At 43.1% G+C, this 1,096,285-nt stretch overlaps 2 protein-coding genes, 2 non-coding genes and 1 pseudogene across 6 annotated transcripts; 2 read left to right on the top strand and 3 right to left on the bottom strand.

The window, feature by feature from the left end:
• Positions 1 to 23,266: 23,266 nt before the first annotated feature.
• On the bottom strand, positions 23,267 to 23,338 carry TRNAC-GCA (transfer RNA cysteine (anticodon GCA)). The gene has a single exon. It is a non-coding gene; the product is annotated as a tRNA-Cys (tRNA).
• A 39,648-nt stretch (positions 23,339 to 62,986) lies between these two features.
• On the bottom strand, positions 62,987 to 63,058 carry TRNAC-ACA (transfer RNA cysteine (anticodon ACA)). Its single transcript has one exon. It is a non-coding gene; the product is annotated as a tRNA-Cys (tRNA).
• A 43,540-nt stretch (positions 63,059 to 106,598) lies between these two features.
• On the top strand, positions 106,599 to 128,366 carry EMP1 (epithelial membrane protein 1). Its single transcript, XM_061417795.1, has 5 exons — positions 106,599 to 106,816; positions 122,771 to 122,883; positions 124,893 to 124,986; positions 125,087 to 125,227; positions 126,141 to 128,366. The coding sequence occupies exons 2-5, from the start codon at positions 122,806 to 122,808 to the stop codon at positions 126,305 to 126,307; spliced, it is 480 nt and encodes a 159-aa protein (XP_061273779.1). The 5' UTR covers positions 106,599 to 106,816; positions 122,771 to 122,805; the 3' UTR covers positions 126,308 to 128,366.
• A 299,873-nt stretch (positions 128,367 to 428,239) lies between these two features.
• GRIN2B (glutamate ionotropic receptor NMDA type subunit 2B) lies at positions 428,240 to 939,799 on the bottom strand. 3 transcript variants are annotated; one of them, XM_061417791.1, is made up of 14 exons: positions 939,563 to 939,799; positions 938,141 to 938,583; positions 792,150 to 792,578; positions 669,798 to 670,396; positions 579,511 to 579,625; positions 511,747 to 511,949; positions 510,858 to 511,029; positions 509,666 to 509,819; positions 504,476 to 504,601; positions 501,626 to 501,855; positions 458,828 to 458,988; positions 456,847 to 457,034; positions 453,810 to 454,048; positions 428,240 to 450,330 (listed from the first exon to the last, which is right to left on the bottom strand). In XM_061417791.1, the coding sequence occupies exons 3-14, from the start codon at positions 792,558 to 792,560 to the stop codon at positions 448,435 to 448,437; spliced, it is 4,494 nt and encodes a 1,497-aa protein (XP_061273775.1). In that variant the 5' UTR covers positions 792,561 to 792,578; positions 938,141 to 938,583; positions 939,563 to 939,799; the 3' UTR covers positions 428,240 to 448,434. The 3 variants fall into 3 exon arrangements, with proteins under 3 accessions (XP_061273775.1, XP_061273778.1, XP_061273774.1); XM_061417794.1 differs by lacking the exon at positions 939,563 to 939,799 and adding an exon at positions 938,952 to 939,308 and having other exon boundaries at positions 938,141 to 938,579; XM_061417790.1 differs by lacking the exons at positions 938,141 to 938,583; positions 939,563 to 939,799 and adding an exon at positions 794,530 to 795,437.
• Positions 925,904 to 1,045,813, top strand: LOC133248761 (calcium load-activated calcium channel-like; annotated as a pseudogene).
• Positions 1,045,814 to 1,096,285: the final 50,472 nt, after the last annotated feature.

Here is a 1,096,285-nt window from a genome sequence, read left to right as displayed (position 1 = left end):
CCCACATTTTAGGCAAACACTTTACCATCTGAGCCACCAGGGATGCTGCTCAGTCAACAGACATCAAAATGTGAACTGGGAAAGGCAAGAAGCAACCCTATGGAGGTGGATTGAAATTAGAGACATCAGGTTAACTCATGACTTTATGCATACATACACACATGCACACATATGTATACATATACATGTATATACACATGTGCACATGAATATATACACATGTATATGTATTTGTGTACATGGATGTATAGGCTTGTCAGGTGGTGAATGGCACCCCACTCCAGTACTCTTGCCTGGAAAATCCCATGGACGGAGGAGCCTGGCAGTCTATGGGGTTGCGAAGAGTCGGACACTGAGCGATTTCACTTTCACTTTTCACTTTCATGCATTGGAGAAGGAAATGGCAACCCACTCCAGTGTTCTTGCCTGGAGAATCCCAAGGATGGGGGAGCCTGGTGGGCTGCCATCTATGGGGTCGCAGAATCGGACACGACTGAAGCGACTTAGCAGCAGCAGCAGTGGTAAAGCATCCACTGCTAATGCAGGGAATGCAGGTTCCAACTCTGGGTTGGGAAGATCTCCTGGAGGAGAAAATGGCAAGCACTACAGTATTCTTGCCTGAAAAATTCCATGGACAGAGGAGCCTGGAAGGCTTATAGTCCATGGGATTGCAAAGAGCTGGACACAACTAAGCGACTGAACATGCACACATATGTATGTATATATACTAGGTGTATGGGTATTGTGTTTGCATGTATGTATATTTGTTGTTGTTTAGTCGTCAAGTCTTGTCCAACTCTTTTGTGGCCCCATGGACTGTAGCCTATCCAGTGAGCCTTCTCGTGAGCGTTCTTCTCTGTCCATGGGATTTTCCAGGCAAGAATACTGGAATGGGTTGCCATTTCCTTCTCTAGGGGATCTTCCCGACCCAGGGATCCAACCCATGTCTCCTTCATTGGCAGGCAGATTCTTTACTTCTGAGCCACCAGGGAAGCCCATGTATGTATATAAATACATGTTTATTTTCTAGCTTTGTCTACTGAAAGGTCCTAGGAGCAAAGACTCCCCAGTAACGAGCACCTGACACTCAAACCTTGGTCTCTAATTCCAAGAGTTCTTCAAAGAAATGGCCAATTCCAGAGCTGGGACAAGGTAGGTACATGATGAACTTGGAGAATTTTTCCAGAAAGCAAAGAAATTCTTGAAAAACAAAAAATGATGAGGGGTATTCACAAGGATACAGGAAGCACCTTGAAGGGATTCTTACCAGTTAAATCTGGTACAATTTGAGGCCAAAATAATTTAAGCATAGCATTGCATGATAAACCATTGAAAAAACAGAAATTAATAAGTGCCCACTGATAAAAGCATAGGCAGATAGATAAATAAATGACATTCTATTTTTGAGCTTCCTTGGCAGTCCAGTGGTTAAGACTTTGCCTTCCAATGTAGGGGATAGGTTCAATTCCTGGTTGGGGAACTAACATCCCATGTGATGCAAGACATGGCCAAAAAAAAAGAACATTCTATTTTAAAAAGTTGGACTATGTTCCTTAAAAACTTCAGTCAACAAAAAAGAAAGAAAATCTAGGGAAATATTTCAGATTAGGGGACTTAAAGAGACATGACAATCAAATGCAATCTCTGATCCTAGGCTGGATTCTGTTCTGAAGGAGGAAAAAAAAAAAAAAACTAATGATAAACAACTTTATTGAGCCAATAGTTTAATTGAAAAATCTGATAAATGATTAAATACAAGTATTATATTAGTGCTCAATGTACTAAAGTTATTAATTGCATTACAGTGTGTGAAAAAATATTCCTATTCTTCCAAAGTAAACAATAAAGTATTCAGGAGGAACGGGTCCTGATGTAAGCAATTTATTACCAGAAGGTTTAGAAAAATTTATTTATCTATGAGAGAGAGAATTTATTTATCAATGAGAGAGAGGACACATGATAAATTATACCAATAGATAAATTTGGAGAAAGATGACTATTCTTTGTATTATTTATATTGCAATTTCCCCATGAATTTTAAATTATTTCTGTCCCCCTCTCACTCCTCCAAAAAACATTAAAAGTTCTAGAGACTCCTAAACAGTTCTTGGCTATGCTTCGGGAATTGGCATGAATACATCCAGAGTTGCCATTAGATCTCTTTGGAGCAAGGGCATCTGTCCCTCCGTGACTCCTGGTCTTCATCCTTATTGATCTCTCATTTGTCATGTTATTGTTCAAAGGAAAGTGGAACCATGGTTTCCTCTAGTTTACCTGGCTTACCTCCTAGTTTACCTTCTTGGGGGCAAAGAACAAAACCTTAGTTGTCTCTGAAATCCCCACAGTGTACTTACTCAATTATCATTTGCTGACTTGAAATTAATTGAATGAGCCCAGACTGGCCTATTGAGCTAGCCAAAAAGTTCGTTTGGGTGTTTCTATAACATCTGAAGGAAAGTCTGAACAGACTTGTTGGCCAACCCAGTAGTATTAGTATCTGACAATTTTGTGGGGTGGTCTGGAGAGAAACCTCCTGAAGGTCGAGCAGAGTTGTCTAGTCAGCAGCAGCTCCAAGATCTCCCCTTTGGATCTGGCGAAAATGGTGTAAATAGTGCTGGGTGCAGTGTTTAGCAGATAAAGTGGTTGTGGTAGCCTCAAAATGCACCCCTCCCCCCAAAAGAGGATAGTTACATGGTAATCTCTGGAACCTATAAATGTCACCTAATATCCTATAAAAAGATTTTGCAGATACGGTGAAGTTAAGAATCTTGAGATAGGGAGATGACCTTGGATCATCAGGTGAACCCCAAATGCAATCACACGACTCCTTATAAGAATATAAGAATATTGTATGATCTCACTTATATGTGGTATCTAAAACAAAACAAACCAAAGTATGAACAAACAAACTGAGTTCATGGATATAGAGAACAGATTGCTGGTTACCAGAGGTGGGGAGGAGAAGTGGGAGGTGGTGTGGGAAGTGGGTGAAATGGGTGAAGGGATTAAAGAGTGGAAACCCACAGTTACAAAATAAATAAGTTGTAGATATATAATGTACAACTTGGGGACTATAGTTAATAATACTGTATTGTATATTTGAAAGTTGCTATAGCTAATAATTCTATATTGTATATTTGAAAGTTGCTAAGAGAATAGAACTTGAAAGTTTTCTTCACAAGAAAAATTTGTAACTATGTATAGTGATGAATGTTAACTAGATTTACTATGGTGGTCATTTTGCAATATATACAAATATCAAATCATTATGTTATACACCTGAAATGAATATAATGCTACATGTCAGTTGTATCTAAATACAAATAAAAATAGATTAATAAAAGAGAGAGAGAAAAAAAAGGAGTAGAGGGTAATTAGACACACACAGAAAAGGGGATGACAAGACCATGGAGGCAGAGACTGGAGTGATGTTCCAAGGAATGCTGGCAGCCACACCCTTGGAGCTAGAAGAGGCAGGGAAGGATTCTCACAGCCCCCCTGACATCCTGATTTTGGTCTAGTGAAACAACTTTCAGACTCGTGGCCTCCAGAAATCTGAGAAAGTAAATTTCTGCTGTTTCAGGTTTTCAAGTTTTGTATTAATTTGTTAGAGGAGCCTTCAGAAACTAACACAGTGAAATGACTTCAACATCCATCCTTACCCTCCCATCTTATACACATTCTTTCAGGAAGGTGTGTCCTCTCTTATGCTTTATTTCTTATTTATTTATTCATTAGTTTGAGCAAATTCTGGGAGATAGTGAAGGACAGGGAAGTCTGGCACGTTGCAGTTCATGGGATCACAAAGAGTCAGACACAACTTAGCGACTGAACAGCACATTTATTCATTTGTTTATTTGACTGCACTAAGTCTTACTGGATCTTTTATGCAGGATCTTTTGTTATGGCATGTGAGCTCTTAGTTGCGACATGCGGGATCTAGTTCCCTGACGAGGGACTGAACCCAGCCCCCCCCTGCATTGGGAGCTCAGAGTCTTAGCCACTGGACCACCAGGGAAGGCCCTGTGCCTTACTGCTTATAATTTATAACATAGGAAAACAGAATATGTAGGGACATGCAAAGGTCTGCAAAATACAACCTCTTCATGCCAACCTTTCCTCCCTCTAATACAGAAGGTTAGGTAGTTCCCAACCTTGCCTTCTCTCTCTGATCCATCCAGACATCAGGGGCTCAAGGTGATCCAAATTGATTCTGTGAATAATTCTACATCCTGTCTTTTTCTTTCTTAAATCATTATTTGGCTGAGAAGGGCTCCAATTCAGAATTTAAAAGAAGAATCTGATTGCATGTACTTATTAGTCATACTCTCCTTAATAAAAGTTAATATACTTAAGCTCCTCATCATTAATTTGGCTCATTGTCTCATTTAATCCCCACGCAGCAGCCAGGTAGGCTTATTAATATTGTTTTACTGGTGTGGGTGACCTTGAGGATGTGGCCGTGAGGATGACTCACGCCTTTCTGATAAGTTACTGTAGGGTTGCAGATCTAGGTGGAGGGCTATGCAAGCATGACCTGGACACACATTTTGCCCGGCTTAGCTGGGTGATTAAAAGATTTGGCAGAAGTTCAGAGAAGGTGACTCTCCATGGAGGCAAACTGAGAGTGGACAGGGCTTGCGGAGAGGAATTCCAGTGGAATTTGGAGTCGGTTGAGTCATCAGTGATTTCAAAATAACCAGTTTTAAGTGGATAAGGGCTCAAGAAAGTCTGCTCAGGGTTCCAACCATCTCTGGCATCATGTGGCTTTGAGAGAGGCCAGGAGAGGAGTTTTCTCAAATGTAGGTCATTTCTAGTTTGGATTTGAAGATTCTAAACCATCTACATTCTCTGTTGAGTAAAGGGTAGAATTTAGACATTTAGAGGTGATATTAGCCATGTAGCAAAGAACAGTTTAAAAAAAAAAGGCATGGCTAAAAAATGCAGCTGAGGACATCCCTGGTCCAGTGGCTAAGACTTCGTGCTCCCAATGCAGGGGGCCGGGGTTCAATCCCTGTTAGGGAACCCGATCCTACAACTAAGTGTTCAAATGCTACAACTAAACATCCCACATGCTGCAGTGAAGGTCAAAGATTATGTGTACAGCAACTAAGACCCCTCACAGCCAAATAAATAAATCAGTGAAAAGACAATTTTTTAAAATGCAGCTGATACTTCAGTCTCCAAGTCAATTATAATAGCCTGTCCTTCCCTCTTGATATAAGTAGTTGCTGGCACTGTATAAAGATGATGGAATAGATTGTAGGTAGAATGGAATTATAGGGTTAGTGCCAAAACTCTTAGGTTAAGTCATTGAAACTTTGACTAAATCTGTTTCCTTGTCTTTAAAATGAGGTTACTAAAATCTTTCCTACTTATTTCATGAGTATGTTGTAAAGCTAAGATGAGGAAATGTGAACTTCTTAAGAGCTTTGGATTTAGACTGATCTAGGTTCTAATCTATTTGGTCCACTTACAGCACTTGGAGCTGGTTTATTCAAAATCTCTCTAGTCTAGTTTCTGTGTCTAAACAGTGGAGATCCTAGGATCTTAGAGGCAATGAAATGAGATAACTCATACAAAGCATTTAATAGTGTCAGGCATAAACATCTCATTCATGAAAGCTATTATTATTGAGTCATAATTGATATACAAGGAATTTAAATGCTTAAAAGGAATTGTGCAGCATCTTACTGATGATAGTAAAACCAAGCAGGACCCTATGATCCTTCCCCTCCATGCCCTATGCCTGCCTTTTGTCTGTGGAAAACATTAGTCAAAGAATAAGTTTAATCAAAGAAATAAGACATGCAGGAACAAAGGAAAACAGTCCAAGGAGACCAAGTAATAATAATGTAGTCATTAAGCATAGTCAAGGCCCTTTAGTTCCTTCTCAAGGGTCTGAGCTATATCTTGTTAGCTGTCTTATAGATACTGAAACTCCCACTAGTTGGAGGAGTTAACTGCACGGTGACCAGAATGTAGCTGTGACATAAGCTGCCACAATTCCAAGAATTGGCCTCAAAGAAATGAAAGCAAACCGACCCTGAAACTGAAGGCTAACTGTACCCCAAATAACGAAGATGACGCTGATCAGACCACCAATGACCAATCTGAAGATGACTGTCAGAGCTGACATGCTGTTTCTGCATGTAGCCCCTCCCTTAACCTGTAAAAGCTCTCACCCTCTGCTTAGCAGGGAAGGGGGAGTCAGCCTTTGGACAGATGACTGCCCTTTCCACTCTGGTTGCCAGTGTCTGAAATAAAACAAACTTTCCTTTCCACCAATCCAGCCCGTTTATTGGCTTTTGGAGGCGAGCAGCTGGATCCCACCTTTCTGTAACAGTCGCAGTAGTAGTAGGTACAAGGCCAGCAATATCTAAGCAAGCCTGTGAAACATGCTAACACATTTTTATCAATTATTGACAGTGAGCAAAGCAAAGGTGCTTGTTTGGTCAGTTAGCTTTAGACGTAGAAGTACCACCAAAACCCTAACTGAGACATTGTCCATCTGTATTTCGACTTCGCATATGCCTACTAATCCTGACACTTTGTGAAGCATTTTGCTCTGTGTGTAACTTGATATGCATCTTCTACTTGCTAAGACTGCAAATTCCTTGAGAATAAAGACAACATTTCCTTGGTGGCCACTGAGCCAGGTGGGGCTTGGTGAGAATGGCATGGGTGTTCAATCTATTAATTACTCACTGGTGCCAGAGCAGAGCAGAGAGCAGAGACTGTTCACTTTTCTACCAAGTGTGATTCTGGGGAGTTGTGTGTAGGGGAGTCAGCAAGGGAGATGCCAAAGACCTGCCAGGATTGTTGCCGTTCACTCGCTCAGTAGTGTCTGACTCTTTGGGACCCCATGCACTGTAGCAGACCAGGCTTCCCTGTTTGGGAGCCTCTTATTTGGGAAAGGATGCACTTCTCTCCCTAGGGTTGCATCCACAGCGGTGTGAAGGAAAGCAATTCTGAAGCGAAGTCCGAAGGACTAGGTATGCCTCCTTTCTTTCTCTTTTGAAGTAGTGCCTTTCATTAATTTAGAGACTGAAGTCGAGGCTCTGACACTCCCTAACTGTGGGAGCTGGAGTGTGTCATTAAGTCATTTTGAGCCTCCATCTTCTTATTTTTAAAACAGGGGTGATAATATCAGTTCTATTTGCTTCCCGGGGTTGTCCCAAGTACCATTGAGAAGGCATCCATAAAAGCTATGCACACTGATACACAGGATGGGGTCCACAAAGGTGTGTTATGATGTCATCCACCCCTATGGGCATGGCTCTTTTGGTGGCTTCTTGCCCAGAGATGATAATCAGCTACTTCTGAAGCATCGAGGACTCCACTGCTTCCCAGGAGGGGCTGCTATCCAGAGGGCTTCAGGGCTGTGCTCTCTCCAGCTCGCAGACTGTGCTATCAATTTTTCCAAAGCAGTGCAGACCCAAACCTTGTGTTTCGGCACTGATCGGTCACTGTTCTGCTTAGTGATGCCTGCAGCCAAGGGCAAGCATTTAGGCAGCACCTGGCTGTATTTGGGGGTGCAGTTGAGGAGTCCAGAGCAGAATTTCCTTGTGGGAGGGTAACCGTTCCCTCATTGTTCTGTCTTCCTGGTCTTCCACATGCTTCTATGAGTGTTTCTACCCTACCCACCCCCAGGCCATTCCACATTTCCTCAGACTTCTTCCAGATTCTTTGCTTTCACTCTTGGTTTGGGTGACCCACTTGCACACCTGGTGCTTGGAGTATGACCCCTGACCTGGCCAATGACAAAATTGGTGACTGATGTGTTGTGGGTCAATTATGTCTTCCCAGGTCCCTCAGAAGAAGGGACACTATTGGTTGCCACTATTATCACCCGTCACCTCATTTTTTAAGGACATTTCCAGAAGAGAAGGGGATATCTGAGGTTGTTTTGCCCCTCCCACTGGACATATAAGACAAAGATTGTTGTTGTTGTTTAGTCACTAAGTCGTGTCTGACTTTTTGTGACCCCATGGGCTGTAGCCTGCCAGGTTTCTCTGTCCATGGGATTTCCCAGGTGAGAATACTGGAGCGGGTTGCCATTTCTTACTCTAGGGGATCTTCCCAGCCCAGGGATTGAACCCGTGTCTCCTGCATTGGCAGGTGGATTCTTTGGCACTGAGGCATCTGGGAAGCCCAAGAAAAAGGTAGACAGAGGTAATTGATCCCCTGGAGAAGTCTAGAGACTTTTTTGCTTATATTTTTCATCGACTCTGTTCCTTTTCACAAATACACCAAGATGCTCATGAGACAAATTCCCTTCCTGCTACTCTCTCCATTTCCTCATTTTACCTGGAGAAAGATATTTCCAGGGCCATTATAACTTCCTCTAGGGACTTCCCTGGCTGTCCTGTGGTTGGGACTTCCTCTTTCAATGTAGGGGATGCTGATTCGATTTCTGGTCAGGAAGCTAAGATCTCACATGCCTCATGGCCAAAAAACCAAAACATAAGACAGAAGCAATATTGCAACAGATTCAACAAAGACTTTTCAAAAGAAAAAAAAATGGGGACATGATTTTGAAAAAATTATAATTTCCTTAAAGTTTGACTTGCTGAACTTCAGAATTAGAAAGGGCCTTGCAAACAGCTGTCCTAAAAGTTTTATGTGGACACATATGGATTCAAAGCCTCAAAGAGATGAGGGGATTCAGTTAAAGCCTCATAACAAAGCAGGGGATGAAGTGGCTTCCCGCCATACACTCCTTGCTCTCTCACATTGTGAGTGGCTGAAATTCCTCCTTGCAATAATCAAAGCATGTTACTTACACTAGAAGGGAACCTGAGAGAGCTTCGGCTATACCTCTGGATTGAGGCAGCATCGACCTGGTACCCAGACTGGGTGCAAATCTATTTACTTCATCTTCCTAAATGATGTTTTGTCAGTGAGGTCTCTTATAAGTCTATCTTTCACTGTTTCTCTTTTTTGCTTGCTTTTACTCTTAATTCCTCCCTCCCTATACACTGTAATTAAATATAACTATTCCAGTCCCTAGGTTTATGATGTATTTTCTTTTAAAAAAAAAAAAAAGCATGAAGCAAAACAAAGCTGTGCAGCCATGTGGCAAGGCAACTTCATCCCAAGTGCTGTTTTCCGACAGGCATGTCAGGACACCAGGCTGGTCCCTGCTCATCCCTTCTGCTCGTCCCTCCCATTTGTTTTGAACTTAGATTCTTTCACCAAGTTCCCCAGACCCCAAAGAACACCCTGTTCAGTGAGCCTGGTCTCTCCTCCACCCTGCCTGCCACATGGCGTGGAATTCCAAGTCAAACAGTGCTTTCCTGCCTTTTCCATCCAGCACAACATTCCAGGGCTGTTTCCTCTCTCTGCTGGCAGGGAGCTCACAAATAGAGGAAAACGGAGCAAGCCTGTGAAGGCTCAGCTACCGCAATGGAAACGATGGAAAAGTCGATATGGAGTATACTCCTTATAGTTACAAATCATTCATAGGATTATTATCTCAAAAAGTTTGGTACATCCAAATTAAAAAATTACATGCTTGGAAATGTTTTGCAACCTACCCAAGTTATCCGGGAGCCAAAGGGCTGTGTTCTCTCGCTCTGGTGACCAGTAATTTTGTTAGGGAACCATTGACCGAAACTGCCCGCCTTGGCCAGGCATGAAAATAACCACTTGCATGAGTTGTTCTGATAAGGGACATGAGGCTGCCACTGGAAAACTAACCAGGATAACTTGGGAGGGGCCAAAAGGAGGGAGGAGAGGCCAACCCATAAGATGTTCTGCCAACCTCCCTAAAACGCTCGTGCTGGGAAACATCTTGACTGAGAGATGTGTGTGCCAGCAGGAAGGGCCTTGAACTGGACCAAATGTGGGCACAGTCAAGATGAGTGGCCGGAGAAAACCCAGAAAGCTAACCTCATCATCATAAAATCTGTGACTGTGAGCCACATGGCAGAGCAGTTCTTCTGGGTTCTCTTGCCCTGCTGCCCTCTGCCTGGGTGCCCCTCCCCAGTAAAGCCTTTTGCTTTGTCAGTACATCTGCCTTCTTGGATAATTCATTTCTGAGTGTTAGACAAGACTCCACTCTCGGGCTCTGGAAGGGGTTTCCCTTTGGTAACAGTTTAGACCCAACCCAGCTGAAAGAATGCATTGCTATCGACGATGCCAGTGGTCTTCTAGTATGTACTTAAATACAAGACTAGGTGGTGGTGTTGAACTCAAGTTCGTGTGCCTGATGCACAGTGAGGCCCAACCAACAAACTGAAACATCAGAGTTTGGAGCGGAGATAGATTGATTGCAGGGCCAAACAAGAGAATAGGCAACTGATGCTTAAAAAACCCCCAAACTCTCTGATGGTTTTTGAAGTTTTTATAGGCAACATTTGGAGTGAGGGCTGCAGGCTATGTCATTTTCTTCTGATTAGTTGGTGGTGAGGTAACCAGGCAGTGCGCCAGGAATCATGTGCCCAGCCTGAAGTTACCATCCTCCACCTGAGTGGGGGCCTTAGGTCCTGCAGAAGAACTCATAGATACTGTTGTGCACATCCCTGGAGGAGGGCCAAGACTCTACTCCATCATTGCATTATTGTTTCTTGACTACTTCTCCTTTGTTTCTTCATTCTTTCCCTTCCCTAAATAGTAACTGTTTGAATCTGCCCTTCAGAACTCAGATAAGGTCTAGGAGACAGAAGCCTTTTCCCTACGGATAAGAAACTGAGACACGGAAAGTCTTTTGTACCTGGGAAGGCCCCATAGGGTCCTGCCCAGTTTTGGCAGTGCAATCATCTCTGGACAGCTCTGAGCATTAGCTGAAATCAGCTTCTTTGCCTCTGGGTGGGTTTTCTCCACTGAGCCATCAGGCAGGACCTCAACCTTCTTCCCACAGAAACAGCTCTGGTGTTAGAAGATAGTTCTCCCGTCCTGCTGAGTCTTTTCTTCATCAGGCTAGATCATTCTAGTTCCTTTGGCAATTTCTTATTTGGTGTAGTCTCCTGGTCTTTTGCCACCTGGGCTGCTCTTCTGAAAGAGCTTCACTTTGTCTGTATTTGAAAGTGCTTGCCTGGAAGTAAAAGCAGTCCTCCTTTAGCCTTCAGCTATTAGATCTCCCACCTTGACCTGACACAGCAGCTTCTTATACAGACCTGAGAACAGGCTCAGCAGATACCCTCTTATTTTCTTGAGCTTCCTTACCCTCTTATTTTCTTGAGCTTCCTTTTGTTGCAAGAGAGAGCCAAGCATGTGAAGCAGCACATTCACATGCTTTCTTGGACATGGTAGGCAGGATTGGTGTACATCAGTGATGAGAACAGAGGTGCAGAGAGAGGAACAAAGGCTTAAAGACCACCTGAGCTAGTCAAACATCACTGACTTGATGTACAGGAGTTTGAGCAAGCTCTGGAAGTTGTTGACGGACAGGGAAACCTGGTGTGCTCAGTCCATGGGGTTGCAAAGAGTTGGACACGACTGAGTGACTGAATTGAACTGAATTGAGCTGGTGAAGCCATTTATGAAATGGACAGAATTAAATAGCCTTGACTGATTTTTTTTGGTCAAGGGCTTAGCTTTCAGACTCAGCCAACTTAGATTCAAATCCTGTCTTGCACCATTTATAAGATGTTTAAACTCGAGCAAGTTACTTACTCTCTCTGTGCCTCAGTTTCTCCATCTGGAAAATGTAAAGTCTTACTGCTGTTGTCAGGATGAAATTGAAGATGCTGAAGACAGTACCTGGTGACACGGAAGTCTCTCTGGTGCTATTATTATTATAAGCGTTTTTACTCTCTCTGGTTGCTCAGATGGTAAAGAAACTGTCTGCAATGCGGGAGATACAGGTTCGATCCCTGGGTCAGGAAGATCCCCTGGGGGAGGGCATGGCAACCCACTCCAGTATTCTTTTTTTTTTTTTAATTTATTTATTTTAATTGGAGGCTAATTACTTTACGATATTGTCCACTCCAGTATTCTTGCCTGGAGAATCCCCGTGGATAGAGAAGCCTGGTGGGCTACAGTCCATGGCGTCATAAAGAGTCAGACACAACTGAGTAACTAACACTTCACTTCACCTTACTGTCTCTGCCCTTCTTTTTTCTTCATGCTGTTGGTAGAAGAGAGCTGGAGAGCTTTTCTGAAGAAGCAAAAAGCTCATCTGAGTGCTTCAGGCTGGAGACTCACCTTTGCCCCCCAGATTGCTGGTGTCTTAGTGGGAAGATAATAACACCGAAAGCCTGTCATTAATCCCTTTCAGACTCCTGGGGCCTTTCATGCTAAAGAATTATTCCAAGGCTCTTGAATAAATGAAGCCAAAACACTCATTAAAACATGGACATTTGCATGGCAGGTACAAGAAGTCTTTCTGATAGAGCTTATTATCTGTAGTAATTGCTTGTTATCTGAAGTTTTGGTTTTAAAAGCTTATTCTAAGTAATTTTTAAATTTTGAAGCTCAATCCAGAGTCTTTTTTTTTTTTCCCCCTTCCCTTCTGGAAAACCAGAGACAAAGCTTTTGAGCACTCCCTTCAGCTCCATCTCCTCAGATAGGAGAAAAGGAAGGTGCAGGACAAAAGAGGACAAAGGTAGTCACTTGGGATTCCTGCAAAATAACATCACAGACAGCAAAGAGAACTGTCCTTTCATCTTAAGATCTCACAGCTCTTTATTCTTGACATAGCTCTATCTGCTGTCAGACATAATTGCACATAATTTATAGAGAGAGTATTTTAACTTACCCAGGGTTAGAATTTCACCTCTTAGGCATAAACAACAACCAGCATGATATATTGGTTTGTGAGATCAGTCATTGTTTCTGATTTTTAATTAACTCTGCAAAGTTCCTCAATCAAGGAAATGCTGGAGGTTTGCTCTGGCCCCAGCTCTGGGAAGCATGGTTGGAAGGAAGTGACTGCACTGTTGAGAAGGTAGAAATTTTCCTCTACCCTTCTTAGGTAGTTCTGGTTGGTCTAAGAATGAAGTTGACAAGAATGAAATTGAAACAAAAGTTTAATAACAAGTATACATGGGAGAGACCCAGGAAAACAAGGTAACTTACCACAGTGTTGGCCAAGGTCCTTCCCTTGCGACACTGTGGACTGTAACCTACCAGGCTCCTCTGTCCATGGAATTCTCCAGGCAAGTATACTGGAGTGGTCTGCCATTCCCTTCTGCAGGGAATCTTCCTGACCCAGGGAGGGAACCCAGATCTCCTGCATTGAAGGCAGATTCTTTACCGTCTGAACCACCAGGGAAGCTGAAAGAGGGATTTCATCTTCAGCTAAAGATGAAAGAGAATGTTAGGGGTAGGGATTTGGGATTTTGAAGGGGAGGAAAGCAATTCACATGGAGTTAGAAAAGCAAATGCCTGGTAAACCATTGTTTGCTGGGCCATTCAGAAATGATGGGACCCAAAGTAGACTCTGTTCTCCAGGCTCTGCAGAATTTATCCCACTCAGCCCATACTCTTCATAGATCCCTCTGGTGACAGCTCTATTCCAGGAACAGTCCCTCTATCTAAATTCATCTTTTTTTTTTTTTTTTTTTGCTCCACACAGCATGTGGGATCTTAATTTCTCTGACCAGGGATGGAACCCATACCCCCATGCAGTGGAAGCCTGGAGTATTAACCACTAGGCCACCAGGAAATTCCCTCTGTCTAAATTCTTTTAGGCAGTTATGGGGAAGATCTTCTGAGTCTTCTGTTTCCTAAAAATAAGCAGCCTAAATTAATCCTCAGGCCAAAGAGGTACATTTTGGGGGAGGGAGCACATTTTGCTTCCCTACAGCTTAGTGGGATTTGGAGGTTGTCACATGCACAACTGTGATGGTCAGAGGCTGTATTCAATCACATTGCAAATCCTTCATGATCTGGTGAAAGAAAGAGATGCTAAAATTCCATTTCCTGATGGCTCACGTGAACACTCCCAGTGGGATGTGTCATCTGCTGTTTGCCTGGGGATAGATAACCTGACCCTCTAGGAAAGGTTCTATTAATCTGGGTGGATCTCTTCAGGCAGCAGACTTTCAAAGCCATGTGTTCCCATCTTCAATGGCAACAAATGCCTGTGTCTCCTCTTGCCCTCTGCCCTGCGTGTGGCTGGTGGGATGGAGCATTTGGTGAAGTGATCTGTAGTCTCTGTCACTGCTCTGTTGGGTTTGGTGGCACATTCTTTAGTTTTTTAATTAAATTTTTTTATTGTAATTTATTCTTATTTGGCTGTTCCATATGGCAAGTGGAATCTTAGTTCCCTGACCAGGAATCAAACCTGTGCCCCATGCAGTGAAAGAATAGAGTCCTCACAGCTAGACACCCAGGGAAGTCCCTTGGTGTGTGTGTGTGTGTGTGTGCTCAGTTGTGTCTGATTCTTTGTGACTTCACGGTCTGTAGCCTGCCAGGCTCCTCTGTCCATGAGATTTCCCAGATAAGAATACTGAAATGGGTTGCTATTTCCTTCTCTAGAGGATCTTCCTGACCCAGGGATTGAACCCGTATCTCTTGCATCTCCTGCATTGGCGTGAGGATTCTTTACCACTGTGTCACCTGGGAAGCCCAAGTACCTTGGTGGCACATTCTTATTCCTAGTTTCTGGTTTCTTCAGGGATAAGAACAGGGAGAAGTGAATTAACGTTTGGTGAGTGCTTATAATGAATCAGACATATTACATACATGATTTCACTTAATTTCACAGGTTGTGATGTTGCCTGAGAATCTTGGTATTTTTTGAAAATCCAAGTAAGGTACATAGGAGATGATATGCACTTTAGACCAGAACACAGGAGATAAAGGGACAGGAAGATTCTCTCTGTAGAACCGCCTCAGTTCTCTCTGCTCATAGGCGAGGGAGATGCTGCCATGTGGTCAGAGTCTAACACTGCTGCTGCTGCTACTGCTAAGTCGCTTCAGTCGTGTCCGACTCTGTGCGACCCCATAGACGGCAGCCCACCAGGCTCCCCCGTCCCTGGGATTCTCCAGGCAAGAACACTGGAGTGGGTTGCCATTTCCTTCTCCAATGCATGAAAGTGAAAGTGAAGTCGTTCAGTCATGTCCGACTCTTAGCAACCCCATGGACTGCAGCCTACCAGGCTCCTCCATCCACGGGATTTTCCAGGCAAGAGTACTGGAGTGGGGTGCCATTGCCTTCTCCGAGTCTAACACTGGGGGAGTGCAAATCCTCCTTTGCAGGTTTGTGAAATGATAGACTCATATTACTTTGTGGATTGTCACACCTGATGGTAGTAGCATTTTGCATTTGTCCTGGTGACTCTGTAGAAATAATTTAACATCTTTGCACAATTCATTGAGAGAACATTCTCAGTACTTCGTAAATCATGTGTCTGAGATGCATGACTGTTAGATGATGAGGCTATGACCAGGGTACCTCTACCCACTTTGCAGGACAAGTATCTCAGAGACAATAAACTGTCTGCGTATCCTGAACGTGCATAATGATGTCAATAGCATAATAAATATTTGTAGTATCAGCTTAATTTTGGTTCTTATCGCCTTAGTTTTGCTTTTTCTCAGAAGAGTAATTGCTTGCTGACCATAATAGCGAAGAACTTAATTCCATTAACATTGTTTTTGAATAGATGACACACTTTGTGGCTCAGAGGTCCCAGGAACAGGGTAAAGATGTGGCTTCTGAGGTTTGACCCTGACTGTTTCCTGTGGGTGGGCAGATGGTCTGTTCCACATGATGAGTTGCTGAAAGGAACTTATATGAATTATTGCATTCTGCTTTGCATATATAAATACTTAAGTCTGAGCCTAATAATACCCTTGATGTAAATATCCCATGAACACACGAGCTGCTAAATCAGCCTTTCAGATAAGTTCAATGGGCTTGTCATCCCACAAACAGTTTTTAACAGCCTGCCCTCTCTCCGGGCTATAAAACCTGTATCACAGAGACAGTAAAACTGATTAAAAACAATTAACATTCTTTCTTATTGACTTTTCTTAAGCTTCTCCTGGTAATAGGTATGTAGAATGGTGACATCAATTTACAAATGTTTGCTGGTCATCTTTACCATAAAGCTAAGTGCAAATGCTGAATTCAAAAGAGGTGGGAGATATTATCTCTGCCCTCAAACACTAATAAAGTCCAGGAGTTAAAAATAACACTCAAGAAATAAGCATAAAAATGTCTGATGATATGAATAAATTGTGTGACTAATCTCTGTCCTGGAGGGCTGGGGAAGGTCATCATGGAGATGAAGAAATGAGCTGGAACTTGGAAAAGTTGTAGAATTTGTGCTGTTAATAATAATAATGGAGCCCACTGGTATTTACAATAACTTCTTTTTAGGATCTCTGTATTGTCTCTCTGAGACAGATGGTGAAAGGAAGGCAAAGAATTTGTTGAGTAAATAGGCAAAGTGGACTGGATGGCACCTTCACACAAAGTGGGTTTCACTACAGAAGAGAAATCTTGAGCTTAGGGAACCCAAATCTTTTATGATGGGGATTAAGACTTGATTTTTGTTCCAGAGGGAGACTTATCTTCCAAGGCTGTATATTATACCAATGTCTTTGAAAAGATAAATCTGGAACAAAGAGTTGTCAGTGCCTCTCTCATATGATGTGCAAACTTACAAGAGACCCAAGAAGAACTGTCTTTCATGACTGTCTCAAGGTTACCCAGCTAGTTAGTATCAGGGCTAAGACTGGAACCAAAGCAGCCAAGATCACTGAAACGGTCTCCCTGGTTCCCTAAGATATCAGACTCAAATTTCTCCCAACAGATAGAACCAGCCCTCATCCTACTTGGGGAGTTATGCTGCTGGTCTGGCCCATATGAGGCATCCCTCGTCAAGGACTGGGTGCCTTCTTTGCTCCTTGGAGCCAGGTCCTAATCTTTAGCTCCATTCTTGTGATGTTTCTTGCTTTGTTCCTCATTGCAGACGCGCCTGCGTTGGTTCTCAACCCAGTTCCACAGCCTCAGGAATTCCATTTCCCATGCTTGGTCAGCATCATGCCTGACTCTGGGTGTCTCCTACCCCGCTGTATTTGGTCCAATGGTCACAGTTGCAGGAGCTCCTGATAGTGACCTGCCCACCAAGAGCACTGTCATCTCATTCCCTCTACTAAGGCCACTTAGACCAGTTGGCTTCAAATATCCTTTCCTGTAACATCTCCTTCCATGTGCTTATATGACTGTGTCAAATGTGTTTTGTTTCTGGGTCATCATTCAGTTGCTTACTTGATTTCATTCCAGTGGGAGAGGGAGGAGGTGATGGGGAGATGAAGGATGAACAGTATGAGCAGAGTGCTGCAGGGTCATGGCAATATTGGGCCAACTCAGAGGCCAGGGTGATTAGCGCCAGGGGAAGAGCGTCACAGAAGAGACTCTGAATGCCAGGTTGCAGAATACCCAGGGGACAACCACTAAATTATAGAGCATGGTAAGACTTGATGGTAGTGTGCTCAACAATTCGTGGCAAGAGCATGAATTTGGGAATCAAGCAGAACTGGGTTTGAATCCTGGATCTGCTAGGTACTAGAGGATGACATTGGAAATTTTGCTCTATGTCTCAGAGTTTCTCATCTGTAAAATGGTAGTAATAACACCTGTTTCCGGAGAAGGCAATGGCAACCCACTCCAGTGCTCTTGCCTGGAAAATCCCGTGGACAGAGGAGCCTGGTAGGCTGCAGTCCATGCGGTCGCTAAGAGTTGGACATGACTGAATGACTTCACTTTCACTTTTCACTTTCATGCATTGGAGAAGGAAATGGCAACTCACTCCAGTGTTCTGGCCTGGAGAATCCCAGGGACCAGGGAGCCTGGTGGGCTGCCGTCTATGGGGTCACACAGAGTCGGACATGACTGAAGCGACTTAGCAGCAGCAGCAGCAACACCTGTTTCATGGGGCTGTGATGTGGACAGTTGATAACATACATGAAACACCTACCACCATGACCTCAATTTTCAAATGTTTGATAAATGGCAGCTGTTATGTATTTATCATTATGGAACGTTTGCCCAGGGTAGACCTTAGAGCTTATTTAACCCGACCCTCTTATTTAAGTAAATGAATTAATTTATATGTTGAAGTACAGTTGATTTACAATGTAGTGTTAGTTTCAGGTGTGCAGCACAGCGATTCAGTATTTTTTGCAGTTTATACTTCATTACAGGTTATTACAGGGCTTCCCTCATAGCTCAATCGGTAAAGAATCTGTCTGCAATACAGGAGACCTGGGTTGGATTCCTGGGTCAGGAAGATCCCCTGAAGAAGGAAATGGCAACCCACTCCAGTATTCTTGTCTGGAGAACTCCATGGACAAAGAAGCCTGGCAGGCTACAGTCCATGAGGTTGCAAGAGTTGGACATGAATTAATGACTAAACCACCACCACAGGTTATTACAAGATAATTCCTGGGCTCTGCAGTGTGTCCTTGTTACTTATCTATTTTATATATAGTACTTCATATGGTCTAACCCTGATGAAACCAGTAGAGTGCCCCTGTGGCACAGCCAGCCTCCAGGTACTTGAGCCACACCCCATTTCCTCCATTCCTCAAAAAATGCCTCACTCTTTAAAAAGTTGTTATTTATTTATTATTGGAGTAAAACTGCTGCCCAATGTTGTGTTAGTTTCTTCTGTACAAATAGTGAATCAACTGTGTGCACACACATATCCCCTCCATCTTGAGCCTCCCTCCCCCACCCCCCTCCATCCCATCCCTCCAGGTCATCACGGAGCACTGAGCTGAGCTCCCTGTGTTGTTCAGCAGCTTCCCACTAGCTATCTATTTTACACCTGGTAGTGTATGTATGTCCATACCAATCTCCCAATTCATCTAACCCACCCCTTCCCTCAGCTGCCGCTGTACTCTATATCTGCGTCTTTATGCCTGCCCTGCACATAGGTTCATCTATACCATTTTTCCAGATTCCATATATATGCGTTGCTGCTGCTGCTGCTAAGCGGCTTCAGTCATATCCGACTCTGTGCGACCCCATAGATGGCAGCCCACCCGGCTCCCCCGTCCCTGGGATTCTCCAGACAAGAATACTGGAATGGGTTGCCATTTCCTTCTCTAATGCATGAAAGTGAAAAGTGAAAATGAAGTCACTCAGTCGTGTATATGCGTTAGTATACAATATCTGTTTTTCTCTTTCTGACTTATTTGGTATGACAGACTCAGATGTTCATCCACATCACTACAAATGACCCAGTTTTGTTCCTTTTTTATTACTGAGCAATATTCCAACATTGCTTCACTCTTTGCAGCCACTTAGGGTTAATACAACCAGCTAATTCCTCCCCACCCTGCAGGGCTCAGCCTAAGTGCCATTTTCTACATGAAGCCTCCCCAGAGCCCCGGAGAGGCATAGCTGCCTGTCACTGTTCCTGTCACGCCCCATGTTCTCCTTCACAATATTCCTTATGCTCCTGATGACATCACCAGCACTCAGCTTTTTCACTGGGTAACCTCTGTGAGTGCAGCAGTTGGTTGGTCTTGCCTTCTGGGATACCCCCAGAGCTCTGCAGATGGTAGATGTTTAACGAGAGTTGGCTAATTGATTAAATAAAATTTGCTAACTGTAATCGTTGTTCCAGAATCTTGGCCTTGTTGCTTAGAAGGTAAAAAAATCATCTAAAAATGGGAAGATAATAGTCTCAGAATAAAGGAGAGTTCTTTCCAAGAAAGGCAGTTGGAAAACTTATACCGACATGGATGCTGCCGCTGCTACTGCTGAGTCGCTTCAGTCGTGTCCGACTCTGTGCGACCCCAGAGACCGCAGCCCACCAGGCTCCCCTGTCCCTGGGATTCTCCAGGCAAGAACACTGGAGTGGGTTGCCATTTCCTTCTCCAATGCATGAAAGTGAAAAGAGAAAGTGAAGTCGCTCAGTCGTGTCCGACTCTAGCGACCCCATGGACTGCAGCCTACCAGGCTCCTCCGTCCATGGGATTTTCCAGGCAAGAGTACTGGAGTGGGGTGCCGTTGCCTTCTCCGACATGGATACATGTATGTAATCTGTATGTTATAGTCTACACATGCACGGGCACGTGCACGCATGCACACACATATGCATTTTGCTTTGCCCTTATTTTTCCCATTTCATCTTGCCATGACACTTCATCATGGACTTACTTGGCCTGAGGACTGGCATTTAGAAACTGCTATGCTAAAAGTCAGAACCATTAATTAACTGGAGCAATTTTTATTGCTCCACATTGCTGAGGAAAGCAAATTTCACAGTCCCAAAGGTTTTCCTGACCAAGGTATCAAATATACAGCTATCTTTTATTTCTTCTTGGTCCAATTTTTATCCCCTAGTTTTACTTCTCGCTTTTAAATTAAAACCCCACCCCATTGGCGGGGCTTATTTAGTTCCTGGGGCAGTGCACACCACCCAGGCAAGGGAAGTAGCAAGCAGCAAGTCCAGAAAAGGACCACTCTTCTGGGAAGTGTCCTTTAACCAGAGTGCAACTTGATGCCCTATAGCCACTGAAATCCCTTTATAGATTCCTGATGTCCTCACAGGGGCCTGATCCTGCTCCAGGTGTCAGCAAGGGAACCATGCTTAGGAAATGGGGCTGGGGGACCCCAAGTCCAGCTGTGCAGACTGCCCCCTGCCAGGGGTCCCCAGCTCAGGATGGGGGCTGCCTCACCAAGCTATGCATCCAGATGGGGCCTGGCTCTGCTAGGAAGACGAGGCCGCGTGTCTCTAGGTCACACAGAGGAGAAAGGGCTGGAGGTGATGATAATTCATGGAGTCCGTAGAGTGTCTTGGTTTAGGAGATGTAGGCTTTGCAGTCAGGAAGACAGGGGTGTAGATTTCTTCCCCACCACTTACTTTTTATGACTTTAGGCAACGGAAGCCTCAACATCCTTCTCTGTAAACAGGGATAAACACAGTGTCCCCTTTCATGAGGTTGATGGAAGGATTAAACGTGATAATGCATGCAGAAGCCTTGCAGGGTGATGGGATCATGTTCAGAGCTTCCTAAATGCTGCCTCTGCTCATCATTGATGAGGCCGTGATGCCCACGGCCATCCAGGAGGTGCTCAGGGACTGAGAACTCTTATGCCCTTTGCTCACTTCCCCTCACCTCACTGCCCTGTCCGGATCCATGCCTCCCCTAAGGTCCCCATCATTCTTGTTCACTAAAACCAGAAACCCCTAGCTGCCTCTCTTCTCCCTCACCTGTGACATCTGAGTGGTCTTGAAAGTCTATCAGCATCACCAGCTCAGCCTCCGTCCACTCTGCTCTCACCTCTGCTACTTGGCCCAGAAGAGCATAATTCCTCTCTTTGACTATGGCAGCACCCTCCGGGGCTGGCTCCCACCCCCAGTCTTTCAGAAACACAAATCTGATCTCTTGGACTCTCTTGCTTAAGACTGTCTCTGTTTAGGTGGAGGATAAAGCTCCAAGGTCTTTGGGAGTGATTCTAGCTCAGCAAGGCCTGGCCTGTCTCCTCCTGCTCCTACCTCCATTCCTGTGTTCCAGAGATACAACATGGCCTGGGAAGTCCCAAGAGATTTGTGGGGTGCTCTATTTCTGTGCCTTAAACATGTCCCCCCTCTCTGAATGGTGTTCATAATAAGGAGGAGGATGACAAAGCAGAGGAGGGTGATAATAAGCATACCAGCCGCCGTGTACTGTTCTCAACACTAAGTGTTTTACATTCATGATCTGCCTTTCCCCAACTCATCAAACATAACTGTCATATATTTTTTGTAATCTCAGGAAATTTATTTATCTATTTATTTCATTTTTCAACTTTTAATTTTATATTGGGGTACAGATGGTTTACAATGTCGTGTCAGTTTCAGGTGTACAGCATATGTTCAGTTATTCAAATTCTTTTCCTGTTTAGTTTGTTACAGAATACTGAGCAGAGTTCCCTATGCTATAGAGAGAACCAGGTCCTTGTTGTTTATCTGTTTTAAATATAGCAATGTGCACATGTCAATCCTAAACTCCCTAACTATCCCTCCCGGTCACCCTTTCCCCCCAGTAACCATAAATTTGTTCTGTATGTCTGTGAGTCGGTTTCTGTTTCATAAATAAGTCCATTTGTATATATTTTTTGAGATTCTGCATATAAGTGATATCATATGATATTTCTAATATAATTATCATCTTTTAAGGTCTATCTTCGGAGAAGGCAATGGCACCCCACTCCAGTACTCTTGCCTGGGAAATCCCATGGACCGAGGAGCCTGGTGGGCTGCAGTCCATTGGGTAGCTAAGAGTCGGACACGACTGAGCGACTTCCCTTTCACTTTTCACTTTCATGCATTGGAGAAGGAAATGGCAACCCACTCCAGTGTTCTTGCCTGGAGAATCCCAGGGACAGCGGAGCCTGGTGGGCTGCCGTCTATGGGATCACACAGAGTCGGACACGACTGAAGCAACTTAGCAGCAGCAAGGTCTATCTTCGTATTGGGAGTGCTTCATGTACAATCCAGGGGACTTGACTTTGCCTGGGTCTCTTACCTACAGGAAGAGCCCATGTTGGCATGTGTGGTAATAACTATGCTGTACCTGCTACTCATGTTTTTTTTTTTCCCAATAGACTTTATTGTTGAGAGCAGTTTTTGATTTATAGCAAAACTGAGTGGAACGTACAGAAGGTTCCTGTACCCTCCATGCTTCTCCCTTGCGGTTACTCCCACTATCAGTGCCCACACCAGAATGGTACATTTATTAAAACTGATGAACCAACTTTGATATACCATCATCATCCAAGGTCCATAGTCTAAATTAGGGTTCATTCTTGGTGTTGTACAGTCTATGAGTTTTGACAAATGTATAGTGACATGCATCCACCAATGGAGAATCACACAGTACAATTTCATTACCCTAAAAATTCCTTTTTGGAGTGCTTCCCTGATGGCTCAGATGGTAAAGAATCTGCCTGCAATACAGGAGACCTGGGTTCGATTCCTGGGTTGGGAAGTATTCTTGCCTGGAGAATGCCATGGACAGAGGAGCCTGATGGGCTACAGTCTATGGGTTTCCAAACAGTTGGATACAACTGAGTAACTAACACTTTGTCTCTTCATCCTTCCTTCCTACCAACCCCTGGCAACCATTGATCTTTTTACTGTCTCTATAGTTTTACCATTTCTGGTATATCATATGGTTGTAATCATACAATGTAGAATTTTCAGACTGGCTTTTATTTAGTAGTATGCATTTAAACTGTTAAGTAATACACTCAGTCGTGTCTGACTCTTTGTAACCCCATGGATGGTAACCTACCAGGCTCCGTGGTCCATGGGATTTTCCATGCAAGAATACTGGAGTGGGCTGCCATTTCCTTCTCCAGGGGATCTTCCCAACCCAGGGATCGAACCTGGGTCTCCTGCATTGCAGACAGATGCTTTACCATCTGAGCCACTAGGGAAGCCAGAAAACAAAGATCATGGCATCTGGTCCCATCACTTCATGGGAAATAGATGGGGAAACAGTGGAAACAGTGTCAGACTTTGTTTTTTTGGGCTCCAAAACCACTGCAGATGGTGACTGCAGCCATGAAATTAAAAGACGCTTACTCCTTGGAAGAAAAGTTATGACCAACCTAGGTAGCACATTCAAAAGCAGAGACATTACTTTGCCAACAAAAGTCCATCTAGTCAAGGCTATGGTTTTTCCAGTGGTCATGTATGGATGCGAGAGTTGGACTGTGAAGAAAGCTGAGCGCTGAAGAATTGATGCTTTTGAACTGTGGTGTTGGAGAAGACTCTTGAGAGTCCCTTGGACTGCAAGGAGATCCAACCAGTCCATTGTGAAGGAGATCAGCCCTGGGATTTCTTTGGAAGGAATGATGCTGAAGCTAAAACTCCAGTACTTTGGCCACCTCATGTGAAGAGTTGACTCATTGGAAAAGACTGATGCTGGGAGGGATTAGGGGCAGGAGGAGAAGGGGACGACAGAGGATGAGATGGCTGGATGGCATCACTGACTCAATGGACGTGAGTTTGAGTGAACTCTGGGAGATGGTGATGGACAGGGAGGCCTGGCATGCTGCGATTCATGGGGTGGCAAAGAGTCGGACACGACTGAGCGACTGAACTGAACTGATGGATTTAAAGTTCCTCAATGTCTTTTCATAGTTTGATGGCTCATTTCTTTTTAGTGCTGAATGCTATTCCATTTTCTGGATGTACCATGGTTTGTTTATCCATTCACCTACTGAAGGGCCTCTTGGTTGCTTCCTGTTTTTGACAATTATGAATAAAGCTGCTATAAACTTCCACATGCAGGCTTCTGGGTGCACATGTATTTTCAAGTCCTATGGGTGAATACCAAAGGTTGTGATTGCTGGATTACTTTGTAAAAAGTATATTTAGTTTTTAAGGAGCCACCAAACTGTCGTCGAAAGTAGCTGTACCTTTTTGCATTCCCACCAACAATGAATGAAGGTTCTTTCTGTCCACATCCTCACCAGCATTCGGTGTTTTTGATTTGTGCCATTCTAGTAGGTGCATAGTGGCATCATTGTTTTAACTTGCATTCCCCTGATGACATATGATGGGGGGGGGCGTCTTTTCATATGTTAATTCCCCATCAGTATATCTTCTTAGGGGAGGTGTCAGATTAGATTTTTTTGCCCATTTTTTAATCAGGTTGTTCTTTTCTTATTGTTGAGTTTTAAGAGTTCTTTGTATATTTTGGATAACGGTCTTTCATCAGACACATCCTTGGCAAATATGTTCTTGCAGTCTTTGGCTTATCTTTTCATTCTCTTGAGTTTCTACTCATTTTTAAAGAGTAGCTCAGTGCTTACCTTCTGTGACATTTGGCCTGTCTCTTCCCTTCCCCAGCAGTTGATCTCTGTTGACTTTGTACTGACACTGCACCTTTTGCAAACATCCATCATATTGCAAATATTTACCTGGCAGACTGTGAGATTCTTGAGGAGAGGGTCATGCCACTCATTTTTGCATTTCCAGAGCAAAGCGCAGTGTCTGGCATTAATTAGGTACTCAGTACATGTGTGTTGAACCGAAGTGTAACATGAGGACGTGCTGACCTGGGCAACCCCTGCCTCCCTCAAAAGCACAGGGGGAGTCTCTCCTTCAGCAGAGACATGTGCTCTGGGAATGACGGACATTCTGGTACTGGTTACATCACATCTTCACTTAGACAGAGGTATTTTTGGTAGGTTCTAGATGCAAGCCATCCGATCCACACCAGAGAAGCCACAGGGGGGCAAGAAACTAAATGCCCTCCCCACTCATGACAAAATATTTGTGAAACACTCAGGTTCTCCCTGGGCAGAGAGAGCCTGTTCATCACGGACACATAATCTTTCAGAGAGTGTATCCCTGCTCATCTTTCTACTCTTCTATCCATGTCTGCATATTTGCATGGACAGAAGCTTCACTTTGATTTACCATTCCACCTGCCTCCAGAAGGGGTCCCAGGTGGCGTTAGTGGTAAAGAACCCACCTGCAAGGCAGGAGACACATGAGATGTAAGTGCTGATCCCTGAGTTGGGAGAGCATGACAACCCATTCCAGTATTCTTGCTTGGAGAATCCGATGGACAGAGGAGCCTGGTGGACTACAGTTTGTGAGGTCCCAGAGAGTCAGACACGACTGAAACCTCCAGAAAGTCTCTTCTGGTTTCCTGAATGGAGCCAGTATGCACAAGCGCACATGGGAGCCAAGGTTGTGAAATTCCGCCTGAATTTCTTTCACAGATCAAAAAGTTTCACCCTTTAAAATCAAAACCCTGTCCTCCCTCTCTGCTGTCTCTACTTCCCTTTTCCTTCTGTTTCTTCTCACTTCTCATCTCTGCCTCTCTTTCCTTTGACGTGCAGTGTTTTTGTAAAACTGCCCCCTCCCTGACCCATCTACTCTTTGGCATTTAGCTCAGAATACAGAATCTTTTTCTCTCAGCGGAGTTTCTTCTGAGACCAGCCTCTGCATCCAGGGTTGGGTTCAGCCCTCGGGCAGAGTAATTGGGAAAAGAAAGAACTTTCACATGGTTTATAGGCTTGTGACCATTTTAACTTAATCGACATGAATGCAGAGACATTCAGAGGAAAAGTAAAGAAAAATCCCATGAAAGATCATCAGATGTTTTGTCTGTGAGACTTAAGGCTTTTGATGTTAGTCAGGGAAAACGTGTGGATTCTTGACAGAATTTTGCAACTTCACAGGGTGTTTTAGAGATATTTAGAGAATAGTCATTATTAGCATTTTGGATCAATTTAGGTAATTTAAAAAGTTACCAAAGTTTTCCAACTTGTAAAAAATTCAAATAAGATGAGAGTCTACAGGGTAGAAACTTTCATGTCCTTCTAGATTCTTCTCCCTTCCCTCCTGCTGCTGCTGCTAAGTCGCTTCAGTCGTGTCTGACTCTGGGCGACCCCATAGATGGAAGCCCACCAGGCTCCCCCGTCCCTGGGATTCTCCAGGCAAGAACACTGGAGTGGGTTGCCATTTCCTTCTCCAACGCATGAAAGTGAAAAGTGAAAGTGAAGTCGCTCAGTCGTGTCCGACTCTTAGCGACCTCATGGCCTGTAGCCCACCAGGCTCCTCCGTCCATGGGATTTTCCAGGCAAGAGTACTGCAGTGGGTGCCATTGCCTTCTCCGTCCCTTCCCTCCAATTTTACTCTTTCCTAAGATGAATCACAGATTGACTTTCCTTTTGGACATTTTTTTTCTGTGCATCTGCATATGTTCATAATTCTATTACTATTATTGTTTTATGTATATGATCATTTTATACAATTCACTCTGCGATGTTCATGTTTTCAATAGACCTTGGGAATCTCATGTCAGTGCACCCAGAACTACCTCACTCATCTCCAGTACAAGGTTTTTGTACCATGGAGTGCTAAGCCCCTTTAGTCGTTCTGTTCCATTTTGGTTTATCATAGTACGTATTTTGTTGTTCAGTCATGTCTGACTCTTTGTGACCCCACGAACTGTAGCCCACCAGGCTCCTCTGTCCATGGGTTTCTCCAGGCAGGAGTACTAGAGTGGATTGCTGTGCCCTCTTCCAGGGGTCTTCCTGACTCAGGGATGGAACCCGTGTCTCTTAAGTCTCCTCTGTACCATGGAGATGTCACTAATTAAACATTTCCCCAGGGAGGGGTGTTTGGCTTGTTTCTTTCCTTCCCTTCCACCTTTTTTTTTCTTTTTTTATTTTCTGTTTTAAACAAACAAAAAAAAACCGATAAATGTCCTTACACATATATTTTCCTATGTATGTGTATTTCTGTTGGATGTTATCAAGCCTTATAACTTGTTGCTGTTTTGAGTGAGATTAAACATCCACCCCCCCCTTTTTTTGGGTCCATTTGCTTTTCTTTATTTCAAATTGTTAATTTGCTTTGTTTACTGTTCTTTGGAGTTATATGCATATTCTTATTTTCAGGGGCTTTCTCCCAATATTTATTGTGAAAAATTTCAAGCATGCTGAAAAACAGAAAGAACTGTATAGCAGACATCCATGAACCCACCATTTAAAATTTATCAATTTAATCATCATTAACATTTTGCTATTTTTACTTTATCACTTATCTTTCCATCAATCCTTTTATTCATTTATCAAGCCACCTTATTTCTGTGTACTTCAAAATAAGTTGTCACTATCTGTACTCTAAATAATCTAGATGTTTATCAATAACAGACTTTAATATTTGTTTACAGGCCTTCTTACTTTTTGAAGTAAAATTTACGAACAGTAAAATGTACACATCTTTTTTTTTTTTTTAATGTACACATCTTAAGGGTACAGTTTAGTGCAGGGAGCTTTTCGTATATTAACAGTAGCAATCTTTCTAAATATATATACACACACACACACACACACACACATATATATACACACACAAGACCAGGAGCTGACTGTGGCTCAGACCATGAACTCCTTATTGCCAAATTCAGACTGAAATTGAAGAAAGTAGGGAAAACCACTAGACCATTCAGGTATGACCTAAATCAAATCCCTTATGATTATACAGTGGAAGTGAGAAATAGATTTAAGGGCCTAGATCTGATAGATAGAGTGCCTGATGAACTATGGAATGAGGTTCATGACATTGTACAGGAGACAGAGATCAAGACCATCCCCATGGAAAAGAAATGCAAAAAAGCAAAATGGCTGTCTGGGGAGGCCTTACAAATAGCTATGAAAAGAAGAGAAGCGAAAAGCAAAGGAGAAAAGGAAAGATATAAACATCTGAATGCAGAATTCCAAAGAATAGCAAGAAGAGATAAGAAAGCCTTCTTCAGCAATCAGTGCAAAGAAATAGAGGAAAACAACAGAATGAGAAAGACTAGGGATCTCTTCAAGAAAATCAGAGATACCAAAGGAATATTTCATGCAAAGATGAGCTCGATAAAGGACAGAAATGGTATGGACCTAACAGAAGCAGAAGATATTAAGAAGAGATGGCAAGAATACACAGAAGAACTGTACATAAAGATCTTCACGACCCAGATAATCACGATGGTGTGATCACTGACCTAGAGCCAGACATCCTGGAATGTGAAGTCTAGTGGGCCTTAGAAAGCATCACTACGAACAAAGCTAGTGGAAGTGATGGAATTTCAGTTGAGCTATTCCAAATCCTGAAAGATGATGCTGTGAAAGTGCTGCACTCAATATGCCAGCAAATTTGGAAAACTCAGCAGTGGCCACAGGACTGGAAAAGGTCAGTTTTCATTCCAATCCCAAAGAAAGGCAGTGCCAAAGAATACTCAAACTACCGTACAATTGCACTCATCTCACATGCTAGTAAAGTAATGCTCAAAATTCTCCAAGCCAGGCTTCAGCAATATGTGAACCGTGAACTTCCTGATGTTCAAGCTGGTTTTAGAAAAGGCAGAGGAACCAGAGATCAAATTGCCAACACCACTGGATCATAGAAAAAGCAAGAGAGTTTCAGAAAAGCATCTACTTCAGCTTTATTGACTATGCCAAAGCCTTTGACTGTGTGGATCACAATAAACTGTGGAAAATTCTTCAAGAGATGGGAATACCAGACCACCTGATCTGCCTCTTGAGAAATTTGTATGCAGGTCAGGAAGCAACAGTTAGAACTGGACATGGAACAACAGACTAGTTCCACATAGGAAAAGGAGTACATCAAGGCTGTATATTGTCATCCTGCTTATTTAACATATGCAGAGTACATCATGAGAAACGCTGGACTGGAAGAAACACAAGCTGGAATCAAGATTGCCGGGAGAAATATCAATAACCTCAGATATGCAGATGACACCACCCTTAGGGCAGAAAGTGAAGGGGAACTCAAAAGCCTCTTGATGAAAGTGAAAGAGGAGAGTGAAAAAGTTGGCTTAAAGCTCAACATTCAGAAAACGAAGATCATGGCATCCGGTCCCACCACTTCATGGGAAATAGATGGGGAAACAGTGGCAGACTTTATTTTTCTGGGCTCCAAAATCACTGCAGATGGTGACTGCAGCCATGAAATTAAAAGACTCTTACTCCTTGGAAGGAAAGTTATGACCAACCTAGATAGCATATTCAAAAGCAGAGACATTACTTTGCCAACAAAGGTCCATCTAGTCAAGGCTATGGTTTTTCCTGTGGTCATGTATGGATGTGAGAGTTGGACTGTGAAGAAGGCTGAGCACCGAAGAATTGATGCTTTTGAACTGTGGTGTTGGAGAAGACTCTTGAGAGTCCCTTGGACTTCAAGGAGATCCAACCAGTCCATTCTGAAAGAGATCAGCCCTGGGATTTCTTTGGAAGGAATGATGCTAAAGCTGAAACTCCAGTACTTTGGCCGCCTCATGTGAAGAGTTGACTCATTGGAAAAGACTCTGATGCTGGGAGGGATTGGGGGCAGGAGGAGAAGGGGGCGACAGAGGATGAGATGGCTGGATGGCATCACTGACTCGATGGACGTGAGTCTGAGTGAACTCCGGGAGTTGGTGATGGACAGGGGGGCCTGGCATGCTGCGATTCATGGGGTGGCAAAGAGTCAGACATGACTGAGCAACTGATCTGATCTGATATACACATACACACACACACACATATATATAAGGTATTTTTTCCCAATCTGCTTCTTACTTTTTAACTTTGTTATGATATCTTTCACACACAGAAATGGAAAATTTACATAGTCAATCTATCAAAAATTTTCTTTATTCATTCTCAGGGCTGTGTTTGCTTAGGAGGATGTCTCCCATTCTAGTACTACTTTTTACATTTCATATTTTCAGTGCTTTGGTAGTGTTAGGTAGAAAAATTTAAATCCACATTAAATTAAATTTTTGTATAGGGAGGGATACAATCTAGCTTTTGCCATGTGGAAACCAGTTTTCTCAAAGCCAAACATTCTTTTTAGAATTCTCTGCTGTAGTCTTTGACTGAGTTTGCTCCAAATCATAGAATAGTTGGAAGAATGAAGAGAGAAAAGGCAAAAGATTGTTGGAATGGAGATTCTAAAGGTCTCTCTAAAATTTTCTGCAACAACTGGATGGAATGATTCCTGGCATAGAACAGTGAACATGCAGGGTTAGTCGGGTTAGTTGCATCTCCTAAATAATACTGTTTTCTAACTTAAACAACATGGTAAGATGATTCAGAGTTTGGGAATTGCAGCATCTGTACTTTTTAGTGGTGATGTCTGTGAATGAGTTAGAACTCAAATATGAAGTTTGTAGGATAAAACCTGTATTGTTACTGATTAATGAGTCTGTAGCCATGGAAATGAGAGAGAGAGAGAGAGAATGAAGACAGCAGCTGAGAGCGGGCAAATGGGGGTCTGGTCTATGCCTTGTGGAGTCACTTTTGAGGTAGAGACACTGTACATTTTGGCAAGGGGGTATGACCCAGGGTTTGAGAAAAAAGGTAGCAAAAGCAATTTGAACATGTAGTTCTTCTGAGAAAACATCTGGAATATTTTATTCAATCTTGGAGATGTCATTGTTTTGCAGGGAGAGATAATCAATGGGAGTGAATCAGAGAAACAGAAGAAGAAATTATTTGTGAGGATATGTTAAGACAACATATGCAAAGGCGTTTTGTAAATTGCTTTGTGTAACATGAAAGCAACATCTATTATTATCATAAGGAAAGAAAAAGAAAGTGTACTTTTTAAAATTTCATGGTAAACACTGGCAGGAATCAAGAGAACTATATTCAGGAGCTCCTGATTTTCTCCAAACACAATCTCTATTTTCATGCATGCATGCTAAGTCATTTCAGTCTTGTCTGACTTTTTGTGACCATATGGACAGTATCCCACCAGGCTCCTCTGTTCATGGGATTCTCCAGGCAAGAACATTGGAATGTGTTGCCATGCCCTCCTCCAGGGGAACTTCCTGATCCAGGGATTGAACCATAGTCTCTTGTATCTCTTGCATTGCAGGCAGGTGGGTTCTTTACCACTAGCACCGCCTGGGAAGCCCACAGTCTCTATTTATTTAGGATCTATTCAGAACATAATATTATACCATATGACCTAGCCATTGTCCTCCTAAGTACTTACCCAAGAAAATGAAAGGATACATCCATGCAAAGACTTATACATGAGTGTCCATAACAGCTTTATTCATATCCCCAAACTGGAAACAATCCAGATGTTTATAATACTCCATGAGCAAGCCTGCTAAGTTGCTTCAGTTGTATCTGGCTCTGTTTGACCCAATGGACTGTAGCCTGCCAGGCTCCTCTGTCTGTGGGATTTTCCAGGCAAGAATACTAGAGTGGGTTGTCATTTCCTCTTCCAGGGGATCTTCCCCACTCAGGGATTGAAACCACATCTCTTCTGTCTCCTGAATTGGTAAGCGGGCTCTTTACTGCTAGCACCACCTGGGAAGCCCATAACACTCAAAGAGAGAAACAAAAGTGGTCTATCCACACAATGAAATATTATTTAGCAATAAAAAGGAGTGCACTGTAGTATACCAGACAACATGGAATAAATCTCAAAATAGTTATACTGAATGAAAATGTCTAGGCAAAAGAAAGCACATGTTTTTTGTTCCTATTAACATAAAATTCTAGAAAATGCAGACTATGGGGGACGGGAAGACAGTGAGGGCTTACAAAGGGCACAAGGAAAGTTTGGGGGGGTGATGGGTATGTTCATTATCTTGATTGGGGTGATGGCTCAGTGGATGTATATCTCTGTCTGTACTTTTCAAATTGTACAATTTAAACAGTGCATTTTATTACATGTCAACTATACCCCAATATGGTTGTTAAAAAAGATGATAGCAGAAGATAGCTATTCATTTAGAAAAACATAATCATTTCTAAAAGATTCAAAATTTAAAATTTTAAGCAAGCACAGTTACTTCTGTGTTCAATCCAGAAAAATCTAGTTTATACCACACATTTTTAGAAATAAAAAGTTTTCAAAGAATTTTTCTTAGAGTTGAAGGAGTGGTGTTGATCATCTATAGGATGAACAATGAATCTGAGGAAAACATAAGATGCTTACAAAGGCATCAGTTCACCATGACACTCTTAGGGTCATGGAATTAGTTCTCCAAAGGGAAATTATAGAAGCCCCATTACCACAGCCAAGAAAACCCAACTGTACAGAGACTGAGCTAAGAATAGCGCGCAAAACTTGTAAATGCCTTCATCCAATGATGTTAGCTTTTCCAAACACCAATGAACAAAGTCGCCACCATCCTAGGAGCTGATGGATACAGTCATCACTTCCTCTACAGACTGAGAATTGGACTCCAAAAGTGCTGGGACAGCCAGCCCGGGGTCAGCTGGTACGGCAGTCACTGACAAAGTGCTGAGGCCTGAGTTCTGTGTCCTCGCCCTTCTCTCACTTATTCTGATCAACAAGGAACTCTCTGGCCCTAAACCAGACCATTGAGGAGGCAGAAAACTCATGCCTTAGCTAGTCTGCTTTGGAACCAAGATGATATAAGATGCACACCAAGGGTAGCGTCCAACAAGGCTGATACTAAGCTCACCTCCTCACTTCCTCCCTCACTATTTTGGGCCAGCTCTCTTCTGTCTTCATTGAACTTATTGTGAGTGAAAGAATGTATGATTGAAGCCTAAATAATTTCTTGGTGAGCTCAAAATCAGGATTTCCACCCATGTGCTTTTCATCTGTTTTGTCTTTTTGCACAGAGATTCTCTCCATTCCATGGAAATTTGGGAAGTGCCCAGTACTGCTGGATTGATGGCACGATAAATGTGGAATCTTTGGGACGCAGGGAGGGAAAACCTAGTATACTCAAAGCACCAATAAATGGAAGATTGGGTTTACTTCTAAATTTTGAGGATTCATGTAGCCTATCAGGGCCCCCTCGTTGTCTGGGGTGTGACTTTTGTTGGCTTTGGTTCATAAAGCTGGAAGAACCAGTTAATTTAGATGTCAGATCCTATGATCAGAAGCATTCTTTTCCTGGATGGTTTGAGGTTCTAACCTATGAAAGATGCATTTACTTTGAGTTTCTATCATCGCTTTTCTGGTAATGCTTGACTTACCTGGGAGTTACTCATACAACAGACGCAATCATATGAAACACAGCTGAGAAACCGGAAGAAAGCAAAAAAAAAAAAAAAAGGCGGGGGAGGGGGCTTGGCTTGGGATGGCCAATAGGGGCATCAAAAATCCATAGAGTGATTCCTCCTCTTTCAGAGACTATTTTGTTTTATTTCAGGCATGACCTAATAAGCCTAATTCTGCTGTACAGCAGATTAGAATCAGTGCATTTATGGGGCAGGGAGAAATTTTTAGAAACAGAAGCAAGAAGCTGGCAACTTTATGGCAAGGGAGGAGACAGAAGAATGATAAAAGCACAAATAAAAATGCAAGAAACATAATTCAAGGTAAAAGCAAATAGCCCTCTATAATTTGCAGGCCCAACAGTTCATTATTTTTGAACATCAAAGTTCACTACTGGAGGTTATAATCATTTATTTGTTCTACCAACATATACTGGAAGACTGGGTATGCCACCAGGTATGAGATACATAATGACAGGAATGGTTCGTCCTTATCCCTGGTGGCTCAGCTGATAAAGAATCCACCAACAATGTGGGAGAACTGGGTTCGATCCCTTGGTTGGGAAGATCCCCTGAAGAAGGGAATGGCCACCCACTTCAGTATTCTGGCCTGGAGAATTCACAGTCCATGGGGTTGCAAAGAGTCGAACACGACTGAGCGGCTTTCATTTTCACTTATGGAGGGTAAATATATTATTATTTGTTGTTTAGTTGCTAAATCACATTCGACTCTTTGTGACCCCATGGACTGTAGCCCCCCAGGCTCCTCTGTCCATGGGATTTCCTGAGCAATAATACTGGAGTGAGTTGCCATTTCCTTCTCCAGGGAATCTTCCCAACCCAGAGATTGAACCCGAGTCTCCCCCATTGGCAGGTGCGTTCTTTACCACTGAGCAACCAGGGAAACCTATAAATAAATGATTGGGTGAGTTCTATTTAGAAAGATACAGAATGATACCGTATATTTAGAAAGAGTTCCATACTGATGAAAAATGTTGAAAGAATTTGAGTCCCCAAATGTTAGACTCTAGGAATCTGGGAGAATCAATTATGTAGAACAGTTCATTTCCCACTAGACCTAATAAATGAGACATTAATTATATTAACATGACATTGTTATTAGTTTGAAATTAAAAGCAGTATGCATATGTGTTAGTTTCTGAAGACACAGATGTCTTTTTTGTCCTTTAATTATTGCCAACTCTTTTGACATTATATATTTCAGCTCAGTTAAGGCAGCCCCTTCCTCCTCGGGGTGAGGAGACCAGATACAAGCTTGCCGTTTGATGAGACGTGGTGACACATTCAAGAGAGGAGAAAGAAAAGAGCATAGGAGCACAAGGGACCCTCAAGGCTCATCTGTTTATGGAGAATCTTCTTTTTTTAGCTTCTTTCCCTACCTCTCTCCCAAAGTGGTGTTACTCCGTCGTGTCTCTTTGGGACCCCATGGACTGTACCCTGCCAGGCTCCTCTGTCCATGGGATTCTCCAGGCAAGAATACTGGAGTGGGTAGCCTTTTCCTTCTCCAGGAGTTCTTCCTGACCCAGGAATTGAACCCAGGTCTCCTGCTTTGCAGGTGGACTCTTTATTGTTTGAGCATCAGGGAAGCCCCACCTCTCTCCCAGGCCCCTTTCTAATGCATAAAAATAAAGGGCCAAAGGAATCGATTTAATGGAATTAGAACAGAGGGCGGGGCTGCCTGGGGATGTACAGTGCATTTAAAATAAAACAACACATAATGCTTCTCAGTTGCCCAGGCAGGAAATTTCTGCTCAACTGGAAGGGCTGGTTGCTGGAATCCTTGAGGGGCCTTTTTGGAAGGACTGCAGGAGGTGTGGCTGTGAGAGAGCTCCTCCAGGCATTCATGCCCTGCTGCAGCCTGGCTGGGGGAGTGAGTCAAGTACACCATGGGTGTCAGGACAGGGAGGTGAATCTGACCAAGCAGAGAGGGACTGGTTCAGAACAGGACAGCATTCCGGCAAGGTCATCCTTGTGTCAGGGAAGCCTGTGGGCCCAGGAGGCCAGAGAGCATTGAACTGAACAGCTTGTGCAGAGCCAGGATTAGAACCAGAGCCAGAATCAATCTGGCGCTTCCCTGGTGGCTCAGAGGGTAAAGAATCCCCCTGCAATGCAGGATACCTGGGTTCAATCCCTGGATCCAGACAATCCCCTGGGGAAGGGAATGACAACCCACTCCAGTATTCTTGCCTGGAGAATACCATGAACAGAGGAGCCTGGTGGGCTACACACAGTCCATGGGGCTGCACAGTCAGACATGACTGAGCAGCTATCATTTTCACTTTCAGAATCAATCTACATTTCTGAAACTACTTGCCACTTCTGATTTAAAACACACACACACATCCACCAAGAAACAAAGCAAACAGTATTCCATATCTTCTAGAGCTTCTCACAAGAAATTAATTAGATACTAAAATTGGGAGACACTGGGCAAATTATACCCAGATTATTATTACTGGCCATTACTTCACAAAAGTTTGCATTGAATTAAAATAAAACTTTTTTCCTAGTAAAGAGTTTGGTGGTTTCCTGTTATTAACTTATTTACCCTTAGTAATGAAGTATACACTGAGAAGCTTATGGTTAGACAAGTTTTAGCCTGAGGAGTTAGCAGCCTAATTATAATGAAGATAAACAAGCATAAACACACGTAAGTGCTCCTCTCATCAAAATAACCTGCAGGCAGGGCCTCTGCTTTGCGGCTTCTCAACACCTTTATCTTTTAAATATGGCGCCTAAGATGGCGGAGTGTTCTAGGCGTCTGTAGTGCTGGGTGACTGCACTTATGAGGGTAAAGTGGTGGCTCTGCATTTTTGGAGCCTGAGCTTTGAACCCACAGATGGGTAGTAGCGACCCTTCCCCACTGCTCGGTTGACTGGAAGTGTCAACGGCAGCCAGTCCACAAGCCCCTAGTAGGCTAGGTCTGCCTACCCCAAGGAAGGAGCTTGCACCAAAAATGCCAACCACCCATGTCGCTAAGCACACTGCTAGGTTCTACTGACATTTTAGAATAAGACCTCTAGATCAAAGCTTGGCCAACTTTTTCTGTGAAGGGCCAGGTAGAAAAATATTCTAGGAAGACTTCCCTGGTGGTCCAGAGGTTAAGACTCCACAATTCCACTGCGGGGGTGGGAGGTAGGGGGATGGGGGGCACTGGTTGGATCCCTGGTAGTGGAACTGAGATCCCACATGTCCCGCAGTGGGGCCAAAAAAAAAAAAAAAAAAATCCAGGCTTTGCTGAACAGTCTCTATCACAACTAGTCAATGCTACTAAAATGGCCATAGATGACACACCTCATATGGGTATGATAGTGTTCCAATACAATAAAAAAAAAAACCACAAAAAACAGAAGTTGGTAAAGGCAGGAAATGGAAAGTGGGTTGAATGTGGCTTGGGATGGGGGAGACACAGTAGTTTGCCAATCTCTGCTTTATGTGAAAGAAGCTGTTTGTGATGACTTTTTGGTGTGAGTTCCTCATCTTGAGTATCGCTGGACTAGGCAATCTGTGGAGGCCAGCAGATGGGATCCCACGGCCCATCCGTTGCTGGGGAGATCACCGACACAAATGTTACAGGGGAGGGTGGCAGCTTCGGTACACAATAGTGTAGCCGATGGGAAATGCTGGAATCCTTCAATTTTTCTTCCAACAAACCTTTAGTGAGCATCAATTGTCTACCAGACACTGTTCTAAGCCCAGGAGACCCCAAAATGAAGAACACAAGTCTCTGCCCTTCAGAAGCTCACAGCCTGGAGCCCTCTGTCTGGGGACACTCAGAGAGAAGTCACCACAGGATGCTGTACAAAAGTGTCACATCTTATTCAAAGATTTAGTCCAAAGTCAGCACATAATGTGAAATGACCAGGGGAAGTCACCCCATAAAAATCCCTGAAACTGACTCTAAGAAACTTCCTGCATTTTTCTTTGCATTTCAGCTAGAACTTCCTTTTTTTAAATCCTATGAATCTAAGGTATATTTTGCAGGGGGTGGGGAATAAAAAAAAAAAAGATGTCTTTCTCTTTGTTTTCTTTTCTTTCTTCCTGTTTACTGAGCATGTGCAGTTAGATCCTCGCAAGTTATAGTGCATATGAGACAGCCCTTTGTTATCCCTAAGATGGAAATTTGTATGAACATACAAGGTGCTCTGAAAGCACAGAGGAAAAATGTTCTAACATTGCCATAGGAAGTCTAGGAAGGCTGCCCTGAGGAGGTGTCATTCGAACAGGTGGAGGGTTAAGAGCATTCTAAACACAGAGACTAGCATGCACAGACCTGTAGCTATGGGAGAACTGAGTTTCTTCAGGGAAAGATCTAGAGTTTATGTTTAGGACAGAGGGGATGTTAGTGGAGAAGATGGAGAGTTACTGGAGAAGAGAGGTTCATTAGGGCAAGACCATTAAGGACCAAAGCACACCACGTGGCTAACGTAGCTGGAGGGAAGAGAGATCAGGAACGCTGTGTTCGCTCCATCCCAGCCTGCCAACCTCCACCCTCCCTTCTCATCACTGACCATTTTCCTCCGGGGTTAACTACTTCCTGAAACGGCCAGAGAAACCATTCTTTGCCTCAGTCCTGCTGTACCAGTTCTGACTCACTGTGTGGTGTTCTCTAGCTGAAAAGGATGTGTTTCTATTTCCTAAGCCTCTTTTCATCTAAGGGTCACCAAGTCATCTGGGAACTTTGAATCACTATTAAGCTCACTCATGCTCTAAATGTCGGTGGGTTTCATGTGCTTATTTAGTAGTTAGACTGTAACACAGATGCTCTCTGGAAATCTGTGGACCAGAGTTTGGCCTGGATGGGAGCCTAGATGAAACACCATTTTCTGCTTTGTCTTTCAGACTGTGAGATGAGCATCTTCCGGAACCATGCAAATGTGGCCTTTTTCATATCCCTGGAAAGAAAGGGAAGTGGATTTTCCTATTTAGAACCCTTGGAGAAATTAAGGAAATGACAATGGAATTTTTGGACAAGAGTTTATAAAGATAACTTAGGTGTTCTCTGGAGCTTCCCAGGTGGTGCTAGTGGTAAAAAAAAATCTGCCTGCCAGTGCAGGAGATGCAAGAGGCATCAGTTCGATCCCTGGGTTGGGAAGATCCCCTGTGGGAGAGCATGGCAACCCACACCAGTATTCTTGCCTGGAAAATTCCATGCACAGAGGAGCTTGGTGGGTTACAGTCCATGCGGTTGCAAAGAGTCAGACATAACTGAGCACCTTATGTATTTTAGTTAAAGCCTGAAAGGAGGCTTTATCAATTAGAATCAGATCAGGTCACACGTATAACAAAGAAACCAAAATAACAGTGTTTTTAAAAAATAGAAATTTATTTTCCTTTTAAGTATGAGATGTCTAGGGGTAAGCTGTCTAAGGTTGGTACAATCATACACAGTCTCAGGAACTCAGACTTTGGTCTTAATACTCTGCTATCTTCAGCATGTGGTTTCCATCTCATGACCCTGGGTGGCTGCTCAAGCACCAGCTATCACATCCACACTCCCAACAGCAGAAAGAAGGAACAATTAGGAAAGGTGAGGGGAATGGCACCTGGCAACTGTCCTATAGAGATTTCCTGGAAGCTGCCACTCACCACTTCTGCTTATAATGCCTTGGTCAGGACTTAGTGGAGCCTGGGAAATGCTGTCATTTCTCTAGTTGACAAGGTGAAAATAGATGCTCCAGTAAGCAACTAGCAGCCTCTGGTGCAAATCCCACAAGCACTGTACATGTGATCAGAGTGAACACACCCTTACTTCTCTCCTCTGCTTCTTAACAAAGAGACTTGTGCCTCAGAGAATCATGTAGCAGCTGTAGGGGCCCTCCAGAGAGTCACCAACCCCCATATCAGTGTGGTAATTTTAGCACTGGGCTTATTTAAATGCCAGGGAAAGGCGGGGCCAACCCATTTGCTACCAGCCTAGCACTCCAGGTTTCTTGAGAACATCAGCGTGACTGTTCCCAATTTCCCCTCCCAGACCTTCAGCTGTTTGAATGCCACACAAGAGGTACTGGGCACCTTTCTGAGCAATTGTGAATGTGAATTTCCTCTGTCACCTAGACAATACGTTCTATGAGTGGCAACTGAGGACACAGGAGGGAAAGAGGAGGGGGAGGAAGCAACAGTTCAAGCAGAGAAGTGATGGTGGGTGGAGAGGAGGAAGGAAAGGGTGGGGCCAACCCAGCCCTGTACAAATATGTGAATGAATCCAGTTTCTTTCCAGGGTCCTTCCCTGTCCTTGGACATGATCCCCTTTCCTTGTTCCCCATGTCCTCGCCCTCCTCTAGTCACCCACCCTCGGGTCCTCCTTAGCTCTGCCTTCACCAGTCTCTCCCTGCCTTTGTCCCACTCCAAAGCATCATCTTCTGTACTGTATATTTAGGGACTCCCATAAGCAATAGCACTTAAGTCATGGCCAATAATCATGGGCTTTCAAAATATGTCATAGTTACTCACTCTCTCCTATGAGTCTGATAAGCTTGCTCACTTCCGGAATGATCAAGATAAGACTGTGCTCCTCCCAGAAGCCATGTGTACATTGTAAGAGAGATTTATAAGCTTGAACTCAAAGATACATTGTGAAGTCACTTAGTTGTGTCCGACTCTTTGCGACCCTATGGACTATAGTCCACCAGGCTCCTCCGTCCATGGGATTCTCCAGGCAAGGATACTGGAGTGGGTTGCCATTTCCTTCTCCAGGGAATCTTCCCGACGCAGGGATCGAACCCAGGTCTCCCACATTGCAGGCGGACACTTTAACCTCTGAGCCACCAGGGAAGCCCGAAAGATACATTAATCACCTTCAAAAGAATCCCAGTAAAGGGAAAGGAATTAGGTAGGAGGAGCCACTGTGGGACTAGGGTGGGGGCTCTGGAGCCCTAGTAGGTCAAAGGGAGCAGTAAAGTGGGCTTCATTTTTGGTGCCAGACTGGGGTGTGCCCAGCAGTTCCAGCTCCACATCATGACTGATCCGGGATGAATAAAATTGCGAATGGAGGTTTCATGAATAGACAGTTTGCAAAGCTGTGGGATGAGGCAGAGAACCAGGAAGGGAGGCTGCAATGTGCAGAATGAACATGGTCGGCAGGAGGGAGTGACTCCTCACCCTCCAATCTCTCATCTGTATCTCCCATTGGCCAAACCTGCTGGAAGCCAAAGGTGCAGGGAGTCTAGGTAATAGCCTGAAGAGTTCAGCCTCTCCAGGAGAGGGTGGAAAACGGTGAAAAGTGGACCTGGAGGGGTGAATAGAAAATGTTTTAGCACATTGGCCTCTAGAAGCTTATACTTTAGTGCAGGAGACTGGTATGTAAATAATTCTCAAAAGACAGATCCAATCCAGTGACTTGGCTGGAGAACAGGGTTTCCTATAGGAGCTGAGGAAGATAAAGTTAGATTGTTATTAGGAAGGTTGTTTTTAGGAGAATTTCTAGAGTTAGGGTTGAAGAAACAGAAAGCAGCCATCAAGGTCGTAAATAGAATGTATTATCTAACTCATTTTGGGGCTTCCCAGGTGGTTCTAGTGGTAAAGAAAGTGAAAAGTGAAGTGAAGTTGCTCAGTCGTGTCCGACCCTTTGCGACCCCATGGACTGTAGCCTATCACACTCCTCCGTCCATGGGATTTTCCAGGCAAGAATACTGAAGTGGGTTGCCATTTCCTTCTCCAGAGCATCTTCCTGACCCAGGGATGGAACCCGGGTCTCCCACATTGTAGGCAGACACTTTACCATCTGAGCCACCAGGGAAGTCCTAGTGGTAAAGAAACCACCTACAAATGCAGAAGGCATAAGAGACATGGGTTTGATCCCTGGGTTGGGAAGATCCCCTTGAGAGGGGCATGGTAACCCACTTCAGTATTCTTGCCTGGAAATCCCAACGACAGAGGAGCCTGGTGGGCTACAGTCCGTAGGGTTGCAAAGAGTCGGAAATGATTGAAGGGGCTTATCATGCATGCACATAATTCATTTTATAATTTTCAGTGGCTTCGGTCAGTCCCTTAGTATGGTCTGGAGATCATCAAATCCTTAAATCAGCTATAACTAGTAATCAAAATAACTCTTCTTTCCTTCCTCCCTTTTCCCCTTCCTCCCTCCTTTCCTCCTTTCCTTCCTTGTTTCCTTCCTTCCTACAAATATAACTTGAGTCATTTGCACCTGGGAGACACCAGGCCTGCCATCAGCTCCTGATTAGTTTCAGCCCTGGGGTGGATTCTTCTCTCTGTCCTGCAGACTAGCTTTTCCAGAAAGCTAGAAAGACAACGATGCTTCCTTGTTGCCAAGGTTGGAAAGAAGCAAGGGATGAAAGTTTTTCAAAAGAAATAAGCCATGTGGAATATGCATTTAACCTCAAGGAGAGTGAGGGAAAGATTAGGATGGTAGAAATTCTGGACTAGAAGGTGAAGGTTGTCCAGGGAAGGGAATGTCTTAGAAAATCAGTCCAGTGTCAGAGGGAATATCTTAAATGTTAACTCATGTTACATCCCTTTCTCCTCTTCCACCAAAATTCAGCACAAATATGGAAGACAAGCTGCCTCAGCAGGTGAAGAGAGAGCTCTCTGTCAGCTCACTTGATCCAGAACCAACCCTGGTTTTAGATCTAAACCAGGAATCCAGTAGTGTACAAGTCCCATTCAGATCATCCTAGATCTATTAAGCAATGCAGACAGACTCCTGGATACTTGGTGTGAATTTCTGGCAATTCCCCTTGCCAACATGCCTCCCTCATCCTGTCTGCTGGAGCCTGCCTATTTATCTTTCCCTTGTTCTGCCAATAGTCAGTAATCTGATTTCATCATTTCTCTGGAGAACTCCTTTTCACTCTGTCTTTCCTCTGTCCTTGGAGCCACCGATCTTTAATAGCTCAGTGTGTCCGGCCAGCCTATACTGAAGTATCTCTGAGGCATCCCCCTGGATTCCAACTTTTATTGAGTAGCTCCCTCTTTGCTAGACAATGTATTTTGTTGCTTTTACAATTTCTCCTCCCTTCTCTCATGAGTCTTCAGATGTCAACAGGGTCGCCATCTTGGTTTCCACTTTGAACAGGGCAGTCATCAAGATTACTGACATCAGCCTAGCTGGTGTTGAAGTCTGCTCCTGCTATTAGCAGCACTGCGATCATGGATAAGCCAGTTAACTACTTGGAGCCTTAGTTTCCTCATCTGTAAAATGGAAATGCTAATAGTTCTAGTTTTATAGGACTGTTGTGGGGATTAAAGGAGTCAATAAGTATAAGATGTTGGGACCTATGTTTGACCCATGATGAGTTCTCAATAACAGTATGCTTTTATTATTACCATTATTGAGGGTATTATTATGGCCTGGGGCACCATATAGTTCTCTTTAAAGTAAAGTGTGCTGATTCCATCTGTAAACTGAATTTTGTGCTCCATTACAGGGGTTTTCCAAGCCAAGAGATGACTTAACAGTTCTCAGGCTTATTTCCACGTAAAACTCCATCTTCTCAAGACGGGGTGACTAGGGTAGGATTTAAACTGTGGTCATTAAAGGCAGAGAGAGCTTTCTTGCAGTCAAGAAATCAACTCTGGAGTTGGACCTGAAGACTGTTAGAGAACTTTTAGCACACACTGGGCATTTATCAGCTAAAAGAAATGGTGCCTTAGACGTTACGATCAGTTGCTGAAGGTCAACTGGCACCTAGGGGCAGCCTGGACTAGAAGCCTGGTCTCTTAACTCTCACTGCAGTGTTCTTTCTACACCACAGGGATTTTTATGTTTTATGGATTTCATATCTGTCTACCATCTATCTATCTATCATCTATCCATTTCACTTATCTGAATCTTTTCCCCTCAAATTAAATCTTTTCCTGAGCCCAGGTTTATGAAGAGGGAAAGCTGTGTGTTCTGGCTGAAGGGAGATGAAGGGCCTGCACCTGGCCTTTTCTTTGCCTTCTGCAGTACCCCTTGCGTCTGCCCATATCCCTATCTTATCAGTACTTTTGCATCTGTTTCTTTGATATGGTGTCAAATTCAGTTTTTTGAACCATTTTTCCTGGTATATGGAGTTTCAGAACCTAGTCTGTCTTAAAGGGGGTTGTCAGTTAATATTCTGTGTTGTAAGTGGAGACGTTTGGGGACATATTACTTTGAACTTTGGTCATTGCAAGGAAGCCTGGAAGTCAGCCTGATTCCATGAACATTGGCCAGAGTGCTAGAGGATGGGAAGGACCCTAAAGCAAACAAGCCTACACCCCACTTTCATCAACCTGAATATTTCTGTCCTCAGCTTGCAGCACACCCAGTCTCAAGTTCCAAAAATTCCATTTAATTTTCTTGGCTCCTGTATTCACTCAGTTACAAGTGTACCAGAAGGAGTCTTGGCACTAACAGCCTGCAAGGAAAAGGCTGTTTCTTTCAACTTTGTTGCCCAATTCTGCAGAACATTGTAGGTTCAGATAAGGTTTTGGGTGGCCAGTCAGTTCTTTCTATGTGTTGCTCTGAAATGGACCCAAACTCTTCCACCTTCTGAAATTCCCTGGTTGAATCATAGCAATAAGAAGCTGACATTCCGGATTCAGAGGCCAAGTTGCCCTAAAGGTTGTTTATGGTCCATGGTCCTTCTCTCAGCCTTCTCTTCATCTTCAGGTCACGGGGGAGTATAGTCTGAGCCTCTCTTTCTGGCCCTGAGAATGGCTGTTTGGAGACATCTGGGCGTATGCTCTGGTTGTTTAATTGAGAAATAAGAGGAAGCTTTTTGGGAAGCATTATCTCAGCTTTCTGGGCTATTGCTTATTTTTAAACTACCCGTGTCTGCCCTAGTCAATTGAACCTTCCACTACAGGCATTATAAGGAGAGGTAAGTGTGTAGTTTCTCTTCTATTCAGATGGCTGTGTGTGTGTGTGAGACACCAACTACTGAGACAATTGAATATTCACAAAAGTTATGAAATCGGACTCATCTCACACCACATACAAAAATTAACTAAAAACAGATCAAAGACTTAACTGTAAGAGTTAAAACTATGAGCCTCTTAGAGGAAAACACAAGGGTAAATCTTCATGATCTTGAATTTGGCAATGGATTCCTAGATATGACATTGAAAGCACAACCCATAAAAGAAAAGAATGAATAAGTTGGATTTCATAAGAATTAAATTTTTTGTGCTTCAACAAACACTGTCAAGAAAGTAAAAGGACAAACCGCAGAATGGAGGAAAATATTTGCAAATTACATATTTGTTAAGAGACTTGTGTCTAAAATATGTAAAGACCTCTTACAGCTCACTATTAAAAGACAAATAACTCAGCTAATAAAAGGGCAAAGTAACTGAACAGATGGACATATCACTAAAAGAGATATATAAATGACCACTTAGCACATGGAAAGATGTTCAACATAATTAGTCATTGCTGCTGCTGCTGCTGCTGCTGCTGCTAAGTTGCTTCAGTCGAGTCCGACTCTGTTAGTCATTACGGAATTGCAGATCAAAACTACAGTGAAATGTCACTTCACACTCAGTAGGGTAACTAGAACCAAAAAGTGATGAGTGTGTAGAGAAATCAGAATATTCATATACTGCTATTGGGGACATAAAATAATTTGACTGCTTTGCAAAACAGTCTGCCAGTTTCCCAAATGGTTAAACACAAAGTTACCATATGACCCAAGAATTCCACTTCTATATATATGATGGATTTCTTCCAAAAAGAAATGAAAACATATGTCCACATGAAAAGTTATATATGAGTATTTATAGTAACATTATTCATAGTAGGCAAAATTTAAAAATAATCCAAATGTCCATGAACTGATGAATGGATAAACAAATGTGGTATATCCATATAATGGAATATTATTCATCCATAAAAATGATTGAGGTAATGATACATGCTACAACATGGATGAACCTTGAAAGCATTATGCTAAGTGAAGAAAACCAGTCACAAAAGACTACATTCTATATAATTACATTTAAATAAAATGTCCCCAAATAGAATATAGGTTACTTAGGGCTGGGGAGTATGGAGTCATAGGAGGTAACACCTAAAGTTTCTTTTGAGGTGATGATAACGTCCTAAAACTGGCAGTGGTGATGGTTACACATATATGTGAATATACTTAAGAGACACTGTACACTTTAAATGAATTTTACACTTTAAATGGGTGAGTTGTATGAAATGTAAATTATATTTAAGAAAAAATGTAGGGAGAGGCTGTAATTACCTGAATTCTTGATGGGGACTGGAAAATCCAGTTTCAAGTTGCTCCTGGCTGTTGTCAGAAGGCCCTTGTTCCTCGTTAAGTAGACGTCTTCATTGCTGCTGAATTACCAGCATTCTCCAGAGAACCAGAACCAATAGTTACACAGACATAGAAAGATATTTATTTTATTATAGGAATTGACTCATGCATTTATGAAGGCTGAGAAATCCCAATATCTGCTGTCTGTAAGCTGGAGAACCAGGAAAGCCTGTGATGTTATTCAGAGCCCAAAGGCTTGAAAATTCAGGAGGCCAATGGTATAAATCCCAGTTTAAGCCTAAGAGCCCCAAAATGGGGAGTGCCATTGTCCACAGGCAGGAGAAATGGATGTCTCAGCTCAAGCAGAAAGACCAAATTTGCCCTTCCTCTATCTTTTTGTTTTATTCGAGTCCTCAGTGGATTGGGTGATGCCCACCTGCATTGGTGAGGGCAATTTTCTTTCCTCGGTCTTTTAATTCAAATGCTAAGCTCCTCCAGAATCACTTTTACAGACATATCCCACAATCATGTTTTACCAGTTATCTGGGCATTCCTTTAGCCCCATCAAATTAACAACATAAAATTAGGCATCAGAGCTGTTGAATGTTCTCACAAGATGGCAGCTGGCTTCTCCCAGAGAGAGTGATCCAGGAGTAGGGTAAGGTGAAAGTTACAATGTCTTGATGAAGCGCGACACTCCATCATTTCTGCAACATTCTTATGGTGGCCAGCTCTATTCAATGTGGGAGTGGCTAAAGAAGTGCAAGAATGCCAGGAGTCTAGAATCCCTCTGAGCCATCAGGGGGTACCTACCATAAACACATGCCTAGCGAATTCCCTTTCACTTTTCACTTTCATGCATTGGAGAAGGAAATGGCAACCCACTCCAGTGTTCTTGCCTGGAGATTCCCAGGGACGGGGAGCCTGGTGGGCTGCCGTCTATGGGGTCGCACAGAGTCGGACACGACTGAAGCGACTTAGCATAGCATAGCATCACCTATATAGCTTTCATCAAATGAGGCAAGGGGTATAAAACATTTTATAAACTTCAACCTGCTATTTAAACACTAAATATTATCACCTTATTATAGACCCAGATTTTAAAAAATATTCATTTTTTTATTAGGTTGCACCAGGTCTTTGTGACATGTGAGATCTTTAGTTAAGGCATGTGGAATCTAGTTCTCTGACCAGGGATTGAACCTGTGCCCCCCTGCACTGGGGGCACGAGAGTCTTAGCCACCATATCACCAGTGAAGTCCCTGTTGACCTGGATTAATTGTCCAAAGCCAAATGCAGTTTGTTTTTTAATGATTCCTGCTTTATGTTGCTCAAAATTCTTAGTGTCTTGGAATTCTGCAACTGTCTGCCAAATAGAAGTAAGTTTTAGAGGCTATGTATCTTTGTTGGCATTTAGTTGACAGGAGGAAACAGATGTAAGGGAAAAGCTGGTCATTCTAGGATTTACCAGGAGTGGGATCCAAAGGACCATTTTAGCTCAATTCTGCAGCCCTGTTTGTCAGCTCAGGACTGGTTTCCTCACAGCTTTATTGTGTGGGCTGAAAATATGCAACAGAGTAAATGGCAAAATTAAACAACTGGACAAGGAGGAAAGAAACCCAGGACTGGGACCCAAGAAGAAATACAGAGTCTCCCTGGATTGTCCAGGGAAAGGTGCTTTGTATCCCAGCTTACGTGGAATCTGGTCCAGCTTCAGGCCAGCCCCAGGAGGGCAGTTTCAGACAGGATGGGGATGAGGGCGTGGTGGGACTGTAGCCAGGTGGCTGTCAGCAGGCAGCTCCCTCCCGCCCATGTTTACTACTTCTGGAATACAACACTCCCCAGACTGTAAAGCCGTTGACAAAGGTGGATTTTAGGCTCCCTTCTGATGTCCTTTGCTCATAATTCTATCACAGACAGCATGTAGAGTTTAGGCCTAATAGGATTATACAGATATAATCCCAGATTCCCAAATTAAAGAGCAGCATCTAATTATTTGGGCAGCTTCTATCTGGGATGCATTAAGCCAGGTGCTTGCTTCCAACTTTCTGAGTCTAGTACTTTTTTTTTTTTGTCTCCAGAGGCTCTCTTAGAACTCTGGTCTCTCCAGCTCACTCCCTTTGCTGTTAAGAAATCGATCCTTTCACCCACCCAGATATCTCTTTCATAATTTCACAAATATTAATTAACATCTATGTTAGACATTTCTGGAATATTCAGGTCTCTTCATGCATTTAATCATCAGTAATATAGGTAATATTATCATTTGGAGTTTGAGAAAACAGACATGAAAAGTTGAGTAGTTTATTTAAGGGTGCACAGCTGGTGACTGGCTCCCAAATCCAGGGTTCTTGGCTTTCCCCAGACCCTACCTCTCCTTTCTTTAAAAAAAAATTTTTTTTAATTAAAATTTTAAAAAATGTATTTTTTCACTGTCTCAGGTCTTGGTTGTGGCAGATGGGCTCTTTCGTTGTGGCACACAGGCTCTCTAGTTGTGCCTGTAGTTTAGTTGCCCCATGGCATGTGGGATGTTAGTTCCCTGCCCAGGGATAGAACCCACAATGCCAGCATTGGAAAGTGGATTCTTAATCACTGGACCACCAGGAAGTCCCTCTTCTTCCTTTTTTCAGCCCTGAAAAAGTTTCCCTTAGCTTATAGCAGCTTTGTTCTTTCTTGGGGAAGAGAGTAACCTGCCACAAGTAGGTGGCACCTACTAGTCATATATAATGCTTTATACATTTCCCTAAATATTCTGTTCTGGCCTGAGTCATTCCCCAGAGCTCCTCTCTAGCCAGCTTAGAGGTTAATGAGAAGACAGAGAGAATCCTGGGAATGGTCAGAGATGGCTGTTGGATGAGCTGACAATAATTCTGGATTAAAGTTGACTCTGCAAGACTCAGATGGATTCTGGAATCATGCCTTCCTTCTGAGACTCCCCCAGATGGGTCTTGCCCAGAAGGACCTGGCATTGGTTTGGGCTCCATCCTAATGTGGATTCCTGCCTTGTGGTGGGGTAAAAACTAAACCATCCTCTGTGAGCGTGTGATGGAGGGAAGGAAGACATGTTTATGCATTACACGGAGATCTTCTCATACCGGTTATCTCGTGACACTCCTCGGCACCCAGCGCGAGTTAGGACAGAGCAAAGTGAAAGTTGCTCAGTTGTGTCTGACTCTTTGTGACAATAGAGTCCATGGAATTCTCCAGGGCAGAATATTGGAGAGGGCAGCCATTCCCTTCTTCAGGGGATCTTCCCAATCCAGGGATAGAACCCAGGTCTCCCACATTGCAGGTGAATTCTTTACCATCTGAGCTATCAGGGAAGCCCTAGGACAGAGCAGGTACTCAATGAATGTTTTTTTTTTAACTTAATCAAATGGTAACCAATATTTTGTCTTGTTTTATCCCTCCCTTCAGGAAACCAATTCCACAAATGAAATACACTTAACTGAAATTTCTTCCTTTCTCTCTTCCTTCCCCTTCTTTCTTTCTTTTTTCTGACTTTCTTACCTCTTCCTAAGTATATTTTTTAAAGTTTGTACTTTACCCCCCTCTTTTTTTTTGAATGGGGGTCATTTTTAATATCTTTTATTGAATTTGTTACAATATTATTTCTGTTTTATATGTCTTGATTTTTTGACCGTGAGGCATGCAGGATCTTAGCTCCCCAACCTGGGATTGAACCCACACTCCCTGCGTTGGAAGGCGAAGGCTTAACCACTGAACCACCAGGGAAGTCCCACCTGCTCCTAACTAGTGATGTGTACAAAATGTTACCATCTTTAGCATGACTACCTGTCTCCTTTTAAGCCTTAAATAGAGAGGGGCAGAAAATAAACAGATAATGTGGTTCTCTCAAATGACCTCATTTGATCTGTTTCACCACTTTTACCCACAATGCATATCACATGGAGCTTCCCAGATGGTGCTAGTGGTAAAGAATCTGCCCGCCAATGCAGGAAATGCAGGAGACATGCATTCAATCCTTGGGTTGGGAAGATACCCTGGAGGAAAAAATGGCCACCCACTCCAGTGTCTTTGCCAGGAGAATCCCATGGACAGAGGAACCTGGCAGGCTACAGTCCATGGGGTCACAAAGAGTCAGACGATACTGAGCACCTGAGCACCATCACATATCAAATATAAATTATTATGAATTCATTCCACCCCAAATTCAAGTGTTTGTTCTATTTTATTTTTCCATTTCCTTCATTAAGAAGCTATTATTCACAGTCTTCCTCTCCCAGCCCCGAGGGGAGAAAAAAGATCTTGTTTTCTGTGGGTGGCCTCTGAGGGTTTCCAAGCAGATGTTTTGAGAATTAGATTTTGTCTCTAAAGTCGTGTCTGAATCACTTTGGTAAGTTGTTAGTATTCAGGAATATATTAGTATTCAGTAAGCTGCTACCTGAGTACCTCTCCCTGGCACCTCTGTTATTTTCCCCCTTTCTGTTCTTTTCTATTATTTAAACTGAGCACACACAAGTACCTTCTATATTCTGAGTGTGTAGTGTCTTGTAGTAATAGTATGTAAGGAACGTGCTCAGTCGTGTCTGACTTTTTGCATCCCCATCCATGGTCTGTAGCCTGCCAGATTCCTCCATCCATGGGATTTTTTAGGCAAGAATACTGGAGTTGTTTCCATTTCCTCCTCCAGGGGATCTTCTCCACCCAGGGATTGAACCTGGGCCTCCTGAATCTTTTGCATAGCAGGCGGATTCTTTACCTCTGAGCCACAGGGAAAGCTCTAATGATATGTAAGGAATATATCATTCATGATGTACAATCAATAATACATTACATAAAATATATGTGCTAATATATTAGGAAGATTTCAACATTATTTTGCTTATGTTGGGTTGATCAGAAAGTTTGTTTGGATTTTTCTATAAGGTGCTACAGAAAAGCCTGAAGAAACTTTCTGGCCAACCCAGTATGTATATTGACAGTGCTTTTCTCATCTAACTCAGAGATTTTAGGGACATCAGAAAAGTGAAATTTACCCTCAAGAAAATGATACACCATCTCTTGATCAAGCTCCATTTTTCTTTGAACGCCTTACCCCAAAATGTTCAATACAGAATGCAATAGTGTAGCCCGGCAGTTTCTGTGTCTCTCTCTGTGAAAGGGGATAGTGTGGAAGTGATACAAAATGAGTTCTCGGGCTCATTTAATGAAAAATAGCCCTTTATGGCAAGATGTGGAGAAGTTAAAGCACTGGATTGGAAACAGGACTTTTGATGTGATACTCGTGTTCAGGGATAAAGTATTTGAGATTTTAATTTAGCAACCTAGCTGATGCATTCTAAAATGTATGGTTCTGAAGGACAGGAAGAAACCTGAAGGAGAGAAAGAATGAAAATCAACAAAGTGAATTCCAGTAGCTTAAAGAGTCTCCTGGGAAGGGTTTTTTAAAAAGACATAGACATGTAAGAGAACTGCTTGCTTCATAAGAAAACAATATGGTTTCAATAACATATGAAAAAACGATCTCGACCCATGAGAAAGCAGGGAAGGGTAGAAGGAAATTAACTTGGTGTGGCCAAGGGTTGCTGTAAAATGATCTCAGAAGTGGAAGTTTGCCAGGCTACCAGAGAAAAGGATGGAAAAAAATGGAAATTATTTGCTGAGAAAACCAGAAAAGCCAAAGTAGGAAATGAAATGTAACTAGTGAAGAACGTTAGGAAAAAATAGCAGAAAAAAAAAAATGTATTGTTTAAATATCAAAGCCATAAATGAGAGGTGTAGAAAAAATACTACCTTTGTAAGAGAAAAAAGAAGGCTAAAAATCTGATATACTTGAAGCCAAAGTCTAAAAAATGTTAGTCATGAAAATATTTTCTCACATCTAATCCCTCAATTATACATAACCACTTTGTATGCATTTTCTTCTAGACCTGAGCTATATAATACTTGAAATAAGGTTAGTCCAAATTGAGGTGTGCTTTAAGTGTCAAATACATGCTGTATTTTGGAGAGTTAGTAAAATTTATTTATTATTAGATTTACTAATAATTTTATATTGATTATGTATTGATTATGTATACAAATGTATAGACAGCATATTAAAAAGCAGAGATATTACTTTGCCAACAAAGGTCTGTCTAATCAAAGCTATGGTTTTTCCAGTAGTCATGTATGGATGTGAGAGTTGGATTATAAAGAAAGCTGAGCACTGAAGAACTGATGCTTTTGAACTGTGGTGTTGGAGAAGACTCTTGAGAGTCCCTTGGACTGCAAGGAGATCCAACCAGTCCATCCTAAAGGAGATCAGCCCTGAATGTTCATTGGAAGGACTGATGCTGAAGCTGAAACTCCAATACTTTGGCCACCTCATGTGAAGAACTGACTCATTGGAAAAGACCCTGCTGCTGGCAAAGACTGAAGGCAGGAGGAGAAGGGGACGACAGAGGATGAGATGGTTGGATGGCATCACTGACTTGATGGACATGAATTTCAACAAGCTCTGGGAGTTGGTGATGGACAGGGAAATCTGGCAAGCTGCAGTCCATGGGGATGCAAAAAGTCGGACATGAACTGAACTGATGTATAGAAATTATAATATTTTAGAAAATTGTGTTAACCATAATATATTTAAAATTATTTTGTCTAAATGACATGAGTGGGTCACATTATATTTCTCTCTGATGGTGCTATCTACTTTTTATTTCCTATACATAACAACCAGGAAGACTTTGTTAAACCTAGAATCATCTGAAGTTACTCAATTAAAATGGGAATAGAAGTTTCATAAATACATTAAATTGGTTAAATAAAGAGGTTGTGAGACTGAGGTGGCTCTAATGTCGAGGTGGCTTATGTAAAGAGATCAGAATCTCAACCTGTAAATGCCCCAAGATTACCAAACTGAAACGTTCAGTTCAGTTCAGTTCAGTTCAGTTGCTCAGTTGTGTCCGACTCTTTGCGACCCCATGAACCACAGCACGCCAGGCCTCCCTGTCCATCACCAGCTCCTGGAGCCCACCCAAACCCATGTCCATCGAGTCAGTGATGCCATCCAACCATCTAATCCTCCGTTGTCCCCTTCTCCTCCTGCCCTCAATCTTTGCCAGCAGCAGGGTCTTTTCCAATGAGTAGCTCTTCACATGAGGTGGCCAAAGTACTGGAGTTTCAGCTTCAACATCAGTCCTTCCAATGAACACCCAGGACTGATCTCCTTTAGGATGGACTGGTTGGATCTCCTTGAAGCCCAAGGGACTCTCAAGAGTCTTCTCTAACACCACAGTTCAAAAGCATCAATTCTTCGGCACTCAGCCTTCTTCACAGTCCAACTCTCACATCCATACATGACCACAGGAAAAACCATAGCCTTGACTAGATGGACCTTTGTTGGCAAAGTAATGTCTCTGCTTTTCAATATGCTATCTAGGTTGGTCATAACTTTCCTTCCAAGGAGTAAGCATCTTTTAATTTTATGGCTGCAATCACCATCTGCAGTGATTTTGGAGCCCCAAAAAATAAAGTCTGACACTGTTTCCATTGTTTCCCCATCTATTCACCATGAAGTGATGGGACCGGATGCCATGATCTTAGTTTTCTGAATGTTGAGCTTTAAGCCAACTTTTTCACTCTCCTCTTTCACTTTCATCAAGAGGCTTTTGAGTTCCTCTTCACTTTCTGCCCTAAGGGTGGTGTCATCTGCATATCTGAGGTGATTGATATTTCTCCTGGCAATCTTGATTCCAGCTTGTGCTTCTTCCAGCCCAGCATTTCTCATGATGTACTCTGCATATAAGTTAAATAAGCAGGATGACAATATACAGCCTTGATGTACTCCTTTTCCTATTTGGAACCAGTCTGTTGTTCCATGTCCAGTTCTAACTGTTGCTTCCTGGCCTGCATACAGATTTCTCAGGAGGCAGGTCAGGTGGTCTGGTATTCCCATCTCTTTAAGAAAACCAATCAAGTCACCCAGGCTTCTGTTATAACCAGTTTCCTTTCTTTGCCTCCAGGCTCTCTATGTCACTCTTTCCCCTGGCTTTTGACTTTGGAATGCTCCTAATCATTTCCAGTTTGGTGCTGCCTGATCCCAACAAATATTTGCTCCAATAAACTCTTAAAATTTTTAATATGGCTCATTTGTCTTTTAATAGTTCCTTTTTGTTTTTTTATACTTTCAATTCTAAAATTTTATTTATTTATGTTGTGTTAGTTTCTGCTGTACGACATGAATCAGCTATATATATACATATGTTCCCTCACTCTTGAGTCTCCCTCCTACCCTCTATGTCAACACATGTATAGATAAGGAAGATGTGCTACATATATACAATGGAATATTACTCAGCCATTAAAAGGAATGAAATTGAGTCAGTTATACTGATGTGGATGAACCTACAGTCTGTCATAAGAGTGAAGTAGGTCAGGAAAAGAAAAACAAATATTGCATATTAACACACATATATGGAATCTTATAACAGTTCTTCAAAAGGATCCTTATGATTTTTCATCTTGAAAGTGTAATGAAAGATGTAAAAGTAATTTTATCATAAGCCTTCTTAAAATGAAATTAGGTTATACTTTCAACTATACACCAGTTCTTAGAAGAAAATATCAATAAATAAAGTGACAGGGGAGGAAATTGGGAGATAATTTTTACAAAGAAAATGAAAGATAGTTTAAGACTACACACTTCAATTCATATTGGATTATTTTGAAACATAGGCATAAAGAGGACCAATTTTGAAGAAATGTTTGAAGAGTTCATCAATTTCCTTAATGGCCTCTCAGAATATTTTACTAGTCAGATTATTCTCTTTTGTATGGCACATTTTATCATCACCCTTGTTAACTTTATCTTCAACTTTTTATTGATCTAACTCTCTGAATTCTTATCTTTTAGCAGCTTTGCAAGTGATTTTGTGCTTTCCAGACTCTCTCTTATTTCATTAAGTCTTGGAACTCTGATGACTTAGATTATGACTACGTAGATAATGAGGACCCTGGTATATGTTTATATAGTGGGGATAACACTTTAATACAGGTCTATACTCTATATTGCTACTTAATCCTGAGGACAGTTATTTCTCAATGTCTTCAAGAAATCTTTATAAACATCATTTAAGTAAATGACTACTAATAGTCTATCTTACAGATAAATTATAATCTATAATTTATTTAAACATTACCTTATTTTGGATATTTTCTGTTTGCTCCTTTTTGGCTCTTATAAATAACATCTCTGAGCACACATCTTGTTTTTTGCTCCTAATAAGTAACTAGGAGTATAATTACAAAGTAAAAAACTATGGACACTTTTATCCAAATTGCCAAATAGTTTTTCTGAATATTAGTTATAATTCATACCTTTATCAGAAGTATATCAGCATTCATGGAATAATACCTTTGTCAATATTATTACCAAGAAAAATATTTCTGATAATCTAATATGAGAAAATGATATCTACTTATTTTTATTTGAATTTCTTGGATAATGAGTTTTAAGATATTATGAGCAAGATGTTTTTAAAGATGTTTTCATGTTTTAAAAATGTATGTAAACGGTATCATACTGCATGTGTCATTCAGAAGGCAATTTCTCTTTAATTTTTTGTTACAAATTAATCTTTTTTTTAAGGATTTATCCATGTCAAAACACTTTAACTGCTAGAGATATTCAGGAGGCAATTTCTCTTTAATTTTTTGTTCCAAATTAATTTTTTTAAAGGATTTATCCATGTCAAAACACTTTAACTGCTAGAGATATTTAATCATAATTATTCATTCTTATATTTAGCATTTTTTCTTTTTTGCTATTGCCAGCAAATTTGGAAAATTCAGCAGTGGCCACAGGACTGGAAAAGGTCAGTTTTCATTCCAATCCCAAAGAAAGGCAATGCCAAAGAATGCTCAAACTACTGCAAAATTGCCCTCATCTCACACGCTAGTAAAGTAATGCTCAAAATTCTCCAAGCCAAGCTTCAGCAATACATGAAACGTGAACTTCCAGATGTTCAAGCTGGTTTTAGAAAAGGTAGAGGAACCAGAGATCAAATTGCCAACATCTGCTGGATCATGGAAAAAGCAAGAGAGTTCCAGAAAAACATCTATTTCTGCTTTATTGACTATGCCAAAGCCTTTGACTGTGTGGGTCACAAGAAACTGTGGAAAATTCTGAAAGAGATGGGAATACCAGACCACCTGACCTGCCTCTTGAGAAACCTGTATGCAGGCCAGGAAGCAACAGTTAGAACTGGACATGGAACAACAGACTAGTTCCAAATAGGAAAAGGAGTACATCAAGGCTGGATATTGTCACCCTGCTTATTTAACTTATATGCAGAGTACATCATGAGAAACGCTGGGCTGGAAGAAACACAAGCTGGAATCAAGATCACTGGGAGAAATATCAATAACCTCAGATATGCAGATGACACCACCCTTAGGGCAGAAAGTGAAGAGGAACTCAAAAGCCTCTTGATGAAAGTGAAAGAGGAGAGTGAAAAAGTTGGCTTAAAGCTCAACATTCAGAAAACGAAGATCATGGCATCTGCTCCCATCACTTCATGGGAAATTGATGGGGAAACAGTGGAAACAGTATCAGACTTTATTTTTGGGGGGCTCCAAAATCACTGCAGATGGTGACTGCAGCCATGAAATTAAAAGACGCTTACTGTTTGGAAGGAAAGTTATGACCAACCTAGATAGCATATTCAAAAGCAGAGACATTACTTTGCCAACAAAGGTCCATCTAGTCAAGGCTATGGTTTTTCCAGTGATCAGGTATGGCTGTGAGAGTTGGACTGTGAAGAAGGCTGAGCGCCAAAGAATTGATGCTTTTGAACTGTGGTGTTAGAGGAGACTCTTGAGAGTCCCTTGGACTGTAAGGAGATCCAACCAGTCCATTCTGAAGGAGATCAGCCCTGGGATTTCTTTGGAAGGAATGATGCCGAAGCTGAAACTCCAGTACTTTGGCCACCTCATGCGAAGAGTTGACTCATTGGAAAAGACTCTAATGCTGGGAGGGATTGGGGGCAGGAGGAGAAGGGGACGACAGAGGATGAGATGGCTGGATGGCATCACTGACTCAATGGATGTGAGTCTGGGTGAACTCCGGGAGTTTGTGATGGACAGGGAGGCCTGGCGTGCTGTGATTAACGGGGTCGCAAAGAGTCAGACACGACTGAGAGACTGAACTGAACTGATTGCAAATAATACAAAAAATTTAAAATAAGCCTCCTGGTGCACTAAGGCCCATATACCTGGAAGAAGAATTGTTAGGTCCTAGAGAATGGCACCCCACTCCAGCACTCTTGCCTGGAAAATCCAATGGACAGAGGAGCCTGGTGGGCCGCAGTCCTTGGGGTCGCAAAGAGTCAGACAAGACTCAGCGACTTCACTTTGACTTTTCACTTTCATGCATTGGAGAAGGAAATGGCAACCCACTCCAGTGTTCTTGCCTGGAGAATCCCAGGGACGGGGGAGCCTCGTGGGCTACCATCTATGGGGTCGCACAGAGTCGGACACGACTGAAGCGACTTAGCAGCAGCAGAGAATCTACGTCCTCAATTTTACTACTTACAGCCATATTTTAATCCATAGTGGACTGTCCCAATTTACATTCTCCCCAGCGATTAATGAGAACTCCCAATTCTCTGCATCTTTGAGAAGGTTTGGTCTTGAGAAGCTTTAATTATTATTTTTTTAGGTTTCCATTTTCCTGGTTCTAGTGAAATTGAACATCATTTCATAGATACATTGGCCACTTGGATTTTTCCTTCAGTATATATCCTATTTGTATATTTTAACCAGCTTTATGTTGGTTACTTCTTCTTTCATATTGGATTATATAAGCATTTAATATTTTCTAGACATTAATCCTTTGTTGATAACATGCATTGAAAAATATAGTCTTTCAGGCTGTGACTTGCCTTTTCACTTTGCTTTCATATTTATAACAGTGCAGACTTTTGGAGAAGGCAATGACACCCCACTCCAGTACTCTTGCCTGGAAAATCCCATGGATGGAGGAGCCAGCCTGGTAGGCTGCAGTCCATGGGGTCTCAAAGATTCGGACACGACTGAGCGACTTCCTTTTCACTTTTCACTTTCATGCATTGGAGAAGGAAATGGGAACCTACTCCAGTGTTCTTGCCTGGAGAATCCCAGGGACGGGGGAGCCTGATAGGCCTCCATCTATGGGGTCACACAGAGTTGGACATGACTGAAGCAACTTAGCAGCAGCAGCAACAGCAGCAGCAGACTTTTGGAACACCAGTTTAATCAAATTCCCTGATAGCTCAGTCTGTAGAGAATCTGCCTGCAATGCAGGGGACTCAGGTTCAATTCCTGGGCAGGAAAGATCCCCTGGAGAAGGAAATGGCAACCCACTCCAGTATTCTTGCCTGGAGAATCCCATGGACAGAGGAGCCTGGAGGGCTATAGTTCGTGGGGTCACAAGAGTTGGACATGACTTAGGGACTAAACCATCCCCACAATCCATTTTTTATAAAATAAAAATTCATGCTTTTTTTCTTGTTTAAGAAAATCTCTACTGAGATCAAGAAGACGTTCTCCCAATTTTCTCCTAAAACTTGTGAGTTTTTTTTTTTCAAGTTTATGCCTTAATTCACTTGGAATTTATTTCTGTCGTTGGTGGAAGAGAGAGAGATAATTTTGTGGGCAATTAATCATATCAGGATCACTGATTAAATATCCCATCTTTTCTTTAAATATCTCCATTGATTTCTTTTAAGGTCATTTATTTCATATATCAAATTTTAATTTACATGTGTGCTTACTTCTGAGTTCTCTACTCTCTTCTATTGGCTTATTTGTCCATTTCTTACTAATATACTCTCAATAATTTGACTTTATAGTTAAGTCTTGATCTCTAGTAAGGCAAACCTGTCTTTCACTTTATATCTAGTTTAGGAGTGTTTTAACCCCTTTCCCTTACATGTGAATTGTAGAATTGAATAAATACTTGAATAGAGTCTCATTTCTTTTATAGATTTATTCAGGGAGAATTAATCTCTTTTCAATATTGAATCTTCCATTCACAGACATATTTTATTTCTCCATTCATTCAGGTCTTTGCATATGAACTACACTATTGTAATTTTTAAAATAAAGATTTTACAAAATATTTATTCATTTCTAGATTTTGTTGACTTTATGGATGATATTTTTTCCATTAAGCTTTCTAATTGTCAATTACTTACAGACCTCTTTTGACTTTCTAGCAGCTTTTTTGAGATGTTATTTATGTATCATACAATTCATTCATTTAAAGTATTTATACACAATTTAATGTTTTAAACTATTCAAAGATATGTGATTTTTAGAAGTCAATTTTAGAAGGTTTTCATGACCTCAGGAGAAACCCAGCATCTTTTAGTTCGCCTCCTACGTTTCCATCTCGCCCCCACCCCCCACAAGGGTTTTGGACATGTCTTCAGAATGAAACAAACATCCATCCAAGAGAGCAAATGAAATTAATAAGGGAAAGAGAATAAACAGAGCAGCAGAGGCCCTGAGAACAAATGTCTATTTTCAGGAGGTAGTAAAAGGAAGAGGAATTATCCCAGGGGGACATGGGATCCACGAGAAATAGAGATGAGGGTCATCCATAGGAGCCACAGGGAGAGTGAATCCCATTGAATGAAACATCAGTATTGCAGAAGAAGAGTGAGGCCAGAAAATCAGCCACTGACCTTTAGACAGCTCCTTGGCGACCTTTGGGAGAAAAGATTTTATAGAGCATGAAGTGGGGTAAAATTTCAAGAAAAGAAAAGAGTGCTTATACAGCTCACTGATTTAAGAAGTGTAGCAATGGAAAGAAAATAAAAATAGGACTGTAAATCATGGAGAAAGCATAGAGGAACATTCCTCAAGTTATCAGAAGTCTAAACATGCTTATAAGCAAAAGAGAAAAAAATCTGTGGAGAGAAGAAATTGAAGGTGGAGTGTGCCATGCTTATTGAGGGAGGAGGATTCAGGAAGTGATGAAAAAGGTATGCGGCTGAGTTGAGTAAAAGAGGATGTGCTTTTAAATTTTTTTAGATTTAATTTTAATTTTTTATATTGGAGAATAGTTGATTTACAATGTTCTATTAGCTTCAGGAGTACAGCAAAGTGAATCAGTTATATATATATATCCGTTCATTTTCAGATTCTTTTCCCATATAGGTTATTACAGAATATTAAGTAGAGTTTCCTGTACTTTACAGTAGGTTCTTCAGTTCGGTTCAGTTCAGTTGCTCAGTTGTGTCTGACTTTTTGCAACCCCATGGACCGCAGCACACCAGGCCTCCCTGTCCATCACCAACTCCCGGAGTTTACTCAAACTCATGTCCATTGAGTCGGTGATGCCATCCAACCATCTCATCCTCTGTTGTCCCCTTCTCCTCCTGCCTTCAATCCAGCATCAGGGTCTTTTCCAATAAGTCATTTCTTCACATCAGGTGGCCAAAGTATTGGAGTTTCAGCTTCAGTATCATTCCTTCCAATGAACATTCAGCACTGATTTCCTTTAGGATGGACAGGTTGGATCTCCTTGCAGTCCAAGGGACACTCAAGAATCTTCTTCAACCCCACAGTTCAAAAGCATCAGTTCTTCAGTGCTTAGCTTTCATTATAGTCCAACTCTCACATCCATACATGACTACTGGAAAAACCATAGCCTTGATTAGACAGAGCTTTGTTGCCAAAGTAATGTCTCTGCTTTTTAATAGGCTGTCTAGGTTGGTCATAACTTTTCTTCCAAGGAGTAAGTGTCTTTTAATTTAATGACTGGAGTCACCATCTGCAGTGATTTTGGAGCCCAGAAAAATAGTCTGTCACTGTTTCCACTGTTTCGCCATGAAGTGACAGGACCAGATGCCATGATCTTAGTTGAGTTTTAAGCCAACTTTTTCACTCTCCTCTTTCACTTTCATCAAGAGGCTCTTTAGTTCTTCTTTGCTTTCTGCATTAAGGGTGGTGTCATCTGCATATCTGAAGTTATTGATATTTCTCCCAGCAATCTTGATTCCAGCTTGTGCTTCATCTAGTCCAGCGTTTCTCATGATGTACTCTGCATATAAGTTAAATAAGCAGGGTGACAATATACAGCCTTGACATAATCCTTTTCCTATTTGGAACCAGTCTGTTGTTCCAAGTACAGTTCTAACTGTTGCTTCCTGACTGGCATACAGATTTCTCAAGAGGCAGGTAGGTGGTCTGGTATTCCCATCTCTTTAAGAATTTTCCAGAGTTTGTAGGTTTCTGTTAGTTATCTATTTTATATATGTTAATCCAAAATTTCTAATTTACCCTTCCCCCCACTTTTCCTCAGTTCAGCTGGTAAAGCATCTGCCTGCAATGCAGGAGACCCCAGTTTGATTCCTGGATTGGACAGTTCCCCTGGAGAAGGGATAGGCTACCCACTCCAGTATTCTTGGGTTTCCCTGGTGGCTCAGACAGTAAACAATCTGCCTGCAGTTGTGGGAGATCTGGGTTCAATCCCTGGGTTTGGAAGATCCCCTGCAGGAGGGCATGGCAACCCACTCCAGTATTCTTGCCTGGAGAATCCCATGGACAGAGGAGCCTGGCAGGCTGTAGACCATAGGGTTGGAAAGAGTCAGACATGACTAAGCACAGCACAGCACCACTTTTCCTCTTTAGTAAAAAGAGACTGTTCTTAACCCCCATCATTGTCATGGCTAAATCTATATCATTGCTTCCAATTAAAAAACAAAAAAGGAGGCTGCTCTTTCTGGAAGGAACTAAGTCTTTGGAGCTGGAGAAGGAAGGTTAGACGTTCATCTTAGGAGATGTTCATTTCTCATCAAGACTGCTGAAGATAGCAGAGTGAGAGGAAGAAGTGAGCGCTTGGAGCACCTGGAGTAAGAAGGAAGAGGTGTCCACATGCCAGATACTCTCCACTTGCACAAGCCCAGGAGGGGAAAAAAATGAGTTGCTGCCCTGGAGCAAGCTCCCTGTTTGCCAGGCCAGCAGTGATGCAGCCTCTTTAAACTGCTCCAGAAGCCATGAGAACCAAGCATGCACACAGAAACTCACACACACACACACACACACACAGAGTAGCTTCAGGGGCTGACTGGAGCAGCCCTAGTGCATTCTGGGCTCCAGCCCCTTTGAGCCCTTGCCACGCCCCCGGCCACACTCCCTCTGAGAACTGTGGGACACATCTCTTTCTTGTGTACACAGGTGGAGTAAATCCTATTCCCATCTATAGTCCTGCCTCTGGCCCAGCCCATCTGCTGACACCCTTCCTTTGGGCTGTGAACTCTACTCCCATGATCAGGCCTGGGGCAGCTTGAAGGCAGTGAGGAAAATCCCTTACACTTCCTCTCATAACGATTTCAAACCGGCTTTCCCAAAATATGATGTCATTTCATTCTCATGGCACCATAACATTACTGTCCCCAATTTAAAGATGCAAATCACTAGGTATCTGGAGTGAGACCATGCAGCTGATATTACTATCAGGCTTTTTGATTTGAAAACCCAAGCTCTTTCAAGCACCCCCAAGATCTATACTTGACAGATCCACTTGAGTGTTAGGGAGGTGGGTTCTGGGAATTGAAAGGCAAGAATGAGGGCGAAAAGGTGAATGACAAAAGCAATGATACAAAACTGCCACCCAGTCTTAGCTTGCTGAGAATGGTTCCTTCCTCTGTGTTCAGGAAGCCATCTCCATATCTACTGAAGGGACACCATGGTACCTATATATTTAAAGTCTTCTGGAAATCAAAGGCTTAATGAGTTCTTAGAAGCAGTAAGGCAGGCAACATAGGTGGGCGTTTGGTGATGATGGTGGTAGTTGGGATATGGACAGGTGAAGGGCACTGTGTTACCTGAAACACAAGCAGGAAATGGGCTGTTTCCTCCTCCTTCACCTTGGGTGTGGGCTGGTCTGCTCCCCAGTGAAGGGCACTGGCCAGATACGTGACCTGGGTGAGTCCCTTCATCTTTCTAGGGTTGGGCTTCCTTTCCTGGATGATGAGATGGTACTAGATGATTCCTAAGGTCTGACTAAACCCAAATTGTCTCTGAGTCCTTCATTGGTAGGAAAACGGAAATCATAGAGCAGGAGAAAAATTTCTTCAGGCAGACTTCCTGTTCAAGGTCTCTTCTGATTTCCCATGGGGGCAGTGAAATCATGAATGAGTCTGTGAAACATGATTTTCTCAGAGGTGGTTTGTGCCCTGTGCTACTTACAAAATGAACAAACCTATCAACCAATGAACCAACTAAGTGAAGTGAAGTGAAGTGAAGTTGCTCAATCGTGTCCGACTCTTTTCGACCCTATGGACTGTAGCCTATAACGCTCCTCCGTCCGTGGGATTATCCAGGCAAGAGTACTGGAGTGGGTTGCCATTTCCTTCTCCAGAGGATCTTCCCAGCCCAGGGATCGAACCTGGGTCTCCCGCATTGTAGGCAGATGCTTTACCATCTGAGCCACCAGGGAAGTCCATGAACCAACTAATTACCCAACAAATCAACTGACTGGCCAACACATACCTGAATGGGTAGGAGTGGAGCCCTGGCAAACATCCTCTTCTGTGAAAAACATCGAATAATGCTGAAATAGAGAGCATACTGAGATACCCCCAGCAATCCCAGACCTGCAGCTGTTCAGTGGACCCCACATATAAGTGACAGTAATGTACGTGGCCAGCTAGACTGGTCTTGCAGCGAGGCCAGTGTGCCTTGGAATGAAGTATTTCCAGGCATGGATTTTCTCTAAAGCTCCAATGGCTGGACGGCTGCCTGGGGTGTTTCCGAACATGAACCTGTAAGTGTCTGGTGCTCCCAGGCTCGCAGAGCACAGGCGATTTTGGTTTCATGTGGCCCTGCCAACAGTGGAGAGGCCCCGAATGCACTTTCAGTCATGTGACCCGGTGACTCAGGCCCATTCTGGTTCATGCTTGTTGGAGTGTGAGAACCAGGGAGGAAAGGTGAAAAGCTATACACCAGCTCTCTGGGAGGGTCTGGGCTTGAGTAATAGTTTGTTGTTATATGGCTCACCCTGAAGCCTTTTTATGCGAGCGTAATTAAGTTATAGCTGTAGAATCGCGATCTCCAAGTGAGGTTTCTAGAGCTCATATATTTTAGCTCCAGTCTCCAACAGGAATAAGCCAAAATAATCCACGGGGGGAAAAAAAATCTGCATTTCACCACTTCCTTTAATGAAATGGTTTGGTATTTAACCACCTCATCACCAGAAATATTTCTGTAGTCTTAACCTGAATTCACCCTGCCACGTTTCAGCATGATTTTTCTTACTCTGGGAGACAGACTGGAAAATTCGTTTCATGGCAGCAGGAATGTCTAAGTAATCTTAAGGGAAGGTGCTTATTCCAACTTTCTTTTCTCTTCCTTGCCAATCTATAGCCCCCTTTCCAACTAGATTTCAAGCGTTGAACTGCCTTTCTGAATCTTTCACTGTTGAACCCCTCTTGTCCAGTGAGACCAGAGCACACAGGCTTGGAGCTGATTTTTTCATGCATTTGTTCTTGCTGATATGCTCTTCTGCACATATTCTATTTCAGGTCACAATGCTCTGTATTTGTAAGCAGGATGGATTCTCTTTAATGCAACTCTGGTGCTCTGGAAAATGTCTGGGCTTGGAATCAGAAGTATTGGATTTGTCACTCTCCAGCTGTTACTTGAGACACATTGTTCAGCCTTGAAGAGATTCAGTTTACTCATCTGGAAAACAGAGAAAATGGGACTTTAATTGCTGGGGTCATTGTGAAAAAACATCAAGGAAAATGTATGAAAGCGCTTAGGATAATGGCTAACACTTCACAGGTGACCCGCTCACGTTCTTTAAGGGCAGTGTCTTTAACTTCTGTTTCTATAGTAGTAGTAGCGCTCAGGCGCTCAGTTGTGTCTGACTCTTTGCAATGCCCTGGACTGTTGGCCCCCAGGATTCTCTGTCCATGAAATTTCGCAGGCAGGAATACTGGAGTGGGTTGCCATTTCCTTCTCCAGGGGATCTTCCCGACCCAGGAATTGAACCCATGTCTCCTGCATTGGCAGGCAGATTCTTTACCACTGAGGTACCTGGGAAGCTCCTTCTGTTTCTATGGTTTTCCTTGTTAAGGGCTCAGGGTGCTGTTTTGCTCATCAGAGAAGCTTCATCAGGACTGCTGACTGGCTATCTTATTTGGTTGCTGAGGACATGCAAGTGGGAAAGGATTTAGGACCATGGCTTAGATGATAAAGAATCTACCTGCAATGCAGGAGACTGGGGTTCAATCCCTGGGTCAGGAAGATGCCCTGCAGAAGGGAATGGCAACCCACTCCAGTATTCTTGCCTGGAGAATTTCATGGACAGAGGAACCTGGTGAGCTACTGTCCATGGGGTCACGAAGAGTCGGACACAACTGAGCGACTAACACTTTGTAAAATTTGTGATCTGAAGTCTGGCAAAGTCCCAGATTGAGGGTTCCCATGCCAGGTGGGCTGCAGGAAATGGAAAGATGGGACAGCACGTGTCTGCCAGGGAACCAGGTGAGGCCAGATCCATGAGCCAGACATCTAGGGAAAAAAGGACTGAGGATTTAGTGTGAAAGAGTAGTCTGCTGCAGGCATATAGACAAGAAATGTTACCATAAAACACTCTGTCTCTTGTAACTTCTCCAGCTCTTAGAGTTCACCTTTGTGCTGCCTTTTCTGTCTTACCGACTCACTTCAACAAGTCCATTCTGATCCTTATCTGTGTGGGGGCGGGGCTTCTCTATCTAGGTGCCTGGTTTGATTACCTAGGAAGGTACACAAGTAATTGCTGAGAAAGGAATTTATTTTTCCCCAGAAAACGTGGGATCTTCCCTCCATCTGGTTCCTTAGTGCTTCTTTTGCACGAGGGTTGGAGACCCCATGAGATGGCTGCAGTGATGCTCAGGCGAGTTTAGGGGACAGAGGTGGGCACTAGTCTGATGTGACTCCGGGTAAAGTGTGCAGGGTTTCAACCTGAGGAGGGGTTGAGCAACCTGCTCCACAAGTGTTCTGGGAGGAAATGAGATTTGGGTGGGAAACCCTAAGCCTGGAGATTACTGAGGACTAGGGCGGGGTTTGTTTGTAGAGGGTGAGACCAGCTGAATGTAGGGAGGGGGGAGGGGAGGGAGCCTGTCAGAAGGTCAAGGATAGTGTCACATCCGATGCACAGCTCACTTTTTTGGTCAAAGCAAATGGAGCAGTCAGGTGGCTGCTACTCATTTATTTTTCTACTACACATGCCTTGACCCATGATAGGATCCTCAGATACAGAGTTGAACACATTCCTCCGTTCATTCACAGGCTGTGCAAGATCAGAGTCTGGTTTTATCTTGGTTGTTTCCCCCTTTATCCCTGATGGTCACTCCCATTTCTCTTCCACTCCCTTTCTCATTTCCCACTTCCTCCAAATACCAATCACTGACTCATATCTGATAGTCTTCAATGATACAACCTTGAACCTGTGTTCCTAGAAGTTCGGCAAGAGCATCCCTGGGCACATGCCCAGCATGGAGCATTGCTTGGCATAAGGTATATGAGTACTTCATTTTCATTAAATACTCCTTGGTTGTTTTCTAGAATGTTTGTGCCACTTTGATGATGCTCCAGAAATGCATGGGCAAGTCTATTTCCCTGAATCTTCTCCATCACTTGGTATTACCCAGCCTTCTAATCTTTGTGCATTGTGTATGTGAATAAAGTAGTATGTCACTGTTTAAAAGTTTGTATTTCTCTGATTTCTATGCTCTCCTAGAAATACATATCTCATCCTTGTTATCCGTTCTCTAAATTGTGTATTACATGTTTTGTTCATTTTTCCCTTGAATTTCCAATCTTTTTCATGTTGATTTGCAAGAGTTTCTCCTATGAGTTAGATATATAATTATCTATAGTGTAGATAATATAATTTGTGCTGTTCTCATTCAGTTATGGAATCAAGAGTCTACTTATTAGCCTCATAAAGTGATTGACATTTTCACTTCTATAATGGTTATTTATCTATGCAAGTATTAAATTTATTCTTTGCTAATTTGACACTTTTATTTTTTAAGGACTTTATTTTAAAATTTTAATTATTTTTTAGTTAAGTCACATAAAATGTCATTTTATTAAATTGTATGTTTTCACATTCTTTAAAAAAAATTCTATTAAAGTATAGTTGATTTACAATGTATGTATCTATTCTTATTTAGATTATTTTACATTATAGGTTCTAGAGAAGGGAATGGCTACCCACTCCAGTATTCTTGCCTGGAAAATCCCATGGACAGAGGAATCTGGTGGGTTACAGTCCATAGGGTCACAAAGAGTCAGACACAACTGAGCGACTAAGCATGCGCTTTATAGATTATTCCAAGACATCAAGTATAGTTCCTTGTGCTATACAGTAGGTCCTTATTGTTTGTCAGTTTTATATATGGTAGAGTGTATATTTTAATCCCAGACTGAATTGATCCCACTTCCCTTCTTCCTTTGGTAACCATAAGTTTGTTTTCTGTCTGTGAGTCTATTTTTGTTTTGTAAATAGATTCATTTGTATCATTTTTTTAGATTCCACATATAATTTTGCACTTTTAAAATTCACGATAATGTCATTAGGTTATGGATTCCTCTGCTTATCTATGTTGTATAATAATAACACTCTGTAAGTCTTTTCAATTCTTCTCTAGTCTATACCTTAACTTTCACTTTCTTGTTTCTTTATAGAAAAAATAAAAATATATATGGTGTTTACTTATTTATTCTTCATTGACATAAGTCTCATAGTGAGTTCTTCTTAGTGGAGTACTTCTTCCAAGAGAATATTAAGAGAAGTCTTATGTATGCCTGCTATACCATTAATTCTGTCCCCAATTTTAAATAGTTTGATTGGTGTTAAAATTCTAGGTTGAAGGTTCTTGAATTTCAACACTGAAAAAGTTATTCTCTTGGCCGGCATTTATTGTAGATATTAAGAATTCCTGTTTCTTTTTAGGTGATCTATATTTTCTCCCTGGCAACTTTTAAAATGATCATTTTTGGTTTCCTAAAATACATTTACTTTCTTTACCTTCTGAGCCCCATGACATGACAGCAAAGGAATAAAAATGTAGTATAAACTTCCAATAGCATAGACAGCATAGAAAGAGTCTTCAGAAGACAGGCAATTATGTGACATGTGGTTTATAGGGAGTAGGACTGTTACCAAAAGGAATTTGAGTCTACTCATCTGATGTGCGGCAATGCCAATCTACTGACACAGCACCGTGGTGTCAGTGAAGTGTTTATCAAAGGGCATCAAGCAAGGGGAATAGGCAGCTTGTTCTCAAAAGGCCTGAACTTCCTGATGACTTTCAGGGAGGCACTTTTTAAGGCAACATTTGGGGGTGAGAGCTGTGGGGTGCATGACTCTCTTCTGATTGGTTGGTGGTGAGGGAACAGGGTGATGTTTGGGGAATCTTAATCATGAACCTTCTGGTTATCTGAGGTCTATGCACTTGTGATCAGCATGTGGTCTCCATCCTTCACCTGGCTGGGCTCTTACTTTCTGCAGAACAGCTCAAAGATAATGTGTCAGATTGGTATTTTATCCCTTGAGGAGGAACTATGATTCTTTGTTGCTGCACTATTGTTTAATCAATCATTACTTTTCTTGTTTGACTGCTCTTTGTTTCTGCATTCCCTCACTTCTCTGATAAGTAGAAACTCAGGGAGGGCCTAGGAGACTAAAGCATTTTTCTGCAAATAATAAACAAGGGACTCAGGGGGACTTATATACCCAGGAGGGTCCTGTGGGGTCCTGTTCAATTATCCTTCCTTTCTTTGATATCCCTCAATCCTGAGGGGAACAGGGGCAGGACAAGAAAGGGAATTAAATTTTGGATCGAGAAGTTATTGTAAACTCCACCGGGGAACTTGGTCTTAGGGGAGCTTGGTTTCGGGAGGAGGCTTGGGGGCTGATGAGCGGAGGTAGACAGAAGTAGGTGCTGTGAAGAACACAAGCAGCGTGGGTGACTGTTAGTGGAGGCTTTTCTTGAATAATCCTAAAAGGGTTCAGGACTCGAAAGCTCTAGATTTGATGGTGGGCAAAAGGGAGATATGGGCTCCCTGGTGGCTCATGGGTAAAGAATCCGCCTGTAATCCAGGAGCCACAGGTTCAATCCCTGTGTCTGGAAGATCCCCTGGAGGAGGGCATGGCAACCCACTCCGGTATTCTTGCCTGGAGAATCCCATGGACAGAGGAGCCTGGAGGGCTACAGTCCAAAGGTTTGCAAAGAGTCAGACACAACTGATGTGACTTAGCACAAAAGGGAGAGACAGGCTGAGAAACCCACAACTTCTCCACCCTGAGGTCGTGGGGAAGGATTGAAACTGAGTAGCATCCTGAAAAACCCTTCCAAGTACAACCCCCACCCCCGACCCCCCACCAGGTCCCCGGTTTCTTTTCTGTGTGTGTGTGTGTGTGTGTGTACTCTCATTTATTTTTTAACCAATTTAACTGTGGTATAATTTACATACAATAAAATGCACTCGTTTTAAGAATACAATTCATTGAAAATTTATACCTTTGTGTAACCACCGCTGTCATCAAGACGTAGAACAGTGCTGTCACCCCCAAAATTTCCTCATGCCCCTTAGTAACCAATCTCTTGTCCCTATATCCAGCCCCAGGCAACCACTCAACTATTTCCTGTCCCTATAGTTTAGATTTCCCTTTTTCAGATCTCATTTGTATGGGTTATATTCTTGTTTGTAGGAAAAAGATTCCTGTCTCCTAGACCTTCCCAGAGTTCCAAAGGGCAGATTCCAGCAGTTACTAATTAGAGAAGGGAGGGAGTGCAGAAACAAAGGAGAAGCAGCCACTTTATAGTGCAGCAATAAAGCAGAGTGCTAGCTCCTCCTCAAGGGATATATTGACACATAACAATCTGATACAAATCCTAGAGTTCTTTCATTGGAACTAAGGTTCTTACCCAGGTGGAGGATGGTAATTTCAGGCTGACCACAAGATTCCTGGGATTCCATCCAATTACTACACGCTCAGTCGTTCAGTCATTCAGTCTTTGCGACCCCCTGGTCTGTAGCCCACCAGGCTCCTCTTGCGATGGAATTTTCCAGGCAAGAATGCTGGAATGGGTTGCCATTTCTGACTCCAGGGGCTCTTCCTGACCCGGGGATTGAACCTATATCTCTTGTGTCTCCTGCAGTTGGCAGGAGGATTCTTTATCACTGAGCCACCTGGGAAGCACAAATCAGAAAAAAAACCCAAATTTTGCCTTTAAAAACTCTACCCTGAAAATCATGAGGTATTTGGGTCTTTTGAGCATGACCTGCCCATCCTCCCTGCTTGACTCTTTCTCTGCCTCAACTTTTAGTTCAGTTTAGTTCAGGCACTCAGTCCTGTCCAACTCTTTGCGAACCATGGACTGCAGCACCAAGTCCTGGAGTTTACTCAAACTCATTCCATTGAGTCGGTGATCTCATCCAACCATCTCATCTTCTGTCGTCCCCTTCTCCTGCCTTCAATTTTTCCCAGCATCAGGGTCTTTACAAATGAGTCAGTTCTTCGCATCAGGTGGCTAAAGTACTGTAGTTTCAGCTTCAACATCAGTCCTTCCGAAGAATATTCAGGACTGATTTCCCTTAGGATGGACTGGTTTGATCTCCTTGCAGTCCAAGGGACTCTCAAGAGTCTTCTCCAACAACACAGTTGAAAAGCATTAATTCTTCTGTGCTCAGCTTTCTTTATAGTCCAACTCTCACATCCATACATGACTATTGGAAAGACAATAGCTTTGCCTAGATTGACGTTTGTCAGCAAAATAATGTCTCTGCTTTTTAATATGCTGTCTAGGTTGGTCATAACTTTTCTTCCAAGGAGTAAGCGTCTTTTAATTTCATGGCTGCAATCACCATCTTCAGTGATTTTGGAGCCCCCCAAAATAAAGTCTGTCACTGTTTCCACTGTTTCCCCATCTATTTGCCATGAAGTGATGGGACCAGATGCCATGATCTTAGTTTTCTGAATGCTGAGTTTTAAGCCAACTTTTTCACTCTCCGCTTTCACTTTCTTCAAGAGGCTCTTTAGTTCTACTTCACTTTCTGCCATAAGGGTGGTGTCATTTGCATATCTGAGCTTATTGATATTTCTCCTGGCAATCTTGATTCCAGCTTGTGCTTCTTCCAGCCCAGTGCTTCTCATGATGTACTCTGCATATAAGTTAAATAAGCAGGGTGACAATATACAGCCTTGACGTTCTCCTTTCCCTATTTGGAACTAGTGTGTTGTTCCAAGTCCAGTTTTAACTGTTGCTAACAGTTCTAACTGTTGCTTCCTGACTGGCATACAGATTTCTCAAGAGGCAGGTCAGGTGGTCTGGTATTCCCATCTCTTTCAGAATTTTCCAGAGCTTGCTGTGATCTGCACAGTCAAAGGCTTTGAAATAGTCAATAAAGCAGAAATAGATGTTTTTCTGGAACTCTCTTGCTTTTTCCATGATCCAGCAGATGTTGGCAATTTGATTTCTGTTTCCTCTACCTTTTTTAAATCCAGCTTGAACCTCTGGAAGTTCATGGTTCATGTATTGCTAAAGCCTGGCTTGAAGAATTTTGAGTATTACTTTACTAGCGTGTGAGATGAGTGTAACTGTTCAATAGTTTGAGCATTCTTTAGCATTGCCTTTCTTTGGGATTGGAATGAAAACTGACCTTTTCCAGTCCTGTGGCCACTGCTGAGTTTTCCAAATTTGCTGACATATTGAGTGCAGCACTTTCAGAGCATCATCATTTAGGATTTGAAATAGCTCAACTGGAATTCCATCACCTCCACTAGCTTTGTTCATAGTGATGCTTCCTAAGGTCCACTTGACTTTGCATTTCAGGATGTCTGGCTCTAGGGGAGTGATCATACCATTGTGATTATTTGGGTCATGAAGATCTTTTTTGTACAGTTCTTCTGTGTATTCTTGCCACCTCTTCTTAATATCTTCTGCTTTTGTTAGGTCCATATCATTTCTTTCCTTTGTTGTGCCCATCTTTGGATGAAATGTTCCCTTGGTATCTCTAATTTTCTTGAAGAGATCTCTAGTCTTTCCCATTCTATTGTTTTCCTCTATTTCTTTGCACTGATCACTGAGGAAGGCTTTCTTATCTCTCCTTGCTATTCTTTGGAACTCTGCATTCAAATGGATATATCTTTCCTTTTTGCCTTTGCTTTTCACTTCCCTTCTTTTCACAGCTATTTGTAAGGCCTTCTCAGACAGCCATTTTGCTTTTTTGCATTTCTTTTTCTTGAGGGTGGTCTTAATCCCTGCCTCCTGTACAATGTCAGAACCTTGTCCATAGTTCTTCAGGCACTCTGTCTATCCCTTGAATCTATTTGTCACTTCCACTGTATAATCGTAAGGGATTTAATTTTGATCATACCTGAATGGTCTAGTGATTTTCCCCACTTTCTTCAATTTCAGTCTGAATTTGGCAATAAGGAGTTCATGATCTGAGCCACAGTCAACTCCTGGTCTTGTTTTTGCTGACTGTATAGAGCTTCTCCTTCTTTGGCTGCAAACAATATAATCAATCTAATTTTGGTATTGACCCTCTGGTGATGTCCATGTGTAGAGTCTTCTCTTGTGTTGTTAGAAGAGGGTGTTTGCTATGACCAGTGTGTTCTCTTGGCAAAACTCTATTAGTCTTTGCCCTGCTTCATTCTGTACTCCAAGGCCAAATTTGCTTGATACTCCAGGTGTTTCTTGACTTCCTACTTTTGCATTACAGTCTCCTATAATGAAAAGGACATCTTTTTTTGGGGTGTTAGTCTAGAAGGTCTTGTAGATCTTCATAGAACTATTCAACTTTAGCTTCTTCAGCATTACTGGTTGGGGCGTAGACTTGGATTACCATGATATTGAATGGTTTGCCTTGGAAATAAACAGATCATTCTGTCATTTTTGAGATTGCATCCAAATACTGCATTTTGGACTCTTTTGTTGACTATGATGGCTACTCCATTTCTTCTAAGGGATTCCTGCCCACAGTAGTAGATATAATGGTCATCTGAGTTAAATTCACGCATTCCAATCCATTTTAGTTTACTGATTCCTAAAATGTTGATGTTCACTCTTGCCATCTCCTGTTTGACCATTTCCAGTTTGCCTTGATTCATGGACCTAACATTCCAGGTTCCTGTGCAATTTTCCTTGTTACAGCATTGGACTTTGCTTTTATCATCAGTCACATCCACAACTGGGTGCTGTTTTTGCTTTGACTCTGTCTCTTCATTCTTTCTGGAGTTATTTCTCCACTGATCTCCAGTGGCATATTGGGCCCCAAACTTTGAGGTTCCCATTTGTTTGGCCTCACTGTGCATAAGGCACACGAACTTGGGTTTGAAACCACAGGTTCGTCCCTGTCTAAAGAAAATGAACAATCTGTTCTTCGTGTGGGAACTAATGCCACATCTGGGCTCCATTTCCATTCACCCTGACATGGAACCCAATAGCCAACAGTGTCACATCGAGTTCACAGTTAGCTTTAATAATCCCACCAGTGATTAGGTACTTGAGGGAACTGTGATACATGAAAAGAAAACATTGTGGAATAGAAAAATTATCTCATAGGAACACAAGAGATAGTTCAGCCTAAATAAGGAGCTTGAGAGAAATGAATTTGTATCTTCAGAGACATTTATGAACACACCACATCAATTAAACAAGAACATGCTATGAAAATGCTAATTAAAATGTTGGAAGATAAAATAGAGAAAACCAAAAGAAAAAGAGTATAAAATGATCATCAACAACAAAAACATTTAAAAATAACCCAGGGGCTCAATATCCAGCTGATGGACGATCCAAATGAAAAATATGTGGGAAGGAATTACAAAGAAATATTACAAAAGAATTTCATAGAGTGGAAGGATATAAAAGTTAAAACAGAAGGGTCTACCTACCCACCATAATGAATAAAAGATAGCACAAGCATCATTTAAAAATTCGGAATGTTGATATTAAAAGAGAGATCTTAAGTGCTTCCAGAGAGGGACAGAGACAGAGACAGGGAGAGAAATGAAGAAAAAATCAACAACCCACAAATAAATGGGCACTGAAGGCTTGAGAGCAACTCTAGATGATAGACTGTAATGAGATGCTTCATATTATGAAGGAAAGCTCCTGTTCACTAGAATTCTATTCAGGAAAAATAATTGTGAATTTTGAAGGCAGAAGAAAAGACATTTTCAGACAAATGCAGTGTTGAAAAGGCTTGATTCCACACATCTTTGAAGGAAGTCATTTGAGGACACAGCTCTGCAAAAGGAGAGAGTAAAGCAAGCCAGAAGGAGACGTAGGATTCTGGAAGCAGTACCTGCAACTTGGACAGGAGGGAAGAGAAATGAAGATGACATTTTTGCTGTAGGTCTAACGAGAGATCAGTACAGATTTTACAGCTGAAGGAAACTCGGATTTGTATTTTCCGCCGTTTATAAAGACATAAACACAGAATTGTTAAGTCAGTTGAAGCTGGCAATCTGGACCCAATTAGTCTAACTTCAGAGAGTGAATGCTTACTTTCTTTTAATCTTATGTTGCTTCTTCTTGTAACTTAAAGTGATTTATGGTTTCCACCAAGAAAATAAAAATTTTAGTATGCGTCGTGTATGCTAAGCACTCTTATTAGAGTCAGAATGCAAAAAAAAATAAAGTTATGCAAAATTGCTAAATTAAGAAATGACTTTCTAGAAATCCAGAAATAGTTCCTAGAGAAATGAATGTAACCACAAGGAGAGAAAATTTTAAAGAGTGAAAGGTGGTTTAGTTGAGGGATTTCAGGGGCAGAGGGAAGAGGAGGGCAAGAGATTAAATTAATCATGTGCACGTATTCCTTTGAAATTTTAATTGTTTTTTGCTGTGTATTTTAAAAAAATATTTAAGTAATTTATTTGGCTGCACCAGATCTTAGTTGCAGCAGGCAGGATTCTTAGTTGAGGCATGTGGGATCTCGTTCCCTGACCATGGATGAAACCTGGACCCTTTGCATTGGGAGCATGGAGTCTTCCCTATTAGACCACCAGGGAAGTCCCTGTTTTCTCTGTATTTTAAAAAGAATGAACAGGGCTTGTTTTGATGATAAACCAAATGAGGAATTACAGCAAGGCACAAAGGCCCGGAAGAGTAAAACGTTCTTGGCTTGGGGGAGGTCGGTGTGGCTTAAGGGACTGAACTGGAGGATGGCTGGGGGCAAGTAGGAGAAGTTGGAGATGACTCTGGAAAAGTAGACCAGGGCAGGGCTGTGAAAAGCATCGAATGCCACGCTAAATAGATTGGAATTTCCTTTGTTGGCAACAGAACGATGAAAAGTTTTTGAGCCGCGTGATTCCATCTGTGTTCTAGGAGGCGCATCCTTATTGCCGATGTGAAACGGGCGCTGAGTATGGGAAGGCAGGAAGCCGGAGGATGGAGGACGAGAGCAGCGCCGGGTGCAACCGTCTACGGGTCTGAAGGAAGGCTTTCATCCTGGGAGGAAACTGAAGTTGCATACCAGTGACTGGAATCAAAAGTCCCCCTGCCACGTTAGCTGCCGCCGGGGCCTGCTGCTGTCTGCGGTTCAGCGCCCTCTCTCTGGTTGGATGGTCCCCGCCCCGGGATGCTCTGATGGACCTCGCGTTGAGGGCAGCGGGGTGGCCTCGTGGAATTGCAGCCCCTCCTCCCCCGGGAACCGCTAGAAGCCCACGCCTGGGCGGCGTCTCAGTTCAGCTTTTTAGACCTTCCTATAAAGTATTTTTTGGCTACTATTAAAGCCATGTTTTAGTTTTTCATATGGGATTTTTACCAAACTTCTCTGCACCCCCTCCACACCCTTGAATGGTTCCCCTGGTTTTTATAAGCAGTTTTTCAGTTTTTTCCTCCTGTCTTGCCAACACATCTAAGAAGCAGGATTTTTTCTTCCTCCTTCTTTTATTATTAATAGCTTTAAAATAATTTAATGGAAAGAATGAATGTTTGTAAACTTCTGGCCTCCTGCTTTCTAGGTTCACACCCAGGGGTGCCCTCCCTCTGAGGCTAATTAACATTCCACGTGCTGGGTGTGGGTGTCTGTGTGGCTAGTAGCTCTCAGATGGTTTCAGCCCTGTCTCCCCAGTTACCACGATTTCCTCCCTGACTTCTTACCTACCTCCTTGTCTTTCTCCTGCCTCTGGTTGCTAGGCAACATAGCTCAGGGGCAAAAAAGTTTGGTTGGAAGTGCCCAGGTAAGGAACTCTGGGAGTTAGTTGAGCAACATGCTGAAGGTCAAAGGCAGCCATCCATGGCTGTGGCATTCTCTCCTCTAGGCATGAACCTGACTCAGGAGGGGAAATATTTGAAGGCAGGGAGTGGTGTGAAGTAGGTAGCTTTCCCTTCACACCCAAGAGGCCATATGGTTCCTAGCCTTCTGGCAGAGAGGATCAAAATTGAGCTGAACAGGTCTTTGTGCATTTCAGGAATGTGTTCATTTCCCTCCAGGCTTCTCCTGACCTTGACTCTGCAAAAATGAAAAACTCACTTGTTAGTAGAGGTGGCATTTGAGGGTTGGGGATCCACCTCCCTATTACCATGTCATTCAAAATTTGACCTGGGGACTCGCAGCAGAGGAATCACCTGAGAGCTTGTTAGAAATGCAAACCTCAGCCCCACCCCAGACCTGTGAGCCAGAATCTGCGTTTTGTCAGAATGGCTGGGTCATTTGTGTGCACATTAAGTTTGAGACTTGGATCAGATACTCCGCTGTCAGTTTGGTTAGAATGAAGGCACCTGGCTGACAATGGGACTGGTGTCCCACAGAATCCTGCCTTTCCCTGGTCAGTGGAGCATCACAGAGCCATAGAATTGGGCTCTTCTATGGATTTATGGAGAAGTCCGTGTGCAAAAGCACAGTCTCTCCCTTCTTCATCCGCAATGATCTTTCCCAGGTTCCCCCGACCATGCATGCTCAGATTCGTTCTCCCACCTCATCCTTGCAGAATCCTAGTGGGTAGCAAATTGGGGTTATTAATCTCATTTTAAATAGTAAGCCTCCGTTTTATGGATGAGGGAATGACTATCGCATTCAAGGTCACAGAGCTGCTAAACTCTACTTACCCTTCTAATCTCCCAGCATCTCACTCCCAGACTAGACTTTCAGCCCTTTTGAGCATGAAGCTAAGAAAAACTAATTACTATGGAGAAAAAAAGAAAAGCCATCAGAAGCATCATGTTGGATTTGGTTTGAATCACAAATTCCACCACGTAGAGCTGCATCTAAAGCCTTCTTCCCGAGCCTGTGCAAACGATTCCAGTGGTTCAAAGGCCCTTGGAGCAAGAGGTTACACGGATTGAGTTTCAAAAAGAATGTCAAAAAGAGATCTCCCAGATGAGGATGGAGTCCAGATGTGGACACAGCTCTTCCAGATGTGTGGGAGAGTCGGTTTGGGGAGCGAGTGGCCTCACATGTCTGCAGGATGAAATGGAAAAACCACTAGCAGCCACGAGAGAAAGTAGGACAGGGGGAAGAGGAAAGAGATGAGGGGGAACGGAATCCAAGCTCAACTCTGCAACGCAGGACCAGACGAATTTGAGGTGCCTGTTCCCACGTGAGCTGACATTTCCAATCTGCGGTTCGTGTGGAGGCCACACCTCATACTGTGCTGCTGGAGAGAAAACTGAGACGCTGTTGTGCCTTCAGATCGCTGAATGAATCTGATCTGCCCCACAGAGGAGTTTTCCACGTGAGGCTGCAGGGCAGGCCAGGCACCTAGAGTCTTGCACAGGGCAAAAGGGAACCCAAGGCTGGAATGCGGAAGAAGGAGCCAGAAACTGCCTGGTCCTTCCTTCCCCCACAGTCTGAATCAGCAGCTCATTTTCTCTGGCCTCACCTTGTTTTTTTCACCAGGGCTGGGACATCCCCTCTTTCTCAGATGAGTAAGTCTGCACAGAAAACAGAGACCTTGTGCACCGAGTCATCATGGTTTGTCATGTCTCTGAAAGCCAGTTGTTGTTGTTCTTCAGTTGCTAAGTCATGTCCAACTCTGTGACCCCATGGACTGCAGCATGCCGGGCTCCCCTGCCCTTCACCATCTCCTGGAGTTTGCTCAAATTCATGTCCATTGAATCGGTGAAAGCCAGAGTCATTGTCCAACTCCTGGCTGCAGGGAATAAACCCCCTTTATTTCCCTTGGTCAGCATCTTTCCCTTCTCCTGGAAGATGTGCCGGATCACTGCTCCTGGTGTGCTGTTGTTTCTCTGCACACCACTCCCGCACCCTGCCCTGCCACTCTCCCAAGCCTTCCTCTCCTTCCATGTAAGGACCATCCTCAAGTTCCTGAGGTCCTGTCACTCTTGGCCATGCATTCCCTCTTACCCTTCCCAATATGTTTCAGCAACACAAATAACTCACTCTGCGCTGGTCCCACTAGTGGGGTCCATGTTTCTATTTCCTTCTAAGGGGTCCCAGAATCCAAAGAATACATTCCAACAAAATGAGTACATTTAAGTTGTTAATTATGTATATTATTAAAACATGTGCACATGTAACAATGCCTACATACTGATTACACACACACATACACACACACACACACAGTCACAATCTCTGGCCAATATGCTAATAACATAATGAATGCTCAGTTGAAAAAGATAATTGCCATAAACACACTGGTGCTGCTGCTGCTAAGTCACTTCAGTCATGTCTGACTCTGTGCGACCCCAGAGATGGCAGCCCACCAGGCTCCCCCATCCCTAGGATTCTCTAGGCAAGAACACTGGATTGGGTTGCCATTTCCTTCTCCAATGCATGAAAGTGAAAGTGAAGTCACTCAGTTTTGTCCGACTCTTAGCAACCCCATGGACTGCAGCCCACCAGGCTCCTCTGCCCATGGGATTTTCCAGGCAAGAGTACTGGAGTGGGTTGCCATTGCCTTCTCCCATAAACACACTACTATATGTAAAATAGATAATCAATAAGGGCCTACTATATAGCACTGGAGAAGGCAATGGCAACCCACTCCAGTACTCTTGCCTGGAAAATCCCATGGACAGAGGAGCCTGGTGGGCTAAAGTCCATGGGGTCGAGAAGAGTCGGACACGACTGAGCTACTTCACTTTCACTTTTCACTTTCATGCATTGGAGAAGGAAATGGCAACCCACTCCAGTGTTCTTGCCTGGAGAATCCCAGGGACGGGGGAGCCTGGTGGGCTGCCGTCTCTGGGGTTGCACAGAGTCGGACACTACTGAAGTGACTTACCTTACCTTATATAGCACAGGGAACTCTACTTAATACTTTGCAATAACCTATATAGGAAAAGAATCTGAAAAAAGAATGGATATATGTATATGTATAGCTGATTCACTTTGCTTTATACCTGAAATTAGCACAATATTGTAAATCAACTATACTCCAATATAAGATAAAAATTAAATTAAAAAATAATAAAATATTCAAAGAAATTTTAAAAAGAGTTAATTAGTTTATTAGTTAATCTGTTTTCCTATGTGGTATCTAATCTTCCCTGGGTCTGCAGCCCAACACATTTTTCAAAGCCCACATCAGTCAGAGGTTAGATTATCCAGTTACAAGGTACTGAGGTCATTGCAGAGTAAAGTTAGGAGTGGTGCACCCTGGGTACAGAGATAAATGTCATTACTTTGGGAATCAAGTACCAGGAAGTATAGGACTGTAACCGATCAGGGCCCTATGAGGCCTTTCCAGAATAGACCCCTACCAATATCCTCTGTCTGCCTTTTGTCTTTAGAGAAACTTTACAAAAAAGAATAAATTTAGTCAGAGAACTGAGGAAACGCAGGAAGAAAGGAAAACAGTCGAGCAAGACAAGATAATAATAGTTAAGCCATTCAACAAAGTTAAGGACCATTAGTTCTCCTTCAAGGACTATAGGTGACATTCTGAGTCATGTTCTTTGAGCTGTTGCAGAAACTGAAACTCCCACCAGATGGAAGAAGTTAACTATATGCTGCCCACAAGCACATAAGTTGGAACCAGAAGGCTGAAGATGCGGACTCCCAATTACCTCACCACCAAACCAATCAGAAGAATGTCCATAAACTGATCACATACCTCACAACCCCCCTCCCTCATCCTGTCTTTATAAACCTTTCCCTGAAACCCTTTGGCAAGTCCGCATCTTTTAAGCCTGAAACCCTTTGGCAAGTCCTCATCTTTTAAGCACTAGGTGTCCTGGACTCCTTACTTGTACCTGTATTAACCACGCACTTTCCTTCACCGCAACCCATTGTTAGTAGGTTGACTTTACGGTGCACAGGAAGTGGACCCAAGTTTGGTTCTGTAACAGTATCATTATTATCATCATCATCATCATTGTTGGCTAGTGGCAAATGCTTTATTTCCTTCATTTTATTTATATATTTTTTGGCTGTGCTGGGCCTTCTTTGCTGCACTGGCTTTTCTCTAGTTGTGAAGAGCAGGGGCTACTCTCTAGTTATGGTACTCAGTTTTCCCATTGTGGTGGCTTCTCTTATTGCAGAGCATGGGCTCTGGGGCTCGTGGGCTTCAGTAGTTGCAGAGCATGGGCTCAATAGTTGTGGTTCCAGGGCTCTAGAGCGTAAGCTCAATCGTTGTGACATGTAGGCTTAGCTGCTCCGTGGCATGTGAGATCTTCCCAGACCAGGAATTGAACCTGCTGCTGCTGCTGCTGCTGCTGCTAAGTCGTTTCATTCGTGTCCAACTCTGTGCGATCCCATAGACGGCAGCCAATCAGGCTCCCTCATCCCTGGGATTCTCCAGGCAAGAACACTGGAGTGGGTTGCCATTTCCTTCTCCAGTGCATGAAAGTGAAAAGTGAAAGTGAAGTCACTCAGTCGTGTCTGACTCTTCACCACCCGATGGACTGCAGCCTACCAGGCTCCTCCGTCCATGGGATTTTGCAGGCAAGAGTACTGGAGTGGGTTGCCATTGCCTTCTCCGGAATTGAACCTGTGTCTCCTGCATTGGCAGGTGGAGTCTTTAACACTGAGTCACCAGGGAAGCCCTATTTTCTTTGTTTTAGTCTAAGTTGAGTTAAATTCTCAAGCTACTATTTGTTTTATATTTGATTCTAAGGGTAATGTGATATTCCAATTAGTACCTTGTCCAGTTTTATAAAATTGATTCTATCCTGGTTCACTAAAATGTACATCTTTAAGTTTTTATATGTAAATCCACTTAGAATTGGCTTCAGGCCTAGGCAAATAAAAAGCTAGGCTAAGTTCACTGTGTGGTTCAGAAAATGTTTACACTTCGTCCTGGCTTTTAATCACCAACTTATGTATTTCATGCTTCTGAATTGGATAGATTTCTGTTTGGCATTTTGGGTGGCCCTGTTGGTCAAAAGTTCTTGTAAGCTGGTTGTATTCATTGTTATTTTAGAAAGATTCTAGAAAGCCTGGTGTTACAAGTAGCCTACCTTGCCCCCGAATACTGCCCTGTGGGTCCTTAATCACTGCATTTTGCTCAAGCTTTGGATTATCAAGCTTTTCCACCTTCTATTTCTGGGCTTTGCACAGAGTCACACGTCTGCTCCAGGAGTGATGGCATTTGGGTTTGCTTACTACCCTGGTTCGAGCAGGCCTGTTCAGGGAGGTAGGATAAGGCTTTTCTCCTATCAGAACTTCCACCCCTGCTGGAGAGAGAATCCCAGCCCATCACTCCTCAGTGGTGACTCAGGCTCAAAAGCCTGCCCTTGTCCTTGACTTCCACCTGTGTGATTTCATTTGGAATGTACCTTTCTGTTTACTTGTTCTCCTCCTTTCTTTTCACCTATCTGTCATGCTTAACTCGAGCCCCGCATAGTGTCAATTCTAATCCTTTGGTGACCTAAGCTAGAGAAATGCCGCAGGAATAAACTGTTCGCCATCCACGAGTTTTCCCCCCTGCCTGCTATGGCGTCTATTCCTCTGACTTTAATGCACTGGTGTTACTGAACACACTCTCAGGTGCCTGATGCACAGTGAGGCCAAGCAAAGCAAAATACCGGAGTCTGGAGAAGAGAGGTGTTTGTTGCAGGACCATACAAGGAGAGTGGTGGCTCATGTTCTTAAACCCCGAAAACCCCCAAAGCGTTCCAGCAAAACATTCTTAAAGACCAGGTGAAGAAGGGGTGTGTTGTTGGTTTTTGCAAACTTCTTGGCGTCGGAATTCTTTGTTCTTACAGCTGTCTATGTGGGTCATGTCATAATGTTCCTATAAACCTCCAACTGGACAAATGTTATTCTCTGTTCTGCAACTTTTAATCTCTATGTGAATGAAAAACTGTTTTACCCTGAAAGGTGAAGGCCTTCAGAATGGGCTTTCCTGTACATTTCAGGCTAAGGCAACATTCTAAGTCATGGAACACAAAGAGTAAAGTAAAAGAAACAGAGCCAATCTGAAGTCAGATTTACTCTTCCCTATTACATTGAGTTAAATCTATCATTTACTATATAACTATGTGTCAAGAAATTGACTCATGTTTATCATATTTATTGCTACTAACAACCCAACCAGCTAGATGGTGTTCTCCCCATTTTACAGATCGAGGAAACTGAGGCTCAGAGTGGCTGAATGCCTTGCTCAAGTCCCTGCAGCTGGAAATCAGATGAAACCTGGTTCATGTGACTGCAGAGCCTCTTCTCCAAGGACTTTTAGTTCTAGTTCTGGGTACCCCAAGAGGTCTTCTGTTATTTCAAGAAATTCTTAAATGGCCAAACCCATCTGTTTCAATTCAGTGTATTAATAAAAACAATAATGTTTATAGGTCTCATAGTAATAAAGTGAAAGGAAGGAGAAGAGTGTTATAGCCTGAAAGGTTGGAAATCACCCTCTCTACACTGGAAGGAAGACTTCAGGTTACACATTAGATGTTTCCACTAGAATGACTTTGGCCATAGGTGTGTGAACCTGTCACCGCCCTTTAGTTTGGTGGATGGATTTAAGTCTGCAGCTGAACCTGATGGAGGAGATTCCTTCTAGGTTCATGACCCTGCTCTTGGGGATGCAGAGTCTTGAGCTGGCAGGTCCTGAACGACAGAACAAAGACTGAGTGAGATGCACAGGAACAAGGGCTGGAAGTTCATTTCATCAAACAATTGAAAATGCAGATATTCTTTCTAGAACTTGTACCAAAATGGTGCTTTCTAATGCAAGAAAATACAAACCGCTTCCCCATCCAGTTTATTTCCTTGTACATACCCTCTGACACCCTTGACACTGATCCCTCTCGGCCTCTGGAGAACAAGTCTGTGTAAGTCTAGAGAAGCATGGTCTAGTGTAGGTTTACAGCTTTATCCTGCCTCCTTCCACAGAGTACTCGAGGCTGCACAAATAATACTGTGAGGCTCTGGTGATGTCATTTTTCCCAGTGATAAGTTTGCAGGCTTTGCTGTGGATGACTCTGCTGACAGTCCTGAGAGGGTCACACAGTCCTCTGACAGAAGCCCCAAAGCTGAAAGTCACAGTCTAACTCTGAAGTCTTATTGTGAGAATTGGTATTTCTGGAGGATGCACAGGAAACCTTTCTCATGGCATCAAGGAGATCGAATCCAAAAAGACTTGAGGAAAGGGTTTGTTTTTTTTTCTTCAGCCTCCAAAACAAACTTTTAGGAAAGTGCCTTATCATCCTTTGTGTGTGCGTGCTAAGTCACTAGTAGTGTCTGACTCTTTGTAACCCTAAGGACTATTGTCCACCAGGCTCCTATGTCCATGGGATTCTCCAGGCAAGACTACTGGAATGGGTTGCCATGCCCTGCTCCAGGGGATCTTCCTGCCCCAGGGATCAAACCCACGACTCCTGTGATTTTTCATCATTTATTAACTGCAAACCAAGGAGAGAAGGCCATACCCTTCCAGGATCTTCCTTCTGGGCAATTTTTTTTTTTTTTTTTTTTGCCAATGATGGGAGTGATATAAGAGAGAGAGAGACTGAAGTCTCTTGTTCTTCAGGTTAAATGTGAAGTTTGCTCAGGAAACATGAGCAAACATCTTGGAATCCTTATCACTCCATATAAACTGCTTTACTGGTCGACTCTACAGAGAGTATCATATTTACAGAAATGAAATGATACCTTTGTGGAGAGTCTTTCATCATAGGATTTCTTGGCCTGGTCATCTGACCCCTAATTTGCAGAGATAAGAATAAAAACTGAGAGAGGTCACAGTTGAGGAATAAGTCATCAGCAGAACATGATGAGAGCTTAGCCTTCACTAACCTGGCATCCAGTTCCAAGCCCTGGGCTCAGGACACGAGACTTGTTTGCACTCCCAACCCTGGATAAGCAACTTCATTGCAATGGAGCATGTGTAGTTAGCAGAATGGAGTGAGTCTAATTGCTGTTGAATTAGTTGAGAGTTCAAGATCAGCTGGGTTCTTTCACCACTAACCATCATCCAACAATACTATCGAGCATCTATATGCCATGGATGGCACTGGATACCAAGCAGAGAAAGGAGAGGCTGTGACATTTCAACATTTAACTTGTACAGAAGAAATGGCAGGCAGGATCTTATACTTTTCTTTAGAGAGAAGGTCAGTAAATAAACATGAAGCCAGTAGAGAATGACATGAAGTATGCCATCAAAATGGCAAAGAAAAGAGTATGAAGAAACACTGAAGGGGATGAATGGGTGTTGGTCTCCAGGCCAAGGTTTGAAGGAAGCATGGACAAAGAATGGTTCAGAGAGAAGGGGAAGCTACATGGAAATGTTATTGTTCAGGCCAAGGGATGGGAATCTCCGAGGTGCATGAAGGGCTGGATAAGAAAATAGCAGACTAGACCTGTAGGGCTGTTTGTGCTGAAGCAGGTGATGATTGGGTTAAGGAGTTCGGTTCAGTTGCTCAGTTGTGTCTGACTGTGACCCCATGGACTGCAACACATCAGGCCTCCCTGTCCATCACCAACTCCCGGAGCTTGCTCAAACTCATGTCCATTGAGTCAGTGATGCCATCCCACCATTTCATCCTCTGTTGTCCCCTTATCCTCCTGCCTTCAATCTTTCCCAGCATCAGGGTCTTTTCGAATGAGTCAGTTCTTTGCATAAGGTGGCCAAAGTATTGGAATTTCAACTTCAGCATCAGTCCTTCCAGTGAATATTGAGGACTGATTTCCTTTACAATTGACTTGTTTCATCTCTTTGCAGTCCAAGGGATTCTCAAAAGTCTCCAGCACCACAGGGTTAAAGGAGGAAGAAGCCATACACAGTTCCCAAATCAGGTACAAAATGGTTTTTGAAGCTAGTTATTCTCACCAGCTACACGTGGTATCATTTAATTAAAAAAAAAAAAAACAAAATACTACACATGTTATCATGTCTAGCAATAGACATGAGTTTGAGCAAGCTCCGGGAGATGGTGATGGACAGGGAAGCCTGGCATGCTGCAGTCCATGCGGTCACAAAAGAGCGACTGAACTGAATTGAAGAAGTTTAAAGGATGAAGCAGCGATGATAACCTTGGAATGGAGGAAAAGACCTCAAAACAGGAAGTGAGAAAGAGAAAGAATTAGCAGGACTCAGCAAAAAGGGGGAAAAAAAAAGCTATGGCGGAGTGATATTGAGTGTATTTTGGCCGAATCTTTTCTGAATTTTTGAGTTGGAAAACACTTTAGTCCAGTATCCTTTTTTTATAAACGAAGAAACCCAGGCCAGGTTAGATCTGTAAAGAAGCTGTACATACAGAATTCAAGTGGGTTAGTGAAGTTCAGCCAGGCCCTTATCTTATTTCGAGAATAATGTAAGTTTTAAGGTTCAGTCACAGAAACTTCTGTAAAATTATGGGAAGATCAGAGGAAGCAGAATGTAAGGTTTGAACTCATGATTTCTGCATTCTGAGTCTAGAAAGATCTGACTCTTGGAGACTTTTGGTGGACAGAGAGTTATTTTGCAGTGAGGCTAATCTGGATGGAGGGATTCAGGTCGAGGATGGGGTAGGGGTAGGGGGGGTTCCTGGAGTCATACCCTGCTCCTGGGGGCTCCAAGATCCGGGGATGATCAGGCCTGTGTGAATGGTTGGATCTTTTCTGGGGAGCCCCACTCTGGCTGGGGACACCCAGCTTCCCATCCAGACTCGTGCCAGCTTCACACCATGTGATTCTCTGTGACTCTTCAGCCAGCATCGTTTCTCCACACCATATTATAACCAAAAAAAAAAAAAAAAAATTAAGAACTTTCCCATGGATTAGGAATGCATTTCATCTAGCTTCATTGAAAATACATTGTTGGACTTGTGTTCACAAATTTGCCCAATACTATAAATATGTATGAAATCGCAGAGGCTCCCACACCCATAGAAAGGCCAATTTTTGCACAGCTAACAGACAAGGAGAATTTTAAGTACATCCTGTTTCACTAAAGCTTAATATTTTCCCATTTTGTCTCTTCCTCCTTCTTCTTCTTACTCTGGCTCATCAACCTCCTCACCCTCGGCAATAGAAGTTTTGCTATGAGGGCTGAGCTTGGGCAGAGCTGAAGTTTTCCTCTTAAAGTGCTGCAAAAAATTTAAACTGTGATAGACTTAACAGCCCTCCCCACACACCCAACACAGCTCTCCTCTGTCAAACAGGAAACTAATACCTGGGCTTGGTGTTTGCAGCTCTGGTTACCTTCCCCCAGGGTCTTCCTGGCCATTCAACACGGTTAAAAATAGTAACCACCAGAGCCAGAGAAAAGATGATTTCATTGTCTGCCCACTGCCACTAGTGGCCTGATTTGGGTGGTGGCAGATGGAGCTAGTCCTCTGACTCGGCACCTTGTGAATTCTCGTATAAGGTCAAGACTGGTCCCTCCCATAGGATTGCAACACCGTGGTGCTCCCCCAGGGGCCAGCCTGTCTTGGTGGTTGGCGGGGAAGGCAGTGAATCAGGCAGAGCCAGCTTGCCCTGCACGTGCACACACAGACACACAGCAGGTGACATAGTCACAGAAAACTGCCATCCCCTGTGGCTCAGCCAGTCCACGTGCAGACCCCCTGGCTCCCCGGCTTGAGAAGGCGAGGCTGGGGCAAGACCTCTCTGCCCTCTGAGTTGGCCCCTCCTGCTATGGTTTGAGGAAAATGCATCCCCCCTGGACCAGCCAGGTACAAAAATTTGTACAGTTTACTGAAGCCTACTTGGCCTTAGGGAGCTGTCCGAGTGACAGGTGTCATGGGGACCCAGTGGTCTTCCAAGGCTGGGAGGAGAGCAAACTACTTTGAGAAGGAACAAAAGATTTGCTGGCGGTTAATCTTGGGGAATAAATGAGAAATCAGTTTTTATACCCCACCTCCAACTGGTATGTCGCTGGTATGTGAGTTAAACCCTCCGAGCGTGCTCAGTCGCTCAGTCTTGTCTGACTCTTTATGACCCCATGGACTGTACCCCACCAGGCTCCTCTGTTCATGGGATTCTCCAGGGAAGAATACTGGAGTGGATTGCTATTTCCTCTGCCAGGGGATCTTCCTGACCCAGGGATTGAACCTTCATCTCCTGTGTTAGTAGGTGGATTCTTTACCACTGAGCCACCTGAGACGCCCTTAAAATTCTCTTAACAGAGGTAAATTCACAATGCTGAAAAAAATCTATGTCCCTCCATAGAGGGCTTATGGTCCTTACTTGTGTTAATCTGTTACTCAGTCAATCAGGCAAGTGGGTTTTAAAATAACATCTATCTGCCTGGCACCTCCCAAAGAGTTGTGGGCATTCAGAAGATTTACAAAACCTGTTTTGCTATCTTTGGGGACTTTAATAGAGGAAGAACTAACTCAACTGCAGTCAGCTGGAAACAAAACATGCCAAGCACTCAAACTTGGCATTCCCTGGAGAATGTTGTGAAAAAAAAACCATAAACCCCTGCCCTCAGAGAGCTGATGGGCTAAAAAGGCAATAACGAGGAGAAATAAGTAAGGATATATAACATGCTGGAGAGGGTAATTGCTTAGGAGAAAAAGTAGCAAGGAAAAATATGACGTGTCGGAACCTCCCTGGTGGTTCCATTCCCAATGCAGGGGACCCAGGTTCGATCTCTGGTCAGGGAACTAGATGCCGCAACTAAGTTCACAAGCCACAACTAAAAGATCCTGAATGATGCGACTAAAAAATAAGTCAATAAAGAACCCACAGGCACAACAAACATCGAAGATACCGCATGCCACAGCTATCGGTAAGGCTGGTGCAGCAAAATAGGTAAGTTGAATAAATATTTTCGCAAAGAAAGATTGGAGGTGCTGAAGAGAACACATACGCTGATTCACACTGTTGTAATGCAGAACCCAACACGACAATATAAAGCAATACTTTAAAGAAAAATGATTATATTGCATAATTACACCCTTTGGATAGATACATCAGGATCTAGAAATTTACCAGGGATGTCCTGGAGTGCCCATCCTGACATCTGAGGCTGGAAGGCTGTACGGGTGTGGGAGCGTCCCCTGCTCTAGGGATGCTCACTGGGGTGGTGGTGTGGGCAGAAGAGCACAGGCTTTGTTCTCAGCCTTGGGGACATGGGTTCAAGTCTTGCTCAACCAGTTCCTAATCCAGACATGATACTTCCTTCTCTGAGTCTCAGTTTCCTCATCTTGAAATTGGGAATACCGGCTTTTTTTTTTTTTTTTAAACATAGCTGTTATAAGAGATATACATAAAGTTCCATTATTATTAGTGTCATGAAATCGCAGGACTATGTGAAATAAAGAGATGGGCTCTGTACGGTTGTTGTGGAATCTTGTCATAAGTCTGAAGGATGTTAACAGTAGTCAGTGGAGAGCACTCAGCCTGGCGTGAGTGACTAAGTGGGGACAATGAGAGGTTAAATGATGCACTGTTGACAGTAGACACTGGGGGTGAGGGTGGGGGAGTGTGTGGTTGGGTTGCACAGTCTGATCTGGGTCCTCAGGGAGGAAAGCATTTTGAGGGCCTTGACTCCACTGCTAATGAGAAAAGGCAGGGAGCAGGTAGACGGGACATCAGCCATGGGGTGGCGAGCTCCTGGAAGCCTTGACAGGTGCTGCTTCACCGGCATTGCAGACTCAGTGATCGCCTATCAGTCCTTCTCCGGGAGGGTCCCTCAGGATGAGGCCTGGGGGGTGCTGGCCTTGGCAGTTTGGTCTCGCCAAGCAGTGTCTCTTCCTCTTTCTTCCTGATCTTGACAGTTCACCCATGTGAATGTTCGAAAGCCACATGATAAAAACCTGATAAACCCAACTAGGACAGCCTGAGAAGTTTCAAGCACTTAAAACTGGCCTGGAGAAGGCCTGAAGGAAGCCCTAGTAAGGGAGTCAAGTAGGGCAGAGGGACTTCCCTGGTGCTGCAGTGATTAAGACTCCTCACTTCCACTGTAGGGGGTACGGGTTTGATCCCTGGGTGGGGGAACTAAGATCCCTCATGTCTCATGGTTTGGCCAATAAATAACTAAAGAAAGAAAAAAAAAGAAGGGCAGAGAGCACTGGGAGGGTTCATAAATAAAGCTCGGGGAGAAGAGAGTGTTTCAGAGCAAAGGAAAAGTCCGAGGGGTCTGGTGGAGACGGTGACTTTCTGGGTGGTAGGAAAACCTCCCAACTGGGGCTCCCTGAATGTTTAAGCCACTTTGCCAACATGCGTGCTCACCACTGAGGCCTGGTCTCCAGGGGACAGGCATGTCTGAGGCTTTGCACATGTCCCTCCCAAGCATCATCCAGACATCCTGTATCATCATGGCACCAGGGCCCCTCTTGGCTTCACACAGGTCTGTCTGACAGGCATTCAATTACTTGCTGATTCATTGATCGACAAGGCCGTTACTAGGACTGCTTAACCCATCATTTCTTTTTAACACTTATTGAGCACTTATTATGTGTTAGGCATCGTGCTTTGCTTGTACTATCTTGTTTTATTCTCATAAAAACTTTATGAAGCGTGTGCTCTTATTATATTTGTTTTGCAGAGAAGGAAACTGAGCTTTTAAGAGGTTACACAATATAGGCAGGCCTGAGGGTAAGTAGCCTCAGATGCCAACGTCTGCGTGCTCGAGCAGAATGCTATACAGCCTTACCATCTACCATTGCTTCAGTTTTGACTTCTTTATGTCTGTAAAAGTGAATTTTTAGACAGGAGATGAGTGATTTCTTTTTTTTTTTTTTTTAAGAGGGCAGGGAAATGAACATATTTGTAGTATATTTTCAATCTTCCATTCACTTATAAGCAAGTTTTGTTCTATAAAAATAATACAGCACTGGGTGAGAGGAGAGATAAATTAGGAGTTTGGGATTAGCATATACACACTACTGTGTATAAAGTAGGCGAACAACAAGGACCTACTGTATAGCACAAGGCACTAAACTTACTATTGTATAATAACCTATAGTGGAAAACTTATCTGAAAAAGAATAGATCCATATGTGTAAAACTGAATCACTTTGCTGTATACTTGAAGCTAACATGGAACTGTAAATTAACTGTGCTTCAATTAAAATGCAAAAATAATAATAATAGAACACCAGCTATGCTTAGGCATGGTTGATAATTAGTGAGGACTCATATTTTTTCTTCTGGCATGTGCAATCTCAGTTCCCCAACCAGGGATCAAACCCATGCCCCTTGTCATGAAAGTGCAGAGTCCAAGGCACTGGACTAGCAGGAAATTCCCAGGTAATGAGTGAAGATTCAAACACGAAAGACCATTCTTGTCATCCAGGATCTTGCAAAGGAGGAGACTGACCAGTAAATGGGTATTGTATCCCCTTGTGATGAGTGTTAAGACCGGTGTGCTTGGAAGCTTCGGGAGCTCTCAGGAGGGGTACCAAATCCTCACTGGGGCAGAGGGTATCTACCTGGGGAAGTTGATGACTGAGCTGAGTCTTGCAGAGCAGGTCTGAGGGAAGAAGCATTTCATCCAGATGGGACATCAAAGGGACCATGTGGCTGGGATGTGAGGCTTGAAGACCGAGATATGATCAGATACAAAAGGCCTTGTGTGCCGCCTGAGTAGTGGGTTTGTGTTGTACCTTAGCAACAACAGTGGGGTGCCATGAAATGCCTTTCCATAGAGGAGAGACGTGGTGGCCCTGGACAGTCACTCAGAAAAGCAGAGAAGAATCAGAGCAGTGCACCTTTAGTGGGGAGGGATGACAAGATGGGGAGAGGACACAAGATAGGGAGTGACTGCCGAGACCCGGGTGAGTGACCAGGACCAGGGCTGTGCTTTGGGCAGGTTTGATTTGGGTAGAGAGCCTTAAACACTCAAGTTCCCTCTGTCCCAAATCAGAAAACACATACTAAGCCTTCATGTTAGTGTTATTAGCATTATCCTTAAATTCAAATTGGTATTTCTAGTGTTCTTATACCAAATACCCTTTGATCATCACCAATAGAGTCTAAGTCTACAGACATGATTGAGACAGTGGCAGTTCTGTTCAAAGTTTCCACATAGGTCATGTCTTTCTCTTCCTCTCAACCTTCTGGGATGGCTTTGGTTCTCTTCACTTTAGAAGTGAAGAAGCTGAGGCTCAGAAAGATGAAGAACTGCTCAGAGGCCTTCAGAGTGACAAAGCTGGGCTTCAAACCAAGCCCAGTGCTCTCGGTGAAGTCCCATTGTAGATTTTTGGTATTTGTTGGAAGAGCTAATTCTTCCCTTTCCTACCCACACCCACACTTTATAACTAACTGTTGGTTAATAATCCAGGTTCTTTAAGAAGTTCATTCTTGTACCCTCCAGGTCTTGTCATTGAATAAGGGTTCAGATTGTGCTGGGCATTGGATGGAAGGATTTATACCCTGTAAAATGCTGTCACCTGTGTTACCATATTGTGTGTGTGCTAAGTCGTTTCAGTCATGTCCGACTCTTTGTGACTCGAGGGACTATAGCTCTCCAGGCTCCTCTGTCCATGGGGTTCTCCAGGTAAGAATACTGGAGTGGGTTGCCATGCCCTTCTGCAGGTGATCCTCCCAACCCAGGGATCGAACCCACATCTCTTATGTCTCCCGAATTGGCAGGGGGGTTCTTTATCACTAGTGCCACCTGGGAAGCCCATTACCCATATTAGACCCTCATCTGTTCCTCTGAGGTGGGAAGGGCATTATCTCCACCTCACAGATGAGAAAACCAAGGCTCAGGGAAGCGAAAGTCATACAACTAAGTGATGCAGCTTACTGTTAATACTCCGAATTTATCTTTTTCCTTTTTATTGTCTTTTATGGACTGAATTCAGGTACAGTGGCATCACCTGGTGATCTTCTGGAAAAAAAAAAAATGGCTTGGCTCTCTGGCTGCTTTTTGTTCATGTCCAACTCAACTCATTCAGGAAACAGGAACACCTACAGGGTCTAGGCACTGGGTGTTAGAGGATGCCCATCCTGGCCCTTAGGGAGTGAGTGGTACCCAGAGGGGGTGGGTACTGTGCAGTCAAAGGTGAGATGGCATGGCATATGCCATCCTAGAGGTACGCGTAGAGCCTCCTGGCTCATGGGCAGGGATTACTCACACTGCTAGGGTGGGATGGAGGGATGAGGAAGGCTTCACCGAGAAATTGACATTTGAACTGGCTACAGAGGTTAAACAGCATTTCTTCAGGGCAAGAAGGGCTGGACAGCAACAATAACACCATGGGTATCACTTGCTAAACCTTGGCTAGTCACCAGGCCCTGTGTGAAGAGATTTACAGATATTATTTCTTTGGTCCTCCCAATAAAACCACAAAGTATCAACTGGTATCATCCTCATTTGAGGAAGTGAAGGCTTAGGGAGGGTTTGCCCTTTAGCAGTTTGATTCCACCATGTTCTTTCGATCACTGCAGTACAGGGCCAGGTACTCAAACTAAAGAACAGAGCTTGAACACAGTCTCCGAAAACAGGACCAGCACCCTTGAAGAGGGGAGTGGGTTTGAGGAAGGCCCAAGCTTGAAAGGTGGGCTGGGCCAGTGTGTGATGGGTCTTGCATGCATGATTTTATCTTGCAGATAAAGTTAAATTGCAGCCATGTGATCTGATTTGTTTTCCACACCGATAACTGATGGCAGGACACAGCAGGGGCTGAAAATATCCATGCCTACAGGAGACCAGCCCCCTAAAACCAAAAGATCAGGCCTAAAGGGGGAAGGGATGTCCCCTCCCCACCGAGGGTGGCAGGCTTCACACCTCCAGCTCTTTCCAGCTCATCTAGGCCCTTTGCTGCCTTTCCCTGTGAATTTTAAAGAGACCTTGGAAAACCACCGTCTTATTAGACATTTTCTGATTTTAAAGGTGAGGATTGTTTTTAGAACAATTTCTGGGCCAAATAAACTGTGTACGTGTGCTGTTAGTTCGTGACCTCTGGTGTGGAGGCTGGCTTGTAACACAGATCTTGTAGAGACAAAGAAACCAGTATCGGGAGACCACTGTGCTAGTCGAGACAGAGTAAGAGGCCTGAGCAAAGACCACAGCGGGGGATGTAAAGAGGAGGCGGACCTGAAATATTTACTTTAAAATTCACTTAAATAGAACCTGGTGAGTTTGGGGACTTCCTTGGTGGTCCAGTGGCTAAGACTCTGGCTTCCCAATGCAGGGGGCCTGGATTTGGTCCCTGGCCAGTGAACTAGATCCTATATGCCTCCACTAAGAGTTCACACGCTGCAGCTGAAAAAAAAATAAGACCCTGCCTGCCTCAATGAAGGCCGAAGATCCTCAGTGCTGCAACTGAGACTTGGTGCAGCCAAATAAATACAGTACTTAAATATTTTTTTTAAATGAAGAACCTGCTGAGTTTGGATGTAGAGGCTGAAAGGAGGACTCCAGGTTGACTGGGCAAATGACGGACCCATTAATTCATTTAACTTGGGGACAATTAGATATTGATTGTCTACTAAACTGAAGGAAATGGCAACCCACTCCAGTACTCTTGCCTGGAAAATCCCATGGATGGAGGAGCCTGGTGGGCTACAGTTCATGGGGTCGCAAAGAGTTGGACACAACTGAGTGACTTCACTTCACTTCACTCGACTGAAGGTGAAGCTGAAGCTCTAATACTTTGACCACCTGATATGAAGAGCCAACTCATTGGAAAAGACCTTGATGCTGGGAAACATTGGGGGCAGGAGAAGAAGGGAGCAACAGAGGATGAGATGATCGGATGGCATCACTGACTGAATGGACATGAGTTTGAGCAATCCCTGGGAGATAGTGAAGGACAGGGAAGCCTGGTGTGCTACAGTCCTTGGGGTCACAAAGAGACAGACATGAATGACTGAACAACAACAACAAATCTAACAGATGCAAGATATTGTGTTGGGAGTTGAGATACAGCAAGGACTAAGACATTCAGGACCTTGCTGAGAGGAGCTGGAATTTAGAGAGGAGGCCTATTGGAGGGAAGGGTGCACAGGGACTTGTGGACTCGGAGGAGCACCTCTCCTGGTCTTAGAAAGCGAGATGTTGGGCTGGCTCTGCTGATAAAGGAAACCAGAGACATGCACGTACAAGAGAGATAGCGAGTCTGATTTGGAATGTGTCTGAACTGAAGCTTATCTACAGCCTGTCTCCTCTGTGATCTGATCCTCTCTCTGTTGTTTTTTGCTTAGTGACAGCGGAAAGTCCAGACATATGACACATACCTTTCTTGCATCATGTTTTCCCTTGCCCTTTGTTAAAATGGTCAGTACAAGTGGGTACATGGCCAAGAGTACCAAAGATGCTGACGTGACCGGTGTCATCCACGGGTTCCCCTCCTCCCTTCCCTCTAGCTATTCACCTTAGGTGTTGCAATATTTGTAAAAGGAACCTGGGCTTGTTTTTTTTTTTTTTTTCAGTTTGCTCATTGCTGTTGTGGTGAATGATCTGGTTTCTTTTAGATATTATTACTATTATTGTGCTTCCCTGGTGGCTCAGCAGTAAAGAATCAGCTTGCCAATGCAGGAGATTCGGGTTTGATCCTTGGGTTGAAAAGATGCCCTGGAGAAGGAAATAGCAACCCACTCCAGTATTCTTGACTGGACTGGGAAATCTCATGGACAGAGGAGCCTAGCAGGCTACTGTCCATGGGGTTGTAGAGTTGGACACAACTAAGCAACTAAACAAACAACAATTATTATTGTAGGGTTTTAAATTCAAATGTTTAAGGGGAAAATTCTCTGTGCTGTTATTCACTCTACATCCTTCCTCTGCTCACCCCACATTCTTTTTCAAAATGCAGGCAAGGTTTCGCTTCATTTATTCAGCAAATAATTATCAGGCACCTTCTGTGTTAATTCAGCAAATAATTATTGGGTGGCAGAGGATGAGATGGTTAGATAACATCACTGACTCCATGGACATCAGTTTGAGGAAACTCTGGGAGATCGTGAAGGGCAGGGAAGCCTGGCATGCTACAGTCCATGGTGTTGCAAAGAGTCACACGATTTATCAACTGAAAAAACAATAACTGTTCCAGGAACTGTCCTAGGTGCTTGGAATGCATCCATGAACAGAGAAGGACTTCTGTGCTCATGCAGCGTGACTCCCCTGAAGCCTAAATGGTTTCGCTCTCGCTGATTTCTCTGTTGCTCTCTGAGGGTGTGCATAGATGGATGGGCACCTCCTAGCCAGGAGAATGTTACCTCCAGCTCTTTCTCAAGAGGGAGGCTGTGTTCTCCCTCATCTGAGACTCTCCAATCCTTGACCATGGATTGTCAGCAGTGTGCCAGGCTTCTTACCCAAGCAGCTGGAGTGCCACAGTTCCCAAAAGAACCTTAAGTACTTTGCCCAAGCTCTAAATATCAAGGTTACAGCCTTTTCGTGGACCATAACTAGAAGGCCGCTCCTCAAAATACTCTGAAAATGATTATGCTCTTTTGAGAAGACAATTTAACGGTGTCTTTATTAAAAAAAAAAAACACACTGTATTTATTTATTTTTGGCGGTGCTAGGTCTTTGCTGCTGCACAGACTTTCTCTAGTTGTGGTGAGCCAGGACTACTCTCCAGTTGCAGTGCTTGGACTTCTCCTTGCAATGGCTTCTTCTGTTGTGGAGCACAGGCTCTAGGGCGTGTGGGCTTCAGTAGTTGTGGCTCTCAGTTTCTAGAGCACAGGCTCAGTAGCTGAGGTGTGAGGGCTTAGTTGCTCTGTGGCATGTGGGATCTTCCCAGATCAGGGATCGAACTCGCATCTCCTGAATTGGCAAGCAGATTCTTTACCACTGAGCCACCAGAGAAGTCCTTAACTGTGTCTTTAAACCCTCCCATGGACCAATCCATCAGATGTACCTTCTGTGATAAAGACCTTAGTCTTTCATTCTTTGCCCTCAACGAAGAGTCTTTTCTAGGGGGATGAAGGGTAGGTCTCCAGGTAGTCCAAAGCATGCCTGGAACCCAAGCTTGAGCTGGTTCATTGATGTGAATTTGGTAAAGCAGGATACTCAGGCAAAGGTCCCTGGGGAGGCTGACCCCCACCAGATCACAGGGCAGGCAACGTAGGCCCAGGATCGCCAAGATAAGCCTGCAAGAGTCATTTGTGCTGAGGGAGTTCCTCACCCAGAGAACTTGAATTTAGAGACCTCTTGGAGTCACAGCTGCTCTGTGAGTGTCTATAAAGCTCTAATTTGGACAGTGTCCAATTGAAGTAGCTCAAAACCATCTCACGTGTCTGGAAATTCTACAGCTTTTTGGACCATCCTAGATCTGTAGCAGACCCTTTATAGCTTCCAAGAGCCACAAAAAACTCAACAACATAGGGGAAAGAAAAACAGTAATAGTTAACAAACAGTTGAAAGAAAAAACAAAACAAAACAAAACAGACTTGGACTTCCTGGTGGTAGAGTGGATAAAAATCCACCTGCCAATGCAGGAGACATGGGTTCAATCCCTGGTCTAGGAAGATCTCACATGTTGCAGAACAACTAAGCTCCTGCTCCACAAGAGAGGCCACCTCAATGAGAAGCCCATGCACTGCGGCTGGAGAGTACCCCACCCTCCACAACTAGAGAAAGCTCGTGCAGCAACAAAGACCCAACACAGCCCAAAACAAATAAACACCTAAGAGACCCCAGTGCTATTCCTTAATGGTTCTGTGGTCTTCATCAAGCTATTAGGCCTCTGAGCCTCAATTTCACCCTTTAAATAACATGAGAAAAGGAAGATGTTAAATGCAAGGAAAGTATATTTAGAAGACGCTATGCAAATGTAAGTTTTTGACTGTTGTTATCTTCAGCAGGCCTCTTTTCTGGAGTCCACAACTGTCTTGGACCTGAATCCTCAAAGTTGCCCCAGGGCTCCCCCTCCACCGGCCGAGGACAGCCCAACAGCCAGTGTCCGGCGAACCACGCCCTGCCTTGCTCACCAGTCAGCCAGCCCTGGGCTGAGGAAGCCATGCAGCTGTCACCTTGCCACCAGATCAGGGATCTTGCATTTTATTACTTCTGGGCTAAGGCTGGAAATCCCTTGGCAAGGGCTCCCTCAGCACAGACTGGTCTGTCTCCCTGCTCCCAGTTTGCTGAGGGCACCCCATGGTACCCAGAGACAACGAGCTAGAAGTTGGTCGGAGACAGATCACTGGCTCACCTCCCGTGGCCCCTCTAGAACTGTGTGCGCTGTAGCCTGTGTGTCTAACAAGGGTCACACCCTGAAACCGGGGATGAAGGCATAAAATGGGTGAGGTGGTGCCATGAGCCTGGAATTTCGGGAAATGGGTGTCCTCCAGCTGAGAACACGAATGAGAGGTAGCCAGAGCCGCAGAATATTTTAAATCTCAAATTCCTGGCAGCCCCCCAGCTTTAGATCATTAGGGTTGGGCGGCCTGATTTGGCTCCATTTTCTTAGATGAAAGATCAGAAGAACAACAATATGAACGGTCCATCATTGTTTATGGGATAAAAAGAGAAGGCAGAGGCCAGAGAGAGCTGGTTGGCATCCATTCATACATGCCTTGCACGAGCTTTTAGAGTTGGGAAAGGGGCCATAAGATATTGAGCCTCACAGGTGCCCTCCGAATCATGAGGAACAGGATCCAGAGAGCTTTAAGACATTTTCTACATCTGCATGCACTGCTCTGAGGGATGAAATCAATCCTACATGCCTGTCCAGTGGATGAGGGACAGAATAGTTAATAAGATGGCAAATATGACATTCCATGTAGAGATGTGCTATGTTCAAAGAGTTTTATCACAGTACTGCTTTCTAGTTACAGAAAAATCAAAGCAACATAAATATCCACTTATCCATTAATAGGGAATTGTTTAAATACTTCATAATAGAAGGCACGTGATGGAATATTTTGTAGGCGTTACAAATAAGGTAAGTCCCCTACCTACAAACAAATTCCATTCTGAGAGAGTTCAATTTGTTCGTTAAGTCCAGCAAGGTTAGCTTAGGTACTCAATGAACACAATCGGCTACATAGTACTGTACAGTGATAGTTTTATACTACTTTTCACACAATACATACAGAACAAGCACAAAAAATAAAGAAAACACTTTTAAGCTTACAGTATAGTACCTTGAAAAGTACAGTAGTACCAGCTATATCAGCACTGCTTTTATGCTTGCTCCTGGACATCCTGGGCTTAAGATACTGTACTTCTGACTCTACACTGTGTGTGTGTGTGTGTGTGCACGTGCGCTCCCGTGCTCCATTGTTCAATCATGTCTGACTCTTCGTGACCTAATGGACTATTGCCCACAAGGCTCCTCTGTCCATGGGATTCTCCAGGCAAGAACACTGGAGTGGATTGCCATGCCCTCCTCCAAGAGATCTTCCCGACCCAGGGATCGAACCCTAGGTCTCCTGCACTGCAGCAGGACTTTTTACCATCTGAGGTGCTGGGGAAGCCCCACTCTATACTGTACTGTACAGCACACAAAAGCACCACCACTTGTGAGGATGCATGCATATGGCAACGTGCGCCAGACGCATGAACTAACTTACGGGACTGGACACGCGAACTCACACTTGCATCTTTGAAAGTTCACAACTTGAGGGCTTCTGTGTAGGGGACTTATTGTGATGACTATACCGCACTAAAACAATAAACAATTATGTGTATCTACATTTATTGACATGGGAAGCTGTGGGGCTTAGCTAGAAGGTCACCTCTGTTGACTTTCTATTGTGTGACAATAGCAGGCGTCAATGCAACATATACATCACCCTGGGTAAAATTTTATATACGTACGTGTATGTGTGTGTGTGCGTGTGCTCATTCGCTCAGTCATGTCTGACTCTTTGTGACCCTATGGGCTATAGCCCACCAGGCTCCTCTGTCCATGGGATTCTCCAGGCAAGAATACTGGAGTGGTTTGCCATGCCGTCTTCCAGAAAATGTCCCCAGTCCAGGGGTAGAACCTACGTCTCCTGCATTACAGGCAGATTCTGTACCGCTGAGCCACTGGGGAAGCCCACATATGTGTATGAATGGACAAAAAGGAGTCTTTGTAATAATTATCTCAGAGTGAGGTTTTGGATGACTTCTAACTTTCTTATTTACATTTTCATGCACTGTTGGAATTTTGTTCAGAAATCATGTTTTTTATAATCAGAGAAGCTGATTAAATCGGACATCCTCCTTGCTGTCATGGATCCTGTGAGGACTGCAGGAGGCAGACAGTGAATGTCCCCACATCTGGCTGGTTTGGAGTTGCTCTCCCCTCAAAACTCAGCGAGTGCTTCCCAGCACACCATCCAGAAAAAAAAAAAAAAACTTTCGGGAGGGCATGATGGATTTTCAAATGGAAATTGTTATGACCATGGGTAGATTAAGAGGTCCCCATAACATTGAGATAAACCTCCATTTGAGAGTGAAAAATTAGGAAGACTGAGGGTATTTTGTTTGAGTCTGTGGATGTGACCACTCTACAAAGAGTCACCAATGGGTGGCAGAAGAGATGTAGGTATCCCCCAACTGTAATTAAGATGCTGGGTCACAGACCAGAATGGTTAAAGTGAATTTATAGTAGAAAGATGGAATAAACTGCACGGGATAGCCCCGGAATTTGGATGAAGCATAGTTGAAACCAAGGTGGGGATGATCAGCAAAGGGTCTGGAAAAGGAACTCTGTGTGTTTGTCAGCATTTACCTAGCTCTGCTAAGGAAGAATGGCTGTGAATTCTGTGGCCACAAGCTCTGCCAGGCTCCAGATCCTTGAGACACTTCTTACATACCACCCACAAAGAGTCAGGTGGCCCTGGCATCCGTACGTTTGGAGGAGCAGATCACCTTGTGTATGTGTGTGTGTGCGTGTGTGCAAGTCATAAGGGTTTGAAAGAAATCTCTTTAGTTCTGCAAGACTTAACAGTTAAAACTATTATCCTAAGCAATTCTCCTGAAATTTAACCAGAAAGAATTTCCAGTGAGGCTGAATTATTGAGTCACTTTTGTTGTTGTTCAGTCGATCAGTTGTGTCCGATTGTTTGTGACCCCATGGACTGCACCATGCCAGGCTTCCCTGTCCATCTCCAACTTCTGGAGCTTGCTCAAACTCATGCCCACTGAGTCGGTGATGCCATTCAACCATCTCATCCTCTGTTGTCCCCTTCTCCTCCTGTCTTCAATCTTTCTCAGCATCAGGGTCTTTTTCAATGAGTTGCCTCTTGGCATCAGGTAAGTAAGTACTGGAGCTTCAGGTTCAGCATCAGTCCTTCCAATGAATATTCGGGGTTGATTTCCTTTAAGATTGACTGGTTTGATCTCCTTGCAGCCCAAGAGACTCTCAAGAATCTTCTCAAACACCATAGTTCAAAAGCATCAATTCTTCGGTGCTCAGCTTTCTTTATCATCCAACTCTCACATCCGTACATGACTACTGGAAAAGCCATAGTTTTGTCTAGATGGACCTTTGTTGGATTGAGTCTCTTCACTTAGTATTTTTTTTTTTTCCACCAAGAAGTGATCTGGGTCTCTGAAAGAGTTATAGCTTGGTCTCAAAGATCATTTCAATAAGGTCCTGAAGTCTTGTGTGCTCTGCTGACCACAGAATCCCAGGGGGAAATACATTCTAAGACTTTCAGGCTGGACTGTCCAGCTTTACACCCCCTCCTCTGACAGTTTTCTTCAGGAAAATTCAAAGATACATTCTAACTGCTTTTCTCACAGTGCTGGGGGTTTAGCAAGCAGGTTTGCTCTGACCAGTATTGGAGTTCAAGGGGTAAATCTTGAAGGAGGACGTGAGATTCCTTTACTTGGGGATTGGACACTTGGTTGACTTTAATGGAACACAGGCTATGTGGTCAGCCTTCACCCTCTGGGCTTGCTGCCTTCAAGGCAAAGGGAGAGATAGTCAAATCTCTAATTCCTTATAAATATTCAATCCTTTACCTGAAATGGTCCATTAAGCAGTAGGGATAATGTATTCATGAGAGGCCAAGTGGTGAAGGTGACATACGTTTACTATTTACCTCCCAGAATGGACTACCATTGGCCTTAGTTGGAAAAAGGCAGAATCTTTGCACTTTTTTATTTTGATCACAACTGCTTATTTGTATGCTTGTTATTCTCTGGTTATGAATCTGTAACCAAGCAGCCACAGATCAGGAGATCTGTTCTTTTAGCCATTCTGACCATCCGTGCACATCCTGAAGAATAGATCACAGTGATTTATAACAGTCTGGTAATTGTAATTATTCACTTTCCCAGGTGGCTCAGCGGTGAAGAATCTGCCTGCCATGCAGGGGATGTGACAGGAGCCAAGGGTTCAATCCTTGGGTCAGGAAGATCCCTTGGAGAAGGCAATGGTAATCCACTCCAGTATTCTTGCCTGGGAAATCCAATGGACAGAGGAGCCTGGAGGACTACAATCCATGGGGTTGCAAAGAGTCGGACATGATTTAACAACTCAGCAACAATAACAGCTGTCCAAGGTGGCAGGGTCGGCTCACTTCCCCGGTGAAGTTCAGATGTCATTGTCAACACAGCCCTCCCTATTCTATAACTATTAATACCTGCATCATACCACTTTGCTAGCAAGACTTTCCACGCAGCTGAGAAGTACTCAGCCAAGAGCCTGTACTCTTGGAAGTTCTTGGAGTTTCATCAGTTTAATCTTTCAAAAGTAGTTTCAGGATAAGCTTGCTCAGAGACAAAAAAGGGGAAGATGCAGGGGGTACCTAGAGACCTCTCATTTCATGAAATCATATTCAAATATTTCACTGAGAGGAATATAGGAAAGTAAACAATAAGAACAGGAAGGAAAGAGTGGGTGGAAGGAATGAAGGCAGAAGCATAGCAGAAAGAAAGGAAGAGGGAGGAATATGACATTTTTGGTAAATCCTAAAATTTTAAACCAGAGTGGCAAGGAGCAACGTTCATTTGACTTTGGAAGATACTATACAACTTTTTTGGGGGGAAGGATTGAAGGCAAAAGGAGAAGATAGCTTCACCAACTCAGTGGACATGAATCCAAGCAAACCCCAACAGATAGTGGAGGACAGGGGAGCTTGGCATGCTTCTGTCCATGGGATTGCAGAGCTGGACATGACTGAGCAACTGAACAACAGCAACAATATAACTTTCATTTACTTCTATTTACCTTTCAAACACTGTTTGCTAACATGAACATCAGACACTCCCCGCACATATAATAGCTTTGTTTGTGTTCAGTCGCTTCCGACTCTTTGTGGTCCCATGGACTGTAGCGTGCCAGGCTCCTCTGTCCACGGGATTTCCAGGCAAGAATACTGGAGTGGGTTGCCACTCCTTCTCCAGGGGATCTTCCCAACTTAGGGATTGAACCCTCGCCTCCTATGTCTCCTGCATTGGCAGGTAGATTCTTTACCACTATAATAGCTTTGGGGAACATGTCTGAGATTCTTTTTGGCTAACTGAGCAAGTTCAAGCTCTTATGAGTTTTCTTTTCTGAGAGCAACAAGGGGCCAGACCTAACTTAGACGATCTATCCTTGTATCTTGTCCTGAAAAGCCCTGAATTTACACATCCATTTAAAGTATTTATGCCAGTTCATACTTGAAAATCTGCCCCAGATGGCATCGAGCCAGAAGCGGATGCCTGTTGCTTCAGAGGAGGAGGGGATGTATTCCTGCGTGTGAGCACAATGGTGTGGCAAATGGGCAAGAGGGGACATTCCTTCCCAGGGCTTTACTGAGGTCAAACGAAACATTGCCCAGTTCTTTACCCATGTGGAAAACCAGTGTGTCTAAGCCAAGTGGGGGAAATGGGAACTGAGAGCAGACAGGCAGATCACCCTGAATGATTTGAAACTGTGTGGCAGACAGAGTGGCATCCTTCAGCCCCACATGGTTCTATACCCCTTTACCGTCTGCAGTCTCAAAGCTGTCCAGCTCATGGCCAGGAAGAGAATCAAGCTGACTATTTTCATCACATCCAGAGGCAGATTAAGCTGGAGCCTCCACTGGGACAGATCCAGTTTCCTGCCCGGACTTGATAAATTTATAAAGAGAGCTCACTGACACAGCAAGGGTTAATTCCAAGCCTTTAGAAATCGATAGACAGGGAAGCCCGTCATGCTGCAGTCCATGCGGTCTCGAAGACTGAGCAACTGAACAACAGAAATCTTCGATTGGCATTCGTCTTTTAGAAATACAGTAGGTCATCTGTATCTGAGGGTTCCACCTCCATGGATTCAACCAACCGCAGATCGAAAATACTCAGAAAAATGAAAAATTCCAGAAAGTTCCATAAAGGAAAACTTGAACTTGCTGTTTGCTGGCAACTGTTTAGGTAGCATTTACTTGTATTTACAATGACTGACTTAGCATTTACATTGCAGTAGGTATTGAACCTGCCTGCCAATGCAGGGGATGTAAGAGATGCAGGTTTGATCCCTGGCTCAGGAAGATTCCCTGGAGGAGGGCATGGAAACCCACTCCAGTGTTCTGGCCTGGAGAATCCCATGGACAGAGGAGCCTGGAATACTACAGTCTACAGGATTGCAAAGAGTTGGACACGACTGAAGCGACATAGCATAGCACACAACACAGGTATTATAAGCAAACTAAAGATGGTTTGAAGTATATGTGAAGATGTTCACAGAATATATGCAAAAACTCAACATTCAGGAAACAAAGATCATGGCCTCTGGTCCCATCATTTCATGGCAAGTCTATGGGGAAACAATGGAAACAGTGACAGACTTTTTTTCTGGTCTCCAAAACCACTGCAGATGGTGACTGCAGCCATGAAATTAAAAGATGCTTGTTCCTTGTAAGAAAAGCTGTGACAAACCTAGACAACATATTAAAAAGCAGAGACATTACTTAGTTGACAAAGATCCATCTAGTCAAAGCTATGGTTTTTCCAGGAGTCATGTATGGATATGAGAGTTGGACCATAAAGAAAGCTGGGTGCCAAAGAACTGATGCTTCTGAACTGTGGTGTTGGAGGACTCTTGAGAGTCCCTTGGACTGCAAGGAAATCAAGCCAGTCAATCTTAAAGGACATCAACCTTTCTTAAAGGAAGTACTGATACTGAAGCTGAAACTCCAATACTTTGGCCACCTGATGCGAAGAACTAACTCATTGGAAAAGACCCTGATGCTGGGAAAGATTGAAGGCAGGATGAGAAGGGGATGACAGAGGATGAGATGGTTGAATGGCATCAAAAGCTTGATGGACATGAGTTTGAACAAGCTCCAGGAGCTGGTGATGGACAGGGAAACCTGGCATGCTGCAGTCCATGGGTATGCAAAGAGTTGGACATGACTGAGCAACTGAACTGAACTGAATGCCATTTTCTATCATAGACTTGAGCATCACAGATTTTGGTATCTTTAGGATCCTGGAAGCACTCTTCTCACTGGATCCCAAAGACAATGGTATTTACACCACCACTGTGTGTGTGTATGTATTGAGATCAAAGCATTTAACATTTTCTCTCCAAGCTCTGAACGTCTCCCAAAGTACAAAGGAATGTGAGATTCACCAGGCCTACTTGGAAGCTATGACATGGGTTCATTTTAAGGTTGAATTGCAGGACAGCTGTCATTTCCTGATCCACCCCTCTGCCTCCCACCGCCAGGTGGTGGGAGAGGAAAACTAGAACTGTTTTCTGAGTTCTGTCCTCAGAAGTCCTTTCTTTTTCTTTCTGGCTGCACCCTGCGGTATGTGGGATCTGATCGAACCCATGCCTCCTGCAGTGAAAGGAGGAATCTTAACCACTGGACCACGGAGAAAGTCCCTAGAGCTGCTTTCTCAATCCACTGACTCTCCTTTGCAGAACAAGTATGGGAATCCAAGAGTCCAGAAGGACCAAATGACTCCTCTGCTCAAGCACCGTAAGACAAGTTTCTAATTTTTTTCCCCTTTGTTTATTGTTAGAGGGAGGCAGGAGGGAGATGGTTCCCTCCCCAACCCACTATTCCCCAGCCCCAGATTTCTTTCTAAAAAAATGCAAGCAGACCACATACCCCTTCCTCAGCATCCCTGGACTCTGCTCCTGGACCCAGCCCCCTTTCGCGTGCCGCTGGGGCATGGGAGATTTTGAAACTGGCAGAAAGCCTTGGAGCTGAAAGGCAAGCCCCAGAACTGTGGGGGGAAGGCCTGCAGGTGGGGCGGCCTGACAAACTGCAGCTCGGGGATGCTGTGCCTTCATTCTGCCCTTACAGCCCGTGAGAATCTCCAGATCTCTTCATCAGACACCCCTGCTCCCTAGAGTTAGGCTGCTCTTGAACCACTGAGTTTCTCACAGAGGCATTTTTATTATCAGATGAGTGGTGGAGTAAGTGTGTGTGCATTTGTGTTTTTTCTTCATCAGTCATGTCAGATAATATTCCGTTCTAAATATTAAAAAAATATATCTTTTCTTAAAAACCAAAGTAATGTGGGTTCATGGCAGAAGATTTGGAAAATACAGAAATGCATCCCAGAAGAAACCTAAAATCCACCTACGATTTTACCACCTCGTTTCATTGGCATTTAGTTGAACAACCATCAGTCCCTACTCTATTCTTTTATGGAATATAAATTCCAAGATGACAGAGATCTTGCTCGTATCTGCGACCCTGTGCTCTGAACAGTATGCTAGTGCATGGCTATGTTCAAATATATAGGCTGGATCAGTAAACTCTAGAAGGATAGTTTGAATTGAAATAAGTTGTCATGATACAGTAGAGAACAGCAGAACTGGAGTTGCTTGGGTGTGGCTGACCCGTGACTCAGCTGCTCCTGCTAATTTTCTGTTCTCCTTGGATCAGTTACTTCACCTCTCTGGGCCTGGGTTCCATCTTCAGTAAAATACTCATTCTAGTTAATATTTATCAAGGGCTTATTAGGTGCCTAGCATGTGATAAGCTCTCTACATGTATTTCTCACCATAACTCGAAGAGAGGTACTGTCTACCACACTTAACGCCCCAGGAAATTGAGGCATACAGTCACATAGCTAAGTGGACAGCAGCCAGACTCTGGGCTCCAGTGGATGCCTGGCTTTGGGGTGACATGACTTCTAAAGGCCCCTCCCGGCTCTGGTGCTGAGCGAGAGAGGAGTGGGACAGGGAGATGGCTGGGACAATTATGCCCGAGGCGCTCAATTGTGGAGCAAGGTCCAGGTGATTATTTCTTAGAGATCAGAGAGCAAAGTCCTGAACTAGACGACTTCCTCCAGACTACTGTGAACGTGAGAAGCCTGGCTGGGCATTCCTGGAGCCTAATTACAAGGCTGTTCAGCCAGCCCCCCTTCATTCAGAGGCAGGTTTCCGAGGCCTTCTGGTGTGTTCATTTTTTCACCCCTGCCCATCCCCAGGAGAGTGCCCAGGGTCAGGCAGGGAAGTAATCAGAAGTCAACCTGATCATTCCTGACCGTGAGCAGCTGTGGATGTGTTTGGTGGGAGAGGAATAATGGCACACTTGTGGGATGATTAGCTGGGATGTCAGTGGGCAGGGCACTACAGTCCCCCTGTTCCTGCCCCCACCAGATAAAAGTGTGGGCTGATCACCTGTGTTTTACTTGTATCCATGGCAACCCACTCTCCTTTATGGTGAGGAGGAATGGGCTTCAGTAAACAGATCTATTTGTGTGACTCCTGTTGCTTATTTGAAGCCATGTCACTCCTTTTTCCACTGTGGTCTGTGTGTCTGAGTCACAGGGAGCCTAAACTGGCTTCTCTGAATTGATGGCTCCCTCCCAGCCTGTCTTGACTGACTGCCAACTGAGCAGGGCGTAGCTTACTTACCAACACTTTTTTTTTTTTTTTAAGCAGGACTGATTCATAGAAACTCCTTTAAAACAGTAAAAAGAAACCGCCCATCACACACCCCAGCACACCAGCTCAGGAAACTTATAACCTCGGGAGGCCAGCCCTCTGCTCACTGTGTTCACAAACCTCCAGGAGAGCGGACGCCTGCCACCAGCTCCTGCCACTCAGGGCGCCTCGGCTGGTCACCGGCCCCTCAGGTAGGACAGTTCCCGACACTGCCGGGCAGACCAGAGAACTTTCCTTGCTTCCCACTGCTCTCCTCCTTCTGACCTCACTGAAGCTTTTTCTTATTTCCTGTGCTATTTTTCTAGGACTCCTTGAATTGAGTCCTTCAAGCTTTTTAGCTAAAAGTGGGCATTGATACAACTCTTTCCCTTAAGGTTCAGTAAAATCTAGTTTGACGGGGGCCCCGGGGTTGGGGCAATCAGTCCGTCTGGGTGGTGATTATGTCTTGCAGGAATGGGGTTCTTGTTCTGAAAGTGTGCTGGGAGCAGGGACTTTTGGAACACGAGAGGATAGCATTTTTTTTCTGGAGGAAACCCGACGTACCTTTGAAACCGGACAGCACTTGGGCTCCTTGCCAGACTTTGTCAATTGCTCTGTTGTGATTTAAATTGCTCAGGACTTGAATTGTTTCTCTGTTTGCCTGTCTTTTCGGGGTGAGGGTGGGTAGCTTCTGCTTTTCAGTTTATTTTCCTGGTGGCTTTTATGGGGCTGTCCTTTAGCTTGTTCATTCACTTTTGTATAAGTGTAAATGTTTTTTTTTTTTTTCTTTCCACGGGATAGGAGGAGAGCAGGGTGGGCTTGTTTAAAGAAAACCGTTAGAGGGAGAGAGGGAGGGAGAAAGAGGAAACTTTCTCTCTTTAAGTGGTGTTTGAAATGTAACGCAGGAGGGGCTTCTGGTGCCTGATGTGGATTTCAGAGCTCTCTCCCACGATCAGATGTGGAGGGTGGGGTCTCAGGGAAAAGTTGGGTTTGGAGGGCAGGGTGGGGCTGGGGGAACTTCATCTGTTCTTATTAAAAATAAAACAAAATACTGCATCGCTTTGTGCTTTTATCCCAGAAGCAGCCAAGTTCGGTGCAGAGCAAAAAGACAGCCTATCAGAAATGTTAAAATGATTTTTATTTCTTAGGTAGATGTGAGGTGTTTTTTTCCTCCTGCATTGTTTTGGAACATTCAACTTCTCACTCTTTCCAAAACATGCCGTACAAACGCAAACACTTGTGCTAATCATGAAAGGATCTGGAAAAGGAAGAAGGGTGATTTTTATTTGCTTTTTCTTTTCAAGGTTAGCATGTTGGTTGGTTGAGGTGTGGCCCATTTCAACATAGATACTGGGGTATCTCCCTGCCCCACCACCCTACTCTGCACCCAAGACGAGGAGAAGGACAGGATGCAGCTTGCCTGATGAAATTAAGTTTTTTCTTTATAAATGTGGTTCATTGGAAGAGAAGATTCAAACATAATCAGCCTGGATACAGGCAAGGTGCCTGCTAAAATTGCCCTCCAGGGGATGATTCAGTTAGTACAAGGGCAATTTTTTAAGGTGCAGGGGACTCCCACCTTCGCTTGAAATTTTGATTATTTCTAGATTACATCGACGTGGATTGGGGAGGCCATTGTCATTAATGGTATCCTGAGAAGCTAGAAACAAATCTTTGAGTCTGTGCAGGCTAAAGCTAGTAAGAAAGATTTAACCAGTCAGGAAACAGAAAACAGTGACATCTGTGGGCACGTAAACTGTCCTGAGTCTCACTATTTGTATGGTGTCACTTTACGCTGGAGTTTTATGCAGAGAAAAGCGTGCTGTGCGTTACTGCCTGGAGTTTGAGGGCAATTTTAAAAATGCTGTTCTTATTCCCGCTTTCCCATCTTCCTCCAACAAGTAGTGAAAGAGTTCCTTGGCTATGGGGGTTTTTCTGGATTTCAGCTATGTATGCTCAACAAGACTGGACTGGGAGTTTTTTCCTTTTTTTCCTGCTACTGTCTCCCACCCTCGGGGGGTGGATTGAATTCCACCCCAGACTCTGAGGACTGGGGCAGGGGTTTGGGGCAGACCGGCAGGATGTCTGGTATGGCGTCCTGGTCTGAAGACACCCTGGATTTTACATTGTTCGAGGGTACGAAACTGTCCTGGGAGTTGGCAGGAGGCCCTAGAGCACCAACCCAAGGCAGATCACATCCTAGGGCAGACAGTGGCTCCCTCCCAGGAGGGGAAGAGACGTCCCTTCTGCAGACCACAGAAAAGACTGGGGCTGTCTCCTCTCTTCCTGCTCCCCTCCTAGGCCAGACTTGGCCCGTCCAGTTCCCATAGACATCCAGACTCCGGGGGATCGAGGGAAGGAGCCCCATAGAGCCCACCCTGGGGATGCAGACCGTCTTTGCTTGGTCTGCGTGGCTCTGGGAGTTTCAGCTGGTACCCAGACCCACTGGGACCAGTGGAGAGAAAGAAGCCAGTGCCTCAGAAGACTGAGAGATGAACCAAAATGGCTTTTCTGTAGGCGCCTCAGCATCAGATAGGGAATATATCTGAAAAACGGCCTCAGAAAAAGGCACAGGGCAAATATAGTTACGTGTCATCCTTGATTTGTGCATTGAGTTTGGTACAGATCTTGGAGGTCAACCCATTCATTCTCCTGCCATATGCAGAAATCTTATTTTTCATACCACCTTGGATGGATGAGTGTTTTATGCTTCCCTAAAATTTCCAGAGAAGGGACTTGGCACCTTAGAGGGTACTTCCACACCCACCCCGCTTCACTGGACAACTCTCATCGCTAGAGTTTCTTACATCCGGCAAAATTGGCTTCTCTATAACGTCTATACTTTCTTCCAAGTTCTCTAGTCCTGAAAATATCTATTCCATTTTTGCTGTTGCTGTTGATCCATCCAATGTTCCTTATCTTCTAAACACTCGACTCTTATTTAGTATTTGATGGATAAAACTTGATAGATCTGTGCTGCTGTTATTATTATTATGACTACCTAAGATTTGGAAGGAGCAGGGAACCTTGTTGAAGTTTTGAGGCTGTGTACATACTCCTCCCTACCCAGGTGATCTGATTCTGAGGTCTCTTTTTCTAAACAAGGTGTGTGGTTTATTCTTGAACTGACTGCATACATAGCTGCCTAGCACAAAAGGTCAGAGCCACCTGGGACTCTCAGATATATGTACTCAGAGGGACACCCGGTGACAACCACGACGAGGTCATGGTTAAATCAATGCAATGCCAGAAACACAGGCTTCTAACTTGGCCTTGTGGGGCTGGTCCCTTAACTTAGTCCATAGTTCGTGGAGCCCACGCCTTGCCACTGTTACTTCCTGTAATGGTAAGTACAGCAACAGGCTGCCAGTCAACATAACCTCGGTCTAATTGCCGGCAGGCCATCTGGATGTCCAGCTCCTTGGAAAGGGCTCATAATCCTTAAGTAGTGTAGAACTGGAATTTTCTGACCATAAACTTCCCTTTTCCCATACTCCTTTCAGTTCTGCCCAGATGACCCTGGATTCCTATTTAGTAACCAAGGGAGCTGAAATACGCTTCTAATTAGGAGTTTGTTTGGATTCCCAATACCCTATACCCCATACACACATGTTGCAAAACCACGCTAAGTTACACTTCTGTTACAAGTCATTTCTCTCAGTTTAACTGGGAAATCCGCTGAAACTGAACCACAAAGATGAAAACAGAAGCCCATGTGGGCATTGCTGCTTCTCTCTCTTCATTTTAATCACAACATTTGGATCCACCTTTCCTTCTCTGTGGGCTTCCCTGGTGGCTCAGAGGTTAAAGCCTGCAATGCAGGAGACCCAGGTTTGATCCCTGGGTCAGGAAGATCCCCTGGAGAAGGAAATGGTAATCCACTCCACAATTCTTGCCTGGAGAATCCCATGGATGGAGGAGCCTGGTGGACTACAGTCCATGGGGTCGCAGAGAGTTGGACGTGACTGAACGACTTCACTTTCTTTCTTTCCTTCTCTGCTGTGGAAATGGCATTTCTCTGGAACTAAATTGGACCCCTCTACTGGTGCCCCTGGCCTTACTGAGGATGTGGCAGTTTTCATATTTCCCAGGCCTGTTTCATGAATTCTGTCTTCCAACAGGGTAATTAAAATTGAGAACCCACTAGGCTTGGGTTGAAATTGGTGGCTGGAACCCTCCGGTAGGTGCAAGATGGCTAAAATAGGAGGCTTGAGGCGCTTGATTTTGTCCTGAATCTGCCATGTGATGTGGGCAGAACATTTGCCTTCTCAACAGAGGGAACAGAGCTTGGTGGTTTCCATGGACCCTTGTGGCCCCGAGACCCTATCGTTCTAAGATCCGATAGTTCCTGTTTGGAGAAGTCCTGTGGGTTATGCCAACAGCAAGTTTAATCCATAAACACTGGTAGGAAAGTGAAATGATGTAACATGTCTGCATGGAAACAGGAGGATGGAGGACCCAGGTGGACTCCTCTGCTTCATCCGCTTAGAGATTCTCCAAGTATAGGCGTCTGCAGGCTTTACCGCTGGGTAGCAGTGAGCATTCACCCAGCTCTCGGAAGCAAAGAAAGAGGTTTGATTTATGAAACCCGAGCAGTGCCTGGTTAGCGAAGCTTTGTGGGGACATTGACAACATGAACCCAGACCAGACTCCAGAGACAGAGACACAAAGGTGGTTCTGGGAAAGGAGCCTCACCCTCTTTTCAAGGAGGGTGTGGCCAAATGGTGTGGATGGGAGTGGATGGGAAGCTGGGCTTTGGGGAGGAAAGGGGAGGTGCCAGGAGGAAAGGGGTGGGGAGCAAAGGGACTTCCCGAGGTTTCTTAGGCCTGTATGCTGGCTGAGAGAGGGGGGCAGATGGAAAGGCCTAGAAGAGGGAGAAGAATTGATGCTTTCAAACTGTGGTGCTGGAAGACTCGTGAGAGCCCCTTGGACTGCAAGGAGATCAAATCAGTCAATCTTAAAGGAAATCAGTCCTGAATATTCATTGGAAGGACTGATGCTGAAGCTGAAGCTCTCATACTTTGGTCACCTGATTCAAAGAACTGACTCATTTGAAAAGATTCTGATGCTGGGAAAGATTGAGGGCAGGAGGAAAAGGGGGCAACAGAGGATGAGATGGTTGAGCGGCATCACCGACACAATGGACTTGAATTTGAGCAAACTCTGGGAGATGGTGAAGGACAGGGAAGCCTGGTGTGCTGCTGTTCATGGAGTCTCAAAGAGTAGGACAGAACTTAGCAACTGAACAACAAGAAGAGAGAGAAACTGGAAAGAGGAAGCAGGGAGAGGGTGAAAGAAGAGGGCAGAAGTGTGAAGATGCTGTACCCCTGACTCCCTCCTCTGATTTGGGGACCACCCACTCTCAATGTCAGGATAGTCCTTGGGGCCAAGAATTTTGTTCTTTGTCTCACCTCTTCTTTCCCATCTGTGAAGAACCTTCTGTTGTTAAGGAGGCAATGTTAGAATTTCTGTGGATTACTTGTGCAGTGGTCATCTTTCCCTGGGGACACTTTTTTTTTTTTCCCTTTCCAGAAGGGTCAGGTCAGGACTGACAGCAGAATGAGGTCCCTGATACTTTGATGTCTTCTTTCAAATAATCAAAGAACCCTGCCTGGGAGGCTGGATACCGGGAGCTTGGGAGAGGTTGTAGAGGTCAGGCCAGCCAGGTGTGTCCACTCTAACGAAGCTGAGACCTCAAGCTTGCCTTGGCTAGCTGTGCTTCGCTGCTGGGGAGGGGGCCTTGTGCTGTGGGTGGGGGCCGGGGTGGAATGTTTGAAGCTCCTCTGGGGCCAGGAGTGCTAGCAGGGTGGGCTGTTTTGGCCTGGGCTGGTTCTGCTGGTGGACCTTCTCAGCAAGTCAGTAGGAAGAAGCAGTGACCCTCCAAAGGCCCTTTGTTTATTTCCAGTGGCATCACTTTGGAGAGTCTGTGCTGACCCTCTGATTAACTAGGAGGGGTTGGAGAGGCAGAATAAAGCAATAGATCTGATAGCAGTTCTAGAATTCTGCCGCAAGTAGGAAAGAGAAGCTGTGCTGCAGTGGGGAAAGCCTGGCCCGGAAGATGCGAGGGAGTGGGCTTCATCCCGATTCTGTTTTCACTCTGGGGACTCGCTTTCCCACTTTTGTCAAGGAACTGGACCGAGTAACTTCAACCCTGCTAAGCCTCTAAACAACCAACTGCCTGCAGAAAGAGCCACAAGCCCACAGCCCATGCCAGGCACCGGGGTGCCCCTGGCTACACCCGCGTCTGTCCCTGGGGGCCCCACTACCTCCCAGACTACAGCCTGCTGGTTGAAGCCTGTTGCTGGTTGAAGCCTGTTGCCGCCACCTACTGTCAGACCCGCCCAAGCACCCCCCCCCCCCCCACCCCCCAACCTCCACCCGGGCCGGGCCACACCTTGCGTTTCTTCCAGAACCCTAGTTATTATCTTGGCAGTCTCTCCCTTGGAGACGGTCTGGCCGCCAAAACACTCCTCTTTTGTCAGCAGCAGAAGACAGCAAAGGTTCCATCCTTGCCCTGGGGACATCGCCTGATGGCCTGACCAGCTGCGGTCTGGGGGCGGGGGCTGGCCTCGGTCACCCCACCCAGGTCTGGCCTGGGCCTTGGCAGATGTCACCCAGCCCCAGCCCCTCCCCGGACACAAAAGAGGACAAGGGGAAACCAGAGAGAGAGAGAGAGGTTATTCTCTGTGGGAACATTTGCCAAAACAAGATGCAAGCTGCTTGTTTGCTTTTAGCAGATTTGCTGGCCCTCGGACTCTGCCTGAGAAGTTTCAAGCACATTTCACTGGGCTGAGTTTCTCCTTATCCATAAACGAACAAAAAGAATAACCAGCAGCCGTGCAGCCTTTGCTGTGTATCAGGCAAGAGCCCTTTGATCCTCACGCTAAGGCTGTGAGGTGTGCAGATGATAGTTAAAAGGGGCTGGGGTCACCACGATGTATGCTTGAAACAGCTTACAATTTCATGTGCTAACTATACCCAATGAATCTGAACTTTTTTAAAAAAGGAGTGCAGTCAGGAGTCGCACCCAAAATTCATGATTTTTTTTTTTTTTTACTACTCAATACTCTGTCTCTCCAGGAGCTACTGTCCAGAGAGGATACGTCATTTTCCCAAAGTCAGCTGAGTCAGAATTTTTTATGAGAACCTGGTTTTCAAAGAGGTGCTCTTTTTCTTTCTTGCTTTTGGTTCCCCCTAAATAACATGCTTGTCCCACTACCCCCACCCCCAGTTCCTTATCTCTAACTGTGTGAGAATCATGCCAATCTATACTAGGGCCAGATAAGCACCACCCTTTCTATAATATACCCTGTTCACAGGTGGGAGGTGTAGTTCCCTCACCTCCTGGATGATGAAAAACAAAATAGTTGTTTTCTTTGGAGCATGTAAATTCCTGTTGCTTTTGCTGCTTGACTGCTGATGTTTCTTCTGGTCATAAAAAAAAAAAAAAAAAAAAAACTGCCCTGCATTTTAAAGAAAACAGACCCCAGTATGAGTGTACGCAGTGAATTACAGCCCAAAGTTCTTTCTTGCCATACCAAACATCCAGATGTCCAGAAGCAGGAGGAGATGGTGTTTTAGGATTCTTTCTCTCCACATATTTCCCATGGAGAAATTAACGGCCCCCCTTCCCCACCCTCACGTAAAAACAATATTTAGAATGGAAAAGTACACTTGATATAAAACAACAAGAACAATGGTCAGAAAACCTCATCCAAGGTCTCATTCACTGAGCCCGTCTTTAATCCCAGCCTTTTCCTCCTGCGGATACATCCTCTACGGCTGCTCCCCAAAGACAGTATTTCCTCTTCTGCTTTTGCGTTCAGTGGATATTCATTTTGCCAACCCACATGATCCTCAGTGGGAAATAAACACATCAAAACAAACCAACAAGAGCAAAATGGTCCCGACGCATAGAGGACAGAAAGACATCAGTGCCACCACCCTATGCCGTGTTCCTAGGAGAAGCACAGCTGCAGTTCTGGGTGTGACGCCAAGGAGGATGGTCAGATGTGGGCTGACTCATGGAGATCGTACGACTGGGAGTGTCTCTGCCTTTCATCTTGTGCCTCCGAGAAAGCCTTGTGTCTTGGTCTGAGAAAGCGTTCTTCAAAGTCTGCAGTTATCCAGAGGAGATGGGAATTTCACTGAAAGCACCAATGGACAAAAAGACAGAGTCTGTCTGGCACTCGGGTCATCTCAGGACTGTGTTATGATTTACTTGAGATCGGGGGATCTCTGGCTAATATTCTGATAACCTGGAAGTTCTGCTGGCAAAGTGACCACTTCAGAAAAATGCTGTTAAGGAAGCATTAGACAAAGGGCAGGAGTAAGATGGAGGTAGTCATTGCCAACAGCTACCTCTAATGCATTGTCAGGACTTTTCTGATGAAAGAGTGGGGAAGTTTTTGTAAGTAGTGAGTTACCCATGACTTACTCTTGCCTGGAGGGTCCCATAGATGGAGGAGCCTGGTAGCCTGCAGTCCATAGCGTCGTGGAGAGTCGGACACGACTGAGTGACTTCTTTCACTTTCCATTTTCATTCATTGGGGAAGGAAATGGCAACCCACTCCAGTGTTCTTGCCTGGAGAATCCCAGGGACAGGGGAGCCTGGTAGGCTACCGTCTATGGGGTCACACAGAGTCGGACACGACTGAAGTGACTTAGCAGCAGCAATAGCAGCAGCAGAGAAGTTTAAGCATGATTTAGGTAGTTCCTGGTTATAGATTTGTAGATGAGTTTCATGTTCTGGGGAGGGATTTTAAAGCCTCCTTTCAGTCCAGAGTTTCTGTAATTGAAAGAAGTAGATAGGAAAGTCAAATTTGTAGATAAAATAGTACTTAGAAATTTAAAATTTTTTATTTGCATTTACCTGTTTCTTCTTGAATAAGAGGAAACAAACACACATATAATCCTGCATATTCAAATGTCAAAGATACTCAGGAAATATTCTCAGAGTTTGCATATAGTAAGATGTTCAATACCTACTGTTGTTCAGTCTCTGAGTTGTGTCCGACCCTTTGCAACCCCATAGACTGCAGCTCACCAGGCTTCCCTGTCCTTCACTATCTCCTGGAGTTTGCTCATACTCATGTCCATTGAGTCAGTGATGCCATCCAACCATCTCATCCTCTGTCACTCGCTTCTCCTCCTGCCCTCAATATTTGCCAACATCAGGGTACAGAAATAATTTCTAAAAATAACACAGGACTAAATTTCACCTAGATAAAAAAAGTTTGGGGGGGATCATTTTCTCTCAAGAATTCTGTTGTTTATTATGAAGACTTCAGTTATCTTGACATTCATTGTTTTTTCTACAGGGAAGAAAATATTGCCTTTCTTGATTCTTTTATTTGGTGGCTGAACAGATACTTGGCACATGTCATAGACAAGATTTTCCTTTCAGAAACTTAGAATCTTGGGGGTTGGGGAGCCAAACATTTCCACAAATAATTCTGTTACCAGGTGGGCTACCACTAATGATTTTAATAACAGGAGAAAAATGACTACTTTTGACCTCTGTATCAGGGAAGGCTTCCTAGAGGAGGCAGAATTTAAACTTCCTTGAAAACAATGTTATAGTTAACTGGAGGAAGGCTATAAAAACAGACCTTTAAAAAAATTTTGTTTTTAATCCTAGGATTTAAAATTCCTAGGATTCCCAGGGCCAGTGTGGAGCCCCTTTCCTGATTGGTGGTGGGGTGGTGGTGTGTTTGGAGGATCTGAGGAGTGACTTGGTCAGATAACCCAGTGGTACTGAGGATATACTTAAGAGGGAGGATCAGAAAGAGGATCATGGAGAGGCGGGTGGTCCCGAGCTAGACAATGACAGTGGGAGTGGAAAGTAAAGATGCGTGGGAGGTAAGTACTGGAGGAAGCATGCATGACCTGACTGTTATTTTCAGCAGTAAAACTGGGATGAGAGGAAGGAGCAGTGTGGACTTTGGCAGCTGGTCACTATTGCTCCTGTCTCCCCAGAAGAGTCTGGGCTGCCAGGGAAATGACTAAACTGTCTTCTGGCTCTCGAGACAGATCCACGTGCTTCTCAGAAAGTTATCTTGTGCCATCTGGTCGAGGATGCTTCCACTTTGCCTTTGTCTGGGAGACTCTCACCCACTCCGAGTGAATCACAGACATTCAAGCTCTGTGGGACTCTCCCACTCCCATCACTCACACAAGCCCCCGACTCACTGTTTCTGATCATGTGACACCCCCAGTCTCTGGCTAGTTCTTCAGTGACTCAAGCCCATGATTTCCATCACTTCCTTTGCTGGAGAAGTAGGTCTTGGGGCTCTGTTCGGTTGTATTGCTCCCAATTACTGTTCCTCAGACTGCTCGAAGGCCCTGCTTCCCCCAGACTGTGGTGGCTGCTCAATAAACACACTCCAGGGTTTGGAAGAAGTTATCAGTCAGCAATCTGACCCCTGGCTTAGTGATCATGCAGCCAGATTACCAACATCTCAACTGTCCAGACGAGAAGTTGATGATTCTCAATGTCTCTGCTATGAGTTACCCATCAGAAAAGGAAAGGTGTCCACAGAGATCTGATTAATTTCTCATGGTTGTGCATGTGTGCTAAGTCGCTTCAGTCATGTCCAACTCTGTGCGACCCTATGGACTGTAGGGTCCTCTGTCCCTACACCAGGCTCCTCTGTCCATGGAGTTATCTAGACAAGAATACTGGAGTGGGTTGCCATGCTCTCCTCCAGGGGATCTTCCTGACCCAGGGATCAAACCTGCAATTCTTGTGTCTTCTGCACTGCAGGCGGATTCTGTGCCACTGTGTCACAAGGGAAGCCCTTCTCATGGTCAGACCACCCTAAAGGTGTTAGGTTGCCTGCAAAGGGTGAAGAAGCAATAGAAGGCAGCCTCAGGGCTTTGTTCTTTTGCTTCTTTCATTTTGTGGGAGGAGATAAGAAACCAATAAATATTGAAGTGGATGGAGCCAGCTAGAGAGGGCCGTCAGCCCTTCGCCCACATCAGTTGGGCATTTACAGCTCCAGTCACCAGCAAGCATAATTTTCAGGTTCAGTTTCACTAACTGCAATGAATGTCCTATTAGCAAAGATCTTCATCCAGATCTGGAATGGTCAGTGGCTGTGACGCTTGTATCAGGGACAGGAGTGTAAAGAGACCGCTGCCCTAGTGTGGTCTGAGCGATGTGGGAAGGAAAGGGGACGTGTGGTCAGAAACAAGGATGGCGGTGGAGGAAAGAGAACTGGCGGGCCTGTCAATTAGGGCAGAGAGAGGAACAGGAAAGGGATAACTAGAGCCTGTATGTAGCTCTAAGTGGCTAACCTCCATTTTTCTTGACAGTCACTTCTCTGCTAGAGTCAGCATTCATGCCTCCAATACTTTTCTCAGTTTCCCACCCAGCCCCATGGAGTCCTGACCAACCCTGTCCCATGTCTGTTGGGGGTGGTGAGGATAAAGGGGGGATCCTACCCTGCTTCCAGTGCCAGGTGGGGAGACCTGTTCCTGGCACCCTGCATAGAACAGTCAGTGGACATCCTATCCCTTGAGAATACTGTGGATTCAGTAGCTCTGGTGGCCTGGGTCCAACTCCAAGCACCACAAAAAATGTTGTTATGGAAGCCCCAACAGCAACATGACGAGCTTTGGGACTGCCCTGAGCTTCTATGCTCTATGAGGGGGTAGGTGCGTCTCTTAGATCTTCAGAAATGCCATGCTGTTTTCCATTGCAGTCTGGTTGGAGCTCCCCAGCTAGGACAAAGTATCTGCTTTCCACTGGAAAGGGCCGTAAATAGCATTCTTTTTCATTCTTAAAAAATTTATTTATTTTTAATGGAAGCATAATTGCTTTATAATATTGTGTTCGTTTCTGCCATTCATCAACATGAATCAGCCATAGGTGTACATATGTCCCTTCCCTCTTGAACTTCCCTAAAATGCTTCATTTCAAATGCTGTAAAATTATAATCCTTTAATTTCTAAATATACAATTGCAATCTTTGATAATTATTACAAGAACAGTTATGTTTTATGAGTATTGTTGTCAATTGTTGTCACCAATAGAGCAACACGCAGATGTGTCCATAGCATTTTGAAGAGCTCAGAGAGAGAAATCAAGGACAGCTTTAGTGAAACCTACTGCCAGGACAGAAAGTTGTAGCAGCCAATACTTCCAAAGATATACATGCTCGGAAGTGGTCTCTTTTCAGTACTTTCATATGAAGCAAGATTCACACGAGGGCAGGGAATGAGGCTCTCAGAAAGTGGCCCTGCATGTGATGGGTGGGTAGATGTCTCAAGAGCACTGGGTCCTCTATTATTTCTACCCAAACTGCTCTCCAATTTGATAGGTCTCCCCTCACCTGTTAAGTATGTGGACTTCCCAGGCAGCGCAATGGTAAAGAATCTACCTGCCAATGCAGGAGATGCAAGAGTTCCATTCCCCAGTTGGGAAGATCCCTTGGAGGAGGAAAGAGCAACCCATTTCAGTATGTTTGCCTGGAGAATTCCCATGGACAGAGGAGCCTGGCGGGCTACAGTCCATAGGATCACAAAGAGTCAGACACGACTGAGCACACACACATGCTGGTCCCTAAAGATCTTAAGAATTACCTCCCATCTTCCTATCTTGGAGTTTCTCTGCTGGGAGGGGGCAACCTATAGTATAGGGATAGACATTTAAGAAGGTAGTTCATTCTGCTTCCACATGTGTTGGGGAGGGCTACTGAAATTCAAGGAAGCCCTTCTAAGCTGGCAATGGATGATCCCAATAAAACCTGACAGATTTCAGGCAGTGAAAAGATGGAGAAGCTACTACCTGTGTTATGTGATAGCTCCAGTAAACAGCTTCTACTTCTGGCTGGATACAACAGCCAAAAGCAGATAAAATTGTGTGTTCTGTGCACTAAGAACACTTGCTAATTCAAGGTATTTTGCTCCTTTTTTTGGTGGAAACATATAGTGTGATTCAGTTCAGTTCAGTCTCTCAGTCATATCTGACTCTCTGCGACCCCATGGACTGCAGCTTGCCAGGCTTCCCTGTCTGTCACCAACTCTTGGAGCTTACTCAAACTCATGTCCATCAAGTGGGTGATAACATCTAACCATCTTGTCTTCTGTCATCCCCTTCTCCTCCTGCCTTCAATCTGTCCCAGCATCAGGGTCTTTTCCAATGAGTCAGTTCTTTGCATCAGGTGGCCAAAGTATTGGAACTTCAGCTTCAGCATCAGTCCTTCCAATGAATATTCAGGACTGATTTCCTTTAAGATTGACTGGTTTGATCTCCTTGCTGTCCAAGGGACTCTCAAGAGTCTTCTCCAACACCACAGTTCAAAAGCATCAGTTCTTCAGTGTTCAGCTTTCTTTATGTTCCAACTCTCACATCCATATGTGGCTATTGGAAAAACCATGGTGCGATTACAGAAATCTAAATACCCTGAAAGAAAATTGCTATCTTGCTTGATCTCCTCACCCAGTCCTGCCTGAACCTCACAGGGGAATAGTGATCAGGTGGGGCTGTGGTTTTAGATAAGAAGTGAGAACTGGTGGGCAGGAAAACTCGTGTATGTGGAGTGACGGAGGTGGTGGTGAGGCAGTAGACTAGCCAAGGGGGATGAGCAGGGTATTTGGAAAGCATGAATGTTCAAATGATCAAAATGGAGAGTGTGAGCAGGGGCAAAAAGAATCAGGCTCAACACTGGAGGGTTACAGAGCAGTCTAAGGAAACAGAGAATTCTGCTGGATCCCCAGCAGTGTGTCAGAGAGGAAACTCCTAACATTCTCCTTGACCTCATATAGGAGGCCTTGCTTGGTGTACTGTATTCCGTCTCTGGCCCCTCAACCCCTATTAGGAGCAGGATGTTTGTCAATTAAAAGCAAAGGAAAAAAAAAAAAAAAAAGTCATTTCTATAGCCCAAGGAGGATTAAGCACAATCTCGTTATATAATGTTTTAATTTCCTGCATTCAGAGAATTAATTCAGGCCTGTTCCCTTCCCTGTAAGGGTGAGATCAGGATCTAGTGATGGTGTGAGTCTGGGGGGAGTGGGGAGGGTGACCAATACAGGGATGGGAAGAGTCAGTTTCTCCTCTTCATCCCCAAGGGTGGTCCTTAGTGGTCCCTCCCTGCAAGGAGCAAGGGTTAGGTGTAGAGATAATTTCTAAGGGGAGCAAAATGATTTTATTCACACTGCCCTGTGACCCCAACAGCAGGTATCCTATTGCTTCACATGGGGCAGCCTGGTGAATGGATGACTCAGTTGCCGCTCAGTTTCATATAATAGCAATAACAATAACAGTAACAGTAACCCCATTAGTATCTGCCAAGCCCAAGCACTGTGTTGGGAATTCTCCGTCTAGGATTAAATGTAACACTGTACGATGAGCGTTGCAACCCCCACCTTCCATAGGAGGGAACTGACACCTGGAGGTCCAACAACTTTATGTGATTCTAGCTCGACCTGTGTCTAATTCAAAAATCTCCTTTCACTGTGCATTAAAGTCAAGCAGAAAATTGAGGAGGTGTGATTTAGGAGGTGTGCAAGGATCTGAGAAAAGCAAAAATGCACTGGAATGTATGGGGAGATTATGAATAACAGGCACGAAAGCTCTAAGCTCTGCCCTGAAGCCAAGCAGTAAACATCATCATTTTGATCATTCGCAATTGGAGAAATTTCTACAGAAAGAGTCTGGGTGGTAGGGAAGTGCTTAGATGGTGAAGGAGGGTGGGAGCGGTTGGAATGGGTCAGGGTGGGCAGTGGAGGCCAGTGTCTGCCTTTCATTCTTGGCTTGTCAACAGCAACCTCCTCCTTCCCCCCACCAGGGTACAGTAGATCATTCTGGATTTGGAGTGCCTGATGAGGAAAGGGACAGATCAAAAGCACTGGAAGTGTTACAATGGTCGTATCCACGCTCTCCAATAAGTACCCTGTCTGAAGTGGAAGGGAGTCAAGCTCAAAGCTTTAATTAAATGAGGTGGAGGGAGAGAGAGAGAAATGGGACACAGTTACTGGATGTGCACATCCATCTCCTCCCTGGGAGGGGACAGCCACACATCCACCCTCCCTAGGGTGTGAGTAACATGAGCCCTTTCCTTCCGAAGTTCCAGCAAGCCTGCACCGCCTCTTAACTGTCTTGGGTGTGACAAAGCATTCCTGCCACTGTCATCAATCAAAGTGGCCGCCCCCTCATGCATCCTTCACACTTCCTCTATTCTAGGCTTGATGATCCATGGGCTCCCCTCTTCACTTCTGCTGAGATGATGACTGAATGCTTCCATTTACCCATGCACATTCTTGATCTGTTAGTTCCCCATCCTCCCATCCACCGTGTGATGGATGCATCTGCTGATGGGCTGTACTGAGTCCAGAAGGATTGGCATTTGGGTAAATGTCACACACAAGCCAAAGGCACGTTTGATCCCTCCCGCTGCATCCAGCCCTCAGAACTGTCATACTGAGTCGTAGGAAATATAACCCTCTGCCCCCAGACCAAAAGCAGAGTCCCTGCCATGATGTAGCCCAAAGACTCAGGTGCAACACAAGTCTTAAATATTCCACTGGTAGATGATCAGACCATTAAACTGTAATTGGGTTGTTATAACTATTGAATATCCAACAGCATTATTATAGTGGAAGTTGTGGCTCTCACATTTTATATTTCATACGGGATCAAATTAGTAGCCCATTTGGTCTCTGGGCATTGAGTAATAGCTGCCAGTCTTAGGAAGGCATCCGCTTCAATTAAAATCGCTGGGTGAGCAGTTTGATAGAAGTGTGGACAACTTCCCTAATGGAAAATGCAAATTTATATGACATTGTTGCATAGAGACCTGAAATGACAGCTGTGAAAGGCCTTTAAAAAACCAAAATCCTACTTTTGACCTGTACAATGCAAACAAAATAATAACAGTTACCATAAAATTTTTCCTGTTTTGAAACAGGCTGTATTAGAGGGATGAATATATAAATATCTGAGGTAGAATTTTCTTTCTGTTTAGATCTATGTAAACAGATGAACAGGCACTTGGGGAACTGGGCTAACTAATTAGGTGTTGGCAGGAATTTATGGAATCATGATGATTTTTACTGTAACTCCTCTTGATTTCAGCAGAGAACCCACCCACCTGGGAAAGCTGAAATAACGCATTGAATGAGAGTAACCTCTCCTTGTCTTTCGTGTTCTCCTTTCTTTTCAGAGCTCTCTTCACCCTCAAGCCATAGAAAAGCCAAGATGCTGGTGTTACTGGCGAGTATCTTTGTGGTCCACATTGCCACCGTCATCATGTTATTCGTTTCTACCATTGCCAACGTGAGTCCTGTTCTTCTGTTCATTCATTCATTTGGAAGTTATTTGAATATTTACACAAAGTGCTACAAAAGATGTTTAAGCCATTGTGAATTTACAGCTTAGTTGTGGAAAAAATTAAACACATACTTGCACTTCAAACAACTAAATATTAATAACAAGTGTCTAAATGAATGATCTCGCCAGGTTGGAGAATACAGTGAGGCTTCTCAGGGGAGGTGGAGCTTGGAGGATGGGTAGATGGGTGGGGTTTCTCTCTGCTAGAGATGCAGAGTGAAAGGAACTTGGGAAACATTCCAGGAGGTGTGCCCAGCCAGGGAGTACAGGTGGGAGGGACAGGCTTTGTTCAGGACGTAATGAAGACACCATGCGGCAGGCCAAACTTCCTTCTGCGAACCTTGATTAGAAGGAGAAATGGGAGTGAGACGATGAGATGCTTTGGTGGTCCGACCAACAAATACAAGTTTTGAGCAGAGAGTAGCATGTGAGAGTGGAATTATGCAAGATTAACCACGTTTGCCTGAATTAACTAAAAAAAAAAAAAAAAAAAAAAAGGACTAAAAATACAGAGTAAGCCATAGGCTCTGCTCTCTGAATCTGGGGCTACTCTGACCTCTAGTGGTAGTTTGCAGAGTCCAGTTTGCTTTTCTCGGAAAAAACAAAAACAAGACAACTCCTTGGACCTAAAAACCAAGGCCATGCATCACTAGATAAACAGATATGATCCCGGAATCTCTGTGGGTCCTTGTTACAGTTGAAGGATAATGGGTTTTAAATTTCAGAGAGAAGAGTTTTACCAGCATCGGTGGGTACGATTATAAACAAGAATCAGTGAGACATCACTGTGATGACAGACCCCTCGCCGTGTGGACTCCTCCAAACTTGAATTTAGTGTTCTGTACACCCCCCTCCCCCACCACCGAGTCTCTCAGCTTACCAGGTCCAGTAAATGGCTTCAAACTGTTTTAATGGATGCCCAGTGCTGAAATCTGAATTATCAGCCTCTAACATGGGGCTGAACACACAGCTGCTTATTAAGTCAAGAACAGGCAGGCGATTGGACATCCTGGCCCTGCTTTTCCAGTAACCCACATGAACAGACACTCTGTGTGGACAGGGCTGGGCGTTTGCTTTTCATCCCAGAAGGATAACTGTTTCTCTTGGGCCTGGAAGGAGGGGGCGCTGGCACTGTGGTGAGCCTCGGTGAATACATATTGGGTCGTTTTTCTACTTTCAGCTACCCCCACAGGATAGCTCTGACTGGACTATGTTATTATGAAATTACTTTTCATGTTGTGGCAATCAAGGTTTATCCTTCTATTTAGATGAACGTGGCTTATTGATCTCCCAGTCTCAAGGCTGTTTTCTTTGCTGCCTTTATGTTTCTTCCTTTTTTTCCAGTTGATCATTTTTTCCTTAACTTTTTTCACCTTCTTTGCCAGGCCCTTTATTGGAAACAGTCTTGGTAGGGTGTATGAATTGTACATCTTTAAAATCAATTTCCTCACGCAGGGTTTCCGTTTCTTAGAGCCTTAGAATGATTTAAAAAAAAAACCCAAAAAACCCAATGGTTGAATTAAGTCTTTCTTTTTTAAGTAATGAGAGATGTGAAGTCCAGAGAGTGAGGTAACTTCTCCTCGGTCGTACATTCTTCTTTCTCTTTTTTTCTTGGGACCTCTGCGACTTCAGTTTTAGCAAGACATTATTTCCACCTAGAAATGAGCTTCTTAGCCGTGTTTATGGCTAAATATGGCATCTTCCATAAGATTTAGTCTAGACACAAGTCGATGATTGTTTCTTTTTCTTTCAAGCCAGGGAGTTAGTTTTTAAACAGTTTTTTAAATTTCTTTTTTTTTTTAAATTGGACTGTAGTTGATTTACCATGTTGTGTTAGCTTGAGGTGTACAGCAGAGCTAATCAGCTATACATATACATATATCCACTCCTTTTCAGATTCTTTTCCCACCTAACAGAGTACTGAGAAGAGTTCCTTTGTGTCTTTTTGATTTCAGGTCTGGGTGGTGTCAGATTTGGGAACAGGATCAGTAGGTCTTTGGAAAAACTGTACCACTGGTGGCTGTGGTGACCTTTCCTACGCTGGTGAAGGTACGTGCCAAGATATTGTACCCAGTGCCCTTGAGGAATGGCCAGCCCCTTGGGGACTGGGTAGCCTGACATCCTCACTCCCCCTGCCCTCTGTCCACAGATGCCCTCAAGGCTGTGCAGGCCTTCATGATCCTGTCTATCATCTTCTCCGTCATCTCCCTCGTGGTCTTCGTGTTCCAGCTCTTCACCATGGAGAAAGGCAACCGCTTCTTCCTCTCCGGGGCCACCATGCTGGTGTGCTGTGAGTATCAGCTTACTCAGAAAAAGCTTTCCTGAAGATCTTACCCTGGGGGCTCTCAGTGGCTTGAACAGCTGAGCACTAGGAGCAGTGAAACTGCCTTGTACAATTTACTGGCTTGGTTATTTGTGCTCCTGGGGAGAACCCCTGATAGCTACTTGAAATAAGAACCCTCATCAGCTTCACTGTTTAAACCTGGGGCTCCTGGGCAGACACCAAGGAGCCGGGGTCTGCCCAGATGTAGCGCTTGTATGGGTTCGTGCTCAGTCACTCAGTTGTGTCCGACTCTGTGACCCCATGGACTGTAGCCTGCCAGGCTCCTCTGCCCATGGGATTTTCCAGACAAGAATACTGGAGTGGGTTGCCATTTCCTCCTCCAGGGCATCTTCTTGACCCAAAGATTGAACCTGTGTCTCCTGCATTGGCAGGTGGATTCTTTACCACTGAGCTACCTGGGAAGCCAGAGCTTGTATACAAGACAGTTGAAGGGGCAGGAGATGTGGGAGTCCTTAGATAGATGAAATTGCTGATGGCCATTCCCTCTCTCCCAATACACCACACAGTTTGATGGAAGGTGTATTCTTTTGCATCCCCCAAGGGCAGCCTGTCCTTGTGTGCTGGGGTCTAGATGGGAAAGCCAGTGGAGAGGAGGTGGGGAAGACCAGAGAAGCTGTGTTTTACTTCACAGCCACACAAACCAGTGCAGGTGTGAGAACCCAAACACCAATGGTACAGCAACATAACCATCAAGCCTGGTTCGGGGCCAATCAACAGAACCACCGCTGGGGGCCAAATTTCAGATTTCATTTTCCCATCGCCCACGAGGAACATAGGATCTTTCTAAAGTTATAAATCTTTTTCTCGCTTTGAATGTTAAGAAACCAAACCAACAGTGAATCATTTCTCCCCACTGCAGGGCTGTGCGTCATGGTGGGGGCCTCCATCTACACTCATCACTATGCCAATGGCTCTATAAACAACTACGAGCCGAGTCACCACGGCTATTCCTTCATCCTGACCTGGATCTGCTTCTGCTTCAGCTTCATCATCGGCATCCTTTATCTGGTCCTGAGAAAGAAATAAGGCTGAACACATTTACTGGGGACCTGGGGGGTGGGGAGGAGGGAGCCCTTGAATTTGGGAGGGGAGTGGAAGTTGCTAAGCAGGAAAAACCAGGAGAGGGATGGGGGGGAGGGGATGGAAGGGGGGAGGGGCTGAAACCCAAACATGGTGGAGGGGGTCCTGTACTGTCCAGCCCCTGCCCTGGGAGAAAGCCGTTGGCTGGGACGGGTGCTCCCTGGATGTGGCTTGGCCTCCAGCTGTTCTCCGTTACACACACTGCCTGGGACCCCAGCAGCTGCCACATCACTGGCTCCACTTCCGAGGGTGAATTCAGTCTTCAGACTCACTGCACCCAGTTATCACAGCGGTACAAGTTCCGGCCAGGGCAGATATTGTTTTTGTGTGGAATAAGCCAAGCCTGGAAGCCATCCTGCCCTTCTGACCCAGAGCAAAACATCACCATGTGAAGGGCTCGAGGGAGGACTTTGGCCAGTGTGCCAGGATCCCTCTTTGTTAAGCAGAGATTTAACTCTGTGGTATTTGTGACAAAATGGGAAGAAGAGACATAGTGATTAAGGCCAAGTTGGTGGCTTAGCTAAACTGAGAAAGAAATTTTCACAGTGGAAGGCCTGGGGCGTGGTCATAACTCAGACCAGGCCTCACACAACTGTCCCTTGTGGAGACCTCTTGCCGTGGACTTTGCTTGGTCTCTCGCTTAAAGCCAAGGCAGCACTCTGGAATTTCTGTAAAGCCACAAACAAGCAATTCAGTGGTGGGAGCACCACACAAATTATGGGAAAAGGGGGCAGTCCTACAGCAGGATTATATCAGGGTTATGTTATTAGGAACCTCTCTCTGTGCAATCATGTTGTATAAGATGTGAGAGAGATGGACATAGATCCTTGCAACTCAATCTGTTACTCTTCCCCTAAATTATACCCTTTTGAGGAAGTTTTATCTAATTAGCCAAGGTGGGGATCAAAACTCCTAGGCTCAGAGATGGCTCTAGCTTTATGAGCTGAAGGGGTCGCCTATCAGAGGTCCTGCCTGTCCCACAATACGGATGAGGCAAGGCAATTTTGGAAGCTTCTTAAAACACATGCAAACCAACCACACCGCACGTCCTTGGATGAAAGGTGCTATACAATTGTCAAGTAGTAAGCATACTAGATTTCAGCCACGGTAAGAAGAGTGTCTGTACTTCCAGGAAAATAAGAAAATTTCTGTGAGAGAAATAAAAATGTAGGTGATGGGCAGATATTTTCTTTAAGGGAAAAGCAAAAACCCCTAAAAACTCTTGTGGTGCCCAGTCCGATGGTCACTGAGCTTCTCTGTTGCCGCAAGAGTGTTTCTTTGTAGGACTTAGAAGTATGGTATTAGTATGGTAATCCTGGTTAAGCAGTCATTGCTCTGGCCTGGCGCAGCTATGTTTAAGCCGTCTCAGATTCTGGCTAAAGGGATTGTTTGTTTGTGTTGGTGGAAGACACTTCCTTTATCAATTTGAGAAGATCTACCCGAGGGAGAATCTGAGACATCTTGCCTACTTTTCTTCTTCCAGCTCCCCCTTCATTCCATTTCTTATATAGTTTTCCTTTTGGGGAGCTGTTATGCCACAATTGCTGGTATTTATATAAAAGGATTATTACTAAGTTTATTTCTTTATGTTCATTCTGGTTAGGGGAATGTGGAGGGTGGGCCACCAAATTATCTGGACTAGGGGTAAATGGGTTGGGAAGCAAAAAAATGTGGGACGATGAACTTTTTAATTATGATTTAATGATCATGCGATTATAGAAGGCTGTCTTGAGTGCAGAGGCAGATTTGCATATCAGGTATATCCAAAAGAGATACTAGCGTTGTGTTAAAAAGTTAAACTATGACTGGAGTGAACCATGTATTCCCTGGTCTTTTGTTTCTGTGCCATTTATGTCTCATGTAATTTGCATTACATTGGTGGGTTGTTCTAGTACTGTATTTGGCTTCTTCTTTAATAGATTGATATTTCATATACTATAATTGTAAATATTTTGATACAAATGTTTATAGCTCTAGGCATATAAAAACAGATTCTGATTCCCTATACTGTGTGGGTGTTTTCTTTCTAAAAATGTATGACATTTTCCCCTAATTAAGTTGTCAATTAGTTTGATTTGGACAACTTGGCATTTATCCAATATAATAAGCTACTTCCTATGCATTAGGCATTTATACAATAACTTTCAGAAAACTGAATGTTACTATACTTTCATCTTGCTTTCATTAAGCCTTTTAAGCAAAAAAAAAAAAAAAAAGGAATTTCACAAACTATTAGAGGTTATTATCTTGAATTAGAATGGCTTATGATATTAAGAAATGAGACACTTGCTAATTTTCTTTGAAATAGCCAACTCCACTAATGTGTCTTTAACATATAAAGCAATTCGCAAAGGTGTGTATCACATACATTTGCACGAACCCATTCATTGCACAACCTAGGATGTATTTGTATGACAGAAGGAAAGCGTTGAGGCTTTCTGGGTGCAGTGAGGCCTGGAATCAAGAGTGGAAGGCAGAGTTGATGCTGCACACCCCAGTTTCATGGTGACACCAATATGATGAGTGCTTGCAATGTGGAGTAGGTCATCTTTTAGTCCCTGGTGGCCTTGGATGAAATCACTACACAGAGTAAAGCACACACAGAAAAAACCCACAATGAAAGCTGAAAATAAGACTTTGACATATTTTAAATTAAATTAATCAAATTGCATTGATTATTGATAGCCACTTAGAGACCTATGTGTGTTGGTTCCAAAAGTTATCTTCCTAAGCTGATTGTCTGGAACTCACAGCATATGGTCCATAGAGATAATTTAAAATGATCTTACTTATGATATGGGCTAAAATGACTTTTGTAAGTCTAGCCTGGAAAATAAGTCTAATAATGATTTAACTATTATTGTTATCTTCAATGGAAATGACTTAGTCAGATTTTGAAACCTGGACCCCTCTGTTGCCCCTCCAGACCCTTCATTGCAACAGGAGTGTATCTGATAGAGGCAGAGATGGGAAATGAATAGGAGTCAATCGCCAAGGGGGCATGGCTGCCTGGGAGTCACTCTTCCCTGGTCATGTCAGAATTTGCCACTGAATATAGGAGAAAGTGGTAGGTAGCATGACTCTGACTGGCTTCAAATATATAATTTTTTAAACTGGAGGTTCTTAAACTTGGGACTGCTTGTTCTATTCTGCAACTGCAAGATTTAGAATCAATCTTAATTTCCCCATGTATATTAGCATATCAATAGCTTAAATCCAGTTTACCTAGGAACATTAGAATGATTCCTATTCCTTGGTACAATAATTGACAGGCTTTTGGAAATGATGAAATCTTACTATTTTAGTTTGATTTCACAACTTTCCCTCGATCTCATAAAATAATTACAAAGGGCACACATATCTATAATTTTGAAGATGAATCAAAAGTAAACCTGTTTTGAGTATTTGAACACAATTTGCAAGAGCTCTTGAGGTAACTAGGCCTTGCAAAATCAGTTGGAGAATTATAGCACTGGGTTTATGAGTGTGATCGATTACACAAATGAAGCTGACATTTGGTCATCTTGTTTTTAAAAAGTTAAAATCATTCTGGCAGTAATATTTAAATATAGATTTGCTTCCATAAACCAAGTTGTCAAACTCACTTCAACATGGCATGCTTGAACTGACTTTACTAATTTCTTTCTCCATACTAATTAACATTCTTTACCTCTCATTATATTTAAAGTTTGTCAGAGCTCCTGGAAGGCCAGCTAAAAGATCAATGCAGACAACTGCACTGGGTTGACCCAGAAGGATGGGATGGGGAGGGAGGTGGGAGAGGGGTTCAGGATGGGGAACACATGTACATCCATGGTAGATCCATGTATGGCAAAACCACTACAGTATTGTAAAGTAATTAGCCTTCAATTAAAATACATAAATTTATATTTAAAAAAGTAATAAATCAATCACTATAAGATAAAAAAATAAAAAAATTAATTTTTAGTAGAGTATAGTTGCTTTACAGGGCTTCTCTGGTGGCTCAGATGGTAAAGAATCCAGCCATTAAAAAGAAAACATTTGCATCAGTTCTAATCAGGTGGATGAAACTGGAGCCTATTATACAGAGTGAAGTAAGCCAGGAGGAAAAACACCAATACAGTATAATAATGCATATATATGGAATTTAGAAAGATGGTAACAATAACGCTGTGTACGAGACAGCAAAAGAGACACTGATGTATAGAACAGTCTTATGGACTCTATGGGAGAGGGAGTGGGTGGGAAGATTTGGGAGAATGGCATTGAAACATGTAAAATATCATGTATGAAATGAGATGCCAGTCCAGGTTCAATGCACGATACTGGATGCTTTGGGCTGGTGCACTGGGACGACCCAGAGGGATGGTATGGGGAGGGAGGAGGGAGGAGGGTTCAGGATGGGGAACACATGTATACCTGTGGCGGATTCATTTTGATATTTGGCAAAACTAATACAATTATGTAAAGTTTAAAAAAAAAAAAAAGAAAAAAAAAGAATCCACCTACAATGCAGGAGACCCTGGTTTGATCCCTGGGTCAGGAAGATCCCCTGGAGAAGAGAATGGCTACCCGCTCCAGGAGAATCCCATGGACAGAGGTGGGCTATACTCCTTGGAGTCGCAGAGAGTTGGACACAACTGCACACACACAGTTGCTTTACAATGTTCTATTAGTTTCTACCGCACAGTGACGTGAATCAGCATTATGTATATGTGTATCCCCTCTTTGTTGGATTTCCTTCCCATTTAAGTCACCACAGAGCACCAAGTAGAGACCTCTGAGGTGTACAGTAGGTTCTCTTTAGTTATGTATTTTATATTTAGTATAAACAGTGTATATATGTCAATTCCAATCTCCTAACCCACTTGCCCCCTTGGTAGCCATACATTTGTTCTCAGTGTCTGTGTCTCTATTTGTTTTGCAAATAAGATCATATACACCATTTTTCTAGATTTCACAGTTCAGTTCAGTTCATTCACTCAGTCCTGTCCGACTCTTTGCGATCCCTTGAACCGCAGCATGCCAGGCCTCCCTGTCCATCACTAACTCCCGGAGTCCACCCAAACCCATGTCCATCGAGTCAGTGATGCCATCCAACCATCTCATTCTCTGTCATGCCCTTTTCCTTCTGCCCTCAATCTTTCCCAGCATTAGGGTCTTTTCAAATGAGTCAGCTCTTCGCATCACGTGGTCAAAGTATTGGAGTTTCAGCTTCAACATCAGTCCTTCCAATGAACACCCAGGACTGATCTCCTTTAGGATGGACTGGTTGCAGTCCAAGGGACTCTCAAGAGTCTTCTCCAACAACACAGTTCAAAAGCATCAATTCTTCGGTGCTCAGCTTTCTTTATAGTCCAACTCTCACATCCATACATGACCACCGGAAAAACCATAGCCTTGACTAGATGGACCTTTGTTGGCAAATTAATGTCTCTGCTTTTTAATATGCTGTCTAGGTTGGTCATAACTTTCCTTCCATGGAGTAAGCGTCTTTTAATTTCATGGCTGCACCATCTGCAGTGATTTTGGAGCCCCCCAAAATAAAGTCTGACACTGTTTCCACTGTTTCCCCATCTATTTGCCATGAAGTGATGGGATGTCATGATCTTCATTTTCTGAATGCTGAGCTTTAAGCCAACTTTTTCACTCTCCTCTTTCACTTTCGTCAAGAGGCTCTTTAGTTCTTCTTCACTTTCTGCCATAAGGGTGGTGTCATCTCTGTACCTGAGGTTATTGATATTTCTCCCGGCAATCTTGATTCCAGCTTGTGCTTCTTCCAGCCCAGAATTTCTCATGATGTACTCTGCATATAAGTTAAATAAGCAGGGTGACAATATACAGCCTTGATGTGCTCCTTTCCCAATTTGGAACCAATCTGTTGTTTCATGTCCAGTTCTAACTGTTGCTTCCTGACCTGTATACAGGTTTCTCAAGAGGCAGGTCAGGTGGTCTAGTATGCCCATCTGTTTCAGAATTTTCCACAGTTTATTGTGATCCACACAATCTAAAGGCTTTGGCATAGTCAATAAAGCAGAAATAGATGTTTTTTTTCGGAACTCTCTTGCTTTTTAGATGATCCAGCGAATGTTGGCAATTTGATCTCTGGTTCCTCTGCCTTTTCTAAAACCAGCTTGAACATCAGGAAGTTCATGGTTCACGTATTGCTGAAGCCTGGCTTGAAGAATTTTGAGCATTACTTTACTAGTGTGTGAGATGAGTGCAATTGTGCTGTAGTTTGAGCATTCTTTGGCATTGCCTTTCTTTGGGATTGGAATGAAAACTGACCTTTTCCAGTCCTGTGGCCACTGCTGAGTTTTCCAAATTTGCTGGCATATTGAGTGCAGCACTTTCACAGCGTCATCTTTCAAGATTTGAAATAGCTCAACTGGAATTCCATCACTTCCACTAGCTTTGTTCATACTGATGCTTCCTAAGGCCGATTTGACTTCACATTCCAGGATGTCTGGCTCTAGGTGAGTGATCACACCACTGTGATTGTCTGGGTCGTGAAGATTTTTTTTGTACAGTTCTTCTGTGTATTCTTGCCACCTCTTCTTAATATTTTCTGCTTCTATTATGTCCCTACCATTTCTGTCCTTTATTGAGCCCATCTTTGCATGAAATGTTCCCTTGGTATCTCTAATTTTCTTGAAGAGATCTCTAATCTTTCCCATTCTATTGTTTTCCTCTATTTCTTTGCATTGATCACTGAGGAAGGCTTTCTTATCTCTCCTTGCTCTTCTTTGGAACTCTGCATTCAAATGGGTATATCTTTCCTTTTCTCCTTTGCTTTTCACTTCCCTTCATTTCACAGCTGTTTGTAAGCCCTCCTCAGACAGCCATTTTGCTTTTTTGCATTTCTTTTTCTTGGGGATGGTCTTGATTCCTGTCTCCTGTACAATGTCATGAACCTCCATCCATAGTTCATCAGGCACTCTATCAGATCTAGTCCCTTAAATCTATTTCTCACTTCCACTGTATTGTCATAAGGGATTTGATTTAGGTCATACCTGATTGGTCTAGTGGTTTTTCTCCACTTTCTTCAATTTCAGTCTGAATTTGGCAATAAGGAGTTCATGATCTGAGCCACAGTCAGCTCCCGGTCTTGTTTTTGCTGACTGTATAGAGCTTCTCCATCTTTGGCTGCAAAGAATATAATCAATCTGATTTTGGTGTCGACCATCTGGTGATGTCCATGTGTAGAGTCTTCTTTTGTGTTGTTGGAAGAGGGTGTTTGCTATGACCAGTGCGTTCTCTTGGCAAAACTCTAATTAGCCTTTGCCCTGCTTCATTCTGTATTCCAAGGCCAAATTTGCCTGTTACTCCAGGTGTTTCTTGACTTCCTACTTTTGCATTCCAGTTCCCTATAATGAAAAGGACATCTTTTTTGGGTGTTAGTTCTAGAAGGTCTTGTAGGTCTTCAGAGAACTGTTCAACTTCAGCTTCTTCAGTGTTACTGGTTGGGGCATAGACTTGGATTACTGTGATATTGAATGTTTGCCTTGGAAACGAACAGAGATCATTCTGTCATTTTTGAGATTGCATCCAAGTACTGCATTTCAGACTCTTTTATTGACTATGATGGCTACTCCATTTCATCTAAGGGATTCCTGCCCACAGTAGTAGATATAACGGTCATCTGAGTTAAATTCACCCATTCCCGTCCATCTTAGTTCACTGATTCCTAGAATGTCAGTGTTCACTCTTGTCATCTCCTATTTGACCACTTCCAATTTGCCTTGATTCATGGACCTAACATTCCAGGTTCCTATGCAATATTGCTCTTTACAGCATTGAACCTTGCTTCTATCACCGGTCCCATTCACAACTGGGTGTTGTTTTTGCTTTGGCTCCATCCCTTCATTCTTTCTGGAGTTATTTCTCCACTGATCTCCAGTAGCATATTGGGCACCTACCAACCCGGGGAGTTCATCTTTCAGTGTCCTATCTCTTTGCCTTTTCATACTGCTCATGGGGTTCTCAAGGCAAGAATACTGAAGTGGTTTGCCATTCCCTTCTCCAGTGGACCACATTCTGTCAGACCTCTCCACCATGACCCATCTGTCTTGGGTGGCCCCACACGGCATGGCTTAGTTTCATTGAGTTAGACAAAGCTGTGGTCCATGTGATCAGATTGGCCTGTTGTCTGTGATTGTGGTTTCAGTCTGTCTGCCCTCTGATCCCCTCTCTCAGTGCCTACTGTCTTACTTGGGTTTCACTTACCTTGGATGTGGGGTCTCTCTTCACGGCTGCTCTAGCAAAGCGCAGCTGCTACCCCTGACCTCGGGCATGGGTTAGCTCCTCTCAGCCACACTTGTGCTCCGTCGCAGCCGCCTAGATTTCACATGTATACATTAATGTATGATATTCGTTTTTCTCTTTCTGACTTGCTTCACTCAGTATGACAGTTTCTAGGTCCATTCATGTCTATGCAAATAATGCAATTTCATTCCTTTTATGGCTGAATAATATTCCATTGTATATATGTACCACATCTTTTTATCCATTTGTCTATGTCCTGTCTTTTGTGAATAGTGCTAAATGCAGACAACCCTTAATGCAGACAACTCTTAACTTCATTTCAGCCACTCATTCCCATGACCTTTCCTTGAACCTTCCCATTCCTACCTCTAGTTTTTGAATTTCATGCTATCTTAATTCCTTAAGGATACTTTTTGGCACATCCCTTCTTCCCGTTTTTCCAACCTCTCTCCCTCTCTTTACTGGAAATGTTCTCTTGTGGATAAAATATGTTTAATTTTATCTTGTTGTAAGCAAAAGAAAACGAAACACTCTTTTCTACCCTAATACTTTACCTCTTGCTGTCTGTGGGGCCCAAGTGAGAGTACAAATGGAGGTCTGCACACCTTGCCTGAATATTTATTTAGCTGTGCTTTGTGGCTTGTGGGATCTTAGTTACCCAACTAGGGACTGAATTGCACTTGGCAGTGAGAATGTGGAGCCTTAACCACTGGACTGCCAGAGAATTCCCATGTCTAAATATTTAAACATTACATATCAAGTTAAAGTGAAGTCGCTCAGTCATGTCTGACTCTTTGCAACCCCATGGACTGTAGCCCACCAGGCTCCTCCATCCATGGGATTTTCCAGGCAAGAGTGCTGGAGTGGATTGCCATTTCCTTCTCCAGGGGATCTTCCCAACCCAGGAATCGAACCCAGGTCTCCCTCACTGCGGGCAGACGCTTTACCGTCTGAGCCACTAGGGAAGGTCCAAGTTAACGAGCTGCTAAATAAAGAGTGTATTCTATGGTTCTACCTTGGTAAATATATGTCTAGAAAGTCAGGATGAGGTTTAGAATTGTCAGAGTCCTTGAGGTTCTGGGGTAGAATATGGTTTTGCAGAGGAGGCTTGGTGTTTGGTCTTTGCTTCCCAGCCTGCCTTCCTTACCCCTGACTTATGGCTCCATCCATCATCCTGAGGGTCCTTGAATGCTTGACTGTGGAGACCCTGGCCCACACATCCAAGTCCAGCTTTCCTCTCTTCTCTATCGTGCAAATGGCCACCCCTCAGCCAGTTCTTGGGCCAAGAGCCTGCACACTCGTGACATGGTCTGGCCTCTGTATGGAGTGGACTTGAGATGAAGCACAGGGGAGGGAGGCTACAAGTGAGCTTGGACTTTTGGGTGGGAACTTGGGGTCCTGAATAATCAGATATAATCTGGAAGGAGAGTGTGGGCTCCACTGGGAGTGCTCCTTTAACTCCAAGTTCAAGGACTTTTTGTCGACATAGACATGTGGCTAGGGGAGGGGCAGGCAGAGCCATAATACACTGGCCTTGGAAAGGCCTTCTCACCTGGTCTAAGGCACTGGTTTTCCAGCCTGACTCCTCACTCACTTTTGACAGTCTCACTCAAGCCAATCTGCTTCTCCCCTCCTCATTCCGAAACAATTGGTCTCTTATGGGTCAATGGATCCTTTAGATGCTCTAGTCCAGTGAACAATCTTTTTTTGTTTGGTTAGTTGGTTTTCCTTGACCCCCTGTTCCTTTTATCTCTGTATTCTGCATGAGAGACTTAATTAAAATTCATACAATGAATCACCACTGATCTTGTAATGATTTCAAAATCTGCATCTTGACTCAGACCAGTTTTCTGGCTCCAGTCCCATAAGCACCAAGAATTCGACAGAACCCAGTATGTTCCTCCCCCTCGTGTGTCCCTAGTCTCAGGAAACAACCACCCATCGCTTAGATGCCCTTAGATGCTAGAAACCCGAGTACCATTCATGATGCCGCCTTCGCCCTCATTTTTTACATCCAATTAGTAACTGCATCTTGTTGATTTTAACTCCTAAATATTTCTAGACTCTTTCCCTTTATTGCTAACCATTTTGCTGTGATATTGGTTTAGACCTTTAATAGTACTTATTTAAAGTAGCTGAAAAGTCTCTTAAGAATTCACGGCTCTAACTCATTTTCCACTCTGTTGCAAAGATGATTGCTTATTCCCCTGCTTTTAATCCTTCCTTGGTGCCTTCACGTTGTTCATGATAAAATTCAGAACCCGTCCATCACCACCTTTCCTCCCCAACCTCATTCTATCCTGGAACTAAAACATACTACTTACTCCACACTGTGGGGAGTCTTTCCCCATGCTCCTCCCTTTTCCCTGCTTCCTTCGGATTCCTTAAGACTCAGCATATTCCTCATCTCTGGAAGAGTGGCCAGGCAAACACCAGGCCCTACTGGGATGCCCTTTGTCAATGTCTTCATAATACCCTGTGCATATTCCGTCAGAATGTTTTTCACGAACCATTTTAATTGTGGGTTTAACTGCACGGCTTCCTTTCGAGGGCAGGGAATCCATCTATCATTTATTACTGTCAGCATGTAGCACTCTGCCTGGCAATTAGCAGATGTTTAATATAATTGTGTGAGAGATGCCAGGAGAGGTGCTGGGGGGTAACGTGATGGGTTACAGACCCCATCTAAGGAGAACTGGACAAGTTGTTCCAATGCAGGCGTTGTGTGATTAATACTGAGAAGAAAGTGGGGATATAGGCTCTTGTGTGTTAGTTGCTCTGTCGTGTCCGACTCTGTGTGACTCCATGGACTCAAGCCTGTCGGGCTCTTCTGTCCATGGAATTCTCCAGGCAAGAATACTAGGGTGGGTAGCTATTCCCTTCTTCAGGGGCTCTTCCTGACCCAGGGATCAAACTCAGGTCTCCTGCACTGCAGGTGGGTTCTTTACCATCTGAGCCACCAGGGATGCCCAAAGATGCCCCTAGGTGGGTGTTTAAAAACCTTCTTGGGGTCATTAAATTTGATTTAAAAAACCCATCTCTACAAAATGTGCATACTTTTTTTTTTTTCCATGAAATTTAGGACACTGACAAATTCCCCTGGAGCCATCCATGGATTTCCTATATAACACATCCTTTTAGACTGTCTTAGAGAAATCTGCTCTGACCCTCACCCACCTGTGCTCTGTGGGCTCATGCCTCTGAGGAGCATCTGAGATGAATTTGAAGGGCAGGTAAAATTTTGGAAGTTGTACTTATGGGAGAAAGAGGGAAGCTAGTTCAGAAGGATGGGCTGAAAAAAGCATGGGGATGGGAAAGCTGGCTGGAACAAGTGACTTATTTGGAAAGGTAGATTGGGGTTTCTGCTACAAAAGGGGCCAACTCTGAGTTAGGAATTTGAAACTGATTGTGTGGGATCATGGGAAGTAATTAATTTTTTTTTTTTTGGTGGGGGGCATGACATAATTGGAGTGTGCTTTGAGAGGATGGCTTTGGCAGATGGTTGAGTGGGTTCCAAAGCAAAAGAAAGACGATGGGGAAAGATGGGTGCCGTGGTTGATGAAAGAGATACAACTGAAGAAACTGGACAGAGTGGATGGGTGGGGATGGAAGAGATTTAGGCAGAAGACATGACTTAGTCACCCAGTGACTTAGCAGGAATTCAAGGAGAAGCCAATAAAGATTATTCTGATGTCACAAGGCTGGACTTTGGGAAACTGGCCATGCTGTTAATGAAACAGAAAAGCTGGAAGAAGAATTAATTTGAGGGAGAAGATGATAAACTCAGATCTGGACTTAAAAAGTATAAGGAGCAAGCTGGCCATTTAGGAAGCTCTTGACTTCACTGGGTCACAAAGAGTCAGACACGACTGAGTGCGTGCGTGCACACACACACACACACCCTTTCAATGCTAAAGAGGTTCTAGAAAACTCTGGGGAGCATGCATATTTTTCTGGTCACGGTTGTCAATTCTGGATCAACTTGCTTGGGGCGGGGGACACTTCTTAATTCAGCTGTCCCTCCCTTAAAATTTTACTTTTAAGTGATTTTATGGCCACATTTAGCTTCCTCAAATTAGTGTCATTTTTTTGTTTGTGTTAGCTCCAATGTTACTCCGTGGGATAACAAGGCCACTGAGATGGGGTAACCATGGAAGGATGACAAGAGAACAGGGCATGGATCCAGGGCACGCTCGGAGTTTTAATTTGGCATCCTACAAAACTTCTTGTTAAAATATCCGATTTGCTTAAATTTGCTTATCAGAAATGTTACCTTTTACAAACTTTCCCTTTGGACATGTTTAACATCTGTTTTTGTTTTAGAAGTGCTGGTCGTTTTTCCTTTTTAAAGACATCTTTTACTTTTGTCCAAATACTGTTATCCTCAAAATGGAGACAAACTACTTGGGAAAAAGTACTTTGCTGTTAAGCCTCTGAACTTCCATCTCACCAATGGGGGATCCAGAATGATGCCTAGACACAGGCAACAGGAACCTGGCGTGAACAGGAATCTGGTGATATGATGAACAAGCCCACGAGATACTAGGATGTATGGAGAAATGTGCGAATGAGTGCAATAGTTTCCCTATATTCTGAATTAGTCAGATTATAGTCTGAATTAGAGGACTGTGTTCAGCATCGGTCACCACGGTTCAAAGGGATGTGAAGAGTTTGGTGTGACTGTAGGGACATGCAACAAAGATGATTAAAGGGTTGGAAAATAGGTACCAGGATGAAAGAGGAAAAGGTTTTTTGATGTCTCGGGACAAGAAGACTAAGGTGGGGCATGATTCTGAAAGGTCTTTACAAAGGATTTATAAGGGATAAGGGAAAGATAGAACTAGAATGCAAAAGGGAGGAAGATCGGGAGCAAACTTAAGGGATGAAAAAGTGCCCCATCTTGGGTAATTTAGACCAGAGTCAACATTTTGCCCTACTCTTGGCAGACACTACCAATTAATCACAACGCCCTTTTTCTTTTGGTGAGGGGGTGGTGGGGTGGAGTTCAGTATTTTTTATTTGGCGAGGAAACAATCAGTAAAACCATAAATGATACTATTCAACTCACACAGGGCTGGTAAAATGAAAAAAACAACGTTTTCAGATGCCGGTAAGGAAATGGAGTGGCCAGACTTCTTATACACTTCTGGGGGGAATGGTATAAATCTCTCTGGAAGAGAGAAAAGACTAGATATCTCTCTGTTTGACTATGTCTATTTTTAAATGTTTTTAAATTAATTTTTTTATTGGAGTATAGTTGATTTACAATGTCGTGTTAGTTTCTGCTGTACAGCAAAGTGAATCAGTTATACATACACCCATCTTTTAGGATTCTATTCCCATATGAGTCATTACAGAGTATTGAGTAGAATTTCTTCTGCTGTCTCTCAGTCATGTCTGATTCTTTGTGATCCCATGGACTGTAGCCCGCCAGGCTCCTCTGTCCATGGGATTCTCCAGGCAAGAATACTGGAGTGGATTGCAATTCCCTTCTCCAGGGGATCTGCCTGACCCAGGGATCAAACCCTTGTCTTCTGCACTGCAGGCAGATTCTTTACTGGCTGAGTCACCAGGGAAGCCCCGAGTGGGTCCTTGTTAGTTATTTATTTTATATATAGTAGTGAATTACATCACTCTTGTCTGTGGAGCTTGGGCCAGCCCTCAAACATCCTTCATTTGGAGTTCCAGGGAGCCTCTACCAGTCCTTTGAAATTTTTGCATAAGAAACTCCTTTCTGACTTTAGGTTTAGACATTTAACTTTCTGAGGCAAGTTTTATCTGATGCTTTTTCCACCCTCTTTCTATAACTTTGATTCTACTAAATCTTTGGTTAAATGAGTTTCGTGAGAACTGGACACAGTGTATAGATGATAATGGATCTTGGCCCTTTGAGCAAAGTGGGACATCTTTGAAACACTTTTAGTTAAGGAGTGGGGGGGGGGTTGCTACTATGTTTTCATATAAAGTTTAGTTATCCTCTCAAGAAAGCTCTTCAGAGTCGGCCTAGAAAGTCTCATAATACTGAGAAGCTTGAGCAAAAAGAAATATATGGATTAAAAAATAGAAATATACTGGAGCTAGTTACAAGAGCTTCTCCAAGAATCTTCTCTTTTAAAATGGTCTAGGAGGTGAGATTTCCCTGGTGGCCCAGTGGTTAAGACTCCGTGCTCCCAATGCAGGTGGCGTGGGTTCCATCCCCAGTGGGGGAACTAAGATCCCGCATGTCATGCAGTGCAACCAAAAATAAAGAAATAAATAAAAAAATTTTAAAAAAATAGAAAAAGTGGTTCAGGAGGAGAAAAACTGGCTTTAGGTTGACCCTGAATGCTTACTGGCTGGGGAAGGCATCGTGACATGAAGCTAATTGAACTCTGCTTTTTCTGTAGCTTTTAATATGCTGTTATGAAAAGACCCGATGAACAGTGCTTTTCTGGCATCGAGTCTCTGGGAGGTGAACAGTGATAAATGGCAGATCAGGAAGCTGAAGGGCAGAAATCGATACTTGCTGTTTACTCTGTAGTAAATTATGAGAAGCTCTGGACGAGAGGGACAGATGCTGGTTCTCAAATCACACTGCTTGAACTTTAGTTGTTTATACATTTCCTCTCTCCCCGAGGATCTGAGTTTCTATTTTTGCCATGTATGCCCTAAACATATGGGGCTATCCATCAGGACAATTAAAAAAGTGGCATGTACTTCAACTTAATATCTGTCTTTTCTTCTCTACTTTCTCTAGCTTTTCTAATGATGGCTAGCATCATTTGTTTTGTTGAAGGAAAGCCTTTGGATTGCAAAATGGATTAAACTAAAATAAAAAGAACTAATTGTGCTTAAAAAAAAAACCATAAGAATTTCCTATTCTGAGTTTCAAGGGCGTCTTTCTCTGTGCCATTTGGCTCACAAACATACATTCTGGAGCCACTAAATTTGAAATACAGAGGGATTTTAAAAAAGGTATTTCTTCCAATGAGGTCAGCACAATTTTCACCATATTTTAGACAAATTTACCATGTTCGTCCAAGTGAGAGACTTACATATACTCACTTGAAGTTTCATCTCTGAAAAATAATAAAGAAAAAAAAATCAGTCTTCAAAGATATTTTTGCTGTTTTCTGGGGACAGTTGTTGACCTTTAGTTTTTTTTGATTTTCCTATCTTTTCCTTATTTATATTCCTTGCATCCCCCTCCCATTTTTGGAATTAGCTTCTTGAAATTTGCGGCAACAAGGCTGCTGTTAGGAAATTTGCTGTTTTTTTTTTTTTTTTTGAAAGGCTAAAGAATTTATTATTTACATGCATGAAGGCAACACGCTGCGTCATAGATGCAGATCAGGCTGATCACCAGGAGAAGTGTACGAGATATCATTGGAGGAGGCTTCTTGCGGCCCATCACACAGGTGTGTAGGGATATTTACCTGAAGTAGCTATTGGGTAACTTCTAGAACAATCAGAGTCAAGACTGCAGAGAGAATAGACCCAACCCTATTCCCCATCAGGCAGGAACATTGTAACTCAGAGGGAGGGGGTTGGAGTTCTTGCCTAACCTGTCCCCCTACCCACGCTGCCTGCCTATGGACCGTGGGCTCACCTGTCCAACCTATAGACAGAGCCCAGAAGCTGGTGGAGCCTCCTACCAGATTTGATCATGATTATTTAGAGACAGAAAGTGAGCAAAATTTGTAAATAGCAACCAGGAGAGCCTTAGAGATCTCTGGGCTGTGAAACTGAGAAATAATAGTTTGAGGGGCTGAGTTGGGGCCAGATCATAAAAACTACTGACACATGATCTAATTAACCCAGGTATTTCTCCCCAACTTCCTCCCAACCCTCCCCACCCCCACCCCTCCATCGCCACCCTTGACTGTAAGTATCTGGAGTGCTTGTTCAATGACTTTTTGTTCCATTGTTTGCCTGAAGTCCACCACATTGCCTGGCTCATATAGAAGAAGACACTGAATAAATATTCATTGGACAGATTAAACAAGAGAAGGGATGAAAGAATTTTAACTTAAGATGAAGGAGAAATAGACTTCCATTGAAGCGTCAGGGATACAGGCTATATTTGCAGGGGGTTTCCTGGCAGGGAATATTGTTGAAGTCTGTTATGGGTTACTGAGTTTCATGTAATCTAAAGAGACCCGTGATCACATGTCAACTGTACTGAAGTGATTTCAGTAGGCTGCCTGGAGGAGGGCACGGACTAGTTACTCACAGCCTCTCATTCTTCTCTTGATGTTGGTTTTGATTCTCAGGAAGCTTCCCTTTTTCCCTGCTCCCCAAACTGGCTGTGTCTATTTCCCAGATGATTCTAATTTCCTTATGGTCACTGCAGTACAGGAGCCTTGGGTCCTGCAGCATTTTTGACAGAATGGTCCTGGCAGTCATTTTCAGAGCAGAGATGATACCTTCTCTATTACATCAATGATGTCATCAGCCAAGGAGGCTGAAGAACTAAAACATAAGGGGCCAATGATCCCTCTGCTAAAAAATACAGTACATCATTCCTGGTGCTAGATAGCAAGTGTCAAGAAACAGAAGTCAGAAACTACTCCCACCCATCTTTTTCTCCATTGACATCCGTTGACCTATATTGTACATTGTGTAAAAATTCCATATAGCAGAGAAATTAAGAGTAAAAAGGTCAGGTGAAGGTAGAGAATGAGTTGGAGAGGACTCAGAATAAAATGACCTGCAATAAGAAAAGTTTATGAAGACAGAAGCCATGATTTCTGATTTTTTTTTTTCCAGCCAGAAGATAAGTAAACCCAAAGGATGCTATGTCAGTCTTGGGTCAGTCAGGCATATTTTACAAGAAGGAAATTAATGCATTCCATGTTTCGGATCCCACCTCGATCCTTCTGTCTTAGGGCTACCTGTGAGGTGTGAAGCTGCCAGCTGCTTCTTGATGGATCCTTCAGGGCTGGGGCCAAGAGCCAACCCTTAAGGAGTGCTCCGTGATGAGTATCTTCATCCTCAAGAGTGGCTGGTTCCTGGTCTGTTATTTCACACATTGACACTAGATGTCAGGAAAAGACTTAGTGTTCTAATTTGCAGGTCTCACACCACTTCAGCAGAAAGGAAGGCTGCCTGCAGAGAGGAATCAGATGTTGAAGACTGGCAAATTTCCCACCGCGAGCCACTAGGGACACCAGGGTTCTTATGTCAAAACATCACCACCCTGCTCGCGCTCTATTAGACATACTCTAGCTGCAGCTGGATCTAGTTTATAGAAAGGGTTAGATCAAGGTCATTTCGGAGAAATATATATATTTTTGGGGGGAGTGGGAGAGGAGAACCATCAGTTCAACTTTATTACAAAAGATATTCAATTTTACTTAGGAAAAAAAGACGGTAGATATAGCATGGTCATGTTCCTATAATCCTTTTAATTAATGAATTAGGAAACAGCCAAACCAATTAAAAATTACATGAAAGTCTCACAAGATCATTCCAATACTCTGTGGTAGTTCCTTTCATTTTGCAAAACTGGTATTTTGTTTTAAATGATATTAAGTAAAAATGTGGTTTTACTGCAGAATAGCTAAATCTTAACCTGCTTTAGTTATATCGCCAGATTCCCAAAGCTCTCAGCCCCTTAGCAGGCTTTCTGATGTAATTAAAAAAATGTGCCTTTTCATTACTATGGATGCCCCATTCAAAAACATTTTTTTCTGTTTCTATTTTTCTTTTTTAAAATTTTTGACCTGAAAGAAGGCAATATGAGGGAACTGGAATCAGACAGGACAGTGGCAAAGAACAAAGCCAGAAAAAGGGACATAGTTTTCCTCATTATGTACATTCCCCCACCACCTCCAATTCTAAAGGGTCATGGCCACCGTGTTCTCAACCACCCTTTGGAAATAGCCAGTCATCTACCCTCCCAAGTTAAAAATAGCACTCCCGCAGCAGGAGAAGGGTCCACCCAGACGTGATGTTGCAGCCTCGCCTGTGGAAAGACGTTCCAGGAGGCCTCTTGGTGATTCTGGAAGCCTTTATATCATCATCATCAAAAATAGCATTATTAATGTCATATGGGTGTGTCCATTTATTTGTGAGCTGGATGTTGTACAAAGCACAGGGAGCATGGAAAAGAAAACAGAGCTTCTGTGAAAGCTCACAATGAAGACAGAATACAGACATGCCAACAAATCATTCCAAGTTCATGAGAGATATTTACAACGATTGCTAGTTGTCCTATATAGCAATCTTGACAACTCTATCCTCCTGGAACTTTCAGATAAAAAACTGATGGGGACAAAGAGCAGAGGCAATTTCCCAGTAGAACTCGGATTAGAGGATTACTCAGACAAGAATAAAAATACGAAGGGTTATCAGTATTATTGATTTATTGATGGATTTGCTGACTGATTTACTGATTTATTTGTAAGACACACGACATATAGTATATACTAAGCATCATTCTATGGATTTTTCGATGTCAATCCATTCCAACCTTAAAACAACCCTACTAAGTATATGGGGGCTTCCCAGGTGGCACAGTGGTAAAAAAAATCTGCCTGCCAATTTAGAAGGTAAAAGAAACTCGAGTTCAATCCCTGGATTGGGAAGATCCCCTGGAGGAGGAAGTGGCAACCCACTCCAGTATTGTTGCCTGGAAAATTCCATGGACAGAGGAGCCTGGTGGGCTATAGTCCATGGCGTCGCGGTCGGACACATACTGAGCACGCATGTGTTACTAAGCATATAGGGACGGGGGAGCCTGGTGGGCTGCCGTCTATGGGGTCGCACAGAGTCAGACACGACTGAAGTGACTTAGCAGCATGAGCTCGATGTGTCAGATAAGTAAACGGTGGCAGAGATGTTAAGTAACTTGCCCAAGTATTGACAGGTATCTGGTGGGTTCATTTCACTTACCTTTTCTTCTACCCAACCTGAACTCCCACAGGACCATCTGTGCTTTTTCTCTTCCACCCAGAGATGGAGCTTTATGTAGTTTAATAACAATCTTCCAGGTCGTAAGGGCCTTCCAACAGGCCAGTGAAGGCTCCGCATAGTGACGAATCCTCCCACCCACATTCAGCCTCACCTCACCAGTCAGGTGAGTGAGTGAGCCATTTTACAAGCAGCCCCAGTCTAACCTGATAGCAACTCTGGCTAAAATCTGGACCACAGCCTTATAAAAGACCTTGAGCCAGAACCACCCACCCTGGCTACTTCCAGATTCCTGACCCTCAGAAATTACGTGAAATTTTAAGTATCACTGTTTTGGGCCACTAGCTTGTTACACAGCAGTAGGCAACTAATATACTTTCCTCACCTATTGGTCAATCAAGACTCTGATCTCCACTTCTCACAGAATAGTCTGATGTAAGTCTTGCGGATGAAGTTTGCCCTGCAGACTGAACTCAGGGGTCACTGTGATGGAGGAACGCCCTCTGTTGCTGACAGCTGGAAGTGTCTTAGCTTCCTCACGTAGTCAACCAGTTTTCACTGGCATTCAGCTGCCCACTACGTGTTAGTAGAGATGTCTCTTTGCAGGTATTAGAACTCTAACAGTGGATATGGATGAAGAAAAGACTTTGTGGTGTGGTATCTGTGCCAGGGTGGAGGCAAGTGGTGGGGCTGATGGTTTGAAGGAGACCCCTACTAAGTCACTTTTAGGGAGAGGATTCCCGGGAGTGTTAATTAGCAAGGACGTCTATGAGTTCACAATGTAGGATATAAAAAAGAATTTTTGAGGGTTTGAAAATCCTGAAAAACTGAAAGCTGTCAACACTTTTGGGCTGAGTAACACCTATGTTCCTACATAGATTTTTTTTTTTTTGCCAGTTTGTAATTTGGGCCAGAAGCTTGTAAAGACCTAGGTGTTGGCCCAGAATGTCCAGCTCACCACCATTTAACTTCCTGTGCTTGTGGGATGTCTGGGCACGTTAGATTTAGTGAACCCAAGTATCAGAGGAGATCCCACTAACATGGTAAACATGCTTAGTGAAAAGCGGCTGGGAATTAAAGTCACACAGACCTGAGTAATCTCCCTTTAGACTTGGACAACCTGGGCCTGTGTCTTGGGTCCTGAAATTCTAGAGGGCTCTGTTCTGGGGAGTCCAAGGGGCCGAGAGGACATTCTTGCCTGCAGCCCGACTCCTCCTAGACCACGCTTTGGGTGTGAGGGGCTTTCTGCCCAAAGAGACCTAAGCGTCCTTCCTGGATGCATCCTCCCCATCCCCAGGTTTATCCTCCCGAGGATGGATCACCTGGACTCTTGGCTTGAGGGGTGAGCAAGGGATGTCTGTTTGAGGGGACAGATGACAGAGCTTACACGTGGGGTAAAGGGTGTCTACACACACATGTCTGTGAAACCACTTATGGCGCAGGATGGAGCAGAGTGGAAGAGAAATTTGGCAAGCTTGAGGCTTCCCCTTAATCCCTTGTCCAGGTCTTCTCTGGTCGTTCAGTGATGATGAATCTGCCTGTCAATACACGGGACATGGGTTCGATCCCTCCTCTGGGAAGATTCCACAGTGTCTCAGGGCAACTAAGCCTATGTGCCACAGCTACTGAGCCTGTGCTCTAGAGCCCGTGAACCACGGTGAGAAGCCCACCTACTGCCACTAAAGAGTAATCCCTGCTTGCTACAACTAGAGAAAGCCCACACACAGCAACAAAGACGCAGTGCAGACAAAAATAAAATAAATAAATAAAGTCTTGTCCTGAGCCCTGCAAATGTTCAGTATCGGCCCGGACACTTCTTATAAGTTTAAATAAAATTCAAATTCCTTATAATAGCCTATAGGACCTTTTGGGATTGGTCTACCACCTACATCTCCAGTTCAGCTACCAATCTACCCCTTCTCAACACACCCAGCGCGTATTCAGGCCTTTTCGTCCCAGGACAATGTTAAGTTTATTCCCTCCATGGGATCTTTGGCCCTTGCTGTTCTCCCTGCCTGGAATCCTCTTTTCCTGGAAGGTCTTCGCTTCTTGGTTCATTCTCACCATTCAGATTTCAGCTCAATGGCCTCTGCACAGAGAGGATTTCATTTATCAACCTGTTTATAGGAAGTGCTTCTCTGCTGGACTCGATCACACTACCAGGCTATTATCCGGATAGCAATTCTCACTCTCTGAATCACTTCGTTCATTTGTTCACTTGCTTTTTTGACACCCACTCCCGCCATGTCACATATGCCTCCTGAGAGACGGGGTTATCTCGTTCACTTAGTGAATCCCAAGGGCTTTGAAGAGTGCTTGACATAGTGTTGATGCTCAATAACTGTCTCAGTGAATGAAATTTTCAGATAGACTTACTGGCTATAAAATGAGACTATATGTAGTCATCATGTAGAAATATGCTGCTAAGTCACTTCAGTCGTGTCCGACTCTATGCGACCCTATGGACGGCAGCCCATCAGGCTCCCCTGTCCCTGGGATTCTCCAGGCAAGAACACTGGAGTGGATTGCCAATCCCTTCTCCAATGCATGAAAGTGAAAAGTGAAAGTGAAGTCGCTCAGTCGTGTCCGACTCTTTCGACCCCATGGACCGCAGCCCACCAGGCTCCTCCGTTCATGGGATTTTCCAGGCAAGAGTACTGGAGTGGGGTGCCATTGCCTTCTCCAAGAAATCACGTATAGATTAGAAATAGTAGAAAAGCACCAACCAGGACTTCCCTGGTGGTCCGGTGGCTGGGACTCCGTGCTTCCACAGAGGGTGCCTGGGTTTGATCCCTGGTTGGGGAACAAATATCCTGCATGTTGCTTGGTGCAGCCAAGAAATAATAAAAATTGTATATGTATATATATATATATAAAGTAAAGCACCTAGCAGCTGTCTCTGGTGTGTATCGAAGTGAAAGTGGCTCAGTCGTGTCCGACTCTGTGACCCCATGCACTGTAGCCCACCAGGCTCCTCTACCCATGGGATTTCCCAGGCAAGAATCTGGAGTGGGTTGCCGTTTCCTTCTTTAGGGGTGTGTTGTTGTTGAGTGTTAGTTGCTCAGTCGTGTCCGACTCTTTGTAACCCCATGGACTATAGACCTCCAGATTCCTCTGTCCATGGAGTTTTCCGGGCAAGAATACTGGAGTGGGTTGCCATTCCCTTCTCCAATAGTGATATGTATTAGGAATTCCATAAATGTGATTTTCCATTATCTCTTGCCCATATAACAAATCCATCTCAAGTTGCCTAAAATGATAAAATTCCATGCCTCTAGCTCCAAGTTCCCCCTAGATTACCCTACTCGCCTTCACCCCTTCCCATCTGTGTTCTGCTCCAGTTCTTGGCTCCTGTTCCCACCCTGGGCCTGCTGCTTTTCTGTCCCAAATTGTAAGTGTGAATGTGCCCCCTGGTGGCCATTGCAGAAATCACCCTTAAATTGATCTCCCTTTCGCATTCTCCTCCTATCTCTTTTCTAAAGTTCAGATTGTGTCACGCGTGTCACACCGTTAGTCTGCTTAGAAAACACTTAATGATTCTCTATTGTATGAAGAATGAAGTCTCATTACCTTAGCCTGGCGTCCCAGGTACTTCAAAGTCTGAGCACAATCTGCCTTTCCAGTTACAGTCTCTTCTACTCATTTGCTTCCTCTCATATACATTCTCATGTGTATGGTACCTTGACTTTTCTCCAAAAACACTCTTCTACTTCATCGACTTTCACGTTGTTCTCCCCATTGGAAATGCTCTCCCTTCATGTTCACCTGCCAGGTTAATCCCACACGCCTCAAAGCCAGTTCAAATGCTGGCTCCCATGAACTGATCACTCCTACCCTCGTGTTGAAATCCATGGTGCCCATACACCACTATTCATGTTTCCACCATCACAACTACATTATGCCTTATAATTGGTATGATTTTTTTTTACAGATTTGTCTTTGCCACTTTTCTAAGTTCCTTTAGTGCAGAGATGGTGTTTGCTTTGCCGATTACACCGATAGGCATAGTTGGTCAAAGACACTTGCTTAATGTGTAGATGAATATAAACGCTGAGACTGGGTTCCGTGTCTTCTGGAGCCTGGCCAGGCTGGTCTAAGAAGTAAGAGGGCACATATGCTGATATTGGAACAGGATATTTGAAGACAGAAGTGCCTTGGGCAGTCTGGTATACGCAGTCACCCTGCACCGTAAGTCGAGTCTCCTCTGGGGTCTTGTGAGCCCTGCCTCCTTAAGGGAGTGATGAACACAATCATTTCTGAATCCCCTTCTTTCTATTGAAAGGAGGGAGGTGAAGATCTGGGTATACTGTCTTCTATCCTCTGAGGAGCCAAAATAAAGGAGAAATGTAAAAGGTGATATTACTAGGGTATTGATCACATATGTATGGGAAACTGCATTCCTGCAACACTCTATCTTTCCCCAAATTTAACTGAGTTTCATATATCTTCACTTCGTATCCCAAGGTAGCTTTATATTACAAGTACTTGAGATGGACAAGACTTCATTATGGTATAATCTCTCAACTAATCTTTAGACAAAAGACTCAGGAATATCCAATGAACACAACACAGTCCTGGAGAGTCAGTAACCAGATACATAAGTTTATCTTTTCCCTGAGTCACTTTGTGGTGTCTCCTAATGACCTTTGTTTCAGTTTTCTCACTTGAAACTTGGAAATATCTGATTTCCAATATCACCAACAAATTAGGCTTCTAATGAAGTCATTGAAACACATCAACAAAACTGAACTTTTTGTTTTTCAGAAAAATGCCAATTATCTTAGAAAAAATCAAATGTGATGTTATATATTTGGGATCTGTACACTCCAAGACCAGCATCATATGGTGCATGGCCTTCTATCATTTTTCTTGGCTCTTAGGACATTTTTCTGGACTCAGACAACAGCCTTCCTACTGTTCTGATTGCTGATATACCTAATTTCTATGCACAAGATCCTCTTCTTGTTCATAAGGGAGCAGCAGGAGGCTAGTTGTGGAATACCCACTGTTAGGTTCCATACACAGGGTAATATCAGGCCAGGTCCCAACAACACAACCTCAATGGGAGACCCAGACCATCTGGAGAGACTGTTGGGAGCCACTGAGCCAGTATTTGGGCTCTGTCTCCATTTCTGGGTGGAGAAATACACTTTCTCATGGGCATGTCCTACTGAGGAGTAAAGGGGCCAACCACAGAGGCAACAGAGGATGAGATGGTCATATGGGATCATTGGCTCAATGGACATGAGTTTGAGCAAACTCTGGGAGATGGCGAAGGACAGGGAAGCCTGACATGCAACAGACTATGGGGTCTCACAGAGTCTGAGCGACTGAACAACAAATACTATATACAACCACTTGCCCCATGTGATGTAATACGTGAGACATAAATACTTAGCCCTATGACTTATAGCCATGTCAACTAAATGTGCGCGTGCCAAGTAGCTTAGTCATGTCCAACTCTTTGCAACCCTATGGACTGCAGCCTGCCAGGCTCCTATATCCGTAGGATTCTCCAGGCAAGAATACTGGAGTGGGTTGCCATTTCCTCCTCCAGGGGATCTTCCCCATCCAGGGATCAAACTTGTATCTCTTGTGTCTCCTGCATTGGCAAGCACTGGGTCCTTTACCACTAGCACCACCGGGGAAGCCCCATCAACTAAATACTTGAGTGTCGATTTTAGAGAAATTGGAGTCTGGTGGGTTTAAGGCAGGCTTCTACAGTCCCTTGTTTTTGCTTTTAAATAATCCTAAATCAATCTTGGATCTTAAGTACTTTAAAGGCCAGTTAAGCTTCTCTGTGTCTGTTCAGGAGAAATTTCACTTGGTAGTGATCTGTTGGAGACCCTGAAAATCATCTTTGGGCCAAGGTCCAGAGATCCTGGAGGGCACTAGCTGGAACTTGGCATCCTCAAGTTCACCACGATGTAAATGCTCCCAAAGACCCACCCTGGGTCAGATCTTTCATGCTTATGCAAACTTGTGGAAGTTATTCCAACAGCCCCACTCTCTACCCATAAGACAGTGTATAACTAATACCCTGTTCCCAGCAGACACAAGCTCCTGGGCATGGCTCTGGAGTTTAGACCACCACCCAGGAGGATCAAGCAGAAACCTCCATTTATAGCATTTCTGTATTCCCTGCCAAATGCTTCATGTCTCAGCACATTCTTCTTACAGCCAGATTGAGTCTATGAGAGAAACAGTTGTATGGTGTATGGTTATTCTGCTTTATTTGAAAGTCTCTTTCAAACACGCCACCCACCAGTACTGCTGTGGGTCCTGGAGTAACTGGGGCTGCTCGCTCCTAGGTTGTAGAGGAGCCAAGTTCAATAGCTTTCACGACTCTCCTCTGCGTTCAGGATCAAGGATACCCGCCAAGCACTTGCTGCAATGAGCTAGCCAACTGCAGAGCAATGCAAGCACAGTTAGATGAGGCTGTGATTCTAGAGCCAGTGTGCTGCATTTTGAAGGTAAAGAATGTCTTCCTTAAGACGCTGTCTTAGCCAAATGTGTATTCAGTGGTGTGATCCTCTCAGCCCTGTTCTAAAGATAATGCAGGGGACACAGGTTTGATCCCAGGAAGATCCCACATGTCGTGGAGCAACTAAACCTGTGCTTCACAACTACTGAGCCTGTCAGCCTAGAGCCTGTGCTCTGCAACAAGAGAAGCCACTGCGATAAGAAGCCTGGGCACCAAAATGAAGAGTAGCCCCAGAAAGTTCACAGTGCAGCAACAAAGTGCAACAACAGAGACCCAGTGTAGCCAAGAAAAGAAAAAGAAAGAAAACATTTGCATCTTAGAGCAATGGCTGTGGGATGTGTTCACTCTTACGCCACCCTCCATCCCATGTATAAGCTCCATGAATAGAACTTGTCACCAGCAGAGAATTTTTTTAAATTATAAATTAATTCCTATGTCAGCTTGAGCTTGAGTGAATGAGTGACAGATGGGTAGATAGGAAAAGAGGGAGAGAGAAGGGAGAAAGCAGGGAAGACAAACAGAAAGATGAATGAGGATGAATAATGGGAAGGAGAGATAAAAGAAAAGCAATAGAAAACGGAGAAGGGAGAGACATGAAGCAGTGGTTTCTGGTAATTGCAGAAATACATCACAGATATAATGGTAGAAAGGAAGGGATTAGAACAGTGAACAAAAACAGTGAGAGTGTGATTGTAGATGGAAGAAGGAAGATGAATAAAGTGGGGAAAAGGAAAAGCGAAAGGAAAACACTCAAGAAATAGGTAGGAAAGGAGATGTGCATTTGGAATTTAAATGAACTATGTTGTCTCCTAAGTTTCTAACGTACAATGTGTCCTGTGATGACAGTCTAATTCCAATTAAGATATGCTAATAAGGCTGACCATATACCATAGACTCACCCTGCCTGATAAGCAGTTTATTTTCCTTCTGGGTTGGGGGGGAAGGCAGTTATCTTCACTTTCCACACCGAAGTTTCTCATTGGCATTCCTCCTCCACAGACACACAGGCAGTGAACACATATTATTCTGTCCCATTTTGTTTAGGTCCACCACACTTCACCTCTGCTGAATTGACCATTCACTCCTCATACAAACTTCCTCTCCTTCCACCCGCTTTCAGTTCCCTTGATCAAAAGTCATATTTACATGAATCTTCTTTTTTAACGGGGCAAAACTGATTTTGTCCTGGTTGATTTATCTCTGTAGACATATAATTATTTTTGCAGAATGTAAAGCATCTTAGGAGGCTGCGAAGATGCCTGAGAAGTAATGCTGATAGAAAAGGAGTCATCACGTCTCAGAGCCATCTTGCTGACCTGCCAGTTATCGACAGTGAAGAGGAGCTGAATCGTAGTAATTGAGTGAAAATCTGGATTGTTCTTCAAGGGATCTTAGAAAGAGGCTCCAAGAATGGCAGGAAGACTTAACATACATAGCAACCCATTACTGAGCGTCTGAGCCCTGTGACAGACATGATGCCGGGGTCATCACAGTTCATGGGGCGGGACGGGGGGTACTCATCCGTTCCACCTGCAGATTCCTCCAGAGAAAGTCCTTGTTCACGTACTGCAGGAGCTCAGCATCCTTCCCGAGGGGTTCTGAGGTTCCCAGGAATTGCTTTTTTGTCTGTTTTTTTTTAATTAAATTAATTTTTGTTGGAGTATAGTTGCTTTCCAATGTTGCATTAGTTTCTACTGCACAGCAAAGTGAATCAGCTATATGTATACATATATACCCTCTTTTTTGGATTTCCTTCCCATTTAGGTCAGCACAGAGCTTTGAGCAGAGTTCCCTGAGCTATACAGTAGGTTCTCATGAGTTATCCACTTTATATATAGTATCAGTAGTGTATGTCAACCCCAATCTCCCAATTCACTGTACCCCCTTTCTCCAGGAATTGCTTATATTTTCCTAATGTCATTGCCAAGCTCTTGCATCCAAATCAGCCCGGATTTCTCTGCCAACTCATTTCTATGTCTCCATGGTGCACCAACATGTCTGGTACATTCCTTCCCAAAATGGCATCACAGACCCTCCCTTTATTTATTTCCCAGGCAAACATGACTCTAAACAAAGATCAGAAAGTAGCTCTCTAGTCAGACTTCAGGAGTTGAAATTCAGGCTCTGACTCTTGCTGGTTGATGGTCTTAAGCAAGTAATGTCACCTTTCTGTACCTGGATTTCTTTCTCAGTGAAATGAGGATGATAATAATAGTTCCTTCCAGAGTTGCCATGAGGATTAATGGCTTAATAATATGTGGAACCCTTAGAAGAGCAGCTGGCACAATGTAAGCCCTCAATAAATGTTAGTTATTACTAGTGATAGGTTGTAACTGTGAAGAAACTTTACTGAAGACTTTAGGTTATAGGAAAATTATAGCTTTGGGAAGAACAGTGTGAAACTGAGTAGGAGACACTGCTGCTGCTAGAATTCATCGGCCTCTCTCTAAAATTTGATTGAAGTGTGGTTGATTTACAATGCTGTGTTAATTTCTGCTGTACAGCAAAGTGATTCAGTCATACACATGTGTATTCTTTTCCATAATTTTTCCCTTACGGTTTACTATAGATTATTGAATATAGTCTCTAGTGCTATATAATAGGACCTTGTTGTTATCCCTCCTATATAAAGGAGTTTGTACCTGCCAGCCTGAAAGTCCCAGTCCATCCCTCTCCCACCTTGGCGACCACAAGTCTGGTCTCTGTGCTCTCTCAAGTCTGTTTCTGTGCTGTAGACAAGTGCATTTGTGTAATAGTCTAGCTTCCCTGGTGGCTCAGACAGTAAAGAATCTGCCTGCAATGCAGGAGAGCCAGTTTCAATCCCTGGGTAGGGGAGATCCGCTGGAGAAGGGAATGGCTGCCCACTCCAGTATTCTTGCCTGGAGAATCCCATGGCCAGAGGATCCTGGCGGGCCACAGTCCAGGGTGTTGCAAGGAGTCGGACACGACTGAACGGCTGACACTGTCACTTTCACTTAGATTCCACGTATAGGTGACATCACATGGTATTTGTCTTTCTCTTTCTGACTTAATTCACTTGGTATGCTCATCTCTAGCCCATCACTGGCCACTCTCTTGATCCACAGATTCCAACTGGCTGTTTTTCTCCTTAGTCCTCAGCCTCCACAGTCTTGCTGGAGCCCCACACTTCCCTCATTTATATACTCCTCTCTCTCATCTCCCATTCCCCCGCCTCCTCCACCATCCTGGACCACAGGGTCAATCTCTGAGTTCCGAGGAAGCCAAGAATAAGGAAACAGCAGGACGGTTTCTGCACTCAAGGTAGACAAACCTTCCACTCTTGCTATGTAGATGCCTTGGGTCTTCATGATCTTAATCCCTTCACCCAGTTTGGGGACTGAAGTACACTTTTGCATGACCACAAGTCCCACTTGAGAATTTCCCAAGCAAAACAGCAGTCTCTTGGCAAAGATGAATTCCCCTTGCATTCCCAGGATGGATCTAGGGCTGCAGGAAGTGGGAGACCCTCCGGAGGTTCAGGACTTCTCCACTAACATTAATCATATCAAAATCATATCCCTTGACTGAGACACACTTATTGTGAGCCCACGGAGCTTGTTTGATGTTGTTGATGATCATCACCTGGAGGAAAAATTTGAGGTTCTTCAAGAAACTCAAAATCGGAGAAGGGCTCAAAATCGGAGAAGGCAATGGCAACCCACTCCAGTACTCTTGCCTGGAGAATCCCAGGGGAGGTGGAGCCTGGTGGGCTGCTGTCTATGGGGTCGCACAGAGTCGGACACGACTGAAGTGACTTAGCAGCAGGGCTCAAAATAAGTGTGTGACCATGACTCTGAGATCTGTTCCTTGGAAACATCTGATGAAGCTGGAAATTGAAGCCATATGCTTCCCTTTGCTACAAAACATTCTGTCTTCTAATCACCCGGGCTTGTAGTTCCATCACTTGGCAGAAGAGTTCTCTTGAAAACCATCAATATTCTGCAAGTTGCTATGTGGTACATCCAGCAGCCTTTTCTTAATTCACGTCTTCCTCCTGGACCCTTCAGAACATTGGACATGATTAAGATTCTGTTCTCTCTTCGCTCTCCTGGTCTTTCATCTCTTGGTTTTCCTTGACCCTCTGGTTGTTCCTTCTCTAACATTTTTGTAGCTTTCTCTTCCCACCCTTTTCCTCCAAATGCTGTTATTGCCTAAGGCTTTATCCTTGACATTTCCCCTGTTTCCTATACTTTTCCCTCTAGTAACCTTATTTATTGTTACATTTTCAAATATAATTTCTCTGCAAGAAATCCCAAATTCCCGTCTCTAGCCTTGATATTTCCCCTGACTAGACTCACTTTTTCAACTGCCTTTGCACCTTTCTATTTAGATATTCAGCTGAAACCTTAAACTCAAAATTTTCATCTTCAAAGCCACTGGCATTTGTTAATGTCTATTTTTTTTTTTTTAAGATACCGGAATCTTACATTGATGCAGGTTAAAAACCTCTAACTCAATTGTTTTATTTTTTTTTATTACCGTATCCACTGTAAGAAATACATTTTACATCATGACTGTTATACATTCACATGTAACACACACATACACACACATACAACTGAAACAAAATTTCATAAAATAGTACTTACCCTTACTATGTGTGTTTCTTTCTAATCTATTTTATTCTAATCTACTCCATTAAAAAAATCTGGTTGTGACCCATTAAATTGATTTTATGATCTTTTGGGAGCCAGCGTGAGGAACTCTGCCCATGGCAAAGGTCATGAGGAAGGAGGCTCGGCATATGCAAAGGTGGGATCGAGCCTCAGGAGTCCCCCTGGAAATTCTTGAGCATCTACTTCCAAAACCAGAGTCTGCCTATGTTACTGCTTTGTGCTCTCACCTACACCTCTGACTTTATGGGGGGGCTGTCCCCCACCACCTCTCTCTGAAAAAGAGTTAACTCAGAGCTCCAGTTAATAATAATTCCTGGGCGTGACAGGAGTGTTTCAACCTACAAACTCCTCTGAAGGTTCTTTAGCCTGGCTGACATGTTTGTCCGGCCACATGTGATTGTTCACAGCCTCCCAACCGTGAGACGCACGAGGTGCTTTAAACCTTCTAAAAACAGATTCTTTTGAGAAGTTAGGATATTATTAGTGTAGTATAGTGGGCTGATTAGAAATTGTATTGGTGAAGGGTTTTTCATTTGTTGAGCCTATGTTTGCTGCTAAGTTTCCACATCCCCTGCCCTTATACACATTAATGAATATATAGAAGAAATAAGTATTAACCTTTGATATTAATCATGTTAGACTTTAGGCTAAGCAAATTCTTTCCTTAATTAAAACCCACTGCACCCTCACCCTATAGGAATGTAACTTTATCTGGTACCTTCAGAAGGTGGCATCTGTTTTAAGAATAATCACCCCTGGAGAAGTAAGTGTTCTGGTTGACTGACTGCTGTCACAAGGAGAGGATCATAAATTGTTAGCAGGCCCCCTGGCCAGAAGATGATGTAACACCCCTAAGACCCTTGTATACATTTGTATGAAGCACCTGATTTTGATAAAAGTCAGGACTGCTAACCCCGCGTGACTTTTGTATTACATCTCTGTGTATAAAAGCAGACCCTGGAAAATAAAGAATGGGATCAGTTCCTAAAAAGACTGGTCTCCCCATGTCGTTCTTTCTCTCACTTTCTGGCTGAATTCCCATCTGGAGCGTGGAGGCTCGTCAAGCCTACTAATTATGCCTGGGCTTCTAAGATCTGACCGGGGAGGCCTTAGTGTCTCCTCTCCTTCGGCAGAATGGAAGGACGCCTGTGGCCTATGTAAGTGACGCAAATTTCCTGTCTTGAAATTTTATTGGTTTTCCATGTAAACCAAGTTATTCAGCCTTTTTTCTCCACTGAATTTTCCTGCTGAGCTACCCCTATTTAACCACTCTTTATATCTTTAATTAACGCTTAATTGATCTATTGTTTTCTGGTCACCAACGCTGTCCTGATTTGGATTCCCTGGATCCACTGGGGCTGATTCCCTAAAGATATATGAATGGCAGCTTTAAAAATACTGCCTTTAAATAATTTTTGATTCATCTTTCTTTTTAAACTCCCACATCTAATCTGTCATGAAGTAATGGACTTATTTTCAAAATGTCTTGCACGTTCAATCTCTTTTTCCTATTTTCTCTCTGGCTTTTTCAAATGTTTCCTCCTGTATTACTCAGCTCAGGCTAATCCCCCATGCTCTCAGTTTCTTTGGTTGTATCTCTCTTAAATTACTTAAGTATCACACCCCATAACTTTCTGTTTTCTTACCTTGCTTTATTTCTTTCTTCCAAGACCTTCTCACTTGACAATATACAATGAATGTATATGTTTCTTTATTTTCTGCCTCTTTCATTGGATTGTGAGATTGAAGACACAATATCTCCAACACTTAGAACTGAACTGTGCTTGAGACACAGATCACTGATAAAACAAGGCTGGATATATTTAAAATGGATAACAAACAAGGACCTACCCTATAGAAAGGGAACTCTGGTCAGTGTTACATGGCAGCCTGGTTAGGAGGTGGTGTTTGGGGGAGAATGGATACCTCTGTTTGTATCACTGAGTCCCTTCACTACATACATACTCACCTGTATGTATCAGGTGAGTCCCTGTTCACCTGAAACTGTCACAACTTTACTAATTGGCTAAACCCCAATATAAAGTAAAAAGTCATTGAAAAAAATAAACAACAAGGCTGGAGGGAAGAATGAATGAAGGAATGACTCCCAGCAGCAAAGAGACCAAAGCTTCCTCCAGGGCTAGAGGGAAGGGGTGTCCTGTAGCTTCCTTTTGTTTATTCTATTATTATTATTTTTAAACTACCTCTAATCTTCTGCCCAAGGTGACATGTGCTAGAATTGATTGATCAGGGGATTGACATGTGCTAATTGACTTAATACCTCAACTCATTGCCCATTACTGAGTCAGGCACTGTGAATGGCTCCAATCAAGGCTAACCCTTATAGCCGAGAGTTGGGTGTATTCAACCAAAATCCCTGAGTGTTTCACAGTTGGAATAGGGAAGGGGTTGAAATATACATATGTGTGTGTATATGTGTGTGTGTGTATGTGTATGTATGTATAATGTTCTTTCAGATGGCCTCTTTGGCAATTTTTAAAAACTGGCACCTTAAACATTTTTTTATTTATTGACTGTGTTGGGTTTTTGTTGCTACTTGAGGGTTTTTTTTTTCCTAGCTGCAATGAGCAGGGGCTACATTCTAGTAGCAGTGCACAAGCCTCTCGCTGTGGTGGCTTCTCTTTTTGTGGCACATGGGCTTCGTTGCCCCACAGCATGTGGAATCTTCCCAGACCAGGGATTGAACCCGTGCCCCCTGGCAGGCTTAACCACTGGACCACCAGGGAAATCCCTGGAATAGATATTTTTGAGAGGATGTTGAGAGGCAACCAAAATGCCCACCACAAGAGTTCAGACAAGGCCTATCAGAAAGTTGCTTTTTTTCTTTTTTTTCCCAAAATTGACTTTGCACTGTCACCTGCTAAGCTGGCCTCTACAAAGTCAGTGAAATGACACATCCCTTCCTTCCACCCCCTTAGCCACTCCGCCCCTCCTTTAAGCTAAATTCTTTGGTCTAAAATATACTGCCTGTCATTCTCCAAAATACATTAAATGATGCACTGTCACAGAGTTGCTTTGAATGGAATGAAAACACTGAGAGAATGAATCTATAGTTAAAAATGTGTACAAACTATGCACCCAGAAAAATGGAAGTGATGCAGAACACTTTCATCTGTATTCAAAGATGCCCTTGGGGAGAGATGGGGAGGTGCATTCAGAGACATGCTAAGCATTACTGGCAATGGTTGAGGTGGCAGTTGCAGGGAATTCACCCCAGAGAGGTCATTTCTGCAACTTACATGTGTTCTCCAGCAGACGGGATCACTTTCTGTAAAAAGTTTTAGTTGCAACCCTATGGACTGTAGCCCTTCAAGCTCCTCTGTCCATGGGATTCTCCAGGTTAAAATACTGGAGTGGGTTGCCATGCCCTTCTCCAGGGTATCTTCCCCTCCTAGAGACTGAACTTGCAGCTCTTTTATCTTCTACATTGGCAGGCTGGTTCTTTACCATTAGAGCCACCTGAAAATTCAATAAAGATTTAAAAAATGGTCCACATGAGAAAAATCTTTTAAAAAAATAGTATGATGCAGGATCCGGAGATAAGATGGTAGAGGGTGGTGTCCACCATGGAGTAATTGGTGGGAATGGGAGACATTTGTCCTCAGATGTCTCCTTCAACCTGAGAATGTGAAAATACAAGCTTCACGACTCTTTTGGAACAAAGTTCAAAAATTCCGACATCCTCTGGGAGGGTTAACACCTCAACACCATGGTTTGTTATCAACCACGAGTCCATCAGCAGAGACTGGTTTTCTCGGATGATCTTGTCTCTTCTGATACCAGGGCAGGATGAGGCTTTACATAGAGTGTTTCCCTGGATTTTCCAGACACCCTTACGTGGCAGATATTATATAGATAAGAAAATTGAGCCCTAAAGAAAGTGCAACTTTATTCGCTCATCTGTTGTTCTCTCTATCACTCAGCCAGCAAGTTTACTAAATGCCTGCAAAGTAACAGATACTGTGCTAGAAGCCAGGGTACAGAGATGAGTTTAGATGAGATAAGGCCTCTGACCCCAAGGAACTGCCAGTTAAGTAGGAGAGAAAGATATCGGATTCATGCTGGTCATTGTACATGGAATTGTGTCCATAGCTATTTAATGGATGAACTGGGATCATGACTCAGGTCTCAGAACTCCTAATCTAACTTTTTTTTTTTTTTTCCATTGCCTCAAACCATAGCTTTCATTGTAGCAACTGATTTCTTGATTGTGAAATAAAGCTCATGTATGAGATGTGGAACAGCTAGTAAAAATCATTACGGTTCACCTCTTGTGGAGGACTCTTTTGAACAGACTTAATGGGCCATATGAAATAAAAATAATAATCAGAACACTTTTCAAAGTATCCTGCAAGATTGGCACTGGTCTTTCTCTACTCCTGATCATTCAGTTATGGCTCCTGTAATAGCAGTGAGTATTCACAGCCTCAAGAATCCTGGGCTACATTCTGTGGTTCATAATTTTGAGTTATATTAAAATTCTTCTTTTTGCAGAGTAGCATTTCTTTCCCAGTCAAAATAATTTGCATGGCTTTTGCTAATCGGCATGGCTGTCTAACTTTATTAGAGGGGCAGGTAGAAGGAAGACCTAAGATGTCACCTGTCCAGAGAATGGAAGAGCAGCCTGAAGCAATGCCAGCAACATGCAGATGACAGTAATTCAGAATCACTGCTGACAATACCTGAGAGTCAGGTAGGACCTTAGAGAGATTATCTAACCCAACACTTGCGATGTAGCAAGGCTCAGGGCAATGGAAAGAACTGTCAGAAACACAGCAGGTGAGTGTCAGAGCCAAGACCAGGTTGAATGCAAGTCTGCTAATGCTTGGTCCTTGATCCTGATGCTGCCATGGCAAGGAAAAGAAACGTGTTCATCTGGCCAAATGCTTCAAGAGGAGACAGACTCCAACAAAAAGAATGAAGCTGTAGCAATCTAGGAATCCATTTTCACAAGTTATTATTTCTGGAACGTCACTGAACATGTATGTCAAGTTACCTGGGTCACAGAGCTGTAGTTCTGGTCTGTCTTTTTATAATATAACTAAATGATCTTTTGCTGGTTAAAGTTTCTTAAAAAAAATTATTTGAAGTATATATGACAAATCCACAGCAATGGTGAAAAACTGAAAGCATTTCCTCTAAGATCGGGAATAAGACAAGGGTGCCCATTCTCACCATTACTATTCAACATAGCTTTGGAAGTCCTAGCTACTGCAATCAGAGAATGAAAAGAAATAAAAAGAATCCAAATCAGAGAAGAAGAATTAAAACTCTCACTGTTTGCAGATGACATGATTCTATACACGGTTAAAGCTTCTTAATCCTGTGTATCTATTTTCTTTGGATGGGGTTGAGTGTAGACTGAAGATATGATAAAAGCTGTAATCCTTTCTCTGGATATTTGTACACGCATTCACAATTTTACAAACATTTTCAAGGGTTTCATGAGCTTCTTCAATCTCACTCACAGTACAAGCACACATTCAGATACCTTTTTAAAGAATATTTATTTATATCATTCATTTGGCTGTGTTGGGTCTTAATTGCCGCTTCCGGGATGTTTTGCATAGACTCGCTAGTTGGCGCGTGTGGACTCAGCAGTTGTGACATGCAGGCTTAGTTTCTCTGTAGCATGTGGGATCTTAGTTCCCCAACCAGGGATCAGACGAGCGTCCCCTACAGGGCAAGGCAGATTCTTAGCAACTGGACCACCAGGGAAGTCCCTGGATACCTTTAAAGAGACTCTCTGACAAGAGATGATTGTGACTCATCTCACTGTCTCCATGGGTCTCTTAATGGTGGGCAAGAAGGAATTCTGCCAGAAGACTGCCTCAGGACTCAAACTGCATACATCCTGTTGGTTCTATTTTCTGGAGAATCTTGACTGATACAGATTTTCCTCAAGGGGCATTGATGCTAAAATTGTGGCAAAAAGACTACGATGTCCAGAGAACATCTTGTTCCTGGCAGTGGTAGTTGTATGTGCCTCTGCCAAGGTGACAGATAAAATTTGTGCTCATTCCAATTGATCAATCTTCCAACTGTTCCTTGAGAAGCATTATTTTAGGGAAATCTGAGCAATGTATTCAGTTTCAAAAGCACTAGGATGATCAGACTAAAAAGATCAGATTCCTAGAATCTAGTTTGAGGGAGCAAAGCATAGAGTGATCAGGTCAATCAGTAAGACTGTGCCTCAGAACAGGATTAAATACACTGACTGACAAGGAAGGAAGCTTAGAGGTTCTTCCCTAATGGGTTAGGGGAATGATGGCCCTAGAGGTCAACTAATCTCCTGGGTGGCTCAGTGGTAAAGAATCCCCCTGCCAGTGTAGGAAATGCAGCTTTGACCCCTGGGTCAGGAAGATCCCCTGGAGTAGGAAATGGCAACCCACTCCAGTATTCTTGCCTGGAAAATTCCATGGACAGAGGAGCCTGGTGGGCCATAGTCCATAGGGTCACAAAGAGTTGAACATAACTGAGAGACTGAGCATGCAGCACACACAGAGGTCGATAATTTCAAGAAAGTATAGTTTTTCTGATTGTTTTTTAATTTTAATAGAATATTTTAAAGCAGTTTTAGGTTTACAGAAAAGTCATGTCAAAAGTATAGAGATTCCAACAAATCCCTTCCTCACTTCACATACATCTTGCATTAATGTGGTACATTTGTTATAATTGATGAGCTGATACTGATACTTTATTATTAATTGAAGTTCATAGCTTACATTAGGGTTTTGATTTTACCTTTTCCAGACTGTCATGAAGTTGGAATCATACAGTATGTATCCCATCTAGACGGGCTTCACTCACTTAGCAATATGCATTAAAGATTCAACCATGTAAAAACCAAAAAACAAAAATGGATTGAACTACTGTGGGTGCCCAGGGCTGCCAAATGCAGCTTCCTGCCTTCGTGCCTTTGCACATGCTGTTCCTTCTGCCAGAATATCCCTACTCACACTGTGTACTAATCAGGGTTCTCCAGGGAAACGCAACCAATGGAAACAAAATATATGTATATACTGAAATATATACATATTTCTCCCTTCCTCTCTCATTTATTTATTTTTAAAATAGTGGTTGTTTTTAAAGTTTATTGAGGTATAGTTGATTTACAATGTTAATTTCAGCTGTATAGCAAAGTAATTCAGTTATATATATATATATATATACACACATATATATATATTCTTCTCCGCATTCTTTCCCATTATGGTTTGTCACAGGATACTGAATAGTTCTCTGCTATATAGAAGACCTTGTTGTCTGTCTTCTATATATAATAGTTTATTTATTTTAAAGAATTGGCGCCTATGTTTATGGAAGGAGGTGGGCATGCCCTAAATCTGCAAGGTGAAGAGCTGATGCTGCAGTTCAAGTCTGCAGGTTATCTGCAGGCAGGAATTCCCTTTTGTTCAGGAAAATCAATTTTTTATTCTATTCAAGTCTTCATTTTATTGGATGAGACCGACTGCATTTTGGAGGACAATCTGCTTTACTCAAGGTCCAGTGATTTAAAATGTTAATCTCATCTAAAACATCCTCTCAGAAACATCCAGAAAATGTCCGACCACACATCTGGGGACCAAGGCCCAGCCAAGTTGACACATCCACTGTTTGCCTGTGAACTCCTCCTAATTCTCTAAGGTCTAGCCTAAACAGCTTACTCCCTTTCTATTTTGCCACTGAACCCAGCACATTCTTATGTTCGAATTCAAATTCTGCAGTATTGTAATGATTTGGTCACATGGCTGTGGACTTGGCTAGACACTGAACCTTCTGAGGGCAGGGACTGTGGGGTCTATTGAAAGGGGTGTTACAAGATGACACGCTAGGCCTACCTAGGGCCTAGCATAGGGAGCTGCTTAGCATAGTTTATGGAATCAGGTGATACTTTAATGGAAGGATTCAGATGCTAGAACCAATAACAGCCTTAAGTTATTTAAGTTCTGAATATCTGTTGCATCAGAGATATTACGGCCACCTTGTCATAAGAACGCATGTACGCACATACCGATATTCATTTTGACAGATCCTTAAAAGATCTGCTGAGGTTCTTAGAGATGCATTCAGTGATTAACCCTTCCTGCGTTCCTGGGCATAAAGAACCAGGGGAAAGCATCCAGGGTTATAACTTCGGAAAGATTTGCCTTTGGTTCATGTGGCAGCCCCTTGCTGATTGCCTGGACTTGGATATGATTTGCATATTCTCAAAGCCTTTTAACACTAATCATGTGAGAACAATAATATTGACACCTACAACATAGTGTTGGTAGAAAAATCAAGTGCCTGGGCTTCCAGGACTCAGATGGTAAAGAATCTGCCTGCCAAGCAGGAGACATGGGTTCAATCCCTGGGTCAGGAAGGTCACCTGGAGAAGGAAATGGCAACCCACTCAAGCACTCTTACCTGGGAAGTCTCACGGATAGAGGAGCCTGGTGGGTTACAGTCCATGGGGTTGCAAAAGGGTTGGACATGATGGTGACTACACAACAAAAGCATAGAGTAGCTCCTTAGTAAACATTGATTCCTCTTTCTTTCTTATGTTTAAATTTATCTCTACTGGATTAACCATTGGAAGTAGCTAAGAACATTGTTGATTAGTTCTTAAGACCGTCTTCCCGTCTCTTGATAATATAAGCTTCTTTTTTGTCTTCCTTCACTTTTTGACCAAGAGGGAGAGTTTAGATTGTCTAGGGCAGTGATCCCCAACATTTTTGGCACCAGGAACCGGTTCTGTGAAAGACAATTTTCGCATGGACCTGGGTGGGGGGAAGGTTTCGGGATGATTCAAGCATATTACGTCTATCGTGCACTTTATTTCAATTATTACTACATCAGCTCCACCTCAGACCATCAGGCATTAGATCCTGAAGGTTGGGGACCCTTGGTTTAGGGGATGGTCCCACGTGAAAGAACAGGAAAGAGGCCTGGTGTGTGCACCATTTTGCTTTTTCTCCAACTAGTAGCTCCTAATCTTCTCTGGGACATGGTCACTTCTGAGGAGCTTCAGAAAGCGAAGGACTCTTTCTCCAGAAATATGCACATACATTGTGTATTTGCATACAATCTTAGAGATCCGTGAATCACATATGTTCCAGATTAAGGGCCCTGGGTCAGAATCTCATCTGTTGTCTGTCTGTCTTCTGTCCCTTGCTTCACATTCTCCTTCTGTCTTTCTTTCCCTTGCTGCCTATCAGTTCAGTTCAGTTCAGTCGCTCAGTCGTGTCCGACTCTTTGCGACCCGGTGAATTGCATCACGCCAGGCCTCCCTGTCCATCACCATCTCCTGGATATTTTCACGTATTTAACTAATGTATTTAGGATTAGGATAAGGATTATGGATGGATAGATGGGTGAATGGATTAGAAAAGTAGAGGGCAAGAAAGAGCTATGGAGTTAGAACGGCCCCTTCTTTTTTCCTGGAAAGTTCAGTAGTGTGTCACCTTGGACACACCTCGCTGATCTGGTATAAAGCAGAATGTGGTGATGGTTAAACTCTGGAGCTAGACGGCTGGGTTCAGATCCTGGCTGTGTGGGACTTAGGGCCATTAAGTCTTCCTCTCAGTTTTCCTGTTTTTAAGGTGATAGTACCACCGCAGTGAAGAGTTGCAAGATTTAAATAAGCCAAGACATACATGGGCTTCCCAGGTGGCGCTGGTGGTAAAGAACCCACCTGCCAATGCTAGAGAAGTAAGAGATGCGGGTTTGATCCCTGGGTCTGGAAGGTCCCCTGGAGAAGGAAATGGCAACCCACACCAGTATTCTTGCCTGGGAAATCCCGTGGACAGAGGCACCTGGCAGGCTACAGTCCGTAGGGTCGTACAGAATCAGATACAACTGAAGGGACTTAGTATCCACTCAAGACATATATGGATTTTAGAATAAAATACTTTAGCAAGTGCTCAGTAACAGCTACTACTGTCATCAATTCTGATAATTTAAAATTGCAAATAATATAATTACTTATTCACAAAGCATGATACATTACAAATAATAAATTCAACACCACTGAGAGGAAAACTGCAACTAGTAATCCTCTTTTCAGAAAAAAAGACCTTGCCTACCCCTAAGGTGACGGACTCTTAAATAGAAACTGTGGTTTAACAGGGTAGCTAGGAAACCATCCTGGATTTTTTCTTGAGACCTGGTGGAAAGAAGGAGACATTGTGTATAAGATTTTTTTTTTTTCCCCATACTAACAAGGCTTTACTGTTAAGGGAGGAACCCAAGCCCACTTCTAGACATCGCTAGAGGGGTTTATGTCCTTTTGTCTTTTTCTTAGGAAGCATCTCTAGACTAAATTATTTCTGTGTGCATGCAAAGAGGCTTTGGTCATCTCCGACTCTTTGTAACTCCATGGACTGTAGTCCCTCAGGCTCTTCTGTCCAAGGGATTCTCCAGGCAAGAATACTGGAGTGGGTTGCCATGTCCTTCCCCAATAATTATTCTTATCCTAAGGCAAATGGTGTATCATAACGTCAGATTATGAAGCTGATACTTTCCCACGGGAGGTTGCATAAAAGAAAAAGATAGAAAAGAGAAAGGTAAATGTGTAGTCATCACTAACACTTCACATTTTTAAGGTAAAAGACTGTCTAAAATGGAACCGCTTTTCCCTAATTTATAGGACTTGTTTACATGTGGCCTTTCATTCTTCTTTTGCAATATGTTTCTTGTTGCTTTTTAAATAGAAAATATGAATTCTTGCAAAACTGCAGCTGAACTGTCCACTTAATGGAGGGCTAGCAGGAGGGAGAAGACTCATTTATTACAGGCCAGATCTTTTTAAAATATTGTTTTATTCCATATTTTAAAATTTTTATTTTGTATTGGAGTATAACCAATTAACTATGTCATGATAGTTTCAAGTAAACAGCGAAGGGACTCAGCCATACATATACATGTATCCATTCTCTCCCAAACTCCCTTCCCGTCCAGGCTGCCACATAATATTGAGCAGACTTCCCTGCGCTGCCCAGTAAGTCCTTGTTGGCTATCCATCTTAAATACAGGAAGCCATAAGTTCATTATCCAAGTCTCTGAGTCTCTTTCCGTTTTACAAGTAAGCTTATTTGCATCATTTCTTTTTAGATTCCACATATGAGGGATGTCCAGACCAGCTCTTGACCTCTGACCTGTGCCATTGGAAGGAGAAGGTGCAGCTGAGCCTGAGTCCAGGAGGTGGCGCTGCCTGCACAACCCAGGAGGGAGGGTGGTCCCGTGCAGGAGAACGGGAAGGGTTCTTGGGAGAGAGCTGGGGGAAGAGGATGGGAATGTAGGGTGGAGGGGTGGGGGGAGGACTGAGCAGTGGCCATGGCTTTGTGCTAATAGTTCTAACAAACTGTCAGTTTCAAAGAGGGTGTAATTGAATTCGAATTGTTTTGAGGTGGGAACAAAATCTAAGAATGTTCAGATAGGGAACATCTGGAGATGCCAGAACTGAATGAGCTGGGTCTCCTAGTAGCCTATTTGCATGAGATTGAGGCAGCTTCTGGGATGAACTCCTCCCAAGGAAAGACAGAACTTTGAGGAGCAGGACCAGTTTGGTCCTGGATCACTTTGTACTCATTTGCATGCCCCAGACGCGTCCATACTCTTTGCCTAGCCCACCAGCCTCCTCTGCCTATGGAATTTTCCAGGCAAGAGTACTAGGCTGGGTTGCCATTTCTCCTCCAGGGGATCTTCGGGACCCAGGGATCGAACCACTATCCCTTGCATCTCCTGCACTGGCAGGCGGGTTCTTTACCACTGGTGCTGCAGCACCACCTGGGAATCCCTGCTCAGTGTTGGAATGACTTGAAAGTGGCTCCTGAATCATGACACATGCCTGTGTCTTGCAGGGGCGAAGAGAGAGGAATATGTTAATGTCCCCCCACCCCACTGGAAGAGACATTTACTAAAATCCCAGGAGGCAGGGAGGTACAAGCCTACAAGCCATACAACCTTGGGGCTCTCCTGGCAGAAGCTGACACTGGGGTGGTGGGAACATGGCCAACAGTGGCTGTAATCACCATGTATCCAGGACTTATTTTCTGGCTGACCCTTGCCAAGGGCTTTATAATCTTCTCTTATTTAGGTTTCAGAATAAATCTGGAAGGTAGATTTCTATCTCCAGTCTCATTTTACAGAAGAGGAAACTGAGGTGGACTTAACTTGTGGGCGGACTGAGGAAGTTGCAGGCTGGGTTTGCACCAGGTGGGCCTGGCCTCTGGGCACATGGCTGCTGCTGCCCTTGTCCTGGGTGCCTGTTTTTTCTTCTTCTTTTTTCTGGTGCCTGTTTGAATCTGTGACAACAATGGGACTTGCCCATGGTATGCATCTAAGGAGAAGATGGGGTTGTTGGGGAGAATTCAAAGCAGTGCTGACTGGCATGATCCTGAGGTTAACATGATGCTTTTGAGCTTGAACCAGGCCTTGATGGCTTGAGTTTGGGAAAGGAATTGAGCTTCCTTTCTTTTCTCTTCTTTTTTCTTTTCTTCACTTTTTGCCCATATTTAGCAGCAGCAGCAGCAGAGATGTGGGATCTTAATATCCTGACCAGGGATCAAGCCCATGTCCCCTGCATTGGAAGCATGGGGTCTTAACCACTAGGCCACCAGGGAAGTCCCAGGAATTGAGCTTTTCAGGCAGGGGCCTGGAAGGAAGAAAGGAGTGGAGGCTGGAGCAGGTAAGGTGTGATCAGGGGCAGTGAGAGGCCTGTCTGACTGTGTGAAGGGGTTGGGGGCCTCAAGGCCATGCAGGAGGGCTGGCCTGGAGCTGGCAGGCTGGAATGACATGGTGGCACACGTGGACACAAAGAACACAGTGAAGGGAGGGTGGGGTGGACTTCACTTCCCTGTGTGTGTTAAGTCGATACAGTTGTGTCCGACTCTCTGTGACCCTATGGACTGTAACCCACTAGGCTCCTCTGTCCATGGGATTCTCTAGGCAAGAATACTGGAATGGGTTGCCATGGCCTCCCCCAGGGGATCTTCTTGACCCAGGGATCAAACCCGGGTCTCCATGGGCTTCTGCATTGCAGGCGGATTCTTTACGCACTGAGCTACCAGGGAAGCCCTGGGATCCCAGAGACTGTAGGTTGTCTTCGACTGAGCTCCCAGCTCTGACCAGCAGGTGTGGATTGTTAATGGGTCTCCATCAACCCAGCAGGAAGTCGACATCTCAACCCAGCAGGAACTCCACATCAGAAATGAATTTTTTTTTCTTTCTGAAGAACTTTGCAAAAAAAAAAAATAACTTTATTGTCAATTCTCAATTATCTGTGAGGAAATAAGGTTAATTGAAATCTACAGATTTCAGTAGCTAATAGCTTTGCTTTCTTTTGCAACCCATCATTCACCTCAGCTTCTGGAAAATAGCACAATAGACTGATCAGATTTTTGCATCTAATTTTTCGTGTCCTCTACCAGAAGTGTTAACAAGCAGTGAAATCGCCCAAAAGTGGACAGCAAGAGGGAAAGAAAGGAAAAGCAGGGGTTTGGAGAACTATCCACATAGACGTTAAATTCCTAAGAAACCCAGAATGAGCTTTGCAATGTCTGTGTTCTTCCCATCTTGGCTGCCGTTTTGGTGGGGACTAGGAGAAAGGGTATGCTGTGTGTGTGTGTGTGTGTGTGTGTGTGTGTCTGTCCTTAGTTGCTCAGTCGTGTCTGACTTTTTGCGACCCCATGGACTGTAGCCCACCAGGCTCCTTTATCCATGGGGATTCTCCAGGCAAGAATACTGGAGTAGGTTGCCATGCCCCCCTCCAGGGATCTTCCCAATCCAGGAATCAAATCCAGGTCTCCTGCATTGCAGGCAGATTCTTTACCAGCTGAGCCACCAGGGAAGCCCATGGAGAAGGGATGGGAGGTAGAATTCTGGGGCATAATAGGTGCGGATGTCATTGAACTTCAGAGTTCAAGGGCACCCTCCAAAGTCTACAGGTCTTGAGAAGTTTGACAAAATACCCTGTTGGGGAAGCTTACATGGGGAAGGGGAACATGGGAACAAAATTGGGGTGAGCTAAACTGAGCTAGTGGGGTAAAGAAATTCAACAAACAACTTCATAACCATCATCCTTCCCTGCCGGGAGCCGGCATATTGCATATTGAGTGCATATTGCATATTGCATATTGAGTGCGGCACTTTCCACAGCATCATCTTTCAGGATCTGGAATAGCTCAAATGGAATTCTATCACTGCCAGGAGCCAGCGTGAGGAACCCCGCCCATGACAAAGGTCATGAGGAAGGAGGCTCGGCATACGCAAAGGCAGGATCGAGCCTCAGGGATCCCTCTGGAAATTCTCGAGCATCTAGCCCCAAAACCAGAGTCTGCCTACTTTCTGCTTTGTGCTTTCACCTACACCTCTGACTTTACGGGGGCTGTCCCCCACTACCTCTCTCTGAAAAAAGAGTTAGCTTACAGTTCCAGTTAATAATTCCTGGGCGTGACAGTGTTTCAACCTACAAACTCCTTTGGAAATCCTCTAGCCTGCCTGAATAGGTTTTTCTGGCCACATGTGATTGTTCAGAGCCTCCCAACTGTGAGAGGCAGGAGATGTTCTAAACTGTCTAAACACAGATTCTTTTGAGTAGTTAAAAGATTGATTAGAAATTGTATTGGTGAAGGGATTTTCACTTGTTGGGCCAATGTTTGCTGCTAAGTTTCCATATCCCTTACCTGCTGTGTCCCTGGCAGTGTATTGATTAATATAATTGGTGTAAGTAGTAGCTTTAATGTTTGTAACCTGGGACCCTTGAGTTAATTCTTTTTCTTGTTATAGCCCACCACACCTTTGCTCTGTAGGAATGCAACTTTATCTAATGCTTTTGGAGGGTGGCGCTTGACTTATCACCTTTAGAGAAAAATAAGTTTTCTGAAGAAAGGGTCTTAAAATGTTAACAGGCCTCCGGGCCAGAAGATGATGCAAATCACCTAAGCTTTTGCATATGATAAGTTTGCAGGAAGAAAGCTTGGCTTGTTGCATGACTCTACCCCTTCCTCCATTATCCTCTATGCATAACTTAAGGTATAAAAACTACTTTGAAAAATAAAGTGCGGGCCTTGTTCACCGAAACTTGGTCTCACCATGTCGTTCTTTCTCTTACCTTCTGGCTGAATTATTCAGCCTCTTTTCTCCACTGAATTTCCTCACTGAGCTATCCTTATTTCAGCCTCTTTTCTCCACTGAATTTTCTCACTGAGCTATCCTCATTCTATTACTCTTTATATTCTTAATTAACGTTTAATTAAGCAATTGTTCCCTGATCTTCGCCTACGCCGTCTCTCCTTCGAATACCCTGGATCAGCCGGGGCTGGACCCCGGCACTTCCCCTCCTCTTCTGTTCCCCTGGAGAGTGACTTCGGGTGGTAAATATTTATGTAATTATCTGAGTTAGTGATGATATCATCCACGCCTGTGTAACTTAGGACATATTGTGATTTAGCTGGAAGTCCTTTATCATCTCTGTTTCTGCTGTTGTTGTTTCTGTTTAGTCCCTAAGTCGTGCCTGACTCTTTTGCAACCCAATGAACTGCAGCCCACCAGGCTCCGCTGTCCATGGGATTTCCCAGGCAAGAATACTGGAGTGGGTTGCTCTTTCCTCCTCCAGGGGGTCTTCCTGACCCAGAGACTGAACTTGGGTCTACTGCATTGCAGTCGGATTCTTTACTGCTGAGCCACCAGGGAAGCCCCGTATCTGAATTAGTGGTGATGTCATGCATGCCTGTGTATCTTAGAACATACTGTGATTTAGTTGGAAATTCCTTATCATCTTCATTTCTGCTAAGTAGGATGTATTCTTGATGTGAGGATGCAGGACCCTGGGAAGAACATTTAGATTTGAGAGAAGCCCTGGTGTGCAGTCTCATGAGTACCCCTTCTTTCTTTTATCAGTAGAGGAAATGGGGTTTGACTAAGGAGGCTGTAAGTGAGGCTGGTATTCGTGCCTGGGAAATCCCATGGACAGAGGAGCCTGGTGGGCTACAGCACATGGGGTCACAAAGAGCTGCACACGACTGAGCGACTGAGCACACACACACATACACACACACAAGTGGGGGTGAGGGGGCTGCAGAGAGTAACTCGTGTTTTCTACCTTTTTTTTTACTTTTCTAGTATTCTTTTTAAATTGAATTAATTAATTTATTGGTAGCACTGTGTGGCAGTGTGTGAGAGCTTAGCTCCTGGACCAGGATGGGACCTGTGTCCCCGACGTCGGAAGCGTGGAGTCTTAACCACTGGACTGCCAGAGAAGTCCTCTACCTTCCTCGATGGTAGGGGCACACAGAGCTTACCCCAGATCCCAGGGAGATGCTCCGGGGCTGAAAGAACTGTCTGCAGCCAGGGCATGTGGAGAAAGAGGACCAGCCCCTGGCAAGAGGAGAGAGGCCAGGCTCTGTGTGGGTTCAGCCTCTGCTCAAACCCTTATCTGCTGTTGGAACAGCACCTCACAGAAGAAGATGGTGCCACAGCTCCTTTTCTTATCTCATCGTGCGGCCCGTTCCTCCGAACGGCTCACCCCCGACAGCTGCTCTTCAGGCCTCCTGCAGCCCAAGAGCCCATGAGCAATGCCCCAGCCATCGCAGTGCTCTGCCACACCCAGCGCAACCCTAGAGCACAGTCTTCGGGGATCTCCAGATCCTGGAGGGACTTTCCGTGGGCTGGGTGCCTGGGGCTCCATGTCACGTGAATCAGAGCCTCAGAGAAGAGAATCCCGGAGAACAAACACCCACCCAGGCTCATCCCACACTCTTAGTAACATCCCAGCATCTTCTTTTGGGATGTGCATGACTCTGAGGCTGGTGGAAAGATGGAGTTGGGTGGGAAGTTTGAATGCTGTGTTTTAACATGGAGTGGGTACTCAGCTTCTTAGTCCCGTCCGACCCTTTTCGACCCCATGAACTGTAGCCCACCAGGCTCCTCTGTCCATGGGATTCTTCATAGTGGAGTTGGTTGCCCTTTCCTTCTACAGGGGATCTTCCTGATCCAGGGATCAAACCAGAGTCGCTTGCGTCTCCTGCATTGGCAGGCAGATTCTTTACCACTGAGCCACCTGGGAAGCCGAGGTGACCTGGAGAGGAGATCCTTATATGAATTTTGGGCATGTTTGCTCCCTTGAGATCTCTTCAGTTATTCTGCTGCTTACTCTCGAGGTGAAGGAACTTCCCTGCCTGGTTGGTCCTTTCCGATTTTCTGGAGGTAGATGTCAACTCTGACCGAGACCCTGGTGACCCTGAGGAGACTCGGCTCTTGGGTTGCTGGTTGGGAAATCCCACTTTTGGTGCTGTGTTCCTGAAAAAGCCGGAACAGCTTGTTTACCAGGTTGTCAGGAGACTTAACTTTTGTTTCTGGCTCCATGGGTTAGGTGTGGCCACCAATGACGCAGGCTTGGCAAAGTCACGCCACCATCCTGACTTCAGTTTCCTTATCTGAGAAATGAGGGGGTTACGTGTAGATAAGGTCAAAAGGGATTGTTCACATCTAATAGGTTTTTATTCTAAATCTCTGGACAGACAGCTTACATCTCTGACTCTATTTCTTTCTCCACAAATGGAGGTCATAATACTCACCTCTACCTTCTAATCTATGTGAAAACACTTAGACCTCTGGGGAGGAAAAGCATTATTTAAATCCAGAGTAGAATTATGATTATGTTTTACTTGTTCCCTCCTAGTTATTTGTCATGGCTACGTGCTACAATTAGGCCCTGGGGTGAGTTATGTGAATAGTCATGCTGGTAAGTTTATCAAGTGATGGAGGGTTCTGATTGTGGATGTGGAAAAGACACCCAAAGTCTTTTATTTAGTTATTTTTGAGTGGAATCTGCTATCTTTTTTGTACCCTGATGGAATAGATCACTATCTCTAGAATATAAGTTTTGTGGTTAATTTGGACTTTGGTTTCTTGCCCTTGAAGGTCTGTGGGTGTTGTTTCTTCTAGTTCTGCCCTGAGGATGCATGGCATGGGTCCTCTTCAGCTCCCAGCAAGACCCTGCTAGTGCCCCAAACTCTGGTGGTGCCTCAAGCATAACCAGGGTTCCCATGCCTCGAAAATCTTTCTAACCCCCATGCATAAACAAGCACTCACCTCACCCAGCTAGCAAACACACACAGGTCTATAATTGGTTTTGTATTTTCCCATTGTAACCACCAGAGGCCTCCCAAATTGTGGTCGATTTTACTGTCAGTGGAAATCTACTGGGAGTTAACCAAAAAAAAAAAAAAAAATTTAATATTGAATAGAATGCCTATGAAAGTTCAAAGTCTGTTACCTTGTCCATTCAACATCGCTATTCATGCAAAATGTCATGCAAATCAGTCCTTATTTACTGAGCACTTTGCTTCAGTAACCAAAAAAAAAAAAAAAAAAAGCTAAGAAAAAAAGCTGCTTATGTTTAGCCATCTATTTTTCCAAAAATAGGACTGCAATTAAAGTAGTACCACATGATGAGACCGATGATATCAGTGCAGGAAAAGAACACCATCTCAGTGGCTGGTGCTCACTGCTGATCATCGTCAGAGGCTGGGCCGTGTGGCCTGAAGAGAAGTTCTGTAGCAGCAGAGCCATCAGCGATGTAGATGCTATGCAGGGCACGCAATGATGAATGCATCCTTCGTGTGATTAATCATGGCAGCTGTGCCTTTCAGCGGGGGACCTCAGGGACCCTTTGGGGACCAGATTTCATCCCTGTGGTGCTGTTTCTTTTTCTACAAACATGAGAGGATTGGGCTAGGTGACCTCCAAGTCTTTGAGAGGCTATTAGTGTTTCCTAAGACATTCAGGACCTCTTACTATGTGTCTGCCACATGCAATTACAAGCTGCTTTGCAAATGTTTTCTTACTGAACTTTCAAGTCCACCCTTGGAAGCAAGAATAGCCAGCTCCATTTTAGAGATGGTGAAACTAAGCTCAAAGAAGTGAAGTCACTTACCAGTGATCACACAGGTTGTAAGTGACAAAGCCAGGATTTGTACTCAGATTAGTTTGCGTCTGAGACTTCTCACTGCCTTATCCTATGTGGCATGCCTTCTCAAACTGAGAGAATAAACTCAGTTAATCTCTATGATTTACACGGGGTTAATATAAGTAGTTATGTAGATGGAGTATACTATTCCTTGCCAGTTACTGCGCCAGTTAAGAATCACACTAGTGCTAAGCAACAGGCCAGACACTAATGGCTTAAACATGCATGAATATATTCCCTCTCATAAGTGCGGATGGGTTGTCTAGGGCAGACATGGAGGCTGTTGAGTCATCAGAGACCTCAATGCCTTCTGTCTTTCTGCTTTACCATCTCCTAGGATGTTGTTTCCATCCTTAGGGATGACTCATGGTACAAAATGGCAAATGGAGATCCAGCCATCACATTTGGGTTATTGGCTGGAAGAAAGAGGAAAGCAAACACATACAGTTGGCAGGTCTCTTCAGCTGACTTAACTCCATTTCAACAACATTTCAAAATGTCAACACAGCCCCCTGCTAACATCTCATTGGCCACAATTTAATGACATGGCGGTCACACAGAGGGGTGAAAATGTAAAGCTGACCAACGTTATCTTTATTCTGGTTGACTAACTGCCCAGTTAAGCACTAGGGTTTAATATTGTTAAGGAAAAAAGGGAAAATGGGTATTGGGAAGCAAGTAGCTATCTTTGCCATAGGGATCAACTCCACAGAGACCCCCAGTTCTTTACTGCTATTGGAGCCCTGATTTCATTCAGGTTTCTGCCTTTCCCCACGTTCTACAGCTGCATAGGTGGAGTCAGTCATGCCAGTCATGGTGGTACACTCTCCTTCCCTGTGATTGCTTGGGATTAGGTATATCACAGGTCCCCAGCCTTTTTGGCCAGTTTCATGGAAGACAATTTTTCCATGGATGGAGGCTGGGGTGGGGATTGCTTGGGGATGATCCTCATAAGGATCACACAACCTAGCTCCCTTATGTGCACAGTTCACAGTAGGGTTCGAGCTCCTGTGAGAATTTAGTGCTGCTGCTGATCTGACAGGAGGAGGAGCTAGGTGGTAATGTGAGCCATGGGGAGTGGCCGTAAATACAGATAAAGCTTCGCGCAGTAACCTGCCACTCACCTCCTGCTGTGTGGTCCAGTTTCCGACAGGCCATGGACTGGTACTGGCCTGGGGGTTGGGGACCCCTGAGGTATATGACTAGTTTTGGAAAATGAAATATGAAAGAGCTTCTGGAAAAGGTCTCTTTGCTCTTAAAGTTTTGGTATTGGGGTAAGAGACTGTTTTAACTTTTCTACTAGACTTTGTAATGTCTGGCAATGACATCTGAAAATGTGGCAACCATCTTTGTCACCATCTGGGGAACCTACTTCTGAGGACAAAGTCACACCTGGAAGATGGCAGAGGGAAGAGATGGAAAGAATCTCGGTCTTTGAGGATGTGACCAACTTTGGAGCTGGCCTACTTCTGGACTTCTTATGAAATAGATTTCATATTTAAGCCAGTTGAATCAGGGCATTTTTTTACTTGCAACCAAAGGTAGCCTGTCTGATATGTGGGAGAAAAAAAGGAAGAGACCCATTCCTCTCTGCTCGCAGGCTGGCAAGCGAGACACCTGTCTATGCCCCTGTATTTCTCTATTTCTTATAAGAAGTACCTTTGTTTTGATTTCCACAGAAAGGATACCTTTCTACAGGTATTTAATAGGCTCAGGTTAGAATATTTTAGCATATACAGTAGATAACTAATGAGAACCTACTGTACAGCACAGGGAACTTTGTTCGATGCTCTGTGGTGACCTAAATGGGAAGAAAACCCAAAAAAGAGGGGGTGAATGTACATGTATATCTGATTAACTTTGCTGTACAGCAGAAAATAGCACAACATTGTAAAGCAACTATATTCCAATAAAGATTGATTTAAAAAATATTTTAGACTTATAAGGGACTTATCCCCCTTGCTTAAGGCTCAAAGGGAGTCAGTGATTTCTCAAGGGTCAACACCTTGTTAGGGCAGAAATGGAGCTGGGGACCAGGTCTTCAGAAGATCCCCCAATTCAATGCTCTTTTCAACACAGCTCTGCCCCTCTCCTCTGCTTTCAGTTCAACCCCTGCTGCAAGGTCTGAAATGCTGTGGGTTCGTTTTGATAATGGTTAGAACTTTCCCAAAGAGAGGCCCCTTCCCCCTAGCCTCATCTCTCAGCTTCTTCCACATGACCCCTCTTGGTTCCAGGCTCCCAGGCAAGTCACGCCTGGAAGGATGACTTACAAGGATAGGCAGAAGATGGTTTTCGGCACTGACTGTTGCAAACCACATCAGCCATGGCTGTCACCCCTCCTCTCTGACTTCTCTCGCCAGAGCGTGCTGGAAATCGTAAAGACGGCCACACTTCCTTCCCTTGAAATTGGACCCCACAGGTTTTGTGCACTCAAGTCCCATCTGCTATTCATTCCAGACCATGTCATGTCACAATTATTCCCAATCATGTCTCATTTGGCCAGCCAGGATGCACCTGACTGGGAAAAATTCCCTTAGTGAGAGTCAGAAGGGTGTGCAGCTGTCCAGGGCTGGGCTGGGGATGTTCTGGGACCCGAATGACAGGCTCAGTCATGGTCTGTGGATGTTCTCCAAGACAGGCAGTGCGGCAGTCCTGGGCTGTGAAGTCACACCAACCCCAGCTCAGCCACCTACTGATTTAAGACCTTGGACAAGATATTTAAATTCCTGGTGCCTCAGTTTCCTCACCTGTCGATTAAGTATAATAATAGCTTTCTTGTAGAGCTTGTGGCTCAGATGGCAACGAATCTGCCGGCAATGCAGGAGACCTGGCTTTGATCCCTGGGTCAGGAAGATCCCCTGGAGGAGGGCATGGCTATCTGCTCCAGTATTCTTGCCTGGAGAATCCCATGGACACAGGAGCCTGGCAGGCTACAGTCCAAGAGTCAGACATGACTGAGTGACTAATACTAAATGATATAGTGTATATAAAGTACTTAGCAGACACTCAATAAACAATTTTTAATTGAAATACGGGTAATTTACAATGTTGTATCAGTTTCTGCCATATAGAAAAGTGACTCAGTTATGCATTCTTTTGAAAATTCTTTTCCGTTATGATTTATCACAGGGTATGGATTACGGTTCCCTGTGCCACACAGTCAGACCTTGTTGTTTATCCCTTCTATGTATAGTGGTTTGCATATGCTAATTCCAGACTCCCAGTCCATCCCCCCACACCCCCAACCCTCTCCCATGGCAACCACAAGTCTGTTATCCGTGTCTGTGAGTTGTTTCACAGATAAGCTCATTTGTGTTATGTTTTAGATTCCACATCTAAATGATATCATATGGTTTTTGTCTTTCTCTTTCTGACTTACTTCACTTAGTATGATAATCTCTGTCTATCCATGTTGCTGGAAATGTCATTATTTCATTCTTTTTATGGTTGAGTAGTACTCCATTGTGTATGTAGACTACAGCTTCTTTATCCATTCATTTGTTATTGGTCATTTAGGTTGCTTCCATGTCTTGGCTATTGTGAATAGTGCTGTTGTGAGCAGAGGGGTGCATGTATCTTTCCAAATTATAGTCTTGTCTGGGTATATGCCCCGTGGTTGTATTGCTGGGTCATATGGCAACTCTATTTTTAGTAAAGTAAGCAATTTTTAAAAGTATATAGAAGACACTCAATAATTGATTAAAAAATAAACTTTCCTCATGGAGTCACAATAGTATGTAGGCTTCAACTTGTGTCTTTTTTGTTTCTGAGCTGATGCTCTTTGCTTCTCTGACTTGATACTTGCTGGTTCCCTGGGATCTAGGGAAGAGGTCAAGTGTCCCTCCTCTCCAGTCAGAGATTCTTAGAGTTGAAGGGACCTCTGTGTTCTGCATCCTGACATGCTTGGTCTTGGTTTCTTACATTCTCTTGCTGAGCAAACACGATCAATCCAACAGGTGGAACTTGAGTTACTCTTATCCCAGGAGTTATCATCATCCTACCAGAAAATACCTCCCAAGGGACTATTGAAGCACGGAAAAAACCGTGTCCTCTTCTGGTGGAGGTCAGTCTGGTTCTATCCTGTCCTGTCTCTGGCTGTCTAGGCCTCTCTGAGCCTTCTTCTAGTGGGGTTGTCCCCTTTCCTCTGAGGTCCCCTGGGTCTCATCTGACTTTTCAAAGGGTAGACAATCCTTTCCAAAGGGCAGCCCTGGGTATTGTCTTAACCACCCTTAGCAATAGATGGAATTAAACAGAAATGGTATCACCTTTACCCTGACCTCTGAGCACTCCATCTTCTGACGGATGACCAGCTATATGTACCCTCAGCAGGTCATATGATCTTTGATGTTTACCATCCTCCCTGGCTTCCCAGGTGGCGCTAGTGGTAAAGAATCTGCCTGCTAATGCAGGAGACATAAGAGATGAGGGTTCGATCTCTGGGTCGGGAGGATGCCCTGAAGGAGGACATGGTAACCCACTCCAGTATTCTTGCCTGGAGAATCCCATGGACAGAGGAATCTGGCCGGCTACAGTCCATAGGGTTGCAAAAAGTCGGCCACGACTGAAGCGACTTAGCACACAGCACACACTCCCTGGCAGTGAAGTAAGGGGAATTGAAGAGCTGAGTTCTCCCATGAGACTCTTAGATTTGAGCAACAACGACCTCATAATAGCTGGTAAATTTGGTTAATTCTATTAGTGTGCTCTGTTTAATTGCAGTGGTCCTATTAGCTTCCTGTTCAAACACAGCCATATCGTTCAACTCTTGCGATTAGTTTCTTATTTGTACTGATGACTTAGGAATGCAGCCTCGGCTATGAGGAGTATGATGGCTACATCAGCACCGGCATTCTCCAATCAACTGCACCACCATTCAGGAGATGCCTTTCATGTCTTCTAACCGCAAATAGGCTAAGGAGGTAGTAAATGAAAAAAAAAAAGTTAAGCAGACTCTTAAGGGGGAACATTTGCTATTTCATGATTTGCATAGTTGGAGGAGTTTAGTGTCAGGCAGTCATCCTGTCTTGGCGACACTTGAAAAATCTTCACAAGGCACTTGTTCTCAAGGTTGGCCTGATTGGATTGGACACAGCCTGCCGAGGTGGAGATTTCATCGCAGTGTCAAGAGGCCAGCCCCGGAAGACTTCTAGAAGCCTCTGGCCTCTCTTGGCCATCTGGTCTTAAATGCCAGAGGACATGCTGGAGCTGGTGAAGGACGGATAAGGATGTCCTTAGGAGCAGGGCTCACGCAGGCTCTTGTGATACAAGTGGTTGTCTGCAGTTTGCCCCCAGGAATATTCAGAGGGGCTCTGGGTCATGCTGATGTGATCACAGATCTGTGAAAGCCCTCTTGTGCTCCGAGCTCCACACTTTTCTTTAGAGGCAGCAGATGGCTCCCCTGGCAATGCAGAGGACCAGGCTGCCTGAGATCTGCCGCTTCCTCCTCAGCTCACTCACGCCATCAGTTTCTTTGTTCTTTGTCCTGTTTTTCCCCTAATGTGTATTCATCAATGTAGGTTCTTCCTTTTATCTCTGTTGTCTCTTTAATTCTCTAATTCTCAGCAATTTTCTGGCCTTTTCTCTCCATCCTTACCCTGCAACCTGCTTTCTTCTCTCTCGTGATTCCTTTCTTCTCTGTATCCTACCCACCATCTTATTCTCTGGGCTTCCCTGATGGCTCAGTGGGTAAAGAATCCACCTGCAGTGAAGGAGACACCGGAGACACTAGTTTGATCCCTGGGTCAGGAAGATCCCTTGGAGAAGGAAATGACCACCCACTCCAGGATTCTTGCCTGGGAAATCCCATGGACAGAGGAGCCTGGTGGGGTACAGTCCAAAGGGTCACAGAGTCAGACAGGATTGAGCGACTAAGCACATCTTATTTTTTATTCTCTCTCCCTTGTTATCATCTTACTTTCTCCATTTTGTTGTTTTTCTTCTCCACAAAGCTTTCTTGAAACATATTTTAAGACAGATGTCAGCATTCTGATAATAACAAAAACTCAACTCAGAAGGATTTTACTGAGGAACCTACCTCCCATGTATTCAACTTTGGGCCCCTCAGTAGCTCTCATGTCCCATCCCAAGTTGCTATTCACCTGGCATCTGTTCAACATGCTATTTCACTCCAGAATAAGATTGGTTTTCTTAAGATCATTGTATTAATTCTTGGAGTGGGCTGTTACTCTAGGTGAGGAAGCTAAGTGGTAGAGCGTGATGTTCTACAAACTCTATAATGACCAAGGTGAGAATCAGGGAGCACTCGGTCCAGGAGTGGAGGTCAGAGCTTTTGGGAGGTCCTCCCTGACTCCCCATGGTGGGTTAGATGCTCCACCTGCATTTGGCCCCCATCTCCCTGCCTGGGTCCTTGGCTGTTGCTCCCACCAAAGCGTAACCTTGCACAGTATCTGATGGTAGTCGGTGCTGAGTGTGAGGAATCCACAGAACCCCAAGATTCTAGCAAGAGCCTTTCTCCCAGGAGTTTCTTTCCAGCTCACCTCTAGAGTGTGTGTGTGTGGGTTGTTTTCTATGAGTAGCCACACCGAGGATCCCCACGCCTATATGAAACCAGAGAGCATTCCATTTAAAACAACTTTTGTTTTGACATGTACCCAGTGCTTTGACTTCCCTCGTGGCTTAGATGGTAAAGTGTCTACCTATAATGTGGGAGACCTGGGTTTGATCCCTGGGTCGGGAAGATCCCCTGGAAAAGGAAATGGCAACCCACTCCAGAACTCTTGCCTGGAAAATCCCATGGATGGAGGAGCCTGGTAGGCTGCAGCCCATGGGGTCGCAAAGAGTCGGACACGACTGAGCGACTTCCCTTTCACTTTCAGTGCTTTATTTTGTTTCTGGCTGCGCTGGGCTGTTGTTGCTGCACGTGGGCTTTCTCTAGTTTTGGAGAGCAGGGGCTACTGTCTAGCTGTGGTTCATAAGCTTCTTCCTACGGTGGCTTCTCTTGTGCAGCACAGGGTCTAGGCACCTGGGCTTCAGTACTTGTAGCATGTGGGCTTAGCAGTTGTGGAGTACAGGCTTCATTGCTCTGTGGCATGTGGGATCTTCCCAGACCAGGGGTTGAACCTGTGTTCTCCGCGTTCTAATCCACTATGCCAATAGGGAAGCTGATTAGGTATCCCAACAAACAGTTCAGCATTTCTTTCCAGCAAACATTTCTGGGCTTGGGCTAGGAAATACAGGTGTCAGGAATACCAAGTTAAATAAGCATGCCTCCTGTCCTTGAGGAATGGATAGTCCAGTGATAGGTTCTTCCTCAATCTTGAGTTTAACCTGACATCTGCTGGGTTGGCTCGTGGGGCCTGGATAGCAGACTCACTTCTGCTAGAATTTTCCAATGTGTAGTTTACCCATGTTAAGTACAAATGCATTTTCTTAACAAGCACTTGTGTAGAATATGTTATCAGGTACAGTATGTATTTTTTGGAGATTAGGACCCTAACATGATTTTTATTTAGGTCCACAGCCTATTTATTTTTTTCCCCAGAATTATTTCCACAGTTGTCAATAGATTTAAAAATCACTTGGTTGGGAAGTTACGTTTAATTCACAAAAATGTCATTGAGCTTTGCAGTGGTCACCAGAACCACTTTTATCCACAAAGTCACCATGCTTAGAAACTGGTCTGACTTTGGGAAATTAAAAATTCAAACTTTGGGGCATGACAAAGAGGTTTATTATCTTGAGTGTGGTGATGGTTCATGGTCGTCAGCGTGCGTGCATGCTCTGCTGATTCAGTTGTGTCTGACTCTTTGTGACCCTATGGATTGTAGCCCGCCAGGCTCCTCTGTCCAAGGGATTCTCCAGGCAAGGATACTCGAATGGGTTGCCATGCCCTCCTGCAGGGTATCTTTCTGACCCTGGGATAGAATCAGGATCTCCTACATTGCAGGCAGATTCTTTACCACTAAGCCATGGGAAGCCCTCGTGTATGTCTACATATGCCCAAACTTATCAGATTGACACTTTCAATACAGGTAGCTTATTGTATGTCAATTATATCTTGATAAAAGCTGATTAAAAAAACCCCACTGGGCCCCAAATATGTCCCTTTCCTCTGCTTGAAATTTATCATTTTGTTTTCTTTCACTGTCTTTGACTTCTTTCATCAGATGTCATTTGATTCTATCAGATTTCACGAAGTAAATACTACTAGGGAAGGACAAGTACAGTCCACAAATTCTCACACTGTTGTATCAGTTAAATCAATTCACTTACTTTTTAACAACAGGAGTCTAGAGCTATAAGCTGGACTTCAGAGAAAGAGAAAAATAATTTTGGAGCCGGGGAAATTTGGAAGATGAGAGGACAGGGTGAAGTGACTTGGTGACCAAACAGATTCTAGGGAGGGGTCCCAGGGTATGAAAGTGTTAATTTCTGTGAATTTGAATCAAGGGTCAACCCTGTTATTGATCAAGAAATGTCCTCTAATTCTTTTCTGTAGGATCCATGGTGAATCTACTGGAGGCTTTGAAGTCAGGCAAACATGGATGTGACCACAGTTCCCTCACCCATTTGGCAAGTTTTTCAACTGACCTTAACTTCATTTACCTGATGTGTCAAAAGGTATAAGAATATTTATCTTAGATGGATGTTGTGAGGTTAAAATGAGATTATATAAATGGAGAGTGTCATCAAATGCTCTGCACGAGGTAGAGCTTCCTTTCCTCACTTTAGGGACAATTTTACCATAGATCTTTGTTTCTTAAGCTTTGATTATTAATTCTATAAATACATATGGTGTAGTTTCCAATGCACAAGTACCATAGATCTTTTGAAGCTTCATCAAGCCCACTAAAAAATACGTGTATACATTTCTTCCCGAATCACCAGAAGTAATTCATTATAATGGTTTTGAAAGAATGCAGAATACAAATCAGTCAATGGACTAAAAAAAACAAAAACAAAAAACAAAAAACTCCCTTCCCTGTGAGTTAAGAGAAAATGTACACCTGAAAATATAAACATTCAGAAATAATGTCATTTACAGCAACCTGGATGGACGTGGAGATGGTCATAATAAGTGAAGTCAGTCAGAGAAAGACAAATACCAAAAGATGTCACTTATACATAGAATTAAAAAAATGACACAAATGAGCTTATTTGCAAAATAGAAACAGATTCACAGACATAAACAACAAGCTTATGGTTACCAAAGGGAAAAGGATTAATTAGGATTTGGGATTAGCAGATACAAAATACTATATATAAAGTAGATGAACAACAAAGTTGTACCATATGGCACAGGGAATTGTATTCTACATCCTGTAATGAACTATAAAGGATAAAAAACCATTTATCATATATAAATGATAACTATATATGATAAGAAAAAATATATATATATACATGTACATACAGGCTTCCCTGGTGACTCAGACAGTAAAATATCTGCCTGCAATGCAGGAAACCCAGGTTCAATCTCTAGGTTGGTAAGATCCCCTGGAGAAGGGAATGGCTAGCCACTCCAGTATTCTTGTCTAGAGAATTCCATGGAGAGAGGAGCCTGGTGAACTAAAGTCCATAGCATCACATTTATATCCGAATTACTTTGCTGTGCACTAGAAATTAGCACAACATTGTAAATCCACTATACTTCAATAAAGAGATATAAGCATTCATTGTAACCCTTACAGAGCCCTGTTAAGGGTGGGTGGCTGTGGATAGGTAGGTTATGTGACCCTGTGTCCTATCCTTTGGTCAGCTCTGATCTCCTTTTGATTCTGAAGATCCATGCTGACACTTATTTTCAGATATTATTGTCTTACTTTGAACTCAAGATTAAAGAAAATTTGGCATCATTTTAGATTGCAAAGTTCAAGAACGCTTGCTCAGTGTGGAGGGCGGAGAGTGGATGTACCACGTGACTCAAAGCAGATCTTGCAGTTCTGCTGTTTCTCTTTTAATAAGGCCAGACCCAGAGCATCCAGTCTTACTCTTGACTTGCTTCCAAGCACAACAGAATTAGCCTCCATGTTATCCCTGACCCTTCTCCTCCTTCCTCTCTTGCACCTTCTCCGTCACTGAATCACGCCTATTCCTTCTACACCTCAAATCTGCTCCACCCTTTATGCTGCTTCTCCAATCATCACACTACTCTTCTTTTTTCAAAATCTTACTTGCTTTATTTTTTATACATTTTTCATGTTCTTTTTCATTATGGTTTATTCCAGGATATTGAATATAGTTCCCTGTGCTATACAATAGGACCTGTTGTTTATCCATCCTAAAATACAATAGTTTGTCTCTGCTGATACCAAATTCCCCCTCCACCTCTCCCTCACCTCTCTCCCCCTTGGCAACCACAAATCTGTGTTCTATGTCTTCATCACACTATTCTTTACACACACATGTCCTTTGTGAATCATTCCATCTTCAGGGGCATCTAACACTCCTTTAAATTCTTTGTAGAGGCATGTTATCAAGAGTTAGAAGAGACTTCAGGGTCATAGTTTTTTGTTAATTAATTTTTGTTGGAGTATAGTTGCTTTGCGATGTTGTGTTAGCTTCTACCGCACAGCACAATGAGTCAACGGTACTATGTATATCCCCGCCCTTTTACGGTCATCTTTTGTACTCCGCCCATGGTATCAGTGCTTAGTTCAAGGCCACACAGCTGGGGCTGCTGCACTGATGTCCTGATGCCCAGGGACAGGTGACCTGGAATGTGCTGGAGCAAGGGATGCACGGATCCATGGTGCTGGGCATGATCACCTGGAACCATTTGCTCTTAAAGCAAGGAAAGGCTTGAGAGTCCCTTAATGTTGGCATTTTTGTGTATCACAAGGAAAAACCCTCTGGACAGTTTATCTGCTTGTGTCACTCTTAAACCTAAGAGTCCCCTGCTCGCTTCCACTAAGGGGGCTGATGACGGGTTAGTCCCCTCAGGGTACCAATGCATCTCCTCACAGCCCAGGACGAGTCCTTTGCGTCCCTGTCCCCAGACGCAGGTAGCTGACTCTGCAGCCACACAGAAGCACTTTGCTGTCCATGCACCTGCCTTTGCATTCCTGGTCCCGTTGACTAGAACGCTCTTCCCACTTTTCTTACGTAGAAAATGTCTAGTCCAACCCCCTTCCGGGCCACCTCCCATGTTATCATGATCCCTTGACCACCTCGACAATGGTAATCATAGTGCAATGACAACCATGGTAATGAGGATAGACTGAGGGTGGGCTGTGTGATGGGCAATGTGCTCTTATAGACTCATTATTTCATTTCAACATCAGTTTATTGTTCAGTTGCTCAGTCACGTCCAACGCTTTGCAACCCCATGGACTGCAGCACGCCAGGATTCCCTGCCCTTTACTGTCTCTTGGAGTTTGCTCAAACTTATGTCCATTGAGCTGCTGATGCCATCCAACCATCTTATCCTCTGTCGCCCCTCACTCTTTTTGCCTTCAATCTTTCCCAGCATCAGGGTCTTTTGCAATGAGTTGGCTTTTTGCATCAAGTGGGGCCAAAGTATTGGAGCTTCAGCTTCAGCATCAGTCCTTCTGGTGAATATTCAGGACTGATTTCCTTTAGGATTGACTGGTTTGATCTCCTGGCTGTCCAAGGGACTCTCAAGAGTCTTCTCTAGCATCATCGAAAACAATTTAATTAGAATGCTACATTCATGGATGAGATGCTTGAAGCTTAAAGAGGTTTAGTTATTTACCCAAGGTTACAGCTTGAAGATGCTGCCCCAAGGCTGACAGTCAAGTCTGTCTGATTCCAGATCCTAAGTCCCTCACTATGACATCACCTCTCACCACTGACCATGTTGTCTTAACAGTGATCTGTAAACTAGTCTTGCTGGTTGAGGACAGGGACCACTGGCATATTCCCAGTGCCTAAAATAGTGTCTGGCATATTTTAAGTGTCCAGTAAATGTTTGTGGAATAAGTCATAAACAGTTCATTTCAGCAGGGTCCTCCCCGCCTCCAGCAGTCTTTGAACCAAGCCTGGTGACTTGGGTGGAGGGTGTTAGTCCACACCCAGGAGCAGCAGCAGATGGTACTTCTGAAGATGCTCCTCCCATCACTCCTGCCCTGAGCTGAACTTTCCACCTCCTCTCCTCCTCCGAAGAAGCCCCCCTATTCCAGGAAGGTGGCCAAGTGAGGCCATGAGTCTTCCAGCAGGAAACACCTGGCTGGTCAAAGGTTTTTGCAAAGCTTTGTGTCCCACCATTACCCATTTCTTCTCTATCCCTCTGAGATTTCAGGCAAGCCAACTGGTATCTCTTTCTAAACAGCTGAGAACACCAGATGGAAGGGGAGGGGGAGGTGGAGGCACAGGAAAAGGCAGGAAGGGGTCTGGCAGGGGCTGTGGATGAGGAGGACATGTTCTGAAACATGGGCTGTAGGGGAACTGCTGGACAGGCCGGTAGAGGAAGGAAAGGAAAAAAAGAACTGAGAAAGTGAACAGCTGCCATATGTGTGATGCACAGACACACAGGGCTTTCAACATACCATTAAAATAGAGACAGAACCGTTCTGGTTTCCGTAGCAACAAGGCCTATTGGTGCCTCAGCCAGAAAAACTTATTGGGAAAAAAGGCATTTGCCTGTTAAGGAGCCTGATGAATTGGGAGATAATTATACAGCGTTCTGCCACCACTAAAGATACACAAATATCCTCCAGGAAATAGTTTAAAGAGCACGATTGTCACAAACCCATGAAGTCAGGGGGTGGGAGGGAGAAGCAGCAGGCAAGGATAAAAGGCAACTGGAATGATTCTAGGTGGGCAGTCCCGGGGAGCAGGGGCTTGTGAGGGTAGGCTAGAATCAGTTGGCATGTCAGGCATCAGACACCCAGTGAGAGGCCAGAGCTGGACACAGCTCTGTATCTGATTCGAAGAAGCCAGTATATTGGGTCCTATTCTTTGTCCCTTCATGAAGTAGTGGGTGGATCTGGATCTGTAAAACCGACACTATTCGATTCAATATGAGAGAGTCTGTTGACCAGAGCATTGGGATCTGCATTTATTAGGGTCCTGCCAGTGCCATGGAGTGAGTCATGTGAATCTCATGGTACATCTGGTCCCTGAGATGGGGTGGGAGAGAGATTCTTAAAAACTGGGGCAACACAGACTTTTGCCTAGAGTAGAAGAAGGAGAGGAAATCAGTAATTATTTTGGACTCATAGCTTGGGACACAGTGCCAGACAAATGCTGCTGCTGCTAAGTTACTTCAGTCGTGTCTGACTCTGTGCGACCCCATAGACGGCAGCCCATCAGGCTCTGTCCCTGGGATTCTCCAGGCAAGAACACTGGAGTGGGTTGGCCGGGCATATAACAATTGCTAAATATAACAGTGAATGAAGGATTGAGTGAATAAATGGATAGATGGATGATTATATAAGAGAAATGACAAATGCATGGATAAAGAATCATGAAGAACTGGCTTCCCATCTTCTTTCCTCTTGTTTCTCCCTAGGAATTTAGCAGCAACTCAGTTTCCCCACCTAGAAGAAGGGGCAGGAGGGTGCACACTGTCAGCCGTGGAGACTTAGAAGAGAGTCATGTCCCAAAGTTAGCCCTGAGGCCCCTGGGACAAGAGGGTCCAGCATCTTTGGGAGACTTCAAGGAGTTGGACTTTCTGTACATGTCCCTGCACCACGGATGGTAGATTATCTGATACAACCTTCTAGGGACGTATCCTGAATTAGAGGGACGAGCTCGGCCCCCCGCCCCCTTCATCAAAGCACCAGGACCACTTTTCATGGCTCTTGGGGCTCAGGAAAACCTTCAACTTTGATCTGAATCCATTTTCCATCCTCTGGTTTCCTGTAGTGCTGAGTGATGTCTTCATTTGACCCTTAACACCTGCTAGAAGAGGGGGATGACAGAGGACAAGATGATTGGATGGCATCACTGACTCAATGGACATGAGTTTGAGCAAGTTCCGGGAGTTGGTGATGGGCAGGGAAGCCTGGTGTGCTGTAGTCCATGGGGTTGCAAAGAATCGGACACGACTGAGCGACTGAACAACAACAAGCTGTGTATAATCCTTATTTATTGCTTGGTTTCTCCTGTGTGGACATCACACCTCTCCGACTAGACTATGCTCTTTAGGGGCAGGGGTCTCCCACAGAACCTCTTCTTCATGCAGCCCCTAGCAGGGTGCCCTGCCTTTCAAAGTTGGCAGTGCTAACACTGATCAGAGCCTCGAGAAAGGCATCAGGTTCCATTGAAAGCTGGGTTCAGCTCTGTGCTCACCAGACATACCTGTGCTCACACACCTACCATTTTGTGGGTGCTGCCCAGCCCCCAAGGCATGGGCTTGAGGGCTGTGTGAACTGATGGGAAAGAAAGGGAGGGAGTCAGGGAAAGTGATGGAGGACTCAGCTGCTTGTACTCATAGGCACTTGGCCTGTTCTTGAACTCAGTGTACCACAGTTATGGCTCAAACGGGTCCTTCCCCGGGAAGAGAAGGCAGAACCAGCTTGGGGTAGCTTCTCTGTCCTGAATGTCGAGATGAGGGAGGAACCACAGGCACGACTCCTTCTTTGTCATCACAGTCCTGGAAGAGCATCTGGCTTCTTCATTTTCTTGACAAGGAGATGGAGGTTCAGAGAGGTTGAGCAAATTGCCCAAGGTGACCTATGTTGGACTTACACTCAGGCTTTACTCTGTGGCTCCAGTGTCCAGGCTCTTGACTCCTGTCCTGTGTTGGCTCCTGTGACTCAGACTCCCTGGAGGAAGCCAAAGTATGTTTGATTTCCCTGAATAGATGCCTCTTCCAAAATACAGCTGGTTTGCAAGTGTGAACGAAAAAAAATCGGATCAGAGCCCATTGCTAGTTGAAATAAAGAAGGAAGCAGAGTTCAGAGCAGGGAAAAACTTATACGTCTTATTTTGTGTAAGCATCATATTAAACAGATTCTGTTCCAACTGTAAACAGATTTTCACATTTCCACCTTCCTCCTCCCCGCCCCATTCCCTCCATCAGCCCCCACCATCTCTAACAGATTGTTCCCTGCCTTCTTGTTTAGATCACAAGTAAGAAAAATTGGCTTTCTTTTCATTCTCCACCTCCCTGGCCTGCAGCATCTGCGGAGTGTGTGTCCGTGTGTGTGTGTGCCTGTATTTCTTACCCCTATTTCTCTTGAAGATCCTCCCTTGGCTTCCTGTCCAGCCGCCCCGTTGGCTTCGGAAGCTCTGCGGAGAGTTTCTCCGGCGGCCGCCAGGGGTCGCGGTCGAGCAGGCGGAGCCTCCTCTCCGCAGGGATCTCTTGCCTGGAATCGCAAGCCCATCTCTTGTCGATCTCAGCTCGCGGCATTCATTAGGCCGCAGCTCTGCAGTGCTCGGCGAGGGGAGTGCCAGAGCAGGGCTGCGAACGGAGATCGGGCTTTTTCAGGTACCTAGAGCCCAGCCGCCTCAACTCTCCCGCCCTGGACTCGGAGCAAACAGGGCTCCATCAAGAGGAGCGAAGCCAGCCCCGCGCCCTGGCCCAGGGTCGTGCTCTGCGTTTTCAGGATTCCTGAAGGAATACAGGCGTGGGAAAACACAGGGCCCGTGACTCTGCAGAGGGCAGTACCCCCGCCAGACCTGACTTCATGGGGAGAGGAAGGCTGCGCTTGCTCTAGGAGGGGAGGACATCTCTCCCAGCCCTGCCTTCTTACCGTCCCCCGGCATCCCGATCCCGGTAGACAGCCCAGGCCCCCAGAAGTGAAGTCCCGCTTTCCCTCCTGCACACACGTGGACGCTTGCAGCTCACCAGTGACAGCTCTGTCACCCCAGACAGACTTGGCCCAGCCTCGCCTGGTCTGCGCCAGAATTTTATCAGATGGGATGCAGAGGCGTGTGGAGAGGGGCGCGGAGGGTGGGGTGGTGGGGTGGGGTGGGGTGGAGCACGTGCTGCCTTTAACATATGAATTTTTCAACACTACATTTTCATCTCTCTGCCCTATTTCTCTCCATTCCCTCCCACTGCTCTTTTCAGAGGCGGAGATGCTTAAGATTTCAGGCAATTGCTTGGCTTCTAAGATGGAGGCACAAGGCGGGAGGAAGTAGGCAAGGAAGCAGAGGGGAGCAGGGAGAATGTGGCTGCCCAGGATACCAGCGGTTTGTCAATGAAGAGAGCCTGGGGGCTGGCCAAGGCTTTGCCAGTCCTGGGAAGCACTGCTGAGTGGTTTGATTCAAGACAGTGAGGTGAACCAGCAGAGGCAACTCTGCTTTCCCTTCTTTATTTCTCTGGTCCCTTCTTCTCTTCCCTCCTTCCCTCTGTTTCTTTCTTCCTTTCTTAGAGACAGATGTGAGCACACATATAGAAAATTATACAAGCATGAAGACATGTTGACACTATAAAATGGACTTTGATCTTTTATGTGTGTGTGTGTGTGTGAGTTGCTCAGTTGTGTCTGTCGCTCAGTCTTGTCCAATTCTATGCAACCCCATGGATTGTAGCCTGCCAGACTCCTCTCTCCATGGAATTCTCTAGGCAAGAATACTGGAGTAGGTTGCCATTCCCTTCTCCAGGGGATCTTCCTGACCCAAGGATTGAACCTGGGTCTCCTACTTTGCAGGCAGATTCTTTACCATCTGAGCCACCAGAGAAGCCCAGATAATACGTTTTACTGGGGTAAGGAGCTGTGAGAATTTCCTTTAATGGAAGGCTCTGGGGACTTTGCTGAAATGAGTGAGGTATAAGTTGGATCTTGAGGGATGGGTAGGGCTTCTGCAAGAGGGAACAAGGCCTGTCTAGAGGGAAAAAAGAGCTTGAACAGAAACATAAAAGTGAGAGATTTTGTAGCATTTGGGGAGAGTAATGAGTAGGCAGCTGTGGTGCAGCAGCAGGTACAGAGGAAGGGATGGACTGATTGCAAGGAAGTGAAGGGAGGTTGGACCAGAAGATGGAGCGCTCTGCCTGCCTGGATGAGGAGCCAAGATTGCCTTTACACAGTAAAGTCTATCAAAGGTTCCCATGGCACAACAGATCTGTGGTTTAGGGGGATTCTTTCAAAGATTGGCAGTTAAGGGACCTAGAGACTAGGAGGTTGCCAGGACGGACGATTTGCATCATGGCGGTAGAGCTGGAGACAGTCAGGTCCTGAATAGAACTGTTGCGCTAGGAGTTGAAAGAGAATGAGAGAAACCAAGAGCAGGGGCTTCATGCTTGCATTTCCTCCCCCTCCCCCATCTCTTTCCCTTCTTCCACTGTCATCAGAGCTGGTGATCTCCCATCACTCTTCATTAAAACATGGAAACTATTGGAGGAGCGCTCCCTCTTCTCCCAGCCAGCAGGTCAGTATCTCTACCTGTGTAGGTACCTTTGTCTCCATCTTTCCTCCTCCTGGGAGGCAAAAACTGCCCCCTGTCAGAGGTCAGTGCCTCCCCTCTGCTTTTAAAAACTTTTATTTATCTGGTGTGCTGGGTCTTAGTTCATTGCACGTGGGATCTAGTTCCCTGACCAGGGATCAAACTCAGGCCCTCTCTACTGGGAACGTGGAATCTTGGCCCCTGGACCACCAGGGAGCTCCCCTCTCTTGTGCTCTTTTGAAAGGTTTTTCTTCTTTGTGGTTCCTTTTTCTTGCATGATCAGTCTCTCCCTCTTTAATACTCATTCCTACCAACATACAATCTTGCTCTGTTATTCCCTATCTCCACCAAGGCTTCGACTGATATGACATTCCTCCCTACCTCTAGCCCCGTTTATAGTAAAACTTCTCCAAAGTATTGTCTGCATGTACTGCTTCCACTTCTTCACCTACAAATTGCTATTCAGTTTGCTCCAGTCTGGCTCACAGCATTGCATTGCCAAAATTACTTTGCAGTCTCTATCCTCCTCATCCCAAATGGGTAGTTTTCTGGCTTATTCTTGGTCTTTGAGTAATATTTGGCATACTTGGCCCCTTCCTCCTCATGAAACACTCTTCTTAGTTTTATAAGAAGCTCTTCTGGATTTTTTCTGTTATCACTGCCTTCTTCTTCTCATGCAAGTTTGCCGACTCATCCTCTTTCCTTTCCTCTTCTCTTCCTGGCTTGTCTGTTCTCTTCCCTTCATCTGTGTGCTCCTGTGGTATAAATACCATCTCTACAATGATGTCTTCTAAATGGACCTCTCCCCATGGAGCTCCAGCTTGCTGTATCCAACCGTCAACTTGACATCACCACCAAGATGTCTCACTGGCATCTTAAATTTAGCATGTCTAAAACAGACTCTTCATTCCCTGCTGTACTCGACTGCCAGCTGGCCCTGTTCCTTCTTCTATGTCCCCAACTCATGAAACAGCATTATCATCCACCTAGTTGCTTACACCAGAAGCCCTGAGTCACCCCGGATTCCTCCTTTCTCCCTATCTCCATATTTGCCGGGGTCCTGCCCCGGCTGATCCAGGGTATTCGAAGCGGGGATGGCATCGGCGACCTATTTATTTAAATATTTTATCAAAGATATAAAGAGTAATAGGATGAGGATAGCTCAGTAGGAAAATTCAGTGGAGAAAAGAGGCTGAGTGGCTTGGTTTACGCGGGAGACCAATAAAACTTCAAGACAAGAAGTTTGCACCACTTACGTAGGCCACAGGCGTCCTTCCGTTCTCCCGAAGGAGAGGAGACACTGAGGCCTCCCCGGTCGGATCTTAGAAGCCCAGGCATAATTAGTAAGCATGGTGGGTTCCGCGCTCCAGATGGAGACTCAGCCAGAGTGAGAGAGAGAGCGACATGGGGAGACCAGTATTTCGAGAAACTGATCCCAATTCTTTATTTTCCATGGTCTACTTTTATACACTGAGATGTTATGCAAAAGTCACGTGGGGTCAGCAGTCCTGACTTTTATCAAAGTCAGGTGCTTCATACAAATGTATACAGAGGTCTTAGGGGTGTTACATCATCTTCTGGCCAGGGGGGGCCTGCTGACAATTTACGACCCTCTCCTTGTGACAGCGGTCAGTCAATCAGGACACTTATTTCTCCAGGGCTGATTATTCTCAAAACAGACGCCACCCAAATAAAGTTACATTCCTACAGGGTGACAGTGTAGTGGGTTTTAGTTAAGGAAAGAATTTACTTAGCCTAAGGTCTAACGTGATTAATATCAAAGGTTAATACTTATTTCTTCTATATATTCATTAATGTGTGTAAGGGCAGGGGATGTGGAGACGTAGCAACAAACATTGGCTCAACAAATGAAAAACCCTTCACCAACACAATTTCTAATTAGCCCACTATACTTATAGTTTTCTAACTTCTCTAAAGAACCTGTTTTTAGAAGGTTTAAAGCATCTCGTGCCTCTCACGGTTGGGAGGCTGTGAGCAATCACATGCGGCCCGACGAGCCTGTCAGGCAGGCTAGAGAACCTTCAGAGGAGTTTGTAGGTTAAAACACTCTTGTTACACCCAAGAGTTTTTATTGACTGGAGCTCTAGGTTAACTCCTTCTCTGAAAGAGGTGGTGGGGGACAGCCCCCCGTAAAGTCAGAGGTGTAGGTAAGAGCACAAAGTAGTAAAGTAGGCAGGCTCTGGTTATGGGGGTAGACGCTCGAGGATTTCCAGGGGGACTCCTGAGGCTCGATCCCGCCTTTGCGTATGTCGAGCCTCCTTCCTCATGACCTTTGCCATGGGCGGAGTGCCTCACTCTGGCCCCCAACACATATTCAGTCCATCAGCAAGTCCTATCAATTTCTCCTCCAACGTGTGTCTCAAATTGGTCCACCGCTCACCGCGGTCACTGGCATCCTGTGGTTCAGGCTGTCACTATCTCTTACCTGGCCTTATGCAAAAGCTTTGAACTTGCTTCCGTACTCCAGACCCATAACCCACCTAATCCCCATCCATGAAAGTGAACTTGGAAAAGCATAAATCAGCTCAGACTCCATGCCCTACTTAAATGCTGCCTTTTGAGTTCCTATCACATTTAGAAGAAAATACAAATGCCTTGAGTGGACTCCAAGGCCCTTTCTGTTCTTATCTCAGGTCCCCCTCAATCTAATCTAAATATGAGGACTCCCCCTTCCATAAGACCTGCCGTGAGGCACTCACTGCTGCTCCTTGGACATGGGAAGCTCCTTCTCTGCCTGTAGCCTTGGCATCTGTTGGTTCTGGAACCTGGATTGCTTGTTCTTCCTGGGTCTTTTGATGAGAGATTCCCTTCTCATCCTACTCAGATACCCTTCCTGACCACCTTCATCGCCCCAGTTATTCACATCACCCTGCTTCCTTCCTTCACAGCACTGACCACACTTTGCAACACACTGCTTATTTACCTGTCTATTGTCCGTCTCCCAAGAATCAGAAACTTACCTGTCTTGCTCACCCCTGTATTCTCAGGACCAAGTAAAGCTCCTGGCTATGAATGAGTGTTAGCTGTTAGGTAGAAATGAAAGGTTCTGGTGAGTTATCCCATATACAGAGTAGAGAAGGGAGACATTTTATTAAAGATGGAGGGACTGGAGAATGCTAATGCCTGCACTAGGAGAAGGGACAAAGGAGAAAGTAGAGTCTCAAGTGGCGAGGTGAGTAAGGTCATGCTTTCACATTGAGTGTGAGTTGCCTGTGGGACATTCAGCTGTTTGATGAGGATGTGGGTCGATAGCTTGAGATGAAGGTTTGAGAGACAGCTATGCTAACATCGTAATGAAAGCCACGGGCATGGAAGAGGTGATGGTGGTGGGTCAGGTGGAAGGAAAGCAGGAGAGACACAAGGAGGGGACCTTCGGTAGGGCCCATAATTAAGGGATGGGAAGAAAGGAGGAGTCTTTCAGGCAACCAGGGAAGCAGGAGGGAAGCCAGGGGAAGGAAGTATTCCTGAAGCTCAGAAAAGGTGAGATTTTAAGAAAAAAGGGTGGTAAAATTTCAGTTCAGCTCTACTAATATTTATTGTGTTATTCCTCTATGCCAAATGCCATACTGGACCACAGAGCTCCAAATATAAATTCTCACTCCTTGTGGGGAGGAGTTTATAGAATCTTTAGGACAAATAAATATGTAAAAACAATTCTGTAGATAAAAAATATGTACTGACACAAAATAGCACTGTGTACTTTGTAAGTGTAGGAAAGTGAAAAGTGAAAGGGGCTTCCCTGGGGGTTCAGACGGTAAAGAATCTGCCTGCAATGCTGGAGACCCGAGTGTGATCCCTGGGTCAGGAAGGTCCCCTGGAGAAGGGAATGGCTACTCACCCCAATATTCTATCCAGATATAAAGATATATGTCAAGTGTATTAGAGCTGTTTCCTGTGGGGGAGAACAGGAGTACAGAATAGAGATTAAAAGGTATCAGTACATAAATAAAACAAGAAAGGACTCAACCACACAAAGAGGTTAGAGTATCATGAACAGACTTCTGCCTACTCTCCAGATCCTTGCAGTTTTTCCTTTAATATCAAAACACTTTTTTCTATTATAAAGTGCTAAAAATTTTTTTGTAAAATCTTTAAATGGTAGAGAAAGAAAATAAGCATCTCTTGAGATCCCATTGCTCCAAAACACCTACTGTAATATTTTTGTAACCGTGTATCCATGCATGTACATGTATGTATATTTTTGGTGTCTTTACTTATTTAAAATTTGCAGGGCATTTTTGTTTCACATTACCTAGGAGCAGATCCTCTTCTGATGAAGAACCTCTTGCCATCTGTTCATTTCAACAGTGGATCTAAGGGGAGTATACATTTGTCCATTGTCCTAGGAGGAAAGCATAATACAATGCATTTTGGTTGCACAAGAATCAAAAGCCTAGATATGGGGGTAGGGGTGAGATCAGGTAGTGAACTTCCTTAATCTCCTTATGCCTCCATTAATTTAAGGAGTCAAAGAGCCTTTAAAAAGAAGGAGTCAGTGAGGCAAAATAAATAAATAAATAGAGGTGGGGATGAAGGGATGGGTGCATTCTATCCCCCAGGGTCTCATAAGCTAGTCTGGCCTTTGCATTTTGTTATATGATTGAACCTCAGTGGAAGATTCACACAAGCGGTGACATGACCTGCTTATGTTTCTTACATGCACATCTAAACTTTTTCCATAAAAGGGGCCTATGACCCACCGTCTTCTGTAGCTTGCTAGTTTTGCTCAGGCGTTTGTAATATCCAGACTTCCTGGGTGGTGCAGTGGTAAAGAATCCACTTGCCAATTCAGGAGACATGGGTTTGATCCCTGGGTTGGGAAGATCCTCTGGAGGAGGGAATGGATACCCACTCTAGTATTCTTGCCTGGGAAATCCCATGGACAGAGGAGCCTGGCAGGTTACAGTCCATGGTGTCATAAAGAGTAGGACATGACTTAGCGACTGTGCATGTCTGGATGTAATATTTGGTCATATTTCTTTCATATGGGAGGTACGTATCTTTGCAGAAGTGCCCCTGGAGCACAGGAGAAGGCATGTCCAGCCTTAAGGAATCATGGAATCTTTCCTGGTAGAGATCCTTAAGCCATATAGATGATTAGAGGTAGCCAGCCTAAGAAATCAGTGACAGGATGACATATAGGCTCAGAGGAGAGACAGAGTGGGTAAGGCAGAGTGATTAGGCACAAGCTGCAGTTGCAGAACAGGACAAAGAGGCCCCTGGAGTCAATCTCTTTTATTGAGATGTAGTTGAAATATTATATTTGCTTCAGGTGTGCAAACAAGACTTGATATTTGTATATATTGTGGAATGATTGCCACAGAAGTCTAGTTAACACCCATCATCACCCACAGTTACAATTTTTTTCCTTGTGATAAGAGCATTTAAGATCTACTGGAGTCCATTGTTAAGAGGTGATGATCGGCAATCTTGAAAAGAAATCCGCTTTGGGGATGTTGTGAGGATGTGGTTTCAACAGGCATTATCGGATTACGGGGACAGAAACCACTCAACTGAGAAGGGCAGCTGGCTATTTTAAGGATCACAGACAGTCTAACAGATATCCAAGAACAGGATAGGTTAGGATTGAAACTGGAAAGTCAGGGACTGAAATCATACTCTGTTTTTCATGGTGAGAATCTGATTGGCTGATCTGAGTCCACGACTGGACCTGTCCACTCCAGGTCCAGTTGTCTTGGGCAGGTTGGTAATTCCAAAGCAAACAGCATGGGTTGAGCAGGCTTCCCAAATACGTGTCTGTGGCCATTCCAGAGGACAGACTCCAGAGCCAGAGTGAGGCGGAACCTCAGGGCTACCACTTGCCAGCTGTGTGCTATGAGGTTAATGGCTTAACCAGTCTGGGTTTACTTTCCTGTACTGAAAAATGAGGATGCTAATGATATATATATATATAAGACAATAATATATATAAAACAATAATATATATATTATTATTATTATTCCTTTTCAAAGAGCATTTTTGTTGGGGTCCAGGTCTGTGGCTTTGGTCTCTGTTGACAGCAAAGCGCTAGTTTTCACCTGTTTGACAGAGGACCCTGAATCTGACTGAGAAAACGCCAGGACCTTCACTCTCTTGGCTCCACTCTGAGGTCCTGCTGAGGCCTTTTCTCCAGTCAGTCTCTCCTCTTACCTTCTTCTTGTGCACACAATGCAGACCCTGCCTCGTACCCACTTCCGTGCCCTAGAGCAGCAGTCCCCAGCCAGGTACCAGGGACTGATTTCATGCAAGACAATTTTTCCGTTGACTGGAGGTGGGGCGATGGCTTGGGGATGATTCAAGTGCATTATATTTATCGTACACTTTATTTCAAATCTGATGCTGCCGCTGATCTGAGAGGAGGTACCAGTCCATGGCCTGGAGGTTGCAGACTCCCACCTAGAGGATCCACTCTACCTCCTTCTGGCAACTGCATCTGTTCTCCAGTTATTTATGAACCTATTTCCTTTAGCATGAACATCCTTTGAGGGCAAGACTCATGCTTATTTCACTTGAATACCTCCCCCCTCCACTATAATATAGTCCAGGTAGCTCAGGGCTGTGAGGCACACAGTGGGTGCTCAATAAATGCGGGTTTTCCAAATGTGGAAAATAAATTCTCAGTCTCGTTCCACTGATCTAATTCATCTCGATTTCCACGGTAACATCCTTTTCACAACACACACTGGCATTTTAAGAGACAATTTTACTTTCAAAATACGTCTAAAGTTCTTGAAGCTCTATTGGAAAAGGGTCAACTGTGGCTTCCAATCAGACATTTGGCCCCCAGTATTAGAATCACTGGGGCTTCTCAGATGGTTCAGTGGTTTAAAAAAAAAAACATAAAAAGTCTGCCTGCCAATATAGGAGACATGGGTTTGATCCCTGGGTTGGGAAAGATCCCCTGGAGGAGGAAATGGCAACCCACTCCAGTATTCTTGCCTGGGAAATCCCATGGACAGAGGAGCCTGGCAGGCTAGAGTGGAGTTCAGAGTGCCATGGGCCTGCTTTCCTCTCTGGAGGCACTTGGATGCCGAAGGCTGTGTATGGGAAGGAAGAGATTTGTGATTATTGGCAACTTAGGAAAAACTCCTGTGAATCGAGAAACACTCAGCTCTCCATCTTCATCCTTCTGTTTTACCTCTCTGTACTTCATCTGTCAGATTGGATAATGACATCTGCAGAACTTGCCTACTTATGATTTTAAAATATCTAAGATGATGAAAATGCTTTGAAAAGTGCCAGGTGAGATGTAAATACCAGGCATTCTATTTCTGCCTGCACATAGATTTTAAGGTTTCAGTTCTGACAGGTATGTCTCAACCACTGAAGAATATCGAGGAGCCATTCATTATGTGTGTGGAAATATATACTCAGACACACAAACGCTTTTTTTCCTTTATCTCAGAAGGATTTATTTCAAAGAAAATGTTATAAATACAGTTAAAATCCACTGGATACTCCTCCCTAATTTTGTTTCTCTCCTTCCTTTCTTAGAAATAACCAACACCCTGAGTTAGGTGTTTATCATTCCACATTAAAAAACAATAAACTTTTACTATATATATGGTCATAAAAATACATGGACTTGATTTTCATGTCTTAAATTTTATATAAATGGTCGTACACTGTACATATCATTCTGCAGCTTTCTTTTGTTTGCTCAGCATTATATATATATAATTGTTGTTCAGTCCTTAAGTCCTGTCCAGCTCTTTGCAACCCCATGGATTGTAGCATGCCAGGCTCCTCTATCCTCCACTATCTCCCAGAGTTTGCTCAAACTCATGTCCATCCAACCATCTCATCCTCTCTGCCCCCTACTCCTTTTGACCTCAATCTTTCCCAGCCTCAGGGTCTTTTCCTATGAGTCAGCTCTTTGCATCATGTGGCCAAAGTATTGGAGCTTCAGCGTCAGTACTTCCAATGAATATTCAGAGTTTATTTCCTTTAGGATTGACTGGTTTGATCTCTTGGAAGCCCAAGGAACCCTCAAGAGTCTTTGTATACTTTCTTGTAGTACAATTGGTATGTAAAAACTTCACACATTTAATGTACACATCTTGATGAATTTGGACATGTACCTACACATGTGATATTATCACCACAATCAAGGTTCTAAACTGATACAACACTGCATGGAGATTTTAAAATACAATCTGCATGTCTGTTTGTGCCTCCATTGATACCAGCAAGGATTTTTTTGGTAAGGATCTGTTCATGGCAAGTGTTTGTCGGGTATGTCATGATGATGCATTTGTGCATCCTGGTGTAGTGGGATAAACTTGAAGTCTGCCCCGAACATATCCAGTTAAGTTGTACATATATTTATTAGACCTACTCATACTTATCGACTCAGATATACCATAGGTCAATCCTGTTCCCCACTGAACATAATAGGCTCCTATTGCCAAAGTCTGATTTAATAGTTAGCTTCCTAGGGCTTCTCTGGTGGCTCAGATGGTAAAGAATCCTCCTGCAATGCAGGAGACCCAGGTTCAGTCCCTGGGTTGGGAAGATCCCCTGGAGAAGGGAAAGGCTACCCATTCCAGGATTCTGGACTGGAGAATTCCGTGGATTGTATAGTCCATGGAGTCTCAAAGAGGGCGGACATGAATGAGTGACTTTCATTTCACTTCCTAGGGAGGTGCTGGTCCTATGTTCTCAACTGCAACATTTACTGAGAACTTCTTCCGCGTTTTCATCTTTTATTTTGGGCAAATATCCAAAATAAATTGGCACTAACTGTTGCACATCTATCTCTCAGAGAGCTCTTTATCTATCCTCTCTCCTGAAAGATAATTACTCACTTGCCCAAGAAAGTTCCTATGTTTTGGTGGGAACTTTAATTCCAGGAAGAGATCTCTGAGACTGGTTACTACATTCCCGGGAAACTCAAGTACACAGCTTCTGACTTAGAAGCACACCAGGTTTATGATAAATGAAGATCCTACTTCCCATGACTGATTGCATTTGACAAGAGAAGTACAGACCAGATCCTGACCCCAATTAATGAAATTGCCAATTGCTATTTACAGAGGTGAGCCCCGTGCCTGTGATATGTTTATAAAACCTCATTAATTCAGACTTCATTAATTTAGAATTTGGGTTCCTTTGGAGAGGGCTATCTGAGCTGCATTTATCCTTGTGTTAACTACAGAAAGGATTCTGCTGCAAAAGCTGGCGAAGTGAAAAGTCATTGTGGGGAGATATTTACCACACGTTGGCATAATTCCAGCATACAGAACTGCTTCATGGTGTTCCACCAGCCTGGACTTAGTTGCTGCAAGACAAAATTGGGTGTGGGGTGGATGGAGCAGCATTGCATGAGGATTATAATCCTACAACTGTTGGATGAATTTGGACAAGTTACACACACCTGTGATATCATCTCCACCAAGATTCTAAACTGATGCATCACTTCATGGAGATTTAAAAATAGAGTCTTATCAGGAAGATTCCACAAGATGCAGAGAAACTAAGCCCAGGCACCACAACTACTGAGCCTGTGCTCTAGAGCCTGTGAGCCACAACTGCTGAAGCTGTGAGGTGCACCTACTGAAGCCCGAGCACCGAGAGCCTGTGCTCCACAGCGAGAGAAGTCATGGCAACGAGAAGCCCGTGACCACAACTAGAGAATAGCCCACGTTCACCTCAACTAGGGAAAGCCCATGCAGCAGCAAAGACCCAGCACAGCCAAAAATAAAAATAAATGAAATTATTTAAAAAAATAGAGTCTGCATGTCTGTGTGTGCCTGCATTTATACCAGTGAGGACTGTCTGTAAATATCTGTCCACGGCAACTGTACGTCAGGTCTATCGTGATGAAGCTTTAATATGTTCTGGTTTAGCGGGATGAACTTGACATCTGGCCCTGCACATACCCAGCTAAGTAAGGCTCTTCCTCCTCTCCTATGACCACGAGTCTCTTGCTCATGGCAACTCTGTTTCTCTCTGACATGTGTCCCTTTTTCTTTTTAACCAGTTCTTCTGTCGGCCTGTAGTGTTCTGGGGCTGGAGAGCTTCATTTTACACTTGGTCATTGTGTTCTTACTGGTCCTAAACACCAAATGCCCAGTCTTCCAGCATTGTCTATTTCACCCCTTCCCACACAACTACTGTATTTTATGCGAAGTTTTGAAGGCCGTACGCTAAGGGCCAGATCCATACTGATAGCCCTTGTCTCATCAGTCTTCCCTAGTTGGAAAGAGCTACATGGTACAAGCTGTGGTCACTGTAGCAGCACAGTGCCTCTTATAATTGGGACATGGGGCAGGGCAGGCCAGGAGCCAAAGTAGTCGGTCCACTTGAGTCCAGGGAAGGAAACAGTAGTCCATGTAGGGCGAGCCTTCAGTTGTAGAAACAGTCACAGACTCACACAGCACACCTTAACCTTCTCTCATCTTTGTTTGGGTCTAGTGTAAAATTGAAACCGTTGACCTGGGGTGAGACCCAGGACCCCTGAAGTCCATGGTACCTTCTACTGCCTTTAAGTATCACTCTTGCCCAGTGATGTGCCTTCAGCCTTCTTCTTTTCTTCGGATTCTCCCTGAGAAATCTTACTGGAGCCCTGGGTTCAATCATCCCTATGCTCACCCAGAATGCATGCCTCCAGCCCAGCTCCCCACCAGGCTCCAAACAACAGTGTCCAGTTTCCTCCTAGTCATCTTATCTGTGTGTCCCACACGTATCTGAAATTAGGTTTAAGCCAAAATTATTTTCTTGTCCTGAAATTTCTGCTTATATTTCCCAACCTCCTAAATTTTCCAGTTTAGGGACTGTCAAGAGCTACTCTCTGGTTGTCCAAGTCTGAAAAGTCCTAAGAGTTCTGAATCTTCTCTCTCTAGCCACCGATCATATCCATTCAGATTCAGTGCCTTCCAGGACTTCCCTGGTGGTCCAGTGGTTAAGACTCTGCACTTCCAATGCAGGGGGAAAGTTTTCCCTCTCAGGGTCCTTGGACTTATTCACATCTGCAGAGTCTCTTTTGTATTGGAAGACACAAAATCACAGGCTCCCTGGATTAGAATGTTAACATCTCTGCAGAGCCATTATTCTGCCTAATTTTAACACACATTAGATCCAACCAGTCCATTCTGAAGGAGATCAGCCCTGGGATTTCTTTGGAAGGACTGATGCTAAAGCTGAAACTCCAGTACTTTGGCCACCTCATGCAAAGAGTTGACTCATTGGAAAAGACTCTGATGCTGGGAGAGATTGGGGGCAGGAGGAGAAGGGGACGACAGAGGATGAGATGGCTGGATGGCATCACTGACTCGATGGACGTGAGTCTCAGTGAACTCCGGGAGTTGGTGATGGACAGGGAGGCCTGGCGTGCTGCAATTCATGTGGTCGCAAAGAGTCGGACACGACTGAGCGACTGATCTGATCTGATCTGATGTATTTTATATACATATATCCACCCATGTATATGTGTATTATCCATATATATATATATATATGATCCATCCAAATATATATATGTATTATCCATATGTAGCATCCATCCAGATATATTATCCATTCACATACATATGTATTATCTATATATATAATATGTAATATATTTTGTTGTATAGTCACAGAGTCCTGTATGACTCTTAGCAACCCCTGGACTGTAGCCCACCAGGCTCCTCTGTCTGTGGGATTTCCAGGCAAGAATACTGGAGTGGGTTGCCATTTCCTACTCCAGGGATCTTCCCAACCCAGGGATGGAACCCATGTCTCCTACTTGGCACCTGGGAAACCTGTGTGTGTGTGTGTGTGTGTGTGTGTGTGTGTGTGTATACATATATTCACACTTCCTGGGAAAATTTGATTCCTGTTTAAAAAAATTTTTTTTTTTTGATTTGTGGTTTCTATGAAAAAGTATTAGTCACTCAGTCATGTCTGACTCTTTGTGACCCCATGGACAGTAACCTGCCAGGCTCTTCTGTCCATGGGATTTCCCAGGCAAGAATACTGGAGTGGGTAGCCATTCCCCTCTCCAGGGGATCTTACCAACCGAAGCTGGATCTACTTCATTGCAGGTGGATTCTCTACTGTCAGAGCCACCAGGAAAGCCTTATGGTTCAGCACGATTCACTCTGCACCTCAGGGAAGTTATCCGTTTGCTCACTTCCTGTGCCCAGCACACAGTTGGTGCTACATTTTATTGGAAAGCCGTTCCACTGTCCTAGCCCTCTCTGTGGGCGTGAGTGAGGCTGCAGCCGTACAGACACGGCCCTGGCCAGCAGGCAGCTCTTGTGGGCTCCACTGGGGGGAGCTGTCGGGGCTGCCCCGTGGCCATGTGTCCTCTACATGAGCACTGGCTGTAACCTCAACACCCAGGAAAGTCTCACACACCTTTCACGTATTTATTCCCCCAGCATCCAAGGGATGTGAAGCAGACTCAGGTGTGGAGAAAAAAAACAGAGACCCGAGGTCTTGGACTTTTCCAGTCAGCAGACAGGAGTCCACAGAGGTCAAGAGAAATCCCACTGCTGGACCTCACAGCTCGCCTTCCTGCCATTCACAATCTGTCACACAGTGAATGGGTTCAGTGGTGGAAAGACAGACTGTGACAGGAGGAAGTCCACAGTGCCTTCTAGAAGCCCAGGGGAGCTTTTCAGGAGACAGTACATCTGGCATCGCTTCAAACCAAGACAGGCCTAGATTCTGCAATGAAATAAACAAACATGGTGGATGCTTGTAACTCCTGGAGACCTTAGAAATTGTCAATGACTCCCCACTTCTCTCTGGATAAAGTCCTGAATCCTTAACAATACCATAGTGTCCTGCATGGTCTGGGCCCTGTCTATTTCTCTGGTTTTCTCTCATCAATATTTTCCTGGCTCTCAACAGCCCAGCCAAGCCACTCATCCTCCAGCTCTCCAAAGTAGCCATGGCCTTTGCTCACATTAATTCCTCTCCCTTGCTCATTCCCTTTCCCTTTCCCTCTCCTTCATCTAGCGAACTCACATTCCACTGTAGATCTCTGCTTAAATTTACATTTTTAAGGAATACTTTCCTAATGCTTTTGAAATGTGGTACTGGAGAAGACTCTTGAGAGTTCCTTGGACAGCAAGGAGATTAAACCAGTCAATCCTAAAGGAAATCACTCCTGAATATTCATTGGAAGGATTGATGCTGAAGCTCCAATACTTTGGCCACCTGATGTGAAGAGCTGACTCATTGGAAAAGATCCTGATGCTTGGAAAGATTGAAGGCAGGAGGAGAAGGGGATGACAGAGGATGAGATGGTTGGATGGCATCACAGACTCAATGGACATGAGTTTGAGCAAACTCTGGGAGACAGTGAAGGACAGGCAAGCCTGGTGTGCTGCAGTCCATGAACAACAGCATAAAAGGAAGACTTTCCTGACACCCTGTGCTGCAGTATTAGTCAGTGTTCTCCAGAGAAACAGAACCAGTAGGAGCTGTATGTAAAATAAATAACAAGTGTATAAGAAAGATACTTACTCAAAGGAGTTGGATCTCATAATGATGGAGGCTGAGAAGTGTCACATCTGCTGTCTGTGAACAGGAGACCCAGGAAGCTGGTGGTGTATTTCCAGTTTGAGTCTGAAGCCTGAGAGCCAAGAGCACTGCTGATGTAGATCCTCATTCAGGAGCAGGAGAGATGGATGTCCCAACTCAGTCAGCCAGGAGAGCAAGAACTCTCCTTTCCTCTGCCTTTGTGTTCTAACTAAGTCATCAATGGATTGAATGATTCTCATGCACGATATTGTTTAGTCGCTAGGTTGTGTCTGACTCTTTGCAACCCGCCAGGCTCCTCTGTCCATGAGATTTCCCAGGCAAGAATACTGGAGTGGGTATCCATTCCCTTCTCCAGGGGATCTTTCTGACCCAGGGATCAAAACTGGGTATCCTGCATTGCAGGCAGATTCTTTACCATCTAAGCCACCACACACCATAGGGAAGGCAATCTGGATTAGATTCAGATGCTAAACTCATCCAGAAACATCTGCATAAACACACCCAGAAATAAATTTAATCAAATATCTGTGTACCCCATGACCCAGTCAAGCTGACACATAAAATGAACCATTACAGTCCCCCTATTAAATATAACAACACACCACAGCCGTGACTGATCATCTAAAGTGGTATAGTTACTACTTTATAAGGTCTGTCTTCCCTTTGTAGCCTACAAATTCCATAAAGAACTTATCTTGTTCACCATTTTATTCTCAGAGGATAGCACAGTGCTGGAATCGAGTTAGCACTTAATGAGAATGTTTTTGAATTAATAGCTTTCCAGGAAAATCCCACTACTTGCTAAGGAAGATATTACTAAAGCGATTGTGGGAGATGGAGAGATTCCAATTCCATTGCAAATTCTGAGGCAAAGCGCTTTATCTTACATTCTTTCATCCCTGAAAATTTTACCTCCCTGATTCCTTATTCCTGAGTCTTAGCAACTATTAAACAAATACTCAATGAGAGAAGGAAGAGAGCTAATGGTATGACACAGGGTGGGGAACTCAGAGAGCAGACGTGGGTCTGGGGCTGGTTTTGTTGATAACCCGGGAGATGACTGTGTGCGGTGACTTGACTTACTCCACTTCAGCTCTAAGCTTGATCTGTGCCTCAGCCCTGCTGCTCTGTGGTCCCGAAGCAGAGGGGTTCTTTCCACTTTCCATCTCTGTTGGGGGAGAAACAGTGGATTCATGTCAGGGCATTGAGACGCCCTGACATTGCTCACCAACGTAACAAAAATGCAGATGGAAGTCATTTAACAGAGGAAGGATGAAACCAAGTGGTCGGGGCACAGTGGGATGGAAGACTGTGTCCCCTGAAAAATTGGAGCTGGTAGGAATCATCAAGTTTATCTAGCTCAGGTTCATATTTTATATGTGAGGCAGCTGAGGACTGATTAACTCACTGGTTCATCCAAGATTAGTGACCAAGCTGACTCAGAAATTGAAAGTGTTAGTTGCTCAGTCACATGGGACTCATTGCAACCCCATGGACTGTAGCCCACCAGGCTCCTCTGTCCATGGAATTCTCCAGGCAAGAATACCGGAGTGGGTAGCCATTCCCTTTTCCAAGGGATCTTCCCAACCCAGGGATCAGTCGTGGGCCTCCCACATCGCAGGCAAATTCTTTACTGTTGGAGCCACCAGGGAAGCCAAACTGACTCAGATTCACCTGTTTAAACTTCTAACTCTGGATTCTTCTTACCCTGTCCCTCCCCTAGTCCACTCTAAGGACTCATGGACACACCTGAACAGACACAGGTAAGTGGTGGACTTTATAAACCTCCACAACCCAGGTGCTAGCTATTTCCTTTGAAATGCAAATAATACTGGTCTGGGACCCTCATTCCTTGGGCAGTGGGGCTCTACTTTCTCTCCTAGTTTCCCCAGAGATTCTTAGACAGAAACTTCCTCCTCTGCTGGTTACCTCAGACTCTGAGATCTCTGCTTCCTCTGACTTAATCCAATTTCTGGATCATCTGGGCCACCTGTGCATGCTGTCCCCCACCCCCAGAGCCTTCATGCCCTTCTGGCTTCCCCCTCGGCTGGGCGAGGCAGGGGCATGGGTGTGAAATTGGAGGGCAGGAAGCGTCATCTTTGGGAAGCAGCCTTAAGGCCAGTGGAAGCTTTGTCCCAAGAATGGCTGTGTTTTTGCCCCACCAAGATGGCTCCTGGCCCTTTCTGGCTTTGGGGAAGAGTGTTCAGAGGTTCCACCCGCCCTGTCTTCTCCATTAGAAGGGTGTGCGGAGCTCAGCTGTTGTTACTTAGGGCACATTCCCATTTGGGCGGCTCTTTCACTGAGGTCTTTCTCTCCTGCTTCCTTCTCCATGTGTGCTCGCGTGCCTGTGCATTCTGGCCTCTTTCTCTCTCTTTGAAAGGCTGCCTGCCCTGTGTCATGTTGACAAGGAGAAGACACGCTGGGAAAATGTCACAGCTGAATGGTCCTGAGGGAGACAGCTTTGTCAGATGCCAAGCGTGTGGGAAGATAAGGCCAGCTGAGGTCTGGGGAGGCAGGGATTGAGTGGAAGCCAGGGGCTGGCACCACTGGTGCCCCCAAGATGGCCCGAGCACTTGTTTCAGAGCAAGCTGAGGGCAGAGGCCTGGTGTGGGGGAAGGGCGGTGTGAAGCTCCTTTTAAACTTCGTGGCTTGGCCCTGCCAGCCTGGGCTCTGTGGGTGATGAGGGTGGCTGACAGATGAGTTCGGGCATGGAGGTTCTATAGCACCTCCAGGGGTCTGGAGAAAGCAGCTTCCTCAACCCAGAAGGACACATCTGAATCCTTCAGTGGGGTTTTGAGCACACTTGATAAGAGGAACACATGCTGGCGGGAAGCTGAAAGTTAGGATTTTTAGGACTCCTCCCCCAGTTTTAAATTTCCAGTGCACTTTTCCTTGGACCTGGGAATTTTCCAGAAGCAAGTGGACACAAGCCCAGGTCCTTCGGTAAAACCATTGTATCTGTGGTGTTTGGACAGGAGTTGGTTGTGTTTGGGGCTTATCTTGAACCATACTGAAACCAAGCCCATGTACTCAGCATGCGATAGACTGGGATTCTCAAGAGGCAATGTTCCTGCCTACGGGGAAATAGGAACGCTCTTGCTGAGAGGAGACATGTGTATGTATAGCTGATTCACTCTGCTGTACAATAGAGACCAACACAACATTGTAAAGCAATTATACTCCAATAAAAATTAGTTTGGGCTTTCCTGGTGGCTCAGATGGTAAAGAATCTGCCTGTAATGCAGGAGACCTGGGTTTGATGCCTGAGTCGGAAATATCCCCTGGAGGAGGGAATGGCAACCCATTCCAATATTCTTGCCTGGAGAATTCCATGGACACAGGAGTCTGTTTAAAAACAAACAAACAAGCAAACAACAACAACAACAAAAACAAACAGAAAAAAGGTTCTTTCTCTTCTGCATAGTAAAGGGTCATCTCTCATTTATTTCTCCCAGGAGCATGTCAAATGCTAGATTTATTCAGCAAAAGGCCACACCTCTCTTTACCCTGGCATCTCCCCAGGCACAGACTTGTAGGAAGAGACAGGCAAGGGAAACTCAGGAACCAGATAGAAGACTGTACCATCATCCTCTACAACACTGATTCAGGCAGTGATCACTTCCTTTTATTCACAGCTATTCTCCAAATTCATGAGGTGCCCAGTCATAGGAATAAGACACTGTACATTTTCTAATCATTCACTCATTCATTCATTCATTTAGTGAACATACTAGAAAATTTCCTTTTGTTCCATGATAGAGACTTTGGAGACATTTAGAAAGCCTTGTCTTTAGGGATATTATAGGCTCATGGCAGAAAGAAGACAAGCAGACAAATAAGGACAATTCAATGGAAAAAGTAATTAGCATCATACCAAAGGTTTAGGAATTTAAGAGAATGAAGTTACAAACTTCCTTTACGGGTGGGACGGGGGGGTAAGGGGAAAGATGGGGGAAGGGATAGTCAGGGTTGACATGTACCCACTGCTATATTTAAAATGGGTAACCGACAAGGAACTCCTGTGTAGCACGTGGAGCTCTCCTCAATATTATGTGGCAACCTAGATGGGGGCTGGGGGAGTTTGGGGGAGAATGAACACATGTGTGTGTATGGCTGAGTCCCTTTGCTTCGCACCTGAAACTATCACAACATTGTTAATCAACTGTACGCCCAATACAAAATAAAAAGCTTAAAAAAAAAAAGAACTGTGTATGCCCACTTCTCATCGGCTAGAAGCAGACTATGGCCTCTGTAAACAACAAAAAAAGATTTGTTAAGATTGTGAGATCATAGATTAAGCTTTGAATGACAGAATTAAGGACAGTTCTTGGGAAGCCTAAATAGGGACACAGCTTTTAGGATTCTGCCTTAAGCTCTAACTACATTGTTTTGCTACTCCTTTCTTTTCCACCCTGGTCTGCTTGCACCAATCTTGCAGTGCCTTTTTCTTAGAGTAACTTAGAAGAGGCTACCAGAAGTAGTGACATCCAAGCCTGGGAGGAAGTAGCTTACACTCCCCATATATTTTACCAGCTCACATTATTTTATATCTCAGGGGCCGTCACTCCTACCAGCCTATTTCTGGGCACTATACCAAGGGAAGGTGGGTGAGTAACTACACGGGGCTTGGTCTGCTTCTGAGTCTGGGTGTGGAGGAGGGATCTGATAGAAGAAGAAACATGGAGGGAAAGATCTCAGGAGAGAGGACCTCAAACTGTCACCTACAGGTGATGCAGGTGCTCAAAGGGAGGAGAGGACTGGATGGCAGAATCAGAGAAGGTTTTGAGAAGGAGCTAGAGTAGGGAGTCTGCTATGAGACTGTCTGCCTCATAGCATCACAGGTATACCTGTACAGAAGCTCAGTCATTATACTTGATGATCCTCCCTTCCTTGGCCAGTGCTGGCAGGTGAGTTCAACAGCTGATAGTCCATTGGGAAGGCTGACTCAATGACACCTCCTTCCCCATCCATTGGGAATGGGATTAACTGGATGCTGGTTAACTGGCTGGTGGGCTTAGAGATGAGAAACATGGAAAAGCCTTCGGAGGCCATGTTTGATCAATATACATGGAAAGCTAGAAAAAGCAGAGTCTGAAAGCAGCAGAGCAGACTCATGGGAGGAAGTAGAAATAGAGCCTGAGTGACTAGCGAGGAAGGAAAACTGGGGTGGGAGCAAGAGGCAGAGTGAGAGAAATGAATTGCTGCTCCTTGAGGCTTTCTTGTGTCTTTTTCTAGTCCCTTGTAAGATGTAATTGTAGTCAGTCCTTTTCATTTTCATGAGATATCCTTCAATCTTTCCAATCAATTCCTTTTGAGTCAGTTTCTGTTTCTTGTTATTTTTGAAGGACAAGGGGATGTGGACCTGTAGAGATGCGCCAGAGGTGAGGAAGAACATTACGGGCAGCTTGAACAAAGCCTAAATAAAGGAAAGAAGAGTAAGAATAGTTCAGTTTGGCTGGTTCCGTTTGTACACATGGGCTAGGAAGTGGGATGGGAGAGTACGTAAGGTTAGATTGCAAAGACTAAGGAGTTTGGAAGTTAATCGGGATGTAGAGCTTCCCTGGTTGCTCAGATGGTAAAGAATCTGCCTGCAATATAGGACACCTGGGTTTAATCCCTGGGTCGGGAAGATCCCCTGGAGGAGGAAATGGAAACCCACTCCAGTATTCTTGCCAGAAAAATTCCACGGACAGAGGAGCCTGGCGGGCTATAGTCCATGGGGTCACAAAAAGTCAGACATGACTGAACGACTAACACCTTCACTTTCAGGATTGAATCACTGAAGTTTTGAGCCAGAAAATGAGTTCATCTGAATTGGTCTTTGGGAAGATCACAGTGAGTGGACACCACTTTTGTATCAAAAAAATGAGCAGTGCTCCTGCTGTCCTAGGAAGGGAAGGGAGAGGATATCCCTTCTAATCCCCACTTCCATAAGATCTGGCCTGAGACAACTTATTTCATACTGGGTGTGTACTCCTTCTTCACCTTTTATGGTAAGTAGCACCCCCAAAATAACCCAGGATTCTTCTATTCTGCTTCCCAGATTAGTCACCTCTAAACTGGGTGTGAGGATTCACAATTGGAATTTTAAAAACCTGAGTGATCAAAATCTCTGAAAAGATCTCTTGTAAAGACAAATTTCCTCCCATCTACAATAAGAAGATTATGCAAAACAGTGTGTTCTGAGATCTTCCAGTTTTGAGAAAGTTTAAAAGTGAAAGTGAAAGTCACTCAGTCGTGTCTGACTCTTTGCAACCCCATGGACTATACAGTCCATGGAATTCTCCAGGCCAGAATACTGGAGCGGCTAACCTTTTCCTTCTCCACGGATCTTCCCAACCCAGAGATCAAACCCAGGTCTCCCACATTTCAGGTGGATTTTTTACCAGCTGAGCTATCAGGGAAGCCCTGAGAATGTTTGCTGCTGCTGCTGCTAAGCTGCTTCAGTCCTGTCCAACTCTGTGCGACCCCACAGACGGCAGCCCACCAGGCTCCCCCATCCCTGGGATTCTCCAGGCAAGAACACTGGAGTGGGTTGCCATTGCCTTCTCCAATGCATGAAAGTGAAAAGTGAAAGTGAAGTCGCTCAGTCGTGTCCGACTCTTAGCGACCCCATGGACTGCAGCCCACCGGGCTCCTCCATCCATGGGATTTTCCAGGCAAGAGTACTGGAGTGGGGTGCCATTGTTTGGGTGACTCCAAAAGGCAGAATAAAGTGGCCTAATGATGGAGGCTGTTCGTGATGTTTCTTATACTAATTGGACAGAAAAACATCTTTGTGCCCTCCCCCAAACTCATGCAGCCAGGCAGAATCATCAAGGTGTGGATCTGAGGTCTTACACCTTGTGTGTCACTGCACGCAGTCATTTTCATGAGTCCTCTGTCACAGGAAGAGACATAAGGAGTACAGGATCCGTGAGGACCAACTCATTTAGCAGCCAGTCTGCTCTCAGCAGTGATGGCTAACAACCAGGTTAGAAACAGGAGATAATTTTAAATAAAAATGATTGCCAAGGGTGAGTTGAAAGAATTCAGTAATGGCTTAGCTTAGGCAGATGAGTTCTGTGCTGGGCTGGGAGGAGACTCTTTTAGACGGAGGTGGGGATTTTGTAGAGCTAGGAAATGAAGGGATAAGCCAGAGGACAGTGATCGTACACATCCCTATGGCCGCTTGCTGGATACATAGAAGTTCTGGCCAATTACCCACGGCTCTTTCCATTCCCCTGCTTGCCAGTGCTGCTAATGGTGGTGGGGTCAAGAGAGCATCCCGCCTTCAACATCCACCTCATCACTGCCTGACTCTATTGACAGCAGTCAGTTCTGTGCTGACAGCTCTCAGCAGCCTATGTAGAGGTGCCCGTGGAGAGGGAAGAGTCCTGAGATGGAAATGGAGACGGGTGAAAACAGTGGAAAAGTTGTTAGGAAGCAGAGGGTGAATGGAAGGTGAAAGGAAAGTGAAAGTGTTAGTTGCATAGCTGTGCCCAACCCTTTGCAACCTCATGGACTGTAGCCCACCAGGTTCCTGTGTCCATGGGCTTCTCCAGGCAAGAATTCCATGGAGTGGGTGGCCATTCCCTTCTCTAGGGGGATCTTCCCAACCCAGGGCTTGAACCCGAGTCTCCTGTATTACAGGCAGATTCTTTACCATCTGAGCCACCAGGGAAGATCTAGGCATGGAGAGCAGGTGGTCCATTTATCTTTGCCCAAGTTGTGTGGAAATGAGGCTTTGCCGTAGCACAAGAAAAGATGCTCAATTCTTGGTCTTAGTTCCATGCTCTCTAATGCTCTCTGAACAGAAGGCTTCAGGGCTTATTCTAATGCTCACGTGGTGTGAATCTATGGATTACTGAGCTCATTGGGGTTCATTCTCCATCACCTAGGGAGGATGCGGAAGAGGCTCTATGGCTGTGATGGAGGCCTTTTCTGCTACAGAGGCTTTGATCATAGTTTGAAGAGGAAAACAGGAGCAAAAAAGCCTGACTGGTTTCCCAGGGGTTCCTACTTGGTGACAATCTGATTAACTGGGGAGGAAGCAAAATACTGCCCTGTTTATTTTCAAGTGTGGTCCAACAGGCAGTACTCTCCCTTGATATCTGGGCAGACAGGGTTTGAACTCTATCTAAACAAACTATGTGGAATGGGAAAGGGGTCTTTCACCTTCATTTACTCAAGTTTTGAAAATTATCATTTCAAGTGTTTTTTTTTAAAGTAGTAGTTTCCATATTGTGTTGGTGGATGTGATTAAAATTAATAATGCTTCAACGAATCCCAATCATTTCACCAAATGCAGAAATCCCATCTGTAGCTGATTCCTCCCTGTCTGCCATTCCCCCTCCAATAGACATGTTTAATATATGTGCTCAGGACAGGGCAATAAGACTGAATAGAAGTTCACGTGGTTCAATATATCCTGGGTGGGAGTGGGGGGCGAGAACCACATAGACACAACTTAATATAGATGAAAGCACAGTGTCTGGTTCATGATAGAGTTTACTAAATGAATTTGTGTCTAAAAACCAGAAAGAAAGGAATTAATACACCCTCAGTAGTAGGTTTTTTTTGGGGGGGGGCTGTGCTGGGTCTTCACTGTTGCTGGACTTTCCCTCTAGTTGCAGTGAGTGGGGAACACTCTCTAGTTGCCCTGCACGGGTTTCTCATTGTGGTGGCTTCTCTTGTTTCGGAGCACAGGCTCTAGGGCATGGGGGCTCAGTAGTTGTGGCTCCCAGGCTCTAGAGCACAGGCTCAATAGTTGTGCACCGGCTTAGTTGCTCCGAGGCATGTGGGATCTTCCTGGATCAGGGATCGAACCTGTGTCCCCTGCATTCTTTACCACTGAGCCACCAGGGAAACCCACACCCTCAGTAGTTTTGCTCTTTGCTTTTTGAAGAAGGCTTTTCCACCACTGAATAATTTTCTCAGAAAAATCTTTCTTTCCTTATTGAAATGATTTCTGTGTTTCTGTCTGCTCCACCTTCCACACAAACATACTGGCTGACCAGTGTTTGTTTTTTCTTCCTCTCAAAAATTTTTTCATCCTTTATGAACGATTTCAAGAACCACATTTATTTGCCTTTCCCCTCTTATATTTCGCTTTCTCTGTTGGCCAGGGAAGAGACTGAAATGATCCTTAGAAGATGCGCCAGAGAGTGAAAGTCTTGGGCTTGCTTGGCTGTCTGAATCTCCTTTACTTGGGTTTAGTTTAGTTTAAAGGCAAAGGCCCAAAGAGAACCCAAGATGCTTCCTAACTGGGCGTCCTGCACTGGGGCCAGTGCATGCCAAGCCTGTAATCTTGCAGCCTGGTTACAAAGTATCTTTGGGTGATAATACCGATTTTTACGCCCACCTGTACCTGAAATGCAAAGTCCCTGAGTAGCTTAAGCCTTTAAGGATTTTGTCATAATTTAGGAATGGTGAAATGTTACAATGTATGAGCAAAGCCATGAAACTCTAAGATTGTCTCTATTTATCCCAAGGTGAATGGGAAATAGGCACACTATTCAGTTTATAGCAGTGTTAGAGATTTGTGAAGGGGCCTCTCAGCAGTGATTCCAAAACTGGCTTGAGCATCTTTTTCTCTTGTTTCTTCAATGTGACCTTTCTCTTCCAAGTTAATCTCCTCAGTGGCTTCTATTCCCTCAATAGAGCTTATGTCCACTGGCTACTTCTAAAGCAAAGCTTGTAGCCCATTTTTGATCATTTTAATTTCAGTGTTTGTGGAACTTTCCCAGTGGTCCAGTGGTTAAGAATCCACCTTCCAGTGCTGGGGACGTGGATTCAATCCTTAATTGGGGAACTAAGATCTCATATGCCATGGGGCAATTAAACCTGGGTGCTCCAACTAGAGGAACCTATGCACTAACACCCAATACAGCCAAATAAATAAATAAATAAATAATTTTTAACATTTGTTCCCTGTAGTCTCTGTTTACTAGGTCACCAAGTCTGAAAACTAAACAAAACATTTTCAAGTTTATGAGGCTGAAGCTTCTTGGCAATAGATCTGTGATTATGGCAGCAAAACAGAATCAATTTTTAAAACTTGCTTTGAGGTACTGAACAATTGTTTTTGGAGAGATTTTACAACCTTGTGGGCATATATTTTGCAGTTCTCATTTCATGCCATAGGTTGGTCATTTTTATTTTCTCTGTAGATTTCTCCTCCAACTTTGGCGTCTCAGCTGGGCACAGTAGTATCACTTTTTTCTTTTTTTTTTTATTGTGGTAAAGTTGCATAATATAAAGCATACTATTTTAACCACATTTAACTGTACAGTTCAGGGGCACTAAATACATTCACATTTTGTGCAACTCCTTAACTGAAACTCTGTCCCCATTAAACACAACTCCCCATCCCTGCCTCATACCCCTCCCCTGGAGCCCCTGGTATCTACCAATGTACTTTCTGACTCCATGAATCTGACTCTTCTAGGTACCACGTATAAGTGGAATCAAACTATATTTTTCTACACCTAATGTATACTGGAATGCATTTTTAAGGTTAACTTAATAGATGTCCCACAGATTGTACCTCCCCTTTTCCCCCCGTGCTACACGGTACCTAGTCATTGTTTAGTTGCTAAGTCATGTCTGCCTCTTTTGTGACCCCATGCACTGTAGCCCACCAAGCTCCTCTGTCCGTGAGATTTCCCAGACAAGAATACTGGAGTGGGTTGCCACTTCCTTCTCCAGGGAATTGTTCTGACCCAGGGATCCAACCTGAATCTCCTGCATTGGCAGACGGATTCTTTATTGCTGAGCCACCACCTACTCATTAGTTATCTATTTTATACATGAAAGTGAGAGTGAAAGTGTTAGTTGCTCAGTCATGTCTGACTCTTTGCGACCCCATGGACTGTAGTCTGCTAGGCTCCTCCGTCCATGAAATTCTCTAGGCAAGAGTCCTGGAGTGGGTTGTCATTCCCTTTGGTGTGTATATGTCAATCCCCATCTTTCAATTGGGAGTATCACTTTTTGAAACAGGGCAATGTTGCCTTGTGTCTTGCTCTCTAATCCATTATAGGTTGTGAACAAATAAAGCCAGGGTATGCCACCCTTATAGATGGAGGAGACAACACCTCTTCAGGAAGGTCTACAGAATCAGAGACCCCTTTTCCCCTTTTTCTAGCCCCAAACATAGCTGGGCAGTGTTCTCTTTCCTCTTAATATAATACAAAGTTCCCAGTGTATCAGTCCTAATTAATAAGACATTGGAAGTCAGAGTTGTGCATGTCTCATAAACTCTCAGTTTGGACTTTGCCTCAGTTGGCTGGGGGAAACTCATCAAAGTGTAGCAGAGAGGAAGGGAAGCCCAGACCAGGGCAAAGCCAGAGAAAGAGAGCTAAACTGAGCAGTATTTAAACTATTTGCATATAGCCTAGAGAAGAGCCTGCAGAAATACTAGCCATTCAGCTCTTGAAGATTTCAGCTTTCCATTTTGGTCTCTCCTCCCTTTCCTCAGCTCTTTATTGGCATAGGAAAGAACTTAATCCGTAGGCTGATTACTCTCCAGTTGGAATGACATCTTCACTCCAGATGTCAAATTGCCTTCCTTTCTTTCCCACTGGGTGACTAATGGATAACTCAGATTTAATATCATCAACCCAAGATGCTAAGGTCCTTCTCCCATATGTACTCTCTTTGCAGTCTTCCCCATCGTAGTCAGTGCTAGCTGCAGCCTTTGCGTTGCTGGAGTTGTTTCTGAAGTCTGTCTCTCATAATCCATATTGCTGACAACTGCAGTCTCATTAGCTTGACATTGAAACCGTGTCTACATTCTGATCATTTCCTATTACCTCTGCTGCTTCCGCCTTCATTCAAGCTGCCATGATTTCTCCCTTGGATTACTGTAATTGGTTCCCAACCAATTCCCCTAGGTCCACTCTACACCCTGTTCACGGCACAAGGGGGTTAAATGATCCTCTTAGAATTGATAGACTAGGCCACTCCCCTGCTCAAATTTTACACCTGGGACTTAAGAGGCCCCACATGACCCCTTTCCTCCCTGACCTCACCTCTATCTGTTGTCCCCTGCACTTACTCTGTTCCAGCCACTCAGGCTGCCTTGTTCTGTGATGGAGTGGGACACACTCTTGCCTCAAGGTCTTTCCATGTGCTTCCCCCTCTTTGAATCCTTTTCCTCCAGAAATCTGACAGGCTTGTTCTTTCATCTCCTTTAGGTCTTGCTCCCACGTCACTTTCTTATTGAGGCCATCTCTGGTCATCTTCAATAAATCATGCTCCCACTGAAAATCGCCCTTTCTGCTTCCTTCTTTTGTTTTTTATCTTGGGACTTATCACCATCTTGCCATTGTCTTCATACTATGAAAGTTGGCTAGTGCTGAGTATGAGGCTCTCAAAACTCATTGACATCAGTCATTTATTTTTCATGCTTGCACATCTGTGAGTCAGCTGAGGCCGGGTTTGGCTTTGAGCTCTGCTTCCAGCTGTAGGTCTGGTCTGCCCTTCTCCTGGCAGGTAGGACTAGGTGGGTTCCATGTGATTCCATCCTGGGGCTTACATGGTTGGCCCCAACCATGTCAGGACGCAGGGAAAGCTCTTGTCATGATGATGGCAGAGGTGCAAGAATATAAGCCCAGTCCACAGGCACATTTTGAAGATGTTTTCAGCCTTCTCTAAGACTGCTTGTCTGCAGTCAAACGCCTTTTGGTGATGTGCTGAAGGTCTCTTGTCCTGAGATGAAATGTTTATGTCAGCCAGATAGGAACTCTCCCATGGCTCACTCCATCATTTCTCTTGTTTAAATATCACCTTTCCAGAGTAACTTTCCCTGACAACTGTTTCAAACAGCATCCCTTACTCTATCTCTATGCTCTGCTATATTTTAAAATAACATTTCCCTCTACAGTATGTTTTAAATTCTTTTTTTATTGAAATATAGTTGATTAATAGTATTATGTTAGTTTCAGGTATATATCAAAGTGATTCAGTTATACACATATTGGGTGTATATTATATAATTATATATACATAATTTTTAGGTTCTTTTATACTATAGGTTATTGCAAGACATTGAGTATAGTTCCCTGTATACAGTAGGTCCTTGTTGGTTATCTATTTTATATATGAAAGTGAAAGTGTTAGCTGCTCAGTCGTGTCCAACTCTTTGCATCCCCATGGACAGTAGTCCACCAGGCTTCTCTATGGCATTCTCCAGGCAAGACTTCTGGAGTGGGCTGCCATTCTCATTCCAGGGATCGAACCCCTGTCTTTTGCATTACAGGCAGATTCTTTACCATCTGAGCCACCAGGGATAAACTCCTTATTTATCTCTCTCCACCATTTCCCTTTGGTAACTCTAAGTTTGTTTTCTAACTACATCACATTAGAGTAAATATTTGTTTCTTTTTGTCTCTCCTAGAAGAATACAAGCTTCCTGAGGGGAGGGACTTTCTGCCCAAATGAATTTTCAGCACCTTGAACAGTGCTTGAAGTTAACAGTGCTGAATGAATTAGGTCTAAGTCTGTATCAGAGGCTTCTCTGTGGAGGGGAGGGGCTTGCCCCTAAATTATGTGGTGTCATTCTATGACATCCGTTTATTCAGGGCAGAGCTCTTTTTGACACAACATCAATATTTTTGATATTTGTGTGTTTTTTATTTGCTCATAAAACACTGTCTGTGCCCCTGTAAGAACATCTCTAAATTTTTCCTGATACTGCATGTGATGCTTTGATTATTTCTGAAGCCATTCTCTGAGTTGCTAATATATTTGTCTCTCCTGTCTGCAGATACTTTGAAGGTGGTAGAGTAGAGCTAAAAATATTCAGAGGTAGCAAAGCCATCAGCTTTGTTTCAACCTTGTGCACTGACTGCTCTTGTGTCTTATCCTAGCATCTGGTATAAAAACAAAAATCTTTAACACAGGAAGATATTTAAGTCCTCAAGCAATCTATTATTGTCACAGATAATGAACAAGGCAGCTTTTAAAAACACCAAACAATGTTCTAACCTGTCTTTCCAGGCACCCACCTTGCTACCACAGAGAGAATGTTATCAGATTCATCTCAAATAGCCTTACTTTTATATAACTTAGAATGTAATGATTTTTTTTTTAAGTTGCATGTTTGTATAGTGTTTGTTCCTTTCTGGAGAAATTTCACGTCAAGTATATTTTCCTTATATGTCAAAGCAGGCATGGCTGCTCCCATTTCAAATGGGACAAATCAGAGTTCATTGATATCCTTAGGTCACTTAGCTAATGACTGAGTCAGGACACAATCTTCAGCCTTCTGTGCTTACTGATTTTGAATGTTGAAGTAGTAAGGTCACTACCTGTGATTCCCAGTATGCTTGCAAGCATGCTCAGTTGCTTCAGTCTTGTCCAACTCTTTGTGACCCCATGGACTGTAGCCCACAAGGCTCCTCTGTCCATGGGATTCTCCAGGCAAGAATACTGGAGTGGGTTACCATTTTCCTCTCTGAGTGATCTTCCGGACCCAGGGATTGAACCTGTGTCTCCTGCATTGCAGGCAGATTCTTTACTGCTGAGCCACCAAAGAAGCCTTGATTCCCAGTATATAGACTTCCTGTTTTCTAGATTTGAAAATATATCAGTAAGCTTACAAAAGAAACATCAAAGGAACGGAAGTGTGTTTGGTAAAGCTGTGAGGCTTTACAGTCTCCCCTTTGCCCCATCACCACATTTGAGGATAAAATCAGGTGCTTTTACTGGAAGTGGGCACAAAACGGCACTATGAAATGGGAAATGGGAGGCACTATAAGGAGAGAGGGGGTTCTCCCAGCGGTGTATATAAGATGAGGACATGCATATTAAGGCTCTAGGCTCCAACTCTGTCTTTTTCATTTCTCCTCCCAAAAGCTTAGCTCTGTCCAGTACACAAGCCAATCCTGACCAGTTGTCCACAGTCTCAGGCCACCAGGTAATGGGTTCCAGCATTTGCTATCATGGACCAAGTATCTGATATGAGCTGTGGGAAATTCTATACCCATCAAGTCCTTGCCCTCTTTGGCCTTCTTTGACTGCAGCTATCACTTTGTATGATTGGGTTTCCATTTGGAGCCCTGGCCTGAATACTGAATCACTTATATGGGACACTGATGTCCTGGTGGCTCAGACAGTAAAGAATCTGCCTGTGATGCAGGAGATAATGGTTTGACTCCTGGATTGGGATGATCCCCTGGAGAAGGGAATGACAACCCACTCCAGTATTCTTGCGTCAAGAATCCCATGGACAAGAGGAGCCTGGTGGGCTACAGTCCATGGGGTTGCAAAAACTCAGACATGACTGAGCGCCTGATACTTTCACTGATGCCCTACCAAGCCCCCACCAGCTCATACCCTGAGGACAGGTGGCTGGGTTCTGCTTTCTGCAGGCTCAGGCCCTGGTTGGGAATATGAAGTTGTCAGTTTCTGGTAATACTGCTCCAACTGCCTGCCTGACTTTGAGCATGTCCTACAGGGTTCAATGCTAAAACCCCAATACCTTCCATCCTACCTGGAATGTAGTTGATAGTCAATGAATACATGAATGAATGAACAGAAACACTTTCTGACTTCCTATGTCCCCTCACTGGGGAGGGCCTTTTAGAAGGACACTTGTCTATCTCTATTAAAGCAAGTTCATGTACACTGAGGCCAAACAAACTGAAATGCTCGAGTACCAAATGAAGAAAGGTTTGTTGCTGTTGTTGTTTAGTTGCTAAGTCGTGTTTGACTCTTTTGCTATCCCATGGACTGTAACCTGCCAGGCTCCTTAGTCCATGCGATTCTCCAGGCAAGAATACTGGAGTGGGTTTCCATTTCCTTCTCTAGGGGATCTTCCTGACCCAGGGATTGAATCCATGTCTCTTTGTGTGTCTTCTGCACTGGCAAGTGGGGTTCTTACCACTAGTGACACCTGGGGACCCCAGAAAAAGGTTCATTTCAGGGTAATGCAAGGAGACTGGTGGCTCATGCCCTAAAAAGCCCCCAGTTCCCTGAAAGCTTTCTGCAAAGCACTTTTAAAAGCCAGAGGGAGGGAGAGGGGTCGCGGGGCTTGTGATTGGCTTGTGCACAATTCTCTGATTGGCTGATGGTGAGGCATCAGGTGGTGTCACAGGGGTGAACATTATCAGTCCTTAAGCTCCAGGAGGCCTGGGGCTATGTGCTCATGTCCTCTGTTCTGTTCAGTTTAGTTGCTCAGTCGTGTCCGACTCTTCGTGAGTCCACGGACTACAGAACACCAGGCTTCCCTGTTCATCACCAACTCCTGGAGCCTGTTCAAACTCATGTCCATCCAGTCAGTGATGCCATCCAGTCATTTCATCCTCTGTTGTCCCCTTCTCCTCCTGCCTTCAATCCTTCCCAGCATCAGGGTCTTTTCCAATGAGTCAGTTCTTCATAACAGGTGGCCAAAGGATTGCAGCTTCAGCTTCAGCATCAGTCCTTCCAATGAACACCCAGGACTGATTTCCTTTAGGATGGACTGGTTGGATCTTTTTCCTATCCAAGGGACTTTCAAGAGTCTTCTCCAACACCACAGTTGAAAAGCATCAATTCTTTGGCACTCAGCCTTCTTTATGGTTCAACTTTCATATCCATACATGACTACTGGAAAAACCATAGCTTTAACTAGATGGACCTTTGTTAAAGTAATATCTCTGCTTTTTAATGTGGTGTCTAGGTTGGTCATAGCTTTTCTTCCAAGGACCAAGCATCTTTTAATTTCATGCCTGCAGTTTCCATGGTCATCAAGTAGTTAACATCATCCATTTGTGGGGGATGGGAAGGTTTTTTACATCTGCAAAACAACTCAGGAAATGTGCATCAAATACTGTTATCTAGGTACTTCAGAGAGGAGCTAGAGCAGAGGATGTGGTGAAGGGCCTGCCCCCCACCCCAAGGCCCCAATGGGGTCCTGGTACATCTGGACAAAACCTGAAAGCATCATCCTTTTGGACTTTGAGTCTTGGGCTCTCTATCGTTTGCAGCAATTCAGTTAATTCAGCTTTTTCGAGCAAGCTGTGCTTACAAGGGTCTCCCACTCAGTTGCCTCTTTTTTATCCAAGATGTCTGCCCTACCACCACTGTCTGTAGTATAGAAAGATGGCCCCTTCCTCTTTGGGGGACTATAAAAGCCATTTTGGAAACCAACAAGTGTGCTTTCACTAAATGAATTCTAAAATTGCTATTTGAGGAGCAGGAAGGAGAAATCTCTGGCTCGTGCTCAGGATTTTGAAGGCAGAATTAGATTTGGCAGTAGGAAAAATTCAATTCCATTTAACAGAGATTTATTTAATTTTAAAGTACTTTTATATGCTGTGAACGACAGGAACGAAGAAGAGGAGTCAGTCATGTACTCTGCTCTCTAGGGAATAACAATCCGGTAACTGAGAAAGATCCACTGATAATTGAGGTAGGCACAATAATTCCAGTATTAGGCAACTTTAGCAAGTGGAATAATGGGGCAAAGGTAAACCCCCATCGGCCCCCAAATGGGGAAGGTGGTAGACAGTTATGTATTTCTGGGAGATCAGGGGAGGGAGAGAAATTCCAGAGTACTAATAACTTTTCCTTGATGAATGAAATGAAGTAAATTGAATTTAAAATTTGGATTAGTTAATACACTCCGGTGATCAAAACAGTTTCAGGTGACACATAATAAGTCTTACTCTCACCAAGTTCCCTTCCAGCCCATTCCCTACTCGTAGTCCCTACAGCTAAGTTTTTGTATTGGTTTCTTGTGAATTCTCCCAGGGCTATTTTATGTAAACAAGGCAGATGAGAATTCATATTCTTTTTCCATTCCTTTCTTACACAAAAGTTTACATTAAGTCCTGTTTCCATCCTGATTTTTTTTTTTAATCACAGTATATACTAGAGATGATTCTGATCAATCAATAAAGAGCATCTTCATTCTTTTTTTTTTTTTTTAATAAATCCGTGAAAAGTCTTGCAGTTTATTTAACCAACTCCCTTGGTTGGGTGGTGGTGGTGGGGTTTCTAACAGTTTGCCATTAAAAGTATTGTTGCACCAACACACACTGTTCAATTTCACTTGTATGAGGTCCCTTCTAGAATAAATTCGTAGAGTCAGAAAGTACCTCGGTAGACTCCAGGGGCGGGGGTGGGTGGGGAGGGGGGGATGGAGACGTGATGTTTACTGGGGACAGAATTTCAGTTTAGGAAGGTGAGTAATTCAGGAGATGGATGATGGTGAGAGTTGCACATCAATGTGAATGCACTTTGTGCCCCTGAACTGTACAGTTGCTGCTGCTGCTGCTGTTAAGTCCCTTCAGTCGTGTCCGACTCTGTGCGACCACATAGACAGCAGCCCACCAGGCTCCCCCGTCCCTGGGATTCTCCAGGCAAGAACACTGGAGTGGGTTGCCATTGCCTTCTCCAATGCATGAAAGTGAAAAGTGAAAGTGAAGTCACTCAGTCGTGTCCGACCCTTTGCGACCCCATGGACTGCAGCCCAACAGGCTCCTCCATCCATGGGATTTTCCAGGCAAGAGTACTGGAGTGGGGTGACATTGCCTTCTCCGGAACTGTACAGTTAAATAGGGTTAAATAGTATGTTTTCTATTCTGTAACTCTTACCACAATTAAAAATACTATTGCAACACTGCAATACTTCATTTCATATGTGTGCAGGTGTATGTGTGTATGTGGGGGTGGGGGTGTTAGTTGCTCAGTCATGTCCAACTCTTTGCAACCCCGTGGCCTGTATCCTGTCAGGTTCCTCTGTCCATGGGATTCTTTAGGCAAGAATACTGGAGTGGGTAGCCATTCCCTTCTCCAGAGGATCTTCCTGCTCCAGGGATCAAACTTCCGTCTCTAATGTCTCTTGCATTGCAGGCAGATTCTTTACCTTCTGAGCCACCAGCAGGTGTATATATAGGGCAAATACCCAAGTAGGGCTGCTCAGAATCTTCTCTTTTTTCTTTTTCAGACAGTCTCATCATTATTCTCAGTCTCAGAGACACTTGCTTTGTCACAGAGACTCTCAAGGACCAAAGGACTGGTGTCTTCTGGTTGAATTCCAGTTCTAAGAGGAGATGTAAGGTGAGACCTTGAGACTTGCTACATCCTAAGATCTAAGAAGCCATTTATTTCCACAAGACCCACTTACTGGACTGGCTCTATTATCACATCCTGACTTCAAGTTCCATTGATATTTGTGTCAGTCTAGTCAGTGGCTTGCTCTGCCCTGATTCATCTGTGCAGCCAACAAATGTTTACTGGGTACTTACCAGACCTTAAGGATTCCTGGAAAGGGGAATGGCCACCTGCTGTAGGATTCTTGCCCGGGAAATTTCATGGGCAGAGGAACCTGGTGGGCTACACGCCATAGGATCTCAAAGAGTCTGACATGACTGAGAGACTAGCACTAACACACTACCAGACCTTAAGCTCTGATAGACGCTGCAGTTCAAGTGGACTAATGCTTGGTCCCTGCTCTCTAGCTCACAATCAAGACAGAGATGGAAATGTCTAAGTATGCATTCAGCATGGCAGATGTTGCTCTAAACATATGTGTAGGTTGAACTTGGCCTCCAGAATCTGCACCTCCTCTGTGTGTGTTCTTGGCAACCTATTGGGATTCCTCACTGTCACTTGCCATGTGCTTCTCATAAAGCATGGAAACTTGGGTCAGAAAACTCTCATTTGGGTTTAACCTGTGTTACTTAACAGCTTGTAGTGTTTTGGAAAATCTAAACCTTCATTTGAAATGGATGTGAGTATCAAATGATATAAAAGCTTGAAAGTGCTTTGCAAATTATTGTTGGCATTTTTTCTCTCTTAGAAAATAGCACTGAGTGAGAACTGTCAAGGGTTGTGGGAATAATTTTAGTACTTGGCTCTGGACTGTGAGAACCTCTCAAATCGTTCTTCTTTTCTGGGTTGATTTGTCCAGGTGACCAGCAGTCAAAGGCAGACATTAAACTGTTCCTATAAGGGCAGTTGGTGCAATTTCTCAGGTGGGCTCAGTGTGCTGCTTACAGAGGTGCCTAGCTGGCCCACCTGTCCTCGTCACTGTTGGTGTCACTTCATCACCACTGAGGCCCTGAGCTGACCATCTTTCTCTCACCAAGGTTGGGGAAAGCTTTAGGAGATGATGTCCCTGGGAACTGTACCAGAAAAGTATGAGAGTAGTACCCGAAATATTCCTGCATACAGACGACAGGTCAAAGTCAGCACACGGTCAGAATCAGGCATCCATATTAGCCAGCATGTGGCCAGGAAAAGAAAGCCCAGGCCAGGGGATCCTGCAGAAGAGATGTTATACGGGGAGTACGTGTCAAAGGTAACGGAGGGGCTGAGAAGTGAACTTGGAGAGAATAGGTGGACAACCTAGGAACAGTAACATTCACAGTCAGCCGCCAACTCGGGGGGGAGAGAACGGGGGGCAAGTGGTAATTATTATCAGTGGCCAGAAGACAGACATACTAGTAGTCTGTCTTGGATCACAGAGTAGCCCCAGCACAAGGATGGGAATTAGAGAGAGGGGGAGATTCTGTCTTCTTCCTCGATCCTCTCCTCTAGTCCCCTGCTTGTATCTTCCATGAGCAGATCCAGCGAGAAAACCATTGGCAAGTGAGCCTGGGAAATAGATTTTGCGAGAGAAAGTTAGGGAATGCATCTGAGAGCAAACAGGCAAATGACCAACACAGAATCTCAGCTCTCTTAAAAAGTGTTTCCTCTAAGTGGGGAAGGTTGCTTCCAACTTCCCTGTTTTTTTCCTGAAGCTATATTCTTTTGTCTTCAGGCCTATCAGGTTTTATAAGAATTTAATTTTTCATTTTATTGGATATAGTTACTTTACAATGATGTGTTAGTTTCTACTGTACAGGAGAATGAATCAGCCATACACATATATATCCCCTCATTTTTAGATTTCCTTCCCACTTACATCACCACAGAACACTGAATAGAATTCCCTGTGCTGTACAGTAGGTTCTCATTAGTTATCTGCTTTATGTATGTGTGCATGCTAAGTTGCTTCAGTCAAGTCTGACTGTATGCAACCCTATGGACTGTAGCCTGCCAGGCTCCTCTGTCCATGGGATTCTCCAGGCAAGAGTACTGGGGTGGGTTGCTGTGCCTGCCTCCAGGGGATCTTCCCATCCCAGGGATAGAACCCACATCTCTTATGTCTCCTGCATTGGCAGGTGAGTTCTTTACTGCTAGCGCCACCTGGGAGGCTCTATTTTATACGTTGTATCAAGAGTGTAAATATGTCAATCCAATCTCTCAATTCATATCACTATCCTCCTTCTCCCTTGGTGTCCATACATTAGATCTCTGCATCTATATATCCAAAGGAATATTCAGTTCAGTTCAGTCACTCAGTCGTGTCTGACTCTTTGCAGCCCCATGAATCGCAGCACGCCAGGCCTCCCTGTCCATCACTAACTCCCAGAGTTCACTGAGACTCACATCCATTGAGTCAGTGATGCCATCCAGCCATCTCATCCTCTGTCGTCCCCTTCTCCTCCTGCCCTCAATCCCTCCCAGCATCAGAGTCTTTTCCAATGAGTCAACTCTTTGCATGAGGTGGCCAAAGTACTGGAGTTTCAGCTTTAGCAAAAGGAACGAAATCAGGTCATTTGTAGAGACATGGATGCACCTAGAGACTGCCATACACAGCTAAATAAATCAGAAAAAGAAAAACAGATACCATATATTAATGCATATATGTGGAAACTAGAAAAATTGTATGTTCATGCTCAGTCATGTCTGACTCTTTGTGACCCCATGGACAGTAGCCTGCCAGGCTCCTCTGTCCATGGAATTCTTCAGGTGAGGATACTGGCGTGGGTAGCCATTCCCTTCTCCAAGGGATCTTCCCGACCAAGGGATTGAGTCCATGTCTCTTGTGGCTCCAAGACTGTAGAGATGATCTTATTTGCAAAGCAGAAATAGAGACATAGACATAGAACGCTGTCAGGTTTTAGATTCTTTGTTACTCTTTCTTCCTGCAGGCCCATCGAGTCTGGAGCAGAGAGTGCTTCCCGTAGGCTCAGTTGGGACCATCCTTCCACATTCTGCCATTCTTTCTGATTCCTGCAGTTGACTAGCAAGTTCGTTCATCAGTTGCTTGGTTGGATGGATAGGTAGGAAGGGGAAGGCCAGGATAAACAATTCACCTCTTATCATCATCATCCAGAAGCCAGAGATTTATGAGAAGGAGCAAGATGATTGCTGAGGCTTCACCTCTGTTATTACCTACCACTCCTCCGGTGGTTACAGGAAAAAACTTTAACTCACTTTACTGTCAGCCACAGTCTTCTAGTCCTGATTAGAATGATAGCATTTTAGAGCTAGAAAGGTTGTTAGAAATCATCAGTCCCAATGTTTTCTTCTCCTTCGTTTTATAAACAGTGGAAATGAGGTCCAGCGAGGTTAAGTGACACAGTGAAGATCATGTAACAACCTAGCCGTGTGAGCAGATTTTAAACAATCTTTTTCCATCTGCTGGCATCAAATTTCAGTCAAGTTCCATACTGATTCACTGTCTTAATTCTGCTGCTGCTGTTGGCGCTAAGTCATGTCTGACTCTGTAACCCCATGGACTGTAGCTCGCCAGGCTGCTCTGATGATGGGGTTCTCCAAGCAAAAATAGTAGAGTGGGTTGCCATTTCCTCCTCCAAGGGATCTTCCCCACCCAGGGATTGAACCTGTGTCTCCTGCTTGGCAGGCATATTCTTTACCACTGAGCCACCTGGGATGCCCCACCATCTTAATAGATTCTTCCAAAAACATTTAAACACTTCCACGCCTACTACTTCAGAATTTCTCAGCATAGCAGATCAGTTTAGGTGGTCTCGGATCACTTTTGGGAGACCTTTATTTTCTCCTGCTGCTTCCGCCTCACCCGATATAAATTGTTCTGAGTTGAGGAACATCGCCAGTGAGTTCAGGTTTGAATTGGCCCGTGGCTTACAGTATCAGAAGAAGGCTTCCCCTTCCCCAGAGTTGTTTGTGGTTCAAGGATGCAGGGGCTCTTTCTGTGAGGAGTTCTGCAATTTTATTGCCAGTAAAGTAAAATGGAAAACCAATACTATCATTTTCACTGTCGGTTTTATTTCCCTGGTGATACATGAAGAAATTGGTTCAGCAAAGAAGCCAGCTGGAAGTGTGGAAATCTGCAGAGCTCAGGTCCACGGGCACGCTGGAGAGGATGTGGAATCTAGGGAAAGAGGAAGGTCCGATCCTTGGTGTAATGGCTGATCCCACAACGCCTCTCCCCAGCTTCAGCCAGTGACTTCTGCAGTTTAGTTTTTAATCTGAGTCGAAAAGGAGAAAAAGATATACCAAGAGGAAAAAGAAAAATGAAGGGGGGAGAGGCACAACAGAAATGGAGAACAAAGGAAAAGAAGGACATAGAAGATGCTCCCACAGGAACAAAGAGCCGGGAGCAAATAAAAACCATAGGGGGGTACGCGTCAACAAAAAGAGCATGGCAGGGAAATGTGACTTTTTCTTTTTTTTTTGGTCTGCGGCACTAAGCTGAATTAGCTATTTTTATCAGTGTGAGGTAATCAGACTCAAAGCATGTTTCTTTCCAGAGAAATCAGGGTGATCAAAAGAATAGGTCACCCTGGTTTACAACTGCAGGGAGTACCACACTGAGATCTTGCATGGGTGGGAGTTGAGAATCTGGGGGCAGAGGACCACTGTCTTAATCCCCTGTGGATGAGGGTTCACTCATACCAGTCCTCCGAGTGCACTGGTTAAACATTCACTCCTTCTTTGGCCACTTGCTCTGATGCAGTCGTGATGACACCAACTTAGCATAAAGATTAATTCACCCATCTTTGCTCAGTTGTTGTGAGTCAATATTTGGTTAGAGATTGGCCATCCTCAAGTTTGGAAAACAGAGCAGTGAGTGAGAGGCAAAACCTCCTGGGTTAACATCCGGGTGGGAAGGTGTTGGAGCTTCCCAGGTGGCTCAGTGGTAAAGAACCCACCTGCCAATGTAGGAGACACAGGAGATGTGGGTTCGATCCCTGGGTTTGGAAGCTACCCTAGAGAAGGATATGGCAACCCACTCCAGGATGCTTGCCTGGAAAAGTCCATGGACAGAGGAGCCTGGTGGGCTACAGTCCATTGGGTCACAAAGAGTCAGACACGATTGAGCATGCACGCACAGGCATAGGACGACGTTTGTTCTGGGCAGTAATGGAGGAGAAGGAATCTTCTAGAGTGGCCAGGTGCCAGAGGGTTGTATAAAATGGAAGCAACTGCATTGTAATCAGCTGGAAGAAGAGAAGGAATTGAGGTACAGCTTGAGATCCTCAACGTGCTTTGCAATTCCATATGTTGGTGAGGCTATCAGTTGAGGTACTCCACTGGACTGTCTCCGCGAACTTAGAATCATTGGCAGATGAAAAAAAACAATTGGAGCTAATTCATCCTATGGCTGCACCCTGATAAGTCCATCAATTGGCCTCTGTTACCTGGATTCCCAGAGTTGCCTGGCTTCTGACCTTTCCAGATCTGTTCTGCATCTTTATGCATTTCTTCAATTTTGGGAGCTACCACCCTTTCTTCCAAAATCTTCTCTTTTTTTAACTTCAGTTAGGAAGAATCTGTTTCTGTTGCTTTAAGTCAAAGAACCCTAACTCAACCAATAGATGCTCTGACTTACCATTTTTTAAAGATTGTTTTTAACATGGTCCATTTTTAGTCTTTATTGAATTTATTACCATATTGCCTCTCTTTTATGTTTTGGTCCTTTGACCAAGAGGTATTTGGACTTCCCAGGTGGTGCTAGAGGTAAAAAACTCACCTGCCAATGTAGGAGATGCAGGAGATATGGGTTCAATCCAGGAAGATCCCCTGGAGTAGGAAATGGCAACACATTCCAGTATTCTTGCCTGGAAAATTCCATGGACAGAGGAGCCTGATGGGCTACAGTGCATGGAGTCACAAAGAGCTGGACATGACTGAGTACACACATGTATACATATACATGTGGGATCCCAGCTTCTTGACCAGGGATCAAATCTGTACTCCCTGGAACTAGAAGGAAAGTCCCAACCACTGGACCACCAGGGAAGTCCCAGTACTCTATCTTACTACCAAATCACTGACTTTCCCAATCTATGTTTTGAATCTCTAGCTTTTCCAATAATAAATACTTTCTGGACCTAAAATAGATGAATGTCCCCTCAGTATAATGGTACATCTAATAAGCCCTATTATGGTACAGCTAATAAGCCTTAACCCCTCTGTTTCCCTTGTGGCTTAACTGCTAAAGAATCCGCCTGCAATGCAGGAGACCTGCATTTGATCCCTGGGTTGGGAAGAGCCCCTGGAGAAGGCAACGGCTACCCACTCCAGCATTCTGGACTGGAGAATTCCACTGACTGTATAGTTTGTGGGGTTGCAAAGAGTCGGACACGACTAAGCAACTGTCACTTTCACTTTCAACCCCTCTGAAACCCCTGTAGCTTCCATTCTATCTTTAAAGGCTACAAATGAAGGTTTGCAAGTGTCCATAGATAAACACATGGCTCTGACCAGGAAAGGCAGCAGTCTCGTGCAAAGGGTCAATCCCAGTTCTGTAACCAGTAAGTTGCTTCATCTCTCCAGCACATGTAATTTCCTTTCTCTAGCATGGATTTCACAGGGTTGATGAGGAGGCTGACTGAGCTCACCTAAATCAGGGTCACTTGGCAGCTGGCATGTAATGGGTTGAGTCTCCATATTTGTTTGGGGCAATGCATTCAATGACGTCCACAGTGAATGCAGATGAGGGACTCCAGAATACTTGGAAATGTGGGGCCTTGACCAAGGTCACTGAGCTCAAAGCTTCTGATAAGATGGGACAGAACGACACCTAGGAGCCTAAAAATCAGAGAAGCGTAAAGGGGTCTTGATGCAGAGATGATAAAACAGGAGGGCCTTAAAGAGAGAGTTACACCAAGAGAAAGCAGAGCACTGGAGAGGACAGAAACTTGTACTCAGAATATGTTTCTTGAGTTATCTCTGCTTCTGAACTCCTACTTTGTTTAGTAAACTGAAACCTGAAGGCCGGATTATGAGACTATTGAACCAGAGCACCAGGTTGGAAAGACTGGAGCTTGCATGAAGCTGAGGCAGTCTGCATAAGCTACAATTTCTGCAAACGACTAAGGCTCTCATTAAGCAAACTTTAATTTCTGTGTGTTCTCTCCACTGTACCTTAAAATAAATATATTCTTTATGATCTGGAGACGTGCCTACTCTTCTCATTTGGAAGAAATATAAATGTTGGTAGCATGGTCTCTGGAGGATGTTCCTACCTATCCTCATTAAGGGAGGAAGTAATGAGAGAGCGGGAGATTAGTTAGTTGGGGAATCAAGGAAGAGAGGGAATTGACACCTCGGGGCTTAATCTTGAAAATTATTCTGGTGCAGGCAGCAACATGCTGAGCAGAGGAGGAATGGGATGGGGGATGCCAAAAAAAAAAAAAAAAGGAAGAAGGAAAAGAAAAAAATGATCATCAAAATAAAATAAATAGACCTAGAGATTATCATACTAAGTGAAGAAAGCCAAAGACAAACATCATAGATACCATCAGTTCAGTCAGTTCAGTCGTTCAGTTGTGTCTGACTCTGCAACCCCATAGAATGTAGCATGCCAGGCTTCCCTGTCCATCACCAGCTCCAAGAGCCAGCTCAAACTCATGTCCATTGAGTCAGTGAGGCCATCCAACCATCTCATCCTCTATAGTCCCCTTCTCCTCCTGTCCTCAATCTTTCCCAGCATCAGGGTCTTTTCAAATGAGTCAGTTCTTCATATCAGGTGACCAAAGTACTGGAGTTTCAGCTTCAGCATCAGTCCTTCCAATGAACACCCAGGACTGATCTCCTTTAGGATGGACTGGTTGGGTCTCCTTGCAGTCCAAGGGACTCTCAAGAGTCTCCTCCATCATCACAGTTCAAAAGCATCAGTTCTTTGGCACCCAGCTTTCTTTATAGTCCAACTCTCAAATCCATACATGACTGGAAAAACCATAGCTTTGACTAGATGGACCTTTGTTGGCAAAGTAATGTCTCTGCTTTTCAATATGCTGTCTAGGTTGGTCATAACTTTTCTTCCAAGGAGCAAGTGTCTTTTGGGGCTGCAGTCACCATCTGCAGTGATTTTGGAGCCCAAGAAAATAAAGTCTGACACTGTTTCCACTGTTTCCCCATCTATTTCCCATGAAGTAGGATTGGATGCCATGATCTTCATTTTTTGAATGTTGAGTTTTAAGCCAACTTTTTTACTCTCCTCTTTCACTTTCATCAAGAGGCTCTTCAGTTCCTCCTCACTTTATTCCATAAGGGTTGTGTCATCTATGTATCTGAGGTTATTGATATTTCTCCCAGAAAACTTGATTCCAGCTTTCGCTTCACCCAGCCTAGCATTTCACATGATACACAAGTTAAATAAGCAGAGTGACAATATATAGCCTTGATTTACTCGTTTCCCAATTTGGAACCAGTCTGTTGTTCCATATCCAGTTCCAACTGTTGCTTCTTGACCTGCATACAGATTTCTCAGGAGGCAGGTCAGGTGGTCTGGTATTCCCATCTTTTCCAGAATTTTCCATAGTTTGTTGTGATCTACACAGAAAAAGGCTTTGGAGTAATCAATAAAGCAGAAGTAGATGTTTTTCTGTAATTCTCTTGCTTTTTCTATGATCCAACAGATGTTGATAATTTGATCTCTGGTTCCTCTGCCTTTTCTAAAAGCAGCTTGAACATCTGGAAGTTCACAGTTCACATACTGTTGAAGCCTGGCTTGGAGAATTTTGAGCATTACTTTACTAGCGTGTGAGATGAGTGCAATTGTGTGTTCGTTTGATCATTCTTTGGCATTGCCCTTCTTTGGGATTGGATGAAAACTGACCTTTTCCAGTCCTGTGGCCACTGCTTTTCCAAATTTTATGGCATATTGAGTACAACACTTGCACAGCATCGTCTTTTAGGATTTGAAATAGCTCAACTGGAATTTCATCACCTCCACTAGCTTTGTTCATAGTGAGGCTTCCTAAGGCTCACTTGACTTCGCACTCCAGGATGACTAGTCTAGGTGAGTGACCATACCATCGTGGTTATCTGGGTCATGAAGATCTTTTTTGTATAGTTCTTCTGTGTATTCTTGCCACCTCTTCTTAACATCTTCTGCTTCTGTTAGGTCCATACCATTTCTGTCCTTTATTGAGCCCATCTTTGCATGAAATGTTCCTTTGGTATATCTAATTTTCTTGAAGAGATCTCTAGTCTTTCCCATTCTATTGTTTTCCTCTATTTCTTTGATGACTTTAGATGCCATATGTGGCATCTAAAAAAAAGATACAAATGAATTTATTTACTAAACAGAAAGAGACTCACAGACATAGAACACAAACTTACTGTTAACAAAGAGGAGAGGAAAAGGAGAGGGATAAATTAGGAAGTTGGAATTAACATAAACACACTACGGCACAGGGAACTATACTTAATATCTCATAATAATCTGTAAAGGAAAATAATCTGAAAAAGAATATATATATGTCATTTAAAAGTTATATATATTATATATATATAACTATATATATAAAGCTTCCCTGGTGGTCCTCAGGTGGTAAAGTGTGTGCAATGCTGGAGAGCCAGTTTTGATCTCTGGGTCAGGAAGATTCCCCTGGAGAAGGCAATGGCACCCCACTCCAGTACTCTTGCCTGGAAAATCCCATGGGCGGAGGAGCCTGGTAGGCTGCAGTCCATGGGGTCACTAGGAGTTGGACACAACTGAGCGACTTCACTTTCACTTTTTACTTTCATGCATTGGAGAAGGAAATGGCAACCCACTCCAGTGTTCTTGCCTGGAGAATCCCAGGGATGGGGGAGTCTGGTGGGCTGCCGTCTATGGGGTTGCACAGAGTCGGACATGACTGACTCGACTTAGCAGCAGGTGGTCCTCAGACGGTAAAGTGTGTGCAATGCAGGAAACCCAGTTTTGATCCCTGGGCCAGGAAGATTCCCCTGGAGAAGGAAATGGCAACCCACTCCAGTATCCTTTCCTGGAAAATTCCATGGACAGATACAACTGAATCACTTTGCTGTACATCTGAAACTAACACGACATTGTAAATCAATTATACCTTAACAAAATTTTTTAAAATATATAATAAAGTGCTAAGCTATTTTAAATAACAGCTTTGGTATGACATCTTTATTCAGTCATAGATGACATTTATTAAAAATGCTCCAATTTCTCAAGCTGTTTCAGCACACTAAGCAGAGAGAGAAGCCCAAGAGTTAAACTGGTGATTTAAACCCAAGAGTTAAACTGCAGCTAGATTCCTCATCTCTCCGTGCCATGTGGGATGCCAGTCTGATGACAGCAACAATAACTAAACAGGTCTCCAAACTGGAATTGTCATAGGGCTCTTTGTTGAGTTCATCTACCTTACTTAGCATTTTAAGTCTCTCTGGCTTAATGAAATGTCATCTTTTCAAAGCCAGAGACCAAATAATTGTTTAAAGTGAATCAGAATGTGAAAGGTGAAGGTTTTCATAACTCGATGCTTAATTCATTGTGATACCGCAAATCATGCTTCACACTCACTAAAGGATGTCCTATTTCAGGACGTGTGACCTTTCGCCACTGCATGCTTCACCAATTACAGCACTTCCCTTTCTCTCGAGTAGCTGAGGGGAGGTGGTTTCAATTTCCAATATTCTGATTAACTGGATATGGACATAAAATCCAATTATCAGAGAATGAAAATTTCTTCTTCTCTGCATGATGGCTTTACCTTTTCAGCCCTCCTGGTTCTTCTACCCTCTCTTCAGGTTAATCTTCTTGAAGACCAACTCATTTCTCCCCAGCTCAAATCTTGCAATAACAGGACTTCCCTGGTGGCCCAGTGGTTAAGACTCTGCACTTCCATTGTGGGGAGCGTGAGTTCAATCCTCGGTTTAAGAACTAAGATCCTGCAAGTTGAACAGACAAAGCAAACAAACAACCTTCAATAACCTCCCGTGACCCATAGGATAAAGCTGTCACTCAAGGTTGCTCATGATCGCTCCTAAATGTATCTATTTTTACACCGATTTCTGTGCCCTCTGTGCCCCTCACACTCTTCTTCATAAATATCCTGACCTTTCCCCATGTTTGGTGTTCCCTCCACAGAGGAATTCCTTCTTCCCTGTTTCTGCATCCTCAAATCCTGCCCATTTCTGAAGACTCAGGTCAGTTCCCTCCTCTTCCTAAAGTCTTCCTCAACCTCTCCCTCTCCCCTACCTCCTGGTTTTACTAATATCTTCCTCTTCTGAAATCTCATAGTCTTTTTTTTTTCTCTATATTTTCTTTTTAAAAAATTATTGATGTATATTTGATTTCCAATGTCATGTTAATTATGGTGTATAGCAAAGTGATTCAGTTTTATGTATATATTTTTTTCATCGTAAGTTATTATAAGATATTGAAAATATTCCCTATGTTATACAGTAGGACCTTGTTGTTTATCTATTTTACATATAGTAGCTTGTATCTGCTACTCTCAAACTCCTAATTGATCACCCCCTGTTTTGGTAACCACAAATTTGTTTTCCAGGTCTGTAAGCATGTTTCTGTTTTGTAAATAAGTTCCTTTGTGTCATTTTTTTTTTATTTCACATAGAAGTGATATATGATATTTGTCTTTGACTTACTTCACTTAGTATGATAATCTCTAGGTAGGGCCATCTGTACTGCTGCAAATGGCAGTATTTCATTCTTCTTCGTGACTAATATTCCATTGTGTATCTGTATCACTTCTTCTTTATCCTTTCATCAGTTGATGAACACTTAGATTGCTTCTCTGTCTGATAATTGTAAACAGTGCTACTATGAATTTTATGGTGCATGTATCTTTTCAAATTAAAGCTTTCTCCAGATGTATGCTAAGGAGTGGGATTGCTGAGTTATATGGTGGTTCTACTTTTAGTTTTTTAAGGAATCTCCATACTATTCTCAATAGTGGCTTATCAATTTACATTCCTACCAACAGCGTAAGAAGGTTTCCTTTTCTCTACACCATCTCCAGCACTTACTGTTTGTAGACTTTTAAATTATGGCCAGTCTGACTAGTGTGAAGGGATACCTCATTGTAGTTTTGATTTGCCTTTCTCTGGTAATTAGAGATATTGAGCATCTTTCATGCATCTATTGGCCATGTGTATGTCTCCTTTGGAGAAATGTCTTTTTAGGTCTTTTGCACATGAAATCTCATATTCTTGATATCTGCCTCTTTGGGGAAATGATTTTCCCCTTTAAGCCATTATCATTTACATCTACTTTATCTTACCAGTTAGTCACAATTTCCCTGAATGTATAATTTGTGACAGATACATCTCTGTCAGCCCCCTAGATTTTGCCACATGTCTTGTACACAGTAGGTGTTCATTAAATAAATGAACCAACAGAACCATAATTTCATCACTAGGATGGGTCAGAAGGTGCTCTTCTCTTCCTTAGATGATTCATAGAGTACTTCAGAATCTCACAGTGCTTTTGATTTATTATGATTAACATCAACCATCATTAGAGAGGCTGCAAATAAGTCTGGTATTTGAATTTTTTGGTTTGGATTTCTGAACAAAACCAAGAGTAAGTACATTTAGCAACAAGGGGATGACAGAACCTAATGGAAAAATGCAAGGTTTCATTGACTTTAAATAAAACACAGTAAAGGGGATTAGGAGAAAATTAAATCCATCTGGACAATGTGGAGTGACTGGGTCTGGAAGAATCTAATTAATCATGTCAGAGTGTGATCAGAACCTTGGCATTACTACTACCCAGCATCCCCATTCCCTGGGGATGATGACTTTAGGAAACACAGCCATCCCAGAAGACAGTAGCAGGCTTCAGGCAGAAGCTAGGCAACTTCCTTCTTAATCATCAGAACCACAACTTGGACTGAAAATTTACTGTGGCTCCCTGCCCCAGAGGATTGAAGGCACGGCATTTATTTCAGGGCTGGTATAGTCTCTGCCCACAATGCCACGCCTGCAGACTGACAAGCGTCCATACAGAGTCATGTACCTCCAGATAAAAATAAGAAAGAGGTTAGCGACCAGGCATGGGTTAAAAGGCAACACCCCTGACGCCCGGCCATGCTGGGAGCAGCGTCAGGTCAAGGGATCTGAGGAAGAGAGAAAAGGGAATGCAGGAGCTCAGGGAAGGATACGATCAGGGTAGCGGTGGGTCGGCTGCCAAGTAGGTTAATCAGGAAGTGGATGTCAGTAAGATATATAAGACCAGCCCAAGCAAAGAATCAACATCTCTGAAACTTTAAGAAGTTGAAGGAACAGAGCAGATAGGTTGTCGATACGGAGATAACTGGAGCATTTTGCCATTTTCTTTCCAGAAAACAGCTGCATGGCCCCAGAACAGAGGAGAGAAATGAGATGCCAGGGGAATTTGTTATTCCAGCCCCAGCTGCATTGATGTGCCCTCCAATGACACTCACTGTGAGGTCTCCTGTCTCAAGGGTTGGCGGATGATGCTAAATGAAGGCTGGCAGCAGGAAGTGTGAAGGTGATCACTGGAGGTGCTTCTCCAGACAGAATGATTTCCCCAAAACAGGGGCAAGTAGTTGTTTGGAAATGGACCCTCCCTGGAGCATTAAGCTGATCAGGATATCTACTAGGGATTCTCTTTCTTAGACTTTTATCTGATTTCTCCTTGAGGTTATAGGAACCCAGAGTTCACTTAAAATCATCTCCAAGTGCTCCCTGTCTTGGTCTTTGACACTGACTGACACAACTGATTCTTCCACAGCTGGTGGCAAAGAAACCTTCTCAAACCTTCTCTGGAGCAGCCCAAGTCCATCCTACAGTAACTTCCATGTGGACAGCGAAGTGCAGGTGTTTGTGTCATGGAATCTTCTAAAGAATAGAGTCGATCATGTTGAAGCTGTGTGTGTGTGTGTGTGAGCACTAAAGTTGCTTTAGTCGTGTCCAGCTGTTTGTGACGCTATGGATTGTAACCCGCCAGGCTCCCCTGTCCACGGGATTCTCCAGGCAAGAATACTGGAGTGGGTTTCTATGGCCTCCTCCAGGGGATCTTCCCAATCCAGGAATTGAACCCGCGTCTTCTGTGGCTCTTGCATTGCAGGTGGATTCTTTACCACTGAGCCACTGGGGAAGCCCTATGTTGAAGCTAGAAGAAGACAACTTTGTAGTTCACACAGAGGGAAGCAAGCTCAGAGTAGTTAAGTAATCGGCCCAAGGTCACAGAGTCAGAACCAACAGAACCCAGAACTTTTGATTTCCTGTCTATGAAATCATATGAATGTGGCCATCAGAGACCACATCAATTCCAAGTCAGGCTTTTAGGTTCCCATCAAATTAGTGAACAGGAAATTGTGGGCCACTGTCCATGCAGTGGAAACTGATTCTTGAAGTAACTGTCATTGAGAATGTGTAAGAATGGATGAGGATGTGTGAGCAATTTACCAAAACCGCTCTGAGCCCCCACTTCCTTATTTGGAAAAATGAAAACTTCTCACCCCCCTCAGCAGTTTACTGTGGAGATAAAAGGGATAAAAATGTAGGTAGAACATTAACAAGATGCACAGTAAGTCCTTGCTTCTTCAAAAACAAAAAAGATTCAAGAATGTTCAAGTTTGGCTGTGTATTTCATGGCTTTAGGATTTCGTAGAGTTTAGTTAACTCCTACAGAGTTTTTTGGTTTGTCTATTTTTTTTTTGCCATGGTCTGGAGAAAGAAGCACAATATGTGAGTTATATGTGATTACATGATCAAGAAACAAACATATTGAGGTGTCAGTTCTAGCTCTGCAACTTGCAAGCTGGATAATGCTGTGTAAACATTTAGAGTCTATGCTGTATCAAGTTTCCTCTTCTCTGCAGTTCAATAATAGACTGTGTTTTCTGTGTCTACTTCATAGGATTATTGTGAAGATCAGATAAAGTAACAAATGAAGAAGTGTTTTACCATTAACTCAGTGGCCATGTATCGAGTATGTCCGTTTCCATCGGTCCTTTAATCTGCACAGTAATCCCATGTAACAGACATAAGCTTGCTCTATTTGAAAACCTGAGCTCAAAGAGATGTTCAGTGACTTGCTAAATCTTTGTAGTTACTAAGCAGGACAGCCACGTCTCAGAACCCAGCCTCTCAACTGCAAGTGCTTTTCTGACTATTATGTGGAATCATATGAAACTGCAATTTTTGGAGGTAAAAAAAAAATCAAATGTCAGCAATTTCATATGGTTTAACCTGATATAACACTTCTGTATAAAGAACTATTGAAATTCAAGACAGCGTAACTGTTGAGTAGAACTTAGGCTCTGATTAGCACCATTCAAGAGAGTGTGCCTTTATATCATGCAGAGGATCAGAAGGGGGTCATAAATTTCACATTTCATCCAAATGAGAATTGGCAGAACCCTGCTTTGGTTGAGCATATTCACTTAATGGTTCAGCCACAGGTCATATATAGAAGACAGGCTGCATCAGTAGTGCTGTCCTTATACTGGGGCCCTGACAGGCCATGTAATGGTGAATATCTACCTATTAGGAAAGTGTAAATTCATGACGGACCTGAATCCAAAGGCAGACTGACATCCTAAATTATTTACGAATGTAAAGTACACACCTTTAGCAAATATGCCTTTATGAGATTGAGGCTTTTTTTTTTTTGACTATTCTTTTTTATTATAGCATAGCTGATGACAATATTATATTAGTTTCAAGAGTACAGCAAAGTGATTTGTATTTTATTTATTTTAAAATATTTTATTTATTTATTTATTTGGCTGTGTCGGGTCTCAGATGCAGAATGCAGAGTCTTCCCTGCAGTGCAGTGGGCTCTCTAGTTGTGGCATGTGGGCTTAGTTGCCACATGGCATGTGAGATCTTAGTTCCCCAACTAGGGGTGGAACACATACCCCTGCAAGGCAGATTCTTTTGTTTTTCTTAATATATATATTTTGTTGAAGTATAGTTGCTTTACAATGTTTCAGATGCACAGATGATTCAGTTATACATATACACATATTTTATTTTTGAAATTTTCCATTATAGGTTATTACAAGATATTGACTGAAGTTGCCTGTGCTATACAGTAAACCTTTGTTGCTTGTTGCATATCTATTTTTTAAATTAGAAATCTAGTATTCTATTCATACTAAGTCAAGTGGAGTCAAAATACCATAAGTTTTTAAAAAACTATTTTATTTTATTTTACTTTGGCGTCACAATGCAGCATGTGGGATCTTATTTCCCTGACCAGGGATTGAATCTGCATCCCTTGCATTGGAAGCATGGAGTCTTAACCACTGGACCACTGGGGAAGTCCCCACAGTGATTTTTATAGTGAATTATATAGATTAGACTCTAAAGTATTATAAAATATTGCCTATATTCCTTGCATTGTACATTACATCCTTGTCAGTTATTTATTTTATACCTAGTAGTTTATCTTATACCTGATAGTTTGCACCTCCTTAACCCATCTTGCCAAGTCCTGTTGATTTTTGCCCTAAGATCTCTCCAGCATCTGTTTTCTTTTCATCACTCCCTTGGACCCTTGGTAGTCCAGGTCACCAGCATCTCTCACCTGAAGAGCCTTCTAAATGATGAGATTGTTTTCTTAATATGAACTTAGATTGGTCTGTTCATGAAATTTCTGTATTTTGGGGGGAAATCTCCAACTATTTGCTGATAATAGTAGATCCTGGTAATCCTATGGGGGATGCTGGTTTGAGTTTCTCATCACTCACGCTGGAGAAAGACTGTGAATGGGCTCTAGGAGTTGACCTTGTGTTACCCAGACTGGAGATGAGACGTCCTTCACATGTCACACAAGATTGGACAGTTGACCTCTGGGGAGATATGTACAGAGTGTCATGATTGCTTTGATCACAAGGCTGGGTTATACCTCATAAATAAGGGTGGGAATTTTCCCTAAAGATAATAAGTATTCCTACTGTTGGTTATCCTGAGGAAGGGAAAGAGGAGTGCTTTGTACAAGGGAAGGGAAAACTCCCTGTGAGTTGAAGGGCAGCTAGGGGCCAGGATGGCAAATTAGGGAGGAGTTTGGCTATTCCTGTAGGGTTGAATTCAGCCACTTACTTCCAGACTGGAAGGACTGATGCTGAAGCTGAAGCTCCAGTACTTTGGCCACCTGATTCAAAGAGTCAACTCATTGGAAAACACCCTGATGTTGGGAAAGATTGAGGGCACAAGGAGAAGGGAGTGATAGAAGACGATTGGATGGCATCGCCGACTCAATGGACCTAAGTTTGAGCAAACTTCAGGAGATAGTGAAGGACAGGGAAACCCGGCATGCTGCAATCCATGGGGTCACAGAGAGCCAGACAAGACTTGAAGACTGAACAACAACAACATGGGAAGATTCCCTGGAAAAGGGAATGGCCTCCCACTTCAGTATTCTTTCCTGAGAAATCTGATGGATAGAGGAGCCTGGTGGGCTACAGTACATGGGACCACAAAGAGTTGCACGTAACTGAGCGACTAAACAACAACAACAACAACAACACGGGTAGAAAGACGCCCTGGAGGCCTGCCCAGCCCTGCCAAGATGAGCAAATTCAAGTTACTGCATTTCGAGTTTCACTGGTGACTTTTGGAAATTGCAGCCAGTTCAGCCCCTGGTGTGCAGGTCTTAGGGAGATGCCACGAGAAGGTGGGCAAGCAACTTCCAAATATGAGAACTGGTGATCAGGCCTGGCCCCAGAAAGGCAGAGAAGGCCCCAGATTTTCCTACTCAGATGTTGATGAAGGCAAGGGGCTTCAGATGCTGAACCTGGAGCTCTGGCTCTATTTGAAATGGAAACCCTTAGAAAGGCTCCCGGAACAGATATTCTGTTTCCAAAGTAGCAGTGCCAATGCCAAGTTTCTGGGCCAAGTAAAGGCCACAAAATCAAATAATATAGCTGCTTTCAGAGGACAGCTAAGTTATTGGATGACTGCTGAAGCATGTCTATGCCAGCCACAGAAGCTGACAGACCAGGATGGGTAAAAAACAGGCCATCCTTTGAGAGGTCCCTCATTTATCACTGCCCTGCATGGTCCATGATGCTGAAGCCCCAGCAGTGATCTCTGTCTTTGTCGTGCTGCTGTAGACAAAAAGATGAGTGCACAGCCATGAGTGTGTCCACAAGAAGACCGATGAAAGGCTTGGAGGCAAGAACAGCCTCAACCAAATGCCACATGCAGAGTATGAACCTGGAGACAGACACAGAAGCCAAGACAGGATGTCTTCTCTTGAGAGTGGGTGCTGGTGTACTCAGGACAAATAATGCAAACCTTTTCCCTGAGAGAAAACCGAAGCCAGCCCAGTGCCTGAGGGGTGGGACAATTTACAGTCATCCTTCGTTGCCAGGCTCTCCATTGTTTCCTGGTGGGTGTATGCTTCCTTGTATTCCTCATCTTGCTTAGCTTCTATGTTGCATGCAGGCCTGAGTGCCCCCCTCAGGGGCCTAGCCCATCATGGCATGTGTGCTGAGTGTGCTTGAATTATTTGAGCAGTAAGAGGCTCAAGATGGTGCACAGAGATGAGTGTAATGTCATGCCTCCTGCTCTTCCTTATAACTGTTTCTCCCAAGCTGGATCCAAGGATGCTGGGCATCTCTGCAACCCGAGGCTGCAGTGAGGGGGTGCATCTCCCCTGGGGTATTCCCAATCCTTCTTCAACAGGTTTGGCTGGGCTCCCTGACAGATTGTGAGTGGTTGCCTTTCCCTATGCCTGATGCTCAGGGACTAAAGATGTGAATTTGACCTTGGACCACTGGATAGCAGTTTGTGTCTAAAAGGTCACCTGCAAAATACTACCTGATACTACAGAAACAGGAACAGCTCCCTGACTTTGTGAACCAAAAATAATGAGAGTTTTCATTTCTTCTGGAAGATTATTCTAGTTTAACTTCCCTAGTGGACCAGTGGTTAAGAATCCCCCTTTCTGGAGAAGGAAATGGCAACCCACTCCAGTACTCTTGCCTAGAAAATCCCATGGACAGAGAAGCCTAGTGTCCATAGAGTCGAAAAGAATTGGACATGACTGAGCGACTTCACTTTCACTTAGGTAAACAATGAGCTTCCCTTGTGGCTCAGCTGGTAAAGAATCCGCCTGCAATACAGGAGACCTGGGTTCAATCCTTGGGTTGGGAAGATCTGGAGAAGGGAAAGGCTATCCACTCCAGTATTCTGGCCTGGAGAATTGCATGGTCTGTATAGTCCATAGGGTGGCAAAAAGTTGGACACGACTGAGTGACTTTCACTTCACATAAGAGTCACCATGCTTACTGATCTTCACCCGTGCAGAATTAAGCATAGAGTAGTCCTTAATACTAACAATCTGGTGATCTAGAAAGAACAAGCTGGTTCTTTCACTCTACTGCATTTTCAACTTCTCTGACCCTATAGGAAAACTTCCTGTGGAGTCCACATATGCTGAACCCTGAGTATTTTAGATGCTTCTTTGAGTCACCCAGAGGAGGTTCCAGCCAGTGTGGAACCCGAAGTCTCTTTAGGGCAAGGCCCGAGGGCCTTCCTGTTAGCCAGCAAAAGGAGAGCAGGTCTGGGGTCCCCAAGGGATAATAGCAAGACCACTACTGATTACTTAGGTCCCAGCCATGCTGGTCTAGGGGGCTGGTGAAGTTACTCTGATGGGAGACCAGGCTGATAGGGATTGGCAACTGAAAACAGCACCCAAGATTTTTAGGACAGTGGAAGTATTCTGTATGATACTGTAAAGTTTTATGACATACATTTGGTATGATAGAACTGTGCAAATGCAAAGAACTGAACCCTAATGTAAACTATGGACCTACATAATAATACATAACGTTTTAAATAATGTAACAATCAAATGTAGCTAAGGTACCATACCAGTAGAAGATGTTAAAAATAGGGAAACTTGGGGGCTGGGGAAGAGGGAATATTTGGAAATTCTGTAGTTCTTGCTCAATTTTTCTACTAAAATAAACTTTTTTTTACTCAAAAAAAAAAAAAAAAAAAAAAGAATCCCCCTTTCAATGCAGGGGACGCAGGTTCGATCCCTAGTAGGGGAGCTAAGATCTCACATGCCTCAGGGCTACTGAACCCATGGGTGGCAATGAGAATACTGTGTGCCACAAGTAAGACCTGATGCAGCCAAATAAATAAATATTTTTAAAAATTGCTGCTTAAAAAAATGATCTGCTTTGTATGAGTTGTTGCAGATAACATAGATTCTCATCCTAAACTATTTTATGAACTTGATACAAGAGTTTCTTTGTATTTTCTGAAAAGGGCCAAATAGTAACAATTTGAGGCTTTGCTGGCCACATATGGTCTCCGTGCTTCTCCTTAACTTCGCCCCATCTTGTCCTCTTCCTTCCCTCCTCTTCCTTCTTCCTCTCGTTAGAACCATAAAACAGCATTCTCAGCTTAAAGACTATAAAGACTGGCCTTGGGCTGGATTTGGCCCTCAGGCTTGGTTGCTAGTCCATGTTCCAGAGCCCAATGTGAAGAAAATCATCTGGTGTCATACAAGGGAGCACTTGTTAAAGACTTAAGTTGAGTGGATCTAGGTGAAGAGCTCAAAGTAGGGTGTATTAGATTCCCCAGGGTACCACAGCAATGTACCACAAACTCATAAGATTGCCCTTTTCTCACGACATTCACCATCTCGCAGATTTATCATTCTTCTCCAGACAGAGCAAAACATTAGCCTTTCTGGGAAGGGTAGGTATCTCTTTCCTTTCCTAGTTCATCATGAAGCCTGGATATTCCTCATAATCACACACGATAGTGTACTTATGGCCAAAGTATGGTATGCTCATGTAACAGAATCTCATATCTGTTTCTCCAAAAGGCTTGGAGAAGGAAAACAGGATGCACTCAGAGAAGCATGTGTCACCCTAGAGGGGAACTCACAGGTAAACAGGCATATAGCACATAGCCACGTGGAGTCACCCAAATTGGCCCTCACCCAGGATACCTACCAGGCTTGGTCATGTGACTCTTTTGGCTGATGAGATGGAAATGAAAAATGACAGAAACTTCAAGATCCAGCTTATGGGTCCCGATGATCTCTTCTTCCTCTGCCATGAGATTTTTTTTTTCCAACCAGAAGTTCTCTGTCGACCTAGGACCTAGAGTAGAGATGGGGAGCACAGTGTTGTCCTTCTGGGGTGGACGAGTCGAATGGGTGAGAAAGAAACCTTTGCTACTGTAGACCAATGAGTAGTGGGGGATGTTTGTTACCACAGCAGTGAGTAGAATCTAGCTCATTCTGACTCTCCAAGTTGACTGTGTATTTGTATGAGGCTTAGCTACATGCCATGTAGCTAAGGGCTTCCCTGGTGGCACAGATGGTAAAGAATCTGCCTGTAATGCTGGAGATTTGGGTTCGATCCCTGGGTCGGGAAGATCCCCTGGAGAAGGGAATGGCTACCCACTCCAGTATTCTTGCCTGGAGAATTCCATGGACGGAGGATTCTGGTGGGCTACAGTCCATGGGATAGCAAAAGCCCAGCAGGACAGATCGAGTAACACTTTCACTTTTCACTTTCATGTAGCTAAACTATGAAGTTAAGAGGTGGTAGACAAATTCATAATCAGGTTCAGTCTGCTCTGATGCTTGGAGATCCTTGGGGATGCAATTGATGTATACATTTTAAATACTTACATTACTCACATTTACTTCTCTTGGTATCCAGAGTCTGCTGCAGTTTTCTAGTTCAGACATTCTGATCCATCCTGCATTTCCTGATCCCCAGAAAAGTAAGGATTGCCTGAAACCAAGACGCAGGGATTGGCAGAATGCCAAGGTGGTATTATTGCCAGGCTAATAGTGCTTAATAATCAATTAGGCTTATTCATTAGTATTATTAACTCTCTCCTCCCAGCACCACCTGCAGTCATTTACACCATGGCAGACAGATGCTTTCCAGATGTTCACAAGGCCAGTTTCGTGGGTTTTCTTGACTCTAATCAGGCAGGCTGTGAAGATGCCTGAGGTGGAGAGAAAGCGGCTGGGAGTGGGGGCGGAAAAACAGGGAGAGCAATGAGCGCTCGTTTTCAGGGACTGCTGTTAATTCATGTCGGGTTTGTGAAGAACGCGGCGTCCAGGCTGCGGGAGACAGAAGGCACACCCCATCTGCGAAGCGCTCTGGCCAGGGAAGGACTGGATACAGGAAACAGCGGGTTCCTCTCGGGTCCCCCTCCCCCGGCCTGGTGAGCACATTCCACCAGGTATGGTGGGCTGGGAGTGGGATCCCTGGTGACTCCGCACCTGCCGGTTGTCTGGGAAGCGGGGACAGTGAGCTTCTGGGTGAATTACAAAGGCGTCATTAGTTTAAAGACCCAGGGCCAGCTTTTCAAGAATGTGAGAACTGAGGGTTTTCCACATTCACAGCAGCTTGGATAAATTACAACCTGCTGATCAAAACCGCGCAGTAGGAAGGAAGGTATCTAGACTGGTGAGGCCGATTCCGCGGCCCGGATCTGTGTCTTTTGGGCCAGATGTGTGCCCTGTCTTTGGGCAAGTGGGGCCTGGGCTCAGAGGGGGAAGACTGGGCGGAGCTGCACCCTGACCACGCCCCCTTCTCTAGTCCGAGCCCAGGGGCCCCTTTCCCAGATTCCGGAGGAAGCAGATGGAGAGTGGGAGGAACCAACAGCTCCTGCAGCCCTGGAGCCGGCTACTGGACGGCTGTAGTAATTATAAGAAGAAGAATAAAATTGTCACGAGTTATTAAAGATTTAGCAGGCGCGCTTTTAACCCTCACAGCAACCCCGTTGTTGCATTGTGGCATTATTGTTCCTATTTTACAGATGCAAAAACGAGTCCAGAGAGTGTAAGTTCACATGCACATCATCTCAGTCCACATCCACACACGCTGCTAAAAGTTGCACAGTCGGAATTCAGACCTACATTGTCCAAATTCTAGCTGTGACTTCATTTCCCTGTTCTACCAAAACTCGCCATTCTTGACCCTAGGACTGTGTCTTGTGATTAGGTTTGGCAGAAGGTTTAATTCAAGGGTTTTATTTTTGGTAGCGGGGTGTTCAGAATTAAAATATAGTGTAGTCAACGGATGAAGAATTTTTTCAAGCTAAAAACTTATGAGCCTCTGTATTGTCAAAGACAATTCAGAGAGCTTTACTTGATATGAATATTTGATTAGCAGCAAACAAACCATTTGTGAACAGAGAAACTTCAAAAGTGAAACTGGTCTGAAACTCAGAGGCATGATGTTACCTGACACCTTATAAAGTGAAAAGGAGAAAGTTATTTAATCTTTTTAATGATTGGTTATTACAATGGGGGTTTCCAGATGGTGGGAGATTGGTTCCAAACGATTATCTTTTATCACTCCAGGAAGATAACCTAAGTCTTATTTATAATTATAAGAATCATTTAAAATACAGTAAGATTGACTTATGTTCATGAAATAGACTAGATTATTTTGTTTATTATGTTGCTGAACTGATTTTCTCTGGGGGATTTTTAAGCCTGGTCTCCTTTTTATTTTAACAGAAGGTAGGTTTAGGTAAAAAATTGGGGAAAGCCGGTTGGCACATTTATTTTTTTAGGGGTTAGATTAAAGAAACAACAAACACATGTGTATGTGTGCACACACAATCTTTGTAACTGAATAACTGTTTTGGCTTCCTGATATCAGCTGCATGGGAGCAAGATGGCCTCTGAGAACACAAGTTCAAACACAAGAGGGCAGAGAGTGTCTGAAGAACAGCTGGTTGTGTGGCTTGGAGACAAAGCCCCTGCCTCCAGGGCTGCCCTTCAGGCTCTCATTCTGCGGTTGTTCACCCCATCAGTTCCCTGGGTAAAGCCAAATGGGAGATGGCCCAGGGCGAATGTGCCCCTAGGCGGCTTTCTCACTAGAAAATCCCTCATATTTGTAACAAAAGACTCTTCAGTGTCAGTAGGAAGTGCCAGGGTTGGGAGGGCTGTGAACTTAGAGGCTTGCAATTGCTTGATGCAAGCCCTGATTCCCTCCACATGGAAGGGCTAAATGCTGAACTCCCAGCATACTTCCAGCCTCAGGGCCTGAGGCCCTCCAAGAGACTGAGATATTTGCTGGGAATGCCTGATTTGCTCATTTCTACATCATTACCCTTCATGTGGCTAACATATATTAGGCACTGATAAATGTTGCTAGAATGAATTAATAAACGTGTAACACATTTCCTGAGTTAGAGATCAAGCTGTGGGGAAACATTTCACACTATATTTAATAAAATTATTCATTCAGTGTCTATTGCACTCTTTTTTATATGGACCCACGTAAAGCATTGTGAGGGATATAAAACTAAGACATCTGGTTCCTATCCCTAAGGACTGGGAGCTGTAGTTAGGAAGGAAGTGTGTTATCACTGATAATTCTTCTTTAACCTGGATTCTTTTCCTTTAATCTCATGTCCAAATCTTTCCCATCCTTTAAGATCCTGTTCAAATGATGCCTCTTCCATGAACCTTCCCCCTTCTCTGCATCCTCAGAGTGTATTATTTCTGTACATGCATTAACTACTATTTTATGCTAAGCTTCTTCGGAATACCATTGGCATCTGAATCATGGATATATATTCTCATCTTAGAGCCTTATTGTTGTTGTTCAGTCATTCAGTTGTGTCCAACTCTTTTTGATCCCATGGACTGCAGCACACCAGGATTCCCTGTCCTTAACTATCTCCCAGAGTTTGCTCAAACTCATGTCCATTGAGTCAGTGATGCCATCAATCATTTCATCCTCTGTCGCCCCCTTCTCCTGCCTTCAAGCATCAGGGTCTTTTCCAAAGAGTCAGCTCTTCGCCTCAGGTGGCCAAAGTGTTGGAGCTTCAGCTTTGGCATCAGTCCTTTAAATGAATATTCAGGACTGATTTCCTTTAGGATTGACTGGTTTGATCTCCTTACTGCTCAAGGGACTCTCAAGAGTCTTGTCCAGACCTAAAACATAGCAAAATCTCAGTGTTTTTAAAATTAATTATTAAACCAATGAAAATGTGCTAACAAAGAAAGCAAATTTTGAGGATGGCACAGAAATTGGGATAGGTAAAGAGGGAGGAAGGGAATCTATTATTAGAATGCTTGAAAGAGTCCATTCAAAATGTGAATAGTGCCACCGCTGAGAAATCCTGAGTTAGAAGAAAGCAAAAAAGAACATGAGCTCCAGTAAAATTTTACATGAGAACCAGTAAAACACGTTAATGTACTCAACTATGGATTAGTGTAAAAATCGGTAATGTATAAAGAAGTAGAAATACAGGAGGAGGAAGTGGGAGGGTGAGATGAATTGGGAGAGTGGGATTGACATATATCCACTACAGTGTGTGAAATAGCTGGCCTGTAGGGAATTGCTGTACAGCACAGGGAGCTCCGGAGGAGGCAATAGCACCCCACTCCAGTACTCTTGCCTGGAAAATCCTATGGGCCGAGGAGCCTGGTAGGCTGCAGTCCATGGGGTCGCTAAGAGTCGGACACGACTGAGCGACTTCACTTTCACTTTTCACTTTCATGTGTTGGAGAAGGAAATGGCAACCCACTCCAGTGTTCTTGCCTGGAGAATCCCAGGGATGGCGGAGCCTGCTGGGCTGCCGACTGTGGGGTCGTACAGAGTCGGACACGACTGAAGTGACTTAGCACAGGGAGCTCAGCTCAGTGCTCTGTGATGACTGAGAGGGGTGGGATGGGGTGAAGTGTGGGATGGAGGTTGAAGGGCGAGAGGATATATACATGTATATAGCTGAATCACTTTGCTGTACAACAGAGACTCATACAACATTGTAAAGCAACTGTACTCCAATTTTTTTTTTACTTAAAAAAATTTTTTTTTTATTTTTTAACTTTTACAATATTGTATTGGTTTTGCCATATATCAATATGAATCTGCCACAGGTATACATGTGTTCCCCATCCTGAACCCTCCAGTCCAGGTTCGATGCAAGATACTGGATGCTTGGGGCTGGTGCACTGGGACGACCCAGAAGGATGGTACGGGGAGGGAGGAGGGAGGAGGGTTCAGGATGGGGAACATGTGTACTCCAATTTTTTAGGAAAGGCAGAAATAAATTCTAGCAGTGGGAGGTAGTTTTCAGTAGTTGGTTAAAGTATGGTAAAGTCTTTGTTTTGTTAAAGAGGAAGATAGAAATAATTTTATGCTTTATATAAATAGGGTGTTTGTTAAAACAGTTGGGAATAACAATTAAAAAAAAACCAGAAATATAATCTACAGGTTCCAAGGTGGTAAATGAGGAAAATTAGGACTAAGACAACTTTATTAATTTAACAAGAGGTGGAAAAGAGGGACAATGAAGCACAAAAAATACGAAAAACAAAAAAAGCAAAGTAAGATATAAATAAGCTCAAACATATTAGTAGACACAAAAATGAAAAGGATTAATCTCACCTATTATAGGTCTCAAAAACATCGTCTTGAATGGAAGAATCAAATGGTATGTTGATAAATACAGGCTGATGGTGCTATTTGTATAAAGATTTTATATAAATGAATGTCAGTCACGGATAAATGCATGCATAGTAAATATTTTAAAACATGAATGGAAAAGATACAAACTACCCTCAGGATACTGGTTTGTTGTGGGATGGGAGAGGAATATCACTGGAAAAAGAGAACAAAGGAGCCTTCAACCTTTCCTCTGAACTTCATTTCAAGAAAAGGAAAAATCTGAAGGGAAGATGGATGACATTTGGGTATTGAGTACACAAATGTTCATTAGCTTTCATACTTTTGTGAACATTTCAACTATTTAAAAAATCATTGTAATTGGATTAAAAATGGAATACATTCCCAAGAAAAAAGGAAAAAGTCAGCATTGATAGAGTTTTAGAAGTATATGTATTTTTTATGATGACACTTTCTTGCAAATCTGGTTTCATTACTTATTAAAAATGTCTAGTAATTGTTTTTAGATTGTATTTAATTACATATTTATTTTTCTATCAGATAGTTATATAATTATATGTAAAATAAACCAACCAACAAATAGGTAAATAGACATATACATAAATAGCTAAGTAGGCTTTCCCTGGTGGCTCAGTAGTAAAGAATCCGTCTGTCAATGCAGGAGACCTGGGTTCCATTCCCGGTCTGGGAAAATCCCAATGCAATGGAGTAACTAAGCCCGTGCCCCACAGCTATGGAGCCTGTGCTCCAGGGCCCAGGAGTTGCATCTACAGATGCCCTCATGCCTAGAGCCTATGCTCTACAACGAGGGAAGCCACGGCAATGAGGAGCTCACGCACTGCAACTGGAGAGCAGCCCCTGCTTGCTGCAACTAGAGAAGAGCCCACGCAGCAGCAAAGATCCAGCACACACACAAAATTAATTAATTAAAAAAATTTTATAAATAAATAGGTATGTACATAAATAAAATATCTTCAATTTCACCTGTAAGAGAATGCAGTGTCTGCAGGACATGTGGAAGTGAAAGGAAATCAGAGACATAAGATGTGTAATGGAGAGAGGTTTGCACCTGTCCCAGCCCTGCCATGTGGAACTTTGGGCAAGCATGAATCACCAGGTGATGGGATTCTTTGTAAAAAATAAAAGAGGTTAATAATCCTTGCCTGACACAGTTGAAATGACAAGGAGGAAAGCACTGTGCAAAATTTAACAGGCAAAGTAAAAGATGTGAAATAAGAACAGACATGAGCTGATTTGGCTGTGAAAATTCAGGTGGGGGAAATGGGAATAGAAGGTATACCCCCCAAGGGCAGGGTATAGAAAGTGGCGATGCTTATAAAATAACCCTATACACCTTATACCTTAGGCCAAAGTGGACCAAAACTAATTGCAAACGTTACATCCCAGAGGGCATCTCCCTACTTGCTGCTGGAATTAGGTAACAGGCAGAGATGCAGGATGGGTCAGTTGGAGCAGTTGGCTGCTGAATACAGATGGGCCATGCACTTTACATATATATGTAATAAAACTGACAAATGTGTCAGTGTGCTGAGCAGGGTAATTGCTTTAGAGGCCACATCTCCAAATATTGACCCAACCTGGGAGACTTAGCATAACTATTGTCTCCTAACACCAGGGGAGATGGTAGGCATACTAGCCATAGGCTAAATGAGTTCTCACAAATTCTCTGGTCCCCATCAATCTAGTAGTTACTGCCATGCTGATCCCTGTGGCAGTTGGGCAACAAGTTATATTAGTTTAATATAGTTTGGAAATCTATAACACTTTGCATTTTCCTATGTATCCCGAAGCATTTAGTCTTTAAAGAAATGAAGTCAGAATTTTCTCAGGACTATCATTGGAGCAGCAGAGAAGGAAAAAAAACTTCAGTTGCTGTAACAGATATCAAAAGTGCTCTCACAGAATCCCCAGTGAGCCATGAAAATCACGCTTGGATAAAAGTTTCTCTCATTACCCCAAACAATAACCTCAATAACAACAAGTATCTTTTATTGAGTGATTAGCATGTGGCATGCAATTGGCTGAGTGCTTTATGTGGGTTATGTCATTTATACCTTGCAACAATTCTATTAGGTGGTTACGATTATATTGATTCTTAGGTGAAGACATCAAAGGTTAGAAATCATACAGTCAATAGTTAACAGAATGGGAATTTCAACTCCAATTTTTGGCTTTCCAGGACCTGAGCTCTTAAACACTATTTTAGTGTTTTTTTAACCTTAGGCAGCAAGGTACTCTCATGACTTTGTTTCAAACCCACATGTTGCCTGAATGATTATTTATTAATTATTTAACTCAACTTCCTTTCCCCAACATAAAAGAAACATTTCATAGATGAAAAACAGAGATGGAAAGCCACACAAACAAATGCATTAATTAATGAAGGCAAACATCTTTGAAATATATGTCAAGGTCTATTTCTATGTTGGATCAAGAAATAGAACTTTGCTACCTAGTGGCTTAGTTGGTAAAGAATCTGTCAACAGTGCAGGAGACCAGATTCAGTCCCTGGGTCGGGAAGATACCCTGGAGGAGAAAATGGCAACACACTCCAATATTCTTGCTTGGAGAATTCCATGGACAGAGGAACCTGGCGGGCAACAGTCCATGGGGTCACAAAGAGTCAGACACCACTGTGCAACTAACTTTCACTTTTCACCTATCTCAGAACCGCCTCCATGCTTTGTGTCTCAACTGGAACTCCCTTCCCTTCTTCCACAAGTAGCCACTCAACTTTTTGGGTGTTTCCTTACAGTTTTATCATCCTAATTTGTATCCCTGAACATAGGAGTCTTGCTCTTTATAGAAACATGATATGTCTTTAATGAATTTTTCAATCTATAGATTCTCCTATCATTCTTTTATTTTACTTAAAATTTATGGTTATAGATCTAGGCTTTTTGCCTGGTAGAGTTTTAGTCAGTCTGTGTGTGTATGCGTGCTGAGTCTCTCCAGTCATACCCGACTCTTTGCTATCCTGTGGACACCTGACCTTCAAGGATGGAGAACTTATATATTTAATGCTTGTGTAAAAGGTGCTATAGTCATTTTGGTTGTCTGAAACTTGTTCTCTGCTAGATTTCTCAAGAGGTGCTCATGAGAACAATATTCTCTGGGTTCTTGTATGTTACTAACAGTTTGTATTCTTCATCCTTGAAGGCTAGTCTTGCTTGATGTAAAATCCTTGGGTCATTCTTTCTTTCCTTGACTATATTACTAATGTTTCTCCATTGTCTTTTGCTATCTTTTTTGTTGTTGTTGTTCAATTTTTAAAAAGAAATTCGATTTATTGAAGTATAATTTACATGCAGTAAAATTCACAAGTTTTAAGTTTCTTGAATTTATTGAGAAGACTGCGTCTGTCTTACATTACATACATTGTTTGAGAAGTCGGAGTTTAACTTGTTATTCACTCAATGTAAATGATGGAGTTTTTTTGTTTTTTTTTAGTCTGGCATAAAGCATTGCTGGCAAAAATCTGATAATGATCTAATTTTCTTTCCTTTGTAAGTCACTTGCACTTTTCATCTAGTTATTGCTCCCTTCCCCCCCCACCCCCATTTTTAAAGTCAAGTAATTGTACGAATAGGTCTTCCTTGAGTTGATATGCTCAGATATAAGTTGTGCTTTTTCAATATTTTTTTCTAATTACAGGAAAATTTCCTTGGATTATCTTTTTTTTCCAATTATGATGATCTTTTGCTTTTCTTTCTTTTTTTCAGGAATTTCTATTATCTGTATACTGCAGTTTCTTTGCCTATATTTAATGTTTTTCTCTTTATCTCACTTTTCCTTTCTTTATTCCTATTTGATTTAAAAACTTGCTTCTTTTCACCTCTAATTTCTCTTAAGGAGCTGTCTGTTGTTCTTATTCCCCCATGTGTTCTTTCTTGTTTAGTTCTCACTTTTGAGAGGAATTATTCTTTTGTTATCATTTCCTGAGTTCTGTAGCCCCACTTCTGAGTTTTTTTGTAGTTCTGATTTATGTTATTCATTCATCTCTTTTATCACTTTTAAATGTCTTTCAGTTAGTTTTGAAATGGAAGGTTACCGTTTTGATCTCTTTGTGGGCATTTTTTTTTTTCCTGGAAGGCTTATTATTCTGGGCTTTATTCTTCTTTTTTTTCTTATAATTATTTGTGTGGGATTTGACCTCAATACTTTTCGTATGCTTTTATATATATGAAATTAGCTTCTCTGAAATTTTAGGAAAAAAGCTGTATTCAGGTCAAGATAGTCTAACTTCACAAGGCTCTCTCTTCTGTGGTTTTGGGTAGCTTGAAAAAATAGCACTTCTCTTTCTGAAGTCTGCTGGCTGTGTTACCCTTTCCCAATTTAGTTTGCATTTTTTTCTCTATTTTCCTTATTCTGCTCAATTTTAATCTCACCCCAGCAATTTCTCTTCAGTCTGAGTCTCTCTTGGAAAGGGTTGTAAAGTGGTCAGTTTTGCAAGTTTATAGACGCTAGACTTCTCCATTACCTTTGAGCCTACCGCAGTTCACTTGTACTCACCCACAGCTGAGAGGGAAAAATAAGTGTTTGTCTCAGGATCTTTTATCGTAAACTTTCCCATAAACACCTGTTAGTTATTTTAACAATCTTCTCATATTGTCTGTGAACTCTTGGTTTTGCTGTCTAGTTGTTTTTGTTTTAGTGTGAGGACTCAGGAAGATTGAAAAACAAAAACAAAACTATGCTGTTGCTGTCTTCTGATTTCCCCCAGAATCTGCTGTTAACTTTTAGTTCCATTAAAAAAAAAAAAAAGTATCAAGGTGAAATCTACATGTAAAAAAGTCATCAATTTTGTATTTCTTGATCTATTGGAAATGTTGCTTTCTCATTGTTGACTTGCTCTGCTGAGTTTTTGAGAAGTTGGAGGCTAAATTGGTATCCATGAATTGTTAATGACTTAGTTTTTATAAAGTCTGCAGTCCCAGGAAAAAAGTTTTATTAACTTCAGTGTCTTAATAATTTTACTAGGCTATGTCCTAGTGTTCATTATTTGGGTTCTGGTGTTTTGAGATATAATATAGACACTCTGAGTCCAGTCAAGGCTATGGTTTTTCCAGTGGTCATGTTTGGATGTGAGGGTTGGACTGTGAAGAAAGCTGAGCGCCAAAGAATTGATGCTTTTGAACTGTGGTGTTGGAGAACACTCTTGAGAGTCCCTTGGACTGCAAGAGTTGACTCATTGGGAAAGACCCTGATGCTGGGAGGGATTGGGGGCAGGAGGAGAAGGGGACGACAGAGGATGAGATGGCTGAATGGCATCACTGACTCGATGGATGTGAGTCTGAGTGAACTCCGGGAGTTGGTGATGGACAGGGAGGCCTGGCGTGCTGCACTTCATGGGGTCGCAAAAAGTCGGACATGACTGAGCGACTGAACTGAACTGATAGACACTCTGAACATGCAGATTCAGTTCTTTTTTTTTTTTTTGGAAAGTTTTCTTGCAATGTGAAAGAAAGTAAAAGTGAAGTCGCTGAGTCGTGTCCGACTCTTGGCGACCCTGTGAACTGTAGCCTACTAGACTTCTCCGTCCATGGGATTCTATAGGCAAGAATACTAGAGTGGGTTACCATTTCCTTCTCCAGGGGATCTCCCCAACCCAGGGATCAAACCCAGGTTTCCCGCATTGGAGGCAGACGCTTCAACCTCTGAGCCACCAGGGAAGAACTGAACTGAACTGATAGACGCTCTAAACATGCAGATTCAGTTCCTTTTTTTTTTATTTTTGGAAAGTTTTCTTGCAGTGTAGTTTAGATATTTTTGTTTTGTTTGTCTTGCTTTCCTCGATGGAATCTTCACTTATACAAATGTAGGATCTTCTTTCTTTATCTTCCATTTATCACTTTCTCTCTAAAACATTTTACCTATTTATTTTCTAATCATTCTCTTAGCTGTTTTCATTTCTCTTCTCAGTTTCACTTAATATCCTTTCAACCAAATCTATTTTCACCTGAACACTTTATAATCTAGTCTTAATTTCTGAGAATATTTTGTCTGATTTTTTCTTTTTTTTGCCGAGTTCATGTCCAGCCAACTCTCATTTTATGGCTTTTTTCCCCTAAGTCTATATTGAGATTTTTGAATTTCTGTTTGAAACAGATCTTTACTCCACAAATGCTGTTTAAATGCTATTTAATTCATGTTGAGGCACTGTTACAGTTTGCCTCTGCTTCATGGTTGATTTGGGGGAGAATTTTTTTTTTAATCATTTGGAAGTTTTGACTCTCAACTTCTATTTTCTTCTTGCAGCAGCTTTGCATGGTGTTTCCTGATATTTTCCATTTATTTTTTAAACGTTTTGGAAGTTTTCTAGACTAGCAACAGCAGAGGTTTGTATGGGGAGAGTGAGGAGTTGACTGACTTGCCATGTATCTTTGCTGTTTTTTTTTTTTTTTTTTAAATAGAGTGAAGTACACTTTCTTTAAAAATCTTTCTATTTGGGGAGAGGGACGCTCTTGACTTTCTGATGGAGTCTTCCATTATTTCTGTAGAACTCTTTTCAACTTCTCACTTCTTACTTTCCCTTTACCACTAAGCCACTCCAAGAGACACTAGATAAGTCAGAAGATAAAAAATATATCAGTAATTGGAAACTGAAAACCTAATATAAAGAATTGTTATCTAGTAATAGGTAGTTAACTACTAAGGGATAAAAGAGGACTCTCAGGATTCTAGAAGAAGCAAGTTAAAGATATCAGCTACTACTTTTAGGCTGAGGAAAAATAGAAATAAAGCAATTAAGGACATAGAAGAACATCCTTATATCCTTCAAGCATGAGACTCAGATTTACTAAAGAGGGATGTGCAGCCTGCCTGTAATGACAAGACTTGCTGGAATTAATGGGTCAAGTGGGGATGCAGTTGCCAAGAGTGTAGCTGCAGCTGCTGTGGAAGTGGCTCACTGGCACCAACCAGAACCAGCTGCTAAACGGGGAGAGGATGGTTTGAAGATGCAATTGGAGCTAGCAAAGAAGTAGCCCACTGGAGTGGGTCAGAAGTGATTACTAGATGGGGACAGGGTGGCCTGAGGGCACATTTAGAGTGGATTCATGACTGCCACTAGGCTGCAATGCTGGATAAAAAATGGCAAACTAGAATCTGGAAGAAGAATCTACTCATACGGCTATCACCTTGGTGTTAATCCAGCATCCTCTGTAGATAAAGCTTTATTTTGTGTCAGCTGGCAAAAGAGACATGTTTACAGGGTCTAGCTTCAGTATCATGAAGTGGGTCAAGGAAGAGTGGGTGTGGAACAGCGAGATAGTAAATTGATAACTGATACAGACATGTTCTTTTTCAACTTGTCTTCTCTCCCAGAAGTTTTGTCTTTCCAATACTGCCAGCTTTGAAAATATATCCTTTCAACACCCTTATTTTCAGCTCTCAGTTGCCAGTAGTCTGATTTCCTATGCCGGACATTTTCTCAGCATTTCTCAGCTCAGGATGAAATCTTCACTTTCTGAAATTAATATTTATATTTCTTCTGTCATCTCTAGGACACTGCAGTCTTCTTTTCTTCATAATCTTCCCCAGAACCGCTGCTCTAGCATGAGCTACAGATGTGGTTCTGCTGGTTTAGAGGTTTGTTTTCCCACTTACGTGTAAAATGAAGCTTGCAACTTTCTTTTTGTATCACTAAGCTATTATCATGTAAGAAATCACTTATGTGGCAGTTAACAAAAGCATTTGTTTCTTGCTTAATCATCTTTGGGTTTGCTGAAGTTTGGCTGAGCTTAATGTGGATTGGATCCAGGTCTATTCCATGTGCCTTTCATCCTCCTTGTGGCTCTGGAAAGCATGTTGTTTCATGACAAAAGACAGGAATTCAAGAATCCAAGCCCATCTATGAGAACGCATTTCAAATCTCTACTTGCAACACACCTCACTAACCAAAGAAAGGCATATGAGTGAATCCAAAATCAATGAGGCAGAAAAACTTGTTTTCTCCGTGGAAGTTGGAAAAGACAGGAAATGAATATTTTCTGAACACTAGTACCATAGGCTTCCCTCTTGTTCATAAATAAATATCTATGTCCCTCCCATATTCAGAATAAACTCACTCTCATCCCAAAAGCCCCCAGATTCTTACCAAATCATGGTGTAAAGCTTGAAGTCCAGGATCTCATAGTCCACACCAAATCTGAATTCGGATTCTTCTCTTGATCCAGAGATTTGTGAACTAAGAAGGCAAATTGTTCTCTACCACCACTCCACATGTAGCCAGTATACAGTGATGGCCCAGAAGCAGGTAACCTGCACTCAAGTTGACTAACTACACACCAGACATTCTAATTTTAAAAGAGAGAAAATAGCAATCACATAGGATGTTGTCACCGATCCATAGAAATTCTGAAATCCTGCTGGTCTTGAGTTGTCAGATTTTTCTATATTGGAGGTGGCAATTTTCCTTCATTAGGCCCTGGTGCTCTCCTGTAAGGTCTGAAGACCTTTCTTCTTTACTGTGTTTGGCTCTACCCTTGGGGAGTTCCTTCTTGCTTTATCATTTTATTCCTATCAACGCAAATGACAAAAGTCACACACACACACACACACACACACACACACACACACGATACATGCCTTTCTTTTTCTACACTTGAATTGCAGCAAATTTGGACCCACCATTCTACTATGGAATCATGTTCTCCAGCTTTATACTGGTCCTTTTTTTCAGTTGAAAACATCTGATAGACTTTACTTTCATCTTTTCTGGGACATGGCTTCACAGGTGGCTGAGTGGTAAAGAATCTGCCTGGCAATGCAGGAGACACAGGAAAGGCAGGTTCTGTCCCTGGGTCAAGAAGATACCTAGGAGGAGGAAATGGCAACCCACTCCAGTGTCCTTGCCTGGAGAATCCCATGGACAGAGGAGCCTAGTGGGCTACAGTCCATGGGGTCTCAGAAGAGTTATACACAGCAGAGTGACTGAGCACGCACACATGCACTTTAGGGATAAAATCAAGTATTATAGCCACACCTTTGATTTGATCTTTATCCTGAGCTTATGTTTTACTGGAAATACCTGGATCTTGCATTTTCTTTGAGGCTGTCTCATAATGGTAGCATCTTTGATTTAGTAATAAGCACTTCTATTTTCCAACCCTGTAATTTTCTTCTAAATATTGCTTGGCAACTGGTAGTATTTTTTTCTGATCTAATCACTTTCATGCATTACTTTATCAACTAGTCCCAACCAGTTCATGCTTTCAATGTTCTACCTCAAAACTTCATCAAACACTAAATATTTATTAGGTACACTTTCTGCTCTCTAAGATACTGCGGGTAATATTTATGGGATAATATGCCACTGTATAACATAGACACTATTTTTTATTGTCATTTTATAATATTTTTCTCATCACCTACTTCCTAGCCCCCAAATTAATATAAAATATTTCAGGGTTTTTTTATAGCAGCATCTCACTTCTGGTACTAATTTCTTTCAAAAGGAAATATATATACATACACACACACACACATATATATGTACATACACACACATATTGATAGTAAGTTCTTGTTAGTTATCTATTTTAAATATAGTAGTATATACATGTCCATCCCAAATTCCCAATCTGTTCCTTTCCCCAAACCTTCCCCTTTGATAAGCATAAGTCCATGAGTCTGTTTCTGTTTTGTAAATAAGTTCCTTTGTATCATTTTTAAAATTTTCCTTTTATAAACAAAATATGTGATATTTGTCTTTCTCGGTCTGACTTACTTCACTTGGTCTCATAATCTCTTCACTTAGTACGATAATCATGTTGCTGCAGATGGCATTATTTCATTCTTGATGGCTGAGTAGTATTCCATTGTTTATGGACGACATCTTTATCCATTTATCTGTTAATGGACATTTGGTTTCTTCCATGTGTTGGCTATTGTAAACAGTGCTGCAATGAACAATTGGGGTGCATGTATCCTTTTGAATCATGTTTTTCTCTGATATATGCCCAGGAGTGGGATTGCTGGATCATACAGTAGCTATAATTTTAGCTTTTAAAGGAACCTCCATATTGTTCTCCACAGTGGCTATACTAATTTACATTCCCACCAACAGAGTAGCGGGGTTCCCTTTTCTTCACACTCTCTCCAGCATTTATTGTTTTTAGATTTTTTGATGATAGCTATTCTGATTGGTGTGAGGTAGTATCTTATTGTAGTTTTGATTTGCATTTCTTGAAAAATTAGCAATGTTTAGCATCTTTTCATTTGCCTCTTGACCGTCTTTATATCTTCTTTGGAGAAATGTCTATTTAGATCTTCTGTCCTTTTTTGATTGGGCTGTTTATTTTTTGGATATTGAGCCGCATAAGCTGTTTGTAAATTTGGGAGACTAATCTCTTGTTGGTTGCATCATTTGCAATAGTTTCTCCCATTCTGTGGGTTGTCTTTTCACTTTGTTTGTGGTTTCCTTTGCTGTGTCATAGCTCTTGAGGTTAACTTGGTCCTATTCGTTTACTTTTGTTTTTATGTCCCTTACTCTGGAGATGAATCAAAAAAGGTATTGCTGCTATTTATGTTAAAGAGTGTTCTGCCTATGTTTTCCTCTAAAAGTTTTATAGCATCTGGTCTTATATTTAGTTCTTTAATCCACTTTGAATTTATTTTTGTGTATTGTGTTAAAGAATGTTCCAGTTTCATTTTTTCATATGTAGCTGTCCAGTTCTCCCAGCATCACTTATTGAAGAGACTATCATTGCCTTGTTTGCCATAGACTAATTGACCATAGGTGTGTGGATTTATTTCTGGGCTTTCTATTCTGTTCCATTAATCTATATTTCTATTTTTGTGCCAGTACCATATTGTTTGGTACTAATTTCTATGTCTGTCAACGATTGGTGCCAAATAAACAACCCTAGAACTCAGGAGTAAAACATAATACTTATTTTTCACTTATGTTTTTGCATGTTGACTGAGACTAAGGTGATGTAGTCTGTGTTTGGGTGGGTTTGGTTACAACCTGCAGGTTACAACCAGTTCTTATTCAAGTGTCTCTCATCTTTTTTTGGACCAGCTGCTAAATAAGGCATATTTTTTTCATGGCAAAAGACTAAATGCAACCATGTTAGCACACAGCAAGTTTCTGCCTGCATCACGTTCCCCACATGTGATTGGCTGAAGCAAGTCACATCTCCATGCTCAATGTCAATGGTGGTGGTAGTGATTCTTAGTTGGGAGGGAGAGTGACTATTTGGTGAACAGTAGTCAAATCATCATGATCATGATTGCCTCCTCAGCGATCAATGCAAAGAAATAGAGGAAAACAACAGAATGGGAAAGACTAGAGATTTCTTCAAGAAAATTAGAGATACCAGGGGAACGTTTCATGCAAAGATAGGCTCAATAAAGGACAGAAGTGGTATGGACCTAACAGAAGCAGAAGATATTAAGAAGAGGTGGCAAGAATACACAGAAGAACTGTGCAAAAAGATCTTCACGACCCAGATAATCATGATGGTGTGATCACTCACCTAGAGCCAGACATCCTGGAATGTGAAGTCAAGTGGGCCTTAGCAAGCATCACTACGAACAAAGTGGAGGTGATGGAATTCCAGCTGAGCTATTTCAAATCCTAAAAGATGATGCTGTGAAAGTGCTGCACTCAACATGCCAGCAAATTTGGAAAACTCAGCAGTGGCCACAGGACTGAAAAAAGTCAGTTTTCATTCTAATCCTAAAGAAAGGCAATGCCAAAGAATGCTCAAACTACCACACAATTACACTCATCTCACATGCTAGTAAAATAATGCTCAAAATTCTCCAAGCCAGACTTCAGCAATACGTGAACCGTGAACTTCCTGATGTTCAAGCTGGTTTTAGAAAAGGCAGAGGAACCAGAGATCAAATTTCCAACATTCGCTGGATCATCTAAAAAGCAAGAGAGTTCCAGAAAAACACCTATTTCTGCTTTATTGACTATGCCAAAGCCTTTGACTGTGTGGATCACAATAAACTGTGGAAAATTCTGAAAGAGATGGGAATACAAGACCACCAGACCTGCCTCTTGAGAAACCTATATGCAGGTCAGGAAGCAACAGTTAGAACTAGACATGGAACAACAGACTGGTTCCACATAGGAAAAGGAGTACGTCAAGGCTGTATATTGTCATCCTGCTTATTTAACTTATATGCAGAGTACATCATGAGAAACGCTGGGCTGGAGGAAGCACAAGCTGGAATCAAGATTGCCAGGAGAAATATCAGTAACCTCAGATATGTAGATGACACCACCCTTATGGCAGAAAGTGAAGAAGAACTAAAGAGCCTCTTGATGAAAGTGAAAGAGGAGAGTGAAAAAGTAAGATCATGGCATCTGGTCCTATCACTTTATAGCAAATAGATGGGGAAACAGTGGAAACAGTGGCTGATTTTATTTTGGGGGGCTCCAAAATCACTGCAGATGGTGATTGCAGCCATGAAATTAAAAGACACTTACTCCTTGGAAGGAAAGTTATGACTAACCTAGACAGCATATTAAAAAGCCAAGACATTACTTTGTCAACCAAAGTCCGTCTAGTCAACGCTATAGTTTTTCCAGTAGTCATGTATGGATGTGAGAGTTGGGCTATAAAGAAAGCTGAGTGCTGAAGAATTGATGCTTTCAAACTATGTTGTTGGAAAAGACTCTTGAGAGTCCCTTGGACTGAAATGAGATCGAACCAGTCCATCCTAAAGGAGATCAGTCCTGGGTGTTCATTGGAAGGACTGATGTTGAAGCTGTCCAATACTTTGGCCACCTTATGCGAAGAGCTGACTCATTTGAAAAGACCCTGATGGTGGGAAAGATTGAAGGCAGGAGGAGAAGGGAACAACAGAGGATGAGATGTTTGGATGGCATCACCGACTCAATGGGCATGGGTTTGTGTGAACTCCGAAAGTTGGTGATGTACAGGGAGGCCTGGCGAGCTGCAGTTCATGGGGTTGCAGGGTCGGACACGACTGCGCGACTGAACTGAACTGAACTAAACTGAGTCGAATCATCTAATCTACTATACTCTGTCTCCTGGTGATGTACTAAGACCGCAGTTTTAGCTATACTTCTTCCACTTGTCCACTTGTTCTCTGAGGGATACACGAGAAGTTTAGATTTAAGTAGCTGCCATTATCCTATGAGAAACTAGAAGTTCTCTGTTTAAATCAACTCATTTTTTTAGACAAAATCTATTAAATAATAATAATATCCATTAACATTTTTCATGTGTTACATATATTTGTCACATGATTTTGCATATATATTATAATTTTAAGGAAAAAAATTTCCCTATACTACATACAACCTTCTGGTTTATTAGCTAGTGTACATGTATCAGACTTTTGGAAAAATACTGTATTACCCTGTAAAGTTTCCCCAAATCACCAATAAAGGTGTCCTTTGTCCCTTCGTTGTTTGTCCTTTCCACCCACGTAAGCAATCCAGTCCATTAAGTAACAGTATCTTTAACCTAAGGATCTTAATTGCCTGGGTGGCAGGTTTGACTTCAGCACTTGGCATGCAGTGATAACCAACACACAGCACTCACTATGTCACAGAGGTGTTTCTAGCGCTTTACATATTAGCTAATTTAATCATCACAAACCACCCTCTGAAATTGGCACTATTAGTTTCCCCACTTTACAGGTAAGATACCTGAGGCACAGGAAATGTAAGTAATTTGCCCAGAGTCACAGATTTATCTGGTAGCTATTTCCTTCCGGGTTCAGATCCAAGCAGTATGATTTCAGGATCTACGTTCTTTTTTAAAAGTCATTAATTATTTTTAGTTGTGCTGGGTCTTCACTGCTGCATGTGGGCTTTCTCTAGTTGTGGTGAGTGGAGGCTTCTCTTCCTGTGGTGCTCAGGCTTGTCATTGTGGTGGCTTCTTTTACCGTGGAGCCAGGCTCTACGGCCTGCAGGTTTCAGTAGTCGCAGCATGAATTCTCAGCACTTGCAGTGTGGGGGCTTCGTTGCCCTGCGGCATGTGGGATCTTCCAGGACCAGGGATCAAACCTGTGTCCCCTGCATTGGCAGGCAGATTCTTAACCCCTGGTCCACGAGGGAAGTCCCCAGAATCCACACTCTTAATGATTCACGTGTTCTACCTCTCATGGCAGGGGCTCGGTAAGGTTTTTTGGGTGAATGGATGCACAAAATCCACTACATGGTTAAACAGCAAAAAAATACAAACTTTAGGGCCGCTGTATGGCATTTAGATTCATAGGACACCTTATAGCACCCTCCACCTCTCTGAGATTGTAGGACCTGTTGTTTGTTTCATAAATGGCCCTGTCCCCCAACCGGCCATTAAAGCAGTACTCTATTTAAAAAGGAACTCAATGTAATGTGCTATTCATTTGGTACTTTGCAGTTAAGTAGGCGTTAACTCATCACTAGACAGAAATGAACCTCTTTCTGCTCACGGTTCTGCAGCGCTCCTTGCTACAACAGTATCAACTGCCCCTGTGGGAGATTGACGTGGATCCTGAGAGGGTGAAGAGCTTCAGGCACCAACCTAAGGCACCCTGAGGAAAGATGAGCTCTTTTCTTTTTCCTTTCTTCCCCGAGGCAAACATTAACGCAGCTGGCTCTTAGAATTTATTTGTGCTTAAGATAAATTAACTAGAACCAAAGAGCCTTTCTGAGGTGTTGGTACTGGACTAGAGTGCCCTGAAGACAGTAATCCATTTCAATTCCACTATTGCTGCCTTTTGCGGAACATGTTGGAGGCCATGGTGTTTGCCATGGTCTTGGGCCAGGCACCCTGTAGGCTGCTGGAGCTGAAAGCTCCTCACACTTTGAAGCTTTGATATAGATTCCTCTTTCTGTCGCCCGTATGGAATTGTGAGGGGCACTCGAGCAAGAAAGAGTAATGTGACCTTCCAGGGCTGTGTAAACAATTGTGTCCTCTATGAACTTGGAGCTTGAGTGATGATGCAAATTAGGGCTTTGGCTTATTCTTCAGGGTGAAGTACCCAGACCTTGAGAATATTTCATCATTATTTCTTCATACCCAGGAAGAGTTCTGCCCTGCCCCCTTCTTAATTAAAGAATCCTTGTAATAAAATTTCACTCTGAGCATTTGTCTCCTACCCCACGCTTCAACTCTGCCCCCTCCCACCTCAGTGGTGGTAAGAATCAAAGGGCATTTCAGGCTGTTGTTTGTTACTGTTGCTGTTTAGTAACTAAATCATGTCCAACTCTTTTGAGATCCCCATGGACTGTAGCCTGCCAAGATCCTCTGTCCATGGGATTTTCCAGACAAGAATACTGGAGTAGGTTGCCATTTCCCTCTCCAGGGGATCTTCCTGATCTAGAGATTGAACCTGAGTCTCCTGGAATAGCAGGCAGATTCTTTACCACTGAACCACCAGGGAAGCCCCATCTCAGGATGACCAAAAGTCAAACAAAGGAATTTACTTAACATTCACTTAATGAGTATTTATTGAGAATCTTCTAGACACTGTGAGAGTCTTAGCAAAGCCCTACATCTTCATGATGGGTCCTGGGACAAAAAAGGAAAACCTGGATTTTATTTCGGGTCCAACTCTGTGATCTGGGATGATGAAACTCTGGGTTGCTTCATCTGCAGGTTAGGGGTCACAATGGAGCTTTGAAAAGAAATACTTTATGTATGATGTGTCTCATAGTGTTCTCCTTTGATAAGAGCTCAAAAATGTTGGTACTACTCCAATATTTTGGTACTACTAAAATGGTACTACTACAATACTACATTTGGTAGTACTCCTTTCCTCCCTCTCCCCAGAAACAGAGGAAACAAAGATAACTGGGGCACAGTCTTTCTTCTTGGGAGGCTCATAGTTCAGTGGGGGGAAGAGTTTTACAGAAATAACCTCTAATAAAATGTCTACAGAGGATGAATAACGTGCCCTGGGAGTCCAGAGGAGGAAGGAACTTATTTTCTAGCAAAATGAAAGCTGGAGAGGTTTTAAAAGGTAGGAAAACTCAGCTTCCTTATTTTACAGGTGAGAAAACTCAGGCCCAGAGGGGTCATGTGACTTGTTCAAGGTCATGTGACTTTTTCAAGGTCATGGTACATTCCTGGCAGAAAAAAATAAGTGTTACTCGCTCAGTCACATCCAACCTCTTTGAGACCCAGTGGACTGTAGCCCACTAAGGTCCTCTGTCCATGGGATTCCCCAGGCAAGAATACTGGAGTGGATTGCCATTACCTTCTCCAGGGGATCTTCCCAACCCAGAGATCGAACCTGGATCTCCTGCATTGCAGGCAGATTCTTTACCATTTGAGCCACTGTGGCAGAAACTGAGAGTAAAACTCATGACTCCACATCCCCAGCTTAGAGCTATGTCACACAGACTATGAGGCAGTCACCGACACAGGAAAGATTTCTTACTAAACAAAAGCAGAAAGCTAGATTTTGAGTAGAAGGATCTAGAAGCTGAAAAAAGGCTCTAGAGGAAAGAAAGCCAGAACTTCATCTCATGCTGGACAGAGCCCCTGCCTGCTCTGTAATTGGGAACTTGAGTACTGTTCAAGCTCTGATGATCCCCACACTCTCTCAGAAAGTAGGTATGTTGTCCCAGAAGCCAGACCTGAGAGTGAATTCTGCAGGACAGCTCATTCTAAGGGAGGGTGCAGTAGAGAAGGAGAACTAGGAGGAGAAGGAAGTTTGTCCCTGATGTAGGAACCACCATGAAGGGCCTCAAGAACCTTGGTGTATGTAGAACAGGAGCCTGCAACTGAAATTAAACCTATTTAAATCTGAAGCGAGAGGTTCATTTCATCTAGACCCAGGTCACGCTTTTGCACTATGCTGATGTTTAATGAATGTAATTTAAAAAATTAAATTAAATATTAAGATAACTTAACATTAAATTTAAAAATAAATTGTAAATGATTAGATTTAAATTAATTAAAATTAATTTTTAAAATGAAATTTTAAAAATTTACACATTTTTTCAGTCATGTAGATTTATCTTCAGAGACTCTGATCAGAAGCATAAAGCTCACCTTCTGCTCCTTGCTGCCTGCCCCACTGTTGCAGCCCCTGGGAGCTCCGGAGGGTCAGAGGTCCATCTGTGGGAAGGGAGGGAGGGGTCGATGAGTGTGTTCACATTGTTACCAGTGGTTTTGGGATTAGCCTGAGATAGTAAAGACCAGTTCACCTAATCCTTCCTAGCCCACCAATGTTTCAATTGCATTGCATGCTTTAACTCTAGAGCAAAAGGAAAAAAGCATCCTAATGACCAGAGTGCTGAAAAAAGAAATAGAATAATCCCCACCTAACAGTTCATGTCCTATATCTGGTTCCAGTATGAGGCCATATTTACACTTCAGCTGTTCTAAGGAGGATGTAGTCTCTGTTTTTTATTTAGTAGGGGGAAAAAAGATCAGAATTGAATTGAGCCTCAAAGCAGAATTCCACAGACAGAGGAGCCTGGCAGACTACATTCCATGGGGTTGCAAAGAGTTGGACACAACTGAGCAACTAACACTTTCACTTTTTGAAGCAGCAATAAAACAAAGCTGTATTCCCTGGGATCTTAAGTCCCTGGTGGGCAGGTGGCAATCTTAGGGGGTCTCCCCTCCCCGTGACTTCTTCCACTCTGTCCTCCCTCCCCACACCAAATGGAGCAGAGGCTCTTGTCAGAATGGAGGTGGGGGACGGTTCTTTCTAAGGCTTCTTTCTTCTTAAGACTAGGTCAGAGTCTAATTATTATTATTGGTCAATCTACTTAATTAAAAAGTCAGTATATCATAGTAGAAATAAAATTATTTCTCTGGCTAGATTTTGCTGACCCTTAGAAGACTGTCTCATTTCGGGTCTATTTTAAATCAAAACATACTCATTTTCTGAGTCTTGGCTACAGTATTAACATGATAGCAGGTTTCCTGATGGTGGGGTTGGGGGCCGCGGGGAGGGGGTAGGGGGAGACTGGGCCACTGAAGAGAAGCATCCTTTCAGATTTTAGTCCAAAGCTGGTGTCTGATAGCTGTTCATTTGGTGGTCCCGGGTGTGGACATGGTGACATGCTCTCACACCCAGCTCCAAAGCTAAGTTGCACTCACATGGAAACTGACAGCTCTTTGTCACCCCAAACTTGCCATGTCCAGGGCTTCATGCTTGTGGGAATAAAATCTAAAACCAGAGTTGTAGAACTCAGCTCATAGCAGCTGTTTTCTGGGCTTGGGATTCAAAGAATGACAATTCAAATGTGCATTATCAGTAGTTGCTCCATGCAAAGGAAAAAAAAAAACAACAAACCCAGAAAATTTCATCTATTCCCAAGATGACTCTGGTCTATTGAAAGTGGGGCCTCCTGAAATCCCAAGATTATAAGTAATAGGGCCTGCACTAGTTGTACAGTTTATGAGGAGAACATCATTTTAATTTGCATTGGCCTTGTCCTTGCTCTTGTAGTCTAATACCCGGGTAGCATGATAAGGAGCGAGGGAACTAAATTTTCAAATATTAACAGTTATCCAAGGGAACTGCACTTTCTGACACTACACTTGACACATGCTTTCCAGAAAGCTTGCCTGTGGCTGACAGCCTGCTTGGCACATTCCTGCTGAAGTCCTTTGGTGATGAAGAGCAGGGCTGACACATGGCCAGATTCCAGGCAGGCCAGTGAACTGGGGGAGATAGAGGCCTCAGAAGGGCATCAGCTGATGAATATATCTGATCTAGGGAAGGGAAGGTGCAGCAAAAGAGTCATCCAGGAGAAGCAGATTGAAAGAGCTTTGAAAAATTCATTTTCTTTTATTTAAAAAAAAATTTTTGCTTTTTTTTTTTAACTTTTTATTTTGTATTGGGGTATAGCTGATGAATGATATTGTGCTGGTTTTAGGTGTATAGCACTGTGATTCAGATATATATATATATATATATTTATTATATATTTTTTTCAGATTATTTTCTATTTTAGATTATTAAAAGATATTGAATAGAGTTCCTTGTGCTCTACAGTAGATCTCTGTGGCTTATTTATTTTATGTATAGTTGCTTTTTATTATATAATAAATTAATATTAAAATATTAATTTATTTTAATTTATATATAGTTATTTATTTCATGTATTGTTGTGTGCATCTCATACTCTTCTAATTTATACCTTCCTTGCTCTTTTTTCCCCGTTGGCAACCATAAGTTTGTTTTCTATATTTGTGAGTCTGTTTCTGTTTTGTGAATAAGTCCATTTGTATTATATTTTAGATTCCACATGTAGGTGATATCTTATGATATTTGTCTTTCTTTGTATAAGTCAGACTTTATTTATTATGATCATCTCGAAGTTCCTCTATGTTGCTGCAAATGGCATTATTTCATTTTTTATGGCCAAGTAATATTCCATTATATATATTGCTTCCTTCATGGCTCAGGCAGTAAAGAATCTGCCTGCAATGCGAGAGACCCTGGTTTGATCCCTGGATCAAGAAGATCCTCTGGAGAAGGTAATGGAAACTCACTCCAGTACTCTAGTCTGGAGAATCCCATGGACAGAGGAGCCTGGTGTGCTATAGTCCATGGGGTTGCAAGAGCTGGACATTACTTAGTGACTAAACCACCACATATACATATCGCATCTTCTTTATCCATTCATTTATCAGTGGACTTGTAGGTTACTTCCACAACATGGCTATTGGAAATAGTGCTGCAGTGAACACTGGGGTGTATTTATCTTTTTGAATCTTTTTTGGATATATGCCCAGGAGTGGGATTGCTGGATCATATGGTAACTCTATTTTTAGTTTTTTAAGTACCTTCCATAGTGTTCTCCATAGTGGCTGTACCAGTTTACATTTTCACCAATAGCATAGGAGGGTTCCCTTTGAAGAATTCTGAAATAAGGATATGGGATGATGCCAGTCACCTCCACATTCCCCAATAGAAACCCACTTAATTCAAAGAGCTGGGCTTATTAGGAAATATTAAGCACCAGCCTCCTAGGTATTAAGCACTTTTCTGTGTATAATATGATGGAAACCACTGTTAATTTCCCAGCAAATGCTGCATAATAGAATTTTAGCTGAGAGGTAATTATTCACCCAAGGACTCGCTTCTGGTTCCTTTTGGAACCAGGCATGACCACGTGACAAACTCCCTCTCTAATGTGAGCAGAAGTGACATGAGCTCCTTTCAGACCTGGCTGTACACCTTGTTCATGAGCTCCTGCCTACCACCACACCACCCTGATGGGTGACAATAACTGGGGATTCCCAGTAAATTTTGGGGGCCATGAGTTGGAGACGATAGAGCCACCATCTGTCTGGATCCCTTAAATAGTCCTTGGAGCATAATGCTCCCCAGCTTCCTGCTCTAGGTCATAAGATGAAAAAGAAAAAACCTTCCATTATTCTTGGGCTGTTGCATTTTGGGGTCCACCCATTGTAGAAATTTAGACCTCACTGTCCTAGTCCATTTAGGCTGCTCCAGTGTGACACTGGAAGATCTGAGGCTCATGGGGGAGGAGAGGGTTGGATGTAGGAACTGAAAAGGCTGGTGGGTATGAGACAGGATAGCTCATGCTTTAAGGAACATCTGCATTTATGTTGGAGAAGGAAATGACGACTTACTCCAATATCCTTGCCCAGAAAATCTCACGGACAGGAGAGCCTGGTGGGCTACAGTCTGCAAAAGAGTTGGACACAACTTAGCAACTAAACAACAACAACATTTATGTTATCTGATTATTTTTTCAGAAGTGAGGATGAAAAGAGTAAAGGAAAGAGAAGATGAAGGGAAAAATAGAACCGTGAGAGGTAATGATCTTGAAGTCTGAGGTTGAACTAGTTCTGATGCTGAACCAGAGAAAATTGTACCAGCCTCCATTTGCACAGATGGACTAAATAAAAGGCTGGTTAAGAGGCTTCGAGATTACTTCTCTTCCAATCACCACTGGAAAATACACATGGCTCTCCCTCCAATTAGATGCCTGCTACCTGGATATAGCTCAGTTGGTAAAGAATCTGTCTGCAATTCAGGAGACCCTGGTTCGATTCCTGAATTGGGAAGATCCCCTGGAGAAGGAAATGACAACCCACTCCAGTATTCTTGCCTGGAGAATCTTATGGACAGAGGAGCCTGGCAGGATATAGTCCATGGGATCGGAAGAGTCTTAGCGACTTGACTTAGCGACTAAACCACCACCACCACTACACAGATATCCAAGATTTGCTGGGGAGAAACTTTGGCTCTAAAAAGTCAGATCTTTTTAGAGCTGGTTCCATAAACCACAAGCTCAGGCCACACACAGAGCTCTCCTCTAGGTCTCTTAGATTATGTCGGGTCCTAGGTTTATTGACACCATCACCTCCACCCAACAACTCTACAAGTTGCTAATCTCTCCAAAACAAAGGGCTTGCAGGAAAAAAGTGGCAGAGAGATGGCAGCGGACCAAGACCTAAGGGCAAATGCTGGAGAAGGTGCTGTATTAGCATCCTTTGTGAGTCTGTGCCTTTGAGTTAGGGCTGTAGGTGTGGTCAGGTAAAGACAACTCATAGTTATTGGCTTTGCTGGTGTTGTTGAGTTGTTCAGTTGTGTCCAACTCTTTGCAACTCCATCGGCTACAGCGTGCCAGGCTTCCCTGTCCTTCACCATCTCCCAGAGTTTGCTCAAACTCATGTCCATTGAGTCGGTGATACCATCCAATTATCTCATCCTCTGTTGCCCCCCTCTCCTCTCTTCTATCTTTCCCAGCATCAGGGTCTTTTCCAATGAGTCAGCTCTTCGCATCAGGTGACCGAAGTATTGGAGCTTCAGCTTCAGCACTGGTCCTTCCAGTGAATATTCAGGGTTGATTTCCTTTAGGATTGACTGGTTTGATTTCCTTGCTGTCCAAGGGACCCTTAAGAGTCTTCTCCCAAGTTATTGGGTTTGGAGAGGGTAAGTCACAGCCCCCGGTGTCACTACTGGTAAAGAACCTAACTGCTAATGCAGGAAACGTAAGAGACACAGGTTTGGTCCCTGGGTTGGGAAGATCCCCTGGAGAAGGGCATGGCAACCCACTCTAGCATTCTTGCCTGGAGGATCCCATGGACAGAGAAGCCTGGCAGGCTACAGTTCATAGGGTTGCAAAGAGTTGGCCACGAATGAATCGACTTAGCATGCACTCAAGTCACAGCCCAAGTCCAGATCTGGGTCTTTGGACTTCGGAGGGCCCCCCACTCCCTTTTTTATAATACCAGCAAGATTTTTTTTATATAGATAAGATTATTCTAAAATTCACAAGGAAAGGCAAAGGAACTATAATTGTCAAAACAATTTTTCAAAAATGGTATAGCTACTTTGAATATTGAATTATTCACTTGGCTGCTTTGGGTCTTAGTTACAACACACGGACCTTCCGTGATGGCCCACAGGTTCTCCAGTTGTGGCACAAGGGCTCCAGAGTGTGTGGGTTCTGTAGTTTGTGACACATGGGCTGCCTAGCTGAGGTGCATGGGCTCACTGGTTGCAGTGCTCAGGCTTATTTGTCCTGAGGTGTGGGATCTTAGTTCACTGACCAGGGATCGAACACATGTCCCCTGCATTGCAAGGCAGATTCTTAACCGCTGGACTACCAGGGAAGGGCCCTCTTTCGCAGCAGGGAAAGTCTCCAGGTTCCTGGCTGGAAGCTCTCCTAGGCCCATATCTTTCCCTTTGCAATCCTTCCACCAGGCTGGCCTTCCGAGGAGGGTGCCATCCAGACCCGGGTACCCCTGTCAAGGACAGCAGGAAGGGGAGGGCTCTGGTGCTGTTGGGGACCTCACTGCTGGCTCCAGTCATCTCTCCCAGCCCTGCCCTTTCCTTTGAAGGGATGCAGTTGACAATGGGCCTATTAGAGCCCTAATTGAATCATTAACACACCAGCCATTAGCAGCTGCTAATGAGGGAATCCAGGGGATTACAGCATCAATTATCAAGTTTGACTTCTGAATGTGGCTCTGCCAACAGTGGGCTCTTGTAAGAGTCTTTAGAAAAATGTGACAGAGCCCGGGAGGAGCGGCACGTGCTCATGGTATGGCCATGCCCCAAAGATGCTCTTACAGGGCCTGCTCTACGTGGCTGCACATCACAAGGCCTGAGGCAGTTGGTGCACTGTAGACAGGAGAGTGTCCCCCACACAGGCCCGCGTGCCTCTCTCCCAGAGCTCTGCAGCCTCCTTGAAATGCAATCGCTTCCTTGCCCTCCACAGCTATTTTTTCCATGAGTATTGTCATTCATCGATGGTCTTCTTAATGCCTTCAGCCAAAGTGAAAGTGTTAGTCACTCAGTCCTGTTCGACTCTTTGCTACCCCATGGACTGTAGCCTGCCAGGCTCCTGTCCATGGAATTCTCCAGGCAAGAATACTGGAGTGGGTTGCCATTCCCTTCTCCATGGGATCTTCCCAACCCAGGGATTGAACCCAGGTCTCCTGCATTGCAGGCAGATTCTTCATCTGAGCCACCTGGGAAGACTTGCAGCCAAAATCATTCCCAAATTCCTATCAATCCCATCCATCTATCAGTCACTGAGCCCTTGGAATTCCAGCTTGTAAATATCTCTTGATTCCTCTTCCTTTCCCTCCCTATTACTTTAGTGCAAGTGCTTATCATCACCATAGAAATGGTCATCTAGAGCAATTGTTCTCTCCACCTCCAGTTCATCTCCTCCTCCCTGTCCAAATCATTCTCTTTCTAAAAATTAAATTTGATTGTCCCCCCTCAAAACCCTGCAGGGATCCCTTCAGCTTACATGAGAAAGAGTAATTCCTCAACGGAGCATCACAGGACCTCCGTGATCTTGGATCCTTACACCTCACCCTCGTATTCCCTTATTCCCTGCTTTTCAAATCTGGCTGGAGCCACAGTGCCCTGCTTGCCCTTTCCCAAAGTACTGAAATGTTGGAGCATCAGCTTACTTTGCACATGCAGATATATCTGTCTAGAGTGCCTTCCCCACTGGGGAGCTTGTTCCTGTCTATTAAGTCTATAAATGAAGTTTTTCTAACTCACCCGTTCTTTCCTGGGAGTCCTGTACATATTTTTCTCATTGTACCTAATCATAGTAGAATTATAATTGTTTACTTGTCTCCTCCACTGGACTATGAGGTCATTAAGTGCGTCAGCTTCAGTATTTCTTTCTGGAAGCGCATGTGTCTGACACATCAAAGACATTCAGTGTGCTACCATCACTACAGTGTGCATTTGATCAGTGGACAATGATGATGCTTCTCCCAGTTCCTTTCATGGACCTATATGGACATGCATTTTATTGTTCTATGCGGGACTGTTAGTTGTTCAGAGTCTAATTGTTTTGAACCCAAAGAGAAATGTTTTAGTTGTCAGAAATACCTCCCCTCCCGCACCCCAAGAGCTCAGTGCACAGCCTTTGGATCCATGAATACTTAGGGAATTGAACTAAAATCTGTAAGTGTTAACTGAGCCACTTGTTCTACTGAGCTCTAGAAGGAAGTGCTTGGGAAAAATGTCAGGCTGAAATAGCCCATATGGGAAAAGCATCTGAAAAAGAATGGATATATGTATATGTATAACTGAGTTATTTTGCTGTACACCTGAAACTAACACAGCATTGTAAATCAAATATATTATAAAATAAAATTGAAATTGAAAGAAATTTAAAAAGCCCATGGGGGGAATAAACTAGAAGTTGAGGATTAACAGATTCACATTAGTATATATAAAATAGATAACTGAGCACCTACTATATAACATGGAACTATATTCAATATTTTGTAATAACCAAGAATGGAAAAAAATCTGAAAAAGAATATATATATGTGCATGTATACAAACATCTTTGTTTATGTATAACTGAATCATTTTGCTGTACACCTGAAATTAATACAATATTGTAAATCAATTTTTGTTTCAATAAAATAAACAAACAAAAAACCCCCAAACTGTCATAACAGCCTCAGATGGTGTGCAGCCCTGTGTCCAACCTACATATGAGAAAACCAAATTCCATGAAAAGAAGCAAGAGGCAGAGCCAGGCTCACACCAAAGTGCCTGCTGCCAGGGCTCCAGGCTCCCACCCACAGTGACTCCTGCCTGGTAGCCGTATGTGGTTAATATAAATCAATCTCTCCATCTGGGAGGGACACTCTTTCTGCTTCCTCCCCTCCCCTCCATCTGTTAACGCTTTGCAATCCCATGGGTTGTCCACACATCAAAGCCTGTGAATTTGGACAAAATGAGATAACAACGCAGAGACTAAACTCCTGCCCAAAGCTGTAGCCTTGTTGCAGCCCAGAACACTCTCTGGGAACTTTCTATTTTTTAAATTTATTTTTTCTCACTAGATAACTATTTTATACATGTTAGTGTATATACGTCAATCCCAATCTCCCAAGTCACCCCACCACCCCTTCCCCCTCTTGGCGGGACTTTTTAAATTGTTCCCAAATGAGGGATGCAGTCCCAAAATGAGGACATTTAAGCTCTGTGAAAGAAGAGAATTGTTCAGCGTGGTCTTCCTGTTGTCCAGAAAAATGCCTTGCACACAGTAGGCACTTAATAAATATTTATGGAAAACTGCAAATGGTAGAAACAGGAGCATCTGAGCTGAGTTTAGAAGGCCACGCCCATTCTTCTGCTGTTGACTCATAGGGGAACACCCAGTGTTACTGAGCCGCTTTGTATACACTCAGCCCTGTTCTTCATCTGTTTCCTCCATCAGCCTGGAGTGGAAATCCATAACACAGCTTGCATGACCTGCGGAGTCAGAGACTGCAGGCTGCCCACTTCCTGGAGAGCCTCTTCACCTCTGCTGCTGCTGCTGCTGCTGCTGCTAAGTCGCTTCAGTCGTGTCCGACTCTGTGTGACCCCATAGACGGCGGCCCACCAGGCTCCCCCTTCCCTGGGATTCTCCAGGCAAGAACAATGGAGCAGGTTGCCATTTCCTTCTCCAATGCATGAAAGGGAAAAGTGAAAGTGAAGTCGCTCAGTCGTGTCCGACTCTTCGCGACCCCATGGTCTGCAGCCTACCAGGCTCCTCCGTCCATGGGATTTTCCAGGCAAGAGTACTGGAGTGGGGTGCCATTGCCTTCTCCATTAGTTCACTGAAAAGCAAAATTTCAAAACAGGCTCGGGACTAGGGTGAGCAAAGAGAGGCACTCGGATGCAAAATTCAAGGAGGTATTAGCTCTCAATCTGACCACGTGGTCTCACTCACCTTATGATATAGGTCTTGCTCTAAAGAAATTCATTCTGTCAGCTTTTTAAATGGGGGCGGAGGGGTCTGTGTGTGAGTGTGTGAAGTTGTTTCAGTCCTGTTGGACTCTTTGCAACCCTGTGGACTGTAGCCCACCAGGCTTCTCTGTCCATGGGATTCTCCAGGCAAGAATACTGGAGTGGGTTGCCATGCCCTCCTCCAGAGGATCTTCCTGATGCAGGGATTGAATCCGTATCTCTTATGTCTCCTGAATTAGTAGGTAGGTTCTTAGCAACATCTGGGAAGCCCAAATGGGGGTAAAACTGCCTGTTAAAAAATATGCATATATATATATAAATTTTCTCCTAAAATGTATTATGTTAAGTCATATATGTTCGACCTCATCCTGGGTGAATTTTTATTTTTTAAATTGGAGGATAATTGTTTTACAATGTTCCGTTAGTTTCTGCTGTACATCTCACCCTGGGTGAGTTTATTTAGTTTTTGAAATGGAGAAACAAAGCCCATATTGTGATATTTAAATCATGCCATGTGGATCCCAATCTTTCTTTTAAGTGAAATTTTGACTGAGATTATCATAGATTTACATGCAGCTTCCAGGTGGCGCTAGTGGTAAAGAACCTGCCTGCCAATGCAGGAGACACAAAAAATTTGGGTTCAATGCCTGGGTCAGGGAGATCCCCCGAAGGAGAAAATGGCAACCCACTCTAGTATTCTTGCCTGGAAAATTCCATGGAGAAGCCTAGTGTGCTACAGTCCATGGGGCCACAAAGAGTCAGACACGACCGAAGCAACTTAGCACGCACACATGCCACTGAACGTTTAGTCAGTCTACTGGCTAGCGTTCGGGCTTGAAAAAAATTGAAATGGATTTATGAAAAAAATACAGAGAAACCCTATGTCCTTTATCCAGTTTTCCCGAACAGTAACATCTTGTAAAACTATAGTACAATATACAACTGAAATATTGACATTGGTACAATCCACAGGTTTTGCTCAGATTTTTTTCATTTTACTTGTCCTCATTTTTGTGTGTGTATTTAGTTCCATTTGATTGTGTGTGTAGGTTATTTATCCACCTCCATAGTAGGATGGTGAGCAGGCCCATCAACACGAGGATGCCTCTGTCTTCCTTCTGTAACCACACCCTCCACCCTACCCACACCCCCCTCCATATACAGTTCCTTGACTTTCCATGGTCTTTAACAATTTGAAGGCTACAAGTATTCCATTCTATGACTTTACTATATTTACCCAGTCGTTGAGAGTTGAACACTTTTTAGATGTATCTTTTTGTTATTGTTGTTCATTTGTTTCACTCTTCTGGGATCCATTTCACTTAACCTTTTCACACATCCAGATTTATTTTCCTAGGATAAGCTTGAGAAACCTATCCTTCATCTTCTAAATTCTTAATTTGATCCCTCAGAGCTGACTTCATGTTCCTTTTGCTCCAAAGGAAACAGAGGGCTCTTCAAAACATTAAGTTCTTGAACAGTGGACGGAGCCTGGCCAGGACTAGGATCCTCAAAAGCATGTGCTTCATTTCCCTAAGGCAATTTCAAAAGAGAAACTGTAATAACACTTGGGAGAAATGAGAATGTTATTAAAATAGGTGCAGGTCACCGGTTTGAAGACAGCAATTATCTGGAGGTGCAAGTTCGGGTTTTCAGACACCTTGCCTAGGAGCCTCTTTTCATATGATGGGGCAAAGGTAAAGGGAGTGGATGAGGCAGGATATTAGCCAAAGATGGTAAAGAGGGAGGAGGCTTGTCTGCAAACCCTGAGACACACAGCTCCCCTTGAGGGATGAAGAATGCCCCTGGATGGGAAAAGGTTGCCTGCACAGGATACAGCCTGGTGCAGGGAAAGATAGATGGGTGGATAGTCTGAAAATGCAACCAGGTCAAGTGTGGCCAGAGTCTGGATCAGGGACACTGGACAGGAATGAAAGCATCCGCAGCAGTTCCCAACCTTTTGGGAACCAGGGACGGGTTTTAGCAGACGATTTTTCCATGGATGCCTGGGAGGGGAATGGTTTGGGGATGATTCAAGAATATTACATTTATTGTGCACTTTACTTCTAATCTAATGCCACTGCTGATCTGACAGGAGGCACCCATCCATGGCCCAGAGGTTGGGGACGCCTGATTTAGAGGATATTGTTGAAAGAATTAGAGGAGGAAAAACCATTCAGAATGAGAAAACTTGACCCTCCCAGAGGAGGGAGGAGAGTATTCATTGGCAGGAAAGAGACAAAAGGAGCTGGATCTTGCTCTCTTCTGAGGCTTGGGTGGCCAGAGCCTGGGGTTCTTACACAAACTTCCTGCCAGGCAACACGGTCTATGGAGAGAAGCTGAGACTCCCTGTGGAGGCTCTGCCCTGCTGGACCAATGGGCAGAGAGACTTCCTTCCTTTTCTTGCATGGGCAATGCTGTCCTAAGATCTGGGCAACCAGCCCCTGCCCTTGGTTTTATAGTCCCCAGGGTCCCAAGATAGCCCTCCTCTTGTTCTGTCTCTTTCACTCATCTCCACTCCCTGAGTGAGGGATTAACCAGGCTAAAGGGTGTACATAGCCAGAGGCCACCTCCACTGCTATAACCTAGACCACCATGTGCTGTCATGCTTTACACCTGAAGCCCAGAATTCCCTGCCCAGATGGTCTCAGGCCCATGCTAGGGCTTCTGTAAGCCTCTTTCCAGGCTCTGTGCTGTGTGGGTGACCCATGCTTACAGGTATGCCCCTGTGCCCGTGGGTCTGCATGGTGGGTATCGGTGTTGAACCTGGGGAAGGAGAAAAAACGGGGTACAGGTGAGTCCTTGGAGCAACTTGAACTAAACTGCACCCCGCCTCTTCCTGATGCCTGGAAATGCTTCTGATCTTATTTTGGTTCTGTTTGAAATGGAGAGTGCTTCATTTGTCACTTTGTCAGTTTCCCGAGCAATTACCCTTCCAGGATTCCAGCGGCCTCCCTCACCCTACAGTTTTCACTGCTGGCCATTCTGACATCCCAGTGTGTTGGGCAAAGCATTCCACCCTTCCCACCTCTGTCCTGGCAAATGAGGCAAAGCATAAATACAGAGGGTTAGGGGATGCCTTCAAGGGAGGAAGAGGTCTCACTAGGGCAGTGTTCCATCTTGTGTCATCATGATACTCACAGAAGGTGCTTATTAAAAATCCTAATTTCTAGGTGCTATGCCTGGAGAGTCTAATTCTTTTGGGTTTGGGGGAGACTCAGGAACAGTGGTTGAAAGCTGGAGTCCCCTGGGGAGCTTTAAAAAGTTCTAAGGGCTGGGTCCCAACTCTAGAAATTCTGGCTCAATTGGTCTGGGGTGTGGCTTAGGCATCAGGGTTTTTTTCTTTCTTTCTTTTTTTAAAGTGCCCTGAAGGTCCAGAGAAGCACTGCTCAAGCCTCAAATGACTCTTCTGACCAGGTAAGGGTGGAAATTCTGCAGGTGGTTCTATAAAATACCACAGGGAAGAAAAGAATTACAGGCCAGATTTTCTACACCTAGGAGGTCTTGTTCTTTTTTTGTTGTTGTTTGTTTTTCAGAAGCAGCTGGCTAGCTCTTTTGTCCTCTGCCTCTTTCTCTCCAAGTTGTTTCCTTAATACAGTAAGAGAATTGTTCCAGGGATTGAAAACTGTAAGGGTGCCCCTCCCATCAGCCTTTCCCACCCCTCCAGTAAAACCCTCCCTTTCTAGCTCCCTAAACCCCACGGACGGAGGAGCCCGGTAGGCTGCAGCCCATGGGGTCACAAAGAGTCAGATATGACTGAGCGACTTCACTTTCACTTTCAGGCATTGGAGAAGGAAATGGCAACCCACTCCAGTGTTCTTGCCTGGAGAATCCCAGGGACTGGGGAGCCTGGTGGGCTGCTGTCTATGGGATCGCACAGAGTTGGACACGACTGAAGTGACTTAGCAGCAGCAGCAGCAGCAGTGATGACTCATTTCCCCCAAGAAGTAGATGGAGTAGGTTACCCAGAGTCCTAAGCTGGTAAATTTCAGGGTTTTGTTGTTGTTCAGTTGCTCAGTTGTGTCCGACTCTGCAACCCCATGGACTGTAGCCCACCAGGCTTCTCTGTCCATGGGATTTCCCAGGCAAGAATATGGTAGTGGGTTACCATTTCCTTCTTCAAAATTTCAGATAATTTTTTTTCCCCTGGGATAAATGATTCCCTTTATTTCTTTCCTTTTATTTCTTTATTTTTTGACCATGCCCAACGGCATATGGGATCTTAGTTCCCTGACCAGGAATTGAACCTGAGATCCCTGCACTGGAAGCGTGGAGTCTTAATCACTGGGCCACCAGGGGAGTCCCATCTCTTTCCTATTATTTCATGAACTTTCCTATAATTCCAAGTCCCATCCTAGTCCATCCTTAGGGACTCACATTCCCAACATGTGACCTGGCTAAGCAAGGATATTGCTGAAGACAGGGGCTCAAGGTTTTGCAGGAGGGGACTGAGATTAACACTGACTCAAGACAGGAAAGATGGTAGAAATATCTGAAAGGTCAAATGCAGGATTCTAGGCTTTTTATGAGATTTCACTTGCCTTGTTCTCACCATCATTACACCAAGTGAATCAGAGGCCAGTCAGTGGTTAGCCACAAGACCTTCAAGGATAACTCACACCCATGTATTGCAAACTTCTTTTTCCCCTAGTGTGGGCTTCACTGTTCATGGGGAGTCAACATATGGGCTGAAGTGTAACATACAACTTGGAGGGAAGGGCACACCTGTGTCAAAAAAGGCACCCTGCCTAACAGAGAAGAAGAGAAGAAGCAAATGACAGTGTCCTCACCAAATGTCTGCCACCATCCCTAATTAGCCAGAGGGGCAACGTATTCTCTATGCTGCAACCTGTGAGCTTGATGCCAAAACATAGCCAAACCTTGCTACCGAAGGGTCGCTTTGTAGCATCTGGAAAAAGATTCTATGATTTCATGGATCCAACCTGGATCTACAGAGGGCACACCGAAGCAGGACATCTTTCTCTGACAAGGGCGTGTTAGGCTGGTCAGTGAGGAACACGTGGACTTCAGTCAGCAAAGTGACAAGGACTCCCGTGGTCTTGTTTCATGGACCAGAAAGAAACACATGGTTGGATACACGCATATATCGACCTGTTGGTAACCAGCTGAACATCTGGGCACTGAAGGTACGATTTAATGAACATGGAGATAAATCATCTGTAGGTGCCTTGTTTGGAAGCCCTCCTTCTGTTCTGTTGCATTCAAGTTTATTATCTATGACTTAAGGTGACACAATGGTAAAGAATCCGCCTGCTAATGCAGGAGATATGAGTTTGATCCCTGGGCTGGGAAGATTCACTGGAGTAGGAAATGGCAAGCACTCCAGTATTCTTTCCTGGGAAATCCCATGACAGAGGAGCCTGGGAGTCTACAGTCCATTTTGTGGCAAAGAGTTTGATACAACTGAGCACACACGCCATGCCATGCCACAAAGAGTAATATACATTTTCAGAAGATGGGGAGCTGAGTAAAACCTCTCTCTCACACACACATACATACAGAGAGATAATTGATGGATGATAGATGGGAAGATTTTTGAAAGTCTGGGTTCAAGAGAGAAACTGGGCAAGATGATATTTATCAAATGCCCCTAATAGCGTGATTGCAAGAGAGAGCATAGCTTGGCAGCATCTCATGTGGAAAGGCTTAGCAGTGTGTCCACAGAATCTGCAGTTGCTTTGTGAAGTCTCCTGTAAGGTTGCCTGGATCTTGGACTGTAATAATAGAAGCAGAGAGTCCCCAGCTCAGGAGATGATCTTCTATTCTGTACTGTCCTGGTCCAATGTCATTGGGAATTTTGCCTTCCATTCTGGACATCATGCTAAGAAGCTGGGACCATTCGAAATGGCAGAGAGAAGCTAACTCTTAATAAAATGACCTGAAACACTGTCAATCAAGGAAGAGAAAAGAAACATCGAGGGGGCATTTCAGAAGTCACATGGAGAGGGCATTGCTGTGTGAAGTTGTCTGAGATTTCTCTGATTTCCTCAAAGGTGGAAGGAGCATGTATGTGAGAAAGCTCTGGAGGACTGGCTTAGGGCTCAATGTAAAGTTCTCCAGAGATGGAGAATGCTGGGCTTGAACTAATCCCAACACACAAGGACAGATAAGTCAACATGCAGCTGATGTGGAAATTGTCAGAGGTCTGCCTTGCAGGTGGAAGGGGAAACGCTGTACTCAGTTTGGTTTCAGAAAAACTCCAAAAAAACCTTTAATGGCCAGAAGCTTCTTTCTTGGCCATCCTAAAACTTCCCCATTTGTGAGCAGTCCCTGTAGGTGAAGGCTTTGATTCCTGTTCCATACAAACCTTCTGGAGGTTCTATCAGAGAGTCCCTGGGACAGCAAGGAGATCAAACCAGTCAATCCTAAAGGAAATCAACTTTGAATATCCATTGGAAGGACCGATGCTGAAGCTGAAGCTCCAGTACTTTGGCCACCTGATGTGAAGAGCTGACTCATTTGGAAAAGACTCTCATGCTGGGAAAGATTGAGACCAGGAGGAGAAGGGGATGACAGAGGATGAGATGGTTGGGTGGCATCACAGACTCAGTGGACATGAGTTTGAGAAAACTCTGGGACATAGTGAAGGACAGGGAGGACTGGAGTGCTGCAGTACATGGGGTCTCAAAGAGTTGGACATGACTTAGTGACTGAACAACAATATATATATAAATGTGAAAGAAGGAGAGAAGGGGGACTTCCCTGGTTGCCCAGTGGTTAAGACTCTGTGCTCCCAATGCAGGGGGCCTGGGTTCAATCCCTGGTCAAGGAACTAGTTATCATATTCTGCAGCTTAGACCTGGTGTAGCCAAATAAAAATAAACATATTTTTAAAAGGAGAGAAGTGAGAAAATTTAAGGCGAGGAGAGTAAAGAGAGGGTGTGAAGATAGGAGGCTGGAGGTAAATTGGGGAGGCTTTAAAGTGTAGGAAACCTGGCTTCATTTCCATTTGCCTGGTCTGTATCACCACTGCTGATGAACTCAGATGATCCCACGTCCACTGACTCAGTGGACTGTTCCCAGCCCAGGTCCTGGTGTCAGTATCTCTAAGCACAGGTGGGAGCTTCTGCTGCTGACTCAGGCCTGGGAGCAGACCATGTGCAGACTCCCCTGGCTCCTGCCCCAAAATCGATCCCCAGTCCGCAAAGCTGGACACGAAAACCTCACGCCAGGGAGAGCAGAGGGAGCAGGTGCCTGGCCCCCTGCACCACCCGTCCTGGCAGGCTGGGAGTCTGGCTGGCATCACGCCCGGCTCATTTCCAAGAGCTCGCTAGTTAGATATTTACTGGGAGGGAGGCTTGGCAAGAGGAGACAGCTGGGCAGAAATGGTGGCACAGGCTCATTCACCCACTGGGCTGCAGCGGCCCAGGTTCATCGCCCCTCACGGAGTTTGGTTTATGTACTTGGGCCGCCCCTCGCCCGAATGGCCGGGGGAAGGGGTGGGGCGGTCCTTCCATCACAGAGGCAGCACGGAACCCTTATTGGATTTCCCTAACTCTGGAGCCTGGGAAATCTGATTTATTTTAGAGTTAATCCATCACCCTCTGGCATCCTTTCAAGACAGGCCTTGAGCATAATTGCAGGATCTGGAGAAAATGGGGGAAGTCAAGTTCAATTTATTCCATTAACATTTTAAAAAACATTTAATTACGATAAAAACCAAAGAGCATTTAATGTGAATGGGACTGTGGCTTTATCTTCTGCACATGTTCTTCCCACCCATCACTCTGTCCCTGCTGTCACTGGCCTGTTGGAATTTTGCGCCCTGGTTTTGGGGGTCCCACGAGCTGTGGCCCCTCTGTCACCTTTGGCTGACTATGGTGGGGCCGGGGTGGGGAAGGAGGTGATGTGTCCCCTCACTGCCTTTCTTGCAGATCTAGATCCATCTATTCCTTTCTGCATGGTCCTTGTGTAGTCCCTCCCTCTGCCGTACTCTACTTTGCAAATCTTCTCCCATCCCCTTTTTCCATCCAGGGCCAGAGGAGTAGGACAGGTGGGATGTGATTTTTTTACTTCTTTTTCTTTTTTTAAGTTGGAGTACAGTTGATGTACAATATTATGTAAGTTACAGTTGTACAATATAGTGATTTACAATTTTTAAAGATTATACTCCACTTATAGTTATAAGATATTGGTTATATTCCCCATGTGGTACAATTTACCCTTGTATAGGTAGCTTATTTTATAGCTAATAGTTTGTACATCTTAACCTCTTACCCCGGACCCTCTCCCGCTGGCAACCACTAGTTGGTTCTCTATATTCGTGAGTCTGCTTCTTTTTTGTTATATTCACCAGTTTGCTGTATTTTTTAGGTTCTGCAAATAAGTGATATCATTTAATATTTGTCTTTCTCGGTTTGACTTAGTTTACTTAGCATAATGCCCTCCAAGTCTACTCTTGTTGCAAATGAGGAAATTTCATTCTTTTTTTATGGCTGAGTAGTATTCCATTGTGTGTGTGTGTGTGTGTGTGTGAGTGTGTGTGTGTGTGTATACACACACATACCACGTTTCCTCAAGGGGTGTGATTTTAGAAAAAACTACTATATTTCACTTTTTTTCAAGGCCACCAAGTTGGATGAGAAAGACTAGCATTTTGTCAGATTTCTTTATACTCATAATGAAGTATTGCTTTTACTTTTAATTCCATATGGAATTGTGGCAGGCTGTGTGTGTGTGGTCGCTCTCCATGCTTCAGTTTCTCTATGTGTAAAATGGGCCTTATTATTCCTGCCCTCCCACCTCACAGAACGCCCAGGGAGGTTCACAGACCACAGGCACGAAGGTGTGTTGACACAAGAGAAGGTTGTATAATAAAAACGCAATGCACTGATGAATCGTAGCCACCCTGACAAGACAGCCAGATCTTCAGCTGCGCCAGGACAAAGCCTCGTATGTGACAGGCGTATTGATGGCAGACTCAGCTTTGGGCTTTCAAAGACCAGAGTTGCCACCTGCAATCGAGAATCTTCCTTCAGAAACCACCAAGAGCACTACCACTCACACTCCCTGTGCCTGGTCCCCTTGGGCTTGGTCCCCCGGCCTCTGCTTGAGGCTGGCGTGTCATTCCCAGCAACCGAGAAGCTGTTTCATTTCTCTCCAGGAAAATAGCCCTGCACAAAAGCCCCACAGCTCAAGAAGGGACTCTCGGCATTGCACAAAAGAAGCATCTACAGATGCTGAAAACTGAAAACATAATTAAAACACTTCTGCCTCCCTTATCTGAGACAGGGAAGAAAAATGAGTGGGATGATGAGTGAAAGAAAAAAAGCCCTTATCTCTCCTTTTGTAAATAAATTTTCTTTTGGCTTCAAGGAAAGGGTCACCGCCAAATTGTGTTCATAGCAAGAGGAGGCCTGAGCGTGCCAGGAGGAACGTGATGTGTGCCTGGGACAGTTCTTGGCGCCTTGGAGGGCATGGCTGTAGGTGAGGCAGCCACGGCTGTTCTGCAGCTGCCACGTGGTGCCACAGACTGAGGCCTTGCAGCCTCCCATCCTGGACACGTTTCCTGCATGGTGCCAACCCCCCAGCTGCCTGGCCATACCTAGCCCAGGGAGAGGGGACTCAGCTTGCCTCCCCTGAGTCTCCCTGCTGTGCCCCGCCTGTCTGCAGGTTGTCCCCTGCCCCTTGCCATCCTACCTCATTCTTTTCAGAGCATTGGGAATTCAACCCTAGCTCAGGTGCTCCGAACATTGAAGTATTCCTCCAGTCATCCTGCTCACAGCGGTTGGATCAGGATTAAGTGCAAAAGAAGAACAATACCCACAAACAACCAAAACAAGAGAAACAACAACAACAACAACACAGGAGAGGCTGTAGAAACATCTTCCCTCCCTCCCTGCGATGAACCAAGAGCCCCTCCGGAGATTTCCTCTCACGTCCCAGAAGACGCCGGTTCCAACACTGCATTGCCTGACCTGGCAGATCCCCATGGAGAAAACCCGCTGAACACCCAGGTTTCGTTGGTCAGACCACTTTCTCAGCAGAGCAGGGTCTATGCAAGTGCCATGACACGGGGTGGCTGACCCATGTGGAATTCAAGAAAATCAACCTCACAAAGGATTTTCCGAAGACTTAATGAAAACATTCAGTTGCAGAGTCAGTAACAGAAGCAAAAGAAAAAATTCAGAGGTGTGGGCACAGGAGAAAGAAAGGCCTGGGAGAAGACTGTAGAGTGCAGGAGTTGATAAGGTCGTGAGCTGGGGGAAGAGGCTGTCCTGGGGGGTAGGAAGTCTGAGCACCCAGGTGGAGGCTGAAGCAGGTGGAGAACCAGATCCATACACCCTCCATGCGGCCCTGGACACCAGGGAGCCCCGAGGAGCTATAAGCAAGGTTTTTGCATTGATCCACCCAGAGGTCTGGCCGGAGGACCAAGGAATCCCATGAAAAAGCAGGACTAGAAGCCTGGAAGGAGGAGCTGGAGGGCTTAAGGCTGGAGTCAGTCAGGAGGTGTAGAAACTTGCAGCGGTTATTATGATAGGAAAACCATTCTGGCTGGAAATCAGAGAGAATAGGAAATGGGTCAGGAAGCTAAAGAACGCGTTTCAGCACATTTAGACTTTCGGCAAAGAACCAGGAAGCTGCTTGCTTCCTACGGGTTCTTATTTTAATGAAGCCAGTAGATCAAGACCTTTCCTGGAGGGGGCTCAGCATGAGCGGCGGACCTCGGAGAGGTGCCTGCTCATTTACCGAGCCCCATCGATTCTATTGCCTTTATGCCCCTCCAGCTCCCACTGCTTTTCTACCTTAGTTCAGACTCTCATCTTTTTTTCTCCTGCATTATTAAAACAGCCCCCTAAATGGTCTCCCCACCTGTGGTCTCATCACCTTCCAATCCTCTCCTCCCTGCTTCCATACTGATGCTTAGACATCCCAAATCCGATTTGCCTTATTCAGGGGCTTAAAACCCTCCCAGGCTCCCTGCTGCCCCCGGGTGTGTTCTCAGGCTTCCTTGATCATTGACACCCCTGAGATGGTTGCAAGAATGCAGATTCCGAGACCCCCTGAGAATCTAATTTATTAAGTTGGGGGTTGAGCTTCAGAATCTGTACCACCAGTTAACATCCTAGTTGATTCTTCTGCCCAGGAACGTGTAGGAGACACTGTCTAGAGCTAATGCTGAACTCTCACTTGTGTGAAAGGTCCGTGTTTGAGTGGCTGTGCCCCTCTCCACTCTCACCGTCTGTGCACCCTGACAGCTCAGCTGCATCTCTGGGCATCACTACTTGGAGTCCAGCCAGATTGGGCTCTGAAATGGGGATCAAAAACCAAAGATGGGTTGAAACTACCAACCCCAGGCAGTTCAAATTCATCTGCAAGCAGTCCACTCAACTCTGGGCTGAGAGAAAGCAGGTACACCTGCTGTGGATAGATAGATTTTCTTTCTTTCTTACAAAAATGAGAGAACTACAGGCAGACAGGGAAAAGCAGTTCAAAAACCATATTATATGAAAAACTTGTGGTGGCCACTGCTTCCTGCCGTTCTGAGAGAAACAGTTTAGTAAGTAAACTGAGGCAAGACAGACATGACAAGTAACCATACTAACACGAGCTGGGCTGTGACTCTCCAAATTGCTTGCGGCTGAAATTTCCAAGCTCCAGATGGTAGAGTCGTGACGTCAGCAGTTTGCCTGGATGTCCTCAAACCTCTCCCTTTGGCTTCTCCTCTTGCCTCAATTGTGCTTCCCAGGTGGCTCAAGTGGTAAAGAATCTGCCTGCCAATGCAGGAGACGTGAATCTGATCCCTGGGTTGGGAGATCCCCTGAAGGAGGAAATGGCAACCCATTCCAGTGTTCTTGCCTGGAGAATCCCATGAACAGAGGAGCCTGGCAGGCTACAGTTCATGGGGTCACAAAGAGTTGGACATGACTGAACGATTAACGTTTTCACTTTCACAAAATATTACTACTCCTATTCTTCCTCCAGTATAAACATCTAAGAGTAAGAATTCGAATTCCTGGTGAGTTTTTTTTTTTTTTTTTTTTTCTGTCTCTTGTGCAAGTACTATTCTCAGGTACCAACCCAGTTGGTGGGTTGGGATTTCCAGGTGGGATCTTCTCTTTTGCCCTGCTGGCACACCAGGACGGAGGGCTTTTCACTGTCCTGGATCATAACAAGCTTTGATGTGGATAGAACCCATCTTACTCTTAGTTTCCTAGAGCTTACATAACAAGGAACCACAAACTGAGTGGGTTGGAACAACAGAAATGTTTCTTCTCACAGTTCCAGAGGCTAGAAATCTGAAATCAAGATGTAGCAGAGCCACGTGCTCTCTGAAGTTCCTGGGGATCCTTCTTTCTTGCCTCTCCTTAGTTCTGTGCTTACCAGCAACCCTGGGCATGACCTGACTGGTAGACACATCACTCAGAACTCTGCCTCTTCAGGATATTCTCCTGCTTGTTTGTGTGACTATTCTCCTCTGGTAAGGACACGAGTCACTGAATCACGGTCTACTATAAATGCAGTACGGGGCTTCCGCAGTGGCTTAGTGGAAAAGAATCTGCCTGCAGTGCAGGAGACCCAAGTTCGATCCCTGGGTTGGGAGATGCCCTGGAGGAGGGTATGGCAACCCACTCCAGTATTCTTGCCTGGAGAATCCCATGGACAGGGGCGCCTGGTGGGCTACAGTCCATGGGGTCACACAGAGTCAGACATGAGTGAAGCGACTTAGCACAACACACACAGTGCAGTATGGTATCCTCTTAACTAATTACATCTGCAAAGACCCTATTTCTAAATAAGTTCATATTCTAAGGTTCTGGTTGAACTTGAATTTGGGGGAGGGGACACTCTTCAACCTAATACACTCCCCTTGGCACTTCTGTCCTCGCTTTCAAGCTCCTTGTATACAGCAAAGCCATCTAAACACATATCCATCTCTTCCTATTTTCCCATCATACTTCTCTTTGCTAATGGCTTTAGGTTATTTCCAAAGAGAGTGAAATATTCTTCTGTTCTTCCCAGAGCAGGGGCTGAACACCCTTGGCCAAAGAAGCCTGGGACAGAGAGTGGTCAGTGCTTCAGAAAGCTGTTTTCTCACAAACCTGCATGCAGAAAATGATTGTGCTTCTTAGCTCATCTTGCATTTAGGTGTGACCTCTAGACTGGGCTCTAATCTGTAGTTTGAGCAGAATCAAGTGCTCTATTTCCAGGCCAGGCCCTGGACCATCTCCCACGTAGGATCCTCCACGTTCGTTCCTTCTCTGTTGTGTGCTACGTCACTTCAGGTGTGTCCCACTCTTTGCAACCCCATGGACTGTGGCCCACCAGGCTCCCCTGTCCAAGGGGATTCTCCAGGCAAGAATACTGGAGTGGGTTGCCATGCCCTCCTCCAGGGGATCTTCCCAATGCAGGATTGAACCCGCGTCTCTTATGTCTTCTGCACTGGCAGGTTTCTTTACCACTAGTGCCACCTGGGAAGCCCTCCTCTGCTAGCTTGAGGCAGCTGAGCAGTACAGCCTTGAAAGCTGAATGCTAAAAATTGCAGAGGCAGAAGATAAAAAGAACTGGATCTCTGTGTTATTTCCTAAAAGAGAGCTGCCTGTAGGTCAGGAACACCATTTTGGATTTTGTATGAATAAGAAACACACTTTGCTTGTGTTAAATCTGGGGGCTTGTTTGCTATAGGTGTTAGCCTACTCTGAGTAACCTGGAGGCTAGACCAAGCTTATATGGCCACATTTTTATTAGTGTCAAAGACACAGGCTTTTAAAAATATATTCTTTTAAAATGTTTTTAATTGATTCTTTTTGGCTGCACTGGGTCTTGGATGCAACCATGGGCTTCCTCTAGTTGTAGCAAGTGGGGGCTACTCTTCATAGCCCCCATACTCATGGAGGTGGCTTCTCTTGTAGAGAGCGGACTCTAGAAGCTGGGGCTCAGTAGCTGTGGGGCACAAGCTTAATTGCCCTACGGCATGTGGGATCTTCTTGGATGAGGGATAGAACCCGTGTTCCCTGCACTGACAGGTGGATAACAACTGGACTACCAGGGAAATCCTTTAAAGTCTTTATTGAAATTGCTATAATATTGTTTCAGTTTTACGTTGGTTTTTTTTTTTTTTTTTTTTGGTCACAGGGCATGTGAGATCTTAGCTCCCTAACCAGGGATGAAACCCATACTCTCTGCTTTGGAAGGCGAAGTCTTAAACATTGGATCACCAGGGAAGTCCGTGTGATCTCCTTTTTTAAGGGCCTTAATCACTTCCCCGGAGAAGGCAATGGCACCCCACTCCAGTACTCTTGCCTGGAAAAATCCCATGGACAGAGGAGCCCGGTAGGCTGCAGTCCATGGGGTCGCAAAGAGTCGGACACGACTGAGCGACTTCACTTTCACTATTCACTTTCATGCATTGGAGAAGGAAATGGCAACCCGCTCCAGTGTTCTTGCCTGGAGAATCCCAGGGATGGTGGAGCCTGATGGGCTGTGGTCTATGGGGTCGCACAGAGTCGGACACGACTGAAGTGACTTAGCAGTAGCAGCAATCACTTCCCAAAGGGCCCCTCTCCTAATACCATCACAGTGAACATTAGGTTTCAAGATATGAATTTGGGGGAGGACACAAATACTTAGTCTACAGCATTGTATATTTGATTTTGTGATTTTATCCAACTATTTCAACTGAATTTCATGTTAAGTCTTCTTGGGCTTTCCTCCTGGTGTCAGTGTGTCCTTCAGCTTTCTCTGAAGAAGACTGTTCCACTTCAGTATGAAACCTCTTCCAGGCAGGCCTGGGCACCCTTGTCTAGCTCTGTTTTCTCACCAGATCCAAGCTGTTTGGCCTCCATTCTCAGGAATCCACACACCTGTTACAGAGCTGTTGTCGAGTGGGGGTACCAGCATCCATCCATCTCCTAGGGAAAGACTCTCACAGGGACTGGATGGGACCGATAGAGTCAGCATTGGTGTAAAGTGGGGGCAAGGTGGCTTCCGTCTCTTCCTACCCTCCTTCATGGTTCCTAAAATAATTGCGACCTCTGGCTGCCCAACCCTCCAAAGATCTGCTCACTTCTGATCCTACCTGAGTATTTCTAGATTTGTTATGTGTTCAGATCAGTCGCTCAGTCATGTCTGACACTGCGACCCCATGGACTGCAGCACCTCAGGCTTCCCTGTCCATCACCAACTCCCACAGTCTACTCAAACTCATGTCCATCGTATCAGTGATGCCATCCAACCATCTCATCCTCTGTCGTACCCCTCTTCTCCCGCCTTCAATCTTTCCCAACATCAAGGTCTTTTCTAATGAGTCAGCTCTTCGCCTCAGGTGGCCAAGGTTTTGGAGTTTTAGCTTCAGCATCAGTCCTTCCAATGAATATTCAGGACTGATCTCCTTTAGGATGGACTGGTTGGATCTCCTTGCAGTCCAAGGGACTCTTAAGAGTCTTCTCCAACACAACAGTTCAAAAGCACTAGTTCTTTGGGGCTCAGCTTTCTTTATAGTCCAACTCTCGCATCCATACATGACTACTGGAAAAACCATAGCTTTGACTAGATGGACTTTTGTTGGCAATGTCTCTGCTTTTTAATATGCTCTCTAGGTTGGTCATAGCTTTTCTTCCAAGGAGCAAGCGTCTTCTAATTTCATGGCTACAGTCACCATCTGCAGTGATTTTGGAGCCCCCCAAATAAAGTCTATCACTGTTTCCATTGTTTCCCCATCTATTTGCCATGAAGTGATGGGACCAGATGCCATGATCTTCATTTTCTGAAAGTTGAGTTTTAAGCCAACTTTTTCACTCTCCTCTTTCACTGTCATCAAGAGGCTCTTTAGTTCTTCACATTCTGCCATAAGGGTGGTGTCATCTGCATATCTGAGGTTATTGATATTTCTCCCAGCAATCTTGATTTAGGCTTGTGCTTCATTCAGCCTGGCATTTCACATGATGTACTCTGTATATAAGTTAAATAAGCAGGGTGACAATATTCAGCCTTGATGTATTCCTTTCCTGATTCGGAAGTCTGTTTTTCCATGTCCAGTTCTAACTGTTGCTTCTTGACCTGCATACAGATTTCTCAGGAGGCAGATAAGGTGGTCTGGTATTCCCATCTCTTTCAGAATTTTCCACAGTTTATTGTGATCCACGCAGTCAAAGGGTTTGGCATAGTCAATAAAGCAGAAATAGATGTTTTTCTGGAACTCTCTTGTTTTTTTGATGATCCAGCAGATGTTGACAATTTGATCTCTGGTTCCTCTGCCTTTTCTAAAACCAGCTTGAACATGTGGAAGTTCACAGTTCATGTGTTGTGAAGCCTCACTTGGAGAATTTTGAGCATTACTTTGCTAGCGTGTGAGATGAGTGCAATTGTGCGGTAGTTTGAGCATTCTTTGGTATTGCTTTTGTTTGGGATTGGAATGAAAATTGACCTTTTCCAGTCCTGTGGCCACTGCTGAGTTTTCCAAATTTGCTGTCATTTTGAATGTAACACTTTCACAGCATCATCTTTTAGGATTTGAAATAGCTCAACTGGAATTCCATCACCTCCTTTAGTTTTGTTCATAGTGATGCTTCCTAAGGCCTACTTGACTACACATTCCAGGATGTCTGGTTCTAGGTGAGTGATCACACCATCGTGGTTATCTGTGTCATGAAGACCTTTTTTGTATAGTTCTTCTGTGTATTCTTGCCACCTCTACTTAATGTCTTCTGCTTCTGTTAGGTCCATACCATTTCTGTCCTTTATTGTACTCAACCCTTGGTATCTATAATTTTCTCGAAGAGATCTCTAGTCTTTCCCATTCTATTGTTTTTCTCTATTTCTTTTCATTGATCGCTGAGGAAGACTTTCTTATCTCTCCTTGCTATTCTTTGGAACTCTGCATTCAAATGGGTATCTCTTTCCTTTTCTCCTTTGCCTTTAGCTTCTCTTTTTTTCTCAGCTATATGTCAGGCCTTGTCAGACAATCATTTTGCCTTTTTGCATTACTTTTTCTTGGGGATGGTCTTGATCACTGTCTCCTGTACAGTGTCAGGAACCTCCATACATAGTTCTTCAGGCACTCTGTCTATCAGACCTAATCCCTTCATCTATTTGTCACTTCTACTGTATAATTGTTAAGAGATTTGATTTAGGTCAAACCTGAATGGTCTAGTGGTTTTCCCTACTTTCTTCAATTTAAGTCTGAATTTGACAATAAGGAGTTCATGATCTGAGCCAGTTAGCTCCTGGTCTTATTTTTGCTGACTGTAAAGAGCTTTTCCATCTTTTGGCTGCAAAGAATATAATCAGTCTGATTTTTGTGTTGACCATCTGGTGATGTCCATGTGTGGAGTCTTCTCTTGTGTTGTTGGAAGAGGGTGTTTGCTATGACCAGTGTGTTCTCTTGGCAAAACTCTGTTAGCCTTTGACCTGCTTCATTTTGTACTCCAAAGCCATATTTGCCTGTTACTCCTGGTAGCTCTTGACTTCCTACTTTTGCATTCCAGTCCCCTATAATGAAGAGGACATCTTTTTTGGGTATTAGTTCTAGAAGAGCTTATAGGTCTTCATAGAACAGTTCAATTAGAACGTGGTTACGTGTGCATGTGTGCTAAGGGCTTCAGTCGTGTCCGACTCTTTGCAACGCTATGGACTGGAGCCCGCCAGGCTCCTCTGTCTGTGGGATTCTCCAGGCAAGAACACTGGCGTGGGCTGCCATGCCCTCCTCCAGGGGATCTTCCTGACCTGCACTGGCAGGTGGATTCTTTACCACTGGCGCCACCTGGGAAGCCCAGCTTGTTATACACATTATCCATTTTCTTTTCCATCTCCTTGCTTTCTTTTATCCCCCTGATTAAAAAAAATAATAAAAAATCTTAAAGTTTATTTTTCTAAGCTGAATGCCACTTGGTTATCCTTACTTTGTTGAGTCTATTTGTATCATTATTCTCCTGTTCTCTTGCTTGTGCCAGCCCCCAGCTGAGCATGAACACATCATTTCTAACCACTTCCAGATCATTAATAAAGCTGTGAGGGAAGACAGGTTCTTACCCTAAATCCTGTGGCACCAATTAGATACTTACCCCCAGATGGGCTCCTTGGCAATTTATTACCACCCTGTGGTCTTTCAGCCAGTGTTTAATCAATGAGGCTGGGTTCTGATCCAAGCTGACTTTCAACTAAGTTTCCAAGGAAACTTTCTGGAGACCAGTTGGTTTTCTGAAGCTGTCTTCTCTCTTGCAGCCCTTCCAAGCTGCTCATTTGGGAGCTCAAAGACCTGCCAGACCCTTTATTTGGCTCTGAGGATTTTTGAGGGAGGTTGCATTCATCTGGCTTTACTTCTATCCGCCTTCCACTTTTTGAGGAAAGGAAATCATCTTGGACTGCTCCCTTCAGTTACTAAACTGTTGCCAGGATGGGATTGGAAAAAGGAGGATGTCTTCTACTCTGGGCAAGACTTTGACCACCGAGTCCTGCTTCCCAGACATGTCTAGGTGCAGAACTTTATGTAAAAGGGGCTGTTCTAAAGAGCACCAATTACACGGGGTGGGATGCCCACCCATGCTCAGTGAATCTGAAGGTTAAATAATAAATATTGAGCACTGATCATGTTTTAAGAGTTGTACCAGAGATACCCATACAAAGCTAAAGAAGACATAGTCTACACCCTCAGATGACTTCAACTCTGGTCAAGTGGTGGTAGAATTGTTGGACTAAACAACCAGGTTGTTGTGTTAAGTTACTCAGTCATGTCCGACTCTTTGTGACCCTATGGACTGCAGCATAGCAGTTTTCCCTGTTCTTCACTATCTCCTGGAGTTTGCTCAAATTCATGTCTATTGAGTCGGTGATGCCATCCAACCATCTCATTCTCTGTCGTCCCCTTCTCCTCCTTCCCTCAATCTTTCCCAGCATCAGGGTCTTTTCCAACGAACTGGCTCTTTGCATCAAGTGGCCAAATTACTGGAGCTTCAGCTTCAGCATCAGACCTATGAATATTCAGAGTTGATATCCTTTAGCAATATCTAATGGAGAAGGAAATGGCAACCCACTCCAGTGTTCTTGCCTGGAGAATCCCAGGGACGGGGGAGCCTGGTGGGCTGCCATCTATGGGGTCACACAGAGTCGGACACGACTGAAGTGACTTAGCAGCAGCAGCAGCACCAGCAGCAATATCTAAAGTTTATCACCTTTATCTCCTTTTATCTCCTTGGTTTTATCTCCTTGCTGTCCAAGGGACTCTTTAGTGTCTTCTTCAGCACTGCAATTTGAGAGCATCAATTCTTCGACACTCAGCCTTCTTTATAGTCCAGCTCTCACATCCATATATGACTTCATCTCTAACCTGAAAACCTAACAAATGGTCCCTGCTAGAAGTTAAGATATAAGCTGACCATGATAAATAGAAATACATTTGAAATTATATTACCTGCAACACAAAATTTTAATGTTTATGAGTTGTTATGACTGTCAGCTGGGTTTGGCTATCAGAGAATGGGATGTGGAGCAGACACTTTTCTTGGCGAGTTGCTGGGTGGTTAGCTAGGTACATCTTCAGCATTACTGGATGTGGACACATTTTCCTCCAAAGTAATTGCACTGATTTGCACACGATAATGGAGGAAGTCTGGGTATCTGAATTAGCTCCAGCACCAGGCACATGAGGGACAACAAAGCTAGGAGGACAGCTCTCCAATCCATCACTCAAAACCTGGTGCTGGAGTCTGTGTACCACAGTCACACAGATGATAAAGATGCAGATTTCTTTCTTTTTTTTTTTTTGTGAAATAAAGTTTTATTAAAGTATAAGATGCAGATTTCTTCATCCCACCCTAGCGTTTCTCCATCACAGTTTCTGAGCGTGAATCTGCATTTTAAACCAGGAGGCTTAGATGGTTCTAAAGCAGGAGATTTAAACCTGGGGTTCACAGGCATGGTAGGGCAAGTTCCTCAAACTACAGTGTGTAGAAGAGTCACTGGAAGAGTGAGAAGAATGCGGACCCTGGAATCTAAAACTTACAGATTCATCTTCAGTGTGTCTGGAGGTGGGGCAGGGAGCCTGACGGCACTTTTAACTGGCATTTCAGGTCGCTCTAATGCAGGGGGTCCTGCGACTGCACTGTGAGAACTGCCCAGGAGGTCTCAGGGGTTCTCTGCTCTGCATCCCATCCTTCCACTCTCATGTCCTGACAACTTATACACAAACTTTTAATGTATGTGTCTCTGTGCCATTTAAAAAACATGTTTATTTATTTTGTCGCTCCAGGTCTTAGTTATGACACACAGGATCTTCAATGTGGCAGGCGGGATTTTTAGTGGTGGCATGTAAACTCTTAGTTGTGGCACGTGGGAACTAGTTCCTGACCGAAGATTGAATTTGGGCCCCTACATTAGGAACTCGGAGTCTTACTGGACCACCAGGGATGTCCCCTCTGTGCTGTTTTATAACAACAGTCTTTTATTTTTTCAGATCTCCAAAGTGAAAGTGAAGTGATAAGTCACTCAGTCGTGTCCGACTCTTTGCAACCCCATGCACTACACAGTCCATGGAATTCTCCAGGCCAGAATACTGGAGTGGGTAGCCTGTCCCTTCTCCAGCAGATCTTCACAACCCAGGAATCAAATCAGGGTCACCTGCATCGCAGGTGGATTCTTTACCAACTGAGCTATTAGGGAAGCCCAAAGAGATCTGAAAAAGAGTGCAGAAAAAAAGTTAAGATACACTGTTATAGGTACAGACTCTTCTTACTTTCCCATAATTTCTTACATCTCTGTGTAAGCAATATAGAAAAAGAATGTATCAGCCAGCAGCTGCGGACACTATCCTTCAGGTAAGCTATTTGCTCCTCAAATGATGCATAAGTCCTGTCCCAGCAGAAGCCCAAGGACAAGAACACAGGAAAAAATAAAAAGCCTCCAGTCTTCAGGTTCTGATTCAATATTCTCCCTGCCTAGCCTTCAGGCTTGATTTTAAGGAAGTCAGTTTTTAAATTAAAAAAAAAAAACCAATAATAATGATTTATTTATATTACTAAATGTGCCGTCCCTGGAAATACACTTTTTATGATCTACCAGACTTGCAACTTCCCAAATCCTCTGAATGGTCTCCCCTGAAGGACAACTTTTGCTCTCCTCTTTATTTAAATGAAAGACAATCAAAAGCTGCATCTTCTCAATCTCCTATCATTTATAGTTAAACTGAGGCTCCCCGAAAATAATAGCAAATGAAGCAACTGACAAACAACTAATCTCAAAAATATACAAGCAACTCCTACAGCTCAACTCCAGAAAAATAAATGACCCAATCAAAAAATGGGCCAAAGAACTAAATAGACATTTCTCCAAAGAAGACATACAGATGGCTAACAAACACATGAAAAGATGCTCAACATCACTCAGTATCAGAGAAATGCAGATCAAAACCACTATGAGGTACCATTTCACACCAGTCAGAATGGCTGCGATCCAAAAGTCTACAAGTAATAAATGCTGGAGAGGATGTGGAGAAAAGGGAACCCTCTTACACTGTTGGTGGGAATGCAAACTAGTACAGCCACTATGGAGAACAGTGTGGAGATTCCTTAAAAAACTGGAAATAGAACTGCCTTATGATCCAGCAATCCCACTGCTGGGCATACACACTGAGGAAACCAGAATTGAAAGAGACACGTGTACCCCAATGTTCATTGCAGCACTGTTTATAATAGCCAGGACATGGAAGCAACCTAGATGTCCATCAGCAGATGAATGGATAAGAAAGCTGTGGTACATATACAAAATGGAGTATTACTCAGCCATTAAAAAGAATACATTTGAATCAGTTCTAATGAGGTGGATGAAACTGGAGCCTATTATACAGAGTGAAGTAAGCCAGAAAGAAAAACACCAATACAGTATACTAACACATATATATGGAATTTAGAAAGATGGTAACAATAACCCTGTATATGAGATGCTGTCTCTTTTGCTAAAGAGACACTGATGTATAGAACAGTCTTTTAGACTCTGTGGGAGAGGGAGAGGGTGAGATGATTTGGGAGAATGGCATTGAAATATGTATAATATCATATATGAAACGAGTCGCCAGTCCAGGTTCTATGCATGATACTGGATGCTTGGGGCTGGCGCACTGGGACGACCCAGAGGGATGGTATGGGGAGGCAGGAGGGTTCAGGATGGGGAACACGTGTATGCCTGTGGCAGATTCATTTCTATATATGGCAGAACCAATACAATATTGTTAAGTTTAAAAATAAAATAAAATTAAAAAAATTAAAAACAAAACAAAACAAAACAAAAAACTGAGGCTCCCCTTTCCATTTTCTCATGTTTTCACCTGTGTTCACTTGAGCTCCAATTAAAGTCTCATAAGTTTTTGTTCGTTTTGCTTCCTTTTCTGTTTTCAGCTTGTGTTGATTAAAACAAGGGAAAAAATGATGTGCAGATGTGGCTTTATCTACTGGCCAGGTGGGTGGAAAAAAACAAACATGTTTCAAGGCCAGAATCTGGGGAGTAACCGCCAAGTTTCCAACCTAAATGGTCCAGGGACACACTGCATGCTGGAGTGGGCAGAACTCCAGCTTTGAAAACTGCAAGTTCTCGGCAGCTTTACCTGTGTGACTCTGGGAGGGTAGCCTACACTCTCCGAGCCTCAGTTTCCCCAACTGCATGTGGGCAGCCGCTTTGGCTCCACTCCTCCAGGCAGACTGATGTTTTCTCAGCTTAGCCAATAGGAGTCAGCACCACTTTCTCTTTCCAGTGGATCCACCCACACTGTAGAATTATAGAGCCACTTGGAGTTTACTGAAGATTTTGTAGAGAATCAGAGGACGGTTTATATCACACACTTCTGCAGAAAACCCCTTGAGTTCCCACGAACAGATCTTCTCTTGCAAGTCTTTCCATCTGCTAATCCACAGCCTCTCATCTCTCTCTCTGCTTCACACAGAGCCCAGACTCACTCTCGGTCTCCCCACTTCCCACACCCCTGCTCCCTCCTCCAGTTTCTGTGGATCTCTAAGTCACTGTCCGCTTCCTTGTTGCTCAGACCTGCATTTCCAAATCTACAGTCATCATGTGCTCAGAAAACAAGGATTTTTCTTCTGCCCCTACCATTACCTTACTTTGGAAAAACAAAAACAATTCAGCACTCAAATATTATTTCCTAACCCCCTTCTTTTTAAGAATCTCCAAATGAATGTCAGTCTTTTTTTTTTTTCCTTTAATGTCACATGTAACAAGTGATAGCCTAAAGAGGTTTCCATGGGTAGAGCTACTTCCCAGGGCCTCCAGCCACCCCAACACCTGGGAGAAGGAGAAGGGGAGGCTAATAGCACATTACCAAACCCCTAATCCATCTGAGGCACAGTCACACACCAATGCACACAGGCCAGGAAGCTCGGCCTCTGAAGACAGAAGGTATGAAGAGCCCCCATACATTTTCGCCTGTCAAAAGGGGCAAATGATGCCTATTGGATAGGGCTCAACTAATGACTAAATGAAATAAAACCTGTGAACCACCCAGCAAGTCTCTGCTATCAGGAGGTGATCAAGGAAGAAAATTAAACCTCAATTGAAAAAATTTTTAAATTTTAATTTATTTATGGCATGAGAGATCTTAATTCCCCTTTCAGGTTCTGAACACATGCTTCCTGCAGTGAAAGCATGGAGTCCTATCCACTGGATCACCAGGGAAGTCGCTAGATTTTAAAAAGTTGATTCACTTTCCTGGGAAGAATCCCCTTTTTCTGGGAATTCTTTTACTTCCTTTATTTCTGTTTCATTTTTTAAAAAATGTCCATAAAATCTGTAAACTTATTTCTTTGAAGCCACACAGGCTAAGGTCAATTAGTTTCCCTGTTTGAAGGAATTGTAGTCCACTGGGCCTTGATTATGGTCTCCCCTGGGAGGGATTCATTCCCTCCACATTTGTATATATTGACTTCATTGACCCTGCCCCCACCCCTCACCTTCTACCAGCATCCCTCACCATCAGTCCCATATCCATCCTCCCTCTAGAGCCTCCCACTGCAGATGGCCTATGTCTCATGTCTCTTCATCGCATTTTGTCTTTTATCACCCACTCCTGGTTAGACACTCTGTTCCTGGGAATCAGGGAGGCCTATGATTCTAACATTGTCATGCATTTTGCCTGAATGCCAATTTCAATCATGCATAATCTCCCTTGCAGATTTTCATGGAACCACTCGATTTTGTAGGAGAAGATACATACAAAATCCATCATGATTGATCTTATCATTCTGTTTCTCACTTTGAATCACCAGGCTCCTTGCTGTTCTGCTTCTTGAATACAGCAGCACCCTGCTGCCTTGGAGCCTTGACTGCTATCCCCATGGCTGAACACTCTTCCCTCAGATTGCTGCTTGGCCTATGCACCCACCTGTTTCAGGTCTTGGCTCAAATGTCATCTTCTCCATGAGGCTTTCCTTACTGTGCCCCGGTGCCACTGAGTCCCTCCCTGTTTTATTGACTTCTAACATTGTGCGCACATGCATGCATGTGTGGAGAGAGAGAGAATGAAATGTATATAGTTTATAGTTAGCCTGCTCCCACTAGAATGAAAGCTCCATGAGGGCAGGAATTTTGTCTTTTTTGTTTCTTAGTATATATTCTCTGTATTATATACATGTGTGCTATACACTTATTATATATAGTACTGCTGCTGCTGCTGCTGCTGCTGCTAAGTCGCTTCAGTCGTGTCTGACTCTGTGCGATCGCATGGACTGCAGCCTACCAGGCTCCTCTGTCCATGGGATTTTCCAGGCAAGAGTACTGGAGTGGGTTGCCATTGTCTTCTTGATATATAGTACTATATATATGTATATATATGGGAAGATCCCCTGGAGAAGGGAAAGGCTATCCATTCTAGTATTCTTGCCTTGAGAATCCCATGGACTATATAATCCATGGGGTCGGAAAGAGTTGGATACAACTGAGCAACCCTCACTCATATATACATATAGTACATATGCATGTAGCGGGCTTCCCTGGTGGCTCAAATGGTAAAGAATCTGTACTATCCATAATATGTGTACAGTACATGTGTGTATAAGACACACGTGTGTGTGTGTGTGTATGTGTGTGTGTGTGCATGTGTTTTAAGTTGCTTCAGTTGTGTCTGATTCTTTGCGACTCTTTGTACCATAGCCCGCCAAGCTCCTCTGTCCATGGGATTCTCTATGCAAGAATACTGGAGTGGGTTTCCATGCTCTCCTACAGGGGATGTTCCTGATCCAGGGATCGAACCCACATCTCTTATGTCTTCTGCATTGGAGGGCAGATTCTTTACCACTAGCACCACCTGGGAAGCCCACATGTATGTATAGTACATGTATTATATATATATATCCCTTCTTTATATTTTATACCTAGAATATATCCCGTCACATAGTAGGTGCTTTGTATATAACTGTTGAATAGAATGAGTCGGTAATCATTTATTTCAGACAATGGTGGAATGAATTGTCCAAGTTCACACAGTATCTAAGGTAGAGAAGGAAGTAGTTCAGGTCTTTATGTGTGTTTGTGTGTGTGTATGTGTGTGTGTGTGTGCACTTAGTCACTCAGTCATGCTCTTTGTGACCCTTTGGACTATAGCCCACCAGGCTCCTCTGTCCATGGGATTTTTCAGGCAAGGATATTGGAATGGGTTGCCATTTCCTTCTCCAGAGGATCTTCCTGCCCTACGGATTGAATCCACATCTCCTAGGTTTCTACAACACAGTTCAAAACCTTTCTCCTTCCTCCACTGCCTCCATTATCAACCACAACCTATAGAACAGCTCTTGGGTCACTGCCCCTAGAGTGAAGTTAAGGAAGGCTTGGGGTCTCTCCCTCAGCGAGGATTAAAGAATGTGATGTTTTTAATATATTAAATGTATGTTATTTATAAAAGTGGCTTCATTTACTATGTTTCGGCCATGCTCTTCCTTCAGTTCTCTAAATCAACCTCATGCCTTTGCATATGTGGTTCTCCGGAATGCTCTTTGCTGACTTCTTCCTCATTTTTGCCCTTCAAGCCTTGGTTTAAATGTGCTTTCTTGAGGATCTGCCGCCAAGAAGCCACACCAAATAAGTTTCAGTTATTTATTTTATAACATTTGTTGCTATTTGTTTGTGGTTATTTGTTATCATTCTCCTCCTGTAGGGCTGGGGCTAACTCTATTTTTTACACCTTTGTACAACAAGGCCAACACAGCATCTGGAATGAACACATCAGTGGATAAATCTATTACTAAATAAAATTCAAAGAATTTGAGGGTAGGCCTTATTTTGCATTAGCCACCAAAGCCACATTTTGAGCACATGATGTCTATAGGAGCAGCCATCAGGGGGTACAAGCTAGTTGGTTCAAGCCCATCATTCTATGGTTGTTTATGTTTGCTTAGGCCTGCCTCTAAGTTGCCAAGTAGATCCCAGGCAAGTGACACAATATATCTATATAGCAGTAGAAACCCAGACTCAGAAAATATATGTCCTGTGTGCATATGTAACATTGTAAGTCCCTACTTATAAACTAAGTTATATCACGCTGTGATAATACTTGTTTTTTTCCTTTAAAAAATCTTTATTGAATCTGTCACATAATGTTTCTGTTCTCTGTTTTGGTTTTTTGGCCACGAGGCATATGGGGTCTTAGGTCTCCAAACAGGGATCGAACATACACCTCCTGCACTGGAAGGCAAAGTCTTAACCACTGGGCCACTAGGGAAGTCCCATCAAGCTGTGATAATGTGTATGTATTCATATCCAATTCAAGTCTTATTGGGTTATCTTGTCTAATGTCTGTCTTGTTAGATTATACCTCACTGGAAACTATTTCAGATCAATGGGTAACTATTCACTGGGACTTAACCAGTGCCTAGCCCTGAGAAGAATATAGGAAAATTCTAAGATAATGACCCATTCATCTAGCAGGATGAACACAGTTTACACAAGATGATGTAAACAGGATTCTCCTTCCTAATGCACACATTACTCAGGACAGGCAGTAAGTACAAGGCAACTTGAAGGGAGGAAAACATATATGTGCTGAAGTCTGAAGAGAAGGGCTTATGATTGAGGTGGTATTTAACAGGAGTTTGAAGGATGGAGGAGAAAAAATCAACATATTTATTGAGTGCCTACTATGTGTAAGATACTAGACTGAGTACTATGGGGAATACAAAGACATAAGAATGGGTCTCTGCCTTTGGCAAGTTTTTCATCTAGCTGTAGAGACAAGACATAAATTAGTGAAAAGTAAATAGCATTATGAGAGTTAAATAGCAGCTTAAGACAAGAGCAACACAAGCGATGTCAGAAAGCATTGTGTGATGAATTACCCAGGGAATGCTACAGATAATAAAAACTTTAGGAGTTCAAAAAAGGTGGGCTGGGAAGGCTTCTCAGAAGACTTAGGACTTAAACTTGTGTTGAAAGGATGGGGAAGATTGGTTAAGAATATGATGGAAGATGAGAGAAGACCTTATCAGGGAGGAAGAGTGGAAAATTACATAAAAGTAGAAGGGTAGGGAAAGAAAAATGTATGTTGCAGGAAAACAAATGAACCAGATTGGCTGGAGTAGATAAAAAGTAAAAAAAACAGAAGAGAAAGAAAACTTCTCTAAAAACAGAAGAGGATGATTAAGACCAGATTATGAAGGCGATGAAAGCTGTCCTACTGAGTTTACATATCATCCTCTGTGCAATCAAGAGACCAAAACTTCTATAGGGGTGCGATGTTTCAGAATGATTTGTCTGGCAGTGAAATGAGTGGCTTTGAAAGGAGCAGCCTGGGACTTCCCTGGGGGTCCAGTGGTTAAGACTTTGCTTTCCAATGCTGGGGGTAAAGGTTTGATCTCTGATTTGGGAACTAAAATCCCACATGCCTTATGGCCATAAAACCAAAATATGAGACAGAAATAATATTGCAATGAATTCAATGAAGATTTTAAAAATGGTACACATCTAAAAAGAAAAAAAACCTTTTAAAAAATGGAGCAGCTCTTCAAGAGGCTGATGTAGGGGTCCAAGCATGAGGCTAGAAGGATCTAGTAAGGGCAGAGGTGACTATTCACAATGGAAAGTGCACACACATATTTAAGAAACAGTGAAAGAAAAATCAACAAGCTTCTATGACCAGGTGAATATGGGCTTGAAAAGAGAGAAGGGTCAAATGTGGGTGTTGAATATTTTGTGCCTGGATTTCAGGAGGATTCAGTAACACCCACCCACCTACACACACACACTCACTGTCATTAACTGAATACCTGTGATTTACCAGGTGCTGGGCTTAGAGGTTGAAATGCAAAGACAAATAAGACAAGACCCCGACTAGATTTCTTACAGCCTAAAATGGGATAATAATACATATTCAATGAGCAATATTAGAGTGCTCCATATATTCCAGAAATAACAACAAGCAATGCCATATAGAGAAGCTTAGAAACTAGGGAGAAGGGGAGGTAAAAGGAAGAAGCACTTCATTTAAATGCATAGAATTCAAGGTAACAGAAGGATTTTTCACATAGAAATGTTCAGAGGCACAGGTAAATGTAAAATTAAAGCTGAGTATGAAACCTGGGCAGGGAATTGTATATTTGAGAGGGCTTTACTCAGAGTGGATGGCTGCCAAAGAGAAGGCATCGAGAGAGAAGAGACGGAGGTCGAAGTCTGAACCTTAGGCTATGATTACATGTAGGGCTGGCAAATGAGATATCAACCAAGACGGGATCAATATAATCAGAGCAGAGTTGGGGCAGTGTGTATCACTCAAAGGCAGAGAGGCATTGACAATTCAACTGTGTGGACTGTTCTGCGGAGGTCAACATTGGGGGAGTTAAGAAAAGGTTATGCCTGGGTAATATTCTATTGTATCTATGTATCACATCTTCACAAAAAAGAATGAAATTGGGTCATTTTTGGAGATGTGGATGGATCTAGAGTCTGTCATACAGAAAGTAGTCAGAAAGAGAAAAACAAGTATTATATATGAACGTATGTATATGGAATCTAGAAAAATGGTACATGTTCAATCTGTAAGTGTGTCTGACTCTTTACGACTCCATGGACTGTAGCCCACCAGGCTCCTCTGACAAAGGGATTTCCCAGGCAAGAATACTGGAGTGGGTTGCCATTTCCTTCTCCAAGGGATCTTCCCCACCCAGGGATTGAATCCACATCTCTTGCATCTCCTGCATTGGCAAGCAGATTCTTTTTTTTTTTTTAATTTTATTTTATTTTTAAACTTTACATAATTGTATTAGTTTTGCCAAATATCAAAATGAATCCACCACAGGTATACATGTGTTCCCCATCCTGAACCCTCCTCCCTCCTCCCTCCCCATACCATCCCTCTGGGTCGTCCCAGTGCACAGCCCCAAGCATCCAGTATCGTGCATCGAACCTGGACTGGCATCTCATTTCATACATGATATTTTACATGTTTCAATGCCATTCTCCCAAATCTTCCCACCCTCTCCCTCTCCCACAGAGTCTATAAGACTGTTCTATACATCAGTGTCTCTTTTGCTGTCTCGTATACAGGGTTATTGTTACCATCTTTCTAAATTCCATATATATGCGTTAGTATACTGTATTGGTGTTTTTCCTTCTGGCTTACTTCACTCTGTATAATAGGCTCCAGTTTCATCCACCTCATTAGAACTGATTCAAATGTATTCTTTTTAATGAGCCACCAAGAAAGGCCTGAGAAATGGTACAGCTGAATCTATTTGCCATAAAGAAAACTGAGTGCTGAAGAATTGATGCTTTTGGATTGTGATGCTAGAGAAGACTCTTGAGAGTCCCTTGGAAGTAAGGAGATCAAATCAGTCAATCCTAATATTCACTGGAAATTGACCCTGAATATTCATGGGAAGGACTGATGCTGAAGTTGAAACTCTAATACTTTGGCCACCTGATGCAAAGAACTGACTCATTGGAAAAGACCCTGATGCTGGGAAAGATTGAAGGCAGGAGAAGAAGGGGGTGACAGGGGATGAGATGGCTGGATGGCATCACTGACTCAATGGACATGAGTCTGAGCAAATTCTGGAAAATAGTGAAGGACAGGGAGGCTTGGTGTGCTGCAGTCCACAGGGTCACAAAGAGTAGGACACGACTGAGTGACTGAACAACAACAACGATCTATTTTCAGGGCAGGAATAGAGGTGCAGACATGGAGAACAGATGTGTGAATACAGGGAATGAAGGGGAGTGTGGGATGAAGTGGAAGACTGGGATTGACATATGCACACTACACTGTCTGTGTAAAACAGATAGCTAGCAGGAAGCTACTGTCTAGCACAGGCAGCTCAGCTCAGTGCTCTGTGGTGACCCATAGAGGGGGGACGGGGGGGAGTGAGGAAGTCTATGAGGGAGGGTATACATGTATATGTATAGCTGAATCACTGTTGTACAGCAGAACTCAACAGTGTAAAACAACTGTATTTCAAGGAAAAAAGAAAAGGCTATGGAATAGGTCTCATTAGCTAAGGAACCCTCTGGTCCTGAGGCTTTTTGGTGAAAATCTGGATAACCATGTCATTGATATCACAGAAACTGCCCACCCCCTCGCCAGCCCCCACATTTGGGAGGAAATTGAGTTAGATGAATAATTTTCAACTTAGGTGTTTCAAAGTGTTGTTATCAATGATAAGAAAGTATTTACATTTATAAGTGCTTTGCATTTGCATTTGAAAGGTAGCTTACCTGGAAAATGGACATATCTTCCAGCCTATGACATGCCCACTAATATTGGTGGCTCATTGAAATATCAGAAACACTGGTGTGTGTGGTTGAAAAATGCTGGGTGGCTTCAACAGATCTAGTCTCTTTCATGACTTCATATTTCTATAATACTCTGATTTAACAATTAGAGGGCATAGGTTGTGAGCTGCTGGAGAGTGGGGCCTTGTATTGTACCTTTGCCTTGGTATCCCTCCCAAGATATGATCCACTTCATATCATTATGAAGTTAAGTACTTCATAATTTTGTATACGGATAAACTGATGGAGGGGCTTCCCACATGGCTCAGTGGTAAAGAACCTGACTGCCAATGCAGGAGACTTGAGTTAGATACCTGGGTCAGGAAGATCCTCTGCAGGAGGAAATGGCAACCCACTCCAGTACTCTTGCCTGGGAAGTCTCATGGACAGAAGAACCTGGCGGGCTACAGTCCATGGGGTTCCAAAAGAGTCAGACATGACTTAGTGACTAAACAACAATAAAAGTGATGGAGGCCTTCAGGAGTGCAGTGCAACTTCCATAGAAGAGGAAGAATTTTTTTAATATCCAGTCAGAAAGACGATGAAGAGATCAGAAAATAAAGATGACATGGAAGGTGGTGGTTTTTGTAATAGCTTCATATCAGTGAATGGTCATTGCAAGAGGACATATATCTGTGCTTTGATAAGAGTGACTTAAGTTGGATATAACAAAGCTGTTCCTAGTCATAAAGGCTAATAGATACTGAGCAAAGACTGCCAAGGAGGATGTGGATGTTGTATCTTTGAAAGTGCTTGAAAAATGAGTCATCTACACTTGAGGTCTACCTCTCTTCCTTTCCCTTCAATGGTTCAGTGATCCAAGCTGCCAAATACAATGTCTTTCCTTGAAACACATATTTGAGTGAATTTTTCATTTGTGAGAATTTTTATATTAACCACTTTTTGACCATTTTAGGGACCAAACTCAGTCTATTACATCTCCTAGAAAATGAAAATGATTCAGTGCATCTGCATGGAATGTTTAGCTGTGAAAATCAGGGAGTCACATGTCACTAGCAAGGAACAATGAGTGTGTCTGAGAGGAGGTGTGTGTGTGTGTGTGTGATTATTTCAGCCCTCCTTCCATTCAGAGGGAAAATGTGCATCTTCTTCCTTGTAAGAGGACCCAGGATCACTGCTTACTGTGAACTGCAAACTCTATTTTCCATCCAAATACAGCAGGAATGGAAATCATGAACTTGAGTACATTATATTTCAACATTGCCCAATTCTCTTACCCTGCCCTCTGTTTACATTCATCCATTTATATATAACCTTGTATTGTGGCTAAACATTTATTGTAAGCATTGCTGGAGCCTTGAACAGTGATTGTCTTCACTTGACAGGTGATGCTTTGAGGAGAAAGGGCCAGAGGTACTTGAATTCGCTCCCTCCCCTCACTTGGCCTCAGCCTAGACTTTCTCTCCCATTCACTTTTGTCGGTTTCCTGCTCTCTCATTTCTATCTTCTTGCCTCTCCCAAATTCATATTCAAAGATGCTTTCAACATAACACAACTACTGCCAGAGCTAATTATAATTGCACATGGTTTCTGCAACACGACAAACATTTTCTTCTAGCCTGAATATTTCAAGTTGACCTGTGAGAGGTAAAAAGAATTAATATGATCATTTTCCCAACCTCCCTCCCTCCCTCCCTCAGTTTCCATTCAGGGGAACTATTTTTTTCCTTCTGGGGTCTATTTTTATTCCTTGTCCCCTGAACTCTTATTTAAACCTACAATATTGATGAACTCTATTTCAAACTCAGCATTCTTTAGCAGGAACTACAGCTCAATTCAGTACAGGTGGATGCAAATTCCTCAGATTCCTTAGAGGCCAGAGGCAGTGAGATGCAGAGGCTAATGTGGGGAGAAAGATGAGATGACCCACTGATGCTTCCCTGGTGGCTCAGATGGTAAAGCGTCTGCCTGCAATGTGGGAGACCCTGGTTCGATTTCTGGGTTGGGAAGATTCCCTGGAGAAGGAAATGGCAATCCACTCCAGCACTCTTGCCTGGAAAATCCCAAGGATGGAGGAGCCTGATAGGCTATAGTCCATAGGGTCGCAAAGAGTCGGACAGGACTGAGCGACTTCACTCATAGTTAGCTTACAGTGCTGTGTTAATTTCAAGGGTACACCAAGTGACTCAATTATACATACACATGTGTATCAGTATACATATATTTTCTTTTTTCAGACTCTTTTCCATTATAGGTACTTACAGGACCTTGAGTAGAATTCCCTGTGCTATACAATAGGTCCTTGTTTACCTATTTTATATATAGTAGTGTGTACATGTTACTCTCAACCTCTTAATTTCCTTTCTTCTCTGGTAACCATAGTTTGCTTTGTAAATAAGGTCATTGGTATCATTTTTTAGATTCCACAAATAAGTGATATCATATGTTTTTTCTTTCTCTGTATGAATTGTTTCACAAATCCTGTACAATTATACAGTGGAAGTGACAAATAGATTGGAGGAATTAGATCTGATAGACAGAGTGCCTGAAGAACTATGGATGGACGTTCCTGACATTGTAGAGGAGGCAGTGATCAACACCATCCCAAACAAAAAGAAATGCAAAAAGCCAAAATGGTTATCTGAGGAGGCCTTACAAATAGCTGAGAAAAGAAGAGAAGCTAAAGGCAAAGGAGAAAAGGAAAGATATACCTGTTTGAATGCAGAGTTCCAAAGAATAGCAAGGAGAGATAAGAAAGCCTTCCTCAATGATCAATGCAAAGAAATAAAGGAAAACAATAGGATGGGAAAGTTTAGAGTTCTCTTCAAGAAAATTAGAGATACCAAGGGAACATTTCATGCAAAGATGGGCTCGATAAAGGACAGAAATGGTATGGACCTAACAGAAGCAGAAGATATTAAGAAGAGGTGGCAAGAATACACAGAACTATACAAAAAAGATCTTCATGACCCAGATAACCACGATGGTGTGATCACTTACCTAGAACCAGACATCCCGGAGTGTGAAATTGGGTGGGCCTTAGGAAGCACCACTGTGAACAAAGCTAGCGGAGGCGATGGAATTCCAGTTGAACTATTTCAAATCCTGAAAGATGTTGCTATGAAAGTGCTGCACTGAAAATGCCAGCAAATTTGGAAAACTCAGCAGTGGCCACAGGACTGGAAGAGGTCAGTTTTCATCCAATCCCAAAGAAGGGCAATGCCAAAGAATGTTCAAACTACTGCACAATTGCACTCATCTCACATGCTAGCAAAGTAATGCTCAAAATTCTCCAAGCCAGGCTTCAACAGTACGTGAACTGTGAACTTCCAGATGTTCAACCTGCTTTTAGAAAAGTCAGAGGAACCAGAGATCAAATTGTCAACATTTGTTGGATCATCAAAAAAGCAAGAGAGTTCCAGAAAAACATCTACTTCTGCTTTATTGATTACTCCAAAGTCTTTGACTGTATAGATCACAACAAACTGTGGAAAATTCTGGAAGAGATGAGAATACCAGACCACCTGACCTGCCTCCTGAGAAATCTGTATGCAGGTCAAGAAGCAACAGTTAGAACTGGACATGGAACAACAGACTGGTTCCAAATTGGGAAAGGAGTACGTCAAGGCTGTATATTGTCACTCTGTTTATTTAACTTATATGAAGAGTATATCATGTGAAATGCCAGGCAGGGTGAAGCAAAAGCTGGAATCAATATTTCTGGGAGAAATATCAATAACCTCTGATACACTGATGACACCACCCTAGTGGCAGAAAGTGAAGAGGAACTGAAGAGCCTCTTGATGAAAGTGAAAGAGGAGAGTGGAAAAGTTGGCTTAAAACTCAACATTCAAAAAATGAAGATCATGGCATCCAGTCCCACTTCATGGGAAATAGATGGGAAAACAATGGAAACAGTGACAGACTTTAGTTTCTTGGGCTCCAAAATCACAGCAGATGGTGACTGCAGCCATGAAATTAAAAGATGCTTGCTCCTTGGAAGAAAAGCTCTGACAAACCTAGGCAGCGTATTAAAAAACAGAGACATTACTTTGCCAACAAAGGTCCATCTAGTCAACACTATGGTTTTTCCGGTAGTCATGTATGGATGCGAGAGTTGGACTATAAAGAAAGCTCAGTGCTGAAGAAGTGGTGCTTTTGAACAGTGGTGTTGGAGAAGACTCTTGAGAGTCCCTGGGACTGCAAGGACATCAAACCAGTCAGTCCTAAAGGAAATCAATCCTGAATATATATTGTAAGGACTGAATATATATTGTAAGGACTGATGCTGCAGCTGAAATTCCAATACTTTGGCCACCTGATGGGAAGAACTGACTTATTGGAAAAATCCCCGATGCTGGCAAATATTGAAGGCAGGAGGAGAAGGGGATAACGGGATGAGATGGTCGGATGGCATCACTGACTCGATGGACAGGAGTTTGAGCGAGCCCTGGGAGTTGGTGATGGACAGGGAAGTCTGGCATACTGCAGTCTATGGGGTCGCAAAGAGTTGGACATGACTGAACAAGTGAACTACTACTACTACTACTATTACTACTACTACTACTACTACTACTACTACTACTACTACTAACTACTATCCTATGACTTGTTTCATTTAATATAATCTTTAGGTCCATCCATGTTGCTGCAAATGGCATTGTTTCATTGACTTATATGGCTGAGTAATATTCCATTTTATATATCTCACATCTTCTTTGTCCATTCATCTGTTGATGGACATTTCTGTTGATTAAGCACTTATTTGAATGTTCTATGAACTTGAGGCATAGTCATGTGAGCAGGAGAAATTTTGGAAACAATCTGGGAGAGTTGTCTAGGTCATCAGGATTCAGTGGCAGCATGTATGTGGTGTGAATTCCAAGGAAGGCAGGAAGTTACAGGGGAATGAATGTAAGCTTTCAATCAGGCTGCCTATGTTCAACTTCTAGCTGCAGATCTTCCTAGTTGCTTGATTTGAGGCATGATCTTTGCTGATCTAAGCAGCTTCCTATAAAATAGAGAAGGCAACAGTTCCTATCCAACAGGGCTTGAGGGAGAAACTAGAAAATGCTTATAAAAACATTCAGCACAGTGCCTGGCTTGTATAAAATAATTGGCAAGTAGCAGCAATCATTACATGTCCTTTGCTAATGTCCACCCATAATCAGCACACATTTCTTAAACTATCTCCATGAGACATTCTTAGCTCACGAGAATGATGTTTAAAATCTATCATCCTTAGAAAACAAGAAGAAAGTCCCATGGAAAACTCCAGTAATTCTGGATTGATATTAATTTATTGTCTTCTACATCATTCAAGATCTTAATCTGTTGTTGATTTGTCTCAGTTATATCCTAGTTGTGAGATTATGTCTGTCTATCTGTCTGAAAGGTAATGCTCAAAATCCTTCAAGTTACACTTCAGCAGTACATGAACGGAGAATTTCCAGATGTACAAGCTGGGTTTTGAAGAAGCAGAAGATCCAGAAACCAAATTGCCAACATTCTTTAGATCATGGAGAAAGCAAGGGAATTCCAGCAAAACATCTACTTTTGCTTCATTGCACAAAAGACTGACTATGTGGATCACAACAAACTGGAAAATTCTTAAAGTGCTGGGAATACCAGACCGCCTTACCTGTCTCCTGAGAAACCTATATGTGGGTCAAGAAGCAATAGTTAGAACCAGACATGGAAAAATGGACTGGTTCAAAATTGGGAAAGAAGTACAACAAGGCTGTATTTGTCACCTGCTTATTTAATTTATATGCAGAGTACATTATGTGAAATGCTGGGCTGAATGAAGCATGAGCTGGAATAAAGATAGCCAGGAGAAATATCAACAACCTTAAATATACAGATGATACCACTCTTATGGCAGAAAGTGAAGAAGAACTAGAGAGCCTCTTGATGAGGGTAGAAAAGGAGAGTGAAAAATTAAAAAAATTAAAATCTTGACATCCGGCCCCATCGCTTCATTGCAAATAGAAGAGGGAAAAGTGGCAACCGTGACAGATTTGATTTTCTTGGGCTCCAAAATCACTGAGGGTGGTGATCTCAGCCAAGAAATTAAAACATGCTTGCTCCTTGGAAGGAAACCCATGAAAAACCTAAACAGTGTATTAAACAACAGAGACATCATTTTGCCAACAAAGGTCAGTATAGTCAAAGCTATGCTTTTTCCAGTAGTCACGTACGGATATGAGAGCTGGACTGTAAGAAAGGCTAAGCGCTGAAGAACTGATGCTTTTGAATCGTGCTGGAGAAGACTCTTGAGAGTCCCTTGGATTGCAAGGAGATGAAGTCAGTCAATCCTAAAGGAAATCAACCCTGAATATTTATTGGAAGGACTAATACTGAATCTCCAATACTTTGGCCACCTGATGCGAAGAGCCGACTCATTGGAAAAAACCCTGATGCTGGGAAAGGTTGAAGGCAAAAGTAAAAGGGGGCAGCAGAGGATGAGATGGTTAGATAATATCATCAACTCAATGGACATGAGTTTGAGCAAGCTCTGGGAGATAGTGGAGGACAGAGGAGCCTGGCGTATTGTAGTCAATGGGGTCACAAACTAGAGATCTCTTCAAAAAAATTAGAGATACCAAGGGAATATTTCATGCAAAGATGGGCTCCATAAAGGGCAGAAATGGTATGGACCTAACAGAAGCAGAAGATATTAAGAAGAGGTGGCAAGGATATACAGAAGAACTGTACAAAAAAGATCTTCATGACCCAGATAATCACGATGGTGTGATCACTGACCTAGAGCCAGACATCCTGGAATGTGAAGTCAAGTGGGCCTTAGAAAGCATCACTACGAACAAAGCTAGTGGAGGTGATGGAATTCCAGTTGAGCTCTTTCAAACCCTGAAAGATGATGCTGTGAAAGTGCTGCACTCAATATGCCAGCAAATTTGGAAAACTCAGCAGTGGCCACAGGACTGGAAAAGGTCAGTTTTCATTCCAATCCCAAAGAAAGGCAATGCCAAAGAATGCTCAAACTACCGCACAATTGCACTCATCTCACATGCTAGTAAAGTAATGCTCAAAATTCTCCAAGCCAGGCTTCAGTAATACATGAACCGTGAACTTCCTGATGTTCAAGCTGGTTTTAGAAAAGGCAGAGGAACCAGAGATCAAATTGCCAACATCCGCTGGATCACGGAAAAAGCAAGAGAGTTCCAGAAAAACATCTATTTCTGCTTTATTGACTATGCCAAAGCCTTTGACTGTGTGGATCACAATAAACTGTGGAAAATTCTGAAAGAGGTGGGAATACCAGACCACCTGACCTGCCTCTAGAAACCTGTATGCAAGTCAGGAAGCAACAGTTCGAACTGGACATGGAACAACAGACTGGTTCCAAATAGGAAAAGGAGTACGTCAAGGCTGCATATTGTCACCCTGCTTATTTAACTTCTATGCAGAGTACATCATGAGAAACGCTGGACTGGAAGAAGCACAAGCTGGAATCAAGATTGCTGGGAGAAATGTCAATAAGCTCAGATATGCAGATGACACCACCCTTATGGCAGAAAGTGAAGAGGAACTAAAAAGTCTCTTGATGAAAGTGAAAGAGGAGAGTGAAAAAGTTGGCTTAAAGCTCAACATTCAGAAAACAAAGATCATGGCATCTGGTCCCATCACTTCATGGGAAATAGATGGGGAAACAGTGGAAACAGTGTCAGACTTTATTTTTTTGGGCTCCAAAATCACTGCAGATGGTGACTGCAGCCATGAAATTAAAAGATGCTTACTCCTTGGAAGGAAAGTTATGACCAACCTAGATAGCATATTCAAAAGCAGAGACATTACTTTGCCAACAAAGGTTCGTCTAGTCAAGGCTATGGTTTTCCCTGTGGTCATATATGGATGTGAGAGTTGGGCTGTGAAGAAGGCTGAACACTGAAGAATTGATGCTTTTGAACTGTGGTGTTGGAGAAGACTCTTGAGAGTCCCTTGGACTGCAAGGAGATCCAACCAGTCCATTCTGAAGGAGATCAGCCCTGGGATTTCTTTGGAGGGAATGATGCTGAAGCTGAAACTCCAGTACTTTGGCCACCTCATGTGAAGAGCTGACTCATTGGAAAAGACTCTGATACTGGGAGGGATTGGGGGCAGAAGGAGAAGGGGACGCCAGAGGATGAGATGGCTGGATGGCATCACTGACTCGATGGACTTGAGTCTGAGTGAACTCTGGGAGTTGGTGATGGACAGGAAGGCCTGGCGTGCTTCGATTCATGGGGTCACAAAGAGTCAGACACGACTGAGCGACTGAACTGAACTGAAGCAACTGAATGACAACAACATCCATCTATCTATCTATTTATTATCTGTCAGTCTATCTATCTATTTATCTACCTATCTGTCTGCCAGTCTATTTGTCTATCTATTTATCCACCTACTGTCTGTAATACATAACAGGGTGGTGAGTAAAATGTTTCCTATTGTCTTGGAATTTGTGTCTGGGGTGCAACAATTCCCAGGTGTCCAGATTTCTCCATCAGGAGACTAAGGAGGTGTAGGTGCACAGGTCTGAGAGCTGGAGGACACACAGTTGGAGGAGATCAAATCTGAGCTACATCTTCAGTATCAAAGGGCTGTGCCGCCAAGGGGCTCCTAGGCCACTCTGAAGGACTCACACACACATGTGTCCCAAGAGACAGCCCTCAGCTGGGAGCCAGCTGCACGGAGGGCTTCAATGGTCCACCTGTGGAAGCTAGGGAAGCAGCCACAAGCAGCAGAGACCATGACAGTGGTGCAGCCTCAGAAAGAGACACTTGTTCTCCTTTCTCTCATTTTCCCCCATCCCACCATCCCTGTAAGAGTCAGGGTTTGCAGAGTTGGGGCGTAAGAGGTGTCTTTGAGTCAGATCACTGTCTTAGATCGCAGTTCGTTGTGCATTGAATTTTATGTCCCCATAACATATGTTGAGGAGAAGGCAGTGGCACCCCACTCCAGTACTCTTGCCTGGAAAATCCCATGGATGGGGGAGCCTGGTGGACTGCCATCTATGGGGTCGCACAGAGTCGGACACTACTGAAGTGACTTAGCAGTAGCAGCAACATATGTTGAAATCCTAACCTCAGCACCTCAGAATGTGTTCTAATTTGGAGATAGGATCTTTACAGAGGTAATCAAGTTAAAATGAAGTCATTAGGGTGGGTTCTAATAATACAACCAGTGTCTTATAAAAGGGAAATCTGGAGACAGGCATCCACAGAGAGAAGACAAGGTGATGAGACAGAGGAAAAAATGCCATGTGAAGACTGGAATTATATTCTATGAGCCAAGGACTCTTGGCTGGTAGCCAAGGGGCTACCAGCGAGCACAGCCCTCCTCACAACTTGATTTTGGAGTTCCAGCCTCTAGAACTGTGAGACCATACATTTCTATTGTTCTAAGGCACCCAGTTCATCACACTTGGTAATGGCTTCCAGGTGGTTCAGATGGTAAAGAACCTGCCTGCAATGCAGGAGAACCGGGTTCGATATCTGGCTTGGGAAGATCCCCTGAAGGAAGCATGGCAACCCACTCCAGTATTCTTGCCTGGAGGATCCTATGGACAGAGGAGCCAGGTGGGCTATAGTCCATGGGGTCACAAAGAGTCAAACATGACTGAGTGATTAACACGACAGCAGACCCAGGAAACTAAGACAGAGCTCAAAACTGTGCTGGAGGGAAAGGAGATATGATTTAAAACCACTGCAACTTGAACCTGGACTGTACTTTAGGAGGCAAAAATGACCAGAAAATTATAGAATCTGCCCCCCATCTTGTTGAACGATGTGCTATGTATTAGGAAAAGGAGATTCTACAGAGCATAGACAGAAGCAGCAGCTAGAAAAATTACAATTATTTTATGAACACGCCCCACTGAGTTCTCACTGTTCAATAAACCAGTAACACACAGAGTCCAACATTCTCTGCCCACCAGTTACTGGGGAACTTTGCCAGGAATGCTCTCAGACTGTGTGCTGGTTGCCATGACAATGTAGGTGAGATACAGTCCTGTAACTTCCCCAGTTTATAGCATAGCACCAGTAGCACAGTGCCTCTAAAGGTTCTGATCACTAATATTTTGTGTTGAAATCTGACATTTAATGATGAACTCTCAGAATGACAAATTTCTGAAATCGGAGGGTGCTCCAAGGGTTATGACTGAGCTCCCTCAACTGAAGAGCTACTTCCCCAACAGCTTAGAGAAAAGACCCTCTTCCACATCTTGCTTTTGTCTGTAGAATAGCACGAGGAAGCTCCATACCCAAGAGAATCTCCACCATAGTCTAATTCCATTAAGCTCTACTAGGGTAATGGACCTAGTTCTTCATCTCTAGTGTATCCTGCTGACGTGTACCATTAAGTTTATGCTTGACCCCAAGAGGGTGTGGGCTGCAAGCTGAGTTTCTGGGGTGGATGGCTACTCAGGATCTCTCTCCCTCTCCTTCCTGGACACTGAAGGCAGGGAGCAAAGAACTTTGTCAGGATGGGAAGTTAGTTATGTTCATCCTGCTGGACCTCAGCAGGGACTGAGTTCACCCCTCCCCTACTTTCATGGATAGTCTGATTGACTGAAACCAGTCAGAACACTCAATGACTGTTGTCCACAGTCATTGGTGTGTGAACGGGTGTAGGATAGATACTCCAATCAGAGTGAATCTCAAAGCTGGCTTGGAATGTGGAGACAGAAGCACACACCCTCTTGCTAAGTGTAACTGATGATGTCTGTAGCCTGAATTGTAGCTGATAACTTGGCCAAGGATAGGGTTTGCCTTTGTGGTTGATAGATGATAGAGGGAGAAAATGGGCCCCTGACCACATCATTGAATCAGTCAGTCTGAAATCTGGCCTACTCCTGGAATTCTCATTTACATGTGACAACAAAAACCTTTTCTTTTTAAGCTAGCTTGAGTTCTGTGTTCTGCTATTTGCTACTAAGGCCTGACAATTATGACCCAGTAATTTCACTTCTAGGAATCTACCTTAATGAAAGAAACACAAATTCATACAAACAACTTAAGTACACCATTATTTATAAGAGAGAAAAGTAGGAAATGGCACGCACAAGTGTCCCCAAATGGGTGAAGGTTAAATAAATTATATTGTACTCATAGGAAGGAATTTTATGAAATGATTACAAATCATGTTTCTGAAGCATATTTAATGACCCTGGAAAATGCTCATAGTGTAAAGTATAAAAACTGAGATGCAAAATTGGATTCACATAATGTGATCTTATCTTATTTACATATAAAAAGATTAGAACAAACCAAAATATTAACCACTGTTTATGGGTAATTTTTATTGCCCTTTATGGGTTTGACACATTTCACTCTGAAAAATGTACACATATCACTTTTATAATCAGAAAATTTCAATCAACATTGTTAATATTTTTATAGTTTTGCTTCTTTGCCAGAGACTCCAAAGGGTAATAACATTTGCTAATTTTCTATTTAGCCGAGGCATGTATTTGAATGTTGCCCTGGGAGGCTGGCACAAGGAAGCACATTTTAAAACTCTGTTACCCTTACCATAGGTCAGATACTTAATGGAGTGAGTCCTGGAGAGAAATCAGGCTTGGGTGGTGATGGTGGTGGTGTTTAGCCACAAGTTGTGTCTGACACTTTTGTGATCCCAAGGACTGTAGCCTGCCAGGTTCTTCTGTCCATGGAATTCTCCAGGCAAGAATACTGAAGTAAGTTGCCATGCCCTGCTCCGGACGATCTTTGCAACTCAGGGATCAAACCTGGGTCTCCTGGATTGCAGGTAGATTCATCACCACTGAGCCACCAGGGAAGCCCAGGCTTGGGTGGGACTGGAATCAAATCTCTCATCTAACAGAGAAGCAAATACTTCTCAGTCCAAGAAAAGAGTCAGTGTCTTGCATACTTCTTCTTGAAGCCACGCTGAATCTGAAGCTCTGTCTACCCTTCCAGACTCTTCCTGCTCTCTCTGGTCCCCAGGCTCCATCTCTGCATTTGCAGATGGGAAATGGAAACTCTCTGGGAAGTGAGTCAGTCACAGCCAGACTGCCAAAGAGCCCCCAATAAACAGCGTGGAACCAGGGCCATCAGCTTCTCCAGTTAAGGGCTTGATCCCCAAGGTAGCTGATCATGAGGGACTGTCTTCCCTCAGACTGCTGTGTGGGCAACATCCTGCATCTTGCTGCCCCCTCTACCTCTTCTAGAACAATCCAACTGGGAAAAGTTCTAGAACCTGAGGCCTGAGAATAACGGAGTGCTTTCTGTTAACCACATGAGTGAGCTTCAAAGAAGACCTCGAGCCACAGATGAGACAATTAGCAAATCTGGCTGAGACCTTGATTTAAGCGTTCTGAGACCCTGGTAGAAAACCCAGCCACATGGATGACTACACAGTGGTTCTACAGAACTGTGAGCCAATGAACAGGTGCTGTTTTAAACTTTGAAGTGTGTGGCGATTTATCACGCAGTCACCTGACACTCACACACACTGGAATTCACAGTATTGTTCTTTGTAAACATTTGTACATCTGAACTACTTCATACTTTTTTAACACAGCTAGGATGAAGCGAAGTAATCTTGCGGAGTTCTGGGCCTGATCTAGAACTGGAAAATAATTACCTCAAAAGTAGGCTATATATTTGGCATATAGTAAAAACCCAGTAAGTATTGAATTGAAGACAAAGTGTGTCCATGTGACACTGCTGAGACTAACTTATCAAGAGGGTACCCCATGAGTGAACTGGGTATAGATCATGAGAGTAAAGGTCTTTATTGGACCAGACAAGTGGGAGCTTGGTGAGGTTTTCTAGAAGTTCATAGGATCCTAGCAAGACTCTACCACACTGGTTAGCATCTTGTGGTCTGTCTGAAAAATGTTGGGCTCTTAGGTCAAGTTATTCCTCTTGGGTTGGGATGGGGGAAGCAGGAGGTGTGAAAGTAGGTGGAGAGAGGAGACCTCCTAGGAGAGGCTGTGCTGGGCGAGCCTGTATTAACCCATCCTGAGGAAAATGCCACATCCTGCATCTGGGGTACCAACCAACCCCCACTTCTGTTCAATCACTCATCAAATCCTTATCTTCATCAAACTCATTTCAATTTCAAAATGTGATTCCTGGAGCTACATGTTTGGGATCACAGTTGTCTTTTAGGCTTGTGCCCTGGGATGACCAAGTCAGGCTATGGGAAATGGAAACAAGTGTGTGTATGAACTGGGGCTTCTCTCTTCTTCCTTCTTTCAGGAGACATTGAGCAATGGATGATGGCTGCACAGAGGAACTCTGTGCCATCAAACTCAGTTCTGCCCAGGTGATCTCATCGTCTCATCTCCCACCCCTACCCTTCCCATCTCAGACGTGTACTTATAACATCATCATTCATCTAGTTTCTCCATTAGAAACTAGGAGTTACCCAATCATTCCAATGATTTTCCGTATTCTATTCCATCCACTCCTTATAGTGGTCTAAAATTTGTCACCTCCTTTTTCTTCTCAGTCTTGATTTATTTTATGTACATATAATTTCAAACCATACAGAAAAATATTAGTAATTGTGTAAATCCCATATGACCTGTGCCCAAACTGTTTGTGTTTTGCCTGTTTCTCCCTCTTCCCCTCCTTCTTTCTCTCCCTGTCTCTTACTCCGTATGTGTGTGTGTGTGTGTGGTTTTTGCCTCTGAACCACTTGAGGCATCATTCCCCTTTACAACTAAATACTTCTCTCTGTATTTCCATATTTCTTGAGAACAAGAAGTTTTTCTTACATAACCACAGTACAATCATCAAAAGTGGAAAATTGAATGTTGATATAACCCTGGAGACCCTGATGCTGGAAAAGATTGAAAGCAAAAGGAGAAGAGGGTGGCAGAGGATGAGATGGTTAAACAGCTTCACAGACTCAATGGACATGAATTTGAGCAAGCTCCAGGAGATAGTGGAGGACAGAGGATCCTGGTACGTTGCAGTCCATGGGGTCACAAAGAGTTGGACAGGACTTAGCAACTGAACAACAGGACAGTTGTATTTAATCTACACTCTATATTCAAATTTCATCAATTGTCCCAATCATGTTCTTTTTATAAAATTTGTTTTCCCTGGTCCAAGATTGAACACATTACATTTAGGTGCCATGCTTCTTTAGTTTCTTTGACTTGGAAAGAGTTTCTCTGCTTTTCTTTGTCTTTCTTGACCTTGACATTTTTCAGAGTACAGGCGAGTTATCTTGTAGAATGCTACAGAATTTAAGGTTGTCTGATGTTTCCTCATGAGTAAATTCAGGCTAGTCGGTTTTGGCAGGAATATCATCTTGGCAGGGCCACAGTGTCGGTTTGTCCCAATACTGGTGATGTTAACTTGGATTACTTGTTTAAGGTGGCATCTGCCAGTTTTCACCTGTTAAGTTACACTTTCTCCCTTTGTAACTAATAAGTGATCTATGGGAAAATAGCTTGAGGATAGGAAAACTTCCTGTGCTGTGCTGTCTGTGCTTAGTCTCTCAGTCATGTCCAACTCTTTGCAACTCCATGGGCTGTAGCCCACCAGGCTCCTCTATCCATGGGGATTCTCCAGTCATCAGAATACTGGAGTGGGTTGCCATGCTTCCCTCCAGGGATCTTTCCAACCCAGGAATCAAACCCAGGTCTCCTGCACTGCAGGCGGATTCTTTACCATCTGAGCCACCAGGGAAGCCCAAGAATACTGGAGTGGGTAGCCTATCTCTTTTACAGGGGTTCTTCTTGGCTCAGGAATCAAACTGGGGTCTCTGGCATTGCAGGTAGATTCTTCACCAGCTGAGCTACAAGGGAAGTCCGGAAATTTCCTCTTTCATCAAACTTTCACCCCCTAGTCTTTACATCCATTGATTTCCAAACTCTTTCATTCATTCTATATTTACTCATTGGGACTCTTTTTAAGGAACATTTATTTATTTATATTCATAAAAATGTATGGATTCTTATTTCATTCAATGGGTTATAACAAATCACAGTTATTTTTTGTTGTTGTTGTTTAAATTGCCCTGACTTGGCCAATGGAAGCTCTTTCCAGGAGGCATGCATATCCTATGGATGTATCCCCAACATTGTTTTGAGAATTTTCTTACTTTCTTATGCAACAAGATGTTTCAGGCTTATCTTGTCTTTTCCTTGCCTGGAATCAGCCCTTTCCTTTTAATAGACAATGGTATTTAAAAGCCAGAAGCTGGGTCTATATACAATTAGTATTCCTGATATATCATTATTCCCAGGCTTTCTCAGGAGACAGAGAGAATATATATACATATATGATAGAAAAGTTGATTCGTATATACATATGTAGTAAAATCATGTGTCCTACGAGGCATAGTCTTTCTCCTCTTTTTTTTATGTATGATTCTCTTTTCTAACAGTAAGAACCCTGGCTCTTATTATCCTCAATATATTTACTTGTTTCTTTTTCAAGCCTAGAATAAACAGAAAATTGTTTTGGAGCTCATAACCTGTGCCACTGCTGAAACTAAATTTACTAATTAGAGTTCAACATTTGTATTTTTTCAGGGAAAGTATTCAAATAGTGCAAGTGTACAGAACTTAAGCATATAATTTATTGAGTTGACAAATGCATATATATCCCATACTCTTATCATGATATTATATATCCACCACCCCAGAAAATCCTCTCAAGCCCTTTGTAGTCAATACTACCATTTCCCATTGGCAACCATTTTTCTGATTTTTTTCCACTAAAGATTAGTTTTTTCTGTTCTAGAACATTATGTAAATGAGATAATAATACAGATACACTATTTCATTCTTTGGCTCAGGATAATATCTGTGAGAATCACTCATGTTATTGTGTGTATTAATAATCCATCCTTTTTTTTTTTTGCTGAGTTGCCTGCCACTGTATGAATGTACCTCAATTTCTTTATTCATTTTCCTATTGATGAACATTTGGATTGAATGTGCATACTATGAATAATGTCACTATGCATATACATGTAAGAGTCTTTTTATGAATTTTTCATTTCTCTTGGGCAAATACCTGGGAGTGGAATTGCTGAATCATGGGGTAGATATGACAGACCGCATTTTCCAAATGTGGCCACAGAGTATCTTTAGTCCCACAGGCTCTTTTAGACACTTGCTTCTTTCTTCTCTATCAAGAGGTAGAATCTATGTCTTCACTGCTTGAACCTGGGCAGACATGTTTGACAACAAAAACAAAGGCCACCGCATGACTGCTGAGGCCAGATCACACACTTGCCCTGTGCATTTCTCTTTTCTCAAGGCTCGCAGTCCAGTGCTTGCTATTTTCATTGTCTGAAAAATAGTTGTTTTGTGTATTTTCCAGTTTGGTAGTTTTTTCCCAATGGGAAGAAAAGTCTAGTACTGGTTATACTCTCATGAATGAAAGTCTAACTTCAATGGCTTAAAACAATGCATTTCTCTGTATTATAATATCTACAGATAAAGTATAATTTAGTGGGACTAACTCAGGGCTTCCCAGGTGGTGCTAGTGGTAAAGAACCCATCTGCCAATGTGGGAGATATGAGAGACAATGTGGGTTTGATCCCTGGATCAGGAAGAGCCCCTGGAGGAGGGCATGGCAACCCACTCCAGTTTTCATGCCTGGAGAATCCCATGGACAGAAAAGTCTGATGGTCTACAGTCCATAGGGTCACAAAGAGTTAGACATGACTGAAGCGACTTAGAAGGCACACGGGACTAACTCAAGGCTGTCTCATCTGTCAGAAACATTCTCCACAATGCTGCTGCAGTGACCCACTTAGGTGGTAAATTTAACCACCTCATCAAAATAAAGTTCACGTGTCTCAGCATTTGACGTCGATAATGGCCTCATTTGACATCGATAATGGCCTTCATGATCTGGCCCCAGTTTTTTCTCCTATCTCTCCCCTCCCTCCTTATTAAACTTTACCATCATCTCCATTTTCTTCATCTTCTATCTTTGCATGGAACAACCTTCTATCATGGTCCTGCAATAGTCTTCCAAAGTCATTGTCAAGTGTCTTTGACATTTACCTCCTCCATGAAGTCTTCCCTAATGCCTTCTCCAAAGACAGAATAAAAAAGTCTCAAATTTCTTGCCTGCTTGCCTTTCTCTTCTGGCACATATGACGCTGTATGTGTTCATCAGTTTATTTGTTTATCTTCTGCCCTAGATTGTAGTCTTTCTGATGGGGCATGTTTTCCTTTTTCTCTTTTCACCACTCTTTTTGCAGCACCTGGGAAGGTACCAGTCCATAGAGAGTGCTTATTCAACACTTTCTTTGTTGTTGAATTAGTGTTAGAACTATAGTCAAATACTGCTCTCATGCAATATTTAAAAACGAGAAATTCTAGCTTTAGAAAATGAAAGTGACTGACTGGTGAAGAAGATCTGAAAGATGATTCTGAACCTTTTATATGTTTTTTTATTGGGTCTGAGTATCTCCTAATTCATTAATACTGAGGAAAAGGAAGAAGGCTGGCAGGTTTTTTTTTTTTTAATTTTATCTCAAATCATTATGAAAACGGAATATTTTTTTCCCAAAATATTCTCTGCATGAAGCACAATTAGAGTTTGTCTGAAAAAGCAGCCTTCAGGAAATGACTTGGGTCTTGACCTCATCCATAAAAAAATGAGATGGCGCTGTGGTTCGGCCTGGGGAGCCCATTCACTCTGCTCACATATCTTCCTGATGAAGACTTGATTCGTGGTACAGATTGAAAAGTGTGTGCAAACTGGAACTCATACTCTTCGCTCTCAGCCCAGCGCCACCTCCTGAGTTGCCTATTTTTGTTAATGACATCACCATCCTCCTCACCACCCAGGCTCAAAATCTCCTTGTTATCTTTGCTCCTCTCTCTCTCCCCTTCCCCTGCACCCCGACCACCTGTCTGTAGTCAATTCTGCCTTCCTATTCTCTCTCAGGCCTCTCCCCTGCTCTGTCCCCATGGCTGCTGCCCAGGGCTCATTACCTCTTGCCTGGCTACAGCAAAAACTCCCAAGCGGTCTCTCTGCCTCCCTCAAATCAGCCCTGTCTATGGGGTTAATCTGCCTGAAGCACAACTTTCATCATGTCTTAACCCAGCTAACAACATTTCAATGGCTCCTCAGTTCCCTACAGAATCAAGTCCGCATTCAAGGTGTGGCCTTTGCAACACAATTTCTCATTACTCCTTCCATGCTCCCTATGCTTCAACTAAATCAAAGGACTTTTCATTCACTCACTCATTCATGTATTCAATAGATACTTATTGAACCACTGGGCAAGGCATTGAAGATTCATGAATCAAAAACAACATTTTGGATCCCAAACTGTTTTCAAGCTCTGCCCTTTCCCATCTCTGGTTCATTAACCTTTCCATCCCCCACATTTAGAATATTCTTTTCCCCTACCCTCCATCTCTACCTGCCCCATTTCAACCCATGTTTCAATGCTTCCTTTCTCTTGATGCAAATATCACTTTCTTTCTGAAGCTTCCTCTGCCTGCATCTCTCTCTCTCTCCAAGCTGAAAGAAATCAATTCTTCCTCTCAAAGGTTATGGCATGTCACCTGCATTCTCTGCAGGCGATGTCTCCTTTTCTACAAACTATTTGCTCCTGAGAAAAAGATTTGTGTCTGTTTCACCTCTGCATCTGAAAGAACCTTCAAAACAATGCTGGGCAGATATATTAATTACTCAGTTAAATGTAGTTTCGTGAACACATTTCCCAGAGAAGACACCAGGGAAATGAGGCCCCCATGAGTCTTAGATTGTAGAACTGGAAAAGAAGCCTTTTCTGTTCTTGGCTCTGAATTATCCCAAAGACTCTGGCCTTTTCACAGCCCCACTCTTTGTGTCCTGGGCACAGTGCCCAACCCCACATGCATTGGAAAAATCAAAGCAAAGCTCAGACTGAGTTCCTTGGAAGCCTCCAGACCTTGCATTCCTGGGGAAGGGCTGTTTCAGAGTCACATGGTGGCTCTGTTCCTTGGTGACCTAGACTATCTAGGGTTTGCTCTATTTCCTCCTGGAGACATGGTGGACCTAGTCATCTGGAGATGGTCTCTGCCCTCACACTTGGTGGCCAAAGGAAGATGACTGGGAGCCAGGAGATGGGTACCCAGCAGCATGGGTGCTCCAGGCTTGCATGTGAGGGTGAAGGGCCACTGGTGGGTGGCCAGAATCAGAGGCTTCCATTGTTCCAGAACATTCCAGAGTCTACTGGGGCCCCAGTGAGCATCATAGCCTGGGGACAGGTTTGGGGGGAAGAACAAGACCTGGGAGTGAGCCCCAGCTCAGTCCAGAGGTTTCAAGGGCTCCTGAAGCTTCACTAGCTCTCCATCAATGGAAAACAAAGTTCTCACCCTTGGCATCGATGATTCCTCCCTGACCTGGCTCCACCTATTTTCATCATCCTAGCATTACCACACCTCCAGGCTCAGCTTTTCTTCCCTTTGTATCCTGTTCATTCCTGCCCTAGGGGCTCCTCCTGCTGCCGGCATCATTCTCAGTCTGTTGAAAGCCACTGTCTTCAAAGTCCCATGGAAATTCCACATCTCCCTCTTCTCTTGAATATTCCACTGAAAATGCACCATTTGCTTCTCTAAGTTTAACTCTTATTTTATTGTGCTCTATCTTACACATTGCCTTCCTGATCACTTAGCAATAAAGAATCCAACTGCAATGCAGGAGACACAGGTTCAATCCCTGGGTTGGGAAGATCTCCTGGAGAAGGAAATGGCCACTCACTCCAGTATTCTTGCCTGGGAAATCCCATGGACACAAGAGCCTGATGGGCTACAGTCCATAGTGTCACAAAGAGTCAGATGTGACTGAGTGCTCACATGTGCATAAGACAATTAGTTGTTGATAAGTCTGTCTCCTTCAGTGGATTATAAGAGCCTTCAAAACAGTCATATGTTATTCAGCTATATGTCCCAAAGTCTATCACAGCTCCCCACAGTGGCCCCATGGATAGCCAATAAATGCTTGTTAAGTAGGTATCTGGATGAAATATCACCCTACCATTCCATAGAATTAACGTGCTTCCAGACGGTTCTTCTACTTTGGGAAGAGTGAGGCAAACAAGCATGCTACTTCCCCCAGAGCATCTTGCCCTGGTCCTGAGGATGTTTTCTGTCCTATTCAGTGCAAACCCCTCCATCAGATGTACCTGGTTAGGCTCTGCTCAGGGACACGCTGTGTTACTGGTGTATGAGATCCAGTTCAAAGAGTCATCTCTCTTTCTTGGATCTCTCATCTCTGCCCTCCCTCTGACAACTGGGGCTTACCTGGTCCCTGTCACTAATATCTTTGATCTTGGTAATCAGTCAGCACAGAAACGAGGTATAGTTGCTAGGGCCCCAGGGAGGTGAGGATGCTGAGACAGCAGGCACTGCACTCCACACTCTACTTTCCAATCATCTCCGTTGACTCACACATTTTGCAAAGTGCTCCAAGCCCCCAGCGTCTATACAGCATGAGGATATCACACCGTAGCTTTTCCCATAGCTTCCGGTGGTCTCAAGTACATTTATCTCATTCTCAGCAAAATGTAAACTTCCTTTTTAAAAATGTTTCCTTATTGTGGTGAAAGTCACATAATATAAAATGTGTTGTTGCAACCCTATTTAACTGGACATTTCAGTGGCACTAAATACATTGACACTGTACAACTCTAACCATCATCTGGCTCCTGAATTTTACTTTTTTATGTTCCTAAACTGAAACTGTCCCCATTAAACACTAACTCGCTGTTTCACCTCCCAACCTTAAGGTCCCAAGGCATCTACCAGTAAACTTTCTGACTCTATGGATTTGACTATTCTAGGTTCCTCTTATAAGTGGAATCAGACAGTAATTGTCCAAACCTAAGCTAAGAGCCGGACACGACTGAGAGACTTCCCTTTCACTTTTCACTTTCATGCATTGGAGAAGGAAATGGCAACCCACTCCAGTGTTCTTGCCTGGACAATCCCAGGGACAGGGGAGCCTGGTGGGCTGCCGTCTATGGGGTCTCACAGAGTCGGACATGACTGAAGTGACTTAGCAGCAGCAGCAGCAGCAGCAGCAATGTACATTGGAAAGTATTTTTATGGTTAACTTATATGTCCTACAAACAGATTGTATCTTTTCCCCTCTGTGATTCTCAATAGTTTCTGTTTTATACACAGTAGCATATATATGTCAATTTTAATCTCCCAATTTATTCCACTCCCCTTTTTCCCCTTGGTGTCTGTGCATTAAAAGTGTAAAGTTCTTGAAGGAGGGAATTGTGCCTTATAATATTCTAGAACCTGTAACACAGGGTTAAGCATATAGAAACTATACAATGAATATTGCTTCTTTTTACAAGTCAAGCTCCCAATCAGGGCATCCTCAGGAGTCGTGGACAACAAAGTTAAACACTATGGTCTGTAATTAAAATATCTTCACTGCGATGCTATTTATAATGACAACTGGAAATAACTTAATATCCAAGGATGAGATAGAAGATTCAATAAACAGTGCATCTCTTGATGGGATAGTATGTAGTTACTAAAATGGTAATTATAATGTCTGTGGAGCAATATGAAAAATATTTATGATAGAATGGAACTGTTGAAAGAAAATTAAAAATAGTCTGAAACTATCATTGTGACTACTACCTGCACTATAGCAAACGTGGTAAGGTGATATGCAAAAATAAACCCTGCATCAATGCTGGAGAAGTTTGATTGATTTTTTCTATGTCTTTTAAGCTGTGGCTATATATTCAAAAATGTTTTTATTTTGTATTGGAGGATAGCTGATTAACAATGTTGTGATGGTTTCAGGTGGATAGCAAAGGGACTCAGTCATACATCTACATACATCTACTACGGCTGTATAATATTTTGAACAAAAATGTAGATGTATCTTTAATTAATATAAAATAAATATTTGCTTGAAGTTTAGGGCTATTAGTAGTGAGAAGTCCATCTGGCAAAAGAATGGAAGGATAAAAAGGTGATTTTAATTAATGCCATGAAATTAAAAGATGCTTACTCCTTGAAGAAAAGCTATGACCAACCTAGCCAGCATATTAAAAAGCAGAGACATTACTTTGCAAACAAAGGTCCATCTAGTCAAAGCTATGGTGTTTCTAGTAAGTCATGGATGGATGTGATAGTTGGACTATAAAGAAAGCTGAGTGCCGAAGAATTGATGCTTTTGAACTGTGGTGTTGGAGATGACTCTTGAGAGTCCCTTGGACTTCAAGGAGATCAAACCAGTCAGTCCTAAAGGTCAGTCCTGAATATTCATTGGAAGGACTGATATTGAAGCTGAGACTCCAATACTTTGGCCACCTGATGCGAAGAACAGATTCATTGGAAAAGACCCTGATATTGGGAAAGACTGAAGGCAGGAGGAGAAGGGGATGACAGAGGATGAGATGATTGGATGGCATCACTGACTCAATGGACATGAGTTTGAGCAAACTCTGGGAGTTGGTGATGGACAGGGAAGCCTGGTGATCTGCAGTTCATGGGGTTGCAAAGAGTCAGACAAGACTGAGCGACTGAACTGAACTGAATCAATGCCGAGATCCAATGTATCTTATGAAAGTGTTAGTCACTCAGTCATGTCCAACTCTTTGCAAACCCATGGTCTGTAACCTGCCAGGCTCCTCTGTCCGTGGAATTCTCCAGTCAAGAATACTGGAATACTGCCATTCCCTTCTCCAGGAGTTCTTCCCAACCCAGGGATTGAACCTGGGTCTCCTGCATAGCAGGCAGATTCTTCACCATCTGAGCCACCAGGGAAGCCTATGTATATTATACACCTACCAAATGTATTTTGATAATGATGATATTGCTAATAATAAAAGTGAAAGTGAAAATCACTCAGTCATGTCTGACTCTGCAACCCCATGGACTGTACAGCCCATGGAATTCTCCAGACCAGAAAACTGGAGTGGGTAGGCTTTCCCTTCTCCAGGGGATCTTCCCAACTCAGAGATCGAACCCAGGTCTCCTGCATTGCAGGCATATTCTTTACCAGCTGAGCCATAAGAGAAAGCCCAATAATCAAAAGAAAGCAATATTTCTTTGACTGCTGTCTTGAAATAAATATGGAAACTGAAAACAACCATGGCCCACTATGAAAACTATGCTAACTCTGGTAGGTTCGGGAGTTTCAGGGAAGAGGGTTGTCCTGACTTTGGAAATAGCTGGTCCCTGACTGCATGATGCTTAAAGATGGAATGAGAGGAACAGGGAGCAGAAACATTGAAAGGCTGGAATAAAGTCCCAGTTCTGATATTAAAGACCCACAGCATTTTGAAAAAGTCACTTAACCTCAATAGGTAACTTCCTTCAAGCATCTAGCCAGCTGACCCCATTCAACAAAAAACACAGTGAGTTCTCATGGGGAGGCAGCACCTAGCACAACCCTGGGCCATCCTTGGTTTCTGCCAGAGCTAGTTCACAGAGACAGGGGGAGGCTAAAATGAAATAATGCATGGAGAGATTGTGTGGAAAAGCTGCTCTAAATAAATGTGAGCGATGATTAAGGAACACAGAAGCAGAGCAGATCTGCTTAGTTCCACAATGCTGACAGCTGATTCAGATCGCACCCAAATGGAGACAATCAACCAGTAACAAAGCCGGAGAAAACAAAGCCCTGATTGAAATGGGCTGCAGCTGACTTTTCCAAGCCCCCCAGCTGGACTCATTTGGATTCTCCCAGTGAACTTTGGTACCTCTATCAGAGCAATGATCACCTGCCTAGGGCACAGTTCTGTCCTAGGCGCTCATCCCCTCTGCAAACCTGTCACCTCACTCTTGAGGGCTGCTTAGCAAACATTTGTCAAATCTGAAGTCTGTGTGTGTGTATGTGAGAGAGAGAGAGAGAGAGAGAGAGAGAGAGAGAGAGAGAGAGAATGAGAGGGAGAGAATCTTCCATCTTGATGAGTAATATCAGACTTAGCATCAGGGGTGGGCAGTATGCCTCCTCTGAGCTAGCTAACTACTTTATTTTTTAAAGACACAAAATGTGACTTCCCAGGTGATGCTAGTGGTTAAGAACCTGCCTGCCAATGCAGGGAACATTAAGAGATGTGGGTTCGATCCCTGGGTTGGGGAGATCCCCTGGAGGAGGGTATGGCAACCCCCTCCAGTATTCTTGCCTGGAGAATCCCATGAAGAGAGGAGCCTGGCGGGCTAGGCTGAAGCGATTTAGAACACCTGCAAAGTGGAGCCTTAAGACTTGTGCAAAGACTTCTCAAAGCACAATATTTTTCAGTGGTAAAAGACCCAAAATGCCTAGATGCAGTCTTTTGATGGCAACCCACTCCAGTGTTCTTGCCTGGAGAATCCCATGGACAGAGAAGCCTGGTAGGCTGCAGTCCGTGGGGTCACACAGAGTCGGACACGACTGAAGCGACTTAGTGGTGGTGGTGGGAATACTTTTTTTTGAATACTTTGCCTTCTTCTCATTTGGGCAGAAATGAGATGACTTAGTCTAATGCCTCATGGAGGACATGGGGAGAAGATAGAAAGGAGCAGACAAAAAGCAGAAAAAGAAAAAGAAATGGACAAGAAACCATAGGAAAGGCAATCCAGTCCCAGAGGACAGAGTCTCCTTTGTGGAAGGGGCACCGACTCCTCTCTGCACCTTGGCACCCTCCCTCTCTGAGAAGGGCTGAGTAGGGACATTCAGGTGGCATCTGAGTTCAGAAACTTAGTCCCTCCTTCTCCAAGACAAATGGCTTAGAGATGTTAGTCACAGCTAATGAGCTCTGATGTATGAGTCAATAACCACAGTCGTACTTTCTTTACTGCTGAGTCACTTATTGGCATGTTGGTCAGCTGCAACTTCACCAGGCTTCGTGCACCCCAACAGTTACCATGCAGGAGTAGAAGCAGGTGGGAATACCAGCAGCAGGGCCCACTAGCTTCTCCTGAACTCGTCTACTGCTCTGCCAGTGTTTAAAGTGGACAAAGAGGCTCACAGCTCTGTGTCTGCAAAAGTGGTTGTTGTGTTTCCTTTTATAAATTCCAAATTAGGACCATAACACTACTAATAGAGCTCATTAATCGAAGGCTTACTGTGTCCAGAGAGAGAGTCAAGATTTGTTCTTGTAATAGACTCAGACATAGAGAGCAGACTTGTGGTTGCCAAGGAGGTGGGTGGAGGAGGGATGGATTGGGAGTTTGGGATGAGCGGATGCAAACTGTTACACATAGGATGGATAAACAACAAGGTCCAACTATATAGCACAGGAAACTATATTCAGTATCCCATGATAAACTGTAATGGGAAGGAATATGAAAAAGAACATATATATATATATATACACATATACACATATTATATATATGTGTGTGTGTATATGAATCACTTTACTTTACAGCACAAATCAGCATTGCAAATCACCTATGTGTGCCTGTGTGCTAAAGTTGCTTCAGTCATGTCTACAACCCTGTGGACTGTAGCCTGCCAGGCTCCTCTGTCTACGGGATTCTCCAAGCTAGAATACTGGAGGGGATTGCCATGCCCTCCTCCAGGGATCTTCTCAACCAAGGGATCGAACCTTCATCTCCTGCGGCTCATGCACTGCACACAGATTGTTTACCACTGAGCCACCTTGAAAGCCGTGCAAATCAACTATACTTCAATAAAATAAATTTAATAAAGAGATTTGTTCTCGTACTTTCTGTAGGGTCACAGAATAATAAGTTGTACAGTGAGTTTTCAACTCTTAAGTATGGGACTGTGAACTTGATAGGAAACAATCATATTGAATATTTATTCAGTTGCTGGATCCTGATTTAGCAGCTACTGCAGGAAAAGTCCTGGGCTAGGCATTGTTGTTGTTTAGTCACTAAGTCCTTCTTTCTCTTTTGCGACCCCATGGACTATAAACTAGCCAGGCTCCTCTAGCCATGGGATTTCCTAGACAAGAATACTGGAGTAAGTTGCCATTTCCTTCTCTGGGGGATATTCCCGGCCTACGGATCGAACCTTGGTCTCCTGCATTGCAGGCAGATTCTTTATCACTGAGCCACCTTGGAAGCCTGGGCTAGGCATTAGGAGGGATATAAAAAGTTCTACAGCCTGACTGCCCTTCTTATCAAGCTTCAGGCTCATGTGATGCTCACAAAAGTCATGGGTTAAGATAGCATCTCCCATCATTGTCACCAGAGCTGTGACCGTCACCACCATAGCTCTGCCACCACCACCAGCACCTCCACCTGCACCCTGGCCATCACCACCACCATCATCAACACCAGAAAACATCCAGAAAGCATCTGTTGTTTGCATGTGGCCATGTGGGTTTTCTCCAAAGTGGCAGCTGGGTCACAGCTGGGGCGTGCTGAAGGATTAGGTGGTGCCTGAGTGAAGGTGACATGTGACAAACTCTCTTCCTTGCCTGGAGCAGGCTGCAGATGCCAGTCTCCCAGGAGCTGTCAATCCAGGACAGAACACAGTGCTTGCAGAATGGGAAATGAGCATGGTTTACATAACGTTTCTGGAGGAGTCAATGGCCGAGGCTTCAGTCTCCCTTTCTGCGAGCCCATTTGAGCTGACGTCTCTGTTGCTGATCAAAGGTCCCAGCAACCTGGCACAAAGGGTGCCCTATCCCATCAGGCAATGCCTCATCTCTGCAAAACAGGGAGATGCTGAACGCACCAAGGCAGCATTGTCATGCCAACTGTAATCTCTTGAAACTCACAAGAAAGGCAAATGCAGAACCAGAGAGCTAAAGTGAGTCAGAGTCTGTCTACACTGGGGATTTGTATATAAACAGATTTCATGTACATAGGCACACTTTTCAGAAGCATCTATATTCATGATATTACTTTAATTTCAGAGTCAAATGAAGCCAATCACTCTTTCAAGCATATAAAACCATTTCCGTGCCCATCTCCATGCTTTAGCTCATTTTCTACCTACAGCCTGAAATGCCTTTCCCTCTGCAAATGTCCAAATATTCCTTATCATGGGTAAAATGGTACCCCACAGAAGAGGCTAAAGTCCTAATGCCCAGTACTAATAAACGTGACCTTGTTTAGAAATCAAGTCTTTGCAAATGATCACATCAAGCCTCATACATTGCAGCTAACATCTTTATAAGAAAGGGACATCTGGACTCAGATACAGCCATGTACAGAGGAAAGATGATGTGAAGGTATAGGGAGAATGCACCCTACAAACCAAGGGCTGCCTGGGGCTACCAGAAGCCGGGAGACAGACCAGATTCTGCCCCAGGTATGTCCGAAGGGACCAGCATTGCCAACACCTTGATTTGGGCTCCCGACTTCCAGAAGCGTGGGATAATGCACTTAGGTTTTCTTAAGCAACCCAGTTTTTGGTGCCTGGTTACGTTAGACCCAGGGAACTAATACGTTAATCAAACTTCAGGATCAATGGTCTTTCTACAGAGCATCTTCTCTGAGTGTAGCACAGTCCTACCTGTGATGATACAGATGTGCCATGACTTTACCTCCAAAACTTCTATTAAGGTGGAATGTAAAGTTGCCAAAAACAGATGTCCAGAAAGCAAGGAGAAAGGAGCTACACAGGGAAGGTCTTGGGGAGGCGGTGGCAGGTTGTAAAGTGGCTCAGGTAAAGATTACCCCCTTTCCTTTGACATTACAGTGAAAGTGAAAGTGTCAGTCACTCAGTCATGTCTGACTCTTTGCAACCCCCATGGACTGTAGCCTTCAGGCTCCTCTGTCCATGGGATTCTCTATGCAAGAATAGAGGAGTAGGTTACCATTTCCTTCTCAGGGGATCTTCCTGACTCAGGGATCGAACCCAGGTCTTCTGTATTGCAGGCAGATTCTTTACCATCTGAGCCAGCTGACAACACAGGGACCCACACTAATAATCTAATGGTCCCTGCTCTTGCTGCCATGTTTAAGTGGACCTTAAAGAGTCAGAGAAGGTGCTCAGCCTAGAGTCCTAGGGTGCTGCTGCAGGCATGAAGAGGTAGGAGAGACGATCCTAGGTAGGCTCTCTGTGTTGCTTCCCCTTCTGGAAACCTCTCTGGTGCTAACATGGAATTATGAGAAGGCTGAGTGTTGGAGCAGACCTGAAGGGTTCTTGCATACAGAATGTGGATGCTACATGGTATGCCTGTCTCTTGCTTTCTTTGCTGCAGTGAAAACTCCACCATCAGAGTCTGGGCTGGGAATGGGGAGTGGCTGACCATCCACCCAGTGCTGAATCTCAGTGATGCTTATCACCAGGGCTTTGGGAATTGCCAAGAATCTACCTTGGTCTATTTCCTAGTCTCAGAAGCTTAGACTGCCCCAGGACTTGTCCATCTGGAATACAAGGCAGAGTGTGACATGCATCACAAGATGGGAAGGAAAGAAGCAGAATGGACAGCACTGGTGGATGATGGAGAGGATGAAGGAGGAGTCTCTCTTCGGTGTTCTCCAGACATTTCTCAAGAGCTCTGTCCACCAGACAGCATGTCCTTGGGTTGACCTCCAGGGCTAATAACTCAGGAAATCTGAACTCCGGTTCAGGATATTCACACTCTCCCCTGTGGCTGTCATTGTAATGTTGACCCTCCCAAAATCCTGCCACCTCCTCCACGAAGTCCTCCCCGATAATCTTAATTGGAGCGAATGGCCCTATTCTGGCATTTTAACTTCTGCTTAGCACTTATATCATCTTGCTTTATGTTCCAGTGAAATGTTGATCTCAAGCCCTAGGCTTGAGTGCCTCAAGGTTAGGAAACATGTTTGATTTGTGTTTTTCTCCTTCTGGAGGCTGCCACAGTCCCACTGGTTCAATGAGAGTCAATAAATAAATGAACGGCTATCTATTTATTGAGTGCCTATTAAGTCTCTGCTGGGGAGATCAATACTTGAACAGAAAAGTGTCCACAGATGAAATAAGATCTGCTCTTCCTCCTCACCCCATTTGTCTTCAGCCTTCAGCTCCCTGACTTACTGACCATGTCTGTGGGCTTGGGCCCCACTCAGCAAAAGGTGCATAAAATGCTATCTTATTGAACTGGGAGTTGTCTGCATTATGGATCTCCTGGTTGTAATGCCTTATTTCTGTGGTCAGGACCACTCACTGGGTCCTTTCTGTGTCTTGCTTTCCCAGACCCCTAGTTCCCAACTGCTCATCTAAGATTTGGCTTCTTTTTAAAAATTTTACTTATTTATTATTTAAGCATAGTTAATATACAATGTTGTGTTAGTTTCAAGTGATTCAAATTCTTTTCCATTATAGGTTATTACAAAATATTAGGAACAGTTCCTTGTGCTATACAGTAGGTAGGTCCTTGTTGCTTACCTATTTTATTAATAAAAATAGTAGTGTGTATCCCAGAGAAGGGCATAGCAAGCCACTCCAGTATTCTTGCCTGGAGAATCCCATGGACAGAGGAGCCTGGCAGGCTACAGTCCATGAGGTCACAGAGTCAGACACGAGTGAGTGACTAAGCACAGCACAGCACAGTAATGGGTATATGTTAATCTCATACTCCTAATTTATTTCCCCCTCATACCCCAATATTCCCTTTGGTACCCATAAATGTGTTTTCTATGTTTGTGAGTCTGTTTCTGTTTCGTAAGTAAGTTTATTTGTAATATCAGATTTTAGATCTCACGTGTAAACAATATCATATGATATTTGTCTTTTTCAAGATTTGGCTTCTTGCAAAGGGAGGGGATGGGGTAGGAATGAATTGGGAGTTTAGGATTAGCAGATAAAAAGCATTTTATATAGAACAGATAAACAAGGTCCTACTGGGGACCACAGAGAAATATATTCAATATCCTGTGATAACCATAATGGAAAACAATATCAACAGGAATGTCTATATAACTGAATCACTTGGTTGTATAGCAGAAATTCACACAACACTGTAAATCAACTATACTTTAATTTTTTAAAAAAGACTGGGCTTCTTGCATTAGCTTGACTTCTCTGACTTCTTTTATCTCACCTAACTCTGCCCCCAGCTCTGCTTGACCATGGGCTCTCAGATTTCCCCTTGAATCTGGCTCCATTAGGCCAAGCCACTGGTTTTCATTCTGTCTTGTCTCACTATCTCTGTCTTAGATTTCCAATCCTTCTGATGCATATCTTGCCCTCAGGCAGGTCTTCTTGCAAGAAGAAAGAAAGAGAAATTTATGAATATGTGCTCCTATATAAGAGTATGTCACTGTTGAAACAACAACAGTAATATCAGATTGAAAAGAAGAAAAAGAATAGAAATATCCAATAAGATGGTGAGGGAAAATGGAGCTGAGTATCATAAAGTCTTTATACTATCTATAACTTTAAAATTTTACACATTGAATTTTTTAGGGTAAGTACCAAAAGAATAGAAACAGCATGTATAACTCTCTAATAGAAGGAAAATAGAAATAATAAAAAATAAATAAAAAAGAAGACAATAAAGAAAAGGAAAACAAATGGAAATAGGACAAATATAAGCATAAATGAAGATGTAGATTTTTAACCTGAAATGTTAGAACTTAAGAAAACTTGAATGAATTAAACTCTCCAGGAAAAAACAACAAAAATTCCAAAGGTGTTCTGGCTATACATTTCTATACGTGCTGTTTCCAAGAGAAAAAATTCTAAAACATAAGGATACAAAAAGGTTAAAGATAATAGGATGAAAAAAATACAGGTGGCAAATATTAATTAACAGATGTCTTAGGAGAGTTCATTAATATGAAATAAAAATTCCATAAGAAATCTGTATGCAGGTCAAGAAACAACAGTTAGAACTGACCATGGAACAACAGACTGGTTCCAAATCAGGAAAGGAGTACATCAAGGCTGTATATTGTCACCGTGCTTATTTAACATGTAAGTAGAGTACATCATATGAAATGCCAATCTGGATGAAGCACAAGCTGGAATCAAGATTTCTGGGAGAAATATCAATAATCTCAGATATGCAGATAACACTACCCTTATGGCAGAAAGAGAAGAAGAACTAAAGAGCCTCTTGATGAAAGTGAAAGAGGAGAGTGAAAAAGTTGGCTTAAAACCCAACATTCAGAAAACTAAGATCATGGCATCTGGTCCCATCACTTCCTGGGAAATAGAAAGGGAAACAGTAGAAACAGTGTCAGACTTTATTTTTTTGGGCTCCAAAATCACTGCAGATGGTGATTGCAGCCATGAAATTAAAAGACGCTTACTCCTTGGAAGGAAAGTTATGACCAACCTAGATAGCATATTAAAAAGCAGAGATATTACTTTGCCAACAAAGGTCCATCTAGTCAAGGCTATGGTTTTTCCAGTGGTCATGTATGGATGTGAGAGTTGGACTACAAAGAAAGTTGAGTGTCGAAGAACTGATGCTTTTGAACTGTGGTGTTGGAGAAGACTCTTGAGAGTCCCTTGGACTGCAAGGAGATCCAACCAGTCAATCCTAAAGGAAATCAGTCCTGAATATTTATTGGAAGGACTGATGCTGAAGCTGAAACTCCAATACTTTGGCTATCTGATGTGAAAAACTGACTCATTGGAAAAGATTCTGATGCTGGGTAAGATTGAAAAGGCAGGAGGAGAAGAGGAGGACAGAGGATGAGATGGTTGGATGTTATCACTGACTCGATGGACATGAGTTTGAGCAAGCTCTGGGAGTTAGACAGGGAAGCCTCATATACTACAGTCCATGGGGTCGCAAAGAATCAGACATGACTGAGTGACTGAGCTGAACTGAAGCATTACTAAAGAGTATAAATTTTACAATGACACATTTTAATTAACAAAACACTATAATTTAAAATATGTAAAAGTAAAGCTAAAAAAATTAAGCTTTAGAGTATATAAAATAAAAATTGATAGAAAAGGAGAAATAATAACCATCCAGTGGTAGACTGTAATGCTGTATATCTAAGTCATAGATACATCTTACAAGAAACAATCATAATCGTCTAGAACATTTACACCAGATTTTAAAATTTTACATGATGGATGCTTATAGACATTGCATCAAACAGTTGCAGAAAACCTTCTCCTTTTAGGCACATGTATAATGTTCATGTGAATCAACTATTTCTGGACCTTGGGTCAATCTCAATGAATTTCACTGAATTGAAATCACATCAAGTGTGATCTCCAATAAAAAATCCAATTAAGCTAGAAATACAAAGCAAAAATGGACTAAAATATTTCCATATAATTGGAAATTTAGACACGTGCTTCCATATAATCAAAGAAGTTCAGCTTAAAGAGAAAAGGCAGTTTACATTTGAATAAAGTGGGAGGGCAGATTAGGGGAACTGATCCTCTGAACAATAAAAAAAATCTATGGATAGGTCCTCCACATCCATAGTTCCCCATCTGTGGATTCAATCAGCTGTAGATTGTGTTGAATTGTACTATTTACTATTGAAAAAAAAATATAAGTGAGATCATGCAGTTCAAACCAGAATTTGAAGGATCAACTGTATAGTGTTAATTAGAACATATTTTGAAAACAATAATGGAAATACGATTTAAAATTTGAGACACACAACAGAGGTATACTAGAGTTGCCTTGCAGGAGCTGAATGTTAGATATTTAGGAATTTTGCATCTGGTTATTAACCCACTACTAGTCTGAAATCGAAGAAGGCAATGACACCCCACTCCAGTACTCTTGCCTGGAAAATCCCATGGATGGAGGAGCCTGGTATGCTCCAGTCCATGGGGTTGCTAAGAGTTGGGCACGACTGAGCGACTTCACTTTCACTTTTCACTTTCATGCACTGGAGAAGGAAATGGCAACCCACTCCAGTATTCTTGCCTGGAGAATCCAGGAGACAGAGGAGCTTGGTGGGCTGCCGTCTATGGGGTCGCACAGAGTCGGACACCACTGAAGCGACTTAGCAGCAGCAGCAGCAGTCTGAAATCAGTTGTAGTGAAGCACTTAAACACAGAAATATAAAATTGGCATGCTGCAAATCAGGACTTTTTCATTTCTTTTCATTCTTATTCCTTCCTTTTCTTTCTCTTCCTTCCCTCTTTCCTTCTTTCCTTATCTCCTTTCTGCCTTCTTTCCTTCCTATCTTTCTTTTGCAAATTAGTTACCAGAAGACCAAGAGATGCAGTTAAAATATTACATAGAGGGAAATTTATAGCCACAAAAGCATGGATTAGGAAAGAAGAAATATTGGAAATTCTAATTCAGAAACTAGGAAAAACAAAGCAATGTAAAATCCAAAAAAGTAGAAGAAAGAAACAATTAAGATAAATTAATGTCATAGAAAAATACTACACAAAATAGAAATATAATAAAGAGAACAAACAAACCCCAAAGTTGGCTCTTTGAACTATGAATAAAATTGACAAACCACTGATGAGGTTAATCAAGAAAATAAAGACGAAATGCACAAATAATCAACATTATGAGTGAAAAAGTGGACATTACTACAGACACAGCAAATACTGAAAATATACAAAAAACTTAACACCAACATGTTTGAAAATAAAAGCAAAATGCATACATTCCTGGAAAAATATAACATACCAAAACCCTTCTCAAGAAGAAATAAGTATCTTGAATTTTCTTTTAGTTAGTAATACAAAAACTTCTTATCTAGAACTCTCTAGGCCCAGATGGTTTTACCAATAGGTTCTATAAATGTTCAAGAAATATTTCCAATTTAAACACATTCCTTCAGACAATAGAATAAAAGGGCAAATCTTCCATTATGCTTTGTGATACTACCCCTAATCTTGATTCTAATGCTCGACAAAGCAAAATGAGAAAGAAAAATTAGAGCCCAATCTCACTCATGAATGTAAATGCAAAGCATGAACTACAATTAGTCAACTGAATCCAGCAATATGCAAAAAAAAAAAATACATCATGAGTAATTTGCATTTCTCTTAGGAATGCAAGATTATGTAACTTTGGAAAAGCAATTCATGTAATTCACCACAGTATAAGAAAAAAAAACAGAAAAAAATGGGGTGATTATCACAGAGATGCGGAGAAAGTATTTAAGTAAAATCAACATTCATTCATAACAAAACTCTTAGCAAAATTGAAATAAAGTGAAATTTCCTTAACCCAACAAAGGATGCCTATGAAAACCTTATTGCAAGTGTGACATCACATGCTGAAACTTTGAGAACTCTCATTTTGAAATTTGGAACAAGAGAAAAATTCTTATGATTGCTGCTTCTATTCAACCTTGTCCTGGAGGCTCTTGCCGGCTCAGTGAAATAATAAAAAGAAATAGAAGGTATGAGAATTAAAAAGTGGGGAGAAACAACTGTCATTATTCACAGATGATTTCATTATGTGTGGAAAATCCAAAGGATTCTACATAGAGATTACTGTAATTATTATGGGGGTTTGACACGGTTGTACTGCTCATGTTCAATACTTAAACAATACATTTAATTCATATAATCAAGCAACAAATTGAAAATGAAATAAAAGACCTACCATTGAGAAGAGCATAAAACAAGATGATATCCTTGGGAATAGTACTAACAAAATATTTTCGTCTGAGACATCCACAGAGAAAATTATAAAGTGTTATTGAGAGATGGTAAAAAAGAAAACTAAGTCGAGAGACATACCAAGTTTATGAATCAGAATAGTTAATTTTTATAAAGATGCCACTTGTCCTCAAGTTGAGTTATAAATTTAATGCTTATTCAAGCAAAATTCCAAAGTTTAAAAAAAAATTTGGCAGGCTGTTATTAAAATTTATATGGACATGCAAAGGGTTAATAAAAAAAAATCCAAGATATTCTGGAAGAAGTAGAATTCTTTGACTCTACCAGATTTAAAGATCAGCAAGGAAAACAAAATTTTTTCAACAAATTGCTGAGATGATTAGACACTGGATCTTTACTTTGTACCGTACCAAAAAACCTCAATTTCAGTGGATAAAAGACTAAAGCTGAAAGGAAAATCAATAAGGAAAGAAATTGTCATGATCTTGGGGTAAAGATTTCGTAAACAGGACACAAAACCCACAAACTATAAAGAAAAAATTGTAAATTTTTTCTACAGTAAAATCAAGACATCCTCTTCAGCAAATGGTATCAAAGGTAAAAATATAAACCATGACGTTGGAGATAATATTTACAACATGCAAAACAAACAACAGACTAGTATTCAAAATACTTTAAAAAAAATTCCTCCATTTCACTAAGGAAAAGGCAGACAACTTAAATAGGAAAGATGTGTGAAAGGTTTAAACAGACACTTCACAAAAAGGAAATTTCCGGTAAATATGAGACTAACGATCCTTGAACTCAAATACAATAACAATGGAATTCTTTCCATACTCGACAAGAAACGCTTGAAGTCTGACAGTGAAGGGGTGATGGAACATTTTGAACTCTCCCTGGCTGCTGATGTCAATGAAGTTGGTACAACCACTTGGAAATCAGTTTGACTTTATTTAATATATGGCCTCTAAATAGAAGTACCCAGAAATGTAACCCTAGGTGTACACTCTAGCAAACCTTGTTCAGATGGGTACAAAGCAATCCAAGAATATTCATAGCAGCACTGTATATAATACAACTTTGATGCAACCCAAATATCCATCAACAATAGAGTAGAGGAATTACTCTGTAGTTTTTCACGCAGTGGAATAGCCCAGGCACAGGTGTACCCAAAGGATGAACCCCACAAGCTCAATGCTGAATGAAACACTCCCGACAGAACGGTACCATTTCTACAGACTTCGAAACTGAGAAGCCAAAGTTTAGAAAATGAAACGTATCACAGTCACTGAAGCCAGCACAGTGGTTACCTCTAGGAAGCTTCTAAGACTCTGGCAGTGTTCCTTTTCTTGTCCTGGCTGGTGGATTATGTGGGTGTTCTCTTAGTTTATTCATTTATTTGTTAAACTGTATTACATGTGTTTGGGGGCTTCTCTGGTGACTCAGAGGGGAGACCTCCCTGGGTTGGGAAGCTCCCCTGGAGAAGGAAACAGCAATGCACTTCAGTATTCTTGCCTGAAGAATCCCATGGACAGAGCAGTCTGGTGGGCTACAGTACAGTCGTGTCCAACTGAGCACAGACATACACCGGGCGTTATTGGAGTACTGAAGGATCATTCAAGAGAAGGCAGCAGCACTCGGATACGTGAGAAACCATGGGAGCATTCCAGAAACAACAAACAGGTCTGACTGTCTGGAGAGTCCTGAGTGAGTACATAGGGTTGATTCTTATAAGAAGGTTTACTGTGCGAACCCCATCTTTACTGGCATGCCACAATTATGGGTTGTATAAGAAAATATTTTCAGCTTTCAGGGTCCCTGAGAGTATTCCTAGAAGGGATTTCTTTAAGTGTAAAAATCAGTTTCATTACATTTTTACTAAGAGTCTACTATATGCAGGGGTTTCCCTGGTGGTTCAAACAGTGAAGACTCCGCCTGCAATGCAGGAGACCCGGGTTCAGTCCCTGGGTTGGGAAGCTCCCCTAGAGAAGGAAATGGCAACCCATTCCAATATTCTTGCCTGGGAAATCCCACGGACAGAGGAGCCTGGCAGGTCGCAAAGAGTCGGACAGGACCAAGCAACTGAGCACACGCAACTGAGCAGCATATATAAAATAGGTAATTAATAAGAACTTCCTGTGTATAGCGTAGGGAACTCTATTCAATACTCTGTAATGACCTATATGGGAAAAGAATCTGAAAAAGAGTCAATATATGTATAACTGATTCACTTTGCTGTACACCTGAGACTAACAGATTGCAAATCCATTGTACTTAAATAAAAATTTTGTTTAAAGGGGGAAAAAAGTATTTCTGTTGGGGCTCATGAAACATGGAGGCAACAATAATGCTTTACATTTATATAGTATTTTTCCACTTTTAAACTCTTCCACAGATATCTCATTTGATTTGAGACAGAGCAACCTGACCAGGGGTTTTGCCTGGCGGCTCTGCTTGTGATCAACACTGTCCTGCCCACTATTAGCAGGCCATCTCTTTGGTGGTCTGCTGATACCTCTCTGGGGTTTATTAGAGGGTGGGGTAAGTTGAGACATTTTGCTCATCTTGCAGGATTACTATGTGGCCTGGGAAACACAATTGAGCCTTTCAGGGCCTAGATTTTCCCTTGAGAAATCTTGAAGTCTTGCTTTGAAATTTTTGCTGATTTTTTTTTTCTTTTTTTGTACAAGGGCTATTTTCAATAGAGTTATTGCCAAGAAAGAACTAGAAGAATAATCCTACAAGTGTCATTCAGGCTGAAGCAGCCAGAAACGAAGGGCCACACAAGCTATTCCTCTAGGTTTACCTCGAAACGAAGAATAACGGGAGGTCTGTAATGCCTTCCACTTGTGGCAGACTGTCCTGAAAACACCATTGAGTTTGGGAGTAAAAAGATGTGGTTTTAGCACTGACTGAATTGCTACCTAGCTGTGTGACTTTAGGCAAGTTATCCAACCTCCCTGAGACTCAGTTTTCTCATCTGTAAAATGGGGGTGAAAGCTTCTACCCGTCTCCATCATTATGGCCAGAAAAATGTTTAATGTCTATGCAAATCAGCTTGTCTCGACCAAGGAAATTACTGTTGTTGTTGTTCTTGTTTGTTCTTACATAGCCTTTCTGTGGGACCTGCTTGGGAGGTCTGTTGTCAGACAGAGTTTATTTTTTATTTTTTTGTCTCCTGCAAGGTAGCTCTGAATTCTGTCTCCCCCGAATAGCAAATTGCTACGTTGCCTCTTTGTTGTTTGACACTTAGGTTCTCATCCTAATAGTCTGTTTACTTAAATATTTCAGAGTCTCTTAGCATTTCAAAAGAGTATTTTGAAACATAAGCTATGAAAAAAAGAGGAAGAAATAGAGGCACAATTGCTCCTTTTTCTAGGCTCAGCAGTTATGTATTGAATTATGCACATACACAAGCAGAGAGAAAAATACAAAAAATGAGACATGCGCTTGTGAACAGAAATCGGAATTATCTGTAAGTCTGTTAATCAGAGCCCAACCTCGGTGGTTAATTTAAATACAGAATTTCACCCCTGCATGAAAGCCAGGTATGGAAACGACAACTCCCATGGGAAGCTTCTGTTATCCTTAACAGCCATTCCGAAGAAGGCTGTGCGTCAATGTGGCAGTCTTGTTTCGTGACACATGGAGTGATAGGAGTTCCTTACAGCTGTGAAGACTGGAAACGAGGAGGTTCTGACTTTGACATCTAGATCTAGGCTTCCTTGTCTCTTCTTTTGTAATGTTACAGCCCCAGTGCGGTTTGGTTCTAGAGAACATTTGATTAAAATGTTATTTTTAGTGAATACATGACTTCCTACATTAAAATTCAAAAACCCAAGAGGGCAGCTTAGGCTTGTATCTGTTGTGAGACTGCCGGTCACTGGTGTCCAACAAAATCTGACCAAGAGGGAAGAGGGGAAAGAACTGGTACCCAAAACACACCCCAGCCTTGAGAAAAAGATGCCAGAGCCCCAGTCTCCCATACAGCAGCTTTGCTGGGGCGAGGCAGTAAAACCATCTGCAGGAACCCAGTGTCCAAACAACCTCTCTCATTTTCCAGGGTGGGGAGCGACCCTGCAGAGCGACTGTGGCCCAGATGCCAGGCATCCGGCAGGCTGCAAAGGGGAGGTGCTGAGGTTCTTGCCTCCATTGGCGCAGTCCTAAATTTGCTGTGATATGATTCAGGGTGCTGCCCGGGACACTGAGCAGAGTTGCAGCTCTGAGTCTGCTTCAGGCATCGCCCCCTGCTCATGTCTCTACACACGGTGAGGGGCTGAGCATCAGACACGGACACCTGTGTCTCACTGGGGCTCCCTTGCTCCTCATGTCAGATCAAGGTCTTGTTAGGCCTGACCTGTTGTCCCCAGCACATGCTTTCAAAGAGATGCTGGTCCAGTCGGTAGGAATCCCAAAGTCTCTGTTGTTTGTTAAGTCTGAGTAATGGAGAGTTCTTTATGGTTAATTCAGATTAGAGGCTGAGTTCAATCTATTAAGAAAGGTTTATCATTCATAGCATTTGAACATTTATATTTCAAGGGATTGAAATTAATCTACTATTCATTTTGTGTTTCTGGTAATAGGGATAGAGTTGTTCAGTTGCTAAGATATGTCCAACTCTTTGTGACCCCATGAACACACCAGGCTTTCCTGTCTTTCACTATGTCCCAGAGTTTGCTCAAACTCAAGTCCATTGGGTCAGGGAGGCCATCCAACCATCTCATCCTCTGTTGCCCCCTTTTCCTCCTGCCCTCAATCTTTTCCAGTATCAGAGTCTTTTCCAGTGAGTTAGCTCTTCGCATCAGGTAGCCAAAGTATTGGAGCTTCAGCTTCAGCATCAGTCCTTCTAATGATTATTCAGGGTTGACTTCCTTTAGGATTAACTGGTTTAATCTCCTTGCAGTCCAAAGGACTCTCAAGAGTCTTTTCCAGTACCACAATTCAAAATCATCAATTCTTTGGCACTCAGCCTTGTTCATGGGATTTCTAAACCAACTATTTAATTGGTTTAGAAATCCCACTAGGGGATTAAAGACAGAAAAGGAATTTTAAGGGAGTTTGGTAAACTGTTATAAGCTAATGACCACTCAAGAAAAGCATTCAGTAACCTAGCAATGGTCACCAGGGATCCCCAACCTCCAGGATCTAACATCTGATGATCTGAGGTGTGACTGATGTAATAATAATAGAAATAAGATGCACAATAAGTGTAACGTGCTTGAATCATCCTGAAACCACCCCCCACCCCATCTGTGGAAAAATTATCTTCCAGGAAGCTGGTCCCTGGTGGCTAAATGGTTGGGGACAGCTGACCTACCTTGAAGGAAGACCAGGTGCAGCCAAGGATCAGACACACTCAAGTCACAAACTCTGATTGTTAAAACACAAGAGAACAGATATGGTGTCTGAATCTTGTTAAATGAAATTAGAGAGTTAATAGTCCTTGTGCATGTAACTAAGAAATGTAGGTGAGAGGGGAAATAAACTAGGTGAAAGAGGACATTATACCAAAACCTGAGGTGAGTATTACCGTATTTTAGTATATGTTACTACCCTTAGGCTAATATACATATGATTTAAATAATGCCATGATCAGATCAGATCAGATCAGATCAGTCACTCAGTCGTGTCCGACTCTTTCCGACCCCATGAATTGCAGCACGCCAGGCCTCCCTGTCCATCACCAACTCCCGGAGTTCACCCAGACTCACGTCCATCGAGTCAGTGATGCCATCCAGCCATCTCATCCTCTGTCGTCCCCTTCTCCTCTTGCCCCCAATCCCTCCCAGCATCAGAGTCTTTTCCAATGAGTCAACTCTTCGCATGAGGTGGCCAAAGTACTGGAGTTTCAGCTTTAGCATCATTCCTTCCAAAGAAATCCCAGGGCTGATCTCCTTCAGAATGGACTGGTTGAATCTCCTTGATAGTACTGGTTAAAACATACAGGGCCAAAGAAGGACCAGTAAGCCTTGATGTCTGCCCAAGAATGCGATAGAGGGTGGTCTTCTCCCCTTCCCCACTTTCTCTTTGATTATAAAATGGAGTCCTTTTTGTTCTCGGAGCTACTGTGCCCCCTTGCTTGCTCTCTTGTATCTCCCGAAAGCATCCTATGCTAATAACTCACTATTTATGTCTCATTGATTTCTTCCAACACCAAGATGAAAGAAACTGAACTTCAGTTAATCCTGACACCAGGTGCATGTGTGCATGCTCAGTCGTGTCAGATCCCATGGACTACAGCCTGCCTGGCTCCTCTGTCCATGGGATTTCCAAGGCAAGAATACTGAAGTGGGTTGCCATCTTCTTCTCCAGGAGATCTTCCTGACCCAAGGATGGAACCCGTGTCTCCTGCATTGCAGGTGGGTTCTTTGCCACTGAACCATCTGGGAAGCAATACCAAAGCAAGAGAGAAAATAATTTAATCTGTCTTTGCCTGCTCAGAAGACTTATTAGGATTTTACAGAACTCCAGGATCTTTCTTGATTACAATGTGCAGAAGCTGACTACCAGAGGGTGCCGGCTGAGAGCTGAGTCTCTGAAAGAAGAGAGGGCTGACCACCTTTGTTTTAGTCCCCAGGTCTCCTGGTGGCTCAGTTGGTAAAGAATCTGTCTGCAATGCAGGAGACCTGGGTTCAATCGCTGGGTCAGGAAGATCCCCTGGAGAAGGGAATGGCAACCCACTCCAGTATTCTTGCATGGAGAATTCCATGGACAGAGGAGCCTGGTGTGCTACTGTCCATGGGGTTGCAAAGAGTTGGACACAACTGAGCAGCTAATGCACTCCCTTTGGAGACATGAAAACTAAGCTATTTAAAAAATCAAATAAAAGAAACTTTGTTGGGTTAGTGAAAGGACCAGGGTATGTGATTCTGGTCAGAGAAATAGTTCATCCCCCAGAGCCATCCTCACTCACTTGGTAACCATGGGTCACACAGGAAATAGCTTCATGCCTTAGCATGAAAAATGGAACTAATAACAAGTCCCCTTGTGTGTAAATAAAATCAAGTCAGGGATAAGCACTATGCATATTATTCCTTATGCTCTCTGGAAGAAAATATTAAAATAGTTTCAAAGAATTATTATTATGATTACATTTGCCTGGAGACTTGGGGCTGATTTTTCAGTTCAGTGATTTCCTGGATCCTTCACGGTGTCTTTGAAATGGAAGGAATCTTTCAGTTGGGATGAGAATTGTAAGAGGCCCCTCTACTGGAGAAATGTTGGGCTTTGGGATCAGAAAGGCTTGGCCTTGAATCCCTGATTAATCACTTATTACCTGCACCATCTTTTTTCCCCCTTCATTAGAGAAATATGTATTAAGATCCTATGGTGTGTTCTGATAAATTATCTAAGTTCTCAGAGCCTCAGTTTCCTCACCAATAAAGTAAAGATTAAAGTATAATTCTAACCTAAGTTCACGATGTCTGGCATATAATTCATGTTAGTTTTCCTCCTTTAATTAATGAATGAGGGAATTAAGTAAGACATGGCTACTTAAGAAACTGAAAGTCTGTAATAGGAGGAAGGGCGAGGCACAGCGCAACCAGTTTTGTGTGTGTGCTAAGTTGCTTCAGTCGTGTCCAGCTCTTTGCGACACTATGGACCATAGCCTTCCGAGCTCCGCTGTCCATGGGGGTTCTCCAGGCAAGGATACTGGAATGAGTTGCCATGCCCTCCTCTAGGAGATCTTTCCAACCCAGGGATCAAACCCACGTCTCTTATGTCTCCTACATTGGCAGGTGGTTATTCACCTCTAGCGCCACCTGGGAAGCCCACAGCTAGAGTTAGACATGGGAAAAAGGAGCTGAGACTGTCTGAATGGACAGGAGTGAACTAACTTACGGAACGGGGCCCTGGTGGTTGAGTAGAAAACGTGAATGCTGATCTAGTGCTGCAGGCTACAACCAACAGGATGGTGTGAGGTGATGCAAAGACGTCTCCCACATCAAACTCCACCTTGTTTGCCATTTAGTTTACCATTGGCATTTGGGGAACACAGGCACATGCATTCAAGCGTTCACCCATCCTTTCCTTTATTCATTTATTCATCCACTGAAGAAGCGTTTATTACCCTCCTTCTCTGAGTCAGGTATTTTCCTAGCGCTTGGAATACAACCAAAGTACTTACAGAAGAGTGGAGAAGAAAGACAAGTAAACAGACAGTTATAAATCATCATGATGAAGGCTAAAATGGAATAAGACATAGGCCTGACTACTTCCTGTTGTGTAGTCACTTGGTCATGTCTGACTCTTTCACGACCTGATGGATTGTAGCCCACCATGCTCCTCTGTCCATAGGATTTCCCAGGCAAGAATATGGGAGTGGGTTGCCATTTCCTTCTTCAGGGAATCTTCCTGACCCAGGGATCGAACCCGTGTCTCTGGTGTTGGCAGGTGAATTCACCTGGGAAGCTCAAATGCTTCCTGGGCGGGGGTGGCAGGGGTCACATAAAACTCAGTGTTGGCTTTGGCTTTGCCACTCACTGGCCGTGATACCTGAGGAAAGAGGATAAACTCTCAGTTACCATGTCCCTTCTGCCCTCTGGCTTATTGGTTTGAAAATAAATTGAAATCATGTACTTAAAAGCTCTTTGGAATCTGTTATGCCATATAAATGTACATTTTAATATATTAACCATTAATGAATTCATCATCTTATATTACCCCATCAGAGATCCTGTTTTAAATTTTCTGCAATAAATAGTGGCTGGCACACAGATTTTATTGTCATTCTTATTATTTTTATTTCTTGATATAGCTTCTTTTGGAACCTCTGTAAACCTTATCTTCTGGTTCTTTCTACCAAGGTAGTTGTAGCCACACCTCTGTGTTCTGTGTCAGATAGAATTTTAAGGAAATCTAATGAGGTTTTCAGTTGTCTTTGGGAAGGGAGAAAGGAGACTGATCACTAATGAGGCAAAGACTCAGGCACAAAGATTAGAGGGCAGTCTCAAGTGTTCCAGAAAGATCACAATAAGAACATGAAGGGTGGGGTTTAGCAGCATAAAGGGAACAGAGATGGAAATAAAACTGAGAAGAATAGAATGAGTTGAGAGAAAGGGCGGAGGAAGAGACAGAGGCATCCATCCAGCTGGTGGAGGAGAGGAAAAGGTGCCTCCCATTTTAAACAGCTTATCTCTTCCATCTGCAATATTTCTGCTGGTGTCTGAATAGAGAGAAAAATGTATGTGTGTGTGAGTGTGTGTGTTTGTTAATAACAGGTGTCTATTTATAGGCTTTAAATTATATGCCATGAAAGCCTCTCTGAGACAAGATGTGTTATTTGGTTGCCAGAAGGAAAAGTTAAAGAAAAAATATCTACCTCCAAAAAAGAGTTTCTAGTTGTCTCTTCCTTCTCATCCTCTCTGTTCATCTTCTCATGGTTAATGACAACTGTCAGTTCTGTGTTTTGGAGCCAAACTTCACAGAGGCGAAAGGAGATTGTTAAAGATCTTCCTCCAGGATAAGGGGCCACCCTGGTTTCCTGAACACATCATTTTTCCAGCTGAATCAGAAGGGAGATTAGACAGCATCCTTCTCGTTTCAGAGGATGCTCTTTCTATTATATCAGGGGGCCTGCCACACGATTGCCACCGTTTCCAACTCTGGTTCCCTCACCCACATATGAAACAAGAGATTCCTGTTTCTTTTTCCTCTGACCTCATCTTTCCAAAGAAGGGGCTGAATCCCTTAATGACCTCAAGATGACCTTAGGGTACAAGGCCTTCATACTTGGTTCCAAGTTCATAGAATGTAGAGAAGAGCGTAAGCTTTCGATTCAGACACAGGTCTCCCAATTACTTACTGTATGACTTTAGGTGGGTGATTTTTCTAAAGGTCTTTTCAAACACGCACCATTTTTAAAGTCTTTATTGAATTTGCTATAATATTGCTTCTGTTTTATGCTTGGCTTTTTGGCCATGAGGCATGTGGTATCTTATCTCCCCAACCAGGGATCGAACCCGCAACCCCTGCATGGAAGGCAAAACCTTAACCACTGGACCGCTAGGGAAGTCCCGGTATGTGATTCTTTACACGTCCGTTTCCTCAGTAGTGAAATGAGGATAATAGCAGAACTCTCATGGGGACTGGTGTGGAAATCGAGTGAGTGATACACGTAAAGGACTTAGCAAAGAGATGGAGCATGTGGTGGTGGTTTAGTCACTTAGTCGTGTCTGTCTCTTTGTGGCCCCGTGGACTGTAACCCACCAGGAACCTCTGTCCATGGGGCTTTTCAGGCAAGAGTACTGGAGAAGGTTGCCATTTTCTTCTCCAGGGGATCTTCTCCACTCAGGGATCAAACTTTGGTCTCCTTCATTGCAGGCTGATTCTTTACCAACTGAGCCACCATGGAGCATAGTAACGTCTAATAATTTTTGTTGTTGTTGTTATTATCATAGCATTCTAGTGGGTTAGAAAAGATGACTCCACGGACAAGAGTTTTGGATTGGAACCTTGAATGCAGTGGTCACTCCCTCTGAGAGGCCCTTCACGTGCAAGGTATTGATGAAGGACATGGTGACCGGCCAGTAACCCGTCAGTCAATCTATAGACGGTATTATTGAGGATGTCAGTGACAAGGGGAAAAGACAATCGAGGGAGGGATGGGGGAAAATGGCCAGGGGCCATCAGTGAGTGTTAGATGAAGCTGGGCCTCTTCCTTTGATGAGAAAGAACGCATGTCTCCTGTCCTTCTCCTCCCTCTAGAGGCTGTGGGGGTGTCAATTTTGGATATCTATGTTCTACCAGAAAGGGCCCATTGCCGCTTTCTGTAGCCTAAAATGCCTTCCCCATCTCACATACTCACCTTCTAACCTTCACCCGTACAAAGTCTGGCTTCTGTTCAACTTCTTGATCACCTTTTGCTAGCGACTTAACATTTTCTTTCATGAAATATTTATGACTATTATTTTATTGGATTCAATGGCTCTAACACGGTTGGAGAGCAGATTATGATTGCCAGTTGTAGAGAAGTCAAATGTTTTCTTCAAGATCCTGTGTTTAGTAATTGGCCTCTTAAGTCCTAAGATGGCAGGGTGTGTGTGTGTAGGGGAAGGTGGGGTCAGAGTGTGTGTGTGATTTTCCTGCTATATGACCGGGCTAGTTCTTGGCAATAACTTTCACCTTTCTTTTGCTCTCACATATACATTCAGATGAACATGGATCCACACTTTTGAAAAACACCAGGGACTTCCCTGGTGGTTCAGTGGGTAAGATTCCATGGTCCCAGTCCCCCATGCAGGGGTCCAGGGGTCAATCCCTGGTCAGGGGACTAGATTCCACATGCTCCAGCTAGTTCATATGCTGCAACTAAGATCCCACACAGCCAAATAAATAAATACATACATATATATATATATTAAAAGTTATATAGAAATATTAAAAAATAAAAAATCACCAAAGCATTAAATATTAAGAATTTCTGTCTTAGGGTTAAACAGAACAATATATTTTCTTATTTCCTTTCCTTCTGGGGAAGCATAGGCCCTAAAAGTCAAGTCTGAAAAGATCTGTTAAGGAAGGAAAAAATGAAGCCTCTGTTAAAATCTAGCCTCTAAGCAAAACATTCCATTCTCACATCCTTTGTAAACATCCCAAGGATACCATTATTATCTTATATATTTTATTTCCTATAATGTTTATGATGGTGCTTTGAACAAGTGTAGCATTTCAACAAGTGTAATAAATGAAACTGATTCAGAACATCTTAGAGTGTGAGGTGGGGCACGGAATCCTCGCGGGAGGCCTCAAATGCTGATGTGGGTGGAAATGTCAGTCATGTTAGTGATTTTAACTGATTATACAATGCTAGGTAAGGCATATTTACAAAAAGCATCTCTAGTTCTCAAAATCATCCTGAAAGGTAGATATTGTTCCTGTTTTACAGCTGGGAAAATGGAGGCTCAGAAAGGTTAAATAATCTGTCCAATTGACTAGGTAGCTGTGAGGCAGAGCAGAATCTAGGACACCCTAGAATTTTGTTTCAGGATTTTTTTTCTTGACTCCCTTAGTTTTTTTTAATGTATGCTTTTTTAATTGAAATATAGTTAGTTTATAATGTGTTAGTTTCTGGGGTATATCAAATAAACCAGTTATTATATATGTATGTGTGCATGCTCTGTTGCTCAGTTACATCTGACTCTTTGAGACCCCATGGACTGTAGCTCACCAGGCTCCTCTGTCTATGGGATTCTCCAGGCAAGAATACTGGAGTGGGTTGCCGCTTCCTCCTCCAGGGGATCTTCCAGATCCAGGGATTAAAACTGCATCTCCTGTGGCTAGTGCATTAGCCGGCGAATTCTTTACCACTGAGCCACCTGAGGAGCCTAATATATATATTTATATATATCTCCACATATGTATTCTTTTTCATTTTCTTCTCCATTATGATGTGTTAAAGGACATTAAATATGGTTTCCTGTGCTGTACAGTAAAATCTTGTTATCTATTTTATATATAGTAGTTTTATCTGCTAATCTGGAACTCCTAATTCCCCCCACCCCCTTACCCCTTCAGTAACCAGAAGTGTGTTTTCTGTGTCTATGAGTCTGTTTCTGCTTGTCAGTCAGTTCTTTTGTGTCGTATTTTAGACTCTCTGTGTAAGTGATATCATATGGTACTTGTCTTTCTCTTTCTGACTTACTTCACTTAGGATGATCATCTCTAGGTGGGATGCCCTAGTTTTGTGTCGTTTTGTGCGGATCCAACACCGCCCGCCACCACTGTCATCACACTGGTTCCTCCTGGACCCCCCACGTGGAGTGCTTCTCTCCACTGGCCTTGTGGGGTCATTCTGTGTGTGTGTGTGTGTGTGTTCAAAGGGCCCTCGATGAGAGTCGATTCTGCAGCCTCAGTAGGAGGTGCCAGTGGCAGGCTGAAAGCAGGCGGGCTGGGCCTGTGTGGGAGCAGCTCTTGAGAGAACTTGAAAAGTGGGAGGGGGATCTCCTGTAACTAAGCAAGGATCTAAGAACTGTTGTCAAGGAAGAATTCCAGGCCTCCCACAAAAGGAAAGCCTCCTTCCTCCACTGGTAGCAAGTGCTACCTTGCACAGGGAGCCTGGCATTTCTCCTGGCTGCCCTGTACTGGGGCAGCATTGGGAAGGAGGCCACTGGGGGTGGGCACAGGAGGAAGTGGCCTGGAACCAGCAGGCAGAACCTCCTCTTGAAGGGGTCTGTCAAGGAGCATCTGGTGGAGGGGGGCAGCCCTCAGCGAAGCAGCAGAGCTGAGCTCCCCAGCCACACCTGGTGCAGGTCACTTGCCCTCCAAACTCATCCTCTCTGACCTGCCCACCAAGGTCTACCGGGGAGACTTTCCCAGGATGCCACAATCCTGCCTCAATGTCCTTAAGTGTTTGCTCATTATTATTGGATAAAACCCAGCTTTTTTTTTAATATTGATTTTTGTTCATTTATTCTTTATTTGGTCGCACCCAGGCTTAGTTGTGGCACTCCAGATCTTTGGTCTTCGTTGGGGCGTGCAGGGTCAGTTGCGGCGTGTGAACTCTTAGTTTCAGCATGTGGCACCTGGTTTCCTGACCAGGGATCAGACCCGGGCCCTGCTCATTGGGACCATGGAGTCTTAGCCACTGGACCACTAGGGAAGTCCCCCAAGAAAGTTCTTTTTCCCGAGCTGACCTTTGCTTGCTTTATCTGCCCCTCATCCCAGGCTCTCTCTGGCTATTTCCAAGTGCTCGTCTGCCTCAGAACAGGGCAGGCTTTCCTGTGCCTCTGGGCTTTGCACACAGTGAATCCTCTCTCTGGCGTGCACCATCCGCTCACACATACCAAAACCCTTCTAGGCCTGGAAAACACACTCAGAGTTTTAGCACAAGCATCTCAGATCCACACCAGGGCCACCCCTCCCGCCAGCCTGTCAGTTATAACACCACCCTTGGCACCACTTCATTCTTTCTGAGCCGTGCTCCTGCCCTGCCCACCCCTATCATCCTCCACCCTGGAAGAGCTAGACTTTGAAGAGAGAAGTGGAGGGGGTATGTTCCCAGTTGCCTCTCTGTCCGCTTCAAAACTGCTGATGAAAAGTGTAAGATACCAGGTAGCGTCACTGAGCTTCCCTCTCTTGGGCCATTCAAGCTGGTATAACAAAAATGCCTTAGACCTGCCTGGATGGCTTAGAAACAACAGAACTTATTTCTCACAGTGCTAGCATCCAGGAAGTCCACTATCAAGGTGCCAGCTGATTAGATGTCTGGTGAGGGCCTGCTTCCTGCTTCATAGACGTCTGTCTTTTCAGTGTCCTCACACGGTGGAAGAGGACAAGAGAGCACTCTGGGGTCTCATATAAGGGCACTGATCCCATTCATGATGTCTCCACCCTCATGACCTGATCATCTCCCAAAGATCCACCTCCTGAAGCCATTACTTGAGGTGTTAGGATTTAACATGTGAGTTTGGGGGCCCACAATATTCAGTCTACTGCATTTCCTTATCTCACCTCACCCTGAACTTCCTGGGAAAAGCAGAGGATAGGAGGTGTAAATCAAGCTTCAATGGCACACCACTCCAGTACTCTTGCCTGGAAAATCCCATGGACGGAGGAGCCCGGTAGGCTGCAGTCCATGGGGTCGCTAAGAGTCGGACACGACTGAGCAACTTCACTTTCACTTTTCACTTTCATGCATTGGAGAAGGAAATGGCAACCCACTCCAGTGTTCTTGCCTGGAGAATCCCAGGGATGGCGGAGCCTGGTGGATGGGGTTGCACAGAGTCGGACACGACTGAAGTGACTTAGCAGCAGCAATTAAAAAAAAGAAAAGAAAAAACCTTAGGATGATGGAAACAGAACCCAAGATGTTATTAAAAGGAAAGACACAGTATACTAATGCATATATATGGAATTTAGAAAGATGGTAACAATAACCCTGTATACAAGGCAGCAAAAGAGACACTGATGTATAGAACAGTCTTTTGGACTCTGTGGGAGAGGGAGAGGGTGGGATGATTTGGGAGAATGGCATTGAAATATGTATAATATCATATATGAAACGAGTCACCAGTCCAGGTTCGAGGCACGGTACTGGATGCTTGGGGCTGGTGCACTGGGACGACCCAGAGTGATGGTATGCAGAGGGAGGAGGGAGGAGGGAGGTTCAGGATGGCGAACACATGTATACCTGTGGCAGATTCATTTTGATATATGGCAAAACCAATACAATATTGTAAAGTTAAATAAAATAAAATTTAAAAAAAAAGAAATAAAGGAAAGACACAAGGAGACTGGAAGGCAGGTTATATCTGAGAGGGCTGAGACTTCCTTCAAACTGGTTACATTCCATTCTTACTTCTGATTTTGACTGACTCTGTCCCTTGATCACTCTCTCTAGCATATGTTGAGAGATGTTCTTCCAGGGAGTGTATAAACAGCTGGTGTCCAACGCACATACTTGCAGGGGTGATGACTCATCATCAACTTTCACTGTAGGTTTCCTGTTCATATTACAAACAACCAGGGAACACCTGTGCTGACGGAAGCATCTTCATCGTCTCACGAGTCCTCTCAACCACCTGAAGTCTGATTCTGCCCATTTGTGCTGAAGAGGCTCCGAGTTACACTGTTTGCTCAAGGTCATGAAGCTGGCAAGTTCTGAGGCCACCACTGGTTCCGAGGCCCACAGTCTTTCTACAATGCTGTTGCTAAATTCAGCTTAAAAGGAGCATTTGTGAAGAGCCCACTGTGTACCAGGAACTGTAGACACCAGCGCCAGGACCCTTCAATGAAGAATGCTCGATTCCTGCCTTGGTGCAGCTGTGTTCTTATGGGGGAGGGCACATCGTGGAGAGTTCATTCAGTGTGATGTGGTGAAGATGGTGGTGACAGGCTGCACAGGGAGTGGTTGGGGCACGGAGGAGGGACACTGAAATCTATCATGAAGGGGTGATGCCTGATTAAGGAGCTGGAGATGAGTTTACCCAGGGGAGGGGTTCAGGGGCTGGGGATGCTTTGCAGAGGAGATGCCCAGGTGCCCAGGCACCGTCTCTCTACAGGTGTGAATTGGGAGACCTTGTTGTAACGTCCCTCCCTGCTCTTGCTCTGGGGACATTAACATTCACTGGCCCTTTAGTCTCAGTCTGTGCCCATGCCAAGTGTTTTTTGTTTTTTAAGTTCTATCTCAAAGTAAGGAACAGAGCATGTGGTCCAGAAGAAACGTCAGGTACTCTCTGGGCAGGGATGCAGGTTAGGAAAGATTATTATTATTATTTGCATAGTCTTTACTGAAGGCAATACCTGTTTTATTTTGAGTGAAGACTGACTGGACATCAATCCAATTCTCTTTAAGCAAATCCACTGAGACTTTTAAAAATTGCCTTCAGACAACAATCTGGGGTGGATCAATAGACAGAAACATCTGTTGTATTATCCTCATTTTTAAAGGTTTTAAAAAAAGTATTTTTTGTTGTTTTATGTTGGGGTATACTCAGATGGTAAAGAATCTGCCCCCAATGCAGGAGACCCAGGTTCTATTCCTAGGTCAGAAAGATCCCCTTGAGAAGGGCATGGCAACCCACTCCAGTATTCTTCCCTGGAGAATACCAGGGACAAGGAACCTGGTGGGCTACAATCCATGGGGTTGCACAAAGTCAGACATGACTGAGTGACCAATGCTTCCATTTTCAATAGCCGATTAACAATGTTGTGATAGTTTCAGGTGAACAGTGGAGGGATTCATCCATGCATATACATGTATCCATTCTCCCCCAAATTCTGAGGGAAGATCATTTTAAGGGGCCAGTGATCCATTTCCTGGATGGTATAAAATATGCCACATAGACCAATCCCTGTTGCACCTTCCCTAAACTGGTCCTGGGAGGTGCTGTCAGAGCAACACAGACCATCAAGGTGATAAGACTGTTAAGGGTACCACGGCTGCTGGAAGGGAGAGACTGGGTGCATCTCTATAGAAAAGCTCCATATAATCAGAAGTTGGATTTACTCAGGGATGTTTGGGTTTTACAGCTACCCACTCAGAGCTATAAAAAGGGTTTACTTTTGAAATTCCTGCCAGAGAATAACTTTTTTTTTTTATTGAAAGGCTGAATTGCTTTAGTCTTTAACCCATTTTTCCTATGGAAACAATTGTTCTTGTGATACACTTTTTGAACTCAAGCTTTCTCAGCCACACAAATAAAATAGAACTAAAGAGACTTTCCATGATAGAGTTTCATCCTGCAAGAGCTTACAAATTCATGTAAAAGACAGAATGTACAGAGTCGCTTCAGTTGTATCTGACTTTTTGTGGCCCCATGGACTGTAGCCTGCCAGACTTCTCTGACCATGGGATTCTCCAGGCAAGAATACTGGAGTGGGTTGCCATGCCCTCCTCCAGGGGAGCTTCCCGACCCAGGGATTGAACCCATGGTGTCTCCTGCACTTTCTGCATTGCAGGCAGATTCTTTACCGCTGAGCCCCTTGGGAAGCCCAGGAGACAGAACACACATGAAATAATGAACACTGCCTAGTAGTTGCCACTAAGTGCTACCATCTTTGATCTCTCAGCACCTAAGCTCTGTAGCTTCACATATGTGACTATGGTGTTTTCCGCAGGTGGGACACACGTGTGACTGCAGTCTGTCCCCTCTGCTGTGATCCAGGTGCCATCCTGGTGCAGCCCATCCAGGACTTTTGCTCCAGCTACCAGGGCCAGCTCTGAGGCACTCACTTCCCTGAGGGGGAATGCCACAGGCCATTAGCACGGCAACAGGACCCAAAGTGGGGAGTGGTTAAAGAAAGGAAAACAGATGGACAGAGGCAGAACAATCACTGTGCACAACTCCAGGGGGCACCACTCACAGGGAACATATTTGAATACGTTTGATGGATGCCCTCTGGAGTAGCCAACAAAGCGACCCACTGGGGGACTGAATTGGAAGATGAAGAGGAAAACCAAGGAGAGGAAGCAAACATAACTGCTTTGGGGGAGCTTTATTATTATCTACTGTTTTCTCTCTCTTTTTCCCTCTGACTCTCGGAATCTCAGCAAATGTCCCTCTTCCTCCCAGGGCTCCAGTTCCTTCATGTCTCTCTTTTTTGACTTAGTCCATCCAAGGGTCTCTCCCTGATTCCTCAGTCATCACTAATTTCCAGTCCCCCTTCATCGAATGCATTTCCTCTTTCTGCTTCCACTGCTTTCGCCTTTGTTTCTTTCCTTCCCCTGATAGATTTCAAATATGGGCTCATAATTTTAGGTTGACTGCCAAAGAAAGACATAAATTGTGAAATTTTGTGCAAAAAGGTAAAGCTGGCCTAATGAAGATTACCCATAAATAACTCCTCTAGTTGAGAGCATTTCTCCTAGACTCCTCCAGTTCTGACTCATGCCACCTCTCTGAATCCTCCTCCTGGGATGGTCAGTGTTCAGATGTCTGGCTCTGACTGTGTGTCTGCCTTCTCCTCGGTGTCATCCTGGGTCCTCTTGTTTCTCTTGCTGACCCAGGCTCTCTGTGATGAACTAAACATCCTCTCCTTTCTGGTTCCCTCTACCCTGTCCCTATCTGTCACTTCCCTCTCTCTGTGTCCATGAAGTATCTCACTCCTGGACCAGACGCCCAGAGCCAGTCCTTACTGCAGTCCTGGATCTGCTCCTGCAGGAGTCTCCTGTCTCCTAGTGACTTATGTTCAGAAGCACCAGCTTCACCCTCAGAAGCCAAGCCCTTTGCCTCATGAAGGGTTTCCAAACAAGTCTAATGGCAAGAATCAAAAGGAATGTCCATAACTCAGATTCCAGAGTTCTGCCCAGGTCTAAGGACCTAACAATCACACCATAAGGGAAAACCTTGGCCTGGTTTAAGGTCATCAGAATACTGGGGGGGTGGGGGTGCCAAGCCAGGGAGTGGGGGGAGGGCCAGGAGTAGGTCTGTAGCCCACTCAGAAGTCACATCCTCCCTGTCCCTCTGGGCCCCAGGTTAATTAATTCTGAAGCTGGGATGCAGAGAGGCCTGAACCCCACCAAAGCCCAGCTGGTTCTGAGATCTGAATCAGCCGGAAGCAACTGCTCTGGTCCCCAGAATCCGTGTCTCAGTTCCACCTGGCATCACCAATTATCTGTGCCTCTGACACAGGGTGATTTTTTTTTTCATTCCCTTGAAATAGGACTATAATTAAATCCAGAATTGTACTGGAGACTTTATAGTCATGGCAAAAGCAGAACACAATGTCTGCACACCAAAAAAAAAAAAAAAACCTCTTTCAATAAAAATTAATTATTCTCAGCTCGTGTCCTAGTGCTGGTGGTGATGCGGGGAATGAATGCACACGTGGGTGAAGTAGGGGGAGGGCCAGCAGGCACTGAATGGCACCCCCATCTCCATTCATGCCAAGCCCCACTGCACCTCCTCGCCCTCCTCTACTTCCCTCCCTCTCTCTGAGTAACTGCGTGTTCTCTGCAGCCCTGGAGGTCACTGCTTTTTTCGTTTCCCTCCTTCAGGGTCTGAGAAATTGAAAGCAGCCATAGAAGGGCTGGGAGGGTGAGAGAGAGAGGAGAGACAGGATACCAAAGAAGAGAGAGAACGTATGATCTGTCATCCCCATTCAATCTCTCTTTCTTGCATGAAGAGAAATCCTCACTGATGGGGAACAAAAATTTTGCTGGCAACTTGGGCCTCCTGCTTCTCTTCATGGGGAGTGTACAGTCTCCTGCTCCCCAGGTGAGCTCTGGAGGAAGATGGGAGCCTGGACCAGGACCGTGTAACACCCCCAGGACGAAGCCCCCTGGAACTCAGGCTTTTCTCTTGTCCAGAGCATTTGTCGGGATGTGCAATGGAGTCAGAGCTGAGTTCTGGGGTGTGCAAGCCTCCTGTGGAGCAAGTACAGTGAAAGATGGGAGAGGCACGGGTGTGACCTGGGAAGGAGGCAGAGCAGGGGGGTGGGGAGGGGTGCAGGGGAGGGTGTCTCCCTCTGTAAACTAGTCATCAGATTTGACCAAGAAAAAGGAAAAGAGCTGATAAAAACCAAAGTGGGCATAAAGCAGGGTGGGACATCTTCCAACTTAGCTGATAGTGTAGTCACTGAGAAGGGGGAGCTTGGTTGTCAGTTGCTTCATCAGCATCTCGGCTTTCTTTCTGCAGTGGATTGGGTCTTCGCCATCTGCTCTGCCTGGAGGAGGGTCCCACCAGACCTCAGGGAAGCCCGGGATCAGAGTGCCCAGGACTATGATGAGTGGTACAGAGGGTAAGGGGCTTCCTCAACAGGACTCGTCAGTGGGGCACCTCCTGGGGTCAGTCCCAGTCCCTACGGACACTGCCGGGCTCACTACGGGCACCTCACCCAGGCCTCCTTAGCGGCAGGTCCAGATTTCAAGAAGCAGTGGAATTAAAATGTGAGAACCATTTCCAGCTTGGTAGAAGGTGGAGGTGGTGGGCAGGTAACGCTGTGAGGTCAGGAACAGGCACGGACCATGGAAGGGTTGATGGGATATTTCTGAAGAGGCTCTTAGATATAGAGGTGACCACAATTGTCCTCCAATCCCAAGTTTTTCAAGATATTCCTAGGGACCCATGCTTTGGGTAGAAGATTGAATGAAATGCTCTCAAAGACTAGGATTTGGTGATTCTGTTGAGTCAGATTCTCTCACATTGGGGGGATTATGCAGGAGACTTGGGTTCAATCCCTGGGTCAGGAAGTTCCCATGGAGTAGGAAATGGCAACCCACTCCAGTATTCTGGCCTGGAAAACTCCATGGGCAGAGGAGCCTGGTGGGCTACAGTCCATGGGGTCACAAAAGAGTTGGACATGACTGAGCGTGCACGCACACACACACACACACACACACACACACACACAAGGACCAACACATCCTCATCTCCAGCTCATGGGACTCCATTTCCTCTTCCGGTACCATTTCTGCTAAGGCAAAGTCTCCTTCTGCATCCCATCCCCCTCTTTTATCCTGTTGCAGAGCTTATTGAAAGCTCAGATATGTTGACCTGAGATGAGGAGAGGCCCTGCTTCAACTTAAATGATTAAAAAACTCTGTCAAGGCTGCCTGATCCTGAAAATTAAACAGTAGTATGGTAGGTCCCAGGCAAGGCAATAAGAATAAGAAAAAAAAAGGACAATGATTGAAAAGGAAGAAATAAAGCCACTAATGTTGCAGATGGCATAACAGTTCATGTAGGAAAAATTTTTTTTTCAATCTGCAGATAAACTACTGGAATGATAAGTAAAGTAAAGTAAAGAATGTTCGACTCTGGATCAATATAAAATTCTTTATATTTTACATATTTATGCATAAAAATTTTAGCTAAATCTTTTTCAATAGTTACAATTTGAAAAGCATTCACAATATAAAATACATAAGCATGAATCTTACAAAATGATACACTTGCAGCCTTAAAACTTAATTGAGGCAAGTGAAGAGACCCAAACAAATAAAGGGATACATATCATGTTAATGCACTGAAATACTGTAAAGACGTGAATTCTCCCTGAATTGATCTATAGATTCAACATCAGTTCAGTTCAGTCGCCCAGTCCTGTTTGACTCTTTGCAGCCCCATGAATTGCAGCACAACAGGCCTCCCTGTCCATCACAAACTCCGGGAGTTCACCCAAACTCATGTCCATCGAGTCGGTGATACCATCCTGCAATCTCATCCTCTGTTGTCCCCTTCTCCTCCTGCCCCCAATCCCTCCCAGCATCAGGGTCTTTTCCAATGAGTTAACTCTTCGCATGAGGTGGCCAAAGTATTGGAGTTTCAGCCTCAGCATCAGTCCTTCCAATGAACACCCAGGACTGATCTCCTTTAGGATGGACTCGTTGGATCTCCTTGCAGTCCAAGGGACTAGATTCAACATGGTCATAATCAAAATTTCAGCAGAGTTGTGTGTGCATGTGTGTATGTTTGTGTGAAGTGACAGACTGATTCTAAAACTTATAAGACTGTGCAAAAGGATGAGGAAAGGCAAGACATTCTTGAAGAAAAACAAAGATGGAGCCCTTATACCACTGTGAATTCAGGCTTACTATAAAGTAATAATGAAAACAGTGTGGTATTGAGCCAGGATAAACAAATAGACAAATAGAATACAATAGAGTCTAGAAATATACCACAAATATGAGTTCACTTGATTTATCACTAAAGTAACAATGCAGGGTAGTGAGGAAAAATAATCCTTTCAGGAAATCTTTTTCCTTTTCTTTTGAGCTCAGTCGTATCTAACTCTTTGTGACCCCATGGACTATAGCCTGCCAGCCTCCTCTGTCCATGGGATTTCCCAGGAAAGAATACTGGAGTGGGTTACAATTTCCTCCTCCAGGGATCTTCTCGACCCATGGATCGAACCTGCATCTCCCGTGGCTCCTGCATTGGCAGGCGGATTTTTGCCGCTGAGCCACCTGGGAAGCCCTTTCAGGAAATTGTGCCACCTTAATCGGCTATCTAAATGGTAAATATTAATTTTACCCCATCTTATGCCATACACAGAAAACCAATTCCCAATGGATTGTAGCTCTAAATGTGAAAGGTAAAATCACAAAGCATCTAGAAGAAAAAAATAGGAAAAGGTCTGCATAAGCTTGGCACAAGGAACAATTTATTAGATGGAAATAGAAAAACACAAATCACAAAGGGGGAAATGATCAATTGGAGTTTATAAAAATTAAGAACTTCTGTTCTTCAAAAATACTATTATATTAAGAGAAAGTGTCACTCATAGAATGGGAGAACATATTCGCAATATACTTTTATATCTTTCTGTACCCAAGATATAGAAAAGACTCCTCCAGATCAATAAAAAAGATAACTATCCCCCAAAATGAGTAAAATGCTCGAATAGAGTTTCACAAGGATGTCCAAATGGCTCATAACCATTTGAAAAACAGCAAAGTGTCAGCAGTTATCAGGGAACTGCAACTCAAAGCCACAATGAGATTTCACTATATACCACCATAATCACCAAATCGTATAAAGTACCCATTCATATGGGGCTTTTCAGGTGGCGCAGTGGTAAAGAATCTGCCTGTCAAAGCAGGAGATGCAGGAGACAGGGGTTTGATCTTGGGGTAGTGAAGATCCCCTGGAAAAGGAAATGGCACCCCACTCCAGTATTGCCTGGAGAATCCCATGGACAGAGGAGCCCGGCTGGGCTACTGTCCATGGGGTCACAAAATCAGACGTGATTAAGCATACATGCACCCATTCACACAAAGTACAGATTTGCCAAACTCAATCTATGCTGTTAGAAGTCAGGCTGTGATTGTCTTTTGGGGGGCAGTAACCAGGTGGTAGCACAGTGGTTCATCAACCTTCCCAACCTGGGAAGGTTCTATTTATTGAGCTAAGTGCCGGTTATTCAGGTGAGGCCTCTTTATGAAAATCCATTGAGTTAAACTCATGATTTTTATTACACTTTTCTGTAAGTATCAAGAAAAATTCACTAAAAAAAAAAAAATCAGTTGAGGAAAGTCTTTAGATGAGGATAATCCTCCTGTTTGGGGGTGGGCAGAATGAGAAATGGAGGCAGGGAGGTTAGGTCACAGGTTCATGCCAGCCTTATAAGAAGGCAGAATGGGGACCACCCACCTGGTACATTTTGAGGATCATCACACATGGTGATCACAGTGTCAGAAGTCCCAGCACTGTAAATCTATTCACTCCTTCAAACTTTCGGTAGCTCTCTGGAAGCTTTAGATGTTATGCTCTGTGATCAGCTAACATGTCAAGATTTACTGTCAGCTGGAAGACGGTCCAAGTTCTAGAACATGGAATAAGCCCTGGGAGATCTAGTGCGGAGAGAGGGGACCACATGTGTGAAAGGGAGGCAGAAGTGTTCAGAGATGCTCTATCTACTCAGGGCTTCCCAGGTGGCACATTGGTAAAGAAACTGCCTGCCAATGCAGTAGACACAGATTCAATCCCCTGGGTGGGGAAGATCCCCTGGAGAAGGGCATAGCAACCCACTCCAGCATTCTTGCCTGGGAAATCCCACAGACAGAGGAGCCTGGCGGGCTACTGTCCACGGGACTGAAAAGAGTTGGACATGACTGAGCAACTAAGGGCACACTGCTCGGGGCAGCCGCTTACTATGGCCGTTCCATGTCAATCATTTCTTCATTGCTTTATATACGATGCATACATGCTACTGTATTAACACGGCAGCAAATTACAGACGTGAACAAGATAGGCATAGCCTTTGCCCTTTCAGTGTTCAGTGTGCGGTCTGCAGACAGGCACACAAAGCTGAATTTCTAGTTAGGTGGATAAGCTTACTCTTCAACAGGACAAGAACCTCACTGGGCTTCAGTTCCCAGTCCGTTGAGCCCTCACCTCACAAGGAGATTCCGGGGGGACTAAATGGGACTCCCCATCACATAAGTTCCAGGGCCACAGGCTTGTTCTTCTCAGGGTTCAACTCAGAACATGAAAGCTTACTTTGAAATGGTGGAGGAGACATGGGCACAGGATATTTGCAAATGGGTTCTAGCCAATACTATGAAATTCCCATCATCTCACTTTATGTCATAATTACAGTCTACTTGCTCTTTACCATCAGCCAGAGGGGTTCTTATCGGAGTATTTGTCATTATAAACGTTATGTATATAATCATGGAAATTTGTCACTGAGGCAACAGAGGGAGAGTAATCCTGTTGAGGAGAGACATAAAACCTACTAAGAAACACAAGACTAACTGGAAGAATATGCCTCAATATACCTCCCTGGGGACAGAACGCCTTCCCTCATCCAGGTTGTCACGGCCACAATGGAGCTGACAGCCAACCCTGCAGTTTAATTTGTCTTTGTCTTAGAAACTGAAGAAAGACCAGTTATCAGAGAGAGCAATTTCATCCAAATAACCAGAATAAACCGTTAGTGCAGACTTCATGCTTAACCATGGACATTCTGGTTCCTTTTTATTTATCTTCCCATACCTGGGGTCAAGCCCATATGCCCTGCCTTGGCAGACAGATTCTTAACCACTGGACCCCCAACAGATTCTGGAACCTCAGTCTGAGGCATTCTTGCATGTCTTCAGCATCATTCATTCAGTAAATGTTTAATGAGCTCCTCCCGTGTGTCAGGCGCCTGTTCACTCTTCCTGGGGCCCGTCCTCCCCAGCCACCCACCACCGACCATGAAGGCAATCTACAAATGACCCCTAATCTAAGTATGTATCCTTCCAGACCTTTTCCCTCCATCTCTGATATTCATTCTGAATCATGTGTGAATATCGATCCAGAAGTGCACCATCCCGCTTACTTGACTCTGTCGACTCTCACTAGCACGCAGATGTGCCCATAGGCCCTCAACACATGTTTGCTGGTTTGTTCTTTGAAGTAACCAGATGCTGACACAATTCCTCTGGCTAAAACCACATGTTGATACCGTACTCATGCCATAAATAGGACTCCCAGGTGGCGCTAGTGGTAAAGAATCCACCGGCCAAAGCAGGAGACGTTAAAAGACATGGGTTAGATCTCTGATTTGGGAAGATCCGCTGGAGGAAGGCATGGCAACCCACTCTAATATTCTCACCTGGAGGATCCCATGGACAGAGGAGCCTGGTGGGCTATAATCCATAGGGTTGCAAAGAGTCTGACGCTACTGAAGTGACTTAGCACTCACTCATGCATGCCGTAAATATTGTGAGTTCATGCCTTTCTTGGTGGCGTGGGCAGACTGTCTTCAGTAGAATTTCCTTGTAATTCATGCCCAATCTAGCTGAGACTATGCTTCGGGGGAGTCTTTATATGTGCCATGGGACCTGCACATGGTTAAGTTAGTATGGTACGAAGGCACGCTGTGTTCCTGACAACACATCTAGATTCACAGGGAAAGAGTCCATAGCCTGTAAGTCAAAGATCACAACAATATCATTTCTATCAACACCACCTGAGAAGTTTAATTGTCAAGCCTCAGGAGGCAGCCAGGGCAGGTGAGGCGCTTGGGGGTTCTTAAAGTATTTGGCTCTTTTTTTTCTGAGATGAAGACGTGGAAGCTGACACAGCGATTCGCGCCATGAGGAATGTGAAGAGATAGGATGCTGAGCCCACTAACAGACGAAAGTAGAAAAGTAGAGTGAACTTTTCCCGGATTTCTGTGGTTGTTGTTGTTGTTCAGTCACTAAGTCATGTTCAACCCTCTGTGACCCCATGGATGGCAGCACGCCAGGCTTCCCTGTCCTTCACCATCTACCAGAGTTTGTTCAAACTCTTGCCTGTTGAGTCGGTGATGCCATCTAACCACCTCATCCTCTCTCGCCTCCTTCTCCTCCTGCCTTCAATCTTTCCCAGCATTAGCGTCTTTTCCAATGAGCCGGCTCTTGGCATTTGGTGGCCAAAGTATTGGAGCTTCAGCATCATATTCCTTCCAGTGAATATTCAGGTTGATTTTCTTTAGGATTGATAGGTTTGATCTCCTTGCTGTCCAAGGGACTCTCAAAAGTCTTCTCTGGCACTACAATTTGAAAGCATCAATTCTTTGGTGCTCAGCCATCTTTATGGTTCAGTTCTCACATCTATACATGATTACCGGAGAAGAAGCCTAATATGCAGCACACAGGCAGCCTTAAATCTTAAGACATATTCCCCAGTGCTCAGCGGCACCACTGAGATCTAGGCTGATAACTATTTTGCATCTTTACAAATTCATCTAGTAAAATTTCAAAGAAAACCGAGAATTGGGCTATAGATAGAAGAGACTATAAGACATTTGATTTTAAATTTAAGTGAATTTATTATTACTATAAACAAAAGGCCACACAAGTTCTAAGCAATAACAAGATGGATGATAGAAAGAATAGGTATAATTTTTTGGAAATGACTGAGGTCATTCAGTATGCTAGAGTCCCATGAAACATAAAAATTTTATAGTCATCTTAAACGTAATAGAGACTCAAGAGCTTATAATTTTAATCTAAACATACTGAATAACAGTAACCAAATAACCTCCAAAGATAAAAATGTTTGTTATATATACAGAGAAAAAATATTAACTTGAGAATAAAAAGGAAAAAAATTGATGAAGGTCCTATAAGAGGTGTGAAGTTGAGGAGATGTGCTGTTAACCTCAAGGAGAGAAAAGAAGCGTTAATCCTGGACCAAATAGGAGGACGTTTATCCGCCGCTGTCCTCTATTAAGCATGGGCTGGATGCCAGGGTCTACTGCAGGGAAATCAAGTGAGCATTAAGAGCCCAAAAGAAGAGGCCCGGAGTCACTATTTGGGAGGTGACTGAAAGAAAGGCATTTAGCTGTTCTTGCCAGATCGAGAATAAGTGTACAAATATACTTGAACTCTGCAAGCAGAAGTTGGCTAAAGCCCTGGATGGATTGCCAAGACAGAAAGATCCCTTAGTTCTCACTTCTCTGTATCTCTTGGCCCAAAGTCTTGAACATTGATTGGAGTTCAAAAAAACTGAGAGTCCCTGAAAGGGTTCTCAGTTTCCATATCCAAGGATAGATATATGTATTATATATATGTAATACACACATATACAAATTTATTTAAATATGTATATTGTGTATATATGCATAGTTATACATAATATGCATATGTAAATGAGTTTTATAAATGTATATTATATACATATATAAATAGATTTGATTTAAGAATGTGTATATTATATATATATATATATATATACACACACATACACATTACTATTTATGGCTCAGTTTATTGTTTGATTAGCATTGAGGTAAAACTCACTGGACAACGATCAAATTATTATAACTTATCAGTCAAAAATAACCTTCCCTACTCTGTGTTCCACATCCCCTCAGAAACACTCTGCTGAGCAAAACATGACACCCAAGCAAACAGCAGAAGGATCCCCAGTGTGAGGTACAACTCCCCAAAACGTGATGCCTCAAAATGCCTTCTTTACCTAGATTTAAAGTGGCATGAGATTAACTAGTTTTATATATATATATATATATATATATATATATATAGAGAGAGAGAGAGAGAGAGAGAGAGAGAGAGAGAGAGAGAGAGAAAGAAGGGAATGGCTACCCACTCCAGTATTCTTGCCTGGGAGATTCCATGGTCAGAGGAGCCTGGCAGGCTATATAGTCCATGGAGTCGCAAAGAGTCAGACATGACTGAACAACTAATAAAAAAAACAACAAAAAGAATATATATATATATATATATATATATATATATATGTTTATTTACTTGTCTTGAATACATGTAAGATGAAACACTTGCTGTTAAACAACCAGGGCACCATGGAGTCATGGTTGGTTGATTCTAGTTCTGCGGCATGGAAACTTCAAGTTCTGGAATGTCTTGTAAGGAAATATCAGAAAGTAATGAATTGCTCAAAAATTGTGGGGAGGAACTCTGCTCAGTGTTATGTGGCAGCCTGGATGGGAGGGGATTTTGGGAGAGAACAGATACATGTATATATATGGCTGAGTCCCTTTGCTGTTCACCTGAGACTACCACAACATTGTTAATTGGCCATACTCCAATACAAAATAAAGAATTTAAAGTCTGAAAAAAAAAAACAAGAGGAAAAAAGTCAAGGGAAATGTGTTAAAAGTACAGAGGAGGGGACTTGAAGTAGTCAATTTGGTAAAATTCAATCATTCACAAGAATAATAATACTGATGGGCTATAATAATACACTTACTAAAACAAGGAATCCCTGAATCCAGAATATGTCTACAAAAAAAGGAGGTGGTTCTTCTAATAGAAGAATCCCAGGGAATAGATACAGAAGAAATCATAGAGTTATAATGTAACCACTGTATAATCACCAAAATAAGTCAGTATCATCAATGGATGATAAAGCTACTGGGAGAATGTTATTGGAAAAGGATATTCACACGGTCTGAAAGTATCATGCCACCAATTACATATTAACTACAAATGAAAATACGTGACACTTTGCAATGGAGAAATCCAGAAGGCACCCCCTCAACTGACTGAACACACTCAGCATCACCAACCAAGAGACACATTGACAAACTTCAAATTTGATGTACTAAGAAGCCACGATATCACCTATGTATATTCTTGGCAAAAGTGTTTAATATATTTATAAGAAAACAATCACATAAATCTAAATTGTGGAACAATCAACAACATACATAACCTGAACTCTTTACAGTGGTCCCCAATGTTTTTGCCACTTGGGACCAGTTTTGCAGAAGACAAAACCATTCCCCATCCATGGACCAGGGGTGGGGAATGGTTTCGGGAAGATTCCAGCACAGGACAGTAGAAACTAACACAAAATACTCCAATAAAAATTAATTAAAAAAACTAAAAAACACTACTACCTCCAAAAATAAATAAAATGAAAAATTAAACCCACCCTCCTAACAAGCTGTATGATCTTGGGCAATATGCTTTACTTTTTGAAACACACTTCTTTCATTTATATATGGGGCTAGTAATACCCATTCCACAAACTTGTGAAAAATAAAGTATGTGTGGTAGTAGTTTGGTTGCCAAGTCATGTCTGACTCTTGCAACCCCATGGACTGTAGCCTGCCAGTCTCCCTTGTCCATGGGACTTCCAGGCAAGAATATTGGAGTGTGTTGCCATTCTTCCCTCCAGGGGATCTTCCTTAGCTAGGGATCAAACCTGGGTCTCCTGCATTGCAGGTGGATTCTTTACTGATAGAAAAAAATGGGAAAACATTTTCTCCAGAAAACACATGGCTTGACTTGTGCCTTGTTTGCACATGGAGGAGAGAGTGCATGTCTGGCTCTGCTGGTAAGTAGAGAATTTTGTTCCCTTGGATTTCTGCCCGCCCTGCCTCCTGGGCTGAAGGATCTCTCTGCTTGGTCAGCCCTGATGAAGAAGACTGAGGGCGCCATGACCGTAATTCTATCTGTTGATGTTCTAGAAAGCTAAGTACAGGTTCCTACTAGTTTGGCATTTTTCTCAGCTGTGGCCTGATGCACTTGCACTCCATTTGTGATAGGCCCCTCGTTGAGCATGAAAGCTGGTTTCCTTTTTCCTGCCAGAAATCCTGGCTCTCTCATTTGCCATATTTTCTGGGTCTGTTGGACTCAGCTCAGAAACGCCCCAGCAGAGTCTGTCTCTAGGAAAAAGCAGCCCCCAAGAAAGGGCGATGAAAGACAGTGTCTGTCTCTGATTCTTCCTGGCAGCCATGTGCAGGTGAAGATGTAGAAAAGGGCAAGCCCACGGCTCACATGCAACCTGATTGTGCAGCTTAGCAACTTTCCACAAGCACTTGAGCTGGTGATGCACTTGCACTTCAAGGAGACTTCCTCCTGGCCCCCGCTGGGAGAGGCGGATGGGGGTCATTTACCTCAATAATGAGGTAAGTGTCCTACTTGCTGAGTCTGGAAAGGTGGGTGGCAAGAGTGGTGGCACCCATTTTTTTCTGAGAACACAGTTTGTCTCTTTGGCTCCATTTCCCCCTGGTAGACTCCCTAGACAGGACAGTCCTGGACTTCAAGGTCATGGCTAAAGCCCTGTGAATCAAAGAGCACTCAACAGAAGGTAACCAGCAACACTTTCAGTGGTTTTCCCAGAAAACAGCATCAGTGGCTTTTGCATAGCCTGGAAATTCAGATTTAGTTCAGATATTCCGGGGAAATGGAAGGAAGGGTGAATCAATCTCAAAGTGTCTTTTACTCTTGACTATTCACTAAGAGTTAGATAGGAGTTGTCATGGAAAATATTGTCTAAGTGACTTATGAACAGAATCAGTTTTGACAGGACTCCCCTGGTAGTCCAGTGGTTTACACTTCGCCTTCCAATTCAGGAGATGCCAGTTCAATCCCTGGTCAGGGAACCAAGATCCCACATGCCCCGTGGCCAAAAAACCAAAACATGAAACAGAAAAAGTATTGTAACAAATTTAATAAAGACTTTAAAAACAAACCACATCAAAAAAAGTCTTAAAAAAAAAAAGAATGGGTTTTGACATCTCTTTATTGTTGTTGTTTAGAAGATTCTAAGTAAGAAAGGTTTGAATACTACTTAAATTTCATATTTAATTTATAAAAGGTGCTACCAAAAAAAAAACACCCCAACATCTCAAAAATGTCTTAGTCATTTATCTGGACTGATAAACATTAATTGTAGGAGTTATGTAATCTCCTGGAGAAGGCAATGGCACCCCACTCCAGTACTCTTGCCTGGAAAATACCATAGACGGAGGAGCCTGGAAGGCTGCAGTCCAAGGGGGTCGCTGAGGGTCTGACACGACTGAGCAACTTCACTTTCACTTTTCACTTTCATGCATTGGAGAAGGAAATGGCAACCCACTCCAGTGTTCTTGCCTGGAGAATCCCAGGGATGGCGGAGCCTGGTGGGCTGCCGTCTATGGGGTCTCACAGAGTCGGACACCACTGAAGTGACTTAGCTTAGCTTAGTTTATGTAATCTCCAGTATGAAATATAAAACCAAAATAAAGATATCAGTGAACACTCCAGCACTTTTCCAGTTGGTTCCTCAAGATTCCTTTTATCATGGTCCCTAAAATATCAGATACTGTCTATTAGTGTAAACTTAAACTGAAGAATATGAAATCCATGTCATAACTATTGTATCCATTCATTGAAGGCAATCAAGAGCTAAAGGTTGATGTTTATTTCTGGGAAGGGTAACCATTTTTATTTCCCTTTCTAAGTCATTTTTTATTATGATCTTCAGCACCCCAATTTTTATTTTTCAGCCAGTCAGTGAAATTATTGAAAGAATACACAAAATAAACACTTTCCTTAAGGGGAGGGTCCCTGTGCTCTTGGTGCTATTGAGAAATACAGAAGATCCTGGGGGCACTTTTCCCATATTCCTGTTCTTAGTCCAGAACTCTGTAAACAACACTTTCAAAAGCTTAACTCCAGCTGCCAGTACTCTTCTTCCTTAGTTTTACACATCCAAGTGCTGCTGATCCCCCTAAACATTTCATGAATATTTTCCTTCCCTTCCATGTTCTCTGCCACTATTCTAGTCCAGAGGGCTTCCCAGGTGATGCTTGTGGTAAAGAACCTGCTTGCCAATGCAGGAGACATAACGAGATGCAGGTTCAATCCCTGGGTCGGAAGATCCCCTGAAGAAGGGAATGGCAACACACTCCAGTATTCTTGCCTGGAGAATCCCATTGACAGAGGAGTCTGGTGGGCTACAGTCCATATGGTCACAAAGAGTCAGACACGACTGAAGCAATTTAGCATGCACACACACATTCTAGTCCAGATCCTTAACACTCCTATCCTGGATGGTGGCATCAGTCTTCCGACTTATGTCCTTTCCCCAAAGCGGTAGACATCACTACTGCTCACCAGGATCATGCTCCCCTGGACTTGATGCCTCCTGGAATTATTAATATATAAACTCAAACCTTTTCCTGACCACTGAAATCTTAACAGAAGTCTGAACAGAAATGAAGTGTCTCCTGCTCTCTCTGTTCTATGATAGAGGGTTAGGTCATTCCAGAAAGTGAAGCCTGTGCCCATGGGGTCCCTGATGAGGATGTGGGGGAGCCCCCGCCAGTGTGATGCAGACATGCATAAGGATGAGAAAGAAACTGTGCTGGTTTAAGCCACTGAGATTTGAGTTTTGTTTGTTCATGCTGTCATTTACCTTAATCTAATACATTCAGTCTCTTCCTCCTCTGATTCTCTTTGTACATCTTGTCAGGGTCATCATCTTAAATTGCAAGCCAGACTGTTCCTCAATTGTAAGCCATCAATAGTTCACCATCAACCACAGATATAATGCCCCCCTTTACTGGCTTTCAAGAAACCATGAGCTCTGTCTTCAGTTTCCTTTTCCATCTTCCTCACCACACCCATGTTTCCAGCCCAATGAGAAGACTTGCTGTGACCTTCAAATGCTCTTTTCTTGACTTTGGGGGAGGCTTTGCCTGTGACCGCACCATGTTGAAATTCTACCATCCTTCAAGCACAGGTTCAAATGGTAAGATTTTCCTGACTCCCAGAAATGGATTAATACTCCCATTCTTCTGGGACTCTCTAGCAATTATATCTTGTCTATAGTATTTATCATTTTCTATTGCACAATATAAAGGCTTCTCAGGTGGCTCAGTGGTAAAGAATCTGCTTGCCAATGCAGGAATCACAGGAGACACAGATTGGATCCCTGGGACAGGAAGATCCCCTGGGGAAGGAAATGGTAACCCACACCAGTATTATTGCCTGGGGAAATCCCATGGACAGAGGAGCCTGGTGGGCTACAGTCCATAGGGTCGCAAAAAGTCAGACATGCCTGAATGACTGAGCACATACTCACACTTGGCATAATTGAATCTATATCTCACCTCTCCTATTAGACTCTAAGCCACATTAAGGCATGTACCTGTATTACTTATTTTTGCAATTCCCTACAGCACCAAGCTGTGCAGTTACTCAATATATAATTTATGAATTAAATATTAATCTTCAAGGGAGGACCCTGGAGTTCTATTTTAAATCCCAAATGATCATAGTTTAGTAAGTGACTAGAAATGTCCCCCATAGAGTGGACATGCATTTTCCTGGTGAGCTTCCTCCTTTGGTGGAAGATTCTGCAAGACCACCTCTGGGTGAGGCATCAAAGAGAACCTGGTTCTCAGGAGATCTGATTAGACTTTAGACCCACGGTAATCTCTACCCTGAAAATAAGCTAAAAACTGGAGGAAATCCTAAGGCAATCATAGAGAAACACATTTAAAAAAAACCAAAAGAGTCTTTGAAAAAAAGACTTGATAATTCCTGGGTTCAGAGGGACTTGCTGTATTGGGGACAGTTTCTCGAGGTAAGATAACACTGGCCATTGAAGTCTTATAGCTAGTTTTTAGGGTAAAGAGAAAGGAGAAAAGGAGAAGAAAAGACTAGCAGGGCAGGTGAGCTTGGAGCAATTGATGTTACTGAAGGAGAATGGCCTGAAAAATCAACGGAGGGAATTCTTCAGAATGATGGCATGCAGCAAGGAAGATACATGAAAAGCCAATCTAGAGAGTTGCAGGTGGGGAAAGGTGGTACCTAAAAGGAAATATTTGTAATTTTGGTGCCATTGGGATGAGATCTTTGTAGTTATGGCTTGAATCAGGAAGGGCCTTCCCCAAATAGAAGTCCAGGACCAGCTCAAGATCCAAAAGGAGCAGGCAGCTGTGGAGTGAAAATGAAGCCCTGGGACGGTGGAGAGACAGAGACAGAAAACCATGAGGGGCTCACCTGGTCTGGAAGCTGTGCCAATCCGAATCTACCTGGAGTTTGATTATTTTTACCATCTGACCCCAACAAACTCCACAAAACCAGGGAGCCCACGGACTATGCCAATCCAACTCATTTTTTATTTTTAATTGTAGGGTAGTTGCTTTACAATGTTGTGTTGGTTTCTGAATAACAAGAATCAGCCATTAAAGCATGCATATACCCTCTCACTCTTGAGCCTCCCTTCCCTGCTCCCACCTCACCCCTCAGGTCATCTCATCAGGAGCATCAGGCTAAGCTCTGGGTGCTGTGCAGCAGCTTCCCACTAGCTGTCTGTTTCACACATGGCAGTGTATACAGGTCAGCGCTACTCTTTCCTTTTGGTCCACCCTCTCCTTCCTCTGCTGCGTCCACACGTTGGTTCTCTGTGTCTACATCTCTATTCCTGCCCTGCAAACAGCTTCATCAGTACCATTTTTCTAGATATCATATATATTCTCTTTCTGACCTACTTCCCTCTGGATAACAGGCTCTAGGTTCATCCACCTCAGTCCAACTGACTCAAATTCATTTCTTTTTACAGTTTCTATATACCATGTATATTCTCTTTCTGACTTACTTCACTCTATATAACAGGCTCTAGATTCATTCACCCTAGTCCAACTTACTCAAATTGGTTTCTTTTTATGGCTGAGTATATATATATATATTCCAATATATATTCCATTGTATATATGTACTACAATTTATTTATTCATATGAGTTGAAAAAGTACCATACAATTATAGAAATTAACAAATTTCTATTAATTTACAAAGTACTACTTTCTGATGACAATTTTGTTTTCCTAAGAAAGTAGCCAAGCCCCATTCCTCTTGAATTTAGGAAAGAGGTGGTTTTCTAACTCCTTCCTTCTGCCCATGACAATAATGGGGGATTAGCACACACCTAGATTCTAGATGTGGAAACAGACATATGATACGGTCTTAGATGCCTGGAAATGAAGTCGTCATAGAGGACAGGATAGCCGTGGGTCAGCTCTTTCTCCAGTGATCTCTGTTTTGATACAGTCTTCTTATTTATTGGAGCTGCTCATTCTCTTATTTCTCAGGGGGAAATGGGTGCATTTCTTTTGTACACAGAATACTGTGATCTTGAAACAAGACATTGAGTCATCTCTGAGCACTTAACATTTTTTTAGTTTTCTTTGGTCCCATCTATAAACTCTGGAAGTGGCAGGAAGTAGGAGAGATGAAGATACAGCTAAGCACATGTGAGTAACTGTTTTATTCTTACAGAAATCAATGAAATTTTTAAAGATTTTATTTGATGTGGACCATTTTTAAAGTTTTTATTGGATTTGTTACAATGTTTCTTCTGTTTTATGTTCTGTTTTTTTTGGCCCTGAGGCATGTGGGATCTTAGCTCCTAGACCAAGGGTCAACCCCCTCCATTGGAAGGTGATTTCTTAACAACTGCACAACCAGGGAAGTCCCTCACTGAGATTTTAAATGGTTTTGCCTCAGTGGTTACATTGATCAGGCTAGACTTAGGGCTTACAGGCATGGGGGACATAAATGTAGAACATGACAGACTGAGTCTAATGAATCCAGAGACGGAAAGACGAGACAAAACACTACGTCTGAAGTCCTTAGCGTCAACAACCGTGTGGAAAACAAATTAAAATCACAGAAACACATGGACTTCAACAAAGCAGTGTGGTAGGAGGAAAATAAGATGGGCTTTGGAGTCATCTTGACCTGGTCCTGGATTCCAGAATCGTCCACCTACATTTAGCAAGCGGTTTGACATCTGTGATCCATTACAAGGGACTTTAATCATGAGGACCCAAAAGAAGGTCAGAAATTGATCCATCTTTATTCAGACATCAGCTAACATTTTGAGTTCTCTGTACACTGGGGGCTTGAGAAATAATGATGAAGAAACCAGGAGCCTACCTTAAAGAAATTCATAATCTATAGAATGTGATAGTGAGAGAGCAGTGAAATAAATATCAAGAAAGATATGTACACAGTACATGGAACTACCTTAAGAGAGAGGCTGATGGTAGAACTTTTTGAGCTTGTGAAGAGTATTACGATAGAACACACTCCTAGTTAGCTGTTCATAGTTGTCTTAGCGCATTCAGGCTGCTATGACTAAGTACCGTAAACTAAGTGGTTTAAGCAACAATTTCTTTCTCATAGTCATGGAGCTGGGAAGTCCAGTCATGGTGCTGACAGCTTTGTATCTGATGGGAACCTGCTCCTGGTTTGTAGATTGCATCCTTGTCACTGTGTCTTCACACTAAGGAAAGGGGTCAGAGAGCACTCCAAGATCTCTTTAATAAAGGCACTCGGTCAGTCAGTGGTTCAGTCATGTCCGACTATTTGTGACCCCATGGACTGTACCCCACCAGGCTCCTCTGTTCATGGGATTTACTTCCCTGGCAGCTCAGATGGTAAAGAATCTGTCTGCAATGCAAGAGACCTGGTTTCGATCCCTGGGTTGGAAAGATTCCCTGGAGAAGGGAATGGCAACCTACTCGAGTATTCTTGCCTGGAGAATCCCATGGACAGGGGAGCCCGATGGGTTACAAAAAGTCAGAGGGGTCCCAAAGAGTCAGACACAACTAAATGGCTAATATTTTCCTTTTTTTTCAGGCAAGAATACTGGAATGGGTTGCCATGCCCTCCTTCAGGGATCTTCCTGACCCAGGGATCGAACTCTCATCTCCTGTGTCTCCTTGCATTGACAGGCAGCTTCTTTACCACTGAGCCACCTGGGAAGCCCAATAAGGACACTAATCCTATTCCAAAGTCTCCACCTCTATGACATAATCATCTCCCAAAGTCCTCACCTAATACCATTACATTGAGGGTTAAGACCTCAGTGTATTAATTTGGCGGGGGGTGGGGGGTGGGGGGGACACAAACATGTGGTCCATAACAATGCTGTTTACCATGGCTCTTTTTCTTTGCAATGCTGAAGCTGTGCAGAGCTGCAAAATGGCAGATGACATGCAGCCAACAGCTGTTTCCTGGAATCCTCAAGCATAAGAGCTATTAATGACTGTGATATCCAGGTCAATTCATTCATTTAAAGATGAGTAAACTGAGGAAGGAGGGTAATGTGACTCGGTCAGGCAAGTTGCCTAGCTATTGTTCAAGTCAAAGCTAAAACAGATCTTCTGTTTCAAATGGTGCTCTTTCCTCCTCATCATACTGCCTCAGACTGACCAATAGTAGTACTCAGATGCTAGAACTACTTCTCAAAAAAATTATAGGAAGCAAGAAATCCCACAAAGATTTTTATGGATGGTCTGTAACAATTTTCATGGATAGTAAGAGGATTTGGAGGCTATAGCATAAGCTGCTGCTGCCGCTGCTGCTAAGTCGCTTCAGTCGTGTCTGACTCTGTGCAACCCCATAGACGGCAACCCATTAGGCTCCTCTGTCCCTGGGATTCTCCAGGCAAGAATACTGGAGTGGATTGCCATTTGCTTTTCCAATGCATAAAAGTGAAAAGTGAAAGTGAAGTCACTCAGTCGTGCCCGACTATTAGCGACCCCATGGACTGCAGCCTACCAGGCTCCTCCGTCCATGGGATTTACCAGGCAAGAGTACTGGAGTGGGTTGCCATCGCCTTCTCAGATAGTATAAGCAATGCTGCCCAATAGAAATTTCTGCATTGGTGGAAATGTTCTATAGCTGCACTGTTTAATATACTGGCCACTGGCCACAGGTGGTCACTAGCACTTGGCTAGTGTGACTGAGGAACTGAATTTTCGGTTGTATTTTAAAAATAATAAATTGACACTATAATTTAAATAGCTACATGTGGTTCATGTCTACCATATCAGACAGTGCAATTCTTAAGCATAGCCTATAAATTTAATTTATGTATTAAATTTAAATACATTAAATTTATTTAATTTAAATTAAATTAAATCTATACACTTAAGCATTGCCTATCAGTTTAATTCCCTGGTGGCTCAGAGGTAAAGAACCCCTCTGCCAATGCAGGAGATGGGATTGATCCCTGGATCAGGTCAATCCCCTGGAGAAGGAAATGGCAGCCCACTCCAGTATTCTTGCCTGGAAAATCCCATGGAGGGAGGAGCCTGGCCACCATAGTCCATGGGGTTGAGAGACAAAAGAGTTGGACACAACTTAGAGACTAAACAACAACAATACCTTTAATTGTGTCACTAGATGTGTGATTGTCCTTATCCAGTTATCCTTTCTTTGTACTCCCCCAAGCTCACTCCATCTAGTCCCTGAGCCCTAACGATATATAATCGAACACAGTTACTGGTGGGTGGGGTCTGGAATTAGTCTACTTCAATAAGTCCATTTCACCCAGACTGTATTTCTAGAAGAGTTCTTGTCATATTCTCCCATCATAGTAAGGATAATTATAATTTTTTAGCATTGTCTGTGCATTCCTCATTCACCCTCTATGCTCTACAATACTACACTAACTGTGCTGTTCTCAGTCACTTTAGTCGTGTCTGACTCTTTGCGACCCCATGGACAATAGCCCTCCAGGCTCCTCTGTCCATGGGATTCTCCAGGCAAGAATACTGGAGTGGGATGCATGCCCTCCTGCAGTGGATCATCCTGACCCAGGGATCGAACCTGTATCTCCCATGTCTCCTGCATTGCAGAAGGATTCTTTACCGCTGAGCAACCAGGGATCTCCCCATAAATCCATATGTTCTATTACTATTAACAAGTGATCAGAAGGCAAATCCATCTTCTTCCAAAATCCACTTTTTTTACTGTCCTACACGGTCTAAGAACTGAAAATTGGTGTATAATCCCTGTAGACTGAGCAGGGGTGATTTTTATTCACTCATTCAAAAATATTTATTAACTGCCTCTTAAGTGCCTGGCACTGTGCCAGGTAAACTACATAGCCAGGGAGCAAATCAAATTATCCCAGCTGACACCCAGCTTGCCCTCTAGAAATGAAATGCTGGTTTTCTGAGAAAGAAATTTGGTAGATTCTGCCAAGTAGCTAAGAATTCGGTGTTTACATGCTGCAGACAACCTCCATGTTTATAAAGGAGGTCATTTCTTTGATGTTTGAAATGTGTGGTAATACTCTCTCAAGGCTAGGAGTTTATTTTCTTTTTTGCCATTAAAATATGAGGTTTCTTTCACTCAAGAGTTCAAATCCTGGGATTTCATCATGAACTACAATACAAGCTAATTTTACAAAAGGTCACCACAGAGACCCCCAAATTAGTATTGCAGTACTTGACCACAGCTCTGTGATGATTATACCAGCTTATAAATTGTGCCCATGAAATGTAAACATGTGAAGAAAAGGACTGTGAAGGATATTTAAGACTCTAAAAACTTTACTGAATAATTAAGTCATACAAAAGAAGAGTGATGAGAATCCAAAATATCACATACCACATTACATCAGCTCTAACAAATCACAAATTTTAAGGCACACCATAATTTTACATACCAGAAAAAAAAGAATGCTGCCATTTAAATTAGGACACAATGCATTGTTACACTGAATTTTTATTTAAGACTTCTAAAAAAGTTGTTTTTTTTAAAGCTCATTGAAACATACTTTTTCTTAGTGATATATATTCAGTTCAGTTCAGTTGCTCAGTTGTGTCTGACTCTTTGCGACCCCATGGACTGCAGCATGCCAGGCTTCGGTGTCCATCACCAGCTCCCAGAAATTGCTCAAACTCATGTCCATTGAGTCAGTGATGCCATCCAACCATCTCATCCTTTGTCGTCCCCTTGTCCCCCTGCCTTCAATCTTTCCCAACATCAGGGTCTTTTCCAATAAGTCAGTTCTTCACATCAGGTAGCCAAAGTATCGGAGTTTCAGCTTCAGCATCAGTCTTTCCAATGAATATTCAGGACTGATTTCCTTGAGGATTGACTGATTTGATCTCCTTGCAATCCAAGGGAATCTCAGGAGTCTCCTCCAATACCACAGTTCAAAAGCATCAATTCTTTGGTGCTCAGTTTTCTTTATAGTCCAACTCTCACATCCATACATGACAACTGGAAGAACCATAGCTTTGATTCAGTTCAGTTCAGTTCAGTTCAGTTGCTCAGTCATGTCCAACTCTTTGTGACCCCATGAACCGCAGCACGCCAGGCCTCCTTGTCCATCACCAACTCCTGGAGTTCACCCAAATCCATGTCCATTGTGTCAGTGATGCCATCCATCCATCTCATCCTCTGTCATCCCCTTCTCCTCTTACCTTCAATCTTTCCCAGCATCAGGGTCTTTTCAAATGGGTCAGCTCTTTGCATCAGGTGGCCAAAGTATTGGAGTTTCAGCTTCAACATCAGTCCTTCCAGTGAACACCCAGGACTAATTTCCTTTAAGATGGACTGGTTGGATCTCCTTACAGTCCAAGGGACTCTCAAGTATCTTCTCCAACGCCACAGTTCAAAGGCATCCATTTTTTGGTGCTCAGCTTTCTTCATAGTCCAACTCTCACATCCATACATGACTACTGGAAAAACCATAGCCTTGAGTAGACAGACCTTTGTTGGCAAAGTAATGTCTCTGCTTTTTATGACCAACCTATGCTGTGTAGGTTAGTCATAACTTTCCTTCCAAGAAGTAAGTGTCTTTTAATTTCATGGCTGTAATCACCATTTGCTGTGATTTTGGAGCCCCCCAAAATAAAATCTGACACTGTTTCCACTGTTTCCCCATCTATTTGCCATGAAGCGATGGGACCAGATGCCATTATCTTTGTTTTTTGAATGTTGAGCTTTAAGCCAACTTTTTCACTCTCTTTCACTTTCATCAAAAGGTTCTTTAGTTCTTCTTCACTTTCTGCCATAAGGGTGGTGTCATCTGCATATCTGAGTTTATTGATATTTCTCCCGGCAATCTTGATTCCAGCTTGTGCTTCACCCAGCCCAGTGTTTCTCATGATGTACTCTGCATATAAGTTAAATAAGCAGGGTAACAATATACAGCCTTGATGTACTCCTTTTCCTATTTGGAACCAGTCTGTTGTTCCATGTCCAGTTCTAACTGTTGCTTCCTGACCTGCATATAGGTTTCTCAAGAGCAGGTCAGGTGGTCTGGTATGCCCATCTATTTCAGAATTTTCCACAGTTTATTGTGATCCACACAGTCAAAGGCTTTGGCATAGTCAATAAAGCAGAAATAGATGTTTTTCTGGAACTTTCTTGCTTTTTAGATGGTCCAGTGGATGTTGGCAATTTGATCTCTGATTCTTCTGCCTTTCCTAAAACCAGCTTGAACATCCGGAAGTTCATGGTTCATTTATTGCTGAAGCCTGGCTTGGAGAATTTTGAGCATTACTTTACTAGCATGTGAGATGAGTGCAATTGTGCAGTAGTTTGAGCATTCTTTGGCATTGTCTTTCTTTGGGATTGGAATGAAAATGGACCTTTTCCTGTCCTGTGGCCACTGTTGAGTTTTCCAAATTTGCTGACATATTGAATGCATCACTTTCACAGCATCATCTTTTAGGATTTGAAATAGCCCAACTGGATGGATCTTTGTTGGCAAAGTAATGTCTCTGCTTTTTAATATGCTGTCTAGGTTGGTCATAGCTTTTCTACCAAGGAGCAAGCATTTTTAAATTTCATGGCTGCAGTCACCATCTGCAGTGATTTTGGAGCCCAAAAAAACAAAGTCTCTCACTGTTTCCATTGTTTCCCCGTCTATTTGCCATGAAGTGATGGGACCAGACTGCCATGTTCTTCATTTTTTGAATGTTGAGTTTTAAGCCAGATTTTTCACTCTCCTCTTTCACTTTCATCAAGAGGCTCTTTAGTTCTTCTTTGCTTTCTGCCATAAGGGTGGTGTCATCTGCATATCTGAGGTTATTGCTATTACCCCGGCAATCTTGATTCCAGCTTGCGCTTCATCCAGCCCAGCATTTCGCATGATGTACTCTGCATAGAAGTTAAATAAGCAGGGTGACAATATACAGCCTTGATGTATTCTTTTCCTGATTTGAAACCCTATATATATAGTGTTTCTCTGGCAGCACTGGTGGTAAAGAACTCGCCTGCCAATGCAGGAGACAATCGATGCGAGTTTGATCCCTGGGTTGGGAAGATCCCCTGGAGAAGGAAGTGGCAACCCAAATCCAGTATTCTTGCCTGGAGAATCCCATGGACAAAGGAGCCTGGTGGGCTACAGTCCATAGGGCCACACAGAGTTGAACATGACTGATGTGACTTAGCATGCACACATGCATATATATATATATATACACACACACACACACACACACACACATACACATCAGGAAGAAAAATATAAGATAGATGACTTAGTTAAGGAATTCCTAAATCTGTGACATATTGAGAACTTGACTTTTTTAAATGGTTTTCAGCTCAAAATTATCAATATCTTTGTTTTCCTGACAATGTCAGCCTCTGCGTCATCAGGGTCATTGGGATGTAGAATTTCTCAAGAGATTTTTCTTTGGGGATTTTCTTCTAAGCTGCTGAAACCCTTCTGCAAATTTTGCAAATGGTGCTTTCTGTGTTGATTTTTGTTCACACACCAATGAACTGACGTAACTAAGCTTCGTCTACTATTAAGCACCTTCCTTTCCCATGTCTTGGAGGGCACCTGGTGTTGCTTTGCAAGAAAACAAAGAATTGTGGTCACTCTTCCAGTATCAAACATTTGCTCTCATATTAGCCCATGTATCTCCACCATTCTGTTTCTATAGTGCTCTGTGTATACAAAATAAGTTTTCATTTCAAAGTCAGATCACCGAGACTCTTTTGTCTATGTTTTCCTCTAAGAGTTTTAAAAGAGTCTGGTCTTACATTTAGGTCTTTAATCCATTTTGATCTTATTTTTGTGTATGGTGTTAAAGAATGTTCTAATTTCATTTTTTTTCAAGGGAGAAGGATGAGGGGAGGGAAGTTAGGGAGTTTGGGATTGACACATACACACTGCTATATTTAAAATGGATAACCAACAAGGACTTACTGTGTAGTACAGGGAACTCTGCTCAATGTTATATAACAACCTAAATGGGGAAAGACTTTGAAAAAGAATACATGTAAAACTGAAAAAAATGTATTGTAATCCTAGGGGGTAAAATCACTGAACTTTAAAGTGGTGAAATTTTGTGATATATGAATTATATCTCAATATAGCTGTTATTTAAGAAAAAAGTTGAATCACAATGTACTCTGTTCACAAAAAGTAACAACCCATCAAAGGAGCAATACAAATAACAGAGGAACCCTGTAAATGCACAGAGAATGGTGTTTCATAGGTGCTGCTAGCCCCCTACCCCCTAAGTTTATAAGATATCTTATTGGTAAGATTCTCCTGGAGGAAGAAACGGCAACCTACTCCAGTATTCTTGCCTGGAGAATCCCAAGGACAGAGGAGCCTGGTGGGCTATAGTCCATGGGATTGCAAAGAGTTGGACACGATTGAATGACTAACACTAAACACTAGGTTGGTAAGAGGCAACTTGGTTTCAGATATTGTAAAATATGAAAAAAAGTTGTCTCAGAAGATGAACAAAAATCCTCTCCTGGCATTGCTATAGAAGAGACTGACCCTTCCAGCTTGGACTGACTTGAGACCATGAGGTTGAGCATCACGGGATGTCCACCCAGACATGTCCCTCACTGGCTTTACTTGTGCCTCGTGTTGTCTGGCCTGAACCCTGAAGGCCTGTGAGAAGGAGAAGCTTCTTCCACGTGGGTTTTGTGCTTCCCAAACCGTCTGCTGGACTCAGAACAGGAATGGTCCCTCGTCTTCCAAGAAGATCCAGTTCTTCAGGTAGAGTCTTGAGCTCACTCTGAAACTGGGTTTACATATATTTTTCTGATTAATAGAAGGAGCTTAGAGTTTAATCCCTCCCTTCCTTGAATTCCCATTTCATCAAAGTAAGGATTGGGTTCCTGCAGGTGCTAGACCATGGTCCTTGGGTTTCAGAGGTATGAGAATGGAAACCAAACCTTTAGCTTATATGCTGTCTTCTTACCCTAGTTTTACCTGGAATTGCCTGAGAGCTAACATAAAACTGGAAACTTAGTGGTACACGACGCTCCAAGGGAACAGGTTCCCCTGAGGTGTCCAGGCTGGAATTGAGGTCTTGGGGTTCAGAATCCGCTCTGCTAACAGTCTACAGTCAGCTGCTTCTCTTGGAGGGTGGCACGCTGAGAGAGAACACAGGTGTGGGAATCTCAGCTGTGCGGCCACAGACAACCTCAGAAGCTGGGAGGGGTCAGCGGCTCCCTGCAAGCTCCCCACTCAGTGGCTGGGCTGTGATGAGCTTTCTTCAAACCCGTACCAGTACAAGCTCTGCTGAGATATGAAACTCTTTGTGGGGAGAGGAAGTGGCAGAGCTCAGATTCTCATGACTGGGAATAGAGGCAAGAGGGAGCCAGTGGCTCAACCTTCCAGAAAGGAAAAGGGAGAAGTTAATGTGCCAAGATTTAGAAGAATGGGGAGACAGTTTCTGTTTGCCTGCTCCCCCAACATGGAGGGCATGGCCTTTCTATGAGGATGAGGAATGCTGGCACCAGAGGCTTTAGTGTCATCAGTTGGTAGGTTGTAGTGATCGGGTCATGGTTCTGTAGGGACCTTGTGTGTACTTACCAGATCTTCAAGCCAGAGACATGGGTAGGGGGGAGCTTCCCTGGTGGTCCGGTGGTTAAACTTCTAAAGCAGGCAGGCACAGGTTGGATCCCTAGCCGGGGAAATAAGATCCCACATGCCTGCCTCCAAAGATCTTTCAAAAAAGAAAAAAAAAAAAAGAGGAGACATGGGCAGATCTAAGATAGAGGCATCTAGAAGGTTATAATATCAGTGTTGATAATATTAATGTTGAAAGGTAAAAAAAGGCAAATACTGAATGATTTCTTTGTCAATTTCTTCAATAATCCTGTGACATTAGAGCCAAGGGACTATGTGTACTCAGTACACCATTAACCCATAGTGGATGCAGAAGACTGATACATGGCCAGATGACAGATGGAAAAACTCACCGTAACAACAGAGCTGGAACAAGATTCTTAATCTCCCCAATTCCTGACCAGAGCTAGGTCAGCTGGCCACTCTGCAGTTGGAAAAGATGGTAAGAGAGATGGGGAAGAGGGAGTTTGGGAGAGCATAAGCAGAGGTCAGAGAAATAGAAGCTGAGTCCATGCAGGGGATCCAGCCTGGCTGCCACACTTGACCAGGGTTGCCTGAAATGGATGGCAAGAAGACTCTTCACAACAGGCTCACACTTGATGAACTGAGTTGAATAATGTTCCCCACATTCACATCTACATAAAACCCATGAATGTGACTTATTTGGGGGTCTTTGCAGATGTTACTTAGTTAAGACAGGGTGAACCCTACAGATTATACTACAGGTGTCCTCATAATAAAAGGGGTATTTCAACAGATGGACACAGAGACACCAATGCAGAGGAGAATGCCATGTGAAGACAGCAGCAGAGATAGGATGTAGGGATGTGTTCACAAGCCAAGGAATGCCGAGGATTGCTGGCAACCACCAGAAGCTCATTGGAAAAGACCCTGACACTGAGAAAGATTGAAGGCAGGAGGAGAAGGGGACGACAGAGGATGAGATGGTTGGATGGCATCACCGCCTCGATGGACACGAGTCTGAGCAAGTTGCAGGAGTTGGTGATGGACAGGGAAGCCATCACCATGCTGAGGTCCATAGTGCTGCAAACAGTCAGGCATGATTGAGCGACTGAACTGAACTGAAATGAACTGAACCAGAAGCTAGAAGAGTCCAGCAGGGGTTCTTCCCTAGAGCCTTTGCAGGGAGCACAGCCCTGCCAATGCCTTGATTTTGGACTTCTGGCCTCCAGAACTGTGAGGACATTTTTTAAAAATTTTTATTGGAGTATAGTTGCCTTACAATGTTGTTACTCTCTGCTACTTATATAGCAAAGTGAGTCAGCTAGATATATACATATATCCCCCCTTTTTTTGGGGATTTCCTTCCCATTTAGGTCACCACAGAGTATTAAGTAGAGTTCCCTGAGCTATACAGTAGGTTCTCATTGTTTAGTCACTAATTTGAGTCTGACTCTTTGAGACCCCATGGACTATATAGCCCACCGGGCTCCTCTGTCCACGGGATTTTCCAGGCAAAAATACTGGAGTGGATTGACATTTTTCCTCCAGGGGATCTTCCTGATCCAGGGACTGAACCCACATCTCCTGCATTGGCAGGCCAATTCTTTACCACTGAGCCACCAAGGAAGCCCTTCTCATTACTTAACTATTTCATACACAGTCGTGTATATGTCATTCCCAACCTCCCAATTCATCCCACCTCTCTTTCCCCCTGCCTGGTGTCCATAGGTTTGTTCTCTACATCTGTGTATATTTCTGCTTTGCAGATAGGTTCATCTGTACTATTTTTCTAGACTCCACATATCTGTTGTTTGAAGATACCTAGTGTGTGGTGCAGTGTTACTGCAGCCCTAGGAAGAGATTACACCTGAATCGGGGCTGCATTTCAGCACCCATCAGGGCTCTCTGCAAGGTGGTGGCAGAGGTGCCAGTTCCTACTAATCTCTTCCTCTGAATAGACTGAGCTCTGGGTGATCTTGACTGATTTCTCTGTTTATGGCTCAGGAACCCAGCATCTACTCCTCATGTCCTGGAGATTCAGTACTAACTGAGGGACTATGAAAGCCTCTTTCCAGACACCACAGAGGCCTCCCGGATCGAAGTTGGAAGTGCCAAACCATGACTTCTGCCATTTCTGTTGGTCGCATAGACCAACCATGGCATGTGATGGCAGCGACTAAACAGGATCTCTGGGCACCATCTTGGGGGCTGATGACCATACCTGCATTGAAATGTTTCTTGTGTTTTCTGAGCCTGGAGCAGGACACAGATTACTTATGGCTCCCAGAGTCTCAGAACATGACCAACTCCACCATGTAGTCCTTTCTAGAGGATCCAAATGTCTCTATTTTTCAATCAGTCTTGATCTTTCCACTGGGATAGGGAAACTGTGTTACTTTGTTAATTTCTCTTTGGTCAGACTACCTGGATTCATGTCTTACCTTCTCTGCTTATTAGCTGTGTGATCATGGACAAGTTACTCAACTTCTCTGTGCCTCAGTTTCTTTGTATGTAAAATGGGGCTAAAACAGTATATACTCCACAAGACTACTGCATGGCTTTAATGCTGTAATACATGGAAAATGAGTACCATGGTCCTAAGTGTGCCTTGTGTGCTCACGTCTCTCAGTCAGGTCTGATTCTTTGTGACCCCATGGACTGTAGTCAGCCAGGCTCATTTGTCCATGGGATTTTCCAGGCAAGAATACTGGAGTGGGTTGCCATTTCATAGCTATAATGATCATTGTTTGAAAATATTCTGTTTTAGGAACCAGAAAGGAAGGAGACAACAAAGGTCCATCTAGTCAAGGCTATGGTTTTTCCTGTGGTCATGTATGGATGTGAGAGTTGGACTGTGAAGAAATCTGAGCGCCGAAGAATTGATGCTTTTGAACTGTGGTGTTGGAGAAGACTCTTGAGCGTCCCTTGGACTGCAAGGAGATCCAACCAGTCCATTCTAAAGGAGATCAGCCTTGGGTGTTCTTTGGAAGGACTGATGCTGAAGCTGAAACTCCAGTACTTTGGCCACCTCATGTGAAGAGTTGACTCATTAGAAAAGACTCTGATGCTGGGAGGGATTGGGGGCAGGAGGAGAAGGGGATGACAGAGGATGAGATGGCTGGATGGCATCACTGATTCAATGGATGTGAGTTCGAGTGAACTCCGGGAGTTGGTGATGGACAGGGAGGCCTGGCGTGCTGTGATTCATGGGGTCACAAAGAGTCAGACACAACTGAGTGACTGAACTGAACGGAACTAAACGAAGGAAAAGGGATTATAGGGGATGGTAAAACATCGAGGAATTCTCCTTGAATATTCTGCTGCATTTGATGTAGCCTGGACTTTCTGAGGTCACTGTTACTCAGAGTAAAGGTTCTCATCCTTCCCTTCCCCTTCTTCTTACAAACACATTGCCATCAATTCCCATACATTTTACTGGCCAACTAAGAAGTCCCAACCAGTGGCAGCATGGGCGCCTTGTTGCACCTTGAGTTGAATTTCCACCAACATTTCAAAGCCAGCTGTGTGCTGTGCTAAGTCACTTCAGTTATGCCCAACTCTTTCAAAACTGGCAACCACAGTCATTCCTCCTTATGCTTTAGAACAAAGTGTTGGGGGCCAGTGTGAGGTACTTCGCCCATGGCAAAAGTCATGAGGAAGGAGGCTCGACATACACAAAGGCGGGATCAAGCCTCAGGAGTCCCCCTGGAAATCCTCGAGCATCTACCCCCATAATCAGAGCCTGCCTACTTTACTACTTTGTGCTCTCACCTACACCTCTGACTTTACGGGGGACTGTCCCCCACCACCTCTTTCAGAGAAGGAGTTAACTTAGAGCTCCAGTTAATAATAATTCCTGGGCGTGACAGGAGTGTTTCAACCTACAAACTCCTCTGACGGTTCTCTAGCCTGCCTGACAGGCTTGTCCGGCCACATGTGATTGCTCACAGCCTCCCAACTGTGAGAGGCACAAGATGCTTTAAACCTTCTAAAAACAGGTTCCTTAGAAAAGTTAGAAAACCATCAGTATAAGTATAGTGGGCTGATTAGAAATTGTATTGGTGAAGGGTTTTTCATTTGTTGAGCCAATGTTTGTTGCTAAGTCTCCACATCCCCTGCCCTTACACACATTAATGAATATATAGAAGAAATAAGTATTAACCTTTGATATAAATCACATTAGACCTTAGGCTAAGTAAATTCTTTCCTTAACTAAAACCCACTACACCCTCACCCTATAGGAATATAATTTTATTTGGGTGGCGTCTATTTTAAGAATAATCACCCTTGGAGAAAAAAGTGTTCTGGTTGACTGACCACTGTCACAAGGAAAGGGTCGTAAATTGTCAGCAGGCCCCCCTGGCCAGAAGATGATGTAACACCCCTAAGACCTCTGTATACATTTGTGTGAAGCACCTGACTTTAATAAAAGTCAGGACTGCTGTCCCCACGTGACTTTTGTATAACATCTCAGTGTATAAAAACAGACTCTGGAAAATAAAGAATTGGGATCAGTTTCTCGAAATACTGGTCTCCCCATGTCTCTCTCTCTCTCACTCTGGCTGAGTCTCCATCTGGAGTGCGGAACCCGCCATGCTTACTAATTATGCCTGGGCATCTAAGATCCAACCGGGGAGGCCTCAGTGTCTCCTTTCCTTCGGGAGAACGGAAGGACGCCTGCGGCCTACGTAAGTGGTGCAAACTTCTTGTCTTGAAGTTTTATTGGTCTCCCGCTTAAACCAAGCTACTCAGCCTCTTTTCTCTACTGAATTTTCCTACTGAGCTATCCTCATTCTATTACTCTTTATATCTTTGATGAATGTTTAAATAGTCGCCGAAGCCGTCTCCCCTTCGAATACCCTGGATCAGCCGGGGCTGGACCCCGGCAACAAAGAACTCAGGGCTTCCCTTAGGTCTGATCCTTATAGATCAAGGCAGTTCCTACTGGCAAGAATCCTTATGTTTCTTGTTAGTCTCCCAACATCTGACAACATAGTGCAGAATACAGTGGGTATTTCTCAGAAATGGAAGGTATGGGATAGAGGCCTCCAGACTGTTAATGGCCCACAGATTCAGCAGTCAGGCCAGAGAAGCTCTGATAATAAACAGGATTCTTTTCCAACTGGTTCTCTGCATCCTTTGCCCTTCTCCCCTCCAAAGGCCCTGCTTCCTGACACAGAAATTCATAATGGTGGAAAATTGCCAAAGCCTGCAAATTTCTCCAAGCAAAGAACAATTCCAATAAAGAGTGTTCAGGTTTGCAATAATTGTAATAATGAAAATGATCATATTTTATATACCTAAAGCACTTCTCCTCGTCTAGTCTCCTATTTAATATGTGAAGTTTGTGCATTTGCAGATGCCCAGAAGACGACATGCACAGTGTACTGAGTCCATAAAATGGTTCGATGAAACATTGTCCTTTCTTTGGTTAATTTCCAACATTTATTCATCTTGTCCAGTTTAAAATTTTAATCCCAAATATTACATTAGCCTCCTCCCAATCTCATCAATTTGGGCCATTTACATTTTTAGTGTCAAAGTTATTATCTTTTAATACCCTATAGTGGCTTCCCAGGTGGCGCTAGTGGTAAAGAACCTGCCTGCCAATACAGGAGACATAAGAGACGGGGGTTTGATCCATAGGTTGGGAAGATCCCCTGGAGGTGGGCACAGCAATACTGGAATACAGCATTCCAGTATTCTTGCCTGGAGAATCCCATGGACGGAGGAGCCAGTTGGGCTACAGTCCATGGGGTTGCAAAAAGTAGGCCACAACTGAAGCAACTGAGCACAATACCCTATAGATGGCTAAGAAATTGGAGGCATCTTCCTGTGAGAATGTCATTTCCTGTTCAGAAAAGCTGAAGCAGAAAGAACTTGAGAGACATCAGTGGACAAGACATTTTGACATAGGAGATTATGCTTGATTTCTGTGATCTGTCCCCATGCTCTGAGGGCAACAGCTCATATGAACCAGCATGCTCCAGCCTGATTTTATCCAAGCTTAGACACAAAACATGAAAGGTACCAAATTCTGCAGAGTTGGAGATTCCCGCAGCCACAGCAACTCATGAACACAGCAAAAGAATTGTATTCCATTAGGGTTTTGGCCTCTCAGGTGGTACTCGTGGGAAAGAACCAGCCTGCCAATGCAGGAGACATTAGAGATGAGGGTTCAGTCCCTGGGTTGGGAAGATTCCCTGGAGGTAATTTTGGTAACCCACTCCAGTATTCTTGCCTGGAGAATCCCATGGACAGAGAAGCCTGGTGGGCTGTGGTTCATAGGGTCGCAAAGAGTCGGACACAATGAAGTGAATTAGCATGCACACCAGCCTCTCAAATAATCTGCTTTTGGCCACTCTTCTCCTGGTTGGGTTCCGCATAGGATGGCAGAGCCGAGCTATAGACCTCCCCAAGCTCTGTGAAGAGAAAGGCCAGTTTTATGCAAAGGGGACCTGTTGTCTTATCAAGGGTACATGAGAAAATATCACTAGGTTTCAGAGACTGACAAGGAGGGCCCATGGTGGGTGGAAGCTTAGCCCTTACTGGCCCTTTCAGGATCTTTGATCTCTTCCGTGAGGATCGAGGGGAAGTGGGTGGATGGGAAAAGGAGAAGAAGGAGACGAGTTGTAGGAGGAAATCAGTTCAGTGAGCATTCACAGAGACAAAACTCCCTCAATTCCTGCCACAAGAGGACGTGCAAACAGAACATTTCAGTACCAGGTGCTACAAAATACTGTAAAGATGTGCTAGGGAATCCTGGGAGAAGAGCATGGGGTCACTGAGCTCATGCTGGGTTTTTTTTTTTTGGCTGCACCAAGCGGCATGTGGGATCTTATTTCCCCAACCAGGGACTGAACCTGCACCCCTTGCATTGAAAGCCTGGGCGTCTGAACCACTGGACCACCTGGGAAGTCCCACCTTGGCGGTTTTTAAAAGAAGTGTTCCTAAACAATTGAAAAGCTGAGCTGAGAGCCAGCTGCACAGACAGAATGCATTTCTAGAGTGGTCTAGAAAACGCACCAGGATCCAAGAAAACATGGAAATGCAGAACATGCAGAAAATGCAGAACATGGAAATGCAGGGGCTATGAAGTCCTAGCCCCTTTGTGCCACAGGGAGTGATGGAAAGGTAGACAGAGCCAGTTCCCTTGGGACACTGCACACCATGCTAAAGAAGCTAACCTTATTCTTCTGGGTTTTATCTGGGGACAAATGGGATCTGATCTGTTTTAGATGGATCACTTCACTAGCGGTATATATTGAAAGGGCAACACTGGAGGTGGAGGGGTTGGCTTGCAGGTGATTGGAATCGTTCAAGAAAGAATGGCAAAAGCCAGAACTAGGACAGTGGTGGCAGGGAGAAGACAGACTAATTTGGAGACAAAAATCAATGGAACCTGATTGGTTACTTGCCAGATGGGGAAAAAGGGAAAAGGAGAATGAGGAGGCTTCTGGGACTGTTGTTTTCAAAGTGTGACAGCTGGACCAGCAACATCAGCATCACCTAGGAACTCATAAGAAAATGCAAATTTCATGGCCTGTCCCAGATCTCAAATCAGTTACCTCATTACTAACACTGATGCTGAAGCCCTAGAAATCTGCATGTTAAGAAACTCTGTAGGGGATTCAGATACAAGTTCAAGTATGATCACCAAACTCGGTAAAATAAACCCTAGGATTTTGCCTTGGGTTCTCGGGTAAATGAAGTTGCCTTCTGACTCAAACAATAATATTTCTGCAATGCAGAAGACATGGATTCGATCCCTGGGTCGGGAAGATCCCCTGGAGAAGGAAATGGCAACCCACTCCAGTATTCTTGCCTGAAAAATCCCATGGACAGAGGAGCCTGGCAGGCTACAGTCCATGGGGTCCCAAAGAGTCAGACATGACTGAGTAACTAACACTTTCACTTTAGGAGCAGAGTGATTTGTTTTGTTTGAGGATGACAAGAAGACTGGAAGTTAAAGAAAGGAAGAGAAATAGGATAGACAGAAGAAGAATTAGAGAGAAGGACAGAAAAAGCAGAAAGGAAGGAAGAGGTGACTTTCAGATCCTGCTTGAGGTGAGCGGCTGGCAGAGGGAAAATTTTGGAAGCTGAATTGCTGTTCCTGGAGTAGTGATGGAACAGAGAATTTAGCCTGAATGGTGAGTTAGAAATTTTTTTTCTGAATCATTAAAGAAATAGGAAGTAGGAAATGAAAACCTACTCCAGTATTCTTGCCTGGGAAATTCCATGGACAGAGGAGCCTGGCCAGTTACAGTCCATGAGGTCACAAAGACTCAGACACGACTGAGTGACTGAACACAAAGAAATCTGAGTTTTTCACACTATTGATGGTTACATATCCTGCATTTTATACCAAGGCACAGTAGCTACAATATGGGAGGATCTGATGAGGTCTTCCTCCTGTTAGGTTGAAGAGATGGAAAGAAATTGCAGAAACACAAGACATAGGTTCACAAGTCCTTTGCCCAGGTCTTTCTTGTGTCATGAGCATGGTGAACACTATGTTCAGACAGCAGTGTAGACCATGGCAAGATTTGGCCATCAGGTCAGAAAAGCCCTTCTCAAGGGGACGAGATCTCAAGCAATTAGCTCCTGAAGTTGTCTGTCAGTACACCAGGGTCAGAGTTCAAGTACACAGTACATGCCTCCATTGAACTGGGGAAGAGGGTGGGCAGAGTGGAAGACAAGGCACAGAGAGAGAAAGGGTGGTTCCCCTGCTACACACAGCGGCCTAGGCTGGGGTCAGAGATGAATAAAGTGGCTAAGGAAAGGCAAGAGCCGATGCATGGGAAGGTGGTCAAAGAAGAAAGTTCTGCTTGGATCCAACCCTACATAATAGAGAGAAAGAGATGAAATAGCATCCTCATTCCTTTGAAATGGAGTGACTTGCTGGGGACATTCAAGTCTGAAAATAGAAGCTTTAGTGCACCAAGGAGGCCACTAACTCAGTCATGACAGATGCATGGAAGCTTTCTCCTAATATGGTATCTGAAGATAAAAGCAGCTCAAGAGAGACACATATTTTAAGTGCTGTCCTGCTAATACAAATGCATCATCTGCCAGCCATGCTCTTTGACCACTGTTTCATTGCCGAGAATGGTTAGTGCTGATGAATCCACGTGTTCCGTGCCAACATTTCCAAGCCCTTGGCTTTGCAACATCATGTTCCAACCAACTGTTCCCTTCCCTGCTCCAATTCCTTCTACATAGCACTGCCCGATTGATTTTCGAAAGTAGGTCCCACATTGTTCTTCTGCTCAAAAGCCTCCTAAAGCTTCCTCTTGTCTACACAATTGAATTCAAACTTTTCAACTTGGCCAAGGTACCGAGATTCCCATCATTAATGGCTGCCATGCCTCAAAAGCCGTGGTTGTATCAATAATAATGGAAGTATGATGACACGGGAAGGAGAACACATTCACTCATTAGCACCAGATGGGAAATTCAACAATGGGTAAATTTAACAGATGGAAAGAAAGCAGGCTCCTCATAGACCTGGGATGGGCACTTTTCAATGAAGCTTCCTTCACACATTTAGGCAATTTTTATTATAGAAATTTCAGATGGGATATATTGATGGAGTAGGAAGGAGGAAGGTCTAGACTAGAGCATGGTGTACTGCTGGGATGAGGAGATTTGAGGTGTATTATCAACAGCTTACTCTACCCAGGAAGGGAATGGACCTAGAAACAACAAGAGGGGCCTCCCAAGGGCCTGGAATCTTTTGCAGTAAAGTGCGTGCAGCCCAGTTACTCATTTCTCCCAGCTTCACCTTGCTGACCTTGGGAGATACTTCACCTTCTCTCCGTGTCTCTGATTCTTCATCTGTAAAATGGAAATTTTTCTCATAGGGCTTCAAGGAAGTCAGTGCACTTTGAGCATTGCCTCCTTGATATATACTAGCTCTTAAATATCTTAGCTTTTAGTTTAATTGTCTTAGCTTTCTTTCTCTCTCCATTACTTTTCTCTACCACCCTCAGCCCATACTCATGTAATTTCTTAAAACTTTGGTACTTGATGTTCTAGAAAGAGTCAGCACTCCCTAAAGTCTTCCTTCTCACAAGTCCATTCTGTTTCATTTCTTGATCAGAGGGTCATAGATTTTTACAATCTTGATGTTTGGGTACCACCATGGGGACTCTGATTTGAGTCAACTGCAGTGGGGCTCAGGCATTGTAATTTTTTTAAAACTCTCCATCTTATTCAAATGTGTGGTTAGCATAAACCCCCTGGTCCAGACTGATGGGAATCAGAAGAATGGAAGGAGGAGAAGAAACATACTGGACCACTCAACAAATCTACCAATGCCTCCTCTATAGGAAGTGATCATGGAGTCTTGGTAAACACTCCAGGTTAACTTTGGAAGAACTTTGTGTTTTTGGAACACCTTAGCTACCTGTGGTGAGACTTACTATGGAGCCCTGCTCAGAGGTTCTGGGTTGGTGGGCAGGAGATACTACTCTGGGGACATTGGTATTAAATTTTCAGTTACACTGTTGGAGAAATCACTTGGGCTACAAAGGGAGAAGTAACTCATTTCAGAGTGTTCCAGCTTCTGGACCAGAAACACTTAGTGTTTCTTTCTACATCCAGAGGCAGCTTTCACAGCCATTGCCAAAGCTTCTTTGCCTCAGGAGAAGGATTTTGGACTTTATTCTTTAAACTGTGGGTAACCTATGAATATTTGGGGCAGGAAAGCAATATGGTGACAGTAGCATTTTAAGAGGATGGATGGCGGCATGTAGAATGAATTGTATCAGAGACTGTCAGAAGGCAGCTGAAATCATTCAGGTGAGGAGTGTTGGGAAAGAAGAAAGGCTGTATGATGGGGTTCTGTGAGCACGGTCTGTTAGAGGTCAGTCTGGGGTTTTGAAGGAGAAGGAGGAGACTTTTCCACATCACTGCCCCACCAAATTATGAATCCCCAAAGTCATTGTCTCATCTCTTGTGCAGGAAGAAACATACGTAGTCTATAGAATATTTCCCTTAGCATGCTGTGCCATGCTGTGCTAAAGTCACTTCAATCATGTCCAGACTCTTTGCAGCCCTATGGATTATAGCCCACCAGGCTCCTCTGTCCATGGGATTCTCCAGGCAAGAATACTGGAGTGAGTTGCCATGCCCTCTTCCAGGGCACCTTCACGACCCAGAGATCAAACCCGTGTCTCTTACGTCTTCTGAATTGGTAGGTGGATTCTTTATCACTAGCGCCACCTGGGGAGCCCCTTCCCATAGCATGATGCCAAGTAATGTATTTATTTTGTATTGTCTACCCTTTCCTCCCCTCCCACTGGGCATCAGGCTCTATACAAGCTGTACTGATGCCAGGTGGGGAGGGGAGGAAAGGGTAGACATTGCAAAATAAATACATTAGTGGGCATTATGCTGAGGGAAATAAGCCAGACAGAGAAAGGCAAACACGGATATCACTTATATATGACATTAAAAAGAAAATCAAACCCATAGAAACAGAGAGTAAAGAAGTGTGAGAAGCTTTCCAGGTGTGAGAAGTGGGGAGAGGTTGATAAAAGGGAATAAACTTTAAGCTCTAAAATGTTTAGGAGCTGAGGATCTAATGTGAAACATGGTAAAAATAGTCAATAATATTGTATAGTAGACTATAAATCTGTAAAAAGAGTAGAACTTAAACATTCTTACCTTCCACCTCTAGAGGTAAGCATGTGAGGTGATGAGTGTTTTAATTAACTAGACGGCAGGAATCCTTTCACAGTGTGTATGTCTATCAAGTTGTCACGGTGTACACTTTTAATATCTTACAGTTTTGTCAGTTATACCTCAACAAAACTTTAGTAAATGAATAAATGAGTAAATAAATAAATAAAAAAGCTGAATGCCATGCAAAGAAGTTGAGCTGTGAGAATGGGAAGAAGTGCTTGGTTGCTGGAACCTGGAGAAAATGCAATTATCAATGACAACAAAGTCAAAGGCATCAACCCAATTCTCCTTCTGCTTCCATCCTTTTTTGGGGCCTACAACACAGCAGGTGGGCTCTTAGTTCCTTGACCAGGGATCGAACTCTTGCTCCCTGCATTGGAAACACAGAGTCTTACCTACTGGACTGCCAGGGAAGTCCCTTCTGCTTCCATTCTTACCTCTTACAGCCCTCATGACAGACACCATGCTCCTTTAAACCACAATCTCCCATCTCTATGCCTCTGACTGTCTTTTGCTGGCTCCTGCTTCCATTCTTACCTCTTACAGCCCTCATGACAGACACCATGCTCCTTTAAACCACAATCTCCCATCTCTATGCCTCTGACTGTCTTTTGCTGGCTCCTTTTTCTTCAGGCTTCTCTTATTTAAGTAGTGCTTGTTCTTCTAGTCCTTCTCAAAGGGATCCTCCTTTGCCCCTGTCCTCTCCCCACACGTGAATGTCGTTAGCCAGAAGTTATCTTCATTGCTCTCTGATGGCACAATGTATAACATTTATGTAGTACTCCTTGTGGCTCAGAGGGTAAAGCGTCTGCCTGCAATGCAGGAGACCTGGGTTCGATCTCTGGGTCAGGAAAATCCCCTGGAGAAGGAAATGGCAATCCACTCCAGTACTCTTGCCTGGAAAATCCCATGGACAGAGAAGCCTGATAGACTACAGTCCTTGGGATCGCAAAGAGTCGGACATGACTGAGCGACTTCACTTTCACTTTATTACATATTGCCTTTTAGTAAATGAAATGCTTATTCTTGGATCTCAGCTACTCGACTAGGTTTTAAGGGCTCAAGGGCAAGGACCGTCATTCCACAACTTGGTATTCTGGTTCAGGCTTGGCTTAGTGCTTTCCTGCCGGTTGGAGCAGTACAAATAAAGCATCCAATCTCCTAAGCACAGAGACTGGGTAGTAGATGTTCAATAAATGTCTATCGAGTTGAATTACTGTCTCAGTATATCAGGAGCATCATTTTCTATTTCTCACATGAACCAGCATTCCTGCATGTTCTCTTTTTCTTTTTTATTTACTTACTTCCTTTTTAGGTTATGGCTGGGTCTTCACTGCTGTGTGTGGGCTTTTTCTAGTTGCTGAGAGCTGGCACTACTCTCCAGTTTCTGTACGGGGACTTCTCACTGCAGTGGCTTCTCTTCTGCAGAGGACAGGCTCTTAGGCACATGGGCTTCAGTAGTCGCAGCATGGGCTCAGTAGTTGTGGTACCCGGGCTAAGTTGCTCCTTGCATGTGGAATCTTCCTGGACCCACATCCCCTGCATTGACAGGTGGACTCTTATGCATTGTACCACAAGGGAAGTCCCTTTTCTTTCTTCTTTATGACGTTAATAGCTCACGTCCAGTCCAGTTGTTCATTAGAGACCATAATAATAATAATGTTGAAACTCATATAATTCTTAGTTGGTGACAAGCACTATTGTAACTAATTTCTTTACATGTTTAAAAGATTTAATCCACATAATAACATCATGAACTGTGTGTTTTTATTATTCTTATGTCATAGAAGAGAAAACTATGATTTAGAGAAGTTAATTGTCCAAGATCACCCAGGTATCATAGTTGGCAGTAGAGCTAATAGCAACAAAATTTAATAAAGTCCATGCTTTTAGCCAGTGTTTTCTAACTTTTGGACAGTGATCCATTGTAAGAAATATAACACGACCACCTAGGACAAATATATACATCTGAAATGAAAGTATCACAAGCTAATAATTCTCTTCGCTGTGTGCAATGCTCTTTTTTTTAATGTTATATCCTATTTTAGTTCATTAAAAATGTTAGATAGAACTCCCTAAATTGATTTCACAACTTCCTCATAAGTTGAGACTCGCAAGCTGAAAAACACGGCTCTAACCAATGTGTTTAACCACCTCCCTCGGCTGTAATAGATGAATGACTTCAATCTTTCCCCACTTCTCCCAAGTCACTGGACCAAGTTTCATTTCTTTAAAAAAAGCTCAACATCACGCATGATCAGAGAAATGCAAATCAAAACCACTATGAGATACCATTTCACGCCAGTCAGAATAGCTGCGATCCAAAAGTCTACAAGTAATAAGTGCTGGAGAGGGTGTGGAGAAAAGGGAACCCTCTTACACTGTTGGTGGGAATGCAAACTAGTACAGCCACTATGGAGAACAGTGTGGAGATTCCTTAAAAAACTGGAAATAGAACTGCCTTATGATCCAGCAATCCCACTGCTGGGCATACACACTGAGGAAACCAGAAGGGAAAGAGACACGTGTACCCCAATGTTCATTGTAGCACTGTTTATAATAGCCAGGACATGGAAGCAACCTAGATGTCCATCAGCAGATGAATGGATAAGAAAGCTGTGGTACATATACACAATGGAGTATTACTCAGCCATTAAAAAGAATACATTTGAATCAGTTCTAATGAGATGGATAAAACTGGAACCTATTATACAGAGTGAAGTAAGCCAGAAAGAAAAACACCAATACAGTATACTAATGCATATATATGGAATTTAGAAAGATGGTAACAATAACCCTGTGTACGAGACAGCAAAAGAGACACGGATGTATAGATCAGTCTTATGGACTCTGTGGGAGAGGGAGAGGGTGGGGAGATTTGAGAGAATAGCATTGAAACATGTATAATATCATGTATGAAACGAGTCGCCAGTCCAGGTTCGATGCACGGTACTGGATGCTTGGGGCTGGCGCACTGGGACGACCCAGAGGGAGGGTGGTGGGGGGAGGAGGGAGGAGGGTTCAGGATGGGGAACGCGGGTATACCGGTGGTGGATTCATTTCGATATTTGGCAAAACTAATACAATATTGTAAAGTTTAAAAAAAAAGAAAAAAAGAAGTGTCCTAATTGGTATGTGTGGGAAACGAGACACTCGAAGTTGCTGTTTAATTACACAATGTCAAGCGTAAGTTAAATGACATATTCCCTCATGAACTACAAGTAACCCAGCTACAGGACTGCTGCAGCATTAGTTAAGACAATTCTAATTGAACAAGAAATATAATTACAGAGAGGTCAACCGTCTGTGAGCCAAACTGGTTTCCCATCTTGGGATCTTTTCTCTTCCACACTACACTAAGTAACCCTTCAGTAAGTAGATAGATCCCTGAATTAACTTTTTTCTTGTTTTGTCCTTCGTTTAGTTACTAGCTTGCTAACTCTTTTATTTGGAAAAGAGTTATTTAAAGTGCTTCAAAGCTAAGCACTGTGATTAGCTTTCATGATGGCTCCTGGTAATATGGAGATGTTTGGTCCCTGTCTTCTGTCAACTAAGAAAAGCTGAGAGTTAAGTTTTATTCGGCGGGAATTTTTAAGACTTCAAACTTGGAAGGCAGTATCTCAAATAACCCTGAGATGACAGAACTGCTCCAAGGAGGCAGTGGGGAGGGGACAGGGTTAGGATATATAGAAGTTTTGCAACAAAGAGCAGGTAGTCAGGAACATCAAAAGATTTATGGTGGTGTCCTTCAGTCGCTCAGTCATGTCTGACTCTTTGCCACCCCATGCACTGCAGCAAGCCAGCCTTCCCTGTTCTTCACAATCTCCTGGACCTTACTCAAACTCATGTCCATTGAGTCCGTGATGCCATCCAACCATCTCATCTTCTGTTACCCCCTTCTCCCTTTGCCCTCAATCTTTCTCAGCATTAGGGTCTTTTCTAATGAGTCAGCTCTTTGCATCAGGTGGCCAAAGTATTGGAGCTTCAGCTTCAGCATCCTTCCAATGACTATTCAGGAGTGGTTTCCTTTAGGTTTGACTGGTTTGATCTCCTTGCAGTCCCAGGGACTCTCAAGAGTCTTCTCCAACACCACAGTTCAAAAGCATCAATCCTTTGGCACTCAGCTTTCTTTATGGTCCAACTACTGGAAAAACAATAGCTTTGACTAGATGGACCTTTGTTGGCAAAGTAATGTCTCTGCTTTTTAATACGCTGTCTAGTTTTGCCATAACTTTCCTTCCAAGGAGCAAGCATCTTTTAATTTCATGGCTGCAGTCACCATCTGCAGTGATTTTGGAACTCAAGAAAATAAAGTCTGTCACTGTTTCCATTGTTTACCCATCTATTTGCCATGAAGTGATGGGACCGGATGCATCAAAAGATTATCGTTAATTAGAGAAAACCAGATTTGTCAAATTAAAGAATTTAGTACTTTTCTATGTATAGGAAGATGCAAGAGTCTGGGCTCACTGAGATCATTCCTCTGGTATGCACCTCAGGTATCTGGGGCCAGTCTCCTGTGTTTTCACATTTTGAGTGTCCTCAGGGCTCACTGTAGGAAGTGGCTGCAATCTGATGACTGCTGTGCTGTGCTGTGCTTAGTACCTCAGTCGTGTCCAACTCTTTGCAACCCATGGACGGTAGCCTGCCAGGCTCCTCTCTTCATGGTGATTCTCCAGGCTAGAATACTGGAGTGAGTTGCCATGCCATCCTCCAGGGGAACTTCTTGACCCAGGAATCAAACCGGAGTCTCCTGCATTGCAGGCAGATTTTTTACCAGCTGAGCTACCTGGGAAGCTCTCTGATGACTGCTAGATGACAGGTATTCTTTCCCTTCCTGAGTTTCCCCCAGGGCTTACCCGTTCACTAAGACTATGACTTGGCCCCACTATCACTTCTTCTCTGAGAAATGATTCCTGTCACCTTTTGCCTCAGGCACAATTAAGGAAGTCTTCACTTTGCCCTCCCTCAGTGGGTGGGACATTTTTCCTTTGGGGCACAGTAATACTAAATTTTAAACTGAAGTGATAAATGGAATATTCCCTGCCATATCCGTAAACAAAGAATGTCAGAGATTGCAGCCACAGCCTTTGGTGAGCCAGTAAGCCCTGGGGGAACTCAGGAAGAAGAGAATACCTGCCATATCAGTAAATAAAGGAATGATGATGGGGCCACATGTTGCTGAGCAATAGGAATTTTCTACAGTGAGGAGCTGGAGAAGATGGGGGAAGGGTGGTAATGGGGAGAAAGCGGTGAATGTTCCACGTAGAAGAAACTGTGTGAAGGCAAGACCATCAGTGGAGCGTCTGGGGTTGGGAAGAGGATGGAACATAGAGCAACAGAGTGGACAGGTCTTGATTAGGAGATTTGTGACTTAAAGGAGTTTATTTTGTATTTTGCAGGTGACATGGGGCTGTGACAGAACGTTTGGCTGTTGAATGACATAGAGAATGTAATATTTCAGGAAAGCATCTGATAGTGTGTGGAGTGTGGGTGAAACAGAAACTGGAAGTGAAGGTGAGTGGCAGGTTTGAGAGCCATTTAGCAGCTGAGTGGACAGAGTGAGTGACAGTGTGGAAGGTGTGAACAGTGGCTCCTAGCTTCTGCTTTGGGTGGCCCAGCAGATGACTGTGCCATTTGCTAAGCTATCGGTGCAGGAGGAGCGGGGAAGGGAACAAACTAACAAATTCTATTTATTTTAGTAAGAAAATTTTTTTTTTAAATTTCTTTGACTATACCAGCTCTTAGTTGCAGCAAGTAGGCTCTTACTTTCAGCATATGGGATCTAATCCCTGACCAGGGGTTGAACCCTAGCCTGTACATTAGGAGCAGGGAGTCAACCACTGCACACACGAGTGAAGTCCCAAGAAGTTTTATTTAGAGAGGAAGCATTTGAGCCTACCAAGAGACCCCCAGGTATGCATGTAACAGGCAGGCAGAAATGTTGTTCTGGAGCTTAGACATAGGTCTGCTTACAGGTATAGATTTGGAAACAATAGGTTCTGATTGGCAGCTAAAGCATTAGATGTAAATGAGTGTGTGTGTGTGTGCGAGCTTGCACTGGCACACTAAAAACAAGAAGGCTAAAGTCCCAGCAAAGATGGGCTCAATAAAGGACAGAAATGGTATGGACCTAACAGAAGCAGAAGATATTAAGAAGAGGTGGCAAGAATACACAGAAGAACTGTACAAAAAAGATCTTCATGACCCAGATAATCACGATGGTGTGATCACTCACCTAGAGCCAGAAATCCTGGAATGTGAAGTCATGTGGGCCTTAGGAAGCACCACTACAAACAAAGTTAGTGGAGGTGATGAAATTCCAGTTGAGCTATTTCAAATCCTGAAAGATGATGCTGTGAAAGCGCTGCACTCAATATGCCAGCAAATTTGGAAAACTCAGCAGTGGCCACAGCATTGGAAAAGGTCAGTTTTCATTCCAGTCCCTAAGAAAGGCAGTGCCAAAGAATGCTCAAACTACCGCACAATTGCACTCATCTCACACACTAGTAAAGTAATGCTCAAAATTGTCCAAGCCAGGCTTCAGCAGTACGTGAACCGTGACCTTCCTGATGTTCAAGCTGGTTTTAGAAAAGGCAGAGGAACCAGAGATTAAATTGCCAACATCTGCTGTATCATCAAAAAAGCAAGAGAGTTCCAGAAGAATATCTATTTCTGCTTTATGACTATGTCAAAGCCTTTGACTGTGTGGATCACAATAAACTGTGGAAAATTCTTCCCATCAAGAGATGGGAATACCAGACCACCTGACCTGCCTCTTGAGAACCTTTATGCAGGTCAGGAAGCAACAGTTAGAACTGGACATTGAACAACAGATTGGTTCCAAATTGGGAAAGGAGTACATCAAGTCTGTATATTGTCACCCTGCTCATTTAACTTATATGAAGAGTACATCATGAGAAATGCTGGGCTGGAGGAAGCACAGGCTGGAATCAAGATTGCCAGGAGAAATATCAATAACCTCAGATATGCAGATGACACCACCCTTATGGCAGAAAGTGAAGAACTAAAGAGCCTCTTGATGAAGGTGAAAGAGGACAGTGAAAAAGTTGGCTTAAAGCTCAACATTCAGAAAACTAAGATCATGGCATCTGGTCCCATCACTTCATGGCATATAGATGGGGAAACAGTGGCTGACTTTATTTTTCTGGGCTCCAAAATCACTGCAGATGGTGATTGCAGCCATGAAATTAAAAGATGCTTACTCCTTGGAAGGAAAGTTATGACCAACCCATGCAGCATATTCAAAAGCAGAGACATTACTTTGTCAACAAAGGTCAGTCTAGTCAAGGCTATGGTTTTTCCAGTGATCATGTATGGATGTGAGAGTTGGACTATAAAGAAAGCTGAGAGCTGAAGAATTGATGCTTTTGAACTGTGGTGTTGGAGAAGACTCTTGAGAGTCCCTTGGACTGCAAGAAGATCCAGCCAGTCCATCCTAAAGGGAATCAGTCCTGAATATTCATTGGAAGGACTGATGCTGAAGCTCAAACTCCAATACTTTGGCCACCTGATGCAAAGAGCTGACTCATTTGAAAAGACCCTGATGCTGGGAGAGATTGAGGGCAGGAGGAGAAGGGGATGGCAGAGGATGAGATGGTTGGATGGCATCACTGACTCAATGGACATAGGTTTGGGTGAACTCTGGGAGTTGGTGATGGACAGGGAGGCCTGGCGTGCTGTGGTTCACAGGGTCGCAAAGAGTTGGACACGACTGAGCGACTGAACTGAAAGCCCCAGAATTTTTGGCACCAGGAACCAGTTTTATAGAAAACAATTTTTCCATTGATTGGAGGTGGGGGGGTGGGGGATGGTTTCAGGATGATTAAACCAATTTCATTTATTGTGCACTTTATTTCTGTTATTACATCAGTTCCACGTCAGATCATCAGGCATTAGATCCTGGATTGTGGGAGTCCCTGATGTAACTAAAGTTACTCTTGGTTTGCGTGCATGCTCAGTCGCTTCAGTTGTGTCTGACTCTTTGCAAGCCCACAGACCATAGTCCGCCAGGCCCCTCTGTCAGTGGGATTCTCCAGGCAAGAATAATGGAGTAGATTGCTATTTCCTCCTCCAGGGGACCTTTCTGATCCAGGGATCGAAACTTAGTCTCCTGCCTTGTAGGAGTTTCTTTACGGCCAAGCCACCAGGGAAGCCCCCTACTCTTAGTCTGCCAGTCCCTAAAGTGGGTGTGATAATAGTGCTGTCAGAGAGTAAAAAACTGTCCCTTCTAGATTCTTCTGCTGTGTGCTATGTGCTAAGTTGCTTCAATCGTGTGCGACTCTTTCTGAGAGGTCTACGAATTAAACTGACATGAGGAAATCAGACAAAAGTTTAATAACATGTACACACAGGAGAGACCCAGGAAACTGTGTGGCCAAAATGTCTGAAGCCCTCCCCTTAAATAGCAGCACCAGATAAGGACAAAAGCGGATGTTGGGGGTGGTGGTTTGGAACTTCAAAGGGGAGGAAGGCAATTGACATAAAGATGGAAAAGCAGATGTTTGGTAAATAAATGTTTGCTGGGCCCCGCAGAGACCACAGGACACAGAGAGGACCCTGGGCTCCACGCCCTGCCCAGTGTCCCCCATCACACCCAGCCCATGTTCTTTGCAGATCTCTCTGGTAATTATCCCCTGGAAATTCTAGGAACAGGCCCTCAATTTAAATTCTTTCAGGTAGTTAGGGGGAAGGTCAAAGGGTCTTCCTGAATCTTTTGAGCCTTGATTGTTTTCAGCTTGAAATAACAGGCATGTTAAAGAGATATTTTGATGTGGCCAATGCAAGGAGATCCAACCAGTCCACTCTGAAGGAGATCAGCCCTGGGATTTCTTTGGAAGGAATGATGCTAAAGCTGAAACTCCAGTACTTTGGCCACCTCATGCGAAGAGTTGACTCATTGGAAAAGACTCTGATGCTGGGAGGGATTGGGGGCAGGAGGAGAAGGGGAGGACAGAGGATGAGATGGCTGGATGGCATCACTGACTCAATGGATGTGAGTCTGAGTGAACTCTGGGAGTTGGTGATGGACAGGGAGGCCTGGCGTGCTGCGATTCATGGGGTCGCAAAGAGTCGGACACGACTGAGTGACTGAACTGAACTGACCTAAAGGTTCCTTTCTCCCTGGTGGCTCAGACGGTAAAGATCTGCCTGCAATGCGGGAGACCCAGGTTCGATCCCTGGGTTGGGAAGATCCCCTGGAGAAAGAAATGGCCACCCACTACAGTATTCTTGCCTGGGAAATCCTACGGACAGAAGAGTCCGGTGGGTTACAGTCCATGGGGTTGCAGAGAGTTGGACATGACTGAGCAACTTCCACTTTCCTTTCACTGTGCAGTTCCTGTCTCACTGGGTCATTGTGAGAAACTGAAAAAAAAAGTGCAAATCACTTGGCCCAATGAACAGAGCCTCATCACTGCTCAATACGCATTAGCTAAATTCATGTGGCCACTTTTCCTGAGACTTGTCAGTGATGGAAATTAAGAGATCTGAGTATAGCTGAGTGTGGACCTAGGCCTGGAGGACAGGCGTTTCTCCATACAGGACAGACTGTGTACCAGGAAGAGGGAGGCAGGCCGAGGAGAACCAGAACTGTCAGGAGGAGAGTCGGAGACCAGGGGAAGGCCTGTGGTTGCCTCTGGGTGAGCAGCTGCGCATCAGAGCTCCCTGAGGCTTCAACAAGATGGAAAAAAATGACCCACTTTTGAGTGAATGACCTTGCACCTGAACTCCTGTGCTCCTTTATCTTTCACTCTCTTCTTATAATCTGTTTCTGGATCCAGGGCTTCCTTGTCACCCCTAGAGTAACCCCCAGGTGTGCTGTGGGCACACTTCACAGAGAGCAGCCCCATTGCTAGAGTGACCGTTCACCCTGAAGTCCCAGCACGATGTTTTTTCATATCATCTTAGAATTTCCATGCTTCCTCCACTGGGAGGGGTCCTCCTTCTCCAGATTCTGGAGGGGAGGTGTTACAGGAACACACGGGCTGAGAAGGCAGACAGACCTGAATCCCAGTTCTGTTACCCACGAGCTGTGCAGCTGCAAAAAAAACTCTTTAACGTCTCTGAGCTTTTGTTTCCTCCATGGTGAACATGACGATGAGAATACCTGCCTTATAGCATTGTTGTTGCTGTTTAGTCGTTAAGTCACGTTCAACTCTTTGTGGCCCCATGGACTATAGCCCACTGGGCTCCTCTGTCCATGGGATTTTGTGGGCAAAAATACTGGAGTGGGTTGCCATTTCCTTCTCCAGGGGATCTTCCCAGACCAGGGATTGAACCTGCATCTCCTGCATTGACAGGTGGGTTCTTTACCACTGAGCCACTGGGCAGGCCTGAGCGGTAATCTCATAGCACTACTGTGTGATTAAACTTGAAAATGCAAAGTACCTAGCCTGCTGTCTGGTATTCAGTTAAATACGGAGTAATTATTTTTTTTCTCTTCTCAAAGAACCCCGAAGCATATAATCATTTAATGATATGGAAATGATAAACACAAAGATCCATAGAGTATTACATAGCTGTTTACATAACACTTTCTCATCTATAAAATGGGAACAACAACAGCAAAGCCTCGCCCGCAGCATGGTGGGGATTATGTGACACAAGGATCTGGTGTTATATCTTTGTAGACAGTTTGACTGTGACTATTATGAAGGCAAAGGGCTTCCCAGGTGGCGCTAGCAGTAAAGAACCCAACTACCAATACAGGAGACATAAGAGACGTAGGTTTGATCCCTGAGTCAGGAAGATCCCTGGAGGAGGGACGGCAACCCACTCCAGTATTCTTGCTTGGAGAATCCCATGGACAGAGGAGCCTGGTGGGCTACAGTCCATGGGGTCACAGAGTCAGATAGAACTGAAGCGACTTAGCAGAGCACAGCACCGCACATTATGAAGGCAAATATGAAAACGTTGAAGGCTACTTTCCATCAGGTGAGAAATCTTGGTGCCAGGTGCTGCAGTGAGCTGGAACATTCGAGTGTGGGTCTCCATTGAGGGCCAGATAGAAATCCTTAAAACTAAGAGACAATGTGCATATAAAACTTCAAGCAGGGCTGCCTGCAGTCCAGCCAGCATCGCCAGGATTTGGACATAGAGACCCTGCACAGACTGACCCTGTGACATGGAGCTCTGGGTGATCAGACCCTCCTCAGCAATGATGGCTTTGCACCAGAATCATTGGTGTGAACGGATTCCCCGGTGGCTTGGCTCAAGTGATAAAGAACTCGCCTGCAATGCAGGAGCCATGGGAGACTTCAGTTTGATCCCTGGGTCGGGAAGATCCTTACAGAAGGAAATGGAAAACTACTCCAGCATTCTTGCCTGGGAAATCCCATGGACCAAGGAGTGTGGTGGGCTACTATCCATGAGGTCGCAAAGAGTTGTACATGACTGAGCAGACACACAAACACTGGTGTGAAAGAGGTTGGAAGTAAAGATACATCCAGACATGTCAAAGGTCAGGAGAAGCATGGGCAGAACAGGCCACCGGTAAGATCTTCCCTTGTTGTATAAAGAGGGAACCCAAGATCAGACGCCTGCCCAATGTCAACATAGGAATCCAGCAATGCTGCTGCTGCTAAGTCGCTTCAGTTGTGTCCAACTCTGTGCGACCCCAGAGACGGCCTCCTACCAGGCTCCTCTGTCCCTGGGATTCTCCAGGCAAGAACACTGGAGTGGGTTGCCATTTCCTTCTCCAATGCATGAAAGTGAAAAGTGAAAGTGAAGTCACTCAGTCGTGTCCGACTCTTAGCGATCTCATGGACTGCAGCCTACCAGGCTCCTCCATCCATGGGATTTTCCAGGCAAGAGTACTGGAGTGGGGTGCCATTGCCTTCTCTGAATCCATCAATGACCCGTGTCCAAACACCCTGGTGTTGCTGGCATGGTCAACCCAGCTCTGTTGGACACAGCTACTGCATTGTCCCTGAAGTTTAGAATGTGTTCCCTGCCCTTCACTAGCTGCAGGGCTTTCTGCCATTCCCTTTGGTTTCTCCATTCCCATCTGATTTCCCTTTGCATCTAGATACTCTGCACCTGGGAATCAGTCACACGCCATATGCTGAAATGCCATAGCTATAGAAAGCTGGACATTAATCCAAATGCTATGTCAGCACCACAATTAACTGGTAAATGGGGACTTTTCAAAGAATCTAGGCCCTCTGTTATATCACATACCCAGGATTTTGCCCTCTGTTATATCACATACCCAGGATTGGTGTGCCTTCCACTGACTGGGATGCAGGGAATGGGAGCCAGGCTTTGACCAGTCTAAGCCACTGGCACTGATGATACTGATTTCCTGCCGTGAAGGTGAGCCTCTCTTAGAAGACAGTGAAGGTAGAAGGGAAAAAGAGAGAATTCAAACAAACTCTCCCTCCTGTCTTTCCTTCTCACCCAGCACTTCCCACACACCATGCATATCCCATCCACTGAGCCTTGCACTGGCCATTCTTTCCGCTCGGAAAGGTAATAACTAATAAAAGGAAAACTCACTAAAATGGAGTCAGCAGGCCAGAAGGGGGCGCTCCCAAGCACATGCCGTTTGAAGTGGAAGTGACTGGGATACTTCCCCTGGGATGCAGTAGAAGTGACTAGGATATAGTCTCCAGCAGGAAGTGACTGTACAACTGCCAGCAGGAGGAAGAAAGATTTTCTCCTTCCTTGGCAACAGCTCAGCCAATGAAAAGTCACTATACTTCAACTTCCCAGTTTCCTCCAATAGACTTTTTGTTTACAACAGCCCCTCCCAACTTCCCCTTCTCCTCTATAAAACAGTTTCCTCTCCTTTACTTCACAAATCTTGCCTGTGGTCCTCAAAGCTGCATGTCCTAAACTGCAATTCTTTGTTGCTACTGAATAAATCCATTTTGCTGGTAAAATAAGTGGCTGTTTTCTTGTTTTAGGTTCACAGAATGCTATTCCCTAAGCTGCTGCATGGTTCATTTTTTCTCTGCTCTTGAGGAACCATCTCTGGGAAGCCTTTCTGGCCACTTCCTCTGGACTCGCTCCCCCTTTTCCTGTTCTACTTTTCAACACAACGTTAATTATCATTCAGTGAACTAAATCTCTCACATGTTTGGTTTATCTTTTGCCTCCTCTCATCAGACCTTAAGCTCTGCTGGAGAAAAAATTTTTGTCAAGTCTAATCACTGCTGTATCTTTAGCAACAAGCATTTACCTGGCATATAGTAGATGCTCAGTTATTTGTTCCAAGTGCAAACTACAAATTGGCACTTGCCAAGAGCATTTGCCATCTGCCTCTGCAAAGACTGAGCCCTCTGCTGCTGCAGCTGTTGACCTTCAACATGCCCTGAAGAGAGTTCAGGGTGGCGAGTAAGGCATTCTGCTCCAGGGAAATTGCTGAAACAGGTCTTTAGATAGTTAGATATTTTCGTGGTTTTATGATCCCAATCCTTGCATCTCTTCATATTTATAAAAGCACTAAATCCCCTCATGTTGACATCAGCTCCTTGGCACGAGCAGAAAACCTTTTGTAAAAATACGTGCTTGATTGCACTGAACTCCCCCTTCACCAAAATTATATTGACCTCCCCCACTACCTCATTGAAGCACTTTCTCAGAACTATCTGGGTGCTGTCTCCCATACTGCAGTCTTCATTTTGCCCCAAATAAAATTTAACTCGAAACTCTTGCATTTTGCATCTTTTTTTAGTTGACACAAGGAAGGAAAGGAGGAGATGAAAGGGATGATAAAGGTATGAAAAAAAGGCAAAGTTGACATTTTTGCCCCCAGACTTTCCATTTAACTTAACAGACTTTGTTTCCATCGGTACTCTCTGCTGAGCCCCTGGTCACATCCTGGAGTAGTGAGTTAGTGGTCTCTCTCACTCAGGACCTCCAGATCTGGTTGCGATCTTTTTGAGAACAGGTGGGAAGCAAGTGGTGTGAGAGAGATGTGGGATCACAGAAAGGAGAGGCCAGTGACTGGCTCAGTGGTAAAGAATCTGCCTGCCAATGTCTTACGGAAGATATTTTAGGTGGCATTTTATGGGATAGAGGAAGTAGGCTATTGTGATTTATAATAAGAGATGTATACTTGGTGTTCATCCCCTTACCTGGCACAGAGCTTCTAAAACCTTAGAATTTTGTAAGTGATCAGAGAGATAAAGGTGTCTTTTGTTATCCATAATACACATCTGAGTTTATGTTGGTGGTGGTTTAGTCGCTAAGTCATGTCCAACTCTTGGGATCCCATGGGCTGTAGCCCACCAGGCTCCTCTGTCCATGGGATTCTCCAGGCAAAAATACTAGAGTGGGTTGCCATGCCCTCCTCCAGGGGATTTTCCTAACTCAGGAATCAAACCGAGGTTTCCTGCATTGCAGGCGGATTATTTACCAACTGAGCTATGAGGGAAGTTTATGTTCATGAGATGATATTTACAAAGGCCCTAAAAAACTGCAGGATGGGAACCAGCTCTGTGACCAGAGAGTTGAAACTTTCCGAGTGACTTCATCCTCACTTCCATCTCCGGGAAGAGAGAGGGCTGGAGTCTGACTTAATCAGCAGTGGTCCGTGTGTTTATCAGTCATGCTGACATAAAGCAGCCACTGTGAAAATCCTGAACAATGGTTTTTGGAGGGCTTCTGGTTTAGTGAACAGGCAGCAGTACTAGGAGAGTGACCCTCTTCCCTGAGCATCTCTTCCATCCAGCTGTTCCTGAGTTGTATCTTTTTATAATAAACTGGTAATCAGGTAAATTCTTCCCTCGTGGCTCAGTGGTAAAGAATCCATCTGCCAAGCAGGAAATGTGGGTTTGATTCCTTGGTTGCGAAAATCCCCTGGAGAAGGAAATGGTGACCCACTCCATTATTATTATTATTATTATTGCCTGGGAAATCCCATGAACAGAGGAGTCGGATATGACTTAGTGACTAAACAACAATGATTTGGTAAGTAAACTGCTACTGAGTTCTGTGAGCCACTCTAGCCAATTAATCGAAACTGCAGTGGAGTTCCTAGTACCTCTGATTGACAGCTGGTCAGTTAGAAGCATAAGTGGCAGCCTGGACTTACAACGGGCATCTGCAGTGGAGGGAGAGGACAGTCTTGTGGGGCTGAGTCCTTAGCCTGTAGGACCTGATGCTGTCCCCAGGTCATAGCATCTAACTGAGTCAAATTGTAGAACACGGCTTGATGAGGGACATCCCACCCGTCTGGTCACGGTAGTGTCAATGACAGAGTAGAGGAGAACTGACATACAGGAGGGCTTTTCCCTACACAGTGGGGGTTGGGGTGTACACAGGAATAAGTGCATGAAAGCAGGCAGAAGGGGTGTGACTGAAGACTGGATGCTAGACAGGAGGCCAGAGAGGGAGGCCAGGTTATGATGTCAGGGGAGAGGTCCAACTTCACTGGGAGGCAGTTTGGAGCTAGGTGGTTTCTGTTGGAAAATGGCCGGGGTCACTTGGTGCTGGAAGGCAAGCCTAGTAGGTTTTTTTTTTCTTTTCTTTATACCGTGGACCATTTTTAAAGACTTTGCTGATTTTTTTACAATATTGTTTCTGTTTCATGTTTTGGTTTTTTGGCCATGAGGTATGTGGGATCCTAGCTCCTCGACCAGGGATCGAACCTGCACCGCCTAAATTGAAATGGGAAGTCTTAGCCACTGGGCTGCCAGGAAAGTCCCATGCCTAGCAAATTTGAAGGGAAGGTTGGTGTGAGGGCTCTGGCAGGGGAAGAGCCCTCAGGACACCACTGCCATTGTCCCCAGTAAATTTGGAGGGCCCGACCCGGACAAGGGAGGCCAGGGAAGGCATTTAGGCACGTTCCAGAAGCAGATGTGACAGAACATGATAACTGACTGACCCAGGGGCACAAGGAGAGTCAAAGACGACCCCGACTTTGAGCCTGAATGCGCAGAGGAATGGAAACTGAACACAGGGAGGAAGAGGCAGAGGGTGTGCGAACTTATCTATCCCCAAAGTTCCAGGTGACTCACTCTAATTTTTTTTCCTTTTGCTCTGAAGTTAAATTTTAATCAAACACCACTAATAACCACACATCCATCCCCACTATACCAAGATATGCGGACATTATCACTTTAAAAACACCCCCATTCAAGACACCAGGGCTCCGCCTTGTGGCTCTCCTGAGACCCCACCTCAAGAACCGTTGCCCTGCAGCAAGGTCTCAGAGGAGCATAGCCCCCTCTGCACCTAAGTTCCAGTTCTCCTAAAGAGGGGAGAGGCCCCATCTCTGCTGGGAATTCATTCACCTCAAGGTCGAGGTGGGGACGGAGCTCAGTTCTAGTCCATTAAGCTGAAAGCTCCTTCGGGGGAACCAAGGAGCAGCCTTGCCGGGTGAGCTGACGGGACTCACATGCTTCCCTCTGGTTCACCCTCATGCTGAGTAGGAAGCCTTAGGACTGGGATACCGAGTCAGCCACCCAGTCGGTTCACCCATCCAACCCCTCAGCCATCCTGGGGTACATGAGATGCAGTTACACAGAACGCCCGACCACGTGTTCCCAACCGAACATCTGTGTCAATGAGGCAGGACTGCCTCACTGCTGAACTGAGCCACCTCTGGCACGTCCCCGAACCCGGGATGCCTCAGTTTCTTCTTCCGTTGGAAGAGGATGATGCTACCCTTCACCAACCCACAGGGCAGCATGAACATCTGAAGACAACGTTTTTGCTGTGTGCATTGAACCCCCGGCCTCACAGGGATGTGGTGGAAACGCAGTTGGTCTGTGCACACAAAGGGCTTGTCCTGTTGGAGGGGCTATTTATTGCGGGGGTGGGTCGGGGGCGGGAGGATCTCAGGATCAGGCCCAATTCCAGCTTCCCGGGCCCCAGCCTCCATCGCGGTTTCCTTTGTGCTCCGCTTCCTTCTTGCTGTTGGCCTCCGGCAGTGGCTCTGCTCTGTTCTGCTGCAGATGGTCCACCCTCGCCAAACTCCACCCAGGAAGGGTTTGCATTTGTGATTGGAAAGAAAGGGCATTAAATGGGTCTGATAGACCCAGGCTGTGAAGCCCCAGGACGCTGGAACACCCACCGCAGAGGCCCGAGCAAAGCAAGCTTATTATTTTCCTTTCTCAACCATCCAAACAGGAAGCTACCTGTGGCATCTAAATTGCAAAGGCAAAACATGGAGCCGGCGTTAGACCTATTGGTTTGGGATAATTGGGAAAAGAACAGGGAGTTATTATGGGTTGAATACCGCCTGCCGAGTCCCGGCCCCCATGTGATGCAGCGGCTGCTGTGATGGGGGTTCAGGAAGCCTGTTACTTTCCCAATTGATGCCAAGGAATAAGCTTTGGCCCTGAGCAATGGCAGAAGATGGGAAACACTGTATCAACTACAGCCTGAAAACCAGGGCTCTCCTTCAACTGGCAGAGTTACTAAGAAGGTAGTGCAAATTGAAGGGAGCCGGGGACCAGGTTGCAAAGGGAGAAGCCCAAGTAGGAGGCTCCATGGCCCTTCCTGAAGCATCACCGGAGTTAACGCGCCTCCATGTTTGCACTGCGGCTCCCTCTTTTTTAGAAGCCAAGACTCCAAGGGCAAGAAGTCAGTGAGAGGGGAGAGCTGATCTGACCTTCCTGCAGCCAGGCAGGGTACCAGCCTGCACTAACAAGGAAAGCATTCCCTTGAGGTCTTGGGTCTGTCTGACTCTGTAACTGTGGAGAACGCCCATCGGCTTCCTTCCTGGGGATTCTGACACTAGGATTCTCTCTCTTAACTCTCAACGAGTTCAGCCTAAGGCATGTTAGAGACAAAAGCTCAGTAGGAAGAGAAAGGTTTAAATAGAAAACAGAAGCCCGACCCATGTCTGACATTCACCTTTGTATGCAAAAGGAAGATTTGACTTTCCATGGTTTAGTTTTGTTCTATTACTGGGAAGGGCACCTTAAGCACAGGGGAGGGTGTATGCTTGTGTCTACATTGGCTTTTCTTCTCCCCTCCCTTCTTCAAGCCTCACATAATTGTGTAGTGAAGCATTCAATCCTTTCCCCAAACTCTCTTGAGAAGATCCCTCTTCCAAATGAGTTGTGGTCTTTGCTGTTCCCCTCCTGTCAATCATTTTTGCAAATGTTCCTTTGAATTCTGCTTCTCTAGGGTTTACCCCAGGTAGGTCAAAGCCATCATGGCTCAGAACCCACGGGGCGAGGACAGGGTGTGAGAACAATGGTGCTGGAGCAAGCCAGGAGCTTCATCTTCTGATACTTAGGGTCGCCTATATTTTCGGTCCCCTTGGTTATCAGTGTGTCTTGAGAGTATCTCAATGGCCAAGGCTGGGTTTAGGGAGGATGAAATGAATCCTCCAGTGGCTGTGGGCAGCCTAGGGGCCCCTCATTCATCCCTCTTCCCACTTAGACAGGAATGGCAGTGAGTCGCAGAGTGACATGGGAGAGAGGTGACCGCCAACCTACGGATGCTAAAGGGTGGGGAAGAGGTACTTTAGAACCGGAAATACCAGGAGGTTCTAGCAAGTCAGTGCCCCAGCTAGAATCTGGCACATTTTTAGACCCTAGGACAACATCTGTATTTGCTGATTTAGCAGGATGGCGGGGGAGCGACACTGGGCAACGAGGGGCCTGAGGACAAGCTCAGATATGGGGGAGCTCAGGTTACAAGATGAGCAGAAATGTGGCTAAAATGCAGCCCTCACTTCACTGTTTCTCCAGGAACTTCTGTGCCATTACATGTCAGCACCACAACTCAGAAGAGCCAGCATGAGTTCTGGGGTTTCAAACGATTCAGCTCTTGTGGGCAAATGTTTTGAAAGGATCTGCCAGGTTGTTTTCTTCATCTGAAGGCCTTGTAGTAGTGACTCAGTAAAAGTCATAAGGAAAATGTGCATCTGTCTCCATCAGTTCAGTTCAGTTCAGTCGCTCAGTCGGGTCCGACTCTTTGCAACCCCATGAATTGCAGCATGCCAGGCCTCCCTGTCCATCATCAACTCCTGGAATTTACTCAAACTTATATCCATTGAGTTGGTGATGCCATCCAGCGATCTCATCCTCTGTTGTCTCCTTCTCCTCCTGCCCTCAATCTTTCCCAGCATCAGGATCTTTTCAAATGAGTCAGCTCTTCGCATCAGGTGGCCAAAGTATTGGAGTTTCAGCTTCAACATCAGTCCTTCCAATGAACACCCAGGACTGATCTCCTTTAGGATGGACTCATTGAGTCTCTTTGCAGTCCAAGGGACTCTCAAGAGTCTTCAACACCACAGATCAAAAATATCAATTCTTCTTCGGCGCTCAGCTTTCTTTATAGTTCAACTCTCATATCCCTTTGTGACTACTGGAAAAGCCATAGCTTTGACTAGACGGACCTTTGTTGGCAAAGTAATGTCTCTGCTTTTTAATATGCTGTGTAAGTTGGTCGTAACTTTCCTTCGAAGGAGTAAGTGTCGCTATACTTGGTTCCATTTTACCTTCACTTCTGTCTCATCATCCTTCATCATCTTATGTTACATTAAAAAAAAAAAAAAAAAAAAAGTCCTGCAATTGTCCATGTCAGTCAATCATCATGCAAGGAGCCTGGTGCCATGGAGAGAACACTGGGTTGGAAAATCTGGGACTCACTTTTTACTCACAGCTTCACCTTGGAACACTCCCTTATCCCGGTTTTCTCATCCATAATATGGTAGTAATAATACTATCTCCCTGCCTATCTGTCAGGGATGTTGTGAGACTCAGAAAGACAACTGTGTGGAAGCAATTTCTCTTCCTATGTCACTTACCTCTTTCTATCTCCACCCCCCAATTCCAGAGTTCTTCATACTCTTATACATCAATGTATCTATTTTTTTCACTTCCATCCAGGTATGGTTTTCATCCTTTGTTGTGGAGGCGGTCCTGAAAATGAATCTGTCTGGAAGACAACCCCTTCCCTGAAGAGGAATTAATGCATCATTCCGGATGCAAAGGCTGATATCCCAGGAGCTGGTACTCCATTGGAGCTAGCACCCCAGGCACAGTGAACACTTCTTGTGACCAGGATATGTGGGGCCAGATACAGTGTCCTGCCTGGAAGTCAATCCCAATGTTTGCTGGGACCACATATGATTTTCCAAGGCTCTGCCCAAATAAGAATTAGCATGGGAGTTTCTTGATGGAAGGACTATTTTTCTTTTTTTGCAAGTTGTTTCTTCTTTAACCTCTAGAACAATGTCTGGTGTACAGCAGACAGTAAATGGATGAATTAATAAAAATAAGTAGAAGCAGTGGAAACCCAGCTTTTCCCCCTAGAACCTTCATGTAAGCCTCACCCATGAATCCTTCCCAGAGTCCTCACCCAAGTTTTGTGATCATTGTTGATTTGGAGCAGACTAGCTTTAATAAGGAGAAGGCAATGGCACCCCACTCCAGTACTCTTGCCTGGAAAATCCCATGGACAGAGGAGCCTGGAAGGCTGCAGTCCATGGGGTCACTAAGAGTTGGACACAACTGAGCGACTTCACTTTCACTTTTCACTTTCATGCACTGGAGAAGGAAATGGCAACCCACTCCAGTGTTCCTGCCTGGAGAATCCCAGGAACGGGGGAGCCTGGTGGGCTTCCGTCTATGGGGTTGCACAGAGTCGGACACGACCAAAGCCACTTAGCAGCTTTAACAAGGGGTTTCTAGGTGGCTCAGCAGTAAAGAATCTGCCTGCCAATGCCAGAGATGTGGGTTTGATCTCCAGATAGGGAAGATCCCGTGGAGGAGGAAACAGCAACCCACTCCAGTATTCTTGCCTAGAAAATTCCATGGACAGAAGAGTCTGGTGGGCTACAGTGAATGGGATCACAAAGAGTCAGACATAACTGAGCACAGAATGACGGAGAAGAGAAGACAGCCTCGTTGAGTCAGCCTCCATCAGCTTTAAACCTCTGCTTTTAGGCTTCCCAGGTAGCTCAGTGATAAAGAATCTGCTTGCCAATACAGGAGACACAGGAGACTTTGATCCCTGGGTCGGGAAGATTCTCTGGAGGAGGAAATAGCAACCCACTTCAGTATTCTTGCCTGGAAAATCCCAAGGACAGAGAAGCCTGGCAGACCACAGTCAATGGGGTCGCAAGAGTCTAAACCACCACCACCACCACCAGTTTTATCAAAAATTTCCAATAAGTTTACTCTAATAAAAAGAGACACAGGCAAAATGATTAAGCCTTCCTTTTCTCCCCCACTGCCACCACAATCACCAGAATCAATATAAAACATGAAAGCATAAGCATTTACTTATATAAATTATTATTGTCATGTAGAAAATTAATTATAAATTATATATTATGTAACTCATCTTATGTAAATATAATTTATATAAAGTTGTCAGGAAATAATGTCTCCTAATAATATTCAGCTTGCAAGTTAATTAACTTGAATTCTCCTACTGATGTGATAAAGCAATGGAAGCAAAGCAAAATTCTAGTGTTAACTGTCACAAAGAAGTCTATGGAGTCTTTTCTTAACTAAAATCATCAATTGAGTTAGATCCCCATATTCCTACAAAACCCAGGAGATTTTTTTTTTCCAGAAATACAACATCTGTTATTTGTCTAAAAGGGACATGCTTATTCAGGCTTCACGGGGGAGCCTGTGCGAAGCTTTTCCTCCATCTCCACTTTGTGCTCTGGCAGCCAGGTTATCAAGAGAGTGATGGATGCAGAAAACAAGTTTTTGATGTAACCCAGTGTACACATCGGGCTTCCCTGATAGCTCAGCTGGTAAAGAATCTACCTGCAATGCAGGAGACTCCAGTTCAATTCTTGGATCAGGAAGATCCCCTGGAGAAGGTATAGGCTATCCACTCCAGTATTCTTGGGCTTCCTTTGTGGCTCAGCTGGTAAAGAATCCACCAGCAATGTGGGAGACCTGCCTGGGTTCTATCCCTGGGTTGGGAAGATCCCCTGGAGAAGGGAACTGCTACCCACTCCAGTATTCTTGCCTGGAGAATTCCTTGGACAGAGGAGCCTGGCAGGCTACAGATGGTGTCGCAGAGAGCAGGACACAACTGAGAGACTTTCACTAATGTAGCCACTGGTGTTCAGTAAGGAAAGAGAAACCACAGCCAGTTATCTAAATGGAGAAAACTGAACTTGAAGAATGTTTCCTGAGTAGCTGAGTAAGTCCCTTACATACAAACCTTTAGGTTGTGAACTTTCAAAGGTGTGAACGTGCATTCCTACATCCAGTCATGTGAATCACTTCTACTTGAGGAGGCTCTGTTAGTTTTTGAGGCATAGGTCTCAAATACAGAACAGCACAGGAAGGACGCAGCAGCCGTTCAGAACGCAGTTCAGTGCTACCATCCCATCTACGATGAGAGAGAAAGAGCTACTATCCAGACATCACTGGATCATTTTTTTCAAGCGGCTAGACAGCACTAAATCCAGCAAGGAACCAGAACCCATGCCATCAACATCGGGGTGTGAGTGAAATTTCAGCTTGCCCTCCATCTCCTATTGCTGACGATCCTTCAGCTGCACCATCTCCCACCTCCTCCAGTCAGTAACTCTTCTTGCCTGTCCACTTGATGCCAGCCCATGTGCTAGCTCTTGTACTATACTACTGTATTTTTCAAGATACTGCGCTGAAAGATTAAAAATGTGTGTGTGTGTTTTCTATGTATTATTTGTGTGAAAAAGTATTACAAACCTATTACAGTACAGTACTCTATAACCCATTGTCTTAGTTGGCTACGTAGGCTAATCTTGTTGGGCTTGCAAACATGCTCTTGGAACAGAACTCACTCGTATGTAGGGGACTGACTATAATTGTTTACTGGGGAGTGGAAGAGAACCCTGCAGAGAAGAGCTTCCACCCCTGGGACTGAGGGGAGGGTGAACAGGGAAAGACTTTAAGGAGAGCCTGCAAAGCTGAGACTTAACCACTGTGGCTGCACGCCCTGGCCCATGATCAGGGCGATTCTAGAACCCTGGGAACTGCCCAGCAGTGTGGTGTAGACTTGGGGGTCACCTGCACACGGAGAGGCTGGCTTGCTGACTGAGCAAAAGAAGTCTTCTTCCTTCTCCAGCGCCCTCTACTGGCAGAGCTTAACATCGGCTGGTTGGTCAAGGGGAAATGAACCCGCTGCGGAGTCACAAAGCAGAGAACACGGGTGCACGTGGAGCTTGGAGCCAAGACTCAATAGCTCTCACATACCCAGGGGCTCATAGGGTAAAAAGTATTTCTGGGTTTTATGTATTCTAGCCATGAAAACTTCTCTGTTTTCACTGGGCTGGGGAAACGTGTTCCAGCCTCTTCCCCATCTTGTGGCCCTGATTTATTTGCTGGTATTAAATGAAACCACTTGTTCCAACCCTGGCTCCAAGTTAGCATCATCCAATGAGCTTTTACAAATTACTGAGTACTCAACACCTGCATTTTCGATATCTGGTCAGGTAACTCTAATAAGCAGACAGAGTTGAAAATTTCTGGATTAAGCAGTGTCAAGAAGGCAGGCTTCAGACTTCCCTGGTGGTCCAACATTTAAGACTTCACCTTTCAATGCAGGGGGTGCAGGTTCAATCCCTGGTCAGAGAGCTAAGATATCACATGCCTCATGGTAAAAAAAGAAGTAAGGCTGTGACAGAAGCAATGTTTTTAGGGGCACTGGAAACCTTTAAAGTAGTGGGAGGATTTGGGGGTTATGTGGAGATGTCCACCTGTGAAATTCCAGACACATTAAGTAACCCCACTGAGCTTCAGTTTCCTTCCCTGTAAGATGAGAGATGAAAAGAAAAATATGATTTGTCCCCACATTATTCGAAAGAGCAAATAAGATGACACATGTGAAATATTTAGCACAGTGCTGGTAAATTAAATCCTCAATAGATTGGATTTATAATGACAGAAGCAGTGGCTATTTTCACAGGCGAAGACCACTTCTGCATAACATTCTCAGAATGTCTCCCAAATATGACACTTTGGAAAAGCAGAGTGTTACAGCATCCAAAGGGGCAAGATTTGTCAGGAGCATTGCCTAAGTGAGTAGCAGTAACTAAGTTGGGTATCAGAAACAAGCAAGTGAATACCAAGCCATTAATAGATATGATAGCATGACCTTCCGTTTATCTGGAGTATGCTTCTGTTTTCAGAATGGCTTCACATGTATTGTGTTCTCCTTTGAACAGATCTGTAAGACTATTTGACTTAATGGTGAGAGTGGGATGTTTGGGATCAGCTTTGCTGGCTTTGAACTGCTGATCTTTGACTCAGTAGCATTGACACACATTTCTAAGCTCAGTATGGAGTTGTTTCTGCTCGGGGAGGGGGCATGTCAGTAAACCAAACCTTAGATAATGTTTGTGTCCCTGTGAATGCTCTGCTTGACAGCATATCTGGTCAGCCAATCTCCAAACACCAAGGCAGTTCTGGGCTCTATACTTACGTCCTGTTTTTTATTCTTCATCCCATAAACATTCCCCTGCCTTCTGCCTCACTTTACAGTTCTCTGGACCCTTGGGAACGGAGACTGCTTCATGAGGTTTTAAAAAAGTTTGTATCACATAAATTGTCTTCTTTATCCATGATAGCTGTGTGCCTTTGGGCAAGCTGATAAATCTCTCTGAACCTCAATAGTAACATTTGTGAAACTGGACTTATTAAGAGGATTACATAAGTTCTTTTTAATACATTTAAAATATATTTATTTTTATTTATTTATATGACTGCACCAGGTCTTAGTTGTGTGATATGTGAACTCTTAATTTCGGCACATGCGATCTAATTCCCTGACCAGGGAACAAACCTGGGCTCGCTGCATTGGGAGCACAGAGTCTCAGCCACTGGACCACCAGCGAAGTTCCAAGAGGATTACATAAGTTGGTAAATAAAGGGCCTGGAACAGAACAGGTGCACATAAATGCTGGGATTTTTTTAGGTCGAACTAAAGGAAAAAATACCTTCTCTTCTGATGTCCAGGACGTTTTCTGGATAGGATAAAACTCACACTGCCATATGCACTGGGAATAAAGAAGGATCTGTCCAAATATTAAATTTAATCTCAAAAAGAAGCAACAGAGAAAGGAAAAAAAACTTGATATTTAAAGTTATTGTGGGTATGTATACTTAAACATTGTGGAAGGTCATCTAGTGTACCATTTTATTAGTCATTGGTGGAACCTTGGTGCACAGAGAACAGGAGGAAAAACCAAACACTGTCACTGCTTTGACTTGAAACAAGAAATGCTATTTTCATAGAGCCAGTACAACTTGTTGAGTATGTTGCAGCAGTTAGTAGATTGGACTTCAGTTAGTAGATCAGACTTGTGGACGTGTGTGTGTCGAGGGCAGATGGCATGGAAGAAGGAGATTGTGGTAGACTTAATTACCTACTAAGGTGAGACAAGTAGTGGTAACTGACAGGGATTGTACAAAACCCAAGAGCAGATACTATCTAGAGGCATTTGGTCCTTAGAAGACCATCGATCATTCCAAATTTTGGAATAAATCCAGCAATAATGAGACATCCAATAAAACAACTTCCTAGAATAGGTGTCACTTTTTGGTTTTCTTCTTGTGATCATGGGAATAGTCATTTTAATTTTTTTAATTTATTTTTAATTGGAGATAATAGTTTTACTACCATACATCGATGTGAACCAGCTGTTCAGTTCAGTTGAGTCGCTCACTCGTGTCTGACTCTTTGCGACCCCATGAATCGCAGCAAGTCAGGCCTCCCTGTCCATCACCAACTCCTGGAGTTCACTCAAACTCATGTCCATAGAGTCAGTGATGCCATTCAGCCATCTCATCCTCTGTCATCCCCTTCTCCTCCTGCCCTCAGTCCCTCCCAGCATCAGGGTCTTTTCCAATGAGTCAGCTCTTTGCATCAGGTGGCCAAAGTATTGGAGTTTGAGCTTCAGCATCAGTCCTTCCAATGAACTCCCAGGACCGATCATCCTTAGAATGGACTGGTTGGATCTCCTTGCTGTCCAAGGGACTCTCAAGAGTCTTCTCCAATACCACAGTTCAAAAGCATCAATTCTTCTGTGCTCAGCTTTCTTCACGTCTAACTCTCACATCCATACATGACCACTGGAAAAACCATAGCCTTGACTAGACGGACCTTTGTTGGCAAACTAATGTCTCCACTTTTCAATATGCTATCTAGGTATGCACATATCCCTTCACACTTGTGCTTCCCTCCCACCCCACCACCATCCCACCCCTCTAAATCATCACAGAGCACTGGGCTGAGCTCCCTCTGCAATACAGCAGCTTCTCACTAGCTATCTATTTTACATATAGTAACGTATCTGTTTTAATGCTACTCTCTGAATTCCTTCTACCCTCTCCTTCTCCCACTGTGTCCACAAGTACATTCTCTATGTCTGGATCTCTATTCCTGCCCTGCAAATAGGCTCATTAATTACCATTTTCCTAGATGTCATAGTGTTTGTTTTGGGAATAGTTGTATTTAATGTGTGTGCATAGGTTTAAAATGGCTGTGTTGAATTTCCTGTAGGTAGACAAACTTTTCAGTCTATCTGGCCGTGGATTGTGTTGGTAGGCAAAATCAAAGAACTGGATGGTAAGAGTAAGCTGAGCCTTCCCTAGGTTCATTCTGTAGCTCCGAGAGAGGAGAAAACAGGTCTAGGAGTTCCAGAAGGTGGTCATCTGTGACATGTGACATGAGTGGTGAGGTGGTCTATAGTGAGCTTGAGAATGGGAACAGGCAGCAGCTACAGCACAGAGTTGAATTAGGAGTAAATATGAGACCTCCTCTCCTCCCCATACTCTGCTGCATATTAAAATCACCCAGGGAGGTTCTAAATGCCTGATGTCCAAGCAGCACCCCAGAATAATTGAACAAGAATCTTTGGGGGATGAGACTCAGGCATCAGTGTTTTATTCCCATACTCTTTTTTTTTTTTTTTTTTTGGCCACACCATGAGGCATCTTATTTCCCTGACCAGGGATCGAACCTGAGCCCCATGTGATGGAAGCATGGAGTCTAAACCATTGGACCACCAGGGGAGTCCAAGCATCAGTGTTTTAAAAGCACCCTAGATGACTCCACTATGCAACCAGAATTGAGGACCACTGCTCCAGGTAACCTGTGTTAGAGGAGTGGGGGTCGGGGGGGTGCTGTTATCTGGGCTGGAAGATGCTCAGAACCAAGGACCAGAAATGCTGACTTCTAGTCAAGACTTTGCTACATGTGTTAACTTGCTGAGGCCCCCATGTCATAAGATAGGGTTTTAGTAACTGTTCTCACTATAGTACTTTTCAGCACTAGGATTATAGGAGGAGCACATGGCTCTTCATAAAGTGATGCTGGAATGTGCTTATGATTTTCATTTGAAAAGCTAAATATATTTCTCTTATCATCAGAAAAACCATTTAATTTGAATAATTTAGAAATCAAGGTATAGTAAAGGAAATCATTCAGTATCCTTACATATACAATCGAAGACAGAACTGGGACTAGAGGAGGAAGAAAAAGACCATGCAGGCAAATGTAATAGCTCAAAAGGACTGGTTGAAGAGCCAGACCGAGCACTGTTTCTTGTCTTGACTGTGAGAGGAGCTTGGTCACACTGTGACTAGATCCACCTAACTCCCAATCACCTGGAAGATGTATCTGAGTAGCTAATTCTTTGAAATGCACTGCACACTGTTTAAAATGCAGGTTAGTTTGCTTTCCTGATATTTCTGTGCAATGGAAGAGAAATGCACTAAAGAGTAAGACCGAGGGCTTCCTGGTGGCTCAGTGGTAAAGAATCCACCTGCCAGTGCAGAAGGCAAGGGTTCAATCCCTGGTCCAGGAAGAACCCACAGGCCGAGGGACAAGTAAGCCTGTGTGTCACAGCTACTGAGACTGTGAACCATAACTACTGAAGCCCAGAGGCCTAGAGCCTGTGCTCCATCCATAGCAAGAGAAACCATTGCAATGAGAGACCCTCGCACCGCAGTGAAGAGCAGCCCCTGCTTGCCACCACCGAAGAAGGCTCTGTGGGCAGCAGCGAAGACCCAGCACAGCCACGAATGAATAAATAAATCTTAAAAAAGAAAAAAGGGTAAGAAAGACAGTTAACAATACAGACGACAGAGGAATGTGTTCGTCATGCCCTTGGGGATGCTACCAGCGAAATCCAACTGTGGGAATGTCTTCAGGATAAAAGACTCCATGTTTTTAACAAATAGATTTCAAAAAATAAGCTGAGAGGTGAAACTACAGATTCAAAAGAAATTTGAGAAATAGCAACCAATTGTGTGGACTTTATTTGGCTTATGATAAGAAAAAACCTGAACTGTAAAACAGTATTATATTTGAGACAATAAATTTGAACAGTAACTAGATATGTTATCAAGGAATTATTGCTTATTTTTATGTCACAATGGTATTGTGATTACTCTAAAACAGAGGCTTTGATTTTTAGAGATATGTAGTAAACTGTTTACGGATTAAATTATGGAATTTGCTTTGAAATAATATAGAAGGGGGAAATATGGATATGGTTGAAATCAGACTGGCATAACTTGATAATTATTGAAGTTGGATGATGGCTATATGGAGGTTTATTATACCATTCTTTTTACTTTTGAATATGTTTAAAATTTTCCATGCCGAAAAGAAAAAAGTAGACGACAGTTATTGTGTAGTAAGGAAAGAATGTTATGAAAACTAAAAAGTTGCTTTAAGATCATAATTATTTAGCCTCTTACCAACCCCTTACCAACATAATTTTCAGTATTACCAACAATTTCAGCATCAGCTAGCAGAAACAGACTCCTAACTTAACTGGATTCACCAGTCCAGACTACCACTGACCACGAAAAACTGTTTAGGAAAGGAATTTTTTCTGAACAGGATCTTATTATAACAAGTGTTTCCAAGCCACAGTAAAGAAAGCACAGAGACCAAAAGGAAAAAAAAAAAAACACACACACACACACACTGATTCTGATTTTTTTACCCTGATAATTTGTGGTAGGTTTCTTTATTTTTTGAATATAAAGTGACAGAAATAATTTGCCATTAGAAAAGAGAAAGAATCTTTGACTATTTACAGCTTTTATACATCACAAAGTTTTTCTTGTTTTTATGTTGTGTCTTTTTTAAATTCATTTTAATTTTTGTTCCTGCATCATTTTGAACAAGTCCAAACTGGAAATCTATACAGCTCACAAAAAAGCCCTCCACCCAAAAGACCCCCCACCCCCACCCCACCCCAATGAGAAACAAGATAAATTAAAAGAATGAAATCAACTTATTTCTTTTTTTTAAGGTAAGTCATTTGCTTATATATATACTTGTAATTATTTTTTTTCAAGTTCAAACACCAAAATCCAAGAGAGAAAGGAAAAAAATAAAAAGACCCAGTCATCCGCCCCCTCCCCCCACTCCAGAATCTCAATTGACCCCTGCACGTCCAAAATAAGAAATATATATTTACAGAAAACAAAAACAAAACAAACAAAAAAGAGAACTCGGAGGTGGATGGGCTGGGGATCTGAGAGTCAAGAGGAAGGAGAGCCCACCCCAGGGAGGGAGGCTGGGCCTCACAGAGTCAAGGTAAGCCTGAATCCTCTGTTTTTTCCCTGGGGAGGGTACCACACCAGGAAAGCTAGAAACGTGTCCCTTCTGCCATGGAGCTTCTGGAGGGCTGCGGCTCTGAGTTTGCAACCCAACCCTGCTGTGAATTTGTGGTTTGTGGTTTCCATCATCCCCCCTCACCCCCATGCTCACACACGTATGCACGTACGGACTCACAGGCACTCACATGCATGCGCGTCACTGTGGCTCAGTGTAATGAAGACGGTGCTGGAGCATCGGCTTCTGTCAAGTAGAGGAAGAGGTGCCCTTAAGGACAAGGGCTCACTGCCCCATCTCGTCCCTTTCTGATCTCCATTGTAACACGCCATCTAGCTCCCTCAAAGGCTTCCAGCTACTTGGAAATATTAATGCTGGGATGGTCATTGGGTAACCAACCTCCTACTAAGATTTGCCCCTTGCTGGCACTCCTGCAAATGCCCTGAACAAACAGGTGCACCCACTGAATCAGGTGTGGGAGGCAACCTGAACTAGGGAGAAATCTGAGACCCAGGCACTGGAAACCACATTGTTCCCTGCTCACCTTTGGAAGGTTCCATTCCCAGGTGTCAGAAAGCAAACAGAGGGTGTGACAACCCCGTCCCTGGCTTCCTTCCCTTGCTTCCTTCCTATATGAGGTCCTCTTAGTCTTCAGTGCATAAAGCACAATGTACCCCCTTGAGTTGGTCACAACATCCCCCCAGTACAAGAACTTAAGACGTGGCATCAGACAAGCCAGGGTGAACACAGTTGAATCTTTGGGGGAAAATGCCAGGCAGGGCGTGACTAAGCTCAGGGGTCCCTTCACTGGGGGACAGAGAGGCTGAATCAGTGGTAGCTGCAATGTGATGAAATTCATGCCTTGCTCAAGGTTCTGTGGCGGTTTGGAGAACTAGTGCACCAGAAATGGTTGAACAGCTTCTATCTGTTTTTCAGATTATGAAAGTTTTTTTTTTTTTTTTAAGGGCACAGGATATACCATAGAAAGAGCACACCATGTGTGTCGGAAGCATGTTCCTGGGGACAGACTCCAGGTTGCTCTTGCTAAATCTCTAAATGTCGATGCAAGTGGACTTTTTCCTCCTGCCTCCCTTGGTCAAATTTCTGTTTTTTTTCGGCCCTTCTTAAAACCCCTCACTTGTCCCTTTTTCATGCAGCCCCACTCAAAAGTCCTTTTCTTCCTAACCCACTCCTGATCTTTCAAACCTCTCACCCAGGGTTTTTAGACTTTGCATCATTTCCTTATGTTCCTCTCTGTCACAAAAGAAAATACTAAATAAAAACGATCCGTGAGAGAAAACTTTCATTGAGCAGAACTGGACAGAAGCAAAGCTGCTTTCTAATCCTTTTCACTTTGAGTTTTTCTAAAGATAAGTGAAGAGAAAGGTGAACAAAGAATTATGATTTCCCCCAAGGAAACTGACTTTGTTGGGAACCTTGAAAATAGAAAGGACAAGATTTACTGGGAAAATGTGTTCATTCTAGGGCAAACAGTCAAAGTGCGGCCTCAAGCCACTATCACATGTGCTGACATCTATAAAAATAGATGTGGCCTACCACAGATGGCAATGGGGTTTTTAGTGAACATTAAAAACAACAATAAAAAACAACACACACACACACACACAAATCCTTCAGGATTGAAGAAGAGGCACCAGAATGCCACTCGGTTCCCTGGCCTCTACTCCTTCAATAATCTTTTCCTCTACATAACAGCAGCCCCCATCCCATACCAGACCCCTGACCAGTAACTCCAACCTCTGTAAAATTGCAGTCTCAAGCATCACACATTCTGACCAGCTTCCACCTTCCAGATTACTCTTTCTGGAAGCTGGCTTAATCATTTGGTGACCCCAGCCTGCATCTCAGTCCTCTCCCCCTACTACACTTCATTATTTCCAGTTCCTTACAAAGCCTCACTTTTCTCTCACCTGGCTTTGATTTCAGGGCAAAGCATCATCACCATTTCGCAGTTGCCCTCAACCCTGTGTTTTGTGCTGCCCTCACTGAATTTGCGTGCTATGTCGCTTCAGTTATATCCGACTCTTTGCGACCCCAGGGACTAGCCCTCCAGGCTCCTCTGTCCATGGGATTCTCCAGGCAAGAACACTGGAATACGTAGCCATTTCCTTCTCCAGGGGATCTTCCCAACCCAGGGATCCAACGTGGGTCTCTCGCACTGCAGGCAGGTTCTTTACTGTCTGAGCCACCAGAGAACTACTCGCTCTTAAATCTGCACTCACTAGATCTGTATTCCTAGATCTGTCCTCATGCCTAGATCTAGTATCATGGGTTCAGACACCATCTGGATGCCTCCAAATTTACATTTTCAGGCACCACCTCTTCCTCAAATTCCAGGTTCAATTATCCAACAGCCTAATCAACATTTCCATTTGGTTATCTGATAGATATCTGAACCTCACTTAGAAGAAGGATCTCTTTCCCAGCCTACTTAACCCTCAAGATTCCCATCTCATTAATGGTGACTCCAAACTTCCAGTAGCCGAGGCCAAAAATTCTAGGCTCATTCTTGATCTTTTTCTTTGTCTTACTCAATATCTAGTGCCTCGACAAACCCCTCAGAATATTTCTGGAATCCAATCACTTCTCACCTCCCTCACTAACACCACGGCCCAAGCCACTGCATGTCTTACCTAGATGGAGGCAACAGCCTTCCAAGTGGTCCTGCTGCTTCTCCCAACGCCCACTCTCTCTCACAGGGTACTCCCAACACAGCGGTCACAAAGCTGCATTTGAAACGGAAGCTGACTCGTATCACTCTCTGCTCAGAACCTTCCAGTGACTTCTCATCTTGCTCTTGGTAAAAACCCTTATGATAATGCCCTGTAAGTTCCCTACCCGTAGGTCAATGCCAACTCTCTGACCTCGTCTGCCATACTCTCCTCCTCACCCATGGGTCTCTTGGCTCTTCCTCAAGTATGTCCAGCATACTTGAGGAAGTATGTTCTTCAAGTATGTTCCTCAAGTATGTTCAAGTTCCTCAAGTATGTTCAACTTCAGGGGCTTTGCTTTCTCTTTGCCTGAAAAATCTGTCATCTTGAAAACTCCAAGGCTCGCTGCCTTGTTTCCTTTTAAGCCTTTGCTCAACTGTCACCTTTTTATAGAAACTTTTCCTTTCCATCCTATACGAAGTAGCAAGACCACACCCACCCTATCATCCCCAACCCCCTACTCAATCTGCCTCATTTTTTCTCCATGGTGCATTGAAGTATCCGACATGAAATACATTTATTGATTTCTTGTCTGTTTCCTCTCATCAATAGGTAAGCTTCAGGAGGCCAAAGACCTTGGATTCTTAAGTATTAATAAATATCAATGCAAGAATAAACTGTCTCTCCAAAACATGCTTCTACACTGCAGGCCAAGTCTCCTCAAAACAAGAGTTTCAGTCAAAAACAAAAATCTGGTTATCAACTCTAAACTTTAACAGATTTCTAAATGACAAGGGTAGAGCTCACTTTCCATGAGCTTTTCTGATTTAAGAATTGTCCTTGGGCTTACTGTGTTTTTCAATAGTTTAGGGAAAAAAAAATCACACTGATTCTTAAAAATCTCTCTTTTGGTTGCCTAACTCTTAAATTCCTTGGGGGTCTGGTAGAATTTATAGAGACTCAATATTTGGGAGGATTATTTAACATTTTTCAGCATTTCTGGTTTGCTCAGAACACACAGATCTACTGCCTTTCAATACTATTTTATTGCTTAGAAGATCACGTCTGAGTCAGTAAATTCCATGTTAATATGTGTAAGACTCAGGATTAAATCGATCTGTTAAAAAAAAAAAAAGCCTACTTGTAATCGAATCTACCAATTTCCTTCCTGAAGAAAATAATAATCTGGTTAGAAACCTGGAGTTTTCACTGGGGATGGGAAGATATAATTTTATTTAAAAGATTTTCTTTCTCAGAGGTAACCTAAGTTTGTGATCCACAATCATTCCTAAATTGAAAAGCTTCAGCTAACTCTATTCCTCTGATTTATTTCATTCTCCCCAGCATCCTTTGCCTTCCCAATTTAAGTCAACATAACCATGATGGGGCTTGCGCTGTTCTACTCAGAACAGTTTTGACTGGAGAATGGAAATCGTTCAAGAGGAGCCACCTTAAGGGTTTGTAGACCCATTTGGAAGAGTTAAGATGTAGTGTTTACCCATGTCTACCTGGAAGGAAACCTATGTCTCTTTCTAAAGTCAATGTCCCCATTTTTTCTGAACAATCAATATCCGCACAGCTTCTCCTGCTGCCTCAGCTCATAGGGAACAGCAAACAAATCTTTTATAGAATAAACCAGAGCATCTGTGTCACCATCTCTTACCCCAAAACTATTCTACCCTGATTTCACCTCACTGCTTTTGGATTTTTTGAAATGCTCAGTAAAGAGCATTTTTTGGAAGAAATATTTTTTTAATCTACTTGTTACTGTGTCTGGTTCCTAGTTCACCTTCTGTCTTTCATTCCAATAGAGAGATAATGTTAATGATTTAAAAATATAATGTACAACAGCTCACTGGATGTGATATTTAGAGTTTGTGGCCTTTGGGCCAAGGATAGCTGTGGAGAGGGTCATATCGCTGGAAGATTCAGATTAGAATGCAAGCATGCCCCATCACACAGGCTTGTGCTCTGAGACAATAAAAAAGAGAGATGATACCCATGACAACCATGAAATGCCTCTGTGCCCTTGATCAAAGCCTTGGTGCACATTCTCACAGAGGATGCCTGATATTCTACAGCACATCTCCCCTCCATTAGGTGAAAAAAAAAAAGAGTGAAAGTGAAAGCTGCTCAGTCATTTCAGACTCTGCGACCCCATGGACTGTAGCCCACCAGGCTCCTCTGTCCATGGGATTTTCCCGGCAAGAATACTGGAGTGGGTTGCCATTCCCTTCTTCAGGGGATCTTCTCAAACCAGGGATCAAACCTGGGGCTCCCTCACTGCAGGCAGAGTCTTTACCTTGTGAGCGACCAGGGAAGCCCTTCTCCACTAGGTGAACCTGAGGTTATCACTGAGACAGGCACACACTTTCCCAGCACTTGACCTTGAGTTGAAACATCTGGCAATGAGACACTTCTTCTTTGTTTATCATTCTCCTTTTAAAGCTTCTCCATCTCCCAAGTTTAAAAAAAAAAAAGAGAAAAAACCATGAGAAATTACTAAGGGTTTCTTTGAACAATCTAAGAGTTTAGATAATGATGCAGCTTAAGGACTACATCCCTCCTTAAGGAGGGGGATCCAGGTCCGTGAAGAGGACCAGGAGACCCACTAAGAAGGCTGAGAGGTGAGGAAGAGTTGGAAGAATTTCCATGTAAGAAATTTGAAGGGTTTAATGAGAAAAACCAGCTCTCAATGGCTAAAAACATGGGTATTTTGGTGTATTTCCTATTACAGTCACCATTCTTGCTCCACGCCAAACACTGAAATTGATTTTGGCATCATAGTGCCAGAAAAGGAAGAGAGCAAATGCCCCAAAGAAGAGATGGCTCTGGAGAAGAGAAGAAGATCCCAGTCGGGATTAAAGGAAATACGCTGATACTATTCATTCTCTGTGAATTTCCCCACCAAACTCTGCCAGAAGGATATTTGATCAGTAATGATCAAGTAGATTTCCCCGCAATGTGCCAAAGAAAATGAAAAATGAAAAAAAGGAAACCAGAAAAAGATGAACACAGCCCCAGAAGATCACAGTTCTGTGCTTGATCTCATTCATCTTTTCACTCACCAGGCTTTACCCAATTACCTGAATTATCATGCAGATAATTCTTTCAAGTCAGCTGCAGAAAGCAAGAGGCCAAGGAGACATGTGAGCTGACCAAATGGGCAACCCTGTCTTGAGAAGAAATCGAAACCATGCTACCAGAGGAACTTACATCCTACCCGAAGTCTCAGTGAGAAGGTGTTTAAACTCACAAGGAGTCTGGTGCCCCAGGAAATACCTGGGCTCTAAAATGGACTCTCCTCTCTGCTGCTTCTCCATGGGACACCTACCACCCAGGCCCACTAAAACCTCTTCAAATGAGAAGGTACATGTGCTCTTGGCTCAGCAACTCCAGTCTCATGCAGATGTGGATTTTCTTTGTAAATTTTTGCCATTAGAATGTTTCCTATCTTTTTCTATGAGCTATCTTTTTGGCAGCTTTGCTGAAGGGTTGGCTTTATCATTTCTACCATAATCTTTAATACTAAGCACAACATCTCTGTAGTTTTGATTGAATAATTTTCTGTTATTTCTTGACCTGAGGGTCCCCAGGAATCCTTTTATTCCCCTCTCTGCCTCCAATGAACAGAGCTGACTCTAGCAGGGAATAGTCATCCCAGGCATGAAAGATGCTCTGAATGATCAGCCGTTGGCCCTGCTACTCCTCATGAAGGAGCATTAGGACCCAGTATCTGTAACATCACTCCTGTGAAGGATGACTCTCCCAGGGACTCAAGATGGAACCCCTGTCTCTCTCTCTTAGCTTCCTGTGATACCATCATGATTTCAGGCAGCCTCTCGGGAGGCAGACAGGAGAGAAAGGATATTTGTAATTGGCTTGATTCTAAACTTTGAGCTTAAGGAGGGCTCTAGTGTCTTCCTCTAATCATCCTTGTACATAGAAATTAAACTCACCTCTTCTCTCTGCCCATATTCTTTCTCAGAGCCAGGGTCCTGAACCAGGCTTTGAGGAATGACCACACTGTGCAATTGATTTACAGAACCCCTCCCCCACCCACTCCCCACTGCCCCAATCAGCTATTACTTTTCCAACGTTCTACTTCTTCTGTCTTTCCTTTGGGGCAGGCTGGACTGATGAAATGAAAAAACAAAACAAAACAAAAAACAAAAAAAAAAAACCAACTTTATACATTGAACTAGGACATTTAAGAGCTCTTTCATGGCTCTTGGTATAAGCCGAATGCTCTGTACGTGAACCAACATCTGTTCTGTGGCACAGACTGAAGACTGTTCTCTTTGGAAAGACTGATGATTACTTCCTGAGCTTGAACCATTCATCAGTGGGCCGGTGGATTGCAAAAGAGGATGGCTTGCAGGATTCCCTGGCCCTTGTTTGCTTAAAGATTTTACCATTATAATCCTGGGGCAAAATGAAGGCTTCACAAGAATTCTCAGGAGACCTTCATTAGTCTTTGCAACATCCATGCCACCCTTCTCGGCTTTAGGCAGCAATACTTATTATGGGGGTAACTCTTTCCTTCTGAAATTCATTGTATATGTGAACTTCCTTATGTTTCTACTTAGGCTTCCAGCACTAACTCCTGCCTTAAAATTAGCCTCAAGTTTGCTGTGTTTGAACTTGACTGAGTTACCCAGAGAAGGCTAAAAGGCTCTGTCTTGGGGTTGCCCTCTTCACTGTCAGCTGATTAAAACTGCTGACACCTTCAGAGTGTCATGGCTTCCTCACACAGATTCTAGAAGTCTCCTGTCCCCATGGAACACTCTGGAAGAAATCCTCTGTCTCAGTTTTTCTTGACCTTTTAATTTGAGTGGGTTTCATGCTACATAAAAATTTTTTTAAGGATGAAAAATTATTCACAATGTGTCACCCCACAAAATTCAAAAACATTTTTGTGATTTAGCCTTCAACTCATCTTCATTACAGAAACTTTTCTTCTCATTCCTCCTTTTGAAGCTTTTCTGATCTCTGTAGACTCAAATGTGTGTGTGTGTGTGTGTGTGTGTGTATGGTGTGAAGATTTTTTTTCTTCCATTAGATGCTGAACACAGGGTGTGGTGGACAATTCAGGCAACATTACTCTGTGACCGAGGCTGAGAGTTAGAAATTCAGACAAGTTTTGGTTCCTCCAAGAACTTCCTATATAATCTTAGTTTTAACTAAGCATCAGATTTTGCTGTGCTTCAGCTTTCTCATCTATAAAATTAAAAGACAATCATATTTCCATGCCAAAGGAAGCCATTCAGAGGGAAGATTATGGTGAAGGTGTAATTGAGCTGCTGGTGACCCTGGGAACCGCATCCTTCTCAAGGGAGGGGGAGCACAGTCGGGCTAGAAACTGCCATAGCTCAGGGCCATTTCACATGGGAATTAAGCTAAGAATGTTCAAGCGATGAATCCTCAAATTTCTATGTGCCCCATTTCTTGCACCTGCTACCAAGAAACAACCAATGCACTTGCCCTGGTCACTGCCAGTGCCCGGGAGGAGTCTAGTAATAAAGCTGTTCTCTTTTCTGGGATCCTAAGTACACGTGATGTGCAGCAAGCGTGGTCCTTCATCATTCAGATGCAGTGGGGCTGGTTGTACTAGGTTTGTTGGGCTCTGGTTTGAAAACATGATCCCAAGCACACGTGACAGCCCTGTGCTCACTCAGAGTCTCATTCTAACACTGTATGTGTGCATGGGCTGTGGCTGTTCTGAGGGTTAAGTTAGAATATAGAGCACCTTGAGGTCCTTGAACTGAGAACAAGAACGTAAGAGGACATGTGAGCAAGGGAAAACATGGCTGTAAGTGCCCTGGCTGTCTTCCAATTGCATCCACATGAAAGAAAGGGTATTTTTGCCATTTTATGTTTTTCACAATAAGAGTTCTGTCTGGATGCCTCTCTAGCCTCTTTGCTTCCTGCTGACATGAAGTCTTGATATTTTCCCTGCTCTCAACCCTGGGAGAAGAAAGATTATTCAATCTCCCAAGGTGTGTTTGCCATTTCTGTCCCCACTGAAGGCAGACCTCACCACCCCCGCTCATGTTGTTGTCAAAGAGGAGATGTGGGTACATGTAGAGATGTATTTATCTAAGCAGCAAGCCTGTCTGTCCTTGCAGAGAATGGCTTCTGCATCTCCATCCTCTTAGCATTGAGCACTAATGAGATATCAGAGGACCACACGGATTCCACAGGGTTCAACAGGGACCGGCAGCAGGGCAAAAACATTGTTCTATTAGGAAGAAATGCTCCCTTCACATAAAGCCTAGATACGCTATCAAATCTTGAGGTAATAGCCATCCACAGACTAGGAAGAGCCCAGAGAAATCACAGGCTGTAATATATCCACTGAGTTCCAAATGAACACTTTCATCTACCAAAGATGCACCCCTGCTCCCCGATAACGTGAGTGACATTGGCAGTGTGAGGTCTATTTGTTAGGAGAGTGAGTCTGTGCATGTGTGTTGGGGATGTGCACAAGCATGACAGAGAGACAAAATTAGGTGTTGTCATGCTGTTGGGGGGAGTCTGTGGAAGCAATTTATAAGCAACAAAGAGCACAGCTCAGACAGAGGGGGCAAGGCCGAGCCTCTGATTTTCGGATGGTTCTACCTCACAGCCAAAGGGAACATTCTAATAGCCCTTGATTTCGAAAGAAAATGATCAAAGACGATGAAAACGTGACGATGACATTGGGAGTTAACTACAAAGATGATTCTGTAGAAGACTGAGGTTTCAGGCAGGCATGTTTTAGTCTTTCAAAAAATTAAAAAATGTCCCCTCTGGAAACAGGAAATATTCTTATCTGAGATCAGCGGGCAGCCCAGCGCACTCAGAGTCCTGGGGCTGCATCCCATGATGCTCTGCTCCGGGTAGATCTCGGAGACTGTGCATCTCAACACAAAGAAGGCGATGGAGCCACAGTGTGGGACTTAGGTTCCCTGTTACCCCGTCTCTGCCTGGGGTTGGGCTTAGGGCTGGCCTGCGTGCCTTGACTCCCTGCGGACATCCCGGATGGCACACGTTTGGTAGTGCCCAGGTTTCTTCCTCCTCAGGAGGGGCACAGTTACAGCTGAAGGCTGCTGTGATGGGGTTCTCACTTCCCTGGCACTGCCCTGTACAGCTGTTACCTTCCCTGGTATTTCTGGCTTTGGATCAAACAACTTCCAGGCTACACATGGGCAGGAAGCTGCTTCAGAAAGTGCTTCTGAACCTGCTGCATCTCAGATTACAAGTGGAGAGGGAAAATGAGAAGTATGATTCCATCCTTACTCCAATTATACCCAGGAAACAAGCTCTAGGTTTGAATGTTTGTGTCCCGGGAAGGATCAAAGGAACAGACACCTGGAAGGGCATCAGCTTTGAGTCCTTTTCCAAAGCTGCCAGCAACACCAGCCACCAAGGGGAGGGGGCCTAGGAGACTCAGGTGCAGTTCCGGGCACCTGACACAAAACCAGGCTCCACTGGCGGCCTCCCGTGCTTGCCCTCCCTCTTACGCTAACTTTCCTCCACTTCTGTAAATTTGTAAGCAAAAAAGAAAATTGACATGAACACCTTGTGGATGTCCTGGATATATTCTGAGTTCCCTGGAAGTCTCTTCATTCCACTTGACCACAGGAGATTCATTAATGTCCTTTTTCATGAGGATGGCACCTCTCGACCCTTCCACCAGCTATTATCAGACTATTTCTTTCACTGGTTTTAAAAAAAGTGTCATAACAGAATGAGCTGGATTTTGCTCTAAAACATTAAACTATGCCCATTCCCTGAAATAGGACCATCTAGACTTAACGGGGCCTTTGGGATGAACACTTCTCCCCCAGACTTACATTTTAATTTTCATTAGGGTGCCTCCCAAGTTGTCTCATTCTGCCCTATCTTGCCCATAATAATTCCTCCAGCCCCTCCTGTCTCAGTGAAGAATGGAATCTGTTCATTTTTTTGAAGAACAGACTTGTCACTGCCTGTAATGTATTTGAGTTTGGTTCTCTAAAGGATGCTTTAAATTAGCACACAGTGGCAGAAGATGCCTCCCACAGAAAAATAACTCATGCTCAGTGGCAAAATGAAAGTTATAGAGAAGGCTGGTCAGGAGAAGGGAACATTATTGGTCACCAGAGCAGCTTGAGTGAAAAGACAAAACCAGCTCTAAGAGTTTGCTCAGGGGGTCAAACAACAACTGACGCTGACGGGAAAGAATCGGATAGACTGCTCACTAGACCACCAATGAGGTGGTGGGAAGGATGAATGGGGCTCAGAAACTAAACGAACAGGAGGGCCATAAGGTCAGAGGTGACCTTCCAATACTATGAATCCCTTCACATTTAGAGTGAAATTTGTGCATTAAGCTGAAGCAAAAAGTCAGGTCTAGAAGGGAATATTTAGACTTCATCCTCATCCAGAGAGTTGTTGAAGTTGTGGAAAACAGAAAGGTTGCCGTAGAAGCATAGAGGAAAGGAGAAGAGGGTCAAGCTCAGAATATCCCAGCAAGTCGATGCTGATGGGACAGGACTAAGAACAGGAATCAGTGAGGGAACACACAGAGAGGGCCAGAGGGCTAGGATGAAAATCAGAACGTACTGCTACGATTTATAATAGCTAGAACATGGAAGCAACCTAGATGTCCATCAACAGATGAATGGATAAAGAAGTTGTGGTACATATACACAATAGAATATTAGCCATAAAAAGGAACACATTTGAGTCAGTTCTAATGAGGTGGATGAAACTAGAGCCTATTATACAGAGTGTGAAAGTCAGAAAGACAAAGATAAATATCACATACTAATGCATATATACGGGATCTAGAAAGATAGTACTGAAGAATTTATTTACAGGGAAGCAATGGAGAAACAGACATAGAGAACAGATTTATGGATATGGGGAGAGGGGAGGAGAAGGTGAGATGTACGGAGAGAGTAACATAGAAACTTACATTACCATATGTAAAATAGATAGCCAATGGGAATTTGCTGTATGTCTCAGGAAACTCAAACAGGGTCTTTGTATCAACCTAGAGGGGTGGGATGGGGAGCGATATGGAAAGGAGGTTCAAGATGGAGGGGATATATGTATACCTATGGCTGATTCATGTGGAGGTTTGACAGAAAACAACAAAATTCTGTAAAGCAATTATCCTTCAATTAAAGAATAAAAAAAAAAAAAAAAGACTACAGAATGTGCTGCTACCAAGCAGTAAATTTAGGGTAGTATTCATGAGACTGAGGAGCAGAAATAAAACAAACAAACACAAAATTATTAGATTTTGTAACAAGAAGTCTAAGACATTCATTGGAAGGTTGCCACAGTAATTTAAGTGGAGTGACAGAATGAAGCCCGGTTTTAAAGTTAAATCACAAGCATTAAGGGAGGAAATGAAGAAAGAAAGATGACCCTGCTGAGAAGCTTTTAAGTGAAAAAATTGGAGATAGGATAGGAATTCAAGGATCTAACTATTGACAGAAGTTTTGGTTTTAGAGACTGTTGCAGGATTTGCTTTTGGAGATGATGGTAGGATTGATTGTTTTTAGAGACGGTTGTAGGCCGGTGTGTGGAAAAGATTAAAGATGCAACAGAAAGAACTGCTATTGGCTGGGGTGCCACAGAAGAGATCAAAGGGTGAGTAGCAGTACCGGGAAGAGGGGCACTGAGTTGGGAGGGAGGGTGGTAAAGACGAATGAAGCACAGGAGAAATTTAAAGGTAGACAGGCGAGATCATGTAAGAAATGTGTAAAATCTGGTACCTTTTGTTAGTAATACAGTAGGAAGAGATGAGGTGAAAAAGAAAATAAAAACAAATTTAACAAATACTTGGGAGATGTGATGGGGAGTCAAGATTGGAAAATAAAAAAAGACGTCTGAGCTGGGTAGGGGTTAGGTGCAATTAAATGGATCTGAGCTGTGTACTCTGGCACAGATTTTGACCTTCTGTTCTTGGAGATGGAATGGATGTTGGGAGAATGGGATACAGAGTTAAAAACAAAGTAGGTGTGGTGAGAAGGTGAGAGGAAGAGACATTGCTGGGGCGGGTGTTGTTGATATGGGTGAATGCAGGGTGAGATCAAGGAGAGAAGTAAATGAAATCAGAGGGGTTTATGGACCAGAACAACAGAGGGACCTCGAAGAAAGGCAGACAGGATTATAGAAAAGGCCAGGTAGTGGGCAGAGAGGAAATTTTCAGAGTTTAAGCACTGGGAGGCAGAATAATTCTGAAAGAAGGATTTGGGCGTGGCCACTATGGGGAGAGCTGGATCTCTGCAGTGTTTTTAAGACAATATAATGCATAATATATTTGACTCATACCTTGAAGCCAGAAAAAATTAAACTTGCATGTATAAATCTACCCATTTATGCACACCTATTTATATATACATAGTGCATACATTCAAATACTGTATGCTTTTCTGTTCACATATTATATATGAGTATAATATACTCCATTTTAAACTCTTTTTTATTCTTCACAGTACCAGCCCAGGGGCATAATAGGCATTCAGTAGACACTGGTTTAATTGCACTAACACATTTAACCAGAACTTTTATTTTTTTTTTCTCCTGTGTAGTATTGGAATCTACTCCACCCTGTAAATCACAATGCTAAAATAATTACAAAAAAGAGAGTTGAGGTTTAAACTGCAGAGACCAAATCTTTCAAGTAACAGATTTGTAATGGACTTGGTGTTGTGCTTTTAATTGTACCCTTAATCCTCGCAGTGAGCTCCATTTCTTTCACTTTTGCCAAAGCACAAATTCTACACATGAGTCCCAAGGCTCTGGGGAATTCTACTCGTTTGCTCGGCTTTCTACCTTCAGTTCTCATCAGGAGTCCTCACCCTCATAACCACACCAGCAATTCTATTGTAAAGCACAGAACAGAACCAGAAACTCACTGTGATGAGCTCAAAGATAGATGCAAATGCACAGACTGGCAGAGAAACATGGATGACTCCTAATTCTGCCCACTTAGGCTCAGGACTGCTAGCCTAATCCATCACCCTTTGGGCAAAATTCTCTTTCCTGGCTTCAGCATTGTAAATTAGAGGCCCCAAACTAATCTCTCCAAAGCATGGAAAGAGCACTGCTTTTCATTTAAGGTTCTTGGGGGTATTCTTTGTCACGAGAGCACCCAGGTCATAGTACCCATTGGGCCCCTGTGTGATTAACTCAGTGTGGTTGGAATGGGCTGAAGAGGGGATATATGCAGACATCCTGGGATTTTACATAATACTGGAACCTCCAAACTAGAATGAAACCCTAGACCTAGAATATTATTAGAAGTTCTCAGACTGACGAATCTACGTTTTAGTGATGTCCGAAACACCTGGTAGGTCTAAAGAAAGAACTGCCCACTGGTTAAACTGTATCTTGTCCTGGAACTCCTTATCAGTTAGTGTGTGTTGGGATCACCCCTCTATGGAGGTAGAAAGTGGAGAATCCAAAACAACCTGGTTACATGGGAAAATTAATTGAACTGGGACAGAGGATGGAAGTTACTGTCACTACAGTAACTTTTTGCTATCATAATTTGATCTTTCCAGCTGTCTACTCAGTAACCTGTAATAAAGGAGAAACATCAGTCTTCCACTGCTTACAAAAGGAGTCAAAGCCCTTGGCCTGTCCTACCCGGTATCAATGTTAGAAATTTATGAACTACACACCCATGTGACAGCTTATTGGAAATGATTCCCAACTGGGAGTCTTATTTTTGTGTCACATGAGCCTTAAAAGCGAGAGAAAGATGAGATGGTTTATGTGTCTTTACACTCTGGAATCTCTTTCCTCCCTACTCTGTAACTCTCAGCGTTCTTTACCGTCTCCCTCTTCTCCTCTACCATCACTTTATTCCCAGGAAAGGAAATGAGAACCCTAATGTAAGCTAGGTGTTTCAATATCTAAATGTCTAATATGGCTTAATATGGCACCCTTCCTGGGATGACTTTCACTTAAATGCCAGATGAGCAGCTCAGGGCTAAAGGGATAACTCTGTGTGGGAAGACAGTAGTTGGAGTGAGGCTGAGGAATAAAAAGGAAAGGTCTTCTCAGGACCCCTGAAGTCACACCATGGGCCATATGCCATTTGTAAGGCCAGACCCATTCCAGTGTAACTGCCTACCCTGAGCTGCTTCTCATCCACAGAGTTCCTTAGACAAGGAGGAGAGTCTCTTGACACTCAAGTGAAGAATTAAACGCTCAACCAGTATTTGGCAATCTACTGAGCACACATTTCTTATATGGCTTTGGGTTCAGACAGCATAGAAGGTATGGCCACATACCTAGAAATCCCTAATGCATTCATCAATAGCACTGCAGCTGCATCATTTATGCACACATCTGAATCATTCTTAACACACCAGACACACACAGAGTGTCAAACAGACGGGGCTTTTTTTTTTTTTAAGAGATGGAAATTAAAAGAATAAAGTGAGTTCCGGAATAGCTTTTTTTCCAAAGGCTATTGCCCAAACAATCTGGTTATTCTGTGCCTAAATCCTGAACTAAGCAAAGAACAAACAAATTAAATTAAAAACAAAAATAAAGAAACCCTAGCTCTTAAATGAGATGTGCAGGTGACCAGCACGCTGCGTTTTGGCAACACAGTGTCTTCACCTCCCATGCAGAGAATTCACCCATGGGAGACTCTCTGATGGCCACGGAAGACTGGGTGGGTGATATTCCCTTAATTTTCTAGACGACTCCTATTTGTATCACATTACACATGCGTTTTGGCACTACTGACACCACCAACATTTAATGGAATCATTTGGGAATTTTTCTCTCCCTCAATACAACATGGCTGTGGCCAGTACAGGGGAAACCCACATCAAGGATGTTTCCCACATTCTGGCTGAAGATACACAGTGACATATTTTGAAATTACAAGATCCACTGTACATGCGTCACTCTGAAGGGTGTGCACACTTCAGGCAAATTCAAGGGTCAGATTATCTGAAGTCGGTAGAAACGCTGAAATTTCAGCATGGCCACCGAGAGGAGGGATACAGGACAATACCTACCAACTCACTTCCACAGTGGAAGGGAATGATGGAGGACACGAGAGAAAGCACGGATTCTGAAGAAACTTGGAACCATTAGCCCTCTTGAGGGTGTCTGTGGAATCTCACAGTTTGAATAGATTGAGTCTTTGTCCAGACCCATGTGTGGAAGAGATGGGGCTGATAGCGGAATTCATCCTCATGGATTTGGAAGGAAGTAACATCTAGAACTTGGCATTGCTCAGCCTTCCTTTCTGTAAGATTTCTTGGGCAGGCTGTCAATATCTTATTTGGGCTCAATTTAAACATCCAGTTGAAGAGAAGTGACCAATTGGGGCCAAAGAGGGTTTTAGAGAAATGAAATTAACCAGCCAACAGTTTTTGATGATGGGACAATTGGACAGAAATGTAATGTAATATCCCAGTGAAATGGATTTGGAAATTTCATCCTTCAGTACAAAGAGAGAGAAGGCTGCCACCCTTCACAGAGACAACAATCCAGTGAAAGAAATTCTACTCGTCTGGTTAACCCCAGGTCCCAGGTTCTGAACACCTGGCTTGAGACAAACAGCACTTTCTTGATGGCGGAAGTGAGGACAAGGCAGATATAAAGTCACTACAGGCACCGTCCTTCCTGGACTCACCCTTCCACCTCTAAAACCAACTTTGTAACCTTTCTAAGAGAATCTCCTGGCCACTGAGTTTGGAGCAGATCTGGTAATCTTTTCCAGAAAAGTATGCAAATTTGTAAGACACAGATCCAGAGTTACCCTCCTATAACCAGATATCACATGTTTCCAGGAAGGAGACTTCATGGGAATTTTCCAGGTGTGCCTGTGGTGGTGATTTCTCAGGAGGAAGGAAGTGGGCAGGAAGAAGGCTGGAGCCCAGGTACTAGGGAGAAAAGACTGAGCTGCGGGGAGATTTCTCAAGACGGAGCTTCCTGAAATCTCTTAGCCACATCAAGAAGGAGAGATTGATTTGACCTCAATTCTGGTTTAAGCCCTTTGGGGAATCTTTCCTACCCTAGGTGCCCACAGGAGATATATGGCGCCACCAGCTTGATCTGGCATGGATGCTGGTGATCTGTGGTCCACCTGGAAGACAGAAGCTAGGCCTGGGGTTTGCCTGAAGCCAAACTGGACCCAAGCCAAGCCCAGTCATACCCGCGGTCTATGACTACCTCTCACAGGCCAGTGAGAAGACTGGTGAGGTGGGCGGCCAAGACCCACAGCCCTTCCCCAGCTTCGTCACCACTGTGGCCTCCATTTCCGCTCACTGTTCTCCAGACACCCTGCAGCCAAAGCCGTACAAAACTCCCCCCGAAACAGAAAATGAAATCCATTAACAAAACACTTCCCCCTTCATTCCCATCCCCACCCCGCTCCCTCCAGCCAACACCCTGAATACTCACAAGAGAACACTTTATCTATACAAAATGAATTAGAAAACAAAATATTTACATATGAAATAAACACCGTCTTGATTTCTATCACCAGCGGAGACGACAGAGCCCCCTTTGTTCTAGATTGCTGTTCGCTATTGTTGGTTTGGTTTTTATTTGAAAGGGGTGAGGTAAGAGGAAGAGTGAGGGAGGAGCCCCTGACCTGGGATCCAGTCAGGGTGAAGAATGTTTGATGGCCCTTCGCCTTCTTCCTCCTGGAGACACCTCACGCCCTCTGTCCTCTCGCTCAAGTCTTTCCTTGAATCTAAGGTAAAGCACTCCGCGCTCCTCTCTCCAAATCTGTGAGAGGTTCAGCCCCTTGCCCCCAGGTTCATTTTAGAAAGAAAACAAAGCTTTACAAGGCCTTCGGTTGGCTTGAAAATGAAAGACACTGAGGTAAAAATCAAGGAGGGTGGGGTCGCAGTAAGGAGCTGGTGGGGAGGTGAGGAAGGGGCGTGAGTTGGGGTGGGTGGGATTTCTCGAAGAGACATGGCAGCTTCCTTCAGAGGAGGATGAGCACCTTTCTGGTTTATGTGTCCTGTGTGTAACATGGAGATCCTGTGGCCAAGCTTCCAAAATGACTCGGCTCTTTGGCTGCCACCTGGGGAGCGGGGAGGATGGCAGAAGAGTGGACCTGACCCCCGGAACACGTCTACCCCAAGTTTCGGGGCTGGCAGTGACAAGTATTCGTTTTCTTTCTTAAGTTTCCAACTTTGAGTGAAGGGGGCTTCCTGTCTGCCAGTACCCTCATCCCTGGAGTTTTATATGTGTATATATATATATATATATATATATATATATATATACACACACACACATAATTTTTTTATTCTTGAATAGTACAATCTGGGAGATGAAGGAGGTGCTGCAGGAAGGAGGAGGGGCTTCTACAGAGTGTCCACACTGGGCTCAATGTCACATTCTCTGGGAGCCAGACCCAACGAGGTAGCAGGGGAGTCCCTCTCCGCCTCCCGTCCCCTCTTTCAAATCTCTTCTCTTCCTTCTCCTGTCTCCTGAGCTGTACTTGAGGGGCAAGCTCAAAGCTCTGCACTGTCTGTTCCATATCACTTGTGGCCAATTCAGGGGGTAACAAGCCTGCTCTCCTAGCTCCAGGTTAAGTAAGAAGGGATCAAAGCATTGAAAACATCCCCCTCTCTCACTTACCCTATCATAAACGATGCCCCTTGCCCTTCAAAGCGTTCCTTTAGCTCCTTCCCACAAACTGGCCAGCTGAGGGTCTCAAAAGCTCAAATGAGCTTTGTCCACTCTTCTGCCCTCGGTTATATGCAAAAGAATCCTGGCTGCTTCTATGTCCTTTTAGCCTTCCTGGAAAGTTCTTGGCCAAGACTGATTGAAAGTACTGGCAACCATGAAGGAATTATTTTTGTATATGTTGCTCTTGTAGAAATGTTCACCCACATGTTTTGTCTAGGCCACAGAAACTTCTCATCAAGAACTTCCATTCTCCTTATTCAGGAAGGGTGTAGAGGGAGAGAGAGCCATAATTCAGATAACATAGGACCATCTTTGTTTGTACACAAGCCAAAAAAAGCCTGTTGCTTAGGGATACTGAAGAAACAGCTTTATGGGGTCAAGGTTGCCTTCTACACAAATAGGCCCCTGACAACAGGTGTGTATAGACAATAGGTGTGCAAGTGTATATAGACACACATGCACAGGCAGTCCCTCCTTCTTTGCCTCTAATGTACCACAAAACACTGCTCTAATATTCTTTCATCATCTGTCAATGACTTCACTCCAGTTCACCATCAGTAAGTCCCACGGAATTGGAGAAAACTATTTTTTGGCTTATATATAAACACACAAGGCTTCCCACCCTCTGCTTGGTGCCTGATCCCCAAACACATGCCATCTAAGCAACAAGAATTTAGCAAAAGCCTTTTTTCATTCACAGGCAGTATGCTAATAGATCTTATGGGAATGCTTTTGCTTCCTCACCTACACATACAGATCAGTTCAGCAAGAGGTATCCTGCTTTCTCCGTGGCCTCCTCCTGCTTCTCCTTGGCTTCACTCCAACCGGGTGGCAAAGAGTCCTTCCACACCAGGAGCAAGATGCCCTGCGGCCACTGCCTTCTCAGCTCCAGCGGAACGAGCCAGCCCACGTATCCACTCTCCGGAACTGGGAACGGCAGCCTACCGTATCCTCTCGCGGGAACTGGGAAAGGGGACAGGATGGACAGACAGGAAGGAGGAGGAAGTAGGAAGAGGGTGCTGGAAAGGGAGCAGAGATGGTGCTGGTCACCAGGCTCACCCTCAGAAGGAATCAGAACTCCAGGATCCCAAAAATAAATGAAAACGACAAGAAAGGAGCAAATGGGAACCAAGTTCACCCCCTTACCCCCCGTTCGCCCTCTGTGACATGCGTGCTACACGCCCACAGCCAGACCCTCCCGGACGCACCTTTGGCCTCTCTCTTCCCTCACTCAGACATCAGACTCAATACTAGACAGTTTCTCATACACATGCCCATTGCTGGAGCCATTGAAAGCCCTGGGGTTTTTGTTGTTAGGCACACAGGGGTTGGACTGGTTCCCTATACAGATGTCTTTCTGGAAGCGGCCCGGCACAGCCCCGTGCAGGGCCGAGACCACCGGCTTGTTGCTCACAAGGGCCCGGAAGTCCGGCCTGGCCTTCGGCGCACCAGCCACCGTGGGCTGCCTGAAGAAGTAGGATTTGCTGCCGTGGAGCAAGCACTGGTCGTCCCCGAAAGTGGGGATGAAAGGGTTCTGCGTGACCCGGTCAGGGTAGAGTGACTTGCTGAGCATGTAGCCACCGCCGCCGCTGGGATTGCCATGGTGGTGATGTCCTGCGGCCGGCGCCGCCGCCTTGCCGTCGTTGCTGCCACTGAAAGCGCTCTCGCCCGCCGGCATCTCGAACATGTGCGCGTAGGGGCTGCCGTCCAGGAAGCGGCCCTTGTCCTTGAGGCTCACGCTGCGCGGGGCCAGGGCGGCCTCTTCTTTCTGCAGGTCCACGAACGTGTCGTAGGAGTGTTGGCGCCGCAGCTTGTTCCGGGGCTTCTTCTGCGCCTTGGAGTTGGTGGGGCTCTGCGGGTACTTAGACGCGGCGGACGTCACGGCCGCCACCGGGGCGGCCGGCTGATCCAACTCCTGCAGCGAGTTGTCCTCGCTGATGTCATACAGGTTGCCGGCCTTCTTGCACGCCTCGCAGCGGATGCAGGCCGGCCTGCCTGAGTTCTGGCCAGCCACCACTGCCGTTGCTGCCGTCGTCGTCGAGTAGTTGTGCAGCTTGGATGGGCAGCTGCGGCAGAAGTTGCCCCCAGGGCGCTCCTCCCAGTCCACGTTGGTCAGGTTCTTCTCCCAGGGGGCCGGGACCCCACCGACGACCCCCCCGCCGTGCTTGTCGCCCGTGCCGTGCTTAAGGTGATGAGCTCGGTTGGTACAGGGCCCTCCGCCACCCACCGAGTCGCGCTTGAAATCCTCGCCGCGCTCCTTATAGAGGTCAGTCAGGTCCACGTGCTCCCAGTGCGGCGAGGTCTCCTTGGCACGGAACTGGTCCAGGTAGAAGTCCCGTAGCCCGTCCTTGTCCCGAAAGTAGCGCTTGTGGTCTGGGGAGCGGGGCGGCCGGCGGCGGTAGGCCAGCTCTATCTCGTCGAACTCGCGGCGGGACTTGGCCGAGGCTGGACGCTTCTTCAGGCTGTCCTTGTACTGCTGCTTCCGTCTCTTGGCCGCATTGCCCTCGATGTTGCCGTAGGTGACCGTGTGGGTGGAGATGTCCGACACGTCGGAGCGGATCAGGTCGTCGTGGCCGCCATAGCGGTCACTCTTGAAAGAGAACTTGCCGTACAGGTCGCCGAGCTGGCTGTGCTTGGACGAGGGGAGGCCAATGTCCAGGGGCTTCTTGCCCAGGGCCCGGGGCTGCGTGGTGAAGGGCGGGTTGTCACAGTCGTAGAGCCCATCTATGGAGCTGGCGCTGCCGATGCTGTGGGGCCGGTGGTGGTGGTGGTAGTGGTCCTGGTACACGTTGCTGTCCTTGAGCTGCAGGTTCCCGAAAGTCCTTTCCACCTCACTGATGTAGTCACTGAACAGGTTCTCCTCGCAGGGCGGGTTGTTGTAGGACTTGCAGTCGGAGTGTGTGAAGCTGCGGCGGTGCTCGGAGATGTCATAGACAGACGACTCGCGGCGGATGAAGTCCAGGGCGCTCTGCGGTGAGCCATTCACACCCGACAGGTTGGCCATGTTCTTGGCCGTGCGCAGCAGACGCAGGATATTGGAGTGCGTGTTGTTCATGGTGGCGGTGGGGGAGTTCATCACGGACTGGCGCTCCTCAATGGCCACGCCATGGATGCAGCTGTAGATACCCTGCAGAGAGGATGAGACGGGTTAGGTCTCTCCTGAGGCTGGAAGGGACCCTCAAGTGGATCCCTACCCCTGCTAACTGCGTAAATGGTTGAGATAAGTCCAGGAAAACATGAAACAGATGGTCTTATAGACTCATAGAAACCTGTGTCTAGAAGCTTGCCTGCCTTGTGCTGTGCTGTGCTCAGTCCTTCAGTCGTGTTTGACTCTTTGGGACCCCATGGACTGTAGCCTGCCAGGATCCTCTGTTCATGGGATTTTCCAGGCAAGAACCCACTGTAGTGGGTTGCCATTTGCTTGCCTTATTCACCAGCATTTAGCAAGTCTCATCATGAACCCTAGGGCTTTCCCCGTGGGGCTAGTGGTAAAGACCCTACCTCCCACTGCAGGAGATGCAAGAGACAAGGGTTCCATCCCTGGGTCAGGAAGATCCCCTGGAGAAGGAAATGGCAACCTTCTCCATTATTCCTGCCTGGAGAATCCCATGGACAGAGGAGCCTGGCAGGCTACTATTCATAGAGTCACAAAGAGTCGGACATGACTGAAGCAACTTAGAATGCAACATGAGCTGGGGGTCTGATTAGATAGGCTTGGCTCTCCAAAAGGGGCCTCATTGCATACACCAAGTGATCTAAGCAAATGGTCTGGAATCACAAGACATTCAGGAGATTCATGCCTCACTCCGCAACTGATTTGTACTGATTTTTCTTTCTACACTAGGTTTTTGCCTCACAGAAATGAGGCCATGATATCAACTGATAGCAAACAACACTGTCAGCCTTCTGGAAATCAACAGCAATGCTTTACAGATGTTGGGGCTGTTCTGCCCTGGCTGGTCACCCCTGGCTGGCAGTAAAGACTGGGGAGCCCAGGCGCTCACAATTGCTACTCTTTACCAGCTCTGACAAATTTTGAGCAGCTTTTAGGATTTTGATCATCAGATCACAGCTGAGCAATTCTCTCCCTGAGCCAAGCATGAACCAAATTCAACAGGACAATTAGGCAGCTTTGAGGTCAAAGAAGGATATTTCTGCTGCTGTGCCTTACACCGTGGGAGGGAGGACCTGGGACAGATATTAAGGACTAAATAGCAATCATGAATCCCCTTGCTGGAGAGGAGTAGTCGAGGAGGGGTGGGGTGGGAGTTTGGGGTTGGTAGAGGCAAACTAGTGTATATAACATGGATAAACAACAAAGTCCTACTGTATAGCACAGAACCATGTTCAATATCCTGTAAATGAAATATCTTGTAAATAGCCATAATGTAAAACAGATATGAAAAAGAATGTATATACATGTATAATTGAATCACTTTGCTGTACAGTGAAATTTTATATTGGAAATCAACTATACTTCAATAAAATGAATTTAAAAAGAATCCCCTTGTCGAATGCTCTCCTTTATTCTCTTTAGGTCCTGTTTTTTTTCTTCAAGTTTCTCACTCACTGTGATCATAAATAACTAGTATCTTAACATTAGTATTGATTGAGAATTCCCTGTGTGCAGCTTCTTGTGTAGAGCCCTAAAAAGCACTGTCTGGGAGAAGGAGAGGCTTGGGCTCAAGTCTAAAGTCAGGCCAACCTCCTGCCAATCTCTAGTTCCCTGCCTTGAAAGGTGGACATGTTTGGAACTTTTCCACCTGGCAAGGGAAGGTCTTTGCAGAAGAGGTTGTTTGAATAGTGTCTTTAAAACAAGGGGAATTCATTTGGAAAGGGGCTGTCCCTATTGAGGGAGGAGGATGAGAGGAGAGAAGATTCAAAGGTAGAGTGGCAGCTAGATGGGAAAGAAGGATGGTTTGCATGAGATGAGCATCCCTGCCCTGGAGGCAGCCACAAGATAAGAGATCTACAAGAAAATTGGGAGATTAATATATATGTACAAACACACACAATAGGGGCTTCCCAGGTGGCACACTGGTAAAGAATCTGCCTGCCAATACAGGAGATGCAAGAGATGCGGCTTCAATCCCTAGGTCGGAAAGATTCCTCGAGTAGGAAATAGCAACCCACTCCAGTATGCTTGCCTGAAAAACCCCATGGACGAGGAGCCTGGCGAGCTATAGTCCATAGGGCTGCTAAGAGTCAGACATAACTGAGCGCAGAAGAGAAGATATGTACACTACCATGTGTAAAGTAGCTAGTAGGAAGCTTCTGTATAGCATAGGGAGCTCAGCTCAGTGCTCTGTGATGACCGAGAGGAGTGAGATAGGGGTGGGGATGGGAGGGAGGTTCAAGAGGGAGGGGATATATGTGTACATACAGCTGATTCACTTCATTGTACAGCAGAAACTAACACAACACTGTAAAGCAATTATACTCCCATTAAAAAAAAATAGAGAGTTCCCCTGCTTTCTTATCCTTTCTGACCCTTCTTGATTACGGCCAGGAGAAAATGCACTTGTCCTCTTCAGAGCCATTGATTATGTCGAGGGGCGACAAATAGGATTTCTACTACAGGCTTCCTGTGCTGTGGCCAGCCCCTGTCTGGGGTCTTGGGAAGCGCCACGAGGTACAAAAAGGTGGCTTAGGGACCACAAGTCCCAGCCTCCTGTTTCCAGGTAACTGAATGGCCTGAAGCAGCTCACAGCCAGAGAGGACATTTTTCTCTAGAACTAAAATACTATAGGAAAATGATCAAAAGATGGGACAATTTAATGAGTACTCCATTTTCTTACATAACCCCATTAGAGACAAAGTTGGTTACATCTGAAGCCTAGACCTCTATTCTAAGAGGACATCTGAGTTCACTTCTCGTGAATGAATCTCATAACTTTATTAACAAAATAAAAAAGTCTGCTTTTTTAAGTAAAGAAAAGAAAAAAAAAAAAACTCTTCCCTGTGACCCTTTATTTATATTCAACACTGTGCTCCAAATCTCACTTTGGACTAGTCATGTAGAAGAGAACTAAATAAAGAAGGACTTGAGTGGTACTCTTGCTCCAATTAAGGAAGTTTCTGGAATGTAAATTTCTTAACAGGTCAGGACTTATTTTTGAAAGTTCTGTTAAGCTCCTCCTGAATGCTCCAAATGCATACATGGTTAAAATATAAAGCGGGATGGTGAAACGACCAATATACATTTGCATGTCAGAATAAGAGAGATACATGTCATGATTTATACAGAAATGTGATTTTTTAAAAGGATTAAATGATTAATCCAGCCTATGCAGAATTAACTAATAGTGATGAAAGGCACCTGGGGAAAGGCCAAATGTTTCATTTTGATAGATCTGCCAGTTCTTTTTAAGAACCAAATGCCCAAACCCCACACAGAAAGCTATTTCTTAAAGGAAAAACAGCTTCACCTGTTCTCTGAGCCACTTGAAATGATGTCATCCTACCCCCTGGGGAAATGTACATGATGTGGCTTCCTGCTTTCACAGCCTCAGGTTGGAGTTAGTGCCCCTCTGCACTCTCTGCTTTGCATGGCACTAGGCTAAACTTCCTTTCCCAAGTTCCAGGCACCTAAATCAAACCACTTACTCTGCTGATGGAGAAGACCATGCCAGGCTTGCCAGAACAGACACCCATAAAGCAGTGCCGGAACTGCCAATAGAAAAGGTGTTCACAGATGAAGGTGATGAGGCTGAGAGCCATGGCTGCCCCCAGCATGTAGAAGACACCCGCCATGTTGTCGATGTCCAGCTGGCTACTCATGACCTCGTTCTTCTCATTGTGGCAGATGCCTGTGAGCCACAGAGCTTCCAGCTCCTCCATCTCCCCTGGGGGCCGGGCAGGAAGGAGAGAAGAGAGGGAGAGAGAGGGGTGTTGGGAAAAGAAAGGAAAACATGAGAGAGAGGGGAAGAGACATAAAGAAAACCAAGAGAGAAAGTTAGTAATTTTATTAATACTGTTAAACTTACCACGTTATTCAACAAGTGGTCAATGAAAACACAATGTGGGTACCAGAGATGATACAAAGATAGAAGATATTACCTCTGTGCCCTGTATGAATGTGTGAAAGTTTTAGTTGCTTAGTTGTGTCAGACTCTTTGAGACCCCATGGACTGTAGCTCCTCTGTCCATGGAATTCTCCAAGTAAGAATACTGGAGTGGGCAGCCATACCCTCCTTCAGGGGATCTTCCTGACCCAGAGACAGAACCTGGGTGTCCTACATAGCAGCAAGATTCTTTACGGTCTGAGCCAGGTAAGCCCTAGCTACCCAGTGTAAATGGGTATATAAACAATCAGTATGACAAGCTGTATGTAACAAAAGCTTCCCGAATTAGTCAGGGTAATTTTGTAGATGCGGTGGCCAGTGGGTTTTCACGAGGAAGGTAGGATTTTGAGGTGGGCATGGTGAATGAGTGAATTTTAATTGATATTGTACAAAAAGGGGCTCCAGGCATCAGAGATAGCATGATCAAGGGGAGGAAGGAGAAAAACACAAGTCATATTTGGGAAAGGCTGGCAGAACAATTCAAAAACAATAACAGTTGGTTAAAAAAAAGCTGAATACAAAAGGTTGATGAAACATTGCTGAGCACCTGAGTATCAGACTAAGCACTTTGCACGGGTTTTATTTTTTTTTTGTAGACAGCGAGGAACAACATAATGGAAGAAGTGATTCAGAAAATTGCTCTCAAAAAATGTGCAGAGCAGATCGAGTTGGGGGAGGAGAGACAGAGACAAATCGGTGGAGAGATTGATTGATTCCCTAGAGGCCCTCAGACTTCCTGATCTCTTGTTGAAAACATAAATATTCACAGGAAAAGGGAGGAAGCTGGAATAAAATGAGACCACCAAATTCGGACCTGCCTCCTTTTAATGCTGCTTAGAGAAGTTTTGATTAATTCAAGTCATGCCAGGTTACAACAACCTTGATCCACTTCAGTGGATACTAGGAACTAGAAATGTAGAAATCATAGGCAAGAGGAAAATAAAAGAAACCATGAGCCTGAGAATGCATCTGACTCTAGAGAAGCAAAAATCTGAAAATCTCATGAAGAAAATTGCCAGTTTGGCTTAAAACGTGAAATCTGTTTGCATAGTCTGACTGGAGCTCTGGTGTGTGTGTGTGTGTGTGTGTGTGTGTGTGTTAGTCGCTCAGTCGTGTCCAACTCTTTGCGACCCCATGGACTGTAGCTCATCAAGTTCCTATGTTCATGGAATTCTCCAGGCAAGAATAATGGAGTGGGTTACCTTTCCCTTCTTCAGGAGATCTTCCCAACCCAGGGATTGAACCTGGGTCCACCACGTTTCAGGCAGATTCTTTACCGTCTGAGCCCCCGGAAAGCCCATGAAGCTCCGGTAACTTTTGCAAATTGTCTCTACTGCTGCTCTTTCTTGTGGACAGAGGCCCTGTTATTGCCTTGAAGTGATAGCTACATTACTGTGACAGAAGCTCTTACACTAAAAAGGCTTGGAACCCTCCACCTAGAACCCCATCCTCTTTCCAATGTTCATCAAATCACTTTTTGCTCATTTCTTGGATCAAACTTGGATGATTTTCCTAACTGAACAACTGACCTCACCTGGAGTCTGCCAATCCAGCTATGTTGTCTTCTCCTTACCAGCAAAGATTCTGCAGACAGAACTGGGGGAACTGCTGGGTTGATGGCCTGTGGGGCCAAGTACAGTCAGGCTGCTCGTTGTAATAGGATTAGCTTCTGTGAGACTAACAGGAGAAGGAGGTCCTTTAGACAATAAAGTGAAGTGGGATGTGGAAGGTGTGAGCAAAATAAAAAAAAGAGATTAGGTTTTCTCAAAGCAAGTTGTCTCTTCAAGGAATCACTCTGGCGAGTGAGTACCTTCCAGTGTCTGTCTCTGAGGACTTGGCCCTGCTTCCTATCTCTTCCACTGGGAGAGGCAAAATAGCAGAGGGAAGGTTGAGCAAATAGCCATGAATGGATTTCTTTGCCCTTTCTCTGGGACCAGAGCAAGGGGTCTGTATAGTCAAAGCTACTGTTTTTTCCAGTAGTCATGTATGGATGTGAGAGCTGGACCCTAAAGAAGGCTGAGTGCCAAAGAATTGATGTTTCTGAATTATGGTGTTGGAGAAGACTCTTAAGAGTCCCTTGGACTGCAAGGAGATCAAACCAGTTAATCCTATAGGAAATCAACCCTGAATAATCATTGGAAGGACTGATGCTGAAGCTTCAATACTTTGGCCACCAGATGTGAATAACTGACTCATTAGAAAAGACCCTGATGCTGGGACAGATTGAAGGCAGGAGGAGAAGGGGACAACAGAGGATGAGATGGTTGGATGGCATCCATCACCGACTCAATGGACATGAGTTTGAGCAAAACTCTGGGAGATAGTGAAGGAGAAGGAAGCCTGGTGCGCTGCAGTCCATGGGATTGCAACGAGTCGGACATGACTAAGCCACTGAACAATAACAACAACCTCATTACGAAGCTTTAGAAAGCTAACATATACTACCCAATGTCCTAGCATACTATGAAATGCTTTACTGGAAATGCAGAGGTTAGAGGGATGGGGAAGGAAGAAGGGTTGATGTTTTGGACTGGCTGTAGGAAGAGGCCAAGTAGACACTTTCCCTTTCTTTAACTCACCATCTCCGAAGAGCTGCAGGATAGCAAGGTCCACCTGGCGCTTCCATCCAGAGTCTTTTTGGATGGCAATGCCATAACCAGTGGAGGCAAAGACCTTCCCACTGCCAATGGTCACCAGCTTGCAGCCCTCATCTCTACCGGCCATGTAGTTCAGCACGGCTGCATCGTAGATGAAGGCATCCAGTTTCCTGTGCAAGAAAGGAGCAAACAAACCAAGTCCAGTGGAGGAACTCGAGTCCAAAACTACCTATGGGGCCATTAAGAGGAGGAAGTAGGACTCCAGCAGACTATGGGGAGAATTGGTTCAAAGCAGAGCTCAAGGTGGAACTCAGCCAGAAGCTAAAGCCTAACTCCCAGGTGGTTCTTTGTGATTTCAGATTGAAAGGAGGAGTTTTTTTCCCTCCTGTTGGGAATGATGAGAATGCTAGTTGGGCCCGGAGCCAACTCATAAGCTGTGTCTGAAAAGGAGAAGGAGTAAAAAGGAATCAATAAAAATAATAACAGAAATAATGAAAAGGAACCATCACAATGATAGCAACAAATAGCATGGGTTAGACTTACATAACATTTTTCATTTCTCAGTTCATTACAGTCCAGAGTGGGGATAAGCGTAGGTGGACGAGGAGCACTGGATGGGCAATGCTATTTTGGCGGTCAGAAAGGTTTTAGTATTTTGTTTTGCAGCACAAGGAGAGGAGAGAGTTGCTGGGGGTGGTGACATTATAGGCTCAGGTCAACAGCGAATGCGTGAAACCACAGCCAATGCAACATACAGGAGAATTCAGATGTCTCATGTTCCCAAACATATGAGAATCTCTTTGTATGTACAGTGCTTTGCAAGGAGAAGTAGGCAGGGAGTGGGGAAAGGCTAGGGGCAAGTTCAGGAAGGTACAGGTCAATATTTAAACACAATAAATGGAGAAGAAATTCAGATATATTCATATAGGTAATAGAGAGGTCTGCAAGAAAGAAAGCCAGGCATCATGACCTGCACTGTTCAAGTGCAGTTCAGTTAGCTTTACCCCTCCTTAAGAAAAAAGAAGCCCTTTCTGGCATGACAAAATGCACAACATTTTTTCCAAAGGTCCGTGAGTATCCTTTAGAAGTGTGTCTATCAGAAAGTCAAAGCTCTGAAGGGCTTGAGAACTGTGATTGCACCAGGGGCCAGACAACCCAGAGTCATCTGTCCCCCAAATTCAAATCCCACCTTCTGAAATCTGCTGTGGCTTTATAACAATAAGACAGAGTCTAACAGTATTTAAGTAAACATGCCTCTGGGAGGCTCATTCTGAACAGAAGCCACCAGAAGGTCTAAGGGCTGTCAGTCATCCTACAACACAGGAAATCAGCTATGAGACCTTAACTCCAACAACTCTCATGCTCAACTGTCTGTCTTATTCCACAGCTGTGGCTTCTGAGGGAAGGAACCGCCATGGCTGAGATTATGTAAGCCAACATATTTGCAGTTTGTGAGTTCTTTTGAATGAACAATCCACCCTAGATTATAGAGCTGGATCAAAGAGTGCCAATTTTGTTGGAATTGGAGATCAATTAACATATTCTTACTGTTTGTTATCTAAAAGCTTTCACCCTTTTCATTGTTTCTTTCTCCCTTGTCCATAAGACACCAAAATCAATTTCACTTTCAGGTCAGCAGGTCTTTATTTTGTGTGTAACACATGAACTTTAGCCTTGACTCTCCTCTTTGACTTTTATATCTATTACATTCTTATTTCACTGTTACATTCATGCAAGTAAAATAGAAATTGTTGAAAATATATATAAGTGAATCATACCAGTGGAATATCCATACACTGGTCTGAATTATACCATCAATTTAACCTGGAGACCCACAAAATGCAAATGCAGTCTTCTTTGCTTGAACTTGGTGTGGCAAACAAAGATGGTCCATCTTATTACATGGATGTTTAAGAAATGTGAGCAACACAGCAAAGATTCTGAGCTTGGAAGCAGTTCTTACCCTGTTTTCAGGGAGAGCAGTGCATCATCGACACCTCTCTGGTTGAACTTCCCCATGTAGGCATGCATTTCTGCATAGTTATTGCGAATATTCCTCTCTGTGCTGCCATTGGGCACAGTGCCAAAGCGGAAAGGGGGTGAGAAGTCATTAGGTCTCTGGAACTAAAAAGAGAGTTAAAGAGAGACAGAGAAGATGAATGCTTCAGAAAATGTGGAGAGATATTCAGTTAACATTTGTGGATTTATCATGGAAGGGACCAATGAGAGTTCACCAAACATATTAGCCCTTGCTCAGGAGTAGCAATTGCTATCTGAAAGTGAACTTCAATTCAACTCAATTTAATCCATATTGTTGAGAGCTTTCTAACTGCCCACCCCTGACTTGAATCTGTCACTCTCGTCTGCCCCGTGTATGTACACTGCACAAAACCAGGGATGATGGGAATGAGCTATTAGCTTAACTGCAGTGGGCTGGTTGCCTTTATTTCTGAAAATTGTGTGAAATCTGCTTCCAGGCCCCATCATTGGACTATTAAGTCTCTAAGATGTAAGGCAAGCTACATCGCACTCCTGAAAATCACTTGTTGGGTAGCAAATATGTTTTGCTAAGAAATTCTGTCTTTACTTTCCTTGATGCTTTAAAAGCCCACATGTATCCTACATGAGTTGTAGGAGAAATTGTAAAAGCAAATGCAATTTTAATTATATTCCCTCTTGTGTTTAAGAACTGAGAGTGGATTGCCAGGGCATAGCATAATAAAGGGAAATCTCTTGAATTTTCACCCCTATGACATCAGCTTTGTTTCTGGCTATTGCCCTGCAGTGAGCAGTCTGTATATTGCTTCCTGAAAGCACAATTCATGCATTTGTATCTTCATGGCCTCAGAGAGTCTGTTCCCTCAGCATGATCTCACCTTTCTCCCTGGGCCAATTCATGTCCTTCACCTCATTCATGTAACTCAGAGCAATTTTTCAGGACACTTTCTATGAGCTCTTTCTTCCATCAAGTTTACCCAAGAGTGAGTCATCGGTACTTGGTGTTCTTGGTCTAGATCCTTGTAATTAATACTACAAATTCATTTACTTTCTAAATAAGCTGGCCAAGTTCTGAGAGCTGGTCTCTGAGGTAGTCAGGAAGCTCTAGATTGAGACACATATGGATTGAAGACCGGCTCTGAGTGTGTGTTAGTTGCTCAGTTGTGTCCAACTCTTTGCGATCTCATGGACTGTAGCCTGCCAGCCTTCTCTGTCCATGGGGTTTCCTAGGCAAAAATACTGGAGTGGGTTGCTAGTTCCTTCTCCAGGGGATCCTCCTGACCCAGGGATTGAATCCAGGTCTCCTGCATTGCAGGCAGATTCTTTACCATCTGAGCCACCAAGGCAAATAACAGGAGCTCTCTGTGCATCATTTCCTCATATATAATAAAAAGACAGTAATGTCTACTTTTCAAGATTGTTGTGTGTCTTAAATGATACAATGCATTGGAAGTACATGACACAGAATCTTGTACACAGTAAGTGCTCAATAAAGACTTCTTATATCAGTTTAAATTCATATCTACATTCTACATTCTCTAGTAAATTTCATACTCTCCAAGTTTCTCATTCTATTAGGACAGCAATGATCAGCTAGAGTATGACTGGAGTTCACAGTCATATATGCTATGCCCTGGTATAGGAAAGCCAATGTAGATATTTAAAGTCCACTTGGTTTCAATATTAAGTGAAGTACAGTGAAAGTCACTGAGTCATGTCCAACTCTTTGCGACCCATGGACTGTAGCCTGCCAGGCTCCTCTGTCCATGAAATTTTCCAGACAAGAATACTGGAGTGGGTTGCCATTTCTAAGTGAAGATATCTTAAAAATCTTTGAAGGTACCTTTGAAAGTCTAACTTAGGAGTACTCTGAAGTTCTGGAGCTGTCTGGGCTTACAACCATTCTCCTTTATCCTTCCCTTGACGTGAGACACTTACAGCTTCTCAGAATATGGGGATTTCATGGGCCACTAAATATCACAGCACCAGTAACCATAAATGCCATCTTCATTGCTTAGAGTTGGCCGTAGTTAGAAGTAAGGTTATGCAGTGGGGTTAGGTAATCTGAGATGCATCAAAAGATCACTACTTTCTGACTTACCACAATGCTTTTTGCCATTAAGAGTTTTTGTTTAATTACTTTTAAGGGGTTGTGATTTTTAAGAAAATAAAGATACTACAAAAGAGTCAAAGAATTTTAGAGTTGTATGAACCACTCAAGGTTAACTAGTCTAAACCTTTAATTTTACAAATGAAGACAGAGGCCCAAGGAGGACGAGTTATCTGCTCAATGTCATACCACAGCAGTGATGGCTAACATTATCAGAAATCAACTGGCTTAATTAATAGTACTTCTCATGGTTCCCAGCAGATAACAAGTTTAAAGTAAATACGAATATGCTTTATTGGAAGAGACAGAATGCTATGCATAGAACTGCCAGTTGTAACACTTCAGATATTTGAAAGACAGTGTCCCCCAGTCAAAAGTAGAGTATTCATAGATACCATGGCAGGCAGCAATATAACCAAATGTGCTCTCTTTAATCAGTAATTTCCCATTTTGTTAGGACAGTGAGAACTGATGCTTACAATGACTGAGATACTCTAGGGTCTAAGGTATTTTCTGAAACATCAATGAAAGTTGAAATTGTGTCCAGTACAATGTTGGTATAAATTTTTACATTCTAGTTTTTTGAAAATCAGTAGTCAATGTAAGATAGATATAATAATTATTTTCAAATTAAAAGTATTTTTATTGAAGTAGAGTTGATTTACAGTGTTGTGTTAACTTCTGCTTTGCGACAAGGTGATTCAGTTATATATGCATGCTAAGTCACTTCAGTTGTGTCCGACTGTTTGCAACCCTATGGACTATAGCCCACCAGGATCTTCTGTCCATGGGATTCTCCAGGCAAGAATACTGGAGTGGGTTGCCATGTCCTAATCCAGAGGTTCTTACCAACTCAGGGATCAAACCTATGTCTCATGTCTCCTGCACTGGCAGGCAGGTTCTTTACCACCAGTACAACTTGGGAAGCCCATTCATTATATATCTATCTATCTATCTATCTATATATATCTCATTTTCACTATGGTTTATCACAGGATATTGAATGTAGTACCCTGTGCTATACAGTAGGGACTTATTTTTCTATTATTGTACATATAACAGTTTTCATTTGCTAATCCCAAACACTTAATTCTTCCCTTCCCCACCAAGCCTTTCCCCTTGGGAACCACAAATCTGCTCTCTATAGATATGACAATTTTTGATTAACCAAATCAAATGGAATGTGATATCCAGAAGGCCTCATGTCCTGATAAAGCTAGATTATGGAAATTTTCTGTGCTACTCTTTATTAACTTTGATTTATAAATTATCTTTAGACCTCTAGATGCTGTTTTATATCTTTGAATACTTAAAAACTAAAGAAACAATGGAGAAACTGGAATATCCAAGATGATTTTGAAAAAGGAGGACAAAGTTGAAGGACTCATACTACCTGACTTTGAGACTTACAAAGCTGTAGCCATCATGACAGTGGGACATTAACACAGAGAGAGTAAAGAGATCATGAGAACAGAGTGCCCTCAACAGATCATCACATATGGTACAAAGGCGATTCAGTAAAGATACAACAGTCTTTAACCAGTGGTATTGGAACTCTATGTGTAAAAAAAAGAACTTCATTCCACATCTCACAAGATATATGGAAATTAAGACTAAGTGGATCAATGTACCTAAATACAAGTCCTAAAACTATAATATGTCCAGGAGAAAATATAAGAGAAAGGCTTTGTCATCTTGAGTTAGACAAAGATTTCTTAGATATGACACCAAAAGTATAATCCACCATCAAAAGCAAGTCAGTTGGGCTTTGTTAAAATGAAGAACTCTTTGAAAGGCACCGTTAAGATCATGGAAAGACAAGACACCGGCGAGATAAAAATCTCTGAAAACAGTTTAAAACTATTAAAGAACTAAAGGATTATATAACAACACAGCAAGACTGTGGTTACAGCATCTTCTGTAAGAAAATAGTCAGAAATAGCCAACACAAGAAGAATGGGAGGCACAGGCCTATGGAAAGCATTGGTCTCAAAGGCAGACAATTTGGATTTCAATTCCAGTTCTTTGACCAACTGTATGAACATGGGCTAGTTCTTTAACTTTATGGAGCCCCATTTTCCTGGAAGTATTGTCTTTAATTACTATTATGATAATATCTAGGATCACTTAACACAGTATCTGGCACATGGTAAATTCTCAAAACTATTAACTGCTTCCATGAGGGTGAAGTTCTCATACCTAAAACTGTCCCATGTTAGATTATGTCCCCTAAGATGGAAAACTCCTGTTTCCTGATTTGTTCCTTAAATTTGGCCAGTCTGGGGACCAAACGGGTGAGTGTATCACCCCAGAATCAGCCAGAGCAGAAGAAGTAAGCCAGCCTTTTCCTCTGAAAAATTCTTGTCCCAGATTGGTGAAGTTTAAATAAAACCTATATTTTTAAAACACTGTCACTGGAACTTGAATTTCACTAAAATTAATGGCCATGGAGAACTTTATTTTTAGCAAGGAAGAAGGAAAAGGAAGGATCTTCCAAATACCACCTTGATGTTTCCAATAAATGCCCAATAATAAAACTTACTCCAAGCTGTGAGGTGTTCTATGGCACTTGTTTTACGCGAACGGCAGTCAGTGCTCCTTGGGGTTTGGGGAAGGAGTAAAACTTAGTACTGTCCAGAACCAGGGGTCTTAAAATCCATGGAACAGGGAGGACTCTGAGAAAAAATTTTTTTTAAAAATTAAAGACCCCAATACACCAAGGAGACCAGCATGAATTTTATATAGTTATTCCTTATTAGTCACCTTTGGCTATTACAGAGCTTTCTTGAACTTGGAATGTTTCTCTATATTATAAAAACATGTGCTTAGTTGCTCAGTTGTATCCAACTCTTTGTGGTCCTATGAACTGTAGCCCGCCAGGCTCTTAGTCCATGGAATTCTCCTGGCAAGAATACTGGAGTGGGTTGCCATTTCCTCCACCAGGGGATCTTCTTGACCCAGGGATCGAACTCGGGTCTCCTGTGTCTCCTGCATTGCAGGTAGATTCTTTATTTGCTGAATCATCAGGGGAGCCCCATAAAAACAGAGAGAGGAGAACAAAAACACAGAAATGAAGAAATTTTGGGGATCAGTCTCATTTCACAGATGAGAAAACTGAGGCCCTGAAGAAAGCGAGGAGTTGTTCCAGGCCACGGAGTGAAATAGGAGGACCAGCTTATAGGGCTTGACCCTTGAGCTGAGTCCTCCGACCACGGCTCAAACACCAGCCGCCAGGTCCTACCTTTGCTCACCAGCAAGGAACTCTATGCATGTGTATGTGGGGCCACCTGGCGAGGGCACCCTTCCCTTCCTGGCATATCAGATGCCAACTCCCTCTCAGGGTTCAACCCAGGGCGTCCAGCCATAACTGTAAGCAGGCTCTCACCCAAGGGCAGAATGTTAAGAGACCTGTAATCTCACTTGATCCTCCTGGAGAGCTGCTGGGAATCAGAATTCAGCCATCTGAGAGGCTCAGATGACCATCTCAGCCCCCACATTAATGACCTCAAAGTGAGTGAGCCTTGGCTATCAGGGAGGGGAAAGGTGTGGAGGCAAGGACAAGGCTCCACCCCAGCCCAGAGATGAGGGGACTTGGGGGCCCTGGAGTGGTACCGGCTAATGCCTTCCATTAGACAGGCCCTTCTGCAGCCTTCAGAGAGAAAGGGGAAAGGCAAGATGTCAAGGAAGTGGCATCATCAACTCAATAGACATGAGTTTGAGCAAACTCCAGGAGATAGTGAAGTTGAAGGAAGCCTGGTGTGTTGCAGTCCCTGGGGTCGCAAAGAGTTGGGCATGACTGAGCGACTGAACAATAACAAGGGAGTGGAGATCTGGTCCATTTTGCTTGTTTATTAAATACATAAACTGATTTTACTATGTATACGGCATTATTAATTTGTTCATAGCAGCTACTAATACTCAACACCTATAAATGTGCTGAGAATAACTCTCTTAACTCTTTTAATGATAACAGTTTAAATGCCTCCATTTATTTGATAAATATATATTCTGAGCATCTAATAGTGTAGAGCCTGTATTTATGAGGATGCAAAGATGAAAACATCAGACTCTTGTTTTCAGGAAGTTTACATACCAGAGGGGGATGTAAACATTCATTCAGTTTTTCATCCTTTACCTTTTCATTCATTCATTATTTCATTCTTATAGACATTCAGCATGTATTTACAGTATCTATCACCATATTCTGGGTGCTGGGGATGCAATGTGACAGGAGAGGAAGAACCTGCCTTCAAGGAGTTCATACTGTAAACAAAGGGGACAGATAATAAACCTTTTTATTTTTTTTTTAATGTAGTGGACTGGGGACTGTGCTGGTGGCCCAGTGGTTGAGAATCTGCCTGCCAATGCAGGGGACACAGGTTTGACTCCCGTCTTAGAAGATCTCACATGCCCCAGGGCAATTAGGCCCTTGCTCTGTAACTACTGAAGCCCAAATGCCCTACAGCCAGTGCTCTGCAACAAGAGACACCACCGCAAGGTGAGTAGCACCTGCTCACTGCAACTTGAGAAAGCCTGCATGAAGCAATGTAGACCCAGTACAGCCAAAAATAAAATAAACTATAATGCGTAGTTGACCAATACACAGCCACAGATTCTTTTCCAGTCCTTGTATAAGAGATGAGGCCTACACTCTATGAACCTAATTCTGATCTGGGCTTGTGACTTGCTTGACCAACAGAATGTGCAGAAAGAACACTCTGGGACTTCTGAGGCTTGGTCATAAGAAGCCTTGTGGTTTCCACCTGGGCCTCTGTATGAAGTCAACAGCCCCATGGGCTCCATGCCAGAGCTGTGATGTGTAGGCACTTCTGTCTCCAGGCCTGGCTGAACACAATCTTCCAAACACTCCAGTCGGGGCACCAGGCAACCTTGCCCACATATCTGACCCACAAGTTGGAGAAATACAATGAAATGGCTCTTGCTTAAGCCACCAAGTGCTAGGGTAGACTGCTGTGCAGCCATAGATCACGAGCCCACAGGTGATCTCAAGTAGTGAAAACCATGTTCTGGGAAGACATTGACGCAGCTTGGACACAAGACACAGAGTGACTGACTGGCAGGAAAACGAGTTTAGCCCAGCTGGCCTGAGAAGGCCTGTCTGAGAAGGTGGCATCTGAACAAAGCCCTGGATGAGAGGAGGAACTCGGCATGTGAAGATCAGGGGAAAGCGTAGCAAGTCCAGGGAACAGCAAACACCAAGGCCAGACAAGGAGACAAGCCTGGTGTGGCTGGTGGGCCAGGAGCCACGTGCGGGGCATCACAGAATCACGTCCCAGTGACAGAGGAGCCCAGAGCAAAGGGCGCTGTCCTGAACAGGCCTACAAAGGCTGAAGGCCCAGGGCTAAGAGATGAAGGGAGAGTCTTCTAGCAGGGCAAGAGGAGCCGAAGGGTTTCTAGACAGACAGCAGTCGGATTTAGACACAGGGCCCTGAGAGAGGCTGGGCATTTGTCATTCAGTTCAGTTCAGTTCAGTCACTCAGTTGTGTCCGACTCTTTTGCAACCCCATGAATTGCAGGACGCCAGGCCTCCCTGTCCATCACTAACTCCCGGAGTTCACTCAAACTCAGGTCCATCGAGTCAGTGATGCCATCCATCCATCTCATCCTCTGTTGTCCCCTTCTTCTGCCCCCAATCCCTCTCAGAGTCTTTTCCAATAAGTCAACTCTTCGCATGAGGTGGCCAAAGTATTGGAGTTTCAGCTTCAACATCAGTCCTTCCAATGAACACCCAGGACTGATCTCCTTTAGGATGGATTGGTTGGATCTCCTTGCAGTCCAAGGGACTCTCAAGAGCCTTCTCCAACACCACAGTTCAGAAGCATCAATTCTTTGGCTCTCAGCTTTCTTCACAGTCCAACTCTCACATCCATACATGACTACTGGAAAAACCATAGCCTTGACTAGATGGACCTTTGTTGGCAAAGTAATGTCTCTGTTTTGTAATATGTTATCCAGGTTGGTCATAACTTTCCTTCCAAGGAGTAAGCATCTTTTAATTTCATGGCTGCAATCACCATCTGCAGTGATTTTGGAGCTCCCAAAGATAAAGTCTGACACTGCTTCCATTGTTTCTCCATCTACTTCCCATGAAGTGATGGGACCACATGCCATGATCTTTGTTTTCTGAATGTTGAGCTTTAAGCCAACCTTTTCACTCTCCTCTTTCACTTTCATCAAGAGGTTCTTTAGTTCCTCTTCACTTTCTGCCATAAGGGTGGTGTCATCTGCATATCTGAGGTTATTGATATTTCTCCCGGCAATCTTGATTCCAGCTTGTGCTTCTTCCAGCCCAGTGTTTCTCATGATGTACTCTGCATATAAGTTAAATAAGTAGGGTGATAATAATCAGCCTTGATGTATTCCTTTTCCTATTTGGAACCACTCTGTTATTCCATGTCCAGTTCTAACTGTTGCTTCCTGACCTGCATATAGGTTTCTCAAGAGGTAGGTCAGGTGGTCTGGTATTCCCATCTCTTTCAGAATTTTCCACAGTTTATTGTGATCCACACAAAGGCTTTGGCATAGTCAATAAAGCAGAAATAGATGTTTTTCTGGAACTCTCTTGCTTTTTCCATGATCCAGTGGATGTTGGCAATTTGATGTGTGGTTCCTCTGCCTTTTCTAAAACCAGCTGGAACATCTGGAAGTTCACGGTTCATGTATTGCTGAAGCCTGGCTTGGAGAATTTTGAGCATTAATTTGCTAGTGTGTGAGATGAGTGCAATTGTGTGGTAGTTTGAGCATTCTTTGGCATTGCCTTTCTTTGGGATTGGAATGAAAACGGACCTTTTCCAGTCCTGTGGCCACTGCTGAGTTACCTCTCATTTGTCATTACTGGAAGCTAACAGATATGGCCGTGGTAAACGGAAGGCATTGGGGCTGAAGAGGGAGGCGGTGCCTGGGTCCCAATGGGAAGTGAATTCTGCACAAAGTCCATGCTCTAAGGGAAAAGAAACAGTAGAACCCTTGGAGTCAAAATGCCTGAGTTCAAACTCCAGCTCTGTCTCTTGATAGCTGTGTGACTTGGAGCAACTTACTTAACTTCTCTGTGCCCCAGTTTCCATATTTTTACAGTGGGGCTAATAATGCTACCTACCTCATTAGGCTTCTTACCATTCAACAGATTAATCTGGGCAACATGTTGGCATAGTGCCTGGCACAAGTTAAACACACTAGATTAGCTATTATAACTGTCATCATCATCATTATCAGAAGCAACCAGAGAATTTTGGCCGAGTGTCAACACTGGGTTTTTGTGCTGGAAAGAGTCCTGAGGCATGCAGGGATAAAGGAGAGTGACAGGAGCCGAGAAGGAGATGCACTGGGATGAGGGTCTGGGTGCCAGGGAAAACAAGGAGAGCAGGAACATTGTAGATAATTCCCTACCACCCAAGACTGTGAAAGATACCACGTGCACAGCTAGATAAAATCAGGACCACAGGGTGTACACCAGTGCCGCAACCTGGCTTCCTGGATGGCTCTTAAAGGAGGCTGGATTTAAGCTGGAGGAGTGGGTTGGGTTTGGAAGGGTGGAGGTGGGGCATGAATGTCCCTTCCCATTAGAAGAACCCTCCACTATAAGACACTTGCTCCTTGGAAGTAAGGCTATGACAAACCTAGACAGTGTAGTAAAAAGCAGAGACACCACTTTGCCAACAAAGATCTGTATAGTTAAAGCTATGGTTTTTCCAGTAGCTATCTATGGATGTGAGAGTTGGACCATAAAGAAGGCTGAGTGCTGAAGAACTGATGCTTTTGAATTGTGGTGCTAGACTCCTGAGAGTCCCTTGGATAGCAAGGAGACCAAACCAGTCAATCCTAAAGGAAATCAACCCTGATTATTCACTGGAAGGGCCGATGGTGAAGCTGAAGCTCCATTACTTACTCTGGCCACCTGATGCGAAAAGCCAACTCATTGGGAAAGACCCTGATGTTGGGAAAGATTGAGGGTAGGAGGAGAAAGGGGTGACAGAGGATGAGATGGTTGGATGGCATCACCGACTCAATGGACATGAGTTTGAGCCAAGTTGGAGAGAGAGTGAAGGACAGGGAAGCCTGGCATGCTGCAGTTCATGGAGTTGCAAAGTGTCAGATGCGACTGAGCGACTGAACAGCCACTGTAAGACACTCCTCGTCCAGCTCTGTTCCCACAGTGAGAGAGGAAACAGGTCCTCACAGGGAAGTTTTGAGGCCATGATGCCAGGAAAACAGAAAACACAAACCCTTCTACAGGCTTTTGTGCTGACCACTAGACACAGTCCAATGAGGTTCCTTAGCATTAGATCCTGGGAATGACAGCAGGCAAATCAAAGGAGGAGGTGGCAGTAAGTCCCTTCAGGGGTAGCTGGGGACCCTGAAAGATGGCTTTTCTCCTTCAGTCAGAGTCCCATCAGCATATGCAAATTAGGACAAACCAGCACTGTGACCTTGCAGAGATGGATATTGTAACGTCCTGTTTGCAGAGTCCATCCACGTGAGACACAGAATCTGGGGGCTTTTGTCTGCAAAGCTTGACAATCCCATGCATAAATATTCATCCCAGCACTCCTGCTTTAACATTTGAATCACAAAAAGAATCAATGCCCAGATGCAGCTCAGCTCAGCCGTCTGAGGCACCCAGGAGAAAAGGTGGGAAGGTTTAGGCAGCAAGGGTGGCATTTGGTGATGTGCTAATGAAGAGGAGGTGGCAGAACGGCAGAATTTGGTGGGGAGCACGTTACCTACCCAAGTCCCATCCCATCATCGCTGTTATTAGCATCAGTACCCTCTTTTTTCACAGGACTGTTTTATCATTGACTTCCTTTATTTTGACGTACAGTTCTACGAATTTTGTTATTCTAGTTATTCGTTCATTTTATCAATATACAGTCTGTGGAGTTGCTAAGAGTCAGACACAACCGAGAGACTAACACCACCATCACCGTACATAAAATGAGGGCTTCCCAGGTGGCTTAGCCGGTAAAGAATCCGTCTGCAACGTAGGAGACAAGGGTTCGATCCTTGGGTCGGGAAGATCCCCTGAAGAAGGAAATGGCAACCCACTCCAGTATTCTTGCCTGGGAGATCCCACGGACAGAGGAGCCTGGAGGGCTACAGCTCACAGGGTCACAAAGTGTCGGACATGACTGAAGTGCCTGAGCCCACACGTGTACATAAAATGGACTCTTTTTTGTTATCGATCTGTCTTTTAATCCATTATTGATTGTTTGGTTTTGCTTTGGGATCCAATCTGAGAATCTTTTGCTTTTAGTACAAGAATTTGCGCTACTTTTATTTATTCATAGGAAAAAACGTATCTGGCACTCATTTAATCTTCTTAGAGCTGTCCCTCTGTTCTAACAATAAAATTTACCATTTTAAATATTTCTAAATGTACGGGTCTGTGGCATTAAATACATTCATACTGTTGTGCACCATCACCACCATCCATCTCCAGAAATCTTTCATTTTCCTCAACTGAGACGCTGTACCTATTAAACAATAACTCCCCATTCATTCAATGAATTTTAATCACGCATTGAATCTTTTTAAAAATTTATTTATTTTTAGCTGTGCTGAGCCTTTGTTGCTGCTCGGGCTTTTCTCTAGTTGAAGTGAGTGGAGGCTACTCTCCAGTTGCACAATGGGCTTCTCGTTGTGGTGGCTTCTCCTGTTGAGGCGCATGAGCTCTAGGGTGCTCGGGCTTCAGTAGTTGAGACACGAGGGCTCAGTGGTTGCAGCTCCCAAGCTCTATAGCATAGGCTCAGGAGTTGTGGCATACGGGCTTAGCTGCTCTGAGGCATGTGGAATCTTCCCAGACCAGGGATCAAACCCATGTCTCCTTTACTGTTAGGTGGATCCTTACTACTGAGCCACCAGGGAAGCCCTGACCATGTACAGAATCTTGTAACCAGCAGCAGGACAGGACACAGAACAAGTCCATCACCTCCAAGAACTCCTGTATGTTCTTTGTCTAGAGTTGTTCTCCCTCCACCTTTAACCTTTGGCGAGCGCTGCTCTGTCCTCTGTCCCCACAGTTTTGTCTTTTCCAGAATGTCTGTCCTATGAACGAAATCACACAGCATGTAACCTATTGAGACGGGCTTTTCACTTCTCATAATGCCCCTGAGATTCATTCATGCTGCTGCTTGTATCTGAAGGTCATTCCTATTTATTGCTGAGTAGAATTCCACTGTGTGGGTACATTGGTTTGTTTATCCATTCACCCATGGAAGGACATTTCAGTTACTTTCAGTTTGGGATAATCATGAATGGAGCATGGATGTACAAGGTTTTGTATGAAAATAAATTTTCACTGAAGGTAAATACCTGGGAGTGGGAGCTGGTCATGAGTCACCCTCCTGTCTGGGACCTCCTCCCTCAAGTGCACCTCTTTTTGCATCTCTTCTCTCTCTTGACCTTTCCATTTTTCCCATGAATTATAAAGTAAATTAGCTCAGTTGGTAATGAATCTGCCTGCAGTGAAAGAGACCTGGGTTCGATCCCTGGGTCAGGAAGATTCCCTGGAGAAGGAAATGGCAGCCCACTCCAGTTATTCTTGCCTGGAAAATTCCATGGACAGAGGAGCCTGAGGGCTACAGTCCATGGGGTCGCAAGAGTCAGATACAACTTAGTAACTAAACCACCATGTAAAGTAGGTACATTCACTATTATTATCTTATTATTCTGCCTGATTCTCATTCCTTCCATAATATTATCCTACAGCTTATCTAGGATGATGTAGTTGTGTGTGTATGTGTGACTTCAGACTCTAAGCAACACCCGAAGGTGGCAGGGAATGGCTGGAGAAAGTGGTTCCTGTCCTCTTCCGTGGTGATCGGTGACCCTTTGTTTGTCCAAAGAAGAAGAAGGTGAGATGACAACACAGACCAGACTCCTTGCAGGTCTGACCTTTACTGTTTGATGATCCATCAGTGCTCGGGAAGATGCGGAAAGGAGGCACAATGTGCTTAGCCGGAAAAGGCAGTGTAATGATGGAACAGTAAGCCAGAACATGGGTCATGGGCTCAGAAGATCTTAATTCAAAACTGAGTTCCACCCTCTATTAACTAAGCGACTTCATAAACAAACCACTTAGCTCTGAAACTGAATATCGACAGTGTTCTAAGAGCAGAAATAATGAATAGCATCTCATTACAGATCCTCCACTTCAAACCTGGGGCCCAGGGTAGCCACCCAGGGCCTGCCATGGAACAAGCTGGCTGTGGATATATAGTGACAGATTAGAAAGGCAGGCTGTTCATGAGAATTAGAATCTGATGGAAGGGGGAGGAAAAAAATTTGGTTTTCTATTTCATTCTACGTTATTCATTGGAGAGAATATTGTTAAAATTCATTTGGAACAGGTGACTGATTAACAATTACTGTGACAACAATAACACAGAATGTAGTTAGAAGATACAGGTATATCATCAAATTGCCCAAATCAACTCAGTTCTCTTGCTGGGTACCTGGAGAAATAGATTCCATTTTGCTACTGTCACAAACAGAGTTAGCATTCAGGAAGAACCTAACACCTTAGTCTTTTTGTTCTTTTTTTCTCTTGCTATTAATATTAGTCCTATGCTTGTCTACAGTGGCAAACACATCTAAATTTGCACGTGAAGAAACCTCACTTATACAATGGAATATTATTCAACCATTAAAAAGAAGGAAATAATGCCATCTGCAGCAACATGGAAGGACCTAGAGATTTCAAACTGAGTGAAGCAGGGCAGCAGAGAAGGAGCAATATTGGATGACACCCCTTATTTATGGAATCTAAAAAGAAATGATACAAGTCAACTTACAAAACAAAAAGATATAGACTTAGAGAATGAACTTAATGTTGCCAGTACACACTGCTGTATTTTAAATGGATTACCAACAAGGCCCTACTGTATAGAGCACGGGGAACTCTGCTTAATGTTATGATGCAGTCTGGACAGGACTGGGATTTGGGGGAGAATGGATACATGTATATGCATGGCTGAGTGCCTTCACTGTTCACCTAAAACTGTCACAACATTGTTAATCAGATATACCATAGCACAAAATAAAAAGTTAAAAAAGAAACCTGCCCTTGGCTCTAAGAAGCCTGGTAAGTAGTCTTCACAACTCTGGATGCTGTGCCTCTGGGGAAGGCAGCCCTTACCTCTCTGAGCTCAACATGGAGCTGGGGCTCCATGACAGGCTGCAGAGGGCAGAGCGTGATGGAGGACACAGTACTGGCTCACCTCCTGTCACTACCCTCCTGCTATGGCCAAAACAAGAGCTTGTAGAAAAGAAAATCGTTGGATTCCTAGAAAGGAGTTAATGACCAGTTTTTTTTTTTTTTCTCATTGTAAAACAGTCACTTCTTTTGTATTTTGCAAAATTTGCATCTAGAAGCCTTAATAAATATTTTCCTAAAATATGTCATAAGAGTAAACAGTAGCATTCTAGTTCATGTTAGCTCGCTGAGGTCTGGTCCTTGAGCTGGTAGAGCAGAACAGGTGGGCTGATTCCTGTATTCACTTTACCACATCATAGTGTACCCTGAGGTCTTAGGTGTCTGGCCATAAAGTATCAGCATCAACACACATTTCATGGGAAACATCCATACATAAGTCGCTGAGCTCTGAAATGAGAATCTGAAATGAAATGGGACAGTAGATACAATTCCTACATTATAGTTCAACTGGAAATAAAACTGTTAAGACAATACAGACACAGCTAACACATCCATGTTAATGCATACACGATTTACATATAGTAACTCACTAATCTTCCCATCAACCCTACGTGCTCAGTCATGTATGACACTTTGCTGGCCCCATGCCAGGCTCCTCTGCCCATGGAATTTTCTAGGCAAGAATACTGGAGTGTGTTGCCATTTTCTACTTCAAGAGACCTTCCCAACCCAGGGATCAAACCAGTGTCTCTTGCATCTCCTGCATTGGCAGATAAATTCTCCTTACCACTAGTGCCACCTGAGAAGCCTTCAACCCTGTGAGGAAGGTATTATTATCACCAGATAACAGCCCTGGAAACTGATGCCCAGAGAGGTAAGTAACTTGAATAAGATCACCTAGCTAGAAACTAGTACAGCAAGGGTTCCAGTCCAGGGTCCTCACCCTTAACTGCAAAACACATCACAGAATTCTAGATACACAGAGTAGGTGCTCAGCAAACATGTAGAGTAGAAAAATCCAATGACTAAGGAATATACCAAGTTCCAAGTGGGACAAAAGGAAAGTAATGGCTCTGCAGGTTTAGAGGAGCAGAGATCATTGCGAGACTCCAGGGAGAAAGCAGCAATGCAGCAACCCCTACAGATGGGCCAAGGTTTATACAGGCAGACATGCAGTGAAGACACTCAAGACAAGAGCAAAGACGCAGAGGGATCCAGGCTCGGTGTCTCAAGGAAAGTTGGAAAGAAAATTTGTACATGCGAATGTGGACCACGGTGCTGGTGTCCAGGCAGGAGCCCTGAGCAGAGCACGGGGCATGGTCAGGCTGGTGAAGGATGCAGCATTAGGTATCATTATGCAGCTAAATCAACAGCTTGAAGAACATTAGAGGTCTGGGCTGGAATGTTCACTGGGGGTCTGTCCAATTTCCAGGAGACAATAATGGGAGGAATATATGGAGAAGACACCTAAGTAGAGGCCTCGAAAGAATCTAAGTTGGCCTCCATATTGAGAAGGAGGAAAGAGAGGATGTGGCAGAGGGGCTCAGCCCCATCCTCCACTCCCATGGCTCTCCTCGATGGCCCCGAGAGGCTACCCTGGCCTCCTGGAAGTTCCTAGAACACACCAGGCAACCTCCCACCTTAGCCTGCTCTGCTGTCCACCCAGAAGTCCCACACACCCAATGCTCCCTCACTAACTTCAGGTCAGAGACCTTCCTTGACCACCTGACTTCAAACTGCAGTTCCTCTGTCAACACTCTCTCCCTTCTCTGTTTTACTTGTCTCTGCAGCAGTGAACACCTTTTAAGATAGTATATGTATGCATGCTAAGTCGCTCAGTCGTGTCTGACTCTTTGCGACCCTATGGACTGTAGCCCACCAGGCACCTCTGTCCATAAGATAGTATATAATTGTCTTTTTCTTTCATTTTCTGCCCCCTCCCCTTTAGAATACAAGCCATATGAAGGACAAGATTTTTTTCTGTTTTTTTTTTTTCTTGATTTTTGCTTCTCAAAAATAAGCACTTTAAATTATTTCATCTAAAAACAAAAAAAGAAAAAACCAAACAAAAAATAATGATCACTGCTGTGATCTGCTGTGACATGGAACAACGGACTGGTTCCAAATAGGAAAAGGAGTACGTCAAGGCTGTATATTGTCACCATGCTTACTTAACTTATATGCAGAGTATATCCTGAGAAATGCTGGGCTGGAGGAAGCACAAGCTGGAATCAAGATTGCCGGGAGAAATATCAATAACCTCAGATATGCAGATGACACCACCCTTATGGCAGAAAGCAAAGAAGAACTAAAGAGCCTCTTGATGAATGTGAAAGAGGAAAGTGAAAAAGTTGGTTTAAAGCCCAACATTCAGAAAACAAAGATCATGGCATCCGGTCCCATCACTTCATGGCAGATAGATGGAGAAACAGTGGAAACAGTGGCAGACTTTATTTTTTTGAGCTCCAAAACCACAGCAGATGGTGACTGCAGCCATGAAATAAAAAGACTCCTTGGAAGGAAAGTTATGACCAACCTAGACAGCATATTAAAAAGCAGAGACGTTACTTTGCCAGCAAAGGTCCATCTAGTCAAGGCTATGATTTTTCCAGTAGTCATGTATGGATGTGAGAGTTGGACTATAAAGGAAGCTGAGAGCTGAAGAATTGATGCTTTTGATCTGTGGTGTTGAAGAAGACTCTTGAGAGTCTCCTGGACTGCAAGGAGATCCAACCAGTCCATCCTAAAGGAAATCAGTCCTGAATGTTCATTGGAAGGACTGATGTTGAAGCTGAAACTCCAATACTTTGGCCACCTGATGCAAAGAGCTGACCCATTTGAAAAGACCCTGATGCTGGGAAAAGATCAAAGGTAAGAGGAGAAGGGGATGACAGAGGATGAGATGGTTGAATGGAATCACTGACTCAATGGACATGAGTTTGAGTAAACTCCAGGAGTTGGTGATGGACAGGGAGACCTGGTGTGCTGCAGTCCATGGGGTCGCAAAAGAGTCGGACATGACTGAGTGACTGAACTAACTGAACTGTGATCTGCTCTGTAACTGCGGTGTCACCAAACGGTGCTTAAAACAGAACTTGAGACTTAGTGGCTCTCCATATGAATGATTGAAGGACTAAATGAGTGAATGAATTAAATAGCACAAATAAAGCTATTTATTATATTTTTTAAAAATCCCTCAAAATGTCCTCCTTACTGGTGAATGTATTACCGAGCAACACAGTTGAGACTGACTGATGCTCAGAGCTGGTGCTCTTCTGGTATCCCTGGTGAATAAGGAGTTAATATGTCCTCACAGCAGTGGAGGACATCTTTCTTGGCCCAGTCTCCGTTTTCCCTTCAAAAAATACATCTGAGCTGTGATCCCAGGAGAGCTTGTCAAATTAGGACTTGACAATGCGTGTGGATATTTCTTTGGCAGCAAAAATGTGACAGAGCTGGAGATGATTCTGATAACACAGGGATGAAGGAAACAGAGGCAGAAGGGCTGAGGCATTTGAGTTTCACCCTGAAGCCATCCTGTGCCTGACAGGTGGTCTTGGTGGTGTTTCTTCAACCTCCCCTTAGGTGAGACCATTACAAAGAGGTGTGACAGCCTCTGTCCACTCATGCCGACCCCCCAGACAGATCTGTGAGATGGCAGTCACTGTGCAGGTATTCTTATGAAAGTTGTGGGTGCTGGCAAAGAGACACAGACTTTAAAGAAGATGTTAAGTAAACAGTACAGATGGATTCACCGTGGAGAGCTCCAGCAGCTCATCCACAGTTTGGGGGAGACTGCTTGCTCAGGGTTACTATCAGGATTTCCATATGCTAGGATGCCCTGGGAATTTAGGGGCATGCCAGCTATTAGCATGACAACCTGAGGTTCCTATCACAGTGAAAACAGCTTTAGAGTCACAAAGTTGGGGACGGCCAAGTTGAGGTCTGTGCCGGGGCAGGGCTGGGAATCCTGGGAGAGGCATGGCAGGGAGACAGACACACCTCTGCTCTCCTGGCCATTGATCAGCTCAGTCAATTCCAGACTGAGAAATGGAAACCCCAGCACATGCTCACACACTCACACTGTGCCTAGTGTACACAGAGCAGAACTCTTTGCTCTGATCAATGGAGTAGACCTCCCCAGCAGGGGACACTCCAGACTGCAGAGTGTCAGTGCTGGGAGGGGGCTCAGTGACCCCACAGTGCCCACTGCATCCCCTTCTGGGTTCACTAGGGACCCACACGGGTGTGAACTTCAATACGTCCTTCAGTAAAGGGACATATCTAATCTTGATATGGCATTTCCCAGGACACATTCTGCCATGAATTTTTTTTTTTTTTTTAAGAATACCCATTATGTCTCCCAGGACACTTGTGGGCTGTGAAACAAAGTTTGAGAAATGCCGATTGAACGATGCCCTAGTTGTACAGAGTGGGAAGCAGAGGCCTGGGCAGTCTGACCTATCCAGGGCCACAGGGCCATCCCCAGTTCCTCTCCCCACCATCCCCTCCCTCATCTGGTCACCACATGTGTTAAGCAGCAACTCAGCACCAGAAGCTGCATGAGCCTCAGTGATGAGTGAGACAGAGGATTCTACGCCTGGGGGTAATGAGGATCCAGTGTGATTGCCTCATCCTTGATGGGCCTCCAGTTACAAGGTGGACATCACTATTTTATGGTGACTGCTGTGCTCGTGCTTGGTTGCTCAGTTGTGTCCGACTCTTTGAGACCCCATGACTGTAGCCTTCCAAGCTCTGTCCATGGGGATTCTCCAGGCAAGAATACTGGAGTGGGTTGCCATGCCCTCCTCCAGGGGATCTTCCCAACCCAGGGATCAAACCCATGTCTCTCACATTGCAGGTGGATTCTTTATCATCTGAACCACAAGGAAAGCAGTAAAAGATCAATAACCACATCAAGAGAGGAATGGATTTGATTTTTCCACTTGACAGGGTTAAGCCAAAAGCTCATTCACTTTCAATGTTTTTGCTGAGAATCAGTCTAACTTATGGTAATTCACACTCCTCTTAAGGGTTACCTTTGTCAGACATGCTCGGTGAGCACCACCATGCCTCCAGCTACTGGATGTAGATAGGGCATAGGAAAGTAGACCCGAAAGGTGAAAAATGGTTTAACAGATTGTGTTTAATGTGTATTTATGCCAGAAAAATCTTTGAGACTGGCTTCACTTTTAATAATTCCTTCATATAAGCTGGGTTTAATCATAATTTATCTCTTTTCCTCCTAAAAGTGGCAAGTGGCATTGCTATAGTTATTTCACCTGCAATGTAGGAGACCCTGGTTCAATTCTTGGGTCAGAAAGATCCCCTGGAGAAGGGATAGGCTAACCACTCCAGTATTCTTGGGCTTCTCTGGAGGCTCAGACAGTAAAGAATCTGCCTACAATGTGGGAGAACTGGGTTTGATTCCTAGGTTGGGAAGATCTCCTGGAGCGGGGCATGGCAACCCACTCCAGTATTCTTGCCTGGAGACTCCCCATGGACAGAGGAGCCTGGTGGGCTACAGGCCATGGGGTTGCAAAGTCGGACACGATTGAATGACTAAGCACAGCACACCTCTTGTTACATCAGTGATGGGAAAGCAGAAAGCACTTACATGGGTACACAGAGAGCCTGCCGTACCCTGCTCACATATAAGATGAGGAGCAATCAGGGACTTTGGACAAAATCAAATATTTTGCCAAATAAATCTTTCCAAGTCAAATAAATCCTGAAATCACTTTGTAAGTTAAGATCTGGCGAGCTACAATAGTGGTATTATTCAGTATTCTTCTTATACACATATTTGATTTAGATGATTTGACAGTAGAAATCACAGGATGAGCAAATTCTGACTACAAATATCCAATATTTCTCTACATTACCCTCTCTTCCTCACCATTAGTGATTAAACTATCCTCCACTGTTCCTCACATCTGAATGGCTAATAAAGAAAAGGAAGTATTGGTTTACTCTATGAACACTATGAATTATGTAACTATCTTCTCACTCATTTCATTCATTGATTAAATAATTCATTAACTCATCCTTCAACAAATATTTGAGGATATGTATTTGCCAGATTCTATTACAGTTACTGTGAGCATATCAGTAAATAAGGACAAAAATTCCTGCCTTCGTGGAGGTTACAGTCTAGTAGAGAGAGACAAGTATACATCGTGAATATGGTAAAAATAGGTGGTGCTAGTGGTAAAGGACCCGCCTGCCAATGCAGGAAATGCAAGAGATGTGGGTTCGATCCCTGCATTGGGAAGAACCTCTGGAGTCAGAAATGACTACCCACTCCAGTATTCTTGCCTGGAAATCCCATGGACAGAGGAGCCTGGCAGGCTATAGTCTATAGAGTTGCAAAGAGTCAGACATAACTAGTGACATGGCATGCAAACACAAAACACTCATAAAGCAGATAGGACTTAAGAGATGAGCCAGGAGAGTGCCAACACTGGCATGACATTTGCATTTGCTGCCTGCCGCCTGCTACCTGAAGGAAGAAGGACTGGTTGTCACTCCATATAACATAATTTCCACTAATGGGAAAAAAAGAGAGAAAAACAGACAGGGAGGGAAAAACCTGTTTTAGAACCTCTTCCAGATTTTAGGTGGCTGCTTAACTGAGGACCTGCCCTACAGGATGTCCTGGGCTTAGACTGTCTTTTAGGGACATATAATAAGTCACCATTGCCTGGAAACTCTTGTCTCTATTAATGTACTTTCCTGTAAGAGCCTTCCTCCTTGAGTCTTGGTCTGGTGTGAATTTTCAGAAGAACAACTTCAAGTTTGCATTAGATAAGAAACATTAAAATTTATTTTTCCACTTAAAACCCAAGGTGTGTCTCATCTCAGGCTTGGAGAGAGACTTTTTATAGAATAAAGCAAACGAGAGAGAATTACTGGCAGGGTAGCTTGCTTATGAACTGCAATATATATTTGGGAGAACAATCTAGATGAATTTCATGTCACATTCCTATTTTGAAGACCCTTATCTGGGTGTACATAATTAGAGGTAAATGTGTGCACTAATTGGGTTATTGTCTCAGCCGCCTAGTAGGAAGTTATGCAAGCTTCCTTATCAAGCTCCATGACCATTCTTTAAAGATACCAGCCCACTGGGTTCTTTCAATGGTTCTAAGTGCATGTGTCATGTTCCCTTTGTCAATGGTTTACAGAGAACCTAGCCTACTTTAAAACTAGTCTGTACAAATGGCAACCCACTCCAGTGTTCTTGCCTGGAGAATCCCAGGGACGGGGGAGCCTGGTGGGCTGCCGTCTTTGGGGTCGCACAGAGTCGGACATGACTGAAGTGACTTAGCAGCAGCAGCAGCATACATTTCAAATCAGGAGCTAATTAACAGAATGGAAGAAAAGTCTCTGTGTGTGTGTGTTAGTCACTCAGTCGTGTCTGAGTCTTTGTGACCCTGTAGACTGTAGCTCACCAGGCTCCTCTGTCCATGGGACCCTCCAGGCAAGAATACTGGAGTGGGTTGCCATGCCCTTCTCCAGGGATTTTCCCGAACCAAGGATCGAACCCCAGTCTCCCACAGAGCAGACAGATTCTTTACCGTATGAGCCACCAGTTTCTACTCAATGCCAAAGCAAACTGTAAAGAAAGACATTTCTCTTTATGAAAAGACAGATGGGCCATCTGGTGAAAGGGAAGACATGAGTGCTTGAGTGGGGAGTGTGGGGGTCACTTATTAAGCACACAGAGAAAGGTCCCATTTTCTTTAATTACTTAGATGATGGAATGGAAAACTTGCTCCTTAAATCTGCTATGACACTAAATTGGATTGGATGGCTGGCCATTTGGAAATAGAATTAAACACCAAAGTAGTAAGTCTGGCATGAGGAAAGAAGATATTAAGAAGATACAGTTCAATTAGAGAGTGTACAAAGGAACTCTTACAGGATGTAAAATCACACTGTCCCAGAGCAAGAAGGGGCAGGAACTGGCTTTGTCAAAGCATGGTCAGGAAGTATCATGGAGACCTAGTGGACCACATGCTACATGAGCTGACAACATAGTGCTGCTATTTAAATAGGGAGCCTATAATGGGAAGCTAAAGAGAAATGTGGCAGGTGGGAAGGACCTGGTCAGGCCCTGTGATGGGTCAGTGGGAGAGCTTTTGATGACTGCTTTCTTCTTTAACTCACAAGTGAAATTTGAGAAGGTTCAGAAAACCATTAAAGGTGAGGGGAGCAAGTCTTGCCGTGGAAAGTTAAAAGACTGGGTTTATTTAAGGAAATTCCTCTGTTCCTGAACTTGACCTAATATTGTGAGAGTGTGTTCTAGTCACCTAACTATGAAACTGGTGTAAGCACAACCTATCACTCGTAGGGTTCCATGAAATTTGGGGATAAACTTGTACTAAAATCATCTTTGCTGTTTAACCAGAAATTTAAATTTAAGTAGGTGCCCTCTTTGTATTTGCTAAGTCTGGCAACCCTACTCACAGGGTAATTAGTAGCCATCCAATAAATCCCTGTTGCTGCTAAGTCACTTCAGTCGTGTCCGACTCTGTGCGACCCCATAGACGGCACCTCACCAGGCTCCCCCGTCCCTGGGACTCTCCAGGCAAGAACACTGGAGTGGGTTGCCATTTCCTTCTCCAATGCATGAAAGTGAAAAGTGAAAGTGAAGTCACTTAGTCGTGCCTGACTCTTAGCGACCCCATGGACGGCACCTCACCAGGCTCCTCCATCCCTGGGATTTTCTAGGCAAGAGCACTGGAGTGGATTGCCATTGCTAGGATGCTGCTGCTGCTGCTGCTAAGTCGCTTCAGTCCTGTCCAATGCTAGGATAGACGGGGACAAATGTGTGGTTGGACTCTGAACTCAGGAATGACAGGTAGGTGACAGAGAGCGTGTTTGCACTAAGCTGTTCTGATTTTCCCACGCCGTGTTTCAGGCAGTGTTTTTTGGTATATATTTAGGATCTATCTGCTGAATGAATGGGAGAAGGCAATGGATTTTCTTGCCTGGAAGTACTCTTCCAAGCAAGTACTCTTGCCTGGAAAATCCCATGGATGGAGGAGCCTCATAGGCTGAAGTCCATGGGGTCGCTGTGAGTCGGACACGACTGAACGGCTTTACTTTCACTTTTCACTTTCATGCATTGGAGAAGGAAATGGCAACCCACTCCAGTGTTCTTGCCTGGAGAATCCCAGGGATGGGGGAGCCCGGTGGCCTGCCTTCTGTGGAGTCGCACAGAGTTGGACACAATTGAAGCAACTTAGCAGCAGCAGCAGCAGCAGCTGAATGAATAATTGAGGAGTAGTCATGAAGACTGAAAGTCAATGAAACAGACTGTTTGTGGCAGATTCATTTTGATATTTGGCAAAACTAATACAATTATGTAAAGTTTAAAAATAAAATAAAATTAAAAAAAAAGTCATCCAAATTATATATAAAAAAAAGAAACAGACTGTTTAGAGAACACCATCACATTAGGTTTGCATCACAGAGATACGCAAGATAAGGTGCACTAACACAGCGTGTGTTCAGTGTGACGTGGACAGCAGATACCCTAAGTGGTGCAGAAAGTGGGAAGAGAGCTCCCTGGCTTAGCAGCTGAGATTAGGAGCTTCAGGGAAGGAAACTGCTGGGTCTCAGGTTCTCCCAAACCCACATCAAACTTGATTTTCTGGTAATATTTTAAATGGCAAGGAGTGATTGGAGAGCATCAGTCTTTCCTTTATTAGAAGACAAACAATGATAGAGTGGCCACCATTTAGGACAATAAGAACATAATTTCTGTTGCTAAACTAGTCAAAATGTGTACTAACGATAAAAGTAGGAGTGTAATACATACTCTGTTTTTATCAGTAATTCGCAGTGCAGCTAAAGCCCTTTTCCACTTCTTTAATAAGACACCTTGAAGTAGAAGCAGTTAGGTTTACTTTTTCTGGGAATCTGGAAGGACAGACCCCTCCTGGGCAATAATAAATATGGACCATGAAGGCAGGGAAGGCATAAAGAGGAAACCAGGTGTGTAATCTGTCCAATAAAACGTTTGTGGTAGGGACCACTTGCCCAAGGAAGTGATATTTGAAGTCATTGTTTTCCATCACAGTGGTGGGTGAACGACACAGACTTAGAAATGCCCGCTGAGGGACCTCCCTGGTGGTCCAGTGACTGAGAATCCACCTTGCACCGCAGGGTTCGATCCTTGGTTGGTAGGGGACTAAGATCCCACGTGCCGTGGGGCAACAAAGCCCATGTGCCACAACTACAGAGAAGCTCATGTGCCGCAATGAAGACCCAGCACACCAAAAAGTAAAAAGAAACATCCACTGAGCTCTTACTCTGCACCTAGGAAAGGATGTTCCGTGCTTACTCTCAAAATTCCCACAGGATGGCTGCAAAGAGGTATCCGGTGCCTGCTTCCCATGGCAGAGACCCTCCTTCCAGGCATCTCTGGATCCAGAGCTATTTTCAGGGGGTCTAAGTACTGCAGGGTGGCACCTCCATCCTGCTCTGCATACCTTTCCAGCCCTGACATAGTACAGGTCCTCCCCACTCCCCTATTTCTGAATCCACTGAAATCAAGTGCAGGGAGAGTCAAGGGAGGACAAGGGGGACAATGGATCGAGAGCAGTTTGTCTATGGCTTTCCGGGCACATGTTAATCATCTACTGGAAACAGCACAGGTTTTGTAAGACGGATTTTGGCAAACCCTGAATCTGCCCGAACATTTACTGAGGGATTAGGACACACTCTTCTAAGCATTTCATGATATTGTAAGTACACAGTACTATACATCTTTAATCAACACACAACTATAGTGTAGGTAATATTTTTATTCCCATTTTGTAATTAGGAAACTGAGGCCTCAGAGGGCTTAGTAAGTTGGCCATATCATGTACTTTCCAGGGTGTATATGCGGCATGCTCTGTCATGTCTGACTCTCTTCCATCACATGGATTGTAGCTTGCCAGGCTCGTCTGTCCATGGGGATTCTCCAGCCAAGAATACTGGAGTGGGTTGCTATTTCCTCCTCCAAGGGATCTTCCCAATCCAGGGATTGAACCCGCATCTCCTGCATTGGCAGGCAGATCCTGTACCAGTGAGTCACCTGTGAAGCCATACTTTTCAGCAGCTGAGTCTCTGTTTTCCCTTCTGGAAAGCAGAGTTAGCATCTGCCTAAAAGGTCTGGGAGGAGAAGTAAAAGAGACCAAGAATGCAGAGTGTCTAGCCCAGGAAGGCCACCCCTGGGCATAGATGACTGGCCCATTCTGAGACTGTAAGTCCAGATTTTGGTTTCCACAGGAACTGCGTGGACAACAGCCACGGTTGCTCACATGGCAATGGAGCACACGACACAAAATTGGTTTATTTTTGGCTTTTGAAATGCAATTTTTAATAGGCAGCCTCCAACCTATGAACACATTGTCCTCAATAGTTCATTTATAAGTCAGCTGTTCGGAAACAGAAATACATTTCCCCAGAGAAAGAAGACTGTAAATGCTTAGCTCATTAAGGGCAATTTAATCCATAAGAGAGCAGAACTTTAGTGTTAATATTATTAGCTTCTGTTCTGGGAACACTCATTCACTTAACACCCTTCTGTGATGTACCAGGCACTAGCCCAGGAGCTGAACAGAGTTATTTTATTGAGAGCATGTCTGTTGCCTCAAGGAGCTTACAGCGTGATGAAGGAAATGGTCATCTGATCAGCGGTTCTAGTGGAGGGTGACAGAGGTGGTTTCTGACTGTGGTCAGAGGACAGGGGCAGGATATCTGGGGTGGGGGAAGGGTAGGAAATGGTGATGAAGCCCTGGAGGAAGGGGAAGGGGTTTCCCTTGCTTGGGGTCAGGGCTGGCCCTCACACTTCCCTTTCTGTGATCAGACTCCACTTTCTAAGCCCTGTTGCTTTTCTAAGCTCCCTTCCAGGCATCCCAAAGTCCCTATTTTCCTGTATGATCCATGTCTGTAAGACCAAAAGTCCATTTTTTTTTCAGTCCAAAGGATTTAGGTATCAAAGGGGAGATGATCTAAAAAACAAGTGCCATTCTTATATGTGGAATCTAAAAAGAAATGATACAAATGAACTTACTTATAAAACAGAAGAAATAGACTCAGACTTTGAGAAGGAGCTTATGGTTGCTGGGGAGAGGAGATGCTAGTTAGGGAGTTTGGGATGGACATGTACACATTATACACACATGTACACTCTGCTATATTTAAGATGGATAACCAATAAGCACCTATTGTATAGCACAGAGCTGTTGTTGTTCAGTCATTCGGTCCTGTCCAACTCTTTGCGACCCCATGGACTGCAGCACACCAGGCTTCCCTGTCCTTCACTATCTCCTGGAGTTTGCTCAAACTCATGTCCATTGAGTTGGTGATGCCATCCAACCATCTCATTCTGTGTCACTTCTTCTCCTCCTGTCTTCACTCTTTCCCAGCATCAGGGTCTTTTAATGTTTTGTGGCAGCCCAGATGGGAGGGGCGGAGAAGGCAATGGCACCCCACTCCAGTACTCTTGCCTGGAAAATTCCATGGACGGAGGAGCCTGGTAGGCTGCAGTCCATGGGGTCGAGAAGAGTCGGACACGACTGAGCTACTTCACTTTCACTTTTCACTTTCATGCATTGGAGAAGGAAGTGGCAACCCACTCCAGTGTTCTTGCCTGGAGAATCCCAGGGACAGAGGAGCCTGGTAGGAGGCCATGTATGGGGTCGCACAGAGTTGGACACGACTGAAGCGACTTAGCAGCAGCAGCAGCAGCAGATGGGAGGGGAATTTGGGGGAGAATGGATACATGCATATGTATGACTGAGTCCCTTCACTGTTCACCTGAAACTATCACAACACTGTTAGTTAATCGACTCTACCATACAAAATAAAAAACTTAAAAAAAATTGTCACTAACTTGTGATTAAACTATTACTCAATGTCCCTAAGATCTCTTCATTTGAAGAAGCAGATAGTTTAAATTTTTTTAGTCCTCTATATAAATGTTTAAACTAGAAAGCACATGAAAATGTTCCAAACATCAGGGGTCACACAGATTTCTCAGCCCTGCCTGAGGACTGCCCCGGGCACCCCTGTCTTTCAAGGACTCTTTATTTACCCCTGAACCACGCGTCCTTCAGATGCTGCACGAGTGCCTGCTGCTCTTTTTATGTGCACGTGCTTCCAGTGGGGGAGGGGGACTGGTAGTGGAACGGTGCCTTGTCTGGGTTATCTGTAACCCGGAGGGACTCATCCAGGGTGTAGAGATATGTGTGATTTCATGACCCTTCAAACCAAAGAACTGAGGGCACTTCATGAAGACTATTCAGGAGGGGTTGGAAAACTGCCCCGAATCCTGACAACCCTCCTCCCCTGCAAATCCTAGCCCTGTTCCTGTCACCGGGACCAACCACACCATCAGGCAGAGATGCCCCCACTGCTGTGAGCTGTGTCAGGCCCAGGTCGCCTACAGCAGGGAGAACCAGGGTGGCAATTACATAATTCTGTTAAAAGCCTCTTTCCAATGACAGGATTGAGAGGAGAGATTGTAATCCTAACTCAAGACGAGGCTCTGAAGTGCTGGGGCAAGGTGACAGGGTGAGTGGACAAGAGAGAAGTCAACCCTCCCCACTGCAATGACTGGGAAGACTCCTGCTCTGCATACAGGGGCTCCTGAATGAACTATATTGGCCTTTTGCAAATAAATCAATCTCACAATCTGAGATCTCATGTGCATGCTAAATTGCTTCAGTCGTGTCCAACTCTGTGTGACCCCTATGGACTGTAGCTCACCAGGATCCTCTGTCCATGGGATACTCCAGGCAAGATAACTGGAGTGGGTTGCCATGCCCTCCTCCAGGGGATCTTCCCAACTCAGGGATTGAACCTGAGTCTCCTGTGGCTCCTGCATTGCAGGTAGATTCTTAACCCCTGAGCCACCTGGAAAGCCCCTGTGAGATCTTACTGTTCACTGATTTCTTCATGTGTGTGTGTTGATCCTTCTGTGCTCTTTACATGGTGGCCATGCTTGCTCTTGACTTCCAATATTCTTTTAAATCAATCATTTATATATTTGGTTGCGTTGGGTCGCAGTTGCTGCACCCAGGATCCTCGTTATGTCACGTGGGATCTTTTGTTGCAGCACATGGACCCTCTAGTTGTGGCTTGCAGACTCTGGAGCGTGTGGGCTCAGTAATTGCAGGGCCCAGGCTCAGCTGCTCCTCGGCATGTGGGAACTTAGTTCCCCAACCAGGGATCAAACCCATGTCCCCTGCATTGACAGGTGGATTCCACTGGACCACCAGGGAAGTCCCTCCAGGTATTCTGAATATGGATACATTTATGGTTACACCTGATCCCCAGGTATCTCGTGGACTGGTAGGATGCCCAGGTATCTCGTGGACTGGTAGCTATGATCGTCAGACCACTGGGGTATTTAAAGGATCAATCTCTTCTGCCTACACTGTTTGGACTCCAAATCAGCCCTAATCTTGACAGATCTAGCAGTGACTTCCCACATCAGGACCCAATTCACACCAAGATAGCAGGTGCTTGGGGAGCTGGTGTCAATTCTGACTCCATCCCCGCCTGAACCTCCTCAGCTTCCTCTGTCGGCATCAGAGGATCACAATGTCCATGCCGGCAGCCTGGAATCACAACCTGGAATCACTGCCATGCTGAAAGCTGCTCTGCTTTTCAGCATCTGAACATCAGTTTGCATAATGAAGTGGGTGAGAGAGCCCTGGTTGGCAAAGAGAAAGGAATTTGGCTGTAATTGGCCACAGTTAACTTGATGTGCTTTTATAAGGAGAAATGTGTCTGATCCCTGGGTTGGGAAGATCCCCTGGAGGAGGGCATGACAACCCACTCCAGTATTCTTGCCTGGAGAGCCCCGTGGACAGAGGAGCCTGTCAGGCTACAGTCTATGGGGCTGCAAAGAGTCAGACACAACTGAAGAGACTAACACCTTCACACTATAAGAAGAAAAGCGAAAAAGCAGAAATGGCTCAGCACTCCCTGTCAAGCCTGCATTGGCACCCTCGGGTGTGTGTGCGTGTTTGCAGTGATGGGTGAGTTTGCCCCAGAAAGGCACATAAGAGGATAACCTCGGATATTCAAGTGCATTTCCCGCCCCTCCGGGGGCACTGCTCCCTAGTGGCACCTCTGCCTGGGAGGTCCGCGGCTGCAGTGTCCTTCCTAATGCAATGCTGTTTGCCATCTTCATCAATTTGGACTTGAGGCCACTAGGAGACATCATTAGACATCACGGCCTTCTTTCTTCAGTACCAGGATGACATGCAGCTCAACAGCTCTTTTGTACTCAGTCCAGAAAAGGCTGAGCTCCAGCTGTCTCAGGGTCTGCTGGCAATCAGTTCTTGCAAGAAATGGAACTGTCTTGTCCAAAACTCAGAGCCCACTACTGTGCTAGTGATGAGCTGGGAGACGGGTGAGCAAGTTTGAAGGAATTAAGCATCCAGCTAGCACCTTTACTATCGAGGTGGTTTCTAGACTTAAGCTGTTCAGGGTCTCTTGGCCACAAGCACTTCAGAAGCAGTAAGTGAACACTGTTCTTGCTTTAGTTCCCTCCTAAGAAGACGATTGAATGGGGAGAAGGGTGCACATCTCACCTCTCCAATTCTTTCCTCTTTCTTGAGAGTAGGATCTTTTCCTTTCTAGCTGGATTAAGTAAGTATGTATATTAGTTACTTTGTAGAAGGGAGAAAACATGGTGTCTGACAACATTCATTCATCCAGTTACCATTAAGTAACTGGCTCTTAAATATGCGAGGGGCTATGAGTTCAGAAAGGCTTCCCAGGTGGCATTAGTGGTAAAAAAACCCTCCTGCTGATGCAGAGGACTTAAGAGACACAGATTCGATCCCTGGATTTGGAAGATCCCTGGAGGGAAGAGGGCATGGCAACTTACTCCAATATTCTTGCCTAGAGAAACCCATGGACAAAGGAGCCTGGCAGGCTACAGTCCACAGGGTCACAAAGAGCTGGACATGACTGAAGTGACTAGGCACACATGCACACACATGAGTTCAGAAACAAAGACAACAGAGCCCTTGGCTATTCCCAGATTCCAGTGAACAGAAGACTCTCCTAGGGTCCTGTGCATCCACAGGTGGGTAGAGGGTCTACCCACTCCTAAAGGGTTGGTGAGGGTCCTTAATCATCTCCTTAAGAATCTGAGAAGCCAGGCCAAAGAGGGTCCCATGACGGGGGCTTGACAGGATTCTGCCACCCCAGGGCCATGCCTCTAAGAGTGTGTCCCTTGTCCCCATGTCCATACAGAGAGTACATGGGGTGGGTGCGGGCTCTGGTGTCAGTTCTGCCTGGATCAAATCCAACCCCCTCACCTGGTTGTGTGTAACTTCAGGGCATTTACCTATCCTTGAAACGACCCTCCTTGTCTGTAGAAAGACACTGGTAGTATCTATCGCACAGGGTGGGCATGAGGCTGCAAGGAGCCACAGATAATGATGAGTCCAACAGCTGGCATGTAGTACATGCTCACTGAATAGTTCAATCACTGTTCAGTAACAAGGGTTAGGACGGCACGTGCGGCTGCAAGAACCCTAGACCCTGGCAGGGGGCCGAGTGAGGTCAGCTCTTCTGGGACCTGACCCTGAGCTGTTCTGCCCTGTTCTCTGCGGGGCTTGGGTGGAAGGCAGAGGGAAAGAGGAGCCAGGGATGGGTGGGACCCCCTCGTGGTGCTGTCCTGACCCAGCACTGTGCAAGATAGAGTCTTCTCCTGATCAGGCAGGTTCACGGAGTTCCCAAGGGCTTCTCAGTGAGTGCTCGGTCTCAGTTCCCTGAAGGCAGTCACTTGTCTACATCAGTCCCTTCAGGTCCTCCATGGGCGGCCCACCCCTCCTGCATATCTCTGGTTCGGAGGCTGCCTCATCCTGAGCGGGAAGCCCATGGGGAGGTATCTTTAACATCACTTCCCTCCATTCCTGCCCAGACTGGCCCCTCCTGCCCTTGTGGCCATGGACCTGGGGAAGGTAGACATGAGCATCTGGACCACCCCCTGGACCACCAGCCAAGACCCGTCACCTGGGTCTTCTCAAGTTTGGGTGAAATGCCAGTCTCTCCCCCATTCTAACTGCAGGGAGTGAATCTCAAGCTCTCCTAAGGATCCCCCAAAGCCTGTATGTCTGAGGGGTAGAAGGAAAGAGGAGACATAGTCCTCCAGTAACTTCCTCCCCAGAGTAACTTTCTCTCACAACCCTTTTCATACATCCAGTTTCCTGGCTGCATCCTGGCAGGTGCTGCTCAGGTGGGACCTTCTTCCACCTGGACTTTAATTTCCAGTTGGATGGAAAAGGTTCCCTGAGTGACTTTGATATGAACACCCTGATCTACCCACCCCTTCCCGTGTTCACACCACAGACAGGCCTTCACAGACAGACTAACCCTGTAATGTTTACAGAGAGGACATTGAGACTCCAATTTTCCTCTGACTCTGCCCCCTGAAAGTCTGAGCTGCCATACCTTGGGGACCCTCCACATGGGCAGCTCTGAGGATCACACTGGCCCGGAGCCACTGCCCTTGATGCTCTGAATCAGAGCCATCCAGCTAGAGCTGGATTAAAACACCAGAGGAAATGTCTGAGGTCTGGTCACAGAAGAGTCAGATAGGACTTAGTGACTAAACAACAATCGGAGCCTGTAGAGCGTGGCTGGTCTCTCTGTGGCTCTCTGTGACGGGCCCAGAATGGAAAACTTGACACTGAACTGTAAACTGAATCATGGGTCCCCAAGTTTTTTGGCACCAGGGACCGATTTCATGGAAGACAATTCCCACAGACAAGGGGAGGTAGGGGATGGTTTCAGAATATTTCAAGCTCATTGCATTTGTTGTGCACTTTAGTTCTATTAGGGCTTCCCGGGTGGCTCAGACGGTAAAGAATTTGTCTGCAAGGAGGGAGACCTGGGTTCAATCCCTGGGTCAGGAAGATCCCCTGGAGAAGGGAATGGCTACCCACTTCAGTATTCTTGCCCAGAGAGTCCCATGGACAGAGGAGCCTGGTGGGCTACAGTCCACGGGGCTGCAAAGAGTCGGGCATGACTGAGCTACTTTCACTTCGTTCTATTATGATCACATCAGCCCCATCTCAGATCATCAGGCTTTAGATCCCGGGGGCTGGGGACCCTTGAACTAAATGGGTGGTCTTCCCCAGCTTCAGGCACTCTAAGGCCTGCCCTCAACGCCTCCTCCCTGACCCTACCCCGAGCACATGCCCAGCTATGCAGAAAGCTTCCCAAAATACAATACAAGAGACTACACATGGCCCACTGAGGCCCTTGTCTATTCTCTTGCCATCATTATAGAAACGGGGAGAGGAACACTGGAAGAGCCAAAAGGCCGAAACACCCACAAAAGCCCAGAGCCAGTCCAGGCCACAGTTTTCACTGTGAATACAATTCTGACACCTCTAAAACTTGATTTATTTTAGGCTTGATGCCTTTGGCCACATATAAATTTTCATGGCTGCGTTAATTTGTCTCGAAGGACTTGAACTTAGTAATTCTTAATAAGTCCTCAACCCACAAGCCAAGATTTCGTCAGCTTGTGAAAGCTGAGCTCCCTCGTACTGAAACACTTATTTCTAATGTTTGCTTTTAACCAGACAGAAAAGGATGTTGAAGTACTCCCTTATTCTTCTTGGATGTCAATGAACTTCAGAGTGAAGACACTGCTTTCAGCTGTCAGCTAAATGCAACAGCTCCCTTCTGTTGGAACCAGAAATTGGACCAAAAGTAAATTCCAACTTCTCTGGGAGTCCCCAGGGTCACTTGCTCTTCCCAACCTGGAAGACAAGGCCTGACTGAAAGAGGCCCCATATGGAAGCCACAGGGCTTTCCTGGTGGCTCAGTGGTAAAGAATCCACCTGCCAATGCAGGACATGCAGGTTCTATCCCCGGGTAGGGAAGATCCCCTGGAGAAGGAAATGGCAACCCAGTCCAATGTTATTGCCTGGGAAATCCCATGGACAGAGGAGCCTGGTGGCCTAGAGTCCATGCGGTCGCAAAGAGTCAGACACGACTAGCGACTAAACAGTAGCAACACTGGAAGCCACGCAGATAAATTGAAGGATCCGACCAGTTCAGAGAAGCACTGTTTCCTCCCACTCCCAGGGCACTCAAGACTTGAGTGCTACATGCAGTGGAATGTGCTTGGATTTCTGCTAATAAAAGTGTTTGTTGTTTATTGCTGGCTTCTCTTTCGGGCCCAGCCCAATTCAATGCAGCTGGGGAAATTGTGGATTCATCCTCGTGCTAATCTGTGTAGTAGCAATTTAAAAACAGCTATGGCTCCAGGAAGGTGTCTAACTCTCCTATATCTTGCACAGGACCACTTTTCTAAAAAGAGTTATACAGAGCAGATCTAGTTTACAACTGGGTTCAGGTGCTTTTTTTTTTATTTCCTTTTTCCTTCCTTCATTCCATTTTGTTTCCTTTAACAAAATGAGGATTCCACTGATAGCAGAATGAGACAACTCTTTTCTCTTTTTTCTAGGTAAAGACAACTTTCTTAAGTTCTGTGAGCATGGGAAACTTACATTCCTTATGCAGGTCTGTTAAATGTCACATTCCTAATTAGCCAGTTATTTGATGCTTCAAACTCAGTTGGTGGAGAAGACCCTTGAGAATCCCTTGGACAGCAAGGAAATCAAACCAGTCAAGCATAAAGGAAAGCAACCCTCAATATTCATTGGAAGGAAGGACTGATGCTAAAGCTGAAGCTCCAACACTGTGGCCACCAGATGCGAAGAGCCAACCCATTGGAAAAGACCCTGATGCTGGGAAAGATTGAGGGCAAGGGGAGACAGGGGCACAGAGGATGAGATGGTTGGATGGCATCACTCACTCAATGGACATAAGTTTGAGCAAACTCTGGGAGATAGTGAAGGACAGGGAAGTCTGGCATGCTGCAGTTCATGGGGTCGCAAAGAGTCAGACATGACTTAGCAACTGAACAACAACAATTTTGGAGGATAGAGATACACATATATATGTGCACACATATGCACACACGTACATACATATGAGTGTGCCTTCCTATGTAACAAGGAAGATACTTTCATCAACATGGAGACGACACCTGTTTGCCTTTGATGAGAAAAATAGCACCTGTGCCTGATGACCAGCTAGCACCCCTTTCAACTCTGTAATTTGAGCAGCACACCGAAACCCAGAATATTAAGAGGGCTGCATGAATAATATTTTCCCCAGAAGAGTTGTGAAAATGATACACCTTGCCAAAAACATGTCCACAGTCCCCTCTGACAATGACCTTCCTGCTCAGAGCCTGCGAGTGGAGCGCACACACAGCTCACACGCTACATCTGGGGATAAACTATCAGTAATCAGGCTCAAGGACACAGCAAACATGAGCGCACAGCAATACATGGGGCTTTTTATTGTCTCCTTAAAATGAAGCTACAGGAGAAGACTCCCTCTGGGTGTAAGCCATATCTTTGCAAATCTTCAGGGTGATGTAGATCTGTTCTTCCTAGCAAAGAGATTAGTGGGAAGAGGAACTGGATTCTGGGGTAAGAAATACCTGCTTTGGAAGGACAGGGTTGGGTGGATGACCAGAGAAGCTGAGTAGGAGAAGCAGTGGGATTTAAGCAGGGCAGGGAAGGCCCTGGAAGTGCGGGTTACGGGAGGGTACTGAGACTCAGTGTTCACTTCCTGGGGCTCCCGTAATGAATCCCTGGTGGCTTCAAACAACACAAATTTATTCTCACACGTTCCAGAGGCCAGGAGTCCAAAATCAATGGTAGGGCTTCACTCCCCTCGGAGGCCCTAGGGGAGAGTCCATGCCCGTGTATTCCAACTTCCTGCGGTTCCCAGTGTTTCTGTGGCTGCCACACTCTCTGCTTCTTACTCCTCCTGGCCTTCTCTTCTGTGTCAGCTTTCTCCCTCTGCCCTTCTCTTGTAAGGACACTTGCTTTGGATTTAGCAGCAATCCACGGTGTTTGTAACTTGAGATCCTCAACTTAATTACAACTGCAGAGAGATTTTTTCCAAACAAGGTCACCACTCACAGGTCCCAGGCATTAGAATGTGGACGTAGCTTTTAGGGGACCACTGTTCAATCCCAAGAAACTCTGACAGTATGGTAAGTCCCCTACATACAAACTTACAAGTTGTGAACTTTTAAAGATGCGAACCAGCAAAGAACCAGAACCTGTGCCTTCAACATCAGGTGTGAACGAAACTGCAGCTTGCCCTCCGTCTCCTATGGCTGACGATCCTTCAGCTCCACCATCTCCCACCTCCTCTCCTTCCTCTAGTCAGTAACTCTTGCTGCCTGTTCACTCAATGCCTGTACTGGATACCTGTTAGCCCCTGTACGCTGTAGTAGTTGTTCTACTGTACTATTATATTTTTCAAGGTACTGTACAATAACATTAAAAATGTTTTCTTGTTTTGGTGTGTGTTTGTTTGTTTATGTATTATTTGTGTGAAAACTATTATAAACCCAGTACGGTGGCTTCCCTGGTGGCTCAGTGGTAAAGAATCACTCGCCAATGCAGGAGATGCAGATTTGATCCCTGGGTCAGGAAGATCCTCTGGAGTACGAAATGGCAACTCACTCCAGCATTCTTGCCTGGAGAACTGCATGGACAGCGGAGCCTGGAGGAGCCTGGAGGACTGCAGACCATGGGGTCGCAAAGAGCTGGACACGACTGAGCACACACACACGCACTGTATAGCTGATTGTGTTAGCTGGGTACCTAGGCTAACTTTGTTGGACTTACAAACAAATTGGACTTATGCATGTCCTCTTGTGGAATGGGACTTGTTCATATGTAGGGAGATTACTGTATAGCAGAGGTGGGAGGTGAGGAACTCTACATGGGGAAGTCACAGAAGGTCAGGAAGCAGTTGGTCATTCAAGGAGAAGAGGGCAGAGTGAAGCCTGACACTGTGAAGGGGACACAAAAAGGAGAGAAAGGGGACTCTGGGTCCCCTTGGGAGCCCCACAGTCAACACCAGGACATCTGTATCCCAGGACTGGGAGGGTGACCATTGCTAAGCTCCACTGGATGCCTCAGTCAACACAGCCAGTCAAATCAAGAATGAAATTGAGAATCAAGAGTTCAAGACAGCCACCTGGGGACCATAAGCAGTCCCATTCTCAAATAATCCTAGAGACGTGGTGAGAGCCAACCCTGAGTAACAGAGTGGGGGCTGCTGAAGCCCCAGGGCTTGGTTTTGGATCCATCTGGATGGAGGCCACCCTGGCAGGAATGAGGGGGTGTGGTACTGGGGGCGGTGGTCCACATTTAGTGTAGATTGGTTCAGTTAGTTAATCAGGAGGCAAAGGGGCTGGTGTCCCTCCCCCAAGCCATGCGTGTCCTGTACCCAGTACAACCCCAGGGTCTGGGGAGTTTTCTTCTGTCATTTCCTCCAGAACTCTCCTTTTTTCAAAAAATTTATTTGTCTGTTTGTGTCGAGTCTTAGCTGTGGCATGTGGGATCTTCATTATGTTCTGTGGGATCTTTCTTTGTAGCACACAGACTCTCTAGCTGTGGCTCACGGGCTCCAGAGTACACGGCTAAGTAGTTGCTGTGCCCAGGTTTAGTTGCCCTGTGGCATGTGGGATCTTCATTCCCCCACCAGGGATCAAACCCATGTCCCCTGCATTGCAAGGCAGATTCCTAATCACTGGACCATCAGGAAAGTCCCCTTGGACTGTCCCCAGTCCCCCTGGAACTGCTCGAGACCAGTTCCAACAAAAGGACCAGAGATTTGACATCTCTGGGGGATGCCACACAATAAATCATTCCCTTATTTTGCCCAGCTACCTGAAGGCCAGGCCCAGGTCCTCATTTCTAGGTCCCCAGCTAGTAGTTCATGCCTGCTGTGTGCCTTGGTGAGCTATTTTTAGCTCAGTATTCCAGGACCTAACCAAGATGGCCTGGGCCAGGACCAGCGTGTGACAGATCAGGCTTGAGATCAGCTGTCTCCCACTGGCTCCCAGCCTGAAGTTAATAGGGCGAGAAAGTCCCATTTGTACAGGGGAAAGCAAGGCCCATTTCCTGACTCATGATCAAATGCCCCCCAAGCATCACACATCAGTGTAGCTGTGGTGTAAATGCACTCCTCACCAGGCTGGGTTTCTTCCAGGATGCACACTGACACATTCGTTTGCACTCTGATTTAAAAAGTCATACAGTGTCTATCTGCCAGAAGGATATGAGGCAGTTTCCAGATGCTTGTGGAACTTCTCGGTAACTCAGAAGAGTCATTGTCTAGAAAAGCCATGGAGTCCTCAGTTTTAAGAAGGCTGTCCTGATGGCACTTTCAATGCTGCAAGTGAAGATGCCTGCCCTCATTAATTAGAGAAACACCTCTTGACATTTCAAGTAAATAAAGTTCCAGTAGTTCCCCAAGGAAAAGAACCAACAAAATATAACGCGGGCATATGTCACTCACATGAGAATGAGTGAGGTGGGATGCAGCCAGGTACCCTTAGGAGCCCATGGCCTGACAGCAGCCTCTAGTGACCTTGGCAGCCTCTGCACCCCCAGCAGGCTTCCTTCAGCCCCTGACTTCTTTCCCTGCTCCCATCCGTCTCCCACCTTCCAACCATGGCTTAAAGCTCCTGGTCACAGAAGGCCCAGGCTAAAGTCAATCTTGTGGGCAGTAAGCCTGCTCAAACCCAGAAAATACCACCCTCCATTCAAAGTCATGCCTCTGAAAAACTTATGGATTAAAAGGCAAATGCTAAAACACTATCTAATTATTTGGGGTGAGTTAATCAGTTAGCTAGCTACTCTTTAGTAGAGGGGAAGGATCTCACTTGTTAAGCATCAGAAAGGTAGATGGGAAGGTTAGAAAGAAAGGATTAGCTGGAAAGAGCACTGGGATGTAGACATGGTGACACGCTGTTTAGGGGCTATTAGCCAGCCAGGAACATCAGAAGGGCAGATGACTTAACCTCTGCAAGCTTCAATTTTCTCATCTACAAATGAAGATATTAAAAGCACCATTACATAAGATAATCTATGTAATGTATTTGGCATTATGCCTGGTTCCTGAGAGCTGAAAAATGTTCACAGAGATATCATTGTTGAAGTTATATTAATAATAATGATAACTGTTACTATTATTATCAGTAGAAGTAGTTGTAGCAGTCACAGCAGTGGTAGTGTATGGTGACCTGAGAAGGGATAGATTAAGTGGAACCCAAACTGAAAGTCATTAAATGAGAAGATGGGAGATTAAATGAAGAAGTGGGTGCAGGATGTTAATACCAATCTTAGCTGTGCATAATGTTGTCTAGGGAGACATCTTGGCAAAGTGCTTTTTAGAGGCCAACACATAGGAACTCAAACCTTGGCTCTGAACTCAAACCTTGATAATGTAGGACTTTACAGAATCACTAAACTTCCTGGAGCCTCAGTGTTCTTATCTGTAAAATGGGAATAATCACACCTCATGGAAATCATTTGTGTAACACAGACGCAACATACTTAATGTATCCAACACCCAGAGACTATGTCTCCTGTTTGTCTGGCCAAGCTCTTTCCCCTCCACATGGTGGTTGGCAGACTGCGAAATGAGAAACCCATCTGGAGAGCTGAGAATATGAGAATGAGCATTGTGGCTCTTTGTTAAGAGAAGAAAGATGTCATCAGCCCCCTTACAGCCTCCTCCCACTGGGGGAGCTGAAGGAATGTACAGTAGGGCTGCTAAATGTTAGAACTTGCAACCATTTTTAGTTATAGATGCAGCGGAGTCATTCCGAATTCACTGATGTAATGTGCTGTTGCAAGATGGAAGGCATCCAGTAAAAAGGAACCCCAAAATAGGATGCCATGGAAATTTAACTCTGAACATTCTGACTTTGAACCTTGACTTAAATAAGACCCAGGAACATTTTCCTGACATAAAATTGAAGTTAATTTCTTAAAATATATAGATTTAATGATGGCAAATACCTTCCCATCATCACTCCACAATATTTACGATTTGGTCTGATTTACATAGAAGATATGTCATCTTTGAGAGTCAAAACAAGTTTAGAAACGCTTCTCCACTTCAAACGTTACCTTCCCTGATGAAAATTTAATTACATTGAAAAAAGAATCCTCAAAATCACCTCATTTCTTTGCAAAGCAAAATGTTATGGCTTTGATGGCTTTATTACTTTTTTTTCTAAATTCACAGCATATACTTCCTCTCACACAAAGTCATTCCCAAGACTTAGCTTTTAGTTTTGAAGGAAAACTATTAAGAATTTTGACGTTTTAAGTGTACTTTCGGCAAACTCTGATTTATAATACTGCTCCTGACACTGATATGCAGTCGTATGTTATTAGTTACTTGAATGTTTTCTATAATTATGTAAATGATGTTGACACTTTCTGGTAGGATGCTTACCATTTACTATTTTGTCATTTGCAGAGTTCTGAAATGGATCAGATCACCATGTTCAAGCTGAGCAGCTGTTAAAGGGCTCTTTTCTCTTGCTGTTTTCTTTGCCTGTCATGCTCAGTCCATTGCTCTGTGCAAGAGACTATTCAATAGTCACTTCTCTCCTTCTCTTCCCACAGACTTTTTATAAAAATGATAACCAAGTTATGGTCACTGACCTTGTGGAGCACATGGTCAAATAGGGGGAGAGGGATTTCCTTGGTGTCCAGTGGTTAAGAATCTGCCTTCCAATGCAAGGGATGTGGGTATGGTCCCTGATCGGGAACTAAGATTCCACATGCCCCAGGGCAACTAAGCTTCTGTCCTGAAACTACTGAGCCCATATGCCACAACTAATACTCAGTGCAGCCAAAAATAAATATTAAAAAATAGAGGGAGATACAGGTACAGGTCAGGTACAGGTCTGTAGATTACAATGCAGGAGACAAGGGTTATAACAAAGGTACAAATGATTGCCAGAACAGAGAAGACAATGACTAACTTCCCAGATGAGAAAGCTTTACAAATAAAGTGATCTCGAATTTGTCTTGCCATTTCAGTAGGAGTGTGGTGAGTGCAGAAGTGAGGAGAGCAACCCAGGCAGGTGCAGAGGCATGTGGTTGGGAAGGAGAAGGAGGCAAGGATGCCTGGAACATAGGGTATAAGAGTCTACACACGATGAGATGGAATTGATGGCACACACTGGGGATCATTAGTAAAAGCTCTGAAAGCCACATCTGAAAAAAGTCACCTTTACTCTGTAAACAATGGAGCCACAGAGCTCTTCAAGCAAAGGTGGGATCCATCTTTTCAGAACATAACCAACATGGCGTAGAGGACAGACAGGGGCAGAACCTCTCTGTTCAAGTGGTGTGGCCCAGAACGGTATGTTCTTTCAAAGCCGCAGAAGGGAAAACAATCTCCCTCCATCTCAATTATGCTTAGCTCAAGTAGCAAATCGTTCGGTTGTTGCCGGATGGCCCTTGAGAGGATGGAAAACATAAATACAGTGTCCTAATGAATTCTCGGAGGCATCGGAAGAAAACAATGTGATAAAAGTGGTGGCTCCCCCACCGAATGGCCCAGAGTGCCCTGACCTCAAGCACGTTGTGTACTGCAAAGGGACATGGTTCCACCGCCCTCTGCATGGGGACAGGACCGGCCACACCTCTGCCACTCCCTGATGTGAGGACACGGTCCCCTGTACCTCTGCCAGACCCACATGTGGGGATGAGCCCTGCCATGCCTCTGTCACATTTGTATTTGAGAAGGGGCATGGCTTCCCTGGTGGCTCAGAGGGTAAAGAATCTGCCTGCAATGCAGGAGACCAGGGTTCAATTGCTGGGTTGGGAAGATCCCTTGGAGGAGGAAATGGCAACCCACTCCAGTATTTTTGCCTGGAGAATCCCCATGGAAGGAGGAGTGTGGCAGGCTACAGTCACAAAGAGTTGGACACGACTGAGTGACTAACACATACACACATACGGCCCCCTGCAGCTAGGCCAGGTCCAGGTATGGAATCCTGTGGGATCAGCTCTTCTCAGCCCCATGACTGCCCAGGTTACAGAAATGGGCACAAAAAGCAGTTGTATAAGGGAGTGAGGGGAGAGGTCTAGCTCAGATTTTCTGCGGAGATCATGATGGTGAAGGAAGGATATTGACAAAGGAGCAAGGTGAGAAAGGCTTAAAATGAATGAAGTAAAAGATGGATGAATATCTGAATAAATGCATAAAAAATCAGGAGTTAGAATAAAGAAGTAAAAAAAATAAAGCTTAAAAGTAAAGGAGAAGGAAATACAAGAGAGGGAATAGGTTAAAAAGTAAGGAAGAAAAATAAAGTGAAAAGGAAGACACACCAGAGAAAGAGCTGACATAAAGAGGAAAACATCGTGAGTGATCCTTTTGTGTGTATACAAATATATATATATATATTCATTTCCTCAAAAAGCATGTTATCTTCTTCATGCTTCTGAATATTCTGATGAGTAGTGATGAATAGATGGGGAAACCGTAACTAGAGCCCCCAAAGAGACCATCTTCTCCTTTCCCCTCTTCCAAAACCATTTGCTCAGTGGTTAATTAGGTTTATCTTGAGGAAAGCTGTGCATGTGATAAACCATTAACTACATGTGACCCGTCTGGTCTGACACAGGTCTGTCTGTATCACACAGTTTCTCCTGGGGGTAGAGATGGGCAATCACAGTTTCTAAATCTTAAGAAAGCAGAGAGGAGGAGGTTTGTGCTGAGAGTCTCCAGAGGATTCTGGGGTGTCCAGAAGCTTTGCTGGGCGCTCCGGGAAGGCAGCCCCTAGTGCCAGGTTGGACCACCCCAGTTACCAGAAGTGCAGGTGACAGAGCTCCACGGAAACTGGTGGTTCCAGCAGACCTAGAGAGTCACAGGTACTGAGCATGGGTTTTGTATATCCTCATCCAGAGACCATGGCAACCGGCAGACATGCCCCCCTAACCCCAACCATGGCACAGGCCAGCAACAAGGCCTGCGCTGGGTTCAGGAACAGCCCGTTCATGGGTGCACCCCCCTGACACCCTGGACAATCATCTAGTTAAAGGGCAGCTACTTTTCTTTAGGACACAATGAGAACAATCCTCCTTCCCAGCCCTGGGACTGCGCAAGAGTGCAGGAGAACAAAGGGGGAACGCGCAGGTGAACAGCCCTGGGTAGAAAATGAAAGCCTAAGGAGCCGGTGCACTCAGTGTGGGTGCGCGGGGCAGCCCTCTAATGACACCCCAAAGTCACAGCTCTGTGCTGAGCGTACCCAACAACAGGAGCCCTGCGCTCAGAAAGCCGCTACACACCAAGCCCCTCATTTGCAGCCCAGAGCCTGCTGGCGCCGACCTTTCACAAATGAGAAGGTGAACGTGAAGTGATATTATTTCAGTGGGGACATTGATTTCTGCTCCCGCATCCCAATTTAAGGAGTCATAAGAAAGAACGGTCGATTTTAGAGATTTAGAAAATTAACAGGTCCGTGAGAGCTCTGAGTATGGCTCAGAACGGAACCGAGGGAAAAGATGGGTGGTTTCAAGTGGCGCTCCTACCTTTTTGTCACTCAGGCCGGAAACCTGGTCCACATACTCCTCTTGGATCATGAAGGCAGCTAAGTTGGCAGTGTAGCTGGCCAGGAAGATGACGGCAAAGAAGGCCCACACGGACACCATGATCTTGGACGTGGTACCCTTGGGGTTCTGCACGGGGACGGAGTTGTTAAACACCAGACCCCACAGTAACCAAATAGCTTTGCCGATGGTGAAAGATGGGCCACCTGGCTCTGGTGGGACAAAAAGACAGGACAGAAGGTCAAGACAGACTCACCAGTTCCATTTAACCCTATAAGTACATAGGCTGATAAATTCCTGCTCAGACTGGACCCCAGCCAGTGAAGCCCCAGCCCTTTCATAGGTGGCCTTTTCAGTTGAGAGTTCATGTCTCACTTCTTCTGGGGCCCTCCAGAAGGCAGAAGAGAAAAACCAGAGGCCTGGGATGTGTGGGGGATCCTACTCCAGCCAATGACCATAACTCAACCAGGACAAAGGAGGAGCCAGCTTTCTGCCTCGGTGGATGGAAGACCATTAAGATCCTATCAAAACTGAGTAACAAAGGCAACCATCCCACTGTGGTCACCTTTGCATCCTCATTACTGTTGTTCTTAAAATTTACATTTGTATCTATCAAGAAAGCAATTAAACTTTAAAGAAGATGAGCAAGAACCATGTGCAGGGTCTTTTCTGCCCATTGGTCACAGACCTCCTCCAATTTTATTCACTGACGCTGTTTTGAATGCAGTTGATCCTGATTTTCCTTTGGCCTCTAGCACTCAGTACTCAGTGTTTCAAACACAATCTTGACCTCACTCCCATGCCAACACCTCCCACCTGGTTGCCTCCAGCAGCGCCTGGCTTTTGTGTAAGAGAACACCAGGAGGCCCAGAGAGTGAGCCGCAGATCCCTGGCTTGTCCACATGAATCTAAAGGCGGAAAGGTAGGCTGTCTTTGTCCTCCACACAAACTTTATGTAGATCATGCAGGGCTTCTGCCCATAAATTTATTGTGACCTCTCCGCTTTCTCTGCTTGGCGATGGTGAAACCTTGCCTGCTCCCTGCGTCTGCTGGCAGCTCCTCTGCTTCAGAAACGAACATCTGCGCACACAGTTTTACAGCACATTAGCACAGGTCTTACGACGCTTTCTGCGATCCTTTGAGCATCTGCTCTGCCGCCTAAATCATCAGTGACTACACATGTCAGGCCTAAGATCTAACTGCGCACACACATCTCTGTGTGTGGACCTTATTTCAGGGGGCAGATGCACATTGAAAGAGTTGTGTCTAAATCAAAGTTGCATACACTGTAAGATGCCCCAAGGGGACTTGGCATTTAAAGTGGCCCCGTGTTGAATTCCTTGGCAAAGACAAGCATCCTTTGGTAAAGTGAGTCATTATAAGGTTTGAATTTGGTGCCTGAATATTTGCCGCTTTGATTGTCTTTGCGGTCGGGGAGGGTACATGCTGGCTTTAGTTCTTAACATTGCCAACATACGTAGGTACTCTTGTGCTTCTCCAATGTCTCACTTTTACTAATCGGGATGGAGAGTAGTCACGGCTTTTGGGTGACCTTCTGGCCCAAGCGGGAAGCACCTGAATATTCTGTATGGTGGAGACGTTCAAATTTCCAGCCAAAAATGCACACCCCAGGTGAGAAGGTAGGTCTGCACCTGGAAATCCCTCAGTGCAGGAGTGGCTCATAGCCTGGACTGTGAATTCAGCAGAAGCACAAGGGGAGCTTTGACAAAATATCGCTGCCTGGCACCCCATCCCCAGAGATTCTTATTAAATTGGTGTGGGGTGGAGTGGTTATTCTAACACGCAACCAAGGTAGAGAACTGCTATTTTGAAACATGTAGTGGTTCGAGTCCCGCTCTGGACTTGAATATTGACTATTCAGAATATTGGAATGTGAGGTCTTTACATCTTTGTCTTTTAAGTGCCCTATAGTTAATTCTTAATGTATTGAGAATCTCTCCTCTTTGAGGCATAATTCCAGGATAAAGTTCACATTGTGGATGGGAAAAGACTCAGAGAAGGCATGATATTTCCTAATCCTGGGGTTCTCAGGAAGTTTTAGAAGAATCCCATGGCCCCCTTTGGAAATCTCAGTAAACTTTGTGTGAAGTCTCACAAATGCCTCAAACACATGGGTGGACCTTCATAGCCAGGAAGATGGATGCACCACCCCCAAGAGTAGCCGTGGGTGAGAACTGTTATCTCCTGGCCATTTTATTTAATACCCAAATCTATACCTCTTGACAGAGTGATGTGAGCTGTGGACACACGCTATAGAGACCAGAGGTGATCCTTTGGCTGTGGAGAATTCTTTCAGTCACAACTACCCTGGCATGTACCCTGGGGTGACCTATTTTTTCTTTTCTTTATTTCTTTCTTTCTTTTTTTTATTATTCTGGATGTTTTATTCTCTGAATTCAGAAAATTCTGAAACTAGTTCTAGCCCTTGCTTTTCCATGATTCAGTCTACTTTTTTTTTCTTATCCTCGATACACGCATCTCATCTGCCTTGTTAGCCCATCTGATCAGACAGACTGCTTATCACAGCCTTAGGTTATCACAACAGTTTCCTCTAACACAGTTACATTACACGTATCTCCTGCCAGCTCTGCTCTCTCTTGCCCAGGGGTGGAACTGGGCTTGGGGTCAGGCTTGGGCCGGGGAAGGGACATGCAGATTCAAACTAGCATCTTAATTGGGGTCTTTCTAACAAGTCACCAAGAGGACGACCTAGAAGACTGAGGGTTAGGGAGGAGGCAGACAGCAGGGGCACAGAGATTCAGAGCTGAGAACCAGGAAAAGGCAGACATGCAGTGGTTACAGCCGCCTTACCTCTGCCGTCAGCGAGGCACCTGTTGTAACCCACGGGGCTAAAGTACTCGAAGACAAAGACAGCCACGGCTGAGACGATGAGGAGCATCACAAACATCATGACCCACACGTCAGCGCTGAATGGCTCTGGGGAAGGAGAACATCAGTACTTGGTTAAAACAGTTAAAACAGTCCTGATTTAGTCATGTGTTCCTTCACTCCATGTGATGCGTCTCTTTGGGAAACACAAACCACAGGTGTGTGCTCCTTTCAGAGAGCCAGGGCCTGGGTTAGGGAGGAGTAAGAGGCTGTGTCTGACTATTTCCATTCCGCTGATAGGCACGTGGAAATTTATTTTCTTTCAAACATGTGAGAAGGACAGCCTCTTGCCTGTCCTTTTTGAGACTGTAGATATAGTTTCTGCCACAATTAGACCGATATCTGGGTTTTTGGTAAAAAGTGGAACTAAAATAAGTATTGAGGTGGCCAAAAAGTTGGGCTTCCCCAGTGGCTTAGTGGTAAAGAATTCATTTACAGTGCAGGAGCTGCAGGAGTCGTGGGTTTGATCCCTGGGTTGGTGAGATCCCCTGGAGGAAGGCATGGAAACCCACTCCAGTATTCTTGCCTGGAGAATCCCATGCACAGAGGAGCCTGGTGGGCTATAGTCCGTAGGGTCGCAAAGAGTTGGACATGACTGAAGCGACTGAGCATGCACTCATGTGGCCAAAAGGTTCGTTCTGATTTTTCCATAATATCTTACAGAAAAACTCAAATGAACTTTTTGGCCAACCCTACACTAGACATGGAGTAAGTGAGTCCTGTGGAACCCACTCTTGGTTTACACCCTCCTCTATATGCCACACCCCACAGTGGGACCTAGGAAAGCTTTCAGTAACATTTTCAAGCCTTGCAGCCAAGTTCATTCCCAACAAACTCAGTCACTCTTGGAGGCTTGAATTGGTTCAGTAATACTTAAATACAATGAATGACTCCCTTGCCTCCTTGACTTATTTCTCTTTAACTTTCCTGCCTAGACTGACTTTTTCAACCTGCTTGGATATGGTATATTTTATTAGATATCATTAGTGCATAAGACTATGTCAATGTTAAAAAAAATCCATCTAAATTAAATATCAGTATCTACAACACTGGGAAAGTAGCAAATAACAGAGGAACATGATAATTAACAATACAGCACAATCCAGTTCTTATTTCTGGGTGACAGGGTTGATGGGACAAGACCAGGCAAGATAGCAGGAATGTTCTACACTTGCTTTCTTTAATTTCTTTAATCAGTTTTGGAGACTCTTTTCCAGCTGATCTAAATCTCTCTGGCTCAGAGGTGTCCAGTAATTGAACACTGAATTCCAGTAGCTCTCTCTCTGGAGGCCTGTGAAAAGGGACAATCACTCTTCAGTCCCACAATACAATGCTTCCTCAATTGTGCCTCAAAATAGTTCTGGCCTTTTATAGCTGTCACATCACATTGTAAACTCCGAGCTAAGTGAATTAACATGCTGTTTTCTCCATCTTCCAAATCATTAATAAAGATGAAACTGAAAAGGGGGAAAACGGACTGGAAATTCAAAAATATTTCCTTAACTTTGAAATCTACTTTACTTTCGAACTCCGAAGGGAATTATAACAGCCTGGTCACTTAATTAATTTAAAAAGAACCTTGATAAGGCACACTCCAACTGTGAAATGCAAAACCTTCCAGTGGTAGCCAGAGATGTGAGGGTGGAAGGTACATTTCAAAGCCTCTAGACAGTAGAGTCAAACCAGTCAAGCCTAAAGGAAATAAACCCTGACTATTCATTGGAATAAAAAGCCTCTTGATGAAAGTGAAAGAAGAGAGTGAAAAAGCTGGCTTAAAGCTCACCATTCAGAAAACTAAGATCATGGCATCTGGTCCCATCACTTCATAGGAAATAGATGGGGAAACGGTGGAAACAGTGTCAGACTTTGTTTTTTTGGGCTCCAAAATCACTGCAGATGGTGACTGCAGCCATGAAATTAAAAGACGCTTACTCCTTGGAAGGAAAGTTATGACCAACCTAGATAGCATATTCAAAAGTAGAGACATTACTTTGCCAACAAAGGTCTGTCTAGTTAAGGCTATGGTTTTTCCAGTGGTCATGTATGGATGTGAGAGTTGGACTGTGAAGAAGGCTGAGCACTGAAGAATTGATGCTTTTGAGCTGTGGTGTTGGAGAAGACTCTTGAGAGTCCCTTGGACTGCAAGGAGATCCGACCAGTCCATTCTGAAGATCAGCCCTGGGATTTCTTTGGAAGGAATGATGCTACAGCTGAAACTCCAGTACTTTGGCCACCTCATGCGAAGAGTTGACTCATTGGAAAAGACTCTGATGCTGGGAGGGATTGGGGGCAGGAGGAGAAGGGGATGACAGAGGATGAGATGGCTGGATGGCATCACTGACTTGATGGACATGAGTCTGAGTGAACTCTGGGAGTTGGTGATGGACAGGGAGGCCTGGTGTGCTGTGATTCATGGGGTCGAAAAGAGTCGGACACGACTGATCAACTCAACTGAACTGAACTGATTCATTGGAAGGACTGATGCTGAAGCTGAAGCTCCAATATTTTGGCCATCTGATGCTAAGAGCTGACTCATTAGAAAAGACCCCGATACTGGGAAAGATTGAGAGCAGGAGGAGAAGGGGATGACAGAGGATGAGATGGTTGGATGGCATCACTGACTCAATGGACATGAATGGGAGCAAACTCTGGGAGATAGTGAAGGACAGAAGGGCCTGGCATGCTGCAGTCCATGGGGTTGCAGAGTCGGACACAACTGAGCGACTGAACAATAAAAAAGAGGAGTAGAAACCCTCTCCTCCTTGGTTCTGATGGACTGCAATCCTACTCCAATCTCACTTTGCCCAAGATTAGGGAATAACTGAGTAAAAGCACATCTCTAGGCTTTCTTTCCCCTCATTAGGCCCAGGGCACCTTTCAGTACATAAAACACAAAAAATATCTGTACTTGTCTACACAACTTAGAAAGTACCTCATCACATAATTTCTATGGTCCTTTAATAATGGCCCTTTTCATTATGGATTATTATATGTATTTTACAGAGCAGTAAACTAAGACTCAATGGTCCCAGCCCTTTGTAAGTTCATACTCAGAAGGTGGCAGGGCCAGGTTATAAAAATTGAGGGCTTCTGAGGGCAAAAGTCTGTGCTTTTCCATTTAAAATCACATCTTAGTCTCAGCCCACTGGACTGGCTCCTGATTCAGGAGTCAAGCTCTGAAATGGCCCCACATGTACTAGAACACATGCTTCAAGGGCAGCCACATCTAAACTTTAATCCTGTATCTGCTCCTTACTAGCTGGAAGACTGCTGGAAAATTACATAAATGAGATTCAGTTTCCTAAGCCATAAACTGGGTATGTTAATAGTGCCAATGAAATAATAGAATCGAAGTTGGTAGAGCGATGCCTGGGCCTTCACATAATAAGTGTTCAGTAAGTATTGACTTCGCTTACTCCTGTAATTAACTGGCTGTTCCTCCTCCACACACACACACACCCCGCCTGGCATTTCTATGTCATCCTAGGGCTACACTGAAGTGTCCCTGGGTCTTCTAGTTCAGAAGTTAAGGTTAGTGCTGGGCTGACAAGGTGAGAATTACAATATGGTTTATTTGTATCTTTTAATGTTTCAATTACCCTTGTAAAGGAGAAAAAGCAAATAAAATATGTAAAACTGCTCTGAGGATTAATATACATGGTGTGTGCTATCCAATAACATTTCACATAAAATTGGCAGGGTGAGAGTCGCTTTACTGTAAGAGGTTAGTTGAGAAATCTGAGTAATTATAGAAAAAATTCTCTGGAATCTGTAACTCTGTCTTGGAGTATGTTCCTTCAATAATTCCCCCCAGATTGGAGATGAAAGAAGTGTTAGTCGTTGTTTATTCCAATATCCTCACAAAAAAGTATTAATGCCCTTTAGAGAGATGGTGGCTGGCCCAAGGACCTGCAGCTTGTTCAGGACCAAACCAGCTTCCTATCTCCTAGCCAGTGGTCTGGTTTCAAGGTGACATTTTATTTTCTAATCCCTTGCTCTCACAGTCCCTTCCAAAAAATATGGAGTATGAGCTCACAAAAGACCTCATCTAATTGAAATCTTGGCCTCACCTCACCCGGTCTTATATCATATGGAAGGCTTTTGACACATAAGTGATGCTGGAGAGTGAGGTACAGGTTCCTATGGGCAAGGGTGGGGGATAGGTTAGGGTCAGAATAGCTTGATTTGGCAAAGCCTCTGAAAATTAATATGAAGGCATATTAATTTTTTTTTGGTAGCACTGAGCTCCATTCTTGAAGATAATTTGAAATAAATAGGTATTTGAATGATATCCAGAATTAGAAGTTATTAAAGCAGGAAGCAGCTTCAGAGATCAGCTAATCAAAAACGCCTTCTTCTACGGATGAAGGCTGAGTGCCAAAGAACAGATGCTTTCGAATTGCGTTGCCTGAGAAGACTCTTGAGAGTCCCTTGGACAGCAAGGAGATCAAACCAGTCAATCCTAAAGGAAATCATCCCTGAATATTCACTGAAAGGACTGATGCTAAAGCTGAAGCTCCAATATTTTGGCCACCTGATGCTAAGAGCTGACTCACTGGAAAAGACCCTGATGCTGGGAAAGATTGAAGGCAAAAGGAGAAGGAGGTGGCAGGGGATAAGATGGTTAGATGGCATCACTGACTCAATGGACATGAATTTAGGCAAACTCCGGGAGATAGTGAAGGACAGGTGAGACTGGCCTGGCGTGCTGCAGTCCGTGGGGTCAGGAAGAGTAGCACGCAACTTAGCAACTGAACAACAGCAATAATGGATGAAGAAACTGGGCCCCAGCATGGAGCAAGCTTGTTTTAGCTTAAATGACAGGAAGTGGCAGGAGTGGGACTCAAGAAGGATCCCTTGCTACTGGTCCTGCATTGTTTTGTTTTGTTTTGTTTTTTAATAGGGAATGATGCCTTCCTATTTTTGAGGGTGTTCTTCAATTTCTATGTTGGAGAAAGATCAGTTCTGAGGTCCCCACAAGGAAATCCCTGGCTGAGGGAAGCTCCTGGCAAACCAGCTCCTGACTGAGAGAGCCTGGCCTGTACCTGTTCTTCCTTTCCTCTACCTGTCCCTGCATCCATATTCTTCACACCCTGCAAGCCCAGCACTCACCTAAGAAGGCAGAAGGTGAGACAGTCCCATTGCTGCGTGACACCATGACGCTGATGCCAGTCTCTATGAAGGGCACGGAGAAATCAACCACCTCGGATCGCTCCTCGTTGATGGTCAGCGACCCCACTGCCATGTAGGCCCTCTTCATGACCACCTGAGGAAAAAGGTGCAAGACTCCAGTTAAGAGTGCCCAGGGAGGTGATGGGTCAACATGGGGAAAATATTCTGGGCCCTAGAGTGCTTCCCTTGGTATAGTGGGAACAGTGCATTTCATTTAGTCATCCCTGTGTCCCCAGGGACAATACCTGCTGTGGATACCAACACCTGAGGATCTTTAAGTCCCACAGTCAGCCCTCCTTATCTTCAGATTCCACCAACTGCCACTAGTAAACAAAGGACAGGATCTGTGGTTGGTTGAATCCCAAGATTCAAAACCCATAGGTAAGGAGGGCTGATGACGTATTCACTGAGAAAAATCTATGCATAAATAGAGCCACACAGTTTAAACCTACGTTGTTCAAGAGTCAAGTATACTATTTTGTATTTTCTATTTTTTTAAATTTAAAAAAAATTTTTTAACTTTACAATGTTGTATTGGTTTTGCCATATATCAACATGAATCCACCACAGGTATACACGTGTTCCCCATCTTGAACCCTCCTCCCTCTTCCTTCCCTGTACCATCCTTCTGGGTCTAGATAGCTGGGGGGCGGGGAGGTTCCCTGGTGGCTCAGTGCTAAAGAATTTGCCTGCTAATGCAGGAGACAGGAGTTCGATCCCTGGGTTGGGAAGATACCCTGGAAAAGGAAATGGCAACCCACTCCAGTATTCTTGCCTGGGAAATTCCATGGACAGAGAAGCCTGGCAGGCTACAGTCCATAGGGTAGCAAAAGAGTTGGACCCGACTGAGTGGCTAAACAACAACAGCAGGAAGCTGCTGCATAGTGTAGGGAGCTCAGCTTAGAGCTCTGTGATCACCTAGAGGGGTGGGATGGAGGGTGAGAGGGAGGCAGAAGAGAGAGGGGATATAGGTTTACATATAACTGATTCATGATGTTATACAGCAGAAATGAACACAATATTGTAAAAGCAATTATACTCCAATGAAAAATGCTGATTGTGAAATAAGCATTTTTTTATATTAGATGAAATAAATGAAACATGGAAACGGCCCTTAACTCCTGACACTCACCTCTCCAATCATACCATTCCAGGTTCCATTGATTTTCTTCCCATGCTTGCCATTGGTAACCAGGTAAAGATCATAGGTGAACTTCACAGATTTAGAAATTTTCTTAAGGATATCAATACAGAACCCCTTGCAGCACTTTTTGATGTAACCTGGCTCCTCATCTGTTTTATTTCTAACCGGGTAAAGAAACAAACAAACAAAAAAAACCAGGCTTTTATACAAGAGGCAAAATATTACCCTTTGCCATTAAAACTCCAACCACAAAGCAGGCACCCCTTCACAGCTCAGCACAATTTATATCAGGCCTGAGTGAGGACATAAATCAGAACACAGAACTAAAATAATCTCATTATCTCATCACACTGAACCATGTTTTCTTACAATTTTCAATGTTCTTTTGAAGTACAAAATGCATCAGGAAAGTACAGATATCCCAGCACCTTAGAGGCCTCTTGATCTTCCTTCCAGACCCTTTCCACCCTCACCAAAAACGAACCATTATCCTGACTTCTAACAATATAAGATTAGTTTTATCTATTTCCCAAAATGTTTCTAAATCTCACAATGTCAAGACATGCTGACCGGAAAAAAACATCTTTCAAAGCCAATGTAAATTTAAATCTCCATGAACTTGAATCTCATCGAGACCCAGGCAAAGCCTCAGAAATGATAACAGGTTTAGTGGCAATTCTTCCAGGTCATGATATGGGTAGAACTAGATGCCAGACCACAGGGCTGCCAGAAACCCCATCACTCAACAGTAACAGGATTCACACATGGCGCCCAATCAATTCTGTGCCTTGGATCCCAGCCTGGTGCCAACGGCTGGGGCCAATCTGACTGTCCCGGGCCCCACTCCCTCCCCAGAGCCCCGGGGAAGGTGACATACTCGGAGATGATGCGCTTTTGGCAGGGGACCGTGTTCCTCATGCAGGTTCCACTCAGAGGGTCCACGCTCTCCACAATGACAAATGGGGCTTCCTCCAACGTTACGATGCTCAGGTGGTCATCCTCCTGTTCTTCCGTCTCAGGACACATTCGGGGCCACACGTAGTACTTCATCTGCAGGGACTTGTCTTTCCACTTCCCTACCTGCACAGGAGTAAAGGAAAGACTCAGAAACCACTGGCAGAGACAGGATGGCCTCTCCTGGCATCACCCAGTCAGCTGTTAAACAAAGGTCAAAGATGCTGGCTTTGTCCATAGTAGAGACACGGATCCTCCTTAGACCGTGTGCTCAGGATGAGAATACTGTGTCTGGATCTAAGCAGGATATTCATTTACTCACCCATGTACCAAACGTGAAAAGAGGGCCTACTATGTGCCCCGGACACGCTGCTAAGCCCCAGGGCTCAAAGAAGCCCTGCCCTTCATCAAGCTCACATGGAGTGAAGGAGTCAAAGTGTAATCAAGTGTTTATGGGGCCCAGTGACAAGTGCAAAAACTGATGCCTGTCCCAGTGCTGGGAGGAGGCCAGAGCTGCCTGCCTGGAGTGCCTGGCGGTATTTTCTCCTTAACTGTAGTGAGGAGTGGGACGATGAGAGCAGAGTGTAGTTCTGGAAAGGTCAACAGAGCGACTGGAGCAAATGATCCAGAAGGATGTGTTTTGGCCCGTATCACAGGTCCAGGGGGAAGCCATGTGGACAACTGGGTGGATCTGAATTGGAATAAAACGGTGAGTCAGGATGAAAGACTAGAGCACAGCTTGCCTGGGGAAGGGAGTGTGGTTGTGGGGGTGATGAATGTCACAGGTCAATGCAGATACGCACCTGCTGGACTGGGTGGGTGCCCAAGGGGGAATCAGAGGGGTCTCTCTGTGAGCTGTCACATGTGGCCATGTGCCCCCATGTCACACACTGCAGTGTAAAGGTGGGTGCCCCTGGCATCAGGCACATGGTGGCCCTGCTGCCAGGCACTGGGGGAAATGTGTGGGTTCCATTCCTTTTTAAAAGAGCCGTTCATTCCTGTTTTTTATAATAGAATCTGCACGCCTTGTTGGTAAGATTCTTGCTTTCACTCTATCATTGAGTTTACTGAAGAAAAAGGAAACACCTTTTAATTTTCTATAACCAAACATCTTCAATTAGCACCAGGAATTATAGATGACAAGTTCCTGCATTTTCTCAGTCTATAATTTGCTCCATGCAGCAAAGCAAATTAGTAGCACAGGTGAGGCTCCAAAACTACAGAACGACTTAATTTACAAACCTCAAAAACCAACAAGGAGCAATAAATGGGCAGGACTGCATACACTTCCAAGCAAAAGGGCTTAGATTTCCACATTAATACAAACCTCAAAGCCACTTGTTTCTGCATTTGTCTACACCTCAGTTTCTACCTAGTGCCTCCCCAGCTGTGGTCTATACCTCCCCCCAGAATGTCTGGTGGGTATTGCCTACTTTCATGCCCAAGTTAGGCTGTGTAGCCACCGCCTCTGTTCTCCTGTGTCACTCTAGCATGGGCAGTGGCTTGGTGGCCTGGCCTCTCTTGTTTGGCATTAACCTTGACGCTAATTTTCTTCCAGGAGTGTCAGCCATGTTTCACATCTGTTCAGAATTAGGCCCTGAAGCAAACATGGCTTCCCTTTACACATCTGGTCTCTTCCATACTGCTGGTCCCGACTTTGGTGCAAGCTTGTTTTTCTGCATATTGCTAAGACTACTCATTTCTAAAATGAAAATGTCCAAATAGCTTCATATTGCTAAGACTACTTATTTCTAAAACAAAAATGTCCATGTGGAGATCTTAATAATGGCTTTTGTGTGTGATGTGGGGGAGGTGGGGCTTGAAGAAGGGAGGCCCCAGCCCTGGGGGGGCCGATGACATTGGGTCATGGCCCTATCCAAGCAGCCCTAGTTACCCCAGTGGCCAAATTGACACTTTCTGTATGTTCCATTATGTGAAAAAGATTGGGAAGCCCCAAAGTATCTATTTTTATTTTTTCACTGCTGCTGTGTTACCCCGAGAGTCTCACTGAATTTTCTTCTTTAAACTCAAATGTATATTCTCTTCCATCTTTATTGGTAGCCCAGTGGTCTGGAAGCCTATTTTGGGATAACTGTGAGCAACATCAAACCTCACATAACATGTTGGTAGCATCCACCATGGACACTGCTGCCAGATGGATCTTCTTAAAACATCGTATCATCATATAATTTCTATTCAAAAATTTCAACAGCCTTCCATAACTCTCAGGATTGTGTCCAGGCTTATCACCTAGATGGTCGAGGTTTGGGCATTGAGTCTAATCTATCTTGATACTGTTAACTTCACTATTTTGAAACATACATCTCTTTTGTTAAAATCAGAAAAGGAAGTCAGTTTAGGAAGTTCAGATAGGTTAATCAGGAACAGGTTTCAAGTTGGCTGCATTTTCTTTTCTGACAGCTTCGCTGTATCAGTGAAATAAAAATGCTGCAGACATAGCATGCTGACAAGTTTTTTCATGAAACTTGTGAACAAGAGGGAATATAATACAGATCCTTATATACTTGATAGATTTGAAAGGAGTTTAAAATCTATACCCAAAGAGAAAAACAAATACAAGATCGTTTAATGAATCAATGCTAACACAGAAAGAGGTCTCTAGCAACATGTCTGGAGACTCTGTTTTTAGAAGTGGCCTGTATAGCATTTCAGAAAACAAAATAAGTCATGCTCACCAAGTTGCAGATAACACAAACTAGAACAGATAGAAGATAGACTGCAATGCAGAATTAAGGTAGGAAGCAACACAAATTCACTGGAATAATGGATTGAATGAAATGGAACAAAATTCAACAGTATTTATACTAATGTCTAGCATTCAGATTTTTTAAAGCAATTGTACAGTATTGAAAAGGAGCTATTTCAAGAAACAGCAGTCTACACAAGCTATTGCTATGAAAAATGGGATATTTCCAGACTTTAGAGCATTCAGCACACAGGGCGAGGGGAGGGAGAACACAGAACCCTGCTCTGTGTTCATCATATCACAGCTGCATCATATCACATAACCCTGCATCATATCGCATCATATCACATCATATCACATAACCCTGCATCTGTGTTCATCATATCACAGCTACACATCACACAAGCTATTGCCATGAAAAATGGGATATTTCCAGACTTTAGAGCATTCAGCACACAGGGCAAGGGGAGGGAGAACACAGAACCCTGCTCTGTGTTCATCATATCACAGCTGGAGAGCTAGGTTCTGATCCTGCAGTCCTATGACCCATCGGTTTTTATTTACTATCTCATTCTCATTTCCCCAGAAATCATGTGCGCACATGGTCTCCTCTAGTGCTCTTTTCCCCAACTTCCTGTCAAGCTTGCTGGATCACATCTGTGCTTCACTTCAATGCAACGCAACTGACATCAACTGTACATCAGTTCCATGCCAGGCACTGAGTTATATGCTCGAGAAAACAACATCAGGCAATGTTTACTGAGGGCTTAGTATGTGCTGGGTACCAAACACATCCAGGAATCTCATGAATCATTACAGTGAACTTGTGAGATGGAGGCTGCAATTTAAGGTCTCATTTCACAAACGAGATCAGAGGGTTCTGATGACTTGCTCATAGTATCAAGGTAAGTGAGCACAGCGTTGGCTCTGAAGCTGACCAGCCTGACTCCAGAGCCCGGGCTCCCACCCACCACCCTGGACTGCTTCTCGGAAAATGAAGGAGTAAGACATGGTCCTTTGTCCTTCAAGGACAGTCTCCTGGGGAAAGACACTGTGCTAATTTCCTTCAGTCATGTCTGACTCTTTGCGACCCTATGAATTGTAGCCCGCCATGCTTCCCTGTCCACAGGATTCTCCAAGCAAGAACACTGTAGTGGGTTGCCATGCCCTCTTCCAGGGGATCTTACTAACCCAGGGATCGAACCTGCGTCTCTTATGTCTTCTGCATTAGCAGGCGGGTTCTTTACCATTAGCATCATCTGGGAAAGACACTCTTTCAGTTCAGTCGCTCAGTCACGTCCAAATCTCTGAGACTCCATGGACTATAGCACGCCAGACTTCCCTGTTCATCACCAACTCCCAGAACTTGTTCAAACTCATGTCCATTGAGTTGGTGATGCCATCCAACCATCTCATCCTCTGTCGTCCCCTTCTCCTCCTGTCTTCAATCTCTCCCAGCATCAGGGTCTTTTTCAATGAGTCAGTTCTTTGCATCAGGTGGCCAAAGCATTGGAGTTTCAGCTTCAGGATCAGTCCTTCTGATGAATATTCAGGACTGATTTCCTTGAGGATTGACTCGTTTGATCTTCTTGCAGTCCAAGGGACTCTAAAGAGTCTTCTCCAACACCACAGTCTAAAAGCATCAATTCTTCAGTGCTCAGCTTTCTTTAAAGTCCAACTCTAACATCCATACCTGACTACTGGAAAAATCATAGCTTTGACTAAAGGGACCTTTGTCAGCAAAGTAGTCTCTGCTTTTTAATATGCTGTCTAGGTTGGTCATGGGTATTCTTCCAACAAGCAAGTGTCTTTTAATTTCATGGCTGCAATGACCATCTGCAGTGATAAAGTCTCTCAGTATTTCCATTGTTTCCCCATCTATTTGCCATGAAGTGATGGGACCGGATGCCATGATCTTCGTTTTTTGAATGTTGAGTTTTAACCCAACTTTTTCACTTTCCTCTTTCACTTTCATCACCCTTGATGAAAGAACTAAAGGCTCTTTAGTTCTTCTTCATTTTCTTCCATAAGGGTGGTGTCATCTGTGTATCTGAGGTTATTGCTATTTCTCCCGGCAATCTTGATTCCAGCTTGTGCTTCATCCAGCCCAGCAGTTCTCATGATGTACTCCGCATATAAGTTAAATAAGCAGGGTGACAATAATCAGCTTGATGTACTCCTTTCCTAATTTGGAACCAGTCTGTTGTTCCAAGTCTGGTTCTAACTGTTGATTCTTGACCTGCATACATATATCTCAGGAGGCAGATAAGGCGGTCTGGTATTCCCATCTCTTGAAAAATTTTCCACAGTCTGTTGTGATCCACACAGTCAAAGGCTTTGACGTAGTCAATAAAGCAGAAGTAGATGTTTTCTGGAACTCTCTTGCTTTTTCTATGGTCCAACAGATGTTGGCAATTTGATCTCTAGTTCCTCTGCCTTTTCTAATCCAGCTTGAACATCTGTAAGTTCATGGTTCACGTACTGTAAAGCCTCACTTGGAGAATTTTGAGCATTACTTTGCTAGCGTGTGAGATGAGTGCAACTGTGTGGTAGTTTGAACACTTTGGCATTGCCTTTCTTTGGGATTGGAATAAAAACTGAACTTTTCCCGTCCTGTGACCACTGATGAGTTTTACAAATTTGCTGGCATATTGAGTGCAGCACTTTCACAGCATCATCTTTCAGGATTTGGAATAGCTCAACTGGAATTCTATCACCTCCACTAGCTTTGTTCGTAGTGATGCTTTCTAAGGCCCACTTGACTTCACATTCCAGGATGTCTGGCTCTAGGTCAGTGATCACACCATCGTGATTATCTGGGTCGTGAAGATCTTTTTTGTACAGTTCTTCTGTGTATTCTTGCCATCTCTTCTTAATATCTTCTGCTTCTGTTGGGTCCATACCATTTCTGCCCTTTATCGAGCCCATCTTTGCATGAAATGTTCCTTTGGTATCTTTGATTTTCTTGAAGAGATCCCTAGAATGTGTTTAGCTACCACAAATTGTTGGTTTAAAAATGTTACAGAAAATCCCAAATGAACTTCTTGGCCAACCTAATGGCTACCTCAACTTCTTTGTGAAGCAAGAGTGTTAGAAACAAATAAGGTTAACATAGAGACTATTTATGTGTAAGAATAAGGTATGTTTTAAGCAATTCTTTCAAGGGGAGGAAAGTATGGTGAAAACTTTATAAATGGGAAAGTCTGTGAAAGTAAATGCAGAAAGAGAAGCCTGAGATTCTGAAAGGAAAAATCTTGAAGTCTTTTTAGGATATCTGAACCAGCATGAGTATATCATCTTGGAAATGCAGAGAGTAGGAGGAAATGAAGTAAACAGGAAATATTTCAGAGAAAATCCAGTGAGAAAAGCCGAATGAAAAATTTATAGTCAAGGAGTAAAATATGTTCAGGAGAAAGAAAAATCCTTAAGAAATAATGAAGAAAATGTCTGTAAAGCGCCCTGAATTCCTCAGAGGGCGGCACTAAACAAACATCATCTCCACAAGAACATTTAACAACAACATCTGTCTATAAAAAATGCAGTTCCCTGCCACACTAACATTTCAGAAGCTCTCTGGAGACCTGAAATCATCTTCCTCAAGAGAAAAAAAAATCTCTGATTAGTTTTCTCAGGGAAACACAAAGTCATTTCGAGGATTTCTGATCAGTTCTCACAGTACAAGCTGAACACCTGTTTGGCCGGGGAGTCTCCTCAGAAGAAAGTCTGCCTCACAAAACTATAGCATGTTATGCCACAAGCCTTCCCTCAGGAAAATTCTAGAACCAATCTGTGCTGATTTGAGACGTCAAAGTCTTCCTTCTGCTTTAGAGTTCCTCCACCAGCATCAGTGAAGGTGGCAGCCGTCGGCACCCTGGGACACGGGGAACATAATCTTTCTGGAAGTCCCTGGGTCTGTTCCCTGGGGGAAAGTGTCCTCGTGGAGAAGGGCCCAGGCAGGGCTGCTGTGAAGGCTGCTGCAGTCCCTGCTCAGAGAGCAGAGGGCATCGCTCTTCCCGGACACCCTCTTTCATCTACAGGCAAAGTCATCTCTCAAGATTCTGCAATAAAAGCACTCATTAGAGCCTCTTTAAGCATCAGAGGTTATTTTTCCCAAATCAGAGCATTTTTGTTTCTGGCTGGAGATGACATCTGGATCTAACACTAAATGCTCGCTGCTTATTTGAAGCCTTCCTCTGACTGTTGGAATGCAAAATTTCAAACTACAAGGCATTTCCCTGGGCAAGTGGAAGGGACCGGCATAGTCTCTGCCAGGCAATGGGAAATCTGCACCTCCATCCCATCCCAAAGTGACATCCATCAGGCAGCTGTCCCTGACCGTGGGTGAGGGTTGCCCTGCGGCAGGCCTGAGACTCCTAATAGGACAGAAATCTGAGGAGAGCAGGGCACTCCTGTTTCTCCCCCCCTACAGCTATGCCAACTCATTGGAAAAGATCTTGATGCTGGGAAAGACTGAGGGCAAAAGGAGAACGGAGTGGCAGAGGATGGGATGGTTGGATGGCATCACCGACTCAATGGACATGAATTTGAACAAACTTGGGGAGATAGTGAAGGACAGAAGAGCCTGGCATGCTGCACTCCATGGGGTCACAAAGAGTCAGACATGACTTAGTGACTGAACAACAACAAAGCTATGCATCTTAGCTCTGAGGATTTTCAAAGGTTAAGTATCTGATAACACTTCATTTTGCTCAATATTTTCTTCCCTTCATTCCTGGTAACCAAGTGAATTTCTGATGTATAACCATCCATTCTTTATATTCACACAGAATACACATACATTTGAGAAAGGAGTATATGTGAGTATGTATGTATTTTTCCAAAATTAGATCATAGTAGACACGTCTCTGCAGATTTGCTTTTCCCACTTAATTATACGCCATGGACTTCCTTCCAACTCAATAGATGGCAGACCTAATTCCTTCTAACAACCTAATTCCATTGTGTCCGACTCTTTGTGACCCTGTGGACTGTGGCCTGCAAGGCTCTTCTGTCCATGAGATTTTCTGGGCAAGAATACTGGAGTGGGTTGCCATGCCCTCCCCCAGGGGATCTTCCCGACCCAGGTATCGAACCCACATCTCCTGTGTCCTTCATTGTAAGTGGATTCTTTATGTTCAGCCACCAGGAAAGCCGTTTAGCTGCACAGTACTTCCTAATAATGAATGCATCCTAATTTATCCAGTCATACCTTTATTGATAAACATTTAGGGTGTTCCCCCAAAATTTAACCAAAGCACATGGTACATATCTTGGTATTTCCAAAGCATCGATTCCCAGTAATAAAAAAGCAGAATGAAAATGTGCTTGATGTGGCCAGAAAGAATACTTTACTAAAGGTTTAGAGTGACTAAAGTTCCCATCAGCAAAGCACAAGAGTGCACCTGGCTAACATTCTTGCCAGCACTAGGTTGTCATCCTTACTTAATGTTTGCTAATCTGAAGAATAAAAAAATGGTGTCTAAATGCTCTAATTTTCATCTCCTTGACTCGCAATGGGCCAGAGCACCTTTGCACATCTGTTTTGGTTTTCCTCTTTAACCTTCTGTTCACATTTTTCACCCATTTTCTATTGAGTTGTTTGTCTTTCCTATCTATTCATAGGGAGCTGTGATATACAGCATGACAGGAACCCTTTATACTTGAAATATTCTTCTGTTCTAAGATTTGTCTTCTGACTGTTTTTGGTAATTTTTTATGCACAAAATTTTACTTTTGGTTTTTCTTTTGAAATAAAGTATGACCAACCTAGACAGCATATTAAAAAGCAGAGACATTACTTTGCCAACAAAGGTCCGTCTAGTCAAGGCTATGGTTTTTCCAGTGGTCATGTATGGATGTGAGAGTTGGACTACAAAGAAAGCTGAGTGCCAAAGAATTGATGCTTTTGAACTGTGGTGTTGGAGAAGACTCTTGAGAGTCCCTTGGATTGCAAGGAGATCCAACCAGTCCATTCTAAAGGAGATCAGTCCTGAGTGTTCATTGGAAGGACTGATGTTGAAGCTGAAACTCCAATACTTTGGCCACCTGATGCGAAGAGCTGACTCATTTGAAAAGACCCTGATGCTGGGAAAGATTGAGGGCAGGAGGAGAAGGGGACGACAGAGGATGAGATGGTTGGATGGCATCACCGACACAATGGACATGGGTTTGGGTGGACTCCAGGAGTTGGTGATGGACAGGGAGGCCTGGCATGCTGTGGTTCATGGGGTCACAAAGAGTCAGACACGACTGAGTGACTGAACTGAACTGAACTGAATGCCCCTTTTAACATAGAATGTTTGGTTCCATACTCTCACTTTAAAAAAAATTTACCTCCTCTCATAGTGTTTTTTTTTTTTTTTTTTAATGTTTGGAAGTGTTATTTGCAATACTAATTTAAACATAGAGCTAGGAACAAATAATAAAACAGCTAATATTATAGGATGAAATATATATGCTATGAACCTTGACAATGGAAAATAACTAAAAGGGACTGGGAAGAAATATAAAAGTATGAATTTGTTTTAGGTGTGACTCCTAGAGTATAGCATAAGTTGGCTTTTGCTTTACAAGCCAAACTGAAAGTCTTTATTAAGAACTAAATTTTGCTCATTTATATTAATTAATATGATGTATTTGGCTTTGTTGCTGTAATATTTCAGTCTTTACTGTTTTTTGTTTATTTTTAAGGATAGTTGACTTACAATACTGTATTAGTTTCAAGCACATAGCTAAGTGACTCAGTTATATTTCTTCAGGTTATATTCCATTATAGGTTATTACAAGATACTGAATATAATTCCCTGTGCTATAGCTAGGTCCTTGTGGCTTATTTATTTATGTACAGTAGTTTATATCTGTTGATCCCATACTCCTAACTTGTCTCTGCTTCCCTCCCTCTCCCCTTTGGTAACCACAAGTTTGTTTTCTATGTCTCCTTCCAGTGTTCTTTGCTCTTCCGTTTTGCACGAGCTTTTTCTGTACCGCGTGTGGTAGCTTTGCTTTCAGGGCTGCACAATCTTTCTTCCATCATCTCCTTCCCTGCTTCTGAAATGCTCTGCACTCTTCCCAGCCCTCCTTGGGTCTCAGGACCACCACGATGCTGTGCCTGGTCATCCTGCCCAGAGAAGAAGCTCGACGTCATCTTCCATCATCATTTTGTGGGTCAGCTGCTCCCCTGGGCAGTTACACTAAAATGTTAGCTATAGTTTGATTCACAAATTCCTTCTCTGAATGTATCTTTAAGCACTGGAGGGCAGAGACTATATTATTGACCTCTTTCTGTCCCTTGTACTGGCTTGAACAAGTGTATTCTCGGTAAATTATTGACTGTGTGTTCTTGGTAACTTATGATGTCACTAGGGGGGAAAATATTTCATATCCTCAGAAATCCCCCAGTGCTAGGTATCAGTCCAGTGCTCTTCCATGGCGAGGCTTTAGGAAGTAGGAGGTGCCCCACATACTATGTCTCTCGATTCTGTCTCTAGATTATAAAGGTGCCCTGGACAGACTCAGTTCCATGTGGATGGCTATATGTACATCCACATTATCTACTGCATACATCCTTTCATCACGTGCATACTCAGCGATGTCTAAGATCTGGAAAGCTACTGTCTTGGAAAAAATGTGTTAGAAAATAATTTCCATACTCAAATTTGATCTGTGACTGCCCTGATCTTTGAAACTTACTAAGCCGGGAGTGGGGGCTCTGGACACACACACCCATCCAGCCTCTCTCGCCTGGCACCTGCGTGTGTCTCCCAGAGGCACTGAGAGTCAGTGGTCATCTCAGGCCTCAGCTGCTCTCCCCGGCTGACTCCAGCCGCTCTGAGAGAGCCCGGGGTTCCCTGGGGTTTGTGCAGATCCCCTGCTGCTGCTGGTCATGGCTGTCTGCATGGTCCCTGTTCTCCAAGGTTTTTCCCTCCATCTCTCCTGCTCTGAAGAGTGAAGGAATGGAGAAGTGACATGCTGGGGTAGAATCTGGGTCCAGGAATGGAAGGTGCTAATTCCCTCGGCACCAGACAACAGTTATGGTCATTTGAGATAACACCATGAGGAGAGACTGCGATGGCATTAGAGTCACTGTGGCTACTCTAGGTTAGGCCCTGTGCCAGGCACCTCACAGACTGAAGGCATTCCACCAGCACCAACTCCCAGATAGGTGAGTATTGTTATGAAAAGCTGAGGCTCATCGAGGCTCTAGGTATAACAGTCCCCAACCTTTTTGGCACAGGATTGGTTTCGTGGAAGACGATTTTTCCAGGGACGGGGGTGGAGGAGGGATAGTTTCGGGATCATTCAAGTGTGTTACACTTATTGTGCACTTTATTTCTATTATTACTGTATCAGCCCCACCTCAGATCATCCGGCATTAGGTCTTGGAGGTTGGGGACATCTGGTTTAGGACGTTGTTGCTGATCTGTTTGACTCTGGAAGCCCAAGTTTCTTGCATTGTGCCACGTTGCCAGGAGACTATTTCTGACCTCCTTACTCCTTCCCTTCTGTGATTCTAGGAGGGAAGAGTCTGGAGAAGAGTCTGTTTCAGCTCCACAGCCTCCCACTTTCATCTCAGCCCCACAGAAACTGGGGTTGACAGTTGTGTCTAAAGACTTTACACCAAGTGTCAGCCCAAGTCTGTTGGGGGTGGGGGACATCGACAGGATAGTGGCAGGTGGCTGTGGGAGGCAGGACACAGGCAAGCTGTGCGACCTCTGGGGAGTGATTTCATCTCTGGGCATAGTGTGTGGTGGTTTTACACAACCAGTATCTCCTATTTTTGTCCTCCTTCTCCCCCTCCTCGCTGTTACTATCACTCCTGCTCCCAGAAACATCAGTGCAGCTCCTCAACATGACCGCTCTACTCTCAGAAACATGGTTTCCCCCATGCAACGGGAAATGTTAAACCACTCCAACTTCTCAAATGCTCAACTTGATGTGTTTCAAAATGTCAGAGTAAACTCTATGCAATTCTTCCAGTTTCACGCGATATTTTTGTTCAGGTGCAAATAAAATAGATGATGAGAATAAAATTGCTATGATCCTTCTAAGTTTGCCTGAGGCCTTGAACCCAATGAATGCCGTCTAGCTGGTGTTCCTCTCCCATAAGCCCCTCCCCGGGGCAAGATGGATAGTTTAGAAAAGATAGTAATTCTTTTAGATCAGAGGATATTGTAAATAGTTTGCCAAATAGGCTCAAATAGGCTGAAGGATACGTCATGTTTTCCTCTAGTATCTGATGCCTTCCTGCCCCGAGGGTTGGAAACTTCCCAAATTGACTATTGCTCCTTGGACAGCAAGCCTCTGAGTCCATTCCAGGACTGAGAGGGGGTCAGTTACTGAGACCTGAGCTCCACCTTCTCCTCTGATTCACCTTCCCTCCCCGCCAAAAGGCCCCTCTTCTTAAACATCAAAACTGAGTCCTGAACCATCTCCTCTTGAACTTCATCAGCACCAAGCTGTGTCCCACCTTCTCTGAATCAACTTTCTCCTGTATTGTGGGGCTCCAGATCTGTGTGCAACACACCCAAGGCTTTGGTTACTTGAGAACACAGATGAACAGGGATGCTGAAGGACTGACTGACATATGAAGGTGGATTCATGACCTGCTGGGCAGACTTGGCTACAGGCTTTAGTCGTGGACATTACTTATCATCAGGTTCCCCTCTTATTGCTACTTTGACCCTGGATTACAAGCTGGTAGGATAGAGTAAAAGTCCACAGTGCCTGAAGGTTTTGAATGTGGCTTCTTGGATTTGAGGGCTTCCCTAGTGGCTCAGATGGTAAAGAATCTGCCTGTAATGCAGGAGACCTGGGTTCAATCTCTGGGAAGGGAAACTCCCCTGGAGAAGGAAATGGCAACCCACTCTAGTATGCTTGCCTGAAAAATCCCCATGGACAGAGGAGCCTGGCAGGCTACAGTTCAAGGGGTCGCAAATAGTTGGACACTAGTGAGTGACTAACACACTCCTAGATTTGAGAGCTGACTTGGCAAGGTCTAAAGTGATATTTCCATATGTATATATGTGTGCACTCAGGCATTCACTCACTTCACTAGTTAATTCTAATTCACCATCTTAGTTAAATGCATAGGCGTTGAACTAAAAAAAGGCCTAATTTGAGTCCTGGCTTTGGTTGTGTGTGACTCTGGACAAATTACCTAAACCTTTTAAATTCTGGGTTGTAGATATCTGCTAGTTTGTCAACCAACCAGCCATCTTCTGCCTGAACCTCTCCCTCCTCAACCCACTCTCTCTCCCGACCCCTTTTCTTAGCTCAGTCTCTCCTTTTGTGACTGCCCCTTCCTCAATTCCAGCCACGTGGTTCTCTGAGAGCTGCCATGTTACTCTATCTCCAGTCCATCCGCTGACTGAGCTGTAAACATCTCAGTGGCCAAGAAGTAAGCTGTGTCACCAGTGACAGGCAGATCACACCATCATTCCCAAATAAGCACTTCCTGCATGGGACCAAGGAGAAGCAGGACCAAGTTCTTGGGTATGAGAAAGGTCGATCAATAGAGTTCCTGAGATCAAGTCTCACAGTGACTTGTGGCTGCATCCACCATTGGCCTCCGGGCCTTGGGCTGGGTGTAATTTGGATAATCACAGGGTCTCTACTTGTAGACAATCTCACTTGGAAGGTTCTTTTACCCATTGGCCCACATGCTAAACTGTGCTGCCAGGTCCAGTTATTTTCATTCCTTTCACTTCTGTTTCTGTTCTCCATGGACTCTGCCCACAAATCCTTTTCCAGAATCAATAGCTCATAACCAGAAGCTTCCAAGAAGATCCTTATATAGAGGTTTCAAAAGCCCAGGAGCAAGATTTGAATTCAGGCATTCTAATACCAGAGTCTTTGCTTTTACCACTCTTCTGTATCAGGGGTACCCAAACCCCAGGCCACGGACTGGCACCAGTCCAGTTAGGAACCAGGCTGCCCTGCAGGAGGTGAGCAGCAGGTGATACAGCGAAGCTTCCTCTGTATTTACAGCTGCTCCCTATTGCTCGCATTACTGCCTAAGCTCCGCCTCCTGTCAGATCAGCAGTGGCATAATAAATGTAATGTGCTTGAATCATCCTGAAACCATCCCTGCCTCCCTCTCTCCTCCAAGTCCACAGAAAAATCATCTTCCATGAAACTGTTCCTTTCCTTTTTCCTCTGGTATTTATAATCTAGTTTCACATCATCCACTAAAGGCCAGGGGGATACCTGGTCTCAAAGCAAGAGCACTTGGCCAGGAGTGTGGAGACTCACTTGGGCTCTCCATCTAAACAGCTGTGCGACCTTGTCCCTTAACTTTCCTGAGCCCAATTCACTATCTGTAAAATATGAGGGTAACAATATTTACCAAAATTCCCCGATTAGGGCTCAGGAGAGACAAACATGATAACATGTGTGGAGATGTCTTGAAACTGACTATTCCTTGCAAGCAGAATGTTTTCTATTTTCAAGCAGAAAATACCCAATGTTTAGAGATATCTTTTTAGAGTTTATTTACACTGAAGAGTGGCTTCCCAGGTGGCACTGAAAGTGAAAGTATCAGTCACTCAGTCATGTCCGACTCCTTGTGACACCATGGACTGCAGCCCACCAGCCTCCTCTGTTCATGGAATTCTCCAGGCAAGAATACTGGAGTGGGTTGTCATATCTTTGTCCAGGTGGCACTAATGGTAAAGAATCTGCCTGTTAATGCAGGAGACTAGAGACTCAGGTTTGATGCTGGGGTCGGGAAGATCCCCTGGAGGATGGAATGGCAACCCACTCCAGTATTCTTGCCTGGAGAATCCCATGGACAGAAGAGCCTGGCAGGCCCCAGCCCACAGAGGGGCCTATGAGTGGGACATGACTGAAGCGACTTAGCATGCATGCACATCTACTGAGGATGTGCCAGACACTGGGTTAAGTGGTAGATTTGGTCCCTGGTGCCCAAAAGGTTGGAGAAGGCAATGGCACCCCACTCCAGTACTCTTGCCTGGAAAATCCCATGGATGGAGGAGCCTGGTAGGCTGCAGTCCATGGGGTCTCGAAGGGTCGGACACGACTGAGCGACTTCACTTTAAAATTTCACTTTCATGCATTGGAGAAGGAAATGGCAACCCACTCCAGTATTCTTGACTGGAGAATCCCAGGGATGGGGGAGCCTGGTGGGCTGCCGTCTCTGGGGTTGCACAGAGTCGGACACGACTGAAGCGACTTAGCAGCAGCAGCAGTAATGGTACTCATGCTCAATTAATAATTGATAACTGATACTCAAATAATAATGCTCAATTAATGGTACTGATGCTTGCTCCTTGGAAGAAAACCTACGACCCACCTAGACAGCATATTAAAAAAAAAAAAAACCGAGACATTATTTTGCCAACAAAGGTCCATCTAGTCAAAGCTATGGTTTTCCCAGTAGTCATGTATGGATTTGAGAGCTGGACTATAAAAAAAAGCTGAATGCTGAAGAATTGATGCTTTTGAGCTGTGGTGTTGGAGAAGTCTCTTGAGAGACCCTTGGATTGCAAGGAGATCAAACCAGTCAATCCTAAAGGAAATGAGTCCTGAGTATTCATTGGAAGGACTGATCCTGAAGCTGAAGCTCCAATACTTTGGACACCTGATGCGAAGAACTGACTTACTGGAAAAGACCCTGATGCTGGAAGAGATTGAAGGCAGGAGAAGAAGGGGACGACAGAGGATGAGATGATTGGATGGCATCACCGACTAGATGGATATAAGTTTGAGCAAGCTGTGGGAGTTGGTGATGGACAGGGAACAGTCCATGGGGTCGCAAAGAGGTGAACATGACTGAGTAACTGAACTGAATGGTACTGATGCAGAATAGCCCACCTGCCCTGCTCTTAGATAGTCTATGTCCTAGGGCCCAGAGCAGCAGCAGGATGGAAGACATGAAGCAGAAGCAGCACCACCATGTAGAAGACACCAGCTCCTCATGGAAGACCTCTGGAAGCTAGAGGCGATTACACTGTTCTTCAAATAATGTTTACTGAACCAGATCCTCGATCACTCTGCCCTTGGCCTTCTGATGAGTTTCATCACATCCTCCATCATAATCCTTCTCTGAATTTGAAATGTATTTAATGTTTAAAGACAAGGTTATTTGAAAATATGCAAGCATCTACCCATAAATCTTAGACACACAAGGCCAGCACTTCTATCAAGTACATCTCAGGACACTAAGAAAAATGACACCAGTGTTGCACATTGACTGAACTAACCAAACCACAAAATCGAGGTCTCATGCAAATCTTCAGGAGCTAAGGAGTAAAATGGCCAGGGCTGGAACAGGGCCTCATCAGGTGAGGCTGCAGAGAGCTGTTTTCAGCACTGCAGGCTGCTTGGGCACAAGAGCCGAGAAGAAAGTAAAAGGAATATATTTCTGGAAAAGGAATATATTGCGTAAGTATAATGACAATGTTTTCCAGACCACAAATCTGGATGTAAAGTCTGATGATTATCAATGTGTTTTCAGGGACAAGGAAGCAGCAGAGTTGAGAGCATGATCATTTAGGAAATCCAAGGCATAAGTTTGTGAATATATGTGAAAAGAAACAAGGCATACACATTGATAAGTCACAGAAAAATTACTGAAGCAATAAGGGAGCACAAATAGAAAAGGTCAAAGTCATTGAAAATGTATTAAAATTTCTAAAAGAATAGACCACGGAGAAAAGAAAAAAATCTTGAAGATGTGTGTCCAAGAAGGTCCCTTAGAGAATTCACAGGATGGTTTGCTCACGCTTCACTAAGGCCATGCACAAGAAGACAAAATTCCTCATTAGAACACTCTAAGGCTGTTGAGGGTCTACCACCTCTCCTTAGCCAGAAAAAAGTCCCTTTTGTAGACAAGCATGGGCTTCCTTGGTGGCTCAGATGGTAAAGAATCTGCCTGCAATGCAGGAAATGTGGGTTTGATCCCTGGGTTGGGAAGATCCCCTGGAGAAGGGAATGGCAACCCAATCTAGTATCCTTGCCTGGAAAATCCTATGGACGGAGGAGCCTGGCGGGCTACAGTCCATGGGGTCACAAAGAGTCAGACACGATTGAGTGACTAACACTTTCCAACTTTTCACTTTGATACCTGTTACATATGTAGAAAATAGCTTTTCTTTTCCAGAATATTCTGGACTATGCTATCCCAAACTTGGATATCTGCAATCACCCCTTTTCTCACTGAAATGACTTTCCCCATCTTCACAGGGTAGAAATGGCTGGAAAGAATCTCACTCGGGCCTCCATTCTCAGATATTCTATCACTTGCCTGGGGTTCTGGATTATTCCTAGCCGGTCTCTGCCCTCCTCCAGTCTTACCTCCTCCACTTGGCCCTAGATTTCTTAACATACAGATCAGACTCCACTCCAGCTCTTTACAAAACCTCTCAGTGCCTCCTCATTCACCTAGAGAAAAGTCCCCGACCTCCTTGGAAGAGGATGTGTTTATTTCCCACACTTTGTCTTTCCCATTCCTACCCACCCTCCTTCTGTCCCTCTCCCTTTCTCTCTCTGTCTTTCTTGCCTTCACACCTTCTTTCTGGCTTATCTCTTCAGGATTCCTCACCTCAAACTCTGATAACAACACACTACATTCTTACCTAATGCCTTCACTCATGCTACAATATTCTCTACTTTAAACCCCTGCTCTTCTGGATGAAAGCCACACAGACTTTAGGATTCAATTCATACAGTATCAAGAAGCCTTTCTGCACCACACCTCCAGGCTGGGTTAAGGGATTAGGTATCATTCTTTGGTACAGCAAGTCCCCTACATACGGAGGAGTTCTGTTCTAAGAGCATGCTCATAAGTCCAATTTGTCCATAAGTCCAACACAGTTAGTCTAGGTACCTAACACAATCAGCTATACAGTACTGACCTGTAATATAGGTTATAATATTTTTCACACAAATAATACATAAAAACAAACACAAAAATAAAAATATTTTTAATCTTACAGCACGCAAAAGCACAACCATTTGTAGAGGATGTACACATGTGACCATGTATGCCAGACATGGGAACTAACTTATGTGACTGGACACGTGAATACACATTTGCATCTTTGAAAGTTCACAACCTGAAGGTTCTTATGTAGAGGACTTCCTGTACTCTCACTGGAGAAGGAAATGGCAACCCACTCCAGTATTCTTGCCTGGAAAATCCCATGGATGGAGGAGCCTGGTAGGCTACAGTTCATGGGGTCGCAAAGAGTTGGACATGACTGAGCGACTTCACTCACTCACTCACTCCTGTACTCTCTAAATGCTCTGAGCAAATCTTTTTTTTTTTTTAATTTAATTTAATTTTTTAACTTTACAATATTGTATTGGTTTTGCCATATATCGAAATGAATCCGCCACAGGTATACATGTGTTCCCCATCCTGAACCCTCCTCCCTCCTCCCTTCCCATACCATCCCTCTGGGTTGTCCCAGTGCACCAGCCCCAAGCATCCAGTATCATGCATCGAACCTGGGAAGGAGAAATCAAAAGCTTTACAGACAAGCAAAAGCTGAGAGAATTCAGCATCACCAAACCAGCTCTCCAACAAATACTAAAGGATATTCTCTAGACAGGAAACACAAAAAGGGTGTATAAATCTGAGCAAATCATAATCACTGAACTTGCCATAGGATACTATATTTATTTGCTTATGTGTCTCCTCTGCTCCAGCAGACTATGAGTTCCTCAATGGCAGAGGCTGAATAATATTTCTTTTTTCCTGAATTCCCAGCATAGAGAATAGTACCATCATGGGCACTCAGTAAAAGTTAGCTGAATGTAAAAGTGAATAGGATTTCAAAAAGAGAATCTGCTCTTGGTAGCTAATAAGGGCTAATGGTGATTCTACTAATGATACTACTATATAAGCAATGCACTGCTGCTAAGTCGCTTCAGTCGTATACGACTCTGTGCAACCCCATAGACAGCAGCCCACCAGGCTTCCCCGTCCCTGGGATTCTCCAGGCAAGAACACTGGAGTGGGTTGCCATTTCCTTCTCCAGTGCATGAAAGTGAAAAGTGAAAGTGAAGTTGCTCAGTCATGTCCGACCCTCAGCGACCCCATGGACTGCAGCCTTCCAGGCTCCTCCGTCCATGGGATTTTCCAGGCAAGAGTACTGGAGTGGGGTGCCATTGCCTCCTCCGTGCACACACGTTATCAAATTTAATTCTCAATATAATTTTACAGGGTAGATATTATTTTTATACCCACTTATGGCAGATGTTGGGCTACCCTGGTGCTTTAGATGGTGAAGATTCTGCCTGTAATGCTGGAGATCTGGGTTTAATCCCTGGGTCAGGAAGACCCCTTGGAGAAGGAAATGGCAACCCACTTCAGTATTCTTGCCTGGATAAGTCCATGGACAGAGGAGCCTGGCCGGCTAAAGTCCAGGGGGTCACACAGAGTCAGACACGACTGGGCAGCTAAGCAGTAGCAGCAGCACAGTAGATGTCAGTGGCGCCCAATGAATCATATGTCTCAGGAGCCATGCCCTGTGACTTGCTTTGACCAAAAGGAGACCCAAAAATGTGACATGTGTAAAGATTTGACAGATGACAGTGCAGAGGATCTTTCCTTATTCAAATATTGTTGACAACCCTGAAAAAACTTGGATCAGCTTCCTTGAGGGTAAGCAAACACACAGAAAGAGGTTCAGTCAACAGCCAGTACCAACAGCTAAACACGAGTGAGGCCATTTTGGATTACCCACCCTCGGTTGAGCCACCTGACTGCATCAGGTGAGTGATACATGGACCAAGGACCACCCAGCTTATACCCATCCAAACTCTCCCAAAGAATGATGAGTAATGAAATGGTGGTGGTCTCAGGGTCACTAAGTTTTGGGTGGTAGTTACATAGCAGAGGTTATTAACTGAAATATATCCACCTCTGGAAAAATGCTATCATAGCAGGCAAAACCAATGGAGAAGATAAGAAGCAAGACAAATGGAGATAGAATTAAAGGACAAAATAGCACGAAGTTCTTTAGAGTTCTTTAATAAGTACAGTGGTGACGTAAGTCCTTCTTAATTGTAGTACTGTTGGAACAGTGCTAAACATAGAGTTAGAAAACCTGAATTTCAAGCCCAGCGCTACTCCTAACAAGCCCTGTGAATGTGACAAACCACTTAACCTCTTGGAATCTGAACTTATCAGCAAAGTAGAGTGATATGCATGTATACATATTTCTACAGGGCTGGTGGAAAAATCCAAAGTATATAACAAATTGTCCAAATGTGAGTATTAATGTGATTGAAATTAGTTAATAACTTTGGTTCACAAAAATGACTAACAATTTACCCATGAGCCAACAGAAGCAGGTGGGACAGTGAGGGAAATTTGGAAGTTAAACTGTCATGTTTCCATGGATCAAATAATGTTTCTCTAGTAGGTATTTCAATACCTTTTATATTAGTGCTATCTTATCATTTTCTTGTAGAAGGTGGTCTTTGCTATCTCATGAAACTGTTTTCTTTTTACTCCTGGTATTTATAATCTGGTTTCACAGCATCCACTACAGACTGGGTGATAACTGATCTCAAAGCACTTGGCCAGGAGTGTGGAGACTTGCTTGGCCTCTGCTTCTAAACAGCTTTGGGATCTTGTCCTTTAACCTTCCTGAGCCTGATTCTCTACCTGTAAAATATGAGAGTAATGACATTTACCGAAACTCCCCCACTGGGGTTCAAGAGAGACAAATGTGATAATGTGTGTGGAGATGTCTTGAAACTGACTATATCCTGCACAATGTGAAGGTAGCAGCAAGTAGAAAAAGCCCGATGATTAGAAGTATTCATTTATTTAGCAGTATTTGTATTGAGAAAATGCCCAGGCACTGGACCATGTGGTAGGTTTTGCAAGGGGAAAATGGGAAACTGACATTTTGAGATGCAAGATTATTCGCCTGTGTCCACATAATTAATAAGGGCTTCCCTGGTGGCTCAGACAGTAAAGAATCTGCTTGCAATGCAGGAAACCCAGGTTGGATCCCTGGGTTGGGAGGATCCCCAGGAGAAGGAAATGGCTACCCATTTCAGTATTCTTGCCTGGAAAATCTTATGGACAGAAGGGCCTGGTGGGCTACAGTGCATAGTATAGCAACGAGTCAGACATGACTGAAGTGACTTAGCGTGCACACACGCACGTAATTAATATATGGCTGAACTGGATTCAAATCCTAATAGGCCTCCCTCCAAAGCCTGGGCTTCTTGTATAGTTCTGGGCAGCCTCTAGATGGAAACTTCTCAGCCCCGCAGGAAAGCAAGATTATTGGCCAGGTAGTTCACCATTAAATGGGGTCACCAGCTTGTGGCTAAAGAAACAGATGATCAAAAAAGTGCTGGGGGAGAAACGGCCTGTTTACAGACACAGCTTAATTAATTAGTCAACTCAGATGAGGCAGAAGAGGCCAGTTTCCAGATGCCTGACACGCAGGATTAATTAGCAGAGAGGCACCAGTCCCCAGCCCTGGATTTCTGTCCAGAGCACATGGTGGGATTAAATTACTATATTGTCTCAGTGCGCCTGTGTGTGTGTGTGTGTGTGTGTGTGTTAGTCTCTCAGTCGTGTCTGACTCTTTGAGACTCCATGGACTGTAGCCCGCCAGGCTCCTCTGTCCATAGGATTCTCCAGGCAAGAATACTGAAGTGGGTTGCCATTTCTGACTCCAGGGGTTCTTCCCAACCCAGGGATCGAACACTGTCTCCTGCACTGCAGGCAGATTCTTTACCACCTGAGCTACCAAGGAAGCTCCCAGTGCCCCTCATGTAACTTAACTAAAGCCACTTGACTGGGAAAAAAAAAAAAGAAAACACACTTCATTGAGAGTGATAATCAAATTGAAAAGGCTCCACCAACTAAAGCTTCAAGTGTAGTCCAGAAAAGAAAGTGGTTTCCAGTGTTTCTAGTTCAAGAGACAAAAGGTCAGAGCAATTCCAAATCTGCACCTACAAAGAAATAAAATGGAAACATCCTAAGTCCTTCCATGTGAAGCCACCAGTTTACTGCCACTATCTGCATGGTTACAGTGGAAGTGTGTCTGGGAAAATCTAAAGCACCCAGACCACTGCTTCCATTTTCTAGTTCATTTCTGCTTATTTAAGGGATATTTCATGTTTGTGCTCAGTCGTGTCCAACTCTTTTGTGACCCCATGGGCTGTAGCCTGCCACGCTCCTCTGTCCAAGCAATTTTACAGTAAAGAATACTGGAGTGGGTTGCCATTTCCTCCTCCAGTCGATCTTCCTGACCCAGAGATTGAACCCAAGTCTCTTGCCTCTCCTGCATTGGCAGATGGATTCTTTACCACTGTGCCATCTGGGAAGCCCATTTAAAGGATAAAGGGTTGTTTAGGAAAGAGAGATTTACTATATACTTACTTGAGTTACAGTAAATATAAAGTATAGCTATCCTTTGATATCCATGGGATATTGGCTCCAGGACTGCCTCCTCTCCTCCCATCCCCGGGACCCATATCCAGGGATGCTCAGATGATCAAGTCCCTTATATAAAATAACATAGTACAGTTAGTGCTCAGATCCTCAGATATGGCGGGCCAACTGTATGTGTGAAATCTGTTGGGATCACAACAAAGGGGGAATGGGTCAGCCTAGGGGAATAAATAATATGGAGTCAGTGTTAAATGCCATGTGTACTGTTTTGGCTCTCTGTGACCTCATGAGTCACAGTCACTTTCCAGGAATGAGTCTCTTCTCTGCTTCCACACTTAACATTTCCGAAGGGTTCTAAAAGTGCTCCTAATTCATTGTTTATGCTTCTGTCAGTGAATTTCCATGCATTCTGCAGTTGTTTGGGACTTGTCCTCTGCCTAATTAAGCAGAGGAAGTTAATGAGGTATGCAGTGCATTCATGTCACCCAGTGAATAGAACATAAAGTACATAGGGAAAGATAGCGAGGGGTCAGGGCGGAGAGTCAGGGAGGCTTGAGGGTTGGGACTGGGCAGAGGGTGGAGGGATGGAGAGACCAGGTGAGATTCCATGAAGGGGTGGAGGTGGTAAGGGTAGACTCTTAGATCTGGAAATGATCTAGAGAGATTCAGTGCTTTTCAACCAGGCTGTGTGTGAAAATCACCTGTAAAGCTATTAAAATGCTGATCCCTGGGACTTTCCTGGTGGCCCAGTGGTTAAGACTTCACCTTCCAATGCAGGGGTTTCAGGTTCGATCCCTGGTTGGGGAGCTAAGATCTCACATGTCTTGCAGCCAAAAATCCAAAAAAATAAAACAGAAGTAGTATTGTAACAGATTTCAATAAAGACTTAGCCCCATAAAAAATGCTGATTCTTGGGCCCTGTCCCCAACCTCAATCTTGGAATTTCAGGATGTACTCTAAACACAGTATTATTAACAATCTCCCAAGAAGATTCCCACATGCAGCAGGATTGAGGCCCACTCATCTATGGTGAGATGGCTGGATGGCATCACCGAATCAATGGACATGAGTCTGAGGAAACTCCGGGAGATGGTGAAGGACAGGGAAGCCTAGCGTGCTATAGTCCATGGGGTCACAAAGAGTCGGACATGACTTAGCAACTGAACAACAACAACAGCATCTATGGCGACCTCTTCATTTCACTAAGGGGGCAACTGGGGAACAGACATGGCGAAGCAAAGGAGAGAGCCAGCGGGGGCCGATGGTGGTAGCGGACGTCTCACTCAGTCGCCCTGAGCAGCCTCACTCTGCATCCACAGATTCGATCTGGCTTTAAGGGAAAGGCATTTCTCAGAACCTGGATCCTTCCCTTTGTCAGGCTGTCACACTTGGGCATGCCTTTGTTAACAGGAAGTGAAGCTGAGGGAATTTACACCAGTGATGCTCAAAATGTAGTCCACATGGCAGCCGCATCAGCATCACTTGGGAGCTTGTTAACAAGGCATGTTCTCAGGCTTCACTACAGACCCCATGAATCAGCTACTGTGGGGGCAGGGGGTGGAACCTAGAAATCTGGGTTATAACATACCTGAAGCACACTGATGTTAAAGAACCTCTGATTTAGAGCATCAGTTTTCAAAAGTGGGTCTTTAGTGGCAGGAAGTAGAGTGGGTGCGGATGGCAGTAAGAGGCTCATGAGGACACTGACCCCTGCAACTGAGGATGAAGGATGGCTGGGTTTTCTTTGGACGAATCAGACTGCAGGGCAAAACACAGAATGTCTGTCTACAATGAGGATTTTGATATTTACCGTGTGTCACCTGCCTGGCTACAGCTAACTGCTGAAAATAAAATGCCTTTTCTTCCCTTGAAGAGCTGTGATGTCAAACTGATACATTCCTGCTTTGATTAAAGCTCCAGTTTTGCATACGATAGGGGTTATTTCAGTACCCTACCTGCTGTTAACTTTAATATTTCTATTTCAACCCTTGATTATGTCTCATAATAGATAATAAGGAAATTCATATAATAGTAAAAAGATAGCATTTTATCTGCTTGCATGATGTATTCACAACCCACACCAGTCAATGACACCAGCACTCATCCCCAAATACCCTCCCCAACTTGTTTCTCATCCTCCCTTGGCTCAGGGCCCTTCTCAGCGCCTACCACCCAGCTGTTGACAAGAGGAATATGCTGAGATGATGGAAGAGCCAGGTCACAGCAGATAATCCATTTAGGGATAATAAAAAATGTGTGTCACACTTCGCTGACCATGTCAGTTCTGAGCTCCTGTACATACAGAAGAGATCCTTCATCCCCAAGACGGATTTCTAAGCAAAATGAAAAGCCCATATGATTTGGCCATGTTCCTACTCATGTTTTAACTTACCCTACAATAAAACGTAGAGATAAGCTCTCTGACCAACACCTCTTTATTGATCACGTGGGCTCTGCCAGGTTGCGTGTGAGACCCCATGGGGGATACTGAAGACACTTCACACAGACTCTGCTTTCAAGAAGCTTACAGACGTGCCCCAGGGTCCACTGGGAAATGGTTCCAGAGTCCACCAAAGATACCATATCTGTGAATGCTCAAGCCCCTGAGTTGGGCCTCATACCTGCAGGGTCCACATTTGTGGGTTCAAACAACCCCAGCTGGCTGGATTCAATCCTGGTTGAATCTGAGGACACAGGACCCAAAGATATGGAGGGCTGATGGCACAATAAAATGGAGGAAAAAGAAACATACATACTGAAAAGCACCTTACAGCATCTGGTGTATCAGCTCTGTAACAAATAATCTCTTAAGTGTTTTATAACTCCAACACAATAGAATCCCATTTCTGATTCACATAACTGCACCCAGGAGGCCAGAGAAGCCTCCTCCATGTAGGTACTTGGGGCCAGTGGAGACTCTTCCATCTTCAACAGGAGGCTTTCAAGATCCTTGGAAGTGTTTCCCTTGCAGCCAGACAGAGGCAGAAGGAGCAGAGTTGAGCTTGTGGGGAGGATTTTATGACACACATTGCTTCTGTTCATGTTGCATTCGTGGGCCATTAGTCACACGGCCACGCCTAACTATAAGAGAATCTGGAAAAGAGAGTCCAGTTGTATGCCCCTAAGATGAAGAGCAAACACATTTTGTTGAACAGTGACATCCTCTGCCATACTGAACATGGTTGGGGAGGGAGTGTGAGGCTCAGGTGTAGGGAGATTGGTAAACGCTTGCGCTATATATGATGGTCTTGTTTCGTTGCTTCCCATTTTCACGTTTTATTTTTTTTAATTAATTTATTTATTTTAATTGGAGGCTAATTAATTTACAATATTGCAGTGGTTTTTGCCATACATTTACATGAATCAGCCATGGGTGTACACGTGTCCCCTCTATCCCGAATTTTGAAAATCTCGTTATCTGTACTTATGGCTACTTCCTGGATTTTCCCAAACCTCTAGGGAATACCATTCAGTACAGTCCACACCAGGGATGGGTACTATTATGATGCTTCTTTGACATCTTTACATCCCTCTTTTCAGTCAGTAACTCATTACTTAATGCCAATGCTTGAAATACACTTTTGTGTTGGCATTTATCAGGAAGTGATGGATTTCATTTTGGTGCCTGGGCCAAGAGTGGTCCTTACTGGACCAGGCAGGACACTGAATGAATGTGTGTTCTGGGACCTGATGGGATGTTAATGCTAAAAGGAGATTTAAAAATTCAGAGGCAAATGGCATTACTTCATTCTTCTTAAAGGCTGAGTAATATTCCATTGTGTATATATACATATTCTTTATCCATTCACCTGTTGATGGACATTTAGGTTGCTTTCATGTCTTGGCCATTATAAACAGTGCTGCAATGAACACTGGGTACATGTCATTTGCAGCAACATGGACGGATGTAGAGATTGTCATATTGAGTGAAGTAAGTCAGAGAAATAGAAATATCATATGATATCCCTTATATGTGGAATCTAAAAGAAATCATACAAACCTGTGGCGGATTCATTTTGATATTTGGCAAAACTAATACAATTATGTAAAGTTTAAAAATAAAATAAAATTTAAAAAAAGTGTAAAAAACAAAAAGAAAGAAATTAAACTATTCTAAAAATGAAAAAAAACAAAAACAAAAAAAAAACAGAGACTCACAGACTTAGAGAACAAGTTTATGGTTACCAGGGGGGAAGTATGGGGGGAAGGGTTAGTTAGGGAGTCTTGGATGGATGTGTCCACATTGCCGTATTTAAGATGGAAAACCAACAAGGTCCTATTGTTAGCATGGGGAGCTCTGCTCAGTGTTATGTGGCAGCATGGATGGGAGGAGAGTTTGGGGGAGAATGGATACGTAGATACATGGCTGAGTTCCATTGCTGTCTACCTGAAACTATCACAATATTGTTAATCAGTATATTCCAAAATAAAATAAAAAGTTAAAAAAACCTACAAAGTGTAGAGAAATATGAGAAAACAAGCCTCTTCACATGGAAGAGTGCAGGATGATGAAACAGTCTGCAGGACTAAAGAGGGACTGGAAATGAAGAGAGGGCCATTTGCACTTTTTCCTGTTTTCTACAAAGAAGGGAAATCAATAGACTCTCCTTAAGAGCTCCCTCCTGGCAAAGACCAGATACCTATCTCATTTTTCCCCCTCACTACCCTGCCAGCACTTTCCCAGACACAACTTTATTAGCTCAGGGTACAGGGAGGAGCAGAAGAAGATGGAAAAGCAGCGCACATCTGGGCTTGCAACACCTCCCCCCACCTGCTGCTTTTCTGCAAAGATAATTGTCTAAGTGGAATCAACAGACACTCATAGTCTGCTGGAAACAGCAGATGTAAGTCATCAAAAGATTGAGTGTGACCACAGAAGAACTGGCAAACGTGTGAACCTGGGCTCTTTAACTTGGTGCCCTGAATCTAGCCGTTTGCTTGCTTTAAGTAAGACATTCTGCTTCACCTAGACAGTGGCAGAGAGGAAATGAGTATGTGCTTGAGTTCCCATGCGTTATGCTGGGGAAGATATTTTACACCTCTGGCATTTGATGGTGGAAACGCAAGCTCAGGAAAAAACTTTCATATACCAACAGTTATAATTAGAATACAAGTTTTTGTTCATTCCTTCATTCAACAACTATACACCACTTAGAACACAGGCACTTTTCTAGGTTCTGAGGACAGAGGTGAACAATCCGCTCCCTGCCCACCAGAAGTTTAAACTCTGGTGAGGGAGACAGACAGTAGGCAAACATATAATAGAGGGTCAGTTGGATAGACGTGCTATTAAGAAAATTAAATGTGGGAAAGAGGAAGGTGTGTGATGGGACACAGGGTGGTCAGGGAGGTTTTCTCCAAAGAGGTGGCATTTGGGCAGACACTTGTATGAAGTGAGGGTCCTGTGAATACCTAAAGGAGGAGAATTTCATGTGGAATTCTGAAAGGGCATCAATCTTGCAATAGCATCTTCCTTGGAGTGTTTAAGGGATAGGAAGTTGGCCAATATGAGAGGAGCTGGAGAATCTGATGGAAGAGTGGCAGGAAATGAGTCTGGTGGGACCATGTAGTGAGGGTTTGGACCATCTGTGTTTGATGGATGGCTGTTGCAGGGTTCTGAGCAATTCGCTGACAAGAAATATTCTGTTTTGAATGTACCACTGTGGCTGTTACATAGAGCACTGACTATGGGCAGCAAGAGTAGACGGAGATGTCAAATGAGGAGATGGTGGTGTAATAGAGGAAGTGTGGTGTAATAGAGGGAGTGTGAATTGGTTAGTTTCAGGATACATTTAGAAGGTAAAGATGACAGGACTTGCTGACACATGATATGAGATGGAGAGAAAGAGAGGAACAAAAGATGACTCTGAGGTTTGGGTTCTGGGCCATGGGTGAATGGTGACACCATCTATTGAGACCTTGTACAGTTGAATATTAGTCAGCCATAAAAAGGAATGAAATAATGCCATTTATAGCAACACAGACAGACCTAGAGGTTATCATATTAAGTGAAGTAAGTCAGACAAAGACAAATGTCAAATGATATCACTTATACTTGGAAACTAAAAAAAATGATAGAAATGAACTTATTCAAAAACAGAAATATATCCACAGACATAAAAAGTAAGCTTACGGTTACCAAAAGAGATAGCAGAGGGGGCAGGGGATAAATTAGGAGTTTGGGATAAACATGCATAACAACATTGTAAATTAACTGTACTTCAATAAAAAATACAGGTCATGGACAAGAAATTAATGTGTTTTGAAAGCTAACAAGGAAAGGCAGGGTGGCAGAATCATGCACAAGAAGAGGTGCTAAGTTAGAGACTTGGGGGCACAGGGATGGCTTCCCTGAGCAACTGAGGTTTAAGCTGAAACCTGGGGGAAGAAATTCCATTCATAATTATGCTCACACTCCTCTTCGTCTATTTCTGGTCATGACACTCATGGCCCACACTGAGCAGGTTAAAAAAGATATGTGCATAGAAAAGGACAATGAAAAAATGAATTGTGCATCTGTGTACATTTCCTTAGGAAAAACATCAGTGAGTCCTTTTCAATGCGATGTTCCATCTTTGGTAAAGTTCTGGCATCCATCAGTGAAAGGAAATGTCAGAATTTCCATACATTTTGCATCTGCAGCAAGAGATGGTTCATGGCTTAGTCAGCATTTTCTCAAAACAATAATCACGACACTGAGCCTTGTCTAAGCTAAGAAACCATCATCCTTCATAACCTAAGTGTAAATGGGAGCCTGATGAAAAGGTTTACTAGTTTTCCTTCCTGTTTAGGTTAGTAGATCCTTAATATACATAGAAGCTGGACATATGAAGATGCCTGTTCACATAGTCCATCAAATAAATATTTCAGTACTCTTTTCCTTTTCCCTTCTACTTTGGGTGACAAATCACTAAAGTCCAAGAGGCATCAGTAAATTGTATCACTAACTCAAACAGAGCTTTTTGAAGAGTTGAGGCCAAAATGATGTCAGTCAGTTCAGTTCAGTTTGGTCAGTCAGTCGTGTCCAACTCTTAGTAACCCCATGAATAGCAGCACGCCAGGCCGCCCTGTCCATCACCATCTCCCAGAGTTCACTCAAACTCATGTCCATCGAGTCAGTGATACCATCCAGCCATCTCATCCTCTGTCATCCCCTCTTCCTCTTGCCCCCAATCCCTCCCAGCATCAGAGTCTTTTCCAATGAGTCAACTCTTCGCATGAGGTGGCCAAAGTACTGGAGTTTCAGCTGTAGCATCATTCCTTCCAAAGAACACCCAGGGTTGATCTCCTTTAGAATGGACTGGTTGGATCTCCTTGCAGTCCAAGGGTTACTGACCTATAAATAAGTATACAGATCTGACTGGCAAATGGGATTTAAAAGACCCAAGATCAGATTTCCCACTGAAATGGAAAGGAAGGCTTCTACTCTTCAAAGAGACCTGCTGTCATCTTTCCACTGTCCCAGATGGTGAGAATTATGTACTCCTTGACCTAAGCCAAAGACGATGTAAGAGAAAACAAAGGGATAAACAAGATCTGCCCAAGGAAACTGAGCAAAAGCCCATCTCCAATGGCTTAAGTACACAAAACAAACTTTCCAGACAAGGACATCTCCCTTGATCCTGTTTTCTAGAGTATGGTATACAAGATAACTGGAAAAAAAGAAAAAAACTAACAAAAACAACAAAAAACCTCAAGAGAAACTAGTACAAGGTTTCCCACAATACTGGGAAATGACAATAATAGATTTAAAGGACTTGAACTCAGTGACAATGATGATGATTTTTTTTGGTAAGGAGTAATACATGAACCATGAACTTCCTGATGTTCAAGCTGGTTTTAGAAAAGGCAGAGGAACCAGAGATCAAATTGCCAACATCTGCTGGATCATGGAAAAAGCAAGAGAGTTCCAGAAAAACATCTATTTCTGCTTTATTGACTATGCCAAAGCATTTGACTGTGTGGATCACAAGAAACTGTGGAAAATTCTGAAAGAGATGGGAATACCAGACCACCTGATCTGCTTCTTGAGAAATTTGTATGCAGGTCAGGAAGCAACAGTTAGAACTGGACATGGAACAACAGACTGGTTCCAAATAGGAAAAGGAGTACGTCAAGGCTGTATATTGTCACCCTGTTTATTTAACTTATATGCAGAGTACATCATGAGAAACGCTGGGCTGGAAGAAGCACAAGCTGGAATCAAGATTGCCGGGAGAAATATCAGTAACCTCAGATATGCAGATGACACCATCCTTATGGCAGAAAGTGAAGAGGAACTAAAAAGCCTCTTGATGAAAGTGAAAGTGGAGAGTGAAAAAATTGGCTTAAAGCTCAACATTCAGAAAACGAAGAACATGGCATCTGGTCCCATCACTTGATGGGAAATAGATGGGGAAACAGTGGAAACAGTGTCAGACTTTATTTTTCTGGGCTCCAAAATCACTGCAGATGGTGACTGCAGCCATGAAATTAAAAGAGGCTTACTCCTTGGAAGGAAAGTTATGACCAACCTAGATAGCATATTCAAAAGCAGAGACATTACTTTGCCAACAAAGGTTTGTCTAATCAAGGCTATGGTTTTTCCTGTGGTCATGTATGGATGTGAGAGTTGGACTGTGAAGAAGGCTGAGTGCTGAAGAATTGATGCCTTTGAACTGTGGTGTTGGAGAAGACACTTGAGAGTCCCTTGGACTGCAAGGATATCCAACCAGTCCATTCTGAAGGAGATCAGCCCTGGGATTTCTTTGGAAGGAATGATGCTACAGCTGAAACTCCAGTACTTTGGCCACCTCATGCGAAGAGTTGACTCATTGGAAAAGACTCTGGTGCTGGGAGGGATTGAGGGCAGGAGGAGAAGGGGACAACAGAGGATGAGATGGCTGGATGGCATCACTGACTCGATGGACGTGAGTCTGGGTGAACTCCGGGAGTTGGTGATGGACAGGGAGGCCTGGCATGCTGCGATTCATGGGGTCGAAAAGAGTCAGATATGACTGAGCGACTGAACTGAACTGAACTGAAACCAAGGCCAAGATATGTCCATAAGCATATATAGTATCATGGTGAATGAACATTGATAGACAGGTATATGCAGGCAGAAGGAGTTATTGGCAGAGGCAATCACTGGGCACTGACACTGATGAAAGAAAGTAACATCTTGGAGGGAAAGTCATGCTTTTCAATGATAGTGGAGCTGAGCTTTGTAGCTTTCAATCTAGTCCTCTGTCAATAGCACAAGAAAAAGTGAAAAAGTGAAAGTGTAGTCGTTCAGTTGTGTCCGACTCTTTGTGACCCCGTGGAGTGTAGCACGCCAGGCCCCTCTGTCTACGGGAATTTCCAGGCAAGCATACTGGAGTGGGTTGCCATTCCCTTCTCCAGTGGATCTTCCCAACTCAGGGATTGAACTCAGGTCTCCTGCATTGCAGGCTGATTCTTTACCATCTGAGTCATCACAAGAAAGGGTCTCCTTAATTTGCAAGTTAAACACATCTCCAGAGTGTAGGAGTCCAACTCATTTTATGGAAGGGTGCTTGAACTCTCATTTCATAATGGTCCATCTTTAATAATACCAGTAACAGAGCACAGATGTCAGCTTTTAACACTGAAGAACCACTTGGCAAGTGAGAGTGGAGTGAGCTTCTTGTAAGTCATGTCACACTGAGAACTGAGCTCCTGGTGACCACAGGATGGCAAGCCCCATCCTACTTCTGTCTATGAAATGGAATGAGTGTGAATTTTCTGGGCATAGAATGTGGCCCCTCTTCTTTCCCTACTCTTGACTCCCCTGCTTATGACAGGTGATGGTGAAGGGGAGGCATTCTCTTCCCTTTGTTGTACCCCCAAGGGAAGGAAACAGGAAATGAAGGATAGCATTTATGGAATACCTCCAATCTCCTGTACCTGAGGAAGGTCTACATACCCCGCCAGGTAAGTTATATTTTCTCCTTTTTACTGAAGAGAGAACTGATGTTCAGGAACGTTGAGTAACTTGCCCAAGGGCACTGAGCCAAAAGTTGTAGTGTCAACATTCAATCCCAGTTGACACCCCAAAAGCCACAATTCTTCCCAGGGAAGGCACTCTGGTTCCCTTTTTTTTTTTTTTTTTAACTTTTTTGGCCACACCCTGCTGCATGTGGGATCTTAGTTCCCTGACCAGGAATCAAACCTGTACCCCCTGCACCGGAAGATAAAATCTTAATCACTGAGCCACCAGGCAAGTCCTGGTTCTGATCACGCCTATCCGACTCAAGGTCCCAGTGAAATCTCAGGAACAATGCTTCTTGATCCACACACCATGGCCGCCAGTCAGCCGCAGATCCCAGTGCCAGAAAGTGCCTTGGATGGGTCATGAAAATCAAAAGATTCTGCAGCAGCAGAGGCAGTAAAAGCTGTCACTGTGTTCACAGAGAGAGAGGAGGTCTGCCCTAACACTGGTTAACTCCTGTGGTTTTGGGCAGTCAGTGTTAACAGCTTTTTCATACCTGGCAACCATTTATAGGTCACTTCTCAATGCTCCAATGTCCCATTTCCTTTTAAGTTGCCACACGTGTTCCATTTACCGTCTTTTTAATCATCCTCTTACTTTCCAACAGACACTCACCAGGTTCTCTTTAATTCCTGTGGAGTCTGTAGTTTTCCACGGGATCCAGTTCTCTGGGGAGACTGGAAAAGTGCAGTGCGTCTTGGAAGAAGGATGTCCTGATCAACATTTAGAACGTGCTTGTCAGACGCACACCACGTCCTCTGCGGGGGTTTCACACCTCCCTCCCCTCATTTCACTGAGGCCTCCTTTCCCTCTGTGTCTTAACCTATCTCCCCCTACCGTATCTCCTTCTTTCTATCCCTGCTCTATTTTCCTCTAGTCATTTTCTCCTTTCATCTTTCTCTCCTCCACTTTTAAATTTGCCACAATCTTTTCCTCACCCTGCTCTTCCTCTTTTATATTTTTAAGGGCCAATTAGTTCAGTTTTGGGGCTTCCCAGGTGGCATAGTGGTAAAGAATCTGCCTGCCAATACAGGAGACATGAGACTTGGGTTTAATCCCTGGGTTGGGAAGACCCCCCTGGAGAAGGAAATGGTGACTCACTCCAGTATTCTTGCCTGGAGAGTCCCCACAGACAGAGGAGCTTGGTGGGCTACAGTCCATGGGATCGCAAAGAGTCGGACATGACTGAGCACAGAGACAATAGCAGTTGGTTTTGAAAACACAGGTATTGATGTCACACAAACCTGGTTCAAAAACTGGGCTTAGACACAATAACCTTCAGTGTGACCCCCTTCCCTCAGTCTTCCCACTGGTAAAGTATGTTTATCAACATATTCATGTCTAGATCTGAATATTACACGAGATAATGTGTGTAAATTCAATTCAGGGTTTTGTAAGGAAGTAGGACAAAACCCCCACTTCTGTCCTGTCTGCTGTCTTGCTGTTGTGAATTCTACCCTTCTCTCTGTTCCTCTCCTGGCTGTCATCTCTGCTCCTGGCTCAGAATCCAGCTCATCTCGTCCCCCTCACTGTGTTATGGGTTCCCTTTGGCTGACTTCTCTATTCTGAGTCCACCCTTACGTGGGAAGAATTAGACATCACGGAATACTGCACACAGACAAAGCGTTTAAGCACCTCAGTGACATGCTGATTTTAAATAATGGTGAGACCAACAATATTAAATACTTCTGGACCATTCTGAATTATCTGTGAAAAATGAGGAGCTTAGAATCAAAGAATGGCCAGGTTGCCCTATACCCACAGGAACCAAATGTGTAACTGAGGAGTCTACCTCATAGGTAAGGGCCACACTCACTACCTGCCCAGATAACGAAGATAATTTTTTTTTTCTTTTTTTTTAGCTAAAGGTTTTAAAATTAGCGAGCAATATTAACCACGGGTTCTTATTTCAGATTACTTTTTGGTGGACATAATTCTATTGTAAGAAGATCAGTGCAGGGCATAAACATCCCACAAAAACTTCAGACTCCATTCTCCTTTCCATAAAACATAGGATCCACAGATAGACACTGACTTGCATTGCTGCACACGGTGACCTCTGTAACCAGGTAACTTCATGCTCCACAACTGCATTGTGTTTATTTCCAGGTTCTCTGTAGCTTACACACCTTCTGGTAGTTCTCAGCCTGACCTGCCATGTCCATGTCTCAAAGTTTTCTTGTCTTTATTTTCTCTGCGTCCTCAACTTCCCTCTGCCCTTGTCTTAGCTGAACTTCATCCTGTTAGCTTCTGATTACTCGTCCAATTTGTTGAGACCATTTCCAATTCTAATCGCATCCCCCAAGGCTTTAGCCTCCACTTTAGATTCAGTCTCATCCATGAACTTAATGAGTATGCTGTTGCGGCATCCAAGTCATTGATGACAGTCTTAACTAGAAGTGGGTCCAGGGCCGGGCCCAGAACAAGACTTAGCTTTTATGTGCTTACTTGTCAAGAGAAGTGTGCGTGCAGGTGCTTTAATGATGTTTAGAAAAGAGAAGTCTCTCTTCTCTTCAGAATCTGGGGTCACTCAGGTAGACTTTGTGACATTTTTGGCAATTCAAGTCTGTAATTTGACTTTATGAGTCAAATTAAATAATCAAAATCATTGCTTTCTTTCTAAAAAAAAGAGTCTCATTTTTTGAATGTAGAAGTCAGTACCTAGTTTTACTTTTCTTCCCTGGGAATCGGTCATTCACACCCTCAGCCCTGCTGAGGGGTCCTTGGGTGGGGAGGGCAAGGCCCTGGCTCCGAGTTCCATCTCTGCCATTCGGCATGTGACCTTGGGTGAATTACCTAACCTCTGCCAGCCTGGACTGTATCCTCATCAGTAAATGAGGGGCTCCCATCAGATGCCTGCAAATGTGCCTTCCTGTCTGAGAGGCTGTGATTCTCTCGTGATGAAGGGCCTAATTATTCTCAGTGGCAAATTGCTACACACATTCTTTGATTATAAGCTTTTCCCATGACACGTATATATAATGCTACAACTCTGAATACATTTTAGAAGTAAAATTTAGACTAGCTCCAGCATCATCTGGAATTTATCTGCCAGAAATGCATGTTTATCTGCTTATGTGTGCCTTCTCCATGCATTATCAAGTACTTGAATGCTAGGTATGTATGAGGTGTGCCCTGATGTTTGTCATTTCTTTGTGACATCACTAATAATCAATACAGCAGCCTCTTTCAGAATTCCCACTTGAAGAAGGAGGAAATTGAGGCCCAGATTGGTTGAGTGACAGTGTAAGGCAACAAAACTTGCTTGTGGTAAGGCTCAGGCTTGAACTTGGATTTCTAGGCTCTCTCTCTCTCTCTATATATATATATTTCATCCTTACAACCTTCCTATGAGTAGTTACTATTATTGCATTTTAAAGATGAATAAACTGAGGTATGAAGCAGTTAAGTAACCTAACCATAGCTAAAAGATATCTATGAAGTTTCAAAGCCAGGATTTTTGACTCTGTCTTCTGTACTCTTTCCATTTGGCATGTTCCTTTTCAACATAATTTATTGTTCAAACTCAGTATAGTATCTGCATTAAAAGAAAATACCATCGATCATTTCAGCAGTCAACTACAATGCTTCCCTATGTTATAGAGGACCATCTCTCTTTTTCAATGATGAATAATCATTTAATTCAGCTGGTGGAGACAAAGTCATTCTGAATTTTCTTTCACTGTGTATATGTAAATTATTTTAAGTTATTTGACTCTAAGTCTGGAAACAATCATAATTAAAAAAAAATCAAATTCTTGGTACTAAGTTCATCACAGAAATAAACAATTTCCTCCTCTTTCTCCCCAATCCCCCTTTCCTCCTCCTCCTTTTTTCATCCAGACCTTGATTTTTCTTTTCCACAGTTGATACCAGATTGGGCTCCAGATAGGAGGAATGATGTCAACAGCCCCCTTCCCTGATCTTCTGTAACATTTCTACTCTCCTATTCACTGATTTTTCCGATTCACTTGAATTTTTCCTGCAAGGCAAGTTCTACACAAATAAATATTTAAACAGCAGGGAAAAGATGGGAGATATCTATAGGCTCTGTTGTAGAATCCGGGAAAGAATAAAAAGAAAGACATGTATTTGAAAGGAATGATTAGAAGAAACCTGAAAGCATCATTTTGCTGCAGAAATGTGTGTTCTTCTAATCAGTCACCTTAACACCCTGAGAATTGTTTCTTTAATTCCTCAGATAATGCTCACTAATAAACAAGGGAACAGTCTGCAGTGGCTTTCTCCAGAACAAAAAACAAGAACATGAAACAGCAGCAAACCATAAGAGGTTAATGATTTGAAGCTCCTCTCTCTGGAATTACAAAAGAATAATCCAAAGAAACACATGTAATATTTCTAGTCAGAAGCTTGTGAATAGAAGCTGCAGTCCATGGAGTCACAAAGAGTCAGAAATGACTGAGCAACTGAACAACAAGATTCTCCAAACATCTGCCTCAGTGTGTCTCCCAGACAGGAAGAAAGGAACTGATATATTTTTTTTTATATGTTTTACATAGATGATCTCACGGAATCCTCACCATAACTGAATGTGGGGGTACAGGGAACAGATATTATTTCAGCAGATACACCCTAAGGCGACTCTTACTGAGTTACCACCTTGTGTAATCTCCTCCCTGAGGGCTTGTTTCTAACCAGTAGAATATGGCAAAAAGTGGTAAGATGCTCCCTTCTTGGTTAGGCTATGTTAATGGCAAAGGTGATGTAACTGTTACTTTCATGACTGTGTTAAGTTGCATAAGATTTCTTCTTTACAGACTAGAGGGAGAGACTCTCCCACTGGCCTTGAAGAAGCAAACAGCATGCTGTCAACCTGCCTGTGGAGAGGACCATACGGTTAGGGGCCTCTAGACCACATCCCGCAAGAATCGCAAGCCAAGCAGACACGAGCAAATGAAAACAAAAGTGTGAAAGTGTTAATTGCTCAGTCGTGTCTGACTCTTTGCGACTCCATGCACTGTAGCCCACCAGGATCCTCAGTTCATGGAATTCTCCAGGCAAGAATACTGGAGTGGGTAGCCATTTCCTTCTCCAGGATATCTTCCCAACCCAGCATTGAACCCAGGTCTCTTGCACTGGGGGCAGATTCTTTACCATCTGAGCCACCAGGGAAGCCCACAAGCAAATGAATCCTGCCGACAAAACAGAACAAGCTTGAAGGGGATTCTTCCTCATTCAAGCCTTCAGATGGGAACACAGCACAGCCAATATTGGGACTGCAGCCTTGTAAGACCCTCAGTTAGAGACATCCCTGGACTCCTGATCTCCAAAAACTGAGATAATGAGTTTACCTCAACTAAAATCACCAGATTTGTGGGTATTTGTTCCACAGCAGTAGAAAACTACTATAATTCCTTTTTCTATTTCATAGAAGAGAAAAGCAAGTTTTGAAGACCTAAGTATGCAAGGTTTTGAGAAATTTAGTGACTTTGGTCAAGTTCACAAAGCCAGTGAACAGCAGAACTCATATTTCAACTTAAGTCTCCATAAAGCTAAAGGTCAAATGCTTTCCAATACAGCATGATGCCTTTCCACACTTTTCTTCTTAGTCACTGGCACTGTTGATGGAGTATCACCACATTTGGCCTATGATATGACCTCTGGCAGTTATGAACCTCTAGTGGATATGGTCTTGAAGGTTAAAACGAAAGACCTGAAGTATAATAGTGCATTCCTTGCCTCCCTGGCCTTGATGTAGAAGAACGCTGCCTACTCTTCCCCCTTGAGGGAGAGGAGAAGGCCAAATGGGGAAGCTTAGAATGGAGGAGGCTGTCTGACTAGCCCCAGAGAGAGAGGTTCTCACCCACTCAAAAGGGAATTAAATAAATGTTCTCCAAAAAAGAATGGCTCCACCTAGGCAAAAAAGCTCTGAGAATCACAGTAATGAGTTTCCCACCTGGAGTACCCCGGAGGCAGAAGCCTGGGGCTGATGAATAAGGTTTGGTCAATGCTGGGTAACAATGAATCCCACAGCTTCACTTCAATAATGGTTGGCTTGGGTTGGATGAAAGGACGATGGCAGCAGGCTGACTTTGAGTTTGACAAGTCAAGGAGCGTGGATTCAGATATTTTAGGGGCTGTTTGTTTGATGTGGATTATAACGGCTGAAATTTCATTGGTTAGGCTTGGCTGGGCCTGTCTGCTGTTGGGCAGAGTTGTACTGTACTTTATATGTGCCTTGGTTAAATTACTGTAACTGTAATAAACTAAGTGTATCAAAATCTTGACATGCCAAATTACATGGGAGCATAGAGGGAGCAGCATAAATCTTAGCTCTCCCCAATCCATCATGATGCTCAGTTTCTATAGCACAGCTTCAGAAAGAGCTCAACAAACAGTTAAGAACCTATCCCATGCCAGGCTCAGGGTGGGGTACTGTGAGGCGACCAGGGGTGAGACACAGCCCTACCCCCACCCAGAGTCTATAATCCAGTAAGATAGAGAAGGGTGTACATTAATAACTAAGCAGACTTCCCAATGGTTGGAACTGGTCATCTCTAGAGCAGGCAAGAACGAAGAGCACTGCCAGCCTCAGCTCTAATGTAATCAATTAGGTAACACTAAGCCACTTGGAAGACCAGGTGTGTGTGTTAGTCACTTAAGTCATGTCCAACTCTTTGCGACTCCATGGAGCCCACCAGGCTCCTCTGTCTACAGAATTCTCCAGGCAAGCATACTGGAGTGGGTTGCCATTTCTTACTTCAGGGGATCTTCCTGACCCAGGGCTCGAACCCGGGTCTCCTGCATTGTGGGCAGATTCTTTACCATCTGAGCCACCAGAGAAGACCAAGTAGCAGGTGTGAAAGGCCTAAGGGACAGACTGTCATTTGCTATGAGAATTCCTAGAATTTCAGATTCCCTCCTACTGCCTCGAAGAAAACAGCCTCTTCCTGGATGAAAGATCTTATTCCAGGGACCGCCTATGATAGCAGGCAGGGTCTAATTGAAAAGGGGTGTGAGATCAAAGAACACTTCTGGACTTTATCATCTTCACCTTCCAAGAAAAAGGCATGCATAGGTAGTGTTCAGTGAGAACTTCAGAATGCAAATAACAAAGCCCTGACCTGCAGGATCTGATAATCAAGAAAGACTAAATTACATGCTAAATAAAAAAGCTAAGAGGCACAGGAAATGTGTGAGCCTTAGGGTTGAACGTCCTTGTGAGTCCAGCATTCTCCTTTAACTTATTAGGGTATTGGTTTTAACATAAATGCCTTGTGTGGTTGACTTCACAAGGAACAGAAGAATAAGAGGCAAAAAATAAATAATCTGGGGAGAGTAACACAACAGACAGCCATACTAGCTTTCATTAAGCACTGGTTTGAAAAGTCCCCAGAAGAGGCTGTTGGGAAAATATTCTGAAAGAAGAGGCCCATCTTCCTCATCAGTGCTCCCCTAGTCATTCAAACCTCTGGCCCTCTGTTTTCTCACTTGTAAAATAAGGGGTTAGAGACACATTCTGAGTACCCATCTAGCTCTAATAGTTGAACATTTACATGTGGATGAGAACTATAGGATTAAGGATTCAAAAATTATGCATGTCACTATGGCCCTTCTTAGATAACCAGCAATTCCTTTCTGGGAGGCTTTCAATGGTGGTCTCTCTGAGCATTCACCATGAGCCACGATCTGTGATAGAAATTCTTCACTCTGGATTCTCCCAATTGATTCTTAATTCAAGAACTCCCCTTACAAATAAAGCAGAAATGGTCACCTTGGTCACCTTCTCAGTGAGGACTTCTTCAGCTACTTGTCTAGAATTTCAACACCTTCCCTGTTGCACTTCAAATGTCCTTCATTCACTTTATCTCTTTTGCATTTATCTCTATCTAACACTCTGTATGGGCTTCCCCAATGGCTAGGTGGTAAAGAACTGGCCTGCAGTGCAGGAGGCATGGATTTGATCCCTGGGTCTGGAAGATGCCCTGGAGGAGGAAATAGCAGTCTACTTCAGTATTCTTATTCTTGCCTGGAGAATCCCATGGACAGAAGAGCCTGGCAGTTACAGTCCGAAGGGCTGGAAAGAGTCAGACACGATTGAGCGACTGAAAACAACAGCATACAGTATAATTTACTTAGCTCCATTGTTTTCTGTCGCCCCATCTATAAAGGCTACTCCATAAGAGCAGAGATTTTTGTCTTTTGGGTTTGTGACCAAATCTTAGTGCTAGCGGACTATTTAAGAGCCTGGTGGATAGTAGATACTTAAATTTTTTGAGTGAATAAATCAATGCAAAGAATGCCATTTAACCTAAAGGGTTTATATGGCATTTTACTGTCTGCTCTTATATCTACTAAATATTTCCATGAAGATGAGGTCATTCCACTCAGTAAGGGGAAAGTCCATTTTGAAGCACATCCACCAGTGGCAGAGAAAAGGGAATGAGAAAGATAGTTGGAGCATACTGCTCGTCTCAGAAACCTTGAGCTAAGCTGGTGTAGACCTCCTAACCCATGGTAGGGACAGGACCCAGGCCAGACTAGCAAGTGGAAGAAAAGAGAGAGGACGACAAGACTGATTTCCTCATGCAAGGAGAAAGGGTGATATGGACCCAGAGGTATGCAAATGGACCCAGACAGCATTCAAGCAGAAGAACATGTCTTTGGCGGTGACTCTGTCCTCCATTAAAATGGGCCTTGTGATCAATCAAATTTGTCATCAACCATGGCTTCCTTGAAAACTCAGCTGGTAAAGAACCCGCCTGCAATGAGGGAGACCTGGGTTTGATCCCTGGGTTGGGAAGATCCCCTGGAGAAGGGAAAGGTTACCCACTTCAGTATTCTTGCCTGGAGAATTCCATGGACTGTATAGTTTACGGGGTTGCAAAGAGTCGGACACAACTGAGCAAGTTTCACTCACTCATGTGTAGACAAGTGGGTCTCCAACATCTTTCCTGCAACCCAGTGGAGAGAGGAGCCTAAGAAGAAGCTTAATATCTTTTGAGGGAGAAACAGAAATGAGAGAAGAGGGGGAAGAAAGATACCTCAGTGCAGACTTTCTCAAGCAGTGGCAATGCCAGCTTTACAGTCTCCAATGAGTCAAGCATATAACGGTGGCTCAGTGAATGCTAGTGAATTGGAGCACTAGTGTTGATTTTATAGGCATTAACAGAAATGTTGCGACTAAAATAAAGGCCAGCATAACGTCTATCCATTTCACTGGGCTTTAGGATCTATTGCTAACTTTCCTCACTCTGACCCTAACTTGTTAATATGACTTTTTCCTACTTCCCTACCTTTCTCCTAACCATTCTCGAAGCTGTTCTGCATTAGAAGTTGCTTCGAGTGCAAGGAGATGCTGTTAGTGCCCATGCAAAGTCTCCATGAGGTTCAGACAGACCCACACTGCTCTGTGACATGATATTCGCATGACCCTGAGCTAGTTATTTAACCTCCTCAGATCTAGATTTTCTCATCTATAAAACAAGGGTAATATTTACCCAGTGAGAAGTTGTGTGGATTAAATGAGATCATTTAGGATTTCATTTATTTGTTCGTTTAACATTTACTGAGCCTTTACTATGTTCTGGGCTGCATCATGTACTAAGGATACAGAGATTAAGGACTCAATTCTTATTTGGCAGGAACTTGCAGTCAGGAGAAAGACACACTCAAGCAAGCACATCAGCAAAGACACACATCAGCAAGCACAATATAGTGTGATAAGCGTATGGATGAAGGTACGTATCATTTGGTTCCAGGACAAACATACTCAGTTTCTAATCTACCCAGCAAGGAAGTCAGGAAAAGCTCACCAGAGGGGGCAACTTCTGTACTGAACCCTGAGGAGTCATTAAGAGTTAGCCAAGTGACTGACTGAGATCTTCGTCCAAAAATTAAGACCAACTCATTAGCTGGCCCAAGCTAAAAAAAATGTTAGCCAAGTGGAAAAGTCCTGAGACAGGAAGAGGGAAGTTGACCCTTCTAGACAAAGGGAAAAGCAGGTTAAGAGAGGGAGGTGAGAATCTGGTAGAGTCAGAGAATCATAATCAGTTTCTTGTGGATAGAACATCAGGTTTAAGGGGAGGAATGATGGAAAATGAGAATGAAGAGGCTGGCAGGAGTTTGGAGCCAGAACATGAGAATCAAAGCTTCTCAGAGTAGCTTTGATTTTCATCTTGATGTCATTGGAGTGCTAGGGCAAAGTTTGAGTCAGGGAACAGACATGAATAATTTTATGTTTAGGAGGATCCCTCTAATACGTGTGAAGGATAGATTAGAATAGGACTGGATCAGAGTCAGGGAAAGGAGGTAAGTGCACTGACTCATGCAATAAATGACAAAGACAAGAAGAGAAGAAAGAAAGAGAAGCAGGCAGATACGAGAGGGATAGACGAGAAAGAGAAATAACCCAGAATGGTTCCCAGGTTTCCAGCTTGATAACTGGATAGATGGTGGTGTCAATGTTGACGCGAGAAGAGAGGAGGAAACGAGAGTTTTGGTTTTGGTGGGCTTGAGGTCTCTGTGGGATGTAAGACTAAAGGTGGAGATTTCCCTGGTGGTCCAGTGGTTAAGGCTTCTCCTTGCAATGAAGAGGGTATGGATTTGATCCCTGGTCAGGGAGCAAAGATCCCACATATTTTGTGGCCAAAACACCAAAACATAAAAGAGAAGCAATATTGCAACAAATTCAATAAAGACTCAAAAAACGTGGTCCATGTTGAAAAAATAAAAAGACTAAAGGTGTCTGGACACATAAGACTAAGTCTGGGTTCAGGAGAAAAATCTGGGTATAGACATTTTTAAGTCATCACTTGTAGACCCAGGCTGTTTATAACGTCTGTGTAGATGAATCTGTGAGAGAACGAGAGGATTAAGGATGGAACCCTGGACATCACACAGTGAATATGGGGTGGGAATGAGAACAAGAGTGAAAGGTAAGCCAGTAAAGGAAGGAGACACGGACAGAGAGGGAGTCACAAGAATGAAAGAGGGGTCACCAGAATCAGCTCCCAAAGACAGGTCAGAAAGGAAATAAGGGGATTAACTGGACTGAGAGCCAGGAAGGAAGGCCATTACAACGGGAGCACTTTGTATGGTATTACAAGTGTTGGAAGTGAGACAACTTCCATTCTGCTCATTGAGTATATACAGTGACATTATTGTGACTTTATCTTTGACATAAGTTTATCTCTTAAAATTTTCTTTAATTAAAAAAATATTCTATGGTGTTAAGAACACAACATGAGATCTACCCTCTTAACCTTTTGAAATGCATAGTACAGCAGTATTGATCACAGGTACAATGTTGCACAGTGGATCTCTAAAATTTTTTCATCCTGCATTACATAGACTTTATGCCCATTGGTTAGCAACGCCTCATATGCCCTACCCCCTAGCCCTTGGCAACCACCATCCCTCTCTCTCTGAGTCTATGACTGTGGCTATTTTAGAGCCCTTACATAACTGGAATGATGCACTGTCTGTCCTTCTGTGACAAAATATTCACACTGTTGAATACCGTAGATTCCCTTCTTTTTTAAGGGCTGAATAATATTCCATTGTTTCAAATAAGTATGTCTCCATCCAGTGACCGCAGGTGAGTTTTGTCTATGACCATTAACTGGTCACGTGCATTGTCCGTCGTTCCCCTTCTCTGCAGGATAGGTCTACGGTTCTTTTACCTGAAAATTTCTATTCATTGAGCCAGACTTGGGACTAGGTATCTGCTTTTGTCAAAAATGATCAAGAAAACAGCTGCACAATTTTGCTACATCCTTCCTACATCCCCCACTCTCTGATGATCAAAACACCAAGGGGCTACATCTGTGTTTACAGCTCTTTCCCTCCAAGCTCCAGAAGCAGAGGAACAGTGCACTGGTCAGTAGGCTGCTGGGCAGCCCTCACTGCTTGAGTGGCTCAATGGGAAACCACAGATAAAAGGCGTGAGGGAAGAGTGAGATGTTATTTCTGAAATTATCATGGTAAGAGGTGTAATGAGAAGCTCACTGCAGGGCTACAGAGAAAGAAGAAGGAGGCGGCGGCCAGGAAAAGAAAAGCTTCCCTGGGTTCCTTACAGAGAAGTTGTAGGAAAATATTTGAGAATGTGTGAATGTCGAGAAATAAGTAGAAAACTGAAGAATGAAAGGCTCCGGTGCTGGTGAACTAATCCCATTTGCTTGTTTGTATGCGAAAAGACCAAAGAGAGAATCTTGACATAAAGCACATCTTTTAAGAAATCTGTTGCTAACACTTTACAGCTGGGGGTCTCTGCTTAAACTTTCAGACAATAGCCTTGCAGGGTGATGCCCATGGAAAGATGGACAAGGCAGCTTAGCACTGGCTCCCCCAAACCGCTTGCTGCCCATGAGTCAACTGGTTCTGTTTCTGACAGTTTATTTTCATTTTTGCTGAGTTCCTGTAGACAACAAGTACTGACTGTGTTCTCTTCTGGAGCTGAAACTGCTAAGGGCTCTGGAGTTTAGTTTCGGCCATCCTGCTGGTGTGTTTTGCTTTTCTGGGCTGGAACTGTCCTGAAACCTAAGGTTCTGGGATTCCTGTCCATTCGTTACCGTGGCAATTATAAGAAAGTGAGGCTAGGTCTGCCTCCATTTTTGCGAAGCCCAGTCCAAGGCTTAAGAACAGGTCTTAGGTGAAGGATGACATTCTAGCCTAGATTCTGGTTATTTATCTGCAAATAAGAGAAACAAAGCTTCTGTCAGAGACGGCAGGAACAGTGAAGAACAATATTTTGACTGAAGAAATGGAATTGGGAATGTCAGCCTTCTCTCTGAGAGTTGAAGAAATAAACAAGCAACTCCCTAAGCTGGGTCCCTTGTTTTACTTGCTTAACTGGACTACACTCTCTTCTGTAGTTGGAATGTAATTGCTTTACAATGTTGTGTCAGTTTCTGATCTATGTTGTCGTTCAGTCGCTAAGTTGTGTCTGACTCTTTGCAACACCATGGACTGCAGCACACCAGGCTTCCCCGTCCTTCACCATTTCCTGAACTTTGCTCAAACTCATGTCCATTGAGTCTCTGAGGCCATCCAACCATCTCATCTTCTGTTGTCCCCTTCTCCCCCTGCCCTCAATCTTTCCCAGCATCAGGGTCTTTTCCAGTGAGTCAGCTCTTTGCATCAGGTGGCCAGAGTACTGGAGCTTCAGCTTCAGCATCAGTCCTTCCAATGTGTATATATCCTTTTCCTCTTGAGCCTCCCACCCCACCATCCCATCCCTCTAGCTTGTCGCAGAGCCCCGAGCTGAGCTCCCCGCGCTGTATAGCAGTTTCCCAGTGGCGACCTACTTTACACACAGTAGCGTATACATGTCAATGCCACCCTCTCAGTTCATCCCCACTCCCCCTGTGTCCCTAAGTCTGTTCTTTGTGTCTGCATCTCTATTCCTGCTCTTGAAATAAGTTCATGACTACCATTTTTCTACATTTCATATACTCTCGAGGACAGGCTAGAAATGAGTGGGGTGTCAGTTACATGAAACCAGCAGGCATGAGATAGCCAAGGTATTCAAAACCCACACAGTTCTCATCTCTCTCTGTACAAGCAAACATGTGGGCCAAATACCCTCTTTTCTCAGACTTGCTCTCCTGACTGGACTTGGCCCAGAATAGAACCTCTCAGCCCAACCAGCGACGATTATACTCAATGCCTGAGGCCAGAGCAAACATGCTGAGCATCTCTGGCAAACATGCAGCATGAGGCTTGAATTTCAGAGCAGTGAGAATTGAAGGGGAAGGAAACAGGCATCAGGACACTTAGAAGCTAGAGCATTAATCCATACTGCCTCCTGTCCCACCAATGGGCCATGAGTGGGACCAGATCTTTCCTTATGCTACATGTAATGGTGTGCGGTAGTCAACACCATCTCTGGAGTCTGACTGCCTGGTTCAAATCCTGGTTCCTCCACCTGTTAGCTGTGTGACCTTCAGAAAGCCACTACAGCCCTCTGGGCCTCATGATCTTTTGATCTGTTGCTTTGTCCCTAAATAATGCTCCATACCAATGCTGTGAAGACTGCTTGGAGTTAATGTAAGTGATCTGCTTAGAACAGGGCCTGGGCTATACTGCTGACATATTGCAGAAGTGATAACTATTACTAACTGTTATCTGTTAGCCAGGGCTCTTGTCTCTTTCGAGAATCCTCTTTAGAAGAACTGGCACAAACTAGGGTTTTGACTCCCCAAGTCTTCTGATTTCTTCCCTTCATTTCCCCTGTTTTCTGTCCTGGGTGCAGTCTACACTATTCCTTACCCCTTTTGAGAAATGTCCACCCTTTCTAACTTTTCTTGTGTTGCCAACCCTTTTCCTCAGTTCTCTCTTGCTTTCTCCATCTTTCTGTCCATTTTCCCTCACTCTCCTTTCTTGGAGAACAAATCCAGCACACTGCAGGCACTAATTAAAAATTCATCCAACCAATGGTAAACCAGAGCAGTAACATACAACTTAGTCTCAGAATACAATAGTGACTTCAAACATGTAAAGGAAAAAAAAAATACCCTATAAGTTATTTCTAATATTGAAGGAAGGGATCTCAGAGAAAAAGATAAGTGATCACTTATCAAACAATATCCAGAAACACAAAATAAAGATAAGAGAAGTTTCCAGTGGGTGTGTGTGCAACCGTGACACTTACATGTAGGCAATACAGCCACCCACGCCTCTTCCATGACGGAGACACAAACAGTCAAACCTCATAAAGCAGACCATCAAAGCTTTCCCCTGAGTGCTCAGGAGCCAGGTCCCAAAGAAGCCTGCCCTCCCCCCCACCCCCCACCATTATTTTGTCAATTACTAAAAAGACCAGAGAAGCAGGGCAGTGGAAAAATTCAACCCCCCTTCCCAGCTCCCATCCCAGAAAGGTGGCCGTTAAGAAAGCCTATGGATCCAAGGACAGAGCTTTCCCACCTAGGAAACGAAGTTCTAAAAATAAGCAATCCTTACAGCAAATTAACGAACAAATAGATCCCATTAAAACCATGGCACAGTCAGAACACTGTGGAAAATCCAGGTATGTACTTGAAACCACAGACTGCTTGAACTAGAAGGGATCCTGGGGATTCTTGCTTTATAGATACGGAAACTGAAGTCCGAGGACCTTAAGTGACTTGTCCAAGGTCATGCAGTGATGGAGGTGGAGCCAAGTCTGAACAGGGCAAGGGGAATGGGCTTGCCTGTATCTGGGAATTTAGGGCCTACTGGGGCTGGACACCCTGCTTGAGGCAAACAGCAGAGAGGAGCCAGAGAAAGAAAGCAGGGAGGAGAGACTTCCCTGGTGTTCCAGTCAGTAGTTAAGAGTCCGCCATGCAATGCAGGGGATGCTGGTTCGATCCCTAGTTGGGGAATTAAGATCCCACAGGCTGCAGGGCGACTAAACCCACGTGTCATAACTAGAGCGCCCACATGCGGAAACTTCTGAAGCCCACGCACCGCAACTAGAGAGTCCATGAGCTGCGACGGAAGATCCCGCGTGCTGCAACTAGGACCCGATGCAGCCAAATAAATAAATACTTTTTAAAAAAGAAAAGGGCAAGAGAAGAGATCAGGAACTTCCATGCCAGCAGACTGGTTTCAGAGATTCAATGAGAGTTGAGGCCAGGATTGAAAAAGTAACACAGCGAGGAAATGGAGCAACAAAACCCACCAGGCAAACCACTTGCTGTCCTGGAGTGAGTGGTTATTAAACACTGTCGCGGGGATTTGGGGTTGTTCCAAGACTCGGCTCTAAAGGGCCAAATAGCTTTTTCATGTTCTGAAAACCACTGGAGCTCTCCTAGAAGAAGGGCCCAGGTGCTCATCTATTATTGAACATGTTTAAAAAGGCATTTAGGAAAGAGCACCAGGAGACAGATTTGCAACTACAGCGGCAGTCCCAGGAGGGCTGTGTTTGCTCAGAGGAGGAGTAGAGTTCACGTTCAGTGATACAGGGAGGGCCAACATGGGCGGGTGCCCCGGCGTACTCGGAGCACCTGTTGGTGTTCCCCCTCTAGCAGGTCACCTGGAAGTGAGAGATGCAGGAGGCAAACCCCGAAAAGGGCAGCCCCCCTACTGTTAACACGCTCAGACCAATGAGCCATGGCCAAAACCTTGGACCTCATGTGTCAATGATGGGGGCGGGGGTGTGGGAAGAGGAAGGGGTGCATTGATGGGAGAGGGATTTTTGTAACGTATATCTACACACACAGATTCTAACTAATGAGATAATGTGAAGTTGCTCAGTCGTGTCCGACTCTGCGATCCCATGGACTGCAGCCTACCAGGCTCTTCCATCCCTGGTATTTTCCAGGCAAGAATACTGGAGTGGGTTGCCATTTCCCTAGCACCAAAAGTTATGTGATAAATAAATAGATGAATAGAGATGGTTAGATAGCATCACCAACTGCATAAACATACATGACAGAGGATGAGACGGTTAGATAGCATCGTGGACTCAATCGACATTAATTTGAACAAACTCTGGGAGACAGTGAAGGACAGGGAAGGCTGGTGTGCTGCAGTTCATAGTATCGCAAAGAGTTGGACAAGACTTAGTGACTGAACAACAGCAATATGTAGATAATAGATCAATTAATGGCTTGATAAATATTTAATGATATATTTTCTATCATATTTTATTTCTTATATTTTAATGATATATATTTACAGCATAGCATTCACAACATATTGTTAAAAGAAAGCATGGATTACAAAACAGGATGTATAATATTATCTCAATTTTATAAAAATACACACTTACATTTATAAAACATATTTATAATCTAGAGCATGGTGGAAAAGATTGGAATGATAGAACCCAATATATAAATGGAAATTATCTCTGGGTGATAGAATTTGAGGTGAAGTTTATTTTTTTCTTTATGCTTTTCTCTATGAACTTTTTCTCAGTGAACAACTGCTATACTTTTGGATTAGACATAAACAACAAATATCAGTACATAAAAGACAGGTTTATTACTAAAGATGAAATGAGATTCCTCTGGTTCTGAAAAAGAGATCCTCACAAGTTTGTGTGCAATACATTTAAAACCACGGTTTCCTCCTCTGGGCTTTTATGTAAGTATAGTCTTAAGTAGCCCAAGCAGTCATGGGGAAAATAAAAATATACATAGGGATTTGGGGGGTCTTCTTAGTGGCTGCCTACTATCATCACATTCTTCCCTACATTATACCTGTGTGATATTCTCAACAGCACGAATTTCTTGAAGACAGAGTGTCTTGTTTACCTTTTCTTCTTAGTACCCTGTACAGAGTCCTTTGCAGAGAAGCCCTTCAGAATACGTTCGCAGAACTGAACTGAAGCCGCGTGATAAAGGAAGTGGTAACTGAATACAGGAAGGAAAAGCAATGCCTTCTGGTGGACTTTGAGATTCTGCTCTCACATGAAAAGAAGAAATGCCAGTGGAGATCCAAGAAGAAAGGTTTGTTTATCTGAACTTTGCAGAGTAGAGGAAAATGCTGCCTACTCACCGTAGTTCTTTGGATATAGGAAATTCTGTTCTGAGATGGAGCGTCTCTTACTTCTGGGGTGGGGTGGGGCAGGGGGCCTGGAAATCTACAATTCCTCATCTCCAGGACACAAAGAAATCGAGCACCCTCCTTTACATCCTTATTTAGCACTGGCAGGAAGATCAAGATACCCCTGCCGATACTGTCATGCTGAACCTGCCTTGCCTGATATCCTGAAAGCTCAGAATCTCATCTGAGTGTGGCTTTTTTCCTGCTTGGACAACCTCAACCTCCTTTTTCCCTGACTCTGCTGACTTTTCCTTTCTCTCTGCATTAGTTTAAGCGGATTAGCATAACGGGAGTCATCTTGCTCTCTCCCTACACTCAGACTCTTGCTCTGTCTTTAATCACTATCAGGTTTCTGTTCTTAAGATGTGACATTTCCCCTACCCTCAATTCTGATTTCATTTTTCCTCTTCCACATCTCTTTCCTTTCATTTGCCCACCACTTTCCTTCGTTTTCTTGGTCTCCTGGCTGAGATTTCTCTCTGCAGAAGCCTTCTTTCTTTGCCAGGTACATGTCCTTGGATCACTCAAATTCCCCTTGAAAGCTCTTGTCTATGAAGCCTTTCCAGGATATTCATCTAGGTAGAATTATTTGTGACTTTGCCAAGAGAAAAGACAAATTCACACATGCCTAAAAGTTTTAAAGACATAAGAAGTTTATATTTCTGTATTTCATTGTCTGGCGAATAGAAAGCCCTTTAGACAGCTAGTGTCTTTTGCCTTCTACAAGTCTAAGGCGAATTTGAGAATTCAGTACAGTCCAGAACTGTGGATGCTCTGTGGGGCTGATGTGTTTTTAATACAGTGCTCAGAATTCTCAGCTGCCCCCTAGGGACCACAAGGAGAATTGCAGCAAGCAAACAAAGTGTTGCGTCCTCTACATTTTTACCCAATTCCTTAACACTTAATGTACCCATTTTTAAGGTACATGTTTTAAATTTTAAGCAGGGACTGCATTTTTTCTGAACTCATTCCTGTTCTAGGAGTTGCAGACTCCAATGGCTGCAGGAACTAGGCAGACTGTTAATACAGGGCTGGACCCCCAGAGGGCTGCATTGAATTGATAGCATGTATTCCTGGGGTTTCCCAGGTGGCACCAGTGGTAAAGAATCTGCCAATGCAGAAGACATAAGAGATATGGGTTCCATCCCTGGGTAGGAAAGATCCCCTGGATGAGGGCATGGCAACCCACTCCAGTATTCTTGCCTGGAGAATCCCATGGACAGAGGTACCAGGCAGGCTACAGTCCATAGGGTCGCAAAGAGTCAGACACGACTGAAGCTGCTTAGCAAGCATGCATTCCATTCCAAGGAGGGTCCACCCCTCAGTCCCAGCAGAATGCGAGCCTAGGGTGGCCACTCTCCTGATTTTCTAGGAACCCACAAATCTGGAGTTTCAGGGTAATCTATAAAATTTTAAATGGTGAGCCAATTTAATCTTTACTACAACACCCCAGGTCACGTAGAACATGTCTATGATCCATGTTTTACCCATCCTGTGATTTACTACCTTTCTTAAACATTCTCACCAAGTCCTCGTGTAGTGTCACACTGTCACCACAGGGTCAAATGGAGACACTTGATGGAGCGAAATAATTGACACAATAGCTGCAAACAATGTCATGTTCACTTGGAACAGTAGGTTAGGGTACATGACTAAATGCAGTTCTTAGTAAACAAAGAGGATTAACGCTTATCGACTCTTTGGAAAAATCAAGCATAAAAAGTGGAATGTTCATAGCCCAGTGTGTCAAAATTATAAAAATTCATATCCCAATTCTCTAAAACTTAGTAGTCAAGGGAAAAATGATAGATCAAATACTACCCACATTTTCCCTGTTGCTCGGAAGTGGGTCTGGAGTCTCAACAAAGCAGCTGCTGCTGCTAAGTCGCTTCAGTCATGTCCGACTCTGTGCGACTCCATGGACTGTAGCCCACCAGGCTCCTCCATCCATAGGATTTTCCAGGCAAGAGTGCTGGAGTCGGGTGCCATTGCCTTCTCCGAAACAAAGCAGCTGCTGCTGCTGCTAAGTCGCTTCAGTCGTGTCCAACTCTGTGCGACCCCATAGACGGCAGCCCACCAGGCTCCCCCATCCCTGGGATTCTCCAGGCAAGAACACTGGAGTGGGTTGCCATTTCCTTCTCCGATGCATGAAAGTGAAAAGTGAAAGTGAAGTCTTTCAGTCGTGTCCGACTCCTAGCGACCCCATGGACTGCAGCCTACCAGGCCCCTCTGTCCATGGGATTTTCCAGGCAGGAGTACTGGAGTGGGGTGCCATTGCCTTCTCCGAACAAAGCAGCTAGACAACATTTAAACAGGGGACATATGGGCATCATCTGAAAGGTTTTTACTTTAAGTTGCAGTTAAATTAATAACAGCCGTTGGGTATACTCCTTAGAAATTTATCTGACAACTTAATTAAACTAATACATTTTAAATAAGCCCCTTCGTGTATGCCTAGTCACTCAGTTGTGTCCAACTCTTTGTGGCCCCATGGACTGTAGACCGCCAGGCTCCTCTGCTCACAGAATTTTTCAGGCAAAAATCCTGGAGTGGGGTGCCATTCTTTCCTCCAAGGGGACATTCCCAAGCCAGGGATCGAATCTGAATCTTCTGCATTGGCAGGCAGATTCTTTACCACTGAGTCATCTGCAAAGTCACTTTGGGGGCTGGTATTTCTAAAAGCCCCTTGGTGGCTGGTGTCATGTGGTTGAGAGCCACTGTACCTGATCTTCCCACCTTAATGGCACTTGATATTATTTGAAGTAATGATAGTTACTTATTTGTTGATGTGTTTGTTGTCTCATCTCCTCACCAAGACATAAATTCATGGAGGGTGGGGAATTTATTGATCTTACTCAGTACTGTTTAGCCCACACCTGGAATAGTGCCTGGTACTTAGTAGGGCCTCAGAAGATATTTCCTGAATGAATAACCTCAGACAATCAGCCTAATATCCTGGAGTTCCGTATCAGCAACTGAAGACCATGGATAATTCAGAATCTCCTGGAGGGAGAGGTACAGGTCTTAACTCTTTCCTGCTGGGTTTCTGGCTCTATCTTTAACTCTGTGGAGGGATAAAGATTCAGATTTATTTCAAAGTAAATGGCTGGGAAATAAAATGAGAACAGAACAGTGACAAAGTGGCAGTATTCAATATCCATTAAGTGGACATTTCTCCTTGCAAAAAAGCAACATCTGTGGTAAACTACCCCTGTGTTTTATAGGTCAAAACTCAGATTTTTGAGGTCTCATCCCTGGAGCTTCGGAGATAGGACCTGAGAACTTGCATTTCACATAAGTTCCCCAGTGATGCTGCTGTTGCTGGCCAGGGGACCACACTTTTAGAACCACTGGTATGAACTGTAAGACACTATTCATGCATCAACTGTTACATCATTCACTCTCCAACTTCACCGCTATCCCCTTTACAGTCAACCCTGACTGGGACTTATCTTTGAACATAAACCACCATCCCCTGTGGGAGGAATTCCTTTCACACTTGTGGGTCAACCTACCTGCTGCACAAAAAGGAAGCCATAAAGGAGAGATTGGCTGTTCTTTACTATCAACCACAAAGCGGTGGTTTATTACAATGAAACAAAAGCCAAGGAGATCGCATGCACAAGGACACATCATACATGAGGTTTCACGAGCAGTCACAACTGCCTAATGCGGTTTGGTGGTTATTTAATGGTTACTGAGAACCACAGGGTCCTAATCGAAGCTGAACATGTTTCCAATCCCCGTTTTGGGGGCAATGAGCCCGGCACGGACTGCTGTGCTGTACTGTGGGCTTGTACTACTCTTTTATTATTAATAAGACTCAATTTTTTAAAATCCCTGTATAAAACGTTGTCAAGAATGAAGGAAGAAGTGTATTCATCGCCGGTTTATCATCAAGTGTGTCAAGGATTCTGTGTGTTGTTTCCTAGCTACTTCCTTTCAGCAACTTAGGCCAAAATCCAGCCATGTCCACACAGCATCTTACGTGTGCACGTGAATCATTTTTCTTCATTTTCTTGTTTTCTAGAACCCAATTTCAGTTGTATTAAAACTGGTTTAACATACGTTCAATTATACTTCAAAGACAAACTCATATGAAAGAGCTTAGATTTATGGCTACCAAAGGCGGACGGTGTGGGTAGGTGAAACTGGATGAAAGCGGTCAAAAGGTATAAACTTGTAAGTAAGATAAATAAATCCTAGGGATGTAGTGTACCACATGATGAATATAATTAATACTACTATAGGATATATATGAAAATTGTTAAGAGACTAAATCCTAAGAGTTCTTATTAGCAGAAGGACTTTTTTTTTTCTTATTTCTTTAATGCTGAGTCTATGCAAGATGATGGATGTTCACCAAACTTATTATGATCATCATTTCATGAGGTATGGAAGTCAAATCACCTTACACTCATACAGGGATGTCAATTTTATCTCAATAAAATGAGAAGAAAAAACACGTTCAAGTAAAGAACAGTGATCACTTGCACAGTGCCTGCTACACACCTGACACTGTGCTAAGAATTTTAAATGAACTAAAGTTCATTTGACCCTTCGAGCAACAGTTTGAGGTAGGTGCTACCATCCTTCCCGTTTTATAGATGAAGAAAGGGAGGAAAGGGATGAGAAAGCTGAAGCAACATTTATTCACACTGCTTTGTATGATTCACTGTTTTAGGCAGAGGGGAGCAAGATATGATGCCTCTCAGCTTTTAACTATGCTCCAAAGGACAAGTTCAAGAATCCAAGGTTAAGGAGAAAGCATAAGACAAGACACGCAGCCATAAAAGTACAGGAGATTGGGAGAAGGTGTTGTCGCAATTATGGTGGTGTGTAGACTCAACACAGATAGGTGAGAAGGAAAGAGGGTGCAAAGGGTGGGCAGTCCTGACTCTGTGACTTGGGAACCAGGGGTCAATAACACCCCTTGCCTTCTGGAAGCATGTCCCAAATTTAACTCAAGAACTACTCTTCCAATTTTTGTAACATACGTGCACCATTTTCACTATTTTTAATTTAATATATGAAATAACCATCTTAAAAAATACATTTATTAAAAAATCCATATCATTACTGTGAATGTAAGACAAGTGTTACTTGCCAAAGATGGAAGATAACTATAAAAATAAATAGGACTTCCCTGGTAGTCCAGAGATTAAGAATCCTGCCAATACAGGATACTGTATTGGGACTGGGGACTGGGGTTTGATCTCTGGTCTGAGAAGACCCCACGTGCCTCAGGGCAACTAAGCCTGTGCACCAGAACTACTGAAGCCCTTATTCCCCAGAGCTTGTGCTCCACAACAAGAGAAGCCACTGCAAAGAGAAGCCCTCTCATCACAACTGGAGTAGCCCCTGCTTGCCAAAATTAGAGAAAGCCGACACACAGCCACGAAGACCTGGCACGGCCAAAAACAAATTTAAAAACTTTTCAGTAGATTATTTAAATTAAAGAATACTCATTCTTCTTAACTTATGTACCACAGTGAAACTCAAAATCACACTTTGGGAAACACTGAAGTGGCAATGATGAATCACAGATCAGTGGTCTCAGCTATCAAATTTGGCTTCTACTTTCTCTTTTATATATTTGTGTGTATTTTTCTCAATGGCTCTTTAGCTAGCTCTATATAACATCCCCAAACTCCTCTCTCTTAGCTAGTTGAACTCATAAAATATTTGGTTGATTCTGTTTTATAGAAAACAAAGTTAAAATTTCATGTCACTCTCCTGCTAAGATTTGAGGACTGTTTTGTAGGTCAGCTATTTTAAATTCTCCTTGGTGGTTCAACATTTCTCTGCACCTCCAGCAGGTGTCTGATCAATGGGGCTGCATGGCCACAGTGCCACTGCCATGGTGGTTGTGTTTTAGAAGAGCTTTCAATTGCAGAAGTGAGCTCTTTGCTACCAAGTCTCCCCTATGCCATCAGAACCTAGACAGCTGCCTCTGTAGATAGCTATTAGGCCTTTGCTATTGGGAGAAAGGTGTTCTGTCCTCACAGTTTGAAGAGACAGGTTATTGTTCTAACTGAAAAAAAAAAAGACAACATGGATGCGTGTATTCATGATGTATTTTCAGGTGTGTGTGTGTCTGTAATGCGTGCATGCGTGCTAAGTTGCTTCCATCATGTCCAACTCTTTTCGACCCTATGGACTGTAGCCCACCAGGCTCCTCTGTCCATGGGATTCTCCAGGCAAGAATACTGGAGTTGGGTTGCCATTTCCTACTCCAGGGGATCTTCCCAACCCAGGAATCAAACCCACATCTCTTACATCTCCAGCACTGGCAGGTGGGTTCTTTATCACCACCTGCCACCTGGGAAGCCGGTATCTATAATAATAGCAAAAAGGTATAAGGATGTAAGGATGCAGAAAAGCTTTTCTGTTGTTGCTCTTTCTATCTTTCCTGCCTCTCTCCCTTCTTCCACTCCTCCCCACCTTACTTTTTCATTTCGTGTTCCTCTCAGGAAAATATTACCCTGAAACAGCCAGTCACATTTTGAGCCAACCTCTCCCTCCTCCCAGTCCAGGATCATTTGTGAACACTTCGTTTAAATGCTCTCATGTGATAGGGCTCACATGTATCCATGGTGTGGTCTGTCCTCTGGTCTACAGAACAATTCCCATTGGTATTGCCACACTTTGACCCCATTAGTCTAGTTACAGTCTTTGTATTAAGGCAAAAAGCATATTGAACTTAAATGGAGCCAGATGTAAATATCTACACTCAGCACTGCCACTCCTTATGTGTATGAATTTGGCAAGTCAGACAACTTTTCTGGCCTCAGTTTATGTAACTGCACAAGTATTTCCCAGAGTTTTCATCGCAATCAAAATTAGATCCTATATGATAAAACTCTTCATAAACCACATTGCTCTTAAAGGGCCATATAAATGTCAGATGTGCTAGAGACCAAATCTTCCTAAGATCCTTTGATCTCAGGCTACACTGTTCTAGAAACTATACATCTTCCTCAGACCCTATAGGGAGAACAGATGTTTTGCACTGTTCTATGAAGAGAATGTTGAGGTGGCTTAAACATCCACCAGAAATTCTAAGAGGTAGGTCGTATTCAAATTCTTTACCAGCAAGTTTCCCTCCTCATAGGATGAGTGAAAAAAAATGGTACGTTTTGCTACGAGAAGAGCCAAAGTTGATGATCTTAGAAGACACCACATATCAAACTCTAAGAGTAGAAGAAGAGAAAAGGAGATCTAGTGGAGTCTGGTGTAAAAGGAGAATATGGTGCACTTGGAACGCACAGCAGGAGATTGGTCCTCTTCCCCGAGGGGTCTATCACTCTCTCCCCAACGACTGCCTTCTGCTCTGCTCTTCTCCTTGCTTTGCCTCCCCAAGACCACACTTTCATTCTCATCATGCCCTTCGTGCTTTAAGTTTAAACCTTCAGAACACTTAGCTGATAGAACTAAGACCTGGAATGCATGTAGAAATAGCAATTGGCAGCCTTTATGGGCAGGAGAGAATAGCTGGGTCACATGATCACAGAGAGGAAGAGTGCACAGAAAGTGTGAGAGCCCCTCCTCCCCCAACTCACTCTCAAAGTGAACTGAAATGTTCACTAAATTATGGACATAAATCATTCTAATAGAGAAAGAAAAATCATACCAAATAATCTGACTTCTATACCTGTTGTGGATGTTTGTATTCATGTTTTTTATTAATAGCTTTCATTCCTAAAGGTAGAAGTGAAGTGGCTCAGTCATGTCTGACTCTTTGAGACCCCATGGACTGTAACCTACAAGGCTCCTCTGTCTATGGAATTTTCCATGCAAGAGTACTGGAGTGGGTTGCCATTTTCTTCTCCAGGGGATCTTCCCGACCGAGGAATGGAACCCAGGTCTCCTGCATTGCCGGCAGACGCTTTACTGTCTGAGCCACCAGGGAAGCCCTTATTTTCTTAATTAGACTTCCCTTTAAATTTTTGTACTAGGGGCCAATCAGGAGAGTTAACAAGCCAAGGTCAGTTGCTTCCCTTCCTGTACACACAAATTGCTTTACCCTGGTCTCAGCGAACTCTCAGAAATAGGTATGGTGGAGAGAGACACTGTGTGTGAACTTGCACAAATCCATCAGCGCTACAGGAAGAACTCAAAGCAGAATATCTCCTGGTGGTAGGTCAACATAGGTATGCTTGCATATGAGGGACATTCAGATATTATAGCATTAATGCTAAACCTCAGGGAAAGTTAATAGGCTATTAATGTATGCACAAAGTAGCCGGTTTACTAGAAAATACATCAAGGAACAAAAGGAGTGGTTTCTGCCATGATGGCCTCTGACAGTCTTGAGGCACATCAGCCTGTGCCTGTGAGAGTCAGCCAGGTGCTGCCCCACTGGTGAAAGAAGGGGTTGCTCTCCAGTCTTTCTGGGTCACTTGGAGAAGGCAATGGCACCCCATTCCAGTACTCTTGCCTGGAAAATCCCATGGGCGGAGGGGCCTGGTAGGCTGCAGTCCATGGGGTCGCTAAGAGTTGGACACGACTGAGTGACTTCACTTTCACTTTTCACTTTCATGCATTGGAGAAGGAAATGGCAACCCACTCCAGTGTTCTTGCCTGGAGAATCCCAGGGACGGGGGAGCCTGGTGGGCTGCCACCTATGGGGTCGCACAGAGTCAGACACGACTGAAGTGACTTAGCAGTAGCAGTAGCAGTGGGGCACAGAGAATGGAAATAGCACTAGAAATGATGTCATAACAAGCATGAGCCCTATTAGCTCCTTGAGAACATGTGCCTGAATTTTGAAGGCCTCTAACTTGCAAGGAAATGGTCCTAGCATGATGAAAACTGCAGACACAGACCACATGACCAACCCTATCCTCTGTGTGTTGTAACTGACAAAGATGATAAATATTCTTAACAGCGAAATTAGAGGATCAGATGATCAGAAAGAGAAAACCCTCTGAGATTCCAAGCAGACCAGGAACCACCAAGGAGAGACACATACCCACCACATATGTGTCTACTCTCCTGTTACTGAATTAATATAACCCAAGCTTCTCAGGTTAAGGGATGTCATTTTGAATGTTTAGAGTCATTATACAAAAACAAAAATGTGACCAAACCTTGTCACCTTGGACATCAATCTTATGGCATCGAAGTTGGATTATCAAAAACCCTGAAATTATTCTCATCTGAGTACCAGTCTCTACTGAATACACATGTGAATGCTTAATCATGGGAGGTTAGTTTAGAGATACAGGGACTTCTCTGGTGGTCCACTGGCGAAGACTGTGCTTCCACTGCAGGGGGCATGGGTTAGATCCCTGTCTGGGTAACTAAGAACACACATGCCACGCGATGCAGAAAAAAAAAAAATAGTACAATACATCTTTACAATGGGATAAGAGGCAGTCATTAAATTTCATGCTTTCAGATAACATTAATAAAATAAGAATATGGCCACAGTATCATAGTGAGAGAAAGAAGATTGCAAACTGTTCATACATTGTGTTTCCAATTCTATTGTATAACACTGTATTGTATTATAATATACACAGAAAAAAGCATCAGATAAGGAACAGAAGAAATGTAAATGCTAGTTCTTTGTAGGTATGGAAATGGGTACATTTTATTTTGTCCCCTAAATACAATTAATAAGCAAATAAGAAAATTACAAATGTTATAATAAGAAAATCATAAGTGTTTTTAACTTGTCTATCAACACAAGAGTCTTGTAACAGCCCCCTACACCACTACTTCTTCTTCAATACTACCACTGAAAAAACATCATAAGCCAGAATTAGAAAGATGGTTCAGAGACTCAGGAGCCAACCAGAGACAACTGTCATGAAATAAAAATCTCAATAAAATGTAAACAAGGTGGATGAAAGCCATCTTTCAGCTTTGGGGACACTTTCCTCTTTACTACGTTTCCTTAAGTCAAGGTCAAGCCAGCACTTCTGTCTCCAAGCTCCGTCCAGCTTTTCTCAAACCCGATAAGCGGGTATAGGTTTCAAAAGCAAAGTCAACCAAGGTTATCTTGGTCTTTTATCCTTTTCATTCAGTGGCTGATGACAGCACATGAAGACAACCAGCCTTTCTGAAATGACATTTCTGAAGTCTATTCCCCCAATACATCCTGCTCTGCTCTTCAAATTATTTTATAAACGTACATGGGGGCAGCAGCTTGACTTTGTGGACTAACAGGGCTGTGGAGACGTTGAGGGCTAAGCGCACACCTCCCCACCCCACAAGTCTCTTTCTGGAACCTCAGAAAAGGGTGTAGACTAAAAGCCACATGGGCCATGGCTCTTGGAGCTGAGGGAAACACATCGCTTGGATGTGAGAGTCTGTGATAATCAACAACTTGGAAAGACAACCAAAACCGTGCATCTATATGACACCGGCTTATGCCATGTCCATAAGCCAGTGTCATATACATGCACGGTCTTTACTAACCAGGCAACATGAAAGGCCACCCAAACATTAGACAATAGATTTAAAAATCACCTTAGGGTATAGAAATCGTGTGTCACAATCAGTATCCTTCTCCTTGCAGCAATCTTTTTTTGTTTTCCCCAGCAACTAGGAAAATGTCAAGACTAATTTGGTGGGAGCAGTGCTAGGCTCACAGTAGGTGCTCAATTACTATGTGTAAGAAAGAAGGGAAGATCCAAAACCCTCAACGCCTTGGAGGCCACACCTTGCTGTCAGGGCCGGACTGCCCCCTAAGAAATACCCCGGATTTTAGATTCTTCCAAAGTCAGCCCCTGGTGCAGTTAACAGTTCTGGCACTCTACACTTCTCTCTACGAAGAAATTCTCCCGGGAGCTAGTAGAGATCCTTTCTGCTGGATCTTAAGCCCTCTTACTCTGGTCTGTCTAGGAGAAGAGAGAGTGAACAGCTGATGTCAACACTTGGTCCGATAATTCTTCATAGATTTAAAGAAAGTCATCACCTCCTTGCTCTCCTCCTTCCCCTCCATGACCCCAATTCCCACAGCCTTTCTCCATGGAGTCTGTTTCTTAATCCCTTAATCCAATGATGCCTATTAGGACGCAGTTCAAAGTCAGCGAAAAGAACATGTTGTTAAGCGGTGGTATCGGGAGATGCAGAGCAAAGACACCGACACGGGAAGGAGTTCATGTTTCACTTCTCAGATACCTTGTGTGAGCCTGGAAAGTATGTGAATGGCACGTGGATCCTCCCCTGGGGTGGGAGGTGGAGTGAAGTGGGGGCAGGCGTGTTCCAGCCATCATCAAGTATTTCCTGGCCTGCTGAGCACTGTCTAAGGCAGGGTACAGACATCTAGTGGAAAACCAAACAGATGTGGTTCCCGTGTTTGTGAGCAGCCTGTCAGCTTGTCCATGATGTGTGTGTGTGTGTGTGTGTGTGTGTGTGTGTATGTGTGTGAGCCCATGCAAGCACACATGAATAGATGGAGAAGCTGTTTTATGTCAAGAGTCAATGGCTTTCAAGTGGAATCTGTCACGGCAGTAATCAACCTTTCTCATATCACCACCAAACTGACCATCCTGGAATACGATTTTGCTAGTCCTCAAGAGATTCCCTAATGGTCAGCAGTAAAAGAATCCACCTGAAATGCAGGAGATGTGGTTTGATCCCTGGGTTGGGAAGATCCCCTAGAGAAGGAGATGGCAACTCACTTCAGTATTCTTGCCTGGGAAATCCCATGGACAGAGGAGCCTGGCAGGTTACAGTCTGTGGGTCTTGAAGAGTTGGACACGACTGAGCGACTAAACAACAACAGCAGGTACCAGTATGACAGAGCATCCACAGCCTGGGGTTAGTGCTGTCTCCTGGATACAGGGTGACCAGAAGCATCCTTTAACCTGACTCATTCATCTCAGGCTCCAAAGGCCAGTGGCGCCTTCTGTTTTATGATGTTGCTGCTGCAGCAGCTCTTGGGAGTCATCTTTCTACCAGTTCGGTTAGCCTTCCTCTCTCTTACTGATCCAGACGTTAATTCACAAATAAGACTACTGACCCAGCATTTCCAACCAACCACTTTCTCCTGGAATCCTTCTTTCACTGGTGAATGTGGCTCTAATCTGTTACGACTGTAAGCCTAAAATGATATCTGGGGATTGGGGAGCCCAAAGAATGACCTGGACAAACAGAGAATGCTGTACTCTATACAAGGAGGAGTATTTTCTGGTGGATGGAAGCAGGGAAGAGGGAGTGGGCTTGTAAAATACACGTCTGGTGTTTTTGGGAGAAAGGATAGCGGAGGTGAAAACCATACGTATCCTCGCAGTTCTGACCTAGACAGTCCCTTTAAGGTCTGTTTATATCCTACAGCTTGAAAATGCACCATCATCATTTCTTGAAGTCATTGCTCAGAACACACCCCCACTGCATTTCATTTTTATTATCCCCATTTTAGGAACGATTAAATGGAAGCAGGGAGCAGCAGCAATGAAGCAAATCATGAGAGGCTCAGATAAAGACAGAAGCCCGAATGCTTGTTGGAACTGCCTCTCTGTGCCAGACTATTTTTAATGCAAGTTTATGTGTCTGCCCCCCTCTTAGACTTAGAAATGAACCCTTCTGCACACAAATATTTTTCTACCATCCCCTATCCTTTCCAACTCACCAGGCTATGTATGTGTGTATGTGTAGTCCTCTTTAAATGTTCCTCACATTTCTACCTACCAGAGATATGTACTTGGCTTTCTGTGAATATAATTCTGATCTCTGCTATTCCAGCCCTCTGCCTCCATGCCTCCTTGCTGCTGCTGCTAAGTCGCTTCAGTCGTGTCCGACTCTGTGCGGCCCCATAGACTGCAGCCCACCAGGCTCGCCCATCCCTGGGATTCTCCAGCCAAGAACACTGGAGTGGGTTGCCATTTCCTTGTTCAGTGCATGAAAGTGAAAAGTGAAAGTGAAATCGCTTAGTCGTGTCCGACTCCCAGCGACCCCATGGACTGCAGCCTACCAGGCTCCTCCGTCCGTTGGATTTTCCAGGCAAGAGTACTTAATGGCTACTTATATAGGATCCCATTAAAGGGTCACAAAAACATGTACCCTTTGTTTAAAAAGAAAAAAGGGGGTTGAGTAAATGTAGAAACTTTGTATATGCTTGGTGTGTTTTCAGAGCAAAAAGGTGACAGTGAGAACAACAACTGCTCTGAGGAGCAGTCTGGGGAACCAAGGCTCATTGATGATAAAAGGACATTCTTTTTACTGGATGTTCTTTTGCATCATTTGGCTTTTTATCATATGTAGATAGTATCTTTAAAAATTGTACAAAGAGGGTGGAGACTACCAATTGATATTTGTAAAATGCTGGCTATGTTTCAGCCACCGTTAACTAGTTTTACTATCATCTCCTTTATAGTTGGTTACTGTAAAATCCCCTTTAATCTATATAATAGCCTTAGGCAAAGCCCTATATTACAGAAGGAAAATAGACTCAGGTAATATCAGTGGCTCGGCTAACACAGCTCATAAAAAAAAAAAACAAAAAAAAAAACAACTAGTGTGGGTCATTGAACTGGGCTCTCTCCCATTTCCAAAACCAAGCTCAGTTCTCTAGACCATCCTGCCTTCACTTTGAGTCTTTCAGAAGGAACCGAATTTATAAGACAGTAGCTTTGTAAAAACCTGAAGGAATCCTGTGACATCCTATCATGGGGTTCACACTGACAACTTAATGAATCTTCCTCCGGCCAAGGTGTCTTGTAGAGCACTGCTTGGGCACACCTGTCTGGAGATAAGGCCTCCCCAAAGGTCCCCTGAGTCCTCGCTGGTCCTTGGGGGCACTCACCCCAAGGGCAGGGATGTATCTGCTCTTGTGAGCTGTTCAGTAAACCACTCCATCTGCACAGGACAGCCTGAGGTAGAAGTGAGTGGCTAGTCACTACTCCAACCCCCCTAAGCGTACAGATTCTTCATTTATTGAACAATGGTCTCTGGAGTGAGCCAAGCACCCTTCTTAAGTGCTGGAATTACCGAGGTGAAAGAGGCCCTTGCCCCATGCAACATCTCTCCTGGTGTGAGAAAACAGGCAGTAAATAGGCAGACAAATAAGCAAAACATCAGATAACAAGTATACTGAAGAAAAGAGACATAAACCTGACTGTGGCTGCTTCGGCTCGGGTCATGATATTTACCCAAGTGACAAGAATGACCTGGGAGTTACTGTCCTTAAAAACAAAGTCTTCTTCTGTATGCTCCAGCTCTCACCCAACTTCCACGCCAAGGTCCTATTTCTTTACAGCATGACTTTGTAATCTCGAGAAGGACCCACTGTTCATGCCACCATTCTAGACATGAGGAAAGAAAGACCTTAGACAAGTGAAGGGAGCAGATCACACAGTGAGTTAGGCATGTCACTGGAAGCTGACAGCACCGTCTCTTAGCCCACGTTTCTTCCACAAGCTGAGACTCACTCCTCAATTCTCTCCCCAGCGAGCATCTCTTCACTGTAGAATCCTCACTCTAAGGCCTGCCTCTCTGATCTCTAAATCTTCCCAGGACCACTGGGAACCATCTAGAACACTACTAGGAATCCTGGGGATGCAGAAGGGTTCTGGGGGCCAGGGTGATGGTGGAAGAAAAGGATGTTCGATTTCACCATGTCCCAGACATGCCTTTGACCTGAGCTTGGCTGACCTTCTCTGCCCACAGGGGCTTCCACCTTCCACGTTTGGGAGCCATGAGGCTCATAAAGCCAAAAAATACTGACTTCTCTCGGCAGCAGCGTTCTCTGATGTAACCAAGTCAGTATGAAATATTCTATTCTATTTAGTATGATCCCAATCCCCCCAAAATGCTTTATCAAAGGATTATCCACAGAATTTCTTTAAATAACAAGCTCCCTTAGCACACTTAAAATACAATCTATGAAAATTCAATCTACATAAAGATTTTAACTCCTCTTGCCAAAAAAAAAAAAAAAATCCAGCTATTGTATCAAGGGCAACAACATAAACTTGGATTCTTAATGATGGATTTTAGACCGTTGCATTATGTAATGGTTCTCAGTTGTTCGACAGGTTTATTGAGCCATGTGACATGCTCCTTCAGGTTCCCATGAGGACAGGACGATATGAAGACACAGCCTCTGACCTCCAGAAGCATCACACACACAGCTCTGACACAGGCAGCTGTCACGAGTGCTGCTGACAGGGGTGCGGACCAATGCTACAGGGGATACGGGAGTGAAAAGTGAAATCCCGGCCAAAGATCAGGCAAGGAAAAAGCAGTATTTTAATTGGTTTCAAAGGATGATTATGATCTGTATAATTGGACCATTCGTTCCAGGAAAAGGGAACATCATGACACGCCATACAGGGAGCAAGACGTACAGGGGCACCTTCTCAGAACAGCGACGAACCCAGTGCTGCTTGATGGTGATAAAGGACACACCGAGGAAGAGAAGACGGTGTTGGAAAACAGACCGCTGCCTTGAATGCAAGAAGAGATAAAGTTTGGACCCAATTCACAAACCACCGGAGCTTTGCGGAGGTCTGGAGCAGAGAAAGAACATAACCACAACTGTGCCTTGGGAAGCTCATTCTAGAAGCCATGTCCAGAACTGAGCTGAATGGACAGAAGTGGGTGACATCCCGAGTGATCTTTTTTGAACACCTGGATCCAGGTGTGGTTGATGCTTACATTGGGCTCCCAGTTAATAAGGAGCCATGCAATTAAAATTTTCACTAAGTGTTATCACTGAGTAAAACATATCATTTTACAATCTGAATCTTTATTTTTGTCAGCTAGGGCTTAATTTTATTTATGGATGATTACTGATGCCATTTGAATATGCCAATGATCTCTGAAATAAAACATATCTAAAAGTAAAAATATTTAAAAAAATAAGAAAGTGTGCATCAGAGAGAGGGAGGTCCATTTAAAACATTATCCACATGGTTTTTGGATCATATAAAAATAAGCAATACATATAAGAGTGAGAGTAAAGGTAGAATTGATAAGGAGGGGAGGGATCCAACCCCCAGGAAGGAGAAACTAGCTGTGGAAAGGGGTGGGGGTCCCAGGCCTCAGATTCCAGCCTAAGGAAGAGAAGGCAGTGCCAATGAGTGGAAGTGGTGTCTCTTTAAGACAGGACGGCTGTGAGAGGCCCCATACTCGAGTCAGTAATCATGAGTCTATCGCATAAAAGCTATCCCCAGCTGGACGTCTTCTGTTCCATGTATGAAGCCTCAGTTTTTAATAACTCCTCTTCTGGAGATCTACAGAAGTGCCTGGTGTACACGCCGGCCCCAGAACACTTCTTAAATTATTATGTCTGCACAGCAGCAGTGAAAAGCAGCTTGATTGGGGTGAAGAGCAGGAGCCCAGAGAAGAGCCATTTTGGAACAAATGATAACTTCAATCAAGGACGCCGGGGTATGTTGTTAGCCTTATAGCTGAGCCCTTATTGGAGGAACACATGACAGGAAGACGTCTTTCATTTGAAGGGCAAGGCTCTGGGTCCCACTACCTGAGACACACACGCCCTGTTTCACCTGTCCACGTCTCTCTGTGACAAGATTGTGAATTTCAAGACGTTTATCTCTGGCTTCTTTTCCTGGTTATTCTCTCTGAAAATATATCGCCTGGATTCCATCCTAGTCAGAGCCACACTGACATCCTGAAGTCTGTTCTCAGCCAACTGGCCCACAGAGTCTGCAGAAATTGCCTGAAATCAGTGTTTCTCAACGTGTTTCACAGAATCTGATTCCACAAACTAAAGGGTCTTGTGATAAAAATCATTTGGGGAAATGCCAAATTAGATAAAATTAAAGATGTTCCTTTGCTAAGAGACCTCTATTTGCAACAACATGGATGGACCTTGAGGGTATTTATGCTAAGTGAAGTTAGAGAAAGATAAATACTGCATGATCTCACTTGTATGTGGAATCTGAAAAAAAAAAAAAATCTAGCCATAAATACAAAGAACAGACTGGTAGTTGGTCAAGGAATACAAACTTCCAGTTATAAAAGGAAGTCATGGGAATGTAAGGTAGAGAACGATGACTATGGTTAATAATACTCTTAACTATTTGAAAGTTGCTAAGAGAGTAGATTTTAAAAGTTATCATCACAAGAAAAAAAAATTTGGAACCATGCACAGTGATGGATGTTAACTAGACTCTCTGTGGTGATCACTTCACAATATACACAAATATTGAACCATTATATTGTACATACAGAACTAGTACAATGATATATGTCAATGACATCTCAGCAAAAAAGACACCTCTGAACTTTCAAATTAATATGTGTTCAGAGAATCTCCCAGAGTGAGACACAGTAGACAGCACCCCTTAATCTTATTTAACTGAGAAACCATTTCTCTGCAAAGCCTCTCAAGGCACAAGTGTCCTGATTCTCATGAACACGTGTGATGAAATGACTCTCAGGAACATTTGTATTGAACTAGGAATCAGGTATAACAATAGAAGCCAATACCTAGTAAGTGCTTACCATGTGCCAAGAACCCTTCTAAGTCCTTTATATATATCAATATATTTAATCCATATAGCAACCCAGTGATACTGAAACTATTATTTTTCCCATTTTTCAGATGAGGAAGTGGAGGCAGAGAGAAGTTAAGAGATTTGCCCAAGGTTGTAAGTAGCCAAGTTAATGAGTAGAGAGCTGGGAATTGAACCCAGGCAGTCTGGCACCCACGTAAATTAATGCCTAATAGTAGAATTTCAGACACTGTGATCAGCTGACAGTGGGAGAGGTAGGTCCTAAGAGCAAGCCTCCAATCACAGGAAATCGAAATTTGTGTGCTCATGAATTAGGTTTCACAGGCCTCCCAGTACACCCTGTAGGACATGACTCCTGAACTATACCATCATTCGGTTTCTCCACTTAATTGTATTATCCCGTGCCTGCACACTCTTCCATTAAAACAAAGTCATGCTGCAGACAGCACAGCTACCAATAAAAATGGTAATACACAGGGAAAATCATCTCTTGATTGACCAAAGTGGCAAGAAAATGAAGGCACACGTTTGAGAAATGGCCTCCTCTGTGTTCTCAAAGTATTGATCTCCAGCTCAGAGACCAAACCAAGTGGCCGTTTTCCTCCTGTGTGTTGCAAAATTTCTGATCCCCACCCCCTCCACTTAGCTTGAGAATTGCCAAAGACATGTCCTACCCTCTCCCACTTCCTCTCCTTGTTCAGAAGGATGATCACCAGCTTTGGGTGCATCTGGTAGCCGTCTTCACTGAAGGACAGATTTCTCCCTTCAAAAGTCACATTGATCAGATACCTGTAAACAGAGAATGAAGAGAAGGTTACAAGCATGAAGAAGGTATGTCAGAACAAGACAGTCAGGAAGACAGAGAGAAAGGTGGATGGAGACTGACGTGTAGATAGCTCTATAAATATCATGTAAAGCTTGTGCCCCTCAGGCTTCAGTTTCATTATCCAATAACTGCCATCCAAGTTTTCACACTATATGAATAGTAAGAAAGATAATGTAAAAATTTGACATAAGAGCAATGGGCTTGAGTTTAGTTAGCAGCTATGACTGAGCAAATTATTGAGCCTTTTGAATATCTGTTTTTTTCACGATTTGACAAAAATGGGGTAATAAAGAACCTACTCTATTAGGTTTGAAGGGCTTAAATGAGATAGCTGACCAAGGGGCAGAGTAAACCCTCATTAAGCGTTAATGACTATTATTCAAAAAAGGAGGTGAGTTCAAGGGAGGGGGGTGTAGAGACAAGATACAGTGGGAGTGGGCAAGACAGCTTCCCTTTTCACAGAAAATCGCAGGGGTGGGGTGGGAGTCCAGGGAGGAGAGAAAGACATTTTGCAGAGTGCTTCAGGTTCAGACATGTAAATTAGCAAAAACTAATAATGAGAGTCAGACCAATGGAGCTGTCTTTCAACACCCATACTCTCAGCTCACCCCATTCTCCCTTTCTGGCTGCTCTGACCTGATGAAGTTCCCTCACTGGGAATTCCCACAGGCATGTTCATTCCCATGGCATCAGTGCAACCGTGCTGATGGTTATTCAGGTCCCTTCACCACCATGGCTCAAGGCGTCAATAATGATTAGCTCCATGTTCACATGACATGCTGCTCTGGAGCCTTGCACCTGATGCTGCAGTGAGACCTATCTCTGTTCAGAAGCAGAATGGGCAACCTGTGATTGTTGGGAGTCTTCTGACAGGCTTCAAAACTTCGACCAACCATGGCTCCCTACTGCACTGAAGGAGAGAAGAACGTGCAGGAGGCAGCCTAAAGGCTCCTTTTGTAAGTCTTCTCATTTAACAAAAACTGTGAGCCTCTTCTTTGATGCTACCAGGTAACATTAGATTAAGCAACCAAGGTTGCTTAGGGTTGCTAAGATGTAGGTCTTTCAGGAAATTCTAAAGATGACTAGGTACTGTGAACCAAATCCTCATGGACCACATTCCTTCTTCTAAAGCTGCCTGGGACTTTTCAAGCTGTCATTTCCAGGGCAAATGCAGTCAAAAACAGAGACCACAAAAGAGCAGAGATTCCTAGAATTTCAAAATTGGAAGAGATCTTCATAATCAATGAGCCCAGTTCCTGCAGTTTATCTTTCCTTTCTATGACATCATAAAACCAGCCCTCTCAGCTCTTCTTGAATACTTCCATTGATGGGGAGCTCATCACTGTATTCCCTACCCTCAAGGCAGCAACCTCACTGTTGGGCAGTTCTTTTTTACCTAAAGGTGAAATCTGCTCCCCTACTACCTCTAGATCCTGGTCTCCTCCTTAGGAGTTATACAGTTATACAGTCTAATGCTTCTTTTGCATGGGAGCTCTTCAAGCATTTGAAGATATTCATCATGTATCCCGCATAAAGGGCTTCCCAGGTGGCTCATGGGTAAAGAATAGGCCTGCCAATGCAGGACACACAGGTTTGATCCCTGGATTGGGATGATCCCCTCAAGAAGGAAAAGGGCAACCCACTCCAGTACTTCTGCCTGGGAAAACCCATGGACAGAGGAGCCTGGTGGACTGTAGTCCATGGGGTCGTACAGTCAGACATGACCTAGTGACTCAACAACAATAACAAATCCCTTATAAAATGAATTTTAGTCTTTGAAGAAACTATGAGCTCATTTGGTTCTATAATTTTAACTTGATAGATAAGGGAACTAACTGAAGCACAAAGAGGTCAAATTATTTGCCCCCAGCTAATTGGGAGCAGAAATAACATTTTAAGAGCTATATTATCATATGTGAAATGAATCGCCGGTCCAGGTTTGATGCATGATACAGGGTGCTCAGGGCTCATGCACTGGGACGACCCAGAGGAATGAGATGGGGAGGGAGGTGGGAGGGGGTTCAGGATGGGGAACACATGTACACCCGTGGCAGATTCATGTCAATGTATGGCAAAACCATTACAATATTGTAAAGTAATTAGCCTCCAATTAAAATAAATAAATTTATATTTAAAAAAAAGAGCTGTTCCCAGTCCCATGTGTTCTCTAGCATCCCACTCTGATTCTCACACGCCACAGCAGCTTTAATATCCCCGTTCCTGCACCAAGCTACACCGTGCCATGGTGTAACTCCCTCTCTACCCCCTCAGCTGTGATCTCTGAACACCTTCACTTGGTAAATGTGTAACATCCTTGATTCAACTCAAGGCTCCACCCCGTGTCTTCTCCACTCTCTGTGCTGCTCCTCCTCTCAGCTCACTGCTGCCTGCTCCTGCCCATCACTAGTGAGAAGATGATATTCAGGTCTCCTGTAGTTTACAACAACTTCAACACTCCAACCTAAGTTCCATGCAGTTCATTTCAGGGAGTATGATTTTAAACTAAAAGACCAGAATTTAAGCATCAGACATAATCCATTTGGAAAGCAGGTTCTTACTACATCAATATGGCATTATACTTTAGAGTAATTTCTGAAAGTTTTCAGAGGAGGTGTATGAGACTTGTAGAAAAAAATTAGTCTTGCCTCTTTTTTGGAAGAACACAAGAGAGGAAGTGGAGAGGGAGAAGGAAGGAAGGGAGAGAGGGAGGGAGGGGAGGGAAGGGAGGAGAGAGGGAGGGATTAAAGGAAAGGGAAAGAAAGAAAGGAAGAAGGAGGAAAGGATGGGGGAGGGATGGAAATTATCTGGCTAAAGAACCCTCTTTTTCACCAGACATGGCTGTGAGTAATTCTGACTTTATCTAAATCACCATTAAGAATATTTCAAAGAAAGTGTCCATTTCAGAAGGCAATTATAAAAGAGAAGCCCCCCAATAATATAAGCAACAATCAGCATGAATGGAATAAGCATATGGCCTCTCAAGATGACTTCTTTGAAAGGGGAATTCAACTCCCTGAATTGAGTGGATAGGTTGGGAAATTCAAACTCCAAGAAAATAAAACCACATTCATGGGTAATTGCTCTGCAGTTAAATTTCTCTAGTTGTTCCTGCTCCCAATCCTTTTGATTTTCCTTATATATTTTTCTCTCTCTAGGATGTTCACCTTATTCCAGTTCTACATGTTCATTTTATTCTGTGTTGACATTTCTCATATATTTTACTTATCAAAAATATTAATAAAATGTTATGACAGTACACAAAATACTCTTCTGCAAAGTATCCTTTAATTATTCATATCCTTCAGCAGTGTAAAGATTCGTCATTCACATTGTGTTTTTCTGAGTAATTCCCCGAGACGTGCCAACCTTTAGCTATTAGTGAGGAGCTTGCAAATATACACTTGCCTTGGGTAAGGATGCCCTTAGAATAGTGGAACAGACCAATCCATTCATTGGTAATGAAAAGTGTGAAAAAATAATTGGGAGTGTGGTCACTTCTAGACCTGTGACCTTGGCCCTGAACCTGAGTTTTTCCCTCTTTAAAATGGAAACACCGATTTTTTTTTACCTCTAGTTTACCAGGTTGTGATGATCACCTGAAATACGGGGTAGAAAAACTATATAAAATATGACACAAATAAAAGGTTATATAGTAGGAAACATTTAGAAAAAAGTAATATACTTCGACTAGCCTGATTAGAATTATCTAAAGGCAGGGAACTTGCCTCATTTTGGACCTCAGTGAGTAAAAGTGGGACAATTACATTCATCAGGGCTGAACTATCAGTGGAACACACGGGAGAAATGGAAACTGCCTCCCACATATGGAGGATAAACTAGGTCTAATGGTCATATTAATCAGTTCAGCTTTCCATAAGACCTGAAAATACCTAACCACCTTTGCATCTGGTGGCACTTTGTCAATTTTGAATATTAATTAAAACCTCAAAGTGTCCGTGTATAAATCCTCAGTAAAGGATTTGACTATATTATTAAGAGATGCCACAGCTATTCTGTCTCTGAAAATGTCATCTTCAAGAATGTAATGAGAAAGCCTAGCTTCAAGTGGCACTCAAATTCAGAAGTTCTGCTCATAAGATCCTAGTCGCTTGGAAGGCCCATCAAGGTTTGGTATATAAAAAAATATTGCTTGATTTGTCTCTGGGATGTAGTTTGACCCATAAGCCAAATGATAGCTTATCTCATAAAGTTCTAACACTGCAAAAATCTCAGATTGCTGGAACTAGAAGAAAACTTAAAAACCATCCATTGAGAACTGCCAGTTTGGACGGGAGAAAATGGATCCCTCAATACTACCTGACTTTCCAAGGTGGCTTGCCTGTTCAGGACTGGAGTTCAAGTCTTCTTATTTCAAGCTCAGGGTTCTTTTCATTACTTCAGTAAGTAAAGTGAAATCAGTGTCTCAGAGCCTCAGATGGGCCTCTTGGCAGTCTCACATCACCATCACGTGCCCTCGACTACAGAGACCCCCTCATACAAACTGCGGAAAATAAAACCGATCACATTTCCGGCCTGACTCTGGCTTGTGGAGAAAGTCTTGGAACGCTGCTGGGCTCAGGTCCAACATATTTGCTGCCTGTGGCCAAAGTCATCCTCCACTGGGTTGAATGGGGTCAAGCTGAGGTAAAAAGCCTGTGTGCCTCTTTGACTTTGACCATGCCACTCAGAGCTCATCTGCTGCAATGATTTAGCAGTACACCATGTGTGGGAGGCGTCCGAGAGGGCCCTGCCAGAATCTCCCCAGAAAACCAAGTGCCCTGGCCCCACAGTTCTCATTGTGCCCTCCAGATTCTCACAAGGGACTATTGTTTTTTATTTAAATGAATGTCTTTTAATGTGGTAATAAGAGAGACAAGTTTATCCTCTCAGACGACCCTCCCATTTTCAGATGAAGCAGATGAAGTCTGGAGGGGTTTGTGTTTTCACCAAGATCAGATGACAGGGTTGGAAAGAGGATCCAGGTGTCCCCACCCCACACCAGTGATCTTTCTGCTCAACATCATGCCTCAAAAATGTGGAATTATTCTCATTTTTTTTGAGGAATCTCCATACCATCTTCCATAGTGGTTGTATCAATTTACATCCCCACCAGCAGTGCAAGAAGGGTTCCGTTTTCTCCACACCTTCTCCAGCATTTATTGTTTGTGGATTTTTTGATAGCCATTATGACCTGTGATAGGTGATATCTCATTGCAGCTTTGATCTGCACTTCTCTAATAATGAGCAATATAGCACGTTTTCATGTTTATTAGACATCTGTATGTCTTCTTTGGAGAAATGTCTGTCCATCAACAGATGAATAGATAAAGAAATGGTGGTACTTATATACAATGGAATATTACTCAGACATAAAAAGGAACACATTTGAGTCAGTTCTAATGAGGTGGATGAACCTAGAGCCTATTATACAGCTTATACAGAAGTAAGTCAAAGAGAAAAACAAATATCATATATTAATGCACATACATGGAATCCAGATGGAGAAGGGAATGGCAACTCACTCCAGTATTCTTGCATGGAGAATTCCATGTACAGAGGAGCCTGGCCAACTACAGTTCATGGGGGTCACATAGAGTCAGACACGACTGAGCAACTAACACACATAGACATGGAATCTAGAAAGATTGGTGCTGATGAACCTATTTGCAGGGCAGTAATGGAGATGCAGACACAGAGAACATACTCAGGGACACGAGTAGAAGGGAGGAAGGAGAGGGTGGGGACGAATGGAGAGAGTAACATGGAAACATATATACTACCATATGTAAAATTGATAGCCAGTAAAAATTTGCTGTATGACTCAGGGAACTCAAACTGGGGCTCTGTAACAACCTAGAGGAGTGGGAAGGGGTGTGAGGTGGGAGGGAGACTGTAGGGAGGGGACAGATGTATACCTATAGCTGATTCATGTTGATGTATGGCAGAAGCCAACACAATATTATAAAGCAATTATCCTTCCATTAAAAATTAAAAAAAATTATTAAAAAATGTGGAGTTGTCCATAGCTCTCAATTTCCATTCTCCAGCTATTAGAGCAAAGTAATAAAGGAGGAAACACAGTTCCAGGGAAGAGACTCAAATTCTTGACCCCTTTGCTTATGATTTTCCAGCTCTGAAAACCTGTAACTTTGTTACTACATCTTTGGTTTGTCACTTACCTTTTAAAGCATTTAGCTCCTTCATCTATAAAATAGACCATCATCTAAAAATTCAGACTACCTCACTTGCCTGGTGTGGGAAGAACACAACTCCTAGGAGATGTTCTCTATCTTGATGCATCACCTGATTAATATCGTGGCTATTACACTGCTAAACTCCATCATCTAAATGACAAAACCAACTTTTAATCTGAGAGTCCAGGGTTTAGGTCCCTGCCCAGGCATCAAAAGTAAATAAAGAAATAAAATAAAATAAAAAATAGCAAAACCACAGATCTTTAAAAAAGCTTTTTGCTGGTCTCTTTAACATTTACTGTATCATATGCATTTCCTCCCGAAAACAATAGGAACAATTTTTTACAAGATTAGAAATAGTAGATGTCATGCAAAGATGGGCACAATAAAGGACAGAAATAGTATGGACCTAACAGAAGCAGAAGATATTAAGAAGAGGTGGCAAGAATACACAGAAGAACTATACAAAAAAAGATCTTCATGATCCAGATAACCACGATGGTGTGATCATTCACCTAGAGCCAGACATCCTGGAATGTGAAGTCAAGTGGGCCTTAGGAAGCATCACTACGAACAAAGCTAGTGGAGGTGATGGAATTCCAGCTGAGCTATTTCAAATCCTAAAAGATGATGCTGTTAAAGTGTTGCACTCAATATACCAGCAAATTTGGAAAACTCAACAGTGGCACAGGACTGGAAAAGGTCCGTTTTCATTCCAATCCCAAAGAAAGGCAATGCCAAAGAATGTTTAAACTACCATACAATTGCACTCATCTCACATGCTAGCAAGGCAATGCTCAAAATTCTCCAAGCCAGGCTTCAATAACATGTGAACTGTGAACTTCCAGATGTTCAAGCTGAATTTAGAAAAGGAGGAACCAGAGATCAAATTGCCAACATACACTGGATCATCGAAAAAGCAAGGGAGTTGCAGAAAAACATCTACTTCTGCATTATTGACCATGTCAAAGCCTTTGACTGTGTGGATCAAAACGAACTGTGGAAAATTCTTCAAGAGATGGGAATACCAGACCACCTTTCTTGCCTCCTGAGAAATCTATATGCAGGTCAAGAAGCAACAGTTAGAACTGGACATGGAACAATAGACTGGTTACAAATTGGGAAAGGAGTATGTCAAGGCTCATTATTGTTACCTTGCTTATTTAACTTATATGCAGAGTACCTCATGTGAAATGTCAGGCTGGATGAAGCACAAGCTGGAATCAAGACTGCCGAGAGAAATATCAATAATCTCAGATACGCAGATGATACTACCCTTACGGCAGAAAGCAAAGAAGAACAGCCTCTTGATGAAAGTGAAAGAAGAAAAATCTGGCTTAAAAGTAAACATTCAAAAAACTAAAATCATGGCATCCTGTCCCATCACTTCATGGCAAATAGATGGGGAAACAATGGAAACAGTGAGAGACTTTATTTTGGGGGGCTCCAAAATCACTGCAGATGGTGACTGCAGCCATGAAATTAAAAGATGCTTGCTCCTTGGAAGAAAAGCTATGACCAACTTAGGCAGCATATGAAAAAGCAGAGACATTACTTTGCTGACAATGGTCTGTCTAGTCAAAGCTTTGGTTTTTCCAGTAGTCATGTAGGGATGTGAGAGTTGGACTATAAAGAAAGCTGAGCACCGAAGAATTGATGCTTTTAAACTGTGGTGTTGGAGAAGACTCTTAAGAGTCCTTTGGACTGCAAGGAGATCAAACCAGTCAATCCTAAAGGAAATCAGACCTGAATATTCATCTGAAGGACTGATGCTGAAGCTGAAGCTCCAATACTTTGACCACTTAATGTGAAGAGCTGACTCATTGGAAAAGATCCTGATGATGGGAAAGCTTGAAGGCAGAAGGAAAAGGGGACAACAGAGAATGAGATGGTGGGATGGCATCACCGACTCAATGGACATGAGTTTGAGCAAGCTTCAGGAGTTGATGATGAACAGGGAAGCCTGGCGTGCTGCAGTCCATGGGATCGCAAAGAGTCAGACATGGCTGACACAACTGAGCAACTGAACTGAACTGAAAATGTTGAAAAGCTACTTAGTTAGAGACCAATATTGGGAGACAAAAGTAAATATTTAAAAATCAGATGTTCCTTGTGATGGTTTGGGAAATTAAATAGAAAGTTCTGACTTTTCCCCAACATAGAGTGAAGTCGCTCAGTCGTGTCTGACTCTTTGCGACTTCATAGACTGTAGCCTACCAGGCTCCTCTGTTCATGAGATTTTCCAGGAAATAGTACTGGAGTGGATTGCCATTTCCTTTGCCAGGGGATCTTCCCAACCCAGGGATCGAACCCAGGTCTCCCGCATTGTACACAGACACTTTACTGTCTGAGCCACAAGAGAAATTCATAATAATTAAAATGAATCTAAAATGGCCAACCCAGTATAATGTGATCATTGTGGTAGATCATGGCCTGGGAACAATTCTCTCTGCTGCTGCTGCGTAGCTTCAGTTGTGTCCGACTCTGTGCGACCCCATAGACAGCAGCCCACCAGGCTTCCCATCCCTGGGATTCTCCAGGCAAGAACACTGGAGTGGGATGCCATTTCCTTCTCCAATGCATGAAAGTGAAAAGTGAAAGTGAAGTCACTCAGTCGTGGCCGACTCTAGCGACTCCATGGACTGCAGCCTACCAGGCTCCTCCATCCATGAGATTTTCTAGGCAAAAGTACTGGAGTGGGGTGCCATTGCCTTAGCTTCTTCTGGGATCAGACTCAGAAGAAATAACTCATGAGTAAGATATCCTGCATTCACATGAACAACATAGACAATGCCCCTAAATGCTGGTAGAAAGAAAAATGAGGGGAAATAGGAAAAATAAGCTAAGTGGAGAGGAAATGAATGTAGTGTGCACTAAATACATACTCTATCACCATCACCATCAGCAGCAGCAGCAGCAGCCGCCAGTGTGTGTGGCGTTTAAAGGCAAGGATGCTACCATCAGACCACTTCTGTTCAAATCCTAGATCCATCAGTTCTTAGGTTATGTGACAATGTTTTCAAGGCACGTGAGTTATTTTATTCTGGTCATCAATGGTGTTCTCTTTGAGGAAAAGGGATTTGAAGAAGTTTTAAAGGTTTCCTTTGAGCCACAGTGTCAAATATAAAAATATTAAACCATGCTATTGAACAAAATAATTAGAAATACCAGCTTCCTAAGCTGTCAAGTGTAGGCCTTTTCTCACTTTTGCAAAGTGATACTTAGAACCTCAGGAAAAACTAATTTAAAGGGTAGACTGTAATATTAATTTATCATTACTTGAGGCAAATTAAAAATAGTTTGTGTGCCAGTGGATTAAACACTTTCTCTGAAGTGGTGTTTATGCCATTCATTTTATGAACCATTCTTCACAAATCATAAAAGCTTCACGTTTGGGCTAGTCCATAACTCAGTTATTGAAATTCTAAATCTGTAGTGTTAAACTAATGAGATATTAAAGTATCTTAAGACTGACTGATATACATTTAATATACTCCCTCTCTCCTGCTGGTGGTAAAAAGGATTGTGTTTTGGCCCCTTAGCAGTCTGGCTGAGGGTATGTAGTGATGTGTCAACTTCCCAACTATTACAGGGAAAGAATCTTCTCAGAGCCCTCAGCCTGTCAATGAGATTTTCTGAGCTCTATTACCCAAATTCTGTTTCACCACTGAACACCATGAATTAGTTTTATCAAAACAAAAGAAGAGCTTCCCAGGTGGCTGAGTGGTAAAGAATCCACCTGCCAGTGCACGAGACGTGGGTTCAGTCCCTGGATCAGGAAAGTTCCCTGGAGGAGGAAATGGCAACCCACTTCAGTATTCTTGCCTGGAGACTGCCATGGACAGAGAAACCTGGTGGGCTACAGTTCATATGACCGCAAAGAGTTGGACACGACTGAGCAACTGAGCACACACAAAATTAAAAGAAAAAGAGGGGCATTGTCGAGAGCTGCTGAAAAATCTCTGCTCAGATATATAAGAAGGTAGAGAGCATTTCCTCTTCCTCTAAATGTTAGCTCAATGAGCTCCAAGAGGTTCTGCCACCAGCTGCAAGGGCCTACTGTCTACCTTTTCATCCTCTTGTCTGTCTCCTTTCACCAAGCGCGGTCAATGTGGCAGGTCATGGCCAGGGGACAACTCTCCTCTGGACTCTTTCATCTGTGGTCAAAGCCAGGAGCTTGTTCTCATTATAAGATACCAACACTCAAATGAATGAAAAGTCCTGAATGCCTCAAATGCTTAGTGATGAGGAAAGAACATAGAAGGCAGAAATGGTACACCTAAAACTAAGACAATGCTGCAAATCAACCATACTTTAATAAAAAAGAAAACGAAAAAACAGCGATGATAAAACAAAGGGAGAAACAGGATATGTGAAGGGAAGATGAGAGAAATGCAGTGTGTATCGCACACCCCCCCCCCACCCCCCCCCGCCAATACTACCAATGTGCAGTGCAGCATGGTCTGGACAAGCGAGGACTCTGCAGCCCGTTGACCTCTGCTCATGTCCTTGCTCGGCCGGTTCTGAAGCTGCGTGATCTCACAAGCTATTTAATCTCTCCCTGCCTCAGTTTCCTCACTATAAAAATGTGAACAGTAATAGTACTTACCTCACAGGACCGTTGTGAGGATACATGTACCTGTACATAATGAGCCTTTAGTTTTAGCTGCTGCTGGTGTTATTATTATGATTACCTTTAACACAGTATTACCTGGATACCAGAGACTGTTAGAGATTGCAGGACTTCTGGATCACAGTCTGACCTTCCATATTTAAAGCTTAACAGAAGATATTGCCTGGGTAGATGTTGCCGCTCTTTGGCAGGATAAGTTCAGAGTCTGGTCTGCCAGTCTCTGGATCTCTGCTTTTCCATTAACCACACATTCATCCCACCCCCACAATATCCCAGCCATTCAGGCTTGGGGATGTGTGTTGTCTCTCCTGTGATTGGTTATCCCTGTGAGGTATTTTGCAGCGCGAAGTCATTTAATTGTACGACTTCAATGTAAAGTTCCCTTTCTGAGGAAGGCAAAAGATGAGCTCATATCCCCATAATTTTAGCCTAGAATAAATGACTCCTTGAAATGACCCCCATTATGACCTTCTAGAGCCCTGATTGGAACACTATGTAATTCTTTTTAAAATTTCCTTTGGTGGGGCACGCTTCTGCTTGTAGGTTCCTTAGGAACTGGCGATGCCAATTAATCAAGAGTGCTGGACATCAAAGCTTAGGGAACTGTGCACAGAACTTGAGACGGGAAAAGAATTCCTCCTGGTATTCATGTCCACAGCCCTTTATCACCTCTGCGATGGGTGGGGAGAGTGAAGGTGTGACGGGAAACCCAGAGTCATCAGAGGCACTGAGAAAGGTGACAGTCCCAGTGGGAAGGAATCAAGTAACTCTCCTGGATTCATTTTAAGCTCATGTTTTCACATTGCACATAAGTTAAAATCACTTTCTTTTTCCAAAGCCCTGAATAAAATCCCTCTTCTCTTCCCTAGACGATGTGCTCAATATATTGGAATACAGCCCAGCGTGGGCCATCAGAACTACGCAGTGAACCTTCCCGGAGAAAATGCCAAGGCAGATCAAAAGGTAGCTGATCACTGAGTACTCGGTATCTCTTGTTTATGCCTACTAATATTTTTCAGGTATTTCAACTTAATGCCTACTAATATTTTGCTGACATCCATTCTAGCTCACGAGCGGGCAGACCTACTCAGGGGTTATGCCAAAATCAGCCAAACAATGACTGGCAAAGATTTCTCTAGGACATCCAGCTCTGATCAGAAGCCTTTTCCTACTGTGAACCATTCAGACTTAATTGAAAGGAACCCTGGTCACATACACCCAAGAAGAAGCCTCTAGTCACAAATCCAAAGTGACCTGGGTGTGAAAGTGAGGGGATAAGAATGCTTTTCTCTCCCTTTTGATCTTTCTCCATTTCCTCAGTTTGCTTTTCCATGGGAGCCCCTTTCTACCCTCTCCTCTACCTGAGATGGCCAACAAGACCAACAGACTGGCAATCCCTCCATACACAAAGCACCTAGCCACTCTGTAGCTTCGATGCACTTAATTCCACAGCTCCCTGTAATAGCTCTACTGAAGGAAAGAAGAAGAGGTAAGCAAAGGAATTAGTGAGATGACTCTAGTTACAGGGACTGGGAATGAAGGTTATGAGGAACTGTCTCGTCATCCATGGAAAAAGGGGGGTTATGACTTAAGTCTTTCAGTAGTAGTTGGTACAGATTTTAAGTAGAAATTTCTAGAAGCAATTACACTGAATGGAAGGAAAAGAGTGGTCAAAAGAAGGAAGACATTCCAGGGGCAGGAGATGGTTTGCAACAGAGGACTCAGGATACCTGGGTAAAGATAATGTCTTTCAGGGAGATGGGTGTCTCAGAATTTCATCATGCTGCAGATGCAAGGCAGAGGGTGGTGGAGGCTGTGGCCTCATTCCAGAGCACATCTTCATCTTCAGAAGATGCAGTCACGAACAGCCTGTCCCAAGGATAATGCCCTTCTACATAGGACGTGAAGTGATTTACTCAGTCTATAGTCCAAGGAAAGACCAGGGGAATGGAAGATACACACATCCCAGATGCAACACGGAACAAAATATGAGCGTGAAGAAAGTGAACTGTTGGGAAAGTTAGCGACAACGAGTTTGTTGATGTGGCTCCTGTAGCATGGTCTGCAAAAGAGCTTTCTTTGGCTTCAGTACAGCAGGAGGACCCACCTCTTAAAGTCTGGTTGAGTTTGAAGGTACCGGAAATGTACGCCTGTCAGTATTAAAAGGGATACGAGGGACCTGAAAACAGTAAGATGAAATGTATATCTTGTCAAGGAGAAAACATCAAGATAGAAACTACAATGCAAAAGTGCTGATCCAAGGTTATCAGTCAAACACAGCCTGTGTTTCTAGAGCTTCTGTAAGTGCTGCTGTGAAGCACGGTACTTCATAGCACAGTTTCTAGATCAAGTTAGAGCAGAGAGGTCAGGGGAAGATCAAATTTGTTTATTTATTTAACTATTTTTAGATAGTTAGTTAGAGACGTGCATTGATCTATTCTAATAACTCTAACATGGCTTGACCCTTGAGTCAGAATTTGAAGCAAGGTGAGGGCAAGAGTTTATTTAAATCCAACCCCATTTCCCTCTTTCCTGGTCCTCAAGAGGACAGCACACATGAACCCCAACTGCATCTTCACAGGGAAGCTGAAAGAAACATGTAATCATCTCTCCCCGCTGTACATGTGGGGGCTAGAACTCGGCTGTTCCTTCTTTGTCAGGGGATCCTAGCTCTTTCTCTCCCTCTGTAGGTTGATGTTGCCATGGAAACATGCTCTTTAATGCTTCTGAAATTACTGTGCAGTTCTAACATTAACTCCTTCTCAGCCAGGGGAGGTCACAAAGAGATTTGTTTTCCAACTTCTGCAAAGTAATTCCATTTTCTACCTCTTTTTACTACAAACTTAAAAAAAAGTAATTGACACCTGATGCCCCGACTTCCTTACCAGCCCTCTCTCCTTAACCTCTGCAGTCTAGGCTTTTGTCTCTATCACTCTACAGAAACAGATCTTACAAGGTCATCAATAACCAAAAGAAAATCAGTAGCTCTTGCTTTATCATTATTCCGCCTGACATTATACAACTAACAGATGACACTCCCACATTTTCAGCACTCTCCTTTCCTTTGTTTATTTGTGGATTAAAGTAGGATAATTTCTTGGTTCTTCCTATACCTTTAGAACCAGTTCTCTTTCCCTCTCCTGTCCATTTTTGCTGGGAAATCCCTAAGTTGGGGGCACTCAAGACTCAGGTTTTCACCACTGCTCTCTCTCGAAGACACATTCACAGCCAAGTATCAACCATCATCACCTCGATACCAAGGCCTCCAAAATCTCCATTGGAGCTCCCATCTCTTTCCTGACCTTCATTCAGTTCTATATTCCTGGTGGGACCATTCTACCTGAGTGCTCAGTTATCAGGTCAGACTTAACACGGTCAAGGCCAGGCCACATTCCCCTGTCTTCTGGCGATGAGACCACCACTCTTAGGGTTTAACAGTCTGCCACAGCTCTGGCTCCTCCCTCTCTGTTGTGCTTTCACCTTTATAACATGAGTGCAAAGATCAGGCTGGCTGCTCTTATGAACTGCTTTCTTAGAACGAGTCAAATCAGCTAAATCACCAGCTGGAGTTTACCATTATGTACAAAATAAGCTGATGGGTATTTTTTCCCCCTTTTTTTCAGAATTTTGTCTCCCCAAGGTAAATGAATCTCATGGCTTTCTAGCTTGTAAGTGAAATTGCTTAGAAGTCATATTTCTGCTCTGATCACTCAATTAAAAAATGAAAATAAAACCTGCTACCATTTTTTGAGTACATGCCAAACTCTATTCTGGATGTTTCGAATTATATGATATTGTCACAGCAATGCTATAAAATGATAGATCACGTTATAATGAAAACCCAAGGTTGGTGCTACCCCATTCAATTCAGAGTGGCTCTAAAACCCATGTTCCTCCCACTAAGGATACTATTGTCAGAAATGATGATCAGGGAAGAGGGAGGTAAGTCCCCAACTCCTAACATGGTCGAACAAAAATCTAAACCCAGTTCTAAATGGCTCAAAGCCTGAGCACTCAGTCACCATTTAGAGAACCAATAAGCAGTCCATCAGTTGCTTTTAACTGTCCCTTAAGCCAGCACCATTAAGGGAAGTTTTCAGGGAGGAGGTGAGAACCACATGGGCTCTCACAGCCCTGAGGAAGACTGGAGACACATTGCTGGTCAGGCAATACATTCACAGAATAACAAGAGAACTCCAGGTCTCTGGGGTCTGTCTGTCATTTCACAAGCACTAAACCCCAAAAAAGTTAGAAATGAAATTAATTTTCCTTATAAGAAAGCAGGAGACGAACCACAAAGCAGTAAGCCTGACTGAACTTATAGAGAAATTAATTCTCAGATCACGCTCTGGGAGGAAGTCAGTTATGAAAGTCTAAGACTATATTCTTGGAGCTCTTGTTAGAGGCAGACAACAAGAGTTAGAATATTTATTTGGCTCGGATAAGATGGGGAAAAAAACTTTATCCTGCTTTGGCACAGAATACTCAAGCTCTCTCTGGACTTAAAAAATACAATATTTAAAGTATTGCTTTGGAGCAGCAATCAACTCTCAGCAATCCTCCATGAGGGAGGCAGGACTATACTTATGATCTGGACAGTCAAATACATTGATTATCCTTGGTGCTCATCCACTGCATCTCGTCCCGGGTTTAAGCTGCACGACATGCCCCTCCTTTGGAAATGTGTCTAGTCTAGGTTTCATCATTATCTTGGTTCTTCTCCTTTACCTGCCATTGCTCCTTCTTTCCCTTCTTGGTTGGCTGCTTTAATTTCTCTTTTCCCTTATTTGAGGTTTTGTAGAAAATTTGTAGGAACCCTGAAATTATAGGGTCTCTGTTCATTTCAGCTGTCCTCAGGGAACCAACTCTTTCTCTGAGTTCTGATTCTACGCCTGCATTCCCCCTCTTTCTCATCCCCCACATTCACCCTTCGATGGCCATTTCTGCTCGCATTTCCCCCGTTACAAACTCTTAGGGCTGGAAATGCATTTGCTTTATCTTCTTCCTCACACTAACTGACTTTCTAATTCCTCTCTCTGACTTAGTTAATATTTACCAAGCATTTGGGATGCTGCCCAGAGCACAGTGCATATCGTTGTTCAGTCGTTAAGTTGTGTCCGACTCTTTGTGACCCCATGAACTGCAGCGTATCAGCGGAACAAGGCTTCCTTGTTCTTCACTATCTTCCAGAGTTTGCTCAGACTCATGTCTATTGAGTCGGTGATGCCGTCCAATCATTTCACCCTCTGTAGCCCTCTTCTCCTCTTGCCTTCCATCTTTCCTAGCACCAGAGTCTTTTCCAATGAGTTTGCTCTTCACATCAGGTGGCCAAAGTATTGGAGCTTCAGCATCAGTCCTTCCAATGAATATTCAGGGTTGATTTCCTTTAGGATTGACTGTTTGATCTCCTTGCTGTACAAGGGACTCTCAAGAGTCTTCTCCAGCACCATAGTTCAAAAGCACCAATTCTTCATCACTCAGCCTTCTTTATGATCCAGCTCACTGTGAATATTAACTGGCCTCATTCCTGTGGTCTTGAAACCTCCCAGGAGTCTCTGCCATCTTCCTAGTTTCCCGTGTTCAGTGACCCACGCCCTCCCCTACAACAGTCCTGTTTTTACAACATACTTCTTGCATCTGGCCCTTCCCTTCAAGTCCCATGAACTTCATGCTAGACCACACCTCATCACTTGGTAGACGAACACCTAAAGCAGCCCTCTACTGGGCCATCAGCCCGATATCAATCACCCCACCTTCCAAATACTACCTGCACGTCATCTTACGACAAGACCTCTTAGGGCTACTTGCTCAAAGAACTCCAATGACTGTTACGTAGAGAAAAAGTCTGCCCATGATCAAAGTCCTCTCTGCCCTGGCCCTGTCTCTCTGTGTGTTGTATGAACTCCTGCTGAAGCCAAGAGGCTTCTTCACTGTCCCCTGACCATGACCTGCATTTTCCTGCCTCTATTCTATTTTTTTTTCCCATTGAATTCAGTACAAATCTTGCTCATGCTTATGGTTTCAAATCCAGTTTCCCCTTTTCTATTCCTGACCATCCCAGCTCCCTCTCTCCTCTTCTCTCCTCCTGCCCTTTCCAGCCTCCAGTCCACATGTCAGCATTTGATTAATTGTTGACCTGACCTATCTTGTTCCTTTTTTCAAAAACTTCTTTTGTCTTAAATTGGAAGATAATTGCTTTACAATACTGTGCTTGTTTCTGCCACACATCAACATGAATCAGTCATAGGTATACATATGTCTCCTCTCTCTTGAAACTTCCCCCTACCTCCCAACCCATTCAGCCCCTCTAGGTTGTCACAGAGCACCTCTTATTCCTTTTTGTTACTCATCATTTTGTATGTCTGGATTTTGTCTTCCAGATAGATAAGACATTGTTAGAAGGTAAGTATCAAATCTTGCCCTTCAATTATTCTTTGCAGATTCCAAATTAGTGCCTTGCTTGTGGTATGCAGTCAATTAATACTTACTGATTTATTTTTGAACTTCCAGAAGACTAGTCCTGAAAGCCTTTCCTCTGCTTTCTTACTTCCCACCCCTCACACCCACCTTTCTATGTCACCTCTCTCTCTCACATACACACACGCACACACATAGATGGCACTGTGTATCGATATCAGCACTGAGTATTGATTCCCTGTGGAAAGTGACTCCTCCAATGATTGATTTAAAGAAGAGTAACTTCTAAAGAATATACACCTATAATCTTTCTTTTTGAAAAACAATGAGTCAAACAGTGGGGATGACTTCATTTCTGCACAAGCAGAAATGTTTTTAAATTTTTAAACTTCTTCCCTTTGAATCTTCTTACCATTCTCCCCTTTGAATGGTCCATAAAACATCTGTTTATCTCTGAGAATCATGTAACTTATTCAAATCTTATTCCATAAGAAAGCAAAAGGAACTTCTTGATAACAGAGTTGCTGGTAGTGATTTTTAGTTTGAAAAATAAAAGCACTAGGGGAATCTGAAATATATGTAAAATATAATATTAGGGGAGTTCTCTATCAATATAAATTCACTTTGCTAGTTTAGGAACAGAGAAAAATACTTTGTTTGTAACAATGGAATCGGAAGATCTTTAAAAAACAAACAGAAAAACAAAAGGATAATTTGTTATTTATCTTCTAATATTTTCCAATTTTAAAAGTAAATTAAAAAAAAAATTAAAATGACCTCAGTGGGTGAGGGAGAGAACTTTCCCCCCAATGTCCACATAGTCAAACATGCATAAAACCTGTAATTATTCAAATAGGGCAAATCTTCAGTTATTCACACTAAGATCTTTTCTACATCTGGCCCAACACTTGATAACCCAGGATGTCAATATATTTCCTTCGAGACACCCTCGGGTCAGTACAGAAAATGCACAAAGTGAATTATTTCATGGGTGGGAAATTAGGAGCTGAAATAGTTCAGGCTTTCTCCTTTGTAGATAACACCAGGACATGAAGAAACAGTCCAGGTGGAAATCAGAAAAGTATTGTTAATAAGTCTCTCTGAACCTCAGCAAAGGTTTAATCCCTGTGAAAGCAGAGGGAAGTTAATTTGATTAACACTTGCCTGAATTCCCTCAAACTCCTGAGCATCCTAGCATAACGTAAAGGAATTTAGCATTTGAGTCAATTTCCTCCCCTCTCTTCCAGTCACTCCCAGGTTGCTTTGATTATATGAAGTTAAAACACAGTCAGTGTGACTGGGGGCAGAGCGGCAAAATAGCTTGAAGAGATGTGGTGTTTGATGTCCTCAATTACAACGGGGCCAGGCTGAGTGCACAAGAGAGGATGGAGGGAGCGAGCGCACGCTGGAGAGAAAGGAAGAGATGGAGATGAGACAGCATGCAGCACGCGGGATAACATCTCCATGGCAACCACAGTCCACGCGCAGAGAACTGCCAAAATAAGTCAAGATCCAAGTAAGTAGGTGTTGGTGGGAAGTGGAGATAAGAACTCAGCAATGGACGAAAACCAGCTAGAGGAGATGAATCCTCTTTGTGAGCTTAACTCTTCTTCTCATTTCTTTCTCTAACCATACCCAAAGTTCCTGCTTGAGTGAGAACGCAACTGATGTGTGGCTGCTGCCAAATCCGAATTTCATCCAGGAAGGTCTTGGGATCCTAGGAATGAGGCTTAAAGGCTCCCAGGAAAGCCAAGAGAGGAAAAAAAAAAATTCCTGAGGGAGGTGAATAAGATCCCCATAGCCCATAGCTTGTTTTTCCAACTTTTTTTTTCCCCAGAAATATTCACAGAAGGAATAGCTTTATTTTCACTCTTCAGTTGACCTAAAGAGGGACAACAACACTGATGGAGATGCTGTTGAATGTGTAAGACAGGTACCAAGTCCCTACACTGGTGGTCTAGGCTACCCACAGTGGGGAATCCAACCCTGTAACATCGGAAGAAGCTTTGTCAAAAATAGAGTCAGATGTCCCTGGAAAACTTAGGTGCTTGGAGAGATTATTTTCTGAGAATCTGAAAATAATGTAGAATCAGTCCTGCTTTTATAACTTTAGGATATCACATATAAGAACCACCAAGAGCCCCAGGATTTTCATGCCTTGTGGGGAGTCCCAGGCTAGCGCCTCATGTGAACTTCACACAGATTTCCACCCGAGTAAGGGACCCACTGAGTCTCTGAGACTCACCTGGTGTGTGTGTGTGTGTGTGTGCTCAGTTGCATCTGACTCTTTGCAACCCCATGGACTGTCACCTGCCAGGATCCTCTGTCCATGGAATTCTTTAGACAAGAATACTGGAGCTGGTTGCCAATCCCTTCTACAGGGAATCATCCAAAACTGGGGATTAAATCTGTATCTCCTGCATTGGTAGGCAGATTCTTTACTACTAAGCCACCTGGGAAACCCTACACTCTGAAGTAGGGCTCAGAAGTTCCTGTTTTCAACAAGTCACCCAGTGGATCTGAAGTGAGGAGTATTTGCCCACTGAGTTATAGGGTGGAGCCCAGGCTCCCTAACAAGACTTTCAGGGCCCTTCATCTCTCTCTGGTTTCCCAGCAAATTCCAGTCCTTAAACGTGTGATCTCGACTCACCAAACTCATTACTTTTTTTTAAGCTAATTTTTTATTGGAGTATAGTTGCTTTACAATGTTGTGTTAATTTCTGCTGTACAGCAAAATGGATCAGCCATACATACACGTGACTTCCCTGGTGGCTCAGACGGTAAAGTGTCTGTCTACGATGTGGGAGACCTGGGTTCGATCCCTGGGTTGGGAAGATCCCTTGGAGAAGGAAATGGCAATCCACTCCAGTACTATTGCCTGGAAAATCCCATGGACAGAGGAGCCTGGTAGGCTACAGTCCATGGGGTCGCAAAGAGTCGGACACGACTGAGCGACTTCACGTTTTCACGTTCACGTTCATGCATATACGTAAGTGTGTATGTGCGTGTGCTCAGTCCCTCAGCTGCTTCTCTTTGTGACTCTACGGACCGTAGCCCACCAGGTTCCTTGGTCTGTGGGATTCTCCAGGCAAGAACACTGGAGTGGGTAGCCATACCCTCCTCCAGGCGATCTTCCCCACCCAGGATCAAACCTGCATCTCCTGCCTTGACAAGCAGATTCTTTACCACTAGCGCCACCTGGAAGCCCCAGTGCTCACCTGGGGAGCCTGTTAAAAATACGAATTTGTGAGCCACGCTCCAGAGACAGGTATTCACTGCGCCTGGGAAGAGCCTAAGTAACGTACATTTTAAAGCTCCCTGGTGGTTCTGTAGTGTAGCTGGGTGTGGAGACCATCCCAGGAAGCGAACTCCCTCTCCCCACTTTCTTGTGACTTCTTTACTCTCTGGTTCAGTCAGTAGAAAATCCGCCTGCAATGCAAGAGACCCAGGTTCAATTCCTGGATTGGGAAGATCTCCTAGAGAAGGAAATGGCAACCCCCTCCAGTATTCTTGCCTGGAGAATTACACGGACAGAGGAGCCTGGTGGGTTATAGTCCATGGGGTTGCAAAGAACCAGACACTATTTAGCAACAAAACCACCACCACCTGCCTCGCCAAAAAGCTTGAAGGCAGCCTCTCAGCCTTGGAATGGCAGAACCCTCAAGCCTGGCAGAGAGTTATCCCTCACTCCCCAAGCCAGAAAAATGTCATTCTGTGTTAAAAATGGGTCTGAGACCAGGGCTGGTCACCACCTACTCCAGTAACCCAGCAGAACCCTATGGGGGCTTCCAGGGACAGGCGCTTCTCCCATAAGCTCTGCTTTAGCTCCTCTCGGCAATATCTGAGGCACATTTCCTGAGTTGTTTCGCAGATGTAAAAAATGTCGCCCTCTCCAACAAATGGAAGCTGTTAACTACTTGAACCTGGACTGATAACGTTAACCCCTATGACACCTCCCTGCGATCTCACCATCAGCCCATCAGAGAACTGTGCACAAGCTGACCACACACCCTGGGACCCCACCCAGCTTTTGAAAATGCTTTGCCAAAACCCTCCAGGAGAGCTCTGGACTTTTAGGGCATGAGCCACTGGTCTTCTTGCAAAGCCCTGCAATACACCTTTCCCTGCTCCAAACACCCTCAATTTAGTTTGTTCGGCCTAACTGTGTGTCAGAAACATGAACTTTTGCTAACACTCTTGTGAAAGAGAGTTTGATCTTGGAATCACTCTTTTATAAATGTTGGGGGGAAAGGGCTGAACTCGGGAGAAAGGGAACACCGTTGACACTGAGGGCTTGCACAGTAACTGAGAATAGTTAGGTCTTAAGGTAAAATATGGAGAAGGCAATGGCACCCCACTCCAGTGCTCTTGCCTGGAAAATCCCATTGACGGAGGAGCCTGGTGGGCTGCAGTCCATGGGGTTGCAAAGAGTCGGCCACGACTGAGCAACTTCACTTTCACTTTTCACTTTCATGCACTGAACAAGGAAATGGCAACCCACTCCAGTGTTCTTGCCTGGAGAATCCCAGGGATGGGGGAGCCTGGTGGGCTGCCGTCTATGGGGTTGCACAGAGTCGGACATATCTGAAGCGACTTAGCAGCAGCAAGGTAAAATAAATAGCTAAGTTTCAAATGAGAAAGTCAAGTACTCTTAATCCTTCTCTGGACCCACAGGGGCACTCCTCTGCATCCTTCTTTGCCCCCTGCTCAATGTCACCCTTGACATCACTTATCTCAAAACTCCGTTATCTTTCAGTAACACCAGCCTTTTAATCCTGATTTCTACTACCACACGTCTGAAGAAGCACTTCCCAAACTAACTCAATCATGCCTATAAAGAAGTAAAATTTACGAGGTGAGGCCTCTGACAGGAGCAACCTCAAGCTGATGGAGCCCTGTGATGTGTCAGACATGGTGAATACAGACAGAAGCTCCTGGCATCTCCCAAGCGCTCATTCTGTCGCAGGTGTCTTGCAGACAGTATCTCATGTGATGTCTTGTTACAGATGAGGAAACTAAGGCTCAGAAAGGTGACTCACTTCCTCAAATTCATGGAGCTACTAAATGGCAGGTGGAATTAAAATTGAGGTGTGTCTGATCCCTAAATGATACTTTTAAAATCTACTACAGGAGCACTTTCCCAGTTTGGGGTACACACAGATATGTGTGTACAAAATTCATATCACGTGTCCACTCTTCCCCTCTACTTCAATCCCTGAACAGGCACATGGACTTATCATGGGGGAAAAAAATACCTCTTCTGATGGCTCAGATGGTAAAGAATCTGCCTGCAATGCAGGAGACCCAGGTTCAATTCCTGGGTTGGGAAGATCCCCCTGGAGAAGGGAATGGCAGACCACTCTGGTACTCTTTTCCTGGAGAATTCCATTGACAGAGGAGCTTGGCTGGCTATAGTCCATGGGGTCGCAGAGAGTAGGACACGACTAAGCGACTAACACTTTCTGAGAAGAGACAAGAGATGTTTCCCACTCTTCTGTTCAGAGCTAAAGAGTGGAAAGAAAGCCTTTCCATGGGTGGAGTAAAGGAATATATTCGTATGTTGGCTCCCTTTGCCTATCCTCTCATTCTGCCCCTTTCACAAGATGTGAGGCTATGCATGCCCTTGAGAGGTGCTGACTGGCTCTGAAGAATGCAGAGGGTTGCAAGTCCTGTTGAAGAGGAGGAGCTGAGTGCTTTGTGGAAAGCTGCAAAAAGATTCCTGCAGTAGCTACACTGTCCCACTCCACTCACCGAAAAAGACACAAACAAAGCACTGACCAAGGAAGTAAAAGAATCTGCGGACTTTTCCTGGCAGCCCAGTGGTTAAGACTCTGCGCTTCCATGGGTTTGATCCCTGGTCGGGATTAAGATCCCACATTCTTCAAAGCACAGCCCCCCCAAAAAAAATCTGTGTTGGGGAGTGTGTCCCAGTGGTGGTACACAGTAAGGATAGGCAAGCCTTGCAGGAAACATGCATGTGTTCACTCACCTGCCTGTCCCCTATCTGCCTCCCCAAGTGCTGACTGCCAACTGCCTCACTTTCCAGGAACACAGCATAGCAAAGAGGAACCCAGCAGGGGGCGCTGCTCAGGAGAGGGAAGACTCACCAACACAGTGTTAAGCATTGTGGCCGCCTTACGAGGAAGGGAGAGCCCAAGGGACGCGGGGGAACTGTGTGGGGAAGAAGCTGATGGAAGGAGCTGTGTGGGGGGAGCTATTTTAGGGGCTTCTAAAGAATGAGTTGTTTATGTCCATTTCCCCTTCTCTGGCTGTTAACATTTGCTTTATGAATTGAGGTTCTCCTGGAGGTGTGGATGGACCTAAAGAGTGTCATACAGTGAAGTCAGTCAGAAAGAGAAAAAAAATACTGTATATTAATGCATATATGTGAAATCTAGAAAAATAGTATGCGTAGGTGCTAAGTTGCTGCAGTTGCATCCGACTCTTTGTGACCCTATGGACTATAGCCCGCCAGGCTCCTCTGTCTATGGGATTCTCCAGACAAGAATACTGGAGTAGGTTGCCATTCCCTCCTCCAGGGGATCTTCCAGATCCAGGGATCGAACCTGTGTCTCTTATGTCTCCTGCATTGGCAGGAGGGTTCTTTACCACTAGTGCCACCTGGGAAGCCCAGGAAAATGGTACAGATGCCCTTATTTGCAGGGCAGAAATAGAGACCAGATGTAGAGATGTAGAGAACCAGTGTCTGGATACCAAGGGGATATGGGATGAATTAGGAGACTGGGATTGACATATATACACTACTAATACTAAGTATGAAAAAGATTACTCATGAGAACATAACGGAACAGCACAGGGAACTCTACTCAATGCTCTGTGGTGACCTCAATGGGAAGGAAATACGAAAGGGAGGGGGCATTTGTATATGTACAGCTGATTTCACTTTGCTGTACAGCAGAAACTAACACAACATTGTAAACCAATGTATATATATTCCAATAAAAATTAAAATTAATTAATGAATTGTTTGGGGAAGAAAGGGCTGGACAGTCTGTAGGAATGTTGGTGTTGTGGCCACAGGACAGGGTGGAGGAAGGGGAATAAGGTCACTGCAGTGGAAAGAAGCAATGACAGGGTTAATCCTGGGAAGAGACTGAGGTCATGAGGGAAGATCTTGGACATGACGCTCCATCCCTATAAGTAAGAATCCAAGACAAGTCTTCAAATGGGGCAGATAAGTGAGCCAAATCATGTTTCTAATTAATTTTTTTGCTCTTGGGAAAAATAACACTTGGCATGAAGACACATTAAGGGGCTCATAGTCCAGATCAGAGAAACCATGTGAATGTGAAGCTTAGGAGTAGAAGCAGAGATTGAACACAGGGGGGGACAATCTAAGGGACCCTGTGAATGGTGTGGATGGACGCAGGATGTGAACTGTAGTGGGTCTGGCTGCATCATCTACTCCCACTCATTACAGGGAGAGAAAGTACAGCTGTGAGCTCTGTAGGCCACTCTCAGGACACAGCATCTTGTGTTTAGGATCTTCCTTAGTAAAATGACAACCTTCTTAGGACTTGGGGATCAGTTGTGAATTGACTGGTTCTTATTCAAATTAGAAGACAGTGAAGAAGGAAGACTGGGGAGTCACAAAGGAAAGGGAGCTTGGAGCCTGAATAAAGACCAAGATGGGGGCAGTAGGGCCATTCCACACACTGGAAGGTTGTATTAGCAAAAGTGGGGAGCCTGCTGCCCATAAGCACCCTGTGGTATACCTGACAACACTTATTTAGCTAACTTAGAAGCCCCCCATCTTGAGGACTGAGAATTGTTTTTTATTGTTGTTAAGTAGAGTTAATTTACAATGTTGTGCCAATCTTTGCTGTATAGCAAAGTGAGTCAGTTATACACATATATACATTCTTTTTGAATATTCTTTCCCATTATGATTTATCCCAGGAGACTGGATATAGTTCCCTGTGCTATAGAGTCAGACCTTGTTGTTTATCCATTCTAAGTGTAATAGTTTGCATCTGCCAACCCCAAACTCCCAGTACATCCTTCTCCCTCCTCCACTCCCCTTTGGCAACCAGCAGTCCGATCTCCATGTCTGTGAGTCTATTTCTGTTCTGTAGATAGGTTCATTTGTGCTGTATTTTAGATTCCATATGTAAGTGATATCGTATGGTATCTGTTTTTCTCTTTCTGACTTATGTCACTTAGGATGATAATCTCTAGTAGCATCCATGTTGCTGCAAATGGCACTGTCTGTTCTTTTTCATGGCTAAGTAGTATTCCACTCAGGTCTGAGAAATCAGCTTCCTTCTCCTTTGTGGAATTCCTTTAACTCTTTTCAGTGTTCTTTCCCAATTCCTCTCACTTTACATGTCAGGACATAAGATGATATACCACCCAAAGTCCATACCCAGACCTACCTCAAATGTTAGCATGCAGAGAAATCATTGCATTCAGTTTGAGAAAGTTGTCCCAAGTGATTCTAGACTCTACCCCTCCACACAGACTCACTCCTGTTGAAAGCTTCTATTTTACTTACCCACTCCAGGTGGGGACAAAGACTGAACATCAATTCGACCCTTCAGTGAACTCCTATGGATGATGCAGCCTCCCTCTCATCATGGTGTCCTGTCACAGGACCATGTTGAAGTCAAGAATCACTGTGATTCTTAGCTGTGTTTTGTAGCTGTTTTTCCACAAGTCAACTCTTAATCACCAGGACTAAAGGAGGACAGGGAGGCATACATAACCCAAATCAACAGATAACTCAAACCTTGTTGTAGGCAAAGGCTCACATTTCTCCCCCACTGAGTCCTTTGTAGAGCTCTTATCACGAAGCAAAACTTAATAACGCTTTGCCCGTTCTCTTTGCTCCTCCACACCCGCTGATGGAAGTCCTAACTAGCAGCAAAAATGACCGAAACTCAGCAGGAGGTGGAAGGGGACGGGGGAAGCAAAAGACCTAGAAACTTCATAAAATGGATAATAAGTGACTGAATGATAGGCTCTTGGAAAATCAGACCCTGGCTGATGAGGCTTCTTTTTTTCCCTCAAATACAATGAAGACAAATCATCAAGTTTGCTCCAAGATGTAAATTCTGAATTGCTGTGAATTACTCCCACAACTCAGGAGAGAGGCAAAGAATGGGAGAAGCCTCAATTTTCACTTTTTAAATGTGCAACCATAACCTTAAAATTCATCCAATTCAGGAAGCAGCTTGTCTCTAAATGTGATGAAAAAAAAAGAAAAAAAAAAAAAAGTCTATTGCGTCTATCGGGGCTTCTAACACACTTACAGATGGTGCAATTAACATCCAGCTCAGCCGGTGTTCCCACCATACCCTCTTCCCCCTCGTCACTCTAGGCTTTGGGCAACGCCTGACTTCATCTTCCTTTTGTTCTCCCCTTTGTTTTCTCTCCTGTGGGTTCTGTAGTCACTGGAGGGAATCATTTCACTTCACAGTGACCTTCTAAGAGCACGAACTAGAGTGGAGAGGCTGACAAGATGCCCTGGCCCCCAGTCCTCATGCCAAAAGACTTTTCTCCAAGACTATGTGTTGGGAGAGTATACCCACCATGAAATACTGTCTTTCAAAGAGATAGAAAGCAAATATGGACAACACTGATCTTCATTAAATCTGTGTAGAGTGGGCCTCCCCTGTGGGCCAGTGGTTAAGAATCCAACTTGCAATGCAAGAGACACTGGTTCAATCCTTGGTCCACGAAGATCCCACATGCCTCTGGGCAAGTTAGCCCGTGTGCCACAACTGAGCCCGAGCTCTAGAGCCCACAAGTTGCACTGCGGAGCCCACGTGCTACAACTACTGAAGTCTGCATGCCTAGAGCCTGTGCTCTCAACAAGAGAAGCCACAGCAGTGAGAAGCCTGCACACTGCAAATAGAGAAAGCCTGCACACAGCTACAAAGACCCAGAGCAGCCAAAATAAATAAGGAAATTTTTAAAAAATCTGCAATGGAATCATGGTATCCAAGTTAGTATTTTCTGTACTTCCCCGTGCATTTAAAGAATTTTGCATTTTAAAAATGTTACACTGTATGGAACATAAAAGACAGGTGACTTGCACCATTCTACTATTTCAGAGTTAAAGTAGAGAATGTTGATCCTAAGATATGTATTTTGCTATGTGTACAGTCTATGCCAAAGCCTTTGACTGTGTGGATCACAATAAACTGGAAAATTCTGAAAGAAATGGGAACACCAGACCACTTGACCTGCCTTTTGAGAAACCTATATGCAGGTCAGGAAGCAACAGTTAGAACTGGACATGGAACAACAGACTGGTTCCAAATAGGAAAAAGAGAACGTCAAGGCTGTATATTGTCACCCTGCTTATTTAACTCATATGCAGAGTACATCATGAGAAACACTGGGCTGGAAGACACACAAGCTGGAATCAAGATTGCTGGGAGAAATATCAATAACCTCAGATATGCAGATGACACCACCCTTATGGCAGAAAGTGAAGAGGAACTAAAAAGCCTCTTGATGCAAGTGAAAGAGGAGAGTGAAAAAGTTGGCTTAAAGCTCAACATTCAGAAAACTAAGATCATGGCATCTGGTCCCATCACTTGATGGGAAATAGATGGGGAAACAGTGGAAACAGTGTCAGACTTTATTTTTCTGGGCTCCAAAATCACTGCAGATGGTGACTGCAGCCATGAAATTAAAAGAGGCTTACTCCTTGGAAGGAAAGTTATGACTAACATAGACAGCATATTGAAAAGCAGAGACATTACTTTGCCAACAAAGGTCCGTCTAGTCAAGGCTATGGTTTTTCCAGTGGTCATGTATGGATGTGAGAGTTGGACTGTGAAGAAAGCTGAGCACCAAAGAATTGATGCTTTTGTACTGCGGTGTTGGAGAAGACTCTTGAGAGTCCCTTGGACTGCAAGGAGATCCAACCAGTCCATTCTGAAGGAGATCAGCCCTGGGTGTTCTTTGGAAGGAATGATGCTAAAGCTGAAACTCCAGTACTTTGGCCACCTCATGAGAAGAGTTGACTCAATGGAAAAGACTCTGATGCTGGGAGGGATTGGGGGCAGGAGGAAGGGGACGACAGAAGATGAGATGGCTGGATGGCATCACCAACTCGATGGACGTGAGTCTGAGTGAACTCTGGGAGTTGGTGATGAATGGGGAGGCCTGGCGTGCTGCGATTCATGGAGTTGCAAAGAGTCAGAAACGACTGAGCGACTGAACTGAACTGATGTGTACAGTATTTACTCCTACTGGAAACTAAGCTTCCACACCCAATTTAACTCACGTCTCTGAAATATGCACCAAAGTAACAGGGAAGCTGGGCTTCCCTGGTGGCTCAGTAGGTAAAGAATCTGTCTGCAATATGGGAGACCTGGGTTCAATCCATGGGTTGGAAAGATCCCCTGAAGGAGGGCATGGCAACCTACTCCAGTATTCTTGCCTGGAGAATCCCCATGGACAGAGGAGCCTGACAGACTATAGTCCATGGGGTTGCAAAGAGTCAGACACGACTGAGTGACTAACCACAACAGGGAAGATTGGCTCGTCCGTCTCACAGGTAGGATGAAGTAGACCCAACCCATTCTCCTCCATGAGGTCTGTAGCATCCTTTGTGAGAAGCTGGGGCATTGTTCAGAGGTGACCACAGTTGCGCAGAATAGCATCGTTTCGTCCAGCTTCAGCATTTAGCTAGAGGTCACCTCGACACCTCATTACCAGCCCTGCTCCATGGTTTATGAGGCAATGAATGCATAACATGCTCTGCTAAAGGATGCGTGTGTGTGCTGCTCTATCCTGATGCAGCCCAACCTGGGAGGAAGTAATTTCATATTTAGGAATGTCTCAAAAATCCCAAGGAATTCCTGGGAAACAATGAAACTCTCTATAAGGAGAGTCCTTATAGAAAATCAAAGCATCAGGGAAAAAAAAAATTCCTTTTGTGGAGACATGCAAACATTAGCTGAAGTTGTTGCTTTCAGCATGATCCCACTTCTGCATACAATAAAATGACATATGTGTGTCTATATAAACAAAATCTATTTATAACATATTTTTAAAGCCTGGAAGAAAATACTCTGAACTGTAACAATATTATCTCTGAGTAGAACAAAAATCTTTTTATTCTTCTTAGGCTTATGTAGATTTTTCAAATGTTTTTACAATGCACATGAATTGCTTTTATAGACAGAAAAAAAAATATTTTAAAAACAAACAAACAAAAAAAAACATCGATCTACTTTGGTCATCTGCCCAGACTATTACACTAGCAAATATAAATTATTATTATAAAAGGTAAAAACTTGGGGGAGAGTCCAAATATCAAAACATGTTCTGAAAAGCATAATGAAAACTGGGTATATGCCTGTAATGGCAATTGTATAGAAGTCAGTGGGCAGAGAGTAAAAGGCTGCAGTAAAATTAAAACGCTTGTCTTATGGTGGTGGGAAAATAAGTCTATTTTCTTTTGTTTCCAATTTTCCTATTGTTGCTATCTATCTACCTACCTGTCCTCTACTTACCTATCTATCTAATCATCTATCTCATCTATCTATTATCTATCATCTATCTTTAAAAAAAAGGGACTCAGTATTATGGCTTGTTCAGTCAGTTTATCGGGAGATAGGGCCAAGTGCCTCCATATATGGAGAGAAGTTGGCTCTGGGAGGTAAACTAGTCCAGTTGGACCTATCACGGCTGATGTGGGCTTGCATAAAACATCACGAAGACCGTGGACTTAGGAAGACTGAGTCCACACCTGAAGGCAGCACTAAGGACCTCAGGTGAGTTGGCCTCTCAGACACCCCTTCTTTCCCAAATACCCACCGGTGCCTTGTAGCGCTGCCTGGAGACAGTGTAACACACATATATGCCTGGAACTGACAGGTCATTGATAAGTGGTTGCTACTCGAGTCACCTAAATTCAAGAAAAGCAAGCAGATTCTGGAACACTTACCAGGGTGATTCTAACAGAATAAGGAATCTGCAAAAGAATCAAATGAACATCTATAACTTGTAGGGCAGGAAATCTCTGAAGAGAGATTGAATTGATCAAGGAAATTTGTTTGAAATCTCTAGAAGAAAAACTAATGTATGTGAATTTGCTGATGACTTTTTTGGCATAGAGGGACAAAGAAAGCTTTTTGTTGTTGTTACAAATACATTTGACAAGTAACATGACAGTTGAGATGGATATATCACAACGTTGGTGACACTGGATAGATTCTTATACCATGGAATTCACTGCCTTGGTCTCTGCATACCAGGGGCTCTTCTTGTAAGTGGGTCATGGCAGCTCCAGTGTTTTAGTAAAAGAAGAAACATATGTGATTTGTGTGTGGGGAGGGTGGACTAGGGGATGTTGGCAGACTGAGACTTTTGTTAAAAAGACATCTGCATAATAAATGGGTCCCACTTAGACTGTACATTTATTTGCCAGGGCTTGGAAGGGGAGCTGATGGGAATTTTAAGGAAGTCAAGTCCCATCCTCTGGGCTATATAATCTAGCTAACTGAAACTTTTCTATAAGGAAGAAAATGTAATGAACATTCAACTTCAGTATCAAATCTTCTGAATAGATCTTCTCCAGTGAACATTTGGAGTTCAGTAAAAATGGCTACAAATTTTTATCACTTCCTCCATCAAGAGGTTCAGTTCAGTTCATTTCAGTCGCTCAGTTGTGTCTGACTCTTTGCGACCCCATAAATCGCAGCACGCCAGGCCTCCCTGTCCATCACCAACTCCCGGAGTTCACCCAAACTCACGTGCATTGGGTTGGTGATGCCATCCAACCATCTCATCCTCTGTTGTCCCCTTCTCCTCCTGCCCCCAATCCCTCCCAGCATCAGAGTCTTTTCCAATGAGTCAACTCTTCTCATGAGGTGGCCAAAGTACTGGAGTTTCAGCCTCAGCATCAGTCCTTCCAATGAACATCCAGGACTGGTCTCCTTTAGAATGGACTGGCTGGATCTCCTTGCAGTCCAAGGGACTCTCAAGAGTCTTCTCCAACATCACAGTTCAAAAGCATCAATTCTTCGGTGCTCAGCTTTCTTCACAGTCCAACTCTCACATCCATACATGACCACTGGAAAAACCATAGCCTTGACTAGATGGACCTTTGTTGGCAAAGTAATATCTCTGCTTTTTAATATGCTGTCCAGGTTGGTCATAACTTTCTTTCCAAGGAGTAAGTGTCTTTTAATTTCATGGCTGCAATCACCATCTGATTTTGGAGCCCCCCAAAATAAAGTCTGACACTGTTTCCACTGTTTCCCCATCTATTTCCCATGAAGTGATGGGACCAGATGCCATGATCTTAGTTTTCTGAATGTTGAGCTTTAAGCCAACTTTTCACTCTCCTCTTTCGCTTTCATCAAGAGGCTTTTTGGTTCCTCTTCACTTTCTGCCATAAGGGTGGTGTCATCTGCATATCTGAGGTTATTGATATTTCTCCCGGCAATCTTTATTCCAGCTTGTGCTTCTTCCATCAAGGGGTAGTATATTTCTTATCCATCCTTCTCCCTTCCCTTGCCTTGGTAAATCTGAGCAGGGCCTGTGACTGCTTTGAACCAGAAAACAAGCAGAAGTGGCACTGTGCCAGGTGGAACCAGCAGCCACACTCTGAGGAAGCCCAAGTAGCCAAGTGGTGGCACCCCCATGGAGGAGAATTGAGTCATGATGACTACTATCTGACAGACAGAACCAGTCTGAGTGAACCATCTTGGAATTAGACCCACCAGCTTGAGTCAAACACTAACTGAGGTTGCTTGGAGTGAAAAATACACTATCCTTGTTGAGTCCTTCTCAAATAGCAAAATTATCAGCTTATTGGTTGTTATTTTAAACCAGACACAGTTCCTGCCCTCCCAGGATTCTTGGTCTGGTAGGTGCCCAGTTCATCTTTCTAATGATAATATCTGTGTCTGCTCTAAATGCATTGACTACAGCTCTGGACAGAGGAGCCTGATGGGCTATAAAGTACACGGGATTGCAAGAGTCAGACATGACTTAGTAACTAAGCCACCACCACCACTACAGTTCAGGCCATATCTCAGTGGAGGTTTTGTTTTGGTGCGGAAGGTTGGCCCACCACAAGGAGCCCAGAATTTCACAGCTGAGATGCCTGTTCAATTGCTGTCACCAGTTCCTAGGGCTTTTCCTTAAGCTGAGCACCCCAAGAGGCAGGCAAGACTGTTCCCATCCTCCTGGATATACCCGCAGGTCAGGGGGCTCTGTGGATGAAAGACGAATGCAAAGCATGGGTTTACAGGAACTGTGAGAGGAATCCTGGGAGAACTGAGAAATTCACATGGAACTCTTCTAAGTGAGTTCAGAGTCTTTGGTATACAGACCAATACTGGCCAATTCAAACTCCAAGAAAGTTTTAGTGTTTTTTTTAATTTGAATTATCTCAGCAATAAGAGAACTTCAGCAATCTGCCAACAAATAATCACACCAATTAAGATTCGTATAATGAGCATCTTAGAATTCATGGACCTCTTTCATGTATATCCTACTTCTTCCATTATCAGTCTCAGAAACTGCTTCCCATGGGACCCTGGCTTGTTCCCATCTCAGCTGCCACCATCACAACCAAAGTAACAGAACTATAATTGTTAAAATATCTACCGTTTAATAGTCCAAAAATGGATCTTTCCCTTGAAGAGGGAATCTCAGGGTATCCACTTTTTACTAGAAAACTTGATGACTGGCAACAATCAAAACTGCCTGGAGCCAAGGAGCGCTTTATCATAGGACACAAAGCCAGAGCACAGGCTCGGAGTCTGTCTGCTCAGATATCTGTCAGCTTCCTGGTCTGCTCTTCGGCTCCTGACTTCAGTGAATTTGAATGATTCTACATCAGTGATGGATGAAAAGCTCTAGGATGGAAATTGTCATAAGTGGCTATAAACTACACCAAGAAGCACAGCTGCTAAATGAACATTATGACTTGAACACAGAAATAGATCGCATTAATCTGCCCTCCATAGGGGTCCACACACCATTAGCACAACAAGTCTATTCATCCCTGGGATGTAGCTCCAATATAAACAAGAGATTCAGCTCGCTTTCAAAGCTCCATGAAGAGGGGCCCCACAATAATCCAAGGACAGTGTCCCAAGACCTTCAGAATTCTGGAGACCACGGGCCAGCACTAAAAATCTGAAGGACAGCGTCTGGATTCCCCATCTCTTTGCTTTCTGCTCTCTCAGACCCTGGGTGCCCAGGTCCCTCTTTGTGCTTTAGGTTAGTGCCCTCTGTGGTTTCAGGTTCTCCAGAGTTTCTGGATTCAGAGCTCTCAGACATCTTCTACAAGGTGTTCCAAGGTCACTGCTTCTCCCACTGTGCCATGTGCTCCTGTGCTCCTGGAGACACTCCTCCTTTCGAGCTATGGTCTCAGCCAAACCAGGAGGAAAGCAACCTCCATGTCATTAACTCAAGCAATGGTGAAGGAATGTCCAGTTATATGTGTGCAGGGAGAGCACTGTACAAATTCAGGAGGATTGTTCTAACATGAATACAGTTGCTGAGTGCTTTAACTATGACAATTCTCCAGCACCTGGCAGGCCTTTATGGAATGGACATCTTTTTCCAATTTGCACAAAGATGACTTGTGGGCTAAAATGTCCTGTGAATCACTGGAAAATCTCTGCCCTTCCAGGGGTATTTATCACTTCAAATGAATTTCTAACTGGGGAAAACTTTTAGGCGATGTTCTGTGCCCCAAAGTAAGGTGAGCTGGAGGATGAGCTCCAGGCCTCATAATCCTCCCTTGTGTGCTCAATCGCTTCAGTTGTGTCCAACTCTGTGGGACTCCATGGACTGTAGCTCACCAGACTTCTCTGTCCATGGAATTATCCAAGCAAGAATACTGGAGTGGATTGTCATGCCCTCCTCCAGGGGATCTTCCCGACCAAAGGATCAAACCCGCATCTCCTGCATCTCCTGCATTGCAGGTGGATTCTTTACCTACTGAGCTACCTGGGAAGCCCTTATTTGTCTGTAATAATGACCTCTTCCCTTTCTGCCCACTCTTCAATTTTATGTTACTCCTAAAATACTGTTGTCGCCTCTCATGATTTGATATTTTTTCTCAGTCACATGTTATGTGTTAACTGTAGCAAATCAGAAAACACAACTAAGAAAAATAATTTCACTTTCTGGGAGTAACCACATTATTATTTTAGCAATATGCTCAGATACTTTTGAAGCATAAATATGTAAATGCAATACAAATATACATCACATTATACACAACTGCTCTAACCTTCTATTTCACTTTATACCTCCATCCCTTTCTCTACGTACATACACACACATAAGAATGAATATATATTTGGAAGAACTCATAATTCATTGACTAGCCACAATATAATTAATCCCATCATACATATGGACACAGTAATAAAAATTAAGGATGCATACAGTTTACAAAAACTGGATAATCACCTTCCAAGGCATGTTTTTATGCAGTTCACCTCGTCCTTATTTTAAGTAAGCCTGACCACAGGATTCTTTTGATGTCTTATCAATTTAATCCAAGCTGCTTCTTCCCATCCTGGGACTAAATATACACACAGACAAAAGAGCACAAATTCACACTTCATTCTGTACAGACCCTTACACTGGCACTTCCATTCACAGCTGTGTTCAGATTCAAGCTTGAACTCATATAGAAACTCACCCCATAGGCAGGGTCATGCCACTATATCTGGCACCCAAAGAAGGGGAAAGGGTAGGATGGGTCTAGGGGTGATCGAGGATGGGAACAAGGCAGGAGAGGAGTTCTGAAGGCTCCAGTGGAATGGAAGTCATCAGAAGGATAAGAAAGTAATGACCAGATCATGAGGGCAGCATCTGTAGTTATGTGAAGAGAAGAAGGCGTAACAGCCTTAGTCAGAAAGGGTTTGAAGCTGAGACTGGGAGGCCAACAGTGATACTCTAAGAGAACGATGACATGAGGACGATGTGAGCCAAATAGGGAGCCACCCTATGGGGCTTCCCAGATGGCGCAGTGGTAAAGAATCAGTCTGCCAGTGCAGGGACACAAGACACACAGGTTCAATCCCTGGTCCAGGAACATCCCCTGAAGGAGGAAACAGCAACCCACTCCAGTATTCTTGCTGGGATAATCCCATGGACAGAGGAGCCTGATGGGCTACAGTCCATAGGGTCCAAAGGAGCTGGGCATGACTGCACGACTGAGCACACACACACAGGGAGCCACCTCATAGCCATGCAGAGCCAGGGCTGGGGCCAGGAGGAATTGACCTATGGGGGTGGTCCTAGAACAGTAGGAGAGAAAGGAGAGGGGCGTGGGCTAACACAGAGAGGAAGGACTCTATCTCTGTGAAGCACACCTCATGAATGCCCAATCCCTGCACAGCAGTCACCCAGCATCTCTGATGACTCAGCCAACAGACATCCCTCATTCTGTGTCCATCTATTTTCAGAAATATGCTGAAATAACGCCTGCAGCATTACAGTCCTTCCTGGTCATCACATCACCCTTCAGTGAGCCCCAGTCCCCTAGGAGCAGCCACATACCTGCTCATCTGGTGCCCCAACCCTTTAAATGCTACTGGTATCCTCTCCAAGTGAAATTTGACCCCGCTACTGAGACCCATTGCTCCAGGAATTTCTACGAGATTTCTCCTCCGTGTTCATTTCCACATCTGTACCTCCATCCCATGGAGTTAAGACAGTATTGCCTCACAGCACTGTTGTGAGGGTTAAATAAATTAATACACGTAGATGGACTGAGAACTTTACCTGGGATGCTGTGAAACCTCAAAAAAACTATTTGCGAAGTGGGGAAAAGGGGGTGGGTTGAACTGGGAGACTGGGACTGACATATATACACTACTATGTATAGAATAGATTACTAATGAGAACCTACTGGATAGCACAGGGAACTCTACCTCAGTGATTTGTGGTGACCTAAATGGGAAGAAAATCTAAGGAAAAAAGTGGATATATGTACACCTATAGCTGATTCACTTTGCTGTACAGCAAGAAACTAACACAACATTCTAAAGCAGCTATACTCCAATAAAAATTAGTACAAAAAACTTAACCATTATTACAGTGATTTCTTCATTTACAGGTAAAACGCATGCCACTGGCACTTTCATTCCTCATCTCTTACTTAGCCTTAAACTTTGAGGTGCCAGTTTCCTCCCACCCGAAAAATCAGTGCCAAATGACTTATCTCAACGGAATAGCCACACAGCCCTTACCTCCTGGGACAGCCCCTCCTCCAGTGCCCAAGTGCCGTAGTATTGCCACACAAACACACCCTGATTCGATCATCCCATCTATTCATCATCCTTTCCCCTGAGGGTGATGTGCTATCTCTGCCCATCTTTGTATAGCCATGAGACCTACCACAGTGCCCACACACGGGAGGTATCTGATGAATGCTGAATCTCACCCCCCTGCTCCCCAACCTTGTGTATGTGTGCGCTCAGTCGTGTCTGACTCTTTGCAACCCTGTGGAATCCTCCAGGCAAGAATGCTGGAGTGGGTTGCCATTTCCTTCTCCAGGAAGGAAATCCTGATTATCTATTTACTTAGTGCATCCTGATTACCTATTTAGCCCCTTACCCTCTCTATGAACTCCAAAGCTATTTCATAAAGAAATAAAGCCATATACTTTTACCCAGTTATTTGTCTATGATTTCAAGTTCTTTGGACAAGATACTCTAAAATACACTAACCACTCCCAAACTGATCAGATTAAAAAAAAAAAAAAAAAGCACAATATAAGGCATAGTGCCCTGTCTTCTCTAGGTTTATAATTTAAAAGTAATTTTACAGAAAGAAGGCACATGGTCATGTCCACGAGAATTCCAGAGAAATGCAGGTGAACCACTATGAGATGAAGTCTGTTAAAACAATTTAAAGAAACAGAAACTTGTAATGCATTGTGTCACCAATAGCCCCACCTAAAATCTGGCCTCAGCAGCAGTCATTTTAATTTTCACCGAGAAAGGCCCATGATCTTGGCCACAGTGGAAGTCATCAGTGAGGTCTCCCAAACAGTTACTCTGCACTCAGTGTAAAGTAATGTTCACTATAGTAATTATTTTAAGAAAATGTAGAGAAACTCAAGAGTTGAGAAAACTTTAATAAAGATAGCTGAAGATACAGAAAGGAAACAGTTGATGAATAGTGCAAGAAACTGGAGTTGTTTCATCTAGAGAAGAGAGGTGGAAAGGCGATGAGGTTTTTGTCTTCAAGCTCATGAACAGCTGTTATTAGTGTGTAGTGATCATTTGCTGAACTTTCCTGGTGGCTCAGAAGGTTAAGAATCTGCCTGTAGTGCCGGAGACATGGGTCTCGTCTCTGGGTTGAGAAGATCCCCTGGAGGAAGGCATGCCAACCCACTCTAGTATTCTTGCCTGGGAAGACCCATGGACAGAGAAGCCTGGTGGGCTACAGTCCATGGGTCACAAAGAGCTGGACATGACTGAGCAACTAACACTTTTTTCAATCATTGGCTATCCTGATCCAAGCAGACAAAACAGGAGCAAATGAAATCAATTCAGGAAAGATTTCAATTAGACACAAGGAAGAACCTTCCAGCTGATTAATGACTAGAATGAGCTGCTTAAGGGAGGTTGCCAGCTTCCATCCCTGGAGTGCTAATAAACAACTCTTTTATCTATAGTGGGTTTGGAACTCATCTACCTATAGGCACAGTGACCTCCAGAGGTCCTTTACAACTATTTGATTTGATGACTCTCACAGTGTTTACTGGTGTCTCACTGATCACAGAAATTATTGGAACTGGCAAAAGACTGAGGATCAATAAGGCTGAGGAAGAGCGGGGATTAGCAGTAGAATTAAGTACTGAATAGACATCAGACGTGCCATCTTCCAATATGATCATATTCTAGTGCTATTAAGATCAAAAGAAAAACGCATGAACTCATACTTTCCCATAGGAGACTAAATGGTTAGAAATAAAATAAAGTTTCTTTCAGTGACCTAAGCAGAACTCAATTGCTAGAGAAAATGAAGAGGTCAAAGTAAAATCATTATTTAACTGTATTTTCCAGTAAACCAACATGTGTCACATATCCTAAGCCCCTGCTTTATGCAGTGCAGTTATATGAACAGCAAGTGTGTGTGTGCTCAGTCGTGTCTGATTCTTTGCAACCCGATGGATGTAGCCCGCCAGGCTCCTCTATCCATGGGATTCTCCAGGCAAGAATACTGGAGAGGGTTGCCATTTCCTCCTCCAGGGAATCTTCCCAACCCAGGAACTGAACTCGAGTCTCCTGCATTGCAGGAGGATTCTTTACAACTGAGCTACCGGAGAAGTCCACATGGAAAGCAGTCTCACACATTTCTTCCTCCAGCCTAAGCCTGGGACTCCCAAATCCCCAAGTCTGACCCTCAAAGTCCTCACCATCTCTAAAATCCCATTCAGATGCCACCTTCAATCTGAAGATTTACCAAATCCCTTCAGCGCAGAGTGCACATCTCATTCACCCCATCACTGCCTTTGGATCTGGGTTACTGCACCCCTGAGGGCTCTGTCATGTCTGCTTGACTGGGCACCACAGAGTCAACAGAGCAGTCCATGAGAGCAGGAGAAATTTTGGTCTACCACATCCCAGAGCATCTTTCCAGGCTCTGAGAGCTCCTATGGACCAGACGGCTGTCTTCTCCTCCTTTGATGCTAGTCCCCAAGACACAGTCTCCTTCCCCTCCTCTCAGGAATATCCCCCATATTCCTTATCCTTTGTAAAAGCTCTTCACTCAAGGACTATACAAGGAAAATCAGTCTCTCCAATCCTTCACTTCTTGCTGCCCATGAAGGCCAATATATAAGCCCCTTTCTGTTCAAAGATGTTTTTTTAAAAAAATCACTATGGCCTTATACAAATGGGAATGAATTTTTAAAACTCAAGATTCTAATAAACACTCTCGGAGCCTGGTTTGTCTCCTTGGCCTTAATTCCCCTCTGAGACAGTAAATGGAAGTCTCATTTTGTTTTTGTTCCTGAAGAACCTATCAAATGTCAATCCTATCACCGTTTACTACTAATTTGGTCCTTATAGTCTCTTTTTCATCCTAGAGAGTTTTTTTAATCAAAAAGGAAAAGGGTGGAGGAAGGATAAACTAGGAGTTTGGGGTTAACATACACACACTATGCTGTGCTAAGTTGCTCAGTTGTGTCAGACTCTCTGCGACCCCATGGACCACAGCCTGCCAGGCTCCTCTGTCCATGGGGATTCTCCGGGTAAGAATACTGGAGTGAGTTGCCATGCCCTTGATCCTCCCAACCCAGGGATCAAATCCAGGTCTCCTGTATTACGGGAGGATTCTTTACCAGTTGAGCTACCCAGGAGGCACCATGTACAGACACTACTATAAAACAGACAACCAACAAAGACCTACTGTATAGCACAAGGTATATTCAATATGTTTTTAATAATTTATAAGGGTGACTCAGTGGTAAAGAATTCTCTTACCAATGCAGGAGATGCAGGTTTGATTTTGGATCAGGAAGATCCCCTGGGGAAGGAAATGGCAACCCACTCAGTATTCTCGAATGGGAAAACCTATGGACAGAGGAGCCCGGCAGGTTACAGTCCATGGGGTCACAAAAGAGTCCGATACAACTTAGCGACTAAACAACAATAACAAATAACTGAATCACCGTGCTGTACAGCCTGAAACTAAGACAATGTTGTAAATCAACTATACTTCAATTTTAAAAAGGCAAACAGCAGGTATACCCTAGTATCGGGTGGCATCTCAGAAGATCTCTATACTGGACTGTGTCCAGTGAAGGAGGTCTCCTCACATGTTCCAAAGGATATATTTTGAATGATAGCCTGTGACTCTGGCTTCTGAGCTTCCCTGGGGGCTAAGATTGTAAAGAATCCACCTATAGTGCAGGAGACCTGGGTTCCATCTCAGGGTTGGGGAGATCCTCTGGAGAAGAGAACAGCTACCCACTCCAGTATTCTTGCCCGGAGAATCCCATGGACAGAGGAAACTGGCAAGCTACAGTCCATGGGATTGCAGAGTCAGACATGACTAAGTGACTTTCACTTTCTTTCACTGGCTTCTAACCCCTTCTTTGCATATTTAATCCCTATATCCTCTCCCTGAGTTCAGCAGCTCTGATGCCAAAGAGTAATAAACAGAGCTGAAGATCCTCACAGAGATGTCCATTTGCTACACATTCACACAGTTTGCAAGATGTTAACAGCGTCTTTCCATAGACTTCAGAATGTCTTCAGGAGTCTGAAGAAAAATTAAACAGTGTTGTATCCATGAACAACTAAATTGAGGCAACCAAGGCATATTTTTGAACACTTGCCAGATCTCTTGCACAAAGCCTGAAATTTTCACTGAGCACCTGATGTAGGGCATGATGGGCGAGGTAGAAAATGTGAGGATGGGTAACATATGAATGCTGGGTGGAAGCAGTTGTCAAAAAATTGATTACTTCAGCTGTTTGGAAGTGTTATTAAGGATATTTCCACTCAATATCGGGAATGAAGGAATGAAAAAGAGAAAATTCTTTGGGTAAGAAATGATGTACTGAGAGTTAGTAACAGGTGAAATACTGAGCCAGGTGACTGGGCAATCTAACAGGTGAGAGGAACAGGCTTCTGGTCTCTCACAGAGCTCTGGTACAGCGTTGCTGTGAGGTGGATCCAGGTTGAGTCTCCAAGCAAAGCTGGAAGCCTGATGGATGTGGAGTTTCGGTCTGCAGGTCCCAAAGAAATTGCAGGTTTCATGCAGTAGGAGTAAGGCAGAGTAGGCTGTGACTCAGCAGGCAGAGTTCTGTCAAACTTAGCCCAGCTCTGCTGGACCAAAAGGTCAACAGCAGCGAAATGAGTAAGGTTGCCAATTTACGCCTGCCCATTAGAACTGGTTTGGGGATGAGCTGGCAATTAAAAGATTCTCTTTGATAGGCGGGGAAATGAGAAAAGCCCATATTCTCCTGTTGCCCCCAAACTTTCATAATTTTTATCCTATTACACTTAGAACAGCTCTATGGGAGTACATATTATGATTCTCGCTTTACAGAGATAATTTGACTTAACCTGAGGAAAGTTAAAAAAGTCACCTATGAAGCTCCATACTCGCTTTAAAGCTATGGTATTACCTTTTTCATGTTCCTTAATAGAGAAGATGGAAGGGAAATGGCAGTAGAATATTTCTGCTTCCATTTGCCATCTGTGTACACAAAACCAACTGCCCCATGAAATGAATCCATCTTTTGGTTATTCTTGCTCCCAATTTTAAAAGCTATTGTTATTGGCTCTGTATTTGAAGAGGAATGAAAAATAAATTTTGAATCTGTGCTTTTTTTTTTTCTCGGTGCCTACTATGTGCTAGATAATTTCCATATTTTTTCTACTATGAAATAAATATCAATTTTCTCATTATATAAAAGAAGACAGTGACCTACACACAGAGAGAGGCTGATTAACTTGTAAAATGTCAGAGGTATTGGTTATTTTAATTGGCTTCTGGTAATACTCTCAGTGAACATTAATGTATTCTTCCTTGTTTACTAGCTTATTTTTAATTCATTCTGAAATATTTATTGAATGCCTTTGATATTTATTTAGTTCTAGACAGTGTTCTGAGTATTGGGATACATTGGTAATATGACAAAGATCCTTGCCCTTAACCAGAGATAAATGAACAACTGGATTTTCTTTTGTCTTGTGAATGCATGCTTTTGAAATTCAAGTTCACTGGTTTGATTCCAGTAAGATAAAATGGAGAACATACATGACAACTTTGCTCTCGTGCTGAAAGCAGCTATTAAACCCAGACAGAATGCATAAAACAACTATCTGAGATCTCTGAAAATCAAATATCAACATGCAGGTTGGGAAGAACACCAGAATTCAAAGTACCATCAAACTAATAACTCTAAACAAGGTTCAGAGTCTCAGAACACAATATTCTGGAAATCCAGAACCCAACCTAAAGTTACTCATAACACACGGAGCCATGAAATCTTGACTTGTGTGGGGCAAGACAATCAACAGATGCCAACAATGTGCTGGCAGGGATATGAGAATTACGTGATGAAGATTTTAAAACAGCTACTATAAAAAATACTCGAACAAGCAGTCTCAAACACTCTTGAAACAAAAGTTGCAACAGAAAGCAAATGAAAGTTTTATAACTGAAAATACCATAGCTACCCACCAAACAGACTCAGTGACGAGAAAGTTGATGGCAGAAGAGCCAGTGACTTAAAGTTAACAAGAGTAACTGGATGGTATATCTTCTTAAAGCTCTAAGTAACACATCAGATTCATATGCCACCAGACATATGTTTTCCTCTAATCTTATAAGTTCTAACCACAACCCTAACTCTAGAAATAATAGCTGTTCCTGCAGGCATTATTTCTCAGTATTCTCTTTTTGTTCTTTCATCCCTTCAATTTTCTACAGTACATTCCCCGCTGTTGACTGAAATATTCATACATTTATGGTGGAATGTAAAATGATATAACCACTTTGAAAAATGGTTTGTCCATATCTTACAAAGTTAAATATATACCTCTCCTCTCCCAACAGTTCTACTCTGAGGTATTTACCCGGGAGAAATGAAAAAAATATGTCCACAAAGGACATGAACAAAAATGTTCAGAGCATTTTCATTCAAAAGTCAAAAACTGAAATGATCGTCAGCAGAAAACAACATACTCTAGTATATTCATAATGGAATATTATTTAGCTTTAAAAAGGAGCAATTTATTTATAAATGCAACAACATGGATGAATCTCAAAACATTATGCTGAGCAAAAGAAGTCAGACACAAAATAATATATGTTGTATGTCCGTCCATACTAAGTTCTAAAACAAGCAAAAATAGTCCATAGTGAAAAAATCAGTGGTTAACATTGCATGTCAGTGGGGGCTGGGAGGTGGTAGGATCAACTGGGAAGGGGCATAAGGCAACATTTAGTGATGAAAACATTCCATATTTTGGTAAAGATGTGGATTATACCTAAAAAGGCATTTGTCAAAAGTCACTGAATACACACCTAAAATATATATTGAAGTACCTAGTGTACTTACTTTCATTAGAATTTTATTTTTAAAGCATATTTTAGAGTCTCTGAGTATCACTTTAAGCCAATCTTTTTTATTTTTTTGGCCTTTGAAACATCTTTCCATAAAGTACAAGCACATCATTTCTAACATCTAAATTTTAAACCGTTAAGTTAGTATGGTCAATATCCCCCAAAGTTCTAGTCACCTTCACATCTTCGACAGTTCTTGGACATAGCTTCTCTAGGTGCTTTACCCTCAGAATATGTTTATGTGGTGTAAATATTTTTTCATTTCAATTTACTTCACTTTGTTGTCCTTTAGTCACTAAGTCGTGTCCAACTCTTTGTGACCCCATGGACTGTAGCACGCCAGGATTCCCTGTCCTTCACTATCTCCTGGAGCATGCTCAAACTTACATCTATTGAGTTGGTGATGCCATCCAACCGTCTAATCCTCTGTCACCCCCTTCTCCTCCTGCCCTCAATCTTTCCCAGCATGAAGGTCTTTTCCAATGAGTTAGCTCTTCGCATCAGGTGGCCAAAGTATAAATATTCAGAGTTAATTTCCTTTAGGATTGACTGGTTTGATCTCCTTGTATCCCAAGGGACTTCTAAGAGTCTTCTCCAGTGCCACTTATTACTTCATTTTAATAAATATTTATTGACCAAATCTGTGTGCAAGGTCAGGTGCTTAGCAATGTAAGAAATACAGATAGAAGGCATACAGTCTACTCTTCCAGATGCTTATTATTTACAGTAAGATAACAGAATACCAAACTAACATATTAGTAGAATATAAGGAATTTTAAAAAGTATAATAGGGAGTCAATAAGATAAGAAAACTTCACAATAAACTTGAGAAATGTTAGGTACTTCTTTTAATATCCTTGGTTGAGAAGCATTCTGTTAACAACGTGACTTTCTTAGTCCCACTTCCAGTTCATTTGATGTGCCATTTTTATGCTCCCTCACAAACATAATTAGCAGACATTGACGATTTTATTTCAGTGAATTTCTGTTCCTATTAGTTCTAATAATTTAAGTAAGTGATTTTCAAAGAACATTGACCTTATTGGTGTAAACTTCACATATTCAAGAGGTCCCAGCTTACATAAGAAGACCAGTGTGGTTTCCCACCTAAAGAGGCACTAACTTCTTCCTAAAAGAATAAGAGAATCTAATTATCCTAAAAATTAAGCAAAAATAAGTATTTATATTTGCATTCTTCCAATGAAACAGCAGCCATGACTTACTTCTTTCCTAGGGATGAGCCATCACTATTGGTAACAAATTCTTGATAGAACAAGAGGTGTGTTAGTTGCTCAGTCGTGTCCAACTCTTTGCAAGCCCATGGACTGTAGCCCACCAGGCTCCTCTGTCCATGGAATTCTCCAGGCAAGAATACTGGAGTGGGTTGCCATTTCCTACTCCAGGGCATCTTCCTGACCCAGGGACTGAACCCAGGTCTCCTGCATTGCAAGAAGTTTCTTTACCAACTAAGTCAACAGGGAAGTCCAAGTAAGTCACATGCACCAGTATTTCACTCCACATTAAATGAAAATTCTGTAAGTGAACAAGTCAGAATCTGGTGGTAGTTTTTGCTTTTTTTCCCCAAAAATCAGTGTCACCAATAATTAAGAAAGAAAACTAGGGCAAGGATGAGCCAAAAGTTGGTGGAAATCTGGGTTTATAAGATCATTCCTTCTTTGGAAAACTAAAAACTTGTCATCAGTATTAACCACATAGAGCTGTTAGGCTGCCTGGCTGGAGAAGAATGCAGCATGATACTCTAGTACTAGGGTTTGTAAGTTTTTCCCCCTTTCCTCCTAAGGATTCATTCTTATGGCTTTCTTTGTGACCTAACGGGTATATAACTTTCAGCTTCTTTTTTATTTTCATTTTTTATTGTGAATGCATGATTTTAATACATGTATATACTATAAAATTTATTACAAAATATAACCTTTACAACTATTTAAACTGATGTGGAAAAGAAACATTTGAATACCAACTCAAAAATATACAAGGGGATATTCAGTTTAAAATATCTTAAAAGCTAAGTTAGCAAAATTCTTCAAAATTACGTGTTAAAGAGTAGACATGAACATTCCAAACAATGGTGAGATGGATATTCCTGTGTAATTAACAGACTGAATAATCAATCAGTAGGTAATTGTATTAGTTTGCTAAAGTTACCATAACAGAATACCACAGATGGGGTAGCTTCAACAACAGAAACTTATTTCTTCAAAGGTTTGGAGACTAGACGTTCCAGATCAAGATGCTGGTAGGGTACTTTTCTTCTCGGCCTTTTTCCTTGGCTTGCAGATGGCCATCATGTTTTCCCACAGGCTTTCCTCTGTGTACATATCCCTGGCATCTCTCCATTTTCTTCTAAGGATATCAGTAAGATTGGATTGTCATTGTTTAGTCACTAGGTCATGTCCGACTCTTTGCAACCCCATAGACTTCTACACCAGGCTTCCCTGTCCTTCACTATCTCCCAGAGTTTGCTCAAACTCACGTCCATTGACTCAATGATGCCATCCAACCATCTCATTCTCTGTTGCCCCCTTCTCCTCCTGCCTTCAATCTTTCTCAGCATCAGAGTCTTTTTCAGTGAGTTGGCTCATCACATCAGGTGGCCAAAGTATTGGAGATTCAGCTTCAGCATCAAGATTGGTGCTCATGTAACCTCATCTAACCTTGATTACTTCTTTAAAAGCCTTATCTCAAAACATAGTCACATGGCTCAGCTTCCTCTTAGCAGTGACAAAATGGGTATTGTTTCTAGCCAGAAACAAAATCCCCCGAAACTCCAACCCAGAAATTAAACAGATTTCTAAAAACAGACCCTCTATCTTGCAACCAAAGTCCATCTATGGAAAGTGGGTGGGAATAGAATTCTTTCCTCCCTCTAGTCCCTCCCCTACCCATCACTGCTGATGGATAAGAGATGTCAGCTTGTCAAGTCTTATTGGGTGCTACCTGATGTAAGGCCACACTGAGGCAGTAAAAATCTGTTTGCAGTCAGCTCTTTTAATAAGTCCCAGCAAACAGGAGGAAGGCAGATCTATTCAGTAAGATGCTTCCTCTGATATGGCAGAAAAAAGAAAATAGTCCATGACAGAGGCTTGATATGAGGAGATTTTTAAACAAAGGACAGCTCCTTCTTTAGAGAAACTGGAGAGAAATAGCTTCCCTAGGGATTTGGGGATTCTAAGAAATATTATGTTTCTATGCTTATGATTTAAAGCTGACCTAGACTCCAAGCTCTTTGAAAAGGAGGTCATATCTTCTCTGTCAAATGCCCCCATTCCACAAAGTCCTGCTGAGTCCTAAGTATTCTGTGGGTTCTAAACTTTGATGAATAATATCAGTGCTATCTCTTAATCTCAAGCCCAGGGGGAAACTCTGGAAGGGTACCCAGCCTTCCATCCACCTGCAAAAGGATTAGAAAGTCTGAGAAGAGCAAGTGTTCTGAGAATAAGTTTCTTGACACTAGGACCTAATTCTTGAGTGAACCAAAGTTAAGTGTTCAGCCAAGAGATTTCAGAATTCTAAGAAATATGTTTCTATGCACTATACTCACATTATTATTACTAAGATCAAATTAGGTGCCAACCTCCTGAGACAGTGGTCCAGCCTCCTCAGTAAATGTTCTCCTTCATGGTACCTAGTGCACTGCTGGTGGGCTATGGGTCTTATAGTTCTAAATACTGATGAATGATGCAGCTGATGTTGGTACCAATAGTAAGAGCGATGAAGGAGACAATGAGACTAAGCCAAGGTGTTGTTTTTTTTTTTTTTTTTTTAATGACCTGACAGTGAACTGAGAATTATTCTGAGAGTGGTTTTTATGTATTTATTCATTCGTTCACTTTTCTGAAACCCCTCAACTCTTACCTTCCATGTCACACTCACTTCTAGAACAATATAGATGTGGCAGAAAGTGAGTTCCAGGAGTCAAGCTAACATCATTCATGCTAAAGTTCTTATATCATTACACTGAGAAATATCTTTCTGTCTGTATGGAATTAACAAACTAGGAGCTACCAAAGTGTTCAAGAATACTGAGCTTTTCAGAAATAATCTTGAACCAAAGGTTAAAGCACTGCCTTCATTCCTCACCTTCCAAGTAACATGCAAGAAACACTTGGTAAATGTTTTGAATGAATGCAGGCATGATTGTAAAATGAATGAATGAATCCATGAGTGAATGAGCAAACAAGGAATGGCTCCTTGAACTATATTTCTTTGCTAATTAGAATAGCAACTATTGTATAGGTAAAAAAAAAAAGAAAGAAAGATCACATTTAAGAATCTGGAGCTTATGCTCTGCAAGAATGATCTCAGAAAACCTGGACGCCGATTCTTAAAATGAGCAATGCAAGGCTGCAGGAACTCCAGAATTGCAAAATATGACCCCCTGATGACAAAGCCAAGCAAACTGGTCATAATGATCTCATAAGAGCAAGCTCTTTTGTAAGCCATTATAATTTTTCACGTCAATTTTAACCAGATGATTTGTGGAAGCAGAAGAATTTGATTCCAATGCAAAGTGGTGATGAAGTGTGTCTCTACCAGTGTTCACTTATTTCCTCCACAATATCTATCCCCAAATCATTACCTTGTCCATAATGATCTGAGTCCAACATGACTGAGCCATAAAATAATTTCTATAGGATTTTTAAAAAATCTACAACTAAAGTATCAATGGACCATTGGTGACATAAACCACCAAAAGATTGAAAACATTTCAGAAATAAGAATATATCTAACTTACTTCTCTATCTACAGCAAATATAATACCAAGTTTTGAATGAAACAATCTTTTAATAAATTGCCATTGATTAAACGCAGACCTGAGACTAAGGTGATGCAACAGGCAATAAATACTGTGCAAATTTAGAGACAGGGGAGCATAGTGTGGAGAGGTGAAGTCAGAGTGGACTTCATGGAGGATAGAGGACTTAAACAATATATTGATAAATGACTGTGTTATCAGCCAGTGCTAATGTAAGTGCCTAATATGAAAAAGCCCTGGACTTCCCTGGTGGTCCAGTGGTTGGGAATCTGCTTGCGAATGCAGGGGACACAGGTTTGATCTGAGGTCTGGGAGGATTCCAGATGCTGTGGGCTAGGCTGAGCGCAGGCGCCACAACTACTGAAGCCTTGCCCCTAGAGCCCACGCTCCACGACAAGAGAAGCCACCGCAACGAGAAGCCCGTGTGCTGCAACTAGAGAGTAGTCCCTGCTCGCCACAGCTAGAGAAAGCAACAAAGACCCAGGGCAGCCAACAACAAATAAATCAAAGAAAAAGCCCTAAGCTCCCACGGTTCATGGCAATCTCCCAGTGGCACCTTACCCAAGGCTTTTCTGATGTTCGTATCTTACTGTTTCAGAGGGACCATGCCGGATAGAGGTGTGTACATTTGCTGTCATAGCGGACCATGGCGATAAAATATGAGATGCTTCAAAAGACAATGCAGTGAGAAGCATCACCATATAAGAGATCAAGGCTAAATTTTTCAAAAAGGATTAAAGACAGGGGTATGGGATGAAGGTGAGGAAGAAAGGCAGAAAGAAAGACATGGTTTCAATGAAAGAACTCCTTTCTCACAACTTCAGGTAAAGGATTAATCTGTCTTCCAGGAATGAATGTCATGTAATATTCTTTGGGAAAACATAAAATAGAAGGAGTTTACAACCAATTATTTCTATCATTCCAGTCCTGTTCTATGCACACGTGTAGTAATGTTAGTTCTTCCATTTATTCATCACCTATGAGGACTGTGCCTATCTTGATGTGATGACTAAATATTCAAGGGCTTGGTTCTTTAAGCATAAGAACAAGAATGATAGAAAACTATTCAATTTTATGTATTCACAGGAAATAAGAAGAGGGGGTTCTCACCAGAAGGGGGGATGAGGGAACGAGCATTAGTATTTCCTATCTAATAAGTGTGTTACATATGATATTAGGCTACACACATAACACACACAAAATGATGTATGTATTGTACATATGCATGCACATGTGTATACATATCCTGGAGTAGAAAATGGCAACCCACTCCCGTATTCTAGGTTGAGAAATCCCATGGACAGAGGAGCCTGATGGGCTGCATGCAGTCCACGGGGTTGGAAAGAGTTGGACATGACTGAGCACACATGTACATATTCACAAAATCCTCACAGATATCCTTAAAATAAGGAATTAATAACTCTCTTTTTTAACTATTGGTAAAGCTGAGGTACAGATAATTTTATACAAGTTAAACAGTAGGTGGTTATGAATCCCAGTAGACCCCAGTAGATTTATTGGGATTCATAATCAGGTCTGGCTGACTCTAAAATACACGACAGCTCAGAAAACAGGCAGAGCTTGACAATTCCTGGTAGCAAAACAAAGTTTTGATTTGAAATAAAAGCACGGTGTGCAGAATAATGAAAAGGTCATGAGAATTAGACTCAGAAAGCCCTGTTTGAACACTATCTCCTTCATCAACCCTTGGACAAATTATCCTATTAACCTTAGTTTTCCCTTCTATAAAATGGCATATGAACTGCCCCAAATAATAGCATCACAAACTAAGTCTGGTGCCTTTGTGAATGTACCTAACTCTGTAGTCAGTACAGTAGGACTTCTGGAACAGAATCTGCATTAGGCATTGGGTAAATATTTGTTGAATGATAATGAAGTAGAAGTGAGAAACCCCAGAAGAACCATCTTCTTTTTGCAAAACTGTAACAGATGGTCAACTTAGTCTTAAGAATTTCCGATCTCTCCACCACCCTCAGAAATCATTCTACCTATGCCTTCGCTGTCATAAATCCAAAGTGAAAACACAAAGACACTGGAGGTGGAGGTAAAAACACAGCCTGAGGGCGGGTGGGGGCTCCAAAGTTGAAAACAGACTTGTCCTTGTTCTGCCAAGCAGTCTCTTTTTCTCTTCATCCCCTGAGGTCGCTTCCCCTAAGGCCACAGTTTCTCTCAAAGGAAGAACCAGGCAGGCAAATAATCCCACCTGGAGCACAGGGTGGAGGGCTCGCCCTCCATCAGGAAAGGGACTCCCGTTTCCTCTGGGGCCTCTTGGCTCATCTCCTCCACCACTCTGTGTGTCTGGAATCTAGAATGGTGACTTCCTGCTTCTCCTCACGAAGCAAAGTCTTTTGCATCTCGTGGGCAGCCGCTTTCTCCCCAAGTTTCACATGGGCATGCCAGCCTCCCATCCTGGGACTTGTTCCAACCACGCACAAACATACACACCATACACTATCTCCCCACACACCACACGCACACCATATACACTACACACACAAGCACACAGACACACACCACACACACCAAACACACAACCACAGACATACCCCAAACACACACACACCATACACACTGCACACACACACACACCATATACACACCATATACACCATACACACACACCACACACATCTCTCTCCTTCCCCATCCCCAGCAGAGATCCAGCTCCTGGCTGACTCTCCAGAGGGGCATGGGAGAACTCCAGTATCCAGAAAAGCATCTTTGCCCTCTGCATCCCCCCCCACACACACACCACACATGCTACACACACAATCACACATATACCACACACACATACACACCATACACACGCGCACACACACATACTATGCACACCATACACATACCACACACACACAAACACACCACACACATGCACACACAAACACACATTCACACCTCTCTCCTTCCCCATCCCCAGCAGAGATCCAGCTCCTGGCTGACTCTCCAGAGGGGCATGGGAGAACTCCAGTATCCAGAACAGCATCTCTGCCCTCTGCACCACCCCCCACACACCACACATGCTACACACACCACACATACCATGCACACACATCACACATACTACACACAAAATCACACACATACACACCATACACATACACACACACATTACGCACACCATACACATACCACACATACCACATACACCACACACACACCATACACACTACACACACAACCATACAGACACATACCACACACACTACACACACACAGACACACACCACACCACATACCACCCCCCACACCACATATACCATATGCATACCACACACACACCTCATACACACTACACACACAACCACACAGACACACATCACACACACTACACACATGATCACACAGACACACACACCACACACATACATACCACACTATACACCACATACACACACTACACACACCACACATGCCACACACATATGATACACACTACACACACAACCACACACACACCTCTCTCCCTCCCCACCCCCGGCGGAGATCCAGCTCCTGGCTGACTCTCCAGAGGGCCATAGGAGAACTCCAGTGCCCAGAACAGCATCTCTGCCACCTGCACACCATACACACACACCACACACACACACACCACACACATACACACATACACACACTACACATGCTGCTCTTCCTCCTCCTTCTCCCTCCTTTAAGGTGAAGAGACAAAGCCTCTCAGACTCATCATTCAAGAAACTCAGCTAAGAGTATTTTCAGGAAAGAAGGGCAGCTATGAATGTCCACAAGAAGATCCAAATGTGAGGGAGGGGTCCTGAGGAAAGAAGGGCAAACACCTGGAGCCAGGTGGCTGCACAGATGATGGGGGTTGGGGGCTGCTGCTGGCTTACTCCCGAGTGGAAATGCTTGCCTTGCCCGATAGCACCTCTCCGGTGTCGGGAAGCGTGGCTAGCAACCTCCTGTGGGACCACAGATGATACAAACGCGCAGGAAAGAAGCTGCAAGGCCGCCTCAGAACAGCCACTTCCAATGAGCGCCTGGAAGCCCCTTCAGTCAGTCATGTGACATCCTGGAGAGGCAATCCCTGGGGCGTGAGGCTGAGGTTAGGAGGGATGCGAAAGCTCACAGCACTATCACTGATGATATGGCTCCGATGTGTTCAGTTTGAACAGGAGTACGGTCACTGGCTGCCTTCACCCCAACAGTGAAAACAGGGAGAAAACATGCTCCAACAGGCATCTCTCTCTAACTCAGCGCAAAGGATCATGCCTACCGACACCTTCATCCCCCAGGCCTCCCACTCTCAATACGGAGCCACACTGCCCCGCCCGCTTGGCCCACACCTGCTCAGCCTTCACCACTCGTGGAGTTGGTGAGAGGCCACCATCCACCCCTCACAACTGCTCTCACACAAATCCTCCCCAACAGCCCCTCACACACCAGGGTCACTTACACACACTCCCTGTCAGCCCTCATCACCCACCATCTTCCATTCCCAGAGGCCAAAAGCTGGCCTACCGCCACCATCACCAGAGGAGACCACTCACTATCCCTGCCCACCACTCCCGCCTCCCCCGGCACACTGAACCTGTCCTAGGTGTACATACGTCCACAGTGCCTCCTGTGATTCAGCTGTGCTGACTTTTTCCCACTCAAATGAGTATTCGAGGGTAGACTTACTTCTCCATTCACTGATCCACACGAACCAGACAAGTATCAGAAAATCACCCCTGTTCTTCGTTATAAATTCCAACACATGAACATAGTTTCTTTTCAGAAAAATGTCTAAATTCTACGATGCGTGCGTGCCAAGTCACTGCAATCATATATGACTCTTTGCGACTCTATGGACTGTAACTGCCAGGCTCCTCAGTCCACAGCATTTCCCAGTCAAGAATACTGGAGGGGGTTGCCATGCTCTCCGCGAGGGGCTCTTCCTGACCCAGGGATTGAACCCACATCTCTTACATCTCCTGTATTGGCAGGCGGGTTCTTTACCACTAGTGCCACCTGAGAAGCCCAGATTCTCTGATATATATTTTAACAAATATTTGTTTTCATATGGAAGTGCAGCCAAGAAAAGCCCCTCCACACAACCAAAATGATGGTGACCCTCTGGTTTACCACCTCGTCAGTGTGACAAGTCACACAAAGGCACTTTCATAGGATACCATCACAGTACAGTGTTCATGGGGTCTAGCAAAGCCACGCCCACATTTCAGTTTATTATCCAAAGGGCTCTTTTCCATGCATAAAAGCTTGTGTTAAGTCCAAAACGGGGCTACCGAATTCATGTGGCTACTTCTGGCGTCTTGACCTTGGATTCTGGTTCAGAAATCCATTCTCAGGCTCACTTGTCCCTTTTGAAATGTAGCTGCTCTAGGGCCACAGGCTCAGAGGCAGTTCTTTTGTTATCTTATTTCATAGAAACAGAAGGCAATTTGCTGCAGCAGTCACTCTCATTAATTGATGCTCCAGAGATTCTGAAGCCTCTGCTTGCAAGCACCCAAACTGTCAATCACAGCAGCGCTGCAAGAACCATGGAAGACTTCCGGTTCACTCTCTTGTGCATCTTTCAATGGATAAAAGGGACAATTAACCCAAACCACTCATTCCTATGTGAAGCTAGGAAGGAGCTTCGCTCAGGGATGGTATATTTCGCTTACAGCATTGGGAGATGGGAGAACTGACAGGGCCAAAAAAGAAAAGCCTGAGTCTCAGTCCCCGGGGCTAATGGAAACATAGGTAAATGTTGAGTCAGACTGCTTTCATCTAATTTTTAAAAATAACCTCACTTATATCACTTTCCTAGCACCCATGTGGCCTGGCACCTGTCATGGGGTGTTTGGTTCCTTGGTTCTGGCACATTCCACCAAGCAGGCTTTCTTTTCTTACATTTCCAATTAAAAATGACATGGCCTTTCTCGCACCATGTCAGACTGTCTACACCAGCGCACAGGATGGATGTGATGGAAAGGGAGTGGTACTAACGCCACCGAGTAGGGAGAGTGCTGAGGGCTGACAAGCCTTCGTGGAGGCCTGAAGGAAGGCACTTAATTCGATGGCACAATTATTTCCTTGTGAATGTTCACCAGCAGGGCACTGAGCTGAGGCTCAGTGTTATCAGAAAGCAAGTTATGGAAGAAATATGTACTGATGCCTGTGAGTTCCTTCCTTCCACCGGCAGATTTCTGAAGAGTTGGAAAAACCTAGAGTGAGCCCTTGAAGTGAAAAGTGTTCATTGCTCAGTTGCATCCAACTCTTCGTGACTCTATGGACGGTAGCCTGCCAGGCTCCTCTGTTCATGGAATTCTCCAGGCAAGAATACTGGATCAGGTTGCCATTTCCTTTTCCAGGGGATCTTCCCCACCCAGGGATCGAACCCAGGTCTCCCGTATCGCAGGCAGATTCTTTACCTTCTGAGCCATTGACCTTTGGGTAACTCCATCATTGCTCCTCCAAGACCCTTCATCCTCTGAAGTTTATTTTGTTCAAGTACTAGGGCTTCCCTGGTGGCTCAGCTGGTAAAGAATCTGCCTCCAATGCGGGAGACCTGGGTTTGATCCCTGGGTTGGGAAGATCCCCTGGAGAAGGGAATAGCTACCCACTCCAGTATTCTGGCCTGGAGAATCCCATGCACTGTATACTCCATGGGGTCACTGAGTGCATACGACTGAGCGACTTTCACTTTCACTTTCCCCTAAACAAACAAATAAGCATGTTATTCTTAGTCAGGGCTCCTAGAATTTCTACATAAGGAGAGCTGGGATGAGGGTGAGAGGCAGAAAACTGGTAGAAGCAAGATTCAATGATTTGTCTTGAAGTTGCTCCTGTTAAGTACACGATTTTTACTTCCTTGCTCTTTGGATATATATTATCTGCTCTATACTGGGATGGAGAAATGTTTCAGAAACGGATGTGAACAAGTTAGACTTGGAACTTGGACTTAGGACACTTATGTCTACAAAGAGTCAGACAAGGAAAAAAAAAAAAAAAAAAACCACACCACACAACATTGAGACAATGAAACAGTAACTAACAACAGCTGCTCCTTGGAGAATTAATTAGGGCCATTTGACAGAGTGACCAGGGCAGACAGGAAGGGTTGCTCCCAGCAAGTACCAGTTAGACTGAGACTTAAATGGCAAGAGTGAGGTGGTTCAATGAAAAAACATGCCACCAAGAGGAGGAAGCAGGTTCAAGAATCCTGCGGCAGGAAGAAGCTCCGCATACCTGAGGGAAAGAAAGTTGATGGAGACTGAACACACATCAGCCAAGGAAACAGAGTAAGGACACAAAAATGATGAGTAAGGTGCTGGGTTTCTAATTCCTCATGTGGGACAGGAGGCCATGGGAGGATCTTGAAGTGGTATCATCTGATTTCTTCTATTTACTTATTTTTGACGTGGACCATGTTTAAAAAGTCTTTATTGCATTTATCACAATATCATTTCTGTCTTTTTATGTTTGGGTTTTATTTTATTTTTTTTTGGCCCTGAGGTATGTAGGACCTTAATTCCCTGACCAGGGATCAAACCCAAGCCCCTTTGAATTTGAAAGTGAAGTTTTAACCACTAGACTGCCAGGGAAGTCCCTGATTTCTTCTTGTTAAATTCATTCTGGCTGCTGTGTGGAGAGGATGCCTCGAGCATCCTGCAGTAATCCAGGGAAAGGACACTGGCATCTTGGACAGAGTGACTGGTGGAGAGGAGAGTGGATTGCTTTCTATGAGAAGGAGGGTTCTAGAGCTGTTGCTTATGCTTGGATGTAAGAGTGAGAAATGCAATGGGGTGAATTTGGTTGCCCATTGACCAAGATTTGGAAGACAAAAGAGATAACAATTTGAAAGGGGAGAAGTGTTCTCTTTTGGCAATGTTAGGTTTTAGGAGCCTTCCAGATGCTGTGTGGAAATGTCTGGGAGGTAACTATGGAGGGTAGTATGTGGTTCTGAGGCGGTGGTCTGAGTTGAGGATGAACATTTGAAAGTCTTTGCATAAAGAAGACATGAAAAGCGATCAACTAGATGAAATCACATAGAAAACCTGTGTACATTAAAAAAATAATAAGGGAGCCCAAACAGGGCCCTTTGGACAGCCTTTAGAGATGGAAAGGGAAAAAAAATGAAGCTAGCAAAGAAGATTGAGAGGAACCAGCCAATATAATGGGAGGAAAATCACAAGAAGTGTGGCTTCATGAAAACCAGGGATTTCAATGAGGAAGCTGTGACTTGCATCAAATACTAAGCGAGGATGAGATGACAATAGGCTAACCACTATATTTGGGCAAATGGTGATTGCTGGTGACTCTAGCGAGTCACGAGAATCACTCCATTAATATGGTGTGAACGGAATCCCAACTGGAATGGGTGGTGAGGAAGGAGAGAAGACGATCATAGGTAACTCTTCCAAAAAGCTTTGCTATTACGAGGAACAGAAAAAGGTGGAAGTAGTTAGAGGAAGATGTGGATTTTTGGTATTGTTTTATTTCTTTAAAATTTTTGAGGTGGACCTTTTTTGGAAGTCCTTTTTGAATTTGTTACAATACTGCTTCTGTTTTTTATGTTTTGGTTCTTTGGCTGCTAGGCATGTGGGACCTTTCTCCCCAACCAAGGGTTTGAACCCACATCCCTTGCATTGGAAGATGAAGTCTCAACCACTGGACTGCCAGGGAAATCCCTGTTTTATTTTTAATATAGGAGGTATTAGAATTTATTCATGGCTGGAGAAAATGGTCTAGTAGAGACAGAGAAAAATGAAAAACACAAGGTCTTTGAGAAAGGAAAAAGGTTGGGAGCCAGAATTTAAGAATTCAAGAGATCTGGATTCAAACTCTTGCTTTCTCTTAGACTGTGTTCTTTGTAGAGGGTTGGTCTCTAAGAGACAGGGAGCTTCATCCACAGAACCTGGAGAAAAGGCAGAAGGCAGTGGTGCTGATGCAGGTACCCTGGCAGATTTGGTAATATGAAAATGAGGAAGTTCCTGGCAGAATAATTCCATTTTCTCAATGAATTCTGAAGGCAGATTTACCAGCAGAGAGTGCTAATCAGGGAGCGAAGAGACGTAGCAGGTTTGAAGTGAGAAGAGAGAGTGAGAAGTGATTTTGGAGTGGGAGCAAGTTAATACAGTAGGAAATGCGGCAGGAGCTCTGGGCAGGATCAAGTCGCAGTTTGAGAACTGTGGCTTTGTCATCATGATTGTGTTTCTTCAACTTGGGAGGAGAAACTGGAGTCGTTCAAATGCTTTGAGGCAGGCATGAAGAGGCGGCCTACTCAGCCACAAAAAAGAATGAAATAATGCCATTTGAAGCAACATGGATGGGTCTAGAGATTATTATACTTAGTGAAGTAAGCCAGACAGACAAAGGTAAGCACCATGTGATATCACTTACATGTGGATTCTAAAATATGACACGACTCAACTTATCTAAGAAACAGAAACAGACTTACAACATAGAGAAGAGACTTGTGGTTGACAAGGGGAAGGGAAGAATTTGGAGTTTGGGATTAGCAGATGCAAATGAATATACAGGGTGGATAAACAACAAGGTCCTGCTGTACAGCACAGGGAACTATATTTAATACCCTATGATAAACCATAATGGGGAATAATATGAAAAGGAATATACATATGTACAACTGAATCACTTTGCTGAACATCAGAAATTAACACAACATTGCAAATCAACTAAATTTCAATAAAATTTTTTTAAAAAGGAAATAGTTCAACCAGGGCAGTGTAACAGGCACCACTTGGGCACCACTGAAATCCTCTCACCTCCCCTGCTCTTCAGTCACAGATATGGTGACTATTTGGGCTTAGGCTCCAGCCAGCATCATGCAGATCTCGCCCTGGGCACATCCTGTCCAGCTCTGGCTTCTTGGCCCCCTGGGCTTCTCTGCTGCCATGACCTGGTATATTAAGGAAGGAACTGCTTGGTGCAAGTTGGCAGTGGGAGAGTGCCTGGGAGCCTACAGATAAGGCTCCCCCTTCCAGTACACAGTTCTAAAACATATTTCTTCAGACTCTTTAAACGATGCTGCTAGGATGAGGGACCACCGGCCTTTATCAGTGCTCAATCCAATAATGCATCCTTGCTTCAGCTTTCTCTTCTTCCTCATCTCACCCTTCTGGTCCCTAACTTCTGCTCTTTGGGGCTGCTTTTTTAAAAACCTACCTACATATAAGTCTTTGCCTAAATCTCTGCCTTCAAAGTAGCCTACTGGTATTAAGAAGAGTTACAGAAATTAGAGCCCCAAGATGGGATTGTGGGGTTCAGTGAAGGCCTCACTGCTGGGGTAAGCAGAGTAGTGGTAACTCCTGGCATGTGTGACTTCACAAATGCTAATATTCTCCCTGGCAGTGGCCTGGGACCGGGCTGAGGTAGAGAATGACGTATGGGGTTGTGTGGTGGCTCTTTTGTCTTTGAATATGTGGGCAACTGGCTTATTTGTCCATATATTCATGTTTTGCAAAAGGAAATTGAAAAGATCAAGTCAGCCAACTATCCACTCAAGGCTTTCTGCGAAACCCAGACAGCCATGGATAAAGAGATTTACACCATACAGCCATAGGCAGACTGTTGAAAATCAGACCCAGTAGCAATGACAACACTACAAAGGAGACTAAATGCAGTCTTGGACTATCTCTTATGTGACAATAATCGGAAAAGAATGGGACCCCGAGACCTACATGGGGACCTTTGAGTGCACAGGGAAGGAGGGTATTCCTGAAACCTCAAGGGAGGCAAGAGATACTGATCTATAGCCTTATCCCACCCTCCTTCCTCACCAAAGGAAAGAGACCTGACATTTCACAGAGATTCTGCTAGGACTTCATCTGAGGCAGGTGCCTTTCAGTCTGACTCTGCTCCTAAGTCCAGGTGGGTAGGAACGATAGAGAATTTGTTGGCACGGGAGCACCTGCTTGTGAATCGAGGGTCAAGGTCCTGGCGAAGCCTCCTTGGGGCACTGCTAATATGCTCCTGGGTTGGTGGCTCAGGGAATGAGGCAGTGGGTGATGGAATGACTTTGGCAGAATCCAGGGTCAGAAGACTAGTAGGGTGAGAATGTCAGGCTGGAAGCACCATGCGAGCTTGAGACTGATCGCATGACTGCACTGAGCTGAATTCTGAAGCTTCTTCCAGAAAATGCTGGAGGGATTAAGCACTGGTTGCTACAGGATAGATTAGCTCAGTACAGCTCCTTTCATTGGCTTCCCTCCTTCTCACTCTCCCTTTCCTGATCCCTACTATCTTCTCCCCAAGATTATTGTTGTTTTTCAGTCACTAAGTCATCTCTGACTCTTTGAGACCCCAGGGACGGCTGCACGCCAGGCTTCCCTTTCCTTCACTATCTCCCAAAGTTTGCTCAAACTTCTGTCCATTGAGTCGGTGATGCCATCCAACCATCTCATCCTCTGTTGTCCCCTTCTCCTCCTGCCTTCAATCTTTCCCAGCATCAGGGTCTTTTCCAGTGAGGCAGCTCTTCACACTAGGCAGCCAAAGCATTGGAGCTTCAGCTTCAGCCTCAGTCCTTCCAATGAATATTCAGCATTGATTTCCCTTAGGATTGACTTCCACATAAACTCCCTGTGCAAAAACTAAGAGCTGCTTCCAAGGAGCAGAAGTTCTAGGCCAGGTAGAGAATCCCAAGGCTGCTCCTGTTCCTGTCACTGACTCCAAACATGATGGGGCCCAACACCTCCTACTGCACGTCCATCCAGCACACAGTGGGTCCTCATCAGATGACAACTCTCTCCTTCCCTTCTCCCTTCCCCTGAATCAGTAACTCTGGATGGCAGTTAAGGGCAAATACTTTCTAGAGACAGAACAGTATCTCTTCTGCTCAGTGCTCCCCACAGCCCCTCAGAACCCACTCTAGCTGAGGGGCCCTGACTCTGCTCTTCCTCCTCCAGAACATGGTTTGTCTCCCTCCTCATTACATAGCCTCAGGTTAACTATGTTCCCTGGAGGGTTTGCTTCCCCTTCTGGGGAAATCAAAGAGCAGATTGGGAGTTAGTCACCAGACTGTGTCGCTCTGAATACAAGGAAGAGGAGAAGACAGAAAGGAAAGGAGGCGGGGGAGGGGGAGGAGGGAAACAGGAGGATACAGCGCTGCGGTTGAGGAGTTCACACATCTGATTGCCTTTCATCATCACAATACATTTGCAAGGTGTTCTCCTGTCACACGGATGAGGACGTCAAGGCTCAGGGTCCCTGTCTTAAACACCTGCTTCCTAAGCTAAACTGACAGCCAGGAGGGGCAGGTGGTGCCACCATGAGAACCAGAGACAGGGCTCGCTTGAGAATGAGGGAAACCAAGCAGACCAGACAGACTGATGCTTTAGGCCTCTGCCTCGTTGAGTGCGGACTTATTTGGAAATACCAATTTATAGGGGAAATTCATAGAACTGAAATGCAGGCAACCAGAATATTTTCATTTTCCCCCTCTGCTTAACAAGTGGTGTGGTTGCTAAGTCATGTCTGTTTCAGTCATGTCTGACTCTTTGTGACCCCATGGACTGTAGCCCACCAGGCTCCTCTGTCCATGGGATTCTCTGGGCAAGAATACTGGAGTGGGTTGCCGTGCGCTCTTCCAGGGGATCTTCCCAACCCAGGGATCAAACCCATATCTCTTGTATCTCCTGCATTGGTAGGTAGCTTCTTTACCACTAGTGCCACCTGGTCACCAAAAAGTAGAGACGGAGTAGTTTCCAGGGAAGAGGGCACAAAGGCTTGTGAAGAGAAGCACCTGCTTCACTGAGCTCTGAACTCTGAGCACCAGGATGAGGCAGCCCAGAACCAGGGCAGAGAACTTAGGCAGCTGCTGTTAACTACACAATGAACTTGACCATGACACTCCAGACAACGCAACCAGACTCATATTTCCTGCATACCTTCTATGGTTCTGCTTTGCTTCTGGAAAATTGAGAGTCTTACACCACCTCCCTTTGCTTCCCTACAAAGATCTCTGCCCATGAATTTCCACCTCCATCAAGGAACCAGCTAATTTCTTCTTATACTACATCCCTTCTTTGAGGTTCCCACTGCAGTCCTCCTTACTCTTTGCCGTTTCAGCATTGTTCTTTAGAGGCAAGTCCTTTGTAATCTGCACATTCTTTTTCCATATCCAGTAATAACTAAGCTTCAAAGAATCATGATACCCTAGAGCTGAAGGGACCTTTTTTTAAAAAATTCAGGAAACAATTACATTTACCCTAAGCCACACACAGTGTTGAATCCCTTGAAATTATTAACCTATTGAATACTCATGACAATTCTATGAGTTAGGTATAGCACTTCATTTTTTCTCAGATGAGGAAACTGAGGCTCAATGAGATTAAATAACTTGTTTTGGGCCATACAATTAGAAAGTGGCAGAACCAGGAGGTCTGGCTCCAAAGTCCATGCCCTAAAAAATGTCTTAACCTGAGGGATCATTTCACCCCTTCCCTTCATTTTACAGAAGAGGAGATTCAGACACAAAATGTTAAGTGATCTTAGCAAAGATAAGCACACTGAGGCTGGCAGGCAGGTTTTCTGATTTCCAGTTCAATGTTTTTGCCCCAATATCCCATGGCTAGGCTCTATACAACAGTATTCACCTCTAGGTTATATTTCAGCAGTGGTTTCCCATGAGCTCTACAAGTGACCTGCAGATTTACAATATCACTGTGGATCACCATTTTACCAAGGTTGTGTAGAAACACGTGGGTCATCATAAGACTCTGCACCTAGTCCTTTGGGGCTTTAGAATCTGGTGATCTGGGATCTAGGGTTCCTGATCAGCTGGGAGACCCTGATATGTTTCTACTCTTCTCTGGAAAGTCCAAGTGGTGCATGGGAGGTATCGCCCTACACATTGTAAGAAACCTGCAAGCCCTAAAGTTACAGTGCTGATGATTAGCACTGTTAAAAACACCAAGTTTCACCCATGATTTCTGCAGACATTTTGAAATGGTGATGAGGATACAGACTCGGATGGTCATCTTAAGGTGGAAGTATCTGGTGCTGAGATGGCTATTGTGGCAATTAGGGAGGCTGAGGGTAAAAGCTGGACATGCAAATCATGTTCTCATCATTATCGGCTCTGGATAATGGTGTGGCAGGGCAAAATGTAAGGCTGTTAATAATAGAGAAACTGGGGGTCATGGAGACATACCTCTGCAGGGCCACCTTCCCGCAGACCTGGGGTGCACAGCTTCACCTGCTGTTTCACAGCCACCCTCACTGCAGCATTGCAGGCAAACCTCAGGTATCAAAACTGATTGCATTTGGTATTTCTGCTGTTCTCTCAGAAACTGCTGTCAATGGACGTGGGGAGCCCTTCACCAACAGGAACCTTTGTCTTTTATCTCTTTATCTACAAAGCCAGCAGTGTGGTTGGCACCCAGGAAATGGGGGGTGAATAGGGAATGAATGAATACTCTTTTGACTTCCTTGAATTGCAACCATTTTGCTTTCACTCAGCAGCCCAGGGCTAAGGGTGTTCTGAAGTAACCTTCCCAGAGTTGCGGTCAGCAGGGCTAGCATTGGAGTGCAGAGTCAATGGAATTTTCAGGAAGATCCAGACAGTGAAGCCTGGAACTTCTGTTTGTGAGAACATATTGTATGATAGTTCTTCAGTATTTTATCACCCAACCACCAAAAGTGCCCATAACTCCCTCTGCATCAGAATGCCCTCCTTCACATATTAAAAAGCAAAAACTAAATCAAATTTTTATAAAACTCAATTCAGCACTTTGTTTTGTGGGCACTTTAATCCTGAGGAGACACTCAGAGAGTTGTAGTTTTTGGCTTCAAAGACAATTTTTAAAAGGAAGTGGGGATTAGAAAGACCCTGAAGGGGGAGATGCCAGTTAATACATTCTTTGTGTACTCTTCCATAATGAGAATATTGAGAATTCCTTAGTGACAAGAAGCAAGTATAAACTGGGCAGAGCTCCCATAGCACCTAGCACTCGGCTGTGCCCACAGTCAGTGCTCAACAAAAATTGGGTGGATGGATGGATAAATGGGTGGACAGATATACTTAAAAAAATTTTTTTTTGGTCATACCCTGTGGCATGTGGGATCTTAGTGTCCTGTCCAGGGATCGAACCCACATTGGAAGCATGGAGTCTTAACCACTGGAACACCAGGGGAAATCCCAGAGTACAATTTTCTATCGCCACCACTGTCAACAGTCATCTGTAACTCTGGTCAGAATGTCCTTGTAAGCTACCATGCTCTTTCCCCTTAATTCTCTCTTGACCTTTTTTGTATAGAACTGATATTTACTTATCACCTTCTTTATTCAGTCATTCAAAAGAAAACTGTCTCCCTCACCATCCAATAGTAAAACCCTGTACATACACAAGTGTCTTCTCACACAAATCAAACAACAAAATACAATGGGGTTTTCATCCACTGTATTGTGTTTCCATCTGAGTAAGAGATGAAATCAGAAATGTCGTTAAAGTCAAAGACAGATGCTTTCTTTTTGCTGTCATTTATTTGACACTAGTTACCCTGTGCTTCAAAACGAGAAAAATAAAACAGGCTAACAATAACCTAGCATTTGCAGATTACCTTGGGTGGAGGTGGGAGCTAACATAAATTAGTCTCTGCAAGTCCTTCCATCTGTTCTCTTTGTCCAAATAATTCATTGCCATTTCAACAGCTGCATCTGGCAGTTCAGGTCACTCATACCCATTCTCCTATTCAGAGAACTTTATTCCTTCTGTCCCTCCCAATTTTGTGTAGTTCCCTGTCTGACCCAATTTTTGAGTGATGGAGATTTTCAAGGCCAGATAATTCTTGAGTTGGGAAGAGGTGATTCACGGAGAGACAGTCTTGGAGGAGAAGGGAAGAAAGAGCATTAGAGAAGAAGTTTGGAATGTTTGGGGGTGGGGGTGGGGGTGGGGAAATCAAGGAAGAAGTACAATCGAATCTGTAGAAAAAACTGTTTCCCACATCTCTTGCTCATTCCAGAACTTTCAGAAAAGAAAGAGGTGATGAGACGGAGAGTGGATTTGGGGAAAGTAATCGTCTGTTCTATGACAGGATTCATTTTGTTACTGAAGGGAAATAACCTACAAAGGAAGAGAGAGACAGAAAGAAACCAGGAGTAGGGTGGGCGAGACAAAGAGGAAGACATATGGGGAGGGGGTGGAGGAGAAGGGTGAGGAGGAGAGAACACGGAATGCAGCGGGAACACTGTTGGAAACAGAAGAACCGCCCCCAGAGGAAAATGCCAGCATCTCTGGGCAAAACTCTAAACTGTCATCACATGCATCTTTGCTCTCAGAAATGTACACATTTTTTTTTTTTTCCTTTTCAAGATGATTCCCCGTTCCGACATCAGTAGAACACTTCGAATTGAGAGACTAAGACAATTTCATTTCTGCTATCACATGGCATTTCCAGGTCCTTCTTCAGCATTCTTCATAAATGTGCCATCACCACCCTTTAGACAAATCAATGCTGGGAGCCCAGGGCAGGAAATATTCAGGGGTAAGTCCTTGTCTAGATTTCATGTAGATTTCATCTCACAAAACTAGAGTGGAAGAAATCTGTCCCTCTTAGGAAGAAATGAGGGAAAGAAATACAATCTTTAATGCTCACACTTTCTAAATACAGTTCTCTATTTTTTTTTTTTGCCACATGGCATGTGGGATCTTAGTTCCCTGACCAGGACTCAAACTCACACCCCTAGCAGTTGGAAGTGAGGAGTCTTAACCACTGGATGACCAGGACATTCTCAGTTGTTAACATCAATAGAGCAGGGACAGTCCAATAAAACAAATAAAATAAAACAATAATAATAAAACCAATGACTACATTTTTTGAGCACTTGTATAGGTCCTTTTGTACATGCTTTGCATACATCCTCATTTAACCAGTATGAAGACAACAGGAAGCCATTAGTGCTACCCTTGTTTTTACAGATGAAGAAGCAAGCTGAGAGAGATTAGGTAACTTGGCCAAGGCTGCTCAGCTGATAAATATGGGGCCAGAATGTTGAGAGATACCTCTGGCTTTCCATATCATGCAAATGACCCAAATTTTATTTTACCAACAGTGAGTATTAAGCTCCTTGCCCACCAACATTTTCCTATACCTGGAAACAAAGAGAAAATGTTTGAATCCTTCCCTTCCCTTTAAATCTTTCCCTACACTGTTTAAAAAATAATATAATGAGCCCAGAGTCCTTTGGCTCCACCATCTTGGCCGCTCCAATTGCCCTTTATCAGAAATAAGGGGGGTTTTTCCTGGTGGTCCAGTGATTAAGACTCTACACTGACAATGCAGAGGGCGTGGGTTCAATCCCTTGTTGGGGAACTACGATCCTAGATTTTTTTTGGCAAAAAAAAAATAGGCAGCTGACTTGAGTAATAATCAAAAACCTAAATAATCAGTCCCTGATCAATGACAGTTAATGGTATGAAAGAGGAAATAAAAGCTATGTAGAGACCATATGTGCCTGCCCTATCTACCTCATTTGACCCTATGACCCTTTTTGCTTTTTTAACTTATTTCTTTTGATTTCACTACCCTGCCCCCTACAGAGCAGACCACACCGCTTGTCCCTCCCTGTCTCTACTGGCCTGTGACCTTCACTGAATAATGCTGCCTCCTTGTCCCTCCAGCTGTCCTGGGTGTTCAAGGCTCAGCCGAGCCTCACTTTACTTTTCCCTACATGCTCTTCTCCTGAGAGAGCAGATCTTTTCTCAGCTGGCCGCTGACAGTTGTACCAACACTACACTGATGGATTTCAAATCTGTAACCTCACATTCCAGACTCTATTACCTGGAGGAACTGCAAGACATCCTCACTGGCACATCCTGCCCTCAGCTCAGAATTTAACATGTCTTCTGTGAAAAACAGGTTTTCTGCTTCAACTTTTTCATTTCCATTGATTCATCACCAGCCGTTCAACCTCAAAACCTAAAAGCCAGCTTTGACTATTTCATCTCCTGTATTATCTCTATGGAAGGCACTACCAGATCCTAGAGTAGTGTTCTTCAAAATTCTCTTGCCATCTCTGAGGTCACCAAAATCCTGGCTTTTGTCACCTTGCATTTGGAGTAGCTCTGACCTGTCTCCCACCTTGGGTCACTACTCTTTCCTTCCTTTCATGCACTGGTTCGGGATTAATTTTCTCAACATAACCATTCCATCAAGTCTCTCCTCCCAGGAGAAAGTTAAATGACATTAATCTAGTTTTCAGGCTTTTCCATAGCCTACTGGTTAGCAGTCATACTCATTCAGCCCAAAGCATGGATTCAAAAACCAAATAGGCTGTTTCATAGAAGATTCTAAAGCAGAAAGATACCTCAGTGGTGTCCATTTCAACTCCTTTACAGAAACATAACATGTATTAACTAAAAGCTGATGTATCCCTACCTTTTACTGATGCATGCTCCTTACCATGCTATTTTTAAAATGAGATTTGAACAGACTAAATGACTTGAATAAGGTCACATAATTAGATGTCAACTCCCAATACAGTACCTTTCCAACCCTAACCCTTCCTGAAAACGACTCTGTCCCACGGTAACCCCACGCTTATTTCCCATTTCTTGTCTACAATTCCATTCAGATGAACTTGATCCCAATATAACCCTCACATGCTCAGTGTCAAGTCCAAATCTTAGTTCATGCTATCATTTTCACTTGGAGAAAGTCACCTACCCTTGGGCCCCACATTCCATACTTCAAAGTCTAGGTCACATTCCACTGCCTCCAATTCTTCTAGTGTTTCAAAGCTGCAAGTAGTTAATACTGGTGACTGTAGCATATGAACTGTATTACCCATTTGAGGCACTAAATCATATTTTGTCTGGCACTTTTACTCAAAAATTTCATGTATGCAGCCTTTGCTACTTCAACTAAACTCAAGTTTGGAAGAGAATTAGCTCATGTCTTTTTTGTTGTGCTGCCCGTCACATTAACTATAGCTCTGTGCACAGATATATTGCACTATTTGTTAAAGACATAAAGACTCTAAGAATACAACCTGAAACAAAGTCTTAAATAGATAATCCAGAGGCCCGGAGGAAATCAAGTCCATAGATAATACAAAGCTTAATTTTCCAATTAGTTTAAGTTAATTAACTCATTTTCAAATATTTAATAAGTGTCTGCTCTGGGCCAATTAAAGTGCCAAGCATTAAAATGCAATGGTGAGTGGAACAGACATATTGCTGCCAACATGAAGCTAATAGTCTAGTCAGAGAAAGACACAGACATTAAGTAATCACATACACGAAGTGTGAGCGTGTGTTTAATTTAACTAGATGGGCATGTATGCTTAGTCACTCGGTCGTGTCTGACTCTTTGAGACCCCCATGGACCCCAGGCTCCTCTGTCCATGGGATTTTTTTCCAGGCAAGAATACCGGAGTGGGTTGCCATTTCCTCCTCCAAGGGATCTTCTCGACCCAGGGATTAAACCCATGTCTCCCAAATAGCCTACAATGCAGGTGGATTCTTTACTGTTGAGCCACGGGGAAGGCCCAGCTTAACTAGGACTCTGGGAAAAATAGGACTTCCCTGGTAGCTCAGATGGTAAAGAATCTGCCTGCAATGCGGGAGACCTGGATTCCATCCCTGGGTCGGGAAGAACCCTTGGAGAAAGGAAGGCAATCACTCCAGTGTTCTTGCCTGGAGAATTTCATGGACAGAGGAGCCTGCGGCCTGGCAGTCCATGGTTGCAAAGAGTCGGACCTAACTGAGCAACTAACACACACACTAGGAAAAATGGGAAGTGGACAGATTAGAAGTATATTTTGCTATAGAACCAGTAAAATTAGAAAATTGATTAGATGAAGCATTTGAGAGAAAAAAAAGAATCAAAGATAACTTGCAAATTTCTGATACGTGCAATGGTAAAGATACCTGGCCATTCCTCTGAGATGAAGGAAAGTACTGGAGGGCAAGGTTGAAGTGACTGCATTGATATCATGAAAATTCAGCCTTGGGCATGCTGAATAGTTCATTACTAGAACCCTATCAAATAAGAAAAGTCAACAAGAAGCAGTTTGAGGCTCTTGTCCTGACTTTTACCCTGTTCACCTTCAGATGATGTTTCTTAAAGAGAAAATGCTCCACCCAAATTAGGCCTGAGAAGAGAAAAGCAGAATCAAGGAGCTCAGACAGCTCAGAACTGGGTAAGGAGACTGTGAATAACCGCAGGTTAGTGTTTGCTGAGACTGGAAGAATGCAAAATAGATCTTTTCAATCCAAGAAAATCAAATCTGGCCCATTTATTTTTCTTTATCAAGTGAATCAAAAGCTTAGCTGAACGGAAAACTAAGTCATTTGAAAAAGGACGGCTCCTGGTGTGTATACGCATGCAAAAGGCAGTCTTAACACACAGGCCCTGACTCCACTCCATTCCTGGTGCTCAGTCAGCTACTGTGTGCTGGGAATGAGGCCACAGTTCTGGATTCAAACCTATTCAAGTCTTGATCACAGGGTTGGAAGGAAACATGGAAGTTCAATACCTCATAAAAATCAAAGAATCAAAGAACCTAATCAGAAGGAACACAGGGCTCATCTTTTCCCAATTCTTTCCAGGCAATCATTTTCCCAAGACATTATCCTATAGATGAGGAAACCAAAGTCTGAAAAGGTGAAATGAGAGGTAAAATGACTCATAACACAGCGAACGGGTAGCAAAGCTGGGACAGACGCGTGTTCTCAGCACAGTGCACCTTCCACGCAAGAGACCGCCTCGCTGGATGGTAAAGAGAAGAGCAGGCTGAGAAAAGAAGTCCCTCTTGAAAATTAATTTGAGATCAGATTTTGAAAGCAGAAATTTGCTGTCTAGGGAGGATGACTGCTGTGCTAAGTTTCAATGTGGCTAAAAGAAGTCCCCACCCATCCTTCATCATGTAGGCAAAATGATCCAAATGATATTTGAAAAATATAAACCTGATGGTGAGTAAGATGATTTTTGTGATATTAATAAAAAGGGGACCCAGAACAGCTTGTTATGGGAATCTGGACACAAGCTAATGAGGACAGAGGTTGTGAAAGCAGAGAGGAAAGAATGACAACTTTGGGGAGCCATGCAAGAATGATGGAGTCTGACTATTTATAAAAAAGGCAGGAAGGGCAGTGAGAACTCATTTCTAAGTTCACGTTACTGATTAGAAGGCAGAAGGCTATGTGAGCACTCTGCATATAAAGCTGATGTTTAAAACTAGTCCAAAGTCTACATTTTATTGCCAATGAATCAGAAATATCACCTTCACACATGACGGATAACATATTGAATTTTTAAAAAGAATAATCACTTTTTCACTCCACAGGCATGAGCCCCACCTTTCATCTTTATTGATTCAATCACATTTTCATTCACCAAAAAAATGTGTGAGTCTTCTAGGCATTGAATCCTGGGGTGGCTGTGAAAATGAGTGAGACAGTCCAGCCTCAGGCGCTCCCAGATCTACTTTTAATTTGAACCGTCCTCACATCTAAGTGTGATAATAGCAGTTGTGAACACGGGGCTGTGGGAACACAAAGAGAGGGATGACAAATTCTGCCTGGAACTGTTAGAGAAGGCTTCATGGAGGAGGTGACATGAGTTAGATCTTAAGGGACAGTCATGTATCCATCAGGGAAGTTGAAAGAGGAATATTAGAGATACAACCACAGGGATGCAAGGAGCAGTAAGAAACTGTTACATTTAGAGTATGGCTGGTCATGTCATTGGATGTTGCTGGATCACAAGCAGGGTGTGTTGGGGCCAGGTAGGGAGTTGGAAGAGGGAGGCAGTTGGATAAGCCCAATTGTAAAAGTTAGATCCAGGGATTTCTCTGGTGGCTGAGTAGTTAAGAATCAACCTTCCAATGCACAGGATGCAAGTTCGATTCCTTGTTGAGGAACTAAGATCCCACATGGCACAGAGCAACTAAGCCTGCATATCATAACTAGAGAGAAGCCTGCGTGCCTCAATGAAGGTCCTGCATGGTGCAACTAAAATAACGTATTTGGCCGATGCACCCAAATAAATAAATAATTTTTTAAAGACTGTTTTTAAAAAAGTTAGACACAGATATTCAAGGTCTTTGATGGCTGGCTGAGAAATATATATATCTCATCCAGTAGATAAAAGGGAACCATCAGAGATTTGTGGAAAACTTAGCTTTCTGCTCTCAATATCCAATTCTTCATTCTTTGCAGGTCACTGAAATCCTATTTGTTATTTGCTTCAGCAAATCATGGTTGCAACTTCTTCCCAATTCCAACTTGATTTGAGAGAGATTACTTAGCCACATTGAGGTCTTCAATGGCAATGTCTCCACCCCCAGAAAAGCACAGATGCAAAGGTGATGGGTTTTCCACCATTCAGGGTAGCCACCAGGCAGTAAAGTCCTAGAATATGCTTGCTGAGACCGTTGCCATTCTTGTCAGGCCTTGGTTCTTTCTTTGTAAAGGAAAGCAGAATATATTTGAGGAACTATGACCATACAGCCCCTTTCAGGAGCACACGCCCCTGAACTGAATTCACGAAGGCAAGATGCTGCTGCATTGAACAGACTGCTCCCCTGCCGTAATGTTACTCCTCTCCACACCATCAGGGAGGGCCAGTGAAGGCTGAAGCAATGGTAAGATCTGTGGGCTCTGTGATCAGGCTCTCAGTACCCAGGCATTACAAGATCATGCCCCAGTCTCATTTATTTCTGAAAAGTCTCTTCCCCCTCAGATATGTCCTGTTCCTTCTTTACACCTCCTGTCAATTTCTTTTTTTAATAGACATATTTCCCTGCTGCTTACTAATAACCAGAGTGACTGATTCGACAGCTGGTACAACCAAGTGTGCAGAAAGCAGGATCCTTTCCCAGGCTCAGAAGGAATGGAAGACAGGCTTTTTTTTTTTTTTCCAAAAAAAATCACCAAAGCTCACAGTCTGAAGCACGTGTCACCAGTAGGGCTGACACACGTAGCATGTGTGCTCTTTACATGGGACCCAAAAGATTTCGAGGCCTGAGTCAATGCTATACTTGCTTTCTTTGACTACTTGCCAATTTTACCTTTTCAGTGGAAAAAGAAGCATGTCTCAGTTTTCCTGACACCAAGACATATGAACTATCATCTACCACAGAAATAGAGGAAAAAGAAGCATCAGACAACCATTCAACTCCCAATGTATCCCTAGCTCTTCCAGAAGAGAACATGAAATTTATAGGTCACCATTTTTTTGGCAAGTTCTCTAATTCACTTTTTTTTAATTTGTATTTTATTGAAATATAGTTGACTTACAATGTTGTGTTAATTTCTGCTGTAGAGCAAATGGATTCAGTAATATATACATTTTTTTCATGTTCCTTTCCATTCTGGTTTATCACAGGATATTAAACATAGTTTCTTGGGCTATACAGTAGGACGCTGTTGTTTACCCACCCTATATAGAATAGTTTGTATCTGCTGACCCCAAACTCCCAATCTGTCTCTCCCCCACCCACCTCTCCCTTGTCAATCACAAGTCTGTCTTCTACATCCATCTGTTTTATTTTGTAGATAAGTTATTTTCTGTAATATTTTAGATTCCACATATAAGTGGTATCATATGGTTTCTGTCTTTGTCTGACTCAATTCACTTAGTTTGGAAATCTCTAGGTCACCTTTTGGACTTAACACAGAAGACAGGACGGTGGGCTATTCTAGGAGGATTAACTCTGATGGCCCTTCTCCTCGCTGACTGGTTCTGAAGACAACACCAAACAGCCAGGGTGAAATAAAGTTGATATGAAAACAATGGCTACAAGGAAAAGGAAACTGCTGTAAAGCACAAGAAACATTAAGAATGGCCATGGTTCTCGGCCATGAAGAGCCATGGATCCCTAACTGTTTGAGGTTTGCAGTGCAGGGCAGTAACCACGCCTCCCTTTATTTGCCATTCACCTCCAGTGCGGAACCCAACATGGTCCTGTGCATCCCTGCCATGAAAGCTGGAAAAAACACTCTAAATACTTAGAAACAAACAGCTAAACACATAATCCTACTTACATCACCAGTCAGTGGGCAAATGCAAAATAAAGATTTGACTGCCTTCATGAGACATTCTCAATCAACCTTAAGGAGCCAGCTTTCTATTAGAACATGCCTGGTCGAGCCCAAAAGAGGTACACATGTTGTGTGACAATTAATAAACTCTTCTTAATAGTGATTAGTTCCTCCCTCCTGTTATGCTCTCAGTGTAGAGACACCAGAAGCCTCCATTTAAGAGCCCAGATCTGAAACCTGGAGACTGGGGGACCACAAGTGTTCTGCATTCCTTCCTTTCCATTCATTCAACAAAGCCCAAGTCTGATGGCCTTAAGGGTCCACTGCAAAATGCCATGTGTTCAGCCAGGAGATATGATAAATGTAGGAGAAATGGCATGGCGGGTGGAAGACAGGGGCATCAAGGCCAGAGATCACAGTCACCTAATAATCACCTGCTTGGGAAGTATGTTTGGAGACTGTCACAGCTCTCACTCACAAATCACAAAAAGTCTTAACAATAATAAAGCAGCATTTCTTTCTCTTCTTACTATTCCTCTGGACAAACATACAGTTTCTTCTGTCCTGCAGTGTCTTTAATAAGATGGATGGCATCACTCTATTTTGAAAAATTCTGTCCTCCTTAATATACAATTTCAAAGCTGTGTCTTGGCCTAACTTTCTTGCTTGCTCACAGCAGTCAGAATACCACACATTATGAAACCACCTGCAATCCGCCCCACCCCCCAACCAGAACATTCTCAAGCCCAACTCAGTGGGTTGCCATGAAGGAGAGAGCTCCCCTCGCCTCCAGGGATAGAGCTGTAAGATCAAGATAGCACACTGTTTTTTTCTTATCTTACCTCTTACCCTGTGTCTTCCTCATTCTAAACTGCTTTTCCCTTCATTCTCTAACACTTTAGGGAGCAATTCCATTAAATGTAATAACAGTGTAGTAATACAAAGAACATCATTTTCTAGTGCTAATAACTTTAATTTTAAAACCACTTGTGTGCTCCAAAATTTAGTAAAGCCTCCATTTCTCATCAAGGCCAGCAGACATCAAATTCGAAGCATTAAAGTTCTGTTTCTCTGGCGTTGGTAATCTAAGTACAGGGGAATTGAAATGCCATTTAAAGTCAGATTTGCTTTGATGCTCACGTTGCCGGCTTTCGCGACGGAGACTCATTTCTGTGCATAAAATAGATACACAGAGTGCCAGCAAATGGACCCAAAACTGTATAAGGAAAGTGTGACCACCTGCAAGAGGACCAGCAGTGTATGACCCTCTAGGTACCCTTTCTGGCATTTCCTGTCAGCCACCAACTTATGTACCCTCTGTGTCCTTTCTACTGTTTCCTCTGTTTACTCTTTCTGAATTAAAATTTAAATTTATGGAATTAAAATTTCACAGCACTGATAGGGATCACAATTTTTAGACTGGTCATCAGGAGAGAATCAAAAGAAAATTCTCCCATTAGCACCAACTTCAAGTCTGTGCAAATGCTATCATTGTCTTTCACCGTATTCTGTTCATTCTCTCCTGTGTGTATTCATATTTAATTCTCTGTGACCCCATGGACAGTAACCCACCAGGCTCCACTGTCCATGGAATTTTCCAAACAAGAATACTGGAGTGGGCTGCCATTTCCACCTCCAGGGGATCTCCCTAACCCAGGGACTAAACCCAAGTCTCCGGTGTTGGCAGGCAGATTCTTTTACCATTGTGCCCCCATTCTGGTTTGGGGGGCTATAAAAATGGCAGCTGAACTGAGAGCAATGACTTGCACTCCTGGTTGCCTCTGAGAATCAACTTAGGAGCTTTTAATATATGTGCATTCCCAAGCCCTTGGACTTCCCAGGTGGCGCTACTGGTAAAGAACCTGCTTGCCATTGCAGGAGACATAAAAGACACAGGTTCAGTCCCTGGGTCGGGAAGATCCCCTGGAGGAGGGCATGGCAACACACTCCAGTATTCTTGCCTGGAGAATCCCATGGACAGAGGAGCCTGGCTAGCTACAGTACGTGGGGTTGCAAGGAGTCAGACACGACTGAAGTAAGTTAGCATGCATTCCCAGGCCCTTACCCCATCCTGTACACCTAAATCAGAATGTTGCTGTGGGGGGACCCTGGGATCTGTACACAGTTTCTTAAACCTTTCAGGGAAATCCTAACACATAGTCAGGACTGAGAAACACTGACATGGAAAACTCCAAACACAAGGAACTGAAGACAGTATGGTGGCAAGTCAGCACAGCAGTACTTCCCCAAGGCTGTTGAGTCAGCATCAGGTGGTACATTTGAGAAGCCTCCTTTGTCTGGAAAGGGAAAAGGTTAACTTCTGATGATCACAGCAAACATAGCTTATTTGCATTACCTCACTCTCTGTTACTACTTTTACCCTAGCCACCCTGCCCCTGCTCTCTGGAAATGTTTGTGGGACTCAGGACTCATTCCCCAGCAAGACCCAGCTTCTGGACCGGTCTCCATGGTTTTGAGCACATAGTAGGTACTGACTGATGAAAGAATCCTTTCCTTGTGCTGTAAGAACACAGAATCTGTAAAAAGCCGATCACATGGAGGATGGTTCAGAACACACAAGTGTTCCACTCGGCTAGTCTGGGTTAATTTCTTTTTTAACTTTTTATTTTGTATTGGGGTATGCTGCTGCTAAGTTGCTTCAGTCGTGTCCGACTCTGTGTGACCCCATAGACGGCAGCCCACCAGGCTCCGCCGTCCCTGGGATTCTCCAGGCAAGAACACTGGAGTGGGTTGCCATTTCCTTCTCCATAGCCTATTAAAAATGTCCTGATAGTTTCGTAAATAGTGAAGGGACTCAGCTATACATATACATGTATCCATTTTCCCCCAAACCACCCCTCCCATCCAGGCTGCCACATAACATTGAGCAGAGTTCCCTGTGCTCTACAGTAGGTCCTTGTAGATTACCCATTTTAAATATAGCTGTGTGTACATGTCCATCCCAAACTCCCTAACTCTGCCTTCCTCCTATCCTTCCCCCGGGCAACCATACTGAGTAAAGCAAGCCAGACAGAGAAGGAGAAATATAGTATTACATCCCTTACATGTAGGAAATGAAAAGAAATGATACAAATGAAGTCAAAAAACAGAAACAGACTCACAGACTTAGAGAAGGAACTGATGGTTGCTGGGTGAATTTTGGAATCTGCTAAATGTTTCTGTTCCGGGAAGCGCTTCCCTGAGGACTGAACCAGCCGCTAGAGGTCGCTCTGAGCCAGAGCCTTGGTCAACTGGGCATCAAAGTAAAATCACAGGGAACTGAAGGCTGCTAGTAGCCTGGGGCCTGGTGGGCTGCTGTCCTTTGGGTCGCACAGAGTCGGACACGACTGACGTGACTTAGCAGCAGCAGCAGCAGTAGCCTGGGAGTCATGGCAGCGCTGTGGCTCCTATTTTTAAACTTGTTGGTGAGTGAGCACACGACATGCGTGTGTGGGGGAGGAGGGGAATCTGATTCCTTTCCAAATATTCTTTTATGAGGTTTTGAGTTTGCAGGTGGCTAATAATCTGTGACCATGAGATCAAAGAATTCAGCCGCTATCAGCGATATTAGAAGGATTCTTTTCTCCTCCTCAACTCCACTACCTCGTTCTCTATCAGAGGAGATCCATCACAGTCTTGTGTTGGAAGGATCAGGCAATTCTGGAAACTTTTAACAAATGTATATTGAATTTTGATCTTGGTTTCTGAGGCTCATTCCTTTAGCCTCTTAAGCAATTCACTCTGTGTTATAAGAAAAATCAGTCTAAACAAGGAGACTGAAAGAGCTTTCTGTGGATGCTCCACTGCTAGTGATGTCAAGCAAATGGATGGTGTGTCATTTGTATGCCTAGCACCCAGGGCCCAGCACAGTGTGCAGGACATAACAAGGGGTCAAAAACTAACAATGAACGTGAAATTAAGTAGAGAAAGCTACCCTCTTCATAGCAGGTTTCTTTCATTCCCAAAGTGCTGCTTTCACTCTTACCCAGTCTCTAGCCAAGAGTCGGACGCAACTGAGCGACTTCACTTTCACTTTTCACTTGCATGCACTGGAGAAGGAAATGGCAGCCCACTCCAGTGCTCTTGTCTGGAGAATCCCAGGGACAGGAAGCCTGGTGGGCTGCCGTCTATGGGGTCGCACAGAGTCGGACACGACTGAAGTGATTTAGCAGCAGCAGCGGCAGCAGCCAAGTATTACCCTTAAGCAAATCCAAACTTATCTGACCTGTCAAAAATGAACAGCAGCCTTGGAGGACACCTGTAAATCATGACAGGGGCCGAGGTCTTGTTTTGTTTTATTACAAGCCCCTGACAGTGTTATTTCATATGCATGTCACCTCCAGGAGCCTTGCCGAATCTCAGAACAGAAAGTCAGCTCTCACTTCAGTTCAAAGGACTTTCAGGTCCAAGAACACTACACGTGGTTGTTTTTTCATATTCGTACTTAAAGGACTTTGGAATATGGACTAAGGAACATGGGGGGAAAAGTCAACCTTTCTCATTGAAAAGGAAAGTATAAGACAGACCACAGCAAGGCTGGGGAAACAGAGATGTGACACACTTTGGGATGGGGAGGAAGAGAAGCAGACTCGGTCTGGAACGTCCTGAACACATGTGCACAGCTACCTGTTACCGGACTGTTTCCAGATTGATCACAGCTTCAGGACAAGAATTCAGTAGAGCAGTCAAGAAAGGATATTATTATAAAACTACTTCATCCTGAGGTTAATGATGTGTTCACCTACCTCACAGTCATGCCTAACTGACCTGACCTCCTCAGTCAGGGAAAGATGGACAGCATGGGGCAAAGTACACCTGGAACTCACCAAGACTTGGGTTTGAAACTCAAGTTTATCTGTATGTGGAGTAGGCAAGTGATGGAACCTTTCCAGATCTCAGTTTCTTTCTCTGAAAAATGGAAGTTATAATGCCTCTGAGCAGTACTTTTAAAATGAAATAAGGCTATATAAAACACTTGGCACGAAGTAGTCACTAATAATCTTTTTTTAAGTAAATTTTCTAAATTGCTGAAGCTTCGTGTTTTTAAGTATCAAGCTTTTTCTTGATTATAGGAAGCATTTTCAAATGGAAAATTTCAGAAAGGTAGTATAGAGTTCACTGATGCCTTAAACAAAAGATAATCAATATAATTTAAGCTCTTATTGATGACTTAACAATGCCTGTGCTGTTTTGCTCTACAGGGATGCTTTTAAAGGGGATATATGTTTTCTAAGGAGTATAAGGCAGTCTGCCCCAAATGATCTTAGACAAATGTTCCTTTCAAGGTCTTCCACTGGGTTTTCCTAATACTTTCCGCACCTCATAATTGTATTTATTTCTTAATGCCATCAGTTCAACTACCCAACTCCCATCCTATTTATTATTTCTAAACTGTTGTCATCTGAGAAATCAGAGAAGCTAGTTATCTCCAGACACAAATGGTCACCTACCAAACACAGGGCCTTGACTTTGTCACTCTAGTTAAGAGAACTTGGATTTTTAACTGGGCCTATTACTGTCCAGGTCAAAAACTAACTTAAACTAGACTAAGCTGAACTGCCAGCTTCTCTTGCAGCTAGCAGTGCCCTGATTTGACTGATTTCTGACCGATGGGCTAGAAGTAAAGTATGGGCCTTCTGGGTGTTCTCCTTGAAAGGGAAACAACCTGCCCTCCTTCCTTCCTAACTTCACTCTGCTGCTTAAAACAGGCATCTTTAGCATGGGGATAAAGGCCACACCCTATAAACAAAAGAGTAGAAAGCTAACAGGTGGAGTCTGGGGCCTGATGACCAGGCAGCCACCACACCAGTTCCGGACAAACCACCTAAAATATATTTATGAATCTTGTTTAAACAGGGTTACAGATACTCTATGCTACATTTAAACCAACTGCCCCACAAGCTTCTTAGAAATATGTATTAAAATTACAGTAAATGAACTCTTTAGATAAAATAGGCCACGTTCATTTTATGGTAAGATTTTGTGTCAGTGGTTTTAGCTCAAAGCCCTTTTCTGCTTTCTTTGGGATTCTTGGTTATGTTCAGTGCATCCTATTGCTGAATTTATGACCATGTCTCTCCCAGGTAAAGGACGTAAGTCTATATGTGAACACATGTGAGATGTGGGAACAAAACATAGCCTGTGGGGGGCTTTCCAGGTGCCTCAGTGGTAAAGAATCCACATGCAATGCAGGAGATGTGGGTTCAATCCCTGGGTCAGGAAGATCTTCTAGAGAAGGAAATGGCAACCCAGTATTCTTACCTGGAAAATCCCATGGACAGAGGAGCCTGGCGGGCTATGGTTCATGGGGTAGCAAAAGAGTTGCACACAACTGAGCGACTAAACAACAAGGACCTTCCTGGGGGTCTAGTGGTTAAGAGTCTGCACTTCCAACTTGGGGGGTGCAGGTTCAATCCCTAGTTGGGGAACTAAGATCCCACATGCTGTGTGGAGCTGCCAAAATTTTTATTTGGGCTTCCCACGAGGCTCAGTGATAAAGAATCCATCTACAATGCAGGAGACTTTCAGGTGACAAGGGTTTGATCCCTGGGTCGGGAAGATCCCCTAGAGAAGGACATGGCAACCCACTCCAGTATTCTTGCCTGGAGAATCCTATGGACAGAGGAGCCTGGTGGGCTACAGCCTATGGGGTCACAAAGAGTTGGACATGACTGAGTGTACACACACACACAGCCTGTGGGATCACTCACCATTTTAAGTCATAATCTATAATACACTCAGATACCTGGCTTTTTCTCTACCTACTCAAAATGAGAGAAATTTGACTTATTAGTATAATCTATGTAATAATGAACTATATTATAATGCCATTCTATTGTGCTATTTCGCTTGAACAAAAGTTTCTGATAGATTTCTGTTCAATGACCAAGAAAAGTACGTAGGAATGTCTGGAAATGCTGGTGGGAAAATTAAAAGAAAGTAAGTGTCAGAGTTTTCTCTGTTGATCCCCACCGTCTATCTGTGCAGTGATCAGACAAAGCCCTCACAGCTCTGTTGTAATGAATCTGTAAGATGATGGACATGAAGATTCCGTGTATGAAAATGGTCACTTTGATCATCATCAGCCATGATCATGAATGAACTGAAGGTATTGATCATCAGGTTTGATGTCAAACACTAAGTGGACTTTGATACACATGCTCACCTGGACCACACATCCTCACCTGGATGCCGCCCTGACCCCTTTCAAGGAGTGCTGAAAAGGACTGCTTAGAATGAATATGATACGGTCACAGTGTGGCTTCCACAGCTATTTCTGCTGCTTCATCAGGGAAGATCTTTCCTTCAGAAAAAAGAAGATATCTATGGACTTCTTCACATGATATAGACCCACTGGCCTACTATGTCTACCTCCTTTACCTAATCAGTAAATGTGGGGTTACTTAGCAACCAATCTTACAGCCACCAAGACTTTACAAATGAAATCAGAGTGGATGGAAATACCTTGTTGATATTCACCAGAGCTAACTGCAGGCAAGTCACATAGAAAGATTCTTCCCAACTTCTGTCCCATCTGCAGCCCTTTGTGGGCCATCAACAACACGGTCTCAGGGACAGGAAGAAGTGGAGAGATTTTCTATGTGAAATATTTTCATCCAGTTCTTTGAATAATTCTCTATTCACCTGAGAGATGCCAAAAGTGAAAGTCGCTAAGTCGTGTCAGGCTCTTTGAGACCCCCATGGACTGTAGCCTGCCAGGGTCCTCTGTCCATGAAATTCTCCAGGCAAGAAGAGTGAAGTGGGTTGCCATTTCCTTCTCCAGGGGATCTCCCAGACTCAAGGATGGAACCCAGGTCTCCTGCATTGCAGGCAGATTCTTTACTGTCTGAGCCACCAGGGCAGGGTACACACTAAAGCCCATGCTGTATGGATATCTAATGCACATGTACGTGGCTGTGTATGCCTGTGTGTGCATGTGCAAGAACTCCACGGGGTCACGTATGACTACAGAAAGCTAAATGCAAGAAAGCTTTTAAAGCTTGGACAGGAAAGCTGGGGAGAAAGAGAGTGGGGCAGAAAGAGATCAACGAACAGAACACCCTACAGAGAAAGATGGAGAAGAATAAGCAGGAGGTGGGGAGCGGTGTGAGGCAACGATGAATGAGGGACAGTGAAGCCGGAGCAGCGAGGGAGGCAGTCAGTCGGCAGCCCCCGGCCTGCTGCTGCTGCTGGCAGCCGGACAAGAGGGAACAGATTCCAGCAGCAGGGGCTCTAATCTGTCAGCAGCAGTCCCTTCATGTGTGATCGGCCGGCCCAGCTTGGGGACCGGTGCCAGTCTGGGCACACTGACCCTGCTGGGCCCTCCTGGAAAAGAATGCGCCACTGATGAAAGCTTGAAGGGCTGGGGAGGGCTCCCTGACCCCCAGCCCCAGCCACTGCCCTCCTCCTCCACCTCTCTGGGTGCCCCTGTCTACAGCACGGAGTCAGTTCCCTCAGCAAGCCCCTCTCAAGGTCAGCCAGGCCCAACACCCTACTTCCTCCTGATCCTTATCAGCTACACCAGGTCCTGGAGGATTCTTTCCGAGAGATGACCATCTATGCATCCATGACAGCTCCACTGGAGAGGAAAGGGAGAAAGGCTCAAACCATTACTTATTTAAAACGTGCGAGGTCTTACAGAGATGCCAAAGCCACAGAACCCTCTCTACTCTCAAGAAGCTTGTGTTCGTTAAGCTGACCTTGGCCGGCCGTGGTCCAGCCCTCACTCGGGCTTCCAGCCCATGTCTGTAACCATAAATGACAGCACTCGCGCTTTCTGGCAACTCGCCTCCGTCCTTACCGCCACCCAGCCAGCCTTTATCCTCTGGTGGGAAGAAAGAGCAGATGGAGAAATGACTCCCACTCAATTCCTAAATAACACCAGCTTCGATTCCCATTAACTGTGAATTTGCACCCTTGTCTGGGTAAGAACAAGGGAGCAAGGATCATGGGGACGTTGCCAGACCTGGCCAAAGGTTACCTGGGGAGCCCTGGCTGCCTGCCAGCTCCTCCAAGGCTGTGGTCAGGCGGCCAAGAGGGGTGTGTTCTCTGCAGAGTGTGGCTCCTCCCAGTGGGACCCCTGGGTTCTGCCGCTGCCCTGCCTCCGACAGCCAAGGGACAGCTCTGAGATTCTGTCCTCACATGTGTGAAATCCATTCACCATCCTACCTACTCTCTCTCTCCCTTGAGAATACATATCTTGAAAGGGCTGGATGAGATGAGCACCGAGGCCTCTCACAGCTGCAGTGCTCTAATTCTAAGGGCAGCCAGGGCTTCTTTAAAGCTTGATTACTATGCAGCAGGGTGAGGGGCTGACATCCAGGTCCCCCAGACAGACCCAGGCATCATACTACCCAAGCCTGGGCTTCGGGCTTCTTACAGACATAAAATGGGCATAATGGTTCCCGGTTTCATTCATGCTTTTATGCACAAATATTTATCAAGTGCCTACAATGCAGACAACAAAAGATTTTAAAATAAAATTTATACAACATGTCAGATAAGTGCTACAGAGAGAAAAAAAAGCATGGGATGGGGACAGGGAGCTTGGGAGGGTGGGAAGGACAAGCTGCCCTTAAAAGGGTGATAAGAAAATGTTTCCCAAGGACATTTGCATGGATCAGGATTTTTGCAGGGATGCAGTTAGATAATCGCACTATGCCGGGTGTGTAGAACGCATTCAGAAAGGCAGTCAACATCCGAGTTGTTAACTTTGCCAGACTGGCTGACAATGGGGCTGCTTTTGAGCATGTACTTATGACCATCTTCTTAACCCTGACCATCGCCACCAACCCACACTCTGAGGTTAAGCGTGCTCTGAGGATGTCTGTCTGCTTCCTTCATGGAAAGCCACAGCCCTGCACTGCTCTTGCTTCCTTTCTCCTGAGACCATCCTATTCCTCCCCATGGGTCCTGGACCACCTACGTCTTCTCGCCCAGAGCAAGTGGGCATCCCACCCCCTCCCCAAACTGTCCTCAGTGGAATGGGATTCTCTGCCCACTCAATCCCCCTCTCTATTTCCTGCCTTCTCCTCCAAATTGTAAATAATTTTCTAGAGGAGGAAAGAAGAGAGTGAGGAGGAAGATGAGGAGGAAAATTAAAGAGAAGAAAGAGGAAAGAAAAACCAACCATGACAGTGTGTAATGAAATGTGTCAGTCACTCAGTCCTGTCTGACTCTGTGAGACCCCATGCCCTTCTCAAGGGAATGGCTACCCACTCCAGTATTCTTGCCTGGAGATCCCACGGACAGAGAAGCCCAGTGGGGTACAGTCCATAGTGTTGCAAAGAGCTAGACACGACTGAAGCGACTTAGCATGGCACAGGAATGATTCCCTTCTCCAAAGGATCTTCCTAACCCAGGGACTGAACCCAAGTTTCCCACATTGCAGGCAGATTCTTTACCGTCTGAGCCACCAGGGAAGCCCCAACTATGTCACTGGTAAGTAACGTCAGCCATAGAATTCAACAGTGACTAAGGAAGGAATCATGCAGGGGTCTCAGTGTTAAGCAGTTCAGAATGCTCTTCGCTGAATTTAAGGGAAAGGAGTCAGGCTCACTTACTGAAATGACATCTATATATCTGACATGAGGAAGGTGAAAGACTACAGAAAAACAGGAGAGCTTGAATAACCCTCACATTCAACCATTCCTCCATGAATAGTTAAAGCTTGCCTGAATTACAATCAGCAATGAATGTATCTTTTAGGATTATTAGATTCTTCTGTTATTTTTCCAAATTTCTATTTCCTGCTACACCACTGAGCAGCTAAAGTCTCTCTATACACAGATTGTGTCTTGCCTTACTAAACATTTCATGTGAAAAATGGAGCTTTCCTTAGGTTCTAGTAGATTTCTTCAATCAGGTAAAGACCACCATGCCTAATAGTCCACTTAGAACACTGCATTTGTGGAAACTTTTGACTCACATATAAACTCTATGAAATGAACCTATAATAACTATTTGCCTTCCCTTCAGTCTGCCTGTGCTTGGCACTCCACTCATATTTAACAACAATAAGAGATGGGTGGGGCTTCCCAGGTGGCACTAGTGGTAAAGAATCCACATGCCAAGGCAGGAGACTCATGAGATGCAGGTTCCATCCCTGGTGGGCTATAGTTCACAGGGTCGAAATGAGTCTGACACAACTAAAGTGACTTACCATGCACATAAGAGATAGGAACGACCAAGCTGGTCTTGCCCACAGTGCCTAAAACTAACTGACTCAACTCCTAGTTTATTTCTTAATCTCTCAGCATTTTTCAGGCCAGGAGAGTCAAGGAGGCATCCCGTGGGAATGATCCCGCGAACATAATGGTTTCGAGGGTGTGGCTTCTGCCCCAAGGTTAGAGGAAGATCGTGTTCATCACAGCTCTTTTAAAAAGAACCTAACAAAGCACCTTCCTTCACATCAGCCATCCTCATCCCTCAAAGACCTCACTAGAGGAGGATTGTGGACTTTTGACATGGCAACTTTCACGGGGAAGGAAGAATTTGGGGGTGGCGGGGGTTAACACAAAACATTTGTTGAGCAAGAAAGCTGAGGACACCAGGGGAAAATAATTAAGAGAGATTCAGGTGGTGCTAGTGGTAAAGAATCTGCCTGCCAAGGCAGGAGATGCAAGAGACGAGGGTTTGATCCCTGGGTCAGGAAGATTCCCTGGAGAAGGAAATGGCAATCCACTCCAGTATTCTTGCCTGGAAGATTCCAGGGGCAGAGGAGCCTGGTGGGCTATAGAACATGGGATTGCAAAGAGCTGGACACATCTGAGCACAGCAACAACAAGATAAGAGATTTGCTATGTTGAGATCTCAAAGAGCAACTGCTCTTTCTACAAGTCCCCAGAGTTGCTATGGATGAAGAACAAGAGTACTGGGTCCTTAAGACAGAAAGGGAGCCCAGAGGTGAGCAGCAGGAACACCATCAGGTTTCAGAAACATGCTGGCCAAGTACTGGAGGCACACTGAGAAGGAAATTCACCGTGACCTGTTCCCCTAGGGAAATGATAAAGGAAGCACACAGATATGTGCCTGTTTTTTGTTGCTGTTCAGTGGCTCAGTCATGTCTGATTCTTTGGGACCCCGTGGACTGTAGCACTCCAGGTTCCTTGATCTTCACCATCTCTCAGAGTTTGCTCAAACTCATGTCCATTGAGTCGATGATGCCATCCAACCATCTCATCCTCTGTCACCCCCTTCTCCTCCTACCCTCAATCTTTCCCAGCATCAGGGTCTTTTCCAAAGAGTTGGCTCTTCATGCCTACTAAAAGCTACCAATCTTCTCTAGCTCAGGGGCATAAGAGAGGCTTTAGACAACTTGCCTGATCACTTCCTAAACACTTCCAGATCATCTGGTAGCAAAAGGTTTTCGGGCTTCTCTGGGCAACTAAGATCCTTCACTTCAAGAATGTATGGCATAAGAAATTCTCCAATTCTTTCAACCAGATAAAGTTCCCAGTTGGAACAAAATGTTCTCAGCATGTCTTGGTATAAGGGCGCTGTACTACATTTACTAATAAGGCATAGATGAATGCTATAAACTTCTAACAGAAAATGAATTCCTATCAGTATACCAAGTAGGATTGTCATACTTGGCCAAAAACGAAAAATAATACAGGAGCCCTGTTACATTTGAATTTCAGATAAACAACAAATTATCTTTTAATATCAGTATGTCCCGTGCCATAATTGAGTCAGACTTATACTTAAAAAAATTCGTCATTTATCTGAAAGTCAAATTTAACTGGGTTTCTGTATTTTTCTTGCAATCCTGGTAAACAGCTTTGTCCAGGAGCCTGTCTGGATACAGGCACCAGGCTTCCAAGAGCTAAGAAGTTATCAATAAGGAATTTGGATTGATGGGGAATAAATAACATTCATTTGACAGTGAAGGAAATAGCTCATTTTAAGGATTCTTTCTGAGAATGTTTATATATCATTAAAAATTTTTTTCCTCCTGCAACTAACAAGTGCGTGCATGCTCAGCTAGTCAGTTGTGTCCGACTCTTCACGGCCCCATGGACTGTAGCCCGCTAGGCTCCTCTGTCCATGGAATTTTCCGGACAAGAATACTTGGATTGCCATTTCCTCCTTCAAGGGAGCTTCCTGATGAAGGGAGTTAACCAGAGTCTCTAGTGTCTCCTGCACTGGCAGGAGAATTCTTTACCACTGAGCCACCTGGGAAGCCCAAATAACAAGTAAATCCCTTTGAATATGTGTTTCTGTTTGGGATTCAGGGACAGCATAGAGCCTTCTGTCCGTGTTCCCCAAGTCAAGACTTAGGAACGTCCCTCACATGGGAAAGAAGGCCACCGTCTCGTCAGGTATGAATGAGGGGCTTCCCTCCCCTTGCAGTTCTGCTGGGGATGGACGGACCACAGGGTCTGTGAATGCTCCTGGGTTTTCAGAAGGTGAGGCAAGAAGCCATTTCCTGACTCTGTATTCCTGGTGCCAACCAGGGGCCGCGTGCCCCCGGAATATGTCCTGAGGAGCCTTCCTGGGGCTGCTGCTGTTGCGGGGAGCTAAGTATCAAGCCAAAGGAAAAGTCCTCCTTGGGAAACAGCTCAGCATCTGCAACAATTTCATTTGCAAGATTTCCTGCTGTGGCTAAATGCGGTGGCTGCTTGGTTTGTTATTTAAAAGAGTGACCCTAGTGAGACCAGAGCTCTGATGGGAGTGGGGAGGGGCTGATTTCAGATCAGGAGGAGGAGGAGCACTGAGGATGCCTAACTGAATTCCACTGATGAACTGAAAGAGTTCCTGTTAGTCAATCCCAATCCTTTCTGGATCCTAATGGAAAAACTATTCGAATACTAGTGTTCAAATACTAAGAGAGGCTAGGCATTGGATTCTAGAGCCAGGGGCAGCTGCACTGGGGAGAAGGGGAAGGAAAAGGCAACAGAGAAGCATGCGGGCTGCAGGTCCACGGACAGGGGAGATGTCCTGTCCAGGGGAGATGCCCAGCAGACAGTCAGAGACAGAAGCCTGGAAGAGTCAGGGAACAGGAGCAGAAGAGAACCTTCATGGAGGAAACAGTGGAGACGTGCTCTGGTAAGCCTGGTGAGCCCTTTACATGGAGCAGTTGGCAGATCGAAGGAAGATGGACTGTCTCTCTGCTCTGCACTGGTCTCAAGGAAAGTGTGAATAACCTGGACTGTGCCATCTTTGTTCTATTTAGGACCACTGTGCACAAGAAGGCGGAGGCGAGCGTTTGTGGTCCTCTTAACAATAAGCTGCAAGCAAGGAGGACAGAGGACTGGGGCTTCCCTGGTGGTCTGGTGGTTAGGACTCCGAGCTTTCATTGCCTAGAGCCCAGGTTTAATCTCTGGTGGGGCTACTAAGATCCCATTTTGTGGACAAAAAAAAAAAAAAAAAGAGCACAGAGAATGAAGGAGGCTGCCTTCCTGAGTGGCCAGAAGAGATGGCGGCAAGGTTAAGAACAATTATGGTTTCAAAGATATGGTGATTGGAGACCAGGCTTCACAGATATTTATAGTCTAACATGAAGTCAGCCAGGTGAGAGGTACTATCTTCAGATGGTAGCTTACCCAGAGGAAGTTTTTAAGATAAAAGCAGGCATTCCTGAACCATATTTATGGACCCTAAGGTAATATCCACTTGACTTCCTTGGGTTGTTTGGCAGATGTTTTCATCTCGATATTCCTTCATTGTTAGTTTTGGTTTTTATGAACAAATATTTGGAAAAATCATCTGAATCAGATTTGAATTTAACACTAACAATGAGGAGAAAACATGAACGTACAGAACTGAACACATAGTAAGTTTTTAAAGGAAACGTCCCTTGTCTTGAAAAGAGGAGCAGAGCAGAGACGCTCCTGCGGGGCAGGGAGGTACTGGGTGATGGGAATCTCGGAGATACGTCCTGCAGTCGATCCAAGGATCTTTCTCATGCTGCATGAACAAAGCAGACAGAAGTGTCCCTGATTTCACAGAGCGTACAGGGAAGAGAGGTGATAAAGCACATAATGACGATCGTCTTTATTAGAAAGGCAGAGGATGCAGGGCAGGTGTGTAACAGAGTGATGTCAGCCCAGGGCTTGGCTTGCAGAGGAAGGGATGCCAAGACTGAATCCTGAGGGACAATGAAAAGGGGGCAGGAGAAGAGGGCACGAGCATCTGTGAACCGCCAGGCAGGGGCACCCGGGGAGCACACTTAGGCAGCAGTAGGGGCTGGAAGGGAGAGAGGGCATGGTAGGTTCAGCCTGGCAGGAAGGTGGCATTGAAGAGAGAGCTGCACGAGACAGTTTTGGAAAGCCAGGAAGGCTCACGCTGTGGAAGACTCTATAAACCATATTAAGGAGCTGGGACTTTATTACAGGAGCAATGAAAAGCTGCTGAAAGGTATTAAGCACAAGAGTGATGAAATCACATTTTCATTTTAGATCACTCTGACTGCAGAGGAGATTGAAAAGAAGCAGAACTGGGAGCCAGAAGGTGTTTAAGAGGCCCTGTAGCAATGCGAGTCAGAAGAGGTGGACTGGGATGCAGCACACGGGTCAAAGTAAGAGAAGGCTCTCCAGGGAGAATCCACAGACAAGGTCATGGTTGGCTGGGGCATCAAGGACATCCTGGACATTTTTATTGTAGGCACTGGGTAACAAGAGGTACTCTTTATAAAGGGCTTCCCGGCTCAGTGGTAAAGAATCCGCCTGCCAGTGCAGGAGACCCAAGAGATACAGGTTCAATCCCTAGGTCAGGGAGATCCCTTGGAGAAGGAAATGGCCATGGACTCCAGTAGTCTTGCCTGGGAAATCCTATGGACAGAGGAGCCTGGCAGGCTATAGTCCATGGGGTTGCAAAAAGTCAGACACAACTGAGTGACTAAATAACAACATCCCTTTATAAGAGGTGCCAATTTCTCTAGAAGAGTGTGGGGAGGGTTGATGGGAGATGAGACAGCAGTTGAGCTCTGAATATGGTGTGCTCTAGGGCCCACAGCATCCAAAGGAGAACAGATGTGGTCATAGTTAGAGGGATACACGTGGGGCTCAAGGGAGACATTGCAGCCAGAGACATCAGTTTGGGGGAACTTACAGACATTGCACTCTCAGCAATGGATGAGAAATCTAGCAGAGGGTCTAGGACAGAACGCTGAGAGGCACCAATATTTAAGAGACGTGTAAAGAAACAAGCAAGCTGGGAGGCCAGGACAGATCTGCCAGGAAGGCAGGAAGAAAACCAAGATAGTCCCTAGCAACAAGTGGGAATAATGAGGGATGACAGAGAGAGCAGGGAGTTCAAGGTGGGGGAATGTCAGGGCTGGATCCAGGTCCAGTCACAGAGAGGCTATGGAGTTCAAGTCCCTTCCAGAAGTTAAACAAGCATTAGTCGGTACACATTCAACCTCCTGTAAATACAATATACTTGAACCTCTCCAGAGTACACTTTCTAATATTTTATTTTTTAAGCTGGATGGAGGGTACCTGAGTATGAATTAAGTTTTTCTGAATACGTTTCTATATGTCTGATATAGTTCATAATAAAGGTGAAATGGATACCCAAAACACATTGTTGAGTGAAAGAAAGTACGGTTATCAAACAGTATGTTTGGTTAGAGTTTCATTTACGTAAAACTGTAGATTCATCTCCACACAGGTACACATGCATAGGGAGCTAGTTATAAAGATGGTCATTGATTATTTCATCAATGATTGTTTCTTCAGATTTAAGGTCTTTTTAACTTTTGGGGGGGCCTCTTCCATATTATTTGAATTTTTATTGGAGTATAATTGCTTTACAAAGTTGTGTTAGTTTCTGCTGTACAATGAAATGAGTCAGCTATTGGGCTTCCCAGGTGGCTCAGTGGTAAAGAATCTGCCTGCCAATGCAGAAGATGCAGGAGACGCAGGTTCCATCACTGAGTCAGGAAAATCCCCTGGAGAAGAGTCTCCCTCTTGGACCCCTCTCCACCCCGCACCATCCCACCCATCTAGGTCACCAGCTTTATACAAATAAAAAAACCACAGAAGCAGATACAGAACCTGTACCTGACTGGTTTATACAAAGGCCCCTATGAGGATGTCCTGCCATCAAAGTTGGATTCTGACTATAACCTGCCAGGCTTCTCTGCCCATGGGGAGGGGTGAGGCCAGGGAAGCAGAATTCCACCCATATCTTCTCATTCAATAAACCAGAACAAGGGCAACCATAAAAATTGTTTCTACAATGGTGCTCTCACTTAATCTCAAAGGCAGAGAGAGGAGAAGCAAAAAAAAAAAAATGTTTAATTAAAAAAATTTTTTAAGTAATAATAATAAAAACAATAAATGTTCAATGAGCCAAAAAGAAAAAGACATTACCATACATGTAATATCTATTTCTGTCATATTTGTAATGTCATATCTGTAAATACAAACTATTAATAACTAATTCCTGGTGGTGAGCACACTGTTATTTGTTGCAAAATTCTTTGTATTTACTAATTTTTTAACTTTTTTCAATAAAATCAAGAGTATTTATTAAAATGCAAAAATAAGCCAAGGGACAAACCCTTTTCATGTGCCTACAGACTCAGCTACCTTATTCCCTGTTCCTTCTCAGTACAGCATCATCCCGAAGGTAAGGAGCCAGTCCTCTCTCACATCTATGCCTGTCTCGTCTTTTCCAGTGATCAGGTGTGTAGCCATCGGACAGATCTGCGTTCAACTTCAAACTGAACCTCTTAGTTTCAGCATGACCTTAGACAGCTTACACCTACAAGCCCATTCTCTTATATCGTAAAATGCAAGCAATTTTCAAAAGCTGCCTCGTAGAGTTGTTGCCTTGAGGGTTAAATGAGGTTGAACACACAAAACTCTTAAGAGGAAGACCAGACATGTGGGAAATGATCAAGAAGGAGGGGAGCTGTTCTGTATTTCTTAAAACAAGAACACCGCACAGTGAGCTCTGAATCTGGGTTGCCCCCACCATCACTGGCCCGCCCAGTGGCCAACCTTCAACCTCAGACACTGCGAACCGCTCGTCCCGGTATGTGAACCTCTGACGCAGTCTCGGAAGCTCCCCTCCGACCCAGTCTTGGAAACTCCCCTCCAACATCCACCATCGGTGCGCCCTCTGCCACACACTCACCTGTTCAGCATATTGGACTGGTAGATCCTCTTCTCGTGGGTGTTGTAGCAGCTGCTCTTGGGCTCAGGGATGAAGCTGTGCTCGGACAGCATGTCGGAGGCCGCGGTGGTGATGATGGCGATCCCGTCCCTCACTCTGGCAGGGAGGCCGTAGTCCCACTCGTCGTAGGACACAGAGACCAGGCCGGTGGGGAACTCCGAGGGCACTGTGTCCGTGTCCCCCGCCACCAGACTAGGCACAATCCACGTGTAGCCGTAGCCGGTCAGCCCTACTGAGTTAGCCACTTCGAAGATGTAGGTGGCCTCTTCCTTAGTACAGTAAAGAAGAATGATGGGGCTCTGAAGTTTCTTGAGCTGGTTCTGGATCTTAGAATCCCCATCGTCCAAGGACATGTCCAGCAGAAGGACCTCCTCCAGCTCCCAGCCCACGAAGCTGTTCTCAATGGTGCTGCGAATCTTGTTGACAAAGTCCTGGTAGCCAGGGAAGTAGGTGGTGACGATAGAGAAGATGTACCAGTCATACTCCTCCATGATGTTGAGCATCACGGAAGCCTGCTGTTCAATTGATGGGCCGAACTGGAAGAACATGGAGGATTCATCCTAGAGCAGGAAACATAAAGAAAGAAAAAGAAAGAGAAAAGTCAAAACAAAGATGAGGAGGGAGAGCCTGAACCAGCTGGACACAGAGGTTTGTTTGTGTCAATTACTCTTTCCACGTTAATGCCTTTAAAGAGGGATATGTTTGAATTGCAAACATTGGTAATACTCTCCTTCTTAAAACCTTCCCCTGGAGAAAACCAACCTGGATCTATGCTCTCTTTGAAGTCCTCGAGGCTACTGCAGAGCCCCAGACAGCCTCTCAAAATCAAATATGTTAGTATTTCTAGAGCAAAATGTAGGAAGAGCCACAAAAAGCAGGATAAAGACTAAAATGGCCTCATGTCAGTTGAGGTCAGGGTTTGCTGTCAAATGAGTTATATAAACACAAACTTGCTCTTTCCAGTTTTTGAGACTTTTGGATTCATCAGTTGTGGGTGTGTTTCATTCAATCCAGGGAATAATCCAAAATGCCCTCAATCTGCCCTTAAATCTGCCTCAAGTAGGGAGGGGGCAGGTGAGTGGTCCAGCAGGTGAGTGGCACTCAGGTATGGTGAGCTGGGAAGTGCACTGTAGCACAAGATTTGATCAGTGCATTGTCTATAAAGACATACCGTTAAATGAATAGCACATGGAGTTTTCTCTCTGTCTTCTACTCTGGTAATGAGGCATATAGGTTAGAATGAGGCACAGATAGTCTATGTAAGCTACAAGTTACAATGACTTGTCTTCAAGATCATCTGTGATTAAGCCTGTGTTCGAGAACAGCATATAGAGAATAGCTCTTTTTCTTTCCTCATAATGCCAGGGGTCTCCATCTGACCTGTGTATTACACACAACCCTCTGTCAATGTTAAGCATCTTATGTTTTCTCCCACTTTGTGAGGGGAAAATCCTTTTACATTTCTCCCATTTGAAGCTATATCCCACCTGCCATTTGGACATGTCAGGCCCTGCATTTTATCTCCATCTTACAGCTAGAAGAATCTGAAACCACAAAATGAAGACCCTCTCAGCCTCATCCTTCTGTTTCAGTCTATTTTCGCCTGAGTTCCTCCTGGGTAATGGCGTCTCTTTTCTTGTTCAGTGGCCCCTGTCTCCTATCTGATGGTTTATCTCCATTTTATAACTATCCAAGCTAACAAAATTGTGTCTTTAATTCAAAGGGGGCAGTGCTTTTTTATCCCCGAAACCAGAGCTTTGAAGCATGGTTACAAGAGATCAGGCTTTTAAACAAAATGATGCAGTGATTTCTTAGTCCAGAAACATATTGTTGTACAGCTGAGAAATTGCTGAGTATTTTTTGGGCCCTTGCTATTGAAAAAAAAAAAAAAATGCGGGCTGGGAGATATCCAGCTGGTATCCAAAGACCCTGATTCGGCAGCAAGAGCTGCCAGCTCAAGGCTCTGCCAGGGCTGTATGTGCATCACGTGCCTTGAACTCTTCACATTTTCTTACAAGTGATCCAAGTGAAACAGGAGCTGCTCAGTCATTTGGGGTTAATTCCTTCTGCTATGGGTAAAATGGTGCTTATAATGGCTCCCTCCCCTGGCTTAAACATACAGTCTAAGAGAAGCCTCTTAGGACCATGGAACTCAGGGATATAGAGAGGGTGGGGCACCAAGAATGCATGGGGAGGGAATGGAAATTATTTCAGAATAAAAGAAAGTCCAGGGCCAGATGGCTTCCGAGGTGAATTCTACCAAAAGTTTAGAGAACAGCTAACACCTATTCTGCTCAAACTCTTCCAGAAAATTTCAGAGGAAGGAAAACTCTCAAACTCATTCTATAAGGCCACCATCACCCTGATACCAAAACCAAAGATGCCACACACATACAAAAAAATTACAGGCCAATTTCACCAATATATATAGATGCAAAAATCTTCAACAAAATTCCAGCAAACAGAATCCAACAACACATCAAAAAGCATCATCATCAAGTGGGCTTTATCCCAGGGATGCAAAGATTCTTTGATATATGCAAATCAATTAATGTGATACACAAAATTAACAAATTGAAAAATAAAAACTACATGATTATCTGAATAGATGCAGAGAAAACTTTGGACAAAAATAAACACTCATTTATGATTAAAAAAAAAAAAAAAACTCTCCAGAAAGTAGGCATTGAAGGAATCTACCTCAACATAACAAAGGCCATACATGACAAACCCACGACAAACATTATTCTCAGTGGTGAAAAACTGAAGGCGTCTCCTCTAATATCAGGAGCAAGACAAGGGTGCTCATTCTCTTCTCTATTATTCAACCTAGTTTTGGCAGTCCTAGCCACAGCAATCAGAAAAGAAAAAGAAATAAAAAGAATCCAGATTGGAAAAGAAGAAGTAAAACTCTCACTGTTTGCAAATGACTGATACTACATATAGAAAACCCTAAAGATGCCACCAGAAAATTACTGGAGCTAAGGGTAAAATGGTGTTTATAATGGCTCCCTCCCTTGGCTTAAACATACAGTCAAAGAGGAACCTCTAAGGACTATAGCAAAGTTGCAAGATATAAAATTAACACTCAGAAATCCCTTGCATTCCTACACAGAACAGAATAGTGATTTTTAATATTTTTTTGAAATGCGGCCAGCCCCTGCTCCTTGTCTTCTACTTCAACGCCAAGTATGGACTGCTCTTCGGGTGACACTGGCCTTGTTCTTGGGTTACAATATAGAGTGGGAATCCAAGACAGCAAAGCTTATTTATGACAAGACTTGTCAGGGGCCCACAGAGAGCTACAGTAACAGGAAAGGAAGGCCCGTGACAGAACAACTTACCCAGAATGGTTGTGATCACCTTAAAGTGACAGCCATTTGTTTTCCTTGTTACTTTCAGCTAAACTGGGGAGTTTGGGAGATTCTCAAATGAGATGTATTATCACTTGAGTTTTCACCAGCCCAGTGGACATGACAAAGAGACAGATGCATCCAAATATACCTTAAAATGCACGGGCGTAGGATGAGATGGGTAAAACTACTGCCCATTCTATGTTAAATGAACATATCTTATCCCAAGGAGGTTCTTGAACACCCACAAAGCTCCAGCCACAGTGAAGCCACAGCTGATTCCAAAACACAGCTAGAGATAGCCTTGAAGGAAACCCCATAGGCATCCATAGTAAATGAGCCCACACTAATGAGACTGAATTTAAAAGAAAGCCAATCTACTGTATACCAACCTGACCCTCTCCTTTTTAGTCTTCTCTTAAAACTCCCTCACAAAAATAAATGAGCTCTTAAAGAAACTGCCAGCTATTATGTGAAGAAAGCCAATAAATAGTGAAAGTAAAAAAAAGAAAAATTAATATGGTTTCAAGTTACCTCCACCACATGCTCATCTTACCTACTAATTCTATTGTCTTCCACAATCATCCTTTTCTGACTTCCTCCACTCCTGTCAATGCCCAGTTCAACCATCTTATCTTGCCAATCCTTCATTAAATAAGGAGGCCTTACAAGGCAATTTTATCTGGGGCACCAAGAGGAGGTTAATGAAACCAAATGGGAATCAAGAGACAAAGTTATAGCTTGGGCAAATGTTTCCTGGTATAATGATTGGTCCAGCGTTATTAATTTAGTTGACACATCAATCTGGTATATAGCAGTCGGGAATTGAACAGCTCTTTTTCAACAAAGCTTTGGGCTAACTATAAGTTGTAAGCAGTGACAGCCTTTGCAAATTATGGTCACAGCCACAAATCAAAGAGCAATCTTGATGTGTGCATGGAGTGGAAAGGACTGTGGCCATGCATCCATCTTGGCAGGCTCCCAGCATGCATTGTAATCACCACAAGAAGTAGCATCTTCTAGGATGAAGGACAGGGATATAACTCAGCTCACTATGCTTCCCCACTAACATTTTTATCTCCTGGTGTCATTACAAAATGTTATGTGCACAGGTCCTTGGAGCAGTCTCCTCAGATTCCCAGTCAAATTTATTATATGAATGTACTTCTTCAACTTGCCTCCAGAGCACCTTTAAAGCAGCCCAAGATAAAGGGTTACCATGACTGATAGGTGCAGCCAGCACAGGGAAGCTACAATGGGACATTAGAGCCTGTCAGTCTGGAACTGTTATGGTGAACGCCATCATGTCGGTGTTCATGATGTTTATTTGATAAGAAGAAGAAACAAAAACAGGTACTATTTCCATTCTACTAACTGCCTCAGAAAACTGCTGCCTAGAAAATTAGCAGTACATGAGATTCTTCTTCTATATCACCAAGATCCCTTACAGATCTGCTTCAGACATAAAGGATATACTAATGGGGTTCAGCTGCCAGTTCATCTTGGGGACTGAATCAGCTGAAGAGAACCCCCTCACCCAAAGTGAATAGAGTGCACGGAGTGACTGGTGGTCATGGAGTCTAAAGACCTAGTCCTCCTGCCTTAATTCTGGGCAACTCTGAAGGATGTGTCTGTCTTCAGAACTTCCCACAACGTTCCATTAATACTGCATCAAAGGACTTCCTCGGTGGTCCAGTGATTAAGAGTCTGCCTGCCAATGCAGGGGACACAGGGTCCACTCCTGGTCCAGGAAGATCCCATATGCTGCAGGGCAGCTAAGCCAGTGCAGCACAATTACTGAACTCAGCAAGCCCTGGAGCCCACGCTCTGCTGCAAGAGAAGTCACCACAATGAGAAGCCGGCACACCGCAACTAGAGTATAGCCCTTGTTCGCAGTAACTAGAGAAAGCCTGCGCACATCAACAAAGACCCAGCACAGTCAGAAATAAATAAAGAAAATACTGTCTCACACTGTATTTCTCCCTCTGTCTACTCCTGCCCTTCCATTCAGGGCGTGTAGGACTGGAGAGCATTCCCTCCTAAACCTCCTATGCACCAACTTCATCTCAGATCACCTCAGGGAACCAAACTGGAGACTTTATCCATTTCCCTTTTCTGATGTGGAAAAGAGACAACTTGAAAGTGAACATGGTATCTGTTTTCAAATATAAAAATGATTTATATGGTATAAAAATAAGTCTCTGCCCATTGGCTCCAGAGGAGAAAACTGGGACCAGTGAGCAGAAGTAGTAAAAGGCAACATTGGGCTCAATGGAGAAAGTACATTTGCAACAATTATAGCTGTTTAAAATGAAATGGGCCTCGTAAGGTAAGGAGCTTGCTGTCGTTATGAACATTCAAAAAGGAGTTGGATTATTAACAGATAAGGGATTCTCCCCAGCACTCCATGTGGAAAATGCCATGCTCATCTCTCAGGCCTATTTCAAAAGTCAGCTTTTTTTATGCTTGTTGTCTTTTCTGACTTTCCCAAGTCAAGATAATTCTCTTTGCTCTGTGCTTTCACAATATTTTATACATGCCCCATCACCATATTTATTTATTGAACACATTTTAATCAAGTATAATTGATGTACAATATGATATAAATTATAGGTGTGCAATACAGTGACTAACAACTTTATTTTTTTTAATTTTATTTTATTTTTAAACTTTACAATATTGTATTAGTTTTGCCAAATATCAAAATGAATCCACCACAGGTATACCTGTGTTCCCCACCCTGAACCCTCCTCCTTCCTCCCTCCCCATACCCTCCCTCTGGGTCGTCCCAGTGCACCAGCCCCAAGCATCCAATATCATGCATCGAACCTGGACTGGTGACTGGTTTCATACATGATATTATACATGTTTCAATGCCATTCTCCCAAATCTCCCCACCCTCTCCCTCTCCCACAGAGTCCATATACTCCATCTATAGTTATTGTAAAATACTGGCTATATTCCCCACGTTGTACAATTTTTCCTGCTGGCTTATTTTATACCTCATAGTTTGTAGCTGTTACTCCCCTACCTCTATATTGCCCCTCCTTACTTGCCTCTGTGGTAATCACTACTTTCTTCTCTGTATCTGTGAGTCTTTCTTTTTTGTTGTTATATTCACTAGCTAGCTGTATTTTTTTTTAGATTCCACATTTAAGTCATATTATTCAATATTTATCTTTCTTTGTCTAACATCTCATTTAACATAATACTCTTCAAGTCTATTCCTGTTGCTGCAAATGGCAAATTTTCATTCATTTTTATGGCTGAATTGTATTCCATTCTGTGTGTGTGTGTGTGTGTGTGTATAAACATACACTCACAGACTACACCTTATTTATCTATTCATCTGTTGATGGACACTTAGGTTGCTTCTATATCTTAGCAAGTGTACATGAGGCCACCATGAACACTGGGATACATGTGTCTTTTTAATCAGTGTTTTGCGTTTTTTCAAATATATTCCCAGGAGTAGAACTGCTGGGTCTTCAGTTCAGTTCAATTGAGTTGCTCAGTCGTGTCCGACTCTTTGCGACCCCATGAATCGCAGCATGCCAGGCCTCCCTGTCCACCACCAACTCCTGGAGTTCACTCAGACTTACGTCCATTGAGTCGGTGATGCCATCCAGCCATCTCATCCTCTGTCGTCCCCTTCTCTTCTTGCCCCCAATCCCTCCCAGCATCAGGGTCTTTTACAATGAGTCAACTCTTCGCATGAGGTGGAATTTCAGCTTTAGCATCATTCCTTCCAAAGAAATCCCAGGGCTGATCTCCTTCAGAAGGGACTGGTTGGATCTCCTTGCAGCCCAAGGGACTCTCAAGAGTCTTCTCCAACACCACAGTTCAAAAGCATCAATTCTTTGGCGCTCAGCTTTCTTCACAGTCCAACTCTCACGTCCATACATAACCACTGGAAAAACTATAGCCTTGACTAGATGGACCTTTGTTGGCAAATAATGTCTCTGCTTTTGAATATGGTATATAGGTTGGTCATAACTTTTCTGCCAAGGAGTAAGCGTCTTTTAATTTCATGGCTGCAGTCAGAGTTCTTTTTGCCTTTTGGTACTGTTCATGGTGTTCTTGAGACAAGCTTACTAGAGTGGTTTGCCATTCCTTCCTCCAGAGTTGTGGTTTTTCTAGTAGTCATGTGTAGATGTGAGAGTTAGATCATAAAGAAGGCTGAGTGCCAAAGAATTGATGCTTTCGAACTGTGGTGTTGGAGAAGACTCTTGAGAGTCCCTTGGACTGCAAGGAGATCAACGAGTCATTCTTAAAGGAAATCAACCCTGAATAGTCATTGGAAGGACTGGTGCTGAAGCAGAAGCTCCAATACTTTTGTCTATATAATATGAAGAGCCGACTCATTGGAAAAGACTGTGATGCTGAGAAAGACTGAAGGAAAAAGGAGAAGAGAGCAGCAGAGGACGAGATAATTAGATAGCATCACCAACTCAATGGACATGAGTCTGAGCAAACTCCAAGAGACAGTGAAGGACAGAGAAGCCTGGCATGCTGAAGTCCATCGAGTGGCAAAGAGTCAGACATGGCTTAGGGACTGAAGAAGAACAACAACAATGGTAGTTCTATTTTTATTTTTTTAAGGGACCTCCATACTATTTTCCATAGTGATTGCACCAATTTACATTCCCACCAACAGTGTTTGAGGATTCCCTTTTCTCAAGGGAAGCATATATGTGCACTTCGTCCCATTAAAAAATGTGCATTTCTCAAGAGCAGGAATTGCACCTTATTCATCTCTGAATCTCCAGAGATTGTGAGATGAATTTCCAGGCACGTGAAAAAAATTTAAATGTTTGTTGTATTAATATTACAAAGTACGTTCCTTTGTTGGGTGGGAGATGAACTGAAATGACCTTGATGGTCTCAACTGGTTCCAAATTTCTATGCTGATGGCACATGTCTGCAGTTATGCCTGAATGGTTGTGCACTTGTACAAAAAGTGAAGGGGATCCACCTTGGAGCCAGCCGGAGAGGAGGAAGTGTACCAGTCATTTCTTCATTCTTCTCTACAGCAAATTCCATGAAGCATCATCTACACTTCTTCCAACTCCTCTTCTACCATTCTTTCTTGTACTAATTCCAATCACACTTCCAACCCCACTCCTCCTTCCCAAAAGATCATCTTGTGAAACGCAGTGGTGACATTTGAGTTGCCAACTCTAGTGTCCATCTGTAGCCTTTAACTTGGGTCATCACAGGCTCCTAAAGATGCTTTCGTCCCTTGGTTTCCAGGGCTTCGTATTCACTTGACTTTCCTCCTAACTTACTGGTAGCTGTTCTTCCATCTCCTTTGCTGGTCCCTCCTCTTCCTTCTGATCCTTTGAAGCGGGCATGCCCCAGAGTCAATCTTTGATCCTCGTTTTGTTCCCCTTCTCAGAGATCTCACTCAGTTTCCTGATTTAAATCCCAATTCGTTGCCGATTGCTCTCACACTTCTTTCTCCAAAACTTCAGACTGATACATCAAACTGCCTATTCTACATCCCCATTTGGACATCTCTGAACCACCTCCAACATTTCCAAAATGGAAATGTTTCCAATTTCAGTTCAAGGCAATTCTCTCCTCCCACTGCCAACCCCGCTCTTTCTTTGGACTTCTACATCCAATCAGCCAGGACACCTTGACTGCCTTACCTTCAAAAGGCTGTCCATACAAAGCCTTTTACCACCCACGTTGTTTGAGCCACCCTCATCCTTCACCTGTCATTGAAAGGCCTGCTAACTGGTCTTCCTGCCTCTGCCCCAGTCTCATGTACAACAAAGAAGCAAGATGATTCTTTGAAAACTTAAATCATAAGATGCTATCTTCTGTCCCAAACCCTCAATGACTTCACAACTCACCAAAAGGAAAAAGCTGACACCCATGATTGGAACCCCACTGGCCCTCAGATCCCACCTTCTCCAACTCTACCTCTCACTCTCCTCCAAGCATGCTGAATTAAATACACTAATTCCCACCCCAGACCTTTATTCAAGCTATAGCCTCTGCCTGAAACACTTCATCCAGCTTCCCAGGTACCTACAGGGCTAACACACACACCTGGTACAAGTCTTCACTAAAACCTCACCTTCTCAACAAAGCTCAATCCTGAGCCTGTGATACGATACAATAGTCACCCTCTCCCATCAAAGGCAGGCCTGAGCCCTCTTATCCTGCCATCATATGAAACCCACTTTTAATTATGAATCCACTTTTGATTTTTGCCTCAGCATTCATTTATCACCATCAAATATAATACAATGTATTTATCATGAATGTTTGCCTCTTCCCAACTAGAATGTAAACACCATGAAGGCTGGCATCAATTTATTTGTTTATTGCTGTAACTCAGCACCCGGAATGGGCCCTGGCCCAAAGTGGACTCTCAGTAAACAGCTGTTGAATCTTAAAAAGTAGTAATTTGCCATTGTTTGTGTTTGTATGTGTTCACATTTTTCTGTGGGGTGTGGGGTTCATGTATCTTTTCTAGTTAGTGTGTTCACGTTCTTCAGATAAATATCCAGAAGTAGAACTGCTGAATCATACGGTAGATCTATGTTCAACTTTTTGAGGACCCCCATACTGTTCTCCATAGTGGCTGTACCAGTTTACATTCCCACCAATAGTACCCGAAGGCTCCCTTTTCTCCACATCCTCACCAACACTTGTCATTTCTTGTCTTTTTAATAATAGTCATTCTAAAAGGTATGGGCTCCTGTTTTACTATAGTTTTGATTTGCATTTCCTTGAAGATTTGTGAATGCTGAGCATCTTTTCATGTGCCTGTTGGCCATCTGCATGTTCAGGAAAAACATCTATCCAAGTCCATTTTTTAATCATATTGTTTGCTTTTTTGCTATTGAGCTTTATGAGTTCTTTATGTATTTTATATATTAAAACCTTATCAGATATATGATTTACAAATATTTCTCCCATTCAGTAGGTAGCCTTTTCATTTTGTTGATGGTTTCCTTTGCTGTGCAGAAGATTTTTAGTTTGATGTAGTACCACTTGTTTATTTTTGCTTCTGTATTACTCAGCCATAAAAAAGAATGGAATCTTGCCATTTGTGACAACATGGTAGGACCTTGAGGGCATTATGCTAAGTGAAATAAATCAGGCAGAGAAAGACAAATACCATGTGATTTCACTTATATGTGGATTCTTTAAAAAAAAAAAAAAAGCAAACAAATCAAATGAAAACAAAACAAAAAAACAAAGCCAAGCTCACAGATACAGAGAACAGACTGGAAGTTGCCAGAGGCAATGGATGGGGAGTAGGTGAAATGGGTGAAGGAAGTCAATGGTACAAAGTTCCAGTTATAAAATAAATACGTCACTGGGATGTAATGTACCACATGATGACTATAGTTAATAATACTGTACTGCATATTTGAAAAACTGCTAAAACCTTAAAAGTTCTCATCACAAGAAAAAAAAGTTTTATAACATGTTTGGTGATGAACGGTAACAATACTTGCTGTGATCATTTCACAGGGTTTACAAATACGGAATCATTATATTGCATGCTCAAAATAAATATAATATTACATATCAATTACACCTCAATTACAAAAGTGGCAATTGATGTTGCATCCAGATAATTCTCATGCATGCATGCTAAGTCACTTTAGTTGTGTCTGACTCTTTGCAATCCCATGGTCTATAGCCCTCCAGACTCCTCTGTTCATGGGATTTCCCAGGCAAGAATACCGGAGTGGGTTGTCATGCCCTCCTCCAGGGTATCTTCCCAGCCCAGAGATCAAACCCACATTTCGTATGTTTCCTGTATTAGCAGGTAGGTTCTTTAACCACTAGCACTACCTGGGAAGCCATAGATAATTTTCAAATCTAGTTTATTTTTGTTGGCTATTGAACTGATAACATTTTCCAGCATTTTATTTATTTTTTAATTGAAGAATAATTGCTTTATAGAATTTTGTTGGTTTCTGCCAAACATGAATCAGCCGTAGATATACATATATCCCCTGAAGTCCCTCATGCTACACAAATCTTAGCAATGTATAACATCCTAGGGATTACAAGCCTGCTAGGCCATTAAAGCAATTTCAGATTAAATAAATCTGACCTTTCTCCTCCTTCTGTTTGCCTTCTAAATTCAGTTCTTAAGAAGGATCTGTGTTTGAAAAAAGGCTAGAACCTCTAGGCTTTTGCTGAAAACCTCCACTACCCATCAGATTTAGAAGGCAAATGTAGAAATGACGGGCTAAGAGGTCAGGTTCCTCCAAGCTGGGTCAGTCCTGGGTATTTCTTCTCTACTTTTTCCATACCGAGCACAAAGTAGAAGCAGAATATGGGGACAAAAATCTCTCCTCTCCCAACACAAGAGGAGGATTTTTCTCTACCCCTCCAACTCCAAGAGATCCCCTTTTTGGTGACTATAAACTCTGATATCAACCATCACTTTTTTTCAGGTGACTAAGGCTGGTGTAGCTATTTAGAGTGGGTTTGGTTAGTGTCAATTCTGTGAGCCCTGCAAGAAAGAAGAAAACACCCGATGTTCTCGCCATTAATCAGAAATATCATGAGTGAAACACACAAATGAAGCTCACTGGTGGAGACGCATGATCTTTCCTGCCAGTTAAATGCCAGATTCATTCTCAGTAAACCCTTGCACACAAAGAGAATGCTCTGGGTTTTCAAAAGCCCATGAACAGACATTCAAGCAGATTGAGCTAGTCTAACAGCCATTCTGGATAGCTAAACAACTCCCCCAGAAGCCGGCATTCTTTTTCTTATTTGTTCTTTCAGAAGATAATTTTGCTTTCTCCTTGAATTGTGTCCTAGTTTCTTCCCTGAATCTCCCTCTTGGATGTGCTTCAATCGCTGAATTTAAGCCACAGCTGAGAAACAAACTAAAAGTATTCACTTTGAGAATGTCCACAAGGTCCTTCCTATTCTAGGTCTCAGGGACAATATTTTAGCAAGAAGAGAGCTTACCAGCAACAGACAGGGCAATAAGAGGAGAAGAATAAAAAAGTCCAATTCCCTCTCACTAAAATACTCAAGTGAATTAAAGAATTAAGTCAGGAAGCAAAAGGCCTGGAGAATACCAAGAGGACTTTCAGAATGTGCTTGGGCTCTGCTATAAGGTATCAAGACAACAAAATCCTAACAAGGCAGCTGCATTTCATCTTAAATTAAAATTCTTCACTATGGCCAGTGTTTTCTGCACATCAAAACAACTCTCAGATGAACTGACTTGTATTTTTATTAAGAGATCCTTTTCTATAAAAGAACGAGCTGACATATTCAACAATCACCATGTTCTGTGACTGAATAAACATACTTTTAAATAAATGCAAGTGGAGAAAGCAGGGGAATGGGAAAAGTTGGGGGGGAAATGAAATAGAGAAAAATAGTATAAACATCAAACCAACAGTATTAATTAGGATTATCAATATCAGACTATATTTATTTAGACAAGTTTACAAAATCAAGTGTGCTCCACACAAATATAGATCTGAGCATTTTCATGGATTAAAAAAAGCGCATTTCATAGATAAAAAGAAGGGCATGGTAAAACTAAACCACAGAACTAAGAGAAAAGAAAATTTTATTAGGAGCGAAATCCAAAATCAAAACTGCTTATACCATCAAAATCTTTCTATTTCACTTAAGCCAAGAGGGTGGAGTTTACCGAAGAAATGTGCTCATTAATAAAGAACAGGGTGAAGTACAGACCAGTGATGGTACTGGACGCATCAGCAGCATTTTTCAGAGTGAAGATGTAGACATTTGTCTCAAAAACATTAATGTTCCCATCTCTTAATATGTATTTGCTCAGAGCATCACATTCATATACCAATGGGAGTAAAGAATTGGGGAGGTACTCACAAGAGGAGATGAGGAGGAAAGGCATTTTATACTTGACAAATCTAAGAGTGCTGGTACCTTATATGTTGCTGAAAATAACAAAGCCCTGGTTCTAAATACAGTAGCTATGTTCATGCACATGGGTCTCTTCAAAAGATTCCTGGAAAACAAAAAGTTCTCTGTCCTTCTGTCCCTGCTCTATAGAGAAAGATGAAACATTGCTGAATTGAGAATCTGGACCAATTGTGCTCTTTGGCACAGGTCAACAAGCCATTGCTGGGAGAAATATCAATAACCTCAGATATGCAGATGACACCACGCTTATGGCAAAGAGGGAAGAGGAACTAAAGAGCCTCTTGATGAAAGTGAAAGAGGAGAGTGAAAAAGCTGGCTTAAAACTCAACATTCAAAAAGCAAAGATCATGGCATCCGGTCCCATCACTTCATGGCAAATAGATGAGGAAACAACAGAAACAGTGAGAGACTTTATTTTTCTGGGCTCCAAAATCACTGCAGATGGTGACTGCAGTCATGGAATTAAAAGACGCTTACTCCTTGGAAGAAAGGCTATACGAACCTAGACAGCATATTAAAAAGCAGAGACATTACTTTGCCTACAAAGGTCCATATAGTCAAAGCTATGGTTTTCCCAGTAGTTATGTATGGATGTGAGAGTTGGACCATAAAGAAAGCTGAGTGCCAAAGAATTGATGGTTTTGAATTGTGGTGTTGGAGCAGACTCTTGAGAGTCCCTTGGACTACAAGGAGATCAAACCAGTCAATCCTCAAAGAAATCAGTCCTGAATATTCATGGGAAGGACTGATGCTGAAGCTGAAGCTCCAGTATTTTGGCCAGCTGACACGAAGAACTGACTAACTGGAAAAAACCCTGATGCTGGGAAAGACTGAAGGTAGGAGGAGAGGGGGATGACAGAGGATGAGATGGTTGGATGGCATCACCGACTCAATAGAAATGAATGTGAGCAAGCTCTGGGAGATGGTGATGGACAGGGAAGCCTGGTGTGCTGCAGTCCATGGGATCGCAAAGAGTCGGACACAACTGAGTGACTGAACTGACTGAACAAGCCATTGCCCCCAGGGGCATAAAGAAGTTTCCTGAAAAAGTTTTTCCCAACAAATATCCAGTGATCTGTTGCCCCAGGTCCCTGTACTGAGAAACTGATCACTACTTCCTCACAGAAAGCCAAGGATGGCTGTTCACAATTAACATGGCTTCGAAACTTTCACTTTTCCAAACCAATTTGGTCCTCTGTCTAAAAAAGGTAACACAGTTTGAAGGGCTCCAGAAATGAAAAGAAAATTGCATACAAGCAAATTAAATATACATATCCATCTTCAACCGCTTGTCATCACCTGCCTGGCTCCGCCTGACTTGACTGTGGACTTAGAATTTTAGCCACCAGTTGTGCCTTCCACCCTTTAAAGCAGGACTGGTTGCATCCCATCCTCAACCAGGACATCTTCTAGAGCGGACTGGGCTGCTCCAACTCCAGAATTTAGAGCACGTGATGTGAGCCTGGCTGGGTGCAGAAGAAGAAGGCTTCTCCCTTCAGACTCACTATGTGCCCACCCAAACTTCTGCGTGACTTTTATTCCTGTCTCTACCAGATGAGATTGGGCTTCCCTGGTGGCTCAGCTGGTAAAGAATCTGCCTGCAATTCAGGAGACCTGGGTTCAATCCCTGGGTTAGGAAGATCCCCTGGAGAAGGGAAAGGCTACCCACTCCAGTATTCTGGCCTGGAGAATTCCATGGACTGTATAGTCCATGGGGTCGCAAAGAGTTGGACACAACTGAGTAATTTTCACTTCCTACCAGATGAACAGCCCTACTCAGACCTTCCCACTTTCTGCACAGTCCCTGCTGAAACCCTTGATGCTGGACACTCCCTGCTCCCTATATCCAGGTGCCAACAGAGACTGGATACCCTTTCTTGCTCTTAATAATAGGAAGTTTATGTTGCTTTGTCCACTATTGTATCAAACCCCTGCATTCCCACACCATCCTGAATCACACCAAGTGTGGGTTATTTGATTCAAAATATGTTTTTTGGAAGGCTGGTGGTGCTAGTGGTAAAGAACCCACCTGACAATGCAGGAGGCATAAGAGACATGGGTTCGCACCCTGGGTTAGGAAGATGCCCTGGAGGAGGGCATGGCAACCTACTCCAGTATTCTCGCCTGGAGAATCCCATGGACAGAGGAGCCTGGAGGGCTTCAGTCCACAGGGTCACAAACACTGAAGTGACTTCGCATGCATGTACACACGCTTTTTGGAGCTTGCTGGCTCCTCCCTTGCAGCAGGCAGTGTACAAGGTAAGGTCCACTCTCTCCCCACCCTTGGCCTCTCCTTAAACTCGTTTAGACCTCAGAATGCCTGGCTTGCAAAAAGGTGAAAGTGGTGTCCAGTGCTGGATTGTTTGCATCTAAGTTTCTCTGAAATTTTCTTTGTTCACTTCATGCTGAAAATCACTCTCCGAGACTCACTATGGAAATTATTCAACTTTCACTTTGGCTATGCCTCCTTCGTGCCTATGGGTTAATAGCACAAATGACTCTTTAAGAGTTCAGAATTCCTAACGGCTTACCCTTCATTTTCTTTCCCTCCAGCTCTGGGACATGTGAGTATAGGAAGTCTCACTGAGTACACAGCTTTATCGGCTGGAACTAACATCTAGTCCCCAACCGGACAAAGGGAGAACCACATGATCCTGTCCATGTTCCATGTCTATTTCTCTGTCCACACACAGAAGGAATACTCAGCTGAGAAGGTACAGAATGCTACAGATCCAGTTTCCAAAGCAGTCCAGGGTAACCGTCTCTGGCCAGCCTGCCCCTCCCTCCACCAATGCAGCAGTACCAACTCTGCCAATATCCCGGCCATCTTGTCACTGGTGTCCTGGGCACTGGTGTCTTGAGCAATGCAACCCAGGCTGAGGCTTCTTCCTTTGTTGACTTTCTTTGCCCACAGTGTTAGTCCCACAGATGAAGACCCCACTGGAAGATTTCCCTGGTGACTCAGACAGTAAAGAATCTGCCTGCAAAGCAGGAGACCCAGGTTCTATCCCTGGGTTGGGAAGATCCCCTGGAGAAGGAAATGGCAACCCACTCCACTATTCTTGCCTGGAGAATTCCATGGACAGAGGAGCCTGTTGGGCTACACAGTCCATGGGGTCACAAAGCGTCAGACATGACTGAAGCAATTAATACACCCACAACTGACCTACACTTTTAGCCCAGCATTTCCATTCTCCTCTCTGGGGACACGGGTAGCTGAAATGCTGTCAGTATCTCACTTTGATTCTGAAAGACTGGCAGTGGGCATCACACAAGGGCAGTATCAAAGGTGGCAAGATCACTTCTAAAGATAAGAACTGGATGAGGAAAGGAATGGCCAATATATACATTGTTCTTTTGAAGTTTGTATATTTGTTTGTTTTTAAACCACATTCAGTGGTCTCCTACTTTTCTATAGTTCATATACTTCACCTAAATACATTTCCTTTCATGGAAGCATGTGAGCAGAAAAAGAGTTCTTTAAAAGAAAATGCCAACTGGCATTTCAAACAGAAAGAAACTCAGAGCTTAGCCTTTCACCCATCCTCATCAGAGTCTCTGTAGTACAGAGCCATGGTTACAATCAGATGCTGGCACTTATTAATCTCTCATCTGGGTTCTTCACAGTGGGGCCTCTGCCTACAGATGAATCATCCCAGACGAGTATGATTCTTACACGGTCTCATTATCTTTAGACTTGGCAGAAAAGCCACTCACCTATCAGGCTTTTATCAGCTGGCTGTGAATTCTGATCCAGGCTGACAAAAACAAAATGGCGGATCCTGATGGTCCACGGCGACATTTTGATGTTACTTCGGTAGCTTAAGTGTAAGTGTTAGTCGCTCAGTCGTGCCCTACTCTTTACGACCCCATGGATGGCAGCCCACCAGGCTCCTTTGTCCATGATATTTTCCAGGCGAAGATACTGGAGTGTGTTGCCATTTCCTAAACGCTCTATTAAATAAATGCCAGCCTGGGATCACAAAGAAGACACACTAACCTGAGTGACTTGAGAATACTCTAATCCAGCTCACATACAATTAAACCAGTTCAGGAAAATGGGAGGAGGAACTAGACTATTTCCCAAGCCTTCAAAGAAAATTCCACATTCTTCCTCAGTTACATGGACCAGTGAGTTCAGCAATCCTGACTTTCAGAAATTCTTCCCTAGCTCTGTCTCAATTCCATCATGCCACAGATGGAATTTGGCTCTCATATTTCCCTTGGTATGTGCATGCTAAGTTGCTTCAGTTGTGTCTGACTCTTTATGGCTCTACAGACTGTAGCCCATCAGGCTCCTCTGTCCATGGGGTTCTCCAGGCAAGAATACTGGAGTGGGTTGCCATTTACTTCTCCAGGGGATCTTCCTAACCCATGGATCAAACCTGTGTCTCTTATGTCTCCTGCACTGGCAGGTGGGTTCTTTACCACCAGCGCCACCTGGGAAGTCTTTCCTTGATGAAAGGTCTTCAAAAATTTTGTCAAACTAAATTAAGGCAATGTCAACTTAGAAGATGGTGTGTGATTTGCTTTGTGTGTAAAGATTATTATACTTACTCTCAACCTTTTCTTCCTTAGACTAAACTGATCCTTTTATGTCTCAGCAATTATGGTTCTTATTAAAATATTTATTGAGTTTAAAGTGTATTAGGTATTTATACCTGTATTACATTCATTAATTCTCATACCTCTATGCAGTAAGCCCTATTACTCTCTCAGTTTCAGCAACAGAGAAAGAAAGCTTTTGAGAAGTAATGCACACAAGGCCACTGCTAGTTTGAGACTCTAGCTGGGTCTGCCTACAGAGTGTACTTATATAACCACCACACCACACAGCCTCAAGCTTCTGTAAATCATCTTTATGGCTCCTATCTGAAAAATTTACACCTCCTGTTTTAGCTGTGAACCACAGAATGATCATAATCATCTACTAAACGTCTAATCCCAGCCTAGTATAGTACACAGACTATTTTCATGAGTCCTTAAGCTTATGTATCCATCCACTAGCATAGTTGTACTACCAACTAATGATGGACCTGGTACACGTTATCACCCTATTCAGTTCAGCTCAGTTCAGTCACTGTTTTGTCCAACTCTTTGTGACCCCAAAGACTGCAGCATGCCAGGGTTCTTTGTCCATTGCCAACTCCCAGAGCTTGCTCAAACTCATGTCCATCAAGTCAGTGATGCCATCCATCCATCTTATCCTCTGTCATCCCCTTTTCCTCCTGCCTTCAATCTTTCCCAGCAACAGAGTCTTTTCCAATGAGTCAGTTCTTTGCATCAGGTAGCCAGAGTACTGGAGTTTCAGCTTCAGCATCAGTCCTTCCAATGAATATTCAGGACTGATTTCCTTTAGGATGGACTGGCTGGATCTCCTTACAGTCCAAGGGACTCTCAAGAGTCTTCTCCAATACCACAGTTCAAAACCACCAATTCTTTGGTGCTCAGCTTTTTTTATGGTCCAACTCTCACATCCATACATGACTACTGGGAAAACCATAGCTTTGACTAGACAGCGCTTTGATGACAGAGTAATGTCTCTGCTTTTTAATACGCTCTCTAGTTGGTCATAGCCTTTCTTCCAAGGAGCAAGGATGGAAGGACTAAACTGAGCTGAACTGAATAGAGTAATTTCATGGCTGTAGTCACCATCTGCAGTGATTTTGGAGGCCAAGAAAATAAAGTCTCTCACTGTTTCCACTGTTTCCTCATCTATTGGCCATGAAGTGATGGGACTGGATGCCATGATCTTCATTTTTTGAATACTGAGTTTTAAGCCAGCTTTTTCACTCTCCTCTTTCATTTTCATCAAGAGGCTTTTTAGTTCCTCTTCACTTTCTGCCATAAGCATGGTGTCATCTGCATATCTGAGGTTATTGATATTTCTTCTAGCAATCTTGATTCCAGCTTGTGCTTCATTCAGTCCAGCATTTCGCACGATGTACTCTGCATATAAGTTAAATAAGCAAGGTGACAATATACAGCCTTGACATACTCTTTTCCCAATTTGGAACCAGTCCGTTGTTCCATGTCTGGTTCTAACTGTTGCTTCTTGACTTACATACAGATTTCTCAGGACGCAGGTAAGGTGCTCTGGTATTCCCATCTATTTCAGAATTTCCCACAGTTTATGGTGATCCACACAGTCAAAGGCTTTAGCATAGTCAACGAATCAGAAGTAGATGTTTTTCTGGAATTCTCGTGCTTTTTCTATGATCCAACAGATGTTGGCAATTTGATCTCTGGTTCCTCTGCCTTTTCTAAATCCAGCTTGAACATCTGGAAGTTCTCAGTTCATGTACTGTTCAAGTCTAGTTTGGAGAGTTTTGAGCATTACTTTGCTAACGTGTGGGATGAATGCAATCATGTGGTAGTTTGGACATTCTTTGGCATTGTCTTTTCTCTTGTATTGAACGTTGTACAACTGGTTCTTTATTATCTTATTAGTTGTTTGCTAATCAATCAAATATTTATTAAATACCCGTCACGTGCTATAACAAGTAGTGATAAGGTATAAGTCTTTATCCTCATCCTCAGAGTGAGTCAACTGGACAATAAGATCAAAATATACAGAAGAATTGATGACTTTCTTAAGCTAAATGATAACATGAGGCTTAGAATATTTGTCATAGATTCAGTGTGGCTGGACAGCTCTATTTTTTAAGCTTCTTTTTACTTATCTCTTTCTTTGCCAGTTCTCTCTCCAGCTCTGTGCCGTGAGCAAATTAAATGCCTATGCATTTTAATCCAAATACCAGACTATGTACAGAAATATAAGTAGCACTGGCCCTGAACTCAGTTTTAGACAATTTGTCCTCAGGTGGACAACAGGCCTCTGATGTCCACTCTCCCAGGCAGTAATGTAAGGGCTGATAGAAGTACCGTACAGTATCATACCCAAAGCATTCCACCGTCTAAATGAATTATATATAAATCTTTCTCCTTGATCTACCCAGCCTTTCATTTTCATCTCAGAAGATTAGATTAGTATGACAGGACTTGTCCTTTATGAAGTCAAGCTACTCAGTTAAAAAACCCTCTCTCTTCAAATGATTGCAAATTGATTTTGTTAAGATTTCAGAGTTCCTTCCGAACAGCTAGGGGAATGATACTTTCTAGTCTTTCCTTTCTCTCCATGAATTTTTTCTCTACTTTGGCCTTTTCCCTCTGACACTCCAACAGAGTTCGATAATTGTGTGTATCAATCAGGAGATCAATCAATTATTTTAGTGCTTCTTGCATAAAAATGAGCTATGATGGCAAAATTAAATCCAAGCTACTCACAAAAGTAGCCTGACATCAAATTTTCTTTAGTTCAATTTATTAGTCTCTATGTCCCATTCATTCAAAAACGCATAGACAACTACCCAAACACTATCAATTTTCAAAGCTCCCACCATGTCTCTTAAATTAACATAAAGTTCTTTTTAATCTTATTTGCCTACTGATGAAGAAAGGGTATATTTCAAGATCTGCTTTTATTCTTGGCTCCATGAAATTAAACGAATACATAGTAGCAATAGCATCCTCAAGTATTCACACAGTGACACAGTTTCTCACCTTTTGCAAAAATAAAACAAAATTTTTAAAAAGGACACATCTGAACCAGAGATGCTTTCAGGTGTAACTGGTGTGAGAGACAATGTCCTTGTTTGTGTGTTGAGGCTTATGTTGATTACATATATAACCACTTATTCACAAAGTTACTAGAAATAATCAGTTTAGCTTGCAAGTTATGCTTCACACAAAAAAGAAACATGTCTTGGCTCATAAGAAAACACCTCCTTGTATTTGTCTTCCTGAGTCCCACAAAGATGCAAAGATTATCTAAATTATCTAGACAGAGTTTTCAAAAGACTCCTACCAAGGACCTCCATGGAATCAGTTGCTTAGTTATACTAAATTCTTAATATTCAAATCTTTGGTGACAAAGAATAAGTTCATCTCTCTCAACTTCCTTTTTTTGGCATCTTTTTATTCTATAGCAATATCTTTCAAAAAACAGACATTTAAAATCTGAAGCCCAAATGCATCTTTTAAAGTGGATCGTGCCTGTACTCCTCTAAATTCATCAGGAAAAGCAAGAGAAGGGTTCTTCTTTAGCAAGTATGAAAACTTCTGCCAGTTTACAGCCTACAGGGAAATCTGGAAATTCAAGTTTCTCAGACAGATTCTTGAAAATGCGCCCATTCCAAGCCTCAGCATTCCACTGTTCTTTACTAAGGTCCTTCACAATAAAATAAGAGACTTATTAGAAATATGTATCTGGTATCTTTTACACTTGCATTATCTTTAAAATTTAAATTTGAGCCTTGAGAGATAAGCTAAATTCTTCTCCAGTCTCCTAGGATATGAGACCATTTTCCTTGCATGAGCTCAAATCATCTCAGTCTTACTGCTTACCTTTTCTATCCCCACCCATACCACCCCCCAGACAGAAAACTGCTTCTTAGAACAGCTGATCTGAACTTGGTGAGCAACACTGGGCATTGTCTCTTAACTTCTCTCCTTCTTTTCTTCCATAAGGAGAATAATGCCCCAGATTTCTCTCTCATTTCCTTTCCATAAAGGCAAAGATCCTCCCGATGTGGTCACAGTAAAACACGTTGGCTACCTAATTGTTTTTTGCTTTATTTTTTAGTTTGTATTAAAATATGTACTAGAAGAGGTTTTCCAGGTCACTCAGTGAGTGACTTCTAGAGGCAGAAGCAGTTAAGCTTCTTTGATATGTTGCATGTTCACAAAACCACAACCTTTCACAGGCACTGAAAGGGTTAACCATAAGTTGCTTGCAAACAGGCTCCCAAAGAAATAAAGCAAGCCAGTCGATGATGTCAGGTAACTCAGATTATTGTGCACAGGTTGTACACGCAAAATGAAAAGTGAGAAGCACAGGTACATAACTCAGCAACAAGACAGAGGCTCCACATGCTCTAAGGCCACGGGGACCCACACGAGCCTCTGTCGGGCACTGGGGAAGGTTACTCCTGCAGTATCAGACCAACAGCTAACAGCTGAGAAAGTAAGCTATGGGTGTCACCCGAACCTCTGTTTTTTTAAAAGGTTTCTGCTAATCTGAACATGGCTCTTGGCTTCTGAAATTTCAATATATCCCATTCTCCACCATTACAAAAAAATGAAATTTCTTTCATCTTGCCTCGCTGACTTAAGGCCTGTATCCATACACCCTGAATGAAGCCAAATTCATGGCAGTCCTTGGCTTTTTCTCATGGCACATAAAGCTAGTGTGTACTCTGGCTTCCCTTGCGGCTCAGACGGTAAAGCGTCTGCCTACAACGTGAGAGACCCAGGTTAGGTTCCTGGGTTGGAAAGATCCTCTAGAGAAGGAAATGGCACCCCATTCCAGTACTCTTGCCTGGAACATCCCATGGACAGAGGAGCCCGGTAGGCTACAGTCTGTGGGGTCGCAAAGAGTCAGACATGACTGAGCGGCTTCACTTTACTTCACTCTGTTCACATCAAGTCATTTCCTACATCCTTATACATTTAGGATGAGAGAAAGTTAGTGTTCTGTTTCTTCTGAGTTATGGGGCATTTCACAGTGGCCTATCTGTCCATGATCACATCAATAAACTTAATGTCCTCTGACTTTGACCAAATTTGGCTCATTCTGAGAGTATAACCCTTTGTGAAATGGTAGCTCAGTAGCTGTCAAAAAGGCTAGTTTCCAGAATATTTAATAGAATTCACTGAAATTTGGCATATGGGAGGAGTTTCCAGAGTTATTTGCTGGCATTGAGATTAAAGTTTAAAACAAACCAGTGTGTCAGTGGTAAAGAATCTGCCTGCAATGCAGGAGATGCAGGAGACATGGGTTTGAGTCCTAGGTTGGGATGATCCCCTGGAGGAGGAAATGCAAGCCCCTCCAATATTGTTGCCTGGAGAATCCCATGGATGGAGGAGCCTGGTGGGCTGTAGTCCATGGGATCGCAAAAGAGTTGGATATGACTGAACAACAAACTACAAAAAACATGAATTTAGCCCTTGGCATTAGCATCTCAACACCCCTGATGTACAAACTGAAAACTTGGTTCATTTTAACCACACTTAAAGACAGATATGTATTATTTATCCCAGAGAGTAATGGTCTAAAGATATTCTGTGATGAATTCCATCTGACAAGAACAGCTGGTCCTGATCTCCGAGATTTCTGCAAACATTAACTTGCTGGTTTCAATCCCAGATGCCTCAACCTTCTTTGTGATTTTGATAACCGGTTTCCCATAGCCACCACTTCATAAAGACCCCTAAGTGAACATCTAAAATTTAGATTTTGCTCTTTATAAACTTGGTGGTAGTGGTGGTGTAGTCGCTAAGTCATGTCTGACTCTTTCGGACTCTTTAGGACTCCTTCAAGAACTATAGCCTGCCAGGCTCTTCTATCCATAGAATTTTCAAGGCAAGAATACTGGAGTGGGTTGCCATTTCTTTCTCCAGGGGATCTTCCTGACCCAGGGATTGAATTCAGGTCTCCTGCACTGTAGGTGGGTTCTTTACTAACTGAGTTACCAGGGAAGCCTCTTTAAAAACTTATGTGGTTTCAAAAGGAAGAAACCAGCATAACAAAGCAGTAAGTACAAAAAAAGAAGACGCATACGAGGGCTATGGGAAAAAAAACTGGATCTGGAATTCAGATCCAAATCTGCATACTTCTTTGTGATCTTGATTGTAATTTAACTTCTCCAAGCATTATTTTCCTCTACAAAATAACAGGGTGAATTCTTTATTTATAGAATTGTAAAGAGGATCAAATGTGATAACGCATATGAAAGTGGCTACTACAATGCCTGGCACAGATTAAATTCTCAGATTCGGTAAGTGTGAATCTATTTACCATATATTATGACCAACAACACAGTCAAGGAAGAGGTTTATTTCACACATACTTACATAGTTACAAATTGGTTAAGTTGATAAATCCATCATCATTTTTATTGTCCTTCTAGCCTAAGCATCAGTTGTGTGCCTGTGTGCTAAGTGGCTTCAGTCATGTCTGACTCTTTGCAACCCCATGGACAGTAGCCTGCCAGGCTCCTCTGTCCATGGGATTCTCTAGGCAAGAATACTAAAGTGGGTTGCCATGCCATCCTTCAAGGGATCTTCCCGACCCAGGGATAGAACCCACATCTCTCAAGTCTCCTGCATTGGTAGGAGTTCTTTACCACTAGTGCCACTTAGGGAGCCCAAGCATCAATATAATTGACTAAACACAGCTTCCAAGTTTGACTGGACCTCCAATACAACCCATAAGAGCTGGGTTCCCACTTTGTCCTTTTCTGAGTGTGTGAGAACACTCCATCTTCTCATGTCTTGACATGGGTCCTACTGATTCTTCCATGACTTCAGTCATACGCTCAACTGAATGGCTGCTGATTTCCAGACCAAGAGACATACTCTTGCCTTTTTCTTGCTTCTCACTGTCCAGTCAACAACATTCACCAGCCCAGGATGGTGAAAGTATCACCCAGGATGGATGATACTCATCCTATAGTTTCACAGAAGTCATCTTTTTCAGCCATTGTTCCCAGTGCTGGATCTCAGGTGGAAGAGCTTCCACTGGGTCTGATTGGCAGGTGCCACTTTGGCGGCTCTTTACCAACAGGTTACCTTATTTTACCAGACACAATTCCTCTTCACTATCATAAGGAAAACTGTCCCTCTCTTCCTGTATGAAAATCACAGATTTCCTCTCGGCTTGCTCCAATCCAAGTTCTGTCCCCAGTCTGAATAATACTGTTAGCTTTGCACTCATTTGCAGACTGATTTGCTCTGAGCATAAAGAAAGACTAGCGACTTCCCTGGTGGTTTAGTGGTTAAGACTCAGCACTTCCACCACAGGAGGCTCGAGTTCAATCCCTGGTGGGGGAACTAAAATCCTACATGCTTGTGTGATCCAAAACAACCAACCAAAACACACACAAAACAACAATAAAAAACCTGATGACCAAGGAACCTTCATAGAAGCTCTGAATTCAGACCTTCAGTCCTCTTCCATATAAAAGAAAAATAAAATTTACATTAAAAAAAGACTAACACTCCCCATCTCTCACTCCAATTCATGCCCACGGTTCAGAATGCACCTTATTCCCTTGGTTCTCTTTCATGACTCACCAGCCAGCATGTATGCAATGAAATAACCATCTCATGTCTGCCGGTCAAAGTTCTACACTATAAAACTCTCTAGCACACACATAAAGTATGCAAAATAATTCTGAGAAAAAAAGCAGTATTTAAATCATGTCCTCATGGAGTAAATACCTGAACTAACAGCAAGAAGAGAGAAGGCAGAAATAATACATTGAAATTCTAAATATCTGAATCCCTTAAGACAATCCATTTCTATCACAGGCAACATAGTAGCCCTGTAACAGTTTTTTTTTTTTTTCTTTCACAGATCAACTAATTTCTAAATATCTTCACAGGTCTATAAAAATAATCAGTTTTCAATGCTCTTAATCATTATCAAAACCAGCCCCGGCTCTCTAAGGAATGTATTCTCAATGAGCAAAGCATGAACCTTTATTCCTACCCACATCCTCAGCGGTGAAGTAAGTGCTCTAGGGTCCATTCTCTGGGAGGGTCCAGAGAGGTCACTGATTACAGTTGTGAATCTCACACTGAAACACTAGCAGAGTGGGAACTCTTGAACAACTGCAGTTTGCTGAGGTGCTGGGTTGGAGATGATGGTTAGAACTGCAGAAGGGACCGGTGTTACCATGTGCCCACCTAGTGACTCATAATACAGCCTTGGTAAGTTCTTTCCCATCCAGTCATGTAGAAACTGCAAGGCTCGAAGAAAGAGGCATTTTTTCCCCCTCTACTCAAAGGTCCACTTTTTCTTGTTTTTCTCAAATTCAATGTATACATTCTCTGAAATAGCTAGTGTGCTCTCAGTTGTTAGTTTGTGTACACACACAACTGCACAATATTGTGTGTGCATGTGCAAAATAGGAAGAAGGAAGTCAATACAGAAAGATCTACATAGAGAGAGTACATATCTGTTGGACTTCCCTGGTGACACCATGGATAAGAATCTGCCTGCCAATGCATAGGACGCGGTTTCTGACAACTAAGTGTATTAAAAAGCAGAGACATTATTTTGCTGACAAAAGTCTATATAATCAAAGCTAGGGTTTTACCAGTAGTCATGTATGGATGTGAGAGTTGATCTATAAAGAAGGCTGAGCACTGAAGAACTGATGGTTTTGAATTGAACTGTGCTGCTGAAAAAGACTCGAGAGTCCCTTGGACTGCACGGAGATCAAACCTGTCAATCTTAAAGCAAATCAACCCTGAATATTCATTGGAAGGACTGGTCCTGATGCTGAAGTTCCAATACTTTAGTCACCTGATGTGAAGAGCAGATTCATTGGAAAACACCCTGATGCTGGGAAAGACCGAAGGCAAAAGGAGAAAGGGGCGTCAGAGGAGGAGATGATTAGATAGCATCACCAAACTCAATGGCCATGAATTTAAGCAAACCCTGGGAGATAAAGGTGGACAGAGGAACCTGGTGTGCTGCAGTCCATGGGGTCAAAAAGAGTTGGACATAACTGAGAGACTGAACAACAACAAAGTATCTGTTAAATACACATGAGGCAGGGTCATGGTGAGATGGAACTTAACACTGCTTAGTGAAAGAAGCCACTGGCTGCTTCTTCACTAAGGTGGACCTCGGGAAAGAAGTCTGCATGGCAAACAAACAGCTTCTTTCCTGGAGGAGAAGTAAACGAAGGCTTTGGGGCATCCCAAAGTATCCCTCTTGGTATGGAAAACTGTGATCTCTAGAGAAGAGAAAGTAATACAGGTCAAGGATTCAGTTGGGAGAAAAGAGACTGGTATCACCGAACTCTTGCAGAATTATGAGACATTCTTCTATAGATGGATATAGTTCAGACTGAGACCACTGACAGGAAAGAAAAATGGTGGAGCTCTCCATGAGGCAATGGGGAGTCTGCACCATGAACCCTGCTCAACTTAAAAGGGATTAGAGGTTCACGGAGAAGGACCAGTTTCAATACAGCATAGGCTGAAGCTGGAAGTCCTTCAGATACAGACATCCCAGGACAATGACCCTGTCTTGGGAACAGTGGATGAGCAAATTAATGTAACTTGAAGCACTGCAAGCCCAAGACAAATCAGAAAAACAAACAAACAAACAAACAAGCCAACCCAAAATGGGATGTACTATGTAGACTGCTCAGACCGTCCAGTTCTCTCTCCTCCTGAGGTCTAGTAAATTCCTTGTGTTCTTGAATAACCTGGCATGGTTATTAGTGAGACCTTCAGAGGGTGAAATTGTTTTTCCTGACAATATGGGTATGAGGGAATTTTAACAGTAAATTAAAAAAAAAATGTGACCCTTCTTTTAACCTAAGCTGATGACTAGTACAAATATGGACATAAAACTAGTTACACATATTAGATAAAGACAGAACCACTTTGGGTTCAATTTAGTTAATTTTGCTAGTAGATTTTTATCAAAATGTGAAAAAGAAGAAGTGTAATGAGGGGAAAGGTGAACATCCAGATGGCTAATTATAGCTCATTTGCCCGATACTCTGAAACCAGTGTGGTTCCAAGCCAAATTTATTGGAGAATGTTCATCCCTGGGAGCAAAAATAAGACTCATGAGAATTGGACTAGTGAAATTCTTAGTCTAGAGCAGGTATTTAATCTGATCTTACAGACCTTCCCTAGCGTACAAGGGCATCAAAGAAGGGGCTAACACCTACTGGGTTACTAGCTTTGCCAAGTCTAATGTACAAAGTTAGAGTAAATATCATTTTCCAAATCACTGCCATAATGTTATAGTGCTTTCCTAAAGTTCTTTTTGAATCAAGAGCTGTAGTTGGAGGATGTATTTTATGAATAATCTGACCTTGTCTATTTACTATTAAAGATATGACATGCATTTAATCATTCCTGAGCATACAGTACATGAATGATCCCATACTAAGCACTAAGGAGGATACAATAAGCTGTGGGAAATTAGCCCTGATAAAAAAGAATTTACAGTTCTGACACCTGGAACGCACTAATGATAATAATGCAAACTGTAACACAATTATCACAAAGTGAATTAAAACAAATGCTATGGAGTTTAGAAGAGAAAAGGATAACACATGATCAGGAATGGGGAAAATTTTCACAGCGGAGAAGTAAGACGATGGTGGCAGTGGTGATAACAACCAGGTACTAAGAGGGTGAGAAGCTGATTCTAGTGGTGGGAGCAGTTCAAGCACAGGTAAGAATTTGCTTCTGAGAACAATAAAGGTTCAATTAAACTATTCCTTCAGCAGACATTCATCAAGTGCCTAATAAATGCCAAACCCTGGGCTGGAGGCTGGGGGCGGAGACAGGAGCTTCTTGCCTAAGCTTTCACGGGGCTGAGCAAAAGGTAAACAGTCTTACTGCATTACAGCTTGGAGGTTAAGAGCAGGAGGTCTGTGGTAAGACCATCTAGGTGGGAACGGGACTCTATCATCAACAAGCTGTTAATGTAGGCAAGTTATTCAGTCTCTCTTGCCATGGTTTCCTCATTTGTAAAATCAGTCATTTGTAATGTGCTTGCCTCATAGGGTAGATGAGATGATACCTGTCAAGCACCTGGTGTGGTGATAGACACAGAATAAGTGCTCAGTGAATAGTACTATAAAGAGTATCTGTGTGCTCATCAACAGATGAATAGATAAACAAAATGGAGTGTGTGTGTGTGTGTGTGTGTGTATATATACACATATATAATGGAATACTGCTCGGTCATAAAAAAGAATGAAATCTTGGCATTTGCAGCAAAATGGATTGATCTTGAGATTATTATAGTAAGTGAAATAAGTCAGAAAGGGAAAGACAAATACCATGTGATAGCACTTACGTGTGGAATCTAAAACATGACACAAATTAACTTATCTTCAAATCAGAAACAGACTCACAGACACAGAAAACAGACTTCTGGCTGCCAAGGCGGGAGTGGGGAGAGGAACCGATTGGGAGTTCGGGGTTAGCAGACACAAACTATTACATATAAAACGGATAAACAACAAGGACCTACTGTATAGCACATGGAACTGCATTCACTACCCTATGATAAACCATTGAAAAGAATGTGAAAAAGAATGTATATGAGTGTGTATGTGTGTGAATCACTGAATCGTTGTGCTGTACAGTAAAAATTAAGACAACATTGTAAGTCAACTACACTTCCACAAACTAAATTGCTTTAAAAAAGAATATATCTCTTTGTACTTCTATGAGAATATCTGAAGTCATAGAGAGAGTCTCTTTAGAAGTAAAACTTGGGAAGACTCGGTCAAGGATACTAATTTTAAGTCACTAATGTATTTTTTACCCACTGTTTTCCAAAAATGTTGTATCATTTCACACTCTTATAAGCAGTGTAGGAAAGTGCTGACCTCACTATACTCCACAGTTAATATATTCTTTAAAATTTTGCCAATTTAGTAGATGAAAATGATATATCATTGTTTTTTTTTATTTCTGTATTTCTCATTATGGTGAGGCAAACATTCTTCATGTGTATCAGATGTGTGTGTTTTTCTTCACATAAAATGGCATTACCATTTTACAGGTGGGGAAAATGGGAATTTTGGTTGCAGAGATTGGACTCAAAGAGAGCAAAGATGTGATGTGCTTGAAAATTACTGAGAGGGGAACAAACTGGTATGATTTTACACTACAGTGCACACGTGCTAGTTCCTTTCTTGTCATATTATTAGGAAAGAACAGAAATAAACTAAATTAATACTAAGGAAAGTTTAAGGGAGTTATGGAGCAGGAATGGATTAGAATAGAGACAAGAGAATACATTGAAAACTTTAAGACAGAAAACGGGATAGGGAACAAAATAAAGAGAAAAGGAGACAGTGAGCACAATGTGATTACCAAAAGCAGGCAAAGAAGTAGATGAGAAATAAGCCCCCAAATTAAAATTTATATACAGGGGAAGGGATCAATTGGGGGATTGGGGTTAACATACACACACTATTATATATGACATAGATAACTAATGAGAACCTACTGTGCAGCACAGGGAACTCCACTCAATACTCTGTCATGACCTATATGGGAAAAGAATCTAAAAAAGAGTGGATATATGGATATGTATAACTGATTCACTTGGCTGTACACCTGAAACCAAAACAACATTGTAAATCAACTGCACTCAGATTAAAAAAAAAAGAATCAATTTGAAAATAAATAAAATAAGAAAATTTTCATATAGTTTGTTTCTTTTCATCCCCCAGGTTTGTACTTGAACAAATAAGCTTTATCTCTGACTGGAGCTGCACAGTGATGTGGAGGAGAGGGCGGGGAGAGTAAGCTGGAAGGAGAGAGCAAGGACAGGCTAATGGGAGTCCCCAAGGTGCACTGTTCTCAAAGCCAAGGTAATCCTGAGCCCCATTCCATTAACCTAGTGGCCCTGTCTTTGTCCTGACCTGGAAGCAAAAAAAGAAAGACCTGAATAAGAACAGCTTCTGGACGTGGATCCTTTCGCCCAAGTCATCTTTGCAATGGCCCCTTTTGGTTCCAAGAACAGAAGGTCAAGACAGAGAAAGTGGAGTTAAGACGGAGGCCAAGAATAGGAGTGAACTGGAGCCAAGGGCTTACTCTCGCCAACTTCCTTAAGGACACTTCTGCTCAGGAGTGATCACCTAACCAAACTCTCATCTACAACCTGACCATGCAAGAGTTTCCAGCCTCCTTTGAACCTTGTCTTTTCTACGCCAAATTCAGCCCACCTCACCTATGCCAGGAAACTGCAGAAAAGGCAAGTCATTCAGGAGAGGAGAGGCAGCAGAAGAGAAAGTTCAAGGAGGTCTGTACCGTCACTGCTCTGAGGTTCTCTGCAATACCCCCCAGTCCACTGCAGAAGGAGAGCAACAAGCAGCTGCACGATCCACAGCAACTGGGATGAAAGGTCCCCAAAGGAGAGAAGACCTCATATCATTTGGTGTCTTCCTATCACCGGCGGGGCTCCCCAGGTGGCGCTAGTGGTAAAGAATCCACTGGCCAATGCAGGAGACATAAGAGACGGGGTGGATCCCTAGGTCAGGAATATCCCCTGGAGGAGGGCACGGCAACCCACTCCAGTACTCTTGTCTGGAGAATCCTATGGACAAAGGAGCCTGGTGAGCTACAGCCCATAGGGTTACAAAGGGACAGACATGACTGAAGCAACTTAGCAAGCACACACTTATCCCCAGAACCTAGAATGATTTCTCCTCCAAAGCCTTGTTATTCATAAGCCTTTCTCCTTTGTTCCTCCCTCTCAAAGAGGGATGTTTAGAAAATATGCACATATTTAAAGGGTGTGTTATGCCCAACATCTCAGCGAATGCCTCCCTCCTCTGGGACGGTATTATTGATGTTGGCCCAAGTATCAGTTCTCACACTGGCACACTCAATCTTTCCTGAACTTCTACCAGCTCCTGTGGCCTCGAGTTCCCACGTCTGCCCTGTTTGCCCACTGCTGTTCCACCCAGACCAACTGAAATCTGAAGTCCAGCCTTAATTGAAATCTACATAAAGGAGGGAAAAACCCACTTGTTTCATCCATCTTGTGAGCTCAGTAACTTGACATAAGATCTTGGTAGACCTAGGGAAGGGCCACAGTACTGTTGGAATGGACCAGCACCCTCTCCATGCTGGTCCACATCTGGCTCTCTCCTCCCTCCCTCTCTCTCTTTATACATACATATTTAGACCTTCCTCATATAATTCTTCATACACCAAGCAGAACTGTTTCTCAGACCCTGAAGTCATTCAAACTCAGTTTCTACCCCAGGCAGATTTTTCAAGTTGCTTCTTCTGAAGAATATGAATTAATCTCTCTGAAAGGTATTCTGGAGAATACAACTTCCTCTAGGGATATTACATGATGGTGCAAATTATATAAAATTAGAGAACTTACAGGCTACAGTTTCCCTTAAGCATGAATAACTTCTCTCGCTAGGAACTTGTTGTCCAGCCTCTGCCTTTTTTTCAGTTGGAGAAATAATGACCTAGAACAGTCTTACATGTTCAGCTAATTAGAGGGTGCCTATCCTGACCGAAATAGATTGAATGTAACAAAAAGTGAATTCAGCCAAGTACAGCCCAAGTACAGACACTGAAAATACAATTTTTATTTACCTGGTGAATTTATCTGAAGTTTTATTTATTCACCATCGAACTATTTTTTAAACCAGTCTTCTAATTTATGTAAGCAACTTCTATCTCTATGCTTGAATTCTTCCCAGTATTTCACGAATGTTTAGTCAGAGGAAAGCATTCACCATGATTTACCCTTCCAAATATTATTGTTGTATTTAGTTGCTAAGTCATGTCCAACTTTTTTGCAACCCTATGGACTGGAGCCCACCATGCTTCTCTGTCCATAGGATTTCCCAGTCAAGAATATTGGAGTTGGTTGCCGTTTCCTTCTCCAGGGGATCTTCCTGACCCAAGGATCAAACATGAGCCTCTTGCATTGGCAGGTGGATTCTTAACCACTGAGTCACCAGGGAAGCCCCAGCAGATAGAATATAACCCTCCAAGTGGCAGTTATAACACAGTAGATATTGCTTCAATGTAAAGAAAATGTTGCACAGCCTGAATCGAATAGACGCTCTTGACCATTCAGGTAAGTTTCCTGCCACCAGAGATATTCCAACAAAAAGAGTCTCAGGACCACCTCCATCTCAGAGATTCCTGCACTGAGTGAGATGTTGAACCAAATGATATTTTGGGTTCCTTGTGAGACTCTGTTAGTATGGTATTTATGTAGTAAAATGTGGACAAACTGAGTCAGCTCTGTCTGACTCTATAACATTAAACTGTGAGGTAATTACACATATGGCTTCCCTGGTAGCTCACATGGTAAAGAATCTGCCTGCAATGCAGGAGACACAGGAGACCTGCAATTAGATTCCTGAGTCAGGAAGATTCCTTCCCCCTGGAGAAGGAAATGGTAACCCACTCCAGTATTCTTGCCTAAAGAATTTCATGGACAGAAGAGGCTAATGGGCTACAGTTAATGGAGTTGCAAAGAGTCAGACATGACTGCACAACTAACACTTTTACCCGTATTACAGAGTTCTGTATTGCTGCCAAGTTGCTACTGACTCTTTGCAACCTATGGACTGTAACCCACCAGGTTTCTCTGTCCATGGGATTCTTCAGCCAAGAACACTGGAGTGGATTGCTGTTCCCTTCTCCTGGGGATCTTTCCAACCCAGTGATCGAACCTGAGTCTCTTATAACTAACCTCCACTGGCCAGTGGGCTCTTTACCACTAGCGCTGCCTGGGGACATATGTTATTACTTGACTCAAATCTTAGCTCTTCCGTATCTGTAGATCAATTATGTCAACCGAGTTATGTGCTGGACTTTGAGCTAGCGAGGTTGAATGTAGAACATGATCAGAATTTATCTGAGTTGATGAAATAGCCTTCACTTTTCCATAATTAGAAAGCAGAGGTCAGTCAGCAGGCTTGTCAAGGGAAGCAAACAGGGTACAGAGGAAAAGGAATGGTGTTCATTTCCCCTGCCTATGTTGGCAACACAGGGGAAAGGAAGGGAGGGGGCTGTTTCTCTCTCTCTCTCACACACACGCACACACACACATACACACACACACAATCACTCTCCCAGTAGCATCCAGGGACTAGGCTTCTATGACTGTCAACCTTTCTAAGCAGCTTGAGAGCAATCGTTCCCCTTCTATATCCAGATGATCTTTGCCATTGAGGTTAAGAATAGTATTATATTTTTCCTTCTCTCAAGGGATGAATTTGTCAGATTGTCAGATATCATTTTTGTCTCGGAGTGGAGGCTTCAATAAAATACACAAAGAATTCGGTATCATCTCTCAGCCCTTCCAGTTTTAAAATTGATGATTCAATATGGCTCCCTTTCTGAAAGTAAGATAATGAGGCTCATTTCTCGCAGCTTTGAGAAAAGATCTCTCACTATTTTATAGTTCCACTTTGCACGTCATTCTGAAGCTAGCTTTCACTTTGGTGAATCAAGCTTGGGAGGTTCTTTGTTCCAGACCCGAGTCACCCATATATTTTTATCTCCACATCACACTCCTGGTTTCACTGTAACTCCCCACTAAAGGTCAAGGCTGCAGCTCATCAGCACACTAGGAACTCAGAAGGTAGTGATATGGAAGGAGTCCATCCTTTAGTCTATGGAGATGGGAAAAAAAGATCTTTCCAGTCTTCGTAGAAAGAGGCATATACTGTATGAGCACCCAGAGCTCTCTCACATTTAGAGAGAACCAACGATTTGACACAAGTCAAGTCTACCATCATTTCCAAAAGAAATCAAATTTTTAAACACTGAGTGGGAGATCTTTTAAATGCTATTTAGTATAAAAAAACTACAATTTGTACTCTCAATGTCAACATCAAATAACAGAAAGATCCAACAAGTTTATAATATGCTACAAAAAAATAGGAAAATCTTCACTTTACTCAATGATTTCACTGAAATTTTATTTAGGTCTCCTCTACATCAGTTCATCCTTCTCCCACCTCAATAATCAAAGGAGCAGGATACTGAAGAAAAAAAAAAAAAAAGAAGAAGAAGGACTCATGTCCTAGGGAGAAAGAGGGGAGTAAGTTAGTCATTCCATGAACAATACCTACATTCAGCTTATAAACGACAGGTTTCCCTACATAATAAGCTATGGACATTCTACTGATGTCCAAAATATGAGACAAGAGAAATACTAACATGAATGGATTTTTAGAAAACCACAGCTAGTAGGGGGAAATGCAGCCCTTTGTTCCAAGCAATAGGCAGAGTTGGGTGGGTGTTAACAGAGAAAGTATTTCAAAGGCTAAAACACCGTGATATTAATAATGAAGACATGATGATCTAGGCACAAAAATCTGGGACATATGAATAAAGGGAGTTTGACTGAGGTCTGTGAACTCCTGGCAAGATGAAGGACTTTGGGCTCTTCCATGGGACAACTGTGTCTCTCTGTTATGAAGCAAATAATCTCAAAAAAGACATGAAATAAATTTATTCTAAATAAACAAAGAAGTCCACTCCCAGCAGCAAATCTCTAGAACCTTTTGGCTGGACTTGGTATAAACGAACTCAAGAACTAGGAGATGCTGAACCTGAGGGTACAATGTCTTCAGAATCTGCACTTAAGCAGGTCAGAGGAATACAGGAATGAATGCATAACTAACACAGGACATATCCCTTTGCATCCTAGCTAGTTATGGGGTCCCTGTCTCCCTGCTCAATAGGAAGCTTCCTGAAGACAAGAAATGCCTGGGGTAGGGACTAGAATATGCTGCTGCTAAGTCGCTTCAGTCGTGTCTGACTCCGTGCGACCCCATAGACGGAAGCCCACCAGGCTCCCCCATCCCTGGGGGGATGCCTGGGATTCTTCAGGCAAGAACACTGGAGTGGGTTGCCATTTCCTTCTTCAATGCATGAAAGTGAAAAGTGAAAGTGAAGTCACTCAGTCGTGTCTGGCTCTTAGCGACCCCATGAACTGCAGCCTACCAGGCTCCTCCGTCCATGGGATTTTCCAGGCAAGAGTACTGGAGTGGGGTGCTATTGCCTTCTCCGGGGACTAGAATATAGTAAGTGCTTAATACATGTTTGTTATGTGACTACAAGAGCTTAATTTGAGCTGTTCCTATGCGGCAGAATGAACATACTAATGGCTTTCATCAGTGGGTTACCTGGATCCACCCCTTGCAACATGTCTCTGAAGTTCCTCCCATTGAAAAGGATAGTCAAGCTCTTCATCCCTTGAAATAAACTTGCCTAATGACTCATTTCAGTGCATATGATGCAGAAGAAGTGTCAGTGTGAGAGTTCCAACTTTAGGCCTCAAGAGGCTCTGCATACTTTGGCTTTCTGTCTTGGGGACCTGCCATGATTTGAGAATAAGCCCAAGCTAGCCTAATGGAGGATGAGCGATCACATGGTGAAGAGCCCAGCTGTCCCAACTGAGGTCATCCTAGACCAGCCTAAAGCCAGCCAACACTCACAGATGAGGGAACTCAGCCGAGATGTTCAGCTCACCACAGATGCATGCCTGAGTCCAGCTGAGACCAGAAGACCTGTCCAGTTGACTCCTAGGTTCATGAGAATTAATAAATGGTTGCGGTTTCAAGCCACCAAGTTTTGGATAGCGGCTTTTATCCAACAGTGGCAAACTGACATAGATCACTAAATGTTGCTTTTATCACTGACCTTGCCTTTAAATCCTTGTGAAATATTTTCACTTCTAATCATTTAATTCAAAAGAAAAATAAAAAAGAATTCCTATCATTCATTCAATAATAACTTATCTCTAAACGTCCATTCTCCTTCCCATCTACTTGCCTCTAACTCTGGAAGTCCTCACTTATGTCTGTTTTTCTAGTAAAATCAGTCCCTAGCTGGTCCCCAGGCCTCCATCTTTGCTATAATCCCATCTTAACACGTAAGAATTATCATCACAAAACATGTGTGCGATCAAGTGAGGCCTGTCATCAAAACGTTTAAGCCTTTCACATCGTGCACGGAACCAAGCGTGAACTACACAACACAGCCAGTCACGTCTCTCACATTTTTGTCCCAACGCCTCTTCCCAGGCTGGCCTCAGACTGCAACCCCGACAACACCTCATGTCCCAGGACACCTGTCTTTCTCCATATTCCCACCTTCTCCACCTTCATGTTTCTGTCCAACTTGTTTCATAGGCTTGCAATTTCCTAAACACCAAATTCCTACCCAAGTCACCCACTCAAAGACGCTATCCTGATCTCCCACCATATCTTTATGTAATAAAAGTGACATCATAATAACAAAAATGCCAGTAGTAATATTTAATAAACATACACTATGAACTCGTCCTGTGTTAAGCACTCCAAACGCCTTCTCTTTTAACCAGTACATCGATTCTAGGGCACAGCTATTCTTAATGCTATCTATATGCTATAGACGAGCAGATGAAACTCAGGAGGTTGATCAGTCCAACGTCAAATATCTACTAAGTGGCAGAGCTAAAATTGGATCAAGGACTCCAGGAGTAAAAACACTAAGCTACATCATGGTTTCATTTGAATTTCCCATACTTATTGTAATAAATGAGAGCACAAAGGAGTTTAATGACCTGCCCAAAGGCCTCAGAGTCATCAGCAGAACCAGATCATGAATTAAGGACTCCAAATCCTCCAATCTCATGCTAATTTTGTGCCGCCAGGGAAAATATATCTGCTGTGTGGTATCCCCAGCAGAGCATGTGCATTTTTGCCTTTGCCCATATTTTTTTTTTAAGTTAGAATGCTTCAACTGAACTAAACATGTAGATTTTATTTTCTCCTGCTGCTGGACTCATACTTTGCACTTCAGCCAAGATTGCAAAGTTAGAAGAAGAAACTGAATCTAAAACCAAATTAAATTTTGGCTTCATCTGATTCACATGTGAAGAATAGTCTACCCAGTAACACTCTCAATACATAAATGAACTAAATTTCCCAATTGTGTCTAGTTCTGTTGGGACAACACAGGTCACACTGATGCCTTAAACATGCTAACCTCATTCTGTCCTGCTTTAGGCGTGCTGTGCTCAGTTACTCAGTCCTACTGACTCTTGCGACCCCATGAACTGCAGCCCTCCAGGCTCCTCTGTCCATGGAATTTTCCAGGCAAGAATACTGGAGTGGGTTGCCATGTCCTCCTCCAGGGAATCTTCCTGACCTAGGAATTGAAGTTGAGACTCTGAAGCTGAAGCTCTAACACTAAGGCCACCTGATGCGAAGAGCCGAGTCATTGGAAAAGACCCTGTTGCTAGGAAAGATTGAGGGCAGGAGGAGAAGAGGGCGACCGAGGATGAGACGGTTGAATGGCATCACCAACTCAATGGACATGAGTTTGAGCAAACTCCAGGAGATGGTGATAGACAGGGAAGCCTGGTGTGCTGCAGTCCCTGGGGTCACAAAGACATGACTTAAGGGACTGAACAACAATTCAGGCAGTGCAGGCAGATCCTTTACTTCTGAGCCATCCGGCAAGAACCCCCTGCTTTAGTTACTGGCCTCCCAAAGAGCACCCCATAGCTGAATATATCAAGACTTGCTTTTCAAGAACTGTGCTCCCTTTTAATTACAGAGAATGTCAGCCAGGGTTGTTTCTGGTCCTGAGGCATACACTTGCACTCTTAAGAAAGCAGGCCCGCAGTTGGCTGGTCGTTATTAGTCTCGAGAGGCTAGAGCCAAAGAAAGCAATGTGAACTAAGACTATAGCAGAATGCTAACCAAGAATATGGCACATTTTGACCACAAGAATCAGGGTTGAAAAAAAGAAAAAAGCGCTGACTACAAGCTCAGGTGAACCATGTAAGTTTAGAAATAGCTCCTTTACTAACTCAAAGGGGAAGGAAGAGAAACTGACACAGCTTGTTTGGCCACTGTGCCTGGTGTCCATTCCTTTCTTTGTCCACGCAGCTGCCCAGCAGGTGCGAGCTACCACCGCGAGTGGCAGGGGCTGCCGAGGGCTCGGGAGAACGGGTCTATTCAAGAGTGCTTAGTCCTCCCGGTTTGAGACTCTCCACAAAAGAGAGACAACAAATGCAGGCTTCAAAGGAGAACAGAAAATGTTACACTGATCCACCTCCTCCAAAGAACCTTTGATCAACAGCTCTTCCTGTGGTTTTATGTCCATCCTCTGCATCCCCCAATTCCTGCTCATGTAAGAGGCTTGTTTTTTTTTGTTTTTTGTTTTTTTCCTTAAGACCTATAAAATAGGCATAACAAGTGACTGGATGAAACAGAAGGTCAGGTTTCACCTAGGCTGGGAAAAGTATCCACTCAGTATTATTTGAAAAACTTTCTTAAGTTTATGAGAAGCCCTTATGTTGGTGGCACTGGTGGTAAAAAACCCACCTGCCAATGCAGGAGACATAAGAGGTGTGGGTTCAATCCCTGGGTCAGGAAGATCCCCTGGAAGAGGGCATGGCAACCCCCTCCAGTATTCTTGCCTGGAGAATCCCATGGACAGAGGATCCTGGCGGGCAACAGCCCATAGAGTCGCAAAGAGTTGGACACAACTGAAGCAGCTTAGTATGCAGGTGCACACCTGCATTAAAGAGGAACTTCAGTTGAATTCCCGATGTCTTCCGTTATTCATCGCTTATCTCACGTGTATCATAAGAAAAGGTGAGTGCTATTCTATTCAGTCCAGGAGAGAGGGAGGTAATAGCAGGTAAGATGGGTCTTTGCTACTGGGAATGCCCTTAGAAGAGAAACTTCCAGATTCTCAGGCTGATGTTCAGTCGTTCTTTCCTCAAAGTCTGACTCAACAGAACCACTGATTCTCCCCCAGCTCCTCCCACTCCACAGGCTTATGAGCACCTCTGCCAAAGGGTGGGCAGTCCCAGTGAAATGACATACAAATAATAGCCAATTCAGCTGGAAAAAGACCTCATGGAGGGAAAGAGCAAGAATTATGAGCTTTCATGTTTCTGAATTATCTAAGGATTTCATGTAACCTGTTGTTCTCCTAAGGCCTACAACTAAGATAAACTCCAGTAACAGACTCTTCAACACGTTGGAAGACACAGTTTAGGTCAATGGGAGCAATCTTTAGTAAATAAGGTATCCAATCTCCTTTTCTTCACTCCAGATATGGTAGAGAAAAGGGAAGGTGAACAATCAGCATAAACATGTAATCTACATTTCTAAGAAAAAGAGCTCACCTTATTTTTAAAGTGAAATATAGTTGATTTACAATGTTGTGCTAGTTTCAGATGTACAGCACAGGGATTCAGTTATACATATTTAAATATTCTTTTTCAGATCTTTCCCATTATTAGTTATTACAAGATACTGAATATATTGTAGTTCCCTGTGTTGTACAGTAGGTCCTCATTTATCTATTATTTCATATGTAGTAGTGTGCATCTGTTAATTCCAAACTCCCAATTTATCCCTCCCTCCCCCTTTCTCCTTTGATAACCATAAGTTTGTTTTCTATGTCTGTGAGCCTGTTTCTCTTTTGTAAATGAGTTCGCTTGTATCTTTTTTAATTCCACATGTAAGTGATATCACACAGTATCTATCTTTTTCTGTTTGACTTACTTCATCAATATGACAATGTCTTTGTCAGATCTCGCTTTCTTTATCTCTCTAACTAGACTGGTCATTCCCCAATATGCAAATGCACCACGTTCCAAAAAGTAACTCCAGAAAGTTTCCCTTAGAAACTCCAAAGCATCCTCCCACTGACCCAATGTAATAGATGGTGACTGCAAACTCAGGCCAGCCTGCAAACACCAATTCATCTTAAAAGGCCCTGATGCTGGGCAAGATTGAAGACAAAAGGAGAAGAGGGCAGCAGAGGATGAGATGGTTAGAAAGCATCATCAACTCAATGGATGTGAATCTGAGCAAACTCTGGGAGACACTGAACGACAGGGAAGCTTGGCGTGCTGCAGTCCGTGGGGTCGCAAAGAGTTGGACACAACTTGGTGACTAAACAACAACACTGGGAAGAGTCTTCCTAAGAGCCTCTGGCCTCTCTGAGCCTCACCCCATGGAGTCCCCTTGAGTCTTAAAGTCCTTTTGGTATCAGTATCCTGACATCTCAGTGCAAATTATGGTGGTGAAAGCGAAAAACATATCAAATTCCATCACTGTGGTAGCTGGAGAGAGACTCTGGTGGGAGAGGTGGAAAGATATAATATTCCTCCTAAAGTCAGGGAACATCAAAGGAAGGGAGACAGTATGTGATGAAGCTTTCCAGAACTAGACTCCTGGAACATCAGGGAGACTACTATAGCCTTTCAACAGAATGTTGAGTGCAGGTCTAACTTTTCCAGCAACAATCACTCATAAAATAACCACATTTCTCTCATAATACTGATTTTAACCATTATATACTAACTATAGAAAGGTACAATTTTAGAAATCTAGCTATAAAGATCTTATCCATAGACTCAACTCTTGGCAAGGGAATGGCTACCCACTCCAGTATTCTTGCCTGGAAAATCTCCATGGACAGAGGATCCAAAGGGCTATAGTCCATGGGGTTGCAAAGAGTCAGACATGACTGAGCAACTAACACACACATACTAACTATAGAAAGATACAGTTTAAAAAAAATCTAGGTATAATGATCTTATCAATATACTCAGCTGTTGCCAAGAATTTTCTAGAACCATAGAAGTTTTGCACTTAATGGAGCCTTGGAGGTCACCTACCTCGAGACCTTCATTTTTAAAACAAGGTCATCAAAAGATGGAAAACTTGAGTGATTTCCAGAAAGTTCTCCAGTTACTTAGACACAGAAATCACCCGGTGTCCACTCGGGACACTATTACATGTGCCTCTTATATAAACTTTGGTTTCTCTTCTTTCAGGAGCCTTTCATTTCTCTGCCTTGATGCTCCCCCTGGAAGTTAAATGCTGCTCCCAGCCAGAGAAGTTGTTTATCTGAGGGAAGGTATTAATAGCTTCACCCAAGGCATCTCCCTTTGAACTCTGAGGACTCCAGTGGAACTCTCTCTGCAGCCAGGAGAGCTCTTTTTCCTTTTTCTCCAGGGAAGGCCATCCTTGGCCCTTAGCATCAGGCCTTCCGCACTCACTACCTCCCAAGCAAGTGGAAGACACTGGTGAGAGAGCAATAAAACTCCTGCAAGTGTCCAACTCACTTAATTTGCTAACTGATCAATGGCTCCTCTCCACATTTCAAGTCAGCCCCAGCTAAACCTTTGGAGCTTCTTGCCAACGGCTTCTTAAAGAGTCTTAATTTTTTTCCCCCTGTATACACTTAAAAACCTCATTAAGCAAGAGAGAATGTTTTTAAAACAGTCAAATAGTGTTTTATCCATAGCTTTGCATGCCGGAGGTTATAAACTCTTATATTCAACAACTGCCTCGATAGGATGCGTGCCAGGGCAGCACAATGATAAACCATGACAACAGTGCAATAATGGTTTCCTGTCACCAATTGAGATCTTAAGTGGCAATAACTGCAAAAGAATGTTACTATTAAACTAAGTGGGTGTGCCATCATATTCCAGCAACAGGTGTTAGAAGATGGCTGAGGTTGAAAGTAGCTAGAGGAGGACAAAGGGGGAAAGAGCTGAGGGTGCTCTGCTTCTCAGGGTACCCTGGGCCAGGCCTTCTCAAACCTCAAGACTCCCTACAATGAAGAAGACTATTTTGGTGGTAAACATCCTGCTGTTAGACCTGAGGGCCAGTCCAAGGTCAGCTTGTTCGTGGCTCTGAATATTGCCTGACCACTATTAGACTGAGTTCCCTCTATTGCAAAGGTGATGATAATGGTCCCTTTCCTTGTAGAAGAACTGCTGGAAAGATGAAATGATCGGGAACAAGGAATGAGTACAAGAAGTAAGGGCTCAATAATGATAGCTGCCATTGTTTTTTAAATCTGTTGAAACAAGGTTTCTTTCAATGTTCCACATGACCACTGATATGAATGGTGGTAACTTGCTAGTACCATCACCCAGAAGTGTAACAGAGGATGGGGATGGGATCACACTGCTGGCCAGGAGGCTTGGAGTGGGAGGACAATCTTTGGCTCATCCTGCAGTGCTCCATCCATCTTCAGACCACAGAGCTTCTGAGGCCATGTGGTGATTTCACACAACTGGTTTTTAGTGACATGTGGAGGGATCCCATACCACAGAGGTGAGGCGAACCAGAAGCAGATTCTACTCAGCTAGTCTGGCATAAGTTTAAAGCAGAAACACACCCTCATCACCCTCACTCCACAGGCTCTGACACACTGCCTGATACTTGATGTATCTGCGGGGGACCGCTCCTCCTTTGAGATGTCCACCCAGCTTTCAGACTTCTGAACTCCTATGAAACTGGGTGAGCAAGCGCTACCTGGTCTAGGTATGAATCTGCCCTGTGCTCTCCCAGCCTCCACCTATCTGTCCATCACAGATATAGTCACTCTGTAGTAAAACTCTCTAAGCTTCAGCCTGTAGGGCCTTCGGTCCCTTGTGTAATATTACTGCAGGGAGCAACCTCCTTTGCTGAACACTCGGCTCCTCAGGCTTCCCCGATCCCACTCATCCCCAAGCCCTTCTGATCTGAATCATCTCTCTTTGAGCTCATTATATCTGCTTTCCTTGAATATATGTGCTGTGCTAAGTTGCTTTAGTTGTGTCCGACTCTTTGTGACCCCATGGACTGTAGCCTGCCAGGCTCCTCTGTCCATGGGATTCTCCAGGCAAGAATACTGGAGTGGGTTGCCATTTCTTCCTCCAGGGGATCTTTCCAACCCAGGAATTGAACCCAAGTCTCAAATCCAGGTCTCCTGCATTGGCAGGCGGGTTGTTTATAACTAGCGCTACCTGGGAAGAGTCAAATCCTTGAATACATAGATTTCATTTATAAAGGAAAAAAACTTATTTTTAAAAAATTTTATTGGAGTATATATTGCTTTACAATGCTATGTTACTTTTTTGCTATACAGCAAAGTCACTCAGCTATATGTATACACATATCCCTTCTTTTTATTACACTATTCCCCAATCATACATCCACCTGACCCAGATGAAAATGTTTTTATTTTCCTTTTCAAGAGGTGCAAATTGTTACGGACAGTTAAAGCCAGCATCAGCAGCTCCCAGAGGTCTCTTTTCAAGTTTTCCATAACTTAAGGGGTCACTGCATTTTATAACAGCCATCTCGCATGAACACTCTGTGAAAAATCATTTCTCTTCTCTCTTCCTTTTTCCCTATTCTGTTTTTGGCAGGGGCAATAGTGGCAGGTCAGTGGGCAGTGGGCAGTACCTGTTGGCAGCGATTTTATAAAATTTGTAGTAGGAACCATAGGTCCAGAGAAGACACACGCCCCTGTTGTTGAAGATGTGATAGTGAAATAAGCACCGTTATTAGGACCTAAGCCAGTGCTGAAAGAGGGCCCAAGGCGGGCAGTTTGGTTTGTGCAAGGCTGAGGCTGCAATAAGGACCCAGACAGCGGGGCCAGGGAGGAAAGGTCAAGCAAGGCCGGGGCTGCCCTTGGGGCCAGAGAGAGGAGGCCAGAGCTCCACCCCACAGGCAGACCTGGAGGACAGGGGGGTCACAGCCCCAGCCCCACCTCAGGCAAAGTAGAAGGTGCTCAGGGAGCCCCCCGTGTGGTCCTTACTAATTTCAGCACAGGTCACTGTATAATAACTGCAGAAAAGAACGACAGTGCAGAGACTATGAAGGGGCTTCACTGGAATATGTTCCTGACAACAGGCTTAACATTCCAAACCTCTTGTGAAAGAGTCACAGAATTTTAACAGCAAAAAGAACCACAGGAGTGTGGAGTATACCATAGACAGGATCGCTCCATCCTCAGGAGGGTGTTTTGTTGTTTTTTAAATTAATTTTCATTGGTGTCTAGTTGCTTTACAGTGTTGTGTTAGTTTCTGCGGTACAGCAAACTGAATCAGCTGTACATGTATATATATATATATACATACATACACACACATTCCCTCTCTTTTGGATTTCCTTCCCATTTAGGTCATCACAGAGCACTGAGCGGAGTTAGGATTGAAAGTTAAAGTCTTAGTTGCTTCAGTCATGTCTGACTTCTTGCCACCCCATGGACTATAGCCTGCTAGGCTCCTCTGTCCATGGGATTCTCCAGGCAAGAATACTGGAGTGGGTTGCCATTCTCTTCTCCAGGGGATCTTCCCAATCCAGGGATTGAACCCAAGTCTCCTGCATTGCAGGGCACATTCTTTATCACCTGAGCTACAGGTTATCATTTTCTTACAATTCTCTGACTTCACCCTAAGAACACCACTCATTATGAACTTTTTCATTTTCTCAACAGATTTGTGGGTAGGAATGTTTAACTCAAATATGGAGATAAGGAAATTGAAGCTCAGGGATACTAAGGACTTGCCCCAAGGCTATGAAGTGGGTGGGTGTCAGAGGTGGGATGGGGGCACAAAGTCTAACTCCACATACCGTGCTCTTTCCAATCAGCCTCAGCTGCCAACCATAATTGAGGGCAGAGTCTCTCATGCCTTAAAGGGCAGCAGCTGGCCTGGAACCCATGAAGGTCCTGTCTCAGCCTCAGCCATCATGAGTGTTTTCAATGTTCAGGCAGGTCTTGGAAACTGGAGCATGGGCTCTGAGGAAGACTATTTTCATTCTTTTATGACTGAATGAAAAGAGACTTCTGAAAAAATCTCCTTCAGTTTTGAAATAATGCCATTTGTAGCAACAGGGATGGACTTAGAGATTGTCATACTGAGTGAAGAGGTCAGACACAGAAAGACCAACATATATTATATGTGGAATCTAAGAAAGATGGTACAGATGAAAACAGAAATAGAGTCAGAGATGTAGAAAACAAACCTACGGGTTACTGGGGGGTTGGGGTAGGGGAAAGCTGGGGCCAGGGGAGGGGTAGGAGGAGGGGAGGGATAAACTGAGAAACTGGAATTGACCCATACACACTACTATATATAAAATTTTGTTGTTTTTGTTTGGTCGCTAAGTCATCTCCAACTCTTTGCGATCCCATGGACTGCAGCATGCCAGACTTCCCTGTCACTCACCATCTCCAGGAGTTTGCTCAAACTCATGTCCATTGAGTTGGTGATGCCATCCAAACATCTCATCTCCTCTGTTGCCCCCTTCTCCTCCTGCCCTCAATCTTTCCCAGCATCTGGGTCTATTCCAGTGAGTTGGCTCTTCACACCAGGTGGCCAAAGTATTGGAGCTTCAGCTTCAGCATCGGTCCTTCCAAGGAATATTCAGAGTTGATTTCCTTTAGGATTGACTGGTTTGATCTCCTTGCTGTCTAAGGATCTCCTTTACAGCACAGAGAACCCTACTCACTACTCTGTAATCACCTATATGGGAAAAGGATCTAAAAAAGAGTGGATATACGTATGTGTATAACTGATTCACTTTGCTGTATAGCAGAAACAAACACAGCACTGTAAATCAACTATACTCCAATAAAATTTTTTTAAGAAAAGAAAACTGGATCAAGAAAACATTTGGGGGCTGATGAAAATATTAAGACTGAAATGTAGTAATAGATTGTAACTGTACACATTTACTAAAGTCATTTAATTGTGTTCTTAGAATAAATGAATTTTATTATATGTTTAAAAAAAGTCTATTTTCACGACAAACGAAGGAGCACCCTGGGGGAAAATTTTCCTTAAGAAGGAACCAAATAAATGCTATCCACTCACAAGGCTGTAGTCACAAGGTGGGAGGAGCAGCTTGGAAGCCATCGTAATGGTTATTGCTTAAGTTCCCCCAGCCTGACTGCAGGTCCTCAGGGAATGAGAAAGAAGGAGATGTAAGTAAACACTGAAAAGCTGTTTCATTAAAACCTTAGAAGAAATTATGTCACGAGCGTGCCTGCGGCCTTAGTAATAGCTTATAACACAACGGGGGACGAGAGCTCTCACCAGACACTTCTCCACAGCCCATGCTGACGCCTTGGCATGAGGAAGGTCCCAGTGCACTTGAGGGGGTGCGCAGTGGGAAAGCATCATATCCACAGGGAGACTGTGGTCCCCAAGGGAGGAGGCAGCAGGGTCGGAAAGAGGCCGACGTGCAAGGCAGATGCCACAGAACTCCATCCCGTGCACATAGAACAAGAGGAAACAGCAGCAGCGCCAAGGGGGAATCCAGGAAACCGGAAAATGGCTGCCATTCCCAGCAAATCTGGTATCAGAACCAGTTGTGAACCTGTGACGTACCCTCATGGGGGCTGCCTGAGCCACCCCAGCAGATAACGGCTTTGTGGGGACTGTGGTCTTACAAGAGTAGAAGGAAGCAAGAACAGATGCTCTTTCTTCATTGGAGAATAATTGCTTTACAATGTTGTGTTAGTTTCTGCTGTACAGCATCATGAATCAGCTATAATGTAAGCATATATCCCCTCCCTCTTGGACCTCCCTCCCATCCACCCCTAGAGGTCATGAGAAAGCACTGAGCTGAGCTCCTTGGTCTAGAGAGCACGTTCCCACCAGCTATCTATTTTACACCTGGTAGTGTATATATGTCAATGCTACTCTCCCAATTCATTCCACTTCCTTTTTTTTTTTTTTTCATTCCACTTTCAAAAACAGATGCGATTTGAACTGTTACTGACATACACACACAGAGTGCAGAGGCCTGGGGAAATCAGTGCTACACGTTGTACTCCTCACTGCATTTTTTTGGAAGGTAGAGTTTATTTACAATGTTGTGTTAATTTCTGCTGCATCTCTAATGTCTGCCATTCAAACTAAGCCCAGTGTGGACCTCAGTCTTCTGGATAAAGTGATGAGATTCATAAATCTATAGTCCTCAAGGAGATTTCAGGACACATTTTGTCTTCCAACCAAAAATGTGTTCAGCACCCTCTCTCCTTTCCAAGCAGAAGGAACTGAGGACCCAGGATGCTGCTGAATGTGGTTGTTTTTCTCTTCCTCCTCTTTGGCTTATGTTTCCTTATTTCCTTGTTTGAATCAATTCCCAAAAGGGCTCCAGTAACCTTGCCCTAGCACCTCTCCTACTGACCACCGTGAGGTGGATCAGCCCTTTCTGGCCTTGGCTTTCTCCATGGTTTGGCTCCTATTTGAATCGTGTGTTCCAGTGGGGCTCTTTAAACCCTGTCTCAGCATCCGAGCACATAAACAATTTCTGCCTCACCATCATACTTTTGGGCTTCCCTGGTGGCTCAGATGGTAAAGAATCTGCCTGCAGTGCAGGAGACTAGGGTTCAATCCCTGGGTCAGAAAGATTCTGGAGAAGGGAATGGCAACCCACTCCAGTATTCTTGCCTGGACAATTCCATGGACAGAGGAGCCTGGCGGGCCACAGTCTATGGGGTCACAAAGAGTCAGACATGACTAAGTGACTAACACACATACATTATACTTTGGGGGGGATATAGAAGCAGAGGGGGGCAAACTTTAATTCTGCTGACATCTATGTCTTCAACTCCCTAACGAAAGTTAAAAAAAAAGTTAAAGCAAACGAAAGGTGAGTAGTTTACTTACTTATATGTTCCTGAGTAAAGACCACCTTCATTTTCTACGGCCATGGCCAGTGGATGATTCTAGAGCAGAAGGCCCACTTCAGCGCATCTGGAAAAGTTCCTCTCCACCAAATCAAACACTAAATTAAGATGTGAGATCACCAAAGCAATCGTCCCTCAGTTAATTCCATTACTGTCACACCTCCCCCTTCCAAACCAAAGAGGTCACAGAGAGTCACTGACTACAGGAACATAGAATATTTTTACATCAGCACAGCTCCAGCAAGAAATTCCTCTAAGACTGTCTGACAGAGACATCATTTTTCCTCACAAAGTTGTTGAAGACAATTGAGTAATCAGAAGAAATGAGGCTAAAAATAATGCTAGCCATGGAGTGGGAAGACGTAGCTCAGCAAAATGCTGGCAAGTGCTTCTCTCATCGCCAAGCCTCAGAATACACAAATGCCCTTTTCTGTTCAGCCATGACAATCTAATTCAGGTTTTGTCCTCCCAGGAGGTGATCGGTGAGTCCAGATGGACACTGAGCCATCTCGTCTTCCTGGGCACAGAAGCCAGACTGCACTGCAGGTATGCGCTCTGAGTCTCTGCTGCCAGCTAGCCTGGCCAGGAGAGGAACTCACTGTGCCTGTAGCCAGTCCCCAGGAAGGCTGGGTAAGGCTACAGAGCCTGAGGATGGCTTCAGGCGACTCTGATGTTTCAGGACCTAAAGGAGCAGTCAGAACTCAGCTGGGCTCACCCACCAGCCTTTGGAAATAGTGTAGCACACGATCGTGACATGATCAGAACCAAAAGAGTAAAGTAACATGAACAAGTGCCGCTTGGTACAAAGAGGCTGAGTCAGTTTGTACTAAGCAGAGAAAAAAAAAAAAAAGTCCAGGAACATTTAGTGGACAATAAGCCAAATTAGTTAGTGATGTAACAAGGTAAGAACAAGTTAGATCAGAATATCTAAATTTCAGAATGCAAGGCAGACATAAGAAGGAATCTATTATCCTTAAATATGGTTAGATCTGTCAGGGAGGAAAAGAGTTCCATCTGCCCTTCTAGGTTCTTCTGGCTTGTCTAGGAACTAAATTGACATGAGACAGATTAACAGGAGAAAAACCACATGAAAGGTTAATAACGTGTGTGCATGAGAGTGTAGTAGTGTAGCGTTATTCACTCAGGCATGTTCGACTCTTTGCAACCCCATGGACTGTAGCCCACCAGGCTCCTTTGTCTATGGAATTCTTCAGGCAAGAATACTTGAGTGGATTGCCATTCCCTTCTCCAGGGGATCTTCCCAACCCAGGGATTGAACCCTGATCTCCTGAATTATAGGCTTCCTACCAAATGAGTGGTAAAGAGACTGCCTGCCAACGCAGGAGACATGGGTTCGATCCCTGGGTGGAAGATCCCCTGGAGGAAGCATGGCAACCTACTCCAGTATTCTTGTCTGGAAAATCCCTATAGACAGAGGAGCCTGGCAGGCTGCAGTCCATGGGCTTGCAAAGAGTCGGACACGACTGAGCAACTAAGCACAGCACACGGCACTCCTGAATTGCAGGCAGATTCTTTACCGTGTGAGCCACCAGGGATGTCAACTCACCAAAATGGCTAAAACCTTCACCTTAAATACCATCTTCAGCTAAAGCCAAAAGACGATGTTGAGTGTAATGGTTTGGGACCACAAAAGGGAGGAAGACCGTTGACATGGAGATGGAAAGGCAAGTGTTGGCAGGGTCTTAGAGAGACCTTGGGGCACAGAGAGGAATCTTAACAGACTTTGGTAGGTTCCTCCCTGTCTTCACCCCAAGTTCATACTATAGTGATCTAAGCTGATATTTCCCTTCCTTGACCAGATCCTATACATTCTGTAAGTAGTTAGGGGGAAGGTCAAGGCATCTTCCTGAGTCATTTCAACTCAAAGTAATCCACATGCCAAAGAAAAACTTTGGAGTGGCAAATTTTGCTCCCCTACAGGTCTCTTCTAGAGAAAGAAGTCAGGTTTGGGCAGCGACAAAAAACAAAACAATACTATAAAATACAGGTTTACACTTCAAAGAACTGGATTTGACCTTGCTATGCATTTTCACTATGCCACCTGGCATAAACTCTCTGAACCTCAGTTTTCTCATCTATAAAATGGACATAATAATAATACATAATTCATTAGATTTTATAAGAATTCAGTGAGGTGATGTATATAAAGTGCTTTAAAGTACATGGCAAGGATAAGAGTTCAGTAAATGTTAGCTGTTCATGGAACACCTATTCCTGATATTGCCAAAGAAAGATGAGTGGAAACATACCGTACAGTTTTCTTGGGAAGCCTTACACACTTTAAATATTGTAAAAAAATGTCTCCTGGAAATATGATCAACCACAGACCTACAAAGCTAAGGATCAGGTGGGACCCTCAGTCTTTGTGCCCCTGCCCTGTTCTGCAAGGCTCAGCCTAGGGAAACTGCCAGACTCCTTGGCAATCTCTCCATTTAACCTCACTTTGTGAGTGAAGGAAGAGGGCCAAAGGGGAACATAATTGTGACCACAGGGCACAGACCTGGATCAACTGCAGCTGGGCTTGCAAATGACAAGCCAAGCCCTTCCCCAATTCCAAAAGGCTTTCAGGACCATTTTAAGTAGAAGTGTCCATTAACCTTGAAAGCAGGCAATTAGTAATGCAAATATTGTCACCTTATAAAGGAAAAGGATCCACGTATTTTTTAAAAACCTTTGTGAGAGAAACAGGCTTCCTGCTGCAGTCCGCCTCTCCCATCTGGTGTGCTAAGCCTTCCCATCATCATTCCACCACTGGACTTGCCACTTCCCGTGCAGGCTTGGGAGGAGAATAGCAGAAACCCTGAAGTCCACCCAGATCACTCTTCATTTTAACAGATGAGGAACTTAGACTAGGAGAAATGAAGGTGTTTCCCAAGAATGCCAATTTAGTGGCAAAACTGGTACGATAGCCTGGTTTTTCTGATTACCCGCCATGCCTGACTTGTTCATTCTCACCTCAAAGATTTCATGACGACAAGGAATACGATGGTTTCACTTCTCTCTATTTAGACTGCAAGCTCCTTTGCTGTTGTTGCTGTTGTTTAGTCACTCAGTCGTGTCTGCCTGTTTGTGAGCCCATGGCTCATGAGGCTCTTCTGTCCATGGGATTTCCCAGGCAACAGTACTGAAGTGGGCTGCCATTTCCTTTTCTAGAGGATCTTCCTGACCCAGGGATTGAACCTATATCTCCTGCATTGCAGGCAGATTCTTTACCACTGAGCCGTCAGGGAAGCCCCAGCAAGGTCCTTAAAGGTAGGTAAAGCATTCAACTTTAGTATTTCTCACTCACAGCCATAAACAGATGATTAAATTGGCACGTATAAACTACTATTATAAAACAGATAACTAATGAGAATCAGTTCGAAGAACTGACACTTTAGAACTGTGGTACTAGAGAACATTCTTGAGAGTCCCTTGGACAGCAAGGAGATCAAACTAGTCAATCCTAAAGGAAATCGACCCTGAATATTCATTGGAAGGACTGATGCTGAAGCTGCAATATTTTGGCCACCTGATGAGAAGAACTGACTCATTGGAAAGACCCTGATGCTGGGAAAAATTGAGGGCAAGGGGAGAAGGGGATGACAGAGGATGAGATGGTTGGATGGCATCACTGACTCAATGGACATGAGTTTGAGCAAGCTCTGGGAGATAGTAATGCCAGGAGATAGTCTGGCATGTTGCAGTCCATGGGGTTGCAAAGAGTCGGATGTAACTCAGCAACGGAAAAACAACAACAAAGGAGAACCTGTCCAGCACAAGGAACTCTACTCAATATGCTGTAATGACCTATATGGGAAAAGAATCTAAGAGTGGAGATACGTGTATGTATAACTCATTCACTTCGCTGTGCAGCAGGAACTAACACAACATTGTAAGTCAACTGTACTCCAATAAAAGAAATTTAAATACAAATCAGTGGTACCTTTATCGAAATAATGGTGCAGAAGGGAGGAACCAAGACCCATTTGGGCAAGGATTGATTTATTCTGCTTCACTCATGTCAGACCTAATTGTGCTAATAATTTTGAAAAATCCCCAAGGTTCACAGAATATGGATAAGACCTACCATTTTCAAATTAGCCCAGCGTCATGCAAGTGGGCAGAAAGCTATACATTTTGACTAGAGTAGCAACTGATTGTTCTCCATTTTCATACAGGATTAAAATAAACTGCAACAAGAGTTTCATGGTACATAAGGCAGAGATAATATCTTTATTCACTGGGCATAAAACTAAAAGAAAAATGTGGTGTGGTCTTTGCTTTTACACATCTTATAAAATAATGCTGTCAGAAAACCTAAAAAGACATTTCTTCAAAGAAGAAATACAGATGATCAATAGGCACATGAAAAGATGCTCAATCTCACTAATTATTGGAGAACTACAAATCAAAATTATTGAATACAATGAGGTGCCAACCTCATATCAGTCATAATAGCTATCGTTTAAAAAGTCTACAAATAACACATGCTACAGAGAGGGTGTGGAAAAAAGGGAACTTTCCTACCTTGCTGGTGGGAATGTAAATTGGTACAGGCACTGTGGAGAACAGTATGGAGGCGCCTCAGAAAACTAAAGTCAGAATTATCATATGATCCGGTGACCTCACTCCTGGACATATACCCTGCAAAACTGTAATTCAAAAAGGTACGTGCACCTCTATGGTCACAGCCCTACGCACAATAGCTAAGACATGGGAACAACCACCTAAATGTCCACTGACAGATGAATGGATAAAGAAGGATGTGGTACTATATACAGTGGAATGCTACCCAGCCATAAACAAGAATAAAATAATGCCATTTGCAGCAACATGGATGGACCTGAAGATTATCATACCAAGGGAAGTAAATCAGAAAGAGAGACAAATACCATAGGATGGCATTTATATGTGGGATCTAAAATACAACACAAACGAACCTATCTATGAAACAGAAACAGAATCAGGGACATAGGGAATAGACTAGTGGTGCCAAAGGGGAGGGACAGTAGGAGACAGTCATCCTACCCACCACCCACTCGGGAGTTTGGAATTAGTAGATGCAAACTGATACATACAGAACGGATGAGCAACAAGGTCCTACTGCATGGCACAGGGAGCTATATTCAATATCCTGTGATAAACCATAAAGGAAAAGAATATGAAAAAGAATGTATGTATAAATACATATAACTGAGTCACTTCACTGCACAGCAAGAATTAACACAACATTGTAATTCATCTATAAAAACAAAAAGAAATTAAAATTTTTTAATTTTTTCATATTTCAATAAATATTTATTTTATTTATTATTATTATTTTTTACTTTACAATATTGTACTGGTTTTGCCATACATTAATTTATTTGTTTTAATTGGAGGCTCATTACATTAAAATATTGTGATGGTTTTTGCCATACACAGACATGAATCAGCCACAGGTGTACATGTGTCTCCCCATCCTGAACCCCCCTCCCACCTCCCTCCCCAACCCATCCCTCTGGGTTGGGCCAGAGCTTTGAGTGCCCTGCTTCATGTATCGAACTTGCACTGGTCATCTAGTTTACATACGGTAATATACATGTTTCAATGCTATTCTCTCAAATCATCTCACCCTCACCTTCTCCCACAGAATCCAAAAGTCTGTTTTTTACATCTACGCCTTTTCTGCTGTCTTGCATATAGGGTCTGTCTTGTATATAGGGTTGTCATTACCGTCTTTCTAAATTCCATGTATATGTGTTACTATACTGGAGAAGGCAATGGCAACCTACTCCAGTACTCTTGCCTGGAAAATCCCACGGACGGAGAAGCCTGGTAGGCTTCAGTCCATGGGGTCGCAAAGAGTCAGACACGACTGAGTGACTTCACTTTCACTTTTCACTCTCATGCATTGGAGAAGGAAATGGCAGCCCACTCCAGTGTTCTTGCCTGGAGAATCCCAGGGATGGAGGAGCCTGGTGGGCTGCCATCTATGGGGTCATGCAGAGTTGGACACCACTGAAGCGACTTAGCAGCAGCAGCAGTATACTGCATTGGTATTTCTCTTTCTGACTTACTTCACTCTGTATAATAGGCTCCAGTTTCATCCACCTCATTAGAACTGACTCAAGTGCATTCTTTTTTATAGCTGAGTAATACAGCTATAATATAATATTACAGCTATACAGCAGTAATTAACACAACATTGTAATTTAACTATAAAAACAAATTTAAAACAAAATTTTTTAATTGTTAAAATAAATAATGCTGTCCGACTTGAATGGTCCAGTCCTTATTCCGTACAAAGACAGAACTGGAATATGCCCTCCTGTGAGCCTTCTCATCCTCTCTTACTTTCTGCTGTTTTATGACAGTGATGTTCTAGCAATGCTTAATTCCTTGCCACCACTGATCTCCTATCTCCAATAACGCTCCTAGTCCAGGCTGTGCAGAGCCTCCACACGTACTCCACCATATCCAGCTTACCTTTTAAGTCACAGCTGTGATTCAGAAGATCTCACGTGCAGCCCAAGAGTCTACACTTCTAACAAGGTCCCTGAAAATATGGACGCTGCAACCAACAACCCAACCCAACCTTGACCTGGGGTATCTTTCCATTTTCTCAGGTGTTTCTACCCTGACCTGGGTATCACTCTAAAACTCCCAGCATGTCTACTCTGACCAACAATGTTTCCCTAATTCCCCAGGTGTGACTCCTATGACCTTAGATGTCTAATTACCATGGTGTGTCTACTGTCACCTGGGACCTTCCTTAGAGGCATGTATGTGTCAGCTGCAGCCTACTATGTCTGCCTAATGACCCATGTTATTCCCGACTCACCCCCTTTCCTCAGCACCTGTTTACTGAAATGTTTAAGATGCTCTGTGTGTTTACTGTAAAATGAACTTATGATCGCAGTGTTATGAAAATTAACCAATGGAGTCACTTGTTCAGTTAAAAATATTTAAGAATGTGGGATATGGCACATATCGTAGCAGACCCTAAGAAGACAAGAGATGAACAACACATAATCTTACTTGGAGACAGATGCCATGGCCCCGCGGGTTACTAGCTGATTGACCTTGGGAAAACTACCTGATCTGTTTGTATTAGCTTTTTCTTCTATAAAATAAGGATAACAATGTCTACCTCACAGGGAAGTGTAAGCATAAAACAGAACTATGTATGAGAACTCACAACATGCTCCAAAATGTATTATTAATATAAAAACCTGTAATGTGTTCGTTCCTATCTGTTTTGGGCTCCCCTTTTATACTGTAAACTACCTGATGCTAACAAAAATCACTTTTTCCCTTCTTCCAGAACTAAGAGTTTAGCATAGTTTTTTACACCTTATGCAAGTTAAATTCCTTCATTGAACGTCTTCTCTCTTTTTTTTCTGTTGTTGGATAAGCAGTACATCCTAGAACATTTCCACAAGAAAAAAATCAAACCAGATGGATACTAGGACACATCCTCCAAAAATCTCTGCTCTGCATGATTTCTCATTCCAACACTAAGTTCTTCTTTGAATTTAACAAGGTACTTCATTTCCCCATGGCCCCTTCCTTCCACTGATCAGAACAGTCCCCACAACCGCTGGCACTCAATAAACATTCACGGAGTGACTGAATTGATATTAGGGCTTGACATGTGTTAGGGCTTCCCTGGTAGCTCAGCTGGTAAAGAATCTGCCTGCAATGTGGGAGACCTGGGTTCCATCCCTGGGTTGGGAAGATCTCCTGGAGAAGGGAAAGGCTACCCACTCCAGTATTCTGGCCTGGAGAATTCCATGGACTGTCTAGTCCATGGGGTTGCAAAGGGTCAAACGTGACTGAGCGACTTCCACTTTCTTTCACTTGACATTTGTTAAATACAAGAAAATATTGACATGTTTGGGAACTGGAGCCAGGATCCCTAGCCCTCCTTCTCTTCGTGAACAATTTCACTGCCCCATGTCAGGGCAGCCATCCCTCGCATCCCCTGGAAGCTGTATGAGACCTTGATGCTGTGCCTTAGGAGCACTTATGATTTATACACTTGTTCTTTAAGAATCATGGCCACTCATGTAATTGACACCAATTAGCCCTTCCCACTGCAGGCCCCCATACCAGGCCAAAGGCTAAACGAGACACAAGCACAGTCAGCCGCTCAGGGCGGTGGAGGATGGCACAGAGTGGACAGGAGTTTCAGGGTTTTCGCTGCCGTTCGCTGCATCTCTTTCACTCTGGTATTACACTGTGCTTCCATTTCCAGGGACTGTCAGTCTAGCACCAAATCCACTTAAGCAGAGGCACTGCCACCATGAGGCTGAGTCCAAAGGCTTTCAGATCACAGGACACCTGAGAGGTGGCTAAGCCACGATCTCAGGGTAGAACCCCAGGGCATCTCCTGCCCCTTGCCTTCTTCTCCAGGTGCTGTTCCCGCTGCCGCCACAGACAAGATTAACAAGAAGGTTATATTTAAACTTCCAAGAGGCGCTGCTGTGCCATTATGGCTCTATTTAAGATCCTCCGGGCAGCTGCAGTACATAATAACAAATCAGCGGGAGGGAGGGGGGGGAGGAGAGGAGGAGGAGGGGAGGAGGAGGGGAGGTGGCCAGGAGCATCCCGGATTGTTTCTCTGAGAAATGGACTGTCAAAAGATGGCAGGGGGGTGTGGGCATGTTAAAGATGCCCCCCGCGGTGAGAGTGCTAGAGAGAGAAGCCTCAGGAGAATGTGCTAAGCAGGGGCTGGGAGGGAACCTGTGTGTGTGTGTTAGCTGCTCAGTCGTGTCCGATTCTTTGCGACCCCATGGACTGTAGCCCACCAGGCTCTTCTGTCTATGGAACTCTCCAGGCAAGCATACTGGAATGGGTTGCCATTTCCTTCTCCAGGGGATCTTCCCGACCCAGGGACTGAACCCAGATCTCCTGCGTTGCAGGCAGATTCTTTACCATCTGAGCCACCGGGGAGGGAATGAAGGATCCTAATATAAAACTCTGCCAGACCTGAAAACTTGCTGCCTGCCTGGGATATGTCCCAGCTCCAGAACACCCGACTTCTCCCAGGGGACCCTGCTGAACAGTAGGAGCCATTGGTTCAATGTTGATGAAAGATCAGCACCGGAATATAAAGAGTTCTGGTATCAGAAGTACGGAGCGACTCCCTCAGGCCCAACCGAAGCATGCCTCTCTGTCCCTCCATTCAATATCCAGGATCGTACCTGGTAGAGGGCCAAGTGAAGGCCCCCTACAGGAAGTTCCCCATTGCAACAGCTTCAGGACCTAAGCACATACCTGCAGCTAGGTTCCGTTTTGACCCCACCTTCTGCTGCCTTTGCTAAGTTTGGGTATAGTTTTTACCCTCTCTTTGCCCTCTCCTATAGTGGGAGAGTAACAGTGTTCACTGAACTGTGGGCATAGCCATAGCTCATCTTCCTTTCCCAGCCCCTCCTTCATCCATGGTATATTTGTGACCCTTGGTTTGACTCATGTCATCCAAACTCCTGACCAGTTTTATCATTCTTTACTAAAGTCACTTCAAAGTTAATAACATTTCTCATGATTTTTCTTCACGGGCAAGTTTACTTAAATCTTCTCTATCTGTCCAAACAGTACTCTGTGCCCATTTCTGGGGCTTCTGTATGATATAAATTTCACCTCTGGTCCCACAAGCAGATTTACAATATGAAACCAACATGGCATTCCTGGGAACCATGTACTTAAAATGAGAAAAACAGCTATTACTTCATTGATTTTGCTTCCGTGGACGACCTATTGGATGTCACAGGCTCAAAAGAATACTTACCATGAACATAATTCAGAAGACTTGGATGTCCACAGTGATCTAATAAACTAAGTAAATATCAAAAATTCACTTTCTACTGCATAGACATAGTTTAAATGTCATATCATATTCTGATATAAATATGTAAGTAAATGATGTAAGATGTAAGTTCTCTCTCTATATATTGTGTGTATATATATATATATTTCAAATAGAATATTCCAGTAGGTTAGCATTTGCTAACAGTTTATACAGATTAAGAATGCGTTCCTCAAGGAGCTTTATCTTCTTTTTTCTTTTGCTTCTGGTTGAATGCCTAATAAGCAGGAGATTTATAAAACTATCTGCCCCTACTAAAGTAACAACCAGCAAACAATAGACAACTTGTAATAAGTCCAAAGCTGTCATGTCAACATATACTCATTGACAGTAACTATAGATTTAGAATTAAGCTCTATAGTAGGGAGAGTAAATGCTTATTAAGCACATTATGCAGAATATATTGTGCAAATATTACCAACGCACAGAGACTGTATAAAGCACTCTGCCACAGTATATTCAAATGACAATCTGTGACCTCTGTGTCAAAACTCTGTAAAAATCTACAAATGGTTTATTATTTAGTGTCAACGTTCTTCCTTCTTTTCATTCCTGTACCTATTCCTGTAAATACCAGAATCTCAAAACAGACAAGATTCCAGAGAGAGAAAGCCAGAAGAATTCCTCTAGGAGCTTCACCCCCACCAGCCTCTCCAAACTTTTAGGGGACAGAGAACCTTATGACAATGTCCCAGCCAGGCTCCACCATCGACTATGAAAGCAAATGAAAATGACCTTCTCAATAATAAACAGAGCGAAGAACCTTCATATTCAAAGAGTTCCTTCTAGGTGACATGATCAGTCAATTGAGGAAATCAGATATAACAATTCCAAAGTGTCAGATGGGAAAAACTTTGACAAAATAAAAGAAATGCAGTCCTGTGGACACGCAGTGCCTCATTTGAACCTGTACTGATCATTCAGCTCTTTCTCTGAATCGCTGGCCACTTGACTCACTATCTTGAGATGCTTACTCCTTGGAAGGAAAGTTATGACCAACCTAGATACCATATTAAAAAGCAGAGATATTACTTTGCCAACAAAGGTCCATCTAGTCAAGGCTATGGTTTTTCCAGTGGTCATGTATGGATGTGAGAGTTGGACTGTGAAGAAAGCTGAGCACCAAAGAATTGATCCTTTTGAACTGTGGTGTTGGAGAAGCCTCTTGAGAGTCCCTTGGACTGCAAGGAGATCCAACCAGTCCATCCTGAAGGAGATCAGTCCTGGGTGTTCTTTGGAAGGACTGATGCTAAAGCTGAAACTCCAATACTTTGGCCACCTCATGCGAAGAGTTGACTCATTGGAAAAGACTCTGATGCTGGGAGGGATTGGGGGCAGGAGGAGAAGGGGACGACAGAGGATGAGATGGCTGGATGGCATCACCGACTTGATAGACCTGAGTTTGAGTGAACTCGGGAGTTAGTGATGGACAGGGAGGCCTGGCATGCTGTGATTCATGGGGTCGCAAAGAGTGGGACACGACTGAGCGACTGAACTGAACTGAACTGACTCACTATCTTACATGTCATCCACCTGTGGTCAAACTAAGCCTTTGAGTCTGTCCCTGGGAGCACCTAAGAGCTCTGCTCACCAGCATGGTGTAGAGGAGGCCTACCTACACTGGCTGGTGTAAGTCTAGGAGAGCAGGCAGGCGGCATTCAATCCAGTTCAGCTTCATGTGTGTGTGCGTGCACATGCTAAGTGGTTTCAGTTGTGTCCAACTCCTCGTGACCCTTGTGGACTGTAGCCCTCCAGGCTCCTCTGTCCATGGGATTCTCCAGGCAAGAATACTGGAGTGGGCTGCTATGCCCAATTCTAGGGGATCTTCCCAACCCAGGCAGTGAAATTGCCTGCGTCTTTTATGTCTCCTGCATTGGCAGGCAGGTTCTTTACCACTAGCACCACCTGGGAAGCCCCTCAGCTGCATACACTGCTTCCTATCTTTCCATTCACTTGAGACCCATCTCTTCGCACACCCACCAGAGGTTTACTGAGCCCTTATGCTGGTGCTCAGGATAGAAACAAATAAGATACAATGCTGCCCTGAAGGAATCTAAGGTGTCACCAAAGTAATAAACATGTAAACAAAGACTAATAATTTATTGAAGTGAAATCATGAAGACAGACCCAGGGGAAGAAAGCTTCCACTTGAAAGTCCTCACAGGAATAACAGTTGACAAAAGCGAAATAAAATGCAAATGGCTAAAAAGGATATTTTTAAAATTCAAGCTCATTGAGAGATCAACTAAATAGAAATTTAAACATTTTCCCTGTTATATTGAGAAATAATTGACCTACCTCCCTGTATTAATTAAGGCACACAGTATGATGGTTTGATACATATTATGAAATTATTACCATGTTTAGCTAATATCTATCTCCTCATCTAAATATAATTTTTAAAAAAGAAAGAAAAAAATTCTCCTTGTGATGAGAACTCTTTGGATTAACACTCTTAATAACACCCTGTATATCATTCAGCTGTGCTAGCTATAGTCATCATGGTGCTGCTATTGCTGGTCAGTCGCTAACTCATGTCCAACTGATTGCGAGCCACCCCCCACCCAAATTATTTACCTTATAACTGGAAGTTTGAGCCTTTGAACCACCTTCCTCCAATTTCTCTTCCTCCTGCCCTTCACCTCTGGTAACCACAAGTCTGATCTTATTTACCAAGTTTTAAGCAATAACATTATACCTTCTTAAACATGAAAAGGTTTTTTGCCTTCAATGCAAAGGTCACAGTACTGGATATTCTCAAACATATACACTTACACAAACATATATAATAGTTTTAAATCTTTGGACATCAATTTGATAATATACATGCCAAAAGTTACAAAATGTTGATATTATTTGACTTTAAGTAAACCAAGTTCTACAAGCTTATTCTAAAGAAATAAGGACAGAGAAAAAGATTTATATACAAGACTATGCATCATTATGCTATTTGCAAAAGTCTTCATTTTGAAAGCAAAGTAAAATGCTGAAATATAGAGAACTGGTTAAACTGCAGAATTCTTTGCAGTCATTAGAAATGATATAGGATGCTTCTGACAGGAAAGAATAATCACTGTATGTTGATAAAAAGAAAAGGCTGGATACAAAACAATATGCATAGTATGACCTCATTTTTATTTTGCATAACATACTGAGAGACGTTTGCAGTGCTGCTATCTGCTGAGACGATGTCTGCTCTCATTTTTCCCTTCTCTTCCAATTTTTCTCCCATGTGCATGTATTGCTTTTGTAATAAGAAAAAAAAATTAAGTTACACTTCATTCTAGAAGCAAATTAAGTGCATATCTTGTGCTGGGCATGGGGGATGTCTGTGCATACACAATCTCTAATTTTCACAGTCCTGCAGACAATGAGTGAGATTAAGTGACTCACCTAGTCAGACAACTAGTAAACCAGCAGTTGCACGAAGAAATCAGATTCTCAAACTCCTATCTCCCTCCCTGTTGGTTAGTCCATACTACTTGTTCCCTAAAATCAGACTTTTTTTCATCGATATCACTATGATGTTACAAAAAGTTTTTCATATAAGCCAAATGAAAACATTTTTTAAACCAACACAATACCTCAAATAAAATTTAAGGGATTGTGAATAGGCAAAAAAAGTGCCTTTAAGAGAAATTTCTTTCACTTGAGCTTATAGCTAAACCCCCTAAAGCCTATGATGAGACGGGGAGGGGATAGGAACAGTAGGAAGCCAGAAAAGAAAAAAAAAAAACAAAAAACAGAAGACACGCATGTGGGAACAACAATTCACGCAGAATTACCCACAGCCAAATCTCAGCTGATGGAGAAAGTCAACCAGATGGGTATTTGCCTTTCTGCCTGTGAACCTGCAGTTATGTTTTTGCCAACCGGTCATTTTATGCGCCTCTGCTTCTGTGTAAAGTACAGTCCATGGAATTACATTCTGCTCAGTAGGAACTGTCACTTCACTAAGTGCTTTATTCATTATTTACCCATTTTCATCTTTCTCTGAACCTGGAAAATTATATCTTTGTGCTGTGATATGCATTCTTGCGTGATCAAGTATGAACCTGTCAAACTTCTGCCTCTTCTTTCTGATCTCACTGTGTCTTGTGGTTTTTACAGAGTCTTTTTTGTTAGCAAGATCCTGTGTTGAGATAAGCAATCTTTTCAATGCTGCTTGAATCCTCTATTGTCTGTTTTGTCCAGCCTACACTGTGCATTACTTAGATTTAACGAATTGATTTTCACTCTCCTCTTCCTGAAGATTAGAGCTTTCTTCATGTTTTAGGTTGTTATTCCTAAAAACCTGTAAATTCATATATTCTTCCTTTAAAGGTATTTAAAAAAAATAGTTATTCTATTTATTTGGATCTTAGTTGTGGCATGCGGGATATAGTTCCATGACCAGTGATCGAACCCCAGCCTCCTGCATTGGGACTGTGGAGTCTCAGCCGCTGGACCACCGGGAAAGTCCCCATTCATATATTCTTAAGCCTTTTAGTGTTTCACAGTCATAGAGGCTTCTCCACATTCTAATCCAACTTATTTTTCAGTCCTTTTTCTTCAGTCCTTCAACATAAATCCAAAAGCAAGTCATCCGAACTCCTCATTCATGACAATTATTCCACTTTGCTTCACACTTGGTCATGCTGCTTCCTTCACCTAGACTGCTGCCCTCTTTGCCCTTGGAAATCCATGAAATTCAAATGCCACCTCGTTTTCTGATCACACTAATTAAAGCTTCCCTCTGCATTCATATATAACAGTTTTACAGCTCCTGCAGTGCTTCTCATAGAGATATATATTATATTCCCTTGGTTATGTCTTATCTCCTCCAATAAATTCTAAACCCCATGAGGTCTAGAAGAGTGTCTTGAGGCAATAATGTCTTGCTCTTAAGAGGTCCTCAAATATTATTTTATGAATGAACAAATAAACTTAACTGTGTTTCTCCAAGATCCTGGCCATGAGGAAGAAGGCCAATGTGCACAGTGAACCCAGAGTTCATGGATTTTCTGGGCAAGAAGTGGCCCCTCTCCTACCCCCAGCGCGCACACAGCCTTTCCGTTTAACTATTAATTTCAATCTGGCCTTGACTGTCAATTTACTTTATCTTTTAGTGTTTATTTAGTCCTTCATGTTTGGGAAGAGCTTTGTAATCATTTATTAGTTATTCTTCTGTGAGACAGATCGGTACTGTCATCCTTCTTTTATGATCAGGAAACTGAAGCCCAGAAAACGTCTATGACTCATGGAGGAGCAAAGATAATGTCAATGTTAAACCCTACAGCACTGAAATTTCTTGCCCACAGGTTCTCCCACCTCACCACATTTCCCACCAGAAACCAGGCTCAGGGCTCAGCATAAAAGAACCTCCTAACCCAAGTAAGAATGGATGAGAAAAACCTGAAGGTCACAAATCCAAACAGTTATCCCAAACTGCAGGATTGGTGTTTTTTCTTCCTTGAAAGTAATACTCTTCAGTGCTAACTATAGCACCAGAGAAAGGAAGCTGCTTGCGTCTCGGCTGTGAGGTGTTTACTTTTCTAAGAAACAACAAGCAAGCAGGTCGTTATCATGTATGTTATTAAAGATCTAAAAATATTCCGTTCAAATCCTAATTTGAGCAATATAGTCTGCCACTCAAATGTCCTGGAAGTGCTTCATAAATGATAATACTTTATATGAATGTGAGATCCATCACTGTGTTATGTTTATTTTCCTACAACCCCCATGAGACAGCTTCATTTTTTTACTTTCTGTCTTGACTTTTTGCTTGAACAGGGCACTAGTTCCTTAAGGTCTCTGGGGTTGTTTTAGGGAAAGAGGCAGGCACATGAGAAGACTTCTATGATGTTCTCCTGCCCAAACTTCGTGTATCTACATGGCTGCCATGCCAATTGGTTGAAATGACAGAAACATTTCAGGTAGGTGGGTGATCAGCATTTGGACAACTGGGGCCGGTGGCTTGACACCATGTCTAATAAAGGGCCCTAGAAAATGCCAACTGCTTCTCTGCATCTGTTCACATTTCACTCCCTCTCACCTCCTATCTCCTCTCTGACCACAGTCACCTTGCCTCCCCTCTTCTCATCCCAGGAAGCGAGATTTACGAGGCCAGGGGAGAATCTCACCACAGCGAAATCCGCCTCAATTTCAATCAGCCACAGAGAAGGGAAAGTGTCCAAATTAAGCCGCTTGATTACGGAAATTAATCTTGTCATTTAGCGTCCTGTTCTGCAGAACAGGGCCTCTGATTAGCCTCCTTGTTTCAGAATATTACAAGTTGCCGTTTATTAAGCGGGAGGCGTTTTTTGTACCCAGGCGAGTCAGAGGGAAAGCAAAGGTGCCAGGAGCTGCCGAGAGAAGGGCACCCAGTCGAGGACCCTCGCCAGCTTGCACACCAAGGTTCTCCCAGCGAAAGACGGTCATGGCTTCAGGGCCGCAAGCAGCCTGCCCAGCTAGGGACCGTGCCTTCCATGGGAATTCAAGAAACAGCAAGATAATGCATAGTCCTTGATCCTTTTACGTAATGGAACGAGCCTTGTGCCCTAGAGAGAGTCAGATGACGGGTTATTTCATGCAGTGCACAATTAAAATCCAACGTATGGACACACACCCAGAGGTTATTACAAGATACTGAATATGATCCCCTCTGCTATATAGTACATCCTTGTTGCTTACCTATTTTACATACAGTAGTTTGTATCTGTTAAGCACATGCTCATAATTTGTCCCTCCCTCTCCTCCTCTCTCCTTTGGTAACCATTAATTTGTTTCCTATGTCTGTGAGTATGTTTCTGTTTTGTGTATATAGTTTCTGTTTTAATTTTTAGAGTCCACACAGAAATAATATCGTATAGTCTCTATATTTCGCTGACTTACTTCATTAAGTATAATATTCTCTAGGTCCATCCACATTGCAATGTTTTATTCTATTTTATAAACCATTCTCTTTTGTAAAAACTTATTGTGGTAGGAACATTTAGCATGAGATCTATCTTCTAAATAAATTCCTAAGTGCACAATAAATATAAAATACAATCCAACATGTGGAGAAGTTGCTGCTTTTATAGGGTCATTGCTATAGCAGCTCTGAATTGTGTTAGTGTCCAGGCTGAGAAAACCATAAAGATTGCATGCGTGCACTGTTGCAGGGAGGAGCACAGAGGTCACTCTGTTTCTCCCACTGGCATGCATCGGCATTTTAAAATTTTAAAGGTGCACGTTAGCTGGTAGAAGGCAATTTGCTTACCAGACCATGTTCCCAATTTCAGAGCTGAGGTCACTTTGAATTTGGTTGCGGGAGGGAGTCAGAGTTGACCTGCTCCCAATTCGCACGACTTTCTGGCAGAAGCGCTTTTTCCAGTGACGTGCACCCCTCCAAAGGAAGTCCAGCGTGGAACAATGGGGCAGCTCAGTGAAGGGGCCCCAGGATTCCACTAGAATGGCTCAGGGGCTCCTGAGCCCTAGAAATCAGAGCCCAGGTCACCAGCAACTAATAGATCAAGTGGTGCTAGGAGACAACCACTCATTAACCAAAGCGAAACAAAAAGCTGCTTGACAACAGAGGTCGCTCTTTTTTAGGTGTATCCTAATTTTTCCTTAGAATCAGAGCAAAGAAATACAATCAAGGTGATGAGTGATACAGGGGATGGGTACTGATCAAAGGGACCAACCAATCAGGAATACAGAAAAATGACTCTGGAACTGGATCTCTGAACCTTGGTTCTACTGACAGTTTGGACAAAATAATTCTTTTATGCAGGGCCGCCCTGGGCCCCATAGATGCTTGAGCAGTCTCCCTGGCCTCTACCCATAAGATAGCAGGAATATCCTCTACCCTGGCTTGTCACAACCCAGAAGGTCACCAGATACTGTCAATGACCCCTTTCCCTTGAGAACCATGGCTCTAGAATAAGAGCAATCTCAGAAAAACCAATTTCCTAACTTTTCCCAATTAAGCTCATCGTGCCCTTCAGCTGAGAGACATTATGGTGTGGCAGGAAGACTGTGAGGTCAAGAGGCCCATGGTCAAGTCCCAGTTACCTCGTGTGCTAGTGTGTGATCATGGCCGAGGGACTGTATCTCTCTGAGCTTCAGTAGGGTGAGAAGAATGTCACTGCACAGTTTTTATGAGAATTAAAACATATAATACTATATGCCTGGCATGTGGTTATAGAGGAGATATTAAAAACCGGTGGTGGAACTTCCCTGGTAGTTCAGTGGTTAAGGCTTTGCCTTCTAATGCAGGTGGTGCAGCTTTGATCCCTGATCGGGCAGCTACGATCCCACATGCCTTGTGACCAAAAAACCAGAGCATAAAACAGAAGCAATACTGTAACAAATTTAATAAAGACTTAAAAAATTGTCCACGTTAAAAAAAAATCTAAAAAAAAAGAAAAGAAAACCCAACAGTGGCAATCATTAGCGCTCAAAATCTTAGACTCCATGACAGAGAATCTGAGACAGAGAATCACATGCCAAAGACAAGGAGAGAACTTGTAAAGTGAAACATTAGCCACCTTGGCTGGTCACCATGAAATTTTGTTATAAATGGTTTAAGGAAGGAAAGGAAGAGAGAGATAAGCAAGACCCTCCTGAAGCTGGGCTCCTTGAGGCTGGGAACATCTGGGATATAGCTGCACAACGGGACTGCAAGCGTGACCATCTAAACCGGCCTGCTGGCCACTTCTATGCCTCCACCTCATCTTCCTCCAGAACTCAGCACTTTTCTGTAAACGTTAACGCCCTCCCATTTCTTCTCTGCACACTTCAAACAGCACCCAGGTTTCTCAATCTGGCCTGAGGGTCTAGCCTATCCCCCTCCCCAACCTGAACTGCTGCTCCTTCCCCTGTTCACTTTGCCACATCCAGAAAGGCTTCTACCTCATTCTGCAACTGCCAAATGCCTTCCCGTTTCAAGCCTTCTCCACTGGCTCTTCTCTTAACCTAGAAAGTGCCTTCTCCTTCCCATCCTTCAAGCTTCTGTTCAGGCGCCATCTCTTCTGAGAGACCTATTTCACCCATCTTTTCAAAACAAACTCCCTCTCCATCGCCCGCTGTTCTGTATCCCCTTACCTTCTTTCCTTTCTTTGCAGGACTTCACTTCTGCCCCAAACTAGATCTTGTGTTATCTGTTTTCTTTCTCCTTCATGAAAATGTAAGTTCAAAGCAGGGACTCTGCCTTGTCCACTCAGTAGCCCCAGAATCCAGCCAGCCACAGGCACTCTGCACCTCTTTGTCGAATGAACGTAGTTGAGTTGCAGACATGCTTATTCTAAAGGATTTTCTTATTGGTGAGGGGAGCCAGTAGCCCACCTCCCTGAGCACCGGCTCATGAGAAATGAGTAACCCCAGGCACTCCTGAATGAACAGTCACTGTGTCCTTCTTAGTGGTGCTTTACGCCTCTGCCTAATGCCCAGCACTGTGCCTGGCACACAGCAGACACCCAAACATATGGATGGCTTCTACTATCAGAGGAATGAGGAATAATACACCTTTTTGCTCTGTCAGTACATCCCAAAACTGGGCCAGTTGTTCAAACTGTCTAAGAAGGGGGTCACAGAAGGCCTCTCTCCTCCTTTCCAGCACCCCTAAAACATCTCCACAAATAATCATTGTGGAGGGAGGTCTGACTGTGTGGACTGGAATTAATGTACCAGTGGCAACAAAGGATTGGCCGCCTGTTGCATTGAGTAGGGCTCATTTATCATATCCAGCAGTCAGATTCATTTATCTAATCACAAGCCACTGCCACCCATGGTAACTAGCAGGAAACAGTGGCCTCGTTTCAGTCGGTGGACTCTGGGCACGTATAACTGGGGAAGGAGATAACGAGGAAGATGTCAAATCAAACCAGAGATGACAGAATGGAAACCAAGCCCTCCCCATGATTCCATTCCCATTCTTCAAGGGACAGACCCTCTCTTTACAGTTGTAAAATACAGCCAGATATCCAGAAGGGTCCTCTCTATGCCTGCACAGTGACCTTCTGGACAATATTACTTACAAATGCTTCAGCAGGTTTTCTTTTTTTTTTCCTTCATAAAATAGAGTAACTTGGGCTCCATGAAGCTACGAACTCTGGCAACTAACACACTAGCCTGCTTGGAGGGCAGAGAGTGGATGATGGCACTAAGACTTTCAGTTTGGAACTAGCCACAGAGGTCACCTTTCAATGGAGATAAGGAAGGAGGAAGAATTTACGAATCTATGAACAGGGGTGAACTATGAATAGAAAAAAAGGATGCTCTAAACCTGGGGTTTCTGAATGGGCCTCAAAGAATTCATGAAGCCCCTGAAACTGCACGTGGAATTGGGTATGTGGATATTTTCCTGAAAAGGGGGCCTACAGCTTCCTTTAGGGTCTTTAAAGGCTCTGTAAGCCATGTTCACAAGTCTCCAAAGAGAAAAGGAAGGATGTCTGGTAACTCATAAGATTTAGTGGTGTTCATAGGCAGTATTCAATTTTTCTGTTAATCAATCTACACAACCATAAAAATCAATTCAACAAATATTTGGGAAGCCCCAGACTTGAAAGATACTGTGTAGCCCATGCCCACGGGAGTGTGCCTGACAGAAGAAATTTCGAGAAAATGTTAGTATTCTTTTCTTTTATGTGGGAATAAAGTTCTTAGCAAAATGTTGACTGAAATAACTTCTGGGATCAGGCATTTAGACTGAATATGATTCACCTGTTACATTTGCATTTCCCACTATTGACTCTCCCCAACCTCGATTTTCATCTGTACATAATATTTTTTTTTCATTTTTCCTCTTCTCATCTGCTACCAAATCTGTTTCAACTTTGAACATTTTCCATAAGCAAAATCTTGCCACAGTGCTTTGCATTTCATATAGGAAGAACAGTATAAAATGAAACAAGTAAAAACTGCAAATGAAATAAAAAATTCTGTTTTACTCTATTACATCTGAGGCAGCTGCAAGAGATTAAATGGCAATGTCTGAAAGAAACGGAAGTGAGGAAAAGAAATAAGAAAATTAATAGTAAGATAGAGATGCTGATCAGGGTGTCTACCATAGACACATGATGTTGAAAACCATGAAACCATGTGCATTGGGAGTGAAAAGACACTGGACTCGCCTTTAGAGGATCACTGTAGAAATCAGTAAAGGCATTTCATGGTAAACTGGAATCCGGGCTGCAGTGAGGTAAGCAATTGAGAAGTTTGGGCAAGTTTTATGTAAAACTGGAACTCAAGAAAAGTAAAGACCAAGCAATAAAGCTATTTAAAGAGTCATCCATTTGAATACTGAACATCAGAATTATGATAGAAGGCTAGAATAAGAGTGGGCAAAAATGAGAACCAGATGGCGAAGCAAGCATGTGAGAATGCTGTGGATCCCAAACACTACACTTCCGGGACTTGGTTACAGGAAGTTGGAAACAGGGGGAGGATAAAATTGGTGGGGGGAGGAGGCGGAGCAATAACAACAGCAGCCACAAAAATAAGCAGCCTACTATGTGCCAGTGCTTGACACATACTCTCATTTTATTCAAATGACCACTCTACAAGGTTCTGTAACAAATGAGGAAACAGAAGGAAAGATGGAGGCACTTGCCAGAAGTCATTTATGAAGGATTTATACCCAAGCTTGCCTGCCTCCTGGGCTTCCCTGGTGGCTCAGTGGTAAAAAAATCTGCCTGCAATGCAGGAGGCCTGGGTTCTATCCATGGGTCTGGAAGATTCCCTGGAGAAGGAAATGGCAACCCACTCCAGTCTTCTTGCCTGGAGAATCCCATGGACAGAGGAGCCTGGCTGGCTACAGTCCATAGGGTTGTAAGGAGTTGGACACAACTGAGCAACTAACACTTTCACTTTTTTGGGGGGAATAGGGGGCCTGCCTCCTAAGTGTTAATTCACTCACTGAAGCATAAAAGAAGTCAAGAATTTAGAATACATCCCTTTTCTGAAGTGAGCACCTACAGGTCAATAATGGGTAATAGGAAATATCACAGCATAAGTAACAAAATTACCCTTCTCAAAATGCTTTCTTTTCCTCAACCTTGTTTTAATGAAGCTGTACAGTCCCACCTTTGCGGAAACTGGAAAATCTCAAGGCTGACGGTGTTTATGCCTCTGTGTACACGTGTTCTCACACTCCATCAACTGAGTCTTCAGATCAGCGTGGACAATGACTCAAGAGGCAAAAACCAGGGACGTGGCACCACTTCAGGGTTTCCCCAAATGGTTCCTTTTAGACACAATAAGAAAGTTACCACGGATGTTAAAAAGTCACAAGGAAGGAAACAGCAGAGATTCAGAGTGAGGACCAAACACCTGGGTTTCCAGGTAACCTGGGAAGTGTTTGGATTTAGGAACTTAAATCTAAAGTACAAGATGCTCTCAAAAGAGATGAAGGCAGGTTAATGAGAACTTCCCTCTCCAGTGTATTCCTCAGTGTGCAATCCTAGCCACAGGGACCCAAGAGAAGAAGAGCCAGGTCAGACCCCACATGTCACATTTAGGGTTGGCTGAGATGGCCAGCAAAGGAGAGAATCACTGCAAGTATTTTCGGAATGTGACGCTTATTTTATGTATTCTAGGATTTAGGACCAGTCCCACTGGGACCACTAAGAGTTATGAAACAGTCACAAAGCTTAGTACCCAAGGAGAGAATGAAAGAATTTCAGTGAATAACCTGGGCCTCCGTCAAGTCACCAAACCTGTTCTCTATCATTACAGATATTCTTTAGGAAGTTTAAGTTGCTTTAACCTGAATTTTCTGCCATGACCAATACCCTCTGTGCCTTGCAGCACTGGTCATCAGAGCCTCTGGTGACGACAGGAATGTTACCTACCTTTGCTGTCCAGTGTGAGAACCACTAGCCACATGTGACTAGCGAGCACTTGAAATGTGGCTCATACCATTAAGAAACTGAATTTTTAATTTTACTTAGTTTTAAGTAACTGAAATTGAAATTTAAATAGCCACAGGTGGCGAGTGATTACTGTGTTGGTCATGGCAGAAACTTTAGAACTTTGAGCAGGCTCAGCTCTTATTTCCTAATTCTTCCTGTCTCTGAAAGCTATTTTCAACTCTTCCCCTAACTTTTAGCTCTCGGATTTTTTAAAATCTATCTTTAAATGTCAATCTTGTTTTTCAAAGTCTTTTTATACCGCACCTTTATCTTTGGTTAAAGTCTTAAAATTGCCCTTTTACAGGTCAAAAACAGTGGAATATTGGCAGTTTCCAATGGTTCAACTCTATACAATGTGTCCTGGGCTTCTTTGGTATGACTGACACATGACACAAAGAAAGCTCTGCACATAGAAACCATCTGCGGTTAAATAAGTGAATGAAAGGATGAACGAGTGAAGGAACAAAGGAATATTGACTGAATAAATGAATGATGAATTCAGGTGGCCAGCAAGTAACTTAAGCATTACTCAAGGTAACTTTCTTCAAATCAACAGGCAAACATAATTGATATTGAGGTTAAGCCATGAGGCAAAACCCTCTCAAATCAAAAAACGTGTAACAGGAATAGATTTCAACTGAATCTATTATCAGGTACCATTCAGAACAGACAACATATATTAAATCCTGACATAATAAGAATAAAATAATCATGGAGAATCCAGGGATTCACAAATTCCTGGAGCAGAAAATGATTAAAAGTCATTAAGGGTGAGATGCTTCTTGAGGGGGGAAATGGAGTCGTTAGAAAAGGGAGATCTACGGATATGTACCAGAGACATTTGAAGAGTCTGTAGAACAGATGTGTTCACAGTCTAATAATGGGTCTTTGGGGATGTATCTGTGTAATATGAGAACTGGAGAAGTGAAGGAAAAAAGATTGCCAGTTTTTAAAGTCTAACAAAATAAGCTGTCACTGCAAACAATCTGGCTTGGTGTAGTTCATGTAAGTCCATTGAGCCTCTCTTTGAAGTGGAAAGATGAGTTAAAACACACATACATTTTCCGCCTGTCCTTCTAAAAATGGACTTGTAGACTTTAGGCTTTCTTCTGCTACTTGTATTCATGGGCTTCATTTGACGTCATTCCTTACACAATAATCTTTCCATTAAAAGAACACAAGTAGGTGATAATTGCAAGTGTAAATCAATACCCTGAGTCAAGAGACCCAACACACACATACATACACAAACACACAAATAGCTGCAGTTCTCTGTGTATGAAATGATGCCACAAACCAACAGCCAGCAGTGCATACACAGGAGAGGTGTTTGCAGAGTGAAGAATCATCCATGGTCTGTCTCATGGTCCCCATTTGTGAAAATCAGTTCACACATACATATCATAGGATGGCTAAGACCACCGTCTATGCACAGATAGAACAGATAACAGGTCCCTAAAGGGTCAGATCCTGTATCCTTATTCCAGTGGGTTATTTAAAACAAACAAACAGGTATGAGTAGCTAACACCTGTAAAACTATGAGGTTTGACAATGCCACAAAATGGAACCCAGAAAAATGGATGCATATGGGTAAGACAACCAACATATGGTAAAATTTTTCTCTCCATCTTGTTAGAAAATTCACAGAAGATTTAAGGTTTACAGTTTCTACCCGTGATTTGGACTAGGTTCCTATTTTTTTTTTCCCACCTTCCTCCACTTATAAGAGGCCAGAACAACACGTTACAATGAGGTTACAATGAAAAGTCACAGTTTGGGCAAGAGGCTGCACCCTTTTTTGGATTCCATGCTATACGAAGCATGGAAATTCTACTCTGGGAACGAGTGAGCGGCAGAACCTGGTTTCCATAGCACTGCCATGGAAACAGCTCTCTGCGACTCTGCCTCCCAGCCCTCTCAAACTGAAGCATCTCTCCCTTTTTTTGCTCCCACACCCACCTCCATTATCACATGCCCCCAACCCCTCACAAATGATTAAAGGGTATTTTGAGAAAGCAGGGCCCTAACTGGGCTTTTGCCTGGTGATATTAATATACATTAATATCCTTGAAAGAAGAAGAAAAAAATCAGATGTCTCTTCCTCTTTCATTGGGGGTGGAAGGGAGGTGGGGAATAAAAAGGAGAAAAATAAAAACCAAAAGGCCCAAACCCTGAAACTTGAAGTTGCAGAAATATAAAAAATCTTATCAAGTAGTGGACTAAAGATGTACTTACTAATCTCATACAGTCGGTTCTCTGATCCTCTTTTGTCTGCCTGGAATGCCAGCATCCAAATATAAAGGACTTAACTGCTAGAATGTCTATGGACCTCTCCCCTAATCGCTAGTATATGGGTGATCAATTGGAGCTTTGGAAGGAAATTTTTTCTCAGTCTGCATCCCTCAGTCAGAAATTTGAAAACAGAATGTAAGTTCAGAAAGGGCCATCTAGAATCAGGTAGAAAATTCCAACAGAAGGAAGCATGGGTGACTGCACAAGTTTTGTGTCCCTTGTATCTCTCTCTGGCCCCTCTGAAGGCTGAGTGACAGCCGGCCAGTGGCACACAGGACTGGAATCTGGCTCGATGATATGCACTCTGGTCAAGCTGGAGCGATGCCCGTGGACCAGGAGCAGCCGAGAGTTCAGAGGGGCTGGTCACCAGCAGATGCTCAGGAACTAGACAGAGCATGGCAGGACAGTTCCCGGCCCAGCCAGGGGACTCCAGCTTGGACCCTCAGAATCCCCTTCCTGTCTTCAGATCTTTCCCCACCTGATAAAATGTACTTAAGACACTGACCTTTCCGCACATGGAATGCACAGATGCACAAAAGCGTTACATTTGAGAAGAGCCTGAAGCTACAGTTTCTGGTAAAACCGTTGTGAGGAAAGGTAGCAAAGGAGGGATTCAAAAACTGCTAATGGGGAAAGATGGGGCTGTGGTTTTTAACCCCTTCAGCATCACCTGATGATGAGTTCAGAGCAGAGAGGGTACACATAGATAAGCAGAGAGGATGAAAGTCAGGCCCTGAGTTTCCAGCAGCCCAGGAATGCATCTTCAGGGCCAACAACTAAAATGCTCTATGTCTTTATTGCTTCACCTGAAAAGTCTCCTCCACCTGCCTGGCTGAGGACTGTGAAGTGGAAAGCAAAGCCAAGATCAGTCAGAGTTAGACGAGGGGGAGTAAAATACACAGGAGTTCTGAATTATTCATTTTTATTTATGTATTGTAGTGGCAATTGCTACAGTTTTTTGTTTCTCCTGGATGTTGAAATTGTAAAAAGAAGACTGAATAATTCAGCATGACTCAAGAAAACCTAAGTGGAGTACTGGCGGGGCAGTGAATGCCTATTTACGAAATAGGGTCATTTTGTTGTTTTTCTTAACTTTTGTGTATGCCCCAGTCTATAATTTAATTAGCAACCTATAAAGGTGTTAATGAATGTGATAAAATTTGTAGAGCATTTCAATGTTCTAAATGTGAAAGGGACTGAACTGTCTCAGTCTCTTCATTTTCACCACAGGACAGGAAGGAGCACAGAACCCAGTGGGAAAGCCCTGGGATGTTCTGGAACCAAAGGCCACTTCAGGAAGACATTGGTGCCCACACATGCCAGAGGCCCATTTCTGGGCACTAATTCCTGCTCTGGCTTTTGAGCACAGTGCTGAGCTCTGGATGCAGTCTTATTTCATACCACTGCAAGCTTACAGACAAAGCAGGATTTATTTTCAAAGAGGGGTGTTATTTCAGTCTAAGAGTCACAGGTGAGTTGAGGAAACAGAAAGTGTCAATTTCTCATTATTCCTAGAGACTGAGGAGCCGAAACTCCAGTCCAAACCTCATATGCTTCAATCCACTTCCTCATGACATCTGCTTTAGAGGGTCCAGAAATGCTGCCTCAGGGAACCAGTCAAAAAGGGCTTGAAGAGGGGAGAGTGGACATTGGATTGAAGAAGAGAATATCCATCCCCTGAAGATGACCTCAATTTCCCAGCAAAGACGGGACCACCCTGACATACCTCATCCCAGGGTCCAGGTCTTTCTTCGGCTCCTCCCTCCATGGTAGGCCTTCGGGGGAGAGGGGGGCTCTCTTTTATACTACAGACTGTTTAGCAGTTCTGTGAGAATAACGTCACAGTCATTGTAACCTCTAATCTGCATTCACGCATTTCAAAACATCCCATGGGCTTAGTACACGATGAACTGTGTTCCTCTGAAGTTCATGTAGTGGAAGCCCTAACCCACCCTCTACAATTTCACAATATGACTGCATTTGTAGACAGGGCCTCTCAAGAGGTGATTAAGTTAAAATGGGGCCATTAGAGCGGGGTCATTATCAGAGCCACTAATGACCAGTACCAGTGTTCTTATAAGAAGAGAAGATCTGGACACCAGGGACATGTTCATAAGAGAAAAGATCACAAGAGGATCTACAGCAAGAAGATGCAAGGCAAGGAGAGAGGCCACAGGAGAAACCAAACCTGCTGACACCCAGATCTTGGACTTTTAGCCTCCAAAACTTTAATAAAATAATTTCTGTTGGTTAAGCCACCCAGTCTGTGGCATTTATTATCACAGCCATAGTGAACCAATACAGGAGATAATACCACCTCTGGTTGAGAGGCAAAACAAGATTCTGTACATCTTCAAAACCCAGCTCACACTCATTTTGTCCAAAAGGCTTTAAATCCACAAGCCTTATATCTAAGACTCCAGGAGCAGCATATGCTTGATCACTTAAAATTTTTTTTAATTCTAAAAGTAACACGGTGGTACATTTCCCAAATATTATACAACAGCCCCCCTTGTCTAGGACAAGATCCTATAATCAAACACATAAATGTTTCCCCCCACAAAACATAAAAACTGAACACTTGTAAGATTAAATTAAGACTATAAATTGATTCACATCACTTTAGGTCAGATTTTGTTGCCAAATGAATTTATATTAGATCAGACTTCAACCATAATTGAACTACACAAACAAAATGCTTTGTTTTTCAGAATGTATTGGATTTCTCCCCAGCAAATAAGCGATCATGAACTCAATCCACCTCCCTTAATAAATGAAATTCAGAACTTCCAGAGTTGAGAATTAAATGGAGGTTCTTCTGGTGAACAGGAGCAACCAATGAGCAACATAAACTTCCTGCTATGAGGTTTCTCTTTCCTCACTGGATTCTCCTACTTTGGTTCCTGGCCCTGGGTGAATACTTTTTAAATCTCTGGCAAAGTTTGGACAAAGGCTTTCCTTTAGTTTCCCTTTTGAGAACTTACAAAAAAAAAAAAAAACCTTTATTAAATACCAAAGGGGAACAAATAGTTACTCTGACTCTACTCTGGGTATCTAGCTCTCAGTGGCTAACAGGGCCCCCTAAATAATACACATCCCAAGACAAAAGAGGAAACAAGATCCAAAGCCAAGTAACTAGTGCTATCCAAAGCCAAGTAACTAGTGCTATCCTAAGCCCACCACCTAGAGACATGATCCTATCCATTTTGACCCTTCCATTTTCAAAACCAAGAGAAAGGTCCCTCTCTAGCCTACAACAAAGTTGTCATTACACATACACCCAAGCGCAAATATTTATTCAACAAATATTAAATAACTGTTAGATTCTTCAACTCAACTAAGTGCTTAGGATACCACCATGAATAAACACTAAACTTACCCTCAGGGAACTTCTTAGAAACCTTTTCGCTCTGTATACCAACAGCACACATTACTTACCTCTGCTACAGTGCTCACCACACAGCATTTTACCTGTTAAATGCCAACCTCCCCTACTAAACTTTGAATTTATTACAGAAAAGAAGCCATGTCCTTTCTAGTTCTCAAGTTCATAATGCTTGTCCTATATTAGAGGTCCAGATAAACATTGGTTGGATTAATGAACAAATGAACAGGGATGATAGAGAACTTGGTCACTAAATGTTTTTAATTACCTAAAGGCAATCCTCCTTTATTCCCAGAGCTGGGCCTTTACTAACTTTTGGCTAATTACCACAATAGTCTGATAACTGGTCTTCGTGCCCACAAAAATTCACACTCCATGTTGCTACCGAAGAGAGCTTTCTAAAACAGAAATTGGATCATTTCACTGCCCTTTGACAAAGATCAAATTCCTCTGAATCACAAATATGACCCTGCACAATCCAGCCCAAGCTGGTTTTTGTTTTGTTTGCTTTTTTGTTTTTTCCACCCTCCTTGCACTTCCTACTATGCAACATTTACCTATTACCCAAGACTGCTCCATGTTCCTAAAATATACACTGTGCTCTTTCATCTCTGTGTCTCTCCCCATGCTGTTCCTTTTTTCTTTCTATAATGCTTAATTACCACTCCTCTTTCCTACCTCTGTTCCCTATCTCCAAACACCTCCCCACGAGAAAAAACCCACTGTCCATTGTTCAGCACCTAGCTCAAGTATCATTTCTTATATGGAGCCTCTCCAACTCTTCAGGCAAACTCATTCTCTTCCCCTGAAACCAAGCAATATAGTCAAGGAAGGTTCCAGAACGAAGGGATCACTTCTTCCCTTACACATAACATATACTTAGAATAGGTCATTTCTGGCCCCAAACTCAAAACTGGGAAATGTACTCCTCTGTGTGTAAGGAGATCTTGTTAAAACGCTAATATCTAAAAGATACATCACAAGCAAAGGCTAACCTAATGATCAGTTAATCGCTATCAGGGATTAATCACCAGCTGAGGAATAGAAAGCAATGAGTGTCCAGAAAGAAGGAGAAATCAGAGAGGAAGAAAGGGGCTACCTACAAAGAGAGGTAGAAAGAAATATAAAACAAACTTTCCCTGTTTTACTATTTGTCTCACATCAACACTGAATCATGTAATAGGCTGGCCAAAAGGTTCGTTTGAGTTTTTCCATTTTATGGAAAATCCCAAACGAACCTTTTGGTCAACCCAATAGTAGCAGAGACCCTGATCATTCAGTCATGTAGGAAAAATTCAGTACCAGGCACTGTGAAATGTTCCTTTGCAGCCATATATGATTAAGACACCATCACTATCCTCAAGCAGCTTACAATCGAGTAAATAGTTGAATTCACAAGAATTACAGCCTGTCCTCCCACCCAGGGCCAGATGTTTTCTACTAATTGAGTGAAAAATGAAGGAAATATATTCCTTGGACTTTTGGACTCCTTGGAAGTTTCTGAGACTTCAAAGATGACTAACTTTGTCCATTAAACAGAATAAACATGGGAGGCAATGAAGCAGTAAGAAGCTGCCCATAAATTTTCTCAATCCTAGTCATGAAATATGTCCTAACTCTTAACCCATATAACAAGTCAAATGCAACTAAAGGAATGAGATGCAAAGCAATTTAATTTGCTCTGTCACTCGACTCTCTTTTCTGTACTGTATTTCCTAAAGGGCTGGGCCTAAAGTCTCGTGAATTACTAACACAGGCGCTTCAGAAGAGAATTTGGATATGCAAAGAGAGAGAGAACTCTATGAAAAAATTATGGAACCAGGTTTGCAACATATTTAATGAAAAATAATGGTACCACCCTTCTAATTTATTTGGTCAAAAGGAGCCAAACAATCTAACAGATTCTGAAAAACATTCTTAAAGCGGTTTAGCCCTCTCAGTCTGTAATGCAGTAGTCAAAAATCTAAATTGTATCAGGCACGGGGGATGGGTGGTTTAGGGGTTACAAAAAGCACACAGCCCATGGACTTACGGACTATTTGATAAAATAAATGTGCCTATGAGGAGAAGTAACAAAAATATGACAGAATCAGATGAAGGTTGGTGATATGAATGGCAAAGAAATCAAAGTATGGGGTAGTATTAAAACAAACCTTTATTGAGAAGCTCTATGTGTCAAGTAGTTTACAACACTTGAGTCTCATAATAACCATACAAAGTAACTACACTATAAGCCTTCTTATCTGATAAGATCAGGATAGACAGAAAACTTTGGTTGAAGCAAGTAATATTTATACCTTTTATATCTTATTTTAAGCTAAAATATATAAATGAGCATCCATTTTGCTAATCTTTTGATTTAGAGACAAAGCTTTTTCATTGATCGTTGATTTGATGACTAAAGTTCCTATCTTTCTTACAAAAATGACAAAGTCCATAATCTACAATTACTAGTTTTAATCCCTTTAAGATACCTGCCAAAGGTTGAGAATAATTTTTTTTATGATTTGATTATCCAATCGTTCCATCACTTTTTATTGAAAAGCCTTTTTCTCCTTGAATTATTCTGGCATCTTTAATGAAAATCAACTGAACATATTAGTATACAGTCCATTTAAGAACCATATTCTATTCCATTGATCTGTGTATCCATCTTTATGCCAACACGACACTTTCTTTATTACTGTAATGTATTAGTAAGTTTTGAAATCAAGAAGTCTAAATCTTCCAACCTTGTCCTTTTTCAGAATTTTACTGGCTATTCTAGGTCCTTTGTAATTCCAATTTTCCATAAGCTTTGTTATAATAATTTGTCAATTTATACCAAAAAATTCCCTGGAAATTTGATAGAGATTTAGATGAATCTAAAGATTCGGGTGAAAAAATCTGAATCTTAAAAGAAATATTAAATCTTTTGATCACAGTCTATCTTTCCATTTACTTAAGTCTTCAGGTGCTCTCAGTAATGCTTCACAGTTTTCAATGTATTAGTCTTACCAATGTTTTGTTATATTTTCTATAACTATTTCATGTTTTTAATGCTATTATAAATAATATTATATCGAAATTTCTTAAATTTCCAATTCTTCTTTGATAATATATAAAAATGCAATTGATTCTTACATATTTTGAATCCTATAACCTTGCTACATTCACTTGTTCTGGTGATTTTATTCCTATTCCTTAGAATTTTCTAAGATCATATCATGATACTTTCATCTCTCCCTTTCTCATCTGTATAGTTTTTCTTTTTCTTAACTTCTTCAGTATGTCTCAAGACTTAGTATAACGCTAAGTAGAAGCAGTAAGAGTAAACATTCTTGCCTTATTTCCAGTCCTAAGATAAAAGGATTCACTCTTCTACCATGAAGCACAATGCTAATTGTAGGTTTTTCACAATTTGTCTATCAGGTTGAGGAAGTTTCCTTTTATACTCAGTTTGTTGAGAGTTTTTATCAGAAAAGAGAGTTGAATTTTTCCAAAATGTTTTTCTGCATCTATTAAGATGGTCACATGGTTTTTCTCTTCTTTTTCTGTCAATACAGCAAATTACATTAATTTTCACATTTTATACTACCATAGCATTCCTGAGAGAAACACCTCTTGGATATCATGTATTATCCTTTTTATTTCTTGCTATATTTCCACTTTCTATTATTTTCTTGAAAATGTTTGCTTCTGTGTTCATGAGGAATATTAGTGTATATAGTATTCTTATAATATCTCATTTTAAGTACCAAAGGTAATAAGTGAATTCGCTCAGTTGTGTCCAACTCTTTGCAACCCCATGGACTGAAGCCTACTAGGATCCTCCGCCCATGGAATTTTCCAGGCAAGAGTCCTGGAGTGAGTTGTCATTACTTCTCCAGGGGATCTTCCTGGGCCAGGGATCGAACCTGGGTCTCCCGGGTCTATGAAAAGTAATACTAGTGTTTAAATGGTCCTTCCTTTTCTATTTCCTAGAAGAGTTTGTGTAGAATTTATATTATTCTTTCCTCAAATAATTCAGTGGAATTCAACAGTGAAGACACCTGGATCCAGCATTATCTTTATGAAAGGATTTACCTAGAAATTCTATTTTTTTGATAGATATAAAGTTACTTAGGTTACCTTCTCTAGTTAATTTTGGCATTTTTGTACATTTCAAGGAATTGACTCACTCACCTAAGTTGTCAAATTTATTAGCATAAAATTGGTTATGATACTCCTTTAATAATTTTTAATTTCTACAGGATCTATAGTGGTGTCCCTCTTTCATGACTGACATTGACAATTATATTTAATTTCTTTAATTCTCAGTCTTGCTAGAGGCTTATCAATTTTATTGATCTTTTTGAAGATACAGTTTTTGGATTACCTTGATTTTTTTCTTTCATTTATTTTCTATTTCATTGATATCCCCTCTTATTTTATTATTTCATTTCTTCTGTTTATTATGGATTTATATTGACCTTATTTTCCTAGATTCTTAAGCTGAAATCTTAACTGATTGAAGACCTTGCTTCTTTTCTAATATAAGCATTAAATTCTATAAATTTCCCTCTAACCACTTCATTAGCATATGGCACAAATTTTAATGTGATGTTTTTCATTTTAACTCAGTTCAAAGTATTTCCTAATTACCCTTGCGATTTTTTTTGGACCCATTTGTTTTTAGAAGTTTATTGCTTAATTTTCAAAATTTGAGTATTTTCCAGCTATAATTCTGTTTAATTCTAATGTGGTCACAGAATACATCCTGTAAGACTTCAGTCAGTTTAAGTTTATTGATATTTGTTTCATGGCCCAGAATATTGTCGGTCTTGATGTTAGATGCGTACTAGAAAAGAATGTATATTCCCCTGTTGTTGAATAAAGTGTTCTATAAAAGTCAATCAGTCAAGATGATGGGCAATGCTCTCCAAGTCATCTATATACTTAATATGTTTTGGCATACTTGTTTTGTAATGAATGAAAGAGAAGTGCTGACACCTCAAACTACTAATGTATTTTTGTTTATTTCTCTTTACCAATAGCGTTCCATTAGTGGTCATTCCGTGTATTTTTAAGTGATTAGATGCACACACATTTAAGATTGTTACATTTTCTTGGGGAAAAAGGACACTTTTTTTTATCATGAAATGTCTCTTTTTATGCCTGGTAATATTGTTAATATTCCTTGCCCTGAATTCTTTTTTATCTGACATTAATATAGCCTAATCAGATTTCTTTTGATTAGCATTTGTATAGCATATTTTGTTTCATCTTTTTTTTTAAACTTACCTATGTCTTTATATCTAAAGAGAGTTTCTTATACAGCTCTCAGTTTTTATCCAATCTTACAATGTATGTCTTTCGATGAAGTATTGAGGCCATTTTCATTTAGTATTATTAATAATGTTTGGGTCTCTATTTACCATTTTGCTCTTTTCTTCCTACTTTTTACATCTATTCTTTGTTCCTTTTTTTTTCTGTTTTCTGCCTTTTCTTGGATTGTCATTGTTTTGGATTTTGGGTTTCTCTAGGATTTGCAATATTCATCTTTAAACTATGTTACTCTTTCTTCAAATAATATTATACCACTATTCAGACAATATAAGAATCATCCATTTTCTTCCTCACCATATTCATATGTTCCTTTATATCCTTGAACAGATTTATAACAGCTCTTTCAGTATCCTTTATTTATGCTTTGAATATCTTTGTTATTTCCGCCTCTAAAGTTTTTTTGGAGTCTTTTCCCTGTTTACAGTTCATATTTTCCTGGTGTGTGTGTGTGTGTGTGTGTGTGAAATTTTAAAATTCCTTTAAAAAAGGTGAGATTTCTTTTCTGGTAGAGCTACTTACAGGTTAGTTTATTCCTTTTGATGGCATTCTAGAATAACCCTTATTTTAACATGAATTTAACCCCACTTCTAAGACATGGTCCTTCTGAGATCTCTATTGAATTCAGTAGTCTTTCCACTCTGGCGTAAAGGAACTAGAAAGGTCCCTGGCCCTACATAAGTTATGAGACTATTCTTATGACTCCGTGATAATTGTTATTTCCTCAGAAATTGTTCTTTTCCAACCTTAGGGAGTTTCTCTTGAAATATGCAGACTGATATTTGGACAAAGACTCAAGAGGAGCCCTATGCATATTTCTGGAGCTCCTTCTCATTTTAGATGTTCAATCCCACAAAAATCCTTCCCAGCCTCCTGAAAGTATGATCTCTGTTTCCTTACCTCAATGAGACTGCTGAACTCGACTTAGGTCAACCCTCCCTGTGCCTCAGACATGGAATTACCTCCAGGTAAACAGCCTAGGATAACCTGACTTCACTTTTCCCAGAAAGATGGGTCCTATGCTGGTTATTTTCCAAGGTTTGAAATTAGCCATTTTCTTTTTTCCTTTCAATTTTCTAGTTCTTTATGGTGGGGAGGGAGGGCTAATTCTAGCTTGTCTTACCCCTTCATGGCTGAGAGTTGAAGTCTCATACTTTTCATTTTTGATATTAAAGTGCTGTTAAATTATATCATATTGTCTCTGCTAAGAAACCTTCAGTGGCTTCATATGACAAGTGGAATTAAATCCAAAGTCTTTGCCATGGTCTCTAAGGATGTACATGACCTAGTGCCTGTCTTTTTTTTTTGACTTCAATGCCTACCCGTCATCCTCTGCTTACTCCACTTCAGCCACATTTGCCTCCCTTATTCTCTGCAATTCCTCATCAGAGCCTTTACCTTGGTGCTAACTCTTACTAGGGTGTGTCTACCATAGATTTCACATAGGTGGCCTCTTGTCATTCAATTCCAGTCCAAACTTTACCTCCTTGGGGACTTCTGCGGTGGTCCAGTGGCTAAGACTCTGCCCTCCCAATGCAGGAGGCCCAGGTTTGGTCCCTGATGTCACAACTGAAAGTTCTCATGCTGCAACTGAAAGATTCTGTATGCCACAACTAAAACAGATCCTGTGTGCTGCAACTAAGACCCAGAACGGTCAAAGAAACAAATTTTTAAAAATTAAATATTCAAACTTTGCCTCCTCAGAATCTTCACTGGATACTCAATCTAAGCTAGCTACTCTCCCGGTCATTTTGCATTAAAAGATTCCATTGTATTTCCTTTATAAAACTCACCATTATCAGAAGTTATCTTGTTTATTGATGTATTATCTGAGAACCCCCAAGATTAGGACATGTAAACTCCATGAGACCTGAGACAAGTCTCTTCATTCCTGAATATCCATCACCTAAAGAATACCTGCCTATACTGGGTATTCAATAAGTATATGTTGAATAAATAATATCATTCACTTTTAATTAGAATTTAGAACATGGATAACAAACTGTGGTCTAGAATGAAGAGAAAACACAGTGAGGAACTGAGCCCTCAGAGATGCTGACACCCTTTCTCTCCAATTGCTCTTTCAACACACCCACTCCCACTTCATTATCTGCAGCCCTGGCCTAACGGATCAATTTGAGACCTAAGAATGATGCAGATTTCACTGGATCCTGGTTGAATATTTGAGATTTATCTTTATCCAAATTAAAATTAGAATCCTCTGGGATGCCAGTCTCTAAGAGGGAGATGTAGGAGGCAAGAGAACACCAGCCGTGGCGAGTCCACCTGCCAGGTTTCAGCAGCCTTTCTCTTTGTGTCTCAGATGAGGCTATTCCTGAATCCAGGGCAGGAAAGGAGGACTTCCCTTACAGAAGCAGCTGCCCCATGCTTACATGAAGGCATCCTTGCGAGGCCAGGGCTCTGTGTCAAAGAAAAGGGCCACCTCAAAAAAGTGTCCTCCTCCTCTTGCCAAGATGTATGAGAAGGTACAGGCGTGGAGAAGGGGTGCAGAGTGCTGGCGGGAGAGGGGCTGCAGGAGGGAATGAGACAGGAGAGTGTGTGTGGAGGTTTGGATCAAAAAACTCAAAGCACCCAAGACCGACTCACTCCCTGGCAGACACAGATGGTGAGTGTGCTGCCCTGTGATCAGAAAATAGTTGAGGTCTGTCAACAAGCCCAAGTCCTTTAAGACACCCACACAAAACATACTCAACAAAAGCAAGGAAGCTTACAGAAGACATTATGTTATAAAAAGTAAGGGACTACAGCCCAGGAAGAGGCCAAACCAGGGCAGGACCAAGTTAGTCGGCTCATTCTTATGCCTTGGGTTATGACCCAATTCTATTATTTTTGTGACTTGAATTATAACTTATTAATGCAGACTAAGATAAGAAAACTATAAGTCTTGCAAAAACTGAAACAAATCAGGTTAACTTACTCAGGCTTCTACCTGAGGAGTACATGGTTTTGATATAAGACTTCCAGCTTTATGATCCTATACAGACAAACCCAAAGAGAGTATGTCTTTGATTTCTTAATGAAAAAGGAAGTTGTAGAGAAATTACAGAGAATATAATTGGAGAAAAAGACAAATACTGTCATTTTCTCTGGAACAAAAACTAGCATTAGTTTATCTTTATAACACACCTTATCAAAGGAATAAAGAAAAAATTAAAATATATAACACATATTATATATATATATAGACACACACACATATATACACACACACATATACACATACACACACACATCCAGGCTAAGAAACTAAGCTATAGGACAATGTAAGCCATATAGACAGATCTAAAAACACTACCAGGGCAGGCAGGTAGTGTTCACAAACAAACATGGAATGCAGGAAAATTTAGCAAATTTCCTAGGACCTGTTTCTTTTTCATAAATATGTATTCTTATTGCAAGAGTATTATTATATCTAGGAATGTGGAAAATTGGGGAATTATAAAGAACATACAGAGGAACGTTGAAACCATGTCCATTATCTTCATTCGGTGATCATAACATCGTTTTTGGTGTCTTTTTCTCATTGCTCATAGCATCACAGTGTATTCATTTTTATAAGCATGTCCTCCTCCTAAGGTCAATTTTCACCTCAGCAAAACACACACCACACCACGCATCATCTTCCATACAGCACAGCCCACCGCACCACTACCAGGTAAAACTTGCAGCATGCAGCCCAGTCCTCGATGGATGGGATCTTCTAGACTGCACTGGCTGTCTCTCTTATTTACACTCCATCCCCCACATATCACAGTAAATACTGCGTCCTGAACACAATAGGGAATCAATAAGTATTTGCTGACTAATTATTACAACTTTCTTTGTTCATGTATTTATCGAATATAACATTTTACCGTTTCATTAATTTTTTGTCTTCATTAATGCAATTTTTAATGGTTGTTTATCCTCCATACCATAATTTAAGTAGCCATCACTGAACATGTAAAATGTTTCAAATCACTATGATAAATAATGCTTTGATAATCATCTTTCAGATAAATATTTTTTGCATTGTCATAGGGTCATTTTCTGTAAGTTCAGCAGCCGTAGTGTGTATACATATTTTTGAGGCATTAATTTCCAAACTGTCTTCCTGAAAGGTCATTCTGGTTTATATTTTTACCATGAATTTATGAGAGTGTCTATTTCCCTGTATTCTCACCAAAACTAAGTATTTTAATGAAGAAAAAAATTGTCACTCTGATGGCTAAAATATAGTATCTCATTACAGTCTGAATTTGAATTTCTTGATATCAGTGAAATTGAGCTTCCTGTGTTCTTCGGCAAAGTTTCAAAATCATGTTACTTACCAAAGAGATAAAGTCAATTCTCTACCTTTTACCATCCTGCTGCTGCTAAGTCACTTCAGTTGTGTCTGACTCTGTGTGACCCCATAGATGGCAGCCCACTAGGCTCCCCCATCCCTGGGATTCTCCAGGCAAAAACACTGGAGTGGGCTGTCATTTCCTTCTCCAATGCATGAAAGTAAAAAGTGAAAGTGAAGTCACTCAGTCGTGTCCGACTCTTCGAGACCCCATGGACTGCAGCCCACCAGGCTTCTCCGCCCATGGGATTTTCCAGGCAAGAGTACTGGAGTGGGGTGCCATTGCCTTCTCCATCCTAATCTTCTGTTATTCTCCCCTTATCTAACTGACATAAAAGCCAAAATGGATATTTGCTGTTCCTCCCAGGCCAGCTGTGCTCTGTAGCCCTGATCTTCCTCTATCTGATTTCCATCCTCCACACCATCTCCACTTATAGGAAGCCCACCCTTCCTTCAAGCCTTCTCCAAAAACAATACAGTAAGTCCCCTACATACAAATGAGTTCTGAATGAGAACGCGTTTGTAAGTCCAATTTGTTGGTAAGTCCAACACAGCCTAGGTACCCAACAAACACAATCAGTCATATAGTACTGTACTGTAATAGGTTTGAACTACTTTTCACACAAATAATACATATAAAACAAACAGAAAAAATAAAGAAAACATTTTTAATCTTACAGTACAGTACCTTGAAAAGTACAGTGGTACAGTACAATGGCTGGCATGATGGTTATTATTAAAGTTGGAGTTATTACTGGGCTTGCATGCTTCTTGAAAACAGTGCCTGGCAGGGCATTTGGCACTTGGAATCCCTGGTGGTTCAGATGGTAAAGAATCCACCTGGAATGCTGGTAACCCAAATTCGATCCCTGAGTTGGGAAAATACCTGGAGAAGGGAATGGCTACTCACTCCAGTATTCTTGCCTAGAGGATCCCATGGACAGAGGAGCCTGGTGGGCTACAGTCCATGGGGTCTCATAGAAGTCGGACACAACTGAGTAACTAACACACTTTCTTTTACACATGGTATTAAAAACAATTATCTCTTGAATTGAAAGTAGATAGGTGCGGTGGATCTGTGTTGACCCGGGAACATACCATAAATCTGACCTTGGAATATGGCTGACCATTAAGATAGTCTACAGTTTTTAACCAGAGGGTTGTAGGCATTGGAATGTAAGAATCGTTAGGCTTGGTCCAGGGGATTAATACACAAGAGCCTGCCTTAGGACAGCCACCATGGGCCTCAGAACATTCTTCCTTTCTGTCTCCTCAGACCCTTGGCCTTTTTCTATTTTTACTCTGTGATTTGTCCCTGATTCCTAAATCCTGTTCATGAAACTAGTTGAGTAAACTGTAAGTTCTGTTATAAAATTGTTACAAATTCAGTTGTTTTCTGATTTGGTTTTGCTGAATGAACCCTGAGCCCAAGATGCTCCAAATCCAGAATTCCTCTCATCTAGTGTATCTCTCGTCCTGGTCTAGGATGGGGTTGTCACTGTGTGGCCACCTGCTAGGTAACTGTGAGCACATGACAACTGCCAGTGTGAGACCAATGGAAACAACATCCTTAGAACCCAAGAGGCCCTAACAGTCCTATCTTGCTCCCATTCTCATTCTTTTTTTTTTAATTTTATTTTTTAACTTTACAATATTGTATTGGTTTTGCCATATATCAACATGAATCTGCCACAGGTATACATGTGTTCCCCATCCTGAACCCTCCTCCCTCCCTGTACCATCCCTCTGGGTCGTCCCAGTGCACCAGCCCCAAGCATCCATTCTCATTCTTTGTACAGATTAGGAAGTGAGGTCCCAGGAGATAAGGTATTGGTCCACAGCATCACAGCTTATGATGACAAAGAGGTGTCAAGTCCTTCCTACAGCCCTATGGTTCCTCCTCCATGAAACTCATAGAGGAAAGAAAGAAAGCTGATGGCCATTCTAGTGATGCTTCCTGAATGTGATCAAAATTCTGGCTCGCTATTTTTTGCTTATGTCCACTGCGCACAGACAAAAGCAAGAAAAAAGAGCAAAATGAAAACACAGTTCTTCTGACAATGTCTCGAATGAGAAGACGCCCTTCCACAGGAAGCTCCATCAGCAGCTTTAGGTCAAGTTCCAGACGCACATCAAAATGCCAAGTCATGTTTCTTTCAGGCTCACCACTAAGAGCATCATCTTTCGACCTGAGTGACCGCCAGAGCGCACAATTTCCCTGCCCCCAGAGCCCTCACATTAGGCACCCCTGACTCTGCCTGGGTTCCCATCTTGTCATCCCGTCGGCTGGAAGACCTTCACCCTAGGACAGCTCCCGCCTGTTTATCTGGCTAATTGCGCGGTGTTCTCCCTTCACCGCTTTCACAGGTTAAAGAGTGGTCATGTTTCATGAGGACCCTACATCTTCTAAAAGTGATCTGCAGAGAGGGAGGGGGAGGTCTGAACTCAATCTGAGAATTCTGTGCCTTTTTTCCCCAAAGATTTTAGAGATGGCCACTTCATAGCTAAGGGTACAGAAGCCAGGATCACTTCCTCCCAAACAATCACCAGCTAAGCTTGTAAATCTCAACATCTATTACACATTAGAATCACCTGGAGGGATTTCAAAAATGACATTTGGGTGCACCCCAAAACAATGACATCAGAGCCTGAGGGTGGGACGGGCCTGCATAACAATGCAGGCACTTGGATTTCTTTTTTTATTTTTTTAACTCTCCAGGTGATTCCCAAGTACAGTGGAGTTTGGGCACCTTTGTTCCAAGCATGGACCAAAGGAACCTTCTCTAATTGACATTTATGTGCCGAGGACAGAGCACCAGCAATGGAAATGAGGAAAAGGAGAGTTAAATCTGTGACTTGTTCCTTATTCTCTCTCTTCCCCCATTTTCATCATAGGCTGTAATTCAAGTGACTCAGAGATTCTACCATCTACAGACCAGAAATAATCCTGAAGGAAAGGAATATCTCCCCCTGCCCCCTTTTTAAAGCACTGGCCAACTTCTGTCCTTACTCTCAGATTACTGAGCTTTCTTGATTTGAAGCTCATATTTTCCCAAGATCCTAAAATGGGTTGTAAGGGAAGAGACAAGATGCATGCACGCTCATTTATCCAGAATCCTGGTTATCTTGTGAACATCCCCTAAAGTGATTATGTGCTTAGTGAGATGTTTCTGAGAATGAATACTTAACATCTCAGCTTCAGCTGTCTCTACCTTACCATTTCTCATTCACAGCAGCCTTGATGTAAAACAGAAACTTATTTGCTATGAGCTCAGCCCAGAGAGAACAGGAGCCAAGCCAGGAGTGAACCCAGCAGAAAGGACTGTGTGAAGGCCACTGAAATGACCAGAACAGACACAACCCCTCATGCAGTGGGATGAAGGGGTGGGGGGTTAGGGGTTGGGATGAACCTCAGGAAAATGCCCCCTTAAGCTGGGGACCTAGCTGGTCCTGGGGACATGCACTTAAATTAGCATTCTGGGGGAAAAAGAGAGGGAAGGATTTAAAGAAGCAAAGGAGTTGTGTGAGGGAGAAAACCATATCATGTTAAAAAAAAAAAAAAAAGGCAGCAGGAATATGTCCTAATTTGGAGAAACAGGCCACATTGCCATGGCAACTCTGAATCTCCAAGAGGCAGCCAGGCATATCTTTAAACAGCGTGTTAAATAGTTTAGCTATGAAGAAGAGAGAGAAGAGTGTAGGGGGTCTGAGAGAGAAGAAAGAGGTCTGGAGTCGCTGTGGGCCAGAGGGCCATGCCACTGAGGGCCCAGCTCTTCATCAAGGGAGGTTTACTAAGTGAAGCCTCAGGTTCTGAGAAGGATCTTTCCTCTGGGACTTGTGCAGGTTGGGGGCTGTATTTGCCTAGAGTTACCCTGTATCTTGGGCTTCCCATGTGGCACTAGTGGTAAAGAACCCGCATGCTACTGCAGGAGATATAAGAGACTGGGGTTCAGTCCCTAGGTCGGGAAGATCCCCTAGAGGAGGGCATGGCAACCGCTTCCAGTATTCTTGCCTGAAGAATCTCATGAACAGAGGAGCCTGACGGGCAACGGTCCATTTGGTCACAAAATAGTCAGACACGACTGAAGCAACTTAGGCACACAACCTGTAAGGAAGATTTTCTCGAAGGCATAAAGTTATTAACTCAGTATTTTAATCTTTTTCATGTGAACTGCTGCCTCAACACTGAAGCTGCCCTCTGGGCTAGGACCCCCAAGGGGACTGTGGTCTTGTGCCAAAAAGGAAGGGAATCCAGCAGCCCGGAGGGCTGGGGAGAATCACATCTATAACCGATTCGTGGCACACTGGTCGGGAATTATGGCCTAAGGGAGGGAAAATTGTTGATTTAAAAAAAAAAAAAAAAGGTTTAATCCACCTGGAAACCATGTCTAAATGAAGTGATGCCATGTGTGGTTCTTTGGGATCAAGCCAATGATGACAGGAATTCAGGAAACAGTTTACCGAGTGGCTCTGAACCTTTTGAAAATATGAGTAAGAATATAAAATTGTTCTCCCATCTGGAACGTTAATTGCTTGAATTATGCACGTCATGTTTGGCATTTATTTTGCCTTGCAACTAATTCTCAATCATCTTCAGCTGTCTTTGTCTTCCACATTACTTTGTATCCTTTCCTCTTAGAATGTCCCTCACCTGGTCCCTTCTGACCCTGCCCACCTGCCCTTCCACACTTCTCCTCTGTCAGGGTCTCGGGCTGCCCCTCGATGGAACAGGAGAACAAAGCAGCTCCAGTGGATGACCAAGGGGGATGGGGTGGTGGGGAAAGGTGTCACAGGTCGCCCAATGGGGAGTAACAGCAACAAGAAGAATAAAAGCAGAAGTATATTGTTTCCCCAGGCCTGGGCTCCCTCTCTTTTCGCTCATCTGCTTACATCACATCAGTTTCCCCATAGATTTCTTCTTGGCAGGTGAAGCTCAAATTTCCACTTGTTCTGCTGTGAGCTCTCAGAAAGTGTCCTGTTCCGTGAACATCCCACAGCCCAGTTGCGGGCTCCTATCTAGTCCTGTGTAGCCACGCCTCCAGGTAGAGACCTCAGGCCCCCTCAGGAGGCCTCACGAGATCCCAAGCTGAAGAAAACCAGGCCTTGCCCCTCCATCAACACCCTCTCCCCTGGCCGCCCCCTCCACTTATACTGTATCTTCCCCTCTTTACTTCCTGTGCACAGACTCAAACCACAATCCCCCTGAGTCCTAAATGTCTTCACCTGTACAACAATCTCCACCTCCTAGGATTGCTAGGGGAACTGAATAAGATATCTGTGTAAGAGTGAAGCCCAAGTGCAGAGTAAAGTGAGAAGAGGGTCCCCAAGTGTGTGTGTGTGTGTGTGTGTGTGTGTGTGCGCGCCAAGAACCATAAGGCACTTCCTTCTCTGTCGACCCCACAAAGTATTACGACTCTAATTTAAAATGAGAGCCTGAGGTTCTAAGAGGTTATATAACTCCCTGTGTTCTAAGAGCTAGGAGTGGGCAGACCCCGATTTTGACTTTCATAGTCACTGCACTTGGCTGCCACCCTACTCTCAACGGTGGCTCAGGGTTTCTGCACAGAAGCACTTGGGGCTGGCGGTCTGGTTGGAAGGTAGGGCTTCAGGTGTTGGCCAACACTGTACTTCATAGCACAGTCAGCACTTATTATTATGTGGGTTTATTTGGGGTAACTCAGGGTGAGGCGGTAGAGCTGATGGAAGTCTGGGAAGGTATCTCCTCACCCCCCCACCTCCTACCCACCATCTCTCTTGGTGTTGCCCTGAGCACATTGCCCTTTTGATAAATGCAAATCAATATCTGTTTAATAGAAAATGCCATGTCGTGGATTCTTTGGTAGCAATTCTGCTTTTATTTTCCCAACTGGAGCTCCATGAATTACCAAGGGATTTAAAGATTCAGGAAGGAGATACAAGAGGAAACGTGAAACCATTTGTTTTTATAAAATTTAGACGAGCAAAAGGCTGCCTAGTAGAGGGGTGAGATTAGGAAAGAATGATATAAATTGCAAATGGGGAAAAGGAGAGAGGAAAATGTTAAGTGTTTAATAAACTCACCACTTAAAATCCCGCTTAGGACAATGCCTGGAAAACAGCCAGACGTGACCCAAAGTGCTCCGTTCCCCACCCTTCAAAGCCCCTGTTATTTCCCTGGACGCCTCACTCTCTAAGGAAAAAACTCCTAGTCTAACAGTCCATTTGATCCACAGAAACTCCCATGTCTGTGTACCCCAGTCCCCTAGAACTCAAAGACTCTGGCGCTGTTTTTCTTGCCAATCTCTTATTCTTTCTATCTGACCTTCCTGTTTCTCTTTCCATCCCTCTGGCGAATTAACCTGCATTTGAAAAATAACTGAATTATCTTTGTACTGTTTCATCACAAGACATTTCATCTGGTGACAACACTGCCAATCCTCTGGCCTCTACCTCCTGTAAGGTCTGAGTCTGGTCCTCCTCTCTCCCACCTATTCCCTCTCCTGGCACCTATTCAAGGACTAATAGAGTCAAACCCCTCATTCAACCTGTAGTCACTGATGATCAGGTGTGACACATGAGGATTTCTAACATGGCCTCAGAGCTGTTTAACAGGCAGGGGGAGTGGTTACAAAAACCAGATGTTTTGCTTAAGAGATACATATATTTTAGGGGTGTCATACAGAGGGAACTGGCAGCTTGCTCTTGGCTCCCCGCTGATGCTGCTTCGAAGTTATCCCAAGCAGTCACTACTCACCCTCTCTGATAACCTGACTCACTTACTCACTTGGAAGCACACCTCTGGGGAGCTCACTGAATCTGCAATCATTGAGCAAGGCCCCAGGACCTGAGCTGCTTTTTGATCAACCCTTGTACCTGTCCACTTGGCCAACATGTGGCAGAAAAGGTGCCACCAAGGACCCTTATAACATGTGCTGATGGCACTTGGCGGTCAAGTCAGCTCTGATACTGTGAAGCCCACATGTGCAAAAAGGTGAATGAGCCTACGAGGAACAGCAAAGAATCCAGTGGTTTCCACAGTGGTCTGGCAGGCTGATTTCCCCTCGTTTATAATTAATTACATGTGTGATGTCACATACACAGCCACAAAAGAGCAGAGTTTGAATAAAGGCTAAGAAGTGACAGAGTGAGGGTGATAGAGCCCAGGAGGTGCTTTACCACAGTTTATTTACACAGAGGAAAGGTTGTGGCTAGAACTTTTCCTAGATGATGGAAATTTAAAAGGGGTGAAATGTAACCACACACACAATCACCGTGGTGATAATCCCCAAGTTCTTTTCAATTCCTTCTAACCGGAGTAACAATCACACCTAATGCTTGTAGAGTGCTTATAGCTTAATAAAGCACACTTATGTGTATCATCTCATTTTTAATTGTTACGTCATCCAATGTCATTTCATGGACAGAGAAACTTTGGCTCAAAAGCTTCAATAATCTGCCCAAGGTCACGCAGCCAGCAAGAAGCAGAGCCAAGTGGAAGACCCATGTGTCGGACAAAGGTCTGGTGACTACACGCCACAAATTTATGCCAGTCGCCCCAGTCCTGGGAGGAACAAGGACAGGCGCAAGAAAAGCCCAAGATCCAAGAATAATGTGCTCATGAAAAGCCACCCAACAGCATCAATTAGCTATTGAAAATGCAGCTTCTTTAGCGAGTAATAACCAGGTCAAAGCTTTGATTTTATTGAATGGACCAGTATAGCTCATTCAATGAACATAAAGCATGTCCATAATAGAAAATTTGCCTATGTGTGTATTTATATACGAATCATGGAATATTTTTATACTTGAGAATCTTTCTGAATAAAATGTACCATTTTCTGTAATGAAGGACCGAACCACTCATAACTCAAATGGTGAGCTGTGTTCTCATCATCTCTAGGAGGACATTATGTATACTACCACAGTGTGTGACGCACTGCTCTATTTCATTCTGCGCCTCTCAGTTCTGCCCCAGTGCACCCCTCCATATCACTGGAGCCAGCCCTGCTCCCCTGGAACTTGTTTATTCGGTAAGAATCCAGGCATTCTAGAAACATACAGCTGGAAAGGACCTCAAGGTCATCTCACTGGAAAGGAAAAACAACAGAGTGAGACAGGCAAAGAGATTCCAATGCTGAGAAAAGTGCCTTGGACACTTATCGGCATTAGGAAGTGGCAATGAATAAATGTATCAGTGTGGGGATATCTTGCAATTTGGAGCCAAGATGCCTGGTTTAACTCCTGGCTGTGCCTCTTACCTGATGTGCAGCCTGGACAACCACTTGAAATCTCTTGGCCTCAGTTTTTGTTTATATAAAATGGGGGTAATAATATCTACCTCACAGGATTATAGTGAAACCAAGATACCAGTAAGATTATAGAATAAGTAACATAATGGTGTTGTTTAGTTAGTAAGTCATGTCTGACTCTTTGCAATCCCATGGACTAGGGCTCCTCTGTCCAGGGGTTCTCTAGGCAAGAACATTGCAGTGGGTTGCCATTTCTTCTCCAAGGGATCTTCCCAACCCAGGGACCAAACCCAAGTCTCCTGCACTGGCAGGTGGATTCTTTACCACTGAGCCACCAAGGAAGCCCAAATAATACAAGTAAACAATAAAATCAGATTTGATAAAATATATTTTGAGCTGAACAGGTACTCAACAAAGTACCTTTTCAGTTTAAGTTATATCCCTTTTCTAACTGGGTCCAAAAGCACTGAGTATTTCTTTGGTGATTTAATTTTAAAATAATACTACATGACTGATTTTTATCTCTGATGTGCTACATCTTCTGTGTTTTTTTTTTTTTTCCACTCTGAGCCTTGAATTGTTTATCCTGTCATTTTTAACACATTTCTGAAGAGTAAATGTATGAATCTCTTCTTCAGCTTGATTCTCTAGAGGCCAGAAGTAAGAAGTGAAGGCAGCTCATCCTTCACTACAGGGATGACATAATGCCCTTAACCATGTGTAATCATAGTTTTCTTCTTTTTATGAGTAGGTACTGGAGCAGTATGAGATAACCGTACATCAGTGAGCTTATATATTGGTAACTCAAAGCAAAGGAACATACTATTTTTCTTAGCCTAAATAGCCTGAAAGTGAAAGTGTTAGTCGGGTCCAACTCTTTGCGACCCCATGGACTATAGCCTGCCATGGACAGGCTCCTTTGTCCATGGGATTCTATAGGCAAGAGTACTGAAGTGGGTTGCCAACTCTTCTCCAGGGGATCTTCCTGACCCAGGGATCGAACCCGGGTCTCCTGCATTGCAGGTGGATTCTTTACCATCTGAGCTGCTAGGGAAGCCCTTGTTGCAGCTAAACATAAGGTTACTGTTGGGTTTTTTGGACACTGAAGACAAGTTGGTGGGCCCCAGGGTATATAATTCTTCTCTTATGGATAAGGAAACTGAGACCAACGAATGAAGTGACCTGTCTAAGGTCACTCAGCTGGACAGGACAGAGCCAGGACACCTACCCAGGACGTGGGACTCTCAGATGAGCCCCTACCTCCTCAACACCACAATTGTGAGATAACCTTCCCACCAGAAAGTTGTGCCTAGATCTTATTTTCTCAGATTATTGATGAATATGTCACACAGGGCAGAAATAAAAGCCTCGCTAAAGTTGAGACAGAGTACATCGATCACTCCCCCCCAGGGTGCGAGCCTCATCAGTCAGTCACTGAAGGAGATTATGATATACCCCGGAGAATCTCAGTGCAACACTCTTTATTAAGCGATGTGATTTCTGGCAGAGAAACAGGATATGAGTGAAGCCCCTAACCTGTCAGGCTCCAGACCAACAGTTCAGGGGACGCATCTGGATCTGCTGCTCTTAGAAGTAATTTCCTTGGTAACGCCGCCTCTAGCAATAATATCTACACCAGTGCTTCCTAAACACTAGTCCATGGATCAATGACAGTCCATGATGAAGTTATCATTGTTGTCCAGAGAAATGAGAAAAAGAAGAACAACGCAGCGTGTGTTGATACTGCTAAAAGTATTCAGTTTAAAGGACTCTCCTTTATTCTGAGATCATGTAGTTCCTAGCATTGTTTTTAGTAAATATCCAAGGCCTTTCTTTTTAAAAAATAATTTGGTACAGAGTTTGCAAAATATATCTTTAATTGGGAAAATGAAGACTCACCATGCTCTATCATGCCACCACTGCCATCATGATTATAAAATAATTAGAATCTGTGGATCAGGAAACCAGGAATCTCACCTCTTAGCAGCAGGCAGCACAGGCTGTGTGTCAGGAAGCAATAAAGTCTCCCCTGAGGTTGGGGCACTCCCAGGAGAAGTGAGGCCTGGGAAGGGCCTGCCACCGCCATGTTCAAAAGACTTCCCCAGGCATCATAAAACTATGGGCTTTCCAGGTGGCACAGCGTTAAAGAATCCATCTGCCAATGCAGGAGAGGCAAGAGATGCAGGTTCATTCCCTGGGTTGGAAAGAACCCCTGGAGAAGGAAATGGCAACCCACTCCAGTATTCTTGCCTGGAAAATCCCATGGACAGAGGGGCCTGGCGGGCTATAGTCCATGGGGTAGCAGAGAGTCGGACATGACTGAGTGACTGATCGCACATAAAACCATAGTCCAACACAATACTCACCACTCAGTATCTTCTGAATTTAGTTACATAGGTTTTTCATTGTGTATGTTTGGGATTTTGGTTTTAATTTCTTTGCTTCCATTTTTCATATCCAACTGACACTGGTAGGTAATGACCCACCCAAGCACCAACATGGCTATCAGCAGCTCTTACAGGCATCATTTTTCTGAGCAAGCCTTCAAAGTATTCACAGTGACCCTGCCTGGTTTTTTTAGCTCATGGCTACAAACTTTTCATGCTGACCTCAGGACAGGTCACTTTAGTTTCTCAAATTACGTCTTCTTCATCTAATTTCCAAGCCATTTTCTCCCTTAGTGAGGTGTTCTGCATGTTACTATAGATTAAAATTCTATTTCTGTCCATCTATTTCTCTAACCTCACTATGGTGCTCCCAGTGACAAGCACCAGATCCAACACATAATGAATGCTCAATTATATTTACTGAATGAATAAATAATTAATCCTAGACCACTTTCCAAGAAGCTAATCCTAAAACCATTCAATGAAATTATCAAAATGTTGACCTTTTTGTGAAAATAGACCTGGAAAGAAAGCTAACGTCTACAGTTCATTATAGAAATAGGTTGAACATGAGGTTCAGGGAAGTGATGGGTTTTCACCCGCAAAAATAATTAAGATAATTATAATGAGATAACACAGATAAAGTTTTGTACACAGCAAGGATTCCACAAATCTTCTTCCCTTTCCAAGCCCTCTTCTTATTGTAGGAAAGCCAGGGTGATTTATTTTTTCTTTTCTAGAAAATCTGCTTTGTTGCAGTCACAACACTGCTTTTCAAAAAAACTATAGTATCAATACCGAGCCAAGAAAAAACACCTTGAAAATACCCTTTCACCACTTGTTATGTTCTTCAGAATACACACGCACGCACACACACACACACACACTCTTCCAAAATTTTGGTTGACATCTTATAAGTGATTTTGTTTTGTTTTGTTTTGTTTTGGCTGCCCAGCATATGGGATCTTCATTCCCTCACGAAGGATTGAACTTGTCCATCCTGCATTGGAATTATAGGGTCTTTTTTTTTTTTAAAAAATACAGAACAAAGTTACATGTAGTCCCACTATCTATTATAATTATTTTTTAAGTAGATAAATCAAGATCTTTAATTGGAGTTTCAATATCAAACTCTTGAAAATTAATAGAATGAATATATGAAAAAGTAGAAGGATACAGTAGACCTGAAAAGCACTATGAACCAATTCAACATAATTAAGATTTATACAATTTTCACGCAACAGAAGGATACAAATTCTATTCAAATTCCCATAGATTATAAACTAGGAGACACTGGAACACACCCAGGAACATAAAACAAGGTGCAAAATTTCATGGTCTAAAGGTATTAAAATCCTGCAGAGACTGTTCTCTTATCACTATGGAGCTGTGTTACAAATCAATATCAAACGTATTTGAAAATAATCACGTTTTCAAGTACAATGTGACATTTACCAAGAGAGATCTTTGACTTAGCCATTGAAAGTCTTAATAAACTTCGAAGACTGAAAAAACACAAGAGGTTGATTGCAGAGAAGAAAGCTTAAATGAGAAATTAATATCAACGTACAGAGTCTCAACAACTGGACCACCAGGGAAGTCCCTTGGTTGACATCACATTGCTAATTATTATAAATATAATATCTTCCAGATACCTGTGTCCACATCAAATACTTCTAAGGGCCATTCACATTTGACCCAATTTTCAAAGTTTTCCAATTTTTCGTGGATGATCAAATCAAAAGCTTCTTCAAAGTAAAAATTAAATATATCTTTTTTCTTTTAAAATGTCTGCACCTTCAGGCTTTCGTGGTATATTAAGGCAGTGTAACAGGACTTTTAGGAGCACTGGGAAAGCTTCTGAAAAGTGAGTGCTATTTAATTCTAAGAGCACCTGTAGCTGATAAATATTAAATAGCCAGAAGTCACCGATGAGGGCTAGAAGCACCAACATCCCAAGAATCACACAAGATTATTATGTCTATTTTTGAAAGAGGCAGTTTTTAAATAATAGGTAAAAGTTGCAGACCTCTCAAGGTCCTAGCATTTTCTGGATCCAACATGACTCAGATTTTTATCATTCATTTGCAACAAATCACCAAATCTCTCTGAGATGTATCATGTTATATTGGCATGCACACTTCTTTCTGCTTGTGCCTCTGTATTCTATTTACACTGCCCAGTGTAAAATAGTGCTTAATATCCATGTTAAAGCCAATGTTATCAAAATATATTTCAGCCTACATTCAACAGCTCTGGAGTAGGCCAAAGCCCAGTACATTTTCTCCTCATTATCACCTCAGTACGAGTCCCTTGCCAGGATCTGGCTAGGAGGCTTACATCTGACAAAGCTTAATGAAGTGTTAATGAAGGGAAAATGTCCCCGCCATTCTAAGCTTTGTTCAGAACAGGTTTAAGTGTACCCTGGTAAAAAGCTCTACTGCTGCTAAGTCGCTTCAGTCGTGTCCGACTCTGTGCGACCCCATAGACGGAAGCCCACCAGGCTTCCCCGTCCCTGGGATTCTCCAGGCAAGAACACTGGAGTGGGTTGCCATTTCCTTCTCCAATGCATGAAAGTGAAAAGGGAAAGTGAAGTCGCTCAGTCGTGTCTGACTCTTAGCGACCCCATGGACTACAGCCTACCAGGCTCCTCCATCCATGGGATTTTCCAGGCAAGAGTACTGGAGTGGGATGCCATTGCCTAGTGGCTCTTTTTTCCCCCAAGAGAGGACAGATAAAGTAAGAGGTTGTACTGTTGGCTTTGCCACCTTTTGCTTGAATGATGTTGACTGTCGTTCATGAATGTTGAGGTTTAATCCTTGTCCTTACTTTAAAATTCCTTTGTATGGGCTTTACCTGTGATCTCCCCATCCTAGATACGGCCTCACCTTTCTGATATGTCCATACAGATTTAACATATCACGGCTTGTTTTTCTCCCCTCTAAATAACTTCTTGATCTTCTCTAATTCCACCTGAGCTCTTCATTCACCTAAAATCTCATCAGCCAAGGCCTACCAAGAATTCCTGTGGCTACCTGCTCTGGATTCTGTACGACTCCCTATGACACCACCTGACACCACACTCAACACCCTTCAGTGCAGTTTATCTGGTTCTGTCCTCCCTCAGGCAGTAGCTTAGATTCCAGATCTGGAGCCTATAATTTTCCCGTCTCTGATATATCATTTAACTTCCTGAATTCTTTGTTTCCATATCTGGGAGAAGGGAAATGATGCTTATGGTTACCTGCATTCTTCAGAGAGACAAGGTAAAGCTGTACTTCCCATCTTGTATGACTGTTGTATCAAATTAAGATAAAGTACATAAATTGTCTCTGAAAAGTGCAGAATATCATAAAATGTAAGATTTGGTTATGGTCTAACCACACATACTAAGGAGTTTCCTTCTCATCTTTCTCCCACACTCTTTCTTTCTGGAGGCTTCCCTGCCCTTCCAGGAGGAATCCCCCTTTGCAGACAAATGTCCATATGTACTTGAGTCCTGCTTTCCTAGTCATCTTAGTGAGAAGAATGGTTCAAAATGAAAAGTAAGAGGGGTAATCCCAAGGCACCATTTGTGGAGAAAAATGTGTATTTTCTTATCTGTAACCTGTAAGTTACAGGTTACCACCAGGGCTTCCCTGGCAGCTAAGAGGTTAAAGCATCTGCCTCCAATGCAGGAAATCCTGGTTCAATCCCTGGGTCGGGAAGATCCCCTGGAGAAGGAAATGGTAACCTACTCCAGTATTCTTGCCTGGAGAATCCCATGGACGGAGAAGCCTGGTGGGCTACAGTCCATGGGGTCGCAAAGGGTCGGACACGACTGAGCGACTTCACCTTCACCTTCACCTTCAACCTGTAAGTAGTTTGGAAGATACCTGCTTCTTTGATCATTGACGAGTCTCACCGAGATGGAATTTACTTTATCTAAACCTACTTTCCATCTGTATACCTTGATTATCATAAATTCATACAACCCCCAGTATATAGGTCTTTTGTGTGCATTGCATGCCTGCATGCATGCTAAGTTAGTTCAGTTGTGTCTGACCTGCAACTCCATGGACTGTAGCCCACCGGGCTCCTCTGTACAGGGGATTCTCCAGGCAAAAATACTGGAGTGGGTTACAGGTCTTTTACCATAGTTCAAAAATTCATTCAATATTTACTTTTATCAATATCTGACAGATTTGTTAAAAATACTTTTAATCAATTACCTCAGACGACATTCAGTGCACAAAAATGGTAAAAAAGAAAAGAAGTTTTCCCCTCATCCTAATTTCAATTTGCCCTTGTCCTTCACCTCTAGTCAGGAAAGAGAAGAGACTGCAATTCATTACATCACATTTTCTGCTGGAGCGTGAACTAGTAAACAGGATTAGTGATTTGTGGATGTAAAAGTCCTACCAGAGACTGACCTGGTAATCTGGAAAATCAGGCCAACTCCAGGAGACAACTGAGGTGTGGCCTCAGGCAAGTCACTTTATCTTCCTTGGCCTCAGTTTCCTCTACCATGAAACAAGAGCAGTGCTCTAGTCTGTGAGATTGCTTCCAGGCCAACAGGCCTCTCACACAGGATGCGAGATAACATGTGCACCCAGACTTCTGCAGAAGGGTGGGGACTAGGATGGGGTAAAGACGAACACAGAGAGCTTCTGTTCAGAAATTCCCTCTCCCTTCCTCACCGAGTGAAGGGAGCTGCAACCTTCTCTTGGCAACCCTCTGTATTTCAAACCTCAAAATCTATCAGAAAGGGTGCAGCTGGAAAACTCAGTCTGACCACATGTGTCCATATTTATCACTGTCCCTCACTGCCTTTGTTTAGTTTTATCTCCTCATCCTGACTCCTTTTTTGTGGCTTCCCTGTAATTGCCATCTGCTTCTCTTGGACATCCTATCAGAAACTTCTAGAATGAATTATCTGCCTGGCCTTTGTAGCTCATTGCTGTGAACTTTTCATGAAGGCCTCCCAAATCTTGGTTGATCAAATTTGGTTTTCCTCCTCTAATGTCTGTGCCATTTTCTCCTTTAGGGAAGCATTCCACATGTTATATATCCCCATCCCTCCATCTTGCAGATGAACAAAACTAAAACTAAGAGAGATCAAGGGATATGACCAGTCAAAACAGCTATAGTTGGTTATGAAGGAAGATTGAAAACCAGGCCTTCTAACTCTGTAGTTCAGTCTAGGCTTTCTGCAGTAACCCCAGCTACCACTAAGTGAGTATTTCTATCCAGCCCCATAGAGCAGCTGAAAGAGGATACAATCTTCCCCCCAAAAAACGAGCAGAAGTCTTCCATCGACTCCATGGCTTCTATGATTCAAAGTGGTTTCTAAAAAACTTAACCCCTCAAATTCAGATATTGGTGATACATATCTTTTATAGTCCGAGCTGGGTATAACTGCCTATCTTTTTTCAGTTCTTTGACAAACATGATTAAGTCTGCTATAGACTTTTTTGTTTTGTCTGCACTGGGTCTTCATTGCTGTGCAGGCTTTTCTCTAGTGGTGGTGAGTGGGGGCTCCTCTTAGTCTTGGTGCACCGGCTTCTCATTGTGGAGGCTTCTTTTGTTATGGAGAACAGGCTCTAGGGTTGGAGGGCTTCGGTCGTTGCAGTACATTGGCTCAGTAGTTACCACTCCCAGGCACTAGAGCAGAGGCTCAATAGCTGTAGTGCACGGCATTAGTTGCTCTACAGCATGTGGGATCTTCTCAGATCAGGGATTGAACCCATGTCTCCTGCACTGGCAGATGGATTCTTTACCACTGAACCACCTATAGATTCCTTATAGCTGCATCGCCACCTCAGAGCCACTCAAAACAACCCTTTTTCCTCATAGAAAAAGTGCCAGCTGGTATGTTCCACTCCATCATCATCCAGCCCAGGATCTACATGGAAAAGGTAATTAAGTCAGTTCTGTAATTATTCTCTCCTGCTTATAAGTAATTAAGGGCTGTACGTTCTCCCAGAAGCCACAAAGGGCCTAGGAAGAGTGAATGACAGGGGGAAACGGATCAGGACACGTGTCTTGGAAAGGAAGTGAAAATTCAGAGATGGGCTGATGGAGAGACAGCAAGAAACTAGGATGAGGGGCAGGCTGAGAGTCAGGAAAATGGAAAGAGAAGCACAAAACAGGAAGAATAGAAAAGAAGAGGAGGGGAGAGAAAAAGCAGACTTTCTAGAGACTTTGGTTAAAAAAAAAAAAAAAAAAGACAGTTAAGGAGGAAAACAGCATAATTGAAGACGTAGTAACAGAAGAGACAGGGGAAGGCGTGCAGGCAGAGGGAGGCTGCCGGAGGCCAAGCGTGCCTTGTTGTCATCACAACCCTCGCCTCCCTGCTAAGGAAACTGAGGCACAGAGAAGCTAAGCAACCAGGCTAAGGTCACAGACAGTCAGAATCTGAGTCCAGGGCTGTCTGAGCCTGGATTCTGTCCATAATATTGAGCTCAAATCTTTTTCAGACCTTTAACAACATAAAATGCGAATCTACAATAATCTCAAAGTAAAAATATAATTTAAAAAATAGACATATATAATATTATTACTGATGTCCTTTATCAATAAATTAGCACGGATTCCACCAGAGCCCTTCAGCCACCGCCTCCTTGTGACCAAGGCTGTGGACACGAAAAGGGCGGCTCACAGAGTGGGTCCTACAGAGACGAGACATATCTTTGGTTGGCCTCATTAAATACCAGGTTCTGACCAACTGAACCCACTTGCCACAGCCTATAAAAGTACTGTTTGACGTCCACGAGCAGACCACCTGGGAACTTTTAACTATGCCAGGTCCAAAGGTGGGCCACTGAGGGACCCGGACACTGACAGGATGAAGCATGAAGGTGGCTGTGTGCACCATACAGAGTATAAGTCACATGGAAGAGCGGGTCACAGAATACAGGGGGAAGGCAAGGGGAGAAAAGGACAGAGAAACACACGCCAGAACCTAGATGAGAGGGGAGCAGGGAGCAGAGAGGAGAGGGGAAAAGGACAGAGAGAAGGAGAAATCAGAGCGTCTAAGAGCAAGACACGCAAAGAAGGATCCAGATCCAGACAGGTGGGGAGCAGAGCCCTAGGGGCGTGCAAGGACAGCTCTGGGTTCTTAGAGCAAAAAGTAGGATTTGAGCCTTCTCTGTGGTGTGAAAAATTAAAACATCTAGAACTAGAATCCATTGAAGAGTCTGGGCTTCCTCTTCTACAGGATTCTCTTCCACTTTTCAGAGTGAGCTGAGATGCCTCCTGGCTTCTTGGCCAAGATGCTCCCCAAGGCAGGCTGTGTGCTGTGCCAGTTGGAGTTAGCTGACACTCTTCTCCAGTGGCTTCCCTTTAGTTTCTGTTTGCAACCAGGTCCCCTAGTGGAGCCTAGGCTGATGCTGGCCCAAGCGAAGCTCCCTGCGAATGGCAGGATTTGTGGGAGTCAGGGAAGTACCTTCCCTTTTAAATATGCATTTCCCCTACGACACAATATGGTATCTGAAACTCCATGAATTCAAGTCCTTCCTCTGAGTTAAAACATAAATAAATGCCCATGGAAAGGGTCACACATCAGCTGCTTTTGTCTCTTTAAAACCAGGCAAGGATTTAACTGATTAGATTGTCTCCCAGATTGAAATGAAACAGGGACCCACAAGAAGGACATCCTTGGGGTGGGTGGGTGCTCCTTGGAGGACAGACCCAAGATGGAATCATATGACACTTCTTAGAGGAAGCCCCATCAGTGAGCAGAGCAGGGAGCTAGAGGCAGGGAGCTAGGAGTCCTCTAGGCAGCCAAGAGGCAGAATAAGGACACAGGATGGTTAAACAAGGTGGCAGCTGTCAAAAGAGGAGAGAGGAGCATGGGAAAAGGGAGTTTTAAAAAAAGATTAAAAATACATTATTTTCCAATTGCGTCATTTTCTCAGGACACACCACGGAGGTCAGGATGACAAAGGTGGCCCTGGTTGCTACTTGAAAGTCCAAAAACATAAAAAAAGAACCCTATTCAAGCCCTGCTGCTCCCTCCCAGTGGACAGGAAACCGGTTCCAGATATCTGCAACTCTTAGAAGCAGAAGCCCTTGCCGTAATGACGGGGGAGCCTCACTATTGGATCAAAGGGCAGAAGAGTAGAAAACAACAAAGAAAGAGGAGGTGCACCTCCTCCTGGCCCCTCCTCGGCTGGACAGACGGGTTTCCATCCTAATCACGACATAGGTATCCAAAAAGAACCAAAATGACCTCAGGAACTCTTCAAGGTGTTATCAGGTGTCCCCTTCCACTGACCAATGAGACTTGTCCTTGGACACAGAAACTCCAGGGATGAATGGCAGAAGTTCCAGAACCCCAAAGGCCACATTACTTTCCTTGGGGAAATTAGCCATCAATATTAGTCTCAGCTGCAATGATCAAAGACCAAGGCTTCATAAGAAAAGTATCTGAATCTACGGATTCTTCTGGTACAGACGGGTTAGATGTCTCTGGGAAGATCGTGGGGCAAGCAGGATGAGGACTAGACTCTGGCCACCACTGTTTTTGCCCACCTCGCTGAGCAGTTGTGGGGCTCTGCTGCTTTCCCTGTGCCCCTCCCTGGCCCCCAGGACTGCAACCAGAGCTGCTGCTAGTGACAACTTCAATGGATGCATCCCACTTCTCTCCTGTCTGGTTTTGGGGATTACGCGTTCACATGTCCTGCCCCAATTCCTTTGTCTCTGGGTTCCATCCAGACCTTTCCTCCTCTCAGTATCAATGCTGCCTTCCAGAACCATCCATCCAGGGTAGGAGACCCTCTGTCATCCCCACTCAGAGGGGCTGTAGAGGGAGAGCTGTGGCAGAGAGATTCCAGGCAAGCAGCCAGTCTGGGCCAGGAGGAGGAGAATTAGTCACAGGCTCACAGATGTTAGAGACGAAAAGAACTTGCAGACACACACCTCACTCATCCATCCCACCTTGCGAGGTAGGCCCCTTTCCAGGAGCATATGTCCTGTTCCCGTCCGACTGCAAAGGCTCTTTCCTTACAGTGAGGTGTGTACCGAGTGCGCCATGAGTGATTGGTGCTGCCCCAACCTAGGGAGGGGGAGACGAAGGGACTGTCCTCTTCAGGAAATGGCTGTCACGCCTCAAGAATGCCATGCCTCTCCTGGGTGCTGCCTGCATCTCTGTCCCTCCATCCCAACACAGACACCCTTGGCACACCTGAATACCACCCTTGCCCATAAACAGACCAGACTCTGATCATCAGGGAAACTAACAGGGGAAGTGTGGGTGTTGAAGGCCCAGCAAATAGAAACAGCACAAAGGGGCTGAGGAGGGAGCTGGTTCAAGCGCCCTCTGATTATCATCCCCAAGAAGGTGATACCCTCTGAGACTGGTCCAAAGTAACAACAGTCAGAGGAGCCTGGCAGGCCACAGTCCATGGAGTTGCAAAGAGTCAGACACGACTAAGTGACTAACACACTCACAACGACAGCCACAGCTGATTTTCTATAACTATTCAGAAAGTAGGAAGAGACAATTTTCTCCACGACCTACAGCCATCCAGGGCAGTAAAGCAAAAATATTCCTCCTTTGTCAACCTCTCATCTGCTTAGATGGAATCTCAGACCTATGTATATCTGATTTCACTTTCTCCAGACACACAGCAAGCTGGAAAAAAAATAATCTTTCCAATTCCCCAAAACGTCAGTGAGGAGTCTGATCTGATCCAGGACTCAAATCCTGGGGTATCCACTTGGAAGTGGGTGGGCTTGAGGGGGGGCAGGTACACTCTGGAGAGTGGAGACCTCAGTCCCTGGAACCCCCAGACTGGGAACCAACCCACAGTTCTGTCCACACTCACGGACCTCTCTTTAAAAAAAAAAAAAAAAAAAAAAAAACTCTTTTGGACCATTTTTTAAAAAGTCTTTATTGAATTTGTTATAATATTGCATCTGTTTTGTTTTGGCTGTTTGGCTGCAAGGCATGTGGGATCTTATCTCCCCAACCAGGGATCAAACCCTCACCCCCTGCACTGGAAGGTGGAGTCTTAACCACTGGACTGCCTGTTCTGCTTCTTGTCTCTCATCTCAATCTCTTCTCTCCTTCAGAGCTGTTACCTTGTTTGGAGCAGTTAGGTCCTAATCAAGACCGACTAGAAGAAGAAAGAACCGACTTTAAAGATCAAGCTCCAATTGGTCGCTCTCTGGGCAGCTGGGATAGTTGCCTCACACAGGCTAAGCTGGATGTTTCAGGAAAACCAAGTCCATGATAGTGACCCTGGGCAAGTGCAGCCCCCCACTGAAGTCCTGAACATTACTCTCATCAGACAAGGGTCCTCGTTGCCACCCTGCCACTGCCAGTGCGTGACCGTGGCCAGTCACTTTCCTTTCCAACCCTCAGTTTCTTCATCTGTAAAGAAAGAGAACAATCCTACTGTCTAAATCCCCGGGTTCCTTTGAGAGTTAAACTGGCTAAATGTAAGTAGGCACTATCTCATATAAGGTGTAGCCCTAAATTGTAAGAGGCACTTGGTTTATTCAAAGGGGGAAAGAGAATGAAGCTGACTTCTTCTGAAACTCCAGATCTAGTCCTCCCCAGTCGCTCAATAACCAGGGAAAATCTAGAATCAAAATACATCCAAAAAAGCATGTTAATTACTTCCGGACCAAGACAGAGCCTGCGTTCCAGCTGAAAGTCGGGGGCAAGGGCATTGGAGCCCGGTGTCTGATGGCTGATTGTCCCCGCCCCTGATCCACAGCTCCATCTTATAATTTTCACATCGCTCCCTCCCAACTTTCTTTCCTCTTCTCATCCTTCTCCAATCCCTCTTCCTCCTCCTTAAATGTTATGCAGCAGCCACACTAATACACTGCACTGGAGACCACAAAAATAAACTCAACGGAGAGATTTTGACCCATCGCAAAACTTTACAACCTAAAAACACGCCAGATTCTACTCCTCAGTGGCACCCAAACCTGGCTGTGCCTCAGTCCCTTGGGTGAAGTTTGTGAAAATTGCCATTAATGGGCTTTATTCCAAACCTATTAAATCAGAATCCTTGAGTATGGGATCAGAGACGCTCTACTTTTAAAATAATAATTACAATAAAATTTTAAAGTTTCTCTGTTGCTTCTAAGTTCCAGTCAGTTTAAGAACCATAGACTGTACAACTAAACTGCAAAACTCTATCAAGCTCCTTTCCCCTCTTTTCTTTGATGATTTTTTAGCTCCTTCATTCCCATCACCCTCTCAACTTATGATGCCATGTGGCTTTACTTCCTGAGAATTTACTATATTTGCTTTCATATGAGCAATGAGAACCCAGAAATGGTAAGAGAAAGAAAGGCAAAGCAGTTGGAGGGAACCGGAAGGACTACGCAGACAAGGACCTATGGAGGCAGAAGGTGTGAGAATGCACACAGAGGGCAGGTGGGAATAAGAGTGAGGGGGAGGGGGGCAGGTGTCGGCAGGGGTAGGTGGGAGGGGTGGGTGACAGCATCCTGGAGTCTGACTATAGTTGTCTGTTGTCATGGCAACACGACGCTGAAGGACTGAAGGCTGCTGCTCTCTACAATACTGGACCACATGTTCTCAAGGCAGCAGAATGCATCCAGGACACACGGTGGCCAGCCATGAGGTCTTGGGGTGTGCCAGGAATCCTCAGCCCAAGGCAGGCTACACTGGCTGTGCCATTACACTACGTCCCACCCTCAATGCCCACACCCTTCACCCCCAAATCTTGCCCTGGGTGCTCTGTTCCCTGTGGCACTGTTCTCAGTGCCAGAAGCCGCATTCGGAAAGGCGGGAAATTCTATTGGGCTGCAATGATGTAGGTGCAAATCTAGGAACTGGCCACTGGCCACTGGGAACTCTATGAACTCAAAAGGACAGGAAACTACTTAGGGAGAGGAAAGCCAATCTCAATGTTCCTAACTTCTTCCATTGCAGAGCTAATGTGTCCCCAAGTCAGTAAACAAATTTTGTAAAAAACAACAAAACCACATCACTGGTACATATATCAAGAGTAAAATGATGCCCAATTCCAGAGGAATTTGTATTCAATCATATCAGAAATGATAATAGCATTGATTTATTAAAACCAGGAGTGTTCCTAACAGAGTAATGAGTCCTGTAAATGTTATTTTCTTTTGTTCCATAATAGGTCTTTGAAGTTGATGCGTATTAACCCCATCACAGAGGTGAGAAGAAACAGATCACAGAAGTCACACAACATGTCAGAGGTCACTCAGCTTCTGAAAGATGGAGCCAGGGCTCAAAATGCACCAGGGTGTGTGTCCCGTCCACCACACTCCACTGCTTCCATCTGAAAAGATGCTAGGCCAAGTTACACTGCTCCCTTCTTACACTTTCTAGAATGGATTAAAAATACCCATCTTTCTGCTAAGACTCAGATTCTCATGTTCTCCTCATACAAATCTTAAGCACCACCTCCTCAGAGACCTTCCCTGACAACCCTAAAACAGCCTACAACATCCCTTTCTGCTATTTTCATGAAAACATTCACCACTGCCTGAAATAACACTGTTCCATTTATGTGTTTGTTTATTGTCACTCAATGTACCATGAGGACAAGACCTCTCTTATGGACTGTATCTTTAAGACCTTGAACAGTTCCTGACACCCAGTTGACACTTAATAAATATTTTTGGAATGAATGAATAAATCAAGGAGAAAGGCTGTTGTTTGCTAAAGCAAGTTTCAAAATCCCTTCCTTCTACCATTGGAAACTTAATTGCACTGATTAAATTTCCTTGATGTTACCTGGCTGATTTGCACGTCTCAGGAATTGCATACGTTTATCTTTCAAAACTTTTTGAAAATGTTTGTTTCTTTCTGCATCTCTTTGAAAGAAGCTAATAAAGTCAAGATAATCATCAGCACCCATCTGCTTTGCATGATAAAAGCTTTGCTCTGCCACCCCAGAATGCACCCTGACCTGAGACTGTCCTCTTGCCATGACTGATGGAGATTAAGTGGATGTGAGTGCCAAGATATTGACTGCTGGCATCTGGCAGGTGTGAAGAATGGAAGGATGAGAGACAGCAGCCTGGACAGAGATAAGGAAGGTAACTTGCCAGTAACCAGAGATGAATCCTAGCATCCATTTTCATTTGGGTTTAAAATATTTTTAATTGCTACTGACAGCTGCTGCACTGAAATAATGAATCCAGCCACACATGTAAATAAGTGTATATTAAGGACTTAGCCTGAGGTTATATGTTAGGATCTGCAGATATGGAAAGGAAAATGACATAGACCCTTGTCCTCATGAAGCCTGTAGTTGAGCAAGACAGGCAGCTAATAAAAAACGATGGCAATTCATTACAATGGTGATGAGGATGATGAAAAGTATGAAATGGAAGAGAATAAAGGGGAAAGAGGCAAAAATTTTTACTTCAGGGGAGAGAATAAGAAAAATCTGAAAGCAGGACATTGGATGAGGAGGGCAGCCTAGGGGAGATGCTCTGTCCTGAGCACTGAGAAGAGAAAGAGACAGGCAACCAACCGTGGTGGGAAACACACACACATGTGAATGCACACAAAACAGAGAAGCAAAAGCAAACCCAAGGAGAGAGGAGCACAGAAAAGGATGCTCAAAATGAGCCTCGCTGCCCTGAAGTTCCACCAAAGCAGAGCTGCCTAACTGTATCACCCCACCTCTCAGCACTGCCTCAGGTCCCAGGGATCCAGAATACATGAGCCAGTTACCACGGAGCCTGGTGAGTTCTGATCTGGTCGTAGATGTCTTGAATTTACATTCACATCACTATACTCATTCCTGTATTCAATGGAGACTTACTGAAAACCTCTCGCAGACCCACTCTTAACGATTCCTGCTATTTACCGGGCCTTTTCTAAGTGCTGTTTAATGGCTTTACCTAATAACCTTAAGAAACAGGGTCTATATTTGCCACCATTTTAGAGATGAGGAATCCAAGATTCATAGAAGTCAAGTTATTTGCCAAGGGTCACACAATAAATGATGGAGCCAGGAAACATCCAGGCAACGAGACTCCAGGGTGCCCCTCTTCACTGAGATGTTGGTGTTACCAGATTCCTAGGGCTGCCCTAAGAGATGCATCACACACTTGGCAGCTTGAAACAATAGAAAAATTGTTTCTTACGGTTCCAGAGGCCAGAGCCTAAAATCAAGTGTCAGTGGGATCATGTTACTTCTTTAAAAAAAAAAAAACCAAAAAAAAAAACTCTTTATTTTGTATTGCTGCTGCTGCTGCTAAGTCACTTCAGTCATGTCTGACTCTGTGCGACCCCATAGACGGCAGCCCACCAGGCTCCCCAATCCCTGGGATTCTCCAGGCAAGAACACTGGTGGGTTGCCATTTCCTTCTCCAATGCAGGAAAGTGAAAAGTGAAAGGGAAGTTGCTCAGTCGTGCCCGACTCTTAGCGACCCCATGTACTGCAACCTACCAGGCTCCTCCATCCATGGGATTTTCCAGGCAAGAGTACTGGAGTGGGGTGCCATTGCCTTCTCCGGATTTTGTATTGAGGTGTAGCCAATTAACAATGTTGTGATAGCTTCAGGTGCACAGCGAAGGGACTCAGCCATACATATACATGGATCCACTGTCACGCAAATGCCCCTCCCATCCAGGCTAAGTAGAGTTCCCTGAGCTCTACACCAGGTCTTTGTTGATTATCCATTTTAAATACAGCATTGGCTCCAAGGGAGAATCTTCCCTGGCCTCTTCTAGCTTCTGGTGGTTTGCTTGGTTTGTGGCTAAATAACTCCAGACTCCATACCATGCCTTCTCATCTTCCATCTCCTAGAAGGACATGTGTCACTGGACTTAGGGCCTCTCTGGCTAATCCAAGATGATCTCATCATAAGAACCTAATTTACATCCTTAAAGATCCTTTATTCAAATGAGGTCACATTCACAGGGTCCAGGAGTTAGCACACAGATCTATATCTTTGGGGCCACCACTCAATCCACTGGCATGTGTATAGAGAGTGTCCATTTTTATAACTGCTAATCATGTAATAACAGTTGGCTGTTGTTATTCAGTCGCTAAGTCATATCTGACAGAGAACCAGTGATGTTATCTAACCATCTCATCCTCTGTCATCCCCTTCTCCTTCTGCCCTAAATCTTTCCCAGCATCAGAACTTTTCCAATAAGTTAGCTCTTTGCATCATGTGGTCAAAGTATTAGAGCTTCAGCTTCAGCATCAGTCCTTCCAACAAATATTCAAAGCTGATTTCCTTTAGGATCGACTGGTTGAATCTCTTTGCTGTCCAAGGGACTCTCAAGAGTCTCCTTCAGCACCACAATTTGAAAACACCAATTCTTTGGGAACTCAGCCTTCTGCATGGTCCAACTCTCACATCTGTACATGACTGCTGGAAAAACCATAGCTTTGATTCTACAGATCTTTGTCAGCAAAGCAGTATCTCTGCTTTTAATACGCTGTCTAGGTTTCTCAGAGCTTTTCTTCTAAGTCGGCTACTGCTATGCACCAGACACTATGGCATGTGCTGGGAACACAAAAGTTAGTAAAGCCTGGCCTGCACCACAGTGGGCCCATTGTACAGCAAATGAGACAGATAAGGAAACAAATGGGTTATCATGAAAGCCCTTTAAAAGGGCACAGGTGAAACACAAAAAATAAAAAGAAGAAATAAGAAATTCTGTGAAGATCAGAGTCAGAAAAGGGCGCACAGACGTGCCATGATTTCTCTTGGAAAGGTTCTTCAGGGTGGACGAGGAGGGGGAGAGGAGGCAGCAACCCAGAGCTGTAAACCATCAAGGACCAGTCCAAGGAGTGGTAACTAACTCAGTGTGTCTTCATGACATGGGAGGGCCAGGAGGTGAAGAGGAAATCCTGGAGGAGTGGCCTGGGACCACATCCCAGAAGGTGTCCTAGTCTCAGCTGTGTGAAGCCAGGGGAAAGTTTTAAATGAAAGTGTGTCACAGTCGGATCTGAGTTCGTAAAGAATCACACAGGTAATCTGCCATGTGGTGAGAGGCATAGAGGGCAGGAGTGCTCAGACGGCAGGGGACCCACAACAAGGCTTTATTTATTTATTTTAACCTTTTATTTTATGTTGGAGGAGAGTCAATCAGCAATGTTGTGACAGTTTCAGGTGGACAGCAGAGGGACTCGGCCATACATTTACACGTATCCATTCTCCTCTCAAATCCTGAGTGTCTTGGCACTAGCAGTGAAGAATCTGCCTATCAATGCAGGAGATGCAAGAGACTCGGGTTCAATCCCTGACTTGGGAATATCCCCTGGAGGAGGAAATGGCAACCCACTCTAGTGTTCTGGCCTGGAAAATTCCATAGATAGAGGAACCAGGTGGGCTACAGTCCACGGGGCCACAGAGAGTCGGACACAGCTAAGCGCACACACATTCTCCCCCCAAACTCCCCTCCCATCCAGGGTGCCACAGATTGAGCAGAGTTCCTTGTGCTATACAGTAGGACCTTACTGGGTATCCGTTTTAAAAAGCAGCATATACATGTCGATCCCAAACTCCCTAACTATCCCTTCCCCTCATCCTTCCCTCCCTAGTAACCGAAAGTAAGGCTTCCTTATCATTTGCAGGCAGAACTGTCCTGGGGAGGGGAGGGGCCTGTCGATTCCCAGATTGGTCAGTTGCTCCCTGCTGCTTTATACAGAAGCTTCTCTTTCCCCGTGTTCATGTTCTTATCTAAGAAGTTTTTTTAGCTCTTTCCCATTTCCCCCTCCTCTGGCCATCCCTCAGATGGGGGTTCTATTCTGGACATACTTCCCTCTTAGTCCCCTTGTTGGTTCTGAGCCTCTCCTCCACCCTCCTACTTTCAAGGATCCTCTCCTTGCTAACAAGGCGCATCTCTTAATTTCCAGCCCAAATCACTCTCTTTAACCTCCAGTCCCAAATCCAGCTGCTTCCCAGACACTTCCCCTTCTGTGACCTAACCATGTTTCAATCCTACTCAGCCTCATTCCTGCTGTCACCAAATCTGTGACAAATCTAACGGCTCTTGTCATCACGTTTGTAACAGCACTAAAAGGGTCAACGGTGTTCAGTGCCACAGAAGGTCACCAACGACTTGAAAAACCCATTTGGATTGGGCATTTTGGATAAAGGGAAAGATGAGGACATGAAAACGGCAATTTCAAATGATCATTTAAGGAATTTAACTATGAAAAGAAACAGCCAGGGAGGAAAAACTGGGGTCAAGGAAAGCTTTCAGGTTTGTTTATTTATTGATATGAGAGTGATCTGAACAGGTTCAATGAGGGCAAAATTGACATTTTGGGCAAGACTATTCTTGACTGGTGGGTACTATCCTATGTACTGCAGGACACAACACGCCCGGCCTCTGGGTTCTAAGCACTGGTACCGGGCACGCGCACACCACTAAGCTAGAGGGCAGATTCCAGCAAGGAGGAGGAAGTGGATAATTAAAGGGAAAAGGGACATAATTGACAAGCCAAGGCCCAAGTTCTGGAGGACACATGCACAAAAGAAGTTTAGTATGAAGCAGGAGAAATGACAGATGAGAGATGCTGAGCCTTAGAGTTACACAGATACTGGTTGTATTCCCAGGTGATCGCTTAACTTCCTTTGAGAGATACTGCTGATGAACCTCAAAGCTGGTCCCAACACTTGTCCCCTTGCCACTCTATCAGGGAGCCTGCAACCCCCACGGGGTGGCCATGTGATAAAATATGGGGTCGTGAGATCCAGGATATGGGAAAGACTTTTCCTGATTTAATAGCCACCTCTCCCTGTCCCTGCTTTTGGCTATGAAGTGGGATACCTAGCGCTAGAGCAACCTCCCCATTTCCATGATCAAAATGTCAAAAGAACCCCAGAGATGAGCCCTGACTTCCTCAGTGTGTAGACTGGGAGTTTTAAAGTCAACCAAAAAAGTTAAAACTTCAGTCCCACAATTTTTCTAGCTATGTGACTTTGGCCACAATACATAAACTCTCTCTGATTTCTTTTCCCTGTCAAATGAAATAATACTACGTATTTCATAGGATTGCTTAAGAATTAACATACTCATTAATATCATGACTGGCACAAAGTTGGCATCTGATGATATCAGCTTTGTTACTGTCTTGTCCTTCCCACCTCTGTGTCTTAATTCTGCTCATCCCCCAAGAGTGTCCTAACCCCACCATTTGCTCTTGAAGAAAGAGCAAGAAATACCAAATGCTGTCCCAAGAAATATCATATCACAAACAACTAAGAAGCAAGGTAAAACCTCAAAGTCACTGAAACATAGGGAAGAAGCATAAAGTGGGCTTTGAACAGCATGGCCATCTTGGTACAAGATTCTGCTGGAGATGGAAACGTACAAGAGCAGATGGAGGCAGTTAAGACTATTTACAGCAGGGGTCTCCAACCTTCTGGGTTCTAACGCCTGATGATCTAAGGTGCAGCTGCTGTAATAGTAATAGAAATAAAGTGCACAGTGAAGTAATGCACTTGAATCCTCCTTAAACCATCCCCCCAGCCCTGATTCCATGGAAAATTGTCCCCGGTGCCAAAAAGGTTGGGGACTGCTGATTTACAGGGTTACATACCACCGCTGGCTCAACTCCCTCCAAACCTATTTCCATTAGGTAAGGGGAGGAGGAAGGAGTACAGAGAGAGTGAGAGGAGGAGATGGGGACAAAGGAGAATAAGGGCTATCTTCCTCACTAAGTTGGATTCCAGAGCATGGCTCTCTACACAGAAAATTAGAATGCTAGTCAAAGTATGAATTCTCAGCCAAGAAATTTAGAAACGAAGGAATCATAGCAACAGATGCCAGAGTAAGAATATTTTCACCTGTCCTTCAGGGAGGAACAAGGTAAGGAGCATGACACACGTCTCAGTTACTGCTCTATATCTGATCAATGCATCTATTTTCAGACCCTGATCCTTTACTCAGAGGCATACCTGCTCTCTTCCATTCTTGCAGCATTAGAGCTTGGATCTTCTATTCTTTGGCCTGATCCTACTGCAAGTCTCACTTCCTGGCTTCCTTCCTACAACCTTCCCAAGCTCTTTCATTGGTCCTAATGGGTGTTTCTTGGAAGGAATGACGCTAAAGCTGAAACTCCAGTACTTTGGCCACCTCATGCGAAGAGTTGACTCATTGGAAAAGACTCTGATGCTGGGAGGGATTGGGGGCAGGAGGAGAAGGGGACGACAGAGGATGAGATGGCTGGATGGCATCACCGACTTGATGGGTGTGAGTTTGAGTGAACTCCGGGAGATGGTGATGGACAGGGAGTCCTGGTGTGCTGCGACTCATGGGGTCGCAAAGAGTCGGACGCGATTGAGCGACTGAACTGAACTGAACTGAAAGTATCTGTTTGCCCAGCACTTTTCCAACTATTTTATTTCATTTTATCTTCAAAATGTTGTAAAGTGCACAGGGCAGAAAACAAAATTTAAATCTTATAAAACAGAAGTATCATGGAGTATCCATGAGTATCATAAAGCTAAAGCAATTTGTTTGTCTCAATTCCCAAAGCTCGTAAGAGTGGAGACTGAAACAACTCACGACTTACAATTCTTAGTGCGGAGTTTTGTTGGGCAGAATTGTATAAATAGAAAGCACAGGCTTCAAAATAGGTACTTCTGGGATCTGAATCCCAGTCCCATTGCTCATCAGCTGTGATATCTTGGACTAGTTACTTAACCTATCTGAGCTAAAATCTGAAAACCCAAGAAAGAGTTCAGCAAATCAGCAGAGAAACCTCCAGGAAAGAAATGAAAGTTTATGTCTAGCTTCAGTTCATTATTTGGATTCAGATGGGCATCCTAAATCCAGCATCTCAGGGAGAATAAAAGCAATTATAACAAAGGCAAAATAAAATAGACACTTTATACTCAGGTGGGGAACTGCCAAAAATCACCTCATACATTTTTAAATGGATTCTGCTACTATTCTAAACAGTCTCTTGCAACAAGCACCTAGCAGTTCTTTCCTTGTTAGAGTTTTCCCTTAAATGAATGTGCCCCTTTTGAGCTGGCCCTGGAGGGGCTACATCACGGATGAGTCTCAGCCTCCCTGGTGGGGTGAGACTGACGCTCCCACCACACCTCAGAGCCCATTCCCAGGTTTCCAACTGAGCTGCCTCCTTGGTTGGTCTGCAGTTCAGCAATGTCTCTGTAATTGGCTATGATTCTAATCAATTCTCCTGTATCATGAAGCCATCTCCCTTTCTTCTGCTCCTGCCCTTCAGCTTAGCCTACTGAATGCCTTGCTGGACACTTAGTGAAGCACCTGCTTTGTATGACCTCATTTAATTTTCAACAACCCTGTAATAGAATACATTATAATCCCCATGATACAGACAAGAAAACCAAGGCTTAGAGTAAGTGGTTGGTAAGTTGGCCAGATCCTCACACCTAGCAAGTGCTTGTTAAAAGTGCTCTGACTGAATTCTGAGCTTAAAAGACCTCTGCCCCACCAGCTCCCACGCTTCTTTCTGCCACAGTACAAGAGCATTTCCTCAAAGGGAAAGTACAGCACTAATTAATATTTGTGATTAATTAGCATATGCAAAAAAGTAAGCTGACCAGATGCTGAACTCACGTCTCCCTACTTGTGCCAAAAAGTCTTTATAACTCCATGTGCTACCTTCCTTCCATCACAGACTCCCTGCATCGGGAATTTCACCCCTGTAAAGCAATCTTCCACAAAGACACGTAATAAGTGAGCTTTATTTCAAACAAACAAACAAAAAACCGAGTCAAAACAGTGGCAATTTCCTATCTCTTAGAAGAAGAAAGCAAAAGAGAAGGCTTAGTCACCATCCTTCAGGTGGCAACTGCACCTTCAAGACTATGCCTTACATGCAGTAAAGCTGTATTTCTTAGATTTTTCTGCATTCGTTCCACTTTCAAATGTGTTGTCCTATTGCCCCCATAGTTGATTCAGTGTTGTCAAACTCCATGTCCCCATTCTATGTTGGTAAAATATGGTCATGGTACCAAAAATACACTTCTATCAAAAAAAAAAAAAAAAAAAAAACTGGCCTCAGAATTTGAAGTTATTTTATTTTTGAAACTTGTCCCCAAAGCTTATTTCTTGGAGATGTGGGGGTCTCTTTTCATTTGCCTTCCACTCAACCTCTTCAGCCTGTGAATGTCCCTCTTTCACAGCTGCCCACAATCTGTGCGTTGCTGCCTTTGGGGTCCCGGCGGTCCTTGGGCCCCTCCCTATGCCTGCTGCTGCAGTTGCCCCCTGCCCATCGGGGCTTCTCACCCCCAGGACTGAACCTTCAACCCTCCCACTTCTGTGGCACCAGGCTTTTCTGCTTGCTCCTTTCTCCTTTTTCTTCTTTCTACCTGCCTTTCAGAAACTTCTTTTCAGGTCCAAAGTCAGTTAGATATTATGTAGGCTATTTTGAGGGAAGTGCCTAAAAATCTGGAGAAGGAAATGGCAACCCACTCCAGTACTCTTGCCTAGAGAATTCTGTGGATAGAGGAGCCTGGTGGGCTGCTGTCCATGGGGTCGCACAGAGTCAGACACGACTGAAGTGACTTAGCATGCATGCATGCATGCATTGGAGAAGGAAATGGCAATCCACTCCAGTATTCTTGCCTGGAGAATCCCAGGGATAGAGGAGCCTGGTAGGCTGCTGTCTATGGGGGTCGCACAAAGTCGGACATGACTAAAGCAACTTAGCAGCAGCAGCAGCAGCAGCCTAAAAAGCATTACCTACCTCCTTTTTTTGATGGAGAGAGAAAAAGATAAGATGGGATCTGGAGGTGTGGCTGTGGTGTGGGGGGAGGGTATGGGGGTTGAGATCAGAGGGGAATTCTCATTACAATGACCCAGAAGAGGCCTCCTCACTGGCTTCCATCGTGCGTTTTTACCCCTGGAGCTGGTAGCCAATGGGCCCCCTACAGAATTATGCTACTCAATGGCACCCCACTCCAGTACTCTTGCCTGGAGAATCCCATGGACGGAGGAGCCTGGTGGACTGCCATCTATGAGGTCGCACAGAGTTGGACACGACTGATGCGACTTCACTTTCACTTTTCACTTTCATGCATTGGAGAAGGAAATGGCAACCCACTCCAGTGTTCTTGCCTGGAGAATCCCATGGACAGAGGAGCCTGGTGGGCTGCAATCCATGGGGTCACTAAGAGTCGGGCACGACTAAGCGACTTCCCTTTCACTTTTCACTTTCATGCATTGGAGAAGGTAGTGGCAACCCACTCCAGTGTTCTTGCCTGGAGAATCCCAGGGACGGGGGAGCCTGGTGGGCTGACATCTATGGGGTGGCACAGAGTTGGACACGACTGACATGACTTAGTAGTAGCAGCAGCAAGCTTCCACTATTTCATATCATTAATCCTCTCCTCTAGTCAGACTCCAGTATTGCCACAATGAATCAAGCAATGGATCCCCTGTCCTCATATCCCACCACTAGGTAACAGAGGAAGAAGTAAAGAATATCATGGTATGTGAGACCTTAGCCAGACTATCCATTCTCTTGAGAGGTCATCAAGCACATGGCCTGTGGAGCCAGCCACCAATGTTACTTGTCACTTACTAGCAGCATCATTTGGGAGGTTATTCAACCTTTCTGAGCCTGTTTTCTCATCTGCTAAATGGAAATAAATAAATACCACTTAGCTCACTGGGCTGTTGAGAGTGTTAAATAAGATAATGCAGGCAAAGCAACATGTGCCCAGCACATGGTAGACACTCAAAGCACCTTGGATACGTCAATGAACAAGAGAGGCCTGTCTCTCCACACCACCTGCACCGTTCCTCAAATTACTACACTGTTATTATTATGCATTTGTAAGAGGCGTAACAAATAACTGCAAAAAAGAGACACAATCAACCAGTTTAGGCAACAACCTTTTATACTGGGGAGGGGTGAACCTGAAACAACATAGGTTGCACAAAAGCCCACAGGTGCTAAATCAATCAATCATTTCCACCTGTCTTGCTCTCGCAGTAACTTTGCACTTATTTATCACTCAAAAATTTGTCTCATCCATCTTGGCATTCTTTCCATGCATATTGTGCCCTCAAAATACCACTGCTAAAATATAATCCACTAAGGACCAAAAAAATCTTCCTGAAGTAAAAAACTCAGTAAGTTTTGCTACGTGTGCTTATGTATGACTAAATCACTTCAGTTGTATCCAACTCTTTGCAACCCTAAGGACCATAGCTCACCAGGCTCCTCTGTCCATGGGATTCTCCAGGCAAGAATACTAGAGTGGATTGCCATGCCCTCATCCAGGGCATCTTCCCAACCCAGGGACTGAACCCACGTCTCTTACGTCTCCTGCATCAGCAGGCAGATTTATTTACCACTAGTGCCATCTGGGAAGCCCTAGTTCTTGCTATAGTATAGTATAGTGTTAGTCACTCAGTTGTGTCCAACTCTCTGAGCCCACCAGGCTCCACTGTCCATGGGATTCTTCGGGCAAGAGTACTGGCATGGGTTGCCATTTCCTTCTCCAGGAGAGCTTTCCAATCCAGGAATTGAACCCAGGTCTCCTGCATGGTTTCTTTACTAGATGAGCTACCAGGGAAGTTTTTGCTGTGTTAAAGTCACTCAGTCGTGTTCGCCTCTTTGCAACCCCATGGACTATACAGTCCATAGCATTCTCCAGGCCAGAATGCTGGACTGGGTAGCTCTTCCCTTCTCCAGGGGATCTTCCCAACCCAGGGACTGAACCCAGGTCCCCCGCATCGCAGCCAGATTCTTTACCAGTTGAGCCACAAAGGAAGCCCAAGAATGAGTGGGTAGCCTATCCCTTCTCCAGCAGATCTTCCCAACCCAGGAATCCAACTGGGGTCTCCTGCATTGCAGGCAGATTCTTTACCAACTCAGCTATCAGGGAAGCAACTTTTTGCTATAGTCAGTCTGTAATTTCCATTCTGTTCAAGTTTATCCCACTTCCCTTAACATGTGCTCTTTGTTGCAGCATTTTTCTAGCATCCTTACCTGTGCCTTTATCCATGCAAATGGGACAATATCTTTCTCATATGGTACTGAAGTTCCTCCATTTAGTACTTTCCACTTGACCTTTCCTAGACTGAATAAAGGAAGCTCCTAAACGGACATGAGTCGTCTCCGCCTGCTGCCAACAGATGGCGATAGGGATCATGCAAGGTTATTTCACTCTGCTAAGCCCTGCACCCTGATGGTTCTCTGCTTGCCAAGTTGCAGGCTTATAGTGTCTGTGCTAGGTTTTGAGGTGTTTGCAAACATCATTACCCCCACAACATGTCTTTTAAGTACAAAACTGAAGGCAGTTTTGAAAATGGCGTTAAGAAGTATAAGATGACAATGCAAAACACTTTAAGAAACCCAAAGTGATACAAAACAAACACTGCCTCTGTGAAACGGATCATTCTAAGATGATATGATATGATATGAATGACTAAGATATGAATGATGTGATATGAATGTCTGCAAAGACAATATGTATGTGAAAATAACTGTACTTAAGCAATAAGCAGTGATCATTGTATAAAGCAAGGAAAAATAACTAATCGAAAAATGTAAAAACAAAACATAACTACAGACAAAACACTTTTCTGCAGTTAGAGGGTAAGCATCAGTGTCATAGGATAATTACTTTGTCATGTGACAATTAATCTAATATTAATGCAGCAGAGACTATGATTTATTTGTGGCCTTACAGCAGTGGTTCTCAGCCTTAACTACACACTAGAATGATCTGGGGAGCTTTTAAAAATCCTGAAGCCCAGACTGTGCCCCAGAACCTCTACGGGTAGGACTCAGGCACTGGTTGTGCAGAAAGCTCTTAGGAAATTCCAATGTGCGGTCAAGGTTAAGAACCACCACCTTTCAAAGCTCAGCCTGGGGGAAAACACAGCTGTGACTGGTTCTATGGATTAAAATCCATTCATATGTGCAGATCGATGCATGTTGAGCCTTGACACCTTAGCAAGAAGTACTTCTCGAGGACATTTGTATCTCCAAGGAGATAAACTACCTGCCTCAAGGAATTTTGCTTTTTAGATTCCAGAAACTGGTATGGGGAGAGAAAGGATATTATCAAGGAAGAATAGAGTTTGGAAGGAGCTATTCATTCATGTATTTGAAAAAAAATTTATCACCGAGCTACCAGCTTCAACATCTCTTAGCCATTTCAGTAAATTCATTTACAAACAAATGGACACATAACCCGTTCAAAACAGAAGGAGCTTCTAGATACAAGCACCTTGCCCTCACTTTAATCTCCAAACAGTTAGACTAGTTCCTGGACTATCCCCTCACCCAGTGCATTCTGGGTACCCTCCATCTTTCATAACCAGGTTTGGCATGTAAACAAATGGATCATTTAGTTCTCATACACAGCCCTCAGGCTCTTCTCACCGCAACCCCCTTTTACCTTGTCCGCCATTATCATCGAGGAGCCCCCGTGGATGCCCAGGATGGGCGTGAGAGTCTGGGCTGAAATGAAGTCGAGGATCTGGGCAATGGCTTCCTGGTCTGTGTCATCAGCAAACACCACCCCCTGGATCTTCCGGTCGGACATGAGATCACAGATGCGGGTTATGATGCTCTTTGGGTCCGTCTCGTTCATGGCCACCAGCTCCACGCGGGGCACCACGGAGAGATGGTGGAAATCATCTTTCTCGTGGGCGTCCTTGATGGCCACCTCGTCTGAAGTGCCCACGAGGATGACAGCAATGCCGATGCTGGGCGGGCTCTTCTGAGAACGTGCTCTGCTGCCGGACACGGCCAGGACAGCCAGCACCAACCAGAACTTGGGGGAACAGCACTCCGCTCTGGGCTTCATCTTCAACTCGTCGACTCCCTGGAAACATACACACACACAGAGGTTAAATTACAACCTACACTGTCTGGGGAGAGGCTGGATACTCCAAGTCAAGGAACTTATCTCCTTTTCCTGATCCTCAAACCCAACTTTTATCTTCTAGTTTGGTTTCTTATCTCTTGTGTTTGAGCAGTAGAGTAAGAGGGGAAAAAAAAAAAAAAACTTTCCCAAAGCATCAGAAATCCTTGAGCAAGACAGTAAGAGATGTTATTGCTCTAGACATCGTCAGCAGACAGGCAAGGACAAGCCATGGGAAGAGGATGCAAGTGGTCCAGGCAGTCACACCAAGTACACCAACACAGGATTCTCCAAAAAGGGGTCTGACTGTTGCTATGAGATCCCTGGTACCCCAGTCACAATCCACCCTATAATGGCTCTTGAGGCCAAAGGATGGCAAAGGCCAGGCAAAATGAGCAGCAAAATGGGCTCAGCAGAGGCTACCAACAAAACATGACCTGGAGCAGCCTGATATAGGAAGCTACAAACACTGAAGCCCCCATTCTTGCTACCTGTACTTCATGTTCACCTCAAAGAGGAAAAGAGCCTGCAGATTCTTCAGTAACCCATCTGCCTCTTATTACTAAATCAAAAGCAACCCATACATAGGCAGTACTTTTAAAAATACCTCCTTTGATCCTTACAATAACCCAGCAGGGGGAAAATAAGAAAAACATTATTATTACCATTTTATGGATGGTGAAGCAAAGCCTAAGAAATCCGAGACCGTGAGCCAATAAAGTGAAATGAACATGCACCCAGATCTTCCAGCTTTCAGTCCAGTTTACATCACACTGCCTCTTACATCATCAGTTATTATGAAGATAGTTTTATTCCCATTTGATTATGCATCGAAGTATGGTGAATTTGACAAATGCTATTAAATTACTGATAGAGTCTCCTTCCTGAAATGACTGACTTCATGTCTGCATACTATTCATCACTTTCTACCTTTTACAACGATCTCCTGCCTATCAGCCCTGGGTGTTCTTTGGAAGGAATGATGCTAAAGCTGAAACTCCAGTACTTTGGCCACCTCATGCAAAGAGTTGACTCATTGGAAAAGACTCTGATTCTGGGAGGGATTGGGGGCAAGAGGAGAAGGGGACAACAGAGGATGAGATGGCTGGATGGCATCACCGCCTCGACGGATGTGAGTTTGAACTCTGGGAGATGGTGATGGACAGGGAGGCCTGGCGTGCTGTGATTCATGGGGTCGCAAAGAGTCGGACACGACTGAGCGACTAAACTGAACTACTGCCCCTAAATATTAGGAGGCAGAGGCCCCTAAATACCAGACGGAGGGTGCAGCTCTCCACAGAGACGTATAATCATTTGTTATGCGTCTGGGATGTACTAGGAACCATATTAAGCATGTCTTCCTGTGCAATCTCTTTGGTCTTCCTAGACACCCGATAAACTAGTCATTTTATCCTTGCTTCTCAAAGAGAGCAACTGAAGCTCAAAACACTTATGCAATGTTGCCAAGGTCAATGATATTACAACAGCATGCCAATACATACACATAGCATCTTTATACTCCAAAGAAATAATCTACAAACTGCACCCGAAACCAAAACTAGGGTTTTCATTCTTCTCCTAAGAGAGAGAGTGTGTAACCAAGGATGAAAACGCTGCTTCATATCTCCTGCTTGTTTGGCGGCGGGGGCGGGGCGGGGGCAGGGTGGGAGGAGAAGTAAGATATTAAGAATCTAAAAGCTTTGCGAGTCTAGCAAACAAAAAGAAAACAATAATGATGAGGGTGTTGAGCAAAGAAAGATAAGGCAGTATTCAGGGAGCAGACTGACTGCAAAGAGCATTAATGATTTGAGGCTAAGATGCTGGGGACATTTTGTGGCTGAAGAAGCACAAAATCCAATCCAGGTCTTGGCAGAAAACATTCTGGAACCCTTGCTGTTGTGGTCATCCTTACACACTGCCAAGAAAGAGCCTTGTGTCGATGGTGTTGTCTTTCTTGCGCACACAAGTAAGAGGAGTGGCTCAGTGGTACACATCTGAGCCAAGTTTGCTCTTGGCGGCTTTGTTGGCTATGTCTCTGTGGAAACGGAATGATGACGAGGCCCTGGCAACCTGTGTGCTGAACTGTCCCCAGCAGGGCAGGGCAGCTGAGGTCTGAATTCTCCATCCCTGAGCTCCCAGCCAAGCAGCACTATATAGAGTCCAGCAGCACTGAATTCTCAAAAGAAGACAGATGGGTTTAGCATCTCAAAGAGCTATTGGCATCACATCTATTAAATTTCAAGGACTGACTCTCAAGGAGAACCAAAAGATTTAGAAGTTGGCAAAAGTAGCAACTAACTTCATTAAAGTAGGGCTCTAATCCTACCATCATCAGTCACTACATCAGATTCTTTCACACTGAAAAGTGGTCCATTCTGTCATGACAGTTTATTAACTTTAATGCACTTCCCTCTCCCATTCTGATGTTTTATTTGCTCTCTTTAAGACACCTCTTACATTCCTCTATTTCTTCTCACACAATATATTACACTTTGTTATGCGATGGCGACTGTGACACTCGAAGAATAGACTCTGGTTTTACTGAGCATCTCTTTTATACTCGGGATCGAGCAAAGCACTTTACAAAGCAATACATTATGGAAGATATGAGTAACAGGGACTGCAAGACAAAGAAGACCTGTGAATACAAACTCAATTTCACACATTAGAAGGGGGTTGGTGGAGAGGAAGCTTGTCGTCCAAGATAAGCAAATTGGTTTCTCTCCCTTCCACCCACAGACCACGGTTAGTCTTCAGGAACCTGCTTTATGAAGCGGCACCCCCTCCTCTGTATTGCACTCCCCCTCCCCCAGGAGAACTGAGCATTCTGTCTCCTGGCCTCTTGCCATGGCCTGTGCGTGTCTATCTAAATACCTATTACAGTGTATTAGGGTTATGTGATGATGCATCTGCCTATCTTCACTGCTTGCTCATCTCCTGGTGGGCATGAACTTTTTCAGTTCAGTTATTAAGCACCTCCTCCCTAGCAGACATTGTTCTTGTCATCTGGGAGGCAATGGAGACAGGTTCTAACCTCCACGACCACAGTCTAGAAGATAGAGACACACGAGAAAACCTCACCTCGCCTGTATTTGCAGTTCCTGGGGCCTAGCAGGGCCGTGGATACAACAAGGAAGGACTGAACCACTGACTTCCTACCATTATGAAATTATCAATATTTGGCCATTTTTACCTGTATTAGTAACCTATTTTACATATTATATATTTACAGTAACATTTTACCTATAATCTACCCTATGCCACACACTATAATTGCCAGGTGATTTTCATGGATTATTAAATCACATATAAACATTATATAATTTTCCCATACATTGGCTCCCCCAATGGTTCAGTAGGTAAAGAATCCATCTGCAATGCAGGAGACACAGGAGATGTGGGTTCGATCCCTGAGTGGGAAAGGTCCCCTGGAGAAGGAAAAGGCAACCAGCTCTAGTATTTTTGCCTGGAGAATTCCATGGACACAGGAGCCCGGTGGGCTACAGTCATGGGGTCACAAAGAATCAGACACAACTGAGCATGTGGCACATGCACAAATCAGGAAACTGCTCTTCTGAGAAAGGGGTTAAGTACACGAACAGGATCACACAGCTAAGAAGGGATGGCATCAAGTTTCAGACCAAAGTTTGTCCCCAAAACCTTTGCTCTTTCTATCCTGCTGCCTCTCAGTACGTGTGTGAATTAATGAATAAATAAACAAATTCACTAACCAAACCAAGCTGTGTTCTTATACCAGTTCCACATTAATTAAGTACCTGAGGATGGGCAAGTCCTCATCACTGTCTCTATTTCCTCACAGGTGAAATTCGGATAATATACCTAACCTAAATACCTGAAAGAGTTTTTTAGTGAGGATCAAATGATCATATGCAGCTGGAAGTGCTTTGAAGAATATAAAATGCTCTATAGATGCAAAGGATGTTACCTTTCCGCTTCTGTAGAAGTTGTTCAAGGAACCTGGCTATTTATGAAAGCATCAGGTCAGCATATGGGAAGTGGGGGGTGTGATGGCTGGCAGAACCTGAGAGGAAAGCTAAGAGGAGCCTCACAGTGGGAGGCACGAGGGGCGGCAGGAGGTATGAGTTCCGTGATGTTCTAACTCCCTGAAGACGATGTCACTTATTGGCCTGAGGGTAGCAGCAAACTCCCCAGACAGCTTACCAGTCAAGTGTAGCAGAATTCAAGAGTCATTCGGGCCAGGGACGGTAATGGGGATCAGTGAAGCTCGGCACCCCCTCAAATGACGCTGTCAATTCAGACACAAGGGTTCACAAGCAGAAACAAGAAAGCAGCAGGATTAGAGAATCAGCTGTTCACCTCCTGGTCCTCTGCCTCCCTGTGGCTTGAGATGAGTGGCCCTTAGATTTACAGCAAGCAGAAGACCACAGCAGCTTGTGTTGATGCCTATGAGCGGAGCCGGGTAACTCTAACAGGAGCCAGTCTACACTTTGCTCACAGTGGACTCCAAGGGAAGACATATCTGAGTGAGAAGCTGGACCAATCCTATCCTCAGAGAAAACTGAGTCCTGGGGCAACCCCAACAGGAAGGATAAAATGTGACTTAATAGATGATTAAGTCAAATTCTCCAAGTACCATCCTTAATGCAGTCAGGACAGTGTTCAGAGTGACCCAATTAAGGCAACTGTGATTAGAATATGACAGGCAGTGAATAAATTGAAGATTAAAAGTGCCAGAACCATGCATCAGGTCCAGTTTACCAAGATACCAATAAAGACAGAAAGTTAAGATGCACAGGCCTTAAAATCTGTTACACAGGAGAATGCAGGGACAAGAAGTCTCACACAGTATAAGTCAAGTGAAATATAAATGAATATAACCTTTATGGAGGGCAATGTGAGAATGTCCATCAAAATTTTAATATCAAGACAAAATAAAATTGAAGACGAAAATATCAAAATTGACAATGAGAGATGTCACATACTAGGTCCAAGAAGATACCATAATCATGAATATATATGAATCTAAAAATAAAGGTATAACATGTATAAAGCAGCAACTAAAATTACACTAAGGAGTAACAGATACATTCAACAGAGAAATGTAAACAATGACAAACGATCAAAATGATAAAAACCAAACCAAAACAGTCCAAAGCATAAGTAATCAGCTTGAACTAGTTCAGATATCTAGCAATACATATACAACAAAAAATATATATTTTTAAGCACATGAAAAATAGTAACTCGAACTCGACAGAAGTGCCTCAGTATATTCCAAAGAATCAATATGAAATGATTGGCAGTTTCTATAATGTGATTAAATTTAGAAGTAAAAATTTAAAGGTAGCTAAAAATATCACACATCCAAATTTTTTTTTTTTAATTTATCTGTTTGGCTATACTGGGTATTAGCTGTGGCATGTGGGATCTAGTTCCCTGATCAGGGACTAGAACTGGGTCCACTGCATTGGAAGCACGGAGTCTTAGACACTGGACTACCAAGGAAGTCCCACATCCAAAACTTTTTAAAAACAATAATAAGTAACACTAAGGTTATGAAGGAAATCATAACAGAAATGAAAAATCCTTTGAGCTAGAGTGACAATGAAAATATTAAATATCAAAATTTCTAGAGCATAACTGAAACAGTTTAGAGAGAAATCTATACCTTTAAATTCATTTTTAAGAAAATAAAATATAATTAATTGTAATTAAATTTTCCCTTATTGAACAATGAACAGAGTCAACCCCAAGAAGGAACTAAATAAGAAAAGAAAGGAATCAATAAGATAGAAAACAAGGAAAAAACGAAACCATAAGCTGATCCTTTAAAGACTACATTAGACAAAATTCTGACAAGATCAGAGAAATGGAAGAGAAAATGCAAATGCAACTGAAAAAGAATCAATAGCAATATATACAATAAAAATTTTAAGATAACAAAAGAATATTATGAAAGCTAGCTTCTTTTAAAGTTAATGCATAAAATCTACTTTTAAAAAGCAAAAAGAGGTTCAAAATAATGCAGGACATTGGAATATAATAATAATCATTAAAGAAAATAAAATGGTTATCAAAAGTCCCCAATCCAAATCCACCAAACACACTCACCCCACCTTTGCCAAAACAAAAGGAAATAAAATAGGTACATATGAAAGAAATGAGCCTTGTTCGTACAAGTTGAACAAAACAGAGAAAAAAGAAAAGTTTAAATATAAATCCAGATAATTATAGTACCAGAAAAGGTTATCATAGGTCTCTTTCACTTATGAACATAAAGGCAAAAAAAATCCTAAACAAAATATTAGCTAACAAAACAAATAATATATTTAATAATAGTAATAATAATAATATTCAAGTGTGGTTTACACAAGAAATTCAGGGATGCTTTAATATCAGAATATAAGTCAAAATAATTACCACATTAATGGGCCAAAGGAGACATTTGCATGAATATCTCAAAAAATGAAGACATTTGATTAAGGGCAACACCTATTTATGATATAAATGTTAGAATATTTTCTTAACTTTTTGATGACAGGAAATAAAGGAGATCATCAGTCTACCTGTAAGAGTATATACCCAAAACTTTTTAAAAATTTATTTCTAATTGGAAAAAAAAAAAGTGAAAGTGAAAGTTGCTCAGTCGCGTCTGACTCTTTGTGACCCCCAAGGACTATACAGTCCATGGAATTTTCCAGGCCAGAATACTGGAGTAGGTAGCTTTTCCCCTCTCCTCAATTGGAGGATAATTGCTTTATGCTGCTGTGTTGGTTTCAAAACATGAATCAGCTGTACGTATACATATATCCACTCCCTCTTGAGCCTCTTTCCTACCTCCCCATCCTACTCCTCCAAAATCTCTTAAGAAAAAAATTTTTTGACAATGAGAAAAAGGTAAGTTTAGTGCTATCATATTGAGCATCCTGGTAAATAAGTCAAGAAAACAGAAGTTTTAAGACTAGAAAGATAGAGAAAAATAGCAAAGTAAGATAATATGGTTATCTGGACAGAAAATCCAACAGAATTTTAAAACTATTAATTAACATGGGGAGAATGAGATTGCTAGATAAATACTACTCGGAGAAAACATCAATAGGTCTTTTAACCAACCAGAAAATGTTAACAGTCATAACAGCAAAAACAACTATAAATTATTTAGGAATTAGCAAAAAATGCACAAGACCTCTGCAGAGAAAAGCTGAAACTCTTATTAAAGGATATGAAAGAAGTCTTGAACAATGCAATCATACACCACATTCACAGAGGGGATAACATAATATTTAGAGAGTTCTATTTTCTTTCAAATTAATCCATAACTTCAAGGCAATTCCTATCAAAATAACAGCAGGATTTTTCAAGGAATTTTATTATCTTACGCTAAGAGATATACACAAGAATAAAGGTACATAGAGAACAAATTAACTAAGCAAGACATCCTTATCTGAACCGATAATGAAAGTGTGCCATAAACAGAGAAGTATGATTAACTTAACACTGAGGAACAGATCCAAAATAAAAGAAAAATTTTATTAAGAACATTTTTTAAATATTTATGTTCCAAGTCGATTTTAGGTTTTAAGTTATACTTTCTAAATTCAAATTTGTAAGAGCAGAGCAAATGTTGAACCAAAGAGGTGCTTTTGAGTCAGAATAATAGCTTAGGCAAATGTGTTCACCAATCATCTGAAGCAAAAAGTATAACTGATGTCACACGTCTACCATCCAGTGCCATTCTGAAGTCAAATGCCATTTACATATTCAGGGCATCTGGAAACCCAATTTCAATCCTCCAGATGCATTCAACATCTGCTAAACACATGTAAATTTCATCTAAATCTGTAGCAATAACATATAAAAGGTGGTGCAGTGGTAAAGAATCCGCCTGCCAAACTGGAGATGCAAGTTCAATTCCTAGGTCAGGAAGATCCCCTGGAAAAGGAAATGGCAACCCACTCCAGTATTTTTGCCTGGATAATCCCATGGACAGAGGAGCCTAGTGAGCTCTAGTGCACAGGGTTGCAAAGAGTTGGACATGACTGAGTGACTGAGGAGGCACACACTTTTAATTTTAGTGTCCTTAGAACCTACAACTTCTCTCTGTATTGTCATCTTGCTCCTTTTCATACTATTATTATCATCCAAACTCTTGGAGCTTCTGAGTTCCCTTGCCCCTGCTCTTTGTTCAAAAGGAACAAAGTAAGAAATCCTGGTAGTCTGGAGTTTTGGGGCTGAGACTGTGCCTATGAAATGAACGACAAAATAAAAGTTTACCTGTACACCCTATAAACATGCCAAACCCAACTTTAATGTAGTGACTGACGTGGTAACAACAGTTTAATGGTCCTGCTGGGGTATTTAGCTAATCTAAAAACACTTCTGTGCAGAGCTAACCCCAAATCCATTTCAACATACCATAGCCACAACCAATGATGTAAATATAAAAATCAAAGAAAAGGGAGCCTTTAGTTAAATCACTTCTGGGAAAGGGCTCGATCAGGGAAGAGCAGGATCGATGGGAGAAAGGAAAATGATACAGGTAAAATTTATCTAAACTACTATGGAGTAGATGGCTCCATCAAGTTCTCCAGCAGAACGCAGGAAAGGATGTCCCCAAGACCCTATGAGAACTCAGGTGGTCCCCACATTGGAAAGGGCCAGTGTGGCATGAATTCCTCAGCAGGGAAATTTGCTTTCCTAGGACTTCTGTCACCGAAGAGCCTTCTTGTTCTTAGTCCAAGCAGACATACCACCTCAGCCTTGTTCTATTAATACAACCTACCTCCTTGTTCTGCAATACTTTAGTAGATAAATCTTGGCTTTTCTATCTCATCTGTTTTTTCCTTCTGTATGCCCAAAGCAGAAGTATCACTTCTACTGTCACCCAAGTTCTTGACATAAGAGTTGAACAGGCAACTAATAAAGGATTATAAGTCACTTTACATGTGTGCATTTTCATAGGAATTTGTAATACAAACATAGATGCTGATCGATACTCTCACCAGCAACAGCCAGTCATAGGTTTTTTCTCTTTAGTATTCTGCAAGAGCAGACACCAAAATTGTTCAAAATTTCTTTTGTAACATCTGCACACAGTTCTTAATTATAATTAATTTATATGCCTCCAAGGACAGTGTGGGCAGCCTTGGTGAAATCCAAACCTTTTGAAACCTGATTCTGATTATTACCATTTGGCAGCAGATTAGGGCAATTGTGTGTATTGGTTTAACAGCAAAATAGCATTTTCAAGTGTTAATAAAAATTATTGGCTTGTCACTGACTATTAAGAGGGATGATGAGCAGTAAAAATGGGTGATGGATGATAAGAACGACAATCATGGGAACAGTGTAGCAGGAAAAATATCTACTGGAAAGGAGGTCAAAGTAAGACATTGGGAAGATAACAGTGAGCCAGGAATGGGGCAAGGACCATGAGAATTTCATGCATTCAGCCAGAAAACACTGGTGTTCTGAGATAAAGAAAAACAGCCTGCGCTAAAACAGAATTAAAAATGGGGTGTTGAGAAGGGCCATTTCCAAGTGTCCCTTATGATCACTCTACTGCCTAAGCATATCTCAAGCTACTGCAACCTTCTACCAAGTTCTTCTGCAACACCAATGATAACTGTGCTGTGTTGTGGCAAAGAGAGCAAAACTTTGTAGTTAAGAACACACTTTTCATTTACTCTCAACTTGTTATGTGATCTGAGATCAGTTTCTTTACCTCTCTGACCCTCAGCTCCCTCATCTGTAAAACTCGAGATAGTAACAGCTTTCACAGGATAACTGTGAAGATTCACTCATCTGACAAATGTTTATTAAATGCTTTCCATGGGTTTCCCTGGTGGCTCAGTTGGTAAAGAATCCTCCTGCAATGAGGGTGACCTGGGTTCAATCCCTGGGTTAGGAAGATCCCCTGGAGAAGAGAACAGCCACCCACTCCAGTATTCTGGCCTGGAGAATTCCATGGACTGTATAGTCCATGGGGTTGCAAACAGCCAGACACGACTGAGCAACTTTCATTTCACTTTCCATGTGCCAAAGAACGTGCTAGGAGATGGGACCCAACATGGGATAGAATACAATCTACAAAGAGCCTTTAGTCCAGTGTCCAAGACAAATAAATAAATAGGAAATCACAGTACAATGTGATGAGTTAGCAAAGAGCATACCCGGTGCTCCATGAGGCCATCTAATCCACCTGGGAGACCAAGAGACTAACAAACTAATTACTAACAGGTAAGCATGCATGCTGTCCCACTCTTTTGCAACTCCATGGACTGCAGCCCACCACGCTTCCCTGTCCATGGGATTTCCTATGCAAGAGTACTGAAATGGGTTGCCATTTCCTTCACCAACAGAAAGCAGGAAACAGTAATGAAAACAATATATCACGACTCAAAAAATAAAATATTAGTTAGAATATTAGAAAGAAGTCAAAAGATGTAGAACTGACATGCTTTGACACTTAGTCCCCTTAGGTGCAGAGGAGGCAATAACTTCAATTACCTGGACCTCATTTTCTTCATTGTATTGGGTTGGCCAAAAAGTTCATTCAGGTTTTTTCATACACTATTTCACGAAAACCTGAACAAATATTTTTTGGCCAACCCAATAAAATGGAGATGCCTAACTTCACCTTACAGAGTTGTCGTGAATAATAAACAGTTTATCTGAAAATTAAACCTAGCAAACAGCAGGTGTTGTTGTTGTTCAGTCACTAAGTCATGTCCCCTCTGTGCAACCCCATGGACTGCAGCATGCCAGGCTTCTCTGTCCTTCACCATCTCCCAGAGTTTGCTCAAACTCATGTCCAATGAGTCAGTGATGCCTGGCTCCTCTGTCTCTGGAATTCTCCAGGCAAGAAGACTAGAGTGGGTAGCTAGTCCCTTCTCCAGGGAATCTTCCTGACCCAGGGATCAAACCCGAGCTTCCTGCATTGCAGGAGGATTCTTTACCATCTGAGCCACCAAGGAAGCCCCAAATAACAGGTGCTGTGCTGTGCTAAGTCTCTTCAGTCATGTTCGACTCTGTGACCCTGTGGATTATAACCTGCCAGGCTCCTCTGTCCATGGAATTCTCCAGGCAAGAATACTTGAGGAGGCTACCACATCCTCATTCAGGGATCGAACTCATGGTTCCTGTGGCTCCTGCATTGCAGGTAGATTCTTTGCTGTTGAGCCACCAGAGAAGCTCCCAAATAACAGGTACCTGATATTCATTTACTGAATATGAATATACTCTGTTCAGAGACAGATAAGGAACTTCTTTTGCCTTGAATTACTTGGAAGTCAAAGACTGCTTCCTTCACACCCCTCTCTCCAGCTTTAGTACAATTTCTACTAATCTTAGACATAGCTTGTTTTTAAAAGTTAGTCTATAAGTAACCACCTGATATCCAATATAAACAATATTTAAATCCTAGAACCAACCAGCAGCAGAACCCACTCCCCCATCTCCCACCAGCCACAAAACAGCCACCAAATTTGGGGCAAAGTAATCCAATAACTTCAACTACATAAAAACAGTTATTTATTATCTTTGGAACCCATATCTTCACTTTATTGTTGTTGTTGAGTTGCCAAGTCATGTCCAACTCTCTGCAACCCCATGAACTGCAACACGCCAGGCTTCCCCTTCCCCATCCTTCACTATCTCCCAGAGTTTGCTCAAACTCATGTCCATTGAGTTGGTGATGCCATCCAACCATCTCATCATATCTTCACTTACTAATCACCAGATCTTCACTTACTAATAGTGATTCTCCCTACATGGAATATAGGAAGGGGGAACCCAATTCTCACTAGTTTGGCTAATAAAACAGCTTTTCTAGAAAACCCTAATGAAGTGAAGTCAAGGAATACATGTGTCTTCCTTATCTACCTCCAGTACTTAACAGAGTGTCTGGCATATAATAGGTGCTCAATAAATGTTTGTTGATGACATTACTTAATGAAATAGTGAATAAGTACCTAAGAAAGGCAATAGTAAGATGACTCTCTCCATCTCTGTTGACACATAAAGGAAGGTTTAGATCCTTCACTCCCAAGGGTTACTGACATATGAGGGGAATACCATAAATACCAATACCATTCCCAAACTCTTGATATTCTGCAGGGTCATTCTTAGGTCAGTGTTGTTAGCTGATAATTGCCTATATATATGAGTGTTCATTTGCATATGTACCTGTATATGTAGGGGTTCCCTTGTAGCTCAGTTGGTAAAGAACCTGTCTACAATTCAGGAGACCTGGGTTCGATTCCTGGGTTGGGAAGATCCCTGGAGAATGAAATAGCAACCCGCTCCAGTATTCTTGCCTGGAGAATTTCATAAACAGAGGAGTCTGGCAGGCTACAGTCCATGGGGTCGCAAGAGTCGGACACAACTTTGCGATTAAACCACCACTATGTGTGTAAATGAACGCCTATACTGGCGATGTGCAATATGTTAAAAATTAGCCCTCCTTCCCTTGTCTCTGAGTTGTAAGATGCTGCTGCTGCTGAAGCATGGTACCTAAACATGATTCAGCCTTCACTCAAAGGTTTAAAACAAGACCCTGAGGCCATAAAAGATCCCAAAGAGAGCATGGTGGCAGGACCAGAATCAACAGGAGACAACCACACCATCTGAGCAGCCTGGTTCTCAGGCCAACTTCAGATGCAGTCATATGTTTCTTAATATATAATGCCATCTCTATTTTTGTCATTGATATCCATATTTGTTAACCACACAACCAATCATAACTGAATCTGAGCTCACTTAAATTTCTCTCTAACCTTTTATGTGGAACTGAGCACCTACTCAGAGAACTAATCATAAGGAGAAACATTCCTCTCTAATTTCACTCACCCTTCCTCGTCTCACTGTCCACTTAACTGGACGAGAAGAACACATAGTAGAAGGAACGCAGAACTGAGGATTAGGAACCCCCAGGTCCTCTTACAACCCTGATATGAATGAGCCAGGACACTCGGAAAGAACTACTCAGCCTCTCTGTGACTCTGGTCCTTTATCTGTGAAATAAGAGAAATGGACTGGTTGTTCTCAAAGTCTCTTCCAGCTTTAAAATTTTGTGAATCGCTCTGTCTTCCATTTCTCCCTCAAGTTCAACTCTCTACTCTTCTCTGAGCCCTGGGAGGCAGTCCTGTTTGGAGCACATCAATGGACATCCTAGTCCTCTGGTGTTCAGTTGGGTTTAACCCAACAGACAGCACAGACAAAACGAAAGGGAATAAGAAAGCCAAGACTGGGCTCTTTCCCTTCTGTGCCTCCATTCCTGTGGGTTCCCTGTGGGTTGGCTGTATCACCTGACTGAAGGTCATGGAGTTCGTGAAACATCCTTCTCCACATGACTCTCTCCATCAGGTTCCCCCTCCAAATTCCAGAAATCCCTCCTCCACTTCCTCCTTCAGGACTAAAAGTGGTGGTAACTTCATGAAGTCGCTTCTAGTTCAGAATACTATACCACCTCTTGTGGTTTCTGTGCATTGCTGACATCTTGGTAAATTCTCTTCAAATTAAATCAATTGAAGGTTGCTATCTGTTTCCTACTCTGACCATAAATGATACAGCTTCCTCCTGCATTTCATGTATAATGCCTAGAAAACTCTCAGGTTTGAAATGGCAAAGGCAGGACTTGACCTCCACCCCATCCACCACTAAATAAGGTATGGCCTCTCCTGAAGGTATGGCCTCTCTTGCTAGGGACTTCCCTGGTGGCTCAGATGATAAAGCGTCTGCCTACAATGCAGGAGACCCAGCTTCAGTCGTGGGTTGGGAAGATCTCCTGGAGAAGGAAATGGCAACCCACTCCAGTATTCTTGCCTGGAAAATCCCATGGATGGAGGAACCTGGTAGGCTACAGTCCATGGGGTCGCAAAGAGTCAGACATGACTGAGTGACTTCACTTTCACTTTCTTTCACTTGTACCCAAAGAATGGAGTCTTAAGTAGAGACTGTGACTGCCTTTAGACTGTATTTTCTACTGCTAGTGCTTCCTGTGTATCTTTCAGGCCCAGGTTTCGTCAGCAGCATGATAAACAGTAACATTCTCCGGGTGACTGGCTCCCCTGCAAAGGATGGATAAGTGTATGTAGAATATGTCAAGAGAATAGCCGGGAGCTAGCATTTGCAGAGTGAGGACTGTAAAAGCACTGGGCATCAGAAAAATCCACCAGGCAATTATCAGACTGATTCCAAAGCACAACCCTGAGAAAGGCCGAGTCTTTTCATGAAGGAAGAGGACATTAAATGGGAATTTATGTTACCAAAGAAACAAACTGGGTAAGGAAACATTAACTTTCATTCATTCGATTTGATTTGGATGGAATCTGTTTCATGAAAAAAATGAGTTTTAGAGTCAATTTTCATTGTCAAATTGTAAGCCAATAATTTCTTTGTAAACAAAGAAATACAGCAACATAAGAAACCATAAAGGTGATATTTCAAGGCAACATGACAGTTAACTCTGTATTTTTTCTTCTTTTCCTTTTTTTCTTAACATGGAAAAGATGCTGTAATGCTAATAATATAGTTGTAATCTGGTCACCCTTAACATTTAAACTGTTTTGAAAAAACAATGATACTGAAGCTAAAGCTCCAATACTTTGACCACCTGGTGCAAAGAGTCATTGGAAAAGACCCTGATCCTGGGAAAGATTGAAGGCAAAAGGAGTAGGGATAACAGAGGATGAGATGGTTAGATAGCATCACCAATTCAAGGGACATGAGTCTGAGCACACTCTGGGAGATAATGGAAGACAGAGGAGTCTGGCCTGCTGCAGTCCATGGGGTCGAAAAGAGTCGGACATGACTTAACAACGGAGCAACAACAACAAAGCTGTTCTCTCTACCTAAGTCCAGCATTTTTGCACTGTTAGAAAAGCACATATATTTTGTTTATTTATTTTTTTATTTTACAATATTGTATTGGTTTTGCCATACATCAACATGAATCCACCACAGATGTACACGTGTTCCCCCCCCCAAAAAAATGGAATGACTCCCCCCCAAAAAAATTTAAAAAAAAAGAAAAGAAAAGCACATATATCAGGCCTGCATCGCCATGTCCTCCATCACCATAGAGATGGAGCGACAGGGCCAGTTGGCCAGGCCTGTACCTCCCCTCCCAGGCCTGGTCCAGGGCAAATGAAACTCCTCTCTGATACAACTCAGCCACAGGCCATGCCGGAATCCACTTGCCGAGATCTGAGCATCCGATATCGGGAGTGCGCTCAGGGTACCTGCGGCTTTCCAGTTAAAATCAGAACTTGATATAGGAGACAACAGATGTTAATTAAACTTACATGGTAATCACTTCACAATAAGTTAAGTCATTATGCTGTATGCCTTAAACTTACTCAGTGCTGTATGTCAATTATATCTCAATAAAACTGGGGAAAAAACAGATTCTGAAAGCAAAAAACCTGACCTCACACACCAGCTCCTACCCCTTTCCCCTCAAAAGTCCAATGAATCAACACATCCTTACTGAAGACTCACTCATTTTTCAGATCAGAGAGAAGTGTTGCAGGCAGTCAAGGACTGGGCTTCTGCTCACAAGGACGGCCAACCCCAGCAAGGAGACAACACAGACTCCCCAACACTGGACCATCAGGCGGCATGAAGGATGAAAAGGAGGACAGAGATGAACAGAGAGAGACTGGCTCTGGGCTTGGGTAAGTGAGGACAACTTTCTCAAGAAGCAGCTCTGAGGGTATCTGAGGTGAGGAACTGGGCTCGGATGCAGACAGAAACGAGGCAGGCAGCACTAGGCGGTGAAATTGTGAGGCACAAAGTTTATCGGGGATGGTAAACAGTGTGGTCTGGCTGAAGAAGAGTTCATGGAAAGAGTGGTCATGAGATAAAGCTGAAAAAGGACACAGAGGAATCCGGGTACTCAACTAAGGTGCTTTACTTACTGCTAGAGAGGCAACAAGACACGATAGAAGAATGGGAAGGGAGGAACAGATATCCGCTCACCAGATTCAGTTTATTCTCAACTGCCAAGGCAAATAAAACTCCAGCGCTATTTGGGAAATCAACCAGGCTGGCCTGTGATAGCATGGCAATTCCTGCTCTGCTCAGAATAATAGCTGCCACTGTTCTTGCTATTGTTCAGTTGCTAAATCATGTTTGACTCTGCAACCTCATGGACTGCAGCACACCAGGCTTCCCTGTCCTTCACTATCTCCTGGAGTTTGCTCAAATTCATGTCCGTTAAGTCAGTGATGCCATCCAATCATCTCATCCACTGTCGACCCCTTCTCCTCCTGCCCTCAGTCTTTCCCAGCATCAATGATTCGGCTCTTTGCATCAGGTGGCCAAAGTTGTGGAACTTCAGCCTCAGTTCTTCCAATGAATATTCAGTTGATCTTCAGGATTAACTGGTTTGATCTCCTTGCTGTCCAAGGGACTCTCAAGAGTCTTCTCCAGCCCCACAGTTTGAAAGCATCAATTCTTCAGTGCTCAGCCTTCTTTATGGTCCAACTGTCACATCCACACATGGCTACTGGAAAAGCCACTGTTGAGAAGACCCCAATTTTGACGATTAAGAAACTGAGGTGCTAATGAAATGTCATTCATTGAAGTGTTTTTAATTCAGATTCTATTTATGGAAACAGCGTTCTTAGATGAACTTTACCACCATGGCCTTGGACCACTGCCTGAAGCTGCCCCTGGGCTCAGATGTCTCTTTCCTTCTCTCATCTCCATCCTAAGATGAGTCCCTCAGCTCCTCCAGCTTAGGACCCTCACTTGCTCATTCAAAGGCTGTCTCACAGCCTCATTGAAACCCTTCATCCTCAGGCAGCCTTTTTTCAGTTTGCAAATTCTCTCTGGCTTCACAGTGGCTGATGAAAACATAAGAGGTTCAGTGTGTGTGTGCACACCTGTGTGTGGATTTGAGAGCAACAGGAATATCTCATTCTCATTCATTTGGTGTCGCCTTCTCCAACCTCTTCATGGCATTCCTCACCTCGCTTTTCAAATCTGCTTTCCCTTTTTCTTAGAATTTTCTAGTCCCAAGTTCTTTTTGAGCGTCTTCTCACTTTCATCCCCTCCATTTGACTAAAACTACCTTGACAGGAGTCACTAATAATATGTTCATGAAAAACTCCGGTTGCCTCTTTGTTTCTGCTGTTCTATTTTCCCTGACTGTGCTTGACAGTATTCATCATCTGTTTCTCCCCTGTCTCATCATCTCTCTGGAAGCCTAACCGCCTTGCTTACCTTGACCTGTTTGCACTCAAGTGTCTCTGCTTCTACTCTCTTACTTTCTCTGACCATTCTTTTTCTTTCCTCATCCTATCTCTTCAGAGAACTCCATTTTTACCCAGAATTTAATACTTTTCCCTCCCTCAACTGAGCTGGTGACTCAAATCTTACTCAGTCCTAACCTGTTAAAGAAAGGCCTTGTTTTATACTTTTCTCCATCTGTTTGGTTGCCCAGCGTCACTTCAAGGTCGACATATCTGAAATGCTTTCACAGCTCTTTGCATGCCCTTGTCATTTTCCTTTGTCTAATTTATATTCAGATCTAAGTCAGACTTTGCTACTTTATTTTGGCACCAAAGTCTTCCCATCACCTGATGTGAGCCCTTAATGTCTTCATACAACCATCTTTCCTCCAATTTCTTCTCTCACTCCACATCAAAATATCCCCATCAGAATCAACTCCTCCTGGTTGCCAAAAAAAAAATTTTTTTTTTCTTTAAAAGCTGACATCTCATTTCTTAGTCTCTTTTTCCACTAAGAGCCTACACAGACATTCAGTGATGTAGCTTGACAAAAACGCAACAGATCCAGTCTGAACTCCACAGAGTTTAGTGAACAGTCTGCTGAGCCTTCACCCCTGCACCTAATTAATCATTCTTCCTGGAAATTCACTTATTCTTCTCCTAGCCACACACTTGGTCATTCCCACGCCAGTCCTCCAAATTTCCATCTGTCTCCTTGTCCAGAATCAACAAGCTCTTTCTTATGCAAATCTCTCCAAGCAACAGATGAAGCAATAACATAGAGATTCACTAGTTATAGCCAACACAAACGACAGTATGTGTCATATTTGCCATGGGTTCCAGAAGTGACTGAGCTCATCAAGAGCATTTTCCCAGGAGGCCTAAGGTCTGGAGGAAACGAAAGGGCTCTGACAGAGCACGTGTGAGAGGGGAAGAGACTGAGTGAAGCACCAGGAAGCTCCCTGGAGTGCAAGGCACCAAAGCAGGAATTTCCAGCTAGTCCAGGGGAAGAAAGAGCATCCAAGTAACCCATCATGAAAAACAATTGTTAAAGAGGCACTGGGGACTTCCCTGGTGGTCCAGCGATTGAGACTCCAGGCTTCCAGTGCAGGTGGCTCCTGTTTAACCCTGGTTGGGGAACTAGATCATGCAGGCCACGAGGCATGGCCAAAAACTAAAATAATAAATAAAGGGGCACTGAGGACTTCCCTGGTGGTACAGTGGATAGGAATCCTCCTGCCAATACAAGGGACGTGGGTTTGACCCCTGGTCCGGGAAGATCCAACATGCTGTAGAACACCTAAGCCTGAGAGCCACAACTACTGAAGCCTACATGCCTACAGCCCGTGCTCCACAACAAGAGAAGCCCCTGCAATGAGGGGCTGGGGGACCGCAACGAAGAGTAGACCCCGCTCACCACAAACAGAGAAACTCCGCATGCAATAATGAAGACCCAGCAGAACCAAAAATAAACAATTATTAAAACAAACCAAAAAAAAAAAAAAAATGAGGCACTGAAAAACTGTGGGAAAAGCCAAGAATTTGAAAAAATTTTACCATGTGACATTAAGCACATCACCTAGGCTCTCTAAAGGTCAGAGAGGAGGTCCTTTCTAAATGTGAAAAAGGATGTGAAAATTACACAATTTCACAGAGTTAGGAGACTTACATGAGAAAATAGGTATGAATATAGCATTCAAATTGAAAAGTACCATGCAAATGGGGAAGTCTGTTATTACTAAATGGAACTGACAAATTATTCATTGATGCATACATCAGTATGTAAATTTTAACAAATAACAATTTTTTTTAGGTCTAGTTTACTGGAGTATTATTTGCATATATTAAAATTCACCCTTTTAAGTGTACAGTTCTATAAGTTTTTACCAACTTATACAGCATGTAAGTTGGAGAAGGAAATGGCAACCCACTCCAGTGTTATTGCTTGGAGAATCCCAGGGATGGGGGAGCCTGGTGGGCTGCCATCTATGGGGTCGCACAGAGTCAGACATGACTGAAGCGACTTAGCAGCAGCAGCAACAGCATGTAAGTAACCATCGCTATAATCAAATTATAGAATATTTCCATCACCCAAAAAGTTCCCTGTATGTACTCCTTTATAATCAATCACTTCACTCCCCAACCCCTGGCAACCACTGATCTGATTTGGTCTCTGTAATTTTGCCTTTTTCAGAATGTCTTATAAATGGAGAAGGAAAGGGCAACCCACTCCAGTATTCTTGCCTGGAAAATCCCATGGACAGAGGAGCCTGGTGGGCTACTGTCCATGGGGTCGCAAAGAGTTGGACACAACTGAGCAATTTCACTATCACTATAAATGGAATCATACTGTATGCAGTCATATTGTATGTCTGACTTTTTTTTTTTTTTTTTTTTGCGCCACTTTTTGGATAACTGCTTTACAGAATTTTGTGGTTTTCTGTCAAACATCAACAAGAATCAGCCATAGGTACACCCATATCCCCTCCCTCCCAAACCTCCCTTCTAACTCCCTCCCCATTCCAACATTCTAGATTGTCACAGAGCCCTTGTTTAAGTTCCCTGAATCATACGGCAAATTACCACTGGCTATCTATTTTACATACGGTATTGTAAGTTTCCATGTTACTTTCTCCATACAGCTCACCCCTTCCTTCCTCCCCTCCCCCCGTGTCCATAGGTCTGTTCTCTGTATCTCCTTCTCCACTGCTGCCCTGAAAATAAATTCATCAGCACCATCTTTCTAGATTCCATATATTCACTTGACATAGTGGCTTTAGAGACTTCTCAGTATTGGGGCTTATGTTGGTACTTGGTTGTCTTTACTGACAAGTGATATTCCTTTGTATGAATGTATTTATCTACCCACTTTTCATGATTTTTAAAATAAAGATGCTATACCATTCACATACACTTCTTAGACATATGTTTTCATTTTTCTTAAGTAAGTACCTGGGAATGAAGTTTCTGGGTTATATGGTAAGAGTAATACTAATTTTATAAGAAATTACCAAACTTTTCCAAAGTGGTTATACCATTTTGTGTTCCCACCAGAGGTTCTTTCATATTCTTAGCAACATTAGATTTTGTGAGTTTTCCTTTTTCCTTCTTAAGTTAAAAAAAAAATTAATCCATGCCACTGGACGTTTAACAGTATCTTACCACAGTTTTGATTTAAATTTCCTGCCAACTAATGATGATGAGAATCTTTTCAAATGCTTATTTACTATCTGTATCCTTATTTTCATAAAATGTCTTTTGCCCACTTTTTAATTAGGTTGTCTGTCATACTATTGAGTAGTAAGGGTTCTTCATATTAATACAGGTCCTTCATAGAAGACAAGCATTTTGCACATATTTTCTTACACTCTGTGATTTATCTTATCATTTCCTTAACAATGACTTTCAAAGAACAGAAGTTTCTTTTTTTAATGAAATCTTATTTATCAGCTTTTTCTTTTATGGTTCATGCTTCTGTAAATCTAGGAAACCTTTACCTGAACAAAAGACACAGAGACGTTTCTCCTGTTTTCTTCCCAAAGTATTTTAGTTTCAGTTATAGTTCTATGATACATTTTAAGTTAATTTTTTCGTGACAAAAGATATAAGCAGAGGTTCTTTTTTTTTTGTCAAAAATCACCTGCCCACATGTGTGAGTCTACTTCTGAACTCTCTCTGCAGCCTGACTGATCTCTATCTCTATTCTTATGCCATTCCTGCACTAACTTGATTACTATTGCTTTATCGTAAGTCTCATAATCTGTGTATGTCCTCAAGTTTTTACTCTTTCATCCCAAAGTTCTTTTGGCTTTTTTGCTTTTCCATATAAATATTAGAATCATCTGTCAATTTCTGCCAAAAAAAATAAGTCTGCTGGGATTTCTATGGGGCTTGTGTTGAATCTTAACAAAACTTTAAGAACTGATTTTCTAACAATACTGAATTGGTGGTGGAAATGATTTCCTGGGTATTCATTTTGCATTTTATAATAATTCACTGATTTGTATACTTTTGTTTTGTGTTGTCTTGAAAAAAATATATTTTAAATATAAAGATACAAATTAAAAAGAAAATACTCGGCTTCCCTGGTGACTCAGTGGTAAAGAATCCACCTGCCAATGCAGGAGACATAGGTTTGATCCCTGATCCGGGAAGATCCCACATGCTGCAGAGCAACTAAGCCCATGTGTCAACTATTGAGCCTGTGCTCTAGAGCCCGGGAGCCACAGCTACTGAAGCCCATGCACCTTAGAGCCCATGCTGCAAAACAAGACAAGCGACCACAATAAGAAGCCTGCCCACGACAACCAGAGAGTAGCCCCCGCTTGCCGAAACTAGAGAAAAGCCCTCACAGCAATGAAGACCCCGCATGGCCAAAAATAAATAATTTAAAAAATAAAAGAATGTTTCTTTAAAAAAAAAATACCGAGTTAGAAATTTTATAACGTTTATCCCTATGAATATAATGCTTCTGATGTCGTAAATTTGTTTTTTACATTTCCACTTCTTTTTAAAATTTTATTGAAATACAGTTGATTTACAATGTTGTGTTTCTTTTGTATGGCAAAGTGACTCAGTTATACTATATATTTAATTACATATATGTAACATATATACATATCCTTTTTCATATTTTTTCCATTATGTTTTTCACAGTATCTTGAATATAGCTCCCCGTGCTATACAGTAGGACCTTGTTTATCCATCCTGTATTTAATAGTTTGCATCTGCTAATCCCTGTGCAGCAACACGGATGGACCTGGGTATTATCATACTAAGCAGAGTAAGTCACTTATACGTGGAATCTAAACTACAATACAAACCAACCCATCTACGAGACAAAGACAGACTCACAGATACAGAGAACAGACTTGTGGTTACGGGAGGGGCTGGTTAGGGGATGGACGGAACGGGAGATGGGATTGGCAGAGGCAAACTATTAAATTTCCCTTTCTAATTGTTCATTAATAGCATTTATAAATACAATTAATTTTGGTATATTGGTCTTTGACCTTACCAAAATTACTGGTTCATTTTCATACTTTTTTGGTCTATTCTTTGCTACTTTCCACATAGATGGATGCTACTTTCCACATAAATACACCTTTCTTTTTCCCTTTCCCTTCCTTTTCTGTTTTTGTTACACTGGTTAGGACTTCCTCCAATACAATTGCTCAGAGGAGTGGTACAGCATCCTTGCCTTGTTCCTAATCTTAAGGGTAGAGCATCCAGTCTTTCAGCATTAGGCAGGATATTACCTGTAAGGATTTTCATAAATGCCCTTTGTCAGGTTGAGGACATTCCCTTCTAGTTCTAGTTTGATGGATTTTTAAAGTCATGAACATGTATGTAAAGTTAGGAGGTTTTGTTTCCTTTACTGGAAAAAACAATTTTTTTTTTCTTTCTTTGTGCCTTTGCTTCAAAATTCCATCTGTAGGCTTGGCTGCTCACAGGGACTTGAAAGAGTGCTACAGATGGAGTGGGTTATTCAGCTTAGAATTAATCGTATTGACTGAAGTCTAACAGAAAGTGAGAAGCCTCCCCAAGGAAGTTATAGCTATTCATGTAGAAGATAACCAGGCTATTAAAAAATTGCTGGAGAAGTGATAACACGTCTGAAACTCATCAAGGAATAAAACACAGTAAGATGTGGTGCTGGAGAAGACTCTGGAGAGTCCCTTGGATAGCAAGGAGATCAAACCAGTCAATCCTAAAGGAAATCAACCTTGAATATTCATTGGAAGAACTGATGCTGAAGCCGAAGCTCCAGTACTTTGGCCACCTGATGCGAAGAGCCAACTCATTGGAAACAACCCTGATGATGGGAAAGACTGAGGGCAGGAGAAGAAGGGGACGACAGAGGATGAGATGGTTGGATGACTCACCATCACCGATTCGATGGACATGAGTTTGAGCCAACTCCCAGAGGTGGCAAAGGATAGGAAAGCCTGGTGTGCTACAGTCCATGGGTCAAAAAGAGTCAGACACAACTGAGTGACTGAACAACAAAGATGTGGAAAAGGTGGGAAACTAAAATTGTACTTAAACTGTCCCCTACAACAATGTTTGGAAGGCGAAGTCCATGATGGAAGATAACTTAGGGAACAAGTTCTGTTTATTCCATTTCAATTTCCAGGTGTCAGCAGTACATAGTGCTGTAGAAAATATTACAGATAATGAAGGATAAATGCTATACCACAGGGAAAAAAACGCAGAGCCCCAAAAAACTAATCTAAGTGACAACTAAATGGAGATGAAACCTCTTTCAAAATTGAAAGCACAAATACACATCCTTAAGAGGAGAGCTTCCTGTCTTCCTGGTATGGTTAGAAACTACCCCAAACAAACTTTTCTTCCCTATTAATGTAAGAATTTTCACTCTTCTTTCATGTCCACTTGGCTCTTTATATAAAAGCTCTTCTACTGTCGTGGGGCCTTCATCGCTGTCCCTAACTATGATCCACATCCCATTCCAACCCATCCTTCACTTATAACCAGTGCTGCCAGCAACAGGGTCTGGCTGGTAACAAACCAGAAAGCTTAACGAGGCTTTTACATGTTGGCTTTAGGAATCTACCAACCTTCCCAAAAGAGGTGTATTCTTAAGTTCTTTTGAATGAACGTCTCAGAACCAATTTTCTGAATACAACTTGTTCATAAGATAGAGTATTCATGCACAGAGAGGACAAAAAGGAGGGCAAGGATTACTGTTTATTAAAGAACCCACATCCAATGCTGTGTATCTCCAAAGATGAGCAGCAAGCACTTTGCTTCATAACTACTTGAGCAATTGGCAAAAGCTATAGATACCTAGGCCTAACACCAGAAAAGGTGATGCAGAATTTCTGAGGATAAAATGTGGGGATCTGTATTTTTCACAAGTGCCCCACATGATCCTGTTGTGTACTCTAGGTATGTGTGTGTGTGCTTAGACGCTTCAGTAGTGTCCGACTCTTTGCAACCCCATGCACAATAACCCACCAGGTTCCTCTGTCCATGGGATTTTCCCGACAAGAATACTGGAGTGGATTGCCATGACCTCTACCAGGGGACTTCTCTACCTAGAAATCAAACCCACGTCTCCTGCCTTGCAAGTGGATTCTTTACCACCGAGCCTCTGGGGGAGCCCACACTATACGTAAGGGAGTCCCCATTAGAGGAGTGCAGAAAAGCCAATGGGTCCCCACATTCATCTACCAACACACTCACAGCTGATGCCAGCAGAGGAAAAGAAATACAATTTCAAGCTAGAAAATAATCACAAAAATAAACAGAAATGCTTTTAAAAACTCTTCAGTGAGACAGAAGAAACAAAAACACAAAGAAAACAGATTACAGAAATATGAATAACATAAGTGACTTTTTTAAAGTTTTTTTTAATGTGGACCACTTTTAAAGTCTTGAATTTGTTACAATATTGCTTTGTAAATTTGATTTACTGTATTGTCTTATATTTTGGTTTTCCAGCCACAACGCATGAGGGGTCTTAGTTCCCCGGCCAGGGATCAAACCCATACCCCTTGCATTGGAAGGTGAAGTCTTAGCCACTGGACCACCAGGGAAGTCCCTAACATGAGTGACTTTTAAAACACTGTTCATTAACCGATAACATTTACACAGATGAATACATACATTATAAGTATGCACACAGCTCAATGAATTTTTATCAAATACACTATCACTGAAGTTTTTTAATGCCTTCGTAATTAAATACAGAGAAATTATCATGGGGATGCTTGATGCTTGCTCTCTCTACCCCTAAAACAAAATTAAAAAAAAAAAAAAAAAACTAATACAGAGAACACCAAGCTGTGCTCCCTGTGTTATACAGCAGCTTCCCACTAGTTATGTTTCACACATGACAGTGTAAATGTGTCAGTGTTACTTTCTCAGCTTGTCCTATTCCCCCATTCCCCTGCTGTGCCCCCAAGTCCGTTCACATCTAAGTCTCCATTCTTTCCCTATAGTTTCAACAGAACCATTTTTCTAGACTTCATATATATGTGTTAAAATGTGTGATATTGCTAGGATAGGAGAGTAGAAGGGAGGCTCAAGAGGGAGGGGATATATATACATATATTAATAATTATGACTGATTTGCATTGTTTATGGCAGAAACCAACACAACATTGTAAAGCAATTATCCTCTAATTTTAAAAAAGTTCTAATAAAAGAAAAATGGAACAAGAAAAAAAAAAAACCTAATATAGAGTGGCAAGAAGATAAAGCAGAGAATTCAACAGGACTCTTACAAAAAAAATTAGCAAAAGACAGCATGAATGGAAGGAGAAAAAACAAACTAAAGGAAATCACAACTCCTAAAAGAATCATTCAATTCTTAGTCAAAGTGCCCTGCTTTCAAAACAGTTTGGGGATTTATTTCAGACTTACTTACACTTACCCACTCATCTAGGACACATAATAATTATACAAAGTGAGTAATGAAGACTGGGGGTTTCTGGATCTCATGGATTTTATTTCTTTGAAACAATCTTGAGAAGGAGAGAGGTCTAATAGCTCTTAGGTATTTACTTCAACAGCCTGCTCTGGGGGTAAGCACTATTAATACCTTTATACAGCAGCATCACTCTGAAATGTGAAGGAGACCATGCCATGTCCTCAAATGCAGGGGGACGATGTCTTTGTCTTAGTGGCCATGGACTGATGCAGTCTGCAGTCCACCTTCATCCACTTTCATAAGCCTGTTTGCTCCCTTGTCCCAATTCCAAGTCAGTTGAGCAAACAACAGAACAGCTGAATCGGCATTGGAAAGAGAATGCAGAGAGATGAGAGGCAAAGGGAGCTAGCAGAATAAGAATAAAGAGGACAGACAGTAGCATTTACCCTGAAATTAACATATATAACATCTCTAGGCAAGGAAAACAGGGTTGCCATCACCTATTATTAGCACAGGATATACATTAAAAAACCTTTACTATCTGAGCTGCTGAGGGAGTTTTAGATAAGCACGATCTAATTACCCAACTTAATATCACTGAGGGCTTCATCTTCCAAATACTTCATAACCTTTACCTAATTAATTTTCACCAAACCTCCATAAGGTCTGAATGTATTAAGCACCCACCGTAAATGGACAAACCAAGTGCCTGAGTTTACATAACTTACCTAAAAATGAAGAGAAGCTGGCATGTGAAATCAGAATGGGAACAGCAATGAAGTATTTCTGTTCCCCAAGACCATGCCAAACCCATATTTTTCCAAACTGCTTGTGTTTTCAACCTCCTAGCATGTATGGAATGGCACCAGGGATAGAGCTTTGCACTTAGTAAAAGGTACACACACCTGGCTTTCATTCAAATGACAAAAAGAGGTACACTTCCCACAAGTAAATATGAGCCTGGGGAAACTAAAACACCCAGTAGTAATAGGAACAGAGAAGCACAGTTCAGTTCAGTTCAGTTCAGTCGCTCAGTCGTGTCCGACTCTTTGCGACCGCTTGAATCGCAGCACACCAGGCCTCCCTGTTCATCACCAACTCCCGGAGTTCACCCAAACTCAGGTCCATCGAGTCGGTGATGCCATCCAGCCATCTCATCCTCTGTCATCCCCTTCTCCTCCTGCCCCTAATCCCTCCCAGCATCAGTCTTTTCCAATGAGTCAACTCTTCGCATGAGGTGGCCAAAGTATCAGAGTTTCAGCTTTAGCATCAGTCCTTTCAAAGAACACCCAGGACTGATCTCCTTTAGAATGGACTGGTTGGATCTCCTTGCACAAGCAGGGCACAAAAGCTCACCATCAGTCACTGTCATTCTATAGCCTTGCCCATCAGCAGATTTCATCTTTTTTTAGGCTTCTGAGCAAAGCGTGGCCAAGGCATCAGTCAGTGTCCCTTCAATTAGTGGGGACTGAAATGGTCGTGTGTGACTCTATACAACCCCATGGATGGTAGCCCTTCAGGTTCCTCTGTCCATGGGATTCTCCAGGCAAGAATACTGGAGTGGGTTGCCATGCCCTCCTCCCAGGGATCTTCCCAACCCAGGGATCGAAGCTGCATCTCTTATATCTCCTGCTTTGGCAGGCGGGTCTTCCTATCTTAAGTCTGTTCTCCTGGTGCCTGGGAGGAACTGAGACCCTGCTGCCCAGCTGTGGGGCTCATCCTGCCCATATGGCACATCTATCTTCCCTCCTTGATCACCCCACAATCACCTGTTACAGCGGGAGGCTTTCCCTGAATTCCAGTCACAAAATAAGAGCCCTGACCCTCTGCGTGGCTCTTGACGGTTTCTCCTTTCTAAGTGAACAGAAAGAGTTCAGGAACCTGCTCAGACTCTATCAATTGGTGCTTCCTCCTCCTGTGTGTCTGTCCATCTGTTCCTCTCTTTTGAAATAATTTTTTAAGCTATCTCTACTGCTGAATCAGTTCTACTTTCCCTGACCTCTGCCACCATATTCATCCTCCCTTTTCCCCAGTGACTACTGCAAGGATCCCACGACATCCTTAAAGTCAAATCTCCGTGAACTATAAATGTGAAACACGAAGGACACTATTTCAATGCAGATGTCCTCTCTCCCAGATATTTGCCACTCCTTACTACCAGCACATTGTTGTCACCTCCAGCAATTTCCTCTTGCTCCATCTGTCTCTTCTCTCTGACCCTTTTGGTTGTTAACCACCTGCCCATCTACATCAGGGACTTCTGGACTCTGAAGAGTCCAGGTTATTCTCAGATTATTCTCTAACTTCTGAAAGCCATACAGGGATCTGTAAACCACAGCATCTCAACTGAGTCTTATCATCTGTCTACTGCTGACTAGGGGTAGTGTTAGTCACTGAGTTGTGTCTGACTCTTTGCAATCCCCTGGACTATATCCCGCCAGACTCCTCTGTCCTTGGAATCCTCCAGGCAAGAATACTGGAATGGGTTGTCATTTCCTCCTCCAGGGGATCTTCCTAACCTAGGGATCGAACCCTGGTCTCCTGCATTACAGGCAAATTCTTTACCATCTGAGCCACCAAGGAAGCTGGGGTATGTGTCCCTCAGTGTGACCATTGGCAGTACTAGAATGCTCATTTAAGACAAGCTTAGGAGCACCAGTCTGGTGAGAAATGAAGCTAAGGGACTTGTCATAAGCCAGCATTTACATAGCAAGCCCTATGTCTACTTGGTGTGTGTGTTTACTGAGGCGAAGGAGTGCTGTAGGAAGGCTTGTAGATATTATGGGATAATGTTTCCCCCACCTTACTCCTTGCTGTCACCTGAACAATCTTGAGTGTTTAGGTCTCTAAGGCTGGAAGAGTCAGTGAAATCTAGCGGATGGTGGGTGTCTGGTCCACAGCCTTGTGAATGGTGCAACTCCCACCCAGCTCAGCTAGGATTTCATGGAAAGCTGTGCTATTGGGCACCATGCAGACTTTTCACTTTGGGAGAGAGGCAATACCCTGTCTGATTCTGGAAAGCCCAGAGTGTTCAGGACCCATCTGAGAAGCATCCCCTGCAGGTGAGGATGCTCTAGGGCAGTGGCTGTCCCACTCGTGCACTTGAGCCAAGCCAGGCGATCTCTGCTCCCTGTCAGCATAACTGATGCGCAGCTGCCTTTAGCTGACTGCCATCTTTCATCTCCTGGAATGTCACTTTTAAACGTGTTATGTACTTCATCTGTGCAGTGCCCTGGACCTGGATCGGAACACAGCTGCAGCAGATTACACTATTTATTTTACATACTTGAAGATAGAGCCTCTTGAATTCGATATGCAAATGCATGTGAATAATATGCAAATCTGTGTTTTCCGCCAAGACGCTGGCATTTTTCTTTTAATGGGACTGTGATTCTTATTCAAGAAGGAAGAGCATCTTCCTCATGTCCCTCTGCATTAGTGCTCTCCCGCTCTTCTCTTCAAGGTCCTGACCAGCTTGTAACTTCACTAAGCTTCAAAGGCTTGAGAAAATTACAGGTGCCACTGAATTACATTTAAACCTATAATGGTCATTCCAAGACATTATTTAGTGCTTTTCAATAGGTGTGCTACAAATGCAATGAGGGTCACACTCCTTCACTGCCAATTTGGGATTTTATTCTTAACCTCATGGAATCTGACAGTCTCCTTAGTAATTCTAAATTTAAGTGTTCTCACCTACTGTACAGATGCAGCCACAAAACCTTTCTAAAGAAAAAAAATGCAGTTTACAAAGATTTTTAAAGTGATATTTAGAATTTAGAAAGATGGTAACGATAACCCTGTATACGAGACAGCAAAAGAGACACTGACGTATAGAACAGTCTTATGGACTCTGTGGGAGAGGGAGAGGGTGGGAAGATTTGGGAGAATGGCATTGAAACATGTAAAATATCATGTATGAAACGAGATGCCAGTCCAGGTTCAATGCACGATACTGGATGCTTGGGGCTGGTGCACTGGGACGACCCAGAGGGATGGTATGGGGAGGGAGGAGGGAGGAGGGTTCAGGATGGGGAACACATGTATACCTGTGGTGGATTCATTTTGATATTTGGCAAAACTAATACAATTATGTAAAGTTTAAAAATAAAATAAAATTAATTAAAAAAAAATAAAGTGATATTTACAATGGGACTGGTAAAAAGTGTCAGACTGGCACCTACAAAACTGAACCCTCTATTTAGCCTCAGAATAGCAAATTCCATGGACAGAGGAGGCTAGCAGTCCATGCGGTCACAAAGAGTCTGACATGACCTAGTGACTGAACAACAACAACAAAGTAAATTACATGTATCTTACGCATGCGACCAGAGCCACCACCCTCATCACCACCACCATCACCACCACAGCCATCATCAAAGCTACAAGGAGAAAAAGACTTGCTCAGATCCAGGAGAGGCAACTGAAGAAACTAAGCATGTCAAGCAATTATTTGCCTACTATGTTCAAGGCACTCTTCTGAGTTGTTAAAAATACAAGCTTAAGATCAGCCTTGCCATTTAGAAGGGTACAATCTAATAAAAATAATGACAGGAACCAATATCCACTTAGCACTTTTTTTTGCATCATGCTCGACACTCAACAGGAATCTTTCATAAGTTCCTTATGACAACAGTACTTGCAATACGGTTACAGTACAATCTTACAGTTAAGAAATGGTAGAGGCCAGGTTCAACCCCCCAAAAAAACCATCCTAGTGACTCATATATAAATAATTGTTTGGTGGTCCAGGGTTAAGACTCCATGCTTCCAATGCAGGGGAACGCAGGTCTGAGACCTGGTCGGGGAATTAGTATCACACACCTTGTGGTGTGGTAAAAAAAAAAAAAAAGGTTTAAAAAATAATAATTGTCAAATGAATTGAGTTAAAATTTCATAGGCTAAACACAACTATCCCAAAGAACCAAGATAAGATCCTTAAATTAACTCTCAGAAAAGGCTTTCACTCAGGGCTATAATAATACAGAGGAAGAAAGGAATCAGAAGTTCCACCTCCCAGTGGCCCAGTTCTAATTTGTATTTAATGCTTACATGTCAAATTCAATAAAATAGCCTCATGGTTCTCTAGTCCTACTGCCTTTATAAGGAATATCATTTTTAAAAAGCTACTTCCAATTCTCATAATGAAATATCACAGAGTCTAGATTTATCCTTCCTATGTTGGGAATGGAATAAATGAAACTCCCCAAGGGCTTCCCAGGTGGCTCAGTGGTAAAGAATCTGCCTGCCAATGCAGGAGACACAGGAAATGTAGGTTCAGTCCCTGGGTCGGGAAGATCCCCTGGAGTAGGAAATGGTAACCGGCTCTAGTATTCTTGCCTGGATAATTCCATGGACAGGGGAACCTGGCAGGCTACAATCCACAGGGTCACAAAGAGTCAGGCACTGAGTGAGCACCACACAAGCGTCTCAGGGGGTGATGAAGTCTCAAGATTTCCAGGTACCATGAGCTGAAACATCACACTGGTGAAAAATGAAGCTCTATCTCCCACTGGCTCTATTCCTCAACCATTTGTTTATCCCTCTTGGTTTTGCAGAGGTCAGAGAGGCAAAGACTGCCACCTCGGATAAAGATGTTCCTCCCTGTGAATGCATAACACTCTCGAGAGCCTAGAATACAGTAAGACACCAGGGCTTCCAATGGGAGTCTCAGGGGCTAAGTATGGTCCACATTAACCATACAGTTCTCCTGAGGACTTCAGGGAATGAAGGTTATCCGGTTAGCCCTCCAGGAAGACATCATATGACAAAGGTTTCAGAGAATGAATCCTAAAGCTTGCTCCAGAAGAATTCACCTAACATCCTGAAAGCATCTTCTCTTCCCCAGAACCAGTAGATCCAAAGCTCAGAGCAACATGCTCGAGGATGAGGACCTGGAGTCAGAGCTGACAGGTGACCTGACCACACACCTCCGTCCCTTGAGAACCATTCAGTTGGTTTTTGGCTTTGTTCGCTATGCAAATAACTTGATTGACACTGATCAATGACTAGCACTTGGCCCATATCTAAGTGCTTGTGTACAAATAAAGATGATTAAATTGCTTCGAACAGCTTCTGAATTACATCTGAGCAGCTATATTTTAAAATAGCGAGCACACTCTATTTCACCACTGTTATCAATAAAATATTCATGGAGCTTGTACACACATTGATTTCTAATCATATGGCCAAGTACCGAAGAAATGTGCCTTCGGTTTTCCCTATGCTGGTAAAGACTGATGCAGAAGACAGATGGTGTGAGTTAGGAGTGGGTAACAGAAACCCTTGAAAATGTTATTTCCTGAGGAATTTTTTGGTAGTCATAAAAAAATCCTAAACTTGTAATGTCAAATGAAAAGTGTGAGATAAAAAATTGAGATTTCAAATTAATAGAATAATACATAGAAATAAAGGAAGAAACATACCAAAATATTAGATGAAAAACATTCATTTAATTCTTTGTTTAATCATTACTATAATAACTAACATTGATCTGCAAAAACTTAAGGTTCCAGCTACCTGGAAATCTGTGAAAAGATACACACGAGTGCATTTCACTTTATTTAATAGACACATTTCTGAAAGCTACACATTATACTTAACTCTATGTATTTATTACATAGATATTTGAAAGCCATTATGTTCATAAATATAATAAAGAATTTTTAAAATACTGCAGATAAGAGCAGAAATTTCACAAAATAGAAACTACGGATGAATAACCAACACGAAAAATTGTTCAATGTCACTGGTAATTACAGAAATAAGAATTAACCAAGCAAAGGAGTATAATTTTTACCCAACAGATCATAAAGATATTTTTAATTTAATTTTTACAGCGGAGTAGCCAAGGATATGGTAAAAAAAAAAAAAAAAAGACACTCTCACATATTGCTATAGGAAGTATAAATTGATGAAAAACCATTTTGGAAAAGCCATTTGGCATTATGGATCAAGAGCCTTAAAATGTTCATACCTTTGACCCTGTAATTTAATTTCTGGGAATCTATCCTAAAATAATAATGTAAAATAGAGACAGAGAAGCTTCATACACCAAAATGTTCACTGCAACATCATTTATAATAGTGAAAAATTCAAAGTAATTAAATGGCTGACAGTAAGAAGGTGGCTAAGTAAATTATGCTATAGCTGTATGACAGAATGCTAAATACCCTAAAAAATTATGTTTACCAAGAATTTTTAATAACATAGAAAAATCCCTTATGGCTGCAGTGTTAAATAAAAATCCAGAACAAAAAATATTATATGATTCCATCTATATAAAAATTCATACACAAATGCTGCAAGGAAATATATAAAAATGTTAACAGCAATTACTTTATTGGAATTTAAGTGATTTTTTTTTCTTTCTGACAACTTTTCCATTTTTCCCAAATATTTCACAGTGAGTATATATTACTTGCATATTAAAAAAACATTAAAAGTATATATTACATTTCAAGTATTCACACCAACCGTTTAATGTCTTAAAAAAAGATAAAGACAGAAATGGATAAAACTGAAATAAGGCAGAGACACAGATTAATGGAGCCTCTTCCTGTGCCCTTTTAGGCACTGCCTCTAAATTTTTTAAGGCCATGTTGTGTTAGCAACTGCAAGCATATGAAATATTTACCCCATTAGCTGAATAAAATTAACTTGGATGCATAAATCCGTTCAGGGTCACATATTTCCTATTTCTGACCTAAAGGAATCACAGAATGAATCATTTTGGAAAGAATCATTTCTGTTGAATGAGAGTCATGCTCTAATTCTGAGTTTTCAAGTTTATTTAAAGGGTTGCACCCTCTTTTGGGGGTTTCCCAGATGGCACTAGTGGTAAAGAACCTGCCTGCCAATGCAGGAGACATAAGAGATGCCAGTTCGATCCTTGGGTCAGGAAGATGCCCTGGAGGAGGGCATGTTAATCCACTCCAGTTTTCTTGCCTGGAGAATCCCCATAGACAGAGGAGCCTGGCGGGCTAGAGAACATAGTGTCTCAAAGAGTCAAACACAACCGAAGCGACTTAGCATACATACACATCCCCTATAAAGGCATGTGTACTTTGTGTAAATAATGTGGATGTGCCTGCAACATGTAGACACATACTAAAGAATATAAGAGCAACTAAGAGTTGTATGGGTTGATTTCTCTTGCCAGATGAAGAAACTGAGACCCAGAGAAATCATGAAGCTAAAAACCCTTGTTCAGGGTCACTTGACTGTCAGTGGCAAAGCCAGTGCAGCTGGACGACCAGTTTGGAGGTTTTCCACTGACCTGGTCGCCAAGTTTATACCCCAGGAATGTGACTGTTAAGAAACTAGAGAGTTGAAATAAAGTTACTGTAACACCCTACTCTTACCCTACCCAGAAAATGAGCACTGTCACCTTATCCACTCAGTGTACTGAAGGGACTTCAAAAGCTTTTGGGAGCATATGACTGGAAGCTTTGATCTGTGTGTAATGGTCTTGGGTGGTCACTAATTGCTCAATTAGCAGAATGAACTGAAAGTGGAGGCTAAAACACTGTTTGTTTTATGGGTATTGTGAGATCAAAACGGCTCTTTCCATAATCTGAAAGGCCAAGAATTTGAGACGTTCTTGAGGAACGACAGAAAAGTGGGTTAATAATGTAAACTGAACTTTGCAGATAATAAATATTTTACTGCTCCTGTACAACATTAGGCTGGCTAGCCCTGCCTTGTGATTCTTGGTGGCTGTGATTAGCATATGTAAAGTATTTCAAGGTGACTTATTAGGCTTGTTATCTGAGGGCTTCAGAAAAAGTTTTTGAATGTGGATCTTCAGATCTTTTCCTGCTGTATCAGTTCTTCCAACTTTGGGGTCTAAGGAAGTGTCTTTCAGCTTAAGAATCCTTGTGCATATTAATAAGGGTATCCTTATACGTAGCAGAGGTTGACTAAATCAGGATTTAAACCACTTTGGCAGAACTTGTCAACTCCATTCATATCCAGTGGGCTTTTACCAAATATATGTGTGCATGTTATAGTTGGTGCATATACTTTATGTATTTCATCTATGCTATTTTGGCAAATTCCATTTGCAAATATTTTCTACATTTGTCGTTGCTGTTGTTCAGTCACTAAGTTATGTCCACCTCTTTCACGACCCCATGGACTGTAGCCCACCAAGCTCCTTTGTCTATGGGATTCTCCAGGCAAGAATACTGGAGCAGGTTGCCATTTCGTCCTCCAGGAGATCTTCCCTAACCAGGGATCAAACTCACGTCTCCTGCATTGGCAGGCAAATTCGTTACCACTGAGCCACCAGGGAAGCCCATTTTCTACATTTAGAAACTCAGTATTGATAATGCAACAGAAAATAATGCATGTAGAAGATTACAGTGGGCTTTAGAGAAGAGGTGGGATGTAATGGAGGGCTCATCCAATGTGGAGGCTCCTTTAACTGGCACTAAATTCAGAGCTGAGGACAGGAGTATGGTGCCAAGGGAAATGAGTAATAGTGAGAGGACTGGACAGGAGTGCAGAGCTGACGAAGCTAAGGTGCAGGATGAGCTTGGCTACGACAAGTACATAGTGGATTGTAATTAAAGATCAAGGCAGATATTTGGAATGGAATTCAGAAGGGGAGAGGGTGTCCAATGAAAAGAGCAAAGTGATGCAGTAAGTCCTTCAAAAGGTCTGCAGCATCACCACTGGCAGAGAAGGTATGCAAAGAATCCAGAGTTACAAAAACACAGACAATATAAGAAGCTTATCATTGAGGCCATAGTGGTGTTTGTAAAATTTGCAACACATCTCCAAAATGAATGTAAGGCACAACTACATGGTGATGATATCCATAAATCATCCTAGAAAACCCATTTCATTATTTTATCATACTCACATGGTGATCTCATGGCTCTGTAGACAAGGGAAGTCTTTGAAAAAGAAAAGCCCAGAATATAAAATGTCTTTGGGGGTGGCCTTTAGAAATCCATATATATATAAAGACTATTATCACTTTATGGGCAAGTTAAGCCTTATCTACATATTTAACTCTCTAGAAAGGACTATAGACAGAGCTGACCTGGCTTTGACATGAGTGGTCATGAGTAAACTCTTTAAACTATCTAAGCCAAGTTTCCTCATCTGTAAAGATAACAGTAACTGAGATAATAATATCCATCATAACTCCTGGGAGAATTAATTGAGATCATGTATGTAAAGTATCTAGAAAGAAGCCTGTCACATTGGCCCCCATAACAGACACTACTTATGATAATAATTGTGATGAGCTATGATAATAATGCTACTTACTTAAAATACTGCAAACATTTAAAATTCTCCATCCCTTGCTCTTTTTTTTAATTGAAAGATAATTACTTTACAGAATTTTGTTGTTTTCTGTCAAACCTGAACATCAATCAGCCATAGATATACATATATCTTCCTTTTGAATCTCTCTCCCATTTCCCTCCCCATCCTCCCTTGCTCTTTTTAACTGCCATAAAAAGAAGCATCATTTCACTGTCTCCTGCACTCCCTACAACTCTCTGAGAAAAGCACAAGAAATACGGAAAAGCTGATATCTTAGGAAAGTTTCTCACTGACTGAGCACATTTCCTCAGAGCTTCTTGCATTAGTCAGCCAAACTCATGCCTCTCTCATGCAGGGAAACCACAGCCCAGACTAGCCAGAGCCTTGCTGCAGACACTATCCAAATCACTCCACCACCTTCTCTGACAGATGGCATGTTCTCAAAAGAACATGCTAAAGTTCTGCCTTGCTAAAGCCAAAAGTTACAAATGAGCACGTGCAGAGGAGAGAGACTGCTGTGCAATGAAAGTGCATCAGACAATTGGCAAGAGACTCCTAAATCTTTCATATTTGACAAGAATTCAAATTAAACTATTAACCTCCTTACCTACCATTACCCAAAACAATTTTCTGGAGTGTCTGCATGCATGCTAACTTTGTTTTCAGTCTATAGACTGCAGAGGCTCCCCACTGAGTCAGTAGTCCTTAGACCTTCAGAGGTAACTGGCTATGGGATCTCATGCAAGACACTTCTTTTTCTGAGCATGGATTCTCCCTCTGGAAAATAAAAATGCTGTGTTAGGTAATCTTAACAGTCCATTTCAGAGATAGACAGACAGATTAATAGACAGATAAATACAATTGACTCAAACAATGTAGAGGTTAGGAGCATTGACTCCTGCAGAGCCCAAGAACTTTACAACTGTCCCTCAATGACACAATTCTGCACCTCCACTTAACTGTTGATTGTATGGTACTGTAGCACATATTTATTGAAAACAATCTGCATACAAGTGAATCTGGTACTCTTCAAATCCATGTTACTCAAGGGTCAACTATATTTAGATAGAAGATCAAAAGATGATAGATACACAGTAAGAGTACATTTTTACTGGAAAATACAAATAATTGAGTATGCCTTAATTATTTAGTTCTACTGGCTGGAGAATTATGTCCTGCACCCAGATTATGTTTAGTAATTTGATCCTCATTGAGAACAAAATCCCAACACACCAAAACTTATGGTTTGAAATAAAAGGAGTACTAAGGGGGAAGTTTATTGTGCCAAATACATTAAAAAGGAAGAAAAATCTCAAATCAACAATCTAACTTCACACCTCAAGGGACTAGAAAAGCAACTAAACTCAAAGTTAGGAGATAAAGACTAGATCAGAAATAAACAAAATATAGAATAAAAAAATAGAAAAAATCAATGAAGAGTTGGTTTTTTGAAAACCTCAATGAAATTGACAAATCTTTAGCTAGACAAAGGAAAAATGAGAGGATTCAACTAACAAAAATCTGGAATGAAAGAGGAGACATTATGACTGATATCAAAGAAATAAAAATGATCATTGGAGACTACTATGAATAATTACACACTAATAAATAACGTAATCTATAAGAAATGGACAAATTCCTCACAACCTACAACTTACCAAGACTGAATCATGAAGAAATTAAAACTCTGAACAACGCTATAACTAGTAAGGAAACTGAACCAGTAGTCACAACCTCTGAACAAAACAAAGCCAGATTGCTTCAGCCAATCTGCTTTCCAGATTGTTTCACTGGAAAATCCTACCAAACATTTAAAGACAAATTAACACCAATTCTTAAACTCTTCTGAAAAATTGAAAAAGGAACGCTTCCAAACTCATTTATCAGGCCAGCATTACCCTGATACCAAAAGTCAGACAAAGATGCTTCAAGAAAACTATGTACCAATATCCTTGATGAACATTAAAGCAAAAGTTCTTAGCAAAATATTAGCAAACCAAAATGACACATTAAAAGAATTATACACTATGACCAACTGAGAATTATTCTTGTAATACAAGGATGGTTCACATATGAAAATCAATTAATGTAGTACACCACGATAACATCATGAAGGACAAAAATTACATGATCATTTCAATCGATGCAGAAAAGCATTTGACAAAATTTAACACTCTTTCATTGATCAAAACACTCAACAAACTAGAGATAGAAGAAAACTACTTCAACATAATGAAAAACATATGAGAAACCTATGGCTAACATCATATCCAAAGGTTGAAAAACTGAAAGCTTTTCCTCTAAGATCACGATCAAGCCAAGAATACCTACTCCTGTCACTTCTACTCGGTATAATACTGGAAGTTCTAACCAAAGCCAGACAAGAAAACTAAATAAAAAGCATGAAAATTGAAAAAGAAGAAATGAAAATATCTGTGTTCACACTTAACATAATCTTATTTATAGAAAACTCTAAAGATTCCACAGAAAAACTGTTATAATTAATAAATGAATTCAGCAAAGTTACAGGATATAAAATCAACACACAAAAGTCAGTTGTGTTTCTAGACACTGACAATGAATAATCTGAAAAGGACATTAAAAACAATCCCATTCATATTATCATCAAAAATAAGATATTTAGAAGTAAACTTAACCAAGAAAGCAAAAAGACTTACACACTGAAAATGACAAAATAATCCTCAAAGAAATTAAAGAAAATACAAATAAATGAAAAGATATCCTATGTTCATGGGTTGGAAGATTTAATATTGTTAAAATATTCATACTATCCAAAGTGATCTACAGAATCATTGCAATTCCCATCAAAATTCCAAAGGCCTTTTTTTTCTTTGGCAGAAATAGAAAACCATCCCAAAATTCATATGCCATCTCAAAGGACTTTTAATAGCCAAAAAATCTTGAGACAGAAAAAAAAAGCTCGAGGCCTCACACACTTCCTGATTGTGAAACATATTACAAAGCTATGGTAACCAAAACAGTATGTTACTGGCTTAAAGATAGACATATAGACCAATGAAGCAGAAGAGAGCCCAGAAGTTAATCCTGATATATACGGCCGAATGGTTTTATAAATGACAAGAACGCTAAGGCTACACATAGACGAAAGCATAGGCTCTTTAATAAATGGTGCTGGAAAAACTGGATAACCACACACAAGGAAGGAAGGAACCTGGACCCTTAACTTACACCACATACAAAAATTAACTTAAAATGGATTAAAGACCTAAATGTTAAGACCTGAAACTATAAAATTTCTAGAGGAAAACACAGGGGAAAATCTTCATGACATTAGATTGGTGATAATTTCTTGGATATGCCACCAAAAGGAAAGGCAATGAAAGCAAATGTGGACACATGAGATTATATCAAATTGGAAAACTCTGTGCAGCAAAGGAAACAATCAACAAAGTGAAAGCAATGTATGGAATTGCAGAAAATATTTGCTAATATATATCTGATGAGAGGAAACATCCAGAATACATAAAGAATATAGAACTCATAACAGCAACAAAAATTAATAATGCAATTAAAAACAGACAAAGGACTTGAATACACATTTCTTCAAAGAAGATATGCAGACAACGAGCATATGAAAATACCCTTAATGTCACTAATCATCAGGCAAATACAAATCAAAACTATAAAAGATATAGCCTAACACCCAATAGGATGGCCATTATGAAAAATAAAAATAACTAGTGTTGGCAAGGATATGGATAAAGTGAAGCCCTTGTGCCCTGCTGTGCACTGTTAGTGAGAATGTAAAATGGTACAGTTCCTATGGAAAAACAGTATAGAAGTTCCTCAAAAAATTAAAAATGGGCCTACCAAACGAAGAAAATCCTATCATATGGACAAACTATAAGGACATGATGTAAATGAAATAAGCCAGATACAAAATGACAAATATTGCACAATTCCACTTAAATTAGGTATCTCAAGTTGTCAAGTAGTAGGAATGTAGCTGCCAGGGGCTGGACCAATTGAAGAAAGGAAACTTGCTGTTCAGTGGGTACAGAGTTTCGATTCATGATATGAAAAAATTCTAGATATCAGTTGCAAAACTATACACATGAAGTTAACAATACTATATCAGTTCAGTTCAGATCAGTCGCTCAGTCATGTCCGATTCTTTGCAATCCCATGAACTGCAGCACACCAGGTCTCCCTGTCCATCACCAACTCCCAGAGTTTACCCAAACTCATGTCCATTGAGTCAGTGATGCCATTTAACCATCTCATCCTCTGTCATCCCCTTCTCCTCCTGCCCTCAATCTTTCCCAGCATCAGGGTCTTTTCAAATGAGTCAGTTCTTCACATCAGGTGGCCAAAGTATTGGAGTTTCAGCTTCGACATCAGTCCTTCCAAAGAACACCCAGGACTGATCTCCTTTAGGATGGACTGGTTGGACCTCCTTGCAGTCCAAGGGACTCTCAAGTCTTCTCCAACACCACAGCTCAAAAGCGTCAATTCTTCTGCGCTCAGCTTTCTTTATACTCCAACTCTCACATCCATACATGACCACTGGAAAAACCATAGCCTTGACTAGATGGACCTTTGTTGATGAAGTAATATCTCTGCTTTTTTAATATGCTGTCTAGGTTGGTCATATTAAAAAGCAGAGACATTACTTTGCCAACAAAGGTCCGTCTAGTCAAGGCTATGGTTTTTCCAGTGGTCATGTATGGATCTGAGAGTTGGACTGTGAAGAAAGCTGAGCGCTGAAGAATTGATGCTTTTGAACTGTGGTGTTGGAGAAGACTCCTGAGAGTCCCTTGGACTGCAAGGAGATCCAACCAGTCCATTCTAAAGGAAATCAGTCCTGGGTGTTCATTGGAAGGACTGATGCTAAAGCTGAAACTCCAATACTTTGGCTACCTCATGTGAAGAGTTGACTCATAGGAAAAGACTGATGCTGGGAGGGATGGGGGCAGGAGGGGAATGGGACGACAGAGGATGAGATGGCTGGATGGCATCACTGACTCAATGGACATGCGTTTCAGTGAACTCCGGGAGTTGGTGATGGACAGGGAGGCCTGGCGTGCTGTGTTGCAAAGAGTTGGACAAGACTGAGCCACTGAACTGAACTGAGGTTGGTCATAACTTTCCTTCCAAGGAGTAACCGTCTTTTAATTTCATGGCTGCAATCACCATCAACAGTGATTTTGGAGCCCCCAAAAATAAGGTCTGCCACTGTTTCCGCATCTATTTACCATGAAGTGATGGGACTGGACACAATGATCTTAGTTTTCTGAATGTTGAGCTTTAAGCCAACCTTTTCACTCTCCTCTTTTACTTCCATCAAGAGGCTCTTTAGTTCTTCTTCACTTTCTACCATAAAGGTGGTGTCATCTGCATACCTGAGGTTACTGATATTTCCCCCAGGAACCATGATTCCAGCTTGTGCTTCTTCCAGCCCAGCGTTTCTCATGATGTACTCTTCATATAAGTTAGATAAGCAGGGTGACAATACACAGCCTTGACGTACTCCTTTTCCTATCTGGAATCAGTCTGTTGTTCCATGTCCAGTTCTAACTGTTGCTTCCTCATCTGCATATAGGTTTCTCAGAGGCAGATCAGGTGGTCTAGTATTCCCATCTCTTTCAGAATTTTCCAGTTTGTTGTGATCCACACAGTCAAAGGCTTTGGCATAGTCAATAAAGCAGAAATAGATGTTTTTCTGGAACTCTCTTCCTTTTTCCATGATCCAGTGGATTTTGGCAATTTGATCTCTGGTTCCTCTGCCTTTTCTAAATCCAGCTTGAATATCTGGAAGTTCACAGTTCACATATTTTCCTGGCTTGGAGAATTTTGAGCATTACATTACTAGCGTGTGAGATGAGTGCAATTGTGCGGAAGTTTGACTATTATTTGGCCTTGCCTTTCTTTGGGATTGGAATGAAAACTGACCTTTTCCAGTCCTGTGGCCACTGCTGAGTTTTCCAAATTTGCTGGCATATTGAGTGCAGCACTTTCACAGCAGCATCTTTTAGGATTTGAAATAGCTCAACTGGAATTTCATCACCTCCACTAGCTTTGTTCATAGTGATGCTTTCTAAGGCCCACTTGACTTCACATTCCAGGATGTCTGGCTCTAGGTCAGTGATCACACCATCGTGATTACCTGGGTAGTGAAGATTTTTGTACAGTTCTTCTGTGTATTCTTGCCATCTCTTCTTAATATCTTCTGCTTCTGTTAGGTTCATACCATTTCTATCCTTTATTGAGCCCATCTTTGCATGAAATGTTCCCTTGGTATCTCTAATTTTCTTGAAGAGATCTCTAGTCTTTCCCATTCTATTGTTTTCCTCTATTTCTTTGCATTGATCATTGAGGAAGGCTTTCTTATCTTTCCTTGCTCTTATTTGGAACTCTGCATTCAAATGGGTATATCTTTCCTTTTCTCCTTTGCTTTTCACTTCTCTTCTTTTCATAGCTATTTGTAAGGCCTCATCAGACAGCCATTTTGCTTTTTTGCATTTCTTTTCCATGGGGATGGTCTTGATTCCTGTCCTGTACAATGTCATGAACCTCTGTCCATAGTTAACCAAGCACTCTGTCTATCAGATCTAGTCCCTTAAATCTATTTCTCACTTCCACTGTATAATCATAAGGGATTTGATTTAGGTCATACCTGAATGGTCTAGTGGTTTTCCCTACTTTCTTCAATTTCAGTCTGAATTTGACAATAAGGAGTTCATGATCTGAGCCACAGTCAGCTCCTGGTCTTATTTTTGCTGACTGTATACAGCTTTTCCATTTTGGCTGCAGAAAATATAATCAATCTGATTTTGTATTGACCATCTGGTAATGTCCATATGTAGAGTCTTCTCTTGTGTTGCTGGAAGAGGGTGTTTGCTATGATTAGTGCATTCTCTTGGCAAAACTCTATGAGTCTTTGCCCTGCTTCATTTTGTACTCCAAGGCCAAATTTCCCTGTTACTCCAGGTATTTCTTGACTTTCTACTTTTGCATTCCAGTCCCCTATAATGAAAAGGATATCTTTTTGGGTGTTAGTTCTAAAAGGTCTTGTAAGTCTTCATAGTACCATTCAACTTCAGCTTCTTCAGCATTACTGGTTGGGGCATAGAGTTGGATTACCGTAATACTGAATGGTTTGCCTTGGAAATGAACAGAGATCATTCTGTCATTTTTGAGATTGCATCCAAGTACTGCATTTTGGACTGTTTTGTTGACTATGATGGGTACTCCATTTCTTCTAAGGGATTCTTGCCCACAGTAGTAGATATGATGGTCATCTGAGTTAAATTCACCCATTCCAGTCCATTTTAGTTCGCTGATTCCTAAAATGTTGACATTCACTTTTGCCATCACCTGTTTGACCACTGCCAACTTGCCTTGATTCATGGATCTAACATTCCAGGTTCCTATGCAATATTCCTCTTTACAGCATCGGACTTTGCTTCCATCACCAGTCATATCCAAAACTGGGTGCTGTTTTTGCTTTGGCTCTGTCTCTTCATTCTTTCTGGAGTTATTTCTCCACTGATCTCCAGTAGCATGTTGAGCACCTACTGACCTGAGGAATTCATCTTTCAGTGTCTTATCTTTTCGCCGTTTCATACTGTTTATCAAGGCAAGAATACTGAAGTGGTTTGCCATTCCCTTCTCCAATGGACCACATTTTGTCAGAACTCTCCACCATGACCTGTCTGTCTTGGGCAGCCCTACATGGCATGGCTCATAGTTTCTTTGAGTTAGACAAGGCTGTGGTCCATGTGGTTAGACTGGTTAATTTTCTGTGATTGTGGTTTCTGTCTGTCTGCCCTCTGATGCCCTCTCTCAGCACCTACCATCTTACTGGGTCTTTTCTCACCTTGGACGTGGGTTATCTCCTCACGGCCCTGTTCCTGACCTTGGATATAGGGTATCTCCTCATGGTCCCGCTCCTGACCTTGCACATGGGGTATCTCCTCATGGCCCCGCTCCTGACCTTGCACATGGGGTATCTCCTCACGGCCCCCGCTCCTGACCTTGGACATAAGGTATCTCCTCATGGCCCCACTTCTGACCTTGCATATGGGATATCTCCTCATGGCCCCACTCCTGACCTTGGACATGGGGTATCTCCTCACAGCCCTGCTCCTGACCTTGGACATGGGGTATCTCCTCACAGCCCCAGTTCCTGACCTTGGACATGGGGTATCCCCTCTCTGCCCGGCCACTCGCCACTCCAGTGCCACACAATTGCTGCTCACCATTGTATGGCACACTTAAAAAAGATTATGATGATACCTTTTATGCTATGTGCTTTCTACCACAATGAAAATAAATCAATAATTTGGTCCTTATTGTCCATCTCCTACTTCCCACCTCCCACTGCCATCTTCTTAATAATAAAGAGAGATCTTAAAACACCTCTGGCTCTGCCAACAAGGCTTGCTTTAATGGTGAGACAAAGAGAGATAGAAAAGAAACAATGATAATAAATACCCACAAGAGCTGCTTATGTCCCTCTCCTTCTGAGCTAACCAAGACCACAGGCTGAAAATGACCCATCAGGGTCAGAGTCTGAGATGGAGGGATTTTTTTCCCAGTCATTATTTCTAGTGCCTTATATTCTTGATTAATATTACTATTTCTAGAGTTGACAATAATATTTATTGAATAATTATGTGTTAGCCACTATGCTGTGACATTTATGCCCAGAATTGCATTTAATACTTAAAGCTTTCTAGAGAGAGGTTATGTTATTAAGCAAAAGTCACACAGCTAATAAAGTCAGGGTAAAGATACAAACCCAGGCTTGCATGATTCCCAGGCTGATGCTTTTAACCACAGGAGAGAACTCTGTTGACACTGCACGGTTACTTTGTGGCCAGAGCATCCTTCTTGCTGGATGTAGAGAGAAATCAAGAGACAGAGCACAAATGCAGCTCTTCCTTGTCTGCTCAATGCATTTCCTGGCATATTCTCGAGTGCAAATAATAACGACATCTACTATTACTATTAATACCACTTAGTACTACTACCATCGCTTACTGAAAATTACATTTTGTCAGATACCATCCTAGGCTTACATGAGAATTATTTCCCTCATTTTATAGATAAGGAAACTTAAAATCTAGAGAAGCCAATAATTTGCCTCAGGTCAAAACAGCTTGTAAAGTGGAGATGAATCTTGCGCCCAACACTATCCGACACATCCTGAAATATACTATTAAAGATTTGGATATGGAATTAAAACCACATTAATTAAATTGACATATGACACTAACCTTTGCAGGGTCCTAAACTTTTTCAAAGTAAAAAAATATAATATATATTTCAAATCCTAAGAGATGATTCTGTGAAAGTGCTGTACTCAATATGCCAGCAAATTTGGAAAACTCAGCAGTGGCCACAGGACTGGAAAAGGTCAGTTTTCATTCCAATCTCAAAGAAAGGCAAGGCCAAAGAATGCTCAAACTACTGCACGATTAGGCTCATCTCACATGCTAGCAAAGTGATGCTTAAAATTCTCCAAGCCAGGCTTCGACAATACATGAACCATGAAGTTCCAGATGTTCAAGCTGGTTTTAGAAAAGGCAGAGGAACCAGAGATCAAATTGCCAACATCTGCTAGATCATCAAAAAAGCAAGAGAGTTCCAGAAAAACATCTATTTCTATTTCTGCTTTATTGACTATGCCAAAGCCTTTAACTGTGTGGATCACAACAAACTGTGGAAAATTCTGAAAGAGATGGGAATACCAGACCACCTGACCTGCCTCTTGAGAAACCTATATGCAGATGAGGAAGCAACAGTTAGAACTGGACATGGAACAACAGACTGGTTCCAGATAGGAAAAGGAGTACGTCAAGGCTGTATATTGTCACCCTGCTTATCTATTTTAGATGCAGAGTACATCATGAGAAACCCTGGGCTGGAAGAAGCACAAGCTGGAATCAAGATTGCCGGGAGAAATATCTGTAACCTCAGGTATGCAGATGACACCCACCTTTGTGGCAGAAAGTGAAGAAGAACTAAAAAGCCTCTTGATGAAAGTGAAAGTGGAGAGTGAAAAAGTTGGCTTAAAGCTCAACATTCAGAAAACTAAGATCATGGCATCCGGTCCCATCACTTCATGGGAAATAGATGGGGAAACAATGGAAACCAGTGGCTAACTTTATTTTTCTGGGCTCCAAAATCACTGCAGATGGTGACTGCAACCATGAAATTTAAAGATGCTTACTCCTTGGAAGGAAAGTTATGACCAACCTAGACAGCATATTAAAAAGCAGAGACATTACTTTGCCAACAAAGGTCCGTCTAGTCAAGGCTATGGTTTTTCCAGTGGTCATATATGGATGTGAGAGTTGGACTATGAAGGAAGCTGAGCGCTGAAGAATTGATGCTTTTGAACTGTGGTGTTGGAGAAGACTCTTGAGAGTCCCTTGGACTGCAAGGAGATCCAACCAGTCCATCCTAAAGGAGATCAGTCCTGGGTGTTCATTTGAAGGACTGATATTGAAACTGAAACTGCAATACTTTAGCCACCTGACGCGAAGAGCTGACTCATTTGAAAAGATCCTGATGCTGGGAAGGATTGAGGGCAGGAGGAGAAGGGGATGACAGAGGATGAGATGGTTGGATGGCATCACCTACTCAATGGACATGTGTTTGGGTGGAATCCAGCAGTTGGTGATAGACAGGGAGGCCTGGTGTGCTGCGGTTCATGGGGTCGCAAGAGTCGGACATGACTGAGTGACTGAACTGAACTGAACTGATGTAGATACACATATATGGGTTTCCCTGGTGGCTCAGATGGTAAAGAATCTGCCTGTAATGCAGGAGACCTCAGTTTGATCCCTGGATCAGGAAGATCCATCCGCTGAAGAAGGGAAAGGAAACCCATTGCAGTATTCTTGCCTGTAGAATTGCATAGAGAGAGAGGCCTGGCAGGCTACAGTCCATGGGGTCGCTCAGAGTCAGACATGACTGAGCAACTAACATACCCACTATACATAATATTTTTACACATAAGATATATATAGCTATATTTAAAGATATGTATATGTAACTATTTTAAAGATAAAAATACACACACACACACACACACACACACACATATATATATATATATAAAATTTTTAAATGGAAAACCTGACCTTAAAAAGAAAAAGACTGGATAACATTCAGTAGAAATAAGATAAGACAGTATAACCTGACAACAATAAGTGGGTCAGTGCCAAGTTGAAGATGGTTTAGTTGCAAAGCAGTTGGGCAGGTGCCTTACACAAGCCATGTTCAATCCAAATACAAATGAACACAGGTAGGAATGTCCAGAGGGGTGTCTACTTTTGCCCCAAGAAGCTCTGCTAGATAACATAGCATGCCAGTTAAAAGTGCCAAACACACATTAGGAAATCTATAAATACTAGATATGATTGCTTTCTACATCAAAATAATAAATTAAAGCAAATGATTCATCTGTAATTAAATAAATCAAATGGGGAAACTGCCAACTGTCCACTTCCTGTCAGGTGGTATAAACAAAGAATAATATGTTACGATGTTGAAAACTTTTCTTATTCTGTCTGATGCCAATGGGGTTATGGCCGTGGTCGTGTTTTCTTTCAAGAAATCCAAAGATATGTTTTGCAGAAGATGATGTATTTATCTATGAAGGGCTTTTTCTTATTGAAGAATAATTTAAAAATTGCAAGTCTAGGAGGAGCTCTCATGATACATCTCTAACCTACATAACAGCCTTATTTCCCAACAATTTCCACCTTTCCATAAAGGATGCTGGGACCACTGACAGGACTCAAATAGGCATGTCTTCCCACCTCCATGCTGTTTTCATGATGTTCTGATCCTAGAATGTTCTTTCCCCATCTCTATTCATATCAGTCTTAAATATCCTTCCTATATATAACTTCTTTTCAAATATACTCCAGAATATATAAGTGGCCTGTGTGTGCTCAGTTGTTCAGTTGTGACTGACTCTTTGTCACCCCATAGACTGTAGTCCGCTAGACTCCTCTCTCCATGGGATTTCCCAGGCAAGAATACTGGAACATATTGCCATTTCCTCCTCCAGGGTATCTTCTCAACCCAGGGATCAAACCTGCATCTCTTGCGTCTCCTGCACTAGCTGGCAGATTCTTTACCACTACTCCATCTGTGAAGCCCAGCTTAGGGCTTCCTTTCTTATTGTGGAATATACATAGCAAAAGTTGAAAAAACCTTTATGTACAATCTTCCAAGTAATTCTAGAGCACACACTCCTATAACACTCAGATCAAAGAACAGCATATGCTAACTACCCCCAAAAGACCCCTGTAAGCCCTTTCCTTGTTATGATCGTTTCCTTCACCAGTGGAGGAAACCACCAGCCTACTGAGTATTATATTAATCATTTTCTTCCTTTTCTTCATAAGTTTCACCTTATGAAAAATCCCTAGATAGTATGGTTTAGTTGATTTATATTGTTATATAAATAGAATCATACCATGTGTGTTAGTTCACATTCTGCTTCTTTTCCTATCACACCTGTGAGATTTAGCCATGCAGCTGTGATTCACCTACCTTAATTGCTATACACTGCTGCATTCAATATATCAATACTTCTCTACATTAGAATACAGATAAGACCTTTGGGTTGATTGCAGTTTAAAGTTAATCTGCCATGTGAATTCTCATCCAAGAAACCCTGGTAGGATAATGTTTCATTATTCATACCAAGAGAGATATGAAACTCTCTTGGATTTTTACCTGCATGTGTGATTCAGAGCAGGGATATATACATATGGGTGTGTATGTATGTATGCAATTATATTTTTTCCCTATGAACTTCAAACTTATCCTTTATGTACTTTAGATTTAATAGATAATACAAAACTATTTTTCAAAATTGGACTATTACATTTCTACAAGGAGTGTAGACGTTTCTGACACTTGGTGTTCAAAATATTTTAGTCAATCATTTGAGCATACACCGAGCATACAGCAGCAACTTGTAATGTTTTTGTGTTAACTGCTCAGTCATGTCCGACTTTTGCAACCCTGTGGACCGTAGTTCACCAGGCTCCTCTGTCCATGGAATTCTCCAGGCAAGAATATCGAAGTGGGTAGCCATTCCCTTCTCCAGTGGATCTTTCTGATCCAGAGATTGTACCTGAGTCTATACGTTTTTAATTTGTATTCTTCTGCTTCCTTAAGGGGTTGATACCTTTTCAGATGTTTACTGACCATTTAGGTATCCTTTTCTAGGAAGGACCTATTAAAGCCTTTTTACTACCAAGTTGTCTTCTTCATTATACAAAAATATTCACTTCTTTACAAATTATGGAAACCTTATAAAGATATATGGAACTATCTTTTATATAATCTGGATATATATTTCTTTAATATATATTAAAGACATGACCGGGCAACTGAACAACAACAAATTGGTGAGCTCTATTTTCTAATAATTTTTCTATTTTAATTTAATTTTCTTATTCATCTGCATATAGATTTTATGACAATTTTCTTATCTTTTTATTTTATGCAGAATTTATAATTTATTCTCTTTTTCATTCCCTAGATTATTTATGCATGCCCTTTATCATTTTTTTCATGACTAGCCTTACCCTACATTTGTAAGTATGTGAATACTTCACATATATTATCAATTTCTTTCATTTATACTCTTGATTATTTAGTTCCTTCTATACTCTTCTAGGTTATTTTATTTCTCTTTATCTAAGTTCATGAGACAAATACCTAGCTTATTAATTTTTAGCCTTTTTCTTTTATAATACAAGCTATAAAGACCATAAACTTCCTCCTAAGGTCTGTTTTATCTGCATCCCCCATGTATAAATATGAAGCATTTTAAAAATTCATTTATTTGGCTGCACCGGGTCTTAGTTGTATCAGGCAAACTCTTAGATGTGGCATGGAGGATATAATTCCCTGACCAGGGATCGAACCCGGGCCCCCTGCATTGGGAGCATGTAGTCTTAACCACTGGATCACCAGGTAAGTCCATAATTTTTGTCATTTTCGACTCAAAATACTTTCTAAACTTCTATTTCGATTTTTCCTTTAACACATGAGCTTTTTATCCCACATATATGGGATTTTTCTAGCTATCCTCTCGTTCTTGATTCCTAGCTTAATTGTGGTCAGAAAGAATAAGGTCCTTTTTATCTTGATTTCAGTCCTTTGAAATCTACTGAGATGTGATTTAAGTTCGGTTAACGGTATCTTAAATGTTCTGTATGTGCTTGAAAAAAAATGTATTCCACAGATTTGTACTGCAGTGTTTTGCATTTATCTGTTCTGTCAAGTTTGTTAATCATATTGGTCAAATCTTCTATAACCATATGCATCTTTTGTTTGCTTTTTCTATCAGTGACTAAGAGAAGTATGTTTTAATCTCCTATCATAATTTTGAATGTTTTTATTTCTCCTTCTACAAATGTTAAACTTTATAACACATATTTTGAGGTTGTATTACTAGGTTCACCTGAGCCACAGTCCATGGGGTCAGACACAACTGAGCCACTTTCACTTTCACTTACTAGGTCCATATAATCTAAAAGTTTTATATCTTCCTAGTAAACCAAAATTCTAATCATTAAAGTGATCCACCTGCATAAAATCTATTTTGTATGAAACTGACATACCAATATCAGCATTCTTTGGGGTTTTTTTTTTTAGTGTTTTTAATTATTTTTTAAATTTGTACTGAAATATAGTTGATTTACAAAGTTGGATTAATTTCAGGTATACCAGTGATCCAGTTTTATGCATATTCTTTTTTAGGTTCTTTTCCATTATAGACTATTAAAAGATACTGAGGAGAGTTCCTTGGGCTATACAGTAGGTTCTTATTGGTTATCTATTTTATATATAGTAGAATAGATAACTATATATCTATTTTATATATAGTAGAATAGATAACTATATATCTATTTTATATATAGTAGAATAGATAACTATATATCTATTTTATATATAGTAGAATAGATAACCAATAAGAACCTGCTGTATAGCCCAAGGAACTCTCCTCAGTATCTTTTAATAGTCTATAATGGAAAAGAACCTTAAAAAGAATATGTTTTAATCTTAAACACCTAATTTATCCCTCTCTCCCCTTTCCCCTATGGCAACCATAAGTTGCTTTCTAGGCCTGTGAGTTTATTTTTGTTTTGTAAATATGTTCGTTTGTATTAATAGCATTTTTTCAGATTCCACATATAAGCAATATCATACATTTATCTTTCTCTGTCTGACTTACTTCACTCAATACAATAATCTCTAAGTCCATCCATGTTGCTGCAAATAGCATCACTTCTTCGTATTCCGTTGTGTATATATACCATACCTTCTTTATCCATCCATCCATCTGTCAATAGGCACTTACATCACTTCCACGTCTTCGCTATGTTAATAGCGCTGCTATGAACATTGGAATGTGTATATATTTTTGAATTAGAGTTTTCTGAGGATATATGCTCAGGAGTGGGATTGCTGGATCATATGGGTAGCTTTATTTTTAGTTTTTTTGAGGAACCACCATACTGTTCTTCCTAGTGGCTGCACCAATTTACATTCCCACCAACACTGTAGGAGGGTTCCATTTTCTCCACACCCTATTTCAGCATTCTTTTGGTTAGTATTATAAAGTATATATCTTTCCAACTTTTTATATTCATTCTTTCATTATCCTTATGTTTTAGATATGTCACATAAAAATAGCAAATAATCAGATTTTTAATCCAGTCTGATAACTGTCTTTAATTAGATCATTTTTAGTTTCTGTAATTGATGAGCTTAAGTTTATCATTTTATTTTGCATTTTCTATTTGTTCCACCTCACATATGTTTCTCTTTTTTTATTTCCTCTTTCTCTGGCTTCCTTGGGATGATTAAATATTTTTATCATTCTATTTTCCATCTGCTACTTTAAATTATACACAGTTCTATTGCTTTAGTGGTTATCTTAGAAATTATAACATACCTACATAATTTACTAAAGTTTAAAGTTCTTTACCCTTCTCTCAGAAAATATAAGAATCTTAAGACACTTTAACGCCATTACTTTCTTATCACATTTTTGTTTTCATTTTCTCCATTTTTATTTTTTCACTATTAGTTATTATTCTTATTATTTTATATAGTTAATATTCACTTAGGTTCACATGTTCATTACTTGTTCTTCACTTCATCTTGCATCTCAGACCTTTCCTCTTGGGCTCCTGTTCTTCTGCTTAAAGGATAACCTTCAGAATGTTCTTTAGTGACTAAAATTCTACTTTTCATTTTGCTTAATGCCTACAGCTTTTTTCATTTTTAGATGGTATTTTCACTAGCATAAATTCTAACATACCCATTACTTTATTTCAGCATATTAAGTTTCTAGTTATCTTCTGGCTTCTGTTGTTGCTGTTGAGAAATCAGGATTTAGTCTGCTTGTCATTTCTTCATAATATCCTACCATTTTTCTATGACTTCTTTTTAAAATATTCTTTATATACTTGATTTTCTGCTGCACAAACCATTGTGCAGTTGATTACTGCACAAGTCATTTTGAAATATAAATTAAAAATACACATATTCATATTTTTTTTAATGTTCATTATACTTCTTGAGTCTGTATATTTTGTTCTTTCCTCTAAGAAAACTATTAGTTTATAAGTATAAACAGATCAAGATAGATATATAGCTATTTTAAGTCACTGTCTTAGGTATATACAAATTTTAAATTGGTATGTATTTCTGGTAGAACTTTTTATCATTATGATGCAATCATGGGATCTATGCTTGTGATATATGGCATTATTTCTTCAAATATATCGCTTCTACCCTATTATGCCTTCCCTGGTGGCTCAGACAGCAAAGAGATTGCCTGCAGTGCAGGAGACCTGGGTTTGATCCCTAGGTCAGGGAAATTCCCTGGAGAAGGAAACAGCAACCCACTCCAGTATTCTTGTCTGGAAAATCCCATGAACAGAGGAGCCTGGCAGGCTATAGTCCACGGGCTCACAAAGAGTGGGACACGACTGCATCACTTCACTTTTCACTTTCTTCAAATATATTGCTCTTACCCAATTATGCCAGCAAATCTGGGAAACTCAGGAGTGGCCACAGGACTGGAAAAGGTCAGTTTTCATCTCAATCCCAAAGAAAAGCAATGCTAAAGAATGTTCAAACTACTGCACAATTGCATTCATCTCACATGCTAGAAAAGTAATGCTCAAAATTCTCAAAGCTAGGCTTCAACAGTATGTGAACCAAGAACTTGAATCAAAGATCAAATTGCCAACTTCCGTTGTTGGATCATTGAAAAATCAAGACAGTTCCGGAAAAACATCTACTTCTGCTTTCTTGACTACACCAAAGCCTTTGACTGTGTGGATCACAACAAATTGTGGAAAATTCTTCAAGAGATGGGAATACCAGACCACCTTACCTGCCTCCTGAAAAATCTGTATGATTATCAAGTCAAGAAGCAACACTTGGAACTGGATATGGAACAATAGACTGGTTCCAAATAGGGAAAGGAATATATCAGGCCTGTATATTGTCACCCTGCTTATTTAACTTACATTCAGAGTATATAATATGAAATGCCAGGCTGAATGAAGCACAAGCTGGAATCAAGATTGCCAGGAGAACTAACAATAACCTCAGATATGCAGATGACACCATCTTTTTGGCAAAAAGTGAAGAAGAACTAAGGAGCCTCTTGATCAAAGTAAAGGAGAAGAGTGAAAAAGCTGGCTTAAAACTCAACATTCAGAAAATAAAGATCATGGCAAATAGATGGGGAAACAATGGAAACAGTGAGAGATGTTATTTTGGGGGGTCCCAAAATCACTGCAGAGGGTGAGAGCAGCCATGAAATTAAAAGAGGCTTGCTCCTTGGAAGAAAAAATATGACCAACCCAGATATTACTTAGATATTACTTAATATTATTTGTAATAATATTACTTATTATTACAAAGAGACATTACTTTGCCAAAAAAAGGTCCATCTAGTCAAAGCTATGGTTTTTCCAGCGGTCATGTATGGATGTTAGAGTTGGACTATATAGAAATCTCAGAGCCAAAGAATTGATGCTTTTGAACTGTGGTATTGGAGAAGACTCTTGAGAGTCCCTTGCACTGCAAGGAGATCCAACCAGTCCATCCTAAAGGAAATCAGTCCTGAATGTTCATTGGAAAAACTGATGTTGAAGCTGAAACTCCAATACTTTGGCCACCTGATGCACAGAGCTGACTCATTTGAAAAGACCCTGATCCTGGGAAATGTTGAAAGCAGGAGAAGGGGACGACAGAAGATGAGATGGTTGGATGGCATCACCAACTCAATGGACATGAGTTTGAGCAAGCTTTGGGAGTTGGTGATGGACAGGGAAGCCTGGCTTGCTGCAATCCATGGAATCGCAAACAGTTGGACACGACTGAGCAACTGAACTAAACTGAACTGATTACTTCTACCTAACTTCTCTCACTGACCTAGAGCCAGACATCCTGAACTGTGAAGTCAAGTGGGGCTTAGGAAGCATCATTACAAACAAAGCTAGTGGAGGTGATAGAATTCCAGTTGAGCTATTCCAAATCCTGAAAGATGATGCTGTGAAAGTGCTGCACTCAATATGCCAGCAAATTTGGAAAACTCAGCAGTGGCCACAGGACTGGAAAAGGTCAGTTTTCATTCCAATCCCAAAGAAAGGCAATGCCAAAGAATGCTCAAACTACCGCACAATTGCACTCATCTCACACGCTAGTAAAGTAATGCTTAAAATTCTCCAAGCCAGGCTTCAGCAATATGTGAACCGTGAACTTCCTGATGTTCAAGCTGGTTTTCGAAAAGGCAGAGGAACCAGAGATCAAATTGCCAACATCCGCTGGATCATCGAAAAAGCAAGAGAGTTCCAGAAAAAACATCTATTTCTGCTTTATTGACTATGCCAAAGCCTTTGACTGTGTGGATCACAATAAACTGTGGAAAATTCTGAAAGAGATGGGAATCCCAGACCACCTGACCTGCCTCTTGAGAAATCTGTATGCAGGTAAGGAAGCAACAGTTAGAACTGGACATGGAACAACAGACTGGTTCCAAATAGGAAAAGGAGTTTGTCAAGGCTGTATATTGTCACCCTGTTTATTTAACTTCTATGCAGAGTACATCATGAGAAACGCTGGGCTGGAAGAAACACAAGCTGGAATCAAGATTGCAGGGAGAAATATCAATAACCTTAGATGTGCAGATGACACCACCCTTATGGCAGAAAGTGAAGAGGAACTAAAAAGCCTCTTGATGAAAGTGAAAGTGGAGAGTGAAAAAGTTGGCTTAAAGCTCAACATTCAGAAAACTAAGATCATGGCATCCAGTCCCATCACTTCATGGGAAATAGGTGGGAAAACAGTGGAAACAGTGTCAGACTTTATTTTTGGGGGCTCCAAAATCACTGCAGATGGTGACTGCAGCCATGAAATTAAAACACGCTTACTCCTTGGAAGGAAAGTTATGACCAACCTAGATAGTATATTCAAAAGCAGAGACATTACTTTGCCAACAAAGTTCTGTCTGGTTAAGGCTATGGTTTTTCCTGTGGTCATGTATGGATGTGAGAGTTGGACTGTGAAGAAGGCTGAGAGCCAAAGAATTGATGCTTTTGAACTGTGGTGTTGGAGAAGACTCTTGAGAGTCCCTTGGACTGCAAGGAGATCCAACCAGTCTATTCTGCAGGAGATCAGCCCTGGGATTTCTTTGGAGGGAATGATGCTGAAGCTGAAACTCCAGTACTTTGGCCAACTCATGTGAAGAGTTGACTCATTGAAAAAGACTCTGATGCTGGGAGGGATTGGGGACCAGAGGAGAAGGGGAGGACAGAGGATGAGATGGCTGGATGGCATCACTGACTCAATGGATGTGACTCTGAGTGAACTCCAGGAGTTGGTGATGGACAGGGAGGCCTGGCGTGCTGCGATTCATGGGGTCGCAAAGAGTTGGACACGACTGAGCAACTGAACTGAACTGAACTGAACTGAAACTTACTAATCAATCATATGAGTTTTCACTTTCAGGGTTTTTTTGTTCTTGTTATACTTCTAAAAGTTCTGATCTGTTCTTTTTCAGCTGAAAATAGTCTTGTATTTTTAAAAAGTGTGTGGTTTAGCTCACAACTGAATCACCAAGTACTTTTCTTCAAGATATCCATGATACTTCAGAAAAAGATGTGCTTTATGCATACTTTCCATTTCATCACACAAACTATTTTTTAAAACACATATTCAAAAGTATAGCATTAACAAAATTAATAAAATTTTAACATTTCATCAAATAAACTTAATATATCTGGAAGTGCTTTATTGTGAATGCATGGTGGTGTTTAAAAACAAAAATTACCAGAATAGCTTGGTACCACTGTCTTGATTTATATGAAGTCACCAGCGGTTTACCTATCACTGCCATTGAATTATCAGTGCAAATGTCAACATAGTGAAAGAGGAAAATAGTATCTATAAGATATTTTGTTATTACAATAGTATTGACTCCCAAACCCTTGAGACTCTCAGGAAAACTCCAGGAGACTAAAGATTACACTTTGAAAACTGCCACACTTAGGCAATGCTTCAATTTTTTTAAGAGTATACATTTAAATACAACACTCTCAAATGCAAGTGTGCAGATATATATAAAGTATGTGTTGCTGCTGCTGCCGCCTAGTCGCTTCAGTCGTGTCCGACTCTGTGCGACCCCAGAGACGGCAGCCCACCAGGCTCCCCCGTCCCTGGGATTCTCCAGGCAAGAACACTGGAGTGGGTTGCCATTTCCTATTGGAGAAAGTATGTGTTAGTCTCTATTAAAATGCCAGAACTAACATTTGCCAGCTGTGTGACATGAAGTGAATTATTTCACTTCTGTGAGCCTCACTTTCCTCAACTATAAAGGAAGGATAATAATAACTCTTTCTTCAAAGAGATTTTTAAAAATTAAATGGGATTAATTTATGCATAGCAATTAGCACAAAGCCTAATAAATATTACCAGATGAATAAATATTAACTATTACCACTACCTATTACTTTTTTAGAATTTTTTTTCACTAACTAAATATATGAAGGCATATTTTCAGAAATAAAAGCTACAATAGCATCTCAGCAATTTTCCCAATCAAGAACTCAGAGCATTTGACCTAGTTTATAATCTTAAATAGCTTACCATTATGCAGTATCCATTCCTGATTTTGAATCATATTTTGATGGCACAGTTTTCAATACTGCATCTATTTAATTTAAGCATCTTACCCGATTTACAAACAGGATGGGTAGTTAGTTCCTGGATGAGCTACCATAAAGATAGTGACATACTCTGATGCCAATTATGCTCTTATTGGATGACTACCGATAACAGTCCAAAACCTCAATTGGGTATTGCTGATACTGACAAATAGTGCCCAATGTATCCCTGAGCAGACTGCATAGTTTCAGAAACACTTCTATTCCAGGTTGAGACAATGGCTGAACAATAACAGAACTACCTGAAGATCTAGAATCAGGATAAAAATTTACAGGCTGCACTGGATTTTCCAGTAGTCATGTATGGATGTGTGAGCTGGACTAAGTGCTAAAGAATCAGAAGACCGAGTGCTGAAGAACCGATGCTTTTGAACTGTGGTGTTGGAGAAGACTCGTGAGAGTCCCTTGGACTGCAAGGATATCAAACCAGTCAATCCTAAAGCAAATCAACCCTGAATATTCATTGGAAGAACTGGGAGCCTGGTGTGCTGCATTTCATGGGATCACAAAGAGTCCGACATGACTGAGCAATTGAATAACAATTGGATTTGGCGCTGGGTTCTCCTAGTGCTGTCCTGTAGTCATGAAATCAGCAGTAATATATTGATTGAGAGCACTATTCTTTATTCCTTTGAATAGGAGCTGTGTTCAAAATATTTGAAATTGCTGGCTTTGACTTGATATCCCTCTGACCAAGACTGGTTCATTACCATCCTCATATGCTTTTACTTCCTTCTGCCACAGTTCCAACTCTTCTTCACATAAGGAGTTCTGCCATTTTATAAGGAGTTCTGCCATTTTAAAATTATTTGGGGGTGAAAAGAAGGTGTCACCCACCAAGTTGCAGAAATACTTCCTGACCTCCACTTTTAGTAAAGAGCGTGCAACAAAAAGCGAAAGTGAAAGTGCTAGTCGCTCAGTTGTGTCCAACTCTTTGGGACCTCATGGACTGTAGCCTGCCAGGCTCCTCTGTCCATGGAATTCTCCAGGCAAGAATACTGGAATGGGTTGCCATTTCCAACTGAAAGCTGCTGACTTTCAGCAACCTGCCACCAATTTAAATCTAGTAAATATGGCTGTTTCACAAAGTGTATCTGATGATCACAAAGTCTGAAGATGCTGCTGGCCTTTCTGCACAGTGTTTCTTCTGGCTGGTGCTGGTTTTCTTGCAGGCTTCCCTGGTGGCTCAGATGGTAAAGAATCTACCTACAATGCAGAAGACTAGATTGGGCAGGTCCCCTGGAAAAGGAAACGGCAACCCACTCCGGTATTCTTGCCTGGAGAATCCCATGGACAAAGGAGCCTGGCAGGCTACAAGTCCATAGGGTCCCAAAGAGTCAGACATGACTGAGCAACTAACACTTTCCCTTTCGCTTTTTGTTGCACGCTGTTTACTAAAAGTGGTGGGAAGGAAGTATTCCCAATAATCTTATGAAGGATGAAGGTGTGTTCCCCCTAGATTTTGCATTGGTTCTGTCAGGTGCCTAAGAGTAGTACTAGGAACCCAGAACCACCTCACACAGCTGGAGAGTTCCTGACTGTCCATTTATGCAAATATGGTTACAAGTACCTGTTGGGGTGAAGGTCTGCTGTGGTTGCAACTTCTCGGCCACAGGTTTCTTTCACCTGCCCATCCCCAAACCCTTTCTGCTCAGTCTCAAGGCAGCTCTCCATAGACTCACCTGGGGCTGTGATGATCATATTTCTGGTTCAGAGATTCCAGCTCTAATATGGGAGGGTTTCCCTAGGGTCCCACGCTAACTGTTTTGTGCCCTCTCTTGCCAGGCCATCAGAACAGCAGCTCCATTTCCTAGATCAACAAATACCACTGGGTAAAAGGAGCTCCCAGTGCTTTTCTCTCTCTTGCATTTCAACCCCTGATTTCTCATTTTCTTATAGCAATTTGATGCTTTTAGGACAACATCCTTTTTGTCCAGTATTTTAATTTGTTTTTAGCCAGAGGGTTAGGCTGAATAGCCAGATTGCCATATTCCTGGAGCTGAAATGGCATTTATTTGTACTCCTGTCACTTAACGTGTTTCATCTTGTACCTGGCGTCCTAACTACAAGCAAATCCACAGGTGCTCAGAGCTGTACCCCTAATCCTCCAGTATCAAAGCTTAAAGGGCACTGCCCACTGCAGGGCAATTTTCAACCTGACTTCTATCTTCTCCCATTCTCTCACTATACAGTTTTGCTACATTCAGCCAATTCCAAGAATAACATTTTGAGTCTCACAGACAATACTATTGTGGGGGGACAGTGACCCACTTAATCAGATAGCAATGAATGGTTATATCCCAGTAATAAGTGGTTTTCACAGGGTCTGTTGAAAGTGGTATATATGTGCTTGTGAGTATGTGTGTGTGTGTGTGTGTTTGTAGTCATGTGCACGCACATAAGAGAAAGTGAGAACAAGAAAGAGAGAGGATGAGTGGGTTAAGATTTAGACCAATTGATTCCATTTTGTTGTACCTAGAGTTTTATGACTGTGAATGGGCATGATGACAATGATTTCCTTATTTGGACAATCAGAGTAAGCTGTTCAAAAAATGTCATTGTCAAAACATGTGTATACAACCTAAGAAGCCAGTCCAATAGCAAAGAGGTTTGATTTGTATCAAAGTAATTTATAATTTTAAATAATTCAAATTCTGTATGTAATTCAGACACTGTGTACATGATTCTCACTGAGAATAAAGCTTGCAATAGACACATCTAGGTGAAGATACAGCATACTACGTCACTTGGTCATGAGTTAACCATGAAAGTTACTTAACGTAATTTAGAATCAGATGCTTCATTTATTAATCACAGGCCTGGACATGAAGTTGTGTAAAACTCTTTATACTCTCATATTTCTTCCGAAGATTAGAGTATGGCTATTTGTATGCATACAACTGATTTACTTCATTGTACAGCAGACTGACTGACTTTGTTGTACAGCAGAAACTAACACATTGTAAACCAATTATATTCCAATGAAAAAATTTTAAATAAATTAAATACAGAAAATGGAAAAAACATTCTAGAAATAAGTTTTTGTATATTTTTATATGCAACAATAAGAAAGACTCTCACAAACAAGATGTTAAGCAAAAGCCATTAGACACAAGAGTACATATTGCCTTATTTCCTTTACATGCATTTCAAGAATAGACAAAACTTATCTAACACTTGACAGAAGTCTGAATACCAGTTATATCACTACCTGGGATGATACTGATCGGAAAGGGGCATGAGGGAACTTTCTGGCCCAACGATATTATTTTATCTTTATCTGTGATGGTTCTGTGAGTATATACATACATAAACATTCATCGATCGTGATATTTGATATTTCTTCACTTAACTACATATATATTATACCGCAGGTTTTTAAAGTGTATAAACAAGGACTCAAAGTTATATACTTTATTATATCAATGTTTATAAAAAGATAAAAACAATTCATCCTTTTCTTTTTAAAAAAAGATGAGCATGAATGGCATTTTACTTATTACCACCCGTGAATGCCTTAGTTAGAAATGTGTATGATATTTTTAAGTCTTAAAGCTTAATTCTTTTATTTAAAAAAGAAATCCTCATTCAACTTTTGCCAGGTCAGAATGGCATCCTCATCCATTCTCCCTGATGCTCCCATTATTTTGAATTCAAGACAATGTTATTGTTGCTGCTCAGTCACTCAGTCATGTCTGACTTTCTGCGACCCCATGGACTGCAGCATGCGAGGCTTCCCTGTCCTTCACCATTTCCCGGAGCTTGCTCAAACTCATGTCCATTGAGTCAGTGATGCCATCCAACCATTTCATCCTTCCCCTTCCCATCCATTCCATGCCCTTCCCTTCTCCTCCTGCCCTCAATCTTCCCCAGCATCAGGGGCTTTTCAAATGAGTCAGCTCTTCACATCAGGTGGCCAAAGTACTAGAGCCTCAGCTTCAGCATCAGTCCTTCCAATGAATATTCAGGGTTGATTTCCTAGACATTATGGGAATAGCTACGCAATTTAACTCTTCCTGGAAGCTAAGCTTCTCAGTTCTCCATTGTAGGGAGCAAAATTTGCTACCCCAAAATGTCTCTTTAGCATGTAGTTTATTTCAAGGTGAAAACAATCAAGGCTCGAAAGACTCAGGAAAAAACTTTGATCTTCCCTTTAATGACCTAAAAGAGTTTAGATTAAGGACCTGTTCCCCTGAATAGAGCTGTCACCAGAGATATCTGCAAAGAATATGGGCTGGATGTGGTGGTGGAAAGTCCGGGCAGGACCTTACAGATCTCAGTTCACTTTGTGTCTCATAGTCTCTCTGTGGCCCAGCAAACATTTATTTATGAAACATTTGCATTTCCGTCTTCATATAAATTGCCTTCCTCCCCTGTGAAGTCCCAAAATACTACCCCCAATATCCTCTTTTGTCTTTAGCCGAAGATAATATTGAAGGTGAAGATTTTAGCCATTTTAGCAAGTTACTCTGTTTTCCTGGGTCTCCCTCATATATACATATTATTAAACATTTGATTTTCTCCTAATAATCTGTCTCAGGTTGGTTTCATTCTTACATCAGCCAGAAGAACCTAGAAGGGTAGACGAAAATTTCTTCCTCCCTGACACCACCAACCTCCTTCATCAAAGGAAAAAAATATTTAAAAACAACCCATAAATATTCTAAAGAATTTCAATTGTGAAAAGAAAAAATTATAACGCTCAATTGCAATGGAAGTGATGGAAACTATCATTAAACCCATATTCTATCTTGAGACAGTTTGGACTGTTAATAATTGCCAGTATTATCAAGTACTCACTGTGAATCATGCACGGTAAGAGCATTTATCTGGTATTATGTTATCAGGTAACCACAGAAATTCATGAGATAGATACTAATATTAACCACATTAAATGAAAAAAGAACCTAAAGATTAGTAGAGTTTTTAAAAAATTACCCAAGTGTGGTTAGTAATTGGCAGATGGTGGATTTAAACTCAAGAAGCTTGATTCTAAAACAAAAATTCTTCACCATTGAGCTCTAAAATTCTTCCTTATGATGGACTGAACTTTGTCCTCCCTCTACTTTGCACCTAGTTCTGCTCCTGAGGGATACACAGAACAACTTTAATCCCCTTCCATATGACAACATTTCAAATGCTTGAAGAAAACTGTCGAGTCCTGCCCCGATCTTCTCTCCTACAGATTAAACACCGCTACCGCCCCCACCTCCTTTTTTTTAATATGACTTGTTTCAAGTCATGTCCGCTTGCTTAAAACCTCGCACAAAACACACCCCAGTGTATTCAGTAATTGCCTGGAAATGGAAGAAAAGATGTTCCAAGTGGTCTGAAACGTATACAACACAAAGCACACTGCTAGTCTGCTCCAGAAGAGAAGAACCACTTTAACGGAAGCTAGAAATGATCCGTACGTAGTGGAAGAAGTGGTCAGAAGAAGGAGCCCTGGGACTGTGTGAGGGAAAGTTAAACGGCTCAAAATAGCCTGGAGTTAAAACTCCCCTCCAGGTCCTCCCCACAATTCTATGCAAAACAAAGAACTCTCTCATCGGAAGAAAAAGAAAAAGGACATTAAGGTTGATTACACCCAGCTCCCAGCCCGTCCAGCCTCTGGCCGATCTCCAGAATTCCTTGCCCCAGCCGTTTAAGAGATAACTACTCTGAACAACCTTAGAGAAGAACAAGCCCCTTAAGACAGTGGATTTCCACATATATGCCTATATATACCTAATCTTTCCTTGGGTTAGTGCAGCAGCTCACTAATCTGACTGCTGCCCCTTCTCGCCTTATTAAAGGTGATCTGTTCCTGTAAAGTGCTGGTCTCATTCTTTTTCCAAAACTCGCCTTCTCTGACTCCCTTATCCTACACTACACACACACCACACTCAGGATAGACGTCCTTGCAACAAGGGATGGCTCCAGGAAAGCGACATGAAGATATTTTCTTCTCACCTTCTACTTTCCTAAAGCCTGATCAAAGCCACTGATCCTTGAGCAAAATTTTGGAGCTCCAAATTTCATGGCTCAGACAGGCAGGCCATGTTGGATAGCTATTGGATTGGTCAACAAGTTCATTCAGGTTTTTCCATAAGACGTTAAGGAAAAACCCAGACGAACTTGTCACCCAAACCAATACTTCTCGTATGCATAGAAGTCCCTGTGAAAACTCATGGCTGGCTGTGAGACAACCCAAGTGGATAAAGATGAGCAGTGCTCACTTGTGCAAGCCTATCTTGGATCAGGACCACCTGGGTTCAACACAGGGTGGTCAGAAGCCTATTGGGATGGTTGGTAATGATATGCCTCCACAGGGCCAATAGATACATGCTGTGTGTCCTAGTGATGGAGAGTCCAAACAGGAGTGGGGGAGGCAAGCAGGAAATAAAGAGCTTTGTTCTTAAATCCAGTAAAACTTCCTAACCAGGTTTATCAAAGTCTCTGGGAAAGATATAAACAAGATACATCGCAACAGACAGGAGCACAGGCAAGTCTAGCACCTGAGGCACTGGGAAAATACACTGTATCCAGCAGCCTGATGGCTGATAATCTGACTGGTCCCTAAACTGGAACAGAGATTAGAAACACTCAAAGAAGGATGCAAACAAGAGGACTGTAAGGTTGGAGGTATACCTAGGAGTAACGGAGATAAATGTGACAAGGAATAAATACGAGAGAGAGGAGGAGGCTGCAACTAAGAGACAAACAAATGGTGTTTTTTCTGATTCATATAAAACATCAGAGAAGAGAAAAGGGACCCAGATTCGAAAACATCAGCCATCTTTGTAAAAACCTCTTCTTTCTCAAGATAGATTGATTGACTGTCAGAGATTAAGCAACAACAATGAAATACCATCTCCTGCATTTTAAGAAACAATCTCCAAAAGGCAACTAAAACTATTTACCTAGGAAAACCAAGAGCAGAACTATTTATATTTCAGGAATGGATGTTAATGTGTTCAGAAGTTCAAATACTTGAGATTCTTCTTATAATTTTTAAACTTAGACAAAGTGCTTCCAAACCTCCTCCTTCCTTCACTGACAAATACAGTAAAGCTCCTGGGGCTTAGATCTTATTATTATTAAATACTTATTAAGTCTCCCTGGTGTGCTGAATGCCACACATAATAGATGGATAAATACATCGTGTGCCCTCCTTTGAAGAGTTTAAGAGTCTTATAAAACCAATAGGACACACAAATAAACACCTCCAAATTTCTGCCAGCGAGTATTTACAAGAATCAATGTCATTACCACACCTTGGTGCTGGTGCAGGGGAGAAAACGGAATTGGTCTCATTTGATGAAAAGGGAGAAATGCTGGGACAGAATTATTCCAGCAATATGCAGCCTGCTCTCTCCCTTCCCTCCACCCCAGAGAAGGTGCACCCCCCTCCTGTCCGTAGCTAATCTTTCCATCCAGTCCTCCCTCCATCTCGTCTCCCGCTGCTGCTCAGGCTCAGTCCTTCATCTTTTTCTGGCCAGGATCACTGTAAAGGCCTCACTGCTCTGAGCAATCCTCCTGCACACCGTTTCCCAAGGAATTTTCTTAATAAAATGTAAATTTCACCATGTCACTCTCTTCTGTTTAAAGATTCTTCAGTGGCCTCCCGCAGCTCTCAGGATATAGTCTGAATTAATCCCCTAGCAGGACAAGAAATGATCTTTGCGGTTTGCATCTTTCAGAGATTTTTCATTCTCACCTTATCGCTCCTCAAGCTTACTGTCCTTGACTTGAAGGCTCCTGAATCTGCTGGACTTTTACACATCTCCCCACCTTAACTCACGCCCAAGGGGGCCTGGGCATTCTCTCCTGATGGAGCAGTTCAAGCATCACGTTCTCACAAAAGGCATTTTCAAGCCTTCCTGCATTTCCCTGGGCTGGCCCTGCTCCAGGCCTCTTTCTGTTCTCGGGCAAGACCCTACAGGTGCGTCTCCTGTGACAGCACTGTGTCAGTCCTTGGCTATCTCAACTAGACCAGAAACAACTCTAGAAAACAACTGGATCCCATTCCTTTCTATATCTCTAGCACTGACACAGAATTTATAAAGAAAAAATAAGAGCTAATGAGCATACTGCAGTCCACGGGGTCGAAAAGACATGACTGAAAGACAACAAATGAACCTAAAGCAAAATAAAACAATATTTTTGAATACAAAAATGAATGAAGGGGCTGTCCATGGTTAAGAATCCAACTGCCAATGCAGGGGACACGGGTTAGATCCCTGCTCCAGGAAGATTCCACATGCCGTGGGACAGTGAAGCTCATTGACAACTACTGAGCCCTCACGCCTAAAGCCTGTGTTCCAAAAACAAGAGAAGCCACCACAATGGGAAGCCCACGCACTGCAACTAGAGAAAGCCCACATGTAGCAACAAAGACCCAGAGCAGCCCCCAAAAAGAATGTATGAAGGATCACTGGTGGTCCAGCCTCGAGGAGATCTTAGTAAAGGATTGGATGCCTAGTGTGAACTCCAAGGTTCTGGAGAAGCTGGAATTGGGAAGAAAGAGGGGAGGGATACGAGCACAAGGGCGCCCAGCCAGGAAGCGAATTCCTCTCAGGGATCTGCTCTGACCTCCCAGCATGGAAAACAGGAACCAACCTGCAACCCCTGTAGACTTTGTGTCAATATCTATTAATCTTTACACAGTTCTCCTTGGTGAGCTGCTCACTACAGGCCATACATCAAACTCCCAATCTGCTGGCTTTCTGGAAGGCCCCTTATCTTCTGTAGCTTTGCAGGAAGATAGTCTCTCTCCCTTATTGGGAGCCCCATCTAGGTCTGAGGCTCCCCCCAGCCCCTCGCACACAGGTACCCCCCACCAAGCACAGGAAGCTGGGGTCAGCGTGGTCCCTGCCCTGCAGAAGGTGGAGCTGCTGAGACACACGGACCTCTCAGTTACCCGTTCATTTCAGCCTCTTTCACTCGCCTCCTTCTCTGGTTTTTTGCACCTCTTCCTGAAGAAAGTTTTAGCTGGAGAACAGCAGGCTTGACCACCCAAGCCCTCCACCATGCACACGGGCCAGCAGGTGAAGTTAGAACAGCCCCCAGCACAGGGCATGAGGAATAAGGAGGAGCGGGATTAATGGAGTCCCCTGTAACCCAGGGCCACCTCCCTCTTCCATAGGAAGGGGGTCCTGCTGCTGTCTCCTCGGGGCTTCCCACCCCGGGCAGCACAGGGCAGTCTTAGGATGGAGCTGATGCCACTGCCCCTCATCACAGTCTGATGCTCACTCCGGTGAGACTCAACAACCGTATGCCCTGAACAATAGCCAACCAGGCTCTCTTACTATTCCCAGAGCAACAGGAGAAAGAGGAGTGCAAAGGATAGGGGAGACAATCAGAGGTGAAGGGGGACATGAGTGGGACATAAAGAGAGAGAAGAAAGTGAACGACATCTCGCATGTAAAGGAGATGCTTCATGAACAACACTAGGAAGGAATTCGTGCTCCTGTCCAAGTGCGTATTTAATACGACTGGAAGGAAACCACCGTGAGAGTTTCAGAGAGCACAGAACATCCAGGAGCCGCCCTGAGCCTCCTCAGTACTTACCTGCGGGCACAGGGTCAGGATGAGACCACGTGAAGGCAGCCTGGGTTTCAGGTGGTGTCTGAATTTGCACTGCCCTCTGTAAGAATCAGGGCTTCCCTGGTGGCTCAGACGATAAATCTGCCTGAAATCCAGGAGACCTGGATTCGATCCCTGGGTCAGGAAGATCCCCTGGAGAGGGAAATGGCAACCCACTCCAGTATTCTTGCCTGGAAAACCCTATGGACAGAGGACTCCGGCAGGCTACAGTATAAGGGGTCACAAAGAGGTGAGAACAACTGAGCAAATAACACTGTAAGAATCAAGGTGACTACAGTGTAGAAGGAACATGGCCTTAGGATTTGGGGGTGCCGGGTTCAAACTACTTTTGCTGTATGACTGGCCTCTGTGAGTCTCGGTTTCCTTATCTTTAAGATGGGGCTGAATATAATACCCTTCACAGATTTGTCTGGGAGGAGTCCATGCATATGTATTTTGGAACATGCAATAAAGTGTCCGCTATGGGTGCCTCCCAACCTGGGGAAGCAACAGACTTCCCTGGCAGTCCAGTGGTTAAGACTGTGCTCTTCCAGTGTAGGGTGACAGGTTCGACCCCTGGCCGGGGAACTAAGATCCCACATGCTGTGAGGCACGGCCCCAAAAAACCATAGGAAAGCAGGAAGCAGAAGAGTAAGAGGGCCCGGACACACATTACAAACCCTTGGGGCTCCTCCTCCTGTTCTCTGCTTAGAAGAGCAGGTAGGCAGGCTCCTGGTCCCACGGGCAAGAATCTCAGCCCTATGGCTCAGGGGGCTGGGTAACATCTCACCTTACTCCGCAATCTTCCCACCGGAAAGAAACGACTCTGCCCTCCTCCTTATACCTGAGCCAAGAGTAACAGTGGCAGTGAGCATCACAGAGCCCAGGTAGAAAGAATATAAAGCCAATACCCAGAGTCCACATGGCCTGGATGGAATACCCCGTGTCTATCCATAGGTCTATACAAGCCATGCTCACCAGCACGTGCGTATATGCTAAGTCACTTCGACGCTGTGCAACCCAGTGGACCATAGACCACCAGGCTTCTCTGTCCACGAGATTCTCTAGGCAAGAATACTGGAGTGGGTTGCCATACTCTCCTCCAGGGGTTCTTCCTGACCCAGGGATCGAACCCGCATCTCTTGCATCTCCTGCATTGGCAGGTGGGTTCTTTACCGCTAGCACCACCTGGGAAGATCCGTTAGAGCACAGGCAGATGTAGCACTAAGACATGGGTTTTAACACTAAAATCTTCTATTCAATGCCTCCTATGCCTTTCAAATCCTGAAAGATGATGCTGTGAAAGTGCTGCACTCAATATGCCAACAAATTTGGAAAACTCAGCAGTGGCCACAGGACTGGAAAAGGTCAGTTTTCATTCCAATCACAAAGAAAGGCAATGCCAAAGAATGCTCAAACTACCAAACAATTGCACTCATCTCACACGCTAGTAAAGTAATGCTCAAAATTCTCCAAGCCAGGCTTCAGCAATATGTGAACCGTGAACTTCCTGATGTTCAAGCTGGTTTTCGAAAAGGCAGAGGAACCAGAGATCAAATTGCCAACATCCGCTGGATCATAGAAAAAGCAAGAGAGTTCCAGAAAAACATCTATTTCTGCTTTACTGACTATGCCAAAGCCTTTGACTGTGTGGATCACAATAAACTGTGGAAAATTCTGAAAGAGATGGGAATACCAGATCACCTGACCTGCCTCTTGAGAAAGCTGTATGCAGGTCAGGAAGCAACAGTTAGAACTGGACATGGAACAACAGACTGGTTCCAAATAGGAAAACGAGTTCGTCAAGGCTGTATATTGTCACCCTGCTTATTTAACTTCTATGCAGAGTACACCCTGAGAAATGCTGGGCTGGAAGAACCACAAGCTGGAATCAAGATTGCTGGGAGAAATATCAATAACCTCAGATATGCAGATGACACCACCCTTATGGCAGAAAGTGAAGAGGAACTAAAAATTCTCTCGATGAAAGTGAAAGAGGAGAGTGAAAAAGTTGGCTTAAAGCTCAACATTCAGAAAACTAAGATCATGGCATCTGGTCCCATCACTTCATGGGAAATAGGTGGGGAAACAGTGGAAACAGTGTCAGACTTTATTTTTGGGGCTCCAAAATCACTGCAGATGGTGACTGCAGCCATGAAATTAAAAGATGCTTACTCCTTGGAAGAAAAGTTACGACCAACCTAGATAGCATATTCAAAAGCAGAGACATTTGCCAACTAAGGTCCATCTAGTCAAGACTATGGTTTTTCCAGTGGTCATGTGTGGATGTGAGAGTTGGACTGTGAAGAAGGCTGAGCACTGAAGAATTGATGCTTTTGAACTGTGGTGTTGGAGAAGACTCTTGAGAGTCCCTTGGCCTGCAAGGAGATCCAACCAGTCCATTCTGAAGGAGATGAGCCCTGGGATTTCTTTGGAAGGAATGATGCTAAAGCTGAAACTCCAGTACTTTGGCCACCTCATGTGAAGAGTTGACTCATTGGAAAAGACTCTGACGCTGGGAGGGATTGGGAGCAGGAGGAGAAGGGGACGACAGAGGATGAGATGGCTGGATGGCATCACTGACTTGATGGATGTGAATGTGAGTGAACTCCAGGAGTTGGTGATGGACAAAGAGGCCTGGTGTGCTGCGATTCACGGGGTCACAAAGAATCAGACACGACTGAGCGACTGAACTCAACTGAACTGATGCCTTTCTTATATCAGCCTGAATACTCAGCACAACCCAAGACACATATGGACTGGCTGGAGTGAAATGGATGGTGGAGGACAGATTCATACTCTGACACACACAGAGAATCTCCAGAAACTTTTACGTGGTGCTGCCTTTAAGAACCCACTATCCCAAGAAGGGGTCAGAACTGGAATCTTAGAGGCAGGGAGAGGTCTATAAGGGTTCCTGGAATATTAGTGCTGCCACTTACTCTCTGAGGCACCAGGAGAGTCATTTCGACCCTTTAGGCCTCCAATTCAACATCTGAAAAATGAATGGTCTGCAAGGTGCCATCTGCAGATGAGCTTTGGGGAGGGGGCTCACAGAGGTGCTGCTGCTGCTAAGTCGCTTCAGTCATGTTTGACTCTGTGTGACCCCATAGACGGAAGCCCACCAGGCTCTGCCATCCCTGGGATTTTCCAGGCAAGAGTATTGGAGTGGGTTGCCATTGCCTTCTCCACACAGAGGTGCTGCAGATGCTATTTAATGTGACTAGAGAGCACTGGGATAGGCATGCACTCCTGCCCCACTATTCCTGACATTACCCACCCCGCACCTGCTCCAGGGCCATCAAACAGAGACAGTGGTTTCTAAGATGCCACCCCCTCACTGCCTGTGCCTTTGGAAACTGACTTTCTCTCGCCAAACCTCGGTTTCTTCATCTATAAAACAGGGGTACAAATAACGTCTACTTCCTAGGGAAATCACAGGATTAAATTAGTTACCTTATGCAAAGCCCTTAGCATAGTAGCTGGCACCCTGCACAATATTGACTACCTAATTATTCTTATTGTCATGACTGCTGATGTATTTTCATCTTTGAATCTAAATTCCTCATTCCACTCACTAACCCTCCCATGGAAGGAAAACCCACCTCAGCATCAGTCCCTGACAACAGGCCACGAGCAGGTGGCTAACCTCTGACCAGGCTCCAAGGGACTACTAGATGGAGCCACTGGGTTGAATTCTTCAATAAATGGCACCTGGACTGGTTCTCTGCCCACCTACACCCCCTTCCCTCTCCCTAGCCCTAAAGCCAGAAAACCACTGAACTGGAGTTAGAAGCATCAAATTCCAACTCAGACCCTGCTGCTAAGTGGCCTTCTACACGTTACTTAATGCCTCTGAGCCTCAGTTTTCTCATCCATAAAAAGCAGGCAAGGAGCCACTATGTTAGAGGCAGAAATAAGATAAGCGAGGTGAAAGCGACCAGCACAGGCCCTGGTGTGCGTTAGTCACACAGTAACTTAGGTCGATTTCAACTTGAATCTGAGCCACTCCATTTCCTCGCTCTCCACTAGCTGTTTCAGACCTGCTAGTGGGACCTAAGGGCATCACCCAAGTCCTGGCCACAGGCAAACCAGCACCATTTGCTGTCCTCTCTCTCTATTTTAAGCAGTGCCTCCCGGGACTGCTCCTGGCCATTCTGGAACAGTCAGGCATCTTGCGGATGTAACGCTGGAGGCGTCCAGGTCTCTTGGAGCAGCACTGCCCAGGAGGACTTCCTGCAGTGATGGCCATTTCTATCTGCGGGGGCCAACATGCAGCCCTTGAAATACAGCTCAGCAATTGAGAGACTGAACTGTTATTTCATTTAACTTTAATTCATTTAAATGTAAAGATGATCTGTGGGTCTTGTATCCCATACTGGACAACACACCCTTAGAACCACCCCTGCTGCTGCTGCTGCTAAGTAGCTTCAGTTGTATCCGACTCTGTACGACCCCATAGAAGGCAGCCCACCAGGCTCCCCTGTCCCTGGGATTCTCCAAGCAAGAACACTGGAATGGGTTGCTATTTCCTTCTCCAGTGCATAAAAGTGAAAAGTGAAAGTGAAGTCGCTCAGTCATGTCCAACTCTTAGCGACCCCATGGACCGAGCCCACCAGGCTCCTCCATCCATGGGATTTTCCAGGCAAGAGTACTGGAGTGGGGTGCCATTGCCTTCTCTGAGAACCACCCCTAGTTGATGCCAAAGTGCTAACTCCAGCCACTCTTCCAAGCAAGACATCCCAACCCTTTCAACCAGCTGGCTGGTATCTGTGTTTGGACTTTGCTACTTCCACCAGGACTGGTTTGGGGAAGCAGGAAAATGAGGTCACTCAACGGCTATTTCCAATGCCCTCCACAATCATGAGGCAGCCAGAAGACTTGTTTTTAACATGCAGGTAAAATCAACATTTCCCTGGTTCACTGTATTAGGGGGAATGTATGTAAATTTCAGCTACCTTTTTGTCAATAATAGTTGCTAAGGGTTTTGCTTGCAGTGGGATTATTTTGTGGGGAATCTCACCAAAGGGCAGAGCTTTCAGGCCAGTGATAAAAAGGCTGTACCCTGACTGAAGATAAGGGGCAAATGGCTGGGGACCTTTTCAAACATGAGATCTCTGGCAATTTAATTTCACTTGGTCAAAAGCCTACAAGAATTACCTTACTTCACAATATTTTTTACATTAATCTTGCCAGGATCAGATTCCAGGAAGCAATAAAGAATATTAAGTTAGCTTTTACTTTAAATCAGAAAGCTTGTTAGGTTTCATATCCTACACAAATTATCATCTTTGCCAAACTGAGACTGGCCCTAAGGGGGTTGACAGAGAGACAGGATTTGTCCTCTTGTTTGGAATGTGTGAACCTTGAATAGAGTTATGACCTTCATCCAGGGTATTAAATCTGTCCTGTGGATGGTTCTCAGTCACTTACTCTAGGCAAAAACAAAACAGAACACCACAGTCCAAGTGAGAGAAAATATGGGAAAGTACATCTGCTCATTTGATAAAAATCTACCAAGCCTTTACCATTTATATGTTCATCACCTACTCAATGGACATGAGTCTGAACAAGCTCTGGGAGACAGTGACGGACAGGGAAGATTGGTGTGCTGCAGTCCATGGGGTCACAAAGAGTCAGACACGACCTAGCAACTGAATCACCTGCCCAGGAAGACACAGACAATAGGGCTCCAAGTCCAGTTGCTGCTGCTGCTGCTAAGTCGCTTCAGTCATGTTCAACTCTGTGTGACCCCATAGACGGAAGCCCACCAGGCTCCCCCATCCCTGGAATTCTCCAGGCAAGAACACTGGAGTGGGTTGCCATTTCCTTCTGCAATGCATGAAAGCGAAAAGTGAAAGGGAAGTCGCTCAGTTATGTCCAACTCTTAGCGACCCCCATGGACTGAAGCCTACCAGGCTCCTCCGTCCATGGGATTTTCCAGGCAAGAGTACTGGAGTGGGTTACTATTGCCTTTTCCACCAAGTCCAGTTAGAGATAAATTTATAAATGAATAATTACCATGTAAAAGATACACAGCCCACACAAGCTACCTGGAAGCACAGACATTCCACAGGGAAAGTCAAGGAAGGCTTTCCCAAGAGGTAGCCTTCAGTTGGGACTGAAGACTAGAGAGAAGTAGACCAGGCAACAAGGGGAGAGGGAAGAGCTGTACTTCCAGAAGAGTACAAAACCACAGCAGGGGAACGAGTCTTCTACACCCGGATGAGCTCCAGAACTGGCCTGTTTTTGGAAGTCTCTCCGTCTTCCCAGTCTTCATTGGCTACCTGAGCCCTCTTCCAAATGGAAGCCACCAGTCCAAGAACATCCTGCCCATTCAGGTCATGCCCCATTATGGGAAGGCTTCAAGTTGAGTCCTACTAACGAAATCCCACATCAAGGATACTGCTTCTTTATACAAAGCCCCAGCAACCGGCCATCCCCATAAATGGTGTTTGCTCTTTCTGAAAATAGACCCCTCACTGCCACTGGAGGTAGCCATTTTGGATGATGATCCAAAAATTTTAGAGGGAGCTGAGGACCACAAGGGTGGGCCGGCTGTGTTGGGAAGTGCTGTAGTACTATCATAAAAGAGAGAAGAGATGTTAAGTGATAGCTGATGTAATGAGAGGAATGTCAGGAGGTTAAAAGCGGCTGCAAAGTACAGTACAACAGAATGATGCAGAAGAAGAAAAAGACAGCGATGACCAATGTAAGTGTGGGCTAGCTGGACTTTTTTCTGGCATGATATTAGATTCCTAAAATTGATCTTCTAAGCCATGCTTATTGAGGACACTAGTTTTCAGAAGGTACATTTACCCCAAGCTAGAGTATTCACAGGAAACTATACAATATTACAGATAAACATATACTCAAAACTAGCCTATAATTGTTAGATGAGAAATATTTGTTCCAATAGATGACGAATATTTGTTCCATTAGATGACAATATCTCATTTTAAGTGACAATTTCAGAATATACAAAAATGCTTCTTTCTGCTTTCTTATTATTCTGGATGCTAGAAAAGTGTTGGATTTTTTGGGTAGAGTTTCTTTTTTTTTTTTTTTTTTGTATCGTCTTATAAATTAGGTCACCTCACCAGGCTTTTTGGACATGCTGGGTGGATTTTCCCAAATAAAGACATCACAGTGGTCAGCTGGCAACATCAATGATAGAATTCAGGTCCCCAGAAACTGGGACCAAGTAGGGCACATTGTGACAATAGCCCAGGACCTGCCATCAGACAGCCATCAGATTTAGCTTTGGGTATGACAGGTCCATTCGTTTCTCCTTATGCACATTTAAAAAGACAAGTCTCCTAACTCCTCTGGACCTCAATTTTCTAATCTGTAAAAGGGGAACAGTAGGAATACCTCCGAGTATTGCTAAGAAGATTAAAGACAATGTTATAAGCAGAAAATAGTAGACAATAAATCTTGGTTCAGTTGACTCTGATAAATACCATGCATTGATTCATAATAGGAGTTTGATGGCCTAGATGTTTAGGGGTAGTTGTTTTTTTTTTTTTTAATTGGAGTATAGTTACTTTATAATATTGTTAGTTTCTACTGTGCAGCAAAGTGAATCAGCTATATGCATACATACATCCCCTCTTTTTTGGATTTCCTTCCCATTTAGGTCAACACAGAGCACTTAAGTAGAGTTCCATGAACTATACAGTAGGTTCCCATCTATTTTATACATGGTATCAATAGTGTATAAAAATATACATATATATGTACATATATGTGTGTGTGTGTATGTCAATCTCAGTCTCCCAATTCACCCCTCCACCCCCATTCCCCATTGGTATCCATACATTTGTTCTCTATGTCTGTGTCTCTATGAAATCTGAATGTTAAAGAAAATGTGTACATAGCTATCAACAATCCTAGCTTCTCCTCACTTGCCTAATGATCAGTCACAGACTGAAAACATGAATCCCAGTTCCTAGCATTTTCTATCCGTTTCATATTCTGCAGTGGGGACTTGATTAAGGAAAAAGAAAATATATTAAAAGGTAGTTATTTGCTTCCTCCCCCTAAAAGCCTGTGGACAACTGACTCACAGACTACCCATTATGAAGGTGGGGGTCTCCTGCTTTGTACAGGGTTTGTAGCTCCAAAAATGAATAATTTTATCAAAATAAAGCTGGAAAAGAATTCCTTGGTCCCCTCCTTCTGTGGTCTCTTTTTGGAACAATCAGCTTGAAAGTCAGCTTTCTTTGTCCAGATTCTTCTCAATCTTTTCCACCCACTCAGAACTATTGACAGTCCAACTAACTTATTTATTTCACTTATTTAATACCTCACTTGTTCTCAAAAGGAATAAAGACTTCTAACTTCAGCTAAAAAGGGAGATTCACTTGCTTTCAAATCTCTTTTGTGGGGAATTCCCACCAACAGCCTGAGCTTCTTTACCTCCACATGCAGAACCCAAAAGCTCAACATTTCCCTGCTTTATTTCAGTGTATTAATGCACACAGAATCAAACCTTCCCACCAACAGGCATGTAGACCTTCAGTCTTCTAAGTCAGAGTGTCTATGTTCTTGGTGACCTTCTGAATGTGGTTTAGAGCCTATAGTTATAGGAGACCCAATATACAATCCATACAGAAAGCAAATAAAGCCAAGTTTAAGATATAAATTAGTATTCTTCATAGATGCTATTCAAACTCTTCCAATGAAACATTTGCTCATAAATTAAATCATTTGCTTCTCTCACAACTTTTCTAAAATTCAAACTCTTTTCTAAGCTAGTGTTCTCTAATACATGCTTTTGGAATAGTCCCAACATTTCGGAAACAATGGCCCTGTCTGACATGAGCGATGCCAGGGAGAGGCCATATGGCTTCTTTTTCTTACAGGCTTAATGGCAGCTCTAACGATAATTCAAAAAACAAAAAACCATGTGATGCAGTCTTTTAAGACAGTCCATCAACTTAATTGGTGTGAGTTAAAAAAACAAATGGTGGTATTCATTTACATAAAGGTGCTGCTGCTGCTGCTAAGTCTCTTCAGTCATGTCCGACTCTGTGCGACCCCATAGACAGCAGCCCACCAGGCTCCCCCGTCCCTGGGATTCTCCAGCCAAGAACACTGGAGTGGGTACATAAAGGTAAGGAAGCATCAAAATGAACCAACTGAAGCTTTTGGCCAAGATCTTGCTTAGAAGTTGGGAGCTGAAGAAGAGCAAGTCTACTTGAAAAGGAGTGGAAAGGCTCCCCATTCTGAGAGTGGTTGGGACCTCAGGGACTAAAAGAAAACAGACCTTCTTCTTTAGCTTCATATCAGAAGCGTCCTGATGATGCAGTCAGAGATGCTGCAGATGGACTGGCTGGAGCACTTAACTCTTTACCACAGGAGGAAGTCACATTCATTCAGAGGTGTCTGTGTGTTAGTCGCTCAGCCACTGTCTGTGACCCCAGGGACTGTAGCCCGCCAGGCTCCTCTGTCCATGGGGATTCTCAAGGCAGGAATACTGGAGTGGGTTGCCGTTCCCTTCTCCAGGGGATCTTCCCGACCCAAGGATCGAACCCGGGTCTCCTACATTGCAGGCAGATTCTTTACCGACTGAAACAAAACGGAAGCCCCTTCCTTCAGAGGAAAACTCCACGAATCTTTTCAATCAATTCAGCTTTTTACCCTGTGTCTCCCTAAAGAGCTTATCTCTGAAGAGTGTTCAGATGATAAATTCCCCCAAGGAATAGACACACGATCCCAAGACTAACAGCCCTTCTCTTTCCTAAAAGAAGAGGATGGGAGAACCAAGAGGGCGGCAAGTGGAAAAGTGAAATAAAAAAGGAAGAGAGTCAATGAAACGAACTTTCCCCACCATGGTTACATTTCTTACTGAAACCTCATTCCTTGGCACTTTAAGCTGCTCAAAGGGGAGGCTGAAAGGGATAGGATTGCAGTAGTAGAAGAAGAAGAAAAAAAAAAAGGAATGGCTACTGCCTTACCCTAGGCCAAATGTCACTTTTGGTTGTGCAGTAAGGATATATTATTTGCTGGGGACCTCCCTGGCAGTTCAGTGGCTAAGACTCAGTGCTTCCACTGCAGGGGGCACGGGTTAGCTCCCCAGTCAGGGAACCAAGATCCCACATGCCTCGCGGTGTGGCCAGAAAGAAAAAAGGATGTTGTCTATTGGTCTTCAGCACCATCTTCACGGCTCCAAGCTCTCCCTCGCACACCTGCTCTCAGGACTTAGAAACTGCCTTTCCTAGGTGCCCTGGTCAGTGTGTTTCCAGTTAGACTCCACCACTGAGAGGCAAAGTGTGATGGGGAAGCAGAAAAGAAAGAGAAGCTACTATGATCTGGGAACACTTGGAAGTGAGGACCCAGTGCTGGCACCCGGCAAAGGGGACTTGGCCTGGGACACCAGACATCTAAGATTAACCCATGGGCTTCACTCGAGTCCCTGAACTCACCTTTTTCCTGAACAGAGCTTTCTTGGCCTTGCATCCCCCGCCAGCCTTTCAAAGGTTTCCAAAACTCTGAATTTCTGGTATTAAACCACTTGCCATTCAAGACAGCTGTGGAGGCTTCTGAGACTCCTGGCTGACACACTAGACTCTTGCACGCTTCTCAAATCAGAGTACATGGACCAGCCCCCGAGGGCACTGGGGGTACAGAAACATCCCAGAAACACAGTACATATCCTTGAGCCACGGCTTACTCTGCAGTGCCTACTTTAGGAATTTATTTTTACGTTAAAATAATCATTGAAATATTATGGGGGAAAGGGGCATTTTAAAAAACAATTTTAATAGACTCACAGAGAAAACAAACTTATGGTTACAAAGGGGAAAGGGGAGGAGGGATAAATTAGGAGTTTGGGATTAGCAGATACACACTACTGTATATAAAACAGATAGACAATAAAGGTCCTACTGTAAGGCACAGGAAACTATATTCAATATCTAGTAATAACCTATAATGGAAAAGAATCTGAAAAGGTATATTTATACATAAAACTGAATCAATTTGCTATATACCTGAAAGTAACACAACACTGACGCTGAGAAAGACTGAGGGCCAGAGAAGAAGGGGGCGACAGAGGATGAAATGGTTGGATGGTATCACTGACTCAATGGACATAAGTCGCAAACTCCAGGAGAGAGTGAAGGACAGCGAAGCCTGGCGTGCTGCAGCCTGTGGGTCCGCAAAGAGTAGGACACAACTTAGTGACTGAACAACAATAACGCAACATTGTAATTCAACTATGCTTCAATTTACAAAGGAACTAAAATCTTAAGATAACATACAAAACCCAAGAATGTAACTCTTGCAGAAGGTCATTCTACCACACACTCAGAATCTGAAGAATGTGTTTCCACTCTCGGCAATCGTGCCTATCTTGGTGGAAGAGTTAGAGACGTGACACACGTAAGTCTGTCTGTCTATCCATCTATCTGCCTATCTCTCTATCTACCCATCTGCCTACTGAAGCTTCTCCCATGTTTCCATTCCAGAAGGGATTCTAGATGGCACGGTAGCCTCGGGGATACACTATGAACAGCACAGTCAGGGCAGGCAGTGGTGAAGGGCACACAGTGGTGAAGTCCCTGGGTTTTCGTACACATTGGCTACTAGAATGCAAGCTCCCTCCTGGCAGAGAAGACGTTGCGTCTAACCAGCTCTGCCTTCCGCACCTGGTGCCTCCAACACTGCTGGCCCATCCTAAGCTCTTGATTCATACCTTAGTCACTGAATTGAGGAATCAGTGAAGAGATGGCTGGACGGATAAGTATTTACCTAGCCTGAGTGGCTGCACAGCACAGAGGTTACAGTACATAAAATATGTATTTGTAAATGTGTAACCTTGGGCAGGTTATTTTGCCCCAAAGCCTTAGATTCTGCATTGGGAAAAGGAGGCTAAAAATTGTACCTTCTTTATAGGGTTGTTAAGGTTCAGGTGAAGGTTCAAGAGAGATGATACAGGTGAAGCGCAAGGTGTCTGACACATAGTAAACGCCCCATAACTATTAGCTATTAACATTACCAATGTCCCCTGGATTTGAAATAGCCTCAAATATGCTTGGATTATACTGCTATACCAAGGCTAATTCAATCTTTCCTCAATGGTTCAGAGAGCACTAAAGTGCTTCGGCAGGTCATCTGAAACAGAAATCATGTCTCCAGTTCATTAGCCAGAATGGCAGACAGCAGAGTGCCCTGACTGTCCTAGCTTGGGCCCTCGCTCTCACAAGGGAAGCTGGCTAGGGAAAGCTGATGTTTTGGCCACGTGGCAGTCTTCCACACTGAACTGTTATTTGGGGTCGGATTACAAGATTAGTAGAGAGGAGCACACAGTCAATGAAATAATACATTTTGACTCTAGAAAAAAAAAGATACAGCAGCTCTTGGAAGCTTTACTCTTTACATGAAATTTAAACTGGCAGGAGTGTGAAGCTCATCACAGAGGCTAAAACCTCACTAAAGGCAAATGAACAATTATCAATGATAATGTAAAGAGTCAGAGGAACGCCTGGTGGGGAGCCTGTGGCACCCAGGGTAAGTCCAGTTTTATTTAACGTCTTACTTAATGATCTGGAAGAGAGATAAACAGAAGACTAAAGAGACACGCTGCACTGGACATCTGTTGGCTCTGCCTGCCGGGCACCCATTCTCCTGCTGGTGGTAACAACACCCAAGTTGTGCTTTGGGAAACAACTCCTTCTGCAGTGGATAAAACTTCCATGGGACTGTCAAACAAGATACCCCATGTTGGACCAGAAACATCCTCTCCTCCTGGAATCTGAATCTTAAGTAGAGCACCATAGTGACTTCAGAAATCACAGAGCCATCCAGCACCATTTGCTCTGGGAATATAGTCTCTGAGAGAAAGAAAATGCATTTATTAATTCCTGCTACCCAGATTCTTGGAAGCACTGTGACACGTTTCCCTTTCCTTTCCCTTCAGATCTAAAATACGTCTTTTTCCCCCTTATATGAGTTAATACCATTTTCTGTGGACTGCAACCAAAAAGTCCCACTAATAAAGATGCAGCTTCTACGACATCTGAAGTAACTGGAAATCTGTGGGTCTGACCCTCCAGCAATTCTCAAAATACCCTTTCAGACATTAACATAAGGAACAATGCAAGCGATCTAAAAATCAGAGCATTTTGATTTGACTTGAAAGAAATTCACGTTGACATTTTTCTGGGCAAAAGAAATGATTCTAATATTTACGCACCAGAACAAGTCACCTGGTCTTAGAACTAAGGTAAAAGCAGAGGACCAGACAGGCGATCTCAGTGAGATGAGGCACTTCTAAATGCCATTAAAGTTCTATATTGCATAAAATGCAACCCATCAGACATTAGCAAAGTACAACACGGTAAGTGACCTCTATGGTACATTGTCTGAATCATTAGGTACACTCTTTATTTAAAGAGAGAGAGAAAGGAGAGAAGAAACCCAATGGGGTTTGGAGAAGCAGCGTAATAAAAATAAATCAAGCCATTCAGGGTAAAGGGATGAATGCTAAGGAGACACCAGCTTTGTTTTCCAACAGCCCTGCTCTCCTAGGTGGAGCTGGAAGCTAAAAGCCACTCCAGGCTTAAGTGCCACACCTGCTGATTACAGAAACCCCAGCCCCAGCCACCCAGGCTCCAAAGTGGAAGTGAAGACTAGGGGTGAGGCCAGCCCAGCAGCTGCTGCTGTTGTTCTCTGTCATCATCAAATCCTACTCTGCCTCCACGATGACTCACGTACACAGGTTTGGAGTTAGAAGGAGCTGCCTTGTCAACAATGAAAAAATGAGTGGAAGGATGGAAAGTGGGTCTAAAGGGACAAACCTAGGAACACTCATCTCCGTATCTATACTGAGATCGCTTTCTTATCTCACACCTTGACAACTTTTCACATCTTCCTCCAAAGGACGCGATGTTCACTTCAACCTTTTACTCTCTGTAAGATCTTCAGTGCTGTCTACTGTGCTCTGTAGTATCCAACTCTTTGCAACCCCGTGGACTATAGCCCACCAGTCTCCTCTGCCCATAGGCTTTTCCAGGCAAGAATACTGGATGGAATGGGTTGCCATTTCCTACTCCAAGGGATCTTCCCAGCCTAGGGATCAAACCTATTTCTCTTCCATCTCCTGCATTCACAGGTAGATTCTTTAGTAGCACACCAGGTAGTTCAGTTCAGTCACTCAGTCGTATCCAACTCTTTGCAACCCCATGAACCGCAGCATGCCAGGCCTCCCTGTCCATCACCAACTCCTGGAGTCCACCCAAACACATGTCCATTGAGTCGGTGATGTCATCCAACCATCTCATCCTCTGTCATCCCCTTCTTCTCCTGCCTTCAATCCTTCCCAGCATCAAGGTCTTTTCAAATGAGTCAGCTCTTCGCATCAGGTGGCCAAAGTATTGGAGTTTCAGCTTCAACATCAGTCTTTCCAATGAACACCAGGATTGATCTCCTTTAGGATGGACTGGTTGGATCACCTTGCAGTGCAAGGGACTCTCAAGAGTCTTCTCCAACACCACAGTTCAAAAGCATCAATTCTTTGGCACTCAGCTTTCTTCACAGTCCAACTCTCACATCCATACATGACTACTGGAAAAACCACAGCCTTGACTAGATGGACCTTTGTTGACAAAGTAATATTAAGTCTCTGTTTTTTAATATGCTGTCTAGGTTGGTAATAACTTTCCCTCCAAAGAGTAAGTGTCTTTTAATTTCATGGCTGCAATCACCATCTGCAGTGATTTTGGAGCCCAGAAAAATAAAGTCAGCCAGTTTCCACTGTTTCTCCATCTATTTACCATGAAGTGATGGGACCAGATGCCAGGGATCTTAGTTTTCTGAATGTTGAGCTTTAAGCCAACTTTTTCACTCTCTTCTTTCACTTTCATCAAGAGGCTCTTAAGTTCTTCTTCACTTTCTGCACCAACCCTCCCTAAATACTAATCTACATTTTCCTTAATTTTCTCAGTATATAAAATAAAATTGGGGGAAAGGATGCAAAAGTAGTATTTCCTCCTACTCCATCATCCCCCCCACCCTGCCACACATCAAAAGGAACAAAAGCTTCCTTAATCACAAAGGAAAAAGGAAGATGATGATAGAAATGCTAATATCCTACATACCTCAAAGGAAAAGGAAATATTTGCTAATCTTTGCTTTAACAACACAGAACCCAGGTATCCTCTAAGGTACACCCAGTATGAAAGCCAGCCTTGTGTTTCTTTGTTTTGTGGCAGAACTGGCAGCACTGCCCTCCACCTGGCATTGCCCATGTTGTCAGCCCGACTCCGCCTTAGGGACCTCTCTTGGCACCTCCTTGTCTCTAACTATAGACTAAGTCCCAGCCTCCCATGTGACTTGACCCATCCAGAACTCTGACTCCTACAAAATCCTCTTCACAGCACGTGACGGGGCAAGGATAACAGGAAGAAATTATAGGGTAATTTAGGAGCACGGTGTTAGAAGAGGCTCTCACAAGATGAGAGGTGTTACGTCATGAAAGGGCAGCACTAGAAAGTGGGACAGCTGTCCTTTTTGAGCATCCGCTGACAGAATCTTCAAAGCACGGCTTCCTTTTCTGACCCATCCCCATGCGTGCTAGACAGGAGTGTGTGCACGGCTCTGTAGGCCAGAATCACTGGTGCGTCACGCGCTTCGTCTCTGCTCTGACAGGGGCACCAGGAGATGGTTTATGAGTGAACTCACTCACTGCCCTCCATGACATTGGCCTCAGGCTTTCGAGAAGAACCCCAAACACCCTGAGGTTCCCTTGGGACCTTAAAACCAAGGGAGCCCCGTAGTCATCTGTTCCACCTTTAATCCCTGACAGTTAAAATTCAAGCATTAGAAACAGTTTTTAAAGCTATTAATAGTGAGATTTTGATGAGCTAGTTCAAAGTCAGCATTAATAACCTGTTAATGATTTTAATGGTTCTTGCAATAAACCCTGTGAATGACCTATTGTTAAAATACAGAATAACTGGCTTTTATATAAAGCCATTAACTCTTCTTTTCTCATAACTCTATCCCAACTGAAATATCCTTTTTTCCTTTCAATTTGAAGGGTTCATGGATAAATAAAACAGACACACACAAAGAATACATTTTGGCGACTGCGAATCAGAGAAGGCAAAGGAAAAGAGCCAAGAAGAAAAGGACTCTGAGTTTCTGTTTGTATGCAGTGGTGGCTTATTGAGGAAGTAAATCCAGCAGGGGCACAATCAGACGAAGAAGGGGGCAGAAGATAAGAGCAGTTTGAAGGCAGAAATGAGAGGGTGATGGAGATGGAATGGTAGGGGCAGGGACCCATCAGCGTCCAGGAGTTGCACCTGCTTCAATCATACACACCCAACAACAAAAAAGCAGCATCCCACTCTGATGTGTCTGATGAACTAACAGGTTCATCTCTCTTGCTCTGGACCTGGCTTAATGCCTGAGCCACTGCGCCTTGCCAGCTTATGTCCTCTGAAGCCATGATCCACCCCTAAACAAGGTACCCAGTCCTTTCTCGCCAGGCAGCAGAAGCAGCTATTGTGCTGGCTAGTGTGGTCTTTCTTCAGTTGACAACACTACGTAGAGACCACCTCGTATAATGTCCACCTTATACAATGACCCTCTGGTTTCAGCTTCTCCCCAGTACCATTCTGCTCAGTGGTTGGAAACTGGTGAGAGCAGGGAAGTCTGTCCCACAATGAAAGCATAGGAAGCAGATGAGTGTGTTTGTCTCTGCTGGCAAGTGACAAATGAACAAAGTCAAAGACTTGGCCCCCCCACCCCCCGGCTCTGCTGGCATTATGAAATACAAACATGGAAAGAATGCATTTAAGGTGTTGTCGACTTGTCTGGAAATTCATGAACCAGGATCCATGGCTGACAGCATTTGCATCAAAGAGCAAATAAGACAGAAAATAGCGTCACAGTAAGACGAGACCACCGAGCATCTCAGCCTGACAGAGGATATTGAAAATATTTCCTGAAAGAGATCACAAAACTGGCAGAGAGGCAAGATATGTTTGTGAGATGAGATTTCAATTATTTAGACATGCTAGAAGTTTAATTCTTTTAAAACAGCATATCTGATTTTTCCCTTCTGACAGCAGTATTTCCCAGAAGGCTAGGAAATCTTTGAGAAGAGCTGCTGCAAGGGAGGGGTTAAGGTTCCTCCCTCAGGAAGCCCTAGCAGTGGGCCAGCCAATTTTTTTTCCCTGTAGAGGGAAATATTTTACACTTTGTGAGCTATACAGGCTCTGACACAGCTATTCATCTTGGCCTTTGTAATGCAAAAGCAGCCACAGACAATAGGCAAACAAGTGAACAAGGCTGTATTTCCATAAAACTTTATTTACAAAAACAAATAGCAGACGCAATTTAGTCTGCAGGCTATAGTTGAAGGATGTTTGCCCTAGATGGTTATGTAGAATGAATGATATCCCTATGAGAAAATGACCGCATCCTCCTGGAATTTATACTAAAGAAATGGGATGCGGTGAAGAATAAGACGTGTCATTTAGTAAGATGATTTCTGAGGTTAAATTAAAAGTTGGAAATAATGCATTTGAGTCTACAGACATTTCTAAAACAGCAATGTGATTCAAAAGAGATGTAATGTACTGCTTTAAATGATTTGATTCTGGCTGTTTAATAGCTAATCATCCCAATGCTCAGTAGCTCAGTCCTGTCCGACTCTTATGAGACTCCATGACTGTAGCCCGCCAGGATCCTCTGTCCATGGGATGTCCCAGGCAAGAATACTGGAGTGTGTTGCCATTTCCTTCTTCAGGAAATCTTCCTGACCCAGGGATTGAACCCGCATCTTTTGCATATCCTGCACTGGCAAGCAGATTCTTTACCATTGTGCCATCTGGGAAGGGCAACAATCCCAATGCAGATATTTAAGAGACAATATGGATACCCAGGAAGTCTATGATTAAATCAGATTTTATCAGAAAATGTCTAAAAGTAGGATGTGTGTGCTTAGTTGCTCAGTCATGTGCAACTCTTTGCGACCCCATGGACTGTAGCCTACCAGGCTCCTCTGTCCATGGGATTTTCCAGGCAAGAATACTGGAAAGGGTTGCTATGCCCTGCTCCAGGGAATCTTCCCAAACTCAGGGATCAAACCCAGGGATCAAACCCAAGTCTCCTGCATTGCAGGCTGATTCTTTACCATCTGAGCCACCAGGGAAGCCCATAAAAGTAGGATACACTTCTAATATATAAAAACAGGACAGTTACAAAAACAGGAGGATGAACTTATAAGAAAAGTGGCTCAAGTCTAAGAAAAAAATGGTTGAAAGAGTTGTTAAAGTTGGGTTCAAAAGAAAGTGATCCAGGAAGCTTTTTAGGATGATGGAAAGTTAAAAGATGACAGAGAGAAGGCAGAGGTACTCAACTTTATTCTTGCTTTTCATCTCTTCCACCAAGGTGAATGATCCTCAAACTGAAAACAGTAAGGCAAATGGGGCTAAGATGAAACAAACCTTATAGGGGAAACGAAACAGTAAAGAAGCCAGTCCCTTAAACTAACACCGTGTGTATGATGGCAACTCAACCACAGTGGTCAGTGTTCACTGAGTTCTGAGTGTATTATGCTAAACACTTTGATATGATTAACTAAGTTAGTTCCTGCTGCTGCTGCTGCTGCTGCTGCTGCTGCTGCTGCTAAGTGCTGCAGTCATGTCCGATTCTGTGCGACCCCATAGACGGAAGCCCACCAGGCTCTCCCATCCCTGGGATTCTCCAGGCAAGAACACTGGAGTGGGTTGCCATTTCCTTCTCCAATGCATGAAAGTGAAAACTGAAAGGGAAGTCGCTCAGTCATGTCCGACTCTTAGCAACCCCATGGACTGCAGCCCACCCAGCTCCTCCATCCAGGGGATTTTCCAGGCAAGAGTACTGGAGTGGGTTGCCATTGCCTTCTCCAGGGGATCTTCCCAACCCAAGAGTTGAACCCACATCTCCCAGCATTGGCAGGCAGGTTCTTTACCACTGAGCCACCAGGGAAGCCCATTACAATAAAGCAAGTATTGCAATAAAGCAAGTCACACACTTTTTTTTTTTCCAGTACATGTAAGAGTTATGCTTAGGGAGTGCCCTGGTAGCCTAGTGGTTAGGATTCTGGGCTTTCACTGCAGGGGCCCAGGTTCAATCCTTGGTCAAAGAACTGAGATCCCACAAGCCTGCAGCACAGCCAAAAAAGGAATTGTGTTTACAATATACTATAACCTATTAAGTGTGCAATAGCATTATGTCTAAAAAATGTACAAGCCTTAATTTAGAAGAATTTTGTTGCTGAAAAATACTAACCATTATCTGAAACATCAGCAAGTCACAAAAGTAACATCAAAGATCACTGATCACAAGTCACCAAATAAATATAATAACAATGAAAAGTTTAAAATGTTGGTAGGCTTTTTTTTTTTTTCATGAAGATGGCGCCGAAGGGAAAAAAAAATAAATAAAATGTTGGTAGAATTACCAAAATGTGACACAGAGAAAAGAAGTCAGCAATGTTGTTGGAATAAAATGACACTGATAGATTTGGTCAATGCAGGGTTACTGTAAATCCTCAACTTGTTAAAAAAAAAAAAAAAGTAGTATTGGGAAACAATAAAGTGAAGCATAATAAAACCAAGTATGCCTATATGTACTATCATTATCCCCCATTTTACAGATGAATAAATAAGAGCTTAAGAAACCTGTCCAAGTTCCTAGTAAGTACAGACGTAGTTCTGAACTCAAGTCTGCCTAAATACCAAAATCCTGCTTTTAAGGACATTTCAGTAACCTGAAGACTTGTTCAAGAATCACTGTCACTGATCCTTTATAGAACTGGACCTCTAAATGGAAGACTGGCATACGATCAGCTCTAACTTGCACAGATTCATAGAAAAGCTCCAAATCAGAATGATAAACAAGTGGTGTGGTTGCTTTAAAAAAAAAGAAAGAAAGAAAGATGTGATCATCAGGAATGAGCACTCGTTCACTGCTGGTTCATTTATGCCCTGACCCCACTCAGTATCAGTTCAGTTCAGTTGCTCAGTCACAAGAGTCTTCTCCAACACCACAGTTCAAAGCATCAGTTCTTCGGCGTTCACCAGTATAACATCCAGACAATATGGTCTCCGCCCAGCTCCATCCTGAGCCTGGGAAAGGCAGGCCCCAGGATGTGCCAAAGAAGAGTTCCCCGTAAGTGATGGACACCTGAGCACAGTTTTCTGCCACATACCTGGTGCTACTCCGCTTGGCCCAACAGAGCCTGGGTGTCCAGGGGAGCACCAAGCTTCAGCTTTCCTCACCCCCCATCACCTGTGAACAGCAGTGACCTCACCACCTGTCCAGGTCCCCATTCCCAGCCTCCCACGTCAGTGGTCTGGATCCTAGTTTGGCCGGCCCTTCATAAGCGGTCCTGAAACCTAGGCTAAGCTATTGTCTTCTTTGATGATGAATTTATCTGCAAAATGAAGCACCCTAGGCCTCTGGGTTATTGTGATGGCTCAGTGTGATGGGTAAGTGAGAAAACACAGATTAAAGTGCTCTGAAGACGACAATGTGCTAAACAAATACTAAGGATTAGAAGTTATTTTCTTATTTTTTTTTAATTAGAACCATACTGTAACTGTCGTTGATCAGGCTGCTGGACATGTGATTCAGAGAAAAGTATAAAGAATCTTGATTTTAGTGGGACAGTAAGCCAAGTTTCCCATGAGACCTTTGAGAATATGACAGAGAAAGATGGGCAGGATAATAGACCAGCCAGAGAGGTTCACGATAGGATGAGGAGAGGATAATGCAGCTCAGAAAGCGCTTTGGGGAACTGGACCAGACACATCCAGGTGACAGAAGCATCATTCCTGCCTGTGATCTTGAGCAAGTAAGAACCAGACCCTCTGACTTTGTAGGGCCTTCCTCACTCTTAAATTGTGTTTAAACAGCATTTGACCTGTCTATGTGTATCTATCAGTAATTTATAGGGGTTCCCTGTAGCTCAGCTGGTAAAGAATCTGCCTGCAATACAGGAGACCCACGTTCGATTCCTGGGTCAGGAAGTTCCCCTGGAGAAGGGATAGGCTACCCACTCCAGTATTCTTGGGCTTGCCTGGTGGCTCAGATGGTAAAGAATCCACCTGTATTGTGGGAGACCTGGGTTCAATCCCTGGGTTGGAAAGATCTTCTGGAGGAGGGTATGGCAAGCCACTCCAGTATTGCCTGGAGAATTTCCCATGAACAGAGGAGCCTGGCAGGCTACAGTTCATAGGGTCGCAAAGAGTCAGACACGACCGAGTGACTAAACACAGCACATACATCAGTAATTGATAATTTATGCCCACCCATTTTCACAAAATATGAGAAGCAATTAACATGTTTATTAATGACTTGGATGAAGGCATAGGAACTGGTTTATAAAAGGATGTCCCTGAGTGACAGAATCTGGACCCAAAATAAACTTCAACAAGCCAAATCGAACAAACATGATGAGCGAAACAGTGACAAGCTTCAAGTACAGCACTTGAATCCAGAAAACAAACAAACAAACAAGAGAAAACACCATCCATTTAACAACAGGATGGAGAAATGGCTTTGAAATAGTCTGTTAAAGATTTAGAGCTCTTAGATGATAACTAAATATCAATCAAAAGTTCAATCTGTCTGTCATAAAAAAATAAAGAAATGTTATCTATCTTAGGCTGGAGTCATAGACAGAAAATACTGAGAATGAAAGGAATCATTTCCCCAGTATATTTCACACGGGACAGATCACACATGGAGTATCATATTCAGTTCTGGGCATTACTTAGAAACACCTGAGCTCATTTAGAGGTGGTTGACCGGGGAAAAAAATGAAGAAAAATCTAAAAATTATATCATGTTAGAAACAGTTGGAAAAACCAGTATATACAGTGGGCACAAAAGAAGAGGAAAACTGAGGCATTCATCTCCTAATAGTTGCAGAACATCATTTACTCACATTCCATTCTCCTTTAACTCTACTAACACTGCTTATGGAGAGGTCCCCAATGATCCTCGTATCACCAAATCCGAGGATCAGTTTACCGTCACATCTCTCAAGTCCATTAAACACTGTAGACTAGCCCCTGATTTGTGAAACATGTCTATTCTGGCCTCAGTAACACTGCAGTATCCTTGCTTCCTCCTATTTCAGTGGTCAGTCTTTGGTGTCCCTTCTTTGCCTCTTTGTTTCATAACAAATGCTCCAAGGTTTTTTCCCCTGGCTACCTAGGGTCACTCGCTAAGTGACTGCATGCAAATTCATAGTTTTAAATACTATCTGTGATGCTGGCTCTCAAATTTATATCTCTAGTCCTGACCTCTTCCAAACTCAAGACTCAAATAGCTTTCTAAATCAGAAATACCTCAAGCTGCTTTATATAAAAATACTGCATTCTTTCTGCTCCCTCCTCAAGTCTCCCCTGTCTCAGATAATAACACCACCATGTCCCAATTGCACAGTCTCCCAGGATTCCTCTTGCTCCTTCACCCCCATCCACATGCAATACACATGCAAGTTAAGTCAGCTCCATAAGGAACAAATATCTAGAATCTAACACTGCCCACCACCTTCACGGCTTCTACTTTAATCCCCATCATTTCTCACCTGTATTTTGAAACACTGTAGCTGGATTAAAATATAAATCAGAGCGTGTCCTCCAATGACTCTATGACACAGAATTAAAGTCCAAACTTCTTACCATAGCCGAGAAGGCACCACAGGATTTTGTCCCTATCACTCCAGTCTTATCTTTTAGTGTTCATATGTTCATTACATTCCAATCACATTGACCTTCTTGCTACACTCAAACATGACAGGCTTGCTCCAGTTTTGGGAAACTTATGTTTGTTGTTGGCCCCCTATTGACATTTGTTTAACTTACAGTTTCCAGGGGGTGGGGAGGGAGGGATAAATTGGGAGATTAGGACTGACACATACACACTACTATATATGAAACAGATCTGCTGTATAGCACAGGGAACTCTACTCAATACTCTGTAATGATCTATATGGGAAAAGAATCTTAAAAAGAGTGGATATAAGTACATGTATAACTGATTCACTTGGCTGCACACCTGAAACTAAAACAACATTGTAAATCAACCATACTCTAATAAAAAATTTTTAAAAAGAGTAAATGTCTGTCATTAAAAATAATAAAAAAATAAAACTACTGACATTGGTTTGTTGGTACCGCAGGATGACAGTTAAAGTGGTGTTTGCATTCAAAAGGCCTTTGTGTGTCTGTGTCTGTGTGTGTAGCCACAGTTCATGCTGGGCAGCCCCTCCCATAGCCACAGTTCTCACCAGGTTTCTTAAACATCGGTCTTTCCCCTTCCCTCTGTCAGGTATGGGCTTCCCTGTGGCTCAGTTGGTAAAGAATCTGCCTGTGATGTGGGACACGTGGGTTCGATCCCTGGGTTGGGAAGATGCCCTGGAGAAGGGAAAGGCTACCCACTCTAGTATTCTGGTCTGGAGAATTCCATGGACTGCATAGCAAAGAATCAGATATGACTGAGCAACTTCCACTGTATTGGAGAAGGCAATGGCACCCCACTTCAGTACTCTTGCCTGGAAAATCCCATGGACGGAGGAGCCTGGTGGGCTGCAGTCCATGGGGTCGCATCTCCCAGCTGTTGCTAGCCTCTGAATTTATTCATCAGTTCATGGTGAGTCCCTTATTTCTCACCATACTTCTGTTAACAGTCCCCTTATGATGCTCTCTTCAATTAAACCCTTGGAGTATTCATCACCTTCCTATCAGGACCCTGACCAAAACATTAAAGCCTGAAGGATGGCTCCTTACCTGGGGCAGCACTTTCTAGCCAATCAACTTAAGGTGAGGACCATTCCCTTCTTTAGTTGCCCACTACTTGAACTCCAAGACCAGCAGATTAACAACAATCTGTTTTTGTTTCCAGCTAATTACCCATTGCATCACCATTTTCCCAGGGCATCTACCCGATACAGTCCCAATCAAACAGCTTTACATTTATAACTCTATCCTAATTTCAACTTTCACCTACCCTGGCTTCCCAAATGCAACCATATCCATTCCATGTCATGGCTCAAGAGCTGCTGCACCTCTGTAGAGAAAGTCCAGCTTAGCCAATCGACTACGGCTCAGAGATGGCCTCCTGTCCCACCGAGATGCAGGAAGATAAATCAAGAAAGCAGAGTATCAATAGACTCATGGCAGGACTGCACAGGACATGCTGAAGGGAAGACTGCAGGTATGTGGCCCAAGTCTACCCGGTTTACCAGACCCCAGGCTTAGAGGAACCTGATTTGTGTCACGATCCTACCAATTGGAGGGTAGAGAATTACCTGCCTTGGTAAAGCCCAGTTTGGGAGAGGAACTGATGGAAGCTGACAGAATGAGGTTCACCCTGCCTGAAGGTGAACAGGGCTGGGAAAGGCAACAGGGCTGGGAAAGGCAACAGTGGGCATTTGCCTCCTCCTCAGACCTTCCTCTTACCTCTCAATATCGCCCAGTCACCAATCTTCCCAAACGGCTGCTTCCCCTGAAGCATCTGTTCGCAGGACCCAGTCTTACTCCTTAAGGATACTATAGCCCACAGAGGGTAGGAAATCTACCTTCTCTTCTGCTGTGTTCTCCGCAGCCTCTGGCACAGTGCTGAGCACCAGGAGGGCTTCAGAAAAGGCCTCGTCACTCACCACCTCATCTCAGCAGCCTACTTCGGTTACTCTCACAGACCCAAATCCTAATATTCCTTTCTTCTGTGAATCCTTAAGTCTCCCCAGCCAACTGGTTCCACCTGCACTTTTTTCTAAAATCCAGAAAATGAATAATAATGAAATTGCCAGAAGTTTCATGCCATTGACTCTCTTACTCTCAGAAAATGATTTGGAAACTGGGTTAGATAAAATAGTTTTCATGAACATACTTTTAGGGGCTACTGCTCAGATGGTAAAGAATCTGCCTGCAATGTGGGAGACCTGGGTTCAGTTCCTCAGTCAGGAAGATCCCCTGGAGAGGGGAATGCCTATCCACTCCAGTAGTCTTGCCTGGAAAATCCCATGGACAGAGGAGCCTGGTGGGCTACAGTTCACAGGGTCCCAAAGAGTCGGACAAGGCTGAGCAACTAACGCTCAGTTTCAAACATACTTTTATCTTCTCAAAATTATCTTTAAGACTGGATACAATAGGCATTATGATTCCCATTTAAGAATTAATGAAACCAAGGCTCAAAAAATTAAGTAATTTACCCAAGAGCACTTGTAGTGATTTTAACTCTAATTAGAACCCAGGTCTCTGTGTGTGACCCCATACTGCTTTGCTATGAGCTCACCTCTCCCTCAGGCCCAGGTTAACACCCCTTCCTCCACAGATGACCAAACAAACATATCATGATGGGGCGATACAACAGGGCAACTGGGCATAACTCATGGCTGAATCACTGGTGCAGAACCAAGACCCTCATCCCCCATACACATGGCTGAGCCCTAAATCTTGGCTTCCACTTGCTGCTGCACACACTTGCAAGTGAGGCTCACCAGCCCTCTATACAAAAGGTAAGTCTCCTGGTTCGATCCCTGTATGTTCACACAACTCCATCTCCTGGTCATCTGTCAAGGCTGCTATGAACAGCAACCAGAAAATAACACCTGCTCATGGAAGACTCTCCCATGCCTCCAGCTAACAAAACCCAACCACAAGCAGCAGCTTGATGCCTTGTATCTTCCATTCTCCTCTCACCTAAATGGATGAAGTGTTTATTCCCATTTGCGCTCTAAAAGGAAACTCAAGGGTTCTAAGGATGGAGAGCCAAAAGTTTCTGGGACTTTAAGGCAGAGATGACAGGAGGCATAGGTGGTCCACTCCTGGAAATAAGTATAAAACTGATAGAATACATGAAGCAACTGTTACCAGGCAGTGGACAAAAAGCTGTATAAGATTTCAATTCCTGAGAAAAGGGAAACTCGTGAGAAAAGTCTGTGATTTATCTGGCCTTTTGCAGAGAGTCAGTTTCCTGACTGGAGAAGTAAAGAAAGCTGAAGTTCAAACACAGCACAGTGGTCACACCATGCTGAGGGGGCAGAGGTCAGAGTTCCTGGCAGCTAAAAAGGTTGGAATCTGCAGGGAAGTGTATCAGAGGGAAATTTGCAGAAAGGGGACCCCATAAGTGAGGGCTGGATATACATCTTGGGGCAAGACATCCATAATTTTCTTGATAGAATTTCCTCCAAAGGTGGAAGTAAAAGAGATACTAGAGGTTGAGCACCATTGGGAATAGGGAAGTGCTAGAGTCTGCTGGAGCCCTTCCTGAATGGAGATTTCCAGAAATACCACTCCTAAGGAACAAGGTGCTCAGTGGCTTGGTTGTGTCCAGCTCTTTGCAACCCCAAGGACTGTAGCCATGAACAGGCTCCTCTGTCCGTGGGATTTTCCAGGCAAGAATACTGGAGTGGGTTACCATTTCCTCCTCCAGGTGACCTTTCTGACCCAGTGATCAAATCAAGTCTTCAGTGTCTCCTGCATTGGCAGGTGGATTCTTTACCACTGTGCCACCTGGAAGCCCTTTAGGAACAAGGATCATACCCTGAAATAAGACTTACTCTAGACTCACTCTAATAAACACTAATTCTAAACCCCAACAAGATCCACAAGGAGATAAAATTTAGAGATTGATTTCCACCAAATTAGAGGGGCTTGGGAAAATGTCTATTAAATAGACATTTAATAACAAAGCATAAAACCAAGTCTGCACAAACTCACTGTGATGAGTCAGTATTTAAACTGAAAATAAGAATTAATACTTTCCCAAGCAAAATAACAGAATCCAGAGACTCAAAATATATTATCCACAATGTCCAGCATTCAATTAATAAAATCACTGACACATATAAAGAAAATGGGAAATGTGATCCAGATTGTGGACTTGGTAAGTAAACACTTTAAAGTAGCTATTAGCAGTTATTACATTCAAAGAAGTAAAAAAAATGTTCAAATAATTAAAGGAAAATGTATTAATGAGTGAACAGATATGGAACTTCGGTAGCAAACAGAAATTACAAAAAGATGCCAATGAAAGTTCTAGAACTAGAAAGTACAATAACTGAAACAAAAACAAAATCACTCTTTCAGCTTAACAGAAGATTGGAGATGACAGAGAGTTGGTGAACTTGAAGACAGATTAATAACATCATTGATTTAGTCTTTTTTCATCCTGGCTCTCTGCCTAGAGACAATTTTCTGACCATAATAAAGAGAACTGGAGTCCAAGCACAGCACAAAAATAAGGAAAAGCAGGGAGAAAGGCTGAATAAAAAATGAAAGAGCTGCATATTGATATTTGGCACAGTATCAAATGATCTAACACACATATAATTGGAGTCTCAAATGATAAAAAGAATGATCTTTAAAGAGAATGAAACTGAAGCAGAAAAAAATATCTGAAGAAACAACAGCCAAAAACTTTCCCAGTACACTGAGAAACACTGACTTAACAATTCCAAGAAGCTCAGCAAACTCCAAGCAAGATTAACATAAAGGGAATCACAATACGTAAATCATAAGCAAACTTTTGGAGACTAAGCTGAAAAAAACAGAAGATATTGAAAGCAGCTCGCAAACAAAAGATGAACAGAGAAACAAGGGGGAAAATGATTGCTGACCAGAAAACAATGGAACAATATTTCTAAAGTGCCACAAGGAAAATAACTGTCAAACCAGAATTCTATTATTAGCAAAAAATGTTAAGAATAAGGATAAAATAAAGACATTTTTAAATAAATAAAAGCTGGGCAAAAGGATGGTCTTTAGGCTGAAGGAAAATAATACCAGATGAAAATACTCAGGTCCATAAGAATGAGAACCACTGGAAATAACAAATGAGCAAATATAAAAGACTATATTCTCATTCTTCTCATAAGTTACAAGAAATAGTCCTGCTTATTAAAGCCAAGATAATTATAGCATTATAAAGAAAAGTCTTACAGCCTAGGTAAAAGTAAAAGATAAGACAACAGTCTTGCAGAGAACGAAGTGTGCAGTTAAATAAAATTTTGCTGTTGTGAGGTTATTACATTTGCGAAGTGGGAAGTGTGAATCAGGAAACAAACGTGGGAACTGGAAAGTGACAGATCTGAAGCAAGAAGTGGGAAGGAGAAACTATGGGAAAACTATGTGATCTGTGAAGCATGAAGGATATAATATCGACTCTAAACAGGCTACCATAACTAAGAACACATAGAGTTAGCCCTAACTAAACTAAATATAAATAGTTTTATTTAGAGCAACAACTAAAATAAATAGTTAAACAGAGGTATAACTAAGAAGTAAACAGAGGAAATAAAATTGAAAACTAAGCAACATTTTATTAACCTAAAAGAGGATAGAAAGAAACAACAGAGAAATGAAGAGAAGCAAAAGAGACAAACGAAATCCAAATAGCATGACAGTGGACATAAACACATCCACAGCAATAATTACATTAAATATAAATACACTAACTCTCCAGTTAAAGGGAAGAGACTGTCACACCGGATAAAAAGCAAACTCAACTATACGCTATTTATAAGGAATGCATTTTTAAATCCCTGGGGGAGGGCATGGCAACCCACTCCAGTATTCTTGCCTGGAGAACCCCATGAGGAGCCTGGCAGGTGACAGTCCATGGGGTCACAAAGAGTTGGATACAACTGAATCAACTTAGCATGCATTTTTAAATATAAAGACATATTCAGGCTAAAAGAAAGAGAATTTAAAAACTAAATCATGTAACAACATGATCCAGTATTTCTAAGATTTCTAGACATATGTCCATAAAAAGATTTTGACGTGAACGTTCTTTGCAGATTTAGTCATAATAGCCAAAATTTGAAAATAATCCGTATGTCCATAAATAGGTGAAAAGATAAACATATTACGGTATATCCATAAATAAAATACTATTCAACCAAAGGAACAGACTACCGATATATACAACAAAATGGATAAATCTCACAGACACTTTGCTGAGCCAAAAAGGCTAGATTCAAAAGACTACATAATGTTTAATTCCATTTATATGAAATTCTAGAATAGACAAACCAATCCTTAGAGATTACAAATCAGACTAATAACTGCCTTGGGTGAAGGAGCTGGGGAGTAAAACGACTGCAACAGGGCAGGGGGGAGCTTCTGAGATGACAGAAATGTTCTATTTCTTAATTAGAGTGGTGATCATGTAGTTGCATATATTTGTCAAAGATTATTGACCTTATATGTTTAAAATATCTGAATTTTATTTTATGTAAATTTTACATAAATAAAATTGATTTCATTTTTAAATAGAGGCAACTAAACATTTCTCTCTTCTTTTTGTCATCACCATCAAACTTGATTAACTCACATTCATCCAGGAAAGAAAAATAGAGGATTAAATAAAATTAAAACTCACCTCAAAACAATTGAACTATTCCCCCATCCCCTAGCTATTCTGAATGCAGTCTTTGAATTACCACCTAATATTATTGTTACTGAACAACTTTATTGATCTGTTTAGTTCAGTTCAGTCGCTCAGTCGTATCCGACTCTTTGCGACCCCATGAATCACAGCACACGAGGCCTCCCTGTCCATCACCAACTCCCGGAGTTCACTCAGACTCACGTCCATCGAGTCAGTGATGCCATCCAGCCATCTCATCCTCTGTCATCCCCTTCTCCTCCTGCCCCCAATCCCTCCCAGCATCAGAGTCTTTTCCAATGAGTCAACACTTTGCATGAGGTGGCCAAAGTACTGGAGTTTCAGCTTTAGCATCATTCCTTCCAAAGAAATCCCAGGGCTGATCTCCTTCAGAATGGACTGGTTGGATCTCCCTGCAGTCCAAGGGACTCTCAAGAGTCTTCTCCAACACCACAGTTCAAAAGCATCAATTCTTTGGCGCTCAGCTTTCTTCACAGTCCAACTCTCACATCCATACATGACTACTGGAAAAACCATAGCCTTGACTAGATCTGTAGAAGAGCTTAATTGACTACTGTGCATGCATGCTAAGACACTTTAGTTGTGTCTGATTCTTTGCAACCCTATGGGCTATAGCCTGCCAGATTCCTCTGTCCATGGGATTCTCCAGGCAAGTATACTGGAGTGGGATACCATGCTCTCCTCCAGAGTTGACTACTAATTGCTTCTAAAATTCTCTTGTGGAACCAAAGGAGTTCAAAAACACAAGTGTTTTTAATCCAAGAAACACTGTTACCCCACTTGACTGCACAGGATACAAGGCCCCCCATGTGTTAGCTCCAGCCTCGAGGTAGGAGCTGAAAAGCTACTACAGTGACCTGAAAACCCACAGACACAGGTTGACAGTCCAGGAGAATGTTTATCACAAGCTTACGGAATGTGAAAGAAAGAGTCAGAAATCCACAGATTATATTACTAAATTTCACCAGTTCCCTAAGATATTTACAGCTTCAGTAATGTAAATGAAACCAAGACCATCTTCTGCCGGGAGCGGGGTTGGGGGGCTGGCTTTTCAAGCTGCGGCTCTGTTCCCCTCAGCAAGCCCCATGCAATTAGCACTCCCCTACATCTGCTGGCAGAGGAATACAGTCCCCAGATCCACCGTGATGTGGTTTACCTGCTTTGTGCTTTGTGGAAGAGCGGAATAAGGAAGCCTCCTAACCTTTACAGAACTCCAAGGAGCACAGCCAAAGGCATTTTTCCCCAGTGTTTTGCGTTTTTTCCTCATCTTCTCATTTGCTCTCAACCCGTTCCCCCACACCCATCCCACAAACGCAGAAACAGATAAGGCTCCCAATCACCAAAATGATGAAGTGGGGGAAGAGACTGATTTATGAGGGTGGTACGGGGGGTATAACTGACTCATAAAAGGTGACATTGAGCAAAGGCACGTGTAGGCTGAATATAAAGAGATATCTGAAACTCAACAGAACGTGAAGCTAGCTAGCAGAACAGAGGCCAGGGAAGCCGTCCAGCTGGAAATCACCGCATACTCAACAATGGGAAATAAGGGGTCTGGCCAGGTGGCCAGAAGGGAGCAGAGGTGACATCCTGGAACTGCTCTGCTAAGTCAGTCAGTGATGAGTGAATGTTTCTGTCTTCATCCTCATTCTCTCTCTCTCTCTCCCTCTAGCCTTCTCACATACAGGCCCATTTCACAAGCATCCATGCTCTCCACACACCTTCCAATATGATGACCAGAAGCAGGGGGCTCACCAGGCGCCTCACAGGGCCCTCCAGGCTCCAGCTCACCCTGACCCTTTCTCTCCTAACTATCTACTACCTCATCAACCTCCTCATCTCCCACCACTCATCCTGTCTACTCTCCCTTCATTTCTCACATTTTCTTTCTTAAACCACTATATTTAAGCTGTTGCCCCGCCCCCAACAGTACCACTGGCCCCAAGCAGATGGGAGAAGGGGGTAGATGGGTTGGTAGGAAATTCACACTGGTGTGTGGCTCTTGGATAAAGCTAAGCCAATTACCAACAACAATCAAAACAGTGTTGCTAGATAATGAGGATGATTTTATATTCCAATGCCTCCTCCTATTTTTAGTACATTGAGACTACATTATGTTCCCATACGGAGCCTGGTCAAAAGCTAAAAATGCCTGCAACCAGCACAGAGCTCCTCACAGACCTTGGGGCTAAAAAGTTCTCGGAAAGTCGACTGTCTTAGTCATATGCATGATAAGATGGGGTCAGGGCACCAAATCTTCCAGCAGTGAAGACAGACTAAGGGACAAGAGAAAAATAATGCTTCTCGCATTTCAAACCCTGTGCAAGGCATGGGATTTGGCAGGATCTCTTGTTTCCAAGGCACCCAGCTCTGTAGTAGGATGGAGACGCTAACGCTGGACAGTGTGATTTGCTAGTCAAGTTGGGACTAGGACAGCCACCTTCACAGCCGGCACAGAGCAGCATAATCTGCCCTTAAGCTTGATCCACGGGGACGAGGTAGCCGAGGTCTGCAGCACTCACAGCACTAAACACAGCAGAGCCTCGCTGCAGGTTTCCAGAATGTCAGTGTCCTGTGGACGGGTGGAAAGTGTCACTTCCAGATCTGTGTGCCTGCAGACCATGGGAACCGAAGGCTGAAAACAAACCTAAGACTAAATATTTATTCGGTGAGAAAGAAAATGAAGCTCACCTGTGACTAACGCTATGCAGGCTCCTGCAGCATTAAGGACCACTTGGAAAAGCTTAAATGTTAGCATGTTACTGCCCTCTCCTGGGCAAAAGGTCAAAGATGGTGCAGATGCATGAGTCACAACTGGCTCAAGTTTGCCTGCCCCAAGGCAGTTAATCTTGAATCCACTGTTCTCTGAACAGCATTGCCTTCCACCGTCTTCTGCAGACAAACCTCTCCCTCACTACCCCTTTGGCCTTGCCCCCTGATACCAAAAGCTCCTAAGACCCTAGACCTCATTAGTGGGTGCTTGTGGGGAAGGGACTAGAATTGTCCACTGGGACAGCTGATCTGATGGAAGTGGGAGAACAGCCCAGAACTTCCTCCTGGTTTACTTCTTAGGCAGCAGCTCCCTTCACTGTTCTTGAACAGTGAACAGTTCTTGCCCTAGAAACATTCACCTGGACTTGAGAAAATTTCTTCTTCCAATCCTAACTGCTCCCCTCACACACCTTCTCAGTTCTTCCTTATGCCAGAGCACTGCCTCTGCCGGAACCTAACTTGTACAACTGAATAACATAATTAAATCGAGTTCATTTGCAATTTTGAAGAAGGGCTAGAATATCTTACCAAAATTAATGAAAACTCAAATCTTTCGGAAATAATTATTTTATGACTTTCGGTGGCTGTACAAATAACAGTTTAAAGGAAGATACACAGGAATACTAAGTAAAAGAAAATGAGACAAATTAATTAACAATGCCCTGATCAGCCTAAATTAGGTAAGAATCTATTTTTTTTTTTTAAAGACCTGAGGTAAGTCACTTATTTCCAACTCTTACTTTTGCAAGAAGTACGAAAACCAGGTCTGACATCATACAAATGAAAAGGATCCAAATTAATGGGAATTTACCATTCAATATCCTTCAATAAGGACAATAATCACTTTCAAGGATTCTCATCCTCCACAAATATTTACCCAGGGCCTGCTGCACACACAGCACTATACCTGGGGATGGAGCACAATTTCATTACCGGTCTCCCCGTGAGGATCAATCACAGGGAATCTTGAGAGCCAACAGAGGGGGCATTTTCATCTTATGTCCCCCGCTATCCTCCCTGACCCCTCCTGAAGAGGCCTTCCCCATCACCATTCCAGAAAAAGTGTATCCTCAGTGGCATGCAGTACGGGGTAGCTGTGAGGGAGGAGCAGGGGGTAAGCCTGATGAGTGACCTGACCCCCAGGCTCAGAGCTGCTCACTTTCCTCTCTGAGGAGAAGGGCATCGGCCACCATCCACGAAGCAATGTACCAGCTCTGCAGGGATATTTCAGTTAGCCCTCAAAACAGTCCTCAAAACAGATCTGCAGGCGGATCTTAATATTATTCCACCATTTTAAGGCTGAGAAAAGAGAAGAGTACCGAATATCAGCATCTTGCTCAAAGTTACAAAACCTTAGGAAGTAGAGTCAAGAGTCATGTCCAAGTCTGCTGAAGCTAAAGTCCAGGCCAGTAACTGCTGGCCTCTAATGCGACCTTCATGTGGGGACTGGAACCCTCCATCATGCTTGCTATGCAAATGAAATGATAATTTAAAGACAGCGCTTTCGAGATGATCATTTGCTTACGTAAAGGATCATTAAGTCATGCCTGTGCTCAAAATTCGCCACTGGTTTCCCACTCAATTTAGAATGAAATCCCAAGTTGCCATGACTCACAAAGCCCCACGTGAACTGGCCCTTGACTGCGTCTGCGGCCCACCTCCCCTATTTCTGCTCATTCACTGCCCTCTCGCACAGCTGACTTACTGTTTCTTGAACAAGAATGCATATTTCTGCTCCAAGGTCTGTGCGTGTTTGTTGCCTCTGTCTGAGACACTCTCAGCCCAGTTCTCTACTTCCATGACCCACCTCCTCACTTGGTTCTGCTCAGTGTCACCTTCTCCAAAAGGCCTCTCCCTGCCCAATCCCCCTAAAATAGAAACATCCATCCCTTCCTGTCCCTTCATTTGTCTTCAGCTTTACTGAGAGCCCTTATCACCCTCTGACATCAGTACAATCACATCTGTTTGTTTACTGTCTTCCCCATTTCAGCAACATGTCCACGAGGGCAGGAAGCTGGTCTGCCCTGATCACTGTGGAATCACAGGCACTATGACAGTTCCCGGCACATAGCAGAAACTCTGTAAATGTTAACTGAATGAATGAAGGAAAAGTGAAAGTATTAGCTGTTCAGTTGTGTTCGACTCTTTGCAACCCCATGAGCTATAGCCCGTCAGGCTCCTCTGTCCATGAATGAATACATGTACTTACATTCTCTTATCAGCAGATCCATATTTGCCTCCTTCCCTTTGCCTTTCCTTTGTAAAAAAAAAAAAAAAGCTAAGAAGGACAACCTCAATTTTATGCAGATGGGCTATTCAATACCCATTTTACCTAATTTTTCCATTCCCATCTAAGTGTTAATGTTAGTCACTCAGCCATGTCCAACTCTCTGTGACCCCATGGACTGTAGCCCGCCAGACTCCTCTGGCCATGGGATCTTCCAGGCAAGAATAACTGGAGTGGGTTGCCATTTCCTTCTCCAGGGCATCTTCCCCAATCCAGGGATTGGATCTGTGTCTCCTGAAGTGCAGGTGGACTCTACCATCTGAGCCACCAGGGAAGCCCCATCTAGGTCCTCTCTTATTTCATTCCTCAAATCCAAAACACTATGTGCTTAACTGCCACATGCTCCCCACTTCCCAGAAGTGCCTTCAATGATCTGCTACAACTTTCTCTACCACATAGTAGGGGGACGGGGATGACAATTTCAAGACTACTACCTCAGTCACACAACCCAAGATTTCATAGCCTAAGTAACCAAATGACGATCACAGGCAGAATCCATCCTCTGCCCCACACAGAGCCGGGGGTCTGTACAGTCTCAGAGCTGTTCGGCTCTTTAGGCCAGCTTCTAGCTCAGCTTCCAGCTCAGCTCGTGCACAGAGGATTCACATTCAGATGCCTTTGAGGAAAATGGTCCTGATTGCTCAGCACCTACTCTGCATTTCACCCGTGTTTTCTCTCAACTACAAAGGCAGACTCTGTACTTTTCATTTTACAAATGATAAAAGTGAATGCTATCAGAAAAGTAAACCAATGATCCAAGGTCACAAAGTTAGTAAGGTCAATGAATGAACCCAGAGCAGACTCAAGGCCAAGGAAGAAATATCTCTTTCCGTTCTAAGAGGTAAACGTTAAGGCTTTTGCCTAACTGTTCAAGTGTTTTTCATGCAGTTAATATGTGTCTCAGACCAGGACTTTTTTATATTTTTTTAAATAATTAATAATTTTTATTTATTTGGCTGCTCCCAGACTTAGTCGTGGTACGTGGGATCTCATTCCCTGACTGGACTCTCCACCCCCTACATTGGGAGTGTGGAGTCTTAGCCTCCAGACCACCAGAGAAGTCCGCAGGATAGATAATCTAGAATACAAAAGAAATATATAGGTTCCCAGCTGAGAGGGAGAGCTGGAGCCATCAGTGTGGTTAACTTGTGTGCATCACAATAAACTGTGGAAAATCCTGAAAAAGATGGAAATACCAGACCACCTGACCTGCCTCTTGAGAAATCTATATGCAGGTCAGGAAGCAACAGTTAGAACTGGACATGGAACAACAGACTGGTTCCAAATAGGAAAAGGAGTACTTCAAGGCTGTATATTGTCACTCTGCTTATTTAACTTCTATGCAGAGTACATCATGAGAAATGCTGGGCTAGAAGAAGCACAAGCTGGAATCAAAATTGCCGGGAGAAATATCAATAACCTCAGATATGCAGATGACACCACCCTTGTGGCAGAAAGTGAAGAGGAACTAAAAAGCCTCTCGATGAAAGTGAAAGAGGAGAGTGAAAACGTTGGCTTAAAGCTCAACATTCAGAAAACTAAGATCATGGCATCTGGTCCCATCACTTCGTGGGAAATAGATGGGGAAACAGTGGAAACAGTGTCAGACTTTATTTTTCGGGGCTCCTAAATCACTGCAGATGGTGACTGCAGCCAAGAAATTAAACAACCCTTACTCCTTGGAAGGAAAGTTATGACCAACCTAGATAGCATATTAAAAAGCAGAGACATTCCTTTGCCAACAAAGGTCCATCTAGTCAAGGCTATGGTTTTTCCAGTAGTCATGTTTGGATGTGAGAGTTGGACTGTGAAGAAAGCTGAGCACCAAAGAATTGATGCTTTTGAACTGTGGTGTTGGAGAAGACTCTTGAGAGTCCCTTGGACTGCAAGGAGATCCAACCATTCCATTCTAAAGGAGATCAGTCCTGGGTGTTCTTTGGAAGGACTGATGCTGAAGCTGAAACTCCAGTACTTTGGCCACCTCATGCAAAGAGTTGACTCATTGGAAAAGACTCTGATGCTGGGAGGGATTGGGGGCAGGAGGAGAAGGGGACGACAGAGGATGAGATGGCTGGATGGCATCACTGACTTGATGGACATGAGTTTAAGTGAACTCTGGGAGTTGGTGATGGATAGGGAGGCCTGGTGTGCTGCAATTCATGGGGTCGCAAAAGTCAGACATGACTGAGCAACTGAACTGAACTGAACATATTCATAGCTTTAATTTTTCCAAAAGCTGGACAGTTGGGTAAATTTATCTGTATGGTTCCTGTGAACTGTGAGTTGTTCATCACACATCACTTCACTTCTCAGATGCCTGTGGCTAGAAGAATAAACTGCTTTACTAGTATCACGTGCTTTTCAAGAATAGAGGGATTCAACACAAGTTCCTAAATTTACACTATGAATATGGAGGGGCTTAGAGGCTTAAGGTCTGACACAAACGGAGGGGGTAGGAGGCTGATCAACAAAAAAAAGAAGCTACAGGCATCCCCACCCCAAACAAAACGCAACTAAGGAACTGCTACTCTCCTTGCTCCAGAGGCTTAATCCATTGGCTGTATCATTGTTAGGACATGAGAAAGAGTGAGAAGTGTCAGGGTAAGCATTTTTCTGAGGTGTTACAATTTTGTAACTAACCTACACTTCCTTTCTCTAAGAAGTGGTGTTTTCTGTATCACTACAGATTCTCATTGCAGTCCTGGGTGTTACAGCTGAAGTCTGGCTCTGCCCTTGTGATCCTGGGGAAAGCTTCTTTAGGAATGAATTACAGGGGCTACGCTTGAGCCTTTGTCTTACTTGTTGCCTGTTAGGTTGCTTCAGTTCTGTCTGACTCTTTGCAACCCCTGCCAGGCCCCTCTGTCCAAGGGATTCTCCAGGCAAGAATACTAGAGTAGGTTGCCACTCCTTCCTCCAAGGGATCTTCCCCACCCAGGGATCAAAGTCTCCAACCCGCATCTCCTGCACTGGCAGGCAGGATCTTTACCTCTAGCACCACCTGGGAAGCCCCTTGTTTTAACTGTTAGGACAGCACTAAGTCCCTGTGAACTCAATGGCAACAGATTGTCTCTACTCCCCTTCACCTTTCTCTCTCCAAAACTAGCCTTCCCACCCAGCACAGCAGACACATCAGTACCCAGAAGGGTGGTAAGCCTGCAGTGATATGGGCTGCCTGAGTCAATGATGGGGACTGGCTCAGATGCCCGTGAATGCTACAGTAGCCTAGTTGTCAAATCAAGACTATAAGGACAGTGGGATTTCCCTGGGGGCCCAATGGTTATGACTGTGCTCACAGTGCAGGAGGCCTGGGTTTGATCCCTGGACAGGGAACTAGATCCCACATGCTGCAACTAAAGATCCCTCATGCTTCAACCAAGACCCAGCTCGGCCAAATAAAATAAAATAAAGAGTTATTAAAAAAAAAAAAAGACTATAAAGACAGTGGCAAAACAGATCATTCCAACCCCAGCTGAAGTGTCTGAGCCAAGGTAATGTAAGCAACTGCTTCTTCACCTGACTGTAATTTCAGGAGCAAAGTATGATGCATTCGGACTTGGAAGTAAACCAGCCATCAGCAGACTCAATTCCTGTGCAGGTGCTGGAGAAAAGATTTAGACGAGAAACCTCTGCCTGTAGTACACAACTCAGAGATGTCAGGGGTGAATGAACGAGCCCCATTTGGGAACGGAGGTGAGCAGCCCCATGCGACAGTCCAGAGATCGTGCAGACCACTGCATGAGGAGACAGAGTAAAATGAATGGTGGGCCATTCATTCATTTCCACCAATGAAGGTGAAACAGGGGACGTCAGGTTTCTGGTTTTGTTTCATTTTTTAAAATTTTTATTGGAGTAGAGTTGCTTCAAAATGTTGTTATTTTTCTGCTGTACAGCAAAGTGAATCAGCTATATGTATACATGTATCCTCTCTTTTTGGATTTCCTTCCCATTTTGGTCAGTACAGAGCACTGAGTATGAACCGTGTACAAGCCCCTCTGTCCTTGTCTTCTAAAGGGAAAGGCTGACTCAAGGGTTAATGATTGGGAAACGTGAAGATGTAGAAACCAAGACTAGCTGTTGGGCTGGGGAACTGGTAACAATTTAGACTATATTTCTGCCATATAGCAGAATCACTGAACTCCCAGTGAAAAATATAGATAAAGGAATGGCACACATTCCTAAATTGTTCATCTGGAAGACCCCCCCCCCTCCAGATGAAAACTGCTGACCACAAGAACACAGACCCTAGCCTGGTTGAAGCCAGAAGGTTAACGATGCTTGAAACTTCACCTTGATGCCAACCATCCAAGAACCGTCCATGAGCGGATCACGCCCTGCTTCTTGAACACTATAAAACTCCTCACTACTGCGCCTCCAGGGTGGGTCACACGGTCTTCAGGGCAGCCCCCTTTGCCTGGCAAAGCAATAAAAGCTACTCTTTTCTACTCCACCCAAAACTCTGTCTCTGCATTTCTATTCGGCACCAATAAGCAGAGGCTGAGTTTCAGCAACAAGGAGAGTTCCCTGTGCTATTTAGTAGGTTCTCACTGAGAGTTAGGCTTTGAAATTAGTATCAGTATATAAAATTTGGAGTAAGGAGAGCAGCATAATGTCTTCAAAACTTTTGCTAAGTTAGCCACAAAAAAGATTCCTTAAAATGATGCACCCTGGTGCCCGAATTTAAATTGACATTTAAGTTTTTTCTCACCATAGTCTAAATGTTCCAAAGGATACAATTTCTGCCATACAGTAAATATACACACTTTAAGATAAACTGTTCCATCACTCTTTTAAATGTATTCAATGGAGTGTAAATACCAGAGTAACTTGGTATCTACCACCATGCACTTTCAAAATATAAGACGGAGCTCTTCTTTAAGTGTCATAAATTTTATATCATTTCCTTGGTTCCCTGCATTGTATTTCTGTCTCATTTCCCCCGCAAGATTGTGTGGTAGTACAATATATATCATGCTTAAAAGTATTAATACTGGAATGATCACTCTCTATCATGCTTCTTTGCAATCAAAATAAATTGAAGTTTATGACTACTGTGTATTACCTATAATCATGAACTCTAAGTGTTTAACTGTTCTTTTGTGGATTGAGATAATATTACAATTATTATTTGTAAACGTTCAGGGAAAATAACATAAATACATGATAAATTTTGACAGATGGGTATTCAACATGAATAGTAAAATCTTATTAGATTTTATGTTACATGCATTTTGCCACAATTGAACAAAAACTACTATAAAAAGATTTTATTTGAAATATATCTCTTAGTAAGCTGGATACAAGATAGTTTATGGTGTATTGACTAAAGGAAGTTTCCCCTGACGCCAGTATCTCTTGTGTGTATTGTGCTCAGTCGTTCAGTTGTGTCTGACTCTTTGCAACCCCATGGACTGCAGCCCCCCAGGCTCCTCTGTCCATGGAATTTCCCAGGGTTGCCACTTCCTACTCCAGGGGATCTTCCCAACCCTGGCACCAAACCCACACTCTGGCACCTCCTGCATTGGCAGGCAGATTTTTTTACCACTGAGCCACCTGGGAAGCCCCTCCAGTATTTCTAATTATTCCTTTATGTGTACCCTGCCCAAGAAGGGTTTTCAGCTTAGGGCAATGTATATAGTAAAATACTAAGAAAATGAGACAGAACCTTTTCTTTTGTAAAGTAGACAAGGACAACCATGAACGGGAGAGAGCACTTTCTCCAGCAGATAAATTTTTAGGAAAGAATATACTAGGAAACTGGAGATCTGGAAATTCAGTCCCTTAACACTGTCCCTGCCTTCATATTCCTTGGGATGTCTTCATGTGCTCACAAAAGCATCTGTTCTCCGGCTTGAAGGATATTGTGCTGGAGAACTTCTAGAACACTGAAGAACTGTGGACTTTCCTGCTAACCTAAGTGTAGCCAGTGAAGCTAATAAATCCTGAAGTTGCATGTACGTATCCACTCAGGGTAGGAAACGGCTGAGGCTCGCCATGTCTGTGAATGATCTTGGGATTACACCACCTAGACTGTGTGTTGCTTTCTTCTCCTCATTATCTCCCAACAGGGGAGAGTCAACAGCTTGGCCCAGCAAGCAGCAGAGCCCATGAACCAGTCTTTGCCAGGCAAGTTGGAACATAGCTCAGAAATAAGCTTCCCATCACTAGAGGACTGTGATCAATAACAGGAGCAAAGACAGCCACAATCCCACACACAGCCCCAGACACACACACACACACACACACACACACACACACACACACACACACATCCAACAGCAACCCTCTCCTACACCCTGCAACATAATATTTCAACATCTCCATGGACATTCTCCAGCCTGTGTCTTGTATTTTCAATAATTCCATCTTCTCCTTTCCAACTTGAAACTCTGACATAAAAAATGTGGCCATGGACCCTGTAGGACCCCACCTGTGGCTGTGGCTTATTCACAGTCCCTGCTCAGATCCTCTGCTGATGACACCTGAAGCATCACCATGGCAACCATCATACCAACAGCCAGCGTGAAGCTGAGGATGAAGCATGGATTCTTCTTCAAATCGCTTCTACAGAGTGAATCTCATGTTATCTATCACCCTCTAGGCTTACTGGCCTGTCCCAGAACCAAGGAAGCAGCGCATTTTTAAAATTCAGTGATGCCTTTTAATAACAGTTATTTTTCATTAAAAAGCAATAGGAATGTTTTTAACACATAGGAAGGAGAGAGGAAAGGTTTACCTATAATTCCAGTATACTAAAATATCTAGTCTTAGCACTGTGATCTCTGCAGCAGCAATTTTAAACTGAAATTGTTCTCTGCACTCTCCCCAGGACATCTCTCTACAAGAAAACTATGACAAACATTGCCATAGTTCCATCTAGACCCTTAAAGTGGCACTTATTCATACGAAAGCCAACTATCTTTCAGTTAAATATAGAAAAAAATGCTATTGGGGGAGGGAAAGATGGTATACCCAAAAAGTAGCACAAGGGTAAGTAAATACAGTATGAAATGCCAAACTGTTGTTGGATGGAAACAAAAAAGAATGTTCTGGGGCAAACACAGCCACAGTGCCTCATAGAAAAAGCCTAAAGAAAGTCCCTGCCAGTGGGTATCCTTCGGGTAAATGCTTTCTTTTCATAAGGATCAATCCAACCCTGCCCCATATGTTTAAATGCTAAATTCAAAAATGCACCGCGATGAAAGAACAACAAACCTCTGCGAGCCCTCTGGGGGGACTGAAGATGCTGAAGTGTGTGCCTTGCTGAGACAGCACTGTAAATAGCAAAGAAGTCCTATTTTTCTTTGTTCACAGATAAAGCACAGTCCTACAGATTTGGGCCTTAGACTTCTTTTTTTTTTTTTTTTTTTAAGATCCTCTCCAATTCATTTTTGCCAGAGTCATCCAGTTCCGCTCTGATGCCAAAGACTGTGGCACAGTTGGTGGCGACACAGCCAACACTGGTGACTTAACAAAGTCTATTCATTCAAAAACCATGTTCCTGAAGGGGAGAGGGGTCCAGACCTAAGAGACTTGGATCCTGCGAGAAGCAACTCTACCTCTGGTTAGAAAATTTGAAACTCTTCTGAATGCAGGTTACACCCATGCCATCGGCAAAACCAGAGATGCTGTGTCCTAATTCACAGTCAAGACCCAGGAGGTGCAGTCTCCAGAAAGGCCTCAATGTAAGCAAGCTGATCAGTGAATCATGAGAATAATGGGGACGGGCTCTGCGCACACAGGGAACATCTAGGATGACTGGCACTTTGGTCCCTCTAAACTGATGGGCAGCTACTTGGGCAACCCAGGGACCATAGACTTGCCATACTGCTGAGGCCCACTTTTTCTTGGAAAGAACTAAGTGCTTAGGAAAGGAGTGTTTAGCTGAATGACCCTTTAAAGGATGCTCCCAGAGACCCTATGACTTTTCCTGTATCTCAGGCCCCCAGCAGAGCAGGCTGAGAGTCCCTGTAACAGATAACAGCAGGAATATCTGGGTGTTTGCTGGACATCAGGGGATCCCTGCTTCAGCTCCAGAAGTGAGTGCTCAGGGCTCCAGATCAGGGCTGAGTCCCTAGACTAAAGAACCCAGAGTTTCTGGAAAGAAAACAGTGGGGAAGGTCGATGTGCGCCCTCACTCTGGCGTGGACAGCAAGCAATCCTCAGCTGGGGAAAAGAATGATTATCAGAGACATCTCAGAAGCAACTTGCTGCTACACAGGAATTTCAACAAAGAAAGTTTCCAACTGTTTCAGTGCCAGAGCTCTCCCACATCCAGGCTCCCCGAGATCACCAACAGCAGTTTTCCTCTCTGCTTCTCTTTTCCCAGAGCTGCTCAGGTTCCCAAGACCCTCAATCTGAACACTCAACCAGAGAGACAACGGGGTGTCCTAAAGTCTTTACAGGACTTAAAGCATGAAAGCTGCTGGGGCATCTGCAAGCAGCTCCAAGCCACTGGTGTGGGACTCTCCGGCTGTGTGGAGCACTACGCTCTTATGATCACATCCCATGTGACATCTGCACTGTCATTGGTCTCTGTAACACGTGTCAAGCATCCCATGGTGGACACAGGATTTTTAACCAACTCCTTAATTTGTGTACACGTTCAGGTATTTTTGAGTAAGCTCACAAACCACAACACCAAGAAGAAGTTACACTCAGTGGCATGCACACTGGTAAGCAGCCAAGCAAACAAAGAGATGGATACAGAAAGACAAGACCCAACATTCGATATGTACCAAGCTAGGCTGCATCTGCAGCACATAACACACAAGATCCAAGTCCACTGAACTCATATTCACTATGAACTTAATCCATGTAATTGAGGAGGAATTCAAAAGAAAGCAACAGAAGATACTAAGCGTTAAGAAATGGACACTTGAATTATCTTTGATCATGATGACTACAGAAACTAAGAGGAAAGACTAGAGGTGGCTGGAGGAAACAGAAGAGCCACTACTTTACACAGAAAGGCTGATCAGGCTGCTTCTCCCACTGATGCCGAAAAATGGTTTTCTACTGTGGACGGGAAGATGTCTTATTCATATATGGAAGAGCCGCCCATCAAAATGGGGCCTCCCACACCAGAAGAAGTCACTAAAGAGGGGGTCATGGATCCCTCCTTGTTAGAAATTGTTAAGAACAGAGCAAGTAAATCAACCCACAAAGGTCTACTGAGACCCACCCACCACACAGCCCAGGCCTAAGCATCGTAGTTAAAAGCAGGACCCCAGAACTAACTAGGGTTCAGATCCCAGCTTGCGCACTTACCTGGGGCCTTGGGCAAGTGATTCAATTGCTTTCAGCCTGTTGCCTCACTTATAAGACGAAGGTGACAAGAGTACTTACCTCATCAAATTAGTGTGAGGATCAAATGAGAACATTCATGAAAGCATTTAGCGCAGTGTCTGGCATGGACGGCAAGCTCAATAAATTACCGGTGCTGCGTGGATCTGGCTCCTTGCCAGTCCAGGAGCCACTTGCCCAATGAAGAAATAAACAAAAAGCACTTCTGATGTGTCAGGTGAGATGTCTCGGGTTCCTGCCTGACCGTGAACGCTCTTTGCTCCCTCAGCCTTCACTCCCACCTCTGACTCAGGCTTCCAACACAGTTCCTTATGAAGAGCTTTCCACTTAAAGTCTGTGGGACAAGATAAGTTTTAAGTACAATATCACTTGGGTAGATGCAGTTCAACCAAAGGCCAGATTTTTAATATCACCAGAGTTCCCCATCAGAAGCAAGCTCAGCACAGGTGCTCTGACTGACAGGTTAAATCACGCTCAGCATAGGAAAAAGCTAAGCTGGATCAGGAAAGAGGAGAACAAAGGATAAGACTCCACTCCAGAAGAGGCGCTTCTAGAGATAAAAGCTGCAGACATTTCTCACTCCCTTGTGAGCATTCCAAGAAGAATAAAGCCAGGACTTCGCCGGTGGTCCAGTGACTAAAATTCTCCCCTCCCAGTGCAGAGGTTCAATCCCTGATCCAGGAACTAGAGGCCACAACTAAAGATCCTGCATGCTGCAAGTAAGATGGAAGATTGTGTGTGCTGCAACTAAGACCTACTGCAGCCAAATTAATTAATTAATTTTTTTTTTAGAAAAAAGAAGAGTAAAGACAAGGGAGAGTGATGATATGGCTTTCCAGACAAAATACAGGGCACCCAATAAAATTTGAATTTCAATGATAAATAACATATATTTTTAGTATAAGTATGCAAATGTTGCTATACTTAGAACATATACTAAAAAAGGATCTTTGTTTATCTGAAATTTAAACCAAACTGAGTGTTAAAGTATTTTTAATGCTCTAAATGTGGCAACCCTAGAGACGGTATGGGTAAACTTTCCATATGCCGACCAGCCAAGGCCAAGAATGGACTGGCAATACTGAAAACCAGAGTGAGCCCCCAGACAGTCTCTCTGCGTGGTAGACTGGCCAGAGAGAATTCATGCCAGGGGAAGATGGGAACCCCAAAGCCAGAATAAGAAAATCCAACATGTAAAGCATTTAGCCTAAATGTAAGGGGTGAAGAGGTCCCCTTGGGCAAATTAACTTGTCTCATTAAGGGATATTCAAGTCAAATAATCCAGTCTGTTTGCAGAAAGCTCACTGCACCCAAAAGCCAAGCATATGCAATTCATGGTTGATAGAGCTGCCTAATTGCCCCCATTTGTCAAAACTCCAGGAAGATTTCATTGAAACTAAGTGTCTGTCCAGCTACCCAGCATATCACACCCACCACTCCCGTCTCAGCACCCACCACACAAAACAGTCTCAACCACCATCTATTCATCTCTCCTTCCAGACTGTGAGCTCCTCCAGGGCTAGGACATCATCTGTGAACCCACACCCCAACAGTGCTGACCCCCATAGTACAGCTGGGGGACTTGTACAGTTCTCGAAAGGGAATTCATTCATGGTAAGAAGGCAACAGGGGCTGCCCTGGAGGCTCAGTGGTAAAGAATCCACCTGCCAGTGAAGGAGACTCAGGTTTGATCCCTGATCCGGGAAGATCCCACAGGCCGCAGAGTGACTAAGCTGTGAGCCACAACTATTGAGCCTCTGCTCCAGAGCCTGGGAAATGCAACTACTGAAGCCTTTGCACCCTAGAGCTCGTGCTCAGCAACAAGAGAAGCCACCGCAATGAGAGGTCTGTGCACCCACCATTAACTAGAGAGTAGCCCCCACTGGCTGCAACTAGAGAAAAGCCCAACGAAAACCCAGTACAGCCAAAAATTAAAATAAATTTTTTTTAAAAAGGTGATAAATAGGCTTTATGCAGATTGTCAGAAAAGGGAGAAAAAGTATGATTTTTTATTAATCCTCCTCAATACTCAATAGATTAGATATGTTTATTTGTACGGGTTTTCTACATAAGTACATTTTATTTCATCAGTACATCTGTGTATATATAAGCAGAAAGGAAAATTCCAAAACCTTAGGTCGATTTTGGGAGCTGGGGTAGGGGATAGAACTACATGTATACAGTGATGTAAGGATGAAGATGTAAATAAGGGCCTTAAGTATGTACCTATATCTGCATACCATGTATACTGATGGAATCCACTAGAGGTCTTTTAAAGGAAATGAGAGATACTAGACAAAAGACTCCACCCAATCTCTTCCTGAGATGGCTCAAGTGGTGCTAGTGTGAAAGACCACACAGGCCAATGCAGGAGACGTAAGAGACGTGGGGCTCAGGAAGATTCCCTGGAGAAGGAAATGGCACCCCTCTCCAATATTCTTGCTTGGAGATCCCATGGACAGAGGAACCTGGCAGGCTACAGTCCTGGGGTCACAAAGAGTCGGACACCACTAAAGAGACTTAGCATGCATGCATGCAATCTCTTCCTGGAAATATGAAGATGACTGAAGCACTTAATTCTAGAATCAGGTCTCAGTCATGGTTCCTATTGGGTTTATTAGACTGTAACACATCTCTGCACACTAACCGTGAGAAGTACCGTGTCCATAGGAATCAGCATTGGGTGATGTGATGGTCGAGAATGGCACTGTAGAAATGAAAGTCAACTCAGAGCCTCAGAGCCTCACACTGCTTCAGGACAAATCTCCACCAGTCTAGGAGCCCTGCCTTCCACCTCATGGGATCTCCCCTCCTCACTGCCTACCTCCCTGGGCACCTCTGCATCATGTCTTTCCCATCTCTGACACTGCCCCCCAGTCTTTCCTCCTCATAGACTGCTCAAGTAGTCACTGGCTACTTAGAAGACCAGAACTTCTAAGTAGCCGTGATTCCATCCTCTTCTGGACATGAATCTAATGTATAGAATAATATATACTCTCCAGAATCCCAGGTTCTGGGCAAGTCCATTCACTAGGCACGGGAAGAAAATGTGAGAACTTCTATTTACATTCATCTCACCCATTTTTAATTTCTGGTTTTCTGTGTGCTTTATAATGGACACCACATATTAGACAGCACACACATATAATTATGTACTAAATAAACATCTTGGTCACTTGTGTTCCAATTATAGATAGATGGCTGTGGAAGAAACCACTGCAAAATTTAGTGGTATAAAATAACAGGCCTTGTATTATGCTTACAGATTCTGAGAGTTAGGAGTCTGGACAGAACTCGGTGGGATTGCTTGTCTCAGACCCATGACATTGGGGGCTGAGCAAGAAAGACTCAAATGGCTGGGAGGTGATTCCGAGGGTCAGATGCTATAATTGACTGGAACTTCTCCAAGACATGGCTGGCACTGGGCTCAGCAGGGACCCTGGCCTGCACCACAGAAGTGGCCTCTGCAGGTGGCTTCTCACTGTCCGGAAGCTGGAAGGTCCAGAGAGCAAATGAACCAAGAAACCAAATGAGAGCCACTAGGCGACCTTGCCTCAGAAGTCCCCTAGGATCTCTCTCCAGACCCAGTTGATGGAAGCGTTCATAAAACTGCCCAGACACGGGGGAGGGGACTAGGCTCCACCCGCAAAGGGGAGCAGCCAGCTCACACTGCAGAAGAGCAGGGAGGGGAGGCGGTGTCGCTGCCACCCTTGGAAAGTAATCCATGTCCATTTTCCTGTTTGGCTCTAAGATCTGTCTCCCTACACTTCCCCTCCACTGCTCTGGATGGTAGGGGGCACACCCTGTGGACCACCTTCCCCAGGCTTTGCAGCCATAGACTCCAGCTAGGTTGCAAGATCTTAGTTCCCCCATCGGGGACTGAACCCATGTCCCCTGCAGTGGAAGCGAGAAGACTTAATCACTGGGCTGCCAGAGAAATCCAAACTCTGGCCAGGTTTAAACAATAAAGGTACTGCCCAGAGATGGAGGGGTACCAAAGCCAGGAGAAGCTGGGATATTCCACACTGGTCAGCACACCCCAGGGGCTATACCTCCTCCTTGGTTTCCTTTCTCAGCTAAACAGCCACCATGCCTTCCAGCTCCCACTGGACAGCTTCCCTCCTGTTCCTTGTGAATCAAAGGTCAGTACTGACTTCCTATTTTGCTATCTGGGGTTGATATGGCATCAGCCATGCCCCATTTATTGTGTCAGCTCTTCCAATCCCTTTATCAAACCACCTGATGTGGACTTTTATTTTCCTAGCAATGTAATAAGTATACACACACTGAGGGTAAATATTCCAAAACATTTTACTAGCCAAAATGTGGGATCAAAACAACATGTCAACCATTGATGTAGTTTTCAAAAAGATGTGGAATGGGAGCCAGGTTGCCTGAGTTCTGGCCACAGAACAGGCACTAGTTTCACTCTTTGACATTTGCTCAGTACAGTCTTAGTATCCTCAACCACACAATGAGTGGTCCCTCTCTGTATTTACATTCTATGACTTTATCTTTCAGATATAATCTGCCCACTAGGTTCAGGCCAAATCTACACTGACCCTGATTATGCATCTCATCTCAGCTCTAAAAAAGATGACCATCACAAACAAACATAATTTTGCTACATGATTCAACAAAGGGAACTAGCCAGGCTAGAGACAGTAGGAGCCTGCCCATGGCAATGAACACTGGTGAGGTGCTGCTGAAGGTGAGACAGAGGATGGAGCCCAAGGCTACCAGGCTCAGGTCAGCTCTGGCTTCTCAGCTCTACATAAAAGCATGACAGTGTTTGCCACCGGACCTTTACACAGCAGCCAGGCCATCTGCAGACCGAGCACCATCCAAGATCAGGGGAACCATCTGGGGACATACAAACCAGAGAAAAAAGAAGTTTTTCTTCTTTTCCTTTTTTTTTTCTTTCTTCTTTTCCTTTTTTAAAGGGGAAAAAAAAATTCTTATGACGTAAGAGGAGCATAGGCTGTTGCAAAACTGGGGAAAAAAAATTAAAAACCTTGTGCAATGAGCCTGCCAAGAATCCAATCAAAGAGGAAAACTTCCACTTTAGAGAAATGCCTTCATGATGGAGCTGACGGAGATAGGGGCAGTGGCAAGTTAGTGCCCTCTTTTCCTCCAGGTGCATATAAAGGCACCCTAGTTTAATTGTGAGTCATAAACATTGCATTCTTTTTTTTTTTTTTTTACAAACTGAAGGTTTGTGCCAACCCTGCATTGTCAGATGATGATTCCCCCTTTTTTTTTTAGCAATAAAGTATTCTATAATTAAGGTTTCTACATTGTTTTTTTTTTTTTTTTAGATACAACACTCTTGCACACTTAATAGACTACAGTATAGTGTAACTATAATTTTATATGCACTGGGTAACCAAAAACATCACATGACTTGACTGCAATACTCACTTGATTGACAGGGGAGCCTGGCAGGCTACAGTCCCTGAGGTAGCAAAGAGGGGATCACAGCTTAGTAACTGAGCACATGCGCACTGGATGGCAATGGTCTGGGGCTAAACTTTCAGAATCACCGAAGTCTACTTGTAAAATGATTCCTCCACCAACTCACCCATCCCCTCATCATCTTCCCATCTCAAGAGATCAACAAAATTGATCATAGATTTAACATAACATCTTTAAGATATGTGAAGGAAGGAAACGGAATACTTCAGTAAACTACAATTTGATCATAAATTTTAAATCACAATGTTCTATTCGACTGAATATTATTTGAGATAAATGAGTTAGAGCTTTACTCCTGGCATTCTTTGGTAGTAGAGAGGTTTTCATGTTCAAGCTACTTCTTCTAACAGGATTTGACCTGTTGATCAATCTAAATACCAGTCAGAAACATAGTTTAGGAAAACACACATCCAAAACCGACACCCTGAAATAATATTAAAGATGTTAACCCAATGGGTTAACCCAATCAAAAAATGGACAGATTCGACATTTCTCCAAAGAAGACATACAGATGGTCAAAAAGGACATGAAAAGATGCCCAACATCACTAATTATGAAAAATGCAAATCAAAACTATAATGAGATATATCTCACACCAGTCAGAATGGCCATCATCAAAATGTCTATAAACAATAAATGCTGGAGAGAGTGTGGAGAAAAGGGAACCTTCCTACACTGTTGCTAGGAATAAAAATTGGTACAACCACTATGGAGAACAGTATGGAGGTTCCTTAAAAAACTAAGAATAGAACTACCATATGATCCAGCAATCCCACTCCTGGGCACCCATCAGAGAGAAAAGCATAATCTGAAAGAATACATCCACCCAGTTTATTGCAGTGCTACTAACAATAGCCGACACATGGAACAACCTAAATGCCCATTGCCAAAGGAATGCCAAAGAAGATGTGGTACATACATACAATGGAATATTACTCGGCCATAAAAAAATAATGAAAGAATGCCATGTGCAGCTAAATGAGTGGACCTAGAGATTATCATACTAATTGAAGTTAAGTCAGACAAATATCATATAATATCACTCATATGTGGAATCTAATTTTTAAAAAAGATACAAATGAACTTATTTACAAAACAGAAAGAGACACACAGATATTGAGAACAAACTTACAGTTGCCAAAGGGGAAAGGTGGGGGTTGGGGGGTATAAATTAGGAGCTTGCGATGAACATACACACACACTACTATGTATGAGAGACATAACCAACAAGGACCTACTGTATAGCACTGTAGGGAACTCTACTCAATATTTTGTGATAACCCAGATGAGAAAAGAATCTTAAGAAGAATGAATATATGTGTATATATAACTGAATCACTTTGCTGTACACCTGGAACTATTGCAATCTTGTAAATCAAGTACACTCCAATTAATTTTTTTTTTAAGAGATGCTTAAAGGCTAACAATGAGAACTGAGGCCTCATCACACATTTGCATCACACTTAGAATTTTGCCTAAATTTGCCACCCCCTGGTTCTAACTGAACAGAGTACAGTTGTCCCTGGGTGCACAAGAAGGGTTCATTCCAGGACATCCCCCTCCCTGTCCCCTCTGCAGATACCAAAGTTCCGTGATACTCAAGTCCTTTGTATAAAATTACATGGTATTTGCATAAAACCTAAGCACATCCTTCTACTTTAAATCATCTCTAGATTACTCACAATACCTAATACAATGGAACTGCTATGTAAAAAGTTCAATGGAAATGCTCTGTAAGTAGTAGTCAGTGAGCAGCAAATTCAAATCCTGCCTTTTGAAGCTTACTGGGATCCACACTCCCACCCTGGGTATTTTCCATCCACAGTTGGTTGCTTCCCTGAAAGTGGAACCCGAAGATACGAAGAGCCAATTGTATTCAAATCTGAAACTTTAAAGTGATGGCTTTAAAGAGCAAGAAACAAGTTCTAACTGGAGCAAAATGTATTTATTCTCCTTAGTTAAAATTATTTCTGTCTCTGAATGATTTTGAGACGAACTGGGCAGAATTCATCACAGACACAGGGGCAGCTTTCATCCATTACCTGATTCCACGCTGGGGCCTGGACACATTATACAATACTTAGAAACAATCAGGCATAAAAGGCAGATGAAGAGCTAAAGGTAAACAGCCAGCAGCGTCAGCGAAGAAACAAAGGACAGAGCCACTTAATGTGCCTACCATATGCAAAAGGCTACCCTCATAGCTCAGCTGGCAAAGACTCTGCCTGCTACGTAGGAGGCCCTGGTTTGATTCCTGGGTCGGAAAGATCTGCTGGAGAAGGGATAGGCTACCCACTCCAGTATTCTTGGGCTTTCCTTGTGGCTCAGCTGGTAAAGAATCTGCCCGCAACGCAGGAGACATGGGTTCTATCCCTGGGCTGGGAAGGCTACCCACTCCAGTATTCTGGCCTGGAGAATTCCATGGATTAGTCCATGGGGTCGCAAAGAGTCGGACACGACTGCATGACTTTCACTTCACCACATGCAATGTGCCTTCCTGGATCCCATGCAGAACATGAAGATGAGCAGAGGCAGCCAGACCGTCCAGGGCCCGCCGTCCAGTGGTGGTGTCAGATGTGTGTATTAATCATCTGAAAGCAGACTTGGCAGTGACGAACGCCATGTAGAGGACAGAGAGGGGTGCTTAAGACTGCGGAAGAGAGAAGGTGCTGCCTGTCTGATAGTTATGGGATGGCTTTTTAGAGGAGGTGGCCTCCAATGAGACCTTGAAGAATGGCTAGAATTCTGACAAAGCCAAGAGTGGAGGGGCACCAGAAGATGAGCTGTTGGGGCCAAGGCAAGTGTAGCAAAGGACAAAGGAGAAGGTAATGCAGTGGGCAGGAGGCTGCCTACCCTCTAAAAGTCAAACCCTGGAGCCTGGGCCACCAGCAGGCGACAGCGAGGACTTGGGTCTACAGGTTGTAATGAGCCATGAAAGGTTTCAGAGAAGGCAGATGCTATTAGATCTGTGATTTAAAAGACAGCTTGTGGCAATCTGAGTTACTTTCTCTCCCTCCCCACCCCACCCCTACTCATTGTACAACATGTGGGATGGTAGTTCTCTGACCAGGGGCAGAATCCATGCCCCCTACACTGGGAGTGCAGCATCTTAACTACTGGACTGCCAGGGAAGTCCCTGAGTTACATTCTTAAAAATCTACATTCCTGGGAGAAAATTCTGCAAAAATCTCTTGTCGTTTGTTGTTTAGTCGCTAAGTAGTGTCTGACTCTTTTGTGATCCCATGGGCTGCAGCCCACCAGCTCCTCTGTCCATGGGACTTCCCAGGCAAGAACACTGCAATGGGTTGTGCCTGGAGAATCCCAGGGACGGGGGAGCCTGGTGGGCTGCCATCTATGGGGTCACACAGAGTCGGACACGACTGAAGTGACTTAGCATAGCATCTCCAAGGGATCTTCCCAACCCCAGAGATCGAACCCACATCTCCTGGGCAATAACTCTTGGTCACAGCTGCCCTGAATGCTCCCACCTTGGTTCTGCTTTAAACCCCTTAGTCTGAAGCCCAGAACCTTGTTCCTCAAGTCACTGCCTCCAGCTGTCCATTCTGTGTGGACCCTGGAAGCCCTGGGTGGTGTCACAGCACCAGCAACCAGCTGTAGCATCAGGGGTGAGACCCAGACTGTCCCCTGAGAGTTCACCAGAAAGCTGCTGAATGACCAACTTCTACTTTTCTATAAACGTCCATGGCAATAAGGACCCAAAGGATACATTTTACCTGTATAAGTAGCCTCTATGTCCCTTAAATGATACTGAAGCTCCAATACTTTGGCCACCTGATGTAAAGAAACAAAAAGACCCTCATGCTGGGAAAGACTGAGACAAAAGGAGAAGGGAGCGGCAGGGGATGAGATGGTCAGACAGCATCACGGACTCAATGGACATGAATCTGAGCAAACTCCGGGAGATAGTGAAGCACAGGGAAGCCTGATGCACTGCAGTCCATGGAGTCACACCGTTGGACACAACTTAGCGACTAAACAACAATGAATGTGCCTGAAACAGTTAATGTCAAGGTTATCTTGTTCCAAAATTTCTCTGGACTCAGAGAATCAGAGCTTGGAACCCTCCCTCTGGTCCTGATATTAAAGGCTGGGTTTTGGAGCAGAGCCCTTTTTCCCTCTCCCCTCCATTTCCACGAGTTTGTTCCATTTGTGGAGGATTAGAGCTCCCAAAGCCTCTGTCCCATAGGTTAAAAAGAACTCAGTAGTTCCCCTCATAGGCATTAAATAATGAATCAGATTAAAATTCAAGTTGAGCAGAATATGAAAACAAGAAAGGGGAAAGACACACGCAAAGAGAAGGTCAGGTCAGGCCAGGCCATCAACCTATTGCTTTCATTAGCTCCTCTCCTGGGAGTCGGGGGTCATTTTCTGAGGCTTCCACTGGACTTGGCAGCAACACATCTGCCTCCCGGAGCCTCTGATGGGGGTCCAGACTCAGCAAACACTAGGACTGCTAAGAAATGCAAGTTGTGGGCAGGAAAGTATGTGTGTACACACACTGACACACACAAGAGAGGTGAAGAGCTGTAAAGAAAGGCTTCAACCACAGGGACTCCTGAGGTGTGTCTCCATGGACACTGGAGACAGAAGCACTTATGAGTCTGTTTGCATCTCCTCAATAACCTTCCCGTGGACCACACAGTGATGGTGGGCTACATAGAGCCCCCTCCACGTGGCCCAGCCTCCCTCAGCCTGGGCCCCTTGGGAAGAGGCTGAGGCCCCCCATACGTGAGTGCTAAGCTGGCCTGGGGCTGCTGGGGGCAGGGGACAGGGAGGGGACCCAGGAACTGGTGGTTCGTTCTCTGTAAACCCTCCCTACCCGGGACGGCAGGTGGCTCTCAACACTCGCCTCTCTCCTACAGATGGTCCAGACTCTGATGACACTGCTCCCCAGCAAGCCCCCACCTTCAGTTCTTCATGGTGAACTGGGACCTCCCAAGAGGTAAAAAGGGAAGGCAGATGAGGTTAAAAACCCAGATTAGACAAATTACTGACTCTGTTGAGTATAAGGAAATAGCGACTCTAGAGCTTCGATGCCCAGTGGGGAACCACTGGCCACCTGTGACTATTTACACTTAAACTCTCCAGGCACACTTGCCATGTGTGGCCAAGAGCTACTGCATTGGACAGAAAAGATATAAGACATTTCCCTCATGGTAGAAAGTCCTACTGGACAGCACTGGTCTTAAGGTTGTTGTGAAGAGGCCTTTGGACACCCCAGATTAGGACTAAAGTGTAGGGGTTACAGAAGCACTAACTGGGAGTTAATTCAAGGCCCCACTTTCCTTCCCACAGGCTTTAATGTCATCCAGGAATCCCTCAGCAGTCCAACCTCGATGATAAGCACAACGGAATAGGATGTGTGACCCCTAACACCTTAGCTGACAAAGTAAGATGAGGCAGTTCTCAGGGGAGAACCCTGAGTTTACAACAGTCATGAGGACCAGAGGCAAGTCCCCCAGCCCTCAGTTTCAACCCTCGGCTGCAGAATGGAATGTCTTCATCTACTTCCTAAATCACATTAACATTGCTTCATGACATACAGGAAAGTTAGCAGAGAAAGTTCTGAAAGCTCTCAATCCCAAAAGGGTTTTTTTTCCCCCCTTCATTCCTTGCTATTTCCATTTCCTTTCATGAGAACTATGTGAGAAGATGGATGTTCGCTGCACCTATTGTGGTAATTACTTCATAATATATGCAAATCAAACCATCATCCACCTAAAATGGATACAATGATGGATGTCAATTATCTCTCAACAAAATGGGGGAAAAAATTGCTGCTAGGTGCAAAATGCTAAACAAGAGCTAGGTGTTACCCTCAGAAGCTAAAACACCTGGCGTGCACAGTGTTTTAGGGTTCCAACTTCTCTTTATCCCCATGAAGCATCTCTGTTACAAGTGCCCGGGTCGAGGCACTAGTATGTTTTTTCTCACAACCACATCCTTGCTCTTGATAGCTGATTCTTTAGCAGAGCTGTTTTGTTGGCTGTGTTTGGCAAAACCAAATTTCCCCCCTCCATCCTCCTCCTCCTCTTCCTCCCAACACCAATGTAACCAGAAAGAGAAGAGAAGGTTATTTTAAAGTCACCCATAAAACACAATCTTGGAGTTCCTCCTGGAGTCCCCTTAAAAGGAGGGGGGCGGAGAAGACAGTTTCAGAGACACCATTTATTGAAGTCCTACAATACGCAGTGTACTTTATTTGAGCCATGGGAATTAGCTTTAAAAAACAGAGGTACGACCAAAAAAAGGTGGAGGGAATGAAACACGCACATACAGAAAGGCTTTCAAAATGCTTAGGGATTCCTTATACACCTCAGCAGGTGTAAACTAGCGTAGACCAAATCTAGTAAGTACTTAAGACCAAAAGAGAGTCGGAGTAAGAGGACCGGGAGAATATGGTGGGCTATTCAGGAAGCTTCCTCAGAGAGTTCAAAACTGAGCCAGACTTTGAAAGAGGTAATGGAGCTGTTTGGGCAAAAAAAGAAGACCTTCCAGGGCGGGAGATTATAAGATGCCAAGTAGCAAAGACAGGATGGGGTGGCCGGGGGGGTCAGACAGGTAAGCGCCCAGAGACCTGGGGGGTGGGCAGTAACACAAAGGCTAACGGCCGCCGGGGCCGGGGCCCCAAGCAACAGGGAGGTCAAGCCTTAATGGGCTTCGTGGGGGAATTTCCTTTTGCTAATAAGTGGTAATGGAGAGCCACTGTGGACTCTTGAGCAGAGGAAAACAGTGTTTAATGAAGACAATTCCAGCAGCCGTGTGAAGGATTGGGGCGAGGAGGGGAGGAAGGCAAGGCAGCCTGAGTCCTGCACTAGCAGTAGTCATGGAAATGGAAATAAGGACCAAAGGAAACACTGGCCGAAAGCGGCGTGGGCTGGAGGCAGGAGCTCCCGGGGAGACAGCCAGTGGGAACCTGGGCCAGGACAGTGTGCGACTGGCAACGGGGGAACGTTGTGAGGGTGGCCATCTGAACGGAGAAGGGAGAGGTCTTTTTTTTCTAATGCTTTTCCTTTAATTTTCCCATTTTTGGAGGATGTGCCTGGGGAGATCTTTCTGAAAAACTTTCACACTGGAGACATCATCAGGATGCCGGAATACTGAGTGGAGTAAGTCCGACAAATACATGGATCATATGATATCGGTTACATGTGGAATCTAAAAAAATGGGTACAAGTGAACTTATCTACACAACAGAAATAGAGTCACAGATGCAGAAAATAAACATGATTACCAGGGGGAGGGGGATAAATTGAGAGATTGGGATGGATATACACAGTACTATGTATAAAATAGATAACTAATAATGACCTGGGCTTCCTGGAAGGCTCACGGGTAAAGTATCCATCTGCAATGCAGGAGACACAGGAGACGTGAGTTTGATCCCTGGGTTGGGAAGATGCCCTGGAGGAGGAAGTGGCAACCCATTCCAGTATTCTTGCCTGGGAAATTCGGACAGACAGAGAAGCCTGGTGGGGTACAGTCTATGGGGTCGCAAAGAGTCAGACATGACTGAGCACAGCACACACAATAATGAAGTATTGTATAGCACAGAAAACTCTACTGAACACTCTCTATGACCTATATGGGAAAAGAATCTTGAAAAGAGTGGACATATGTATATGTCTGGCTGATTCACTTTGCTGTTCAGCAGAAACTAACACAATATTCTAAAGCAGCTATACTCCAATAAAAAAAAAATTAATGTTTTTTTCTTTAACATCTTCCAAAATTGGGAAGATGTTTCAGGGAAGATTTTTCTGAAAAACCACTGGAGATGCCATTAGGATGCTGGAAATGGAGATTTCAGAACCATGGGAATAAGTACATCACTGAAACCAGGTGATAAACTGAGTCTTCCGAAGACCTGAGGCTTGAGGAATAAAACAGAAGCAGACACTAGATTACACCTTGAGAAGGCGGTGGCAGGGTCTGGGCCAAGATGCAGGGCAGAGTTTCTACTGACATTGTGACTGGACTGTTGTTTCCAGGGGCTGTCCCACGCCTTACAGGACACTGAAGACTCCTGAGAGTCCCTTGGATGGCAAGGAGATCAAACCAGTCAATCCTAAAGGAAATGAGTCCTCAATATTCATTGCAAGGACTGATGCTGAAGCTGAAGCTCCAATACTTTGGCCACCTCATATGAAGAACTGACTCATTGGAAAAGACTCTGTTGCTGGAAAAGATTGAAGGCAGGAGAATAAGGGGATGACAGAGGATGACATGGTTGGGCGGCATCACTGACTCGATGGACATGAGTTTGAGCAGGCTCCTGGAGTTGGCGATGGACAGGGAAGCCTGGCGTGCTGTAGTTCATGGGGTGGCAAAGAGACATGACCGAGTGACTGAACTGAACTGAGCGGCATCTGGGGCCTCCACTCACTAGGTGACAGTAGCCCTCCTCTCCCCAGCTGTGAAATTCAAAACTAGCTCCAAATGTGGCCAAGTGCCTCCCAAGAGGCCACATGGTCTCCAGCTGAGAACCACAGATGTGAGGTCATAGGAACATCGAACATTTATTCGCTGGACTCTCACAATGTGCCAGGTACGGTTTTAAATACTTGAGAGATATTTAGTGATTTAAGTCCCAAACATTTTGAAACAGCTATACTATTATTACCCCGATTATATGAGTAAGGAAACGGACACTCAGAGGTCAGATGATTTTTCAAAGATTTCACTACTAGGAACTGACAATGTTGGGCAGTTTAGGTTCAAGGTCCATGATCTGTTAACACGAGGCTTGACCAGTGTTTTTGTGGAAAGGAAGAATCATATGTGAAAGTGTTCTGAAGACAGAGCCCATCAGGGCTGGAGACAGGGAGTTGGGGAGATGCATAGGCTCCCAGAAGTGCCAGCCCTGAGGCTCTGAGAGAAAGACATGGGGACTTCAGAAAGGAGCGGGGAAAATGAATGAGTTGGGGGAAAATGAACGTTGCTTTGGAGAAATAAAGGATTTAGGGCAACCACCTAAAAAGTCACCATTGAAAGCAGCAGTGAAGAAGCCATGGGAAGACAGGATTTCATCATGTCAGGAGAGGAGCCTTGAACGTGACAGCAAAACTTCTAATGAAAAGACAAGGGGCGGGGGCGGAGCTGCGGGCGCGGGCGCTAGGGGTGTGCGCGGGGCGGGGTCGCAGCCACCCCTCCCGCCGGCGGCTCTGAGAAAAATTAAAAAAAAAAAAAAAGAAAGAAAAGACGATTGGGCCAGAAATAAAAAAGCTTGTCCAAGTCGTGAAAGATGGAAGGGAGGCCCCTCTGCAGTTTCCAGCAAACAAAAGACAGACATGACCATTTGCGTTGAGAAGAGGAGGATGGTGGACACGTACATCAGAGAGTGTTGACTTTTTCAGCCAAGTGTCAGGAGACCGTGGACCGTGAACAACGGTTTGGAGCGAATGCCTGGGGAGGTGATGCTTTCAGGACAAGGTGAGCATGTGACTCTGGGGCTTGCAGACAAAGGCTGGTCACCCCCATCCTTCAGGGATTATGGTGTTTTGGAAGGAAGGACTCTGAGCATGACAAATGAAATGAGACTTCTGGGACTTTTGTCATCCTCTCTTAGTAGTGTGAGTGACAGAACAGAAAAAGCAGATACGACTGCAAGTTGATGGGTCAGTGGTGGAGATATTAAACCAGAGGGTGAGGAAACCTCAGTGGTCGAGCAGGGAAGGGAGAGAAGCAACAAGGGTTCCACATGGTCAGGTCAGGGGATCCAAGAGAAATGGAGGAAGCAGAGCTTGAAGGTCACAAAGAGGGCAAATTGAGGTCTTCGGGGGGAGGGGGTGAGAAAGACATGATAATTTAGGGGAAGGACATTGCTGGAGACCTGAGGTGCAAGGCAGACAAAGTGGAGGATGTGTCTCAGTTGGTAAGGGGTTGATGTGCCAAGGAAACGTGCGAGAACCCATGAATCCAACATATTTCCAAGTTCCTTTAGTGTATATTTTGAAATATAGCAGGAAAAGGAATCAAAAGTAAAAACGTTGACTATTTTAACTGAATAGCTAAATAAACACTTGTTCTATTAAAATTAGAGAAAGTTCTTTCCCTCTGGGCGATTTGAACAATCCACTTAGAATAACAAATCTAAGAACCGTTATTTCCACAGCATGTAGAGTCGTGTGCATAAAATTACAGGGTTAAGAGCATTTATTTAATCAATCCACCATGTCTTTTAGAAACACGGGTCCATTGGACAGGCAGACAAGAATGGCCAGGAGTTTCAAAGAAACTGGGGACTCGATCGCTTGGAGCAGATGCTGCAAAGAGCCGTGTGGGTGATAAAGCAGCACCGGAGACAAAAGAGCAGGTGAGGGAGCAGCCAGGGCGCTGGGTCTAGGGGAGCAATTCTCCAGCCTGGCTGTCCATCAGAATCACCTGGGCAGCATTTCAAATATCCTGGTGCCCGATGAAGAAACTGGAATCGGTGCCCCAGGGAACATTCTCTAAGGCTTCTTGTATTCCGTGAAGGAATGATTTTTTCATTCATATTCTCATCTTCTCTCTGTCTTTCTGTCTCTGTGTCTTTCTGTCTCTGTCTTACACACACACACACACACACACACACACACACACATGCACCGGGCTGGCTCTTTCACACAGCAAGCAGCAGAGAGCACGGCTTCACTTGGCAGCAGCTCCGTGCTCCAGCTGCATCCGGGCTGGAGCCCAGCGGCACAGAGGAACCCGGCGGGAGCAGAGTGGGGCGGTCCCTGCCTCCACGCCCACCTCATCCCCACCCCTGATTCCCTGATTTGGACACCAAAGGGAGACCAGGATCCAGTGCCTTCAACACATCCACCTCTTCTCCCATGGAAACAGAAGGGTTTCACAAAGACCAATAACCCACCAGCCTGCAGGTACTCAACTCAGAGGTTCGCACGCGGCATTCATTCTGTATAAAATTAACCCTGGATTGCCTAAGCAACCGGTAGACACCGTGACAAAAACCAAGGAAAAAGTCCAAAGTGATTTCTATTTGCTGTTTGAATGCTTGACATTCTATGAATTCATAATGCTTAATTCCTTCCCAAAATGTCTGTCTGCCACCATTTAGAGGCAGGACTGAGAGAGATGTGGGCACGGAACAGGCTGCAGCCAGCACATGTCTGCCGGGCAGCAGGTTGGCCCGTGGCTGTGATGCCCAAGGAAGCCCAGGAGAGGCTGGGCCAGCGGACAGGCTGGCTGACCTCCACCAAGAGGTTGCAAAAACTACCCCCGGAGTCCAGACAGAACTTCCCAGGGTTGAGGAGAGCAGCTGTCGCTCTCCGACTCTCCCCGGAAGTCTGCCAAAACTGCAGATGACTCCATCCTTATCATCATCAGCCAGGCAGGCAAAATGGGCAGGCAGGGAAGTAGGGGTGTCCCCTCTTGGGGGACTACAGTCAGACCTCAGACTGACACTCTGCCCACACAAGTCCCGTCCCCAGGGTCTGGGAAGGGGAACTTCCTTACAGCCCTTTCCTTTCCGCCCCTCTCCCATTTTCTTGCCCTCCCTGTATTTTTTGTCCTCAACACACAAAGGGGAAGAGAAGCCAAAGAAACTGATTGAAGCTGATGTCCTGAATGTGCCACTTTCCTCTTTTTCCTTCTGTCACTCTCTTTTTCCTTCTGTCACTCTCTTTTTCTGTCTCTCCCTCTTTCTTTGCTGCTGCCATCGTCTCTAATAACGTCGGGATCCCAGGCTCAGCTCTCTTTGGATAGTGCACACATACCCCCAACCCACCTATCTTCAGGACCAATTTAGAAACATTCCCCACTCCCCAAGGTCATCCTAGGCCACCAGGTTTCACACACTTCCTCTGCCTTTCTCATACTCGGGAAAAAAAAAAAAAACCACTCCCAGCTTCTGTACTGCTTCTCCTCTGCGCACTAGAGCTGGAGTGAAGGATCGCTGAGGGATAGGCTGGGGAAGGTATTTGTGTAAGAGAATCGGAAGACGGAGAAGACCAATACAGAGCATCACTTTTCCGCTGTCCTGCCCTACTAAGAACTCCCCGGCCCTGTTCCAAGGGTGTGGACGGCAGAGGCCAGGGAGTTAAAGTTCCAGGTACTTTATATAATACTTTGCCTCATCGAACCTTCACATAACCTGCACTTCACACAAGAGGGGAAACCCAGGGCCAAAAAATCAAACACCTAATCCAAGGTCACTCGGTGGCAAGTGGCAAATTCAGGGCCGTTGTCTCCTGTGGGCTGATGATCTGGGCAGAACTAAAGGGGCTTTGGCCTTTCCCTCCAAAGGCACTATTCAAAATCTCCAAGTTTGCTTTGGTTTAAAAGCCACAGGGATTCCAGCCTAGAAATCCTAAAGATGCTGGCCCCAAGCAGCTTGGAAAAGCACTGTCTGACACCCAATAAAAATACAAAGCTCCCACCTGGAGGAAGGGGAAGAAGGGGATCCAAAAAACTTATTTTCACTGACTGTCCCTTCTGTTGGAAGGGGAGGGGAGTCCTCTCAGAAACCTAAAGAAATCCTTACTCTGGGTCCCAAAGGAGCATTTGTCTCTGGTTAGACATTGTCCTCAGGGTCTTAGACAAAAGCCCAGGAGTCAGATGGAGTAGACTGGGAGAGGTATGAGGTGGTAGTTTCTGCCCGGAATCTACTTTGTTTGAATCACATCTACTACTTCCAAAGCACTCCAGTCCCCTCACCCGCAAGCGGCCGTGCTGGCTGGCTCATGTCTGGCCAGATGGCCAAGGCTACTACATCACTTGCTTAGACCATCTTGAACTTCAATTTGCCTGCTCCTTCAGCCATTTGTGCTCTAGTATCAGCTCCTAGCTTGTTGGCACTTGGAGAAACAGGCATAATGCCTGATTCCACAGCAAAGAGAGGCTGGAGTCCAGTACTTGACCTCATAAACATTCTGTAATCGAACCCATGAGGGTGGTTGAACCTGGAAGAACACAGGAGCTGGAACCTCAAGGAAAATTCTTCACCACAGCCCACTCCGTTCCACAGACAAAGAAGTGGAGGAATACGTGCCAGGGTGTTTCCTGGACATGGGGCCTAGGGCAAGGGTTCTGAACCTGGCCTTCATGGCACCCATGCCTAACCTCTGGTGTGGCGTTGGAGGAGTTGGCTCGAAAGTGGGTTTTTCTGGGAAGAGGGTCCAGAGGACACATTTTAGAAATCACTGATCAAGTGCATGTGTGGGCAGGGAGTGGGAGGAGTGATGGCAAAGATAAATCGGGGCGCAGGGGTGGTGGCAGGACTTGCAGAGGCTGTAAGTGGAGTGTTCTCCACACCACAGCTGCAGAGCCACCTCTGGAGCAACACCCCCACCCCTTAGCCAGGAGAATAGTCCCTGAGGGGCAGGCAGAGCGCCGGCTTCACCATCCCATCTTGTCGAGGACAGAACAGAGGCTGAGTTCAAGTGCTCCCAGGCGAGAGGCAGTCACATTTCCACAGCATCTCCAGGGCCAGCTGCACTGCCCATCGCTCCCTTCTGAGCACCGTCTATTCACTTCGCCCCATTTTTCTGCTTAAAAGGTAGACTCTCCAGGGAAGTCAGATCTAAAACTTTCATTACTTCTTCTTAATTACATGTATCAGTTGCCTACAGTCTGCCAAGCCTGTCCTTCTCAGAAAACCACAGTTCTAATAGGGTTTGTTCCTTAAAAACCCATGTTGATGGTTGCCAAGGCCTGGTCTCTTTAAGGAGCTGGAAATGGACTGGGAGGTTCAATATTTTTCCACTGTAACATTTATGCTCCTGAGTTTGTAACTTTCAGTCATCATCTCTTTTTTAAAAAAGGTTAGAAGCTGGCCCTCAGACGTCTTTCCAATCCTCTGTGATTTTCTCAAATGGCAGCCTTTGCCCTGCAGTGACCACTTTCTTGTTAGAGGCACCTTAGAATCTGCCTTTAAGACCTGGGGTTATTCACTATACTCTTCTTGATTAATGTATCAAAATACCCTCCAATTTTAATTTGGTTTTGTGTTCCCTAACCCACGCTAGAACCCAGGTTATGCCCACCCACACACACACACATAACCCACAAACACACACATGTGATTGTATGTGAGTAACCAGTTCCCAGTGATTTTCTAAGAAAGCAAGGGTATACCTCTGGCCCTTATGGTGATGATCTTTACCCCTTTACATTTATCTAATTCTTGATATAATTGAAAGTCTTTATTTTTTTATTTCCTATAGCATCTTTTCTGAATAATTCACTTTATTGTGGAACTTTGGAAAGTAAAGACAAATATAAAGAAGTAAAATGATAACTCCCTTCTCCTAAATTCTTCTGTCTTTTGCACAATATGTTGGCCTGACCTTTTCAGGTTTCACAACCTTCACTTTTCCTAAATAGGCTCATCCGCTCACCAGAGTCATTTTTCCTCCTTGTTTCTTCAATCTGGCTTTCTCACCCAAGGTAACAAGCATCTCTCCTTGTCTCTCTCAAAGTGGAGGCAGAGAAGAAAGAACACTGGACTTGGAACTCAGAAAAGCTGGGATGGAGCTCCATCTCTTTTTTTCTCTTCAGCTGTACCCTTTTGTATAATCACTAGAGGACTCTGCCTCAATTTCATCATCTGTAAAATGGGGATAACCATTTCTGCCAGAATTTCTCCTACACTGGGACTATCAAAAATATGTGGGGAAGAAAACATGAGAAAGCCCAGAACAATTTGTTTTGTTTGTTTGATTAGTTGCTAAGTCATGTCGCTAAGGGTCTCTTGAGAGTGCCTTGGACAGCAAAGAGATCAAACCAGTCAATCCAAAAGTAAATCAACTGTGAATATTCATGGAAGGACTGATGCTGAAGCTGAAACTCCAATACTTTGGCTACCTGATGCAAAGAGTCGACTCACTGGAAAAGACCCTGATGCTGGGAAAGATAGAGGACAGGAGGAGAAGGGGGCGGCAAAGGATGAGATGGTTGGATGGTATCATCGACTCAAAGGATATGAATGAGTTTGAGCAAACTCTGGGAGGTAGTGAAGGACAGAGAAGTCTGGTGTGCAGCAGTCCATGGGATCCAGTGTCCAAAGTCAGACACGACTTATCGAATGAACAAGAAGTCAGGTCTAACTCTTTTGTGACCCCATGGACTGTTGCATGCCAAGCTCCTCTGTCCATGGGATTTCCCAGGCAAGAATACTGGAGTGAGTTGCCATTTCCTTCTCCAGGGGATCTTCCTGACCAGGGGTTGAACCCAGGTCTCCTACAAGTCTCCTGTATTGCAGGTAGATTCTTTACTGCTGCACCACCTGGAAAACTATACAGCACTCCAAAAATGTAAGTGATTATTACTATTACAAACAAGTCAGTTTGTCTTGGCCTCTGTTTCCTTCTTTCATTGAAAACTTCCCTTTCTTGCTCAAATTGTTTGTTTGTTTACAGGTTTCCTTACATCTTTCTATTTTCCCCCTCTGATCAGTTCATAGTCATTCTGCCCAAAGCTCACTTTAATTTTTAAATCTTTGATTCAGTTCAGTTCAGTCCAGTTACTCAGTCGTGTCCGACTCTTTGTGACCCTGTGAATCGCAGCACGCCAGCCCTCCCTGTCCATCACCAACTCCTGGAGACTGGGGCCTATTTATGCATATGATCTGCATTTTTTTGTGTGTACTTAGATTTCATTTTCTCTCAATATTCTAGGAACATGTCAGCTCTTGACCATACTTTCTTCTCTTGCCATCTATGATCTAATAAGATATTCAAAGAGGTCAATGCCAGTCTTCATCTGGAAGGCCTTAAGCCAGAAATGACTGCCCCAAACATGGGACAACTACGCATTACATCCTCACCACCAAACTGGCTCTGGCTGGGTGGGGACCAAGGGCTGTCATAATAGTTATTACTTACTGAATGCTAACTCTGTCACAAGTACAGTTCAAAGTGAAATAAGTCACTTAATTCTCATAATGACTGAAAGGCCAGAATTATGAATACCTCATCTTGAATTTCCATCTTAAAGGAAATCAATCCTGAATATTCACTGGAAGGATTGATGCTGAAGCTGAAACTCCAATACTTTGGCCACCTGATGCAAAGAACTGACTCATTTGAAAAGACTTGAAAAGACCGTGATGCTGAGAAAGATTGAAGGTAGGAGGAGAAGGGGACAACAGAGAATAAGATGGTTGGATGGCATCACCGACTCAATGGACATGAGTTTGAGTAGGGTCGGCGAATTGGTGATGGACAGGAAAGCCTGGTGTACTGCAGTCCATGGGGTGGCAAAGAGTTGGACACAACTGAGCGACTGAACTGAACTGAACATCTTGAAAAGTCAGTGTTAGTCGCTCAGTCTTGTCCAACTCTGTGCAACCCCATGGACTGTAGCCCGCCAGGCTCCTTTGTTCATGGGATTCTCCAGGCAAGAATACTGGAGTGGGTAGCCATTCCCTTCTTCAGGGGATCTTCACAATCCAGGGATCGAACCCAGGTCTCCTGCATTGCAGGCAGATTCTTTACCATCTGAGCCACGAGGGAAGTCCCTCGTACAGGTAAGGAATCTGGGGTTACAGAGATATGAAGATCTCTGCCCAGTAAACCAAAGGAGCTGTATGGAAGTTCTGGCTGTCTGACTCCTGAGTGCTTGTTTTCAACCACTGTTTTCTGGACCTGCCACCATGTTAGACCGTTATAAGAAACAATGGAGGGGTGTGCAGGTTAGCAGGTCCCCTTGGAAGAGATGGTGACCAGAAAACCTTAAGGCACCAAAAGGTGATGACAGCAAGAAGCAGAGAAGCACAATCCACTCCATCCACAGCAAAGCTGATCACTGACGATGCTAACACATGCCCTTGCTTTTCTGGAATACGGTCCTGGGTGTGTCTTATATCTAAGGAGCATGGTCCCAACCATGTGCACTCTCCTCATTACGGAGAACGGGACACAAAATATGTCCAAGTGTCTGACCGCTCGAGTCGGCCATAAAAATTTACTACAGAGCTATAGAGCATAAAGCTTAAGAGCATGAGCTCCAGCCAGACAGCTGGGTTCAAATCCCAACTCTGCCACTTGAGCTACACAAGTTTTAACCTCTTTGTGTCCTTGGTATTCTCTTCCATAAAATGCAGGCAATAACTACACACACTTTCGGGGTTGGGGGATTGGGATTGTCAGATTCATTCATGCATGGACAGCGCTGACACAGCACCAGCCACTTGGTACAAGCCCACCCCATGCCAGAACTCTGCTAGGCTCCCCAGGGGCAGAGGGTAGAAGCGTTTTCTGCCCTTGAGAAAGCAGGATGGATGGAATGGAGACACGGTAAGAGTCATTTCAAACCAGAGGACCATGGTCAGCAAGGAGGCAGTGACTCCAGCCTGGGGGTACCAGGAGGACCTGGAGCAGAGAAGTCCTGAGCAGAATCTTGAAGACAGGCCAGGAGTGAGGCAGGTGAGCGGAGGTGGGGAGGGCACCGCGACAGAGCAGGAGGTGTGAGCAAAGGCGGGAGCCTGATACTGCCTTTCACATTTTCCTTTTCCTCTGCCTGCATCGCCATCTTCATCTCTCCCCTTCTCGGATCGTGTAAAGATAAAAGATAAGCCTGGGAAAAATGGTTCTATACATAGAGCTAGAAAGATTAGTCTTGCTCTCCTTTCTGACAAGCATTTATCTAGTTTTCTAGATAAATACTGTGAAAGAGAACCGAAGAAGGAGACAGAGACCAAATATTAAAAACCACAGGTCACAGTGCCTGTTGCTGCCCTGGGTTCCAAATGCCGGGGCCTCGCTGCCTGCGGCCCCCATCAGATGCCTCCTCTTCTCCTGCCCACAGGGAGTATGTGGTCCACGCATCGCACTGGAGGTCGTTCCAAAGCCGTGATGTTGAGCAGGGTGGAGTTATTAACAATGATACCGTGTGTATATTAAGCTCATGGTTTGAGGGGTTCTTTACATTTCCTCACTTGCTCCACAACACAATCCCTGTATCCCCTAAAGGTCTCATTTTACAAATGAGGACGTGAACTCAGAGAGGTTGGGTAACTTGCCTGAGTCCCACAGCATGCACGTGGGGCTGAGATGGGACCAGATTCCTGGCCCCTCAAGCATTCCTTCCCCAGTACCACTCGGCTTCAAATTAGTGAAAAGTAGTTTTAAGATCCACACATGACAAAGCTAAGCACCAGAATGCCCTGCAACACCAAGACACAACCTCCTTTCTTAGACAGAAAAGTAAAGACACAGGAAATTGATAGAATCACCAACTCAATGGACATGAATTTGAGGAAAGTCGGGAGACAGTGAAGGACAGGGGAGCTTGGCGTGCTGCGGTCCACTGGGTCAAAAAGAGTCAGATATGACTTAGTGACTGAGCAACAACAGGGAAACTGAATCTTTGTCTTGTATTTTTACTTAAAAAAAAAGTATTCTCTGAGTCACTAGTTAATGCAGATATTTGAAATGAAAAGAGTTCCTTCTTATCCTTCTTGGAATGAAGCAAATGTATCTCATGGAATAATAATAGTGAGTCCTGCTACTAGTAAAAACCCAATGATGAAGCCGGATGCTTGATCGCCATTCTCTTATTCTAAGCACTCAAAGTGGTCGTGTACACCTGGGTTTGAGAAAGACATAGGTGGCAGAAAATGGGTAATCATCAGATCGTCCAAGACTAAGTAAGTTCAAAGGGGACTGTTTCCTCTTAAAGGAAGTATCTTCAAGTTGGAGGTGCAGGATATTTACAGAAGGGTAGGAATAGGCTAAGAAGATGGTGTCCAAGCCTTAACCATCATGTGAAATAAAAGAGACGCCGATTGCCAATGCCATGACTTTCTCACCTCTTGTCCTCACTAAATTAAATTACAGTCCAGAAGTTGGCTATTTTGTAGGATGCATTTTTCTACTTGAAAACAACTTTGTCTTTTGCCAAGAGCGAAGCCCAAAGAGAAGGGATCAGAAGGAAGTCACTTCAGCTAAGTTTCAGAGTACATGTGCTTATGGGGCCCTCTACATGCGACATAAACCCTCCCCGCCTTTTACATGGAAGTGGCTCTATAGAGTGTCAAGAGCCAGAGGTTAGAATCCAAGGGTGTCGGCTGGAATCCTGGCTTGCTGACTGCTAGGTGCCCTTGTGCTCTCTAACCTTCACTCTGTCCATCTGAGAAAAAGAAAATAATGTCAGCCTGCTGGTAAGGATTGAATGAGATAACATATGTAATGCAAGCCAGAATATTACATATATAATGTAACCACAAATATCTATTGCCAATTCAAGGCCCAATTTCAACAGAAAATTGAAACTGTCCTAAGCAAAAGTGAGGCCATTCCTTTTAGATGATTATTATACTTAAACTGACAGCAATAATTCTTAGTATTTTCATTCCACCATTTCTCTCCCAAATGATCTATAACTTCTGGCCACCTAATTCCAGGACCTTCTCATTTCCTTCCCTAACCTCAAACTGAGGTTCCATAAACCGAGGTACATAAACGAAGACTGACCAATAGCTGAGATTCCCTGCTATGGTGGTAGAAAGACATTCATAAGTTTCAGAACCAACTTTGAATTTTATCTTGAAATCAAAGCCTCTTTGTAAAGAGCGACAGAATAAAAAGGAGAGGTTGAGAAGGTGAGTAACCATGTTCCTATTTATTCCAGAAAGCCCGGTGCAGTGAAAGCAACTGGGGCACATGAGATGAAAAGGCCTTCCTAGGGATTTGCCCCCAAAGTTAGCATGAGAAAGGTGAAAAGAAAATAAAAAGAGGATGTATACAGATGACTTGAGAGGGCTTATTTCTAGCTGGGAAGATCAAGCAGGACTTGGCGGAGGAGAGAGTCTTACAGATGGACCTGGAAGGATGACAGTATTTTACATGGAATTTGCAGCAAAGGGGAAAAGCACAGTAAGTGATAAGGGAGCGCTTTTGGAAGAAATGCCCTTAATAAACACAATGTAAAATGAAACTCAAAGAAGCGAGGCACTGAGAAATGGGTACGTTTTCATCACCAGTCTGTAGCAAGCACTAGAGACACTCGCATCCATACAGCTCTAGTGAAACACACCGGAAGCATCACGAGGTGCTTGGATGGCCAGGAAATGAAAACGTTAGACGTACAAATATGTCAACTGTATCCTCAATGCATGTTAATTTCTATCACATCGGTATCGACAAGCAGCATTTTTGAGCAGTGCCCATGTGCAGAGAGCATTCTGCTAAGCACCAAAGACTTAAAGTGACATAAAGCAGGAAGCAGGAGTCTCATTCTCATGGAAAAACGGCAAATTCATCAACAAGCAAAAGTGATTTCTCTTCTATACGGAGAAAAAAAAACCCACCCAGTATTTTTTTTTTCCTCAAAAAATCCAAAGGGTCAACATTCTCCTACCTAAGAAAGACCTTCCGTTAAATCTGAGCACCTATATTTGGCCAGGGTCAGATTTCTTCTGCAGTCTCTCTTCCTCTGTGAGCTGAAGGAAAAACCAGGACACACACGTAAACAAGACCAGCACAGGACTGAAATGAGTTCCGTCTCCCCTTAAGCCCAGAAACAATCCCAGAGTTTCTAACAAGGTGATCGAGAGAAGAGCCACGAACCCCAAAGACAACAGCTCTGGCCCCACGGAACGCATGGTCTGCATGGTAACAAACCCAAAGCAAGAGGCTGCAGTATCTCCATGATTCGGATGTTCTGCTTCCAAAGGACCAACCAATAGATATTGGGAAATGCAGATCAGTGAGTCCTCTGCTCAGGGTTCTCCTAGACAATCATCGGCTCACACCTCTGCACATTACACCAAACTCCACTGTGAGTCCAAACCACACTCATCACCTTTCTCTCCAACTGCTCTGAGCAGACGTCCAAAACAGAACTATTTTTACTTTCTTATGATTTGTCCTTTTAAAGGAACACAGATCCAATAAATCTGCTTTCTCCTCTCACCTCTGTACATTTAGGTTCACATTGATTTTAAAATGGGGAAGGGAGGGAGACAAAAAGGAAGCAGGTGAGAAAACTATTAAGCCAGCCAGCTTAACAGTCAGTGATTAAAGTAACAGTCACAGAAGAACGAAGCTTACTGCCTCCCACCTTCTTCCTCCTCTTCATGCCTTTAATATTCAACTCCAGGCGCTGAGAGGGAGGGGACGGGGGCCAGTGGATCCCAACCGCACTCAGATAATTGCCCCATTCACACCCCTCACCAGTCAATCAGGGTCCGCTCAGCCAGCCCCATTTATTAATAGTTTTCCTACATTTACAGTGTTACACAGGAGTGAAATGAGGCTCTCTCTCCGAAATGAGAAATGGGGCACCCTCAATACAGACTAAGTGGAACAGGGGATGGGGCCATGCGCCCTACTTGCAGGCAGGCACACCTGTTTCAAGGGTGTCCGGGAAAGCAGTCCCCCACCATCCCTCCCCCCAACCACCCCGTTCCCAGCGCAGGTCACTGGTGAGAGAGCCCAGGAACAGGGTTACTATAGCTCTCCTCTGAAGCTCACACCAGTTCCACCCTTTGGGTACACTCTGTATAGTACATGCCCTCACGCTCCAACCACTTCTTCTGACCTCTGACTTAGGGACCCTCTGCTGGTTATGGGACCATTTCACAGCCTTAGGGTCTCCATTTGCACATTCAAATACTAGGGCTGTGGGATGCTAAGAGCTAACAGGTGCCTGTCAGTCATCTCGCCCAGCGGTTCTCAAATATGGCCTCACATGAGGCTCCCTGGGAAACATATTTAAATGACCACAGCCTGGCTATCACCCTGAGAGATTTTAATTGAACCGTTTGGGGTCGGCCTGGGCACGGACATCCATGACCTTGGGGTGGTGTTATTTATTTGTCTGTATTTATTTTTGCCAAAGTTCTGCAGGTGATTGTGTGACTGACCTGGGGCTAAGGAGCACTGTCTTGCTTGGTTAAGGAGCCTGTCTTGCTCTTTCAGAAATGAGGAAGTCAATGCCCAGCATCCCTGGGGGTCACATGGTCACGGGGTTTGAACATGGTCATGGTCATGGTCATTGAACACAAGCAGAAACCAAAAGGCATTTCTGATTGCCAGGACCACCGCCGTCCTCACCACCACGGAGGACACCCTGGGAAAACATAACTCTGTAAAGACCCCTCACACTCCCAGGGGGAACAGGATACCCTGGGCTCCAGAAGATGGGGCCAAGGGCTCACCACTGGCTGGCTTCGGGGTCAGGCAGGCCAAGGAGACAAGTGGGGCCGGGCAGTGGAGGGGAGGCACCGAAAAGGGACTCTGTGGACCTGACTCTGCCACACGCACGTGGCTTTAGGCCACGTGGCTAACCTCAGAACTACTTTCACAGTTTCAAAATGGGGCCTGTGGAAGATAATCTCCAAGGTGCCTGTCAGCATTAATATGCTGCTGCTGCTGCTAAGTCGCTTCAGTCGTGTCCAACTCTGCGAGACACCATAGACGGCAGCCCACCAGGCTCCCCCGTCCCTGGGATTCTCCAGGCAAGAACACTGGAGTGGGTTGCCATTTCCTTCTCCAATGCATGAAAGTGAAAAGGGAAAGTGAAGTCACTCAGTCGTGCCCGACTCTTAATGACCCCATGGACTTCAGCCTACCAGGTTCCTCCGTCCATGGGATTTTCCAGGCAAGAGAATTGGAGTGGGGTGCCATTGCCTTCTCCAATTAATATGCTACTTATCCTATTTCTTTCATATACACATATACACACCCACATGCATTACTGTACCTAAATGCACAGACACATTTACTGCATTTAAGAAAATCTTTGACTACTGTTTGGCAAGTAAGTCCCTGCACAAACATGCCCATATGTACACAAGTCTAGTGTGTGTGTGTATTTGGATACACACACACACAAAAACTGCTCTCTAATCTAAAGTGACCAGACTAAGACCCCTGGGAGGTGAGAGGGTCGACCCAGAATGTCTGGGCATTCTCATGGGGTACAGAGGGCTTTGGGGAAAGGATTAAAGACATCAGCTAAGCTCCAGGTTTCTCCCAAGCCTCTCTTCTCCCCTCCCAGAACAATGCAGCTTTCATCCGGCCCTTGTTTTGAAGTCCCTTCTCTCCGAAAGAAACGAGATCCGATTTCCTAAGAAATTCTCACCAGTTGAAGCTCTGAGAGGGTCTCTATAAAGAGTCATAGGAAATTGAGGCTTGACATTTCTCTCTAAAGGAGGAGATTTGTGGTCTGAATGAGGCGGTGAGCAAAGCCACAGACGATGGCATGTGTGGAGCGCGGTGTGGCTGTTAGAAGTCGCGCGAGTTAACCAGTTGAAACCTTCAACTGTCTTGATCTAGGAAGCTCTCCACGACAGGTGACAGATACTTCCCCTTAGAAGGGTGGACCCCCAGCAGGGCCCAAAACTGCATCTCTTTTTCCTTCCAGACCTGTCACTCCCTTAGGCCTGGCCTCCTCCTGGCCCCTGGCCCCGCTACTCTAAGCACAGCCCTGTCACTATGCCTTCCCTGCCCTGCCCCTCCGGTCACCTTGAAATGAATGTCCCACCACCCAGCGGTGCCACCTGCTCATCCACACACCCTCAGGTGTACGCTCTCTTTACATGTAGGTGGCTCTTCAGGCTGAGCTTAGGTTCCTTTTGCTAATGAAACGTATACAGATCATAATATCCAGAGAAATGGTGACAGTGCAGGGGAAGGGGTAGAGAAGGATGGGGAGCAGGAAAAGGTACAAATAAAATTTAGCAGAACATTCATTTCCAATCCCTCTCCCCTTAGGCTCCAGTGCTACAGTTCACTGAAGTGCTAGCTGGAGGTGTCTTCTGAGCATGTCTACACCAGGACAGCCCCATGAGGAACACTCCTGAAACAAGAAGCCCTCTAAAGAGGCCACCAAAACATTTTGTGAATGTCCTAAGAGCAAGTAACTGAGCCCCTCTTCTTTCATCACTCCCCTTCACCATTAAAGAAAGTAGCTAGTGTCTGCCTGGCATAGCCTCTCTCTGCCTCCCTTCCTCTAGAAACACATGGGGCTCGGCTGGGCCTTCATTCCCAGTAGCTTGGCCCGGGCTAGGATCCAGCTCTCTCCCTGGCTACAAACCAACTAACAGCTGTCCCTTTCTTTATAACGGCCATCAGCAAAGTTAGCAGCAAGCCGTGGCCTGAGATGAAGATGGTGTCCTTTGCTCATTCCAGAGGCAAGCCTTATAAACAGGGCTAGGATTCATTAACCGTAGAGCTGCTAAACCAGAAAGGACTCTCTTCCCTCTTCTTTCAACAAGACCCTCACATTATCCTCTGGCCTCATCATCTGGAATCTGAAATTCCTTCCTAATCACTGAACCAGCACGATGACGTGCTGATCTTCTCCCCAAGTTAAGGGATGTGAGCAAAAGCGGGAGGCTTGCCCCGTGACAACACCTGCCTCTCCGTCTGTTCTCCATCCTCCTGAAACGACCATTCTCTCCTTCTTCTAGGAAACTGCTAATTAAAGATGTAGTTTAAATGTCACCACCTCCATGAAGCCCACCTCTTATCCAAGGTTGCTCTCTTTTACATCTCTTACCCAAGGACACAGTGGTCTCCTTACATGTCTCCCCCATTAAATCCCCAACTACTGGAAGACACAGCCAGAGCTAAATTTTTTTTATAACACAGTGCTTGACAAAAATTGGTTCTTAACACATGTTTGTTGAATAATTGAGGAGAGCAAAAGTCATAAAAATAAATGAAGTTAAAAGAAGAGATAGTGTGAAAGAAAAGAGACCAAGAGATAAATAAACTCAGAAGCTGGAGTACAAGAAAAGAATCGGTGATGAGAAGGACCGGAATAAGAAAACCAGAGAGGACCGAAGGCAAAGAGGCAAACGACATCTGTGGGTGGAAGAGTGAAGGAAGAAAGGACAAGGGTGAACTTAAATACAAAACCTCCTCTCTGATTTTTTTCTTTTCTATTTTTAAGAACAAAGCAGAAAGGCTGGAAGTCCCCAGAGGAACAGAAATACATGTGGAACTGCCAATGTTCACGATGATACAGAATTGGGTTCAGGAGTGATGTAGACCCACGATCCATGGTCAAGTAATTTGGGCATCACTTGGGAGATGGCCAAAAATGCAGAATCTAAGGTACCAGCCCAGACCTCCTGATTCAGAATGGACCTTCTAATAAGGTCCCCGGGTGATTGTTATTCAATAAAGTTTGAGAAGTGCTGATGGAGACATCTGAAATTCACAAATAACCTCCATATCTCACTCTGTTAAGAGAAGCGGTACACAAAGCCTTGGCAGTAAGCAGCTACCCAACTTAAACAAATCACTGAACGTCCCTGGATCTCAGTGTCTTCATCTATTACGTGAGGTCAGAGAAGATGCTTTCAAAAGTGTCGCAGAGCTCTCAAACTCTTGATCTCCTCTAACATCCTAACTGTGAACCATTCCTAAACCCACCTGAATGAATAACAAGTAGCATCTTTCACTAATTAATATTTCACTTCTTCTCTCCACTCATTCACTTACTATTTTCCCAAGTCTCTATTATGTGCCAGACACTGTGTCAAGTAAAAATGATTCCAAGGTGAATAAACCCCTCCGTGCCCTCAAGGGGCTCACAAACTTCTTAGGGAAACAGGGCATATAAACAAAACTAGGATAAAGTGGACTCATGGTCATCTGCAAGTACCAGTGATGGAGAGAAGGCAGGACTTCCCAGGGTAGGCACAGAGGATTTCAATGACAGGTTACATAGGTCCCTTCTCTGCCAACCTCAGCTGAAAGCAGTGGAAAGTGAAAACACAAAAATAATATGGTTGGAAGTCACTGAGGAACCAACTGCAAGGTTCTGAACACACCTCTCTGGGCTCACCAAACCCTAAGAGCTGATCCACACCACGGATCTTGTGTCATGGCTGCAGGCACCTCATTAACAGCCACAGGTATACTGTAGAAACCCACCTCCTCTGAGTTATGCCTGCCCCTTCACATTCTATCTTCTGCAACCTTCTGAAAGATAATATCAATTCAACCACTAATTTACTCTCCCTGGAGACTTCTTCTTGTGGTTGCAAAGAGGAGATGCACTTTAATAAATGTGAACAATTCATTAGACTCTTTGGATTCATATTTATTTACAGAGACAGCGGATATTACAATCCAACTGTATGCACCATAGCAGAGACTGCAAATGTAGTTTACCGAAAGGAAGAAATTTCTAGAATTCTTAAGGAGGGTGCAGAATGGCAGTGAGGAAAAGGAGCTTATCCACTTCTGACCCCAGCAAGTTAGCCAAGATGAGCTATTTTGTCAGCCCTACTGTCCATCACTACAGAGAGAAGGCCATCATTCAGAACAATAGTTTCCCTGCTTTAGAATGACGAGCTCCACCTGGCTCCTACAGGCTGCTATTTTGCTCTGGTTTCTTCACACACAACCGGTCCTTTCCCCTGCCTCTATTTCACAGTCTGTAAATATTAACTAAATTTTTGCTTTAGCCTGTCAGTACTAGTCGATATGTTATCTCAATTTTCAGATCCTTGAACAAGAAAATAGGGGGGAAAAAAAACTCTATATCCTGGGTTCATCATATTCATGGAGGAGATGGGAGATGGTTATACAAGGTAATGATGATGTGGCCAAGGACTGAACCCAGCTCAGTCCTGTGCAGCCACTCATCCCACCAACCAATTTTAGTCCACGTGTCCACCCCCCAGATGCCCATTGCCCCCCCCCACACACACACAAGTCAGGGTGCGTGAATGTGAAGGTCAAGTGAGACGGTCAAGGTTCTGAAACCATATTTCTGGAGGTAAAGCAGGAATACAAAATCAAAGTACCTGCTGTTCATCCCTTCACCAGAGGAAGTCTCTCTTCTCTCTCAGCCTAACAGAAAGGCACTGGGTGTGCAAAGTAGTGACTAGAGGAATTTTTTCTCTTACTCCTCCTTTTCTGTCATTTCTCCTCCTTCCTTAGTCTCTCTGCCTCTAACCCCCCCTGATAAATTATACAGATAGTGTGGCAAAGCAAGGCTCTTCAGACAGACAGGCTTCCCAGGGATGGAACCAATGGAGAGAAGGAACTAGACACTCCTGGGCACACCCTGCCCCCTCCTTGCTTCCAGTATCTATTCTAAGCTGCCACATCGTCCTGTGTTCACATCTCCATCAGGCTTTGCTACACCTGAAACATATATACAGAAGACACCATGTTGTTCTGCTTCCCTTGAAATCACCAGTCTAACATCCTTAACTGTGCTTTCCTGGGAAGTCTTTATTTCCTATTAATTTTTTCTTAATTGCATATCATGGAGGCACCTCGATTGGAATTAAATGTGCTCTTCCTCCCACAAGGAGCCACATTTCTTTCCCACGTAGCCCACACCATCAGGGGAGTTGACAGGAGGGAAGACAAAATAGAACCCAGTCAGCATTTTGCACAGTGAGGGGAAAAAAAAAAAAAGCAGGGGTAGAAAACAATGGCCCCGAGACAGCCCAGAACACCACTGAGTTCAGGGCATCTGCTCTCGAGGACCGGACACCTGCCTCCTCCCAGGGTCTCCAAAAGGGCTTTGGATGTGGAAAGGCATGGATCACCTGTGGTGACTCCTCCCTGAATCCCAACAAGCTCTTTCCGGATAGATTCCATTCTTCCTCTTGGAGGCTTTCCCACCACTTAGTCCTCCCTTCCTCCCCTTTCAGTGTCTTGTCCTTTGCCCAGTCTTAGAGCCTGCTAAGGATGGCCTGGAACCTGTCTTCACCCCATTGGCATTCAGGGCAAATGGGGCTGAGACTCTGATCGAAAGGCCTCCTGACAATCTCGTCACCAACCAACCTGATGAAGGACCTACTTGGTGGAGAGCACTGGGGTGGCCTCAGAAATGCAAACGAGGCAGAGGCCCATCTCGACTGGTTCATCCTACCTATGGGATCATTGCACATGGAGCTGCTATTGTCACCCAGACCTCTGCTCTATTCTGAAGTCAAATTCAGACTTCATCCTCCCACCTGAAGGAGCAGAGCAGATGGGGAGCCACTCAGGTGTCTCAGGTGAGCGCACAACTAGATCACCCCGGCTATTTGTAGATGGTGAGAGCGTGGCTCCAAGTGGGATCCCAACCTGTCACTCTGATAACACCATGGTTACAAATGAGAGTTGAAGCAAGGAATGTTCAGAAGAACGAAACCTGGGGCAGGGCAGCAGTGAATCAGATTCCAACCATTCTTTCTGGACAATGAACTAACTCTCCTCTAAAGTGATGTTGAGTGATAAGGACCTTCCAGGACTTCTCCCACATCCCTTTAGTATTTTAGATTGTTTCAAAGTATTATTAAAAAAAAAAATACTGGAAAAAAAGATTTGGAGGTGGAATACTTTCAGGAAGATTACTGGTACTAGTGATTCTGCTACATTATGTTGAAAATCTTTATCTCAACCCGATTCCTACCCTTGGGTGCCTTCGGAGTTTGGGAATATACGGTCAGTGGAGTAGCCAGCTCACCACCTTGGCCCTCCAGCCCGTGGGCGATCTTATTTCCTAGGAGTAGTCTTGGATTGCATGAGTGGCTAGCTGAAGAGCCATTAGCTAAGTCTTTTCCATTTCTCCTGCTATTTCTCTTTCCAAGTCCATGAAAATACCGCCAAACCACACTGCTCATGTTGTAGAATTCGATGAGACGGAGAAAAAATGTAAGTGTTCATTCTCTTTGGAGGGTCCATGGCTAACCCAAGCGAACTGCACATCTCTTTGTTTAACACAAAGACTCACGTGTCAAATTCTGCACCCCTGCCACACGCACAGCATTTTAGAACTCTGCAAGATAGCCATTTTGCAAGAGTGTGGAAGTAACAGTTTGCTTGGAGGATGTGTGGGTATAAATAGATGTGTAGACAGAAGGAGAAATTTATAGCTCAAATATAATAGCACACCAAAAATTACAAATGAAAAAGCAGAATACTGACAGAATTCTTTCTTTCCGAGCCTAAAATTTGAGTCCTCTTAACCTGCAGCATCCTCCAATTCCAGGTGTTCTGAGAGCAGGCTGATTTCCTACCTAGACCTGTCCCTCTGCAGTAGGCCTCCCGGGATCTCTGGCCAAGGGTCGGCGTTTACACAGCAAGTGGACTTCGGGGCAACAGCTACAAGAACCTCATTCATTATTTCATTTTTTAAAAAGGGCATAAAAAGGATGCCCAGGAAGGTAGAGACAGGAGCTAGAGAGACATGGAAGTGGCAAGGGGGAAAGGCAGCCTGAAAAAAAGAAAAAAAAATAAAAAAAGCTTTCCCGATTCCCATAAAAATCAGAGCTTTAGCTCAGGGTGAATAAATTTGCTATTTGACTTGAAAATCACACAGGTCTCCCAGCCCTTCTGCCATCCAACGGCTGTCCCTACATATATCCGGCCCCATGCCTTCAAAAAAACCCCAAACCTGTTTGATGAGGCAGGAAAAGAAATAACATGGGAGATCTCCCCCTTTGTAACAAGCCTTTTCCCCCACACAGCATTATTTGAGTATCTTGTTACCCTTTCTTCCCCCCTCAAAAAAATCCACTTGAGGGACTTGAAGAGAGAGATAAACAAGGAATCCCTACCCCAGGTGAGAAGAAAATGAAATTGGATTTGCCCTACCTTGGTTTGTAGAAGCCAAACCTCTAGACGGACAGATTAAGGGAGTGAGCATGGTGGGAATATCCAGTCGCTTCTTCTCGCTTGCATATCCACATAAGAAAGACGAAGGATAAAGAAAAGGAAGATCATTTAAAATCCAATTCAGCGTGAATTTTGTTTTAATCTTGTGTCTTGAAGAGAGGCAAATTCAAAGAAAAAAAAAAAGATGGAATTCAAAGGTAATTCAGGCTATGGAGAACAGCTCACAATGCAGAATCCAGAATGATTATTCCGTGTGCATGTGAGGTTAGTGGCCGGACTATTTTTTTTTTTTTTTTAAACAATTCTTCGGGCAATTACGGTTTTTGGTTTTTGGAGCTTTAGTGGAGGAGGCTCTGTGTAGAGAAGCTGGGGACCGGCTCTGTCCCTCCGTGGAGCGTGGTCATTCCCAAAGCGTCCCCTTCCTAAGGGGGAAAAAAGAGATGGTCAGGGTTTGATTCGAGTGTCCCCCAGAGGATGAGAAAAATGCATTCCGAAAAAAAGAAATCAATTCGTTTTAAGGAAAAGGGGGGAGGAAACCCTGCATTTCCCACAGAGTGCACACCAGAGGAATGGAAAACAGCTGGCACCGGTCTATAAATAATTCAGAAAAGGTCTGGCTATACCATTCCTGGGACAGGCATGGATGCGAGGTGGGAAAGCCAACCTGAATGGAAGAGGAGAGAGGGAGAGAGAGGGAGGGAGCGAAGGAGGGAAGTGGGAAGCAGGGAGGGAGAAGCGGCTCCCTGTAGCAACACACACTCACACACACACGCAGAAACACAAGCCCCACTTAACTCGCCAGCAACTGCGGCCCCCAGCCCCATCTGCAGTGCTGCCGACATGTCTGTCTCGCCGTCCCCATCGCCTCCAGCAGCAGCGCCTCCTCCCACCCCGGGCTCGTGCTCAGTGGGTTCTGATTGTGCACCGGGTGCACACTGGGCATTCCTTGGAAGGGGCACACTGACACGCGCGCGCGCGCACACACACACACACACACACACACACACACGCCCCCGGCGCGCACGCGCCCCCGCGCGCACACTCACGCCGCCGCCGCGCTGATGTGCAGCGCACGGGGCTTCACCTGCAACGTGTCTATTGGACGGATGGTCGCGGCGCGCGGCTCCGGCCCCGGGCACCGATGCCCAGCCTCTCTGCTCGGTAAGGGGACGAAACCCCGCAACAAAAGGATCAGAGAGTGCCCTACCCCTCTACCCTGAAAAATCTTAAAAAAACAAAAAGCCACGTCCAAATGAGCAAGTGCCGGTTTCTGCCGGCTTTAAGAGCCTTACCTAATAACCAGGTTGGTTAAGGGTTCCACCGCCTCGACCCTTTATCTTCCTGACACCCCCCCAAACCCCAAAATTGAGACAAGAGACTCCAAGGCGAATATTTACTTACCGGTTCGGAGCTCCTGGGCGATTGCAGGGTCTCCGGAGATGGGGTGGCTGGGGATGGAGGGTTTCCCTTTCCTGCAAAGCAGGATTAATTATCCGTCTGGAAGGGTCTTGAAGTTCACGACTCTTCTTTGCAAAGCAAAGGCAAATGCATCCGGACGCCAGCACTTCTGGATGGTGGTGCTCAAAAACCGCCCAGACGAGCACTTGCGATAGAGCAAAGCCCCGAGATTTCCTAGAGGTGAAGAAGCCGAAGGAAGTGGTTTTTTTTTTTTTTTCCCCAAAGGGGGTGGGGGACCTGCCTTTCTCCAAAAAGGTGGGGGGTGGGGGGTGGAGAGGCAGGAGCCCAGATTCCAGTTGGTGGTGATGGGAGCCGGGGGAGGGGAAGCGGGCGGGGGCAGGCTGTGCAAGTCAACCGCGCGGCAGCGGGAGAGGGAGAGGAGGACGAGGGGAGGATGGGGAGAGTAAGAAAAAGGGGGATTTATCACCGGGGGCGGGGGCAGGGCGGGAGATCACAGGTCGCCTGGTCTGGATTTGGGTCTCACACTCAAAAACGTGCCACACACACACACACCCTACCTCTCACACACTGCCCTGGTGGGCGGAGAAACCCACGAAGCTGGGGGAAGACGCTCGTTCTCCCAAGGTGTGTGCGCGCGCGTGTCCTCTTTCTCCAGACCCCCCACCCCACCCCACCCCCAAACCCCGTCACCCCCTCACTCCTATTGCTAAGACTCTGGCGGAGGCAGCTTCCCACGTCATGTGTTGGGGGAAGTGGGGTAGGAAAAAGGGGGAAACGGCTTAAGCCGAGTCTGTGGCGCCTCCTGCTGGTCGTATTGGGGAACAGCGACGAGGAAGGGCGGCCAAGGGGTGGGGGGAGCGAGACAGGGCCCCCGGTGGGCGGCCCGGCTCCGCAGCGGGTAAGCGTCTCCCCAGGCCGGACTGCGGTTTAAAATTTAAGATCCTGGCTTCATTGTCCATAAATCAGCCTTGGCTTCGTTAAGTGCCCGCGTGCTGCAAACAGTTGAAAGCCGGGTTCTTGCCTTCAAGAAGCTTAAGATCTATTTTGAGCACAGGAGGCTGACGCCTTAAAACAACGGGAAACAAAGCAAGGCAAATGTAATTAAGGGCTAAATTGTATAGTACGGATTACATGTGTGCTTTGCTGACTGCTAGTGAAGGTTTGAGGAATTTGGAATTTTTTATTAAAGTAGATGCTGGTATTTAAAGACTTTGAGAAGAAGATGAGACAGATGAATAATCCCTAAATAAAACTAGATTTCCTGGCATTTGCAAACCCACCCTCTTGTGAAAAGCAAACTTATCTATTCATTTCTCTCTCTTAAGCTGCTATTTTAACAGTAGTTTCACCACCTGTAGTATTATTTTTAATATTAATATCATTGTGCAGGTATCATTTTTATTCAGATCCATTGTCTCTTCAGAGATACAGAATGCTATGGTGGTAGGACATTTTCATTTTGGTGACATCATGAGCTTCTCACCCATTTCTGAGAAGGAGCCACACACGCACAGGTCACAATCCTGTGTGAAGCGTTTACACCTAGCAGCTGGGCGCTTTGATCTTTGTAGAATGCAGTCTTACACACCAGACAGCACCCCCAATGTATCTGGACTAATTCTTTCATATTTCTGCATTTTGATAGGCCAAATCTTTGAATGTAAGATTTTTAAGACAAATACATAAGCATTACGTGAAAACACAAATACCCTGTGTTCACCTGCAAATTACTCTTTGGCACCCCACTTCAGTACTCTTGCCTGGAAAATCCCATGGACGGAGGAGCCTGGTGGGCTGCAGTCCATGGGGTCGCTAAGAATCGGACACGACTGAGTGACTTCACTTTCACTTTTCACTTTCATGCATTGGAGAAGGAAATGGCAACCCACTCCAGTGTTCTTGCCTGGAGAATCCCAGAGACCAGGGAGCCTGGAGGGCTGCCGTCTATGGGGTTGCACAGAGTCGGACACGACTGAAGCGACTAGCAGCAGCAGCAGCAGCAGCAGCAACAGTAATAGTAGTCCTATTTTTTTTTTTTTTTAAGTCAAGGTAGAGCTGGTCTGGGCTTCCCTTGAAGACTAAAGAATCCATCTGCAATGCAGGAGACCCAAGTTCAGTCCCGGGGTTGGGAAGATCCCCTGGGGAAGGGAATGGTAACCCACTGCAGTATTCTTGCCTGGAGAATTCTGTGAACAGAAGAGCCTGGCAGGCCACAGTCCATGGGGTTGCAGAGTAGGACACGACTGAGCGACTAACTCAAGACAGAGCTGATCTTCCATCTCTTTGAAGAAAAGCAGAAACATCTGGAATTGCTGTGCCCCTTGACACACAACAGCTTACCCAACCCAGGCCCCTCTGTACATAAATTTCCAGTTGTTAGAAGTGTGGGTTCCAGGAGGGGTGTAGGATGAGGAGAGCCAGGGCCCTGTGGGAATTTCCTGAAACACTTTTCCCAGAGTCTTCCAGGAATGCCCATTAACTTCAAAATAATATCCAAGCTCACTCAAGGCTTTTTTTTTTTTTTTTTTAACTTCAGAGCCCACCATCCCCTTCCTATCCCCAATCCCCTTCACCCTAACTGGACCAATTCTCTTCTTTTATTCCTTTCCTGGACCCAGAAATCCTCTTCCTCCAGTTCACTTTTGCAAGTGCAGAGGGAGGGAGGAGCTGTCAGACCCCCTCTTCCTCATGAAGTCCACTCTCCCTTTCAGTGGCTCAAGTGCCACCTCCACAGAGGGTATTTTTCTGTTAACCCAGCCTGAATTGATTTCTGTACCAATTTTAAAGATTTTTAAATGAGGTCTGGCACCTCACTACCATCCCCACCTCTAGTTTTCCCAACTAGTTGTTTGACTATTTAGGGAGACAGACCAGCATCTAGGTATCCATATATTCCCAGCATGGACTGTTGGTTAGCAACCAGAGGAGTTCCCCTGGGGTGATTCAAAATGGCCTCATACATGGAGGGCAAGGAGGGACCAAAGGAAGAGGCAGACCACTCCAGATTGGTAGGTGGCAGGTTTTTTTATTATTATTAATTTGTTTATTTTAATTGGATGCTAATTACTTTACAATACTGTGGTGGTTTTTGCCATACATTGACATGAATCAGCCACGGGTGTACTTGTGTCCCTCATCCCCAAAGCCTTCCCACCTCCCTCCCCATCCCATCCTCTGGGTTGTCCCAGAGCACCAGCTGTGAGTGCCCCACTTCATGCATTGAACTTGGACTGATCATCTATTTCACATAAACATGTTTCAGTGCTATTCTCTCGGATCATCCCACCCTCGCCTTCTCTCACAGAGTCCAAAAGTCTGTTCTTTACATCTGTGTCTCTTTTGCTGTCTCGCATATAGGGTCATCATTACCATCTTTCTAAATTCCACATATATGCATTAGTATACTGTATTGGTGTTTTTCTTTCTGAGTTACTTCACTCTGTATAATAGGCTCCAGTTTCATCCACCTCATTAGAACAGATTCAAATGCATTCTTTTTTATAGCTGTGTAATATTCCATTTGTATATGTACCACAACTTCCTTATCCATTCATCTGCCAATGGACATCTAGGTTGCTTCCATATCCTGGCTATTGTAAACAGTGCTGCAGTGAACACTGGGGTACACCTGTCTCTTTCAATTCTGGTTTGCTCAGTGTGTATGCCCAGCAGTGGGATTGCTGGGTCGTATGGCAGTTCTATTTCCAGTTTTTTAAGGAATCTCCACACTGTTCTCCATAACAGGTATACTAGTTGGCATTCCCACCAACAGTGTAAGAGGGTTCCCTTTTCTCCACACCCTCTTCAGCATTTATTGTTTGTAGACTTTTTGATAGCAGCCATTCTGTCTGGCATGAGATGGTACCTCATTGTGGTTTTGATTTGCATTTCTCTAATGATGAGTGATGTTGAGCATCTTTTCATGTGTTTGTTAGCCATCTGTATGTCTTCTTTGGAGAAATGTCTGTTTAGTTCTTTGGCCCATTTTTTAATTGGGTCGTTTATTTTTCTGGTATTGAGCTGCATGAGCTGCTTGTATATTTCTGAGATTAATTCTTTGTCAGCTGCTTCATTTGCTATTATTTTCCCCCATTCTGAAGGCTGTCTTTTCACCTTGCTTATAGTTTCCTTCGTTGTGCAAAAGCTTTTAAGTTTAATTAGGTCCCATTTGTTTATTTTTGCTTTTATTTCCATTACTCTAGGAGGGGGGTCATAGAGGATCTTGCTGTGATTTATGTCAGAGAGTGTTTTGCTTATGTTTTCCTCTAGGAGTTTTATGGTTTCTGGTCTTACATTTAGATCTTTAATCCATTTTAAGTTTATTTTTGTGTCAATGGCAACCCACTCCAGTACTCTTGCCTGGAAAATCTCATGGACGGAGGAGCCTGGTGGGCTGCAGTCCATGGGGTCGCGAAGAGTCGGGCATGACTGAGCGACTTTACTTTCACTTTTCACTTACATGCATTGGAGAAGGAAATGGCAACCCACTCAGTATTCTTGCCTGGAGAATCCCAGGGACAGAGGAGTCTAGTGGGCTGCCGTCTATGGGGTCGCACAGGGTCGGACACGACTGAAGTGACTTAGCAGCAGCATGGTGTTAGAAAGTGTTCTAGTTTCATTCTTTTACAGGTGGTTGACCAGTTTTCCCAGCACCACTTGTTTAAAGAGATTGTCTTTTCTCCATTGTATATTTTTAGGTGGCAGTTTTAATAAGGAAAGGAACTCACATACCAGGCTTGCTGTCTTTGGCAGCTGCAAGATGAGTAGATCTCCATTTCTATTGGCCCTACATAGAAGCCCTAATGGAGTTCAGTCACATACACATTCCAGCGTGCAAAGGTGCTTGTCACACAATTGTGTCCAACTCATTGTGACCCCTCCAGGCTCCTCTGTCCATGGGATTCTCCAGGCAAGAATACTGGAGTGGGTTGCCATTTGCTCTGAAACAATTTCAGGGGATCTGAACCCAGGGACTGAACCCAGGGATCGAACTCTCATCTCCTGTGTCTCCTGCATTGCCAGGCAGATTCTTTACCCACTGAGCCATCAGGGAAGTCCTGTACACTCCAGATGATCTTAATAACATGTCCTCTCAAGGCTGCATCCTTGAAGTGGCTCTGAGTGCGAACAGCGGGTGAAATGAATATTCCAAAGACAGGGGAGGGTGTAAGGAGTTTTTATATTGCCTGGGTCCATTGGCGGTCACATCCTCTTAATGATCTCCTCCAACAGTGGTGCAATTCCAGACATGCAGTGGGGTCTCAGTGAATCTTAAGGAAATTTTTATGACTGTTAGAAACCATTTTCCCAAGCAGCCTTGCTGACCATGGAAGAGCTGATTCTAGGGACGATGCAGCTTGTGAGTGGAAGGTGGTATCACTTCTCTATGATGTTCACTGCCTATTTAACGGGGGAGACCTCTCTCCTTATTTCTGACTTCCGGTCACTCACTTACCCTCGTAATGAACAACCTTTGCCTCCAAAGACCACAAGCCTTTCAATAAAACTGTTTTCAAAGATCACCCAGATTCATGAAATTTGAAACACCATTTCTCAATGTTGCAAGTATGCATTACCTAACTCCTAGTCCAATAGTTCAGAAAGCAATATTCTAACATGACAAGATGCTGGCTTGTATTTCACAGCATTGTTTATTGAGGTAAAAGATCTTGCTCCAGGCTGCTAATGACACCGTTGGAGGTATTCTGCCAGCTCACTTGACCCAAAGGATCCCCGGAGATGCAGACTCTTGTCCATGGCCCACTCAGCAGATGCAAAGCCCATGCCTAGTCTAGGGAAAAAGAAGTATATTTATCTCACAGCATCTTTCAGATCAAACACTAAAACCAAAAGGTAGGGCCTGAAGCTTACAATTCAGGGTCCTTCTTTAAGGAAAAGAGTAGAAATTTTGATGCGAAAGCAAATCTTTACTTAACATGAGAAAATAAATCGCAACAATTAAAGAATTCTGATAGTTATAAATGTGACATTTTTTAAAATTAAATAACAGGTTTTACTAGTTGCTGCTTGACTCTTTGGTAATACTTGCTTTTCTACCTTTTTAAGCTTCATACTCTTTGAACACCTCTTCACATTATGATTTATATCATTTTCTATAAAAATAATAGAAAGAATCCAATCTGATGGTTGTTCAAAATTTTTTTGTTGTTGTTGTTGTTGATCATTCAGAAAGATTTCTTACTTATTGGTAGTAGTGAAATGTACATTTTTATTTTGAATTGTTGTAGAATTGGGGAAAATCTTTTCTCAAATTTCTTTCATATATAAATTGTAAGGCTTCAGGAGTTTCAGTTTTACTGTACAGTGACTCATCTTATATATCTTTGGACTGATGACACTCATTAACCAGTTTGCAATGTATTATAAAGTTTTACATTATCTTCATCCATGTCAGTATTTTGCCTCAAACCTGCCAGAAACTTAAATCATTTCCCAATGTGTACAGATGATTCACTCCTCTTCATTAACTGGATTATCGAACAATCCAGAGGGCTATTCATTACTTCTATTCAGAATTTCTCTTTTCTTCTTAAAGAACTAAAGTATAATTTAAAAAATAAAAGAAAAAGGTTGCAATTCACTTCTCAATGTCAGATTGATTTCTATTGATGTCAAAGCTAATCTTTTTCTTTTTTGTTTCACATTCCATTAATTATTATCTAAGATTTCTCTCAACTCTTTGATAAATAAATGTAGATTATAAAAGAAGGAACTCTTCAAATATGTCCCAAACACCAGTCTGTAATTTCTCACTTCTTTTATTAAAATATCCCATAATGTTTTTTCCAAATTACAGGTTAGGTGGTGCAATCAAGCTTTATCAACTCTTTGAATAAACTTTTTTACATTTCCATGTTTGGGTTTCTCTTCCCTGCCGATGAAAAATCTTAGAGCCTTAATACTGATGTACACATGTTACAAAGCTTGAGCAGCTTTCTCATGGGAAACATAACGCTTTGGTTCTTTAACAAAAATTCTAAGTGGTCACATACTCTATCTGGGAGAAAATTTAAACGGAAAGAAAAAAACTGACAAAATACAAACGTGGTCAACAACTTCAGGTGAGGTGGGGAAGATTTTTTTTCCAACGAGAAAAGGAATGACCCAAAGAGCACATGTTCTGTGGCTCTTTCATGCCACAATGCTGGGCGAGTAGGTATGAGGCGCAGGTGGTGTTTTCTGGAAGCTTTCCCTTGGGACAGCTGGCAATAACTTCACAGGAAACTGATTGCAAGCTGCATAAATGTATCTCACTAAATCCAAATTAAATTATTCCCAGCTCAACTTTCTCCTAGCTTCATCTCGAAGATGCACACCACCATTTCAAGGACATTCAGCATGAGGGTGTTGTAGCCACGCGTTCTGAGAAACAAACTCACTCAGAAGGACAATGCAGATAGTGGAGTGCAGTTTATTACAACAGTGGGCCCAAGGCAGAGTCTCCTCTTAGCCAAGGACCATGACCGACTTTTGTGAAAACCTTAAATACCCAAAGTGTACTTGCTCAAACCCACCTCCCCAAGTTCCTTGAAACTAGTCCGGACAAGGTAAAAGAGAGATATGATCAAAGTTAGCTTATGATTCATGTGTCACAAGACTAGATAAACAGTGGACATTTATCAGTAGGACTGTGGTCATATCCCGATAAACTTAATGGAATTTACAACTGTGTTCTGTTACAGAGATAATTAGCATATTCTTTTAGGCAACGGAGAGTCCAAGTCCTGAGGCTCTTTTATCCTGGGGTCTGGTTTCCCATTAGTATGCCATTTCTATAGACACCGGGCACAAAGTTCAGAGTCCTTTAGGAGGGTGACCATGCATGTAGCCTAATGTTCACCACCTGGCCTAAGATGGAGTCCAGCTCTGTCTGTTTCCTCCTTCAAGGGAAAAATCAGAGAAGATTGGAGTGGAAAGAGATAGCAATCTTAAATTATTTGCAATTTAAATATGCTACTTTCACAAATTCTACTAAAACATTTGGACACGTTATTAGGGCCTCTCTCACAGCTTTAGAAAGGGCCCAGGTGAGTGGCTGGGAGTCTGAAGCTGCATTAGCTTCAAAGTCAGCCTGCCCCTGCTCGTTACCTCAAGTAAAAGAGGCTTTCCGGTTTCTAGAGAAAATATTCAAATGTTTATTATCTCTGAAAAAATAATTGGTTAAAGGCTTAGTTGACAACATGCATATTAATGCCTTCAGCTGAATCCAATCCATCTTATTTTGCTTGCAATTCCTGGAGTGTACAGGAAACACGGGCAGAGCATTCAATTTTAATCACCCTCACAAGCATACTAAGATTCTGACTCTACCATCATTACTCTTTTAAAAGAATCTCTGTTTTGTTCTTATCATAATGATATTAATTATTCAACTCGGGCAGTCTTTTTTCAAAGGGATAAACAACTTTCATTCCTGTGTGAAGACCTGCCTGTCCTCCAACAATGAAAGCAAGTCTTCATTATCCACTGCGGTTTTTTGAGCTTGTTGTATATATTGGGAACAATACATTTCTAGACATTTGCATTGTGTACTCAGGGGAATATTTCTTTAATACATCCCCAAATAGGCCCTTTTCTTTTCCAGATTATACAGTGGGGGCAGAAAGGAGGAAAGAGAAAAGGGAGGAATAAATAAGACTTTCAGAATGAAGACTGAATCTAGAAAGCAGGAGATATGATGTGATGCGATGTGGTGGTAAGAGTTCTCTGTAACAGAGAAGGGGAAGAATCCGCATGGTGTTATTTCTAGCATCACTCAACTCCTGCGAGAACACGACCCACATGGAAATAACTCCCTATTAAGCACAGTCAGAGTTGGCACTGCCTTATTAATTGTTTTTTCCCTTCCTGCAACATAGCAAAAATATGACAACGCTGTATCTGACCCAGCTTGTTTTTCTTTTTAAAAAGGAGTTCTTTGGAATCTTGCTTTTTGCCACCTGTAAAGGTCTTTTTATTTTTTCCACCTAAACACTTTGGGGGTGGGGGGGAACCGTCTCTCGTCTCACCATTACAATGAAGAGAAGATGCACTCTTCTGATGATACAGAATCAGATTGTTGAAGCTTCTTGAGAAATGTGCCCCAATGTCTTGTACTCAGACAATATGGATGAGAGACTCCATCTCCATCTGAAGGCATCTTGAAACATCTTATTCCCAGAGGCAGTCGGATAATGATGCAAATGATAAAACAAAATGGAGATAACTTTTATAACTCTTCTCTCACTAGTTCCTTTTTCTCTTGTCATTTCACGCTCTTCTCTTCAACTTTTAATGTCTTCCTTTGTAAGTCACACGTCTGGGCCCCCAATTTATTTTTCCACTTTATCATCTGCCTCCTTCCACGTGGTCCTTTACTCCTGGAACAGTCCCTGTCACCATCCTCTGGGCCGATACCACCTCTTTTTCCTGCCCCCTTCCTTTTATCCTGCTTCTGCCCACTTCTGCTGGCCCCTCTGTTCCCATCACCCTGCACCCTCTGCCTTCATAAGCAAGAGACCTTTTATAGAAACTAATTAAATAAAGGAAATAAGGACAAAGCAGCGTAGGGTTCTCCTGCTGGAGTTGAGGGGATGAAGAGGCTGCAGGGAGACCTGGGCACCCTATTGAGACAACACAGAGTCACAGGGTGTGAGATGATCACAACATGGAGTCAGTGGTTCCACAAAATAAATGTGAAATTAATGTGAAACTGTGTGAATTAAGCAAATTTCATTAGGGGCTGTGTGTATGTGCATGTCCCCACAACACATCAGACAGGACTAGTCTGGTGGCCAATCCCATGGGAGCTGGGAAGTGTCATCTTTTCGAGGAGGAGTAGATCCATAAATTCTGTGAGCAGCAATGATACCTAGTTCCTCAACCAGTTTCTCTCCTAACAACCAGAAATTAGACATTTAAGTCTTAAAGCTCAAAGTCAAGGTGAAAGCACTAATTTAAAATGTCTTTGGATAAGCATGTATACTCATATATCCTAATTTCTACCTCCCTTCTCAGAATCTAGGGTGTTCATGCTCTGATCCGCTTCACCACTCTTATTCCTGTCCAGAGAGACTGAAAAGATCCAATGACATAGTCCATATGCTTTGCCAACTTTAAAGCACAGTATGAGTAGTATCATTCTGTCTGGTATTAGAATCTTTATTTACCCTCAGTTATCAACTAGCCAGTCAAGTCATTCAGTAGTCGTGGAGCACTTACACTAAAGTTATTCTACTAGGTACTGTGCATATGTGCTTTGTTGCTCCAGTCGTGTCCGACTCTTTGTGACCCCATGGACTGTAGTCCACCAGGCTCCTCTGTCCATGGGATTCTCCAGGCAAGAATCCTGGAGTGGGTTGCCAATTTCCAACTGAAAGGGACTGAGCCATGTCTTGGGCAGATTCTTTACCACTAGCACCACCTAGGAAGCCCACTAGGCACTGTAGAAGATACAGAACAAATTAAACACCTATCCCTGCCCTCAAGGAAGTACAGTTTCATTAAGATACCAGGCTGTGCCTGTGAAATGTTAATAAATAAAAGCAAAGCAGCAGAAAAGATGTGACAATTGGCACTTCTCACTGGAAATACTATTCCAGAGATCATGGAAGAAAAAAATGTGGAATTTTTCAAAACGGTTTTCTGGGACAATCTTAACAGTTAAAGAAATGGCGAACTCAAATGCATGAAGTAACATAATGTAAGGATGATGAAGTGTATGCTGAACTGAAAAGTGTATGCTCTATCCAAAGGCTTTCAAATTCTGGGAGGAACACACAAACACACCATGTGGATCAAACAAAACACAGCTTCCTGGAAGTGTCTGGACTGTGACCTCTGCCTTAGAGTACGTTTGTGCTGGGAAAAATTAAAAAAAAGTCAAAATGTTAGTCGCTCAGTCGGGTCTGATTCTTTGGGACCCCATGGACTGCAGCCTACCAGGCTCCTCCATCCATGGATTCTCCAGGCAAGAATATTGGAGTAGGTAGCTATTCCCTTCTCCCGGGGATTTTCCCGACCCAAGGATTGAACCTGGGGTGCTACTTGATAACAAAGCTTTGCATTAAAAAGGTAATTTTGATACTGCAAATTCATGTGCCCTACACACAGTGAAGCCAAACAAGCTGAAATGTCAGGGTTTAGAGCAGAGGAAGCTTTACTGCAGGACCATGCACGGAGATGGGTAGCTCCTGCCACAAAAAGCCCCAGACTCCCCAGAGGGTTTCGGCAAAACACTTTTAAAAGCCAGGTTGGGGGTGGAGACAGTCACAGGGTCGGTAATTGTGCACAATTCTCTGATTGGCTGATGGTGAGGTAGAACGGTGGTGTCACAGGAGTTAACATTATCAGTCCTTAGGCTCCAGAGGCTCAGGGCTATGTACTCATGGTCATCAAGTAGTTATCTTCCATTTGTTGGAGAGGGGATAGGTTTCTTACATCTACAAAACAACTCAGGACTTGTGCATCAACTCCTATTGTCGAGGTACTTTCAGTTCAGTTCAGTTCAGTCTCTCAGTCGTGTCCAACTCTTTGCAACCCCATGAATCACAGCACGCCAGGCCTCCCTGTCCATCACCAACTCCCGGAGTTCACCCAAACTCATGTCCATCGAGTTGGTGATGCCATCCAGCCATCTCGTCCTCTGTCATCCCCTTCTCCTTCTGCCCCCAATCCCTCCCAGCATCAGGGTCTTTTCCAATGAGTCAACTCTTCCCAAGAGGTGACCAAAGTACTGGAGTTTTAGTTTCAGCATCAGTCCTTCCAATGAACATCCGGGACTGATCTCCTTTAGGATGGACTGGTTGGATCTCCTTGCAGTCCAAGGGACTCTCAAGAGTCTTCTCCAATACCACAGTTCAAAAGCATCAATTCTTTGGCACTCAGCTTTCTTCACAGTCCAACTCTCACATCCATACATGATCACAGGAAAAACCATAGCCTTGACTAGATGGACCTTTGTTGGCAAAGTAATGTGTCTGCTTTTCAATATGCTATCTAGGTTGGTCATAACTTTCCTTCCAAGGAGTAAGTGTCTTTTAATATCATGGCTGCAATCACCATCTGCAGTGATTTTGGAGGCCCCAAAAATAAAGTCTGACACTGTTTCCACTGTTTCCCCATCTATTTGCCATGAAGTGATGGGACCAGATGCCATGATCTTCGTTTTCTGAATGTTGAACTTTAAGCCAACTTTTTCACTCTCCACTTTCACTTTCATCAAGAGGCTTTTTTGTTTCTCTTCACTTTCTGCAATAAAGGTGGTGTCATCTGCATGTCTGAGCTTACTGAGATTTCTCTTGGCATTTTGATTCCAGCTTGTGCTTCTTCCAACTCAGAGTTTCTCATGATGTACTCTGCATGTAAGTTAAATAAGCAGTGTGACAATATACAGTCTTGACCTACTCCTTTCCAAATTTGGAACCAGTCTGTTGTTTCATGTCCAGTTCTAACAGTTGCTTCCTGACCTGCATACAGCTTTCTCAAGAGGCAGGTCAGGTGGTCTGGTATTCCCTCTTTCAGAATTTTCCACAGTATATTGTGATCCACACAGTCAAAGGCCTTGGCATAGTCAATAAAGGAGAAATAGATGTTTTTTCTGGAACTCTATTGCTTTTTCAATGATCCAGCAGATGTTGGCAATTTGATCGCTGGTTCCTCTGCCTTTTCTAAAACCAGCTTGAACATCTGGAAGTTCGCAGTTCACCTATTGCTGAAGCCTGGCTTGGAAAATTTTGAGCATTACTTTACTAGCATGTGAGATGAGTGCAATTGTGTGGTAGTTTGAGCATTCTTTGGCATTGCCTTTCTTTGGGATTGGAATGAAAACTGACCTTTTCCAGTCCTGTAGCCACTGCTGAGTTTTCCAAACTTGCTGGCATATTGAGTTCAGCACTTTCACAGCATCATCTTTCAGGATTTGAAATAGCTCAACTGGAATTCCATCACCTCCACTAGCTTTGTTCGTAGTAATGCTTTCTAAGGCCCACTTGACTTCACATTCCAGGATGTCTGGCTCTAGGTGAGTGATCACACCATCATGATTATCTGGGTCGTGAAGATCTTTTTTGTACAGTTCTTCTGTGTATTCTTGCCACCTCTTCTTAATATCTTCTGCTTCTGTTAGGTCCATACCATTTCTGTCCTTTATTGAGACCATCTTTGCATGAAGTGTTCCCTTGGTATCTCTAATTTTCTTGAAGAGATCTCTAGTCTTTCCCATTCTGTTGTTTTCCTCTGTTTCTTTGCACTGATCACTGAGGAAGACTTTCTTATCTCTTGTTGCTATTCTTTGGAACTCTGCAATCACATGCTTATATCTTTCCTTTTCTCCTTTGCTTTTTGCCTCTCTTCTTTTCACAGTTATTTGTAAGGCCTCCTCAGACAGCCATTTTGCTTTTTTGCATTTCTTTTCCATGGGGATGGTCTTGATCCCTGTCTCCTGTCCAATGTCACGAACCTCCGTCCATAGTTCATCAGGCAATCTGTCTATCAGATCTAGGCCCTTAAATCTACTTCTCACTTCCACTGTGTAATCATAAGGGATTTTATTTAGGTCATACCTGAATGGCCTAGTGGTTTTCCCTACTTCCTTCAATTTAAGTCTGAATTTGGCAATAAGGAGTTCATGATCTGAGCCACAGTCAGCTCCCAGCCTTGTTTTTGCTGCCTGTGTAGAGCTTCTCCATCTTTGGCTGCAAAGAATATAATCAATCTGATTTTGGTGTTGACCATCTGGTGATGTCCATGTGTAGAACCCTCTCTTGTGTTGTTGGAAGAGGGTGTTTGCTATAACCAGTGCGTTCTCTTGGCAAAACTCTATTAGCCTTTGCCCTGCTTCATTCTGTACTCCAAGGCCAAATTTGCCTGTTACTCCAGGTATTTCTTGACTTCCTACTTTTGCCTTCCAGTCCTCCCTAATGAAAAGGACATCTTTTTTGGGTGTTAGTTCTAAAAGGTCTTGTAGGTCTTCATAGAACTGTTCAACTTCAGCTTCTTCAGCATTACTGGTTGGGGCATAGACTTGGATTACTGTGATATTGAATGGTTTGCCTTGAAAACGAACAGAGATCATTCTGTCGTTTTTGAGATTGCGTCCGAGTACTACATTTCGGACTCTTTTGTTGACCATGATGGCTACTCCATTTCTTCTAAGGAATTCCTGCCCACAGTAGTAGATATAATGGTCATCTGAGTTAAATTCACCCATTCCAGTCCATTTGAGTTCGCTGATTTCTAGAATGTCGATGTTCACTCTTGCCATCTCCTGTTTAACCACTTCCAATTTGCCTTGATTCATGGACCTAACATTACAGGTTCCTATGCAATATTGCTTTTGCCAGCATTGGACCTTGCTTCTATCACCAGTCACATCCACAACTGGGTATTGTTTTTGCTTTGGCTCCAACCCTTCATTCTTTCTGGAGTTATTTCTCCACTGATCTCCAGTAGCATATTGGGCACCTACTACCTGGGGAGTTCTCCTTTCAGTATCCCATCATTTTGCCGTTTCATACTGTTCATGGGGTTCTCAAGGCAAGAATACTGAATTGGTTTGCCATTCCCTTTTCCAGTGGACCACATTCTGTCAGACCTCTTCACCATGACCTGTTCGTCTTGGGTGGCCCCACACGGCATGGCTTAGTTTCATTGAGTTAGATAAGGCTGTGGTCCATGTGATCAGATTGGCTAGTTTTCTGTGATTATGGTTTCAGTGTGTCTGCCCTCTGATGCCCTCTCGCAACACCTATCATCTTACTTGGGTTTCTCTTATCTTGGACGTGGGGTATCTCCTCATGGACACCCCTCCTGATCTTGGAGTAGCTCCTCTTGGCCCTCCTGCACCCGCACAGCTGCTGCTTCTTGGACCTGGGGTTGCTCCTTTTGGCCGCCGCCCCTGACCTCGGACGTGGGGTAGCTTTAGAGAAAAGCAAAGGCAGAGGATAAGGGGGAAGGCCTGCCCCCATCCCAAGGCACCATGCTCTGTTACAAGTTTCAGACAGATAAGAGATAAGGAAGATTGGAGGGAGTGGTCTTCAGAATATCTGCTGTCCCAGAGAATCTGGCCATAGGAAAGTTTGCCTAATCTAGTAAAACTAGATTCGAAGAGAATTTAAGTACATTTTGCTTAAAGTATCACAAATTTAAACTTAGTAAGGTCAAAATTAATGAGGTTTTCCTGTACTTTGAAATCAGATCTGATGGCATGGTAGATGTTAGAACTAAAAAATTAATAATTATCTAATAACTTCAACATTTAAAGAAAGAACAAGGAAAGAACAATTAACTAACATGATTGCAGAAGGAACAATGGATTGGCTTAATTAAGGCCTTCGAAAGACATGTGCTATTATGCTATAGGTTTTCTGAGTTTTTAAAAGAGTACATTCACACTTGACACCAAAATTCTTAGAATTTGGTTAAGCAGGACAATTACTTTATGTCTTATCTTGACCCCTGAAAAAGACTGACCATGTCATTTAATTTGAAAGGAACTTAAATTTAAAATTATTACTAAAGATTCAAAATATTTTCTTTTGTACTAATATTTCTAATTACTTTTACATTAAAATAACTCTTTAGCCTATACCTTAATTTCAAAACACTAGCTACTTGTGTTATTTGTTTCTATTTTTATAGATATTTATGTATATATTTAATTTTTATGTAGTTGTAATATATGTGATTACATAACTTGTATTCTTTTTTCACTTAAATCTACTTTTTATATTATTTTCTAAGTAATCTACATAAGTCATATATTGATGAGGATAAAGGTCATAATTTGCTAATCCATTCCTTAAATTTTGTTTCTAATTTTTTACTGTGATAAATAATTTGCTACTGCTACAGCTGGATATAAAAATATACATTTTTTCTCTTAGAAATATTTACTTGGGGTGCATCCCCCAAAGTGGGATTATTGATCATTGAGTACTATCACATTTATTGACTTCATTTCCAACTTTTCTCTAAGGAGATTTCTTTGAGGGGGCACCCAACTTCACAGCATGTGGGATCTTAGTTCCCTAACCAGGGATCGAATGCAGGCCACAGGAGTGAAAGTACTGATTCCTAACCACTGGACCATCAGGAAATTCCCATCTAGGAAAACTTTATGAGCTTGCAAAATCTTATTTGCACCTCTTTCTCACTGCCCTGCAAACTTTCTTTATATTATTTTATTTATATTTGTTTATATAACATAACAAGGAGTATCTCCTATGAGCATCTCCTTTAATATATATTTCTGTAGTTCTTATCAAGCTTATTAATTTAATATTCATCCTCTGAGCAAACGATTTGCTCATCTTCTTTGGTCAGTCATTTTGTGGAGAAGAAATATTGATTTTACCTATAGTTATTTTCTTTACATTTGTATATTCAAATTATACCCATCACATTTATTTTGCACATTTACCCTAGTATAAAACTTTAATTTTGAAGATTTTTATATTAAACTATTTTAAAATATTTATCACAGAAGCACTTACAAAAATTCCTAACTATCATAAACTTCCAGAAAATTCACATTGCCCTAAGTTAGTCTTGATTCAGTGAAATTTTGATCAATTTCAATTTTCCTTGCAATATTACTTTAGTGTTTTGACTTTGTGAATCACCCAGGTTGACCTGTGTTACAGAAGTTGAGTTAAGGTTGGATCTGGGTTTATGTTTTTATAGGGTTAGCAAATATAGTATAGAAAAGTCTCGTGTGGTAGCTTTCCATGGAGCAGCGATCATAAAATGTATAGTACCACCTAGCAACCTAAATCCACACTATTATTCCAATAATCCATTATTGGGCAATACTTTCAGAAGTCATGCTAGAAGCATCCTGGTGAGACTCTCACTAGTAATAGAAATAAATAAAAATTCACAGTGATGGAGCACTGCTGAGAAAAAGGCCGTGTTCCTTCTTGCAACAATGTTAACTATTTCTCTTTTCTGTGACAGCCACAGTCATCCACCATTTCAAAGTTAAAGAAACAATAGCCTCCTCTTAAAAAATTCCCTGTGCTTTCTGATGCTTCATTCTTATTAAGGAAAAAAATATTGCATTAGGAAATTCACTGGAGCAGTACTATGACCTCTGCAGAATCACTTTCTATTGGTCTCATCTACTCCCATGGTTTCCAACACCCAAACTGTACAGCTGGGATTTCCAGTGATTTCCTGTACCCTAGGCCAAACCTTTCTTCCAGACTTGAGAGCCACATTTTCAAATGCACTGTAGATTGCTGCCCAGGAGACTGATGTCTTTGAAACATTGCACACTCAACATGTCCACACTTATCCATATTCTTTCTTCTCTTGTCAAGTCCTCCTCCGCTACTATGTTCCCTACTGGGGATAGTATCAGCATTTACCCAGATGTCCAATTCAAAATTCTGAAGGTGAATCCAACTTGTCCCTCTCTCACACCTCTTACTCTAATTCCTTCTCATGAATATCTCTTGAATCCATCTTATCCTTAGCTTCTCTACTCTCACGATTTCATTCCAAGCTCTCCATAGCTTTACCCTGAGCTGTTGTAATAGACCCATAATCATTCTTCCAACTTCTAGACTCAACTCCCTCCCATGCATCCAGCATACTACATTAGGGGGATCTCTTAGGAATACACATTGATCAAGACACTTCCCGCTTTAAAATTCTTAACTGTCTCTCATCACTTACAGGATAAAGTCTAAACTGCTTAGCATGGAAGCATGTTAAGAGGACATTCGTTATTTGCAAAATGCCTCCAAAGAACAGATAAAGACTTGAAATGATGACTCTACAATGGTGATGAATTACACTAACAACTTATATAGTTAGTATATAACTGTTATATACAGTAAACAATTTTTATAATTAATAACACAAATCTTATATGACTAAGTGGAAATAGAAATGCAGTCAATGACTGCATCCCTAGTTTTTCATACTTTCATCTTAGAAATAGACAGCTATGTTCCTTAATCCAATTTCTATAGTTTTTGGAGGTGAAGCTTATATTATCATAATGGTTTATTATTAACTCAGTAGTGGGGGCTTCCCTGATAGCTCAGTTGGTAAAAATCCATCTGCAATGCAGAAGACCCCAGTTAGATTCCTGGGTTGGGAAGATCTCCTGGAGAAGGGATAGGCTACCCACTCCAGTATTCTTGGACTTCCATTGTGGCTCAGGTGGTAGAGAATCTGCCCACAATGCAGGAGACCTGGGTTCGATCCCTAGGTTGGGAAGATGCCCTGGAGAAGGAAAAGGCTACCCACTCCAGTATTCTGGCCTGGAGAATTCCATGGACTATCCATGGGGTCACAAAGAGTCAGACACAACTGAGTGACTTGAAAAATAAAAAAGTAGTGGATCAATATTTATCAACATTGGGCTTTAATAGTGTGGTTATTTAATATGTTATGTTGTTTTTATTCACTAAGTAGTATACAACTCTTTGTGACATTATGGACTGTATTCCTCCAAGCTCCTCTGTCCAAGGGATTTCCTAGGCAAGAATACTGAAGTGGGTTGCTATTTCCTTCTCCAGGGGATCTTCCTAATCCAGAAGTTGAATCCAGGTCTCCTGCTTGGCAGGTGGATTCTTTACCGCTGAGCCACCAAGGAAGCCCTTGCATACTCTGCTGCTGCTGCTGCTGCTAAGTTGCTTCAGTCGTGTCCAACTCTGTGTGACCCCATAGACAGCAGCCCACCATACTCTACACATGCTTAATAATTTTAGCATAATTCCTGAATGAAAGAGTTTATTGTAAGAAGTTAAACCCACATGCTTTAATGACATACCAGAGTTCAAAAGGCAACTGTAACTTAATTACAACCAAGTCCAACAGAAAGATTAATTCACACAATGAATTTATAGATCTACTCATCATAACATTTCTGTTTTTTCATTTCATCATTTGAGAGTAAATAGTGATTTGATATTTTTTTAAACGAAAAAACACACAAGTGACAAAAAGGAAACAGTTGACCAGAAGGACAGCTCTAGGCTTATAAACTATATTGCAGGGTTTCAACAGGGCATTCAGAGAAGCCACAGGTTTAGGATTGTTAATCATGATCAACTATTAAAGTCAACCTTGAAAAAAAAAATCACTTCTAACAATAGAATGGAATATGAAATTTTTCCAAAAGGGTCGATAGAAAATCTGGTTGTGGCACTGTTTTAGTTAATGGATCAAGGAAAGCTGTTTTGCCTACTTTTAGAATGTTTTCAAATGAAGGATTGGACAGAACCCACCTGGGTCTCTTTCCCTTAGAAAAGTGGAGCACTGGCAGAATTCTTTCCTCCACTCTCTTGTGCTTTCTCTTGAGCCCCAAAGTTATTCAGGCTCAGGGAAAAGAAGACAAAGAAGAGAGACTTTCTCACATCAGCTCAAAGGTATTCCTCCTTTTGTGGATTTTCACTTCTATTCATCCTAATAAATCCTCTCATTTCTTTCTCTTTGATCCTTTCACCTTCAAATAAAGGCCTGGATGTAAACATACCATACAGTGACTAAGAGAAACACCAGAAAGAAAAGAGGCGACGGTGGTGTTTTACCTAACCGCTAGAAACAATTCATTCTCTCTCGGGGCTTCTCGCTCTGCCAAGCAAAGTACAAAAACAGCTATCACGTTATCAGTTCCAACTTTGAACCTGGAGCTTCAGATTCCTGCTCAATGCTGGCCCTGCCTCTCTAGCCCATGAATTTTCCCAGTATTCCTAACCAAAGACCCGAGAAGACTGGATCACCTGTATTCAGAGTTTGTCAGATCCAGAAGAAGAAATGAATTACTTTCAGCCAAATGAATGGTTCTCTGATTCTCTGTACTTCAACCTAACCCTCCGAGGCATTCATCCAAACTAGAAAACATGTCTACGGATTGCTTCCTTCCTATTCCTTAGGGAAGTGGAATAAATAACAATTTTTAAAAGAACTTTCAGGTTAAAAACATATAAAACTCAATATTATCTTGCCTAAAATAGTCTTTCTTATAATAACATCTTATGTCTCCCTTTAGCAGAGGAAATAAAGTTTTTTTATTATATTTAATACAGAAAGTTTTAAGGCAGGCTAGATTTTTTTTTTCTCGATTTGTCCATGTCTTGCTTATAACAGTCAGGTCACATTAGGTTTGGGGGAGACAAAGGAGACATAGAATAGGGTAAGTCAGGTAAGTTCCTTGAAATAATTGATTGTTTCCAAGTATTATGTTTACCCCAAACACCCTCTTCATTATGATGGAATATAAAATTCTGATCTACAAATAAACACTTCACAAAAATGTTCATTAGACTTTTTTTTTCCTTTTGACTGAAGAAACACCACTCTTGCTCAAGAGCAAGGATTTAAAATTATGAGTTAAGAAGTTGGGGGATTTGATGAGTTGTTACCAGGCTCCTGTGTGTGTAAGTTACTCTTCAGCCATTAAATAAATGTTCACTGAGAGGAAACTCACCAGCACGAGTGTCAAGCTTCTGATTAAGCACTTGCAGTACAAAGGTGGAGGCAGAAGAGAGGTCACGTTCATTCTAATATCATTGTTTTAAGAGCAAAAAGGAAGCATCAATAGCATTAAGGTACCAAACATGTTTTAATGATATTTTTGAAGCAAGAAAAAGCTTCCAGATATTCAAATGGGATGGGAAGGTTAAAACTACTCATAAGATGGATGAGAATAAGGTATTTAGTTGTCATGGGAAGTAGATTTCAACATGGAGTTCCGCCTACTTAACGTTTATATCCACTTCCTCTCATCTTTATAGGGAGGAAGATGAATGCATCAGTGTCCTTACAGGTGCTTATTACACATGAGTCCTTACATCACTTCTTCCCTATCCTTCTCTCCAGCAAAGTCTCCGTGGAGTAGGTACCCACTTACTGTTGCTGCTGCTAAGTCACTTCAGTCGTGTCTGACTCTGTGCGACCTCAGAGACGGCAGCCCACCAGGCTTCCCCGTCCCTGGGATTCTCCAGGCAAGAACACTGGAGTGGGTTGCCATTTCCTTCTCCAATGCATGAAAGTGAAAAGTGAAAGTGAAGTTGCTCAGTCGTGTCTGACCCTTAGCATGGACTGCAGCCTACCAGGCTCCTCTGTCCATGGGATTTTCCAGGCAAGAGTACTGGAGTGGGGTGCCATTGCCTTCTCTACCCACTTACTGTGGACCATACCAAATTCATAAAGGTTAGTTTTCTCTAACTAACACATTTGTTAGAAAACACATTTGTTCCTCCCTCTCTTGGTCCTCATCACTCCTCAGTCCAGCCCAGAGACATTTCAGCACTCTGGTGGGTGTGAGTAGGGAAGGACAATGCCTTCTCCTCTTTCCCAGATGGGATCTGGGATCCAGGATACGTGGCCAACGTGATATTAAGGTGTTTCTCTTTCAGGCCACTTTGCTCCCATATACACACAGAGAAATGTATACATTCAAATGAATACATTCAAATGTATAAGTCATGGACTGATTCTTGACAATTTTCGCCAGTATATCTGATCCTTTTTTTCCACTTTCTGGTATGCTGTAATCTTGTAGAACTGAAGTTCCAGTCTGTTCATTTCCATACAGATTTAAAAGGACCTTATTATTTGAAATGTTCCCCCCTTTTTAGAAAGTATTACTAAAATCTTTCCAGAGGGTACAGTATTCCTAATATTAAAACTAGTCAAAGATATAAAATCACACAGGTACACTTGTATAATGAAAAACATGCTTGAGCGGTAACTGGAATGTAATCTTCCAGGGAAATAGGTCCTTTACTCTGGTTCGCTTATCAGTAAATGCCACATCCCGTACACTGTTGAAGCCTGGGACCACTTGTCACTTCAGAAAAAATGCCTGGATTTTAAGAATCTTCAATTTTCAGTTTTATGAAGTGCACAGCAACCAGATCCATTGTTCTGTTCAAAAAATTTTAAGCGTTTTTAAATGTCTCAAATGACACTTGGCATGCAAAATGGTATTATTATTGCTGCAATCATTTTAATATTTGGATAAATACAAGAATCTCCTAGAAGACCCTGGGGAAGAATAATCCTCCTTCTCTATTCTACCTTTCAGTACTATTTCCTGAAATAGGGAATCCCATTTTTTGTACTCCCGAAGTCAGCCATGTATTTGACAGCATCGCCTAGAATGGAATTCTTTCACATTTGGGAAAGAAGATGAAGGTGAATGAAAAGAACTAGAAAATTTTTGCACAGTGAATAGCCTAAGAGATGGCTTAGTAACAGTATTCAAGGGTATAAATGTTTACTCTAAGAAAGATGATGGCAAGCTTAACTTCATTCCACTCAGGACAGAGTGCAGGAAAAAAAGAACTTAAAATTGCCCTGGAAAAATATGTTGTCCCTACGAAAATATTTAAATGCACACATGGAAACTGGACATGCACATATACAGACATAAATACATTCAAAGCCTTCATAAAGCCCTTGTGTATTGTATTTTCTTTAACGTGTGTGTCTTGCAGTTTAATAACTTAGTTTAGATTTATGATAGAAATAACCTGTGCCGAAGTGAATTTATGAAACTGTAGGCCAACCATATTGTGCAGTTATAACAGTATATACTAACTGTATGTCCTATGTCAATAGAAATGGCTTCCTTACATAAAAAGATAATGGTTAATTTTGGCTATGGAATTAGTCAGTATCAGTCTTTGAAAGAAAATTTCTTTTGACTTTTATATGATATACATATGCTATTTCTATCATATCTATAACCCAAGTTATGAAACTTTAAAAAGCTATATCTGGACATTATGAAGCACCTGTGTGTGTGTGTGTGTGTGTGTATATATATATATATATATATATGATAAATTCTAATATAAAGATTGAATCTAAAAGTAAATAAAAGTTTGCCAGCTTCTTAGACTCCTAAGGAAATATTTTGTTTGAATGTTTTGTAATTTCAGTCTCTTTTGAGTAACAACACCATTTCCTAAAACTATTCAGGACCCAGTACTTTTTCCCATATCTTCTCATATATAATTCTTCCTCAACCTTCTTTGAAGACACTTCCTTTCCTCCATATCCTGTACATATTGAGTCTTAGTGAATAACTATGTGTCTTCCTATATGTATGAAGGCAGAAAAACTCAGGTGAGAGAGGAGAGAATTCCTCTCCCAGAGGAAAAAGCCAGAGGAAAAGCACAGGGATATGGAACAAAGTAACGTGTTTAGGGAAATGCAGGTACCTGGAATGTGCCTGGAGAGTGGATGCTTGTTTGGTGGGGGAAGGTGGTGAAGATGGGGACATGATGCTGAATGACAGATAGGGCTATGGATGGGACGTAGGTAGACAGGCTTTGGGACCTTTCACCACACTCTGAGGTTTAGAGTTTTTGCAATGGGTAGCTCATGATGGTTTTAAGCAGAACATTGGGGTCATCAGGTTAGGACTTGAGAAAAAACATTCTTGCCACGGTGTGGAAGACTCACTGGAGGGTCCAGAAAGAACTAGGTGGATGCTGAACTAAAGCAGCAATGGGGGAATGAAATGGAGGTAGTTGGTCTGAAAGAAATTGACAGGAAAAAATTTATAAAACTTAGTAGTAGTTAAATGAGAAATTAAGCAAAAGAGATGAATGGCAGATGATTCAGTGGGTTCTGAATTTAAAACATGAGATGTCTGATGCTACCATGCATTGAGGCAGAGACTCGGTTCAGTTCAGTTCAGTCGCTCAGTCATGTCCGACTCTTTGTGACCCCATGAACTGCAGCATGCCAGGCCTCCCTGTCCATCACCAACTCACAGAATTCACTCAAACTCACGTCCATTGAGTCGGTGATGCCATCCAGCCATCTCATCCTCTGTCGTCCCCTTCTCCTCCTGCCCCCAAATCCCTCCCAGCATCAGGGTCTTTTCCAGTGAGTCAAATCTTCGCATCAGTGGCCAGACTTTTGGAGTTTCAGCTTTAGCATCAGTCCTTCCAATGAACACCCAGGACTGGTCTCCTTTAGGATGGACTGGTTGGATCTCCTTGCAGTCCAAGGGATTCTCAAGAGTCTTCTCCAACACCACAGTTCAAAATTCTTCAGTACTCAGCTTTCTTCACAGTCCAACTCTCACATCCATACATGACCACAGGAAAAACCATAGCCTTGACTAGATGGACCTTTGTTGGCAAAGTAATGTCTCTGCTTTTCAATATGCTGTCTAGGTTGGTCATAACTTTCCTTCCAAGGAGTAAGCGTCCTTTAATTTCATGGCTGCAATCACCATCTGCAGTGATTTTGGAGCCCAGAAAATAAAGTCTGACATTGTTTCCACTGTTTCCCCATCTATTTCCCATGAAGTGATGGGACCAGATGCCATGATCTTCGTTTTCTGAATGTTGAGCTTTAAGCCAACTTTTTCACTCTCCACTTTCACTTTCATCAAGATGCTTTTAATTCCTCTTCACTTCCTGCCATAAGGGTGGTGTCATCTGCATATCTGAGGTTATTGAGATTTCTCCCAGCAATCTTGGTTCCAGCTTGTGCTTCTTCCAGCCCAGCGTTTCTCATAATGTATTCTGCATATAAGTTAAATAAGCAGGCTGACAATATACAGGCTTGACGAACTCCTTTTCCTATTTGGAAGCAGTCTGTTGTTTCACGTCCAGTTCTAACTGTTGCTTCCTGACCTGCATACAGGTTTCTCAAGAGGCAGGTCAGGTGGTCTGGTATTCCCATCTCTTTCAGGATTTTCCACAGTTTGTTGTGATCCACACAGTCAAAGGCTTTGGTATAGTCAATAAAGCAGATATAGATGTTTTTCTGGAATTCTCTTGCTTTTTCGATGATCCAGCGAATGTTGGCAATTTGATTGCTGATTCCTCTGCCTTTTCTAAAACCAGCTTGAACATCTGGAAGTTCACAGTTCATGTATTGCTGAAGCCTGGCTTGGAAAATTTTGAGCATTACTTTACTAGTGTGTGAGATGAGTGCAATTGTGTGGTAGTTTGAGCATTCTTTGGCATTGCCTTTCTTTGGGATTGGAATGAAAACTGACCTTTTCCAGTCCTGTGGCCACTGCTGAGTTTTCCAAACTTGCTGGCATATTGAGTGCAGCACTTTCACATCATCATCTTTCAGGATTTGAAATAGCTCAACTGGAATTCCATTACCTCCACTAGTTTTGTTCATAGTGATGCTTTCTAAGGCCCACTTGACTTCACATTCCAGGATATCTGGCTCTAGGTGAGTGATCACACCATCATGATTATCTAGGTCGTGAAGCTCTTTTTTGTACAGTTCTTCTGTGTATTCTTGCCACCTCTTCTTAATATTTTCTGTTTCTCTTAGGTCCATACCATTTCTATCTTTTATTGAGCCCATCTTTGCATGAAATGTTGCCTTGGTATCTCTAATTTTCTTGAAGAGATCTCTAGTCTTTCCCATTCTGTTGTTTTCCTCTATTTCTTTGCACTGATCACTGAGGAAGGCTTTCTTATCTCTCCTTGCTATTCTTTGGAACTCTGCATTCACATGCTTATATCGTTCCTTTTCTCCTTTGCTTTTTGCTTCTCTTCTTTTCACAGTTATTTGTAAGGCCTCCTCAGACAGCCATTTTGCTTTTTTTGCATTTCTTTTCCATGGGGATGGTCTTGATCCCTGTCTCCTGTACAATGTCACGAATGCCAATCCATAGTTCATCAGGCACTCTATCAGATCTAGTCCCTTAAATCTATTTCTCACTTCCACTGTATAATCATAAGGGATTTGATTTAGGTCATACCTGAATGGTCTAGTGGTTTTCCCCACTTCTTCAATTTCAGTCTGAATTTGGCAATAAGGAGTTCATGACCTGAACCACAGTCAGCTCCTGGTCTTGTTTTTGCTGCCTGTATAGAGCTTCTCCATCTTTGGCTGCAAAGAATATAATCAATCTGATTTCGTGTTGAGCATCTGGTGATGTCCATGTGTACTCTTGCGTTGTTGGAAGAGGGTGTTTGCTATGACCAGTGTGTTCTCCTGGCAAAACTCTACTAGCCTTTGCTCTGCTTCATTCTGAATTTCAAGACCAAAATTTGCCTGTTACTCCAGGTGTTTCTTGACTTCCTACTTTTGCATTCCAGTCCCCTATAATGAAAAGGACATCTTTTTTGGATGTTAGTTCTAAAAGGTTTTGTAGGTCTTCATAGAACCGTTCAACTTCAGCTTCTTCAGCATTACTGGTTGGGGCACAGACTTGGATTACTGTGATATTGAATGGTTTGCCTTGGAAATGAACAGAGATCATTCTGTCGTTTTTGAGATTACATCCAAGTACTGCATTTCAGACTCTTTTGTTGACTATGATGGCTACTCCATTTCTTCTAGGGGATTTTTGCCCACAGTAGTAGATATAATGGTCATCTGAGTTAAATTCACCATTCCAGTCCATGTTAGTTCGCTGATTCCTAGAATGTTGACGTTCACTCTTGCCATCTCCTGTTTGACCACTTCCAATTTACCTTGATTTATGGACCTAACATTCCTGGTTCCTATACAATATTGCTCTTTAGAGCATCAGATCTTGCTTCTATCACCAGTCACATCCACAACTGGGTATTGTTTTTGCTTTGACTCCATCCCTTCATTCTTTCTGGAGTTATTTCTCCACTGATCTCCAGTAGCATATTGGGCACCTACCGACCTGGGGAGTTCCTCTTTCAGTATCCTATCATTTTGCCTTTTCATTCTGTTTATGGGGTTCTCAAGGCAAGAATACTGAATTGGTTTGTCATTCCCTTCTCCAGTGGACCACATTCTGTCAGACCTCTCCTCATGACCCACCCGTCTTGGGTGGCCCCACATGGCATGGTTTAGTTTCATTGAGTTAGACAAGGCTGTGGTCCATGTGATCAGATTTGCTAGTCTTCTGTGATTATGGTTTCAGTGTGTCTGCCCTCTGATGCCCTCTTGCAACACCTACCATTTTACTTGTGTTTCTCTTACTTTGGACGTTGGGTATCTCTTCACGGTTGCTCCAGCAAAGTGCAGCCGCTGCTCCTTACCTTGGACGAGGGGTATCTCCTCACTGCTGCCCCTCCTGATCTTGAACGTGGATTAGCTCCTCTCGGCCCTCCTGGGGAAACATGCCTTGAGGCAGAGACTCAAACAGAAGCAAAAGTAGAGAAAAAGAGGAGGTAGAGGGAAGAAAGGACAACAAACTCTGTTTTTATATTTTATATTTGAGTTGGTTGTAGGATATTCATCAATTTTGAGCTCAGGGAAAAGATGAATTTTAGGACACCACCTAAAAAATCTGATGTTAGCAAAAGCAAAGTTCTGATGCTGCACTTCAGAGCTGAAGTCCTTGACAACACTCTTGTAAATGATAAAGGGAGAGGCTTCCCCTTTTCAATCTTCTTTAGAGTTCCACACCAAAGGGTTCCAAAACATTGTGGTTTTACTATTTTGTCTCTTATTTCATACACATAACCACTTCCTCTCGGAGAACATTCACCTTTCAAAGAACCTGCATGTGATCATTAGCATGTCAATTTGCCTAGGCTATACATACCCAGTTGTGAAACACTAATCTAGGTATTGCTGTAAAGGTATTTTGTATATGTAGTTACCATCTATAATCAGTTGACTTTAAGTAAAGAAGATTATCCTCAATAATCTGGGTGATGGGTCATTCAATCAGCCAAAAGGCCTTAAGAGCAAAACTAAATCCACAGCAGCATCATACTTAAGGGTGAAAGATATTTCTTTCACCTAAGTATTTCTCTTCTCCTTAAGAGCAGGAACAAAACAGGGTATTTGGTCTCACCACTTCTATTCAGTATATTACTTGAGCTTCTAGCTAGGGCAATTAGCCAAAAAAAGGAAGTAAATAGTATTCAAACTGAAAGGAGAACTTATACCTCCTGATTATAAAATACATTTACAAAGCAGTGGTATACAAGACAGTGTCGACAAAGATAAACATATAGACCAACAAAATAGAAATGAGAGCCCAGAAATAAATTCATCTGTCTATATATAATCAACTGGTTTTTGACAAGAGTGCCATGACCATTCAATAAGAAAAAACAGTTTTCTGAATAAATGGTACTGGGGCAACTGGACAGTCTTGTGCAAAAGAATTCAGTTGGAATTTCATCTCAAGCAATATACAAAAATTTAGTTAAAATTATTTATGTTGAGGTTTGACAGAACACAACAGAATTCTGTAAAGCAATTATCCTTGAATTAAAAAAAATAAAATTTTTTAGAAAGTCAAAAAAATTTACTCAAAATGAACCAAAATCCTAAATGTAAGGGTGAAAACTATTACTCAGAAAAAAATATAGGGGAATATTTTCATGCTCTTGTATTTGTCAAAGGATTCATAGGTATGACAACAAAGGCACAGGCAACAGGAGAAAAACCCAAATCAGGCTTAATAAAAATCTAAAACATGTGTGATTCAAAGAATATCATCAAGAAAGTAAAAAGACAACTCACAAATATTTGCAGGTTATGTATTTGATAAGATATTTTATATGCTATATAAAAAACTTACTGTTCAGTCGCTGAGTCATGTCCAACACTTTTGCAATGCCTTGGACTGAAGCCCACTAAGCTACTCTGTCAATGGGGTTTCCCAGGCAAGAATACTGGAGTGAGTTGCCATTTCCTTCTCCAGGGGATCTTCCCAACCCAGGGATCGAACCCATGTTCTTGTGCATTATTGGTGGATTCTTTACTACTGAGCTACCAGGGAAGCCCATAAAGAACTCTTACAGCTCAATAATTGCTATTGCTAAGTCACTTCAGTCGTGTCCGACTCTGTGTGACCCCATAGACGGCAGCCCACCAGGCTCCCCCGTCCCTGGGATCCTCCAGGCAAGAACACTGGAGTGGGTTGCCATTTCCTTCTCCAATGCATGAAAGCGAAAAGTGAAAGTGAAGTCGCTCAGTCGTGTCCGACCCTCAGCGACCCCATGGACAGCAGCCTTCCAGGCTCCTCCATCCATGGGATTTTCTAGGCAAGAGTACTGGAGTGGGGTGCCATTGCCTTCTCCGGCAGCTCAATAATAAGAGAACCCAATAAAAAAATGGGCAAAGTATCCAAATAATCATTTCTCTAAAGAAGATATATAGTAGCTAATAAGCATGCAAAAGGATGCTCAACATAATTACTAAATTAAAATCACAATGAGATACCACTTCTCACCTACTAAGATGACTAGAATAAAAAAGACAGATAGCCAACAAATGATGAGAATATGCAGAAACCGGAAGTCTCATGCATTGCTAGTGAAAATATAAAATGATCCAGCTATTTTGGATATAGTCCAACAGTTGATCAAATGATTAAAATTGAGTTAGCATATGATCCAGAAATTTCACTCTGATGTATAGATCTAAGAGAAATGAAAACATGTGTCCACACAGAAAATTGTACACAAGTGTTTATAGCATCATGGTTCATACTAGCCCAAAGGTGAAAACAACCCAAATGCCCATCAACAAAACAATGGGTAATTCATCTGAATCTAACAATCCATTCAATGGAATATTACTCAGCCATAAAACGGAGTGAAATATAGATACATGCTACAACATAGAAGAACCTCAGAAATACTATGCTAAGTGAAAGAATCCAATAACAAATGTTATTATATATCCAGGAACACACATCATATAATTCCTAGTATATAAAATTCTGAAACAGGTACATCTGTAGACCCAGAAAGTAGATTAGTGTTTCTTCAGTGTAGTGCATCAAGAGGATAGCTTTAGGGAATGGGGAAATGGGAAGTGAAAGCTAAAGAATATGGAATTTCTTCTTTGAGGTGATGAAAACATTGTAGAATTGACTGTGGTGATAGTTACACATACCTGTGAATATACTAAAAACTGTTGGATTGTACATGTTAAGTGAGTGAATTGTATGGAATGTGAATTATACCTCAATAATGCTATTTTTTTTAAAAAGCGTGAAATTGATTTTCTCTGAAGAAGAGAATCTGTCCATGCACAGTAGTGTCAGTTCCCATCAGAGCTGCCAGTCTGCTGACATGCCCTACAGATTCTGGACTTGCCAATTCCTTGAAATAGAGAGATTAAATAACAGATACACAACAGATGACAGATGATGAATGGGTGGATGGATGAATGGATAGCTAGGTACATATATACATACATAGTATAAAATTTCTAGTATAGAATCTAGTATAAAATCTCCTGCTGTTTCTGGTTCTCTGGTAGAGCTCTAATACACATTTTGGCACTGAGAAGTGAGGTGCTGCTGTAACAAATACCTAAAAATATGGCAGTGGCTTTGGTGTGGGTTTTGAGTAGAGGCTAAAATGGGCTTTCCAGTAGGGCTAGTGGTGAAGAACCCACCTGTCAATGCTGGAGACACGAGAGACATGGGTTTGATCCCTGGGTCAGGAAGATCCCCTGGAAGAGGGCATGCCAACCCATTCCAGTATTCTTGCCTGGAGAATCCCATGGACAGAGAAGCCTTGCAGGCTACAGTCCACAGGGTCACAAAGTGGACAAGACTAAAGCAACTTAGCACTCACGCAGAGTCAAATAATTTTGAGGTGTTTGACTGAAAAATCTTACGTTACTTTATGGAGATAACTGGTAGAAATGTGAATGTTAAAGGTATTTCTGGTGAGATGTCAGAAGGAAACATTATTGGGAACTGGAGGAAAGATCATCTTTCTTGTTGTTGTTGTTGTTCAGTCACTCAATCATGTCTGACTCTTTGTGACCTCATGGACTGCAGCATGCCAGGCTTCTCTGTCCTTTACTATTTGCTCAAACTTATGTCCATCGAGTCAGTGATGCCATCCAACCTATTCATCCTCTGTCGTCCCCTCCTTCTTCTGCCTTCAGTCTTTCCCAGCATCAGGGGCTTTTCCAATGAGTTGACTCTTTGTATCAGGTGGCCAAAATCTTGGAACGGCAGCTTCAACATCAGCCCTTTCAATGAATATTCAGTGTTGATTTCCCTTAGGATTGACTGGTTTGATCTCCTTGCTGTCCAAGGGACTCTCAAGAGTCTTCTCCCAGCACCACAGTTTGAAGGCATCAATTCTTCAGCATTTAGCCTTTTTTATTGTTCAACCCTCACATCCCTACAGGACTACTAGAAAAACCATAGCTTTGACTAGACCTTTGTCGGCAAATAAAGTCTCTGCTTTTTAAAGCAGAGGTGGCTCAGAGATTAAAGCATTTGCTGCAATGCGGGAGACCTGGGTTCAATCCCTGGGTTGAGAAGATCCCCTGGAGAAGAAAATGGCAACCCACTCCAGTATTCTTGCCTGGAAAATCCCATGGACAGAGGAGCCCGGTGGGCTATACTCCATGGGGTAGCAAAAAGTTGGACACTACTGAGTGACTTCACTTTTTTTTATCTTTGTTAAAAGTAGCAGAACTTGGGTGATCTTGGAAAAGCAGAATGTATAAGAAATGGACTCAAGTATTTTATACAGAGTACATCATGAGAAATGCTGGACTGGAAGAAACACAAGCTGGAATCAAGATTGCCGGGAGAAATATCAATAACCTCAGATATGCAGATGACACCACCCTTATGGCAGACAGTGAAGAGGAACTCAAAAGCCTCTTGATGAAAGTGAAAGTGGAGAGTGAAAAAGTTGGCTTAAAGCTCAACATTCAGAAAATGAAGATCATGGCATCCGGTCCCACCACTTCATGGGAAATAGATGGGGAAACAGTGGAAACAGTGTCAGACTTTATTTCTCTGGGCTCCAAAATCACTACAGACGGTGACTGCAGCCATGAAATTAAAAGACACTTACTCCTTGGAAGGAAAGTTATGACCAACCTAGATAGCATATTCAAAAGCAGAGACATTACTTTGCCAACAAAGGTTCATCTAGTCAAGGCTATGGTTTTTCCTGTGGTCATATATGGATGTGAGAGTTGGACTGTGAAGAAGGCTGAGCGCCAAAGAATTGATGCTTTTGAACTGTGGTGTTGGAGAAGACTCTTGAGAATCCCTTGGACTGCAAGGAGATCCAACCAGTCCATTCTGAAGGAGATCAGCCCTGGGATTTCTTTGGAAGGAATGATGTTAAAGCTGAAACTCCAGTACTTTGGCCACCTGATGCGAAGAGTTGACTCATTGGAAAAGACTCTGATGCTGGGAGGGATTTGGGGGCAGGAGGAGAAGGGGACGACAGAGGATGAGATGGGTGGATGGCATCACTGAGTCGATGGACGTGAGTCTGAGTGAACTCCGGGAGTTGGTGATGAACAGGGAGGCCTGGTGTGCTGCAATTCATGGGGTCGCAAAGAGTCGGACATGACTGAGCGACTGATCTGATCTGATCTGATTTCCAAGCAAAGCATTTAAGATACTGCTAGGTTTTGGGCTCTTTTGGTTTTGGGGTTTTTTTGTTTGTTTGTTTGTCTCTGCTGCTTATAGTAAAATGCATGAAAAAAATATAATTTGAGGGAAGAACTGTTAAGTAAAAAGAAACCAGTACTTGATGATTTGAGAGATTTTCAGACTATCCATATTGCAAAGGATGCTAAAATTAGGAAATTCACTGTTAAGGAAGTCTGCTCTGGAGAAAAAGCTGAGTGTAGCTGGACAGCCTTTTGTTGAAGAGATTTTAGGCGTGTGACTCATTTCCCAATCAACCATCTCAGTAGAAGCCAAAAATAAGGATGAGGTTATCCAGGAAGGATCTGTGAAGAACTCTCTCGCCTGATGGTATGAACACTCTTTACAGACATAGGAGGCTCGTGAGGGTTTTGATAATATTATACTGGGACAAGCATTGCCAATTCGAACGGATAAGGATGGGGACTGGACAAAAGGAAAGAAGGTGGTCTGCTCCCAAAATCCTACAGGAAGTAAATGGAAACAGAGCCACTCAGCTGCAAGCATGAGCTACTCTTAAAAGAAAGAAGAAGAAGAAAGACTCAGAAGGTGGTACTGCCACGGACCCAGAGGTCAAAGACAATGGAGCCATTGCCGAGGGCATAGGGCACAGGAAGCTGCAATTGAGGGTACAGAGGATAATGGTGCAGGCACAGAGGGAAGACCTTGAACTTCACACTACTATTCTCAAGTTTTGAAACCTAATGCAGTTGGCCCTGCCAGATTTCAGAGTTGCTTGGTACTTGTGACCTCTATCTTTTCCAATTGCTCCCTTCTGCTATGTAGCTATCTGTACTAAACTTGTCTCACCATTCCATTTTGGAAGCAAATAACTTGTTTTCTACATTTTCAGACCACATCTGCCCCAGGATAAATGATACCCAGAGTGCCACCCATCCTTGATTTAGATGATTTAGAAGATGAGATTTGGGCCCTTCAAACTGATAATATTTACATGAGATTTTGGACTAAGAGTTGGTGCTGTTGAGACTTAGGGTGATATTGGTATGGAGTGAGTGTATTTTATAAGTGATAAAATACAAAATACATAAACTGAAGGGAGCCAGAGAATGGACTTGGTGTGTTGAATAGCAGCCCTCACAAAGATAAATCACCTGGAACCTATGTATGAGAACGTATTCAGGAAAAGAGTCTTTGCAGACTTGCTTAAGTTAAGGATCTTGAGACAATATCATCCTGGGTTCGACGAGTCTTAAAGCCAATGACTGGTTCTTTGGAAAAAAGAAAAGGAGAAACAGACCCAGAAACATTAGAAAGAAGACCATGTGAAGACAGAGGTAGAGACTGGAGTTAAACAGCCACCAGATGCTAAATGAAGAAAGAAAGGATTCTCCTTGCAGGATCCTGCCAACACTTTGGTTTCAGAATCCTGGCCTCCTGAGCTGTGAAAGAATAAATTTCTGTTGTTCTAAGCCACCAAGTTTGTAGTAATTTGTCACAGCTGCTGCTGCTGCTGCTAAGTTGCTTCAGTCGTGCCCGACTCTGTGCAACCCCATAGATGGCAGCCCACCAGGCTCCCCGGTCCCTGGGATTCTCCAGGCAAGAATTTGTCACAGCAGCCCTAGGAAACTAATACACTGGGCAAGGATGAATTTTATGTTTGTACATACTCTTTATCCAGAGCCATCACCCCCTCATAATAATATAAATCTAGATATTGAACCCAGTTCTTGTTGCAGACTCACCTCTACACTGCATAAAATTTATTCTTAGGAGTCCCATTGTCCTCTTCGGCAACCAGCTTCAGTTGGAGCCAGCCCCTTACAACAGGTATTATTTTATGTATATGAACCTCAGTTGGAGATGAAGTGGTCAGAGTACCAGCCCATCTTCTCCTAAGAGACTCCTCCACTCCTATGTAAATTTGTGGAGGCAAAAGAAACCTGTGGGGTAGAATGAAACCAGTTTAAGTTGCCAGAGCACCCAAACTCAAATAAATGGATCAATACTCCACCCCCTACAATATCTGAATCTCAAAATATCCTGTGGTATTACTATGAGGGTTTTAATTTTAATTGTATTTTAACTTATTTTTGACATATTATGATTGTAATTATTAAAGGCAAATGTCCTGGGGTACACATTTAAGATATAACTTCTGTCTTCTGGGGATTAATCATCTGGTAGGAATAATAATTGCTAATTATTTAAACAATAATTTAAAAATAAATAAACAGACTAAAATATACTGCTGCTGCTGCTAAGTCGCTTCAGTCGTGTCCAACTCTGTGCGACCCCATAGACGGCAGCCCACCAGGCTCCCCCATCCCTGGGATTCTCCAGGCAAGAACAGTGGAGTGGGTTGCCATTTCCTTCTCCAATGCATGAAAGTGAAAAGTGAAAGTGAAGTTGCTCAGTCGTGTCCAACTCTGTGCGACCTCATGGACTGCAGCCTACCAGGCTCCTCCGTCCATGGGATTTTCCAGGCAAGAGTACTGGAGTGGGGTGCCATTGCCTTCTCCTAGGCAGGTACAAAAAGTTTCTTTGAATAATATATATATATATTTATATATAAATATATATATTATTTGAATAATATCTAATATATAATGTGATAACTAGTTGATGATGCTGTGTTGTATAATTGAAATTTGCTAAGAAAGTAGAAACCAGAAAAAAAAAAAAGGCAGGGGGAGGGGTACAGGTGGAGCTTGACCAAGATGGTGGAGTAGGAAGATGCTGAGTTCAACCTCCTCCCATGGACACACCAAACTACAGCTATTTACAGAGCAACTACTGATGAGAAAGACCAGAATCCAGCAGAAAAGATCTAAACTAAAGATGTGAAGAAGGAACCACCACAAGATGTTAGGAGCTCAGTCAAGATCCAAAATCCCAAGTAGGTGACCCACAAGCTGGAGAACAATTATAATTTCAGAGTTAATCCCTAAGGCGAGAGGAGTTTGAGCCCTATATCAGGCTCCCCAGGCCCGAGGTCCTATACCAGGAAGTCGAGCCCCCACAACTAATATAATACTGTAAATCGAGTACATCTCAGAAAAAAAAAAAAAAAACTAATAAGTAAAAGTAAACATTAAAAATGTAAATACATGAGGCAAATACATTAATTAACTCCATGAAGAAATCCTTTCACAATACATGTTTATCAAAGCATCATGTTGTACTTTCAATATCTAACAATTTCATTTGTTGATTATACCACAGTACAAATGAAAAAATTCTTAGTTAAGAATTTAAACTCCTCCATTTCATCTATGAAAGTGAAAGTGAAAGTCACTGAGTCGTTTCCATAGACTCTCCATGGAATTCTCCAGGCCAGAATACTGGAGTGGGTAGCCTTTTCCTTCTCCAGGGGATCTTCCCAACCCAGGGATTGGACCCAGGTCTCCTGCATTGCAGGCAGATTCTTTACCAGCTGAGCCACAAGGGAAGCCCAAGAATACTGGAGTGGGTAGCCTATCCCTTCTCCAGCCAATCTTCCCAACCCAGGAATCAAACCAGGGTCTCCTGCAATGCAGGCAGATTCTTTACCAACTGAGCTATCAGGGAAGCCCTATGGAACAGAATAAATGGAGGTTTTAGTGTTTAAGGATACCTTGTATCTTATTACTGTCTGAATTTCTTACATTATTGATGTATTATTTTTAACAAATAAACAGCCCTCACTAAGAGGCAGAAGATGTAAGGAAATTGACATACGGCAATATGAGATTCTTTTTATGGATTACGAATGGGGTTTATTTAGCATTGTTCATAACGAGGTTCCCAAGAGGCACAGCATGGGAAACAGAATTATCCTCTCTAACTTCAATCTCAGAAGTTTGGTATTTAGCCCAGCTTCATTTCAGAGCCATTTATGACTCTATGATTCATAAATTTAATCATTTATTTTTAACTAATATATGAAATGCTTCAGATAAACTGGATGCTGTAACAGCTGCCCTCTGAGATGTTATTTCATAATGAACGATTCCTAAATCAATAGCTAATAGTCAGGTGCTTTATTCTTCTGATAGTGGGGACAGTTCATCTTCCTCTTGTGCTTAGCAAATGCATTCTGTAGGAATAACCCTCAACTGTGTATTCTAGGAAAAAAAAAAAAAACAGAAAAAAAACAGAGACTGTCTCAAATAATATAGAATGCTGTTTTTTCCTTAAACCTAAAAGAAGACATATGCGGGCAGACTAGGGCCACCACAGTGACTCCTCAAAGTCTTTAGAAGGCAGGTTCATTGCATCTTTCATCTCAAACCACCTAACACATGGCTTCTAATTCCAGCTATCACATCCACGTGAAGAAAGAGAGGAAAGAATGCTTTTCCCCTCACTTTTAAGAGGTCTTCTTCCACTAGTATCTCACTGGCCACACCAATCTGTAAAGGAGATAATATTTTCAGCTGGGCCCATTGCAAGGATTTGGTTACAAAGAAATAAACAGATAATAGATTTGGAGAAGCAATTAACAGTCTGTAACACAGCAGATATTCAACATATGCCACAGGCCAATTTCTGAAGATCATGCTTAGAGTCACAGTGATTATGCAAAATCTACTCCTGCTGTGACATTTACCATTTATGTTCTATTTATCATCTTGCTCAAGCAGCCATAATCCAGAAAAAGAGAAGAAATTCTTCCACTATCAAATTTGTGAATAATATGTAATCAACTAATTTTATATTTTAAGCTTCTGCTATGGAAATAAAGATAATATTAACAATATTTTTTAAAGACTAGACCCAAGAGTTTTTAAAAATGTCCATTATTCTATGTGCTCTACCAGGGACTTCTTAATAATAATGGTAAGTGTTGAAATGTAGTAAAGCTCACTACTAAGCCATCATCCATCACTGTGTTTTTAGGTATACCTGCATATGTTTGTCAGATTGAGGGAGTACCCTTTTCAGGGAGTCCTAAAGAACAAGACTGACCCCTTGAGTCAGAGGAGAATAAGGATTCTGAGACCCACAAACCCAGACTAAGAACATCAGTTCCCAACACCATTCCTTTGGTGCAGGTCTGAATCATAAGGAAAAGGAAGACTATGATTAAAACTAAAACTCTTTGGGTTTCCCAGATGGCTCGGTGATAAAGAATCCACCACCAATGCAGGAGATGAAAGGAAAGCAAGTTTGATCCCTGGGTTGGGAAGATGCCCTGGAGGAGGGCATGGCAACCAATTCCAGTATTCTTGCCTGAAAATTTCCACGGATAGAGGAGCCTGGTGGGCTACAGTCCATGGGTCACAAAAAGTTGGACATGACTGAAAACACACACACAAGACAAAAATCTCTAAACTCTCTAACACTTTGGGGGCTCAGCAGCACTGTCTCAGGACACTTCTAACACAGTGCAACCCAAAAGATAGGAAGGCATCTTCTCCAGTTCCACAGGAGGGGCACTCCAAAGCTTTGATGTGCTGAGATCTGGGTGCAGCCTCCTGGGCACAACTGGCATGGCCAAGGCCCAGTGCTGGAGCCATACAGACAGACACAGTCTTCTGCCAGTTGTTTGATGATACAGCTTTGTATCAAAGGATGGAGGGCCAGGTGAGAAGCACCATCTGCCATACCTGGAAGTGTAAGAATAGCTACAAACAAGGAAACTACTCTATCCAGAAGAGCAGTGACAATGTCAGGAGGGCAAAGAGCACTTGAGTCTACACGTGAGATAGTCCCTGGGTTGCTGAGAAAAACTGCAGGATTTCATAAGAGCCTAAAGAGTTAGTGGTCCATCAGTTCAGTTCAGTTGCTCAGTCGTGTCCAACTCTTTGTGACCCCATGGACTGCAGCACACCAGGCTTCCCTGTCCAACTCCCAGAGTTTACCCACATTCGTGTCCATTGAGGGGTGATGCCATCCAACCATTTCACCCTCTGTCGTCCCCTTCTCCTCCCACCTTCAATCTTTCCCAGCATCAAGGTCTTTTCAAATAAGTCAGTTCTTTGCCTCAGGTGGCCAAAGTTTTGGAGCTTCAACTTCACCATCAGTCTTTCCAAGGGATATTCAGGATTGATTTCCTTTAGGATGGACTAGTTGGATCTCCTTGCTGTCCAAGGGACTCTCTCCAACACCACTGTTCAAAAGCATCAATTCTTTGGCCTTCAGCTTTCTTTAAGTACAACTCTCATATCCATACATGACTACTGGAAAAACCATAGCTTTGACTAGATGGACATTTGTCAGCAAAGTAATGTCTCTGCTTTTCAATAGGCTGTCTAGGTTGGTCATAACTTTTTTTCCAAGGAGCAAGCATCTTTTAATTCCATGGTTACAGTGATTTTGGAGCCCCCCAAAATAAAATCTGTCACTGTTTCCACTGTTTCCCCATCTATTTCCCATGAAGTGATGGGACCAGATGCCATGATCTTAGTTTTCTGAATGTTGAGCTTTAAGCCAACTTTTTCACTCTCCTCTTTCACTTTCATCAAGAGGCTCTTTAGTTCTTCTTCATTTTCTGCCATAAAGATGGTGTCATCTGCATATCTCAGGCTATTGGTATTTCTCCCAGCAATCTTGATTCCAGCTTGTACTTCTTCCAGCCCAGCATTTCTCATGACGTACTCTGCATAGAAGTTAAATAAACAGGGTGACAATATACAGCCTTGACGTACTCCTTTTCCTATTTGGAACCAGTCTGTTGTTCCATGTCCAGTTATAACTGTTGCTTCCTGCCTGCATATAGGTTTCTCAAGAGGCAGGTCAGGTGGTCTGGTATTCCCATCTCTTTCAGAATTTTCCACAGTTTGTTGTGATCCACACAGTCAAAGGCTTTGGAATAGTCGATAAAGCAAAAGTAGATGTTTTTCTGGAACTCTCTACCTTTTTTGATGATTCAACAGATGTTGGCAATTTGATCTCTGGTTCCTCTGCCTTTTCTAAAACCAGCTTGAACATCTGGAAGTTCACAGTGCACATATTGCTGAAGCCTGGCCTGGAGAATTTGGGGCATTACTTTACTAGCGTGTGAAATGAGTGCAATTGTGCAGTAGTTTGAGCCTTCTTTGGCATTGCCTTTCTTTGGGATTGGAATGAAAACTGATCTTTTTTCCAGTCCTATGGCTACTGCTGAGTATTCCAAATTTGCTGGCATATTGAGTGCAGCACTTTCACAACATCATCTTTTAGGATTTGAAATAGCTCAACTGGAATTCTATCACCTCCACTAGCTTTGTTTGTAGTGATGCTTCCTAAAGCCTACTTGACTTCACATTCCTGGATGATTTGAGTTACAGGTGTATTTTCCTTGGCAACAATATGAAAGGATCAAACCAAAAAAAAAAAAAATGACAATTTTCTAAAATTACAAAGCAACTTTAGATACTACTAAAAAATGCAGTGAGGTTTTGGCTGCATAGTAGATACTAAAAATTAGAGTTTTAAGACATCCTTATTACATACGATTCAAAAAAATATGTATTAAGCACCTATTATATGTCCTGTGCTGGGCTTCTCTGGTAGCTCAGCTGGTAAAGAATCCACATGCAATGCAGGAGACCCTGGGCAATTCCTGGGTTGGGAAGATCCCCTGGAGAAGGGGATCAGGAACAGAGGAGCCTGCCAGGCTACACAGTCCATGAGGTTGCAAAGAATTGGACACGACGGAGTGACTAAGGACAGCACAGCAGCACAACGTCCTGTGGTAACTGCCAGGAATGCAGTGGGAACTGCAACAATGTGGATGTTGAGCTTGGTTGAAGTCAATATTAGATACGGGCTGTAGAAGCCAGAAATTCAACTTTGACTGCACCAAGAAATTCACCAGCAAATTTCATTTATTTGAAGAAACTATGTATGTTTACTGTGACAAAGTGAATTATTATCCTTCTTATTATATAATTATTTATTTTTGTCATGTGACTTTTAACAGGTTTATTGAAGTATAAATTAAATACCATAAAATTCACCCATTTTAAGTGTACAGTTCAGTGATTTTTTTGGTAAATGTATACTATAGTGGAATAGTCACCACAGTGCAGTTTTAGAACATGCCTCTTACCACAAAAAGGTTCCCCATGCTCTACACAGTCAATCCTGTCTCCCAGCCCGAGGCAACCATCTCTATAGTTTTCCCTTTTTTAGAAATTTTATATAAATGAAATCACACAATAAAGAGTCTTTTGTGTCTGGTTTCTTTTATTTAATATAATAGTTTTGAGAGTCATTCACATTGTGTCCTTTACTAAACTTGATTTCTTTTTCTTACTAAGTGGTGTATCATTGTGGATGTTCCCAGGTGGTGCTAGTGGTAAAGAATCTGCCTGCAATGCTGGAGATGCTACTTCAATCCCTGGGTTGAGAAGATCCTGGAGAAGGAAACAGCAACCCACTCCAGCATTCTTGCCTGGAAAATCCTATGGACAGAGGAGCCTGGAAAGCTACAGTCCCTAGGGTCGCAAAAAGTCAGACATGACTGAACATGTACACACAAAAAATACCATTGTATGGGTGTCCGAGAGTCAATTTATAGGCAGGTTGATAAGAAGTCCTGGGTCCTCGAGGAGGAGAAAGGGGTCTGGAATTCTCAAGGAGGAGGAAAGGACAAATGTCTTTTTTTTCTTCTCTCTCTCTCTACATTCCTTAGTCACACAAAACGTTTTTTTCTTTAAGCCCTGAACAGATGATTACAGTTCAGTTCAGTTGCTCAGTCGTGTCCGACTCTTTGCGACCCCATGAATCACAGCACGCCAGGCCTCCCTGTCCATCACCAACTCCTGGAGTTCACCCAGACTCACGTCCATCGAGTCAGTAATGCCATCCAGCCATCTCATCCTCTGTCATCCCCTTCTACTCTTGCCCCCAATCCCTCCCAGCATCAGATCTTTTCCAATGAGTCAACTCTTCGCATCAGGTGGCCAAAGTATTGGAGTTTCAGCTTTAGCATCATTCCTTCCAAAGAAATCCCAGGGCTGATCTCCTTCGGAATGGACTGGTTGGATCTCCTTACAGACCAAGGGACTCTCAAGAGTCTTCTCCAACACCACAGTTCAAAAGCATCAATTCTTCAGTGCTCAGCCTTCTTCACAGTCCAACTCACATCCATTCATGATGACAGGAAAAACCATAGCCTTGACTAGACGAACCTTTGTTGGCAAAGTAATGTCTCTGGTTTTCAATATGCTATCTAGGTTGGTCATAACTTTTCTTCCAAGGAGTAAGCGTCTTTTAATTTCATGGCTGCAGTCATCATCTGCAGTGATTTTGGAGCCCCCCAAAATAAAGCCTGACACTGTTTCCACTGTTTCCCCATCTATTTCCCATGAAATGATAGGACCAGATGCCGTGATCTTCGTTTTCTGAATGTTGAGCTTTAAGCCAACGTTTTCACTCTCCTCTTTCACTTTCATCAAGAGGCTTTTAGTTTCTCTTCACTTTCTGCCATAAGGGTGGTGTCATCTGCATATCTGAGGTTATTGATATTTCTCCAGGCAATCTTGATTCCAGCTTGTGTTTCTTCCAGTCCAGCATTTCTCATGATGTACTCTGCATATAAGTTAAATAAGCAGGGTGACAATATATAGCCTTGAAGTACTCCTTTTCCTATTTGGAACCAGACTGTGGTTCCATGTCGAGTTCTAACTGTTGCTTCCTGACCTGCATATAGGTTTCTCAAGAGGCAGGTCAGGAGGTCTGGTATTCCCATCTCTTTCAGAATTTCCCACAGTTTGTCGTGATCCACACAGTCAAAGGCTTTGGCATAGTCAATACAGCAGAAATAGATGTTTTTCTGGAACTCCCTTGCTTTTTCCATGATCCAGCAGATGTTGGCAATTTGGCCTCTGGTTCTCTGCCTTTTCTAAAACCAGCTTGAACATCTGGAACTTCACGGTTCATGTATTGCTGAAGCCTGGCTTGGAGGATTTTGATCATTACTTTACTAGCATGTGAGATGAGTGCAATTGTGTGGTAGTTTGAGCATTTTTGGCATTGCCTTTCTTTGGGATTGGAATAAAAACTGACCTTTTCCAGTCCTGTGGCCACTGCTGACTATTCCAAATTTGCTGGCATATTGAGTGCAGCACTTTCACAGCATTATCTTTCAGGATTTGAAATAGCTCAACTGGAATTCCATCACCTCCACTAGCTTCGTTTGTAGAATGTGGTCCACTGGAGAAGGGAATGACTAACCACTTCAGTATTCTTGCCTTGAGAACCCATGAACAGTATGAAAAGGCAAAATGATAGGATTCTGAAAGAGGAACTCCCCAGGTCAGTAGGTGCCCAATATGCTACTGGAGATCAGTGGAGAAATAACTCCAGAAAGAATGAAGGGATGGAGCCAAAGCAAAAACAATACCCAGCTGTGGATGTGACTGGTGATAGAAGCAAGGTCCGATGCTGTAAAGAGCAATATTGCATAGGAACCTGGAATGTCAGGTCCATGAATCAAGGCAAATTGGAAGTGGCCAAACAGGAGATGGCAAGAGTGAACGTCGACATTCTGAATCAGCAAACTAAAATGGACTGGAATGGGTGAATGTAATTCAGATGACCATTATATCTACTACTTCGGGCAGGAATCCCTCAGAAGAAATGGAGTAGCCATCATGGTCAACAAGAGTTCAAAATGCAGTACTTGGATGCAATCTCAAAAACGCAGAATGATCTCTGTTCGTTTCCAAGGCAAACCATTCAATATCACAGTAATCCAAGTCAATGCCACAACCAGTAATGCTGAAGAAGCTGAAGTTGAACGGTTCTATGAAGACCTACAAGACCTTTTAGAACTAACACCCCCAAAAGATGTCCTTTTCATTATAGGGGACTGGAATGCAAAAGTAGGAAGTCAAGAAACACTGGGAGTAACAGGCAAATTTGGCCTTGGAATACGGAGTGAAGCAGGGCAAAGACTAATAGAGTTTTGCCAAGAGAACGCACTGGTCATAGCAAACACCCTCTTCCAACAACACAAGAGAAGGCTCTACACATGGACATCACCAGATGGTCAACACCAAAATCAGATTGATTATATTTTTTGCAGCCAAAGATGGAGAAGCTCTATACAGGCAGCAAAAACAAGACCAGGAGCTGACTGTGGCTCAATTCATGAACTCCTTATTGCCAAATTCAGACTGAAATTGAAGAAAATAGGGAAAACCACTAGACCATTCAGGTATGACCTAAATCAAATCCCTTATGATTATACAGTGGAAGTGAGAAATAGATTTAAGGGCCTAGATCTGGTAGATAGAGTGCCTGATGAACTATGGACTGAGGTTCATGACATTGTACAGGAGACAGGGATCAAGACCATCCCCAAGGAAAAACAATGCAAAAACGCAAAATGGCTGTCTGAGGAGGGCTTACAAATAGCTGTGAAAAGAAGAGAAGTGAAAAGCAAAGGAGAAAAGGAAAGATATAAGCATCTGAATGCAGAGTTCCAAAGAATAGCAAGTAGAGATAAGAAAGCCTTCTTCAGGGATCAATGCAAAGTAGAGGAAAACAACAGAATGGGAAAGACTAGCGATCTCTTCAAGAAAATTAGAGATACCAAGGGAACATTCCATGCAAAGATGGGCTCGATAAAGGACAGAAATGGTATGGACCTAGCAGAGGTAGAAGATATTTAGAAGCGGTGGCAAGAATACACAGAGAACTGTACAAAAAAGATCTTCACGACCCAGATAATCATGATGGTGCGATGATTACAGCTCAGTTTAAATTCTGTACTATTTATTATACAACAACAATGTATCCTGCCTGAGGACAGTTTCTGCTTCCTGAAAACCTGACTAATCCTGTTATCTTAAAATGTATATTATGGGAGTGGGTCTGGTAAAATCTTTCTACTGTTAAATTTTAACGCTGTTACCTTAAAATGTAAATTGTGAGAGTGGGTCTGGTAAATTTTTTACAACTTTGAGACATTCTTTTGATCTATTGTAATAACCAATTTAAAAAGTATATAACTCCCTTGCTTAAACTCACAAGGGGGACCTTCTCCATCCCTCTTCTGATGTCTATGTCAGAAGTGTTCTCTGTCCCTTTCATACTTTAATAAAACTCTGCTACACAAAAGCTGCTGAGTGATCAAGCCTGGTCCCTGGTCCTGGAGCTAAATCTTCTTTGGAGATCACAAATCCGACACTGTTCACCATAAGCTATCAGGTATACCACATTTCACTTATCCATTTCCTACCTGATTAAATCAACAAATATAGATTTCCAAATTTGGGTTATTAAAAAATAATGCTGCTGTGAGTATTCACAAGTAGTTGTGAACATTTCTCCTGAGTAGACACAGAGGAGTGGAAATGCTGGACAGGATGGTAAGTATATGTATAACTTGTCAAGAAACTGCCAACCCTTTTCCAAACTGGATGTAACAATTACATTCTCATGAGCTTTGTATAAGGATTTCAGTTTGCCCATCTTCTTGCCAACCTTCATGGTGTCAGACTTTTCGATAATAGTCAATCTGATGGGTCTGTCATAATACTTCATTGTAGCTTTAATTTACCTTTCCCAAATGTTTTCATCTCTTCATGTGCTTACTAGCCATTTGCATGTCTTTGATGAAACAGCTTTGCCAACAAAGGTTCATCTAGTCAAGGCTATGGTTTTTCCTGTGGTCATGTATGGATGTGAGAGTTGGACTGTGAAGAAGGCTGAGAGCCAAAGAATTGATGCTTTTGAACTGTGGTGTTGGAGAAGACTCTTGAGAGTCCCTTGGACTGCAAGGAGATCCAACCAGTCCATTCTGAAGGAGATCAGTCCTGGGATTTCTTTGGAAGGAATGATGCTAAAGCTGAAACTCCAGTACTTTGGCCACCTCATGCAAAGAGTTGACTCATTGGAAAAGACTCTGATGCTGGGAGGGATTGGGGGCAGGAGGAGAAGGGGACGACAGGATGAGATGGCTGGATGGCATCACTGACTCAATGGACATGAGTCTGGGTGAACTCCGGGAGTTGGTGATGGACAGGGAGGCCTGGCGTGCTGTGATTCATGGGGTCGCAAAGAGTCGGACACGACTGAGCGACTGAACTGAACTGAATTGATGAAACAGCTATTCAAATCTGCCCATTTTTTAAATTGAGTTTGTCTTTTTATTATTAAGTTGTAACAGTTATGTATTCTGAATATGTCTGTTGATATGTGGTTTACAAATATTTCCTCCTAGTCTGTGGCTTGTGTTTTTATTTTCTTGATGGTGTCTTTTTTAAAAATTTATGTATTTATTTTTGGCTGTACTCGGTCTTTGTTGCTGTGTGCAGGCTTTCTCTAGTTGCTTTATCACATTGGCTGGAGCATTCAGTAAAATGTTGAATAAAAATAGTAAGAGTGCCTTATACCCAATCTCAGTGAGAAAACTTTCAGCTATCCACAATTAAGTATAATGTTAGCTGTACATTTTTCATACATGCCCTTTTTCAAGTAGCAGATATTTCTTCCTATTTTAATTTGATGAGAGTTTTTTTTTTTTATCATAAATGGATATCAGATTTTGTCAAAAGATTTATTCCTGTCTATTGAGAAAATTGTATAGTTTTTTCCTTCCTTCTATTAATATAAATATTATATTCATTGATTTACAGATGTAAAATCATTCTTGCATTCAAGGGATAAATCCTATTTGGTCATGGTATATAATTTTTTATATATGTTACTGGTTCCACTTAGCTAATATTTTATTGAGGAATCCTGCATTTATGTTCTTTAGAAATAGTTTTATACTTTTCTTTCTTGTGTTATCTTTGTCTGACTTTGATATCACACTAAACCCTGGCCTCACAGAAGATACCAGAAGGTGTTCCCTCCTTTTTTTTTTTTCCCCCTGAAAATATTTGTATAGGATAGGTTTGTATCTTCACTGTTTAATAAAGTTTACTAATGATGTCATCTGGGCCTGGGCTTTTCTTTGAAAAAGATTTTCAATTTCCAATTTAATCTCTATGCATTTTAGGTCTATTGATATTTCTATTTTTTCTTGAGATAGTTTGGGTAACTTGTATCTTTCAATATATTAACCATTTCATCTAAGTTGTCTAATTTGTTTATATAAAGTGGTTCATAATATTCCCTTAGAATCATTTTGATTTCCGTAGGGTCTGTAGTGATATTCTCCCTCTTAAGGACTTCCCTGGTGGCTCAGATGGTAAAGTGTCTGTCTACAATGTGGGAGACCTGGGTTTGATCCCTGGGTCGGGAAGATTCCCTGGAGAAGGAAATGGCAACCCACTCCAGTACTCTTGCCTAGAAAACCCCATGGACGGAGGAGCCTGGGGCAGGCTACTGTCCATGCGGTCACAATGAGTCAGACACGACTGAGCGACTTCACTTTCACTTTTCACTTTCTCCCTCTTATTCCTGATTTTATTAGTTTTTTCTTTCTCTTGTTTTTGTTACTGTAAGCAAATGTTTGCCAATTTTGTTGATCATTTATGTGAACCAGCTTTTGGTTTTCACAGACTTTCTGTTTGTTTTTCTGATTTTTATTTCATTTATTTCTTCTCTGGTCATTATTGTTTCTTTCCTTTTATTTACTTGAGGTCTGAAATGCTCATATTTATCTAGCTTCTTGAAGTGGGAGCTTAGATTGTTGATCTTAGATGTCTTTCCTGTCTAATATAAACATTTAAAGTGGTAAGTACCCCTCTAAGTACTGCTTTAGCTACGTATCATTTGATGTTTTGATATGTTAGGTTTTAATATGTTATTTTTTGATATGTTAATATGTTAGGTTTTCATTTCAAAGATCTGTAGAAAAATGTCAAGCCTATCAATTGTACTTGCAATAGCAGTCCCAGGAAAAAATGGAGAAACACAAAGGGAAAATGTTTATTGAAGAAATAATGACCATAAACTCCCCAATTTGATGAAAAGCCTCAATCCATACGTTTGAGCAGCTCAATAACCACCAAGTAGACTAAACATGAAGAGATCCACACATAGGCCAATGATACTAAAAGCTCCAGAAAGCCAAGACAGTCTTAAAGCAGCAAGATAGAAATGACTCATCATGTATGGAACAATACAAGTAAGGGCTGACTTCTAACACAAATATGGAGTCTGTTAGTAATGGAAGAACATATCCAAAGTGCTAATAGAAAAAAATGACCAATAAAGGCTGTTAATCAAGAATTTTCTATCTAGCAAGACCATCTTTCCAAATGAAGGCAGAATAAAGATCTTCCCAGATAAACAAAAATAGACCACCCTACAAGACCACCTAAAGGCTATCCTTCAAGCTGATATGTTAGGTTTTCATTTAAATCCAATTCAGCACATTTTCTAATTTTCCTGTGATTTCACCTTTGACTCATGTTTTTTCAAAAGGATATTGTGAAATTCAAAATATTTGGGAAATTTTAAATTACCTTCTGTTGCTGGTTTCTTATTTAATTTTGTTGCAGTCAAAATAGTTTGACTCATTTTGTTTCCTATAATATAGTTAATATGAGGAGACTTCCCTGTGCACTTGAAAAGAATGTTTATTTTGTTGTTGGATGGAGCATTCTGTGTCATTTTTACCTAGTTGCTTGCTTGTGTTTTTAAGTCTTGAATATTCTGTCTAGTTCTATCAGTTACTGAGAGAGGAATTTTCAACCACTATAATATTGAATTGCTACCTAGTTTTCAATTCTGTCATCTTTGCTACAAGTATTTTGGTGCTCTGGTGTTAGGTATGTATACATTTATAATTGCTCCTTCATCCTGATGTATTGAAAATCTTACCAGTGTGAAATGTTTCCATTTGTCTCTAGTAGTATTTCTGGTCTTAAAGCCTATTTTTGTATATTAATATAGTCATTCCAGTTCTTTAATAATTATTGTTTGCTTTTTCATCCTTTTACTTTGTAACTATTTGGGTTTTTAAATATAAATACATTTTTTATAGATGATATTTAGTTGAATCTTGCTCTTTCTTCTATTAATAGTTTGGAAAAAAAAGTGAAAAATGTTAGTCTGACTCTTTGAGACCCCCATGGGCTGTAGCCTGCCAGGTTCCTCTGTCCATGAAATTCTCCAGGCAAGAATACTGGAGTGGGTTGTTATTCCTTTCTTGAGGGAATCTTCCCAAGCCAGGGATCAAACCCCAGTTTCCTGCATTAAAGACAGATTCTTTACCGTCTGAGTCACCAGGGAAGCTCTATTAATGATTTGCCTGTTTTTTTTAATTACTTTATTTTAATTGGAGGCTAATTACTTTACAGTATTGTGGTGGTTTTTGCCATACACTGACATGAATTTAGCGTGTGGGTGGCTGCGACCGGCGCATTTAGCACGCGGGCAACTACCCCACGTCCAAGGTCAGGGGCAGAAGCTGGGAGGACCCCATGCCCGAGAGGAGGTGGCCAAGAAGAGTTACCCCAGGTCCAAGGTCAGGGGTGGCAGCCGAGAGGAGCTACCCCACATCCGAGGTTAGGGGCAGAGGCCTGGAGGACCTACCCAACGCCCAAGGCCAGGGGCAGCAGCCTAGAGGAGCTACCCCACGTCCGAAACCAGGGGTGGCGGACAGGAGGACCTACCCAATGCCCGAGGCCAGGGGTGGCGGCCGAGAGGAGCTACCCCACGTCTGAGGCCAGGGGTGGCAGACGGGAGGACCTACCCAACGCCTGAGGCCAGGGGCGGCGGCCGGAAGGAGCAACCCCACCTCCAAGGAGCAGTGGCTGTGCGGGCACAGGAGGGCCTAGAAGAGCTATTCCATGTTCAAGGTCAGAAGTGGCGGCGCTGAGGAGATACCCCTCGTCCAATGTAAGGAGCAGCGGCTGCGCTTTGCTGCAGCAGCCGTGAAGAAATGCCCCACGTCCAAGGTAAGAGAAACCCAAGTAAGACGGTACGTGTTGCAAGAGGGCATCAGAGGGCAGACACACTGAAACCATAATCACAGAAAACTAGTCAATCTAATCACACTAGGACCACAGCCTTGTCTAACTCAATGAAACTAAGCCATGCCTGTGGGGCCACCCAAGACAGACGGGTCATGGTGGAGAGGTCTGACAGAATGTGGTCCACTGGAAAAGGGAATGACTAACCACTTCAGTATTCTTGCCTTGAGAACCCCATGAACAGTATGAAAAGGCAAAATAATAGGATACTGAAAGAGGACATCCCCAGGTCAGTAGGTGCCCAATATGCTACTGGAGATCAGTGGAAAAATAACTCCAGAAAGAATGAAAGGATGGAACCAAAGCAAAAACAATTCCCAGCTGTGGATGTGACTGGTGATAGAAGCAAGGTCCGATGCTGTAAAGAGCAATATTGCATACGAACCTGGAATGTCAGGTCCATGAATCAAGGCAAATTGGAAGTGGTCAAACAAGAGATGGCAAAGTGAATGTCAACATTCTAGGAATCAGAGAACTCAAATGGACTGGAATGGGTGAATGTAACTCAGATGACCATTATATCTACTACTGCTGGCAGGAATCCCTCAGAAGAAATGGAGTAGCCATCATGGTCAACAAAAGAATTCAAGATGCAGTACTTAGATGCAATCTCAAAAACAACAGAATGATCTCTGTTCGTTTCCAAGGCAAACCATTCAATATCACAGTAATCCAAGCCTATGCCACAACCAGTAACGCTGAAGAAGCTGAAGTTGAATGGTTCTATGAAGACCTACAAGACCTTTTAGAGCTAACACCCAAAAAAGATGTCCTTTTCATTATAGGGGACTGGAATGCAAAAGTAGGAAGTCAAGAAACACCGGGAGTAACAGGCAAATTTGGCCTTGGAGTACAGAATGAAGCAGGGCAAAGACTAATAGAGTTTTGCCAAGAGAACGCACTGGTCATAGCAAACACCCTCTTCCAACAACACAAGAGAAGGCTCTACACATGGACATCACCAGATGGTCAACACCAAAATCAGATTGATTATATTCTTTGCAGCCAAAGATGGAGAAGCTCTATACAGTCAACAAAAACAAGACCAGGAGCTGACTGTGGCTCAATTCATGAACTCCTTATTGCCAAATTCAGACTGAAATTGAAGAAAATAGGGAAAACCACTAGACCATTCAGGTATGACCTAAATCAAATCCCTTATGATTATACAGTGGAAGTGAGAAATAGATTTAAGGGCCTAGATCTGATAGATAGAATGCCTGATGAACTATGGACTGAGGTTCATGACATTGTACAGGAGACAGGGATCAAGATCATCCCCAAGGAAAAACAACGCAAAAAAGCAAAATGGCTGTCTGGGGAGGCCTTACAAATAGCTGTGAAAAGAAGAGAAGTGAAAAGCAAAGGAGAAAAGGAAAGATATAAGCATCTGAATGCAGATTTCCAAAGAATAGCAAGAAGAGATAAGAAAGCCTTCTTCAGCGATCAATGCAAAGTAGAGGAAAACAACAGAATGGGAAAGACTAGCGATCTCTTCAAGAAAATTAGAGATACCAGGGGAACATTTCATGCAAAAATGGGCTCGATAAAGGACAGAAACGGTATGGACCTAACAGAAGCAGAAGATATTAAGAAGAGGTGGCAAGAACACACAGAAGAACTGTACACAAAGATCTTCATGACCCAGATAATCACGATAATGTCATCACTGACCTAGATCCAGACATCCTGGAATGTGAAGTCAAGGGGGCCTTAGAAATCATCACTACGAACAAAGCTAGTGGAAGTGATGGAATTCCAGTTGAGCTATTTCAAATCCTGGAAGATGATGCTGTGAAAGTGCTGCACTCAATATGCCAGCAAGTTTGGAAAACTCAGCAGTGGCCACAGGACTGGAAAAGGTCAGCTTTCATTCCAATCTCAAAGAAAGGCAATGCCAAAGAATGCTCAAACTACCACAAAATTGCACTCATCTCACACGCTAGTAAGATCAGATCAGATCAGATCAGTCGCTCAGTTGTGTCCGACTCTTCACGACCCCATGCCAGGCCTCCCTGAACATCACCAACTCCCAGAGTTCACTCAAACTCATGTCCATCGAGTCAGTGATGCCATCCAGCCATCTCATCCTTTGTCATCCCCTTCTCCTCCTCCCCCAATCCCTCCCAGCATTAGAGTCTTTTCCAATGAGTCAACTCTTTGCATGAGGTGGCAAAGTACTGGAGATGCAGCTTTAGCATCATTTCTTCCAAAGAAATCCCAGGGCTGATCTCCTTCAGAATGGACTGGTTGGATCTCCTTGCAGTCCAAGGGACTCTCAAGAGTCTTCTCCAACACCACAGTTTAAAAGCACCAATTCTTCGGCGCTCAGCCTTCTTCACAGTCCAACTCTCACATGCATGCATGACCACAGGAAAAACCATAGCCTTGACTATGCCCTCACGCTAGTAAAGTAATGCTCGAAATTCTCCAAGCCAGGCTTCAGCAATACATGAAGCGTGAATTTCCTGATGTTCAAGCTGGTTTTAGAAAAGGCAGAGGAACCAGAGACCAAATTGCCAACATCCGCTGGATCATGGAAAAAGCAAGAGAGTTCCAGAAAAACATCTGTTTCTGCTTTATTGACTAGCCAAAGACTTTAACTGTGTGGATCACAACAAATTGTGGAAAATCCTGAAAGAGGTGGGAATACCAGACCACCTGACCTGCCTCTTGAGAAATTTGTATGCAGGTCAAGAAGCAACAGTTAGAATTGGACATGAAACTACAGACTGGTTCCAAATAGGAAAAGGAGTACATCAAGGCTGTATATTGTCACCCTGTTTATTTAACTTATATGCAGAGTATATCATGAGAAACCTTGGACTGGAAGAAGCACAAGCTGGAATCAAGATTGCCGGGAGAAATATCAATAACCTCAGATGTGCAGATGACACCACCCTTATGGCAGAAAGTGAAGAGGAACTAAAAAGCCTCTTGATGAAGGTGAAAGAGGAGAGTGAAAAGTTGGCTTAAAGCTCAACATTCAGAAAGTAAATATCATGGCATCTGGTCCCATCACTTCATGGGAAATAGATGGGGAAACAGTGGAAACAGTGTCAGACTTTATTTCTTTGGGCTCCAAAATCACTGCAGATGGTGACTGCAGCCATGAAATTAAAAGACGCTTACTCCTTGGAAGGAAAGTTATGACCAACCTAGATAGCATATTGAAAAGCAGAGACATTACTTTGCCAACAAAGGTCCATCTAGTCAAGGCTATGTTTTTTCCAGTGGTCATGTATGGATGTGAGAGTTGGACTGTGAAGAAAGCTGAGCGCCGAAGAATTGATGCTTTTGAACTGTGGTGTTGGAGAAGACTCTTGAGAGTCCCTTGTACTGCAAGGAGATCCAACCCGTCCATTCTGCAGGAGATGAGCCCTGGGATTTCTTTGGAAGGAATGATGCTAAAGCTGAAACTCCAGTACTTTGGCCACCTCATGCGAAGTGTTGACTCATTGGAAAGGACTCTAATGCTGGGAGGGACTGAGGGCATGAGGAGAAGGGGATGACAAAGGATGAGATGGCTGGATGGCATCACTGACTCGATGGACATGAGTCTGAGTGCACTGCGGGAGTTGGTGATGGACAGGGAGGCCTGGCATGCTGCGATTCATGGGGTCACAAAGAATCAGACACGACTGAGCGACTGAACTGAACTGAACTGACATGAATCAGCCATGTTTGTATATGTGTCCCACCATCCTGAACCCCTCCCACCTGCCTCCCCACCCCATCCCTCTGGGTTGTCCCAGAGCACCAGCTTTGAGTTCCTTGTGTAATGCATTGAATCTGCACCAGTCATCCATTTTACATACTGTAATGTACATGTTTCAATGGTATTCTCTCATATCATCCCACCCTTGCCTTCTCCCACATAGTCCAAAAGTCTGTTCTTTATATCTGTATCTCTCTTGCTGTCTTGCATATAGTGTCATTGTTGCTGTCTTTCTAAATTCCATATATATATGTTCATATACTGTATTGGTATTTCTCATTCTGACTTACTTCACTCTGTATAATAGGCTCCAGTTTCAACCACATCATTAGAACTGATTCAAATACATTATTTTTTATAGCTGAGTAATGTTCTATTGTGTACATGTACCACAATTTCTTTATCCATTCATCTGCCGATGGACATCTAGGTTGCTTCCATGTCCTGGCTATTGTAAACAGTGCTGCAATAAACATTGGGATGCATGTGTCTCTTTCAATTCTGGCTTCCTCAGTGTGTATGCCCAGTAGTGGGATTGCTGGGTTATATGGCAGTTCTATTTCCAGGTTTTTAAGGAATCTCCACACTGTTCTCCATTTTGACTGTACTTGTTTGCATTCCCACCAACAGGGTAAGAGGGTTCCCTCTTCTCCACACCCTCTCCAGTATTTATGGTTTGTAGACATCTTGGTGGCAGCCATTCGGACCGGCATGAGATGGTACTTCATTGTGGTTTTGATTTGCATTTCTCTGATAATGAGTGATGTTGAGCATCTTTTCATGTGTTTGTTAGCCATCTGTATGTCTTCTTTGGAGAAATGTCTGTTTAGTTCTTTGGCCCATTTTTTGGTTGTGTCATTTATTTTTCTGGTATTGAGCTGCATGAGCTGCTTATATATTTTGGAGATGAATTCTTTGTCAGTTGCTTCATTTGCTATTATTTTCTCCCATTCAGAACCTCAAGAAACAAGAGAAACATCAAATAAGCAACCTACCTTTACAGCTAAAACAACTATAAGAAGAAGAAAAGAAGAACCCCGAAGTTAGTAGAAGCAAAGAAATCATAAAAATCAGATCAGAAATAAATGAAAAAGAGATGAAGAAGACTATAGCAAAAATCAACAAACTAAAAGGTGGTTCTTTGAAAAGATAAATAAAATAGACAAACCATTAGCCAGACTCATCAAGAAAAAAAGGGATAAGAATCAAATCAATAAAATTAGAAATGAAAATGGAGAAATCACAACAGACAACACATAAATACAAAAGATTTAGCTATTATTTTAAAAATTATTTTCTTAATAGTTCATCTAAATATTACAATACATATCTTTAACTCATTACAGTCTGCTTCATAATAATCACAGTAACAACAATAAGAATAGCAAATTTTCTCTGATATATTTTTATTTTCCCTCTCATTTTAATGCTAGTATTATTATACATATTACATCTATCCATGCAACAACTCCCAAAAATAAAGCATTATAATTGTTGCTTCACATAGTCTTTGTTTTTAAAGAAATTAGGAGGAAGAAATAAGCATTCTTTTATGTTTACTCACATATTTAACATTTTCAGTGCCCTTCATTCCTTCCTGTTGAGGTGAGTTGAGTCATATCTGCTATCATCATTTCCTTTCAGCCTGAAACAGCCTTTAGGATTTCTTATAGTGTGGTCTATTTTTTTTTTTACCTGGAAATATCTTTATTTTGCCTTCATTTTTCTTGCTAGATAGAAAATTCTTGATTAACAGGCTTTTTGGGTCATTTTTTCTATTAGCACTTTGGATTGTTCTTCCACTACCTTCTAGACTCCGTATTTGTGTGCGAAGTCAGCCCTTACTTTGTATTGTTCTCCATACATCTATGCAGAGGTTTGCTTAAGCACCCCAAGTCCAAAAGTACTTCCACCCTCTGTCAGTCAACCTGTGTATAGTTTGGGAAATGCATTCGACATTCAGTCACTTCTCAAGTAAGCCTTTGCTTTTACTTTCCACTGCATTCTTTTTGGGCTTCTCTGAAATGAGAATAGTTCATAGTTCCACTCAGCCAGGAATGTGTGGAAAGCTTATGGAGTCCTTTTATGTCTCTCTTACTTCTAAGGATTCACATTGGCAAATGGGTTCTTTATATACTGTGTCACCTGGGAAGCCCCACCTTGGATGGTGCCTGGCCTTTAAATAAAGAAGCATGTAGTAGATCTACATCCAGTCTTAAGCCTGAAGCCAAGCCCAGCTGAGCTCAACCATGTTCAGCCAAACTCTAGCTGAAACCCTACTGACCCACAGACACATAAATAAGAAAATAAATATTTGTTATTAGGAGCAACTGAAAATTTTGACATTACTTTTTATGCAGCAAACTTATGCAGTCACCTAATAACAGACAGCATCCTATCTAACCTGTTCCATATCACCAATAAAGGAGTGTAGTGCCATGATCTGCTCTGTACAACCTTTTCAAAGGATCCCAGACTGAAGGGTGATGTCTAGGTTACAGGCATCATCAAATGCCATGGGGAGATAATGAAGCAATTGGCATGGATTTATCATGAAATTCCTTACAGAGTCAAGAAAGAGCAATGAGTTAGTGTAAGCCTAAAGAAGCCATTTACTTCTAAGCATTATTGACAAAGAAGTAGAGAAGCATATGAAAAATGCCATTGTGTTTTTTGAGCCTGATAGACCAAGTTGAGAGGTAACCCAGCATTACTCTCGTACTCTGCATTATGAACTGAGAGTTCATAAGCAAGAATGCATCTAAACCTGCTTTGTTGAAGGCTCTGCATTCTTTGCACACCTTACAGGGCCTCTTGAGCAGTTTCATTTGTTCAGTTCAGTTCAGCAACAGCCACAGCGGAATACCTACAATACTCTGAGAGCAGCCCAAGGCATCCTAGAATCCTTCACTTGATTGATAGAACTTACCAATAATAGAGGCTTCTAATAGGATGTTATATGGGTTATAAGATTAGATGTTTATGTGTTAGGGAACAGTACTATATTCCAGATCTAAGAATGTTAACTTAAAAATCCGATCTCTCACCAGTATCCTAAGAAATATTGTCAGTCTTGGCACTGAAATAATCCTCATATTGACATGCCCCTGGAATGTGTGTATGCAGAGAATGCAAGACAGCAGGACACTCAAGGACCTATTGTGTATGACAGCTGAGGCTGGAAAAATCACAGGCAAGGAAAGCAGGATAAATGCTATAAGTACACATTGAAACACAGCATCAAGCAATGCAACAGAGCTTTGGACTGCTGCGAAACAGTAGCAATACACAAAACAGCCCGAGCTCAGCTGTAAGGAATGTAGAGAAAGCCTTCAGCTGAATAGCTAAACAACAATAGGCTACATCCGCTAACAGGTTCACATTTCACATGAGCATGGTTCATTCTGCTTAGCCACACTTGAACACAGCAGTTGTGGCTTGGACCCACAACACTGTCTAAAAAAATTTTTTTTTAAACAGAGGTCAACAGAATAATTCTAGCTATTGCCTACAATCCCTTATATATTTTATATAGTTATCTCAACAATTGTATACATAAATTCTAATGTCATCTGAAAGTGCCACACTGAAGGTAATAGATTAGTGGGATGACTTCTGGCAGCCACAGATATCTCATCCAGAACGTCTAATCCAGAAGCCAAAAAATCAGTGCCTTGCAAGAAAACCAGCTGAAATAAAACCCCTGGACTTTATCTATAGAAGAAGCAGGTCTACCATGGGCACTCAGATCTACAATTCTATAAAAGTTTACAGACCTCATAAGGGGCTTGTCTGCTTTTTCTAGAAAACTGTTCAGTTCAGTTCAGTTGCTCAGTCGTGTCTGACTCTTTGCAACCCCATGAATCGCAGCACACTAGGCCTCCCTGTCCACCACTAACTCCCGGAGTTCACTCAAACTCATGTCCATCGAGTCGGTGATGCCATCCAGCCATCTCATCCTCTGGTGTCCCCTTCTCCTCCTGCCCCCAATCCCTCCCAGCATCAGAGTCTTTTCCAATGAGTCAACTCTTTGCATCAGGCGGCCAAAGTACTGGAGTTTCAGCTTTAGCATCATTCCTTCCAAAGAAATCCCAGGGCTAATCTCCTTCAGAATGGACTGGTTGGATCTCCTTGCAGTCAAGAGTCTTCTCCAACACCACAGTTCAAAAGCATCAATTCTTGGGCGCTCAGCTTTCTTCACAGTCCAACTCTCACATCCATACATGACCACTGGAAAAACCATAGCCTTGACTAGACGGACCTTTGTTGGCAAAGTAATATCTCTGCTTTTGAATATGCTATCTGGTTTTCTTAAATCATAAGGGACATACAGGTTGCACTAGAAAGGGCATAAAGATATCCTTAAGAAGCACTGACAAGCATTGGGGAAAACACAGCCAACATTCCTGACTATAATCATACATGAATCAGGGGCCATTTTATATGAGAGCAATAGCCCTATAAGCTTCATTAACTCATAAGGGCATCGATAAAACACAAGATAAAAAAATATTAAGCTCCATAAATGATGATATTGACTTATCAAGGAAATGTTATATTAAGTTGCTTTTTCTGATTAAGAAGATGTAGAAGTGTAGTATGTGTAAGAAGACTTTCACAAAAATAATTGACACAGTGAACATTTAATTGTATCTGGAAAATATAAACATGTGAATTGCTTCATCACACAATGGCTCTGGATCACCACTGCTCAGCAGAAACAAAACATTGAGCCAGCAGTGGAAGCCAACTATGTAATTTTAAGTTTCTAGCAGATATATTAAAAGAGTTTTCAAAAGAGTAAAATTAATTCCAATAATAAATATAATTTAACCCAAAGTAGTGAAAATACTACATTATTATGGCACTTCAATGTAAAATCAACATAAGAATTATCAAGGAAATTTTGCCACATTTCATTTGTACTAAGCCTATGAAATCTGGTATATGTTACACTATGGCATGTCTCAGCCCAGACTAGACACATTTCACGTACTCAGTGGACACACTTGGCTGATGACCACCATACTAGACAGCACGGCTCTCAATACATGAAGCTTTATTGGAGAACAACTGAAATTAATGCAAATGCAACTGGAGTATTCCAACCCAGTATTCAGAACTACTAGAAGAAATGCAAATATCAAGACACATATGTTCTCTCAGTTTCTCCAAAGATTCATAAACAAAGTCAAAAGAATTGAAGATGTGTCTCTAATAACCATTACCAAGGCAGAAAAAAAAAAAAGTACTAACTCCTAGTAAGAGGAAGGAAAGAGTCATAGACTCTTCGAAAATGAGATTTATGAAGAAGTTTTCTTTGTCAGATTTCCTCGAGCACTCAGAAATGAAGTGTTATCTTTGATGCCACAGTCCTGGCATCTGGAGAGGAGGAAGGAGAATTGTAAACACCCAAAGCTATTTACATAGTCACTTCTGAGATTAATAAGTTCAATCTTCAAAGCTGTAACTTTGAACTTTCAAAGATTGTTCCAATGTATGTCTAGATCACAGTAAGAAAGGCTCTATTAAATACATCTAATAAAAATATTTTAAAGTAAGTCTTTTCTTCACATGTCTATCAATATAGGGTCATTTGACTGTATATAAGTTTGTATTATAGTTTGGTGCTATTAAAAATCACATGTAAATTTCCTTGTGTTTCACTGCACTTTCTAAAATAAAAACAAATTTTAAAAATCTTACTAATGTAACATTAAAATTAAACTCTTTAATGATCAAATGACAACAAATGCAAAGAACATGTTTCTTAGGGAAGTAGGCTTTCTCTGTGATCTAATTCAGATCTTGTGTCATTCCACATTTTTCTACAAGTCCTGGTCCACAGGACAATGCCTTGTGAAATTTTCTGCTTAGCCACCTCCCTCAAACCAAAAAGGTGGAGGGAATGTCTTTTTTTCTCATTGGATGAGAGCCAGGGCAAAGTTTAGCAAAGAACCAGATGAACTGTAGGCTTCCTCTAGGACAACCCTGTGTGAAGGAAAATTCTTAAATGTCAGGTCCTAAGAAGCAGATGGAGAATAAATCTGTACTCTTTACCCCACGAGGTGATAATTAAGAACCACTGGAAGATGCAGAGGTTTGGGGAGACACAGTGTATTCATGGTATGGGAAATGATGCTCGAGTAAATTGAGGACTCAGAGGAAGAAGGATGGCAAGAATAAAGCTTATAAGACTATTACCTATAAGGTTTTATTTACTGTGGACTTTGTGGGTTTAAGTGTATTGATTTTGAATGAATTATAAGTTTGTTATATTTTTATACAATAATTATGTAACCATTTTCTACAAAGGTCTGCTGATTCTGCATCTTTTCATCTTTCTTCACGATTTTCATCTAATACTTGATTACTCTTACATGAATTTTCTCAACATTTTCTTTCTCTTCTGAGGTGTTGAGGATTTTAATACAACTCACAGTACATATGAAGAGTCTAACTACAGCTGAAGTGCAATAAGAGGAAAACCCATGGTCCTAACATTAACTAGCTCTTACAAAAGATCTTTGTATCACAGGTTGATTTTTAAAAATCAGACTATTAATGCATGCTCTTTTTGATCTGTCTTTGGCCCTCCTTAATCCTATATTCCCTCCTAGCTTTGGAGGATCCTTTTACAATCAGGATGATGAATGCACTTTATAGTAACCATGTGTAATAGATTTGATAATATTATCCATCAGTTAATAGGAAAAAAACTGAAATGATTGCTTAAGGACAGATATATGAGGTAACCTTAGGCTTTCACTTTAAGGTTTAGCTTCAAGATCCACTCATCACTCATCTCTCAAAGTCCTCCAGACAACTCTCATGATATCTGACTACCAGAACAAGTACCTGGTGTCCAGAATTCATTATTATTTTCCACCATCACTCAAGTAGTAAAGTTCTGGCTACCCTTTCCTTTATAGATGTCGGTGAGTAGACAGGCATTTAAAAGTAAATGGAAGTTTGGGTGACAAAGAGATCAATTCACACTAACTAACTAAAAGCCACATGAGACAAAAGTAAACATCAAAGGCTAATGTGTTAATTTACAGTGAGAAATACAACACCGCATGCAAGAAATACCATGTTGGCTTGATCAAAGCATTTTTTTTCTTGGGGTCCAACCACATGAAAATCAAAAGATGCTTTCGTGAGCACGGACTCAAAACAACAGGAGGTAGAGAAATTAAGTCTTCAATGCAGCCTTTCCCAAATGTGCTTTGTGCTGGGAGACACTTTAATAGATCTTTCAGCAACAGAAGGTTCAGTGATCAAGTGAGGTTGAAAAGTGTTGGATTAAACCAAGGAAAACAGCTTTCATAACTGCACATTTCCTTTGGTCTGCAGATGTACACTGTGGAGTTGTGAGCTCAGATAGGCAGCTTTTCTAGAATAAATTTAGCTCCTGTCTTTATAGAATATCTCAGAGAACAATATTATTTTTCAGATACAGTTTAGGATTAACTGACCAAATTCTAGCCATAAGGACAGATTTTTAGTGGTCTTAGTGTATCTGGAAAGCAAGGACTAAAGTCCTGCATCATTCACCCTTCATGGACACACCATGAAAGTGAAATGCGTTAGTCACTCAGTCATGTCCGACTCTTTGCAACCCCATGGACTGTAGCCTACCAGGCTCCTCTATCCACAGAATTCTCCAGGCAAGAATATTGGAGTGGGTTGCCATTTCCTACTCTAGGGGATCTTCCTGACCCAGGGATCGAACCTGGGTCTCCCGCATTGCAGACACATTCTTTACCATCTGAGCCACCAGGGAAGTTTTTTTAAATAAAAAATTTTTTAATGTTTTTTTTTTTAATAACAATTTAAAAAATAAACAAAATAGAAAAGAGAGACTCAGAACCAAGAGAAATGAAATAATCAATACCAAAATTTTTATTAAAAAACAAACAAACAAAAAACATTTGTGGCAGCACTGCACAGCATATGGAGTCTTAGTTTCTCCACCAGGGGTCAAACGCATGCCCTCTGCATTGGAAGTGCAAAGTCTTAACCACTGAACCTCCAGGTAAGTCCCATCCCTTTTCCTTTTTAGTGATTGGACTGCCAATATATATCTATATTATTGTTCTTTTTCTTCTATTTTATTTAATTCTACCATTGATATTAAGACATTGAAGAGATTACAGTGAAGGCATGCTTGCCTACCAGTAATTTCATCTTCTTCAGATGATTTTTCTCTATCTTTATGGTAAATTATATAATATTTAGATAGAGTCCCACCAACTACAACCCCTAAATGCTTATAGAAGGAACTTCCCTGACACTCCAGTGATTTAAGACTTCACCTTCCAATGCAGGTGGTGTGGGCCCAATCCCCGGCTGGGGAGTTAAAATCCCACATGCTTTGGGGCTAAAAGACCAAAACATAAAACAGAAGCAATATTGTAACAAATTCAATAAAAAGGTTGTGGACCTTTTTAAAAAGAAGGTCCACAACAAAAAATCTTTCTTAAAAAAAAGTATATAACCAGAAAATAATACAACCATGAGAAATAGATTAATACCTTCCACTCAAAACTCTATCTCCAACCTCTAGAACCTGCAAATATGTTAACCTTGTATGATAGAAGGCCAAGCGCAGAAGAATTGATGCTTTTAAACTGTGGTGTTGGAGAAGACTCTTGAGAGTCCCTTGGACTGCAAGGAGACCCAACCAGTCCATTCTGAAGGAGATGAGCCCTGGGATTTCTTTGGAAGGAATGATGCTAAGCTGAAACTCCAGTACTTTGGCCACCTCATGCGAAGAGCTGACTCATTGGAAAAGACTCTGATGCTGGGAGGGATTGGGGGCAGGAGGAGAAGGGGACGACAGAGAATGAGATGGCTGGATGGCATCACTGAGTCGATGGACGTGAGTCTGAGTGAACTGCGGGAGTTGGTGATGGACAGGGAGGCCTGGCGTGCTGCAATTCATGGGATCGAAAAGAGTCGGACACGACTGAGTGACTGAACTGAACTGAACTCTATGATAGAAGGAAGCTTGCAAATGTGATTAAGTCAGGGATCTTGCGATGGAGAGATTATTCTGGATGACTTGGGTGGGCCAGTGTAATCACAAAGGTTCTTATAAATAGAAGAGGGAGGCAGGAGAGTGAGAGGAGGAGATGTGATGATGGATGAGATGTCACAGTGACACAACTGCTAACTGGAAGGGGGCCACAAGCCAAGAAATGTGGGCAGCCTCTAGAAGTTGGAAAGGGCATGAAAAGGAACTCTTCCCTTGAGACTCTGGTGCCTTGCTGACACCTTGATTTTATATTAATTTTTTAAAATTCCTTACTGAATTTGTTGCAATATTGTTTTTGCTTTATGTTTTGTGGCCACAAGGCATATGGGATCTTAGCTCCCTGACCAGGGATCAAACCCATACCACACTGCACTGGAAGGTGAAACCTTAACCACTGGACCACCAGGGAAGTCTCACTGACACCTTGATTTTGAACCCATGAAATGGATTTCAGATTTCTGACCTTCCGAACTATAAGGCAATAAATTTGTTTTGTTCTAAGCCCCTAACTCTGTACTAATTTCTTTAAAGCAACAACAGGAAAGGAACAGAACAACCAACATCTTGAAGTCACTTGTCCCCTGTCCACTTGGTCTCAATTACCCATATGCAACATGTAACCCTCTGTGTTCAACCTTGAGTGATAACTAATACCCTGAGCACAGTATCTATTTGTCCTCTAAAACTTATTTGGAGGCTCATGTGAATGTCACTCCATAGTGCTTAAGAAGTTTCGACAAGCATGAAATAAATCATTGAATGCTGCAGAAAGAGACCAATGTAGTTAGAGAGTAAAAAGCTGAAACTTTTAACTGAAGATGACAACTACTTGAGAAATGTGTTTTCAGAGCCCTGACAGTAGAATGAACTCAGAAGAACTGACCCATGTTAAACAAACTCACAAGACACTTGAAATAACTGTCAGGGTTCTCCAGAAAAACAAATCCAATAGGAAGCATACATAAATAGAAAGAGGTTTATTTTAAGGAATTGGCTCACGTGATTATGGAGGCAATCTGAAGGGTGAGCTGTCAGGCTGGAGACCCAGGAAAAGCCAATGTTGAGTTGAAGTCCTAAGGCTGCCTGCTGGCAGAACTCCTTGTTTGGGGAAAAGTCAGTGTTCTGTTTATTCAGGCCATCAGCTTGTTAGATGAGGCCCACCCACATTATGAGGGCAATCTGCTTCAGAGTCCACCAGTTCAAATCTAAATTTCACCAAAATAACACTTCCACAGAAATATTCTGAATAATGTTCAACCAAACATTTGGGCACACAAAATGTCAATTCATTAATTTAAATTTGGGACATTTCTTCCCATTGATTGAAGTATATATGTCTTCTAACCAGACAACTTTAGTGTCAAAGCATGTGACAGAGTAAATTTAAGCCCTAAACTACTTGTTGGACTTCCCTGGTGGCTCAGACGGTAAAGCGTCTGTCTACAGTACGGGAGACCCGGGTTCGATCCCTGGGTTGGGAAGATCCCCTGGAGAAGAAAATGGCAACCCACTCCAGTACTATTGCCTAGAAAATCCCATGGACAGAGGAGCCTGGCAGGCTACAGTCCATGGGGTCGCAAAGAGTCGGACACGACTAAGCGACTTTACTTTCAAACTACTTTTTGGGTGTGAATTAGAACAAAGTTAGTAGGACAGCTGTGGGGAATAATTCACTATACTGGTCAGGTTCTGGCAGGTTCCTATAATTTTACCATCCTTCAAAGAAGCCTGCAAGTTCTTGCCTTTTTGAAATTTTCCTTGTCAATAGATTTCTATCATTTGTTCCACATGATGGAAAACCATCTAGAAGGACCACCATCTAGAGGTCTAAGAGCTGGCCTTGTATTGATTGTATGTAACTTAATAGGTTCATTTCTCCTTGAGATTTTGGTTATGAAACCTATGGAGAGAGAGGGAAAGAGAATAAGTAAAAGCCTTAAAACATAAGAAACAACATCTTGGTAGAAGCAATATAGAAAAAAAATGGAGATGGGTTGTTGTTCAGTGGCTAAGTCATATCCAACTCTTTGAGACCCCATGGACTGCAGCACACCAGGCTTCCCTGTCCTTCACTATCTCCCAGAATTTGCTCAAACTCATGTCCATTGAGTCAGTGATGCCATCCAACCATCACAACCTCTGTTGCCCCCTTGTTAGTTTGGCAAATATAAAACAAGTACAAATAGAAAAAGAAGTAAAGTCTGAAGTGCTGAATCACGGCTCTTCAGCCAGTGAAAGTCACTTAGGTGCTCTGGTTATACACCACTTTCTAGTTCTCCCGTGTATCTTACAACAAACCCCATTTGTGAAGCCCTACAGTAAACACATTCACCCTGGGCCCCAGGAAAAATCCATAAACATTCACTATCCCACCAGAAATTGCATCTCTCCCAAATACCAAAGAATTCCTATGCCCTGGGTCTGGTATCTAGACCCTAGGTTCTCTGGATAGTGTTGGAGACTTAAAACTTCTGTAGGCTTGTGACCACCATCTCAACATATATTACAACATGCAAGATGCATATGCCTGATGTATGGTCAGGTCAGTGCTCTGACCTTGTTATTACTGCAGAATATGATTTCACTGTTCATCTGTTTCCAGGAAAGATGTCCTGGTTACACACTACTTTCTAGTTCTCTCAAACTTTCAAAAATTGTGGTACCATCTCATCTTCCCAAGACCATACCCCAGTCTTGGTCTATATACTACAGTATTGCCCTCTAGACACCAAGTTCTTGATTATTCCTCAAGGTGTGCACATTTTAAGGATGGCTGACCTCATCCACTCTATGTGGACTTTCTGAGGTTTATTGTCACAAGTCAACCTTATTTTCCAGTTCCCATGTGACATTCCTCATTTCCCCTCTTTGTGCTGATAATAGCATCACACTTATTCAAATCTATCAATGAAAAATTAAGAGATTTAAGATTAATTACACAGTACACCTTAGGCATTGTACAGGAAACAGGGATCAAGACCATCCCCATGGAAAAGAAATGCAAAAAAGCAAAATGGCTGTCTGAGGAGGCCTTACAAATACCTGTAAAAAGAAGAGAAGCAAAAAGCAAAGAAGAAAAGGAAAGATATAAGCATCTGAATGCAGAGTAAGAATACCAAGGAGAGATAAGAAAGCCTTCCTCAGTGACCAGTGCAAAGAAATAGAGGAAAACAACAGAATGGGAAAGACTAGAGATCTCTTCAAGAAAATTAGAGATACCAAGGGAACATTTCATGCAAAGATGGTCTCAATAAAGGACAGAAATGGTATGGACCTAACAGAAGCAGAAGATATTAAGAAGAGGTGGCAAGAATACACAGAAGAACTATACAAAAAGATCTTCATGACCCAGATAATCACGATGGTGTGATCACTGACCTAGAGCCAGACATCCTGGAATGTGAAGTCAAGGGGGCCTTAGAAAACATCACTACGAACAAAGCTAGTGGAGGTAATGGAATTCCTGTTGAGCTATTTCAAATCCTGAAAGATGATGCTGTGAAAGTGCTGCACTCAATATGCCAGCAAGTTTGGAAAACTCAGCAGTGGCCACAGGACTGGAAAATGTCAGTTTTCATTCCAATCCCAAAGAAAGGCAATCCAAAGAATGTTCAAACTACCACACAATTGCACTCATCTCACATGCTAGTAAAGTAATGCTCAAAATTCTCCAAGCGAGGCTTCAGCAATACGTGAACTGTGAACTTCCTGATGTTCAAGCTGGTTTTAGAAAAGGCAGAGGAACCAGAGATCAAATTGCCAACATCTGCTGGATCATGGAAAAAGCAAGAGAGTTCCAGAAAAACATCTGTTTCTGTTTTATTGACTATGCCAAAGCCTTTGACTGTGTGAATCACAATAAACTGTGGGAAATTCTTAATGAGATGGGAATACCAGACCACCTGACCTGCCTCTTGAGAAATCTTTATGCAGGTCAGGAAGCAACCGTTAGAACTGGACATGGAACAACAGACTGGTTCCAAATAGGAAAAGGAGTACATCAAGGCTGTATATTGTCACCCTGCTTATTTAACTTATATGCAGAGTACATCATGAGAAACGTTGGACTGGAAGAAACACAAGCTGGAATCAAGATTGCCGGGAGAAATATCAATAACCTCAGATATGCAGATGACATCACCCTTATGGCAGAAAGTGAAGAGAAACTAAAAACCTCTTGATGAAAGTGAAAGTGGAGAGTGAAAAAGTTGGCTTAAAGCTCAACATTCAGAAAACTAAGATCATGGCATCCGGTCCCACCACTTCATGGGAAATAGATGGGGAAACAGTGGAAACAGTGTCAGACTTTATTTCTTTGGGCTCCAAAATCACTGCAGATGGTGACTGCAGCCATTAAATTAAAAGACACTTACTCCTTGGAAGGAAAGTTATGACCAACCTAGACAGCATATTCAAAAGCAGAGACATTACTTTGCCAACAAAGGTTCGTCTAGTCAAGGCTATGGTTTTTCCAGTGGTCATGTATGGATGTGAGAGTTGGACTGTGAAGAAGGCTGAGCACTGAAGAATTGATGCTTTTGAACTGTGGTGTTGGAGAAGACTCTTGAGAGTCCCTTGGCCTGCAAGGAGATCCAACCAGTCCATTCTGAAGGAGATGAGCCCTGGGATTTCTTTGGAAGGAATGATGCTAAAGCTGAAACTCCAGTACTTTGGCCACCTGATGCGAAGAGTTGACTCATTGGAAAAGACTCTGATGCTGGGAGGGATTGGGGGCAGGAGGAGAAGGGGACGACAGAGGATGAGATGGCTGGAGGCATCACTGAGTCGATGGACGTGAGTCTGAGTGAACTCCAGGAGTTGGTGATGGACAGGGAGGCCTGGCATGCTGCGATTCATGGGGTCGCAAAGAGTCAGACATATCTGAGCGACTGAACTGAACTGAAAACCTTAGGCAGGGGCAAAATTTTAATGTGAAAATCCAGGCTTTATTTAATCAATTTTAGTGGACTCAACTTTCCAGGGAGGAGCAAGGAATCTAAAAGCTGATGTCGAGGAATTCTCTGACCTTCTGGTAAGTTCCTGACTCTGCAGATAGTTGAATGATGACAGAATCTGACTGTCCAGAGGAGGCCAGAATGGGGGTCTCTGAGTTGAAGCAATCTGGCAGCTGCTTCTGGCTAAGGCCCACAAGCCCTTAGGACCAAGTGTCAAGTCGTAGCAGGAGGATTCAGCAGATGCTTCGGGCTCAGGCAGCTAAGAGAAATCTTGACTAAGAGCAGAATGCGAGCCAGTGGCAGAGAAAACAGTATGGCAACTCTGTCAAACAGGCAGGGGTCCTCTGGTCCCAGCACAGTGACCCTCTGCCCCTGCCCAGCCTTAGGGTTGGCTCGGTAGGCTGTGGGAGACTCTGAACTTCTAGGGCTTGTTTCCAACTAGCAAGAAAGCGTTGGTCTACAGATGCATCCCAGGCCTGGATGATGCCTGGGCACAGAGCTCAGCTTGCCCCACTTTCTTGTCACAGCAAACAAGCTGCCACAGAAATGCCTTAGAACAGTAGTGATTCTTTTCCTAATGGTTAGTAAGACAACCTTTGTTCAAGTGAAATTTTTCTGTGGGATGTTAAATATATAAAAATAGTTGAAAGCATATCAGTGCAGAACAGTGCAGAACCCAACTAGGCCTCCCCACTGGGCCCCACCCCCACGGCATCCTAGCGGCCCCGCCCCCACTGGACCCCGCCCCCACGGCAGCCTCTATGGCCTCTCCGCGGATCTGTTGGCACCGGTGAGACACAGTTTGAAAGCCGCTACTTCAGAATGCCACGCCGTGTGCCTCTGAAAGCTTGCAAGCATAAATTTAGGCAAACATGAAATATAAAAATCATGCATCACACCAACAACTTAGAAAACCTATCAAGGTTGAAACAACTGGTCCCTGGAAAACTCTGTGTCAAAGGCATCTTTGAATCCTACCACAACCACAGTCTGCTGCTGGAAACACCCTTACTGGGAAGGCTCCTGAAAGGCCATGCATTGCATGGAAAGGGTCACTTGTGGTCTAAACCCTGCATATGAGTCACAACTCTGAGACTTACTAGCTGGGTGACCTTGAGAAAATGTTCTAAACCCTCTGAGCCCTGATTTTCTCAACAAGAGAAATATCACGCTTTTTTACTCACCTTACGTTGTTATGAGGATCAAACAAAAGAATGCATTTAAGAGGTCTATAAACTGTTAAACTGTGTTCATGAAGATTGTTGACATTATAAAAACCTGCTGCCTGCTGTGTCATTCTTTCACTCTGCAAATTTTTATTGAATAATATTCTAGCTAGTGTAAGACTAATAAATTGAGCTAATTGGAGTGTGACTTCTCTGTATCCCATGGACAGAGGAGCCTGGTGGGCTACAGTCCATGGGGTAGCAAAAAATTGGACAAGACTGAGCACTAGCACCCTCTCTCTCTGTATATCCCACTGAACAGGGCAATGCTCAGGAGTGGCAGCTCCCTTCTAGGAGCAACGATGGGATCCTGCTGCTGGAGAGGGTCTCTCCCCACTCTCCAGCTCCCTCTCCCCCACCAGGAGCTCCCTGAAGCGAGTGAAGCTATCTCATGGGAGACTCTACTCCTGTCACTCACTGTTACCTCCACGGGAGCTGGGGGCCTGAGCTTCCTGATCTCCACCTCTATACGGAAAATTCAGAGCTAGCTGACTAGCCTGACAGATAAACCTCACTTTCGGCAACCCCCGAGATGCTGGCAGCACTGCCCAACAGAACTCTGCGGTGGTGGAAGTGTTCTGTATATGTACTGTGTAGAGGACAGCTGCCAGTCACATGTGGCTATTGACCCCTTGATTAGCAGTCCTGAAGGAGTAACCTAATTAATTTTTTTTAGTTAAAAGGATATGCGTATTTATTTTATTTGGCTGCTCTGAGTCTTAGTTGTAACATGCAGAATCTTTAGTTTCAGCATGCTGCTGCTGCTGCTGCTAAGTCGCTTCAGTCGTGTCCGACTCTGTGAGACCCCAGAGACAGCAGCCTACCAGGCTCCCTCGTCCCTGGGATTCTCCAGGCAAGAACACTGCAGTGGGTTGCCATTTCCTTCTCCAGTGCAGGAAAGTGAAAAGTGAAAGTGAAGTCGCTCAGTTGTGTCCGACTCCTAGCGACCCCATGAACTGCAGCCTACCAGGCTTCTCTGTCCATGGGATTTTCCAGGCAAGAGTACTGGAGTTTCAGGATGGGAACTCCTAATTGTAGCATGTACAGTCTAGGTCCCTGACCAGGGATGGAACCCTGCAGGAGCCCCTGCATTGGGAGCACTGAGTCTTAGCCACTGGACCACCAGGGAAGTCCCTTAACTTAACCAACTCTAGTAGCCGAATTTGGATAATAGGGCTTCTCTGGTGACTCAGACAGTAAAGAATATTCCTGCAATGCACGAGACCCAGGTTTGATCCCTGGGTCAGAAAGATCTCCTGGAGAAGGAAATGGCAACCTGTTCCAGTATTCTTGCCTGGGAAATCCCATGGATGGAGGAACCTGGTGGGCTCCAATGCATGGGTTCACAAACAGTTGGACATGACTGAGTAACTAACACTTCCACACTTTCATTTGGATAGTAAACAGCACAGTACTAAAGGAATGGAACAGAGGTCAAGACTGATCTTTCCAATAAAAGTTTTAAAAAGTGTAGTAGTTACATCCCTGTCATTTTTAAAAATAAAAACATTGCTAAATAAGCAAGTAATGGTGTCACTATATTCATGTGCTCTTGTGAGGAGCAGATTGAGTTCCCTGTCTTAATTCAATCTTCAATAGTGCTTCTAATTATTGAAGGTGGTGAGCAGAGGCCAATGTCAGACAAGAAGACAGCATGCATCTGTGGGACTTAGAGCTGTGATCAAATAAAACTTACAATAGCATTCATCTGACACCTATTAATGATGTGCATAATAGCTGTGGTGCATGCTGTAATTAGTTATAAAGGGTAAGTCACTCTCATAAATTACTAAAATTAGCATAATTTTTATACTATTTGTTCTCTGGTATTAACAAATTACACCAATATCCCCAGCTTTCCCCTATCTCTGTATACAGAGAATCCCATGTACAGAATTCTCTATACATGTTCATAGATGGCCCGTCCCCAGCATCACTAAAAGAACAGTATTTCAACTCCAAAGCTGTTGCTCCATGTTCTGTCTCCATGTTCATTCCCTTCCCAAATAGTCCACAGTTGAGGTGTTGGGCACTCTTGGCCTTATTGCCAAGTTGTCCCCATCCCAGCCTTGAGATATTGGTAAACAGGGTGATTTTCACTCTTCCCATCTTAAAGCTTTTGCCCTGGAGGACCAGTGGCAGAAACTCTGAGGCAGATTGTAGATGGAGAGCTCTATTTGGTCACCATGCAGCAAAGAAAAGGGAAGGAAGAGAGGAAAGAACAGAGGCCAGGAAGGAAGTCAGACACGGGGCAAACGTGCCTATTGGAGGAGCCAGAGGAAGTGCTGGAGGTGGAGTCTGGGTACTGGGTGGATCGCAATTTGGTAGGCAGAGGGGAAGAACATGGAATAAAAGAAGACAGTGCAGCAGTGAGTGAGGTGAGAGGACCTGTCCTTGCAAATGCCATCCTGGTCCTGAAGCCACATCCAACAGAAGCCAAAAGACATGCAGACCAGGTGGCTTCCGGACACATGCAGTGCTGCGCGGTCCTGGGAATGTGCTTCTAGTGACTCTAGTTCTGACACAGCTTCCACGCTGAAGAACACAACTAGCACTGCTGCAGTCTTGACCTCGTGGAAGATAAGAGGCAGTGCAGGGGTAGCAGGTAAGAGAGAGGATGGGGGGAGAAGAGGGATTGAAAAGCCCAGGAAAGAGAAAGACTGCGTTCCTTCGTGACTGGAAAACCCTGCAGGAACCCTGCCACATTCGCAGGAAATATTCATGTCCGTAGAAAGCAGTGGATTATAAATACCTCAAATCAACCATAGCAGGCCCTATGGGCACACTACCTGCTTTCCGGTAGTCTCAGAGCCCAGGGCTTTGAGGGAAACTAAATGGTACAGCTTCCCTGGTGGCTCAGTTGGTAAGAAGACTGCTAGCAGTGGGTTCAATCCCTGCTCAGGAAGATTTCCTGGGGAAGAAAATGGCAACGTGTCCCAGTATTCTTGCCCAGGACAGCCCTTGGACAGAGGAACCTGGTGGACTACAGTCCATGGGGTCGCAGAGAGTCAGACACAAGTGAATGACTAAACCGTAAAGGGTCCCGACGTCATCCTGCTCCATGTGCTTTCTCAAAGGCAGAAGCTGTCAAGCACTGGTTTGTTTTTCCAAGGTCCAAAAACACAAAGGAGTAGGAGGAGCTCAGCTAGGCTTGTACTAACCACATCCTTTTCTCTCCAAGGACCCTCTCTGTCTTCACAGTTTCCAGTTGTTGACTCTAAAACAAAATACCAGTAACAACTACAGACCCATCATGGAAGCATTTGCGTGAGCTGCCCTCAGTGTTCCCACCTCAGCTCGGCCTCCGTCTCTTTTTCTCTCTCTCAGCTGCCTGCAAGACTACTGTACAGCTCTTGACATCTTCTCCATTCCCAGAGCCAGCTCAGAGAGAAACCAGCAATTTCTGTCCTCAATTTAAACTCACTGGGAGGGAGAATTACCTAGCCCTGCTTGAATTAAAAATCCACCTTGGTTGAATCAATGGACACCAGAAGCTTGGGAACTTATAGAAGACAAGTACATAATGGGGTCCCATTTGAGGGAGAGAGAGGTTGACTGCCCCCACAGAAGAGACATGCGAGCTGGACAGACAATTGGGAACATGTTTACTGCCGTGCAGCACTTCAGTGTTGTTCATCTTAGACTGTCTTCGAACTTTAGGAAGTTGTCATCACCGGAGGTGAGGAAATTCTGAAATGCAGGATGCAGTAACTTCTAACTGCAGCATGGTCTACCTAAGACTGTCTCAGTTACCTCCAACTGACCAGGTAAAATGGTTTATCTAGTGGTAAAGAATGCTCCTGCCAATGCAGGAGATGTAAGAGAGATGCAGTTTTGATCCCCAGGGACAGAGGAGCCTGACAGGCTACAGCCCATAGGGCTGCAAAGAGTTGGACATGACTGAAGTGATTTAACATGCACACACATAGGACCGGATAAATAAAAGCTGTGTCCAGAGAAATCTAGCCTTGCCCGATGGCAAGTAGAAGGGAGGTACAGTCACAATCTCTTTTGGAGAAAGTGCCTCGGAAGAGAAACACTACTGATGTTAAAGTCCTTGAGCTGAGAGATTATTGTGCCCCCTTCCTTTCAGAGAATCAGAAAACCTGGTTGGGAACAAGTGGCTCAGGTGGCAGGACATGGGGCAACTGTCTGTGAGACTATATGGAGAGAATGAGCTTCTGATCCCCAGCGGAGCTACTGATCAAGATTCCTGTTCCAGCGATAGGTGATTAAGATGTCTACTGCAATTAGTATTAAGGAGTTACCTTTATTAGGCTCCAGCAGAGGAAATAAGGACCAAAGACCAGATGATTAGGCTTAGCTTTGGCAGCCGCTGATTGAAAGTAATTCTGAGCTGCATCTATGATGGTGAACCCCTTATGACTAAGAAGAAGACACCAATGCAGAAATCCTTCTGTGGAAAAACTTTAAATACTTATCTCCTAGGAAACCAGTTCACTCCTCCTCATTTTCTGTTCAGAAAGGTGGCCAGCTTTCCCTTTTCCCTTCCCCAATCCCATCCCCATTTCCTTCTTCAAAAGCTCACAGTTTATCAAAGCAAGCAAGCATCCTAGATTTATATATATATATATATATATATATATATATATATATATATAAATCTGAATTGTATCCAGCTGTATTTAAAGCTGAATTGTATACAGCCAAGTTCCAACATCATTTCCAGATTCAGAATCCATTTTAAAAAGATATTTGGGATATAAACTCACAGGCAGGTGCTGAATAATCACTTAGATATGACAAGGAAATCAGGCCTTGAATTAGAACACAGCTAGAACCTACCTATATAACCTTGTTTTCCATAGGGTAGAAGTTAGTGAGTAGTATCTCTATTATAAAGGACCTGGTTCCTTATATCTCTCATAAGCAGTTTTACTGGTGCTATGGCCTCAAGGCACAGTGCCTTATAGAAGCTGTCATCCACTCATTCATTCCGTGTGAATTGAGCACCTATTACAAGCGAAACACTAGGCAGGGTACTAGGGAGGTAAAGGTTAAGAAAAACAAGGAACTCAAAGTGTAATAGACGAGGCAAGCACAGAAGTGAATATTGCATCTACTAAAATAAAGACGCAAGCCCAAAGCACAGTGCTTGTATAAGAGAGGGTCAGTTCTACTAAGGATAATCTAGGAAACGTCACAAAAGAAGAGCTCTTTGCGTTGAGGGTCTTAAGCATAAATAGAATTTTGCCAAGAAAGCTACTGCACAGGAGGGTAGGAAGACCTCCAGATCTGGAATGGTATGAGACATGAAGCTCTAAGTAAGTAATTCAAGAAAACCAGCACCAGGGAAGACAGTGGAGTGGAGGGAAGTGACTGGAGTCATGAAGGTTGTGTTTGGTCATGGCTGAGGGGAGACCACCAGATTGCCTGTGGTCCTCAGAACCATTCCCACTCCTCCTAAGCACTCTCCTGTGTCTCAGGAGTTGGAAATCTGGGAGTACACTTCCTGAATCTCTTGTCAGCAGTATTCCAGTTTCAGGTCCACTAATTTAGAATCCTGCCTAATTTAGAAGGTAAAATGAAATCAAAGGCCACCATTCCTCCTCCAATAGTAGCACGAATGTGTGAGCTTCAGTAGATTTTAGGTTTTGTCAATGTTCTGCTGCATGTTCAGTACCCACTTTGGCACGTCAGACAGCTCTGAGCTTCAGCAGTGGTTTTCTGAAGTCCTTAACCCAGGTGACAATGGCTGCTTCGTCATCCCCGGAAAGCTTGCTGTCACATTGTAGACCTACTGGTAAACTGCAGAGCCATCGACAACCTTCTCTGACCTACAATCCAACAACTTTTCCAGTGTTTTATAAGCATTATTTAGTGGTTTTAAATCCACCCTTGCCTAAAATACTTCGTGTGGTTTCTATTTCCCTGATCCAGTTTAGTATGACCCTCATGGCTTCATGAAGAAAGAACTGAAAGAGGAAAGGACTAGGGTCAGGGAGATCAATAGATGGATTATTTCAACAATACAAAGGAGAGTTGATGAAACTCAAAATTATTAATAGGACAGTGGCAATAGATATAGAAGAGAATGACTTTAAAAATATTCAGGACATATAACCACTTGGATGGAGGAGTAAAATAAAAGGAGTTTAGGAGGCACTCAGATTTCTGGTATAGGTGATTGCACTAATGGTATAGAAGACAGAATATAATACAGGGAATAGGGGGAGAGGGATACTCGCCCAGCATTATAGATGATGAGTTCAGTTTAGAATGTATTAAATTTGTGGTCTGGATATTAAGTAGGCAGTTGGCTTAGTAAGTCTGAGGGTGAGGGGACTGAGGCTGAAGGTATTCATTTTGAAGACTAGGAGCACAGAAATGGTCATTAAGCCGTGAGAGTGGGTAAAATTGATTAAGGGAAATGTGTAGCATGAAAAAAGTGGAAAGTTAAAAAAAAAAAAAAGATCCCTGGAAAACATCAAAGGTTAAAAGCAAATACTAGAAGAGAATTTAGCAAAAGAGATCAAGAAGTAACCAAAAGAGATAGAATAATCCAGACAGTATGGTATTAAGCAGGAAGAGGTTATCTGAAATCATGGGTAAAGACATGAAGATGACATAAATGATAACTGATGGAAGACATCCATTTAAAAACACAAGAAGGATTCCAACTGACTACTCACATTCATTCAAATGTCATTCTTTATTGCTTTTCCACATGGGTGTGGTTTTATACAACGAGAAGAAGAAAGGATGTTTTTTGCAGCTTCACCTTTTCACTGGCTTTCTTCTCTTCCACTATCTTCCCCCTCCATCCTAAAGGCAACTTTCCCTTTCTTCACTGCTTAATCTCCTCATTTCATTCCCTTTGTTCTCATGGAGCTTCCCTGGTGGCTTAGGTAAAAAATCTTTTTCTTCTCATGATGAAGCCAATACATTTCTGCCTTTACAGATGAGGTCATATCTCATATCTCCCAGATACCTAGTCTGCATTTGTTTAGCCAGCAATCTGAATCAAAGCTTTGTGGATCTGATGCCCATGCCAAGTTTGGATGTGGCCATTCACAGACTTATGGGTTCAAAAACTGTAAATAGACTTCTAGTGCTGTGTTGAAGTCAGTTTAACTGGTCGTGACCAGACTGCTTTTTAAATGAAATATAAGAAAGTAAAATGGAATGGAAAACACAAGCATATGTTACTGGTAGTGAAGATAAATATTATCGCATGGAACATTTGTGATAGGTTATGTGTGTATTTCATCTTCACCCACAGTATGTGTGAAGAGTCAGTCACAAAGTAACAACCCAGAGCAAAGTCTCATAAATGTCAGACAAAAGAGGACTGAGTCCTGTCTTAGTCTTAGTCTACCTTTACAGACAAGGTCCCAGGCGCAGGTAGTTTCTTTGGAAAGTAATCCTAGGAAACAAAAGGGAGGAAGAAGGGAAAAGAGAGGAAAGGAAGGTCAGAGCCCATAAAGTGTGCGTAATCTACTGGCTACCACTGTGGGCAGCCCATCTCCATCTTTCTGGTAATCAACTGAGGAACTGTCTCAGAACTGTGTGCCTCAGAACTGACCCACTTAGAGGGTTATTTTCAAGTATCTTTTGATACTTATTTCTAACAGAGTCTGTAAGAGAACAGACTCTGTAAGATTTCAATACCTTTAGACCATGAATTTTTTTTTTTAATCAAGAGTTTTTTTTTTCTTTCTTTTTTTTTATTGAAGGATAACTGCTTTACAGAATTTTGTTGTTTTCTGTCAAACCTCAACATGAGTCAGCCATAGGTATACATATATCCTCTCCCTTCTGAACCTCTCTCCCATCTCCCACCCCATTCCACCCCTCTAGATTGATATAGAGCCCCTGTTTGAGTTTCCTGAGCCATAAGCAAATTCCCATTGACTATCTATTTTACATGTGCTAATGTAAGTTTCCATGTTACTCTTTCCATACATCTCACCCTCTCCTCCCCTCTCCCGATGTCCATAAGTCTATTCTCTGTGTCTGTTTCTCCACGGCTGCCCTGTAACTAAATTCTTCAGTACCATTTTTCTAGATACCATATATATGCATTAGAATAAGATATTTATCTTTCTTTTTCTGACTCACTTCACTCTGTATAATAGGTTCTAGGTTCATCCACCTCATCAGAACTGACTCACATGTGTTCCTTTTTATGACTGAGTAACATTCCATTGTGTATATGTACCAGAACTTCTTTATCCATTCATCTGTCAGTGGACATCTAGGCTGCTTCCATGTTCTAGCTATTGTAAATAGTGCTGCAATGAACAATAGGATTCATGTGTCTCTTTCAGTTTTTATTTCCTCAGGGTATATGCTTAGGAGTGGGGTTGCTGGATCACATGGTGGTTTTATTCCTAGTTTTTTAAGGAATCTCCATACCATCTTCCATAGTGGTTGTATCAATTTACATTCCCACCAATAGAGCAAGACCATTCCCTTTTCTCCACACCCTCTGCAGCATTTATTGTTTGTAGACATTTTGACGAGGGCCATTCTGACTGGTATGAGGTGATATCTCATTGTAGTTTTGATTTGCATTTCTCTAATAATGAGCAATGTTGAGCATTTTTTCATGTGTTTGTTAGCCATCTGTATTTCTTCTTTGGAGAAATGTCTGTTTAGGTCTTTTTCCCAATTTTTGATTGAATTGTTTGTTTTTCTGGTATTGAGTTGTATGAGCTGCTTGTATATTTTGGAAATTAATCCTTTGTCAGTTGTTTCATTTGCTACTATTTTCTCCCATTCTGAGGGTTGTCTTTTCACCTTGCTGATAGTTTCCTTTGCTGTGCAAAAGCTTTTAAGTTTAATCATGTCCCATTTGTTTACTTTTGTTTTTATTTCTTTTACTCTAGGAAGTGGGTCATAGAGGATCTTGCTTTGATTTATGTCATTGAGTGTTCTGCCTATGCTTTCCTCTAAGAGTTTTATATTTTCTGGTCTTACATTTAGGTCTTTAATCTATTTTGAGTTTATCTTTGTGTATAGTCTTAGGAAGTGTTCTAATTTCATTCTTCTACATGTAGTTGTCCAGTTTTCCCAGCACCATTTATTGAAGAGACTGTCTGTGCCCCATTGTATATTCTTGCCTCCTTTTTCAAAAATAAGGTACCCATAGGTGCATAGCTTAATTTCTGGGCTTTCTATCTTGTTCTGCTGCTGATGCTGCTGCTAAGTTGCTTCAGTTGTGTCCGACTCTGTGCGACCCCATAGACGTCAGCCCACCAGGCTCCCCTGTCCCTGGGATTCTCCAGGCAAGAACACTGGAGTGGGTTGCCATGTCTTTCTCCAATGCATGAAAGTGAAAAGTGAAAGTGAAGTCGCTCAGTCATGTCTGACCCTCAGTGACCCCATGGACTGCAGCCTTCCAGGCTCCTCCATCCATGGGATTTTCCAGGCAAGAGTACTGGAGTGGGGCGCCATTGCCTTCTCCCTATCTTGTTCTATTGGTCTATATTTCTTTTTTTGTGTGCCAATACCATACTATCTTGATGACTGTAGCTTTGTACTATAATCTGAAGTCAGGAAGATTGATTCCTCCAGCTCCAGTCTTCTTTCTCAAGACAGATTTAGCTATTTGGGGTCTTTTGTGTTTCTATATGAATTGTGAAAATTTTTTTCTAGTTCTGTGAAAAATGCCATTGGTAATTTGATAGGGATCTCATTGAATCTGTAGATTGCATTTGGTAGTATAGTCATTTTCACAGGATTGATTCTTCCCACCCAAGAACATGGAATATCTCTCCATGTGTTTATGTCATCTTTGATTTCTTTCATTAATGGCTTATAATTTTCCGTGTACATTTTTTTTTTTGTCTCCTTAGGTAAGTTTATTCCTAGATATTTAATTCTTTTTATTGCAATGGTGAATGGGATTGATTCCTTAATTTCTCTTTCTGATTTTTGATTGTTAGTATATAGAAATGCAAGTGATTTCTGTGTATTGATTTTGTACCCTGCAACCTTGCTAAATTCACTGATTAGTTCTAGTGATTTTCTGATACTATCTTTAGGGCTTTCTGTGTAAAATATCCAAAGAAGGCAATGGCACCCCACTCCAGTACTCTTGACTGGAAAATCCCATGGACGGAGGAGCCTGGTAGGCTGCAGTCCATGGGGCCATGAAGAGTTGGACACGACTGAGCGACTTCACTTTCACTTTTCACTTTCATGCATGTCATCTGCAAACAGTGAGAGCTTTATTTCTTCTTTTCCGATCTGGATTCCTTTTATTTATTTATTTTTTCTTCTCTGATTGCTGTAGCTAGACTTCCAGAACTATGTTGAACAATAGTGGTGAAAGTGGACACCCTTGTCTTGTTCCTGATCTTAGGGGGAATGCTTTCAGTTTTTCACCACTGAGAAGAATGTTTGCTGTAGGCTTATCTTATATGACCTTTACTATGTTGAGGTAGGTTCCTTCTATGTCCATTTTTTGAAAAGTTTTAATCATAAATGGATGCTGAAATTTGTCAAAGGCTTTTTTTGCTTCTATTGAGATGATCATATGGTTTTCATCTTTCAATTTGTTAATATGGTGTATCACATTGATTGATTTGCATATATTGAAGAATCCTTGCACTCCTAGAATAAACCCAACTTGATCATGGTGTATGAGCTTTTTGATGTGTTGCTGAATTCCGTTTGCTAAAATTTTGTTGAGGATTTTTGCATCTATGTTCATCAGTGATATTGGCCTGTAGTTTTCTTTTTGGGGGCTGTCTTTGTTTGGTTTTGGTATCAGGGTTATGATGGCCTCATAGAATGAGTTTGGAAGTGTTCCTTTCTCTGCAATTTTTTGAAAGAGTTTTAGAAGGACAGGCATTAGCTCATCTCTAAATGTTTGATAGAATTCTCCTGCGAAGTCATCAGGTCCTGGGCTTTTGTTTTTTGGGAGATTTTTGATCACAGCTTCAATTTCAGTGCTTGTAATTGGGTTGTTCATAATTTCTATTTCTTCCTGGTTCAGTCTTGGAAGAACTTTTATAAGAATCTGTCCATTATTTCCAGGTTATCCATTTTATTACCATATAGTTGTTCATAATAGTCTCTTATAATCTTTTATATTTCTGCATTGTCTGTTGTAACTGCTCCTTCTTCATTTCTAATTTTGTTGATTTGATTCTTTTTTTCTTGATGAGTTTGGCTAAAGGCTTGTCAATTTTGTTTATCTTCTCAAAGAACCAGCTTTTAGTTTTATTAATCTTTGCTATTGTTTATTTCATTTCTTTTACATTTATTTCTGCTCTGATTTTTATGATTTATTTACTTCTACTAATTTTGGGTATTTTTGTTGTTCTTCTTTTTCCAGTTGTTTTAGGTGTAAAGTTAGGTTGTCTATTCGATGTTTTTCTTGTTTCTCGAGATAGGATTGTATTGCTATAAACTTCCCTTTTAGAACTGCTTTTGCTGCGTCCCATAGGTTTTGAGTTGTCGTGTTTTCATTGGCATTTGTTTCTAGAAATTTTTTGATTTCCCTTTTGATTTCTTCAGTAACCTGTTGGTTATTTAGAAATGTGATGTTTAATCTCCATGTGTTTGTGTTTCTTACAGTTTTTTTCTTGTAATTGATATCTAGTCTCATAGCATTGTGGTCAGAGAAGATGCCTGTTACGATTTCAATTTTCTTAAATTTACTGAGGTTTGATTTGTGACCCAAGATGTGGTCTATCCTGGAGAATGTTCCATGTGCACTTGAGAAGAATATGTATTCTTCTGCATTTGGATGGAATGTCCTGAAGATATCAATGAGATCCATCTCATCTAATGTATCATTTAAGACTTGTGTTTCCTTATTAATTTTCTGTTTTGATGATTTGTCCATTGGTGTGAATGGGGTGTTAAAGTCTCCTACTATTATTGTGTTACTGTCAATTTCTCCTTTTGTGTCTGTTAGTGTTTGTCTTAAGTATTGAGGTGCTCCTATGTTGGGTTCATAGATATTTATGATTATTATGTATTCCTCTTGGATTGATCCCTTGATCATCATATAGTGTCCTTCCTTATCTCTTGTAATAATCTTTATTTCAAGGTCTATTTTGTAGGACATGAGTATTGGTACTCCAGCTTTCTTTGGCTTCCCATTTGCATGGAGTATACTTTTCCATCCTCTCACTTTCAGTCTATATGTGTCTTTAGGTCTGAAGTGGGTTTCTTATAGACAGAATATATATGGGTCTTGTTTTTATATCCTTTAGTCAGTCTGTGTCTTTTGGTTGGAGCATTTAATCCATGTACATTTAAAGTAATTATTGATACACATGTTCTTATTGCCATTTTCTTAATTGTTTGGGGTTAACTTTGTAGATCTTTTTTCTTCTCTTGTATTTCTTGACTATATAAGTCTCTTTAACATTTGTTGTAAAGCTGGTTTGGTGGTACTGAATTCTCTTAACTTTTGCTTGTCTGAAAAACTTTTTATATCTCATCAATTTTGAATGAGATCCTTGCTGGGTACAGTGATCTTGGTTGTACATTTTTCCCTTTCAGTACTTGAAATATATCTTTCCATTCCCTCTGGCCTGCAGAGTTTCTGCTAAAAGATAAGCTATTAAATATATGGGGTTTCTTTTGTATGTTACTTGTTGCTTCTCCCTTGCTGCTTTTAATATTCTTTCTTTGTGTTTAGTCTTTGTTAGTTTGATTAGTTTCTTGGCATGTTCCTCCTTGGGTTTATCCTGTAGGAGATTCTTTGTGCCTCTTGGACTTGATTGATTTCCTGTTGGGGAAATTTTCAACTATAATCTCTTCAAAAAATTTCTTATATCCTTTCTTTTTCTCTCTTTCTGGGACCCCTATAGTTTGAATGTTGGCACATTTGATATTGTCCCAGAGGTCTCTGAGACTATCCTCAGTTTTTTTCATTCTTTTTACTTTACTCTGCTCTTCTGAAGTTATTTCCACCATTTTATCTTCCAGCTCACTGATTCATTCTTCTGCTTCAGATATTTGGCTATTGATTCCTTCTAGAGTATTTTTGATTTCAGTAATAGTGTTGTTTGTCTCTGTATGTTCATTCTTTAATTCTTCTAGGTCTTTGTTAATTGATTCTTGCATTTTCTCCATTTGTTTTCAAGCTTTTTAATCATCTTTACTATCATTATTCTGAATTCTTTTTCAGGTAGTTTGCCTATTTCCTCTTCATTTATTTGACTTCTGTGTTTCTAGTTTGTCCCTTCATTTGTGTAGTATTTCTCTGCCTTTTCATTATTTTTTTTTAACTTATTGTGCTTGAGGTTGTTTTCCCAGGCTTCAAGGTTGAACTATTTCTTCCTTTTGGTTTCTGCCCTCTTAAGATTGGTCCACCGGTTTGTGTAAGCTTCATATAGGGTGAGATTTGTGCTGAGTTTTCGTTTGTTTGTTTTTCCTCTGATAGGCAAGGCTGAGAGAGATGGTGATCCTGGCTGCTGATGATTGGGTTTGTGTTTTTGTTTTGTTTGTTGTTTAGGTGAGGTGTCCTGCACAGGGTGCTACTGGTGGTTGGATGATGTCAAGTCTTGTGTTCAAGTGGTTTCCTTTGTGTGAGTTCTCACTATTTGGTATTCCCTAGGGTTAGTTCTCTGGTAGTCTTGGGTTTTGCAGTCAGTGCTCCCACTCCAAAGGCTCAGGGTTTGATGTCTGAGGTTTCTTCACCTTAATAATCCAGGTGGGCAGAACAATAACAGCAGTATGAGCCCCCAGGGACAGGGTTCCTCAATGTGATGCAGCATGAAGCAGGTCAGCTTATTGTGAAATGCCTGCTTGCACCAGAACAGCTGATAGCCACAATCTCTCTACTGTGGAAGGAGAAATTTTGCTGGAAGTCAACATAGAAGGAAAATTTTCCCATTGGAGCAGATCTCAAATTAGACCATGAAATTTTTGCATCTTGTTTTATGTCCCTAGATATGTTCCAATGTCTCCTGGTTTATAGTCTATGAGAACTTGAAGAGAATTTGCATCCTGCTATTGTGTGAAAATTGTATAAATCTTAATTATGTTGAATTGGTTCATAGTGCTTTTAAGGTCTACTATATCCTTCTACTTTTCTGTCTATTCATTCTGTTAGTTTTTGAAAGTTTGATATTGAAACTCCAACTAAAAATCATTATCTGCTTAAAAAATTGTAATATATAGTAGAACTATTTGTAACTTTGTTCTGTATTTTACAAGTCTCCTGTAAATGTGTTATCATACTTTTATAACTTAAAAAAGAAAGGGAAAAAAAAAAAAAAAACAAGAACTGAACCACTAAGACAGAGATTGGCAAAGATATCCTGTAAAGAGCCCAATATTAAATAATTTCCTCTTCACAGACTGTGCAGTCTCTGGTAACTATTCAACTCTGCCACTGTAGCATGAAAGTAGCCATTGACAATTTGTAAATAAATGGGTATGATGGCATCTCAGGAAAACTTTATTTACAAAAATAGGCGAATTGGATTTTACCCACAGGCCAGAGTTTGCCAACCTCTACACTACAGTGATAGCTTCCCTGGTGGCTCAGTGGTAAAGAATCGCCTGCAATACAGGAGATGCAAGTTTGATTCCTGGCTCAGGAAGATGCACTGGAGTAGGGCATGGCAACCCACTCCAGTATTCTTGCCTGGAGAATCACATGGACAGGGGAGCTTGGCAGGCTACAGTTCATAGGGTCACAAAGAGTTAGACACAACTGAAGTGATTTAGCATGCACACACCCACACTAGAGCAATAATCTTCTTTCCATTGCTCAGCGGGCATAGACAGTGAGAAACCAACACAAATGGATACCCCATGTGTTTGATGGAGAAGCCTGGTCCGCAAGGATATATGGGAGTATCCTTGTGTGCTGGAGTCAGACGGACTCAGGGGATGTGATGGAGTGCCTCCCAGATGCTGCAGGGAACCAGCTGAGATCACAAAGTTCTGGAGAAAATATTACCATACTCTCATCTTTGCTGAAATGACTGCACAAGTCTCTCCTAAGTCCTAACGCGTCCAGCCATACCACTTTTTTCTCTGGAAATGATAAGACTTGGTGTTTTTATATTCAGTATGACCCATTCCCTAAGGAAATGAGTAGCTGCATTTCAGAAAAGTTCTTTTCTTTTACTTCTTCAAAGTTAACTGTGTGTTCAGCTCTCATACCTAGCTTTGCACACACTCTACCATTTCAAATCATTTTCTCTTAAAATTGGCCACACAGAGGGGTTTCACCTAATTATGCTTACACAGCCTAAAAGACACTGTCTCTTTATGCTTTTAAGCTCATTTTCTTTTCCACACACTTTCCTTTTTTCCCCAAATGGATATATCCAATTATTCTCCTCTTGGGTGTTTTAATTTCACACATTTTTGTACACTTAGAAAGACCATAGATTGCACTACATTCACTGGTAAATCATCAAAAAAACATTTAGATGAAAGAAAGTTTTTGTAAAAACATATCTTTTGTAGCAACATAAGCAGAAGATCATTCCTTGTTTTAAACCACATAACTAAAGATGAGGAGGAAAACAAGATTCCATGATTTGAATTCTTTTTTAACAATGTTTTCATTATAATAGCATTTTTACAGTTCACAGAGCTCTTTCTCATTGAAGTTGTGTAATTTACACATTTCTTTATTTGACCCGTAGCAAAAATGAGACTCAGAGGTTAAGTGCTTTGTAAACTTTACACAGAAAATCAGTAACAAGACTGGGTCTACAATTCAATATCCCTTTATCTCAATCCAGTATGCTTTTGGATGGGAATTATTTATAACTTTCCTGTGAATTACAGAAATTTTAAGTTATTTATTTATTTATTTTTGGCTACTAACTTCTCACAGAGGCTTTATAATGCCGTGTCATTCAACTTTCTCCATGTCCAGATATTGGCTGTAACTGCTTGATTTTTTTCTTTGTTTGTTTGTTTCTGTTCTAATGCAGATAGGTCCTAAGCATGGTATGTGTTCACTCAGTCGTGTCCAACTCTCTGTGACCCCGTGGACTGTAGCCCACCAGGCTTCTCTGTTCATGGGATTCTCTAGGCAAGAATACTGGAGTGGGTGGCCACTTCCTTCTCCACTAAGCATGGTAGATTATTTGCAAAAATGGCTACAAAGCCTCTTACCCTTATATGCTCATGACTTTGCCATTCTTTCTAGTGAGAGATGGCATCTATTCCCCTGCTCTTGGGTCTGGGCTGACCTTGTGATTTGCTTTGAACAGTAGAATGCAGCAACGTGACATAGTGGAACTTCCAAGCCCAGGCCTCAAGATGCCTCTTGGAACATGGTGATGTCATGTGAAAGAGCGTGGCTCTCTTGCTTGAGAATTAAGGGCTATGGGGAGAGAGTTCCAGCTAAATGCCAATGCTGAATGGCAGGTGAATGAAGCCCCCTTGTACTATCCAGCCCTATTCAAGCCTCTAGGAGACTGAACCACACAAGTGATTCTAGATGACACCAGTAGAAGTAGACAACTAAGCTCATCCCAAATTGCTGATCCAGAAAATAAGGAGTGAATAAAAACTGTTGTTGTTTTAAGCCATGAAGTGTGGGGGTGATTTGTTATGCAGAGTATACATAACTGATAAATAAGGGATGAGAGATTTCATGGCCATCATTTTGAGGAGGCAGTGGAGATTCCCCAAAGATTGGGAACTACATTTAATGCCTCAGGGAATGATGAGTTTCCTCCATTCTTGCTATATCAATTTCCCAGGCTTATTTCAGAGTAATGCTCATGCATACTCAGTCGTGTCTGACTCTTTGTGACCCCATGGACTGTGGCCTGCCAGGCTCCTCTGTCCATGTAATTTTCTAGGCAAGAATACTGGAGTGGGTTGCCATTCCCTTCTCCAGGGGATCTTCCTAACCCAGGGATCAAACCTGCATCTCCTGCCATTGGCAGGTGAATTTTTTACCACTGAGCCACCGTGGAAGCTCTAATAGATAAATAGCATTGCCTATTATATTAAGTTCTCACAGACCTGCTCAAGCTCTCCATAGGAGTGATCTCTGGTAGCAACTTTCTGTTGCTTGACTCTTCGCCATCAGCCATAACTAATTTATCCATGAATGAATATCCAAGAACAGATACTATTACAAGTTGGGCAAGTTTATCTCTCCTTGGTGAGTCTGAAATACTGAATGGAAATCTAGAGACTAGAAACCTTTGAGAACTAAGTATCTTTAATAGTATGGCTCTGGAACAAAGGCTCAGACTACTCTGAGGTCCCCAGAGACACACCGTCCCCCACCCTTCCTAAAGAAATGGCTGTTCAACTCTTCATTAGACTCTGTGACATATTTTAGTATTCATCCAATAAACCCCCTTTCTCACATAAGCTTCCTTGAGTTGGTTTTTTTGCCTGGCTGCTGAAAAAAGTAAGTCTAAATGCAAGTCCCAATCCCCGCTTTAGCAGGGTGGAAGCTCAAGGCTGGGGTTCCTGTGGGTTTCTCAGGGGGTCTTGCACCTCTCCCTGCTCATCTACTGTGTGGGAGATAGAAGGAAGCAGATGCCTAGGAAAATAACCTCATAGTATAGTGAGATCAGGGGAGCTGGTATCTTACCTTTCTTCCCGGTTCCACCTACTGCTCAGATCAGTGCTGAAATCAGATACAAGCAAGTCTCTGTCAATAATAATTTCACTGATGAAAGCTCTCCCTGTCCCAATCACTACATGCTCCTATCACATGGACATCAACCCTGTGCTGTCCAGTTCACCCTTGGTGACGGCAGTAGGAAGAAGCAAGTGTAGATGATGACATCTGCAACTAGTTTCTCAGGAAACTGGGTTTTTGGTAGTCTGTGGTGCCAGGTACAAAGTCTTTCTCCACTGCCCACCTGGGCAGCTCAGACCATTGTATTCCCTTGTTTCCTGTGGCCTCTGTAAATTACTATAATATACTAATTTTATTTAAGAAATCTTAGTTAAAAGAGCAGGGATCTTACATAATTACCACAATTCAGGGCCCAGAAAAAAAGACCGCAGGTTACACAGTCATTTTGTATTATATTTGTTCAGGGAAAGGTGAATGCTGCCAAACAGCTCCTGAGGGCATCTTGTTTTCAGTAAGAGCTCACACAGTCACGTGGCTAAATTTCACCTATTTCATTCAGGACAAGTCTGGGAATTGATTCAGTTTTGTTACTGAAAAGGGAAAATGGTCTTAGTAAATGTCCAGCAAATAAGGGTTACCAAACTCTACAATATCATGACAATTTTTGCAAAGGCTAAATCAAGGATAAAAGTTAGGCATCCTGTGGGCAGATGTCCTAGTACCTGGGTCTCTTTTTGATTCTCTGAAAAATACGAATAAGGTCTTCGAGTGAATTTAAATCTGAGGAAGTTGGTATCTTTTAGTAAACAGTTTTGGGCTTCTCCGATGGCTCAGTGGGTATAGAACCTGCCTGCAGTGCTGGAGATGCAGGAGGCACGGATTCAATCCTTGGGTCAGGGAGGATCCCCTGGAGAAGGAAATAGCAACCCACTCTAGTCTTCTTGCCTGAAAAATCTCATGGACAGAGAAGCCTGGCAGGCTACAGTCCAAAGGGCTGCAAAGAATTGGATATGACTGAGCACATACACACAGAGTTAACAGTTTCAGGTTGTGGTCTACAGATTAGTGATTATTCATGTTTGTATAAAAGCAAAATCCTTGGTTCTTGATCATATTCAAATCTCGTCCTCCATTTTCAGAAACCAAAGAGTTGAGGTTTCAACAAAAGTTAGTGGTCTGAAGAAACAAGTCAATTGATTCCAGTTTCTTGTGACTTGGAAAAGGAAAAAAGGGACAGAATTATACAATGTAAAAATGGAGATGATGTCTTAATCCCACTCTATAAATACAAACTTGCCTAGGTTGTTCTAGTTTTAGTAATCCTAGAGAAAACACATTGTGTATGTAAAACCTCTATTCAAGTTAAAAAACAAAAAAATTTTTTTTTAAATCCCTAAACTAAAGCTTTAGTTTAATCTAAACTAAAGTTAGAACCACTTCCTTAGAAAGGAGTAATTACCTACTGGTAGGACCTTGTGTACTGAGTATGTAAGCATCTGTGCTTGAGTACAAAGAGTACATAGATACCAAGATGATGCCAAGAAAGGAGTGTATTTGGCCACTGGCAACTGCCATTTTTTCAACGAACTATACTCATGACCTATGAGTCATTTTTCTTTCATTCACTCACTCCTTCATTCATTCACTCCTTTGCTCACTCATTCATTCACTGGTATGAATGCAGTGATGACTGTAATGTACTAGGTAGGCACTGTGATAAACGCTAGAGAGGAAGAGAATTTTTATAAAATCCAGCTCCCAGCTTCAAGAAGTTTACACTCTGATCTTGGAAATTCTCCATTCTCTTATCTTTTGCATCTAACTGTGAAAATCAATATAAACCTCTTTTCTTTTCATCTCTTCCTTGCCTCCACCGTGATTAATCATTACTTGATGACTGAATGGTTATAGTTGTTTCCTGTTTGGAATTCCTACATTTAGCCTTTTCTTTTTCTGCAAATTCTTTATACCACTGCCTAATTCATCTTTGAGACCTCATGGACTATACAGGCCATGGAATTCTCCAGGCCAGAATACTGGAGTGGTTAGCTTTTCCTTTGCCAGGAGATCTTTCCAATGCAGGGATCGAACCCAGGTCTCCCACATTGCAGGCAGCCAGGTGAATCAAGCTGGAATCGAGATTGCCGGGAGAAATATCAATAACCTCAGATACGCAGATGACACCACCCTTATGGCAGAAAGTGAATAACTAAAGAGCCTCTTGATGGAAGTGAAAGAGGAGAGTGAAAAAGTTGGCTTAAAACTCAATACTCAAAAAAACTAAGATCATGGCATCCAGTCCCATCACTTCATGGCAAATGGATGGAGAAACAATGGAAACAGTGACAGACTTTGTTTTTTGTGGCTCCAAAATCACTGCAGATGGTGACTGCAGCCATGAAATTAAAAGATGCTTGCTCCTTGGAAGAAAAGCTATGACCAACTTAGACAGCATATTAAAAAGCAGAGACATTACTTTGTCAACAAAGGTCCATCTAGTCAAAACTATGGTTTTTCCAGTAGTCATGTATGGATGTGAGAGTTGGACTATAAAGAAGCTGAGCACCAAAGAACTGATGCTTTTGAACTATCATGTTGGAGGAGACTCTTGAGAGTCCCTTGGACAGCAAGAAGATCCAACCAGTCCTAAAAGAAATCAGTCCTGAATATTCATTGGAAGGACTGATGCTGAAGCTGAAACTCCAATACTTTGGCCACCTGATGTAAAGAACTGACTCATTTGAAAAGACCCTCATGCTGGGAAAGATTGACGGCAGGAGGAGAAGGGGACGATAGAGGATGAGATCATTTGATGGCATCACCAACTTGATGAACATGAGTTTGAGCAAGCTCTGGGAGTTGGTGATGGACAGGGAAGCCTGGCGTACTGCAGTCCATGGGGTCGCAGAGCCACGCATGACTGAGTCTCTGAACTGACTGACTGGGCTTCCCTGGTGGTTAGTTGGTAAAGAATCTGCCTGCATGCAGGAGATGTGGGTTCATTCCCTGGATCAAGAAGACTCCCCGGAGAAGGAAATGGCAACCCACTCCACTATTCTTGCCTGAGAAATCCTATGAACAGAGAATCTTGGCAGGATACAGTCCATGGGGTTGCAAGAGTCAAACACCATTTAGCAACTAAACCACCTCCACTGAAGGCTCACTATGTGCCAGGAACTGTGCTAAAGACTTTCTGTGCATTACATCATTTACTCTGCATGACAAACCTTTAAGGCAAGAATTATTATCTTCATTTTATAAAATAGAAAAATAATGCTAAGAGGTGATCACTAACTTTCCCAAGGTCACATAGAAAGTACGGAGATGACCAACTCCAAAGCCCCCACTCTTTTTTTTCCCTAAGTATTTGCTTTATAAAATTTATTTATTTGACTGTGCTGGGTCTTAGTTGTAGCATGCAGGATCTTAGATCTTCATTGCTGCCTGTGGGAACTTTTGGTTGAGGCATGTGGGATCTAGTTCCCTGACCAGGGAGTGAACCCAGGCGCCCTGCATTGAGAGCATGGAGTCTTAACCACTGGACCTCCAATAAAGTCCCTCAAATGCCATGCCCTTAACCACTACCTTGAACTACCATTCTGCTCCTGAGTCAGTTTCAACCCTGTGCAAGCACCTTTGCTCCCACTGGGTCCCCTACATGATACTGTCCTTCTCCTGCCTTCCAAGCCCTACTGACACTCATTCAAAGCAAAGTTTAAATCCCCTCTCCTCAGTGAATTCTTCCTAGAGCACACTAGTCTGTGTGGACTTCTTCATCCTCTGAGTTCTAACAGGGTGTATTTCTACCACTCATTTGGCACTGAGATGTCCCATATCATATTTTATAGAAATATCTCATATGTCTCAGGTGCTATGCTGTGCTTAGTGGCTCAACTTAGTCATGTCCAACTCTTTGCCACCCCATGGAGTGCAACCCTCCAGGCTCCTCTGTTCATGGGGAATTCTCCTGGCAAGAATACTGGAGTGGGTTGCCATGCCCTCCTTCAGGGGATTTTCCTGACTCAGGGATTGAATCCAGATCTTCCGCACTGTGGGTGGATTCTTTACATCTGAGTCACCAGGGAAGCCCATGTCTCAGGTACAGCAATTAAAATCCCTTGGAAGCACATGATCTGCAAGATACTTAATAAATACATGTTGCTTTTGTGGTGTGTACACTTAATTGGTGGTGATGGTAGTTTAGTCACTAAGTCGTGTCCATCTCTTGTGACCACGTGGACTGCAGCCCTCCAGGCTCCTCTGTCCATGGAATTCTCCAGGCAAGAATACTGCAGTGGGTTGCCATTTCCTTCTCCAGGGGATATTCCAACCCAGGGATTGAACCCAGGTCTCCCACACTGTACGCAGATTCTTTACCAACTGAGCTACAAGGGAAGCTTGTGTGAGAAATTAAGAGCTTGGACAGTAAACAGTGATGGAAGCCTGTCACTTAGTATGATTGGTAACAAGGCACATGCCATTCTCTTGTCATGGTGGATGGAAAAGGGTGATGTTGGAAGTGCTGCATCTCCCTGCCCCAGCATGCCATAAGGAACAGGAAGTTATAGGGGAATCATAAGGGTGCCCCAAATCTTGCCTGAGTAGTCAGACAAAGAAGTATTTTGAAAATCCTTGACCTGATCCTTTGTTTGAAAAAGATTTAAATGGAACTTAAGTCCCAGAGCCTTGCCAAGTCCCAGGGTAGAAATGATGAACTTCCCAAACATTTGGCAGCAAGGTAGTCTGGCTAAGACTGGGTGGTGTAGATGCTGAGGACCCCCACCCTCTCCTCAAGATACAAGAAGTTATTTTAATTCTAGTCTAATCTAAGCCACATGGAGCATCCACAGACCTCTTCAGCCCCCAACCATGTCCTTCCACACTGAGCCCCTCCCCACCCAGTACATGGCAGGATGTGATGACCACCCCATGTGTCATACCTGGAGTCTAGCCAGAGAGAGACTGCCAACTGGATGATAATCTCCAGTGGGAAAGTCTGGCTGCAGGCAACCTGTGACTGACCGCTCGATATCATTATTTCCTTTGGAAATCAGTAGCAGAGCAGGGTCCATGCCTTCACTTCTTTGCTAAGGATAAAATGCCACCTCCCTCAACAATGGATGATTCTCAGCAGAGCCTCAGATGCCTTCAAGTAAGCATCATAATGTTCGAGGGAAGAGAAGAAATGGAAGAACTTGTGACATGATGGACGCACATTCTCTGGAAAAGAACTGATAGTATGCTATGCTTGGAATTAGCCTTTCCCATTTTTAAAGGGGGGTTTCATAAGTTTCCATATAACTTCAGCCTCTCGTCAACCCTAGGAGATGTTGCAGGCAGCTGTAAGCATCCTCCGTTGTTCACACATGGTAGCAGCAGCCCAGAGCCTAGTCGGAGGTCCCGCTGCTGGTGACAGGCAGCACCAGGGCTAGACCCTCAGTGCCGCTCACCCTTCCTCTAGTGCCCTGCCCGACTCAGCACACTGTTCTTCCCCCTGAAGGGACTGGAATATACAATTTCTTGGTTTGATTTGGTTGGCTTGGCTTTTTTGGTTTGTTTGTTTTGTTTTGTTTTTGCTTCCATTCCTGTTTTGACTTTGTTCACTTTCTTTCCCTTCCTTCCGACTTTCACTTCTCTCTCCCTCCCCACAACCCCTACGCTCTCAGATGCTGCCTCACTGGCCAGCCAACCTCCCATCTTTAGAGCCAACATTTGAAGCCTGCAGATTACAGAACCGTGTCCTCAAGCTGCCTGTTGCTCCTTCTCTTGGTTAGATGATTATTTTTTAATGGAGGAGGGGTGTTAGAGAGGAAGAAGAAAGAGGTGAATAATTACTGGAATGAACAGCAATTGGTGCTCACCTAACAATGTCACTGAGACCTCAAATCATCTCAGTCTAACTCTTCAGGTTTATGATGGACAAAGTTAGGGGTCAAAACCCCAGGGTTAGATGCTTCCATTATTTTGAGATAGCTGACTGGTCAACATCTTATTGTTGTTGTTCAGTTGCTAAGTTCTGTCCAACTCTTTGTGACCCCATAGACTGCAGCACACCAGACTTCCCTGTCCTTTACCATCTCCTGGAGTTTCCTCAAACTCACACTCATTGAGTCAATGATGCCATCCAACCATCTCATCCTCTGTCACCTCCTTCTGCTTTTGCCCTCAATCTTGGCATATAATAATCAAAAAGACTCTAAACAGAGATCTCGAGTGAGAATCCCCCTCGCTGACTGCTAACTTGTGAATGAGAGACACCAAAGAGGGGGCAGGATGTGCTGGGAGCTGTCAGTATGGCCTCTTACTGGCATTAAATTCACACAAAGCACAAATGAGCAGTGAAGAGAGAGCAAGGAGAATCAGAGGGCTATGTTGTCATTCTACTCAGAGGGAAAAGTGTTCTGAAATTGTGGAAGGGAAGGTCCCACTCTGGGCCTCTCTTTATTCCACAACAAAACTGGGCAACTCTCACCATGACACACTCTTCCACTGAGCTCACTGGGGGAGGCAGCGACTTAGACCTCCAGTGCTTCTCCCATAATAAAGATTTTACCAGCTGCATGGAACGTTGCTGTGGAATCCAACTATGGCTGTCAGGCTAATAAGAGAGAAGATTCCCTGTTGTGAATCGAGTAAATAAACATGCCTAGGAAACACTATGGCAGCAGATAACACTGAGAAGAGAAATGAGAATTGGTACTATTTTTAGTGCTAGCATTCTGATTCTAATTGTACATGAAGAGCAACTAGCATGAACAATATAAAGGCAAAGTTAATTTCAGATCCTGAGCTTGCCGCACCGTTCTTGGATGATTTGAAACTCAATGTGACCTACAGTCATTTTTCAGCTATGAGACAAGGAAACTTGGAGATGGCTAAGTAGCTGCTGGGAGGCTTATGGGTAAATGGGAGTTGAGTATATCTCATATCATGTACCCCATTCTCCCTTATATGCTAACATTTCCTGAAGACTTCTAATGTGCTAGGTAACACATCAATTGCTCTCATGAGAATTATCTCATTTAATTATTACAACAACCTGTGTGGTGGGTACTGTTATTGCTTCCATCAGATAGAAGCCATACAGCTTGCAAGGACAGAGGTAAACTTTGAACCCAGTCCTCTGACTCTAGAGCCAAATCATTGCACTATTGTAGGTAAAGAAAGGAGATGGGACTTCCCTGGTGTCCAATGGTTTAAAATCCACCTGCCAATGTAGGGGACATTGGTTTGATCCCTGGTCAGGGAAGATTCCACCTGCTCAGGGGCAATTAAGCCCACATATCCAACTTTAGAGTCTATGTGCCATGACTAAGACCTGAGGCAGTAAAAAATAAATAAATAAATATTTTTTAAAAAGAAAGGAGATAACTCATCCTTCTACTTTCTGTCCTTTGATGAGAAAAAGAATCACGTCCCACTACCAGCACTGACCTGCATGTGTGTGCATGCTCGGTCGCTTCAGTTGGGTCTGACTCTTTGTGACACTATGGACTGTAGCCCACCAGGCTCCTCTGTCCATGGGAATCTCCAGGCAAGAATACTGGAGTGGGTTGCCAGTGGTCTCCTCTAGGGGATCTTCCCTAGCCATGGATCGAACTCACATCTCTTATATCTCCTGCATTGGAAGGGGGATTCTTTACCACTAGTGCCACCTGACTTGCACACCCATCACTAGTGACAGCACCTATGGTTGCTGCCCCAGTGATGCAGAAAAAAAATGGCGGTATGCCTTCCCAACACAGCTGGAGCACCACTCCCCATGGATCTGCACAGGGGGGACCCTCTCCCCCACTCAGTCCAAGCCTCATCACAGAGCTACTCTTATCTCTCTTCCCAGATCAGAACTCTTAGAAGCAGACACTCAGGTCCAGCTTTGAATCACTGCTCTCTTACCATCATCCAGGGAAGCAGAATGGAAGGCAGTCACTTCCACGACTCAACATCACTCAGTGTCTCCTTTCTTTTCCTGCCACGGAGCTACAAAGTAGCCAGGTTCAGACTCACTAAATGCATATATGAAAACAACTTTCATTCCTATACACTGTACCAAATGCTGAGCTTACAAGATCGGTGAAGTGAGGAACAAATTTGTCCCACATTATGTGATGCTCTGAGTAGTAAAGTACTAGGTGTACATGTGCATGGCAATATCTACAGGTGGAGCTCATTGTTAAACACTGCAGGTCTTTCAGACTAAAGAAAGATGAAAATCAAACCAAGTTGCAAGGATAGGATTAAGAGAAGAAATCCCCATGAACTGGAAAACATAGCATGCCTGCTAACTGACCACAGGGTCCAGAGATATGGTGGTCAGTTCAGTTGCTCAGTTGTGTCTGACTCCTTGAAACACCATAGACTACAGCATGCCAGGCTTCCCTGTCCATCACCAACTCCCAGAGCTTGCTCAGACTCATAACAATCAAGTTTGTGATCTTGATGTGGTGGTACTGATGTCATTTCCAAGTTTATGGAAATATTTCTTAGAGAATGCTTTATCAGTTCAGTTCAGTTGCTCAGTCGTGTCCGACTCTTTGCGGTCCCATGAATCGCCGCATGCCAGGCCTCCCTGTCCATCACCAGCTCCCGGAGTTCACTCAGACTCATGTCCATCGACTTAGTGATGCCATCCAGCCATCTCATCCTCTGTCATCCCCTTCTCCTCATGCCCCCAATCCCTCCCAGCATCAGAGTCTTTTCCAATGAGTCAACTCTTCGCATCAGGTGGCCAAAGCATTAGAGTTTCAGCTTTAGCATCATTCCTTCAGAAGAAATCCCAGGGCTCATCTCCTGCAGAATGGACTGGTTGGATCTCCTTGCAGTCCAAGGGACTCGCAAGAGTCTTCTCCAACACCACAGTTCAATAGCATCAATTCTACGGCGCTCAGCCTTCTTCACTGTCCAACTCTCACATCCATACATTACCACTGGAAAAACCATAGCCTTGACTAGACGGACCTTTGTTGGCAAAGTAATGTTTCTGCTTTTCAATATGCTATCTATGTTGGTCATAACTTTCCTTCCAAGGAGTAAGCATCTTTTAATTTAATGGCTGCAGTCACCATCTGCAGAGATTTTGGAGCCCCAAAAATAAAGTCTGACACTGTTTCCACTGTTTCTTCATCTATTTCCCATGAAGTGGTGGGACCAGATGCCATGATCTTCATTTTCTGAATGTTGAGCTTTAAGCCAACTTTTTCACTCTCCGCTTTCACTTTCATCAAGAGGCTTTTGAGTTCCTCTTCACTTTCTGCCATAAGGGTGGTGTCATCTGCATATCTGAGGTTATTGATATTTCTCCCAGCAATCTTGATTCCAGCTTGTGCTTCTTCCAGTCCAGCGTTTCTCATGATGTACTCTGCATATAAGTTAAATAAACAGGGTGACAATATACAGCCTTGATGTACTCCTTTTCCTATTTGGAACCAGTCTATTGTCCCATGTCCAGTTCTAACTGTTGCTTCCTGACCTGCATATAGGTTTCTCAAGAGGCAGGTCAGGTGGTCTGGTATTCCCATCTCTTTCAGAATTTTCCACAGTTTATTGTGATCCACACAGTCAAAGGCTTTGGCATAGTCAATAAAGCAGAAACGGATGTTTTCCTGGAACTCTCTTGCTTTTTCCATGATCCAGCGGATGTTGGCAATTTGATCTCTGGTTCCTCTGCCTTTTCTAAAACCAGCTTGAACATCAGGAAGTTCACGGTTCACATACTGCTGAAGCCTGGCTTGGAGAATTTTGAGCATTACTTTACTAGCATGTGAGATGAGTGCAATTGTGTGGTAGTTTGAACATTCTTTGGCATTGCCTTTCTTTGGGATTGGAATGAAAACTGACATTTTCCAGTCCTGTGGCCACTGCTGAGTTTTCCAAATTTGCTGGCATATTGAGTGCAGCACTTTCACAGCATCATCTTTTAGGACTTGAAATAGCTCAACTGGAATTCCATCACCTCCACTAGCTTTGTTCGTAGTGATGTTTTCTAAGGCTCCCTTGACTTCACATTCCAGGATGTCTGGCTCTAGGTCAGTGATCACATTATCCTGATTATCTTGGTCGTGAAGCTCTTTTTTGTACAGTTCTTCTGTGTATTCTTGCCACCTCTTCTTAATATCTTCTGCTTCTGTTAGGTCCATACCATTTCTGTCCTTTATCGAGGCCATCTTTGCATGAAATGTTCCTTTGGTATCTCTAATTTTCTTGAAGAGATCTCTAGTCTTTCCCATTCTGTTGTTTCCCTCTATTTCTTTGCATTGATCACTGAGGAAGCCTTTCTTATCTCTCCTTGGTATTCTTTGGAACTCTGCCTTCAGATGCTTGTATCTTTCCTTTTCTCCTTTGCTTTTTGCTTCTCTTCTTTTCACAGCTATTTGTAAGGCCTCCCCAGACAGCCATTTTGCTTTTTTGCATTTCTTTTCCATGGGGATGGTCTTAATTCCTGTCTCTTGTACAATGTCACAAACTTCATTCCCTAGTTCATCAGGCATTTTATCTATCAGATCTAGTCCCTTAAATCTATTTCTCACTTCCACTGTATAACCATAAGGAATTTCATTTAGGTCATACCTGAATGGTCTAGTGGTTTTGCCAACTTTATTCAATTTAAATCTGAATTTGGCAATAAGGAGTTCATGATCTGAGCCACAGTCAGCTCCCAGTCTTGTTTTTGTTGACTGTATAGAGCTTCTCCATCTTTGGCTGCAAACAACATAATCAATCTGTTTTCGTTGTTGACCATCTGGTGATGTCCGTGTGTAGAGTCTTCCCTTGTGTTGTTGGAAGAGGGTGTTTGCTATGACCAGTGCATTTTCTTGGCAAAACTCTATTAGTCTTTGCCCTGCTTCATTCCATATTCCAAGGCCAAATTTGCCTGTTACTCCAGGTGTTTCTTGACTTTCTACTTTTGCATTCTAGTCCCCTGTAATGAAACGGACATCTTTTTTGGGTGTTAGTTCTAAAAGGTCTTGTAGGTCTTCATAGAACCGTTCAACTTCAGCTTCTTCAGCGTTACTAGTTGGGGCATAGACTTGGATTACTGTGATATTGAATGGTTTGCCTTGGAAACAAACAGAGATCATTCTGTCGTTTTTGAGATTGCATCCAAGTACTGCATTATGGAGTCTTTTGTTTACCATGATGGCTACTCCATTTCTTCTGAGAGATTCCTGTCCGCAGTAGTAGATATAATGATCATGTGAGTTAAATTCACCCGTTCCAGTCCATTTGAGTTTGCTGATTCCTAGAATGTCAACATTCATTCTTGCCTGACCACTTCCAATTTGCCTTGATTCACGGACCTGACATTCCAGGTTCCTATGCAATATTGCTCTTTACAGCACTGGACCTTGCTTCTATCATCAGTCACATCCACATTGTTTTTGCTTTGGTTCCATCCCTTTATTCTTTCTGGAGTTATTTCTCCACTCATCTCCAGTAGCATATTGGGCACCTACTGACCTGGGGAGTTCCTCTTTCAGTATCCTATCATTTTGCATTTCCATACTGTTCATGAGGTTCTCAAGGCAAGAATACTGAGGTGATTTGCCATTCCCTTCTCCAGTTGACCACATTCTGTCACATCTCTCCACCATGACCTGCCTGTCTTGGGTGGCCCCACAGGCATGGCTTAGTTTCATTGAGTTAGACAAGGCTGTGGTCCTAGTGTGATTAGATTGACTAGTTTTCTGTGAGTATGGTTTTAGTATGTCTGCCCTCTGATGCCCTCTTGCAATACCTACTGTCTTACTTGGTTTTCTCTTACCTTGGGCGTGGGGTATCTCTTCATGGCTGCTCCAGCAAAGCGCAGCCACTGCTCCTTACTTTGGACGAGGGGTATCTTCTCACCACTGCCCTTCCTGAAATTCAACGTGGAATAGCTCCTCTAGGCCCTCCTGTGCCTGAGCAGCCACCACTCCTTGGACATGGGGTTGCTCCTCCCAGCCACCATCCCTGGCCTCGGGTGTGGGACAGCTCCTCCCGGCCGCCGCCCCTGACCTCAGACACAGGGTAGCTCTTCTCGGCCGTTCCTGCGCCGTCGCAGCCTGGCACTCTCCGCCACTGCCCCTGACCTCAGACGTTGGGTAACTCCTCTCGGCCACACCTAAGTGCTCTGGTCGCAGCCGCCCGCGCCTAAGTGCGCCGGTCGCGGGAGTTAATGGGACAATAGTTTTGTCTTTAAGGAAGAGTCTTGTACAGATAACTTGGCTAGAATACATTTGTATCATTTTAAGAGTTTTTTGCTTCCCTGGTGGCTCAGATAGTAAAGAATCTGCCTGCAATGCAGGAGACCCAGGTTTGATTCCTCAGTCAGGAAGAGTCTCTGGAGAAGAAAATGGCTACCACTCCAGTATTCTTGCCAGGAGAATCCCATGGAAAGAGGAGTCTGACAGGCTACAGTCCAAGGGGTCACAAAGAGTCAAACGTGACTGAGTGACTAACACTTTCATGTTCAAGAGTTTTTCAGTTCCAAATGAGACAAGAGCCAACTCAAACTAGCTTGGATAAAAAGGGCCCTTGTTAGTTAAGTAACAGGCCTAGAGCTGGCTTCTGGCACAGACTAGCCCAAGAGCCAAGCTCCATCACCAGAGCCTGTTCTCTCGCCACACTGCATTCCTCCTTCCTTCATATTGCTTTCCTTGTTGGTGTCCATTTGGTGGCAGAAAGGATGATCAGCACTTTGTGGAATCCTACACTCTGTGGAGCTGGAGGAGAGTTTGAAGGATAAATGTTCTGGGCTCCACTCTGATTGACCTGACTTGTTTCAAGGACTCATTCTTGATCACATTCCTATGAATTTGAGTGTGTCCTTTGGCCAAGTTGAATCACATGCCTGCCTTCCATAATGGCTGTGAGAGGAAGAGAACAGAAATTAAAGGAATTATTTCCAAAAGAAGGGGGAAAGAAGGCCTACGATCAACAGATGTCCTCTATAGCCATAACACAGAAGTCCTTGTGTTCTTTTATTAAAAGTATTCAGTGTCAACACATAAAACACTCGACTGTGAGTATGCTTAAGTTTCCCCCCACAAGTAGCATCTCGTTACTGTTGTTCAGTTGCTCAGTCAGGTCCGACTCTTTGGGACCCCAAGGACTGCAGCACACCAAGCTCCCTTGTCCTTTGCTATCTCCAAGAGTTTGCTCAAATTCATGTCCATTGAGTCTGTGATACCATGCAACCATCTCATCCTCTGCCTCTCCCTTCTCATTTTGCCCTCAGTCTTTCCCAGCATCAGGGTTTCTTCCAATGAGTTGGCTCTTTGGATCAGGTGGCCAAAGTATTGGAGCTTTAACTTCGGCAACAGTCCTTCCAATGAATATTCAGAGTTGATTTCCTTTAAGATTAACTGGTTTGATCTCTTTGCAGTAGATTAAATGTAGCATTTTAGATGGACCTAAAATATTGGCACATATTTTAAAGCTTTAGCTTCCCATTGGTATGAACATGATTGCAAAGCTTATACAGGTCTAAAATTAAAATCAAAGATCAAGTCCAAAGAATCTTGTATTTCTATCTCAGATTGACCTCTGAGTCATAAAATGTTATCCTGATAAATTCAAGTAAACTTTCTATACTATTTTTCCACTAGGTATTGTGCAAGGGGATTGGTTTGGGGGGAGAAGACAGGGAAAGATTTTATGGTTGCTCAGTAACCAGAGAACAATTACCTGGAAGCATTTAGCCCATATCCTATTAGAAGCAAGGACCACTGTTTGGTATGGTTCTATGAACATGCTCGAGAAGAGCTGACTTACCCATATTTGCCTGTTCTTTGCTAGATCAAAAGACATTTTTTGTTTATAAAGAGGGGGAGTTGGACTGTCACTGTAGATGATATAGTGAACAACAAAAATAGAGCAAAGAGGGAAAAACAGAGAGTGTGATCCTTAACACCCCCCCCCCATGCCTTTATTTGTATCAATATTCCTGTGGGTAGCTCACTCTCCTTCTGCCTCAGGCAGGAGAACTACTTAGAAAGTAGAATTGGTTATGCTATCCCTGCAAATCTCTGCTGCTGCTTGTCTATTTTTTGTTTTTAATTTTTTTAAAAAGGCAGTGGTAAGAGAACCAAGGAATAAGAGAATATACTCATTTCTTACTGGCCCTTGGCCTTTCTTAAGTCCATGTTTTGTTTTGTTTTGTTTGACCCCATCCATGGCAGCTGTTTTCAGTCGCCCAACTGAGTCTGAATTTTAAGGAAAAGCGCTATCCTCTTCCTATTCAGTTTAGGATAATTGTTGCCCAGGCAAATCATTATAATTAAATTCAGTTTAAAAGTGAGAACCCACCTGCAACCATATGTTAAATCTGCCTTTGGGTAAAGAAGTTGGTATTGTCACTTTGTATTTAAAGTAAAGTTGGGTAATGGTAAGATTCTCAGTGGTGATGGTTAAAGAGATTTGCTTCTTTTTTAAATGATTAATTGCAATTCACCTGTATCTGAAAGGATATTACTTGATTCTTAGGAAAACATTTTCATTAAACAGAACTACCATTGAGCAGGCTTCTATCAAGTGGATTTGGTATTGATGCAGAAAAATAAATTGAAATAAGATGCTTTCATTAGATATGTGAAATGAAACTGAAACATAGGAGGCTCCTATATAAAACATGCGGTATCGTTTGGCTGCCCAGTGTCCTTTCCATTTCCTAAGAGTGTTCTGAAATTATTCTGAAAAAAACATTTCTCATTCTTATCCAGAGTTTGGAAGAATTAGATCCTCCCAAACTAAGAGCTAGGCTTCCCTGGTGGCTCAGAGGTTAAAGCGTCTGCCTGCAATGCGGGAGACCTGGATTCGATCCCTGGGTCAGGAAGATCCCCTAGAGAAGGAAATGGCAACCCGCTCCAGTATTCTTGCCTGGAGAATCCCATGGACGGAGGAGTCTGGTGGGCTACAGTCCACGGGGTCACAAAGAGTTGGACACGACTGACTGAGCGACTTAACTTAAACCAAGAGCTGGTGTTACTTAAGCCAGTCAGATTAAGCCAATCAGCCTAACCCCATTCCTCTGGCCATTGTAACCTGACTAGGAATCAGAGTCAGTAAGATGCTATGTTGGAACTTATGGGAAGAAAAGAATTCCTCTCTCTTCTTCAAGAGTTACTTAAAGAGATATTTTTCTCTAGAATGTATAGTTTAAAGATGCAAGATTTACAACTGTGATGCCATTTTGCAAGCTGGGAGGAAAACCCAGAGTGGTTAGGGCCCTCTAAACATGAAGCTTCTACCTAGGAAGGCAGAGCAATGTGATTGCCTTGGTGACATCATTGAAGCCATTAGACCAAGCTTCTGCTACCTCTGACTTCTCAGCCATGTGAACCCACCTTTATGCTTCAGCTAATTTAGGTTGACTTTTCTGTCATTTGCACCCATGAGAATCCTGGAGGAGTGAGGCAAAAGTCAGACGACCTCCAATCTGTGATAGGGTAGAAAAAATGCCAGTGCCAGTGCCTGGGACAGTGCATTAGAGCAGGAGTTCCTGGGTCTGGGTAATCATCTGAATCACCAGGAAACTTAGCAAAAATACATGTGATGGGCTTCCCTGGGGGTCTGGTGGTTAAGAATCTGCCTGCCAATGCAGGGGAACACAAGTTTGGCCCCTGGTCCTGGAAGATTTCAAATGCTGTGGAGCAACAAAGCCCATGTGCCACAGCTACTGAGCCACTCACAGAACTACTGGAGCCCCCACGCCCTAGAGCCCTTACTCTGCAACAAGAGAAGCTACCGCAATAAGAAGCCCATGCATTGAAACTATAGTAGCCCCCACTTGCCACAGCTTCATTGCACAGCAATGAACACTCAGTGCAGCCAAAAATTAATTAAATAAATAAATCTTTTTTTTTTTTTAACTTTACAATATTGTATTAGTTTTGCCAAATATCGAAATGAATCCACCACAGGTATACCCGCATTCCCCATCCTGAACCCTCCTCCCTCCTCCCCCCACCACCCTCCCTCTGGGTCGTCCCAGTGCACCAGCCCCAAGCATCCAGTATTGTGCATCAAACCTGGACTGGCGACTCGTTTCATACATGATATTATACATGTTTCAATGCTATTCTCCCAAATCTCCCCACCCTCTCCCTCTCCCACAGAGTCCATAAGACTGATCTATACATCGGTGTCTCTTTTGCTGTCTTGTACACAGGGTTATTGTTACCATCTTTCTAAATTCCATATATATGTGTTAGTATACTGTATTGGTGTTTTTCTTTCTGGCTTACTTCACTCTGTATAATAGGTTCCAGTTTTATCCATCTCATTAGAACTGATTCAAATGTATTCTTTTTAATGGCTGAGTAATACTCCATTGTGTATATGTACCACAGCTTTCTTATCCATTCATCTGCTGATGGGCATCTAGGTTGCTTCCATGTCCTGGCTATTATAAACAGTGCTGCAATGAACATTGGGGTACACGTGTCTCTTTCCCTTCTGGTTTCCTCAGTGTGTATGCCCAGCAGTGGGATTGCTGGATCATAAGGCAGTTCTATTTCCAGTTTTTTAAGGAATCTCCACACTGTTCTCCATAGTGGCTGTACTAGTTTGCTAAATAAATCTTTTTAAAAAATATGCATGAAAACTTGAAGATCAATGATTTTAGGAAATTAGTTTTTAAAAATAAGTGAATTGCTAAAGAGAACTAAGATAAACATAATTAATGAACTGTGTCTAAAAGAGGAAGGAGAGAACGATGGAAGATATGGACAAATTTTCATTCTCTTATTCAACTAATATCTATTTAAAGTCATTTAATGGCAGAGTACGGTGATAGAACTTGATAGAGATGATTACAAAGCTGTGTGAGAAAAATACGTCCACACAAAGAATTTTTTTTAATGCAATAGGAAAGCTAAACATGTATGCTCCAAAGTCCACTGCAATTCAGTACAAGGCAAATGCTGAGAAGTTATTTCTATAGTCTTTAGCAGCTTACCAAGCATATTCACACTCATTATATCATTTGATTCTCACAACAACTCTTTGAGATAGGCAGTGGCACTTCCGTATCTGGCATAAAGAAACTGAGACTCAGAGCACACAAAGATAAATATAAATGAATGTCGCAGTGGCATTATTTGAAAGAGAAGAAAACTAGAAACTGCATAAATAGCCAGGAATAGCGGAGAGGCTAAATACATTATGTCTCTACGTACAAGGGACTGGTAGGCAGCTGGTAAAGATAATGAGACAGGGCTTCCTTGGTGGCTCAGTTATAAAGAATCTGCCTGCCAATGCATAAGACATGGGTTTGATCCCTGATCTGGTAAGATCCCATATGCTGTGGAGCAACTAAGCCTGTGTGTCACAGCTATTGAGCCTGTGCTCTAGAGCCCAGAAACCACAACTACTGAGGCAATGAGCTGCAACTACTGAAGCCTGAGTGCCCTAGAGCCTGAGTTCAGCAGCAGGAGAAGCCCTCGCATCACAACTAAAGAGTAGGCCCTAGTCACTGCAACTAGAGAAAACCCCTCAAAAGTAGTGAAGACCTAGCACAGCTAATAAATAAATTCAGAAAATAATTAAAATTATTTTTTAAAAAAGAAATATCTTTTAAAAATGTTAATAAAAATGAATTATCATTAAGGATCTGAAGCAAACTTTTTTATCACAAAAAAATGTTTTAATCTTCTCATATACTCTGTTCACTTATTCAATAACTATTTATAACTTGGCAAGTATTCTGGAAGGAACCAAGGACATAACAGTCAGTGATAAAACCACTGCTGACTAATAATATTAAAAATATACGACATGTGTCCAGTGTACATGCCAAGTGAGTTACAACAGTTTTTTGCTTACAGAGGTGATGAGAGCTGCCTGGGCTATTCCAGCTGAGAAGTGAAATAGTGGACTTCTTAGTTGTAATTCTTGCCTGGAGAATTCCATGGACAGAGGAGCCTGGGGGGCCCCAGTCCATGGGGTCACAAAGTGTCAGGCACAACTGAACGACTCACATACTAGCTGTAATAGGCAACATTCAAATCTGGTTTGGTTGTCTCTAGAGCCCGAGTTCTTAACCACAGAGCTATCGGGCTCTTCTGGCAGACAATGTTTGTTAAAGTACAAGTGTGACAAATGAAATAGTAAGTAAATCTAAGGCACCCAAACTTGCAGGTGGTCAGAGGAGACCATCATGGCCACGACATTTTAGCTGAATAAGAGTTAGCTAAGGAAAGCTGGAGTAATTGAGGAGATTGTGCAGAGAAGTAGAGGAAAAGTAGGGGCAAGATGCAGAGAAACTAAAAAACAAAGAACAACACACCGCCACCCCCACACACGCACACACAAAGACAAAACAAAATTTGCATGGCTAAAATCAAGTGGTGGGAGGATGGAGAAAGGGCAAATTGTAAGATGCAGGCTTACTGATGAGCTTTATTAATAACACAGAGCTGGATCTAACTGCAAAGGCTCGTAATCCTACCACCGAAACACAGATTTCCTATGTTTGAAGAAAATTCTTAACAGAAGTAGAAATGAGGAGTGGAAAATCTTACTTATATAGAGTAGATTTTTAAATATTTGTTACAATTTGTAATATTGTTTAAGACTCGTACGATGAGAGAAACTGAGGCTCAGGTAAGTTGAGTAACTTGTTGAAAGTCATATGGTGACAGAATCAAAAGCATTCTTACACATCCCTAATGTTCTTTTCAATAAATGACAATGAATTCAAAAGAAAGTTAGGAAAGTGAACTTTCCTGGTAGTCCAGTGGTTAAGACTTCGCCTTCCAATGCAGGAGGCTTGAGTTTGACCCATGGTCAGGGAACTAAGATCTCACATGCCACACAGTATGGTCAAAAAAAAAAAAAAGGTTAGAAAGGGAAGACTGGGGTTTGGGAAAGACTGTGTTAAGGAAGAGGTATTTGGTGTCATACCTCAAAGGACAGAAAAAATTTAAAAGGCGGAGATAACGAGAAAACATTTTTGGCAAAGAGACTCTTAAGTGCAGGGGCAGGTTCCAGGTTATTTAGATCAACTATATAAGTATACATATAGCATGAGTATAAGGTGATTCAGAGATGTTACAGGGCCCGAGAGCTTTATAAACACTGTATGGGGTTTGGGAATTGGAAATAATTAATAATACATTAATAGCCTTCAGAGAAGCCAGATGAGATTAAGCCATCTTAGTTTGAGGATGGATAATGACTAGCTGTGATTTCCAGAATAAGTAGTTACTTCCCAAAAATATGATTCAAAATTTATCTGGGTTTATTTGCAGGGAAACTTGTGTTCAGCCCAGTTAAAAAATGATGTTTCACCTGTATAGCGTTTAAAAGAATCTTTGGTGCTCTGAAAACTGAGAAGCATCCTGACATTATCCTTCTCATCAGTTATTTAGCAACAATCTTAGCTGTTCTGGGATGCTTATTTCCAGAGCATTCTGGCCCATAATAGTAACCTCTCACCTACACTATGTAATATATTAAGGAAAGATAAATCGTAGGTCTAAGGGTTGTTTGGGAGCAGGATGTCACAGTCTACCAGCACTGTTTACTAATTGGATTTAAGATTTGTACTTGGTTTTGATGCAGCCAGGCAAGTTTGACAATTAAGTGGTCCTGAAATCTGGAAGTCGGCTTTGCTTCTCTTTTCCTGGCTCTCAAGAGCTTCCTCCCCTCCCCAGGTTGGGTGGGAGTGTACAGACAGAAGTCTCAGATGAGCACCCAGCTCATGGACACACTGCTCATCATCTTTGTCTTCTCCTGCCTCTTATTCTCAGGTTTCCCTGGTGGCTCAGCAGTGAAGAATCCACCTGCAATGCAGGAGCCGCAGGAGATGCGGGTTCTATCCCTGGGTCAGGAAGATCCCTTGGAGGAGGCCTTGGCAAGCCACTCCAGTATTCTTGCCTGGAGAATGCTATAGACAGAGGAGCCTGGCTGGCTACAGTCTATAAGGTCATGAAGAACTGGACATGACTGAAGTGACTTAGCACCCACACACACGCCAGAGTAACCTGGGTTCTGGTCTACAGGATAGACAAGGACAAGAGACTGAAGGCAGAAATGGAAAAACTGGGTAAAAAATTAAAAAGAAGAAGGAAACATTAAAAATCAGCTGGTTGACCACCAAAAACTAGAAAATAGGCAAGAAGAGAAATTGAAGAATAACAACAGATGTGCTGTGCTGTGCTTAGTTCCTCAGTCGTGTCCAACTCTTTGCGAGCCCATGGACTGCAGCCTGCTGGGCTCCTCTGTCCATGAGGATTCTCCAAGCAAGAATACTGGAGTGGGTTGCCATGCCCTCCACCAGGGGATCTTCCCAACCCAGGGATTGAACCCAGGTCTCCCGCAAAGATGGCTTGAATGAAATCCTTGTTTGCAATTGGCGTTTGTTTTACTGCTCAAGTGGGAATCTTCAAGTCCATATTTGATGGTAGAATGGTGACATGGGTCTCCTCCGACTCTGCTTTCCTTCATCTGAGGACTACCTCAAGGGAGTCTGTTGGAGGCTGACACCATAGACTGTTCCGCCATCTTCCTGTGTATTCTCTGCACCATGTCATTGGACAGAACATCCAGAAAATCTCAGCCTTGCCCTTTCACAAGCTGCCACCAAGCACACAGGTGGATTTCTTGGCCCTCTGCCTCCTTCTGGCAAGTTCTTTAGAAATCTAGAAGAACCCTATAATTCTCATTCTTTTTAGACGTTCAAATCAGACTGGCAACTATTTTATAGCAAGAATCATAGGCAGCCTTAGCAAATAGCCACTTTCTAGTTTTGAGTTATTTCTAGATGCTTTGGATATGATTCCAATGAGAATGGCATCCAACAAACAAGATGATGCTTTTAGTTACAGATTATTTTTTTAAAACTAGTGTGTTGATTAGATAAATTCAGATAATGTTTGTGTAATGAGAAACAAAATCTTGTTTTGCTCATATAAATAATTCCTGTAGGAATGACTCTCGAGTATGTGCTGTCTGCTATGCATCATGGAAGTTGACTCTCCATGAGCATTTAGAAATCCAGAAGAAAACCGTAGCTTCTGTAACTTTTAATTGGAACTGTTTATTGTGGTTTTTTCCCAAGCCAAATATATGACCTGCAATCAGTAAAGAGGCCAAAATTTCAGCTATTTCATCTACAAGAAGAAATCTGTTTTGTTTTGATATATTTCTAGGTACATGTTTTTAGTCATCTGAGCATAAGGGTGAACAGTGCCCACAAAGGAGTAATGTTTTAACCATTATTGTTTTAACTATTATTTTATTTATTTATTATTATTATTTTATTATATTAAACCATAATGTTTTAACTATTATTTTACCAAGCATGCATGCTAAGTCACTTCAGTTGTGTTCAACTCTTTGCAACCCTATGGACTGTAGCCCTCCAAGCTCTTCTGTCCATGGGATTCTCCAGGCAAGAACACTGGAGTGGATTGCCATGCCATTCTCCAGGGGATCTTCCAGACCCAGGAACTGAACCCATGTCTCTTATGTCTCCTGCATTGGCAAGCAGGTTCTTTACCACTAGCACCACCTGGGAAGCCCATTATTTTTACCATGCCTGCTCAGATTGTAGAGTTGTCCTATTATAGGAATTGAGAAGCATGAGGGGAAAGGGATGACTCATATGAGTATTAAAGATGACAGTCCTCAGCAGTTCCCTTCATACCCCAGTACAATCTATTGGATTCTTGGGAAGGCATTCTTAGTCCTCCCTGGAGGCATTTCATAGTTATACGTGGTCAATCTTGGGCTTCCTTTTAGTTACAATGGCCTTCAGTTCCTACCATGTTTCTTGTAGGTGCCATTCTTATACCATGATCTTCCTCTCCTTTCTGAGAGAGTTTTTTAGGGCTTTATATTTAAGTTTCAGTTCAGTTCAGTCGTTCAGTCCTGTCCAACTCTTTTTGACCCCATGAATTGCAGCATGCCAGGCCTTCCTGTCCATCACTGACACCCAGAGTTCACTCAAACTCACGTCCATTGAGTCGGTGATGCCATCCAGCCATCTCATCCTCTGTCATCCCCTTCTCGTCCTGCCCCCAATCCCTCCCAGCATGAGAGTCTTTTCCAATGAGTCAACATTTTTGACGGGTCATGGTAGAGAGAGGTCTGACAGAATGTGGCCCACTGGAGAAGGGAATGGCAAACCACCTCAGTATTCTTGCATTGAGAACCCCATGAACAGTATGAAAATGCAGCATGATAGGATACTGAAAGAGGAACTCCCCAGGTCAGTAGGTGCCCAATATGCTACTGGAGATCAGTGGAGTAATAACTCCAGAAAGAATGAAGGGATAGAGCCAAAGTAAAAACAATACCCAGTTGTGGATGTGACTGGTGATAGAAGCAAGGTCCAATGCTGTAAAGAGCAATATCGCACAGGAACCTGGAATGTCAGGTCCATGAATCAAGGCAAATTGGAAGTGGTCAAACAGGAGATGGCAAGAGTGAACGTTGACATTCTAGCAATCAGCGAACAAAAATGGACTGGAACGGGTGAATTTAACTCACATGACCATTATATCTACTACTGCGGGCAGGAATCCCTCAGGAGAAATGGAGTAGCCATCATGGTCAACAAAAGAGTCCGAAATGCAGTACTTGGATGCAATCGAAAAACAACAGAATGATCTCTGTTCATTTTCAAGGCAAACCATTCAATATCACAGTAATCCAAGTCTATGCCCCAACCAGTAATGCTGAAGAAGCTGAAGTTGAACAGTTCTATGAAGACCTACAAGACCTTTTAGAACTAACACCCAAAAAAGATGTCCTTTTCATTAGGGAGGACTGGAAGGCAAAAGTAGGAAGTCAAGAAATACCTGGAGTAACAGGCAAATTTGGCCTTGGAGTACAGAATGAAGCAGGGCAAAGGCTAATAGAGTTTTGCCAAAAGAACGCACTGGTCATAGCAAACACCCTCTTCTAACAACACAAGATAAGACTCTACACATGGACATCACAAGATGGTCAACACCGAAATCAGATTGATTATATTCTTTGCAGCCAAAGATGGAGAAGCTCTATATATAGCAAAAACAAGACCAGGAGCTGACTGTAGCTTGGATCATGAACTCCTTATTGCCAAATTCAGACTGAAATTGAAGAAAGTAGGGAAAACCACTAGACTATTCAGGTATGACCTAAATCAAATCCCTTGTGATTATACAGTGGAAGTGAGAAATAGATTTAAGGGACTAGATCTGATAGATAGAGTGCCTGATGAACTATGGATGGAGGTTCATGACATTGTACAGGAGACAGGGATCAAGACCATCCCCATGGAAAAGAAATGCAAAAAAGCAAAATGGCTGTCTGGGGAGGCCTTACAAATAGCTGTGAAAAGAAGAGAAGCGAAAAGCAAAGGAGAAAAGGAAAGATATAAGCATCTGAATGCAGAGTTCCAAAGAATACCAAGGAGAGATAAGAAAGCCTTCCTCAGCGATCAATGCAAAGAAATAGAGGGAAACAACAGAATGGGAAAGACTAGAGATCTCTTCAAGAAAATTAGAGATACCAAGGGAATATTTCATGCAAAGATGGTCTCAATAAAGGACAGAAATGGTATGGACCTAACAGAAGCAGAAGATATTAAGAAGAGGTGGCAAGAATACACAGAAGAACTGTACAAAATAGAGCTTTGCAACCTAGATAATCACGATGGTGTGATCATTGACCTAGAGCCAGACATCCTGGAATGTGAAGTCAAGTGGGCCTTAGAAAGCAACCCTGTGTACGAGACAGCAAAAGAGACACTGATGTATAGATCAGTCTTATGGATCTGTGGGAGAGGGAGAGGGAGAGGGAGAGGGTGGGGAGATTTGGGAGAATGGCATTGAAACATGTATAATATCATGTATGAAACGAGTCACCAGTCCAGGTTCGATGCACGATACTGGATGCTTGGGGCTGGTGCACTGGGATGACCCAGAGGGAGGGTATGGGAAGGGAGGAGGGAGGAGGGAGGAGGGTTCAGGATGGGGAGCACGGGTATACCTGTGGCGGATTCATTTTGATGTTTGGCAAAACTAATACAGTATTGTAAAGTTTAAAAATAAAAAAAAAAAAAAGAATCAGACATTACAAGATTAAAAAAAAAAAAGAAAGCATCACTACGAACAAGCTAGTAGAGGTGATGGAATTCCAGTTGAGCTATTTCAAATCCTGAAAGATGATGCTGTGAAAGTGCTGCACTCAATATGCCAGCAAATTTGGAAAACTCAGCAGTGGCCACAGGACTGGAAAAGGTCAGTTTTCATTCCAATCCTAAAGAAAGGCAGTGCCAAAGAGTGCTCAAACTACCGCACAATTGCACTCATCTCACACACTAGTAAAGTAATGCTGAAAATTCTCCAAGCCAGGCTTCAGCAATATGTGCACCATGAACTTCCTGATGTTTAAGCTTGTTCTAGAAAAGGCAGAGGAACCAGAGATCAAATTGCCAACATCTGCTAGATCACCGAAAAAGCAAGAGAGTTCCAGAAAAACATCTGTTTCTGCTTTATTGACTATGCCAAAGCCTTTGACTGTGTGGATCACAATAAACTGTGGAAAATTCTGAAAGAGATGGGAATACAAGACCACCTGACCTGCCTCATGAGAAACCTATATGCAGGTCAGGAAGCAACAGTTAGAACTGGGCATGAAACAACAGACTGGTTCCAAATAGGAAAAGGAGTACATCAAGGCTGTATATTGTCACCCTGCTTATTTAACTTACATGCAGAGTACATCATGAGAAACGCTGGACTGGAAGAAGCACAAGCTGGAATCAAGATTGCTGGGAGAAATATCAATAACCTCAGATATGCAAATGACACCACCCTTATGGCAGAAAGTGAAGAGGAACTAAAAACCTCTTGATGAAAGTGAAAGAGGAGAGTGAAAAAGTTGGCTTAAAGCTCAACATTCAGAAAACGAAGATCATGGCATCTGGTCCCATCACTTCATGGGAAATAAATGGGGAAACAGTGGAAACAGTATCAGACTTTATTTTGGGGGCCTCCAAAATCACTGCAGATGGTGACTGCAGCCATGAAATTAAAAGACGCTTACTCCTTGGAAGGAAAGTTATGTCCAACCTAAACAGCATATTCAAAAGCAGAGACATTACTTTGCCAACAAAGGTCCATCTAGTCAAGGCCATTGTTTTTCCAGTGGTCATGTATGCATGTGAGAGTTGGACTGTGAAGAAAGCTGAGTGCCAAAGAATTGATGCTTTTGAACTGTGGTGTTGGAGAAGACTCTTGAGAGTCCCTTGGACTGCAAGGAGATCCAACTAGTCCATTCTGAAGGAGATCAGCCCTGGGATTTCTTTGGAAGGATGATGCTAAACCTGAAACTCCAGTACTTTGACCACTCATGGGAAGAGCTGACTCATTGGAAAAGACTCTGATGCTGGGTGTGATTGAGGGCAGGAGGAGAAGGGGACGACAGAGGATGAGATGACTGGATGGCATCACCAACTTGATGGATGTGAGTTTGAGTGAACTCCGGGAGCTGGTGATGGACAGGGAGGCCTGGCGTGCTGCAATTCATGGGGTCACAAGGAGTCAGACACAATTGAGCCACTGAACTGAACTGAGGAACTTATATTTAAGTTTACTCATAAAAAAAAAAAAAAACCAGGTATGGGGGCGTCTCTGGTGGCTCAGTGGTAAAGAATCTGCCTGCCGATGCAACAGACAGGGGTTCCATTTGTTCTGGGAAGATCCCACATGCCACAGGGCAAGTAATCCCAGCACAACAACTATTGAGCCTACCCTCTAGAGCCTGGGGGCCTCAACTACTGAAGTCTCACACCTAAAGCCAGTTCTCCCTGATAAGAGAAGCCACCGCAACAAGTAGCCCATGTAGTGCAAGGAAGAGTAGCCCCTGCTAGTCACAGCTAAAGGAAAGCTCTTACAGCAATGAAGGCCCAGCGCAGCCTAAAAAAAAAAATAATAATGGGCATGAACTACCAAGGAGAAGCAAAGAAAGAAAGGCAAAGGAAGAATAAATCCAAAGAAATAGAGATATGATATTGATTATAAATTTTAGTCATAGAGAGCTATTTAAATAAATTACAATAACTCATGCACCTAAATTACTATATAGTCTTTAAAAATAAGAATAACATTTTTTTAGGTTTTTTTAAAAGTTTATTTATTTTTAATTGAAGGATAATTGCTTGACAATATTGTGCTGGTTTCCTCTCTAGATACTAATAAAGAAAAATGTCTACCACAGTACACATCTCTATACTGTTAGTCCTAGAAGAAAACATATGTCCGTGTTCAAGACATGTGTCTTTATGATCAAGACAATGAAGCAGAAACTGGATTTGAATAATATTGGTAGAAATTAAAAAAAAAAACATTAAAAACAGAAAATTGTTGAAAACATAAAGTCTTAAAAGCAGCCTAAGAAATAAGACTATCTTCAAAGGAGTAACAATTTGGTATATGACTTCCCAACAGAGATAATAGAAAGTAAAAGATGAAGGAGTTACATTTTCAAAGTGCTGAAAGAAATAAATAGTAACCAAAGATTTATAGCCAGAAGAATCACCCTTCAAGAATTCAGATGCTCATTAATAACCCATTAATAACTACTCAGAAATATTAAAATGTAACCAAGCTCATAGGGAGAGGGGAGGCAAAATAAGAAAAGTTATTCAATACAAAAGGAGTCAAGAAAGGAAAGAAAAGAGAATATAGGATAAGTGAAATAAATAGAAAAAAGTAGTGAGATAGAATAATAAAACTCAATGCATACCCTCACTTAGATTTAATGTAAATGATCTAAATGTTTTAATTTTTTCAAAAATATATTTTTAGGATAGATTTAAAGATAGAAACTATACACTACTTACAACTAACACATGGGAAATATAAGGTTACATGTGTCCTCTCCCCAGTGAGCCCACCTTCCAATATTCATACCCTTTTGTACTCTCCTCCCTTTGAATCTGGGATGAATTTGTGGCTTGCTTTGCACTAATAAAATATAAGTGCTGCTTTGTGACTTCCAAGTCTAAGTCAAAATAAGCCTTGTATCATGTACTTAATTTCTTAGAAAATATGCCTTGGGGAAAGATAGTCACCATTCAAGAAGTACAAATATTCTAAAATTACCATGCTTTGAGAAATATAGATTGAAAGGAACTGTGCCCAAGTGATACAGCCAAAAAGCCTCATCTGTACCTGGACATAATTCATATAACGAGATCCTTGACTTCAGGAAGGAGCTTAACGCCACAGTAGAATGAGACTTCAGGGACCTTGATGGATAGATTCATGTGGAAGAGATAGAAACCATTCCAGGCCAGAGAGCAAATTGTGGTAACTAAGTTTTCAAAAATAGCCTTTAGTGAATCATACTCCCCAGTATTTACACTCTTGTATAGTCTCATCCTCCTTGAATCTGAGTCAACCCTCTAACTCTGAACAAACAGAATACAGTAGAGTGGTGCTACATGACTTCCATTAGTTCAGTGCAGTTCAGTTCAGTCACTCAGTTGTGTCTGACTCTTTGCAACCCCATGGACTGTCGCACTCCAGGCTTCCCTGTCCATCACCAACTCCCAGAGCTTGCTCAAACTCATGTCCATCGAGTCAGTGATGCCATCCAACCATCTCATCCTCCATTGTCCCCTTCTCCTCCTGCCTTCAGTCTTTCCCAGAATCAGGGTCTTTTCCAATGAGTCAGTTCTTTGCATCAGGTGGCCAAAGTATTGGAGCTTCAGCTTCAGCATCAGCCCTTCTAATGAATCTTCAGGGTTGATTTCCTTTAGGATTGACTGGTTTGATCTCCTTGCAGTCCAAGGGACTCTCAAGAGTTTTCTCCAACACCACAGTTCAAAAGCATCAATTCTTCAGCACTCAGCTTTCTTTATAGTCCAACTCTCACATTCATACATGACTACTGGAAAAACCATAGCTTTGACTAGCCAGATCTTTGTCAGTAATTGAATGTCTCTGACTTCCATAGCTAAGACACAAAACATCTGTAGCTTCTTCCTTAGTCTCTTGTATCATACCCCCTGGGGGAAGCCAGTCACCATGAAAGAAATCCAACTACTCTGAGCTTGACGTGCTGTGAGAAAACCTGAGCTAGCCATATACAGAGGTCCTGTGAAGAAAGGGTGATGACTGATCATCCCTCAGCTACTTCAACCATTCCAGCTGAGATACCAAATAAGTGAGAAAAGAAGATATTTTGGCCATCCAGTCAAATCAAGTCCATACATGATTCCAGCATCAGCTGCCATAAGACTGAAACTACATAAGGGACCCCCTTCCAGATGAGAACTACTGAGCTGAGGCGTATGAACCCACAGAACCATGAAAGATAATAATACACTGTTGTTTTAAGCCACTAAGGTTTGGGTGTCATCAACAGATAACAGAAACAGGACTACTGCTAAGTCACTTCAGTCGTGTCCGACTCTGTGCGACCCCATAGACCGCAGCCCACCAGGCTCCCCGTCGCTGGGATTCTCCAGGCAAGAACACTGGAGTGGGGTGCCATTTCTTTCTCCAATGCATGAAAGTGAAAAGTGAAAGTGAAGTCGCTCAGTCGTGTCCGACTCTTAGCGACCCCATGGACTGCAGCCCACCAGGCTCCTCCATCCATGGGATTTTCCAGGCAAGAGTACTGGAGTGGGGTGCCATTGCCTTCTCCTAAAGAGGTCAAAATAAAGGGAAGTAACATAAATATACTACACAAACACAAAAAAAGAGCAATAACTGTATTAACACAAGACAAAGTAGATAAAATGTGAAAACCTTTACTATAGATTAACAGGAAACTTTCGCAATGATAAAAGATTTAATCCACTAGGAAGATGAAAATTTTAAATATGTGAACACCTGATAACACATCCTTGAAGTACATAAAGTTAAAATAGCACTCTAAGGAGAAATAGATAAATCCACAACTATTCTGGGCAATTTTAACTACCTCTCTCATTAACACATAGATTAGGCAGAGGAAAACTATCACAAAGGATAGAAGATTTGGGAGTTCCCTGGTGGCGCAGAGAATAAGAATCTGCCTACCAAAGAAAGGGACAGGGGTTCTATTCCTATTCTAGGAAGATTCTACATACTGTGGAGCAACTAAACCTGTGAGCCACCATTACTAAGCTCACACACCTAGAGCCTGTGCTCAGCAACAAGAGAAGCCACCACAATGGGAAGCCCATGCACCGCAACTAGAGAGTGGCTCCCACTCACCAGAACTTGAGAAAGCCCACCCAAAAAGCACTGAAGATCCAGCACAGGCAAAAATAAAATAACTGAATAGAAGAAGACTTGAACAATAATATTAACTTGACATACAATATTAATTTGACATACTGCTAAGTTGCTTCAGTCATGTCTGACTCTGTGCGACCCCATAGACGGCAGTCCACCAGGCTCCCCCGTCCCTGGGATTCTCCAGGCAAGAACACTGGAGTGGGGTGCCACTACCTTCTCCAATGCATGAAAGTGAAAAGTGAAAGGGAAGTCGCTCAGTCGTGCCCGACTCTTAGTGACGCCATGGATTGCAGCCCACCAGGCTCCTCTGTCCATGGGATTTTCCAGGCAAGAGTACTGGAGTGGGATGCCATTGCCTTCTCCAATTTGACATACTAGACATATATAAAACTCTGCATTCAACAACTATAGAATATATATTACTTTCTACTGTGCATAAAACATTTTCAAAAAATTGATTGTAAGCTGGGCCATAAAATAAATATCAAAAAATTTCAAAAGACTGATATAGAGTACATCTAATACCACAGTGCAATTAAGCAATAAACTGACAAGAGAAAGATATCTAAAGATCATCATATCTTTATAAATTAAGAGTGTATGTAAATAAAATCATAATAGAAAATATCTGAACTTACTAATCATTAAGATATTACACTTTGAAACTTGTAAGATGCAATTAAGCCATGCTTTAAAGGATATTTATATCTTTAAATGCATATAAGAAAGAAAAAATGCTGAAAATCAGTGATCTGAGAATCCATTTCAAGAATTAGAAAGACAGCTGAAATTTAAATCTTAAAAGAAAGTAGAATAGGGGAAACAGTTAGGAGAGAAGAAAAAAATTAATGAAATAAATTTAAAATGTACAATAATGAATCAAGGCCAAAAGTTGGTGTTTGGAAAAAAAACTAAAAACAAACAAACACAAGGAACTGAGCTATGAACACTCTGAAATTTAATTAAGAAAAAATCCAAAAAAAAAAAAAAGAAAAAATCCACTTACAATATCATCAAAAAGAGTAAACTAATTTAGAGTAAACTTAACCAAAAAATTACATAATGTGTACACTGAAAACTATAAAACATTGTTGAAAAAAAGTTAAGAAAGCTTTAATTAAATAGAAAGATATTCATAATCACAGACTGGAAAACATTATTACTAAGATACTGATACTACCCAAACTGACGTACAGATGAAGTGCAATTGCTATCACAATCCCAGCTGGCTTTTCGCAGAAATCAAAAAACTGATTGTAACGTTTATCTATTCCATGCATATGCAAGGTTCCAGTCACAGGCAAGGAACCCGGAGAAGACAATCTTAAAAAAAAGACAAAGTTGGAGAACACATACGTCTCATTTCAAACTTATTACAAAGCTACAGTAACAAAGACAATGCAGTAGTAGAATAAGATATCAATGGAACAGAATTGAGAGTACAGAAATAATCCCATACACTGTGGCCATTGATTTTTAAGAATTCAGTGGAGCTTGTGGAATAATCGTTTCAGTGAATGATATTGGAACAACTGGATATTGACATGTAAAAGAATAAAGTTGGAACCCTCCCTCACACTATGTACAAAAACATTAAAATGAGTCATAGATCTAAATGTAACTGTTAAAACTGTAAAACTGTTAGAAAAAAATAGGAGTAAATCTTTGTAACTTCGGATGATATAATGGTTTCTTATACATAATACCAAAAACCCAAGTGTTAAAGAAAATATAAACAAATGAAACTGCATAATTAAAAAGGTTTATGTTTCAAAGTACACCATCAAGAAAGTGGAAAAACAATTAACATATGAGGAGAGAATATTTACAAATCATATATCTGATAAGAGCTTTCTACCTAGAGTATTTAAAAAACTCCTACAACTCCATAATTTAAAAAAATTTAAAAATGAAAAATGGTCTGAATAAACATTTCTCCAAAGAAGATATAAAAATGGTCAATAACTATATGAAAAGATGCTTAACATCACCAGTTATCTGAGAAATGTAAAGCAAAACCACAATGAGATACTACTTCAGTCCTACTCACTAGGATGACAAAAGCAAAAAAGATAGACAATAACCCGTTTGGTGAGGATGTGGAGAAATTGTGACTGTTAAGCATGCTGGTGAAATTATCAAATTATGCATTCACTTTGGAAAACTATTTGACAGTGCTTCAGAATATTAAACCTAGAGTTACCATATGACCCAGGTATTCCACTCCTAGATATGTACACAATGAATTGAAAACAAATGTATAGGCAAATCTTGTATACAAATGTTCATAGTAGCATAACAGACAAAAAGTAGAAAACAAACCCAGATATCTGTCAACTGGTGAATGAAAAAACAAAATGTGAAGTATCTATGTAATGGAGTACAGATCTTCCTCCACTTAAAAATGGGGTTACATCCCGATAAACCCATTGTAAGTTAAAAATGCATTTAGGGCAACTAGCGTAGCCTGGCCTACATTACGTGTGCTCAAAACACATTAGCCTAAAGTTGGGTAAAATCATCTAACACAAGCCTATTTTATAATAAAGCACTAAACATCGATGTGATTTATTTGACCCCATACTGAAAGTCAAAACCAGAATGGTTGCATGGGTACAGAATGATTGTAAGTATATTAGTTGTTTACCCTGGTGATTGTGTGGCTATAGCTTGCTGCCGCTGCCCAGCAGCATGAAGGAATATCTCAACTTACTGTGTATCACTAGCCTGGAGAAAAGATTAAAATTCAAAATATGAAGTATGGTTCCTACTGAATACATATCATTTTGCACCCTTATAAAGTTGAAAAATCATTAAGTCAAACCAGTATAAATTGAGGACCATCTGTATTATTTGGCAGTAAAAAAATCAATGAAGTACTGATACATGCCACAACATGAAAAAACCTTGAAAACAGTATGCTAAGTGAGAGAACCCAGCAGGATTCCATTTAAATGAAATGTCTAGAATAAGCATATTCATAAGGATGCAAAGTAGATTAGTGGTTGCTTAGGGCTTAGGTAGGAAGAAATGGAGTCTCTGTTAATGGGTGCATTAGCAGGACTAATTTGGAGTAATGAAAATATTCTGAATTAGATATCAGTGATGGTTGCACAACTCTGTGAATATACTAAAACCCACTGAATTGTACATTTTTCAATTTTGTGGTATGTGAATTTTACAGTATCTGAATTCTGTCTCAGTAAAGCTGTTATCAAAAATGAAATGCTTAAAGACTAAAAGTCTAAAAGAAGAAGTCATATATTACCATATATATGGTTAGAAGTCATATATAACCAATACTAATAATAAAAATAGGAGCACTGTACTATATTTCCAAATATTAAAAAAACAATAAAATAGGATGACATGAAAAACTTTATACTAATATTTGAAATTTTTGATGAAATGAATCAACTCCTAGGGGGAAAAATATCTTACCCAGAATGATATGAGAAAATCCTATAGCTCTTTAAAAATTTTAGTCTATAACTTAAATTCTTCCTAGAAACAGATATTTTGCAGGTAAAGTTAAATTACTATATAAGAAAACTGTTGCCATATTTACACATACTTTTTCCAGAAAATACTTTTCAGCATATTTGGGGCCCATATGTTCTTGATATCAAAACTTAAAAAAGACATTGTAAGAAAGAGAAATCATAAATGTACACACATAATCAATCAATATATAATATTGATTAACACCAAAATTTAATGGCTAATGTTGCTAAAGCAAAATTCTTTAAATAAACCAACTATCATTAATAAGGAAAATAATATTATATAATAATTACAATAGATACAAATAAAGCAATGTATTTACTTCAACATTTCTAAGAAATACGCTCTTAGTAAATGGAGAATGAAAGTGAAAGTGGCTCAGTCATGTCTGACTCTCTGAGACCCCATGGATCCATGGAATTCTCCAGGCCAGAATACTGGAGTGGGTAGCCTTTCCCTTCTCCAGGGGATCTTCCCAATCCAGGGATTGAACCCAGGTCTCCCACATTGCAGGTGGATTCTTTACCAGCTGAGCCACAAAAGAAACAGAAGAATATTGGAGTGGGTAGCCTATCCCTTCTGCAGGGGATTTTCCTGACCCTGGAATCAAACCTGGGTCTCCTGAATTGCAGGCCAATTCTTTACCAACTGAGCTATGAGGGAAGCCCCAGTAAATGGAGAATAGAAGGGAGTTTTCTTAATGTAATAAAGTGTATCCAAAAAAGTTATCTAGTGTCATCTAGCCAGGATCTAATGTTAGTCGCTCAGTCATGTCTGACTCTTTGCAACCCCATCGACTGTAGCCCACGAGGCTCCTCCATCCTTGGAATTCTCCAGGCAATAATAGTACTCTTGCCTGGAAAATCCCATGGACGGAGGAGCCTGGTAAGCTGCAGTCCATGGGGGCGCTAAGAGTTGGACATGACTGAGCGACTTCATTCACTTTTCACTTTTATGCATTGGAGAAGGAAATGGCAACCCACTCCAGTATTCTTGCCTGGAGAATCCCAGGGACGGGGGAGCCTGGTGTGCTGCTGTTTATGGGGTCGCACAGAGTCGGACACGACTGAAGTGACTTAGCAGTAGCAGCAGGTTATAGCAGATATTTTATTTAATGATGAAATCCCAAATGCTTTCCCTCTGAGATTAGTAACAAGACAATAAATCCTATTCTCATCACTTCTAATGAACATTCTACTTAGGTCTTAGACAATGCAGCAAGGCAAAAATAAATAAAGGAAATTTATTATTTATTATTTGCAGATAATATGATGTGTATTTAGAACACTCAAATAAGCTACAGATAGATTATTGAATTGTGAATGTAGCAAAGTTACTAAATACATGGTGGTGATGGTGGTTTAGTCACTGAGTCGTGTCCAACTCTTGCAACCCATTGACTGTAGCCCTCCAGGCTCCTCTGTCCATGGGATTTCCCAGGCAAGAATACTAGAGTGGGTTGACATTTCCTACTCCAGGGGATCTTCCAGACCCAGGGATTGACCCACTTCCCCTGCATTGCAGGTAGATTCTTTACCAGTGAGCCACCAGGTAAGCCCTAAATACATGATCAATATAGAAAACATAATTATATTTATATACACCAACAATAAACACTAAGAAAAATGAATTTTAATAACTTAAATTTATAAAATCATCAAAAAAATTTAAACTAGGAACAAATTTATAAAAGCATGTGAAAGAACATAATCCATAAAACTAAAGCATTTCTGAAGTGAAGACACCAAAATGGAAAATAGGAGACCCCAGCCTCTGTTTCCCATCTTTGGTCAGCAGTTAGTTGTCCACAAACAAACAAACAAACAAAAAAAAACACATCTGGGAGAGCTCTAGAGTCCACTTGAGAAATTTTAGCAACACAGTAGAACAGAGAAACCTGAGAATGACAGTTCAAGAAGAGAACAAAAAACAGTTTCATTTTGCCTACATCATCCTGTCCCCCTAGAAAGCATCAGATCAGATCAGATCAGATCAGTCGCTCAGTCGTGTCCGACTCTTTGCGACACCATGAATCGCAGCACAACAGGTCTCCCTGTCCATAACCAACTCCTGGAGTTCACTCAGACTCACGTCCATCGACTCAGTGATGCCATCCAGCCATCTCATCCTCTGTCATCCCCTTCTCCTCCTGCCCTCAATCCCTCCCAGCATCAGAGTGTTTTCCAATGAGTCAACTCTTCGCATGAGGTGGCCAAAGTACTGGAGTTTCAGCTTCAGCATCATTCCTTCCAAAGAAATCCCAGGGCTGATCTCCTTCAGAATGGACTGGTTGGATCTCCTTGCAGTCCAAGGGACTCTCGAGAGTCTTCTCCAACACCACAGTTCAAAAGCATCAATTCTTCGGCGCTCAGAGAAAGCATGGTGTAGTGCTAAGAGGTAACTTTCCCAACTTTTCTTTCTCACCAAGAAAGAAGAGCAACATGAATGACCAGCTTCTCCAGCCTTAGACAGCAGCAAATGAATTTCCCAGCTTAGTTTTACCCCCATCCAAACCAGCAAACCTCAGCAGTCTCTAGACTGCTAGAAACAGGGGTAAAAAGCAGGGGCTACCAATAGCAGTCATGCAGCAGGAGCTATTACACAGTGGTTTGCTGTACAAACTCGACAGCCTTAGCCACTGAAGAAGTAACCAATGGTCAGCAGAACTGCTGCAGACTCCCTGCAGATATATCAGCTTTGGTCTCCCAAGTATTTATGTTTGATAAATCAGCTGCCTAACTCTCAGCCCACTCTCTAACCCTAGGACCCACTGACTCCTGGGAATCACCGGTAGCCATCTCAGACCTCTGCAACTGCATCAGTGCAAGACAGTAGCCTGGACATGAGTGACTCTCACTCATAGTGCAGATTTGCACTTGCACATCACTGACCCAACACCTGTCACCAGCCTCCACTGCAGTGCACAGGCTGGGGGCAGGGGGTAGAGGGTGGAATTTGCACAGCCTTGGAAGAGCACAGTGACAGACACACTACGTGTGTGTCTGCAGTTGGCCCCCACCACCGCACAGATACCTATAACTGGTCCCAACAGCCAAGTGTGTGCACGCCACCATCTTGGCCACTACCACTGCCTGCTATGGTCCCTAGTGCTGCACCTGGATGTGCCACTGAGGACTCACCAGCCCTTACAGCCACAATGTCTGTCAAAGGCCACACAGTCATCAGTGCTATGGGACTCAGTGGCCTGAGCTGGGAGGCCTGACCTGGGTGCAATATCACCACATACCCCTGCACTTGGCACCCTGCACCTCTAGATCCTGAGTCACAGAACACTCCTGGGTGCCCCAATCCACAGATAAAAGTCTTCCATTACCAAAATTACTCCATAAAACCTAGAGGAGGTGACTGTTTCTTCAAATGTGTAGACACCTGTGCGAGGTTATAGGGAATCACAAAGAATCGAGAAACATATTTCCATTAAAGGAATACAGTAAACCTCCAGTTGTTCTAAATAAATGGAGATTTGGGAACTTCCCAACAAAGAATTCAAAGTAGTTGTTCTAAACATTCTCAGAGAGCTACAAGAGCACACAGATAAAATTCTCAACAAAATATTAGAAAACTGAAACCTGTAGCACATTAAAAGGGTCACACACCATGATGAGAATAAACATCTTGCAATGCCAGGATGTCTCCATGTATAGAATGAAAAATAAAAACCATCTGATCACCTCAATAGATGAAGAAAAGCATTTGACAAAAAAGTAACATACTTTCATAAAAAAAAAAAGCACTCAATAAATTGAAACAAACTTCAGCTTAATAAAGGCCGTATACAACAAATCCAGAGTCAACATCATCCTCAACAGTGAAATGTTGAAAGTTTTTCTTCTAAAATCAAGAATAAGACGAGGGTGTCCACACTTGCTACTTTTACTCAACATAGTAATGGAAGTTCTAGCTAGTGCAATTAAGCAAGACAAAGAAATAGAAGACATCAGAAAAGAAGATATAAAATTGTTATTATTTGTGGATGATATGATTTTATATGTAGAAAATCCTGAAGATGCCACCAAAAAATTATTGGAACTAATCAACGAATTCAGTAAAGTTGCAGGATATAAAATCAACATATAGAAATCATTTGCATTTCTACATAAAAGTAATAAAATATTTGAAAAATAAAGAAAACTCTCCCATTCACACACACAAATTAGGAATAAATTTACCCAGAGAGATGAAAGATTGGTGCAATGAAAACTATCAGATCTTGACAAAAGAATTGAAGAAAATACAAACGTGTGAACAGATATCTCATGTTCATGGATCAGAAAAATTAATATATTAAATGTCTATACTATCCAAAGCCAGCTAAGAGTCAGTACTGCTGCTAAGTCGCTTCAGTCGTGTCTGACTCTGTGCGACCCCATAGAAGGCAGCCCACCAGGCTCCTCCGTCCCTGGGATTCTCCAGGCAAGAACAGTGGAGTAGGGTGCCATTTCCTTCTCCAATGTATGAAAGTGAAAAGTGAAAGTGAAGTCGCTCAGTCGTACCCGACTCTTAGCAACCCCATGGACTGCAGCCTACCAGGCTCCTCCATCCATGGGATTTTCCAGGCAAGAGTACTGGAGTGGGGTGCCATTGCCTTCTCCAAAGAGTCAGTACAGTCTTATCAAAATTCCAAAGGTATTTTTTACAGAGATAAAAAAATAATCCTAAAATTTATATGGAATCAAAAAAACCCTAAACAGGCAAAGTAATTCTAGAAAGAATAACAAAGCTGGAGGCATCACACCTGATTTACCACTGTATTACAAAACTGTTGTAATCAAAAAAGAATAGTACATTTACAAAAGTAGACACATAGGCAGATGGAATAAAACTGATAGTCCTGAAACAAACCCAAGCATACAAAGTCAACTATAATTTGACAAGTGAGCCATGAACATTCAAATAGGGAAAGGACAGTCTCTTCCGTGAACGGTGTCAACCAACTGGATAACCACCTGCAGAAAAATAAAACTGGACCCTTATATTACACCACTTGAAAAAATTAACTTGAAAAGGATTAAAGACTTAAACATAAAAACTGAACCACAAAATTCTTAGAATGAATCATGGGGGAAAACTTCATGTTCGTGTTGGCAACAATTTTTTTGGATATGATAACATTAAAAAAAAAGGGAACAAAAGCAAAAATGAACTAGTGGGACTCCATCAAACTAAAGTCTTCTTCAAAGCAAAAGAAAAAATGAGCAAAATGAAAAGGCAACCTACAGAATGGGAGAAAATATAAAAATACATATTTAATAGATATCTATATAATAAGCAGTTACTATCCAAAATATATAGGGTTTTCCAGGTGGTTCAGTGGTAAAGAATCTGACTGCCAATGCAGGAGATGCAGGAGACCTGGATTCGATCCCTGAGTCAGGAAGATCCCCTGGAGGAGGAAGTGGCAACCCCTCTAGTATTTTTGCCTGGAAAATCCCCTGGACAGAGGAACCTGGTGAGCTGCAGTCCATGGGATCACAAAGAGTCAGATACAGCTGAGCAACTGAGCATGCACGCACAAATCCAAAATATATAAAGAACTTATACAAATCAATATTATACAAAATTCAATTAAAATGTGGGCATTGGGACATTTTTCCAAAAAAACATCAAATGACCAATAGGTACATGAAAAAATGCTTGACATCACTGGTGATCAGGGAAATGAAAATCAAAGTAATAGTGAGCTATACCACCTCAAACCTATGGAATGACTATCATCAAAAAGAGAGAGAGAGAGAAATGCTGGTGAGGATGTGAAGAAAAAAGAACCATTTGTACACTGTTAATGATAATGTAAGTTGGTAGAGCCACTGTGCAAAGCAGTATGAAGTTTCCTCAAGAAATTAATAATAGCACTACCATATGTCCAGCAATCCCATTTCTGGATATATATCCAAATGAAATGAAAACAGAATCTCAAAGAGATCTGCACTCTCATGTTCATTGCAGCATTACTCACAATTACCAAGATATGGACACAACCTAAGGATCCATCAATGGATGAACAGATAAAGAAGATGTGGTATATATATATACAAAAAATATTAGTCAGCCATCAGAAAGAAGGAAATTCTAACTTTCAACAACATGGATTGAGCTTGAGGGTATTATACTAAGTGAAATAAGGCAAGCTGATAAAGACAAATACTGTGTGTGGCATGTTTATATGTGAAATCTAAACAACTAAAATCACAGGAACAGGCAGTAGAGTGATGGTTACCAGGGGTAGGAGATGAGAGCAATGGGAAATGTTGGTCAAAGGGTACAAGACTCAAAAAAACTGGAAATAGAACTGCCATACAACCCAGCAATCCCACTGCTGGGCATACACACCGAGGAAACCAGAATTGAAAGAGACATGTGTACCCCAAAGTTCACCACAGCACTGTTTACAATAGCCAGGACATGGAAGCAACCTAGATGTCCATCGGCAGATGAATGGATAAGAAATCTGTCGTACATATACACAATGGAATATTATTTTGCCATTAAAAAGAATGTATTTGAATAAGTTCCAATGAGGTGGATGAAACTGGAGCCTATTATACAGAGTGAAGTAAGTCAGAAAGAAAAACACCAATACAGTATATTAATGCATATATATGGAATTTAGAAAGATGGTAATGATGACCCTATATATGAGACAGCAAGAGATACATGGATGTAAAGAACAGACTTTTGGACTCTGTGGGAGAGGGCAAGGGTGGGATGATTTGAGAGAATGGCATTGAAACATGTATATTATCATATACGAAATAGATTGTCAGTCCAGGTTTGATGCATGAGACAGGGTGCTCAGGGCTGGTGCACTGGGATGACCCTGAGGGATGGGATGCAGAGGGAGGTGAGAGGGGGGTTCCAGGATGGGGAACACATGTATACCCATGGCTGATTCATGTCAATGCACGGCAAAAACCACTACAATATTGTAAAGTAATTAGCCTCCAATTAAAATAAATAATTTTTAAAAAAGGAGTACAAGACTCTGGTGACAAGATGAATAAATTCTGAGAATTTCATGTACAATATGGTGATTATAGTCAATAATACTGTATTGCATACTTGAAATTTGCTGAGTAGATTTTATATGTTCTTACCACACACAAAAAAAGAAATGGTAATTATGTGATATGATGGATGTGCTAGCTAATGCAATAGTGATAATCATTTTGCAATGTTCAAATATCAAATCAGCATGTTATACACTTTAAAATTACACAATGAAAAAAAAATAAAAAAAATAAAATTACACAATGTTTTATGCCAACTATATATCAATAAAACTGGAAAATAAAATAATAATTCTAAAACATTTCTAAAAGATATTAAATGAGATCTAAATCAATGAAAAGATAGTCCCTGTTTATAGACTTGAAGACACAAAACAAGATATTAACTGTCCCAAAACTGACTTACAGATTCAAAGAAATATCAGTAAAAACCCTAACCAATAGTTGTTGTTGGCAAATAAATAAGTCAACTCTACAACTTACACGAAAATGCAAAGTCCAGATGCGCTCAAAAAGAATCAGGTTGTAGGACTTGCTCTGCTAGATATAATGACTTTATAAATCTACTGTAATTAGGATAGTATAGATACTAGGGCATAGACCAAAGGAGCAAGAAATGGCCCCATATATATAGACACACACACATACATACATTTTACATATATATGAATATATATATATATATGGGTACTTGTTTTATGGCAAAAGTAGTACTGCCTAACAATGAGGACTTGACAGCTTTCAAAAACTGCACTTCAATAACTGTAATGTCTATGTGAAAAATAATTAATTCTGACCTCTACCTGATGCCACATAAAAATTAATTATAGGTTAATTGCAGACCTAATGTGAAGGCAAAACAATGGAACTTCTAGAAGATAATATAAGAACACTTAGTGTCTGTGGAGTAGAAAAGATGTCTTCAGCAGGCACAGAGAGTACAGTATGTTTTCACATATAATATTATTACTAAAGAAGAAATTCATTAGATTGAATTACCTTAAAATTAAGGACTTATATTCATCAAATAAATATTAAGAAACTGGAAAAGACAGGTACAGAGTGGAAGAAAGTATTGTATCATATATAAGTGACAAAGGACTTGTATCCTGAATTTATAAGGACCTTCTACATATTCAACAACAATAAAAAGACAGGTAGAGAGACTTGAGGAGGTACTATATACTGGAGTAATTTTTAAATGGAATTAAGGGGAAAATGGAAAGAACTGATTATTTCTCAGGCTATTTAATATGAAACACTTGGTTATAAACTTTCTCTGTAATACTGAACATGCTTCACTGAAAAATGTGATTGACTCTAGTAATACACAGCCCTCCTTTTGTCCCCCCACCGTCTGACTGATGAACCACACATCATTTGAAGAATAAAAGGACAGCTATTGAGACTCGTCACAGATGGAGTTTGCAATGCGAGTGAAAACCAACTTAAATTTAGACAGTGCTTTTAGCTCAAAAATTACACAGACAAGAATACATTAAAGAACCTTTAAAAGAGGCTGATAAAATATGTTCATCTTTAAGCTTTATAACCAAATGTTTTTAATGGTCCCACTACACTTTTACTAACATTAAAATAAAAACTCAAAAACCATCCCTGGTTATTTTTCCTAAATGGATTTGAAGAAAATGAATGGGGAAAATGTATTTACTTATTACGCAACACGTTTGTTTTTAATGCAGCCTCTTACATATTTAGGCAATTTAATGGAGTTTAAATTTCCCTCATGATTAGTCTGGGGCCCTGCCTATCCCTTGAAGTAGAAAGACACTGACATCTGTGTTCTCAAGAGGGACCTTAAATAATGAATAGGAATCTCTACACATCAATTCAGCTGGAGTAAACTATATTGAGATAGTACAAAGAAAGAAAGAAAGAAATTTAAATATGTTTAATTAGAAAAACTCTAACTCATAAATACTGTGTTTCTTTGGAAGTTGAAATAACTATGATAATATTGGATGCTCTAGGATATGAATGTGGGCTTCCCTTGTGGCTCAGCTGGTAAAGAATCTGCCTGCAATGCAGGAGACCTGGGTTTGATCCCTGAGTTGGGAAGATCCCCTGGAGAAGGGAAAGGCTACCCACTCCAGTATTCTGGCCTGGAGAATTCCATGGACTGTACAGTCCATGGGGTTGCAAAGAGTTAGATACAACTGAGCAAATTTCACTTCATTTAGGATACAAACTTACAACTGCTCCTGAGACATCCTTCACTCAAGTGCAAATATATGTATGTTTCAATATTAGAGATGATTATGCCACACATTTGATTAAAATGAGAAATATCTTCCTCATACTAGTAAAAAGCAAAAGAGAAGTTCTACCACTTGAATACATAAGAGAAGAGCCAGTCTTTGGCATAAGGAAAACATGTATTGAGCTGATACCACATCAAGCACTATTCGTGTTCTAATCATTAAATTTGATTTTCACAACTCTACGTAAGAGATAATATTAACCCACTGAACTGAACTGATGGAGCTGAAGTGAGTTGACCAAGGTCACAAAGATATGGAAGAGTCTGGATTCCAATCCAGTCCTGTGGTTTCAGTCCTATGATCTTCCTAGAGGACCAAGAAGAATGATTCCCATTTCACACAGTCCAGTCCAGCTGAGGTTCTGAGCCCCTTCAGTGTGAGGGATATGATAGTGACTGAAAAAATCTGGATAGATTAATTGCATTGATGGCCCCAGTTCTTTGCCTCCTCTGTTTTAATGCCACTTTGCCAGACGAGTCTACATTTCTCATGGTTTTGCCATGTCACTTGCTTTGGCTAATGAGATGTAGGCAGATCTGATGCAGGTGTAACCCTGAAAAAGCACTTCTGCTCTTAGGCTTTGGCTGCTGGCATGAGGACGTGCCTGGGCTCACCTGCAGAAGCATGAGAATCCAGGGTCTCATTGCCTCAGCTAACACTCAGCTGATCACCTGACCGCTCAAAGAAACCAGCTGAAACTGCAGAATTGTCCAGACGTGCAGCCTCTGACCTGTAGACTCGTGAGTGAGGTAAATGACGGTTGCTTTCAGCATCTGTGAGTTTTGGGGTGGCTTGTTTTCCCTGCAGTAGTTAACTGACACAGACACCTTCTCACAATGAGGGGAAAGGAACACTAATTCTGGGGGAAATATATGGTTGGTGAGTATACAGAGGCCTTCAGAACACAAAATGAATCCCTAATCACCACTGCAACAGATCAGAAAATGTCAACCTCTAAACTGAAAGCAAGTTAAAACAATGAAAGTTCATGAGAAATATCTACAAACTATACTATTTCCCCACTCTCTAATGCTTCAAGTAACAAGGAGGGTGTAAGGACCAGTCCCCACTTGTCACTAAAAATGAGCCCCCTTGGATGAGATTCCCACTCCATCCTGAGAGCCTGAAAGTATCCCTTGCACAAATTTTTATATCATTTTTAACCATAATTATATACAGAATTATCAGTAGCTTCTTAAATAAAAGAGGTGGGAGCATCATGTCTTTGGGTGACAATTGCTACCTTTAATAACAACCACAGTGTACATAGGACATACTTTTCCTCTTTCACAATAATAATAACAAGAATCACAAAGGGTTCCAAAGGTGTCCTGGGGAAAAGAAAACATAGTCCACATGTTTTAACGAAGGATGAGTGCAAGTCTGCCATGAGTCAAGCATAGGAAAGACAGCATGTGGGATGGAGGGCCGTGGAGATCAGTGAGCTATTATTCTGGAGTACAGGGATGTACAGTCTGTGGGGGAAGACAGATGTGTAAGCTGCCAACTGTAACTCAAGGTCAAATGCAGCAAGAATTCTGTCAAGTTACAAGCTGTGGAAGAGACAGGATACCTAAGCAAATTTAAACAGATATTACAAGGGGGAAGAAAGAATTTTTTTAATTTTTTAAAGAAGAAAGTCAAACTTTGTTTAAATGACACACTGATTCTTCATTGCATTGTGTACATTTTGCTTTCTCTAAATATAAAGCATTAGGAATAACTCTAAATTATTATGATTTTCATGTCTGGTGTCCCTACAATGAAGTTACACAAAATTGTGGGTGAAAGTAATTTCTTTACAGCTTTTCAGGAGAGAGTTGATGCTCGAAGCCTGTCTCTTATCTAGATTGTGTCCTCTCCAGGGAGGAAAATGTGCCTTATATTCTCTGTATTTCCCAGTTGTCAACAATGTCTAGCACGTGAGCAACTTTTGAGTTTCTAGTGAGAGATTAATATTATATAGAAACAGGCCTTGATTTATAAATTAGCTGTTTTAAAGGTCCTGTTTAAAGTCTGTGGTTTAATCTCAGAATGCATTTTCCCACAGAAACACAGCTATTAGTGATAACAAGCTTCCTAGGTTAGACTTCCTCCCTCCTCCCCATTATACAAACAAAACAATTCGTCAATGTAGCAGCAGCATATCCTTGAATTAGACAAACAACTCTATGAAAACTCTTCAGTAGACTACTGACGTCTCCCTCTGCCACCATTTGGATCTGACACCTCCCTGCCCCGTTCTCTCCCCAGTTCCACCTACTAAGCAGTCCAAGTGCAGGACTCTTCTAAATCCAAGCCACTCTTAACAGGCCTTGGGGTATAGGATAGGAAGGTGATATGAGGTCATTGTTTCATTCACTTGCTCATTTACTCATTCTTGAGCATGTAATACGTGTGATTCACTTTTATGTTTGAAAATAGAGTAAATAAAACAGACACGATGCCTGCCTCATGGAGCTTACATTCTACATTCTAGTGGAGAAGTTTTAAGTAAACAAAAAATTGCATAAGAGCTACAAAAGAGATGAGTCAAGGGCTGGGCCTGAGGCTAAAAGTGGGTGTTTGTTTGAGCTCCAGTGTTCTGGGGAGGCCCCTGTGAGGAAGTGGCATTTAAGGTGAGTCCCACAAAATTATCTCCCAGAGTGTCACCTGATGGGTGACAGGTGGGACCTGATGGATGCAATTTAAAATAAGCCCCTGCACTGCTCAGATTAGTGGGGCTTGGTTCTCCCTGCCCCTTGGGATATACCCATGGTCTGCCCATAGGATACACCCATGACTTCTCCAATTTCACCCAAGTAACTGGATTTCTTCAGTCTCTTAAGTCACTTCAAGTCATGCTATACTCCCATTTCAGTCATTAAAATGACTATTCCTATATTATTGAATATTTATTTTTGTGCTAAGCCCTAGGTAGGATGCTAGAGGTACTAAACTAAATAAGAAAAGATCCCTTCACTCAGAAACTCCTATTCTCACCAACTAACAACTAATAGGCAATGCAATTAGGAAATCATTCACCATATCCATGTTTTGGCCGTGTACTTCACCTTTCTGTGCTTTACTGTCCTCATCTATAAAATGAGGATACTAATAATGCCTACTGAGCAGGCTGGTGAAAATAGAAAAATACATATTTGTAAAGGCCCTAGAACATAATAAGTGCTCGATAAATAATAAAACAAAAAACTAATCCCGTGTCATTGTCAAAACTCTGTATTTCAAGCTTATATTAAAAGTAGAAGAGTACAATGACCACTTTCTATCCATCACCTCTATTTAAAACAATTTTACAACTATACGGCTATATGGTGCATTCAGGCAGATAACTGGTCCTCAAGCCAGGCTGAAGAATGGGGAATGGGAGGAAACAGGGAGGAGGACAGTGAGGTATAGTTTGTGCTCATCAAACATTCCATCATCCTCCCTTCATTCCCATCCTCCCTTGCATATGTCGTCTCTTAGCCAGTGAACATCAGTGGAAGTGATGTGTCATTTATGGGTCAAAGCAGATGAGACATTACACCTCTTCCATCCCTGGGTTCCCCTGCCATTGGATGAAGGAAGGCCGCCTCTCCTGCATAGGCTGTATGTAAACACAAAACCAAAGCTGCATTAAGCTGTATTAAGCCTCTGGGATTCAGAAGTTGGTCTGTACCCAGGGTTATCTCATATAGCTGCCCTCAAACAACAGGGAAGGCCTTCATGGCTGGCAGTGCTATGAGTTAGTGTCCCTGCTCCCTGGGACTGGCAGGTGTTGAAGACACTTCCTCTCATGGCATTTTCATGAGCTCTTCAGAAAGGCTCCCACACACCATCGGAAATGGCTTACCTTCCGTTCCCTTAAAGCAACAAATGCACATCCTCAGATGGTCATTCACATTTCCTCCTTCAGGGTTTGCACACCTGACGTTATACTTTCTGCTGTGATTTCCTGCCCCTTGCAAGTTACCCTCTGTGTGGTGTAAAAGAAAAACCCAGCCAGTTTTCTCTCTAAGCAAAGCGCCTATCTAGTATGCCTATGATTCATAGAAAGCCCTCTCTCATCCTTTTATTCTGACCAACTGTGTTTCCTTCTCCCTCCAGCCTCTCATGAGCCACCTCTTGTTGCTCTACTGACCCAGAGAGCATCTCCAGCCTCATCACTTGTCTCCATGTGTCACAAAGCAGGGAGCAGACACAGTCCATAGCATTTCTGCTGAAGCCCCGTAACGAGGCCTGAGTAAAGGGGAAACACCCTTGCTCCTTCGCCCTCACAGGTGGGTGAATGGGTGGATTTTCAGGTGTAAAATGCCACTTCTTATACTCCCACTTAGGGGGCTGAGCTCTCGTTCTCATGTTAGAATGTGGAGATACCTTTGGCCTATTATTTTCAGGCCTATTATCAACCTATTTTTCAGTTCAGTTCAGTTCGGTTGCTCAGTTGTATCTGACTCTTGGCAACCCCGTGGCCTGCAGCATACCAGGCCTCCCTGTCCATCATCAGCTCCCAGAGTTTACTCAAACTCATGTCCATCAAGTCGGTGATGCCATCCAACCATCTCATCCTTTGTCATCCCCTTCTCTTCCTGCCTTCAATCTTTCCCAGCATCAGGGTCTTTTCAAATGAGTCAATTCTTCGCATCAGGTGGCCAAAGTATTGGAGTTTCAGCTTCAACATCAGTCCTTCCAATGAACATTCAGGACTGATTTCCTTTAGGGTTGACTGATTGGCTCTCCTTGCAGTCCAAGGGACTCTCAAGAGTCTTCTCCCACACCACAGTTCTTCGGTGCTCAACTTTCTTTATAGTCCCACTCTCACATCCATACATGACTACTGGAGAAACCACAGCTTTAACTGGACAGACCTTTGTTGGCAAAGTAATGTCTCTGCTTTTTAATATGCTGTCTAGGTTGAGTTTTCCAAATTTGCTGGCATATTGAATGCAGAACTTTCACAACATCATCTTTTAGGATTTGAAATAGCTCAACTGGAATTCCATCACCTCCACTAGCTTTGTTCGTAGTGATGCTTCCTAAGGCCCACTTGACTTAGCATTCCAGGATATCTGGCTCTAGGTGAGTGATTACACCATCGTGATTATCTGGGTCATGAAGATCCTCTTTGTACAGTTCTTCTGTGTATTCTTGCTGCCTCTTCTTAATATTTTCTGCTTCTGTTAGGTCCCTACCATTTCTGTCCTTTATTGAGCCCATCTTTGCATGAAATGTTCCCTTGGTATCTCTAAATTTCTTAAAGAGATCTCTAGTCTTTTCCATTCTGTTGTTTTCCTCTATTTCTTTGCATTGATGGCCAAGAAAGGCTTTCTTATCTCTCCTTGCTATTCTTTGGAACTCTGCATTCAAATGGGTATACTTTCCTTTTCTCCTTTGATTTTCGCTTCTCATCTTTTCACAGCTATTTGTAAGGCCTCAGAGAGTCATTTTGTGTTTTCGCATTTTTTTGGCTGGGAGATGGTCTTGATCCCTGTCTCCTATACTGTCACAAACCTCCATCCATAGTTCATCAGGCCTGTATGGGAATAGAATTTGAAAAAGAGTGGGTATATATATGTGCATAACTGATTCATTGTATAGCAGAAAGTAACACAAGATTGTAAATCAACTATAATCTGATAAAAGTTAATTTTATTTATTTTTTTTTAAAGACTGCAATTTGGACTTTGTTAAAATTAATAATTTCTTTCCATCAAAAAAAAGCAAAAGCAACAACAACAAAAACCAAGAAAGCATTAAGAGAATAAAAGGCAAGTCAAAGATTGGTAGAACATGTTTACAATACATATATCAGACCAAGGATTTGTATGCAGAGTATATAAAGCTCTCTGAGAAATCAATAAGAAATCAATAAGAAAGTTAATTTTAAAAAAGGAGTCGGGGGAGAGAAGATGGACAGTCCATACTAGAGTACAGTGAGTGACTGAGGAGGTAGACACAAGTTAAGAGAAGCAGGCAGGCTATATCAGGCAGGGCCTGTAGAACATTACTTGAAAATGCATTTTTTTTTCCTATATACACCAGGAAACCATTGATAAGTTCTAAAGGGAAGTTATATCTGGTTTTTGCTTTAACGATTACTCACATTGCTAATGGAGAACTGATTATATGCATACAAGAACAGAACAGCCAAATGATGCTTTAGAAGACTGTTGAAGTTGTTCAGCCAAAAGATAATGCTAAATTGATTGTTTTCATTAGTCAAAGTGGAAAAGAAGTAGGTGCATTCAGCTGTGTATTGGTGGTTAGGACACAGGAGTGGTGTGGTCCTGGGTAGCAGCACACATGAGTTTAGAGTTCTGGTTTCCAGTCTCAAAGCCGTCATTCCATTTTAACTATAAGAAAAAAGCTGAACAAACTGAAAGATCAACAGCTGTTCTTAGATCCATCAGGGAAGTGATGTCACAGGGTAAACTCTTCCCCACCGGCCCCCACCCCCCAAATAAGAGAGACAAGTGATTAAAGACAATCACAGCTTTCATGAGTAGAAACCTGTGAGCAGAAACTCATGAACAGAAACTTCTATAACCAATCAGTTCAGTTCAATCACTCAGTCATGTCCAACTCTTTGCTACCCCATGAATCGCAGCACGCCAGGCCTCCCTGTCCATCACCAACTCCCGGAGTTCACTCAGACTCACGTCCATCGACTCAGTGATGCCATCCAGCCATTTCATCCTCTGTCGTCCCCTTCTCCTCCTGCCCCCAATCCCTCCCAGCATCAGAGTCTTTTCCAATGAGTCAACTCTTCGCATGAGGTGCCAAAGTACTGGAGTTTCAGCTTCAGCATCATTCCTTCCAAAGAAACCCCAGGGCTGATGTCCTTCAGAATGGACTGGTTGGATCTCCTTGCAGTACAGGGACTCTCAAGAGTCTTCTCCAACACCACAGTTCAAAAGCATCAATTCTTCAGCGCTCAGCCTTCTTCACAGTCCAACTCTCACATCCATACATGACCACAGGAAAAACCATAGCCTTGACTAGATAGACCTTTGTTGGCAAAGTAATGTCTCTGCTTTTGAATATGCTATCTAGGTTGGACATAACTTTCCTTCCAAGGTGTAAGCATCTTTTAATTTCATGGCTGCAGTCACCATCTGCAGAGATTTTGGAGCCCCCAAAAATAAAGTCTGACACTGTTTCCACTGTTTCCCCATCTATTTCCCATGAAGTGATGGGACCAGATGCCATGATCTTCGTTTTCTGAATGTTGAGCTTTAAGCCAACTTTTTCACTCTCCACTTTCACTTTCATCAAGAGGCTTTTTAGTTCCTCTTCACTTTCTGCCCTAAGGATGGTGTCATCTGCATATCTGAGCTTATTGACATTTCTCCCAGCAGTCTTGATTCCAGCTTGTGTTTCTTCCAGTCCAGCGTTTCTCATGATGTACTCTGCATAGAAATTAAATAAGCAGGGTGACAATATACAGCCTTGATGTACTCCATTTCTTATTTGGAACCAGTCTATTGTCCCATGTCCAGTTCTAACTGTTGCTTCTTGACCTGCATACAGATTTCTCAAGAGGCAGGTCAGGTGGTCTGGTATTCCCATCTCTTTCAGAATTTTCCACAGTTTATTGTGATCCACACAGTCAAAGGCTTTGGCATAGTCAATAAAGCAGAAATAGATACTTTTCTGGAACTCTCTTGCTTTTTCTATGATCCAGCGGATGTTGGCAATTTGATCTCTGGTTCCTCTGCCTTTTCTAAAATCAGCTTGAACATCAGGAAGTTCAAGGTGCACGTATTGCTGAAGCCTGGCTTGGAGAATTTTGAGCATTACTTTACTTGTGAGTGAGATGAGTGCAATGGTGCAGTAGTTTGAGCATTCTTTGGCATTGCCTTTCTTTGGGATTGGAATGAAAACTGACCTTTTCTGGTCCTATGGCCACTGCTGAGTTTTCCAAATTTGCTGGCATATTGAGTGCAGCACTTTTACAGCATCATCTTTCAAGATTTGAAATAGCTCAACTGGAATTCCATCACCTCCACTAGCTTGGTTCATACTGATGCTTTCTAAGGCCCACTTGACTTCACATTCCAGGATGTCTGGCTCTAGGTCACCAATACTGGGGTACAAAATCTTATTCATCATAGATCAATTGAGGAGACTCAGTTTAAAAACAGCAAGGGAAGCAGTCATGAGGGGCCCCTACACTTTTATGAGTTTTACTGCTAGGAGTTCTTCCAGGGTGAATACTGGGGGGGAATTTTTCCTTGTGCTTCTGGAAAAGCAATGAGGAAATAACCATTTTGAAATACTCAAGAAGATTCTGTCTTTAACAGGGCCTGCCTCCAAGAGAAACTATTTAATCAGAGCCTAATCTGCTGGGGCTTTATCAGAGCCTAAGTTACCTGGGAGAAGGGAAATACCCAACTCCAGCCCACTCTATCATCCTGTCCCATTGTGGGGGAAGGGGGAGGGCTGGGGAAGTTCCCAGTCCAGGGTACTGAGACCTAATCACAGGACTAGAGAATGCTTCTCTGTCCATAACAGCTTAGATCTGTTTACTGAAGTTTCTTTTGCTCAGTACATCTTGTCCAGCTATCAAGAAAAACTACAAAGCATACTATAATTCAAAAACATAGTTCAAAGAAACAGAGCAAGCATTAGACCCAGACTCATATGGCAGTGATGTTGGAATTATCAGACAGGGGTTTTAAAACATCTATGACTAATATAGTAAGGAGCTGAAACAGGTAAACCAGACAACATACAAGAACTGATTGGCAATGTAATCATAGAGGGAAATTCTAAGAAAGAATAAAAAAGAAATGTTAGATATCAAAAACACCATACCAAAAATGAAGCAAGCCTTTGATGGGCTCATTAGTAGACTAGGCATGGCTGAGAAAAGCTCTGAGCTTGTGGATATGTCAATACAGACTCCTAAGATGGAAAAGTAAAGAGAAAAAAAAAACTGAAAAATACAGAACAGGATGGAATATCCAAGAGCTGCAGGACAACTACAAAAGCTGTAACATACTTTTAATGGGAATACCAAAGAAAGACAGACAGGAATAGAAGGAACATTTGCAGTAATAATGACTGAAATTTCTCCAAATTAATGTCAGACATCAAACACAGATCCAGGAAGCTCACAGAACACCAAGTGAGATAAACTCCTCCAAAATAATAAAGAATTACATATGATGTCACCTCAGAAACCAGGCAAACAAGAAGACAGTGGAGTGAAATATTTAGAGTGTTGAAAGAAAAAACCACCAATTTAGCATTCTGTACTCTGTAAAATTATCCTTCAAAAGTAAAGGGAAAAAGATACTTTCTCGGACTAGCAACAATTGAGAGAATTTTTCGCCAGTAGAACTGCCTTATAAGATATGTTAAAAGAAGTTCCTCCAAGAGAAAAGTGATACACATCAGAAACTCTGTCTACATAAAGGAAGATCACCATAGAAGGAGTAAATGAAGGTGGAAAAAAAACTTTTATTTTTCTTATTCTTAACTGAACAGATAACAGCTTGTTTAAAATAATAGCAATAATGCATCCAATATTGAGCATGTGTGTGTGGTATGTGTGTGCCTCCACTTATGCATAAGTGCAATGAATGGCAGCAATGACACAAAGTTTGGGAGGGAGAAATAGCATTATTCAGTTATTGGAAGATACTTGCATTGCCCACGAAGAGGTATAGTGTTATTTGAAAGTGGACTTGGACTCATCATAAATGTGTATTATAAACTCTAGGGCAACCAATAAATGCTGGAGAGGATGTAGAGAAAAGGGAACACTCTTGCATTGCTCGTGGGAATGTAAACTGATACAGCCACTGTGGAAGATGGTGTGAAGACTCCTTAAAAACCTAGGAATAAAACCACCATATGACCCAGCAATCCCACTCCTAGGCATATACCCTGAGGAAATAAAAACTGAAAAAGACACATGTATCCTAATATTCATTGCAGCACTATTTACAATAGCTAGAACATGGAAGCAACCTAGATGTCCACTGACAGATGAATGGATAAAGAAGCTGTGATATATATGTACATTGGAATACTGCTGCTACTGCTGCTAAGTCGCTTCAGTCGTGTCCAACTCTGTGCGACCCCATAGACGGCAGCCCACCAGGCTCCCCCATCCCTGGGATTCTCCAGGCAAGAATACTGGAGTGGGTTGCCATTTCCTCCTCCAATGCATGAAAGTGAAAAGTGAAAGTGAAGTCGCTCAGTCGTGTCTGACTCATCGACCCCATGGACTGCAGCCTTCCAGGCTCCTCTGTTCATGGGATTTTCCAGGCAAAAGTACTGGAGTGGGGTGCCATTGCCTTCTCCAATTGGAATACTACTCAGCCATAAAAAGGAATGCATTTGAATCAGTTCTAATGAGGTGGACAAAACTAGAACCCATTATACAGAGTGAAGTAAGTCAGAAAGAGAAATGTAAATATCATATACTGACACATATATATGGAATCTGAAGAGATGGCACTGATGAATTTATTTTCAGGGCAGCAGTGGAGAAACAGACATAGAGAACAGACCTATGGACAAGGTGGGAGGAGAGGAGGGAGAAGGGGAGATGTATGGAGAGAGTAACATACAAATTTACAAGACCATGTGTAAAACAGATAGCCAGTGGGAATTTGCTGTATGATTCAGGGAATTCAAACAGGGCCTCTGTAACAGGCTGAAGGGTGGGGTGGGGAGGGAAATGGGAGGGAGGTCCAGAAGGGAGGGAAAATGGGTGTACCTATGGCTGATTCTTGTTGATGTATGACAGGAAACCACAAAATTCTGTAAAGCAATTATCCTTCAATTAATAATTTTAAAATATATATATAATCTTAAGAAGAATAGGAATGAAAAGAAATGCAGCCGAAATGCATAGAATGGTAAAAAGCATTCATATAAAATACACATGTGTGTTCAATCTTGCCAACTCTTTATGACCCTATGGACTGTAGCCCGCCAGTTTCCTCTGTCTATGGAATTTTCCAGGCAAGAATATGGAGTGGGTTGCCATTTCCTACTCCAGGATGTTTTCCCAACCCAGGGATCAAACTTGCATCTCTATGTTTCCTGCATTGGCAGGTGGATTCTTTTACCTCTGTGCCACCTAGGAAGCAGTTAAAACCAAAAGAGGTGGAAAGGGTGGAAGACAAAAATAAAAACAAGCAAAACAAAAAGAGCAACAAATAAAAAAGTTACAGTTACAGTAGAGATTAATCCAACTATATTTGGAGTTCAGGAAGATATCAGGGACAGAGATATAAATAAGGGAGCCATGAGCACGTAGATGTTTTTTAAAGCAATTAAATTAGATATGATTACACAGAAAGAGGGGGTAGGTAAAGGATAGCCAACAGCCTGGAATCAAGCCTGAGATCATTCCAGCTTTTACTCCAGATAGAGTTGAAAAACAAGGAATTGCTGTGGAAAGAGGGAAGCGAATAATCAAGGTAAGGAAATCCAAGTTGAAGGAGGAAAACAAGTTTGACCAGGCCACCCATCTAGGCCAGTCTTCATCAGGGGGATATTTGTTCACTTACAAATCAAGTTGGTCATGGCCACTGTTAAATGTTATTGTCAATAATTTTTTAAAGAGAGCTAAGTCAGTTCAGTTTAGTCACTCATTCATGTTCAATTCTTTGTGACCCCATGGACTGCAGCACACCAGGCTTCCCTGTCCATCACCAACTCCCAGAGCTTGCTCAAACTCATGTCCATTGAGTAAATGATGCCATCCAACCATCTCATCCTCTATTGTCCCCTTCTCCTCCTGCCTTCAATCTTTCCCAGCATCAGGGTCTTTTTCAAATGAGTCAGTTCTTCACATCAGGTGGCCAAAGTATTGGAACTTCAGCTTAAGCATCAGCCCTTTCAATGAATATTCAGGACTGATTTCCTTTAGGATTGACTGGTTGGATCTCCTTGCAGTCTAAGGGACTCTCAAGAGTCTTCTCCAACACCATGGCTCAAAAGCATCAGTTCTTTGGTGCTCAGCTTTCTTTATGGTCCAACTCTCAAATCCATACATGACTATTGGAAAAAGCAAAGCTTTGACTAGATGGACCCTTGCCAGCAAAGCAATGTTTCTGTTTTTAATATGCTGTCTAGTTGGTCATAACTTTTCTTCCAAGGAATAAGCATCTTTTAATTTCATGGCTGCAATCACCATCTGCACTGATTTTGGAGCCCAAAAAAGGAAAGTCTGTCACTGTTTCCATTGTTTCCCCATCTATTTGCCATGAAGTGATGGGACTGGATGCCATGATCTTAGTTTTTTGAATGTTGAGTTTTAAGCCAGCTTTTTCACTATCCTCTTTCACTTCCATCAAAAGACTCTTTAGATCCTCTTCACTTTCTGCCGTAAGGGTGGTGTCATCTGCATATCTGAGGTTATTGATATTTCTCCCAGCAATCTTGATTCCAGCTTGTGTTTCTTCCAGTCCAGCATTTCTCATGATGTACTCTGCATATAAGTTAAATAAGCAGGGTTACAATATACAGCCTTGATGAACTCCTTTACCTATTTGGAACCAGTCTGTTGTTCCATGTCCAGTTCTAACTGTTGCTTCCTGGCCTGCATATAGGTTTCTCAAGAGGCAGGTCAGGTGGTCTGGTATTCCCATCTCTTTCAGAATTTTCCACAGTTTATTGTGATCCACACAGTCAAAGGCTTTGGCATAGTCAATAAAGCAGATATAGATGTTTTTCTGGAACTCTCTTGCTTTTTCCATGATCCAGTGGATGTTGGCAATTTGATCTCTAGTTCCTCTGCCTTTTCTAAAACCACCTTGAACATCTGGGAGTTCATGGTTCATGTATTGCTGAGGCCTGGCTTGGAAAATTTTGAGCATTACTTTACTAGTGAGTGAGATGAGTGCAATTGTGCAGTAGTTTGAGCATTCTTTGGCATTGCCTTTCTTTGGGATTGAAATGAAAACTGACGTTTTCCAGTCCTGTAGCCACTGCTGAGTTTTCCAAATATTGGCATATTGAGTGCAGCACTTTCACAGCATCATCTTTCACGATTTGAAATAGCTCAACTGGAATTCCATCACCTCCACTAGTTTTGTTCATCGTGATGCTTTCTAAGGCCCACTTGACTTCACATTCCAGGATGTCTGGCTGTAGGTCAGTGATCACACCATCATGATTATCTGGGTTGTGAAGATCTTTTTTGTTCAGTTCTTCTGTGTATTTTTGCCATCTCTACTTAATATCTTCTGCTTCTGTTAGGGCCATACCATTTCTGTCTTTTATCGAGGCCATCGTTGCATGAAATATTCCCTTGGTATCTCTAATTTTCTCGAAGAGATCTCTAGTCTTTCCCATTCTATTGTTTCCTCTATTTCTTTGCATCGATCGCTGAAGAAGGCTTTCTTATCTCTTCTTGCTATTCTTTGGAACTCTGCATTCAGATGCTTATATCTTTCCTTTTCTCCTTTGCTTTTTGCTTCTCTTCTTTTCACAGCTATTTGTAAGGGATCCTCAGACAGCCATTTTGCTTTTTTGCATTTCTTTTCCATGGGGATGGTCTTGATCCCTGTCTCCTGTACAATGTCACAAACCTCATTCCATAGCTCATCAGGCACTCTATCAGATCTAGTCCCTTAAATCTATTTCTCACTTCCACTGTATAATCATAAGGGATTTGATTTAGGTCATACCTGAATAGTCTAGTGGTTTTCCCTACTTTCTTCAATTTAAGTCTGAATTTGCCAATAAGGAATTCATGATCTGAGCCACAGTCAGCTCCCAGTCTTGTTTTTGCTGACTGTATAGAGGTTCTACATCTTTGGCTGCAAAGAATATAATCAATCTGATTTCAGTGTTGACCATCTGGTGATGTCCATGTGTAGAGTCTTCTCTTGTGTTGTTGGAAGAGGGTGTTTGCTATGACCAGTGCATTTTCTTGGCAAAACTCTATTAGTCTTTGCCCTGCTTCATTTCATATTCCAAGGCCAAATTTGCCTGTTACTCCAGGTATTTCTTGACTTCCTACTTTTGCATTCTAGTCCCCTATAATGAAAAGGACATCTTTTTTGGGTGTTAGTTCTAAAAGGTCTTGTAGGTCTTCATAGAACTGTTCAACTTCAGCTTCTTCAGCATTACTGGTTGGGGCATAGACTTGGATTACTGTGATATTGAATGGTTTGCCTTGGAAATGAACAGAGATCATTCTGTCGTTTTTGAGATTGCATCCAAGTACTGCATTTTGGACTGTTTTGTTGACCATGATGGCTACTCCATTTCTTCTAAGGGATTCCTGCCCATAGTAGTAGATATAATGGTCATCTGGGTTAAATTCACCCATTCCAGTCCATTTTAGTTCACTGATTCCTAGAATGTCGATGTTCACTCTTGCCATCTCCTGTTTGACCACTTCCAATTTGCCTTGTTTCACGGACTTAACATTTCAGGTTCCTAGTCACTCAGTCATGTCTAATTAGTCACTCAGTCATGTCTAATTCTTTGCAACACTTTGGACTGTAGCCTGCTAGGTAGGCCCCTCTGCCCATGAGGCTTCTCCATCCATGGGATTTTTCAGGCAAGGATACTGGAGTGGGTTGCCATTTCTTCATCCAAGGGATCTTCCTGATCCAGGGATCAAACCCACATCTCCTGTGTCTCCTGCATTGGAGGCAGATTTTTTACCCAAAATGCATAACTAATAAGAATCTGCTGTATAGTACAGGAAACTCTACTCAGTACTCTGTAATGATCTATATGAGAAAAATATCTAAAAAGAAAAAAAAAGAGTAAATATATATGTATGTATAACTGATTCACTTTGCTATACACCTGAAACTAACAAAATATTGTAAATCAACTATATACCAATAAAATTTTTTAAATGTATATATATATTTTTAAGTCAATATGGGCCTTGCTCCTTTTTTTAAACCACTGGACCACCAGGAAACTCTGGGCCCTGCTCTTAAGGAACAAATAAATTTTCTTCTAAATACAAGTGTCAAAAGATTTTCACCAGCATTTACAGTTACAGGATAGACAATCTTATAGATCAGGGTTCTCTCTGACTTAAAAAGAGTGAAAATACTGCTTCCTCCCTAAATAACCTGACTTTGAAAGTGCCCAAATCTTAAAAGGCTTTGTTATTCCCATAGAATTCTATACCAGGATACATTATGGTCAAACTTGTGAAAACTAAAGCCAAAGAAAAATCTTGAAAGTAGCACCATATCAATAAGGGAAAAGCATTCAAAATACACTGGATTCCTCATCAAAACCATAGAGGTTAGAATACAGTGGCACAGCATTTCTCATGTACTAAAAGATAAATTTGTAAATCTAGAATTCTATATCTAGCAAAAATATCTTTTAATAATAAGAGAAAATCAAGACATTCTCAGATGAAGAGAAACTAAGAAATCTTGTTTCCAGCAGATCTATTCTTTTTTTCAGCAGATTTATTCTAAAATAAGTTATTTAAACAGAATAAAATTATTAAAAATATAAAAATAGATGGAAGATCTGACCACAATGCAGTAAGATTAGATCTCAATTACAGGAGAAAAACTATTAAAAATTCCAACATAGGGAGGCTGAACAACACGCTGCTGAATAACCAACAAATCACAGAAGAAATCAAAAAAGAAATCAAAATATGCACAGAAATGAATGAAAATAAAAACACAACAACCCAAAACCTGTGGGACACTGTAAAAGCATTGCTAAGGGGAAAGTTCATAGCAATACAGGCATACCTCAAGAAACAAGAAAAAAGTCAAATAAATAACCTAACTCTACACCTAAAGCAACTAGAAAAGGAAGAAATGAAGAACCCCAGGGTTAGTAGAAGGAAAGAAATCTTAAAAATTAGGGCAGAAATAAATGCAAAAGAAACAAAAGAGACCACAGCAAAAATCAACAAAGCCAAAAGCTGGTTCTTTGAAAGGATAAATAAAATTGACAAACCATTAGCCAGACTCATCAAGAAACAAAGGGAGAAAAATCAAATCAATAAAATTAGAAATGAAAATGGAGAGATCACAACAGACAACACAGAAATACAAAAGATCATAAGAGACTACTATCAGCAATCATATGCCAATAAAATGGACAACATGGAAGAAATGGACAAATTCTTAGAAAAGTACAACTTTCCAAAACTTGACCAGGAAGAAATAGAAAATCTTAACAGACCCATCACAAGCACAGAAATTGAAACTGTAATCAGAAATCTTCCAGCAAACAAAAGCCCAGGTCCACATGGCTTCACAGCTGAATTCTACCAAAAATTTAGAGAAGAGCTAACACCTATCCTACTAAAATTCTTTCAGAAAATTGCAGAGGAAGGTAAACTTCCAAACTCATTCTTTGAGGCCACCATCACCTTAATACCAAAACCTGACAAAGATGCCACAAAAAAAGAAAACTACAGGCCAATATCACTGATGAACATAGATGCAAAAATCCTTAACAAAATTCTAGCAATCAGAATCCAACAACACATTAAAAAGATCATACACCATGACCAAGTGGGTTTTATCCCAGGTATGCAAGGATTCTTCAATATCCACAAATCAATGTAATACACCACATTAACAAATTGATAAATAAAAGCCATATGATTATCTCAATAGATGCAGAGAATGCCTTTAACAAAATTCAACATCCATTTATGATAAAAACTCTCCAGAAAGCAGGAATAGAAGGAACATACCTCAACATAATAAAGCTATATATGACAAACCCACAGCAAACATTATCCTCAATGGTGAAAAATTGAAAGCATTTCCCCTAAAGTCAGGAACAAGACAAGGGTGCCCACTCTTACCACTACTATTCAACATAGTTTTTGGGAGTTTTGGCCACAGCAATCAGAGCAGAAAAAGAAATAAAAGGAATCCAAATTGGAAAAGAAGAAGTAAAACTCTCACTGCAGATGACATGATCCTCTACATAGAAAACCCTAAAGACTCCACCAGAAAATTACTAGAGCTAATCAATGAATATAGTAAAGTTGCAGAATATAAAATCAACACACAGAAATCCCTTGCATTCCTATACACTAATAATGAGAAAATAGAAAGAGAAATTAAGGAAACAATTCCATTCACCATTGCAATGAAAATAATAAAATACTTAGGAATATATCTACCTAAAGAAACTAAAGACCTATATATAGAAAACTATAAAACACTGGTGAAAGAAATCAAAGAGGACACTAATAGATGGAGAAATATACCATGTTCATGGATCAGAAGAATCAATATAGTGAAAATGAGTATACTACCCAAAGCAATCTATAGATTCAATGCAATCCCTATCAAGCTACCAACGGTATTCTTCACAGAGCTAGAACAAATAATTTCACAATTTGTATGGAAATACAAAAAACTTCGAATAGCCAAAGCAATCTTGAGAAAGAAGAATGGACCTGGAGGAATCAACCTGCCTGACTTCAGGCTCTACTACAAAGCCACAGTCATCAAGACAGTATGGTACTGGCACAAAGACAGGAATATAGATCAATGGAACAAAATAGAAAGCCCAGAGATAAATCCACGCACATATGGACACCTTATCTTTGACAAAGGAGGCAAGAATATACAATGGATTAAAGACAATCTCTTTAACAAGTGGTGCTGGGAAAACTGGTCAACCACTTGTAAAAGAATGAAACTAGACCACTTTCTAACACCATACACAAAAATAAACTCAAAATGGATTAAAGATCTCAACATAAGACCAGAAACTATAAAACTCCTAGAGGAGAACATAGGCAAAACACTCTCCAACATAAATCACAGCAGGATCCTCTATGACCCACCTCCCAGAATATTGGAAATAAAAGCAAAAATAAATAAATGGGACCTAATTAAACTTAAAAGCTTCTGCACAACAAAGGAAACTATAAGCAAGGTGAAAAGACAGCCTTCAGAATGGGAGAAAATAATAGCAAATGAAGCAACTGACAAACAACTAATCTCAAAAATATATAAGCAACTCCTACAGCTCAATTCCAGAAAAATAAATGACCCAATCAAAAAATGGGCCAAAGAACTAAATAGACATTTCTCCAAAGAAGACATACAGATGGCACAAACACATGAAAAGATGCTCAACATCACTCATTATCAGAGAAATGCAAATCAAACCACTATGAGGTACCATTTCACGCCAGTCAGAATGGCTGCGATCCATAAGTCTACAAGCAATAAATGCTGGAGAGGGTGTGGAGAAAAGGGAACCTTCTTACACTGTTGGTGGGAATACAAACTAGTACAGCCACTATGGAGAACAGTGTGGAGATTCCTTAAAAAACTGGAAATAGAACTGCCTTATGACCCAGCAATCCCACTGCTGGGCATACACACTGAGGAAACCAGAAGGGAAAGAGACACGTGTACCCCAATGTTCATCGCAGCACTGTTTATAATAGCCAGGACATGGAAGCAACCTAGATGCCCATCAGCAGATGAATGGATAAGAAAGCTGTGGTACATATACACAATGGAGTATTACACAGCCATTAAAAAGAATACATTTGAATCCATTCTAATGAGGTGGATGAAACTGGAGCCTATTATACAGAATGAAGTAAGCCAGAAAGAAAAACACCAATACAGTATACTAACACATATATATGGAATTTAGAAAGATGGTAATGATAACACTGTAAGTGAGACAGCAAGAGAGACACAGATGTATAGAACAGTCTCTTGGACTCTGGGAGAGGGCAAGGGTGGGATGATTTGGGAGAATGGCATTGAAACATGTATAATATTATATATGAAATGAATCGCCAGTCCAGGTTCAACGCATGATACTGGATGCTTGGTGCTGGTGCACTGGGACGACCCAGAGGGACAGTACGGGGAGGGAGAAAGGAGGGGGGTGCAGGATGGGGAACACGTGTATACCTGTGGTGGATTTATGTTGATGTATGGCAAAACCAATACAATATTGAAAGTAATTAACCTCCAATTAAAATAAATAAATTTATATTAAAAAAAAACAAAAATAAAAAAAAAATAGATGGAAGAAAGAACACAGTAAGAAAAAATAATATAGTAGACTTTCTCCTTTTGAATTTCATAAATTATGTCTGATGATCAAAACAAAAAAATATAACATGGCCTGATTTGGTTCTGAATATATATAGAAGAAATATTTAAGAAATTATGTTATAAATGAGAAGGGGTTAAAAAAAACAAAAGGGAAATAAGGTTTCTACACTTCACTCTAGCTGACAATATGATGATAGACATACACTGCAATAAGGTATGGATGTGCAATGTAGTAATACTTAAAGAAACCATTTTAAAAAAACTATACAAGGAGATTAAAAACATTATAAGTAAATCAAACTGAAATTCTAAAAATGTTCAAGTAAACCATGGAAAGGTAGAAAAAAGAAAGCAGGAAAACAAAAAACAAGGGAAAGAACCAACAGAAACAAAAAACACCAAATGACAGATTTATTCCCTAATTCATCAACAATTATTTTAAATTCAAGTGGTCTAAATACACCAATTAAAAGATAGAGATTACCAAAGTCAGTTAAAATATGACCTAAATATTTCTATACTGTCTTAAAGAAACTTCAAATGAAATGGTATAGGCAAAAAGTAAAATGGTATGGGCACTAAGTACAAAAAAATAAATGGATAAAGATGTATCATGCCAACATTAATCAAAGGAAAGCCTCTATGAATATCAGATAAAGTAGATGTTAAAGCAAAGACAATTTAAAAAGATAAAGAGAGATATTATATAATGATAAAAGGGCCAATTGACTAAGAAGGCATCAGTTCAGTTCAGTTCAGTTCAGTCACTCAGTCGTGTCCGACTCTTTGAGACCCCATGAATCGCAGCACGCCAGGCCTCCCTGTCCATCACCAACTCCTGGAGTTCACTCAGACTCACGTCCATCGAGTCGGTGATGCCATCCAGCCATCTCATCCTCTGTCGTCCCCTTCTCTTCCTGCCCCCAATCCCTCCCAGCCTCAGAGTCTTTTCCAATGAGTCAACTCTTCGCATAAGGTGGCCAAAGTACTGGAGTTTCAGCTTTAGCATCATTCCTTCCAAAGAAATCCCAGGGCGGATCTTCTTCAGAATGGACTGGTTGGATCTCCTTGCAATCCAAAGGACTCTCAAGAGTCTTCTCCAACACCACAGTTCAAAAGCATCAATTCTTTGGCACTCAGCTTTCTTCACAGTCCAACTCTCACATCCGTACATGACCACTGGAAAAACCATAGCCTTGACTAGATGGACCTTTGTTGGCAAAGTAATGTCTCTGCTTTTCAATATGCTATCTAGGTTGGACATAACTTTCCTTCCAAGGAGTAAGCATCTTTATGCACAAAACAAAAGAACAGGGAAATGTGTGAAGCAAAAACTAACAGAACTGAAAAGATAAATAGATAAATCCAAATTATAGTTGGAGACTTCAACACTCCTCTCTCAATAATTAATAGAGCAATTAAATACAAAATCAGCAGGATATGGAAGAACTCAATAATACCACTAACAGGATCAGTAAGCATCTATAGAACACTCCATTCAACAACAACACAATATACATTCTTTTCAAGTGTTCATGGAACATATATTAAGATAGAACAAATCCTGGGCCATATCACAAACCTCAAAAAATTTAGAAGAATCTATATCAGAGTGTATTCTCTGACCACAAGGGAATCAAACTAGAAATCAATAACAGAGAAAAAGAAAATTTCCAAATACTTATAACCAGAACAAGACACTTTTAGGTAATATGTGGGTCAAAAAAGAAATCTCAAGGAACAATTTTAAAAATACATTGAACTGAAGCAAAATGAAAATAGAACATACCAAAATTTTTGGGACACAGCTAAAGTAGTGCTGAGAAAGAGATTTATAGCATTAAATGCATATATTAGAAAAGAGGAAAGCATCACATCAATAATTTTAGCTTTCACCTGAAGAACTTAGAAGATGAAGAGCAAAATAAACTCAAAGCAAGTAGAAGAAAGGAGATGATAAAGATAAATGCAGAAGTCAATAAAATTGATAACTAAGACAATAGAGAAAATCAATTATAAAAGACTTTTTTTTTTCTCAAAAGTCAATAATATTGACAAACCTTTAGTAAGACTTACAAAGAAAAAAGAGAAGACTGAATTATCAGGAACAGGAATGAAACTGGCTATACTACTACAGATTCAGAAGATTTCAAAAGAATAATAAGGCAATACTACAAACAACTCTATTCATACATTTGACAACTTAGGTGAAATGAACCAATTCCTTTAAAAAAATGCACAAACTATCATAGCTTATAAAAAATTAAATGTGTGAATAGTCCTAGAGTTATTAAGAAATTAGAGTTCACATTTTGAAAAATTTCCAAGAAATGAATCTCTAGGCCCAGATGGCTCCATTTGAGAATTATACCAAATATTTAAAAGAGAAACAACACCAATTCCACACAATTTCTTCCAGATAATGCAAGAGAAGGAAACAGTTCTCAATTCATTTTATGAGGCTAGTTTTTAGTATTACTAAAACTAGAAAAACAAACAATAGGAAAAAAAAAACAACCCTAAAATCCAATGTTTGTCATGAATGCAGACACAAAAATCCTTATTACCAAATAGAACTGAAACTAAACAGGACCTTGGGGTACTTCTGGGCACCAAAACCTTTTCTGTGTCTCCTATTTTCCTTTTGGACATGCCACAAGGCATGCAGGATCTTAGTTCATGGACCAGGGATCAAACCCATGCCTCTTGCAGTGGAAGCACAGAATCTTAACCATTGGACAGCCAGGGAAGTTCACCCACCTACCATTTCTTCATTAGAGGAAATAGGCTTCATTCAGCCTCCTTGACCTTCCCCGAGTTCCAACAAGCAGAAACATTTGGGAAGTGAGGGGATGCAGAAACAAAGGAGGAACAGACAAGAGACAATGGTGCAGCGTTGGAGCAGGGTTCAGGTTCCACCTCAAGAGATACTCATAATATTATCTTTGGGCTGATTTGCAGATATTGAGGAGAAGGCAATGGCACCCCACTCCAGTACTCTTGCCTGGAAAATCCCACGGACAGAGGAGCCTGGTAGGTGGCAGTCCATGGGGTCGCACAGAGTCGGACACGACTGAGCGACTTCACTTTCACTTTTCACTTTCATGCATTGGAGAAGGAAATGACAACCCACTCCAGTGTTCTTGCCTGGAGAATCCCAGGGACGGGGGAGCCTGGTGGGCTGCCCTCTATAGGGTCGCACAGAGTCGGACACGACTGAAGTGACTTAGCAGCAGCAGCGGCAGATATTGAAACCCCTACTACATGGGAGAAGTTAATTGTATGCTGCCCACAAGCTTTGTAGACCCCAGATTGGTTGGAACCAGAAGATGATGATGCTAACTCCCACTTATCTCACCATTAACCAATCAGAAGAATGTCCCCAACTGATCCTGCCCTCTTTGAACTTCACTACCTGCTCTGTGTCTGGACAGACAGTTTTGAGGACATTAGCCCACTGTGGCCTCTTTTGCCTGGCAAAGAAACAAAGCTATTCCTCTCTACTTCTCCTAAACTCTGTCTCTGAGATTTATTTCAATGTCAGGGTACAGAAGCTAGATTCAGCTTCACTACCAGAAATATTTAAAAACAATTATACACCATGACCAAGTAGGGTTTATTTCAGGGATGCAAGACTGGTTCAATATTTGAAAATCAATAATGGTAATTCATCAAATTATGCTACACACAAAAAACCTCACATGACATAATCAATGCAGAAAAAGTATTTGACAGAGTTCAACACCATTTATGAAAACAACAACAAAAAAAACCAAAAAGATCTCTCAGAAATATGGAATGGAAGGGATCTCCCTCAATTCAATAGAGAACATCTACAAAAAAAAAAAATTCATGGTGAAAGACTGAATGTTTTACCCCTAAGATCAAGAACAAGGCAAGAATGCTCACTCTCACTGCTCTTATTCAATGTAGTATTTTAAGTTCTAGCTAGTATAATAAGGCAAGAAAAAGAAATAAAAGGCATGCAGATTAGAAAGAAATAAAGCTGTCCTATAATCAGATAACATGATTGTGTACATAGACAACCCCAGGGAATCTATAAAAACTTCACCTAGAACTAATAAGTGATTCCAGTAAGGTCACAAGACACAAGATAAACATACGAAGTTCAATTATATGTATGCATACCAGTAATGAACAAATAGATACCAAAATTTAAAATACAGGGACTTCCTTGGTGGTCCAGTAAAGACTCCATACTTCTACTGCAGGAGGCACAGGTTTAATCCCTAAGTGGGGGAACTAAGATCCTACATGCCATGCAATGTGACCAAAATGTTTTAAAATTAAAAGCACAGTATTATTTTAAATTGCTTTAATAGAAATAGAGTTACAGATGCAGAAAACAAACTTAATGGTTACCGGGGATAAGGGGGTAAGGATAAACTGGAAGATTGGGATAGACATATAACTAATAAATACATATGTATTAACTAGTGACCTATATGGGAAAAGAATCTTAAAAAGAGTAGACATATGTATATGTATAATAACAGAGTCACTTTGCTGTACACCTGAAACTAACACAATTTTTTTTGTTGTTTAGTTGCTAAGTCATGTCCTACTCTTTTGTGACCCCACAGACTATAGCCCTCCAGACTCCTCTGTCCATGGGATTTTCCAGGCAAGAATACTGGAGTGGGTTGTCACTTCCTTCTCCAGGGGATCTTCATGACCCAGGGAATGAACCCAAGTCTCTTGCACTGGTAGGCAGATTCTTTACCCCTGAATCAACAGGGAAGCCCTAATCAACTATACTTCAAAAAATACTTTAAAAAAAAATTTAAAAATAACTATAAGTTTATGGTAATGACCTAAAAAAATTATTTTCAAAAAAACAATATTTACGTGTAGATCTTATATGTACAGAGCTTGTGTGCCGAAACTAAAAAACACTTATGAAAAAAAAAATCAAACAAGATCTAAATAAATAAAGAGATGTATTTTGTTCCTGGATGGAAAGACTCAGCATGGTAAGGATGTTAATTTTCTCCCAAATTAATGCTATCAAAATTTCAGCAATATTTTTTTATATATAGACAAGATTATTCTAAAATGTATATGAAAAGACAAAGGAACTGGGATAAGTTAAAAATTGTTTGAAAAAAAAAAAAGATTAAAGTGGGTATATTAGTCAATAGGGCTTCTGAGGTGGTGCAGTGGGAAAAAAAAAAAAAATCCTCCTGCCAGTGCAGGAGATGTAGGAGACGCAGGTTCGATCCCTGGGTCGGGAAGATCCCCTGGAGAAGGAAATGGCAACCTACACCAGTATTCTTGCCTGGAGAATTCCATACACAGAGGAATCTGGCAGGCTACAGTCCAGGGAGTCACAAAGAGCTGGACACGACTGAGCACACATACAGGCAGGCAGCGCTCCCATAACAAAAGAGCACATACTGGGTAACTTAACAGAAATTCATATTCTCACAATTCTAGAGGCTAAAAAGTCCAAGATAAAGATTCCTGCAGGGTTCAGTTTCTGATAAAAGGTCTCTTTCTGGCTTGTATATGGATTGCTATGTCTTCATCTCTCATGGCCCTCTCATGGCATGGTGTCAGGGTAGAGAGAGAGAGCTCTCTGATGTCTCTTCTTAAAAGAACACTAATTCTATTGCATCAAAGCCCTATGCAAAGATCTCACTCAACCTTGATTACCTCTTTAAAGAGAGGTAATCAACATATACATTTGGGCAGTAGTGGGGACAAAACCATTCAGTCCAAATCATCACGAGAAATCAGTTTACATGATTTCATTATTTATTATTTCATTTATTGTGTAGCAACAGTAATCAAGACTGTGTAGTATTGGCAGAGAGGTAGACACACAGATCAATGGAACAGAACAGAGAATGCAGAAACAGACCCACATGAAAATGCCCAAAAGATTTTTGACAAAGGTACAAAAGCAATGCAGTAGAGGAAAGTTACCTTTTTCAACAAATGGTGCAGGAGCAATTAGATATCCGTGGAAGAAAAATTTTCCTGGTAGCTGGTTAAGAATCTGCCTGCAATGCAGGAGATCCTGCTTTGATTCCTGGGTCAGGAAGATCCCCTGGAAAAGAGACAGGCTACCCACTCCAGTATTCTTGGGCTTCCCTGGTGGCTCAGATGATACAGAATCCACTAGCAATGCGGGAGACCTGGATTCGATCCCTGGATCAGGAAGTGGGTATGGCAACCCATTCCAGTATTCTTACCTGGAGAATTCCCATGGACAGAGATCCTGGTGGGCTACAGTCCATGGGGTCATAAAGAGTTGGACACGACTGAGCAACTAAGTACAGCATCAGTTCAGTTCAGATCAGTCACTCAGTCATGTCTGACTCTTTGTGACCCCATGAATCGAAGCACGCCAGGCCTCCCTGTCCATCACCATCTCCCAGAGTTCACTCAAACTCACGTCCATCGAGTCGGTGATGCCATCCAGCCATCTCATCCTCTGTCGTCCCCTTTTCCTCCTGCCCCCAATCCCACCCAGCATCAGAGTCTTTTCCAATGAGTCAACTCTTTGCATGAGGTGGCCAAAGTATTGGAGTTTCAGCTTTAGCATCATTCCTTCCAAAGAACACCCAGGGCTGATCTCTTTTATAGCACAGGGGAAAAGTATAAACTTTGATCTAAGTCTCACTTCTTATACAAAAGTAATTCAGAATGGATCACACAATTAAATGTCAAACATAAAACTATAAAACTTTTAGAGGAGAAAATCTTTAGGATCTAGAGCTAGGCAAAGAGTTCTTATACTTAACACCAAAAGCATAATCCACGAGGAAAATGGATAAATTTGGCTTTATCAGAATTAAAAATTTTGCTCTGTTAAAGACCTTGTTAAGATGAAAAAGCAAGTTATAAGCTGGAAGAATATATTTGCAAACTGCACATCCAACAGAGGACCAGTATCTAGAATGACTCAAATCTTCAACATGCAAGTATCCTTTGACCCAGTCAATTGTGATCTGGGTATTTACAGCAGAGAAATAACACATGTTCACACAAAAGCTCTGGACATGAATGTTTCCTGCAGCTTTATTCATAATGGCCCCAAATTGGAAACAACCCAGATAGATGTCTTTCAATGGATAAAAGGTTAAACAAACGGTCATATGATCATACCGTAGAATACAATTCAGCACTGAAAAAGAACAAACTATTAGTACATATAGTCTCCAGATAATTATGCTAAGTGGAAAAAAAAAAGCCAGTCCAAAAAGGTTACATACTGTATGATTCTAACTACATAATATTCTTGAAATGACAAATACCAGATTCCTGGAACAGTTTTCAGGGATTAAGGAGGGAGTGGAGCAGAAGGCAAGTGAACATGACTGTAAAAGGGTGACATGAAGGACCTTGTGGTGATGAACACCTTCAGTATCTTGACTATATCAATGTCAATAACCTGATAGGCACAGTAGAGTATTGTTTCCTAAGATGTTACCATTAAACTAGGTAAAGAGTACACATAATTTCTCTGTATTATTTCTTACAACTCATGTAAGTCTAAAATTCTCTTAAAATTAAAATTGTAATTAAAAAATGAAAGCTCAGACATTTCTAAAGGTCCTTATGAATCTGACATTCTAATTGTCACCATGAGTTGTGTAGATACCTCTCCGGCAGTACTTTTCAAAATATTATCTATGGAACAGGGGTCCACTTCAAGATGCTAGTAAATAGTGAGTGGTTAAGAGGGTTGTTTCTACTGTCAAATATGTGTAGAATGAGCATTAATGTAATAATGAGAATAAAAACATTTTAATAACTTTGTCATAATTTCCAACCCAAAACATGGCCAGAGTCCTTTCCCTTCCTTTTGTTTTCCCTTTCTTTACTTTACTTTTCTTTGTTAATATTTATTTGTATTTAGTTGACTATTCCGGGTCTTAGTTGCAGCACTCAGGATCTTTGATCTTCGTTGCAGCATGCAAACTCTTAATTGAGGCATGTGGGATCTAGTTCCCTGACCAGGGATTGAACCCTGGCCCCCTGCACTTGGACAGCAGGGTTTTAGCCACTGGTCCATCAGGGTAGTCCCTCCGTTCTTTTCATTTTTCTTTAGGAGGACCTAGTAGCATCAACTGCTGCTAAGTCGCTTCAGTCGTGTCCGACTCTGTGCGACCCCATAGACGGCAGCCCATCAGGCTCCCCTGTCTCTGCAATTCTCCAGGCAAGAACACTGACGTGGGTTGCCATTTCCTTCTCCAATGCATGAAAGTGGAAAGTGAAAGTGAAGTCGCTCAGTAGTGTCCAACTCTTTGCGACCCCATGGACTGCAGCCTACCAGGCTCCTCCATCCATGGGATTTTCCAGGCAAGAGTACTGGAGTGGGGTACCATCACCTGGGGGTCCACAAAACCCAATTTGAGACATGCTGCTATTATAAACAGTCAGTTCCTTTGGCACAGGATGCAACTTTCCATTTTCACCTTCAGCCCTCTCTCTGACCCTCTGACTGTGGAGGTAAGTTCTGATTGGTGCCTTCCATTCCACCTTTTTCTCTTTGGTTCTCAATCTTCCCTTCTGCATTCAGAGCTCCCTGAGGACAAGAGCTTTGTCCTCTTCCTCAGAGTTAAGCAAGCACTTGCTTCTACCCGCCTCCCCTTTCTCCAGCCACTCTTCTGACTGGGCCAGCATTACTCATCTCAGTCACTCTTCTGAGGTAAACCACTGTTGCTCCAGCCTTCCACGACCATTCCACTCTCCTTTGGTGATACAAATCATGTCATTCTGGTGACTGTCACCTCCTTGACATGGGACACACAACATGGTCAGAGAGGGCCCCATTCTCCTAGCCAAAGTAAGTATAACACCCAAACCAAGCTAACCAAAGTTTGTCCCTGGGATTATCCAGCTTGGAATTGGAATAGAAGGAGTCTTGCCTCTTAGGTCATAGAAGCTGGAAAGATGTCAATCTGAGCCATGTTATCAATTTTGAGAAAGTCTGTCTGTGGTAAGCAGAGAATAAAGCCACTCACAGACAATCAGAGTTAATGAACATAACAGGTTCTGATGCCAGTCATTTGGATCTCTGGGATCCTGTGGACAGCTCCACTCCTGGACTTCCCAATGACTTTAGCTAATATATTCTTTTTTCTTAGGTAAGCTCAGGTTGGATTTCCAACACTGCAACAAAAAATGATTTCTAACTAATACTTCTCATTTAGCTTCTCATTCATTCCTGATCACCCTAATAAATAGCAAGGATTGGAGTTTTTCATGCACCATTTTACTCTATTTGGATACACTGAATACAGTTTTACATTTTGATTTAAACCTGATGAGCTATCCAGATACCTCCTGTGTTCTTTCTTCATGAATGGGATTGAGAACAGATGTGTTCTGATGAAAAGAAGTCAGGAAAGGACTGAAGCCTGGAGGGATGTCATGTGAGGACACGAGGCAGCCGATGAGGAGACTGAATGACTGTGGAGAGTCAGGTAGAAAAGGTCTCTTAACAGAGAGTGTGACTCCTCAAATGCATACGTAATTGTTATTGTTTAGTTGCTAAACTGTGTCCAGCTCTTTTTCGACCCCATGGACTGTAGCCCGCCAGGCTCCTCTGTCCATGGGATTTCCCAGGCAAGAATACTGGAGTGGCTGCCATTTCCGACTCTAGGGGATTTTCCAGACCCCAGGGATCAAACCTACGTCTCCTGCATTGGCAGGCAGATTCTTTACCACTGAGCCACGAAGGAAACCCAATTGTATACATCGGTTCTTCCAAAACACTATACAGAATTGAGCTGGTTACAGTCAACCAGAGCCCAACAGCAGGGAAGGGGAGAAGCAGGTACGAATGGACAGGAAAACCAGGGAAGAAGGAGAAGAGATTAACATTTAGCCAGTGCCTAATACATGCCAGACACAGGCTCAAAAATGTCAAATGATGATTAGCCCAAGGTGGGTTCAGGATTCAAACACAGGTCTGTTTGCCTCCAGAGCCAGTGCTCTTTACACTCTGACATGGAGGGAAGAGGGGAAAGGGTTCCTGGATCCCAGGATCTGCTGATGGGGTGAGAGTGAAGCTGGCTGAGATGACAGCAAAACCAGGTCAGCTTCAGAGCCACTTCCCTGACTGAC

Source organism: Bos javanicus, chromosome 5 (assembly GCF_032452875.1).
Source record: "Bos javanicus breed banteng chromosome 5, ARS-OSU_banteng_1.0, whole genome shotgun sequence".
NCBI classification, from domain to species: domain Eukaryota; kingdom Metazoa; phylum Chordata; class Mammalia; order Artiodactyla; family Bovidae; genus Bos; species Bos javanicus.
The sequence above is the reverse complement of the archived record's forward strand: the minus strand, read 5'-3'. Positions and strand labels throughout refer to the sequence as shown.

Bases quoted from the DNA above. Each gene is read 5' to 3' on its own strand.
- EMP1 (XM_061417795.1), top strand. From the start codon at position 122,806: ATGCTGGTGTTACTGGCGAGTATCTTTGTGGTCCACATTGCCACCGTC. The intron at 124,987-125,086 runs GTACGTGCCAAG...CTCTGTCCACAG, and splicing joins CCTTTCCTACGCTGGTGAAG to ATGCCCTCAAGGCTGTGCAG. The intron at 125,228-126,140 runs GTGAGTATCAGC...TCCCCACTGCAG, and splicing joins GGCCACCATGCTGGTGTGCT to GGCTGTGCGTCATGGTGGGG.
- GRIN2B (XM_061417790.1), bottom strand. From the start codon at position 794,742: ATGGAGAATTCAGACCTCAGCTGCCCTGCCCTGCTGGGGACAGTTCAG. The intron at 458,989-501,625 runs GTAGGAGCGCCA...CTCTCTTTTTAG, and splicing joins CCGGCCTGAGTGACAAAAAG to TTCCAGAGACCTAATGACTT. The intron at 454,049-456,846 runs GTGAGTTAAAGA...CCCGGCCCCCAG, and splicing joins CCTGCAGCTCTTCGGAGATG to GGGAGATGGAGGAGCTGGAA.